Below are 1,117,262 nucleotides of genomic sequence, written 5' to 3' on the forward strand. Positions count from 1 at the left end.
CCTTACCATCATCAAACAAATGGCATGGTGGAGAAGTTTAATGGAACTTTGGGGGCCATGATACGTAAATTCGTAAATGAGCACTCCAATGATTGGGACCTAGTATTGCAGCAGTTGCTCTTTGCCTACAGAGCTGTACCACATCCCAGTTTAGGGTTTTCCCCATTTGAACTTGTATATGGCCGTGAGGTTAAGGGGCCATTGCAGTTGGTGAAGCAGCAATGGGAGGGATTTACACCTTCTCCAGGAACTAACATTCTGGACTTTGTAACCAACCTACAAAACACCCTCCGAACCTCTTTAGCCCTTGCTAGAGAAAACTTACAGGATGCTCAAAAAGAGCAAAAAGCCTGGTATGATAAACATGCCAGAGAGCGTTCCTTCAAAGTAGGAGACCAGGTCATGGTCTTAAAGGCGCTCCAGGCCCATAAAATGGAAGCATCGTGGGAAGGGCCATTCGTGGTCCAGGAGCGCCTGGGAGCTGTTAATTATCTCATAGCATTCCCCACCTCCAACCGAAAGCCTAAGGTGTATCATATTAATTCTCTAAAGCCCTTTTATTCCAGAGAATTAAAGGTTTGTCAGTTTACAGCCCAGGGAGGAGACGACGCTGAGTGGCCTGAAGGTGTCTACTACGAAGGGAAATGTGCTGGTGGTGTGGAAGAGGTGAACCTCTCCATGACCCTTGGGCGTATGCAGCGACAGCAGATCCAGGAGCTGTGCACTAGCTACGCGCCAACGTTCTCAGCCACCCCAGGACTGACTGAACGGGCATACCACTCCATTGACACAGGTAATGCTCACCCAATTAGGGTCCAACCTTACCGGGTGTCTCCTCAAGCTAAAACTGCTATAGAACGGGAGATCCAGGATATGTTACAGATGGGTGTAATCCGCCCCTCTGAAAGTGCATGGGCATCTCCAGTGGTTCTAGTTCCCAAACCAGATGGGGAAATACGTTTTTGCGTGGACTACCGTAAGCTAAATGCTGTAACTCGCCCAGACAACTATCCCATGCCACGCACAGATGAACTATTAGAGAAACTGGGAAGGGCCCAGTTCATCTCTACCTTGGACTTAACCAAGGGGTACTGGCAGGTACCGCTAGATGAATCTGCCAAGGAAAGGTCAGCCTTCATCACACATCTCGGGCTGTATGAATTTAATGTACTCCCTTTCGGGCTGCGAAATGCACCCGCCACTTTCCAAAGACTTGTAGATGGTCTCCTAGCGGGATTAGGAGAATATGCAGTCGCCTACCTTGACGATGTGGCCATATTTTCGGATTCCTGGGCAGACCACCTGGAACATCTACAAAAAGTCCTTGAGCGCATAAGGGAGGCAGGACTAACTGTTAAGGCTAAGAAGTGTCAAATAGGCCTAAACAGAGTGACTTACCTTGGACACCAGGTGGGTCAAGGAACTATCAGCCCCCTACAGGCCAAAGTGGATGCTATCCAAAAGTGGCCTGTCCCAAAGTCAAAGAAACAGGTTCAATCCTTCTTAGGCTGGCCGGTTATTACAGACGATTTGTACCGCACTACAGCCAAATCACTGCCCCACTGACAGACCTAACCAAAAAGAAACAGCCAAATGCTGTTCAGTGGACCGGAAAGTGTCAGAAGGCCTTTAACAAGCTTAAAGCGACACTCATGTCTGACCCTGTACTAAGGGCCCCAGACTTTGACAAACCGTTCCTAGTAACCACAGATGCATCCGAGCGTGGTGTGGGAGCAGTTTTAATGCAGAAAGGACCTGATCAAGAATTCCACCCTGTAGTGTTTCTCAGCAAAAAACTGTCTGAGAGGGAAAGCAACTGGTCAGTCACTGAAAAAGAATGTTATGCCATTGTCTACGCTCTGGAAAAGCTACGCCCATATGTTTGGGGACGGCGTTTCCACCTGCAAACCGACCATGCTGCACTAAAGTGGCTTCACACCGTCAAAGAAACTAACAAAAAACTTCTTCGGTGGAGTTTAGCTCTCCAAGATTTTGATTTCGACATCCAACACATCTCAGGAGCTTCTAACAAAGTGGCTGATGCACTCTCCCGTGAAAGTTTCCCAGAATCAACTGGTTAAAATCGTCCTTGAGATGTGGAAAATATTGTTAGTCTTTATGTACTTGGTAGTATATTTAGAGATGCATGTGTCTTATTAACTCTGTTTTCCTAGAGCTCCAGGAAGAAATCCCAGCCAGTGTTTCACCCTAGCTGAGATTTGGGGGGCGTGTCATAAATATAAAGGGAAGGGTAAACCCCTTTGAAATCCCTCCTGGCCAGGGGAAAGCTCCTCTCACCTGTAAAGGGTTAAGAAGCTAAAGGTAACCTCGCTGGCACCTGACCAAAATGACCAATGAGGAGACAAGATACTTTCAAAAGCTGGGAGGAGGGAGAGAAACAAAGGGTCTGTGTCTGTCTGTAGTCGTCTTGGCCGGGGACAGAACAGGAATGGAGTCTTAGAACTTTTAGTAAGTAATCTAGCTAGGTATGTGTTAGATTATGATTTCTTTAAATGGCTGAGAAAAGAATTGTGCTGAATAGAATAACTATTTCTGTCTGTGTATCTTTTTTGTAACTTAAGGTTTTGCCTAGAGGGGTTCTCTATGTTTTTGAATCTAATTACCCTGTAAGATATATACCATCCTGATTTTACAAGGGGGATTTCTTTATTTCTATTTACTTCTATGTTTTATTAAAAGTCTTCTTGTAAAACACTGAATGCTTTTTCATTGTTCTCAGATCCAAGGGTTTGGGTTTGTGGTCACCTATGCAAATTGGTGAGGCTTTTTATCCAACATTTCCCAGGAAAGGGGGGGTGCAAGTGTTGGGAGGATTGTTCATTGTTCTTAAGATCCAAGGGTCTGGGTCTGTAGTCACCTAGACAAATTGGTGAGGCTTTTTACCAAACCTTGTCCAGGAAGTGGGGTGCAAGGTTTTGGGAAGTATTTTGGGGGGAAGGACGCGTCCAAACAGCTCTTCCCCAGTAACCAGTATTAGTTTGGTGGTGGTAGCGGCCTGTCCAAGGTGTAATATTTTGTACCTTGGGGAAGTTTTGACCTAAGCTGGTAAAGATAAGCTTAGGAGGTTTTTCATGCAGGTCCCCACATCTGTACCCTAGAGTTCAGAGTGGGGGAGGAACCTTGACAACTTGTATAAAGTTTAATAAACTGTCAAAAGTTTAATGAATTCATATGAAAAATTTACATTAAAATACATTTGTTAATAGTTTTTAATCCCAATTTCTCCATTGTTTTTCTCTAGTTCTAAAAGTTTGGTTGTCCAATCAGGCAACAGAAAAAATATGGTCACACTGTTAAATGACCAATCACACCCCAGAAATGATGAATAATAGATATCAGTAGTTTGCCAACAGCAACCCATTGGGTGGAAATTGTTCACCCAAAGTATTCAGCAAAATTTGCAAACAAGTAGCAATCATGTTTGACTTTACATGTAGAAAACATGCACAGTGACTATTATTCCACTGAATCAACTAACCAGCTCTCTTCACCTTACTCACACCTCCTCCGTCTGGGCAACAGATCACATGAGAACGGTGTTTCTTGGCAGTATGTTTGTGATCAGGACAGAAGTATGGTAGCAGCCTGTAATTCAGCACTTCTGCTCCAAACTTTTAGTGGCTAGGTTTTCATGAGATTTTCTCTCTTGGACTTGACTTCTTGGGAGAAGTGTTCATCAATGGACTGTGTCACCACACAGCAATTCTTCCACAGTGGGGGTGGGGAAGTAATTGGCAAAGAGGAGTACGCTTGGTGCAGAAGCAATGTTATATTCATGGCTACTATGGCACAGGTCGGTGCCACCACTGACTGACAAATAAATTAGGACTCAGAGGCTTGGAGGTGAAATGCACTCTGAGTCACCAATGTGACTCTGACAGCAAGCTGACAGCAGTGAGGGAGCACTGAGCAGTGAGGAGACAGCTGCCTTGCTCCTACAGCAAGTTGACAGCAGTGAGTCACCCCTCATAACCTTTGACAAACCCAATGCTCCATGAGTGCTTCATACTGAAGAGCTGTCCCAGTCCGCCGGGATGGAATATTGATCTGTGTGCTGGGACTGACAGTCTCCTTCCTTGCCATTGTACACATGTCCGGGGTGGTGTGAACATATCCAACCACTTCTCTGTTTGCTTCTTTTGGATGAGAAGCAAAACTAATCTTCTGGCGCTGAGAGGCACTGACAATCTAATAAGAAAAGGAGTACTTGTGGCACCTGAGAGACTAACCAATTTATTTGAGCATAAGCTTAAGCTGTAGCTCACAAAAGCTTATGCTCAAATAAATTGGTTAGTCTCTCAGGTGCCACAAGTACTCCTTTTCTTTTTGCAAATACAGACTAACACGGCTGTTACTCTGAAACCTAACAATCTAATACTACTTTCACCTTATTAAAAGTAGGGAGTTAACCCTGTGTCCTGGTCAGAGTTAGACCTTGCTTATTACATTCTGCCTTTTTATTGTTTTATTGGGTATTTGGGGAAAATGGAGTTGTTAGAGGGTAGGGCGAGAGGTGGAAAATGGTATTGGTTAGCCACTGTGATTGGATTACAACTTGACTTTGTGGTTCTAAGGTTGTGTGTGATTGTTATGTAGGTATGTAATGGCAGGGCAATCTTTTGCATGGGCACCTTTTCATCATTTTATAGAGCCAAATAAAGAATTAAATTATCTCTGAGTCTTTCCCTCCTTTAAAAAGGAAATAAAATCAGATATATTTCCCTCCAGAGGTGGCTGTGTTTCAGTGGTGGGTAATTCTATGTAGAATTATTATTTTAGCATTCGCCATAACATTATAGCTCAGGCTGCAGGTATACATGTCCACATAGCATCAGGGATTTCAGAATATTATCTGAATATTTCTATACCTAATTGGCACTTGCAATTATATCATGTCCATTCATTTGCATATGCAATTACCATGACTGCGAAGGTAATAATGATGATTGTACTCACAAACTAATTGCACAAATGGTCATGCTGTTTTGCATGAGTATTTACACATTGAGGTCAGAAACATTTTCTCTTACTTCGGTCAGTAAAGTCACTTTACTTCAGGATTATATAAATCGGAGATCCTATTATTACAATCTTTGGTGCACAGCTTCAGTAAAACTGTGGAATTGTCTGTTTCAAAAATAACTTGTAGGAGGAACAAAGTAATTGAGGTCAGATGCAGCCAGATAGTTGATGAATCATATGCTAGGAACTGCATTAAATGGACAATATCCATCTGGAGATGAGTTTGCAATGTTTTTATCTCAAGCCTTTGTTGCTTGGTGGTTAACTGCACACACTATTTTGGGGAGTACCTCTTGCCTTCTGAGAAGATGCAAGCAATTTTCCTCCAAAAGGAAGATTCTGGTGAGGTTCTTTTATGTTTCATAAAGATATTTTTTCACTCTCTTAGGCTGCTAGTTAGGTAGGGAGAGGGCGGCATTTTGATAAAAACTCAGACAATGCATGTCTCAGTAGGGGTCCCAGATTCTCACTAGCCTATTGTCTCTAATCAACCAATTGGTGTGGCTAATTAAGAGGATACACTACATGATTTTTCATCAACTTCTATGGAGAAAACTGGTTTGTGAGCTAAGATTAATTCACTCTTTTGAGTGCAGGCAGAAAACATCGAAGACGTAAGACACTTGCTTGAATGTGTCTTTAGATGACCTGTCGTGTGTGTGTGTGTGTTTTCTTCTGAATGGCAGCCAATTAGAAGGCTTTTTGTAACCAAATCCCATATTGTGTAGTTTTTGTCTAACAGGTATGTTTATAATTTTCTAATTGGTCCCCAGCACCTCATGATCTCATTTTAAATACATCTACCCACAGTTGTCTTTCGTACAGTACTTGTTGGTGTCTCAAAGAAAAAGCCATCACTTTGCTCAATTCTCCTTTGGAAATGCTGGTTGTATTGCATATGTGCATAAGAAATGCCAGAAAAATGCTTGTCATCTTTGTTGATTTATCATCAGTGTGGGGGGACAGGAAGAAAAGAAATGGGTTTTACTCAAGAAGAATGGGATGTGATAGGCTTTCCCTTTGCTGATGGGTACCAAAGCGTATCCGGCCAACCTGGTACATTCATATAACTAAATTTTAAATCATTGGGTACAGTAATGGGACAGGACTCACCACTATGGTGCCTCCTGCTGACTGTCCTGGGAATTAGCTCTCATTTCACCAGAGTGCCCTCATCTCGTGGTGTCTCACCCGTTGACACTCTTGCTTCCTCCACTAGGACCCACGTTGCTCCCTGGACTGTGTCATCCTCTTCTGGACACAGCCCTATTGCTGTGCCCCACTCAGTTCTCTCCCCCCTTCCAGTAGACCCGGCAGTCCTCAGTCCAGCCACTTGCCTTGGTGGCAAACTGCAGTCTCTGGTCTAGCCACTCGCCTCAGTGGCAAACTGCAGTCCATGCATTGGCCACTCCCCTCAGTGGCAAGTGGGGGAAGCAAAAGGTGGGAGGACCCGGACTCACCTGCTACTCTGGATCCCAACACAGGGACCCTATAGCCGGCAGTCACATACTGCCTTCCTCTGCCATTTGTTCCCCTGGGCCACTTCCCCACAGCCCTAGCACCTTCTCTGCCCTTGTATCAGGGCCTCAGTCTGGCAGCCATCAGGCTGGAGCTCCTTCTTGCTCCCTGACCCTTCCCAGCACTGCTCTGTCCATGGTACTGTCTCGCTCAACCCACCTACAGGGCAGCCAGACCTCCTCTCTTGGCCTCCAGGGAGAGACTGCCTCTGTTCTGCTCAGCAGCCCTCTCAGCCTGGCCCTGATTGGCTGCTCCATTAAGCCTTCTCTCTATTGGCTGGCTCAATAAGCCCTTCTCTTCTAATTGGCTGGGTTCTGCACAGCCTCCCTAAGGCTGATTTAACTCTTTTGAAAAGTTTGAAAAGCAAATAGGCAAAGGCTATGGGTTTGATTTTTTTTTCACATCACAACTAAGTTGGGGTTTAGCCTTTATTCAGTATTAATGAATTTTCTTGATTTAAATAGACATTGTGACATTAATTTGTGGGCTTGTGTAGGCATTTAACCAAAATTTTTGTTTTCATTAATGTTTGTTCTTTTATTAAAAATTCAAGTTATATTTGGTTTGTTCCATCAATTCCCTTCTGAGGCAGGGTTAAATAACTACTTTTATTTGTGTGCAAAATGCTGGCAGATCAGAGAGAAAGCATATCTCAAGGTATCAACAGGAACTCCTAAAGCACCAACTCCTCCTATGGCTGCCATCATTCTAGAACAAGGAGTGGAACTGAGAAAGGAGCTCAGGCTTCAGGAGGGACCTAGATTTGTAAAGGCCCCAAAGGCTCAGGAATGCAAGGCTGGCAGTGGCTGATGGGAGACGCAGAGCAGAGTCTCAACAAGTAACACTGGCCTTTCCACATGTTTACTGAAACTCGGTTGCTTACAGCTGTGTCTTCATTTGCAGCATGAGGAGATGGTTCTGATTCTAATTCAGATCACTGGATCTGTTCTGTAGTGTAGCCAGGGTGTATACGTGAACCTTTCATGTGTTCCAGCTTACAGTAACATACGTTTTCCTTCCTATATGCAGTACGGATCCAGAATATTTAACATCTGGATTATACAGTGATACCATGAACGCTTCAAAAGCTGTTGATGTGATGAGTCCACAGAAGTGTGCCTGGAATGCTAGTTCTTTTAGTTGTCATCATTGTACACACCGAATCCGTATGCCTTAGCTAGTTTGAGATTGTGCAGAAGATGACAATCTGCCATCATGAATCTTTTAGAATCATTTGAAGCCAATGCATTTTTGTTATGGAAAGAACTGCATTCTGTCGCTTTGAGTTCCAAATGAAATCCCTGACATGGCTAAAAGGGGCACCTCAAAGTGACCGAGTCTTGTATGGTCAATGTAATCTTCACAACACTATAAAATATCTAATATATTTTTGAAAGGACTGACTCTCCAGGCCCAATTCTCCTCTGTTAGCCCAGGTTTCACACCAGTGTAACTCCACCGATGTCAGTGGGGTTATTCTCACTTCACAGCAGTTAAAATAGGGGATGTCAGACCTAGCGATGTTAAGGGGAAGAATCTAACCTGTGCACAGTGAATGGCAAACCCAGCTGCAACTGAGCTCACTTTGCAGCATCTGAGCTGACCCAGTCTCCTGCCTGCATGAGTTCTGCATAAGCCTTACTGGAGTTTTAGTGGACTCTTGCTCATGCTACTGTTCTTTGTCTTGAGCTGTTATATAACGCTGAACAAGACAGAGGTTCCTGTGGGCTTTAGATATTCTCTGAGATGAAAACAATTAAAGGCGTCCAGGCTGAATTCCAGGTGGCATACAAAATCAGAATCTGGCCTTTTAGACATTTCTCTTTACTCTTCTTACAGTTGTAAGACCTGCGGATGTTTTACTTTTCTTTTGTGATGGCAAACTAATTAACCAAATCAATAGTAACGATGCTTTGCTTTCCTGTCTTTTTGTATGGCAATAGCAGTCCACAGAATTATTTCTATACAACTGATTCTGCTTGTCTAGTGCTTGGTTGCAGTTCAAAGGCTGTACCCAGAACTCATTGACTGGTGGCTGGTTACACATGCAAGAACTTATACAAGCTTGTAATTTGAACCCAGATTTCTGATTGGCAGACATAACTCTCCACCACTTAGCTACTGTGGGCATGTCTACACTGCACTTAAAAGCCTGCAGCTGGCCCATGCCAGCTGACTCAGGCGCATGGGGCCGAGGCTAAGAGGCTGCTTAATTGTGGTTTAGACGTACAAGCTGGGCCTGGAGCCCGGGCCCTAAGGGAGGTGGGAGGGTCCCAGAGCTGGAGCCAAACCCTGAGCATCTACATTGCAATTAAACAGCCCCTTAGCCCAAACCCCATGAATCCGAGACAGCTGGCATGGGCCAGCTGCAGGCTTTTAATTGCAGTGTGGACATATGCTGTCTCTCTCAGAAATCTGTCAAATCCTAGATACTCAGCTATGCTGTGTATAAAACGGAGCTACTGAAACATATTGCACCCGCTGTGATCTACTCCTCCGAGTGGTTGGTCTGCAGAGGATAACAGCCCACTTCTCATGTAGTCAGTGTTTCAGCTCAAGTGGCATTGCAGTATGCGGCAGTGCTTAAGTTTTAGGATTGAAACCCGCATAATATTGCAGGGGTGAAGTGATTTTGTTGAACTTTTTTTACTTCTATAAAAAGACTTTAGGAAATTGCACACAATAAATTTATTCAAAGAATGTGATTGAGATTGCAAAGGAAAGCACTCAAAGGCCAGAATTAAGGATGTTTGTGCAACTTTAATTGTGTCCCCTTGTGCATATACATTATGATAGTCTCCAGTTACATGATTACACACTATTATTTTCCACAGGATGCTATTTAATGCACAGGGAATGAGGCAGCTGTTCAATATGTCTGTTTATCCTCTGTATATAATGTGTGGTCCCAACCTTATTTACTGCATGTGATCCAAACTGTGCATTGAATACAGAGTTATTAGTTTCCTCATGGGTTTTTCTATGGTGTTTTGTGTGGGCATATGGGGATACCTGGGCACATGCAGACTTTGTGTGTCAGGTTGTTAGAAGAAGTCAGGAAGAGAATACTAGAATGAGAGAGCCAGTGATTTTCTGCTATCTACTCAATAAAATCTGGTTTACATCTTTCTCTCTGTTCAGGCGATTTGCAAACAGACTAAAAGGGCTAAATCCAAGGAATGCATTGTTTGCAGTAGCTCAAGAGAACTCTGTTCACGGTCCTGATGTAAAATGCTTCATGTGTCTAGACAAAAGTTAAAATACCTATTAGATATAAAGGAATTGATTTGGAGCTTAGTGATCAGGAGTAGGTTCAGCAAAATATCTTAAAAAGCCTTTTTAAGGTCCTAATAACTAGTGGTGATCGGCTGAGTGCAAAAGGAAACCCTTTCTGTCCCCAATGTACTTGGCTCTCTGCCACTGGTCCTGTGTCGGGGCGGGGGCAGTCATTTCTGTGGCTTTCCTTGAGTAAAGGGGACATACCCCAGTCAGGAACATAGTCCGTGTTAGATCAGTTATGATTATGGTGGCCATTAGGATTTATGAAGTTCCAGCCAAGATTTCAGCTTGGGCAGTTAGTTATCTACACTCAGAGGCATGGGACATTAGCTAGAGAAGATAACACCTTGAGAGATTTTGATAGTGAGGGCGTAGGATCTAAAGTTTTTATTTTTGTATATTTAAGTGGAAAGACTGAAGGTTACTTATCTTTACTTGTAACCCCCATGCCAAAATGGGGGGCAGGGTGACTCTTCCAGTTCCTCTCTATTCCTTCTGCCCCAGCAGCGATGCCAACATTGATGCCCGATTCATTCTCTCTTTCCAGTGCAACTCCATGCCTTTCTCCATGCTACCCCCACACCTGGGATCCCATCTCCTTAGTTATCCAAGCTACCAATATCTCTGAATTCAAACTCTTCCTAAAGAATCCTTCTCTCTTCCAACCCCGAGTTAGCAAAAAAAATGTAACCGTTCCTCTTGGCTTCCCAGTATGTCCCATCTCCTTCTTGGGTTAGACTATACATTCTTTGGGTCACGGATTGTCTACGTTTGACAAATCATTAATAAAAAATACATGCTGGAGTTACATGCTGCTGAACCTGTAAGTTCTTCCCAGACTGTTTGGCTTAGTGTTTGACACCCCTAAAAGCACTCAGTCCCAGGCAGCTAATTGTCATGAAGGCTAACCCTGGTTTGATTATGTTTTAATTGCTAACCAAAGTGCAATGGCATGTCTCCACTTAGAAAGAAACTATAAATCAGCTTGGTGTGGGGAGGGTGGTGGTTGTTGGGTTTTTTATTTTGTTGTCTTGGCAAAGGGTTAACCAAGCAAATTGGCAAGGCGGGGAAGGCTGCAGAGTGGGGAGGTTAAGATCATTTGTACAGTCTGGATTTGCCAGGCTAATCGAAGGGAGATGCATGCTGGACGTAGCTGCATGAGTATGCACCTCTGCAAAAGTCAGCTGCTATTGCTGAGAACACTCTGCCTGCCAGCTCTGGCTTCTCAGATAGGTTGCTTTCAATGCAAGAATAAAAATTAAGACAAAATCCAATGAATCCTGCTACGTCTCATAGTTTTCTCTCTTTTCGAATTTGCTACACATTTAATTTTTCTTCTCAGGAAACGTCACAGAACTCGGATTACGTGTGGAAGTGAAAGCTTCTGCCACAGGACCTCTGGCCTTGAGGGGATCATATGTAGGGCTGAGAAAACAGTCTTGTCTATGCACACTCAGACGTGGGCTTCTCATGCTGCTTAAGAGACAGAATGCGGACAAGGGGCCAACAGAAACTGGAGAATAGCTGTGATGGTCACGGCATATACACAGAGAAAGTATGCTGGTCCCTTAATGGTTTGGAAGTTGTGCTACTGCCATCTCTGCAATCCCAGCCCTAATGCAGAGCTCTCAAATATACCAGATCATATGAGACATTCTGCAGGTCAGCTGGATAAGGTATCTTGTGGCTGCACAATCAGGCAAAGCAATCTTCCGTTGGTGAAGGGCGTGAGGTTCTCCCTCACAGAATACTCTGTAGGAAAGGGAAGAATGCATTCAGCTCTGCTGTGTATTGTTTACGTTTCTGTGCATGGCACAGCTTTTATTACTGAGTAAAGCTTCCCGTCCTGCTCTAGAGGACTGAGCACATAGTAATCCCCCATTTTACAAATCAGTTAACTACGAGGTTGCACAGTGCAACTTCTGGCAGAGCTGGGAACAGAAACCGGGTCTCTATGGATACAGCCCTAAGTCACATCTTGTGACTGCATAATATAGTTAAAGAAAAAAATGCTGCCTTGGGAGCCACTGTACAGGAAGTGAGTGCAACAGAGGCCGAGTCCTGGCTCCACCCTCCCACATGCTGGCCAGCAGAGCTTGCTGGCTATACTGGGGCGGGGGGCAGGGCGAGGTAAGGCCCTGAACCCATTAAAAGGGTAGTTCAAACCACTTCCTCTCTCCTCCAGTGCAGGAGGGATCTCTGGGGGTATTGCATCTCTCTGAGGATGTCCCATGGGCTGCAGCTGAGTGCTGATTAGGCCACAAGCAGCCCGCAGATTGAGAACCACAGGTTGTGGAGACTCTGTGCCCCTGGAGGCTCACCCTATAGGACCCTTAAGGTGGGATCTTTACCAGAGATACGGCCTCGCTGAAAGATAATGCTTTGTCCTGTGATCTTGGTACTGCTCGGACCATGATGTGCTTCTATCAGGCCTTTCCCACCCATCTCACTCCCCATCCCCTGCTTGGGTAAAGTTCCCCAGACCCATTCAGAGTCCTCTTCAAGATCAAAAGGAATCATAGAATCATAGAATCATAGAATATCAGGGTTGGAAGGGACCCCAGAAGGTCATCTAGTCCAACCCCCTGCTCAAAGCAGGACCAATTCCCAGTTAAATCATCCCAGCCAGGGCTTTGTCAAGCCTGACCTTAAAAACCTCTAAGGAAGGAGATTCTACCACCTCCCTAGGTAACGCATTCCAGTGTTTCACCACCCTCTTAGTGAAAAAGTTTTTCCTAATATCCAATCTAAACCTCCCCCACTGCAACTTGAGACCATTACTCCTCGTTCTGTCATCTGCTACCATTGAGAACAGTCTAGAGCCATCCTCTTTGGAACCCCCTTTCAGGTAGTTGAAAGCAGCTATCAAATCCCCCCTCATTCTTCTCTTCTTCAGGCTAAACAATCCCAGCTCCCTCAGCCTCTCCTCATAAGTCATGTGTTCTAGACCCCTAATCATTTTTGTTGCCCTTCGCTGGACTCTCTCCAATTTATCCACATCCTTCTTGAAGTGTGGGGCCCAAAACTGGACACAGTACTCCAGATGAGGCCTCACCAATGTCGAATAGAGGGGAACGATCACGTCCCTCGATCTGCTCGCTATGCCCCTACTTATACATCCCAAAATGCCATTGGCCTTCTTGGCAACAAGGGCACACTGCTGACTCATATCCAGCTTCTCGTCCACTGTCACCCCTAGGTCCTTTTCCGCAGAACTGCTGCCTAGCCATTCGGTCCCTAGTCTGTAGCTGTGCATTGGGTTCTTCCGTCCCAAGTGCAGGACCCTGCACTTATCCTTATTGAACCTCATCAGATTTCTTTTGGCCCAATCCTCCAATTTGTCTAGGTCTTTCTGTATCCTATCCCTCCCCTCCAGCGTATCTACCACTCCTCCCAGTTTAGTATCATCCGCAAATTTGCTGAGAGTGCAATCCACACCATCCTCCAGATCATTTATGAAGATATTGAACAAAACTGGCCCCAGGACCGACCCTTGGGGTACTCCACTTGATACTGGCTGCCAACTAGATATGGAGCCATTGAGAGAGATGAGAGAGATGAAGGGACACCCAAATCCCCACTCTGTATAGAAGGGGAAGGTTGCAGCCCATGGATCTTTGCACGGCTCAGGGTGCATAGCAGGTCCTATGAAACTACCGTACATCCTTACTATGGCTTATATTCTGTCCTGGGAACCACATGCTTTTCCCATTTTCTTTAGTGGGGGCCAAGTGTGTTTGCATTGGAGAGGCCTGGGTTTGAGAGGGACAATGTCTGCCCTCAGATGCAGAGTTTAGAGAAAAAAGCTCCAATTATGCAGGAAAATATTGCTAAAGGTGAATGTGTTTTCCAGCATCCAGAGATGCTTGGGATGACTCAGGCAGCAAGATGGCACAAAACTCGATAGGAAACTGACTGTCAATCCCTGAGTCTCAATTTCTTAAGGTCTCAAGAACAATCACACCTGTTCTTTCTCAAGTTCTCTTGTCTGAGTCACTGTTTCTGTATACCAGTGTAGGCATGGGTACTGCATAGTTTGATCAGCAAACTTCCGAACAGGAAAGGAGAAAACAAGCCTAGAGCATCGATTTATTTTCCTACCCCTCATGCATGTAACTTCCATTAGTGTGAGTGGCAGTAGCACATGAGTGGGGAGAGAATGGACCACTTTGTTGTTTTAGTCTCTGCAGGAACCTGAGTTTCCACAGTTTCCATAGTTTCACATGATTGGCCTAGTGTGCTTAGTGGAGGGCTCAAAGAAGAATTCAGAAGATGCCCACTGATTTCTTTGCTTTTTTTATTTTTTATTCTTTTTTAACCATGGTAATGCATTTCCTCTAGGGGAAAAAAAAGCACGCTTCATGAGCAAAAAGAGCTTTCGGAGCTTTTAGGTATAGTTTTGGTTTCGCGGTGGAATCTCTTTTCCACCCTGACACGTGTGAGGTGGTGGTTGTCCCCTTCTGGAATCCTAAGTCTGCATAGAACTTGTGTCCATGTCCCAAGACATCTTGCTGTTTCTCACCTGATGTCATCTATGTTGAAAGTGGCATGGTGCTGATCTGACTTACAAAATGCAAATTTGGCCCATGGTGCTCTCTACTGCCCCTTATAAAGGTTAAAATTATGTATTAATAGCACAATCCTAGCACTGTTAGAAAGATCGTCATCCCAGAAACATAGTAGGTTGCAATTCTACTCCATTGAACTCCTTTCTCAGTGTTAGAGCTGGTTAAATATACTGAGTTTGACTTTAGAACTGCATTTTGTTTGCATCTTAGATATCGTTTGACTTCAGAACTGCATTTTGTTTGCATCTTTGATCGTGTGGCCACCAATTCCGAGAGCCCTTCAGCTTGTGGACACGGTGTCTGAACTGAAAAAATCAATAATATAGTTTGTCTCAGGCATCTCAAAAGGAACACGTAGTTACGGTATTGAAGTCTGGCTGACCTTTGCCCCCAAATCATGAAACTCCAGCCTCACAAACTGTTGAAGAGTCCCCTTTGATGTTAGTGGACAGTTGCCTCACATGTTTAGTCTTGTTGTTGGGTTTTTCACGTCACAAATAGAGAATTGTGTTCACATTAGAAACATATTCAACAACCCAGAAGGAGAAAAGAATTAACTACAAGAATACATTTGCTAGGCCCATCCTGTTAATGGGAGTTTTGAGTCCAGCAGAAACATGAGGAGACATATTATTACTGGAAGCCAGGGGGTTGGGTGAGTCATAGAAAGGTTATTTTCCTATTTCTCTCCCTTGCCCCACTTCCAAATCCCCTCATTCTCCTCTCACTCACTTTAAAAAAGAACGAGATAAATTCATAGAGGATAGGTCCATCAATGGCTTTTAGCCAGGATGGGCAGGGATGGTGTCCCAAGCCTCTGTTTGCCAGAAGCTGGGAATGAGTGACAGGGGATGGATCACTTGATAATTACTGTTCATTCCCTCTGGGGCACCTGGCATTGGCCACTGTCAGAAGACAGGATACTAGGCTAGATAGACCTTTGGTCTGACCCAGTATGGTCGTTCTTATGTTCTCATTTCCCCTTGGTCTTTTCAGTACTTACTCAATACTAGCAATAATAATAACCAAGAATAAAGACTCTGTGATGGAATGCCGTGCTTATGTCCTTTATGGCGGGTTCTAACCAGTCATTTTGATGGTTGCAGTATGTGCAGATTGTTCATAGATGTGCCAAAAAAAAAAAAAAAAGGTATCTCACTTTCAAGCCATGTTCACAACCTAACATCATTTAAAATGAATTCTCCCAACTGTTATGTAAGATAGGTATAGTAAATGTAAGAACTGGTCAAAACAATCAAGTTTAGAAGTTTTTAATTGAAAATCAGATGAATTTTTTTGCCGAAAAAGAAAAGTTTCCATTTTTCAACTAGTTCTGGTAAGTACAGATTTTATAGCCTGTCAAACTACGAGCTAGCCAGATGAAGCAATTTATTCAAGCTCACAAAGAAACTCATTGACAGGAAAGAAGAGGACCTAACAGTCTTTAATTCTCAGGGTATAGTTCCAAGCACTGCACTGTGCTGGCGCTACACCATAAACATTTATTGTGATAAATCCAAGGAAATTCTCACTCCCTCGTGGTGGTGGTTTGTTGTGTTTCACAATATCCAAGGGAGCAGATGGCATGTCTACAGCCCCATCCTATTGCCATAGAAGTCAATGATAAAAATTCCCACTGATTCTATTGGGAACAGGATTGGAGCCTTACTATACATATTGTGACAAAGTTCCTCCTCTACCTTGGTGGGTCTTGCGCTTATTGGTAAATTTGCTTGCCTTGGAGCTTCATGGCAGCCTTTAGTTTGGCTGTTTTCGTGAACCCACAGTCCAGGTCAACTCCTCCTGTGTCTGACCAGAAGTTGGGAGGTTTGGGAGGAACCCGGGCCCACCCTCTAGTCTGGGTTCCAGCCCAGGGCCCTGTGGAATACAGCTGTCTAGAGTGCCTCCTGGAACAGCTGTGTGTGACAGCTACAACTCCCTGGGCTACTTCCCCATGGCCTCCTCCCAACACCTTCTTTATCCTCACCATAGGACCTTCCTCCTGGTGTCTGATAATGCTTGTGCACCTCAGTCCTCCAACAGTCCGCGTTCTCACTCTCAGCTCCTAGTGCCTCTTGCTCCCAGCTCCTCACATGCACACCACAAACTGAAGTGAGCTCCTCTTTAAAACCCAGGTGCCCTGATTAGCCTGCCTAAATTGATTCTAGCAGCTTCTTGATTGGCTGCAGGTGTTCTAATCAGCCTGTCTGTCTTAATTGTCTCCAGAAGGTTCCTGATTGTTCTAGAACCTTCCCTGTTAGCTTACCTAGGGAAAAGGGACCTACTTAGCCTGGGGCTAATATATCTGCCTTCTATTACTCTCCTGAAGCCATCTGGCCCGACCCTGCCTGTCACTATATATATATATAGCTACCAGTGAAGGCGAACAATGGATAATTGATGATTTCAAGGAGCAGGGTCTTTTTCCTTTTGTGATGGGAACTGATTTTTATCATCTTGGCACAGAATAGCCCAGAAGCTGCCCCATTTAGCTAGAGTGCACAAGGCAGCATACAGAGCATAACTATCACTAATTATTCGGTGTTGCATGAGGAAGCCAAACCAGTACAGTCTAATGAAGATGGAGGCAGCTTCTCTGTTGTAGTGTATGGAGAGATTATGACAGAGAATAGGATAATAAAAGCTTCAGCAAAGTAAATGCTTGAGGCATCAGTACATTTGGTGTGTGAAATCCTTTAGCAAGACTGGCTCAGAAAATCTAGGATTTAATGACACCGGAGGAAAATATTCCGTCTCTCCTTGTGAAATTCTTTCTTGTGAGATTTCCTGATTAAAAATATCACATCTTGAACAGAGGAGTTAATAGTCACTTTTCAAAATCCTTGCAGATAAGTGGTGTGAGCTTGAAACCTGCAGGGGAAGGGTTCTTTCAACCTGTGCTTTTTTGTTGATTGTTTAATCGGAAACTCTCTTCGGTCATTGGTTACTAATCACTTATCTCTTGGGCAAAACCTGCCACAACTTCCAGGGACAAAGAAGTCTACGGGGAAAAGAAAAAGCAAGTTTTCAGGACACTTGCAGTAGAGAGAAGCACATGTAAAAGCTGCTCTGAGGAGCCCAGTTAAACATCAACCTGGAACTGGGTTTAGGAGCTGGTCAAGAGATAGGCAAGTGTATTGAGAACTATGCAGATCCATCAGCCATTCCTCTCTGCGAGAAGGGACACAACATTCAGCTGCAATAGCAGAGCCTTCTAGACTAGGACCCTACTAAATTCATAGCCATGAGAAACACATCACAGACCACGAAATCTGATATTCCTGTGAAATCTGGTATCCCCCATGAAATCTGGCTAATGTATGGGTAGGGCCAGGGCTGCAGAGTCTTACTGTTTGCCAGGCTCCAGATGCTATTCCCGGCTGGACTGGGGAGGGGACAAGACTTCCTCTTTCCCTGCAGGCGCCGTACCTGGGGCTGGGTCAGACCCATCTTTGGGAGCCGCTCACAGCAGCAGGAAGCTTCGCAGCTGCTGACTGGGAGCCCACTCTGAAGGTAGCGCTGCCAGCAGCAGGCAGCTCAGAAGTAAGGGTGGCAATACTGCGACCCTGTACAATAGCCTTGCAATCCCCTCCCCACGGCCTCCTCTTGGGTCAGGACGCCCACTCTTACAACACCATGAAATGTCAGTTTTAAATATTTGGAACCGTGAAATTTATGATTTTTAAAATCCCATGACCATGAAATTGACCAGAATGGACCGTGAATTTGGTAGGGCCCTATTCATAACAGAGTGTTGAAAAATATCACTGCTCACTCCCAGCCCCAAATAGGAAATTCCGACTTTCTTGGCCAAAAATCAAAAACTGAAAGATCTGTCAAAAAATGAAAACTTTAATCTGAAAACTGAAAGCTTGTACTCAGAAATGCTGCTGTGATACCTGATGGGAGTTGCAGGTTGGGTGCTTCATGCCTCCATTCTCTTGTCTGGGCTTGGCTCTCAGTCCAGATGGCCCGTGAAGCACCAGAGTCTTCCCTCTGGTCAAGCTGCTGCCATGCATCATAGGAATCCTGTGGATGCCATGCATCATGGGACATGTAGTTTGGCCAAAGAGTCTGGCTTCAGTTTTTGAGTGTTCATTTTTTGGGCAAAAAGTCAACATTTTCAACCAGCTCTTCTCTCTGTGATCTGCAAAGGGAAAGTTCCTCTGCCCAACACAAGGAGCTCTCCTCTGCATCTAGCCCACAAACTGAAGTGTGGCCCAGGGAACAGGATTTTCCCCAGTTTTCAGATTCTGATTTTAAATGCTGTGGAGGTTGCTAAAAAGTGATGCCAGTAATTTCCCAAAGTCTCTTCCTCATAAGTATACCCCCAACAGCAATGTGTATGTTTTAAGGAAGGGAAAATGCCATCTACATTCTGTGCATTCCAACTTCCAAACACTACTCAAAGCATCTATGAGGCACGTTTGAAATGGCTGTTCAGAAACATGCAATATTTGATAACATTGTGTGTTATATTTGGATTCAGATGTGCTTTGGATTCCGTATCTTCATCCCTGGAGCTTTGTGAAGAGCAGGGGGATCTACAGACTATAGGCCTTGCTAGATCCGTAGGCATGGTTAAAAATATGTACTAGGGCTGCCAAGAAATTAAAAACATTAATTGTGATTAGTTGCACAATTAAAAAATTAATCACGATTAATTGCATGATTAGCTGCGCTGTTAAGCAATAATAGAATACCTTTCATTTAAATATTTTTGGACATTTTCTACATTTTCAAATATATAGATTTCAATTACGACACCGAATACAAAGTTTACAGTGCTTACTTTATATTTGCACTGTAAAAAGCAAGAGAAATAGTATTTTTTTTCAATTCACCTAACACAAGTACTGTAGTGCAATCTCTTTATCATGAAAGTTGAACATACAAATGTAGAATTATGAGAACAGGCGTTCACATGGCACTGTTGCAGCCAGCATCACAAGATATTTATGTGCCAGATGCACTAAAGATTCATATGTCCCTTCATGCTTCAACCACCATTCCAGAGGACATGTGTCCATCCTGATGACAGGTATGGCTCAATAACAATCCAAAGCAGTGCAGACCGATGCATGTTCATTTTCATCATCTGAGCCATCAGCAGAAGGTTCATTTTCTTTTTTGGTGGTTTGGGTTCTGTAGTTTCCGCATCAGAGTGTTGCTCTTTTAAGAATTCTGAAAGCATGCTCACACCTCGTCCCACTCAGATTGTGGAAGGCACTTCAGGTTCTTAAACCTTGGGTCAAGTGCTGTAGCTATCTTTAGAAATCTCACACTGGTACTTTGTGTTTTGTCAAATCTGCAGTGAAAGTGCAATAACTAAAAACTTACAGAATGTAATACGTAACTTGTTTGTATCAACGTATAAAAGGTGAAGTCATAGGAGGGGTATCTTTTTATCAGCCTTGGGGATAGCATCTCAGGGCACCAGAATGGGGGGCACTTTTTACCAGCCATAAGGGTGAGCAATGGGGTGGAGGGGGGCAGAGAAGAGCAAGCAGGGGGTGGGGTCTTGTGAAGAGGAGGCCATGTGGGAGCAGGGCTTGGGGGGAAGAGGCGGCATGGGGACAGGGCCTTGGGGAAGGGGCCCTGGTTCCGTGTGATGGGATGGTGCGGGGGCGGGGCCACAGTTCGGGCGCAGCTGGCCCTCCCACTTTTAGGGAGATTCTGCCGCTCCTGCAGCATCTTGGTACCATACGTTGGCTGAACTTTTACCTTGTCACGTGCATGCACGTGTTAGCGTCCCTGTGACCCGCTGCACAGGATGCTAGTACCCTGCTTTGCTGACAATAAACATGGCCTAGTGCCTTTGCTAGTGAATCAAGACTGTGGTCTGCTCAAGTCAGCAAGCTGCACGCTCTGCTGGGGCTGAGCAGGCAGGAGCGCCCAGATCCAGCAGCAATAGCAACACTCCGCAGCAGAATAGCTCAGCAATGCCTGCCTGCTTCGATTTTGTGTTTCAGCTCTATTTAAACAAACTGAAAACAACAGACAGGCACAGAGGGTATCCCAGGCTCTGAGGTTAAAAAGCAGAGTTCAAATGACACACTTAAAGTGAACATTTAGGAAGCTCATGATTAAAAGAGAAAAAGTGCTTTCCAGTTAACTAGCTCTTAATCGGTTTTAGAAATAGATCTTCAAGTTCAGTGACATTGTCCATCTCTCTCTGTAAGTTACAGATAGCTTGATGTTTTAAGGCACTTGAGTCTCCTTTGGTTACTCGGGGCTAAATTAGAAGTATAATTTTCTTACACATTATATAAGAGAAAACCACACATCACAGATGCAAGTCATGTCCCTTAATGCACAGTTGAAAAGCACTCACATAACAGGATGCTGAGCACTATATAAGAACCTGAATAAAACATTCAGTATGTAACCTTAATAATAATAATAATTAATAATATTTAATAATAAACAGTCCACTGTTAGGTTCCTAGATGGTGAGCTATTGAATTACAGGGGAAGTTAATCAGATGAAATGTTCATTAGGCAAGTAGAGAGGCCTGTAAGGGTTGCACTACAAAGACAGACATGGTAGAGTTAAATTATTTCCGTCTGTCTTTATTTTATTAGCCTACAGTATTCAGCAGAACACCACCAATAAGTGGATTAATGGGGAGGAGTTGGTGATGAGACTTCAAGGTTCACATCCGAAGGCTGTGAGTTTAAGCTAAAGAAGCTGGCACAGCAGTTAGACATAATTTTACCCATAATTATGTATATTATCAGTTTGATACCTAGACCAACATAAACATTTATATTCCTATCAGGTCCGTTATTTGCTGCTGATCTTTTTTTCAAGCTAATGTAAAAATGAGTAATTGTGGTTCTTTCTTAAAATCTCTAATTATCTCCATTAATGGCTGATTAATTTTATTTATAACATGTAATGTGAGTGTTGGAAAGAATAATTTTACTCATGGCTTTAGTTACCTGACTCAGTCTTATGAGAGAATCACCCGAGAGTATAACTGAGCATTTAATTAGCATAGTTTGCAGTGTGGTTCTGTGCTCAGCAGATGAGGATTAGGAACCAGTAGAATCCTGGATTCTGAGCCAAACATGGCACTTTGGGCCAAATTTTCAAAAATTGCCACCTTAGCTGCATCTCTGCTTTTTTGCATAACTCTGTGTTGCACCTGCAAAATATGCATTAATGTGGGGATAACCAAACAATGGTGCTTTTGTACGTGTGAGTTTGGGATTTGCTGGTGTAATTTGAGCCCTGCATTTCACTAGAAAGTGAATTTTGTGTTGGTTATGTGGGGAAGTGTTCGGTAAACCTAAAGCTATTTGTGAAACATGAGATCTTATGGCTGACCAACACAGGGGAAGGGGACAATATGGAGGAGGAAGAATTAGTGACTTGGGGGCACAAAAGGGGGAGTCATGGAGGGGCAGAAACGGTGAGACCCTTGGGGTGATAGGGGCAGCAATAGAGAGCTGGAAGAGATGACCTCTGAGTAAGTAACATTGCTTTGTGGGAAGAGAAGGTTAGAGGACCCAAGATGACAGGAACTGAGAGCCTGGATTGGGTAGGGCCAGAGTAGTCCATGCAGAAAGACATGTGAAGGAGATATGAAACCATAGAGAAGTTACTGGGAAAGCCAGGGGAGCAAAGAGGCACTATGAAGAAACTACAGACACGCCGAGGGGAGAGGGGGGACTTGGAAGAGCAATGGAGGGTCAAAGTCTGCAACATGCAGGGAGATAGAAAGAGAGAGCAGAGCTTGTCAGTTGGGGAGAGAGATTTGGACAGGTGGATAAAAAGAGAGAGCAGGAGATGCCAGCAAAACTTAGAGGAGAAAACTCTGGCGTTCCATGATGACAATAGCAATATAAATGCACATACAGAAGGTATGTGGGGATGGAAGACACCAGAGAAAGGAGGGGGTGAAAGTCTGCAGGTAAGGGAAGAACTTGGAGTGGGGAAGAAGAGGCTTGTGGAGGCAGAGAATGGGACAGAGCTGGGGCAATAGAGATAGAGAAGGGAAGGGGGAGAGGACTGGAAAGGAATGGCTAGGAGAAGAGATTTCAAAGAAGGAGGAGTAGAAAAAAGGCTATTTGGGGTAAACAAAAGGACAGAGTGGAAAATAGGCAGGCAGGGAGAGAAAGAAAGAAGAAATAGGGGGAAAAGAAAGAGAACAGAGCAAAAAGGGTGGGAGTCACAGTGAATAAGTTCTCCTTAGTGATTTTGCAGAGATGTGGGTGCCAAAGCACATGTTATAAATTAAACACCCTGTTTGATTTCATAGTTCAAGGGAAGAGGATTCTGCAGGGTGTGTAGGTTGATAGGGAGACATAGGACCTGCCACATATGGGGGAGGGCCAACACCACTTTGCTTCTGTGCATTCACACTATAGATGGTAATGTGTGCATTCACCCATGTGTACCCCACTCCCATTTCTACATGGCACTCTGGCCCCCTCTGTTGGTGACTGGGTCATCCAGAAATTGATGAGTCTGCTATTGCTCTAGCCAAAAGACCCAGGCCTGAATAAGTTACGGGGGGAGATCTGGGAAATAGGTATAAAGGGCTTGGGGGCCATTGTTGTTTGGATGTATGTTTATTGGTATGGTCAGAAAAACATAATCTGCCACACTGGGTAAAATGTACCCCACTGAAGAGGGACCTGTGCACCATTTCTGCCTGCATCATGGGTTTAAGTGGCACAAATGATTCAGTGCAGCCTCTCTGCACTAGGCATGATTTTCACACATACAGGGTTCCAGGGAAATACCAGGTAGCCAAATGAGCATTTTTCAAAGCTGATTTGAAATATGTTAAAATAATTTACAGTGTAGGAAATTGCACATGGTGTCTGAAATAATCCAAGGGGACCAATGGACATTTCCGTTTAACCTCTGCCTCTCCATAGTGCTTCACAGTCTCTGTGCTTTTGCCTGGCTGGCTCTGGGGCTGTGACTACTTAGGCCACACTGCCAAAGTTGAGACCAGCAGGGAACTGAGCTGGAGCCCCACTCATGAGAGAAGGAACAGCTGGCAGTGAGAGGAGTCCTCTGCCTTTGGAACTTGCTCTCTCCCCGGTCTTAGAGTCCTAGTTTATCAACCTGCAGGGTACACTTTGAAGCCCATTTGCTTTCCCAAATTGCATGTGATTGGGAGGGTTCCAGGAACAGATTGTAAAGACTGGTAAAGCTTGGTTCTGATGTGTTAATTATTGGGTATTGTAGGGCTTCTGGAATAGTCTATTTCTAAAACTGCAGTTTTAAAATGTGTCCGGAAGCACCTAGAGCCAAGGGAAGAGGGGTCTTTTTATAGAATGGGTATATCCTTACAAGGTAAGTTTGTAAAGTTAAAGCTTGGACTCTGTGTTTCATCAATGTCATTTATGCCCATGGTGATGTGAGGGGAAAACACACAGCTTTGCTTGCCTCATATAAAAACCCAGGGCCAAAGTTGTACAACTTATGTGGGAGGAAAAGGTGCCATTGCTAGCATGGCGATACAGTTGTGATGTGATCATTCTGCGGGCTCCTTGAACTCTCAGCATATTGCATAATAGGTGCTTGTGCTTTTAGTTTGCATCTGGTCAGCAGGACGTGTCTCTTGGCTAGCAGGAAGTACTGAAAAGCTCTCTGTACCAAAGCACCACACTTTAAACATAAGCCCTCTTTCACATACTCATTTCCAATACTCTTTTCAGCGTTGCAAGGCATGATGTGTCAAGAAATTTCATATTCTTAATCGAAATAGAATTCTTAATTATTAGGACAGCTAATCAAGTCAAAATAGATTGAATTGCCCATTTTTAACATTCCTGTTAGAGTCCTTATGAGGCAGGTGGAGCCATTCGGAAAGTGTAAAGTCAGCATATGTCAGCAGCCTGGGCTGCACCCAAACCAGGTCTTCTGCAAGTCTCCGCTAATGTACGATGTCCGTAAGATTCTTTACATAAATATGTATCCCACCAACCATAAATATCGATGCATTTGCAAAAAGCCAGGGCCAACACTGAGTTAACAGATGGCATGGGCAGTATTTCAATATTGTCAGACAAAACCACTAGTGGCACCCAGTTGGGAACTAACCTTGCTTTGGGATGTGTATTCTTTCATGTTTATACTGAAGGCTGATATTGCTTTCATACCCTGTGGGCTCTTGGGCGAGGACAGAGCTGGGTAGGCTGATGTGAGATTTACAAATTTTATAGAATAAGTGGTGAGGTGGCCCATAAGAATGTTTATTAAGCACCCACAGCATGATAGGTTTAGAACTGAGGGGGATTCAAGGTTCCTGCCCCAAGCAGAGGACAAACTGAACACCATAGGCATATTTTGCCCTCAGTAGTGTCTTCTGTCCATGCACTTTTCAAATAAGGATTAAGACCTGTGATAGATGATTCTACCAATGGGTAAACTGAAGCCTAAGGAGGTTAACTGAGGTTCCAAAGGTCAAACAGCATCCCTGCCAGACAGTGACAAATACAGAACTTGGGAATCTTGGCTCCCAGTTCCTTGCTGTAACCACTAGAGAGGAGAAGAACATTGGACCTGAATACCTGTTAGTCTGCTTGTTGGTGCTCCAGCATCAGCCATGCTGTGTCCCTGGATTTGCTGCTTTCCTCTAGCCCTCCATGCAGTGCTGACCATTGCTCTCAGTGGTAGGATGGCACCTCTGATCCCCTCCCTTTTCTTCTCACCATATCTTCTGTGTGGTGACAGTAGTGAGACATTCAGAAACTCCTTCCTTTGGGTGGTTTCTCTGTGGTTGCAAATGGGCCCTCACCCTGAGCTTTTGCCTTTTAGAACCTGATGCAGTTCAGGAGCTTTGAAGTCACCTTTGCTTTTCCCCCATTGCTGAGGCTGTCAGTCCAGTCCTTCTGTGTAATGCAGAGCAGCCCCAAGGGATTGTTACAGCAGCTTGATGAGGCTGGGGCTGGGAAATGACCCTGCTAAACACGTGCTTCCCAGTCACTCCCCTTTTACAGAGGGTTGGGAGATGAGTGATGGAAGATCTGCTACTTGAGTATTTTAGAACCAGATAAGACAATACACTGAAATAGATGGTAGAGAATGACCCTGTGTTATCAGGATGATAAGAAAGATTATTTCATAGGTGTTTTATATCTCTAACTACTATGACTAATAATTCCACCTGAAGATCTAAAATACCAATCAATTAACTTCATTTTCCCCACCTGTAAAATGGGGTTTATGATGCTCAGCTCAGTTTGAAGGGTGCTGTGTGAGGCTTAAATGATTTGCTCAAGACCACACAGTCTGCTGCAGAGCCAGGAATGATATCCAAATTTCCTCATTCTATCTGGTTTCTTGACCCCACCACAAGAATTGTTTGAATAGTTTATTGCAAAGAGCATTTGCAAATGTTGGCAATTTCTTCATTAGGAAATTAATTGTGATTAAATGTTTTCCTTTCTGCTAGCCATGCACAAATATGATCCTTCATCCCAAAGGGGAAAAGGAAAATTCAATTTAATTTGTGTTAAGATCTAAATATAAACACAATAAAAACTAGGAAATTCAGTTAAGGCTGCTAAATTGTAGCACATCAGCTTCTGTATCTGAGGTTTTTCATTTAGATAGCAACATATCTGATAATGCTTCTAGAAATAAGGTCTGTGCTCAGAATGGCCTTATTATGGGCATATAAACAACTCAAAGCTCTTGAGTGTAATTTCTATATTTCCTTTCCTTTTTTTCCCTAAATAGTGCCAACTTCCATTCCATTGAAAAGCATCATAATAAGTTTTAAGGCACAGGACCTGGGATCATTACACAGTAGCTAGGTTTACTAGGGCATTCATGCATTTTATTTAAATGACCAGCGGTACAATATTTCAGATAACTACATCCTGTGAGGTAGTGAGAACTCTTAACTGCAACTGATGTCAATCTGAATCCAAACCTAAATCTGATACTACTTTTCAATGATCAATTTTGGAACCATTCTCTAATATGTTTTCTAGTCAGCACAAGGACTTAGTTCACTTAAATGCCAGTAGGGGGCCAATAGACCCAATTCTGATGTCGCACACTCTATTGCAAATTGAGAGTTATTGATTAAGTTATGCTAGTGTGACATCACAGTCAGGCTACAGTGAAATATTTGTATTAAATAAACTTATTCTAGATTAGAACCCTCCAAAGCCCAACCTAATTAACCTTGATTTTTTTTTTCATATTGATAAATGGCAAGTTCTAAAGCGTGGTTGCACTTAAAATAAAACTGCCCAGCAATGAAACACACAAACACAAAACTTCCTATTCTCAGTCATAAAGAACTGACTCCGTTCCAAACTGTTATTTCTTTGTAGGTTTATTAAAAAGTTAACGATACAGATTAATGTAAAAAGCCAATGATTTAGCCTGAATGGCCTTCAGAGATTGCAGTGTTCACTCCCTTAAAGAGCTAACTAGATAAAAATCCTCTTTTTTAAAAAGTTGAAATGGTGGGAGTGTGGAACACTTCATCATAAAGTCTGAAAGAATTTTTATTTTTTTCCTGCCACTACTTATGCAATTTGTTATTTAGATATGTAAGAATACATCTGGTTTCAGCCCTTGACTAAGGTCATGTCTACACTATGGCTGCTTGCACTGCTGCCTAGTGCAGACACAGCATATATTGGCGGAATGAGTTGTTCTGTCAGCATAATAACACCATCTCCCCAAACTACATTAGCTATGCCGGCAGAAGCAGGGATGGAGGTTTTGTCTGCACAGCTACGTCAGGTAGGGGATGTGATTTATTTCACACTTGTAGCAGACATAGCTGTGCTGGTATAACTTTGTAGCATAGCCCAGGTCTGATTAGTGACTCTATGTGCAGCAAACTCCAAAGTCTCCCTTTTAGGGAAGGAACTTTCAAGTTCTTTGAACATGAATAGAGGTCCATGTAAAGAGCTCATGGAGGAAGCCATTTGCAGTTCACAACAAGAAGGGTTTTGGTCCTACAAAACCCAGGAACAATGCTGCATACTCTTGAGCACCATCCACTGCCACTTTATTAACTAACTACGTACAGAAACAAGTACCTTTATTTCAGTCTGGCTGCAAATTCAGTTATGGAATTATACAATTCACATGAAGTATGGTGTTGAAAACCAAAAAGTCTGGAAACTTCTCTGTTTAACCACAAAAGCTTAGACTATAGAGAATTTTGTAGAAATTATTAAGAAGGCTTTAGAAGTTAAGAATGCACTACCCCTATAGATTTATAGTGTCCAACATTGAACAGATGGTGTTGTCCCAGCACTGAAGGCACAAGGGAAAGTCTGAGGAACACAAACAAGATCAAAGCAATATGTGGTAGTACTTGCTAGGAGCTATTTTGTTGTTTTCCTGATGACCCCAGAGATGATATTTGTTGTTTTCTGCACAGACTGGGATTAAACTTTTAATCAACTAAACCATTCCTGGAAGATTTTAATTCAATGTGCTCTTTCTAGGCTATTTTGATATCAAGTGAACTTTTTAACAAGCAACAATTATCTACAGACCTGAACACGAATTGAAATTATGCCATGCAGTTTTGAGCTGACATTGTTATAATTACATACAAGAAGCTGCATGAAAATACTCTTCAAGCTGAGCCATGAAGCCCCCAGCTATGGAGATTCTCCCCCAGCTATGGAGCTCCAGTACGAAACTGTAGAAAAACCTGAGTGTCTCTGGATTAAGTTTAGAAGTGTGTGCAACAAGAGTGATGTAGTGGTAGGAGTCTGCTATAGACCACCGGACCAGGGGGATGAGGTAGATGAGGCTTTCTTCCGGCAGCTCACGGAAGCAACTAGATCGCATGCCCTGATTCTCATGGGTGACTTTAATTTTCCTGATATCTGCTGGGAGAGCAATACAGCGGTGCATAGACAATCCAGGAAGTTTTTGGAAAGCGTAGGGGACAATTTCCTGGCGCAAGTGCTAGAGGAGCCAACTAGGGGGGGCGCTTTTCTTGACCTGCTGCTCACAAACCAGGTAAAATTAGTGGGGGAAGCAAAAGTGGATGGGAATCTGGGAGGCAGTGACCATGAGTTGGTTGAGTTCAGGATCCTGACGCAGGGAAGAAAGGTAAGCAGCAGGATACGGACCCTGGACTTCAGGAAAGCAGACTTCGACTCCCTCAGGGAACGGATGGCCAGGATCCCCTGGCGGACTAACTTGAAGGGGAAAGGAGTCCAGGAGAGCTGGCTGTATTTCAAGGAATCCCTGTTGAGGTTACAGGGACAAACCATCCCGATGAGTCGAAAGAATAGTAAATATGGCAGGCGACCAGCTTGGCTTAATGGTGAAATCCTAGTGGATCTTAAACATAAAAAAGAAGCTTACAAGAAGTGGAAGGTTGGACATATGACCAGGGAAGAGTATAAAAATATTGCTCGGGCATGTAGGAATGATATCAGGAGGGCCAAATCGCACCTGGAGCTGCAGCTAGCAAGAGATGTCAAGAGTAACAAGAAGGGTTTCTTCAGGTATGTTGGCAACAAGAAGAAAGCCAAGGAAAGTGTGGGCCCCTTACTGAATGAGGGAGGCAACCTAGTGACAGAGGATGTGGAAAAAGCTAATGTACTCAATGCTTTTTTTGCCTCTGTCTTCACTAACAAGGTCAGCTCCCAGACTGCTGCGCTGGGCATCACAAAATGGGGAAGAGATGGCCAGCCCTCTGTGGAGATAGAGGTGGTTAGGGACTATTAAGAAAAGCTGGACGTGCACAAGTCCATGGGGCCGGACGAGTTGCATCCGAGAGTGCTGAAGGAATTGGCGGCTGTGATTGCAGAGCCATTGGCCATTATCTTTGAAAACTCGTGGCGAACGGGGGAAGTCCCGGATGACTGGAAAAAGGCTAATGTAGTGCCAATCTTTAAAAAAGGGAAGAAGGAGGATCCAGGGAACTACAGGCCAGTCAGCCTCACCTCAGTCCCTGGAAAAATCATGGAGCAGGTCCTCAAAGCATCAATCCTGATGCACTTGCATGAGAGGAAAGTGATCAGGAACAGCCAGCATGGATTCACCAAGGGAAGGTCATGCCTGACTAATCTAATCGCCTTTTATGATGGGATTACTGGTTCTGTGGATGAAGGGAAAGCAGTGGATGTATTGTTTCTTGACTTTAGCAAAGCTTTTGACACTGTCTCCCACAGTATTCTTGTTAGCAAGTTAAGGAAGTATGGGCTGGATGAATGCACTATAAGGTGGGTAGAAAGCTGGCTAGATTGTTGGGCTCAACGGGTAGTGACCAATGGCTCCATGTCTAGTTGGCAGCCGGTATCAAGTGGAGTGCCCCAAGGGTCGGTCCTGGGGCCGGTTTTGTTCAATATCTTCATAAATGATCTGGAGGATGGTGTGGATTGCACCCTCAGCAAATTTGCGGATGATACTAAACTGGGAGGAGTGGTAGATACGCTGGAGGGGAGGGATAGGATACAGAAGGACCTAGACAAATTGGAGGATTGGGCCAAAAGAAATCTGATGAGGTTCAATAAGGATAAGTGCAGGGTCCTGCACTTAGGATGGAAGAATCCAATGCACTGCTACAGACTAGGGACCGAATGGCTAGGCAGCAGTTCTGCGGAAAAGGACCTAGGGGTGACAGTGGACGAGAAGCTGGATATGAGTCAGCAGTGTGCCCTTGTTGCCAAGAAGGCCAATGGCATTTTGGGATGTATAAGTAGGGGCATAGCGAGCAGATCGAGGGACGTGATCGTTCCCCTCTATTCAACATTGGTGAGGCCTAATCTGGAGTACTGTGTCCAGTTTTGGGCCCCACACTACAAGAAGGATGTGGATAAATTGGAGAGAGTCCAGCGAAGGGCAACAAAAATGATTAGGGGTCTAGAACACATGACTTATGAGGAGAGGCTGAGGGAGCTGGGATTGTTTAGCCTGCAGAAGAGAAGAATGAGGGGGGATTTGATAGCTGCTTTCAACTACCTGAAAGGGGGTTCCAAAGAGGATGGCTCTAAACTGTTCTCAATGGTAGCGATGACAGAATGAGGAGTAATGGTCTCAAGTTGCAGTGGGGGAGGTTTAGATTGGATATTAGGAAAAACTTTTTCACTAAGAGAGTGGTGAAACACTGGAATGCGTTACCTAGGGAGGTGGTAGAATCTCCTTCCTTAGAGGTTTTTAAGGTCAGGCTTGACAAAGCCCTGGCTGGGATGATTTAACTGGGAATTGGTCCTGCTTCGAGCAGGGGGTTGGACTAGATGACCTTCAGGGGTCCCTTCCAACCCTGATATTCTATGATTCTATATTGGACCCTTTGCACTTGATATTGCTACAGAAGACCCCTGTGACAAGGCTGACCATGAGGAAGAAAAAGGGTGCTCTCCCTGTGTGGATGCCATAGTTATGGGTACCTCTGCAAATACTATCGCTGCTGTTTATTTTTGAGAACCCTAAGATGTGCTAGGCACCTGACAAAAAACAATTAAAGGCATGGTCACCTGCCTCAAAGAACTTCCAGTATCAGTTCAACATGACCCAGTAAGTGAGGATCACAAAGAGACTGAGAATGATTCTGCCGGGAGGGGACAACTTGACAACGCTATGATCATGTGGTTATTCAGTAAGGGAAGCACACATGTGGGTGGTTTTGTATTGCTTTCATCACCTCACATCGGTGATATGCACTACTGTATACACCATAAACATACTAGTGTTTGAGGGGCAAGTTTTGCTAATGGGCATCAGAACAATGGAAACTTGATCATTTGGCTTGTTCCTCTTCCATCAAAACCTACCTTATTTTTTGTTCATACCTTCTACTTCTCTGGTGATGTCCTCAGATCTCAAGTCGCCTGACCTTTGCCTTTGTCAGCAGTATTTGCAAGTACAGGAATTAACATAGATTTTTCTCACTGACCATCTCATTAGCCAAAATAATCCTACCAAATCACTGTGCATAATGCAACAGGGTCCCATAAGTTCTGTTCTAATTGCTATTTTTAGTATCAAAATAGCCTTCATTAGAAGAGCAGAACTTATGGACAGTACTTCCAATGAAGAGTGCAACAGGTATGTCTGCAATACACTGCATCTTTTGCACTCTCTCACCCCAGAATTTGAACACACAAAGTGGATAACTGTGCTAGCAAACCAGTAAGTGCCAAAAGTGGTATAGGAAAGTTACATTCACAGATGCCTGTCCGTGTTGACAACTGCAAATTTTCAAATTAAGGTACTACAGCCCCCTTTGAAAATTCAGTCCTTGAAATACAGATGTCCTCTTACAAGTGAGTATGCATAAGTTGGAACCCTTTTACTCAAAATCTCTACTTCTCAGAGCTGTTGACGTGAATGACAAAGATACAGTGCTTTTTACTCTTATTTGCTTTGCAAAGATATACCTAAGACCAGAGGTGCTGGCTTTCTAACTTCCCTTGGGGGGTGCTCAACCCCTGCTCCACCCCAGGCCTTGCCTCCACCCCTTCCCCCAGGGCCCCACCCCCGCCCTGCCGCTGCCCCCTCTCCCCAGTGCCTCTTGCATGCCACTGAACAGCTGATCTGCGGCAGACGGGAGGTGCTGGGATGGAGGGGGAGGAGTTGATCGGCGGGCAGCAGATGCTGGGGAGGGTGCCACGGAGTCTGCGCCTATGCCTAAGACCATAACAACTGGATTCTACTGCTGCTCATGCATCATCCACAGAATTGTTTACGGAGTTCCAGTCAGTTACACCAATACAAAACCACTGATCACAGTGGAGGTTGCATGGGTGTAACTTAGGGTAAAATTTGGGCTGCAGACACTTTATTGCTGTTGACTGGCTCTGAGAATGAATGAATCTTAGTGTTTCTGTGCTTGGGAAAACACCGCCTACCACCTGCCCTGACATTTCCACTTACCCTTGTTAGTCATCCTTGTTGATGCTGGGCAATTTGCTCCCAATTTTTCTTCAATGAGCCCTAAGCAACTGTCATTACCACTGCAGTAATCAAAGAGAAATGCTTTCCTGTAGGTCTGATTGTTTAATTAAAAGCTGACATTGACTCGGCATGGGCATATGTGCAGTAAAGTTGGGGTTTGAGGCTGTTAAAATGCCAAACTAATACTCCACCAGTGTTACCCTTGCTTAATTCTCATCCTCAGCAAAGTCAAAAATAAATATTTGTAAAAAGAATGTCACAGCTTCATATAAAAATGAAGGTTCCCAGATTTGCTGTTAAAAGAATTTCAAATAGATTTAAGGACTAGACCTCCAGCTGGTTAATGGCAGCATTATGATATGTTAATTCAAAAATGTGAGTCCAAGCTGCTATCTAATAAAGCATAATAAGATGTCACTGTGATCTAATAAAGCCCAGAGCAGCTGTGCAATGTGTTCTTAGAACATATTTGCATGCCAAATTTACATTAATAGCACAACATTTCTCTGTTTATTGCATGTATCAGCTTCCTGGGTTTTTTTTTCTTTTCTCCTTCTTTTTAGTTTCTTCCCCCTTCATATAGTTTAGTACTCATGGTATGTCCCTGAGTGACAGGTCCAGTGAGAGACATTTTTCCATTGTCCTCAGAAGAGATAGAACGTATGCCTGCTAAAGGTAGATTTCATTATACCCAAAGTTTCCTTATCATTATCCCACATTGGTAAGTAATTTCCAAAACTCATCTCTAAATAAAATTGGCTATGGATAGGGCCCTACCAAATTCAGGGTCCATTTTGGTCAATTTCACGGTCATAGAATTTTAAAAATACTAAATGTCATGATTTCAGATATTTAAATCTGAAATTTCACAGTGTTGTAACTGTGGGGGTCCTGTGTGACCCAAAACGGGGGTATGGAGGGGTGCAAAGTTATTGTAGGGAGGTCATGGTATTGCCACCTTTATTTCTGCACCGCTGCTGGCAGGACACTGCCTTCAGAGCTGGGCACCCGGCTAGCAGCCACCGCTCTTTAGCCATGCAGCTCTGAAGGCAGTGCAGAAGTAAGGGTAGCAATACTACAACCCCCCTACAATAACCTTGTGTCCCTCTGCAACTCTCTCTTGGGTTGGGATCCCCAGTTTGAGAAATGCTGGTCTCCCCTGTGAAATCTGTATAGTATAGGGTAAAAGTACACAAAAGACCAGATTTCATGGGGAAGACCAGATTTCACAGTCTGTGACGCATTTTTCTGTGAATTTGGTAGGGCAGTAGCTAAGGAGTAAATACAGCAGGGGTGGGGAATTTACGGCCCGTGGACTAGATCTGGCCCACTGCTTCATTTCATCGGGCCTGGGGCAAGTCTCCATACCGTGGGCTGGAAGCGCCGAGCCTTGGCACCACCCCCTGCTGAATCCGCGAGCGCTGGCTCACCCACTGTGTGGGGAAGCTAGGGTCAGCTCGAGTTCCCAGAAATGACTAATATGTCCCTGTGGCCCATAGGAGCAGGGCCAATCAGGGAAGCTCTGCGCGCTGCCCCAGCGATGGCTCTGCAGCTCCCATTGGCTCGGAACCACGGCCAATGGGTGCTGTGGGTGTGGTGCCAGCAGACACAGGCAACGTGCACTGCACAGAACCCCCTGCCTAGAGGCCGGACATGGGTGTCGCTTCTGGGAGCAACAAGGAGCCAGAGCAGGCAGGGAACCTGCCTTAGCCCTGCTGCGCTGCCAACCAGGAGCCTCCTGAGATAAGCACCGAGGTAAGGACCCCCACCGCACCCAAACTCCCTCCCAGATCCCACACCCCCACCTGCACCCCAACTCCCTGCCCGAGCCCTGAACTCCCTCCCACAACAAAACTCCCTAGCGGAACCCACGCCCCGAACTCCCTCCTGTACCCCAACCCCCTGTCCCAGCCCTGAGCCTGCTCTGTACTCCAAACCCCTTGGTCCCAGCCCAGAGCCTCTTCCTGCACCCCAAACCCCTCATCCCCAGCCCTACCCCAGAACCCACAATCCCAGCCAGAGCCCTCGCTCCCTCCCATACCTCAATCCCCTGCCTCATCCCGGAGCCCCCTCCCACACCTTGAATCCCTCATTTTTGGCCCCACCCTAGAGTCTAGGGGAAGCCCCAAGCCTCCACCCTCCCCCTCCCGCCTAAAGCAGGGTGATGTGTAGCCCACGACTGATTTTTTTCTGTGGGTCAATGGCCGCTGATAGAAAAAAGGTTCCCCACCTCTGAAGTACAGCGAGGTCCATGCACAGCAATTTCAGAGTTAGAGTAAACAAAGGGGCTTCAGGCCTTATTTCATAAGGGAAAAGCTGCTCATCATGTTATTTGTTAAATATTCTCATTTGTCCTTGCCCTGTCAGGAACCCTGCACCTCTGATAAAAATGTCTCAGAAGAAACTATATTGAACTATACAGATTTTTTTCTCTAATGTTGCTTGAATAAATAGGCCAGCAAGCAATGTCATCCGTTTAAAAGCTGATGTCATTAGTACAAGGGATCGGCTCACTCTGCCTTGGAAAGCCACCCTGTCTAAATTAGCAAAGCACTTTCTTATCCTCTTCAATCTCTCCTTCAAGCCTATTTTTGATGTGACACTGACAAATCACTCCTCTGGCATGGTTAGGTATTACCTTGTCCTTCCAATCCCCTGCCCCTTTTGTTTGTTTATTCACCTGTTGCATATTGGGACAATCCAAGTTTGTGAGCTCTCTGGGTCAGGGATTATCTATGTTACTTGTTTGTACAGTGGCTGGTACACTGAGACCCTGATCCCTGACTAGGATCCTCAGTTGTATTGCAAAAGTAATAATAGTATCTTGATTACATATTGAGGAAAATGAGATTAGACCCATCATCCTTCATTCCTACTTTCAACCTGGTGTGGTTAGATGACAAAGGAATTAATCTCCGCTGTGTATGTTACATTGAAATTCAAGAGGGATAGAGAAAGAATGGAATATTTATACTCTGGAAAGCAAATTAACAAAGAATGAGCCCTCTATTTTCATATAGTTGTAAGAGTTCCCCTTTCAAATGGTTCATTCCAAACATGTCTGGGCTCAGAGTTACCTGTAATAGCTCAGAATCAATATCACTGGAAATTTTGCAATGAAATCTGAAATTTTAAAAATATAGAACAGAAAATAATGTAGCTACATTTTGTGGGTTTGTTCTGGTAATGAAGTCATTATGCTATATGTAGGTAAAGTCTTACTGCCTCTCATGGGAAACAATTAGAATAATGTTGTAATGCAAATAACTTTTTAATCCTTTTGAGTAACCATCAGGAAATACATCATGATATTAAATAGTTGATGATATGAGCAATCAAATGGAAATAGGACTAGTCACAGCATTAATAATAGCAAAAACAATAAATTACTGAAAATAAAGTATCCAATAAGATGGGTTTCCTCCATTAGTGACCTGGAACCCTTCGAAGAGGGATCTCTCAAGTTAAATGACAGCATGGAAATGTTTGAAGTGTGCAGTCTCTTTTCCCTAATAGCCTGCTACTAGAAAGAGAGGGTGTCCAAAGAAGTGAGATGAATATAACTGCAAAGACAGGCACCCTCAAGAGTTCTCATTTGTATGTGCAACACAAGTACCCATTTGCATAGTGTTCATTTGCATATGCTGTAAGCAATTAAAGAATAGGCTCTGTGCAAGTGCACTGACTGGTTACGTGACCTCACAGTGAACTTGTTGGTGGGTCAACACAAGCAGGCCCCGTCCCAGGAGTTAAAACACAGGCATGAGTTCAGCATGTAGCTGCTTATTAGCAGAATGCTGCTCCCCACTTGCTACAACTGAATGTTCCCCTGTCTTCCACAAGGAAGAGCAAGATGCCTCCTTGAACTTCCACTCAGCATTACTACCAGGGCTAAGGGGTGCTTTCCCTATAAAAGAGCCACACCCTTTCAGGGCTACAGATGCATATGCCATGGAACACTCGCTTACCCAGAAGCACAGCTTTTGCACATTTCACTTCTGGAGGCACATTCATTACTCCCTCCGTTAGGCTATGTTTTTACTCCAGAGTTAGCTTGAGTTATCTACACTGAGGTTAAAGCCTCTCATGTTAGTCTAGTTGAGAAAAAGCAGCTACACTGAGAAGTTACACTCAAACTACAGAGTGAATGGATTAGCTGTACTGTGTATGTGTTAGCAGCTGACGAGTTGTGCTAACTTGATATGTACCCTGTCTCCCCGAATAGGCCAGCCAACGTAAGTTAAAAGTTCTGCCTCACTCTCACTTGCGTGTGAACATGACTCTAATTAGGAGCAGAGTATGAGTTATAACCAAAGTTAACTCTACAGTAGGGCTGGCAATTAATCACAGTTAACTCACGCGATTAACTAAAAAATATTAATTGCGATTAAAAAAATTAATCACAATTAATTGCACCTATAACAATAGAATACCAATTGAAATTTATTAAACACTTTTGATGTTTTTCTACACTTTCAATACTGATTTCAGTTACAACACAAAATACAAAGTGCACAGTGGTCACTTTATATTATTATTTTTATTACAAATATATGAACTGTAAAAATGATAAAAAATAGTATTTTTCAATTCACCTCCTACAAGTACTGAAGTGCAATCTATTTATCATGAAAGTGCAACTTACAAATGCATATTTTAGTTGGTTACATAACTGCACTCAAAAACAAAACAGTATAAAACTTTAGAGCCTACAAGTCCACGCAGTCCAACTTCTAATTCTGCCAATCGCTAAGACAAACAAGTTTCTTTACATTGATGGGAGATACTGTTGCCTACTTCTTATTTACAATGTCACCTGAAAGTGAGAACAGGCATTCGCATGGCACTTTTGCAGCCGGCGTTGCAAGATATTTACATGCCAGATATACTAAACATTCGTATGCCCTTTCCCTGCTTCGGCCAGCATTCCAGAGGACATGCTTACATGCTGATGATTCTCGTTAAAAATAATGTGTCAATTAAATTTGTGACTGTACTTCTTGGGGGGAGAATCATATGTCTCCTGCTCTGTTTTACCCGCATTCTCCATATATTTCATTTATTTTGCCATAAGCTTTTGTGGGCTAAAACCCACTTCATCAGATGCATGAAGTGGAAAATAGAGTAGGAAGATAGATAGATATAGATATACAGCGAACATGAAAAGATGAGGGTTGCCTTACCAACTCTAACGAGACAAATCAATTACAGTGGGCTATTATACAGCAGGAAGAAAAAAATCACTTAATCAGGATGGCCCATTTCAAACAGTTGACAAGAAGGTGTGAGTAACGGGGGGGGGGGGCAGGGGGGGGGAAATAGCATGGGGAAATAGTTTTTTGTTTATGTAATGACCCATCCACTCCCAGGCTTTATTCAGGCCTAATTTGATGGTGTCCAGTTTGCAAATTAATTCCAGTTCTGCAGTTTCTCATTGGAGTCTGTTTTTGAAGGTTTTTTGTTGAAGAATTCCCATTTTTAGGTCTGAAATTGGGTGTCCAGGGAGGCTGAAGTGTTCTCTGACTGATTTTTGAATGTTACAATTCTTGACGTCTGATTTGTTCTTTTGCGTAGAGACTGTCTGGTTTGGCCAATGTACATGGCAGAGGGACATTGCTGGCACATGATGACATATATCACATTGGTAGATGTGCAGGTGAACGAGCCCCTGATGGTGTGGCTGACCAAGAAATAGGACTGAATGGACTTATAGGCTCTGAAGTTTTACATTGTTTTATTTTTGTATGCAGCTTTTTTTTGTACATAATTCTAAATTTGTAAGTTCAACTTTCATGATAAAGAGATTGCACTACAATACTTGTGAGAGGTGAATTGAAAAATATGTTTTTTTTTCTTTTTACAGTGCAAATATTTGTAACCAAAAATAAATATAAAGTGAGCACAGTACACTTTGTATTCTGTGTTGTAACTGAAATTATTATATTTGAAAATGTAGTAAACATCCAAAAATATTTAAAATAAATGGCATTCTATTGCTGTTTAACAGCGCGATCAATCGCAGTTAATTTTTGTAATTGCTTGACAGCCCTACAGTGAAACCAAGCCCTGAGGCAGCTTAATCTTAAAGGTCAAAGGGACGGATTCCAAAAGCACATGTGCATTTTCATACATATCTGATACGCACGTGGATGCATTCAGATGCCCAGGAGGTATCTTAACACTGAGCAAAGCAAGCATACATTTTCCACTGTATACTGTCAAGCAGAGTTGTATTTAAAAAAAAAATCCTATATTACGAACAACCTAGATTGTTTACAAGGAATGTATTTTTAAAAAATCACATCCTTACCACCATTTATAGGGCTTGTTTATGTGTTTTGCACTTTGCTCAGCCTGGCCAAGCAGGTTAGTATCAATCACTGTTTAAAACATAGTGTTTGAAGGTTTGGTTCACATCAGTTTAACTCAAATTTCTAACAGACACTTAGGAGGTCTCTGTTAAAAATTCAGCACTCTTGCCCATCAATTGACCCCAGAAAAATCAGGGAAGCCCCAATTTGATATTTCCACAAATAAAATAGTAAAGTATTCTACAAAAAAAAAGTAAAAATAAATCAGAAAAATATCTTTGTGATGGGTGCAAGAGAGAGGATGGAAAATTTGCCCCTCCAAAACAAATCAGCAAAAAGGGCCACCAAATCCAAGTTTAAAAAAAAAATCCTTTCAGGTTACTTCTAGAGGCAGTCCTTTTGATCTTCACTGGAAGCTGCTGGCATACAAGGACCGAGTTTGCCCCTTAAACTCTCCATTTCATAGAATCATAGAAGATCAGGGTTGGAAGGGACCTCAGGAGGTCATCTAGTCCAACCCCCTGCTCAAAGCAGGACCAATCAAGGAAGGGAGGTCCTTCTCAAAGGACAATTGGCATTGACATTAGACCTTGTTTAACCTTAATAGGCCAGGCCAGCTCATTTGGGACACACATTGCAAATGTATCTGTGCAAAAAGCACCTGTTCTCACTTTGTGGCATATGCAACCAACGCTCATCAGGCTACAAAGCTGCTTTCATCTCCTCATGGGGCTGGGAGGAATTGTTAATACCTTCCCCTGGGAGGGAAGGATGCTTGCCAGATCCTGAAACTAGAGATGGTTTGACCCTTGCTCAAGACACCATCCTCAGAAGCGGAGGATCTTGTCATCCCTGTCTCTCAAACGGCTCCGTTTTCACACTCTATGGCCTGGCAGTCTTTGGCCTTTCTGCTGAGGTTGCCAGGAAGAAGGCCCATCACTTCCAACAGCAGTGGGGATACTTGTGCACTAGGAAGGGGACCAAGACCATCAACACATTTGCTATAGACAACCTAACATCTAACAATATTTGATCACTGTTATGTCTGAACCAGAAGTTTCTAACCATCACAGGGGTGAAGTTCTGGAACAACCTCTGAATAGGAATTGGGACTGGGGGGAGGAGGGGCAAACAATTTAATTAGTTTTAAGGGAGAGCAGGACAAATTTATGAGTGCAGTTGTGATGGTGAAGGGAAGGACTCAACAGTCCTGGGGCTCATTTCCCGTTTATGTGTTACATTCCTAAAGCTCATGCTTTCAGGGTTTAAGTCAACCACTGGCAGGGACAGGAAAGGATTTATCACTTATTTATTAATTTATCACCGGTTGTCACATGCTGGCATCCATTCCATTGCCTTCAAGGAACCTACTGTAATTTAAATATGAATCAGAATGGAAATGGAAGAAGTTCAATTCCCACTCCCATGGTTTAGTGTGAGCTATTAAGATTGTTGTGCCATTCCTCTCTCTTCAGCAAACTCTTTCAAACAATTCTTTACTCAAATCAACCCTGCATGCTCCATGTACCAAAGAATCTCATACATGTTAAACAGACTTAAGTGAAAGAGAACACCCTTCATTCCCTTAGTGAAAGTATCTTCTTGATATTCAACATGGATGAATAGGATCAGTGAAGTGATACTGTCAGATCATTCTCCTAAACATTCCATTATTGGCAATAAGTAGGGCTGGCCAGAAAACAAGAATTCCATTTCATGAAAAATCTCTCTTTCTCTCTCTTTTTCTCTTGTTTTGGCCAGAAATTCTACTTTGGACCTGAGAACGCTTCCTGATAAAAATTTAATCAAAACACTTCCACAAAAGCTTTTGATTTTGATAAATATGCATCTTCTGATGGAAAAAGTTTAGTTCAAAAGTTCCCAGCCAGCTCTGATAAGCAGATCTTTGAAGCCTAACATTAAATTCTTCCACCTTCTGTGTATATCTTGTCATTTGACAGATTCTGATTTTTCTTTTCTTCCTTGGTTTTCTAGTATGTACCCATGTTGGCTTGGCAGCACGGGGAAATGTTCATTGCTTCTGCCAATGTGTAGTGCCTATTCTGTGGGCTTCAGATTCTGGGCACTTTTTAAAAGCACTAGTTTTATGAAAATGTAATAAAGCATGAATAGTAAAAAGCAATTGGACACAGGAAATACTAAGTGTTAAATGAGAAACTTCTGTTTGCCCAAGAGTTAGATTGCAAAAAACACATTAAACTTTCTTAAAAGGTTGCTGAGAAATGTAAGAATGTAAAGGCAGGCTTACAGAGTGGAGGCATTAGATGTAATTATACAGGAAGGCTAGGAAGACTAAAGAATAACATTAAGCAGAGTAAAAGAAAAACTGTAAAGCAAAGATTGCACAAGAGGTTACAATAAATAAGTAGAAATTCTTTAAGTACAAAAGGAACTGGAGGTGAGGGAAGAATTTCAGCAGGGTTTCAGAACCAATTTATTGACAAAAGAAGCAGACAATCCTAAAAAGAATGGCTGCATTCTTAACTTCAGTGAACACCAGGGAAGGTGGAGGAGAGATGCCAGATACAGATAGAAATTTCCCATGAAGAGGAGAAGAAATGCTAAAGGAAATAAAATCACCCAGTGATAAAAGAAATGGGACTGTTTGAATCCTGGCAAAATTCTAGAAAGACCAGCTACTGTTTGGGCAGGTCAAAAGAGCCCAAAGATCAAATAATTTCAAAGAAGAAATTATTTATTATTAATCCTTTCTCCCCATGCTCTTCTTTCCCTTCCTCTCCTCCTCACACTTATTCAATCCAGTCTCCATTAATGTGTTTTCAGCATTTGGGACCATCTGCTTGTATCCTCTGATCAGATAGTTTGCACACCTGTTTCAATGGTGTACATGCACCATTTTTTCGGTGTGTACACTGAGGTGCCTACAAATGTTGTGGAAGACAGAACTAGAGGAAGTGTGACTGTAACAGATCTGTTGTGGTATCTTGTGCACCCAAATCCTCAACTCAGATGCCGCAACTCAGTCCTGTTCCCACCTCCCCCACCCCATCCATCCAGCTGCCCTTTGCTACTTCTTAGCTATTCCAGTCTATATCACTACATCTGTCCTGAGCATACAGTATGTTTGCAGCCCCATAGTAGGATAAGTACCAACTATGGGCTCAAGGCAACAGTAGACTGATCATTAACTGTCACTCTGAGTAGATGGGATTGGTCAAGAGGAAAGAATGAGAGTAGGTAGATTGATAGGATGCCAGTTAAGATAGGGGTAAGGGGTTCTAGACTGGTATGGGGAAAATCAGATGAGTCATTAATTTGGGAGCAGAATGTATCCAAGATCGTTTGCAATTGTCCACCAACTCTACTATCCTGCAAGAGTTTGTGTGCTGGAACTGATTCCATTCTTCCCCCAACCACTGTGCGGCTGCTCGGCATCTTGCAGTAATAGATAGTTAACTGTTCTCTCTGTGTCACAGCTTTTGAAGGCAGCATTCCTCAGCAATATACAGTAATCTCACCATCCATTTAAGATGCAGATTTCCTTTGTCAATGAATCTTCAGTAACCCAATGAAATGGAGAGGTGTCCACCCTCCCCCACACACCTCCAATCAATCTGTCCTTCCCTTCATTGACATTAATAGCATGGACTTCAGCACACTCTGCTTCTGAATCCCCTTTCTAAACAGTATTAATGTCAAACAGATTGTACCAAGGGGATCATTTCAGATGCATATACTGATCTGCTTTGCATCTTCTGTCTAGAGCAATTATTGTGCACATATGAATACTTATATAGTATGCAAATTCAAGCCTAGTTAATATTTTTGGAATGTCAATGAAAGTAAACAAGAATGTTGAATGCCAAAGCCTGGATCTTGAAATGTTTTGTGCCTGTCACAGGAAGGTACCAAAAATAGGGAAAATAATTTTGGCAATTAAGTGTTATCAAGGCACAACAGAGAAATTGCTTTTGAATGGCAACAGAACAAACAGAACACAAGACCTATGTTTCAGTCATGCAATATGTCTCTTCCCCAGACAGAGTGGATTTCCAGCAGAAAAGGTTTTCAGATTTACCAACATCAGAGGAAATAAATTTGTAGTGAAAGGTTTTCATTATGCTGTGGGGTTTTTCTGCCATAAGAATGTGTAATGGTTAGGTAGCATAATTTATCCTGTTTAGCTGACATACAACATAGAGTGGAAAGAATTTTTCATAATGAAATGCACCTGGGTTTGATTCTCATTTAAGATTGACAGCTTAAACAAAAAATCACATTCATCCCTAAGGTAATGGGTGGGTGCACTCGGTTTGAATTTGGTACCATATATCACTGAAGAGTCTCCAAAGGGTAGTAAGCTGTCCTGGCAACTCTAGACCCATTAATACTTTTAGCACCAAAATCATTTGGGGCTTGTGGTTTCCAGGAGACGTTTTTTTGTATTTTTTGAGATATAAGAGTCATTCAAACTTGAACTGCAAACTGAAACTTGGGTGTGTGAAATACACAAGGAGTGAAACCAACATAAATATTCATATGAATCCTTGCAAAAGAAAAAGCAAAATAAGACAGAGGAGCATCCTAAGATGGCATCCAACCAGAATAGTTGGTTTATATTCCACTGCAGTCCAGGAATAGGGCGTAAAGAGAGGGTGTATGGCCAGAATCTCCATGTGCTCAAGCAATCTTCAGCTGCCAGATGGTCCCTTAGGGGCTGTGACCAGCTGATAAAGTTTACAGTACCCCCAAGGCCACTCTATTCTTTGCTACATCTGGCACAGAACCAACTAGAGAATCCAGGTGCTGTAACTAAATCATTGGCAACTCCCCTGGCCCTATGATTCACTGAGTGGAAATTAGTGTGACCAGAAAAACTGCACCCAAGTTAGCACAGGTCTAATATATGCATAATCCAAGCATCATAGCAGATAATCGAAGGTATAGATAGTGCAATGATGAGATAGAAATTGTAGTTGGCATGTATGACACAGATTGCAATAAAATTCATATTTAGAAAGGTCAAAATGTCCATGATTTGGTACTATTGGTGAGCAGGTGGATGAATTTTGAGACTTTTAAGAGAACAGCCCATAGGACTGGATATTGTTAAAGAGCCAGGCTCTGAAGCATCACTGCAAGGACACACAGGGCAGACTGAGGGGAACTCAGGAAATGACCCTTGCAAGCATTAGATCACCAGCGCCATAAAGCAAAGCTGGGAAAGGGAAACAAAGACATGAAGGCACTTTAACATTTCACTACAATCTTTGTGAAAAAAATAGAAAACAGACTGTCTATGCAGAAACAACGGCTTTCTTGTGCAGACACAAGGGACTTGAGAAACCTATGTTCAGTTCCTGATTCTGCCACCAACTTCCTCAGGCAAGCCATTTTTTGCCTCTGTTTCCCATCTGTAAAATGAAGATAATACTTCCTATGCCACCCCCTGTCTATTGGTTCTGTTTAGGGCCAGTTTATGAACCCTGGCTATCCTGCCATGCAAGGGAGTAGGGGCGGCATAAGGAGTTGAGAGCAGCTTCTGCAGGGTCACTAATCCACTTTCTGTGCAAGGTGGGAGGACGGGGGTGATGGGAAGTAATCTGTACCTGGTGTATGGCTGACACAGAATACTTCCTCTGTCCTCCTTAGGATCAAGAGGGGAAACCATCCATCTCTTGGTCTGCTCCTGAGGTACTGAAGCTGCACTCTGCCCCTTACTCAGGGCTTGTGGCATGGCCACAACTGAGCCCTTAGATTGCAATCTGTCCAGGACAGGGACTGTCTAACTATGTACAGTGCCTTGCGCATGGGGATCCTGATCTCAGCTGGGGCCTCTAGCACTATTGTAATGCAAATAATTATGGGGAGGGAAGCAACTAAGAGGCCTATGAGTCATGTAGTACCCCTAAAATACATTAAAAATAAAAACTGAGGTTTGATTCTACTAAGCCACCATGGTTATTATAGAACTCATCTAACGTCTCCATAATTCTTGTCCTATGATCCATGTTTTGTGAAACTATCATGACTTTCCCCCAAATGTACTATGGCAGACTTACAGCCCTCATTCTAAGAGCTCAGTCCTGGGACTATATGCTTCTCTCTAGTCCATGAACCCTCTCTTTTCATGTCACTGGAAATGGCTCCTGTTTAGAACATGATGCTTCTCTGTTCACATTGTCAGCCATATCTTAGATGGATGGGAAAGATCAGTGCATCTTGCTATCTGTTTTATGGTAAGCAGTCAGGTGAGTCTCCAATTTATGTTCTATGTGTGCTGTGATACCCACAAGAGGGACAAAGAATGGCTTTCTTTAAATCTTTACTGCCATTGTAGCTTACAGCACCCATGGCAGGTGACAGTATCAAGATTTAAGGTCTGGAACACTGTATCCAGAGGCCCTAAAAGTTTACTTGATGTTCCAGTTTCTTTCTGGATGCTGTGAGGTGAATTTGAAAACCTGAGGCTTTCCAGCTGGGAGGACAGAAAATGTTAGGTTGCTGGAATTCTTTTAGCCAGACTCATCAGATAGATACGAAAGAATGTATTTTAAAATGTTTTGCTCTGAAAACTATGGGAGGGTGGTATCTTCACATGCAGCAACATTTCCCCCTGTGTTTATTCAATCAGATCTGCTTATTTCATAAAGGCCTGGTGCTGTCTCTGCCTCCCCTCCTGCCCCAGATTTAGTTACACTGTGGCATACCATACTGCATAAGCAGGCATATTCATTTCAATGGGATTACTTTGGGAGTAAGTTACTACTCTATGAGGAAGAATGGCAGAGTCTGGCAGTGCATTACTAGTGATGTTTATCCAATTATCAAGACAGAGCCAGCACAGCCAAGAAAGACAGAGTTTGATTCCACTCTGGCTGATACACCAGCAATAACATTACTAACAATCCATGAAATCAGCGGGGAGTTCTGATTTTTTTAAAAAATCAGTGCCATGATAGGGCCCTTTGTTCTAAACACAGATATGCCCTGTGCTGCCCTGAGTCACACCTGTGCAATCTCAGCTCGATTGGGTTGTAACTAAGAAGATGACATATATAAGAAAGCACCGCAAAAAAAGCAAGGAATTATCCTTGACTAACAATATCCTTCATATTTAACTGCTTGTGATAGTCACAGGGCTGCGAACATTTTTGTGAACAAATGGAGTCTTGAATTCAAAGGCTGCATTTATTGTATTCATTATGTCTATTTGATAGAACCCTTTTCTGCTGGGTTAATGAAATTCTCATGGCAATGTTCATAGCTTGAAAGGGACTATTGCAAAAGCCCTGCCTCCTGTGATTTTGATAGTCTGATTTTTTTATTTTCATTTCTTTAACAAGAATTAAATTTGAAATAAAAAATTACTCTTCTGCATAAGTCGTATTGAGGGAATCAGAAAGGAAAACAAAGAACAGTCTGGAGCTTTGTGATCTACATCTGCCAATGATTCACTTGTTCAGACAGAAAATTAGCAATGTCAAAGGAAGGACAAGTGTGGGTGTGGTCAGTCTTCCTAATGTGAACTTCAGATTATGACCAAAGCTTTGTCTTTCTTCCCTCCTTCTTTTCCCATAAAGACCCTACCAGATCAGTGGTGTTTAAATGTCCCTGCATTGCTGATGTATATGTTCTCCCCCTCTTCCCCCCCCCACCCCGTCCATTCCTTCCTTCCTTCTTGGTTTCACTTTTTCAATGTTGAACGTTCTGTTGTGAAGGGGACCTGTAAGAGGAGAAGGCAATCCTAAATCCACTGCCAAGTGCAGAATTAAAACATAGGCTCACACACCTGAATGCTGAGCTTCTAAGACTATGCACTGTCTCATATTTTTTTTTTTTTTTGCTAAGGTGGGCACCAAAATTACATCCACAACATTAGTGTATCATGGAACTGAAGTCGGAGGGCCCTTGCAAGGAACTGTGCATGTAGTTGCAATATCCAACTTGGATGTACTTCTCAGGCCTCTTCCGACATTTGGAAATGGCCTAGTACACACTGGACGTTGCTGGAAATAAAAATAAATAAGGACATTTCAATTTTGTGCACACCATTGCAAGAACTGCACCCCCAGCAGGACAGTGGGTATCTGTTTTAGGAATGTTAGTTTCTGAGCTAATCTCCTCACACAATTCTAGAGCAAATTAGACACTGCCTACTATAGACAAATTTCTTTACCTTTAGTGGAAAGCCTTTCTTTTCTCCATGTTTGTTTGCGTAGGGGGTTAGCATTAAGTTTGAAACATTCAGATCCAGATCCTCAGCAGCTGTACAATCAACATAGCTCTATGGACTACAATGGGACTACAAGCATGTACATCAGCAGAAGCTCTGGCCTGAGACAGCGGGATCAAATCTTGGCAAGGATGACTCTGTCCTTCTGCCTTCTAAGGCAGATAAACAATGTTGCATGCAGTGTGGGCCTCAGATTACACCTTATAAGTGAAACTGAGTCCCAACACAGCCAAACGGCAGAGATTCTTTGAATTTGTGCTCCCTCTCTCTTAATGACCAGACATAAACTCTAGTCTCAACATCCTTAAACTTTTTTTTTTCATTTGGGCCCATCTTTTTTTTAAAAGTCAAGATTCTGCTTCTTTTTAGGAATAGTAAAGACCTGCTGGCCTTGTTCATATAGGATGGTGTGATTTGCACAGACATCTTTGCAATGATAGCCTGACTTCTCCCCCCTTTTTGGCAATGTGCTGTTCCCCAGCTATATGCCTGCCTGTGCCTCCACCCTAGAGCTGGCTGCATTTTAAATTGTTCTTTGATTTGCTTATGAGCCCAGAGACAATCTTGATGACTACGTTTAACACAATTTGAAAATAACTGTCAGTGATGATGCACATACATGATTCATCAAGGAGTTCAGAGTCCTTCAGGATGAATTACTATACAATTGTAATAATAATTCAGTCCACCAGCCAGTGTTGTATTTACAGCATATGTCCCTTTTATTGGAGTCATTCTTCATCTTCTGTGGTCCTTAATGGAATTCTCTTTTATAAACTCTGCTAAAGTTGAGTGACAGTTGAGAGTGTATATTTTTGACTTAGAGTGAAACACATTACAGGTATCTTGTAATTATTCCAAAACCAAGTAAAACTAATCCAGGAAATTAACAACTCCCTATTTGTTAAGATTGTTTAGTGTCTCAATTGTGCATTTTCCATACATAAACTCCATCCCATGAGGTAAGCAGTCCCAATTTAGATTAAACTGATTTTTAAAGACATTGGATTTTTTTCATATTCTTTACTTTTTGATTTCTTCTTATTTTGGTTTATTTGTTCCTGTTATTTTCATAACTTGATAGTTAGCTGTCAGAAAAGTCTGGCAAGTAAAATCTCCTCCAGAGGCCGTCAGAAAAAAAAGCCCTCTTTCAAAGTGGCTGCCATCTACTTTTCTGAATAGAACTGAGCAGAGAGCCTGTTCCCAGTTACATGCTCTCTTTCAAAATGACAACTGTCTCCCTCTTGCTGTTATAAATGGGGCTGAAGCAATAAGAAGTCCTTTCAAAATGGACACCACCTCTAATTACTCCCAACGGGAGCAAAGCCAAGCTATTCTCAAGGAGGATGTCCTCCCACTGTGCTGTCAGAAGGTGGAGAGGAAAAAATGAAGAGTGGGTGGGCATCTTTGGTAAAATCTAGATCCGCTTTCAAATGGCCACCTAATTGAGGGTTGTCTGTGGCCTCAGTACCATTGAGAATAGGAGATGGCAGCCATTTTGCAAATGAATGGTTCTTCATGAAATTATCTGACTATTATTCTTCAGTTGCTGCTGAAGAAGCTTTCAGCTAAAAGGAACAAAGGCAAAAATGACCATTAATCTCTCGAACATTTCTTCAAATGTAGCCTATGCATACATTCTCAGTGAGTTTTAACTGTATGGGAAGAATGATAGGTCTGTGTTCTTCTATTACGATTGTTAGAGACAGATACACACATGGACAAAGGTCTGAGACAGGGTGCTAAATTTCTTAACTTGTGTGGTGGCAGGTATGGACCCCTCTGTAAGGAAATTCCAATTTAAGGATCATACGGTTCTGCCACCTTCTCAGGCCTCACTCTGAATCTCTGTTGCATTTGGAGATTTAAAATGGAATCTAGCTCATCTGATGTCCTTTACTTTCCATTCTTATTTGTTAGGTAGTTCAAGGGCATTAAGGCAGGAATACATGCCAGAAAGAGATCACTTGAAACTGTCCCCCTCCCTCTCTGCCTGTAACCCCACCCCGAACAAGCAAGCATAAAATAGTTACAGTATTCCCAGTTAGACAAGAAAGCAAACCATTGTCTTCTCCCTGCCCCCCCCCCCCCCCCCGTCCCCCTAGACTTCTTGGCCTTTAGCTTACAGTGTAGGCAAGACTGAGTTATTAACCCTGATCAACATTTAATGCTCATATTTCTTATGTAGTTTTGACATATCTTTAGAACTCCTCAGCTGCTTGTGTCTTTTGTTGGCGGCTGAACCCCCCCCCCCCCAAAACGTTGATTCTTGCCTGTCAGTCATGTGCACACTATGTGGAAGTTCAAATGGTGCAGAGATTCAAGTTATTCTCAGCGAGTGTGTGTTTGGATTTGTGCGTGCGCACACACATTTTCTCTCTCAATTCACATATGAGATGACTCAGGTGTTTGGTAATGTAATCTTGTAGCCAAAGTGCAGGACTGGGAATTGATTGATCAGAATTTTTCTGGCTTTGACATAAAAATCATGTCACTCTGGGCTATTCATTTTAATTCTCTGCCTTGGTTTCCCCAGCTGCAAAACAGCAGTATTTCTTCCCTACATTACAGCTGTGTTGTGAGGATAAATCCATAAAATACTTAGGGAAGACTCAGAGAATCAGTGAAGAGCAGCATAGAAATGCTTATAAATAAAAAAGTCACATAGTTTGTTGCGTCTGGTTTAGGGCTTTCCTGGCCAATCACTACTACTGTTTGATACCTGCTAGGTGATGTTTGGGCAGCTTCTAGCAGACAAGTGGCTACCTCACAGAAACTACCGTCACAGTTTGCAGTTTCAGCAGACACACCCAGGACTGAACAGGTAAACAGAGATGGAACTGCCATCTTTCCCATAGAGGTGGCCAGTCCTGAGGCACATTGTGTGTAGCACAGTTTACACTATTGCTGCCCCTGCTCTTTTCTTGGTAAATAAGGGTGTCATAAATATAAAGGGAAGAGTAACCACCTTTTTGTGTACAATGCTATAAAATCCTTTCACCTGTAAAGGGTTAAGAAGCTAAGGTAACCCCGCTGGCACCTGACCCAAAATGGCCAATGGGGGGGACAAGATTCTTTCAAATCTGGAGGGGGGGAACAAAGGGTTTGCTCTGTCTGTGTGATGCTTTTGCTGGGAACAGATCAGGAATGCAGCCTTACAACTCCTGTTAAGTTAGTAAGTAATCTAGCTAGAAATGCGTTACATTTCCTTTTGTTTAATGGCTGGTAAAATAAGCTGTGCTGGATGGAATGTATATTCCTGTTTTTGTGTCTTTTTGTAACTTAAGGTTTTGCCTAGAGGGATTCTCTCTGATTTGATTCTCTATGTTTTGATTATGTTTTGATGTTATGATAGGGATTCTCTATGTACCTTACGCTGTAAGGTATTTACCATCCTGATTTTATAGAGGTGATTCTTTTACCTTTTCTTTAAATAAAATTATTCTTTTAAGAACCTGTTTGATTTTTCATTATTCTTAAGATCCAAGGGTTTGGGTCTGTGTTTACCTGTATAAATTGGTGAGGATTCTTATCAAGCCTTCCCCAGGAAAGGGGGTGTAGGGCTTGGGGGGATATTTTGGGGGAAGATGTCTCCAAGGCTCTTTCCCTGTTCTTTGTTTAAAACGCTTGGTGGTGGCAGAATACTGTTCAAGGACAAGGCAAAGTTGGTACCTTGGTGAAGTTTTTAACCTAAGCTGGTAAGAATAAGCTTAGGGGGTCTTTCATGCAGGTCCCCACATCTGTACTCTAGAGTTCAGAGTGGGGAAGGAACCCTGACAAAGGGGTTTTAGGATCCACTGTTGTGCCTCATTCCCACAAATCCTCTTAAACATCTCTCTGCTACTCTCTTAGGAATGTGTATGAGTTCCCTATTGCCTATGAGTAGTATTACCTGGCAATAACTTCTTGGTGCTACTAGCACCTGAGGATGTGGTGGCAGTCACACTTCTCAAGCATCCTGTGCCTTATCCTGAGCAAAGCCATTATTTCAGATTGTTTCCTAGTTTAGAATCCAAAGTCTCTTAAAAAGTAAAGGAGGCAGAATTTGCGAAAAGGCTTTGTACAGTGCTCAGATAGATTTCAGGGGGTAACAGAAAAAGCAGATTTCCCTACTGAAATGTGAGCCCTTTCCTTCCGACGCATTGCTTTAATGGCACTCTGGGAACAGTGGTGTGATGAAAAGGTTGCAATTCTCACCTAAAACTGATCATCAGGACAGAACTCCCACTTTTTCCCCATCGCTGCCAGATGGTACCCTCTGCTCAGATACCCTGACCACAGCCCTGGTATCAGGATTGACTCCTCTCTCTTCTTTCCCTATCCATATCCACGCTCTCCTGAAACTGTGATGAGGGGGGTTCCCACAGTGGGGGATGAGGTCCCTGGATCCAGCCCTGTGTGTTTGCACGAACACCAACCATCCCTCCTAGAAAGTCAGAATCCACCCCTGGATCAAGCATCACGCTTAACAAGGGAATAACACTTTTACCTAACCCCAGCAAAGCCAGGAGTTCTGCTCCTTCCCTAACACGGAGTCAGATTCATGTGCCTCTTCCCTGGGTTCCCCAACCTCCTCACTAGGCATTTCCCCTGCCCCAGGGCCAGGACCAGGGTCAGGTGCTTCTGTTGGGGATCCCTCAATTGTGAACCACCCCACCCAAAGGAGCCCAGTGTCTCCTTCTGGCCCTGCCTCCTGGTGACTGGCCTAGGTGGAACTGAAAGGGGCAAGGCCTGAGCCTGTTTTGGTGGACTAAAGTCTCCGGCCTATCCACAGACTGTGCTCAGATCTTGTATACCCGCCATTTTCGGTACGGATCCCACAGACCATGTACGTTGTCAATTTTTCCTTTACCACGTCACTACAATCCATCCTTCACTTTCAGTTTCCACTGCAGAAGCCTTGTCTCAGTTGACTGCTACAGCCTGCCATCATCATCACCCTGACCCAGGGGCATCATCCTGGTGTCTCCCCCACCCAGGCATGCAGGTTGGGATACAGCTTTTATAGTGTGTTACTGTGACATTCACTGGAGTTCATATGTTTTTATGAAGGCGTTTAACCCTTCCTTATTTGAAATTCCACATCCCCACTACTTTTGGGGTGCCCCATTTTTCATAGGCTAACTCATTAGTTCCCCTTGTAGTCATTAACATTTATGACATCTTATCACCATAGTCACGGGCAGTTACCTTAAGAAAGTCTCTAACATTTCACCCTGACTATCAATGGTCATCTTGTGGTGTCTACTGACATAGATATTATTATCCAAATGCAGCAGTTATTTTTGAACCATCAGCATATCACAAACATAGACACAAACTCAGCAGATTTATTATTAACTTACTCATGCAAATTTATCTTTATAATATAGCTAACTTCTCCTAAGTCCAAAGGCCTAATTTGGCTCATCTAAATAGCCCTGAGATGTGTAGGCCCTGTGTTACAAAATTAATTAATCCTTATGTTTCACCTCTGCAGCCACTTGCTCTCTAGGTCTAGGTTCCTCGATTGCGTACAGCGGCAACACAGCACCGTTGCAGGTCAAGTCAACACATGAGGTTTGGACTTCAGGCTAGATTATGCCATTGATTTCTTATCTGCATTAAAGCAAGTAGTGAGTTCTGGTTCGATAGCAATGGAATCTACATGGTTCATAGTTCACAAGGCCTTCTGCTAGCCTCTTGGCACAGCCCTGGCTCAGATACATACATGGGGGAGGGGGAGGAACTAGCTCAGGGAGTTTAAGACAATAATCAGTTAAACACAACAAAAACTCTCATTTCCTGCTTTTAAAAAAATGCAGCAGGTTGTTTTCCTCGTTCTTGATTTTTAAAGGAAGTCAATTCTCTCTGTCTATGGACTATTTTAAAATCAAAGGGAAAGGAAGTGAGGGCAGGAGTGTAGGAGCAGTCATAGTGGCTCATGAGCAGCATCTGCATCTGTATGCCTGTCATCTCAGGCAGTGTGCGAGTAACTGTATCAGAGGATACAGAATTAATGTCTCCCCTCCCCCAAATATCTTTAGTGAAGGAAGTTGTGCCCGAATAAAACCAGAAGCAGCTACAGCCACAGCTATTCATAGCACAGTTCATACTTAGGGGCTCATGCCCCAGAACAGAGTCCTGTTTGCAAGCATCTGCCAAAGATGCAGTTCAGGGGGACACAACCAAAACCATGGCCACTGGCATCAAGATAGAAATGCCAATGGTGGCAGCTTTTGGAGCCTTTTGACAAAGCTCTGGAACACGTGAACCAATGGTAACAACCCCCAGCCAGCAAAAAGACTGCAAACCAGTTGCTAGAGCCATGACAACAAGGACCTGGTCTCTCACTCTTTGAAACCAATAGTAAAACACCAATTGTCTTCAATGGGAGCAGGATCTCATCCTCTGACAGGGAGTGGGCTGTAATGATCCCAATCACTCTGTTCGTGCAATTTCTGTGATGACTGAACTTTTCCCACAGTCGGAGGAGAGCATATTAACCCCATCAGTGTTCTCAGAGCAGATCAATATTAATTTAATTCTTCAACTGCTGCCACTATATTTACATGTTCTCAACAGTAATTAACTGCTGCACTGCGGCCAGACCTACTGGCTGTGTTCAATAAATGAGTATCTTCTCTGCTGTGAAATGTAGTTGCCTTGTGGTAGCACAGAAGTAGGCAGCCATGTTAAATGCAGCAAAGGGGTTAACACCATGAATACTGTTTCATAGTGTATAAGAATAATAATTTTGGTGCTATATTAGCTGATAGGATAGTGATGCAACAAGTCAGTACCAACCTCTGAAGAAACCAGCAATAGTTACTGAGGCCTGGAACAATGCTAGCCAATTAGACTGCAGTATGCAAATAAGAGTTCCCCCGTTGGCTGCAGCAAGGTTCAGCAAGGTATTTTTCTGAACCTTTCACTGCACCTGCCATGTAGGGCATTAACTAAAAAACCAGTACTGCTATGCTTCTCAAGTGCAGTGCCATGTCAGAGATTTTCACTTATCTTCGTTGGAGATGCTCTGAACGTATGCAACAATATATATGTAGACTGGCGAGGTGAACATCAGCATTTATCAAATCACAAGCAAATATTTATCTCTTGACTCTGTAAATCTCCAAACTCATCTTGGCAGAAATAAATGTTTGGCCTATTACGTCCATATGCCATACATAGAAATTCATTAGAGCTTGGCATGTCTTTGTACTTCGAGGTCTGCTTTTACGAGACTTATGCTGTGGGTTCATGTGTGTCAGAGGGTTCTTCTGCCTGCCACTCTTATACATTGCACATGACACAATCAAAGGCTGCAATTGTCACCTATGTACAGAACCTGGTTTCCCCAATTCTGTGGAATGGTTTTATTTCACAAAAAGCTGTCAGCGTCAATTTCTTAGCCAAGAGAAAAACCTTGTTCTCCTAGTCTCAAAGAATAATGAATATGGGTATTATAGGAAACACTGTCTCCCCCATTCTGCCTAGCACCCAATTACTATTTCCCACCAGTGTACAGCAACAGGAGCTGGTCTCCTATCACCCAACATCCCCTTCTCCCACACCTTTTCTCCATATGGACAGGCTGATCTGTTATGCTTTCCTCCTGGACAGGGTCCAATATGTGTCAGGAGGAATTCTGAAGTGAGTTAATTTCCATCTGACTTTCCTTGTGGCATTTCTTTATAATTAATTTAGCTCTTTGTGACGATTCACTTTAGAGCACTTACATTTCTAATGTTGTTTTTCATAACGGGTGACTCACTGTGTAGACTCGTGTGTGGTTTCATGTTTGAACGATGTGACAGGAGCAATTGCTCATTGATTTTTGGAAAGCAACAACTTTATTTACTTCAAGAATTCTCCTAGTTTTTTCACTGGGTTTTTCAAAGCACACCTTGAAGAGATTGTTTCCTCTTACCCCATCACAGAGCATCGCCGTGGAAACACCAGAAGCTGCTTTTGAGGGTAATTAACATTAGTAAATTATTGGTTTATTTGTAGCGGTCTTGAATGTTGTAGTTTCACCTCTCTGAAGAACGTGATCTCTTAATCTTTTAATCTCACTCATTTTGCTCTTCATTTCTTCTCCCACTCCAATCTGTTCACTTCCTCTCTCGTGCTGCCCATATTCCTCTGCTGCTTGGTCTCCTTCTTGTCTGAATCTGTTCCTCAGCCACCTAGTTGTCATCTCTCCCTATTCCTCTGAACACTCTGTGGTTTTATTTTGTGGTTTTTGGCTGGCAGCTCCAGTCCATGCTAACAGCTTTTGTTTCTTTCTCTGGTGTAGGATTAGCTCCCAGGAGCGGCAGCTAGTTTGGCTCCTCCTTGTTTCCATTGAAGAGCCTGGAAGCTTGTATAAGAAGCTGGAAATAAAGTGGAGACCCAGAACCACATGAGCAACTAGCTCTTCATAGGTACCAGCACCAGGTGCTTGGCACCAGTTACTCATGACTACAGTAATTGCCCTGTAATTATTGGTGTGCATGTTACTCCTGCCCTGGTGGATGTGGGAGCATGTTTCTGATCAGGGATGCCTGATGATGTTTGCATAGAGCAGTGCATCTCCAATGCAAGAAAAGTCAATGCAAAGACATCGACCTCCACCAGAATTAAAAATCCCGGTGTACGTAAAGCTCTGAATAGACTGAGATTTTGTTACCTCAGAGACACCTGTGTGAAGCAGCTGTTGTTCTGCAAGGAGATGGCTACAGAGACCTACCATCACCCTCCCTGCCCTGGAGTGCTGGGAGATGCAGTGAACACCAGGTTTTGTTTGTTGTTGTGTTAGAATTAGGTAATATTTAAATAAAAATGGTTTAAATGTTTAATACAAACTCTGTGTACCTTAAGGAGAACTGTATGGCCCCCATGCTTTCCCTGGTCCTCAGACAGGTATGCTCCTCCGGGCCAATGCAGCTTGGAGAAACCCAGAGTTAGACTATCAGCTGGTAGGATCTGTCAGTGCCAGGATCTCAACTATGGGACAACTTGCCAGAAGAGCTCAAGTGTGAATGACAATAGGTGCAAATAAAAAACACCTTTGTGAGCTCACAAATACACTACTATATATCCCAGCCACTTGACACACCCCTATGGAAGGGGAAACAGTGCAGTAACATGATTTCTGTTGTCAGTTCAGATGTGCCTTCAGTGAGGGTTGTGCTTAGATACCAAGATCCTATTTCTAAAAAAGATGCTCCACTAAAAAGCACAAGTGCTCCTATTTTAAGTTGTCAAACAAATAAAATTCTCCATTTTCCATGAATGGATTGTGATCAAGCACTAAATGAAAGCTGTCTACTGATGCACACAAGGGATGTAAATATATATATGCATTCAAGAAATGCAGGGTAGGAACCATTTGAATATTAACTCTCCAAATGCTTTATCCGCAGTAAAAATGGCTTTTTAGTACTTCTGATTTTCAGATGCATTGAGCTTTGAATTTGATGAAATCTTCATTCAGAAGTTACAGGAAAGCAAAGGAAACCTCTTGGGACAAAATACTTTAGTCTGCAATGTAAGAATGAATTTCTTCAAACAAATGCAATATTTGCACAGATGCTGCCTTACTCTAAGACACCATCTGTGAATACCAAATGAATTCTTCTTCTGACAGGTACCTGATAAGGCATTAACTCTTTCTCTACCTCCCCTTCCCCATGTTCAGTGCAAACCTAGCAATATATGTAATTTAATGTAGCGCAATATTATGTCCTGGATCAAATTTTTGGAAAAAAAATCTCACCAAGAAAAATCTGACACTCATAGGTGTTTGCTTCAATAATATGCTGTTTTTAATATCCTAAAAGTGTGGCGTCTCTCACACATGCACACTTTATGAGTTGCACAGAATTAGGTTATCAGCAACTGCATTTCCCATGCATCTGACATGTCAGAGTGTATGGAGAGTGGCCGTGTTGAAATTTACTATCTGCTTCCCCCTCCCCTGCCACCTCTCTCCTACCCCCCTTGCACACTTATTTCCTTTCCCTGGGTCCCGTGCATCAGAAGAGTTTAAGAGAATGTTATTTTCTACCTTTTTATAAGACAATATTAATCATCAGGAGAGTGCATTCCACACAGCTGCAACTTTGACAGCTAGTTCACTATCCATTTTCCACTGAGTAGATTTTCATTCATTGATGATTGGTACAGAGCCCAGATCCCTAGCATCCTCCCAAGACCCTTACTATGTCTACAGAACTGTAGTTTAGTATGCACTGGAAGAGATGCATTGATGCTTTCTCTGTAGACCTACAGGCTGCTGGTTGGAGCCATAAGGGAAAGAGAGGAAGAATTAGCCTGTGTGTTTATGTGGCTGTGCTCCAGTAAATATTTTGATGCATCTGCTGTCAGCTCTGGTCTGAGGGAATCTATCTAGCATTTAAATTTTGATGGGGAGCTGTTTTGAATAATAACAGTGCAGCCGGCTGTGAGTCAGTGCATGTGTGTTGACTGAAAAAAAAAAAACCCTCAGCTTTCAGCAAGCGTTAAGCTTTGAGCTGCAGTGCTTTGCTTTTACCCTCCTCCTTTCTTTTTTCTTTTTTCCCCAAATAGATTTTGGTTCATTGGGGGCTGGTGGGAGGAACAAAAAAAAAAAACCCCTCAAGTTGCTGTTGCAATGGGTGCAGTAATGGGTACATTCTCTTCTCTACAAACCAGACAAAGACGACCCTCAAAAGGTAAGGATTTCCTCTTTGCTTTTTCTGCCTCTTTTGTGTATTTACTAACATCGGGTTTGACAGCAGAGGGGGAAAATCATGAACATGTGCCACTTGAAACCAGCCCATCACTATTTATGTGAGGTCTAATTTACAGAGGAGGATGGGAGTGGGCTGTTAAGGGGCTTGGGGGGTTACATGGGCAAGATAGTATTTGCTCTAGGTATTTTGGGGGGGAAAGAGGGTGCCTGTTACACCTTCTGAAATAAGGCAATCCTTCACACAGATGTGTACGGAGTAGAACTCAGCCGTTTCACATGCAGAGCACTTGCAGAAGAGACCTGTTTTCTTCCCAATTCCATGCTTTGTAAATCTACTAGGCAGGGAATCAAATATATACATATGGCAAATTCTTCCAGCTGCCTTGTACTTTCAAAAAAAAGTTACCATCAGAGGGACTGTTGTATTTTTAATAATCCGACTATGAAACATTGCCACAGCATGTTTTATGTTAATTATCTGGAGGGAAAAGATAGAGGATTTCTTCACAAGAAGGGGAAGGAGAAGAGGCTCAGAGCAGAGAAGAAAGCAAGCAGCAATCCAGGGATTTTTAATCCTTAAATCCACATGTCCAGAATCTAAAATGCTGTTTTTTCAGGAACTCAGTAATGTTGAGAGGGTACTTATTTGCTCAGTCTGTGCTCCATTCCTTTCATGGAGTTATTTAAAAAATTCCAGGGTTCTGCTAAACAAAAAGTTGAAAGCACGGAAGGGGGCGGGACTGAAAAATATACAATGTGTATTGTAAAAAGCCTCAAACTTTAGGGAGTCTTTTTGCTATTGGAATATAGTTCAGAGCTGAAGCACTGCAATTAATAGTCCATCAGCATTTCTAGGGTAAATCTGAACTTCCACTGGATTTGTAGCTCAGCCCTGATGTATGCTTGGAGTGGAAGTTGACATACAATTTCCTAGCTTTGATCATGAGGCAAAATAAAAAAAATACTTAGAACAAATCAAATGGGTTTTATCAAGCTATCACTGTAAAGGGATATGGGGGTGAGGAGAGGTAGGGTGCAGAGGGTTTGGGAGTGGATTGGAGTGGGAGGTGATCATTTTAAGTTTGCAAACAAATGTAAAATTGTAGAACCGTTTCTTGTACAAGACAGCTAAATGGACTTTGGCGCTATTGACTAGACAGAGTCAATCATCACTTTTACTAAGCGCCTGTGGATGGATTGCATCTCCTTTGTCTTTGCTATTGATAATGAGGCCATAATTGTATAGCATCTAGATGTTGAGTCACACATCTAAACCTCTGGAGTCAATATGTGTTTAGGCACAGCAAGATACAGATGTACCGAACATGCTGTGTTGAGTATACCAACTTCTATGACAACATGGCCTTCTTAACCATTTTCCAGCTGCACCTATTTGCGTCTGAATCTGAATCTTCCGTGCAGTGTAAGATATCACTTAGGGCACAAACAAGGCTCCACCACCCCTGTGTTTCAGGCTGTTTGCCAGAATGGTTACCTTGTTGTGTTTCTATAACTTAAATTTATCCCAAGGAAAGGTGCTTGGTGTATCGCTCAACCCCCAACCAGTGGGCTGCTTTTCATTGGGTCCATGCCTTTTGACCTGTCCAGTTTGGGTAGCCCTACCAGGAGTTAAAACTCCTGCTTGCATAGCTCTCTGGTCACTAGGACACAAAAGACTTCCTGCCACATCAAGGTGCAGTCGCCAGGGAAGGAATTTGTATCTAAATATAGGTAATTTGTTGCTGAATCTATATGTTCCTTATGACAGCTTGTGGTTGGCTTTTCTCTAGTGGGTGGCTAGAAATTGCTTGTTGTTTGAATTCATCATCAGTAAAAATCCAGCATCTGGTCACATACAATAACATTTACAGTGGAACTCAGTCTTACTGATATCTGCTGGAAGTGATCCTTTAGCGATATGTACCAAAACCTGCTTTCATAGAGCCATTTCTGATTTGGTGCCAATGTGTTCTCCTCTTGCTTTCACTAGTAAGCGTGGCACCCAGTTGTAAAGAGCGGGTCAGAAGTAATTCCTTTTAATTTTCTTGACTATTTTCAAAGCCAGCATAGAATTTCACACCTTTAAGTTTCTGGGTACCACTCAGCTGCAGGTAGAGAACAATGCAGCCTGTGGGACTGCTAATTGCAGCTGATTATAATAACCTGATGGACAGAGCCAGTTCAGACAGTCCTGCCAAACTGGCAGCTGCAGGATCCCCCAGCTCATTGAGGACTACATTAGGGACAAGTAGAATGGACAGTGCGATGTTTGTAATTCCCAAATCTGTGCTAGATGGTGCTGTAGGCTGTCCCCACTAAGCGCATTAAGTTGTCGGAGTGTGTCGGAGCCTAGTACCGAGGCTAGCTTTGATTTTCGGAGTGTTGCACTGTGGGTAGCTATCCCACAGTTCCCGCAGTCTCTGCCGCCCATTGGAATTCTGGGCTGAGCTCCCAATGCCTGATGGGGTAAAAACATTGTCACGGGTGGTTTGGGGTACATGTCATCAGTCCCCCCCTCCCTCTGTGGAAGCAATGGCAGACAATAGTTTCATGTCTTTTTTTCTGTGCGGGCGCCATACTGCTTTCAGCAGACGGTGCAGTAGGTCTGCAAACCATCGTTGTCATCCATCGCTTCCGCTGGTGGACTCACAGGGCTGCTTCCGCTGAAACTCTGCTCAGCTGCTCTTGTCTTGCCATACCACAGCAAGTGTGCAGTCCGCTCAGCTGTTGTGTCCTGGCAGCAAAATTGGTCATCCAACCACAGCTTCCCCTGGAACTCTGCTCTCCTGCAGATGCCATATCATGACAAGCATGGAGCCAGCTAAGATCATGACTGCAGTTATGAGTATTGTAAACACCTCACGCATTATCAAGCAGTATATGCAGAACCAGAACCTGCAAAAGCAGGCAAGGAGGCGATGGCAGCACGGTGATGAGAGTGATGAGGACATGGACACAGACTTCTCTCAAAGTACGGGCCCCAGCAATTTGGCCATCCCGGTGGCAATGGGGCAGGTTCATGCCGTGGAACACTGATTCTGGGCCTGGGAAACAAGCACAGACTGGTGGGAAGGCATAGTGTTGCAGGTCTAGGATGATTCCCAGTGGCTGCAAAACTTTTGCATGCATAAGGGCACTTTCATGGAACTTTGACTTGCTTTCCCCTGCCCTGAAGCACAAGAATACCAAGATGAGAGCATCCCTCACAGTTCACAAGTGAGTGGCGTTAGCCCTCTGGAAGCTTGCAACGCCAGACAGCTACCAGTCCGTCGGGAATCAATTTGGAATGGGCAAATCTACTGTGGGGTCTGCTGTGATCCAAGTAGCCAATGCAATCACTGAACTGCTGCTATCAAGGGTAGTAACTCTGGGAAATGTACAGGTCATAGTGGATGGCTTTGCTGCAATGGGATTCCCTAACTGTGGTGGGGCCATAGACGGAATGCAGATCCATATCTTGGGACCAGATTACCAAGGCAGCCAGTACATAAACCGCAAGGGGTACTTTTCAGTGGTGCTGCAAGCATTGGTGGATCACAAGGGACGTTTCACCAACATCAACATGGGATGGCCAGGAAAGGTACATGACGCTCGCATCTTCAGGAACTCTAGTCTGTATGAACAGCTGCAGCAAGGAACTTACTTTCCAGACCAGAAAATAACCCTTGGGGATGTTAAATGCCTATAGTTATCCTTGGGGACCCAGCCTACCCCTTAATGCCATGGCTCATGAAGCCATACACAGGCATCTTGGACAGTAGTAAGGAGCAGTTCAACTATAGGCTGAGCAAGTGCAGAACGGTGGTAGAATGTGCATTTGGACGTTTAAAAGCACGCTGGCGCAGTTTACTGACTCAGCTAAACCAATATTCCCATTGTTATTACTGCTTGCTGTGTGCTCAACGATATCTGTGAGAGTAAGGGGGAGACGTTTATGGTGGGGTGGGAAGTTGAGGCAAATTGCCGGGCCGCTGATTACATGCAGCCAGACACCAGGGCGGTTAGAAGAGCACAGGAGGGCGTGCTGCGCATCAGAGAAGCTTTGAAAACCAGTTTCATGGCTGACCAGGCTACTGTGTGACAGTTCTGTTTTTCTCCTTGATGAAAACTCGCCCCCTTGGTTCACTCTACTTCCCTGTAAGCCAACCGCCCTCCCCTCCCCCCTTTGATCACCACTTGCAGAGGCAATAAAGTCATTGTTGTTTCAAAATCATGCATTCTTTATTAATTCATCACACAAATAGGGGGATAACTGCCTAGGTAGTCCGGAAGGGGTGGGGGGAGGAGTGAAGCACCAGGTGGGGTAGGGGAGGAGGGAAAGACAAGGCCACACTGCACTTCAAAACTTATTGAATGCCTGCCTTCTGTTGCTTGGACAGTCCTCTGGGGTGGAGCGGTTGGGTGCCCACAGCACCCACCCCCACCGCGTTCTTGGGCATCTGGGTGAGGAGGCTATGCAACTTAGGGACGAGGGTGGTTGGTTACATGGAGGCTGCAGTGGCGGTCTGTGCCTTTCCTGCACCTCAACCATATGCCAGAGCATATCAGTTTGATCCTCCAGTAGCCTCAGCATTGCATCCTGCCTCCTTTCATCACGCTGCTGCCACCTCTCCTGTTGTTCCAGCCATCTATCCTCTTGCGCGTCCCTCATGTCCTCATGTTCATTTTGTGCTTTCCTGGACTCTGCCATTGTCTGCCTCCAGGCATTCTGCTGGGCTCTTTCAGTTTGGGTGGACTGCATGAGCTCAGAGAACATTTCATCGCGAGTGCAGTTTTTTTTGCCTTCTTATCTGTGCTAGCCTCTGGGATGGAGATGCTAGTTGCAGCGTTGAAACATTTGCAGCTGCGGGAGGAAAAAAAGGGATTAAAATTGAAAAAGACACATTGGCCATTTAAAAGGAGGGGCTGATGTTTTTGGGTTAACGTGCAGCACAAACCCAACTTAACCCCCCCCACACACCCAATTCTCTGGGATGATCGCTTCACCCCTCCCCCCACTGCGTGGCTAACAGTGGGGATGATTTCTTTTCAGCCACAGGCAAACAGCCCAGCAGGAATGGCCGCCTCTGATGTCCCCTTAATAAAATTCCCCTATTTCATTCAGGTGACCATGAATGATATCACTCTCCTGAGGATAACACAGAGAGATAAAGAATGGATGTTGCTTAAATGCCAGCAAACACCGGGACCACACACTGCCATGTTTTCTTATGCAATGATTCCAGACTACGTGCTACTTGCCTGCCATGGTAAAGTGTCCTACCATGGAGGACGCAATAAGGCTGCCCTATCCAGAAACCTTTTGCAAAGGCTTTGGGAATACCTCCAGGACAGCTTCACTGAGATGTCCCTGGAGGATTTCTGCCCCATCCCCAGACACGTTAACAGACTTTTCCAGTAGCTGTACTGGCCACGAATGCATCCCAAGTCTTCAGGGCAAATTAATCATTAAACATGCTTGCTTTTAAACCATGTATAATATTTACAAAGGTACACCCACCAGAGGTCTTCTCCGCCTTAAAGGTCCGGGAGCCTGGGTTGGGAGGGTATTGGCTCCAGGGTGATAAACAGTTCCTGGCTGTCAGGGAGAATGGTTTCTCCGCTTGCCTGGTGTTATCTTCAACCTCCCCCTCCTCCTCATCTTCCTCATCCCTATTGTGTGAGACTCCCTTGCAGGAGTCCACGTACAGGTGTGGGGTAGTTGTAGTGGCACCCCCTACATGCAGCTCATTGCATAGAGCATGCAGCTCATCATAGAAGCGGCATGTCTGGGGCTCTGACCCCGAGCGAGCATTTGCCTCTTGGGTTTTTTGGTAGGCTTGCCTGAGCTCCTTAAGTTTCACTGCGGGTCCCTGTGATAGCCCCTGTCCTTCATGCCCTTGGAGATTTTTTTTCAAATATTTTGGCATTTCGTCCTTTGGAACGGAGTTCTGATAGCACGGATTTGTCTCCCCATACAGTGATCAGATCCAGTACCTCCCGTTCGGTCCATGCTGGAGTTCTTTTGCAATTTTTTTTTGGGCGGGGGACTCCATGGTCATCTCTGCTGATGAGCTCTGCATGGTCACACCACGGTGGCCAAATAGGAAATGAAATTCAAAAGTTTGCAGGGCTTTTCCTGTCTATCTGGCCAGTGCATCCGAGCTGAGAGTGCTGTCCAGAGCAGTCACAATGGAGCACTGTGGGATTGCTCCTGGAGGCCAATACCGTCAAATTACGTCCACACTAACCCAAATTCGATCCCGGCAATATCGCTTTCAGTGCTAATCCCCGCATTGTGGAGGAGTACAGAAATTGATTTTAAGAGCCCATTAAGTTGACAAAAATGGCTTCGTTGTGTGGTCAAATCGATCTAACACTGCTAAATTTGACCTAAACCCATAGTGTAGACCAGGGCTAAGAGGAAGGCATAATTCTTGTTACTTTCGTTCCCCTATCTCAAACACACATGCCCTTAATGCACCATCCTCAGATGTTTCTTCCTGACCCCAGCAGGTGATCGACCATTGCCCTGAAGCATAAGGATTGATAATTCTTAGGCATGGTCTACACTTAAAAGTTAAATCAACATAGCTACGGTGTGTGTGTGTGTGAGTGTGTGAGTGAGAGAGAGAGAGAGAGAGAAAACCACACCCCTGAGCACCTAACGGGGTTGACCTAATGCCCAGTGTACACTCAGCTATGTCAATGGAAGAATGCTTTGGTCAGCGTAGATACTGCTGCTTGGGGAGGTGGTGTTCCAACAGAAAACACTTCTATCAGTGTAGGTTGTGTTTATGCTATCTGCTTATGCTACAGAGAGAGAGAGAGCTGTGCTAGTAGAGACTCCATGGATCATACCCTTAGATTTCTGTCCATATTAGTATAGCGGCGGAAGTTTTTTCTGTTCACATAAGCAGTGAAACTTATGGCTATTGCCTCAATAACATCGTGTGGTACTGTGTTTGTACATTTCATTAGAAATTGTTTTCTTGGATCTCCTCAATTTGCTGCCTTTTAATGTATTGGCCTTTCAGGATTCTGCGTCATGAATGTATGCATGAAGCTTTGGAAACTGAAGTGATTTTTATGGGCCTTCCCATCACATTGCACAGGTTCTGTTGCATAGAAGCAAGCAGAAAATATTAGAGGGACAGTTTCAGATTGATTTTTGGTTATGTGATTTTTTTTTTAAATAATTCACTGATTTAAAAAATTGAGCAGATGACAACATAGTAAAAAAAAATTAAACACCCTAAAGATGAAAGGGTTTTTCTGCTGTGTGATACTTATGATCTTTTGGGGGTCTGCGAGCTGTATTACGCTTCTTCCTCCCTCATTCCTCACTTCTGTGCATCTGCCTGCTGCCTCTTTGGTTTCAGCTGAGATGCTGCTGCCATTACTGGCAAAATCTCCTGCAAAGCCCGAGGAAGTGTACAGGGGAGCTGCCCCCAAATTAGCAAGAGGATTTGGTAGTATGCTAGTGAATGAGACAGAAAGTGCAGCTGTTGACCAACTCATTATACACAAAAAGAAAAGGAGTACTTGTGGCACCTTAGAGACTAACAAATTTATTTGAGCATAAGCTTTCGTGAGCTACAGTTCACTTAATCGAATGCATTCAGTGAAGTGAGCTGTAGCTGTAGCTCACGAAAGCTTATGCTCAAATAAATTGGTTAGTCTCTAAGGTGCCACAAGTACTCCTTTTCTTTTTGCAAATACAGACTTACAGGGCTGCTACTCTGAAACCTGTCATTATACACAAAGGGGTTGAGTTTGCTGAGAGCTAGGCATGTTGCATGCTGTGCTCTTTTGAAATTCTTGCTTCAAGTGACATAGTGGGAGCTAGCATGGGAATTCTGAACCCTTCTGACACTAGAATGCCAAGAGTAAAGAATCTAAAAGAAGAGAGAAATATGTGTAATCTTCCAGTTAATTACCTGACGTGTTACTTGAAACAATAGTATCTACATTATGAGATGTACATGTGACTGTCAAATTGATGGTATGCCTTTATATCAATCCCTAAGCAAATATAAAAAAAATTGATAAGCCAGTTTAAAAAAAAAATAAGTTAAAGTACATAATACCCAACATGAATGTATTCCATGTAGAGATAGGGAGGGAATAGTTTTTTTCATCCCACAAAAATTTGAGATTTCAGAATTTTTCCTGTCCCAAATTAAGACACAAAGTCAAAATCTCAAACTTTTGCAAGTGGAAAATTAACAAAGAATAAGCTCAAGTCAATTGAAACATTTTATTTAGATATTTTTGAAGCGTTTCATTTTGATTTTGACCATTTTTATTCTAATTAGTTTCACATTTCTAAAGTAAGTTATTTCAAATCAGAAAAAAACAGATTGATTTTTCAGTTCAAAAATATCAGCCCAGGATGTTTTGACAATTTTTTGAAACCATTTTCAAGTCTAAAATTGACCTTTGCCTGCAAAAAGTTTTGGTTTTCACAAATCAACATTTTGACAAAAAAGTTTTGTCAAAAATTTTCCAACCACCTCTGTCTTCATGTGTTTTGAACAATCAGCGCGCACACAGCACACACGCATGCTAAGACTTTTCACGCTTTTGCCACATCTGGTAACGAGGGAATCAACCCTTTCATTCTTGACATGGTGCTAGTCAAACTAACAGATTGCTAAAATTTCATCTAGCATTGGGAGGGAAGGTAGTAAAATGAAAAGTTCATCCAAGTTTCACAATCAGTCATTGTGTAATGTGCAACAGAAGTGTTGACATTCCCATCTGTGGGTGAAGTCAGTTACATTATAACAGAAAGATGGGTGGAACGCTCTCAGCCTAACAATCCACTAAATTTCTCCCCCTGGGGTTTTCATACCAACACATGTGAAATGCAAATTCAAATATTCTCTGCAGCTTTCTTTTTCTCAGTCCTTGAATCTTCTCATTGGCTTTATCTGGAATTATAAGCCCTGGTTCTAATATCACTTAATGTTAGACTATGTAAAGTCACCAGGAGTTGAGAATCTGAAACCAGTGAATGGGAGTAACCCAGACTTTGTACCAAAGTCATGTATTTTTCTCCAACACAAAGGTTTTATTGGCATTATTTGGGATGCTTGTATTTCTGGGTATGTCTACATTGCCATCAAACAACAGATTATGAGCTAAACAATCAGTCAAGTTTTTTCCCCACTATAAGTAGGGCTGGTAGAAATATTGCCCCCCCCAAAAAAATATTTGATTTAGATATGTCACCATGGTGCTACATGGGAGCTGTAATTCAAGTGCCTTATGAACCCATTTTCCTCTATGAGCAGGGCTTCTCAACCAGACTACAGGTCCCCATATGCACTGAGGCCATGGGATCCCTGTGATGTGCTGCCTCCGTACCCTAAGAGACAAGTCCAGGGTCATTGTAGGAGAGGCAATCCAACCAGAGAGGCCAACACATAGAAGAGAATGAGAACATGAGGCTGTTGAACTACAGTTCTCATAAGGCACTTCAGTGACATTTCTGAACTGAAATCTTGTGGGTGTTTTACCAAATTATTTCAATACTTGAGTTTTTGGGCTGAGGAGTCAAACATTTTCCTGGAGGTGGGGTGGGTGGAACATTTTCCAACCAACTCTAATTATAAGCCTGATTTTAAAATAACTGCCCAACTGCTCCAAAACCTAAACTACGCCACTTTTTCAGAGTAGAGAGATGAGCCAAAAAATCTAGAGAGGTTGATCCAGGAATTCCAAATTTGTGGTGTTCTGTTGGCACTTATCAGAAGTTGTGTATTTGGGGTTGTGCTAACAGGTGTATTGAAAAGGTCACCATATATTTATATAAAATAAATAATTAATAATACAATAAATAAACTGTTACACAAGACGTGGTGGTATGATCATTCATAATATAAATGATCAGATTATGAGTGGCTATCAGAGCTGCTGTGAAAATTTAAATGAAAACAAAATTGACAAAAGTGAAAAATTTCAAAAAATGTTGCTTTCCTTCCTGCAATTTTCTGAGCAACTTGGGGCAGATAAAAAAGGGGCAGTGAATGGGGACAGGAGAATGAAGGCATGAAGGTTGGTGCAAGGATCTGGGGGAGGAATGAGGTTTTTTTGTGCCGATTAAATTGAGAGCTTCAGTTTGCTGGGTTGGCAATGAGTGAAGAAAGCTTATGTGAGAGTGGGTAAGTGTACTATTGTGTTAGTATTACAGGCTGGCAATGTTCTTCAGTGAATCAACCTGTGTAAGGAGTTGTTGAGTCTGCTGGAAAACCTTAACTGTCTTCTGCTGCCTCAGAGACAGGTAGCTCATTACAGATGTAAGTGAGGTGGGAGTGACTCTAAACAATGAGTAGATCTAGGGTGTGGGCTGAGCAGTCCTAAGGGAAGACCCCTAGGAGCAGTCAAGCCGAGGTAGTAGGTTTGAACTAAACTTTGTTAACAAAGACATTAACAAGATAATGAGGCCAAACCCCAGGTAGTGGAGTTGTAACCGACCGCTATTTTATCTACCAGGAGTAGATATCTATTAAGTTTAGCTCTTTAGGGCTATATGTAACAGTTGTAATTCTGCTAGTTTTCATACACTCACTTTCATCAGTACTTATTTTTGTCATTTTCAGATATGACTTGCTAAAGCTTCATATCCCAGTAACTAATTTGAAATTGCACTGAGTTTCTATAGATGGACACATGAACAGACTGTGCTCCATAAAGGTCAAAATATAGCCACAGGACATTTTATTTTATGGTTGAAACCAGCTAATGTAGGAGATGATTATAATGATACATTTTGTACTATTAAAGATAGGTTTCCAGGAAACCTGAAAGATGTCTGCGTAACACTACTGGAAGGTACTTAGTGGAAATAAAGATAAGGTCACCTTTCATAAGAGTAGAAAAAAACAGGGGGAAAAAAAAAAGATTGGTAGTGACAGTTAGTTGCTTTTAATGCTCTGATAGGCTGGAAAATGTATTCTATCAATTTTACGTGCACAAAAATATGGATGTGATAAACAGCATGCACAAAATTTGGGCATTTAGGGTTTGCATCTACAGTTTGAGAAGTCCTACACACTGGGGGTCACATTTTGCCTTCAATCCTGTACACCTGCAGCATCTATTTGTATCGGTTGGAATAGCACATTACCTACAACACGGCCACATTTGGACCTATATGTTCAAAAGCATTTTTTCTCTCATTCCAATGTACAGTGTATATCACTAAGCCCTTCAGTGCCCTGAGATTTTGATTATCACCCAGAACTCTAGACAAAACTCCTGACTTACATTATTCAGCCTGATATGCTGTAGTTAGTTCTCTTTATGATCTGCACAAAGTGCTCCTAGGGACGACAGCTGTTAACTGACTGAAAAATGTAGTGAACCAAAGTGGGAATGGAAGAGGATGGCAATTTTCCCATGGGGAATCTGACAGCCTCTTTCTTGCTGCGCAGGTGAGGGTCTTGGCCCAGTAGAGAGCACTGGCCTTTGTATGCATTCTTCACCTGTTCAGTTAAAAGGACTCATACATTATCATGGAACCAAGAAGCAGCACATGAAACAGAAAAATTAAGCAAGAACCTTCAGTATTAGGACAGAAAACAGTTGGTGTCTGCTAATCCTAAAGAATGGCTGGAACTGAATCTACACCTAATTTACATACTTCACCATTAGCTCTGACAAACCTGTGGGTACCAGAGCCCCTAGGATTTAGGGCTGTATATTTTGAGCTTAACTTTTTTAGCACTGGGTCCTTCTCTATGTAGTATTTCCACTAGTTTATTGACTTTATTTCCAGTGTTGTGCATGTGGAATAACCGTGACTGCTTGATGGTGAACTGGCTATTTGTGAGTGGGACTACCCAGTTTGCATGCACGATTGCACAAAATTGTACACATGCATTTCTGTAAAAGAAAATCAACCATCAAATGTTCAATTACTGTTTGCACTGCAAGCAATCTAACCTGTACTCACAGCAATTCCATTGCCTGGATGAGAAGCCAAGCAGAAACGAACCTTAGAGGGCTGTGCTTTTCATTTCCACAGCTTTGGGGCATTAAAGGGGCTATTTTCAGTAAGGGGTTAACCAATTTGGAGCCCTGTATTTGGAATGACTGAAGAAATTATAGCTGAACTGCTGTACTATCATTTCTAATAATTTCCACCACGGATCACTGCACTGCACATGGCTCACCACAGCCCTCCAAGAAAGGAAATTGGCAAAGAAACAGAATTTTTTCTGGTCAGGAGATCGCATCTGGGAGATGCCTTCAGCTATAACACTTAACACTACTTCATTTGCGTCTTTTTTTAACTGAGGCTGTCTCTCCACTCTCTCTCTCCTGACTATAGATATATTTAATATATCCGAAGTTCAAAAGTTCTTACCCTGTAGGAAATACTGTAGGCATAGAGTCGCTTTCCTTCCCAGGCTGTTTTTTTTTTTTAAAAATATTAATTTATTTATTTTATTTTATTCGGAGATGGGCAAAGGAAAAACCCTACAATGGTTTTAAATGTCATGCATGATTTAGTTCACATCGAGACTTTAAGTCAGCACTGCTGTAGTATCTCTTGGACTGCCTGAGTTCTACTGCTAATGTACTAGACTTTTGTAAAAATGTGGTCACTAAACCTAAAACCCACCCACAATTTGCCTGTTTTAAGTTTACTGCAAACTTGAAACTCCACCTCCACTTCAAAGTTCATCTCAGTTTAGTATATTTGGAACAAAGAAGGTGCCAGACAGACATGATGCCTTTGGCTCTTCAGAACTATGGGGAAGCACTTGAATATCTGACGTGATCCATGACTGGCTTCATTTAGAATTATGCTTGCAAACTAGTGGTGGTGAGGATTTTAATGTAAATCAAGGTCTCTCAAATAACCTCATGTTGATCAAAACTGAAGAAAAGGTTCCCAAAGCCATTGTGATTTAAAACTACCAAATTTAACACGGCTGTGAACACCAAACCCGATGCTTGTATCTAGTGGCCCTGATCCCTTGAAATGCTCACCAGAGCATATGATCAGCCCCCCTGTGTTCAGTTTATAAGCCTGAGTTATATGTAAAAATAGCCAAGCATGTATGCAAATTGGAGTGCAGGGGCCTTTGCATATCTGGTAATATTTCCTACAGGAGAACTGTACATTTCAAATCCTATTTAATTCCTATAGGAAAGAACAAAATAAACCAAGAGCAGACCTTTGATCATGTTCCTATATTTAAGTTCATCTGTACAAAAATGCAAAAAATTGAGCTCATTTATTTAATGGCTGCACTTCTACAGTATGATGTATGAATGCAAAGCAATCTGTTTTGAAGTCCTCAATTTTCCTCTGAATCAAACAAGAGAAGAAGGATGAGTTTACCATTAAGGCCCCGAATGGGACTGAAGAGAACTGGATTCATTGTGTGGCTCTGCCAAAGACTTCCCGTGAAAACTTGGGCAAGACACTAAATCTTTCTTTGCCTTAGTTCCCACTTGAAAAATATTTAGTTTCTTCCAGCCTTTTTCTTTTCCATTCAGATTGTAAGCTTTTCAGGGCAAAGTAGTCTTGCTATTGGTTTGTACAGCACCCAGCACAAAGTGTCTCTGATATTAACTGGGGCCTCCAGGTCCTACTTGATACCAAGCATCATGCATGTGAACTTTTGTTTGGGAAATGTCAATATTTTCTAAATGACCTTTTGGCCTAAAGTTTAACATGCTTCAAAGAGCCTACCACTAGCTGTGATGCAGAACCTGCAGTGATGCAAAGTGAGAATCAACTAACCACTGAAAAAACATAAGAACGGCCATACTGGGTCAGACCACAGGTCCATCTAGCCCCATATCCTGCCTTCCAGCAATGGCCAATGCCAAGTGCCCCAGAGGGAATGAACACAACAGGTAATCATCAAGTGATCCATTCATAAAGCAATTTAGCATAGTGTAAACTGCATCTAAAACCCAAAGTTAATAGAAAAATCTCTTTCCAGGTCTGCGAATTTCAGATTCTCTGCGAATAACACATTTGTTAACTGAATATATATGTCAGTGAGAGCGCCACACATTTGATTTGTATATCACGGTCCATGTAAATCTGGAAAGACTGTTAAATATGTCTCTCTCAATCCCATGATGCATGCTTTCATTCTAGACATTCCGGAAAATTGAGCAAAATGTTTTTACCTTCTGTTTTTATTTTCATGTAAATACATTTGTGTGGCACATACAGAGGGTGCCAGCATAAAGCTAGTGTTTGGATTCTTTGGCAGGATCAGGTAGTTTAAAAGGATGGGTCCTAAAAATTAATAAGGATCTATGAGGAATTAAAAGGAATTTAGAAGAACAATTACTCAGATTTTAAGTTGCTGGAAGTAAGTGTGGTCTCAGCATTATTTAAAGATAAAATTTCACCTGCTTCTTAATTACAAAGATATTTGTTGGACTAAAAGAGAAAATGGAGCTGTTTACAAAATGCAGATACAACTGAGGGTGTTTCATGTATTTCCATTAGATCATCTAGTCTCACCTCCTGTACTACATAGACCCTTAAATTTCACCCAGTTGCCCCTATGTTGAGCCCAGTAATGTGTGTTTGACTGAAGCATAACATCCAGAAAGACACCCAGTCTTGATCTGAAGACATGAATACATGGAGAATCCATGACTTCCCTTAGTAGTTTGTTCAAATGGTTAATTACCCTAACTGTTAAAAACATGTGCCTTATTTCCAGGTTGCATTTCTGTATGTTAATAAGTCTTAGCTATTGTTACCTATCAGCTCTGTGTTCTTGGGGAATCAGGGCACAGTATCCAGCCTGTCTGACTCATGAAAGACCTTCTCCACTCCACCCCCGCAGCCTCTGCTTGAACCAAAGCTGATCAGAAGAAAGACTTACAAAAAGCAATGAAAAGGCAGTGGAAGACATACTTAAACCCCTCAGGGCAAGGGTGACAGGATTAAGGAAACTTCCCTAGCCTCATTTGCATCAAAGATGGGACAGGAAGGCATCTCCATTAGCATACAGAATGGAGAACAGAGATTCCAAGGCAAGAACCACACTGAACTCTGGGATGAGAAAAGTAGGAAAGCACTGCATGATGGGGAATCTCTGCTCCAGATCTGAATGAACCCACACCTGCACACACCCATCTTAGTAGTTATCCGACCAATTCTAATAATAAATCCTTTATTGGTATCCAAAATAGTGAAGCTGCCTAATTGCATTGTGAGCTCCTTTGAAGGAACACTGCCTATAGCCAGGAATGATCAGTTTCTATTGTCTAACCTGAACAAAACAACTTTGATATAGTCCCTTGAGCCATCAGTTTACCCATAAACAAATTTAGTGTTCTCCCTTGAACAATTGTTTTTTTTTCCTACAAAAACCCCTACCCACGCTCAAATAAGTATTCTGATGCCTGGATCCAAATCTACATCAGTTCTATTGGGACTTCATCTTCTGTTGACTGATCATGCTAGGGGCTCTGCCTGTCTCCAGCACTCTGGACCATCAGCTACCACCACCACCTGGGAACGCTGATCGATTCAACATTCATGGAGTGGTGAGAGCCCAGCTCTCCCTCGGTATAGCCTTCTGATCCTGACTTGTGTGATTAGTTATAGTTTTCTAAACCTGACTTTTGTAATCAAATTTAAGTTAGATTTAATATTATAACAGTTTTGTTTGTTTGGCTGCTCTTGTACGGATATTACTTCGCAATAAATAACTTTCATAGTTAAGCTGGTTGCTTCTCTCTCTCTCTCTCTCTCTCTGCAGCAACACTCCTCGTACCTAAGCTAAAGATCCCAGCAGAACCCCAAAATCCCTTGGGGTTTGCTCATCAAGTGGGTTACTACCAGAACAATTGTAATGTGAAAGTGGGGATAGGGACAAGCTGAACCTGTGGCATAGGAGAGTGGCAGCTTGGAAATGCTGCTAGACCCAGCCAGCTGAGCCCAGGGGCATATAACGGTGACAGCTTGGAAGTGCTGATTAACTCGGTCCTCTCAGATGTGCTCTGTTAATGTGTGTGTGTGTTCGTTCATCTGATTCTGGGGCTGGAAGAACCCAGCCCTGGGGAACCTAGGTCCTGCAGAAAATTTTCATTGGAAGGGAACTTGCAGAAAGGAGAAGTAGAGCTCCATATGAGAACACAAGTGACACAAGCAGTACACTGATAGAATTACAGAACCCGCCCCCCCCAGAAGAGTAACCCTAATAAATAACCATACCCCCAAAGTAATGGGCAACTCTGGTAATACTATGTACCATATACTGGTGTGGGGATTATCACATTAGAAGTGGAGAGGTATCTGTACACAGTTTTGAGTGCACAACCGGCCAAGGTACTAAAGTGAGGAGACCTGTATAAATAAGCACTTAGATTGGTTGCATGTGGATATTGAAGACATATGTATTTATGAACAAACATGCAGATAAAGAAATTGAACTGCAGTATTTTCAGGGGCACTGGGTGCTTACGCTGGACGTCAACATGAATTGATTGCTTTGTTTTGCAATGCTCTAGTTTATTGTCCCTCACTCAACATGGACAAAAACGCAACATTTGACAATCCAGCCCAGAAAAATCTCCTTGCTTTGTAACTGAAGCACATGCAGTTTTGCCAGCTCGAGGTTCTCTCTCCAGTCGCACAAGATTTGATCTTTTCTTTAAGCCCCAGCTCCTGGAGTCATGCAAATACAGGAAAATCTGAGCTTTCATTTACATAATAATTAACTATCTAGCCTTTGTGTTTGTGGAGAAAATTTTCAAAACACAAACCGTAAAGACTCAAAACCTAATAGGAATAAGAACAGAAATAATAACAGGAACCCACATTTTAGTACAGTTTAAAGATCTCAGATTTCAGGAAGGCCCTACTCTCAATTTTTGAAGGCTAGAGGATAGCAGCACTGTCTATGCAGCTCTCTACCCTGATTGCCTTTCTGATAGTTCTATTTATTCTAATAATCTTACACTGCTATGTCCCAGTGAGAGAGAAAACAGATTAATTTACTAATTTAAGGCAATTTTCTCCCCTAGGTGGCAATAACCTACTTAGTTTCCACTCATCTAAGTGCGTTTGCACTCCTGCAGCTTCCTCCTCATCTTTCTGTTGGGGTGTGGAGAAGGTGTCATCTCCCCCTCCTCCTCCTTTCCTGCATGACAAGATGTTTATCCTCAATATCCTGCGGCTCCACCAGAGGGCAGGTGCTTCCACTTAGCAGTTACTTGCTTGGTCATTCACTTCCCTGAAGCTTTTGTCAGCATGCATCTGGATAGAGCTGCTCCACCAGACACTCTGTCCTAGAAATCCCCAAAAAGTGGATGGCTGTGTAAGACAGACTGGGAAAGCCGCATAAGTCGTAAACCTGGGCACAGGGGCATTTCTGGAGCAAAGCAGAATTGTCCCCCAGCAGTTTTGCATCGCTTCAATGGCTATGCAAGAGGATATGCATGTTAGAACAAGCCTCAGAGCTGTTTTAGCCTGCACTGGGGATCACAGCAGCCCCTGGAACCCCTGAAATGAGGAGTCAGAGGCTTCCTGCCTTGTAATTTGCAAAACTGTCTCCTACATTTCGTTAGAGAAGCCGGTGTAGCGTGGCCAGCTGCTTCCCCCACAATCCTTCCCCTTTACCCACCCTGGGATTGGGAAGTTTGAAGAGCGCCAAATAAGGGGGCTCAGGGGAAAAGGGAACATGCCATGGAGGCCATGTTCCATTTGTCATCTTGGATTCGCTAGTATAGACAGCGTTCTGCTTGCATTAGTGTAAGGAAACAGTGGAACCTGCAACGGTGGCACAATGACAATCAGTGGGACACAATAATACCAGGGTACAAAATATATAGGAATGACAGAGTGGGCTGTGCAGGTGTGAGTGTGTCACTATATGTGAAAGAAAGAGTCCAATATAGTAAAAATCTTAAATGACTCAAACTGTACCACAGAATCTCTATAGATAGAAATTCCATGCTTAAATAATAAGAGTATAGCAGTAGAAATATACCCCCGACCCTCTGGGTCTGGATGGTGGTGATGATGAAATGCTCAGGGAGATTACAGAGGCTATCAAAATAGAAAGCTCAGTAATAATGGAGGATTTCAGCTATCCCCATATTGACTGGGTACATGTCAGCTCAGGATGGGTTGCAGAGAGAAAATTTCTAGACACCATCAATGACTGCTTCATGGAGCAGCTAGTCTTGGAATCCGCAAAGGGAGGGGCATTTCTTGATTTTGTCCTAAGTGGCGCACAGGATCTGGTCCAAGAGACGATTATCGCTGAAATGCTCAGTAATAGTGACCATAACGTAATTAGATTTAATATCATTGGGGGTGGGGGAATAGCATTTAACTTCAAAATGGGGAACTACACAAAAATGAGGAAGCTAATTAAACAGAAATGAAAAGGAACTGTCACAAGAGTGAAATGCCGGCAATTTCCATAGAAACTTAACCCCCCCCCACCATAATAGATGCTAAAATTAAATATATAAACCAAATAAAAACAATATTAAGAGGACCAAAAATGTGTCACCAGAGCTAAACAACCTAAAAGAGTCAGTTAGAGGCAAAAAGGCATCCTTTAACAATTGGAAGTCAAATCCTACTGAGGATATAAGCATAAACTCTGGCAAGTCAAGTGTAAAAGTATAATTAGGCAGGCCAAAAAAGAATTTGAAGAGCAACTAGCAAAAGATACAAAACCTAATAGAAAAAAAAATAAGTACATCAGAACTAGGAAGCCTGCCAAACAATCAGTTGGGCCACTGGATGATAGAGGAGCTAAAGGAGCACTCAAGGAAGACAAGGCTGTTGTGGAGAAGGTAAATGAATTCCTGTGTCTGTCTTCACTGCAGAGGATATGAAGGAGATCCCCACACCTGAGTCATTCTTTTTAGGTGACAGATCTGAGGAGGTGTCCCAGATTGAGGTATCAGCAGAGGAATCTTTGGAGCAAATTGTTAAATTAAACAGTAATAATTCACCAGGGCCAAATGGTATTCTGAAGGAACTCCGCTATGAAATTGCAGAACTACTAACTGTGGTATGTAACCTATCACATAAATCAGCTTCTGTACCAAATGACTGGAGGATAGGTAATGTGATGCCAATTTTTAAAAAAGGCTCCAGAAGTGATCGTGGAAATTACAGTGTGATAAGCCTAACTTCAATACCAAGCAAATTGATTGAAACTATAGTAAAGAAAAGAATAATCAGGCACATAGAGGAACACAATGTTTTTGGGAAGAGTCAACATGGCTTTTGTAAAGGGAAATCATGCCTCACCAATCTATTAGAATCTTTTGATGGGTTCAACAAGAATGTGGACAAGGGAGATCCAGTGGATATAATGTACTTGGACTTTCAGGAAGTCTTTAACAAGGTCCCTCACCAAAGGTTTTTAAGCAAGTAAGCAGTCATGGGATAAGAGGGAAGGTTCTCCCAGGGATCAATAACTGGTTCAAAGAGGGGAGACAAAAGGTTGGAATAAGTGGTCAGTTTTCAGAATGGTGAGAGGTAAATAATAGGTTTCCCCAAGACTCTGTACTGGGACCGGTGCAGTTCAACATATTAATAAATAATCTGGAAAAATGGGAAACAGTGAGGTAGCAAAGTTTGCAGATGATAGAAAATTACTCCTAGGTAAGTCCCAGACAGCCTGTGAAGAGTTACAAAGGGATCTCACAAAACTGAGTGACGGGGCAACAAAATGATAGATGAAATTCTGGGCTGATAAACAAAAAGTAATGCACATTGAAAAACATAATCCCAACTATACATACAAAATGATGGGGTCTAAATTAGCTGTTACCACTCAAGAAAGATCTTGGAGTCATTGTAGATAGTTCTCTGAAAACATCCACTCAATGTGCAGCGGCAGTCAAAAAAGCTGACAGACTGTTAGGAACCATTAGGAAAGTGATAGATACTAAGACAGAAAATATCATAATGCCACTATATAAAGCCATGGTATGCCCACACCTTAAATATTGTGTGCAGTTCTGGTTGCCTCATCTCAAAAAAAGATACATTAGAATTGGAAAGGGTTCAGAGAAGGGCAACAAAAATAATTAGGGATATGGAACTGCTTCCATATCAGGAGACATTAAAAAGACTGGGATTATTCAGCTTGGAAAAGAGATAACAAAGGGAAGATATGACAGAGGTCTATACAGTCATGACTGGTGTGGAGAAAATGAATAGGGAAGTGTTATTTACCCTTCAGATAACACAAGAACCAGGGGTCACCCAATGAAATTAATAGACAGCAGGTTTAAAACAAACAAAAGGAAGTACTTCACACAATGCACAGTCAACCAGTGGAACTCACTGCTGGGCATGTTGTGACAGCCAAAAGTATAACTGGATTCAAAAAATAATTAGATAAGTTCATGGAAGATAGGTCCATCAATGGCTATTAGCCAGGATGGATCACTTGACAAATTGTCCTGTTCTGTTCATTGCCTTTGAAACATCTGGCACTGGCCTCTGTAGAGAGGCAGAATACTCAACTAGATGGACCATTGCTCTGACCCAGTATGGCTGTTCTTATGTTCTTAACCTTGTTTAGCAGAAAATTAGAATTAATATTGCACCTTGCTAGGAATTTTTCCATTGTCTTCTTCTTGAGTCACAGTAAGACTACCCAAGGAATGGTTGGCTGAGGGGATTGGAAGTGGGATATAAAGCAGCTCAGCCCAGGTAATTTGTTCCTTCAAGTATGTGGTTGAGCCATTGGCTGGACAGTGAGAGAGGAGCTTCTACGGCTCCTGAGAATGCTGTCCTAGTTCTATGGCTGGAACTGTAGATATCTGGTGCCAGGGCGGCCCATCTAAGAGCCTTCACAAGCATTATTGTGCAAGAATAGCAGTCACAATCAAACTCATGGATTTAGTATTTTTAACTATTAGGGCTGGTCAAAGAATAAGAATTTTCTGGAAAAAATGGGAAATTCTGAAAGTAAAAAAATCATGGAAATTGATTTTTCATTTAAAAACAAAAATATTTTCTGATTTTGTGTAAAATCAGAAAGTAGAGATTTGGTTTCTTTCCTCCATTCCTTTCCCATTTTTCTTCCCCTTGTGTGTTCCTTGGAAAAAAGAGAAATGAAAGGTAAGGAAAGACCAAGCAAAATGTCTCATTTCAAATAGAATCCAAATATCATGCTGATGAAAAATTGCAAACAATAGAAACCTTTTCCTCAAAAGTTCCAAAGTTGTTCAAAAAGACATTCTTCATCCACAAAGACTGACACAGAACTCTGACCAGCCCTACTGAACATACTTATATGGTAAATAACATTGTGTTCTGTAGGGTTATCAGCAAGCCTATTCGGTGATCCAAAATCCCATGAGACCTAAACACAGCTGGTTGGGAGATGAATACAGTTTCATCCTTAAATATAATTTTTCTACAGCTGCAGGCATAAATCAGATCCTCTGTTGTTTTAACAGAGTTTCTGAGTCTGCAATGTACTTGTGCTGTACAGAGTCATTTCAACAACTGTAGGGACCAGCTCTCAACAGAGTTCCATATCTGCTGTGACTCTCATTTTCAGTGGGAGGTTTATGGCTAACAGCGTCTTCTCTTCTGGAAAACAACCACAAAATGTAGTATTTTAATTTAATTACTGAATATATCATAGCAGCTCTGTTGTCAGATGCAGGGTTTGGGATCTTTGCTGCAGAGTACTGTGAGGGAGCCAACCTAGCAAATAATTAATATATAATTGAAAGCCAAGCACAGGATCAAAGCTATCAAATCAACTTGGAGTCCATATTTAGGACCAGGTTACCTGATGCAGGATTAATGGGTAAAAATTCTACCTCCTCTATGAAAGGGAATTGATGATTTGGGCGTTGCTTCTCCAGGAAGATCAGAGGACTTGGTCACCAAACCCTGCAAATCCACTGGGATCCATGTAGGTCTTGTGCTGAAGGCTCATTTCAGCAAAGCCTCTGGAGTCACACTTACTAGGGCTGCTTTTCCACTGACTCGCTGCAGAGCACTTTGAAGGCAGAAGTGTTCCACTGGGTAGGGTCACTCTTCACTTCTATGGAATACTGGGCATCCCCTCCTCAGGCTGACTCTCTCACACTCAGCTCCAGTGGTACTGTGCCTTCCCCCACTCCCCTACTCAATATGTGTCTCAGTTAGTGGGCTGATTGGCTCTCTGGCCCCCTCTGGGTCTATTCAGGTCTCAGGTCTCAAGCCATTGCTGCTTCCAGGATGGAATCATGTGATTCTCCCACTCACAGATTGTGCTGGGCTTCAGTTCCTGTGGGTCAACTTTCAGAGTAGCAGCCGTGTGGGTCAACTGCGAGTTACCCCAGCCTGATTTTTCTTCTGTGCCTGCCGGCTTGTCCCCTCCTGCAACAATGACAGTGGCAGCCACTTACCAGGCATCCGTCAAGACGCACACTATTATTCATTTAGCGCAACGGCATTTCAGAGAAAACAGATCTTAAAACAATCAGCAGCCTATAGGCATGTCTAGCTTATCCAGTGTCTAACCATCCACCTAGTCCATGGGGACCCTGTAGCTCTAAATTCCTATAGAATCCACATCAGAACCTTCCTGTGCCTCTTCGAGTTTGTCCCCTTAACTCACAGGCCATTCCCAGGAATCAGTCCCTTTTTAACTCTAACTCTTTGATCTGGTAACTCCCAGCTTCAGCAGCATGAAACTTGCAAATTGTTGGAGGCAGGGGGTAGGATCCTCAGAGCTAATAGTTTTCCCCCATTGTCTTTCAAGTATGCGGCAGGATATCCTTTCTCTAGCCATTGTGTTGCTTTCCTGAACATTCCACTAACCCCACCATACACTATATCATCTATCTCAATAACTAGTTTACAGTACTACATATCAGCAATCACAGATTGTTACGTAGCCGCTCCATGATCATCACAATAGAGAAGAAGACTTAAGGATGTATGGGCACAATGTCAAAGTGTAGTGGGGATGGGAGGGGAGCTTTGAAACTCATTCCTTTGCAGATCTGAGCTCCAGGTGAACAAACGTTCAGGATCAAACCATTTCACGCACTAGGGCCTCCATTCAGCAGAGCACTTGCTTTACATTAAGCATGTGCTCATGTGTTTCCATTGTACTCAAAGGGACTCTTTCCATCTGCTTCAGTGAGCTTTGGATTAAGCCCTAACAGTTCTTTTATAAAAGAATCACTCTAAAGTTATTAACTCAGTAGCAGTGGAAAGTGATCCCTGTATGGCAGTGGTTCTCAAAGCCGGTCTGCCGCTTGTTCAGGGAAAGCCCCTGGCGGTTCGCCGCTCCAGGCCAATGGGGGCTGCGGGAAGCAGCGTGGGCCAAGAGACGTGCTGGCCACCCTACCCGCAGCCCCCATTGGCCTGGAGCGGTGAACCGCGGCCAGTGGGAGCCGCGATTGGCCAAACCTGCGAACGCGGCAGGTAAACAAACCGGTCCGGCCCACCAGGGGCTTTCCCTGAACAAGCGGCGGACAGGCTTTGAGAACCACTGCTGTATGGTATATTTACTTGGACTTATCCTTACCATTCATATTTATTTCTACTTAGAAGATCCTCGTGTTATGTGTGAAGGAAAAAAATTCCATACTTTCTAAGGCTATGTCTACACTGCGCACCTGACAGGGACATAGCCGTGCCTGTACAGCTATACCATCGTAAAGTACACAGTGGAGAGAGCTCTCCCGCCAGCAAAAAATAAAACCACTCTCAACGAGGGGCGGTAGCTTTGTTGTAGGGAGAGCATCTCCTGCCGACGAAGCGCTGTCCACACCAGCACTTTTCATATGTAAAACTTTTGTCAGTCAGGGGTGTGTGTTTTTTACACCCCTCACTGACAAAAGTTTTCCAGACAAAAGTGCAGTGTAGACATAGCCTTAGTGAATGGAAAAGCAGCTACAGGTGTAGATTGAACTACTCTATCTGAGCTTCCTTATGCATCCTCATTAGAACCCCTTCCCATTAATTCTTTGCATCAGAGTAATCCCTAGGGGCCCCACTCAAGGATCAAGGCCCCATCATACTTTGCAAAGTTCACACATAATAGATAGTCTGTCCTGAAGACCTTCCAATCTGTTACATGATAAGAGCCAACAAATGGGGAAAACGAATGGTAGTAGGAAGCAGTGGGAAACTCTCAATAATGTAATAAGCAGTTGTCTTCTGCTGTAGCTTACTCCACTTTTCATGGCTTCATGATTAACTGCAGCAATTAGAGATGGAAAAGGGCCATTAAAAAAGCTCACCTAGTCAATCCCCAGCCCAGTGCTGCATTATTCCCTACAGCTTAAATGCATCAGTTATGGGTCATTGGTAGTCTGTGGAGCATGGGCTAGTCACATGGTGCTGTGCCACTTATTTTTATCAGTTACGTTGACTTAAAAGGCAGCTAAATAGATGTTAATTGCTGTTGTTGCTTCTGGGCTATTTGTTCACCAGGGGGAGAGGAGGTGGTCCTGGCAAGCAGCTGTAAGAGAAAAAAAAAATTCCATAGTATGAATCTCTGCCCTACCACATGAACATAACTATTTTATGCAGTCCCATTTGAAATTACTCAAGCAATAAAGGCTTCCCTTAGGAGTTAGTTCAGCTCTCTAGTCTCCCTCCCTTGATTGGAAATGGCTCCTGATAAAATATTCCCTTGCTTGGTTACCTAACCATATTTCTACAGTCTAGTTAAGAAACACTAAACCCTATGGGTTGTTTTTTTTTTCAGGCTATCTAAGGGACAGTCAGTGTCTTAGATACTGCCTGCCTGGACTGGCAACCCACATTAGTTTTTTTCCTAGGGTTTCCATGAATACACCTCTAGTCCTACAGCTCAGTTCCCTCTTCCCAAATAGCCACTCCCCTCCCCTAAAATCAGGGTGGAGTTAGGGAGCCACCCTTATGTTGTGCTTCCTAAGGCTGGGTCAGGCTGCTGAGAGGATCTCCCCTTCTGAGTGTGCTCCAGCCTCTGTACTTAGAATCATAGAATCATAGAATATCAGGGTTGGAAGGGACCTCAGGAGGTCATCTAATCCAACCCCCTGCTCAAAGCAGGACCAATCCCCAATTAAGGAATCCAGAGTGAGACCAGGGATACAAAGTTTAAACTACAACTCTCTTTATTAGTTAAATGACAGGATGGCTCCTGCAGACTCTTAAGCATGCAGACCCTGAGTGCCTGCATTAGGTGGGAGACCCCTCACTAGGCAGCCATTCATCTGGTTTTAAACTGGACACTTCTGCTTTTGTAATGTTTGTCCCCCATCCAGGACTGAGAGAAAACCGGACATGGTTTTGTCCAGTATCAGACAGGGGGATGTCATAATGGAGAGCTCACTGCTCCCCCCCACCAATGTGACCTCACACACACCGTGTATGCAAGCTCACACAGGCAGGGGCAGGGCAGCACTCTCTTCAAAATGGCTCCCCCCGTGCAGTATTACCTCACACCATGCTAGTGGGGGCGAGGTCACACCATTCTCGGAAGTATTGGCATGTCCGGTATTCTGGGAACATGCCAGTGGCCTCCCTAAGCCTCACTCTGTGACTCCCCATAAGGACGCCACATGACTTATTTTAAAGAATTTGTACCACAGTGTCCTGCACCTACCACAAGAAGGCAGTGAGAATCAGTTAGGGTCTCCCTGCAGGGTTCCAAAACCTGCTAACAGGGTGGAACAACACAAGAGTCCTGCCACCGCATGCCATTTCTGATTGGTTTGTTTAGTCTTTTTGCTGCATGAACGCCATTGCCCTTCTGTGCCCTGCACTCTCTGCATGGTGGTGAGTGTATTTAAACTATTCTGGTTCTCAGCTTTGTGCTCTGAAATGTTACTCACACAGCTGGACGTAAGAGCATCTGCAACTTCACTCCCTCCCCCTTGCCCCAAGCCCTGAGTGAATCAGAAACTAACACTTGTTGAGGGAGGGATGCTTCCCAACGGTTGGACCCTGGGATAATACTTGAGTCATTAACACCACATATTTCCCAATCTTGCTGCTATCTGAGGCAAAAAGAAGAGATGCACTCGGCAGGGGTCACTGACCGACAAAAGCAGCAGCCCAAGTAGTTTAATCCTGCCTCTGCTTTGGTGAACGCCCAGGGCCACATCTCACAAAAGCTAGGTTTTTACGCAGCAGAGAGTAGTCCAGGGCTAATAAATGTGTATCGGTTCAGGAAATTAATAAAATTCTCATAGACCAGCTCCAGAGCACCTATGCTTTGGCCAGGGCTGGGAGAGATGTTGGAACAGCGGTGACTCCTAATCCAGATTCCCCTATATGTCCATGTGCTGTCCTTCTGCCAAGCCTTGGGCAGGTATTTTGGCACCACTCCTTTTAATTGCCTTTTCATTTAACTTTCCCACCTTCCCACATCTTCATTTCTCTTGCTTTCCGCCTGTACGGTGTGTGTTTCCTCTCTGTCTCTGCCCTTATGCCTTGCTTTTCCCTTTTCTCTTTCCCCTTTCAGTCTCTTCACTCTTTGTGCAGTAGACTTTTTTGGCCTCTTCCAGCTTCTCAGTCTCCTTGGTGCCAATGGGAGGGTAGAGATTTTCCAGGAGGTATTTGGTTGAATTCTAGAAAGGTAACAGCAAACCTCAGAATCCCTCTTCTCAGCTCCTGTCATCCTCCTACCTGTGGCCTTCCTGCTTAACAACTCACAGCAGCCCATCCAAAGTGCTCCTGCAAAACTTCTCTTCCTAGCTGTGTTTTTCTCTGTGGAAGTTTCTTCGTGGGCTAATATTCATTAGCTTGTATTCATGATGCACTTGAACCTGGGAAGTGTTGTATAAAGGCCAAGTATTATACAGTTGCCTTCCATATCAAGTGCAGGCTTCTCATCCCCAAACTAGGTTCTGTACAGCTCTGCTCCTACCTTTGTCTCAGCCCTTGTTTCTTCCTCCTTCCCCTCCTCCCCATTTCCTATTCCCTGGGCTCTGCCCACTACTCACAGCTAAACCTCCCTGTTTTGTATCTTTCTCCTGTTCTAATTTTCATTCCACCTTCTGTGCTGCCTCTGATGCTTGGAACAGTCTCCCTTTTCTTGTGTGACAGGTACCCCCACTCCATTCAGATTTTCATTCTTCCACACAGTAGGAAGAATGCAATAAATGCATTAAATGCAATAAAGCTGGTAATAAATTCAAATCTCTCATGAAAACTAATTTCTTCCATAAAGCCTCCCTATGGCCACCATCCAAAGAAGAGGTTTGTACTTAAAATTAAAACACAAAAAACAAATCTGCACCATAGGAAGCGGTTTTATACAGTTGATTGTGTGTGTCCCCACTAAGCGCATTAAGTCGGCGGAGTGCGTCCACAGTACCGTGGCTAGCGTTGACTTTGGAGCGTTGCACTATGGGTACTATCCCACAGTTCCCGCAGTCTCTGCTGCCCATTGGAATTCTGGGTTAAGCTCCCAATGCCTGATGGCGCAAAAACATTGTCGCGGGTGGTTTTGGGTATATGTCGTCAGTCCCCCCCTCCCTCCGTGAAAGCAATGGCAGACAATCGTTTCGCACCATTTTTCCATGCGGCTCCCATACTGTTTTCAGCAGACGGTGCACTAGGACTGCTAACCATCGTCATCGTTGCTGTAACTCTGCTCTGCTGCTATTATCTCAATATCTCAATTTCTCCATGTTATCTGTCATGGTCTCCCGGATATGTGTGTTCTTCCTTGGGAAATGTGTGTGGTGCTTACCATCGTCATCCACCACTTCCGCTGCAACTCTGCTCTCCTGCAGATGCCATACCATGGCAAGCATGGAGCCCGCTCAGATCACTGCGGCAGTTATGAGCATTGTAAACACCTCATGCATTATCCTGCAGTATGTGCAGAACCAGAACCTGCAAAAGCAGGCGAGGAGGCGACGGCAGCGCAGTGACGAGAGTGATGACGACATGGACACAGACTTCTCTCAAAGTACGGGCCCCAGCAATTTGGCCATCCTGGTGGCAATGGGGCAGGCTCATGCTGTGGAACGCCGATTCTGGGCCCGGGAAACAAGCACAGACTGGTGGGACGGCATAGTGTTGCAGGTCTGGGACGATTCCTAGTGGCTGCAAAACTTTTGCATGCGTAAGGGCACTTCCATGGAACTTTGTGACTTGCTTTCCCCTGCCCTGAAGCACAAGAATACCAAGATGAGAGCAGCCCGCACAGTTCACGAGCGAGTGGCGATAGCCCTCTGGAAGCTCGCAACGCCAGACAGCTACCGCTCAGTCGGGAATCAATTTGGAGTGGGCAAATCTACTGTGGGGGCTGCTGTGATCCAAATAGCCAACGCAATCACTGAGCTGCTGCTATCAAGGGTAGTGACTCTGGGAAATGTGCAGGTCATAGGGCTCCTGGGGACTTAAGTGGTATATAAATATAAGCTTTGCTCTGTGACCCTCTGCTTAGGGTGAATTACACCTCCATTGTACTGTGTCTGAACTGTTTTGCCTTTTTAATTTTTTCTAAACATATCAGGGCAAGAACCACGTGTTCCTGTTTTGTACAGCACTAAAGTGTAAACACACTATCAGGTCACAATAAATACAATTTGATAACTTTGCTCCTTGATGCTTCCCATCCTGGTGGATTTCCCCTTAAATGTACAACTCTTTGATACCCAGTGGGGCATTCTGAACACTACATTAGGCTTTGGGTTTTTTTTTTATTAAATGGACTTGTGATGTTCAAAGATGAGGTTTAGATTAAGAATCATATGCTGCCTGTGTCCAATTCAAATGACATGCAGACACTGATGAGTGACAGCACACGAGAGCTTCAAGGACGCCTCAGTACACTGCACAACTTTCTGCTCTCACCCTGAAACACCAGCTGCTTCTTCAGGTGAAGATCTGCTATGAGAAAATGAAACTCCATGAACACTGCTATGTACAGGGATAGCTTTTCTGGAGAACTAGAGTTCCGTGTTTTCTATAAAAGCAGCCCTTTATGTTTGATTGTACTGGTGTGGCTTAAATATTAGTGAGGGGCAAACTTCAACCAGTTTTGGGAGCAGCTTTGGAGAAGCTCTATTGAGTTTGCAAAACTGGGCTGTATATCTTTTAAGAACAGCTAGGAATTCTGCATTTCTGGAACTATGACATGTAGAAGGGCTCTCATTTCTCCAGGGACACTTTACACTTGCTATGCAAGCCTCCTAACCCATCAAGTTGCAGTGGGGGAGGTTTAGATTGGATATTAGGAAAAACTTTTTCACTAAGAGGGTGGTGAAACACTGGAATGTGTTACCTAGGGAGGTGGTAGAATCTCCTTCCTTAGAGGTTTTTAAAGTCAGGCTTGACAAAGCCCTGGCTGGGATGATTTAACTGGGAATTGGTCCTGCTTTGAGCAGGGGGTTGGACTAGATGACCTTCTGGGGTCCCTTCCAACCCTGATATTCTATGATTCTATGATTCTATGATTGCTAGTAAATGGGCAATTGTTATTTGTATTGCAGTAGCACCTAGAATCTGCAGTCATGTCCCAGGATCCCATCATGCTAAGCATAGGTGATGTGTGTGTGGTGGGGAAGGGGGTACATGGGGTCATATATCCTGCCTGCCCAATTTCTGCCAGGGTTGGAGTTGTGCTGAGCACAGCTGAAGGGACATGCCTAGAAAAGGCACCAGCAGCGAGAGCTCCCGCTGAGCCCCACTAGGTGGTACCCAGAGCAGAGAAGCGAGACCAGCCTGGTGAGTCACAACCCTTCCTCACCGGCTGGCAGTTACCCAGAGCCTGGGTTTCTGATATGTACCGTATGTGTTGTGTGTTGTACCGTATGAGTATGTGTTGTGCCCCCCCGCACTATCAGCACCAGTTACCATGGCGCTAGGTGCAGTACAAACATTAAAATGATTGTCCCTGCCCCAAAGAGCTGGTAATCTACTTGATACTGGGCTTGGAGCAAAATACCCAGCTGACTCATCCAAAAGGGTCCAGAATGGATCAAATTCTGTACTTCAGAATTTGCTTCACATAAGTAACTACCAGTAAACTCATGCCCAGCAGGAAATCATGGGTAGAAGCTATGGAGAAGTTACTGCCTGGGTCATCTGCATTAGAAACCATTGAGTGATTCTGTCCAGGGCCTTGGGGTGAATGGGCTACATGTGTGGATACACATGTCAGTGTCACCTGTGTGCACAACCATATATGTATGCTTCTATGCAGAGGGGCTGCTGGGCTGTTAAAGCCATTGCAGAGGCACAGGCTCTCCACACAGTTACCTAGTGATCTACAGAAGGCTAAGGTTATCTATTAGATTTAGGGTTCAGCTCTACAGCCTTCTCCTTGGGGTGGCCAACCTGCCTCTCAAACTGACATTGTGGGCATTGCTCAGAACTGGCAATGGGTGTCAGATATTGCAGGGAATTTCTTCGTTCTGACCCCTGTTCTGTGGGTTGCACAGTTGGAGAATTGGCCTGGGGTGTAGAGAGCAGCCTTGCGATATATTTAATTCTTCTCTATGCCAAGAATTTAAATCAACTGGAAACTGGGACACTGATAAAGTTTAGAGCCATCGGAACCAAGAAGAGGGCCACAGCTGCATCCCTTTAGCTGCAGGGATTTTCAAAGGCCATTTTTTCTTAGTACTGTTCCGGTCATACGATGACACCAATATCTCCTACTGCCCATTTGAGGGCCCCCAGGAACAAAATAAGTGCGAATAGCATTTTTTTCAATGCTGCTTTCATAAAAGAATTGCAATTATTCTTTTTGCAAAAGAGTTAAAGGTTGGAACAAGTCCACACAACTTTAACTGCTGGGCACACAATGGAAAGTTACAATCATAATATAAATGGAAATTGGAATTTGTAGGTGGTATGGCTGAGAAAAAAATAAGCTACCTAAAATATTTTGAATATGTTCAGCAATCAGTCTATTGGCCGTGAATTCCCTTGCAATCATATTTTCAAGGCACTTTTTCAAAGTCAAAGCCTTTTGCCTTAGTAAATACGTGATCTGACATTTCTTTGGTGTAGCAACTTTGATGGCTCAAGCTTGTAGCATTTTCCCTTAAGTGAGTTTTTTCTGCAAGATTTTAGAATTCATGGGTTACAAAAGTAACAGACCCAAAATGGCTTTACATACCCAGGCAACAGAAAACCCTTAGCCTTGGTTACAACCCAGCCCTGTAACAACTGCTAGGCCTGAGCCAAACTCCATTGGAATGACTCTCCTTGATTTCTCTGGGCTTTGGAGCTAGCCCTGGGTGTGAAGTTCTTTCAGCTGAAAGCTTTTCCCCACTTCTGGCTACTAAGCAACTATCTACATAGGATTTTCTTTATTTCTTCGTGAGCCTGACTGGGCCACAAGTCCCCAGACCTGCCTCATTTCTCTGTCCTCTACACCTGCATGGGATTTAAGCATGGATTTAACAGTGTGCTTGCTGTAAAACCATCAGGGACTCACTATCCCATCACATGGACTTTTTGTCCCAGAGGACACTCAAAAGCGTGAGAACTGTGCACCAAAATTTCTACTTTTTATACTCTTCTCTTACCCAGTCTGCTGGATTTGGCCTTCCACAAACAAATTGCTTCATCCACTACTGAAGTACAGCCACCTTTGGAGGTGGAACATCACAGCTCTTCAGCCATATACTGTCAAAAGCTAGTATGTCAAGTTGAAATAGAGGAAATGTTGGTAGGAAGAATGTAGTTCTGCTTATTGGAGCCTGGCCACAACACTAGAATTAATCTCTCTAGTCTGTTAAGAATTGTCATGATGAAGGATTCTATGATAAAATGGCCAGTACTTCAGATTAATATAATCTCTCAAACACCACTATCCTTCCTAGCACTATGCTGGAGTATCAGCTGCGTACAAACTTCAGAGGATGATTAGCCAATGACAAATACTGCCCTGATTCAGATCTAATGGGCATGTGAAGAAGAGACTCAGGTAGGGCCAGGTTCTGTGGGATTCTCCCTACATCAGGGAATCTGTAGGTGCATAGAAGCTTAATCAACATTGATATAATAAAGAGAGACAAGGAAGGAAGAGCCCAGGGAGGAAGGATACTCAGAGATAAGAAAGAAAAGGAGTACTTGTGGCACCTTAGAGACTAACCAATTTATTTGAGCATAAGCTTTCGTGAGCTACAGCTCACTTCATCAGATGCAGAGATAAGAAAGTAGAGTCACAAACAGAGAGATGCTTTGCAACTCTTTTATATCAGATGACACAGGCACCTGTTGTGAAATGGATGCTTCAGCTAGTGAAAAGGATTCTGAAGTGTGAGTTGGAAAAAAATGGGGGAGAGGTGCCAAATGATTCTTCACTTATGGTACTGGTGGTCATTTGAGCTGGCCCTGTTTACTCTGCTGTGTGTTTCTAGCTCTGTGTTCGGATCTCGTGTCTTTTCATCCTTGTATTTGTGCCAGTGGCCAGAGATAGCCCAGAAACTATGAGACTGATGCTAACACACTGGCAGAAAAGGCAGGCTTAATGCACTCAGCCAACCTGCTGCACTGTCTCTTACTCAAATTTCCTAAGAAACGGATATGATAGATTAAAATGATTTTTTTGGCTTATTGCTGCATGCTTTTTAGCTAGTATCTGGGAAAGTGTGAAATCCTTTTTTTTAAAAAAATATAGTAAGTATACTGCACTTCTGCTATTTTGTAACAGCCTTTAATCGAGCTGACTGAAAGAGCCTGGGTTTCTGATATGTACCGTAGCCAAGAACTACTCAGTTAGGAAAAACAGAGGAGCCAGAATCCAATCAATAGCTCTTTGCTCATTGCTGGGCTCGTGGACATTGGATGGTGGAGAGAGCTGCACTAACTGTCTAGTGAGCTGTGCTCAAGAGGAATCCAGTTGTCACTTTCTTTTAGCTTCCCCCCCCCCACACCTTATACTAGCTCTGTAGTCTCTATTGTATGAAGTATTTAATTTCTACAGCATGTTAAGGTTGTTTCCAGACACTAATCAATTACATGCCAGTCCCAGTGTGTTGCTTCCACCTTAAGAGGGTGGCATAGAACAAGGGATTATTTCCATCTCTAAGATGTGAACTATACACATTTGTTTAACGCCAAATTGCTTTATGCCTTTATGACATGTTTAAACTATGAGTTGAGAATTTCTTTCAACATTTATGTTACAGAAGCCATTATAACATTAACATTCAAATTCCATTGAGAGGACATGACAGCTGTGCAGTCCTATGTGTCAATCGTGGGTTTGTTACATTAAATGGTTTAGTGTGGTTTTCTTTAAGTAAGAGCGGCACAGAGAAATTGAGAGAGACAGAGAATTTTAACCCTGTGTGAGAGGGGTAAAGACATTCTTTCCTTCAGAATCTGAAAGAAAAACAAAAACTCTACATCTACAATTGACTTCTGAAAAAACATTGCGGAGGTACTGATGTGTCATCTCAAAGCCTTCAGACACTGCAATATAAAAACCTAGATTTTTTCCCCCTATATATGCAAGTGGTTGAATATATGTAAAAGAAGGCCAAAGTTTTGCAATATTTAAAGAAAATGACTGCAAAATGTTGCAAGGACGCATTTACCACTTGGCAGAACAAAGCTTCATTGGCACAAAGTGTCTAACCTGCATTGTGTACCCTCATGTTGGTTCTCTCATCTGCTGATGATACCTTTCTTGGCTTTTATGAAGCATGGCAATCTTGCTCTCTGCAAATTCTTTCCACAGGAAGCTGTGGATGGGGGAGTATTCCCCCAAGAATGAGATGGTAGAGAGTGAATGATTGGTATGAATTTTAAGTGGATTCCCTGTGAAGGTTTGTTTTTAATCATTAACTCTTACTGTACAAGGATGGTTTTCCATACCTGGTGTAGTGCCAGATTTCAATCAGCCTATTTGTATCATAGAAATGTAGGACTGGAAGCGATCTTAATAGGTCACCTAGTCCAGTCCCGTGCATGGAGGCTGGACTAAGTATTATCTAAACCATCCCTGACAAGTGTTTCTCTAACCTCCTCTTAAAAACCTCCAATAACCGAGATTCTACAAACTCCCTAGGTAATTTGTTCCAGTGCTTAACTACCCTTACCGTTAGGCTCGACATTAGGAAAAAACTTCCTAAATCTCCCTTGTTGCAATTTAAGCCCATTATTTCTTGTCCTGTCCTCTGTGCTTAAGGAGAACAATTTATCACCCTCCTCTTTATAACAACCTATTATGTATTTGAAGATTGTATTCATGACCCCCCTCGCACCCAGTCTTCTCTTCTCCAAATTAAACAAACCCATTTTTTTCGGTCATTCCTCACAGGTGATGTTTTCCAGACCTTTAATCATTTTTGTTAATCTCCTCAGGACTTTCTCCAATTTGTCCAAATTTCCCAAAGTGTGCTGCCCAAAAGTAGACACAGTACTCCAGCTGAGGCCCTATCAGTGCTGCGTAGAGTGTCTTGCTTACAGCATTTCTCCTAATACATCCCAGAATTAAGTTTGCTTTTTTTCTTTTTTCTTTTTGCAACAGTATTACATTGTTGACTCATATTTAGTTTGTGATCCACTATAACCCTCAGATCCCTTTCTGCAGTACACCTTCTTTGGCAGTCATTTCCCATTTTGTATTCATTCAATTGATTATTCCTATTTGTATTTTGCATTTGCCCTTACTGACTTTCATTCTATTTATTTCAGACCATTTCTCCAGTTTATCAAGATCAGTTTGATTCTAATTCTGTTTTACAAAGCACTTGCTACCATAGGTGCAGGAACTATGGGTCTGGGGGTGCTGCAGGACCCCCGGGCTCCTGGCTGCCAGCCCTGTGCCCAGGGTCTCAGCTGCCAGCCCCACGCCCGGGTCCCAGCTGCCGGTCCAGCTCCTGGGGCTCTGCTCCTGGCCTCAACTTGAGGGTGGGGAGGAGGGGTGGACGGGGTAAGGTGGCTGGCTTTCAGCACCCCCACCATTAAAAATGTTCCAGTGGCACTGCTTGCTGCCCCTTCCAGCTTGGTATCATCCACAAACTTTATAAGTGTAGTCTCTCTATGCCATTATCCAATCATTTATGAGATATTGAATAGAATCAGACCTAGGACAGATCCCCTTGGGACTCCACTCTGTATACTCTTCCAATTTGATTGTGAACCATTGATAACTACTTTCTGAGTAGAGTTTTCCAACCATTTGTGCACCCACCATACAGTATGTTCATCTAGGCCATATTTCCCTAGTGTGTTTTTCAGAAGTTCCTGTGAGACAGTATCAAAAGCATTACTAAAGTCAAGATATATCCCATCTACTGCTTCTCCCCCACACACATCCACAAGGCTTGTTAGCCTGTCAAAGAAGGGTATTAGGTTGTTTTCACATGGTTTGCGCTTGACAAATCCATGTTGACTGTTACTTATCACCTTATTATATTCTCAGTGCTTACAAATTGATTGATTATTTGCTCCATTATCTTTTCAGGTACCAAAATTAAGCTGACTGGTCTATAATTCCCTGGGTTGCCCTTATTCCCCTTTTTGTAGATAGATACTATATTTTATAGATGGGTACTATATCATCTAAAATTATGTACTGTATTTTAAAACTTTGTCTAATATTATCAGTATTCCACATGCAGAGCACGGGGAGATTGGCATACTGTTCTGGTGCAATACTACAGTTCTGGATGTCATGAATGTACGTTATGCCCAGACCAGGGTTCTGTACTTAATCAGATATGCCTAAGCAACTCAGCTGTGTACTATTAGATGATGAGAATGGTACAGTATGCTTGGTGCTTTACAGACTTGCTGCTTGAGAGAGGGTCTCTCCCCTAAGGAGAGACTAATCCTGGAGTTGAGGGTGCTCAGCAGTTCAAAGCTAGACCTTAGGTTAGATAAATTTTGCAGTGAATATTCATAGACCATGTTTGCTGTTTAATTACTAGATCTAGTTAGAAAGAGAAAAACTAAAGTTTTTCAAATTCCTTGTTCCCCACCACCTTTATAAATTTGAAAAATTTCCACCAGCTCTCTAGAAGAAAACTGTAAATAGAGAAAATGTGAGAGTGACCCTTTCTTCTTTTTAATTTTCACATTTCATATTTTGAAATTTTTATTAATGTTTTTGAAAATTTGCAATCTGCTCCATTTCTGGTAGAGCCCACAATATTCTTGGTGACAATATGCAGACAGTAGCGGGAGGAGGAAAGACATACAATATGTGAGCAGACTGACAAAGTGATGGTTAGGTGTGTCTTGGTAATAAGGTGGAAGCACTTTTTCTTTCAGTTCTTATGGTCAGGCAGACTCCTGTGCCCATGCATAGCTACCTGACTAAATCATAGAATCTTAGAAGATTAGGGTTGGAAAAGACCCCAGAAGGTCATCTAGTCCAACCCCCGGCTCAAAGCGGGACCAATCCCCAACTAAATCATCCCAGCCAGGGCTTTGTCAAGCCGGGCCTTAAAAACCTCTAAGGATGGAGATTTCACTGCTTCCCTAGGTAACCTATTCCAGTGCTTCACCATCCCCTTAGTGAAATAGTTTTTTCCTGATATCCAACCAAGACGTCCACCAACAAGTGCAGCAGCTCATTCATATGTATGTAGTTGTGGGATCCTGAGTCTAAGTTAGTCCCCCCTCTCCCAAACTCTTTTCCATAGAGGATATATAAATGTATCCCCATCAGTGGCAGAACATGTCAGCTACTTAGTCCAGAGGTATCACCCAAGAAAGTGTAATAGACCAAGGTACAGGAATACTGATTTTGGGAAAAGGCTGAATTTTCAAGCAAATTAGAATAAATACATAGGGGCATTTTTATTTGTTTTGTTTACACTTGCAATATTTATTGTCACTTCTCTTTACTGTTTATGGACGAAACAGGGAGAAGATAGCTTTGGAGTAGAGATGGGTGGTTGGTGGCAAGGCCACTGAAGATGAACTTGAAGGGTCTTTTACTCTTAAATTCAGAGTTAAGATTTATTAAACATCTACGTTTATATTATTTTAGCAATTACGGGATCTGGAAATGCAGTAAATGAAGATTAGTGATTAATTTATGGGGCCACCTTTTCATAGAGAGTAACAACAATTGTATGTAAAGTAGGTGATTGTGAATGTTTCGGCATTTGCACCTGCGCACAGCAGAGCATTTTTTACATATTGTGCTTGCGTGTGCAGTTAGCCCATTTGTTTATATAATGCAGTTTGCTTTCCCACTCAGACCTCTCTGGTTCTATTTATTCCTTATACCAGATGGACAATGGGAGGTAAAACTTGCCCCTTCTCAGAGCTGAAGACTCTGCCTGCAGCAAAAGCTGGTACAGTGACCAGCAAACCTGGAGCCTGTTCAGGGGGTATTCTCACTGTGTGCCACGGTACACATTTCTGCAGAGGTGCATTGAGGAGACTGGGGAGATGGTGGCCATAGTCTCAGGGAGGAGTAGCATCACTCCCAGTGGATCCACAGAGTCCCAGCAGTCATTGCCTTGGAGGTGCAGATCTGCAGCAGCAGCTATGGAGTGGCTTTGCTGGTGTGAAAGGCAAGATAGATTGCCTATACTCTTCACATCCCCCCGCACCACCACCACCATACACACATACCCCTATGCATAGTCCAGTTAATCAGGTTGGACCCTGGAGACAGCACATGTCCCTGAGTGATCACCATGAGTCAGCAATCGCTTATGCACAGATGCTTGTCTTCTAAAGCATCTCTGATTCTAGCCAGTCTCTTCACAGGTTCTCAAATCCAGTAGTCCCTAATATCCCTCACAGAATGACATGATTCAAGAAAATATTATACAATCAGGAAAATAAACGAGAATGAGAATAATAAATAAATCATTTTGGAAACTCTGAAGCTAATTCTGGTGTATTTGTCCATGCTTAATATTTTACTGATTGTAGCAGTGTGTGCTTATTTTATGCAATAGAGTGAAAATTAGTCTTCATAAAACCAATTGTTATAGCAGTAAATGCAGTTATTTATTCTGAAAATCCTACCATGTCTAAACATTGTTTCCTGAGCATCATATTAACATATTAGTCAGTTAAATCAATAGAGCAAAAGCTTATTATATGTTAAAAATATGGGCAACCTGTTTGGTTCAGTTCCTGTGTCTCACAGTTTCCTCTGAATCTTTGATAATTACATCCAAGATTTAATCTCAGGCCAGTATTCATGAATTTCTTTGTCATATTGGGCTCACATTATAGTGCAGAAAAAGACAATGTTGACAATGAAATACACAAGAGTGCTTGCTATTTGAAAGCACAAAGTCTCTAGTCTCAATTTTTAACTGTGCATGAGTTGGGGTGGGGAAGGAAGGGTATTTAGTTGTATACTGTGTGTACAGAATTATAATCATTCTTCTTCCTATTTCAGTAATCTATAATGTTTTCTGCACATAAAGTCACAGGACTTGTCAAACAATCCATCTGTGGTCTCACCATTTTCCGTTAAATCAAAATGGTCCCATCCTTTGCAGTTAGTTGCAAGGCTATAGCGTCACATTGGTCAACTGAAGATTAAAACTTTGTTCTAGCAGTTGCATTCCAATTAGTCATTAAATAGTCACCATATTATTAACAGCAAACAGTGCAAGGATGTGTGTACAGTTTCTTTCCAGCTATAGGAGGAAGCCAAGCAGGAGTTAAACTGGAACATGTTCGAGACAGAAGCTCTTTAACACTGATTTATTTATTCCAGCAAAAATCATTGTAAATGGAGTAACATGATGGATTCTTCACCATTATCATTTGAAATATAGTTATGTAGGAATATGTTATTTGTAAGGTAAAAATCCAGGGCATATGTAATGTACATATTTACAGTCCAAGGATAGCATAACCATTACTGCAGATACATCTTGTCTGTACTAGGGCTCACAAATGCCATAGTAAAATATGTTAGACATAGAATCATAGAAATGTTGGGCTGGAAGAGACCTCCAAAGGTCATCGAGTCCAGCCTCATGAACTGAGGCAGGACCAAGTAAACCTAGACCAGCACTAACAGGTGTTTGTTTAACCTATTCTTTAAAGCGTCCAATGAGGGGGATTCCACAACCTCCCTTGGAAGCCTATTCCACTAGTTAACTATACTTAGTGTTAGAAAGTTTTTCCTAATAGCTAACCTAAATCTCCCTTGCTGCAGATTGAGCTGTTTACTTCTTGTCCTACTTTCAGTGGACATGGAGAATTGACCTCTTTATAACATCCCTTAACGTATTTGAAGACTGTTTTTGCTGTGTTGTTTTAGCCATGTTGGTCCAAGATCTGAGACAGACAAGGTAGGTGAGGAAATATATATTTATTGTACCAACTTTTGCTGGTGAAAAGTACAAGCTTTCAAGCTACACAGGACTCGTCTTCAGGTCTGGGGAAGGAAGCAGACTGTTTGAGCTAAATACAAGTTGGGACAGGTTGTTAAGCAGAAGGGATAAGGTATGTTGGAGGCAGTCACTTGAAATGAAGTGGGCAATTGGGCATTAGATTGTTATGTATCAAAGGTGCAAGGTGAGCAAGGGTAGCAGGTTGTGTGGTGTGTTACAAATTGTTGTAATGAGCCATAAAACCAGTGTCCCTGTTAAGTGCATATGTTTTGGTGTCTAGCAGAGTTAGGGATTTAAGTTCGCAGATTTGCCTTTTGAAGGTGTTTGTCTGGTTTCCCCCACATAGTTGTTATTGGGGCATTTGATGCAGTGGATGAGGTACATCACATGTTATAATAAGCATGTGTAGGACTCATGAATCTTGAAAGGTGCGTTGTAGGGGGTATATATCATCATAACAGTGGAAATATGTCTTCAGGTTTTGCATCTGTTATTCTGGTAGGGTCTGGTCCTCCTTTGAGTTGCTGTGTCCTAGTCTGTGGGGAACTTCTTCTGGTGATGAGCTTGGAGAGGTCTTGGGGTTGTTTCAGACCAGAACAGGGTCTCTAGGAAAGATTTGTTTCAGGATATGGTCACTATCAAATATGGGTTGTAATAATTTAATGGTACCCCATAGAGGTTCCAGTGTTAGGTGGTAGTTAACAATTAGTAATGTGCAGTCAGTGCCCCCCCCCCACGCTCCTATTAAAGCAGGTTCTGCTAGGGCATTTGGTTGGCCCTTTCCATGGTATGATCTACTTCTATGCTGGAGTGTCCTTGTTTAGTGAAGGCAGTTTAGGTGTGTTTAGTTGCATATCCTGGGCTTTCTCCCTCACCATGACAACATGCATTACATGCAGAGTGACACCCACAAATTCCTAGTCCCAGAAATATGCATCTTGTACTGCTCAGTTCTCTTCAGAATGGCTGCTTAAGCCGGTGATAACTCTTTAACACCTGGCTGGGGTACTTGTGTGTCTTTGTCTCTGAAAAATTGGTTTGGGCCTGGTTTTCTTAAACTTGAAGCATGTTACAGCAATGATATATAGTAGAATCTTATAACTTCACATACAACATTGATACACATATTTTACCAGGACAGTAATGTTCAGCAGATGATGCCATTTCAAATGATACCTCACCAAGTATACCTTGTACAAAATGTATCATAGTCTTGTAAAAGTGGTGACCATAGTAGTATAGACTGTGGTGGTAGAGTTTCTCTTGGAGTTGTTTGGGGTATCTTGTTGGATGGTATCTTTAAATTCCTGTATGAATTGTAGAGTGGGCTCATCTTTGAGCTCTGGATACTAGGTGGTGTTAGAGGGTTGTCTGTTGGCTTCATTGATATAGTCATCCAGAGTAAGGACTATGATAGCAGCCCCTTTCACTGCTGGTTTGATCATTATATGGTGATTGGATTTCCTGGACTGCAATTCCTATCTGTAATTTCCTCTTTGTGGTAGAGAGAGTGTGTTTGTTAAAGATTTCACAATATTTTTAAAAAGAAAAGGAGTACTTGTGGCACCTTAGAGACTAACCAATTTATTTGAGCATGAGCTTTCGTGAGCTACAGCTCACTTCATCCGAAGTGTAGCTGTAGCTTACGAAAGCTCATGCTCAGATAAATTGGTTAGTCTCTAAGGTGCCACAAGTACTCCTTTTCTTTTTGCGAATACAGACTAACAAGGCTGTTACTCTGAAACCTGTCACAATATTTTTGTTTTTCTGAAGCAATCAATATAATGACCCAGTGTGTGACTTCGTCCACTGTGGTGTGTCCAGTCAGTTGATTCTATTTTCTTATGACTATCAGTGGGGATGTGTTGGTTGTGAGTGGTATTGTCTTTGTTATGAAAAGATTCCTTGAGGTGGAGTCAGCGGAACAACTCTTCTAGTTCTCCATATGTTAATACAGTATCCGGTTCTGTGGTGGGGCAGACATTCAGTCCCTTGGAGAGTACGGATACTTCAGTTCTGGTTAGGAGTAGTCTTGACAGGTTGATGATGATGGGATGTTGTGTAGTGTCCATGTGCTGGGTCATGGTGTCTTGGTTTCTCCTAGAAACTGTTATCAGATGTAGCCACCTGGACCATTGGTAGTCTGGCTGTTACCTGGGGTTCTTTCAACCCAAAGCTCTTGGCAACTTTTACTCTGTGCAAGGTGGTGTCAGAAAATAAATCAGGGGAGACATGGCCTTCTGACCAATAGATGGCTGGCACAAACAGGACAACACAAGAGTGCTTTCACTTAAAGCTAAACTTTACTTAGTCTCAAGCACTTACACACGTCCTCAAAAGGTTAGTAAAACACCCCAACCCTTGATAATTACCAAAGCTGAGTGTGGCTCTCAAGTGACACAGCGGCAGGCTTCCAGTGGCCAAATCTTCCGTCTGCCGGTGGGGACTGCAAGATATATCCAGAGCAAGAGTCCAAAAAGACTCCAACTATCTCAAACTTTCCACCCTTATTTATATATTAGTAATAGAATGACATGTCCCTTAAAGAAAACTTGTTAAGTAAACTGTTTCAATAGTCAAGCAAGAGGTTCCTTCTGATTATCAATTAACCAGGTGTGGGTTTTTCCAGAGTTTGCAGCCTTGAGGCCCCAATAGACATACCTGGGGCACATCCTGCTCTTCTAAAACGCATGTATCAGCCACTTCAACACAATTCTTATCAGGAAGGATGCGGGGTCAAGTTGCCCTCACTGTGGCACCCAAAGACCCCCTTTCCCTCCTGCCTTGGTTAAACTTAGTCTGCTGACTTGGCCAATTTACAGCCTGCTGATTTGGCTGCTTTTAGCAATAAGCCATAGTGGTTTCAGGCACTTTACTGGTTTATCAAAGTCTCCCCATACATGACCTAGTAGTCAAAAAGAGACTTCAGCCTACCGATTAGAGCAGGGTCCACTGTGGACAGAGTCCAAGAATGAGCCCCGGCTCAGTACTGGAGGGACAGAAGCTGAATGCTAGAGCCAGAGGGTAAACCTAGTTGTAAGCCAGAGGCAGAGCCAGGTATCGAAGCTAGAAGTCGGAAGCTGTAGGGGAACAAGGACAGAAATAGGGCTGGGACAAGGGCAAGTGCAGCTTCCCACATGGTACATGCTGCTGATCTTCTGTGAAGGCCAGGCTTATAAGCAGGGTTGCTAAACCAGCAGCCAATCAGGGGTTGTGCCTACTCTGTCAATTCTAAGGCAGTGCAGCTAGGCTCATTGGTTGTTTTGCAGTATAGTTAATTATTGAAGAGGCCGGCAGCTGGTTCTAGCTGGTCTGGTTCCTGACATCAGGTTCCTCTTTGGTTGTCTTTTCTCAAGACTAAACATGCCTTTCTTTTTAACCTTTCCTCATAGGTCAGGTTTTCTAAAACTTTCCTTATTTCTGTTGCTCTCCTCTGGACTCTCTCCAATTTGTCCACATCTTTCATAAAGTGTGGCACCCAGAACTATACAGAGTACTCCAACTGTGGTCTGAGCCGTGCCAAGTAGAACAGGACAATTACCTCATGTGTCTTACATATAACATTCCTGTTATACACCACAGAATATTACCCCTTTTCTCAACTGCATCACATTGCAGACTCATATTCAATTTGTGATCCACTATTGCCCCTAGATCCTTTTCAGCAGTATTACCACCTAGCCAGTTATTCTCCATTTTGTAGTTGAACATTTGATTTATTTTTCCTTCCTAAGCAAAGTACTTTGCACTTGTCTATTGAATTTCATATTGTTGATTTCAGACCAATTCTCTAATTTGTCATGGTTGTTTTGAATTCTATTCTAGCCCTTCAAAGTGATTGCAACCCCTCCCTGGTTGGTGTCACCCACAAATTTTATAAGCGTGCCCTTCACTTCTGTTATCCAAATCATTAATGAAAATATTGAAGAGAACCAGACACAAGACAGAGCCCTGAGGGAACCCCACTAGATACAACCTCCCAGTTTGACAGCAAACCATTGATAACTACTTTTTGCATACTGACAGGTTTCAGAGTAGCAGCCGTGTTAGTCTGCTCTAGTCTCTAAGGTGCCACAAGTACTCCTTTTCTTTGAATACTGTCTTTCAACCACTTGGGTACCCACTTTCTAGTAATTTAGTACAGTAAACACATTTTCCTAGTTTGGTTATAAGAATATCAGGTGGGACTGTATCAAAGTCAAGATATATCATGTCTACTATCCACTAGGCCAGTACCCTCCCAAAAAACTACAAATAGGCTATTTATCAAACAGGCTTAAGAATCCTGGTAGGCTTTTCTATGGTGCTCATGACTGTAGCATCTTAGTGCTTCACAAACATTAATATGTTTCTTTTCACAACACCCTTGTGAGGAAAAGGAGTAATATTTTCTCATTGTTCAGATGGAGAACCGAGGAACAGAGAGGTTAGTGCCAAAAATATACAGTAGTTTTGGCTGCAGTTTTTTTAACATGGACAAAACAGCATATTCTTTCCCTGACCTCATTCTGAGATAGATCTGTACAGTTTTTGCGGATTTTAATTAGGAAAATGCCACCCCAAATGGTTGAAATTTGGCCAGATAACAGGTTATAAGCAACTGAGAACAGGGTCTTATAGTGGAAAATGACAGGCAACCTTAACTGTGGGCATGAGTACCAGAGCCACCAATAAAAGAGTGCTACCTACTGAATTATCTTGTCAGTAGTTCTTCCTGCAGCACATAAGTATTTGCTCACAAAGACCCAATGTGCTTAGGGACGTGAACAGTGGAAGGAGCACAAAATGCAGTGATATAGGTGTACTTTCTAAAGGGAAAACTATTGTATGGCTGATGCTTTTGTTAAACGCAGTCACATCACTACAGGAAATACAGTGACTCATCTGAAAGCTAAAGCCTAATTCAACTCTATGATTCTTTAATAATGAAATTCACAATCTTTAATAAAAAGTGCATTTGAGGTATTGCCTTTATAATTCTGTGGTGTGAACACACTGTCAGTGGCGTATGAGTTATTTTAAACAGTATGCTATTTTATATTAAAACATTAATACATTAACCCCTTCCAGGCCAGGTTCTGCCAGGGTGCTTTGCCTCCTCCATAAGTCATGGAGGACACCCTGTGAAGAGATTTATGGTCCGATCTGCCACATAAAATTGTCTGGTCGCATTTTTTGCTGTCAGTTGTTTGGGATTCTAACACACCTATGCTTTGCTTCAAGGGTGAAAATGTCTTAAAGTAAGCTTGATCATATGCTAAATCACAAACTGAAAGGTCAGAGTTTGCAAGGCAAGAATAAATCCTTAGTATAACGTGAGATGTGGCCTTCCACTCAAATAACCATTTCCTCTTTACGCATCATTTTTTTAAAAAAGGCTCCTACTCTTCCCCCCTGTTTGTAGGTCACCTCTCGTGTTACGAGTGAGAAAAGTGTACAATAATACTTAGCTGTGCAACCCTGGTTGACGTCTCTAAACAAAGTAATGTATTCGGTTTAATTCCATTAAAATCAGTGCAGTTGCTTCAGTTTCATACCGGTGTATCAGAGACAACAGTTTGCACCACTGTTTTGACTTGTACTCATGATGCTTCTGTGAATTTTCATCTGTCCACAAAGTTACCATTGTAACTGGACAAGTGTTTTGCTGTTATGAAGAGTTGCTGCTGCAACGTGATGCACATCAGATAGTGATTTGTACTGGAACTGCCGTAATCAGGCAACCATTTTAATTAATTCACAATGTCTAGGAAATTTCACCTATTTGAATAGAATGCATGCTACATCACTCGCAGATGCATAAATGAGCCTCTTAGTGACTTACTGTGAAGCAGACAAAATGGACTCTTCTGGGCAGAATAGAGGTTCTGATCTCTTAGTGGGATTTATAATGGTCTATCTTCATTCATTATTAAATTTGCTACATTATTAAGTGTTATGCATGCTACCTTAAAAGAACAGTATATAGGTTGCAAAGTCAAGCTTTCAAAAGCTAGAACAATGCAGAATTAAAGTGGACTGGGTAATATTAATTTGTCCCCCTTGTACACATGCATTATGAAAAAGTCTTTATTTACATTTTCATATATTAGTTTTCTTCTCATCAGATCTCTTCCCCTTTATCCCACACCCTCATGCTCCCACCCACTGGTTACTACTCCCAGTCTTCTTGTCCAGCAACACAGTTTCTCCCTCCCACTCCAATCCCAGTCTCACCAGACTCTTTCTTCCAATCTTCTCCTCCTTCCTTCTCTCCATGTTCCTTAAGGGTGCAGGGGAAGGGCCACTGAGAGCACAGGAGAGAGAGGCTTCCTGCTCTCAGTTCCATTGTCCAGCTCCAATTTAGCCTGGAGTATCTGGGAGTAGACATTGCAGGGAAAGTCCAGCTTTGCCCCTGTAGCCCTGGTGCATGTATAGTCCTGTCACACATAGAAGCTGTGAGGAAATGAAGCATGAAGAGTTGCTCTGTGGGGATGACACATGCACAGTCTGCTCAGCACTAAGAGTTGTGAGGTATGGAGCATGCTCAATAAAGATGGAATCTCCAGGGATTTTAGCTGCTAAAATCGAAGAAGTTTGAACATGTGCAAACTGTCATTTTTTCAAGGGTTTATAACTTGGCCAAAAGTGGGTGGATTTTCATGCGGCTAACACAAGGCACTTCCCTGCAACAAAGGCCAACCCCTGCCAAATTTTATATCCCTGCTCCAGAGTATGTGGGCACTAAAGCTTTCCAAAAAAGGTCATCAGAATTTTTAACAAAGGCAAAACAATATATTTTTCCCTAGTCTCATTTTTGGAAATGGCTGACATTTTCAGCCTGAGCCAGACACCAAGCATGACAAATCTGAGCGTGAACAGTTAAAGTTTGGCAAAGCTATAAGCAACTGAAAAGAGGGTCTTAAAATGGATAATGTCAGGTAACCTTAATAGGTTACCAGCCCTGCCTATATTACAGACAGAAGTTAAGAACGCCTACTTGAGACTATTAGCATCCTGCAAGATGTGTCTGTCATTCTGCCTGGAGTGGCTCATGGCTGTGAGTGCCTATTTCATGGCAGACTGTCAAAAACATGGCAGACACCGGAAACTGGTGGTAGGTTTTATAATTAGGTTTCACTAACCTTGTAACAAATGTGATCTCCTGGATCACTATAACAGTCTTGCCTTGGAGTCATAGACAGACCACTTTGGCTCTCTGGTTTATCTTGCCATCCAGGCAAGCTGGACTGTGTAATAAATAGTCACTTATACCAAAAAACCCACAAAATATTCAGGTTTCTCCCAGTCCCAAAAGACCAGTCTCCATTCACTTAAAAGACCAGTCACCAGTCCTGTAATGAACTTAGTAAAGGTTTATTTACTAGGAAATAGAAATGACAGAGTTGTTCACAGGTTAAAGCAAGCAAGCATATACACACAAATGAGTTTCCATCTGTGATTCCTAAATATGACAGAGATGTTGTAATCTGTCAATAAAATATCTGTCAGAGTGGACCCAGGGGTACGCCTGGGAATCTCTGCCTTAGTTTAGTGTCTATGGACCTGTGAGAGTTCAAACAGCAAGGAGATAAAAAATTTTCTTGTGACCCTGTTCTATCTTTTACATTTAGGGTTTGTCTACACTATCCAGCTTTTAGCGACACGGCTGTGTTGCTAAAAGTTGGGCAGTGTAAACGCTGTTTGTCTGCACTTTTGCCAACAAACACTTCCACCCTCTATAAGCGGGGTTCGCATTGTCTACAGGACAGCGCTCCTGCTGACAACGAGCCGTTTACACTGCCACTTGCTGTGGCAAAACTTTTGTCTTTCGGGAGAGGGTGGAGCTTTTTTAAGCACCTGTGAACGACACAGAATACAGATGTTACAAGTTAGAATAATGCATTCAACAACTTACAAGCATTTTATAGAGTCTAAACACTAAATACACTTTTATAAGACTAAAATCTCTTTTGAACAAAACTCACATAAGGTGAGCTGGATTGGTTTCCAGCTATGAATATGTCCATTCCTAGCTAACACCTGTAGCTTTGGCCAGAATTTGAACTTGGTTTACCAGTGTCAAAGTGTCTTTAACTTCTGCTGAGATCCGTGGGAGCTAAGGATCATCAGCAGTTGGCAGGTTTAGTAAGGGGAGGGGTAAGGGCCAGCTCTGTGCAAATGGGCAAGTTTCTAAGAAGGAGCTTTTCTGCCTGCCATCCATTGGGCCAGGTACAATCCTAGGGAAAATTCTGATTGAACACTCAAATTCTGTAGAACACTAATAGAACTGTAGAACACTAATAACACTGTGTAGAAATGGCTCCCATAACCTCTGAAACTGAACAGAGAATAAGATCTTTTCTACAGAAGCTATCAGGGAATTGGGTTGCAGCCAGTCAGTGTTCCAGCATAGCTAAGGGGGTAAATAGAAAGGGCTTTACACCACCTTTATGTTCCCACGACTCTGAGGTACTGGGCTGCCTCGGTGCAAATTAGAGCACCATAAAGACTATTGCAATTTATTTCAGGTATCAGTAGACGAAGAGTCTTTTCAGCATCTGACTATCACCAGGGCATAATGGAGAATCAGTCACACCCTCTTGTTGGGCTGCCAATAGAGGGTGGGACCTATGCCACATGAGGATCACAGCTGTAGAATAATCCTGGAGGCTGTTAGAATGTCTTTTATCATGTTGCTACTCTTATACCTCATAGGAATGTCCTTGAGAGCTCCAGAAATGCTCCCTACTGCAGCACGGGGTAGGACCCCCTTTGGGTAACCATTATTTGAACCAACAGGAGAGCAAAGCACATGCTGAAGCCCCTTAAGGTGTCCATGTACCCGTTGCACACTTTGTGGCATATGGGAGGTGTTGCCTCTCCAAACCAGTCCAATACAAGACTGGCTTAATGTCACAGTTCAGCTGTTAATACATGTATTTTACAAGTAAAGCTGTATATGAAGGTAATTACAAAACATTTCCAAGTTCAAGTTCATCCTTCTTAATTATCTTCACATATAGCCCTACCTGTCAGGATGCAGTGTGTCTATACTAGTTCAAGATTGATCTATTGATATTCAGGTCTGGTACAATAATTCAGATTCCCTTGAACTTTCTATAGACCAAAGAATATATGGAGACCCTTTTGAATTCTCTTTGTTCTATGAACCACAGTCTGGTTTGCCAGAACCGTAAGGAGTTAATACAGAAGCAATACAATGATTGCTATAATCATCCCTCTATCGCACTCTGGGGAAATTTTACAATCTCACTACAGCGCAGAAAACTTTCTAAATGAAGTAGACAGCCGTCATTAATAGGAAGTCAGCTCTAACAAGTAAAGTAATCCTCAAAATAATCAGAAATGAACTCAGTCCTCTCCAGTCTTACATAAAAGCCATTCTGATAGTCTTGTGTGCCAAATCACTGTTATATTCAAAACATCCTGTCTCGGACTCCTGCGTATTACTTTGGGTATTCTCAACTTCCACCACCAGTAAGCAGAGATGTTACATAAATGTACTAGGAGCTTGCTCCAAAGCCACTTTAAGTCAATGGGAGTATTTCCATCAACTTACACCCCCCACCCCTCCTAAGCAGTTCTGTTCCTCATTATTGTAGTTTCCAGAGTCTGAAGCATTTCACCTAGAGCTGTAACAGTTATAATGAGAACAGACCTAGGATCTTAATAATATAAATAAATAAAAATACAAATAAACACATTTTGATGTGACAATCCTGATCCTGTTTAATTCAAAGTCAATTTTTCATTGACTTGAATAGGAGCAGGATTGAACTTCTGTTTTATTAGGCTATAAAACAGTATGTAACAGGACCACCCATGTTTTCGCCTACTGCTGGTCTGTCATTAGTCCTGCTTCACTAAGCTTTGTGTTGCCTGGTAATTAAATGGGGTTATATAGAAACTTAATTTATTTAAATGTGTGCTCTTATTGCATTATTGCTTAGTTCTGTTTTTTTTCAGTGCCTTGGAAAATGGCCTGAGGTTTTGAGATGTGGTTTCTTACACATGGCCCATACCTTTTCCCTGTAATATTTTCGGTGTTGCAGTTCTCCTAAAACCAATGCCATGTTAGCATTCACATTTTTAAATTGCTGCACTTACAGGGCCATGTTCATGCCTAGTGCAAGTGCACTGAATTCACTAGAATTCCATTTGGGATTAATCTGGCCCATGGTGTCTAGAAACAGATGCAATAATCTCTGGTAGGTGCCTCTACTGGGTTATGAGATTTCATTCAGGGTTAAATTATGTGCATTTTGCTTTTTTCATTCTTAAATATTTAAATAGTCTTAAATATTTACAAAAGATTAAAAAAGGAAAACATCTGGCCTTGGCACATTTATATAACTGTAATAACATCTGTATGTACAGTATAAAACATCTCTCATGGTTATATATTATATACACACATGCCCCATTCTCTACTGCGTCCCATTCCTTGCACATGTAGGTGACAATGGTGGCCACAGGGAGCTGGCTGCAGCTCCCCAATTCCCTACTGCTTGGCTCTAATGGAAGCAGAGGAAGCAGGAAGCCCCTCAATTCTATTACTGGCATAAATGAGCTTATGTCAGCAGGGATCAGCTCAGTGAAGCGTTGTTCCAGCATGTTTCCTTCTCCCCTTGCTTTGGGGATGGAGGAGTGGCTGATATAGGAGGTGGCTACATCACTTCCTCCACCTTTATCCCTGTGGAGAATCTCCCTATTTGGAGAGAATTCTCCAGGGGAAATATCTATCCAGTTCAAGTTCCCACTTTTTACTGTGTATCCCGCCCACAGTGTTTTGTCAACATTTCACACTGGGTGTTGATACTTCATGGAGTTATTCCTAGATCTATCCCTGACTTGCTGTAGTATATTGTGCAGATCAGTCTCAGTTTACCCAGTTGTAAAGTGGGTATAATTCTTTTGTAATATCTTACTGAAATTAATAAAATGTGTTTAAACAAACTTGAGGTGTTTGGATAATAAACATAGCATGTGTTTTTGTTTTGTTTTTTAATATACAGAAATACTACACACACATACAAGCTCAGTGCTTTCATTAGAAAACAGCAGCCTCATGGTTTCCAAGAATTGGGGGGGGGGATCATGCCCTTCTATTTTTTAGTTCATATTTTTCATTGCATTCAATATTGCTCCTGTTTCATCTTAAAGAATATCAGTCTGATGTTGAAATGAGTTTTACACTGGCCATAGCTTTAGGAGTAATTATAATTACATTTGAATACCCAGGGCTACCAAATAACTTGATTAGCATGGACACTGCATGCTTCAAGTTGATAATTTCTTCATGGGGTTATAAATAGGCATGTGAGAGCTTGAGAAACATGCTCTGCAGACATGTGATCTTTAATTTGTTTGGATTTGTTTAATCTTGAACATTTGCCAAGCTTACAAACCTGGCAAAAGAGATTGATTAGTATCTACAAAGAATTCCAGAGTGAGGAATAAATAATTTGGCAGGATGCAATAATAGTCTTTAATAAATTAAATCAGTTAGACTGTCTTTCATGTCCTGATGGGCATTGTAACTGAAAGGGATGCAGGACAGCATGCCAAGGGTAAGGAAAATGTCACCTGGGAAATGCAGTGAGACAGCGTAGGGGCAGCAGGGGGCAGCTTGCTAACAGAGAAATAGGGGATTGTTTGTCATCTGCTGCTGCTTGATCTCACTGGTGGGAGTTGCTGAAGTGTTTCACCATCCCCACCCACCTCTGTGCTTAACTGACGCTGAACATCCCAGATGCACCCATTCTTCTGCTCAATGTTTCAATTACACTTTGGGAATATCCACCTGCTGAGTTTTAATATGCTCAGTATAAACAAGTAGGACACACCTGCTTTGCTGCTAACAGTCAAAGTACAGCCCCAGGAAAATATGCTGCTAAACTTCAGATACATCCACCTGGAATGCAATATCTGTGCTGCTGAGAGTACCAGATATGGTCAGATAGAATGCCTCCACTGCACTTCCTAACTCCTGGATACTCCTGGACACACTGAAAGTTTCTCCTTCCTGGTATCGTAAGGTAGAATGTTCACAAGTACAGCAGTACACCCTCATGGAATGCCGCTGCTTTTCAGTTTGAATTCTGGGTACCTCTGGTTGATGCATATGCTTTACTGCTAGATGTTCATAGTTATGGAAGATTATTGCATTGTACAGCTGCATTCTCTCAGCCTAGCATCACCTTTCCATTCTTTCATACGTTGTCAGATGCCTCTCTTTCTCCACAACCAGGGAAGAAGGGATTATGGCTTTGAGTTACATAGCCACTGCTGGCAATGTGCAAGGAAGCTGAGTGGTTTGACTTCTTTTGAGATCTTTGAGTTTTGGACAAAGGGAGAGAGGAGGCTTCTGCTAATGAATGCTTCTACATTATATGGTGCCTTTTCTACTAAGCCTGTGCAAAACACACTTGCAATTTCATTATAAGATGAGCAGAATTGTGGTCACCTTCCTTGTTCCATTCTTCTTGACTCTTAACTCTTGAATAGAAGACCTTTTACATCACCACAATCCTCTTCTCAGTAAAAACTAGCTGTAGTTCAATTTTACCCTTGGACATCTGACTATTTATGTTTACTTAAGATCATGACTGTCATTTTCTGTAGCATTTCCTGGAATGTACAAAACTCTTATTGCAATCAGAATGCTAGGTATGTACCACTCACTCCTAATAGAGGGAGCCTTAGCGCAGAGCAATAAACTAAATAAAAACTACTCTCCATGATTTCCATTGTCCTCCCTGTCCCCAAAGTGTATTTCCAGAAAATGGCTCAAGAAGAGAACAGGGCTAGGGTGTCTCAAAATAATCTTTTCCTGCTATGAAGCTCAGCTCTTTAATCATATGGAGCATGACTCACAGCTCTTGTCCATTCATTACTTGTCCTCCCCCTCTTTTAGTGTATTTCAGTTAAATATAGCTGAATGCGTCCGATATTCTGAAACTATCATATTAACAAGTAGACTTATGGGCATCCCTTCAATGTACTTAAGTTCATGACCAGTGTAACACAACGACCTGCCCCTTTAAGGTCTGCCAGCCCCATTCAGTTAGTCCTACTCCATTCTACCTGAATCGGGTGTGATATGCAAAAGGAGGACAGCCCACCAGTTGAGGGCTCCCTGAGTTGGGGGTATGGAGGGGACAGAGGAGATCCGCTCCAAACTTCTGACTCCAGGTGGGTGGCCCTAGGAGTTGCTGCTTGATAGAGAATAGAAAGCAGTTGCAGAGAGTTGCAGGCTGCAAGAGAGTGGCAGTGAATGTGGGGTTCATGCAGGAGATATCAAAGGAGGCAAAGACACTGGCAGGTGGGGCTGGGAAGGGCCTACCAATGCAGGGAAGACTCCAGGCAGGAAGGCCTGGGAGTGGGATGAAGAAGAGCCCAAGCAGGATGGAAGAACTTTTGTTTGTGTGGACGTTTGTTGAACTTTAGTTATTCCTGAAAGGGAACTGAACTCTGAGAATGACCCTGATATGATATAGCTTCCATTGTCATAATCTCAGAGTGCCTCACAATCTTTCATATATTTATCCTTACAACACCCCTGCGAGATAAGCAAGAACCATTATTCTCATTTTACAGACAGGGAAATGAGGCACAGAGGGACTGCAATCTTGTCTACACTGCAACACACTGGGGATTATGGAGGAGTGAATTGCAGACTGCACCAAAGCGTTGTGATGTAACTGCACCCATGTGGCTGCTGCTGACACAAACTAAAAGATACCTAGTTTACGTTAACGTAGTCCTGTTTGAAAGAGCACTATGTTACTCTGAACAAGACACCTTTTAGTACGCGCTAGCAGCATCTACCCAGGGCAGTTAAATCGCAACTCAACTCTGCAATTCAGTGCCCACAGTCTGTGCTGCAGCACAGTGTAGACATAGCCTTAATGACTGACCCAGTGTCACACAGTCTGTGTCACAGCAGGGAAGTGAGGAGGTCAGTTGGGGATAATGCAACAAAAGGGTGTGGAAATGTGCTAGGTCATGACCAGTGGATCCAAAACATCACAAGTCCACCAGTCAATCCTCTTCCCTCCCTGCCTGTCTCTCTTAGGATGGGATGCAGGAGCTGTGGAATCTCTACAGCGCCAGAAGATCACAGCTACAGAGCAATCTCATGTAAAGCCTGGTTATCACATAAGTGGAGGAGCTGGACCTTGGTGATACAGGCTGCTTAGATGCCTCCATGGTACTTTATTAAAAACAGCTATGCATGCAAGTCCATATGTTTCACTGTATTTATTATATAATGGCCCCAACCAAGATACATTCCCCATTGTACTAGGTACTGACCATACATAGAGCATAAGACTGGTAGAAGAGTTCATAATGAAAGTGTATGAGTCAGAGAAAGGAGGTATTGTCCAACTTTAAAGTTGGGAAACTAAGGCACAGAGATGGTGATTTACCTGAGATCACACAGGAAAGTCTGTGGCAGAGGATAGGTACTAAACTCAGATCTCCCAAGCGCTGTTGCCTCTCCCATAAAACCATCTTTTCTCTTATTCTGCAACCTGAAAAAAAATACACACTTCATCGACCTGAAAAAGAAAAAGAAAGGAAGACCAAGCAGTCCATTTTGAAAAAAAAAATGTTGGAATAATTCAGGATCTAGATTGTGTACTAAGAACGTACTTTGTTCCATGGCTACATTTAGGAACAAATAAGCACCCAAACGCTTACTCCCAGATGGAATATTACTCATGGAGTCATATTCTCCTTTGGGAGTGTTAAAGATCTTCTGTGACTGGCATTTCCGGGCTAATGCAGTATGATGACCTTACTCTGCTGCCAGTTTTACATTTACAATTTATTACTGGAGTACCTTGCTGCAACTACATTGAGATACTTCATAGGAAGAGTGTAACTCCACTTCCATACTAATTCCCACAGAAATTCCCACTATCTGTGGTCAGGCAAAGGTATCTCAAACAACTGGTTCACTTCCTGACACACACAACCGCCATGCTAATATCAGATGTTTGGATTTGCTTGTAACTCAGTAAATTTATCATAAGAAGGGTGAAATGTGGTAATACACGTGACAGCCTCCATCTGAGCCAACTCGCCAGGGGTTGGGGGGGCACTATAGGTGGCCAGGGCAGTTGTATCCGCTGGGTCAGGGTCAAAGGCAGGAGTCGGGTAGTTACAAAGCTGCATCAGGAAACAGGATTAAGCCACACCAAGGTTGAAGGCAGGAGTCTGGAGCAATACCGGACAAAAGATGGGGTCTATGGCAGTAGCAAGCCAAAGTCTGCATTGTTGCTCAGACAACTCTCTGGCATGACTTCCTGGTCTAAATAGTTGATGTAAACCAGCCAGGCAGCTTCAGGATTCTGCTGCTTTGTCGTCTTTGGGCAGTATTTCCTGTGGTGCCGAATGCTCTAGTCGTGTTGGGGGCAGCTCCAGTGGTGATATAGAGGTGTCAGTCACACAGGGCTCCACAACCCCAGGCTCTAAGTCTTATCTAGGTGGATCCTTATGGAGACTTTCTAGCTTAGAGCTGAGAGACCTAGATCCTTGGGATGTTACACCTGGATTTTGGAAAAGGACTTGCTATAATATGGCCTGCCAAATTGGAGACTATTGACTTCAGTGGCCTTCAGATTAGGCCTGAAGAGAGGACATTTTTTCTTTCAGCAGCCCTGCTGAATGTGGTGGGTTGTTTGGTTGGTTGTTTTGTTTTAAGAGGTAACAAATGGCTTACAGCCTCTCATTTTATACAAATTCAGGGGTGTTCTTCAGCAGAAATGGTTTTACTAGCCTGATATGTCGTAAGTCATTCTGCTTGTAGAAATCTTACTCTCTCTCTCGTGACTAGCCTTAAAATACAAGTGTGGTAGTCCATATTTTGGATTCTTATAAGAATTATCATTTTGTTCACTTGTATTGCGAACAACATCATTTTAAAAAAAAGATCTTTCACTGTCTCTTCAGCAGGTGCACATCTTGTTCATATAAATAAAGCTGTATCAAACCACTCCTTTTGTTTTTAATTAATAATAGTGCTGGTGACAAGTGACAGATTGACACTCAGGACATTCACATGCTCTGTAAATCCACTGAACATCATGCGTAGCAAGAATAAAAGTTTTTTCACACTGTCCCACTGCTATATTTGAGTTCTGACCTGGAGGAACACCTTCTTGTGGTTGAAGGGGGATCCATCTGCCTCTATTGAGATACTATGGATAGCAATTAAAACTTTCTGACTGTACCTGTTTGTAGCTGAAGGGCTTTAGTGTTGAGACTTGTGAATCTTACTTTTCAAAGTCATGTGAAAACATTAAAAATAAACAATGGAATGCTAAACAATTCCCAGGGGGTGGTGAATAATTCCCTCTTAGACATTTATGATCTTCGCCAAAGGAATGAGCAGATTTCTTAAGCCTCCTATATGTGCTCTTAAATTTTGGAGGAGTGATGATTTACAGTATTGAACATTATGGCACCAGTACCCAGAGATAGAAGTGACAGTTCAACTTCTTAAAATGTTATATAGAATTATTGGCTGTGTTAGAGGATTAGTCATCTAAATGATCAAGTTAAACCAGACACACATAGGCTAATTGGATACCCTCTCAGCAGTATGGTGTGCTCTGGTGTGGGTTTTTTGAACTGCAGGAAGGTTTAACCTTTACTGTATTTTGTTTAACTTAGCAATTTAAACAGCCATCCCTTTTCTAGTAGGGCTGTTTTTTCAACCTTCACTTTTTTGTGTGGCTCAAGTTTACTCTAGCTTATGAACTGTTTTTAATATGTAGTGAACTCCTACAGGAGTTAAGCCTCAACTTACACTGGGATAAGAAAAAATAAAACATAATGATTTGACAGTTGAACTAAAAGGGAGTAATAATTCTAAATAGTGCTATAATGCCCAGCATTTGAACTCAATATTTTTTGAACTACAAGGCAGAGCTTTTATCCATTCTTCTCCAAAGCTTTTGGCTAGCACTAAAGCATCTACCTACCTTTTCAAAGCTATTGAGTTCAAATCAACTTGGGGTTTGGATCCTTATTAACAAATCTTCAGCCTTTTCCTGTTAGTGTCAAATGAGTCACTACATTTCCCATGATTAATTATCTTTTTCCTTTATCTCCAACACCTTTGCAGTTAACTAACATTTATACAACTCACTTTGTGGCAAAATTTAGTATAGAACCTCATTCTTCTCTTGCTGGTTTTACCCCATTAACGTAAGTTGAGTTGCTTGAGTTGTCTTATTCTGCCTTAAACAAGATTGGAATTAGGGCTTCAGTTTGAAGTCTTTAGTAGATATGGATGTTAAAATCTGCATTGACATTTGGGCCAAGATGCAGGGTTGGGGCTGAAGGCGAAATCAGGACTAGAGTTTGGATCTAAAGGCAGTGAGAACACATGAGATTTCAGCCACATACAGCAGATATCTTACATATAGCAAATGAGCTTATCAAACTTAAGTCACTTAATGGTAGATATCTCCAAAGACCTTAATATAAATTAATATGCAGATGTTGGCATGATAAAAGAAGAGTTCAATTCATTGTGTAGTTTGTGACAAAAGTTTATAGAACAGACAGGTAAAATTTGTGGTTATGAAGCTCAACTTTCATTCACTTTGTTCTTTGATCCACAGTGGCCTTCCCCCTTTCCATTTCTGTTCACCTGCCACACAATCACCTAGTTAAGTTCCTTGGCTCCTGCAACAGCCAATTCTTCTGCTGTTGCTTTAATTCTTTACAACACACCATTACTCATAGCCTCTGCTCTTTTGGCCCATTCTAATTTTACCTTCTCCTGTAACCTGCATGTCTTCAACATTCTCTGCACTTTTAATTTTGGTTGAGATAGCATTTGGCTACAACCGATATGGTTTAAATAACTGATAGGAATGAATTTCCTGTATACTGTGGCAGACTATATTTTTTTATGGTGGGCAGAAGAATTGGAGGTGCTTTAGAGTATCAGATAAGGGTATCAGGTATGCTACACTTACAGGCAAGAAATTAGATGAGATGGGCAGATGATCTGATTTAATCTGGCAAATCGTCTGTTCTATTGAACTCTAGGATGCCTCACCTGGACTAAAGTAATGACTATATTTGGATCATCATTGGTTGAAAAATGCAGGACTTGTGTTTAGAATTCTCTTTCAAGACAGCATGCTCTCTCTTAAGAGACTATTAACACCTTCTAATAGCCTGAGCAGTTTATCATTATGCATTAGAAACTGTGCTCCAGTTTTTCTAATCTGGATACACCAAAAGGGCTACATTATCTCCCCCTTCCAGGATGCACTAGTCAAGGGGAAAAGATGAAAGCAAGTATTTCTTTCCACTAGGGTATCCACGGGAGAGGGATCTTACACTGGTAAGCAGTGTGTGTTCAGAAAGTGTGGCTCAGGCGGTGACCCTATACACAAGAATGCCTGCAAGAGGATGTGGGGGGAGACTACAGGTGTAGCAAGGCATATTTTTCAGCTTATTCCCACAACCAGCTAGGAGGCATTATGTTTTCCAGTAAACTCCAAACACCTGTGCTGAGGTGGTGTACGTCTTCTCACTCCCTGGTGTGGCTCAGCCTTGCAGGAGGTATAATTGGGTCCTGGTTCAAAGCCTTAGCAAGGGTAACATTATTAACTAGTGTCAGGGTTCCTTCCCCACTCTGAACTCTAGGGTACAGATGTGGGGACCTGCATGAAAGACCCCTAAGCTTATTCTTACCAGCTTAGGTTAAAAACTTCCCCAAGGTACAAACTTGGCCTTGAACAGTATGCTGCCACCACCAAGCGTTTTAAGCAAAGAGCAGGGAAAGAGACCACTTGGAGACACCTTTCCCCAAAATATCCCCTCAAGCCCTATACACCCCCTTTCCTGGGAAGGTTTGAGAATAATATCCTAACCAATTTGTTACAAAATCATCAAAAACCCAAACCCCTGGATCTTGGAACAATGGAAAAATCAGTCAGGTTCTTAAAAGAAGGATTTCGTTAAAAAAAAAAAAAGTAAAAATCATCTCTGTAAAATCAGGATGGAAAATACTTTACAGGGTATTCAGATTCAAAACACAGAGGATCCCCCTCTGGGCAAAACCTTAAAGTTACAGAAAACAGGAATAAACCTCCCTCTTAGCACAAGGAAAATTCACATAAAACAAAAGATAAACTAATCCGCCTTGCCTGGCTTACCTATACTGGTTGCAATATTGGAGACTTGGATTAGGATGGGTTGGAGAAGATGGATTTTTGTCTGGCCTCTCTCAGTCCCAAGAGAGAACAACCATGTAAACAAAGAGCACAAACAAAAGCTTCCCCCCTCCCCACCAAGATTTGAAAGAATCTTGTCCCCTTATTGGTCCTTTGGGTTAGGTGCCAGCCAGGTTAGCTGAGCTTCTTAACCCTTTACAGGTAACAGGATGTTGCCTCTGGCCAGGAGGGATTTTATAGCCCTGTATACAGAAAGGTGGTTACCCTTCCCTTTATATTTACGACAACTAGTTTTAGTACATGAGTAGTTTTGAGAACTAAAGTTTAAAAGCCATATTCTCAAAGAGAGGTGCCCAAGCTGTGCCTGTGAATCTGGAGTTTGTTCCAGCAGGGAGGCCATTTGATTTTCTACATATCATTGCTTTTCTGTGCGTGCAACACCTGTTTCCACATGCCTCAGCAGGATTTGACACAATACATACGTGCACATTTTGCAGACAAAATGTAGAGGCCCAGCTTTGAAAGAAAAGATGTCCCAAAGTAAATGCCAGCTTTCAAGAGAAATGAATGCATTTGGCCTAGTGTCTGCTGCTTGAGTTATAACACGCTAATCTGGATATGATAACTACGACTGATTATGATCCCAGCAGAATGCAATGGGATGTCACAAAGAGGGCAGATGTTGTTAGAATTTGCTGATGAAGGCTGCAGTGTGTCTTTTGGAGCTAGATATTGAAAGAAGCAGGTAAAAGCCCATGTCAGAGTTGACTGTCTAATCTCTCTGTCTACAAGTTCCCTCTGACTTTATGCCTAGGCTCTGGCTACATGCCTCATGTTTCTCATGGTAATTGCACAAGTAGTTTTACTTAGTTTAGTTATTCTTTCTTCTACATATTTACTGAGAAGACTAAACTATACTCTGGAGCATATCTGAAGTACTTTTTGGAGCCAGCCTGTGGTGTAGATCATGATTGTATCTTCAAGCTGCTCTGAGGAGTGGTACTTTTCTCTATGCTGGAGAGCTCAGCTGAGAGTTGTGAATCATCTACCAACAATTACAATGCACATATACTTTGTTGGGGCAGATGACTATCAAAGCATCCAAAAACATACAAAATCAGCTGCACCTGAAATTAATGGTATTCAACCAGGGTGAATATTTTTCATTTGGCCTTGATCTGAGATATTCAGAAACATTGATTTAAACTCTGCTCCTGCAGGTTAAGAAGTATGGTCTAGTGGATAGGATGGCTGGGTTCAATTCCATGCTCAGCCACAGAGGTTCTCTGTGACCTGGGGCAAATCACATAGGACCAGATTTACAAAGATATTTAGGCACCTAAAGAGGCAGATAGGTGGGGGGGGGTGTTCAAAAATATCTAAGCAGGTTAGGTGACTAACTGCCATTGGAACTAAGTGCCTAATCTCTTTAGAAGATGCATAAATTGCACTAGGCACACATTTTACTCTTCAGGTGCCTAAATTCCTTTGAAAATCTGGCTCTTACAGATCCCCATCTGTAAAGTAGAGATAGAACTACCTTCCAGGGGTGATCTGAGGATAAAATCTATTCAGAATTATGTGGCACTCATACCGTGCTATGATGACTAGGTAAAAAAAAAAAATCATCTATATGAAAACAGTCACATGTTCACTACATGGGTAAGAGTTGAGCAATCCCTGTTGAAATCAATGGATATTGGATCAGACCTCATGTAGCAATCAGTTGGCTCCAGTGCTATTGCTCGAAGTTACATGTTCTCAGATAAATATTATTCTTGGAGATAAAATAGAGACAGGCTGGGACTGGTGAATGTTGGGAGGACTGCGAAAAAGATTAACCTAATTCAGAGAATATCTACATGCCATTCTAGTCTAAAAGGAAGTAGAAGATGTTCACTGATTAGTAGGATGGGAAAGAAGTTGCTCCGCATGAGTAGCATTCAGTGATCCTCAGAATGAAACCATGGAGAACTGCTGTTCACTTTCCGATGGTGGCATTCAAAAGCAAGTCAACTCCATATCCCTTTGCAAAAATCTGCCTTTAGCATCTGGAAGCTATTCAGATACTCCATCACTCGTACCTTTTCAAGAGAATACATGAGTTCTGTCTTAGCTCAGCTTCACCTCTCACTCAATTTGCCAGACCTATTCATTTTGTAAAACACTCTCGGCATTAGCTTTATCTTAATGAAAAGGGAAAGGCACAGTAGAATTATTCAAATTCTGCTACCTACAATCCATATTAATAAATCTTTTGACTGCAAAAGCAATCTCCAGTCATTCAGGAATAGCCTGGAACCATTAAAAAGTGATGCATAGCCAAAGAAATAAGTCACATATATTTTAAAAGTACTTTAACCTGCAGTGCAGCAAAATAAAAAAGATGACCTTGGTGAACAACTTTATTTATTGTCTAGCAAAAAGGGAAGAAAGCCATCAAGGATGGAAACATGATCTGGAAGTTGATGCAGGTGGAAATAGAGGGTTTAAGAATGTACACTACTGATATATGTCATTGGGATATTGTCACAGGGTAACTCTGGTCCTTTCAGAGGGAGCTAGGGTGTTGTGACAAGGTAACTCTGGTCATTTAAGAAGGAGCTAGGCCAGTGCACCTATGACTTGTCACCTGACCCCAACTGGGCTTTTAGAGAGCAGCAGGGCCTGAGAGGAGGCAAAGAAACCAGGTGAGTCAGAGCTGCCCGGGTCAGACAGGAGAGGGGCATGTGAGAACTGACTCGGATCAGGATACTGAAGGAGGTTCCTGGAGGAAGCTGTAGCTGGGGGAAGGCTGAAGGCAGGGGAGCAACAATCGGAGTTTTTTGACTGTCCTCTCCAAGCCACAGAGCCAAAGCCGGAGTGGGCTGAAGGCCAGAGATCACCACAGGGAAGTGCCTGCTGACTGCTAAGCTAGAGAGCCAAAGCTGAGGCTGGAGAGGGCTAAAGGTAGGGGAGCAGTGGTTGGGCTACCTGCTGGTGTCTCTGTGCTGGCTTGCTGGACCAAGGGGAACAGTGAGAGGGCCAGGGGCAGTGACGGATGCTCCCTGGTAAGAATGATCTCCCAGCAGAGAGGCTGTGCGGGCTCCCGCTGGGAAGAGTAGGTTTTACTCCAGCTACTAGGGCTGGGGTGGTTATCCTGGTAGAAGGACAGGAAAGGACTGAAAAAGAGCCCAGGTATGGCAAAAGACACCAGAGTATGGTATGTGGAGCACTGAGGGACTAAGATGACCTGGCATATTAAGGACTATATGAACTAGGGGTGATAAATAGACTGTGTTGTGACTTATATTTGGGACATTTTGCACTGTCTTTATAATAAACAGGCACCAAGGAGGGATATTATTGAGGCAAGAAAGTCTAATGTGGAGTTACTGGGGACTCTGAAGGAGAGGTAGGCATACGTGATGGGCTGTGGCCTGATGCACGAGGATGCACCAGGAAGGGGCTGCCTTTTCCCTGGTGTCTCAATAGGATGTTGAGCATGGGTCTCAATGGTGCTGAGAGTTTGGGTACATAGCACCTTTTTGGAGTTGCTCAACATTTTATAGGCCCCATTTTTATGCATCATGAAAAGGTACTGTAGTTTCCTTTGGAAACCCATTGCAAATATGGTTATTCCCAAAAAAATGTGAATGAATTTAAGTGAGACATGGGATTCTTTGCCATATAACCTGTGACAAAGTTCCTACAGTCTGTGTTGTACCTTCATAGAGAGTGGAGATGGAAGGCTCCTATTTGGTCATCTAGCCCACTCCAAAGCCCACCAAAGTAGCACTGATACCTCCAATATATTTGTGAGTGCCTTCTCCAGTCTCATTTTCAATGATTCTTCTAATAGGGCATCCACTACTTCCCTTGGAGAAACTCCCGTAGGCTCATACACTTGTGATTAGAAAAGCCTCCTGATATTTCTGAGAAAATATGTATTCCTTGAAGACATTAAATACTGCTAGCTCGGTGGTCGGTGTGGAACAATCCGAGTCGAAAGCTGGTTGAGCCTCTTAATGAATTAATCTAACACTTTCCCTTTTACAAAGCCCTGAGTTCAGACCCTGTCATAGGTCAAAAGCGACCAGGATATCAGTCATTTCACTTTCCTTCCTCTCTGTATTGCTAGGATTATAGGTACTGTACCTAGCCACAGTATGCTGAGATAATTCAGTTTCCTTAATCACAGCCTTTGGTGGGCATTAAAATTCAACTGACCTTCAGACTTACTGCAGATATTTAGTGTTTGTTAGTTTTAGGTCCAAACTGCCCTGGTTTTTACCTGATGACTCATGAAGTCAGACGTACAGCATGGACTAATTCAGGGTAGAGTTTGCAATCTAATTTTTAAATAGTATCATGTCAACATTTCTTTTAATTGATTCCAAGGTCTTAGAAAGCCCTGACCTGTGCCTCTTCCCATGGCTATGTTACAATTTCAAGTATATTCTTCAGAACCTAACATTCTCTTTTGCTCTCATTAGAGCGTTTTTAAAGAATTCACATTTAAAAGACTAAAAATCATTAAACGGGGGCCCTCATGACTCTGATGGCTGGCACCATGTGTGTGAATATTAAACAGTGCTTTGTAGTAAGATTGAAATGATAATGAAAATGTAGGCCTCTAGGGTCAGGCATAGCTTGTAATGTATAAAATATTGGACCCAGATTCAGCAAAGCACTTAAGGATGGGCATAAGTGCATTTCTGAGTAAGAGCCCAAGTGAACACAGTCCATATCTTTGGGTCTGAATACTTTCACTCCAACCTGTTAATAGTCAGTAAACGGTCTTCATGTTTCTTTAATGACTATATTGTACTAACACTATTCTAGCCTCTTCTATCCAAGGATCTCAAAGCACTTCCAAGTATTTATGAGTTAAGATTCACAACATGTGGATTTTCATGATGCGGCAGTAAAGACACTCTAGCCTCTGTCCACAGCACCACTTACCCAGTTGTTCACACTTCCTGGAAAAGCAGACACAACATTTTCCATTTTTCGGTAAGCAAGTTTCAACAGGTTTGATCAAGTGTAAGCATCGTTGCAGCACTGGTGTAGAGATGGAAAACAAACTAGCAGAGGAGTCGGTTCTGGCTAAATTATGCTAGTTGTCTTTTATACATTAATTGTTGCCTTCTACTTCATCCCTGCTCTATAAGGCAAAGTTCCAAAAGATTTATGATCAGACACAATGGCATCTAAACAGATGGCCCACAAGAGACCCAGGCTATGAACTGAAGATTTGTGGCGTTTCCAAATGGCAAGCTGCCTGGGGTTTATGTACCTGTGTTTTAAGAAGTATGACCATGCTCGTAGCAGGTTTTCAAGACCTAGTTCAAGCCCTGAGCCATTTCTGACCTAAATGAAGCAGTACCATAGCTGTAGAATGGTTACAAAGATTTCTAATGTGGACAAGTCTAAAAAAGAAGAATCTTTGACCAGTGCGAAAAAGAATCAGTCATGCATGCTTGGGAAATACAGACTGTGAAGGGTATTAAATGTATACTCTGTGAATGCAATCTTATGAATGGTTTCAGAGTAACAGCCGTGTTAGTCTGTATTCGCAAAAAGAAAAGGAAGACTTGTGGCACCTTAGAGACTAACCAATTTATTTGAGCATAAGCTTTCGTGAGCTACAGCTCGAAGCTCACGAAAGCTCATGCTCAAATAAATTGGTTAGTCTCTAAGGTGCCACAAGTACTCCTTTTCTTTTTGCGAATCTTATGAATGGCACCATCAAGAGACACGAGTATGTTCCTCGAAGTCTGAGCAACTACTACATGCACTTTTAAGTTAAACATTTGAAAGCACAGTCACTGTTCACACCCCTTTTGTGCTTGCTTTCCCCAAATCCAGTGTAAGAGTTTCCCGGCAGAAATTTTAAATAAAACAAAAATTTAAACAAATATTTCAGAATATTCACGGGAGGAACATTGTAAATTCATAAATATAAGTATCCACACTTGAAATCTCATTCTAACAACTATGTCCAATCAATAAAGAAAAAAATGGTGCATCTGACCTGTTCCTCTACTCAAACAACTTGTATTTTTGATGTTGAATACTTTCACAAAGTGCTAAGGATCAAGAATCATTTAAAAACAAATGATTGTAAATTTCTCAATTCAAAAAAATCAGTGAATCGGTTTCTGCATAGTTTGTGAACAAACAACAAAAAAGCAAGCAAACCTGCCCACTCCCCACCCCCAAACTTCACTAAATAAATGTTTAATCTATTCACCCAGGTCCGTGTCAGATAAAGATTGATTTGTAAAGACAGCCTGCTCGAATAGCTTAACTCACACTATTGAGCAAGAACAGTGTGTGGGACTCTCAGGAGGTAAAAGCTAAATAAATACTGACTGTCTACAGGTTGTCCCTGGTGATTGGGTGCCTTATTTTTGAGATTCCAACCAATTTTGGTAGCTAAACACTGAGGCATCCAAAATTACGGGACACTTGGCAATGTTTTCCTTAACTTCTCTCAACCCTCTGTTATCCAGTATGTAAAATGGGCATATGCTATGGAGCATTTTGAGATCTGTACACCACATGTGAGTGCAAAGTGTTTATTGTTATTTATACATGAGGCAGATGTTTTGAAATCCCCTGCTTTTCATCTGCTTGCTTGTGGTAGATTGTGCCCTCCTTACTACTCAGAAATCAATTATGTTACTCATAGTTAAAGCTCGGTGATTTTTTTTTTTTGACAAATAGTTTATTTGATGGAAAATGCAGTTTCAGTCAACCCAAAACCATTTGTGAATTTGGACATTCACAAAATGGCCTGAAGCTGAGGTAGTGATGCTACTTTCCCCTCCTTGTAAAATTTAGCTCAGTCGTTAGGGTACTCATGTGGAAGGTGGGAGACCAAGTTTGAACCTCCACTCTAGAACAGACCCAAAATGGACTTTTCGATTCACCAAAAATTTGGGAAAATTTCAGTTTCAGTTTGACCCTAAGCCTTCCCCCCACCCCTAGTTTTTCAGACCTGCAACTGAACTGAAAAATCAGTTATTTGCCCATCTGTACTTACAATGGCTCTGCCTATAGACTGGGCTTTACTCAGTGCCAGTGAGAGAACCACAATTAGGCCCTTGGGTAGCTGGTAGGCTGCTTTCTTTAAATGACTATCTCTCATGTTTTGTCAGGGAGCTATAGGTAAACCCTGCCCTGCTTTGTCATCTTCTAATGCAGTATCCCACCCTTTTCTGATTCTGTTTTTCTCTCATTAGCATGTTGGGGTGAAAAGAAGGTCAGATAGTAATAAAGAACTAACTGCTTTGGAATTGCTATGTCAACAAGGAGGATGAGGTTAGTTCTGAGTGCCAGGTATTTTTATATGCTGTCAGTCAGTAAAGTACCTTGGGGATGATGGAGTGAGCTTTGCATGAGCACAGAGCAGGCATGTGAATCCTGTTTAATGCTATGTGACTTGTCATTTTAATGACGTAGGATTAGGGGTGATCAGCTGCATGAGAGTCCATAACACAGTGTTGTTTTTAAATACCCGTAGTTCCATTCTGCTGTGTAATTGCCAAACAAGGTATAGTCTGTAAAACTGACTCTGGCACTGACATGGGATAAATTCAATGTCTATTAATCAAATCCTAAATTCACATTCTTATCTGACTGAAAAAAATCTAATTAGGATTATTCAAATAACAAATTTGAATTTGCGTTCTTAACACCTTGTGCCAAAGCCCATCTGTCAAGGTTCCTCCCCCACTCTGAACTCTAGGGTACAGATGTGGGGACCTGCATGAAAAACCTCCTAAGCTTATCTTTACCAGCTTAGGTCAAAACTTCCCCAAGGTACAAAATATTACACCTTGGACAGGCCGCTACCACCACCAAACTAATACTGGTTACTGGGGAAGAGCTGTTTGGACGCGTCCTTCCCCCCAGAATACTTCCCAAAACCTTGCACCCCACTTCCTGGACAAGGTTTGGTAAAAAGCCTCACCAATTTGTCTAGGTGACTACAGACCCAGACCCTTGGATCTTAAGAACAATGAACAATCCTCCCAACACTTGCACCCCCCCTTTCCTGGGAAATGTTGGATAAAAAGCCTCACCAATTTGCATAGGTGACCACAAACCCAAACCCTTGGATCTGAGAACAATGAAAAAGCATTCAGTGTTTTACAAGAAGACTTTTAATAAAAAATAGAAGTAAATAGAAATAAAGAAATCCCCCCTGTAAAATCAGGATGGTATATATCTTACAGGGTAATTAGATTCAAAAACATAGAGAACCCCTCTAGGCAAAACCTTAAGTTACAAAAAAGATACACAGACAGAAATAGTTATTCTATTCAGCACAATTCTTTTCTCAGCCATTTAAAGAAATCATAATCTAACACATACCTAGCTAGATTACTTACTAAAAGTTCTAAGACTCCATTCCTGTTCTGTCCCCGGCCAAGACGACTACAGACAGAGACAGACCCTTTGTTTCTCTCCCTCCTCCCAGCTTTTGAAAGTATCTTGTCTCCTCATTGGTCATTTTGGTCAGGTGCCAGCGAGGTTACCTTTAGCTTCTTAACCCTTTACAGGTGAGAGGAGCTTTCCCCTGGCCAGGAGGGATTTCAAAGGGGTTTACCCTTCCCTTTATATTTATGACACCATCAGAATCGGGGGATAGATTCCCATGCACTTACATGGGCTTTGGATCAGGCTTTGAAAGTAATCATACAATTTAAGGGACAGATTGGTATTTCCTGCTGTAAAACCTACAGGAGGACACAGAAGTTCCCACCTGTTACAGGGAAAGGGTTGCCCTCTGCTGACTGAGCCTCAAGCTGTGGATCCTCTGGGATATGCAGGAGCCTTCTACATCATTATTTAGGGACCTAAATAAAAGTTACCTAATTTTCAGAGGTGCAGAGCAAATATCTGAGTTAATGGATATCAAAGTTAAAAAGCTTCTATATGGAATTATGATTTTAACTGTAGGCACCAAGGTTTGACAAATATTGGCTGCTATTAGAATAATGGAAACTATGTGCTTTGAGTTTTAAAACATACAGAGACAATTCTAACGCCATAGATCTGCTGTTAGCAGAGAAGGTGGTGTCTCTAGCCTCTGTTGCCAGAAGCTGGGAATGAGCGAAAGGGGATGGATCACTTGATGATACCTGTTCTGTTAATTCCCTCTGAAGCACCTGGCACTGGCCACTGTTGGAAGACAGAATACTGGGCTACATGGACCTTTGGTCTGATACAATATGGCCATTCTTATGTTCTTATGACAAATTCTTTGAGCCTATGATAACTCTGGAATGAGTAGAATATGAATTACTTGTTCAGTTGCTGACTGTGTTCTAATTCATTCTCTTAGATTCAGAGAATTTAAGGCTAGAAAGGATCATCATAATCATCTAGTCTGATCTCCTGCACAACTCAGACTACAGAACCTCACCCACACAGTCCTTCAATAGGCCACAACCTCTGGCCAAGTTACTTATACCTTCTAAATTTGGCAATACTTAATTGCATTATGTATTCAAAATTTAACTTGGGTACATGCAATTTATTTTCAAGGCAAATTGGTTTGTGTGCTAATGTGAAAATGCACACCAGAATTGAGATGTTTTCAAAAAGGATTTCAGCAAACCCTGTTGTAAGTGTCTTCTGAAGAGATTATCTAAATTGGTTGCTTAATTGAGATGACTTTTTAATGACTGCAGAGTAGAATTTTTCTCTGTACTCCTGAGAATTCTTTGGGGGGCATATTCTTAAGGGAAGACTTAGGCAGTTTTCACTCAGCATTATGTCTAGTTATATTGTTCTGCAACTGTTTATATATTGGGATTCTCATGCATGCGCTTGCTTTTCTTATTCACTCCACTGTTTTATCAGAGTGGAAACAAATGTTGAGGTACTATAATAGTCAATACAATGGTGCTAGCAGGAACACTCACTTCTAACAGCAGATGTTCTGGATGCCTGAAATGAGAGGGAGGAGGAATTAACTTCTCCTGGGGTTTAAGTGAATACTAATGTTTAGTAGAAGTGTTTTGAATTCTCAGAGCCTTCAAAAATTGAGATTTTCATATTTCATTTTCCAAAATGGTAGATTTTAGTTAAAGGATTTCAGAAATATTTAAGGGGAGTTTTACAAAGCATATCCTGCCTCAACACCAGCCTTATTTGCAGCAAGTTCATTATTTCAAGTTTGGGGGAGAGAGTAGGAAAGTTTGTACCAGTAATAAATACTCAAGACAGCTGAACAGCTAAGGAGGAATGTGCTAGTTACCTAAGGAGACCTGCCATAATCACAGTCCTTTGCATCCCTCAACTTGGCCTCAGTTTTGCTTCAGTCCTAAAAGAGAGGCATTCAAGAACTGGCATATATCACTGGAAGGTAGCCCCTCTTTTTTTAAAAAAAAAATCCCAAGCTCTACTCTAAATGAGTTATAAACAAGCTACCCCTGCCTTTTAGCCAATGCCTTATCAGAGAGCACCCCAGCATGATTTGAGTGTAACTGTAATCTGTGTAAGCCACTTAGAGACTGTGGCTTTCTCAGAGAATACCCATGCTGGTTATCTGTGCTCTGAAGTTAGTTTTATAAATTGTCACACAAGGAAAACAAAAACAAGCACTTCCATTGGACAGACAGTAACTCTGCAGCAAATCCTTATTCTTCCTGTTTTTGTCTTCTGTTCACACTTGTTTGTCTCCACCATCTATAACTTTGTTATCCTTGGTGCTGAATTCTTCATCCATGCCTTCATCTCCTATCACTGTGACACATCATCCTACCTGGCCTTTAAGTCCCAGATCCCCAGGTTTCAACATGGGCAGAATGCTGCCGCTCATCAATGATTTAATTGGGTATGGGTCCTGCTTTTGAGCAGGGGGTTGGACTAGATGACCTCCTGAGGTCCCTTCCAACCCTGATATTCTATGATTCTATGATCCATTCACATGTACAAAGATACAGTCATATATCCCTTATCCTCAAACACTTCTACTGGCAGCATATCTATTTCAGAATCCAGTCCAAAACTGACAGCCTTGTTTCTAAAATCCCCTCCGCCTTGCTCCAGGCTCTTTTGTCCTTGGCTCATCTATCCTTTCCTCAACTAGCACTGGCATCCTTCCTTTACCTTCTCACTATTATTGGCACTAAAGCAATCTCCTTTGCAATTCCTGCCATCTGGACAGCCAGTCTCCCTATGGCCTTCTGCCTCTCTTACTATCCATCTCATCTCATTACAAATCCTCTGGCTTACACCTCTGAATTTCTATCTCTGTTTGCTATTTATTCTTGATACTGGGTCTTTTAATTAAATCATTTGGGGATACAGGGATTTTGTTTTGTTTTCTTTTGTTGCATTGAGTTTAGTGAGAAAGCACACATCATGATCACAGACCGGTGACCAGTCAAATGCACGCACAAGTCATTGTCTGAAGTGTCTTCACATGCAATTTTTGACCAGCTTCAGGTAACAAACAAACAAACAAAAAGCATACCCACGTCTCTTTGTATATAGTTCTTTTTCTCTTGGTGAATTAATTTATCAGATCAATCAATAATTTTCCTTGCGGTAATAAACACTAAAGCAGTTCACAGGAATAGTTACAGGATACAGCCAGTATCAGTAACTCAGAGATGATTAATGATATACTAGTTCCCTTGTGGTAGTGCACACGACTACTCACACTAAGTCCGAGTAAGGGATAAACCATGTTTGAGAGGGTATTCTCACAAGGAAAAAGCCTGTCAATTACTTTTACTTATATCACATTGTTTCCTCTCCTCTTTACTTGGTGATTGGGGAAATTGGGGATTGGTCCTGCTTTGAGCAGGGGGTTGGACTAGATGACCTCCTGAGGTCCCTTCCAACCCTGATATTCTATGATTCTATGATTCTACTTTAGTGGCTTTAAAATTGTATGTAGGAAACTGATAGAAACTTACCAGTTGGAGGTAGTTAATCATCAAAAGGATGGTATGCCAGCTGATATCAGAAGGAGACATATTGAATATCACCTCAGGAACCAAGGGTAGAAAAATATTTTCAAATTAGATTTATTTAAAGAGTTGATTAAGAAGAAAGCTGAACACAAATCTTCATGATGACACAAGCGGGCAGCATGCAAAATCTTTGAGGCAAGTCTCCTTGGATCTCATAATGGAGGCAGATTTATTGGATCAAATCTGGAAGCACTGGTTTATTCATCCAAAAAAAAAAAATTGGCAAATTAGGACTCCTGAAAGTCAAAGTGATGGAGCCAGCAGTGTTCTGTTGTCCACCATCTGTTAACCAATCTCAGTATAAGCACTTGGTGAATCTTTAAAGTCAGTGACATAGAATAAGACTGTCTTGCAGTTATACCTTGGAGAAAAACTATCCATCACTCTTTAATGAAAGTGAGGACCCCTCACCTCAATCACAGTTCTCTGTGGAACAGTTTCATTACAGCGCAGGAGGAAGTCATCTTGCTGAAAAGCTATGAGAGCTCTTCAGAAGAAACTGCAACCATGTTCGATAATAGTTAATCATAAACATTCTAGAGCTTCAGAGAGAAGAGAGAGACTGCTATGCCACGCCTAGCCACAAGGAGGCATGTCAGCTGCTTGTCATTCCGTGACACCCCTAACTGGCTTTGAAAATATCAACTTAAATATTTTCCTCAGATTGTTAAACCAAAAATTGTATCAGGTAGAAAACTAGTTTACAGTTTCTTCTAGGTTATTTGAATGTTAGTCTGTGCACCAGCAAAAGCAATCCAACAAAGCAACCAATCCAACAAAGCAATGAAGCATGTGTCTAATTTTACGAATATGAGTAGTTCCATGGACAATAAGTGTGCTCTTAACTGCGCTCTATAGGATCAGGCCCTTAATCTCCAAGCTAAGGTCTCAGATGAGATTCACAGTAAGTGGTGAATAGGCCATCTTTTTTAGGCCTTCTCCCACTGGGTGAATTTCATCCCAAAGAGTATCTGCTTCCTGTCTCATTAAATCCTTCTTTTGGAATTAGGACTCCAGTTCGTAGCTTATTCCTGGTATCAAGTGCAGCTCCCCTTGATGGCTATTAGAGTTTAAAATTGATTGTGTTACTTATTATTAGTAAGCGAGGTCCTTATTTTGAAGAGATACAGCTCTGCACCCAAGGAAATTGCTAACAGCTGTACTTTTTTAGAACAGAAAATGCTCTTTTGTAACCATATCATTCATGAACAGTGAATCATCATGGATTTTCCATGAGCAGAATAATATTGAAATACAAAAACCACAGGAACCTGAACTGAGTGTTTAGATTGTCAGAGGTAGCAAGTTATTTTGTATTTGTCAAGTACAGAAGCATTAAACATTTCTGTTTAAATGATTTTTTTCTCTCGTTATTTAATTTTGTCACAAACTTAATGGACCACATTTATGCTTGGTGTAATTCTAGGGAAATTAATGAAGTTGCACTAGAGATTAATTTACCCTATGATTTTTGAACCTGTTTACAGTGAATACATGTTTGGTGTCAGAGTCTTTGCTGCATTCCTCTGGCACTAGAGGGATAAGGATATAGTTGAGAGAGAAATAAACATAGTACATTTATGCTTTCTTTTTAATTTTCACTGAAATTCATCAACAACTAAACTTTTTTTTTTAGCAATATCTTACATTATTCTCTTCTTGGTCAGTGGTTACATTAAGCTTTATAGTATCTGCAACAGCAGACCACGACAACATTTTGATTCCTTGAGGCAATGGATTGATTTTTTTTCTTTTTAAACCACAGCACAGTATAAGTTTATGAGAGGAGAAACCCTGAGAGGAGAAACCCTGAGACACTTTACCAAATGTCATCCTTTTCAGGGCCGTGTGGTTTCAATATTCATCTATTGAAGGGTAATTCACAAGCACAATGAAGAGAAGTGTGAGTGTAATACATATACCGGTGTATGTCTATGGAGAACTATTTGACTGGACACAGGACCTGAACCAAAGCCCTGGATCCAAGCACAGTCAGGCATGGGAGTGAGAAGATCCTTTCCAAATCTGAATACAACAAACTGGGAAGGTTGGGCCTTGTCACTTCAGTGGGACAAATCAAGACCCTGGATCTTAATGTCACTGAAATTTGGAGGTAGGCTGACTCTTGGGGTAGATTTTTTTCTAGTCCCATGTGGATGCACTAGGCATAATCTAGGCTCTTCTGCTCTTGGCATTCAAGAAGCAGTGGAGATTGTCGACCGCTGAATTATCCCCCCCAAAAGCATTGTGAAGGAGAAGGGTGCTGGCTCAGATTGCCCACCCTGGGCTGATTCAGGGAGGAGTGCACCTTGCAAAAGGGACTTTTCAGCTGGGCATACACCTGGTACTGTTGAGACACCAGACCTCCCTTAGAGTTTAATATGGTGTAAAACTAACCTGCCATACAGGGATGCTGCTCTCTACATATGTACCTGCAATGAGCGAATCTAGTACACTGCATCCGAGAGCTTCATGAATTTTTCAGCATTCTGGATTCACAAAGCATTTTCCTCTCAAATTCAAACTAACAAAAATCTGCTTTGAAGGGGAAACTTATGCATAGAATAAATACATTTATGAAAGGGGGCCTTCAATGTATGCCACCTGTTCTTCTCAATGAGAATATGACTAAGACCTGGCCAATGACTGGATGGGCCAGCTACCAGATCATTTCCAGATCATTTTTTAATATGTTGAATATTACCAGTCCCAGTACAGACCCCTGGGGGACACCTCTATTTACCTCTCTCCATTCTGAAAACTTACCATTTATTCCTACCCTTTGTTTTCTATCTTTTAACCAGTTACCAATCCATGAGTTCTTTACTATAGTTTCAACCAGTTTGCCCAATACTGAAGTCAGGCTTACTGGCCTGTAATTGCCAGGATCACCTCTGGAGCCCTTTTTAAAAATTGGATTTGCGTTAGATATCCTGCAGTCATTTGGTACTGAAGCTGATTTAAATGTTAGCAGTTAGTAGTTCTATAATTTCACATTTGAGTTCCTTCAGAACTCTTCTGTGAATACCATATGGTCCTGATGACTTATTACTGTTTAATTTTTCAATTTGTTCCAATACATCTTCTAATGACACCTCAGTCTGGGACAGTTCCTCACATCTGTCACCTAAAAAAATGGCTCAGGCCTCGGAATCTCCCTCACATCCTCAGCCATGAAGACCAATGCAAAGAATTCATTTAATTTCTCCGCAAAGGCCTTATTGTCCTTGCGTTCTCCTTTAACATCTTGATCGTCAGGTGGCCCCACTGGTTGTTTAGCAGGCTTCCTGCTTCTGATGTACTAAAAAAGAATATTTGCTATTACTTTTTGAATCTTTCACTACTTGTTCTTCAAATTCTTTTTAGGCCTTCCCAATTATATTATTATACTTAATTTGCCAGAGTTTATGCTCCTCTGTTTTCCTCACTAGGATTTAACTTCCACTTTTTAAAGGATGCCTTTTTGCCTCTCACTACTTCTTTTACTTTGTTGTTTAGCCACGGTGGCACTTTTTGGTTCTCTTACTATGTTTTTTTAATTTGGGGTATACATTTAAATTGAGCCTCTATTATGTGTCTTTAAAAAGTTTCCATGCAGCTTGCAGGGATTTCACTTTTGGTGCTGTACCTTTTATTTTGTTTAGCTAACTTCCTCATTTTTGTGTAGTCCCCCTTTCTGAAATTAAATGCTATAGTTAAATGCTGTGCTGTTTTCTCCACCACGGGGATGTTAAATTTAATTATAGTATGGTCACTATTGTCAAGCAGTGCAGCTATATTCACCTCTTGGACCAGATCCTGTACTCCACTTAGGACTAAATCAAGAATTGCCTCTCCTCTTGTGGGTTCTAGCTGCTCCAAGAAGCAGTCATCTAAGGTGTCAAGAAACTTTAACTCTGCATCCCGTCCTGAGGCAACATGTACGCAGTCACTATGGGGATAGTTGAAATCCCCCATTATTATTATTTAGTTTTTTATTTTTATAGCCTCTCTAATCTCCCTGAGCATTTCTCAGTCACTATCACCATCCTGATCAGGTGGTCAGTAATATATCCCTACTGCTATATTCTTATTATTCAAGCATGGAATTGCTATCCTTAGAGATTCTAGGGTAGATTGGTTCATTTAAGATTTTTACTTCATTTGATTCTACGCTTTCTTTCACATACAGTGCCACTCCCTCACCAGCATGCAGACAGATAGGATAACGCTGAGGGCTTGTCTTCACTATGGGGTAAATCGACCTAAGTTAAACTATTCCAGTTACATGCATAACGTAGCTGAAGTCGACATAGCTTAGGTCGACTTACCCCAATGTCTTCACTGTGCTGTGTCAACAGGAGACGCTCTCCGGTTGATTTGCCTTACTTTTCTTGTAGTGCCAGGGTCGACCAGAGAGCACTCTGCAATCAATTTAGCAGGTCTTCACTAGACCCGCTAAATCGATCCCTGCTGCTTCGATTGAAGCAGTGTCGATCTCCCCAGTAGTGGAGACCAGCCATCAGATTCATAGAAAATGTTTAGGCTCCAGAAAGAGGAAGAGGAGTTAGTGGTGACTTCCAAAAGACACATAGTCTAGCAGATTATGCACAAGAGCCAAGAAGTTCGATTCCCACTTTTGCCATTAATTGACCTTAAAACTTTGTGCGTATATGTCAACACCATTATCCTCATTTTTGCACACACTGAGACACAAAGGTGAAGTGGCATTAAATCATACAAGGAGTTCATGTTGTAATTAGGATTAGAAAGCCAGTTGCTCACTTTGTCGGAACAATCCTGGAGTGCATTTTATGGTGGTGTCTCTGAGGTAAGGGAGAAACATTTTGATCCACAAATGTTTGCGGGGGGAGGGAGGAGGGATGATAAAAAAAATAAAATAACTTTGTTTACAGGGTAATAGTTTTCTTCTGAGGTCCCAATTACACCAGATATTCTGTGGAGTTAATCACATTTGAGAAGAGCAACTAGGCACAAGTTGCTATTTCCTAACCTGTAATCAGCAAGCAAGAAATAATTATCATGTAAAAACAGCTTCATTATACAATGGGTCTGATTTAATGCTACTCGTTTTAAGTTTGACTTTAAATAACAAATAACAGGTTGTCAGCTGCAGAGTTCCACGGATTCTAGAGTTTGAAAGATTCAGAATGCACAGTAACAGTGTGTCACCGTACATGCTACATATATGAATCTACATCTACGCTGCATGTAGGAACGTCTACATTCCGCACTCCTTTTGGCAACATGTGGAATGCAGACACTACATGACTGTCTGACATGGGTATAAATAGGAAGTGTAGACGGTGAGGCACTGCTCAAGCAAGAAGAGTAAAAAGATGCCTGAACCCTGTGGATATGTTCCCTACATGGCTCTCTACAGGCTCAAGCAGTGCCTCCCCCATCTACACTACTATTTTCTGAGAGCACAGCACCATTTTGGAAAAGATATTTTGGAAAAAATTTAGGATGCAGAAAGAGGAAGAAGAGGTGGTGGTGAGCTCCAAAAGACAGGTACTCTAGTGGATTATGCACAAGAGCCAAGAAGTTTGGTTCCCACCTCTCTGACATCAGGAAAGCAGTGGGACACTACACTGCTTTTTTTAGCAGTATAGCGTTCCTCTGCTTTCCTGCTGGTGGAGCTTTTCCCCACTGCAGGGAAAGGCTCCAGCAGTGGGGAAAGGACTCTGGTAGGGAGGAAGCAGCAGAGAAAGGCTCTGAAGCTCTCCATTGCTGGAGCCTTTCCCCACTACAGTGAAAGACTGTGACAGAGGGGAAAGGCTCTGGCAAGGGGAGGTAGATTTACACAGATTTAAGGGCTAGGTTGTGCCACCTTTACTCACATCAAGAGGTATTTTACTCCGTTAATCCTTACTTCTATGACCTCTTCAGGGATTTGTATATTCCATCTTGCCTTCTCCTCCTCACAACATCCCCTTTCTTGTAATTATTAGGCTGTGTTGCTGGGGTCAATAAAAACCCAGTTTCTACTGATCAGAGAATCACTCTCACTTGTATTTTTGTGGTTTTTCTACTGAGCCCTTCCCAACACCCTTTTATGTTTTATTATGATTTCTTAGAGACAGAAACCTGTTTCAATCCTGCTTTGATATAAGATTTTTCTCCTTGCTTTACTGAAATATAGGCAAATATATCAAATAGTGTTACACTATGCCAACACATTTCATTCTGAGTTATAAAGGATTGCTTCATCAGCAGAGAATGTTAGAAATATTAATTGCTTTGTTCAGAATAATTTCAAAGTTAGTAAAACACAAACCATTGATCAATAAAGGTGAGAGAAGGCTTTGGGCCTGAAGGGAAGAAATAATACATTCATTACAGTGAACAAATTCAATACAGGGAATGAATCAATGTCATATCTTGGTGGGAAATGTATTACACGCTGTCCTAAATAATCTAGTGAAGGCCAGAATGGAATTTATTTTGTGTGGTATTTGAAAAATGACTTTACCACCAATGCACAGTTGTTTGATATTTTCCATAGAAGAAAACGTAAAATAACGCTATAGGAGCCAAATTCTACCCTTTGAGGTACACCGTAACACATGCTGAAGTCAATAGGCCATATCCTACTATCACCCTGTTTACACAACTCATATGCTTATAGAATTTAATAGAGAATTAGGGTTCAGGGTCACGAATCACAGCAGAAGTCAGGATGTGATACCCATCACAGAATGAGATAAAATAATAAAGCACTTCTTTAAAGAGAAAGGGGATATTTTTGCTCAATAAACAGTAGAATACACAAACCATGTCTCCTCCAAGACCACACAATGATATAATTTCTTAAATTCTTCTGCATGCAGTTAGTTTTTCAAGTATCTGGGTTAACTTCCTCCAATGTGTGTCTCCTAGAACAGTCTCTTCTCTTCAGCATCGATTTTCCCCGTATTCACAGAATGCCAGGTAAGGCAGCATTTTATAGGCCTTTTGGCTCCTGTCCTTCCCAGCATGCTTTGCTAAAAAGGACCTTGACAGGCAGGTTTTTTATCTTCTCTTTATCTTCAGCAGAAGTCTGCTGTAGATCAGAACTTTGAGTCTATTCTCTAGGTACAAACATTTCTTTCAGGGCCTCCTTTCAGGTCTATTTTCTTGAAAGAGACTGGCCTAGGTTAGTAACACTGTGGGGAAGTGGGAATCAAGGCAAACAAGGACAGCTTATTAAAAGGCAGCAAATGGTTCTTTCTTTCTGGAGGCTCTTCTTTAATCCCCGGAGGCTGCTTTTTCCATCATACTTTGCTTTAGACTTCTATATCCTTGAGAAAGGATTTCCTTTTCCACACCATTCTATACACTGTTTTAGTGTAATTTCTCCAGAACTCTTACATGTCTTAAAACAAGTTCATGGGCTTCCTCCATATTGTATGCTGTAAGACTATTGAATGCTGTATGGCAGGGAAGTCAATGAACGTTTGTTGCAGATCAGTATCCATGAGAGTTATTTGTATGCATTCTGGGGCAATATTTGACTGATAGAATACCCATGTCTTATACAGTGCTCTGCATCCATAGATCTCAAAGCACTTCACAATCTTTAGTGTCTTTATCCTACAGCACCTTCCCCTTGTGTGGAAGGGGAGTATTATTGTCCCCATTTCCCAGATTGGGAACTGAGGCACTAATAGTGTAAGGGCCTTGCTTGAGGTTGCATAGGAGAGATCTGTTGGAGAGCAAGGAACTAAATCCAGTCTCAGGCTAGTGCCCGGATCATTGGACCATCCGTGAATGCAAATTGGGCATGTGTAATATTAAATACAGTTGAGTAAAAAAAATCCCACAACTCAAAAATCAGAGAGAAATTATCTCTCTTCAGTATGATTTGAAACCCTGGCAGTGCAGAGAAGACAGAACTTCATATCACATCTACTATCGTTCTTGTCTGTTCTTTTTATTATTAGTAGTGTCTTGCGTGGTATTGTGTCTGCTCCCTGACTGAATTATTGAATCTTTGTACACCAGGGAATAACAAATAGCAGCAAAAAGTGAATCCTCTTGTTGCTGAAGAAGAACATCTGTTCCCTAAGCTTTTGTGCATACAAAAGAGACATGGACATGTTGCTGAAGTAAAATGTATCTTTGTGACCATACTTCTGGAGTATTCAAACTAGCTCTAAGAGAAATCCCCTTTGCAAAAGAATGAAGTGAGAAAATGATATATTGGCAGAATTACCACCCAGCTGATGATTGCATTATTGGGTGCTCACTCAGTCTTTACTCCCATTGATTTCAGTGGGTGTCTCCCTGACTTAAGGATTTAAGGACTGAACCTGAATTGAGGCTTATTTCCCAAGTGACATTCAGTGTGTATTGTTATAGCTGCTGGTTGTTCAGGTGTGGTGTAGTCTTGGTCTTTACTCGTCTTGGAGCTTCTGTTGGGACTCAGTGGGACCAATCCTGCAAGGCGCTGAGTGCTTCCTTAGAACCACTGAGCACCCTTAACACTCAGTTTTTTCAATGGGGGAGTTAAGAGAACCCAGCACTTCGACAAAACTACTCTGTATCTCCCCAAATTCAGTCCATTCTGACAAGTAGCTCCTATGATGTTACGTTAACAGCTGTAATTGGTGCATAGACAAATGTACATTTATTTTTTGCATTCTTTTGGGGTTGGGCTGTACCATCACTGATGCTAAACTGCATTTACTGCCTGGAACATTTGATGTGTGCAGGAGTGATGATGGTGGCCAATTAGAAAATCTCCAGACCTAATCAATAATAATAAATGAGAGATGTGGTTAAAATAATTTAGTAGGGGACAGTGGATGAAAATACTAAAAAAAAACCCCACCTAATTTGTTAACTGTAAACAGAGTAAGACACTCAGATTAGTAAATATATTATGCACATTTTATATTTTAACACTGATTTTTTCCATGGATTGGCTTTAGAACATAATACATGTGTTAAACTCCTTTGTCAGCTAACAAACTGAGTGTTTACTGTGTTGACTATTCATTATTATGACTGATTTATTAACGCTCTAACTGCAAATAAAAAGCTGAGCAAACATCAAAATATGAAAGTATAACATGGGACTTGTGATACATTTTACATGAATTGGCTGTCATTCATCCTCTGGAAAGTATATATTAGTTTGCTTTTTGCTGCACAACTTGGGATCTACAGAATTTTTTTTAGCAGTTTTGCTCTTCTGCCACCCATTTTACCAAAAAGCGGACACGGTTACAAGTCAGAACTTTTCCTTGTAGAAGTTAATTCATGAACTGGTTTGAAAGAGGAGCTTTGCCCTGTTTGGCACAGTGGAAGTTAGAAGCAGCACAGCTCCTGGATCCTATATGAGCTTGCAGGAGTTACCTGGTTGTTCTTTAAGCACAGATAAAGGGGGGCTGAAAAGAATAGTATATTTTGTATTGCTTTAGCGCCTACATGCCTCAGTCAAGTATGGGACCCCCATGGTGCTCGGTGCTCCTCAGGTGCACCAAAAAGATGACCCCTGCCCCAAGGAGATCACAGTCTACAACTGAGAGACAACAGGTTGATACAAAAAAAACAACATGGGGAGCACAAGGTAATAGTGAGTTACTTATGGTTGCAGTGGCAACAGCACACTAGCTGCCCAACCAGCATTAGGAGTTTTATAGATATCATGGCAAAGGTACCTTGCAGGAGCTTAACATGTAATGGCTTTGAATTTGTACAGGGAACTCCTGCCATTCCTGAGCGGTAGTATGAGAGGGCAGGTGTCTGTGGGAAAATCTGACTAGTGGACACTGAAAGCTGACTTTGGGTTGATGGCTCAGTGGAGTATAAGAAATTTGAGTTATCTGAGATTTGCCAATCTCTAAATCCGGCGGGTTGAAAATTGGGCCTGCAACCCCCAGCACTTCCACTCAGCTGTCTCAGCAGACCTAGGTACAATGGTTGCAGAGAAGAAAGGAAATTGGGGTTAAAATTTGCATAGTGAAATGTCTGTAGATAAAACTAGTTCCTAAGATCAGAGGTTCACAGGAGTTGAGCTGCAGCATTTGGGTGGCACTGTGTAATGAACACAGGGGCTTCAGCCAACAGATGCAACCATTCCATAAATCATACACAAACTGAGGAGCTGGCATTAGGACTCTGCTGCTTCAGCTGCCACTCAAAGCTACAAGAGACCTGCAAAAGGTCCATTATACTCTCTGTGGTCCAGTCACAAGGGAGCGATCTCTCTCTCTCATACACACAAAGTCAATATGTTACATACTCCTATTTAAATCAGTGTCTCATGAGCCTTCATTGAATTGAACAGGAGACAATTAACTCAATTAAATCAATGATAATTCTATTAGAAAAGAGAAGAGACAAGACCAAGAGAGGGTTTAATAATTAGCAAGTTGCTAATAGAAAGGTGATGTGCTCGGAGAAGCATTGCAGTGGCCAGACTGTGGATTTAGCCATCACTGCTGCGTTAGTGGGGAGTGAAGAGGGCCATGCCTGGGCAATAACTCCAGAGCTGCCCTTCCTGCAGAGAACACAGACAGCCACGGTGCTTCTAGGGACACGGGGAGAGCACGTACAGGAGCAACCATTGTTTTTCCCTTTTAGGGAGAGCATGTTTCTCACCCAGCACTGGCCATAGGCCAATGGAAGAGAGGTTAGAGCCAGGGGTTCAGCCTTGCTCTACCCTATTTCAGGTAATTGGCATCATTAGCCATTCTATGATTCCTTCCTTCTTTCTGCAGACATGCACAGTGAGTGGGGCTTCAGTGGCCAGATCTTAAAATCCTAATGTTGCAGGACTTTGACAAGAGTATGTGCATATGATTCCATCACTCACTTGATGTTACTCCCAAAAAATCCATACCTGGTACACATGTAGCTTTTCTCTACCCCATCCTTGTGAGTAGGACAGTGTTCCGGCAGTGGTTGGGAGTGTCCATTGGTGATGAGGATGTGGTATCCATTATAGCCATGTTCTCAATAGGAGCAGCACCTCTGAAAATTGGGACCTAAAAAATGGGCATAGTGAGACCAGAGAAGTGGGTTTGGGATATGTCCACAGGGGAACACCCCTACCATGAACATTAAAGCCAAGTTCTGCCTTCAGCTTAGACTTGCTGGTGTTTCTAGAGTTGGTTTTTATGGCAATAGAATCCCTTCAATCCCACTTGGGACCCAGGCAATGTCATGGTGTTGCATAGTGGTGATGACTGATGCTACATGATTACCCAGTCATCCTCATGATTTTGTAAGATATACATTTGTCCCATTAGATTTTAGCCCAAATTTAGCTGTGTGTATACATAACTCCCATTGACCTCAGGAAGTGATGAGGCTGCATATCTGGATCTCTGGAGCTAGTTCCCTCACTTGTGAGAAGTGTCACAATCTCAGTGGGTATAAACTCAGTAGAAAATTCTGATTTGCCTGCTCTATGCCCAACTCATGTTGGAAGCCCCCCGCATCACAACAGGGGACTTGTTGTTTTTCCCATTATCAGTTTAGCTGCAGTTAAGGCCTTCCTTGGCCACAAAGGGAGGGTAAGATTTGCTCATAGGAATTTGAGAATCTGGCTTTAAAGGTGCCTCCTACATTGATGATATTGATTTACACCAGTTCTCACAAAGTCCAAGATTCTAAAGAAAGGACAGAAACCATTTAAAAAACTTTCACACACTGCCTTCAATCACGCAAGCCTACAAAAGCCGCAAAGTATATCAAGGAAATGGGATTAAAAGGTTTTCAAAGAAATTGTTGGCAATTTGCAAAATTGTCCGTTCTACAATTTTAAGTTTCCTCTATGAAATGCTAAAGATCTTTTTGTTTCATTTCTTGGAGAGAAGGAGATATTCAGAATCAACCAGGTTATTAAGCCACAGTCTGGAAAACTCAGGGAATCTCACTTGGTTACTCACTTGGCCATATTGAGCAGTACCATCCTGAGCCAGCACTCCAATGGGAATGAATGGGACCTCCGGGTCAGTGTGTCTCGGGTGGACTCAGGTTTTGGTCCCGCATCCTGCGGTTGTGTAGGAATTTTTATTGTCAGAAGGGGGCAATGAAGTTTGAGAACTCCTGGCAACACAGCTTGGGCTTGCTGAAAGATTTTCTAAGGTTATCTTTCAACCTAACGTAAACCTCGTGGACTTGACCCAATTGATTTGTGGATTTCATGATAAAGACCACATACACTCATAGTTAAAAAATTATTGTTTTGAGCTAAAGCCAGCAGAAACTCAATAGTTTCAATAGAGCTTCCCTTTGCATTGCAGGGGTAACTTCTGCTACAGAGCAAGCTCCTGGAGGCATTATACCTGCTTCTGGCCTCCAGCTATCCCCAGTTCAACAGCACATTTCTTCCTCTCCCCAGAGAACAGCTCTGGCTTTTTAGAACCAAGCTTGGGTGGTTTCCAGCATTGGCCACAAAGATGGAATGCTTGGCTCTTGTGCTAGTTAAATAGTGCAGCACAGGCAGGCAACAAATCAGGGACCACGGCTAATAGCAGCAAAAAAGGATTAAATGAAAAATGAACCTCAGGTTCAATCTGTGGATGTCATTAGACACCGAGATGGCTATTAATTGTCACTTTTTATTTTTCCTAGCCTTATTTAGGCACATGCGGGAAAATATGCCTGATTTCATTAGGGTTCACAAACAGTGCTGTGGTCTCTTTATGAGAATAAGTGACAGGCTATTGTGTCTGGATTAGATCCAAGAATATCTGAATAACACCAGACTGGGTTTCCTGCCCTTTGCACTTAGATCTCTTGCTAGCAATGAATTCCATGTTAGTATCCCAGTTGTAAATATTGCATACCAATCACTCAAGTTGGCAGAAGATATTTCTGCTTGGCAAATGATCCAGAAACATTCCCCTACCCCCCCAGGTTTATTGGTCTCTAAGAAATGCATTTGTAAGATGTTCCAGCATTTCATTATGCATGCAGGCTCAGGAGACAGCTTTAAGCAAATGCTTCCTTTATTGTCAAAATCTTTTCCCCATACTTTACTCCTAATCAATACACTGTCTTATTAAATGCTTTAGTTTGGCATTTGCCACAGTGTGTTGTATCATGATCTAAAGGACCATAATCCAATTAAACCAGAGGACCATATTGTGGATGGATAGATTAGATTGGAGAGAGAAAAAGAGCTCACGATTGTATGAAAATGCAAAGCTCAACCAAGAATGAAATATGATGTTGCTCAAAAAGTACACAACTTCTTTCAGATCTAAGTCATTAGGCACATCCTCCTTAACTTTTAAATATTTGGCACAGAGAAATGGTTTAATAGTATAAGTATCATCTTTGAAATATGTTCATTCCCTGAAAACAAATGCTCACCCCCCAGCAGAGCTGATTCAGTCCTTCATCCTTTGGAAGTCACTAGTGAGGTTATTCTGGGCAGGGGAGAGGTGAATTAGACCTTATAAGTCAAGGTCATGCATGCCCTGTCTGGCTGTGCTTCCAGTAGGGTAGATCTACAGCTGCTTAAGTCCCAGGGTATGTGCTTTGATAACTCAGGGTAGTGACCTAAGCTTCTGTTCCCCAGCTCCCTCCTCAATCCTCAGTGATCTTTTAGCACTTCAGATGACCCAGTTTTACTGCTCTGTGACTTAAAGAGAACTGAGATTTTTCTAAAGATCTTTTTCTATCAGTTTCTCTCCTTTGGGCCTGTATTAAGAGCAACAATAAGAGAAATGGGAAAATAGGATGTGAAAAAATGCCCTCATTCTCTTCCAGTGTGCTATAATGTGATTGTGGGTCAGAGCAGCTCTATTTTCTACCCTAGATTTGTTTAACAGGTAATCCTCACTCAGAAGACTCTCCAATACCATGGATTCCTCAAGCTCCTCAGTTTTATTTACATCATCTATATCTGAAAACAAACACTGTACTCAACAGCATGTATTTAGAGTACTGGGTGCTATCTTTTGGGTGGTTGTTTTCATGCTGGTTGCTGCACTGCAGTTGCGGTTTCAGTATTCAGCACAGAAACAGAAAAGAGGTGAAAAGTCATAATTCCAGCCTGTGCGTGTTCTTTGACTGGCCAGTCTGATGTGATGAATTTAATCTTTTGACATGTTCTTCCCAATTATGTTAATAGCAGCGATTACTGCAGATGACAGCAAATTAGATAAGGCAGAATCCCCCAATGCTTACTGCCTGCCACTGAATTAGTTTTGGCTGTAACATTTCATTTGATTGAAGAGTGGTGCTTCAAATCCATATAGTACTCAATATTTTTAACCTTCTCTGGGAAGCAGAAACATTAGGCTTTTCAGCCCTGCAGTACTTGGGTTCTCAGGACTGTGCTGTGATGGCTTCAGGACGAATTGACAGATTTTGAACCATGTAGGGGAAAATGAGTTTTGCTTACCAGGACAAGAAAACCTTACGAGTGTTGGGATAAACAAACCTCTTGATTTACCTTGGGATTTACAATCCTAGGCCTGATCATGCCCTCTGTAATCATCTACTCCAATGGGACACTGCAGAGGGGCAGGGTCTGCTTAAACAGAACAGCTCAACTAAGGCCTACATTTGAATCTGCCAGGTCTTTTTTCACTCTAAAATGTAACCCCATATTCTGTCCCCTCCCCACACTTACACCCAGGTAGATTCAGATGAGGATTATTTCCCCTACCCCCACACTGTGAAGCCTGTGTTACAATAGAACTGCTCCCCTAAAATCTAGGCTGGTAAATAATCTGTAGACTGGTCAGTTTAAATTAGCATAATTGTTTCAGTTGTTAATCTATGAACAGATGTCTTTCTAAAAAATATGCTCTAGCTCAACCACAAGATATGGGCTTGATGCTAGGCAGTTAATGGTTGAAGTTCTTGGGCTATTCTATGCAGGGAGCCAGTGTAGATGATCACAATGCAAAAATAGGGTGTATGTATGTAGATATGCAGAGAACTTTTTTTTTCCATAAGATTTCTCTCTACTCCTCTCTTTACAGTCTTTGCTGAGTACATCACAAAGCTAATAACATTTAAATTTCAAATCAAACTTCCTAATTCACAATGATCCAAGTGGGTTCAAGTTTAGGCAAACTCTGTTAACTTTCCTTACCAACCCTTAGCTATTCATTATGCCTTGACAATGCCTCACTGGATGCCTGAGACTGGGGCAGTTATGCCCAGTGACTAGAGCAGGAGACAGATGCCAGAGCTGAGAGTCAGAGTAGAAGTCAAGAATCAGAGCTGAGGGTCAGAATTGCAGTCAGAGGTCAGGTGCTCGAGCCAAGCATCAGAGCAGAAGTCAGGCAGGACTGAGAACATGCAGACACAGGAGCTATCACAGCCATAGGCCAGTGCTTTGAGCAGCTGGCAAACTGCTGCTGCTGGGTTTAAGAGCAAGTCTGCTAGTTTCCTCAGCCAATCAGGTGGGGCGTTCCATCAAGCTGTCTGACTGGTGCAGCCCAGCTGTGCTCATTAAACTGGCAGGAGACTGGGCAGGTGGAGCTGCAAGGCCTTATTCCTGACACTCATAACCTTTACTCCTGCAGCTTGTGTTCCAAAGAAATAAAGAGAAACTGGATTAAAGGAGAATTGTCCATTTCTTCCCAAATATCCTCTCCCATTTGTTGCATTTACTGAAGATAGGGTGGGCTTCCGGAAGCTTTACACTAGGGCATCGCAGCTCAGCTAAAATAGTCTCACCCAGAGCCCAAAACAACCATGAATCGAACCTTGATCCCCAGCTCTAAAAGATCATTAGCCAAAGGGGATGAGCATAGACCCTGCTTCAGCAAAGCACATAGGCATATACTTGGGTTTTATTGAAGTCAGTGGGATTTGAGTATATGCCTAAAGGCTTTGCTGCATTGGGGTCATAATCTCTATACCAAAAATCTCTAATCTCTGCATTGGGGTCATAATCTCTATACCTGGCCTAAAGACAGGTTGAAATGGGAGAATTTTTGGGAGGACTCCAGGTGATACCCGACCTGCCTTGGTAAAAGCTTTGCAGTAACCTTCCCAGAAAGGGACTAATTGCACAGAAGCAGACATATCCTGCCTTCAGGTATAGAATCCCCCTTTGATTTAATGGAGATTTCATGGCCCCAAAACATGACCCAGAATATTTGATTTAAATGTGCATGTATATTAAGTAGCTTATTTAGCACTGGAGGAATCCTTGCAGCTCGTTGAAAGGAAAGAATGGACACAGGGGGCACAGGTAGTTCTGCAGGGGAGCTCAGCTATCACTGACTGAAGGCAGAAAAAAGTTGACAGTTGTTGTTAAGCGAACACTTTTTTGCTGAAGCTTTCAATGATGGATATAAATAATTGATCCCTGTGTATATGCACAGGAGTCCGTGCTATTTAGCTACAAACAAGAGAGACACGATGTTAGTCCAGAACAGAGAATTGTGTTTATGGTGCATTATTTATAACCATGCTGCCTACATGTCACTGACCCTATCATCACAGACACCCGCTTTCATTTTGCTTATCGTTCCTGGATAAAATGCAGAGAGATCCAGATAAAGGATGTACATTGCTTTTCTTCTAACTGGGATTTTAAAAATACCTTTACATTCAGTCAAACTGTAAAGCCCTAACAGTGTATGGATAAGGACACTAATACAAGAAAAAGTTCCTTTGATTTGTCTCACTGGTTTTATCTTCAACTTCACCAAATATCCGGTTGGTACAAATTGCTATGAATTCACAGTAACTCCTTATAAGTGTGGGGAAATTAACTGTTACTCTTCCACATCCCAGGACAGAAGCTCTGGTGTTATGACAAATGTGGAAATAGCATGATCTCTGTTGCTTTTTGCTAATCCTAACTGGACTGGTAGATAAAAGGCAGTAGTCACATTTAATAAGAATTGCTTGGTCAAAAATGATCTGTCCCTTCATTTCACGGCTTCTCAGAGCCATTTAAATAGCAATCAATATTGATAGAGCTGGTTAAATTACATCTGTGAGTAGTTTATTCTGAATCTTTTTTTTGTTAATTGTTGAATAATTTATTCACATGTGCACTTCCCCCATCCAATTAGCTCTATAGATATCAATTAGCTCTATAGATATCCACCACTAACACACCCAAAAAAGCACTCAGTGGAGCTCATCCCACCTTCAATGTTCCCTCTAATTTTTGACAGGCCATGTGCACAAAAAATTTCTTCTGTGCAAATGATTGTGCGTGCGGTGTTTCGCCGTGTGTGCGGGGTTTAGGATCTGTGTGCGCGTGCACAGCTTAGGGGGAACAGTGCCCAACATTCTTAAAGCATTTTGTAAAAGAAAACTCGTTTCTGAATTTGTTAATGACAGTTCATCTCTCAACGTACAGGATCTCATCCATCCACGCTAAGATCTTATCTTATTAAAGCATAGTTTTGGTACCAATTAAACTAAAAAGGTAGAAAAACTGTTTTGTTAAATCTGTGCTGTTTATTGAAACAAGCTATACCAATATAAACACCCCATAGACTAGTATAACTGCATCCACGCAATACTGATTTAACAGCCTCTGTTTTTCTACCAATTTAGTTAAATTGATGTATAAACTGTACATAGACAAGGCATAAAAGCTTTATTTTACCTACCCACCTCTGAACAATAAACATATAATTGAGTTCATTTCAATCAAATTGATTCCCCTTTAAGAAAGAAATCAAGAAAAAATGGTAAAAATATCAAGACATCTAACAAAGGGCCTCTGATTTAGGTAAACAATTTGGGCCCGTTTTATCCCTGCTGTAGATTCATGAGAGTCAGTAGTTACACAGGGAATTAATTTGGTAGACTGTTTTATGCCTTTCCTAGGATGATGAAGCATTGACCAGCTATGTCAGCCATAATAACAATTCATGACTCAAAAGAGCTATGATGCAGCCCATTAATGGCACATGTACCCAGGATTTTTTTTTTTTAAAAAAGGCTAGTTTACTAAAGCCTGCAAAACTGTTAGAATCAAGTATTAAGAAGGTGATGAAGAGCAAAGATATGCAAAAGCTGAAGGCAGCCCCTAAGACCAGTAGACAACTTCACACAATTTTCAATAGGTGCCACATGAAAGAGGACACCATTCTTAGGACATCTCTGTCTAAAGGTCAAAATTCAGAGATGTGGTTTGTCTGTGAATGGGCCAGTTTTCAAAGGAAGATGCAATATGTGCAGCAACAAAGGTGTATGTTCAGCCATAGCACGTGTACAACCAAGATAACTGCATGCACAGATGCCTGTTTTACTTGTGCAAATCCACTGGTGGGTACATCCATTGCTCCTTCTTTGAAAAAATGGTTCCAGAGAATCTAAATCCATCTACCACAGTGATAGGTGACCCACCTACCACATACAGTCTAGAAACTAACTGCATTCTTCTTTCCTTCTATGGATCAGGGACAACCACTCACATTTTACCCTTCCCATGCTCTCTTATCCGCTGTCATTATATGCTGGAGAGTCTAATTTACTTTTGTTCATCTTCATGGCATGGAGTGGAAACTCCAGTGTATGGATACCAGTCCCTTTCCCAAAAATATCAGAGACCCTGACTTCCAGAGACAGGTTAAAGAGCAATCCATAGCCTTCTGGAAAAGTCCTGTACAATTCATTAGAACATGATAACCTTTTCAGTCCTTTTAACTATCTTATGGCATTTAACAAAGAATCATGTCCCTGCTACAGGCATGTAACTTACTTTATATATTAAAATTTCAGGTCTGGAAGCATCTATGGAAAACTGGTAGGTTTAAGGCAACATGGATACCATGTTGTGAGAGGAAGGGAAGGGATTTTTTAAAACTCTCTTGTTTAGATCCTTTGTTGCAGCCATGGAATGCACAGGGCAAAGGTTGCAGCGACTGCTTGCAACTGCTTGCAACCCTAAATCGGAGCACTCCCGGTCCTGGCCCTGCTATCCACTTCACCAGTACCCCAGCATATGGTGGAGCAGACTTCTCTCACTTACCTCATCTGCCATTGCAGCAGCTGAGTATCATCAATGTGCAGGGAAGTCCAGCCATACCAGCCTCAGGAAAAGGGAAGGGAGAGGCTGGCATAAAATCATTAGGCTGGCTCTGCCTCTCTGGAGGATTTCCAGCTTCAGGGTTTGTGCTAGCTGTGAGAATGCAGGCCTCTGCTTTTTGTTAACTTATTTAACTACATCACTTAAATACCAAAGGAAAGGAAAGCTTCTTTATTAAAGATTCATCACCCAAACCCCTTCTAGTAAAGGCCAAGAAAGATTCTGGTAATAAGTACTGGGTCCTTTAAGAAACTTCTCCAGAAAAACGGGACTTGTTACTGCTGATGTTTCTTAAATATCAGGACTACTGTATCCATAATGAAGAAGCAAAGTGTGTATGGTGGAGGGGGCAGCACTGGCTCATAGTATCCCTCTTACAGTCACCTTTAATTTCTTTCATCTAATGGCACCTTTATATCTCCCTTCTTCCCACACCCTAACAAGTACAACATAATGTTACCTGTGACATGCTTCCCTATTTATCAAATGTCGTGTATGTTCACTAGTGCATTTCACTTATTGCAGTGATTGCTGCTACTCACCTAGAGTATTGCTGTCCTGAATGAGGACGTTGACTATGGTGGTGATGATTATATGTTCTGAACCAGATAATTTGAGTTGCTGAGTTTCACGTGGTGAAATGCAACCAACGTAAGTAGGTACCAAATAACCTTGGCAGCAGTGGGTTCTGCAGAGCTCCAAAGCCCATGGGAACTCTCTATACCCCTGCAAGAATGGCAGGGATGAGAGTCACACCCATGGCCACTGATTTTTTTATTTTTTTGCCTGAATGCTGCAATTTAAAATTATGAATCATTCATGAGGCACGGTCCCTCTCTGCAAGGCCTACTGACAATTAGCATCTGTGACATGGGCTCTGTCTGAGGAGATGAGATGTTCTTTACTGAATGCTGATAAATCAGACAATTACATCTCTTGTGATTGCAAGTCAGTTTGTCTCCCCTCACTTAAGGTAAGAGAAAATCAACATGAAGTGCAATTAATATTTTACCTTGAAGCTTTTTTTAGGGAGTGGTTTTACCTTGTGTCATCCACACTGGGCTGAGAAAATGCATGTTAGGTGAACGGGTTATTTTTGAAGACTATATACTGGTTACACAGGCTTGTCCTGCCTGGTGTGGCTAGGGCACGCATGATAAAACCATTTCAGAAACCTTTGGCCCCATCTTACCTGAACCCCTTTATAAAATTGTTTCAGCTAATGTTTCATTCCACACTGAGCTATACAAGCACAACTCCCATTGGCTTCAATGGCAACTGCATGGCTACATCTGAGAGTTGAATTGGACCCCATAGGCCTAACCTACGGACTGAGGGGAAACGTCTGAATTTCTTTGACAACTTTTATTTTTTTCTGCAACTTCTTCCTCTCACTGATGTTACACTAGCATATTGTACACTCCTATTAAACTTTCCACCCAGAATGGATCACCAAAGCCAAACCCCCAATCCTGTTAATCTATCTATGTAGGCAAATTCATGCGGTGTGGAGTCCCATTGTCTTCACAAACCTTTGCCCATGTAAGTTGTTTTGTAGGTTCAGGGCTGAAAGAGAGTCCCTCATCTTCATTTTTTTCACTTTTCACCACCTTTTCAGGTGCATGAGAATCTCAACTGCTTAAAGACCCGTAAAAGTGTAATGAAAACATGGCTCATATTCATGTAGAAGATATTTTATTGCCTCTTCCTGCCTGGGAGCCATGTTCTCCAATCATAGGACAAGTATTATTCTTGAATGACCTATCTCTGGGCCTTAGAGCTAACATGAATAAATTCACAGCAATGATTAGTGATTCTTTTCAAGAAATGCAGAATAGCACAACCAGACTATGCCTTCTCTTCATTCAAGAAAGGGGTTAAAATCTTTAGGAATGTCTCTTCTTCAAAACCCAGGGAATGTGTAGTAGGTTGTTGGTGTTGTTTTTTAATCCTTGTTTCAATAAATCATATCTGGTAGTAAACAGGCCAAGTGGTTCAGAAGAATACAGGATTTTAGGGTGGGGATTCTTCCAAAGCATCATTTAGGAACACTTTCTTCCCAAACAGGTAACTTTCAGTTGCACCATTTTTCAGGTACACTGAAGCATTAAAAAAAAAAATCTGTTGGTCTGTCCAAATATTAGTGGCCATTTTTCACCTGCTTCTAGAGTTCACAGAAATGTAAGGACAACGTTTTCCAAAAACCTCACTCATAAAATTCCTGCGGCATAAATATTTGCAAGTCTTTGGAGCAGTGCCTAGGTGTGAAAATACACAACTGAACCTTCAGTAGCAAGTGGTTTTAAGATGAATTAGGAGGTGGAGCCCAGTCCACAAAAAGGCAGTGATGGTGTCAAGGATTGGGTGGGATGTGGATGCTTCACAGATTCAGAGGTTCAATTATTAATCAGTTGTTTTATGCGAGTGTCTAAAGAACCCATCCAAGTCCATGCCCCTTTGTACTAGGTGCTATATATACACTATGGGCCCAGGTCATCAAAGGTGTTGGAAGTTAGGCACCTAAATACCTTTGAGAATCTGGGCCATAGTGAGTACTCAAGAGCTTATGCTTTAAAATAAACAGTACAGAGTGAGAGAAGAAACAAAGTCAAAAATGTGAAATGACATGCCTAAAATCACCCATCTGGTCAGTAGTAGAAGTGGGAACAGAACCCAGCTCCAACAGAGTTTGTGTAATCATCCAACCTCAAACTCGTGAGATTTGTCACTATTATATAATCCGCTGTACTCTGTCGTCCCCTAATAGAATAGTTCCAGCAACCCTGGCCTGAGATATCAAAACCTGGAAATTTGCTGCCACAGTAAATGTAACACTTGAATTGATTAGGGGCACTTCAGACATCAAGCTAATTTCTTAGTCCTGGAGCATTGCATATTTGCTATGTTTATCACACTGCATTAGGTGTTTAATGAAAAAGAAGTTCCCAAAGGATTACTCAGCTTCATGTTAACAGCAGAATCTGATTTGTAGCAGATTTTGTCAGGTAATTATAACATGGAGCTGAGGGGCTTGAATTGAATATCTCATGACAGCAACTTAACCAAAAAAATCACCCTTTTTGTTTGGAGAAAAAAATCAACTCACAAAAAAAAGTTTTCTTCTGGTTTTACTAGTTCAGTAAATTAGTCAGCAAATTAGTGTAGATATTATCCAGATTACTATAGATGTGCTTCTCAGCATGAAATATGTGAGCCAGATAATCAGTGTCACTCACCATTTGCAGCTATTTTGGAAACACCTGGTTCTCATATGCTTATTAGGAAACAGTGTGTGGGTTTTTAATTTGTATTGTCTCATGTTATGTTGCATTAAGCGGGATCAGCTGGAGACAGTGGAAACCTACATGCTGATGCTGCAAACAGAAGATAGCAAGAGCCTGGGTTGAACATGCCAAATGGCATTAGAATACCCAGTTGGTTACTGACCAGAAATGGCTCAAGAACTTTATTGAAATGAAAGGAGAGATTCATACAAGAGAGAGGGAGGGACTCAGCCCAGTACAGCCAAAAGTAGCCTCCATAAAGAGGACCCAGCTATATCCCCACCTGAAGCTGATCAGGGCAGTTGTCTGTACCTCTAAAGCAGGATTAAGATTTGTTGGCTTCGTAGCCTAGGATGATGGCAGCAGGTAGGATGGGGACAGAGAAGGGGAGAGACTGAGATTTAGATGAGAGCAGAGCTGGCATGGAACAGACTCATTTACATGAGTTTCTCCTACCGGACAGGTTTCAGAATAGCAGCTGTGTTAGTCTGTATTTGCAAAAAGAAAAGGAGTACTTGTGGCACCTTAGAGACCGTTTCACATCTTCTCACCACAAAGCTGTTTCTGGTTTGGGGGGTTCTGTAGTGGGCCAGTCAGACAGTTTGGCATCTTGCATATTCAGCATCCATTGCCTGTCATAGTTTGTGCTGCTCGGAAGACTGCAATTGCAAATGAATAGGAACAGAGAATTTGCCCTGCAGGATCAATCCTTTGGTTCTTTTAGACTGGCATCATTCCTCTGCTGATGCCCCATATCTGATGTTTCACAGGGAAACAAAAACCAGCCATTCCTAACACACCTTGCCAACTGTCCAGTGCTGTCAAGGGACTCATGGAGAATGCTTTATACATTCATTATATCAAATGACTTTCTCCCAGTACAATGTGGTCCTATAAGCCACTGATGATTCGGACACTTACTGAGTTCTGCTTATTCTAATCACTTGCTCTTCCCATTGAAATAGATAAGAATTCTAAAGAGCAAAGTGAACAGTAGTTTATGGCCCTTTACTGACATATTTTCATTGGCTCTAGGCTCTGTACTAATTTAGGTTCTTTCTTAATAATGATCATGGTGTTAAACAGGCATCTGTATTATTAGCACTCTGTGTGTGTTTTCTGAACACTCACAGTTGATTATCAGTAGTCGACACTAATTGATTCTGTCACTGACCCTGCACATGCAGCTATGGATTGAACGTGGACAGAGGGATTTAGAGAAACCTTGAAATATCAGTCTCAGCATTTTATGGCTATTAAACTGAAGGAGGTGATATAAGGGCAAGGAGAAAACAGACACTGGGGTGGAGCATTTACAAAGCAGATGCCTGTTAACCAACAATTCGGTACATTTCCTTCAGTTCTTTTTATTAAGCCACAATATGTGGATGTCTCATTCTATGTGAGATGCATGAGATGTTCAAAATGCTTAGCTATAATTATACAAATGCTGGAAGGGAAAGGCGTTCTCTATGGCAGAAATATTTCTCCATCCAGATTTTGGAGTGCAGCTTCCAGACTTGGGATTCAGTGGCTTTTTAAACCCATTTCTTATTTCTCAAACTCTTTAAACAGTTATCAGGGTCACAGGATGTAACTGATCATTTGCAATGGAAGTAGTTAAAAGTCAACCTTTGTCAATCCCAACCTTGTGTCTCTCAGCAACAGAAGTTGGTCTAATAAAAGACATTATGTCACCCACCTTGTTTCCCTTGTCAATCATAACTGAGAAAGTGCCAGATTCTGATCTGAGTTACACCAATGTAAATGCAGTAGAGCTACGCTGTATTTACACAGATTTGGCTCTCTTCTGTGCTAATATAGGAAAATCTGAGATACTGCACCATGGTAACAGCTAGAAATAATCAATTTTTAATAGCATGTATATAAACCCTATTAGTCCTAATTTCAAATTGAAGCTTAAACACTCCCAAATAGAAGATTTAATTTAAGAGAGTTTTTTTTTTCATCAGTTTGTTGTCTGCCCTCTTGTTTCAGCTGTTTGCTAGTCATGTTCTTACAGGCTCAGATGTTCACTGCTGGCTGCCAGCCTGTTTGCTAATGAATGGCCATCACTACAATAACTGCTCAAAAGTTCCATTCCCACACTAAGGGTATCCCAGAATGTTTACACATAGGGAACTTCCATAGGCTTAGAGGCAAGGAGAGGAATTCTGTGTAGTTGCCACTCTCTATTTCTTTGCATTCATCTTCCTGGTGTCGTATTTGTCTCCATACGACAAAGCAGAGGGGAGTTTCTGACCCAGCGTTTGCAGTTGGTATTCCCTGTTCCCTGAGCAAACTTCCTTACAGAGAAATCAGATGGTGTAGAATGCCAGTTACGTGGGAAGGAGAGAAATGTTTTGAATGCACTATTAAACTGACCTGAAATTACACTGGTTTTGAGTCAAAAAGTTGCCCTGTGCACCCAATAGCTGGCATATAGGTTTTCAATAACAAGGAGCTTAATAAACCATCTTTTAAGAATTGGCTGTGTCAACGAATCAGATCTTAATGCTAACATTTGCCTCAAAGCATTTATAAAATATATCCTATGTTCGTGGCCCTCAATGCAAAATCTGCAAACTGAAAACTCATCTATTTTAAAATTAAGGTTAAAATGAAACCAAAAGCTTTCTAATGTGTTTTTATCCTATGTAATGTAATGTAAACACCTCTGCTCTTAACTAAATTAGATGACTGGGATTTATATTTGTAATCTGTTTCCATTTGCTATTAAATATTCTTTCTAGTGAAGTTAAATACATTTCAGTTCCATTCAGTGGGTGTTTCATGGTTGTTATTGGATTAGGAGAGCAGGGAATAGATCCTTTGCTGGTGTCATTTGTCAGAGTTCTGATGGTATCACTGGACTCCAATGGAGCTATGACAATTTGCATCATTTGAGGATCTTTCCCTTAGGCTACTAGATTTCCTATGCTGAGGATATTTTTAAACTGTTGGCACTTAGACTTTAGGGGTTGTTTACTTTGTTTATTTCTGAATATTTGAAACTAAAGACATTACAATAATTTTATTACTAATGGTTACTGAAGTAGTGTGGGATGCAAGTGTGTAAAGGGATGCTGTGTAAATACAACATGGTCTGGTATGGTGGTAGTAGAGAATGGGGGAGTATGCTCTCATTTCATATGATCAAGAAGGGGAGTGAATTGAAGTGTTCATACTGCTGTATGGTTATTTTAGTTGTTGTTAGGCTTTGCAAGGTTGCTGCTGGTCTCCTATTATTAGCATACTTTGTCATGTACTAATTGTGACTTTGTTTTAATTGTTAGCAGCAACTAGTCTGGGGATTTCAATGGAATTTGAGCTCCCTATCTCATCAGGTGCATTTGATGCTGCTAGGCTTATAGCCTGGTATAGGCACCTCATATACACTAAAAGAAAGCAAAATAAATCAACATGATGAGAATATCTCTACCTTCCAATATTACTGTTAGATGGCTTTTAACATCCCCTGGTTGTGTTCACTCACAAATTGACTTCACTTGTTCAACCCCTGCATTGTTCTTATCAGTCCAAGTGTGTTATCTTCTGCATGAGGCATTTTCACATTAAACTCCCTGCCTGTAGAACTAGATTATTTTATCTATTCAGACCTGGATCCTGCCGTCTCTCTTCAGGCAAACTCCTGTAAAGTCAGTGACATGTTTGCCTCTGCAAGGGTTCCAGCTCCCATAGAACGTGGCAGTCGCTGATCAGGGTGAAATGTATAAACATATTTTAATTTAGCTTTACACCAGTGTATTATCTGGTGAATACATTAACTGTGCATTGCACTTTGGGGGGGCTTTACAAATGTGAATGGGATTGATTGAATACCAAAAACAAAGTACATATGCTTGTCACTTTCCTACTGTACTCTCCATAAGTCTCATCCTTCTGGAAATAATGGAGCAGCAGTACCCTTTTTTCCTGAACATCTTTTTTATTTTTCATCTCTTTTGGATAACTGTTCATCTCTTTTGGATAAAAGTTGTCTGTATTAAATCGTAGTTTACTTCTAGGGTCTACATTTAGATTCCAGAACTCCATACCGTACCTGAAGGGAGAACACTTAATTATCAATTACCACTCCATACAAAACACTAAATCTGGACTACAGATAAGGCATACAACACAATAAAAATAGCATTATCTGTTTATCCTATGTTTTAATAGGAGCTTGTTAAGCAACAATGGCAGGAGGTAGATGGGATTCTATCTCCTACAAGTTCTACCTAAGTAACATAAAACCAGTTTTCCTTTGCCCTGTGGCTTCTTCTGTAGCTTAAAGAGTTTAAAAATGGAGCACATCTCCCAACTGGTGAATATCATTAGCATAAGGGCTTCCCCAGCATAGCTAACTCTATGCTCCTTCCCTAACCCACTTCTGCTGCACACAGTACACATGACATGTTCAGGTAGATGGGCCATTGTTTGCTGGTTATTATTGGTTACCATATGTCCTGTAGCGGGCTGTTGCTGTTGAGCATAAGCTCTAATCTACACCACGGGCTGAAGAAGCCCAGAATATATGGCAGTGAAAGGGGATATAAAGCCATCTCTGTGGCCCCTTCCCCCCCGCCCTTGTGTCTAATGGAGCTCAGGTGGGATGGAAAACCAGGTCCAATGGCTACAGACTGACCTTTTTCAAAACACAAAGAGATCCATGTAGCTGAGCTGATTTCTCAGTTGGCCACTTGATGCCACCCCAGTACCAGGGTCCTCTGCATATATTTGCTTTTCTCATGTTGCTAGACAAAATACTGTGCAGAATCTGGAAACAATAAAACTTGATTAACTGCATGTAACATATGGTATAATCAATATTTATTTCTCCATCATAACTGACTGATTAAATTAAAATGCAAAAGGGACATGATGGCAGCAGCCAGCATTGCTGCTGTGATGCAAAAACTAGTGCTTTGACTTACCAAGAGGCATCTTCTGTTTTCAGCACTAAATGCAAGTATAATGTGGCTGCTTGTATGCTTGCCATATCTTATACCTATATCCAATCTCATTATGTCCATCATGGGGGAGATTTTTAAGTCACATTGGGTATTGAATTGTCCTTCTTGCCCTGGAGAATCTCCTTCCACTCCTTTTTTCCCTCCAGAGAAAAAAACTATGTGACTAACAGTAAGTGCCAACATTAGGTTAACCTTTTCTCATTGGCTCCCCAAATAACTATAACTTCTTTATCAAACACTTATAGCACTGGTCAAAAGCAAAAGTGTTGGAAAAAGTCAGCACCTCTTGGGTTCTTGGTATAGAGTATTAGAAAGTTTGGTCCTTGTGCACATTCAATGACAATCTAAGATGTTGCATATTTACGTCTGAGAGGAATGAAACAAGGTCAGGAGAGATGGTATAAGAAGCTGAAGAGAATAGAGCATATTAGTTTAAAAATAAATTGGAAGAAGAAAGTCAGCTAGAATTTGGTTTGGAGGAGTAATCACACCTTTCAAGGACTCAGACAGAAACATGAAAGAGAGGTGGGAAGAGGATATAATATCGTGAGCTATATATTGTCAGATTTTTCAAAACTACTGAGCATCGACTGCCATCATTGATTTCAATGGAAATTGAGTACTCGCTATCTAGGAAACTTTGTACTAAAAGTTTCCTTATGCTTTATAACCCAGGGTTTGTAATTGCACTGTAGTTACATTATAGTTTGTATAATTACATTTTGATTATGCTTTTTTATCTCTATTTATTATTCAATAACAACTGGAAGGCTAGCTACATGATAATAAAGTGATATCAATATCCACTTACTTCCATGCCACTACTTGTACTGTTACTACTAAAGTTATACTTTGATACATGTGGTTATTACAAACTCATGTTCTATCAACTTTCCCTAATGTCTGAAGTAGTTATGCTGACTTCTAGAGTTGAGCAAATCCCAGGTACATTTTACACAATCAATACTGTAATTACTTTGTAGCTTTATTTTCTGATATATGCTAACTTTCAAGTAAATACAATATAGTTAAAGTACCAGGATTCTAAAAATATAAAACTAAAGAGGCTAAGAGCTGTGCAACAAATATTCCAGTTAGTCGTGGAACAAAAATTTCCACTTTTTTTGCAAAGAAGGGAACGTCTTTCTTATTGACAAGAATTTAATGTTATTAAATGGAATTCACCCTGCAAGACATGAAAAGCTCTGATTAACTGTTGAGATTTCAAGTATATAACTGGTGTTACATATGTATAAACTAACACACAGTGTAATTTCACTCACTGTATGTAGTTTAACCATGTTGTCTCTATGTAAGGCATTAACATGGCCATGTCAGCTTTGGGAGCCATAGGTCTTCAAATTTCATTCCAGACCAAACCACAGCGTGTCAAAAGAAATAAGAAAGAGCATGAGCAGGGAGGTGAAGGAATGAATAATTGACATGCATGTCTTTGAGAGTTTTGCTGCTACTGACTCTAACTACAAAGTCAGGCAAATAAACATGTCCAATGCTGCCAAATGTGGAAGGTATTTGAACAACACAATTGAACATATAAACCTTTGCTCTCCAAGCATCCCCAAACACTGTGCAATAAATAGAATAATATGTAAGTTGAACACTTAAGGCAGCAGCAAACTTGTATCACTTTATTCTATTCTTTAAAACTGATACTGACAAGGATTTTACAGACAGAACCAGGAATTATTGCACAGACTATGGCCTGCTGTAATTGGAAAGAGCCTGAGATCCCATTCTGTCAGTGACACCTGGGACATACTAAACACTGATCTGGAAGGTAGAGCGTGTCTTGGTATTCTACTGATTGTAATGAAAAGCGAGTTAAAGCAGAATGGTCGGCCCAGCATCAAGGGGATTACACACTGTACTGGGCCAACACATATATCCACATAAAAGCAAATCAGCATGGATACTGGGATATCACTAAGGGCCTTAGGATTATGCTAGGATTATGGTATGACTCTGCATGAATGGAGATGACAGAATCTGGCCTTTAGGCTCAGCCCTGAATGGCAGGAGCAGTGTCAGTAGTCGCACCCAGGAGAAGCCTTGGTTTTCTCCCATGCTCCCCCCTTGGTCTGGTTTGGAAAAATAATTTGCTGCAGACCTTGAAGGGATTCCCTCCTCGCCTCTGGCCACGTACTCTAACCAGCTAGTAGGGGCCGAGCCGAGCCGAGCCAATGTTGCACATGCTCCCCATGACTCTCTGCTCCCACCTGATTGTTCAGAGCAGTATCCAGAGAGCAGGGGCTGCATTCTGCATTGGATCTGGACCCAAGATCCAGATAGACTGAGAAACGGGGAGGAGGAGGAGTTATTCCCCTATATCGTGTTCAATCAAGTAAGAAAAGGGCCCAATTTAGCCAATAGAAAGGCAAATCTCTGAAATACAGCTGTGTATAAATGGCACTTACAGGAATGACCTTGTGCATACGTCAGTCACTGGAGCTGAAATGACATTGCTCGAAGTGTTGACTTACCCTTATGATATTTTCAGAAGTCACATAACAAAGAAGGCCAGCAATGTAGGTACAGGGATTACCCAACTCTCCTCGCTATTCATATTCATTGCAGTAACTGTACATGCTAGGTGTAATTGCTGATAATTTTTACCCACATGGATGTTGATACCAGACACCAAACTTACCACCACATGTCTTAACTCAGATGGTGGCTGAAGGAGTTAGTATGAATTTCTACACCACTACCATGCATTTTATTAACCTTCCCAGTAAGTTGACAACATTTATCTAGAACCAACTGTCTTAAGATAGAAACTATACAGCAAATCTGCTCATTTCCCATACCTTGACTAAGAGTGGCAGGGCTAAGTGTGCTGATATGTAAGAACATGTTTCACAATCTATGTAGTGCAGATTCCCATTACCATGCTTCTTGTCAAACATTCTCCACCATGAAGGCAGCTTTATGATCCTATACCATGTAGTATACAAATAAGAGTCATTCAGTTGCTGAAATGAACATAAAATGTATTGAGTTTACATCACCAGTGATATATGGTTCAATGATGAGCATGATTTGATCATAAATCAATGACCATACTCTAGGCAAGTTCTAGATACAGAATCTCTGACATTTTTAAGACGATTACAGAGCACTAGAGAGAACTGTCAAGTACTCAGTACTAAGTCATTTTTTATTAACGTACAGTTATTTTACTGGGTTTTTATTGACATTATAAAGCTAGTTTAACACTCTCTGCAGTAAGGTTTCCTCTTGTTCTAATCACTGTGAAATTGCACATTGGCCCATTCACCCAATGATATATGCACAGAACTCCGATTAACTTGAGGGGAGTTACATTTGCATTGGGGAAGACTAGATCCCTCAATTGCATTTATATATTCTCATGATTATTTTTGTCTAAACTGAAGACCTTGCAGAAGAAGGTGATGGGTCCCCTCCCCCCATCATGTTCTCCATAGCCTGTTTTCATTTTTAAAGTGAGGTCATTCACCTCCTGGGTGCAAAGCAAGCTTGAAAATGTGAACCAAGCATAACCAATGAGGTGATTTCTGCCTCAGTCTGCAGACAGACTCCAGCAGTGGGAGGTACAGCAGTCACTAGGTGAAAGAAGCCACTTGGTCTTACACCCACTAACCAGATCAGGCCACAATGCCTAGGGAAGGCTGGTTGGGGAGTTGGTTTTGATGGCTTGCTGGGCTCAGTTCCTCCCCTCTGTCTTTTTGGCTTGACAGATCAAGCTGTGGGGGGATGGGGAACAAATGGTAGCATCTCCAAAGTGCCACCTATTGATGGTGCCAAAGTGAGATGTCAATTACATAAATCCATTTATTCATGTATGAATATTATAGAAGTGATCATAGAACCATAGGACTGGAAGGAACCTCAAGAGGTCATCTACCCCAGTCCCCTGTCTCATGGCAGAACTAAATATTATCCAGACCAGGGATTGGCAACCTTTGGCACGTGACCTGTCAAAGTAAGCCTCCTGGTGGGCTGGGCTGCTTTATTTATCTGCCACATCCGCAGGTTCGGCCGATCGCAGCTCCCACTGGCAGTGGTTCACTGCTCCAGGCCAATGGGACTACAGGAAGTGACGCGTGCCGAGGTATGTGCTGGCCGCTGCTTCCCACAGCCCCCATTGACCTGGATCGGTGAACCGTGGCCAGTGGGAGCTACGATGGGCTGAATCTGCAGACATGGCATGTAAATAAACAGGCCCAGCCCACCAAGGAGCTTACTGTGGCGGGCCGCGGGCCAGAGGTTGCCAATCCCTGGTCTAGACCATTCCTGACAGGTGTTGGTCTAACCCGCTCTTAAAAATCTCCAGTGATGGAGATTCCACAGCCTCCCTAGGAAATTTATTCCAGTGCTTAACCACCCTGACATTTAGCAAGTTTTTCCTAATGTCCAACCTAAACCTCCCTTGCTGCAGTTTAAGCCCATTGATTCTTATCCTATCCTCAGAGGTTAAGAAAATTTTTTCTCCCTTCTTGTAACAACTTTTTATGTACTTGAAAACTCTTATGTCCCTCCTCAGTCTTCTCTTTTTCAGACTAAACAAATCCAATATTTTCAATCTTCCCTCATAGATCATGTTTTCTAGACCTTTAATCATTTTTGTCGCTCTTCTCTGGACTCTCTCCAATTTGTCCACATCCTTTCTGAAATGTGACGCCCAGAACTGGACACAATACTCCAGCTGAGGCCTAATTAGCACAGAGTAGAGCAGAAGAGTTACTTCTCATGTCTTGCTTACAGCACTCCATGCTAATACATCCCAGAATGATGTTTGCTTTTTTTGCAACAGTGTTACACTGTTGACTCATATTTAGCTTGTGATCCAGTATGACCCCCAGATCCCTTTCCACCATACGCTTTCCTATTGGTGACATCATAGCAGAATTTTTGGAAGACTTCATGACCCAGCAGCTGACCTTCCAGTCATCTGTCATACACCATCCATCCATCTCTCCTCTAGCCATCCCCTACTACAATGATCTTCCACCATTCCTTCAATAATAAATTTCTCAAGGTTATTTCCATTTCTCTGCCTCATGTGACCACAGTACATATGTTTGTATCTGTTGATTTTGGACATCAGTGTCTGCTTCTCTCCATCAGTATTTCTAACACAGGCATTTATCTTTTTTTTCCCCTCCCATCCAGTAGATACACAAGAGTCTTCACCAGCCACACATTTCAAAAGCTTCAGTTTTCTTCTTGTCAGCAGCATTAACTTCCCATGATTCACATCCTTAAATTGTTGGGGGGGGGAAAAAAAGCTTTTCTCCAGTTGCACCTTTGTGCATTTTGAGATTCCAGGTTTTTCCAGACTTTCTTAAGGGAGACCATAGCTGAGTGAGCCATCCCTAGTCTTTTTCTGATTTGTTTGGAACAGCCTCCATGACTGAATATAGATGATCCCAGATAATCTACAACTTGTCCGTTAATCAGGATGTCTGCTTGAATCCTGTTTTTGTTAGTTGTATAAAACCTATGTACATGTAACTGATTTCTCAGTTACAATAACATAAATCTTCACAATATGATAGTCTCTCTCCTTTTTACATGTTGTGATCAGCTTTGATCATCTGTGAAATAATGAACCATACTGATGTTTAAATTGCTGTTCTTGGATAACTGAGTTAACGCTCCCCTCAAGATGAATGGAGAAATTTGCACCTCTCAGAGCTATTGTGTCAGGCTCCCTGAAGACTCACCGAATATGTTTGATTCACATTTTCAAGGTTTTTTTCGCAGCTGTAAAGGGGCAAAAAATATTTTTTTAAGTGAAGAACTAGGCAGCCAGTGTGGCCTAGTGGAGAGGGCACTGGATTAGGATTCAGGATCCTGAGTTTTATTGTTTCCTCTTCCACTGCTTTGATGGATGAACTTGAGCAAGTCACTTCCCCTTGCTGTGCCTCAGATTCCCCATCTTTTAAATGGGGGTAATTAGACTGAGCCTCCTTTGTACATTGCACTGAGATTTACTGATGAAAAGTTCTAGTGCCAGATGTTACAATATAATTTTCTGATGTCATCATGACCCTGGGATCCAAGGTGCTGTGCACATGCCTATGCCTTTATCCAACTCTGCTCAAGGATGTGCTCAAATTCCATTGAAGGGAAGCCCAGAGAACCCAGGTGATAACGCGTTGAACATCTGCATATTCTGCTGCAACTCGTGAGTCGGGGGCAGAGCTCGGATTCTGGGGAAGCCTGGGAGAGTACCAGGACTACTGCTTCAGTCTGAGGCCTGCCTTTTACAACTATGAAACCACTGAGAAGCGGAAATCAGCAGTTTGGCACAGCTCTGTTCACCATTTTTGACTACTTGATATGGATATTGTACAGTACTAAGTATTACTAGTGTGTGTGTGTTTGTGTGTGATTGTTACTGTGAGCCACCTACCCATTAGCTATCATATACTCTGTGGGGTGGATTTAGAAGTATTCGTCTTGCCAGTCAAACATTGATTAGAATCTTTGATTGGCAGCTTTGGCATATTTCCTATTTTATAATCCCTTAGCTTCATTAAACATGTTTTGGCAGCTTTGAAGGCTTCCCAATGTCTGGCTTGTTCTATTTAAATATTTGTCAGATCACAGTTAGTTAGTTTGGTTTAAAGTGGTGATTGCAAACACCTGCTCTGAATTAAACACACAGTGGGTAGTAATCATCCTAGTTAAATACAGGATATAAATAAGCTGGCAAAACATGTACCATTCTGGACATCCTCATATTTATTCAAATGTCTTCCACTGACTGCAGTGGTCAAGGTTGAGTTTTGTTTAAAATTCCACACACCTAAGATGTTCATCATTTATTACTACAACTTCCATATCTGGAATCAGCAAGATCAAGCCCTTTACAACTCATGTTTAATTAACAGTAACTGGACAAGGTGACTCTGAAGACCAAATCTAACTTAGATTCACTCATGTGAGTTCATACTGTCTTGGTGCAACTGAACAAAACGTAAAATAGGAAACACAAATTACTTGCTAGATGAAGATAACATACACCACCCTCCTTCATGAGAATACGTGGAGGTGATCACACCAAAACTCCAGAAGATTTAAACGTTCAGTTGGTTGACCACCTGGACTTCATTTGTACTGCAGGGCAAGTGGGGATAAATTACAGACAGATGGCTGGACTCGCATAAGAAGTGGAGGCCAACGATATATATATATATGGGAAACTCTAGCCACAATCCTATAGACTCCTGTTCAGTTGTGTAGATGTTAATTCCTCTGCACATCCCAATGAGATCCCCTCACCCTATCTGGAGCAGCACTGCCGGGGTGCCATTCTCCCACCAGCTTACTGCCCTGATTATACTCTCTGGGACCCTCTGACAGAAGGAAGGGAGTCAGACGGGCAAGTGAAATTAATGTGCCTCCAAGCTGTATTATGTTTGATGCAGAACTTGCCTTTTGTAGCAGGGGGCAAATGCAACTCACAGCAGTTCTTCTGCAGCTTCTCCCCTCTTCTTGAGCCATGAGAGTGGATGAGATGCAGAAGGCTTTGGGGCACTAAGAGAACATCCCAAACAGCCATTTTTCCTTTCACACAATCCTCTCCAGCCTTTTCTTGTGCTGTGGCAACTCCAGCAAGCCACATCAATGGGAGTCTTTCCATTGGCTTCAGTGAGCTTTGGATCAGGCACATGTGGGTGGGGAACAGAGGGTTTGTGTACACTGCACACTAAGCCCAGGTCTGGGGGACCCAGGCACGTGGCTTTAAGAATTTGCAAGCCCATCCTGAATGTCCACATTGCATTTTAACCCTGGGTCTACAATTGCTGGACCTGGGTCTCCCAGCAATACAAACAGTCCATACTGCACTACAAAGACCATCTGACTCAGGTCTGCCACTTGACATGCATCCACACTGCAGAATGACAGGGCCTGGTCCCAAGTAACAACTGGACTCAGGCTCTCACCCACCTCCCTAACAGGATCTTAGGTCCTGGGTCCTGAGTGCTTGCTGACCTGAATCAGACTGATTTGTGTGTAGATGGAAGGGAGGTTTGGCCTCAAACCTGAATCAGAGCCCGGGCTTAGTGTGCAGTGTAGACATACCCATGTGGTCCAAGATAACTTGGGGAATAGAAATCTTTTTCTTTTAATGCACAATTCTTTAGATTATTTCAGGAGATCAATAGGTGGCCATATTTGGGATAGGGGGTGAGTTTGCATCCCAGCCATTGTACTGGCCATGCATCAGACAGCCTTGTCAAAATGTTTCATCTGCAGTTGTTTTTCCAGATACCAAAGCCCATCAGTAATTAACATGGCCAGTTATTAAGGAGCTTGTGATCGTGTTTCTCCTGGGCTGAGCAATGAAGCGCCCATGACATTTAACATAGTAGTCTGACATTTAAATGTCAATTTAAAAGTGTTTGCTAGAGTTGGTAGAGATCTCCAGAGAGGCATGCCATTTTTTGCTGTCAGAATGGCTCCACAAATACTTAGATATTTCAACTGAAACGTCAGGTTTTTACCACAGTTCTGTTTCCACAAAGATTGAGTGCCCAGGGTCTACATGGCTTAGGGGGCTGGTAGTGGTATGTCGAGCACTTCATCTCCTGAGCATTGTTTCAGGGACAGAACGCTACCCTCTGCTATCTCTTTAGTGGCTTATAAAAAAAGGAGTCTGCTGGTTGCAATTCCTACTGCATAGCTATCCTCATCAGACACACCCTCATAGCTAGTGCTGCCTGGACCCTCATTGGCAATTTCAACAGAGAAGCTAAGGTTTGAATGGGCCATGGAGATAGACATTCTAGAGATTAGCCCTCCAAGGCAGGGCTGTGAAATGCAGGAGGGATAATATGGGGAAATGTGCTCTCGCAGGTGCTCTCAGCAGGGGAGATATTCACCTTCTTTTGGCCCCCCTGTGAATGGGTCAATTTTGCCCTCCATGAGTAAAGAGTTCTGTGTTCTTATGATCTATATCCAGCACTTTTTATGATCATGATACTAGTTTTAAAAATTGAGATTGCTATTGGAAGTCCAGAAAAAAACCTCCTTGGCATATCTTCCATGGCAAGAGTTATGGCTAGTAGCTTGTTGATGCTGCATGAAAGAAAGACTGATTGAAGATACTTGGATATCAAAGGAGCCCTGCATTAATGTTCTGATTTGTTCTTGTAAAACTGATCACAGGGGAAACACGGCTGGGCACTGGGGATATGCAAGGGAAAGAAAGTCTCTGCAAGCCACGGGGCAATGTGAGACTGCTACTGTAACCTTAAGGCTACAGACCCTATGACAGCCCTAACTCATGAGTCCAGGAGGACTGGCATAGCAACAGATCTTTCAGCATCTCCTAGCCCACCCATTTCCCCCACATATACAGCTGGGAACTACTTCAGAGCTATCCCCATCTATGCAGAGGTTGACACCCTTTGCCTAGCCCTCTAAAGTCTCTGCCTCTTTCCTGTGCAATGGAATAACAGCAGTTCCACTGCAAGGAGACACTGGGTAGCAATAGAGCCAAGGCTCAGATTTGCCCTTCTAGGCATACAACAGCTACAGCAGTTTTCTGTTTAATTTTTGCTGATTGCAAATCACCCTATTCATGAGACTACTGAATTATCTACATTGGGTGAAACCTTAGAGGGTCCAAGTAATGTCGTCTTTCCTGAACCCACCCCCGAATCAGTGGGGGGGGAGGGGAATTGAAGTCATCGCTGGCATTTCAGAAAGAGGCAGTTACAAGTGCTTTGAAATCCTACTTAATGAACAAATTGCTTTGTTACATCCCTAAAAATTCATGTGTGTCCTACCAGTGATTGTGCTTAGTTTAAAACAATTTAAAGGTTTACAGTCTAGTTTTCCCAGACTCTGAAATCACATTTAGGAAGGGGAAAAACCTGAATGTAACAATGAATTGCTACTAATGCCCTTGAAAACGGCTTTATTTCAAGGAGGCTTGGGTTCCCTTTCCTTAGAAGAACTGTTGTGTTTAACACTGAGCACAAACCTGATATGGTATCAAGTGCATAACTGGGAATCTCTTAAACATAAAGTCATCTCTTTAGCTAGAATTCAGGCTAAAGAGATCAAAACCAAGGAAACAAGTCCACCAGACTTCTTTAAAATCATACTGAAGTAATAATGAAAAATCTATCAGCATGTTCACTGTTATATTAACGCTTAGATTACCACAGTGTATATATTCCTTGTGTTCTTGTAGCCTGGCTGGCATATCATTTTAATTACACTTTGGTTTTATATTTTCAAGACCTGTCAGAGATTACAAAACAAATCAGTCGTACAACTAGAATAGAACCCATGAGTCCTCAATAGACCACTCAGCTACACAGTGCTCAATACAAGAGAACTCACATGTTAAAAACATGTTTCTAGTGTTTTTTCTTTGCTGACATTTATTTACTGAAAAGGTCACAAAGAACTGAGAGGTAATATGTTCACTTATGATTTAAATGAGTCTTTATGTAAGCGCAAATAGCATTACATTCTTCCGACTACAATTCAAAATCACGTTTCAAATGTTGTAAGATTTCTGTCTGTCTTACAGGGATTCCTGAACATGTTTGGACATGTCTTGTTTAAAGGAATCTGTGCCCAGACATATAATAACTACCAGCATATGATGGAAGAAATAAGGGAGTCAATATTTCAGCAACTTCTGGACAAAAGTCCTAAATGTCTGTTCATGTTAGTATGCAATTTTGCAGCTTTGTTGGTCCCAGAATATTGGAGAGACAAGGTGGGTGAGGTAATGTCTTTTATTGGACCAACTCCTGTTGTCAAGAGAGAGAAGCTTTCAAGATCACACAGACCTCTTCTCCATACTTCTCCTGAAGATGAGCTCTCAAAAACTTCTCTCTCTCACCAACAGAAGTTGGTCCAATAAAAGATATTACCTCACTTACCTTGTCTCTCTATTCTTGGTAGTAGCATAAATATATTAAGGATTTAAAAAAGTAATTCCAAATGTTCAGTGTCTCAGAGAAATTACAGCCAAAATCTGAAGAAAATGATGGGATTAGAGAATAAGGGCAGATTTTATGGTTGTTCACTTGCTATAAGTATATACGATTTCACTGTTGGAGACCCTCTGTCATAGTCAGGCTGAAAGATGTGTGTTGTGTTGTTACATTTGCTCCATTCCATAGCAGAGGTTGCTGCCTTTCTGTTGTTGGTAATCCCTGAATTCTCAATTAATAGGCCCAGATGTTCAAGTTTTTGGCATCCACAAGGGGACCAAATTCAGAAGAGTTTAGCTCCCATTTAGGCACCTAATTAAGGGCCTGATTTTGCCTGTGCAAATTTAATTTGGTCCCTTACATTTATAATGCAACTTTTAATTACGATTCCATACTATTTTTATTCCCACAGGCCCTGCCTCATTCAGTGCACATGATGGATGATGCCCACTTAATGAGCAGCTATTGAATATTTTATTTTTTTTCCTAATTGTTCAATGTGTGGCTCTAGGCTTTATTTATCACACACTATTGAAACGCTGCTCTGAAGACAGAATTATTAATTACCTTTCCGGGCTTTTCCACAACACTTGTAGTATCTGAGTGCTTCACAAACATGAATTAATTTATTTTCACAACATCCCTGTGAGATGAGGGAGTGGTATTATCCTCATTTTATGTATGGTGAACTGAGGCACAGGGAGATGAAGGTAAAAAGTATTCACTATTTTGAGTGGCCAACATGGTATCTCTAAGACCTGATTTTTTTCAGAATACTGGGCATTATAGAGCATTATAGAACACTATATATTCAAAATACAGCTCTCATTGACTTCAGGTGCAGCTGTGGGTACTTAGGACTTGTGCAAATCAGACCCAAGAGTCTCATATCAGGCAAAATGAGGAACATATCGCGACCACCTGTGAAAAGTTTGGTTTAAGTGACTTTCCCAGCAGCACAGATAGGCTCTTTGAGGCAGAGGCAGGGATAGAACCCACTTATCTGGGGCAGCATTCAACTGCTTTAATCATGAGCCCGTACTGTTTCTTCCTGCACTCCCCTGCGTCATTGACTACCCACCACTACATTGTAATGCATATTCGCAAGAAGGCTGAATTAAAGTTGCACAGGCCATCTTAATTCTGCCATTTCCTAACTTTGAGGGCTTGACTTTGCAACCTTCATAATGTTCTTTTAACACATTTTTTTGTGATTAATGTCAGTGTAGTTGGCAGGAGTGAGTATGTTTGTCTGGCCTTTTTGCCGAAGCACGATGGGTCTGATCCATAGTTTGCTATGGATGAGGGGCTAGACCTTTCATCTGAAAGGAAGTCCTTCATCTCAGCTGCTCATCAAAAAGAGTTTCATTGTGCCACAGCATTTTTGGCAACCCAAACATGCAGTCTGCCAGATGTTGATAAAATCAGGATGCTGGACTCTGGCACTGATCTCAACTGAGCTACCATTATAATCGGATGATAGAAAAATATGAAATAGTCAGTCTGATTCTTAGTCAGCCTATTCCACTTAGTGGCTTTTGTGCTATTATTCAAGCTTTATGCAATGTGAAGCTGTGAAAATGATTCCTCGTTGTATTTCACCTCATTCTTAAGGATGCAGAGCAAATATATTATGCGTATGTGTGCAGTATGCACACAGATTTCACAAACCCAGAGATTAATGTTCCTTTCTGTTTCTATTTAGTCTGTGCAAGTTTTCTACAGCATTTCACATTTCAAACGTATTTTATTTGAAAAAATTCATTAGTTTTTTCATCCCACTGTTACCATTGACTTGAAACTTATCTCAGCTATGTATCAAGTTTAGTGACATGTTTCCCACAGGAGAGCTGAAATTACAATAACCAGTTTCCCAGATTTCTTGCTTGATTTGTGTTGTACCATGAGAGATATAACAGCACTCCTACAACTCCCATTTTTTTCAGAGACAAATTGTTCTTTCCCACATATATAGTAGTGCCTCATTCTGTACAAAAAGCAATTAAACTACAGGCTTTGTTTTTTTGGCATAGTCTTACCGAAATGTAATGTATGTATATATTTCCTTTTGTGATGGGGTGTTCATTGCCCTGAAGGGGTTAATGTAGGCTAAGAAGGGGCCAAATAACCAGACAGGCCACAGCTGAGGGGAATCAGATAGTTTATGTAATCCCCTGTCTGAATAATGAGGGAGCCCAGCTGAGTGGGAACTAGCGGGGCTGGGTTTATAAAGACAGGAAGTTCCCAGCAGGGTGGAGGGGAAGCTGTAGGGAAGTAGTCTGAAATCACTCCCTGAGGGAAAGGATGTGTATTTGGAGCAGGGCCGAATTAACTCTCCTGTGGGACTGGGGCTATTTGATTTTGTGGAGCCCCTGTATACAAGTCTTTTTCCTAATTTAAAACAAAATGACCACAATTATGGCATTGAGGCTATTAATGCTATACTAAACTTGCCTTTTAATTAACATAAACCATTCTGTGGTTACATTTCAGTCTTAAAACATGTAAAATATAGTTAATTCAAAATAGCATACTTTTTACCTCAGAACAGCTGTTATATTAGTTTCTTTCTGGGAGGGAGTTTGGGTGCAGGAGGGGGCTCAAGGCTGGGGCAGAGTGTTTGGGGTACAGGAGAGGGTAAGGGGTACAGGCTCTGGGAGAGAGTTTGGTACAGGAGAGGATTCTGACCTGGGGTAGGGAGCCAGGGTGCAGGAGGGGGCATGGGGTCTGGGAGGGAGTTGGGGTGCAGGAGGGAATGCAAGGTGAAGGCTCCAGCCAGGAGACACTTACCACAGCGGGTTCCTGGCCGGCGGCATAGCAGGGCCCAGGAAGGCTGCCTGCCTGCCTGCATGGCATGGCCCCATGCCACTCCTGGGAAGCAGCTGGCTGCGGGCACATCTCTGCACACCCCTGGCGGGGAGAAGGGCGTCTCTCCATGTGCTGCCCACAAGTGCCACCCCTGTACCTCCCATTGGCCAGTTCCCGACCAATGGGAGCTGTGGGCAGGGACAGCACACGGAACCGCCTCCCACCCCTGCCAGGGACCCCAGAGATGTGCTAGCAGCCAGCCCCTTCCAGGAGCCGTGTGGGGCCACGCATGCAGGCAGGCAGCCTGCCTGAGCCCTGCTGCGCCGGGGCCCACCTTAGCCTGGGGCCCTGGGCTGCAGCCCCTAAAGCCCTTGCGTTAGTGCAGTCCTGATTTGGAGTAACAGAGCCAAAGTAGCCTACAGTTCCTCCCAAGGAGGAGGGAGTTTCAGGGCTGGCAAACCCAGAGAGAGGGGGCAGGGCATAAGGTTAGGAAAGGCTCAGGGACAAGGCAGTAAAGTCCAGAATGGAACAGACCTTAGCTGCTGATCCCTGACCTGAGAGGGCAGGCCCAGGTTCTCCTACCAGCCAGCTGGGCAGTGAATGGAAAGACTGGCTGAGTCTGTTTGTAAAGAAGAGCCTTTAATACCCAGGGAAGCTTAGAAGCTCATGGATCCAGTGTTGGGACCCACACTCAGCACCTGAGGCATGGCTGGGGGGGTTTCAACCAGGGCGGTGACATGGTCAAAAATATTAGTGATGGTGATATAGCTTTGTCATGGGGAACAAAGTTTGTTACTTGCACTGACATGCTGGGTAGCTGTCTGACCACCAGAACAGCCATAGCAGAGATAATCCTGATCCATGCACTCAAGAGAACTGTGGAAGTTTGGATACATACCCAGCATTTCCAGCTCTTCTCTCTCTCTTTCTCAAAACAAACAAATAAACCCCCAAAACTTTGTACTTAAATAGCATCTCTTCTCTGAGAATCAGAAACTCTTTAGAAATAGTGGGTCACCCAATACCTTCTGAAAAATAGGTGCGTATATTACATGAAATATTTATTGAGAAGTGAGCAGTGATGCAGAGAGGTTAAATGACTTAACTGAGTCAGTTATAGTGTTGAAGGGGGTACCCAACACTTCTTGTGCAGTACTCACTAGACCAAGTCTTGTGCAGTACTCACTAGACCAGTGGTTCTCAAAGCTGGTCTGCCGCTTGTTCAGGGAAAACCCCTGGCAGGCCGGGCCAGTTTGTTTACCTGCCACATCTGCAGGTTCAGCTGATCACAGCTTCCACTGGCCGTGGTTCACCGCTCCAGGCCAATGGGGCTGAGGGAAGTGGCGCAGGCCGAGGGATGTCCTGGCTGCCCTTCCCACAGCCCCCATTGGCCCGAAGCAGCGAACCATGGCCAGTAGGAGCCATGATCGGCCGAACCTGCAGATGCGGCAGGTAAACAAACTGGCCTGGCCCGCCAGGGGCTTTCCCTGAATAAGTGGCAGACCGGCTTTGAGAACTACTGCACTAGACCACATACCGTGGGACATGGCAGTGGTTAGAAGCTAGAGTGATTCATACTACAAAAAGCATTACATAGAAAGATCTCACAGTTCCTCTGAAAACTCCCAAGTGACTAAGGTTCTACAGAGGACCAATTACGCCCTCTGCAGTGACTATTCCTGCTTTGAGAGGGCCCCAGGGGAGCCATCCATTGACATCCTATCCAAGAGCAGCTCCTACAGAGGCATAGACTCTGTGAACGGAAGGACCGGCTCTGACTTCCTCCTTAATCTCTGGGATATGTGGAACTTGTTGCCTGTTGCAGTATGTGGGTGCGATTTTTTCCCCTTACTTAGCCTTCTTGCATGAGGCTTCCTTCCGGAGGGGGCAATCAGGTAGTGTATCATGTTCATTGTCCAATAGCTATCATTTTTAAAGGATGTTATAGATTGCAGTTATCACATGGTTACTGTAAATACAAGGACACTCCATAAACATCTTGTGTCAGCACTGTAATTTCTTCTAGCGAAGTGTTAAAGTTGCAGCAAAGCTAAGCAAACACAAGGTTCAAATGGGTGCTTTGTCTAATGGCCCAGAGAGCAAAATCCTATTAGCCAGCACCTATATCTAAATTGGTCAGTTGTTGGTATTTTCAATACTAGGGCTCGTGTGTCAACAGCAAACAGAGGCCCCATTCAGCAAACTCTCTTAAATCCTTCTAAATCACCCTCAAATCCTATTAAATCTTAAAGCACCCTCTTAAATCCTATTGCTGTTAATGGTATAGTAATTGTCTCATTGTTAGAACTTCCTGGACTGCCTCTCTGTTCACTGTTTGTGTCTGAAACCAGAAACATTAGGGATGGACAGAAGGTCCATGCTGAAGGGCTTCACTGGACCGGAGCCAGAATTATGTTTCTGCCGTGATCTTCGGCATTGAATTCTCAAACTTGCTAACATCAAAGACAATCAGACAGATAACATACCATTATTGCGTACTGTCATTTATGGTCCTGCCCAAACGTGTTCTCTATGGTACAGCTAAAACTGCCCTCATGGGCTAGTTCTACTACAGTGCTACTCACTCAATAAATTCTAATTACAGGTAAGATAATTGCCGCTCTTACACCCCGCCCACTTCTTAAAGTTCTAAAGAGTAGTAGTTAAGAGAGTTGATGGGCTAGTCCAGCCTTGAAAAAATGAGACGATTGTATTGTACTGCTGCTAATATAAATTTGTCAGCCCTCCTGGATAAGGATTTCTGGAAGAGATATTGTTTGCTAGTCAGCATAAACTGAGTGGCTATGATACATACCGATGAGTATCTCAACTTCTTTTTATACCTTACATGAAGGATCATTACCTAAAGATCACAAAGAGAAAGTACTATATTCACGAACAGCTTTGTAACTTGATCAGTAAGTTGGCATTTACAGTGGAATCTTGCACATTCTATGTTTGTCGCCTGTGCACACTCCATTCCTTTTTCTACGTTTATTTGTGTAGCAGTCATCATTGAGATTGACTGGCTATCAGTTGATTGAAAGAGCATCAAACAACTTCTAATCTGAACACAACAGACTAAGTCTGGAGGTGAGTTGGGAAAATAGAAAGCATAAGCGATTAATTCAAGCTTCATGGTCAAGTCTCCTCTAAGCTTTACAAAGAACTTCTTTAAGGGACTACTGAGCGATAACATATTCAGTAGAGCTGCTCGGGAACTTTCCATCTGAATGAATTGCTAATGGAAAATGCAGTTTCTGCAGAAAAATGTCAATTTTGCCAAAAAGTTTTGATTATTTTTTTCTTTTTTCCCCCATCAGGAAAATCTCGACAACATATTTTGTTTGGGGGTCAGTTCAACTCGAATCGGAATATTTTGTTTGTTGAACTGACTCTCAACATTTTGTTTCAGTTTGGCATTAGACTGTATTTCCTTATTAGGGCTCATTGCCTCAGGGGAGCTGTGATGTGGGACCCCATTATCTCTGATGGCCTGGGATCGCTGGAGGACTATGTTGCGTGGTGCAACACAGATACCCCTCTGACTTAGCTGTCTGGTGCATCATGGGAGTCACATAACTGACACAAGAGATGTCATCTGGCCAGGAGCCTGGACCATGGGGAGAATGGGGACCTCAGGTGCCCAAACTAGAACTCCCATGAGGCAAAGGGAAATAAAATGTATTGATGAATTGACTCAAACATTTTGAGTCAGTTCCACAAAACAAAATGAAACATTTTGATTTAGCTATGTCAACGTTTTGATTTAAAAATCTGGAAAGAAAACACTAAAACAATTCCATTAGAAATGTTTCAAAACATTTTGGTGTGCAAAATATTTTGATATTTCAACTTTTTGTCCTGATTTGGGACAAAACCCAATGTTGAAACAACAACATTTTCCTACAGGGCAGATGATCTGAATTTTGCTCAACTCTAATACTCAGCTAGTGAAACAGAAGGTATAAAGCCAAGTTCATTCGTTTCTCTAAGTCTAGACTGTGTGTTTGGCTGAGATCTTCTGGTGGTTTGGCTTGGGGAAATATCAGAAAGCTAATGTTTTCTCTAGCACAATACTGTTTCTGCTTTTATATGTAAAAACCCATGCTTGCGTATGTGCTTTTAATAGATCCCAGGAGATGTCAAAGACTGTAAGTCTAAAATGCAGTGTGGGATGCTCTCCCTTCCATCTTTACCATTGGTTAATTTAATCAGGTAATAAATACTATGAAATAGCCCTTTCCCCACAAAAAATCACTTTACTAAAATTTTCTTTAGCCTGTTCCTCAAAGTGATATGTTTGGACTCAGTAATTACTGCTGCAGCACTTGATTAGCACCAGATTATGGGTAGTATCATTTCAACAGACTGTAGCCTTGCAAGAGAAGTTATTTTACTGGCGGGGGAAGGAGGGAAGAAAGCTATCTATAATACCTTGGGAAAACAAACTAATTCATTTCAGCTTGTAAAAAAAATTGAATTCCAGTTCCTGAGGTGCTTTGCCTATTTTATCCTGGACTCCACTGAAGCAAGTTTGCCTGTTCATTGCAGTTTATGATTTGCTGTCTGTGATCTGTCAAACTGATTGCATCGATGTACATCAGTGCAGCTCAAGTCCAATTTATCTCCTCTGTGACCAAGGGGGCAGTTCTCTTTTGATGTTGAGAGTTTTTATGAGTAGTAGTGATCCAGGAAATGTAACTGCGGTACAGGATGTACTGTTCTCATCTCTCCAAAAAAGGAATCAGGCTACGTTTCTGGCTTCAAACTGCTCCTTAAACAACACTTTCAGATCTCTGCTCTCGGCATGTATGCAGCAAAGCTCCTGAAGCCGTGGTATTGTTGACTTCATTTCTGTCTTTGATATTCTGTTTTCCACCAAATGAATAGCTTTTGCAGAGGGAAAACATGAAGAAGAAAGCATCTTTTATATCATGATGGAACAATTCAGGACATTGCCGCCAGTGTTGTAATTTTGAGGAAGCCGTTTCTAATTAAGTAAACTTTTAAAATGTTTAATCTCAGTGGCATGTTAAACACACCTGATAAACTGCACTGTCTACAACTTGTGTAGATGAAATTATTCTGGTGTTATCATCAATAATTCTCTCTGTTTCCACTAAGAGCTGTTCAGCATTACTCACAGGGATTGAAAAATAGATCCAGAGGCTGCATAAACTACTATGAATGAAGACAGACATGACAAACGGAGACTATATCCCTTCATCACCCTAGGTATCCTGCCTTCTGACTTCCTAATGGGAAGACTTTGGGGATGCTGGCCCAGAGAAAGTTGGTTTTCTGGGCTATATTGATTCCAGAAAGGGATATGTGAGGCAGGGATAGGACAGGGGCTGTAGAATTCAGGAATGTGGACACGCATTTACATGAGTTATCTTCCTCCATTCCCAACTCAGTATAGCAGTTCAGCATCCTGGCATGACACTTTGCTTTCTTCTGAATAGGTCTGTCTGCTGCAAAGGCAGTATCATGGTCTTCCATAGCCTGCACAATGTGGAAAATCACAACTAAGTGATGAGGCATGAAAGGTAACATTTTCAAAAGGGCCCAAAGTCACTTAGACATTATGGACCAGATTGTAAAGGTATTTAGGCACCTAAAGATGCAGAGAGGTGCCTAGTGGGATTTGCAAAAGTGCCTAGGTGCTAACTCCCATTAAAACAGTGGGAGTTAGGGACTTAGGCACTTCTGCCCATCCTGTGAGGCACCTATCTGTACCTTTAGATGCCTAAATTCCTTTAAGAACCTGGCCCAAGTTCCATTTTGAAAAGGGAATTAGGCCCTTAGGAACCCAAATCCTCTTGATTTTCAATGAAAATAAGTCCCTTTTGAAACTGATTTAAGAAACTAAATCCCATTTAGCTACAGTAAAATTTTTAGAAGTATATGCCCCCAACTTTCTTCCAGGTGCTCTCTTGTTCCTGGGTGTAGTGCAATTTTTTCCTGCATGTGTATAGTGCTCAGAGACTGTAACAGGTGGCATAGCACTAGGCTCTGCAAACATTTGGGCATCCAGGTAGTTTTCAAGCACTCTGATACCATGGTGAATTAATACCATGGTATAAATACCTTGATAGGAAATAGCAAATCACACTGTATTCTCAAAAAGAAAAGGAGAACTTGTGGCACCTTAGAGACTAACCAATATATTTGAGCATAAGCTTTTGTGAGCTACAGCTCACTTCATCGGATGCATACTGTGGAAAGTATAGAAGATCTTTTTATACACACAAAGCATGAAAAAAATGAGTGTTTACCACTACACTGTATTCTGCGTCTCTCCTTCCAAAGGGTGCAATCTTGAACCAGACTGTGCAATAGGGGTATGGAGTAAAGGGTTGTAAGGAGCTCCCTTTCTCCCCTGTGTTGACTGCTTGCATTGCCAGACCTAGCACCAGCTTCCACTGAGCTGCAACTTCCCCTTCTGGATAGGTGGTCAGGGTTGAAGGCTTGGGTCAACACCCCATGGACTGGCTAACACAGTTAAGCCAGCATGAAGATGGTAGCAAACTGCACCAAAAGGTGTGGTGCAGCTGAATATCTGCTTGGAGCAAAGGGGAAGCTGGATGATTCTGTGTCAGTATCCAGTTCCTGTTCTGCTCCCAGGGCAGCACACTGCACCTTATTTGGACTGCATTGTGAAATGCCAGCCTAGCCCCGTGTATGTGCACAGAATATTATGGCCCTGCACACCTTCCACACAGGCAGAGCTCCAGTTGGTATTCGCGTCCCATGGATGCATTCCTAGATGTTTGGTTGCTATTTTACTTGCTTTTGCTATTTGAACTGCCTGTTTCATTTCCAAACAAACAGGCAGCACTTTCTCCTGGTTGGCAGTTTCTTGATCACAGTTAAAAGCAAAGAACTGCAGGCAGCTAGCTGGTGATAGCATATAGCCTTCTCACCCTTCCAGCGGTCTCAGTGCTCCACCCAGCGGTCTGTGGCTATTGTGAGTCTCCCTTGGGTAAGCTTGCTCATCCTGGGTGTGCGAAGATGGAGACACAGAGCAGCTTTTAGGAAGGCGCTAGTGAATAAATCATTATAAGTTACTGGGAGGAAGATATTGAAACCAATGTCTAATTTACAACCACTGGTGTAATTTATAGGCCAGAGCATGTTGAAAATAAATACATTTACTTATGTAGTGCCACACAATTGGCATGCACGACTCTGCAGACATTTAATTCTAAAAAAGAGGTAAAAGAAGATTCAGGTTGCAAACCAAAGTGTTAAAAACTTAAGATGTGCTAGAATTAAGGTGGTTCCCTCTGTGTGTAAATTTGATTCCATCTGTAATTATATGCTCCCATGCTATTTTTCCTGCCTCCACATACCACACATGGGTAAAGTCCGTTCCAAAATAGGTTTGGTTTGGATTGGTTGTAACCAATTTGCCTATTTTTAACTTACTTAAAATCTTTTTCTACATGCACACCCCATCTATGTGTGTACCTGAATACAGAGACCCTCAAGACCTATTATAAGGCCTGTTTAGTCAGCCATGACTTTAAATAGTGGCAGTTCACCAAAAGGCCCATTGAGGGCATCTTAAAGGAACCCCAACTCTTTTATCTGCAAGGCGGATCCTGGAGCTTGCACGATTAATGGGTTTACACACCGCTGGCTTTCTTCTGTCCAGGTGGCTGCTCCGCCCTGAGGCCTCACCCCCACTCTGCCCCTTCCTCCAAGGCTCACCCCACTCCACCTCTTCCCACCCCTGCTCTTCACCCTCCCCGCAGTGCCTCCCACCCACTGCCAAACAGCTGATCAGCAGGGCTACCAGCCTATCAGCTATTGGGCAGTGGGTGGGAGGTGCTGGGGAGAGGGGGCGGAAGGGGGCCTGCCAAGCAGCTGATCAGCAGTGGCTGGTGGGTGCTTAACATCCACTATTTTTTTCCCCCATGAGTGCTCCAGCCCCATAGCATGTATAGGGTCAGCACGTATGGGTTAAGGTCAATTTTGTAAGTCTCACTTTTATTTATTTTAATTATTGAGCAACATCCAGACCCTGTAAAAAATCATAATGGCTAAATGCCAAGATTCTGCTACCACTATAAAACTAAGGGTATGTCTGCACTACTCGCCGGATAGGCCGGCAGTGAACAATCCAGCGAGGGTCGATTTATTGTGTCTAGTCTAGACGCCATAAATTGACCCCCAAGCGCTCTCCTGTCGACTCCTGCACTTCTTCAGCGCCGCGGTGAGTAGGTCTAAGTACGTCGACTTCAGCTACGTTATTCACAAGGGCTAAGTAGTATCTTATTCAGCAAGTAGCATCCCAGAGGAAGGTATTATGTAACCCACACACCTCCTGGGTGTGGTGTTCCGTCCCCTTTAGTGGCACCGAGGCCACTTAGAGAGAGAGATTAATAAGTCTGCTCTACAGCCTTAGCTAAGAGCCATGTGGCTTTTAGATCATGCAGCAGAGGCTCATGCATTTAGGTCACAGGTTCAATCTCGCTCTCTGACAACCGGGGTCTGTCGGTGTTACAATTACTCAGTATGAGTAAGGATGACAGAATCTGGCCCCCAAAACATCACTTTTTAAAATCTTACCCTTTTTACTTCTGTAAATTTTTACCTAATTTTATTTGCTTTCAAAATATATTTATCAGTAGAATCAAGTGACATTCACTATAATTACTCAAACCATGAAAATGTTAGCAATTTTTTAACTTTCAGTTTTTAGTAATTTTTCATGCCTTTTCTTATTTTGCCACTGAAAAACAGATCAAAAGACCAAAGGAAGGAAAGCAAAATTTTAAAACTCACAAACAAAAATAACTTCTTTAGTATTTGGAAAAGTAGAAAATAGAGAAAAACAAATTATTGGGAAATTTAAAAAAAAAGCATTTTTTTCTGATCATTTTTTGTTTGAAATATTTTAATCTTCTCTAATTCCCTCCTGATGATAAACCTATATTAGTAGTACAGTGCTTCCTGTAACTTAGTTATTCCTTTCATTATCCAAATTTATTGTCAGACTGTATGATCATTCTAGATTAAGCCAGTTTAGTCTAAAAACTTCTATATTGCCTCATAACTATCTATTATTTTTGTACTACTAGAGCAAAGTACTCAGAGAGAGGCTCGAGAGCCAAGTGGCTCTTTAATGTATCTCCTTCAGCTCTTTGCATGATATTAAAACACTGTGTGATTTAATTATTAACCCATCTAAGTTATTAACCAATTAGGATGCGTTTACTATGTTAACCAATTGTACCTGATTATATATAGTGTGACAAAGTTTCTCCTCTGCCTTGGTGGGTCCTGTGCTTATGGCAGATTTGCTTGCCTCAGAGATTCATGGCAGCCCTCAGTTTGGCCACTTTTGCTAGTGGCTCAAACCTGCCATTTACTCAGCTAACCTCATCACTGGCCAGCATGGGGAAAGAGAGGAGAACAATCCACGCAGTCTCTGCTGCCCCACCTAGTGGGTCGGGGGATAAGCCAAGGACCTTCCCCTCTGGTGGGACTCACAGTCCAGGTCACCTCCTCTTGTCTCAAATAGGGAGTTGAGGGGGATGGGGGGGAACCCAGGGCCACCCTTTACTCTAGGTTCCAGCCCAGGGTCCTATGGATTGCAATTGTCTAAAGTGTCTCTTGTAACAGCTGCATGCCGGCTACAACTCCCTGGGCTACTTCCCCATGGCCTCCTCCAAACACCTTCTTTATTCTCACCACAGGACCTTCCTCCTGATGTCTGGTAAAGCTTGTACTTCTCAGTCCTCCAGAAGTATGCCTACTCACTCTCAGCTTCTTGCGCACCTCTTACTCCCAGCTCCTCACATGCACCTCACTAACTGAAGTGAGGTCCTTTTTAAAACCACATGCCCTGATTAGCCTGCCTGTCCTAATTGATTCTGGTAGCTTCTTAATTGGCTCCAGGTGTCCTAATTAGCCTGCCTTAATTGGTTCCATCAACTTCCTGATTGTTCTGGAACAGCCCATGATCTTACTCAGGGAAAAGGGACCTGCTTAATCTGCGGCTAATATATCTACCTTCTATCACTCTCCTGTAGCCATCTGGTCTGACCCTGTCACAATATATAAATTAAATACTTCCCCTGTCATACTGTTAAATAGGAATACATAGTTCTACAGTAAATGAAAGAATGAATTCACACTACTGTGCCTCTTTTGGGTAATGTTGATTGGAAATTTGGCTTCTGAACCACTGAGGTCTGAGTATTGCTGAGCATCTAGGGGCCCTAACCATTGATCAGAACCCCATTTTGCTAACTGCTGTATGAACAGCGCAAAAAGATGACAGTCCTTGCCCCAAGAGCTGACAATGTAAGTATCACATGAGATGACAGATGGATACAGACAAGACAGGAAAGTAAATAGAAACAATGAGACAATACCGGTCAGCATGAAAGGCAGTGATCTCAGTACACCAGTAGCTGAACTGTTGTCAAGCTTTTTGTAGGCATCATGGCAAAAGAGAGTTTTTTAGGAGGATATGAAGGTGGATAATGAGGTAGCTTTGCAGATGTTTGCAAGTAGCACCTTCCAAGCATGGTGGAAGCATGGAAGAAAGCATGAAGTTGTTTATGTGAAAATTCAAACATAGGCAGTGGAGGAAGACATCATGGGCCTCTCAGAAGTAAGTGTTGACAGCTCAACAGAGAATGTAAGAAGATAGTTAAGGTGGGTGTGCCATGGTTCCCAGGGTGCAACCTTTGACTGTGGAACCACGGAGCTCTCTGTCCCACCAACCTGGGGTGTCCCTCTCACACTGTGATGTCGTGTCAAGCCACAAACCTCTGGCAGGTACTGCATTTAAACAGACATCCACAAGCAGGGACCTACCCAACTGAGTTACAAGAATGATCTCCCAGACATTCATGAACCATCAATAGGGAGGCTCCAGACAACTCCCTCCCAGCTCCCCAGCCTTGCACCCCAGAACTATACTGTCTTGCACTGATCCGAAGCCTGGACACTGTAAATTCATTACCCAGTCCACCTGTCCCTCGATGTGGAGAGGAAACACACTAGCCTTTGTAAACTGAGCTGAGATTTCCCAAGCACTTCAACCAAAACACACTGTTCAGGTAAAATATAAAACAGATTTATTAATTACAGAAAGATTTGAAGTGATGAAAAGTAGCAAGCATAGAGATCAAAGTTAGTTATCTAAGAAATAAAAATAATTTTAGTCTAAATTCTATAAACTAAACAGGATTTGAATCAAGTAGTGTCTCACCCTGACAGATGCTACAAACAGGTTCAGATTCTCAATAAACAGTCTTGGGACTCTTTTCCAGCCTGGACCATCCTCCCCCAGTTCAAAGTCTTTGTCTTCCAAACGTTCCTCTTGGTGTTGAGTTGGGGGGGTGGGAGGGAAAGAGAGATCAAGTGATGATGTCACTTCCCCTCTTTTATAGTTTTTTCCAGCTTGCTGGAAAGATATTTTGCCATGACATGGAGATCAGGCAATCCCCATTTGGTCGAGTAGTCTCCATTGCATACGTGCTCTCTGTGAGAAGTCTCCATTGCATAGAGTCTTGGGGGTAATGGATTCTTTCCTTGATGGGTGTTGATGAGCTATTAACCTCTGTCTGGCTACTCCACTGTTGTACCTGAAAGACTGGTTGTGGGTGTTCCCAACCTCACATCATATTTCAATATCACACACATATAGCAAAACTTCATAACTTCACATACAATCATGGCCCATACAACATAACAGGATATTAATGTTCAACAGATTAAGACTTTTAAAATGATACCTCATACTTTGTACAAAACATATCATAATTATATGACAATGGTGAACATGGTGGTTCCTGGGTGCTACTCTGAGGAACAGAGTGTCACAGTGGGACAAGTTTCTAGGATGCCACCTTTGTCATTCCCCTTAATGTTTCTTCTTTCACAAGTGATATCTTCTTGGCTGCAGTTTCCACGATATGCATCTGATGAAGTGAGCTGTAGCTCACGAAAGCTTATGCTCTAATAAATTGGTTAGTCTCTAAGGTGCCACAAGTACTCCTTTTCTTCTTGGCAATGTTAGCTATGCCACTGATAGAGCTAGCACAATCCAAGCTGAACTTCTGGTTCTGAGGTTATCATTTAGACCTATTCACTAATTTAAAATAATGATAATTGCCCATACATATAGAAACTTTCTGTACATTCCATTTATTCTTGCTGATTGCTTTCTCTAGAAAACTGAGTGTTAGCATGGCCCATTTCTTTCCAATCAACCTGACTTATAACACAGGTGCTTCAGATGTCAGGTGCTTCATATATATGAATTATATATATTTTTTTAATGTGAAGGGAAGTGTGAGCATATGGAAGACAACCTCTTCAAAACTTCTAAAGCTGCTGTGCTTTTCCTGATTGCTGCTTGAACACACAAGCTGCAATATATTCTAATTAGATATAGGATGTCTAAATGTATTTAAATATGGAAGTGGTTCCATTGAGATGGTGTCTATATAATAACCAAACAAAACAATACTGTATCTAAAACAGTTTTTCACATACTAATGAATAGTTCATTCATCATAAATTTCTAGGCTCCTCTGCTATATTGGAGTCTACTTGCATAGACACCTGCATGGTTAAATTCACTGGGCCTTCACAGGTTCAGGCATCTGTGCTGGTAGACCTTGATGTCTTGGTAAGCTGGGTGACAGACTCAAAGAGCTCAATTTATTTGGCTTAACAAAGAGTAGGCAAAGGGTAACTTGAGTGCAGTCTAAAAGTATCTATGTGGGAACAAATGTTTAATAATGGCTCTTCAATCTAGCAGAGCAAGTCTAACAAGAGCAAGTGGCTGGAAGTTGAAGCTAGACAAATTCAGACTGGAAATAAGGTGTAAATTTTTAATGGTGAGTGTAATTAATCATTGGAGCAATTTATCAAGGATCATGATGGATTCTTGATCACTGACAAGTTTTAAATTGATTGGATGTTTTTCTAAGAGATCAGCTCGAGGAGGTATTTTGGAGAAGTTCTACCGTCTGTGTTATACAGGAGGTCAGACTAAATGATCACAATGGCCCCTTCTAACCTTGGAATCTAAGAAGCTATGTAAAACAAAAAGGGATTGATTATACATATGAAGTCCATGAGAGTTCTGCACATGGGGGCCAGGCTGGGCCGTGACTCCTCTTCCACAAGTGAGTTGAGGAAGAATCATCAAGCATCCCTGAAAGTTATTTTGAGAAATATGGCAGACTATTATCACACTATAAGATCATACGCTGTGCAGAAAGATGTAAACATGGAACAGATTTTTCATGATCAATGAACCTAAACAAACAAAGTTCAGCAGATTCCAAAGTGAATCAGTGTGTCTTTTGGTGAATGTACGAATGAACAGAAATGTAATCAAAAGTAAACAGTGTCTGTACTGGCTTATACAGTCTCTGTATGTTGTGTTATGCTGTGTTAGTCTCTTCGGATTTCCATAGGTATTGCTAAATTGTGGTCTGAACATCTGTTATTGAATTCAAAGAATTTGGTTGCCTAGATACATTCAGTCAAACCTTGGATCAGATGAGAGAAATCCTTTTATTTGTATGCTGATGGCGACTGTCAGAGCTCCTCTCATTTGTTTGTCTTCATTCTAACTTTGTCCTTCAGGGACCGTGTCTTGACTTTTAATCCTGATGCTCAAGATGACAGGCATTTACTGACATCTCATTTGGAGGGAACTGGCTAAAGCAAAGAAACCTTCTCTTATGAGGCCATTCAATTGAATGCTCAATAGATAGGATTCTCTGCTCTCTCACATTTTCTTTTAGAAGTCAAAACAGGGTAACCTCCCTTCTCCCCTCCTTTAAACTCTACAGAGTATTTTAAAATCAAAGTTTTTTTTTATTTAAATATCCCAGTCTCCTGCTTGAGGGTGCCGATGAGTATAGGTCATATATGATGCTACCTATAACTCAAATAACCATCTGAAGTCACTGGTTCCAATCCTCTCCTAATACTTGCCCAACAAATGGATAATTAAAAATATACAAAGTAATATTGAAACAAACATTTAATGTATTAAGTAACATATATTCCATATACCATGAACACTCCTTCAAAAACAGAAGGAGATAACAGGAAACAGTGATAAATGCTTTGTTCTTCTATATTTCATAATATGTTTTTAATATTTCCTCAAGGTAATTATGTTACTGTACTGAAACAGTGGATATTCCCCCACACACACCCCCTCCCAAAAGTTGCCAGGTATGAACCTAGCCCAGGAAATAGAGTATATTTCAATTCCTGAATAAGAACTGTAAAGTTTCCTAAAAACATTGGAACTTGGTTGTGGCTTTGCCAAAAGCCATAAGCAAGGAACAGTGTGAAGTTGCACTGTCCTCTGAGCAGACCAGGAACCAGATTACGAGTCTAATGATCTGATTCTTTGATCCCCTCACAAAGGGAGAAAAAACTACCAAGTTCCTGCCCGCTTTCCCCTTCCATGCTGCTACCCACAATAGCAAGTGCAGGAATGAATCCAGGATCATATTTTTACCCTTGTTTGGTTTGTGTTCCACTCATCCCTGGCTTTTCTACCTCTGTAATGCTGCATATTTTATACCAGATTAGATAGCTGGATGAATGTTAATTCATATTTTGCATTAGAAGGGCTGCTATTTACAGTACATAGTGTAAAGAGCTCTGATTATTATTATTATTTTTTTTGGAAGGAAAGATAAATCCTGAACTTAATAGACAAAACAGTAGTGGCATAAACGGGCACAAATCAGTGGACAACAGTGGACTTGTGCCCACTTTCCCCAGTGGTGATTCTGGTCTGATCTCTCTAAATATCGTTCCTATAGTTATTGCATTTAAAATGAACATAGACAATTGGACACTGCATCCTTTATTTAATGTGACTGGGCAAATTAATACAAAAGTAACAATCATGCCACAGTTCCTGCATGTTTTCAGAACCTTACCGTAAATATAGCAGATTGGAACCAATGGTCAATTAAATGTCTTTAAAATGTGGAATTACAAAACAATAAGCATGAGTCTCAGATTTTTAGGGTTAGTTGAATTATGTATTACAAATAAATGAACTGACAAGTTCAGCCTTTTTTCTTTTGCAAATGGTTCTTGGATAATCTCGGGGGATCAATCGTGCATGGTGCTAAGCTATCTGCAGGATTGGGGTTACTTTGTGCAAGATAGAGCCCTATGAACTGTATGAGACACCACAACAGTCATCTTCACTTATGGAAAAGACCTATTAATAATCTTTCTCTAGGTGTTTATATCCCAGAGGCTAAAATAGACGATGTCCCTAGTGTACAATTCTAAAGGGATGATTCAGAAACTCAAAGGACTGGAATTTATGGTCTGGCTCATCTCTATTTGGCACAAGAACGGAAAGGGTGAGGTTAGGGGTTATGGGCTGTCTTATACCGCTTTTATGTCCCCAATTCTAGCACCAGCTGGAAGCCAGTTTGGCCCCCAGTGCAAGTTACAGCAGCCTCAGGGTTCCTCTAACTTGGTTCAGCTGGTAACAGTCCCCAAGGGGTTATGACTGTGCAAGAGAGGGATCTCTGGAGTGCAGCAGTACTTTAACTGTGCTATGCATCCCTGACCACACCACTGATGCTCCCTACAGCAGGGTCTGCGAGAAGGGATGGCCTAGAAGTTGTTATGCCAGCTCTGTACACTGCGGGAATCCTGTGGTGCTCTCTGGTTAAGCCAGGTTTATGTCCCCTTTGTGCCAAAGATCTGGCCCATAGAAAAAATATATTTCTCTATTCAACTTGATAGGGTCTTAGAATAACGTCTATAGGACCCTATTGGTTACATTCATCTTAAATTCAATAGGGACATGTGACGGGGTTGGGACTCACCACCACGGTGCCTCCCCCTGGTGACTCCGGGAATTAGTTCAGTCCATGTGAAATGCCCTATGCATGCCATAGGTGCCCCGTCCGTCTCTTGCCCTCCGTTGGTGTCTGGACCCGCGTTGCTCCCTGCTGGGCAGCGTCCTCTTCAGGACACTGCCCTCCAGCAGTGCCCCTTAGTCCATGCTCAGATTGGCTATGTCTTGCCCAACCCTGATTGACTGCTGCTTTGCACAGCCTCTCTGTCCTGTCTTTGCCCACTGTCACAGGGGGGTGGAGCACTCGCCCCACCACAGGACACAACCCCAAGGATCCACCCCTCCGCGCAGCATACCGGGAAAAGGCGGACCCTGGAGGACCATCGAGCCCGGAGCGCTTTTGTTCGATCCCGCATCCGTCTCCTTCAGGAGATGGATCGCGGCTCCCGCTTCTTCTATGCCCTGGAGAAAAGGAGGGGAGGCAAAAAGCACATCACTTTCCTCCTGGCGGAGGACGGTACCCCCCTCACGGATCCAAAGGAGATGCGTGGAAGGGCCAGGGCCTTCTATGCTAGCCTTTTCTCCCCGGATCTGACTGACGCCGAAGACTGCAGGGTGCTCTGGACCAAACTCCCGATGGTCAGTGCGGGCGACCGAGACCAGCTGGAGCTGCCTCTCTCTCTGGCCAAGCTCTTGGAAGCCCTCCGCCGCATGCCCACCAATAAATCTCAGGGCATGGATGGGCTGACCGTGGAGTTCTACCGCGTGTTCTGGGACGTCCTTGGCTCAGACCTTGTCATCGTCTGGGCCGAGTCCTTGCAAAGCGGCGTCCTCCCTCTTTCATGCAGGCGAGCTGTGCTCACCTTATTGCTGAAGAAGGGGGACCTCTGTGTCCTACGGAATTGTTGTCCCATCTCGCTCCTCAGCACGGACTACAAAGTCATAGTGAAGGCCATCTCGCTGCGGCTGGGGTCCGTGCTGGTGGACGTGGTCCATCCCGACCAGACCTACACTGTCCCGGGCTGGACCATATTTGATAACTTGTATTTGGTCCGGGACCTCTTGGAGCTGGGGCATAGGGATGGTCTGTCGTTCACCCTCCTGTCCCTGGATCAGGAGAAGGCGTTCAGCAGGGTGGACCACGGGTATCTCCTGGGCACCCTGCGGGTGTTCAGCTTTGGGCTCCAGTTCGTGGGCTTTCTCCAGGTGCTGTACACTGACGCGGATTGTCTGGTCAGGTTCAACTGGACCCTGATCGAGCTGGTCAGCTTCGGGTGGGGAGTATAGCAGGGGTTCCCCCTCTCGGGCCAGCTGTACGCTCTGGCGATTGAGCCCTTCCTCTGTCTCCTCCACTGGAGGTTGACAGAGTTGGTGCTTCGGGAGCCAGAGCCGGAACTGTGGCTGGTCCTGTCAGCGTACACCGACGACGTGCTCCCTAACCACCTGGTGTGGGTGGAGACCTGCCAGGCCGTTTACTCGGCGGCCTCCTCCATCCGGGTCAACTGGGTCAAGAGCTCTGACCTGGTGGTCAGGGATGGGTGGCAGGGGAGCTCCCTCCCACCCGCGCTTGAAGCCATCTGGTGGAGTGTGGGTCCGCTGTTCTATCTTGGCGTTTATCTATCCGCCACACATCCTTCTCTGCCAGAGAACTGGCAGGATTTGGAGGCCAGGGTGGGTGAGCGGCTGCAGAGATGGACAGGACTGTTCCGGTGTCTCTCCCTGCGAGGGAGAGCGCTGGTGCTGAACCAGCTAGTCCTGTCCATGCTCTGGCACTGTCACAACACACTGAGCCTGGCCCCAAGGATTCTGGCCAGGCTCCAGAGGATGGCTGTGGAGTTCTTCTGGCCGGAGCTGCACTGGGTCTCTTCAGGGGTCCTGAGTCTTCCCCTGGAGGAGGGACGACAGGGCCTGGTTTGCTTGTGCAGCCAGGTCCATGTCTTCCGCCTCCAGGCCCTGCAGAGGCTCCTTTTTGGTGCAGGTAGTCCAGCGTGGAGCACGTTGGTGCATGCCTTCCTCCGCCGCCTCCAAGGGCTCCGATATGACCAGCAGCTCTTTTTTCTCCATCTGAGAGGTCTTCCACGAGACCTCTCCAAGCTGCTGGTCTTCTACCAGGACCTCCTCCAGACCTGGAAGCTTTTTTCAGCGACCAGGTCCTTTGTGGCCACCGAGGGGACAGACCTCCTCGCGGAGCCCCTGCTACACAATCTCGATCTACGTGTGCAGGTGGCGGAGTCTCCCTCGGTGTGTCAGAGGTTGGTCCTGGAGACCTCCTGGACTACGACAGGGGGGACTGGGTGGAGCCCCGCGCACTCGGACGATGCATGGGGTTTTCAACCCTTCCGACCCCTAAGCGCATACACCCGATTCTCTCGCTTTCCTACGGCTAGCCCTGCGAGAGGGTGTTCCCCGCCCACCCCTCATCCCTGGCCCTCTGGACATTTTTCTTGGGTCCCTGTTCAGCGAGCCCCGCAGGCCTCCCCGCTCCCACACTCCGAGCCAGCTGCATACCCTGCAGCTGGTCCAGTTTCGAACCGCGCCCAGAAACCATCTCTACACACTCGTTCTCCATACACTGCACTTCCTCACCCTCGTGTCCCGCCCCAACACTATATGGTGGGACTATCTTCCACCTAAAGAGCGTGAGGAGCCCCGGTGGGCCAGCCTTTATTCCACCTTGGTCCCATGGCCCGCCGGGGACATCAGTTGGCAGCTCCTTCATGGAGCTGTGAACACGGGCATGCACCTGGCACGGTTCACCCCTATACCCGAGGCCTGCCCCTTTTTGCAGCATGAGGGAGAACCTGACGCACGCCTATCTCGAACGCACCAAGTTGCAGCCCCTATTCTGGCTCCTCCAGAACCTCTTCTTGAGGTTCTGGCTACACTTCTTACCACACTTGTTCCTCTTTGCACACCCTATCCGTGGCCCCATGAAGTCGTGAGACCTCCTCGTGAAACCTCCTCGTGAAACCTCCTCCTGGCCATGGCCAAGGTTTCCATCTATAATACTGGGAGGAGGATGTTGGATGAGGGGGTTCTCTGTGACTGTGGGGCCTATTTCCATTCCTCCCTAGTTTCACGCATCCGGGCAGAGTTCCAATGGGCAGCATCCGCTGGCTTCCTTGACAGCTTTGAGGAGCAGTGGGCGCTGTCCGGAGTTCTCTGCTCGGTATCCATCCGGTATCCTTGTTTTGAACCTCTGACCTTCACTCTGACCCCTGTTTTTCATTAGTTGTCCCCCACATTTATTTGGTCCCTGGGTCCAGTAGTCCCTCCCGCTAGGCTGGGGGAGGGGCCTTTAGAAGTGTGTGGGCTTGCGCCCACCTACCTCCCGGGTTTCCAATAAGACCACAGGACACAATAAATAAACACACCAATAAGAAACGTAGCAAGTGTAAAGCCCAGACAGGAACTCTGTGGCATACAATGAAGAGTACAAAGAAGTAAAATCACTGTAGAGAAATGAAACTATGAGTCATAGATAGTAGAGACTGACAGTTATTATCACTCATAATGACATCTCCACAGCAGGTATGGACAAGTCCCAAAGGCAATTCATCAATGCTGCTCTCTCTTTCTTAATGATGCACTGGTACAAAGAAATGCTGCTATCTGAAAGTGATTGGCTTAGATACATCCATCCCTCAGGGGAAAAAATATAACCTATTAAGTGAAGGGCTTATCAGGATTTTGATAGTGTCTACGATTCATACCTTGATGAGGTAAGGTTGCATAACTAAGAGTGTGTATCTCTATCCAAAACAGCTGTGCTCAACTGAGCCAGTGGACCTGAGGGCAAATCTTTCAGGAGAAGGGGACAGAAAAATCACAGCTGATGGTCCATGACTATGGAATTTCCTACCAGTGGAGAACGTACTCAATGTACTCAACCTTAACCCTTTGCAGAACACAATGAAAGGCCTACTATAATGTTTTATGGTAGCATTCTCATACAACCCCTGAATGAAGAGGGCTGAAGAACTATGCATCTCTACTCATCTTAGAGACATACCAAGGGACAGTTGAACAGTAAGATGAGAAGGTTCTCTTGCAGATATTACTGCTTATTCATGATACCGTCTGTTAGATACCATGGCGATGGGAATAGATAATAGAAATTCCTCAACACAAACTCAGGGTATCCTTAGCCTAATTTCGTAAGTGTGACATTTAGGTAATCCTTTTGACCCCTCAATAATTAGCTTGCATTGTGGAATTAATCTGTACTCCCTAACTATGCCTAAATCTGAGTCCTGGTTTGTGTATAATCCACTGTTTCACATGTATTTTAAGGTCACAGAGAGTTGTTTTCATTTTTTAAAATGTTTTCTGTATTCATGAGTTCCCGTAAATTTGAGATTGAAGTTTAGATGAAAAGTATTTGGTTACTCTTTGTGTGGAAAGGGGAAAACCACTAAAAAGCAAAGCAATTAGGCATGTGCTTAACTTTTAATCCATCTCTATTCAGCAAAATGCAAATCCCAGGTACGTAAATGGGATTTAAGCACATACTTAAGGGAGAGACTTTCAATAAATGGGATCTGGGTGCCCAACTGCCTTTGGAAAATCTTCTCCTGTGTGATTTGCTAAACAGGGCTGGATTGAAGCATGCTGACTTGGGGTCCTAATCTTCTTGTTTATATATAAAATGCCTAGCAGATTTTGGGTTCTATATAAAAAATTAAACAACACTTACAATGACATTTGCAGCCATTACACCTGCAAACATAAAATATAAATCTGGCAAGCTCCTGCTCTTCATAATTTGTGTGTGTATGTGTTCTGGGGATGTTGATGGGGAGGCTACCTGAATTTGGTACTCACCTTATTTTATGATTATGAAAGATAGATACTGACAACGTATCTGGAGCAAAAGCTGCAAACATTTGAAATGAGATGCCTGTGTCATATCCTAGGGATGATAAGGCTAGAGAGCCTAAGAAATGACATCCACAGAAGACTGAAAGCACAGAGCATGACTATAATAATCAAAAGGCACCAACTATAATGGCTTGGCCCTGTTGCTACAATCATCCCATAACAATTGCCTAAAATCATTCCCTATGGAACAGTGCATGGAGCAAGTAGCCATGGACGTCCAAGGAGACAGTAGTATAACATGATATATAAAACCATCCAGGCAGTGCCCAGACAGGCTTAAGTGGCAGCTCAAAACAGACATGGATGGAATGTGCACATACTCTCCACTGTACCCAAGCTTGGCATTGGTGATGGTAGTGGAGATAGATAGCAAATTCAGATAACATCTGCTACCAAAATTCTTAAGCATTAAATTCAAGTCAAATATGTCTTTTTTGCTAACAGAAATGGAAATGCTGACAAAAAGTTCATCATTAATAAATGGACTTTGAAATTTCACTATAATGTCCACAGGACTTACGTTTTTCTCCTGTTGCACAATGAGCTGAGCACCTTCAAATGTATTTTCCTTTTTGACATCAGTCTTTTTTTCTTTCATTTTTCTTCCGACATTGATTTCTGTAGCAGTGCAAACATTCAGCTATAGTGCTTCTGAATGAGAAAAATTCTACCCCTGAACCGATAAAGCAAACCAGTCCTTCTCTCTAGCTCCCAATTGTCCTCAGAGATTTCTCAATGTAAAATTAATTTGAAAGGGCTTTTCTTCATGCTGGAATCTAACTGATCCCAAAGGGTTTGAAGTCATCCTAGGAAAGCTTCTAAGTTTTACCTGAATCTCCACATGGGTGAAGGTTTATCTTTCACTAATATTGCTATAGAATGTGTTTTACTGTTGGATAAATTGATTAAAGAATATCAATCAATAGCATTTTAATGCAAACTCCTAATACAATTAAAAATATTCTGCAGCTATGTCAGAACTCCATGAGTAGGAGGAAAATATGAGAAGAGCAATTGCTTATACATGTGTAGCAGTTATAGTGAATTGCTGAGCATTCTGTATTTTGCTGCTGTAACTCATTATTAGGCTAAGAGAAATGGGCTAAAGATAAAGAACGTATTATTGCCAGTGGAGAACTCCACATTTATAGCTACAAAATGGTTTTTATTCTAGCACCTTATTTTCACTTGTTTATAACTATTAAAAATGCTCTAGGGGTGCCAACCTCATTCTGGGGAGAGAGCTGAATTCCATATTTTAAATATGGTCTGAGGTCTGGGATATAAGTAGTACTCTTGACCATTACCCAAAGTCTTCCCCATCTGACTGCTTTCCGTGGCTTATCTATATAATAAGATTCCAGGAATGTCACCTTGTGTGTCACTCTGAAGGCTAAACTGTCTGAGTAAGTGTGAAGCAATGAAAGCACCTACAAGCAAAAGTGAGAGCTCTTTTTGTTCAGCATATCAGCACGTTGAATCATCACTGAGCTTAGCAGTTTGCGACAGACAATTCTTTAGTTCTCAGCCATTTTGACTTTACGAATTACACCTATCTGCCAGCACAGGCTTTCAGCCACAATAAGGCATGTATCTATACCAACCCAAGAATCCTAGACCACTGTGATATTAGAGGTAACTCAACCAATCACCATCCTGTCTCTGCAACTAATTTGCATGTGACAATTTCATTGGTTGTAGGAGGATGACTGCATAGATGGTGGATTAAATGGGCCAGCTGCCACACCCCTGTGACAGCATAAGCTTTAAGCTACTAGTTTGAAATTAATGGTTTCAGCTCTCTTTGTACTGAACAGGTGTCCAGTTACAAAATCCATCAGAATAATTGTGTCAGAGAAGCCAAGATGTGAAAGGGCTTAGAAACTGATCCTCCTTGTTAGGGGCACAGGTATATCAGTAGAGAATAGCGTAAGAGAAGCATTCATGGCTCTTTTCCAGTGTGATGGTGCTATGGATGAACAGTCAACAGGGCTGTTCAAACTATTAGAAATAAGAAAGAGATGTTACAAATGGGAAAAGATTTTAGCTAAAGCAGCTTAATCTGTGGTGTTCACTTTTTCTTTCCTTTATAAATCACTTTAAATTATGAATGGTATTTTAGTGATGAAAACTTATTGAAATATGAAATATTTCACTGAAATATAAAATCACTGTCACAACTGTAGCAATTTGGTTGGAAAATTTTACATATATGCTATATGTAACTGAAATATAATGAGAAAAATAAAATAGAAAAAAGGGGAAAAACCAATGGAATTATTGTGTCATATCTTGAAATATATAAACGACACTATTTAGACTGCTGGAAAGACTTCAGTTGGATTGTGATTGCTCAGCATCTCTGAAAATCAGGCCCAAGGTATCTTAAGTTGTCCACTCAACACAGAGGCTACTTGTGAAATAGTCCTGAACATTTCATTAACTAAAGTTTTTCATGTAATTAATTAAAATATTTGTCTAGTTTTTTTCATGTATTTAGATGTAGAAAGCCAGTTTCAGGCTCTAAGTTCTAGTGAAGTGTTAATGTATTTGCGGAAATACAACTGGGGGAAATTTTGGTAGTAATCTTTGGTTTAACAATTCAATAGCAATAAACAGTTTGAGATCTCGTGTGTAATACTTGCTCCTCTTCCCCCGCTGTTCCTGAAATTGGAAGTAATTTGGAATTGGTGAATTGGGTAATTCTTTAATACCATTTGACTAGTACTGGAAAGGAAAGCAGAGGAGTGAAACTGTCACTCCATTGCATTTTTACTTTTTGGGCAGAAAAGATTGTGCTTGATTCTCATGATAAAGAAATAGATAATGTGTCTCCAAGATGGGTGTGTATGGCATGAATGTCTACATTATTCATCATATCATCTCAGTTGGCTCAAAGTGCCAGAAAATTCACCTAGACCAAGATTCTTCTCAGTTCAGACAGCATCCGAGCAACTCATGGCTCTGATAAGGGGCCCCTCCTGGCCTGTATATGCAGTAGTGTTGATGAGCAAGGAATTATGCTAATTGGGAGGGATAACTCAGGGTTGTGAGTTCAATCCTTGAGGGGGCCATTTAGAGATCTGGGGTAAAAATTTGGGATTGGTCCTGCTTTGAGCAGGGGGTTGGACTAGATGACCTCCTGAGGTCCCTTCCAACCCTGATATTCTATGATTCTATGATTACCCTCTGAAAGGTGACTATGGGGAAGGGAAATAAAGGGAGATAGAAAAGGGAAACAAATCATATGTTGTCTGAAACTTACAAAAAGTCATTCAAAATAAATGTTGGGTCACTTATCTAGACTTTCTCCCTATTGTGTGTGTATTTAATTCTCCTACGGAAGGATCCATTTTATATTCTTTTATGCTGGCACTTTAGGATCATATGAAGTTTTGAAATGTTCAGCTACCTCTCTCAAAAGCGGCATGTTCCTTTTATAGCCCCTGGACAAACTGACAATACCTGGTAATATACTGAACAAATCTTAAGGTAAGTTTATTCAGTTAAGTTAAACCTTACTGAATGAGGGTTAATGCTTTTGGGATACATTGTGTTAAAAATACAATTGGGTATGTGTTATTGTGGCATTGTATGTACCTTCTCTAGCAGGGATAGGGATACTAATGAACTTTTTTAGTTATCAGCCTTTGAAACCCCCCTGAGGCAATATTATACATTTATTAATTCAAACAGGATTTTCCAGAGACCCACAGACAAAGAAAAAACTTCTGGATAAAAACCCTGAGTTTAGGCTGACCTAAGCCCTTTTCCCTGATCCAACAAATGAACAGGACTCCTGGTCCATGGAGGGCCACCATCCTTAGGGGAGGACTTGGCCTGCTGAGGCCTCATATGACTGTGTGCTTGCTCTGAGTTGAAGCTCTGATGAACTTGTAACCAGAAGGATGCCCCTAGGCATTAAAAGACTGCATCTGCCAGAGGCCATGTGAGAGTTGGGATGAACTCTGCTTAGCTTATTAGCATACGTACAGATTCTTTTAGTGGTTTCAATGTTTCTCTGTAATGTTTTTTACCTTAGAATGAAGTGGGCTTGCTTAGAAAAACAGTGTGGTAAAAGGTATATCTGTAGCAATTACACTGTTATCCACTTCTGAAGAGAAAGCCAACAGGTGGCCTAGGGCAACCTGCCTGTGCTGGGAATTACATAGTGAAGGCAATGGAACTGTCCAGCCTGGAAATACTCTGATTAGAAGGGAGAGAGACAAGTGTCTCCATCCAGGAGAGGAAACAGCTGGGGAGCAGAAAGGCAAGAGTGCGTGCCCTTGCTGAGAAGAAATACAGGTGCCATTGCTCTGAACTGTGACAGTCCCATCTATTGTATCTGGCATGTGTCAGTCACTCCTACCACAGCATACCTGGGCCAGTCAGACTGGAAAACTGGCATGTCTGAAGCCGTGATGGACTCAGCCATAGTTCTGATAAGCACATTTGGGGGGCCCATCCAAACTCTTTGAACCTCCTGGATCTCCTAAATTGAGCTGGGACACTTATGAGAATAGGCTTTCATGTAAGATGTCTGTTGTTTCCAATTTATCACAAGAACAGCTTCATTCATGACTGGCTGTCCTGCATGGGCATGTGTGACATTCCCCTGGTGTTATCTGGACTGGTGATCTGCTAGGTCATGCCAATCCTCAACTCCGGGAGCCAGCCTTACCCTGCTCTGCTGTGAGAACCCCCACTCCCGGGTTGTTCCTGCACAGCCTCTAGTATGTAAGCTGCTCCCAGCTACATGAGTGAGCACTTTTGGCCAGCCGCTACTTGGATTGTGCAACCGAATGACACTAGCCAATATCTCCAGTCCTAGACGCAACCCTAGGAACCTCCGTCTTGCAGTATCCAGTTATTTCCACTGGACACTGCAAGCTTATATGAGTTCATCAGTTTAACAAAGAAATTGATATGTACCAGGCTTTTTATCCCATGGGGAGTCTCTGACATGCTTCAAACCAAACACACTGCTTCAGGTAGAATAAACAAATGTATTAACTGCAAAAGATAGATTTTAAGTGACTATAAATCAAAGCACAAAGAGTCAGATTTGGTCAAATGAAATGCAAGTGAAACACATTCTAAGCTGATCTTAACATTTTCAGTGCCCTTACAAACTGAGATGCTTCTCACCACAGGCTGGCTGGCTGCCCTTCAGCCAGGCTCTCCCCTTTGATCAGCGGTTCAGTCACTTGGTGGTGGTATCTATAGATGAAGGTGGAGAAGACAGCCAGCATGGCAAACATCTCTATCTTTTATCATGTTCTTTCTTCCCTCTTGGCCTTTCCGCCCCCTTCAGGGTCAGGTGAGCATTACCTCATCGTATTCACAAACTGGCCAAGGGAAAGGGGGTGACTCACTCAAGAGTCTAACAGATCCTTTGTTGCTGTCTGGGCTAGAGTCCTTTGTTCCTGTGAGGCTGAGCTGGGTTTGTTCCATACATGCCCTGAAGAGGTGTAAACTGCCCCTCTATTTTTGGAGAGTTTTGCCTGGGCTTGTTTTAAGCTATGAGGACACATTTTCAGCCTCATAACTATATGCATGAAATTACAACCTATAACATTACCATAGCAACAATGCTCAGTGCATCATGAGCCTTCTGAAGCCACTCGACATGACAAACTTTGCATTGGATACCACACAATCATATTATAAGGATGAACATGGGGGTGAAGGGTGTTCCCCTGAGATACAGAGTGTCACATCTGCCCCCTTAGATTACTGCAAGAGGGTTAGTCACTGACTATCTCAAAGGCAGTTTGTGTTATAGTTCTTTTGGCATCCAACCATTAAGGCCATGAGGCAGCGTGCCTCAGTTTTCCCCTCACCCAGCAAACCACGTTTGTTGTGGTTTCTCTGCTGTGGTAAGCTTCAAGTGTGTTTACAGGTATTAATTGAAAAGTAGCATTATCATAAGGTTTAACATCCATGTCAAAATTCTTCTCCCCAAAACTTAACATTAATACCAAATTTTTTATCACAGATGTGTGTTTACAAGTATCTTTATGATACCACGCCCTCTGTTCAGATAGTGTAGTTTGCGGTTAATTTGTTCCTTACTCATGGTGTCCTTTGACTCTCTCCAATGTAATCAGTCACTGGCTTTTCTTTCTCTCCAGTGTTCCCATCTGTGTGGGCTCTTAATTTAATCATGTTTTGGGAATTTTGGTGCCTCAGGGTCTGGCAAGATAGGTGTTCAGGGGGATTCTGCACATTGGCTGGACCTTTTGAGGAGTGGTCTCCCAAATCCAGGACTGTACATATACAGAAAACCCAGCTCCCTTTTTGGGGTTACCTGGTGTTTTCCCCTCCCAGAACTGAGTCCTTCCCTGCTTCCAAGGGGGCTGTGATCTGTGCTCTCTGGGCTAGGTGTGTTTTACTCTTCGATCAGATTTACCTTTTCCCAGCAGCTCTCCCATAACTGCTCTCTGTATCTCACCAGCCTGGGGGAAAACACCCCCTTCTCTGTCAGTTGGGTCATTTGTATTCTGGCAGACTACCACCTGGCAATTTCCTGGTACCAATTCTTCTGTTATCACAGGCATTGTAGCTGCATCTTCATTTAAAGAGACACAGTTACTTTCCAAAAACTTATCAGAAATAGCACCCTGAAAAATTAGGAGTTGGATTGGGGTACTCTCTGCCACCGCTTTCTCTGTCGCTGAGAAGTCAGCTGTGTGACTGCTCCCCACCAGGAGGTCAGTTATACAGTTCCTTCTCAAAATCTGGGTCATGGATTGAGTGCCTGGGTGCACAGATGCTGACTCAGCCATTCTTTCCTGGGCATCCTCTCCCAAATGACCAGGGAGGAGACATTCCTGTACCCCCATAATTCCTTCCCCAGTTTCTTCCTCTGGGCCCCCTCCTAAAACACATTTCTCTGTGTTCCCTAGGAAGGGTTCTTTCCCTTGTTCAACTGCAAAACTCTGCCAGGTAACAACTGGGACAGTTTCCTTAATCACTGACAACACCTCTCCTGCCCCTGCTCCTGAGGGCACATTGCCTTCTGTTTGAAAGGAGCTAGTCTCAGCCCCTTCCATACTTGGAAACACACTACTTCCCTGTGTTTCAGACTCACAGGAATCCTCAGTGGTTTCTGAGATCCCCTGCCCCTTCTCTGGGCTGTCCTCTGGGACACATTTCTCTATGCTCCCTAGAGCGGGTTTGTCTCTGGTTCAGCTGCAACCTGCTGGCAGCTAACAACCTGGACAATTCTCTCCCTGGCAGACATTACACCCCCATCCCTTCCTGATGTGGTGTTGACTCCAGCTGCAGTGCAGGAGCTGGTCTCAACCACCCTCCCACATGGAAGCATGTGGATTTCCCCCTCCTGCAGAAGAATCAAGGAGACTCTCTCCCATTCTCTCAGCAGTTCCTGAGACCTTACCCTTTCCCTCGGGGGTCCCAGCATAAAACTCCCTCCTGCTGCAGGCAAATACTTTAATCTGAGCTACACAGAAAAAAAACATTACCAAGAAGCAGGTCAACTAAGAGGTGTTCCATTACTCCCACAGTCAAAACACTTTCTAAACCTTCCCAAACCACATGGATTTTAGCTAATGGTACGAGGAATCTGCTTTTGTCCACCTCCACAATCCTGCCATTTGGCCAGGTAACATGCTGGCCTTTGGGACCACATTCTGCTTAACCAGAGAGATCTGGGCCTCTGTATCCCTCTGCCCCAAGCATTCCCTGCCATTAATTTGGACAACCTTAACATGCTCCATATCGGGTTCTGCAGAGGCTAATCTCACAAAATCAATATGATAGGTTTCAATTGCTTGGGGGGTTTCTGTGTTGAGGACAGCAGAACTAACATGAGCCATTGGCTGCCTGCTTCCTTCTAGTACAGGGCATTTATTTCTCAGGCTGATCAGTGGAATTACCCTGATCGCACCTTTTGGTCTCTTCTGCTTTTACAGGAGATTTGGGACAGGAGTTACCAGTAGAAGGATGTTTTTGGGTAGAAGAATATTTAGGTTCCCAAACCCCTTCTCTCTTCCCAGGGGCAAAATGAGATCCTCCTTTCCCACCAGTTTTAAACCTCTCTTTCTGTGCCCTGCCCTCAATAGACGCCTGAGTCTGTTCAAAGGCATCAGCTAAAAAAGCCATCTCATCCACAGTCTTTACATCTTTATTCCATAGACACTCCTTTACATCAGCCTCACATATGCTTAGGAAATGCTCTTGAGCAACAAGATCAAGCATTCCTTCAAAACTTGCCACGTCTTTACCCCTCACCCATTTTCCCAACAAATCTTTCATTTTGTTTACATATTCCCCATTACTCATACCAATAAGTATGGGATTACTTACTTACCCTCTTAAGATTCCTAAATTTAACTCTATATGTTTCAGGGGTAATCTGAAAACTTTGCAAAACAGTATTTTGACATTTACAATAGTCTAAAGCATCTTCAAGAGGCATTCCATTGAATACATTTCAAGCTTTACCAGTTAATTTCACAATCAGGGTAGGAACTCTCTTAGCCTCAGGGATTTCATGTATTATACATAGCCTTTCAAAAGTAGTCAGATATTCAGCAATATCACCCTCCTCACTGTATGCAGGACATAAGTGTTCCCATTTGTGGATTTTTGGAGTGATGGGAGTTGTTGGGGTCGGGAGCCTCTGGTTCTGCTTCTCTAGCAGGTCCAGTTGGTGTTTTCTCTCTCTTTCCTTCTCCTTTATCTCCAGTTCTTTCGGTTGCAATAATCTCTGGTACTCCTTCTCCTTTTCTGGAACCTGCAGCCTAAAAAGCTCCAACTTTGCAATTGCTTCACTGCTTTCACTCATTTTCCTGTTTTTCTGTCCCTACTTCCCATTCCCGAAATAAGCAAACAGAAAATAACAAAACTGTGACCTACTCCTGATTGTTCTTAGACACTGCACTTAAGACTCACTTAAAATCACAAATATCAGTGCTTAAAGTGTGAACTCCACTTGGAGTAACAATCTGTACATAGACCCTGCCTACTGCCACATTCCCCTGGTGTTATCTGGACCGGTGATCTGCTAGGACACTCCAATCCTCAATTCTGGGAGTTAGCCTTACCCTGCTCTGCTGTGAGAACCCGCACTCTTGAGTTGTTCCCGCACAGCCTCTAGCATGTAAGCTGCTCCCAGCTATGTGAGTGAGCACTTTTGGCCAGCTGCTGCTTGGATTGTGCAACCGAATGACACTAGCCAATATCTCTGGTCCCAGATACAACCCTAGGAACCTCTGTCTTGCAGTGTCCAGTTATTCCCGCTGGACGCTGCAAATTTATAAACTTTTTATCAATAGTGGCTGATTGACTACATTAGAGAGCACTGCAACTCTGATGAAAAATTATCTGACACTTTAAATCTCCGTAAGTTTAATATAACAGGTAAAGAGTGCCTCAAGGCGGTGTTACATCTGTGGAATCTCAGTTTTATGAGGTGATTATAATGCAAGCAATTGACTGCCATGTGGAGTATGTGCTAAATGATATCTTGAATGATAATGATGGTTCATACTTGGCAGTCTGATAGTGCTGTGATCAATTTATAATTCCACAGAAACTGGAATGCATGAGTTACATCCAGATGGCACTGGCAATTCAATGTGGTGGAATGGCAGAGGTCAGCACTGCCTAGCAACTTACCAAGGACTTAGTAACAAAAGGGTTTAGCAGCGTTGTCATCAACATGGCCAGAAATCTTAATTCCTATTCCCAACTTCCCCATATGACCTAGCACGATTGTTGTATCACTAACAAAGCATTTAGACCAAGATTTTCAAAAGGGATGCGTGATTTTGGGTGCCCAACTTGACACATTGAAAGGGTCTAATGTCAGAGGATAGCTGCTTAATATTTTCTATTAATCAGGTACCCTTAAAGTGCCTTGAATTGGGTGACACTTAGAAATCTTGGCTTTCATTTTAAACAATATATAACTGATATGCCTTGGTCAACAAAGAAAGCCAGCATTTGCCAGCAGCCATGCTACAGCAATAGGAGGCAATAACCATGGCTTCTCTGTTACCACTATTAACAGTTGGTATATGCTGACTTTAATGGGGACCAATTCGCCATGGGTGCATGAGAGGGACCAGAGTTCTTGAAACAACTGAGTGTTGAGAGCTTGGCACCAAAATGACATACGAATCCCCTGCATATAATTATGAAGATTAAATTGGTGCCAAACACTCAGCTAACAGATTTGGATGTCCTAACTAAGCACTCACATTTGAAAACTGATCCTTGTAACCTCATTTATCCTAACTTGTACATTATTTTAATAGGTTTGTATATAACAGATTTGTTCTTGGAATATCTAAACTATTATTTTGTTTGTTTGTCCAGTGTAACACTTGGATGGGGGGAAATTCTGAATGCATTGCTCCTGTTTATGTGAATGGGGACCCTCTGAATACCTTAAAGGCTGAATCCTGACTTATAAGCAAGTCTCTTCTTAATGTTAGTGACCGGTCCATACAGTTAAACTAGTATCACATCACAGCACAGTTCACCTTATTTTTGGAAGTTCAGACTGGGAAAACAACATTTTGGTGAATTATTCTTTAGTATTTGAAATGCTGGTTGGTTAGTCCTGGGAGCTGATGTTATTTCTGAAGGTGCAATATGTCTGAGTGCTGTAACTTCATGCAACTGCTATCTACTATACAGAAACCACTTCATCCATGTAAGCTTCAGAGCTAGAAGGCTTAGAGGGAATGGAATTCTCTGCTTCCCCCCATTGGAGAAAAGGGAAACTCTAGCTTCTCAGGCTTCATTTAAATTAATTATAACTTGTTTACCCATAATTCTAGGCAGAGTGTGTGATGCATTATTTGAAGTTGATGTTCTGATTTTATGAATGACAGTAGCTTGTTAATGTGACTGTATTTTTGAAAGAGCATATCACTTATGAAAGATATACCCTGAAAAAAGTTGGTCACCCTGAGTTGACAGGGAGTGGACTCTGACTGATTTGGGAACCAAAATTCAGCTAAGGGACTTGAGTGATATTGTCCATGCATCCAGCTTTGCTCTGGGTTTATCAACCATAGATATGGAACACTGTGTAGAATGGGTGTTGCATGATGGGACTGCCCTGGTGGTACAGGACTGGATTGGTGTGACAAATTGGGGTGGGGATGCTCTTTGGCAATCACTAATACTGGATCCAAATCTGACACTAGTGTCCATACCACAAATACGGGTGGGCATTTCACCCTGGGAAAGAGGGAGAAAGCCCTTTCTAATATTCACCTAACTGCTTACTTCTAAGAATTGTTAAGATACCATGTAGAACTGAATTAGCCTTAATGGCTCTAACCCGCTCTGGTGGGGAGTTCCCCAACTAGTTTTGAACAAGAAGGAACCTGGCTGAGACCCACAAAAAAAGGAACATCTGAGCTGGCTAGGAGGATGTAAATGAATTCAGTTCTATTCTAGTGATTTACGAGGAAGAGCCTATCTAATTTAGCCTGTAGTCAAGCACAAGTTTAGAAGAGACTAAATATATGTGGTGTCTATTTTAATTTTTTTCTCTAATGCCTTATTCCAACTACTATTTTAAAATATTTGGTTGTAAGAAGGCTGTAGGTCAATCTCATCAGTCACAGATTTCCAAATGGAGGAAATGCAGGTGTCCAAAACCTAGCTGAACCTGAAGAGGGATTAGCAGTTGGTATACAAGGAACAGTGTATGAATGGGTCATGGGTGTAAGAATGGAAGAAATCTGAAAATCCATACTAAGACAGGTCAAGGCAAGAGGATGAACACCTGGGCTAGCATGCTCTCAGAGACCAGAAAGGGGGCACAGAACGCTAACGGTTGTAATTGTGACTGACTTATGGAACTAGGTAGCAGCAGATCAGAAGTGGACTTGGTGGTACTTCCTTCACTGGACTGAAACAGTCAGGCAGAAGAGAGTCACCCCTGGAAGTCCACTCAGCTACCACCGAGTCAGTCTGTATAAGGGTTAGCCATCTGTTTTTTATTTTAGAAAAGGTCCCCTAGACATATTATTGAACTCAGCCCTGGTTATGCCATTGATACCTGCAGAAGGATCATACCTAACTCATCCACCATTGAATTGTAGCCGGACTCCAATGTCTGATATTATACGTCAACACTACCCCATCACGTTGGGACATGAAGCGAAGAAGGCCACTATAACCAAGTGAAATTACAAGAAATAATTTAGGTAGCAAGAGTGCAACTAACCCCACAACAAATTAACGAGGACAGTGGTAGCAACAGCCTGTTTCATGTGAAAAGTGAGATGGGGTTGTTGATGAAGACAAGTGGCCAATAGGATGGCATGATATGAAGTCTCTTGCAAAAGATGGCACTCTCCTTTAAAAACATGGCAAGCCATTGTTTCAGTAATATGGGCAGAGAGTGTCCCAAGATAAAACACCAATTCCAATTCCTGAAGCAGCCTGCATTTCTTTTGAAGATCTGCTTTTTGAGTACTGACCCAGCCCCAAACCTATATAACTTACAGCATTGAACAATGCTCTAGCCAGAAAATATATCTGGAGGCACACAATAACAGTGACTAGCACGTTGTAAATATCTAATGGGAAAAAAATACCATAGTTGTCAAGATGCTCACTGTTTTAGAAAGTAGATCAGCTATTTAAATTGTAGTGTCTGCCTATTCCAGAGTATAAATATGTAAATTCTCCTTTAGTGTGTTAGGTAAAAGACATAGTTACAACAAAGAAACATTTCTTTAATAAACTCCTGGTAGAACTAAGCACATAGATCTGCTCTGGCCAGTGAATAAAGAGTCCCTGAAGATTTTTCAAGTCAACAGGAAGTTGTATTTCTGACTGCAGGTTAATTTAGGCAGTAAGTTCTTCAAAGTACAGTTTAGAGATAGTTTAATGGCCAATTAGAACACTATATATTATTCATTTCTAAAAAATACAGAAGCATTGTTTGTCTGTATGTTTACTATGGATGAACTTGAGCTGTAAAACTTAATTCTGGATCCAGGTTTCAAAAAGGACAGAGTTCAGAATGTTTGGATCCAGGATTTTTGTTCAGCCAATTCTATAGAGAAGGGATCATGTATGAAATTCAAATTTGGAACTGTGTTCAGATTTCTAACTGTGGGGATGTTCAGATAGATGGTTTTGGTTCTGATCAGTCTCTAATATTTACCCAGAAAGTATCTACGTCAATGAAGCTGTCCAGAATTTGGACAAGTACAAAAAGTAAGAAATATTCATCCTGTAATGTTATAATTTATTTAATTTTTCATAAGAAGTATAGCTGTATCAGTCTTGCTAATATAATGAATTCCACCAACCGGTTTGTTAAAACCAATAGCTTTGTGATAAGGCAGATGGGTTTTTTTAATCCTCTCCATCACAGAGTGTGGGTTTGGCCAACTCCTACAGTAAGTAGCATACATGTCAACTTTGTAACAACCTTGTCAGTGATGCAACACAAATAAGAAAACAAACTCCCTTGAATTACATGCATCTGAAGCAGCAGTGATTTTGATTGATTGTTTTTTGTTTGTTTGCAAAGCAGTTCTATTTGTGAGAGTGAAAAACATATGTCGCAACAACAATGCTACTTAATTTATTCAGGAGAGTGTTCAGCACATGCCTTTTTGGCATTGAGCTGTTTTATTAATTTTTTTTTAATATTCACAAAATGAGATGCCTCACCAGATTGGGCAACTAGACTACTCAGTTAGATTGTGAAAATTAAAGGGAAGGGAAAGTTTGGTGTATTGAATATAAGGTTTATTCATGAAAAGTTAGAGAAAATTGGGGGGAAAGTGGCTGTGCAAATGACTGCAGTTTGAGCTTCATGCATCTCTCTGGTTTGTTCCAGTAGCCCGTGAGATATATTGTCTGGAAGATACAGAGCCTCTTATTACATAAACACATGCATATGTCAGTACATCACAAGCATGCTTCTTATGCTCATAAAATAATGTTATGTGGTTGTATAAAACATGCACTGTTCCTTTCTATTAATGATCTTTAATATTCTGTTACCACCACTTTTATTTCCCCCTGTTATTCTGGCCGGTCATTAGGGATTAAAAGGTCTAAATCTTCCAATAATTTCACAACCATAGTGCGGCTATGTGCTACATGTTGTAATACTGCTTGCTGCCACTAGGGGATGGCTGCTGGGGCTGGAACTGCTCCAGCCCCTACAGGGTACCCCACTGTCAATGGAGGACTGTTGGCCCTGCCATCCATTCTCAGCTGCCTGCAGTCTGAGGCGGCCCAAAGTAGGAATACAGCATTTTGATGGGGCTAGCTTCACAGAAGCAGCGTACAGGGATGTCTGTGTCTGCTCTTGCTTTTCCAGAACAGCCGCAAGAATGGGCATGTTCTGAGCCTAGCAGTGTCTGTCATGTGCAAGGGGATGAGTTCAAGGACTTGCGTGGATGGGGAGAGAGTGTTCAGAAAAGAGAGCTGCTAAGGTTTCTCGATTTGGGGAGTAGGTGGGTGCTGGGGATCAGACAAGGTTCTGGCTGCAAAAAAGCTCTCAGTATAAATACCCTCATGACACTTAGGATTTTGTTCCCATCTACAGTCAAGAAAGGGAGATTCCTTCTTTAAAACTTGTGGCCAGCCACGATGTATTCCATGTGTCTGTGTCCTGGTTTGGACCATGTTGCATTTTTCCTAACAGTGTGGCACTCTGGTAGCAAACACACTTCTCTGTGCTGCCCAATTTAGCTGGTGCTGGCACATGACTATTGACATGGAGTCATACCATCTCAGTGCCTAAATGAATCCTGCTGCCATGTAGAATCCAAAGCCAGCATTCTGCAGTGAACAGGTTAATACTTCATTTTGGGCAGTAAATACCATATAGCCAGTACGCTCAGCTGTCTTCCTGGAGACTTTGCTAAAAACAATGTCCCAGCTCAAATCAAATCCTGATGAATTAGAGCCCTTGATGTCTGGAATGTTACTGGATTTCATGAGAAGAAAAAAAGGGCAAGATATTAGTTCGGAGCCTTTTATGGTGGTTCATCTGGGAAATTATCTGGGAGCAGATAATTTAATGCTAACACTCACTTTAACCAGCAGCAGCTGCAATATGACATGCCAACCTCTTTTTTCCCTTGAGAAATGGGTTCTACTTTTTTACTTGAAATTTATAAGTCTGGCTGCCAAAGAGACTTACAATTGCTAATGACAGAGGTCACCAACTTATTTCTTCGTGGTAAGGCATACCTGCAAAGTTTGAATTTTAGACAAAATCTGTTTAAGACACATGGGGTAAAATGTATATATAGTATGGTTTGATTGTCTATATCTCAGGGGGCAGGTCCTCAGCTGGGGTAAGTTGGAATAGCACCACAGACTTCAAGGACTAGAGCCAAACAATGATGACAGGTCCTGGTAACAATGTGACACTTATGGAAGAGCCATTCAGGAAAGGGTGCAGCAACAGGAGAGTGACAGAGTATGAATTTGCAGGTGTTGCAAGCAGGAGAGAAGAGAACAAAGTGAAACTAGGTCAGGAAATCTAAACAACAGAGTTCCCATGGACTTTAGGGATAGGAAGAGCGTGTCTTAAATCTGCAGTAAATGGGAATAACTCATGATTTTAGATATCTGGACCAACCCCTCAGCAGCTGTAAAGCAGAAAAGATCAATTGAAGTCAATGCTTATGCCTATTTGTCTTCTCTAATGTTAGGACCCATTTACTCTAACCACCTCTTCCATGTCCCATCTACCTTCCAGGGACCTGATCCTTCCATCAGTTGTACAAGAGCAACTCCCATTGACCTCAATATCTGGGAAGCTACACTATCTCTTTTCTTCTCGTCTGCAATACTTCTGTTCAAAGAGTATTCCATCATTCTCCAGCTTCACAAATTCTCTGCTTCTCAAGCTCTCATCACTGTCACTCAGCCATGCTATTCCCAACCCACACGAGCACTAAAGAGTCATGTTTTATGAAGTGCAAACTAACAAAAAGTGCATTTCAATGTGGAAATTGCAAACGGAACATGTTCCATTTCTATTACAAAATTCTCCAACACCTGTTTGCCCCATCAATTCTCCTTCAATTTATGATTGTTGTCGAGACCATAATTGAGCCCAATGGTATTCTAAGACGCAGCTAGTAACAGAAGACTGAATGGAGTGAATTAGAACTAAATACATTTTGCGATTAAAATTACCCCTAGGCTTAATGTGTACTATTTTCCTCATGTCTCATGACAAATAGTAGTGTGAAGTACATTGCCAGAGAAGTTTCAACCCTGAGCTAACTCCATTTTCTTCATGTCAGAAAGCAGTGCTAAATCATTGTCATTACCTTCATGCAGGCAGGCCCATGGTGTGGAAACTAGACCTATATTATTGAGAAATAATTGAAATTGTAAGGCTAACTGCAGATTCTACAGAGTCAAGCCTTCTAGCTGTAAGTGGGAGGTAAAGGAAATGAACAAGTCACTTTAATACACCTGCAGATCTTTTATTTCTGTCTAAAGCTTTCTTAGGCATTAAATAGTCCATAATAGAGAACATTTTAATTTACTGGCTTTATTCATGGTTTTGACATAATGTGCTGTGTTCTAAAAAAATCTTTGATATAAGTATTCTCTTCTCCGTCTTTAACATCCTGTGGCACAAAAGCGAAGTCAAGAAGATCATTTCATTGCAGAGAAGTAATTTAATTTTGACAATGAAATGCAGGAAAGCCTGTTTTGGCTTTCCGTGAATTTTATTGACAAGGTTTAAACATGAGCTAAGACAAGAGGGACGTAGGAAGGTACATGGGACATAGTGTTTAACCTATACCTCACTACATGACCTTTGTTCAAGACAGCATATGGAATCTGTTCCTCTGGAAAGCTTTTTTTATAATTCAGATAGTACTGAGTATAAATCAAATGCAATATACAGATGCAGGCATTTTGAAAAACTACTCTATCAGGGTAAAAGCTTGGCAAATGGATTTTTTGCCTGGATGGGTGCATTTTTAGTGCAATTTAACAAAATTGAAATAAACCCTGAAGATGTATTATATCCTGGTGTGGCTTGGTATTTGGCAAGGCTTCATGGCTATGGGTTGATCCTGTTGAATCATCATTGCTTGAGAGGAAAAGTATTTTCCCCCACCCACTCTTGCTCAAAATTATCCAGGGGCTTTAAAACCTATTTACGAGGATGGAATTCACCTGAGTGCAGAGGGTTTCTTTCTTTCTTTCTTTGCACAAACAATATGCTGACACTCTGCACAGGGTGAATTTCACCCTTGGGCATAAGCAGGTGGATACTTTTCTCCCACCTTCATTTTTTAAATCTTCCTGTGTCAATTTTGGTAGGTGAGAACAAAGAAACAACCTACTACTATGGAAAGCAGGAGAAAAGATTGCTAGGTTCTGATGTTGGCCATACCACTGCCTCATTGTGTGAGGTTTGACAAGCTCACTGTGCCTGTGTCTGCCCATGTGTATATTGGGGTTAATATGTACCTTACTCAGAGGAATGTCGTGAGGCTAATGATTGTTTGTAGACTCTCAGTTGAAAAGTGCTAGGTGAGTGAGAAATGCAATAAATCCCATACACACTTGTGTTCACTGACAGCTTAATGGACCACCCTTTCCAATTTTTCAAAGTTTAGTTACTTTAGTGTTTCCACTTTTAGATTTATATTGTAATACATTTCCTAAATTCTGCCACCCTCTAAAGCAGTGGTTCTTAACCTGGGGTGCACACACCCCCTGGGGTGTGAGATGCCCTTTTTGGGGGTGCGAGACATGGCAGATTTTTTGAGAAGGTAAATCATCAAAAACACAAATTAAGCACAGGTACGTAAGTACAACTACTTTGTTTCATCAAACCTATGTATTTATTAACATTATACATTTTTTAACGATTACTGTAATATACAAACAAAAAATATATCTAGGTTTAAAGAACTAACCTACTTCAATGATTTTTGATAAGTGGTATGAGAACATATTTTGCAAACCAAGGAGGTGCAGGCTGGAATAAAGGTTAAGAACCACTGTTCTAAAGCAATGAAGCTTGGTATCTGCGATGTCTGTAATAGGAGTAATGGAGACACAAATGTTCCACCAGTAGTGAGTGTTAAACAGAACAGTGCATTTGAAAGACACACAATATTCTTGGACAGACCAAAGGAAAAAAGGCAGGAAATGTAATTGATTCAGGTGGCCATCAAGTATTCCTGTGCTCATTTGCTTTTAATATAATCTAATTAGGATGCAGCTAAAGGCCATTCTCGATTTTAATTGCAATATAATTTGAGATACTCAGAAGTGGTTTGAGATGTTATATAAATGCAAATAATTATGCTCTGGTTCAACCACAAGTTGTTGGGCCCAGTAAAAGAGTTACTAGATAAATATGATTGCCTGTGTCATAACGAGGTCAAACTAAATGAGCATAATGGTTAAAATCAATAACCTTAGTGTTATAATATTTAATAGTGACGTAAAAGTCAGGATTTGGTGAGATTATAAATTTAAGGGCAGTAAATTTAGTCTTACTTTAGGCACAATTCCATGGCACTTGTCTTGACACGCTTCTTTGTGCAACATACAGCAGGACACCTGCTGTGTGGCTGGACGTAGACAAGAACTAGGTAAGTTTGACCGTAATACTGGAAGCTAAGTGAGTTGAGATAATGAGAGCACAAATCAAACCTTAAACTTCAGGAAGTCACCTGACACCTTCATAGGGGTTAGGCATGATTTTCCACCCATGTGAAGTATTGCACAGATGCATTATGATTTGAGTTTTTTTCCCTGTAGCATGAGGTATTGGCCAAAGCCAATGGTAGGATTCTACATGAGAGATGGAATAGTGATCTGGTCCACCAGGGCAAATTATACATTCCATTTCAACTTCATCTCTAATAACGGTATAGTATACAGGCATGCCATTCAGTAAATAAGCCAATGAAAATTTTCTTTTCTGATTGGACTAAAGTGCACTGCCTTCATCAGGTACACTGCCACGTTAATTCGGAGCAGCACTGACAACAGACAGACACAAAAGAAATCGGAGAGCTTCTTGGCAGGGGTTTGAAGGATCCGGGAGAATAATCTAATATGTCTGAAAGAGGAAACAGATAGAGCAATGTTGGCATGTCTTGCTCTTTCAATGGCAGGGCCTTTACAGGAATCAGTAGTCAGGTCATTCGCTGAACCTAACTGATCAAATGGAGCTGCTCACTGCTGACTTGCAGCTTGCAGGGAGACCATGTCTGTGGCTCACTTAGGCCTTGTCTACATTACATGGCTAAGTCGACCTAAGTTATGCAACTCCAGCTATGTGAATAATGTAGCTGGATTCAACGTAGCTTAGGTTGACTTATTGCGGTGTCTTACCTTACGCTTCTCATTCTGGTGGAGTACTGGAGTCGACAGCAGAATGATCTGCAGTCGATTTAGCGGGTCTTCACTAGACCCACTAAATCGACTCCCCCTGCATCAATCACAGCAGCATCAGGTAAGTGTAGACATGCCCTCAGACACTGGAGGTAGCATCCCAAGAGTTCTCATGGAAAAGAGCTGAGTGCAACTTCAGTGGTGAAACACTGAACCAACCAGCTGCCTTTTACATACTTTTAGGCATCACACCTAAAAATTAGGCCCTGAAGGGGAATAAAACTTCCTGGGGAACAAAACTTCCCAGTGAACGGAAGAACGGCTTAGACTTTCCTTGGCTTGGAATTAATGGCTTCTTCAAACTCTGTGATGGACAACTTTTCCCATGGTTTTGACCCTAACTTTATTTTTTATTTTGGGGGTTTCAAACTGGATACTCTACGAAATCAGGGGGTGTGAAATGAAAACTAAAATATGTTTAAATGGACTTGAACCCTCTTGCCTGAGTTACATACACACATAAGGAATTCCCTGTGTTTTAAGGAAGCAGAATGGTCCTACTGACTCCTCAGTGACTGTGGATGAAAACAAAACTGAGTCCTTCAAGCACCAGTGTTAGAGGTGTCTTGAGGAACAACTGAGTCAGTGACCCTCAGAAACACCTGGACTTGAGCTGTGGAAATTCTGCTGAGATCAGACAGTGGGGAAAATACTGAGGAGGTTTTTACAGCTGGCTCTCTTGCTGTATCAGCAAATTAGGCTTTGAAAGTAAACATTCAGCAGGAGAGCTCATCTAGAGCTATTCTGTGATGGTTTCAAAATCTGGAGAGAGATTGTTCTCTACCATGCATATACAAGGCTTCCTGGTCTGTAATAATCATCCAATTAAGTAGTGAACCCTTAAACTTTGTGGGTCTTTTTAGAAGCTTTAAACTACTTCCCTCCATTTGACAACAAATTCATTTTTCAGTATAATTGAAGTGTCATTTTGATAAATAATTCAATCAGCCTCCTCCCACCTATGAATAGTTTTCCCCTGTAATTGTTCTTATTCTGCTGAATTAAAACCATTCAAGAGAGAATAAGAGGTATTTAAGCAACAAAAATGAATAGGCCTTATTTACAATCCTCCTGCAGTCTATTAACGGAGACACCAGCGTAATACAAATTTCACTCCTCTTCTCTCAGTCCCTGTTTACTAACTAAATGCTTTGAGTCCATTACATGAGAAGATTTCTGTACATAAATGCTTAATCTGAATTCTACTTATAAAAGACAATTCAATGACATTTCTCCAAGTAGAAGAAAGGAAAATGCTCATGTCCTCCTCCCCATCATTACTTTTCTCATTCAAAAAAATTCTCGGGTGCAAAGCTTTGAGTTATTGCTGAATGGACTGTGAATCATGAGCAAAATCATTGAATTTTTATGTATTAATTTATTTATTTGTAACAGTGACCTGGGTAGAGTAGTATTTATGAAAATATGCCTCAGCTAGTTCATAAGAATGGCCATCTTGGGTCAGACCTTCTAGCCCAGTATCCTCTCTTCTGACAGCGGCCAGTGCCAGATGCTTCAGAGGTAATGAAGAGAATAGGGCCATTTTGAGTAATCTATCCCCTGTCATCTAGTCCCAGTTTCCACTTCCTACTCCTATTATAGGAGAGTAACTGTGGTATCTCAGAGCCATAGGGTGATGACTGCTGGTGAATATTGACCTTTTAAACGGCACTTTATATACAGTACTTCATTGCTTTTCAAAGCATGTTGGAATTCTTTGAGTTATACTAGTAATACTTAGCACAGTGTGTTATCCTAGTCTTAACCAACAATTATCTCAACATATCCCAATGAAGTAAGGAAGTAGCTGTAATATTCCCATTGTATAGACAATGAATTGGAGGCAGAGATGCTAAAAGCAGCAGCTAAAGTTTGTATAAAGTTTGGTGCCTGTGGAAGTGACCTGCTTTTTTCATAGGTGCCTAAAAGTTGTTTTGCTGGACAAATGTGACTCAAGTGACTTGATCAGGGCCACTGTGGAAGTTAGTGGCCAAGTCAGAACTAGAACTAGGAAGGATTTAGTACACTAGATCAATAGAACTACAGCTGTCAGTCAAGTTTTTGGCACAGCACCTCAACTGATTTCCTTTGGCTGTCAGTCATGCAACCATCTGCACCAATCCACACCTTGAGTTTGTATTGAAAACCTTTTCTCCTGTATCCTGCTTACTGGGCAAACATTTTGCCATAAGCTGAAATAGTGAAATTCCTCTGAAGAAATGCAGCAATGACATCCTTCAAAATAACTCATGAAAGAAAGGAGGAATGAACTCACCATCTTAGCTGCATTAAGCTGCTGTTACAAGCAAACCTTGATGGATGGACGTCAGACCTGCTTTCCTACAAAGAATGTTCTCAGAATTCAAATAACCCTGTGATAGAAATTGTTTTCACTGGCAAGTGTTGGTAGTTGGGCTTTAAAACACTATACAACTGAACATGATCACAGCAAAGTGAATATTTCATTATGAATGTTTTTCTAAAAAAATAGAGCACCTTTTTTAGTTTATAGAATATCTATGAGCAGACTGCAATTTCCACTAATGTACTCAGTATTCTCGGGTTTTGTTTTTTTCCATTTACTTTAACACTGAATTGGTCACAAGTAGCTCTGAGTTAGCTAATATTCAGTAGAGCCTGGACTGGCACCTTGCAATTCACAGAGGGAGCAGTGCATCTTTGCACTGCTATAGTAGCTAGGTAGGACCAAATTATGACTCAGCCACACTTTGGTCCCTGCTTCTACCTTGCTGTATGAGGGAAGTAAACTGTGTTTGCCCTTGTCCGGTGTGAACTCTGATTCGTCCAATAAAACATAAAGCATGATTTCTGTCCCCTCCCTGGATAAGCATGTGAACCTATCCAGCATGGATGCAACTGCAAAGCTAATCTTATATTATACACATATACACAAATATGCCTATGTTAAAGACCTTCATTAAGGTTGCACAGTCTGGCATTCAGAAGCTGGGAGAATTCAGAATGAAAGTTGCCTGTTCAACCTTAATTCAGCCACCTTGTGTGTATGCATTGTGATGCAGTCTTTAATTACATGATCACACACGATTATTTCCACAGGACCCCTGCCTCTCGCAATGCACAGGATGGATGATGCTCACTGAATGAGCAGCTCTTGAATATTGTGTTTCCTCTTCATCGTTCGGTGCGTGACTCCAGGCCTTATTACCTCAAACTATACAAACCCTATTCCGTGGAGGGAAGTGTTCATTTTCTCATAGGATTTTCTGTTTTGCTCATCACTACAGTATCTGAATGCTCCAAACATTAATGAATATATTTTCAGAATACCCATATATGAGGTAAGGGTATAATATAACTGTTTTACATATGGGGAAGTGAGGCATGGCGAGAGTAGAGTCAAAAGTATCCACTAATTTTGGATGACCAAATTGAGACACCTAGGACCTGATTTTTAAGACTATATAGCATGATATAGCACTTTATATGATCAAAGCACAGTTCCCATTGAGTTCATTTTCAGCAGCAAGTGCTCAACATTTCTGCGAATCAGACCCCAGGGCAGGGGTGAAAGTAATAATAAATTCTTACCGGTACAGGGGCCAGCTCTGGAAGGGGTGGGGCCTCAGGCAGAAGGGGCAGGGGTGAGGGGGTCAGCCTCCCCCAGCCAGCCCATATACACTCCCTGGCCCCTGCCACCCAGGGCTCCAGCAGTGATTTAAAACGGCCTGGAGCTCCGGACGCTGCCATGGTAGCGGCGGCCGGGAGCCCCAGGCCCTTTTAAATCACCAACCCTGGGGCAGCTACCCTTTTGCCTCCCCCGTCAGTGGCCCTGCCGGTAGGGTACCTTCCAGCAGGGCCACTGACCCGGGGGAGGGAGAGGAAGGAGCAGGGACATTAAAGCACTGCAGCTGTAGCGGTTCCGGCTTCTTACTAGTACACTGTACCGGCTCACTTTCACATTGCCCCAGGGTCAAGTCAGGCACCCAGAAAGTGAGGAACACACGAGTGACCATTTGTGAAAAGTTTGCTCTATGTGACTTGACTGGCTTCATACAGCAACTCTGAAGCAGAGGCAGGGATAGATCAAATTCCCCAGGGTAATATTCAACTGTCTTAACCACGAGTCCATCCTTTCTCTTCCTTCATCTCCCTGCATCATTCACTACACACCTCCCAACTTCTGCAACAAATGGGGCAGTGCTCCTACAGACAATACCCTCTGTCACTACACAACCCTGACTGATTCCCTTAGCATGAGCCACCATGTGCACTGAGTGAGGCAGGGGTCCTGGGGAAAAACTAATATGTGACAATATAATTAAAGACCTTATCATGCATACATACAAGGGGCACAGGAAACCTGAATTCTGTTTTTTCCTAACTTTTAAGTGCTTGCATTTGCAACCTTAATCGTGTTCTTTTACCATAGGTTTTTGTCTGTAATTTCCTGATTATTTTAAAATCAATATGAAAAAGAAAAACGAGAACTTTAAGCACAGGGCAACAGATTGACACCAACATGGTTCATCAGCAGGATTGGAACCTTTAGCTCCCCTGCCACTTGAGCTAATGGATTAACTGATGCAATAGTAGATTGCCATCCTCTATGTGGAGCAGGTTGGGATACTTTGCCAGGGAGTTTCACATGTATTTGCTGACAGAAGAGGAAGGGTGAGACTTGGGTATCTTGAATTCCACTGCAGGCTCTGAAGGATAGAGTTCTCTAATGAGCACAGACTCTTCCGCCTCATCCTCTCCAATCTTGCCCTCTCTTCCACACACCTGGCTTCTCATCCCACCCCATTGTCCTCATCTAGCCTTCCACACCTCAGGCTTCTCATTCCAGTTCCAGATTCCATGTCCAGGAGGTCCTAGTCTTACCACTCTGGACTCTCCTTCCCAGGCCCCGCAGTCCCATGTCAGCCTCTTTGCCCACTCATTCACAGCCCTATATCATCCCCTTGCTGCTTGCCCAGCCATTCTGTTTTCTCCCCACACCTCGACTCCTCACCACCTCTGTCTCCCCACCACCCGCTGGCTCCCCGTCCCCCACTCCCCATTTTTCTCTCCAATTTCCAGTCCCAGTCTTCTTCCCCAGCAAGTCCTAGTTTCCTCTTCTGCCTGCTTGCCAGCTTCCAGTCCCGTTTCCCCCACCCCAGGCTCCATGTTCAAATCTACTCCCCTGTCAGGTCCAGAACTCGTCTCCTCTGTTTCCTCCTCTGCACTCCCTGGGCCAGGAAGGAGAGACATTAAGAGCACAGGGGCTGCCCCCAGCCTCCACCAACCCAGAGCTGCAATTGCAGGGAAATTCCTGCTCAGCCCCGGGCTTGGAGCATGCCTAGCATGGACTGACTCTTTGGGGAATTTTGCTGCAAAGCTCCAGGAAGTCTCTAATGAGGATGTGCGAACTGCAGGGTTTTTTTCCCAAAGATTTATAACTTGACCAGATTTGGGTGGAGTTTCACAGGATGGCAAAAGGTGCATTCTTAACACAAAAGCCACCACCAAATTTCAAGACAGCATGGGGGCAGTAGAGCATCTCAAACAGCTTGTCCAAGTCTTTAAATATAGGGGAAATAACATATGTTTTCCTAACCCCATTCTTGGAAATAGATGAACCATTTTGGCTCAGATTTAAAACAAACACCCAAAAACAAAATCATCCTGAGCTAGACAGATAGCATGTAAAATTTTAGCCCAAACGGTTTAAGTCTGATGAAGTTATAAACAAGTGAAAAGAGGGTCTTATAATGGGAAGTATCAGGCACCCTTAATAAATGATGCTCCCAACCCACCTATAAGTTACACATGCATTTATCAACTGTACTTACAGTGGAGTAGGTATAGTTGAGTGTCTTGTCTGATGTAGTCCCATATTTATATATACATAGTATATATAATTCTGTAACTACTGTTTTCATTCTTACTGATTCTTATCTAGCTATTTTTTGGAAGTTATGCTGAAGACTGGTTGAAAAAATAAAGTAACTACAATCAGGTAGCTCTGATCAGAAAGACTTTTCAAAATTGCTCTTCTGGGGGGAAAACTTAAATAATAAAATGACAGTATACAATCCATTAAAAAAAAAAGCCATGCAGTTTCCTCCTGCCAACATCCTCAACTGAATTTGCAAAGCTGATCATATGTTTAAAGGATAGGATATCAATCTTGTACCTGTAACTGTCTCATAAACCGAGTATGGTTTTGACAATTTGAATTAATGCAGATGGATTGCAAAAACGTGCAGCCCCTGAACCTGGTGAGGCAAGAACTGAAGTGAAGAATATTCTTCACTACTTTCACTTGGATTGATTTCAGACTGCTCAAAGTGCATCTATTAGGTAAAAAAAAGGAACAGATAAATAAGTCAGTTAAAACCAGACTGAAACTATTTTCAGTGGTGCTGGAACAATTTGTACAGTGGGGGTGCTGAGAGCAATTGAACCAAACTGTAAACCCTGTCTGTGATGGAAACCACTTCAAGGCAGGGGTGTGCGGAAGCATCCCCAGCACCCCTAGTTCCAGCACCTATGTAATTAATTGATTTAAATAGCATTTGATTTGAACAAACAGACACTTAAGGCTCTATGTGCCCTGGCCAATATTTCAACAGTACACAAAAAGGCAATCCAGAGCAACCAGAGACCAGTCTTGACATGAGATCTGGTAGACATTTTTTGTTCAACATTGTTTTTATTAAATATTGCCTTTTCCAACACTCGAACTTCTGTGTATACCCTCCTTTTTTTCTTTTCTCTCTTTTAATTGAAACTAAATTTAGAAATTTTGAATTTTGGGATTTTCTCATTTCTCTCTGCTAGAATTAATGTCTGTTTTTCCCTTTTCTCCTCTTTTAAACCATTTTTGTTTTGTTAAGCTATACTTTTCCAAACTTCCTCCAACTTTCAAAAAGTTAATAGAAAAGGGAAAAGTGAAATGAACAAAAATAAAGATGTAAAGAAAACCATGGGTATTATTGATTTCACTCAGTGGCAAAAAGGAAAAGAAATTTCTATGCTTTTCTGAAAAAATATTTAATGAAAAACATACCAAATTTGTTCTGTTCAAGCCCTGAAAATAGAAACAACGCCAATATTTTGAATACGTTTATGAATTCTTTTCGTTTTTTGGCCACCTGTTCTTGGCACAAAAAATTTGCTAGTCAAGAAAAAATTAATATTCATCCTCAGTTCATATAAATGCCCTAAACAAATTTGTATTTCACTGCCTACATAGCTTTCCTCAAGTGTTGGGCTTGGTAGGAAATGGTTTTCCCATCCTACTAGAATTTTTGAGATTTCATTTTTTTTTCTCATCTTGCAATGAAAATTGCAACGAAAAGTAAAAATCTCAAAATATTTCATGAGCTGACAAACTGAAAAAAAATGTTGGTTTGGGTCAATCAGAGCATTTATTTCATTAATATTGAACCATTTCTTTCTTATTTCAACCTTTTTGTGTGTAAATCATTAGTTTTTGAAATGAAAGTTCATTTTGAAAAGAAAAACTTAAACTTTTCATTTCAAAAATGTCAAAATTGGACGTTCTGACCATTTCAAAACTTTTTTCAAGCTTTTTTTTGAGTTGGGAAGCTCATCAAAATGAAGCCATCCCTGCATACAGCTTCTGTTTTGACAAATCAGCATTTTTCAGAAAAAAAATAAAAAGGTTTGTTGAAAAGTTCTACTCAGGTGCCAGCTCAGCTAGATTCTAGAACACTAGTGCCATTCATGCAGCAAGATATGATGCATAATAAGTTGCAATAAGTTCTTGTTATAGTTGCTAAGTCGACTTGAAGCATAACCTAGTGCAGAGTACATTACAATAACCAAATCCTGAAATAAAACACCTGAGCAATGGTAGCAACATATTCTCCTAGGAAGAGAATACAGCCTCCTAACCAGCTGTACATGTCTGAAAAAAGCCATTCTGGGCACCACTGCTGTATGAGTGTTTAACACCTCTGAATCTAAAAGGATCTCTAAGTCATGACTCTGGTTGCTTCCCCCAACCTACCAATGTCACCTTTGTCTTCTCTGGCTTGAGCTTCAGCAGCCATGTGAGAGCAGCCTCCCCAGTCATTAACAGGCGCCGAGACACATCTAGCTGCACCCTCTGAGACTGAGCAAAAGGAACAGCAAAGCTTGGTGTCATCAGCACACAGAAAAACCTCCTCACTTCCTCTCCCAAAAGGCCTCTCTGTGCATTGAATAGGAGGGGCAACCTCCCTGAGGAAGCTCCCCCAAAATATTCTCCCTCCAAGAACAGAAATGATAAATCACGTATTATCCCCTTCATTTGTACGGTTCAAGTATATTTTGTGCAGGTATCTAGATCATCTGGCATATGGACCTTTCAACCATTATGATTAGATATATATTTCCTCTTTAGAAAAGAGTGCATGATGCTGGGTTGACAGCAGAGTCCCTTCTCTACAATGTAGGAATATCATTTGGCAATGAAGTCTTTCCCCAAAAGGATCCGCTGAGAAATTTTCATCTCTGATTTCATATCTGATTTCATCTCTATGTCTAGAGGTGAAACGTTACTTCGGTCTCCATGTCCTTTAATGTTTTGTTGTGTCTGCTGGGATGGCCTGTTGAGCTGAGGACCCCTAGGAATTGGACTGAAGATCACAATTTAATATAGCACATGGCTCAACTAATATGTAGTCCTGACTTTTAGACTCATTGACTTGGGCTGGTTTGAAACCAGTGATTCAGAAGTTAAGGGCACTAATCCCACTAAGACAATTCATCTTCCCTCCTTATATGTGCCTACACGTATTTTACTCTGTACAACAGGGGGCTGAGTTGAGCTAATTTGTTAGCATATTGTGTGTTACTAGTGTGCATTTTAGAGGTTTGCTAGTGGAATATACTTTCAAGAATTCTATTACAGCTATACTTGGCTTAAGTCTTCTCCTTTCTCCCCATGACAGCCCAAATACAGTCCGCCATTTAAACCAGGTGAATTTCATAAGAGGCCTGTACGGAAAGTTCATCTCAAAGCCTAATTCCTAATAGAATTATAAAAACCTATGAATAACAATGAGGGGATTGGAGAAGCTAAGCTGCTTGCTCAGAATGCGCATCCATTGTAACAGCAGGCATGCTTAATAGGGGTCAGCTAGCTGAAGGAGAGAGATGACAAATGGGAAAACATTTGTCGCTCAGTTCCATGGGAATTTGTGATAGGGCAGATTTTTCCATCTATTTTGCTAGATTTACTCAGTCATTTAGAAACCCACATAACTGGAAAATCACTTTTAGTGAGGCTTCCATTTGCTAACTGGAGAAAATGGAGAAAGTATTGGTAAATACATATTGATTATTACACAGTGTAATCGGGTGCCCACCCCATACTAGGCCTGGTGGGGTTAAAGGACTAGGCAAGCCAATTAACTGTCCAGCTGCACCTGAAGAATGAGACAGAGAGCAGGCAAGTAATTGGAAATGGGCTCAGCTGGGCAGGAATAGGAAGGGCCTGTATAACGCCCAGGAGCTGTGAGCAGCAAGGGGCTGGAAGGAAATAGTCTACAGTCACTCTCTGAGAGGAAGAAGCTTGGGCTGGGAGACCCAGAAAGAGGGCTAAGCTAGATAAGTAGGAAGAAGCCCAGGGAAACAGCAGCAAGGGGTAGGATGGTACAGACCTTAGATGCTTGTTATAGAGTTTCTGGGCTGGAACCCAGCGTAGAGGGCGGGCCTGGGTTTCCCTACCAGCCCTCTGTGGGAAGTGGCACAGGGTGTTGGAGATGCCAGCCAGCCACCTGGTCCAGAAGGGCTTTGACTTCCTCTCAAGGGGAGGACCTTAGTGACTGGCCAGAGGGCCAAGCCACAACTAGGAAGCTGCAGCTCCAGGAGTGAGAGGAGATGCAGGGTGAAAGAGACAATTGGCAGAGACACCCCCAGAGGAGGATGGTTCCTAGCAAGAGCTAATCCCCAGAGCTGTCTGGAGGAGGCCCTACCAGCGGTGAATGAATTCTGTGACACACAGTGTATTAGAAATGGATTTATTTTTTCTTCTGGAGTAATAGTTCCAGTTTAGCCATCAGGGAAGTGTCTGTAGATGGTGGAACTGAGTCTACCTTCATTTACCCTGGTGTAAATCAGGAGTCATTCCACTGAAGTCAGTGGAATTGTACCATTTACATCTGTGTAAGAGAAAGGAGAGTCAGACCTAATGTATCCCTGCGTGCATGAAAGATATAGCTAATCCATAACTACCTAAGGCATCATGCTTGTCATTACGCTACAGACCATGACTATTGTGAAATTCATGGAGATGAAACATTATATCCACCGTACATAGACTAAGCCTGTCTTCAAGCTTCTGAAGGTCACTGCGCTTCAACTCCTGTGTCTAATGTAATAAATCCCCTGCCAGCTGGAACTTCATGGTTGTCACTAGAGTTAGGCGGAGAAAGGTCATTCCTTTTGATAGGATTTTTCACAATATGATTTCATTCCAATTTGGAACAACTCCCCCAACATTTCAAAATTCTCCACAAAAGGGAACGGAGCCACAGCTCCAGAGCAGTGTCCACCTGGAAGCCTGGGCTGCTGAGGTCCTGGGATCGTGGGAACAGGGACTCCCAGGGCTTCCAGGCTTCTGGTCCCCCTCAGCCTACCAGGCAAGCTGGCAGGAACCAGGCTGGCAGGCAAGGTTCCATCAGAACTCCCTGAAAATGGATGAGCCTCCACAAAGTGTTTTGATTTTGGTGAATCAGCACATTCCAAAGCAAAAATGTGTCATTGGAATTTCTCTGATCATCTCTAGCTGCCTCAGAGTGTGCATTCTCAGAACTCCTCAGCTGCAGTGACAATAGGTGCCTGTGTTGGTGGAGTAGAAGGATTTCGGCCATAACACTTGAGCTGAAGGGGGAGGCTCTTCATTAGCTGTTTAAGAGTGTAGGATCTATGACAGTTGTATGTTCCCAAATCCATCCAGTAAAAGGGAGTGGTACAGATATGCACTTGCCTGCTCATTATGGTAATCGTGTAGTCTTTGTATGTGAGTCTATCTTCAACTACCATCTTCACAACATATATTATTCATAGAAGACTTTTCTGTTAAGTGCACAATGTGGGGACAATATTGGACATTATCTTATGTATACACAAACAGGACCATTCTCTGGACAATTTTACTTATTTTCTTGAAAAGCAAAGTTTTAATAGGGATCTGATTTCTCAGTCTAAAGAAAATAGGGGGAAACATTTAAAACAAAATAAATTAGATGCAGAATGAATTCACTAGGTTGTGTTTGCCAGAATTCATCGGTAGTCAAACTTCATTAATGTTACAGTCTCATTAGTTGGTTTACAAATGTAAGTGTTCTAACAACTCTCCAGTGACCTCAGGCAAAAGCCAAATACCAAGCAGTGCAGTCAACTTAGAATGAGAGAGTCGTTTCATACTGCAGAAGCAGAGAAGGTATTAAATTCTTTACCGGCTCAATGCACTTGCTGTTGATCAGTGATCGCCCCCAAGGCCTGATAGTCTTCTTACAATGATAGAATGAATCTGCTCATCTAGTTCTATTGCTGACTCTTTTTTGAAAGAGAAAAGATAAACCCAAATGCAACTCATAACATTCAAGCAGATAGTACAGCTGCTGTATCTCTTCTCTTGATTCCTGGTTCAATAGAGTGAAATCATATTTTTACAGCTTACATTTCAGCACATACATGCACAGTTCTGTGAATCTTCAATGGTAATCAAGCTGGAGTTGAGCCAAGACCTTTAAACAAAGGAGATGTCTAAGAGGCAGATGTTTAATGTGCCACTCACTATATGACCTCCTTCCCAATAATTGTGTGCCACAACCTAGAACAATGCCATTTTCAGACGTCTTATCCACTGGAAGGTAGGGTTGTACTGCATTTAAGATATCCAGTACTTGCCAATATTGATTAGCAAGTGCTAGTGTCCACAGATGCATTTGTAGTACAATAATCATACTTAGCACTTACATAACCTTCCTTACTTAGATCTCAGAGGTGGACTGTACTGGATTAAGGCCAACACTATGATGCCCCTCCCCCCCTTGGAGTGTCAATACCAGAGGGCTCTCTTCCATGGGACCCTATTCTCCACACCAGGAGTGGCAATTGTGTCACCCCCGCCCCGCAAGAGCAGCCTCTTCCCCCTCCCCCAATCCCAAAGGTGCAGGAATGGCAGTAGGGTCCCCCCAGTACTCACTCCAGCATCTGGTGAATAGTAGGTGAATAGTCTGGGAACTGTACTATTCTCCTCTAGCCACACACAGAGTTCTCTGCTGGGATGGTGTTAGCAGAGGTACCCAGAGCAATGGGTTCTTGGTGTTAACACCACGTTGTGATGCAAGGGGCAGTTCTCCTCTCTCAGAATTAGTGGTTCAGTTACCCGCTTGTCATTTTTTGAGCCTCTCTCTGCAACCATGAGGGTTAGAGACAAAATAATTATAATGATAAATTGAGATTCTGCTGTATTAACATGACGCAGGAGCTGGAGCCCTCGGCATGGGCCTAGAGTATCTTTACCTTAATCCAGCTCTGGTCAGTATGTTTTCTTAGCTTCATTTTACAGATAGATAAAGCAAAGCATAGAGGTTAAAAGGCTTGTTTGCTATCAGACAGCAAGTTGGCAACAAACCCAAAGGTTAAACTCAGGTCTCCTTACTCCTAGTCTTGAGTTCTCACCATTGGATCAGACTGCTTCTCAGGCTAAATGTGATCCAGATCAATTAAAAATATTGTCTCCTAAAACCCACTCAAATGTTTCTAAAACAAGGTGAAGTTACATATATTTGAGGACCTCTTGAGAGACTTTGAGGGCCACTTCAGAAGTGAGGGGCCTCAAATGGCTTCTGTTTCTTAAGGGGGAAATTTAAGGATCAAGGAGAGGACATCCTGTTCTCCTCCCCAACACTCTTGTCCTAGAACCCTTCTTAATATCCTAGATTCCATATCCTTTAAACTCTCTCATATTGACCACCTCTGCCCTTCCTGAGAGGAAGATCTGAAAAGCAAGGTCTATCACATGAACAATTACAATTCTTTCCCATGAAGAAAGGAGAGCAGGTTGAGTAGGAAGAGCATCCAAAACTTCCATCATCAAGGGGTTATTGAAGTTATACACATAGCAGTTTGTTTCAATATTGCTGTAATTTAAATATTAATGTTCCCTGGCATTAAGATATTACGCCAAGTGTGGAAAATAGCTGGGGATTTTAGGATACATCAAGAAGAATATGGCTCCATGAAAATAACATTTGGAGCTAATTACAGGACCAATGGATTAGAACAACAGGCAGCTGCCAACAGTCCCTAGATATTTACTTATTCATGGTGATTTGAAATCCAGTGATTGAGCAGGGAAATGTAACCATAATAGAAAACATGACCAGAATATTCACAGATAAGTGTATCTAGTGTTAGAGTCATGATGAAAAAAAGTACTACCATTAAAGGGAGTCAGATATGTCCTTTAGGACACTTTTCTCATTTTATTTTGAGCTACATGATCTTTGTGTAGCAATACGTTTTAATTCAGCACACCCTGCTTATTTTTTAAAAAAATATTTTTAAAAAAATGATTAAATCTAAGGCAAGACAAGGAAAGAAAGCCATATTAATATGAACTATGTGTACAGAGGTCTGAGAATATGCATTAGAATATGAATGGGTTCATTTTAATTTATATGCGTCTGGTATTTAATCATTACCCCTGTCATTGTCAGTAGACATTGTCAGTAGACATTGCACCATGAGAATTCTGTGCCTACCCAGAATCAAAGAGCAAATTTCCTCTTGTACAAAGGGTCAACACAAGGTCTAGGTCTAGACACTTCTTAAGTCCTCAAAATAGAACTTAAGTGGCACTAAGTGATGCATAACCCTTATATGGACTCTGCACAAGGGTGAACTTCACCTCTAGACTGTAATTGCGTTTTCTTCTCATTATGTTTCTGTGTGGTTTTCTTTTGTACGGAGTCGTTTGGGCTTGGGGGTCCCTTAAATATTGTTGGGAGCAAGGTAAGTCCCAAGTTTTCTAGACTAGGAGGTTAGATATGGTTGGCTTTCCTCATAGTATACACTTAGAACAAGAGATGGTCAGAAAATTGATTTTTTTTCCCCTACACAAAATTGCGGGTGTTGGTTGAGAAAAAAAGAATTGTCCTCTGAAAAAAAATTGACTTTAAAGTTTGAGGAGGTGGAGGGGTATGAAAAGCCAGAGATTTCCATGGAAAGCAGAGCCATTCCATGAACAGTCTCATTTAATCGAAAACCCAATTTCCTATCAGAACAGTTCTGACAGAAAATGTTCTGCCAGTTCTACTTTAATACATAATTTCAACGGATTATGGTCCCCTTTCGGGTAAATGGGTACAACTTCCAACCATATGTGCCAGGGCTCAATTTGGTAGTCTTTAGGTATATTGTCTTAACTTTTTATTTTATCTCTAATGTATTCCTCACCACTATTCACAGTAACAGCCAGTCCAGCCAGCAATTTCAAACCTGTCATTTGGAAATTAATAACTGATCCCTACTACAGACTTTTTTCCATGCTAAACTTTACATCTGAGCTCTAACTACACATATTAGTATCACACTGTTTTTATGCTAAGTGTCAGCAGAAACAGAGTAGATTCACTCTTTGCCTAATGTGGCTCCTCAAATCTCAGTTTCTATTAGAGCTAATTTTCCAGTGACTTCAGACTGGTTTTGGCCTCTGGGGAGGGCCTACCCATTATGGGAAAATTGATTTTTAACAGCTACTCTTCATGTTAGTTCTTGTTTCCATCAAGTGCCACTGAATCTCATTCTCCTTAATATACAGAATAATTGGGAAATGTTTTTCCTTTTGGCTGGATTTAAGTCAGAGTTTTAGAAGGGAGTCAGAGTTTTACAACTATCATCTCTATCAATAGCTGGCATGTTGTAACATGAAATGCCCACCATGAAGCTTCACATTAGTTATAACTCAGGTGAGGAGATAGCAAGTGTGAAAAGTTGGGACAGGGCTGCGGGTTAATAGGTTGCCTCTATAAGACAAAGCCCCTAATATCGAGATGGTCCCAATAATATCAGGACATCTGGTCACCCTTGTTATAACCCGCCTACATCTTGGATATGAATTTGCTCACAGAATTACCCCTCTGTGTCTCTTACCCCTTCCCTCTGTCTCCCCAGCTGTGTTCGATATCTCCAGCACTCTTCATAGATTTCATAGATATTTAGGTTAGAAGGGACCATTATGATCATCTAGTCTGACCTCCTGCACAACGCAGACCACAGAATTTCACCCACCACTCCTGCAAAAAACCTCACACCTATATCTGTGCTATTGAAGTCCTCAAATCGTAGTTTAAAGACTTCAAGGCGCAGAGAATCCTCCAGCAAGTGACCCCTGCCCCATGCTACAGAGGAAGGCGAAAAACCTCTAGGGCCTCTTCCAGTCTGCCCTGGAGGAAAATTCCTTCCCCACCCCAAATATGGCGATCAGCTAAACCCTAAGCATATGGGCAAGATTCATCAGGTAGATACTACAGAAAATTCTTTCCTGGGTAACTCGGATCCCACCCCATCTAATATCCCATCACAGGCCATTGGGCCTATTTACCATGAATATTTAATTCCCAAAACCATGTTATCCCATCATACCATCTCCTCCATAAACTTATCGAGTTTAATCTTAAAGCCAGATAGATCTTTTGCCCCCACTGCTTCCCTTGGAAGGCTATTCCAAAACTTCACTCCTCTGATGGTTAGAAACCTTCGTCTAATTTCTAGTCTAAATTTCCTGGTGGCCAGTTTATATCCATTTGTTCTTGTGTCTACACTGGTACTGAGCTTAAATAATTCCTCTCCCTCTCCGGTATTTATCCCTCTGATATATTTATAGAGAGCAATCATATCTCCCCTCAACCTTCTTTTAGTTAGGCTAAACAAGCCAAGCTCCTTGAGTCTCCTTTCAGAAGACAAGTTTTCCATTCCTCGGATCATCCTAGTAGCCCTTCTCTGTACCTGTTCCAGTTTGAATTCATCCTTCTTAAACATGGGAGACCAGAACTGCACACAGTATTCCAGGTAAGGTCTCACCAGTGCCTTGTATAACAGTACTAAAACCTCCTTATCTCTACTGGAAATACCTCTCCTGAAGCATCCCAAGACCGTATTAGCTTTTTTCATGGCCATATCACATTGGTGGCTCATAGTCATCCTATGATCAACCAATACTCCAAGGTCCTTCTCCTCCTCCGTTACTTCTAAGTGATGCGTCCCTAGCTTATAACTAAAATTCTTGTTACTAATCCCTAAATGCATGACCTTACACTTCTCACTATTAAATTTCATCCTATTACTATTACTCCAGTTTACAAGGTCATCCAGATCCTCCTGTAGGATATCCCTGTTCTTCTCTAAATTGGCAATACCTCCTAGATTTGTATCATCCGCAAACTTTATTAGCATATGTCATAAATATAAAGGGAAGGGTAAACCCCTTTGAAATCCCTCCTGGCCAGGGGAAAGCTCCTCTCACCTGTAAAGGGTTAAGAAGCTAAAGGTAACCTCGCTGGCACCTGACCAAAATGACCAATGAGGAGACAAGATACTTTCAAAAGCTGGGAGGAGGGAGAGAAACAAAGGGTCTGTGAGTCTGTATATTCTGTCTTGGCCGGGGATAGACCAGGAATGGAGTCTTAGAACTTTTAGTAAGTAATCTAGCTAGGTACGTGTTAGATTATGATTTCTTTAAATGGCAGAGAAAAGAACTGTGCTGAATAGAATAAATATTTCTGTCTGTGTATCTTTTTTGTAACTTAAGGTTTTGCCTAGAGGGGTTCTCTATGTTTTGAATCAGATTACCCTATAAGGTATTTACCATCCTGATTTTACAGGGGGGATTTCTTTATTTCTATTTACTTCTATTTTTATTAAAAGTCTTCTTGTAAGAAAACTGAATGCTTTTTCATTGTTCTCAGATCCAAGGGTTTGGGTCTGTGATCACCTATGCAAATTGGTGAGGCTTTTTATCCAACATTTCCCAGGAAAGGGGGGGTGCAAGTGTTGGGAGGATTGTTCATTGTTCTTAAGATCCAAGGGTCTGGGTCTGTAGTCACCTAGGCAAATTGGTGAGGCTTTTTACCAAACCTTGTCCAGGAAGTGGGGTGCAAGGTTTTGGGAAGTATTTTGGGGGGAAAGACGTGTCCAAACAGCTCTTCCCCAGTAACCTGTATTAGTTTGGTGGTGGTAGCAGCCAATCCAAGGACAAAGGGTGGAATATTTTGTACCTTGGGGAAGTTTTGACCTAAGCTGGTAAAGATAAGCTTAGGAGGTTTTTCATGCAGGTCCCCACATCCGTACCCTAGAGTTCAGAGTGGGAGAGGAACCTTGACAGCATACTCCCACTTTTTGTGCCAAGGTCAATAATAAAAAGATTAAATAAGATTGGTCCCAAAACCGATCCTTGAGGAACTCCACTGGTAACCTCCCTCCAGCCTGACAGTTCACCTTTCAGTAGGACCCAGTGTAGTCTCCCCTTTAACCAATTCCTTCTCCACCTTTCAATTTTTCTATTGATCCCCATCTTATCCAGTTTAACTAATAATTCCCCATGTGGCACGGTATCAAATGCCTTACTGAAATCTAGGTAAATTAGATCCACTGCGTTTCCTTTGTCTAAAAAATCTGTTACTTTCTCAAAGAAGGAGATGAGGTTGGTTTGGCACAATCTACCTTTTGTAAAACCATGTTGTATTTTGTCCCATTTACCATTGACTTCAATGTCCTTAACTACCTTCTCCTTCAAATTTTTTTCCAAGACCTTGCATACTACAGATGTCAAAGTAACAGGCCTATAATTACCCGGATCACTTTTTTTCCCTTTCTTAAAAATAGGAACTATGTTAGCAATTCTCCAATCATACGGTACAACCCCTGAGTTTACAGATTCATTAAAAATTCTTGCTAATGGGCTTGCAATTTCATGTGCCAATTCCTTTAATATTCTTGGATGAAGATTATCTGCCCCCCCCCCCCGATTTAGTCCCGTTAAGCTGTTTGAGTTTCGCTTCTACCTCAAATATGGTAATGTCTACCTCCATATCCTCATTCCCATTTGTCATGCTACCATTATCCCTAAGATCCTCTTCAGTCTTATTAACGACTGAGGCAAAGTATTTGTTTAGATATTGGGCCATGCCTAGATTATCCTTGACCTCCACTCCATCCTCAGTGTTTAGCGGTCCCACTTCTTCTTTCTTTGTTTTCTTCTTATTTATATGGCTATCGAACCTTTTACTATTGGTTTTAATTCCCTTTGCAAGGTCCAACTCTACTTGTCTTTTAGCTTGTCTCACTTTATCCCTACATGTTCTGACCTCAATAAGGTAGCTTTCCTTGCTGATCCCTCCCTTCTTCTACCACCTGTATGCTTTCTGCTTTTTCTTAATCACCTCATATGAAGAAAGCAATCACAGAAGGTATCAGTTTTCTCACTGTAACCTACATTTTTACAATGGAGTCTCTACTTTCTTAATTAATTAATTAGAAAGAAACCTTTTACCCATGGACACATCCAACGTAGAGAAAGCTAAACAAGCAATTCGATTAACTAACAGTCTAGATTTCAGTAATTCATGAGAATCAGCATTCAGTGTGGGGCCATACCACCTTGTGACACTTGGCAAAAGCAGTACAGGAATCCAAAAATACAGAAAAGCAGTACAGGAATCCATTCTTTTACTTCCTGATGATTGGCCAGATCATGGCCTCCCATAGAAAAACCCACAGTAGAGCTTAATGACAGGTTTCAGAGTAACACCCGTTTTAGTCTGTATTCGCAAAAAGAAAAGGAGTACTTGTGGCACCTTAGAGACTAACCAATTTATTTGAGCATAAGCTTTCGTGAGCTACAGCTCACTTCATCGGATGCATGTAGCTCACGAAAGCTTATGCTCAAATAAATTGGTTAGTCTCTAAGGTGCCACAAGTACTCCTTTTCTTTTTAGTAGAGCTTAAGGTGCTTGGGAGAACTTTCTAAATTTACATTAATTCTCTGTTTGTGGGTTTATGTGCTGAGAGAAGCAGGTTTACTCTCCATCCCTCCATGGAGTGCCCATATACGCAGCAATCTGGGAGATCTTTGGGGCTCAGGTGGAGTGTGTGGGGGGGAACAAAGGTCTCAAAATTTGGAATAGCTATAAAGAAATACTAAAGGGTTCCTAGTTTTATTGTTTTTTTTTTATCTCAGAGGGTGGGATTAGCATTGGGCAGGGGAGATAGAACAAAATATATTGAATTTACTGGTGCATATGCAGTTAGTTACTGTATGGACTGCATAACTGTGATCAGTAGTCCAGCTATCTTTCACAAACCCAGGTACTATTCTCCTAATCTGAAGTTATGGAGTTTCAGTCACAGCCTTGAATCTTGGGTGGGTTTTTATACCCAGGCAGAATGGACGTAAAGAGCTATCTTTCTTGACTGGTTGCATTGTATGTAGGTGAAAAGTGTGCAGGGAAATGGAGAATCAAGTCCACTCAGTTCACATATTCCCAGTGAAACTTAGTGAAACATGCTTTATTTTCCTATTCTGGACCAATAGTAATGTAGCAGAGAATCCCCTATTCACTGTAGTTTAAGGATAGTACTGTATTTAACATCTTGGAAGATTTTAACATTGGTGACACCTAGTAACATCTTACATTCAAGTTATTTCCATGTTCAGGAAAAGCCACTTAAAACATGCATTGCAAGTTTCTTCCTAGTAAATCAAGTCATTCAGATAAAACTATTAACTAACAGTCAAGATTAAAATCAAGTCATTCCTCTGACTGTTTTGCAATGAAAACTTTTACCTATTCTATCCATCTCTGTGTCTCTTTGTATAGTGACTGTCACTAGGGTGTCTAGAACCCATGGTATTATTTAATCTTCCATGTTCCATAGGGAAAGCTTCTCCTTTAATGGTATAGGAATAAAATGGGTAAATACTAGTGTTCCATTTAGATGCTTCTTGCTTTAGGAGAATGTTAATCTTCTGTTAACACAGATCAACCTCAATTTGTAGTTTCAAAGCATACAGTATTGCTGTTCATTATACCATACTAAGCGGAAATGCTTCAAAATCAGACCTGTAACCTATAGTACATCTCACATAGTATGTGATTGAACTAGGTTGTCTGTCTGATTTAGAGGCTAAGTCCTCAGAGGGGTTGAACAAATTGTTGCAAAATCAGTGGGCTCAGTCCTTCAAACTCTTGAATGCCCCCTGTATTCTTGTTATCTTTGCAAGTCCCAACCCCTATTGCTTACCATCTCTCTGGATTTAGTACATAGGGACTGATTTTGTAAATCTTAATGTGTAGGCAATGCTCAGTGAAGAATCTCATTGACTTCAGTCAGACTGTTTGCATGAATAAGCACAATGCTTGTGTAGGAGGGTTTGCAAAATTGGGTCCTGTATTTGCATGATGCTAACCTTTCTGATAGTGCCCAATTTAACTTTAAAATTAAACTATCTGGATAAAGCAACGTAACTTACAATAACTGCTTTCAAATCCAAAATATGCACAATTTCAAACTTAATGCCCCTAAAAATTAACTCCCCGAGCACTGAACTAAATTAACCTCTATCTGGTAGATGACAACTGTTGTTTGGTTCTCTTGGAGAGCAATTCCTCCGCACCTACCTCCTGCAAAACCTTGCTTTTTCAATTGCGCGATAGACATGAATTTTTTTTTTTTTTTTTTGCCAGCACTAGGCTGCAACAAGTGTAGCAGATTCATAGTCTTGTTCTACTAGCAAGTTAAGACTGTCTACATTCCAGGAAACCTCTCATGCTTTGACTACACAAACATCACAACCACTTATAGTGAATAAGTGGCTCTTTGTTCCTATTCCAAAGGAAACATAGACAGCCCCTCAGAGCAGCTCTTCTTTCTCTCCTTTGCACTTCTCTGAGGTACATTTCATTTAGTTTCAGTCCATTAAAAACCAAAATGCTTCTGTACTCCCACCCATGTTGAGAAAGTTAAAATGTTTGATTAGGAAACAAATGAGATGGCCAAGGATTTGCTGAAATACAAGAAAATACCACATTCCAAAAAAAAAGTGGGACAGATCAAAAGTGGAGCTGCTTCATTTATTCATTACCAATTTAGCCGATTTTTTTTAGTTCACAAGTTGGTCATGAACCAATCCCAGTTTCCACAAATGCATTTGTTACTCCTAAGTGTTCACAGAGTTGACATTCTCAGGCTATGGATGGTTCACCCTAAGTATTTGTTGTGTATGATTGATCAAAGATCAAAAGATAGGAAAGATAGGAAGTATGACAAGAGACCACCCTAGCTTAACCAGGAGATCTTCAATGATCTAAAATTCAAAAAAGAGTCCTACAAAATGTGGAAACTTTATAGAAAATAGAAAAGTATGAATATAAACAAATAACACAAGTATGTAGGAACAAAATTAGAACAGGCAAGCCACAAAATGAGATCAAATTAGCTAGCGACGTAAAAGGAAACAAGAAAACATTCTACGAATACATTAGAAGCAAGAGAAAGACAAAGGACAGAGTAGGTCCATTACTCAATTAGGGGGGAAAGACAATGACAGAAAATGTGGAAATGGCAGAGGTGCTTAATGACTTCTTTGTTTTGGTTTTCACCAAGAAGTTTGGTGGCCATTGGACGTCTAACACAGTGAATGCCAATGAAAATGAGGTAGTATCAGAGTCTAAAATAGGAAAAGAACAACTCAAAAATTACTTAGACAAGTTGGATGTGTTCAAATCACCAGGGTCTGATTAAATTCATCTTAGATATCTCCTCCATCAGTTCCTTGAGTATTCTGAGCCATTAGCGATTTATCTCTGAAAAACCATGGAAGATGGGAGACATTCCAGAAGACTGAAAAACGGCAAATATAGTGTCAATCTATAAAAAGGGAAATAAGGACAACCCGGGGAATTGCAGACCAGTCAGCTTAACTTCTGTACCTGGAAAGATAATGGAGCAAATAATTAAGCAATCAATTTGCAAACACCTAGAAGATGATAAGGTGATAAATAACAGTCAGCATGGAGTTGTCAAGCACAAATCATGTCAAACCAACCTGATAGCTTTCTGTGACAGGGTAACAAGTCTTGTGGATAGGGAGGAAGTCGTAGATATGGTATATCTTGACTTTAGTAAGGCTTTTGATACTGTCTCGCATGACTTTCTCATAAACAAACTAGGGAAATACAACCTAGATGGAGCTAGTACAAGGTGGGTGCATAACTGGTTGGAAAATCATTACCAAAGAGTAGTTATCAGTGGTTCATAGTCATGCTGGAAGGGCACAATGAGTGGGGTACCGCAGGGATTGGCTCTGGGTCTGGTTCTGTTCAATATCTTCATCAATGATTTAGATAATGGCATAAAGAGTACACTTATAAAGTTTGCGGACGATACCAACCTGGGAGGGGTTGCAAGTGCTTTGGAAGATAAGATTAAAATTCAAAATAATCTGGACAAACTGGAGAAATGGACTGAAGTAAATAGGATGAAATTCAATAAGGACAAATGCAAAGTACTCCACTTTGGAAGGAACAATCAGTTGCACACATACAAAATGGGAAATGACTGCCTAGGAAGGAGTCCCGTGGAAAGGGATCGGGGGGGTCATAGTGGACCACAAGCTAAATATGAGTCAACAGTGTTACACTGTTGCAAAAAAAGTGAACATTATTCTGGGATGTATCAGCAGGAGTGTTGTAAGCAAGACACGAGAAGTAATTCTTCCACTCTTCTTTGTGCTGATTAGGCCTCAACTGGAGTATTGTGTCCAGTTCTGGGTGCCACATTTCAGGAAGGCTGTGGACAAATTAGAGAAAGTCCAGAGAAGAGCAACAAAAGGTCTAGAAAACATGATCTATGAGGGAAGATTGAAAAAATTGGGTTTGTTTAGTCTGGAAAAGAGAAGACTGAGAGGGGATATGATAACAGTTTTCAAGTACATAAAAGGAGGAGTACATAAAAGTACAAGGAGGAGAGAGAAAAAATTGTTCTTCTTAACCTCTGAGGATAGGACAAGAAGCAATGGGTTTAAATTGCAGCAAGGGCAGTTTAGGTTGGACATTAGGAAAAAATTCCTAACTGTCAGAGTGGTTAAGCACTTGAATAAATTTCCTAGGGAGGTTGTGGAATCTTCATTGTTGAGGGTTGCCATAAATATAAAGGGAAGAGTAAACCCCTTTGAAATCCCTCCTGGCCAGGGGAAAGCTCCTCTCACCTGTAAAGGGTTAAGAAGCTAAAGGTAACCTCGCTGGCACCTGACCAAAATGACCAATGAGGAGACAAGATACTTTCAAAAGCTGGGAGGAGGGAGAGAGAAACAAAGGGTCTGTGTGTCTGTCTATATGCTGGTTTCTGCTGGGGATAGACCAGGAATGGAGTCTTAGAACTTTTAGTAAGTAATCTAGCTAGGTATGTGTTAGATTATGATTTCTTTAAATGGCTGAGAAAAGAATTGTGCTGAATAGAATAACTATTCTGTCTGTGTATCTTTTTTGTAACTTAAGGTTTTGCCTAGAGGGGTTCTCTATGTTTTTGAATCTAATTACCCTGTAAGATATCTACCATCCTGATTTTACAGGGGGGATTTCTTTATTTCTATTTACTTCTATTTTTATTAAAAGTCTTCTTGTAAGAAAACTGAATGCTTTTTCATTGTTCTCAGATCCAAGGGTTTGGGTCTGTGGTCACCTATGCAAATTGGTGAGGCTTTTTATCCAACATTTCCCAGGAAAGGGGGGGTGCAAGTGTTGGGAGGATTGTTCATTGTTCTTAAGATCCAAGGGTCTGGGTCTGTAGTCACCTAGGCAGATTGGTGAGGCTTTTTACCAAACCTTGTCCAGGAAGTGGGGTGCAAGGTTTTGGGAAGTATTTTGGGGGGAAAGACGCGTCCAAACAGCTCTTCCCCAGTAAACAGTATTAGTTTGGTGGTGGTAGCGGCCAATCCAAGGACAACGGGTGGAATATTTTGTACCTTAGGGAATTTTTGACCTAAGCTGGTAAAGATAAGCTTAGGAGGTTTTTCATGCAGGTCCCCACATCTGTACCCTAGAGTTCAGAGTGGGGGAGGAACCTTGACAGGGGTTTTTAAGAGAAGATTGGACAAACACTTGTCAGGGATGGTCTAGATAATATTTAGTCCTGCCTTGAGTGCTGTGGACTGGACTAGATGGCCTCTCGAGGTCCCTTCCAGTTATGTGATTCTATGATTCTATGAAATAATTATATTATATTGTTTCTGTTCAGTGACTGGATCACTGAAATTTTAAAGGTTTCAGAGTAGCAGCCGTGTTAGTCTGTATTCGCAAAAAGAAAAGGAGTACTTGTGGCACCTTAGAGACTAACAATTTTAAACTAGACCAATGAATAAGTAATGATAAAGCACATTTCAATATGACATTTGGGATGAGTATTCATTTGTACAAGACTGTGTGAAGCTTAGGAGTAATGAACATTCTCCCAATTGCTCATCAGAATACTCAAATAGTGAATAATATGAGCCTATATATAAAAACACTTCTATTTAATGTATTCGTGAACCACTTTCATTCCATTTGATCAGCTCTGTGGTAATTAAAATCCTGAACTGTTTAATTTAGAATCATAGAATTGCAGAAGTTAGTGATTATTTCAACCTCCCATCATCACAGCACTGTTTTCTACCATACACGGTTCAGCACCTTAGCTGATCTAGTTTTAAATGTATCAAGCAATGAGACTTCCACCAATTCCCGAGGGGAGACAACATATTCAGATTAAATGGTCCTCTTCGTAATTACATCTAATTAATTCTTAAATTGTTATTCTTAGTTATAACCTGCATAACCACCCTGAACAATTCTTCCCACTACTTGGTGTTCAAACCTTCAAAATCTGTACTTGAAGGCAGCTGTATGTCCTATACATAATGTTACATAGCTCTTATCTAATGCTTTTCATCAGTATAGATTGTATACGGTACAAAGGTATCATTAGCCCTATTTTACATATGGGGAAACTGAGGCACTGAGTGGTGTTGTGCCCAAGGACATACAGCAGATCAGTGGCAGGGCTGGAAATAGAACCCTGGTCTCCTGATTCCCAGACCAGTGCTCTATCCACTAGGCAAGACTGCCATCCTACATGCAATACTTAAGGCTTGAATTTTCAAAAGGGAATTAGATGCCCATATTCCATTGAAAGTAAATGAATTGAGGGTCTTAATTCTCCTAGCCAGCTATCCTTGACTACTTGGTGCTGCAGGGTAAGTGGCTGACTGCAACAGCAGCAATGTGGCAGGCAAGCCTAAGCTGTGTGGGGTGGAAATTCAGTAACAAGCCTCTGGTATTTTGGAGGCAGCAAGTCAAAGTTTCTTGGCTATGCTTCTTCCAGCTCTGACTGGGGTAAAATACGATCTCCAGGAATGTCTCCAAGAAGCTGGTCAGTCAGAGGAACAGGAAAATACGTGGTGCAGGTCCCTCCCTCCCCCCAAGTCGATCACCCCTTTCAGCCTACCACAGTAACCAGACATTTTGTCCCCGGTGTTCCAGGATGAGCCTTAGCCAGTCCTGGTTGTGGTAATTATGTTCAACCCATTGTTTCCTCAGTGGGTCAGACACACTGCCTTTCTCTGAGGGCAGCTCAGACTCTGAAAGCTCTGAAGCCAAACCAAAAAAACCCCAAACAAATCACACCAAGAAAACAAAACAGCCCTCTCAGAATCCCTGTGCTTCTTCCATCAGGTCAGCCTGAAGGTTGTAGGTACTGATCCTGTTCTCCTGGCAGCTCCCTCAGGTAGGTGGACTTCTGCAGTATGGCCTTGCTGGCCATTTTCCCCACTCCTTCCACTGTTTGTTTGTTTTTTTTTGTTTTAAACTCGGTGAGCCAGCAGAGCAGTGTGGCCCATAGCATCAGCCTAATGAGACCAGTTCATTCTCTGTTCGGCTGGAGGGACCAGGTTTCTCAGGTCCAGGATGGAATTATTTCTGATCAAAACCAGAGAAACACCACCTCCCAGAATAGTGAGTGGGGGAGGGAAAGAGAGAGTGTGTGCACAACACCCCATAATATCCAATAGCCCGTGGTCAAGGCAACAACCTAGGATGTGAGAGTTCTGGATTCCGGCCCTTTCTCTGAGGCAGTGACTTGAACCCAAGTATCCAACATCCCAGGTGAGTTGAGTACCCTAACTGCCGGGCTATTGGCTATTTTGTGGGGGCAGGGAGGTTCTCTCTCTTTTCACTGAAGATCTTTGAAAAGTCTCAGTTTCATCCTGAGGTGGAATAGGAAACATTTCTGAACACCCAAAAATATTTACAGGAAGGGAAAACCATTTACTGCCAAGCTCTACCTATGACTGCCACTGACTTCTGTGATCTGATTGTTTATAAAGGGAGCCATGTGAGTGGATCCCGGGGCAGAATTTGTCCCTTTCTCTGCATGCAATTATAAATGTGTTTAACAACTTTGCAGCTCTCAAAATTCCCAGTAAAGTTTAGCTGTGGGCTGACTGAGCTGAGGTTTCTTACAGCATTGCAGTGGAGCTGGGTACAAGACCTGTAGGCCTAGTGGTTGCTTTAGTTTTCCGAGTGAACTTTAATTCTTCCTTCCGCTCCATCACTTGCCCAGGGTAAAACATAACAGATCAGAGTCTCAGCAGGTGTGAACTGAAGAATCTCCATTGGGGTCAGAGCTCCACCTGGATACAATATTCTCACTCAGTCTGTTACATGAAAAATCAGCCAAGGACCTGAAAGAATACTGCATGAATGTCTAAGTTGAAATATTTGCAATGAACTATTCATGAAAGTTAATCAGACAACAATTTGTAAACAATCTAGTAAATAGTTTTGCATGCCTCTGACAATTTAGCTATCTGCTAGAAACTGTTTTATGAACAAAAGATGTGGCTAATACGTTATTTGTTGTGAATAATGCAGTCAGTTCTGTTTTCTAGTTTACAGTGTTAAGGAGAGGCAAAATTAATAAATAAAGTCAGTGCAACAGCTTTGCTGGTAAACCACCTGTAAGGTTGAGAGGCAGCATAGTTTAGTGGAGGGGGCACTGGGCTGTGAGTCAGATCTGGGTTCTATTCCCAACTCTGCCACTGATCTGCTGTGTGACCTGGGGCAAGTCACTTTATCTCTTTGTACTTTTGTTTCCCCTTCAACCCACCATCCATCTAGTCCGTTTAGATTGTGAGCTCTTTGGGGCGGGGGAGCATGATTGTCTCTTACTATGTATTTGTGCTGTGCCCAGCATAACAAGGTCCTGATTTGGTTGGGGCCTGTAGGTCCTGCCATAATTAATGTCAGCCTTAGAAAGGACACCAGAAATCAAGCGGGTTAAGTTGTTAATGGTGACTTGCTGGAATTGTGATGACATTAAACTCCATCTTATGTTCTTATGTCCATTGCTTTCTACCAAAATTAGTAAGTGGAATGCTGTAATCAGCAGATAAGTCCATGCATTATTAGTTGTATTTTTCCTTACACACTCAGCAATCATATACTTTCAGTCAGTATGTCCTTTAGTTAGCAGTGAGAACACTACAAGAGTAAGGTCTTAGAGCATGGTATTTTGGCTCCTCTCTGGAAGGCTGGTATTGAATACCTACAGGAAGCTGCCTCCATAGACTCAGTAGACTTCTCTCTTCTCACATTAAAGGTGCAGTGCATATAAATGTAAGATACTTATCATGTATCCCACACTATACATCACTTGATGGCGCCATGCACTATTTCTGAATTCTCCAAGGAAATGCCTCTGGGGCAAATTGGATAAAGTGAACAAACAACTTTCCCAATAACAAACCTGTATGACCTGTAAGTCATGGCAGTTGGTCACCAGCGGCCATATCAGAAAAATCAGAGCCGCCTTTGTCTTCTATGGATCATGAACATTTGCTTGGTGTGAGACACACCAATCAGCTAATCAAGAAAGAATGTGGGACAGCATGACATAGTTATGCCATGTGAACTGTGGGCCATACACTCAAATGCTGTAAAGGAGAAAGAGCCAGAAAGACTCAGGAGCATTAAAAACATACTTCTTGAATGTAAGGTCCCACAGAAAGTGACATGACTTCAGTTACAGAAATTCCTGTGGCATCTTCACAACATTTCAGCTCCCAGCTAAAGTAAAAAGTCCCAGACTTAGAACAGACCTTTCCAGTTGGGCAGATCTGAGCCTAGCATCAACGTGACAAACACTGCAGCGTCTTTCTGAAGCAGAGGAATTCCATCAGCAGCACTGTTTTCCTGAGGTAAAATTAGCTCACAGTAAGAGACTAACCAACCCTGCAGAGCACAATGGTGCAGCTGGTTCTACTTTTCTGTTTCTCTTGGAACTAAAAGGAAATTCATAATGTATAGACTTACACCAACCAACCCACTCACTCATTCCCTGGATTTCCTCACTCCTAAAGATGGACCACTTTGTCACAGAGAAATAACCTTGATGGTTGGATTCATTTCTTTAACATAACTGATTTTCTACCACTAAGCATGTCGGATGTTGACCCATGTTAAAGCACCCACTCTCTGGGTGTAAAATGTGGGAAAGCTGAGAGCTATGATTCAGTCCTTCAGGGAAAACCTTCCCTTCTGAACTTAAATTGATGCACTGTAGCTCAAATATGAAGATTCCCCAGAAGATACCTTGAAGGGAGATTCATCACTTCAAGGAAGTGTATTTTATTGCCAGCACAAATTACATAAGGGACTCATTTTGAAATTAGTACTTTCTCTTAAATTAAGTTGTTGCTCAGAAACTTCTGTCTGGCTAGAGGGGTTTTCTGTTTTATGAACACATCTGCTATGAACCACACTTCACCCTCCAGCTATACAGAATGATACTGATGATTAGAGGAACTCTCAAGCCCTTAATGATAAGAATTTTAATCTGGCGCCTCTAAGACATGCCATGAATAGAAATCAGATGGTTCTATTTCTTCAGCAGAAATATTAATTGTAAGTAACACTTCAGTAACTGATTCACAAAAGAATTTGTTTAGATATTCCAGATACAAAGTTATTAGTCAGAATATGTACAGATATCCAGCCATTTCCCTACTTGCCATATCCTGCTAGTTTCTTTTATGCTAAACAGTAACTGACTTCTTGAGAAGGCTCACTGGCAGGAAAATAGCAGAAGAGGACCTATTTTGGGAGGAAGCTGTGGAGAATGAGCCATTCTGCCCAAAGGCAGGAGTAATGTGCTTGTAATAGTGGCATAATGTAAGCAGCACGCAGAGAGCTGAAGTTGGATGTCAATATTAAAAATGCTCCTTTTGGGGGTCCCACCATCAGAAATGCAAGATTTCTGGAACTGGCCATATTTTAGAGCAGTGGTTCCCAAACTTATTCCACCGCTTGTGCAGGGAAAGCCCCTGGTGGGCTGGGCCGGTTTGTTTACCAGCCACATCCGCAGGTTCGGCCAATCATGGCTCCCAGTGGCCGCGGTTTGCTGCTCCAGGCCAATGGGGGCTGCAGGAAGTGGCACAGGCTGAGGGACGTACTGGCCGCCACTTCCCACAGCTCCCATTGGTCTGGAGCCGCGAACCGCAGCCACTGGGAGCCGCGAACCGCAGCCACTGGGAGCCGCGAACCGCAGCCACTGGGAGCCGCGAACCGCAGCCACTGGGAGCCGCGAACCGCAGCCACTGGGAGCCGCGAACCGCAGCCACTGGGAGCCGCGAACCGCAGCCACTGGGAGCCGCGAACCGCAGCCACTGGGAGCCGCGAACCGCAGCCACTGGGAGCCGCGATTGGCCGAACCTGCGGATGTGGCTGGTAAACAAACCTGCCTGGCCCACGGGGCTTTCCCTGCACAAGCAGCGGAACAAGTTTGGGAACCACTGCTTTAGAGTAATGCAGAAGCAGATATATCCTAACCTGAAAATTGTAGCTCACAGGAATTTATGCTTGCTGTAACTGAACTGCTTTGGGATTGGTAGAACTTTAAGTATGCAGAATAAGGTTTTCAGTAACCCCTCACTATATTAGGCTGTGTCTACACTGCCACTTTCAGCACTAAAACTTTAGTGGTTCAGGGGTGTGAAAAAACACCCCCCTGAGCAACAAAAATTTTACTGCTGAAAAGCGCCAGTATAGACAGCACTAAACAAAGCTACCACCCCTTGTTCAGGATTTTTTTTACTGCCAGGAGAGCTCTCCCCCAGCAGTAAAGCGTGTCTACACTGCCAACATCACAGCGTGGCCATGGCTGCACTGCTGCGGCCACGTTGTAATGTGGGCAGTGTAGACATACCCTTAGACTTGGTTGTTGAGATGGGAGCCAAGGATTGTAATGCCTAAAGGGGACTGTGTTTGGCTTCTGGTTAATGAGTGTGGTACAACAGAAGTTCTTTCGTTACTGGCTTGTTGAATCTAATTGTAGAACAAACCACCAGTTTGGGGGATTGTCTGCCCTATTTCTTGCAATCTGCCCTGAATATGGCCCATGCAGGCACCTGCACACAGTCCTTATTTTAGAACTTTATGATTCTTCATCCTAACTTGATTTAACTCTGCAGGCACATACTGAGAAATGTAGTGTCTTATAAGGACCACCATTTTTTTCGTTGTACACTTGGATAAAAAAAAAACACTTTGTTGCTAGGACTGCAAAGTATTCTATTTTAGTACACATAATAAATATTTTTAATATATGTCCAGCACTGACATCAACACTGATTTATTTAAGAGCCTCACGTGGATTTTCATATGTGCTATAAATTGGTGTTGACACCCCTTTCATTGTGAGATAGTTTTACTTACTTGGGGAAAAACAAATGACATTTGCTCTTTAAAAAGAAATTTGTTTTGAAATGATTTTGCAAGCTGCAACCTATTTCAAGAGATTTATTTGCTTTTGGCTGAAGGCTTTCCTGTTCTGTCAACAAACTTGATTCGGTGAACCAGCAGTGCCTTCTGCCCCCTCTGGCTATTACAGTTAATCTGGTGAGCATGCCGGCTTCCAATAATTATTGTGCATTGAATGTGAATTTCGAATGATCCTTTATTGTGGGTTGCACGTGCATCAGATACACACGAGGCTTGTTCTCAGAACTCTTTTTTCTTTAGTCCACTTGGTGTCCCAGTTAGCAAATCAGACACAGATTTGTGTAAATAATTCAGATGCTTTGGTTTTCATCTTTGGATTTTAACCCACTTTAGTGGCATAGGCCTAGATTCCCAAAGGTATTGAGGCACCTAACTGCCATTAATTTCAATGGGAGTTCGGCACCTAAATACCTTTGAAGATCTGGTGCACAGGTCCTACTGGCTACCATCATTCTTAAGTTATTACAGCTGCAAGGTGATTCAATTTGCTTTATCCTCTGTTGAGTTTCTCTTATCTAGAGAGGATGTTAGACTTCCATTCCAAAGGGCTAGAATTGAGATAGGGAGCCTTTAGTCTCTAAAGTACCTTGTATAATTGTGGTCCAGGCCTAAAGTCACTTCTGTCTATTGTCTGACTGACACTTGATTAAATTAGTTGGTTAAATCAGTCTTGTTTCAAGTGGGAAGAGGGTTTTCACACCACAACTGGCACCCTTGTTGTTAGGTTCAGTAGAGAAGCCAACAGTGGTAGAATGAATTGCACTCTGACCCTTTGTCTCAAGCGTGGGGTTCAGACATCTCGGTAGAATAACGTGCAGGAAACTGGCCAAGTTGCTTGCTGTACTTTAGCTCTGCAATGGATAACTGCAGGAGGACACCACCAGTCTCCAGAGCGCTCAAACCAGCAGCTTTCAGTTGTGTTAAACTGACTTTCCTTTTCAAATTCTTGTTTCAGATACACCTCACACATTCCAGATAGTTTTGGCACTCTTCTGCCAAAAAAGCCCTGTTCATAGAATCATAGAATCATAGAATATCAGGGTTGGAAGGGACCCCAGAAGGTCATCTAGTCCAACCCCCTGCTCGAGAGACTGTTAGAGAATAGTGTTTAAAAAAGCAGTTCACTATACAGTGGTATAAATGAAACCATCCTCTTGGAATCCTTTGTGTATTGGGCCAGGCTGGGAGTGATCCTGAGCAGGCATGCAAAAGAAAGGAAGAGGAGGAGGAAGATTTCTATCCCTTTACACCTTACACAGGTTCCAACACAATATGACTGGGGTGTGCAGTGCATGCTGGAACAGGCCGGGTGTGGTAGGAAGCATATGGATCACCTTCTCCAATGATGGCAAAGCGTGTTTGGGGGATTTAAGAATTTTGGCTGAGCCAATCTGAATTCTTCCTGAGAATTCCTGCTGCAGCATGGCCCTTCTCACAGCTGGAGCTGTGAACAGCATCTATCCGCTAAAGAGTTAAATGTGGAGATGGCTGTAATGCGATTTGTGATGTGTGAGACACTGTTTGGTCCTGTGTATAGAGACTAGGTCTCTGTTACCAGTCTTGGCACTAGCAAGCGATAATGCAATCTCTGAATACGGTCAGTCACTTTTGTAGATGGACCCTTAAAAATCGCTATTTGAAATTGTCTCTTGCACTGGGGAGTTAGCTGTTAATGCACTGTAGAACTCCTACATGACTAATTTCTTCAGCCATCCAAAATTTGTCTTTTGCTGCCACAAGCTACCTGTCTAGTTCCATCACACTGACTGATGATCCTTCCTCGGGTTGGGCCCTTTCTGCATAGAGAGCTTTCATCTTGGACTACTGGAAAGAGGAAAGGGAATATGCACTGTGGAGCAAGGAGTGTTCAGTTCTCAGACATCACAGCTCTGATTTCAGAGTTTGATCTGGCAGCTTAAGGATACTAGTTTTCCTGTCAGTTATACCTTTACTGCTTCACCCATCCTGAAAGATGGAGAAAACTGGCTCAAACTGCTATCTTTGCAGCAATTAACTTCCGTTGGGAGTTTCTCACCCAAGCTCACAGGAGGATTGATCCCATATCAGAACCTAATGGGAGAGAAACGCAACACGATGCAGAGCCAACCGCTGCTGTTAATTTCCATAACTAAAGCTATGCTTTAAATGGCTGTGTATTAAGTGAAATAGCAACTGCTATTAAAGATGCAGTCAGTGTTTTCCCTAGGAACTAAAATTAGGGGTGACGTTGAAATATTCGGGGGGTGGGGAAGGAGGTATGAGGGACAATGAAGGTTGAGACTGTGAGGGCAAAGGTGGGCTGTATGGCACCCTAGTAAAAACTGAAAAATGTTTCACAACCATTTTATTAGATTTAACTCATGTTTTAAAATCATCACAAAAATTAAAGTTGGCTACTCAAGCCTACTCTGAAGCACTACCTCTACATCCATCTTGGTTTCTTGTTATAATTTTGCACTCTTTGGTGTCTTCGTGTGTGTCTGTGACTTCCAGTCCTTCATGATATGCTCATGATCAGGCAGAAAGCGACTTCTTTCAGAACACAAAATTCTATTCAATGAGGAAAAAGAACTCTCAGCTGTAGCTGTTATGACTGGGAGTAGCAAGAGATGAATTCCTACTTCTTTCATCCCAGGAAACATAGCACAAAGATTGGGTCGAACCACTAGTGATGATAAAGAAGTTGAAGTTAAATCTTCATTCATTCATCGTATGATATTCCAGTCTGTGTTCAAAATTCTCTATTCTGTCCTGACCACATAGCAGTCCTGTTGCTGGTAGGCATCTGTAAAAGCTATGTGGAGGTAGAATCCAGAAATCACAATTGTAGATTTGTAAGAATCAAGTCTGTGTACTTTTTCAGCTGGCTTAACAAGCGCTTCATCCTGTTCACTTAAGGAGTCAATATAAGTACCTTCATTAGTCAACTTCTGGACTGAAGTCTTTGCTTCTTCCAGTACATTTTCAGTGGATATTCTCTGATCCAAGGGTAGCTTCTATTACTGGACAAAGATCTACTACTGTTGTAGCAGATGCCTGGATGACATTGTTTAATGACCCAAGTGGTTTCAACAGTAGACTTACAAGAAAGAGAATGGCAATAGTCTTCTCTGAACTTAGTGACAAAAGTAGTCCACCAGCCTCACTACTTAAATCTGTCCTATCTTGGCAGATACTTTCCAAAGCCAGTAATAATGGTTGCAGTAATTTTAAGACAGGGATCGGCAACCTTTAGCCCCCTGGTGGGCCAGGCCAGTTTGTTTACCTGAAGTGTCTGCAGGTTCGGCCGATTGCAGCTCCCGCTGGATGTGGTTTGCCGCTCCAGGCCAAAGGGGGATGTGGGAAACAGCGGCCAGCACATCCCTCGGCCTGCACCACTTCCCGCAGCCCCCACTGGCCTCAAGCGGCGAACCACAGCCAGTGGGAGCTGTGATCAGCCGAACCTGCGGACACGGCAGATAAACAAACCGGCCTAGCCCACCAGGGGACTTACCCTGGGGGGCTGCGTGCCAGAGGTTGCCAATCCCTGTTTTAAGACAACAGCCAAGAAAGCCAGCAGATTTTCCCAGGTTGGACTCATTTGAACTTCAGTCCCAGTGTATCTTCTATTTGTTTCCAAGATATTCAGTCCTTTTGGACTCTTCTGAAAAAAAAGAGTATAAAAAGCCATTAAATGTGTGGCTTTTTAATGGCTTTTGAAGATTCTACAGCTTTTACTAGCACTAGATGGCCTCTGCAGTGTGTATAGGAGAGATTAGGGTTATACTTTTCTCTGAGCAAAGCTTGTACTCCACTATGTCTTCCAGAGAAGTTCATAGCTTCATCAAATGCACAAGCAGCCATCTGTTTGGAGTTCAATTTACAAGCATTTAACTCTTCTAAAATGTCACAGATGCAGCTGATGTGTCTTCTATAACCTGAACATCTAGAATGCATCTACTCGCCTACCACAGACCTCAGGATAACATATACAGTGACTTAATACTTGATGCCTATTTGCATTGGTGTATTCATCAGCCATGTATGCACATATTTTGTATATGGTGAGAGAGTTCTTCACTTTTTCAACTGCTGAGTCTTTCACTGTTGCACTGCATGATTCTAGAGAATCAGCTTAGTCTTTTCAGAAATATAGTGAGCATTTGCCAGTATTGTTCGAAACCAGTGTCCAACTTCAGGATTAACAAGTGACAATGCACTCAACATTGGCCTCCAGATGTAGTGTGTGGTATCTCTTGCTTAAATAGAAAGTATGATGCAACAGCCACATTGGTTCACATAAACTGAGTTGTGTCTCCAGCATTCTTAACAGCCTCATTAAGTTCTTCTAAAATTGGCTTTGACGGTGACTGGCTTCTAAAGCTTTCTGCATGTTGATGCCGTCCAGAGGCATGGTATTTTGCAGCCTTTTCATATAGGTTGTCAGTATTGGTTTAGCCGATTAGTCTGGCAAACCAAGCTTCTCCACTTTTACTATATAAGTCCATGGTATGCTCACATCTTGAATACTGCATGCAGTTCTGGTCACCCCATCTCAAAAAAGATATAATAGAATTGGAAAAGGTATAGAGAAGGGCAACAAAAAAGATTAGGGGTATGGAACGGGTTCCATATGAGGAGAAATTAAAAAGACTGGGACTTTTCAGCTTGGAAAAGAGATGACTAAGAGGAGATATGATAGAGGCTTATAAAATCTTGACTGGTATAGAGAAAGTGAATGAGGAAGTGTTATTTACCCCTTCACTTAACACAAGAACCAGAAGTCAGCCAATGAAATTAATAGGCAGCAAGTTTAAAACAAACAAAAGGAAGAAACACACAATGCACAGTCACCTGTAAAACTTTTTGCCAGGGATGTTGTGAAGGCCAAAATTATAACAGGGTTCAAAAAAGAACTAGAGAAGTTCATGGACATTAGGTCCATGAATGGCTATTAGCAGGGCAGGGATGCAACACCATGCTCTGAGTGTCCCTAGTCTCTGTTCACCAGAAACTGGGAGTGGAAGGTCTCAGAAAAAATTTTGAAGGAGAAGATAATTAAGGACATTGAAGTCAATGGTAAATGGGACAAAATACAACATGGTTTTACAAAAGGTAGATCATGCCAAACCAATCTCATCTCCTTCTTTGAGAAAGTAACAGATTTTTTAGACAAAGGAAACACAGTGGATCTAATTTACCTAGATTTCAGTAAGGCATTTGAATACTGTGCCACATGGGAATTATTAGTTAAATTGGATAAGATGGGGATCAATATGAAAATTGAAAGGTGGAGAAGGAATTGGTTAAAGGGGAGACTACACCGGGTCCTACTGAAAGATGAACTGTGAGGCTGGAGGGAGGTTAACAGTGGAGTTCCTCAGGGATCGGTTTTGGGACCAATCTTATTTAATCTTTTTATTATTGACCTTGGCACAAAAAGTGGGAGTGTGCTAATAAAGTTTGCAGATGATACAAAGCTGGGAAGTACTGCCAATTTAGAGAAGGACAGGGATATCCTACAGTAGGATCTGGATGACCTTGTAAACTGGAGTAATAGTAATAGGATGAAATTTAATAGTGAGAAGTGTAAGGTCATGCATTTAGGGATTAATAACAAGAATTTTAGTTATAAGCTAGGGACGCATCAATTAGAAGTAACGGAGGAGGAGAAGGACCTTGGAGTATTGGTTGATCATAGGGTGACTATGAGCCGCCAATGTGATATGGCCGTGAAAAAAGCTATTGAGGTCTTGGGATGCTTCAGGAGAGGTATTTCCAGTAGGGATAAGGAGGTTTTAGTACTGTTATACAAGGCACTGGTGAGACCTCACCTGGAATACTGTGTGCAGTTCTGGTCTCCCATGTTTAAGAAGGATGAATTCAAACTGGAACAGGTACAGAGAAGGGCTACTAGGATGCTCCGAGGAATGGAAAACTTGTCTTCTGAAAGGAGACTCAAGGAGCTTGGCTTGTTTAGCCTAACTAAAAGAAGGTTGAGGGGAGATATGATTGCTCTCTATAAATATATCAAAGGGATAAATACCGGAGAGGGAGAGGAATTATTTAAGCTCAGTACCAATGTGGACAGAAGAACAAATGGATATAAACTGGCCACCAGGAAATTTAGACTAGAAATTAGATGAAGGTTTCTAACCATCAGAGGAGTGAAGTTTTGGAATAGCCTTCCAAGGGAAGCAGTGGGGGCAAAAGATCTATCTGGCTTTAAGATTAAACTCGATAAGTTTATGGAGGAGATGGTATGATGGGATAACATGGTTTTGGGAATTAAATATTCATGGTAAATAGGCCCAATGGCCTGTGATGGGATATTAGATGGGGTGGGATCCGAGTTACCCAGGAAAGAATTTTCTGTAGTATCTACCTGATGAATCTTGCCCATATGCTCAGGGTTTAGCTGATCGCCATATTTGGGGTCGGGAAGGAATTTTCCTCCAGGGCAGATTGGAAGAGGCCCTGGAGGTTTTTCGCCTTCCTCTGTAGCATGGGGCAGGGGTCACTTGCTGGAGGATTCTCTGCGCCTTGAAGTCTTTAAACTACGATTTGAGGACTTCAATAGCACAGATATAGGTGTGAGGTTTTTTGCAGGAGTGGTGGGTGAAATTCTGTGGCCTGCCTTGTGCAGAAGGTCAGACTAGATGATCCCTTCTGACCTAAATATCTATGAATCTATGGACGACAGGGGATAGATCACTCAATGATTCCCAGTTCTGTTCATTCCCTCTGAAGCACCTAGCATTGGCCACTGTTTGAACACAGGATAGTGGGATAGATGGAGCATTGATCTGACCCAATATGGCTGTTCTTACATAAAAAAATAATTATAATAATAAAAAACTTTAGTACAGAAACTCCCCAAGATAATGACTTCTTGAGATACTGATGATATGAGATAATGATGCATTTAAAAATAATGCATTTTAAAAATCTTGGCCTACTGGGAAACATATATTTATTTAAGTTTCCCAGTCATGAATCTAGCATTCTGAAGAAAAGTCACTAAAACACAGTCCAGTGCTCTGGCCACTGTTGTTTATTGTGTCACTGTTCACTCCACTGTTCTGTCCCTAATGGCCCTGCACCATCACTTTCTGCTGCCACCTGCCACTGTGACCTCTGCGAGTCTGTCTCTTAAGGTTCCACCCAGCACTCAGTGATTTCAGCTCTCAGTGGGGAACCTCGCTGCTTATTTAGGTGTGGTGTTTAGTTGCTGCTTGTAATTATTAGAACTGGGAGCACTGGCTGTAGGGAGTCTGAAAGGACAGGAAACAGGAAGGGGGTGGGGGGGAGTTGAGGAGGCAGAGTGAGAGCTACCGAGAGTGCAGCAGCAGCTTGGTAAAGAGGTTTCCACTTCAAAAATAAAGTCCTGTTGAAGTTTGTTAGTACCTTGCCTGATTGCTACAACATTTTGGCAACAAGGATGGATCTTCTGCCTCTGAACCCACCTGCACCCTTTCTGAAAAGCCCAGGTGAGCCTCCAGTTGCTTTTACTACCTGGATCCATATGTTTGAGACTTATCTGCTTGCAATCACTGCTACAGAGATTTCTGAAGTAAGACAGCGTGCTCTGCTAATCCACTGCCTTGGAGAAGAAGGGCAGCGTATATTTTACATTTTCCCCCTGGCAGATGATAAATATGAGACTGCACTCACTGCATTAAAGAACATTTTTGTGCCAAAAGTGAATGTAGTAGCTAATCGCTACAGATTTTGCCAGTGTGAGCAGAAAACAGCGGAGACTGTAATGCAGTATATTGCTTCCCTGAGGAGTCTGATTGTAACTTGTGTCTTTGGGAATATGGCAGATGAGATGATTAGAGACCAGCTCATTGAGAAAACAATTATGCTTCGTGTAAGAGAATACTTACTTCTAGAACCTTACACTAGAAAAAGCAATAACCATTGCTACTCAGATTGAGTCAGCTACGGCTGACGCCAAAATAATGAGCATGGATACAGGATGCACAGTCCAGGCTGTCACTCCTTTGCAGAAAAGTTCACTATCGCTGCAGACAAATAATTACAAGAGGAAAACTAATGGAAAGCCACCAAATCAGCAAATTCAAAATACAGTAAAAGCATGCTTTCGCTGTGGATCCCCACACCACCTTGCAAGCTACATAGGATGTCCAGGAAAAGTACCTCAGTGCAATCATTGCAAAAAGATTGGGCATTTTGCTAAGGTATGTCACAGCAGCCAGGTCAATCAACAGGTGCATGCAGTTACAATACCAGATGTTACTGTGCTGAGCGTGGACAAAATCACTACTGCACATATTCCAGAACAGATAAAGTACACTGTAAACGTTTCCACCATACTCTCAGGCAAATCACTCTCTATTCAGCTATGGTGGACACTGGCTCAGCAGTATCTATACTACCTGATTCCATCTGTTTGCATTACTTTAAAGATGTGCCTCTTACTGAACCCAAACATCACTTGGTGTGCTATTTGAAAAAACATTTTCCAGTACACGGCTGCCTGCCAGCAATAGTTAATTTTGGTGATTCCTGTGTAACTGCAGAGTTCTACATTGTCCACAAAGGCACTCCTATCCTTGGCAGAGTTTTATTGACTGCCTTATTTTAGAGTTTGGGATAAACTTTCTTTGCTTGATGGCTGTGTGCTATGAGGTATACACCGGTTCCTTGTGCCAGAAGAATTACAGTCAAAACTCATACACCTGGCACACAATACATATCATAGAATTGTCAGAACCAACAACGACTACGGGATCTGTATTGGTGGCCAGGGATAGGCCAGTACTTCTCAAACTGAAGTACTCATAAAATCCTGTGTCACTTGCCAAATGCATGATAAGACAGCAGTGACATGTACCCCTCCATTACAGCCTGTTCCTCTTCCTGAATCTTCATGGGAAAAAGTGGTGATTGACATTGTAGGACCCTTTGATACTGCACCAAGTGACTGCCATTATGCCATCACTTTAATAGACTATTTCAGTAAATGGCCGAGGTAGCGTTTACATCTCAAATCTCTTTTTAATTAATTAATTAAGTTCCTCTCTTCAGTTTTTAGCAGGGAAGGTAACCCAAAAGAGCTGGTTTCAGATAATAGTAGTTAATTTACTTCCCTGGAGTTTGAAACTTTTCTAGCACAGAGGAACATTTTACACAGAAGGTCATCCCTATATTACCCTCAAGCCAATGGGGAAATTGAACGGTTTAATAGAAGTTTGAAAGAGAGTTTCCAAATGGCTAAACTGGAAGGGCAATTGTGGGTAACCTTCACTACTGATTTCTTGCAAGAATACAGAGCTACATGACATGCCACAACGCAAAGATCACCTGCAGAGTTACTTCATGGGAAACAGATGAATACTAAACTGAACATTGCTGGATTGTTAAAGGCACAACCTGATGCCCCAACCAAGGATGATGTGAGAAAAACAGTTGAACAGAATGAAGCAAAGTCTAAGGCTTTCACAGACAAGCGGCAGGGTGCTAATGAAGCAAAGTTTGAGTGTGGTTCCTTCGTTAGAATACGAAAATCTGGAATTTTACGCAAAGGGGACCATAAATTCACAGCTCCTCTTAAAAATCATAGAGAAGAAGGGACCTTACACCTATCGACTTTCTGATGGGCGGGTATGGAATGCTTCTTATCTTGCACCCACCTATGCACCAAGAGGAGATTATGCCAACACCCAGTCTGCATTGGATGACTTCACCATAGTATCAACACAACAAGACATTGCACTGGAACCGGGGCTTGAGAGACGGCCTGTCAGACCCAGACGACCACCTGTCTGGACTAGAGACTATGTTATGTAGTATCTACAGTGTTTTCAGTGTAATATTTCTGCCAACAGCATAGTGTCTTGTTTCATATTTGTTCCTGTGGTTAGAACAACAATGTTTATTTTAATTGGAGAGTTTCTTAAGAGAGGCGGGAATGTGGTGTTTAGATGCTGCCTGTAATTATTAGAACTAGGAGCACTGGCTTTTGGGAGTCTGAAAGGACAGGAAACAGGAAGGAGGGGGGAGGAGTTGAGAGGCTGGGAGAAAGCTACAGAGGGTGTAGCAGCAGCTTGGTAAAGAGGTTTTGACTTTAAAAATAAAGTCCTGTTGACGTTTGTTAGTACCTTGCCTGGTTGCTACAGCAACTGACCTTTAGGAAGGAGAGGCTGTGCCTAGCTTGAGATGAGGGTGGAAAGGCTGGAAGGTTGGGGGATCCAACCTGAATGAGGGGATATTGAAACAATAGTTAACCTAAAGCTGGCACGCTATTTCCCACTCAATTTTCAATAATCTGTTCTACTTTGTGATTAATTCTCCATTTGATGTTTAGAGAGGGAAACAAAAATCTGTGCTTTCCAGTGGAAATAGCAACTTGACATGATGATTTTCCTTCAGGCACATATATGTTTATGTTCCCCATGTCATTTTGTATGAACAAATCTTCCCCAGCAGAAAAGTCTATCCTTCAAAAGCAGCTAGTTGTCTGAAACAAGGTTAAATATATTGCTTTGAGCAAAGTGTAAGGCCCAGCACATGTAGCTTTTATTGTTGGCATGAGCCACAAGTAGCAGTGAAGGCTCTGCCTGTTTGAAGAGCTTTGGTCTAATTACTAAAGCAATGAGTTTCTGAGCAATGCATCAGACAGGAGCAGCCAGTGGAGTGCGAAGTGAGACTCATCAAGAGATTAATGTGGAGAACTATCCGTATTAGTGAAGGGATTCTCCTTGTGAGTCCCATTTTTCCCTGGCATTGCTCCTTTAGAGCAACACTGTCAGCAAAACACTTCAGTGCATTGATAAGGCAGTAAAATATGGAAGCAAATAGCAGTGAAGTGCTAACAAAGGATTGTGTTTCTTCTGCTTTCTAAAATGTGCCATCTGGACTCTTGAGTTAATGCTTTACAGCTAAGATTCGAAGACTACAGGTAGCACTTTGAAAAGCATTTCAGAGCCCAAGTCCTCTTTTTAGAAATTGGGGGGAGGGGGCTCAGATCCTCAAAAGGGTATTTAGGCACCTAACTTCCATCAATTTCAGTGGCAGTTAATGTGGTGTATTGACAATTGTGTAAAAATTGTGATTATTACTTTAAAATCTCAATGGTTTATTGGTCCTGCTTGCAGGTAGGGTGCTCTCTAGGGAAGTGTGGGTCTGGACCTAGTGGCAGTCAGTCTGCAGACACTCAGCCTAGAGTAAGGTGGGTTGAATTGTGCCTCTCAGTTTTAGGGAGCAGCCTTCCAGCATTAAAGTATTTAACTTCTCTATGTGTATCCCATAGAACATAACAATTAGGAGCCTAAATACGTGTGAGAATCTGGGCTCCAACTCACTTAAATGCTTCTCAGAATTTTACCCTGGCCATCTAAATTGAGGCCTCTAAAATTGTATTGAAGCACCTTAATAAGTAACTTTTTTTTCCCCCAGAGGTGGCCAGCAGCTCCACTTGTAATCAACAGTAACTGCAGTGTACCTGGCACTTTTACTGCGTACCAGACAAGTTATTCAGGTGGCTAAATATGGATTTTGGAGTCCAAATTTAAGTACCCAATTTGGGAAGGCTTGGCTTACAAGTGGAAAATCAAATCTGCCTTTCAAGGAAGGAAGATAGCCGGACTCAGAAGACTGTATGTAGAGCTGAGTGGTTATTTTGCTGTGCCTAATGGATTAATTCTGCTCCTTCCATCAGTGGTTTGCACTTCATATATATACACCCATGAAAGAAAATGTCAGTTTCTTCAGTGAATAGATTAGGCTGCAGATTGCTCTTAATTGTGGGACACATTTTGCATCCACTTTTCAAAGAGTTAAGGCTGCATGAAAATTTTCATCTATTTAACAACTCAACATGTAATTCCTTCAGAGACTGTGCCCCCCTTGACTTCAACTTTAGCGGTAGCAGCAGCAAAGGGATGTTTAGCTTGCACTGCATGGAATATATTTTGTGTCCTTTAAAAAATTCAGGTATGCAGGGACAGATTCTCAGTGGTTTCCAGTGTCTGCCAAGAACAGTTGGGACGAGGGGTAATCTGCAGAAGAACCACTTGCTCCTTCCAGGTTCTTGAGCTAGTTCTATACTAGCTAGAGCCCCATTCAGAGCAACCTTGGGGCTGTGTTAAACTAGTCTTCCCCATGCATAGGGCTGAATGGGGTGATGTGGCAATTGGCTATCGCATCTCTTTGGCAAATGAGGAGATGCAGAAGCTTTGGTGCAGTGGGGCCTGAGCAAAGAGGAGAATGTGGCCCATATAGTAAATTAGTTCGCTTCTCCCTCTATGTTGTTCAGAGACATCAAGATGGTGGCTGAGCTATTAATGTAGGTGATTGCAGTGAGATTAAAGGTTCAGTTATGTTTGTGTCATAGACAGTACTCAAATGATAACCGTTATGGTAATAGTTTTGTAAATAAACTGTTGAGTGAGGGCTTTCCAAGTCAAGTGACAAAATGTAAATATCAAAAGACTGCTTAAAAGGGTAAACTATGGGTGGTAAATGGGAAGGCTTGTAAAACCATGCCTGATTGTTCTAAACTCTCAAATTCATGTTGGGAAAACTAAGAGTCTGACTCTGGTTCGACTACAGTGTGTGCATAGGGTATGCACAATAGGGCCCTGCATGAACTACACTTTAAAAGCATTAAATTTCTGAGATGCAAACACATATAGGGATAGCTATTACGTCAGCACTAAACTGCATTCTCCCTGACAGCCATGCAATTGCCATTAATGTTAATGAGAGAGTAGGGAAGGGAACATTGATGTATTGTGGGGAGGCTGAGACAGCAGAATGAATTTCATATGAGATTAACAGCAACACTTTTGAAATGGTCTTAAATGCTAGAGAATTATTACAGTCATGCATGATCCATCCCAGTGGGGAGTCTTGACCCGGCTAGTCTTTAATAATCCTTGAACACATTTTTGGGTGGGTGAGATTCTGTGGCCTGCGTTGTGCAGGAGGTCAGACTAGATGATCATAATGGTCCCTTCTGACCTTAGTATCTATGAATCTATGATGTTTTCTGAATGCATGGCATGATTTGATTTCTGAATGCATGGCATGTGGCAAGGCTAGGTACCTGACAATTGGCTAAAGGGTGTAAAGGTGTGCGAGAAGAGAAGTTCTGCATTTGGTTAGCTGTAACTGTGCTACTACATGCTCCTCTCCGTTCTAAACATCAAAAGGTTGATGGGGCATTATTGGCTCAGTGTGGCAAAGCACTGAGCAATTCCCTGCTCTGGCAAGTATCTTCCACCCACTGGCTTTAGTACAATAGCAGTGTCTCAGTGGTGAAAGTACCATCTCAGATTCGTCAGAACGGACATACTCGGTTAGACCAAAGGTCCATCTAGCCCAGTATCCTGTCTTCCGACAGTGGTCAGTGCCAGGTGCCCCAGAGGGAATGAACAGAACAGGCAATCATCAAGTGATCCATCCCGTCGCCCAGTCCAAGCTTCTGGCAAACAGAGGCTAGGGACACCATCCCTGGCTAATAGCCATTGATAGACCTATTCTCCATGAACTTATCTAGTTCTTTTTTTAACCCTGTTATAGTCTTGGCCTTCACAACATCTTCTGGCAAGGAGTTCCACAGACTGACTGTGCGTTGTGTGGAAAAAAATACTTCTTTTTGTTTGTTTTAAACCTGCTGCCTATTAATTTCTTTTGGTGATCCCTAATTCTTGTGTTATGAGAAGGAGTAAATAACACTTCCTTATTTACTCTCTCTACACCCATCATGATTTTATAGACCTCTATCATATCCCCCCTTAGTCGTCTCTTTTCCAAGCTGAAAAGTCCCAGTATTTTTAATCTCTCCTCATACGGAATCTGTTCCATACCCCTAATCATTTTTGTTGCCCTTTTCTGAACCTTTTCCAATTCCAATATATCTTTTTTGAGATGGGGCGACCACATCTGCATGCAATATTCAAGATGTGGGCATACCATGGATTTATATAGAGGCAACATGCTATTTTCTGTCTTGTTATCTATTCCTTTCTTAATGATTCCCAACATTCTGGTCACTTTTTTGACTGCTGCTGCACATTGAGTGGATGTTTTCAGAGAATTATCCACAATGACTCCAAGTTCTCTTTCTTGAATGGTAACAGCTAATTTAGACCCCCATCATTTTATATGTACATTTGGGATTATGTTTTCTAATGTGTATTACTTTGCATTTTATCAGCATTGACTTTCATCTGCCATTTTATTGCCTAGTCACCCAGTTTTGAGAGATCCTTTTGTAGCTCATTGCAGTATACTTGGGACTTAACTATCCTGAGTAGTTTTGTATCATCTGCAAATTTTGCCACCTCATTGTTTACCCCTTTTTCCAGATCATTCATGGTATGTTGAATAGGACTGGTCCCAGTACAGACCCCTGGGGGACACAACTATTTACCCCCTCCATTCTGAAAACAGACCATTTATTCCTTCACTTTTCCTATCTTTTAACCAGTTACCGATCCATGAGAGGACCTTCCCTCTTATCACATGACCACTTACTTTGCTTAAGAGCCTTTGATGAGGCACCTTGTCAAAGGCTTTCTGAAAATCTAAGTGTACTATATCCACTCGATTCCCCCTTGTCCACATGCTTGTTGACCCTCTCAAAGAATTCTAGTAGATTGGTGAGGCATGATTTCTCTTTACAAAAACCATGTTGACTTTCTCCCAACAAATTATGTTCATCTATATGTCAGACAATTTTGTTCTTTACTATAGTTTCAACCAGTTTGCCCAGTATTGAAATCAGGCTTACTGGCCAGCAATTGCTGGGATAACCTTTGGAACGCTTTTTAAAATTGACGTCACATTAGCTATCCTCCAGTCATTTGCTACAGAAGCTGATTTAAATGATAGGTTACAAACTACAGTTAGTAGTTCTGCAATTTCACATTTGAGTTCCTTCAGAACTCTTGGGTGAATTTCATCTGGTCCTGGTGACTTATTACTATTTAGTTTATCAATTTGTTGCAAAACCTCTTCTAATTACACCTCAATCTGGGACGGTTCTTCAGATTTTCCATTGGGACCTCATGTAATTAACATGTGCTTAAATTACTTATAGGTCTTTGTATAGCACAAAGATCACTTGCATATGCCAATCACAAGCTTGTCCTTTTTCATGAACACAATTTCAGACACAGTTAGGCACTTGCAAATTTTTATGCAATAGTTTTAACGTTGGGTGACTCCATTTTGCATACCCCAAATTTTCAGGAAGTAGTAATTTGACAAATAACAGTTGTCCCAGTTTAAGCGCAAAAGGGCTGGAAGGTAAACTTGTAATTGAATATGAAAGTGCTAAGACTGAGCATTTTATAGTCTCTGACCTTCTGCAAACCTCTAACATGCATACGTATGATTTTGTACACAAGAGTCTGAACATAAACTAAACATTGTGTTTTGAGAACTTAGTCCATTTATATCTTATGAATTTTGTTTATAAGTTTCTCATGCAAGTTATAGTAAAGAGGAGAAACTAAGGAACAAAGAAACATCCAATTCCCTTGGAAACTCAGTAGAAACTGGGAGCCTAATTCTCTTGTTGCTTGAGAAACTCCCAGCCTAAATGAAAAAGATAATAAAAACATGAAGCACACTTGTTACAAAACCTGTTGAATACTAGTTCTAGGGGCAACTTTGCTTCTGGAGTTTAGGCTAATAAGCAGTAGAGAAAAACTGAACTTCCAATAGTATAACTGAGGGAGTACAATTGTAATTAATTTCTGTTTGTAGCAAATAGTTTCATTGGAATTTCTATTTCTTTACCCAAGCATATAGTACTCCAACATCAGTAAATCTGTATTAACATTTGAATGGCTCAAATTCAATTCCTGGCTCCCTCCCCTTCATTGTTTTCCTCAGTAATGGAGTCCGTATCTTCATATTCAGAATGGATGACCTTCTATCTTACTGGTGATGATTCTAAAATAACACAAGTGCAACAATAGGGTCAGAAACAGTAAAATGCAAGAACCAGTGAAATCCCTGGTGTAAACCCAGACGTGTTTTCAACATCATGCCAACTAACTCTGTTAGAGGACACGATAAAAAGGCCTTCTCCAGAAGCTCCATACAAGCACTCTTCCTACCACAGATGGAACAGCACTGGGGCTAGTCCAAAGGTGAGATGTGCTAGTGTTGCCTGAGGCAGGCCTGAATGTGGAGTGGAAGGAGATGTATTGTCTGAATCATGGTATAAAGCCTTATGCTTCAGGAATACTGGGGACAGCCTGGTGCAACTCTGTAGGGGACACTGGGGCCGTGACCTTACCCTTCTCTGGGGCTATAGCACTGTGTTCTGAACTCCACCTTCCCGTTCTTCCCAGCAAACACTGACTTCTTCCTGGGCAGGGTGGCTGGCCCTCTAAGAAGAGCTGGGCCCAGTCCCACCTGTGAATGATCAGCTGCCTCCCACCCGGGGCCAAAGGTCACGTGAGAACTGTTGCTAGATTGGACTGTAAACTGAAGTCAGGGACAGACTTGTTTGTACAGCACCTAATATAGTCTAATCTGGCAAGAGCAGGGTTCCAAAGAGGATGGAGCTAGGGTGTTCTCAGTGGTGGCAGATGACAGAACAAGAAACAGTGGTCTCAAGTTGCAATGGGGGAGGTCTAGATTGGATATTGGGAAACACTGTTTCACTAGGAGGGTGGTGAAGCACTGGAATGGGTTACCTAGGGAGGTGGTAGATCTCTCTATGTACCTTTCATTCAAAGTAACACATGACCTAAGCTGGTTTATAGAAATAGTTGGAGGGAAAACTCCATTGAACAGAGTCATATGTATGTGAAATTTCTTCCCTTGTATTTAAAGTATGGCACTTGGAATCAGAGCATAGCTAGCCTTAGGAATGATGGAGAGTAAGGGTAACTATGAGTCCAGAAGGCAGAGTACGGGGGGGAGAGAGGGAGATCTGATAGCCACAATGGCCACTTTCTCAAGGGAAAAATCATTTTGGGCACCGGGGAAGCATGAGATTGATGCCAGTGAGCCAATATTTCTGTGGATTGTTGTATTTATTGTTTGTATTACACCATGGCCCCAGTATATGATCAGGCCATGAGTTAATGAAAAGCAGTAAATAGACCGAGAATAGATGTCACAACACAACAGTGTTCCTCTCCATTCCCTTGCCATTTACACCAGTGCAGAGTGGCTGTGAAGCACTAGCATTATAATGTAGTGTGTTTACATCTCCTCACACTACGTGAATGGCTACGCAAGGGGTAGATCCTGCATATGTAAGTGTAAGTATAACTCTGTTAAGCAACATTTAAGGTGTTGTCGTACAGTTCAAATGCTACAAGTGGCTTTTAGGTTAGTAGTGTTTAGTTCTCTCATCAAGATAATATTCCCAAAATTGACTCTTTTATATTTCAGTCTCAGTTACAGAAACACTCTTGCCAGGCAGCAGCAAACCAATTTGTCTCATTACAAACAATGCAAATGTCAGTCAGAATCACTAACACAGTGAAACAGTTTCCATGCCTTCCGCTTAAGAAATACTTGCCAATGATGTCTTCACTCAGTCTGAGCTATTTTCTAGATGTGTGATGCATTCTAAGTTGGTCCACTGGAAATTGGTGTGACAGTTTGCCAAGTTCTTTTGAAATTATGTGGTGGGAGGGTTAAATGGGTGTAAGTAAATGAAGTTGCATTTGGAATTAGGCAGACTCCACGTTGCCAACTTGGAAAGTCCTGAAGTCTGTTACCACACAGCAGAGGGGTGACACTTGTGTCAGAATGGACACTGAGTTTTGGAAGAACGGGCAGCAATAGAATAATTTAAGCTACCTTATATCTGAGATTGTCAACAACTAAATGCACCTAAACTTTAGCGCTCTCTAGCCAACAATTGGCTAGACTATTATAAAGTTCTAAGAGTATGAATTTAGAATGGGACACAGTCAGTTGACTGCATCTTCTACCTTTCTGATTGCAATATAGATTCCCTCGCACCCTCAGTAAATTAGCTTCCTACCCTCGGAGTAAGTGGTCTAGGTTTGTTGGTGTACTTTCATAGATGACAAATGGATTTAATTGTGGCTAAAACAGTGGCTCAATTTTGCATTGGCTATGGAGACACAGGCAGCATCACTATAATAGGTTAATGAAGAGAATACTCTGTTGGGTTGACACTTGTGGCTTAGAACAAATGTATTGATGGCTTCTGTGGCTTTTGTGAATGGAGTTGGAGGTCTAATTCTAATTCCTAGCAGACAAATATCCACATCATTCACCAGTTTAAGTTGTTACTACTTAGTGTCTTGCTGGCCATTGTAGTAGAAACCAGGGGTTCCATGATTATAAAGGCTATTCAGATAGTACCAATGGCATAGGCACAATTGTAGAAAATCAGTTACTACAGCTTGAATTTAGCAACTTAATATGCATTCCTATTCATATTCAGAGTTTGTCATTGAGAGTGCCCATTCTTAAAGCCAGTTATCAAAATCAGTTGAGTACACATAGTAAGATTTATCCATTGTTCCAGTAATTGTGGCAGTTCACTTGCTGAGTAGGGCACTTTGATCATTAACGAGGGAATAATGCCACACCACTTCTGTGACTAGATTATTAATCATTCTGCATTGAGAATTCACATCAGAAGAAAGATCTATCACCTGGAAAGAGGCCATTGTGCCAAAGGAATAGTAGTCTTCTCCTTTCATATGACTTGCCTCCCAACTACTAATTTGTGACATTGGAGAGTGTGCAGGTCAGTTGCATGGAGGGGCCCCTTCCCCTCTATAGGTGGCTTCTGTGGTGGCATACTCTGCCTGGCTTCATGCACTCCTCAATACACAAGCTGTTCCCCCAGGGCTGTCACCTTTGATCCAGTCAAGGAATGGTTTTGACCTGCACCTTCCTGAGGCATCCCCAGTAATCTCCCCTGATGCTGGATCATGCTGACAATTCTGCTGTACTGAAAGCTTCATCATCTGCCCCTTCCGGTCCCAGGAAGACTTTCTTGTGCAGATGTGAGGTCCCAAGATGGTAAATCACTCCCCCGAGAGATGTGAGCTCCCAAGGTCACTCAGGGTTGGCTCACTGAAGCTCAGTCAAAATAAGAGGTCTTGTAAATTACACATTACTCAGGGGTGCAACATTTGACAGGGAGAAGAGCAGACTTGTTGTGGAAAGGGAAATCTAGAGGAGGGTGTCAGATAAGTTGGCTGCCTGCTGTACTCTCCTGCTCAAGCCTGGTCATGCTACAAGGCCCCTTATCACAGGGTGGCTAGTCTTCTAAGGAAAGCTGTGAATGATCAGCTGCCTCCTAACTTTGCACTTTGAGCAGGTTAGAGCCCTATGAATGGGGAATTCCTAGCAGACCAGATCTCCATTAAAGAGGAGGAAAGGGACTCCTACTTTTTGGTGGGAGTGCCTCTGTGGTGTCAAGAACTCTGTTTGGGGTCCTAGGCCTCTGATTCCCTCCCACTCCCCCGAAGACTTTATGCAGAGGTGGCTTTTGCAAATAAGATGTTGGTTTGTGAATGGCAGCTTGGAATGGCAGCTCCAATGTGGTAGATGACCGAGGCGGCTGTGCTACCCGCGGTCGTGAATGGTGTGGAGGGGCAGTCAGGCAGCTTTGGCTGAAGCTGCCATGGGCAACAGCATAGCTGAAAAACTCCTACCCAGCAATCATAATGCTGGGATAAGTGGTAGACCCCCAGGAGCAGACTAGGCAGCAACCAATCGTTAGGTGTTGGAGATGCACCTGCCCAATCTCTGGACTCCTCCAACCCCGAACAAGAGTGAGTTGGGACGCAGCAAAGGAGGGAAGTGACTACTGTGGGGATACATTGCCTTATTGTGCACTTGCAATGGGAAGGTCTGAGCTGGACTATGGCCAAGACACCATGGGGAGGTGGAAGTCTTTGGGCTTGTTTACTCTTGGTTCAATTGCACCGCTGTACAGCTTCAGCATAGACACTTCCTACGCCAGTGGGAGGGGCTCTCCTGTCAGCGTAGGTAATCCACCTCCCCGGGATGCAATTCTTCCATTGACCTATCACTGTCTGCAGAGGGACTTACGTTGGCTTAACACTGCTGTTCGGAGGTGTAGATTTTTCACGCCCCTGACTAATGTAGTTAAACCAACCTAATTTTCTGGTATAGACCAGGCCTTAATATATATTTAATTAATGGCTTTCCCAAGTTTTGTGTCCCACTTCTCCAAAAATATGCTCTTTATTTCATATCATGGAGTGCTTGTGAGGGAAAGTAATTCCTGCCAAGGGCACCTGGGTCTTATGTTGTTTACCCAAGTTTTGGCGGAAGGGGGATACCTTGAGATGGCATTAAGTTTTCAGAAGGAACTCCTAACCATTTGAACCTGGTCCTTTTTTGCCACTGACAACACCTGGCAAAAGGGTTAAATTTTTCTGGCTGCTCCAGGACAAATTCATTGCTCTTCTTTAGTATTGAATGGTCTTCTTTGTCTGACCTTAATTGCGGTTAAAGCAATGATTCTTTTTTACTCACAGATTAAACTCCCGCCATTAAAATTTGTCAAACTCCTAACATTAAAATTTTAAATTATAATTAAAATGAAATAAAAAAATCACACACTGCCTCTAACAGCCTCATTATTCTAGTCTGATTGATTGTTGCGGCAAACTACTATGCAAAAATTGAAGCTGGTGAGTGAGAGCATCTGAGCTTAGGTATTAAAACCTTAACCTTTAAAAGCCCTATATAAAGGTTATTTCTCCTTATTACATTCTATGGGATTTTTATACTGATCTGTATTATTCCAGCAGCAGGATGTAATTCTCTATTTAATTACATAGGATGGTTTAAAGTGTATGCATAGAAGTGGCTTTCCATTAAACTCTGTAGGCTTGTAGTCATTTCTTTAAAATCCTATTTATATACAAGTTTATTGGTGTCATTCCTATTAGAATATAGATTAGTTTTCCATAAAGGCATGCCACCTATCCAGCACTAGAAATACAGGAACCAGTGGGCTCTGGATAAAGGTGAGAATTTTATCCAGTCATACATTTCATGTTCTTTATGACACTCAAATCACATAATATCATATGTGATGTTGCTGCCTGAGTCATCCATGTTATTACAAGTTTTAATAATGCAACTCCTTGGGTAACAAATGGGGAGGAAGATCACTCATGAAGAGATTAAGATATTTTTAGAGCAACAATCCTAGTAGCTGAACATTTTGAATATATTCATGCCTCTTCAGTTCAATTTCCACAAGGGTTCTACAGATAAGACTGCTGACACATTGTTTTAAAGGAATCATACAGAAAGTTGGAAGCCGGGCTTTAAGAATTATGCCCATAAGTGAGGGTACAGAACCAAACCCTGTGATCTAGTTATTCCATCCAATGAGGTCCAATTTTCACTTTCAGAAGCTTGCAATGAACTTCTCAAATAACTGAGGCCAAAAGAACTGTAGAAATTCAGCAAATAACTTTGAACATTTAAATGTGATTGTGATCCACTCTCAGAAGAGTTGTCAGAATCAATTGCATTATTTAATTATTCACCCACTTTCACTTACGAGAAGTAGCCTAGTGATGAGTGTCGGAGTCTGGGAATTAAGACTTGTTGGAGCTGTTCCTAATTCTGCTGTTGGCTCAGCTTGTGATGCTGGCATGTCTACATTAGAGCTCCTCTCATTGCTAACACCAGTGGATCTGACCCTGTCTTACTGATGGGAATTCTGTGAAATTTCCCTAATTTAGACAAGATCAAAGACTAGTTGAGCTCTTTACCCTAGTAATATGATCTTAGAAATTAATGTTTGACTTATTTGGATTTTCCAATAAAGGTTAGCAGTATCAAGTTATACCCTGTCTAAAGGCTGGTTAACAGCATCTCTGGGTAGCATGGAACCTGGCAGTAGAAGTTGAGTTATTCCTCAAAATCCCTTTTTCAGACAGTCTCTCATCACTGCAGCCTGAGACATAATCTCCTCTCAATAAAGCTCCTCAATTGTACTGTTGAGTCACTGATGTTTAAGCATAAGCATCCTGCATTAGTGTTTGTCATGAAGCAGCACATGTGCAGTGTTACCACAATGTCAGTACCCTCAAATACAACTTTGGAGTATACTCTGATTTTATTTATATGAAGCTTGTTTCTGTCACTGCTGTGCTTAAACTGGTGTAAATCAGAAGTAACTATTAAATTGATAGAATCAGGCCATTCATAATTGTAATGAAGTTATGGACACCCAAATCTGGACTCTGACACTTGGATCACACCACTGGCTAATTCCAAATATGCAAAAGTGAGTACACAAAATGCCCTTGGGTGCCAGCCAATTGATTGCCCCCTGCATGTACACATACTGGCTTCTCTAGTGAAGGGCTAACACTTGCATAGCTGTGTGTCTGATCACTGGTTTAATCAAATACCTTTGGCAGGACAGGAGGTTGGAAGCTTAGTTTGAAATAACTAATAGACAAACAAGGATGTGGCACAACCAGGCACTAGAAGAGCCCTTTATTTATATATGCATCAGATATGCCTGAAGTAATTCAGATAATATAGAAGGTGATTTCATCCATTTAATAAAAGCATAGAGTTTAAATATTTTAGAGGTTGGGAGACTATTGTTCAGTAATCAGCTTTCAAGATGGAGCTGTGAGAAAGGATGTCTGTGCAAGTTCAAAACCAGAGAAACACCTTTTTACCCCCTTAAAATTGCCTTTTCCCTGTAGCAAAACGCCTGAGTCTTCAGCAGACTTCAAAAAAGACTGCCAAACACCTTGGTATTTGTATTAGCATTACAGCACAAATGTCAACCAGCAAAAATTGCGACTTCCTATTCAGGAACTCTGTGGGAAAACAGGCAATTTTCCCTACCTGTTACACGTTAAAAAGGTAGTACAAACCTGACATAGATGGTTCTAGAATAGAACATTTTTATCTTCCAAAACTACTTTATATACAAAACTAGTGACTATTTTGTACTTCATTTAAGGAAGCATCTACACTGTCTGTTCCTTTACCTTGTGCATTGACTTTTTTCTGAGATTAAGGTAACGTAGTAGGTTGTAACTTCTAAAAGTTTCAGTGAAGTGTAGCCATTAAAGCCTTTACCCAACATGTTGCTTCTAATCAAATTTTGTAATAAGAAAGAATGAACTGTTGAGGGTGAACTGGTGTATATCACTAGAAGTGTGTTTTCAAAACTGAAAATATTCAGAGACCTGCTACCTGTTGGTCCACGTGGAAGGGCCATGGTCATGTAGGGTAGGTATATGACTTTCTTTGAAGCCCTATGAAGCACTAACAGAGATGGAGACATTCCAATTCATATGTCATATTGACTGGCAGACTTAAAGATAATATAATGCTCATGCCTACAGCTGCAGAATTAAGGCTGATTTTATGAATTTACCTTCCCCCCTTTCACCCCCCCTAATTTCAGTGCTTCATTTCTCCATCTGAATGCTAGCTGTTTGCATGGTATGTCAGTGGTTTAAGTAACTTTTACTCTATTTTTTGTTCAGAGTTGAAGTCTATTTGAGCTCTTTACAAGGCCTGTGGAACCTGAACCACTTTTCTGAAATGCATCTCCCACTCCCTTTTGGTACCAACTATCTCCAATTTTTCTTTGAGAATGTTAGTGATTGGTTGGGATTAGAGGTTTTTTAATGGGTTCTAATAGAAGAATGTGTCCTTCCCACATGGTCAGCTTGCATATTGTGACATATCCCCATCTGGCAGATTATTCACACTTACAGAGCAGTGAGTTAAGTATGCAAACTTTCGACAGGTAACAGTCTCCCAGTGGCTATTCCTGGGTCCCAGTTAAATGATCAATGCAGCAAAAAATAGGTTTCCCCATTTTCCTGGCCTAGTAGGAAGCAACATCTTTTAAACCATTTCCTTTTAAATTGTTTGCAAACATTGCAGTGCCTTCAGAGAAATGTGCACAGTTGAGACAGATACTATGATAAGAATTCTGCTTGTCTATGCAGCATCTACCTGCATTTCCTTTATCTTCTGTGTTGTACAAGTTTAAGAAACAACTTGTACAAGATGCTGCTTAAATGTAACCTTCATCTTTGGCAAGTCCAGATGACAACAGACTCTAATCTATACCAGTCAGGCAGGTGTTTCCTTTCAACTGTTGTGCAGAGGATAAACCCTTTTCATTTTGAGGTGTACCCTCTAACAGACAGAATTAATCTTTACCAAATGCTTGACATTCTTTTCAGAGCAATAGTGGCTTTAGGGGCAAAGTTGTGTTGTGCAACTTTAGAGCAAAGCTTCAGAGCTTGGTTTTGTTCCGATAAGTATATCCTACTTTTGGATGCTAACCTCTGTCTGCATTTGAATGGAGTCCGGTCCTAAGCCCTCCCCCCAACTATGCAACCCTCCCTCGCTCAGGCCAAAGAATTCCTTTCTCTCAACACAACAGGACATGTTCTTCCTATCTGAGCCACCTACTACTGTTCACCTAATGCTCCAGACTTCTATTTGGGCAGCCACCAGGTCTGCACACCAGTTTAGAACTCATTGAATAGTCATGACTTACCACTGGGCTTCTAAGACATTCCCTCTCATATCTAGACAGCTGTTTATAAACTCTTGGGCATAACATCAGTTACAGTGAGATTGGAGCTTAGGCCCCTTTGAAAATCCAAGACACCTCTTTTTTAAGAAAGATGCCTGTTACTCGAATTCAGGTATCTCTGTGCTCCTGTACTAGTTTATTTAGAGTTTAAAAACAATATTTTCTACAAAATTTAAAAAATAGTGGTGTGTGCTGATAAACGATACCTGTGATAATGGTAATACCCAGCACTGACCCCATCGGGTCTTTGTACAGTGAGCAGTACTACTTTTTGAAGTATCAGGCTTTATACAGCCATTGTGTGCTCTTGATTCATTTCATGTTTACTAGGTAGGTTGGGGGAACTTCAAAAAAGCTACTTTGTCACTATTAATAATGCCTTAGACATTTGAGACACTGTTTGGGGCTAGATCCACCAAGAGATTTAGGTACCTAACTGCCACTTTAGGCAACTAAATCTACAATTTGGATCCTTAAAACCCCCGCTCAGTTGCTGCCTAGCTCTGAAGTGCTTAACCTCACTAGGCACCTACAGTTCTGCTTGTAAAGTCTCCTAGGCCTCTAAAATTCTACCAGTGAGCATGTACACAGCTGCCTCAGTCTAGGTGCCCAGCTCACTCCTAAGTTCCAATGCAATCCTCAAACTAGGTGTTCCCCTGCCTATTTCACCTGCAGTACCTGATCTGGTAGCCATGCTCAGAAGCTGCCTACTGGGTCAGGCCCCGCACAAAACACAGCTGGTGGTGCTGCTACCAAGGAAAATTGATTTAAATTACCAGGTGATAATGTCTTCTCCCTTTTTACGTAACTCCCCATTCTATCCCCCTCCTCCTCCCTGCCTCTGGAAAACAAAAGAACTAACAACACTCCAAGACTTCTGCTCATATAACCTGCATGCCTTTTGCACTGCAGTATCTTATTTGTTTAGCAACAGAGGGGAGCCAGTTGAGAAACTAATGGATTTCTGTTGGTATCTCTATGTATCCATGTAAGGAGACAGAGCAAGGTCATTCATTTAAAGGGCCAGAAGCATCCAGAAGCAAGGGCTGGTAGTCAATGGTCAGATCAGTGTTTTATTCAATAAGCTGGAGAGTAAGTTTCCTTGGTGGGTAGAGTCTTTAAATATCGTAACTTGAGAACTGAGCCAACCAGTGCTCAGATAAGAAGAAGCTATAAAATAGAAGTATGAGACCACCCAGGTGAGCTCAGTGGATAATCATGATGAGATACATGATGGTGTCTCCTGTATTCAGAGGCCAAGTGATGACTTTGCCAGTCTGCCCCACCAGGATCAACCCCTTAATACACTACATGACCTATTGTGGCATATTTAAAAAGCTTGACTTCAATAGCTCAGACATAGGTGAGAGGTTTATTGCAGGAGTGGGTGGGTGAGATTCGGTGGTCTGCATTGTGCAGGAGATCAGACTAGATGATCATAATGGTCCCTTCTGACCTTAATATCTATGAGTCTGGGAGTCTATGAGTCACCTTGGACATCTAGGCTCTATCATCTACCCTGGCATGGCATCTCTCAACAGACAGCTGCTTTATACCACAGCACAAAAGCCACACAAGATTTTTAACATGCTCATGGTATGACTTCTTAAGCTAGTTTTGTTTTCTTCCCTTCACCCATTGATTAGTTATTGGCTAGGGTAGAGGTATATGATAGGACAGCCATTCATTTTAAATCGGCACTGATTTGCACTGGAACAGAATAGTCTTATAAAGATGCTAGAATGAGCTGAAGAGGCAGTAATAAGTGGGTAGTAGGATGGTGCCTGACCATCTTCACCATGTGATAACTGTTCAGTAACTCAGACCCTAAGGTTAAAAGGGACTGTCATGATCATCTAATCTGACATCTTGCCTGTTGTAGGCCACAGAACGTTACCCACTCCTGTAATAGACTTATAACCTCTGGCTAAGTTACTGAACTTCTCAAATCATGATTTTTAAAGAGTTCAAGTTACAGAGAATCCACCATTTATTCCAATTCAAACTACCAGTGCCTCAAGCTGTAGACAATATGGCTTTATGCATGTTCTCCTGTGTGTAAAGGAAAGTGGAAACCCCTAGGTCCTCTTCCAAATATGACCTGAGGGAAAAAATCCTTCCCAGTCCCAAATACATTTATCAGTTAGATGCTGAGCATGTAGACAGAGGCCTGGGAAAGAAAACTCTGTATGAACTCAGAGGCCTTCCCCTCTAGTGTCCCATCTCTGGCTGCTGGAGATATTTATTAATAGCAGGCACAGAGGAGCCACATACCACTGTAGGCAATCTCATTATACCATCCCCTCCATAAACTTCTCAAGCTCAGCCTTAAACAAGTTAGGTCTTTTTGTCCCCACCATGCCCCTTGGAAGGCTGTTCCAGAACTTCACTCCTAATTAATAGAAATCTTCCTCTAATTTCAAGCCTAAATATATCGATGGCCAGTTTTATATCCATTTGTTCTTGTGCCAGCACTGGCCCTTAACTTAAATAACTCCTCTTCCTCCCTGGTGTTTATCTCTCTGATGTGTTTATAGTGAGTAATCATATCTCCCCTCATCAGTGATTGGCTCGTTTCCTGGAAAGCAGTCCACATCCTAAGTCACCATCCCAACTGGCACTCTTGCAATAATGATGTGCCAGGTTAAAAGGAAAACAAGTGAAAATTAGTTTATGGGAGAACACACAGTAGTGAAGTAACTTAAAACATACAACTAGTATTTAAAAGTCCCATGGCATGACAAAATTAGCATCTGTCTGGATTTCCCTTTCCTTCCTTCATCTAAATTGATCGTATTTCCATCTGTCTTCCAGCCCCTCTGTTACCATTTTCCCCTTGTTATGGGCAAACCCTGAAGAAACACAGATGGGGCCTCTATAGTTACTTCTCTTGTCAGTCCCAGTGAAAAGGGTGGAGCAGGCAACCTTCCTAGTCTATAGAAGTTAGCCTAGCCCCTTTCTGTAGTGTTGCAACAGAGGCTTTGCAGTCCGCCTTCCATCTAGACCTAATTCATTTCCTAAGGGAAGCCAATTGCAGTGAGCATGGAGTAAAATAACTTTTCCAGGTGTATTTAAACATTTTAAAAGGCTGCCTGTCACTTCTGGGCAGCTATTATTGGCAATAAAGGGGGTTCGCTACAGCACAGTCTGAAATCCAGAGCTAGCAAGTGTCTCATTTTAGGCAACAACTCTGTCAATGTGTCATAGTCTCCCTTGTATCAACATCCTGGCAGAGGTTAAGGGTTGAATGACCATGAAAACTGAATTACTTCTATTCCTTGTGGAGGTCTCGCCAGTCATTAGTGGAGGCATAGGCTCAAAACTGTGCAAGGCTTGCACTGCTGCTGTCCAATGTACCAGCTCATAAGCAAAGGACTTTATTCTCCAATTCTGGTAAGCCAGAGCCTCCCACTCAAAATGAAATTTACCACTCAGCATAGTTCTTTGCTGTTATTGATTGATTGCATTTTTCAATATACTGGCAAATACTTAGCATTTGGAGCATTCAAAGCATATTCAGTTTGTAACAGCAGCAAGTTTCTCCAGGGATCCAATTTCACCCAACTTCTGCTCTGCAAGTAGGTATTGCTTTTTTAGAGATTGGAAAACCCCATCAAACTTGCTGATACAAAGACTTCAGTAAATTGCTAAATAACCTTGTCAGAGCAGGAAATTTTAAAATGAGAGCTATGCTGATCCCTGAGTCTTATTGTTTGACAAGCCAATACTAGTCACATCAATACTAAGAGAGGTGATATATTCAGAACCTGCATCGATCTGGAAGATGCTGAGCCCTTGTTAGAGCTCTGTATTGATGCAGCTGCTGCTCTGAAAGACAGTAATGTCCCAAAGGTCATGTTTTCTTAAATTGCTGTATAAATGTGAAATTAATACAAAGGTCACCAAGTTGATTGTGAAAAATAAGCCACTTACTATTCATGTCTTTCCCTAAATGAGCTTGTGACTCTAGAGATCACTCAACTAATGCCCTTGCTGCGCATTTGCCAGCTGGAAGGTGTTTTACATTGCGGTTGTGCTGGATCCTATGGGATAAGTTCTTGCTCCCAGTTGGAGCAGAACACTTTGTTAAGATCAGTGGGAACTGTACTTTCAGGCTCAGAAGAGGCTGTGTCTGAAAGCCCGCAACTTTCCAGATGTGGTAACTGTTTCCCTGACTTGTTGTTTCTATCCCAACAAGCTGGATTGTGGATGGGCTACTTCAAAGGCTGTGGGGCTACTTACAGTTCTGCAGTGACTATTATTTGCCTCTTCCTAGTTACCTCTTTCCTACAGAGCCCACACAACAAGCCACTACTACTAGCACTGGCAATTTAACTTTCCCAGTGCTATAAAGGCATTCTTGCCAGTCCCATAGAGGCAATGCATCCTCAAATGATGGGGGGAAATATATACACACACACACACACACACTCTGACACTCACAAGCCTGTCAGACTCCTCCCACCCATGAGTGGAGAATACTGCTGTCTTCTGCAGTAATAGACCTGTGCCGGTAACATGTTTCCAATAATAAAAGTCATTTTGTAAGGGTTTCATCTGATTAACTGTCTGAACATCTCTCAATGCAATTTTGATTGCAGGTGATAAAGGCAATTTGATTTTTTCCAATTTCCCTGGAAATTTCACTTTGTGACAAGTAATATCACGAGCTTCTTCAGATAGCAACACTAGGAGGACATGGTCTGACAACATTTCATAAAGGAGTGTTGAGAAGTATAATGTTATTTCCCACACAAAAGGCTTTTTTATAAAGCCAACACTGTGTGAGTGAAATGATCCTTGTTATTGCTTTCCTATTTAAGGCACAAACAAGTTAAGCACATACAATAAGACCTGAGTTAATACTACAAGATGGTATTCACAAACTTGTGTAAATCAACTCACTTTTGGTCTTTACCTGCTTTGTGTTCACTTTTTGCCAGTATTTTAGTAAAAGCAGGTCCTGGCAGCATAGTCTGAATAATGGTTGGGGTATTTGCTATTCATAATTTGAAAACAAATTCATGGAGCATAGATTTGGTAGCAACATAATTCATGTGTCCCTGTAACACACCAAATCTCCTCCTGTAGCAGGCTGACACACTAACTACTCCATAAGGATGCTGGGATTCTCTGCTAAGTCATCCTGACATCACCTGCTTTGACTATCCATAAGGCTTCAGAGTAGTGAATAGGGATTCAGTAGTAGGACCAACCAGGATATATAAATATAGAGCGTAGGGCAACAGGAATTATAATCTGGCATTGAGAGGTCCTGCTGGGAAACACTAGTAATAGCCACACATGGGGAGAAAGGTATAAGGTTGAAGTTTAAATTTGGTATTAGTTGCATCAATTACCAATTAAGCCAAAACCCAAGAAAAGGGGTCCTGGATTGCCTACAGTGTGTGTGTACACTGTACTTCATTTGGAGCTGGGTGGGAACTACATCTACTTGTAGGTTTTTTTGTCTGCATCAGCTTGCTGTGACTCAAGTCTCCAGAGGACATGTACGTAGAAACTCCATGATACAACTTCTAGTGTGGTCACATTACATTTTTATCGCTAATGTAGAAAATTTAAATTTTACACTGCAGTCTGTCTGAGATGCCACATCCTTGCCGTTAATAAAGATTGTGATAGAATTGCCTGCCAAGTCAAGTAGTACAGTAGGAGAACAGAGGTTAATCGGCAGTTGACAGCAGTCCAATCAGCTGTTCTCATCACCAGCATAATATGCAATGTTTTAAAAACTTCAGAGGATTGTGTTCCCAACTGTAACACATAAAACAACATGACATTAAGACACTGATATGACAGGTTCTTTGTAAAGCACTTTGAGATCTACTGATGAAAAGTTCTGTCTAAGAGTTCGGTATTATGACTGTGCCATTTTCAGGGATCAAACAGATTGCTAAGGGATTCTGTCGTTGCCTGCTCTGTAACCTGGAGCCTTCATGCTGTGCAGCTATGGCTCAGATCCCTGACACCAGCAACCAGCTCAGACGCATAAAGTCTCACCTGGGCTCTCACCAGCCTAGTTCCTCCTTTCAGGGGGACACCAACAGTTCTTGCAGTCCCAAATCTCCCAGAATTCATCTACACAAGTACTAGACACTGGAACCATTCCCCTCTGGTTTGTTACCCTCAAAGTGTGCAGCCAGCCCCCCCGATATCAGCTTGCTTTGGCTGGTGCACACACTCCGCACAGCTTGTACACCAGAGACCTGCTTGGGATGAAAATAACCAAAGTGTTTTGTTTTGTTTTTAAATAGAAAAGCCACAGGTTCAAAGATGGAATAGGAAGGAAGAGCAAACATATACAAGTTATATAGAAAATGAACAGATGCAAACTCAGGCTTTACACTTACATATTCAATAAAATCCCTTCTTCTAATGCAACTTACATGTTGCCTTTGAACAGTTTCATAGCATACCCCCTGTCCATAGGGGGGATCCGGCAGCAACTGGCAGCCTCCAACCTTGACATTGGCCCTCAGATTCTGGATGAAAAAACCTCAGCCCCAAGCCTGTTTTTTTTAAAAGGTTTTTTTGCTTTCTCACTCCTGGCATGGTGAATCATGGTTTGTCAGCGTGGGGAAATCACCTCTTGACTTGAGAGCTGGGATGTCTCCATGTCTTTCCATTCACTCTTCCTGGGCTGGACAATGAACATAAGAATGTCCATATTGGGTCAGACCAATGGTTCATCTGACCCAGTAGCCTGTTTCTGGCAGGGGCCAATGGCAGATGCTTTAGAGTGAGTGAATGAACAGAACAGGGCAAGTTCAGCTGATCCATCCCTGGTCATCTACTCCCAGCTTCTGCCAGTTGGAAGTTTAGGGACACTCAGAGCATGAGGTTTCATCCCTGACCATCCTGGCTAATAGCCATGGACTGGAACCAACCTCTATGAACTTATCTAATTCTTTTTTGAGCAAAGTTATACTTTTGATCTTTGCAACATCCCCTGGCAACAAAGTTCCACAGGTTGACTGTGTTGTGGGGAAAAAGTACTTCTGTTTGTTTTTAAATTTGCTTATTAATTTCACTGGGTTCTTGTGTTTATGTGAAGTGCTAACTGACACTTTTTCTCTCCACAACATTCATGATTTTATAGGCCTTTGTAGTACTGCCCTCCCCCCTAAGTCATCTTTTTCCAAAATGAACAGTCCTAGTCTTTTTAATCGTTCCTCATATGGAAGCTGTTCCATGCCCCGAATAATTTGTTGCCCTTCTCTGAACTTTTTCCAGTTCTAATGTATCTTTTAAATGAGGCTGCCAGAACTGGACACAAGATCCGAGGTGTGGGAGTATCATAGATTTATCAAGTGGCATTTCTGTTTTATCTATCCCTTTCCTAATGGTTCCTAACATTCTTGGCTAGCTTTTTACTGCTGCTGCACATTGAGTGGATGTTTTCAGAGAACTGTCCACAATAACTCCAAGATTTTTCTTAAGTGGTAACAGCTAAGTTAGACCCCATCATTTTGTTTGTATAGTTGGGATTATTTTTTCAATGTGCATTACTTTGCACATATCAACGTCAAATTTGTCTGCCATTTTGTCACCCAGTTTAGTGAGTAACTTTTCAGTCAGCTTTGGACTTAACTAGCTTGAGCTATTTACAATCATCTACAAATTTAGCCACCTTACTGTGTACCTCTTTTCTCCATAACATTTATGAATATGTTGAACAGCAATGGTCCCAGTACAGATCATTGGGGGTTTACTTTGGGGACCCTGTTGTTTACTTTTTTTCCATTGTGAAAACTAACCATTTATTCCAACCCTTTGTTTTCTGTCTTTTAACAATTTACTGATCCATGAGAGGGCCTTTCCTCTTATCCCATGACTGCTTACTTTGCTTAAGAGCCTTTGGTGAAGGACATTGTCAAAGGCTTTCTGGAAGACCAACTACCCTTTATCCATTGGATCACACTTGTCCACATGCTTGTTGACAACCTCAAAGGATTCTAATTGGTGAGGCATGATTTCCCTACACAAAGCCATGTTGACTTTTCCCCGACATGTTGTGTTCATTTATGTGTCTGATAATTTTGTTCTTTACTATAGTTTCAACCCATTTGCCTGGTACTGAGGTTAGACTTACCAGCCTGTAATTGCCAGGATCACCTCTGAAGTCTTTTTAGAAATAAGGCATTACATTAGCTACCCTCCAGTCATCTGATATGGAGTCTGATTTAAGTGATAAATTACATGCCACAGTTCTGCAATTTCATATTTGAGTTCCTTCAGAACTCTTGGGTTGGATGGTTACTTAGAACCAATTTTGTGTAAACACCTGGCTGGGAGTTGCCCATTCCTGCTGTAAGTTGTAGATGAAGTGGTGGTACAGTGAGCACAGTTTTCTATACACATAAATACATATCTTCATAACCCTAGTCTATATACATATCTCATAGTGATCATCAAATTCAGAACATTACAAGCTTTCATACTAGACCTTACTCATATGCTTTTATGGTACAATATACAGTGTGCAATCAGTTGGTTTAACTGCTCATTTTGAGGAGTTAAACTTTCCATTCTTCCCTTGGGTGTCCGGACCCTGATTGTCACAATGATCTTGAAAGGTAACATGCACTCAAACTTCCCTTCAGGGCAAACTTATCCTGAATGTATGTTGAGTTCATTCTGGCACTGTGTAACAAGGTTTTGACATCTTTCCTCCACAAAAAGTGAACGTCAATGATACATTAGAGAATAGCATCTAGAGACTGATGGCAACTTTGGTGGTGGTGGTTAATGCAGTGATGATGGTCTCCTGTCCATCGGCCAAAAAATAAGAAGAAAAATATCAGTAACTTCACTCAGAGGGAACCCAGTGGGGAAAGAATATGTGTGGTCTGAGTAGCTCATTAGTCTGTTTAATAAATAGATTACACTGTGGGTCCAACAAACAACTTTCAACCCAACAGGCTAACTTAATAAGCTTCAGTGGAGTTACACCAGGCCAAATCTGTCTCAATAGTTTGTGTATATATACACTACCTTATAGCCTATATCACTGTCAGCTCAGAGTCACTGAATTAATCTAGTTTCCCTTTGCGTCTGACACCCCAAGGCTGTAGTTCATGCGGGGTGGAAGAAGTTAATGGAGTTCTAGAACAGCACTGAGCAGAAGGTTCATGTCTAACCAGCCAAAGTGATCCCTTTCAAAAAGGTAACGTAGTGGGCAACAGACTATAGTGGGTGGAAGCAGTGCTCCAGTGCACCCTCTCAGATAGCAGGACTTTCTTAGCATCTCCCAGCCGAGTCAGCAACTGCTTGAGTCACTGCTGCAAGAGACTTCACTCCACCCTGAATATAAGGGAGATGAGAGAGATTTGGGGTTGAGCTATGCTAAGGAAGTTTCCCTAGACACAGGAACCTGGGGCATGTTTGCGGTATAGGCTGTGTATTTGATATTAACTTGTAAGTGGAGTCAGACCTAAGGAGGAGTGAGTTTCTACCTTGAACAGCCTATGCTGACCGATCTGACTGAGGAAACTGTGTGCTTGTAACTACATAGCAAGTCAAAATATTAATACTCAAAATATTGAAAGTTACTTTTACAGGAGGGGGAGGGGTTCAGAAAAACACCCTGATGGCTCAACTCTCTGCTTCCGTGAAGACAGTGGGAATTTACCACCAGCTGTAGAGGGAGTGGAGTTAAGCTGATTTTTCATCAGTAGTGCTGGATATACCAATCTTATCCCCAAGGAGAGCTGGTATTATAGGCTTAGGGATCTGGACACATTTATATTTAGCCCTGGTTGTTTCAGCTATATTTGACTTTCAAATTCCAACACCTTTATTTATATAAAAGCTATTTCAGATATTTTAGTGCTGTGTAAAATGTCTCATGTTTGGTCCTTCTAAAGCCTCTGCATGGTAGTTAAGGCAATCTAGCTTAACATACAGAGGGATATAAATGCATGCCAATAAAAGCCTATTCCTAGATATCCAACAGAAATTCTCTAAAGTATAATCTATGGCTATTCTACTTGTGAGTAATGCCACGATTCCAAACCCCAGCCAAGAAAACCTTTATGCCCCTACAATCCATTGTCCTTTCTCTCTCTCTGCATGTAAAGGTGTACATGCATACCAATGAATGCCTAGCAATATATGCACCAGTTTAGTAAATTAAGATTTATACAGCCTTACACACAGAGCAAAAGGTGCTTTCAGTCTCTTACTTTCCTTAACCTAAAAGGACAGGAAAGTCAGACCAGTGTTTCTCTCCTTTGCACATGCTGCAGCAATCTTGAGAACAAAGGCCCAGAATCACAAAGGCATTTAGGTGCCTAAATTCAGCATTCAGATGCTATCAGGATCCAGATAACCCCACTCAGCTGCTGCCTAACCCTATAGGCACCTAAACACACTCATGCCTAAACCTTTGCTGTATAAGTTTGATAGGTGCCTATGTTTCTGCCCCGAGAATGCACCCTGCTTCAGGCAGGTACATGGATATCTGTCTGATGCCTAAAATGCAACATGATTTCAAACCAGGGGAAGACAGGCATTGTCCCATCTCTCCTGCCTGTGGGGCCCGATGTGGCGGCTATACTCTCAGCCTACCTTGTAACTTTTAGCCCAGTGGTTAAGGAACTTGCCTGTATGAGGGAGACCTAGTTTCAGTTCATCCCTCTGCTTGATGAGGAGATGAGATTTGAACAGGGATGCCCTAACTGCTGGACTATGGATATTCTGATGTATGTGTGTGTGGGGGGGGAGTCTGTCTCTCTTTAAAGCCATTCCCCTTTGTATTAAATAATGTGCCAGAGAGAATGAGTGACTATAGCTCACGGGCTAGAGCATTCATCGGAGAGCTGGGAGACTCTTGTTCAAATCCCTTCTCATCAGACAGAGGGAGGAGTTGTACTGGGGTCTCCCACCTCCTGGAGGAGTGATCTAACATGATTGCATTTGTGAATGCACCATTCTCATGTGCCTGTCTCCCCTCCGTGAAATGCCTAGGGACCTTACCCAGAGTTTGTGTATTCCAGTGATCTTTTCCCCTCAACGTGTTTAAGTACCTTTGTAGATCTGGGCCAAAATGCCAGCATCTCTATACACAGGCAAAACTTACAGTTTAACTTCCAGGGCAAAGAAAAAAAGCCTACCATTTTTCCAGTTACTTGCATCACAAAGACCTTGCCTTTGCAGACTAGTACCTGCTGGCTCTCCCTTAATCGCATGCATTAACCCTTCTTGGCGTTTGGGCTGGTCTCATTCTGTACCCCAGCCCTATTGCTGGATGACCCCTCCCCCACCATGAGCATAGCAGAGGGTGGGAAGCAGAGGGGCATCTGGGTATTTCCTAAAGTTGTTGTTAAGACTCTGGGGAATCTAGAGGAACCATTCCAAAAGCAAAGCCACCACCACCACGAGGGGATGGGAGCTACTATTCTAAGTGTCAGTCAGGGGGCATACAACCCATGTGAAAGTAGAAACTAGATCAATTTGGAAGAGACATGAAGGTTCCAGCCTGAGCTACATTAGTCATAAGATTTATTGAGCTCATTACTATCCAATGCTTTTCTCTTTGCTTATAAACTGTGGTGTCAGTATTCTACTGGCCATAAAGTGTTTGTATTCGAGGAAATGACCCAGTGGACAGGCACTGAACTGGGAGTCAAGACATCTGGACTCTATTCCCAGCTCTGTTACAGGCATCCCATGTGATCTTGGACATGTAATCTTTGCGCCTCAATCATCCGTCTGTAATATGGTGAAGTTTCCCCACCTTGTAGGGGTACCATAAGGACAAACCCGTTGATGTTCATGGCGTACTCCAGTACTGGAGTGATGAGCCAGAGAATGAGATTCTGTGGGGAAGCAAAATCCTGAGGCAATGAAATGAGATAATGTCCCCCTAATTTGCCACTATTTATTTTCAAATTAGTGTGGAATCATCAGATTTTTAGAAAATGAATAGCTTGCATCCTGTGAATGCTTGAATTCTTCTAAATGCTTCAGCAAGCTGTACAGAGCAAAAAAAATGGAATCTAAATGAAAAGCATCAGTAATAGATGAAGTACCTGTGTAGGCAGCAATTATGCATCATTTTCTTTCACTCTGCACCAGCAGCAACACCTGCTCCTACAAAGGTTTTTGTAATGTTGTTTTGCACTATTTCACTTAACTAGCTTTGCATTTTCTATTAAGGGAATGCACCGTTTTAGGTTGTTTCCATTTACTGAGTAATGCTTACAAATCCAGCAATGCATAATTGAGAGATGGGGTCTCGCTTCTTAGTGTAGGTTTTCTCATAAATATTGCTGTTCAGATGCTTCCTGATGTATCAAACTTTTAAACTGAATTCTCTCTTACAGCAGGAGCCCTCAGGACCCCTCTGCCCACCCCATCACATAAACTTAATAATGAGTTTCAAATAGCAGGGTTCATGTGGTGTCCTTGATTCTAAAGCCTCTGGGAAATTGTGAATGGTCTCTCAACTCCACCCACTCCTCTCATCAGTGGAGCTGACTTGCTGAAGTAGTCCTTGATATTTACAGTTTAATTCTCCATGACATCATCCTTTTCTGGCAAGGTCATATTTAACTGCTACATTATAGTCTCTTTCCTTCCAAAGAATTATAAAATGCTTTTCAATCTATAGTATGTGTTCACCCACCACTGAGGTCCATCAGCCTCTGGCAGGAATGAATTATCTTAATTTCACAACAGCTTACAATGACAGGAGTCCTGGATCCAATTGCAATTGCAGAGGGAGCAAGTTAACTCTCATATGCTTGACAGCCAGGAGGTTCTCATTATCCCAATCACAAAGGGTCACTCTATTTTAAAACTTGCCCCAAAGAGGCCATTCCAACAAAATAGTACTGTTGAACGTGAAACTGGGATATCAGTGATGTACCGGAGGGAAGAGACTGCCACCTAGCACATCTACAGTGCTATTTCCTACGTCACTAGGTTCTAATTACTGACCCAGACTAACCTTCCTTAGAGATCAGATCATAATAAAAAGAGCTATAGCTGCAGGTACTAAGGTGTCACTAAGCTTTTAAAGAGAAGTATTGGAAATGGGACAGGTTCTTTTATTTTAACAATTCTCATAAGGTTACGGAGGGATAATTTTTCATGAACCCCTAAGCAGAACTTGTTCAGCACTGTACGGTGTGGAAAGCAGAGTTTCTGCAATTATACCTAGTCACACGAGACATGAATATATTCTACCAGAAACCTGATTTTGATGGACAGTTACCTAATTAGGGAAAACTGGGCACACACGTAATGTGGTGGTTATCACAACTAAGAGCTCACATTTAAATATTTCACAATGAAGTAACCACAGATCAATGAAATTGGGCAATAGTTTCTAGGCACTGATACATTCAAGGAAATCATAAGCCATGTTACCAAGCAATTCACCAATAGAAAAGGGGAGATATTTATTGAATAAATCTTTCACTATCAGTTACTCACTTAGAACTAGATGGATACCTTGTACAGGATATAATCTACTGCTGTATCTTAATATAAATAGTGAGCAATTGATAAAATGGAAATGAAATACCCTTGTTTCTGGGGCATCCTGTTCTCCAGAGCCTTTGACTCAAAATAAGACCATCTAAAAGCATGACATGTTACAACTCTGGTGCAGTAGCAGTGTCCCCAGCCTCTCTACCTTTGACAAAACACTGTTCCCAAACAAATAATATTAATACTGCAGAAGAAATAGGTATTGCTTTTTCATTAGTAGATCTCAAAGTGCTGCACTGTGTTAATGTCCCTTTCAGTATAAAACTACAGAGAAAGCTCAACACCTTGCCTTTTAGACGAATGTGTATTTAGACAAGTCTACAGTGGTTCTCAGACTTCATTGCACCATGACCCCCTTCTGACACCATAAATTACTACATGACCCCAGAAGGGGGACCTAAGCCTGAGCCTGGCTGAGCTCCACCTCCCTGGGTGGGTGGGGCAGGGAGAGAGTGAAGCCCAAGCCCCGGGCATTGGGGCTCGGGCATTGGCTTCAGCCCCAAGCCCCAGCAAGTTAATGCCAGCCCCCACTAAAACGGGGTTGTGACCCACTTTGGGGTCCTAATCCACAGTTTGAGAACTACTAGGCAAGGGCATTCTAGAATCACAGCCGGATACTGCAGAAGCCCTGCTTCCAGCCTTTACAAGGGGTCAGAGTCACTTGTGCTAACCTCTGCTGTTAAGGGTCTGCTAGGCTGCTCATCACTGTGGCATCGGCTCCCATTCAAGTGAATAAATGCCAGCAGACACAGGGCTTTAGGATGCAATCTCCTCAGAGCAGGGACTCCCTCTTAATCTTGTAAGGGTCTCCCATCAATTTGCCAAAGCCATCTCAAAATGCTATGTGTATAGTACCATCAATGTGCTTGGTCAAAACGTTTCTTGTAGTCTTTAATATTAAATACTGAAGCCAAATGAAATTAACTGAAATGTTGACATTGCCGAGACTCAAAATATCAGGCCCACCAACAGCAATTCCGGGCCCCAGGGCAGAACAGTCAATGGGCGCTCTTCCAGCATGGCCAATGGGCGCTCTTCCAGCTTCTTCCATATGCTCGCCTGGCTGCCTTCACTGCCGCCGGTACTACCCCAATGGCACCTAGGAGCCCTGCAGCCTGCCCAGCCATTTAAAAGGGCCAAGGCAACCGGGCCCCTGGGCAATTGCCCTCTTCCCTTAACACCCCCCCCCGCCCCCGGTCAGTGGGCCTGCAAAATGTTGTAACTTTTTCCCCACTCAAATCTATAGTTCCCACAAAATGTTTTGATGAAACTGTATTTTTGGACATAACTGTTCCATTTAACAAAAAATGATGAGCCCTGGTCAAAATGTTTGTCTGAGCTATCCAGGTCTCTAGGGACTGTCACACTGGATTGGAATCCTCACAGCTACTGGGTTTCTCTTTGAGGTTTCGGATAACGCACAGGAAGAGTTCAAAAGCAGTCTCAGTTATTATTTACAGGTTTCAGAGTAACAGCCGTATTAGTCTGTATTCGCAAAAAGAAAAGGAGTACTTGTGGCACCTTAGAGACTAACCAATTTATTTGAGCATAAGCATCCGATGAAGTGAGCTTTAGCTCATGAAAGCTTATGCTCAAATAAATTGGTTAGTCTCTAAGGTGCCACAAGTACTCCTTTTCTTTTTGAGTTATTATTTACTGCAATATAATTATATAAACTTTAGCACCCAGAGATCTCAGTCAGATCAAGCCTTGTCAGTAATTGCTGCTTGCTGTATCCTTTTCTCTTAGTTTGTAAATATTTTCAAATTCTAATATGTTTTTCTTTTTATTATTCTGCCAGAGGTAGCATGATCTCATAGTATTTTACTATTATTTTTGGAAGAAGAAGCAGTTACTTTAATTCTTGTGTTTTTCTTATAGAAGAACAAAAATTGTTAGTTTGATAGCCATAGAATGCTGCTTATCCTGGAGGGTTTTTCTTTAATTCAACTGAGTAATGTGTTGCCAACGTCTGCAATTTTATTGCAAGTTTTGTGATATTTGGTATCTTTCTTAAAGTCCTAACTTCTGGGATCAGGTGATTGTGGAAACCTTAGCTTTGGGTTTGGGGTTTTTGTTTTAAGTAAGTTTCTAGTCCTTGAGGCTGCAGAGCAAATCTTGGCAATCTGAACCAGAAGGCAAATGAAAATAGCAAATGTATTACTTTTTAAAATATTATGACTTTTAATCCAGTCTCATTACTTGTGGAGACTTTATTCCTAATTTTTAATATTTCCTTCCTTATAAGAGAGACAATAGCTTGGATATTACGGTTTTAGGTCAATGGGTGTTGTCACGTTGATGCAAACTTTCACTACAAGGACAGCTTTGTGTGTGTGTTGTAATGAGCTGGTAGGAAATATTTCATTACCTTTTTATTGTTGAACTACTTATCACTTTAATAATTTGACTTAAGTTTGGCATGAGCTAAAATTCCTAATATAAGGGAAAGAGTCATTTGGCTTCAAATTTGTAACAGAACTTAAGTGAAAGAGCTCCAGAACAGCTGTTGCAATAGTTCAGCTACTGGACAGCTTCTTTTCCATCAGCATTTGCCTTACACTTTGGCTTTGAGCTTTTTTTCTGCACCAATTCCTAGTGCTAGTCTGCTAGCCCCCTAGCACTAGTATCTCAGTTTGTGAAGCAGAGAATAGTTGTTTCATACTTCTCCATTTCCATTTATTTTGCTAATGGTATTCGGCTATCTGCAAAGCTGTGTGAACCACTTAAATCAAAAGGACAGTTCTATATTTCCACCTACTGGCATAGTGATACTGAGGCTATGTCTACACTACCGTGGTAAGTTAACCTAAGTTACACAACTCCAGCTATGTGAGTTACTCCAGTAGACCTCTGACAATTAAGCTGTGCAGTGGATCTAAACATTGTAGCCTTGCTTATGACCAGTATTAGTTTCAATATGATATCATGTGTTTGATTTTTTTTTTAGGTTGCTTTTTCAAAAACCTGAGAAATTACACAAAAAATGTTCTTTTAATGCATTTTCATGCATAGTATGGACCTGGAGTAAAATAGTATGGATCTAGGAATAGAGAGTTCTTTTAGAACATGTGACAGGCTTAATCTGGAAATGTGCCAGGCAAGAGTAGCATGCTAGAAAATGTAAAAAAATATACAGTAATATAAAATGTATGAAATACAAGTGATGATAGAATCATCTGTTCCCTAGCAATTGATAGCTTGTATGCTCCCAGGACCAATATTACATTGATTAAACAAACGTTTACTGAAGGCACATTTTATCATACAAAGCATGTATGGACTTGAGTACAAGTATTCTGTGGGCATAAGAAGAGAACTCTTTAGTTCCCACCTGTTCCGATGATCTATCACAGTGGGGGCTGGGAGAGGAGGCTGTGCCTTTGGGCAAGAGCCCCGCTGAGCCTCCAGCTACAAGCCGGACCTGCTGCTGGCCGCTTCCAAGGTGCAGCATGGTCTGCAGTGCCAGCACAGGCAGGAAGTCTGCCTTAGCACCCCCGCTGAGCCGCTGACCGGGAGCCACCCAAGGTGAGTGCGCACCCCAACCCCGTGCCCCAATCCCCTCCCCCAGCCCTGAGCCCATTCAAACACGGAGCCCTTTCCTGCACCCCAAATCCCTCATCCCCAGCCCCACCCCAGAGGCTGCACCCCCAACCCAGTGTCCTGACTCCCTTCCACACCCCAAACCCCCCATCCCCAGTTCCATTGGGTCATGGGCATCAACAATTTTCTTCAACTGGGTTCCCAGAAAAAAAGTTTGAAAACCACTAGGCAACACGAGGGGACGGGTGACCCTGGAGTCACATGCCCCCCCGCCCCCCGATTTGCTGTTTGGCTTGGATTGAGCATGCTCAGTAACACTGCTGAAGCCAGCTGCCCTCACTCTGCTTCCCCACTATTAACAGGCATGGGTCGTCTCTGCCACATTACTTCAGTATTAAGCTATACCCTGTACAGTGCCTAATTATTGCAATACAAATAGTAACAATTCATTGAACATGACACATCACAATTTAAATGCTTGCTTTCTCTCTCTATGGGGATAAGGTTGTCCCACCACACAGCTATACGTATAAGAGAAAGGAAATGCAAACAAACCTAATCTGGGACAAGAAAGAAACAGGTGCTGCTTTCCTTTGACCAGGGCTGGCTCCAGGCACCAGCATCCCAAGCAGGGGCTTGGGGCGGCACTGTGAAAGGGGCGGCAGTCCATGTGCCGTCAGGGCGGCGTCTCGTCTTTCCGTGGCAGTGGCAATTCGGCAGCAGCTTTACTCTGCATGCTGCGCCACGGCGACAAATCAGCAGCAGCTTCAGATGTCCTGCTTGGGGCAGCAAAAACGGTAGAGCCGGCCCTGCCTTTGACAGCTACATAACAAGGGTACATGCTGTAGTGTTTCGATGAACTAGAAAGAAGGACAGCAAAAACATTTCAATCACAGAATAAATTGTCCTATCCCTGATCTGATGACGTTCTAGAAACCAGTGCTACCACTGACTTCCTGGCCCGTAGAAATGTCATGGAATCATCTGGGTTGTGGAACATGTGCAGCTGTGCACTGCATTCGTCAGAGACCTACTGAGTTCAACATAGTTGCATGAAGACCTATGGTTTTCAACTCTATTTTTCCTGAAGCAAAACTTCCAGTCAGGGTCATGGTATAAAAAAGATGTTTTGTTGACGTGCAGAATTATATTCCATGGTAATATTTATATATATTCCAAATAAGAGCATGTAGTATTATATACACATGAATCAGCCCTCTCAAGACTTTGGTGAGATAGCTAAGTAGATATTGTCTTCATATTCAATTGTGGGGGACATACTGAGGCAGAAAGATGCAGCGATTTGCCAATGCCATGTAGTTAGAGGCAGAGCCAGGATTAAAAGTCAGGAAGCCCTGACTCCCAACCACATGCTTGTTCCTCTTAGACTTTTCCTACAATCTGTCCATGTTTTTTTTTTTTTTTTTTTAATGAATCATATCTCAAGTGTCAGCACATACAAACTGCATCTGGGTGAAATCAGAACAGAGAGTTTTCCAAGGAAGGTGCTTAAGCAAAAGAATCTGTTAGCTAAGAGCAAGTTCAGTCCTGGGGTAACTTATTTGAAGCTGCACCTGCTTAATTAAGAGCTTAACCTAGCCCTTTTTTTAAAAAAAATCCGTAGTCAGAGTTCTCAAGCATATACTTAGGATCCTCAAAATGGGCTTCATCTAACTATTTTTGGTCATATCTACTTTATGCTTGCTAACATCTGTACTATGATGGCTCAGTTTAGGGTGTTGTATAAGTCAAAATGTGGTGGTATTGATAAAATTGCATACCATGGGGCTGAAATCAACAAAATCAGTGTGGGCAACCTGTGGCCTGCGGGTCACACGTGGCCCATCAGAGTAATCCGCTGGCGGGCCGCCAGACTGTTTGTTTACATTTGCACAGCCCCCTGCAGCTCCCAGTGGCTGCGGTTCACTGTTCCCGGCCAATGGGACCTGCGGGAGGCAGCCAGGCCCGGGAACGGCGAACTGCGGCCACTGGGAGCTGCGGGCAGCCGTGCAAATATAAACAAATGGTCTGGCAGCCCGCCAGCGGATTACCCTGGTGGGCTTGTGCAGCCCATGGCCCGCAGGTTTCCCAACACTGAACCAAATGCAACTTGGAGTAAGCAGGGTCAATTTTCTTTGAGATCTCTGCCTCCATTGGCAGCGTGTGGTGGCAGATTACCATATGGGCCCATGCCCAGGGATCCTAGCCAATTTGGGGGCCTGGAAAAATCTCCCCCCACCATGGCCCTGGGGTTGGAGGAGCTCCCGAGGCCATGGCGGGGGCCCAGAGCTTTTCCAGTCTCGGGGCTGCAGTGCCGGGGGTGGGGAGAGGGAAAAGGGTCAGAAAGCAGTGAGTGGGGGCAAAATGTGGGGGAGCCACAGGTGGAAGGGGTGGAATGAGGGAGGGGCTCCGGGCTTAGCTCCAGCCAGGGCCAAGAGCTCTCAATGTCCCCTTCCCCCACCCTGGCTGGGGTGACGGGGGGGAGGGGCTGAGAGCAGTGAGCAAGAGTGGGACCTTGGCCAGAAGAAGCTTCACGTGCTGCTCATTTGTGTCATATTCACCAAAGATGCAAAAGGGCAGAAAAAGTTGCATATCAGGTAACAGTGACAAAACTCACATCAATCTGACAATTCCATGGGTGTGCAAAATGAGCGTGATGATGGGGATTGCAGTTAGGGGTGCAGCAAGCCAAGCGGCAAGACGATGTAAGACAATGCAGCGCATGCTACTGTCATTAGCATTGCTGGGGTCAAATCCGACACACACAGCACAACGCTTATTGATAAACTTAATCCAGGGCTGGATTCTGTCCACACAATACCACACAGGTATAAATTTGCTTGTTTTACAAACCAACTGAGCACCAGATAAATACAATTTCTGTTACTTTGTCAGTTAACAGTCTTTCAGATACCACTGAATTTAGCCCTAAATCTGCGTCACATCTCTGGCTTTGTGAAAAGAGTTTATCTAGTGAAAGTTCTGAGCTATAAGGTTCCCTCTGCTTCTGTGCACTGCAAGCTCCTGACTTCATACAAGAGGGGTATGTATGTGCAGCTCTGAGGGGAAAGATGGCTTCACAACATACTAACTCCCGCAGTGCTGCTTCCTTCCCCTCTGTGACTACTGTGGTGGAACTTGGCAGTTCTTAATTCTTTGACCACACTCCTGCCACAGCCTGGGTGGCCACGTAGCAGCATGCCCATGAATATAGCACCAGGTTCCCATGTACTCCCTGACCTGCTCATCACAATGTACCTTGTGCTTATAAGTTCAGTCCTCTATACAAGTGCCAGTGTGAAAAAGGGGTGAAAACCCCAAATACCAAAATGAAAAAAATTAAATAAAATGAAAATTGGGTGACAAGGCACTCCACCGAACTTTGTAATTCAGTCTCCCGTCACCTGGCCTGAAACAGACCACATCAGTTGACTTTCAGGCTCAGATGTTATTCAGATATTTAGAAGCACAAAAGAATCATAGAATCATAGAATATCAGGGTTGGAAGGCACCCCTGAAGGTCATCTAGTCCAACCCCCTGCTCGAAGCAGGACCAATTCCCAGTTAAATCATCCCAGCCAGGGCTTTGTCAAGCCTGACCTTAAAAACCTCTAAGGAAGGAGATTCTACCACCTCCCTAGGTAACGCATTCCAGTGTTTCACCACCCTCTTAGTGAAAAAGTTTTTCCTAATATCAAATCTAAACCTCCCCCACTGCAACTTGAGACCATTACTCCTCGTTCTGTCATCTGCTACCATTGAGAACAGTCTAGAGCCATCCTCTTTGGAACCCCCTTTCAGGTAGTTGAAAGCAGCTATCAAATCCCCCCTCATTCTTCTCTTCTGCAGGCTAAACAATCCCAGCTCCCTCAGCCTTTCCTCATAACTCATGTGTTCCAGTCCCCTAATCATTTTTGTTGCCCTTCGCTGGACTCTCTCCAATTTATCCACATCCTTCTTGAAGTGTGGGGCCCAAAACTGGACACAGTACTCCAGATGAGGCCTCACCAATATCGAATAGAGGGGAACGATCACGTCCCTCGATCTGCTCGCTATGCCCCTACTTATACATCCCAAAATGCCATTGGCCTTCTTGGCAACAAGGGCACACTGCAGACTCATATCCAGCTTCTCGTCCACTGTCACCCCTAGGTCCTTTTCCGCAGAACTGCTGCCTAGCCATTCGGTCCCTAGTCTGTAGCTGTGCATTGGGTTCTTCCGTCCTAAGTGCAGGACCCTGCACTTATCCTTATTGAACCTCATCAGATTTCTTTTGGCCCAATCCTCCAATTTGTCTAGGTCCTTCTGTATCCTATCCCTCCCCTCCAGCGTATCTACCACTCCTCCCAGTTTAGTATCATCCGCAAATTTGCTGAGAGTGCAATCCACACCATCCTCCAGATCATTTATGAAGATATTGAACAAAACCGGCCCCAGGACTGACCCTTGGGGCACTCCACTTGATACCGGCTGCCAACTAGACATGGAGCCATTGATCACTACCGGTTGAGCCTGACAATCTAGCTAGCTCTCTACCCACCTTATAGTGCATTCATCCAGCCCATACTTCCTTAACTTGCTGACAAGAATACTGTGGGAGACCGTGTCAAAAGCTTTGCTAAAGTCAAGAAACAATACATCCACTGCTTTCCCTTCATCCACAGAACCAGTAATCTCATCATAAAAGGCGATTAGATTAGTCAGGCATGACCTTCCCTTGGTGAATCCATGCTGGCTGTTCCTGATCACTTTCCTCTCATGCAAGTGCATCAGGATTGATTCTTTGAAGACCTGCTCCATGATTTTTCCAGGGACTGAGGTGAGGCTGACTGGCCTGTAGTTCCCAGGATCCTCCTTCTTCCCTTTTTTAAAGATTGGCACTACATTAGCCTTTTTCCAGTCATCCGGGACTTCCCCGGAAGAGTAGGTGATATGAAGGGAAATGGGTTTCCTATTTCAAGCTTGATTTTGTTGGGGGAGCGAGACTGACTAGGGTTTGTGTAATTTGTGCTTTTCAGTAACAGCAGGACACCCAGAGCATTTAGATGGCGCCTTTTTGTTATTTTACAAATCTAAATAAATAAATGCTCCCCATCCATATTTGTATAATTACGTGTTCAGCATAGGTAGGTACCAGACATTTACATACAGAACTACACTGTGCTCATGCATCGAGTTCACTGTTTCTGCACATTAGGCTAATGAAGAATGAGAACTAGCATAGTCTGACACTTACAGAATACTATAGAGGCTGCTTTGTTTGGTTTTAATTGCTCCTCTGCTGGAAGAGAATGGCTCACTCAGGTACACAGCTAGCTTCCCAAAAAATATAGGTTCAAATCTTGAGTGTGTCAACTCCACCTTTCAGCCTTCCAAGGCGGATGTTAAATACCATACAATTTACTGTAAGGGTGCTTTTTGGAGGCTATTCCAAAAATGAAGTCAATTTCCTATGGAGCCCACAGCAAGTTACGTAAGAGTAGGATTTTGCCAAAGTGTGCTTGGCCAAAATTTCTTTTTCCTACTGTTGTGTGGTGTGCTAATTGGCTGATGTGGTCCACCCCATCAGTGATTCCCTTTCACTGGTATCCTACAAAATATATTATTTACAATAAGTGCTTTCTGATCTTTTAGGCTGCATGATGCTACATAAATAAAAGTTATTCTCTCACAATTTCGCAGACAGTGCTTTGAAAACAACGCCACTTTCGTATTGAAAGACAAAATGGTTTTCAAGGTGTGTTATTGGGAATTTCCTCTATAGGAGCAATTATTTAAGATACAAACAGTGTATGGGACTGGATTAACAGCTATCTACAGGCACAGTAAATCTCATCAATACACTTGTGATTCCCATTAGTGCAGGGTTACAAACCATGATTGTGGCCGGATTTTGATAGATAGTTACCAAGATCTTGGCAACTCTGATGTCAGTTAGTCTGGCAGGCTCTGCTCCCTGCTTGGTTGTTTTGACTTCTTAAAAACATCTGTAACATCTGAGCACGTTGATCAGTAAGAACAGAATTCCAGGGTTATTGAAAAGAGCAGGCAATGGGAGAAGGGCATAAATCCTGGATGAATACAAGGAACTCTGCCTGTATCAGTCCAACAGTCTGGCCAGTCCCGCCAGCTGTAGCTTCTTATTCCTGAATTAAGGTGCCTCTGTTTTTCTGGGATGTGGCAGATCCTTATGTGGGTGCAAGCAGAGAGACTTTGTATCTAAAGGTAAACAGTTCTGTGTCTTATTATCTGAGCCACTCTGTTTGTTTTAAAACATCCTTTAAAATTAAGGTGAGAATGTTTTATCCACAACAAAATAAAAACGTCGGTTTTTGTTGCAGAACACTTGCTGTATCAGCCACGATCATATAGCTATTATAGTAGACATCAAGTACAATTGAATGCATAAAAGGTTCTGACTGTATTGCATGAATATTGAACAAAGGCTTTTTGTGCCTTTCTTTTTATCCTTCAGTGAATGCACCATTAAACAAAAGTGTGTTTTGGAAAGAAAACAGTTCTCTAAGCACCACTGTGATGATTCAGGAATCTATCTGTAATTCTGTGGGAGCTTATGAACTCTCTGTATGTATCTTTACCAACCCCCAAACTCCATTTTGAATTAGAGGTTTACTTGCTTTCTCTGTGGTCTCTTTACCTCCATATTGGACTGACATTCCAAGGGGGAGTGATACAGGACTGATAATAGACTATCATTAAATTGGTATGGTCTTCTATTCAAATCCATATATTCTGGAGAACAAGTTAGCTCTTACCCAGGAGAATTGGCTAGTCAGGGGAGAGGCCACCTGGCAACAGAGTCATATGGTAGAGGTCCCTGGTCATCTGAGGAGGTAGATCCAGGAGTTACCTGTCAAAGGGACTGGACAGCGATAAAGGTCAAGCGCTGGCCTGTTTGGGGCACCTCAACCACTTTCATCAGTGCAAATTGAAGGAGTTGGTTGTCATGGTATGCAGATCTTCTCTGTATTTATCCCGGACTTTCTCCTTGGAGCATATTCTGCAGTATCTGAATGCCTGGGCTGTAGATAGGGTGACCAGATAACAAGTGTGAAAAATCAGGACACTTTTTTTTAGCAGGGGGAGGAATAGCTGCAAAGTCCCTAATATTGGGATGGTCCCAATAATTTCAGGACTTTAGGTTTTACTCAAAGCAAACAGGAAAGTGAGATCCCAGAAGATGTGAGAGGGGCAAACATAGTACCTTCCTTTAAAAAGGGGACTAAATCAGACCTGGGGAATTATAGACTGGTTAGCCTAACATCAATAGCAGAAAAGATACTGGAACAAATTACTAAACAATCAATGTATACGCACCTAGACAATAATAAGGTTATAAATAATACCCAACATTGATTTGTCAAGAACAAATCATGCCAAACCAAACTAATTTCATTCTGTGACAGGGTTTTTGACTAGTGCCTAGAGGAAAGCAGTGGGCATGATATATCTGGACTTTAGTAAGGCTTTTGACACAGTCCCATATGACAGCCTCATAAGGAAATTAGGGAAGTATAGTCTAGATGAAATTACTGTAATCGTGCATACCTGATTGAAAAAATATACTCAAGGAGTAGTAATCAGTGGTTCACTGTCAAACTGGGAGGTGTATCTAATGGGGTCCAGCAGGGGTCTGTCCTGGGACCAGTAATATTTAATATTTTCATTAATGATTTATATAATGGAGTGGAGAGCATGCTTCTAAAATTTACAGAACATCAAGCAGGGAGGGTTGTAAACATTTGGGACAGGATTAGAATTCAAAACCATCTTAACCAGTTGGAGAATTTGTCTGATGTTAATAAGATGAAACTCAATGAAGACAAGTGCAAAATGCACAAACACAAAATGGAAAATAACTGGCAAGAGAGTAGTACTGCTGAAAAGGAAATGGTGGGTATAGAGGATCACAATTTGAATATGAGCCAACAATGTCGTCCAGCTGAGAACAAGGTCAATATCATTCTGGGGTGGTTTAACAGGAGTGTCATCTGTAAGGCATGGGAGGTAATTGTCCTGCTCTACTCTGCACTGGCAATGCCTCTGCTGGAGTATCATACTCAGTTTTGAGCACCATACTTTAAGAAAGGTGGGGACAAATTGGAGAGACTCCAGAGAGGAGCTACAAAATTGACAAAAGGTTTAGAAAACCTGACCTATGAGAAAATGTTAACTGTGAATGTTTTGTTTTGGGAAGAAAGGAAGACTGAGGAGGGAGCCTGATAAGTCCTCAAATATTCTAAGAGCGGCTATAAAGAGCATAGTGATCAGTTGTTCTCCATCTGGAAGCTGGATAGAAGCTGGATATGAGTCAGCAGTGTGCCCTTGTTGCCAAGAAGGCCAATGGCATTTTGGGATGTATAAGTAGGGGCATAGCGAGCAGATTGAGGGACGTGATCGTTCCCCTCTATTCGACATTGGTGAGGCCTCATCTGGAGTACTGTGTCCAGTTTTGGGCCCCACACTACAAGAAGGATGTGGATAAATTGGAGAGAGTCCAGCGAAGGGCAACAAAAATGATTAGGGGTCTGGAACACATGACTTATGAGGAGAGGCTGAGGGAACTGGGATTGTTTAGTCTGCAGAAGAGAAGAATGAGAGGGATTTGATAGCTGCTTTCAACTACCTGAGAGGTGGTTCCAGAGAGGATGGTTCTAGACTATTCTCAGTGGTAGAAGAGGACAGGACAAGGAGTAATGGTCTCAAGTTGCAGTGGGGGAGGTTTAGGTTGGATATTAGGAAAAACTTCTTCACTAGGAGGGTGGTGAAACACTGGAATGCATTACCTAGGGAGGTGGTAGAATCTCCTTCCTTAGAAGTTTTTAAGGTCAGGCTTGACAAAGCCCTGGCTGGGATGATTTAATTGGGGATTGGTCCTGCTTTGAGCAGGGGGTTGGACTAGTTGACCTCCTGAGGTCCCTTCCAACCCTGATATTCTATGATTCTATGATCTCCGCTGAAGGTGGGACAAGAACTAATGGGCTTAATCTGCAACAAGGGAGATTTAGGTTAGATGTTAGGAAAATCTTTCTAACTCTGAAGGCTAGTTAAGATCTGGAATAGGCTTCCAAGGGAGGTTGTGGAATCCCCATCAGTGGAGATTTTTATTAGATCAGTTTAAATACATGTCAGGGATGGGCTTAGTTTATCTGGTCCTGCCTCAGTGCAGGGGGCTGGACTAGATACCTCTTCAAGTCCTGTCCAGCCATATGTTTCTATGATTTAACAGTTCACTGGTACCAGACAAAAGCTTTTATAGCTTCTAGGATAAAGGACACAGATGAGCTGGAAGGAGACCAATAATAAGCAAGGACAAAAACAGGGACTATCCCTGAATGTGAACACAGGCACTCCTATTCCAACTGACATCACTGAATCCCACTGACCTCAGTGGGTGCAGGATCAATCCGTACATCTAGCTGTATGAGGAGTTTAGGGCTGCACTACTGAGCTGATGCAACCATTTTATTGTGGCCAGGAGAAAAGGGACACCAGAAATCCTTGGCTGCTGGAACAACCACTTCCAGCCATTGGCAAGCAGTACATTTTAGAGTAGATATCATTCTGCTTTGAGTTGTGCCTGGCAGATCCCAGGGCACATCTGCTTAGGATTGGAGGAATGCTAAGTGGCTTAAGGGCATCTCTTGCATACCACCCCCTCCGCTAATTCCCTTGGTGCCAAGGTAGTTATGTTGTCAAATAAATTGTAATATTCAACCTAATATGCATGAAAATGCATATTCAAATATACTTCAGTAGCTTTGCACCACCAAAAACCTGCTAAAGTCTCGCTGTGCTCCACAGCAGCCCTAACAGCTACACACACACACACATTGTTGGCATAATTATCTGAGAGTCTTTCAGAAGTTTCCAGCTCTAATGTTTTTACCCTCTCTGCAAGCAGCAAGAGCAGTGCAGGGGAAATTAGCATTTTACAGCTAGAGCCAACATTTCCATACATGTCACAAGAATGACGAGCGTGGCATAGAAGCATTTCCCCCCAGAAGTACAAAAGGTGTGAGAATAGCAGGGATGCACAGTTCCATTTCTCCTAAATGGCTTGTTACCCATCACCCTATAACTTACTGACACTGGGGAAATACTCATTTGCTTCACTTGTTTCCTCTGCAAAGTTCTGGGGAAAGTTCCGCAGGAAAGACACTTCTTTGTGATTTGTGACACCCACTCTGTCTCTGCCTCTTCTTGACAGCTCAGCTTTCCATGCAGCCCAAAAGATTATGAAGCCTCATCAGCTTTCTGTATGTCAGTTTTACAGATGGTGTCAGTAGGGTACCTACCCGGACTCTGATGTGTCAAGAGTTGGCTAAACAATAAATTCATATTTTGGAAGCACACATAAAACCTGATCCTGGGAAGCATGGATGAGCAACTCTGAGTGAAGTCCACAGCAGGTGCTCTGTACCTGTCTTGCAAGGCAGCGTAATTCATCTCCTTCCTTTTAAGGACTCTTTCCCATAATTAAACCAGAATCACTGAATACATTTTTTTGCTCTGAACCCATCCTTATAGCCCTACTTTTTCCACTGCAGAAAGTGAATGAATTGTCCAGTATCTCCATGCAGCTTTGCCCTGGGACTTGTCCTACCATCAGTTTAATGAGATATTTTTCCAGTTGGTACATCCTGCTTTGGACATCATCTGTTCATCCTTCAGTCTAAGCACCCCCCACCTTTTTATCTCTTGCTCAAGAAGCATGACCAGCCCATGCCACATTAGCTGCTTCAGTCTATGGTGTGTTCATCTTGGTTTGCCCTCTTCTTAATTTAGTTTTCCTTTTGTCTCCATGTAATATAAACTGTGCTCTGTTCTTGTAACCTTCTCCATCTTCTTACTAAGGGGCCAGATTTCTGCTCTGACTGAGCCTGGCACAACAGTGTCTTCCATAACGGGATGGATAGCTCTCCATTCTACCTTTTGAGTCTCTCAAATGTTCGTCATCTAGCCTTGAGTTCTCTCTCCACCTGATGTGTGATAGCGTGTCAGTCACCAGGCAGACATAACACTCCCTGTCTTCTAATTCATCCCTTTTCCCCCGAGTGCTTCAATCCAAACTGCCTCAAAGATCCAAGTGGCTTGTTTCAAGCTCTTTTCTACTTATCAACCACTTCAAGTCCTCTTAGCTCCTTCAAGTCCTTTCAGCTCGCCAGTCAAAATTTCTGAAATTCTGAGGTGCCCAGGTGTTCTGTGCTGTTGTGGGGGTGACCTTTTCCTCCTGAGTAGGTGTATTTGCCTGTAACATCAACCAAATAAATATTTCACCTCCCTAGATAGCTTGCAGACCACTTGCACAGAAGCAGTTCAACTGCAGTATTTTTGGAGTAACAGTGACGTGCCCCAGAACACACTCCTGTCCCTGCATTCCACAGTCACCCTGCCCTGCATGGCTCAGGGGCCCTTTGTTCAGCCCACAAACCCCCATTGCAAGACCAATGTGCTTTACCATGGCCTTGATTTAGTCTTTGTATACAATATTAACATGTAAAGAAACTCATAGGCTTGTGAATGAAAAACAGTCAGTACGAAAGTTTTTGGTTGCCATCTAGTGTTCAGACAGGATTTAAACCTGCCTCAGCAGAAGCTGTGGAAATATCACTGAACCAAGTCATGTTGATAGCTCAGTGTATGTATCTTTCCTTGGGGAGCAAGGTTCCCCCAGCCTCTCTCAAACACAAGCCTCTGCCTTAACAGCACTGTTTGACCTTCAATAATTAGCAGGGAGAAAAAAATTAAAACAGAGGAAAGAATGAAGCAGAGAGACAGGAGATAAGAATGATTTGGGAAATGAGCATAATAGGAGTACCTGCCAGGCTACACTTGTGGGTCAGGGGCATGGAGATAGGGGGAGGATATAGCAGTGTTCTGGAGGGTACATAAGATTATTCAGTAATATCGTAGAAGGTTCCATGAAGAACAGAGCTGGCTACTGTTTCGTCCCAGGGTTTTTTCTTGACTTCCTTGATTGGCTGGATGTGAGCCTGATTCTTCACTGCTGTGCCCGTTGTGTTGTTATGGATGCCTGAGCAAGGTGAGGGCAGGACTCTCTAATGAGCCTGAGTAAAGAATCCAGGTGGGTAGTGTTGCACCTAGTTCTCACACGGCTGCCCAAGCTTGTGCAGTTCTCAGTCAGGGCCCTGCATCAAGGGGACTCGGCAGAAGCTGTTTCTCTTTGGGAAAGAGGGAGGAGCTATCCTCGACTTGGGTGGGCCCTCCATCCAACATGGTTATCAAATGGTGATAGCACATCACTGGCAACTCCCATCCCACTCCAAGGAAGCAACACAGACAGAGAATGAGAGAGTAGATGTATGGACCTGCTGAAGGAGAGAGGAGTAGGTGGTGGGGGTGGAAAGAGGTCAAGTGGTTTCTAAGAGTTCTGATGTATTGGTTAAAGCAGCCATTCTTCTGTACTTTCCTTTGAACCTTTTGAAGTCCCTACCCATCTCTAGTATTCAAGGTATCTTTAAGATGACAATATGATTTTTATTCCTAGTATTGGGATAGGGAGCTCTTTTACAGAGTGCTTTTCATATGTACATGGAGGCTGGCTTAATAGATGCCATTTTCATAGGCAAATTGTCCAATGCTAACGTTGATGTAACATAGCCTTGTACTGCTGGCTTTGTTCATAACCAGGGCAAAAATATCTTAAAGGGACTAAGGGAGTTTTATTGCAATTTGGGTGACAAATTCATAGGAAAACATGGATAGCTGGAATCTCCTCTCCCTTCACTTGTAGCTACTATAGTCATATACTAATTCATGACAAACCACTGACTAAGCAGTGAATATTGTAGCTCTATACCTTGGGATATTTTAAAAACACGCTCCAGTCTCCTGCACTTTGAACTTCTTTGCGTTAAAGCGGAGGTTTAATACTTTTTTTCATTTCGATGCTCTTGCTACAGAACAATTTTCACATCCTCTGAGGTGCCCAGGAGTGTGGAATGAAGATGGGCTTTGAGACCACAGAAAACTGAAGTGTAAATGAATTCACTGGAGATAAGTTAGTTCCATGAGTCGCCTCAGAAGATCATTTGCATTGGTCTTTTAAGATTATCAGCTGCTATGCCAGCTGCCCCTGATAACACAGAAAACTGAAAAACCTTGCTAGGGAATCACTGGCTGTTTATAAGCCCTTTGTCAGAAATCAAAGGACCAACCTATACGCCCGGTAAGATAGCCTAATCTCTTAGAAGCACAAGCTTCTAGCTCCACTCTGCAGAACGTGTAGCCTTTTGTGTCACTCTGATTACAAGATGCACCTGGCAACTGAGTAATGAAAAATAGTTTTCAGGGTTCCTCTTTAAATAGATTTTTCAGAAGCCATGTGAGGAATGCTGTTTCTCATGACCTTTTTCCCTGACTGAAGCAGGTTTGTGCCATCTCATCTGAGCATGTCCAGACATACTCTCTGAGAATAATTAAGTGAAATGAACTTCTTTGCAAGTTACAGGAAGGGTTTGAAGATACCATGGAGGCAACACTCCTCCTTTCTTCAGTCTCCCAGCAGTTGCTTGTGTCCCTTGTGGCCATGAATAAATATACAGGTTAATAATGAAAATAATTAAATCCTGTGCTGGGTTAAAGCATAAAGAAAAACAAATGTTAAGGAGAATTTGTAATGCCATAAAACTGAGGGCAGTATCTCTTCATTCAACATGTGCTAATTTATGGGAAGAAGGTAGACACTGATATTTTTTGACCTTACCGGTTGCAGCAGGGTTAGCCGATTCAAGTTAGCAGCAGGCTTTTTTGAAGAATCAGGCTATCCCTTTGGTTTTGGTAGAGCATCCATCACTATGGTATTTATGACTCCATTTCAATAAAGCACTTAAGCACATGCTCAAGTGACTGTAACATGAAGCATGTTTGAACACTTTGCTGAACAGAGAAGGGATTGCTCACATGCTTAAGTGCTTTCGTGGGTTGGAGCCCTAAGTGCCGCTCACCACAGAATCTATGTCCAAAAGAAACTGTGTCTGAGGTGTGATGGTCTATACACAATGCTAATAAGAGTACTATGAGAATTTGCTTATCTGCATTATTTAAATCAGGCAGGATATGTGCTATAACATTGGGAGAAAAATCTCTTTTTCTCTGCACTGCAGGTGATTATATATTCTGCACTTCTGCTCCACATGGAATGCTCATTATAGTCAATGAAGTTCTGTGCATGGGATGCAGTTGAAGTCCACTGTAAAGGATACATTCTGCCATCAGATTTCCTTGGAGTTCTGTGTCATTCAGGTAGAGATGAAACTTTGGATGAAGGGGGAAAAGCTTCCTGTGAACAGCTGGGCTAAAGCTAGAAAGAACTGCATTTTGGAACAAGTTGCCAAAAATCTCCCCTCTCCGGCTCACAGTTTCATTTCCAAACTCACACTATCTCTACTGATCCAGCCACCCTTCCTGGAGGAAGAACATTGCAATGGAGCTTGGCAATGGAAGGGCCTTCCCCAAAAAGGGAAGCAAGGCCAGACACTACCATGTGTCACTTTCACTGCAGTTGCGTGGATGTAACAGAATAAAATAGGGCCCTGAATTTATCAGTAAGGGTAGTTAAGCACTGGAAAAAATTACCTAGGGAGGTTATGGAATCTACGCCTCTGGAGGTTTTTAAGAACAGTTTAGACAAACACCTGTCAGGGACGGTCTAGATAATACTTAGTCCTGCCTCAGTGCAGGAGACTGGACAAGATGACCAATTGAGGTCCCTTCCAGTCCTACATTTCTAGGAGTCTGTGATCAACTTGATCTTCTATGGTGTGCCAGCCACCATCATTTCCCATTTGTTCCCCTAAAGGAGCATTAGTGATCCTTAGGGCTATGCATCACTATCACAAGAGGTGCAGAGAACTGGGAAGAGGCAAGCTTGGCTAGAGGGATTCTCCCTGTGGAATCTGTTCCCTTTGGATAACAGTCCGATACACACCCATCACTGGATTCTTGGGGCAATGCAAGAGGGAAAGGTCAGACTTCAGTGGCTGAGTGAGATCCATACACATGTGTAACATCTGACCTATTATCTGTGCCTCATGGGTATCATTCAGTGATGAATGGGAGAAGAACTTGAACATGTATTAAGATGTGATCCTCATTATGAAAGCCTGAGAATTCTAGAACTATGTATGGCAAATGCACATCTCGAACTTCCATGTGGAAAGAGGCACTAACAGTCCATATAACAAGACACTTTGGAATAGGGCTTTTTTTGTCCTTTTTGTGATTTCATTGTTCAAGTAAACTGAAGACCAGAGTATGTATTCAAGTGCCAAATTGAAAACTTGAGCTAAGTAGGCTCTGTCTCCATTTACACCAGGTCTGAGCTGGTCCTCCATGTTCAGTGGGAGATGGAGGGATGGTAGCGAGCACTTGTTTGAGTTTCTTTTCTGAACATGGATACAAATACAAAGGGGAAAAAAGGCTTCAGCATTAAAGGTGTAATTTTTCAAAATGGTGGCATTAAGCCATGCATAGTCTATAATTTTTGGCAGTGATTAGAGAATGCCTGCTGACTGTAAGTATAGGCTTTGCACTTCCTTAAGAAGCCCAGATTAAGACATCTGCTGTTCTTGCTGATTTTAGCCAGCACACAATACAATACAATACCATCCATTAGCTTCAATTCAGGTTAAATGATCTATAGTTTCTCCAGCAATCAATCCCCAAGTAACTATTGTGGTTAAGGACCTTGTCTCACTCTGACCTCACATTATCTCTATCCCACAAGGAATAATAGTGCCCTGAGCTCTACTTAACACTGTTCTTAGGAAGGGACTAATGACTATTTTGAATATCCCTAGCTTGAATGTCATTCAAGTGACAGATCTCAAATATTACAGCAGGCAAGCAAATGTGGGGAATGGAATCTCTGAAGCACCTTTGTGATTAAGGACTATGGTGCTACTCTCATATGGGTCCTCTTACTTGGTGCATTTTTTTCCCTTTCAGTCTGGTTTTCTTATATTCCATCTAACTAAATATCTCCCTTCTCTGTTAAAGACCTTTCCTGCTCCTTTTCTTCACAGACCTGATCCTGTACTGGTTGATCCATCAATGGGAGAAGGATCAGAACCATAATCTCTTCCTGCAGGACTCCTCATCACACTCTTCCTCCATTACACACCCTTTCCCTCTCTCCCTGTAGCTTGTCTTCTTCCATTACCCCTCAATAACAGGCCTAAAGAGGAACTCCTCTGGCCATACTCTCCCTGTTACCACCAGGGCCAAACTTAGCCCCAAGAAAGATTTACTGTAGCTGTGACGTGCATAGGCCCTTTGAGATTCTTATTACTTCTCAGCCAATTGTTACTTGTTCTATACTTTTTAAAGCAGAAGGTCCAGTAAACCTGGAACCTTAATGCCCTCATTTGCCTAATTGATGAATATGCATTGCCATAAGCCTGCACCATGGAATAAGCTTTAGGAACAAACATGCTTCTTGCTGGCTCTGGCATCTCTGCTGCTGTTCCTTGAAGCTGTGCCCTGACTGCTCCTGGTTCTTCACTGGATGGATGGATGTGTTTGGGTTGTTAGCCCCTAATGCTGGCTAGTCCTGGGCTGAAAAGGGGATCTGGCTACTTCCTGCCATCAATGGGGGGATATTTGACTGGAATGCCGGCCCCTAGCTGGTTGTCGGGGGGTGGAGGGCAGGCTCTGGGTGCTCCTTCCCATTGCTTCTGGACTAGAAAACTCTGACTGCTGCTCTCTGGCTTTTGTTCCCAGGCCCCTAACTTTATCTGCTGCTCACCATACAGACCTCTGTTTCCTGCATCTGAGTATGGAACACTCAGCCCTCTCAGAATGGTATCATGCCATTGGTATGGGCTTTGCTGGATGACAACAGACAATATTGCCCCTGTGATTGACAACTTCCCCCCGAAGTATAATGACAGGTTTCAGAGTAACCGCCGTGTTAGTCTGTATTCGCAAAAAGAAAAGGAGTACTTGAGGCACCTTAGAGACTAACCAATTTATTTGAGCATAAGCTTTCGTGAGCTACAGCTCACTTCATCGGATGCATACTGTGGAAACTGCAGAAGACATTATATACACAGAGACCATGAAACAATACCTCCTCCCACCCCACTCTCCGGGTGAGAGGAGGTATTGTTTCATGGTCTCTGTGTATATAATGTCTTCTGCAGTTTCTACAGTATGCATCCGATGAAGTGAGCTGTAGCTCACGAAAGCTTATGCTCAAATAAATTGGTTAGTCTCTAAGGTGCCACAAGTACTCCTTTTCTTTTTCCCCCGAAGGTACACTGTCACCTAACCACTCGTGCATGTTTTTACACCCCATGATGAAACACGAAAAGCATTTTGTTTTATCTCACTCTGTGCCTGTTGCTGTGCACAGTGGTCTATTTTGCCATTGTGCACAATTTCTGAACCAATTCTTGTGTTGATGTTGGTGATAAATACAAATGACTGTAGGTAGGAAGGGTCACATTTTCAAAGGATTGCACATGGAGGCACTAAAGTGATGTGTGCTGATGCAAGGAGCCATTTCTCTCAGCAAATGTGGATTTTGGATGTACAAAGGAAGCAAAGTGCACATCTTGTGATCACACAAAATATAGTCCCTTTATAGTGCACATCAAGGCTTTGATTTTCAAAGGTGACGAATCAATGAAGTATGGAGAGATGAAGTGGAGCCACTTTTCTGAAGGAAAGTGGAAGGTTTTTTTTGGTGAATGAATCCAAATCTACATTATTGCCATTTTCTATGTCCTCTTGCAATAGCTATCATTTATATGCTTCTGGGGAAAAAAAGCTGCAAGGGGAAATGTGTGTTTAAATTGTTGGGTTTATGTTGATGTGCAATAGAGGCAGCAGAGGGCAGCAGTATACACAGTATCTCACACAGAGTTAAGTTGGTTCCACGAATACATTTGAATGAACCTGGTTAAAAGCTTCTTATAGGATGTGTGGATATTAGTTAAATATTGGTGGTGGTAACTAAGTTCTGCTGTTAAATATTGTAATGCTTCAGAAATCTTAATAGTTTGGCATGTGGCAGCTGTGTTCAGTATTTATCAAACTCTAATCAATTACATTAAGGTTTCAGTACAGTCTGGGATGTACAGTAATTAAAGGTTTAGAGTGACAATTGGACCTGATCTTTTGTTATGGAAAAAATATGCCAGCACTGTCAGTAAGTAACACATTTACCTTTGAGTGCTAACTTAGAATTGCTCTTCGGTTGCCGATTAGATTTGGGTTTCAGATTCCATGGCAGTGTTAAATACTTCTTGGAATTTGTTGTTTTTTATTTTGCTGTCCTCAAACTGAAATAGAATAGATAGATCATATATGCAGTGGTCTGATGGGCTTATTTAGAACTGCTGAGCTACTGACTCCTTCTTCTTCTGTCTACATATCATAGGTACTTACGTGGCCCCATCTCTGCAGTATCTGAGCACCTGCCAATCTTTCATGTACAGTATTTATCCTCACAGCTCCTCTGTGACATAATCTATTATCTCCTTTTCTCAGATGGGAAAAGTGAGGCCCCGGAGGACTTAGAGCTTGTCTATGTGGCAAGTTACTGCACAGCAAGCCAGGATATGAATCTACAGCACACCAGCTTGCTGCCCAGTCACATCCCATGTGGGCACTCCTACCGGGCACTGAAAGTTCCGAGTGCATACTACTACCTGTTGCATTCTGGGTCTTTAAGTGCACTGTAGCAGTGTCCCCACAGGATGTTACTGTGGCTTGCTGGTGTGCTATAGATTCTGGCTTGCCATGCAGTGTAGACAAGCCCAAAGCCCAGCATCACACAGGAAGCATGTGGTAGAGCAGAGAATTGAACAACGTCTTTGATGGCACAGGCTAGTGCCCTACCCCCTGGACCATTCTTCCTCTGACCTCAAAGAGCTGAGAGATACCTAGGAAGGCAGAGTTACCTGATTTCCCCTGCTGAACTGTTTCTATAGCACTGCACTTCCTGAGGTCTGAAGGGAAAGAATTGTTACTTCCTGAGACTTCCAAGAAAGTAACTTTTTGCTCTGTGGCCCAGAGGCGACATACCTTCCCTTTTGGCCTGAGGCTGACCAAGGATTTATCACCATTTGAAAGCAGACTTAAAATACTTTTTTTTTCAGAAGCTCTTGGGTGCAGCAAATGGATTTGATTTAGGGTAATGTGGTGTTTCATTGCTTTAATTTCTCATGTTCTGGAACAGCCTTCCAAGGGGAGCAGTGAAGGCAAAAAATCTAACTGGCTTCAAGACTGAGCTTGATACATTTATGGAGGGGATGTTATGATGAGATTGCCTACAATAGCAGGTAGCTCATCTGCGACTGCTCGCAGCAAATATCTCTAATGGTTGGAGATGGGACACTAGCTGGTGAAGGCTCTGAGTTACTACAGAGAAATCTTTTAATGGTGTCTGCCTGGTGAGTCTTGCCCAAATGCTCAGGGTCTAGCTGATCGTCATATTTCGGGCCAGGAGGGAATTTTATCTCAGATCAGATTGGCAGAGACCCTGGGTTTTTTGCCTTCCTTTGCAGCATGGGGTACAGGTCACTTGCAGGTTTAAACCCATGTAAATGGTGGATTCTCTGTAATTTGAAGTCTTCAAATCATGATTCGAGGACTTCAGTAACTCACCCAGAGGTTAGGGGTCTATTACAGGAGTGGGTGGGTGAGGTTCTGTGGCCTGCAATGTGCAGGACTAGATGATCATGGTGCTCCCCTCTTAAAGTCTATGATTGAAATGAGTAAGGTCATGAGGTGACAGGGTGCTATCAGCAGCACCCTGATCACTGACATTGCTGCAGGCCCAGCTGAGGGCAGTTATACACTTTCTGGTGGGGGATTGGGAGCACCTGGGTGACAATCACTGGGCTAACAAGGTAAGTGGGGGAGACTATAAGGGGAGGAAACAGAAAGCAAGAGGTAGCTCAGGAGGAGGCTCAGAGGGTGAGTCTGGGCTGGGGAGCGAAGGCTACAGGGAAGCCTGTCCTTGCTATAAACCTGTGTTGTATAGTATTACTGTATTATGTAAGAGGGGAAATAAATGCACACCTTGGAGAAAGATAAATGGCCTGGTGTGTATCTGTGACTGTGAAAGTCTCTGAATTGGCCAGGCAGCGAGGTTCACCAGGTAGTAATGGAGGTACCCTGTAGTACATGCTTGTCTCCTAGAGAAGCCATTGGCAAAACTCCATCTTATTAATAGGAGTAGGCTTTAAGGTCCAATCCTGCAGCCCTCAGACAACGGTGATGGGCGCAGTATTAATTCCTAAACAGACACTTGTATGCATAATCCCACTGGAGAGAAAGGACTATTCATATTAGCAAAGGATGCAGGAGTGGGATGATGGTCTTTCTTTTGCTGCGTAACCAGTATAAAAAAGGCATAATTTTTATTTAGGTATATGAGCATTTCTAGCACCCTTATCAGTCTGATATCTAGATGTCTTTTTATTTTTAATGTAAGCACCTCCAGCCCTTAACCATAAGATTGAGAATTTAGATTCTCACAACAGTTGGGACACGGAAGACCTCACTCTTTCTTACCTTAGGTTTACCAGTTGCCATTGTTGTTGCTCAATATTTATATTGTGTTTAAATTTTGCAGGCTAACAAGGTCAGAACCTCGTTATGAAGGGTGCTGTGCAAACATAGAGTAAATTGGTTGTCTTAAAAAAATCTTCTTTTCCCATCTTCATTATGTGGACATGTCAACCCTTATGTGAAAAGGCTTTTGGGGGAAAAGTAGATAATTGCAGTGTAGAGATCTCAGGCTGACTTCTGGCTTTCTGGAGAGCCTAGTAGAGGGCCCTCCAGTCAAATCTGCTCTGCTCTGCCCGAAAGTTTCACACTGGGTTCCATCAACTACAACACCCCCATTGAGCTTATCTGTCTCTGTGAATGGCTGCATGTCGTTATGCACCCTTGATCCAGGAATAGCCCCTCTGAATATGTCCCTGCACAGATTTTGCTTCTTATGTTAATATTCATGCAAATATGGTGGAATGGCAGAAGTGAGAACTGTGTGGTTGATGCCAGCCAGGATATGCCAAGCAGTGTTAATGTGCCAGTTTGCCCAGTTGTATTTCTAGGAGTTGGCCCATAGGTATGGAAGGAAGCTGGAAAGAAATAAGACACTAGGGTGCTAAATGCTTCTTGAAGGTATAATATTAACTCTCACTGTCAACTGGTAATGCAAAATTTGGAAGTGACAGAGAATTTCTTATTGTTCTTAGCCAGCAAGATACATTCTCTCCTCCGTATGCTGTATCTTATCAGTCTTGTGCAGTTCACCAAGGAAAACATAGCAACTTAAATGTATACCTGAGTAATGCAGCCCACTGGAATCAGTCTAAGCTGAGCAAACCAACACTGGAAATCAGGAGTTTGTACAGACTTATTAATAACTCTTTCAAACGGTACCAAGCTACCACCAAGACGATCAATCAAGAGGCCCGCATTATATGCCCTTGTTCGGTCTGTGCCAGCTGGCTTGGCCTTGTGGGGCTATTTCATTGCTGTGTAGACTCTGGACTTGGGCTGGAGCCCGAGGGTCCTAGAGCCCAGTCTCCAGTCCTAACCTGGAAATCTACACAGCAATGAAACAGCCTTGCAGTCCAAGTTTTGTGAGTCCGAGTTGGCTGGCACAGGCCAGCTATGGGGTTTTTTTTGCTGTGTAGACATACCCTCAAAGCCATTACAAGAGGAAGGAATTATGCAGAGTCTCGGACTGCTCTCTCCTTGCTCCTCTTTCCCATAGCTTCTTTCAGGCAGCCACCTCCTTCCTCTTTTCTGTTTTCTCTGCTTTCTCCTTGGGAGCAAGGAGAGTCTGTGCTTAAGGGTCCCAAACTCCTCTCCTTTCCTCAGCATGTTCAGTTAGTTATAAGGAGTGGTAGGCAGACCTTTCCTTTCCCTACTACTCCTGATACTTTGGTCTATCATAGGTACTTATAGTATCTGACCACCTCACAATCACCAATATATTTATCCTAACAACATTCCTATGAGATAAGGAAAGATCCCCTTTTACTGATGCACAGACAATGACTTGCCCAATGTCACACAGGAATTCTGGTACAGAGCAGGGAGCTGAGCCCAGGTTTCCAAGTCCCAGGCTACCACCCTAACCACTGGACCATCCTTCTTCTCTAGTAGTTTAGACAAGTCCTAAGTAGTTTAGACAAGTCTTTTTTCATCCACTATCCTGAAGAGCTTGTCTATCCAGTTCCATGATACCTAAGCGCTGTTATTAGATACATTCCAGAAGGTAAACTTACGTTGGGGCCTGCCTTTCTGGTCTCTCCTATAAATCTGGGACTGTTGAAGTCTCCTAATACTGGGATTACCTAATTTAGTATTCTGCTAATACTCTATGCCTGTCTTCTCTGAGCTCCCATCTTGGTGCCTAGAGGGTACATAATGGCAGAAATAAAACAGACCTGGTCTCCCATGGCAAAGGCCTCCCAAAAAGGGATGGAGACTGGAGATTCTGGAGGCATATTGAGCAGAGAGATACTGGGACATGGAAGCCTAGAGAAGGCAGCTTGTGAAAGTGGTAGATGAAGCATGGAAGTGAAGGAGTCCAAGAGATGGGCTGGGATGAAGACTAATTCTGCCATTGGGAATAGCAATTCTGCCATAGGAATTTGCCCTACTCAGGAAAAAGTAAAAAGCAAAATCAGTGTTTTAAAAATTGCTTTTTTAAAATTAATTCAGCTGTTAACAGACTTGGGCTTTCATTGTCTGGGTGGAAGACCCATGTGAGCAATTCCTTCAGTGCCCAGACCGCAGTGTGCATTCCATAATGGGGTGGACAACAGCAGCAGCATTTCATAGAGGGCGTCCTTAAACAACCTATCAGCTGCCTGTGGGCTGTTTTTCACTGTGAGCACATATGCGGCAAAGGGAGGGAAAAGCCACTGCCTCACCTAAAACTGTGACCTTGAGCTGCTGCTGGATGGGAAAAGAAATCTGGAGAAGAGATATGAACTCCTAGAAGTGAGAAGAGTAACAGGAGTCTGAAAGCAAACAGAAGAAAAGGCAGAGAGACGAGGCATTGGAGGGAAGTTGACGTAAATTTGATGAAGCCTTGAGAGGTGTAAATGAGTAGTCCTCAAAGCAGGGAAGATGACAGAGGAATATACAGAATGTGAAATATGGCAGGGGTGGGGGAGAGGCTAAGTTCTTTAATAGCAGAGCAATAGGTTGAGGCTTCCATGCAAAGACCCACCAAGCCAGGTATGAATCTGAGATTGTCTTATTTGGCTTTCTTCATGTGGAGAAAATTGGGGATGGAGGTGGGGAGGCAGTCATCCCTCCCAATGGCCCCTTGGCAACGGTCATGCTGGTGCAACGGGGCTATCAAGCCCTTCTTGAGGAATATCTTCCTCCTCCCCAGGCCAAGAGCACTCGCTGTCATGTAAAGTTTTGGCTGAAGTTTGTCTCCTAGGACTAGACATTCAAGTCAAGTAAAAATACCCTACCCATGGGTGTTGAGTCTTAATTAGCTGCTCTTTCTAAAGTGCTTCAAATATGTACCTCTCTATATAGATATAATGTTTTTTACTACTGTATGTGTAACATGTGCGCATAAGGACCCTCTAACACTAGAAACCAAACATTTAAGGCCAATAGCTGTGAACAGTCTAGGCATATGTAAAGTGTGAGTTTCAGCATGTTAGGGTTATAAATTATCCAAATGTCATTAGGGGGCTTTGCGTAAGATACTCAGCCCAATATCAGAAAGGGTGTATAGAGTGCATTTTGGAAATGACTGACTTCACCTCTTGGAGTAAGTGACTATTCAGAATGACACTTGCCAAGTAGACTAGACCCTATTCTCTTAGTATGAAACTCCACTTCAGGAAAAGATACCTTGAGCCTTATCCTGGTCCCTCTGAACTCAAGGGGGGTTTGCCATTGACTTCACTGGGAGCAGGACTAGGCAGTGTGATGGAAAATGCTTTGTAAGAGGTTTCCATGCACAAATGTAGGTACCAATCTGCGGTGAAAGATGTGCTCCTCTTCCACTGCCCTAGCTGTGGTGAATCTGTGATCTTGAGAGAAGGGGTTCTGGAAGGTCATATTTTCACTCCGAGTGGGGGATAGCTGTAGCAAAACCATGAATCAGGGCTTATTCCTTAGCAGCTTCTGATGGGCTGCTGTGACAATTTATTCTTTCCCCCCAGCTCATCTAAAGCAGATTAGTAGGAGGTGAAAATCACTTGGAATGCACGATTTAACACCTAGATGGTAGCCAATAATTAATTGCTGCTTTCCAAAGTGATTAAGTGTGTGCACGCTGTTTTCACCAGACTGGAACTTCATATGACAGCATAGCAAGTGCCAGGGTCCTGCGCAGAGCTATGCTGCTGTTTTACTCTGGCTGTAAGTGGAGTCTTTTTAGCTCCAGCTCTGTAGTATAAATGGCTTGAGTCCCTGGACTAAGTTATTTGCAGGCGTAATTCCATTCACGGTAGTAGAGCTGTGCAGAGTTACCAATACTTGAAATATTGTCATGAATTTGGACCAATTTTGGGAGCTCTTGAGATAAGATTAAGACTCTTTACCTCAAGTAGTAGCAGCTCTCCATGCAGTCAAGAGCAGCCATCACTTGTGCACTGTTAGGAACATGGTGGAAATAACTCCCTCTTTTGTTTTCAGGAAAAGCAGATTGAACCTTTGCTCCAAATGTGTCAAATTCCGTTGAAATCAGAGATGGGACAAGGAAGCCAGTTTGGGGGTTTACAAAAACCTCAGCAGTGAGCTTTTACTTTGCACATCCCAGATAGGTCTGGTTTGAATCTGGTTCAGTTAATCAACCTTACAAAGTTCTGGTTATCTGGATAAAAGGTTCAGATTTGGTTACTCTCTGATAGAAATTTAGTAAAACAATTTGGTATCTAAACTCCTATTGTTGTAAAATGGTCAAGGTAGGGTTAACTCCCCGGTTTAGTTAGTGGGAGTTCACCCCCCTCCATCGCACAGTCTATTATGATGCAGTTAAATAAAGCTGTAAATTCCCAGCCTGCAGTCTTGTGCGTAGATTTATGTTTGTTGCACTGAATGGTCTTTTTAATAAAACTTGTGTAACTGGAGAATCTTTATAAGCAGATTCCTGCACATGTGTGTTTATACAGTTATGGAGAAAAAGAGACAAAGGAGGAGAACGTATGAGGGTGAGTTCGAAAGTTTTGTCAGCATAAATTGGAATACAATCACTTAGAGATTATCGCCCTCTTAAAGTATGTAAATTCATACCCAGTGTTTTTTACATGCATTCTTCAAAGCACTTGGGGATATTTTAAAATGTCAGATACTATACAAACATATACTCAGGTTTTAGTTATTGCTACTCATAAATTGAATATATATAGTGAACTAAAAATAAACAGGCTTGGCCTTGATATCCATGCTGCTAGTAGTGGGCAGTGTGATGTTCCTTATTTCTCTAATGAATTTTTTTAAACTCTGCAAACAAACCACACATATAGACCAATATTTCAAATGTTTGGGCCTTCTGGACAGTGTTCCCTCTGATTTCTTCCACGCATGTGCGGAATGAATTTTGTTATGTGCACCAATATGGAGGTGATGTGTGACACTTCACCTCCATATTGGTGCACTCATGTGGCGGGGATGGGGCCGAAGGCTTCAGAGTGTGGGAGGGGGCACAGGGCTGGGGCAGAGGGTCGGGGTGTGGGTTCTGGCTGGGAGTGCAGGCTCTGCGGTGGGGCTGGGGATGAGGGGTTTGGGGTGCAGGCTGTCCTGAGGCTACAATGGGAAGAGAGGACTCCCCCTAGCTCTCTCTCCCAGCAGAAGCACCCGGGCTGCTGGGGGAGAGGCATTTCTCCCCTCCATGGCAGCTCTGGGGCTGGGGCCGCAGGATAGGTACCTCTTCCCGAGCTGTGGCAGGCCTGGTTCACACCCAGAGGAAGGTGCCTCTCCCCACAACATCAAGTCCAGGGCTGGGGGAGAGGCATCATTTCCCTGCCACAACCCTGAGTGCCTACGCAACATTTAACAGGCTGCTGCGTGGCCACACGGCTCAGAGGGAACTTAGCTTCTGGAGATTCCTGAATTGCCTACTAATGAGGTCCCAGCAAATTATTCTGATATCTTCTCTCTGATCTTAAGTTGGAGTTCTGTAACCTATTATGCTGTGGGATATTTAACTCCAAGTCATGCCACTGAAATCATTGGGACTATTTGAATAAGTTCTACTCAACATTTCAGTATTTCCAACCCTTAACATTCAAATATCAAGGGACTGTCTTAAAATCATATGATTTTAATGGGTTCTTTTTATTGGTCTTCTGGTTCAGAGCCTTTGGGGTTGAGTTTTCAAGCTTTTTTTCCCCTCTGCAACTGTCTTTCTCTGCAACTGCTTTTTAAAATGAAAGCTGAGATTCTCATGTGATTCCAGGAGGTGGGGCTTTCAGAACAGCAGCACATATTAAGAATCTCACCATAAAATTTTGAGAGTTGACTGGTCGGCCCCAATCCTGCAGACACTTAGGCTCATGTTTAAGCCTGGGAATTCAATAGTGCTATTGAATTCAGGGAAGTGACACCACTTTAAAATGGGTGCGGGTGGAGAATCAGGCCCTGCTTCCAGAGATTTTGCCTGAGTGATGTTGCCCTCTTGGCTGGTCCATAGATAAGAGAAGGGTCTGCTACAAGCAAAAGGGTTCTTGAGCCCTGGTTGTGTGCCCTGTGTTCTGGGAGCTGAAGAGTTGTTCCTGACGGGCTCAGGGTAAGTATGGCTGGGATTTCCAAGGGGTGTAAGGGGGTTTGATGCCCAATTCACATTGAAAATAAATGGGAGTTGAGCACATACCTCCATTAGACCCCCTGAAAACCACACCTGTGTCCTCTGTAGGCAGCAGCTTCAGATGTAAGTGGCAGCATGAAGGAGATCATGGAAGAAAGATACGGAAGTGTTGCTCAAATCCTAAATACAGTAATGTTAGTGCACTGCACTGTGCCTTGTGAACCACCATTAATATTCTGTGCTTTTGCAAAAGTAGAGCATGTCTGTCAATTTTTTTCTCCACTAGTCTCATTCTTTAATGTAAAGTACTGGAGGGTTGATATGGGAATGCTACTATTAAAGCCTTCCTTACTCCTTGTCAAGGTTCCTTCCCCACTCTGCACTCTAGGGTACAGATGTGGGGACCTGCATGAAAGACCCCGTAAGCTTATTCTTACCAGCTTAGGTTAAACGCTGCCACCACCAAAGTGTTACACAAAGAACAGGGGAAGTGCCCACTTGGAAACGTCTCCCCCCCCCAAATATCCCCCCAAGCCCTACACCCCATTTCCTGGGGAAGGCTTGATAAAAATCCTCACCAATTTGCATAGGTGAACACAGACCCAAACCCTTGGATCTTAAGAACAAGGAAAAAAACAATCAGGTTCTTAAAAGAAGAATTTTAATGAAAGAAAAAGTAAAAGAATCACCTCTGTGGTAAGGATGGTAAATACCTTACAGGGTAATCAGATTCAAAACATAGAGAATCCCTCTAGGCAAAACCTTAAGTTACAAAAAGACACAAAAACAGGAATATACATCTCATTCAGCACAACTTATTTTATCAGCCATTTAAAGAAATCATAATCTAGCGCATATCTAACTAGATTGCTTACTAACTCTTTACAGGAGTTCTGACCTGCATTCCTGCTCTGGTCCCAGCAAAAGCATCACACAGACAGAGAGAACCCTTTGTTTCCCGCCCCCCTCCAGCTTTGAAAGTATCTTGTCTCCTCATTGGTCATTTTGGTCAGGTGCCAGCGAGGTTATCTTAGCTTCTTAACCTTTTATAGGTGAAAGGGTTTTTCCTCTGGCCAGGAGGGATTTAAAGGTGTTTACCCTTCCCTTATATTTATGACACTCCTCCTGGTAAGTTAATCATGCATGATCAAAACATTTGTTTCCAGTTCGAGTTCACCAGGTGTCAGGTCGCTATCTTTCCTCCCTTAAAAAAATCAATGAAAAGTGAACAGAAAGGAGCCTTGCCCTCATGCCTGTATGTTCTTTGATATACTTGCCTGTGTGCTGTCACACTGACTGAAAAAAAAATGTTAAGCACACTGTATTGACTTAATAAAGAAGAAAAATCAAAGGCAAGACAGACTGGTATAAACAGAGTAGACTACACTTCAGAATAGGAGAAATCTGAAAATCAATAGGTATACATGTTTGGCCTTTGGCTATGCAACCTTTTATAATGAAATTGTCAGGATGAAAAGGCTATTTCAATTATTTAAGTCATGGGGAAAAACACAGTCAAATAATTTACTATACTACTGAAAGTTATTTGAGCTCCTACTACTGTGAAATTTCTTAAGGATGCATTATTTATTTTCAGTTCTCACTGATATGCTTATCTTAAGTTTGAGCTGTAATCCAATATTTGTATTCTCTTTTCTTGCAGGTAAGTCCGGATTGGGCTATTTGATGAAATTTGCGGTTTGGGGATGTAAGCAGACAAAGTAAGCTGTCTCAGCCTGTTAACAAGGTCAGATTGTTGTCTGAATGTTCAAACTACAGCATTCCAATTAAAAACGTAGTGATTGAAATAGACGGCGTAGTTTGCAAACTGGTGGTAACTGTCCAAACTCAGTGTTTTTTATCTGGTAGGTTAGAAATCTTTACCATCAGTAATTAGCATTTACAAATACTTCTTTTACACTTAAACTATTAAATCTGCAATAGCTGGAGATAATATGCAATTGTATATTGTTACATATATATATTAAAGGTGGTATAACTTTTTTACCACCATCTCTAAGATAATCACTTTATTGGATTCTCTAATTTTGGCTCTTTGCCATGTGGAGAGATTGAAACCTTTAGAATTTGAGCAACAGCCAGTTAACAGGTCATACACTGAAAAGTTTACTTTGTGGATCATTCGAAACTGATTACCTTTGAGTAATCATATGGCAAAAGGGCACTGCTATAAACCATTAAAATACCGCTACCAAACTGGCATGCTTTGCTTCCTACATGACCCTTGCTGCTCATAGTGACTCCTGATAATACCAAGGAAGTCCTCATGCTCTTTCAAGCTTTCTTGCATCAGATTCAGCCAGTTTGAATCATTGACATAAGTGTCATGTTTATTGCTTCAGTGATCTAACTTGATTCTGTTTCAGTGTTTTCTTTGGTTCTCCTCTACCCATCAACTCCAGGAACAGTTCACCTCTTGTTGAATCTTTTGTTTTTGTTTTGTTCTGCTTTTAACAATTATTGCAGATAATCAAATAGCAGCTTCTTGAGAAGTCAGCAGTAGTTGACTGGTGTCCATACTACAAGGAATCTTTCTGATGCCCTGAACTTTAATGCTGTCTTATCTCTCTACAGAAAATCTTTATACAATATTTACATACAGAAAAATTTTAATGCCTGATCAGATCAGTGATATTGTGATGCTAATAGCTGTCATAGACTATTGATATTCAATTTACAGAAAATGATATAAAAGATACCTTCCTGCAATCATCCATGGAGTTTAGATTTGGTGATTTTAAAAATGAAGAGCTTTATGCTTTGTCTGGCCAGTTGTAAAGACTGCTCATTGTGTTAATATTTGTGTGGTAGTTCCACCACACTTGAGATTTTATGTTGGAAGTAAACTTGTCACGAACACCATTCAGATCAGCCAGTAATATTTTATGCAAATACATGACTAAGCAAATACTTTTATTCTTGGTTCTTCTTTTACTTTACTTTCCTTTCTGCTTCTGTTATGGTAATTCACATCAACCAAGGGGCCATATGTTTGGCCATTATCTTTGAAAACTCATGGCGATCGGGGGATTGAAAAACGTCCAGCGGAAGGCAACAAAAATGATTAGGGGACTGGAACACATGACTGGAACACTGAAACACATGACTTATGAGGAGAAGCTGAGGGAACTGGGATTGTTTAGTCTGCGGAAGAGAAGAATGAGGGGGGATTTGATAGCTGCTTTCAAGTACCTGAAAGGATGTTCCAAAGAGGATGGATCTAGACTGTTCTCAGTGGTAGCAGATAACAGAACGAGGAGTAATGGTCTCAAGTTGCAGAGCGGGAGGTTTAGGTTGGATATTAGGAAAAGCTTTTTCACTTGGATGGTGGTGAAGCACTGGAATGCATTACCTAAGGAGGTCAAGTTGCAGTGGGGGAGGTTTAGGTTGGATATTAGGAAAAACTTTTTCACTTGGACAGTAGTGAAGCACTGGAATGCATTACCTAAGGAGGTGGTGGAATCTCCTTCCTTTGAAGTTTTTAAGGTCAGGCTTGACAAAGCCCTGGCTGGGATGATTTAGCTGGGGATTGGTCCTGCTTTGAGCAGGGGGTTGGACTAGATGACCTCCTGAGGTCCCTTCCAAACCTGATATTCTATGATTCTATGTTCCTATGTCAGTTTGAAAATGAGATAATGAGTGCCCTACAGTATGAATGATTGGGTCACTGCAAGAGCGAAGGCTGACTTTTGAGGTGGAGAGAAGCCTGGGGAAAGTGAGCTATATGGTACTGTACATACATGTATTACATCCACCATTTGGGATGATTCATGGATTTCAGTGGAAGGAAGATTAACATTCCAGGGAAATGCAAATTATGGTTTTCTGTGTCCTCTTATGAATTAGAAGTTATCTCCTCAATATGCACCATTATCCATTTCTGGAACGAGTAAGGGGAGATATGATTGAGGTCTATAAAAGCATGACTTGTGTGGAGAAAGTAAATAAGGAAGTGTTATTTACTCCTTCTCATAACACAAGAACCAGGCGTTACCAAATAAAATTAATAGTCAGCAAGTTCAAAACAAACAAAAGGAAGTATTTCTTCACACAATGTATAGTCAACCTATGGAACTCTTTGACAAAGGATGTTGTGAAGGCCAAGACTATATCAGTTTCAAAAAAGAACTAGATAAATTCATGTAGGATAGGTCCACCAATAGCTATTAGCCAACATGGGCAGGGATGGTGTCCCTAGCCTCTGTTTGCCAGAGGCTGGGAGTGGGCAGCAGGGGATGGATCACTTGATGATTACGTGTTCTGTTCCTTCCCTCTGGGGCACCTGGCATTGGCCACTGTTGGAAGACAGGATACTGGGCTAGATGGATCTTTGGTCTGACCCAGTATGGCCATTCTTATGTTCTTATATCCGTTCGACACATGCTTTAGCTTTTACTCTGCTCATGGAGGAAAATAAATGTTGTCCTCAGACAAGTTAAATATTAAATTCCCACTAGAAAAGTCACCAAGCTGACTTATTCTAGTTTTTTACAATTAAATTTATTTAGTTTATAAAATTCTAGTTCACACTCTCTTTCCCCCTTCCTACTAGTCATAAGTTTTCTTCCTCCACCATTACCCTCCAATGTATGTGCAATACCCCAGAGACTTCACACTAAAGGCAATGTTACAGTGAAGTATTTCCATGTGTTTAACATTTTCCAGGAATATATTAAATAAGTGACTTAATGTGTCTAGATGCACTACGAGAATCTGATTCTATATTCCTTATACACTAAAACTCCTACTAACATCAACAGAGGATTTTGGCATGAGGGTCAGACTCTGTTTCTAAACATTGATTCTAAACAATGATAGCCTTGTTGTGTTGATTTTGATGGAATAAATCGGCCCCAAGTGTCAAAGGTGAACACATCATTGTACAATACTAAATAGTTAAACCCGGTTTGGGGTTTCAAATACAGAGACTTCAACCTGCTTAGTTCCATGGCAAACCTACCATTAAAATGTGTATCTCCTTTTATTAAAGATACATAAAAAGAAAGAAGCATTTGAAATGTAAAGTATTGAGGGGCTTTTATTTTAACAATATCCCTTTCCCTATAGAGAGAACCTCCTGTCTGACAGTCTTTTAGATGGTAATAACTGTCCTTTTTGGTGAGGAAAAGAGAAATAATTAGTTGAGATGGGCTGTTGCTATTGAAGTCTGATCCTGCTTCTCTTAAGACAAAGCAAGACAAACACAAAAGGAGAGGGAGAATAAAAGCAAAGATAGCAAATGGACCATGCTGATTCTCTCAGCCTCACTGCTAGCGAAACATAGGCCTAACACATTCTTTTTTTTTATTAGCTATTCCGAGACCTGGCAAACTTGTACCAGCATCTGGCTCTTCAAGGCATTGTTTTTAATTGCCTCTCTGGTCACGGACTCACAGCAATGTTGCAAAAGGTTCAGTCTTGGACAGCTAATCCAGACTCTTTTTAAACAGAAAACAAAGAGAAAGGAGAGAGAAGAAATACAGTGTAGAAGGAAAAGGACACGCAAGTGAGGGAGGCAAAAGCAGGACCGCAAGGCTTGCATTCTGGGGGTGTTAATGACATTGGCTCTCTCTCTCTCTCTTTCTCTCTGGCCAGGTCAGGGCAACTTTCAGGATCAGGATGATGAAGGACTAGTGGTGTCATGGTGGATCCCGAATCAACAGCAGATGGTGGGGACATTAGCCATGATAGTAGAGCTTGCTCCTTCCAATCCATCTGGCCTCCAATCCTCATGATTCCCCTCCACAAAGTCTCTGTTTAAGGACACCAAAAAAGGATGATAGTGGAACAGACTATCCCCTCATTATTCGTTCACCAATTAGGCCTAATTTCTGACATACCAATTTTGGTCCATTAATTGCTGATTTCATTCTCCTTTATTTACCATTTACAGTCTTAACACAGCGCTTGAGTTGATTAATTCAGTCTCTGTCTTTTATCTTTTGCTGACTTGTGTAAGAGACTGAGTTGGACTTTTATTACCTTGCACAATTTAGAGTATAAGCATCTTCAAAACAACCCCTCAGGGGAATAAGTTAGGCTAGCATTGCCTTGAACAACCACATGAAACATCCATGGAAAAATATGTTGTAGCATAGCAGGGCTGTATACTATCTCTCATATTTTAATGAATGCGAATGCACAGCTTTTTGTTTTCATCACTGTGGAGCTATTAATAGCAGAGTCTGTCAGTGAAAGATTTTGAGCAGTAGTGATATTCCTCATTTCAAGCAGAAATAAAAGGCTTGTCCTTCAGCTTTTTTGTCTGGAATTTATAAATGCCTCTTTCAAGGCGCTCCAGACATGAGAAGATAAAAAGTGGTTAGACAAGAGTAAGAATAGTTACAAACCTAAAATAAAGCTTTAAAAAACGAAGCACTTCTGGCTGTAGTGTAGAGTTATAAATGACATCTTTGGGGAGAATCAAGACAGGGATTCAAGTTTAAACAAACATTGAATCATAAGACTGGAATGGACCTTGAGAGGTCATCTTGTCCAGTCCCCTGCACTCATGGCAGGACTAAGAATTATCTAGACATACCAAGCAACTGTGGAAATCCACTTAAATCAGAATTTATAGTAACATACATGGCAGGATTTTCAGAAGTACTCAGCAATGGGCTAATTCTACTTCCATTGAAGTCATCTGAAGCTTTACCACTGACTTTGGAGAGTGCAGATTTAGGCCAATGCTTAGAGCTTTTGAAAATTGTACGCAGATTTAGCCAATACTTGCTCTACTTTATCCTATAAGAAATCAAGGCTGAAGCAGGTTTTGCTCATACTTCAGAGAGATTATCATATGTTTGCTTTTTGTATATGTTAAAGCTGTACCTCTCAAATGACTCCCATTTTGAAGAACATCATTCCTCTGAGTCCCCAGGTTACCTCCATTTCACACACACACACTTGTTTCCTCCCTTTGATTGTGGAAACTTTATCTCAGAAATAGAATAATGGAATTGAGTTTGTGGAAAGTGTTTGAATCAACGGAGGGAATCTCAGAGCATTTAATGTTTCTTGTATGAATGACTTGTATGCCCCCTCATTTTGGCTCTCTCTCTCGCCAGCTGCATCCCAAGTTTTGAGCCTTGGCAGGTTGAGAGGAATAAATAAAACCCTGACTGAAGGGTGGAGTGAACTGTACCACATGCACAGCCCCTCCTGGAACTCACTGGTGCACCAAGCAATGGGTATGCAAAGAGCCATCACCACCTCCATTGCGTGGTTTGCAACACTGGGGCAGTAGCATATTGTAATGGCTATTTTGGGGTGTGGAGTTGTATATACATACCTTTAGATGGATGGCCAAATCTCCTTATTTACATCTGGCCTTCACCTGTGTTCTAGTAGAAAACAGGCAGTGAGTCATAACAATGAGGCTGTTCCCCATGGATGGAGTAGAGGGAGGATCCTGCCAATCATCCAGGATTATTTAGGATGTTGGAATGCCATGAGGGAATACAATGAGGGAATTTAAGGCTGAGGGAAATAATTAGAGATAGGTCCATCTTTTGTGATACCTGTCAGAGTATAATGTAACCCAAGTAAGGGTACAGCTTGTGTCTGAATATAAATCTAAATAAATATCTGCACAGTACAGGCCATATTTAATCATAAAGGGAATTGTCATTGACTGGGGAGCTGGGCAGTTTTGGAAGGGAAGTCCCACTATAAAATGCAAAGCTGTAATCGTTTTTTAAAAACACATTGGCTGATGGATTTTGTGGGTTGTTTTGAGGAGTGTGGCAGGGAGTGGGGGAGCAACTTGGATCTGGTATTGGATTTCAATCTCTCAGCATTTAATGCAGCAAACAACTGGTCTGCCTCCCAAGCCCAAGAAGGAGTCTGGTCAGTCCCTTTCTTCATGGCACCACCTATCCACAGCACTGACAAACTTTAGCAAACCCCAGAATGAGGGCTTCCCCGTGACAGAGGGCATTCCTTGAGGGAGCTCCCAGCTCCTGGCAGCTTTTCCCCAGTCCTTCTATAGGCTGTCTGCCTGGGGGGAGTCCTGCCACAAGAGCCAACCAGCTTCCTTTTACTCCCCTACCTGAGCTTTCAGCCTTTATGGGAATCACATGCTCATCAGGCAATCATCTGACCCCTTCCCAGCTGGTCTGATGAGCTTCTCTACCAGGCTTAAATGCCTGTTCCTCAGAACAGGACTGGCTGCAGGCCGTCAGGTCCTTAAAGGGGCAGCCCACCCTGTTACACATGTTTTAGATTTTGCATAACAAGGTGCATTAAGGTGTGACCTGGACTGGAAGGGCATTTTTAACATTGGGTAGTGCTGGTTGCATTTTCTAAAGTACTAAATGTTAAGAAAAATAACATTTTTTGATTAATTTTTTGCAACATTTTTCCATGGTTTTTATCTACTTTTGAGCTGGCTGACTTTTTTTTTTTTTAATTTCTGTTAATTTTTTTCAGTATTTCAAATTTTGAAGAAAAACTGACCATTGTTTTACCAGCTTTAGCACTGCAATGAAATTTTCCAATCCCCACCACTCTGCAGCTGAGTACATTAACTATATTTTATAACTATTTTATTATAATTATTATACTAATATGATTTTATATACACACTGTAAATCATTCCATCTTCTTTGGTGCTCAGTGGGATGAAATGTGACTTCTGCATTAAATTGTCCACACCTCTTGGTCTTCTGTAACCTAGGATTCTTTGGCTAAAATTTCTCATTCTTGGTACCACAGTTCAGCAATTCGGGGGGAACACTAATAGGAACACTACTGTAGATGGAGGGTGAGGTGCTTGAAGGTTTTAAAGAACCATCTCATTACAACCTGCTCTGAGTTTGGTTGGACATCATGATCATTAAAATGTAGTGACCTTCCTGAGGCCTGTCAACATGAGCAGTTACTTTGATGCTGCCACCAACATTGCTGCTCGAAGGGTAGTGCGACATTGGACAGATTTCACACACAATCTTTGTGTAGACACAGCCTCTCTTATAATACAAAGAAACCACCTGATGGAAACCGCTCCTGGACTTAAGAAAAAATCCCAGTAGAATCTTTCCATGGGCCTTATTTTCTACTGAAAGCCCTGTAGACCCAGCAGACAGTAGCCAAAAGGCTTGTTTCCTTTTCCAAAACCTAGTTGCTAGTTTGGAACCAACTGAAAATTTCCCCCTGGAATTTCCAGTAAAGATGTACGTTACTTTAAACATTGAACTGACATACATTTGCTGTTTAAGTATATGAACTTAGATAGAGCAACCATAAAGTGGGTGCATAACTGGTTGGAAAACCGTTCCCAGAGTAGTTATCAGTAGTTAACAGTCATGCTGGAAGAGCATTAACAAGTGGGGTCCCTCAGGGATCGGTTCTAGGTCCGGTTCTGTTCAATATCTTCATCAATGATTTAGATAATGGCATAGAGAGTACATTTATAAAGTTTGCGGACAATACCAAGCTGGGAGAGGTTGCAAGTGCTTTGGATGATAGGATTAACATTTAAAGTAATCTAGACAAACTGGAGAAATGGTCCGAAGTAAACAGGATAAAATTCAATAAGGACAAATGCAAAGTACTCCACTTTGGAAGGAACAATCAGTTGCACACATACAAAATGGGAAATGACTGCCTAGGAAGGAGTACTGCGGAAAGGGATCTGGGGGTCATAGTGGATCACAAGCTAAATATGAGTCAACAGTGTAACACTGTTGCAAAAAAAGCAAACATCATACTGGGATGTATTAGCAGGTGTGTTGTAAGCAAGACATGAGAAGTTATTCTTCTGCTCTACTCCATGCTGGTTAGGCCTCAACTGGAGTATTGAGTCCAGTTCTGGGCACCACATTTCAGGAAAGATGTGGACAAACTGGAGAAAGTCTAGAGAAGAGCAACACAAATTATTGAAGGACTAAAAAACATGACTTGTGAGGGAAGATTGAAAAAAATGGGTTTGTTTAGTCTGGAAAAGAGAAGACTGAGCGGGGACATAATAACAGTTTTCAGTTACATAAAAGGTTGTTACAAGGAGGAGGGAGAAGAATTGTTCTTCTTAACCTCTGAGGATATGACAAGAAGCAATGGGCTTAAATTGCAGCAAGGGAGGTTCAGTCTGGACATTAGGAAAAACTTCCTAACTGTCGGGGTGGTTAAACACTGGAATAAATTGCCTAGGAAGGTTGTGGAATCTACATCATTGGAGATTTTTAAGAGCAGTTTAGACAAACACCTGTCAGGGATGGTCTAGATAATACGTAGTCTTGCCATTACAAGGGACTGGACTAGATGACCTCTCAAGGTCCCTTCCACTCGTGTGAGTTTATGATTCTATGACTCTATATTTGTGAAGATGAGAAAAAAATTCTTTATCTTGCATTGTTTTGAATAATTTCTCAATGTTACTTTCCTCTCCACAATGCCTCCCTTGTGTCAGATGAAAAGCTTTATGAGAGAATTTTTCCTTCTGTGAATTCTTATTGGCAATAAAAAGTGACAAATACATCAGGATGTCTGCAAACAATTATTTTCCTCTGCTGCCATAATTTTAAGACTTAAATATCGGTTTATGAGTTCCACTAGGTATTTCTGGTCAAAGGACATGTTATTTGACAGAGATGAAACAGGTTGTATATTTCCTTGTGACTCCAGACTTCTAGGGAGCTGTGTAGGCAGAAACTGGGGATCTTAATCACTCTGTGCCACCACCAGAGTTTCATTTCAGGCATTTAATTCCCTAGGGAGTTCCCTATCTGAAGTGACTAACATCTGCAAAAGCTATTAAAGTGCAGCAAAAATGTGGGTTTTATTTGTATTTTTTTTCATCTTCCAGGCTAGAGCTTGCCAATAAATGACATTAAGGGACTGATCTAAATCCACTGAAGTCAATCCCTTGGAGGACATATAGCAGCAATGCTGGTGGTGAAGAGTTTTGTGTGTGTGTGCAGTACATGAAAGAAATTAGTGACAAATAACACAGATCACTAGAGTGACTATATTACAGTTCACAAGTGAAAACACACTAAACCTCTTATTCTGTTAGTTCTAAGTCAAAGCTAAACTGAAGGCTTCTGTAATTAATGAATTTGGCTCTGACGCTCCATTACTCCCCTTAGTGCTTGATTTATTGCTGAAAATTTGGAGTTAGCCAAGTGAAATATGTCAACATATTTACATTTAATCAATCTCCAATGTACTGGCCTGAATCTATATGGCACTCCATATTAAGGAGGATTGGGCCCATTAATAGACACTATTGTAAACCTCTGTGGCATTTGGGATTCCTTTTCTTTCATGATCATGAAAGGAAAAGAAGTTATGCTCAGAATCTGGGGCCTAATCCAAAGCCTGTTGAAGCGAATGGGTTGCGTCAGGCAAATTGTCATAAAGTAATCTATGGTATGCTGTAGATTTCCAAAGGAGGGCTAAAGACTGAAATAGGTGACTGATTTGTTCCTGATGGGTGCAACTTGAACATCCAGTAGTTTTGCTATCCACTTGAAAAAATATATATAATAAACCTCCTTAAAAAGTCTTTTGTTGATGCACAATTATATTAAAGCTGGTACACAGTGAGTACAGACTAAGGCTAGTCTTTTCCAAACAAAGAAGACCATGAGTCTGTTTTATCCTAAAGTATATTTGCTGATATTTGTTGCAATATAAATCTCAGATTCCTGAGTACGAATGCACCCAGAGAGGATTGCCAAGCTACAGATGACAGCCTGACATGCAGCAGTGTCAAAAATACTGAGAAAGGCAGCTGTGTATGCATATCTTCAAGCTAGTGCAGGGCCGTCCCATAGGGTGATTGCAGGGGCTGAGGAGAGAGACATAGGAGAGCATGAGAAGAAAGATTATGAAAGGCAATGACCTATGCACGAATTTCAGTTTTACTAGACTTGGTAAGAATAATAAAACTGCAATTAGCTGTGCAGGTAAAGCTGTGTACGTGAGCTAAGTCCTTTACCAACATATTTAAGATGTTGTATTCATAAATAGATGAGAAGGAGGGCTTGGTAGAGGCCAGCTCAGAGTGACTAAGATGGGGAGTTGGAAGCAAGAGATCAGAGCTAGAGGTGAACTCATGAGGCTCAGAGGACAGAAATTGGGATCACTCTGGTCATGAATATGGAAATGGCTGTTGTTTGGGATAAGGGATTTAAGAGACTTTCTCAGACTGACACTCAGAGTTCTGTGTGCGCAGCACATGCTTGAGCAAACAGGAATTGCATAAAAATGTAATGCTGAGGTAATTAGAATGGAATCACACAAATTATTTAATTTAAGGGAAACCACTGGATTAATACATTTATATGTGTTTGCGTTGTTTCCAACCAACTCTTATGTGTTCCTTTTTGAGTCCTGAATTTATACGCCATATAAAATACTACAGAGCAGTGGTGGGCAACCTGTGGCCCGTGGGCCACATGCAGCCTGTCAGGGCAAGCTGCTGGCGGGCCGCCTGACCATTTGTTTACATTTGCACGGTTGCCCACAGCTCCCAGTGTTCCCGGCCAATGGGAGCTGCAGAAAGCGGTGGCCAGGCCTGCCGTGCAAATGTAAACAAATGGTCTGGCGGCCTGCCAGCAGCTTGCCCTGGTGGGCTGCAGGTTGCCCACCATTACTATAGAGTATCTTGTGCTAAAGAGTCTCTGCTGCTGAATGTTCCAACAATTACAGATGGTTCCACCCCATAAAATCCAAATCCCAACCTTCCTCAGAAATTTAGGGGTGTTTGGATCTAAGGATTTGGTTTAGGCCAAAGGGAAATGTACAAGAAATAGCGATTATCCTGTGTGTATAAGACCAACAATAAATGCTCTATACATGGCAGCTTTTAAATGGAAGGCTTAAGGACTTAAAAATGAGCTATGGAGCATTTCACTTCCAAATTCCCATTGAGGTCAAATCAGCAGTAACAAATCACCAGCTGATGTCCATGGATTTTCAGAGAATGAATTGGTGATATTAACTCAGTACCCAGTGGTGCTGTTTTATATATAAAGAGCAACTTCCACCCTTCATTCTGATCAGTTTTGATCTCTGGATGGTATTGTGGCATATGCTCATTGGCTAGAGAAAACTGCCATTCTTCTTAGCAAGGAAGGATAGGATTTTAGGTAAGACAAGAAATAGGAGCACATGAGCCATGTGATAGCACTGTCTTAACTACAGCATTACTCAAATAGAATTATTGAAATTGTGTATCATTTCAATGTGCTACACAGTCTGTTATGTACAGGAGTGCTCATAGATAAGATCAGCCATGTATTTCATTGTAACTGATAGATATGGGCTGGACTGAAATAAGAAGGTACAGGTCTCAATCCTTTAGATTTTTTTTAAATCAGAGAGAGGGAATGGGGGAGGACAGATTTTCATCTGGTTTGAATCTGCTAAAGCCAAGGGTAGTCAATGGAGCTATACAGCACCTGGGAATCTGGTCCAATGTGTGCTATTAATTTGCTCTTATGGATTCAGACTATAAAAGAAGAACCAATGGTGTGCACCTGAGTTTGTCCACTGGCAGACAACACTACAATAAATAATAGTCTGCACCTTTCCAAGTAAGGATCTCAGTGTGTTCTAAATGAAAGGCTTTCTTAACATACCCCTGAACAACATCAAGCCTTACCATAATCTAGAGAGCATTGTTACTCGTAGAGATTTTGAAATGTACAAGTGGAATTAGGCTCCCAACTCCCATTAACTTTCAGTAGGAGTTGGGCAGTTGACTTCTCTGAAAATCCTAGTCAAATCCTGACTTTCTAAATAGTCTGCATTTTTATTTTAAAAAAACGCATATGTATACTGTGATACCTGGAGTAAATTTCTGTCCCAACATTTCAGGAATTCAGCACATCAGCCCCCTTCCTCCCCACTCCTTCCCCCCCTTAAAAAACCTCAAAACAAAACTAGCAACCACCACCACTGAGTTATACTCCAGGTTGGTCAAGGCTCTGGTTTATTTTCCAAATTGAGTCCTCAGGCAAGAAGAATAAATGTAATCCTGCCTCTCATCTCCCCTTTGAGATTTAAGGACAGGAATATTTTAACAGGAAGAAAGAGAAGGCTAAGGGGTCAGATACAGTACAGTTCCCTGGAGAAAGAAAATGAATTTCATACTTTTCTTCCTTTTTACCTCTACCTTGTGGTTCTATGAGCCAAGTATTCACATGTCAGATTAGGACTGGACAGCAACTAGAAAATGTAATGATTGCTTGTGAAAAGAGAATTAATTATTTCTGGAGTAGGCGAGAGAGAGAGATTTGCCACATATTAACAAACACAACCAATTTGTGTGTATCAGAGTACAGGTCCATACTTTTCATAGTATCATGCCTTACTTAGGAGATAAGCTGCTGCATGAGCCTGAGGTTTATTAATTTCCTTCGTGGTGAACACAAGTAGACCACTTTGCACTAATCTAGCCTGGAGATGACAAGACCTTACTAATAAGTTGTTCAAAAGCCTACTAAAATCTTCTACCACATCTTCTTTCATCTTAACTAATTCATGGTAGCTACTGATAATTTTTCTTTAATAATGGGGAATGATTAGAATCAAATTTTTAAAGTCTCCTTTAAAGTTTGAGCACAGTTATAAAAGTGACTATGTGAAACCAACACCTTCTCCCACCCCTTGTTTGTCATAGAGTATGTCTGCACTGCAAAAAATGACCTGCAGCAGCGAGTCTCAGAGCTTAGGTCAGCTGATTCAGGCTCAAACAATGGGGCTAAAAAGATCAGTGTAGACATTCAGGCCCAAACTGGAGCCTGGGTTCTGTGATCCACCTGCCTCATTGGGTTTCAGAGCTTGGGCTTCACCCAAGCAGGAATGTCTACGTTGCCATTCTTAGCCCTAAAGCACAAACCCGTGAATCTGAGTCAGTAGATCTGCTCTCTGAGACTCACTGCTGCGGGTCTCTCTTTGCAGTGCAACCATGCCCTTAGTCAGATCTACTTATTTGATTGCCAGACCCAGATTTTTACTTCTGTCCTTCAGGGTGATACAGCTATGGGACAGTGAGCTGGTATCTTGTCTACCTTGTTTATCAGTACAATTTGTCAGTTAAGTTTGAAGTCCCCAAAGCAGCAAAGCAGCAAAGTATGACCTTAAATTTAATCATGTGCTTAGATGTTTTGCTGGACAGGAATAAATTTAAATCACATGGTTAAGTACAGGGCTGAGTTCAGTTCCCCCCCAAGCTGATGGATACAGTAGGTGCAAAGAAAGCAACTTGATTCCATGTCCCAACATAAATTTATAGAACAGACAGAAAATTGTTAGCATCTTTTGTGTTCTCTAGCTGTTTGTGACCTTTGTTTTCTTGTCCCTGTTTATTAGTTATGCAATGCTAGTTAACTCAAAAACAAATAAACTGTTTAAATATGCAGTAAGGAAAAACATTATTTTTACTTGTAAGCTGAGCACACTTGATTGGGTGGAATGGAAAGAGAGCAATTACAGAGTCTTACAATATTGTTTTCCCAAAATCACTTTTCTGACTACAGCCTTGAACATGAGGATTTTGCTGATATCACTTTCTGAGTCAATAATTGGATTTCCATTCAAGTAAAACAAATTCAACACAACATGTGAATAAAGAGATAAGGATTATGACTATTCCTGATGTAAAGAAACCAACAAAATATCCTGCTATGCATGGTTAAATTAAAAATAAATAAATTTTTCATCCTAAAAACCACTCTCCAAATTATAACAATTTCAAATAGTTCTCTTAAAGAAACAAAGGCTAAGCATCAATATGGTTTTAGTCTCAACTGTCGTAGCCTCATAATGTGAAATTTGCAAAGAAAAATCCACACTAACTTTTGAGAGGACTATACGTATTTCACAGTCTTCAGTTCTTACACAAGCTTACAGTTTATTTCACATAAAGGGGACGCTACTCCTGCAAGTGTAATATCAAAGTCTGTGAAGACCAAAAGTCTTCACAAATTGCAAAAATATAATATGGTGTGCAGCATCTGAAATTACACTTCTAAACTTGTGAAGAGAATGAAACTGGCATATTGTGTTCCTGTTACTGTACAGTTACATGGTGACAGAGATAATGTAAGAATGCAAACATAGCCAGGCATCTTCAGATAATTCATTCCTTTGTGATGGAAAATATAATATTGGCCCTAAAAAGTCATTCTTGTGATAAGAATTATAATAATGGGTGATATTCACCCATAGTTAATCCAGTCCCAAGAAACCCTTTGGCCCCTTTTACACTTTCTAATGCTGCCAGCTCTGTTTATCTCACTGTAGGTTCCTGAATTTCTGACCTTTTTCAATGTGTCTCTCCCATTCATCTTTTGTGTTCTAAAAACAGCACTGTCAAAGGAGGAGGAGGGGGAGAATATGTACAAAAATGGCAGGGTTTTTTGTGCATATCTCCTGTGTGCTAACATAATGGCAACATCCTAAAAAACAGCAGATACGTATCAGCAGTGTTTGGAAACTGTCTGATATCTTCCATCTGCTTTACAGTTCAATCACAATGCTGTTTGCTATAAAATGGAAAACACTGAGAATAGAAGCACATTTACTCATGCCAATCAAGCTGTTCTGAGTGTCTGGCTTGCCAACAGATTGCTGATAATAGATGCAATGTTCTGCTGTTGAAAAAGTTTCGCCAATTTAGGAAGCAAGTGCCCTGCACAATTCCTGGGGCTAGAATGGACGGCCACAAGGCAAGTCCTGTGTAAAGCTTTTGGTAACAGGCTAATTCTCAAATTCAAGTTGGTCTCACGAATGTAAAATATCAGACAATTCCTCTTAGCAGCCCGATTGCACCCCTATGCTTTGTTTGATACAGCTTAAATTAGTTCCTTTTATTCAGATGATGGTGTCATGGGTCTTTTATTCCTTGAGGATCTAAGGCTGGATGCTACTATTCTGACAATTTGATCTTCTGTTGCAAACATCTAATTAGCAACTTATTTCCCCCCCTAACCATCTCCCTCTTGTGCTTTACTGTAACCCTTTTCATACTTTTGTCATCTCAGCTCTCACTAGAGGAGTGCACGATCATCCCCAGGCATTACAGCCACGCACTACTTTACGGGTGCATTCTGCTACCACCACAACAAAATGTGTTACTTCAATTCTTGTTTAGTTTTCTCTTTATAATGTACATCACAGTGAAGTCTCAAATCCCCATGCTCTCACTCCTGTAGGCTATTGCACAGGAACAAGTCTTAATCTAAAAAATAATAAAAAGAGCAACACCAAACTCATCTTTTTTGTTCCAACTTTGCAGGTCTTGAAGGTGACAGTAGTTCAAAAGCTTTGTAATGTCTGGAATGGAGATTTGTCATCCTTTTCATGCACTCCAGTACCAGGAAATACTGTTTGGTGATGGGCAAGCCCATGCAAGCTTCTGCCCCAATCTCCTCTATCTTGAATAAAGTTCATGTAAACTTAATTTGTTTTATTTTCATGTGTGTAAACCCTTGTAGCTTCTGGTGATAATGCAGAAAAGCCTTGAGTCAGAGGGTGTTCTTTATAGATTTCTGGTCTAAGATGGAAGTATCAAAAATGTTGGGAGAGACCTGTTTTTGTGAGCTGTTGAGTCCAGTTTTTGTAGATACAAAGAAGTGCAAACAGTGTGAATAAATGCATGCATTCTGTGATTCCCAAACCAAATGCATTAGTCTTTTGAAGCCTTCCCATCATTAGTTAACAGTGACTCATATTTTGTTAATATCCAAGACTAACCAAGTGAATAGGAATTAAGGTATGGACAATGTTTACATAGAAAGTACAGAAATATGACCTGGTATACAAAGTTGTTTGTAAGACTTAATATTATTCGGCCCACTGAGTAGTTAGCATTAAGCTTAATTTCTTCAGTCCTTGCACCCTGGGAACGTGAAGACATAAAACATTGAGGCATAGCAGCCGGAAAGTCAGCAGGTTAATATGAAGGGCTACTGTCAATGTATTCACTGTCTTCTTTGATCAAACTTGTGCTTCGTGCTGGTAGATAAATGGACACTAATATTCTAGTTCTCCATTATTACCCAGCGTACCCAAGTAGTCTTCATTAATAAGAACCAAAACATAACATCAGACTTCTTGAACATTACATAAATGGGATGTGTGTTTTCTTTGTGAATTTGTATATGTATCAGTATCTGTTGTAGGCAGGGGTACTACATGACAATTTTCTGTTCAGATTTCTGGCCAGGACACTAGAAAAATTGAAAGGTGATACCACACTGCACTTGGGACTCCATTTCAAATATCACAGTAAGTCCAGCACAAGCTTAGACAGTACTTCAGGAGTTGAGTCAATTCTTCACAAGTGTGCCTAGTTGACATGATCAATAAAACTCATCATTGATATATTTCACAAACGAGTGCCGAGCTTGGTGAATACTTCAAAAGAACTTCCATTCACTTAGCTAGGAGTAGATCAAAACGCACTGCAGCACATTTAAATGCACAGGAGCATGGTCTGCGTGGCCAGTTAGTGCACTTTATACCCCAGCTTACAGATAAAGAACTCCCTGTCAGTGGAATGCCACGGATTTTAATGGGAGTTTTGCCTGAGTAAGAAAACCAGGATCAGGCCCTGAATTTTCCTATGGATCAATTCCCTCTTATTATTTCTACTTACACTCTTTAAATCTTCCTAAACAATTCCCCTCCCTCCCTGATGTTTACGCCCTTCAGAGAGATATGTAGACAGTTATCACCTTCTCCTTAGCCAAGCTATAAATATTTATTTCCTTTCATCTCTCCCATAAGTCATTCCCTCCAGCCTCTCTGAATGTGATCTTGTTGTGACTGTTAATATACAGGATGAGCAGCTCAGCTTCCTTCTGTGCTTGGAGCAGTTTGAAACTGCCCTATATCATGGTGCTGCAAATATTGTGTAGATGGAGAGCCAATAGGTGACCATCCAAGACTTTGTGAGCTGGAGGGGGGCATGTTTGTTTGCCAGCATTGAATGTTTCTGCTGCACAGCTCAATTTTTGAAAGGGAGGGGCGGGGGACAAAATACACTACTTGGTAACCTTGAAAATGCTTTTCAGTGGTCAAGTCTAACAGAAAGCACTACAAGAAAAATGATCTTTTTGGCACAAAAGACAGGCTATTAACCTCCTGTCAAGTCTGGCTTGTCAGGCAGCCTGCTGAATCTTCATTTATTTGTACAATGCTGGATTTTTTTGAGCTATAAGAAAAGGAACATGTTTCCATGTATACCCTGGTAGATTTTAGTTGTGCGATGTGACTTTGCTTGGATTTCATTTTTAAGCAAAAGAGATCTGAGTTCTGTTTCCACCATTAACAGATGAGAACTGGAGTAACGGTAGTAAACTTCCATTAAGTCTGCTATTTCAGCGTGATGCTTAAGTTTGCTACTAGAGACTCCCCTTGATGAGTCTGTGATAAAATTAAACAGACAGGGATCTTTCGGCACTTCTGAATGTTCTGTATATTTCTTTTCTGAGTTAAAATTTAGTCCCTGTCTAGACTATTTGACGTAGGGATGTAAGCAATTGAAATAAACACATTTGTAATTCATGGATAAAGAACTATTTTCATTTTGGAACCTTTTCCCTTTGATCTGCTTCAGAGAGACAGCCCTATTGGAAATGGCGCTATTACATTTTTATAACTGTGAGGTTCTTTAGTTCCTGAGAGAGTCTTGTACTGTGAAATAAAGATTTAAATAAGTGGTTTTAAAATCTGAATATGCTGAATTATAGTTCCAATATGAGGTTAGAAGTTGATTGGGCAGCTGCAGAATGCTTTAAAGGATATCATTGGTTGTACCATATGGCACCAGCAATGTTGATAGGTATGTAGATTTGATTCCTTTGAAGGTGATGTGAAAAATTACAAAAACTAAGTGAAATTAATGATTTATCAGGCGATAGAAGATACTTTTAAATGCATCTCCCTGTCCAAAATGTTTTCAAAGTGATTCATGGGGATTTAGATATGACTCTTCATACAGTTAAGGAACTCCAGTGGCAACCAGGACAATGCATCAGTGTTCCCATGTCTTCCAAAATGCATATATCTATGCCAGAATGATAACATGACAGAATGAAAGCCCTTTTCTATAGGTAATAGCTGCATGTTCAGCACAAGACTTGTAGTAGGCTTATTGTTGGTAACAATGTAAACTTCCCCATCATGTGGAAATGTGGAGTTTTCAGATTCCATATACAGCACTTAGATCTCCCTTTTCGGTCGGAGCATGGTTTTCTTTTCTCTGCTTTAGTTAAGGTTCAGGAAGTGAAGACAACTGCTCTATTCATTCCAATCTCTTCTAGTATATTCTAGACTGTTGCAGTTTCTGATGTCTTTAGACTTTTAAAAGGGCATAAATCAGTCAACAGCTTCCACCTTGCTTTCCCAGTCAGGTTTGCTATTCTTGTACCAAATGAGCCGTTAGTTGCTTGCATCAGTGTTGCAGCCTTTATGTTACAGTTCAAAAAAAAAAATCTGGCCCATTTCTACAGGCAATCCAAGTGTAAAGATGCTTGTACATGTTGCTGGCAGCCAGCAGTCTCTCAGCTGAGGACATTGCATTGTATACTTAATCCCTTGATACTTCGTTTAGGAACTGCCTAACATGTTTTCTTCCATCTTCTTCAAATTTGCCAGGTACTCAGTATTTCTATTTCTAGCTCATTCCATCAGTGAGGCTCAATATATGGAATAAAATTTGTGCTGAGAAATAATATCCCCCTTAAGATTTCAATTAAGTCCTGAAAGCTGTTTGCTTTTTCAATTTCAATATACCATAGGTTATCTTCCTCATTATGGCTAAAATGTGCAGCCTTATGGCTTTTGTTAGCAGTAATTTAATCTACAAGGAAGTACTAATCAAGGTATTTAGCATGCTGTACATGTGGGGAAACTCTTCACTGTCACTACATTTAAACAGCCATCTTAATCTTGGGGATCCGCTCTGAGGTAATTGTTCAGGGGGCAAATAGGAATCTTTTAACCAGTGGTTTTCAGATTAGTTCATGTTGTTGGCCGCTAAGCATCCCCCGTGTGGTTACCTTCACTCCAAACCCCAACTCCAGACCTTCCCTGCAACAAATTAGAGCTCTGTTTCCTAAATAGGAGACAGGATAAAAATCTACTTGCTCTAATGTGATGGGTGCTGCTGCTTGCTTATCATCCTCCCCCATCTGTTTTGTATCCCTGTTGCTTGCCTCCCCTTGCAAGATGTAGGACTTCACATCATCTGTTAATACTGAATCCCTCTTCCCCAATTGCACTTTATATTGCCATCGTGTTTGTTTGCTTCTTTTCCAGTTGTCTGCAGTTGAAATTAACACCATCAAAACACTTGCTTAAAGCATTCAGCAGGAATGAACACGGCAGCTGCTGCTGCTTTTTTTCAGTTTTGTTTTTAACTAAGTTTTAACTAAGTTAAAAACAAAATTGCCTGAAAATCTTCTTTAAGAAACTGTAGTTGGTAGGGCTATAATTAAGCAGCATCACTGCTTGGATACTGCTAGCTACTGTTACCGCTGTTATCACAGAATTAACTCTAGGCCACATAAGTGCTCTGCAGGCCACCAGTGATCACTGGATCTCAACTGGAGAGTCACCGGCTTAACCTATCCAAACAGGATCCCTCTCTGATCATTCGCTGTTGTCTACTGAAGAAGCAAAACCTTCACTTGGGTTTTCTTAATTAACATTTAACTTTTATTTAAACAGAGAAAATCCCAAAGGGCTAGCAAAATCGAACAGCCCTTCTAATCAGTTTGTAAAAAAAAAACAAAAAAGTTCTCTTCTCAGATGCCTGAGCCTGCTTTGCAGAGCTAGAGAAGGTGCAACCTATGACATTAGCTGTAACAATATATCATATTATCCTGTTTACAGGCAGAAGTGGCAAATAGTAACCTATTTCAATATTTATGATTGACTGACTGTTCCTGGCTTAAAATATTGGGTAAAGCATACTTAATATTTAGGGGAAGTTTGTCAGTCCAGGCACAGACTAACCAAGAATTCCAAAATTACAAAACACATTTTATGTATTCTTTATTTAAATGATAAATACATACAGATTTAAGGATAAATTGTGGGGTTTTTTTCATTTAAATGTCACACCTGTCTCTCTTCAGTATCGAAACACAACAGCACAAAGTTGGCAGAATGTAGTGCTGCCTGAGGCTAAAATCTCAGTATAGCTAATAGCGCCTCAAGAAGCTGCCTTGACCATTGACCAATTGACCATGCCCAGGACTCACTTTATAAGAGCATTGCTGTGGTAACCACTGCTTGGTGAGGCCATGGCAGGATGGTAGCAGTTAAGCCCAGGCTTCAGGCGGTAGGGATGGGGTTGGCAGGCCCCATGTGTGTGCGTAAGGTGCTGCAGCCAAGCAAAGGGCCTGTCTCATGCACTGCAGGCCCAGGTAGCAGTGGTGGTGATGATGGCTTCCGCTTCTGGGTCCAGCTGCTGTTGCTTCACCTATAAAAAAAGGTGAACTTTTAATAGCTATGAAATTATACATTGAGAGGGGGTGGAAATAACTGTTTTGAGATTTGTTCCTTTCCCATTGGAAAAATCACAGGCCACTGGTGCTAATGTTCACAGAATCATAGAATATCAGGGTTGGAAGGGACCTCAGGAGGTCATCTAGTCCAACCCCCTGCTCGAAGCAGGACCAATTCCCAGTTAAATTATCCCAGCCAGGGCTTTGTCAAGCCTGACCTTAAAAACCTCTAAGGAAGGGGATTCTACCACCTCCCTAGGTAACGCATTCCAGTGTTTCACCACCCTCCTAGTGAAAAAGTTTTTCCTAATATCCAACCTAAACCTCCCCCACTGCAACTTGAGACTATTACTCCTTGTCCTGTCATCTTCTACCACGGAGGATAGTCTAGAACCATCCTCTTTGGATCTCCCTTTCAGGTAGTTGAAAGCAGCTATCAAATCCCCCTCATTCTTCTCTTCTGCAGACTAAACAATCCCAGTTCCCTCAGCCTCTCCTCATAAGTCATGTGTTCCAGACCCCTAATCATTTTTGTTGCCCTTCGCTGGACTCTCTCCAATTTATCCACATCCTTCTTGTAATGTGGGGCCCAAAACTGGACACAGTACTCCAGATGAGGCCTCACCAATGTCGAATAGAGGGGAACGATCACGTCCCTCGATCTGCTGGCAATGCCCCTACTTATACATCCCAAAATGCCATTGGCCTTCTTAGCAACAAGGGCACACTGTTGACTCATATCCAGCTTCTCGTCCACTGTCACCCCTAGGTCCTTTTCCGCAGAACTGCTGCCTAGCCATTCGGTCCCTAGTCTGTAGCGGTGCATTGGATTCTTCCGTCCTAAGTGCAGGACTCTGCACTTATCCTTGTTGAACCTTATCAGATTTCTTTTGGCCCAATCCTCCAATTTGTCTAGGTCCCTCTGTATCCTATCCCTACCTGCCACCGTATCTACCACTCCTCCTAGTTTAGTATCATCCGCAAATTTGCTGAGAGTGCAATCCACACCATCCTCCAGATCATTTATGAAGATATTGAACAAAACCGGCCCCAGAACCGACCCTTGGGGCACTCCACTTGATACCGGCTGCCAACTAGACATGGAGCCATTGATTACTACCCGCTGAACCCGACAATCTAGCCAACTTTTTACCTACCTTATAGTGCATTCATCCAGCCCATACTTCTTTAACTTGCTGACAAGAATACTGTTTGAGATCATGTCAAAAGCTTTGCTAAAGTCAAGAAACAATACATCCACTGCTTTCCCTTCATCTACAGAACCAGTAATCTCATCATAGAAGGCGATTAGATTAGTCAGGCATGACCTTCCCTTGGTGAATCCATGCTGACTGTTCCTGATCACTTTCCTCTCGTGTAAGTGCTTCAGGATAGATTCCTTGAGGACCTGCTCCATGATGTTTCCGGGGACTGAGGTGAGGCTGACTGGCCTGTAGTTCCCAGGATCCTCCTTCTTCCCTTTTTTAAAGATTGGCACTACATTAGCCTTTTTCCAGTCATCCGGGACTTCCTCCGTTCGCCACGAGTTTTCAATACTGATATTATTTATATCAAAGTATAGTCTTAAAGTAAAATGGGGTTAGGAGTCTGAAAAGGAAAAGGGCAGTAATCTTTGGTTATAAAATACTGAACAGCAATGATGCTGCCTTGGCCAGTTAACCATTTTCACTATGGCTTTTCATTATACACCATACAAAATATGAAAATGATAGCGGTTCTCTTCTGCCCAGGCTTAATTCACATTTGCATTAAATTCTCACTGCATCTTATTGTACCACTGTGATATAAAAGATATTGGTATTACTGGGTGTGGATTTTATTCACTGAATAAATTGTCCTTGAATTTAACACTTATTAGCATTTGAGAAAATACTGGAAGCATTTGAGGAAATGTTGAAAAAGCAGGAGCTGACATACTTGCCATGATAACTTTAACAAAGCTGTATTAAAAAAGATATACATGCAAAGATACAGTGGCATAATGAAGCCTCCCACACATATCACAGAATGAAATATTTATACTATAATCATACTATTAATAAAATGATGGATCAGCCAACTCCTACTGTAATAAGACTCGGCTGAAAGATTGGGTACTGCCTTGGGGAACTAAATTCACATCCAGACAACTGAGAACTGGAAATAGGCACTCTGGACTAGTTAGGGAATTCCTGCATCTGAATTTGTCACAAGGTTGTACAATACACGGGCTTTGTGAATACAACTGTTTCCCTCCAGTAGCTAGTCCCAGTGACCATAACAGCCTTATTTCACGAGAAGTAGAGGAAAGCCTGTGCTTCTAGTGCTGATGGTCCTCCTGGGTTCCATCTCTACTGAATGCTCAGGTCGTTCTGCCATGGACTGTCATGTTTGAACTATATGTCAAAGATTATTAAGGAAGGTTGGTCTAGTGGGTAAAGCACGGCACTGGACTCAGGAGGCTTGGGTTCAAGTTCTTATTTAATGCTCTGTTTAGACTTCTACTGTGACCTTAGGAAAGTTACTCATGCCCTTTGGACCTACCTTTGTTCTCCATTTGTAAAATGAGGTCATACCCCTTTTCTCTTATTTGTTGTCTATGTATTTGGATTGCAAACTCTTTTGGGCAGGGAATGTCTATCACAGTGTTTTGTGCAGCATCTAACACAGTTGGAACCTGGTTTCAGTTGGGGCCCGGAGGTGCTATTGTAATACAAAATATAAATAATAAAGTCAGCAGAGAGGCCAAGAATGGAATAGGGCCTAAATATGAACTATCGTCTCTTGCTCATCAAGGTTAGGCACATTGGCTTATGTTGCTGCACATGCTATACTTATTCTGTAAACGGAAGACTTCGGACTCCAGCACTGACTGTCTGGCCACCGTAGAGTCTTAAATGCATATTGAAATTTCCATCTACCAAAAAGGGTTTGTTTACACACAGCAATTGACTGGAATAGCAATTGTGGAATAAACTATTCTGGAATAGCTCCTCTGTGATAGCTTCTCATGTGGGCTTTACTCTAGAATAATTTAGTGCCCTTTGTGAGCTTTGTGGGAAAAGAACTGTCTTTGTTGTACAGTGGCTCACATGGTGGGGTCCCAGTCCCTGATGAAGTCCTTTAGGCACAGCAGCAATACAAATAATAAATGTTGTCCCTCTGCTGAGCTGCGGCAGATTTTTGGGGCCTCCCAGGTCAGTTTCCCTTGTGGAGCAGAAATGGATGGCTCAGGATATTTTCTTTGTGTAATTAGTTTATTGACAAAATGTACAGAAATCCTGAAGGACGGGTGGTAACAAATAGCACATAGGCAACCCCCTATGGCAGAATCCTCAGGCCCAGTACCTCTGCCTTGTCTCAAGAGGCAACTCTCTCCTTGGCCTCTCCCAGGTACTCACGCAGACTCACAAGCCAAAACTGTTTGCTGCTGCTTCTCTCCAGCTTCTGCTGACTCACTCCCACTGCTTAAACACATGGGGAAGCAGCCCCTCACCTCTCCTGTGGCCGCATGGGTTGGTCAGGTGAGCCTGGGCTGGGTCATTTAGTGTCACAATACCCCCTTTATAACCTTCTGGCTGGTTACATGCTTGTATCTACCTTTTCCAGTACAGAACATTGCTCTTACAGCAGTGACTCTTAATGGCAGCCCATTACAATAATATGTTGGTGTAAGTAACGTACCTGGCAAGGAGTAGGAGGGAGGGGTAAAATGGAAAAAAAATGAGGGCACATTGTTTTCTGGCTCTTCCGACTGTTCCAATTTAGACACCTTTCTACATTAGTACAGCATGTGCAAATAGTTCTCAGGGAGGCTGGCTGTAAGGGAGCTTTATGTGTCATCTGTGCCTATGGCCCAATGTCTGTATTCTCCCTATTCTAATTTTCTTTTTTGTTCTTGCATGTCCTCCTTTATGCCGTGAAAACAGTTTGCCAAGGTGTTAGCACTAGATGCTAATTAAGCCGCAATTGGGGTCTGATTTCTGTGCATATTGCATACCCAGGAATTTTGATTATGCATTAAACATAGAGGACTTGACTTCTCATTACCCTATGACTCTTTATGCTACTAGGCAGCCTAAAGGGGGTATAAAGCCAGATGATTTGCCCATGGGTGCAAACCTACTTTAGAGGACAGAAAAGCCCCAAAGATCCCCCAAATATGTGGAGGCATAAAGTCACTTGTATCCCCGCCCTTGTGTCTTGTACTGAACATAGCTAGGCCAGAATGGACAATCAGGCTGAGGAATCAGAGTACAATGGATATTTTGCCCCTAGAACACACTTCTATTTGCCTGGAATCTTTTTCCCTAGTATTAAATGGTTGACTCTCAAAGAGCAGCTGCAAATTAGATTAGGAGTTTGATACATATATTGCTGTAAGGAAACAGCTGGCATATAAATGCACAGACTACAGTCATAAAAACCTTGTTTTATCCGATTTTATAAGCTAAGCAGGATCAGATTGTGTCACTGATTGATCTCTAGGAAAACATAGTCATTGCTAGGAATGACATTGGGGCATCCCATTTCCCTCTGAGTCTGTAATGAACAAGTGCCCCAGCACAGGCAAAGTGTGCTGCTGGAAATGCCATCTTTCCAGTGAGAAATGAAATTGAGGTTCTGACCACTTGTGTTCATGAATGATCTAGCTGATCTTGCTTTTTGAAAGAAAAGAGGCTTTAATCTTATGATACTGGCCAAATGCTAACTTCGGCCATTTTATTCCAGCTGATTTCTGCCGTGAGTTTCCATCAAATATGGAATTCTTCTTTGCTTCTTGTCCTAAAGCATTGTAGAGTGTAGCAGTGCAGTTGTGACCAAATGTACCCCTCTATTCACACCCTACACAGTTGTAATAATCTTTGTGCAATTTATGCCTTGTAAGGTATCATTTGAAAACTCATAATTTGCTGATCAGAATCATCCTGACAAAACCTCTCTCTTTGTTAGTAAACTCATTATATTGTTTTATCTAATCCAATGTGTTTAAATTGAAGTGTCTGTGAAACTCCATTTGGGGTGGCAAGTTGTGTGCATATTATTTCTATTAAAGAAATAACAAACTTTATATAACTTGTGTTGTCCAGGAGAAGGCTGGGCAGTACAGGGCATACATCTCTGGGGAAAAATGCAAGACTGGGGGTATGTTGGGGGTCGCCCTGCAGTATAAGCAAGGCTGGTGAGAGCAGAGTGTAACCCAAGGGTGACTGGCAGTCTCGAGTTACACACAGACACCCGGCGTATGGTTTGCATTCTGGAAGGTTGTTTGTGAGCAGCTCAGATGGAAGCCACTTCAGCAAGGCATTGTAAGGCACCCAAGGTTGCAGGCAGGGGTGACACAGCTTCTCATCAGTCTGGATTGCACTCTGGTATCTCACAGCAATGTTAAACACCTGTGTCCTGCCCCAGAACTAGCGTCACTTCCATGGTAGGTAAAGTGAAACTTTGTGGGGGTTTACCTACCTTACAGGGATGTTGAGCTTCATGTGATGGATGTTGGTAAAGAGCTTTGATATCCTCAGAGTTTTATTTTGAAGTGAAAAGGGTTAGCATTAATATGGAAAGCTGATATATTGTTACAGAGATATGGAAGTTGTAGATACTTATGATATTTCCCATATTCATAGCAAAATAATGGCTCTGAAATATAACCGATTGCTCAATGTATCAGAGTAGCCATATGAGAAAGAGAACTTCATTCAAACTGATAACAAAAAGTGCCATACACCACCCTCCTCATCAGCCCAATACAAACACTATGAAAACGAAATAGGAAGAACAATCACCAGCTTTCTGAATGCCCCTTCAGTCTGCTTCTGTTCCCATCAGTCAGTGGCAAAAGTCTCAGTTAAGTGGTAACAGGATTGGTCCCCTTATATAGTCCTAGAAAGATGAAAGTTTTCCCTGTACAGAGAGCCTGCCCAAGACCCTACAACACCATTTAAATCCTTAACACAACTTTGTTGCAAGACTGTCTTGGGAGACATTAACATAAAATGTTGATAAGAAATAGCAGCACATGGATCGTTAGCATGCAGGTACAGCTTGATAATAATCAATCAGTCAGATGAATACAATACAATAATAATCTAAATATAAACTACAGCTTGTTTTTTTGTATAGCTCTTTCTTTTAGTGAAGTTATCCCAAAGCGAGTTAAAATAATGAGTTGGGAAGTGTCAGTGCAGTGAGTGACCTTGTCAATGTGGATCATATTTTCAAAGAGCTTTCGCATTTAGTCACAAAATAAGTGGCCAGATTTTCAAAAGCACTTTGCATGCGGAATGCACGGTGAGTGCTGCACATTCCTGAAAATCTGGCCATACATGCCTCCTGGGGTGATGCTGGAGAGTCTTTTGAAAAACTGGCCCCTATATAGGTGCCCAAATGGGAGCAGAGCTCTTATGAATGTCTGGTCTGAATGGTGGGTGCTGTGCACTTGAAAAGCCAGTCATGAGCACTTTTCATAAGTGCTTCCCTTGTGATGAACAATAGGTTGCACACAGCCTTGGCAATGAGGGTATGTTGTCCTTGACACCATTGTTTGCCCTTCCTCACTTGGAACCTGGCGTGTAATAGGAGCGGAGATAAACTAAGTCCAGTTACCCCCAACCATCTGCATATACAATATGCAGCAATATCCTATGCTATTTTGTTAGTTTATTAATCCTCAAACTTTAACACTATGCTTCATTTCTAAATCACTCAACACTGACTGTAATATTTGGTAAATTCATATATTCAACATAAAATATGCCTACACTGAGGAGGATAACTGGGTCAACATGTTGATAAACCCCTGTATTTAAATGCAGATGGGTTTCTGTCCATGTGGCAAAGCTGTGATAGCTTATGTTGTTTGCATGTTATTGCTTTGTGTTTCTTAAAGTTTCATTTTAGCATCAAACAAATCATGTTTGTTTTTTTACTAGGCACTACAGTGTGAGAGCAGTTTGTATCTGTAACTTTTTTTGGGGGGGGGGGAAGCATCAGATTTAGCCAGGTATCAAAAACGATTTGATGAATTTTGGCTTACACTGAGAGGAAATGCTAAACAAAGTGGCTACTGTATATTCTGTTGCCTTAGAGACTGAAACATCTGTATCCATGCAGGCAAGTGATGCAGACATTGTAAGATATGACTTCCTTGCATTCCTTGTGTTCATTTTGCTGTCAACAGAAATGTTTTATGGTGGCAATATGCTGAAGTTCTTTTGCACTGTATTTCTCTGGTTCTGTGGCATATCTTGGACTACAAGGGCTTTTTAATTAAAGTCTAACTCTCAAGTCAGGACGCTCCCTGAGAAAAGATGCTTTCATGTGAATAATTTTTCAAGATGAACTTGGAGGGACTTGAAATGATTGTGGTACTGGTGATAATTGTTGCATTTGTGAAAGCACTTGAGCATCTGGGTCTCCTAGAAGGCAGTTATGAAGGTAGGACATTAAGAAATAGAAAATATTTGGTTCAGAAAACCCTTTGCTGCAGAGCATTCTACTTTAAATCTGTGTGTATGCAGTGTTTGGGTAATAGATGAACTGAACAGAAGCTCAAATAACTTAAGATGCTTTCTTTAGATAAATGAAATATGTAAGGTGTTTTGTATATCTCCATACAGTAACGCAGCTCTGATTTTAAGGAGAGTTTGACACACAGGTAATCTTAGATAATTATCTACCTCTAATTAAGCTGGTTTCAAGAACTTCTGTACAGATCTGTATGGTTTAAGTAAACTATAAATTGTATACTGGAGCTCTGATTAAGATGAAGCTTTTCATGTTATTAAGTTTATTGTTATAACTTCCATTTATTCTAATTGTTTGAAGCATTATTTATTATTAGGTATCGTCTAAAGTTGCCGGTACAATAGAAAACACTAAGGTTATTTGGAAGCACTTTTCTATGATAAACAATTCCTTTGTCACATCTTTGCCCTTTTTTCAGAATGTTTATCATTAACATCTCTTCTTAGCTTTGATATCTAGCCTCATGAACGTTTCAGGAGAATACTGATTGCAATATAAATATCCTTTGTTGAAGACACTTGCAAAGGATTGACTGTGAAAGATGCTCTACTTCTAGTTTCTTCAGTCAGTTTTACAAACAATGTCATCCATGCAGAAACATGGAAACATTAAATAGATAAAGGCATGAAGCTGAATTTTGTACAATGATCTTTTAGATCAAAATATGGCTGTGGAGAATGCTTCATTGTTTAAAGCAAGGAGTAGATTTACAGTGAAGTCTAAGTGTTCTTGAATTTGGTATACCTTGGAACAGCTACTTTTTATGGGAACTTTCGGGCCATTTTTCATGGTGAGCTACATGTATGCAGGTATTTAAATAACCTTCAGCTAACCACTGATACTGAACAATTACTCTTTCCTGCTTCAGAGCTCATGACAATCTGCAAAAGATAAAGTTAGTAGCCCCATATAAACTAATTGACAAAGTTTAGTACAAGGTTTCCAGGAAACTAGCAGCAAGTACTTAATTGGGAGAACAGCTGTAAAACTTTGTCAGTGATTGTGTACTTTACTTACTAATTCTAGTATGCATACCTGGTTCTCATTCTTGCTGTCTTTTGAACATCTTTTCCGTAACCTCCTTGGTGCTTAGAAAAATGAGAGAGGTAAGTGAAGATAACATTTTCAAGCTATACCTATGTCCTTGAGCAACTGCTTTATTTATCAGCTTTAGCATTGCAACTTATGTTAAAATAAGATGCTGCAAATGAGACTCACTGCTTACAGAGAAACACAATTATTTTGGCTTTCATCAACCTTTAGAAGACTTTGCACTCTTTATCATAGGGTACAGTTATACATCTTCCCTGATATATGGTTAATACTGTCCAGCTTCAGCAAAATCCATTGTGAATTTTGTGTTTGAACACGTATTTTCTGAATTCCTTTGTTGTCTGAATAAATATAAAAAGGAAATGCTATTTTGCATCTTCGTAAGCAATGAGAATTGAAGGAAATTTAAGAAGAAAATGCTATTGATTTGTTGGCATTAGGTGGGCACATGTCTGACCACCTCAGATAGTTTCAAGGAATGCTGATATTATCAGCGGGGAATTGCACATTTGGTACCATTAACTTTTAAGGGGTGGTTGCTTTGCATATTTACATTTCTTACAGGAAAATATAGTTGGATGTGATTGTTTTCTGAAGCAGGTTAGTCAGTACGTCAGAGTTATTTTGTGTATTATGCTGAAAATAAATTTTGTTTGATACTATAACATCAAAGGACCTCCCAGAATAATAATTAGTTTGAATCAGGGTCCGTATTTATCTTAATTTCAGGAAATAAACAGTTATTTTTATGTACTTAAACAGATACTGTTTCTCCAGATGGGTGTAGAAGTACATAAACACTCCCTCCAACACACGCATATATGTGTACCCTATATTTCTGTGGTTTTAATACGCCTTTTAGCATTGTGGTATCTTAGAGATAACATGGAGAAACGCCAAGTCTACTTAAATGAGTTGTTGCACAGCAGAGGATATTGAAATCTCCATTACAGTGCATTGGCTCTCAAATCTTGTGTACTGTGTTAGTACAGAAAAGCATTGCATTTCATTCAGATTAAGTGATTGCTGTTCTATTGGACAAGATGCTGATACCTCTATTTCTGGTCCCATTCAAGTCAATGGGATTTCTGTAGAATAAACTGCTATTCACCATGTGTTATGATATAGTAATCTAGTTCCATATATTTAACTTTGAAGGCACAATGTATTAAATTGGGGAGGGATAGCTCAGTGGTTTGAGCATTGGCCTGCTAAACCTAGGGCTGTGAGTTCTATCCTTGAGGGGGCCATTTGGGGATCTGGGGCAAAAGTGGGGATTGGTCCTGCTGTAGGCAGGGGGTTGGACTAGATGATCTCTGAGGTCCCTTCCAACCTTGATATTCTATGATTAAAATTTATGAAGTGCTTGAAACCCAGGTATGCTGGAAGCACTTCATCAAGGGAAGAATAGAGAAAAACAAACGTAGGTGGATACCCTTAATTAGGCAAGAACAAAATGTATGTCTAATGCACCAGGCAGCAGAAATGTGTGCACTAAAACTCAAATATGTATGTGGTTTGCTTGTTAAATTAGATGCCTAACTAGCAAATAGACAAAAATGTAATTTGCACTGAAAACACGTATTAGACTATGTTGTACACAGACAAAGACTTTTTGTTAATATTTATTTCTTATTAGCACCGTACATTGAAGTGGGTAAGTATTATCCCCAATGTCTGTACATACCAGTACATTTGAGGCTGAGGCTCAGATCTGCCATTGGTATAAGCAGGTAGAGAGCTCTGTGGAACTCCCACTTTTGTAAGAAATGGTATTGCCTTTCAGAAATTAAGGTCAACTTTTCCAAAAGTGGCCACTGAATTTGTGTGCCTTTTTTGAGTTCTCAATTCCAGCAGCCCTTCCACATCTGGAGTTCAGAACAACTGGGTGTTCCCAACTGCAGCTGAAACCCAGGGTAGCTGTGGGTGCTCTGTGCTTTTATGAAATTGTGTCCTTAGTAGTGTTAAGTGGAGCTCCCAAAGTTAGAGGCAACTTCGGACATTTTAGTCTAAGCCATTTAGGCTATGTTTACATTGCAATTAAACATCCACTGTTGGGCCAGGTCAGCTGACTTGGGCTCAGGCTAAGGGGCTGTTTAACTGCAAAGTAGATGTTCAGGCTCAGGCTGGAGCCCTGTCTCTGGGACCCTCCCTGCTCAAGAGGTCCCAGAAACTGGGCTTCTGGCTGAGCCTGCATGTCTACACTGCAGTTAAACAGCTCTTCAGCCCAAGCTCCTTAAATCAGCTGACACAGGCCAGGTTTTTAATTGCAATATAAACATAAAGTTTCACTGGCAGAGCTGATAAGAATTTGAGAGTTCCTGGTTCCCAGTCCCATGTTAGTTCCGCTTTTCCATGCTGTCTCTGTGTATTCAAAGGGTGTGACTTTTGTTGAGAAAGAACCAGTAGCTGTAACTCACTTGACTTTCTGTGCTCCATCTTGAGGTCCTTACTCAGGGAAATTCCCCTTCAGTCAGGTTTGTTTTATTTGACTTAGACCAGAGAATAATGAGCATAGTGTAAAAAAAAATTTCCTTGAAGTTTTAAAACTTGTTCAGAAAACTCAGAAAACATTTATATCAAATAAAACCCTCAAAGCTCATCCCTGACTGCAAATGCGTATTAAAAAGTACTGGTGAAAGTTTATGCCACCAGTTTACTAAACAAATTGACATTCTAATCATAGAATTATAGAAGATTAGGGTTGGAAGAGACCTCAGGAGGTCATCTAATCCAAGCCCTTGCTCAAAGCAGGACCAACACCAACTAAATCATTCCAGCCAGGGTTTTGTCAAGACTGGCCCTAAAAGCCTCTAAGGATGGAGATTCCACCACCTTCCTAGGTAACCACTCCAGTGCTTCACCACCCTCCTAGTGAAATAGTTTTTCCTAATATCCAATCTAGACCTCCCCCACTGAAACTTGAGACCATTGCTCCTTGTTCTGTCATCTGCCACCATTGAGAACAGCCTAGCTCCATCCTCTTTGGAACCCCACCCCCCTTCAGGTGTTGCAGGCTGCTATCAAATCCCCCCCCCCTTGTCTTCTGCAGACTAAATAAGCCCAGTTCCATCAGCCTCTCCTCATAAATCATGTGCCTCAGCCCCCTAGTCATTTTCATTGCCCTCCGCTGGACTCTCTCCAATTTGTCCACATCCTTTCTGTAGTGGGGGACACAAAACTGGACGCAATACTCCAGATGTAGCCTCACCAGTGCTGAATAGAGGGGAATAATCACTTCTCTCGATCTGCTGGCAATGCTTCTACTGATGCAGCCCCATATGCTATTAGCCTTTTTGGTAACAAGGGCACACTGTTGACTCATATCCAGCTTCTCATCCACTGTAATCCCCAGGTCCTTTTCTGAAGAACAGCTGCTTTGCCAGTCAGTCCCCAGCCTGTAGCAGTGAATGGGATTCTTCTGTCCTAAGTACAGGACTCTGCACTTGTCCTTGTTGAACCTCATCAGATTTCTTGTAGCCCAATCCTCCAATTTATCTAGGTCACTCTGGACCCTGTCCCTACCCTCCAACATATCTACCTCTCCCTCCAGGTTAGTGTCATCTGCAAACTTGCTGAGGGTGCAATCCATCCCATCATCCAGATAATTAATGAAGATGTTGAACAAAACCGGCTCCAGGACTGACCCCTGGGGCACTCCTCTCTGGCTGCCAACTAGACATTGAGCCATTGATCACTACCCATTGAGCCCAACGATCTAGCCTGCTAATAGAGCTCAGCACTTTGAAAATTTCCCCTGGATGAAACTGCCTTCTCTAGCTTCAGTGAATGGGCTCTGTGTGGCAGAACTAGATGGGCATTGGAGGAATTGGAATCCCTCACATGCAGGCCCTGTGGCAGCCCCCCGGCTTCTCTGTGACTAGTATGGAAAAGGGGTAACTATCCCTGCACAAAGGATTATATGCATTGGATTTGCATTATTATGGATCCCCCACCAAACCCTAAACTTGCACTCTGTGCTGGCCTAGGCAGAGCTGGATCACACCTTGCTGCAAGCGGGAGCGGGGGGAAGTATTAACAACTCCAAGCACACTTTTTTGCAGCTGTCCATATCCTGTACAGTGGAACCACAATGGTTCCAGTCGGATGGGTGTTGAGTAGTGAACAAACTATTTAAAACAAAGTAAGATCAATCTGGTGCACTCTAAAATCTGGACTACTCGCTCAAAAAATCTGTGTGCACTGTTAAATGGCAGGTCTAAAATACCATGTCCTGCTCTTCTTTAACTTGCCGTCTGCCTCCTATCTTGAGATTACCACCCTAATCGCTATTTCTGTACCATTTTTCATAATTATTTCAAATATGGAATCTTAGCCACTTGTAGGATTTCTGCCTGGCTGGCAGCCATCCCGTCATGCTGATTTCAAGTAGCTGCTTCAGCACTGAGAGTGCTCATTGTTTTTGTTTTTTTAATTGTTTGTAATGTTTTATTGACAGTAAGTAACTGGAAAGCTGGAGAGTAAAAGGCATATGGGAAAGGAGATCCCCAGCTACTGAGAATAGTCTTCTTAATGGCACCACAGTAGCACAAACATGCAGGAACTAACAGAGGGAATTACTGCGTGACAGTCTCACTTTCAGGAACATTTCATAAATCTCTGTTGGTGAGCAGGAGCAGCTGCCACAGCCTCTCATTCAGACAGGAATCTAATGGGACAGCAGCAGTAACTCAATGAGCTTGGAAGAAATTTGTTGCTAGAGTCTAAATATCTTACAAACTGCTCCCTGCGGGTTGTAACATTATATCAAACATATATTTATACTGTATAATGAGTTGTCTGTAGCTAGTAGCTTCCCTGCATGATGCTAGATGGCTGCAAAGTGCATTTATGGTAGAGAAATAGACAGCACCCTAGCAAACTCCAAAAAAAGAGAGCTACTGTGCAGATTCTGCCATTCAGTCATAAGCACAAATACCTGCCATGTGTTGGGCAGAGGTACATCAGGTGAACAGACACAAAATTACATTATACATGGCCATACGCACACACTAGGTGACAATTAGAATTGGGTGATGATTTTGGGACAAATGGTTTATTTGCCAAAACCACGTGTCAATTTGACAGAAATTTGCCAAATACTTTTGTCCAAAACAATTCTGGAGGAGGACTCCCGGACCGTCTTTATTCCAGTGGTTAGTAAATTCCCCTGGACTGTGGAAGACCTGCCTTGAATTTCCCACTCTGCTTGAATTGGAGAAGGGCTTTGAACTTGGGCCCCCCACTGAGATATGGGGTCTTCTGTGGCAGGTCTCTCAATCTCTGCTGTTTGAAGCTGTTCCACTCTTTATAAATAATTAAATCATCATTGGTGTTGGGACTCAAATTTGAGTCCCCACCTCCTAGGTGAGTGCCCCAACCACCATGCTACAGAGACATTCTCATTCTTTGTCCCTGGCCCAATGACTCATCATTCTCATCACGAATGTCTGTGTATTGCCATTATGAAGAGTAATCTTTCATTTGACTCTGTCATAAACATACAGCTAAGGGTAGCAAGTAATAGCAAGGAAATGTGTTCAAGTATCTTCTCTTTTAGCTTGTGAATTTTCCCTGTGCTAAGAGAGAGGGTTTATCCCTGTTTTTTGTAACTTTAAAGTTTTGCCTAGAGGGGAATACTCTGTGTTTTGAATCTTATTGCCCTGTAAAATTACCTTCCATCCTGATTTTACAGAGGTGTTTCTTTTACTTTTTTTTCTCTTTATAATAAAGTTCTGTTTCTTAAGAATCTGATTGTTTTTTAGTGTCCTAGAAACCCAAGGGTCTGGTCTGTGCTCACCTGATTTACCTGTTTGGTTTGTAGATTATTCTCAAGCATCCCCAAGAAAGAGGGTGAAGGGGCTTGGGGGAGATATTTTAGGGAAACAGGAACTCAAAGTGGTCCTTTTCCTGAATCTTTGTCTAACTCACTTGGTGGTGGTAGCAGTACCCATCCAAGGACAAGGAAGGATTTGTACCTTGGGGAAGTTTTTAACCTAAGCTGGTAGAAATAAGCCTAGGGGGTCTTTCATGTGGGTCCCCACATCTGTACCCTAGAGTTCAGAGTGGGGAGGGAACCTTGACAGACCCAAAACAGATTTTTTTCAGTTCACCAATTTTTTTTTTTTTTTTTTTTGCTATTTTTGGATTTGATTCAACCTGAACAGATTTTTTTTTAATTTATTTAATTTTCAGAACTGCCAATTCTGGTGGCAATAGACTAAGGTTAGTACAGTGTAAATTTGCATATTTAAATAGCTCAGATTCTGCTTTGTTACATCAGTGTAAATGGAGAGTGATGCCACAGAGCCCAGAGCACTCACTGGCAATCTAATAGGAGAAGGGTTCCCATGACTACAAGAGGGGTGGTTCCCTTGGAATACCCAAGCACTTTGCAAGTAAATTCAGGGGAGGGGTTGTTGAGGGAACCTGTGGGGGGGTGGCCGGAGAGTTGTTCCTCTTGGCAGCTGGATTTCGTAGAATTCAAATCTCCATGGGAACACTCAGAGCCACTCCCCCTGTAGATTTGTCAGGGTACATACATTAATCAGGCTTCTATTTATTTTCTTTAGGAAGTGTGACTGGATGACTCCTCCCTTCACCTGTAATTTTAGGGCTCAATTCTGTCACCTTCATGTCTTTTGAGCAATCTTTTACTCATGAAGTAGCTCCACTGAAATCAATAGGACTAACCAGGTACTACTGAACATAAGAGAGGGTCACAGAATCTGGCCCTTTGTGGAAATGTTCACCCCAAGGTTGTAGTAGGGAAACTTGGAACCAGGATTTTATGAGATGAAACCATAGCTCTGAGCCTGCCCATATGTTGGGGAAGTTGAGATTCAGATGCAGATGCTGCAGCTCAGACCCATATGTTTGAGTGATAACTTTTTAAATTAATATGGTTGCAACGGGAATGCCAGTAGGCTCTTGATCCAGGGACACACATGACAGTACTGCTACATGCAGAGCAGAGAGTTTGGCTGACTGGCGTAATGAGGTCAATGTGAACAAGAGAACTCAGATTAGTACCAGTAGGGTTATCAGAAGTCAGAGATGTTGTGCATCCAAGGAAACATAATGTCAGTAGTGTTAGAAACTCGTGTTCACAAATAAATGGAAAGGCCTGATTTAGTACTGCCCAATGTCCCATGTTCTCTTAGTTGCTATCCATAACCATATGAAGGAAAATGATGGTCAGAGTCGTACTAGTTTCTTTATAATGTCCGTAGCATGACTATTTGCAGTCTGTTTTCTCTATATGTTAGAAGGTGGAAGATACACATTGTGTCTTTGCCTTCAATTTTTTGCTTACAGAAACTGCTCTAAAGAAAGGCCTCTGGCTGTTAGGTTTAGCCGCAGTTGTCTAAACAGAGTTGGTTGAACTATTCATCACAAACAATTTATTTGAATTGTTATTATTTTTTTCCTATTCATGAAACTGACCATGCAATGGCTGATGATTTTTAGGAATTTGTTCATTATCCCAAGTAGTTAAATGAATAGACTTTAAGAATATATATTTGAGCTTTGGATTCTACATGAACTGTTTGTAGCAAATGCTCCATCAATTTGCTGTTCAGGCTTTATGATTGGTCACTTACTTTGTTACGGGGAATTGTTTGTTTCCTGGTTGGCTGACCTAACCTTTAAACTACTTACACCCAAAAGAATCGAGTCATATCTGGAAATGCACTGCTTCTGAACATCCATAGAAATTAAACAGAAGTTGTACAAATGTTCATGAACAATGAATAATAAAAGGGTGTGAACATGCAGAATAGAAAGCAAGTTGCTAATTTGTTAAAGGATTTACTAAAAAAGGTTTTTTACCACTAATTGACATTTCTAGGTCCCTAAACCTGAGTGTCTTGTGAGATCTGGCTGTCAACACAAAGGACTTTGAACAAAGTTCTGGTCCCCCCACCCTGTGTCCCATGGCAAGCCTTTTAATCTCTATGCCCCAATTTATTCATGTGTAAAATGGGGATAAAAATTCTTACCCGACTCTCAGGCGCACTAGGAGGCTTAATTTTGTTCATAAAGCATTTTGAGATCCTTGAATGAAAGGAGCAAGATTATTAAATTCTAAAATTATAGAAGTTGGTAACACAGAGACTAAACATGTATAATATAAAGCTTTCCTGATTCTAGTGACAGAACATTTACATGATCAACTAATTATTTATACTGTAGTGACCAGGAAAGCAAGTGTCATGAGATTTCTGGTCACTGTATGTGAAACACAAGACTAGGGACATAAATTCCTTTCTACTCATCACAGAATTTGTATTAATTTTGGATTGGAATAGTTCACGATAGAGAATACCTTCTTGTTGATTGCATCTACCTGCAAGGGCACTTTTGACTCATCTAAGGCTATGTCTACACTACAAAATTAGGTTAAATTTATAGAAGTCGGTTTTGTAGAATGCGTTTTTATACAGTCGATTGTGTGTTTCCCCACACAAACCTCTAAGTGCATTTAGTCAGCATTTAGTCGGTGGAGTGTGTCCACAGTACCGAGGCAACTGTCGACTTCCGGAGTGTTGAACTGTGGGTAGCTATCCCACAGTTCCTGCAGTCTCTGCCACCCATTTGAATTCTGGGTAGAAATCCCAATGCCTGATGGGGCAAAAACATTGTCACGGGTACTTCTGGGTAGGGTACATATCGTCAGGCACACCCTTCCCTCCTTCCCTCTGTGAAAGCAACGGCAGACAATCGTTTAGGGCCTTTTTTCTTGGGTTACGCGAGCAGATGCCATACCATGGCAAGCATGGAGCCCACTCAGCTCACCATCACCGTATGTCTCCTGGGTGCTGGCAGACACGGTACTGCATTGCTACACAGCAGCAGCTCATTGCCTTTTGGCAGCAGACAGTGCAGTAGCCTGGTGATAGCCATCGTCGCCATACTCCAGGGTGCTCTTTTAGCTGACCTCGGTGAGGTCGGTCAGGGATGCCTGAGCAAAGATGGGAGTGACTCAGCCAGGTCATTTCCCTTTTAAGTTTTGTCTCATGGTGATTCAGTCCTGTTGGCAGCCCTACTGCACCGTCTTCTAATGAGCAGCCAGGAGACAACGATGACCAGCAGTCATACTGCACCGTCTTCTGCCGAGCACCCAGAAGATGACAATGGCTAGCAGTCATACTGCACTGTCTGCTGCCAGCAAGATGTATAAAGATAGATGAAGTGGATCAAAACAAGAAGTAGACCAGATTTGTTTTGTATTCATTTTCTCCTCCCTTCCTCCCTCCCTCCATGAAATCAATGGCCTACTAAACCCAGGGTTTTGAGTTCTATCCTTCAGGGGGCCATTCTGTTTCTCCTTGATGCAAAGCCACCCCCTTTGTTGATTTTAGTTCCCTGTAAGCCAACCCTGTAAGCCATGTTGTCAATCACCCCTCCCTCCATCAGAGCAACGGCAGACAATCATTTTGCCCCTTTTTTCAGCGCAGATGCCATAGCACTGGGAACATGGACCAGCCCAGATCACCATGGCAATTATGAGCACTATAAACACTGTGCGCATTATCCAATAGGATATGCAGAACCATAACCTGCAAGAAAAGCAAAACCAGGCGAGGAGGAGGTGACTGCAGCGCGGTGACGAGAGAGATGAGGACATGGACATTGACTTCTCACAAAGTACGGGCCCCTGCAATATGCACATCATGGTGTCAATTGGGTAGGTTCATGGCGTGGAACGCCGATTCTGGGCCCGGGAAACAAGCACAGAGTCGTGGGACCACATAGTGTTGCAGGTCTGGGACAATTCCCAGTGGCTGCAAAACTTTCACATGCGTAAGGGCACTTTCATGGAACTTTGTGACTTGCTTTCCCCTGCCCTGAAGCGCAAGAATATCAAGATGAGAGCAGCCCTCACAGTTCACAAGCGAGTGGCAATAGCCCTCTGGATGCTTGCAACACCAGACAGCTACCAGTCAGTCTGGAATCAATTTGGAGTGGGCAAATCTACTGTTGGGGCTGCTGTGATGCAAGTAGCCAGTGCTATCACTGAGCTGCTGCTATCAAGGGTAGTGACTCTGGGAAATGTGCAGGTCATAGTGGATGGTTTTGCTGCAATGGCATTCCCTAATTGTGGTGGGGCGGTAGATGGAACCCATATCCCTATTTTGGGACCAGAGCACCAAGGCAGCAAGTACCTAAACCGAAAGGGGTACTTTTCAATGGTGCTGTAAGCACTGGTGGATCACAAGGGACATTTCACCAACATCAACATGGGATGGCTGGGAAAGGTACATGGTGCTCGCATCTTCAGGAACTCTGGTCTGTTTCAACTGCTGCAGGAAGGGACTTACTTCCCAGACCAGAAAATAACCGTTAGGGATGTTGAAATGCCTATAGTTATCCTTGGGGACCCAGCCTACCCCTTAATGCCATGGCTCATGAAGCCATACACAGGCATCTTGGACAGTAGTCAGGACCTGTTCAACTATAGGCTGAGCAAGTGCAGAATGGTGGTAGAATGTGCATTTGGGCATATAAAAGCGCGCTGGAGCAGTTTACTGACTTGGTTAGACCTCAGCAAAACCAATATTCCCATTGTTATTACTTCTTGCTGTGCGCTCCACAATATCTGTGAGAGTAAGGGGGAGACGTTTATGGTGGGGTGGGAGGTTAAGGCAAATCGCCTGGCCGCTGATTACACGCAGCCAGACACCAGGACGGTTAGAAGAGTATAGGAGGGTGCGGTGCGCATCAGAGAAGCTTTGAGAACCAGTTTCAGGAATGGCCAGGCTATGGTGTGAAAGTTCTGTTTGTTTCACCTTGATGGAACCCCCCCTCCCCACCCCCCCCGGTTTCACTTTACTTTCCTGTAAGCTAAGCACCCTCCCCTCCCCACTGCGATCACTGCTTTCAGAGGCAATAAAGTCATTGTTGCTTCACATTCATGCATTGTTTATTTATTCATCACACAAATAGGGGGATAACTGCCAAGGTAGCCCGGGAGGGGTGGTGGAGGAGGGAAGCAAGTGGTGGGGTGGTGGAGGAGGGAAGGTGGGGTTGGGGGAGGGATAGCTCAGTGGTTTGAGCACTGGCCTGCTAAACCCAGGGTTGTGAGTTCAATCTTTGAGGGGGCCATTTAGGAATCTGGGGCAAAAATTGGGGATTGGTCCTGCTTTGAGCAGGGGGTTGGACTAGATGACCTCCTGAGGTCCCTTCCAACCCTGATATTCTATGAATCTATGACAAGGCCACACAGCACTTTAAAACTTTAAAACTTATTGAATGCCAGCCTTCTGTTGCTTGGGCAGTCCTCTGGGGTGGAGTGGCTGGGTGGCCAGAGGCCCCCTCACTGTGTTCTTGAGTGTCTGGGTGATGAGGCTAAGGAACTTGGGGAGGAGGGCAGATGGTTACACAGGGGCTGTAGTGGCGTTCTGTGCTCCTGCTGCCTTTCCTGCAGCTCAACCATACGCTGGAGCATATGAGTTTTATCCTCTGGCAGCCTGAGCATAACTCCTGCCTTCTTTCAGCAAACTGACACCACCTACCATCTTCAGCCCGCCACCTCTCCTTGCAGTCATATTGTGTTTTCCTGCACTCTGAGATTCTCTACCTCCATATTTTGCTGTGCTCTGTCAGTGTGGGAGTACAGCATGAAATACAGAGAGACAGGGCTAAATGCTCAGCTGGTGAAAACTGGTGTCACTCCTGAGGCACGGCCTCTGCCCTTCAGATGTTAAACTGATACTACTCAAATAAATAAAGGCTTTTACATATAGTTTTAGCTTCCCTGAGTGGATGGGAAGAAAAGAGGAAAAATGGTATGGAGAGAAAGAATATGCCCCTCTTTTGTTAGGCGCTCAGTTGAGGTTTGAGGAGAGGGCACTAAAAATATAACAGTACAAATAACAGGTTCTCTCTAGTCTGTAGTGCCTTCAACCCAAGCCATACAAGGCTTATCATTTCTCTTGCAATCCCCTCTAAAGATGTATCTTTTCTGGTCAGTCCCTGTCTTCTACTGTGACATAAATTGAGAGCACTTTAAAAAAAATGACTGAAATTCGGTGTTGTTTCTTTTAAAATGCATTTTCAGTATCTTCCCATTCCACATGGACTGAATGGAATTGATTTCACTCGCTGCCACTGTACTATCATCCCATTCTTCCTTCATATCAAGGAGAAAGTTAATTTTCACTCTGGCAGGCAGCCTATTAAATTGAAAAAGCAGCTGACATAAGGATAAACATCCTAAACCTGGGACATCAGCAAGGACAACAAGAAGGTCAGATAAGTTTGATAGGAATGTGATTGACTTCTTTACTCTTTTGATGAGAGAGAAGTTTCCTCCTTAAGCATAGTCTAGACACATACTTCACAATAGGTGACAGTTCCTAGTACATAAGGAGGAAAAATCTGAATGGGGTTAAACTGTTTCAAATATTACAGGGAAGATCTAGGGGGAAGTGCATTTAAATGGAAGACTAAATACAGTAGATGAGACAGAGTAATATAGACCCTTGGCAGTACAAAGGGATAAGTAGACATTTAAACAGGAAGCATAAATGCCCTGTTTTCAAAAGGGTAGCATGTGCAAACCTTTTGCACTTGAAAATTCATGTGCATTGTGGTTGGCATACCAAGGTCATGCTCAGTGCTAGCTCTGTCATGCAGACTTGTGTGTAAAATTAATTCTCCAATTGTGGATCTCCAGAGTGCTGACTTCCTAGAAAGATGATGTCATGTCAAAATATTGGCATTTTTCTTCCAACAGGTCGCTGATTATTATTTCTGATTCTGGCCCAAGCCAAGATCAGTGCTCCACTGTGCTAGGTGCTGCACATACACCTGGAGACAGTTCATGCCCCAAGAGATGACCATCGAAACAGACAAGACAAACAAATGCAAAAAAAGGAAGTAGTGTTATCCCCCTTTTAGAGAGGGGGAACAGAGGCATGGAAATTAAATAACTTACCCAGAGTCATGCGGAAAGGCTGTGGCAGAGTCAGAAATCAAACCCAGGTTTCTTTGAGTCTACGTCCAGTACCTTAATCACAATACCAAACTTAATTGCTTACATATAATTTTCCTAAGATTTCAGGTATGTGAACAGTAGTGGAATTCATTGTGCCTGGGTGTGAAGATATTTGCACATGCATCCCATAACCTGGGTTTTCCTCTGTGGTCTGTAGCTTAATTTCTCACTGTCAGCAAGAACATTTTATTATGGCCCTGCTTCACTGTAAATGTGCCCTTGATAAAGGTTCCAGAGATGGTGTGTGCCCAGGAGCTGCTTGTTTCCTCACTTTGATTCAACTGATCAGCCCTGGTATAAATGCAGTACTTGGAAGTCAGCTCGGCCCTTATGTATGAAGGCTATTTGTGTGGTTTCAGAAGTATAGCTCCATCCTCTTAAAGGACAAAGAAAGAAGCATGGAGGAGGGTTTATGGAGCAGTTTAATAAATATTTAACTCAGTGATGCATTATAAGTTTAGGAAAACTAATGTAAAGAATGTTGTGTGACAACAACCCCCTAGAAAATACTTTAGCTTACAAATTAAACCACTCCTTATCACCTTCCTCATAGGAAGATGAACCAACTTGAATTTTACTGTAGCATGGCTTCGTGTAGGCATACTTGTAGATGGACTGCAGAAGTGTTTGCTGAAATGCAAAGTGCCTGCTGTGCGTGTTTCTTATAGTGTGTCTAACTATCCCAGGTACCGTTTTATAGGAAGACATTTTAACAGTTCCTGTGCAAGTTCCAAAGGCTTGATTTTTAGCGTGGCTCTCCCACTGTCACTGGACGGTGCTGGGGGGCTTGTGAAAATGTACTGTTGTCATGGGTTAGTTATGTTTATGATCTAGGACTTCTATATGGCTATTACAGCTGGCCAATTATTTTCATTCAAACTTTGCAATGAAAAAAGGCTTTTGACTGAACCAAATTTTTGTGAGAATTTTTCATTTAAGTATACCATTGACTTTTTTTTTTTTAATTTTTGTTGTTAACTCAAATTTTAATTAACATGGAATTTTTTTTCTGTGGAAAATCCAATTTCAACCTGCTGTGATGGTAGTTAACTTTTAAAATTCTTTTTCTGTTTTAAAATGTTTACTTCAGCATTATTGAACTAGATCACTGTTCATGCAGTTTGAGGATGAGAGAAGCAATATAAATGGAGGAAGAGGATGGCAAAAACACTATTTGTGTTTCCGTACAGTTGTATATTGTTGTTTTTAGTCTTATAGCCGCTTTTGTGCCACTCTGGTGACATAACGAGGCCATAACGCCAGTGTTTGGAGATTCCCTGGGGGACACAGAGCCACTGTACTGGTGCTTAACTGTTCCTGAGTCGCTGGGGTAGATGGGAAGGAGGGGGCACGGTTGGAGTGTTGCTGTGTTCTATTCTTGGCTGCCACACTGGCCCGGGGGTGGGGGTAGTTGAAAACTGAGTGTAAGTTAAAGGAGCCCTACGACTATTTGAACTTACACTGGGTGCCTAGCGATCCTTTGTTCTGCACAGACTAGGGGAGGCATAAAGGTACCTGAAGCACCCATAAAACCTCAGTTTCTGCACTGAGTAGAGCTCTGGTAGAACTGAGCATTGGGCCAGAGAGCATTGGGGTTTGGCACTAAGGAGAGCTGCAGTAAGGAGTCAGACCCTGACCAATTCTTGCCCCAACATATTACAACTCAGAGGGGAAGTGAGGGAACTCTGGTGAAGCCCAGAAGTGGAACAGCCTGAGCTATGTTGTCCTGATTTGTCTTCAAATGTGGAACTCTTTGATTTGAACTGTTTATTGACATCCAAATCTTTTTCCAGCGATTACAATTCAAGTTTAAGGTGCATTGTTACTTGTGGACAGTTGATTTCGTGGATAAAATATACGTCTGCATTGTTGGAAAATTCTTGGCCTCAGACAATTCAGCTATACATTGGTGATGGTGAGGTCCAAAATGTGATGAGATGCTATATATGTCTATCACTTCTTCACAACTGACTGACTGTTGTCAGTCTGGAAGATATTTAAGAAAGGGTAGATTGACTTTCATGACTTTATTCTTCATCCTTCAAGCATGGGGCCAGACTCAACAGTCGTGCAATTTCATTGTCTTTAATGGCATTATACCAAGTATGAATCTGGCCCGCATGTGAAACGCATGTGATGAGAACAGTGGTTTTCAGTTTTTTTTCTGAACATCCTTCAGGCAGAGACCTCATAGGGACAGAGCTCACTAACTATTACTGACTTCATACTGACAGTATCTCAATTATTTTGATCTCCAGAAATCCCTGGCATTGGGCTTGTTACTTACCTGAGGTTTGCTGTTCCGCAAAGTGGAAAAAACTTTTTTTGCTTCACTGAGTGCTTTTCCATTAAACACCTGACCCACTTTTGTCCAAAGTTGATGCTGCTGTGCTTAAAATTGCTTCAAATTCAGTCCTCTGCATGCAAAGGATTTTACCAGTAGTCCAAATTGTCCCTTTTTTGCTTTTTGTCCTGTCCTTTGAATTGTTACTATTCTTGATTAATTTGAATTTCTTCTGCTGTATCATGTGGTGAGGTAGGAAAAAAATGAACTGAACATACATCTTGGCAAAAACAGACTGTTTTTTTGACCTAATTGTAAATATTTTCAAAAGCCCTCTCACCCCACACCTCCCACCCCCACCCAGTTCATGCTTCTGTTAGTTTTAAGTAGTGAAAACAGACAGAAATTATGCAACATACAAATCTAAAGAAAGAGGGAAGGGGAATAAATATTCCAAGAGTCTATGATGCATATTATTCTTCATTTGTTCTCATAGCTCACGGAAGTGATGCTTTACAGAATATACTTTCTAATGTAGTGAATCCTGCTCATTCGTAAGACTGTGTGAGCTCAACGGCGTGGAACCTGTCTAGACCAGAAAGGTAACTGTGACCATTAGTAATTAGTTGTGTTCTAATTTTGTTACTAGAAAATTTCAAGAACAATTTCCAATGAAAGTGTCATTAAAAATTCCATTGTTGAAATTGACAATATTTGCAAAAAAATTGTCCATTTTAGAATTTTTTCACCCAATTCTTCACTATCTTTCTAGTATTTCTTACCCTCTCCATCTTTTTTGCATGAAACAATCAAGTGTTAGATTCCCACGTGGCCAAATGTTCTTTGTTTTGACAGTGTGGTTGCTATTTTGGGGTTTCACAGTTTATGTGGGACCAGGAGCAGGCCTAAGAGAGCAGTCAACTGGTTTGACGCAATGTTACAAAAGTTTCCTAGGATAAAGGTGCAGATCCCAAAGTAGGGTGGTCTTGTCTCAGCCACAGGACTGGAACTCAGGAGACCTGGGTTCTGTTCCCAGTTCTGCTCCAGGCTTCCTCTCTGAGCTTGGGCAAGTCATTTAACTCTATGCATTAGTTCCCCCACCTTAAAGCAAGTGCAGCCCCTTACAGGGCTGTTGGGAAGTTACGCTAATTAAAAGTGATTTCAGATGGAAGATGCTGTACATTGCAATTTGAATATCATTATTTCCAAAATTAATTAGATCTGGGTTAGTTTACAAGTCTTTTGTGTGGGCATCTTGCTTTGTTTAACCATGTTGAATTGGTAGCCCCAGCATGTTCTCTCTCCCTGCCCCATCTTGAGATTTCTTACTAAATCCCAGCACCAGATGTCTACCTTCTTCTAGTTCCTCCCCTGATTCTCTCACACACACCCCATGCCCTCCCCAAGGGGAACTGACAATGCTTCCTAAGGGGTGGGAGGAAATATCCATGCACTCGGGAATGCTAGCTCAGGAGAGGGGAAGGTGAGAGCAATGGTGAATACAGGAAATAGCAGTCCCACTTGGCAACCTCTAGGGCTGAAGTGTGTCTTGAATCCATTTTCTTCTGTCCCATTTGCCCAGAACAGACTGACCTGTAATACAGTGCAGAAACCAATCACTGTTGGCAAGTATGCAGTCTTGTATGAATACATTTGGTGGGGAATCAGCTGTTTGTCCTTGAGAGCTGATACTTCTGCCCATCGTCCAACAGTTTCAGAAGCACTCCCTGTAGTTGTTTGCACTTTTGCTTTTTAATTTCAAAAGCTTCATTTTGGGCTCAGCTGTTTAAAACTCCCAACTGAGCTTTTTAAGTGCAGAATGAAAAGGTTGAAAGCTGCTGCCACTAGCGCTGAGCGCTGCCAGCAGCCCCAGAAATAATGTACTTATGGGAAAAAAAGAGAGGAAACAAATGAGAGAGGAGAGGAGTTCATAGCCAGTACTCGTTCAGTGTCAGACAACACAAGGTTTGCATGCAAAAATTTAAAAAGAACATGCTGTGGCTTTCTGCACTGAGCCACATACTTTAAACAATTAATACACTTTGTCCTCTTTGCTCTTTATCCCTCCGGGTCTGATTTTGCCAGTCATGTTGAGTAGGGATTGAGACTACTCATTGTTAGTAAGAGTGGCAGACTGTTTCTTCATTTAGTAACGTATTCACAATGTGCCTGATCCAAAGCCTACGAAAGCCAGAGAGACCCTTTCCAATGACTTCAGCAGGCTTGGTATCAGGTCCACTGTGCTAACAATACTGCCTTTTTCTCCCCCCATTCCCTCTTCACAGTTATCATACTTATTTTGCAAACTACAACTGAATCCTTACAAACGTGAGGAAGGATTGTCCTATAGTTAGGGCATCGGGTTGGAATTCAGAAACCCTGGGTCCAATTTGTTGCTCTGTCACTGACTTTCTGGGTGACCTTGGTCAAGTCACTTAGTCTCTCTGTACCTCAGTTCTCATCTGTAAAATGGTGACACTGCCGTTTCCCTGCCTAACAGGGGTGTTGGGAAGATAAATTCACTGAAGATTGTGAGGAATTCAGATGCGTTGGTGTTGGGGAGCCATTTAAGTACCTAGAAAGAACTTTGAAGTAGATGAGTATTCTTCCCATTTGGTGGTAGAATAAATTGAAGCAGAGATGAAAGACCAGTTCACTTCTACTGTTTTAGTGGGGATGATGTTTCACTCTTGGGAGCCATGTTGAGCCTTGTCATTTTAAGGTCTGCACATGCACTCTGTGATTTGAAAAATAAAACACAATTTTAATGTATTTATTTATTTCATTAAGAAAAAAAATCAAAATGTAATGGTAAAGAGAAAATGTGTTTTCTAGAATACGAACAGTGGTCACTCTTAAATTTTTCACCTAGATAATGGCATGTCAGTATTCCCTGAGCCATGTCTAAATGTAATGGAAAATCTTCAGTTTCACAGCTAACTTTAATTTGACTTTTTTGTTTGAATACGGACAGGATGTACATTTTTCAAAAGTTCTTAAGTGCCATTTTCCGAAGTGGCTTAAGCATTGAGCACTGAGCATATTTCTCATTGAAAGTCAATGGAACTTATGTGCCAAAATCATCTAGAGGCTTTTGGAAAAGTTATCCAGGGAAATATTGTTTCTGTGAAAATATCGTCCTGAATTCCTTGGGTGCCTGTCAGCATAAGGGCCAAATGCCTTGCTCACTATCTTGTTGTTGGTTAAGCAGCAGAGAGCTGATCCAAAGGGACTTCGCTCCTGCCTATGCTCTATGGAGGAAGGACTGGCATGTGGAAAGGAGGATGTTGAGGCTGATGCCACTGGATTTGCCTGCAGTGGGCCAAATCCCATTTTGAAGAGGAGCAGTGAACTATCTCAGCTGATCCTTCACATCACCTTCCATTGCCAGCCAGAGACCAGTTTCCTGGGTTTTATGTGCCTGCAGCATGGGTGCCATCACTGCAGGGAAGATTTGGGCATCTCCCTAACTCTGTACTCTCCAGTCATTGCCCCTCTGAATGAATTGCAGGTTTAACGCTTTCTCATTCCCTCTGCCTCCCATTTTGTTTTAATGGGTTGCACGTTCGCCATTGAAATAAACGTTAGTACTGAGGATTCCTTCCCTGAGCCCTGCTATGCTTCAGGCTATCTTCCTTCAAGGAAAGCCCTCTGATTTGTGCTTTTCTTGGATTCTCAGGGTTGGCCCATAGCTAAATCATAGTCCCTATAGTACCTCAATGGACTTAAATTGCATGCTCATGGCACCCTCTCTAACTTGGTTTCAGTACAGGTGGGGGTGCTTTTACCCAACACTGCATATAGGCTATATTAAGGTGTGTGTTGAAACCATACACAAAAGGACTTAGAGTTGCCTAAAAACTAACACAGTATTGTAGGTATCAGCAAATGCTTAACCAGCCCTCAGCTAGAAAATCATGGATTTACCACAGGTCATAGAAGGAAACACAAATGCAGCAAAAACCAATTACTGTGGAAAATCAAACATCCTAGTGAAAGATGAAGGAAGTCGTACATGAATGCCTGACAAGAAATCTATTGAACATATTAAATTATACACATCTCCCAGAATAGCTAGAGCTTTAAAAGAAACTCAGGGCAGCAGCGCTCAATCAAGAGCAAAACCATAATGCTGCTGCATATCAGACTTGGGACAACTTGCACACAAAGACTACTCTTTGAAAGCAAGAAAACATCTTTGAACCCTGCAGCGTGCCATTAGCCAGACACACACACACAGAAATTATAAAGGAATTGCAGAGTAAAGTGAACTATGACAAGAGACTCCCCTTGTAAAACAGGACACTGAATATGCAAGTGGAGTAAAATAAAACAGCCACTAATCAAAATCTATCCCCTACCTAAACTCCAAGAAGAGCCATTTGCTGTCCACAAAATAAATTAGTTTTGAATTGACGCATGAAAAAAATATTAGTAATTATCCAAGGAGCCAAGAAAATATGAACTTGAGTTTCTGCTCTCTGGTCTATTGAGAGAGGTTAATGAATATTGTACTACAATGTTCAAATACTTTTTGAGGGGGAGAGTAATCAAGAGGTTAGAGTAAGGGAATGGAGATCAAATGAAATGGATTACATTCTTTGCTCGGTCCCTAACCTGCTGTATGACCTGTGCTACATTTTTTCCAAACCATAAAATGAGTTAGATAATAATTAACCAGCTCACAGAGGTTGTGATATTTAAGGGTTTAAGTGCTTTGAGACTGTCATAAATATAAAGGGAAGGGTAAACCCCTTTGAAATCCCTCCTGGCCAGGGGAAAGCTCCTCTCACCTGTAAAGGGTTAAGAAGCTAAAGGTAACCTCGCTGGCACCTGACCAAAATGACCAATGAGGAGACAAGATACTTTCAAAAGCTGGGAGGAGGGAGAGAAACAAAGGGTCTGTGTCTGTCTGTAGTCGTCTTGGCCGGGGACAGAACAGGAATGGAGTCTTAGAACTTTTAGTAAGTAATCTAGCTAGGTATGTGTTAGATTATGATTTCTTTAAATGGCTGAGAAAAGAATTGTGCTGAATAGAATAACTATTTCTGTCTGTGTATCTTTTTTGTAACTTAAGGTTTTGCCTAGAGGGGTTCTCTATGTTTTTGAATCTAATTACCCTGTAAGATATCTACCATCCTGATTTTACAGGGGGGATTTCTTTATTTCTATTTACTTCTATTTTTTATTAAAAGTCTTCTTGTAAAACACTGAATGCTTTTTCATTGTTCTCAGATCCAAGGGTTTGGGTCTGTGGTCACCTATGCAAATTGGTGAGGCTTTTTACCAAACCTTGTCCAGGAAGTGGGGTGCAAGGTTTTGGGAAGTACTTTGGGGGGAAGGACGCGTCCAAACAGCTCTTCCCCAGTAACCAGTATTAGTTTGGTGGTGGTAGCGGCCAGTCCAAGGTGTAATATTTTGTACCTTGGGGAAGTTTTGACCTAAGCTGGTAAAGATAAGCTTAGGAGGTTTTTCATGCAGGTCCCCACATCTGTACCCTAGAGTTCAGAGTGGGGGAGGAACCGTGACATGGTGGCACAGTGGTGGGATTAACCTGAAATCATTTTGAGATCCAGTTGAGATTTTTTGAACTAGAAATACAGATTTTAAAAAGGAATTTTTAGGAAGCCCAGGAAGCAGCTTTGAAACTGAAAGCAGCTTGGTTTCTCTCTGCTTTGTGGCCAAGCAGAGACAAAAGGGGATTATCTTGTGAATTGCAGGTTTTCTTTGCCTGGAGGCAGGGTACTTAACTCCTGCAGGGAAATTCACAGTCTTCCAACCCAGAGGTTTTTTTTTTCTTTTCTTCCTAAAAGTAAATAGGGGGTGTGTGCTCTACCCATTTGCCTGGAGACAAAAGTGGCAGGGTTTTTTTTAGGATTTTGATTTTTTTTTTGTTTTACAAGGAGCACAGGTTTGAAAAGAAATTTTTTTTTCTTTGGGCTGGGTAAGCAGGTTCCCAAGTAGTTCGAGGTTTTTTGCTTTAATTTGGGCCCAGAGCAGAGACAAGGGAATTGTCTTTTTCTGTAGGCTGACAATCACTATCAGAGAATAGGTATTCGATTCCAGCACAGCAAACTTTTACAGCCAAGTTTTGTTTGTTTAGTTCTAAACCTCGGGTGTAAAGTTAGTTAAAAACAGAGAGGTTAGAATGGCCAAATCCTCGGCTCGACTACAGCTGGAATTAGCCAAATTTCAGGCTGAGGAAAAACAAAGGGAACATGAAAGACAGATAGAACTCATGCGGCTGGAGAAGGAGGTACAGGAGGCTGCCCACAAGAGGGAAATGGAGGCAAGGAAGCATGTGGAGGAGATGGAGAGGATAAAGACCCAGCAGAATATACCAACAAACCCTAGCAATCCTTCTCCAGGTACCACTTCCCAGCCCAGAAAGTTCCCCACCTACAAGGCAGGTGATGATACTGAGGCCTTCTTAGAAAACTTTGAAAGGGCCTGCCTTGGGTACAACATCTCTACTGACCAATACATGGTAGAGCTGAGGCCGCAGCTCAGTGGACCCTTAGCTGAGGTGGCAGCTGAAATGCCTAAAGAACATATGAACAAGTATGAACTGTTTAAATCCAAGGCGAGAGTCAGAATGGGGATAACACCCGAGCAGTCTCGTCGGAGGTTCCTAAGGTGGAAACCGAGCCCTAAGGTGGAAACCAGACATGTCATTTACCCGACATGCCTACCACATTGTGAAACATTGGGATGCCTGGATATCAGGAGCAAGTGTTGAATCTCCAGTAAATTTGCCCTTCCTAATGCAAATGGAACAATTCTTAGAGGGTGTTCCTGAGGAAATAGAAAGATACATCCTAGATGGGAAACCCAAAACTGTAATCGAGGCAGGAGAGATTGGAGCCAGATGGGTGGAGGTGGCAGAGAAGAAGAAAACTGGTCGCAGTTGGAGCGGAGACCAGAAGGGACCACCCCAGACCACACCCTATTACCGGGGGCCGCCCAAGGCCCCACCTACCTCCCAAAGAACCCTCCAGACCCCTTATCGTCCCACCACCCCGTTCTCCAGCAACCCACCTCGTCCCGGTGACCCGTCAGCTGGACGATGTTTTAAATGTAACGAGCTGGGGCATGTAAAGGCCAACTGCCCCAAGAACCCCAACAGATTACAGTTCATTGCACCGGAATCACACCAGAGGTCCACAGGCCCAGATACCTCCCAGATACCCTTGGAGCGGAGGGAAACTGTGAGTGTGGGCGGGAAGAAGGTCACTGCGTGGAGGGACACCGGAGCACAAGTGTCAGCTATCCATGCTTCCTTAGTGGACCCCAATTTAATCAACCCAGAGATCCAAGTGACGATTCAACCCTTCAAGTCCAACTCTTTCAAATTGCCTACAGCCAAGTTGCCTGTCCAGTACAAGGGCTGGTCAGAAATGTGGACTTTTGCCGTCTATGATGATTATCCCATCCCCATGCTGTTGGGGGAAGACTTGGCCAATCATGTGAAGCAGGCCAAGAGGGTGGGAACGGTCACCCGCAGCCAGGCTAAACAAGCCGTGAGGCCTAGCTCTGTTCCGGAAACTTCTATCAGGACCCAGTCAGAGGTGATGGACCCGGACCCCAGGCCAATGTCTGCAACAGCAGTAGTGGATCCAGTCCCAGAGACCCAGACGGAACCAGTCCCAGAACCGGAACCAGCCAAACAACCAACACCAGACCCCGTGCCAGCACTGAATCCAGTACTTGCAACCTCAACACCAGAGGGCCCCACCGAACCTGAACTGGCAGCAGCCGATAACCCTACACAAGAGGCTCAGCCGGAGCCTGAATCCCAACATAGTGCACCAGCGGAGAGCGGTTCACAGTCAACAGAAACAGCTCCATCCCCTATATCGCTTCCAGAGGGACCAAGCCTATGTCCCCAATCCAATGAGGAACTGATGTCTCCAGCATCAAGGGAACAGTTCCAGACCGAACAGGAAGCAGATGAAAGCCTCCAGAGAGCGTGGACGGCGGCACGGAGCAACCCACCGCCTCTCAGCTCTTCTAATCGATCCAGGTTTGTTGTAGAAAGAGGACTTTTATACAAGGAAACTCTTTCTGGGGGACACCAGGAAGACTGGCATCCTCAGAGACAGTTGGTAGTTCCAACTAAATACCGGGCCAAGCTCTTGAGCTTAGCCCATGATCACCCTAGTGGCCATGCTGGGGTGAACAGGACCAAAGACCGTTTGGGGGGATCATTCCACTGGGAGGGAATGGGCAAGGATGTTTCTACCTATGTCCAGTCTTGTGAGGTGTGCCAAAGAGTGGGAAAACCCCAAGACCAGGTCAAAGCCCCTCTCCAGCCACTCCCCATCATTGAAGTTCCATTTCAGCGAGTAGCTGTGGATATTCTGGGTCCTTTTCCGAAAAAGACACCCAGAGGAAAGCAGTACATACTGACTTTTATGGATTTTGCCACCCGATGGCCGGAAGCAGTAGCTCTAAGCAACACCAGGGCTAAAAGTGTGTGCCAGGCACTAGCAGACATTTTTGCCAGGGTAGGTTGGCCCTCCGACATCCTCACAGATGCAGGGACTAATTTCCTGGCAGGAACTATGAAAAAACTTTGGGAAGCTCATGGGGTAAATCACTTGGTTGCCACTCCTTACCATCATCAAACTAATGGCATGGTGGAGAAGTTTAATGGAACTTTGGGGGCCATGATACGTAAATTCGTAAATGAGCACTCCAATGATTGGGACCTAGTATTGCAGCAGTTGCTCTTTGCCTACAGAGCTGTACCACATCCCAGTTTAGGGTTTTCCCCATTTGAACTTGTATATGGCCGTGAGGTTAAGGGGCCATTGCAGTTGGTGAAGCAGCAATGAGATCGATTTTCACCTTCTCCAGGAACTAACATTCTGGACTTTGTAACCAACCTACAAAACACCCTCCGAACCTCTTTAGCCCTTGCTAGAGAAAACTTACAGGATGCTCAAAAAGAGCAAAAAGCCTGGTATGATAAACATGCCAGAGAGCGTTCCTTCAAAGTAGGAGACCAGGTCATGGTCTTAAAGGCGCTCCAGGCCCATAAAATGGAAGCATCGTGGGAAGGGCCATTCATGGTCCAGGAGCGCCTGGGAGCTGTTAATTATCTCATAGCATTCCCCACCTCCAACCGAAAGCCTAAGGTGTACCATATTAATTCTCTAAAGCCCTCTTATTCCAGAGAATTAAAGGTTTGTCAGTTTACAGCCCAGGGAGGAGACGACGCTGAGTGGCCTGAAGGTGTCTATTACGAAGGGAAATGTGCTGGTGGTGTGGAAGAGGTGAACCTCTCCATGACCCTTGGGCATATGCAGCGACAGCAGATCCAGGAGCTGTGCACTAGCTACGCGCCAACGTTCTCAGCCACCCCAGGACTGACTGAACGGGCATACCACTCCATTGACACAGGTAATGCTCACCCAATTAGGGTCCACCCTTACCGGGTGTCTCCTCAAGCTAAAACTGCTATAGAACGGGAGATCCAGGATATGTTACAGATGGGTGTAATCCGCCCCTCTGAAAGTGCATGGGCATCTCCAGTGGTTCTAGTTCCCAAACCAGATGGGGAAATACGTTTTTGCATGGACTACCGTAAGCTAAATGCTGTAAGTCGCCCAGACAACTATCCAATGCCACGCACTGATGAACTATTAGAGAAACTGGGACGGGCCCAGTTCATCTCTACCTTGGACTTAACCAAGGGGTACTGGCAGGTACCGCTAGATGAATCTGCCAAGGAAAGGTCAGCCTTCATCACACATCTCGGGCTGTATGAATTTAATGTACTCCCTTTCGGGCTGCGAAATGCACCCGCCACTTTCCAAAGACTTGTAGATGGTCTCCTAGCGGGATTAGGAGAATATGCAGTCGCCTACCTTGACGATGTGGCCATATTTTCGGATTCCTGGGCAGACCACCTGGAACATCTACACAAAGTCCTTGAGCGCATAAGGGAGGCAGGACTAACTGTTAAGGCTAAGAAGTGTCAAATAGGCCTAAACAGAGTGACTTACCTTGGACACCAGGTGGGTCAAGGAACTATCAGCCCCCTACAGGCCAAAGTGGATGCTATCCAAAAGTGGCCTGTCCCAAAGTCAAAGAAACAGGTTCAATCCTTCTTAGGCTTGGCCGGTTATTACAGACGATTTGTACCGCACTACAGCCAAATCGCTGCCCCACTGACAGACCTAACCAAAAAGAAACAGCCAAATGCTGTTCAGTGGACCGGAAAGTGTCAGAAGGCCTTTAACAAGCTTAAAGCGACACTCATGTCTGACCCTGTACTAAGGGCCCCAGACTTTGACAAACCGTTCCTAGTAACCACAGATGCATCCGAGCGTGGTGTGGGAGCAGTTTTAATGCAGAAAGGACCTGATCAAGAATTCCACCCTGTAGTGTTTCTCAGCAAAAAACTGTCTGAGAGGGAAAGCAACTGGTCAGTCACTGAAAAAGAATGTTATGCCATTGTCTACGCTCTGGAAAAGCTACGCCTATATGTTTGGGGACGGCGTTTCCACCTGCAAACCGACCATGCTGCACTAAAGTGGCTTCACACCGTCAAAGAAACTAACAAAAAACTTCTTCGGTGGAGTTTAGCTCTCCAAGATTTTGATTTCGACATACAACACATCTCAGGAGCTTCTAACAAAGTGGCTGATGCACTCTCCCATGAAAGTTTCCCAGAATCAACTGGTTAAAATCGTCCTTGAGATGTGGAAAATATTGTTAGTCTTTATGTACTTGGTAGTATATTTAGAGATGCATGTGTCTTATTAACTCTGTTTTCCTAGAGCTCCAGGAAGAAATCCCAGCCAGTGTTTCACCCTAGCTGAGATTTGGGGGGCGTGTCATAAATATAAAGGGAAGGGTAAACCCCTTTGAAATCCCTCCTGGCCAGGGGAAAGCTCCTCTCACCCGTAAAGGGTTAAGAAGCTAAAGGTAACCTCGCTGGCACCTGACCAAAATGACCAATGAGGAGACAAGATAGTTTCAAAAGCTGGGAGGAGGGAGAGAAACAAAGGGTCTGTGTCTGTCTGTAGTCGTCTTGGCCGGGGACAGAACAGGAATGGAGTCTTAGAACTTTTAGTAAGTAATCTAGCTAGGTATGTGTTAGATTATGATTTCTTTAAATGGCTGAGAAAAGAATTGTGCTGAATAGAATAACTATTTCTGTCTGTGTATCTTTTTTGTAACTTAAGGTTTTGCCTAGAGGGGTTCTCTATGTTTTTGAATCTAATTACCCTGTAAGATATCTACCATCCTGATTTTACAGGGGGGATTTCTTTATTTCTATTTACTTCTATTTTTTATTAAAAGTCTTCTTGTAAAACACTGAATGCTTTTTCATTGTTCTCAGATCCAAGGGTTTGGGTCTGTGGTCACCTATGCAAATTGGTGAGGCTTTTTACCAAACCTTGTCCAGGAAGTGGGGTGCAAGGTTTTGGGAAGTACTTTGGGGGGAAGGACGCGTCCAAACAGCTCTTCCCCAGTAACCAGTATTAGTTTGGTGGTGGTAGCGGCCAGTCCAAGGTGTAATATTTTGTACCTTGGGGAAGTTTTGACCTAAGCTGGTAAAGATAAGCTTAGGAGGGTTTTCATGCAGGTCCCCACATCTGTACCCTAGAGTTCAGAGTGGGGGAGGAACCGTGACAGAGACCATTAGAGGATACAGACTATAGAAGTACAAAGTATTATAACTTATAGCCATGTGTGTATAGCATCGCCCTTTGCATGGTGGAAATTCTTATCCCAAATCCAGAACAATTCTGCCCTATGTTACTAGGGTATTGATACCACTGAAGTCAGTAGAGCCCTGCAACCAAGGGCAGAATCATTCTGTAATGGCAGAAACCAGGAAAGTTTGAGGGCAGTTCTGTTCAGCATCTGGCCATTGTTTGCATTTTCTAAGATTTTCTTTTGTCTCCTGTCATCTAATCTTATTTTCCAAATTTCTTCTGCCCCTGCTCCAGATGCGTGGCTGGATTGTGGGCATCAGTCTACAGTCTTGTGACAGGGTAGCTATGGAGACACTCCACCACAATAGCAGCTCCAAGAGGCATTATGGCTGAGGTTCAGGATTATGGGAAGCATAGGCCAGAGCAGCTCCTGCAGCTCCCTTTGAACAGGTACAGCAAGCTCCATGCTGGCCTAGCTATAATAGAGCACTGCTCTTGGTATGAGTCTTAACAGGTGCTCAGTGACCCAGCAACTACTACTGTGACATGCCCCTGCAAAGAGATTGGGGGGAAAAGCTGCTTAATCCCTCTCACCCACCCATAAGGGGCTAGTCACAACTATGTTGCCCTTGGTTGGTGTATCTGTGGGGACTAAACGTGCAAACTCTGCATCTAAAAGCATGAGAGGCTGAACAGCTTGAACTAAGTGACCAGAGCTGTTAATGTGGAGAGAATAGCAGATTCTTAAACCTCTTAATCTTAAAACCTTAGTCCGGCCACTACATGGGGAGAAAACCACAGCGGTAGATCATATGTTACAATAGCATATATGTCGGGGTGGTCTGGTCCCAATACAATAATGGGATATAGGGCAGCCTGGGTGGTCCCTTATGTGCACTGACCCTGTGTTACTCATGGATGCAGATGCAAAAATTAAATTTGTGATGGCAGCCTCTGGAATGATTGTTTGTTTTTTTAAAAACCACTATCAATTGGAATGAGTAAAAGGGAAGGGGAAACCCACAGCTTTTTGAAGTGCCAGAATGGTCCACGAATTTTTCTTTAAAAGTTTCAGAAATCAGAATAAACATGATACTAAACACAGTCTCAGCTGCCATAATCCACTGTGCTACTGACACGAGGCAACAAAAATGGAGATAAACTAGACACTAGCCCTCCAGCAAGTCTCCCCCCCACCTCCTCCCCATACACACTATTAAAAGGATCTGGCCTGTTCTGTAGTGGGATTGTTCTTGTTATGCATAGATACAGCAACTGGATATTATATTTTATCTGTGGCTGACAGTGAGATTCTCAGATCCCTACTCAGCCTAAAAGCCTGTTTAACCTTTATTAAATATTATAATATTCCCATGAGGGAAGCACCTTCCTAACCCCATGCCCTTAGTTGTTGGCTTATGTCCTAAAGCAAAAGAGAGATGATGATCCTTTTATTTTAATCCTTTGTAGTGTACTTATGGATTTTTATATTACTCATCTCTCTCTTTTGAATCCTGCTAAACACTTGGCCCCCATGAGACCCTGTGGCAATGAGTTCCACAGGCTGGACACGCCTTGTGTAAAACTGTATCCGTTTTTCACGTTTAAAATTTCTCGCATTTTAATTTTAACAGATGCTCGCTTGTTTTATTATGATAAAGAGAAAATAGGCACTGGCAAGAGACTTCTATAACTGATCACCTATCATGTCTCTCATTCATGCCCTCTCTAATCTAAATAGCCCTATTGTTCAATCTCTCCATATATCATCTTTCCAGGCCTCTGATCATTTACACTGGCCTTGTTTGGACTTTTTCAATTTCCTTTGTGACCCTGGTAAAGTCAGTTAACCTCGTTGTGCATCATTTTATCCATCTGTAAAATGGGGGAGGATAATACATACCTCAAAGAAGTGTTTAGGGTTAATGAATTAATATTTGTAAATCACTTTTAATCATGTTTATTACAGTAGTGGCTAAGGGCCAGTCAAGAATGAGGCACCATGGTTCTAGGTGCTGTATGAACACAGGGTAGTTGATGTGCCCTACCCTGAAGAGCTTACAGTCTAAACATATTAGACAGACTTAGGATGCGGGAAGGGGTAGAACACACCAGCACTGTGACCAATTGGATGGCAGCAAACAAAGACTTTAAGGCCAGAAGAGACCACCATGATCATCTAGTCTCACCTCCTGCACACTACAGGGCACAGAACCTCACCCACCCACTCCTGTAATAGACCCCTAACCTCTGGCTGAGTTACTGAAGTCCTCAAACCATGATTTAAAAACTTCAAGTTACAGATAATCTACCATTTACATGGGTTTAAACCTGCAAGTGATTGGTGCCCCATGCTGCAGGGGAAGGAGAACCACCCCCCCTCCCTCCTCAGGGTCTCTGCCAATCTGACCCAAGGGAAAATTCCTTTCTGACCCAAAATAGAAGGATCAGTTAGACTCTGAGCATGTGGGCAAGACCCACCAGGCAGACACCTGGGAAAGAATTCTCCGTAGTAACTCAGAGCCTTCCCCATCTAGTGTCCCATCACCAGCCATTGGATATATTTGCTGCTAGCAATCGCAGATTGTCTACATGCCATCATAGGCAGTCTCATCATACCATCCCCTCCATAACCGTATCAAGCTCAGTCTTGAAGCCAGTTAGGTTTTTTTCATGTTAGTTCCACGATTCTTTTTGGGGTGGGTTACTTAGGAGGGGATCAGCTAAATGGAAAGAAAAGGGAGAGGAAAGTTGGTGGGGAGGGGGGGGGTAGGGCAGAAGAGAAAAGGAGGGGCAGGTGTGGAATGAAGCTGGAGGAAGAAGATGGTGGGTTAGGGTTGTCACAAAAAGCCAGTCAGCACAGGGCAGAGAAAGTCATGTCAAAACTATAGCAAGTTCTCTGCCTTTCCAGAGGTCCCTGCTCTGGCTGTCTCTATCCCTGCCAGCTGGACTCTCTGGCTGGCTCCTCTCTGCAGTTTTTCCCCAATGATAAATGGAGGGAGGGGAGGACCCCACCTGGGTCCTAGTGCCTCCATAAAATGTGTGCAAGGTCTCCCCTACACAGGAGGGTGCTGAGGGAAGGGGTGGTCCTGACTGGTCCCTGTTTTACTCCCTCCCCAGTGCAGCAGTCCCTGTTATGGCTGAAGCTGCTTCCACTGGATGGAGTCTTGAAAGCCTGTTACTGTATGGAAGGTTTTACAAATGTACAAATTATTTACTATTTTTTGAAGGTATAAATAACAAAGCCCAGTGATAGGAGAGTGAATGCTAATTGTGTATGCAGATAAAATAGATTACAGCACCAGCATCTAATGCTAGATCTGCACCACATCAGTTGTAACAACACACTCCTACTTAAAGTGAAAAGAAATATAAGTATCACAATTAAATTCCCATGATTTAATTGGCAGAGTTTCTTCTTTCATTTGTTTTGCAATAACATCCTATGAGCCACCACCATTCAAATCCTATATCTAGCAGCTTTGTTGCCCGGTACAAGAGTGCTTCTGATGAAACTTTCTGCTCTGAAATTTATATTGAACTTTGTGTGAAAGAATGCTCACCAGCTGATTTGTCTCATCATCTTCATTTCTCGGATCATTAATCCTAAAAATGGCTGACACTAATGTCTAATGCAAAGACTGAAGCGCTATCTTTCACTCAGATTCAGTGCAGTGTGTGTAACTTTGGAAACAGACAAATCTCTTGCCCGGGGGTTGAACAAAAAGTTTGGTGTTAAAAATCACATCTCCGTGGAAGAGAAATGTTGATAATGCAGGTTCCAGGTTTGTTTTTTTTATTTTTCCAGCTTGAAGATTGTCTCCTCCAGCAAATTGAAACATATAATGTTAACCCTTGCAGTGTTCACTTCACTTGCTCTGGGGCTATTTGACAGGCACAATAAGCAACAGCAAAGAATTCTGATCTTGGAGTATGATCAGTCTCCTCTTAGTTCCAGCCCAGCAGACCTCTTTACTACTTCAGGCATCAAAATGGGCCCTCCATCCCTGCAGGAGGTACTCAGAAGTGAGCCTTTGAATATTCCTCTTTACACACTGATGTCAGTGGTGGCCCCTTCGTATACAGAGGATGTAACATTACTTTGGCCTGGGATGCATGCACATCCCATTGTGCCCATTCCAAGACTGGCTGTATAAGGGAATTGTTTTCCAGGTGACAGAAACCAGGTGGCCAAGTAGCAGGATAAGGTACAAGGACAAACCAGTAGTTGAGTTAGGAAGGGACTCCGGAGAAGAGGCCAAGCTGTAGATTATTTGCCACAGTTCCTAGGCAGGAGTCTTAAGGAAAGAGTCCTAGTGCGAAGGGCCTTGGGGAAGCCTCAGCAGAGGCCTGTAGAGATGTGGGGGAGCGGCGTCAGAGAGGAAGACTGCTCAGCTGAGAGAGACTATATAGGATGGGGAAGCCCTGGAAGTAGGGGGAAGCTCTTGTAAGGACTGAGAGCACAGTGAAGTAGCGGTAAGGACTGAAAGGACTGTTGAGCCATGGGAAAGGCTTAAGGGATTAGTAAGCTTGGGGAAGAAGGCTGGGAGGTTTTGACTTGGGGTTACACTGTTCTTCTATCAAACAGAATCCCCAAGAGGTGGATCCACTGAAGTTAAGAGAACTTGAGGGCACTTTGCACCTTACAGAATTGGGCCCTAACAATTTGATCTTATCTTCTTATGGAAAGTTTTTTTAAAAAAAAAGTCTTCAATACCATTTGCAGCACACTGACTTAGTGCATGTCTCCTGACTTTGTGAGAGTGAGACTGCATCTGTTTGAGCTGAGAGGTATGTTTCCTCGCCATTTAGATCAAAGTACCTGTGTTAGCTCTGCTCAAACTAGTGCGCTAAGAATAGCAGTGTATCTGGGATAGCTCGGTGGTGACTCAGGCTAGCCTCCCAGCTATGTACCCAGGGGATCCGGCTAGTCCAGACGGATAGCCCAAGCTGCCACCTGTGCCACCCTGACCAGGCTGCTATTTTTTGGTGCTAGTTCAGGCAGCACTAGTGCAGGTACGTCTACATGAGCTGGGAATTCGACCTCCCAGCTCAAGTGTAGAGTTACCTAAGGGTACCTCTACACTGTGCAAAAGACCCATGACACGTCTGCAGCTGGTGTATGTCAGCTGACTCTGAGACCCTGTAAGGGGGTGGGGGGAAAGGTCTCGGAGCCTGGGCTCCAGTCCAAGCCCATATGTCTACATGGCAATTTTTAGCCCCACAGCTCAAGTCTCACAAGGTCGAATCAGCTGACCTGGGCTCAGAGACTTGGTGCCATGGTTTTTTATTGCAGTGTAGACATACTGTAAGAGTCTGCTGCTTACGGACAGCAGGGGAGGTTAATCTTTAGCTCAAGTAGTAGGGGCTTTTGGTGCTAAAGGTCACAGGTTTTATCCCTGTTTATTACAATGGAGTCATTTGGCCATGGGTTCATTACACATTGGGTTTAGAGAGCTGGTTTTTTGGCAACTAACTCTGTCATAGTGTGATGTTAACATCTGCTCATGCATTGGAAACAGCAAAACCTGACTTTCACAGAGGGAAGGGATTGTTGGCTAGTGGTTAGAGCACTGGGATGGGACTCAGTAGACTTAGCCGTGATAGCTGGTTCTGCCACTGGCCTGCTGGATGACCTTGGGCAAATCACTTCAGTACTCTGTGCCTCAGTTTCCCCACCTGTAAAATGGGGATAATGATACTGAACCCCCCCTCTTTGTAAAGCACTTTGAGATCTACTGATAAAACATCCTATGTAATAGCTATTTGTTGTTTGTTTTTCATTATTATTAGATAATGGTTACTTTCTTTTTTAATTGTTTCAGCAGCCTACAGTATTTAAGGCTTTTGCAGTCCTATTAACTTTGCAAGGAGGATGAGATGCAGGCTGTCTATCAATTTGTGACAGCACTTCATTTTTAATCTATTTCCTATTAGGCAACCGTGCAAAAATAAATATAAGCAGAAACAGCATCTTGAATTATTTCAATCCCCATGTTATTTCCATCATTCTTATGCGTTTTTTGTTGTTTGTTTGTTTGTTTACATTGCAAGCTGAAAATACGCTTTCTGCTTTGGGATCATTTGTTTTCTCAACTATATTAAAGTGTAATTACCTTGTTCTAACCATTGGAAAAAACAGTATTTCAGAACTAGAATTCTTTGTAAAACCAATCACTCACTTCATTCACTGAATAATGCGATGCCTTGGGATAGGAAATTAGAAATTAAGTGAGGTAGCAAGAAGGGGTTGAAATCCTTATGCTGCTTTCTTCTTTGTATGTTATCAGCCACATTTTCAGAAGTAGCCACTGACTTTGGATGCCTCACTTTTGGGGTACCCAACTTGAGACATTCGGGACTTGCTTTTTCGAGAGGCTGAGGACTCGTACAGTCCCTTTGGGAACCACAAAGCTGACCCACGTGGAAAATGTGGACAACTGTGAAAAGCTTTAGTCTGTATTCTTTTTTGTTACGCAGCAGGCTGTGGGAGGAAGGGAAACCTGGTGTGATGCAAAGAGGAAGAAGCATTTGCAAACTTGACTTGATGTATGTGTGTGGGAGGGGGGGTTGAGTGGGAAAAGATTACAAAGGCCTAGATAGTGTGGAAAAGAAAGAGTCACCTGAGGGAAGCAGAGGGAAAGGCAAACAAAAACCACTTAAGATCATGTGACACAAAATGTAGGTATACTCGCAAGAGGGCAGAGTTAAGCTTTCACAGGCCACCGTAATTCAGGCATTTTGTAACTTTTGAGTGTTTGACTGTGTAACCTTAATAATAATTTCTGTCTCTGTGTGAGTTATATCTGTATTATACACAATTTTTTTAACTTTAACCTTGCCCCCCTTGTGGATATGCATTACAATACAGGCTTTAATTACCTGATCAGGGCCCAGAGTAAACCGTGCTCACTCAATGAGCAGCAAAGTCAATATCTTGTTTTAGCCTCATTTAACAATGGGTGGCCCTAGGCCTTATTTACTGCCCACGATTCAAACCCTGCTCTGAAGACAGAATTATTAACTTACCTTATGGGCTTTTCCATGGCGCTCACTGCTATAGTATCTGACGGCTTCACAAACATTAATTGATTTATCTTCACAATGTTCACGTGAGACTTTCACAGGAACAACCAAACGCACATCTCTGATACAAAGGCCAGCCCCTGCCCAATATCAAGTCCCTCATTCAAAGAATGGGGGTCTCTAGAGCGTCTCAGAGAAAATGTCATTGGAATTTTTTAGCATGGCAGAAGCATTTCTCCTAACTTCATTCTCAGAAACAGCTGAACTGTTTCATTTGAAACTTTTTCCAAACAGAAATCAGTCAGAGGCAGGCATCCACCATGGAAACCTTCAGCCAGAACAGTTAAAGTTTGACAAAGTTATAAACCACTGAAAACAGATGTATCGGACAACTTTAACAGATGGTACTGCTAGCTCCATCTATAATATGTATATAGCAATGGCAATTTATCCTAAAAAATTAGCAGTTAGCACTTGTTAGGAGATTGGATGCCATAGACGGTTGCTAATGAACTTCAGTCTGTCACCTGTTTGAAACCAGCTCAGACCAGTAGAGATTAAAAACTATTCCATTTACTGGGTGTTTGGTGGTTGTGAGATGAGTTTGAGCTTTCATTCCCACTATCACATCACAAATTTTATACCTTTCATCAGTATTAAATCTACACATTTTTTGAAGGCAGGAATGTATGGTTATATGCAAATTATTTGCAAATATGCAAATTATCTCAAATTAATTGCCATTAAATGTCAGTCCTAGAACTGCACAAAACTTGGCAGATATGTCATGACACTTCCTTTTGTTCTCTAGTCTTTTTTCTTTAAATTAAATATCATTTAGAATAATTTTAGACTTGAAAGTATGACTTGCTCTTTGTGCATGAAAAAACAGCATTGAGCTTTGAGACCAAACATTTAAGATCATGCCAGTGATCTAACATGAAAGCAAGGGCGGATTCGGTATGGGGTACTGATCAAAACAAATAAAACAAAAATCAGCCTCACATAATACCCATAGACACTCAAGAGTTTCTCAAGTCACTAGCCTGACCTTGCAGTGCCAGGAAAATAGGAAATCAGGTATAGCAATAAGATAGAAGGAAGTGGGAGAGGTGAACCCAAAATCCTAAATCCCAGCATATGTTTAGCAGGTGAGAGCTCCTAAAAATTGAGTTGGCAACTTTTGAAATGAGATAATTAGGCCTGGTTACACATGATTTAAACTTGGGCAGGATACTAGTATTTCTACTGATGCTGTTGGATCTTTCAGATTATATCTCTTGGACAGCCATGCTTAAGGTGCTATTAAATGTAATGCTCTTTATCTAATTAATTACCTATGTAAGTCATTTGGCATTTAATTGTGAAGTGATGAAATGTCTAAGCCTCCATGAAATAAATATGTTGGGTATAATTTACTAGTGGATGTTTCATTATTCTAATCGGCCACAATTTTCCAGTGCTGGTAGCTATGCCTATAGTTCAAGTTGCCTGACACATATCATTATGAGACCATTTTCAGTTGCTTATAGTTTGGCAAACTTTTAAGCATATGGGCTGAAGTTTCCCATGGTCTATGCCTGCCTCAGTCTGAACACTTCCAGAAAATGTCAGCAATTCAGGACAGGGTAAGGATAAAATATGTTTTGCCCATGTTAAAAATTTCTTACAACCCACTTTGTTTAGAAGCTCTAGTGCCTCCATCCTATGGAACAGGGATTGAAATTTGGGCGGGCATTCACCCGGTGGCCTGAAATACAGAACACTGGATTGGGACTGGATTGGGTTCTATTCCCAGCTCTGCCGTTGGCCTGCTAAGCGACATTGGGCAAGTCACTTCAGTGCCTCAGTTTCCCCACCTGAAAAATGGGGATAATCATGCATCGCACTCTTAGGAAAGTACTTTCATACGTACTAACGAAGAGCACTAAGTAAGTGCTAGGTATTATTATGTTGACATCCTGAGAAAAAAAAATCCCCAAATTTGGCCAATTTATGAACCTCTGAATATCAGTTTGCACATGCTCAGTAGAGGTTGCTTAGAATGGGTTGCTAAACTTTCCCAAGATTCTGTCTGCCCTGAGTATGCTCCATCCCAGGGCTGCAAGTATTGAGCAGGACTTCCGTTGCAATTACTCCTGGCTGCTGTGGGCTGTTGTGATGCTAGGCAAAGGAACTGAAAACATGGAGACTGTCTCAGTTGCTTCTGCTGACGATGCCAGGCAGCAAGGAGATGGGAAGCTATCTGACTGGAAGGCAGAACAGTGAGGATCCAGGCCTGGAAAGGTAGCAAGGCAGGACACTGGGACAAGGAGGGGAGAAGTGAAATGAAGTGTTCAGGGGTGGCATTGGGACATGGAACAGTGGGAGGAAACGGGGAGTGTGATTAAACAGTCTGGTGGTGAGAAGGCGAGAAACTGGGAGAAGAGCAAGTTGGACACGTCAGGAGCAGAAGAGCTCAGGCTTGGGATATGGGGCAGAAGGGTTTGTTACCACCAGAGTGTACACCCATCTCAGAACACGGAATAGAATCCAGGAGGTCTGAGTCTTTGTATTCCTCTGCTGTCAGCATATAACTGAAATTCTGCTGGCTAAATGTGTGTCTCATCCCCTTCTATTAGCTGGCTCACATAGAGAATGACAACCTACTATTGCTTTCAGTTATTCCATTAGCTCAAGTGGCAGAGATTTGTGTAGTGGATCTAAAGGTTCCAACCCTGTTAATCAAATATGTGGGAATCAATAGGGGTCCACGTGATGGGATTTCTCGGGTGGGGGGTTCAGTTTGCTTTTTCAAAAACAAACTTTGGAAGTTATACACACAATATTTAAAAACATTTAAGTTGCAAAGTCAAGCAGTTGAAAATTAGGTTACAACCAATTTGCCTTGTACTGAAGTTAGGCTTACCAGCTTGTAATTGCTAGGATCACCTCTGGATCCTTTTTTTAAAAAAATCATGTCACATTAGCTATCCTCTAGTCATCTGGTACAGAAGCTGATTTAAGTGATAGGTTACGTAACAGCGTTAGTAGTTCTGCAATTTCATATTTGAGTTTTCAGAACTCTTGGATGAATACCATCCAATTCTGGTGACTCATTCCTGTTTTATTTATCAGTTTGTTCCAAAACTTCCTCTACTGACACATCAGTCTGGGACACTTCCTCATATCTGTCACCTAAAAAGAAAGGCTCAGGTGTGGGAACCTTCCTCACATCCTCTGAAGTGAATGCAAAAAATTCTTTTAGCTTTTCCTCAATGACCTTGTCTTCCTTGAGTGCTCCTTCAGCACCTTGATTGGCCCAACTGGTTGTTAATTTTTGCAGTTAGTTTGAGTCTTTGTCTAGTTGCTCTTCCAATTTTTTTTTGTTGGTCTGCCTAATTATACTTTGACTTGCCTGAGTTTATGCTCCTTTCTATTTTCCTTGGTAGGATTTGATTTCCAATTTTTATTGGTTGCCTTTTGGCTTCTAACCACTTTTTTTTACTTTGTTATTTAGCCATGATGGCACTTTTTTGGCCCTCTTACTATGTCTCTTTAAATTTAGGAGGTACATTGAATTAGAGCCTCTGTTATGGTGTTTTTAGGGTCTAGGTGCCCAGCACCACTCTCCGGGTTGCTGGAGTCCCTGGTCAGCTGACTCGACAAGCTACAGGAGTCAGGTAGCTCTGGGAGCCAGCTGGCCTGGGAGTTTGGAAGCACTAGGGTCCCTGGCCCTAGGGCAGTCCATGTGGAAATCTGAATTTCCGCCAGCTCCCAATCCTGATGTTTCTATTTTCCTTCGATGTGCTATGCATAGAATACCTTTGTCTGAAGGTCAACTAAGTGACTTCAAAATAGGAATGAAATGAATTAAGCTTTACAACACACTTGTAAAGCAGGCAAATGTAATGCCCATTTTTACCATTTCTGTCTGGGAAAGGAGACAGAAGTTCCATAGTTACCTTCACTGCACTTATAGATGGTTAGGGAGTAGAGCCGATAAAATAACCCAAATATGCACCGGAAAAATCCCCTTTTGAAATTTTCCAACAAAACTTCGTGTTTTCAGGAATTCTCATTTAGCTTTGTTTCGAAAGAACACTTCAAAATGAAGTTTTACTTGCTCTTGTTTCAAAATGTTAAAGCACAAATTTTGAAATGACTTCTCTTTAGCAATTTCTTTAATTTTATTTTTTTTAATTTAAAATGAAAACTTTTGGGCAACCATAAACTGTTTTTACCTTTCAGTTAACATTATCGAAAATGACATTCTCCTAACACAATTTTATTTCCATTTTTTACAATTGCCAGTGAACCAAAAAATGTGTTATTCGCCAAGCTCAGGCTGGGAGCTCTTTTCAACAAATTGGTCTACTTTAACTACATTGACCAAATTTGACTCTCAGATATGTTAACTTAAATTTATATGAAGCTGTATATGCATTTGTCAAGGTTCCTTCCCCACTCTGAATGCTAGGGTACAGATGTGGGGACCTGCGTGAAAAACCTCCTAAGCTTATCTTTACCAGCTTAGGTCAAAACTTCCCCAAGGTACAAAATATTCCACCCTTTGTCCTTGGATTGGCCGCTACCACCAAACAAATACTGGTTACTGGGGAAGAGCTGTTTGGAAACGTCTTTCCCCCCAAAATACTTCCCAAAACCTTGCACCCCACTTCCTGGACAAGGTTTGGTAAAAAGCCTCACCAATTTGCCTAGGTGACTACAGACCCAGACCCTTGGATCTTAAGAACAATCCTCCCAACATTTGCACCCCCCCTTTCCTGGGAAATGTTGGATAAAAAGTCACCAATTTGCATAGGTGACTACAGACCCAAACCCTTGGATCTGAGAACAATGAAAAAGCATTCAGTTTTCTTACAAGAAGACTTTTAATAGGAATAGAAGTATAGAAATCACCTCTGTAAAATCAGGATGGTAGATCCCTTACAGGGTAATTAATTCAAAACATAGAGAACCCCTCTAGGCAAAACCTTAAGTTACAAAAAAGATACAGACAGAAATAGTTATTCCATTCAGCACAATTCTTTTCTCAGCCATTTAAAGAAATCATAATCTAACACATTCTTAGCTAGATTACTTACTAAAAGTTCTAAGACTCCATTCCTGATCTATCCCCGGTAAAGACCAGCATATAGACAGACACAGACCCTTTGTTTCTCTCCCTCCTCCCAGCTTTTGAAAGTATCTTGTCTCCTCATTGGTCATTTTGGTCAGGTGCCAGCGAGGTTTCCTCTCACCTGTAAAGGGTTAAGAAGCTAAAGGTGTTTTCCCCTGGCCAGGAGGAATTTCAAAGGGGTTTACCCTTCCCTTTATATTTATGACACGCCCCCCAAACCTCAGGTAGGGTGAAGCACTGGCTGGGATTTCTTCCTGGAGCTCTAGGAAAAACAGAGTTAATAAGACACATGCATCTCTAAATATACTACCAAGTACATAAAGACTAACAATATTTTCCACATCTCAAGGACGATTTTAACCAGTTGATTCTGGGAAACTTTCACGGGAGAGTGCAGCAGCCACTTTGTTAGAAGCTCCTGAGATGTGTTGGATGTCGAAATCAAAATCTTGGAGAGCTAAACTCCACCGAAGAAGTTTTTTGTTAGTTTCCTTGATGGTGTGAAGCCACTTCAGTGCAGCATGGCCGGTTTGCAGGTGGAAACGCCGTCCCCAAACATATGGGCCTAGCTTTTCCAGAGCGTAGACAATGGTGTAACATTCTTTTTCAGTGACTGACCAGTTGCTTTCCCTCTCAGACAGTTTTTTGCTGAGAAACACTACAGGGTGGAATTCTTGATCAGGTCCTTTTTGCATTAAAACTGCTCCCACCCTACGCTCGGACGCATCTGTGGTTACTAGGAACGGTTTGTCAAAGTCTGGGGCCCTTAGTACAGGGTCAGACATGAGTGTCGCTTTAAGCTTGTTAAAGGCCTTCTGACACTTTTTGGTCCACTGAACAGCATTTGGCTGTTTCTTTTTGGTTAGGTCTGTCAGTGGGGTGGCGATTTGGCTGTATTGGGGTACAAATAGTCTGTAATAACCGGCCAAGCCTAAGAAGGATTGAACCTGTTTCTTTGACTTGGGACAGGCCACTTTTGGATAGCATCCACTTTGGCCTGTAGGGGGCTGATAGTTCCTTGACCCACCTGGTGTCCAAGGTAAGTCACTCCGTTTAGGCCTATTTGACACTTCTTAGCCTTAACAGTTAGTCCTGCCTCCCTTATGCGCTCAAGGACTTTGTGTAGATGTTCCAGGTGGTCTGCCCAGGAATCCGAAAATATGGCCACATCATCAAGGTAGGTGACTGCATATTCTCCTAATCCCGCTAGGAGACCATCTACAAGTCTTTGGAAGGTGGCGGGTGCATTTCGCAGCCCGAAAGGGAGTACATTAAATTCATACAGCCCGAGATGTGTGGTGAAGGCTGACCTTTCCTTGGCAGATTCATCTAGCAGTACCTGCCAGTACCCCTTGGTTAAGTCCAAGGTAGAGATGAACTGGGCCCGTCCCAGTTTCTCTAATAGTTCATCAGTGCGTGGCATTGGATAGTTGTCTGGGCGAGTTACAGCATTTAGCTTACGGTAGTCCACGCAAAAACGTATTTCCCCATCTGGTTTGGGAACTAGAATCATAGAATATCAGGGTTGGAAGGGACCCCAGAAGGTCATCTAGTCCAACCCCCTGCTCGAAGCAGGACCAATTCCCAGTTAAATCATCCCAGCCAGGGCTTTGTCAAGCCTGACCTTAAAAACCTCTAAGGAAGGAGATTCTACCACCTCCCTAGGTAATGCATTCCAGTGTTTCACCACCCTCCTAGTGAAAAAGTTTTTCCTAATATCCAAACTTGAGACCATTACTCCTTGTTCTGTCATCCGCTACCATTGAGAACAGTCTAGAGCCATCCTCTTTGGAACCCCCTTTCACGTAGTTGAAAGCAGCTATCAAATCCCCCCTCATTCTTCTCTTCTGCAGGCTAAACAATCCCAGCTCCCCCAGCCTCTCCTCATAAGTCATGTGTTCTAGACCCCTAATCATTTTTGTTGCCCTTCGCTGGACTCTCTCCAATTTATCCACATCCTTCTTGTAGTGTGGGGCCCAAAACTGGACACAGTACTCCAGATGAGGCCTCACCAATGTCAAATAGAGGGGAACGATCACGTCCCTCGATCTGCTCGCTATGCCCCTACTTATACATCCCAAAATGCCATTGGCCTTCTTGGCAACAGAATTCTATGATTCTATGCTGACTCATATCCAGCTTCTCGTCCACTGTCACCCCTAGGTCCTTTTCCGCAGAACTGTTGTCTAGCCATTCGGTCCCTAGTCTGTAGCGGTGCATTGGATTCTTCCATCCTAAGTGCAGGACCCTGCACTTATCCTTATTGAACCTCATCAGATTTCTTTTGGCCCAATCCTCCAATTTGTCTAGGTCCTTCTGTATCCTATCCCTCCCCTCCAGCATATCTACCACTCCTCCCAGTTTAGTATCATCTGGGAATTTGCAGAGAGTGCAATCCACACCATCCTCCAGATCATTTATGAAGATATTGAACAAAACTGGAACAAAACCGGCCCCAGGACCAACCCTTGGGGCACTCCACTTGATACTGGCTGCCAACTAGACATGGAGTCATTGATGACTACCCGTTGAGCCCGGAGATGCCCATGCACTTCCAGAGGGGCGGATTACACCCATCTGTAACATATCCTGGATCTCCCGTTCTATAGCAGTTTTAGCTTGAGGAGACACCCGGTAAGGTTGGGCTCTAATTGGGTGAGCATTACCTGTGTCAATGGAGTGGTATGCCCGTTCAGTCAGTCCTGGGGTGGCTGAGAACGTTGGCGCATACCTAGCGCACATCTCCTTGATCTGCTGTCGCTGCATACGCCCAAGGGTCATGGAGAGGTTCACCTCTTCCACACCACCAGCACATTTCCCTTTGTAGTAGACACCTTCAGGCCACTCAGTGTCGTCTCCTCCCTGGGCTGTAAACTGACAAACCTTTAATTCTCTGGGATAAAAGGGCTTTAGAGAATTAATATGGTACACCTTAGGCTTTTGGTTGGAGGTGGGGAATGCTATGAGATAATTAACAGCTCCCAGGTGCTCCTGGACCGTGAATGGCCCTTCCCACGATGCTTCCATTTTATGGGCCTGGAGCGCCTTTAAGACCATGACCTGGTCTCCTACTTTGAAGGAACGCTCTCTGGCATGTTTATCATACCAGGCTTTTTGCTCTTTTTGAGCATCCTGCAAGTTCTCTCTAGCAAGGGCTAAAGAGGTTCGGAGGGTGTTCTGTAGGTTGGTTACAAAGTCCAGAATGTTAGTCCCTGGAGAAGGTGTAAATCCCTCCCATTGCTGCTTCACCAACTGCAATGGCCCCTTAACCTCATGGCTATATACAAGTTCAAATGGGGAAAACCCTAAACTGGGGTGTGGTACAGCTCTGTAGGCAAAGAGCAACTGCTGCAACACTAGGTCCCAATCATTGGAGTGCTCATTTACAAATTTACTATCATGGTCCCCAAAGTCCCATTAAACTTCTTACCACCATCAAACAAATGGCATGGTGGAGGAGTGGCAACCAAGTGATTTACCCCATGAGCTTCCCAAAGGTTTTCCATAGTTCCTGCCAGGAAATTAGTCCCTGCATCTGTGAGGATGTCGGAGGGCCAACCTATCCTGGCAAAAATGTCTGCTAGTGACTGGCACACACTTTTAGCCCTGGTATCACTTAGAGCTACTGCTTCCGGCCATGGGGTGGCAAAATCCATGAAAGTCAGTATGTACTGCTTTCCTCTGGGTGTCTTTTTCGGAGAAAGGACCCAGAATATCCACAGCTACTTGCTGAAATGGAACTTCAATGATGGGGAGTGGCTGGAGAGGGGCTTTGACCTGGTCTTGGGGTTTTCCCACCTCTTTGGCACACCTCACAAGACTGGACATAGGTAGAAACATCCTTGCCCATTCCCTCCCAGTGGAATGACCCCCCCAAACGGTCTTTGGTCCTGTTCACCCCAGCATGGCCACTAGGGTGATCATGGGCTAAGCTCAAGAGCTTGGCCCGGTATTTAGTTGTAACTACCAACTGTCTGAGGATGCCAGTCTTCCTGGTGTCCACCAGAAGGAGTTTCCTTATATAAAAGTCCTCTTTCTACAACAAACCTGGATCGATTAGAAGAGCTGAGAGGCGGTAGGTTGCTCTGTGCTGCCGTCCAAGCTCTCTGGAGGCTTTCATCTGCTTCCTGTTTGGTCGGGAACTGTTCCCTTGATGTTGGAGACATCAGTTCCTCATGGGATTGTGGACCTAGGCTTGGTCCCTCTGGAAGCGATGTAGGGGATGGAGCTGTTTCTGTTGACTGTGAACCACTCTCCGCTGGTGCACTATGTTGGGATTCAGGCTCCGGCTGAGCCTCTTGTGTAGGGTTATCGGCTGCTGCCAGTTCAGGTTCGGTGGGGCCCTTTGTTGTTGAGGCTGCAAGTACTGGATTCAGTGCTGGCAATGGGTCTGGTGTTTGTTGTTTGGCTGGTTCCGGTTCTGGGACTGGTTCCGTCTGGGTCTCGGAGACTGGATCCACTACTGCTGTTGCGGACATTGGCCTGGGGTCCGGGTCCATCACCTCTGACTGGGTGCTGATAGAAGTTTCCAGAACAGAGCTAGGCCTCACAGCTTGTTTAGCCTGGCTGCGGGTGACCGTTCCCACCCTCTTGGCCTGCTTCACGTGATTGGCCAAGTCTTCCCCCAACAGCATGGGGATGGGATAATCATCAGACTGCAAAAGTCCACGTTCCTGACCAGCCCTTGTACTGGACAGGCAACTTGGCTGTAGGCAAATTGAAAGAGTTGGACTTGAAGGGTTGAATCGTCACTTGGATCTCTGGGTTGATTAAATTGGGGTCCACTAAGGAAGCATAGATAGCTGACACTTGTGCTCCGATGTCCCTCCACACAGTGACCTTCTTCCCGCCCACACTCAGTTTCCCTCTGCTCCAAGGGTATCTGGGAGGTATCTGGGCCTGTGGACCTCTGGTGTGATTCTGGTGCAATGAACTGTAATCTGTTGGGGTTCTTTGGGCAGTTGGCCTTTACATGCCCCAGCTCGTTACATTTAAAACATCGTCCAGCTGACAGGTCACTGGGGCGAGGAGGGTTGCTGGAGAATGGGGTGGTGGGACGATAAGGTGTCTGGAGGGTTCTTTGGGAGGTAGGTGGGGCCTTGGGCAGCACCCGGTAATAGGGTGTGGTCTGGGGTTATCCCTTCTGGTCTCCGCTCCAACTGCAACCAGTTTTCTTCTTCTCTGCCACCTCCACCCATCTGGCTCCAATCTCTCCTGCCTCGATTACAGTTTTGGGCTTCCCGTCTAGGATGTATCTTTCTATTTCCTCAGGAACACCCTCTAAGAATTGTTCCATTTGCATTAGGAAGGGCAAATTTACTGGAGATTCAACACTTGCTCCCGATATCCAGGCATCCCAATGTTTCACAATGTGGTAGGCATGTTGGGTAAATGACATGTCTGGTTTCCACCTTAGGGCTCGGAACCTCCGACGAGACTGCTCGGGTGTTATCCCCTTTCTGACTCTCGCCTTGGATTTAAACAGTTCATACTTGTTCATGTGTTCTTTAGGCATTTCAGGTGCCACCTCACCTAAGGGTCCACTGAGCTGCGGCCTCAGCTCTTCCATGTATTGGTCAATAGAGATGTTGTACCCAAGACAGGCCCTTTCAAAGTTTTCTAAGAAGGCCTCAGTATCATCATCTGCCTTGTAGGTGGGGAACTTTCTGGGATGGGAAGTGGTACTTGGAGAAGGATTGCTAGGGTTTGTTGGGATATTCTGCTGAGCCTTTATCTTCTCCATCTCCTCCACATACTTCCTCTCTTTTTCCTTCTCCTCCAGTTCTTTGTCCCTCGCTTCCATAGCTCTCCTGTGAGCAGCCGCTTGGTGTTGTTCTGCTTCTCTCGCTGCCTCCCTTTCTTGTTCCTTTTTCAGCCGCATGAGTTCTATCTGTCTTTCATGTTCCCTTCGTCTTTCCTCAGCCTGAAATTTGGCTAATTCGAGCTGTAGTCGAGCCGCGGATTTTGCCATTCTAACCTCTCTGTTTTTAACTAACTTTACACCCGAGGTTTAGAAATAAAACAACAAAACTTGGCTGTAAAATTTTGCTGTGCTGGAATAGAATACCTATTCTCTGATAGTGATTGTCAGCCTACAGAAAAAGACAATTCCTTTGTCTCTGCTCTGGGCCCAAATTAAAGCAAAAAACCTCCAACTACTTGGAAACCTGCTTACCCAGCCCAAAGAAAAAGCAAATGGGTAGAACACACACACCCTATTTACTTTTAGGAAGAAAAGAAAAAAAAAACTCTGGGTTGGAAGACTGTGAATTTCCCTGCAGGAGTTAAGTACCCTGCCTCCAGGCAAAGAAAACCTGCAATTCACAAAGATAATCCCCTTTTGTCTCTGCTTGGCCACAGTTTCAGCTTTCAGTTTCAGCTGCTTTCTGGACTTCCTTTCCAAAGGAAAAAAAAATTCTTTTAAAATCTGTATTTCTAGTTCAAAAAAATCTCAACTGGATCTCAGAATGATTTCAGGTTAATCCCACCACTGTGCCACCATGTCAAGGTTCCTCCCCCACTCTGAACTCTAGGGTACAGATGTGGGGACCTGCATGAAAAACCTCCTAAGCTTATCTTTACCAGCTTAGGTCAAAACTTCCCCAAGGTACAAAATATTCCACCCGTTGTCCTTGGACTGGCCGCTACCACCACTAAACTAATACTGGTTACTGGGGAAGAGCTCTTTGGACACATCCTTCCCCCCAAAATACTTCCCAAAACCTTGCACCCCACTTCCTGGACAAGGTTTGGTAAAAAGCCTCACCAATTTCCCTAGGTGACTACAGACCCAGACCCTTGGATCTTAAGAACAATGAACAATCCTCCCAACACTTGCACCCCCCCTTTCCTGGGAAATGTTGGATAAAAAGCTTCACCAATTTGCATAGGTGACCACAGACCCAAACCCTTGGATCTGAGAACAATGAAAAAGCATTCAGTGTTTTACAAGAAGACTTTTAATAAAAAATAGAAGTAAATAGAAATAAAGAAATCCCCCCTGTAAAATCAGGATGGTAGATATCTTACAGGGTAATTAGATTCAAAAACATAGAGAACCCCTCTAGGCAAAACCTTAAGTTACAAAAAAGATACACAGACAGAAATAGTTATTCTATTCAGCACAATTCTTTTCTCAGCCATTTAAAGAAATCATAATCTAACACATACCTAGCTAGATTACTTACTAAAAGTTCTAAGACTCCATTCCTGTTCTGTCCCTGGCAAGAGCAGCATACAGACAGACACAGACCCTTTGTTTCTCTCCCTCCTCCCAGCTTTTGAAAGTATCTTGTCTCCTCATTGGTCATTTTGGTCAGGTGCCAGCGAGGTTACCTTTAGCTTCTTAACCCTTTGCAGGTGAGAGGAGCTTTCCCCTGGCCAGGAGGGATTTCAAAGGGGTTTACCCTTCCCTTTATATTTATGACAACAGCATTTGAGTGTAATTTGGCCCCATGTCTGTCTGGTGCCTCCTTCACTTAAGCTGCAGCTTGTTTCCTCTGTGAACCAAGATGAAACTGATGACCAACATCTAATGTTGATTTGACAATGAACTCCAGATGGTAATGAGCTAAGAACTGAAACTACTGACCAAGTAGAAACTTTATCTCCTCCCTGCCAGCTGATTTGAAGTGGTGTAGGTGTGGAGAGATGTCTCAAGTGAAGACTTTAGTTTGTCTTTAGACAAAAACACGTTTATTTTTTGTAAAAAATTGTCACAAAAGTAGTTTGTGCCATTCTATGTTTTTGCTACAGGCTTTGTCTCAAAAATGTAGCTTTCAAATCCCACAAGTGGTCTAATTAAGGTAGCACTATGGACTACTTTGACCTTTTCAATGTTCTTTAATGTGCTTGGCTGGCATTTCCTGTTCTTTCTTTTTACACTCATTGCAAAGTGTGTGCAGGAGAGATGAGCCTGCTAATTAAAGGCAGAATATTTAAAAGGTTAAAGTAGGCTAGTAGGCACTTATGAATCATGGGCCACTATCCCTGGCTTAGGCAGTGCATTGGCAATCTCTCAGTTTCATGACAAAGACTTCAACAAGAACAGAAAGCATTGTCAGCATGGCAATGTTGTGCAAAACAGACAGGAAAAGTGGAAGCTTAACTCATTCTTGTCTGCACGGATTAAAAAAAAAAGGCACCAGAAACACAGCCACCACCTTGAAACGGGAGACTTAAGGCATGTCTACACTTCTCCACAGTTTGGACTGTCAGGATGTGAATAGCAGTTTGCACGAAAGGGCTGCATTGTAATTTCCCCATGTGGACACTGCAGGCAGGCACTAAAAGGCTCTTGCTTTTCATTAATGTAGTTCTGTTTGAAGTGGGAACCTTTTAGTTCATGCCTGCAGTGTTCACACAGGGGAGTTACCGCTCAACACTTTGGTGTGCACTGCTTTTCACATGCCTGTAGTCCAAACTGTGGAGCAGTGTAGTCAGCACTTGAGGGAACAGAAACAGCCTCGTGGGTGTCAAATGTAGGGTGACCAGATAGCAAGTGTGAAAAATTGGGATGGGCGTGGGGGGGTAATAGGCCTCTACATAAGAAACAGCCCCAAATATCGGGACTGTCCCTCTAAAATCGGGACATCTGGTCACCCTAGTCCAGAGCTGGCCCACAACCTTTTGGCATCTGAGGCGGGGAGCTCAAATGACGCCCCCGTACCCCCTCGCTTGGGCCAAAACTTTGAAAGGTCTCAATTCTGCCTTCTTCCTGTTCTACTCATGGTACTGCTCTGCTACCTACCCCAATAAAGGAGAACTAACAACTTAAAATGTTTTGTTCAAAAATTTTAACACTTAACTTTCAAACGCCTGAACAGCAAATGTAACTTTTCTTGTCTGCATAGTAAACACTGGCATTTTTATCTGTTCGAATAATCAAAGTGGTGCTTTCCGTGCCTTCTTGGTTGCAAAGGTTTGAACTGCTTCCTGAAGGTCCACAGTCTGGGCCAGCTCATACTCTATTGAGATGGTTGCAAGGCCGACCAGCCTCTCCTGTGTCATTGTGGAGCGTAGACGTGTTTTTATTAAATTCATCTTGGAGATGCTGTGTTCTCCACTAGCAACTGCTACAGAAAGTGTTAGAAGTATGCGCTGAGCAACAAAAGCATTTGGAAAGAGGGTGGTCATCTTATTTGTGCACATATATTCCAGAACAGCCTTTGGAGTTGATCCTGCTGAAATGTATCTTGAAAGGGCTTTCAGTTCATCCCCTAAATCACTCGCATCAATATTGTGCATGTCATCATGTGTCAACACACTCTCTAGTGCCCTGCGTTGCTGGTGTAGGTCTTCTTCAGGTACAGTGAGGAGTTCTGGAATATCATACAACATTCCAAATATACTGCTGTGTTCCTTGAGCTCCATGAAACATTCTTCAACTGACTGTATTGCACAATTTAGCACCTGGTTAAAGAATTCAACTTTGAATTGTTGTTTGGAGTCGCTCATGGGATTATCCCGTGTCTCGTAATCAAAATGTCTTCTTCTTCGATGACTCTTGTATTCTTGAATGGGTGGGAAAATAGCTTCAGTGTGAAGTTCCCCTGCCAACTTCTGTGCACTCTTCAGAATGTTTTGAAATCCCTCATCTGACCAGTAAAACTGTAGGTATGACTTTGCTTTGTCCAGTTGTTCCATTGCTCCAGATATATCAAGGTCAACACCTTGGAGTCTCTTGCTTACAACATTTATTTCAAACAGTATGTCATGCCACAACACTAAGCCACGCAGAAATTTGAAGTTATATATGTTTCTGGTGATTCCATTTCCCTCTGCCACTGCTCTCCCACGAACAGTTCTTGTCATAGCATTATCCTCCATAATGGCAACATCTATCTTCCCAATTTGGTGTTTGATAGGCTTTATCGTCTCCACTCGACTTTCCCATTGTGTGGCACTCAGTGGTTTCAGTGTCAGAGAGGATGTTCCCAGATGTTGCTTCAAAATTTGCCATTGATGAGTTGATGCAGAGAAAAATACATAGATGCTTTGAATTACATTAAAAAATTCAGTAGCCTCACTAGAAGCTGATGCTGCATCACTGACCACCAAGTTCAATGAATGAGAACTGCATGGGACAAAAAAACCTCGAGGGCTTAACTCTCGGATCCGTGTCTGCACTCCTCTGTTCTTTCCTCTCATGTTGGCACCATTATCGTAGCCCTGACCTCTCATGTCAGCTATCACAATTCCCATATCTTCCAGCTTTTTAAGAAGCACATTTGTCATACCAGCTCTTGTAGTATCGTCAATGTCAATAAATTCTAGAAAATGCTCTCTGACAGTCACCATTGCAGGGACATTTTCACTAGGTTCTGTTGTTGTTTCAAAATGCACCATTAAAATAATTTGTTCCATATAGCTGATGTCAGGTGTGCAGTCCAGAATAACAGAGTAATATCTTGCTGACTTCAGATCTTCCACAATCTCCTGTTTGACTTTTGTTGTCAGTAACTGTATGATCTCATTTTGAATTGTTTTTCCAATGTAGTGGTGTGTGTACATTTCTTGGGTGGTGACTCTTCTTAGATGCTCCTGGAGTACAGCACCAAACTCAGCCAGCAGCTCCACAAAATTTTAAGGAAGTTTCCATTGTTTGGCACATACAGCTGATCTGAAGTGCCACGCAGTGCTAGGGTTTGGGTAGCAAGCCTTCTCACAATGACAATGAGCCTTTTCAGAACTTTTTGCCAGTAAAGAGGCTCTGATGCACAGGGGCGGCAGGTTTGTTTAATTTTTGGTGGTGCCCAGAACAGGTCCAAGTCCTGCTCTCCCCCCGGCACCTGCCTTGTAAGCCAATATACAGTAACTCCTCACTTAAAGTTGTCCCGGTTAATGTTGTTTTGTTGTTATGTTGCTGATCAATTAGAGCAGTAGCTCTTAAACTTTTTTTTCCGCGGACCACTTGAAAATTGCTGAGGGTCTTGGCGGACCACTTAATGATCTTTTCAAATGTTGTTTGTACCGTTAGCTGACTATTGTAAAGCACTTTGGATAAAAGTGCTATATTAAAAAAAACCCTAAATAATAATTAACTTTTTTTGTTTTACACATAAAAGCACACAACTCATATTTTAATATCAGTAGTCTTAACCTTTCTAATGTGATGGATGTGCCCTCTCTCCCCCACTGCAGTAGCCCCCAAGCTGGGGCTGGGAAGGAGTGGGGGGGTCTCTCCCTCTCTCCCCTGCCGCAGCAGCCCCCAAGCTGGGACTGGGAAGAAGGGGGGTCTCTCCCTCTATCCCCCACTGCAGCAGCCCCTGAGCTGTGGCTGGAAAGGAGGGCGGGGAGTCTCTCCCCTGCCACAGCAGCCACAGAGCTGAAACTGGGAAGGAAGGGAGTCCTTTCAGCAGCCTCAGCCTCTTTCTCCGGCCACCATAGCCCTGCACATCCCAAATTCCCCCCATCCCCTCTTCTCACATCACTGCCACCTCCTACCTACCCTCTATTCCCCCCGAGCCCACCACCTCCCCTTACATGTGCATCTTGTCCAGGGTCCAGGCACCTAATTAGAGGAGCCACACCTGTGCAGCTTCACTATTTAGGTGGGTGGCCCTTCATTCTCTCATGTGCGGTCACCCAGGAGTGCACCTTAGAGGGAACTATCTGCGGACCACCTGAATGGAGCTCATGGACCACTGGTGGTCCGCAGACCACAGTTTGAGAACCTCTGAATTACAGAACATGCTTGTTTAAAGTTGCCCAATGCTCCCTTATAGTGTTGTTTGGCAGCCGCCTGCTTTGTCCACTGCTTGCAGAAAGAGCAGCCCGACGCCAGGGGAGAGACCTGGACCCGAACATTGGTGGAGCTGGCCCCCGAGGTCTGAATATTGCTGGAGCTTGGGCACCACGGGGTCATATAACTCGCCACCTATGCTGATGCAATCTTCTCTTGATGCTGATCATCTATGGTGGCCTTTAACCTTAGTCTCATCTCAAGCTCTTTCCACCTATGGAATGCTCTCTGGGGATTTGCTGCCTTCTCATGGCATGCCAGATTTCTAGCCACATTTTTCCAGTCCTTTGATCCTGTAGAACACAATGTGGCTGGAACATTAGACTGAAAGAGTTTGCAACAAAAACGGTATGCAGCATTCTGGGTTTCTGAGTACATAAGCTCTGGCCTCTCCACTTTGTCACCATTGGGGATTTCATGCTAGTAATGTGTTGGATGGAAACTTCTATTTAATTGTCTTTGGGGAACATGAAGTTTTTCACTTACTGTGGCCCATGCAGTACAAGGAAGTCCCTCAGGCTACTGCTCAAGTGGGTCCACAGTCCTGGATCATCTAGATTTAAGGAACTAAACTCAGCAGCAGCTGTTTCTTGCACCTCCACCACACTCTTCTCTGATCTACCCTTTTCTTCAGGAATGTGCATGGTTACATCCATTTGAGATGGAGATATGGATGCTGTAGTCGCTGCCTGGTCACCTGCACTCTGATTAACTGGAAGATCAGGCATCTCCTCACCACTCACATCCTCACTGGGGCCGGAAGGCTCACCATGAACATTTGTGTCTGTGTATCTCAGGAGAGCTCCGTCCCGCTTAGATAGAAAAGCTTCCTTTGCTTTCTTTTTTTTTTTTTCTGAATGCTGCCCCAGAGGGGCGTTTTCTTCTTTCACTCATGACTGCTGTTCTGTGCCAGCTATCGTGGCTCTCAACACTCAGTTGAAGGGAACAAATAAGCAGGCTGGTCGCAGGGTCTGAGTGAGGGAAGATATCAGCATCTCAAGGGCCTAACTGGCTGCTACTACTTCAATTGACTGCCTGTTCTCCTCAAGTGGGTTCAGGGAAGCAGCAGGAAACAGGAAGCTCCCTGAGAAGCTGTGTCAATCAGTGCAGGCTCCTGAGGGTGCTAGAGGGGTACATAAGAGGCTCCTCCTCCTCTCTCTCCCTGCAGCTCCTGCTGCTTTCTCTTATTCCCTCTCACCGTTTCTCCTGCCTGCCTGTTAGTCTCTTGTGCCCTCCTTCCTCTAGCACAGCACTCCACCGTCTCTGTGCATCTAGAGCAGAGAGAATACATATGCACCAGCAGCAGACACAATTTTCTACACTCTGGGTCCTAGTGGCAACCCCTCCCCACATTCTGGCACCTGAGGCAGCCGCCTCAGTTCGCCTCATGGTAAGGTCAGCCCTGCCCTAGTCAAATGTCAGGAAAGGACAGTCTTTAAGTGCATGTCCAAGTCTTTTTGTTCATTACCCAGGGGAAAATTTATCAGCCACATAAAAAATCTTTCTCTGATTTGAAACATCTTATTCCAATTATGTTCTCAAAGATTATTGTCCCTGCCGTTCACTCTGGTACCCCAACATATGCCAACATCTTTGGCCCTGTTAAAAGCTGAGAAAGATTAATAAAAATACAAGTCTCTCACCTACAAGATGCTCAAACAATTCTAGGCAGGAGTCTGGCAGACTTCTTGGATAATAATTAGTTGACTGATCTGTTTTTAGTGGAGTTTTGCTTGAGTAAGGACTGCAGGTTTTGGCTCCCAGGGGCAAATCCAGTTTCCTGGTGCACGGCTCAAGAATCTTAGGTGGTCCCTGGATCTGGAGAAGGGTGGGGATTAGGAATCCAAGCCAAGCCACTAAAGGAAGAGACACCACAACCCTAATACAAAATGTCCATGAGGAGGGAAGGACTGGTGGATCCATGCAGACCTCGATGCCCCAGCCCTGAATCAATTCAGATATTTCATTTAGCATTCCTGCAGTTAGGGTGCCTTTAAGTCCCATGGAGGTAAGGACTGGATTTGGTTCCTAGCACATGAAATCAATTGCCTTGTAGTTCTCTTCAAATTGGCAAATTATAGTTAATGGGCAAAGTATAGTGTAAGTAACTGTGTGTTCCTTTATTTTGATGGACAAGGTATCCTAACAATTTGGAACTGCTCAGATTATACCCAAGGGAGATGGGCCTAATTTGGAGGATAACTGCTAGAAATCTGTTTAAAAACAAAGAATGAATACTGAGGCCATTAGAAGATTAGTGCTTCAACAATCAGCTACCTGCCATTTTTCTCACTAATCAGCAATTTAAATGCAGTGTTCTGACCTTGTAACACAAGCCAGTGCTGTCCATTATTTTTCTTTTTCAGAATTTACATACAATATTGCCAATGCAGTTAGATATGGTAGTTCTGAATCTCTGCATATAGGCTCTGGTTCAGCAAGGTATTTAGTCATGTACCTAACTTTTAAGCAGGTGCATTGTCCCATAAAAGTCAATGGCACACCTCACATGCTGAAGTACCTTGCTGAACCAGAGCTTTAAAGAATGCACACTGGACTCAAATTGTCTTCCATTACTCAAGTAAAATACCTGTTGTCTTTAATAGATGTTTCATCTGAGCCAGTTCTGGAGGATCTTGCCCATATTATTGGTAACGCAATTATGTAAATTATTCATTACTCCAGAAATTAGTGCAAATGAGATTCCAAGTATGTACAATAAAATTGATTTCAATTATTCAATTTGTCAAAACATAAAATAAACATGGCATTGGCAACAAAATCTGATGTTCAGTGTTAAAAAATGTAAGAAAAAACGTTGGGGCTGCTGACTGCTTGTTGAGACATGAGGAACAATAGCTTAGTGTAAACACAGTGGTTGAGATTTCCAAAGCAGACAAAGATAATTGCCGTTAATTTTAATGAGATGTGAGGCTAAATCCTCTAGTTGGTTGAGATTTGCAAAGCCAATATTGGTACAACATTCAAAGCCCTGGATGAGTGCTTCCATAAATATAAGGATTGATGGTCTGTTCCTTATTTGGGTTTCCATAATTTCTTACAGTTAATGCATAGCATCCATCATTTTATTTTTAGTTTTTTAGGCTTCATTTTTTTTCTGTGCTGCAATATTAAGTATCTGAAAAGTGGCAGTACTGCTCACAGAGCAGTGGTGGCATATCTTGGATTGGGAAGGAGCCTGTATTTGAACATACATGTGTCTGTGTAGATTGTGAGGGGAGGGTCCTATTTGAGTTCAATGCAAAACTAATCAAGATTAGGCCATTCGTCGTCAATTCCGTACTATGTTTTGCTCTAGCTTTACTCACGAGGGAGTATACTGCCTGACAAAAAATGTGGCAAGGGCTTCAGTTTTAACCCAGTGATATTCACTGCACATTTCAGGAACAGAATAAGCCAGTACATCTAAATGGCTGGCCTTTTTTCTTTTTTAGTTAAAAGAAATTTAAAAAACTCATTATGTATTAATATCATCCCAGCATCCAAGGAGGAGAATAGTTTTAGGCTATACAACATGAGTATTTGTAATTGAGAGAACACAGATGCATCTCTTTGGGTCCAAGCAGCATAACAACCTAATTTGTAAATGAGATTTTTGTGTCTTCATAACACTCCCAGTAATTTGGATCAGAACACTTAGGGAAATGCACTCATCAAAATGTGAATTGCTTCTAATTCTTTCCTCCTTCATCTCCAGTGGGGAGAACATGTTTGACTTCCGGGGGGCGGGGGGGGGGTGTTGAGAGAGCTGGTGAGCAACATCAACTTCTCTAACAAACATTCGCAAAAAAGAAAAGGAGTACTTGTGGCACCTGAGAGACTAACCAATTTATTTGAGCATAAGCTTTCGTGAGCTACAGCTCACTTCATTGGATGAAATCTAACAAACATTGCTACTCAGAAAAGGGCCAGTTACTCAAGGAAATTCCGAAGTAAGCAGTGGGGTTTTGTCAAGAAAAAAACAATACAAATATGTCGGTCATACAAAGGTCCTTTTGTGGTGTGCAGCAAGGAGTACAAGGAGGGTTGCAACTGAAGGCTTCACATAGGCACAAATATGGTCAAGTAAGGTTACTTGTGCATCCAGTATTGGATCTGCTTACCATCTAATGTCTGCACTTGAAAATTGTGCTGTCTGAATCCAGCTGTGAGTTTTTCAGATTAGATATTTTGAGCCAGGTGTAACTAATCCTACCTTTTGCACAGGGATGCGGGCAGCCTGGTGTATCACTAGATGTCATAAATATAAAGGGAAGGGTAAACACCTTTAAATCCCTCCTGGCCAGAGGAAAAACCCTTTAACCTGTAAAGGGTTAAGAAGCTAAGACAACCTCGCTGGCACCTGACCAAAATGACCAATGAGGAGACAAGATACTTTCAAAGCTGGAGGTGGGGGAAACAAAGGGTTCTCTCTGTTTGTGTGTTGCTTTTGCCAGAACTAGAGCAGGAATGCAGGTCAGAACTCCTGTAAAAAGTCAGTAAGCTATCTAGTTAGATATGCGTTAGACTCTGTTTTGTTTAAGGTTTCAGAGTAACAGCCGTGTTAGTCTGTATTCGCAAAAAGAAAAGGAGGACTTGTGGCACCTTAGAGACTAACCAATTTATTTGAGCATAAGCTTTCGTGAGCTACAGCTCACTTCATCGGATGCATACTGCGGAAAGTGTAGAAGATCTTTTTATACACACAAAGCATGAAAAAATATCTCCCCCCACCCCACTCTCCTGCTGGTAATAACTTATCTGAAGTGATCACTCTCCTTACAATGTGTATGATAATCAAGTTGGGCCATTTCCAGCACAAATCGAGGTTTTCTCACCCTCCCCCCCCCACACACACACAAACCCACTCTCCTCCTGGTAATAGCTTATCTAAAGTGACCACTCTCCTTACAATGTGTATGATAATCAAGGTGGGCCATTTCCAGCACAAATCCAGGGTTTAACACGAACATCTGAGGGGGGGGTAGGAAACAACAAGGGGAAATTGTTTAAATGGCTGATAAAATACGTTGTGCTGAATGGAATGTATATTCCCATTTTTGTGTCTTTTTGTAACGTAAGCTTTAGCCTAGAGGGATTCTCTATGTTTTGAATCTGATTACCCTGTAAGGTATTTACCATCCTGATTTTACAGAGGTGATTCTTTTTCTTTTTCTTTTTCTTTCATTAAAATTCTTCTTTTAAGAACCTGGTTGCTTTTTCCTTGTTCTTAAGATCCAAGGGTTTGGGTCTGTGTTCACCTATGCAAATTGGTGACGATTTTCATCAAGCCTTCCCCAGGAAAGGGAGTGTAGGGCTTGGGGGGATTTTGGAGGGAAAGACGTTTCCAAGTGGGCTCTTTCCCTGTTATATTTGTTAGACGCTTGGTGATGCTGCAATAAAGTCCAGGGACAAAAGGTCAAATAGTTTGTACCTTGGGGAAGTTTTAACCTAAGCTGGTAAAAATAAGCTTAAGGGGTTTTTCATGCAGGTCCCCACATCTGTACCCTAGAGTTCAGAGTGGGGAAGGAACCTTGACGCTAGATATCTGCTGAACCATTAATGCTGTGGTGCATCGTCCCTTTGCATTCTCCATGCAGATCATTTCATTTCACAGATGACCTGTGTTGAAGGGAGCAGAGGTGAATTGTGCATCAGTAGTGGCAGTCTAGTGATGACTTGTGCCATAAGGAGTTTGTGGTCCTAGAGTATGGTGTACCTGTGTAGTGGAGATACAGGCTCCTTTAGCCCTACTACACTGCACCTGTGAAGTCCTATTCAGTTGAATTACTCTGGGTGGGATGGAATCATCTGTTTAATCCATGTTATCACCATCTGGTATGAGTCTACTCTTGCTGTGTGTGGAGTTTTCAAATTACATGGCAGAGAAGACCAGTTGGATATGGCTTTGTCTCCCTGAAACTTTTTGGTGCAATTATTCCTTCTTGCCTTTATACCGCTACATCTTCCCTGACCTGACTAGATTTCACTAATGGTTTCAACCAGAGGTCCTAAATGCACTGCAGAACTTCACTCAGCTGCATGCCAACTGGATCCGTGTCCTTTGTGGATGAGAACGGACGGTCTGGACCTATTATTGGCAGAGAGCGAGCAGTAAGGAACTGCCACTCTCTGTGATGATTTGGAATGCTTAAGAATAACCCCAAAGGTATGGCTTGAATGTGCAGGGCATTTTCAATAGCTGATGATCTTCTCTAGAATTGACTCCGAGAGAACATCTATGTTTGAGTGTGGTCACACTCAGAAAGCATTGCAGTATACCTCTTTGTGCAGATTTTGGTAACTGCCATCTCCCTTTCCTCTGTCACTTAATGTACTGCTGAGGTCCTCCTTGTCTCAGTCCTTTTACAAAGTCATTGTTCTGAGAAGGCTCTTGCAGTATTAGCTCCCTATACCTGGGAAGCATGCCTTAATCTAAGAAGTGTGCTTTATGCCTAGGTACTTTGGTTACCTATTTTAAGATTTTGTATGTGTTCCTATCACCATAACACCATGCCACTGCTTTTAATAGTCAACTGCTTGTGTATGCTTATCATCAAAACATTTCTTTATAAATCACACATGTTTTCCCATGTCCTCCTTCAAATAATCTTTTTCTCTGATAATTAGGACAGATTAATTCTCATTTTACATGACCATGTTCGAAGTTTTAAATTGTGATTAAAAAAATGCCAACAGGAAATAACTTTGTAAATCATACAAGCATTTAGGTATCAGAAAGCTATAAGACTTTTACATTGCACTTATATTGTCCAACATGTTATATGTCTAATAAATAATGATAGGCTGATATGTTAAAAATGTGTTTGAATTGAGTTTGTGCTGCCTTTTCAATTGCTCAATATGAAGGCTGTGATTACAGAACGTTAATGTTTTGATACACTGACAGAAGCCAGGCAATTCACCGTTAATGCTGGTATTCCTCTTTCACTTGCCTCTAATGTGTGACAGCTTAGTGTAGTCAGTAATTGACTAGAAATGGCAATAGCAATTATCATGTAACCTTCTGTTTTAGTACACTTTTTACTATTCATTATGAGAGCAAATATTTTTGTGTGTGTGCGTTTGTGTGTGTGTGACCTTGTGATTAAAAACTCACACTGTTCTGACGATCTGCTTTGAATATCAATGCTTATGTCTTAAATATAGTAGGATTTTTAATTTCTTTACTGTGAAAAATATTGTATCATGCATCCAGTCACTTTTTCCTGATCTAATTTTCTCCTCCCAGGTTGCTACAGTTGGTTATTTTTTTAAATGCCAATTTTCTAAAATGCCAATGATTTCATTACAACAAGACTTTGCCACCATTGATTTTAAGAATGCATTAAAAACTTGTGCCCTGGCTCATTGCTGTTTGTTGCTATTTAGGAGGCAGAATTGGGAAAATAAGAACTGGCTTGCATGTGCCTTTATGGGCTATCAAAGTAGACTGTGATTTATGTGGCCTGACTAACAGCTCCATACTTTTGCTTATTCTCCATCTGCACTACTTAGAGCCTTGCTTATAAATGAATAGGTAGGATTTCTGTGCCACTTCAAGGCTATTTATTAATCAATGATGTTGTTCTAGGACAGAATATTGAATATTTAAAAGTTTCCAGTTTACCTCCTCTACATGTGCTGTATCAGAAATCAGAGCAGTGATTTACAGTGATACAAACACACCATGATATAAACTTTACATCTTTTTTTTTCTTTTCAATTTTGGGTGAACTTTATGCTCATGAAAATGAGAAACTTAACATTGCTTTGAATCAGGCATAATGCAGAGATGCACCCTCCAGCTTTCCCCGAAATGTCTGCCAGAGCATCTCAGCCAATATTTTGTTTTAAAGTTGGTTCTTAAATCCATAGTTAGACCCCTAAATATAAGTGACCTGATTCTGAAAAGTGCTGAACTGCAGCACCCATTGATTTCACTGGGAAAACTGCATAATGTTCAAAACTTCTGAAAATCAGCTTCCTTAATTAAAAGCCTAATGTTAGTTTCTCCCACTTTTTTTTAATCTAGACCCTCAAGTCCAGCCGACACCTGTTAACTATCATGCAATTACATAATATTAACCCACTTTTGATGGGCAGAGGCTTCCACTAGTAAGTTAGCATTTTCCAACGGTTACCACATGGTGGTATCCGCAGCTGCATTATTTTTTCCTTAGTTTTAGAGTAAAAAAAATCTGTATAGCTGTGAGGTAACAGATGACCACTGTTAACTTTTTAATGCTTTTTATTGTATGTAACAGAAACTTTACAAGTGTAATCTAGGCAACCACCAAGCTTTCAACAGATTTTCCCTTCGATGAACTACTGCTAGTCCCACTGAAATGAAAGGGGGTTGTGTGTGCATCACATTTCCATTTTGGGAGAGAAATGAATGGTGAGAGAGTTAACAAATTATTCTACTTTGCTGCTCTTTACTACATGTACATATGTACAGAATATTGCTCTGCAGAATGAGGTGAAAGGTTTGAGTTTTATAAAAATGAAATTAATGGGCTTCACTTATTTTTGCTTCCCAGTTATTTATTTATTCATTCTTCATTAATTTACTGCATGTGTAAATTAGAGTTGTGTGTACACTACGGTATATAGTGTGGACAACATTCAGTCAATGAAGATATTATAGATTTATATTGGTGTAAATTAAAAAAAACTGCTCAAAGTGCAAGATCCCCAATTTTTATGTGCATTAAAATCACCAGGGAACCTCTGCTCTCTACAAAATAAGGCCCAAAATAGCACCATTTAGCCATATACACCTGCTAGGTCTTTGAAAAGCCAATCAGCCAATTACATATTTTAATTTAACAGCAGGAAACTTAATTGGATCAGAATACTGCACAAAGAAAAATAATAAAGCTAGAACAGTGAGAGGTCCCTTGTTTTCAAGTTATGCTCAGTTTCATTCCTAGACACAGTCTCCAGCCAGCTCCAGCCTAAAATGTTGCAGGTATTAAAGGTGCAGTAACTAGAGTCACCATAATTCACAAAATTCTAAACTCACAAACTGAAGCTAGCTGGCACACCTACAGAACTCCACCCATCACTCTCACACAGTTTATTTGTAGCTGCTCCTGCTCAAACGTATTTGAATAAACCCAGATTCATCACAACTCCCCTTTTAACGCACACCTGTGCCTCAAGTATGTCTCAATTTAGAATATTTTTGCAGGGTTGGAGTCATTTGTCTGCTAAATGAAAGGGGTACACTCAGTACAAATATTGTTGTTGTGGGTTTTGTATTATAACTTCTTTTTGAAACTTCTCCAGTTGGAGGATGCATGTTATTGTGCAAAAGGTGACACCTATAGGCCAAGTTCATACATAGTGAAAGCTAGTGCATCTGCCATGCAAGTGCCTGGGCCAAACTGAGCAATGACACAAATGACAAAGGAACTTTACCACCTAGCCACACTTTTTCTTGTTTAAGTAGTATAACTTCCATGGATTCTGATACTTTGGGGGGTGTGCAAAACTAGTTTCACTTAGAAGAGGAGGGGGCGGAAGGGGTAGGGATATTTCAGGAATACTTATTTTACCAGGGAAAATAGTGTATTTAGTATTCCATCTATTTCTCCAAACTCTAGCCTTTAAAAACAAAAGGAAACTGTGCACCTAAAACCTATAGACACTTTTGAAATCTCCTGTAGTACTGCAGATTCCAGAAGGGCCCACTGTGATTATCTAGTCCTCTTGCATTATCAATTAGTTTTGATCAGCCTTATTATTGGTTTTTTGTTTGATGCTTCTACTTTTTTCTGCTTGATTCTTAGTAGCCATATATGTGTGTGTATAGTATATAAATAGTCAGATTCACTACTAAATCAAAATTTGGCACCAAAATGTGCTACATTGCACTAGGTGAGGCATTAACTTGGAACAATGAGTAATGGCCTAAATCTGTGGAGCTGTGCAAAGGGTTTCAGCCTCATGTATATTGAAATACTGAGGCACAAATCCATGCCATTTAGTAACCAGGAGGGCTTGTGACAATTATTTTGCATACACATTGCAAATTTTGTTTGCGTGCTTTTGCCACAGTGGATTCAATTGCAGTATGCCAAAGGTGTAGATTGTGCTTTTGAGATGCTGACTTGCTGTGGAGTAGCACACTTTCAGGAAGCACAATCTGTTTTGGACTTGGACTTGCACCCTACTCTATCCCCCACAGCTCATGAGAATGGTACAAGCTCCTCCCCCAGCAAATCCAGCCAGTCCTAGTGATGTGCTGATATGGGGAGGTGGGCGTAGGGGAGGAAGGCATGGCCCCTAAGTATCACTTAGCAACTCCCATCCTTAGTCAGTTCCTCCGTTCCTTGCACTGGTCCTGAAGAGTCTAGTGCTCCTGGTGCTGGAGGTGAGAGATGGCTCCTGCTGATGTGAAGATGCCCCATAGGGGAAGGATTTCTAGTCCCAAAGCAAGTCTCCGTCTGTTTGGGCTTGGTGCAGGATTTGGCCATCAGTGCATGTCAAAACCAATGGAGAGAGATATAGTTCTTTGTCTTGTAAAGTGCCTCAGGTGTCCAAACTTGGCCCAAAGTTTTGAAATTGTTTTGATGGGAGTAGTTCATCATCCGTGTCTTATGTAGGTAACTACTAACTCAAAGCAGGATCACAGACTAGTAAGAGTAGGTTGTAGTGACAGTCTAGTAGGTCCTCAGGAGAGGACCTAGCTTCTATTAGTGATATGAAACATCAAGGGGAGAACTCACGCCTCCCTAAGGAAAACGAGGTAAACAGGGAGTCTTTTGCATTTGGTAGAAAACAAATGTTGCTCGAGCAAGGTTAGGTGAACTGATCATTCATTATCTTCTTTCAAAACACTGTATGAGAGGGATCCTGCTGTATTTTTTAAAAAATGTCCAGAATATCCTTTTACTCACTTTTAAGAAAATAACAATTCTGTTTAAATGCATTATGACGCTCTCCATAAACAGTCCCCTTCTGGCTGTAATATGCTTCATTGACAGCAATTAACAAAGGTCAGCAAGATAATTTACCACTGTTTAAATTACAGTGTGAAAACAAGACACTGAAGGGCATAGAAAATTGTGCAAGATTTAATGGGGACCTGGGAATTTGATCATTAAACACACAGGGGGTATATTCTATCCTCTCTGACTGCATTTCCCATTAACGCTAATAGTGTGTTGAGAAGCAAATATACTCAGAGTTTCATTACTCAGTTTATCTCTTCCACTTTGACAAATGAGGTGCTGGCTTGGACTCAGAGCTGGGTAATGCATCTACTTCACTCTTTGACAGTGTTGTTACAGAACTAGAAACTTTTATGAATGAACACATCCTTATACCTCTGACTAGTTTGTTTGTTAAACAAGTTTGGATCTGCTTGCTATTTGGATGGTAAACCTCCAAGGTAAAAGATGAAGTGGTGCTCTTCCTTCAAGCTGGTATTGCACCAGTTGGCCACAGTGCCGACTGGCTAAACGGCAGTTCTGCAGAAAAGGACCAGGGGATTACAGTGGACGAGAAGTTGGATATGAATCAGCAGTGTGCCTTTGTTGCCAAGAAGGCCAATGGCATATTGGGCTGTATTGGGCTGTAGGAGCATTGCCAGCAGATTGCGGGAAGTGATTATTCCCCTCTATTCAGTACTCGTGAGGTCACACCTGAATACTGCACCCAGTTTTGGGCCCCCCATTACAGAAGGGATCTGGACAAATTGGAGAGAGTCCAGCGGAGGGCAACAAAAATGATTAGGGGGCTGGGGCACATGACTTATGAGGAGAGGCTGAGGGAACTGGGCTTATTTAGTCTGCAGAAGACAAGAGTGGCGGTGGGGGGGATTTGATAGCAGCCTTCAACTACCTGAAGGGAGGTTCTAAAGAGGATGGAGCTAGACTGTTCTCAGTGGTGGCAGATGACAGAACAAGGAGCAGTGGTCTCAAGTTTCAGTGGGTGAGGTCTAGGTTGGATATTAGGAAAAACTATTTCACTAGGAGGGTGGTGAAGCACTGAAGTGGTTACCTAGGGAGGTGGTGGAATCTCCATCCTTAGAGGTTTTTAAAGCCCGGCTTGACAAAACCCTGGCTGGGATGATTTAGTTGGTGTTGGTCCTGCTTTGAGCAGGGGATTGGACTAGATGACCTCCTGAGGTCTCTTCCAACCCTAATATTCTATGATTCTATATTACTAGGGGGCACTGTGCTACTTGGAGTGCTGTGCATTGAAGGAGACATGAACTAGGGGACACCTGACCATTTCTGGTTATTAAAATTGCTATATTTTACAAGAGTGGTAGCACAGGAATCTTGGCCACATTCCAGTTCTGTAATTTCTTTCTCCCCAACTAATTTCCCCATGCATTTTTCAGATGGATTCAGCATTGTTCTTACTTTCTCGCTCTAAACTGGGGTATTGCATTGCTGTGCACGGTAAAACACCTTCCAAGTTTCCCCCTGTAGGTAGCTGCAAGCTACTGGTCAATAACGTTTGTAATGAGTTACTGGTATGGGATTCTTAGGAACGAAAGCTTCAGTACATTATGTACCTGTCAGGTATAATAACATGGCTTCTGCCGAGAGCAGTCCGAACCTTTTCACTCCATTTTGTATGGCTGTGCAATTTTTTTCTTTTGTTAATGAAATTATACCAACATTTTAACAAGGAATGCTCAAACTCTAGTGTAAAAAAGAAAGAACAGAGAGCTGGAGGATGGGTCCATGGTAGCACAGAATGTGTCATTCTGGAACTGAGGGGTTATACATTTACTTAAATTGCTGAACTTTTGATGTTGTGTCACAAATATTGCATGCCACTTCCAGCCCAGGATGTCTCTGCTCTTCCGGACTCCTCCTCCAGAGCACAAGGGGGAGTCTAGCTTTGACATTGCTGAACATTAGGGTCAGAATCAGAGGTGGTCCCAAAGTCACCAAAGTTAATGGATGTTTGGATTTCAGTCTTGGTTTGGCCTGTCATGGAAACACAGTTTGCACCCAAATCCAAAATCTCTGGAGGCTGTCTGTGTCCTGGGTTTTTACTTTGGTTCATGTTTAGGTTGAACCTGCACTTTTGTGGATTTGCTTATTCCTTGGAAAGAGAGATTCTTCTCATTGGCTGTTCTGTATTAAGGAAAGGGGAGGAAGGCCAGTGGTCAGTGTGTTAACCTCCCTAAAATCAGTCCTGGGGTCTGTGAATGGCCTACAGAGGGAGGATTCGTCCCCCTCCCACCCTCAGTGCAAGCCCCATTTATTCAGGCTTTGTTTAGGGGAGCAGGATTTGGCCCTCGGTAACTGTTGTAATTGAGAATTTGTGTAGCTCAGATAAGCATCTCACAATTCAAAGGAAAAGTGCGGGAGAGGGTCTTTAACTGTACTCTCCTGTAGAGAAAGATTCCAGTTCACTGACAGAGATGGGGGAAAAAGTCTTGGGTACAGAGACACTTAGTATTGCTATATCCATGTCAACAAGCATATTGTTGGGGTAGTATATACAGACTGGGATCCTTACAATCCAACTTAGCCTGTTCAGAGGATTTCTTGTACAGCTAGGCAAATTCTGCTGAATAACATTCAAGACAGCTAACCAAGCTATAGCAGGTAAGGATGGATTTGAAAGCTCAAGCACTTCATACGGGTCTTCGGGTCATTGTTGCCTATGGACTAGAAGCACAAGCAGATGTAGAAATTGTGTGTGTCATTGCATGCAGAACACTTCTGTCTTTAGCTATAAAGACGGAAAGCCAACTCGTTGTATTAGAGAAAGTGAAGCTTGACATTTTTGTGCTTCTCAGAGAATGTAAGCACTCCATGCCACATCTACTACCCTCATGAATACTGAATGGACTCATTATTACATTGCAGAGCATACTAAATGAATTAGTAATGATTAGAAATAAATGTTAAGATTGATGTAGTGGAGATTTATAAAAAAATATAATTTCCTTTCATACTTAAGTCAGCTGCAGCAATGCACAAGCTTCTTTTATCCCCATTGGGTAGAGAGAGATGGCTGCAATATTCAAATCCTCAGCAGGCCTGAATTGTCACAATAAAAATGGTATATTCCACAAGAGAACTGTCAGAGCACTGCAATTCCCATATTATAGGGGAAATGCAAGCAGATATATAAGGCTGGCTAGGCCAGATGGTACTGGGATAGAGGGCACAAGCTATAATAAAAATCTTGTATAATATACAATAGACTCCTCTCTACTGGAACACCCAGTGCATGTCCAACTGTCTTGATTGAGCAGCTGTCCTGTTTAAGGAGCGAATCTTGGCCACTACTTCCATCCGAGGAAGGATTTGGGAATCCTAAGTAAGGGTATATGTTACTCCTCAAACACTACAGAGCACAGATCCATGAATGGATAAAAAAAATTAGAGTGGATAGATTACCAGAGGTGGATTTAACACAAATTCTCAAACCACATTTGAGTCTTGAAACTGCACTGAAATTTCAAAATTTAGAAAATTAGACCAACTCTACTTTAAATGACATAATAAAATATTGTTATGAACGAAAACCTAAGAACCAGAGTTCATCCGTATGCCTTTATTTCTTCTACCTCTTGCCATCTTTGAACAATTTTTTACTAAAATAACTGAGCATGGAGATTCATACTTATTCAATCTACCCTTTGGTAAACATCACCTGCACACACATTAAATGGCTAATAGGTTTCAAAATGTAATTGTAAGCAGGGAATCACCTCTGAGCAAAAAGAAAAGGAGTACTTGTGGCACCTTAGAGACTAACCAATTTATTTGAGCATAAGCTTTTGTGAGCTACAGCTCACTTGTTTATAGGTGGCCCCTGCAGTTTTGGCCCTACACTATTTGATATTTTTATCAGTGACCTGGAAGAAAATGTAAAATCATCACTGATAAAGTTTGCAGATGACACAAAGATTGGAGAAGTGGTAAAGAATCAAGAGTAAAAAGTCACTGATAAGAGCAGTCTGGGTTGGGGTACTGGGTGCAAGCAAACAATATGTATTTGAATTTGGCTAGATATAAAGTTACACACCTAGGTACAAAGAATGACATGAGCTGCTCATGTGATGCTGTGGCCTAAGCTAACTGTTTTAATTGGTGGGGGTGGGGGTGGGGGTGGGGTGAAGGGCAAGGGGGCACCCAAACAATTCTGTGAATTGTACATGAATTTGACAAATGTTTCAGTCAACCCAAATCTGCTTTCTCTGGTGAAAAAAAAAGTTGTGTCTGGAAAATGTTGCCCAATTCTACTCTCCTTATCTATGGAGAACTAAACGGAGATGTTGGGGGTGCTAATTACCTGAACCAGGAAGAAGGGAAGGAACTGTCCTTCTGCTAAAAGCAGACTGAGGTCCATGCTCCCCTTCTACTACTGTCTTCTTTTACCCCTGGTATCAACTTGCTATCAGCTATAGCTGTATACAGAAGCTATCAGCACCACCACGGCTTCCTTCTGGTCACAGTAGAATGAAGGTCTCCCCAAGTTGCTATTGAGCATCCCTGTCATAGATCCGAAGGAACTACCAGAAAGGGTTGGGCAGATAACTGTAGAGATACCTGTCCTAGCTCCTAGAAAGGAAGATGCCTTGTTTAACTGACCCTTACCTTGGTCAAAACTAGGGGGTGAACCTGGACCTTCAGTTCCGAAATAGTGAACATATGCTGCCTGAACTAAAGGACTTAAAATTCTGATTCAGTCCTTGGGAGGCTTTCCATTAACTACAATAGACATTAGTTCAGGCCATATGTCTCCTACCTGGCAGCTGAAGCATCATCATAAATCTGTATATATGGACCAGCCCCAGAGTGTGTACACAGAGCATGAGATTACATTTGCAGTTGTTGTTATAGCAAATCAGATCCTAGGGTCTGAAGTCGGCCACTCAGAAAATGAAGAACACACAAATAGTGACCATCTGCAAATGCTTGGTTTAAATGATTTGATGAGCATCACATAGGAACTCTGTGGTAGAGGCAGGAATAGAATCCCGATCTCCAGGATGGCATTCAACTATCTTACCCAAGAGACTGTCCGTTCTCTTCCTGCAACCCCCCGCCTTATTCACTACACACCTTCCAGCTTCTGCAGGAAATGAAAGTTTCCACTATGCAACCCTGATTCATTCCCACAGCATAATCAATCGCATGCAGTGAATGAGGCAGGGATGCTGTGGGGGAAAATAGTATGTGGTCACTTCATTGACTTGGCAACCTTCTTTTAAGTTTGATTTTTGTGGGTAATTTTCTGTCTATCACACAGCTATACCATTGTGCATCCTATGCATAGTTTCATACTTGGACACTTTCCTGTGACGATAAATTGTTTATGCCGATAGATATCAACTCTAAGTGAGCTGATCAGGTACCCAACCTAGGGATCACTTTTGACACATAGCTGAAGCTGGAGACCCAGGTTTTAGTGATGATCAGGAGTGTCCTCTTTTTTTTTTTTTCAGTCTCTCAAACAGTCAGAAGTTACAGGTGTTCTTGCCTGTATAGGCCATAGGTTTATATCCTCGAGACTGCATCATTGTAATTAGTTCTATTTGAGGCTTTCCTTGAAAAAAAGATAGCAGATTGCAGCTATCCAGTGACATGGTGGTATGGCAGCTTAATTGCTTTCAAGCCCATGATTCAGCAGTGCACAATCTTCAGACCTGCACTGCTTCACTATCTTACCACTGGTATTTAATTCCTTACTATCAGTTTGGCTATTTGAGGGACTATCTTTCGCTATAGCAGCTAAGAATGGTGCAAGTGGAAATGCTGATTTTCCTGAGACACAATGTGGGATGATAGGAAGCAGTGCCTTTTCCATTGTGGGCCCATAAGTCTGCAATTGTTCTATCATTTTTGATGTATGAAAAAATATAAATATAGTGATAACTATTGCATCGAGGAAATAACAATAGTCATTGTAGAATACATTTTGCTTGTCTCAAAGTCTTGTACATTTCCTAAAATTTCATATATAAGCTACACAGTAAAATGTATCAATCCAGAATAATGTAGTACCAGTTACTATAATGTTGATATTCTTTATCTAATATCTAATTTATACTTCCTTATTTATTCAGGATTACTTGTAAGCAAATGTTCTACTTTGATTTTTAATACATTGAGGAAGGATCTTCATGCACATTCATAACTTTCTAAGCTATCCTGTGTTTTTATCAATTGATCTTTCTTATAGATTCTTATATTCCAAGGGCAGGAAAGGACCATTGTGACAATCTAGTCTGACCTTCTGTATAATGCAGGCCATAGAATTTCCCCAAAATAATTCTGAGAGCAGATCTATCAGGAAAACATCTAATCTTGATTTAAAACTGCCAGTGATGGAGAATCAATCCAACCCTTGGTAAATTTTTCCATGGTTAATTACTCTTACTGTTAAAAAATGTATGCCTTATTTCCAGACTGAATTTGTCTAGCTTTAATTTCCAGCCATTGGATCGTGTTACACCTTTTTCTGCTAGATTCAGGAACCCACTATTAAATATTTTCCCCCATGTAGGTACTTACAGACTGTAATCAAGTCACTCCTTAACCTTCTCTTTGTTAAGCTACATAGATTAAGGTTTCTGAATCTATCACTATAAGGCAGGTTTTCTTAGCCTTTAATCACTCTCATAGCTCTGCTCTGAACCCTCTTCAGTTTTTCAGTAAGGCAATATCTGCTATTGCCAGTCATTCATTTCCTCTTTGTCCTTCAACTATTATTTTTAACCTCTAGGAATGCTGACCTCACATACAATTTGTATGTTCAGACTTTTCAGTACTATGACATCATTGCAAGGCTCTGGTGCCACCATCTGTGGAGCTGGATGAAAATGTTCATATGAATAATTAATTGGCCGAAAAAAGCAGCTTTGGTCAACCTGAAACTAGTCACTTCTTTTGTCAAATTCACCCAGTAGTTTCAGCCATGTTTTTTCTGGATAGATTTGCAAGAGGACTTAGATGCTATTCACAAAACTGAGAAGGTGGAAGTGGTGGTGCTTCCCCTTTATGCCCAGTCGTCCAGTAGTGAAGGCACTCACCCGGGGTATGAGGGTCCAAGGTTCAGATCCCTGTGCCAGAGCACTTGAACTTGGGTCTCCTGCATGGCAAGTGAGTGACCTAACTTCAAGGTTACTGGGTATTCTGGGGTTGGGTTTTGGGCTGGTCTTGTGTTCTGGAACAAACAACATCCCAGAAGAAATCAGAGTCACATATTTGCCATCCCCTGGGCTTACTATAAGTCCCCCTTTTGTCATAGTTGTCTCCAAAGAATCTAAGAAAAAAACGATAGTAACAACCCTGGTTAGACTGGGAACCTGGTTTAAAAAAAAAAACATCCTCAGAAGCTTTTATAACCTTTGTTTGGATGCTTGAGAAATTCTGATGATCCTAATAGAAATAAAAACCAGGGTCCTTGGAACATTTGCCCACTGTAAGAACCAAATGTAAAACTATTAAGGGGGCTTTTTTGTTTGTTTTGTTCTTTTGTGTGCACATCTGCACCTGCAGAATTCCGAAGGGCAAAGTTCAAGACTGTGTTCCTTTTTAATTTTTGTGTATGTTTTCTTTACTGAAGGCTTGTTTGGTTTTGATCCTGATCTGGGATGTATGCCATTTATACCCATGTGTTTGTTTAATTGTTCAAATGAATATGTAAATAATTTGCTAACTTGCTACTTGGTGTTTTACAATAGACTGTTCAATATGATTTGGGGTCCAATCCTGCAAAGTACTAAGTATCCTTCATTTGCTTTATCAGCAAAACTGATAAAGAAACTTCATGTCACAAGGCCTAAGTGACCTAGATTTTCAAATGGGACTTAAGCACTTAGGGTATGTCTACACTGCAGCTGGAAGATGTGATTCCTAGTGTTGCAAGACAGATTAATGATAGCTTGGCTTGAGTCCTGATCTGGTTTAAATGAAACTTGAAGATAGGATTAGTTAGCACACTCCTCTTCTTCAAAGTGCTTTACAAACACTAACTATTATTCCTCCTATCATGTTTCTGAACTTCAGAAGGACCTCGCTAACTTGTCTAGATTACATTTCATCTGTCACCAAGTGCCAGGTGGTGCACATTGCAAGGAACTACTTAAATTACTCATGTGTTCATGATTTCTTAATTAACTGTAACCAAAAAACTAGGTGTCACTCTGGACATCTTAATAAAAAACCTCTGCTCAATGCAGTAGCATTAAAAGTTAAGCTACATCAGAGACTGAGAAAATGGTAGAAAATTCCATTATATAAATCAATAGTTCACCCTCACCTTGAATATTCTATTTTACTCCAGTCACCATCCAAAAAGGATTCAGAAGGGACCAGAGAAAGGCAATGAAAATTTAATGGCATGGAGAGACTTCTGTATGAAGAGTAAGTGAAAATGTGAGTGCTGCTTGATTTAGAAAAGAAATTAATTAAAAGGGAACGTGAGGGACATGTTAAAAATAACAAATGGTACAGAGAAAGTCAATCAGGCACACCTATTTGCCCTTTCCATTAATGCCAGAACAGGAGAATATCCAATTAAACTGAATATTCCAAATTTAAAACTGATAAAAGGATATATTTGACTTGTGGAACTTATTGTCCCAGTATATTATTGAGGAAAACAACTTTGCAGGTTTAAAAAAAAAAGAAAAACAGTGACATATAGTTATGATAAAAAAGTATAGGAGACATAAGCACTTAAGTATCAGGTCATAAGCCAACTGTCTAGGGTTAGCAGAAACCTTTTCCAATGGCCTGTCTATTGCCTAAGTATCCAATATGAGTATTTTACCCCTTCCTCTGAAGCAACTAGAACCATTGAGATTTGGGGGCAAGATACAGAACCACAAAGACCAATCTTTTAGCTTCATTTGATAAATAGCCCATCTTTGGAAATATGGATTTCTAGAAGCAATAAAGTCTATTAAAGCTGCTGTGTGAAGTGATATAAGCACCAGCTGATGTGACAGAGTACTAAGTACACACATTAGTAGGGCTACAGTTTCTATATCAATGCTTTGGCTGAAACTGAAGCACTCAGTTTTAGCCAATGTGGATGTGACCAAGAAATGCGAGATAAATCAGAAACTCCTGCATCTTACTCTTAAACTTTGAGTAACTTAAACTTAGAGTATTATAATATCAATTTATCAAAAAGCACCTGGAGGCTGTACTATAAAATCATGTACAAAATGAAAATTTGATCAGTAGTGACCAAAATAATTTCCTGGCGTACTTCCAACCCATTCAGACCAAAACCGATCCTTCTCCACCTTAGCCCTGGGATAAGAAGTCTTCCAGCGTAACTTGGAAATCAAGAAATCTGAACTGTTGGACTAAAAGGACTCAGATTCCTTACTTAGTGTGGCTTGGCCCCAGTCTTTTCCATTTAAATATGGAGCTGTTAGTTTGACAGTTTCAGGTGATCACAGTTGTTTCTGTACAGCACACAGGAAGTGAGATGGACTCTCTGGTAATTGTTATGTAGACAAATGTAAATCACAATAGGATGCTTTTCTCTAAGAAAGGACAAGAAATTTTATTAGAATAAGAAAAATCTCTAACACTACTTCCTCTCTGTTTCTCTATAGAGTTTTGCCTCACACCTACCCCAGCCCCTCCTTTCTCGCATATACCCAATTTAGTGTATCGTATATGGGATGAGGTGTACACCCTACATTGGCAGCAGAAAGGTTAACAGGAGCCTGAAGCTAGCCCACCTGGAAGGTGTGGACAACCAATTTGTTGTTAGACCCAGCTGCAGAGGAGTTGGAGGGAGGACAGGGAGAGGGAGGAGCTCAGAGCAGGATGGGAGAGCTGGAAGAAAGAAAGTCTGGGGAGAGAAGGCTTTGGGTTCCTATTCTGAGAAGGGAATTCTGGCAATGGGCTAGGAGAGATGCTAAGAGGCACAGGGTTGGAGTGAGTGTTGATGAAAGGACAGGAACCAGATCTCCTGTGGGGTGAGCCCTGAGAGGTATTGCTCACAGTCAGAGTTGGAAAGGACTCTGTGGAGCCTGGAGACAGTCTGAGGAAAAGCACCTTGAGGCAAGCTAAGGTAGGAAGACATCTAGGGAAGCAGCAAACGGGCTGAGGGAGCAGCCAAGAGCTTGACAGGAACCTAGGGGACAGTGTGGCCACCCATGGTGAAACCACCTGATACAAAGGGGTGAGGTCTATTGTAAGCCCTGAGGCAAGGGGTGTAAGGGCCACTGGACCTAGAGTCAGTGTCAAAGACCTGACACAAGGCCATTGGACTGGTGGGACTCTAACTCTGGAAGGAGGCAGGCAGCGGGGGGAGTATAAATGACCTGCCCAGAGGGCCAGGTCACGAGAAGAGGCAGAGCAATGGAGGGCTGGAATGGCTGTCAGCAGGGGGTGCCAGAGGAGGAGAGAATGCTATACTATGACTAGTATATTGGGACACACCAGGTGTGAGTTCATTCTTCGAGAATATACTGTTGCAGTTGGGGTTGGAGTATTTCCTAGCGTGAGGCCTGCCTTTCAGTGAAGTCATGCACATCCTCCTTGACTCTCTAAACCAAAGCTCAAGAGCCAGCCTGATATGTGGGTGGGGAGCAGTTTCCCACTCTGTTGCGTTCTCTTCTACATTCAGCGTTCTGAAACAGTTAACAGCAAACTGTACACATTTTTTTTCCCCAGTCGAACAGCATGGAGCTTCAAAAGATAGGCACTTCTCAGCATGAATCAACTGTGAAATGTATTTGAGAATGAAGCTTTTGATGACAATTTATATCAAAAAAACCAAACTTCCCTTTCAAATATCTCTGTTTATTCCTGCTACTTATCTCTTGAATTTTCAAACTACTGAACTGAAAAAAGTTTTTAAAGAAGTTTTTAACCAACAATTGGCACATAAAACAAAAGTTTATTCTTAGTTTTCACTGCTGCAAAGAATTCTCAATACCAATACCAATTCCCTGCTGGAGTTGCATCACCAGGGACTCTGGTCCCTGGACTCTTGGTCTGAGCAAAATGTGTGGAGTTGGCCTTTCTATGATATGTCAAACATTGGTGTGGAATTATCATTACATCTCCAAGTAAACTCCTTTCTTGACTGATGGATCTAAAATTCTTCCAGGGGTGCGACAAATCCCCATTATGATCTGGAAAGGTGAATTTTGCATTGGGATCACTCAACTGGCTGAGTTCCTGAAAGCTAGTTATTCCAGCAGGAATGTAGCATAAATTACAATACAACAAAGTGGGCCACTTTGATATTGGCAGAAGCAGATGCAACATAGAGTGCAATTGTCTTGATACACTTATTTACTGATCTATGATAGGAATTGTAGTGCTCAAAGGTCCAGATTCCAATTAGTACCACTCGTATAAATATGAAGCAACCGTATTGAAATCCAGGGTTGTCAGTCCAATGCCTTTCACAAGCAGTAACTTCACTCTAAATGAAAGGGAGAGAAATTATATAATAAACTCTTATTTACATTAAATAGTAAGTGATGTCAATCTAATGGAGTAAATGGCAAGAAATTATTGTAATTCCATGTTCATTTTCAGAACACAACTGTGTATTATGGATCAGACTCTCTCTTCATGAGAGGGGAGTATTCATGTGCTAGAGTATTCAGGGACCCTTCCTCACTACACTCTTTACTACAGCCCTGTGCATCCATATGCTGCTGCACGGAGAGGGTGGGTTTAGGGCAGGCCCCAGATCCACTCCTGCTCTGGACTAGCCAGAGGAGCTGAGCTGATATTAGGAAGGAGTGCATGCAGCAATCTGTAAATGGGTAGCAGCGCTCCCACTCCGACATGCTCCTCTGTAGTGCTCTCGAGAATTCTGTCTGAGACAAAATTCCTCTCGAGATGCCAAACTGCTGCTCAATAGCACCATCAAGCTTTCCCACTCTCTTCCCCTCCTGAGCCCTCTCAGCCTCCCAGTGCCATCAGGGGCTTAAAACCACAGGCCCACATGCTCTCCTGCTCAGATCCATGCTTGGCACAGGAGATGAAAGACACTTCCCTGATTCCCATGATGAATTTGTGCCAGCTCTGGCAACTGGCTTGACTTAGAGCAACGTTGGGCTGCTCTAACTTACACCACCTATTTATGGTCTCTGTGGGACTATCCTCCATTTGGCACAGTGAAAGTATGCCCCCATGATCAACATCCCCTCTGCTTCAAGCTGTGGGCAGACCATTAATGTAGGACCTGGCTATGCCACTTTATGCTTGCTGAGAGATGCTTTATACCAGGAGAATTCTCAGCCAGATTCTGCCACTTAGTGAAAAATTGCCAGAAAATAAGGTTAAAGGCTGGGCCTTGGTTAGGCCCTGTCTGAAAGCCCTCAGACATCCAAAATATCTGTTGAGCTAGGTTTAAAAGCACCATTATTCCCTAATGAAAGTGCATCCAAAATGACTGCCTAGCAGGGACCATTCATCTTGCTTATTCTGATTCATCTCTCAGCATCCTGGCATGTTCATTGCACACAGCACAGGGAAGTTCAGGCTAGAATGAGATGACTCATATAAAAAGACTGTTTATAAAATATACCCGTAAAATGAAGAACAAAAGAAATTAGTGATTTATCTAATGATTCAGAGAAAGTCTGAAAGAGTAATAAAGTCTATTAGTGGAGTGAGGTGTTGAGTTCCTCTTGAAGTTTCTCTAAGCAGAGCAATTTAATTGAATTTTATATATATAAATGTATATTATATATAATACATAATATACATATGTGCACACACACACACACACACACACACACACACACACACTTCACTGAATGACAAGATGATAGGAAGAGAAAGTGGGAGAGGATAAAAAGGCAGAGCAGTTCTGGGAGGGGGAAAGTGTCTAGAACAGGGGTTCTCAAACTTCATTGCACTGTGACCCCCTTCTGAGAACAAAAATTATTACATGACTCCAGGAGGGGGGCGGAAGCCTGAGACTGCCTGAGCTCCGCTGCCCCGGGTGGGGTGGTCAAAGATGAAGACCAAGGGCTTCATCCCCAGACAAGGGGCCTGTAACCTGAGCCCTGGCACCCAGGCTGAAGCTCTCAGGCATTGGCTTTGGCCCGAGCAGTGGGGTTTAGGCTTCGGTCCTGGGCTCCAGCAAGTCTAAGCCAGCCCTGGTGACCCCATTAAAACGGGATCGTGGCCCACAGTTTGAGAACCCCTGGTCTAGAAGGTTCCCAAAAACACTGAAGGAAACAAGCACATCAGTCAGTCAGTGCATGTGAAAGGAGAAGCTTTTCCCTTCTAGTACGTAACCATTTGAATGAGTCTCATTGAGGAGTCTCAGTACCTGGTAAGCAAAGCCAGTTTGGGGGGAAATTATTAGTAATATTGGGCAGGAGAAATTTGATCCAGTCAGATGAGCAACCAGGAGAAATAACTTCAAACAGATGGGAATGTGGGGGAGTGGTAGAGAAGACTGTATTTGTCACGATTCTCAACCTGATCCTTATTCATTCCAGCAACAAACCATCCCTCCCTCTCCCGCCACCCCCAGATTCGCCCTACATTACTATGATAGAATAGGAGGCATTTTGCACAATTAGGGGAGACCAGTGCCCCCACTGGGTTAACTTTGAGCACTCTAATAACTGTGACATAAAGAGGATTGATCACATGTCTCTCAATTCTTAGTATGTTGTACTCACTAGAGTCCCTATAAAAAGATGGGGAAGTAGAGAGCAGAAGCCAGCAAATGACAAGAAGAGGGGAACTTAAAGATACAATTTTAAAAGTAATGGAGCTAGAATAGATAGGTTTGATATGTCCATACTTTGACCCCATCCGTTTGGCCTTGATCTGGCAGTCAAATCTCTGCTGATGTCAGATAAGAGTTTTGTGTGTAGAGGAGGAACAGAAAACATGGCTATTCATGCTGAAATGTTGGCTTCAATACTGCTCTCTTTATGCCAGTAAAAATCCAGTTGACTTCAGTAGGAGTTTTATGGGGACTAAGGATTGCAGAGGATGATCCCCTTTTACTCAGCTGATGGAAATGTGTACTTTTTATTGCATGGTGGATCCTTCCTCATTCTGTCTCTCTCTCATCCTCGCTCCGTGCTCAGACTTCTTGTCTTGGACACCCAAGTCTTCATTTTATGGATAAGACAATGCAGTCATCTGATTCTCTTTATTTCAGTTATCAAAATAAGCAAAGTTAACTCTGTAGACAGTAGTCACTCTTCCTGGTGCACCAACAGAAAACAGTAACCACGACTATGCTATAGTTTTTGATTTAGTGCAATACAAACTAAAACCTATAGGAAGAAAATAAAGTAGAGATGTTACCACTCCTACTTAGTGAATACTGTTTACGCTCTGTGGAGGATATACATCATTTTTAAGAAGCAAGAAGGAAAGGTTGATAGCTGAGCAATAGTTAACTTATTGTGTACAGTAAAAACTGATTCTTACATAGCACTTTTCATCATATCACAAGATCCTTTATAAAGGAGTCAGTAGCATTGTCCCCATTTTACAGATGAGGAAACTGAGGTACACAGAGTAAACAGTAAATCTGATTTAATAATACTTAGCAGTGGATAAGACAGAGGTACAATATCCCGCAGTAGCTTCAGTAGGAAACAAGGTCTGGGTTATGGAAGAAGAAAAGCTTGCTTTAGTTGTTAAAATGTGATCATATACAACAGCGTGTTTACTATATTTTTTGAACTGCAAAGTAACCGCTGCTCAATAATATAACAGAGCTGGTGAGTGCGATCATTTATTCTTGTTTTCTAATTATTTATTTGGAACTGCTAAAGCTCTAAGTCTGGGAACAGAGTTGATATTGACATGTATATTTGTAGATATGTTTAGTAAATACTGTTTTTAAAATGGACTGTGACTGATAGGCAGTGATAAATTCTGATTCATAAGTTGCAAAGAACTATCCCATGGCTGTTTAGTAGTTTGTGTCAATTTATTGTGTCAGACTAGTTAATAGTCAAAAGACATCTGTGAATATAGTGGTGGGGGAAGAAGAGCACTCAGGGCTCATCACTAAGGCAATGACATGAAACAAACGGGGTTATAAAAGGAAGGAACCCAACTGCTGTAACCCATGGCTCCTCATGAAAAGAGACAGATTTCAGAGATCTGACTGAAGTTTTGAATACACTTTAATAAATTTATTCCATATGTCACTGTAATACTCCCACTTTTAATTTGTAAGTTCCGTTAATACATAAATAGTTAAAGCTTCTTCCCTCAGTCACATAATAATTTTCTGACAGTAGCATCAGGACTGAGGCATGTTGGTGCAGTGGAAGGAAGCCTGTTCTGCTGAAATTGGACAAATAGAAGCCATTCAGTCTCTAGGGATTTCAATCTGGTTCAGTTCATTTGCTTTCCCTGTCTCTTCAAAGGGTCGAAGTGACAGTTCCTTTGGTTCAGAAGGAGCATTTTATGAAAAAACTGAGTTTCCTAGGTTGGGATAAGTTTAGCCAGTGCTTGAGGGAAAGGATCTAAATCAAAAATTGCAATTTGTCTGTCACCAAAGTGTACAATAAAACCCAGAATATTATTAAACTGTCTAATTTTCAATGCTATCAGATAATATTGTATTCCTACTATTCATACTCCTCAGAGTAATCAATAATACAATTACGCATGAAATACAACTGACTTCAAACTGGAGTTGTAAGCATTTTTTTTTGAAGAGAAGGTCCTGTATCAACTCTTTAAAGTTGGTACCAAAAGAGGCACCGCCTCAATTTATCTGCCGTTAGATTTTTGTACTGACGCCCATCATTGTGGTGTTTGAGTAAACCGTTGGCTTAGATGTGCATATCATGGTGCCTAGTGAACATCATGGTGTCTTTTTCTTTCCTCTTTGGTAATGGGAGGCGCTGCTTGGACTAGAGTGAGTTTGGTTTTTGAATGGCCATGGACAGTTGTTGTATTTTAAAATATATTCTGATTATAGTGCAAATGCTTTGTTAAAGAGTAATGTATTGCAGTATGACCTAATAGTGATCAGAATCTAGATTTGTCTAATCACCTTTGGAAGTCAGAAGCAGCTCTTGGATATTTGGCTTAGGTAACTTGCCCAGTGTCACACATTAGATCATTGGCCAAACTGGGAATAGAACTCATGAAGCTTGAGTTCCTGCCTCCTATTCTAATTTCTAGACTGCACTGCCTTCCCTATATGTATCAATTCTGCTCCTCAGCCATCTTGTCCCCCTCTTCCCTGCCCCCTAGGCCTCAGCTAACCAGATCCACATTAGCCAACCATGATCAATCCAATTAAACAGTACAATGTGCAGGACACTGTTGTCATGTTGACTTTTAATTATGCGACTACCAGAATGTTTTCCTCAGAACCCTGACTGTTATGGAGTAATTAGGTGGAACATACTGGGATAGAACACTTTTTAGAGAAAGACTTAATATACTGAGTGTATTTATTAGAATTATTTACAAACCATTAGAAAGACAGCACAATGAAATAGTCATCTCCGCTGGAAAGACAAGTTTATTGTTGTCCTCTGTAATCTTCATAATCGCTGAGTGAACTAGTTTGCCTTGTTGAAGGATATAAATTGACAAACTGCAGTAATAAAATTTTGCTGAAAGACTCCAAGCGCAGGTGCCTTCCAGCCACATGGATATACCACTCTTTTCATCTTCCTTTTCCAGGGATCAGTGCAATCACATCATCTTTCAGTTGCGTCTTGGTTATGAAGTGCTTTACTTTAATTAAAAGTATCAGCACTCTATTAGAATCCGCTTTCATTTGGTCTGTAATTAAGAACAGAAATAATGTTACGAGCTGTTCGGCACATGCAGGAAGCAAAACAAATCAGAGAACTGTACAAATCGACTGTTGGAGCCTTGCTGGTTTTTTTTTTTTTTAACCTTTTTTTCTTCATTATTCCATAAAAGTTGCACATATGTGGTAGTTTTCTTGTTGATGAGGTATATTAATCATACTGTGATGGAAGAGATTTTTTTCATTCCCACGTCCCCTCTTTATTACCTCTTTTTATAGTAAGAGTTGGAATGAATATAGTGGGTTTGAAAAGATATATCTGGAGAACACCCTTTCTTTTTTCATGCACATACTTACTTGCCACACTGAACTGAGGCCATACAAGCAAGTAGAGCACAGAAAGCAGTAGTACACGTTTCCCCTGTAGCTGTGAATGCTGTCTTCCAGTGGTAATTGCTAAGGACAAAAGGGATCTCTGTTAGATCCTTGGTCATTTCATTGATGCTGCCAACAAGGGAGTTAAGTGCTGATTTTTCTGTAATAGCGAATAGTCAAAGAGTTACCAAATCATTTTATCTTTGGTAATATTATTTATTTTTCCCCCATTTTTTGAGAAATTACCGGTTATCCCCACTTTAAGTATAAGGAATATTCTTCAAACAATAGAATTTTTTTAAAATGCAAAACACTTCAAGTGTAACCACTGTAGATCACCAGCCATCAGCTAGAAATGATTATGAGCTGCTGTTGACCATGCTTAATTTGAATTCATCAGCATGGGTGAAAGGCTCTGAAAGCTGTTTCCATTCCACTTCCCCTCTATCTCTTCAAAACCTCATGGAATATAAATAACATTTTCAAACTTGAGTGCTAAACTTGACCAATGCATTGGTCAGTGGGAGCTGGGGCACTTCTGAAAGGTAGACCACACTTAATTAGGTCCCTAACTTTATGGATTTAATTAATGTTGGCCCTTGATTACTGGTTCTATGCCTTTCTTTTGTATCACCCCTTTCTATAAAATGGTGGCTTCCTGCTGTCAACATCCCTTTTAGGCTTCTATTTCAACTAATGAAAAATGTGCATCGGTTTTTAAAGAATTAGTTGTTCCAATTATCTGCTTACATGGGGAGGGGATATTATTTAATTATAGAGGTGGATCTTCTGCTAAGCCATTCTTTTCATCTAGCACAATTTGAGTCAGTCAGCTAATGTCCATAGTAAATGAAATCTCTTCATACTGTTGTTTCTTCAAAGAAGGAATATGTTAAGTGCAAGACATTTTTAATTGAAAGCATTGTGTCCTAAAAGCAAAGGCATCTAGACAAATTGTGAACCAAAGAAGGGAATGAGATCCTCATTCTTTAAACTGCAGATTAGTAGAGTATATTTGAGAGATTTACATTGCATTTTGATCTTCAAATGAAACACAAAGAATTAATAGATAAGCAGATTTTGTGCAGTAACTCAAGTATTTGAAGCCCCTTTGTGCTGAATGATTGATATACTGTGTATATACCACTGAGCAAAACTGGTTTGTAGAGAAATAGGTGAGTACCTCTGAAGCAAAGACCAAGATGAATTAACTACAGACAGACTCCAAGCTCTTTCTATAGTATCTGTGAGTGCAAGTATTGAATGATATACATGCCCAGACTCAACACTAATTTAAGTCAATGGATGAACTCCCCCTGACTTCAATGGGCCTTGGATCAGGGCCACAGACCATTGTCACCCAACCTTTGTCATACCCCTTTCTAACCTTCTCCTTTCACAGTGTGTTAAACAGGGATGCTGACTTGTGTAAATATTTTTAAAGATACATGAAAGCAGATAAAAACCTAGATATATAACAGATTGCAAAAAACACACCTCAGGGTAAATATATAATGGATTCAAAGCAACCTCCACAAGCATCTCAATTGTATTTCCACATGCCCAGGAGAGCTACACCTGTGCTTTGCTGGCAGAGCATTTTATTACAGTGTGGCATGCTCCCAAATTCAAAGCTAGCCCACGTTTTTATACCCCCATCGAAGTCTGGCTTAAAATCTTTACATGGCTTCTGTTGCCTCATAAAACATCCCAGAAATCCTTGTTTACCCTTGTCATGGAGTGTGGGGGAGTCAGGGCCCTGCGCCCCCTACTTCCTGCGATTCACCATGACTCTCAACCAGCCAGTAAAACAGAAGGTTTATTAGACAACAGGAACACAGGATGACAGGAACTTTCCAATGTGTAACCCTCTCTTTTTGCACAGGTTTACAACGTCCTTCTTAAGGAGATGGTGATAGGCCATCACTTTGCTATTCCCAAGTTGTTGTGGACTCACAGGCCTGTGTGCTCTCTGCTCCCCACAGTTTCCAGGAAGAACCCCTACTGTGCCAGCCCTTCTCCTGGTCACCACCTCTCTTCCAGAATGAAGCTGCAGACTCCTCCACCCCTGGGACCGCTCACTGCAGTCCCCAGGGGGACCCTGTTACTGCAACAATCCTTCTCGCTGGTCACACACTCCAAGGGGTTAAGCATAGCTCCTTCGCCTCCTGAAACTGCTCCTATCTGAGCCTTCAGCACGCCTGGTCATCGTTAATCCCCCTTCATTTTACTTCTCCCCAGTCACTCACTGCAGGAAGCGCCATCCACAGGGTGCAGTAGATCCCACTCTTCCCACCAGTTGTCATGGACTGTGCGGGAGTCAGGGCCCTGCACCTCCCACTTCCTATGATTCACCATGACTCTTAGCCAGCCAGTAAAACAGGTGGTTCATTAGACAACAGGAACACAGTCCAAAACAGAGCTTGTAGGTACAGAAAACAGGACCCCTCAGTCAGGTCCATCTTGGGCGGGGTAGGAAGCCCTGACCCTGGTACTGGGCCTCCCTCCGTTTCCCCAGCCAGCTCCAAATGGAAACTCCCTCCAGCCCCTCTTCTGTCATTTGTCTCTTTTCCAGGCAAGGAGGCCACCTGATCTCTTTGTTCTCCAACACCTTCAGTTGGCACCTTGCAGGGGAGGGGCCCAGGACATCAGTTGCCAGGAGACAGGGTGTCGGCCATTCTCTGTGCAGACAGCATCACACTGGCCCTCTAGGGCTCTGCAACAAGCACACACCCTTATCCCACCACCAGATACTTAAGAAATGCATAGGGGAAATTGAGGCACCCACACAGTATTCAGAGAAAACATTAAGAACATTCCCACTTCATCACAGCCCTCTTCTTCTTAATGTTCAGCAAAATAAAACTGCATTTAAACTCAGACATATACATTACAGACATAAAGGACTCTTTTCAATAAGTAACTTACAAATACTCAACTTCTGAAGGGTTTGTCCCAGTCTGGCTGCCTATTAAGGATATGCTATAGATGGGTATTTTAGGGTGCCAGAAAATATTTTCCTCATTGTCCAGTAAATAGGGCATGAAATGTCTGTCTTTGGTGTGTTATATCTAAGGCCCTTCATTTTCAGTTTTTACTGTTGTTTTTTTTACATATATATATATTCAGTTTTACAAAAGTTTTTTTTTTTAATTACTGATTTTCTTCTGAATTTTGGACCACTCAAGTATAAGAAATTACTGATTTTGTTAAGAAAATCAAATATGTTACATTAGGTAGACATGTTAATTATAAATTAGTCTGTCTTCCACTATATGGCCTTACTCTAACACACACATGTATGAGCATACATTTATGTACTGTTAAAATACAGTTAATGAAATAAACCACAGACTTAAGTTTTTACTTTCAATACTCTTACTTTTCTGTATTTGTTCTTTCGGTCCTCCTGTCTCCCAATATTAGCCCTGATATTTACCCCGAAAACTGAAGTTAATTTTTTGCACTGATTTTTAACCCATTTTTAAATTTTTGTAACAAACACAGATACATTCCTGGGACATTTTAAACAAAATAAAAACCGAAATATCACGCTATCCCACGTCCCGATCAGTCACCCAGGCCCCATCTGCTCAGGAGGAAATGGTGCTTGTTCTGATCAAGTTAGCTCAGTCTAAATGTTTTAAACTGTGTCTACATGGGTGTTTAAGGGTGTGGGGTGGACGTAGGGATGGGGGTTAAGCTAATTTGATTGAAAAAAGTAGGTGTTTCCCCTACAAACAGGACCATTGGTACATCTAAACTAGAGTTTGTGGTCCTCTTTTAACTTGAGTTAATGGATTGCCAATTAACCCAAGCAAATTGACATGAGTGTAAATGCTAATCTAGACACTCCATAAACATTTATTATCCATGCTGAGTTCTAGGATAAGTCACAAATGCTTGTGAGGTATCTAGACTGGCATTTACAATCATGTCAACTCAAATTAATTGACAAAGTACGTGAATTGTAACAGGTCTATACACTTATCTAGACAAATTTTACATACGTAATGTAACAGTGGCTATTTTCTGGTTGACTTACTTTGAGACAGGCTACAGATTTATACTCCTTTTTTGGGGCGGGGGAGAGAGAGAGAGAGAAGCATTTTCTTAAATGTTCAGTAAAATAACTTATTGAAAGATTTTTCATATTCAGCAGCTGACATTCAAGGCAATTTAACTGAATGCTAATGAACCCTTCCTCAAAGCTAGTATTCCCATTCTAGGTTGACATTTTTGACTCTTCTTATGAAGTCTCACATAATGCCAATTTAGTATTCTGAGGGGATGCTTCATTCTGAGAGTGTGCTTTCTGTAAGTGAAAAAAACAAGTGCTAGATAATGTACCGGGACCTCATGCTAGAAGAATGAGGAGATGAATCATTGCAAAATTTCCTTTTTAATAAAGGAAAGAAAAGAACTTGGAGCTTTTAAAGTGAATGCTATATTCACTAAGGAATGAATTAGTTCTGCTTGTTTGTCTTATTCCCATTAAATGAACATTACTGAAAAGTGTAAAGCTCATATAAGCATTCTTCCAATATTGGGGAGAGACAGTTTGCAAACTTCTGCACCATGTGATGCTACAGTTAATAAACAACATTCCTCCTCCCCCACATTATCTTGTAGCTGTTATTGTAAGTGCAGTACAGTTACACATCCAGATTTTGTTAACCAAGCATGTTATCATAGGTCACATACTGTAGTAGATGCTGGTCATTCATGAGTAACAGGCATTACCATCTATGACTGTTTAGTTTACTGGGTATGAATGTGACAGAGTGGCCCAATGCTTTGTGGGATTGTGTATGTAAAGGGAGGATTTTTTCCTCCTTTCTTTCAGAAGTTTCTGTAGTCTATAAAACCCTTACACTGAATGTGATATGAACGGAGTATGAAAGATCATCTTGTCTTGATTTGGGGGGAGGGATAGCTCAGTGGTTTGAGCATTGGCCTGCTAAACCCAGGGTTGTGAGTTCAATCCTTGAGGGGGCCATTTAGGGATCTGGGCCAAAAATTGGGGATTGGTCCTGCTTTGAGCAGGGGGTTGGACTAGATGACCTCCTGAGGTCCCTTCCAACCCTGATATTCTATGATTCTACTTTCCTCTCTGCTTTATGTCTATCTATGCTGCAGCACTTCTCTGTTCCAGTATCCTTTTCAATTTATTTTGGGAATCAAATGAGCACCAGACAGTGTGCTGACACATGGGAATCAGTTGGGTTGTTTTACTGACAACTAGCCAGAAAAAAACCCCAGAGGCTAATTGCCCTGATTCAGTCCTGAAAGGCCAGGTTAGGTTGTTGAAGAAACCAGTCTGGGGCCAATCAGGAGAGAAAAACAGTCATATAAAAACAGCTTTCTTGAGTTTTGAGGTGGCCAATTTAACACCTACAAGCATCCTGACCCTGAATGCTGGGCTAGTTCAGCGTCACGTGCTGGGGCTTCTATGCGTTGGGGACTGCAGGCCAGAAACCTGAATTCTGATGCTGGGTGTTAGCATTTGGGATGTGTTGTACATGTCCTTTCCCAGATTGAGAAAGGATGCATAAAACTTGAATTAAACTTGAGAGATGGAGGCAACTGTGACTTGCTTTTATTAAAGCAAGACCCACCACTTCAGACAGGGTCATAAGATGGTCTGACGCCAATTACCAATGAACACATGTACTCATCTTAGGGTGACCAGATAGCAAGTGTGAAAAATCAGTACTGGGTGGAGGGTAAAAGGCACCTACAAAAGACAAGCCCCAAATATCGGGACTGTCCCTGTAAAATCAGGACATCTGGTCACACTAACTCATCTCAGTCTGCTCCCATAGCTGGAGCTAATTCACATCACTGTTGAAAGTCTCAGCAAAGAGTCCAAGGACTGAAATAGCCATACACAGACTTTGCTAAACATTTAATCTAGGCTTTTTAAAAGCCTAACAGTGTAATGATAGGAAGTAAGAAAGACACCTCTTCACTGTTATGTGCCTAGTAAAATTTGAATTGAAGCTCAAGTATCGGTATGATTTATAGTCCCCTCAAGATCTCCTGGATGAGAAGTTTAAAGAAACACTGTTACTAAAAAAGGTGTGCCTCGTTCAAAGGCAGGGCCGGCTTTACAGTTTTTGCTGCCGCCAATTTGGCTGAACGGAGAAGCTCCCACTGAATTGCTGCGGCTGCGGAAACACTGCCGCCCCTTTCCCACTGCCGCCCCAAGCACCTGCTTGGAAGGCTGGTGCCTGAAGCCGGCCCTGTTCAAAGGCTAAATGGCCTCAGTCAACCGCTGTTTATAAGTAGACATGATGGCTTGTGGTTTTGATGCACAGGATGCAGAGGATGGTTTTGATGCAGAGGATGATCTCTGATGGGACAGGAAACAAGTCCTGTAAGAGTGAGTAGTCATAATTTGTCTGGGAAGGTGGAATCACTTGTGCGATGATCTGGAGAATCTATTTACAGTTTGTGAATTCTGTTTGATATTAGAGGCTCTTTAAGTGTGTTTTGTGCCAGGCTGCAAATTCCATATTGATTGTAGAGTTTGCAGGCTTTTCTGTTGTCCTTCCACCTCCCTTCTGTACTGAAATTCCAAAGGATGGTGGCAGAGGGAGAATAATGGAGGGTGGTTAAACCTTGATGGTTCTCTCTTCACATAGAAGCATGCTTGGACAAAGAATGACTGACACCCAGAGGAATCAGTCTGCCCAGGTGGGCTAATAACTAAACAATGGGTCACATGGTGAAGGGACTCTAATAACCTGATGAGACTGAACAGAAGGACATCTTACAAAGGGGCTGACGGTTATAAAAGAGAGGGTCCCTCAGCAGTTATTTGGAGGAGAGCAGAAGCAGAGAAACTTTGGGCAGGCAAGCAAAAGGGCACTAGTGCAGAGGTCTTAGAGAGAGACACCATGATTCTGAAGAGAAGCCATGTGCAAGAGGGGAACCAGAGTGGTGAGGAAACTGAGGATAGAAATGAATATAGGTATGTTTACTGTTTTGTCTAGATTTTTATCTTTCTTGTGCTAGCTAAGTTCAGTACTTGTGTTTAAAATTCTGTGCAAAGCCTGTATGTCTGTTTGCTTTCACTGTCATGTGTCCCTGAAGAGATAAACTGTAAACCCAGAGAACCCACAGTGTGGAATTCTAGGAAAGTTTGTGCTTAAGCTACAATGGAGTCTAGGGGTGGGTGAGCAGCACTGGTCCCAGGGATTAGGCAGTTGGACCACAGCTCTTAGGAGGGGCTTCTAGACACAGGATCTTCACCCAGAGAGCATCCCCTAGAGATCCAAAGCTGAGGCAAACCCTAGGCTCTGTTCATACTAAGGAGGCATAGAATACACAGGCCCAGCGAAGTGGGCCCCAAACACAACAGCCCGGTGAATGTTCAGCCAGGAGCAGCTCTGTGGGCAATGATGGGGAGAGAGAAACACAACTTCTTTCTCTAATTTCTGGAATTTTCAAATGTGTCCCTGTGAATTTGTCTGTCCACTCTACAATGTTCCTTTCTTGACCTTCTCGCTTTTATTTATACCCCTAACAATCTCCGAGAAACACTAGTGAGATTGTGGGGGAAGATAGCACTAAACTCTTCTAAAGAGGTCTGCTGAGGTTCAGAGAAGCGCTTCGGAGTTTTCTTCATCAAATAGAAGACCTCACCCACTAAACGAATTAAGAGCATGGTCTAATAAATGAGATTGTAGCACTCAAATTCAAGAGACCTGAGTTCTATTTTCTGGGTCTGCCGGTAAGAATTGATCAGCAACCATGGGCAAATAAGATAGGTCTCAAATTTTAAAAGTGTTCACTCACTACAGGTTCCTCAATTTTGGGGTGATCATCTTAAATTTATTCAGAAACAGCTGCTGGGTGCAGAATTTGGTGCCTTGCCTGCTAAACGGTGTAACAAATATGGCAACTGAATGCAGTATCTTTTGCGGAACATATTATATTAAGTCTATGCATCACTGTGGGCCAGGGATTGTATGCACCTCCCAGGAAGGTTACCACAGCCCCAGGAAATAGAAACGGGGAGGTGATTAAGGTGAATCACTCAGATAATAAACACTCCAGAGAGGTCTCAGTGTAAGGCAGTGAGCTGTGTAGCCTTAAACGAACCCTGTCAGAAAGGAGTGAAACAAGTGTAAGGGGACTGTTGCCCCCTTACTAACATTAAGTGGGGGTGTTTTAGTTGCTAGCTCCCAGTACTAAAAAGGGGGAAGGGTCGATGGGGAATCAGGATCCTGAGACTGACAGCCCCCAGGAACAATGGGGAGAGGCCAATGCTTCAGGTCAGCCTGAATGACAGGGCGGGCAGGTTAATCAGGGAGCCAGGAGGCCAGGCAGTCAGGTCCCGTCCTCCAATGTGAGCAGGATTTGCCAGGGTCAGACAGAGTGGGGCCGAACTAAGGCAAAAGCAGGGGCTCAAGCTGAGCTGGGGAGCAGAGCTGTGCCAGATCCAGAGGGACCAGAAAAGCAGCCCAGGAAGCAGGTCAGTGCTGGGAGCAGAGTCACAGAAGCAGCCTGCAGAGCAGACCTGTCCTGGGAGCAGATCTGCAGCAACCAGAGCCAGAGGAGCCAAAGAAGCAGACCAGGGAGCTGGAGGCAGAGCAGCAGTGCAGAGACAGAGTGGTGCAGCTGGGGCCGGAGCAGTCCGGAGCTGGGTGCGGTGAGCAGCTGTGGAGACCAAGGGGGAACCTGGGCAGCAGGCCCAGCACAGGGAGATGTCTCTGCCAAGAGGCTCTACAGGCGGCTTGGATCGTAACCCCGACAAGGTGGGGGCGACACTGAGAAGAAGCGTCCTACCACTTAGAGCCTGAGAGTGTGTGGCCACCACCAGAGCAAGTGTCCAACCCACAGCATCCCTGCAACAAAGCCAGGGCCTGAGAAGGAGGCCTGGGACTTACAAGGAACAGACTGTGAACTGCCCTGACGTTCCAGAGACACTGTTTGTGATGTTCCCTGCCACAGAGCGGGTTGATGTGTTTCCTTTAACCTTTCCCATTTTTCCTTATTCTTTTTAAAATTAATTGTTGATTAAATAACTTGCATTTGCTTTAACTTATATGTAATGGTCAGTGGGTCAGAGAAGAGCCCAGTGCAGGGAGAGAACCCCGGAGTGGAGACACCCTAGCCCCTGTCCTAGGTGACCACAGCAGGGTTGGGGATCGAGCCCCCAAGGAATCCTGGGCCCAGCCTTGTTGGGGTTACAAGGACTCTGCCAGACAGGAGAGTGGAAGGGGAGTCCTCAAGAGCAGGGAGGCCACTGGGTAAAGGAAGTGGGAGCGAGGACTCAGATCCTTTCGCTAGCCCACTTCACTGGGGTAGTGCAGAAGCCAGGAAAGTTCCCCACAATAGCGGGACTATTTCCCCACTTACACAAGGATCCCTGCCCAGATACAGGAGATTGGTGCACACCTGGGATCTGACTAGGAACTCCTGGAATGGACTGCAGAGGTGGGGGGAAAAGGTGCAATTACACTGAAACTGTGACGAGTGGGGTATTTTGTTTTTGTAAGCATATCATACCCATGCAGTATGATCCATACTGGCTGCCTGTTGGCTTCTGGATAGACTTTAAGATGTTGTCTTTGATCTATAAAGCCCTAAATGACCTCAGACCTTTCTCCCCATGATATACTGCTGTAACTGTGATCAGCAGAGACCCATGAGCAGAAGTTCTGTTGTTTGAGAGAAGGGGTAACTGGCAGAGCATGCTCTGTTAGGGCCCCAGACCTCTGGCACTCTCTTGCTCCTCAGGTTGTAACAGCCAGAGTCTGTCAGCAGTTATTATTAACATTATAAGATACTTCTTTTCCCCCTTCATCATGTGGAGTTGGGGTCTGAATAGAGCTAGGTAGTGGTGGTCAGAGAGGGGGCTGTGTGTGAAATTGATCAATTTCAGGTATATTTATGCTGTCACTGGGCTATTTGGTCTGTTTTGGGACAACTGATGGGTCTGTTTATTAGTGGGTGTTTAAAAGATGCCTAAAGGTGTCCAGAGCATGGCATGGGTGTTGTGGTTTGCAAGAATCCTGACAAATTAAATACATATGAAAACTCTGCCTAAATATAGATTAAGGTGCCTAACTTTAGACACCATAGTACTAAATTAAAAGTAATTGAGTTTAGACCAACACAGCCCCCTTCTAGAACTATCACTGACTGCGAAATATCTGAGATGATCCAGTATAGTACACCAAGCTGAGGCCCTGTCAAACCAATAACAAAAAAACAAAGGGGAAGTTAAGATACCAACACTCTATGGATATGAAATTATGAGGGCACTGATCTTCACTATTGTTATTCAGGCCTGGCCTATTGGAACTATTACCTTTTTTTTTTGGGTCAGGAGTAGAGAAGAAAGAAGTTTCAAGCCCAAAGTTTCACAAATACTTTATTTCTACAGAGCAAAACTGCAGAATTTCACCCTGCTATAGCACAAGTCTTTAGTCGAACAACTCACCTGAAGTTTGTGCCTGAGGTTGTCAACATTCCCTTGCATTGCAACATCAAGGCTGCATGTTAGTATTAATATAGGATTCAAACCCACCCAAAAGTATTATGTTATCGTAGTCCATGAGTTAATAAAAATTTGGCTCTGGTCAGTACTTGGATAGGAAATACCCGAGAGAAAAATGAATCTATGCAACACACATACACAGTTTTCTGACTCCCTGGCCAGACTGCTCTTAGCTGAGCCCTGTTAAAAGCATCACAAAGAGGGTATTTTTGAGGGCTTCTTGCCATTTATTGAGTGAATGTCTGCCGCTTATGTGTCAAAAGAAGTTAATACACTATAATTACCTTTTCCCACCTCCAGAGGGGTGTGAGTGTGTGTGTGTGTGTGTGTGTGTGTGTAAAGAATGCTAATTAGATATGTATGTTAAATCCAAAGTGAGGTTAAATCTAAAGTGGATATACAAGCTCTGTATTACCCTGACACTCGCTTCATTTCAGTCCCAGAAGAATATTAATTTACAGACGTCAAAATATTTTCATTAAGTGAGAAATTAAAATGTAGAGTTGATTTCACATGTACTTCTTTCAAGAAGCAAAGTGGTTCCCACCCCTTATTTTTTTTTTAGAAACCTGGGCCTCGTGTGCTATTCTCCCATCTGTCTCCATGCACCTTTTTCAGATTGCTTGATTGCTATATTATCTAATGACACACTTTCAGAACTGCGTTTTCATTTACTTTCACTATGCTTGAAAGCTTGTGTGCATAAGGTGACATGCAATTTACCAGAAGTGCATGGAGATAAGACTTGATTAAAAATTGGTCATGATAGATGCAACTGGATACAAAAGCACAGAATTTTTAAAAAGCTATGTTTTGATTAATAACTTTAATTTTAAATATTAAACTAAATTTAAAACTACATTTAATATTAAATAAAGTAAGCAAGGCACTATGCATGATCTGGCTTGAAATCTGCCTGTCTTGAAATCTGAACTGTGTGTGAACCACCCATTTGCTCAGTTTCTTTGTTTCTACCTACTATTCTCAGAAACTTTTTCAAACATTTTTACTTTGTCAAATCCCATGATCTCTCAGAGCACCATTCACTGTGAGCTCTGTTGCATCCATGGCAGTGTGTAGCTGCTGCAGACCTGGAAGCAGTGCAGAGCCTCTCCAACCTACCAGGTATGCATGGGGAGGCACAGCCATTGTTAGGCTTGTAAGGAATGCTGTACACTCTCCTTTGGGTGACCAGTCAGCTCTGCTAGCTGGTGTGGGTGGGGCTAGTCCATAGCCCCATCCCTCTTGGGGGAGCTTGTTTCATTGTCCTAAGCAGGGAGCAGTTCCTTTGTCAGTAGAGAGCATGCATTTTTATTGTGATGCAAGTTGCAGGGGACAGGAGGGCTCCTGTGCTTGCCCATCCCAGGAGGGGCTGGCAACAGTCCTGACCTTGGGAATCTAAAGTCTACACCCAGCTCCTTAGGCTAGGTCACATATTGGGAGTTACGTGGTTTTTCTCCTGTACTCCAGATGGACTGAACTGTCCCATAAGATTAAAAGCCCAACTCAGTAGGACTTCCCCTCCCTATACATGCCCTCAATTGTTTGTTTGTTTTAAAGTCAGGTTACTTTCCAATTGAACCCTGATCAAGATAGAAAAATACTCAAATCTTTCCTTCTGTCCTCTGTCAGGCAGTATTGTGGTGCTCTACGAGAATGGGATATAACACCATTATGCACATCAATAATACACACTCATATAGAATGCTGTTTAGTTGGGTTGGTCAATTTTCAGTCAAGTTTTTTTGATGGAAAATGGGTTTGCAATTTTTTTTTAAAGTGTCTGCGTTCCTCAAACTTCTAAATTGTTTGGAAAACTGAAAATCTTTCATCCACCTTTTTTGAAATAGAAAAGTTTTTGTACCTAAACTGAAAAGTCAAAATTGGTTTTGGTGAATTTTTTTGTGGGGAATAACAATGGGTTTTCCAGCTGCCTCTTGTGTGCGGGTTTTCATTTCAAACATAAAAATATAAAGTGCTCAGAGATGGGTGACCGGAATGATCAGAAGCATGGAAAGAGTTCCATTGAATAAGATTTTAAAAGATTGGGACTGTTTAGAGAAGGGAAATGTTAGGGGGTATACAAAATAATGAATGGTATTTAGAATGTAAATCAGGTGCTCCCAGTTATCCTCTCATAAAAGAACAATATTCTATTGGATGAAATTAAATTGTTGTGTTTAAAATTGACCAACCTGTGGAACTCATTGTCACAAGATATCGATGAGAGAGAGATTTTGGCAGCAATGAAAACTGATTACATGGATAATGTCCTTGTTCCAGGACATACTCCACTCACTGACTAATGGTTAAACTTTTGTCAAGACAATTATTCCATAATTGTGTGCTGTGGAATTTCTTGCACCTTCCTCAGAAACATCTGATGCCAACCGTTCTCAGAGAGAGAGGAAGGATACTGGAGTTGATGGACCACTATTTTCTCTGGTATGGAAATTCCTGTGTGCCAGTATATTTTATAATCTTCTGTAATTCCCCCATGGTTTCATTATCATTTTATAATTTGGCTCAAATGGTGATTATATCCCCATTACACATGGAGCAATTTAAGATCCAGGTATTTTGTCTTTGTGTCACACCTGAAGCCTGTGAGCCTCTTCAGGTTCTAGCAAATTGATGTGAATGGGCATGAACCTCTAGGGTCTGAACAGAAGATTAGGTTTGTAATAAGATTTCAACCAAGAGGAGATCAGGTTTCTTCAGTTTCAAATGTTTCTGAACGCCAGGTCTTTTGAGTTCAAACTTGGCACAAAAAATTGCCTGCCTTTTCCATACCAAACTTGGAAGACTTCATGGAGTTCAGAAAAATTAAAAGGTTAAAATCGCACTTAAATAACAGGTAGATAGTGTCCTGTTTGCAAAATTCAAATTCATATCCAAACTTCCTCTAAGAGTAAGAGTGGTCAGAATCAGTGTTTAGTTTCTGGCCTGGCTCTGAGAGAGAGAGAGAGAGAGAGAGTCACACTGCCCGCTCTCTCTTGTGTTTGAGCACTTGATTTAGATAATGATCCTGTAAAGACTTACACGTGTGCTTAACTCTATGCACTCTGAGTAGTCCTGTTGGTCAGTGGTACTGCTCGCAGTACCTGAAGGTAAGTACGTGCTTACGTGTCTGGGCATGAGCAGAGTGTTGCAAATTTTGGGCGGCAGAAGGCCTCTTATTAGATGTTTGTACAGCGTCAGGCCTTGTGGGGCACAGATCTTGACTGGGAACTCTAGCACCTCGAATACAGTAATACCTATTGTATAACAACTAACTCTGCACACTGTTCATTGGTGTCAATGAGGAAATTGGAGTGCAGGCTGAAGAACAGAATTTCACCCTGTGGTTGCTGCTTCCCCCCCCTCCAACCCCCCCCCCCCCCCCCGAGGTGATCTCTGGGCTCATATGAAAATAGCCAGCAGTGTAACCACCTCTCTGCCAAGAAGTACATTATCTCCATATTTGTGTATAGTTCCAGCTTATTCTACAAGCTCATTTACAGGTATAGCACTAATAATGTACAAATGACATTGTCTTACTGGCTTCTCAATTTTTTATTCATAAAAAGCAACTATTGTATTTCTCAGAACAAGCCTAGAATCACTCCCCATCTCTAAGAAAAATGGATATAAAAAGTAATATTCATCTTCCCGGGAGTTCACGCTGGCTTGTAGAGATTAGATAACGAATAGGAATTAAGTGGACAAGCAGCCTATTTAACACACAGTCCCAATTTATTTTTTCTTCCCTTATTTTTTTAAAGAGGGTTTTTTTTCCCCCGATCACACGGCACAGGCAAATTAGTTCTTCTGTGAATATTGCTGAAAAGGGAGCTAATATGTGACAGAAATGTACAATGTGAAATGTGCAACACTTCTGTTTTCTGTTAATTAGAAACTTAAGATGTCTCACTGCTAAGAGAGCTTCAGGTTTCTGTTCTCTGAAGCAGGCAATTTTCCAATCAGACATAATTACTTAGGAAAAGCTCTCTGGCTGGATCCATTAAGCTTCTCCCTTTTCCCCCCTCCCCAGTATCTTGGTCTGGGAGGCAGTAAAAGATATGGCAAAACTCCAATAATTACCTGAATGGAAGACATTTAATAGTTTTATAATGTGCCTTATTGAAAGTTATTAAATCTGCCATGCTGGGCTTTCAAATTTACAGCTTTTTCAAGCACAGGAGAACTTCAAAAATTCTCAGTACAGCAGGGACAGTGGTGCTTTCCAAATACATGTTAATTAATTATCCATTTATGTTGACATCAGACATTATTCATGAATCTTGCCTATAAAGCACTTGCCCTTGACTGGTATTTTGGAAAGACTGTTGAAAGTAGCTGCCCCCCCCCCTTCTTTTTTATAATACAGATTGCCTGGTTCAGTATCTGTTTTGTATCATCACTTCCCCTAGTCCTTTAACGATTTTAAACAACAAGTTTTCTGGCGGTTGATTACTTCCAATCCATTAGCCCTTTGTCTAATGGTGGTCTGCTCTGGTAATGCTCCTTCTGGTTATAACTCAATGGTCTGGAGTGGATTCTCAGCTCATGTCATCTGGTGTAGCTCCATTGAAGTCCATCATTGAGTTACACTGATTTACAGAAGCAGCTGAGAATCAGGTCCAGGGTGCTTTTAATTAAATAAGAGCTTTTGGGGGGGTAAGAGTGAATCTTTCCAGGCCAGGATCTGCACTCATTCATTTATGGATTCAGATGTATTTAAAATGAACCCATTCAAGTCATATGCAAGTTTTGTCACCCCAAAAGTGCAAAAATCATAGTCAGAATCCCCATCCCCTCCTGCCCAATCACATGATGATAAACCTCACTATTTTTAAGTCAAAGCAAAACCTATTGGGTTCTTTTTTATTTTTTTTCTGGTTTCTGAGCAGTTTGGTTTCCTGGGATTTTCAAACTTTTCTCTGCAGCCATGAGGGCTAGAAATGTAGATCTTTTTTCATTTTAAATGGAAGCTGAAATGCACATGCAATCCCTTGATTCCAGCAGCTGGGAGTTTACAAAGAGCACCACATATCCTGTGACTTGCAGAAAAATCACGAGTTGGCAGCGCTGAATGCACAACTCTCATTGCTTTCAAAGTCTACCATTCGCTGCTGTCCGGAGGACCAGCAAAAGACCTGTGAACATTTAAGACTTATTGTGAAGGTTTCACTGATTTGTGCTGATTCTCAGAATAAGTTCCGTTGGCCAAAATATCTAGGGTTCTATATGTATTGGCAATATCTGTTAATTATATCATGCACAACTTTTCCGGGCTTTGATTTGGAATAGTGCCTAAAAAATTTTCAACCACTGAGACATTAAAGGTTGATTCTTTTTGTCATAAGTGACACTTATTCTGTCTGGAATCAATTGCTGAACTCATTGGCATTGCAGAGGTATACTCAATCTGAGAGTGAAAATAGTGTTATGAGCAGGGTGAAACCTTGTTATGGGATTGAGACTGATAAGTCTGAACTGACCTTAGAGGTCACATAGGTGGCATTTATGCTTCCAGTTCAGACAAAAGGAATGTGTGAATCTACACAGCAGCTTTTGCTGAATATTGTTTTGGGGTGGGTATTTGGGGGAGGCAATGCACACAGAAACTGAGAACATACAAGAAAGACTGAAGAGAGAGTCAGCCACCAGCAGCAGCTGAAGGCACAGTGGCTGACCCTGGAAGAAAGCTGGGGAGGGTTTTTTGGGTTGGGGAATAGGCTGAAAGAAGGGTTTTTGGTGTAGTGAGCAAAAGAAGCTGTTCACTGTTACCTGGGTCCTTCTGTGTTCAGAGACACAGGACTTTGTACGTTTGTGTAAATAAAAAAACCTGCATCAAAGAAATCTGACTACCACCAATTTCTGCTCCCCCAGGAACACCCCCAGGGCACCAAACTTTGACTATCTGCAGGGTAACATCTGCGTTTGACATCAAATGGGGTAACAATAATTGTTGAATCCCAGGCTGTGTTGATAGGCTGGGAAGCAGGGCACTCTGAAGCAATGCAAATGAAATGAGCAACTTCTGATTGACAAATTATAGCAGAGCTGTGTGAACACCTAATTAGGTTGTTTTTATCTGTAAATTTAATATTAAGTTCTAACGGATCTCTCTAACACTAAAACCACTGATGGTATGCACAGGAGGCAGCCTTTTGCTGTTAGTCTTTGCACTGGCAGTACTCTAGCTGACTCTAATAGGTCTTCTCTGATCCCGTTAGGCCTCAACCCTACTGTTGGAAGCCCTATGGTAAGAATCACCTCAGAAGGGGTCCCGTCTGGTATACTGCGGTGAAAATGTACAAATTTGGAAACTGAAAGTTGGTCGAGGAAATTGGCCATGCTGATTGGGAGCTGCGTGCGGGGAGTACTCCAGGTCAAAGCTTTCAGAAATAAGAGCCTAAAACTAGGCTTCTAAGTCCTCACTGATGGGAAAGATAAGTCAGTGACAGGCTGTTGGCCTAGAGCAGGGCTTAAATTCAGCTGGCGCCATCCAGAGCAGAGCTCTGGTGAATACTTTCAAACCCACAAAAGCCCCGGCATGCATCCCCCGGGGCTGAAGCCTGGGGCTCTGGGAAATATTCTGTGAGAATTTAAGCCCTGGCCTAGAGTTTACCAGATTTGGGTTCAATTCCCTCATTTACCACAGACTTCCTGCATGACATTGGGCAGGTCACTCAGTCTCTCTGTGCCTCCATTCTGTGCCTCTCGCTAAACGGATGTATTTCCCTACCTCACAGGGGTTTTGTGAGGATAAATAATTTAACAGATTGTGAGGCACGAAACGATTGAGATGGTGTCTGAAGGACAGCTGAGTTTGTAAAATAAGCCACTTTCTTAAATAAGTGGCAGAAAGTGAAATTCAGACCACACTTTCCAGACAGGGATCTGGGGAGGTGCCATTTTGATGTTCCCAAAGGAAAATTTTCAACAAAATTGAATTTTTTCCTGTGAAATTTTGATTTTTGTGAAAAGGACACTTTCCATCAGGAAATCATTGTGATGGAAAATTCCCAACCACCTCAACTTGGCACCCAGTGTGACTCCTACCAAGCAGTCCTCAGTGGGAGGTGAAGGGGGTTTGACGCTTTTGAAAGTGAGCTTGCTTTTTTTGGTATCTAAACATGGATTGAGGTACCTAACTTTCAGTACCAAAGTCGTCAACATTGGCTTCTGAATAATATAGCTGTTAGAACTCCAGAAAACAGCTGTGTGCGCAGGTTCCTATTCAGGTCATTTCTCCCATACAACATCCAAGTTGCCCTTTATCTTTTAAAGACATTTTCAGACAAGTCTTTGGAGGGGGAAAATCATATTTTTTTTAATCAACTCTGGCTTTTGCTATGGTGACATCATCTCAGAGTGCTGTCTCTGCTAGGGAATTGTACATAAACAATCCCATTGGCGCCACTGTAGCTACAATTAATCTCACCACCTACCTTTCTTGTCAGTGAAAACTGCCCCTTCAGACTGGGGCTGAAAAGGCTGAGTTTGACACTGGGAGAGTGGGTCTTAATTGCTTGACATGCTAAAGGAAGCTTATTTGAATTGACCCTGTCTCATAAAAACAAGGGGACAACTCTTCCAAATGACTTAATGGAGTCATGCTGATTTATGCCAGCTGAGGGTGCTGGCCCACATGTTTAAATGACTGTGTTAACAGCCCATGAAGTTCACAGGCATTTCTTGATCTTCCTAACTAACCCAACTTGATACTAAGCTAGGTATATCTTCAGGGACTGACTATTAACCCCCTTCAGCATGTTCCCATCTCAGATATTTATTTCAGTATGGATATTGGTTCTGGATCATTACCATTTTCAGTACAGTGGTATACGAGAGAAAAGAAAACAAATAATATAGATTTAGTATGCCCGGAGAGTTCATACAAAGCCATGTCTCCTTCAGACAACCCCTCTTGCCTACTGAGTCCTAACTATCAAAGGATGGACTATTAGCTCTTCATCTTAGTGTGGCATAGAGTGAGATTTCTTCCCTCTCTCTGGATGGTATATGTTGGTAAAATCCTGTAATAGGAATACAGTATTTGTTTGTCCTTACAGCTAAATGCATCTTTTCTGTTAATCTAGTTATTTTGTGAGTTTTCTGTATTATGCCAGAGTTATCTCCAAAAGGGTCTTTAAAGGGATAGTAGAATTTGCAAATACAATTTAATTTTCCATTAAAACTAACTGCTTCCAAACACAGTTAAGCCCTTTTATTGTTGGGAAAGAAATGTGTGTATTTTGCATTAGCTTCTCAAACAAAACACTCAGCCCTGAGACACAAGTAATACCACTTGTCATAAATATAAAGGGAAGGGTAAACCCCTTTGAAATCCCTCCTGGCCAGGGGAAAGCTCCTCTCACCTGTAAAGGGTTAAGAAGCTAAAGGTAACCTCGCTGGCACCTGACCAAAATGACCAATGAGGAGACAAGATACTTTCAAAAGCTGGGAGGAGGGAGAGAAACAAAGGGTTTGGGTGTCTGTCTGTAGTCGTCTTGGCCGGGGACAGAACAGGAATGGAGTCTTAGAACTTTTAGTAAGTAATCTAGCTAGGTATGTGTTAGATTATGATTTCTTTAAATGGCTGAGAAAAGAATTGTGCTGAATAGAATAACTATTTCTGTCTGTGTATCTTTTTTGTAACTTAAGGTTTTGCCTAGAGGGGTTCTCTATGTTTTTGAATCTAATTACCCTGTAAGATATATACCATCCTGATTTTACAGGGGGGATTTCTTTATTTCTATTTACTTCTATTTCTTATTAAAAGTCTTCTTGTAAAACACTGAATGCTTTTTCATTGTTCTCAGATCCAAGGGTTTGGGTTTGTGGTCACCTATGCAAATTGGTGAGGCTTTTTATCCAACATTTCCCAGGAAAGGGGGGGTGCAAGTGTTGGGAGGATTGTTCATTGTTCTTAAGATCCAAGGGTCTGGGTCTGTAGTCACCTAGGCAAATTGGTGAGGCTTTTTACCAAACCTTGTCCAGGAAGTGGGGTGCAAGGTTTTGGGAAGTATTTTGGGGGGAAGGACGCGTCCAAACAGCTCTTCCCCAGTAACCAGTATTAGTTTGGTGGTGGTAGCGGCCTGTCCAAGGGGTAATATTTTGTACCTTGGGGAAGTTTTGACCTAAGCTGGTAAAGATAAGCTTAGGAGGTTTTTCATGCAGGTCCCCACATCTGTACCCTAGAGTTCAGAGTGGGGGAGGAACCTTGACATGGTGGCACAGTGGTGGGATTAACCTGAAATCATTTTGAGATCCAGTTGAGATTTTTTGAACTAGAAATACAGATTTTAAAAAGGAATTTTTAGGAAGTCCAGAAGGCAGCTTTGAAACTGAAAGCAGCTTGGTTTCTCTCTGCTTTGTGGCCAAGCAGAGACAAAAGGGGATTATCTTGTGAATTGCAGGTTTTCTTGCCTGGAGGCAGGGTACTTAACTCCTGCAGGGAAATTCACAGTCTTCCAACCCAGAGGTTTTTTTTTTTTCTTTTCTTCCTAAAAGTAAATAGGGGGTGTGTGCTCTACCCATTTGCCTGGAGACAAAAGTGGCAGGTTTTTTTTAGGATTTTGATTTTTTTTTTTTTGTTTTACAAGGAGCACAGGTTTGAAAAGAATTTTTTTTTCTTCTTTGGGCTGGGTAAGCAGGTTTCCAAGTAGTTGGAGGTTTTTTGCTTTAATTTGGGCCCAGAGCAGAGACAAGGGAATTGTCTTTCTCTGTAGGCTGACAATCACTATCAGAGAATAGGTATTCTATTCCAGCACAGCAAAATTTTACAGCCAAGTTTTGTTTGTTTATTTCTAAACCTCGGGTGTAAAGTTAGTTAAAAACAGAGAGGTTAGAATGGCCAAATCCTCAGCTCGACTACAGCTGGAATTAGCCAAATTTCAGGCTGAGGAAAAACAAAGGGAACATGAGAGACAGATAGAACTCATGCGGCTGAAGGAGGAGGAGAAGGAAAAAGAGAGGAAGCATGTGGAGGAGATGGAGAGGATAAAGGCCCAGCAGAATATACCAACAAACCCTAGCAATCCTTCTCCAGGTACCACTTCCCATCCCAGAAAGTTCCCCACCTACAAGGCAGGTGATGATACTGAGGCCTTCTTAGAAAACTTCGAAAGGGCCTGCCTTGGGTACAACATCTCTACTGACCAATACATGGTAGAGCTGAGGCCGCAGCTCAGTGGACCCTTAGCTGAGGTGGCAGCTGAAATGCCTAAAGAACACATGAACAAGTATGAACTGTTTAAATCCAAGGCGAGAGTCAGAATGGGGATAACACCCGAGCAGTCTCGTCGGAGGTTCAGAGCCCTAAGGTGGAAACCAGACATGTCATTTACCCGACATGCCTACCACATTGTAAAACATTGGGATGCCTGGATATCAGGAGCAAGTGTTGAATCTCCAGTAAATTTGCCCTTCCTAATGCAAATGGAACAATTCTTAGAGGGTGTTCCTGAGGAAATAGAAAGATACATCCTAGATGGGAAACCCAAAACTGTAATTGAGGCAGGAGAGATTGGAGCCAGATGGGTGGAGGTGGCAGAGAAGAAGAAAACTGGTCGCAGTTGGAGCGGAGACCAGAAGGGACCACCCCAGACCACACCCTATTACCGGGGGCCGCCCAAAGCCCCACCTACCTCCCAAAGAACCCTCCAGACCCCTTATCGTCCCACCACCCCGTTCTCCAGCAACCCTCCTCGCCCCAGTGACCCGTCAGCTGGACGATGTTTTAAGTGTAACGAGCTGGGGCATGTAAAGGCCAACTGCCCCAAGAACCCCAACAGATTACAGTTCATTGCACCGGAATCACACCAGAGGTCCACAGGCCCAGATACCTCCCAGATACCCTTGGAGCGGAGGGAAACTGTGAGTGTGGGCGGGAAGAAGGTCACCGCGTGGAGGGACACCGGAGCACAAGTGTCAGCTATCCATGCTTCCTTAGTGGACCCCAATTTAATCAACCCAGAGATCCAAGTGACGATTCAACCCTTCAAGTCCAACTCTTTCAATTTGCCTACAGCCAAGTTGCCTGTCCAGTACAAGGGCTGGTCAGGAATGTGGACTTTTGCAGTCTATGATGATTATCCCATCCCCATGCTGTTGGGGGAAGACTTGGCCAATCATGTGAAGCAGGCCAAGAGGGTGGGAATGGTCACCCGCAACCAGGCTAAACAAGCCGTGAGGCCTAGCTCTGTTCCGGAAACTTCTATCAGGACCCAGTCAGAGGTGATGGACCTGGACCCCAGGCCAATGTCTGCAACAGCAGTAGTGGATCCAGTCCGAGAGACCCAGACGGAACCAGTCCCAGAACCGGAACCAGCCGAACAACCAACACCAGACCCCGTGTCAGCACTGAATCCAGTACTTGCAACCTCAACACCAGAGGGCCCCACCGAACCTGAACTGGCAGCAGCCGATAACCCTACACAAGAGGCTCAGCCGGAGCCTGAATCCCAACATAGTACACCAGCGGAGAGCGGTTCACAGTCAACAGAAACAGCTCCATCCCCTATATCGCTTCCAGAGGGACCAAGCCTAGGTCCACAATCCCATGAGGAACTGATGTCTCCAGCATCAAGGGAACAGTTCCAGACCGAACAGGAAGCAGATGAAAGCCTCCAGAGAGCTTGGACGGCGGCACGGAGCAACCCACCGCCTCTCAGCTCTTCTAATCGATCCAGGTTTGTTGTAGAAAGAGGACTTTTATACAAGGAAACTCTTTCTGGGGGACACCAGGAAGACTGGCATCCTCAGAGACAGTTGGTAGTTCCAACTAAATACCGGGCCAAGCTCTTGAGCTTAGCCCATGATCACCCTAGTGGCCATGCTGGGGTGAACAGGACCAAAGACCGTTTGGGGGGGTCATTCCACTGGGAGGGAATGGGCAAGGATGTTTCTACCTATGTCCAGTCTTGTGAGGTGTGCCAAAGAGTGGGAAAACCCCAAGACCAGGTCAAAGCCCCTCTCCAGCCACTCCCCATCATTGAAGTTCCATTTCAGCGAGTAGCTGTGGATATTCTGGGTCCTTTTCCGAAAAAGACACCCAGAGGAAAGCAGTACATACTGACTTTCATGGATTTTGCCACCCGATGGCCGGAAGCAGTAGCTCTAAGCAACACCAGGGCTAAAAGTGTGTGCCAGGCACTAGCAGACATTTTTGCCAGGGTAGGTTGGCCCTCCGACATCCTCACAGATGCAGGGACTAATTTCCTGGCAGGAACTATGGAAAACCTTTGGGAAGCTCATGGGGTAAATCACTTGGTTGCCACTCCTTACCATCATCAAACAAATGGCATGGTGGAGAAGTTTAATGGAACTTTGGGGGCCATGATACGTAAATTCGTAAATGAGCACTCCAATGATTGGGACCTAGTATTGCAGCAGTTGCTCTTTGCCTACAGAGCTGTACCACATCCCAGTTTAGGGTTTTCCCCATTTGAACTTGTATATGGCCGTGAGGTTAAGGGGCCATTGCAGTTGGTGAAGCAGCAATGGGAGGGATTTACACCTTCTCCAGGAACTAACATTCTGGACTTTGTAACCAACCTACAAAACACCCTCCGAACCTCTTTAGCCCTTGCTAGAGAAAACTTACAGGATGCTCAAAAAGAGCAAAAAGCCTGGTATGATAAACATGCCAGAGAGCGTTCCTTCAAAGTAGGAGACCAGGTCATGGTCTTAAAGGCGCTCCAGGCCCATAAAATGGAAGCATCGTGGGAAGGGCCATTCGTGGTCCAGGAGCGCCTGGGAGCTGTTAATTATCTCATAGCATTCCCCACCTCCAACCGAAAGCCTAAGGTGTATCATATTAATTCTCTAAAGCCCTTTTATTCCAGAGAATTAAAGGTTTGTCAGTTTACAGCCCAGGGAGGAGACGATGCTGAGTGGCCTGAAGGTGTCTACTACGAAGGGAAATGTGCTGGTGGTGTGGAAGAGGTGAACCTCTCCATGACCCTTGGGCGTATGCAGCGACAGCAGATCCAGGAGCTGTGCACTAGCTACGCGCCAACGTTCTCAGCCACCCCAGGACTGACTGAACGGGCATACCACTCCATTGACACAGGTAATGCTCACCCAATTAGGGTCCAACCTTACCGGGTGTCTCCTCAAGCTAAAACTGCTATAGAACGGGAGATCCAGGATATGTTACAGATGGGGGTAATCCGCCCCTCTGAAAGTGCATGGGCATCTCCAGTGGTTCTAGTTCCCAAACCAGATGGGGAAATACGTTTTTGCGTGGACTACTGTAAGCTAAATGCTGTAACTCGCCCAGACAACTATCCCATGCCACGCACAGATGAACTATTAGAGAAACTGGGAAGGGCCCAGTTCATCTCTACCTTGGACTTAACCAAGGGGTACTGGCAGGTACCGCTAGATGGATCTGCCAAGGAAAGGTCAGCCTTCATCACACATCTCGGGCTGTATGAATTTAATGTACTCCCTTTCGGGCTGCGAAATGCACCCGCCACTTTCCAAAGACTTGTAGATGGTCTCCTAGCGGGATTAGGAGAATATGCAGTCGCCTACCTTGACGATGTGGCCATATTTTCGGATTCCTGGGCAGACCACCTGGAACATCTACAAAAAGTCCTTGAGCGCATAAGGGAGGCAGGACTAACTGTTAAGGCTAAGAAGTGTCAAATAGGCCTAAACAGAGTGACTTACCTTGGACACCAGGTGGGTCAAGGAACTATCAGCCCCCTACAGGCCAAAGTGGATGCTATCCAAAAGTGGCCTGTCCCAAAGTCAAAGAAACAGGTTCAATCCTTCTTAGGCTTGGCCGGTTATTACAGACGATTTGTACCGCACTACAGCCAAATCGCTGCCCCACTGACAGACCTAACCAAAAAGAAACAGCCAAATGCTGTTCAGTGGACCGGAAAGTGTCAGAAGGCCTTTAACAAGCTTAAAGCGACACTCATGTCTGACCCTGTACTAAGGGCCCCAGACTTTGACAAACCGTTCCTAGTAACCACAGATGCATCCGAGCGTGGTGTGGGAGCAGTTTTAATGCAGAAAGGACCTGATCAAGAATTCCACCCTGTAGTGTTTCTCAGCAAAAAACTGTCTGAGAGGGAAAGCAACTGGTCAGTCACTGAAAAAGAATGTTATGCCATTGTCTACGCTCTGGAAAAGCTACGCCCATATGTTTGGGGACGGCGTTTCCACCTGCAAACCGACCATGCTGCACTAAAGTGGCTTCACACCGTCAAAGAAACTAACAGAAAACTTCTTCGGTGGAGTTTAGCTCTCCAAGATTTTGATTTCGACATCCAACACATCTCAGGAGCTTCTAACAAAGTGGCTGATGCACTCTCCCGTGAAAGTTTCCCAGAATCAACTGGTTAAAATCGTCCTTGAGATGTGGAAAATATTGTTAGTCTTTATGTACTTGGTAGTATATTTAGAGATGCATGTGTCTTATTAACTCTGTTTTCCTAGAGCTCCAGGAAGAAATCCCAGCCAGTGTTTCACCCTAGCTGAGATTTGGGGGGCGTGTCATAAATATAAAGGGAAGGGTAAACCCCTTTGAAATCCCTCCTGGCCAGGGGAAAGCTCCTCTCACCTGTAAAGGGTTAAGAAGCTAAAGGTAACCTCGCTGGCACCTGACCAAAATGACCAATGAGGAGACAAGATACTTTCAAAAGCTGGGAGGAGGGAGAGAAACAAAGGGTTTGGGTGTCTGTCTGTAGTCGTCTTGGCCGGGGACAGAACAGGAATGGAGTCTTAGAACTTTTAGTAAGTAATCTAGCTAGGTATGTGTTAGATTATGATTTCTTTAAATGGCTGAGAAAAGAATTGTGCTGAATAGAATAACTATTTCTGTCTGTGTATCTTTTTTGTAACTTAAGGTTTTGCCTAGAGGGGTTCTCTATGTTTTTGAATCTAATTACCCTGTAAGATATATACCATCCTGATTTTACAGGGGGGATTTCTTTATTTCTATTTACTTCTATTTCTTATTAAAAGTCTTCTTGTAAAACACTGAATGCTTTTTCATTGTTCTCAGATCCAAGGGTTTGGGTTTGTGGTCACCTATGCAAATTGGTGAGGCTTTTTATCCAACATTTCCCAGGAAAGGGGGGGTGCAAGTGTTGGGAGGATTGTTCATTGTTCTTAAGATCCAAGGGTCTGGGTCTGTAGTCACCTAGGCAAATTGGTGAGGCTTTTTACCAAACCTTGTCCAGGAAGTGGGGTGCAAGGTTTTGGGAAGTATTTTGGGGGGAAGGACGCGTCCAAACAGCTCTTCCCCAGTAACCAGTATTAGTTTGGTGGTGGTAGCGGCCTGTCCAAGGGGTAATATTTTGTACCTTGGGGAAGTTTTGACCTAAGCTGGTAAAGATAAGCTTAGGAGGTTTTTCATGCAGGTCCCCACATCTGTACCCTAGAGTTCAGAGTGGGGGAGGAACCTTGACACCACTTTCTGCTCCATAGTCTTTATTTCACTGTCAGCACTCTTTAGCATCAGTGCCTCTACTTTTCTTCAAAATAGGCTTGTCTTGCTCTGCCTCAGGGGTTCTAATGGCTTCAGAGGGTGTTGTCCTGTCTATGAGCTCAGGGCCTCTGGAGTTGCCTTTAATGAGCTCCTGTGCTAGAAGCTCTGAGTCCAAAAGAAATCTCAGTTCAAAAGAATTTCAAACATGGTTATAAAACAGATGCAATTGTATGAATTCATTTCTTAATAGGAGTGCCAGATACTGGTTTAAGTTTGTAGCAGTGTGATGCCAGTGAACTAACAGACTTGATGTCAATGGATTTACTTTGGATTTTAAACCAGGGTAACTGAGATCAGAATCTGGCTCCCTAATCAAGAATGCACTTGTATGTGGATAGGTTCCGATAGGATAGATTGATTTTTGAGCTGCTCTTTGAAGCAGGGACAAACAATCACATTTTGTCTAACGTTGAACTTCTTCCTGTGTGATTTTTTTTCAAATGCATTGTTTCTCTAACTATAGAGAAATTTTATGCCATGGATTTAGTGTTAGAAGAATAATCAAAATAAGCAAGGGTAGCACTTTGGCACAAATTTGTCTTTCCTCAGATTTTTCTCTTTCTCTGTTGTTTGCTTCAGGCTTTGTTTATCTATTTTTCATGCTGGTTTCTTCTTTTTCTTTTTTCTTTCGAGTCTTTCCATAGGGGAAACCACATCCAACAGCATTCAAATTGTAGTAAAACTTGTAACTCCACAATTACAGAATACATTCAGAAACTAAGGGGAAACCTCCCCTAATGAACATAACCCATTCAGAACCTCCACAGTAGCATAAAAATAACATGTGGGGTTGAACCAAATGTATGACAGATCAGCCTCTAAATCAGCCCACTGACCTTTATTTAAAGTTTCAGAACTTCGGCACAATGGGTAAGATTCAGTCCTGTTTAGGGATCCAACAGAATGTACTTAAGGGCATAGAGAGGAGGCAGTGTTGTCTAGTAGACAGAGTACTGGACTGGGCCTCAGAAGACCTGAATTCTGTTCCTAGCTCTGCCACTAGTTTTCTGGGTGACCTTGGGCAAGTTATTTCACTCCCCCGTGCCTCAGTTTCCCCATCTGTAAAATGGGAATAATGATCCTTTACTCCTTTGTGAAGCAATTTGAGTTTTATAGAGGAAAATTACTATGCTATAATAATAATTAATAAACCTTATGTTAGACTTTTCAGCAGATGTGCATTTCACTCAGAGTTTGCCCATTTGCAGTATGAAATATACTAAAGCATCACCGGTGGCCTGCCAGGCATATAGGACAATTTTGTCTTGTTTCTTTACACCACAGTAAGTTTTAACACCACAAAGTCATTTATGCCATGTTTTCTATAAATCACATTAGATCTCAGGAAATCAAATCCATTGATTCACCACGAATGAGAGGAGTTCTCAGGACTCCTTTTTAATTCAGTATAGCTGTGGGGAAGTGGAGAGCTTTGTGTCAGTTTCATTTCTTGCAAAACAACCCTAAAACTGGGGAAAAAATCATAATTGTGGTGTCTGTTGGAATAAATCCATTCTGTGTTTTCCCTGGTTAAGAGGGCAATGGTCAGACAGATTTTGCTGGTACTGAGTTACAAGCAGACAGATAGACGCAGTAACAGCTAATGTATCTTTTGGGAGGGAAGGAGAAGGAGGCAGAGAGCTGCATTGATAACACAGAGTGAGCAGATATGAAAGAGAACTTGGTGCCTGCTTCCCATTGACTTTAAATGGAAGTCAGTCTAAATTAGACTGTAAGCCCTTTGGGGCAGAGACCGTCTTTTTGTTCTGTTTGTATAGCACCTAGCGCAGTGGGGTCCTGTTATGTGACTAGGGCTCCTAGGTGCTACTGGAATATGACTAACAACTCCCAGAAACCCCTGCAAAAAGCCCACCCTTTAATAGCTGGCTCCACCTTCAGTGAAGCTGGCACAGAAGAGTGTGAATCTCATACCTGAGCACCAGCCTAGTCACCAACCCCATCCCCCAGGGCAGTTAGCAAGAGGCAGGGCTGATAGTGGTGTTGACAGGGCTTTTTGCTGGGAGAGGTATAAGTTACACCTAGTGCTTCTTAAGAGCCCTTGCAATAGAGGCTGCTGTGGGAAAATGTGCTGAATTAGCACATCTCCTTGTTGTCTTGTGATCCTTGTGGCCCTAATAGTGCCACCCCACTGGAAGAGAGAGTGCTGTCAACCACCTCCTTCTGAGTGGACTCTCCTTTGCCAGAGGTCTTTGCCACCATGGGCTGGACCCACATTCATTAGTATTCTAAAGCATCTCTGTACTAACATCATGCACAGTCCTGGTGACAGCCATTTGGAGTATTTGATAGCCAACTAAAGATCTCTAAAATTCCACTGTCTTTAGCAGGGCAGGTTTTTCACTAGTAGAAGAAGGCTGGGCCCCAGGGGATTCACTTCTGCGTGTTTCAGCACAGAAGAACTACTTTAAGGTATAGCTGGCACTTCATAGCAGCCTCACATATGGAACTTGCTTAGAGGATTGTTTCAGGCCATTATCTGGATGCTCTGACCAGACCCCTTTCCCTCTCAGTTCCACCTATTTCCTGGCTTCTGCTAGTCTGTTCCCCGTATTGTGGATATCTGCTGTGAATCCCAGTCTGGGAAAATTTTATGCCCCGGAAGACCTGGATCCTTGGGTCAGGGTGGTGTAAGGTTGTTTTTAACTGGTACAGATACAGACTGATTTCTGTTGTGTGGAACCATATTCTGAAAGCCAGATTTCTTTGCCAATATGCATACTGAAAAAGAGGTTTCAGAGTAGCAGCCATGTTAGTCTGTATCCGCAAAAAGAACAGGATTACTTGTGACACCTTAGAGACTAACAAATTTATTAGAGAATAAGCTTTCGTGGCCTACAGCCCACTTCATCGGATGCATAGAATGGAACATATAGTAAGAAGATATATACATACAGAGAAGTTGGAAGTTTCCATACAAACGGTAAGAGGCTAATTAGTTAAGGTGAGCTATTATCAGCAGGGAAAAAAAACTTTTGTAGTGATAATCAAGATGGCCCATTTAGACAGTTGATAAGAAGGTGTGAGGATACTTAACTTAGGGAAATCGATTCAATATGTGTAATGACCCAGCCACTCCCAGTCTCTATTCAAACCCAAGTTAATGGTATCTAGTTTGCATATTAATTCAAGCTCAACAGTTTCTCCCTGGAGTCTGTTTTTGAAGCTTCTCTGTTGCAAAATTGCCACCCTTAAATCTTTCACTGAGTGGCCAGTTGAAAGTGAGGTTGAAGTGTTCTCCTACCGGTTTTTGAATGTTATGATTCCTGATGGCATGCGGAACCACCTGATCAACATCCTATACAGCAAACAGGGAAAGATTAAGAATGAGCTCTCAAAACTGGATACTCTCATAAAAAAACAACCTTCCACACAAACTTCCTCATGGATAGATTTTACAAAAACTAGATAAGCCATTTACAACACAAACTTTGCTTCTCTACAAAGGAAAAAGGACACTAAACTATCTAAACTGCTACATGCCACCAGAAGCCACAACAATAGTTCCCTTAACCCACCCAACAATATTGTTAATCTTTCCAGCTATACTCTTAGCCTGGCAGAAGAGTCTGTCCTATCTCGGGGCCTCTCCTTTTGTACCTCTAGGTCCATGAACATGATACAGTTCTGTGGTGACCTAGAATCCTACTTTCAATGTCTCCGACTCAAAGAATATTTTCAACACACCTCTGAACAACATACTAACCCACAGAATCCTTCCTACCAACACTACAAAAAGAAGGATTCTGCGTGGACTCCTCCTGAAGGTCGAAACAACAGACTGGACTTCTACATAGATTACTTCCGTCAACGTGCATCAGCTGAAATTGTGGAAAAGCAGCATCACTTGCCCCATAACCTCAGCCGTGCTGAACACAATGCCAGCAGCAGCCTCAAGAAAAACTCTGACATCATAGTCAAAAAGGCTGACAAAGGAGGTGCTTGTCATCATCATGAATAAGTTGGAATATGAACAAGAGGCTGCTAGGCAGCTCTCTAACTCCACATTCTACAGGCCATTTTCCTCTGATCCCACTGAGGATTACCAAAAGAAACTACACCATCTGCTCAAGAAACTCCCTGAAAAAGCACAGGAACACATGCCCGACCAGAGGTATTCTATTTGCTACCCAAGATCCATAAACCTGGAAATCCTAGATGCCCCATCATCTCAGGCATTGGCACCCTAACAGCAGGATTGTCTGGCTGTGTGGACTCTTTCCTCAGGCCCTATGCTATCAGCACTCCCAGCTATCGTTGAGACACCACTGACTTCCTGAGGAAACTACAATCCATTGGTGATCTTCCAGAAAACACCATCCTGGCCACTATGGATGTAGAAGCCCTCTACACCAACATTCCACAGAAAGATGGACTACAAGCTATCAGGAACAGTATCCTCGATAATGTCACGGCAAACCTGGTGGCTGAACTTTGTGACTTTGTCCTCACCCATAACTATTTCACATTTGGGGACAATGTATACCTTCAAACCAGCAGCAATGCTATGGGTACCCGCATGGCCCCACAGTATGCTAACATTTTTATGGCTGACTTAGAACAACGCTTCTTCAGCTCTCATCCCCTACTACTCTACTTGCACTACACTGATGACGTCTGCATCATCTGGACCCATGGAAAAGAAGTCCTTCAGGAATTCCACCATAATTTCAACAATTTCCATCCCAACATCAACCTCAGCCTGGACCAGTCCATACAAGTGGTCCATTTCCTGGACACTACTGTGCTAATAAGCAATGGTCACATAAACACCACCCTATACCGGAAACCTACTGACCGCTATTCCTACCTACATGCCTCCAGCTTCCATCCAGGACACACCACACAATCCATTGTCTACAGCCAAGCTCTGCGATACAACCGCATTTGCTCCAATCCCTCAGACAGAGACAAGCACCTACAAGATCTCTATCGAGCATTCTTAAAATGACAATACCCACCTGCTGAAGTGAAAAAACAGATTCACAGAGCCAGAAGAGTATCCAGAAGTCACCTACTACAGGACAGGCCCAACAAAGAAAATAACAGAACGCCACTAGCTGTCATCTTCCACCCCCAACTAAAACCTCTCCAGCGCATCATCAAAGATTTACAACATATCCTGAAAAATGATCCCTCTCTCTCACAGATCTTGGGAGACAGACCAGTCCTCACTTACAGAGAGCCCCCCAACCTGAAGCAAATACTCACCAGCAACCACACACCTCACAACAAAAACACTAACCCAGGAACCTATCCTTGCAACAAAGCCTAATGCCAACTCTGTCCACATATTTATTCAAGTGACACCATCATAGGACCTAATCACACTAGCCATGCCATCAGGGGCTCGTTCATCTGCACATCTACCAATGTGATATATGCCATCATGTGCCAACAATGGCCCTCTGCCATGTACAGTGGCCAAACCAGACAGTCTCTATTGCAAAAGAATAAATGGATACAAATCTGACATCAGGAATCATAACATTCAAAAACCTGTAAGAGAACACTTCAACCTCTCTGGCCACTCAGTAAAAGATTTAAGGGTGGCAATTTTGCAACAGAAAAGCGTCAAAATCAGACTCCAAGGAGAAACTGCTGAGCTTGAATTAATATGCCACCTAGATACCATTAACTTGGGTTTGAATAGAGACTGGGAGTGGCTGGGTCATTACACATATTGAATCAATTTCCCTAAGTTAAGTATCCTCACACCTTCTTATCAACTGTCTAAATGAGACATCTTGATTATCACTACAAAAGTTTTTTTTCTCCTGCTGATAATAGCTCCTCTTAACTAATTAGCCTCTCACAGTTTGTATGGCAACTTCTAACTTCTCTGTATGTATATATATATCTTCTTACTATATGTTCCATTCTATGCATCTGATGAAGTGGGCTGTAGGCCACGAAAGCTTATGCGCTAATAAATTTGTTAGTCTCTAAGGTGTCACAAGTACTCCTGTTCTTTTTACGGAAAAAGAGGAGTTTCAAAATTAGCATATTTCACATGCACTTAGCAATTTATATTGGGCTAAGATTTTGTTTGCAAATATACACAGAAATTGGCAAGGGTGCCAAATGAGTTATCAGATATTTACCAAATGTTGAAGGTGAGAACCAGTAATACACAGAGAATTAAATAATTATACCTAACATGCACAGATAGCTTAACTTTTAGAATGTTACTAGTCACATTGACTTCAGTGGGGCTACTAGCAGGCTTAAAGTTAAGAATATGCTTAAGTGTCTTGCTGGATCAGGATTGGAGTCCTCTTCACCTTAATAGGTCTGAGCTGTGGATGAAAAGCAGGTGACAACATTACAGTGTGGTCTGCAGATAGTGGTTTCAAATGTAGAGAACATTAGATGTGCAAAATATTCACACCATGCCACAAACCCTATCAAACTGGTCTGAAGGAATCTGTTCCTGTGAAACTAAGAAAGGATGATTGCACAGCAGGGAAAATGTGGCAATTGTGTTCAAAGTTCTTTAGCCATTCTCACCTAATATCCATCCTTTCTCTCTAAACAATCCCCATGACCCAACTCCTGACCTGACTTTGTATTTCTCAGTGAACCCGTTGCAGAGAAAAAAACATGGATATAGATCCAAATACTGAGGTCTCCAGGTTAATTTGCTGAATGCACAGCACAAATATCATATAATCAGCATTGGACGAAAGTTAATTAGAATTACACCTGTTTCAGCAGTGCTTACTTATCCAAGCATTGCCATATGTCACTGGACCTAATTATGGGAATAAGGACTGCTGGTGTGGGGTTAAGGTTGCAAGAATAGGCCCTTAATTTGAACTTTTTGCTTGTGAGTTGAAATTGGGGATGGCTGTTGATGTAGAATTCACACTGATTTTAAATTAAGGCTTTCTTCTGTATTGCAATTACTGAGAGCATCATGGTGGTTCTTTCAGTGGCTGTGTACTACACTACAGCTGGTTGGGAAATGTTTTTTCCCTCCATTTCAAATTTTGATGAAAATGAAGAATATGTTCATGTTTGTCAAAACTTTTCTTAATGATTGGGACCTTTTTCGTCACTGAAAACTGCAATATTTACATTTTGGTTTTCAATAATCTCCTCCCCCTCACCACCCAAAAAATCATGTCAGACACTTTTAGCAGAAATTTCCCTTTTGACAAAAAAAGCAATTTCCATAAAAAGTTTTCAGCAGAATTTTTGAGCAGCTCTACGCCATACCCAGTTGAGATGAAGACATACCCTTCTGTAATTGAAGCAGATGCTACTTTGCTACATATTCTTTATAGTATAAACTTAACAAAATGGGAAAATACCAAGGCTGTCAATCAGTTAACTCACGTGATTAAGTCAAAAAAATTAATCGCAATTCAAAAAATTAATCACAATTAATCGCACTGTTAAACAATAGATTACCAATTGAAATTTATTAAATATTTTTGGATGTTTTTCTACATTTTCAAATGTATTGATTTCAATTATAACACAGAATACAAAGTGTACAGTGCTCACTTTATATTATTTTTATTACAAATATTTGAACTGCAAAAATGATAACCAAAATAAATAGTATTTTTCAATTCACCTCATACTAGTGCTGTAGTGCAATCTCTTTATAGTGAAAGTGCAACTTACAAATGTAGATTTTTTTGGTTACATAACTGCACTCAAAAAAACAAAACAATGTAAAGCTTTAGAGCCTACAAGTCCACTCAGTCCTACTTCTTGTTCAGCCAATCGCTAAGACAAATAAGTTTGTTTACATTTACAGGACATAATGCTGCCGATTTCTTATTTACAATGTCACCTGAAAGTGAGAACAGGCATTTGCATAGCACTTCTGTAGCCGTCATTGCAAGGTATTTACGTGCCAGATATGATAAACATTTGTATGCCCCTTCCTGCTTCAGCCACCATTCCAGAGGACATGCTTCCATGCTGATGACACTGTTAAAAATAATGTGTTAATTAAATTTTTGACTGAACTCCTTGGGGGAGAATTATGTGTCTCCTGCTCTGTGTTTTACCCGTATTCTGCCATACATTTCATGTTATAGCTGCCCTCAGATGATGATCTAGTACATTATATTTGTTTGAAGAATACTTTCACTGCAGATCTGACAAAGCTGAAAGAAGGTACCAATATGAGATCTCTAAAAATAGCTACAGCACTTGACCGAAGGTTTAAGAATCTGAAGTGCCTTCCAAAATCTGAGAGGTGTGGCGCATGCTTTCAGAAGCCTTAAAAGAGCAACACTCTGATGTAGAAACTACAGAACCCAAACCACCAAAAACCAAAATGAACCTTCTGCTGTTGGCATCTGACTCAGATGATGAAAATGAACATGCGTCAGTCCACACTGCTTTGGATTGTTATCGAGCAGAACCCATCATCGGCATCGACGCATGTCCTCTGGAATGGTGGCTGAAGCATGAAGGAACATATGAATCTTTAGCGTATCTGGCACGTAAATATCACATAAATATCTGCTGTTCCCCCTCCCCCGCAGCCTCAGCACACTGCTCTGCTGGCACAATGCTCTGGGCAGCCAGGCTGCGCAGTCGCAGAGCCGCGGCCTGACCTGGTGCTTTGTAGCGCTGCCAGCCACCGGTGCTCCAGGCAGCGTGATAAGGGGGCCGGAGGGGTTGGATAGAGTGCAGGGGAGTTCAAGTCAAGTGTGGTCAGGTGTCAGGGGTGTGGATAGTGGTCAAGGCGGTCAGAGGGTGGGGAATGGGGGGGTTGGATGGGGCAGGGGTTCCGGGGGGGAGGTCAGGAATGTGGGGGGGGGTTGGATGGGGCAGCAGGGGCAGTCAGGGGTGGGGGGTCCGGGGGTGGACAGGGGGTTGTGGATGGGGTAGGAGTCCTGGGGGAGCCATCGGGGGGCAAGAAGCAGGGGGGTCGGATAGGAGGCGGGGGCTGGGCCACACCTGGCTATTTGTGTACATGTGTACATTGTAAGGAGAGTGATCACTTTAGATAAGCTATTACCATCAGGAGAGTGGGGTGGGGGGAGAGAAAACCTTTTGTAGTGGTAAACACCCATTTTTTCATGGTTTGTATGTATAAAAAGATCTTCTGTACTTTCCACAGTATGCATCCGATGAAGTGAGCTGTAGCTCACAAAAGCTTATGCTCAAATATATTGGTTAGTCTCTAAGGTGCCCCAAGTACTCCTTTTTTTTTTTGCGAATACAGACTAACATGGCTCTTACTCTGAAACCTGTCACCCAGCTCTAATATTAATTGAGAAGCTAAGGTAAGGCTTGCATGGCTAGTAACCATTCCACAGATAAAATAATAAACTTCAGTTTGCAGAGCCAGGTGCAAATCTAGCACCTATGACCAACATTAAATTGACTTGAAAAGTTATTTTTTCAGTAAATAAAACTAGGCAATTAGTTATGGGAGCTGGGAGAGCTGATTCCATCAACTTTCTTCTCTTTGGAAGCTGAGGAAAAGTGGTAAATAGTTGCTAGAATTCAGATGAACTTTTTGTGAAGATCTGACTAGGGGATAAATCTCATATCAAATGAGTTCACTGTAGCACATGTTTTATCAGTGATTTAACAAAGGAGCTAATCAAAATTAGCTCCCCATTATGAATGTAAAGTGGTTAAGGATCAAGAAAGTGCTAGCCAAGAACTTTACTATGTGTTTGCAGAGTGTTTTGAATTTTGATTAGCTAAATGATCATCTCCAGTACCTCCGGACATAATTTGGCACTGCCACTGTGGGTTTTTTTTTTCCTGTGCCTTCTAAAGCTCAGAACTGCATCAGTACTGCGAACTGAAACAGCCTTTCATTTCCTCAAAGCACATTCCCTGCAGGCCTGAGCTGTGATCCATTGGTACATAAGTAAAGCATACTCTGGCTTATCCAAACCAATATTTAGTTTAATAATGGAAATTAAGCAATGTTCTACTTTCACAAGAACACGTCTTTGCAATTAATAAGCTGCTGTTTTATCAAATAAGGAGAAAAAATTACTGTCCTTAAATGTAGGGTTTTCTTAATATAGTACATTTTTCTAGCACCAGATTTTCAGAACATTTTAAATGGATTCAGGGATAGTACTAAAATCAATGGCAGCTACATAAAATTAATTACTTCTAGTGACAGATATAGAAAACTTCTATATAGTAAATCATTCTTCTTACAGGAAAGGCATTGGACACAGTCAGAAATGGCCTTCTATGTATATAATTCTTTTCTAATATATCCATTTATAAAAGGTGTCAATTACATATGAACCTCAGAGCTAGAGGAAGCACCTTCAGAATAGGACATCAAGAGCTTTGGCAGGGCAGTCTGTGCTGCTGTTCCTTGTGCTGCTGCTCCTTACACTGCCCCTGCTCTGTGAGTAAATGAAGGGTTTCACACGATAGTCATAGAATCATAGAATATCAGGGTTGGAAGGGACCTCAGGAGGTCATCTAGTCCAACCCCCTGCTCAAAGCAGGACCAATCCCCAATTTTTGCCCCAGATCCCTAAATGGCCCCCTCAAGGATTGAACTCACAACCCTGGGTTTAGCAGGCCAATGCTCAAACCACTGAGCAGGATGCACTGCAGCAAAGATTATTCAGGCAGCTCTAAAGAGCACAGGCTTGTGGATACTACGCTCAGAGGAAGCATTCAAAATGGTAAGTGCTAAATACATCCTTTGAAAAAAAGCAGCTTGTGATTTTTTTTTTGGTCCATGGGTAAAAGCAGGACAAGTAGGGATGCAATATGTAGCCTACAGGTGGTCCTGTACATGCACAAACACAACTGCTTTATTATTATTATTTATTTATTATCTATATTCTGGAAGGGCCAAATATGATCAGTTCCACGTAGTGTTGGGGGGTGTTGAAACAGTCCCTGCCTCAAATAAGTATCCCACTTGTGTCTTGTCATAGAGTGTCAAAGAGTTGTACGGAACAGCGAAATGCAGATGAGTATGGGGAGTTGTAGGAAACGTGGTATGATAGATGAGCTGTGAGCACAGCACAAGATGGTTTAATCCATTTTATTTCTTTGACTGATTTTTTTGAACCTACAAGAGAGACAAGTGGCTAAACTATATAAATTCCTAGTGGTTATTTACTTAGGAGTTTTCAGTTAGAAACTATTAAGTGCATTTAGAAAGGTACTGTCACAGCAGTATCTGTAAATAACAAACTACTTCTGTATCCATATTTATCATATCCTAGAACTGATACAGAGAAAGCATTTTATGAACAACAATCTCGTGCCAGTCTTTACTTGGTAGAAAGAAAATCTCAGAACATCTTTCAAAGTGTGCTGCAAACTCCCCAAAAGCACCATGTTCATTATCACCCTCAAGCATCGAATTCAATGTGTCTTAAGGTTGTGAAAGCACGTCCTGTTAAAGAGATGTCTGGGAGTAGGGGGTTATGTGTTACTAATCACCACTTAGTAAAACCACAGATGGAAGAGGTGACATCACGGAGCAGCAACTCTATCCTCCTCTATCCTCTGGTGAGTTCCACTTTGTACCAGCTTCTTTTGGCTGCTGCTTACTGCATCCATCTGTACTTCTTTAAAAATCACAATCAAAGAATTTTTCTGATCTCAAGTGGAAGTTCTAATAGAAAATGTTTGTCTGGTTCCTGTTGACCTCTAAGGTTTGGAGCCAAAGAACAGGTCATCTAGATGGAATGTTGCAGTGGAATAATTTTTTTTAAGTTTTTTTTTTTTTGCGTGCGGAATGAATAACTACCTGAGCTGAAGTTTAAAAGCTATGAACACAGCCGCTCCAAACTCCCATTCTCTCTTTACACCTTATCCCCTCTCTCATTCAGTGTACTCCTCCCTCGATCCTTATTCATTCCTTTCCTCCCATTTCTTACTTTCTCTCCATCACACAATCTTCCCTTCACTTTCCAATCCCTCTCTTCCACTCTTCCTTTTCCCATCTCATCAAATGTCTGTGTGTGCACATGCTAGAGTGGAGGAAGAGAGGACAACAGAGTGTAGGAGGCCTTTTTCCCCCATTTCACTCTCCCTGACCAGTAGTGGGAATGACCCACCAAATGAAGAGTCCTGGAGTTCCTCCATCGCATACCAGCAGTGCTGGAAGTGGAGACTGGAACTCTGGATTGCTCCCCAAGATGGTATCTGAAAGCAGCTTCCCTGTACAGCAGGAATTCAGCTGCCAGGGGTGTGCCAGCAGGTTCATAGCCATGGTTTAGGGGAACTCTGGATTACTGGTTCTTGGGACAATACTGCTCTACCAGTAGAGGTCAGGAGTAACCAAAGAAAGCTTGTGTGCAGTAGACAGATTCTAATGGAATTTCCACTAAGGATACTTGATTATTGGCACAGAATCCAGGTTTTGCAATATACAAAGTTCATTGCTTTACATTTGAATTATATATCTCCTTTGATCCAGTTCCTAGCAGTTAGTTCACTACTTCATGCCCATGGAACACTCTCATGCTGTGCATCACAAGTGAGCAAGAGGAAGACCAAGGATAGGGTAGGCCTGTTACTCAATCGGGGGTCAGTGGGGGGAATAATACCAGAAAATGTAGAAATGGCAGAGGTGCTTAATGACTTCTTTGTTTTGGTTTTCACCAAGAAGGTTGGTGGTGATTGGATGTCTAACATACTGAATACCAGTGAAACTGAGGTAGGATCAGAAGAGGCTAAAATAGGGAAAGAACAAGTTAAAAATTGCTTTGACAAATTAGAGTCTTCAAGTCACCAGGCTCTGATTAAATGCATCCTAGAATACTCAAGGAGCTGACTGAGGAGATATCTGAGCCATTAGCGATTATCTTTGAAAAGTCATGGAAGATGGGAAAGATTCCAGAAGACTGGAAAAAGACAAATATTGTGCCCATCTATAAAAAGGGAAATAAGGACTACCCAGGGAATTACAGACCAGGAAGCTTAACTTCTGTACCCAGAAAGATAAAGGAGCAAATAATTAAGCAATCAATTTGCAAACATGAGAAGATAATAAGGTGATAGGTAACAGTCAGCTTGGATTTGTCAAAAACAAATTGTGTCAAACCAACCTGATAGCTTTCTTTGACAGGGTAACAAGCCTTGTGGATAGGGGGGAAGCAGTAGGCCTGGTATATCTTGACTTTACTAAAGCTTTTGATACTATCTTGCATGACCTTCTTCTCATAAACAAACTAGGGAAATGTAACCTAGATATAGCTACTACAAGGTGGGTGCAAAACTGGTTGGAAAACCATTATCAGAGTAGTTATCAGTGCTTCACAGTCATGCTGGAAGGACATAACAAGTGGGGTCCCAAAGGGATCAGTTCTGGGTCCGGTTCGGCTCAATATCTTCATCAATGATTTACACAATGGTATAGAGAGTATATTTATAAAGTTTGAGGACGATACCAAGCTGGGAGAGGTTGCAAGTGTTTTGGAGGATAGGATTAACCTTCAAAGTAATCTGGATAAACTAGAGAAATGGTCTGAAGTAAATAGGATAAAATGTGATAAGGACAAGTGCAAAGTACTCCATTTAGGAAGGAACAATCAGTCGCACACATATAAAATTGGAAATGACTGCCTTGGAAGGAGTACTGCAGACAGGGATCTGGGGGTCATAGCGGACCACAAGCTAAATATGAGTCAACAGTTTAATGCTGTTGCAAAAAAAACAAACATCATTCTGGGATTAGCAGGTGTATTGTAAGCAAGACACGAGAAGTAATTCTTCTGCTTTGCACCATGCTGATTAGGCCTCAACTGGAGTATTGTGTCCAGTTCTGGGTGCCACATTTCAGGAATGATGTGGACAAATTGGAGAGAGTCCAGAGAAGAGCGACAAAATTATTAAAAGTCTAGAAAACATGACCTATGAGGGAAGATTGGAAAAATTGGATTTGTTCAGTCTGGAAAAGAGAGGTCTGAGGGGGGACATAATAGTGTTCAAGTACATAAAAGGTTGTTACAAGGAGGAGGGAGAAAGATTGTTTTTCTTAACCTCTGAGGATTGGACAAGCAGCAATGGGATTAAATTGCAGCAAGGGAGGTTTAGGTTGGACATTAGGAAAAACTTCCTAACTGTCAGGGTGGTTAAGCCCTGGAATAAATTGCCTAGGAAGGTTGTGGAATCTCCATCATTGGAGATTTTTAAGAGCAGGTTAGACAAACACCTGTCAGGAATGGTCTAAATAATGCTTAGTCCTGCCATGAGGCAGGGGACTGGACTAGATGACCTCTCAAGGTTCCTTCCAGTGCTATGATTCTATGTCACATACTATGCTTTTACAATGCTGTCTTTGGTTAATTTTTGGATTTGCACCTTTTGTTTTGTGTGCACCCTAGTATGTGTGTATAATGAGGTGCTCTGTATTTAAGGCAAAGAGAAATTAGGGACCTCATAGGAATGAAGGCAAGACTCAAGATGAAATCTTACTGAATCTGAATTGTTGCAGGAAGACGACATGATGCAGAGAGTTTGGACAGAATTATAGCATAGGCTGTGGGTAAAATACTAAGAGATGGGGGGAAAAGATAATAGAGTATAGCTGAAGATGGAAGAAAGATAAAAGGAAAATAAACACTTTCAAACAGTATGGCAATTGTGCCGGAAGAGCTTGAGTAGTTTATTCTCAATGGTTTGTAATCAGAATTCTCCTCTTGGCCTCTGCTTCTTGCTGTGGTCTCTCCTTTTTAGAGGCAGAGTGTAGAATATGGAAGAAAAACGTTCACTATGGATCAGAGATAAGAAAGCCCCCTTAGAAAAAGGGTACTTTAATAAGCGATGTCTAATGGGTTGGCATTGAAACACCAATGTGTTATTCTAAACATATACCAAGACTTCATTTCAGCCTTGGGTAGTACATCTAATATTGCTCAAGGAGTTTTTTCTAGTGACTACAAGACAGGACTCCTTGGTTCTGTTCCTAGCTCAGGCTGACTAATTCTGGGGCCTGAAACAAGTCACTAATAGCTTGAATTTATAGCACCTTTCCTCCAAAGCTCTTCAAGCACTTTGTAAAGATGGAGAAGTATTAATAATCCCATTTTACAGATAAGGAGGCAAGCACAGAGATGCCTGATGGTGGCAAGCCCTGTGGCTAGCCTCTGCTTTAATGCAAGACCTGTCTACATCTTGCCTCAGCTATGTTGGTTGAGCAGGGACTCGATGGAAGCAAGTGAGTGGGGCGTGGACAGAGCCTTGACTGTCCTCTCCAGCTCTTGGACAAGGGAGTGCTATACTTGGCAAAGGGTTGTTGCAAGTTATTCCCCTGGCAGTAAGGGGGCAGCAGGGAAAGTAGTGACTAAGTCACAGGTTTTTATAGTTTCATAGATTCCAAAGCCAGAAGAGACCATTGTGACAATCTAGTCTGACCTCCTGTACAGCACTCGCCATAGAACTTCGCCAAAATAATTCCTAGAGCAGATCTTTTAGAAAAAACATTAATCTTGATTTAAAAATTGCCAGTGATGGAGAATCCACCATGAATCTTAATACATTTTTCCATGCTCATTGTTAAAAATGTACACCTTATTTCTAATCTGAACTTGTTTAGCTTCAACTTTCAGCCATTGGATCATGTTATACCTTTGTCTGCTCGACTGAAGAGACCATTATAAAGTTATTTTATCTGTGACTGCTGCTGAAATTCTCTATTAGGTTCTGCTGTCCACAATTCAAGGAGAACATAGATAAATTGGAGAGGGCTTAAAGAAGAGACACACAAATGATTAAAGCAAGGGTGGCCAACCTGAGCCTGAGAAGGAGCCAAAATTTATCAATGTACTTTGCCAAAAAGCCACAGTAATATGTCAGCAGCCCCTCAGCAGCTCCTCCCACCTGGTCCTAGCGTCTCCCACCCACCAGCAGCCCTGCCAGACAGCACCTTCCCCTCCCTCCCAGCACCTCCTGATCAGCTATTTCATGGAGTGCAGGAGGCTCTGGGGGGGAGGAGTGAGGATGCTGCAGGCTCAGGGGAGGGGACGGGAAGGGGTGGAGTGGGGGCAGGGCCTGTGGCAGAGCCAGGGGTTGAGCAGTGAGCACCCCCCCAACACACTGGAAAGTTGGCGCCTGTAGCTCCAGCCCCGGAGTCGGTGCCTAGACAAGGAGCCGCATATTAACTTCTGAAGAGCCGCATGTGGCTCAAGAGCCACAGGTTGGCCACCCCCGGATTAAAGGATTAGAAAACATGCCGTACAGTGATAGCTAAATAGATTGAGTTCCTGGAACCTAACAAAGAGAATGTTAAGGGGTGATTTGACGACAATCTATAAATAGCTACATGGGGAACAAATAGTTTTCTACTCCTACTTGAGATTTCTCTATGTATGTATACAAGGACTGCATTAGCCCTTTTGGCCATAGCCTTGCATTCAGAACTCACATTCTGGTCCCTTCTGACCTTAGTATCTATGAATCTTCCAGGTCATTGATAAAGTGTTAAATAGCATAAGTCCAAGAATCAAACCCTCTGGGACTCCACTAGAAATACATCTCCCCATTTACAGTTACATTTTGAGACCTGACAGCTAGCCAGTTTTTAATCCATTTAATGTATGCCATGTTCTTATTGTTGCCATGGTGCTCCCAGGATATTAGAGAGACAAGGTGGGTGAGGTAATATCTGTTTTTATTGGGCCATGTTATTTTTATATCATTCCAGTTTTTTTATCATTCCAGTTTTTTAATCAAAATGTGGTGCGGTACAAAGTCAAACACCATGCAGAAATCTAAGTATATTACATCAACAGTTTTACCTGTATCAACCAAATTTATAATCTCATCAAAAGAAGGTAGTTGGACAGGATCTATTTTCCATAAACCCGTTTTGATTTTCATTAACTATACTATCCTCCTTTAATTCTTTATTAATCAAGTCCCAGATCAACTGTTCCCTTATCGTGTCCAGGATTGATGTCAGACTGACAGGCCTATAATTACCCAGGTCATCGGGTTTACCTTTTTTAAATATTGGCACAGCATCTATTTCTTACAGTCTTCTGAAAATTCCCCAGTGTCCTAAGACTTATTGAAAATCAACATTAATGGTCCAGCAAGCTCCTCATATAGCTTTTTAAAAAACTCTTGAATACAAGGTATCCTGATCTGCTAATTTTAGTAATATCTAACTTCAGTAGCTGCTGTTTTACATCCTCCTGAGATACCAGTGGAATGGAAAGAGAGTTCTTATGTGATACAAGTACATAATTTCAGGTTTCAGAGTAGCAGCCATGTTAGTCTGTAGCCGCAAAAAGAAAAGGAGGACTTGTGGCACCTTAGAGACTAACAAATTTATTTGAGCATAAGCTTTCATGAGCTACAGCTCACTTCATCAGATGCATGCAGTAGAAAATACAGTAGGGGGATTTTATATACACAGAGAAAATGAAACAATGGGTGTTACCATACACACTGTAAGGAGAGTGATCAGGTAACGTGAGCTATTACCAGCAGGAGAGGAAAAAACCCAACCTTTTGTAGTGATAATCAAGGTGGGCTATTTCCAGCAGTTGACAAGAACGTGTGAGGAACAGTAGGGGGGAAAAATAAACATGGGGAAATAGTTTTATTTTGTGTAATGACACATCCACTCCCAGTCTTTATTCAAGCCTAATTTAATGGTGTCCAGTTTGCAAATTAGTTCCAATTCAGCAGTCTCTCGTTGGAGTCTGTTTTTGAAGTTTTTTTGTTGTAATATTGCGACTTTGAGCTCTGTAATTGAGTGACCAGAGAGATTGAAGTGTTCTCCGACTGACTTTTGAATGTTATAATTCTTGACATCTGATTTGTGTCCATTTATTCTTTTACGTAGAGACTGTCCGGTTTGGCCAATGTACATGACAGAGGGGCATTGCTGGCACATGATGGCATATATCACATTGGTAGATGTGCAGGTGAACGAGCCTCTGATAGTGTGGCTGATGTGCTTAGTCCCTATGATGGTGTCCCCTGAATAGATATGTGTACACAGTTGGCAATGGGCTTTGTTGCAAGAATAGGTTCCTGGGTTAGTGTTTTTGTTGTGTGCTATGTGGTTGCTGGTGAGTATTTGCTTCATGTTGGGGGTCTGTCTGTAAGCAAGGACTGGTCTGTCTCCCAAGATCTGTGAGAGTGATGCGTTGTCCTTCAGGATAGGTTGTAGGTCCTTGATGATGCGCTGGAGAGGTTTTAGTTGGGGGCTGAAGGTGACGGCTAGTGGCGTTCTGTTATATTCTTTTTTGGGCCTGTCCTGTAGTAGGTGACTTCTGGGTACTCTTCTGGCTCTGTCAATCTTTTTCTTCACTTCAGCAGGTGGGTATTGTAGTTGTAAGAATGCTTGATAGAGATCCTGTAGGTGTTTGTCTCTGTCTGAGGGGTTGGAGCAAATGTGGTTGTATCGTAGAGCTTGGCTGTAGACAATGGATCGTGTGGTATGGTCTGGATGAAAGGTAAGTATGGCGGTCAGTAGGTTTTGGTATAGGGTTGTGTTTATGTGACCATTGCTTATTAGCACAGTAGTGTCCAGGAAGTGGATCTCTTGTATGGACTGGTCCAAGTTGAGGTTGATGGTGGGATGGAAATTGTTGAAATCATGGTGGAATTCCTCTAGGGCTTCTTTTCCATGGGTCCAGATGATGAAGATGTCATCACTGTAGTGCAAGTAGAGTAGGGGCATTAGGGGACAAGAGCTGAAGAAGTGTTGTTCTAAGTCAGCCATAAAAATGTTGGCATACTGTGGGGCCATGAGGATACCCATAGCCTTGCTGCTGAATTGAAGGTATACATTGTCCCCAAAAGTGAAATAGTTATGGATGAGGACAAAGTCACAAAGTTCAGCCATCAGGTTTGCCGTGACATTATCAGGGATACTGTTCCTGATGGCTTGTAGTCCATCTTTGTGTGGAATGTTGGTATAGAGGGCTTCTTCATCTATAGTGGCTAGGATGGTGTTTTCAGGAAGATCACCAATAGATTGTAGTTTCCTCAGGAAGTCAGTGGTGTCTCGAAGATAGCTGGGAGTGCTGGTAGCGTAGGGCCTGAGGAGAGAGTCCACACAGCCAGACAATCCTGCTGTTAGGGTGCCAATGCCTGAGATGATGGGGTATCCAGGATTTCCAGGTTTATGGATCTTGAGTAGCAGATAGAATACCCCGGCTCGGAGTTCTAGGGGTGTGTCTGTGCGGATTTGCTCTTGTACTTTTTCAGGAAGTTTCTAGGAAATAATTTGTTTTCTCCCAAATACAAAACAGAAATATTTATTGCACGTCTTCCTTTTCTGTATTATTATTGGTAGTTCTACAATTTCCATCTAGGTAATGGACCAATACCGTTGGCAGCATTTTTTTGTTTTGTTCCTAATATATTTGAAAACTCCTTCTTACTCTTAACTCTGCTGACCATAGATCTCTCCTTATTTCCCTTTGCTTCCCTTATCTATTTAATACAACTCCTAGCTTCCTATTTTATATTCATCAACTTTCACTTTCTTCCATTTGTTATTTTTATTTTCTATAGCTACCTTCACTTCCCCTTTAAACCAGGTTTGTTTTTTTAATCAATACAGCCTTCTTCCTAGATTGTGACTTTTGGGGCTTTTAGTTAAGTGGTCTTAAACATTTGCCAATTATCATTTACATTTCTCTGATTAAATTCTTCCTTCCGGCTCAGTTGCCTTATAATTGTTTCCCAGGAGTTTTCCCTGGGGCAGGACAACTGTGTGGTTCAAGACACTGTCTAGCTGTTGGTGATTTGCCCGTGATCACACATGGTGGCAATGGTACAGTAAGGAGCATAAGAAAGAACTCCTGATTCCTAGCTCTCTGCACAGCACAGCCAGAGAAGTATCCAAACTTCTGTGTTTTATTTGACCCAAACCAATGAAACAATCGTGGTTCACTTATCACTATGCAGAATGGATCCTCAAGTGACGAGAATAACTAGTAATTAGGCATTACTTCCCAAAACACTCAGGACTGTGCTGGAAAACAAAAATGTGATAGTCCTGCCTAATTGGCTTGCAGCTTTCAAACCAAATTAATTTGTATCTGTGGAGTTGCTGTGGATTTGCACTGACACAAATGAGAATGAAATGTTGCCCATTGTCCCTAAATAGCTGGTGATTGCTAATACTTTAAACTAGTACCCTAAAACACCAGATCTGCTAAAATCCTTGTAATTTTGCAGCTGTCATCAGGTGTCAATTGATAGCTTTTTATCCTCAAACTTTGCAGATGGTGGCACAAAATTATTTAGAATAGTTGGAGCTAGCGAGAATTGAGAAACTCTAAAAGGACTTACCCAAGCTAGATGAATAGGTAGCATGATGACAAATGAAATTCATTGTTGAGAAATGCAGGGTGGTACATATTAAAAGGAAAAAAAAAACTATTGATACACACGCCTAGGTTCTAGATGGATTATAATCACTCATGCAAAAGAACTGGGCATCATTTTGGCCATGAAATCCTCTGTTTCATGCACACTGGCAGTAATAAAAGAAAACCAAACGTTAGGATGGATAAACTATGGAAAATAATATTGTTATTTTTTCAGTATTTTATATAATCTGATGTTATGTCCTCACCTGGAATACTGAAAATGATCTCATTACCCCATCTCAAAAAGTACAGCAGAAATAGGGTGTCAGGGAGTGGGGTGGGGGGTAGTTAATTAAAATCATTAGAGCTATAGAAATATTTTCATTTGAAGAAATGAAATGATTTGGACAGTGCAGTCGTATCAGCATACATGCAACGTGCCTCAGGTGGCATGTTACCAGAATTCATCACCGAATTTGGTCTGCTGGTTGGATCATCGGGAGCATTACATGAATGCTGATCCACGCCCCTGACTGTACAGTGTAGAAAGGAGACTAATGATAGGGGATGTGCTAGAGGTATATGAAATAATGAATCTTATAGAAAAAATCATTCAGATGATCCTTTTTGTCCGTTGTCATAATGCAATAACAGGGGAACATTTAATCAAACTTAAGGGTTGATTAAAAAAAAATACTTTTCTACACCACATGTAATTAGCCTGTGAAAATCATTGCCACAAGATACAGTGAAGTCTTTTAAATATATATGTGGATAATAAGAGCATCCACTGTTATCTTTGATACATTTAAAACAAAATAAGGAGTGTAAAACCCCAATTCTACAGAACATAAATCAATTACTAACTTCTTGGGCACAGAAACAAACTTCCTCTGTGGGAAGGTTGTTCTGCATTTGTCCATTGCAGGGGTTCCTGAATTTTATGATGCATTTTGACCTGGCTTATTTTAAGGACTAAATAGACTATTGGTCTGATCCACTATAGCAATTCCTTTTTTTCCTACAAATTCCTTTTCATAGTACATTATTTTGAATGATCTTTATGTAAAACCAACATATGTTTCCAGGAAGTACATGTTTCACACACACAGTGAAAACCTTTATTGCAATTAATTGCAAGATTCTAAATGTTTATTGCCTGCAGGAGCTATTGTATGCCAGGCACCAGCAAGTGTATCTATCATCAAGAGATCTATCATTTTGAATGTGTTCGTGATTTGTTTTTTACTCGCAGTGTCTTTTTGTTTTAATTTTCAGTTGCTGACAAACATACAGCTTTTTCTGTGGAGTCTTCAGAGAGTTTAACACTTTCATATGTAATTGAAAATATCTGTGTAGTTTTTGAATGCTGTTCTGCAGGAAGTGTGATGCTATGGGTAGAACATAGGACCAGTAATTGCTGCTCATAGGTTCTAATCCCTGCTCTTCTGATTATTTTATGTGTCAACTTGAATAAATTGCTTATTTGTTCTGTTCCTCAGTTTAACTGTCTGTAAAATGGGAATGTTAGTACATATCTTACAGGCATAGTTACTGAATATTTGAAAGCTGTTATAGAAGTTCAGAAAGTCTTATTGTTATAGAATGTAATTAATGCCAGAGAGCTCCATAAGTTTGGAATCCAAGTCAAGTTCGAGGCTCATTGAATGTTAGGTTTTACTTGAGGCCCCATGAGAAGCTCAGATAAAACATCTATGTGTAGATGAGCTATACATTCCTCACCTCTACAGCTGATCAATATTTTTTCATCTTCTGAAGAAGATCTGACAGTGTGCTTCTGTGCAAGGTCCTATAGGGAGCAAAGCTGAGCAGCACCTCTTCATCTTGTTTAAATCCCAGCACAAGTATATCTCAGTAAGAACACAGCCAACTTCCTGCTCAATTATTCCTGACCGTGTGAATGTTAAGTAGAAACAGAAAGCTCATCTTTTCAGTTAGTTACACCGGAGGGCCCGAGTACTGTGTGAGGAGCTGCATGCTGACAGCTGTCCGTGCAGAGTTGTTGTCGTGGGGGAAGCTGCTTCCCCATCCTTCTCTACCCCAGTAACCTCCAGTGGAAAGTTCAGTAGGGGTTGGATAGGACAGTTGCATGGTGCATATTTTCTCCCTTAGCAACCAGCAGGGAATTCAGCTTGAGGCTATACTGAATGGAATGGAGCACCTCAGAACTGTGAAACCCCCATTGTTGGGGCTAAGATGATGTGGTGAATGTGTGAATCTCAGGCAGGATGGCTGAAATTGGGCTGTGTTATCAGGGTAAGGAGCTTATGCAGTGTGAAGCCTCCACAGGCATGGTGTTGGCTTCAGGTAAGCTCCAAGATCCTTGGGTTGTGGGAGTTGTCTCCCTCCCACAATAGAACAATATAGAGGAAACTCTGATGGAACCCACTACTGATAACCCCAAATGTTGAAGAACCATGAGTAATGCCCCCCAAAATCACAAGACCAGTTTACAAATTATGAGAGTAAAAAAAATCATTTTTTTTTACTTTCTTTCTGGCTTTTAAACTCTTAGGATGCACAAGGGTCATAATTTCAAGTTTTCCTCTGCAACCATGAGGGCTGAAAACTTTTTAAAAAATGAAATCTGAGATTCTCTTGTCATCACACATCTTGTGGGAGTGGGGCTTTAAGAAATGCGTCAAATGTCATGAAATTCATGACAGAATTGTGGTAGATGGAAATTCTGGGAACCTCAGAGTTTCCCACTCCTTTCTCTAGTGATCTGTATCCCAGTTATCCATGTTCCAGATTGAGGTGTAGGTAAAGCTGGTTCAAATTGTGATCAGAAGCAATAAAGATACTGTCAAGGTTCCTTCTCCACTCTGAACTCTAGGGTACAGATGTGGGGACCTGCATGAAAGATCCCCTAAGCTTATTCTTACCAGCTTAGGTTAAACACTGCCACCACCAAAGTGTTACACAAAGAACAGGAGAAGTGCCCACTTTGAAACGTCTCCCCCCCAAAATATCCCCCCAAGCACTACACCCCCTTTCCTGGGGAAGGCTTGATAAAAATCCTCACCAATTTGCATAGGTGAACACAGACCCAAACGCTTGGATCTTAAGAACAACGAAAAGCAATCGGGTTCTTAAAAGAAGAATTTTAATGAAAGAAAAAGTAAAAGAATCACCTCTGTAAAATCAGGATGATAAATACCTTACAGGGTAATCATATTCAAAACATATTCAAAACATTCTAGGCTAAACCTTAAGTTACAAAAAGATACAAAACCAGGAATATACATTCCATTCAGCACAACTTATTTTATCAGCCATTTAAACAAAACAGAATCTAACGCATATCTAACTAGATTGGTTACTGACTTTTTACAAGAGTTCTGACCTGCATTCCTGCTCTGGTCCCGGCAAAAGCATCACACAGAGAGAACCTTTGTTTCTCTCTCCCCGCCCACCCCCACCCCAGCTTTGAAAGTATCTTGTCTCCTTATTGGTCATTTTGGTCAGGTGCCAGCAAGGTTATCTTAGCTTCTTAACCCTTTACAGGTGAAAGTGTTTTTTCCTCTGGCCAGGAGGGATTTAAAGGTGTTTTCCCTTCCCTTTATATTTATGACAGATACTGACTAGAAGAAAGAGAGAAAAAAAAGATTAAATAATGATCCCAGAGAACTGCAGGTGGACAGTGCATAATATTTAGAGAAAGGTGAATAAATTGTAAGGAGCAATTTATACAACAAATTTCACCTCTCTTTGCATGTTGTCTATAAAAAACATGGCAATTTTCTTGAATGTATTGTGCAGAATTACTCACCATGCCCTTTCTGTGAGTAATTCTTGGGTGGTAGCTCATTCATCATCGTTTTGTTGTGTGCATTTGATATTCAAAAGTGTAGTTGTTTTCACTGGATGTGTAGACCCCATGTTATGGTTTGGCTCCCCAAATGGATGTGCATAACTCTTAAAATTGGGTTTCTGCTGTACGTAAGTACTCATGGTTGCATTTAGTGAAAACTCTAATTTAGAGGTGAGTGGAAAACTGTTTTCCTGTTATCCAAAACTTTTTTAGATTTTGAAAACTTTCCTGCCCTGCCTGGAGTGGGGCAGGGGGAGAGACACATACACACACACAGCAACCCAGGGTAAGCTGATAGACTGGCGTTTAGGGCACTCACTGAGGATGAGAGAGACCTCGGTTTAAATCTCTGCTCCACATCAGGCAAGGACTTCAATCTGGGTTTCCCACCACATCCAAAGTGAGAGTGCCCTAACCACTAGATTATTCTGTGAATGTTAGTATGATTAGCTTTTGTTTGTATGATTGGGAAGAATCTTTTTTGTGCTAATATAGGTATTTCTTTGTGGATAAATGTATTAGTGGGCAAATTAGCATATCTGTTGTCAGTGAACACATTCATACCAGAAGTACTTTCTTGACTGCTGTGTACAGTGTACATTCAATTACTTGTAGGAAGTGACATGAGACAACTGAATGCAGTCTGCTAGACTGCCAATAAATCTGCCCTACATCTTTCTCCTTTCCTCTGGCAGAAAGGAACCCAGCTATTTTAAAATCTGTGGTTCACATTCATAATCAAATATAACAATATTTTTGTGCAAAACAGGACAGGATAAAATTTTAAATACACTAAGAATGTCTAGTCTTGTTTATTATGTATTTCTCCTGAGAGACTCAGTAGCTTATTGATTTCTCCAGGTGTTGCTCCTCTTTTAAAATTTTGGTCACACAATCAGGGAACAGAAACTATAGCATGTGACATAATGACCAGTCATTCAGACAGAATATTGAATATCTAATGGGGTGGATGCTACAAACAGTGCACAAAACCTCTTTAGAGTAACTACATTCTTAAATAGGAATGGCTTGTATACCACGCTGATGAGCACTGTGTAAGAACCTGGATAGATGAATACTATTGACTGAACACTTATGAATACTAATAAATTTTGCAAAATCCCAATCTATTCATGGGCCATCTGTGTATGGGAAAAGATAAATTGTTCACAACTAATAGCATGACCACCTCTAATATTTAATAATAATACTTTTAAGATGGCTTCTTTCGGAGGATCTCAAAGTTCTTTAAAGACCAACCCTCCCAACATCCCTGTGGGGTTCTGGTAGCACATATTTTTCCTGTCATATCAAAGGAAAACTGAGGTCCAGAGAGTTCATGTGAAGAAGAAGAAAGTCTTTAGCAGAGCTGTGAATAGACCCAGAACTCCCAAAACACAAGTCAGTGCTTTTGCCCCGCAGACCATTCTTCATGGAGAGAAAAAGCCACCCCTTTTCTCTTCTATAACATAGTTAGCATCAGAGGTCTCTTTTGTTCCAGAGGTAGTGTTTAAAGATGAAACCAGTTAATGGGTGTGTTTACCCTGCAGTTGGAGGTGTGACAACATCATATGTAGCCGTAGCAAAGCTAGTTAACGTAAGTACCAGTAGCAGTGAAGATGCACAAGCACTAGTTTAAGTATAGGTTGTATAATACTGACCAGGATCCTGGGTATTTGCTCAGGTGGCTAGTCTGCACAGAAGTCCATTCTGCCACATCTTCACTGATATTGGCACCTGAGCTAATTAAATTAAAGTCAGTTCAGGTATGATTCAGCAATCATACCTCTGGTTGCAGCACAGACTACCCTTTGTTCTGTTTCTGCTCAGGTGCTTTAATTAAAGACTCCTTTGGCCTTACTGAATATTCATTGTTCCAGACTATTACTTCTGGAGAAATACTGTCTTGCTCTGTTCTACATTTTTTCCAGTGTTATTAAGTACCTATACAAATATCATAAAGAAGGTAGAAGCCCTGCAGTCAAGCACCATAGTAACACTGTGAGGCTCTAATAGCTGGACATGAACATGCTGCTTTGGACCATTGACATGTCAGCTGCATCCCTAAAGTGTTGTTTTTAAACAGAGACAAGTCAATTTTTGGAGAAGCAATGAATGAGCAAAGGTAGCAGCGGTGAGGAATATGATTAGAGAGACGTATGAGGTAATTCCCTGAGCATAAATATGGGACCCAATGTTCTAATTCTGCTCCTGACTCATTCTTCGAGTCTCTACTCCTGTAATATGGGGATAATAAAATCTATCCGTAGATTTGTTATGAGACTCACTTGATGTTTATAAAGTGCTTTAAAGAAGAAAAGCACTCAGTGTTATTGGAGCCCTGCAATAATAGTCCTGAAAATTACCATCCCAGTCACAAAATTCTCCCGTGGTGGCGATGGAAAAAATATGTGACATCTCTACTCATTAGTGGGGGGCAATTTACCCGAAGTAGCCAGCCCAATAAAATTTTGGAAGAATAAGCTATAACAAACAGCAACATTATTAGTCTTGTTTGCCTGCCTGCAATTGGTGCCCATGTCAGGCCAGATTTTGGTCTATTGAGACTTCTGTGCATATGTTACAGAATGGCTAAGTTCACTGTGTTCCTCTCTAATAGATAATCCACAGAGTCTCAGAGCCTACTACAGCTATCAGCAAATGGTTCCTTTAGCTCAAGTGGTAGTGATGTTTTGAAGTCCTGGTTCCTATGCTGATTTATGAGTGGTGGTGGGGGGAGGGGGTCTCATTGAATATATCCTGACCTGTCACTGTGATACTTGGAATTTTTCCTGCTGAATGTCTTAAAAGCAGGATTCAGAAGGAAGGAAAGTAAGAGAGGAAGACAACCTTTTTCATGTTTTCCCCCAAGCTTTGCCTTTACTTTCCACGCAGTACAGCAGAAGCATTTTCAAAAAGCATTGGTTCATTCACCTGCACATCTACCAATGTGATATATGCCATTATGTGCCAGCAGTGCCCCTCTGCCATGTACATTGGCCAAACTGGACAATCTCTACATAAAAGAATAAATGGACACAAATCAGACGTCAAGAATTATAACATTCATAAACCAGTCGGAGAACACTTCAATCTCCCTGGTCACAGTCGGAATATTACAACAAAAAAAATTTCAAAAACAGACTCCAATGAGAGACTGCTGAATTGAAATTAATTTGCAAACTGGACACCATTAAATTGGGCTTGAATAAAGACTGGGAGTGGATGGGTCATTACACAAAGTAAAACTATTTCCCCGTGCTTATTTCCCCACACACACACACACACACTGTTCCTCACGTGTTCTTGTCAACTGCTGGAAATGGCCCACCTTGATTATCACTACAAAAGGTTCCTCCCCCTGCCCCCCCACCCCCACTCTCCTGCTGGTAATAGTTCACCTTACCTGATCACTCTCATTATAGTGTATATGTTAACACCCATTGTTTCATGTTCTCTGTGTATATAAATCTCCCCACTGTATTTTCCACTGCATGCATCCGATGAAGTGAGCTGTAGCTCATGAAAGCTTATGCTCAAATAAATTTGTTAGTCTCTAAGGTGCCACAAGTCCTCCTTTTCTTTTTGCGGATACAGACTAACACGGCTGCTACTCTGAAACCTGCATTGGTAGGGTTATAAAAAAGCCCAAAACAGAACAGAAAATAATTGTTTGCACAGATTTAAAAAAAATCACATGTAACGTTGCTGAGGTAGTCAATATAATGCTAAGTTGTTCAGGGGCAGAGAAAACTCATGGGAGAATTGCCTTGAGGTGGGAGAGAAAGTAAAACCATAGATTACTGTTAAATGCAGAAATTGCTTGCACGTGAGAGACAGAGAAGAAATGGAAATAGGGGGAGAGGATGAGAAACGCAAAGATAGAGACACACACACACACACACACACACACACACGAAGAGAGAAAATGAGCCAGATACTTACTGAGCAGCAGGAAGAAAAGCTTCAAACAGACGATTTCCCAGCATTAGATGTCTGCCAGTTGTTTGGCTAGCACACCAGTGGGTATCTGTGTGGTGCCTTAAAGGATGTGGAATAAAGGAGAGTCAGAGGGACTCCAGACTTTAGGGATTGTGGTGGTGGTGTGTTCTTCTCTGAAACTTTTGCACTACCTCGGGCTAATTGACTTGTCAGATGGTAAGAACCTCCAAGCTTTCCAGCTCCTATTTACCTTTATTTAAGTGTATTTCAACAAAATCACTGTGAGTAGCAGGTTAAGGGAAATAAAGCATCAGCTTTTCAGTGCACTTATTTTTCATCCTCATCTTCATGCCTTGTAAGTCATATGGTCTTTAGTGCTGGAATTAGGCTTTGTGCTTTATTTCAAGGGCTTGTGTTAGCTTTTGGAATGTTACCATAGCTGAGGGGAATTTTATGTTGTGATTTTTGCCACACACGCTACTTTTCTTTTATCTAAGTATTATTTTTGTTTCACCCTCTCCTTGGGAACGATAGTCTCTTTTTGGGTAGTGGAAGCACTACTAATAATTAATTCATTAGTTTGGTATGGTTTACTAGACACAGTACTCCTGTGACTCTTGTGACCCGAAGAAAATAAAAACCGGTTGAATGTATGTAGTACAAACGAAACTTTTTTTTGTGTGTGAGTATTTCTTATTCTAGATTCTTCAGAATAAGAGAAACCAGAGACAAAATAAATTAAGTAAAAAAATAATGTTTCTCATTTGAAGAACTATTTTGAGGGGATTGGTCTCTCTCTGTCAGATTTAGTAAAGCAATATTTTTTCTATGATATTTGATAGGAACAGGCAAAGCATATGTATTTGAATTATTTAAGTAAATTTAGGCAATAGCAGAGTGTTTTCTAACTACACAGTGACACTCACCCCAGCGGTGAATTTCCTGAAAAAACAACCATTGGTATGAAACAAATAAGAATTTAAAAAAAAAAAAAGAGGGAAGCCAGTAGTCCTTGGCAGATCTTTACGAGTTCACTCATGCATAGATGATTAACACTGCCAAGTTTTCCTAACAGAGGAGCAGAATGAGCTGAAATCATAACAAAGACAGCAGTTTCTTGACAGAGGTTTCCTTTGAAATATGGGTTATGTAAAACTGTCAGACTATTTAGTGAGAAATTAAAGAAAGAAATACATCAATTAGTATTTAGTATTCTCCTTAAGTACAAGTTTTATCATTTACTGAATGATGGTGGGAGGAAAGGCAGCATATTAATTTTAACTCAGTCATTGTAAAAATCACTGTGCTGTAAGATACCTGATGGGTAGATAGTGTTCATGGATGGTTAACAAAATACAAAAATAAATTGTGACCTATAGAAAAGATTTTTTTATTTAGAGTATTAGATTAGAAAATTTAAGTTACATGTATTGTCAATACATACATGTTTGGGTTTTCCCTATAACAGGAGTGAAACACAACAGCTTTAGTCTACCCGTACATGAATTGAACTCCAATAAGGTCTGTTCCCCTCCTCCCCCCAAAAAAGCACCTAACGGTAACTATCAATTTCAAAAGATACACTCACCTTCATAAAACGTGTTGGGAGGAAGTGTAAAATGAAATGCGGAGACAGTTGCACTGCTACCTGTTTAAGTGCAAGGACATTTCTATATATTCTTTCCAGAGCTACTGATGTTAAATCCACTTTTAAACTAGATTACTTACCCAGACCAGTCTCTGCAATGTTTCCCCAGGAAAATCAAATAAGGGACAGGTGAGAAAGATGTCAAGGGTAAAGGGAAGTAATAATTATTAAAAGTAGCCCTGTTGTAGAGCAGTGCCAGTCCTCTAGCTCAGCTGTATCCTACAGTATATTGGTATTTTAGTGAGAAATTAATCCTTAATGAATTGCTTTCACTAAACAGTCCTGGATGCAGATTTCTAACCAATGTGTAACAGCATCATTCAGCCCATTCAGGTGCAGAACATAGCATTGTTGTGCCTCATAAATCTTTCCAGTAAGCACACTAGTTAGAACATCTCAAGTACTAATGGACTATCTGACAAAGTATAGGTGCACCATAAAATAAACCCCTTTCTTCTCCAGCTTTGATTGTTGCTTTTTTTTTCCTTCCTGACTTTGGAATTGTCCACTTAGGATTCTGCAGGAGTCTGAGAAATGTATAGTTACTGTTCACAAGTTATAGGAGCTTTCCCTCCCTTTGGGGCCTGAATTCTTTGATCCCTTACTTATGCTGAGTAACACTTGCAGGTAGTTGTATAGATGTCACATGAGTAAATATTGCAAAGATCAGGCCCTTGGAAATCTTTAAGTTCAGCATGAAACTTTTTATTTGACCTGCTAGGTAACAGTGGGTAAGTGTGGAACATTATTATTATGATTTGTATTCCCATAGCATGTTGGGGCCCTGGTCATGGGGTTGCAGCGTAATTATTTCTAGCTTGTCTTTACATTCAGTGTAGATGATCACTGCTTTTGTTTATCTAGAAGCAAGTGATTCCATGTGCAGTTCCATCACTGTGTGTAATAGCCCTAAAATTAAACACTGCACTATTTAAGCAAACTGGCTCCCAATTGCCTGAAATTGGTCACGCTGTTATTTCCTTTTAGAATTTGTATTATGCCAACTCCTGCAGGTAAAACATTCTTATTTAGAAACTACTCATTTGTGTTGCTTTTTCACAAGAAGTGATTGGATACCAATTCTGCATTAGGGTAATATGAGAAGCTGGATTGATGGAGTAGTAACTGTGTGATTGGCAGTTCAATAAGTATAAAACACTTCTTAGAATTTCCTGCAGTTCAATATACATAATGCTCAGTATCTTGACTTTCAGCTTCTGTTTCCAAGTTATATTTCATAAGTAAGGTCTGGATCCTGCAATTAGTGTTGTGCAGGTGGGTCCAAGCTCCGATTCATTTCATCCAATGGCATTTGGTACAAGTGCAGAGGTCTACACACACTGAGCTTTGTTACGGGATTGCAGCGTAAGAATCCAATTGGAAATCTGAGCAAGACTTAGACCTGCATAAAACTCTCTAACGAAACCCTAAACCAGGGGGAAGGCAACAGTTTCGTCAGAGATTGGCTTTGGGGTTCTGCATTCCTTTCAGCCTGAAACTGAAGTGGTGTGATATCCACATAACTGGAACCCAATAAACTCCCCTGTAAAGAGGAACCCCTCGCTTGATCAGAGCTTGCCAAATGCATGATGTTCATTTCACAGCATTTCACGTTACAGGTTTCACTGTTTCCTGTTGTGCAGCCTCTCCTGTGCTTCCATCTCATTCATAATTTCATGTTGGTAATACCAGACTTGCTTGCAGGAGACAACCAAATTCAAAAAGAATGAGGCAAGAGTCAACGATTAGTTTCCTAGCAAGTGTGGGGATGCAGTCATCATTAATTATTCACATTAAATGGCATTCAAGAAAACATTTTGTGAATGTTATGGTAATACTTGGTTGTCAAAGGATCAAGAACTCTCCTCATAAGAGCAAATGTTGACTATTCTAGAACTGTTTTATGAGTTTGGCTCTAACTCTTCTTACTTTGTTCCATCCATCAATCATTTGGATATCCTTGTACTGCTGATAAATTTTATTTCTTCTGAATAGTGAGGGATCCAGATCAAATATGATGTGTGTTTTTTGGACAGCTATCAACATTGATTACATAATACCACCACCAGGGTTTAAAATTCTGAGAACTAAGTACTGTTTAAAGATACCACTTGAATATTGCAAATCAGAGATTTAACTTTTAATGCAGCAAAATTTGTTGTGAGCCCCACGATATGTGTGTTTCTGTCTGGTAGGGCTGTCTTCTTGGCTGTTTTCAGTTACTTCACAGGAGAAAACTATACTGGTGACAGATTTCTTCTCAGTTAAATGGGTTGTGGATTTTGCTCTCTAAAACTGTCTCAGTGTAAAAGGATAGCAGCTACTCTACCCTGGTGCATGATTCAGCAATCTGTAAATAATGTATAATCAACCGGTGGAACTCTATTGTTTCATGATGTTGTGGAGACAAATAGTTTAGTAAAACCCTGAAAAGAATTAGACACCTGAAGTATGTGACTAGGAATAGCATATCCTGTTACATTAGAATAGGGCAACAATATGACCATTCGCTAGGGCTGTCCAAAAGTTCATTTGGAAATGTGAAGTCACCATGTTTCAGGAGACATTTGGGTCTAGGCCTAGGTCTGTGAACTGTTGCAGACCAGTACTGTTTCAATTTGTACAGTCCTCATTCCCAGCCTTGGCCCCCCACTCAGTGACCTGCTCCACCAAACCTGGGACCCAACCGACCTTACCATTACTGTCCGTGGAGAGAATGACTAGATATTGGCCACCATTCCTGCCATCTCTGTTGGCCCTGGTACTAGATACTAAGAGTCTTCAGAGAGCACTAGAAAACTTTTCTACCACTTTATTTCATCAAGGGATTACCAAGCTCCTTGTCCACATCCGAGAGGCAGCAGAGGCAAGAGTTGGTAGGGTCCCAGTACCTGGATGAAAAGTGGGGTAGTAGAGGACAGTGCAAGGAACTCTGGGAGGTGAGGGGATGTGGGTGTACCCCTACAGATTTCAGTTCTGTATAACCTGAACCTCCAAGTGAAATCTGTGATGTTCTGTATCTCAGGGGAAACACCCTACACCCCCATGTTCATCCTTATAATATTATTGTGTGGTATCCAATGCAAAGTTTGTCATGTAGGGCAGTGGTTCTCAAAGTCGGTCCACCACTTGTTCAGGGAAAGCCCCAAGGGGGCCGGACCAATTTGTTTATCTGCCACATCTGCAGGTTCGGCTGATCATGGCTCCCACTGGCTGTGGTTCGCCGCTCCAGGACAATGGGGGCTGTGGGAAGGGTGGCCAGCATGTCCCTTGGCCCACTCCGCTTCCCGCAGCCCCCATTGGCCTGGAGCGGCACACTGCAGCCAGCGGGAGCCACGATCGGCTGAACCTGCAGACGCAGCAGGTAAACAAACCGGTCTGGTCCACCAGGGTCTTTCCCTGAACAAGCGGCGGACTGGCTTTGAGAACCACTGATGTAGGCTGTTTTTGGAAGGCTCATGATGCACTGAGCATTGTTGTTATAGTAATCATTGTTATAGTAATATTATAGTTATGTTATAGGTTGTAATTTCATGTATATAGTTATGAGGCTGAGAATGTGTCCTCATGGCTTAAAGCAAGCCCAGGCAAAAGCTCTCCAAGAGCAGAGGGGCAGTTCATACCTCATCAGGGCATGTATGGGACAAACCCAGCCCAGCCTCACAGGCACAAAGAACACTGGCCTAGGTAACAACAAAGGATCTGTTCAACTTTCGAGTGACTCACCCCCCTTCCCTTGGTCAGTTTGGGACTTCAATGAGGTAATGCTCACCTGACTCTAAAGGTAAGGGAGCAAAGCTAAGAAAGAACATGATAAAAGGGAGAGACGTTTGCCACGCTCTTCCTCTCTCTTCCACCTCCATCTACAGATATAACCATAAAGCGACTGAAGCTCTGATCAAAGGGGAGAGCCTGGCTGAAGGACAACTAGCCAGCCTGTGGTGAGAAGCAGCTAAGTTTCTAAGGGTACTGAAAGTGTTAAGATCAACTTAGAATGTGTTTTGCTTTTATTTCATCTGACCAAATCAGACTTATAATCACTTAAAATTTATCTTTGTAGTTAATAAATTTGTTTGTTTATTCTACCTGAAGCAGTGTGTTTGGTTTGAAGCATGTCAGAGTCTCCCCTTGGGATAACAAGCCTGGTACATATCCATTTCTTTGTTAAATTTATGAACTCATACAAGCTTGCAGCATCCACCAGGCATAACTGAACAGTGGAAGATGGATCACTAGGGTTGTATCTGGGACCAGAGATATTGGCTAGTGTCATTTGGTTGCACAATCCAAGGAGCAGCTTACATGCCAGAGGCTGTGTATGAACAGCCCAGGAGTGGGGGTTCTCACAGCAGAGCAGGGTAAGGCTGGCTCCCAGAGTTGAGGATTTCAGTGGCCTATCAGATCACCCGTCCAGGTAACACCAGAGGGGAACGTCACAATCTGGAGGATTTTGCTCATTGACCCCGTGGCATCTGGCTTGTGTGTGTCCCCAGTTAAGGAACCCTGCCAGACTTGCTGACCTCCATCATGAATTCTTAGATTTCAGGTTGCAAATCTTTAACCAGCTGTATTATTAGATATATTATAGGGGGCTTAATCCTTCCTTTGAAGCATCCAGCATTAGCCACTGGAGACAGAATGCTAGATTAGAGGGTCTGTTTGGGTATGACTGAATTCCTTTTTGCAACAACTGTAAAGTAATTTCCAAATAAGGCAGTAGGAATCGACAGTTACAGGCCTGGCTTGCTGTGTGGTGATGCACACCTCACTGTCTCCCCTATGGCGTATTGCAGTGTACTCTGCTCTAAGCCTACATTACGTGCAGAAATGCACAAATCTTTTTCATTCCTACTGCCAACTAGCAAATTCCCTCAGAGACTATGGTCCATGGACAAGGGCAACTTGCTCTTCAGGAAGCATATCGATGTGCCTTTTTTTGTGATGGAAAGAGTCTAAAACAAAAAACACAAGCAGGAATTATGCCATGGCCCTTCCTGCAAATTCAAACATCACCACAGTTGGGATCCAAAGGAACCATGGGTATGTCACAATTCAGAATCAGATTGTTGGCTCCTGAAGTCCTTTTGAACTCAAGTTATTTTCTCTGGGGTTGTTGGTTAGACACAAGCTCCAGGTGATTGTCAGAGAATGTCTATTCTTCACTGGATGTATAGGGAATTTTTATGCATGCAACACACAGTGCATAAAGATAAGAGCTACAAGAGAGGAAATGGGAGCCTAGACTGAACTCCAACCCCCACTTCTGCATGTGTTATTTCAAAGAGCTTTAGAGAGACCAAAGGGAAAAGAGTGAAAGAAAGGAAGTGTAATCCAGTGAACTGGAGCTTTGTGTTTCTGTGACTCCATTATTTCTCCTCCCCCGTGTGTTTTGGGTTTTTTTAAGTGAGACATGCGGGAACCCTTTGTAGCACACCTAACAGACTTTGAGCTAGTGCTGGTTTGTACAAACTTCACCATGGGAAACCCCTCCCTAGGGCTTTCTGCCCTGGATAGGGCAAGTGCAGTTTCTGTTGCTGCCCTCCTTCTGGGGATTCTGCCCAGGGACAGCAGTGTATGAGGCTGCACAGCGGCCTGCTGAAAAAGGCTATATCATAGATCAGTGGTGGGCAACCTGTGGCCCAAGGGCCGCACGTGGCCAGTTAGGGTAATCCACTGGCAGGCCGCCAGACAGTTTGTTTCCATTTGCACGGCTGTCCGCAGCTCCCAGTGACTGCAGTTCACCGTTCCCGGCCAATGGGAGCTGCAGGAAGCAGCAGCAGCAGCTCCAATTGGCTGGGAAAGGCAAACGGCGGCCATTGAGAGCTATGGGTGGCCATGCAAATATAAACAAACTCTCTGGCTATCCACTGGTGGATTACCCTGATGGGCCACAGGTTGCCCACCACTGTCATAGATGTACTGAATCAGTCCATCCCCCAACTACTCTGACCACGTGCCCTCCCCAGCAGCTCATTTTTTCATCTTTGTTGGCCTATTGTAAGCCCACCCCTCAATGTGAGAAAGGAACAGTGCCTCCACTTTGTGTTATCCTAGCATACTGAGAACCCAAGTGGGCCCTTGCAAGAAACTGGGGATGAACTTAGGTTCACCACATTCATACAAAGAAGGCTTTGTTAGATTCTTTCTAAGGTACCAATCACCATAATATTTAAGGACAATCAAGTGCTAGTAGTGGGCTGAGCAGCACATGGAGACAGGACTCTGGGTTTAGAGCTGCACAAAATTTTTGGAGGAATAGTAAATTTGCCAAAAACTGCAGTTTCAGAGTGACTGAAGCGATTTAAGAAATTCAGGTTGAATTCAGCGAATAGTTTTGACTGAATAAAAAAGAAAAAAAAAGAAAAAAAGTCCAAACCAGTTCATTTCAATGTTTTCTAAATGAACCATTTCAACTTCTTCTTGAGATATAACCATTTTCAAAAATGTCATCTCAAAGCAACATTTCCTTTAGAAAAAGTCATTCCAAACTGAACCAACAAAATTTTTCTGGTTTTTCATTTTGGTGAAACAAACTGAAAAAATTTAGTTAGAAACTAAGCGAATTATTCCATTCAGCCACCAACCAAAAAATCAGTTATTCACTTAGCTCTGCTCTGGTTCTGTGTCCCACTACGTTAGTTTCCCTGTCTGTTAAATCAGCACAATGCTGTTTACCTCAAATGGAAGTTAAGAAGCTTAATTTTAATTAATGTTCATAAAGCTCTTTGAGAGTCTGAAATGAAAGGTGCTGTAAAAGTGCAATGTATTATTACAACAAATCCTCTCTGAGGTTGAGGGTGGTGGTGATCAGGGGTAGCTGCTTAGATGACCTGGTGCAGTGTGTAATCTGGTTCTCAGTTGCTTTTACTACAGAATCATGTTTATGATGATCGCTTGCTATAGTCTCTCCCCCTGCCTCACCCCTATAGTTGTTTAGTTAGTAGGAGATAGAAATAAACTTTGATGTACCTGCTGACATTCTCTTGCTGGCTAATGCTTATTGCAACACTTTGGGTTTCCTGGGTACTTCTGCATCTTGTTTTTCTTGAACTTCATTTTTCTATCTGGACCTTCTTTTTTCTGAACCTGCTTCAACAGGTGAAAGGAAAACTACAATTCACAATACAAAAAAATCTCCTTCTGGTCTCTGTCTTTGAGAACAAAGGGGAGTAAATGAATAACAAGTTTTGGGTTTTTAAGTGAAAGATAGCGTTCATTCATGCAGGAACCTGCTATCATGGCAGTTTGACACACAGTAGTTTGAGGCACATGAAATGCAGCTCAGTATTTCACAATAGAAGACAGGCAGGAGACTAAAACTTTTTTAAGGTAAAAGTTTACTTATTTCTTGGGGTGAGGGGAGTTAATTGAAGTATAAACACTGTTAAACCACCCATTTGAGAACTTAACCAATGGTAAAATATGGAAACTTTATTGTTAAATACCTTTGAAATGAGAATTTTAAAAAACTGGTCTATTTAGCTAGGTAATTGTCCTACCTTTATTTTCTGTGTAATAAACCTCTATATTTTTAAGGACTCTGCTGTCTGCTGTGATGGGCAGCCATTTTTTATTCAGTGCAAAGTGTTGCAGAAGAGATGCAAACTGTGCTATCCGATGGAGATTTTATTTTTGTTGTTTTTCATTATTTTGCTCTACAGTGTATCATTCTTGGTGAATTGATATGGTTCTCTCCCTGCTTATAGGGGGGATACATCAATTCAGTCCATAAGGAACATAGTCTAAAACTCTTATTGTGACTATTACATCCCAGCAGCTTCTCTGGACCTCAACGTTTTTATGGAATGCCAGAGTGGGGTGAGGTAATCTAAGTTTTTTAAAGTTAAATTAGCCAGGAGGTTTTTCTAAAAAATAAAGCCACATACCTTACAACAGTTATGAAATTCTCCTTTCTCATGCATTCAAATCCTGTGCCTCTAGCTTCAGCAGCAGGCCGGACTTCCTTCAGGAAAGTATCAGTGAAATAGTGACTGTAATTGAGATGCACCAGTGACAAGTATCTTAGAAAATAATATTTGACAGTGCATCTAAGTGTGCAGGAAATGTCAGTGTAAGTGGTTCTCTGTGTGTGTGTGCGCACACATATGTATATACATAATAACTCAGTTCTAATGGAGGCTCCTTAACTGTCCAGAAAAAAAATATATTAAGATAAGTGAAGCACTCGTGTCAGGAAATGCCAGAATTAGGGTCGCCTGTACAATCTTAACTCTTTGTGCATGTTGTCCTCATTACGATATGGGTTTACTCATGATTAAAATACAATATTGTAAAGTATACAAATCAGGAAGAAGAGCTAAGGTTGTGCAGGCAACCTTAATTTTGGCATTTCCTAATCTTTGATTTCTCATATGTTCAACCTTGACATTCTTTCTACATAGATAGGTGTTCTGTATGAGTAGCTGGTGTGTGTATTGTGACAAAGCTCTGTCCTTGCCTCCGTGGGTCCCGCGTTTCCTGGCAGATTTCACTAGCCTCAGAGGCTCACCAAGACCCTGCACATAACCCTTCTCTTTCTAGAGACAAGGGTCACAGTCTACTGAGCCATTTTCATCATAAGCCAGTGAGGGAGGTGAGGAGAAGTTATCCTTATCTCTGTTGTCTCCCAGTCTCCGTGATTAATCAGGGGGCAAAGGTGGTGGGGGAGCCCAGGCCCACCCTCTACTCCGGGCTCCAGCCCAGGGACCCTAATAGTATCAGCTATGGTAGCTGACCTTTTAGAAACATGACATGTACAATTCTCTGGGTTACTTTCCCCACAGCAGCCCTCACTTCCTCAAGCTCCACTTCACCCTTACCTCAGGGCCTCCTTCCTTGTGCCTGATATGGTGTGTACTACTCAGCCTCTCCAACAGCACAACTTCCTCCCACAGCTCCTGACATGCACACCCACCTGACTAACTGGGAGGCTTTTAAGTAGTTTCAACCAGCCCTTGATTGGCTTCAGATGTCCCAATCAACCTAACCTTCTCCCTGCCTTCTGGAAAGTTCTTAATTGGCCCCAGGTGTCTTAATTGACCTGGAGCAGCTGCCATTTCACTTATTCTGGTACCAGGGATTTGTTTAGCCTGGAGCTAATATATCTATCTCCCACTACTTTTCTATAGCCATCTGGCCTTGCCCCAGCACAGTATATATGCACTTATGAATTATATTCTATTATTTAGCTGTTAGTTATTCTAGCTAATCACTGCTGGGTTCCTTTAATGAAATATCTGGATTTCTCTCAGTGTTCTCAACTTTCAATATTTTATCTCTCATATAATTCTCTGGCTGCTAGACTTCATTAGACAGTCTATTGCAGAAACTGCCAAGGATTGATTGGCTTATACCCAGCATTGCCTGTTGCCTGCTGATCAGTGAATGGAAGGGAATTCTATATGTTGCACATCATTTCCTGATTTCCCAGTCCTGGTGACATTTGTTAGCACTTGAGAAGTCTTTCCAGATTAGCTTTCGAAGGTCGCTTCTGGTGTTTAATGACTTTTCTCTCCGTTTCAGCTATGCCAAAGATATAGGGAGGGATCTGACTTTGTGGATTAACTGCAGAGTCACAGACCACATTTTGGGAACTTCATTTGAATTGTTCATACCATTTATTTTGTGTTTTGTTTAACCCTGAGGCATTTGGCATTCTTTCAGGGAAGGAAGTCCAGCTTTTTTACTCTTGAGTTTCTTAGACTGATCTGGTTCTGCTTCTATTGTAGGAATCTATACTAATTCAGTTAAGTGTAGCAGTAACTCATTAGTGCTTGCTTACAAAATGATTCATGTAGAGCTACAGTCATGATTATACTTCAATCTCTCATAATTGCACTGCTGTTAACCTTTCTATTAAAACAGTAATTTTCTGTTCATTTACAATGTTACTACCCCAAAACTGCCTTTTCAGCACCTTTATGTTCTCTCTGTGTGTGTACGTGTGTGTGCACACATCCTGTGGTTTCAAATCTGCTAGTCAGTGCAATCTTGCTGTTTTCCTTCGCATACAGCCAGTTGCTATTTTGCCTCCATTCTAGCTTGCAAATCACCTGCTACTGCTTTTTCCCACCATGTCCAATAAAATCAGGGTTCTATAGCTCTTTCACACCTGATGCCCAGATAACAAGGTATTATTTCCATCTGAGCTCATTGGCATGAGCTATATTGGTTTGCTCCATCTTCTAGAAATGTGACATTGCCTTACCACTTCTCATTCTGTGTGCCAATTCATAATTGTATGTCTCTTCTTTCTGTCAAACATATGGAAATCAGAGCTCTTAACTGCAGAGGTTTCAATGCTTTTGAAAATGTTACAGTCGGATTTCCAGTTTCTCTTCCTTGATTATTCTCTCTCCCCAAGCACAGCTTTGCCTTTCTCACTTCGTGTTTTGAATTCTTATTCTTAGGCAGCACTAATGCAAACTAAATAGACAAAACTGGTAATTTTTAAATTGCATCCATTTCAGTTACTTGGGACATATAGTGCATTGATCTTCCTGACCCATTTAAGGTCATACTTTTGTTCAATTTATCTTTATGGGATTAGTAGCTTCTGGTCTGAACACTCAAACTTAATAATTCTGATGACATGTGTTATTACTACAAGGTGTAACTACATCCCTTTCTGACTCCTATTTAACTTAAAATTTATTTGCTGTTTCTCTAGATGTAAATCCTGTTTTGTTGGCTTTGTGCCATGTTTTCCTCCCATGTTTTGGCTTTATCTTTGTTCCCTGGTTTTTGGTAAACCTATCTGTAGTGAATGATATTATGAAAGTGTATAACACACTTTTAACTGATATTATTCCCAGCACTGCAGCAACAATGCACTGTGGGCCATGTACCACCTTTGATTCATGTGTGTATCCCAATGATCTGGCAAAGGCAGTATGTAGCCCAGGATGTGCCACAGTCACATTGTTCTTTGATTCACTGACCAGCTCAGAGCCATCAGTTCATAGGCTCGAGTATCACCACAGGTTGAATGATCATCATACTGTCAAATGGGAAAATTCTAAAAGTCATTTTACTGCCTGTAAATAGTATCATACGTATAACACTAGAAACTGTATTCCTCTGTTTAACCCCAGGAAGGACAAATGTGTAAAGCATAAGCAATGACAGGGTAAACTTCCTTGACAACATTGTTTCATCTCTATCTTGAAGCGACCATCTCTAGAAACTCTCTTCTGTTGTGATGCCTGTAAAATACTCCACAGTGACTGGGGAGCTGGCCTACTGTGATTGCTGCTTTTTCATGCTTACAGCATTGACTCATTATTTCCTTATAATCCTCTCATCTGTCTGCATCCACCTGTTGTGTCTTGATTTATACTTAGTTTGTAAGCTCTTTTGAGCAGAGACCGTGTCTTTGTTATGTTTTGTACAGTGCCTAGCAAAATAGGGTCCCAAATGCTACAATAATGAAAATAGCTGTAGTGGCAATTAGTTAATAAATAGCTTGTATCTATAAGTCCTTGTTTTAAAAAGAGATTTGAAGGAAGACAATGAGATCGTCCGATCCTTTTACCTCTGTATGGAGCCAATGGATCTATGCTGATATTCCCTAGTTGAGGTTGTGGTCTTGAATCTTTTGCAACCATTCCTTGACCACCCGACTTGGGAGTCTATTCTGACTAATTGCACAAGCTTTTACTCTTAACTTTTTATTAATATCTATCCTAAGCTTTTTCCTTCTTTAGGTGCCCACTGTAGTACCTTGTTCTGCCATCGCTGAGACTGAGTAACTCTTTCTTCACTGATATTGTTAAATTAAAGATATTTATTGGCTGTGCATATGCAACCCCTGAATTCTTTTAAACTAAATAAGCCTGGCTTTTTCAATAACTCCCCATGTGTCTTAACTATCTTGTCTTCTATCACTTTCATTGTCCTCTAGATTTTCTATATCCTTTCTAAACTACAATATCCAGAATTGCACACTGTTTACCAAAGGTATGTTAAGTAGCACATTAACCTGTGATTCTCCTTTATGTGTATTCAAGAACAGCACTGGATTTCCTTCTTAACTGCATTGTCCTAGAAGCAAGTGGAGAGTTCACTCTCCATTCCCACTGAAACTTTGGCTTCTTTCTTGAACTGAGTAACTGCCCAGATAGCTGCACTGTATAATTTCTAGTTCTAGTCCATCAGATCTCAACCTGAGGGTTGCAATTGCTCAGCCCGTCCCATATTGCTAGGTGGGAGGGGAATCTTGAGATTGCCCTGTTGTGGAAAAGGTTGAGAACCACTGTTCTCATTTATTATGAGAAGAAAAAATATTCATTGTGTATTCTAAGATTCTTGTCTGAGAAACAAGCTATGCTTGTATGTGGTCCTGTAAGTCAGATTTTCGTGCAATTTAATAAGTACGGTAGAGGTACATGTCCATAACACATCCACTGAGGCAGCAGAATGTTTTCTCTCCATACAGAACTGGGATTCAGTAAATCTGGATTCTGTTCCCAACTGAACTTCACACTGACAGGGATCTTGGGGAAGTCACATGACCACCCTGTGCCTCAATTGCTCCATCTGTGAAAAGTAAAGTATCTTGAGACCTACACATTAAGAGACCACTGTTCATTTATGCTTATACCATTTAAATGAAAGCACTATAGGAACAAAATGGTAGTTATTTTAATATTTATATTGTGGTAGCACCTAGGGACCATATAATACTTTGATTTTTCATTGTATTCTGGTAGACAGAACTAATCACCAGTATGCAGTGGAGAAAGATGCGTAAGTCAAACAGAGCTACCTGGAAATTACAGATGAGGAAGAACTTGCTTTTGAAAGAGCAAATTACTCATTAACAAATGTAACATGGGCCATCAACATAAAGGTCGAGTACAACAGACTCAGCATAACATTTCAGAGGTGTTGCCATGCCCCAAAGTCTTTAAGGAACCTCCCTGGATCTTCTGAATGTTGACCAGAAAAATAAATGGACCTATTTCCAGAGTAACTAATAAAGTGCTAAAGAGGGAGATAAAAGACTAATTACTCTGTTAATTAGAAGTGCTTATTGTGCCATACACATGAGCTGTTTGAAAAATTTAAGTTTTGAGCTGACTCAGAAGTTTGTTAATGGTTAGAATAATGCAGTGGGTTACGTGTGAGATATTGATGCATCAGCTGACATAAGTGTCTTAGTTATTTCACTGAACATAGCTTGGAACAAGAAATTCCTGAGATGCTTGTTTTCAAATTATGTCCGCAAAGAACACATACTATTGTATGCAAGAAGTATTAAATATCTCACACAATTCCCAGATTTATATCCATAATTGTGGTAAATGCAAATTCAAATAAGGCCTGTAATTGCATATGGATTTTACCCATATCGTCATGTCTACATTTAAAACAGAAATCTGGCCCTCTGTTTCTGTTAGGTGGTAGGACTTGAAAAGAGATTTGTAACTTTCGTAAAGAAACTCTGTTCTGATTTAGTAGCATGTAGACCTGTGCAAAACTTGGCAGAATCAGTTTCTGTATAAATACAACCAGCAATCAGAAATAACTAATAAAGAAGGAAATTCACTAAATAAAAAATAAATATTGCCTGTCATTAATTCGAAACTAAAATGAGCACAAGCTTGCTGAAAAGTTATGTTCTTGTATTAAATTTAAAAATCCATATTTCAAAGCAAGGTTAATTTTTTTCTTAATGCCCTGTGATCACTGGGGGATTTATTTTCATCTGGTGATTTGCAAAAGATTATATGGTGTAACTCTCATAGTAAGAAGAATATTTAGGGATTTATTCTGACTTATTACAGACAGATGCTTTATGGAGGATGTGGGCAGTGGGTAGGGTCAAAATGTTTGATACAAAATATTTTTGTCAAATGAAGTGTCTTGTGAAAATTGTTCAAATTTTAATTGAAACAATGTTATTGACACTTTTCAATTACTGAATGCTAGGCTTTTGTTAAACAAAACATTGGTAATCTTTTTTTATATTCATAAGAGTTCAAAAAAATTGAAAGGCCAAAAAAGAGTCAGGTTTTTGAATCCTTCAAAATGAAAATGATGTTGGGGAAAAACGTAATTTAATGAGTTAGTTTGTTTTTCAGCCAGCGGTTAGCCAGAGTAAGAGCTGTGGCACCTTTTTATAGGGAGCTCTCACCTTGTCCTCATCCATTGGCTTGTGTGCTGTGTTCACTGCAGAATGTCTAGCACCAGTGTTAACACTCTAGATACTTCTAGTCCTTGCATATTGGAGAGTAAAGGGACTGAGTCTGTGGGCAACCTTTGCTCAAACACATGGGGGCAGAAGGCTTTGCAGGTACGTCTACACTACAAAAAATACGAAAACCATGTCAGCAAGTCTCAGAGCCCAGGTCCACTGACTCGGGCTGTCAGGGCTCATGCTATGGGGATAAAAATAGCAGCGTAAATGTTTTAAGCTCAGGCTGGAGTCTAGCCTAGACCCACCTCCCTCACTGGGTTTCAGGCCCAGGCTCCAGCCCAAGAGGGAACATCTACACTGCTATTTTTAGCCCCATACAGTTAGCCTCACAAGCCCACCTCACTTGACCCACGCTCTGAGACTCTCTGCAGTGTTTTTTTTTTCTCGGTGTAGATGTACCCTGAGCGTTCTCCTCACGTTCCCTCTACTTGCGCACCCATGCTGGGCTAGCCACAATCCATCCCTAATCTTTGTTGGGTTTTTCAGTGAAAGTTTCAACAGACACAGGTTGTCATAACTTGGTACAGATGAGAACCACTGTCAGCATATCAAAGCACCCAAATAAATTATTGGACCTAAGATGAGTATGTGCTGCTGCTTAATGTGGTAGTCACTTAAAAAGTGTTCTTTCTTGGAGCGTCACTGAAACAAAACACTGGAAAAAATTACTGTTTTGGTTCCAAATAAAGCATTTTGTTTTTCAGTTTGTTCACCAAACTGAAAAATCAATTATTCACTCAGTTCTTTGGGGGAATATCAAGAATATTGTTGAAGAAAAGTGCAAACCTATGCCTGAAAAGCTGCCAAAATTAGTCTGCGTATATCAGCTTTAGAAGAACTAGATGACTTAGTTAAACATTCCTTAATGCAACTGAAGTGGGGACTGGACTTTTTCATAGGATGTTCTAAATTTGTGCTGTGGTCAATCAACCTCGGTAAACTTCTTATTTATTGCTCAGCCTTCCCTCCCATGTCATTTACTGCCCCCCTTTGAGACTTTCATCCCAACATGTATTTTGGCCAACTGTCCTATTTCATGGTGAGTGAGTCATACTGTACAGTACATCAATTTCATGAGTTACATTTACTTCGAGTTTCAGTAGGAGTTGTTTCTGAACAACTTAACCAAAAAATTGCTCCCCTCAGTTAAAAGGGATTGTAAATATAACCGGAAGTGTTTCAAGAAATTTTATTATTTTTTCCAGGAAGTTTTTCTTTCAGATAGTTTGGAGAAGCACAATTGCATGGCATCAACATAGGTGAGAGATTGGACTTCACATTCTTGTTTTTATCTATTAATCCTCATGGGTTATGTACAATATTCTGTGTAACATACCTTCACCGACAAATTTAATCCTAATTAATTAGCAGGTGAGAAACACGAATTTTAAAAATTGCTAAACACAAACTAAGACTAATGGGATGTTCTCTGACTTCGTATCTGCTGGTGTTGCTGTTTGTTGTTTGTTTGTATTGTGGTAGCAGGATCTCATTTTTGAGGTCTGGAACAGTGGGGAAGTGAGAGCTATTATACCTGAGTGAGATTCGTGCCTCACTTGGCTGTTGACAGTCAGCAGGAAGGTTTGGGGGCCATTAGTGGAGTCAATTGTCCACGCCTATGGGGAGGGCAAGATGTCAGTGTTTTAAGGAAGTGATTGTTAGACCTTTGGCACTGAAAGTATTTCCAAACATCACCCTGCCGCTAACCCTTTTTTATGTGCAAAAGACTGGTGAGAAGTGCCTGGAACCATCAGATCTCTGATGCCCTGTCAGCTTGGTTTGAGGCCTAGTACAATATGGAGACTATATGGGGTGTAGGAGGGACATGGAATGTCCTTGCTGATTCTTTTAGCTCTGTCAACTACCTTGGATACCTTTTGACCATGTGATGTTGACATACATGTGTACATCCAAAGGAGTAGATAGAGCCAGCTTGAGTGGCTCCATTCCTTTTCCCTGCAGACTGACTGAAGGTACCACTATGATCATTTGGTCTGACCTTTTGCATAACACAGGCCGTAGAACTTCCCTGAAAGAAATCCGTGGCGGAGCTAGGTATAGAGTTCATATTTCCTGGCCCCTAGTCTTGTGTTTTAGCCACACAACAATCCCTCCTTCTGGAAGGTCAAGACTGCAAAGGGTAGAATGGTATCCTGAGGACTCTTGTTTGGGTTCCCTTACTTTTAACTACTCAACAAGATTATTCAGTGGGTTAGTGTGGAAATATAGGGTGTGGTGTTACAGTGTGCTGATGACATGACAACACTGAGCTTTGTGCTTTCATCTGTTCCAGTCCATCTGGAGCAGTGAAATAATTTACCCCATCCAAAGAAGACTGGGGTATGGATGAGAGCTCACTCAGCTGAGGGAATACTGAAGTAATGATGATCAAGGGAGCAGGCTGACAAAATATCAAATTATCTATGGACCCCTGATTTAGGGTGTTTGCCTACTTTGTTGCTCTGGTTTGAAACCTATGGCAGGTCTACACTACCACCTAAGTTGATCTAACTTATATCAATCAAGGTTGTGAAACAGACGCCCCCCTGAGCAATGCAAATTATAGTGACCTAAATGCTGTCTATACTGGGCTACTTCCTCCTTCCATGGAGATGGAATAATTAATGAATAATGGACTTTCTGGGTAGGCATAAATGATATGCAGATTAGGCACATAATACAACAGAGAACTAGAAATGTGTTTGTAGGTTAGTACACCCATAATAAAAAATCTAAGCATGACATCCTGTAGGAAATGTCAGACAGGCTATAATTTTAAGCTTAACATGTCCACAACTGCATTCTGTGTCTTCCCTTCTGAACCCACTCCGTTCTTTCTTTCTTTCTCCATCATGGTTGAAAACTCAGCCCTAATCCCATCACTCAGGCCTGAAACATGGTTATCCTCTTTGACTATGCCCTCTCTAGAACATCCAGGCCATGTCCAACTCTTGCCATTTCTTCATCCATAAGATTTCTATGATGGGCCTTTTCTCTCTGTCTGCACCCCTAGAATCCAAGCCCTCATCACTTCCTGCCTTGACTGCTCCAACCAATTTTTCCCTGACATTCTCCTCTCTTCCATCAGGTATGTCCCAAATACTGCTGCCAAGGTCATGTTTCTGAACCAGCATTCTTAGAGTTGCCTGGAAAAGCAGAATTCCATCTTGCAAAAAATTTTAAGGTTTCCAAATTTGTATTCCTTCCAATATGGAATGAAAACGAGACCTGAGATTTGTCATGCAAGGAAGAGGCAGAGAAACTGACCCTAGCTCCAGAATAGCTCAGTGGTTAGGCCATGCACCTGGTATTTGGGAAATGCAGGTTCAAGTCCCTGTTCTAAATCAGTCAGAGTGGGAACTTGAACCATCTCCCCATACTACAGATGAATAGATGCCCTAGCCACTGGGCTTTTAACTACTGTGCGGTGTCTCTCTCTTTTTCTTTCCTGATAAAGTTTGTCAAAAGGGATATGTTTCTGCCGAAAGTTTTGGTTTTGATGAATCAACATTTTCCAATGAAAAAACATTTTTAGTTAAAAATGTCTTGGCTAGCTCTAGTAATTCTAGCCATGTCACTCCATACATAGGCCCCTTGTCAAGGTTCCTTCCCCACTCTGAACTCTAGGGTACAGATGTGGGGACCTGCATGAAAGACCCCCTAAGCTTATTCTTACCAGCTTAGGTTAAAACTTCTCCAAGGCACAGATTTTTTTTCTTGCCTTTGGAACCAGCTTAGGTTAAAAAACTGATGCGCTGCCACCACCAAGCGATTTAAACAAAAAACAGGGAAAGAGACCACTTGGAGACATTTTCCCCCAAAATATCCACCCAAGCCCTACACCCCCTTTCCTGGGGAAGGCTTGATAATAATATCCTCACCAATTGGTACAGGTGAACACAGACCCAAACCCTTGGATCTTAAGAACGATGAAAAATCAATCAGGTTCTTAAAAGAAGAATTTTATTTAAAGAAAAGGTAAAAGAATCACCTCTGTAAAATCAGGATGGTAAATACTTTACAGGGTAATTAGATTCAAAACATAGAGAATCCCTCGAGGCAAAACCTTAAGTTACAAAAAGACACAAAAACAGGAATACACATTCCCTCCAGCACAGCGAATTTCACAAGCCAACAAGAAACCAAAAGAAAATCTAACACATTTTCTAGCTAGATTACTTACTAACTTTACAGGAGTTGGAAGGCTTGCATTCTTGATCTGTTTCTGGCAAAGGTATCACACAGACAGACCAAACCCTTTGTCCCCCCTCCAGATTTGAAAGTATCTTGTCCCCTTATTGGTCATTTTGGGTCAGGTGCCAGCGAGGTTACCTTAGCTTTTTAACTCTTTACAGGTGAAAGGATTTTGCCTCTGGCCAGGAGGGATTTTATAGCACTGTGTACAGAAAGGTGGTTACCCTTCCCTTTATATTTATGACACCCCTTTAAATCCCTCCACTGACTCTTCTCCACAATGCAACATGAGCTTCTTGTTCTTTCCTTTTGAGGCCCTTTATAGCTGAATCCCTCCCTACTAATCCATTCCTGCATTGCACCTCCATCCCCACAATGATGCCAGTCTCCATCGTCTGTTTTGCCATGGTTTCCGTGAACACTTTTGTCTTTACTTCAGTGTTGCCTCTTATATGTGGAACACTATTCTTGCACAATGCAGCAAAGCCTGACCTGCTTTAATCCCTCTCAAGAGCCATCAATACTGAGTTGCCTACAGGGAACTGCTAATAACAGCTAGGTAAATGCCCAGTAGGGAGTCCTGATATGTAACTTGTTGGGTCAGTGTGAACGTATTCTCAGCACAGTTTCTCATTCTTCCCCTCATTCCTTCAGTTTGTTTGTTACACATGTTTTAGGGTCTTGTCTTGACTTTATTCTGCAAGCTTTTGGAGCAGGGTCCTTCTTTTACTCCATTCAGTATCTAGAACACTTGGGACTTTGGACACTATCATGATGCAATTTTTTTTTAATATATTTATCTGCCTGAAAGATACCAAAGTATTTTGTAAGCGTCTCCACAGTTCACCTACCCCTAACATGTATCACCTCTGGATGAAGATCACAGCGCACAACAATAGGTTTATGGAAAAGTTCTATAGAATTCAATGAAAAAATCTATAGCTATAGAATTCTACAGGATGGCTTTAAAAACCTTAGGAGAGTTATCATTCTGTAAGTATGTGACCGAATGCACCCCTGTATTCACACCCTACACACTGGAAAGCGTCATTTGAAAATAAATAACTCACTGGTCCATAATATCATCGTGAAATTTATGTCGCCGTATTGTATGTAAAGTTATGAAATCCCACCCCTGCATATAATGTTAAAAGGACCTCTTCAAACTCACATAGCCCCAATTAGGCATACCTAATCAAGCAAGTCCTAAACAAAGGGATGTATGTTTACCTCAGTTTCCATGTAAGCTATAAAGAGTCCTCACACAGTGTGAGAGAAAAGAATGGAGACAAAGAAAATCTGCATCTCAGCACACACAGGTGAAAGAAAACAGCATGAAGCATCTTTCCTACTAGACACCAGGTCTTCTGCTCAGCTGGATAGAACTTTATAGTGGGGACTGAACTATAAAAGTGAGGGGCAAACACCCGAAGGGATCTCTCTCCCTGTCTATCCCCCTCGTTGCATCTAAGAAGACAAAAGAAACAACCATTGGATTTTGGATGAGGAGTCCTGACCTGAAAAGATTGGTCAGTAATGTTAGAAGGATGTCATAAGAACTTTGAATCAAGTATAGTTTAAGTTAGGCACTAGGAAGCATTTTATCTTTATTTTTCATATAGCCATTTCTGATACTTATGCCTCACTACTTGTACTCACCTAAAATCTATCTCTTTATAGTTCAACTTGTTTGATTCTTTAATTGAAATTAATCTGTGGATTGGTAAGTTAAATTGCCTGGGTAACTCCATTTAAGGTGGCAAGTTGTTGTGAATTGTTCCCTTTAAAGGAACAACAGGCTTAATGTTTCTGGACTGTTCAGGAAAGGGCTGGACAGTACAGAAAATATATTTTGGGGGGAAAACCCAGGACTGGGAGTGTGTTGAGGTTACCCTGCAGCAGTAATCGGGGCTGGTAAAAGCTGGAGTATGACCCACATGTGGCTGGCAGCCTGAAGTTATACACACTCACTCACTCACTGAGGATGTGGCTTGCATGCTGGAAGGCTGTTTGTGAGCAACCCAGATGGGAGCTACTGCAGCAAGGCATTGTAAGGCAACCAAGGTTGCAGGGATGACACAGCCTTCCACTCATCTGGAATCCATGGGAATGTCACAATGCAATATTGTATGTTTTAGAGTGCCTATGCTAGAATTTTTTCAAGTCTATAAACACTATGGAATTTAAGGTGCATAGATGTTTAGGGCAGAAAGTGAATAATACGTAGCCTTGAAAAAACAATGGAGTGAAATTACACTGGTGGATTACTAGCTTTTCATTTATGTGAACCCAGGATGTAATATGGTGAAGGGCTTAAATATATAAAAAATTGGCCTCATCTTAATCTTGATTCTCTTTTCATTTACACTGGTTTCCCACTTGTTTAACTCCACTGTCGTCAATGGAGTTATTCCTGATTTACACTAGTGTAACTAAGAGGAGAATCAGGCCTTCAGCGTCCATTTATCTGTTGCATAATTCCCATTTCCCATTTACATTTCATAATTCCCATTTCCTACCTGAATCATCTGGGCTTTTGCTGGTCAAGACTGAGGCCACATCTTTACAGTGATGTCACAGTGAGGAAAGATGGCATGGCTGCACAATGTCCCTGTTTGGAAAAATTCAGGCACCATTTATTTTTTATTATGTATTTATTATATATTTGTAACATCTATAATATCAGGCTCTTGGAGGAGAATTGCATGCTTGTTTGAGCCCATCATAACATTCCCATGCCTTTTGCCAAAGAAGAGCAGAGCTGAGGGGCTTAGTCTCCTCCTTGAAAGGAATGAAAACTTGATATATGAAACACGATATATAACAGCTAAGGCTTGATGGTGCCTCGGCATCCCTTCCCACGGCAGCCCATGGAAATGTTACCACGAAGAGGAAGTGTTGCATCTGAATGGTCATTACACAAAGTACAAGGTTACAGTGGAATCCCAGGGTTGTGTTCTTGCCAGCAGCTGCCCTGGAGGGAAGCAACAAGAACACTCAGGAATCTGCTAGGCCTGCCTTTGGCATCAAACATCTCAATTTAAATGCTTATTTAACTGGTGTTGGTTGAGTATGAAGTCTCTTCCTGCAGTAACTTGAGAGGCACACTGCAGATCTTTCCAGGTAGTCAGCCACCAGAATGATGCCATACTTGGCCACAAGAGAACTTTTAGCTGGCTCTTCTTGTGAGAGTTCTTTATATGTGAAAGATGTCTGTATATACATAGTTTAATAGGTAAGACGCCCATACTTGGTCCTGGGTAATATGCAGCACAGTTCCTGGGTTTTATAGACCCAACAATAGGGGTTGTTCACAGCAAATATCTTTTTGTGTGTAGCTCCTTATATGGAGCTCTTAACACCTCCAGCTGCAAAGAAGAGACTGAGGAAGCAATTTTGCAACACACTGCACGTGTCAAAGCAGTTGAAGCAAATCTGACCTTGGGCCGGCAAGGCTGTACTAAACCACCAAGGGATTTTGACCTAAGACCAGCAAAAGTGCCAGGATCATACCTGGATGGTACAAAGCATCTGAGAATCAATTTAATCAATTTAGATGTTGCAAAGAGAATGTTAAATTAAAACACACTCTCATGTATAGTAGGTGGTATTATTATTCATCTGGAGTAGCCTTAAGAACATAAGAACAGCCATACTGGGTCAGACCAAAGGTCCATCTAGCCCAGTATTCTGTCCTCCAACAGTGGCCAATGCCAGGTGCCGCAGAGGGAATGAACAGAACAGGTAATCATCAAGTGATCTATCCCCTGTTGCCCATTCCCAGCTTCTGGCAAAGTGCAAGATTACAGGCCCACATGTGGGAAAAAAATATCTATCCAAAACTTCCACACATGACTTCCCCTTAAATCTTAACTTGCATCTCTGTACTGGCAAAAGTGCAACAATCGTGCATGGTAACATACTACAATCTTGTGGTAGTTCTGGTCATTCCTCTGTGTCTCATATAAACATCTGAGCTGCATTCTGAAATAAAGTTGTCTAGTTAACAGTCATAAGAACAAGTCCAACTCAGCACCGAGCCCATTAGGACTCACACACTAACCACCATACTGTCTTTCATAATAAATGGATGACATTTGCAGCACTAATCTAAGCACAGTTTTTCAGATAATATACTGTATTGTATTGTAGGCTGGTATTGTTGTCACAAAGCGATGGTGCATCATCAAATGACTATTTTTCAAGCCCAGCAATCCATCACCAAGGTTGGTTTTATCACCTGTATGATATGAGCTTGCTGAGATGGATGTATAGGAGCCAAACCTGAGCTTTATTTTCAGTTTATTTGTCATAACCTGAGAAGCCTGAAGTTGGAGAGTAAAGGAGAAAGGCTGTTTTGGAAGTAAAATGTAAAAATAGAGATTCTTTTCCATGCCTCTTCATAGTAATTCATAACTCAGCTGCACAAATGTACTCAGGTCTGAAGTTTGGCAGTTTAGATTTCATTCTCAGAGGGCATATCTCTGATGAAAGTTTAATAAAGCAAACTCTGTTTAGCCAAACTGGAGTGGCCGAAGTAGAGATTAGCATTTTGCTTCATGATCACAATTGCATGATCACATTTAAATCTTTTGAAAGAGTACTTTGTGTTCAGTTACATTGGATCATTGTTTCTTGGTGTCATACAATTGTGTAACTTGGTTTTTGTACACTAAAATGGCTAAGGTAAAGATTGTGTTCTTTTTATGATTAATACATGTCTGATGAAGTTTCAGAAGTTATGAAAGGCTTCTCTTATACAACATAGGTACAAAGATTTTTTTCATATATTACATTTCTATGGATTTGAATTATATAATAGATCTTAATTCTTCCATTTAATCTAATTGCATGTCCATTAAAGAGGTGTTGAGTTCTATCCTATGTACTTAAAATGATTACAACAAAACATGACAATACACAGACCACTGAAAGTAGGCCAACAGGTAACTACAATGCATACAAAAATGGATTAAAGCATGAAAATTCAAAGTTAGAGGGACATGTGAAATATGCAAGTACAATGAAATGGCACATTAATGACTTCCATAATGAGCTGCATTATGCCAAAACAATGGGAGACATACAGTCACATATCTATCTTGGCGGTTGTGTGGTCAAATCACTGTGCCATCTGAGCACCATAGTATAGACTCTTGTTAACTGTGAATTCTTCGCTTTAATAGATTTAAAGATCTTAATCTGTTTAGCTTATCAAAACAAAAGATTGAGAGATGGCTTGATGGATACGTATAAGTACCTTCACAGGGAGAAAGTACTGAAGGGCTCTTTAGTCTAGGGGAGAAAGGAATAAAGGGCCAATAGCTGGAAGCTGGAGCCAGACAAATTCAAATCAGAAACTAAGCACAAATGTTTAACAGCAAGCGTGATTAACCATTGCAAAAAATTAGCAAGAGAAGTGATGGATTCTCTATCTCTTGATGTCTTTAGGTCAAGATCGTGTATCCTCCATGAAGATATGCTTTCGCCAAACAGAGTTACCCTTTAGTCAGACAAGTTATTGGGCTCAGTACAGGTAATCATTAGATCATCTAGCCTGACTTTTTATATCACAGGCCATTAGCTTTCACCCAGTCGGACTAGATGATCTAATGATCCATTCTGGCTTTAAATATTTACTGACTCATATAATTTGTTTCTCAGAGTCAGGGCCTGCATCCCCTCACACAATTCTTACTGAAAGCTATTGGACTTATTCTCATGAGTGAGATTTTGCAGGTTTAGATCTTCTGTTTTGGAAAGGAGTGGGACTTCGGGTTGCTCACACAACTAACTACTTCATATTATACCCAATGATTTTAGTTGATCATTTATTGTGTGATGTTATTATTAACTAGTATGTTACATCATATATAATCATTGTATGCTAAATAGAATTAAGTTGTAGGATTACAGAAGTATAAGATTGGTCAGTAGTTAGCAGGAGAAAATTGAGCTCCCTACAGGAAATGCCAGCAGGAACCATCCCTCTACTGATGATCAATCTATGAGAGACCCATCAGACACTAATACTGTTGTTAAGGATGCGAGTATAACTATATTTGAAACTTTGGGATCGCTCTTTATAGAATATATGCTTAGGTAATCATAATTTTAATTGCAACTTCAATAAAACTTGTGAAACAAACTAGACCTTGTATTTGTGAATGTATGTGTGGTCACTATCCTTGATCTGTATGTGTTCATAGAGACTTTAACTTAAAAGCAAGTAGCAGACATGACTTTCACTCTGGTAAGCTTGAAACTGTAGCCACTGTAGAGCAGAACTCGTGGTGGTGTAATACCACATTACTAAATTTGCTTTAAATAAAATAGGCTACAATGTATATTAATATTTTATGGGCCATCCCTGATCTAATTGCTATTAACAATATTAGGATCATTTGTAGTGCTGTTGTAGCCCTGTTGGTCCCAGGATATGAGCGAGACAAGGTAGGTGAAGTATTGTCTTACATTGGACCAACTTCTGTTGGTGAAAGAGACAAGCTTTGGAACTACACGGAGCTCTTCTTCAGGTCTGGAAAAAGCACTCAGTGTCACTGCTAAATACAGAGAGGAACAGATTGTTTAGCAGAAGGGGAAATACATGTTGCAAGAGACCATTTACTATGAAGGGAAATTAACACATCTGCAGTCTTAGGACAAGGGAGGGTTAGTGGGTTACAGAATGTTGTAAAACCAGTATCTCTGTTGAGTCAATGACTTTTAGAGTTAATAAGCAAAGTTATGAATTTAAGCTCCCAGGCTCATCTTTTGAAGGTGTAGTACAGGTTTCCTTTGAGGATGAGAGATCCCATATGGAGTGATTGCTTTGTGAAAAATGTTAACTCCCAGGTGATAGGGTGTCTTTGTCTTTTAGACATTTTCTGTGTGAGTTCATTTGAGAGCATGGTGCTTTGTCTGGTTTCACCCACTTAATGGTTGTGGGGCATTTGATGCACTGGGTGAAGTACACCACATGTTGAAATAGACATGTAGGACTCTGGGATCTTGAAACGTGTGTTGTGGGGGGTATTGATCATTTTACCAGTGGAGATATGTCTGCAGGTTTTGCAGTTGTCATCGTTATGGTGCTGTCTGGTCCTGAAGTATTAATTGCCCACTTCATCTTAAATGGTCTCTTGGGACATATTTCCCCCTTATGCTAAACAATCTGTCCCATTGGTTTGTATTTAGCTGTGACACTGAGTATCTTTTCCAGACCTGAAGAAGAGCTCTTTCTAGCTCCAAAGCTTGTCTCTTTCACAACCAGAATTTGGTCCAATAAAAGATATTACCTCACCCACCTTCTCTCTCTCAATATCGGGATTGGGTTGCTAAAGCCCCGAGCTCTGCCATCCTGTGGGGCAGAAGCCTTGAGCCTCCTGCCCCACCAGGCTAAAGCCCAGAGGCCCGAGCCCTGGCACTCAGCAGGGTAGAAGCCTGGACCCCCACACACACACTTGTGGGGCTAAAGCCCAGAGTCCTGGCACCCCGTAGGGCAGAAGTCCTGTGCCCTGCAGGGGAGAAGCCCAGAGCCATGAGTTCCAGCACCCAGCAGCTGGAGCCCCAGCACCCCACAGGGCTAAAGCCCTGAGTCCTGAGCCCTGCAGGGCTAAAGACGCAAGGCTCCAGCCCCGTCGCCTGTGGCTGAAGTCCTGAGCCTGCTCCCCGCCCCACTGGGCCCTGGAGTTTTTATAGCATGTTGGGTGAGCCTCAGAAAGAAAGAAAGAGAAGGTTGAGAACCCCTGAGTTGAACAGCACCTTGGCTGTGTGTGGGGATTTACAGACAAAAAAGACACAGTACCTGCCCTGAAGAGTTTATGATCTAAAGGCCTGATTCTGTGATTTAAGTGGTAGCAACTGAATGAGTAAGGGATGCAAAATCCAATCTTGAGCAACATGACATGAGTGAGTTTGAAAATCACAGTGGAAGCAGTAGACAAATAGAGAAGGGTTAATAAAGATCACATGGCTGAATGCACCTAAATTGGTTTGTTTTCCGCTTCCATTTAAAAAGAAAAGCATAGTCATTGTGTTATTTAAAATGGTTGGAATTAAAGACCATTATATATCTTTGCTATTAGTTCATCAGTTCTGTAGATCTATGAACCTGTTCATCTCTGCTTCACAGGTAGTCACCAATTTAGAATGGCAAAAATCTGTTCACTAGGAACAATAAAACTGCCAAGCTGAGAAAAACATCACTGCTTTCAAAGAAGGAAGAAAAGACAAAACATTTAGTGCTTGTTAAAGCTGCCAGATTAACATCCCTAGAGAATAAAGCCCTCTATCATAGGGCAGATACTGCACAAGCTTCCCAGCACCCATCAGTGAAGGGTGTTCTCTACAGACTGTAAATGTTAGAAAAAGAAAATCTGACTTTAGTTTTTCCACAGAAGTTGGAGTAAAGAAGAGAAATACTTTTCTGTGAATCCGACAAATTATCTGCCTCTGTCCTGTTCCCCTTGCCCCCTTCCTTCTGGTATTTTGAAGGTGCCTGTCATCATGGTATTCAAACACCAATTTCACTACCGCCAGGATTTTTTCCCCCTCCCCATATAGCTGGAGCTTCAGGTAGCAAATTCCGATTCCACCCAGAAGCTCTTTGTCTGCTTAATTTATGAAAGAAATATGTCCTGTCCTTGCAGCAGAGAGGAATATAATGCCGAATGTTTGGTTTGTTTTTTTAATGTCTCTGTATGACAGGACAGAAACTCTTACTTTAATATGGAGAAGTGTAGGTGAGTTTTAAAGGGATGCTGTCAGGTTAAAAACCATTGTTTAAAAAAATCTTGTGCCATCAGTAACACCTTAGATTATTACAGATGAAAGGATTTTTCAAAGATCTCATTTGCATTTCATCTGTTAGGCACTTTATTTTTTGTTCCAATATAGACCATAGAAATATAGATTCATTTATGTTTATAGTCACATTCTGACATTTGGCTCTCATGCACTAACCCTATGTTGCTGGAATGTTGAAATCTGCACTTTTTTTAACTGGCTTTTTGACATTTTGTTAGTGGGAAAATAGCAGTTGAAAGATGTGTGAGGCCCATCATGTGAGATGCCAGTTACCCTCAGCTTCCATTAATGGCAATGAGAATGCTCAAAACTTTGCAGAACCAGTTCTTCCCTCTATAAATAGTTTCTTCTAGGAGGAGGAAAATGTGGAGGGCTGCAGCTGTGGAAGGGCAGTGGAGATTTAAGAACATAAGAATGGCCATACTGGGTCAGACCGAAGGTCCATTTAGTCCAGTATCCTGTCTTCTGACAGTGGTCAGTGCCAGATGCCCCAGAGGGAATGAACAGAACAGGTATCATCAAGTGATCCATCCCCTGTCGCCCATTCCCAGCTTCTGGCAAACAGAGGCTAGGGACACCATCCCCGCCCATCCTGGCTAATAGCCATTGATGGACCTATCCTCCATGAATTTATCTAGTTCTTTTTTGAACCCTGTCATAGTTGTTGGCCTTCACAACATCCTCTGGCAAGGAGTTCTAAAGCTTGACTGTGCGTTGTGTGAAAAAATACTTCTTTTTGTTTGTTTTAAATCTGCCTATTAATTTCATGTGGTGACCCCTAGTTCTTGTGTTATGAGAAGGAGTAAATAACACTTCCTTATTTATTTCCTCCATACCAGTCATGATTTTGTAGACCTCTATCATATTCCCCCTTAGTCATCTTTTATTTCCAACCAGATAAGTCCCGGTCTTATTAATCTCTCCTCATATGGCAGCCATTCCATGCCCTTAATCTTTTTTTGTTGCCCTTTTCTGAACCTTTTCCAATTCTAATATATCTTTTTTGAAATGTGGCGACCACATCTTTGCAGCTTGTGGTATTTTTCTCTTAACTGGATAGCTTCAGATCTGCTTCAATTACAATTTAATCAGCCAAGATGAAAAAATGTGTTGGATAAGACCACTGTGCCCTCAGAGTGGTAACAAACCTCATTACTCATAAAGGATAGGAAAGGCAGAGTAGTATAGGCTGAGATCCTCCATTTAAGTTACAGTTAACGTAATTGGAACCATCCTCTGTAAGCTACACACTCTCTGTAAGAAATACCTTTATAGAAAATAAGTTTGTCCATTTCAGCTTCCGTTTTCAGTGTAACAACTAAGTGATCTTACAGGTAGGTATTCCCAGATAAAAGACTGTGGTGTGGGGAGGTGTTAGGCAAGGGAATGGGTATGAAGGGATTGTACCTGTTAAGACTAAGTGCATGATCTCTGGCACTGAAAGCGTTGCACCTGATGGGGAGCGGTGGGGTTGGTGCTCTACTCCAGCTCTGAAAGGGTAACACTTCCAGAAGAGTGAAAAGAGGAGGTGGTGAATTGATCTAGCACATGGCTTCTCGAGCTGGAGGTAGTGAACAGGTCCTCCAACAATCACCCTTCCTTCCTTCCTTTAGGTCTAAATGGGGGACGGAAAGGGCATGCAACCTTTTTCTCTTGTAACATGGGATTATGCTATGGAAAAAATTGAGAAACACAGCTCCAGAACAGAAAGGAGGATGCCTGCTGTGGAATGACTGGGAAGGAAGGGAGACAGCCAGAATCATGGCTGGCTGACAAAAGGCTGCTCTCCCTCATTTGGCCATTAACTGTCTCTTCCCACAATCCTCCTAGTGGTTCTGTCTCCTTATGCTCCATTTCACTTGGTCTCCTTTTTGCTCTTCCCCATTCACCTGCTGATTTCCAAGGCCTTCCCATGCCTTTGATTTCTCTCTTAATGGACACTGGGGCCCAGCTTCTTCTGCTAGGATCTAGTGAGGTCCTCAATCTCCTTTCAGTTGTACTATGGTGAGGCTTCAAAATCCTGACTCAACCTACCTGCACAGTCAGGAGAGTAAAAAGCGTATCCATTTTTTTCTAAACGTACTGGAGTCTCAAGGCCACAGGGCCAAAACTGTTCTAATATAACGTCACACGTTTTCAGGATCTGACATATCCAGTATGCGTAGTCCAAATGTCTTTAACCTGGGAGGGCAGGGAGTGCGATCGGAAGGGCTTTATAGCAAATGGAAACTTCAGCATAAAACAACTTTTATTGAGGAAATTGAGATAAGGAGGTTCAAAACTGGATCATTGACATTGTCTGTTTAAATTGGATTAAATTAGCACTAAATCCCCCTCCTATAGTTTTTAAACCCCCATATGGGAGCTCTGAACAGAGAAGGCAGATCCAAGTTTGTTTTATTTGGCTTTATTTATCTTGATCATTTTTACTGCAAATACCCTTTCTCCTTTTAATTGAACAGAAGAACAGTTTGCCCATTTTATACAGCAGTACGCGTTACCTAGGTACAACTGCACCAAGTGTCCGTGATCCCACTTTGCTAGATTATACAGCCAGTGGTCTTTTTTCACGTCTTCTAAGATTGAGAGGCTCAGCATGACTATTAGAAAGGAGAGAGAGAGAGAGAGAGAGAATGGAAAATACCAAGGGCCATGAGGCACTGTATGGCAAAACACATCTTGACTTTTAATATTTTGCGGGGGGATGAGAGAATTAAAAAAAGGAAAACTCTCATTTTGAGTGCTTCTGATTTCATCTTATGGATACTTTTAATCAGACTTCTCCAGATAAATATTAAATATCACCTTATCACCAGCACTATGAATTGTGGATCTGGGTTCTCTCCAATTTTAAATGTGATAATATGACAGATAGATGTCAGAGCTCAGTGTGAAATGAGAGACCACCAAAGGGCTCATGTACTCTAAGAGTTCAGTGTTTGAGGATGTCTCAGGGATAGCATGCTGAAGAGTTTGTCCTTAGCATGTCACCATGATCTCTTTCTTGTCCATCCACAACCCCTATTTCCTCAGTCCTTGATCTGTTACAGAGTTTTGCTGATGTGAATGACAAACTAGATGAGAACAGCCGGGTGTATAATACCATTGGCACATCAGACCCTGAGACAATATTTTAGTTTAAACATGCATGTTTTTTTCCTTTGCCTAATTTTTGTTATTGTTCTTTGCAATGATTACATTTTTATTCTCCCCTACCTCTTCACTTCTTTAACTGCTCACCTTTTTTTCGCTTTTTAAAAGGATATCCATCTTAGTTTGTGGCCTAATATGTAGTTTCTTTAAAATAAGGATTGAGGATGGGGAATACAAAACCTAACATGACAGAAATGTTCCCATGGCTCTTTACTTAAATAATTGACACCAGCTGTTCAAACATCTAAACAAGTTCCTGCACTGTTGTGAACTTAGAGAGCTGTAACAGCAACATTTATTGCTTTCCAAACTCATTCACGTTGTCAACCACTTCCTAAAATAGAAAGAACGAGGAGTATTTGTGGCACCTTAGAGACTAACAAATTTATTTGAGCATAAGCTTTCTTGGGCTAAAACCCACTTCACTGGATGCATGCAGTAGAAAATACAATAGGAAGATATATACATACACAGAGAACATGAAAACATGGGTGTTGCGATACACATTATAACGAGAGTGATCAACTAAGGTGAGCTATTATCAGCAGAGAAAAAGCCTTTTGTAGTGATAATCAGGATGGCCCATTTCCAACAGTTGACAAGAAGGTGAGAGTAACAGTGTGTGTGGGGGGGGGGAGGGAATAAGCATGGGGAAATAGTTTTACTTTGTGTAATGACCCATCTAGTAGCTAATCGCTGCAGATTTCACCAGTGTGAGCAGAAATCAGTATAATGCAGTATATTGCTTCCCTGTGGAGTCTGATTGTAATTTGTGACTTTGGGAATATGGCAGATGAGATGATTAGAGACCAGCTCATTGAGAAAACAACTATGCTTCGTGTAAGAGAACGCTTACTTCTAGAACCTTACACTAGAAAAAGCAATAACCATTGCTACTCAGATTGAGTCAGCTACAGCTGAAGCCAAAATAATGAGCATGGATACAGGAGGCACAGTCCAGGCTGTCACTCCTTTGCAGAAAAATTCACTACCACTGTAGACACACAATTGCAAGAGGAAAACTAATGAAAAACCACCAAATCAGCAAATTCAAAATACAGTAAAAGCATGCTTTTGCTGTGGATCCCCACAACGCCTTGCAAGCTACACAGGATGTGTGACAAAAGTAGCTTAGTGCAATCACTGCAAAAAGATTGAACATTTTCAATCTAAAGTATGTCGCAGTAGCCAGTTCAATCAACAGGTGCATGCTGTTACAATATCAGATGTTTCTGTACTAAGCATGGACGAAATCACTACTGCACGTGTTCCAGAACAGATAAAGTGCACTGTAAACGTTTCTGCCATACCCTCAGGCAAACCACAGTCTATTCAGTTAATGTTGGACATTGACTCAGCAGTATCTATACTACCTGATTCCATCTATCTGCATTACTTTAAAGATGTGCCTCTTACTGAACCCAAACTTGACTTGGTGTGCTATTTGAAAAAACATATTCCAGTACATGGCTGCCTGCCAGCAATAGTTACTTTTGGTGATTGCTGTGTTACTGCGCAGTTCTACATTGTCCACAAAGGCACTCCTTTCCTTTGCAGAGATTTATTGGTTGCTTTAAATCTCAGGGTAGTTAATGGACAAATTGATCTTCCTCAGGAAAGCACTCTTGTGGTACACACACCAGTTTCAGCTGGGACCCAATACCAGGTTGAGGAGAAACTCAGCTGTGCTTATGGGTTTCTGCATAAAGTTAAAATGCGGAATAATGTGATGCCTGTATGACAGAAGTTACGGCACTTACCATTTTCAGTCAGGGAAGCTGTTTCAGAGGAACTTAGAAAACTTCTTCAAAAGGACATTATTGAAGATATCGACTCCTCAGAATGGGTTTCACTTATAGTAGTGACACAGAAGTAGGGTGGAGGCATTTGTCTTTGTGATTGATAGCCATCCTCTTCCTCACAAAGAAAAAGTGTTTGCAGAACTCCATGGAGCAAAGATGTTTTCTAGTCTTGATTTGCAGAGTGCATACCATCAGGTTATGTTGCATGAAGATAGCAGAGACCTCACAGCATTTATTACACATGAGGGTCTATTTAATTTTAAACGTGTTGCATACAGTCTCGCATCTGCCCCAAGTGCCTTTCAAAAAATGATGTCATTGATTCTGAAGAATCAACGTGGAGTTCAGTGCTATCTGGATGATATTATCATGTTTGGAAATACTTCTGAGGAGCATGACAATAACCTGCAGTCTGTACTAAACTGCATCAGCACAGCAGGTCTCCAGCTCAATAGGTCCAAATGCAAATTTAGACAAACTGAACTCTCCTTTCTGGGGCATACAATTTCACAGGCTGGACTAAAACCTGATCCAGATCATATCCTGGCAATTTCAAATGCTCCTCCTCCAACAGATTTGCAAACCTTACGTTCCTTCTTGGGTCTTGCCTCCTGGTATGCAAAATTCATTCCCAATTATGCTTCTGTCATTGAACCATTACGGGACTTACTACAGAGAAGTTCAACCTTAGTGTGGACAACGGATGCACAAGCTAGTTTCAAAACAGTAAAAGACTTGATTGTACATGGTCCAGTACTTGCACTGTTCAGTCCTGGATTGCCCACAATTGTAACTACTGATGCTTCTGATTGTGGACTTGGGGCTGTTCTCACACAACTGCATGAGGACAGCACAGAGAGGACTGTTGCATTTGCTTCAAGGACACTAAGTAATGCTGAGAGAAAATATTCTACAGTCGAAAAAGAAGCACTTGCTTGTGTCTGGGCTACTGAAAAATGGAGAACTTACCTGTGGGGCCGCACATTCAAGTTGCGCACAGACCGCAGCCCTTTAACAACATTGGTCACCATGAAAGGACTGGGAAAAGCAGGATGGTCTGCAAGACTACTCTCTTTCAATTATGAACTGGAATATAAACCTGGAAACCAAAATGTGGTCGCTGATTGCCTTTCAATTATGAATTGGAATATAAACCTGGAAACCAAAATGTGGTCACTGATTGCCTTTTTCGCCTGCTTTGCCTTCACCAGATGGTCCACTGGAGGATGAGGATGTGGAGGTTGCACTTATTACAGGCACTCTCACTGCAGTTACAAGAGAATGATTTCAAGCTTCTTGTTCAGCATGTCCAATTCAACAAAAACTATGGGAATTTCTGACAAAGAGATGGCCCAGGCACCCTAAAAACCTTGACCCAGTTTTGCTGCCTTATTTTAGAGTTCAGGATGAACTTTCTTTGCTTGATGGCTGTGTGCTACGAGGTACACACTGGCTCCTTGTGCCAGAAGAAGTACAGTCAAAACTCATACACCTGGCACACGATACTCATCAAGGAATTGTCCAAACCAAACAACGACTATGGGATCTGTATTGGTGGCCAGGGATGGACTCTCAAGCATAAAATCCTGTGTCACTTGCCAAATGCATGATAAGACAGCAGTGACATGTACCCCTCCATTACAGCCTGTTCCTCTTCCTGAATCTTTATGGGAAAAAGTGGTGATTGACATTGTAGGATCCTTTGATACTGCTCCAAGTGACTGCCGTTATGCCATCACTTTAATAGACTATTTCAGTAAATGGCCTGAGGTAGCGTTTACATCACAAATCTCTTCTGCTATGGTAATTAAGTTCCTCTCTTCAGTTTTTAGCAGGGAAGGTAACCCCAAAGGACTGGTTTCAGATAATGGTAGTCAATTTACTTCCCTGGAGTTTGAAACTTTTCTAGCACAGAGGAACATTTTACACAGAAGGTCATCCCTATATTACCCTCAAGCCAATGGGGAAATCGAACGGTTTAACAGAAGTTTGAAAGAGAGTTTGCAAACGGCTAAACTGGAAGGGCGATTGTGGATACCCTTCACTACTGATTTCTTGCAAACATATCAAGCTACACAACATGCCACAACGCAAAGATCACCCGCAGAGTTATTGCATGGGAAACAAATGAATACTAAACTGAACATCGCTGGTTTGTTAAAGGCATGACCTGATGCCCCAGCCGAGGATGATGTGAGAAAAACAGTTGAACAGAACCAAGCTAAGACTAAGGCTTTCACAGACAAGCGACGGGGTGCTAAGGAACCAAAGTTTGAGTGTGGTTCCTTCGTTAGAATACAAAAACCTGGAATTTTACGCAAAGGGGACCATAAATTCACAGCTCCTCTTAAAATCATAGAGAAGAAGCCTATCGACTTTCTGATGGGTGGGTATGGAATGCTTCTTATCTTGCACCTGCCTATGCACCAAGAGGAGATTATGTCAACACCCAGTCTGCATTGGATGACTTCACCATAGTATCAACACAACAAGACATTGCACTGGAACCGGGGCTTGAGAGATGGCCTGTCAGACCCAGACGACCACCTGTCTGGACTAGAGACTATGTTATGTAGCATCTACAGCGTTTTCAGTGTAATATTTCTGCTAACAGTATAGTGTCTTGTTTCATATTTGTTCCTGTGGTTAAAACAATAATGTTTATCTTAATTGGGAGAGTTTCTTAAGAGAGGAGGGAATGTGGTGTTTAGATGTTGCTTGTAATTATTAGAATTGGGAGCACTGGCTGTTGGGAGTCTGAAAGGACAGGAAACAGGAAGGAGGGGGGAGGAGTTGAGAGGCTGTGAGAAAGCTACAGAGGGTGCAGCAGCAGCTTGGTAAAGAGATTTCCATTTTGAAAGTAAAGTCCTATTGAAGCTTGTTAGTACCTTGCCTGGTTGATACAACACGTTCCTGATTGAGCTATGGTTAAGAAGTGTCCTTGCTCAAAGACTGACAAGTGCTAACCATTATAACAGAAGTCTCTCTGTGGATGATCTGTCCATGGATCAAAGTTTGAGAACGCCTGTGCTTGTTCATGAGGTGCTAAATGTGAAACTGATTAGGACAAAAGTGAAACCAGCCTGTCTATATTCTTTGCCTGAGCTGTGATATTTAAAAGTAACAGCAAAAATGGCAATTTCAGTGTTTTTTTCAAAGCAGTGCAATATGAGCCTGAGTTTGCAGTTTGGATAATTTAAGATATTGTTTCCTGATTTCAACTAGGAATATATTTCTCCAAGAGTTTTATGCTGACAGTATTCCTTTAATACTGACCGGGAAAACCGAGAAGTCTGCTGCTTGCCAGGGGCTAAGATTCGTGATGTGACGGAGAGACTGCCGAGACTCATCAAGCCCTCGGATCGCTACCCCTTCCTGCTTCTCCACGTGGGCACCAATGATACTGCCAAGAATGACCTTGAGCGGATCACTGCGGACTATGTGGCTCTAGGAAGAAGAATAAAGGAGTTGGAGGCGCAAGTGGTGTTCTCGTCCATCCTCCCCGTGGAAGGAAAAGGCCTAGGTAGGGAGCGTCGAATCGTGGAAGTCAACGAATGGCTACACAGATGGTGTCGGAGAGAAGGCTTTGGTTTCTTTGACCATGGGATGGTGTTCCATGAAGGAGGAGTGCTGGGTAGAGACGGGCTCCATCTTACGAAGAGAGGGAAGAGCATCTTTGCCAGCAGGCTGGCTAACCTAGTGAGGAGGGCTTTAAACTAGGTTCACCGGGGGAAGGAGACCAAAGCCCTGAGGTAAGTGGGAAAGCGGGATACCGGGAGGAAGCACAGGCAGGAATGTCTGTGAGGGGAGGGCTCCTGCCTCATACTGGCAATGAGGGGCGATCAACAGGTTATCTCAAGTGCTTATATACAAATGCACAAAGCCTTGGAAACAAGCAGGGAGAACTGGAGGTCCTGGTGATGTCAAGGAACTATGACGTGATCGGAATAACAGAGACTTGGTGGGATAACTCATATGACTGGAGTACTGTCATGGATGGTTATAAACTGTTCAGGAAGGACAGGCAGGGCAGAAAAGGTGGGGGAGTAGCACTGTATGTAAGGGAGCAGTATGACTGCTCAGAGCTCCGGTACGAAACTGCAGAAAAACCTGAGTGTCTCTGGATTAAGTTTAGAAGTGTGTGCAACAAGAGTGATGTAGTGGTGGGAGTCTGCTATAGACCACCGGACCAGGGGGATGAGGTGGATGAGGCTTTCTTCCGGCAGCTCACGGAAGCTACTAGATCGCATGCCCTGATTCTCATGGGTGACTTTAATTTTCCTGATATCTGCTGGGAGAGCAATACAGCGGTGCATAGACAATCCAGGAAGTTTTTGGAAAGCGTAGGGGACAATTTCCTGGCGCAAGTGCTAGAGGAGCCAACTAGGGGGGGTGCTTTTCTTGACCTGCTGCTCACAAACCGGGTAGAATTAGTGGGGGAAGCAAAAGTGGATGGGAATCTGGGAGGCAGTGACCATGAGTTGGTTGAGTTCAGGATCCTGACGCAGGGAACAAAGGTAAGCAGCAGGATACGGACCCTGGACTTCAGGAAAGCAGACTTCGACTCCCTCAGGGAACGGATGGCCAGGATCCCCTGGGGGACTAACTTGAAGGGGAAAGGAGTCCAGGAGAGCTGGCTGTATTTCAAGGAATCCCTGTTGAGGTTACAGGGACAAACCATCCCGATGAGTCGAAAGAATAGTAAATATGGCAGGCGACCAACTTGGCTTAATGGTGAAATCCTAGCGGATCTTAAACATAAAAAAGAAGCTTACAAGAAGTGGAAGGTTGGACATATGACCAGGGAAGAGTATAAAAATATTGCTCGGGCATGTAGGAATGTTATCAGGAGGGCCAAATCGCACCTGGAGCTGCAGCTAGCCAGAGATGTCAAGAGTAACAAGAAGGGTTTCTTCAGGTATGTTGGCAACAAGAAGAAAGCCAAGGAATGTGTGGGCCCCTTACTGAATGAGGGAGGCAACCTAGTGACAGAGGATGTGGAAAAAGCTAATGTACTCAATGCTTTTTTTGCCTCTGTTTTCACTAACAAGGTCAGCTCCCAGACTGCTGCGCTGGGCATCACAAAATGCGGAAGAGATGGCCAGCCCTCTGTGGAGATAGAGGCGGTTAGGGACTATTTAGAAAAGCTGGACGTGCACAAGTCCATGGGGCCGGACGAGTTGCATCCGAGAGTGCTGAAGGAATTGGCGGCTGTGATTGCAGAGCCACTGGCCATTATCTTTGAAAACTCGTGGCGAACCGGGGAAGTCCCGGATGACTGGAAAAAGGCTAATGTAGTGCCAATCTTTAAAAAAGGGAAGAAGGAAGATCCTGGGAACTACAGGCCAGTCAGCCTCACCTCAGTCCCTGGAAAAATCATGGAGCAGGTCCTCAAAGAATCAATCCTGAAGCACTTGCATGAGAGGAAAGTGATCAGGAACAGCCAGCATGGATTCACCAAGGGAAGGTCATGCCTGACTAATCTAATCGCCTTTTATGATGAGATTACTGGTTCTGTGGATGAAGGGAAAGCAGTGGATGTATTGTTTCTTGACTTTAGCAAAGCTTTTGACACGGTCTCCCATAGTCTTCTTGTCAGCAAGTTAAGGAAGTATGGGCTGGATGAATGCACTATAAGGTGGGTAGAAAGCTGGCTAAATTGTCGGGCTCAACGGGTAGTGATCAATGGCTCCATGTCTAGTTGGCAGCCGGTATCAAGTGGAGTGCCCCAGGGGTCGGTCCTGGGGCCGGTTTTATTCAATATCTTCATAAATGATCTGGAGGATGGTGTGGATTGCACTCTCAGCAAATTTGCGGATGATACTAAACTGGGAGGAGTGGTAGATACGCTGGAGGGGAGGGATAGGATACAGAAGGACCTAGACAAATTGGAGGATTGGGCCAAAAGGAATCTGATGAGGTTCAATAAGGATAAGTGCAGGGTCCTGCACTTAGGACGGAAGAACCCAATGCACAGCTACAGACTAGGGACCGAATGGCTAGGCAGCAGTTCTGCAGAAAAGGACCTAGGGGTGACAGTGGACGAGAAGCTGGATATGAGTCTGCAGTGTGCCCTTGTTGCCAAGAAGGCCAATGGCATTTTGGGATGTATAAGTAGGGGCATAGCGAGCAGATCGAGGGACGTGATCGTTCCCCTCTATTCGACATTGGTGAGGCCTCATCTGGAGTACTGTGTCCAGTTTTGGGCCCCACACTTCAAGAAGGATGTGGATAAATTGGAGAGAGTCCAGCGAAGGGCAACAAAAATGATTAGGGGACTGGAACACATGAGTTATGAGGAGAGGCTGAGGGAGCTGGGATTGTTTAGCCTGCAGAAGAGAAGAATGAGGGGGGATTTGATAGCTGCTTTCAACTACCTGAAAGGGGGTTCCAAAGAGGATGGCTCTAGACTGTTCTCAATGGTAGCAGATGACAGAACGAGGAGTAATGGTCTCAAGTTGCAGTGGGGGAGGTTTAGATTGGATATTAGGAAAAACTTTTTCACTAAGAGGGTGGTGAAACACTGGAATGCGTTACCTAGGGAGGTGGTAGAATCTCCTTCCTTAGAGGTTTTTAAGGTCAGGCTTGACAAAGCCCTGGCTGGGATGATTTAACTGGGAATTGGTCCTGCTTTGAGCAGGGGGTTGGACTAGATGACCTTCTGGGGTCCCTTCCAACCCTGATATTCTATGATTCTATGATAATATTTCTGTACATTTTGCTCTTCCAAGTGTGTCCCACGTTTCCATCCCCACTGGTTACCTCCAAAGCTCTCTGAATGTTGCCCTCAGATGATTAGACAGGCCTCCTTTTTCTGTTGCAGAACAGCAGTGGAATCTTAAAGAACTGTAAGTCTGAGAGCTACAGCAAAGCCAGGATACACTAAGTACAAAGAAACCTACCTAAGTATATAACTGATACATAAAGGAAAGAATTAAGAGTAGCAGCAATGTTAGTCTGTATCCGCAAAAAGAAAAGGAGTACTTGTGGCACCTTAAGACTAACAAATTTATTTGAGCATAAGCTTTCGTGAACTACAGCTCACATCATCGGATGCATGCAGTTCACTTATTGTGCAGAGGGCTTCCTGTAAGCCATGGAGGGGTAGAAAGGGCCATGCAAGAGGTATGAATAGGCTATGCATAAGGGACTTGGGATCGGGGGGATTTGCTGGAGCCATGATTACACATATTCATTGGTGCAGACCCTTCCAGAGAGATTGCAAAGTATCGAGGCTGTTATTCCAGCTTCAGTGGGGCTGAACTGCAGATTCACAGCCTGCCTATGGTTCTCGAGAGGTAAATTTAGTCTTCCCACTTTAGCTCCATGGAAATCCCCACAGAAACACTGATAACTTACTTTGTGTGAATGACTGCAATGTTGTTTTCGCCTTGTTGGTCCCAGGGTATTAGAGAGAGATAGTGGTGAGGTAATATCTTTAATTGGACCAACTTCTGTTGGTGAGAGAGGGACAGCTTACACAGAGCTCTTCTTTGTGTGAATGGGGCATACCTGAAGTTTACTGAGGATATAATTAATTACTAGTACTGGTTGAAAATTGAAGAAAGTGTCATGACAATTTTTTTAAGTTGTCTATTTTGTAGGGTTTGAAACAGAACAATTTTTAATTTTGTGATTTGTTTTTCCATAAAATATTGGACTTTCAAAATTGCATGTATCTTCCCCTTTTTGCTACTGCATGTAATGAAATTAATGCCCTGGTTTTTCACTTTCAGTTCTAATTTTTCAAACTTCCTCAACTTTTGCAATAGTGTGGGGCAAAGTTACAAAGTTGCAATTTTCCTTTTCCACTGGGTAACTTTTCCAAAGTTAAGGGAGTTTTGAAGTTAGCTGACAAAGGAAAAATGAGAAAAAGTGTGGGGGAAAGGAGATACCCTTTCTATTTTAATTACATCTAATGGCAATTACGGAGAAGGAATGAGGGGAAACATCACAAATTTCATTTTTTGAAAACAAAAAAGATTTCAATTTCAAAACTAAAGAAAATTTTCCGTTTCATTTCATTTAGAAATCTCTTTTTCCCACAAAAAAGTCCTTTTTCAGAAAACTCCAGTTTTTTGGCAGGAATTTTTTTGAGTTGAAACATTTGATCGACTCTACTAATTAAAAAGCCATTTTCTTTAGCTACTTGTGAGCACTGTCACAAGTATAAATAAATTACTGCTAATTTAATAGAACCCACTCTCCAGAAAATTGTAATAAATCTTGATATTTCCTGTACATTTTGGAACCCATTTTTACAATTGGATTCATACAATCACACCTTTGCATCTAAATGGACTCCCATTCACTTGTACTGGGGTCATCTGACAGGATTGGGTGCTGAGCTGGATGCAAAATGTCATCAGTAGAAGCTAAATTAATTCAGAGACACCAAACATATGTGGTGTTTGCCTTCAGTGACCTCAGCCTCTCCATAAAGCATCTTAAACTGTCCAGACCTCAAATTACATTATTTCTGACAGGTTCTGATCATTAAGCTTTGACACCAGAGGCCAAGCTCCACACTGGGAAGTCACATCAGTGGTTTAGCGGCTCAGTAAACCCCACAAACACAATCCACCTCCTGCTCATCTCAAGATTAATAGGTTTCAGAGAGTCGAAGGCTCTCTAATGTGTTCCCCAACTATCTGGACTAATTAATTCTGGCCTCATTTAACCTAATAAATTTTTTTTAAATCATTCAGTTAGCCCCATTGTGGTTCATCAAGCCGAATGGTTAGTTATGTTCATATCTCAGCATGGCTTTTGCCATAAAGCACTCATCACTAAGCTGGAATCTTAGCTCTTACCCGTGTGATTCCCCCCAAGCAAAAGCCCAGCTGGGCAAATGGGATCAAATTCTGTGTTGACCCTGGACATCCTTTGCTGAAGGCATTAAAGCAGCATGTGGGACCAGGTTTCCAAGTGCTTACCACCCACCACTAGGCCAGGTTTTCAAGAGCTCTTCTCTCAGTGAGGCACCGACGTAGGACCAGATTTTCAAAAGTGTTCAGCACCCAGCAGATTCCATTGCAAAACCGTTGACCAAATTTTCATTCAAGCTCAGTGCGCAACCTGCTGGGCCTTTCTGGCAATCTGGCCATGGATTTTGGAGCCTAAATGGGAGCTGAGCAATTAGAAAAGCTGATGCCAACTGTGGGAAATAGGGCCTTCTGAACACTGTGGCCATGGTGTGAGTCAAGGCAGAATTTGGCTCGTGGTTTGCAAAGGTCTAGTGACACCGTAGGGAAATAAAAACACGTCAGGCCTGATTCTGATTATTGAAGTATATGGGAGTTTTGCCATTGACTTCAGTGAGCTCAGAATCAGACCCCTCATCCTGCTTCTTCCGTTACTATATCAGTGGATGATTTTTGTCACTTTTGTTTTAAACATTGTTTTTTTGTTCAGTAGAAATTAGTCTTGTCCAGCAAGAAGAAGTTAACCATTAGCAGTGCATTCAAACCAAAGTAATTCTTGCTTTCAAATCTTCTTAATATTTCCTAGATTTTGGGGGCAAACATCTCAGTGGGTTGTGAAAACGTGGCAAAAAGTTTCCATTCTTCTCAATAATGTAGCTTATTTTTTTGTTTAAGACCGAAGAAAGCTTTTGTTTTGGCCAAGGACACCTTCATAAATGCATAGTGTTTGCATTTGCCTTATGCTTTCCGCCATACAACACATCACTCCGGGATTCTGGCTGAACACTTGAGCTTTGCAAAACAAGCTATCCCAAGTGATGGAGATGTGAAATCTTCAATCTGTGAAGGAGAGCATAGCTACAAGCTGTTAGCTCCCTGGGTCCTTATTTGTACCGAATACTGTTTAGTAACGCTTAGTAAAAACCCACCTTAATTCTTAGGGGATCTGTCTCATCCTCTTTCAATCACTCTTCAGAACTCTTAGAACTAGATGGAAAAGCTCCCATGAGATTCATTCTTGCCTCCATATGAAATTTCAAAGATTCTTTGATACATTCAGCTGCTTATTGACTAGAACAACTTCTAGGCCCTTTGCAACACATTACATTATTTGTTGTTGAGCTTTAGAGGAACTTTTGTATTACATTTGTCTGAAAATTGTTGCTTTCTTTGTACAGAGGAGCATTAGGAAGCAGAATAGAGAGAGAGTAATCACATAAGCCAGGTATCCTTCACTGCCTGAGACTTGTCTCTTTTGTCACTGTTCATAGGTACAATCACTTTGGATAATAAGGGGACATGTTTCCCATAATATTCTTACAATCCTGTTTGTCCTCATCCATGTGAGTGGAGAAGCAAAGCATTCTGACCCACTATTGGTCTGTCCCACCCCAGATTTTTTGAAAATGTGATTGCTCTGCAGTTGTGTTCAGAGCAGGCTGCTGTTTTGCATGCTTGTGGCTAGATAAGGTAGGAAAGCCATTGTCAGTGGGCATATCTGAACTGTGAAATATTAAATATTAAACCAATAACTGCAACTGAAATGACTAACTCTAGGAATGTTACAATGGACAAAGTATGGACCTGGTGAAAGGATAAAAGTACTTCATTGTACAGTAAATAAAATTCCCCTCAAGTGAATTGCAATATGTTATTTCTTTCAAGCTGAAGCCATACCGATCAACAACGACTCTAGAATGATTTTTTGTAATTAATAATAGAAAATGACATTTATTTGGACTGAGAATTTCAAAGTTGGGTGAACTGCCCTTTAGATACCAAAATACAGATTTTGATGCCTAACTTTTTTGGAATTTTTTACCAAAACAGTTAAATGCTTGTCTAATGTCTCTTTATTTCATGTGAATATGCATGTGATAATACAAATCATTTGCTGAATTAATGCAGATTATGAAATACATGTTAAAAATCACAGTTGATATAAGACTGTGAATGAAACTGATTTGTTAATTTATGGGGGGACAAGCTTGGTGAGGAAATATCTTCTATTGGACCAACTTCTGTAGGCGAGAGAGACAAGGTTTCGAACCACAGAGCTCTTCTTCAGGTCTTGGTCCAATAAAAGATATTACTCACTCACCTTGTCTCTAATTGCGTTGAACCGACACAGCTCCAAATACGCTACATATGTTGATTTATGGGGTTGTTCTACAGGTTTTGCCATCAAACCTCCTTTGTGTTGATTTGCTTCTTGAGTCAAAGTAGGGCACTCCTATTTGGTACAAGCAAAAGCGTTTGGTACAAGCGTTCCTTACCTACTACTGACCAGTGTTTACCGCTGCCATCTGCTGGCTGGGATCTAACCGCTCTAATGCACATGGTACTGCCCTGGTTTACAGACAGTGCACCCCACTGCTGCTCCAGTTGGTGACAGTTCTTTTGTGCCAAGGGAAAGATCCTCAGCAGGTCTGAATTGTCACAGCTCCACTGACTTTAATGAAGTTGACATTACTGAAGTCAGTGGAGTTATGATGTTCTGTCCCTGAACCGATACAGTTCAGCCGGTGATTGTGTTGTCTGTATGTGTACAGCATATATATGTATTGTGTATGCATATATATCTTTGACAGAATTCTTCATGGCCCTTCAAAAGCTTCTGGCAGGATGGAAAATTAGGACAGTATTTTCCAAGCAGTTTCTCTGTGGGTGAACAGAGCTTAATTGGTACTTATGCTCCATTTAATTAGACTCCATGTTTTGGAACAGCTTTGGTACAATCTGCTTAACTTAAACACCAACTTTGCTGAATGGAAGGAAATAATCTTTTGGAGGATGTTGTCTCATTTTTATGTGACATATGCTGTATTATTTGATTTGCAGTATTTATCCTGTGCTCCCTCCACCCTCTCTCATGGATTGAGGCTGTCAGGGTACTCAAGGGGAGTGCCACCTCAGCAGTATGTTGCTCTCTTGTCCCTGGCTACACAGAAGCCCTTCCATGAGGTCTCAACATGAGGACCAAGCAGCAATGCAGAGGACCCTTACCCACAGAGTTTCCATGGAAATCTGAGTTTGGGGTGTGATATAGAGGGACAAGTGCAGATTTCACAGGACCTGCAAATTAAAACTTGTGTATTCCATTCTCCAATGCGGGTTATTTCCAGAGAGGGGAGAATGGTTCCCTCTTTTTTTTTTTTTTTTTTTTTTGGCTAGTAGATAATGGCTGAGGTTTTCAGAGCTATGTAAGCACAGTTAGCTGCACAGTTCCCATTGCAATTAATGAGAGTTGTTCATTTAAACACTCTAGGAACCTTTGAAATTCTCAGCCAACTAGGTTGTCTTCTGTGTTTTATTCAGCACTGTTAATACTCTAGGTGCTCAATAAATAACAAAACAGAGCCATGTTTTACCAGAATAATTTTCCTTTTCTACTTTTCTGTGGCTGATACTCACTGTTGTTATTCCAGTTAGTGTAAGCAGAGGGTAATCTATACCATCTCCTAACAGAGCAAGTGCATGGGTTTGGATCCAGACTTATCCCTTCTGGGGTTTTGCCTAAAGAAGCAACAAAACACCAACCTTTTTCTGGGGTTTGGCTGTCCATAAATTGACAACTATATCTCTTTCCTTAGTCCCCTCTGCCTCAGAAACATCTAAAAACACTTTAATGATTTTGGATTGGAGTTCACAGGACCCTCCCGCTCTGATTCCAGGGTGAGCCAGCAATTCTCTCTCTCTCTCTGTGCATGGTCCTAAAACCCGAATCCTGCTACAGTTATTTTGAAAATCACATGTTAAGCCCTTACTTTCATATGCTCAGGGCCTTCTAGGGGAAAAAATCCTTATTGGCTGAACTTTTTCATGCTAATCTTCAACCCAAAGATGATTTTGTAAATTTGAGCAGTCTAGTTTATGGGGTTGGGGAAAAAAATCTTGTTTCTGTTGTGAAGATTAAGGTATTTTTTCACCCACATTCAAAAAAAGATAAACTTTACAAGCTGAAAATTCCTCGATAGTGAGTAGTACAAGTGATGGCAAAAATAGTTTTCCACACATGAAGTATTAATCTCCACTAAGAGCAGTTATATTATTTTACATGACTGTGGGATAATGTAAATACATGATACTGCTGCTTAAAGTTGTGTATCACTTTTAATAAAAAGAGTCTCCCTGCCGATTTCACTGCTTACTTCCACAGTTTCAAAATCAAAAAATCATGCAACTGGAGAACTCCACAGTCTAATAGCAGCAGAGAACTGTTGCTGTATAAATAGTTCCCCATGGAATTTGTTCATTTACATGTGCAATTACTTACTTTGGATGCACAATTGCATATTTTGCATGCAGAGGTACCTGTTTTGTTTCAGTAGGTTGTTATCTTGCCAATACGCCAATAATTCAAAATTTAGTCCAAAAAATTCTTCTCTCACTTCTAGCCACTGGAGGCGGTGGGATCATGACCCCCATCTTTGATGCACCTTCCAAAAATACAGGTGACGATGAAGGCCCTCATGGGAGGGACTGGTCTTGTAATTGTCTGGCCCTGTCTTGGGGTCAAAGCACCTAACGGTACTTCTACCAGTCCTCTTTACACACACATTCAAAGACTAACTCTAAACTCCTCCTATGTTCCTACCTTGGTTTGGGAACTCCTGAACTATTCTATAGACACACGCTCCAGCAACTGAAGATTTTTCAGTAGAGATGGATCTGAGCTGCAAAGACTGGATCCAGATCAGACCCGGACTTCCCTACAGTTGACTGATGGTCAGATTCAGGGTGCCAGGCCTTTAAAGAGATGGACTCATCTAAACTTCACCGAAGTCCTGGTTGGGAAGGGCCACGTTCACCACTGTCCTCCACCTTGTGTCGTCACCTTATACAAGTGCAGGGTGTTACCATTCTGACTTGGCAGTGTTTTACACCCACTTGGCCCAGATGTAAAGCCATGCACATGACACAGGGCTATGGTGAATTGGACCTCAAGACTGAGATTTTCAAAGGGACCTAATAAATTAGATGTTCAGCAACCAGTGACTTTCCATTGCTGGCTCAGTCTCTAGCGCTCAAGCTCTGCTCTTCAGTTTTCCTTCGACCTCTGTTATAGTGCAATGAAATGTATGAAAGCTCCAAGGTCTGAGGTGAAGTGACTTATCTTTAAAACTCAAGTTAAAACCTCTCTGAGTGCATGTATCAATTTTTATATATTTTTTCTTCCATTCCAGGAGCACTGATAACCCAAGGGCTATGTGTCCTTGAATTAGGCAAGGCTTTAATTATTTCTTCTGATAGCTTGATTCATCCTACATGGTATTTACCATCCATTGATTGTTTCCTCCCCCTCCCCCAGTTCTCTGCCTGAAAGCTTAAAACATGCTGACATTTATAGAAATCAATGCATTAATAAATCAGGAAACTCAGAATGTCTGATTTGCTTTTCAGTGAAGTAGAACTATTATCGCTGCTGAAGTTTTGCAGAGAGAGAGAGAAAGTCCATTTGTAATAGATTGCCTAGGCTCATCATAGGTAGTTGATGAATAACCTTTCCAAGAGAGGGGAAAAAAAACAATTTAAAGTTGAATTATTTCATTTATAATTCAGAGTGCTTCTGCGAGGGTTTCATTTAATAAGTGCATTGTGGAGAGTTTCCCAGGCTTAGTTCTCAAAAGCGAGCAGTTTTGTAGCTTGACATATTCTTCCTTGCCTCACTTTTTGGTGCTGTTTTAAAATTGGAATTGCAGGAGGTGGTGGTTGTTTTATTTTACTCATGGTCTGAGCTTAACCCTGCATCAGTTACTTGAAAGCGCCTCTAGAAGAAGGTCCCTTCAAAGGCCAGCTGTTTATTCAGCAACAAGTGCAGGCTCAGTGGAGAAATTGGCCTCCTTATTTCATTTTTTATTTTTTTCTACATTAAGAAAGCGTCTTCCTCTAGTGAAGACCTGCTAAATAGAGGGCAGAGTACACTCCGGTTGACCCTGGGACTCTAGCTCTCCAAGGGGTTGTCTCCACTTACCTGGGGATCAACGTGTGGTGACAGATCCCTGGGGGGTCGATTTAGTGGGTCCAGTGAAGACCCTTTAAATCAACTGCCGATCACCCTCCCATAGACTCTGGTACTCCACCGGAACGAGAAGCATAAGGTAAGTCAATGAAAGAGTTTCTCCCTTTGACCCAGCCTGGTGAAGACGCAGCAATAAGTTGACCTAAAGGTATGTCGACTCCAGCTTCATTATTCACGTAGCTGGAGTTTCATAACTTAGGTTGACTTATCCCCATAGTGTGGACCTGCCCCAAGAAGAGTAAGGGAAGTTGACCAGAGAGCATCTCCCGTTGACTCAGTGCCATGAAGACATCGGGATAAGTTGACCTAAGCTACGTCTACTCCAGCTACTTTATTCACATAGCTGGAGTAGTGTAACTTAGATCAGCTTACCCCCATAGTGAAGACAAGCCCTTTAGAAACTGTTCTTTAAGGTAGTGAATCCCAGTCTAAGATTTATCCTAGCAGCAGGATGGTCATGTGCTTAAAGCTCTGGATCAGGATCCAGGACACCTGGATTCAGTTCCTAGCTCTGCTACAGGCTCCCTGAGTGTCCATGGGCATCTTGACACTGCAATAAAACCCGCAGCTGGCCCAGGTCAGTTGGCTCAGACTAACTATAAAACAGCAGTGTAGATGTTCAGGCTCAGGGTGGAGTCTGGGCACCAAGACCCCATGAGAGGGGAGAGTCTCAAAGTCCAGGCTCCAGCCTGAGCCCAAATGTCTACACTGCTAGTTTAGAGCCCTGCAGTCCAAGCCTGCAAGTCTCACTCATCTAACCAGGGCTCTGAGACTCGGTGCCATGGGTTATTCATTGCAGAGTAGACGTTGTAGACATTGTAGGATTGTCCCTTATTATGTATTTGTGTATTTTTACAGCATGCAGCACCGTTAGGCCCTGATCTCCATATAAGGGCCTGTAAGTACTACTGTAATATAAATGTAACACCCCTATCCACCCAGTTACCTCCTTTAATGCCAGTTTCCTTATGGGTTTGGATGGATGGGCCTGGGTTCATTGGGATTCCAGCACAGCAGGGTGTAACTTCCTTCTTCTCTTCCCAGATGTATTTACTTGGCAGTACCTCCACCCGCCTCTTACCTCTTCCTGGGAAGATCACCAGGGAAGCTTGGAAGGAAAATTCTAAGCACGGGGTGACCCTGAGTTTCTTGGCAGATAATTGAAGACTCCCAGGGCATAATGCAAATATACACAATATATTCACAAGAGTAATTGTATTAAAAAGGAAGTAAACGTAACATAATAGGGTAGAGTGTCACTGGTGTCCTCCCTGTTCTGATAATACCCATGAATTTCCTCACTCACGTGACCTGATATAACAAGACTAAAATTTAGTGTCCTGTTGTTACCAATACTTCATAGGTGCCCTTGATGACCTGTGATGACAATATCTTTTGTAGCAACAATAAGCAACTTGGCTGACTGGGTTCAGTGCAGCCCAAAGGACTCTCAGTGGGGCTAAGATGGGAAGTCACTCCATAAATTTAATAGACAGTAGACGATGAAATCCCCATGGCTTGAGGATACAATTCAGGGAGGAGGGGGTGTCCCAAACAATTTCCCTGACAGTCTATCTAAAAGATGGTGCGCTCACAACTCTGTGAATGATCCTCCAGTTCAGAGCTGAATCTTGAGTCCTCAGCTGTTGCAGAGGGGCTGACAGTCTCAGTTGGCAGGTGTCTTCTTCATACAGGAGTCAGGATGTTTCTGCTCCCGAGACAGCCCCTCCCCATAAAGGGATGCAGGGATTGGGTGCAGATTATAATAATGTATACTAAAAATCCTAACTCCTAATCTCCAGCCCTGGAGCTCTGATACAGTCACAGCAGGTGGGCAGCCCTGAACTAGCAGCCAGAGCAGTACTTGCCATGTGGTGACTAATTTACCTAGGGAGCTGAAGGACTAGCCTAGCCTGATGGGATGGGGAGTTTTCCCAACCCAATTGTACAAACTGGGAGTCAGCTTGAACAGGAAACAACCAAGTTTGGGGATATTGCTTCCAGGTGCCCAAAGGCCAGTTCTCCATTTTTCTCCTCTCACAGTACTCCTGGGCATGGGCATCTCACTGAGGACCTTCCTTATTGGTCAGGCTAGCTCTACGTTCCTGGGCTTTTTCTTGTCAATCATTTGAACTCTCCCCCTTCTCTCAGACACTGCTCCTCCTTTGAACAGATATGCTAGTGGTCATCCAGGAATGCCTCCTATCACTCCCCTGAGCTGCAGGAATGCCCATTCATAGAACCAGTGTCTCTCCTTTCTCCCTCTTGGTTTCCTAGCAGACTTTCCCTGCGTTACAAGCGCACACAAACCCAGGAACCCTGGTAAACTCAATGAGGATTACACAAATGATATCTATGCATCTCCCAAACTAGCCTCCTTATGAGAATCATGTCAAGTTTCAGATGTTAATTTCTTTCCAACCAGCACAAACCTTGTGTGTCCTCACTTTAGTGACTTACATTATTCCTATCACTTTATTTATAAAGCACGTAGGGATGCAACTTGCTTTATATGCAGGCCTCCACCCAAAGGAGCTTATGTTCATTATTACAGTGAATAGTGTATAGATGACTGTCCTGCCCAATCCTGCAGCCAGTCAGAATTTGGGTGGGGGGCACCGCCACTCCAGTGAGGTGCCAAGCACTTTGCAGGAGCAGATCCTGGTATGGTGCTGGTATATCAAACCCCATCCATCAGTCTAACTGTGTTCTACCATCTTCACTTTTACTCTCCTGTTTTTACTCCACAGGGAAAGATATTTATTAACACATTTATTGACTTATAAAGCCCAACTCCTGTAACTACACTGCATTGGCACTTGCATAGAAATACTGAAGTGGTTCCATGCACTCGCTTACCTTTTTCACCTTAAATCAAAATGTTAACAGAAGAACTTGTTCCTGAATCAATCTTCTGATGAGCAGAACAAACCCACATCAATAGTCTGGAACAAGGTCACTTTGGTGGCAATTGCTAGCAATGTGTGTTATGTTATTTCAGTTGGTAAGCTGTCCAGCTAAACAGTGATACAGGGTAAACAGAAGCTTTTTGATATGCATCAGGTAACTCATCGTACATGAGTGTGTACGCAACACCTGTTCCATTTTCAATTTGCATTGTGTAAACACGTGGCAGCTGTTTGTTGCAAACTGAATATATAGCATCCTGGGAGATGTCCCGTGGTCTTTTGCTTTAGCTACTGAGAAGCATGCATCCTGGGATTGTTTTCACTGTGAATTGTGGGAAGCCAAGCAGGTTCAGTTTTTTTAAAAATACGTTTCTACTGTCTCCACCCTATACTTCTTTTCTGTGCTGGCTCATACCATTCTCCAGGCCACTATGGTTACAAGAGAAATCATGCACAGGCTGCTTGGCCTATACTACAGCACTCAGACCTAGATAGACTCTGCAGTGGACCTTGCCCATCACACCACTGACAAGATGATGTGGGAACAGGAGATTATTCTATGGCAACAACAGGAGGATACTCTGCAGAGGTGATAGCAGGATGAGGCAGAAGAACAAGAGGACACTGATGTGTTGGAACAAGAGGACGAGTTCCTGGATTAGCTACAAAGCATTCACTGCCATTTCTACACCTGGGAAACCAGTATGAACTGTGGTGGGGCAGAGCTGGGATGACCAGCAGCATTCAGAGAACTTCAGGATAGGAAGGGCTACCTTTCTTGCGATGTATGCAGAACTGATGTAGCATTCTCTGGAGGTATCCCAGAGCTTGAGAAACAGCATACCAATTTGCAGTGCTCCATACTCATGGAGCAATGGGTCGTCATTGTCATCTGGAAGCTGGTCACCCCAGAATGTTACCAGTCTGCAGCCAAACAATTTGGCATGGGGTGATCAACTTCTTGGGGCCATTTTCATGCAGGCCTATCAGGGCATTGATAAGGTGCTATGTAACCAGACCGTGAAGCTGGGTAATGCTCAGAAGATTATTGATGGCTTTACATGCATGAGTTTCCCAGAATCTAATGGGGCAATTGATGGAACATGTGCCATCATTTTCACACACACACACCAACAGGGTGCAGAATGTATTTCTACATGGTGCTCCAAGGACTGGTGGACCAATGTGGCAGGTTTACAGACCTGAATCCAGGGTGGTCAGGAGAGTCCATGAGGCTAGGGACTTTCAGAATTTGGTAATATTTAAATTAATGGAGACAGGACTTTTTGCCCCCCGGAGAACGGTGGACATTAATAGTGTGGAGGTTGGTCCAGTTATTCTGGGGGACCTGGCTTATTCCCAATGCTGTAACTAATGAAACCATATACAGGCCACATGCACAGAAGGAACATTTTAACTGTTGCCTGAGTAGTTGCACAATAGTAGTCCAGTGTGCATTTGGCCATTTGAAAGGCAGGTGATACTGTTTATGGAATAGGTTTGAAGCAGCAGAAAGAGTTCCTAACCATTATAACTGCACGTTGTGTTTTGTGCTGTATTTGTGAGAGGAAGGGGGGAAAACATAACTGTGGTGCAGAGACTTGATCAGAGGTTCAAGCAGCTAGCAAGGCATCCTAGAGAGAACACAAACACCCTTGAGAATGTTGTCAAGGATGCCTGCTGTTTGTGTTTTGAGTCACATGCTTGAGCATGTTAGCCCATCAGGATGATGGGGGGCTGGGATGGAGATGTTGCCAGCACTGGGACATTGAGTGTGGGTGGCTGAAGTTTAACATTCCCTATGTGCTTTGGTAAACCCTATGAATTATTGTAGCTTTATTTAAAAGATTTTCTGTGTTTAATACAAAGATGACTCATAATGGATATATTGTAATGGCTTTGTTATTAAAGAAGAATACCTAATAACAGAGTTTAAATGAAACTAATAGAAAATAAATTCTATGTAATTGGAAATACATTTAACTAACCACTCTTCTTAAGTAATGAACTTTACACAAACCTTTAATTACGGCAACAGTGCAATCAAAACTCAAAGTGCAATGGTAAGAACATTTCAAATATAACAATTTGGAGAGCATGCATAAAGTTAAAGGCAAGTATACATCTTGGCTCCATCTCTTCTTGTCCACATAGGTTCTGGGGTTGAGTGCCTTGGTTCAAAATTCTTAGGGGCATTGCTGGGCTCCAAAGAGCTGACTCCCAAATGAAAGTGTCCAGAGGTTGGATCTGAGTGGTAAATGGGAGCTTCTGGGAGCAGTGCTGCTGGATGCGGAAGCTAGCGGTTCTTGCTGGTCCCATTAGGCAGCATTGTCCAAGGCTGTAGAACATGTCTGGGTCTCAAATTATGGGCCTGCAGGGACTGCTGGCCTCACAGGGGCATGTTTTGTGGGAGGACATTCTAGTTCAGGGTAGCATCCATGCATTGCCTCTGCATCTCTGTCTTTTTCCATGCTCTTCTTCACCATGATTGTGCTGTCCTTGGCCAAAGCCACGCTTTCCCTCGGTTCTGTCTCTGATCTACCAGGATCTCCTGGACAGCTCTATTTCTTTCTTCATCTGGATGCTCATGTATAGCCTCCACTTCTCAGCCAACTTGCTTTTCCTCTATTATCTGCCATGACTTCTGCAAACATCTTGTCCCGAGTCTTCCTTTTGCTCCTCCTCAGGATAGTGAGCTTGTCAGCAGTACACAGAAGCCCTGTCTTTGTTGGTCTAGCTATTGAAGGTGCTGTATCTGTGGGGGCAGAGGGGGGGAAAAACAGTGACTTATTGTTCATACTCCAGACAGGTCATAATAGCTTTCTTTAGTAGTATATGTGACCTTACCTCCCCGAAACTCATTCTCATTCTTGGGGGAACCTCAGAAATGTTAAGTGGTCTGCATGTGCAGAGCGTGCTTAGTGCATTTGCCTTTCAGTTTGCCGTAAATGCTTTTATGCTTCTGGAGGGAGGTGGAGTGGTTGGAGCTATGATCCAGGTTTGGTTCTGCAGTTTTGTTTGTGCCCTGGAGGTTCTATTGTGGTGTCAGAAGTGTAAAGGGGGGGATTATGGAGGGCAATCTGGATAGTAATCCCTTCTACATCCTCTTTAGACCATCGTCACTGTTGATGACAGTACACTGAGTTGGGTGAATAGGAGGTAGAGCAGCAGTTCTCAAACTGTGGGTCAGGACCCCAAAGTGGGACTTGCTGGGGCCCAGGGTTGAAGCCAAAGACTTAGCCGGGGTGGCAGGGCTCAGGTTACAGCCTCCTCTCCCCCAGAGCTGAAGCCCTTGGGGTTTGGCTTTGGTCCCCCAACCCAGGGCGGCAGGGATCAGGCTTCGGCTTTGGCCCACTGGCTCGGGGTGTCAGGGCTTGGGTGAGTTTAGGCTTCAGTCCCCTATCCTGGGGTCTTGTAGTAATTTTTATTGTCAGAAGGAGGTTGCAGCACAATGAAGTTTGAGAATCCCTGAGGTAGATAATGGTCATTCAAAAAGGCAATGGGCAGGCCATCGAGATGCACGCTGAATTTATTCACCAGAAGCATGGCAGGAGTGGAAGAGGCTTGCAAGCTATACTGGGGCCAGGAGTGTGCAGCTGTTAGCTATAATGCGTGAAACAGAATCGAGCTATTTCTCAGTATTACTTTTTGCTATATCTCCTGCCCAGACACTGAGAAGTGCAGAAAAAAATAGACTCCTATAGTAATTGTCAACTACAATGCATGTCGTAGGGCATTTGTACCTCCGCAGGGACCAGCATTGTTTCTGCCTTGACCAGGCATGCTGTGTGCAGTTAGACCTCATGTAAATGATGAAAACTAACCACATCCTGTAAGCACCATCTCAGTAAATGTTCAATGTTACATGTTTTCAGATGGGGGGGGACACAGGTCTGAACATCATTTGTCATATATGCCGAGGGGAATTCTGCATCAAAAAATTAAAATTCTGCACACAATATTTTAAAATTCTGCAAAATTCTGCAAATTTTGTCAAAATAACACTATAAAATCATGCCAGTTTCAAATATTTATTTTTTTTAATTCAGAATACCTGTCAGCCAGTATTTCTGTAACAATACAGGCACACACAAAAATTCCCTCAGGAGCAGAGAGTTAAAGAAAGCCCTAGGACAACCGAATTCCTGTTTCTGCCCTCACCCCCCTAAAGCCCAGCTGGGGGGGCAGACACACCCCCTCCTAACCCTAGAACCCAGCTGCGGACCCTCCTCTGTCTCCCACCCCCAGCCCAGACACTCACACTCCAACCCTCCTACAGTCCAGAGATCCAGAGGGAGAAACAACCTGATGCTGGATCCCGGGCTTGCATGGAGTTTCCTGGGCACCACCACCTCCTTCCCTCAGGGCGTACTGGGAACTGCAGCTTCTGGGAACCCTCCAGCTCCCTCAGCTTCCCGCCGCAGTGTCTTCTACTTGCGAGCTGGGATCTGTCGAGTCCAGCGGCCCTTAGTGGAGACCAACGTCTCTACAGCCCATTTCTGGGGGGGGAAGGAAATTCTGTGCATATAACATTAATTTCTGCAAAATTCTGAGTTGTGCAGTGGTGCAGAATTCCTCCAGGAGTCGATACCAGACTGCTGGGCACACTGGAAATGTCTAGATAAGTGAATGGATACATGTAAGTATTCCTACTACATTTATATGGAAATAGAGGGTGGTATATCTCCAAATAACCTAAGTAAGTCTGATCAAAAGTTTGTGTTATGCTAATATTAGATTCAAAAGAGATTTCTTTCAAAGAACAATCGCAGCCAGTGTACTATGACTCCTAAGCAATGGATTCTGAAATGTGAAAAAAGAATCTACTGCAGCTCTTCAAACTGGGTCACCATGGTTATTTTAGTTTAATCAAATCCATACTTGGCTTCAGCACTATTAATTAGTCATCTGATTCCCACCTCATTCATTAGTATTATTAGATCAATTCCTAAATGTACTGCAAACAGCAATCCAAGAGCTGATTAGGAGAAACTAGCATGTGTTTTAAGCACGGAATTGATTTCTACATTCCAATTTAGGTTTTGAAAAAATGCATATCACGGGAAGCCTTGCTGTAATGGATGGTGCTTTGTCCTACAAAGTGGTAACTAAGGTACAGAATTACCCATTTGGAATGAGGAAAGATTTATTTGCACTGGTTGTGTGAGTGCCAGCAAAGCTGTAGGGGATTTCTATGGGACAGCTCTGAATGTACGTATGAGGTCGGTTAAGGCTGGTGAAGCTCTGATGCATCTCAAAGTGTGTAAGCATTATTATTTTCATTAAACCAATGAAGATTTACAAAATGTCCTTTGATCAGTTCCTGATCTGTTGAAGTGCTGCGGAGATAGTTCATTCACAGCTGTGTTGAAAGGGACTCCACCAGACTTTGGATATCTTGAAATAGCTCTGTTTAGACTTAATGTTACTTTGAGAAATCAGTCAGGTCTGGTGTTATGTTTTTGGGGTGCAACCCAAACCAGTAAGAGGTAGTGTCATAGCTTGTCCTGTAACCCCGAGTGCCCTAAAATGCTCTTCTGCTGTAGTTGCCTGTCTGGATGCTCCCAGCCATCATACAATCATGCACTGAATGTCTGTGTATTAAGCAACTTCGGTTCAACAACTTTGACTCCAGTAGTCTGTTTGTTACAGGACAACCACATTCTGGTCTTCACCAGCCTTGGAGTTACTACTAGTCAAGTGACCCCAACACACAACCCAGGCCTGAATTTCCCCAAAACCATCTGCCCTGAAATGTGCAGCCATCTCCTGAAACATTTAGAGAAGTAATAAGGTCCATGGTTCCTTTCAAGAGACAAATACACAGCAGTTTGTTTCTTTAACTGGAGCAAGCACAGCACAAGTTGGTTTAGATTAAAAGAATAACAAGTTTATTAACAAGAGAGGGGTTTTAAGTGAGTTGAAGTATAAAGGATAAAGTCAGAAATGGTTACAAGCAAATAAAAGTGAAAAGGATTTCTAGAGACTGACTTAACAAAACTACAAAATGAAGGCCAGTTCTTTGTGGGGAGGGGTTACTTAAAAAGCAGCAGCTTTAGTTTGGAAAATAAACATCTGGAAATAAATGTTATATTCTTACCGACCTCCTTCCAGCTAGATGGCTGGTCCCACCCACCCTTGGTCAGGATCTCCCACAAAGTCCAAAGTGCTTGGTTTCTTTGTCTTCTTCGGTGAAAGATGATTTGGGTTTTTTGCCCCTCTCTTTTATAGTCCAGTGAACCTTTCAAATGGATTGTTCTGAAGGTTTCCCCCAGAGAAAGTTCGTTAGTTCATGCTGAGTTAAAGAGCCAGGAGGTCTGGAAGATAAGGCTCCCTACTGGTTCTTTACCCTCTAGTGGTTGTTACTATGCCAATTATCTCCGTCTGCTGCAATCTGTGATACAAATGAATAGCACATTGAATTTGGACACACCTGGTTTGAAGTGTCTGCCTCTTTCCTTTGTTTGGAGAAAACCTGTTTATCAACTCCCCTTGGCATGCCTGGCTTAAACATCTTTTAGTCACAGACTTTAAAGCATAATATTAGTGAGTATCCATAATTTCACTTGTAGCATTGTTATATATATTTTACAATGATATTATTGACTATTAGTTTTCAAATACGTCACAAGCCATATTTTGTACAAAGAAGTCATTGCAGTAGTGCATAAGGTGTGAATACAGGAATGCCTAGGGTCACACCTGATCTACACTTAAAAATTACATTATCCTAGCTATGTCACTCAAGGCTGTGAAAGATTTTTGCACTGATCACTGTAGTTAGATCAACCTAACATACAATGTTGACTTGGCTAAGTTGAGAGAATAACTCTTTTGTTGACCTGGAATCCGCCTCTCAGAGAGATGGATTAACTATATAAAACGAAAAACCCCTTCTGTCAATGTAGGACGCATCTACGCTACTGTGCCACAGCAGCACATCTGCGATGCCACGACTATGCCACGATAGCATAGACATGGCCCTAGGATAATATTGCTGTGGTGACTAGAGGCATGGAAGAAGCTATCAGTGCTATCAAACATGGCCCCTGCAGGGTATTCTGTTATTGTGCAAGGGGTAGCCTGCCTTTTTTTGGATTTCGAGATCTGTGGTTCATGTCCTGCTAGATGAATTCCCCTTTGTGTATTCCAGAGATGCTTTTTCACATCTAAAGAGCTGATTTACATAAAATATTTTGTGTTTCCTGTGAGGTTTTGCAAAACTCTTAGTGAAGGGCAGTATATTCTACAGGCAGTATAAAATGAAGACAGTTCTTTTTTTTTATTTTTTTTATTGGGGGGAGGCAGAGAGAATTACTTAAAAAAGAACCCGCTATAGTTTGAAAAATATATAGCAAATATTCATCATAGTACACACAGAACTCCTAAAATCAAGCTGTAAAACATTAACACCAGCAAACATGATTATAATTGCCAAATATCCATTGACTACCCAGAAAAAGACTTCAAGTCACATAAATAATTTCATTAGTTAAAACTGCACTTCAGATAAAATAACACAAGAGGTTTATTTAAAACTTAACACTGTTAATAAAAAGGCACACTGGTGCATAATATTTTAGGGGGAAACAATATAGCAATTGTACATTGATTTTACCAAGAAAGCTAATGTTAATAAAGATGAATGAATACATCAACGTTATTTTTGGGTTAATATTCATCTTCAGTTCAATTCTAATATACATTCCCAAGTATTGTATTTCAAAGATAAATAACATGCTGCAGAATTTTATTAGAGGTAGGTCAAAAGATCTAGAATTTCCTTTGTGAAAATGTCTCCCCATTCAAAAAAGAGACTATTTTTAATCCCACTTTGAAGCTGTATCAGTACCTAATCACAATGGCATACAGCCTGTACTGGGATAAAGATAATATAGGCATGCCCTACTGAGACTGGCTTGACAGAGACTATATGAAACCACTCCTTATCCCATCTCCTCCCTGTCATTCTCAGCAGTCTGTCTGGAACAAAAGGATTCTCAGCTCTATAAGTCATGTTCTGAACTTGGAGGATGTCACTGTTCAGGCTGGTGAACATCAGTATGATCTGGACAGAAATGTAGCCATTGGGAAGATAGCCACCTTCACAATAGTATAGAAAAAGTTGTTATGGCCTAGCTGGATTAATAAACTGAATACCCATCAGATACTGTAAAGTGGGCACCCCTGAATGGATGAAATGTATCTCTGTTTCTTCACCCACATCCTGGGACTGGGTACACCATCCCTCACACCAATCCTGTAGAAATTATCGAGCTTGAGAGCAAGATTTTCAAACTAATGAATTTGGGTGCCCAACTTGAGAAGACTTTAAAGGGCTTTGATTTTTAGAAATCACTGACCCACCTACCCTCTAAAGATCAGGCCCCCTTTAAGGTATTGCAAGTTTGGAGACCCAAAATCCCTAGTGGCTTTGGCAAATGTGCACCCAGGATCTGTATATTGCTTTTCCACAGAGCCACCTTTAAAAGGAAATTTAAGGCTGCTGAGGCTACTCTTCCAGGGAATGGGGCTCATGGAGTTGGTATGGAAGCACAAAACCTTTGATCAGATGCCCTTTGAATGATTTGAGGATGGGCAATAAGGGGCTGTGTGTGGTATTTACTCCATGATGGTTCTGTAAGGATGCTGCTCTTTCTCACATGTTAGAGGGTCCTGTAGCCTGTAGAAAGAACAACACTCATAAGGTCTGCAGCTGAGGCAAAAGTTGGAGAAACTAATGCTTATTATGGACCCACTCTCACATTGCTTACTGAAATGGAACACCTAATGAGCATCAGGTGTTGGATCTAGCCCAAAATGGAGTGTGTTCTTCAGAGTCCCATATGGACCTTTCTGTTGATCTCTGTAGAGCATCCAGCTTAGTGATTGATTAACATTTGGAGGAGAGACATAGGTTAGCCCATCAATATCTGAGAGAAGAGAGAACCATCTCAGAACATTAGTAAATCCACACAAGAATCCTCACCACAAATATTAGCCATCAGACAATTAATTTGAAGTCTTCCTAGGCTCTAGACAGTCTCTTCATTTTGAGACAGTTTGAAGCTCTCCATTTAACCCACTAGAATTCAGTGTCTTTATTTTATTCTCTTTCCCTTTCATGGTCTAAATTACGAAATTTTAGTAATCAAATATACTTTGTGCTTCAATATCTAAGAGCAGAGATTGACTGTCCTGCTGCGTACAAATGGGGATCAACAGCAGGATAATTTAACTGCCTTCTTTCTTATTGCTCTTTGATGTTCATTTAGTCTTTGCTTCATTTGCCTAATTGTCTTTCTAAACCATGGGGGATATTTCAAAAAGTAAACCATGGGTGGGTAGATGAACAAATAATCAAACCCTTTAGTTCAAAAGATGGCTTGCAATGATAAACAGATCCCCAGAGTCACTTGTTGGGGATAATTTTTACACCCCATTGCTGTAATCAAGAAAGGATCCAGACTACATATGCAGAAATTTTCCCACAATGGTCAGTTTTGCTGGGTTGCAATACATGAAGCGCCCAGGGATCAGAACTTCCCTTGAGTTTGTCTTAGCCAGGAAACCCACTGAAAGACACTGTATCTGCAAAACTATTAGTAATGTTTCTGAATGACAATGACAATTAAGTCCCATAAGATAAATATTAATAAGTATTTTCGTACATTTTTGGGTTTGTTACTCTATTACCTACCTTTTTGAAGGAGGTCTTACTACTCAGTCATACCAACAGTTATGCCCATGGTCATGGCAACTACTAGAATGAAGTTAGAGCAACTGCAGAGACTGCTGTAATTTACAGCAGTTTGGCATGGCCATCAACGGACTAATCCACAGCACAAAATAGTTGGAAGCATAAAGCACTTTGGCTGCTTCCCCCAACAGTACCTCCTCCTCCTTGACCACTTTCTCAGCATGTCCATAGACTTTGGGTTATGCAGGGCTGCCGTTACGCTGTTCTTGCACTGGGAGAGTTCCCAGTACCACGCTAGCTCTGTGGCCTCTTTTGGATGGCTGAGCCACTGTAAAGGGGCCAGTGATTCCAGAACCAGGCCCAGTAGGTTTGATTATGATATAAATCTACTGGAGTCACTGAGGCTACACCAATCTGAAACTGGTGGGAATGTTAAATCAGACCTAATGTTCTATTAACTTGTGGATACCATAACTCTCATAAAAAAAGAACTGTTAGATTCTCTTGTTTTTCACCCATTACTTCATCAGATCACTGAGACTTAGTGGTTTCTGTCAGGTAGAAATAACATGTGAAGTGGTGTTCTTGAAAGTCAGACCCCATTTCACATCACTCACTAATAGTTGGCTTACAGGAATTACCTAGCTGGGCTGGACTTGGTAAATTAGAGACAAATTGCAGCCTCCCAGAGCCAGCAAGTACCCCAGTTGTGAAAAGGTTTCTACTTACACCAATCTACATCCTAATAAGAACATTATCTTGGAGATGGCAGTGCTTAAGAGCTTTATATTATTACACAGATTTTTATTTTTGCTAGGGACTCCATATGGTGCCCTAAGGTATAAACTTGTACCATGCTAAAACAATATAAACTTGGGGAAATTATCCTTTAAGATCTAGGTAAAAAGCACAATGTTGAATTATTTTCTTAACGCTACCCTGTGTCAATCTGAGCTACCTTCGGTGCAGAGAGATGCATAAAATTGAATTGAAGATGTGATGCAGAACGTATTCAGCTTTTCACTTTAACAGACTGAAACTAAAGGTGCTGCTAGATTCTGTGGTCTGTGAAATACGGATATTGTAGGAAATACATTAGCTTAATAAACCATGCAAAAATTATTCAACTGTGTAGAGAGCTGCGATGTAAATGTTGTTCATTTTTATTTCATTTTTACTGAGACTGGTGTGGTGCCAAATGGCATTGCATCATTTTGTTTCAAAATACAAAGTGTGCTGTCCCTGTTTAAAAGACAGGGACACTGTCATAAATGTAACAGGAAGGGTAAACCCCTTTAAAATCCCTCCTGGCCAGAGGAAAAATCCTCTTACCTGTAAAGGGTTAAGAAGCTAAAGGTAACCTCGCTGGCACCTGACCAAAATGACCAATGAGGAGACAAGATACTTTCAAAAGCTGGGAGGAGGGAGAGAAACAAAGGGTCTGTGTGTCTGTTGGTATGTTGCTTTGCTGGAGATAGAACAGGAATGGAGTCTTAGAACTTTTAGTAAGTAATCTAGCTAGGTATGCATTAGATTATGATTTCTTTAAATGGCTGAGAAAAGAATTGTGCTGAATAGAATGACTGTTTCTGTCTGTATGTCTTTTTTGTAACTTAAGGTTTTGCCTAGAGGGATTCTCTATGTTTTGAATCTAATTACCCTGTAAGGTACCTACATCCTGATTTTACAGGGGTGATTCCTTTACTCCTATTTACTTCTATTTCTATTAAAAGTCTTCTTGTAAGAAAACTGAATGCTTTTTCATTGTTCTCAGATCCAAGGGTTTGGGTCTGTGGTCACCTATGCAAATTGGTGAGGATTTTTACCAAACCTTTCCCAGGAAGTGGGGTGCAAGGGTTGGGAGGATTTTGGGGGGAAAGACGTGTCCAAACTACGTTTCCCAGTAAACCCAGTTAGAGTTTGGTGGCAGCAGTGGTTATTCCAAGGACAAAGGATAAAATTAATTTGTACCTTGGGGAAGTTTTAACCTAACCTGGTAAAAGTAAGCTTAGGAGTTTTTCATGCAGGTCCCCACATCTGTACCCTAGAGTTCAGAGTGGGGGAGGAACCTTGACAGACACAATCAAAAGAGTTTAGGGCTTCTATTATCATTAATAGTGTAAACTGATATTGTTGTGACTCTGCAGGCAAAGTCAAACGTATTTAAATAATACAGGGAAACACTGAGAAATGGGACATTTTCATTCTACCCCATTCTCAAGATACTTCAAAACTAAATAGGACTGGAAAGGCGGGAGCACTTGTAAAGAATTGTTCACCCACAGATATGTTTCTAGTGCAGGATGGGATGGGGCAGTGGCTTAGAGATTGTAATTGCCAAAAGTAAGGTGAGACCCTCATATAATTGTATATCTCCAATCAGTTGTGTCCCCTCACTAGATGTAAATTAATCAAGTTAAAATCCTGCCTTATTTTGTTCAACAGAGTATGTAGGTTCCCTTTAATCACTTGTGCAAGCAACAGGGCATGAACTGTCCATAGCATATACGAAAGGTGGGTTGCTAACCGAGGGTTTGTCCAGTCCCCACTAAATCAGCTAGTGTGCATCCCCAGAAAATCAGCTAGAGATGGTAGGCAAATGGTGTATGTATGCATGTATTATTCCTGCTCAGAGAAGCAGCAAAATGCATCACATAGCATGGTTTCCAACTATCTTTGAAAGCTACTGTATCACAAGTAATGAAGTTATCTGATATTTTATGTTGTGCTGTAACTTCCACAGTACAGCTGTGCCCTGGAGGCTTTTGTATGGGGGTTCCATGTGTTTGGATCTCCAAAGTGCTGTTATACAAAATGAGCAAAGATAAATTGAAAATCTTTGCAGTTATTCAGGAGATGCATAGAGGCATCCTCCACAGGAGACGAAGTAAACACATGTATTAGCTAGTCTTTCAGTGGCACCTTGTTACTGTTAGGATGAACTGCTGTAGCTCACAGGTGGTGTTGCAGAATGGAAGTTCAGGATTGGGAATTCACAGCAAGGATCTTTCTAGTAAGCTGGAAGAAGGCATAAAAAGAGAGATAATGACATCATAACTTGGTCTCTCCCCCCTCCCCCCAACTCAAGACTGGGAACAACATCTGGAGGACAAAGACTTTGAACTGAGGAACTTTGGTCCCAGGCTGAAACGTAGTCCCAGCCTGTGTATTGAGGAACTGTAACCTACCTGCTTGTATCATCTGTCAGGGTGAGAAAAGCTGTTTGAGTCAACTCTTGCTTAGACTAAAAGTTTAGGTTTTAGAATGAATGTTTACTTTTTATTTTCTTAAGGTAACTATTCTGGCCTTTATGCCTATCACTTATAATCACTTAAAATTGATCTTTCTATAGTTAATAAACTTATTTTAATGTTTTATCCTTACCAGTGAGTTTGTCTAAAGTGCTTAGCAAATCTCAGTACAGGTTACAAATGCTTGTGCATGTCTACTTTCCTATGAAGAAGTGGTGAACTAGGTAATGAGCTTACACTGGCCAGGCCTCTAACCAGGGCAAGATGGTACAGTTCCGGTGTGCAAGACAGGGGAATTGAGGGAATTGGCTGGAGCCTCTCTATTGTGGGTTCATTCGTGGCTGGTAGAAGCATTCATGTAACTCAGTTGGGTGTGTCCCAAGGGATAAGAAATGGATTCTGATATTTCACATTCAGCTATTTGCATTTGGGTTTCTGAGGAACCTTCTCCTTGTTGGGTGATGTATTGTCTTTGTCTTTGGGTTTTAGGGTTGTTACTTTACACCACTGCTTTCTTTTCATGTTCTTATGAAAACTTTCATGGACATTGTCTGCTCCTCTGCTGTTTTTCTGAAGGTCCTTTTCAAAACTGTATGTGTTTTTACATCTATTCCCAGAACTTGATTCAGTGCCTGTGTATGCTACACAATGAAATATATATGGGGGGGGGGAGCATGTGACGTTACAGACTCAGTTAGCATCAGATTCATTTTTCATCTTGGTGTGTGGTTGGTTTGTTCATTAGCCCTCACTTTATTTCTTGAGGGGTACAGCACAGAGAATAATTGAGAATGAGCTGGACTTTGGCAGTTTTTTTCTGAAGAGAAAGCTATTATACAATTGCAGAAAAATATGTAAAAGTATTAAAAATAATAATTTGTGTTTAAATGAATCAATTAGGTCTAGGGCCAGATACTAAATTACTTCCATTCCTGCAAGCATTAAATATGCAATCACAACTATAATTCTAAAGGCTTTGTCATCTAATCATGTTGTCTGCACCCGAGTCTAAAATTAGCTGAAACCCCATCCATCAAGCTGGGCTCAGGGGAGAGTGAAATAGGAAAGCTTGTGATGATTGCCTAGCTCTCAGCCCCTTTCCTGTAACGGTTCAACAACTGAATAATATATTTGGGCAATATGAATAAAAATGTAAGCTCACCTTTGCCTTGTCGTGGGTCCTTATAATTCCATTTGCCCTTTTGTAAGGGAGGGGATGTCTGCTTGTGTTTTTTACAAGAATTCAATGTTATTCCATGAAATTCAGCGTGGCCTAAGGATTTTAGGGGGCAGATCTTCAGCTCGTGTAAGTTCATCAATGGAGCTATGAGAACAGTAAGGGCAGGCACAGATGTGCCGTAGCAGTACCGGCTTCCTTCACACACACTTCCTTGCCCATACAGCTTACCTGCAGGGCTGCTCCCATAGGGATGAGCTTGTGTGGTTTGGTGTCTATGGCCCATTTGATCTTTGGCCTCAAACTGGCAAGGGAATTCCTACCTAACTCAGATATAATTCAGATGGTGACACATTCATCTATCAGCAGCAGCTGAGCAAGTTGTGCTCGTTTGTGTGTTCTGTTAGTCCACCAGAGATCTTTCTGGTGGTGCACAGTGATTGGCCAGGAAGAGATCAGGTATTCGGAACTGGAGAATGTGATGAAGGGGAACATAGGAAAGCATTGCATACAATTTAGGTATTTTTGTGTGGCACTAACTAAATGGAAGCTAAGAAAACAAATGGAAGCTGAACTGACCCAGAGGTAGGAGCTTCACAGCATGGAATGAAGGCCGGGAAACTTGTGTACATTGATATACTGAGAAATGCTCTAAAGATCTACGTGACTCTTCATAAATGGTTGCAGACCAAATCTAAGGTAAAGAGAGTGAGACAAAGTGGAACTAAATACAGTTCTAAAACAAACAAAAAAGCCAACCTAACTCTTTTTGTTTAAACCTAATTTACTAATAACACTTCCTCCCAAGGTGCATGAGAATTGTATCAAATTACTGTGCTGCAAGTGTGGTGACTCTGAACAGGCCACCAGCCCCATGGACTTTGTTATTCCTCCACTAACCGATTTTCATTTCTACAGCCAAAGAAGTATTCTGACCAGGATGAGGAAGAAAAAGATGCAAGGCTCCCACCATTGGAAAAAGGGAGCCCTTCTGTCCAAACTTTTAAGATTGCATGAGGGAGAGGATTTGCTTTCAGAAGCGCTCAGTATCAGAACGTATTGCTCCTTCGGTGTCATGTTGCATCCCCACCTCATTGATCTCTGCCACTGATCGCATGGTTGCATGACCATTGCACATCTTCCTTCATGCAACTTCCTGTGTTTCATTGTCATACAGGGGAGAGGGAACCCTGACTTCCTTAACTGCCCTTCTGCATAAGAGAGAGAAGCAACGGACTGAGATATGGCACATCCAAATAGGAACCAGAAGATCCCGGATCTCTTTAAGGGCCCATCCAGCTTCACTTAAAAAAACAAAAACAAAAAACAAGACAATAGTGTATATGGTTTTAATTTTATTTTTGTTAAATTGTTTTCTTACTTTTTCCTAGACTTCGCCCGATGGTCTTACCTGTCTCAGAGAGGTAAAATTTAAACCAATTTGACTATCTTGGTCATTTAACTTTCAAAGGAAGCAGTTTCCTAAGCAAGAGCAAGGTACTACTTGATCAGCTCTGCTCCCCCTTCACATGTTTGTTAGCAAATGAAGTAAAGGTGATTGAAGATTACCTACCTCCCAGGGTATATTTTCAGGTTGCGCAATTCCCCGTACCTGGGTAAGAAGTGTCCTGTGTGTAGCCATAATCTGCAGTCATCCATTCTTCTTTCTGTTCCATGATTTATTCTTTGATGTGCTGTGCAGCGTTAGATGCAGCAGGTTAGCTCATTTATTTAGGGCTTCGTTTGGTACAAGTGGAAACCACCTACAAATGTGTAGACTAGTTCTTCTCCCTGCCCCCTTTCATTCAGACTTACTCTGACTTTCACTTATAATTCACCCTGTGGAAAAAAGCTGGGAATTTAGAAGAAAGGCAGAGAAGAACATAAGGTCTTGATCCAAAACCCACTGGAATCAATGGGAGGACACATAGTGATCTCGATGACCTTGGGAATGCATAGAGTGAATACGGAAAGTGTATAAAATAATTTCAGAGCACCTTCCACAGTTCAAAGTGTGGAGAGAACAAGTGTCTGAATCATTCCAGCTCTCCTGCATATAAAAGAATTAAATGTACCAAAAGGAAACAGAAGGCAAAGTGTTAGTGAATAAGATAAGTTTACATGAGTCATTGCAAGTATTAGCAAAAGGATTCCCAGACTGTATTTTCCTATGTTCTATGTCACATTTTAATACAACCTTTCTCCACAGTTGGTTTTCACCAAGACTCTTACAGGCATCATATGTTCATTAAGCTTAACTGTTTGTGTAATTAATTTCAGTGCTGTTGATTTAGTGAGGAAAATTAAGCTGAAATGATCTTTGATGTTTCCAAGAAACGGGGTGGATATTGAGAGGCCAATGTAGAAACAAAAAGGAATTAAAGTCTCTTTGGTATAGAAATTAATCTCTCCAACCAGGCAATAATAATGATTTATTAATAAATTATAGTTCAACTTTAATTAAATATGTTTCATATTAAATTTATATTTTAGTGGGTACTTGATGCAATTTTTTAATTAACATTTACCATAAGGAAATCCTACTTAACCCTTTCCAGGTTGTGTGATACATCAATATGACTTCCTAATCCATCACCTAAACTGGCAGTCTGGAAAACATCATAGTTTGTTGACTTCCATGGGAGTAGGATCGAGCCCATAGCTGACTCCCAATCTAGTTCTGCAAGCATACCCAATTTTACGTGTTTGCCGGATCAGGCCAAAAACTGAGGGTTGACCACACAACAAGTCAGTGTGCAGCAAGGAGGGTGGTGAAACACTGGAATGTGTTACCTAGGGAGGTGGTAGAATCTCCTTCCTTAGAAGTTTTTAAGGTCAGGCTTGACAAAGCCCTGGCTGGGATGATTTAATTGGGGATTGGTCCTGCTTTGAGCAGGGGGTTGCACTAGATGACCTCCTGAGGTCCCTTCCAACCCTGATATTCTATGATTCTATGATTCTATAAGCAAGGGTGTGAATCTACAGCATACTAGCTTGCCATGCAGTCCCTGCTACCACATACTGAAAGCTCTGTAGTGCACTTTGATGTACTGCTCTTTGAAATGGGAGTAACTCAAAGTGGACTACAGAACTGTTAGTGTGCCTGAAACAGGGTCCACAGAGTGAGTTTCTGTGAAGCAAGCTAATGTGCTGTAGACTATCACCCTTGCTTGCTACGACTAACTCGCCATGTAGACAAGCCCCAAGGCTCACTTCTTCTATTTATGCAAACACTTACTACTGGGTGTATAGCTTATTAATGTTGGAACCTCACTTAACTTCAGTGAGACCACTCATTGGGGTTCTGAAACCATACATTTCAAAGTTCTTGACAAAGGAACATATCATTATCACCATTTTTCTGATGGGGAAACTAAGGTGACATGTCTTGACATAGGTTATGTACCCAGATCAGCAGTAGTGCGGTGTTTGATGCTCAAGAGAGTACTGCTTCACAAGAGTTTACTGACTGTGGCATGGCTTGAAACATCTTTATTCAAGATTTTGCCCTATTAGGGACAACCACTCAGTCACTTATTTTGGTTGGTTACAGTGACCATGGCAGGGGGCTGTATATACAACCTGTTGTGACACTATATCTGAGTCTAACATCTGATACATGCCCAAGTGATGTTGTTGCTGATTTCATCTGAGGAGACTGATGGGTCTATTTATTTATTAAGTGTATCTTAACCCAGAACATTGATTAGGCATTCTTTCATAGTTTGTAAAATAAGTAAATAAATATACTTGAATATTTAATCCCAACAAAGTTTTTGAAAGCAGCGGTATCTTATTTTCAGACTGGTGGTATATTATCTGCCCTCTAGTGGTAGAAGTAGTGAATTAATGAATGTTTTTTCTATTTCATGGATACTGCCTGCCATGGTAACTGATTGTTCTGTTTGACCTGGAAATATGTAGGCAAATGTCTGATATGCATTACATTTTTTAGAAATTAAAATTAATTAACGAAGGAAATTCAATAAATGGCTTTTTGTCTAATATGACAGTTAAACATTTTTCTTTTCTTGAAGGACACGATATAGAAGCCTTAATTCTAGTGACACTGAAAGATTTGTGGGGAAAGATGAAATATTGGACCCACTCCTGCTCACTTGGAAATCAATGGAATTTTTTTCCTTTGGTGTCAGTGGGAGCAGGATTGTACCCTTCTGTCAGATCTTGTGTATAAATAGCGAGTTCCATTTGTGCTTGAAAAAATCTTTTTCCCTCATGATGAAATTATATATTTTGTCAGGATGTGTGTGGATGTGTACATAGGTTGACAATTTGATGTTATTTTGGCTCTTACAGAAAGAGGCTTAAATTATTCTCTTCTGATACTGGAGATTTACAAAAATGTAAATTCCATTCAGTGTCGTTTACAATGGTGAAATTCACTTTGAGAGACTCATTTTCAAGGGGATCTAGGTAAGGAAATGCTCAAATTTTAAAGGTAACAAAGGTATAATTAGAATAAATATAGGGGATTATAAATCAGATCTGAAAAACAAACCCTGTTAAATAATTTCCAAACTGTGTGTGTAGTTAAAATATCATGTTTGATCTATTTTAAGGAAAACTCCATCTCCATTCTCAAGCAAACAGCAAAAGCAATAGAATGCAATAATCTTCACCAGCAGCAATCCATAAAACATTCATGCTTATGTAACAGTGTCAGGGTTTTTATTCTTTAGAATATCCTTTATTCTTTATACTTTATTCTAAAGTAAAGACACTATTTATTCAGTTTGATTTATGAAAAAAATACATATACCAAAAATTACAGTCTTGACCAGTAAGAAAATCTCCTCTTACCCCATCCACCAGGCTAATAATGTCCTCTCCTGTCTCTTACAGGCAAAGGCCTGAAAAAGAAAGATAAGTTTTCCAATATGCCCTTAAGGTCAGTAGGCTCTGGCTCCTTTCCATTAAGAGGAAAGCAAATTCCAGAGTGGAAGGTACTGCTGCGAATCCCACCTGTTTAAACCAGTTTGATCGTAGCAAGTAACAATTAAGTTAAGGTGCTGAAGCTATGGCATGGCATGAGGATCTTGCAAGGTTACAGGACTCTGACCAATTTGATCTGTATTCATAAAAAACACTAACGAATTACATCCAGAAAAATAACAAAGAAAACATAACCTAGATAGAGCTACTATAATGCAGGTGCGTAACTGTTTGGAAAACTACTCCCAGAGAGTAGTTATCAGTGGTTCACAGTCAAGCTGGAAGGGCATAACAAAAGGGGTCCCACAGGGATCAGTTCTGGGTCCGGTTCTACTCAATATCTTCATCAATGATTTAGATAATAGCGTAGAGACTACACTTATAAAGTTTGCGGACGATACCAACCTGGAAGGGGTTGCAAGTGCTTTGGAGGATAATTCAAAATGATCTGGACAAACTGGAGAAATGTTCTGAAGTAAATAAGACAAAATTCAATAAGGATAAATGCAAAGTACTCTGTTTAGGAACAATCAGCCATACACATACAAAATGGGAAATGACTGCCTAGGAAGGAGTACTGCAGAAAGGGATCTGGGGGTCATAGTGGACCACAAGCTAAATATGAGTCAACAGTGTAACACAGTTGCAAGAAATGCAGACGTCATTCTGGGATATATTAACAGGAGTGTTGTAAGCAAGACATGAGAAGTAATTATTCTGCTCTACTCTGTGCTAACAAGGCCTCAGCTGGAGTATTGTGTCCACTTCTGGGTGCCACATTTCAGGAAAGATGTGGACAAATTGGAGAAAGTCCAGAGGAGAGCAACACAAATAATAAAAGATCTAGAAAACATGACCTATGAGGAAAGATGGACAAAATTGGGTTTGCTCAGTCTGGAGAAGAGAAGACAGGAGGGGGGGGACGACTGGAGGGGAAGAGAGATAAGTTTTCAAGTACATACAAGGTTGTTACAAGGAGAAGGGAGAAAATTGTTCTCTTTAATCTCTGAGGATAGGGCAAGAAGCAATGGGCTTAAATTGCAGCAGAGTTGGTTTAGGTTGGACAATAGGAAAAACCTCCTAACTGTAAGAGTGGTTAAGCATTAGAACAAATTGCCTAGGGAAGTTGTGGAATCTCCATCATTGGAGGTTTTTAAGAACAGGCTAGATAAACACCTGTCAGGAATAGTCTAGTTATTACTCCTGCCTTGAGTGCCAGGGACTTGACTAGATGACTCCCTCGAGGTCCCTTCCAGTCCTACACTTTTATGATTCGATAAAGGAATAAATGCTGATCAGAGAGAACAGTTGTAATGTCTATTCTCTGCAAGGACTGCTAAGCAAATGGATAATCACATTGTATACTTGGTGGAGTTTCCCGCTTGTCTTTAGAAATAGCTCCACATAGAGTCCACTGTAGAAGTGTCAAAGGCACAGATCACTGCTGCAAGATCTAGATCCAAAAGAAAAAGTTAGCAACATTAATCACTATGCACACATGGGGAAACATACTGCTTAGTTACTATGGTTGTCTGCATCTCCAGCAGCTGCTGAGGACCCCAACAAGAACTCCAGGTTGAGTAATTAAGTAAAACTGTCTGTTCAAGGACAACATCTCTATAATGATTCTTACTGGTGGAATGTTCATAATGGTGAGTGCAGTAAGTTTTCATGGGTGAAACATAAAAGGAAAGAGGTGATAACGAAAGCAGTAGGAAATAGTATCAATGGAAAACAAAGAAAAAGCGCCAGGTTTCAGTTTCAAATACTTTAGAGTGTCATGACCAACCATGACATTCAGAGTTATAGGGAACAGTAATTTGAGTATTCCTACTTGGGGTGACACATACAGCTAAATATGGATTCTCAAATAGATATGTCAGGAACAGGAAGTAGAGGAGAACTATGAGCCAGGAAATAGAAAATCCACCCAGAGGAGAACCCATCCAGGATATATTCTTACCCATAGAGAGGAACTGACTGAGAATTTGAGAGTACACAGTGACCACAAATTCCTGTCGACAAACAATATTAAGAAATGGATTCATTGGGCACTTCAAAGTGTAAGAATTCAGTTGACTATTCTAAGATATCAGAAACCTAGGTCCTCAACAAATACTTATATGTGTGTGTATCCCTGAAGCTAAGAACATGTGTAGGTACAAAAATGAAGCAGTAAGGTTCTATAAAAGGACATATTAAATTCCATGAGTGTGGTAGATGACTGGAGGATGTTCAAACAAACATGAGAATTAAATTGCAAGAAATTTTGTTACCACTGAAAAACAGGAAACCAAAACTGGCCAGTATGGCTTCATGAGCAATTTATTGAATGACCTGGAACTACAAAAAAAGCTGTACTAAAAAGGGACAAAGTTGGAAGGAACCAGACAAGGTTAGTTAGTTAATCAAGGCTTGTGTGGAAGACATAAGGACTAAAAAAGAAGCACATTTAGTCAATGCTAACCAAATGAAATAAGGAGAACAAGTAAGGCTTTTACAACTTCATTTGGAGGGAAAGTAGGCACAGTGAGGAGAGAGACCACACCAGTGACACGTCCAAAATGGATGAACTACCTGCTTGTTAAAAATCTTATTTTAACCAGAAAAAATAAAAAAGATGTATAGGAAATTAGGAAGAAAGGAAAACTTAGTCGATATAGCTACTGTTCTAAAAATAAGGTATGGGAATGAGTGGGAAAGATGAATAAATCATCAAGTCTGCATGATAGATATCTCTGGGCTAACAAAATAATTAGCTAATGACATTATTAAACCACTGGCAATTATTTATTTAAAAGTGCTGAAGAACCAATGATACACTCGAGGATTGGAAAAGAGCAACTGTGTTACTGAAATTTTTCTTTAAAAAAAATCACTCCTGGCATTTAGTCTCCAGTAACACGATGGAATAAATATTGAGAGAAAACCTTGTGAGACACTCTTATGTTCACACATCACTAAAAAGTGAGATTCAGTGTAGGAAAAATGCAGCTTTGTACCTCTGAGGGTCAAACACACCCAATTTCTATACACAGAGACGTACTTGAAAAGCTGAGAGTCTGGAAAAGACTGAGCTGATGTGTGATAGCGGATAGCAAATTGGAGGTGTACATTTAATAAAGACAATGTGATTTAATGCAATATATTTAATAAAGACAATATGATTTTTAGATGATATGCAGGAGCATTGTATCACAAATAAGAATATTGAGATTACCGTGATCAGATTCAGGAAAACGTTGATTAATCCAGAGAGAAATGAAGGAATAAAGGCCTGGAGAAACTGACCTAGAAATGAATGAAAAAAACTAAGCAATGACTAAAAAATGCTGTGAAAACACTGTAAGAATTTTGAAGAGTCTGAACAATGAAGGCCAAATTCTCTCCTTGAATACTCACGTGCAGCTTGTTAGGGCTCCGCTGCCCTCCCTGGGTTCTTGTCACCCAGACAGAAAGCAGAAGGCCAGAGTCCAAAGTGCAGGCAATGCAATGCCTGTTGGAGTTAACAAGGAAGCATAACCATAGCTCTGTACACCAGTAGAGCTTTTCCTTTTCCCCTCCTCCTCCTTAGCAGGCTTAATTATATTGGTAGTGCCCGTCCCTGGTCCCACCCCTTACAATTTATGGTCATGTTCCGTTTTGGAGGGTCTTGAGTCTGGAGGCTTCAGTACCAGAAGAGTGAGGTTGTGTCCTGGCCAAGGCTACTTTTTCTTTGGCTTTTTGTGTTTCTCATACCTTGCCCCTCCCAACTGGTTGCTTGACCTTGTCTTGGGAAAGGAGTCAAGGCAGTTGTATATTAATCTCCAACCATATCCAGCAACATTTTAGCTCTATTTCTTATCTTTTTTTATTATACTAAAAAAACCATCTTGTTGTAGGCAGAACCAACACACTTGTTTCTTCCTTGTTCACATATGTTGATAAGGACATAAGGCACAAACAAGTATATTTGAAAAACCTCAAAATTCTCTCTCTGGCAAATAAACAGGCCTAAATACTGTGACAGGGTCGGGCAGAATGACTATAGGAGAGTAACAGAAGGCAGATATACAAGCCCCAGGCTAAGTAGGTCCCTTTTCCCTGGGTAAGGTAACAGGGAAGGTTTTTTTTGTTTTTGTTTTTTTTTTAAATAGAAATAAAATTTATTGGTAACGCTTACAGAATTACCAAAGAAAACAAAACAACTATGCAACAAAACAACGCAATCAGAAGGTATAACACAGCAGCTTTCAGGAGGGAGAAGTGTTCAGGCTAGCCTGGGCCCAGAGCGGGGGGGCTTCCTCGACACTCGTGGTCTTCCACCCCCTTAAGTTACCTGGTGGCCTAGAGCGGGGGGGCTTCCTCGACACTCGTGGTCTTCCACCCCCTCGAGTTACCCAGTGCCGCGCCCAGTGTCACCGATCCTCCCTCTCCTGAGAGTGCCCGGTAAGATGGGCACGGCTGCGGGGTGGGCGGTTTAGGGAGGGGGGGTAGACACCCATGTATTATAGGACCCCTCCTAGATGACAGGAATGATGGTATCCACAGTGGCAACGGCTGGGGCTGGCGTCTCTCGCTCTTCCCCTCAATCAAAGGGTCAGACGGAGGGAACCGGACGGGGTCACCGAGCAGAGAACCCCAGACAGCGCCCACCGCTCCTCGAAGGCTTCAAGGGAGTTGGTGGACGCTGCCCAGAGGAACTCCGCCCGGATACATGAATGTACTGAGGATCGGAAAACGGCCCCACAATCGCAGGACGTTTCATGTGCCAACCTCCTCTCTCTGGTTTTATAAATGGCTGTTTTAGCCAAAGCTAGGAGGAGGTTGACCAGAAGATCCCGCGACTTTGTGGGGCCACGGATGGGAAGTGTATAGATAAAAAGGTGGGGGGAACAATGAAGCCAGAAGCGTAATAGAATATTTGTGAGGAGCCGGAAAAGGGGCTGCAATCTGGCACACTCTAAATACACGTGCGCCAGGGTTTCCCTCACATTACAGAAAGGACAAGTGTCCGGAATGGGGGTAAACCGTGTCAAAAACACGCCCGTGCTCACAGCTCCGTGAAGGAGCCGCCAACTGATGTCCCCGACGGGCCTTGGGACCAGGGTGGAATACAGGCTGGCCCACCGAGGTTGCTCACCCTCCAAAGGTGGCAGGAGATCCCGCCACTTTGTATCGGGGCAGGACACCAGGGTGTGGGCGTGAAGGGTGTGAAGCGTAAGTGTATATAAGTATTTCCGTGAAGCAATTTGAAAGCTAACCGGATGCAGTTCGTGCAGCCGGCTTGCAGTGAAAGGGTGAGGGGTTTGTTGGGATCTACGGGGTGGGGGCCCGATGGAAAGGTCCGGCGGGCCTGGGGTAAGGGATGGGCGGGGTGCGCCCTCGCACAAGGCTCGGCTAACATAAGCCCGAGCAGCGGGGGTCAAGGCGGCCTTTACCTCCTGAAGTACGCGCCGGGGGGTATGGAGGCTGGAGAGCCCCATGCGCCGAGCGAGCATCAGGGGATCCAGCCAGTCTCTCCGGTCGTAGTCCGGGAGGTCTCCGACCCTCGTAACTTCCGCCAGGACCAACCTCTGGCGCACCGAGTGGGACTCCGCCACCTGCACACGGAGCTGGGGGTTGTGTAGCAGGGGCTCCGTGAGGAGATCTGCCCCCACGGTGGCCGCCACGGACCTGGTTGTTAGAAACAATTTCCAGGTCCGGAGGAGGTCCTGGTAGAAGACCGGCAGCCCGGAGAGGTCTCGCGGAAAACCCCTCGGAGAAAGATAAAAGAGCTGCCGGTCATATCCAAGCCCTTGGAAACGGCGCAGGAAGGCGTGCGCCAGTATGCTCCATGCCGAACTACTTGCACTATAAAAGAGCCTCTGCAGGGCCTGGAGGCGGAAAACGCGGACACTTCAGGCCCTGCCCTCCTTCCTTCAGGGGTAGATGAAGAACTCCAACAGGGGCCCAGTGCATTCCTGACCAGAAGAACTCTAGAATCAATCTCCGGAGGTGGGTCAGGAAACCCGGGGCCGGGGCCAGGGTGTTGAGCCTGTACCAGAGCGTGGACAGGACTAGTTGGTTAAGCACCAGTGCTCTACCTCGGAGGGAGAGACATCGAAGAAGCCTCGTCCATCTCCGGATCCGCTCTATCACCCCGCCCTCTAAAAATTGCCAGTTCTCCGGCGGGGAAGGATGTGTGGCGGAAAGGTAAACGCCGAGATAGAGCAGTGGACCCGCACTCCACCGGATGGTCTGAAGTGCGGGTGGGAGGGAGCTCACCTGCCACCAGTCCCCCACCGCCAAGCCAGAGCTCTTGACCCAGTTGACTCGGGCGGAGGAGGCTGCCGAATAGATGGCTTGGCATGCCTCCACTCGCGCCAAGTCGCCCGGGTCCTGGACCACGAGGAGTACGTCATCGGCGTACGCCGACAGGACCAGCCGCAGCTCCGGCTCCCGCAGCACCAACCCTGTCATCCTCCTGCGGAGGAGACAGAGGAAAGGCTCGATCGCCAGAGCATACAACTGGCCCGAGAGGGGGCACCCTTGCCGCACTCCTCGCCCGAAGCTGACCGGTTCAGTCAGGGTCCAGTTGAGCCTAACCAAACACTCCGCGGAGGCATACAGCACCCGGAGAAAACTCACAAACTGAGGTCCAAATCCAAACGCCTGCAGAGTGCTCAGGAGGTACCCATGGTCTACTCTATCAAACGCCTTCTCCTGATCAAGAGACAGGAGGGCGAACGATAGACCATCTCTCCGCCCGAGTTCCAAAAGGTCTCGGACGAGAAAGAGGTTGTCGAAAATGCTGCGACCCGGGACAGTATAGGTCTGGTCTGGGTGGACCACGTCCGCCATCACGGACCCCAGCCGCAGCGAGATTGCTTTCGCTACGATTTTGTAATCCGTGCTAAGGAGTGAGACGGGACGCCAGTTTCGTAGATCGCGGAGGTCCCCCTTCTTCGGCAGCAAAGCGAGCACCGCTCGCCTGCATGACAGAGGGAGGACCCCGCTCTGCAAGGACTCAGCCCAGACGGTAACTAGGTCTGGGCCGAGAATGTCCCAGAACGCGCGGTAAAACTCCACGGTCAGCCCGTCCATGCCCGGAGATTTATTGGTGGGCATGCGACGGAGGGCTTCCGAGAACTCGGCCAGGGTGAGAGGCAGCTCTAGTCGGTCTCGGTCGCCCACGCTGACCGTGGGGAGTTCCTCCCAGAGCACCTCGCAAGCGTCAGGATCGGTCGGGTCCGGGGAGAAAAGGCTTGTGTAGAAGTCACGGGCCCTCCCACACATCTCCTCCGGACCCGTGAGGGGGGTGCCGTCTTCCGCAAGAAGGCAGGTGACGTGTTTCTTGGCCCCCCTCGTTTTCTCCAGGGCATAGAAGAAGCGGGAGCCGCGGTCCATCTCCCGAAGGAGGCGGATGCGGGATCGAACGAAGGCACCTCGGGCCCGGTGGTCCTCAAGGGCCCGGAGCTCCTCCCGCTTCTCCCGGCACGCTCCGCAGAGGGACGGGTCCTCGGGATCGGCGGCCAGGCGCCTCTCCATCTCTAAGACCTCCCGTTCCAGCTGCTCTATCGCCGCATTTCGCCGTCGGCTGGTGCCCCGAGTGTAGTCACGGCAGAAGAGCTTGGCGCGCACCTTCCCGAGATCCCACCATCGCCGCACCGAGGGAAAGGCACGCCACTGCTCTCGCCAGGCCAACCAAAACTCCCGGAAGGACATCACAAAGCTCTCGTCCTCCAACAGGCTGTTATTAAAGTGCCAATAGGCCGGCCCCGGTCTCTCTGCACGGAGGGAAACCGTTACAGCGACTAAATGATGATCGGAGAATGGGGCCGGCCGAATGGCGGAGGAGTGGGCCTGTGAAAGATGGAACCGGGATAAGTAAATACGGTCCAACCGAGAGTGGTGTGACCGATGGGCCTCCACCCGGACAAAGGTGAACGTGGAGGTGTCATCTGGGTGATGGTCGCGCCAGACGTCCACTAGGGAGTGATGGTCGACTATCCCTTGGAGAATATTCGCGGCGGCCGGACTCGGTTCGGCCCCTGAGTGGTCCCGTTCCTCGAGGGTGGTGTTAAAGTCTCCTCCCAGGACCAGGCACTCATGCGAATCCAGGGTGCCGAGAAAGTCGGACACCTGCTGATAAAATTGTGGCCGCCTGGAGCTCATTTGCGGGGCATAGATATTAACAAGATTAACCACGAGCCCCTCCATACGGACTCGAAGGTGCAGCACGTGGCCCGGCACGGCCTCATTGACCCCTAGCACCTCAGGCCGTAGGTTGGGGGAGAATAGGGTTGCCACTCCAGCCTGCCAGGTCGCAAAGTGGCTAAAGTATACCCCGTCTCCCCACTCCAGCCGCCACCTGTCCTCGGCGGCCGGGTCTGTATGGGTCTCCTGCAGGAAAACTACAGAGTACCTCCCCTCCCGAAGGTAAGAGAGCACCTGGGACCTGCGGAGAGCCATCCTACAGCCCCTGGTATTCAGGGTCGCAATAATAAGAGGTGTCATACGGAGGGCTGGGTGGGTGGGGGTCTCGTATTGGCGGGGGGGTTCAGGGCCCCCGGCGGGTTGCACAGCAACCCATGACCCATCCCGTGGGTGAGTAGATCGCTTCGGAAGCTGCGGGCTCGCTCGTAGGCCGCAGCACCGCGCTTTCCTTGCCCCCTGCCCTCCTTTATAAGGGCCTTTGTGGCCTGGAGGAGTTGATCAAAGTCCCCCCATAGCCGAAGAGCCAGCTGTGCCCTATCGCGGGCGCCACGGGAGTGCTCTAGGAACTTCCGTAGCGCATGCCGCAGCTCATGGGGGGGTGGGGTTACAATTCCCGAGGTATTCCCTGATGGGCCTCTTAATACAGCCTCGTGGTCCGCTAAGGCAGGTAGACAGGGTGCGGACCACCGACGGGGCGTCTGACAGGCTGGGGTTATTAAATTCATTTCACGCCTTGGGGTGGAGGGGGATGGCAGGGGAAAAATTGCCACTCCTAACGGGTCGCGACTAGAAAGTGCAAAGACTGCTCCCTGGGGGGAGTCTGCAAAAGGCGGAAAGGAAATAACCCCAGGGGCGGCATTAACATTGCAGGAGGAGGGACCTTGGGCAGGGGCAGGGGTAAGGCTCTGGGATGCAGGAGGCGAGCAACTAAGGGAAAGTGCCTCCTGAGCAGAGTCAAGGGTTAAGGGGGAAGGGGAGGGGCTCCCAATAATGCTAGGTGCTGGCTCCATGGTGGTTTTAGCGGTCACGGCATCAGGTGGTGGACCGCCTTCTGCAGGGTGCTCACCCGGGAAGGCAAAAAGGGGGAGGGAGCATGGGGAAAGGGAGGCTGGGGTAAGGCTGCCCAGCTCGAGGCCAGCCGGCAGCAAATCATCCCCTCCCTGGGTGACCGGGGTCAAATCTAGGGCCTCAATCTCCGCATACACGGAGGGGAGGCCAACTCCTGCCACCCCGGGGGCCTCTCCTCTAGGGCCAGCCTCAATGGCCGCCTCGGGGTCCGCGGGGGGTTTGGGTAGCGTCCAGGCAGAAGGGGTGTCCTCAGGAGTCTCGGAGGGGAGGGTTTCCCGTGGAGGGGGGATTCTGCCCTCCAATGCCAGTCCGTCTTCCCCTCCCGACACCGGCGGATGGATCTCGCTCGCGGCCGTGGCGGGAGGCTCGATAGCAGTGCCTCCTTTCCTGGTCTTCCGGGGGGCTTCCGCGTCGGGTGGATGCAGCGGAGCTCGAGCCTTCCGCTTGCCTCGCTTCCCCTGGACTAGGGTCCAGCCCTCCATAGCATCATCTGGGGGTTGGTTAGCAGGGGTCGTGTCGGGGGGCGGAGGCGATGGTTTAGGGGTTCGGGGAGGTAGCGGTGGGGCAACATGAGGGGCGGGGGCTTCTCCTTGGGGAGGGCCCTCTCTTATACCCGATAATATCCTTGCCACACCCTCCTCCATGGGCTCTATTGGGGTGGTACTAGCAAGGGTGGAAACCCCTTGCTCGCCCGGGCATTGTAGGGAAGGTATCTCTTGGGCCCGGACGGGAGCAGCGATGGGTCGAGTAGGAGGAGGGTTGGTTTCAGGTACTGGGCAGCCAGGGGCATCGGCAGCGACGGTGCCGATGTCCTGCCGGGTCTCGGGGGTTTCGGGTGCCCCTCCCCCCCGAGCCAAAGGGCAATCTCTGCGGATGTGCCCCGCTGAGCGGCAGAGGTAGCACCGGGCCTCTCCGGTAGAATAAAAGACCCGATAGCGGGCTCCCTCGTAGGGGACTAGGAAGGACCCCTCAAGCGCCTCTCCGTCACGCGCCCCTGCCGGTGGTAGAAGCTGCACTTGCCGGCGGAACGAAAAAATGTGACGGAGGGTGGGGTCCTTGCAGCCCAATGGGAGAGGGCTGATGACAGAAACAAGTTTCCCCAGGGTGGAAAGAGCGGGTAACAGGGCAGCATTGGGTAAGAAGGGAGGAACGGAGGTAAGGACGAGGCGAACGCCCAGGTCTTCCAACGGTTCTAGGGGGACAAACACCCCCCCTACCGTCAGGCCCCTCTCCACCGCCTCCTGGGCGGCATCCTCCGAGGCTAAGAAGAAAACGACCTTCCCATACATCTTGGAGGCCGCCACAATAGCCGTGGATCCTACCACCTTCGCCAACGCCTGCACGTATGTCTCCACGTGGGGCGAGGCGGGCACCAGGAGGCAACGGACGCCGTGCTTCCTGGTCAAGGCGGGGAAAGGGCCTCGGCCGCTGGTGATGGTGGCGGAGGCGGGGGGGGGCGAGATGACGAGGCGGCAGGCAGGGGGGAGCCCGCTGCCGCCCGGGCATACGTCCTGGGGGCCGGGGGAGGGACAATCGCAGAGCTGGTGGAGGGAAACGCTGGGAGGGGCGCCACGGTTGATGACGAGGCCGCAGCGGTGGGGGCAGCCCCTGCCATGGAGGGCTCAGTGGTTTTAGCGGGGCCCTTTCCTTTCCACCCGCCCTGGCCCTTCTGGCGAACCGGGGGGGGTTTCCTAGAATCTGGGGGTGGGGTGGGTGCAGCAGCAGCAGCAATCACCCTGGTGCCTCCTGCTACCGGTGCCCCAGCAGGGGGGGTGGTAAGTACCTTAACAATAGTAGTAGGGGGGGGACCTTGGGGGGTGGGCTGGGGTGGTGGTGGGGAAGGGACAACTAATTTTATTGAAGCAGTCTCGCCCCTCTCGTTCCCCGCCATTGTGAGCAGGGAGAGACAGGGAGACACCGGAAGGAGGACGGGGGAGGGGAGAGGGCAGAATAGCCCCTTCTTCCACTGGCTGCGGACGGGAAGGGAAAAAATGCCGAGGGAGGGGGGCTGGGAGGAGCGGGGGGAACAAAATCGGGGTCCAGTAAAAGGGGCAAATTGTGGGATAAGCAATCGGGGGGGGGGTGCAGACCCACACACGTTTGTCCAAGGAGTCTCGGTTGGTCGGTTGTTAGGTCCGGTCCGGAAGGCAAAGTTCAAAGCAAACAGCTGGATCCGAAGGGAGATGGCAGATTGCCAGCAAGGACAGACTGCGGGGGGGCCGTGACAGTTGTAATAACGATGGGGGGGTAGGGGCACCGATGGATCGGGGGTGGGGGTCTCCACGCCACACCCCCTGTGCCGCCACAAACGCAAGTAATCACAGTCAAACTCCCCCCCACGAGAGTATAATTCAGAAAGTTACTCAGTCTTACGGCCTCCATCACGATGATTTATATTATTTCTTCTGTCCGATGAAATCTCCGTCTCCGGCTGTTTTGGCTGTGTTCCAAGACCTCCGGTATGTTAAGAATGCTATAAGGTCCGAGCTGCTGGCGAAACGGCTGGGTCTGGGGGTTTCCACTCCCCCCCCCGGACAGCAAAATCGGCAATCTTCCCCCTCCTCCTCCGGGGGCTCAGCTGAGGCAAATAGCTGCGCCCGAAAGCAGGCGTGGGGGGGGATGGCCGGCGAAGGACGTAGACGAAAAAAAAACACAAAAAATGAAAAGAAAAAACAAAAAAGCGTCTGGCCCGGTCGGGGGGGGACTAAGGCAGGTGCAAAAAGTAAGAAAAATCCGGGCCACGGGGCTTTAGGAAAGAATAGAAAGCAGATAGCTGAGGAGCAAGCAAAAGACGTTCCGTTTCCAACAGGGAAGGTTCCAGAACAATCAGGAACCTTCTGGAGACTATTAAGACAGGCTGATTAGAACACCTGCAGCCAATCGAGAAGCTGCTAGAATCAATTAAGGCACGCTAATCAGGGCACCTGGGTTTTAAAAAGGAGCTCACTTCAGTTTGTGGCATGCATGTGAGGAGCTGGGAGCAAGAGGCACTAGGAGCTGAGAGTGAGAACATGGACTGTTGGAGGACTGAGGTGTACAAGCATTAACAGACACCAGGAGGAAGGTCCTATGGTGAGAAGAAGGTGTTGGGAGGAGGCCATAGGGAAATAGCCCAGGGAGTTGCAGCTGTTGCACAGCTGTTCCAGGAGGCACTCTAGACAGCTGCATTCCACAGGGCCCTGGGCTGGAACCCGGAGTAAAGGGCGGGTCCGGGTTCCCCCCAAATCCTCCCAACTCCTGGTCAGACACAGGAGGAGTCGACCTGGACTGTGGGTTCAGAAAAACGGCCAAGCTGAGGGCTGCCGTGAAGCTCCAAGGCGAGCAAATCCTCCAGTAAGCGCAAGACCCGCCAAGGTAGAGCAGGAACTTTGTCACAATGCATAAATAAATAAATATAAATATTACCATCACTAACACAGCTCTCATTGGCTGCCTGCATATAGGTGCACAACACCCTTACAGAGTTCATCTTTAAAAAGGGAGAGGAGGAGTTTATAAAGCCACCGGTGGAAATAACTATAAAAAATGGGATCCAACTGAGCAAAGTTCAAATGTAAATATCAGATGTATATAAAAAAAAAATACTAATTGTGAGATCCATTGGAATAGTGGGGAATAGTTACTCATACGGGGAGCATTTGGAGGCTATGTCATTTTGGTCCTTTAAAAACCAGACTGGACAAAGTGATCATGAAACAGCTTTGAAGTGACAAAGGGAAGACAAAATAACACAGTAGGCCTTTTCTGTCTCTGCTGTATACAGTGTGATTCTGTGAAATGATGCTTGTTGTCCTGTCAGAATGACATCTTGTTGGTGTGTAGTAGTAGGATGAGCCCAAATGTTCAAATCCTCACCAAAGGAGAAGTGGATTATTATTATTAGGATATACCACATACTCTGGATTGATTTTACTATGAGAATTACTGTCTGCCATTTTCAGAATGTATGGGTTTGAAAATAGTTGATTCTATTTCAGTATGGTCACGTTTGTTTTGGTAAAGTTTCTAAATGCCTCTTGAAGGAAAGGATCATGGAAATTATAGAAATAGAGGGCTGAAATGGATCTCAAGAGGTCATCTAGTGCAGGATGAGTAAGTAGAATGTGAAAGGGATAGCTCATACAGTCTTCATCATAGACTTGAGTGATAGATACTGATTCCTGAATGTAGAAAGGAATGTGTTTTTAAAAAGAATGGATTCTTATTTTCCCTAACCTTAGTCCTGGAATTTTTTAAAAAGAAAAAAGTTTAGAGAAGTTGAGCAACATAAGTGCAGGGGAATGGACTAGATGACCTCTCGAGGTCCCGTCCAGTTCTATGATTTCTTAGCATAGGGAGTGAAGAAAGTCGTTATATACAGCAAAAATCTGCCTGACTTTTAATAAGAAAATATCTGTCCTCTGGGACCAAAGGTTGTGAATTGGAAAGAATCTGTGCATTCAGGACAGGCTGAAATAGATGAACGACACTGATATTCCCATTGAATGAGGCTGGGATTTATCAAAATGTAGCATGTCACTACTGAAATATTGTGTTTACCAAGTATTCTTTGATATGGGAATATTTTTAATAGCTGGGATGCTGGTATTCATTCTTCAGTTCATGCAAAATATGGCTTCATAAGCAAAAGAAATAAGTTTTTTAATCCCCAGGCCTTTAGACCTTATTCATTTAAAACAAACATGGGGCTGCAAATGAAGTTTTGCATAGGTAAAGTCTCCCAGATCTTTCCCTTTAATTATTGTTTGTTTTCAGAATATGAATACCAAATACTAATTTAGGAAACTGATCGCCTAACAATGGAGAAACCAGTGATACTGTGAATTCATAATTTTATAAATGGTATCAGTCTTCCAAAAATAATGAATCAATCTGACAATTGCTTTCCAATGAGCCTGCCTTAAATCTTGCTGAAGTCACTTACAGCTGTGCCAAGGAGTTGTAAAAGGCTACCATCCTGACTTCATAGCATTTTTTAACTTCTTTTGCAAAGATGTAAATGACAACACAAGGTGTGAAACAGCAGGGAGTTGGATCCAGTGAGTCTAACTTCTGTTGCCAGAAAAGTTATCATTCCTCTGATTTCTAAACATTGTTGTAACTTTTCTCTTTCAGTATTTCTTTTATTATTTTATTGGGAATCAAAATGAAATTTGCAAATGATATTAAGTGTAGGATTTTTTAGTTTTATTTTTGAGGAAGATTGGCACTAGATTTAGTTTTTATAATTTTCTGGTACATTCCTAGGTCTCCATTAGTTTTGAAAAATAATTTAGGGTACAGTAATTTTATGTATACAGTTCTCTAATATGCTAGGATGCACAACAATTAATTTGTATATTTTCAAATAATGTTTAAAAGAGCACATACTGTTTATAGAGCTGTTCATCCTGTTACTTTATCTGATCTAGTGGTCTATAGCAATCCCTACTGGTACCCCATCTTGTGATTTATCAGTTAGTATTTTGATCCATAAGCATTCCAGCTTCTGTCCTTCTGAATTGTCAGTAACCTTAAAGCAGACTCTGGAGAACCAAGGTGGGACAAGCATATTCCACAAGTGAGAGCCCCCTGTGGAAAATACCTACAGCCTCTCATTTAAATCAAAGGGCCTGAGTTCAAATACCTCATTGGATTGCAGCACTGTCTGTCACCAAGTAAGATATGCAAGATCTGGGAGATGCAGGAAAAATTATTTTTTAAAAAGTCAAGTTTAAATAGCCAAATCCTTGTTGGGCAAAAGTCGAGTCAAATTAATTGTTTGTGCTTATATTCCACCTGCATTTTTCACCTAGCTTCCACAGTGATTGACACTCTATAAATACCTTAGATTAGATCAAACCAATAGGCAATACTACCAGAATATTGACCCATGAGAGGTCACAGAAAAGGGTGTGGAAGCTGAGCAGTACTAAAGGAGATAAGTTCAGAGAATGTGAACTCAGTAAGGGGGAGGGGGAGGGGGAGTGAGTAATGCTTAATCCTAAATATTGCCTTTGTGCTGCACAGTTTATTAAAACATGAGAAGGGAGTGGGATATACAACTGACTGTGACAGGTACAAACTGGCTGATTGTACATAGCAGAAGAGAACCCAGACATGTTTGGGCAGATTGAAAATGTAAAGTTTTTAATTAATTTATTTCAAGGCACTCATGAAAAATCATATTCAGACTAGAGGTGGGTCTCCCTAGGTTGGATCCATTGATGACTGATATTCTCTTTCTTTCTGTTTCCCATTTATTGTCTCCTTCCCACTTTAAGACCTTTTTCTCCACCGCACTCTTTTTTTCCCCTCCTTCCTCCCCCATATTCCACCCTTTCATCTTAAAAAGAAAAGGAGCTTTACATACATAGAGAACATGAAATAATGGGTAATCTCCCCACTGTATTTTCCACTGAATGCATCCGATGAAGTGAGCTGTAGCTCACGAAAGCTTATGCTCAAATAAATTTGTTAGTCTCTAAGGTGCCACAAGTCCTCCTTTTCTTTTTGCGGATACAGACTAACATGGCAGCTACTCTGAAACCTTTCATCTTAGGACATCTTCTTCCCCACCCATCCTTTTTTTCAATGACCTCTGTCTTTCTTCTCATCTCACAGCCCCTTCTTTTTTCCTTTCTTCTCCATCCCCCTACTCTTCCTTCTAACAGTATCTCTTCCAGACTCTCTCCTCTCCGTGGTCTTTAGTGGTGTCTGTTCGTTCTTCTCCTTTCCAGGACTCTGGCTCCCTCTGCTGATGGTCCCAACCCTTCTTTCCCCTTCACCGTTTCATCCACTTCTGCAGACCATTGCGCTCTGCTCACAGTTTCCTTTCTGCTACTGCCTCTCAGATATGCTCTTCTCGATCTAACTAACCTTATAAAAAATTCCCTATGCCTTTACTCCCTGTCAGTCTCTGAGGATCCCTTTGACAAGATGTCTCCCTCTGCTGTAGTGTTTCAATTAAAATTATCTGAAGCTGAGTGCTAAACATCCCCATTAGACAAATGTTGCAATTATGTGCAGTGGCATTCATCTTAATTAATCTACACAATCCCATAAAATGATTATCATATTTGGAAGCATACTGGTGACCAGCCTGAAATTTCTTCTGCTGAACACACATTGTGGGGGTGCTGTGGGAGGGAGGGGACGTATACGGCTATTGATTATACATATTTCGTAATGACACGGACTGGTAATGTGATTGTCAGTCTTCAAATTACTACTAGATCCATGCAGATTGAATACTGAGTTAGCTGTGATAAGGGGGAAAGAGGAAAACACAGCAGAGATATTCAAATTTCTCTTTTCCAGTCAGGAATAAGAATATTCTAGGTTGTGGCATCTAGTGTCCTGTAGAAATAATTAGTGAGAGGGAGAGTCTTGTAGTGCTTCCTATATCAAAATGCACAGTCTCTTTGACATGGCTTTTCAAAGTTCATTCAAGTCCATGCCCTGTCATCTTGGCAGGACTGATTTTACTATTGCTGATGAGTGGGTGAGTGTCAAGTCTGATAGCATTTAAAAACTCCCCACATCAGTTCATTCCACTACCGAGCTATTTGAAGAGTTATACATATACCAAAGTTTAGGCTAAATTTTCTTTTCTGTACCGTAAGCCTATTCCTTATTGCCCTGTTTTTATTGACTAGGAGTATGTGTATGTCTCTACTAGAATCACAGGGTGTGATTGCAGCTCAGGTAGACATACCAGAGCTAGCTTTAATCTTGCTGGTTGGGTCCCAGAGCAGTGAAGCTGTGGCAGCATGCGTTGAACCGGGGCTACACAAGCCTCTGCAGAAGCTTGGGTAATTACTCATGGGGCTAGCTGGCACTGAAGTGTGTGCCACTGCAGCTTCTCTATTCTATGACATGAGCTCACTAGATTAAAGCTAGCTTGGGTATGTCTATGCAAATTGCCATCACGCCCGATAATTCCAGTATAGATGTACCCTAAGACTCATGGTCCAAGAGGAAATTAGGTTAAAAACAAATAGTCAAAGCTTACTTGATCTTTTCCGTAGATGTCATTAACCCAGCCATTAAAACTATGTGTACATACTATTATAGTGGGAAAGCCATGAAAAGCGTAGTTAAAAGCATTGGATCACCCCTACTTTATATTTCCTGTAATGATCTGCTGTTGATAGCTTAGATTGGAGATGACAAAATTTGGACCTGGATTTGAATATTTTAAAATTCAGCACCCACAGATTCTGACTTCTGAAGAACACAGACATAGAGGATGGAAAGATTCCCCCCATGCTCTGAGGCCAGTTTAAATTCACAAGAAATCTAGCACATAGGATCAATGACCAGCAAGGTTTAAAGGGCTGATCTCTGCTCAAAGCTCCAATGTAGACCAGGAGAATTTTCCTTCTCAAACTTATATTGACAATTAGTTTATCATTTCTCTGTGCATTTGGGCAGGAATCAACCGTAATTCACCATAGGAACCCAAATGATTTTTACAGGATATGAACGGAGTAGTTTTGCCATAAGCGTGTACTACAGTCATTGAAGGTCTAGAAAAAATGAAATTTTTCTGAAGGTGAGTTCATCCTGGAAGTGCTCACTGACCTTTATACCATAGAGGTGGTGAGGGTTCATGGCTTAGGGAGGATTGGTGCTTTTGGGACAGCTGTGATGAATAGTCACATCTGGCTTCAGGAGTATTATTGATAATCTCAGACTGGCATACAGTAACCATCTGTTCAGATCTATGCTTTTTTGGGCACTGCTAGCTAAATGAGATTTCTATAACCTACAAGTCACATGGGAGGATTTGGGTGGAAGCATGTATGCATGTGTCCAAATCCATGTACTTTCATAAGAAAAAAACTTTTACACCAAATCCACATGGGCACTTCACGGCTTACCTATTTCACCCAAAAGGCCATGTAAGCAGAGGGCCAAATTCCTCCTGGATGCAACTCCATTGGACTTAACCTGAATTACACCTGGGATGAATGTGATCCATAATGTCCTTAACACTTCAAGCTCTTTTGATAATGTACAAAAGAGAGAGAGTTTCTTTCTGTTTCCACTCAGTGTAATGTCATGTCTTAGTATAATACGTTTAAGCATGTCTGCTCTGTCACTTACCACTGATGCTTGCATGCTCTTCTTTAAGACTGGTTTCAGAGTAACAGCCGTGTTAGTCTGTATTCGCAAAAAGAAAAGGAGTACTTGTGGCACCTTAGGGACTAACCAATTTATTTGAGCATAAGCTTTCGTGACTAGCACCCTAGGATTACTCCTTTGCACTGTGCAAGTATTTAAACAGGTAACTTCTACCATTTCTTTAGTGGAACTGTGATTAGCTACTTGTCCTCCTCTTCATGTCCTCAATTTCTGCCCTGGGAGCAGAATACTAAATATTTACCCCCTAATAAGGAATTTGGGGTATTTCTCTACTCTTTAGTTTTAATTTTGCTTTTAAAGGATTGAAACCAGTTGTATAGAGAAACTCCGTGTTAGCTTTTCTCTCTTCTTTTTGTTCTCGAGATACATCAATATTCCAGTTATTTGACCTGTCTGTCTCTTTAATATAGCAAAGGTAGCAATCAAAGTAAATATTTCCATGTCTTTTCTTTTAGATAAAATTGAAGATGAACTGGAAATGACCACGGTGTGCTATCGGCCGGAAGGACTGGAACAGCTTGAAACACAAACCAATTTCACAAAGAGGGAACTTCAAGTGCTTTACAGAGGATTTAAAAATGTAAGAACCAAAGCATTGCAATGAATTGGCTAATGTATATGTCATCACCATCCCTCTGCTGCATGGTATCCAAACTACTCACCTGTGTTCCATAGCTTTTATCCTGGTAACAATGACACAGAGATTTCATTTTGGAGGCCTGGGCTTTTTGAAGCAGAAGGATCTGAGTTCTAACCCTCCAACCACAGTGAAATATACATGAGAAAAGCCTTATAAATATTTTTTCTTGGCATCATGATCTGCTTAAAACTAGAACTGAATGAATATCTATCATGTGATTTACTCAGCAAATTTAGGTGGTTTGCCCTTATTCCCAAATATTTGCAATCACATAGCAATTTCCTCAAATGCATTTGTAGGTTGAAATTAACTCACAATATTATTTTCTGATTTTTTTTAACTCTTTGGATAGATCACAGAGTTTTCTGTGAGTAATTGGTTCTTGGTATTAAAAACTGAGCTCTCTTGGTTAGTTGCTAAATATGCTGGAATGCCATATATAGGACCCTACCAAATTCACGGTCCATTTGGTCAATTTCACGGTCATAGGTTTTTTTAATTGTAAATATCATGATTTCAGCTATTTAAATATGTAATTTCACAGTGTTGTGATTATAGGGATCCTGACACAAAAACGAGTTGTGGGGGGGAATCACAAGGTTATGAGGGGGAGGGGGGGAGTGTGGTACTGCTACCCTTACTTCTGCACTGCTGATGGTGGCGGCCCAGCCTTTCCTGTGCAACTGGAAAGTGGTGGATGCTGGCCAGGATCCCAGCTCCAAAGGCAGAGCCGCTGCCAGCAGCAGTAGTAGTAGAAGTAAGGATGGCATGGTATGGCATTGCCACCCTTACTTCTGTGCTGCTGCCTGCAGAGCTGGGCCCTCAGTCAGCAACCGCCAGTCTCCGGCCGCCCAGCTCTGAAGGCAGCGCAGAAGTAAGGGTGGCAGTACCATGAACCCCCTAAAATAACCTTGCAACCCCCCCGCAACTCCCTTTTGGGTCAGGACCCCCAATTTGAGAAATGCTGTTCTTCCCCGAGAAATCTGTATAGCATAGACCAGATTGCATGGAGGGAGACCAGATTTCACTGTCTGTGACGCATTTTTCATGGTCATGAATTTGGTACGCCCTACCCATATACTAACACATTATTAACTATTTGAATATATATCAACATTTCTCTTGGATAGGTCATAACTGTGACGGGCGGTGCCAGGCACCCCTCCCACCCTGTGCTGTGTCAAATACTGCCCTATCTCATTACAAATATCCTGTCCAGTGCTAGGAGATCACACATGCAAGCTTGATAATCCTTTTCCACAAGTATTCATTGGAGTAACACTTTGTTACCGGAGTACTCACAGACAGTAAAAACAAGATGTGCAGGCCTAGGAGAAAATGAATTTTTAAATTCAAATGAATACTCTGAGCTTTTTATGACATAATGCCACCACAGCTCTGTGAGAAAACTTTGTCTACACATAGATCTCCCCTGATTCCAGTCATCTGCGTATCTGCACTGGTATACCCCCTTCATGTGGCTTAGTGTTATTTGCACTGTCGATATTTACCCCAAATTGCAGCTTTAGCATGGTAAATCCATAGTGTTGATGGGTAAAGTTACATCAGTGGCTGGAACTGGATAGGGTGACCAGATGTCCCAATTTTATAGGGACAGTCCAGATTTTTGGGTCTTTTTTTTATATAGGCTGCTATTACCTCCCACCCTCATCCTGATTTTTCACACTTGCTGTCTGGTCACCCTAGAACTGGAGCAGATCCCCAGAACCCTTAAATACAGCAATCATACTTCACACTAAGATTCTACATATGCAAGGTTAATCAATGGTAGATGTGGTTAGCATGTTACATACATGACTAGGTTGTTTTATAGATTGTTATAAGCATATTAGTAGAAGGTATTGTAGATGGTTATAAGCCACGGCTGGTAAGCAAACTTTTGGACTCTCTAATAATTATTAATTTATGTATTAACACATCTATTATTCATTTATTAACTGTAAATGGGACCTTCACCTTAATATAAAAGATGATTGCTTTGTCTCTCTCTGTGCCCCATTCCTGTTGTCTCTGCTCTCCTCTACTCACATACATGCCCAAAAAATATCACACTTTCTCTGCTCAGTTGATTCAGGATGCAAGCAGATTCACTTATGATAAAGTACATCAAATATCTCTGCCAAACAGATATGTTCTTTATAATATAAATTAAATTTCACTCTGCACTGATCATATATTTTCATTAACATTTCTCCTTTCATAGAGTATTTTGCCATATATATGCTACAGGGAGTATATGTATTTTGCATGTGTATTTCCTGCTTATCTATCCATGCATTGGTACTTTTTTAAATACATAGAATACCTTCTTAATATGTTGATTTGCTGGGACAGATTTGGGCTGAATTATTAGTTCTTTCATTTAGTTGAGTTTTCAAAGAAAAAATTATAGCTCTTCATAAATTTTACATGCAGCATATACACAATGGGCCATATGCTATGGTAATTTACACTCTGCCCATTCTAATTGATTTAAGTGGCAAATCTGGCTCAGTGTCAGTAGTATCTCCTGACCTGCCTGTCCCATGGAAATTCCAGTTTGCAAGCCCTGGCTGCTGGCCCATGAAAGCTCTGTGGGACTCAGCCCGATCTCGTAGACCAGTGACACTCAGATTACAGTGGTTCAGGAGCCAAATTACTGATCAACATTACCCAAAAGAGGCACAGCAGTGTGAATTCATTGTTTCATTTACTGTAGTATTATATATTCATATTTAGACAGTATGACAGGAAATATTTAGTGTGTTTGTGTATGTGCATGTGGGTGTGTATATATATATATATATATTATTCTCACAGCAAAATGACTGACCAAGTATTATTTTGTGAGCTATAATTGGTTAATAACATAGTAAAAGCATCCTGATTGGTTAATAACTTAGGCTGGTTAATCATTTAAATCACACAGTATTTTAATATCATGTGTGGAAAAGAGCTGCAGGAAACACATTTAAGAGCCACTTGCACCTCACAAGCCTCAATCTGAGTACCACTGTGTTATATTCTTTTTACCAAAGGTAATCCCATAGAAGTCAAGCACTACTCCACTGCTAAGTATTACTCTCAGGAGCAAGGGTTTGTGGAATCAGTTTGCAGAGGCAGCCCCCATTTTGAGGAAGAACTTAACCACACCCTACAACTGCAGAATGCTGCTTGTGGGTGGAATCTGTCTGTCCATAGCACACTGGCTGCATTCTAACATGTGAATTCTGCTGAAATCAAACCAATTACCCTGGGCTAGATTGTGATCTGAGCACGGGGTCCTGTGAAAGCTGCCTCACCTCAGCACTTGCCCTAAGAGGCGCGTGTGCCTGACAAACCAGTCTGAGCCACAGTTGCTCCGTAGGGTGGGGAAGCAAGTTACTACACTGTTACTTGAAAGGATGCCATTCACATCTCCCAGCATGTGTAGGGTGGGTGTGGCCAAAACAACACCAGTTCCTGCCCATTTACTTCTAGGGAGAATATTAAAGATTGGGTGGACAGGTGTACTTTTCAACAGACCCAAGAGCTGAGTGATAAGGTGTAAGGTAAACCCATATTTCCTTGCTCAGCTGAGTAAGCCAAGGACAGAACCTAGCCTTCAATTTCTCTGTGTAATTTTTCCCCATTAAATGTTTGTTTTACTTTGTTCTAAGCACATTACAAAACACTTTTCCCCGTATTAGCCACAGGAGATCAGGAATTGTTGTATGTTTCTAAGGTCTCTGAAATACCTTGTTATATTGGTGGCGAAATCTGTGTGTGTTCAACTTTGCTGAATTTCATTGCTCATCAGTGTGAGTGATTCAGCCATGTGCACTGTAAAATGGACAGGTACTGCAAATTTCAGCATGGCAGCGCTCTCAATGCATCTGATTCTTGGCCCCTAACGCTTCTGTTCAGAGAGTAAATGTGCTATTGTTTTGCAATATGGAGAAATTACTATTCAGCAAGAATAATTATTAGCAAGTTCAGTTAGTCAGTGACTTTGCCCATTTTCTAAATTCGGCATCGTTGAAGGTATTGGTATTAATTCACATCGCCACCACAATCCTGTTTTGCTCCAGATTGTTAGGACAAAGCAATATTAATGCTATCCTTTCCTTCTGCTAAGCACTCAGTATGCTTAAAGTATTAATATGTTGTGTTTCAGACAAAACAAAAGGGCAGCTTTAGAGTTTTTCAATAAATCATTATTGAGATGGGATGAGTAATTATACATGGCGGCCGCACTGACTTAGCTGTTCCCCTATTTCCTATAGCTTTTAGCCGTCTGTTTTTTGTGATGGTGTTACAGTGCCATCTGGAGATTCAAATTCCCAGTGGATATATGGTCACTTTTCTATATCTTGCTTCTACTTATTTCCTTTCCTTGGATGATTGTGGTGGTCCTGCTTAATTTACATGATGGCACCTAGTTGTTACAACGATGGACACTTTACAAGTGCATATAATGGGCCAGATTGTCTGCTACATCCAATTTAAACTGGGTGAAGTAAATGGGAGTAAAGGTCTATCAAGGAGTGGCTCACTGACACTCTGCTTGGCCCTAAATCCAGATTAGAGCATCCTGGAGGCTGCTCTAACCTGAGCCAGTTTACTACCCCCAACCTTTCCAAGCTCATTATCAGAAGTAAAATCTCCACAGCCCAGGAGACACCAACTCAAAGCAACACCAGACACTGCCAGAACAACAGATACAAACCCTGCAGACATATCTCCACTCCTATGATATTCAGCACCCCCATAACACACCTTTCAAGAGCCAGGTGTCCTTTACATGCTATTACAACATGTAATGTACCTCATTCGGTGACTTAAATGCCCCCATAACAACTATGTGGGTGAAACATGACACTCCCTACGCTCCTGAATGAACTCACACAGAAGAATGATAAAAGCCAAAATGCCATATCACCTGTGGGTGAACACTTTTCACAAAACGATCACTCTATACCTGACCCTGGTCCTCATCCTGAAAGAAAACCTGCACAACACTGTCAAAACACAAATCTGGGCGCTTATATTCATAATTTGCAAGGTACTAAAAATCATGGACTGAATAGAGACACCAGATTTATGACAACAATCACTTACGCCTTTTTCTCTGCTTCCCCCTCCCCCCCCCCGCCCCTTATCCTTCCTGCGTCCCTACCCCCCCCCCCCCCGACTGGAGAACTTTTAACTTCATCTTCAATGGTCCCTTGAAATGTGTTCACTATTTATGCTGAACAACCTGTTCCACCTTTTATTTAGCTGTGACAGTCTGGATATGTCTACCCTGCAATTAGATGCCCAAGGCTGGCCTGTGCTGGCTGACTTGGGCTCACAGGGCATGGGTAAAGGGCTGTCTAATTGCAGTGTAGGCTTCCAGGCTTGGGCAGGAGCCTGGGCTCCAGGAACCTGCGAGGTGGGAGGGTTCCAGAGCTCAGGCTGCAGCCCAGCCCCGAAGTCTACAATGTACTGAAACAGCCTGGCAGCAATTAAACAGCCCTGCAGTCCCATCCCAAGTCAGCTGGCACAGGCCAGCCATGGGTTTTTAACTGCAGTGTGTACATACCCTCTGAGTACATTTCCCAGACTTGAAGAAGAGCTCTGTGTAGCTCGAAAGCTTGTCTCTTTCACCAACAGAAGTTGATCCAATAAAAGATATTACCTCACCCACCTTGTCTTTCTCATGTTCAGAGTAGTCTATTTACACCCCTAGAGTTAGCCAGCTTTCATAATGGGTATAAACAAGGGGCAAGATTAAACTGTACACAATTGGTCTGATTCCAGTTGTGTTGAATTTGCAGTCAGCAGCCTGCATAAAGAGAAAGGTAGGACCCAGGGTAGTGGACTGCTCCCCTAGGGGAAACAAGGCCCTTCAGAAACTCTTTTAAAGTCTTACTTCTTTGGGGATTGATTGTATGAATCTAAAATGGCTGGGCCTTTTATAGTTGATCTACTGATTTGTGAAGGGTTCTGGGTAGTTAAGGAAACCAGTTCTTGACTGCAAAAAGTATTTTCTTTAATGTTAAATAACCAAAAAACAAAACTACAGAACCATCAGCCCCTATTCCAAATGTTCTGGTCTTCCTTTCAGTGGGAATGTCAGTACAGTTGTAGTGGTGATGGCTAATAGATCTGGTATAAAGTCAAAGCAATGCTTTAGTGTCATCCGGAAAATCACATCTTTGAAGACTGAAATGAAGAGCCATATGAAAAGCTGGTGTTCCAATAGAATATAATCCCTACAATAAATTTTAGTCCCTGGAAACAAAAGCAAAGGTAGCAAAATCTGAGGGTTTACCAATTTTAACGTAAATTCCAAAGCTGTATTGAAAGAGACAAGACAATACAATCCAGAGCTGTTGTTACCCATTTTTAGATAACTGAGATGATAGCAATGAGTGTCTTCCATTTCAGTGGAGATAAGTGTTGACTTCTTAGTGCTCCTTGGTATGTACATAGTGCCGGTGTACACTTACTTTTGAACACTGCTAGGTGTTTTTTTTTTTCTTTTCATCCACTCTAAGCACTTGCTAGTCATCTTTTGACATCACTTGACTGTCCTTGAAAGTAATGGGTAATGTTGATTTCTTATTCAAACAGCAAAAAGAATTGCAACTGATTCTCTTTATGTGGACTCAGCTCTTTAGTTTAGCATTTCAAAATCAGTGCAAGATGCTGGATTTGCATACCTGCCCTGTGGTATTGTTTATGTTCAGTAGTTAGTGGGTTTCTGGAAAAAGTGCATTTGGTTTCAGCACCTTAAAAAGCAAAGCCGCTAGTGGTCACTTTTCTCATTCTTCTATGGATTTAGACACCTTGTTAGATATGTAAGAAGAGTGCAAATAAAAAAAGAAGCAACGTTCAGCTAAAAAAATAATCCATTGTCATTCAAGTCAAGGGTAATGTTCCCAATGTCTTAAATAGTGCAGCATTCAGCCCTGCAAATAGTATTGTAACTCCTTACTAGATGTGCATTAATACTGCCAAGAAACTATCCAAATGATCAACTCATTAAGGCTACAGTTTAGTCATGGTGGTCATGGCAGTCATGGATTCCGTGATTTTACCGGACCTCTGTGACATCTAGGGCCTCAGGAGGCGGAGGCGGGACTGTGTGTCCCTACTTTGCAACTGGGGCTGGCTTGAACCGTGCACCCCAGCCTCGTGGTGTCACAGGGTTGACAGGGGCTGCAGCTGGGGCCACGTGCCCTAGTCTTGTGGTGTCCTTGGGCTTGGCGGGGGTCTGCAGCTGGGGCCGGACACTTCAGCCCCGTGGTGTCCCAGGGTTGGCAGAGGCTGCAGCCAGGGCTGTGATCCCCAGCCCCTCAGCTTTCCACAGTGGCAGCACCAGGGGCTGTGTGCCCCCCTGCCCACGGCTTCCCAGGGCCATGCACCCCTTGGCCCGCCGGCTGTGCCAGGCTTGGCGGAGGCCGCAGCCAAAGCCACACACCCCTGTCCCACAGCTACGGCCAACTCTGGAGCAGGGACTGTGTGCCCCCTGTGGCTGCACCCCCCCCACTGCAGCTGCTGGCAGGGAGCTTGGCCTGTCAATCCCCCCCCCATGAGACTCCATTCCTCCACCCTGCCTAGCCCTGCCTCCAGGTTATTTTTAGTAAAGTCACAGACAGGTCACAGACAGGTCACAGGCTCCGTGAATTTTTGTTTATTGCCTGTTACCTGTCCATAACATTTTACTAAAAATAACTGTGATAAAATCTTAGCCTTGCAAACATCAAACACACACAATGTCCTGAGGACTATTGTACCAATAATAATGACCACTGTTGATGGCATCACACCAGGCATTGTGCAGTGAAGTTCCTAAATCTGGCTGAATCCTGTAAATCTGTGAATCTTTGGGGCCGCCATCTGGGTGGCGCCAGGAAGGGTCAAGGCATGCACTCCTTCGTGTGTCAATGGAGAGTTGAAGAGCACAGTGTTCTGGGATGTTTGTATCCATCCTGGAGATATGGCTGTAGAGCCTGCAATGCCACTTTTGAATATAATGAGTGACTGAAGGAAGGCCAGATCTCTGGGAGATTGTAACATTTCGTACAAAGTCAACCCACTTCATGCTAAGGATTTGGCACATGGGTGACCAGATGTCCCGATTTTACAGGGGCAGTCCTGATATTCGGAGCTTTTTCTTATATAGACGCCTATTACCCCCCAACACCCCATCTTGATTTTTCACACTTGCTTTCTGGTCTCCCCAGTTGGCACTGACAGCATATATGGAATGCCTCTATCCACCCCAACTCTGTGTGTAAGTGGGTCCAAGTTTCTGACCCATATAGCAATACATTGTGGTACACAGATCTGACCAATCCTGAACATTGTCTCATTGCAAAGATGTTTTTGTATCCATAAGTGAGACATGGACTTTGTGCAGGAGGTGTTGAGACCTATTCATCAAAGAAAGTCCAGTTTGCTGTGACCATTTGAACTATGCTTGTAGCCTAAGTAGATTAATTCATCAGTGCTCTCCACAGTACTCGACCCCACCTGCAGCAGGGCTTCTGGTGGCCCAGTTCCAAGGTTCTGGACCTTGGTCTACTGCCATGAGACATTCAACCCATAATGTAGGTGGTGTACTTCAGACCTTGGAGGATGGGGCTGAAATTATCTGACTTCTCCACAAGCAAAGCAGTGTCATTGGCATAGTCTTGGTCAGTGAATGCTTCTCGACCAATCTTGATTCCAATGTGTGGAGTGGCAAGTCCTAATATCCAGTTGATGGTTGACAGAATAGTGCTGGGGTGAGAATGTATCCTTGCTGCACACCACAGGTTGTGTAGAAATGTGGCAAAAGTCATGAACCCACATGTACTCTCGCACCAGTACCAGAGTAAATATCCTGCACCCGATATAGCAGAACATCTGGAACACCAATTCCTTTCAGTGTGAACCAAAGTGCTGAAACTATTCTTAAGTAGGTAAACGTTTTCTGCCTACCATGGAATTTCAACTGAGCATGGGGCATACCTGCTTTGTTTCACAAGAGCTACATCTTTTGAGTCAGCTTGATTATGTCATGTTGAAGCACTAATGAGGACTCTTGAGCATTATTTGGCTCTTATAAAACAAAATTGTGATCAACTAAGTGCAAATGAATTGGAACTAGCATACACATCGGAACACAATCCAGTTACAGAAAGCTGAAACAGGATGATCAATGGCAGCATTGCCTTTCTGAAGCATTCCTCAAGGTTTGATTCAAGGCCTCGCTCAGCTTCCAGATGGAGTGTCAGAAGCAAAAAATAATCATGTGGGAATTCAAGAAGTGTAATCATGCATGCAGGCCAGAACTGCTGTCACAACACGAGCCGCTTCTTATAGAAGCGTTGACATAGTAAGCACCCACAGCAGCAGTTTCTAGTCTTTTCAGGCTTTTACAGCAGCATGTCGATCACAAAGGGGGCTAGTGGCAGGATGGGGCTTTTATCAAGCCAGGATTGTTAATTTATCATGGAAAAGGAAGAGGTTAGAGGAGACTCTTCAGAGAAGCATTTACAATTATGAAAGGTAGAGTGACAACTGATCAGTTCCTACATTTTAACCTGTTTTAAAGTTATATTTGCTGGATGAAAATAATGGCAGGTACATTTTTGAACAAAAAAAAAAAAGAAAGAAATCTTCACATAATATCTCCAACCTGCAGAACTCAGTACTGTAGGAGGCATAGCCACATACTGTAAAGTGGTTGAAGTTGAGAAAGAATGGTTAATTTAATTATCAATATGTTTGAAGATATGTTTATTGCCGACAGTAAAGGCAATTAGCTTCTTCAAGGCATAAATTTATCGTTTTAGGGGTCAGGAAAGAATTTATTTCCCTGGAATAACTATTGGTGGAAACTAGATTTGACTGATCAGATCCTATGCCCCTATATTCCACTGCAAGCTACCATTAGAACTTTTGGGAAAATATTGTACACCTGTGTTAACCTATCCCTTCTACTAATTGCCATGTTATTCTACAGGAACAGTCCAAAATTATAATCGAATAATGCCCTGCAGACTTTTGGCTCTCTCTCTATAATAACGTAGCATTTTAGTAAGGAATGAACACATTATCATCAGTGCTTCTGTTATGTGTTTAAATCTACCACTAATGGACACTGCAATAGTTCATGTGGCACACAGCTAGAGGAAATCAAACTATAAACCTATCTGCAAGCATTACAGAAACATTTAAATCAGATCCACTTGCAGGTATCTGTCACCTGTTTGGGAAGTTCCAAACAAAAGGCAAAAGCCTATTTTAATAAGAATTAGAAAGAAAATGCTTGGGAAACTAAAAACCAAGTTATGCTTCTATCTTATGCTGTATCTGAACACAATTTATGTCATTGATGGTCTGGGCCACATGTTATTGTGAATAGATTCAGTAGCTCTGTGTATATAAAATTAGGATCTTACAGGGGAACAAAAAAGTAGATACATTCTACTGTGCAAATCAGTTAAAACTGTGCCAAGAAACAAATATTTCTCCATAGGCACAGAAACGATAAATGCGCAAGAGAGCCAGTACAAATCGGCCCCATAACACGAACAAGATAAAATGCAGAGCATAACAACACTGATCCTATACTTCTGCTTAAATGCTGCTGTTCAAACTGAGTCACAGACTGTTTTATCTGTCATCACAAAAGACACAGATAAGACAGTTACCTTTTTTTGTAACTGGTGCTCTTTGAGATGTGTTGCTAATGTCTATTCCATTGTGGGTGGGTGTGCTCGCCACATGCACCGGTGCCTTTCCCTCGGTGGTATCCGTGGGGGACTGGCTCTGGTGCCCTCTTGAGTGGCACGCGAATGCCGTAGTGTAGGGAGCATTGACGGTCCTCCCATCCTCAGTTCTTTCTTGCTGGAAACTCCGACAGTGGGGAAGGAGGGCGGGTCATGGAATGGACATGAGCAACACATATCGAAGAACACCAGTTACAAAAAAAAAAGTAATTGTCTTTTCTTCTTTGAGTGATTGCTCATGTCCATTCCATTGTAGGTGACTCCGAAGAAGTACCACTGGAGGCGGGTAGGAGTTCATGGATGTGTCAGTTGCAACACAGCTCTTCCTAAGCCAGTGTCATCTCTCGCTTGCTGGGTGATGGCATAATGGGTCATGAATGTGTGTATCAAAGACCATGTCGCGGCCCTGCAGATGTCCTGAATAGGGACATATGCAAATAAGGCCGCTGAGGATGCTTGAGCCCTGGTTGAGCGGGCCTTCACTATAGGCAGCAGCTCAGCCTGAGCCAGATCATAACAGATCTGAATGCAGGTGGTGATCCTCTGTCAGGACACCGGGAGGCCCTTCAACCTATTCACTGTCACAATAAAGAGCTGGGCCTTCAGAAAAGGGCAACAAAAATGATTAGGGACATGGAGTGTCTGCCATATGAGGAAAGATTAACAAGACTTGGAATAGCAGCTTGGAAAAAAGACAGCTAAGGGGGGATATGATAGAGGTCTATAAAATCATGACCGGTGTGGAGAAAGTAAATAAGGAAGTGTTATTTATTCCTTCTCATAACACAAGAACTAGGGGTCACCAAATGAAATTAATAGGCAGCAGGTTTAAAACAAACAAAAGGAAGTATTTTTTCATGCAACGCACGGTCAACCTGTGGAACTCCTTGTCAGAGGATGTTGTGAAGGCCAAGGGTACAAAAACAGATCTAGATCAATTCAGAGGATAGGTCTATCAATGGCTATTAGCCAGGATGGGCAGGGATGGTGTCCCTAGCCTCTGTTTGCCAGAAGCTGGAAATGAGCGATAGGAGATGGATCACTTGATGATTACCTGTTCTGTTCATTCCCTCTGGGGAAACTGGCATTGGCCACTGTTGGAAGACAGGATACTGGGCTAGATGAACCTTTGGTCTGACACAGCATAGCCGTTCTTATGTTCTTCTTATGTTCATAGTTGGAACCAAAGTCAAAATGACCTGAGTTTTCTGGATTAGCCTTTAAATACCAAAGTGCTAAATGCTTTTCAACCAGGCCATATGTGAGCAAGTGCTAGGTGTGTGTGCTGGGGTCGGGGAGAGAGTTGAGTGTGCCAGTGGATGTGTGTGTAAAATCAGGTGCAGGTTTAGAAGCCATGTTTTAAGACTTTTGCCTTCACTGTCATAAGGCACCCACTAGAAAATTTCTCTTTTGAATCATTGCTTTTCAATAGAGATGGGCTGGTTTTCAAATCTGGTTTTCAAATGTAGATGGGCTTATGGATTTGGGGCTTAGAATGACACCCCTCTTTCTTTGTTGCAGAGCAGGAAAATATGAGAGCGGTGAAGAATTGTTGCTGTAACCAAATATTTAGGTCACTTCAAGTGGCTTCTAGAGTTTTGAAAGACACAAAAATGGGAGAAAGAAACATACAATAGCCCACTTCAAAAGACATCATGAGTAGATGTTTTATTAGGAGCTTCTCACTTAGAAGATGGTGGTCTAACTTGGAAGTTTACCATACAGTTGCTGTATTTAGCAATCATCATTCAGCATTCAGTCTCGGCAAAAAGGAAAAAACAAGGCCGTGATCCTGCTGCCAAAATGAAGTGAGATACAAGATGGCTTTTTATTCTTTGCTGAAAGCCTAATTCTGTAAGGTGCTGAAGACTCCTGTTGGGGGCATTCAGCACGTGAAAGGATGAGATCTCATGCTGAGTTTGAGGGTTGATTTTTGTGGCACTTGAGCTAGAGTAAGGAGAGGACAAATGTCATGACATGCAGACACAATTAAATATGAATTCAGGGTCATTGAAAGGCTGGTTTCTTTTTATTTCATTGAAATCTGTCCTAAATTACTGACATCCAGATAGTAGGTGGACCAGTTTTAGATTTCTTTATGTACAGGAGGAAGATGGTCTAAGAGACTGGGATCTTCTTGCACTAGTTTCAGTTGACGAGGGATATGAACTTGTGTGTGAGTCGTATCTGTCCATTGGCAACATCCAATACAAATCTCCTCCTTTCTCCCCTTTGACATTATCTTCAGTGGTTTACACAGGCAAGGTAATTTGAGATGATTAATTCAGTCCACTTGTTCAGATGCCCTCTACTCTTTGGTTTATACATGCACATTGTCAGCATGTGGTGTCAGCAAATGAGAGCTTTTAAAATTCTCCCTTTCATGCATTTTCTTTCCTTCATATTCTGTGCTTTATGCAGGAATGTTATGTCAAAGAACTTTATGTTCTTTAAAGATAACTAAAGAACTCAAAGATAAGTAAATGACGGACCTGGCTATCCCACCCAGCTTTTTTTGTGGTTGCAATTAAAATGGATTTGATCCCAGATCTCTAAATATTATCCATCCCTAATTAGGCACTCTTATGCTGCTTGAGAATGCATCTGGCTGTCTTTGAGAATTAACCTTCTTGGATGTATTGGCATATAGGAATGCATTCATAAATAAATGTAGTTGGGGTTGGTCCTGCTTTGAACAGGCGATAGGACTAGATGACCTCCTGAGGTTTCTTCCAACCCTGATATTCTATGATTCTATGAATGTCTTTCCTTTTGGGTCAAAGACAAGTATAGGATGAAAACACAATGGATTTTTTTCCCATTGTGTGGAACCAGCCAAGCTTTGTCCATAGATGGGCTGGCCGAAACATTTTTGGGAGGGCCTGCAAAACAATTTTCATAACTCCAAACTTAACTGACTCTTTTAAGGTTGACTTGGCCGGATATGAAGTCCCTCACCAGCAGCCTAGAGTCCTCCTGCTGTTCCTTACAGTCTTGGTGACTGATTTTCCCGGGCTGTTGTCATGCAAAAAAGGGCTGGACATTTTTTTAAATTGAAAATTGAGGTGGCATTTCTAGATCCTGCAAATCAGAAGACTTGTGGCCTTGAGCTTTGCAGGGCCTGCCATCTGGCTTTCTGCAGAATCAAACTTTTCAATCAAAACCAGGCGTGATCCTTCACTGACTACAGTGGTGGGGTTGAGTATGCAAGGAATTCTAAAAAGGGCCCTTTGTTAGGACAGTACCCAGGTGGGATGTTGTCATCATAACCCTAGATCACCCACTCATCGCCACCTTCTGAACTGGTCTAGCTGTGCCTCAGTTTTCCATCTGTAAAATGGGGATTGGTATCTCTTTTCTCCCACCCTTTATATCGTCTATTTAGACTGACAATTCTTTCACTTTCTGACTATGTATTTATAGCACCTGCCTGATCTTGGTGGTTGTAGCCTCTAGGCACAACTGTAAAATAAAAATAAGCAGTGCTGTTTGGATGGGGAGGAGACTACCTATTCATCCAGGTGGAAAGATCTAGTATACCATTGTACCATAATCAAGGTGGAGAGCTTTGCTGTTGTTGAGTTGACAAATGTGCAATCAGGCCATAAATGGTTCACAACTTCATGATGGATATTGCTAACTTCATCATAGTAAGGCTATCTTATTTTATCTGTCAAAGGTACTTAATGCCATTGTATCTGAGGATGTCACAATCTGTATTGTATTTAGCCTCACTACACCCCTATGATGTAAGGAAATATTAAACCCATTGAACAGATGGGGAGCTGAAGCAAAGAGAGGTTGAATGGGCTTGCCCAAGGTACCCAGGATGCCTCTGGCAGAGCCTTGAACCCAGGTTGTTATAATATAAAATTATTGTTTCTACATGCTTTGAATTTGATAAACACTTGCCAATGGCAGCTTTTCTGTTACCTAGACATCTGTACAGTGTGTGGACATCAATATCTTATACATGATTTTAGTCAGTTCTCATCTTCAGATATATGTGAGGTGTTCATGGAAGTCAAGTTTTCTGCTGACTTCCATGGGATTGTATGTCACATATAGGTCAGCACAGAATTTGATCCTCTGAGATTTGTGTGTGCATATCCAAGGGTGGAACTGCACTGTTAATATGAGACATAAGCAATTGTTTACTTTGGCTTTTCCATATCTAAAATGTTACCCCCTGCCTCGTGAAAACAGGTTAATGCCACAGATAATTGCAATATTGATATCCAATATTTTCAGATGAACCATTTCAAAATTGGTTGAACTGCCAGAATTGTGGGAAGGAAAATGAATCAGGAAACATTTGAAATGTCTGGGAATGTTGGATTGCTAAATCATGGTTCAAAATGTTATTGAATCTCACTGAAGTACTTAGGCAGTAATTTAACTGGCTAAAAATGCAATACATTTCACTTCAAAATACAAAGAATTGCTAACTGTATTGTATGTTAACATAAAAAGCATTATAATTGAATTCCAGAACATTTTATTTCACCACAAGCTGGGTGACCTTTTTTAAACAAACTTCTTTAAAAGGGTTTGACTATAATGGCCGGAAGTAGGCTTTGAAGTTCACAATCCATTAAAATGAAAGGGCAAGATTTTTCTGTCTTTCTGCAGAGGAAGCATAATAGCAGTGCATTGACTTAAAGGAGACTGAAGTACGAGTGAAAGGTGCCTTCACAACCCAAAATACTAGAAACTTTCGTCTTATTTTCTACATTAGTTTTCTTTAACAGGGCACCCAAAAAATCCCTGCAGCCTATACATTATCTCAAAACTCAGTGCAGGTTTGCAAACCTATACCAAGTTTGAGTGTTCGTTCAATTCCTGAACTAAGAAAAACCTACATATTTTCAGGCTTCATTCTGAAAGTTTGCATTACCCAAATTCGAACCAGTGCTGTGATCCTGGAATGTAAACAAAATCTTACTAGGACATAGATCAGACAAGTGACTTGTATCTTTTTTGTTGATTTCATACAAATCTAACTGTGGTTTATTGGGTAGATAGGACAAATAATTCTGTCTACAATTCAGTTGTAAAACCTAGGAAATACCATCAATGTATAGTTTGTCAGAGCACTGGGACCCATATTAGAAAACAGCAGCTGTAACTGCAGAAGTTAGAGGGGCTGTAGGCTGAATACAGACCAGAAGTCAGAACCAGTTGTGTTTTCATCCTGGCTCTGGCAATATCTCTCTATGGGTGTGACCCAGTTCCCACAGAAGTCAACGGAAAGATTCTCAATGAAGTAGCCTTGGGTGAAAGTTACTTAACCTTTTTGGGTCTAATAGTGGTTACTATTTATCACCATCACTCCCAAAACCTCATTGGTCATTGGGAAACCATCACTGATGAGCAGTCAACCAATTGTCCCCCTAATGATTGTGAGTCAGTGCTTGAGTCTCCACGAAGTCCATTCCTATCTACTCTTTTATGTTGTCAATCCATCTCTTCTCCTGTCTACCTCTTCTTCTCTTCCCCTGTACTATCCCTTGGAGATGATCTTGGATAGGCCAGAGGATCTTGTTACATAGCTGAACCACTTCTGCTTGCGCTTCTTCACAGTTGTCAGAAGGTCTTCAAATGACCCAGCGCATTGGGTGTTGATGTTGCAGACCTCTTCATGAATGACATGGTCAAAGTAGGAGATGCCCAGGATTTTACAGAAGCATCTCATCTCTAGTACCTGCATTTTCCATTCAAGTTCTGCTGTAAGGGTCCATGTCTCGCACACGTACCGAAAAATGGAGATGACCAATGTGTGCAGCACTTTAAGTTTGGATTCCAGGGAGATGTTCTTATTCCTCCAAATTGGTTTTAGCATTGCCACTGCTGCTTCTGTTTGCACAGTTCTTGCCTGAATTTCTGCCTTGGATCCTTCATCAGTGATGATTGCCCCCAAATACTTGAACTGTTTCACTGTCTCCAGCAATTGTCCACTGACAGTGATACAGGGCCGGTTTTGTTCAATATCTTCATAAATGATCTGGAGGATGGTGTGGATTGCACTCTCAGCAAATTTGCGGATGATACTAAACTGGGAAGAGTGGTAGATACACTGGAGGGGAGGGATAGGATATAGAAGGACCTAGACAAATTGGAGGATTGGGCCAAAAGAAATCTGATGAGGTTCAATAAGGATAAGTGCAGGGTCCTGCACTTAGGATGGAAGAATCCAATGCACCGCTACAGACTAGGGACCGAATGGCTAGGCAGCAGTTCTGCGGAAAAGGACCTAGGGGTGACAGTGGAGGAGAAGCTGGATATGAGTCAGCAGTGTGCCCTTGTTGCCAAGAAGGCCAATGGCATTTTGGGATGTATAAGTAGGGGCATAGCGAGCAGATCGAGGGACGTGATCGTTCCCCTCTATTTGACATTGGTGAGGCCTCATCTGGAGTACTGTGTCCAGTTTTGGGCCCCACACTACAAGAAGGATGTGGATAAATTGGAGAGAGTCCAGCGAAGGGCAACAAAAATGATTAGGGGTCTAGAACACATGACTTATGAGGAGAGGCTGAGGGAGCTGGGATTGTTTAGCCTGCAGAAGAGAAGAATGAGTGGGGATTTGATAGCTGCTTTCAACTACCTGAAAGGGGGTTCCAAAGAGGATGGCTCTAGACTGTTCTCAATGGTAGCAGATGACAGAACGAGGAGTAATGGTCTCAAGTTGCAGTGGGGGAGGTTTAGATTGGATATTAGGAAAAACTTTTTCACTAAGAGGGTGGTGAAACACTGGAATGCGTTACCTAGGGAGGTGGTAGAATCTCCTTCCTTAGAGGTTTTTAAGGTCAGGCTTGACAAAGCCCTGGCTGGGATGATTTAACTGGGAATTGGTCCTGCTTCGAGCAGGGGGTTGGACTAGATGACCTTCAGGGGTCCCTTCCAACCCTGATATTCTATGATTCTATATCTGAGTTGGTCCCATCATGTTTGTTTGTCATCAGCTTGGTTTTCTCTGCACTGATTTCCATGCCATATTTTGCGGAGGTTACATCCAGTCATTTCACAAGGTTGGCAAGTTCATCTTCGCTGCCTGCCAGGCCATCAATGTCATCATCGAACTGAAGATTTGAGATTGTTTGCCCCCCAATGCTGACTCTACATATGTGATCTTCTAGGGCATCAGTCATTATGCGCTCCAGTAGATGTTGAACAGTGTGGGCGAAAGAAGGCACCTTGCCAGACTCCAACAGTGGTGCGAAACCACTCTCCTATTGTGCCATTGACAAGAACTGCATGGCTGGCCTTGGCATACAGTTGTTCAATGAAACATGCAGGAGGAGCAGTGGGGCTATTCTGTCCCCAGACCCACAGGGGCGTTATTATTTACAAGGACTTAATAATACTTACTATTAACGCCATACAAGGCTAACATCACTAACTTACCACCAGTGTTACTTTGAAGATTAGTGAGTTAATGTTTCTATAGGACATTGAAGATGAAATATTACTTGGTATTAATCTTGTTTATTATCATTCTATGAAGGCCTTACATGGCAAAAGACATGAGTCAACTTCCAAGGTTGTCCGACAAAATGGGGATTGAACTGTGCGGGGGGTTGTTGGTTTTCTTTTAAATTGTGAGCCAAGCTTATGGGAGCTAGAGAATTCTAGCCTTAAGTCTTTTAATTTCTTCAGCTGCACAAACCATGCATACAGTATGCTGCAGGAACAGGAATGTAATTGTGTAAATGCTCTCTTTGGGCATGTAGTTCTCTGCAAATGAATCTTGACAGGGTTTTTCTTGGTTTTCCAACAGGAATGTCCTAGTGGGGTTGTTAATGAAGAGACGTTCAAACAGATCTATGCACAGTTTTTTCCACATGGAGGTGAGTAAAGTGCTTTGTGACTGTCAGACTTATTGAAGCATGTCTTAAAATTCATGTCTGCCAGCTAGCAGCAAAACTATTTCAGCTAATGCATACTGTAACTTTGAATCAATTTTTTAAGTTTTACTGAGTTTTTTTTAAATATGAAAATACAAATGAATAAGAAAATAAATATAGACCCCCTAAAATACCTATTGCATGGAAATACAGGTAAGCCTGCACTAAAGATCATTACCATGGTCAACCTCCTTTTTTAAGATGAACACTGGTACAGTGGTTAGGGCATTTGACTGGGAGTTAGGAAACCTAGGTTTCATCCCTGCTCTGCCTCCCAGCTCCTGCATCACCTTGAAGAAGTCATTTCCCTTTTCTGTGCCTCTTTCCTGTACCACACACAATCTCTCCACTCTGTATAGAATATCAACCCTTTGGGGCACAGACTTCTCTTACAATTGTCTTTACAGCACCTAGTACAGTGGAGTCTCTGTGACGGGTTTGGTCACAGAGACCCCCTTGGGACAGTCACCTGACATGCTGAAACTACCTCTGAGCCCATTTTCTCTGTCAGCTTGGGAACCCTGTCTTGTTGAGCCAGACCTGCAAGCCTGCTGCAACACAGACCCAGGATCTGAACCATGTCCCCAAAGCTGCAGGCTTTAAGTGAAAACCACTCAGCAGGTACTCCTGTCTCCAGGACCCAGACACCCAGCTCCCAATGGGATCCAAACCCCAAATAAATTTGTTTTACTCTGTATAAAGCTTATATAGGGTAAACTCATAAATTATTCACCCTCTATAACACTGATAGAGAGATATGCACAGCTGTTTGCTCCCAGGTATTAATCACTTACTCTGGTTCAATAATAAACAAAAGTGGTTTTATTAAGAATAAAAAGTAGGATTTAAGTGATTCCAAGTAATAACAAAGTAAGTTACCAAGCAAAATAAAACAAAACATGCAATTCAAAGCCTAATACATTAAGAAACTGAATACAGGTAAATCTCACCCTCAGAAATGTTCCAATAAGCTTCTTTCACAGACTAGACTCCTTCTTAGTCTCGGTCCAATCCTTTCCCCGGTACAGTTCCTGTTAGTTCCAGCTCAGGTGGTAACTTGGGGATTTCTCATGACTGCTACCACCCTTGTTCTACTCCATCCCCTTTTATAGCAAGGCAGGCCTCCTTCTCTCTCTGGGTTCCCACCCTTCCTTCTAAATGGAAAAGTACCAGGTTTAAGATGGATTCCAGTATCAGGTGACATGGCCACATGTCACTGTAAGACCTCATTCTTCATCCACAGGCTGGCCCCGACGTCCACAAGAAGGCTTGCAGGTAAATAAACCATCTACAGTCAGTTGTCCTAGTCAATCGGAGCTATCAAGATTCTAAGCCACCATTAATGGCCCACACTTTGCATAATTACAATAGGACCTCAGAGTAATACTTTAAATTTCTAGTTTCAGATAGAACAGTGATACACGCATACAAATAGGATGAACACACTCAGTAGATTATAAGCTTTCTAATGATACCTTACAAGAGACCTTTTGCATAAAGCATATTCCAGTTACATTATATTCACACTCAAAAGCTTATTTCAATAAACATATGGAGTGCAACGTCACAGTCTCAATCTTGATTTGAGCCTAGGTGTTACTGTAATGAAAACCGTGATGGGGTATACAAACCCCATACTGTGACTGAACGGTGTAAAAGGCAATACTGGACCCAGGTAGCCCCACTCACCAGACCTGCCAAGCATGCACTGACTGGAGGAGCAGGTTAACAGGGACCTCAGAAGCCCAGGCAAAGGGTGTTGGACAGGCTACAGGAGAGAAGAATCCTTCTCCAGGAAGCCAGACAGAAGAATGAACCTGAGAGGGGACCACAAAGTGGGTAAGACCTTTGGGCAGAGCCTTCTCTACCCACCCACCCCTATGAGAACCTGTAGAGTGCTTCTCCTTTGGACTATTGTTCGGAGGGGATTGCCTGTTTGGACAACAGGGGCCAGGCCCCAAACTGAAGGGATCTATAAGTAGGAAGTAGCTCAGGGAAGCAACTTAGACTCACTGCAGGGAGGACCCTGCCAGTGTTGCATCCCACTATGCTATCCAGCTCTCCGAGCTCCCTATCACACAAATGATACCAGAGACAAGTTTAAAGCCCTCCCAACATTTCTAGTGCCGCACAGTTTGACATGGACAGATCAACCTAATTATATAATCAATTTTCACTAGTTCCTTGCGTCACCAAATATTTAAGATGGATTAGACTGAATATAATAGCATAATCCAGGAGTACATATTGCCTCTTAAACTCACAAATAGAATAAGGCTTCCATGGCCTTTTCAGCAATAACAGGAATCCAACCATTCTAACTCATAGGTTTTGATACAAGAATTATTTCATATTTGAAAATCAGATGTTATAACTCTAAATATTTTTAACAAGAGATGTCCATATGAGGAGAGATTAATAAAACTGGGACTTTTCAGCTTGGAAAAGAGACTAAGGGGGGATACAATAGAGGTCTATAAAATCATGACTCATGTGGAGAAAGTAAATAAGGAAGTGTTATTTACTTCTTCTCATAACACAAGAACTAGAGGTCACCAAATGAAATTAATAGGCAGCAGGTTTAAAACAAACAAAAGGAAGTATTTCTTCATGCAATGCACAGTCAACCTGTGGAACTTCTTGCCAGGGGATGTTGTGAAGGCCAAGAATATAACAGGGTACAAAAACAGAACTAGATAAATTTTTATGGAGGATAGGTCTATCAATGGCTATTAGCTAGGATGGGCAGGGATGGTGTCCCTAGTCTCTGTTTGCCAGAAGTTGGAATGGGCCACTTGATGATTACCTGTTCTGTTCATTCCCTCTGGGGCATGGCATTGGCCACTGTCAGAAGAAAGGATACTGGGCTAGATGGACCTTGGTCTGACCCAGTACACCTGTTCTTATGATGGCCATTTAAAATATTTTAAGCTACCTTCCCTTTAACTAAACACATGCTGCCCTGCATGGGTGCCACGTGGGGGAGGGGCAGAGGCCTCCCCCACCCCACTCCCCCAGCTGGTAGGGCTGCTGCACTTGCAGCCTGGGAGGCTGTGCAACATGGAGCCACAGATCCCTTCCCCCTAGAGAACAGCAGTGGCAGAGGAGCTCAGGTCACTACTGCTGCCAGCTGGTGGGAGCACAGGTGCCACTCTAGGGTCCCTGCATGCTGCCCAAGGGGGAGGGTGAATGCTGAGGACTTGGAACTGCTCCTGTGGGTGCTGTGTGGGAGAGAGGTTCTGAGGATCTGGCTTTGGGGATGCTGGTTCCAGGGAGGGGGATGGTGGCCCAGAGAATGGTGTTGCCACTGCCAGACTTTTTTCACTGCATGGGACCACCCAGGACCCCAACTCCATCACTTTCTTCTAGCAACGGTGCAGGATCAGGCTGGCTCAGTCCCAGGTGTCAGCCCAGAGCAAAGGTCCCAGCCTGGCCACCAGGGAGCCCTAGCACAGGGTTGGGGGATGGTGAAGAAAAGCACCAACCTAACCCAACAATTCAACTTCATGGCTAAGGATCAGATCTGGTAAGGTCTGTCCCCCACTCCTTTGACCCACCCAACTCCAGTCCCAAATCCTCACCCCCTCCCAACCAGGGAATCTACCCCAATCTCCCATCTCTGCCACTGACAGTGTTCGGGAGAATTTTCAGAAATGTTCAATAAATTTCTGATTTCACCTTCCCTTCTTGAGACCCCAACTGGTACCGCTGCTGTCCTCTAGTATTTGTCTGAAGCTCTTCATCAGGGAATGCTGTTAGAATGCTAGTAGAAGTAGATTTCCTTCTCCTAGTAGCATGTGTATGTTAGTGTGCATGTGTGTGTTTGTGAATATCAGTAACATAGCAGAAACAAATCTCACAACATTGTATATGTCTATATGTGGATTACGTATGCACCTGTGTTAATATATATGCATTAATGTCTATGTGTGTGTGTTTTTCAGGATTACAGAGTACTTGAGTTTAATAGATATATTTCAATGAGCTGTTCTAGTAGTTGAAAAGCTCATCTATGTGCCCAGCTCCTTTACAGACTTGCAGTATCAGTGTCTTGGAGAAGGCATATTGAAATCTATTCCATCACTTGCTCTTTCTATTGAGGTTGATGCAAGCTCTCTATTATGATTTTAATTGATGACCCATTCCCTGGATACATGGTTCTCTGCTAGAGTTAGGCCTGGGAAGACTCCTTTTACACGCATTAGTAACACAGCATTAGGGTTAAAAGTGTGTTTTGACATTGCCCATATTTTTTTCTCTCACAAGTTTTTTCAGAGTGTGTGTGTCATTTTACAATCCCATACAGTGTGATGTTTCAGATTTCTCTTATTTTTTACAACTCTTTACATATGAAATTGTACATCCTGGGTATAGTAAAACTTCTATGAATCACAAACATTTTGCATTTGTGTGATTTTATCATCACAGCCTATTCTCTCTGTTACTAAACACTAAAAGCTTCTGTTCTTCACAAGACTTCACGTATACGGTTTGCCATCTATCAAACAGTCCTAGTGGTCTAGTATTTTTCGATGTATGTTATATGCCATTGAAACAAAACCTTTTAGTTTAACATTGTGTAATAAGGTCTTTTCATAAGGGTGCATTACTGATAATTCTTTTATTCTTATGGAAGTATTTAATTATACAACTTTTAGCTTAAAGATGCAGCAGCCAGTTTTGTATTGCACTCTTACTTGTTTTACTATGTGAATGGTAGTAATTGAGTGTTGCTTTAGAAATTGTAACACCTTTTTCATTCCAAATGGTTCCACCTCCTAAAGGTGGCCTGTAGAAATTCTGGAAGGAAATATAAATCACCTCTCAAAGTAGAGCACAAGCAAATGAAGGTCATCATGTCGTACATGTTTCATTTTTCTTCATATTGTTGTGGTTTCTGCTATTAAAAGCTGCCCTTCATCTGGCCTTAGAATCTGTTCTTGCTTTAGATGTAAGGACTTCTAAAACCATCTTTAACAATGTTTAAGGTTCAGTGCAGGCTCTGTGGAAGTCCTCTGGAACTTCTCGAGGTCTCAATAAAATCTGTTCCGCTTTTCAGCCATTATCTTATTGCTTTAAATGAAACTAGAGTGACTGGTGTCAAAATACTCAGTAAACAGGACAAATCCAGAGTTCAGATGTCCCTAGTATTTTTCCTTTCTAGCCAACCACCTGTTCTGTTGTATGGCACAATGGGCCTCCATTAGAGATAGGATTTGCTGATTTAGTGAACAACTGGATTAGACAGTGAAAGGCTTTTAAAAAGTACCTGTGGGTCAGTTGGTTATATGGACTGCCCAGCAATCTGTGAGCTAGTGGAATATTCTTGTTTTCATAATTCCTTTCGAGTCACATCCCAGTGAAGGCTAGCACCAAAATTTGGTACCAGTATACAGCCTTTTAGAGTATTGCAACTCTAGAATACCTCCAGTGCATTTTATATATAGAAAAAGATGGATGTGAAGCCAACATATGGGCTGAATTCTTTGTTGCCATACTTGAATTGCCCCATGGGCTTAGGTTTCCTTTCCCTCCAGACAGTGATTCTTCTTTTCTTATTTTCCCAGCCTTCAAATCTTGATCATTGCCATGTTGATAAATTCTTGTTTATTTCAAGGGTCTTTTCCAAGTACTGTTAATGAGCCCTGAGTTGTAATTCTTCACTTCTTTATACCAGTTTACAGAAACAATTTCCAAAGAAACCACATTGGTTACTGGAGGAAAATGAGGCCATGCATGTTGCTATTGTCAATAGTGAAAGTGTGTGCATAATAAGTTTCAAGATAATCAATGTCTTTGTATTTTTCAGATGCTAGTATGTATGCCCATTATCTTTTCAATGCGTTTGACACTGCACAGACTGGATCAGTGAAGTTTGAGGTAACTAACTTACATCATATTTTGGTCATCTTTCTCAGACCATCTTCCACATCCTCTCTTCACTATGAACTATTAGTATTTTCTGGATAAATTGTTGGAATCTTTAGACAAAAATCAAGCAGATCTTTTCTGTAGGTGGCGTTGCGTTTTCTCTTTCTCATGTTTAATGTTATCAGCACCACAGGAAAAGTTAGTTGTCGAAGGTGGAGAAGAGAGAGCAGTAGAGAGATTTGACAGCAGAATCAGTGGGAGAGGGACAAGAGTGGGGGAGGAAGATGCAGAGTGGTAGATGTCAGTGACATGGATGGAACAGAAGGGCCTGTGATACTTATGACTTCAATAGTGGTTGAGGCTACTGCTGAACATGCAGATGTAGGTTAGAATTAGATTTATTGTCTTCTGGATTCCTTTTTTAAAAATAAGCTTATTTGTATAACTAACTAATTGAGCAGCCATCTTCAGGCCTTAAGCAAAAGTTGATTTGGTGCTCCAGCTACAAAATTCTATTATTAAAATTCACCCTTCTATGTATACAAGCATTTGTGGTACATGGGCATGAAGTGATAGATCTAAGCAGGAAGGACTTACGAGTTTGGAGCACGGTTCATTGTGTGTCCCAGCATAAAGCTGTACTCTTCTACCATATGACCAAGAATATTAGTATGTTCTAGAAGGGGCAGAAATATGTTGTTCCATTTATTATGTGTGTGGTGGAAAAGGTACCACATGAGTAGAGTGGTTCTCTGTGACAACACCTGTGTGGATGTGAGGTGGACTATATAACGTTAGCTATCAAGTTAATCATATGGCAAAAATTATACTAATATCTGAGTTATCCTCTGAGCATGTCCATTATGAATTAGATGTTTTTAGAAACCTAAATAAACTCAGACCAAACTAAATGCTTAGATAGTTAATGATACACCTTCTCTATCTTTAATGCTTATTAGTTTGTCCCCATTATTGAGCTTTTCCGAAAGCTCAGCAAATCCTAATTCCTCCCTGAGCCCAAGGAGTGAAGTTTCTTACGGACTGCTGCTGTAATGCCAAGCCCTTTGTGGGGTCGTGGCCAGTGGGCATTGAACCTGGGATCTCTAGAACTTAAAGCATAAGCCTGTGCTGCCTGAGCTAAAAAGAACTTTTTCTGTTAGTCAAGGCTGTAGCAATCTGATCAACCTCTTTATGTGGCCCAGCGGCTACTGGAGGGTGGGAGGGAGGGAGAAGAGAGCCCTTATACATTTAGCGGAAAGAGTTTTATGGTGACAATATTCTCCGAACAGGAAGTAAAGATGTTTTAAGAAGTTACTTTTTTTTTAAAGGCTTAAAATAAATTATTTCTTCTTCATTGAACCAGGGTTTTGTGATGGCACTATCAACTTTGTTGAGAGGAACAGTTCATGAAAAGCTAAGATGGACATTTAATCTTTATGACATAAATAAAGATGGATATATAAACAAGGAGGTAAGGCATTTTATGGCATTGACATCTGTTTAATTTCTAAAAGGACTGACTGGCTCATGTTGCACCACGTAATTCATGTTTCATGCAGCTAATTAAGTGCCAGTCAGCACTGGGTTTGAGCATTTCCTTTTATTAGTATTCAAGAAAAAGTGCATGGTTACTTTCTATTGCATAATTGTAGAGCCTATATTTTTTCTATGTTGTGATGTGTTTTAAAAAAAATTATTTAGCCAGGAGCATATTCTGCATTCATAAAGGTATCTATTGATTCACAAAGGTAAATCTTGGGATTGGTATCAAATTACTGGTATGAGAGTGACTATGAGCTGTAGCTCACGAAAGCTCATGCTCAAATAAATTGGTTAGTCTCTAAGGTGCCACAAGTACTCCTTTTCTTTATGCTAATGCCTGTACGTCCCTGAGCATGCCTAGTGTTAGCTAGAGATTTTCTGAAGCCTTGATATACTTAGAAAAAGCTGAGTGTTTGCCTGTTCTGTAAAAAGCACAGTGCCTTCTCTCCCCACAAGCTTGACCCCCGAATGATTTACTAGATCTACAACAAAATATTCTCTGGAGAATGTGCATTGAACAGTGCTGCTGAATTCTTCCACCTGATGCATGTACGCTGTTTATAATGGCAGTCATATACATGCAGAATTGAAGAAGGGTGGTTTAATGGCTAAAGCATACAAGTGGGAGTCAATAGACCTAGGTTTTATTATTGGCTCTGCTTCAAGCTTCCTGGATAACTTTAGGCAATTCAGGGTAGATAAGGGCCTTAATAGATTTTTTTACACCTAGAAAATATAGACAGAAATAATGTCACTTAGATATTTATTGATCTGAATGTGTGGGCACAATCAAATGATTAGTCATCCAGCTCACATTAATTTACACAACTACTTGCAGGTACAAAACCAGAGAGCAGGTTAGTAACATCTGTCTCTTAATTTTTCTCTTCTTCAATTTCCTTATTTGAATATTGAGGCTGATACTGTTGTGGCAGCTGCCACCAGATGGTGCTGTTACATGAAGTCTTTCACATTTTTCTTTGTGCAAGTAAGCTTTTAATCTTGGTCTTGAGGGTTCTTTCTCCTGGTAAGTATCTTTGGGGGAGCTGTGGGAAGCAGCAGGATGTTTTACTCTTGTCTTAATCTCCTTAACTAGTCAACTTCTGGAAATCAGGCATTTAGGTTTTGCTGATATCCCTGAAAGAGGTATTTGCCTACATGCTGTTTGTGAGCATACCTGTTCCAGGACTGGTGTCTATAGTGTATAAATAAAATAAAAATATATCCAGACTCCACGTTACTGATTCATCCTCCAATAGAAAGGTGATATACAGGGCCTTGACACCTGCTGTCACTCTCAGAGGGGTGACAATGTTTACTTCTCCAATGTTTGGTGGGGCTTAATCAAATCAACCAGATTATGCCACATTATTGCACCAAATTTATTTCAATAGGACAGCCCACAGAATATAGTACTACTTAATGTAAAGATGGCAAATTCTAGCTCTTAATATCTAACGAAAGACTTTGACATCCTTGGATTTCAAATATTTGGCACTAGGGAACTGCAAAGGGGAAAGACAGACTTGGCTTATAAACTGTATCAGAGGAAGGAGGTTAATGATGTCTATAGTGTATAAATAAAATAAGTTACACTAAAAATATACCCAGACTCCACGTTACTGATTCCTCCTCCAATAGAAAGGTGATATACAGGGCCTTGACATCTGCTGTCACTCTCAGCTAGAAACTGAACTAGTTATTTACATCTGTTCACACCAGAGTGAGGGCCCTTGTCAAATTATTCTTTGTTTTCCCTATCACCGAAAGAAGACAGTCTAAATTATTTTGAAGCATCTCTGTCGATGAAAGTTAAGCAAGCAAATAATGTAATGGCTTTACTGCAGCATGGTTGGATTTATAGATACGAAGACCAAAACAAATGGGATGGGATGCATCTGCACGCTGTTTGCACAATCTCATTTTCAGAGTAGGATGATCAAACACATGACGAGCCCAAAACTAGCTGGAAGTGGTTGCATCTACTTTGAAATAAAAGTCCTCCTTCCAGCCCTTTGCTTCTTTCTGCGTATTAGTTTGGTTTGGAAGTATTTGTAGTCAAGTAGCAACCCAACCCCTCCTCATTTTTTGATTATTTTTGCCTTTGCACATCCAGGTTATAGATAAAGAAGATTATCCCAAGCTTAATTTTGATCATTTTCTTCAAAGTAACCTGAACTTTCCCTTTAATCAAGTCTTTATTAGAGAAGATTTGTCACATTTGATAGTGGTTCAGCAACAAAGAAAAATCCTTTCCCCAGCTCAAAAGAGCTTCATCCAAATATTTTATTCTCAAACTTTGGGAATGTGGGTTGTAACAGAAAGATACAAGTATTCAAAGAGAAAAGAAAAAACAAGGGCCTAGCTCAGATTCCACCACTGGCCAGTTCTTCAGCTGCCAGTCGCAGCAAATTACCTCATCTAAAGCTGTCCCCTCTCTGACTGCCAAGGTGCTGTTTATGTAGAGTGCTCTGATCTACCTTCTGGTTGTGCCTTCAGCCACTTGGCCGCCTCATTAACCCCAGCTTCAACCTGCAGGACAGATGAGCAATTAGTTAACTGATTTGGTACCAGTCCTAAGATAAGGCCTGTGCACCTGCCTAATGTCCTCCTGATGGCATGTTAAACTTCCCTTCCTTATGCATGGCTCTGGCAGCTACATGCAAGTTAATGATCATGCAACTGAAAAACTGTGGTTTAACACAGGTATCCTGCCAAAATTGCCGCTCTCAGACACAGATCTGCTGTCCAAGAGTGTATAAGATTACTGAACGTGTATTCCCTGCTCCTTTTGCCTACTGGAAGCCCTACTTTGAAATATGTTCATCTTAATGTGTCCAAATGCTGTATAAAGGCATATATGCAAATAAGACCAAATCTCAGCATCCAAAAGATTTCAGGAAGGCCCATAGTCGACACTAGGTTCTGAAAGACTGCCAGTAGCTAATTTCCTACTCTTTGTAGTGTGCTCACTGACCGTCTCTGCCCACCCTCCTTTTAGTGTGCTGTTGTCCAGTGTTTTGGCTGGTCTGTGATCAGTTTTGAGCTCTTTCCAAGAGGAATTATGTCTTGATCTATATTATCTAAAGCACTGTGTTCATCTGTGGTGTTACAAAAATGCTTAGCAATAATAAGTGCATTGAGACAACTGAGAAAGGTGGAGTAAGATTGTAAGATGTTTGGGACAGGACTGACTGCTGCTTTGTGTCAGTACAGTTCCTAGCACAATGGAGCACCATTCTTGGTTGGTCCTTAGTCACCACCATAATAGACGTGGTCAAAAGACCACAAGGTCTATTGTGGGGCCAGTTCTGATCCGTCTCTGTGGATAGTGCTGGAGGTGATTCTTCCCAATCACTGGATGAAGATTCACTGCCTTTGGGGGACTGATTCGCCCAGGGAAGTTGTACAAAAATATCACTGTGTCATAGTAATTGGGCTGAGGACTGAGCACATTGTTTGAGACTAAACACTAGCTGTAACCGTTGCACTGAGTGAGGAGACTCACAAACTGAACAGTCAGCCTTCTTCATAGGCCTGAGATGGCATTTGCTGCAGTGCTCCCAAGCAAGATCTGAAGATGTGAAACTGGGGGAATTATAGTGGCCTCACAGGAGCCTTTGCAGACTGATTGACAAGTGATAGCAGAGCAAGAGAGATCCATTTGTAGACTAGCATATGTATGATGATGTCCATGTGTATACCAACAGAGGTTTGTGCTATCTGGAACTATAATAGAAATGCTAAGGGTAAGACCTAGGCCTAGGCCTTCCTTAATATTAGGAAGAGAGCAAAGAACTGGGCCTTATTCAGTAAAAGAAAATAATGTATGGCTTGTTTGTATTAATTTCCCTGTTGTATGTTTGCATGTCACTACTCCAGGAAATGATGGATATAGTAAAGGCAATTTATGATATGATGGGCAAGTACACGTATCCTGTTCTCAAGGAAGATGCTCCGAGACTGCATGTAGAAGTTTTCTTCCAGGTACTTAGTTGATTTCTAATGCGTTTCTCTTGCCACGTAGCTACCAGCAAAACCTGAGCAATGACACTCAATCATTCTGAATTTCAGTGGTAGCCTCTGTCTAAGTTTGGAAGGTACTGTAGTTTTATGCAAGTTATAAAATGACATGCTACATATGCAAAAATATATCCATGTTATGAGAACTAAAAATGTTTCTTTGTTTTGTTTTGCAGAAAATGGATAAAAACAAAGATGGTGTTGTAACTTTAGATGAGTTTATTGAATCATGTCAGGAGGTAAGGACAATCATATTGCTGCCATGAAAGCAGAGAAGATGGTCTCATGCCACAAAGTTCATATCTGTTCTGCATTTCAATCCACTCCAAGTGTCTGGGTGCTCAGGATCCCAGGTTTCATTCTATTAGATGTTCAAGCCAGCTGAAAAATTCCGCTCTGGGTTCTGATCTGTGAATCTTCCTGAAGATCAGAGTGCTTGGAACCTACATGGTTTTGGTGCAAACTGGTCACTGAATACAGTCTGTTCATTTCCAGTGCTGATGGCCAGTGCTTTTATTTTCCCATGTGAATTCCTGATTTCTTGTTACTGTACACAACTCTTTGGGAACCTCACATAGCCTTTAACTTATGTAGAGAGACATTTTCAGCCTCTCAAAAACAGAAAAATACACAAGTGTTTTTTTTTCTGGATAACATTAACAGGGACTACCACAATGTCTGTGCTGTCCAAAAGCATAAAATCTGCCTAGGAACCTTTCAGTTACAACACTGACTCAGAAAACTCATTGATGTTCAAGGTCAAATGTTAAAAACAAGTGCTGTAATCAAACTGATGATGTTTCCAAAATGAACATCTTTGGCAAATTCCATAAATTAAACTGGCTGTGGTAATTATTTACTGTTATTTTTAGTGCCTACACAAAGACCAGCATCTGCATTAACATGCAATTAGCCCAACATCTGTTTTCTTGGACTCCAGTTAACTGTGTGACTGTTTGGTCAGGGATGTTTCCAGTATTTAATCCGTGCAATAAAAGCCTGTGCCTTGTATAGAGTTTAAAACAGCACTAATTATCATTTACCAAGCATCAAGCTTTCCCTAGAAACTAATCCTTGTTCTCTCATCAAAACGTTTCAATTCTTCAGGTATTTTTTGTGGGGGCAGGGTAGAGAGGGAAGAGGGAGTTTTCAGCCAAAGCAATTGGTCAGATTCGCAGAATGTTTCGGTCACCCAAATCTGCATTTTTTTGGTGAAAAAAATTTTAGATGAAAAATTTCATCCAGCTCTACTCAGGAGTGTGCAACTCATCCCTAATTATTAGATGACTAATCCAATGTCTTTTCATTTTGGTTGCTTTATTTTTGATGTCTTCTGTTTCCTTGCTTGGGTTTTGGCCCCCTCCTTTATTTTTTTTTATCTGTTGGTTTAGTCCCCATTTTTGGTACCAGTGGAGTATTAATCTTTTTACTGGTGATTGACTTGTCTTATGGTTACTAGGTTTGCCTTGGGCTAGATGTGTATGATCATTGGTACGAGAAATTTAAGCTGCTTCACTTTCCTTTGAGATTTTTTTTAAATACTCTGCACTGTGGTTTCTGTTCAGTGCTTGAATACCTTGCTGTTGGAATGCATGTTGTAGATTGATACAATACAAGGATGGTTTCCTCTCAAATAGGAGACTCCAAAATTTAGATTTATCTTTTTTAATTTAAAAAATAACCCTGTAATGGGAACTGCAGATGCCAGGTGTCTTTGAGGATTTGCTTTGTCATCAGTTAAATCTGTAGTCATTAATCTTTTGTGGATATGGCGTCCCATGCCATGTACTGCACTTCACCACACCATCCCCTACTAAACTGAGTCACATCAGTAGCTGGAGTCTACTCCTATGCTCATTTGGGGCTGGTGCAGAGGTATGCTGCTCCTCCTATTAAAAGTGTGTGTGGTAGGGAGGGAGTGGGATTATGCTGGCCTCTAATCTGCTACCTGTGGAAGACTGATCTTGTGAGAGCTCTCTGTTTCATCGAGTCAGTGTTCGGGATTGTTGGAGGCCTCCACAGGACTGATCTGCTGCTGATGGGAAATGGATCCAGCAGAGAGAATCCTATTTCTTTGCAAAAATGGGGGTGAAGAAAAACTGGATTGTATTGGACCTCAAACAGTTCCTCTGGTGACTGTGGGGGGAAATCTAAATTATCCTATGAGTATGGGATGACAATAAGAGATTCTCTGAAGCAGGAAGTCTGTGGTAAAAATCAAAGGGTCCACTGGATTGTAAAGAGTTAAAGGGAGCAATTAGGGACATTGTGAGAAAAAACATTAGTGAGTGTCAAGGTTCCTCCCCCACTCTGAACTCTAGGGTACAGATGTGGGGACCTGCATGAAAAACCTCCTAAGCTTATCTTTACCAGCTTAGGTCAAAACTTCCCCAAGGTAACAAATATTACCCCCGTTATCCTTGGAATGGCCGCTACCACCACCAAACTGATACTGGTTACTGGGGAAGAGCTGTTTGGACGCGTCCTTCCCCCCAAAATACTTCCCAAAACCTTGCACCCCACTTCCTGGACAAGGTTTGGTAAAAAGCCTCACCAATTTGTCTAGGTGACTACAGACCCAGACCCTTGGATCTGAGAACAATGAAAAAGCATTCAGTGTTTTACAAGAAGACTTTTAATAAAAAAATAGAAGTAAATAGAAATAAAGAAATCCCCCCTGTAAAATCAGGATGGTATATATCTTACAGGGTAATTAGATTCAAAAACATAGAGAACCCCTCTAGGCAAAACCTTAAGTTACAAAAAAGATACACAGACAGAAATAGTTATTCTATTCAGCACAATTCTTTTCTCAGCCATTTAAAGAAATCATAATCTAACACATACCTAGCTAGATTACTTACTAAAAGTTCTAAGACTCCATTCCTGTTCTGTCCCCGGCCAAGACGACTACAGACAGACACACAAACCCTTTGTTTCTCTCCCTCCTCCCAGCTTTTGAAAGTATCTTGTCTCCTCATTGGTCATTTTGGTCAGGTGCCAGCGAGGTTACCTTTAGCTTCTTAACCCTTTACAGGTGAGAGGAGCTTTCCCCTGGCCAGGAGGGATTTCAAAGGGGTTTACCCTTCCCTTTATATTTATGACACGCCCCCCAAATCTCAGCTAGGGTGAAACACTGGCTGGGATTTCTTCCTGGAGCTCTAGGAAAACAGAGTTAATAAGACACATGCATCTCTAAATATACTACCAAGTACATAAAGATTAACAATATTTTCCACATCTCAAGGACGATTTTAACCAGTTGATTCTGGGAAACTTTCACGGGAGAGTGCATCAGCCACTTTGTTAGAAGCTCCTGAGATGTGTTGGATGTCAAAATCAAAATCTTGGAGAGCTAAACTCCACCGAAGAAGTTTTCTGTTAGTTTCTTTGACGGTGTGAAGCCACTTTAGTGCAGCATGGTCGGTTTGCAGGTGGAAACGCCGTCCCCAAACATATGGGCGTAGCTTTTCCAGAGCGTAGACAATGGCATAACCTTCTTTTTCAGTGACTGACCAGTTGCTTTCCCTCTCAGACAGTTTTTTGCTGAGACACACTACAGGGTGGAATTCTTGATCAGGTCCTTTCTGCATTAAAACTGCTCCCACACCACGCTCGGATGCATCTGTGGTTACTAGGAACGGTTTGTCAAAGTCGGGGGCCCTTAGTACAGGGTCAGACATGAGTGTCGCTTTAAGCTTGTTAAAGGCCTTCTGACACTTTCCGGTCCACTGAACAGCATTTGGCTGTTTCTTTTTGGTTAGGTCTGTCAGTGGGGCAGCGATTTGGCTGTAGTGCGGTACAAATCGTCTGTAATAACCGGCCAAGCCTAAGAAGGATTGAACCTGTTTCTTTGACTTTGGGACAGGCCACTTTTGGATAGCATCCACTTTGGCCTGTAGGGGGCTGATAGTTCCTTGACCCACCTGGTGTCCAAGGTAAGTCACTCTGTTTAGGCCTATTTGACACTTCTTAGCCTTAACAGTTAGTCCTGCCTCCCTTATGCGCTCAAGGACTTTTTGTAGATGTTCCAGGTGGTCTGCCCAGGAATCCGAAAATATGGCCACATCGTCAAGGTAGGCGACTGCATATTCTCCTAATCCCGCTAGGAGACCATCTACAAGTCTTTGGAAAGTGGCGGGTGCATTTCGCAGCCCGAAAGGGAGTACATTAAATTCATACAGCCCGAGATGTGTGATGAAGGCTGACCTTTCCTTGGCAGATTCATCTAGCGGTACCTGCCAGTACCCCTTGGTTAAGTCCAAGGTAGAGATGAACTGGGCCCTTCCCAGTTTCTCTAATAGTTCATCTGTGCGTGGCATGGGATAGTTGTCTGGGCGAGTTACAGCATTTAGCTTACGGTAGTCCACGCAAAAACGTATTTCCCCATCTGGTTTGGGAACTAGAACCACTGGAGATGCCCATGCACTTTCAGAGGGGCGGATTACACCCATCTGTAACATATCCTGGATCTCCCGTTCTATAGCAGTTTTAGCTTGAGGAGACACCCGGTAAGGTTGGACCCTAATTGGGTGAGCATTACCTGTGTCAATGGAGTGGTATGCCCGTTCAGTCAGTCCTGGGGTGGCTGAGAACGTTGGCGCGTAGCTAGTGCACAGCTCCTGGATCTGCTGTCGCTGCATACGCCCAAGGGTCATGGAGAGGTTCACCTCTTCCACACCACCAGCACATTTCCCTTCGTAGTAGACACCTTCAGGCCACTCAGCGTCGTCTCCTCCCTGGGCTGTAAACTGACAAACCTTTAATTCTCTGGAATAAAAGGGCTTTAGAGAATTAATATGATACACCTTAGGCTTTCGGTTGGAGGTGGGGAATGCTATGAGATAATTAACAGCTCCCAGGCGCTCCTGGACCACGAATGGCCCTTCCCACGATGCTTCCATTTTATGGGCCTGGAGCGCCTTTAAGACCATGACCTGGTCTCCTACTTTGAAGGAACGCTCTCTGGCATGTTTATCATACCAGGCTTTTTGCTCTTTTTGAGCATCCTGTAAGTTTTCTCTAGCAAGGGCTAAAGAGGTTCGGAGGGTGTTTTGTAGGTTGGTTACAAAGTCCAGAATGTTAGTTCCTGGAGAAGGTGTAAATCCCTCCCATTGCTGCTTCACCAACTGCAATGGCCCCTTAACCTCACGGCCATATACAAGTTCAAATGGGGAAAACCCTAAACTGGGATGTGGTACAGCTCTGTAGGCAAAGAGCAACTGCTGCAATACTAGGTCCCAATCATTGGAGTGCTCATTTACGAATTTACATATCATGGCCCCCAAAGTTCCATTAAACTTCTCCACCATGCCATTTGTTTGATGATGGTAAGGAGTGGCAACCAAGTGATTTACCCCATGAGCTTCCCAAAGGTTTTTCATAGTTCCTGCCAGGAAATTAGTCCCTGCATCTGTGAGGATGTCGGAGGGCCAACCTACCCTGGCAAAAATGTCTGCTAGTGCCTGGCACACACTTTTAGCCCTGGTGTTGCTTAGAGCTACTGCTTCCGGCCATCGGGTGGCAAAATCCATGAAAGTCAGTATGTACTGCTTTCCTCTGGGTGTCTTTTTCGGAAAAGGACCCAGAATATCCACAGCTACTCGCTGAAATGGAACTTCAATGATGGGGAGTGGCTGGAGAGGAGCTTTGACCTGGTCTTGGGGTTTTCCCACTCTTTGGCACACCTCACAAGACTGGACATAGGTAGAAACATCCTTGCCCATTCCCTCCCAGTGGAATGACCCCCCCAAACGGTCTTTGGTCCTGTTCACCCCAGCATGGCCACTAGGGTGATCATGGGCTAAGCTCAAGAGCTTGGCCCGGTATTTAGTTGGAACTACCAACTGTCTCTGAGGATGCCAGTCTTCCTGGTGTCCCCCAGAAAGAGTTTCCTTGTATAAAAGTCCTCTTTCTACAACAAACCTGGATCGATTAGAAGAGCTGAGAGGCGGTGGGTTGCTCCGTGCCGCCGTCCAAGCTCTCTGGAGGCTTTCATCTGCTTCTTGTTCGGTCTGGAACTGTTCCCTTGATGCTGGAGACATCAGTTCCTCATGGGATTGTGGACCTAGGCTTGGTCCCTCTGGAAGCGATATAGGGGATGGAGCTGTTTCTGTTGACTGTGAACCGCTCTCCGCTGGTGTACTATGTTGGGATTCAGGCTCCGGCTGAGCCTCTTGTGTAGGGTTATCGGCTGCTGCCAGTTCAGGTTCGGTGGGGCCCTCTGGTGTTGAGGTTGCAAGTACTGGATTCAGTGCTGACACGGGGTCTGGTGTTGGTTGTTCGGCTGGTTCCGGTTCTGGGACTGGTTCCGTCTGGGTCTCTGGGACTGGATCCACTACTGCTGTTGCAGACATTGGCCTGGGGTCCAGGTCCATCACCTCTGACTGGGTCCTGATAGAAGTTTCCGGAACAGAGCTAGGCCTCACGGCTTGTTTAGCCTGGTTGCGGGTGACCATTCCCCCCCTCTTGGCCTGCTTCACATGATTGGCCAAGTCTTCCCCCAACAGCATGGGGATGGGATAATCATCATAGACTGCAAAAGTCCACATTCCTGACCAGCCCTTGTACTGGACAGGCAACTTGGCTGTAGGCAAATTGAAAGAGTTGGACTTGAAGGGTTGAATCGTCACTTGGATCTCTGGGTTGATTAAATTGGGGTCCACTAAGGAAGCATGGATAGCTGACACTTGTGCTCCGGTGTCCCTCCACGCGGTGACCTTCTTCCCGCCCACACTCACAGTTTCCCTCCGCTCCAAGGGTATCTGGGAGGTATCTGGGCCTGTGGACCTCTGGTGTGATTCCGGTGCAATGAACTGTAACCTGTTGGGGTTCTTGGGGCAGTTGGCCTTTACATGCCCCAGCTCGTTACATTTAAAACATCGTCCAGCTGACGGGTCACCGGGGCGAGGTGGGTTGCTGGAGAACGGGGTGGTGGGACGATAAGGGGTCTGGAGGGTTCTTTGGGAGGTAGGTGGGGCTTTGGGCGGCCCCCGGTAATAGGGTGTGGTCTGGGGTGGTCCCTTCTGGTCTCCGCTCCAACTGCGACCAGTTTTCTTCTTCTCTGCCACCTCCACCCATCTGGCTCCAATCTCTCCTGCCTCAATTACAGTTTTGGGTTTCCCATCTAGGATGTATCTTTCTATTTCCTCAGGAACACCCTCTAAGAATTGTTCCATTTGCATTAGGAAGGGCAAATTTACTGGAGATTCAACACTTGCTCCTGATATCCAGGCATCCCAATGTTTTACAATGTGGTAGGCATGTCGGGTAAATGACATGTCTGGTTTCCACCTTAGGGCTCTGAACCTCCGACGAGACTGCTCGGGTGTTATCCCCATTCTGACTCTCGCCTTGGATTTAAACAGTTCATACTTGTTCATGTGTTCTTTAGGCATTTCAGCTGCCACCTCAGCTAAGGGTCCACTGAGCTGCGGCCTCAGCTCTACCATGTATTGGTCAGTAGAGATGTTGTACCCAAGGCAGGCCCTTTCGAAGTTTTCTAAGAAGGCCTCAGTATCATCACCTGCCTTGTAGGTGGGGAACTTTCTGGGATGGGAAGTGGTACCTGGAGAAGGATTGCTAGGGTTTGTTGGTATATTCTGCTGGGCCTTTATCCTCGCCATCTCCTCCACATGCTTCCTCTCTTTTTCCTTCTCCTCCTCCTTCAGCCGCATGAGTTCTATCTGTCTTTCATGTTCCCTTTGTTTTTCCTCAGCCTGAAATTTGGCTAATTCCAGCTGTAGTCGAGCTGAGGATTTGGCCATTCTAACCTCTCTGTTTTTAACTAACTTTACACCCGAGGTTTAGAAATAAACAAACAAAACTTGGCTGTAAAATTTTGCTGTGCTGGAATAGAATACCTATTCTCTGATAGTGATTGTCAGCCTACAGAAAAAGACAATTCCCTTGTCTCTGCTCTGGGCCCAAATTAAAGCAAAAAACCTCCAACTACTTGGAAAACTGCTTACCCAGCCCAAAGAAAAAAAAAATTCTTTTCAAACCTGTGCTCCTTGTAAAACAAAAAAAAAAAATCAAAATCCTAAAAAAAACCCCTGCCACTTTTGTCTCCAGGCAAATGGGTAGAGCACACACCCCCTATTTACTTTTAGGAAGAAAAGAAAAAAAAAAAACCTCTGGGTTGGAAGACTGTGAATTTCCCTGCAGGAGTTAAGTACCCTGCCTCCAGGCAAGAAAACCTGCAATTCACAAGATAATCCCCTTTTGTCTCTGCTTGGCCACAAAGCAGAGAGAAACCAAGCTGCTTTCAGTTTCAAAGCTGCCTTCTGGACTTCCTAAAAATTCCTTTTTAAAATCTGTATTTCTAGTTCAAAAAATCTCAACTGGGTCTCAAAATGATTTCAGGTTAATCCCACCACTGTGCCACCATGTCAAGGTTCCTCCCCCACTCTGAACTCTAGGGTACAGATGTGGGGACCTGCATGAAAAACCTCCTAAGCTTATCTTTACCAGCTTAGGTCAAAACTTCCCCAAGGTAACAAATATTACCCCCGTTATCCTTGGAATGGCCGCTACCACCACCAAACTGATACTGGTTACTGGGGAAGAGCTGTTTGGACGCGTCCTTCCCCCCAAAATACTTCCCAAAACCTTGCACCCCACTTCCTGGACAAGGTTTGGTAAAAAGCCTCACCAATTTGTCTAGGTGACTACAGACCCAGACCCTTGGATCTGAGAACAATGAAAAAGCATTCAGTGTTTTACAAGAAGACTTTTAATAAAAAAATAGAAGTAAATAGAAATAAAGAAATCCCCCCTGTAAAATCAGGATGGTATATATCTTACAGGGTAATTAGATTCAAAAACATAGAGAACCCCTCTAGGCAAAACCTTAAGTTACAAAAAAGATACACAGACAGAAATAGTTATTCTATTCAGCACAATTCTTTTCTCAGCCATTTAAAGAAATCATAATCTAACACATACCTAGCTAGATTACTTACTAAAAGTTCTAAGACTCCATTCCTGTTCTGTCCCCGGCCAAGACGACTACAGACAGACACACAAACCCTTTGTTTCTCTCCCTCCTCCCAGCTTTTGAAAGTATCTTGTCTCCTCATTGGTCATTTTGGTCAGGTGCCAGCGAGGTTACCTTTAGCTTCTTAACCCTTTACAGGTGAGAGGAGCTTTCCCCTGGCCAGGAGGGATTTCAAAGGGGTTTACCCTTCCCTTTATATTTATGACAGTGAGAAGCTAAATGATATCTCTGCATCAGTTTTCACCACCAGCACTGGATCGACCTGATCTTTCCTGGTAACAAAGATGAGGTACACTCAGAGATAGAGGTGACAGTTGAATTTGTGCTGGAGAAAATTATTAATTGATTTAAAATATAGTAAGCTGCCAGGCCCAGAAGGTATACACCAAGAGTTCTGAAGGAGTTGAAGTATGAAGCACCTGAGCTGCTAACAAAACCATATAACCACTCATTAATAATAAAAAGAAAAGCTTGTAGCGCCTTAGAGACTAACCAATTTATTTGAGCATAAGCTTTCATGAGCTACAGCTCACTTCATCGGATGCATCGGATGCTGTAGCTCATGAAAGCTTATGCTCAAATAAATTGGCTAGTCTCTAAGGTGCCACAAGTACTCCTTTTCTTTTTGCGTATACAGACTAACACGGCTGCTACTCTGAAACCTGTCATTAATAATAGCCACTTTTTCTGAGTATTTGAAGGTAGCAAATGTTTCTGCATATTTAAAAAAAGGTTCATGGGATGATCTGGGGAGTTATAGACTTGTAAATTTTACATCTGTACTGGGCATACTCGTTGAATCAAACATTAAAAATAGAGTAACAACACATTGGATACAGTCCAACCAGCGTGGATTCAGCACAGGAAAATCATGTTTCACTAATTTCTTAGAATTCTTTGACTATGTCAGTAACATGGGTGCAGAAAGGACAACCAGATAACATAATTTATTTAGACTTCCAAAAGCCTTTGAAAAGGTGTTAGAGGTGAAATATTTTCTTGGATTAAAAACTGGGTAGGAGTCAAAAAGCAAAGAGTAGGATTAAATGGTCAATTTTTATCATAACAAAATGGTTAACAGGTGGGTACCTTCAAGATTCGTACTAGGTCCCATGTAGCTGAGTACTGAGGTAGCAAAATTTGCAGATGATACAAATTTATTTGGGTTAATCAGGACCGGAGAAGACTCTGAAGAATTTTAGAGACCTAAACAGTCTAGATCAATAGACAGCATGATGGCGGATGAAATTTAATGCTGACAGATGCAAAATAAGGCACACTGGAGGGGGAAAAACTAAACTACTCTTGTAGTTAATTTAGATATCTATAAGGTGTAACAACTCAGGAAAGGAACCTGGGTGTCAGTGAAGAAAACTCAGTTAAATCCTGTGTTCAGTGTCAACTGTGGTCAAAATCCCTAAAATGATGTTAGGATGCATAAGGAATGGGATAGAGAATAATACCAAAACTGAAGCCTTTTATATAAATCAATGTGCAGCCTCCCCTGGAATCCTGTGCGCTGTATGGGTCACCTCATCTCAGAAAGGACATTTCAGCATTGCAGAAGGTTCAGAAAAGAGCAGCAAGAATGGTCATAAGACCTCTGCAAAAACTCTCCATGCAGAGAGATTGAAAGGATTGGGGTTGCTTACCTTAAAAAGGGGACAAATAAGAGAGGGCACAATAAAGGTGTATAAAATGAGTGGTCTAGAGAAGATAGGTTGGGAGCTTCTGTTGTCCCTGACTCATAAGACATGAGCAAGGGACATTAAAATAAATTAAAAGGTGGAAATTCAAAACCAATAAAAGGAAATGCATTTTCACACAACTTGTAATTAAATTGTGGAACTCAATGCCACAGGAAGTCATTGACACCAGGAATTTAATAAGATTCAAAAGGGGATTAGATATTTATATGGATATCAAGAATATTCAGAGTTGTTATAATCAGTGATAATAGAAATTTCGGCAGGGATATCAAGCTTTTTACTTCAAACTTTAAACCCATCTCTAACTATTAGAGGTCTGGATGAGACGTATGGGGTAGGGAGGGAGACAGGTTATCCCAGATTATATGCCTGTTTGTGGGGGTTCTTACACCTTCCTATGAATCATATGGTTCTATCCTCTGTTGGAGACTGGATGGACTAGATCCTGAACTAGGTGGACCTTAGGCCTGATCCAGTCTGGCAATGCGTATGTTCCTATCATAGGCTCTGTTTTTGGGAATTCGAGCAGTGGTTGCCCTAAAAACAGGGGCCCTGATTCTCCACTGAATTGTACCTGTGTAAACATTTATACCTGTGCAAAGTGAGGGCACATTGCTACCAGATCAGACTGCACAGGTGTAAATGATGGATAAAAATTGGAACAAAAATGTTTGGCATCTGCTGGACCTTTAGATGTTGGGTTTTGAAGACTGTCACCCCTTGCACACCTGATTTGGAAGTACTGTAAATGGAAAAGTGATAAGCTACCATCCTCTGGTTGGATGACACTGAATGACTGCTCTCTCCGGCTGTGCTTAGCCCAGTGAAGATGCATGCATGGATGTTTGCTGGTGAGAGATCAGATGTGGGAAACAAAGTTAGCATTTACATGGGACTAAAGGAACTGCTTGTTCTAGGCCAGATTCAAAAGCAATTCTTTTCTGCAGATGCAAAGGATTGTGCTGCAGAGACCATGTGGAATTTGTATTGAGTTTCTCCCATGTTCATTAACAGTGGGTGATTTCTCTAGGTTTTATATTGCAAAATCTGTATAGGCATGAATGATTCCATCGGTGTTTGTGACTGTGTCCATTGCAGCAATTGCCCAACCTCAGGTATCATATCATTCAAAGAAGAAAGATGATCTTGTGGGTAAATCACTGAACTGGGATTTGGGAGATCGGCACTGAATTCCCACCTCTGCCACAGATTCCCTGTGTGACTGTGAGCAAGTCATTTAATTGGAGTATGTCTGTTCCCCAGCTGTAAAATGAGGAAGATATTTCCTTCCAGCCACTCTGTGTGGGAGTTGCCTGTTCAGATTTTAGGCCCTCTGAGGCAGGGACTGTCTTCTACTTTGTGTCTCTACAGCACCTCTCACACTGAGACCCTGATCTTGGTGTGTCTAGGCGTTACACAGCTATAACATCAGTAATTCAACTTGCATAGTGTTATAACTGTTTTTAATTTAACAGCAAAATATTATTTTCTTTTTTCAAAATATACAGCCTCTATTTGTAAATCTGGCCTAATCTGAAAGAAGAACAAATTGAGATCATGCCTTCTAAAGGCAGAATAGAGAAAATTAGAGACCTCTGCTTTATCATGCAATTCAACTGAAGACTAAATATATGTCACATTACCATTGACTAGTAAAACCTGCTTCCCTTGTCTAAACATTGATAATATCTGATAGTATAATAGTATTTGACTTAACTGTGGTAGGATGCAGGGGCTCTTCCTTGGTCCATGGAGAACAAGGGACCAACCTCAGTTCAACTCCTGCCTCCTTCCCCTTGCCCAGGCATTCAAGGAAAGGACTTGGGGATGAGTTGGCAGAGAAAGGAGTGTGTTTGAGAAGCAAAAATTCCTCTGTTGCTGAAGAGGGGAAAGAGGGAAGGGGTTGAGTCTGCTCTGCTACCTCCTCACAGACCTTTCCCTGGGTCGTTGATAAATGGCTGCCAACCAAGGCTAAGATCACTGGTATCTTGCACTGCAGCTCAGCTAGTTCACAATGCATGGTAGATCAGACCAAAGTCACGGATTTAAAGAGACAGGTGGGCGGAAATATAAAGCTCTATCATTTGACTCAGCTTTGGGTATATCAAACATCAAGCTCTATAGTAAATTTCCCTCATGAGAAACTTTTTAAATCAGTTTTTCCCCAGGTATAACCCTAATTTTGTCATTTGGATTCAGGAGGTGGAAATCAAGGGCATTTGAGATTTCATGTATTTCAATCAGAAAGTAGCTGCACTTTAGTGGTGGATCAAGTAAACCCTGGGTACAGTTTGCACATCAGTTTAAGGCCTATGACTTCAATTGGACAGTTCAGGTGTGTAAAGTTAAGCACACATGTAAGTGTTCAAAGTCAATGGGGCTCCATGCAGGCTGCAAAGTCTGCCCACACGGAGCTAAGAACAGGCCCCACTTCAGTAAAGGACTGAAACATGTGCTTCAGTCTCTCGTTATTCAGCAAAGAATTTAAACCTGTGTTTAACTTCAAGCATATGCTAAGTCGTACAGAGACACACTGCATGCTGCCTAATGAGCCCAAGTGCTGTGCTGAATCCAGGTCTAAGCTTGTAAGCATTGAATCAGGCTCACCTAGGATGCTACAAAAATGTAGCCACCACATCCTGCAGCAATAAATATTTGGTACTGGCTGTGCTGCAAAGTGCCATAGAAAGCTTTAAGAACACAGCTTTTCAATACCACTCTTAAGTGTATGTTTTTCTCATTGCTTCCAGGATGACAATATTATGAGGTCCTTACAGCTCTTTGAGAATGTGATGTAACAGCATCTGGAATGCAGCATAGGAACCAGAGACTTTGTACGTAATGAATGCCTTCTTTCTGGATGAAGGCTTTTTACAACTCTGCTATGTTGCGTGAACAAGGATTGTGTAAGGCATCTCCAACCGAGCTTCGTTTCCGAATGCAACAAACTCCCATCTCTCCTCCCCAAGAGATACTGACTGGAAGTTATTTCATTTTGGAAGCATGCTAATATTTTAATAAAACCTGATGAGTGAGACCTGCTGCTTAAAGTTAATGAATAATATACAACCTTCTGTTTGCTAGTCACAAGTTCTGCTGCTTTTAATCTATCAAACTTGATTACATCTGGTAGCACCATATCAAGAGCTTGCTAAGCCATTTATTGTGAGTGGAAGCTCAGTCCATTCCAACATAGAACAACGTGTTTTATAAATGTCCTCTTTATTTTGCTTTGGCAGAAACCTAATCTACCAGGACATCTCTGTTTAGATTTTGAAAACTAACACCAGATTTATTTACTATATTAAATGGAGGGGGTCCAATTCATTTAAAAACCATATATCCCACTTTACTCAACATTCCTGATTTTTCTCTTACGTAAACTGGTGTTACTCCATTGAATTTCATGGAGTTGCTTCTAATATACACCAGCCAGAGGAGCATCAAGCCGATATACATTAGAGGAGAAGAATATACTTTTCCATATACAATTTCTACATTACAGAATGAATCCCATTGAGTAACATTGAGTTCCTGTGTGACAAGATGATTTTAACAGGCTGGAACTGTGCGGGGCATGCTTTTACCATTAAATGCCCACCAGTTTTCCCAGCCACAAAGTGGGCCTCTAGTATACAGTATGCATCTCCCACCTGAACAGCTACAATGGACCATGGTCCTTTCTGTATGGTTTGGAACACCCTTAATAAATATATCATTTGTAGTTTTACATTGTTTTAAAACAAGGTATTTCCCAATGTTTGGATTTATTTGAACTTTTAAATTTTTCTTCTGAGACCCCTCTTGGCTGCGAGAGTAAGGGAATATGTTTGGCCAAACGTAGCGAGGCAACTTAAATCTTAGTACTCAACAGTCCAGAATAAGGCCCTGATCAAGTAACTGTCTCCACACAGGTTCACAGAGGGCACTGGGAAGGCTGATTGCACTTGTACAGCAGCAAGCAGTTGTGACAGGCAGGCAGCTAAAGGCAGAGGAACCAAGAAGGAAAAAGAGAACAACCTAACATAGTCCAGGATTGCCATACGCCTACCATATAGGAAACACCTATATTTTTATTAGAGACTATATTACAAATATACCGTCAGCACTGAAATTATATTTTAAATATTAGGTAAGTGGAAACTTTCCCATATATTTTGCATATTATAAATCACTTGTTTCTATAGCCCTATATTTTATAAAACCTATTGATCCACAGACATATTGCTGATGTGGACATAGATCCGATTGATACCTGTGCAATGCTGTGTTTGCACCACCACTGAGGATGCTCCTGTAACACGTCCTGGCACAGGCTTACACAGGCGTTGGGCTTGACTCATGTGAGGAGCCCCACTGAAGTCAGCAGCTATTCAAGTGAGGAAAGTTTTAGTGCCGGCAGGACTGGAGTCTTACTCTGCTTTTCTGGCTACCTCACACCAAACACCAACAATGAGTTTGTTCCTTCAAAAGATGTAGGACATGGCAACTCCCACCAGTGTGCTGTGCCTTGCAAAGGGGTGAGATGCTGTGAGGGTAGCACAGTCCAGTTGTACTATGTCTCCTCCATCTAGCTATTATCTTGATGAATAAGTATGTAGTAAATCAAAGGTGGAATAAATCAGAAATTGTATCCTATTGCCTCTTCATTTTTCTTGCAATCCCACCTTAGGTACAGAAGCTTAAATTTAATACAGGCAGGGCCGGCCCACAACATTTTGGCACCTGAGGCAGAGAGCTCAAATGACACCCCCATACCCCCTTGCTTGGGCCAAAACTTTGAAACTCTGGGTCCTAGTGGCGCCCCCCCCACACACACACACACAGTCTGGCACCTGAGGCGGCCGCCTCAGTTCGCCTCATGGTAAGGCCAGCTCTGAATACAAGGCCAATTTATTTACACATAGTGCAACTACAAGTTTTCAAGCCGAATTATTAATTTCATTTTAAGAGAAAACAGCCAAATAAAAAAAGGAAAAAAGTGACTTAAAGTGACAGGCAGTGTGTATTTTCTGTAACATGCTGTATCAACTCTGCTCACAAAATGGCAGTTGCAGCCTGTGGACTCCTAGAAATGTAAAGGTGTAGTACGCAAAATAAGATTACTAGAGAGACGAGGTGGGTGAGGTAATATATTTTATTGTACCAACTTCTGTTGGTGAGAGAGACAAGCTTACACAGAGCTCTCCTTTATTTCAGCCTCACTCACCTTGTCTCTAATATTCTGGGACCAACGCAGCTACAACAAACTGCATACAAAAATAAGATTATTTATGAAAGTTGTCAGTTACATACACCCAAAGTGTTTGTGTTTGTGTGAGGAATGGGAGATGTCACAAGGGCCACAGACTGGGGAAAAAGTCTAAATCAAGCCAGCTCACAAAGAGGGGGTGCATTTTAGGCACTGTCTTATCATAATCTTAGACCAGTAGCTTTGATAACCACCCACTGTTTTCAGACCATTATAAGCACAGTACCTGAGGCCACACCCCAATACCTAAGGCCAAATTAATTTCTTGGGTAACACTATTGACTTCAGTAGAATTACATCAGTGATGAGTTCGGCCCCTGATGTTTTTCTTGGTATAAACTTTCAGAACTGCTGTATTGATAATGCAGGTTACCTTCTTGTTAGCTGGAGACAAAACTGTAGTGTGTTAGTTTGTTAATCCATGTACGAAGTCACTGCTGTACTAGGGTGCACTATTGTCCAGACTGTTCTAATGTTTTTAAGTACCTTCTGCTGAGTTTGGCCTCCATTCAGCAACACACACAACCTTAAGCACATGACAGGTCCCATTGGCTTCCACTGGGATCATTCATGATTGCATGTTGCTGAATTAGGGCCTGAGTTAGTGGCAATGCTGCTTTAGCTTCTCTTTTTGGGAGCCAAAGGCCCTGATTCTGTTACTGCCATTAACCATGGATTCTGTATGTGTAGGGTGGCCACAGAACATCATGGCCCTAATTGTGCTCCTGCTGAAGTCAATGGTAAAACTCACTTTGATTTTAGTGGTACAGGATTGGGCCCTATGACAGCATGATAATGTTTCCACCCTGGGTTAATACTTCAGTTCCAATTACTGTTACTGATACCTAAAATAGCAGGATTAGCACATCTGACAGCTGTATCTTCACGTATACTGTAGAAAGTATCAGAAGTCATTCCCCCTTACTGAACAGTTCTAGTTGTAAATTCAAATGGTGACAGAGTAACTTTCTTTAAGAACTCATGTATTGTCCATTGTATCTTGTATCTCATCCCACAATTTATCTGGCAATGTCTCATCCATAGGCTGGTATGCATCGATGCACAGTAAGCCTTCTCTTTATGAACTGTGTGCAAAGCACGCATGGATGAAAAAGAGCCAGTAACTGTGAGAGAATTTTATTCTGCTTAGAAATGTCTTTTGGTTTTAAATCCTCTATGAATGTTAGTTTGTAAACTTGCAAACCCTCCCATGATTCATAAATGGGGTCTGCAGTATTTATGGCAAATACTTACTACTACAGCTTATTAAATAAAACATACTGTGACAGTCTGATCTCATCCCATCATGAAACCTACTACCAGTATTTGGAAGGCAGTTATTGTGCTGGCTTCTCAGTTGCAGTTAGAATATCCATCAGTGCTATCAGCTGTACACGTTTTCTCAAAATTGTGAATGTTTAAATAATGGCCAGATGATTTGTCTGACTTAATTCATTAGTTAATCTACATAACCATGCCAGCAGTTTTAAAGCACATAACATGCATATTAGGCAACAAATCTATTGAAAATAAGAATGTCAGTAATGATGCAACAAATGTAATGTGTCTGCTACTTTTGATGTTAGTTTTCCTGTTACTTTGAAAGCATTGCAATGTTGTGAGTAATCATGAATAATGTGACCCATGATGATACTGATATCATATGAGAAATGGCAACGTTCAGATGCTCTAGGCAGAATATTGGCATCCCTGGATTGTGACACATGCTGAACGACAAACCACCATTGTGTCAGCCTAAGAACTCTGTCGATGTGCGTGCAGCAGTGTAACTTTTTTCTTCATCGTGGAAGGACCATGATGGACTTAAGGAAGTATGGGCAAATAATATAAATTGTGCTAACTGAAGCCATTTTACTGGAGCAGAAATGCATTGCTTCACAAATGCTATTATCCAATGGCAATTTGTATGATATTTTGTTGAACAGTTTTAAAGATTTTGAGTTTAATAATAAAAATAAAAGATGTACAGAAGGGAGTCTTTTTTGTAGCCTGCGGGTGCTCAGGTCTTGAAGGGACACTGTGGGGTTAAAAATCCTGGACCAGATTTTTTTTTAAAGACGGGCCCCTCTTCCAAACACACATACCTGTGTATGTGCCAAGTGGTATTGCTGAACCAGCACTGTGAGCATAACATTTACCTACACATGGGTTATGTGCATGTCTAACTTAGGGATGAATCAGTGTATGGGTGCAGGGGCATGCAGCTAACTTTGAAATTCTTCTCCCCAAATATAGATACTAATCAATGCCTTCACCTGTATCATTCGTAACACCTTGGGCTAGTGAAACTGTAAGGCTTATTTCTTGTGACTATTTTGGCTGTTTTCATTGAAATAATGTCAAGAAAATATCTAAACAATCTATTTCTTGGGCTAAAAAGAAGACCCATCCATGTCCCTTTAGCCACAGTCTAAATAGCTATTCTGACACTTAGATAAATGCAGACATTTTGCATTATACATATTTGCTAAGCTACATATTGTAGGGCCTGAAATATATACAGACATGCAAAGGAGAAAGGGTTCTCTTGCATACATGCAGAAGTTAGCTGTGTGAAATATGCTGTTGGTCTGATGCCACTTCCAAATGGACCGGTGGCTGCACTACCTTGATTGACACCCTCCTTTGGCCAATTCTCAGCAGACTAGGCAGGCACTGGGTGGACATGAAGAATGCAGTACTCTCTTGTCTGCAATAGACGGGGTGAGGTACGTTGGCCTGTCACTGTGGAGAAATTTGCACTTATGCTGCCTGCCTTCTACCCGTTCTTGGGTTTAAAAGGGTTTGGGGCTAATCCAGCACTTTTCATTAGCATTGAAGTAACTTTTACCAGGAGGCTGCCTGTAGGAATGACAAGGCACAGTGGAGTTTGCACATACAGCCACATGCCCATGCTGTCTTTCTCATTTTATTCCTCAGCCCCTCCCACTCAGACCAGAAGATCAGGCTCATTCTGCTGTTTAGCTGCCCCTCCCTGTAGCCAAACTAAAACCACATGTTTCCATATACCTCTGCAAACCATGTTCCCAAGACCTTCTGTATGAAATTGGTGCTGCTGCAAAAGGAGCAATAGCTAAAAGCTGAGGCAGATTTGGTCATGGTGGCAGATGTGAGCAGTTAGCCTTGGAATAAACAGTGGCTTTGCTTAAGTGAGAGACTGGCTTGGCAGTCCATTCTCATATAGTGCAGTCACACTGAAATCAAAGGGGAGGGGTTTGTATAACAGGAGCAGGCCCAGCCAGGATTTCTGTACACACAATTCCACTTCAAGAAGCAAACAAAAATCATCACCTGCCCTTGTCCTGATCTGTATGTGTAATTCGCAGAGTAGTCTACAATACATTCATCCCCAGACAGTGAGTCTGGCAAGGAAAGTGAGAATTAGGCACAGATAGCGAAAAAGAGCAATTGCATCTATATAGACAATCAAATCAAACGTGTTAGTCTGTCTTCAGTAGCTGCGGGAAAAGCATTGTGCAAGACCGTGAAGGAGCCAGGCAGTCCTTGCCAGATGGGTGCATCCTGGAAGTATGTGGCCTACTTCTTCTAACTGGCCACAACAGCAAAGGAGGAATTACCAAATCCCCACTTACAGTCATTAGCAGCAGAGCCAATCGCCCCAAATCAGCAGTAATTGAAACTTACCCAAAGGTGGCGGGAAGGCCAAAGCCAGGGGGCTGGATTGCTGGATGTGTCATGAGATAGGCCTGGGTGCTGTTGGAAGCTTGTTGACACCCACTACACCACCTGGAGGTGAGATTGAGGTTCTGCCTGGGAACTGTCCAAAGAGTGTACCTTCGCGCTAAGATGGTGGCTCTGTATGTAGATTAGGCACTACTAGAAGGGGGAACTTGAGCTGGGCTGTGAGCTAGTAGGTACAAACAGAGTCTGAGCCAATTCAGCTTCTACCATTGATGCGCTCTGGTAGAAATCCTTGGGCTACATCTGGCCAAAGATCAGACAACCCATGTGCAGGGCTATTTAATCATTGCGCTAAGGGTTTATATGGGGCATCAGTGGTGTGGTTTCACCCTCTGGTACGTGAGGCAATTTACTTTACCTTTCTGTACCTCCGATTGCTCTGCTGTGAAATGGGGAAGATAGTGGCAGACACACAGGGATGGGGGTGAGGGGCTGAGTTTCTTTACAAAGTGCAGATGTTACAAAGTGTTATACTAGTAATGATTACATGTGTTGTTGAGGCAAGCATAATAGCTGGAATCTCTACAAAAAATAGAGGATATGTTCTCCCTTTGCTCTCCATATTCAGCAACCAGACCAATCAGAGCCAGAGATAATTCCAGTCAGGAGCCATAGGCCCTAATTCTTCCCTGCATCAGCCGTAGGGCCAGTGCAGGCAGAGTAGGGAATTGACTTGCTGCCAGAGTGCTGGAACAATGTTTATAGTGGGGGTGCTGAGAGCCATTGAACCAAACTGTGAAGCCTGTCTATAATGGAAACCACTTGAAGCCAGGGGGTGAGGCAGCATCGTCTAGTTCCAGCACCTATGCTTGCAGCTGCCTGATTCTGGAGATGCTGAGGATCAATCCATCATGCAGCATATGTAAGGGCAGCCTGAAGTTGCACCCCAGCTGAAATAGCTGTAACTGGAGAAAAGAGTCCATGGAGCAACCAACATGGGTGCCTGAGTGCAACTGAGCACTCACAACCCCCATCAGCAAGGGTAACACTGTGATCTTGCTCTTTATGAAGATAACACTGTCCCCTGGAGACCACTGTTATCTTAAATTAACTTATTTCCTCAATTTTAGTCTTTTACCAGTTTCAGTCAGTATCTTATGAGCTTGGTTCTGCACCATTCAGCTTCTTTGCACCACTCTGATGTTGCAAAGCAAAACTAAACCCAACGGAGCCAGACACATCCTGCCTGGGACGATCCTTGTGTGCACATCATAGGGTTAACTTAGAGACACTAACTAGACTCCTAGGTGACTCAATTACTATGGACAAAGATTTTCAATGGTTCCAACCTGGATTGCTAGTGGAAAGAAAAATGACTCCTTGATATAAATGTTATTAAAAATAATATCAATAAATCCTATCCCTAAAACGAAAACCACTGTAAGCAGAGTCTGAATGAGCTCTCCCTTGACATCTAGTGGTCAGCTGTGGAAAAAGACTTCAGAAGCTAATTCCGGCTGCATGGACACACCCACCCTGCCTACATGCTCAGCATGATGGGATTGCTTGCCCAAATGATCACTTGTAACTGGTGTTGGATACTCAATCTCCTTGTTATTGGGGCAGAAGTATGTGACACTCTCTACCTCAGGGGAACACCCAGCGCTCCCATGTTCATCCTTGTAAAATGATTGTGTAGTATACAATACAAAATTTGTCATGTTGGGTGTCTTTGGAATGCTCATGATACACACATAACGTTGTTATAGTGACGTTATAGTAATTGTTACAGTAATGTTATAATTTCATGTATATAGTTATGAGGCCGAAAATGTGTCCTCATGGCTTAAAATAAGCCCAGACAAAAACTCTCCAAGAGCAGAGAGGCACTTCACACCTCATCAGGGCAGGTATGGGACAAACCCAGCCCAGCCTCACAGGAACAAAGAACGCTGGCCTAGACAGTAACAAAGGATTTCTTAGACTCTCAGTGAGTCACCCCCCACATTATTTGGTCAGTTTGGGACTGCGATGAGGTAATGCTCACCTGACTCTGAAGCAGGGTGGTGCAGGAGGACAAAGCCAAGAGGAAAGAAAGGGAGAGACATTTGCCATGCTCGTCCTCTCTCTTCCATGTACCTCTACAGACACTACACCAAGTGACTGAAGCTCTGATCAAAAGCGAGAGCCTGGCTGAAGAGCAACCAGACAGCCTGTGGTGAGAAGCATCTAAGTTTGAAAGGGCGTTGAAAGTGTTAAGATCAGCTCAGAATGCGTTTTGCTTTTATTTCATTTGACCAAATCTGGCTTGTTATGCTTTGACTTATAATCACTTAAAAATCTATCTTTATAGCTAATAAATCTGTTTGTTTATTCTACCTAAAGCAGTGTGTTTGGTTTGATGCGTGTCAGAAACTCCCCTTGGGAGAACAAGCTTTGTCAATTTAACAAAGTAATTGATATGTACTAACTCATATAAGCTTTCAGTGTCCAGCGGGCATTACTGGACACTGCAAGATGGAGTTTCCTAGAGTTGCATCTGGGACCGGAGATATTGCCTAGTGTCATTCGGTTACAAAAATCCAAGGAGCAGCTTATATGCCAGAGGCTGTGCGTGAACAGCTCAGGAGTGGGGGTTCTCACAGCAAAGCAGGGTAAGTCTGGCTCCCAGAGTCAAGGATTGGCGTGACCTAGCAGATCACCGGTCCAGATAACACCCAAGGGGAACGTCACAGAGAAATAAAGGGTTGTTATCCTTCTTGTGTGAACCATGGGCAGCAGAACTGTACCTAGGATATCCCAATGGAGGGACTCCCCCTTAACTGAATGGCACTCGCTAGGCAGGAGACATGGGTTCCAAAGCCCAATGAGTTGCGAGAGGGTGGGGATAGGGATCTGTACCTATCTGGGATAGGGTGGTGTGGGCCCTGTTTAAGGGTCCTAGGCACCATTTATAGATTCATTGATTCATAGATATTAAGGTCAGAAGGGACCATTATGATCATCTAGTCTGACCTCCTATGTGGCGGTTTAATACAAGACAGGACACGGCTTTAGGCAAGCAAGCAGGCTGGTTTGCTGACGGGATTGCTTTTGTTAGTTTATTTATTTATTTATTGTGCATTATATATTTTGATTGCAAAAGGCATTAACAAACTAAATAATATGATTTTGATTGATATTTTTATTTATTAGCCTTTATTTATTACAATTTTTGTTTTTAGGCTTTGAGCCTAGGCCAAGGAAGCTTTCCACAGTTGATGTCCTTATTTTGACTTTTTAATGGTCCATGTTCCCATGGTCCATGTCCTTGGACAGAGCAATGTGTGCATTGCTTTTACACAACAGTCAGGGTGTGCCCTGACTGTTTCCAGGTGCATGAACGCTACATGAACCCTTCACTCCTGCACAATGCAGGCCACCGAATCTCACCCACCTACTCCTGCAATAAACCTCTCACCTATGTCTGAGCTATTGAAGTCCTCAAATCATGGTTTAAAGACTTCAAGGTGCAGAGAATCCTCCAGCAAGTGACCCGTGCCCCATGCTGCAGAAGAAGGCAAAAAAACCCCAGGGCCTCTTCCAATCTGCACTGGAGGAAAATTCCTTCCCAACCCCAAATATGGTGATCAGCTGAACCTTGAGCATGTGGGCAAGATCCACCAACCAGATACCCTTCCTCTCTCCATGGTATAATAAAAGAGCTAATTTAGATTCAATTGAGAGTCTTGTTACATGCTGCAGAGCTGAAATCACTGATACCTAGGTCTAAGTATTAGACCTACTTTGGGACAGTGTCTCTAGTGCAAGAGACTTCCCAGTGTGCACCAGCAGTGAGGCTCCCCCATTAACAGCTGAAATCACTGCGAGCTGAAATCACAGAGAGTTGTGTTAAGTGGGGGTGGGGCTGAAGACATTTTGGTGTGTGGCCAGCCGGGCGGCTGGCAGAGAGGTGCGGCAAGCGTCCAGCAGGGCAGCTGGCAGAGAAGCGTGGCAAGCGGCCATCGGGGTGGCTGGTGGAGAAAGCCAGAGCAGAGCGCTGCAGAGCGGCGTGCCAATCAGCCATTGGGGCAAGGAGCGAGTGCCCGAGCAGCAGAGTGTGGAAGGTGCCTCCATCCCCACCCCCACACAGAGGATGGGAGGTGAACTCTGCAGAGCCTCTGAACTCTGGGGCTGCACTGGCCAAGGACAGCAACTGTGAGTGGGGTGCAGAGAAGGAATGGGCACGTTAAAGGGACTTTTGGGTTGCTGGAAAGGGGGACTTGGGGGTGGGTCTTTTGCTCATGGTTTGTTTTTATGAACCCTAGTTGCGGTGTTTTCCCAAATTAATGCTGAGCTATTTCCCTCCTTTTATTAAAAGGTTTTGCTACACTCAGACTCTATGCTTGCGAGAGAGGAAGTATTGCCTCTTCGAGGTGCCCAGGGGGTGCTGTATAATTGTCCCAGGTCACTGAGTGGGGGCTGCAGCCAGTTTTGTGTTGTATTGTTGAAAAGGAACCCCTAGATACTGAACCCCGCGCTTGTTGCTGCTGGTTCCACCTGGCAGAAGGGTTACACCACTTAAAACTCTTCTTTTATAGTTGATTAAACTATAATCAAATTGAGGTCAAAGTCATGTCAAATAAACAAATTAGCAGCAATACTGCAGTTAAGGGCTTGTTTACATGAGGGGTTAAACCAAATTAAGTCAAGTTAAATTGATTTGAAAACACTTGCATACACACAAGGCATTCATTATGGCACACAGACTCCATATTTATAGCAAACTCGGGAATCCTCTTTCCAGAAAGCCAGGATCTTCTCAGAATCCTGATGCTGGCCAGGTAGAAAGCAAGCTCAATTCCTGCTGTGCAGCAAATGAGCCCAATTCCCCGCAAGAAAACCAGGCTGGGATTGTAAAGGCAGATCCTCTCGAGAAACTCTCAGTAGGTAAGTCTGTCCTTACAATTTAAAGTCATCAATTCAGGCAAAGCATGAGATTAACAGAGAAAATCCTTATAAATCCTAAAACAGGAAGTTCAAGGATGTAGCTGCTTGTTTAGTTACAAACCACCAGTGGAGAATTTTTATCCATGGCAGTGACATCAACTCTTAGGTGGGTAAATATTGTAGGATTGATACCAAATTATTATTTATATCTAGATCACAGTCTCAAGGGCAATGGAGATTTCCTACTTACATTTCATTCAGTGGTGGCCAATCTGTTTCCTTCCCTTGTCACCTCCCACACAGATACAAATATAACTAAAAGAACGAGAAGTACCTATGGCAGCTTAGAGACTAACAAATTTATTTGAGCAAAAGCTTTCGTGGGCTAAAGCCCACTCATTCCATTTAAACCAGAAATAATTATAAGTTTATACCAAGGCACTCATATATGTTAATTCTCTCACACTTGGACAATGTGGCGCAAACATAATCTCTCCTACACCACCCTCTCCCATCTACCTGTCAGGGGGCATGGTTATGGGAGTCCCTGTCAGAATGGCCCCATGGGACTGTTGCTTTCTAATGTAAATTATACCAGTCTAGATACTACTCTAATTTATGCCCGTTGGACCAGCCTAGCTGCCAGGATGCTCCATGACCAGGATAAAGGTGTCCAAAAGCTTCCTTTACCTTCTACCCTCATAGCTGTGCTGACTACTCTTTGGCTGAAGCACTGAAGATCTGTCCCTGGATTACTGGATTCTGGTGAGTTTCTGAGATTTTTTTTTTTTTTTTTTTACCAGCACCAGCCTTTGGATAATTCTTCCAAGGAACAGGGAACTTGTTTGCAATAAATTCAGCCTTGCTTGACCATCATGAGTAAAATCATTTGACTCTGACTAAAACTTTATTGGCCGCACATTCTGCTTAGAAGCGTCAGTGAAAATGAGCTAGGATAACTAGATTCATAGGCTAGAAGAGACCACCATGATCATCTAGTCTGACCTTTTCCAAAACACAGTTCAAAGAACCTGTGACGAAGTGGGGGTTTTTCTTGATTTGTCTTTGTTTTTTCCAATGGTTTGCATGCAGAGGGGGTGGGACTCAGTTTCCCTGGGTGTTACTGGTTTAACGAGGTGATGGGAGAGGGAGTTTGTTGTTACAGAGGACAGGCAATGGAACGTGGGACCCCAGCCAATGGCCTGGAGAATGGATACCTCAGCAACTGGTGACCTGGTGACCGGGAGGCCCAGCTCAGGAGTCACAGACGGTTCTGGCCAGTGGGAGGACAATGGGCTGGGAAGAGAGGATCCTGGTGACCTGACCAGCCAGTTCCAGCCAGAGTGGGCCAGAGGATGGAAGAGAGGAGAAGAGGCCCAGGCAACCCTGTTTACCAGGGTAGAAAACAACGGACAGAGGCGAGACTTAGTGGAGGTGATATCAGATGCCCAGCTGGGAAGCAGTGGGGCTTGGGACTAGAGAGAGAAAGCAGGCAGAGCCCATCTGGATGCAGGGGAGACTTGGATGTGCTGTGCTGTGGGAGGCCAGGCCTGAGGTTCCTGAGAGTTTCCTATGCTGTGTTCAGACGCTCTATACTCCCTCCTGTTTTATGCTGGCTGAGAGTCACTCCGGTCAAGAGAACAGGGTTGCATTATTCCCTCTGGGATGGGAGGACCTGGGGGTCTGGAGCGAGTGGACTCCCTGAGGGGGCCCACGGTGAGAGATGGGCATGCTAAGGCTCAGAAAGGTGTGGTTCCAGGAGGCGGAGGGGCTTAACCCCCGAGAGAGAGTGGACCCCTGAGAAGGGCTGTCACACTGAAGGGGGTTCCCGCCAGGGACCGCACAGGGCCAACAGTGGGCATGACCTGGGAGTCCATGACAGAACCTCACCCAGTAATTTCTGCATCCAGCCCATAACTACAGCTATAGCATAGCATCTAGAAAGACATCCAGTCCTGATTCACAGACATCAAGTAATGGGTTTCAGAGTAACAGCCGTGTTAGTCTGTATTCGCAATAAGAAAAGGAGTACTTGTGGCACCTTAGAGACTAACCAATTTATTTGAGCATAAGCTTTCATGAGCTACAGCTCACTTCATCAGATGCATACTGTGGAAAATATGGAAGATGTTGTTATACACACAGACCCTGAAAAAATGGGTGTTTATCACTACAAAAGGTTTTCTCCCCCTCCTCCTCCCCACCTCCAAGTGATGGAGAATTCACGATGTCACCAGGTAAGTTGTTCCAATAGTTAATTACACTCACTGTTAAAAATGTGTAGCTTATTTCTCGTCTGAATTTATCTAGTTGCAGCTCTTAACTGTAGGTTTCAGAGTAGCAGCCGTGTTAGTCTGTATCCGCAAAAAGAACAGGAGTACTTGTGGCACCTTAGAGACTAATAAATTTAGTAGAGCATAAGCTTTTGTGGGCTATAGCTCACTTCATCAGATGCATAGAATGCACCATCTTGATTATCACTACAAAAGCTTTTTTCTCCTGCTGATAATAGCTCAACTTAACTAATTAGCCTCTCACAGTTTGTATGGCAACTTCCAACTTATCTGTATGTATATATATATCTTCTTACTATATGTTCCATTCTATGCATCCAATGAAGTGGGCTGTAGACCACGAAAGCTTATGTTCTAATAAATTTGTTAGTCTCTAAGGTGCAACAAGTACTCCTATACTCTTAACTATAAGCTCTCATTATGCCTCTTTGTGCTAGATTACTTATAGAATCATAGAATAACAGAGTTGGAAGGGACCTCAGTAGGTCATCTAGTCCAACCCCCTGCTCAAAGCAGGACCAACCCCAACTAAATCATCCCAGCCAGGGCTTTGTCAAGCCTGACCTTAAAAACCTCTAAGGAGGGAGATTCCACCACCTGCCTAGGTAACCCATTCCAGTGCTTCACCACCCTCCTCATGAAATAGTTTTTCCTAATATCCAACCTGAGCCTCCCCCACTGCAGCTTGAGACCATTACTCCTTGTTCTGTCATCTGCCACCACTGAGAATAGCCTAACTCCATCCTCTTTGGAACCCCCCTTCAGGTAGTTGAAGGCTGCTGTCAAATCCCCCCTCACTCTTCTTTTCTGCAGACTAAATAAGCCCAGTTCCCTCAGCCTCTCCTCGTAAGTCATGTGCCCCAGCCCCCTAATCATTTTTGTTGCCCTCAGCTGGACTCTCTCCAATTTGTCCACATCCTTTCTGTAGTGGGGGGACCAAAGCTGGGTGCAATTTTCCAGATGTGGCCTCACCAGTGCCGAATAGAGGGGACCCTGATCGAGTCATCTCTTTACTTGCTCTTGGATAAACTAAATAAATTGAGCTGCTTTAGTCTCTCACCATATTCCAATCCTCAAATCACTCTTGTACCTCTTTTCTGAACCCCCTTCTATTTTTCAATATCCTTTTTGAAATGTGGGCCCAGCACTGGACACAGTAATTCAGTAATGGTCTCACCAGTGTCCCATTCACCTTCCTATTTCTGCTTTATATTCCCATATTTATACCTCTGAGGACACATTCTCCTGCTTAGCTACAGCATTACACTGGGCGCTCATGTTCAATTGGCTATCTGCCAAGAATCCTAAGGTCTTTTCAGAGTCACTGCTTTCCAGGGTACAGTCTCCCCACAACCCCCAATCTTATAAGTGGGATCTACATTCTATATTCCTAGATGTATGACCCTGCATTTGGCTAGTTCAAATGCTTGTTGTTCAAATGAGCCCACCTTCCCAAGCAAACCAAGTCAGTCTGTATAACTGATTTGTCCCCATTATTTATTACTGCACTGATTTTTGTGTCATCAACAAATTTTACCAGCCAGGATTGTATATTTTCTTACAGAACATTGATAAAGTTATTGAATAGCATTGGACTAAAAACAGAGTCCTGTGGGAGCCCCCCAGAAACATGCCCATTCAATGTCAATTCCCCACTTACAATTACTTTTTGTGAGCTATCAGTTAACTAGGGTTCATCCATTTAATATTGGCTACATTGACTTTGTCTACTACTCATTTTTTAAAAGCAGAATGTCATACAGGGCTAATCAAATGCCTGGCAATACAATTGTTTTTACTAACCAGACTTTTCTTCCCATTTCAAAAAAAAAAAAATCATCGAGTTTGGTTGACAAGTCATATGTGCCTTAAAATCATGTTGCTTGGCATTAATCATTCTCCCATCTTTTAATCCTTTACTGATTTGTTCCCCATATCAACCTTTCCATGATTTTGCCCAGGACTGATCTCAGGCTAACCAACCCATAGTTTCCCAGGTCATCACGTTTATCCTACTGACACAATATTAATTACTACTGCTAAGAGTTTCTTGTATCCTTAGTACAAAGCTCAGGCTTCCCCATAGCATCAACTCCCCTTTAGTTAGACAAACGGGTTTGGTTTCTGTAAAATGAATTTCCTGTGGAGGGAGAAAAACATGGGAATACTAACTAATCTTGTGAACCCAGAGAACTCATATTTATATTGCTCATTCCATGTTTGTTCAAGCAGTGAATAATAGTATGAATATATACCGGGTTATACAATAGCACCAATATTTGCACTTTAAACTTGTATATACTACGATGTACACAGTTTTCATTTGTAACACTAGATGTCACTGGAGCCTCACTGAATAGCCAGCAAACAGATTGCATTGCTGAAGTTGATCTGATTACTTGAGGGATAGTGCCAAGTGTCATGTAGAGCTAAGTCAAATTGTGGCTAACCAATATATGTTTAAACAAATTTTGCATGTCCGGATTTGCGAAGTCATTTTTAAAAAATCATCACACCATATAATTTGTACTAGCATGTCCATTAAATAATTATTGAATGTGTCTAAAATTCAGATACCTGGAGCAGGTAAAATGTGAAGAACTGGGAAGCATTTTTTTTTATGTGCACAGATTTTAAGCTGAAGCAAAAATCTGCTCCCTTGTTCACCTCTAGTGCCTTGTGCAGGGCTAGCTGAACTCTGCAGCAGTCAGTGTATGGAAGCTGCACAAGTTGAATCTGGGCTGCCGGTTCTGGTGGCAAAATCTGGCAATGAATCAACTCCTACAGCTTTACTTGGGAGGTTCTTTACAAACACAAATCTCAGAAAACCCTCAAACTTCAAATCCAGCCACAATATCTGACTGCATGGCCAGCTTTAGATCTCAGTTTCACATGTGTAATTCCAGTAAATCCTCTGAAGTCAATGGAGTCAATCTGGATTTACACTGGTGTTGCTGAGTATCTGGCACCCTACATTCTGCAGCTAAAGTACTTTAGGTGGTGCATTGGTGGAGAGGGAAAGTCAGAGGCCTGTGAAATAACAGCAGCCTCCTGAATCTATCCAGCTACAGGAGATTATCTCTGTTTTGAGGGGTTTCCCCTTGGCTTCAGTTGCATCATGCTGACTAAGGGTATGTCTACACTACCAATTTAGACAGATTTTATTTAAGTTGACATTGAGCCTCCGATTTAAGCAAGTTGATTTTGCGTGTCGCCACTACGCTCATAGTGTCAGCGGAGTGCATCCTCACTGGCAGGACTTGGGTAGCTGCACTGTGGGTAGCTATCCCACAGAGCATGTAGCCGAGTAGAATTATGGGTTGGGCTTGCAATGCCTTATAGGACCAAAGCATTTGTGCGGGTGGTTATGGGAACATGGTGTTAGTGTCCCATGATGCATTTACCTCCCTCCCTCCCTCCTTCTCTCCCTGAAATCAATGGCAAAGAAACCAAGTCTTTTTCACACCTTTTTTTCCTAGGCCTGGGTTACACATGCAAATGCCATAGCACGGCAAGCATGGACTCCGCTCAGCTGTACCCTGTTGTTGTGAGCATTACAAACACCTCGTGCCTTATCCTGCAGCATTTGTGATGCCACACAAGCAGCCGTGCTGGAAGCCATGGAACAGAGCGATTTGCAGATGCTGGTGACAGTCATGCATCACCTTGACATGGTGGAGCATTGCTTCTGGGCCTGGGAAACAAGGACTGACTGGTGGGAATGCATAGTTATGCAGCTATGAGATGACGAGTAGTGGCTACAGAACTTTCGAATGCGTAAGGCCACTTTGGTGGAACTGTGTGAAGAGCTTTCCCCAGCCCTGAATCACAGCGATACTAAAGTAAGAGCTGATCTGACAGCGGAGAAGCGAGTGGTGATAGCTCTGTGGAAGCTTGCAATGCCAGTCTTCTACCGGTCAGTGGGGAATCATTTTGGAGTGGGTAAATCTACCGTGGGTTCTGTTGTGATCCAAGTTGCCAGGGCAATCAGATTTCTGCTGAGAAGTATAGTGACTCTGGGAAACGTGCAGGACATAGTGGATGGTTTACCCATGATGGGGTTCCCTAACTGCGGTGGGGCGATAGACGAAATGCATATCCCTATCTTGGCACCAGACCACCTTGCCAAAAAGTACATAAACCAAAAGGGGTACTTCTCAATGATGTTGCAAGTGCTCGTGGATCACAGGGGCCATTTCATTGACATCAAAGTGTGATGGTCAGGAAAAGTGCATGACGCTCACATCTTTAGGAACTCCAGTCTGGTCAGAAAGCTGCAAGCAGGAACTTTCTTTCCAGACTCCAAAATAACCACTGGTGATGTTGAAATGCCAATCATGATCCTGGGAGACCCAGCCTACCCCTTGCTCCCATGGCTCATGCATCCATACACAAGCAGCCTGGAGAGCAGCAAGGAGTGGTTCAACCATAGGCTGAGCAAGTGCAGAATGGTGGTGGAATGTGCCTTTGGACTTTTAAAAGCCTGCTGGCATAGTTTGCTTACTAGGTTAGACCTCAGTGAAAGCAATATCCCCATTGTTGTTGCTGTGTGCTCCATAATATCTGTGAAACAAAGGGAGAAAAACTTCCAGTGGGGTGGGGGATTGAGGCAGATCGCCGGGCAGCCAATTTTGAGCAGCGAGACACCAGGGCAATAAGAACAGCATATTGAGGGGCACTGTGTCTTTGTGAGGCTTTGAAAACTAGTTTCATCAGTGACCCTCAGTGATGTTACACTTATGTGTGTTGTTCCTTATCGAGCTGTCCCTTCATTGTAAGTACTACCCTGTAAACTACATCCTTGCTGACCACAGTGTGCTGAATGAATAAAGAACCTTTTCTCCTCAATCCTTTAAGTTTTATTATGCACACAAACAATGAGAGACAGCAAAGAAAAGTAAGATAACCTGGGGCAAAAGGGCTGATAACCCGGGGCGGCGGGGGGGAGAAGGACAGCTTGCTTACAATTACACCGCAATCACAGGTGTGGGAATGGGCGCCTTCTGGTCCTTGTACCCTCCCCTGGTGTTGAGTGCATCCTAGGACGTTTGCAGGAGGAGGATATGAAACTTGGCAATGATGGCTGCAGGTTCAGCATTGGCTGCAGCGGGACTCTAGCATCCAGTTGCCTTTCTTGAACCTCAACCAGACACCTCAGCATGTCTGTTTGCTCCCTCATAATCCGCACCATCTCATCCTGCGTGTCACGCTCGTGTTCCCTGCATGCACTCCTCTCCTCGCGCTCCTTGTACAGGCTGTCAGACAGTGCAATCCTCCATACTCTGAGCTCCATCTTGTCACTCTTGGAGGTGTGCATTAACTCATTGAACATGTCCTCCCAAGTCTTCTTTTTCCTTCTTCTAATCTGGGAAAGTCCCTGTCCCAGTGTGGAGGATGTACTGACGGACAAGGTTCCAGTTGCAAGGAACACAAAGCATAAGGGTAGCATTGACAGTGCATACATTGTTTCTGGTGCAAGGTTAAATCTTTTTATAAAAGAAACACCCCCTCAGTGCACTCCCCTGCAAGCCACACTATAAGCAGAACCGCTGGCTACTGCAAGAATTGGTTTACTGCTCCAGCCATGGTGAGTAAGGCCAGGAGGCATGGGAGAATGGTCTTGTGCTGTAGCTTTTGTTAAGACAACAGGGGTCAGTGGTTCCAACCTCAGAATAGCCCCCTTTCCCACACCAACCGTGATGGTGCTTGAGGACAGGCACCAGCGTAAAGCCCCACAAATAGTTTGATTCTTACAAAAGTGGCACTGGGTTGGGGTGGAAAGGAGACAAACAGGAAGCAAGCCCCACCCCCTTTTTTAAAATGCTGGATGCAATATGTGATGATCCCTTCCCAGCACAACCAGGGCATGCTCGGGAAAGTGTGGTTGTGTGACCCAGAATTCACTTGTCGAATTGCTTGTGGTTTAAGGGCTAGCATTTAAAACTTCCCCCATTTCCCCTAGGTGATCGTATGCAATATCACTCTCCTGAGGGTAACAGAGGCGGAAAGGGAGCAGATGCTGCAAGCGTCTGGGTACAGATCCAGTCCTTATGTTGCAATGTTGTGTGCCGCAATGATGCCAGAAGAGTTAATACTGTAGTGGCACAGAAAAGTGTCCTACCATGGTGGACAAAATAAGGCAGCCCTTCCCATAAACCTTCTGCAAAGGATTGCAGAGTACCTCCGTGAAAGCTTCCTAGGGATCTCCAGGGAGGATTCCAGGGCCACCCCATTGCCCATAAATAGTCTTTTTCAGGGAACATCTCTGTGTAGCTGGAGTTGCCAATGATAACCATTACCCCAATTTTTTGTATTCAGATTCAACATTAAAAATAAAAGCATGTAAACTCTACAGTTTGATTGAAAATGTGTACTCACCAGAGGTGCCTTCCCCGGCATCACATTCCGCCAGCAGTTGGTCCTGTGAGGGGATGGGCTCCAGAGTTAAAAACAGTTCTTGGCTGTGGGGGAGAATGGATCGTCCACTTGCCTGCCTCGCATTCTCTTCCTCCTCCTCCTCTTCCTTATCAACAATGTCCTCCTCGTTGTTGCCTAAGGTCACCCAGGGCTCCTGGGAGGTATCCACGGATCATTTTGGGGTAGTGGTGGGGTCACCACCAAGAATCACATGCAGCTCCCCATAGAAGCAGCACGCCCGTGGCTCAGAACCAGAGTGATTGTTTGCCTCCCTTCTCTTCTGCTATATTTGGCGAAGCTCCTTTATTTTCACGCGGCACTGCTGCCTGTCCCTGCTGTAGCCCTTCTCCTCCATGCCCTGCATGATTTCGGCATAGATGTTAGCATTTCTTCTGCTAGATCAGAGCTGTGCCTGAACAGACTCTTCTCCCCACACGGTAATCAGATCCATCACCTCCTGTGTGCTCCATGCTGGAGCACGTTTGCGGCCTTGTGCATCCATGGTCAGATGTGCTGATGAGCTCTCCACGCCAACAAAACAGGAAATGAAAATTCAAATGTTCCCAGGGCTTTAACTAGTTTCCTGTGTATCTGGCTGACGTGTAGTGGAGTTGAAAGTGCTCTCCAGAGTGGTCACAGCGGAGCACTGTGGGACACCTCCTGGAGCCAATTCATTAGAATTACACAATGCAGTGTCTACACTATCCCCATGTAGACATGTGGATGTCGACTCAAGCGCTACGCCTCTCATGGAGCTGGAGTACAGAAGTTGATTTTAGAAGCCCTTTAGGTTGGTGGAAGGGACTCGTAGTGTAGACACATACATTATTAACTTGACCTAACACGGCATATTTGGACTGAAAATCAACCACAATGAGACAGATATCATGACCTTTAATATTGCCTCACCATCACCAGTACAGATAAAGGATTATGTTCTCACTAATGTAGAAACATTCACATACTTGGGCAGAATCATCAGCCAGGATGGTGGAACAAGCCAGGACATACAGAACGAAATCAATAAAACCAGGAACACCTTCAGAAGCTTAAATACAGTCTGGAAATCATCAAAATACAATATCAAAACCAAACTCAAGCTTTATCAGAGCTGCGTACTTTCGACACTACTTTATAGTGCAGAATGCTGGGGAATGAGAAAATATGACATGTCCAAACTGTCTTCATTCCATACAACCTGCCTCAGAAAAATCCTCCTATCTTTTGGCCCAGAACAATCTCAAACCAAGGTCTATTGACACAGTGCAGCAAACAGGATCTGAGCACCATCATTGTCAGGAGGAGCAGGAAATGGATCGGTCATGTGCTTCGGATGGAAACTGATTCCATCACCAGAGTAGCAATAAGATGGACACCTGAAGGCAAGCGAAAATGAGGCCACTCGAAAACAACATGGCGAAGAGCTGTGGAAGCTGAGCTGAAAAACCTGGGGCACAGCTGGGGAACAATTGAAAGACTTGCCAGAAACAGACAGGAGTGGAGGAGTTTTGTGACTGCCCTAAACTCCAGAGGCATAATAGGAACATGATTATGACAATGAATGCGGCATATGTCGACCTAACTTTGTAGTGTAGACCAAGCCTAAGATATTATGGTCCATTAAACTTGCAGTTCAGATACTTCAACAGCCAATGTGAAATCCTGGCCCTTTTGAAGTCAGTGGCAAAATCTCCATGGACTTCAGTGGGTCCAGGAATTTACCCCTAAGTGGTGGAATTTGGACCCTCAACCAGGTGTGAGCACAAAACTGGGTTTGCAGTAGGGCCACCCTAAGAAACCAGCCCTGTTGTCAAGTTTTGTTGGGATAGCAAATCCATCCAGGTACTGACAAAACTTGCTCAGGGTCATGAACCCTGGTAGAAAGTTACTGTGGGAATGAGATCATTCTGGTCAGCCCAGATCCTCATTGCAAAATCCTTTGACGTCCCTTCTTCCCTCCAGACATTCTCTCCCCATGCAGAAGCTCCTTCCCCCAGCAGCTGCTTCCGGGCAAAGCCAGACCTTGGACTCCTCAGGCTTGGGGCAGGTGATCTAGAAAAGTAAAACTGAATCTCTGCTGCTCTGCTTTTTTTAAAGCATGTTTCTAGCCTTTTGCTTTGTGACAACAACCTTCAAATTGATATAAAGACCCCTCACTAGCCACGAAAGCAATAAGCAGTAGGGATGAGGAAAACCTAACAGTGCTATACACCCATTTTTAAATGTTCAATTGAGTCCATTTAAAGCAGAGCTTGTTGAAATGTTTAGAGCAAGGGCACAGTTTTCTGTCAGAAAAAGCTGATTTGGTTACACTGAAATGTTTTGTGGGAATATATCAATGTCATCAACATTTTTGATGGGAATTTGTTTATTTTGACTTATGATATAAAACAATGTAAAAATCAACATAGTTGGACTTTTGTTATATTATAAGCCATAATAGACTATAAAAGTAATAACAATGAAATAGTTCAAAATGTGTCATTTCACAAAAGATGTGCAGCTTTCCAGCCTGATTTGCGACAAAACCAAATTTTGAAATCTCGGAATTTCCCATTAGACAGAAATTCCATTTTCCAGCCAGCTCTACTGAAAAGAATTGTTTTGGTGACATGGCTGTAATGGATACTCATCCCTTCCATGCGGCAGAATGATTAATCTTTTGTATCCCTGACCCATGACAGGGGGCTGGCACAGGAAATCAAGTTCAGTGTCTTGGTGATACTCCTGTTTGTTGCACCTTTCTTATATGGCATCCGAAAAAAGCTGTCATCCAGAAAAAAAAGAGCAAATTCATCTACTCACCTGGAAATGAACATGGCTATGATCTCATGAAGGTGTTTGCAACACTTCCCATTTTCTCTGGAAGTAAGCAGTACTGAGGAGAAGTTGAAGTGTGTATGAAATCCTCCACAGCTGTACATGTGTCAGGACCAGAGGAGAGCTGGGTGAGTAGCAGGGTTTTATTGGTTTGCTGGCAATTCCAAATTCAGCTGTCTGGTGACATCCTGGATCATTATATTAAAGATTTAGGTAATAAAGCTAAGTCACATGGACTTGAATAGCTAAGAATTGCACTAATTAGAGAGCAAGTTAATGGATAACAAGGTGAAAACAAAGTTATGGATTTGACTTTGTAAAAATCAGGGGATAGATATAGTGCTAGTGGAAACTGTGCTTGCCCAATTAACAAGCGGTGAGAAATGAGGTAATGATCTACCAACGGTACTTATGTAGCCCCCATCACCACAGCACCTCACAGTCTTCAGTGTACATCCCTGTGAGGAAGGGCAGTGCTGTTGGCCCTATTTTACAGGTGGGAAACTGAGGCACAGAGTGGCTAAGTGACTTGCCCATGGTCACAGAAGTTCATAGACGAGGAGGCCTCTCCAATGTTCTAGGCTAGCCCCCTAACCGCTGAATCATCCTTCCTTTCAATGCCCACTTTACAGAGGTGCGGCAAGAGTTAATTGATTAATGCCTGGCAAGCGTTTTAAGATGCTCAATAAAAGTGAAATGTAGTTTGTCCAAGAGAAAGAGGAGGAAATCAAGAGTCAGAACCCCCTGCCCCCATACCTGGGCTCAGCCTCAGTGTTTACACAGACACACGAAGCAAACCCGCTCCCTGTGCCGCTGCTGGGACTTGTCTCCTTCGATTTTATTTAGCACTTAGGGGAGAAAAAAAATTATAAATGTTATCTGTCTTGTCCTTTTCTATGTTCCTCCTCTCTCGGTAGGTATTTATAATGCACCCATCGTGGTGGTATCTGGGCCCTAGGTACCCAGAGATTAGTAGAGGGTAATGCTGTGTCTATGCTATTGGTAACTGAGCTGGTGGGAATGCAGTGGAGTGAAACATATTAGTACAGGGTATCCACACAAAACACGCTCTTTCAAGTACAGTTCTACCCGGTGCCTACACATGGCAATCAAATCCATAGTAGTAGCTGCACTGCTTTCTGGGTATCGATCTTACATTCTTTGGCAGAACTTCTTGAAGCAATGGCTTAAGGGGCATCTTGTAACACTTTGTGGAGTCCAAGGGAATTATGGGAGAAGGGGTCAAAATCCCACAATTCCTTTGGAAACTCAGCCATTTCTGAGGCATATCCTCAAAATGGGGGTTAGGAAAGGATGGGGTTTGGTTAGAGAGAATTTTGTGTCGGAGCCTCTGTTGAGTTCTCATAAGCTGGGTGAGAGCCCTCCCGGGTTTGTCAACTCCCAAGTCACATGCCTGAGAGAACCCTGTTGCCTCCCATAAGGCCCAAACACCCTGCTTCCCTTCCACAGTCTTTGAGAAGGCAGGGATTAGCCCTGCACTCAGCTGTAAACCAGCACCTGTGTCTGGGTGGAGACAAACCCCCAGTTAGAATAAGGGACCACTGGGGGGTGCTATGGGTAGTCACACATATCTCCCCGCAGGAATAGTTCCTAGTGCCCAGCTAAGCAGAGGGATGCTCTGTGACCCAGTCCATGCAGCCCCCAGCCCCAGACTGTTAGTCCCAGCCAGGGGCCATCCCACCACTTGCTGGTCATGGGTGCTTGGGTGCAGGGTAGGCTCGAAGGGTGAATCCCCGTCTCTGTGGTGTCCATCACCGTTCTGGTCATGACTTCTGTTCTGAGTCTAGGCTGCTCCTGCAGCCTGGCTGTGTCCATGCCCCTTACCTGCTCCCTGGGCCAATCCCCTCACGCCAGGTTCCAGCTGTGTTTGGGCCTGCTCCCTCCAGCAGCTCCAGCCAACATGTGTGTCTCTCCATTACTGAAGTAGTGATGCACTGATAGTGAAATAGAGTATGTTGATAGATTCTTGACACAGAGGTAAGGTGTGCAAATCAGCTTTATCGAATGTACCAATGTGCAGGCTAGCTGTAACCTGTGCACTAGAAGAAAACTCAGCAGAAATATGACTTGCAGACTATATGGGCATGAAATGCATGACCTGGAGATCTCTGTTTTCAGTACCTGCTATCAGGTAGGGGTGGAGTTTCCTGAGAATGCACAGGAAGGAGCAGGTGAGGATGGGATAATATATCATAGGTTCTTTGCTGCCTGCTGAAATCTGTCATTCAGAAACCCTGAGTCCCTTTGTGTCCCTCTGCATTAGCAGGAACACAGCTCTTCTTCTTTTCCTCAGGATTGGTCACATGCTTGTCACCCAGACACCTGGCTCTGCTCCAGGTCTATGATATCCTTAGCTGCAAGGAGTCTCTCTTTTCCAGGACAGCTAGGCATTGACTGGGTAGATTATTTTTGGTGGCTGGTAGGGGAGGCTTGTATTTCAAGGCAGGTGTTTTTTGGAGCTCATTTTCCTTGCATGCTGACCCAGTGTGTATTCCATAGTGACTAGATTTTCAGACTAGTGCTTGACTGATGATAAGTGATTAATGGATTTTTTAGTTTGCTGGCAGTTCTGAAAAATTTAAAAAAAAAATTCATTTTGGATCAACCCTAAAATGAAATTTTTCAGAATGTTTGGCAAAATCAAAAGTCAAAAAAATCATTTTCAGCTGAACACATTAAAATGAAGCAATTTTGAGCTTTTTTCCTTTTATCAAAAAATAAAATTAAAAGTATTTTTGAAACAAAAAGGTGAAATGTTTCACTTTTAAAATGTTGAAACAAAACATTGACTTGTTTAGATTTTTTCCTCAACAGAAACAATTTTCTGAACTCTATAAAAATTTGCAAAATATTTATATCAAAACATTTCTGCAATCTGCAATTTTTGCCAAAAAAATGAGTCAAAAAATTTAACCCAGCTCTGTTTGTAATAAATAATGACAGCAATTGCTGGGTCTGTTAATTGACAGTGTGCTTTCTATGCTAAGAGATGTTGCAAAATCTTGGCCCCATCTAAATCCATGGGAGTTTTGCCATTTAATTCAACGAAGCCAGGTTTTCATCCAAGCTTTTCATTCCTTACACAGCAGTCTCCCCTCCCATTCCCCACTCCTCAGCATCAGCTCTACGTTTTTTTTTCCAGCTATGCCTCCAAAGTTCATTTATCTGTATGACAAGCAGCATCCACCCAAGGAAGTCATTCAGGTCATTTTCAGTAGGAAGTCCTGTTTGCAAAAAGGGTGACTCGTCATGGCTAGCCTCAGTGACTGAGTTGGCTGTTAGTGGATTCAGAGAGTGCCTAGTATTTGGTAGTAAGGTGAGTACCAGGGCAAAGCTAAAAGTGGAAGGGGAAAATATTTTGCTAGTGGCTGCACGATTGTGCTATAGTTCTGTAGAAGAATCCGCAGAATGAAATGCCGGGCAGCAGAGAGCGTAGTTCATGGCTGCATGCGGTTGCAAACTAGTTCAACACATTTCTTTTCAAGGATGGCTCTGTGGCCATGCTCCTCAGAACTCCCAGAGACAGTGAATCTTCTTCCTGTGCAATGCCTTCCTGAGCTACTGCTCGTGCAAGCATCTCTGCACCACTCCCAATGCCAGGCTCTCCCTCAGCAGTGCAATAGAGCCCTGAATTGGTTCATTTGGATTTTAGGTTTTGGTTGCTAGGGATGGAAAAGCACAGGTTCCTGAGACCTAAAAGAAAATGCAAATTATACATTGTAAAACCATGTCACTAATGTGTATCCTGGGCTTACAGACAGGCAGGGTGAATATTAAATAAGTCATTGAAGTACTTGACACTGCTGTCACCTGAATCCCATACTTAGTCCAGTAGATCAGTGGTTCTCAAACTTTTTTTTTTTTTGCGGACCACTTGAAAATTGCTGAGGGTATCGGCGGACCACTTAATGATCTTTTCCAAATGTCGTTTGTACCATTAACTAACTATTGTAAAGTGCTTTGGATAAAAGCGCTATCTTAAAAAAAATAATTAACTTTTTTTGTTCTACAAATAAAAGCATGCAACTCATATTTTAATATCAGTAGTCTTACCTTTCTAATGCGATGGATGTGCCCCCCCCACACACACACACACACACTGTGGCAGTCCCCGAGCTGGGTCTGGGAAGGAGGACCATCTCTCCCTCACAGGTGCAGCCCTGGAGCGGGGGAAAGTCACCTCTTTCTCTGGCCGCTGCAGCCCTGCACGTCCCAAATTCCCCCCACCTACTCTTCTTACCCCACTGCCCCTTCCCACCTACTATCTATTTCCTACAAGGCCACCACCTCACCTTACATGTGCATCCTGTCCAGGGTCCAGGCACCTAATTAGTGGAGCCACACCTGTGTGACTCCACTAATTAGGTGGGTGGCCCTTCATTCTCTCGTATTCAGCCGCCCAGGTGCGCACCTTAGAGGGAACTATCCACCTGAATGGAGCTCGCGGACCACTGGTGAGAACCTCTGCAGTAGATTATGCTCAGTTCAATAGCTGTCAAGCACTGTAAACCAGCACTGCTATCGGTAAGCAAGCAAGTTCTATTTGTCCATGTTTCAAGTGGCTTGATCAGAGGAATGGTCATAGGGATTTCCCATCACTGGCAATTTTTAAATAAAGTCTTGATGTTTCTTCTAAAAGATCTGCTCTAGGAATTATTTTGGGGAAGTTTTATGGCCTGTGTTATACAGGTGGTCAGACGAGAGGATCATAATGGTTCCTTCCGGCCTTGGAATCTATGAATCCATGAAAGGGCTACAATGGAACTGGCCATGGCTAACTGTTTATTCCAGACTGGCCCACCCAAGTGCACACTCAAGTGCTGGAAATGCCCTAATTTCAGAGTGTGTTTCTCTCTCTCTCTCTCTCTCTCTCTCTCTCACACACACACACACACACACACAATGTTGGTTTCTGAGCATCTGTGGGTGGAATCTGTGATGGCTTTAGTGGCTTGCTCTGTACACTGCTAAATGGTTGAGTTGATTTGGGTGATTGATGATGGGAACCCTACTGTCATGACCATATATCCAAACCATATGACATCTTAAATCACTTTACAGAATGAAATGAGTCTCATTTCCTCATGTGATTTATCACTTTGAGGCTGAGCCAGGTATCTACTTAGCATGAGCCAGCTGATCCACTATGTTCTCAGCCAGTATAGCCTCAGGAGCTGTGTGCACCTTGCTGGATTTATTATTATTGGCCAAGTGGGTAGAACTCTGGATTGGAAGTCAAAGGCCTTGGGTGCTCGTCCCAGTTTGGTCACTGACTTGCTGTGTAACCTTAGGCAAACGTCTGGTTCTTCTCCCACCTTTGTCTCTCATGTCTGTTTCAATTGTAAGTGCTTTGAGACATGCACTGTCTCTTAATATCTGCTTTAAAGTGTCTAGCCCAATGGGGCCATGATGTCAACTGGGGCCTGTAGGCAAAGAAACAATAAAGTGGTGTAATGGTAGGCCACATTGTGTGAGGCATGGTTCCCACACAAGACTTTAATCAAGTGAGCTCCGCAATTATTTATGTTCCATGTAGCCACTTTCAAATGACTGCTGTTTTGGGCATAGGCCTGTTGAAAAAAGGAACACAGCAAGAATTTGTCTAATGGGGGGGTGTATTTTTTTCTTTTTTGTTTTTTTTCCCCCACTCACAAACAGCTGAATAGTTTTTGCTCAAACTTTGCACAAAAAAACCTCACCTTGGGGCATAGGCTTAGCCGGGGTGGCCAACCCGAGCCTAAGAAGGAGCCAGAATTTATCAATGTACATTGCCAAAGAGCCACAGTAATGCGTCAGCAGCCCCCCAGCAGCTCCCCCACCCCTGTTCCCAGCACCTCCTGTTCAGCTGTTTTGTGGCGTGCAGGAGGCTCGGAGTGGGGGGGGGCATGGCAGGCTCAGGGGAGGAGGTGGGAAGGGATGGAGGGGGGGCAGGGCCTGTGACAGAGCCAGGGGTTGAGCAGTGGCACTCCCAGGCACATTGGAAAGTTGGCATCAGTAGCTCCAGCCCCAGAGTCGGTGCCTATAAAAGAAGCCGCATATTAACTTCTGAAGAGCTGCATGTGGCTCCGGAGCCACAGGTTGGCTACCCCTGGGCTAAGCATTGGAAATTTTAGACCCCCCACCCCAAGCAGAAGATACCTGAGTGCTAGGAGTACAATGGAATCTCAGTGTTTACGAACACAAATCTTACAAACAACCAGTTGTGCAAACTGTATTTCCTGATGAAAAAGAAAGAAACCACACAACCACATTGATGTTGATGAAGATCAAGTCCATGTCGCTTTACATTTTGATGCCATCAGTGTATTAAAATAGCTTTGCAGCAGTATGCCGGACAAGAAGAAAGTGATGCAGTGCATCATACTGCAACTTATGCACCTCACCTCCTGTAATTTTGAGATGTTCAATTTTATGAACATCTTGATTTTATGAACTCATCAATTCCCCCATTAGTTTGTAAAACAGGCATTCTGCTGTATTTGAAAACAGGGTTTTATAAGTGAAAATGTTTTGAAATCTCAGCGATAGCAAGCAGTAGCAACCACCTGCTATAATACCCATTTTGTAGTTCAGATATAGCGGTACAGGAAGGGTAAGTGAGAAGCCCATGGTTACAAAGAAAGACAGTGGCAAGGTCAGTAATATAACCCAGAAATCCTGATTGCCAGTCTACTGCATTGACAATTATGAGCATAAACTCTCATGCAACATATAACATGAAATAGTGAACAATATTCCCACAGCAGGTATCAGTTTGCCCCAAGGGACATTACTGCTTCAAACTTGCAATGATACACCTAACCCAAGCCCCTACAGCATCTCAGCAGCTAAAATGAGTGATCGGAGACTCTCACATTGTCAATGTGTTGTTCCCACACTTTAATGAAATCTAAGAGCTGTGTGTTAAGGCTTTCAGTCACCCAAAGGTGCCAAGCTGGAATAAAAGCTACAAAGCCATTTTTGTGATAGTGCTAATAAGTTACGTAGATCTGCATGTGCATATTTGTGGCTGTTGAACGTACCACAGTTAATGCCTATGATTTGCCAAGGTGTAGGGGATAGGCTGCCTCTGTGTTACTACACACTTTGGGGTTGAAGAGGGCTTGTCTGGCAGCAGCAGCTACATGATGGGGGCCAGATCCTCAGCTGGTCTCAATCGTCCTAGCACCATTGATTTCACTAGAGCTAGGCCTGAATCCTTATATGCAATTTCAATAGAGCTCTGACAATTGACACCAGCTGAGAGTCTGGCCACTGGTCACTGGCCTAGATGTCCTTGAGGTTAAGGGTGATGCACCGGTGTAGAATCTGAACTGGGCCTGGCATCTTAAGAAGCACTGAAGCGACTGTCATCATCAGCTTCTGCAAAGCCCTTTCACAAGGTGCAGCAACACTCCCCCTGCTGGCCCAGTGTGGAAGGGGGAGAACATGGCCTCACCCTGGTCCCTCTCCTCTCTGCACCCGATGGCATTTTTGCCACCAAAGACAGCACTGAAGTGCCCAGGTCTTTGCAAGCTGGGAGCATAAGAACCAAAATGCCCCTTGCACCTTGCTCAAGGGGAATGGGATGAGTCTCCCTGGGTCATCTCTCACCTCTTTGCACTCCCACACCAGAACAGACCCTTTCTGTTTTTATGTTTTAACACTAAGATCCTGAGCCTGCAAGTTGTTCCATGCAGGTGAATCGCTGATTGGCACAAGTTGCAGGATCAAGGCTGAAGTAACAGAAAAGGAAAAATAAAAGGAAGTCACAGATGTTGGCCCAATGACAAGAAATAAAGTGTGTGTATTATTATTTGTATTATAGTGGAGGTTAAAGGCCACATCTGAGATCCAGGTGCCATTGACTAGATTCCACTGTTCCTTTCACTTTCTTCTCAGCAGCACTGGACACACACAGTAAGGGGAAGCTGTTTTGAAACTTCTTGTTAAAATATTGCCAACACATCCTTGCTAAACTGTGGAGTGTTTTTTGTGACCTGGGAAAAAAACTGCACTGGTGCCTAGGATCCTGCTCCACCAAAGTCACTATTATTTGTGACTTAGGTCCATAGGTTAAACGCCGTGTCATCCAGAATGACTGGTCTCTGCTTGATGACATTTATTCATACTCGATTGGGAATGTTGTTCACTTAGAAAACATGACATTAGTGGTTGAAGCACACAGCTCAAAGTCAAGAAAGCTGGGTTCTATTTCCTCTGCCACTGCCCCCCTGACCTTGAGCAAATCATTTCACCTCTCTGAGCCTCTGTGTTCTGAGCTCTCAAATATGGGATTTTAATACCAACCTACATCACAGGGTTATTGTGAGGCTGACTTCATTAATTAGTGATAGGCTGAAGGTGATCTGGATGTCAACTGCCCTGAAGTTTGGTTCTGGGATTTCTATTTCACTCATGATTAGATAGAGGCCACACGGAAAATTCAGATCCAGGCCCCATTTTGGATTCACTTTCATAAGTGTTGGAATGTTTGTCTGTAGAGTGAAGGCTTGGGCATATTTCTATAAGTAGTGCTTAGTTAGTAGATATTAGTGATGCAATAGTAGTTATTAATAATGTCCTTTCATATACTCAGGTTATGTCTACACTGCAATTTGTAGGTGTGATTGCAGCATGTGTACACATACCTGAGCTGGCTGCAGTCTAACTATCAATGTTAGCTTGAGTAGCAATAGCAGTGAAGTTGTGACTGAACACAGCAGCACAGCCTGCCCCAACTCACCTGGGATGTTGGGTACCTTCCCCAGTTGCTACCATTGTGTCACTGCTATTGTTATTTGAGTTAACTTTAATCTATCTATAAATGATTGTAACATATGTAGAAATACCCAATCTAGCTAGATCAAATGGGTCATTTCTCCATGAGGTTTCTAGCCTGCCATCCATGCTCTACCAGCAAAGTGAACTCTTGAGTTCCAATCATGATTTGGAGATGTTGACTGCACTGTTATCAAATTGTCTTCAGGTTTTCCTGACCTATCTGTTTTTAAGCCCAACACCTGTTAGTATTTGCTCACTCTTAATTTTCCAGTTTACTTCCATGAATTCAAGAGTATTCCCTTTAATGAAAGATGGCACCCTATAAAATTTGTTTCACTTTTTCAAACTCAAATACCATGGCTGGACTTTTTTTAAAGGGGCTGGGTAGTTTTATGACAACTAATAATATTATAGCTCATAAACCTAAGATAATGATGGGGGGCAGTCAAATGTCATTTTGGGGCATAGCCTGCAGGAATTAGGAAGGATTTTTGCCCCTGTGTACAGCATTACATAGTTAATAGGCTAAATTATGATCTTTTGTCTTAGAGCTATCAGGTATCAACCATTACCAGATGGAGCAATAGCATGCTCTGGTCCTTCAAAACAGTCAAATATCAGTTACAGCCATCAGAAAGATTATTTCCTTCATATCAAGTTTTCCTTCCAGATACATATTTCATCACAGCCTTGTATAAATTTAGCATTTTGCCAAATTTGGCAAAGGGCTCAAAATCTACCTTTCAAGTACATGCTTAAGAACAAAACTTTGTGTTCATGAACATTGAAATGACAATTGTTCCGAATATAATAGAAATAAAATTCTATTAAGAAGGTGACTGAATACGGTTGCAAATAATTTTTCCCCCTTTTTACTCAATGCTGGTGTAACCTGCACACCTTCTGGATGTGGTGTTCTGTCCATCTAGTGGCACCGAGACCACTTAGAGAGAGAGATTAATGAATTTGTTCTACAGCCTTAGCTAACAGTTATATGGCTTTTATATATAAAAGTTATATAGCTCATGCAGTAGAGGCTCATGCACTAAGCGCCAGAGGCCCCAGATTCAATCCCACCCGCCAACGACCAGGGTTTGTCAGTTTTACACTAGGACAGTGCTATCCCTTCTGCCTTGGAACATGATGTTCAGCAACACAACATTAATCACCAATGTTTTCACAATGAAGTTCTTTTAGAACTTCCCTTTGCAAGGGTTCCGTTTGGTTGTTGATAGTTTCCATTGTACTGACTTTGTGGTATATTTTGAGACATCACACATAATTTCCCTCAGGATTTAGGTTCCTGTGTGGTGATCTGACCTGTCTCCAGGTTCAACAGTAAACAGGCCATAGTTCCTGTAAAAATACCAGACATTTTCTCTGACTGAATCAGATAGGTCTCAGGTGTGACGCAAATGCACATAATCTCCCTAGTTCCAAATTGTTCACACAACTGTTCACCACAAAACTTGAATCAATTTATTAAAAGCAGCTACAATTCTGAGACTAGAGCTGAATGAGGATCTTAGCAAAAGTAGCTAAGTCGGCTAACATTGTTAACCTGATTTTTTTTTTTGCAACTGTTCTTCGGTTATTTCCTACTCTTCTGTTTCCTGTGTAATTATTGTCGTGTACATGCTCACTAGCAGAACTGTACATGGAAACGGCAAATGTTAAAGGTTAGATTGTGCCTTTAGGCACAGCCCTGCGGAAGGCCTGGTGTGAAAGTAGCATTACCCCTAGAACATGGGAATTGCCAGATTGGATTAGACCTGTGGTCTATCAAGTCCAACTGGCAACACCAGATGCTTCAGAAGAAGGTGCCAGAAATCCTGCATGTGGCTGGCGTAGGATAATCTGCCCCCACGGAGGTCTCCTCTTGATCCCTAATAGCTAGAGATTGGCTTAAATCCTGAAAGAGGAGGTGTTATGTCCCTTCCACTATGTTTGTTAGGAGTAACCCCAAGAGACATTGTGCCTCAGAGAAACCCCATTCAATTAGAATTCCTCCCCTTCTGTCTCCTCCCACCCCTGGGGTGGGGATAATAAACCATCATGGTATTCAATTTTACCACAGTATTTCCTATTCTTATATTTAAGCTATACCATAACTACAGCAATAAAATCAAAAACCTTGGCATGATACATATTTAGTGACAATCTCAGTATCTGAATTTGACCTTCAAGCTCTTTGCAGTTCACCCATCCCTAAAACCCATTGTACATTTTAGCCAAACTATTTTACATCCTGTCGCCTTTCAAAATTAAGGTAATGTTTTACCTTGGAATGCAGTAAATTAGATACAGCAATACTTCCTCATTCATATTGTGACAATAGACTAGTCCTTTGCACATTATCCTTACCACTATGCTATGTTGATAAGGGCAAATGTATTGCTTAATGCCTCTTAACAGTTGGAACTATAGTTAAACACAAAGCATGTTTCTCTAGTGCACTGTCATACTAACAAGACATTTTTGAGATTATTAAACTTCACCTTTTCTAGTTAATAAGATAGTCTCCTTTTTTCATGCTGCATCTACTACAGCTACTTAATTTAATGCAAAAACAAACCTATGTGATCTCCTAGCACCAATTTTTCACCTACGTTTGTTTCTCTTGGAAATAAAAAAAAATTAGTTCATGGGAAAGACACATAATTCATCCCAGTAACTATTTAAAATACTCTACAATTAAAGTTTTGCAAGATCTGTAGTAAACCCTTTAACCTCCTCACACCCATCCCCTCAAGCTTTTTTAATTACTAGAGCCATGTACTTACTACAACTGCTAACCATAATACTATGCAAGGTCACAGAGCAATTCAGTGGCAGAGACAAGAGTAAAATCCAGGAATGCTTCTCTGACCAGTAGACAACACTTAAATAGAATTTATAACATACAAAGAGAACCTACCGCATATGGACAGATTCTCAGCTGAGGTAAATCAGTGTAGCTTCAGTTGAAGTCAACGGTACCACTCTGATTTACTTCAGCTGAGGGGATCTGGCCCTAAAGATCTGAACACAAAGAGCAAATTACTAGAGATGGCTTAAGATGATCGTTGGATTATAACTACATCCATAAAGGCTGCCTCTTGTGAAATATCCAGAACATCAATCGACTGTGGAGTATGGCCTACATTTTTAAAAGTGTATGCACAGAAGTGTGTGCATCCACTCTCCATATGCTTAAGTTGTGCATGAGCAGAAGAGCATGCCCAAGTCAAGGATTTTAGGCCAAAAATCACTATAGCAATTGCCTTATAGAATGGAAAAGATGTTTGGGCCAAGGACTGAATGGGAATGCTTTATGGATAACAAGCTGTCACAGCATAACTTTTGTGAGACAAGCTCATTCCTCAGGTGCTCATTGAGGCACAAGACGTAAACTCTACTGCCAATACCAGCCAAGAAGGGCAGCTACTTCCGTCTTCAGCTGAGCCTTTCCTCCAAAGAATATAAAACGCTTTATACAGGTAACAGATGTATGAACTTGCGCCTTGATCCTGCAAACATTATGCACATGAGTAACTTTAAACATGTAAGTAGTTTCATTAACTCCATCAGAACTATCTACATGCATAAATGTTTGCAGGACTCAGGCCTATATATGACCCACTGAGTAGCCTTCAGCAAGACATTGAACATCTCAGTGCCTTGCTTTGTAAATATGATATAATACTATTTTCATATTCCACATGGTGTTTTGAGATTCACGTTTATAATGCATTTTGAGCTCCTCAGCTAAAAGGTGCTACAGCTGTACAAAGTATTACAGTTTCATAGTTGCAGTAGGGATAACAAAAATATATACAGCTTTCAGAGTAGCAGCCGTGTTAGTCTGTATCCGCGAAAAGAAAAGGAGGACTTGTGGCACCTTAGAGACTAACCAATTTATTTGAGCGTAAGCTTTCATGAGCTACAGCTCACTTCATAGGATACATACAGGGAGCTTCTTACCCACCGCCAAAATGCAGCAGCCTCAGGAGCAAAACACTGCAGCTAGAGCACTGCAACTCCATACAAAAGTTCAAGGCAAGACATGAAATTTACCTTTTCAAGTTCAAATTAAGAACCTGTCATGTAGGTAGACTGTAGTTAATTACAGAAAATAGACTATGAACTAGACACCAACAAGCCTGCTCTTGCTAGAAGTGCTATGGGATTTTTAATGCATGCACAAGTCATCAGGACCTTAGGTTCATATTACCTCCAAAATATATTATCCATATGCAGTGAGAACATACATTTTCAGTCTAGATCACCTTTATTTAATCTTAACAAAAACTCTGCTCCTACCTCTCCATCTGAGAGAATGAGAGAGACCATGATTCATTCTGTAGCATTCTACACCAAACCAAGACACAAAATGGCAGCTGTCTATGCTGATTACAGATGGATTCTTATGTATTTAAAAGTGCAGTACACAGAAAACAAATAACAATGCCTTTTATTTATTACATAGTTACAGGTGAGTGAGGTGGCAACATTTACTGAGGACACAAAATGATTTAGATTAGTGTGTTAGGGAAGACTGTGTGACGCTCGAGAAAGATCTAACAAAACTAGGAACATGTGCACTGTGATGACAAAAGCAAATTAATCATAAACAAATGCAAAGCCGTGCACATAGGAAGGAGCAATTTAAACAGCTTGTAACATGGAGTGCTCTGAATTATCTATAATCACTCAGGGAAAAGTTATAGGCATCATCAGGCAGAGCTCAGTGAAGATATCTTCATGTGTAAAGTGGGTGTAGTACAGTAACACAAGCTATATCAGAAAGGCAATTGACGATAATACATGGCCAAGCCATGATCCCCCTAATAGGGCTGATTTTAAAAAAATCTAACTTGTTTTTTGGCAGAAAAATAGGTTTTTGACTACATGAAATTTTTCACAAAAAGTGTCTACTTTCCACAGAAAACTTGGATTTTTTTTTTTAAACTGAAAAGCCAAATGCTCCAAAACCATAACATTTTGATTTGCATATGCTGGCTCCAGTGCCTCCTGGGAGTTGTAGTTTGGTTGCCTTTCATCCTTAGTCTCCTCTCTGGGTCAGGCTTCCATCTGGACCACACCTCCCATGACACATGACAGCCAGGGATTCCTATGAAGCACTGCCTCCCAATGCTACCATCGTGCATCATGGGAGATGCTATCCAACCAGTGAGTGTGGATTATAAAGGACAGAGGGAACATGAGGCACACAAATGCCACTCCCATAAAGCAGATTGGCAACATTCTAAATTAATAATTTCAGGATTTGCATTTCTCCCCAAAAATCATAATTTTTCACAGGAAAAAAACAACATTTTCAAACTGGCTGTAGTCCCTACTTTAATTTTAAAAAAAGAGAGGGGGAAAGCATGAAGATTTGTTACAATTCATCTTCTCATGCTGGTCTTCAGGGTGGATCCTAAAAAAGTCCAATACCAATAGATTTTACCTCCCTCTCATTCCAGAGATTCATCCCAGTGAAGAGACAGCACAAAACAGATGCACAAAGTACATCCAACTTAACCCTGCAAACCAGTTTATGTGGTGTGTAGGCCTTGCTCTGGCCTTCTGCATGGAGTGAATTCTACCCTTTATTAATAAGGACATGTAAAGATTTCCAATGAATAATGGGGCACATCCTCATCTGGTGCAAGTCAGCATAGCTCCCTTGATTTCAATAACAATATGTAATATAATTTGAGAAACTCTAATGGAAATAGCTCATACCTTTCAAGATTTGGAGCTAAGATTAAGTAACTATTGTGTATTGATTTGAGATGGCAACAGAGTATTGTGCTCCTAATACTGATTAACCAATTCATTGTCTATGTGCTGTGCCTTATTCTAGCAACAGGTTGTACTGACCCATTGTTGTTTTAAAATGTGCTTTCTTTATTAACAAAAATTTAATTAGAAAATCCCATATGCATCTGGGCACGAACATTCAGTACCGATGTGCAGACAGATAAACTAATCCCTTCAGGTTGTAATTATTAAGGTCATCAGGGAAATAGTTAAATGACATTTCAAGTGCAGCAGTTAAACCATATCTGATATAAATCAAGCATTTTTGTTCCTATTTATGGTGTTTTTTGAACCTGTAGGAGTATAATCATGCAACAAAAATGTTAAAGCATGAGACAGTATAGGTCAACAGAATACCTGTGATGTGCGTTTCCCATTATTGTTATCACTGATTATTTATAGATCAGAATGTGCAATGTGTTTTACAGACACATAGAACACAGACATAGTCCATGTCCTAGATAATTTATTATTTAGGCTGGGATTTTCCAAAGTGCTCAGCAATGAGCTAAGTAGGCTTTCAGTGTATTCAATGGGAGAAGAGTTAGGCCAACCCTGAGTACCCCTGTTTTCTGTGCTCCATTTGTTTCACCAGTTCATAAAGTATCCGTGCATGTAATAGTTTTAACCAAATACAAGACAAACCATACAGGCTTCATATTGTGAATGGATCTCAGCTATCACTTTTGCAATGCGTCATTCAAACCTTCATGTAGTGTCCATAAATACTGCCTAACAGTAGTACATTTCATCTGTAGATCTTAATGCACTTTACAAAAGGTAGAGGAGATAGACTAAGCTCCCTATTGTTGGGTATCAGAGAAAGGCACAGCAAGATTCAATGGCTGGAAGTTGAAGTTAATTTTTTCTACATAAGACGTGACTTCTTGACAAGAATGGCAGTTACCAAGAGTGGTGCTAAATTTATCACCACTTCATCTCTAAAGATCATGGGGATGCAGAGGATAGTTATTTTGCCTGATGCCCAGAGAAATTAAGTAACTTTCTCAAAGTCACTCAGGGAGTCTAGCAGAATTGGCAACACGCAACAAACTAACATCTTAACCACAGGCCTACTGTTCCTCTGTGATACACCAGAACTTGAATACTCAGGAGATCTGAGTCTGATTCCATTTTTCCACAAATTCCCTGTGTGACCTTGAAATACATTTGAAGAGCTGCAAACATTTGGTAGCCATTTTTCACTTTTTTATTTCAAGCAGGGTTGGATGGTTGTGATTGATCACATGGTATTGGTTCTAGCTCCTTGATAAGCTGAGTCTACTGCGTATGGTCACTGTAACCAGGCACAGACTCACCAACAGCGCCTCCTGCTGGTTATCCTTGGGAATTAGCATTCCAGCCTCCAGAGCACCCTCTTCAGGCCGGTGTCTCACCTTCCTGCTGGCTCCCGTGTCCCTCCCAGGACCCCGGTGCCCCTTTCACTGGGTGCTGCCCCCGGCAGTACCCACAGTTCTGGGTCTCCCCCTCCCAGGGGAACCCCCCACCCACTATCCCTACCTTGCCTCAGTCGTAGGCTCCTGCCAGTCACCAGCTAGCCCCTGTGCCTTGGGGCAGACTGCAGTATGAGCTACTCATCACTGACAAGGTTGGTCTTGGACCTGCTGCCTCTGTCTACCTGTGGCTGCCCCTGCAACCCCGTACCTAATAGACCTTACCAGGTCCTAAGCCTGGGGCTTTCCTGGGCCTGGGCCTGGGCCTGGGCCTGGGCCTGGGCTCCCGCCCCCACCCCCGCCCCTCTCTCTAAGTAGAGAGAGACTCTCCCTGGGCTTCTGGTTCACAGCCTTTATAGAGCCAGCTGGGCCCTGATTGGGGCGTGGACCGCAGCTGAGGCTGCTTCCCCAATGAGCCCTACTGCCTTCCTTCTACAACAGCCCTCTCTCAGGGCTGTTCTAAACCCCTCTGGGCCCAAGTGGGTGTCCACCCCACTACAGTCATGAAGCACTAGTAGAAGCTATTTTGTCCTCTCATTTCCATAAAGACGGTGTCTGGGCTTTGTGAGCTTTCTCTGAACCAGCCATGAGCCACTCTGTGCTGCTTGCTCCTGCAGTATACAGAGCAGGGTTTCCACTTGCAGCCGTCACCCCTAGATGAGTATCCAGGATGTGAGGGAAGCAGTTGTACTATCTGACGGCTCCCTCTGATGAAACCATACAGAAGACTGGTTCATTTACCACAGACACTGGATGGGGATAAGGGTAGGAGATCATCGGCCTTCTAGACAAGAAAACAACAGAAGGGGGATTGTGTAGGCAAAGGGCTGTGTGGCCTAGTGGTGTTTGGGCAAAGAGGGGTTGTGTGGGGATAGAGGACTGTGTATCCTAATGCTGGGTCGGTGAATGGGGGCCTGAATGGAGATGGAGGGCTGTCTAGCCTAGTTGTGGTTGGGGGAAGGTGGGGTAGGGTGGATATGGAAGGCGTGTGGCCCAGTGGTGGTTGGGTGAACAGGGGTTGCATGGGGAAAAACCCAGAATTCAGATCATTTGAAGACAGGAACCAGACCATGTAAGAACCAGACCATGTCCAGAACTGTTGAGACCATATATTGGCTGCAGCAAAGGAAATTGTGGAGGAAGTGGCGCTCATTTGGGTTTATTCAAGCCTGAAAAAAGGTTTCAGATTGTGTATTTATTTATTCCTAGGAACTCCAAACATTGTTCTAGTTGCTGTACACACATAGAACAAAAAGACAGTCCTTGACCCAAACATTTTACAGCCTGGCTTGAGGGCTCTGGTCTGAGATTCAGATATGTTCTTATTTTATCAGTTTGCCCATTCCTACTATGAGCCCAGTTTACACAATGTAATGGTTATCTAATTCAATCCAATTCAATGGTTATTTTGGTTGCGGCTTTAGAGACATTTGCTTGGCTCTGGAGTTTGCCTTAGCTGGCCCTTACAGTAAAGAATGACTTTCCTTTCAACAAAATATAAAGAATTGGAGCCTACATTTTCAGTCTCTCAATGGAAAAACCTACTGTTGGTTATTTAACTATTTTCTAGAAAAACAACCTGGAAAGATAAATTATTCAGTGGGACTGGCTTGACAGTTGCCTTTGAAAATGCAAAAACTGGGCAGCAATATCTCGGGTTTGAAAGGAGCTCTGAAGGATTCAGAAATGCCCGTGTGCTTGTGTCGTTATCTGAGTCTCCCCTGTAGGTGTTGAGCTGTCTAGACTGAGATTTACATGTATATTCTCCCAGGCTGAACAAAAGAATCAGACAAGATTTCTGTAGGTGGATTTTGGCAATCGTCTGAGTTTTGCTGCTGTTCATGGCAAGAAAGAGTGGAAGTTGATGCCCTTGTGTAGTTGCTGGGAGCAGAGCGTTTGCCTGGCACAAAGTGTACTTACAAAAAATATATGCAGTAGAAGCCAACTGATTTTATCTGCACGGTCTGGCCTGGCAATTAATTCTCTTTTTGTGAGCCAGAGCTGAAACTGCAAAGATGCTGTAATGCTAGATCGGAACTGATAACACATGCCTCCATTTTTAAATCCTTTGCGAGCATAGAAATCCAAATCAGACTACTGTACATAGGCGATAATCTCCTAAACACATTTTTCAGAATACCTTTTTCCCATTATTCTTTATAATAACTATGTGTAAAGCCATCTCTTCAATTAATGGAGATCTTTTCTGACCCCAAATATAATTTAGTGCTTCCCCTTCTTACACACACACACCCCCAACAGTAGTACCCTAGAATAGCCTCAGAGGCTGTACTTCCACTGGCCATTCTGGGTCCCTGAGGAGCAGAAGCCTACCAGGGCAAGAACAGAACTGGCCCGAGGGAGCTGGTGGTAGGGTATGGACGGGGAGAAGAGAGGGAGCAGGCTGGGCAGCTACCATGGGGGGATGAGGGGAGAAAGTGAAGAGGGAGCCCAGCAGCTCTGCTCCCACCAGAGCCCACACTCCTCTTGTAAAAACGGTGTCATGCAAGCCTGCAGGCTTCCCGCTGCAGGTCTCCCCATCCAACATTTCCTACTGGCTCCTGGGCAGCTTTTTCTTCCCTCTCAGACCTCTCTGTTACTTGAAGGGATTAGGGGACCCAGAGCTGCCCAGGGAGTGTGCCACCTCCTTCCCTCACCCCTGCCAGCTGCTCCCCATCCCTGATTACCACCCAGTGGATTAGGATGGAAGTGAAACGATCTCCAGTGCCGGGTACAATAATATAGTGTGGGAGAGAGTGCTCTGTCTGCTACAGAGAGGATGGATGGCCTGGGAGTTATAGCACTGCACTAGGCCTTGAGAAGTCTGGCTTCATCTGCTGGCTCTGCTTCAGAGTGCCTGTGTGCCCTTGGGCAAGTCATTTCCCCTTTCCGTGCCTATGTTCCCACTCTGTAAAGGAGGATATCAATATGTCCCTGTCTCGCAAGGGTGCTGCAAAGGCACCCCCATTATTTCCGTGGGAGGTGCCCAGACACTATGCAGATGAGCATCATAGAGAAGCATACAAGGCAGCAGCACTCCTGTCAAGGCAGGAGCAGGTTCTCCTGATCATCACGTATTCCCACAGCACTCGGCACCCACACAGTGGATCAATGCCTGTTTTGCTATATGTGCCAAACAGCCCTAAGGAAGACTCCTTGCTCCTTCACTGTTTTCCTTTTGCGAGTCTGTCTTGGGGCCAGTCTTGAACGGAACTTCTTTCTGTCTGAGACAAAACAGTGAAAGTGATCCTTGGATGGACCTCCTTCGTAAACATTCCTGACACTATCAGACGGAATAAATGGGATGGTGTGATTATTTCTCTATCCTGAATTTTATCTTCGCAAGATAGCTTGCATTTTGGAAGTCAATATTTCAATACATAAAAAAAAAATTAGGAGTTGAAATGTGAAGACCCTTTTGAAAGACACTTTGTGATCTTGAACTCTAAAAGTGATCCTCATTTCACGCAGATTTCTCACAAATCTTTAATGGAGAAAACAACACAGCTTTGGTTGTCAAAAATCAAGATTTCATTCATTCATCATCTGGAGGAAGAGAGAGGCCAAAGACCTACATTTTTTTCCTGAGATTCCCAATTAGATCTTGTCTAAATACAAATTGCATTGATTTAACTAAAGGAGTTTAAAAACTGGTTTAAGACTGTCCACATAGGGAGTTGTATCAATTTAATGGAATCAGTTTCTAAACTTCTTTTGTTAAATCAGCACAACTTCTGTGCATAGACATGGTCTTACCCCAAAAATGTAATGGATAAACTAACTTCCCGACAAATTAGTAGCCAAAAACCCAAGTGATGGGAATTGGTCTCCTAAGCGAAAGCCCAAGTATTGACATACCGTTGTTCAATATTCATTTCTGCACCATGTTTAGCATTAGTAACCTGTAAAAGACAAACTCAGCGGCAAAATGCATATGAGATGACATCAGGGCTCCTTGGTGTGAAATACAGCTCTAATGGAAGGCGACAGCATCTGCTTTCACGTTGCTGAAGTCAATTCATCAATATCATGAGGGCAAATGTTTTGACAGGCAGCTTGAAATGATTAACGAGCAGGCACACATTTTATATGTAGTTAAAATTGCAAACACCTGCTAAGCCTGAAACTTTATTAAATGTAAAGGTTGAAGCAACCAGCACGTGGACTATGCTTTTTTTAAGGTGTAAATCTAGGCTGAGGCTTATGGGTCTGTTCCAACACAGAACTCCTAGTGACTTCAATAGATATTAGATCAAGCCCTCTATTATTTACATTCTGTGGTCTTCTTGGCCAAAGTTAGACAATGTGAGGTTGGGTTATTAAATAGTGTCACTAAAGGGTGAGATTGCAGACTACCACAAATGTTTCTGTTCCATGACATGCCTTTAATACTGAGAACAAACATGTTAAATGGTTGTCAGTAGAACTATCCAGTGCTGAACTAGTAATGGCCAACTAGATTAGTGCCCTTGAAACACACAGGCAGGATGGGGAAAAATGCCAATGCATGATGATGTTCCTCAGTGTACTGCTATGTAGGACAACTTCTTGGATGTCATTAAACGTGAACCTAACATAAGGTGAGGCAGCATAAGGGTGTGACTAGATTAGATGCCTAGATTCCAGTCTTCTGTCTATGTTTATTGTAGATCGATTTCTTTTTTCCTTTGTCTTAACATAGTAGTTTTTGGTATGTTTAGCCATAGCTGTGTCTGGTGTAATATCCACTTATAATTACATTTGTGCTGTAAGAATGTGGGGCTAAATTCATCACAGTTACATCAGCATCACAAGGACTGTCTTTCTGTTTGTGTAGGGTCTCACTGTTCTATATTTGAGGCTCCCAGGAGCTCCCACAATACTGATGGTAAATAATAATGATCATGCATCCCTTCTATGTGTAGTGGAATTGTGCTGGTCTAAGAGAGAGCAGGATTGTCCCCAGTTCCTTCACTTTTCCACAGAATCAATATGACAAGGGCAGAGGTAGTGCAAGCTTCCCCTGGACTGCAATTCAACTTGTCAATCAGAGCTAGGCTGAGACCACCTCTGAGCACTGCCAGGGAAATGACAGATACTCGAGCATGGAGACTGTGGATGCCTTCTGGAAGATATGTTTTAGCAAACACAAGTTACTGGACTCAGTTCCAGGATAAGTGGGTGAAATTCTGTGGCATGTAGTTTGCAAGAAGTCGGACTAGATGATCTAATTGTTCTTTCTAGCCTTAAAATTCATGAATGACCAATTCACAACACAGGGTGACTGGCCAGCCATCTGATTATAATGACTTAGGGTTTTTTGCTAGTTTTGAGATGGAGTTGAACCAGTGATTTTCTGACGAAAAGGTCTCTGTCTAGTTATTAGTTCCCTGAGCCATCTAGTCTCTCTAGCAGTTACTACTTACAGCACAGCACTTAAGAGCATGCTTGAGCCCTATTGACTTCTGTTAAAGCTAAGCACATGCTTAAATACTTTGCTGACCTGGGACCATACATACCACATGCTTTGAGAAAATGCAATCACTCTATTACTCCTTCCTAAGACTTTTTTTTAAAAAAAAGAATTCATTTATTAAACAATAAAGAAGTGCCTGCTTAAAACAAGAGGCCCATGAATATGGTAGACCTCCTTTTTTTTTTGCAAGTTGAAGCATCTCATCTTTCTTAGAGAACAGATATAAGTCACTTTGGTTGCAAGCCCTGAGCAGTAATTTGTATTCATGATAAGTCATTTATTGAGTTAATTTATTTAAGGCCAGGGCATAATTTCTAATAATGGAAGAGACTCTAGGCCCAATGAAATCTTCTCCCTGATAGGACATTAATATTTTAAGGGATTATAATACTCTGTCAATTGATCTATGTTTTTTAGGGGGTGAGTTAGAAGTTATTGATGATCAGTCTTATGAAAGATCACCTTCAATGTGACTAGTATTCTGCAGCCTGAAGTCTGCATCATGATCTTGAGTGATGGTAGGAAGGTATTTTACTGAGGGAATGGATGCAAGTGAAATGGGGAGGCTTTAATATGTTGCGAGTTTGCAAGGTAGCTGATTGTCTCAGATCTCTACACTTAGAGTGCAGTGAAGGGAGAATTTAATTCAGAAGAATTCACCAACTATCTTGAGGGTTTATTTGACAATCTTGTTGTTGATCTCAATTTCCAAAGACTTTAGACATGGCAAATGAGATAGTGATTTGGGCATGGAGATGTTGTCACATACCCTGAAGGAGGTTTCTTATTGTTAGGGGAGGTTTAGACCTTTATGCTGTATTAATTACATTTGGGAGGAAAATAATTTAATCTCTATGTGGCTGAATTTATCCCTCATCCAGGAATAATGTTTCCCCTCCTTCTAAGATGCTTTAAGATGCCTAAAAGAAAGAGAGTGTTCAAGTACAAAACATTACTGTTTATTTTATTTGTTCAGTAAATCAGCATGGTTGTGTCATTCAGTGGCATGGATGAAGATCACAAGTTACTCAGTGTGATAATAATGTGCCGTTTAGTATGGTAATATGAGTACTAAATATTATTATTATTTATTACATATATTCCCATAGCACCTAGGAGCCCTAGTCATGAACCAGCAGCCCTTTTTCCTAGGCACAGTGAAAACTCAGAACAGAAAAAATAGCCCCTGCTCCAAAGAGCTTATGATCAAAGTATAAGACAAGAAATGACAGCTATAAACAGATGGGAAAGAGTACAAGGAAACAGTGAGACAGTATTGGTCAGTGTGATAGGCAGTGATAGCAGTGCATCAACAGCTTAATTGTTGTCAAGCTTTTTGTAGGCATCACGGTAGAGGAGAGTTTTATTAAGGGGTTTGAAGGAGGTGAATGATCCGAGATAACTTTGCAGATGTTTATGGGGAGCGGCCCCCAAGTCTGAGGGACAGCCTGGGAGAAATGTACTTGTTTGAAAACGTAACAAGCAGGCAAGGGAGGCTGATGTCATTGGCTAATCAGAGATAGGCAGTATCTCAATAGTGAATGAGAAATTATAAGTAGGGTAGAGATGAAGAGCCTTCAAAGCGAAGACAAATAGCTTATGTTAGGCAACGAAGAAAGGAGAGCTGGTAGAGGGACACAAAGAGAGGGATAGCAGTCAAAGTGACTGGCCAGGAAAACGATCTTTGCAGGATCATTCTGAATGGCTATGAGCATGGCAAGGTGGAGTTTATCAAGGCCAGAAAGAAGGATGATGCAATAATCAAGGTGAAAGATGAGAGCCTGGACAAGAGTTCTGGCAGTGTGGGTAGACAGAAGGCCTGTATTGCAGAGGTGTTATGCAGAAAGAATTGGCAAGATTTACTCATAACCTGGGTGTGAGGACCTAGAAAGAGGTCTGAGATCTGGATGACCTCCAGCTTATGGGCCTGAGTGATGAGCAGGATCGTGGTGTTGTCCATGGGGACTGAGAAAGGAGGTAGGTGGGAGGACTTGGGGGAGAAGATCAAGAGCTAAGTTGAACTAGATATTCATGAGGAGGGATCTGCATGTCGGTAAGAAGCAGGAGCTGGAGGGAGCAAGATATGAAGATATTGTGGATGGCTGTGTTCATATTAGAGATGGAATGGGCATTCCAGAGACAGCAAGACAAGGGGAGGAAGGAGAGAAAATGAGGGAGGGAGGAAGGGGAAGGGTGTGATGTTAGGAATGGTGGCATGACAGTGCTGGAGATAGGTGCAGGGATGGGATTAGGAGGCAGAGAGGTTGGGATGAAGGGAGGTCCAGGGCAGGGACAAATGTTGCTAGAGGTGTAGTGGGATGTGGATGTGGGACCTAGGTTTGTTTTAGTGGGAGGATGGAGAAGATCAGGATGGAGCAGACAGGAAGAGGAGTAGGCAGAATTGGTAGGAACTTTAGAGTGATGAGGATAATCAGGAAGGGGAAATGAAGCTAGGCGGGGAAGGGAGGGGAAAGGAGGATGAGGATGGATACTATGACGCAGAAGAAGGGTGTGGTGAAAGTTATGGGGGAGTGGCAGACTACCAAGGTTACAAAAATAGAATATTTAGAGAATAAATTTGCTCTTTTCCATGCAGAAAACAAGAAATATCCTTCACCATCATTTCTAAGCGCAATGATAGTAATATGGGACTCATACTAATAGACAGGGGAAATCCCATGATAGTGACTTGTACTGCAAGATAATAGGGAGGTTATCTTAACATATGAAATGTCATGCACAGGCACCCTGCTAAAGTTACAAATGTTAAAGATCTTCAGCCAGGCTTGCTTTTGACTCTGCCTGTGATAGTTTTTGACACTCTGCAAAATTGCACAGGTTCGATAGATGGAAAGATGTAGTTCCCTTTAATTTAACTACTGCATACAATAGTGACATCACCTGGGAAACAGAAATCCCAATCCTTCCTTAGGGTCTGATGCTGTGAGCACTTGCTACTGGATGCAGTGTTTGCCATCACAAGTAGTCCCATTGGCTTCAAGTATATATAATTAGTTATGCCTCTTAATGCATTGTGTGTGTGTTAAAAAAAGGTATATTTACCAAGAGCTGAATTCTGCTCTTGGCAGATTCCAACTCCACCACTTTGCAATCAATATCCCTACATGTATGATATCTCACTAGCATTATCATGATTATTTCATCCTTATTGAGCAAAATGACCGTTGGCCTGGAAGGGCGTGCAGCCATAATGCACTGCATTTCCAACTATTGTTTTGATAAGATTGCATAAATAATGTTATTTATAAAGAGGAGCCCATGGAGGCTTTCAGGGCACTATGTAGTCATATAAAGGCCTACTTCTGCCAACACTTACTACCAGACGTGGTGATTTACTGGCATGCAGAAATTGAGTTTGCTGTCCAAATAGAATAAATGCTCGTGTCTGAACTATGCTCCTTGGGGCATCACCTGACTTTTCCTATGTTTGCACATTGCTGTGCACACTCTCAGTGCTGGAGACATCCCTTAACAATCTCATCTTTTCTGTGTTATTCTTTATCCCTGTCTTCAGAAAGACCAACCTCCAGTTCCTCTTTTCACCAGTGCTGCTGCCCTGCGCCAGGCAGGCACCTATTCAGTGATGGACAGGGCTCCTTAGCAGCAAAGGCAGAAAGAAGCCAATCAAACCCCTGCACCATCTCATTCCTTGTCCTAAACCCCAGGGAGCTCTTCCTGTGTCTGCTGCCAGCTAAGGGGCCTTTGCAGGGTCCCAGGGGATGGAGAAGGGCACCACAGCAGAAACAGACTGAATCGTGGCAGTGGCTTATGTGTTTGTGATGGGATGTCCACCCCACACAAGGGCTGAAGGGGTTAAAGTGGCTAGGTGGGCCAATTAACCACCTAGGCAGCACATAGAGAAGGAGCCAGGGAGCAAGGCCTAATTAGAGATGAAGCTCAGCTGGCCAGGAACAGGAGGGGCCTGTATGAAGCCCAGTAACTGACAGTAGAAAGGGGCTGCAGAGAGTGAGGCTGCAGTCACTCTCAGGGTGAGAGAAGGCAAAGTAGGAAGTAGCCCAGAGATACAGTAGTATGGTTCAGGACTGTGCAGCTCTCGACTGCTTGTTGTAGGGTCCCTGGGCTGGAATCTAGTATAGAGCGCAGGTCTGGGTTCCCCTACGAGCCACTGAGGAAGCAGCACCATTAGGGGCAGGGAATGAAAAGACTGCCTGGGACAATGGGTCCCGAGAGACTTTGAGAACACAACACACACACACACACACACATGCCCCACCCCAGAAGGGGAAAACTACAGTGACCTGGCCTGAAGAGGGAGCAACTGAGTCCTGAGAGGGAGTGAGGACCCGTAGGAAGGGGTGTCAGATTGGCAGAGCTAATCCCCAGACATGACTACGAGGAGGTGCTCCAGTGGTGAGCAGACCACCCCATGACAGGGCTCCAGTATTCTGCCTCTGAGAGTTGCCAGTAATGGATGCTTAAGGGGCAGGGACAAGAAAGCCTATAATGAGCAAGTCTGGAATAACCTGCCCATAAGGCAAGTTGTGCCCTTATCCCCTGTGAGGCAGAGGTTGGTTTATGCCCAGCAGCTGGTGGGCTTAAATTCCATCTTTCGAAAAATAATTCTATCTAATGTCACTTTGGGTGTTCTCATGATCCATATAAATCTCTCATGCTCTTTTGAATCCCGTTTAGCTCTTAGCGTCAATGATATATTCTGGCAGTGAGTTCCACAGGGTAATGGTGTTCTGTGTGGTTTTTTAAAAGCATCTCCTTCTATTTGCTTTGAAATGGCTGTCATTCAATTTCATAGATTGACCCTTTGTTCTTGTATCATGAGAAAAGAAACACAAGTGCCTGACTTACCTTCTCTATACCGTTCATTATTTTGTATGTATCATGCCCCTTTTATTATTCCTTTTTTTCCCTAAACTAAACAGTCCCAGTCTTCTCAACCTCTTCTTATATGGAAATCTTTCCCTGGTACTGATCAATTTTATCTTCCATTTCTGAACCCCCTCCTATGTCTGCTATGCTTATTCTAAGATGGCCAGAACTGAACAAAGTATTATAAGTAAGGCTGTAGTTTTGGTTACTTTTCCATTATAATTTCTATCCCAATCTTTATGGAGTATAGATTGGCATTGGAGTGGCCCCATTTCATGCCATGAGGGCAAGTTAAACTTGTATATGGTAAAGGAACCATTTGACTGATATGAGCAAAATAATATTGTCACACGCCTGTGCACAAACAATGGAGAGGAATCCGATGGGAGAACTGCTGAGGTGGGAAGTACCATGAGTATAAGGTTACAGGTAGAGGTCTGGGGAGGGAATACAAAGCTTTGCCTGCAATCTAAGTGCCTGCTAGGGGAGGGAAGGTGAGCTATCTGCACCTGCTGCTGCTGGATCCCTGCCTGTAGTGGATTGGTGAGGGGACAGGTTTAGTGAATGAATGAAATCTCTGTTCTGTAACAGTCACACAATATGACTGAGCTCAGACAGCAGTGAGCCGACTAGATCCCCTGTTGCAACAGATGACTCCACACAAGTTTATATTAGAAGTTGAGTTCAGAAATCTAGTATCTAGAGACAAATTGGAAAACAGTTGGTTGGAGTGATATATATTTTTATACACAACCTCATTTATATACATACACTCACATATTTTGCTCAAACAGCATAAATGAACTGCCTGACCAGGAGCAAAGCTTGGCATTTTGGAGGAAGAATTTATTGCATGTAAGTAAATCTTGGAAATCCTCATTTTATTATTTCTTTGTCTTGCTGCATGTATTTAAGCACTTGATCCTGTAAACTCCAGGCAGATCCATATGTCTTTTGAAGTCCCTTTTAACTTCAGTGGGCTCTGTGTAGGCTCACCTCCACCTCCACCAAGCAGTGTGAAGGATCAGGGCTTATGTCCTGGAATCTTACACTATTTGGGGCGGAAGGATTTCTTCTCTTCCCCAATTTCATTTGCACCGGTCTTAATCCAGTATAATATCATCAGACTTCTCTGGAGTCTTTCACTGGTGTAACTGATGGCAGAGTTCTATTGTATTGTATTCTATTGTACTGGCATGATTCTCCTCTTTCTTATGCTGTTGAAGTCAGTGATGTGTGTGTATCATTCACTACACTAGTGTAAATGAAATCAGAATTAGGCCCTATATTTTAAACTATTCACTGTGGATTTGGGGGGATAGTTAAAATTGGGTGATGGAGTGTGTGAATGCCTTAGATTGATTGGTCATATTTGTTTTAAGCATGAGATCCTTGCACTTCCTGTATTCCCACTGAGCTCAATGGGAGTTTGGGCTGTGCAAAGAATATAGGCTCAGGCCCCAAAGTTTAAGATATAGGTAGCCGTGGCTAGAGCTCAGTGTGGCTATGTGCTGTGAAACTTCCCCATGCAACTGCCACTGTTCCCCGCAAGGGTGCCAATTATTTCTGGAATTTAAAGGTCATTTTTCATATGATGTAATGACAGTTGCTTCAACCGAAACTGTCTATTTTGAGCAAGAACAAAGTTCACATGAGTTTGTATAGGACTCCTGAGAGTGCCAGGAAGTCACTCATTCGTTGTTCATGATTTCAGCAAACTTTTTTTAGCCTAGTGAAAACTAAATGCATAAGAAAAGGTCAGTGTCTAACATTGTGAAGATAGTTCTCACTGCTAGCATCGCAATCCTACCCCAGGCATGCATGCACCTTTGCTAGCAGAGTACTGGTGACAGTACTTCTTCTTCTGCTCATCCAGAGCAGTGTCAGTCCTGCCCTACCTGGCTGTCTTGGTGCAGAGGGGCACAGCTTCCAGCTCTCACAGCTCAGTACATGGATGAAGGGGACAGGCGGATACAGATGAAAACTCTTCAGAACGTTCAGATTATCTCCATACCACGTCAAGTGGGGAGCACAGAAAAGACATAATGGCAGGGGGGAACTGTTTGGTATTTTAATCCATCCCTCTGTTGGAGTAGGATTGTTGCTCAAAGAAAGGCGTCTATAGTAGGAGTTACCAAACTGTGATGAACAGAGCACCAGCTGCTGGTGTGCAGAAAGTTGGCTGGTCAGAGGGTGTTGGCTTCTCTTGTTTCCAGTTGTGAAATCACATTAAAAGAAGCTAAATATATACAAAAACTTTCCTAATGTCACTTTTCCATGTAATAATTGCAGTAGTTATAGGGATGCTGTGTGATCACTAGTGGGAGATGACAGGTTTCAGAGTAAAAGCCGTGTTAGTCTGTATTCGCAAAAAGAAAAGGAGTACTTGTGGCACCTTAGAGACTAACCAATTTATTTGAGCATGAGCTTTCGTGAGCTACAGCTCACTTCATCGGATGCATACCGTGAAAACTGCAGCAAACTTTATATACACACAGAGATCATGAAACAATACCTCTTCCCACCCCACTGTCCTGCTGGTAATAGCTTATCTAAAGTGATCATCAAGTTGGGCCATTTCCAGCACAAATCCAGGTTTTCTCACCCTCCACCCCCCCACACACAAACTCACTCTCCTGCTGGTGGGGTGGAGGGTGAGAAAACCTGGATTTGTGCTGGAAATGGCCCAACTTGATGATCACTTTAGATAAGCTATTACCAGCAGGACAGTGGGGTGGGAGGAGGTATTGTTTCATGATCTCTGTGTGTATATAATATCTGCTGCAGTTTCCACGGTATGCATCCGATGAAGTGAGCTGTAGCTCACGAAAGCTCATGCTCAAATAAATTGGTTAGTCTCTAAGGTGCCACAAGTACTCCTTTTCTTTTAGTGGGAGATGAGGAATCCATGGGACAATCTATTAATGCATAGTCCACACTATGTACAAGTTTGAAAACCTCTGACCTACAGACTATTTCTTTTTAACGTGATGTTTCCAGCAGTAGCGCCCGCCCCAACCCCACACAAAGTTTTGTCATTCATTCCAGTGTAGTGTTTACAATATATTTTTCATTGTCAAATTCACTCCTGTGCAGAGGCCCAGCAGAAGCTCTGTGCATCACTTCAGTCCCATTTAAATTGCTCACTAGATGGAGTTCCATCGTGGCAACATCTCTCTCATGTGTTGACAGGCTGGCAGAGTCCTTTTAACTCTTCAGGACCATAGCAACATGCCCATGTCCATTCTAAGTGATTGTAAAGTTAGTTGATGACTAGCTTGATGACTAGGAGGACTAGCATGAATATCATTCAGTTTTATACATAAACTAGGTGCCTAATTTTCCTCCCATGTAAGTAATAAACCAGTGTAATTCTATTGCGTTCAACAGAGTTGCTCCGACTTGACACTTGTGAAGAGAATCAGCCCATGGGTTTTTCAAGTCCACAACTACAAGAGGATGTGCCAAATTTATCCCAAAATTCAGAACTCCATTCCCGCAGGTTATAAACTTTGTTTTTTCCTTCCAATATATAAAAACTGCTTTAATAGTTATTTGGATTTTAAAATTGTAGCCTTGTACCTCAATAATAAGAAGAAAATGGGTCCTTTCCAGATATCTATCTTGCATAACATAACTTTTATATGACTGGCTCCTCTCCTGTCATCACAACAGGGCCTATGTGTCAAACTGGATTTGCATACTCTTGTATGGTAAGTATATCCTAATAACACCTGGTTCTTTCCCAACTGTCTGGCAGAGAAGCCGATGCATTCTAAGACTCCTTGCTAACAAAGTCCCCTGCCTACCCACATTCCAAAGCCGGTTTCTTTCAAGATCAGTTCAGAGATACCTACTTAAAATTCAGGCTTTGGGCAAAAAAGACAGACGATCTCAGGTTTGAATTTCTTCATTTTCTCTTCTAGATGGAAAACTACTGACACATACTTGATGTCTGGAATTCTCCAAAGCCAATTAAATCTTATCCCAGAGTGTTTGATGGCACAGAACGATTAGGAAAGCAAGCAGCAATCATTCTAGTCATACCAAGGACCATTGTCACAGGGTAGTGTGATTACATGGGAGGACAGAGGACATTCCCAGCAACAACATCTTTAGTGTTCTCTGTTGAAGGAGCAGTGCTAATAAATGGGGAGGCTCTAAATCTCTGGCTGTATGCCTTTCCCTGCCACTAGCACTCAATCTTGGGGGTTGCACTGACTCCCAGATAACCTCTAATGACACTGTACCGGCTCCACTTGAGGACTATGCTGTGCTGCGCAGAAGCTGACATGCACTCAAGGTGAACCCTAATTTCTTCACATTCAGGGTGGAAATATCACTGAGTTATCACTTTCTTGTAAGACTTCCAGCAATTCTAGTCATGGTCATGGAAGCATCCAGCAGAGGCAACATGGGAATGAAAAAGGCTGTCCTAACACTTCCGAAAAAAACCCTTTCGAATTTGGTTCTAAAAATGGCTGAAGGCTAAGGGGAGAGAGTGGTCTCATGAGCTGCTGAGCCTGCATGAGACACCCAGGACTCCAAATGGCCATTTGTTCCTAAGGCTTGATTTGAAAATTTTTACAAATTATAGTGGTAAACACTGATGCTAAAAAGCAACCTGATTGCAACAGTGCCTTGCCAAGCTTTCACGTGGGAAATAGGATGGATCAGGTTGTGCCTGAGTTGGTAATGAGACTCTTCATTATAGATGTGTAGAGGCTGCAGGATCAGGTCCTAGATTATGTCTTAAATTAAAACATTAGACTGGTATGTGTTGTTGCATGGTGGTGATATTCCCAGCATTCATGTGGCAGAGGCATTACTGAGAAGGTAGTGTTGTATAATTTTGCTGTACTCCTTGGGTAGTATTTGGATGGCCTCATCTACCCCTTTCCTTTAATCACAGAGAGAAAATAATCATTTACACTGAGACCTCTATGCACTGCTTTGGCAAAGAGGCCTGAAAGTGAGAGTCCTTTATATTTACTGTCATGTAAATGAGAAGCAGGCCCCAGAGACGTACAATATATACTTTTAGAGAGATGAGGCAGATGAGGTAATATCTTTTCTTGGACTAACTTCGACTGGTGGAAGGGTCCAGCTCTAGAGCTTCCAGGAGCTCTTTTTCAGCTCTGGGGAAGATACCTAGAGTGTTTGAGCTAAAAAGTTGGGACAGATTGTTAGGCATAAGGGGTTCACCCATGCTTTAGGAGACAACTTAAAATGAAGTGGGCAGGTAAGGCTTAGCAGACAGTCAGGGCTGGCGTTAGGGGGTGACAACCAGGCAATTGCCCAGGGCCCCATGTCACAGGCAGTTGCTCAGACTTCAGCTTTCGGCCCAGGCGGCGGGGCTTGGGCTTGGGCTTTCTGCCCTGGGCCTCAGCGAATCTAACGCTGGCCCTGCAGGCAGAGGGGGTGAGTTACAAATTGTTGCAATAAGCCAGTTGTAATAAAACCAGTGTCAGTTTAGTCCATGTTTTTAATAGCTAGCAGAGTTATGAATTATACCGCAAATAATGCTTATTTTTCTTACTAACACTTTATGTCAGGTAAACAAGATTGATGACACTACAGATTTATTTTCTGTGTGTGTGTGTGTGTGTCTTTATCATCCTCTTGAACTAATGTTCCTGTATTCCTTACCTATGGTGAGGCAGCATAGGCTGAGTTACAATAGAGATACATATTGGACCAGATCCTCAGCTGGTGTAAATAAGCATAATTTCATTAACTGCAGTGGAGCTACATGGATTTACACCACCTGGGATTCTGGCCCCAGGTGTTTTTTCACAACACTTGCAATTTGTATAACCTTAAAAATCCACAGGGAAAGTATTATTTTTAAACAAGTGCTTTATTAAATTCTCAGCATCTTCAATATAACTGTGAAAGACTAAGCAATATATAACTGTGCTGCATATCTTCTGGAGTTGGAAATAATTTCCCCGTCAGTGAATTTATGTACTAATCTTGCATTTGTTGTATTTTTACTGACAGTATAAGAAAAATCCAACTTAAACAGAGCCTAACATTGTTACTGCAATCAACTAAAATTCTTGACTAGTCAATTAGAAAAACAAAAATATATTGTACCAGATACAATCTTTTTCCAATCTACTTTACTGCAGTAATTTGTAATCTTTGATTTCAGCTCTTGGAATATACAAGTGGAAGAGTACGTGTATTTATTGGCCTGTTGGGATTCTTGTGCTGAAATAGTACCACAAAAAGCAATAGTTTTGGCACTCCCTTCTCCCTATATATTTGGGATCAAGAGTAAATCATAGATAAAGGGCATCATTCTCATTTTAATCAGGCTGGTGCAAATCAATAACTCCAGTGAAATCAGTGAAGTTATTCTGTAAAAATTCTTTGACATCAGAAGCAGGCGCATATTTAAGTGGAGTATAGAATGGTAATGCACTTGGTTTTGTGAGTTTATTCTCTTCCTTCATACACTTTCATCACAGACTTTGTGTCTAATTCCCTTAGTTTTTTATTCACGTCAAGGTAATTTAGGATTATGGCACTATTCAATCCTTTTTATGTCATGGGAGAGTTGCAATGAAATCATTTTGCCCTGGTAATTCTATAGTAATCAGTTATCTAGATGCTGCACTGACATTACATTGTTCTCTCTTTGTAAACTCAAATCACAACAGCATTTCAATGATAGATTTTGCTCTGCTGTAAACTGGTGCAACTTCATGGAATTCAGTTAGGCTCCCTTACACCGATATATTTTGGCCCAATGTCTTCAGGTCTCCACTGAAATCCATTTTGCCATTACAGCCTACACTCTAACCAATTTATAATGGCATCACATACGGAACTCAATAGACTTCCAGTGAAATTGTTTCTTTTTACTGTTTTAACCTTATTTGGAAACTCAGTCTCTGTAGTAGTACAATGGAACCATCTTGAGGATTTTGTGACACGAATGAACAGGGACTTAATGTCACTAAAAAAAGAAGCCTGTAAGAAAGAAATATTGTGTATGTTTTGTCATTTTTCAAACTTAAATACCTCATTTTTCTGAAAGAAGTTGAACTTGGGGAGAGAGGACGTTTACATTCTGGCTGTGTTTGGTTCTAGGAAGTGCTATCTTTCATACAAGTACAGTACTATCTAGCTATCTTCAGTAATTATTTAGTGCCCATTACCATTACACCTGAGTGTTTCACAATCTTTAATGTATTTCTCCTCACTACTGCCCTGTGAGGTAGGGAAATGCTATTAAACCCATTTTACAGATGGGGACAAAGCAACGGAAAGGCTGAGGCCCAGATCCTTAAGGCAATGTAGGCTTTTAACTGCCACTAAAGGTCATATCAACTTTCCAGCAAAAAACCTCTGAGTAATTTAACAAGACATCAAAATTCATGAAGCCACAGGAAGGAATAAATAACCCGTTCTTTTAAATCTACAATGTAACATATTCTCTTTTGGAAAATTATATTTTTGCCATTTTACAAAACGAAGTGAAACCATTTTAAGAATATGCATTGAGACAGACAGATAGGAATGGCCTGATTTTCCATAGCCCTGCACCTTATTTTGTTATTTCCACTGAACAGAGTGTAAAATGTTATCACATACAAATGTCCACTGGTGTAAATGATGACACAAGTGTAGGGCAATGGAGCGCAGATCTGGTGCCTTGACTCCCATCTTTTTTTATAGTAAGCTCTTCTAAGTTTGATGTTAGGAAAAGAATGTAAGGAACCCAGGATGATAAAATTCAGTGACCTCCCAATCATATGTGTAGAACAAAGGCTCTGTAACTTGGTGAACTTTCTAGCTTGTTTTTCACTTGTGGGAAAAAAAACAAAACAAGAGCTGGCTTATCCACATGGCAAAATGAATCAGGTACAACTTCATACTCACAATACTCTTTAGATTTTAATTAGGCTTCAAACTGCAACACTGTCCGCTTTTTGTCTGCTAAGCAGCGCTAGGGTGGGTCACAATCTGGATGGGAGACTACTAACGGGAATATGTGCATTGCATTGGTAATCCAGCAGGTGATGTGCCCATCATGGCATTTATGAGCACTGCTCTGCTGAAGAGGCCATCTTTCACAGGCCTCGATTACAGCACTTTATTCCATTTAACATCTCATGGCACTTTTCAGGAGAGGAGTTGTGTTAATCCTAGTGCTCTGGCCCAACGCCATTTTGAATAATTGAATTCTGCCTCCCTCAGAGCACCCCCTTCCAGTAATTTCAATTAGATACAATGTTCTCCACTTTCCATCCTAAACTGTTGTGTAGTGTTGCTGTGAGCTGCTAAAACAATTCCAGTTGTATTTCAGTGGTGGGCAGGTAGTAAAATCTGGAAATTACATGCATGCCAAATTGGATGAAACGTGGTAGAAATGCAAGAGCCTTATCAGAACGTCAGAATTTACACAGAGAACTGGCGATGTCAGAATATACTTCATTTTGGGAAACACTCCATTCATACCTTGGTTTTGCCCCCACTTGATTCTCCTTATATGATTCCTTTGGGTTCATTGTGGTGCCTAGCTGAAACTGCTTGCCATATTGCTTCATGAAGCTGCTGCCAGGAATGCCATGAGAAAAGCACAGCAAGCCTCTTCCCTCGGTTCCCATATGCTGATCCCATCCATTACGTACAGCAGGTAGGTTAGGACTAGAGAAATCAAGCTCAGATCTGCCCTTAAGAGCACCTGAAACAAACAGCGCAGTGGGGCACTAAGGCAATAGGTCACTGACCCTCAGGCTTGAGAACTCATTAAGCTCCCATGAAAACTTATTTCTCTCCTCTTACATTTAAAATCAGCCGCTGGCAGCACAGGCAACCAATGTTTTTGATTATGCTTTAATCTTGTTATTGCAAGGCTTAATGATGTGCACAATCACCTCTGCCTAGCAATAGGGTGGCAGGATGGCTGCTGCTGGCATCACTTCCTTAAAGAGAAATGGCATTCACTCCAGCATTGGGTGGTTTGCCATCCCTGCTGAAAACTTGCACAGCCCTAGCCCATCCAGGGCAAACTCTCAGCCTTGCCCAAGCTAATCCCAAGTCAGGACTTCTGGATCCTAACAGTGGGCTAGATTCTCCCTTGCAGCTCAACTCAGCGCAGGAGCAGGGAGGAGCCATCAGAGAGCTGGTCACAGCTTTCTGATTTTCACAGCCTGGGCTCAGCATGAGTTAGGCCACTGGAATATGGTCCCATAGAGAGACTACGCCAGTGAAACCTCCGCATATAAAACAGAACTTGATGATGCTTGCACTCTGCCCTGGGGTGTCTTTTCTCTCTCTGGGAATGCCTTTTATATGGTGGATTGAGCAGCTGGTACAGTAACAAAGCCATTTCTGCTGGCTTTGAATCATCATGGAATACCACTTTTCCCAGGGAGTTCTCCACTGGCAAGTTGCAGTCTGAATCCAGCTCCTTTGTGCCTCCTGAGCAGTGCAAATGGGCAGGATTATAATGCACATTTGGGCCACAGTGTGCTAACTGAGATGGATCTAACTGCAAAATAGGAAATGTTCAAAGTTTGGGGGTGTTTTAGTTTGGGGCATTACAGAATAAGGGCCAGCTCCAAAGTTTGAATGTAAATTTCAGGCCATAATGAGAAAACACACTGAGTTAAAATCTGTTCTCAGTTGCTTTCACTGGCCGAAGTCCAGAGTAACTCCACTGACTTGCATAGACTTATTCCAGACTTACATAAATGTAACTCAGTGCAGAGCATAGCTGGATATTTCCTTGCGAATATCTGCATGAAAGCACTCATATACTCAGACACATTTACATGCTCATTTGGAGTGGTTTAATGGGGTTCATGGTACAACATCATGCTCCTAACTTGAGTTCAGCATGACCAAGTAATGAGAATGTCTTAGCAACCACAGTTTGTGCAGATCAGCTAACTCCTAGTTTGTTCTTGTTAGGAAGTACATTTATTTGGGTGTGTGACACTCAGCCATCCATATGCTTTAGGGAAGCTTTTTTAACTGACCCACTCTTTTGTTCAGTGAATTTAATACTGGAGAGGGGCTGCAGGTACATTGTAGTCAGATGAAAGCTAGTCGATCATCATATTGTTCCTTTCAGAAAAGCACAGACCTGAGGAACTCTAAGGCTGAAAGCCAAGATTCAGTTCCACTCCCAGAAAAGTCAACAAAACTATTTTAAAATAGAATGATTTCATCCTGTAGTGAACCCTGAGTTACCTGCCAGTGGTACTATTAATAACCATAGGTTTATCGCAAGCATGACCTAATGGAGTACATAGACTACAACCTTTTAAAGCCCAGTTGTGTTAGAAGCTAAAACCCTGCTGTGAGGAAAGATTAGATGAATCCAGAATCGGATCACTGTTAGGAAATGCTGAAAAGCCTTCCTACTTAATAAAGCTTTTCCACCATAGCCAGAATGCCATTCACATCAATCCTTCTCTCTGCCCGTCTTAAACTAAAAACTCAACCCCAAGCAACAGTTCCTGTGGGAGAAATGGTATCAAATCCAGAGCCTCCATGAAGTCCACTGGGGACCTGAGCATTGCCAGTTTATTTTATGTGAAAGACATTGCTGAGAGACCATGATGATAGGCATCATTACAGAACCCCAAGAGAGACAGAGAGAATGGACTCTGGACTCCATGTGTGTTGAGAGTGCTGGATCAGGCCCTGATGTTCAGATTATAGAAGAAATGTTTAACTCTTGTCCCCCATCCACTCCTCCAGGATCATATCTCTATATGTACGCGTGCACATTTTCCTTAAACTGCTGTAAATTGCATGCCATTCCTTTCTGCTTCACAGATGATCAGTAGAAGTATCACAGCCAGCACTGAAACCAACTCCAGAAATGTACTGCAGATATTTTGTCCTCATCTGTGTGTGGCTATTTCTTCCAACTCAAAGGTAAGTTTTCTGACAAGGATACTAGCTTGGGTGTAGTTGATATAAATGCTGGGAGAAGAAGGAAAATAGCCATGGTCCAGACTCCAATCCTCCCATCCCTTCCGAAGAGGGCTGGATACATCAGGAGAGAGCTGATTATACCATCACAAAGGATAGTGTGATGGGCACAACTCCCTGAGGCACAATCCCTCACTAGTGAGGTGCTGCCCCCTTTCTACAGCTCAGTCCGGCCCTTGATAGATTGCAGCTTTGTATAACTTCCATTAGAGAATCTGGCACCACATGACCCTCCCCTAGTTTTGAGTTTAATTAAAGTGTAAAAGTCTGTGAACTTTTCAAGTGACCCTATGCCCAACTCCAAGGGAGACTGAAACCGTTCATGCCTCAGTCCTGAAACAACATGAAGCTGAGCAATTCTGATCTTTGCTTTGGGATTTGCGGGTTCTTTCAGATCCGAAACCTACAGTGAAATTCCAGGGCTATGAAACCTCCAGGACCCAACCTGCTGCATTTCACACTGCATAGCCTTCGCTGTCATTAGGTACTAGCAGTGGAATGATGATGCACTGCCTTGGGCCTTGTTTTGCCATTTCCACCAGAATAAACACCATCAGACCAGAATTATCCATTCATTTACACGGCTGGCAATATTTTTTTGCAGACACTTTATACAGGATGTAAATGAGCACACAGGGCCTTGTTCCACTGGGAAATTATACCATGTTAGAACACGACCCCTCTCTGTCATTTTAGCTATGTACGTTAGCTGGCCCTTGTCACCTCAATGTCTAAGTGCCTTCATACACATTAGTGATTTCTCTTCAAAACACCCCTGCGTCAGGTTTATGGTCTAACTATGGAATGCCAATTTTTACATAACTAGCAGAGATAGGTCTGAACGAAAACTCTGCATCTGATCACCCCTAGAGTGAGAGGAAAATTGACTTTGCATATTGGAGCTCAGACCCACTTCTGATCATCGGCCATGCAAGCACAGAGCCAAACACAACAACTTGCTTTTGCTTAGTTTGAAAAGTTTTGGCTCAGGCTGTGAATGTTTAATATTGGCTGCCACCTGCACCTCCCAACCCAATTCACCCAGAGGCTGAAGGTAGGAGTCCTCCCTCTCCTGATGGCATTAGCTGCGCAGGGACACTCTGACACTAGAGGATTGCCTGTAAACAATAACAAGCGAGGTGCAAAGCATTTCCTGGAGATCAGTGACCACCAAGGAGGAGCTGATGGCCTGAAGTACATCTTTTGGCTATCAAAAGGTGATGACTAGGGAGGGAGGAGGAATGGATGTATTCACATATGGGTTTTATAATGACAGAGTGCAGTTTTAGATCTTGTAACAAATCAGCTTTGTAATGAGGGATGCCATTTCATGTGTTCCATACTGGACAGTTTTAGAGACTTCTAAATCTCCTCCATTTCTAGGCTGTCGAACCCCGTGTTCCAAATGATCATGAAGGATATAACTTACACCCCATGCCCCACTATTATGCATAAGATGGGGGTAGTGGGGGCAGATCTGCAGGGGCAGTAGGGCTGCTGACAAAAATCTCAGCACCTAATTAACCCAGTCCTCATTGGGCTGCTAAAAGAGCTGTGGATGGCTCTGTCCTGTGATGGACAGACCTGTAGATGACACAGATAGATCTCTTGACTCTTCTTCAACATTGTCTTTTACCTATATAAGGCCTTTATACTCCCACCCACCCAGGTGGTATCTGAGCATCTTCTATGTAAAATCAATAGCAACAGAAAATCCCTAATGACTTCATGGAATGAGTCTCTGGTGCTTTTCTCTTCCTGGGGGCAAAACACTGCTTGTACCTGGGTGTTGTGCTATATTTTTAAAAGGCAGAAGGAGGAGTGATTGGGTGTATAAACCCGATTCTGTCACACCCACTAAGGGGTTAAGAGACAGAGTAGCTACCTCTCCAGCTGCAGCTGATTGGCAGATCACCAACACTTGGAATAAGAGGCTGTAGCGAGGTTGGGAGCTATCCTCCATCATCAGGAAACTGGGAAGAAGCCACCAAAGGAGCAGGACCAGGACGAGAAACACCCGAGGACTGGGGTGAGGTGACTAGGCGAAACCCACTAGACTAAGTGGGTATTCCTTCTCCTGCACTCCATGAGCTAGAAGAAGACTGGACTGGGTTGCTGCTTCTAGGCCCAGAAGAAAGACAACATAAGGATTTAAGGATTGTGGGAACTAAACTGAAAGTCTAGGAGAGCAAGGTCTGAAAGGGCCAGCATATATCTGACGAAGCTGCAGACAGGCTAGAGGGACTGAGTCCCTTCACAGGCCACGAGTTGGGTATGGATTGAGGTGTAGAAGGGGTGTGTCACTGCTATGAATGTCACTGTATGATGGAAAGGCTTTTCCCAGCAGTTTATCACAGAAATGAGAGACTGGCTCTTCTCCCTCCAACCAAATCCCTGGATCAAGATCTGGGTTTGGACAAAGGATTATAGCTTCCAACCAATTCACTTGGTAGGAGAATCTAAATCCAAATTTAGCCTGAACACTAGGGAGGCTGTGATCCAGAGATCCAAGCCAAGTTTGGATCCAGAGCCGGAGACCAGAGCCGTGATGTTGGTTCTGACCTGTCTTTACCTACTGCCGAAGATGGCCAGAGGCACTAAATATGAACCAAAACCCTCGGAAGCCTAGTGCTGCCCCTGCTTCTCTTCTGTTTAAGAAGCAATGGTGCCTCAACATCATTACCATGGTGCAGACACATGTAGCCAGAGACCATGGCTTTATCTGGCAAGGCTCATGCATTCAGCTACAGAATTTCACTGAGATCCTCCACTCTTCTCTGCAGCTGACAAGCCCAGGCTTAGCAGCACAAGTCACTGTGAAAATATTACTTCAATACTGCATACGCTGCACCGGTATCCCACTGAGTCCTATAGCATCCCCTACTGGAAAAGAGTGGCTCTGCAGCACCCTGCATCAGTTTTCTTTTATGTTTGGGGCCCCTAAAAGTCCACACAGTCCAGATATTTAAAACATTCCCCTTCACACTGTCTTTTTAATAGACCTCAAAACCTATAACCTTCACCCCAGTTTCAGCTGGGCTCATGCCCTCCTCCCTGAAGATCTATCCTATCTCTAAAGTTTACTTCTTTCACTGTAGTGCCAAGCTGGGCACATCCCCTCTGCCCTGGGCATCTGTCTTCCTGCTTTCCCACCACCTTTTGTCTGGGGCTTGGCCCTTCTCCACTGGCCTTCCGGACCTCTGCTCATTCAGGGCCCTCCAGGAACTTTGTCACTCTCTGCCAGCATCTCCCACCCACCTGCAACCATCTCCCCCTTTAAAAGGCACAGGTGCCTTCCCTTAAGTCCATCTGGGCAGCAGGTGCACTGGACCCCACTGCCTCTTAAAGGGGACAGTCCAGTTCAGGGTCTCTGACCTGGTTTTCAAAGTCTTGCATTGGATTAGTCCTGGCTACTGGAGGGATTGTCTCTTTCCATCCAACCATGGCCTACTTTGAAGGCCGTATTGCGCATGAAGGGGGAAACTGTCAGCCAGCACAGTGAGGCTGACACCTGGGGCTGGAAGATGCTTCCCAAGACCAAGACACTGAATCACCCTCTCAGATGAGAGAAGAACAGCCACTAACCTTGTTGCATTCAGAGTTAAGTGCAACCATTACTGAGAGTACTCTGCTCATGCTGACAGGGGCATTTTCATATTCAGAGTAAGAAAGGAGGAGACAGAAGCCTGTCTGTTTCTGAAAGGGGCTCATTACCATTATTTTTGTTACTTAGATTGTGAACTCTTTGGGTCAATGGTCATCGCTGTGTTCTGTGTACAACACCTAGTTGAATGGGGTCCTGGGCCATGGCTGGAGCTTCTAGTTAGTTAGTCTATCCTGGGCTTTGCCGCACATTGGGCTACCCACATTTGCCATCCTTGCCTGTCAACTGCCCTTCTCTCCACATCTTCCCATTTCATGTTGAGATGCTTGATGTCGTTCAGAACTGTTCATTTCCATGTTATTCGCGGTCTTCCTCTCTTTCTGGCTTCCATTCAAGAGCAGTATTTGGTAAGCGTTCTTTTTCCATTCTCAGCACATGTACCAACCACTGATGTCTTCTTTTGTATATTTTTTGTGAGAGGGTGCCTTGTCCAGTAATTTTTCTGACTTTTTCAATCATCTTCCTATCTCTATATGTTATTCACAATATTGTTCTCAGACATTTGTGATTAAATGCGTTCAGCTTTTGCACCTCTTTCTTGATAAGTTGCCACATCTCACTGCTATATATTGTGACGGTGAAAACAATTGCTTTGTACACATTCAGTTTTGTCTTGAGGGAGATGTTTTTGAGTCTTCCAAATGCAGCGTTTGCCTTCCTGATTCTTCTTATTATTTCCTCGGAACTAGTACCTGCTTGATGGTACTTCCAAGATATGTAAAATTGTTCACCTTTTCCAGTTTCTCTTCTTCAATTTCGATTTCTGTCCCTATAGTCCCCTTTAACATGACTTTACATTTCTTTGTATTGTATCTCAAACCTGTCTTCTCCCTTACTTCTTTTACTTGGTTTGTGAATTGGCATCTTCACTGATAAGAGCGATGTCATCAGCAAAGTCTAGATCAAATAGTCTTGAATTGTTCCATTTTAGGCCATATGTATCACTGTTGCATTGTTTTAATCCATAGTCGATTACTAGCATAAACAAAAAAGGAGACAGGATGCACCACTGCCTTACACCTGTCTTGATGCTGAATGGCTTAACTCAATCCATTTTCCATTTTAATGCAGCACTTTGAGTTGGCGTAGAATGCCTTCGTAATGTTAATTAATTTTGTTGGAATTCCATATTGTTCCACAATTTTCCACATGGTTTCTCTGTTTACACTATCGAATGCCTTTTAAAAGTCCACCAAATTAATGGCAAGACTGCCTTGGAATTCAATTGTGTTCTCAATAATCAGGGTGAAAATAGCATCGCTGCATGATCTCCCTTGTCTAAATCCAGGTTGTTGCTCAGTAGCTATTACCACAGTTCTATTAATAATTGTGGGAAGCATTCAGTTGCTATGGTGATAGGCACTAATACAAGAACCTGCATAAGTAAACATTAAGGAAGTCATAAGCAAATTCCAACTGTCACCATTCCAACTGTTTCTGGACATAAGCATCTTCCCCAGACAACCATATCCCTCCTACACTGCTGTAAAACACCCCAACCTTTGGATTGTCTGTTTAATGAAGTCACACGCTGATTGCCCACAGTCCCTGTCCCCCACACAATGGAATCAAGTGCTGATGGCTTTGATGAAGTGTTTTATGCAGTTTCTGTTGGACTGCTGTATACATGCAGGGAACGCAGCTGCAGCTGCACAACAGAGGCTCCCAGCATGCCCTGCCATGCCTAACAATATGTATTTGTATATTTTAGAAAGTGCACGCTGGGCCGTAAATTGGACACACACAGCAGTGACACGGTATCGCTCCCTGGATTTGAGAACCTCACAGAGGGCTACAACAAATATCTGAGACCATACTTCGGTGGTACGTCAACAGAACAGTTCAATGTCTGATAAAAGGATTATATAATCAGTAATGTTTGCATGGAGAGAATGACGTTTTATGGGTTTTCTTTAGTAAGCACTAGTTTATCTGTCCCTGTTAAATTAGCCAGTGTGCTCGGACTATGTGCCCAAAGTCCACCCTCACCTATCCCCTCCAATTCTGTTTGCTCAGTGGGACTGCATGTGTATGACTGAAGGCAGAATTTATTCCCTGGGAATATGTTTGTCGGTGGAATAAGGAACAGGAAGCTTAGAGAGTTTTGACACCTGTCTAATTAGATACCTTGGGCTAAATTTTGCTCTGTTACAACCATGCAGCCCCTTTGTTTCAGTTTGTCCCCTTGGTTTGGCTGTGTATTTGTTAATGGTCATCTGTTTTATGAGGCTCACTGTGGCTGCAAATGAATGAAGCCTGGCTCCTTGAACTGCAGCATTGCTCACTTATAACTTCCTTCCTGTTTAGTCCCAGTCTCTGGGGACTTGTTTCCACTGTGGAACCATGTACACTAAATTCTGAACAGCCTCTGCCCAGGCTTTGCCTTACATTTTGTGAAGAGATAGCCTTCTCAGTGCACAGAGCATGCCTGGGTGTTCTGTGAAGTGCAGATGACCAAGCCTCATGCAGTCTGATTATGATCCCTATACCATGTAATGTAGCTGGTGTACATTGGCTTTGTCTTACACTTTTTAGCTTCTCTCTCTTTAACTTCCTCCTGTGGTGATAAATCTCTACAACAGTGGAGTTACCTAGAGTAATGACCACTGCATCTGGTATTGTGGAATAATACCAGCTCTTCATGGAAATTTGTCCCATAGGAGAACAGATGGTTATAAAATACAAGAGAGAAGTTTAAATGCATGCAAGTCAATATCAGCACAAGTTTAATGTGTCCATAACACATTGGGTAAAAATTGTCAGGACTCTGGCTCCTAAATAACTATCACTTTTGAAAATGGGACCTAGCTCCTAAATCACTTTGGCCCTTTTGAAAATTGTCCTTTTTGCAACTTGAAATCTTATTAGGCAAATGAAAAATATGAATTCTAGATAAATTTACAATATCTTGTTAAACCTAACTGACTTTTAGAAAGTGGTTGGCTTCAATTCTAACTGGCAAGATATATAGGATTGAGCAAGTCATATAGGCGAAAAAAGTACACATATTGATTACATAGATATATATGGCCTGTTCCTGAAACGTGATAAGCACCTGCAAATCCTGTTGACTTCAGCGGAATTTGTGGGTGCTCAGCATCAATCAGGATCAGGTCCCTGTGGCCCTAGGACTTAATTCTGCCTTCCCTATGTACCTAAATCTCCCACTGAAACCAATGGGAATGGAGTATTGGGCTCAATGCATATGAATGTTTTTGATATGTGGGTTATGAAGAAAATGTTCTAATAGGTTACTGTGCCATATATTTGCTACTGTGCTGACAGGATTTGATCTTCCTCATGTTCACCCTTATTACAATAAAAAGAGGCAAAATATAAACTGACTTACAGTAATGTCTTCTGACATTTCCTAGGGTGGAGCTGCCCTCTTGTGGTGAATCCTTGCTTGAGTGCTAACAAAGAGGCAGCCACGATATGTGGTTCCTTCAATGTAAAATTGTGTGTGTATCGACCCAATGAAAAGGGATACTTTGCCTCCATTTTGTCATGTGTTTTATTCACTGACAAGCTACCTCCCCTCTAGCTAACTGCTGTTCTTTAAGGGTTTCAGTTTACGGGTGGCGGGGGAGAGGAATAGCTCAGTGGTTTGAGCATTGGCCTGCTAAACCCACGTTGTGTGTTCAATCCCTGAGGGGGCCATTTAGGGCAAAAATTGGGGATTGGTCCTGCTTTGAGCAGGGGGTTGGACTAGATGACCTCCTGAGGTCCCTTCCAATCCTGATATTCTATGATTCTAAGTGAACTTCACAAAGGGCTCACCCATGCCCATAAGCACCAATAAGGCCTGCTTTGTCACCTTGTGTGGGTCCTATGCACTGAGGACAATTTCACCCCATATGTACTGAAATCTGCTAACTAAATTTCCAGTAGGGCCCATTTCCTGACCTGGGAAACACCTGCTCAGGGGACAGGAAACCCCACAAGTTCTGATTTCATTGTTCTACTATGTGGACAGAGTTTTCTTCCACCTCTACAGAAATGGCAGGGGTTTGGCCTCCTAAGCCCACAAATCTTCCTGACCCCAATGCACCACAATGCATGTTCCCTAGAGAGCAGTGACGCCCACTGGCTTCTGCTGTCCCACCCAAGCCACCCCTTCGGGGGGGGGGGGAGGGGACAGGGTATTCACTGTGCACTACCTCTGAAGGGACAACACATGAAGATAACATTGTTGTTTTACACAGTGATTTCCTGTGGGTAAGGAAGCTGGGAGGCAGGGAAGACGGGTACGTAACAGTGGCACAGACAGAAGTAGTCTCTCTGGCCCTGCACCTGGCCCATACCCTCCTAAAGTACATCTACTGAGAGGCTTTTATGAGATCGGGCAAACAAGGGACAATGGAAGAGAGCTGGCAATTCCTCTTCCATCCTCTCCAGATAGGCTCTGGCCATCTGGGTTCTCTGTGCTCAGTGAAGCGAAAGAGACAAATGGGCCCTATCCCAGGAGACAGAGAGCAGATTTCCGAAGCTGGGTGTGCAAAGGAGAACATGTATATTTTCTCCATAAAGCAAATCTCTCTTCCCATATACTTCCAGTGCACATTACAGCCCTCTGTCCTGCGTTCAACTCCAATTACGAGGCAGGATGGAGGTAGCCACATTCAAACAAATCTAATACGCTGTCTGCTGCCAAACAATGGTTCACTGTGGCACAGCACTCACTCACTGTAAAAGATTTCCTTAGATCCCATTTGGCAGGTTCTTGGGGTGCCGGGCTCAGCGCTCTGGGATGGGGAGGTCAGACTCTCTGCACGGACAGTTGGGTGGGTCCCTAGATCAGGTCTCCACTATGAGCATGTGTCTGCACTGCACTCGGGAGGTAGCTTTCATTTGAGCCCAGTGGTCGCTTTCAGTGAGTGGTGCTGCTCACAGGAGAGGCTATGGCAGTTGATTAGACTCACAAAGGGTGACACCTGAATCACTTATAAATCCCTCAATAACCAGGATTGTAGGGAACAAAATCTCACCCTCCCAAGCTCAGGGACAGGCTGCAGGACTCCAGAGGGAGAGTGAGGCTGGGGACTCAGCCTTGCTTTGCATCAGGAAGAGGCTGTGTGGTTCAGTGGACACAACATGACTAGGAGTCGGGGGTCTCAGTTCTATTCCTGCTTCTGGTACCGACTCACTGGGCAAGTCACTTAATTGCTCCAGGACTCGGTTTTCTCCTCTGAGAAATGAAGAGAATAATTCTTACCCACCTCTCTAGAGCACTCCGAGATTGAGCCATTGAAAGTGTTATATAACAGCTTAAGATTATTATCAGTACATCTGCTGAACCATGTATGACTCTTGATTTCTGTGGCTGATTGCAAGAGAAATAGTGCCTTCCAACCCTGTTATTCTATGATTCTATGATTGCCTGGGTGTGTGGACACGAGTGCTGCATGGGATCATTTCTGTCTGCTGATGCCACCGAAGAGGATGGTTCTAGACTATTCTCAGTGGTAGAAGATGACAGGATAAAGAGTAATGGTCTCAAGTTGCAGTGGGGGAGGTTTAGGTTGGATATTAGGAAAATCTTTTTCACTAGGAGGGTGGTGAAACGTTACCTGGAATGCGTTACCTAGGGAGGTGGTAGAATCTCCTTCCTTAGAAGTTTTTAAGTTCAGGCTTGACAAAGCCCTGGCTGGCATGATTTAATTGGGGATTGGTCCTGCTTTGAGCAGGGGGTTGGACTAGATGACCTCCTGAGGTCCCTTCCAACCCTGATATTCTATGATTCTAGGATTCTGTGATTCTAAGTCAAAAGCTTTGGGGCATGAAATTTAGTCTAGTTCTTTGGTTGCTGGCAGCAATAGGGACACCCCTGTACATAGGCCTGGAAGGATTACACTTTTCTATGTAAATGTTGATTGCATCATACATGCTCAAACCGATGAAAAGGTATTTCCATCAGTAATAATCAGAATAGACAGGCAAAACAAGATAAATGCTCCTTGAGAACGTATTAGAGTTTGATTTTAAGGCTATTTACTTTGTATACTTTGACATGTAATATTAACAATTTGTGCTTTAATGGTTACAAAGCTTTAACTTTTTGAATCTGTGTCTACTGTAATTAAATAATTTTCTGACCTCCCTGTAGTTTCCCACAATGGTGAAAATTTAAATAGCTAGATAGAAATCTAAAAAAAGCTTTAAAATAAACATGGATAATATGCATCAAAATTATAAAAAAAAATCTAATTCTTGCAAGGCTACCTATGTGTGCTGCTCGATTGAGTGCAATGAACTGAATTCCATAGTGAATTCTAAGTGACTATTTCTTTTGTTTAGTACACAACAATATAGCATTACCTTCACCCTTTCTTCTCTCTAATCTAAGCCTCTCTATCCCACCCCAGGGAAACCTGTTCAAATAGCATTGAGCCTGGATGTTGCAAGTATTTCAAGTATATCGGAGAGTGATATGGTAAGTGACTCAGTCTCAATTACATACTGAAGAGAAAGGGGCCAGCTTGGCTCTGCTGCTCTGGAGGGGATCCAAGTGTGAAATACCAGAGTTGGAGACCATGGCCAGTGCATCCAAGAGTGACCGATGGTATTGGGTGCCTCTGTTCTTGGGAGCCCAGTGTGGCAATTCCCAGCTCAGCCACAGACATCCTGTGACCTTGGGATCAGATCATAGAATCATAGAATCATAGAATATCAGGGTTGGAAGGGACCCCAGAAGGTCATCTAGTCCAACCCCCTGCTCAAAGCAGGACCAATTCCCAGTTAAATCATCCCAGCCAGGGCTTTGTCAAGCCTGACCTTAAAAACCTCTAAGGAAGGAGATTCTACCACCTCCCTAGGTAACGCATTCCAGTGTTTCACCACCCTCTTAGTGAAAAAGTTTTTCCTAATATCCAATCTAAACCTCCCCCACTGCAACTTGAGACCATTACTCCTCGTTCTGTCATCTGCTACCATTGAGAACAGTCTAGAGCCATCCTCTTTGGAACCCCCTTTCAGGTAGTTGAAAGCAGCTATCAAATCCCCCCTCATTCTTCTCTTCTGCAGGCTAAACAATCCCAGCTCCCTCAGCCTCTCCTCATAACTCATGTGTTCCAGTCCCCTAATCATTTTTGTTGCCCTTCGCTGGACTCTCTCCAATTTATCCACATCCTTCTTTTAGTGTGGGGCCCAAAACTGGACACAGTACTCCAGATGAGGCCTCACCAATGTCGAATAGAGGGGAACGATCACGTCCCTCGATCTGCTCGCTATGCCCCTACTTATACATCCCAAAATGCCATTGGCCTTCTTGGCAACAAGGGCACACTGCAGACTCATATCCAGCTTCTCGTCCACTGTCACCCCTAGGTCCTTTTCCGCAGAACTGCTGCCTAGCCATTCGGTCCCTAGTCTGTAGCTGTGCATTGGGTTCTTCCGTCCTAAGTGCAGGACCCTGCACTTATCCTTATTGAACCTCATCAGATTTCTTTTGGCCCAATCCTCCAATTTGTCTAGGTCCTTCTGTATCCTATCCCTCCCCTCCAGCGTATCTACCATTCCTCCCAGTTTAGTATCATCCGCAAATTTGCTGAGAGTGCAATCCACACCATCCTCCAGATCATTTATGAAGATATTGAACAAAACTGGCCCCAGGACCGACCCTTGGGGTACTCCACTTGATACCGGCTGCCAACTAGATATGGATTGATTACTACCCGTTGAGCCCGACAATCTAGCCAGCTTTCTACCCACCTTGTAGTGCATTCATCCAGCCCATACTTCCTTAACTTGCTGACAAGAATACTGTGGGAGACCGTGTCAAAAGCTTTGCTAAAGTCAAGAAACAATACATCCACTGCTTTCCCTTCATCCACAGAACCAGTAATCTCATCATAAAAGGCGATTAGATTAGTCAGGCATGACCTTCCCTTGGTGAATCCATGCTGGCTGTTCCTGATCACTTTCCTCTCATGCAAGTGCTTCAGGATTGATTCTTTGAGGACCTGCTCCATGATTTTTCCAGGGACTGAAGTGAGGCTGACTGGCCTGTAGTTCTCAGGATCCTCCTTCTTCCCTTTTTTAAAGATTGGCACTACATTAGCCTTTTTCCAGTCATCCGGGACTTCCCCGGTTCGCCACGAGTTTTCAAAGATAATGGCCAATGGCTCTGCAATCACAGCCGCCAATTCCTTCAGCACTCTCGGATGCAACTCGTCCGGCCCCATGGACTTGTGCACGTCCAGCTTTTCTAAATAGTCCCTAACCACCTCTATCTCCACAGAGGGCTGGCCATCTCTTCCCCATTTTGTGATGCCCAGCGCAGCAGTCTGGGAGCTGACCTTGTTAGTGAAAACAGAGGCAAAAAAAGCATTGAGTACATTAGCTTTTTCCACATCCTCTGTCACTAGGTTGCCTCCCTCATTCAGTAAGGGGCCCACACATTCCTTGGCTTTCTTCTTGTTGCCAACATACCTGAAGAAACCCTTCTTGTTACTCTTGACATCTCTGGCTAGCTGCAGCTCCAGGTGCGATTTGGCCCTCCTGATATCATTCCTACATGCCCGAGCAATATTTTTATACTCTTCCCTGGTCATATGTCCAACCTTCCACTTCTTGTAAGCTTCTTTTTTATGTTTAAGATCCGCTAGGATTTCACCATTAAGCCAAGCTGGTCGCCTGCCATATTTACTATTCTTTCGACTCATCGGGATGGTTTGTCCCTGTAACCTCAACAGGGATTCCTTGAAATACAGCCAGCTCTCCTGGACTCCTTTCTCCTTCAAGTTAGTCCCCCAGGGGATCCTGGCCATCCGTTCCCTGAGGGAGTCGAAGTCTGCTTTCCTGAAGTCCAGGGTCCGTATCCTGCTGCTTACCTTTCTTCCCTGCGTCAGGATCCTGAACTCAACCAACTCATGGTCACTGCCTCCCAGATTCCCATCCACTTTTGCTTCCCCCACTAATTCTACCCGGTTTGTGAGCAGCAGGTCAAGAAAAGCGCCCCCCCTAGTTGGCTCCTCTAGCACTTGCGCCAGGAAATTGTCCCCTACGCTTTCCAAAAACTTCCTGGATTGTCTATGCACCGCTGTATTGCTCTCCCAGCAGATATCAGGAAAATTAAAGTCACCCATGAGAATCAGGGCATGCGATCTAGTAGCTTCTGTGAGCTGCCGGAAGAAAGCCTCATCTACCTCATCCCCCTGGTCTGGTGGTCTATAGCAGACTCCCACCACTACATCACTCTTGTTGCACACACTTCTAAACTTAATCCAGAGACACTCAGGTTTTTCTGCAGTTTCGTACCGGAGCTCTGAGCAGTCATACTGCTCCCTTACATACAGTGCTACTCCCCCACCTTTTCTGCCCTGCCTGTCCTTCCTGAACAGTTTATAACCATCCATAACAGTACTCCAGTCATGTGAGTTATCCCACCAAGTCTCTGTTATTCCGATCACGTCATAGTTCCTTGACATCACCAGAACCTCCAGTTCTCCCTGCTTGTTTCCAAGGCTTTGTGCATTTGTATATAAGCACTTGAGATAACCTGTTGATCGCCCCTCATTCCCAGTAGGAGGCAGGAGCCCTCCCCTCACAGACATTCCTGCCTGTGCTTCCTCCCGGTATCCCGCTTTCCCACTTACCTCAGGGCTTTGGTCTCCTTCCCCCGGTGAACCTAGTTTAAAGCCCTCCTCACTAGGTTAGCCAGCCTGCTGGCAAAGATGCTCTTCCCTCTCTTCGTAAGATGGAGCCCGTCTCTGCCCAGCACTCCTCCTTCATGGAACACCATCCCATGGTCAAAGAAACCAAAGCCTTCTCTCCAACACCACCTGCGTAGCCATTCGTTGACTTCCACGATTCGACGCTCCCTACCTAGGCCTTTTCCTTCCACGGGGAGGATGGACGAGAACACCACTTGCACCTCCAACTCCTTTATCCTTCTTCCTAGAGCCACATAGTCCGCAGTGATCCACTCAAGGTCATTCTTGGCAGTATCATTGGTGCCCACGTGAAGAAGCAGGAAGGGGTAGCGATCCGAGGGCTTGATGAGTCTCGGCAGTCTCTCCGTCACATCGCGAATCTTAGCCCCTGGCAAGCAGCAGACTTCTCGGTTTTCCCGGTCAGGGCGGCAGATAGATGACTCAGTCCCCTGGAGGAGAGAGTCCCCGACCACTTGGGACCAGGTCCTCAAAGGTATTTAGGTATCTAACTCCCTTTCAATGGGAATTGGGTGCCTAAAAACCTTTGACAATCTGGGCCATGGTCTCCCTGTGCCTCAGCTGCTCTTCTGCAAAATGGGGATAATAGCACTTTCCTCACTCACAGGGCTGCTATGAGGATCAAATCCACTCATAATTATGAAGCACTCCAGTGCTACAGCCAAGGGGCTATAAGGACTGAGTTAGAGACAGAGACAGGGGCTGACTGTCAAAAGGCAGGAGCTCAGCATGTCCTGAAAGTCTGTCCCTTTTGAGGGTTCTGAAGCTGGGCACCAAAAATGGTGGCACACAAAGTTATTATTCACAATGGAAGATCTTAGCCGTGGGCTGCAGCTGTTGTAGCATTTCATCCCCCCTTCTGTTTCCCTGCAGAGTACCCTCTTGCAGGCTTAGGCATGACACTGAGCGTTGCTCCAGAAGCCACCTCCAGTCCTCCTCTTTAGCCTTCAGATTGTGGAGGAGTAAAGCAGATTAAAGCTGAGGAGAAGTCCTAATGTTCAGAGGGCTTGAAGGGCCATCACCCCAAGGGGAAATATAAAGGGAAACCTTCACCAAATAGAGGGTATTTTCATGAGTCTTGTCTCCCACCCCTTGTAAAACTACCCCTTTCTACATGTATTTCCTCCCCATCCCACCTAAATTCCCCTTGTGTCAAGGAGAATATTATAGAGACATACTCTATGTCTACTCTATGCTAGATAAATAATTGAAATGACCCAGAGGTTTTCCCCTTCATCACCAATATTAATAATTCACTATATTGAAACTCTTAACAGTGCATCATTTCAATCACTTAAGTCATGGAGTAGAACTTACTCCCCCATGTCCCATCTCTCTCTCTCTCTCTCTCTCACACACACACATACACACACACACACACACACACCAGTCTGAGAATCCAATCTGAAGAGCAAGCATAACATAATTTATTTAGCACCTTTCATACTGAAGGATTTTACAAGCCATCCATTGAACACAAGGGAATCGATTCATCTGCCACTGAAATGCAGCCATGTCTGGGCAGGAGCATGGTAGCTTTATAACGGTGCACAGCAATACTACACAATTGTGAAAGCTGCATTTAATTCATCTGCAAATTAAAGAGCCAAGGACTGCCACAAGGTCCTGTTATGTACCCAGGAGGCTCAGTAAAGAACTCTCTTTGTATCCGTTACAACTGAGCCCTGTTTCTTCCTTTATCATGGGGGCACTATAAAAATACTTCAACCACTTGAAACTTCTGGGGGGATCTTAGTCAGGCTGGATATTGCAACCAAGTTGGAATCTGACCAGGACACTAACACTCTTACTCTTGCAAAACGTTCTGTGAGATCTTCAATGACAACAGTTGGTCAAGATCTTGGTTTTTAACTCTCCTACCTAAAATTTCAGTTGCATGGCATCCCCTAGTCCCAGGCTTGGGCTCAGTTTAGTACCGACCTGACAGAGAAGAGTAACACTACAAGCTTTGACCCCACTTCCTACTTTATTTGGCTTAACTAGCATGTTATTTTCTTACATTTCTTCAACATATCACCCTCAAAATGCCTCTCCTCTAAGCACCCACCCATCCCTCCTGAATGATCTGAATATTGCTCCCAATAGTGAATGAAGGGAACAAATATTGTACAGGACCACTGGAGTGACTCACTCGTGGTCCTGCTTATCTCCATTACTCTAAACTGTGTTATTCTTCTCATCATCACTGTGTTATTCTTCTCATCATCTACTATGCATAGTTTTTCCTTCCCTTACACAATCGCCTTCCCTGGCTTAAACAAACAAACTTTCAATAGGGTGAATAGGTTAAATGCAGGTGAGTCTTTGCTCTTGGACTTTTAGCTCTGGAGAAAGACCAATGCAGCTGTTTTTGCATACCTGCTCTCCCTCTATGGCTATTATATACATATATATATACTGCATTCGTGTGTAGGTTACTTATATATTTTTCCCATACTGGAAGCTATTTCATATGTAATTGATGTAGCAGCTTGAGTAAGTCAGTCAACCTCTCTGCTTCTCTGTTTTCTCAGATGGAGATTATGATCCTTATCCACCTTAATACATACTTACTTATGGAAAGGAATTTAAGGTTTAGGAGTGAAAAGCACAGTATAAGACTAAGTATTATGATTATGATTGTTTATTGGGAATGAATACATGAAAAACTTCAAGCAAACAGAGGAACTAAGTTTAGAATTCAAGTCTACCGGCTTTGTCCTGTGCATTTTAAGCTGAGTTTTCGTGTGTTATATGCCCTACATTTAATGCTATGGCTGTATCCTTTAGGAAAGACAGACAGTGGTCTGGATGTTGTAGCAAAGGAAGGTGAAACAAACACACACACAGTTTGTAAAGACTATGCCTCAGCCCCAATACGTTTTGGACATAAGCGGTGGACATCAACACCTAGTAAACATTCTTGCTGCGTGTCTTCTCACATCTGCCTTTCTCCTTCAGGACTACACTGCTACAATATACCTGCGGCAGCGCTGGACAGACCCCCGCCTGGTTTTTCATGGGAACAAGAGCTTCACTCTGGATGCTCGTTTAGTGGAATTGCTATGGGTGCCAGACACATATATCGTGGAATCTAAACGGTCTTTCCTGCATGACGTTACCGTGAGAAATCGTCTTATAAGATTATTCTCCAATGGCACTGTCTTGTATGCATTAAGGTAAGTCACATACTGGTGGTTGTGACAAAGTTCCTCCTCTGCCTTTGTGGGTCCTGTGCTTTCCGGCAGATTTGCTTGCCTCAGAGGTTCACAGCAGCCCTCAGTTTGGCCACTTTTGCCACTGGCTCAAACCTGCTGTTCACTCAGCTAACCTCATCACTGGCCAGCATGGGGGAAAGGGAGGAGAACAATCCCCGCAGTCTCTGTTGTCCCACTGAGTGGGTCGGGGACAGGCTAGAGACCTTCCCCCTCTGATATGACTCACAATCCTGGTCAACTCCTCTTCTGTCAGACAGGGAGTTGGAGGAATGGGGGGAACCCGGGCCCAACCTCTATTCCAGGTTTCAGCCCAGGGCCCTGTGGATCACAGCTGTCTACAATGTCTCCTGTAACAGCTGTGTGACAACTACAACTCCCTGGGCCACTTCCCCATGACCTCCCCACAGCACCTTCTTTGTCCTCATCGCAGAACCTTCTTCCTGATGCCTGACGGCATTTGTATTCCTCAGTCCTTCAGCAGCACGTCCTCTCACTCCCAGCTCCTTACATGCCTCTCCCTAACTGAAGGGAAGTCTTTCTTTTAACCAGGTGCCCTGATTAGCCTACTTGCCTTAACTGGTTCTAGTAGCTTCCTAATTGGCTCCAAGTGTCCTAATTAGCCTGCTTGCCTTAATTGGTTCTAGCAGGTTCCTGATTGTTCTGGAATAGTCCCTTTTATCTTACCCAGGGAAAAGGGACCTGCTTAATCTGGGGCTAATGTATCTACCTTCCACCACCATCCTGTAGCCATCTGGCCTGACCCTGTCATATGGTGAAGAGCAAATTATTAAAACCACACCGGATCAGAATGTATGTAGGCTGGTGTGGCCATCATGGTTAAGAAGAGCTTTGGAGTCAACAGGCCCCTAGTTTTGACACTATTTTCTGGATCTCAGTGTAATTTAATTGCTCCCTCACTGCAGTTGCACATTCCTCCCAGTCAGTACAGTTATTATCTTGTATTATTTCTGTTGCATTAGTCCCTAGGAACTCCAGTCAAGGATCACCCCCCGCCCCCTCCATCTTCCTTGTGGTAAGTGCTGTACAGAGCAGCAACACAGAAGACAGTCCCTGGCAAGGGAGCTTACAATTTAAGTAACAGATAAAAGATAGAAGGTGAATAAAACAGAATAGGCTGGAAGAATGTGGGGGCAGAGGTAACAAAATGAACAAAATTTAGCAGAAAACTGTAAGTCTTGGCTTGCTGCTTGCTTAACCAATACCAGTCAGTGGTGATCTGTAGGTATTACATGAATATTCAGTTAAAACCACTTATGTCATTTTCCTATTAATTTCCCATGCTCAAAGGACCAAACTGTGCTCTCTCTTACACCAGAGTAACAGCCAGAGTTTCAGAGTAACAGCCGTGTTAGTCTGTATTCGCAAAAAGAAAAGGAGTACTTGTGGCACCTTAGAGACTAACCAATTTATTTGAGCATAAGCTTTCGTGAGCTACAGCTCACTTCATTGGATGCATACTATGGAAAGTGTAGAAGATCTTTTTATACACACAAAACATGAAAAAATATGAAAAACTTTTTTCATGCTTTGTGTGTATAAAAAGATCTTCTACACTTTCCACAGTATGCATCTGATGAAGTGAGCTTTAGCTCACGAAAGCTTATGCTCAAATAAATTGGTTAGTCTCTAAGGTGCCACAAGTACTCCTTTTCTTCTTACACCAGGGTTAATCTTGAGTTACTCTATCTCTGCTGACTTAGACGAGACTGGCATAACTGAGCTCAGAATTTATACCTTAGGATGCAAATTCTCTGGCGTTATTAGTGCACTGATTTCAAAAGTCAGAACTATCCAAATACCTGATCAGGATCTTTGGGGTCAGTAGTTTGCTATGAAAACTAGAGACATCCTGCGGTATGTTTTTATTGCACAGCTTCTGAACTCTTTCTCCCCATGTAGAATCACTACTACTGTTGCATGTAACATGGACCTGTCAAAATACCCCATGGACACACAGATGTGTAAACTGCAGCTGGAAAGCTGTAAGTATCTTATTCTACAGATGCCTGAGAATATTTGCCTGGCCTATTTTGAATCTGTTTATTTGTATGTAGGTGTCCATTCAAATATTTGGTTTCAGCCAGAACAGCCTCTGAAAATGTGCCTTTATTTCTGCAAACACAGAAACTTTTCAAGAAGAAAACAGTTCACATTTAATTCTTCAAATATAAATTATTGTTATTCCAGGGTTTATAAGGTTCCTGTCCCCATGGTCCCCATGCACACTTTATAGAAGTTGGAACGGTAATAAACACCACCTTCCCCCAAACAGTCAACAGGTATTGCAGTCTTTCACATAGAAAGAAATTATACTGTCTTTCTCGAAAATCACCTCCTTTTGAGCACACTCGTTCATTAGGGCCAGTCTTTGGTACAATAGGTGGATAATAGGACCCAAATTTTCAAAAGAGTGCCCCTCAGCTATCATCCATACTGCACCCCATTCATACATGCAGTTCATGTTTGTGTATGCAGAAATCTCTGTCTTGAATACATGCCTTGGACAGTAAACTTGAATAAGTCAGACATGCCCACTCGTGAAACTTAGAGACTAAGTGGAATTGCCTGGACTGTGGCTAAGGCAGAATTTGGCTCTACAGGTTTCATTGCTAGGCTGATGGCATCCCCTCTGAATAGGTCTGTCAGTTATTGATGAAACAAGCAAATGCAATGAGTTGGTGATAATCTTACTCTGGGTGCTAATGGACACACGTCTACATTATACAAAAAAAAGTACCAAATCTGCAATTAACCAGCGCCTTTGATGGTATGGTTTGAACTGTTGCTTTCACTGCTTCCCTGGGAATGAACAGTGCATGTTAATCTCTAGGGTCCTTAGTCCAGCATCTTTCACCTGTGCTAAATCACTTAAGTTATTTTCAAAGCAGAGAGAGTTTTTTAACAGGGGGAAGAGCTGAATTCAGGAAATGTGTATTGCCTGTGAAATTGGTGAGCTGAAGCTTAGACCCGGTCCTAGCACAGAAAGGCACAATGAAAGCTTTCCCATCTGCGCCCTTTGTTACAGTAACATAAATGTTGGTGAGTATGGGAACCCGCTACTGCAAGCCCTCAGTGCACAGAACCCCACAGTGGCCCTCTCTGGGACTCCTGTCTGCAAGGCACTTGCAGGAGCAGTGATATTCAGTGAGCAAAATGCTCTGGGTTACTTAAACTCAAAGGCCTGGATATTGCAATGTTGGCCATTTATTGACAAAAGACAATGCATAGATAAGCCAACAGTAGTCGCTAAAGAGAGAGAACCATGGGGCTTACACCAATACACCGTAGCTTTCAGGAGAGGAGATCTCTGCTCCAGAGGCTGAGCAGGGGTCAGCTGATTCCCCCACCATTCCACATGTATTTTTTTTTGTTTTTTTTTTAAGTTGTGAAAAACTGATCTTTATTTTCCAGAAATATACAAACTTATTCTCTCATTTCTCCATCTTCTTCTTCTTCTACTACTCCTCTGATGTACAGGACATTGTTACATCTTATCAAAACTTCACCAAGGTGTCCTGACAATGCACCATCTAGGATAGCTTCTGTGTTTGCAAGCTGCATGTTCATGTAGCTGTCGACAGACACCAGGTAGCCCTTGTACTCCATCCCCCACTTCAGCTTCACCATCACCGGCTTCCCTGTCAGCCCGTTGGTAGGCAGGCAGGCTTCCTTCTCAGCAGTCTGAATGTCCACACACTGCTGCTCCCTGGGGGAAGAGTCTGCTCAGGTGCAGCACTCTCAAAATCTCAATGAAAAAGAGAGAAATTCTTCAGCTCCTGCTGGGACAAAAGGGAGGGGAGCTCCCACCTAGCCTCTAATGGAAGCTCTGTTTTCAGGCATTCTTAAGATGGGGCACCCACACAGGACTTCCAGCCCCTTGCCTCAAACTGAGCACCCTGAGAACTCATCTCCTCCTTCTTCCCTGCCTGTTTCTTAAATTCAGCTCTGCAGGAAGGTCTCTGACCAGTGCTCCTGGGGAAGAGAGGCACTCTCCCCGTCACAAAGAAGTTCATCAGTAATGACAGAGCTTTTCTTGGCTCCATCCTTGAGAATCCCCAGAGTAAAGCAGCGGCCAATCTCCCGTTTCAAGCCACAAAAAAGAAATGCCTGAAATCTCATTATTTAAAAAACAGGTTTGACTTGCCAGCTTCCAGAATGGAGCTCCTATGGAAGTGCATATTATTTTCACATTAAAATCCTATTAGTTCACCATGATTAACTTTATTACAAAGAATAGCACCTGAAATAATAATGATTGGCCTCTTCTTTTAAAGTGTAGCTGGCTTCAGACTTTTTTTAAAAAAGTAATTTGGATTTTACGTCATGTTCAGTTGCTGTCTAATTCCAGTGAAATTACATGCATATTGTCAGCTGGAGATTTCATTAGGATAAATGCCAGGAATTAATGCTATTTAAATATATGCTAGATGAATTAACAACCTCTCATTTATTATAAAGTTTCCCTATATAACCACAATTGCTATTATTACAAAACTGTCCAGAAACTTTGAAAAGTCACATGTTTAGGGTTTGCACACAGGAATTCATAACCTGTGCATATAATTTATGAGTACGTCAGATGCATGCTCCAGTAATTTGTGTCTAATAGAAAACACAATTAGATAAACAATTCAGTAGGACGTATTAGTGGTAGTTTTCCTACAAGGTTTGAACTGGTGACTATTGGCCTACCAGTGTCACTAGTCATTTTTCAGACAGACATTTAATTAAAAGACTCAAACTAATGAGATTAATGGGCTTATTCACTAAATTAATATGACTTTTTTGAGCTGGATGGCTATTCGGTGAGTGAGTAGGAATGTCAGGTTATCAAAAAGATCACTCGCTTTAATTTGGGGTCATGTTATGCTGTCACTTAAATTTCCAGAGCCAGATCCTCAGCTGGTGTAGGTTGGGATAGCTTTGCGGAAGCCAGTGGAACACAGCTGAAGATCCGGTATGGACCCATTGTTTTTAGTGGGGAATTCTATTTCAAAATTAACAGCGGCCCTGATAAATGAGCCTCACAGTATCTGACTCGTCCAGTTCAGGGTTGATAAGCTCCCAGATGTTTAGATGCTTGTCCAAAGCATCTTTGAAGTGTGCATAAATGGGTGGGCGGTTTGGTTAAGAAAGCCACACACACTCATAAGATTTCTGACTCTTCTGCTTCCAGTCACGAGAATTTGTAACCGTTTACAAACTTGATTTTAGTACGGGGCGAAGGGTTGGGGATGAGGATTGTACTTCTTTCATCATTTTCATCCCCAGTAAACCCATATGGCTGAAGTAATTATGCATGGGGATTGTTAATTTCAGTTACTGACAAAGATCACCACTTGCAATCAAATTAGACGTGAGAGGGATTTCCGCCTTTTAAAAAATGTTAGAATATTTTAAAAATAAAATAAAATGCTGTATGCAAATGATATGCCTTGCATGTTGTCATTTGCTGCTGAGCGATGTGGGTGCAAAATGCTACCAGATCAGAATTCGCCACTCATTTACAACACTGGCAGAGACTTACACCCACATGAGCAGGGGTAACTGACTGCACCAGGCACTGAAGAATAAAGCTCATATGGCCTAATTTAAATTTCAATTTGATCCATCAGAAATAAAAATATGGTTAATATAAGAACAACCACTTTCACCAACATTTTAAAGTAATTATACCTATAAAACAAAACCTGCAGCCACCTAATAATCTCGTTGCTTGTGGCTCCATAGCTGAGTATTTCTGATTCTATCCAGTAGAGGGCAGTATGCCACACATGGACTAGTTGGTTCATTACAGTAATGTGGCGTTTTATGTTCTCTGTAGGGGGATATGATGGAAACGACATAGTGTTCACTTGGTTTAGGGGAAACGATTCAGTTCGTGGCCTGGAAAAACTGCGTCTCTCTCAGTACACTGTGGAACGTTATTACACTCTGGTCACGAGATCCCAGCAGGAAACAGGTAAAGCAGGGAGGTGGGACTGGTGGAAGAGCATGTGTGTCTCACAAGCATATATAATTTTTCTTTCCATTCTATGCAGTGATGTCTTTCAAGCCAAGAGGACGTGAGTAGTGAAATCATTAGCCGTTCCTAGTCCCACTGGAAACGAGGCAGTAAAATGGCTTCTATAGGAATAGGTGATATGTTCCTTAGGTGTTAAATAATAATAATATTAATAATAATAATAATAATAATAATAATACCCCTAGCTCTTGTATTACGCTTATCAATGATAGATCTCAAGGTACTTTACAAAGGGAGGTAAATATCATTATTCCCATTCAAGTCATGGAAAATATGGATTTCACATGTACCTGAAATCCACTTGACAATTTTATTACATCAGAAAAACCTAGATTGTGCTTTGTGTGTCTGCAAACTATAAATACTGCATTAAGCATTCCAGGAAAGGCTTAAAGTAACTGGGATCAAAACTAACTTGTTGAATATTTATTTGTTTCCAAAGGTCACTTCTGTCTTGATGCAATGGGAATGTATTTCTCATTACCAGCTGGTTTAAACTTCCTTCCCTAGTGTCAGAGATAATATGACCTTTAAAATCCCTCCTGGCCAGAGGAAAAACCCTTTCACCTGTAAAGGGTTAAGAAGCTAGGATAACCTCGCTGGCACCTGACCAAAATGACCAATGAGGAGACAAGATACTTTCAAAAGCTGGAGGGAGGGAGAAACAAAGGGTCTGTCTGTGTGATGCTTTTGCCAGGGACAGAACAGGAATGGAGTCTTAGAACTTAGTAAGTAATCTAGCTAGATATGCGTTAGATTATGATTTCTTTAAATGGCTGAGAAAATAAACTGTCCTGAATAGAATGGATATTCCTGTCTTTGTGGCTTTTTGTAACTTAAGGTTTTGCCTAGAGGGATTCTCTATGTTTTGAATCTAATTACCCTGTAAGGTATTTACCATCCTGATTTTACAGAGGTGATTCTTTTTACTCTTTCTTCTATTAAAATTCTTCTTGTAAGAACCTGAATGCTTTTTTCATTATTCTTAAGATCTAAGGGTTTGGGTCTGTGGTCACCTATGCAAATTGGTGAGGATTTTTATCAAACCTTCCCCAGGAAGGGGGGTGCAAGGTTTTGGTGAGGATTTTGGGGGGAAAGACGTTTCCAAACAACGCTTTCTCAAAAATAAACCCGGTTAGACGTTTGGTGGTGGCAGTGGAAGTCCAAGGGCAAAAGATAAAACAGTTTGTACCTTGGGGAAGTTTTAACCTAAGCTGGTAAAAGTAAGCTTAGGAGGTTTTCATGCAGGTCCCCACATCTGTACCCTAGTGTTCAGAGTGGGGAAGGAACCTTGACAGAGCCATTTAGCATGCATTTGCCAACCCCCAGGTATATACTGTCAGTTTCTGAATTTACTGACAAAAACAGTTGTGCAGTACTATAATATTTACTCAGAACATGTTAGTCTACAGGACCTTCGTTTAAAATTTGCTTTAAAAATATTTCATTAGTGTGTTGCTGAAGATTATAAAATCATATCTCTAATAAATCCTTGCATATATTTTTATATGCACAATCTGAGTATTCATCTTTAGCCTTAAATGCTTAGATCTTCAGACATATAGTTTTTTAAATAAATCCTTCAAAAGACTACCCTTATCTAAAATACACATTTTAATTTTAATTACTATAATACAAAAAACTTGCTTCCAAAGTCTTCCTGTCCTTTCTGTCCATCCCTTTCTCCTTTCACCCACCCTGTTGAAGAGAGCCCTTAATTCAGGGGTGGCCAACCTGTGGCTCCGGAGCCACATGTGGCTCTTCAGAAGTGAATATGCGGCTCCTTGTCTAGGCACCAACTCCGAGGCTGAAGCTACAGGTGCCAACTTTCCAATGTGCCGGGGGGTGCTCACTGCTCAACCCCTGGCTCTGCCACAGGCCCTGCCCCCACTCCACCCCTTCCCACCCCCTCCCCTGAGCCTGCTATGCCCTCACTCCTCCTCCTCCCCCGCAGAGCCTCCTGCATGCCACAAAACAGCTGATCGGGAGAGAGAGGGGGGCGCTGATTGGCGGGGCTGCCAATGGGTGGGAGGTGCTAGGAGCAGGGTGGGGAGCTGATGTTGGGCTGCTGACATATTACTGTGGCTCTTTGGCAATGTACATTGATAAATTCTGGCTCCTTCTCAGGCTCAGGTTGGCCACCCTGCCTTAATGGGACAACACCCCTTCCTTACAGATAGCTGGACAAACAAGTTTCCTTTTCTTTACTTCTGACTATTTGATGAACTAGTTTTAAGAGAACACTCCAGCAAAATCAGTTGGTTAGTAACCTATAAAATCCTCTGTTATGCCTAAAATCTTTGGAAACTACAGTGAGGCGGGCCAGGTGGCTCGGTGTCCTTTGCTGCCTTGTCCATCTCCCGCCCCTGGGCTGTGAGCCCGGGCTGCTATCGGGCATGGGGCACCAGTTTAATAATAATCATGCGTAGAGCCCCATAAATTCTAAGGACGGTCCTGACAAGAGGTGTTTATTTAAGGAAACAGCTACAGGCAAACAGATGAGCTTCCACACAACTTCGTTCCAGTTTTGGTGTCCCTTGTTTACTAGAGATCACATCCTGTCTGGAACGCTATACAGCACACAAAGACTGTTAGTGGCTATATCATATATTGTATTTAACCAAATCATTACAGACATGCTACAGCAGTTCTATGGTACACAGCAGAGGACACAATATTGCATCCAGTTGTAATGGCACAAAGCATTCCCTCTTTCCCATTGGCCTTCCATGGTTGAGAACTTTAATTCTGTGGTGATATTCCCACTTCCTACCAGCCTACGAAGTAGAAACCTGTGTTCACATTTCAATGGGCTATTATTAAGCTACAAGGCCAACCAGCTACCACCCTTGCTGTTTGCTGTAGAAAATTTAGAGATGCACATTGATGTAGGAAGCATTGTAACAGGTTAACTGGCCTTAAAGACATTATGGGACAGATCCCGAGCTGATGTAAATCGGTGTCACTCCTTTGAAGTCGGTGTTGCTATATCAATTTACACTGGCAGGGAAGCTGGCCTATAGAGAGGAATAAAGCAAAGCTTATGTTCTGTTCTCCCTTGGAGACATTGTCTGGTCAGATTTGACCTAAAATACAGATTGTGTGAGAAAGAAGCTTTTACACAGCACAAGGTTAATAGAAATGTTTCCTTCCATTATGACAGGTTTCAGAGTAACAGCCATGTTAGTCTGTATTCGCAAAAAGAAAAGGAGTACTTGTGGCACCTTAGAGACTAACCAATTTATTTGAGCATAAGCTTTCGTGAGCTGAGCTGTAGCTCACGAAAGCTTATGCTCAAATAAATTGGTTAGTCTCTAAGGTGCCACAAGTACTCCTTTTCTTTTTCCTTCCATTGTGTTTTTTCCATGCCAGTGGCAAAGGTTCTAAAGCACCAAATAACCATCACAACACAGCGTTTGCAACTCAAGCACTACAGCCCTGCGCTAGCTTCATGACAGACTGATGGTGAAATTGACTTGAGGCTGAAGTGAAGTGCGTTAGTCTGATTTCCTTGCCTACGTGGAGAGAGATGCAAGCAGTCGCTAAGCAGCATGAATAGCAATAAATAAATTAGATTGTAAAATTCCTGTAATGTTAACAGAGTGGGGTGCTATTTCTGAGCCTGACCCAGAGCCCACTGGGTTCAATGGAAAGACTCCCATTTACTTCAGTGGGTATTGGATCAGAATTTTAACCTGTCAGAGTCCCTTTAAAATGCTTCCTTGGGAAAAATATTCTGTGCTGCTTGTTAGAGATGAAATGAAGGAACAACCTATCTCCAGGCTTTGTTAGGGTAATAGTGTGAAATATTCCCTGTAAATAATAAGTTGGGGAGTCCTTGGTGAGCTGCCTATTTGTTTTAAATATCTCTTGCTTACCATACATTGTTAATTAACTTACATTGTACATTGGTTTGTTTAGGAAATATGAAATGAATAAAAAGATAAGATGGGTCAGTCCCTCTACTGATGTAACTTGATGTCACTCCAATGACTTCAATGGAGCTGTGCTGGTTCACATCAGCTGAGGAGCTGGCCTATGATGTGCTTGAATCCTAATCAAACCCTCTCTGGAAACCTTGCTTTTGTGGCATGTGTCCTTGCTTTGCCTAACAGGCAACTACCCGAGACTGATACTGCACTTTGAGCTGCGAAGAAATATCCTGTACTTCATTTTGGAGACCTATGTTCCTTCCACGCTGCTCGTTGTCTTGTCCTGGGTTTCTTTTTGGATCACCCTGGATTCGGTTCCGGCAAGAACCTGCATTGGTGAGCTGCTGCCGGGGGAAAGGTACTTGAGGCATGTGCAAGTGAGAGGGCAGAGTGCAGTGTGCAGTACAGCCAAATGCCAGCTTTTCTCAGATGAGCATGGAAATGGAGAATGACAAATGCAAAGGGCCTGGTGGCACTTCAGCTTTGGCATGTGGAGAAGAGCCAGATTAGGAGCATGGAGGGTGGAGGAGTACATTCTAGTCGGAACTTTCCCCCCATCCCCACCAGAGCTCTGCATGGCCAGGGCTCCAATGCGATCCAGGACCTGAGGCACGCCTGCTGTCTATTTCAGGCTCCCCTCCATCTACCAGGGTATCTGCATCTGGGTTAATATTGCAGGAAGTGACATCACTTAGGTTCTGCACTTCCCCCGGAGAGGGACTTTTTGCACTAGCTGAGGGTAAGAAAAGAGCCCAGGGGAGGGAAGAAGAACAACACAGAGGGGCTGGCCTTTTACACTGGTGCGCTTCAGCAGCTGTGGGGCAGAAGCTTCTCTTCCCACTGGATTCCCTGGGTGGAGAAGTTGCATTTTCTGCTTCCCCCATCTGTACAAAGTGGTATGAAGTGCTTACCGTTCTAAGTCAATGGAGGATTTGGATTTGGTAGTGTTACATCCACTGGGCCTTGGTGTAAAGGACTATCCAATAGGTAAGAGAACCAGGCTTTTTGTTTCCTGAAGTTTGGGTGAAATGCTTTCCCGTTGGACCTGAAAAGATGTCCTTCTCTGCCTTACAGGAGTAACAACTGTGCTGTCGATGACAACTCTGATGATTGGCTCCCGGACCTCGCTATCTAAAACCAACTGCTTCATAAAGGCCATTGACGTTTACCTTGGCATCTGCTTCAGTTTCATTTTTGGTGCCCTGGTGGAATATGCAATTGCTCACTACAGCTCATCACAAAAACGTGCAGCTAAAGAGCCTCAAAAGGTACATACAGAGGTTCCTTAATGAGCAAGGTGATATTGAGTCAGCTGTAGTTGGTCCTTGTTAATGGCATATCCAGGGAAGAGTGAACTAGAGAAATAGTCTTCCTGTTGGGAGACGAATAAGAGGTACATGAGTGTCTCTCTCTTGTTCCTGTACCCATTAAGCAATGGTAAATACAACTCCCACAGTCTCACGCAACACTGGCCCATTCCCATGATGCTAGTGTCTGGAATCACTGAGTGCTACTAGTTCCAGAATCCTAACAAATCTGACAGTGTTCACTGATTGTCTAGATGCATGTTAATAGCCAGAAGAACCTTTCTTGCTGGCAAAATTTGGTGAGTAACTGTGCCAAGCCAAAGCATTACACCAGTGGGGAAGACCACTGTGACCATGGGGAGAACTGCATGTTGCAACATGAAGCCTGCAGGGATTTTTCTTTTCTATTGGCATGCAGCCTTATGCTGTGCACCCAGCCAATTTTATAAGCTAAGAGGATTGGGCTGCCTCAGTGCTTGGAATAGAGACCTCCAAGGAATACCTCCATCCTTCAGGAAATGCTGCTGTGATCCATAAGACGTGATCATTCCCCTCTATTCGACATTGGTGAGGCCTCATCTGGAGTACTGTGTCCAGTTTTGGGCCCCACACTTCAAGAAGGATGTGGATAAATTGGAGAGAGTCCAGCGAAGGGCAACAAAAATTATTAGGGGACTGGAACACATGAGTTATGAGGAGAGGCTGAGGGAGCTGGGATTGTTTAGCCTGCAGAAGAGAAGAATGAGGGGGGATTTGATAGCTGCTTTCAACTACCTGAAAGGGGGTTCCAAAGAGGATGGCTCTAGACTGTTCTCAATGGTAGCAGATGACAGAACGAGAAGTAATGGTCTCAAGTTGCAGTGGGGGAGGTTTAGATTGGATATTAGGAAAAACTTTTTCACTAAGAGGGTGGTGAAACACTGGAATGCGTTACCTAGGGAGGTGGTAGAATCTCCTTCCTTACAGGTTTTTAAGGTCAGGCTTGACAAAGCCCTGGCTGGGATGATTTAACTGGGAATTGGTCCTGCTTTGAGCAGGGGGTTGGACTAGATGACCTTCTGGGCTCCCTTCCAACCCTGATATTCTATGATTCTATGATTCTATGGCACTTTCTAAATGTTTAAGTTTTGCATGTAACAACCCTAGCATTATGGGTCATCAACAGTGATAGGCCCTTCAGGTCTAAAGCATAGGGCTCTACCACTTAAGCTAAAGGAGTAACTCCCTTAGTTGAGAGCTGTGTGTAGTCTCTTATCTTCTGTACAGAGCAGTCAATAAAGAAGGATATGACACACTTAGCCAGTGCAATACATGTGTATCCAAATCACATCACCTAACGTTAATTGTGCTCTATCATCTCCTAGGGGCCTACCAAAGAAACTGAAGAAGTCAACATCACAAACATCCTCAATAGCTCCATCACCAGTTATAAGCAGAAAATAAACTTAGCCAGCACTGAGATTTCCAGCGATAACGTCGACTATTGTAACCTGACCATGAAAACCCATGACAAAATTAGGTTTGTGCTGAGAAACAAAATGCACAGGATCATCAGCTATTTCACAATTCAGAATCCCAGCAATGTTGACCATTACTCAAAGTTACTTTTTCCTTTGTTTTTCATGCTGGTCAATGTATTTTACTGGGCTTACTATCTGTATTTTTAGAAAATGACACCTTCATTCTCACATTTCAGAGGAGCTTGAAACCAGGTGGGACCAACCCACCTTTATTCCTTGATACCCCTTACTGGACAGAAAACTCACTGAGCTAATCCTACCACATTACACTCATCCTGGAAAGAAAGGTACATCTTCCATAGCTCATAGAAGGAGCTGCAATTCTCAGAACATTGGGGACCAGAAATACAGCCAGTAAACCCTTATTATTGCTCTATAACCAACATTTTTATCCTGTTCCTTGTCTTGAGTTTCTTTTAATACATGTGGGCCAGAGTGTACTTGTGATTCAGCCACTTTTCTCTCCATAGAATGCTATTAATCTACGATGGCAACTGTGATGCTCTGAATCTCGGGGGAACACCCTTCACCCCCATGTTCATCCTTATAATATGATTGTGTGGTATCCAATGCAAAGTTTGTCACATCAGCTGTCTTCGGAAGGCTCATGATGCGCTGAGCATTGTTGTTATAGTAATGTTATAGGTTGTAATTCCATGTATATAGTTATGAGGCTGAAAATGTGTCCTTATGGCTTAAAACAAACCCAGGCAAAAACTCTCCAGGAGCAGAGGGGCAGTTCATACCTCATCAGAGCATGTATTGGACAAACCCAGCCCAGCCTCACAAGAACAAAGGACGCTGGCCTAGGCAGCAACAAAGGATTGGACTCTCAAGTGAGTCACCACCCCCCTTCCCTTGGTCAGTTTGGGACTACAATGAGGTAATGCTCACTTGACTCTGAAGCGGGGGGGAAGCCAAGGGGGAAGAAAGAACATGATAAAAGGGAGAGACATTTGCCATGCTCTTTCTCTTCCACCTCCATCTACAGACACCACAACCAAGCATCTGAAATGCCGGTCAAAGGGGAGAGCCTGGCTGAAGGTGAGAAGCCTGTGGTGAGAAGGTGCCAGCCTGTGGTGAAAAGCATATAAGTTTGTAAGGACACTGAAAGTGTTAAGATTAGCTTAGAATGCATTTTGCTTTTATTTCATTTCACCAAATCTGACTTCTTGTGCTGTGACTTATAATCACTTAAAATCTATCTTTTGTAGTTAATAAATGTATTTGTTTGTTCTACCTGAAGCAGTGTGTTTGTTATGAAGTGTGTCAGAGACTCCCCTTGGGATAACAAGCCTGGTACATATCAATTTCTTTGTTAAATTGACAAACTCATATAAGCTTGCAGTGTCCAGAGGGCATAACTGGACACTGCAAGACTGAGGTTCCTAGGGTTGTGTCTGGGACCGAAGATATTGGCTAGTGTCATTCGCTTGCACAATCCAAGCAGCAGCTGGCAAAAGTGCTCACTCACATAGCTGGGAGCAGCTTACATGCTAGAGACTGTGCAGGAAAAACCCAAGAGTGGGGGTTGTCACAGCAGAGCAGGGTATGGCTGGCTCCCAAAGTCGAGGATTGAAGTGATCTAGCAGATCACAGGTCCAGATAACACCAGGGGAAAATCACAGCAACCCTACTGCAACTTTTGTTACCTCTTGACAATTCTTGTTTCACAAATTGTACGGGAAGGCAAATAAAAAGCTGAGATTTTGCCTCTAACATTGCACTCCAAATATTGTTTGTGCTAGCTTGTGGGCAAGTGTTTTTCTGATGTCTGTTTTATCATATGGAAAAATGCAGAGTTGCATGGCGCACACACACGCACAGGATTTGCAGACGCAGGGAAGGTCATAGTGATGGAATTTGCAAATGCTGATCCCATTTGTGTGCCCAAAAATGGGTTCTTCATATAACAGCACGTCCATGTGAAAAATGGGTCAGTTAAAGGCCAGCTTCCATCCCCTTTGAAAACCATTTCTTATCTTTCGTTTTAAAAATTAGTCCATTTCTAGCCCTTGTAGTTGTAGAGAAAAGCTTGAAAACATGAAGCCTAAAGACTCCAAACCTACGAGGCTGATGAAAGGAATCCAAATGTAAAATCTCCTGATCTTTAAGCCAATCTCATGATTTTTGTTTGACCTGATTCATGATTTTGACCACTTGAGGTTGGCAATAGGGCACTTGTTTCTGTTCTTGAATAAAAGCCCAACAGCACAACCAGAACATCATGCAGGTGTTTAATCTCAGTACGATTTCTCTCTTCCTGCTTTTAAAAAAAAAAAAAAGTTCCCCTAACATTCTCTGTGCCTGGAGATTTATTGAGATCCCTCTTGAACTCCTACACTCTTGGATTTGAGTGCCTAAAAACTCATTATCTCCCTGTCTAATTCATTTGCTACAGTGTGACACATCACTGACTCTATAGATAATTTTTGTATGACTCTTTTAAAATTGTACCTAAGAGAAGTCCAGGCAGCTCCCATTGCTTCAAGATGATGGCACAAGCTGCCAGAACTGAAAGCCTTCTCGCCCAGTCCTCTTTACAGTTACAGCACAGATAACAGCAGCTGTGCAAGCTGCCCTGCCAAGGTGACTCGACTCCAACGCAATGAGAGAATGTCTACGTGGCATGGGACTAATACAGTCTCTGTAGTCCACACTGGCCTTGGCGCCTCTGCTCAGACACCAACAAGGGAGTAAAGTGAGGTGATGGGTTTTATAATGTAATCAGCTGCCTGCTAGGAACTGGATTGAGTTCACATTTCACGCAAACCACTGAACAGCCCTGACTGGATCTTTAATCAAACACAGATAGCTTAAAAACTGCATCATCTCTCAAGTTCCATGTTCTATTATTAAGCCCTTTGCCTCTTGCACCCTAGACTTACTGAGCAGGTGACATTGTGAGAGATGACATTTGTCAGGGCACTGGAAACCACAGAACTCCAGAAGCAACCTCCCAAGTTGCCAAAGCTGTGTGTAGCATATTCTGGCATGGGGAAGGAGTAGCACTCTGCAGGTCAATGGGTTGTTTAACAATGAAATGCCATCATTTACACCTCCTTCCTCAACAATAATATATTCTTGATGGTCTTTATCCATGCAGTCTCGGTAAGGGACAAAGCTGCCTTTGCAGATAGAGGTAGAGATGGAGTAATAGGTTGTTGTTTAAGTGTAGAACACTATTACACTTCTCCAGAAAGTCAAATTCAAAGCAGCGCTCGGGACCTAATTCTGTTTGTCGGCTCTATTTTGCTCACTCCAAAATCAGCATGACTGACCGCTTTGTTCTAGAAATGAGTTAAATGTGTGTGTCCCTCCACCCACACTTCAAAGTACTGAGCATTTGGGAACCAAATGCCATTTGGTATTGTGTATCTTTATGCTAGAGCGGATGGTTTAATTTCCTGATTTTAAAATAAGTCTCTTAAATAGATTGTATATGGCTGTTTTTTTTCCTTTTGATATATGCAACTTTCATTACATTACTAAAGGCATAATCTAGAAGTTCTTACTCAGGCAAAACTACTGTTGACTGCAGTGTGTGTCTTCAGGAGGAGTTTTGCCTGAGAAAGGACATATCTGCCTGCATATTTGTATTAGAAGTTGTGCAAGTATGAGTGTGTGCTGGGTATGTGACTGACTAAAGTGAGCTAAGTCTCTTACGAGGGTTTGTTATAGAAGGTGGGCAAAGCATATGAAACTTTATGGATTTCTTACTTTAATAACTTTTTATTGAACCATTTTGCTACAGTACATTGTGAAGGATCAAAACCACATATTCATAAATCATACCTTGTATTAAGTGCAGCACCAGAGAAAAAAATGGGAACCGAACAACAATGGCAAGTGAATAAACAAAATTCCAGTAATGAAATGTAGGCTTGTACATAGTGGCATTTAAACTCTATTCCATAAAATGTAATAAAGTGAATGTTTGAAATATAAAACCAAAGCCCTGGAGAGATCATCTGTTCTTTTAAAAATCACCACTTTCTTTTTGCGTCAATTTTTTCCTTTAATCCCAACTAAAATGCTGTTATCTGTTCTAAGCTGAGCTTCACACACAAGCACTTAACAAAGGGAACTTTCTCTATTATAGTGGAAGTGGTTAGCAGCTCCCAGGGTTGAGGCTGAGCACTCTATTTGACAACGCTACCTTTTTAAGAGGGGCTCATAACTTGTTCAAAGAAGTTCTCTGTGAGCTGAAATTCTTCTGCCCCTGCCCCAACTCAGAAAAAAAAACAACCAATATTTTTGAAAGTGTCAACACAATTCATTCTATGTGTTACTAGTTTGGGGTCTACGTTATATAGCATACACACTATATATATATAATAGTACCATACACACATATCCCACAAAGAAAAATCGTTACTTAAAAATTAGTTATGGGTGGTTCAGGGGAACATCCACCTACACAATCCTTTACAAGCAAGGAAATGCCCAAATGTGTTTGCATTCCCATTGAGCTGGCTTTCTGCAAACATTTGAGCAAAAGAGTTTACTGGCCAGATTATTCCTGGAGGTCCCGATTCAACAAAGCACTTAAGCACTTGCTTCACTTTAAGTGCAGGATCCTTCTTTAATGTCCTTTAACCTCCACAGTCACTTTCAGTGACAGACTCTAGCCCTTTATAAATAAGTTCCATACACCTCCAGCATGTACAATAACACAATGCACACACCCAACTCCTCACAAATACACTGCAACACAAAATCTTAAATCTGACCTCAGGTGGGTGCAACTGGAGTAGCCAGGAGGCTGTTCTGTTGGACTGAGCTCAAACCAGCCTCCAGCTAGGCCCAAGATTTCAGAGAAAGGGAGATAAAGGTGACATAAAGCCACCTCGGCCTCGTCCCACCACACCTGCACCAGAACAATGGAGGATTTGTCTCTGCTAGTGTAAATCAGTATAGCTCCATTGATTTCAATGGAGTTGCACCAGTTTACACCAGCTATGGATCTGGCCCCAAGAGTGCAGACTGATTCTTGTAGATCTATCACTTACCTTTGACACTAATGACCACAACGTGTTGTTCACAGTCACCATGAGGCATAGATAGAGTCACTCTTGAGATGCTCTCTTTTTTTTCTCTGAGGCCTCATCTACAGCTAAAACTTAGGTTGACCTAGCCACGTTACTCAGGGCTCTGAAAAAGCTCACACCCAGTGTGACACAGTTAGGTTGACCTAACCCAATAGTTCTCAACCTATTTATCATTGTGGGCCTCAGGTTGAGAACCACAGTGCCCCTGCAGTCCCTTATGCCCAGTGCCCCCCACACAGAGACCCCTCCACTGAATGGAACCATGAACGCAGCCTTGGGCGCGGGAGTGGGCAGCCGGCAGCCTGGACCCTGCTGAGTGGGGCCGGGCAACCGGGACCCAGCCCCTGCCGTGCCCCGCCAGGCGCGCAGGCTGGCAGCCAGGACCCAAGGCGTGGGCCAGGAACCTGGGGGTTCTGTAGCACCCCTGCAAACCGCTACTTCCCAGGGCCCCCCACCTCCTAAATGCTTTCCTGAATCAGGACTCCAATCAGGGAATAATACCAGCTGACTTAGATGACCAACCAACCACAGTGAAAATTTCAAATTTTGGCAGCCAACTATTCATGAATAATCGGAGGGATTAGTCACTGTAGAAATGTAGAAGTAATGTTCAATTTTTCCCTGGACACCTCATGTGATATTGCTTCTGGGCACTGCCACATTTCATGGGAAGCACTGAATGTGCACTTCCAGTGTAGCATGCTACTTAGCAACCTGGTCAAAGAAAACTGCATTCTTTGCTTCTGCTGTGCTAAGCACAACAGATGGAACCACCAAATCCAGCATGGGTTCTGTAAATATTTCTCTTACTGGGTTGTACCAAAGTCCTGCTCTTGGATTTTCTGTGGACAATTTTGTTTCATTTATTCTCATTGATTTTATAATTCTCATAATTTGTAAATGCTAGCACTGGGGCGGAGGACGGGGGAGGAATTTGCAACCAACAATTTAATTTGTGTTTCGCTTTGTGAACTGCCTGCAAGGGTGCAAGGGTGCAATTTTCTCTCACTTAGGCAGTATTCAATATTATTTGCTGAATAATATCTGTGAATAACTCTTGATCTATAGCTTGTTTGCAGGCACTTAATTATGAATACTTGATAGTCAAAATTTAATCTGCTTTGATTGGACACAGGTCCCACAGTGTGTTTCTTTTGCCTTAATTGGGACAAACACTAGCAGATAGAATCAGGTTTCCTCGTGCTTAGGAAACCTCGTGCTTAGGTTTCCTCGTGCTCAGGTTTCCTCAACTTAAATCAGGCAGTTTCAGACCCTGACTTAGAAAGCACCTAAGCACATGCCTAAGTGCTTTGCTGAATCGGGGTCTCCGTAAACATTATGGCCAGTAAACTCATTTGCGCGAATGTTTGTCTGCAGAAACAAGTCGAACACAAAGGAAATGCAAACACAATCAAAACTAAATTATGAAAACAAAATGTGAACTAATATTCACCAAAGCTTTGGGTAGTATGTTCCCCACTCTAGTAAACATACATATTTCTGAAAGCAAAGGCAGATTAGGGGAGTGGGAACACCTTAAAGTAAATTTAAGTATTCAAGCAAATCTACTAGCGGGGAGGGAGTAAGGAGTATAGTACAGGGATAGAAAGAATGAAAGGGACTTGAAAGTAACAAGTGTGAGAAGCAGCCAGGCTATTCTAACCGGCCTCGCTCACACATATGCACGTGTGCCCATACACATACATACATAGGAGGAACTTTCTTAATATTACTGACATCTCATCTGTGGTTATCCACTTTCATAGTAAGCCCCCGTATGATGACATGGGCCAACCCCGGGAGTTTCATTGCAGTGTCGGCTGAGCCTGAGGGTCAGAGTTAACTCAGATTACCCACATGTGAGTTACTCCTCTCAAGTTAGCCTAGGGTCAGTGAGAGCAGCCACGCTGTGAAATAGTCAAGTTAGGGTTTGGGGTTTTTGTTAACTTTCACATGGGTTTATTTCCCTAACCACTATCAGCTTCTGAGAGGTATGGCCCAGCTGGGGATTCCTCTTCCCTTCTTACTCAGAAATCTACAGGGCTACACATGGCAATAAGGAGACACCAACATTGCTTAGACACTCCATTCAACGCCTCACAACTCTGCCTAGCAAAGCAATGTTGCTACTGCCACCCTAGTACATGTTCTCACTGGGCTCCTTCAGGCGCCACATGGCAGCCATGTACTTGGGGATCTCGCTGTTCCGGCATGGGCAGTACAGTCTGTGGTCAGTGTAGTCCACACTAACTAAGGGTGTGGTGTTCCATCCAATTTCCTGGCTCTCTGTCCGTGGCTCTATGTATTTCTTGATTGGGTCCAGTGCAGCATGGTGAATAAGATTCAGAAACTTGGCGTCTTCTGTGTTACCGTGTTAAGACATTGGTTTCCTGGTGATCATGTGAACCCATCTGAGGGATTTGACTCTGTACTTCATGTGCAGTTTTTGGCACTGCAGCTCCTTCTGAATGGTCTCACAGAAAATCTGGTTCTGATGCATCAGGTCAGGCGACTCCTTCTTGTGGCCCCAAACAGCAGTGAAGTTGCTGCATTCACAATGGCACTGCACTCACTCATTTGTGGCCCTAGGAATTCTGGGAGCACATCCTGTGATTCTTAGCAGTAAGCTGCATTGCACTATGAATTCCCTCTGTGTATTGTGGGAGAGCTAGTCTGTCCTTTCCGGGCATATGGCAGGGAGAGGGGGGCGGAACTGTGGGAAGGCATTGGAGGACTAGCGACGCTTGAGTGGAGCCAGCCTGCATCCACACTGCAGAATGGTCATGCTAGCAGCTGACAAGTTGTGCTTGCTTATGTTTTAGCCCATAACACCCCGACGGGCTGGTCAAAGTGAGTTAAAAGCACCATTACATGCAGATAAAGGGGTTTTGTGTGTGGATGGGACTCAAGTTAGGGGCAACACTCTAGCTACAACTTGAGTTAACTTTGCAGGGAAGACAAGCCCTGATTGTATTAACAGGAGATAATTAAAACTGCCTCTTCCACAGAAGAATGACATGCTCCAAAGAAACTGTGAATGGGAGCTAAACAACGGCCACCAGCTGCTTAATGGGCAGGAAGCTTGATTGGCTCTGTAAGGTGCCTGCCAGCTTTAGAACAAAAGGGGGAAGTGTATGCACTGGCAAGCCCCTCCTCTCCCTAGGAGCTCCATTGGCCAGCCAGAGAGAGATGGAAGCTGATTGGCTCCTTGCTCCCCACAATCATTAATTTAAACCCATGCTGGGGGTTTCTTGAGAGTCTTACCCCTTTTAGGGGCCCCTCTGCTCCTCCCCCATAATTATATAATAAGAAACTATGGTTTTAGGTGCTATAGGTCTGACTGATCTCCTGGTTTAGCGGTCAGGAAGGAATTTTTCCCATCAGAGCCAAATTGTCTAAAGCTGGTAGGTTTTGTTTGTTTGTTTTTCTTCCTCCCTCATAGCATTACAGAGGTTAAATTGGAATAGGACTTAGAAATTTAGTATTAGGAATTGTATGAATGTCTAGTTCATAACAACATGTGGCCAGTGGGGATAAAAGACCAAGAAGGCCATTGCCCAGAAATAAGAGCGATGCAATCTCCCTGTGAACTGCAGGCCTAAGGGAAAAGGGAAGACCTGTAGTCTTCATGGAACTGGGTCCCTCTTTAATATCTTCTGTCCCCTTTGCAGGGGGGAGAGTGAGAGGATTCACCAGAAGAAAGTCAGCCCTCAGTTATGGATTTATGATAGGAGCCTTATGAATCCTGCACGGGACCCACTCTGATGCCTGGAATGGGGCGATGGGGTAGATAGCACCTCTCCCCAGTGTGAATTTAATAAAACTGCAGCCTGCCACTTAAATACACCCTTCTATCTGTCCTTGTTCACTTGCACGTCCTGATGAAAAACAAGCAATGTACACAAAGGAAACCGAACCATCGGTGCTTTAAAGGATCAGCTTTGACCTGGGTGGAGCAGGCAGGCCCGCCAACAGGAGGGCCAAAAGGGGCAATTGCCCAGGGGCCCAGGTGATTTAAAAGGGCCCAGGGGCCACCACTGCTGCCACAGTAGCGGCGGTGGTGGCCAGAAGCCCTGGGCCCTTTTAAACTGCCTGGGTGGGCCGCAGAGCTCCTAGGCATGTGCGGGGTGATACTAGCGGTGGCAAAGGCATGTTGAAGTCCTGGCCATGCTGGAAGAGCGCGCCCAGCAGTGCAGCCAGCAGCTCGCTGGGCACCAGCCAGCACAGGCACAGTGTAACCCAAACGTCAGGCAGACCTTTCTAGGGGGCCCGTTGACTGTTCTGCCCTGGCCACAGAGCCGTCCCCAGGGTACGGCGAATTGGGGTGACTGCTCCAGGCCCTGCGCTTTGGGGGGCCCCACAGGCCAGCATGATTGGCCAGCGCGGTTGGTCCCGGAAGTGATGGGTCGATCCCGGAAGTGACAGATTCATCTCTTCTGCCCAGGGCCCCACACCCCTCTAGGGACATGTGGCCCTGGGGCCTGGAATTGCTGTCGGCGGGCAGGGAAGCAGGAGAGAGTTTCTGAGTAATTAATCCTGGCTGGGAAAGGGCCAGCCTCTGTCCAGGTTATATTTGGGGTTGGTAACCAATCAAACCCCACTGATCTCTTCTGCCCAAAGAGGAGGGAGGGAATAAGTGACATCCTGTGTGGAATTTAGAGCTTTGAGGGACCACTACTAACCTACAAATCACATGAAACTCATGTACCTCCTATTGTTCTGAGTAGCCCCTAATGCTGTGCTTTACTGTTCCTTTATATTTTCAGATTGCATTGTACAATGCTGCAAGTATATAGGGGGAAAGAGTAACATTGACCATACACAGTTAGTTAGGATTTGTTTGTGAGAGTCTTTTCCACACAGCATCAGAGAGACAAAAGTGTATTAAATGTAGGAAAATGTGATGGTAAGCCATAAGAAGGGGAACTGAGGGACAAGGGTCAACCTGGTTAGATTTTTAAGTTAATGGCATCCATTGTACAAGTGTGTGGCATTATTGACATGAATTGTGACTGTATAGATTATTGTTGCAACCACTGTTATATATTTGCAGCAAAAATTGTACAAAGGTTGTCGAGTGAGGTGTCGATGAAAGGATCATGATCTGCTGGTTATGATTGTGCTATCTGAATGCATGTATCAATTTTGTAGTTGAAAATATGAATATTGGCTATGTACTTGTATATCAATGTGTTTGATTCTAAGTAGCATTAGTGAAGCATTTGGTCAGCTTCTTGAGAAAAGAATTTGCAGATTAAGTGCCCAATCAAGAAACACTTAACTAACAATGGACCTTGGGAGATTCCAATCCACAAGAGAAGTCTTCCTGGTAACATTTAAGGTAGCATGTGAGCAATGGCTGCTCTCCCTGTAAAGAACTGAGTCATGCATGGACATGTGACTTGCCCATGTGACTCCAAACTCCATCTTGCTGCTGTGATTTTCCACAGTAAGAACAAAGGGGTGTCCTTCCACATGGCAGAGGATATAAAAGACCTTGGAAACCCCTATATTTTGTCTTCAATCCTGCTTCTTACTTCTGGAGGAACCTTGTTACAAACTGAAGCTCTGAACAAAGGACTGAATGACCCATCCAAGCTGTGGATGTACTCCAGAGACTTGATTTGAACCTGCAGTTTATTCTGTCACTGCTACAAGCCTAAACCACTAACTGTGCCATGACTGTATGTAATTGATTCCATTTAACCAATTTTAGCTCTCATCTATATTTCTTTCTTTTTATGAATAAACCTTTAGATTTTAGATTCTAAAGGATTGGCAACAGCATGATTTGTGGGTGAGATCTGACCTGTATATTGACCTGGGTCTGGGACTTGGTCCTTTGGGATCGGGAAAACCTTTTTTCTTTTACTGGGGTATTGGTTTTCATAATCATTCATCCCCATAAGGAGCGGCCCTGGTGGTGATACTGAGAAACTGGAGTGTCTGAGGGAATTGCTTGTATGACTTCTGGTTAGCCAGTGGGGTAAAACCGAAGTCCTCTCTGTTTGGCTGGTTTGGCATGCCTTAATAGTAAAGGAACTCCAGCTTTGGCCTTTAACTGCCCTGCAATGTGCCCTAAATTGATACTCTCAGTAGTGTCCCACCAGAGGCATCTTCGTTACAAAGTGTAAACAATTGCACAAGGTGAAATACAGAGAAGAATCAAGCCATAGGTGCCCCTGGGAGTTTTCCTGGCACCCCTTTAGCCCATGGGCCATGCTTGATTTTTGGGTTCTTCTCATTTGTTCCGTTTCTTCTTAAAAATGTTTTCTGCCTGCCTCACCCCTGAACCAGCATAAGCAACTCTTCTCTGATGCAGTATCAAGCACTCCTGGTACAGCTTGAACTCTGCAGTTTGAAGTCAGAAGCAATTTTTTTACCAAGATGAAAGATCCCAGATGGTTAATCTTATTGCCATACATGTGGCTTACATTATTACCTCAAAAATAAATGTATATATGTAAACATTACCATCTGCAGCAAGGAATCTTGTGCATTTTTAAAAGGTGAACGACCTGCTCAGATATGCTCCTACTGAACTGTTAGCAAAAATCTCTTATTTGCTTACTGTATTAAACATGGCAGCATGTAGAATGCCATAAAGCCACATCAAGGAAATGGGCTTTGGGCAGCTCCCGATTATCGCAGTGCTGTTTGACTGGCCAAAGTTGTGGGGTTTGTTTTTTGTTTTGTTTTTCCTCCAAATCCTCACATGGAAATAACTTTTTTGTTTGGTGGTGGAAGTCAATAACAGTAACCCATTGTGGTGCATAGCCCATCGTGAAGCTGAGATTAGCCAATGGACATGTTAACTAGAGTTGGGTGCTCGGTTTTCTTGAATTATTTATTTGACAAATTTTGCTCTTTTTTTCCTCTTTGTAGCTGTATATTGGTTTTAAAAAAAATCACATCCCCCAACTGATGTAATTCTATTAGTACAAACTCTGTGTAGACCAGGCATTAGAGTAAGAGCTCATACATTTTTAGAAATATTAGCTTCAGTCGTCTTCTGTACTGCGTGCAGTCTGGTATCTTATGTAAAAGCCACATTGCTTTTCCTGCCTAGAAAATGATTGTGGTGCAGTATCTCTCTCTGCTCTTGCTGCAGATGGAACTGGTTGGAAGATTTTCATTTTAAAATGTTTTGTCAGCCTGGGCAAAAAAAAAAAAATCAATCTGAAGTACGCCCTGTTGGACCGAGACAAAGGCCATTTGTCCTGCCAACTTAAACAGGAAACTAGCTAAGCTAAAAGCACTGGGGGTGAAATCCTGGCCCCATTGATTTCAAGACAGCCAGGGTTTCACCCTGGGCAATTCACTCTCACACATTTTTTATTCATATTCACTTTATCTGAGGTTTGGACTCCAGCTTTTATTTCTTTTATCAATCTTTTTATTAGGTGCCCGTAGAACATACAGACCCAAGGAGAATGATAACAAAAACTACTTGCCACTCGCCAATCATAAGAAACTGGGCTATCCTAGTAAAGTGTATATAATAATGCAAATGAAATGGCTCTGGGTTTTTTGATAAATGAATACCTAAATAATGGTCAACAACTCAAAACCCGAGCCATATAGGAATTGTTACCCTGCAGGGAGCTGTATGTCTTGGTTTAAATTAAACTACATCTATTATAACTTAGTACCCATAAAGTCAACAATTGTGCAAAAAAGGCCTTTCTTATCTGATGTGCCTGTATATATTATCCATTCAGTTACATGAGCTCTTTGGTGCAAGGACTGTCATTTGCTAAATGCTTGTACAGTCCCTAGCACAGGGGGCACCTAACCTGGTCAACCTCTAAGTGCTGCCACAATGTAAATGTTAATAAAGTCCCCAGAGCAGTAGTAATGGGGTTGTCCCAGTAAAGCCAAGGCCCAACCCTCAATGTCAGGTCTGTGTGGTGTGGAAACAGACAAGGAGGGGTTAACTGGATGTGGAGCAGATACATCTGGGATTTATTAACCTACCAAGTCCTATTGCCAGGAAAAGGAGGAAGAAGTAAGGAGTGGCCAGTATGGGGGGGTGAGATCAAACTCCACCCAACTGGAGACTGCTTCCCTTCTTGGACCTAGGAGGAGAGGGTGGGACTGATGCTTGACTATGATTAGGCCCTGGAGAGAGAAGGCGTTTTGTTGAACTATTTACACCCTGAAAGCTAGTGGATTACTTTGTCTGTCTCTGCAACACTGGGATGTATGGCTCAGTTGTTCTTGGATTCTCATTAGCTCTCACTTTATAGGAATTGACTATATAAGGATTCATAATAGCAACAGGCTGAAAAATGATCTCTTACAGCCAGATTATGCCTGGTTCTTGGAGGTGTACTAGATGTGGAAGGAGAGACAGGTAAAGTGCTTGGACAGCCTCTTCATCCCCTGAAGCCCCTTATCTCTATTGCACCTTCATAGTAGGTGCCAGAATTTGGCTGCTGGTGTTAGGGAGTTGTCTGCTATTGCTACCTGCAATGCTAATAATGACCCCAACATGGCAGTACCTGGGTGGGCTCTATCCACCCCTCTTCCTAGCCCCCACTCTGTGCTGAACAGCAGCAAGTACTGGCAAGAGCACTGCCAGAACTTCTGATGGGTGCAGCAAGTCCTGCTGTTTATGGAGCTCTGGAGGCAGCATGCCTGGTGGGGTGGCCCCAGCATTACAGCTCTCCTAGCCCAGGACAGCTCTGCCTCACCAAGCCACCTTTGAGTTTTAATTTCACGCATTAAGATGAATGGACAACTCGTGGATTATCTTGTCTGGGCAGTGCTCAACACAGGCAAAATTCTGCACTCGTCTCTTCAGTGTACCGGGTGTGCACTCCAGTACCACCATGTCAATGTCTCATAAGAACGGCCACACTGGGTCAGACCAACGGTCCATCTAGCCCAGTATCCTGTCTTCTGACAGTGGCCAAGGCTTCAGAGGGAATGAACAGAACAGGCAATCATTGAGTGATCCATCCCCCGTCATCCACTTGCAGCTTCTGGCAAACAAGTGTTCCTCACAAGAATCCCACAAGATCTATAGTATGCATTCAAATGCCCTTGAAAACTGACTGCCTCAAACAATGACCGTACGTAGACTGTTCTCTCATTTGACTTCTGTAACTAGTGTACATGTTCCTAAAGAGTGAGTGCATGATAAGACAATATCACTGCCCAGAGCTAAATCACTGCACTGGATCCTACTAAGAAAGACATGTGGTGCTAAAACTTGGCACTGCCATAGCCCTCAGAACAGGGGTGGAAAAACTTTTTGGCCCAAGGGCCACATATGGGAATAGAAATTGTATGGTGGGCCATGAATGCGCTCAAAATTGAGGTTGAGGTGCAGGAGGGGGTGAGGGCTCTAGTTGGGGGTGCAAGCTCCTATGTGGGGCCAGAAATGAGGAGTTCAGGTTGTGGGAGGGGGTTCCAGGCTGGGTTGTGTGAGGGAGGGTGAGGGCTCTGGCTGGGGGTGCAGGCTCTGGGGTGGGGCTGGGTATGAGGGACCTAGACAAATTAGAGGATTGGACCAAAAGAAATCTGATGAGGTTCAACATGGACAAGTGCAGAGTCCTGCACTTAGGACGGAAGAATCCCATGCACCGCTACAGACTAGGGATCAAATGGCTAGGCAACAGTACTGCAGAAAAGGACCAAGGGGTTACAGTGGATGAGAAGCTGAATATGAGTCAACAGTGTGCCCTTGTTGCCAAGAAGGCCAATGGCATTTTGGGAGGTATTAGTAAGCACATTACCAGCAGATCGAGGTACGTGATCGTTCCCCTCTATTCCACATTGGTGAGGCCTCATCTGGAGTGCTGTGTCCAGTTTTGGGCCCCACACTACAAGAAAGATGTGGAAAAATTGGAAAGCATCCAGCGGAGGGCAACAAAAATGATTAGGGGACTGGAATACATGATTTATGAGGAGAGGCTGAGGGAACTGGGATTGTTTCTTCTGCAGAAGAGAAGAATGAGGGGGAATTTGATAGCTGCTTTCAACTACCTGAAAGGGGGTTCCAAAGACTGGATGGATCTAGACTGTTCTCAGTGGTAGCTGATGACAGATCAAGGAGTAATGGTCTCAAGTTGCAGTGGGGGAGGTTTAGGTTGGATATTAGGAAAAACTTTTTCACTAGGAGGGTGGTGAAGCATTGGAATATGTTACCTAGGCAGGTGGTGGAATCTCCTTCCTTTGAGGTTTTTAAGGTCAGGCTTGACAAAGCCCTGCTTGGGATGATTTAGTTGGGTATTGGTCCTCTTTGAGCAGGGGGTTGGACGAGATGATCTCCTGAGGTCCCTTCCAACCCTGATATTCTATGAGGAGTTTAGGGTGTAGGCGTGTGCTCTGGGCTGGGACCGGGGGTTCGGAGGGTGGGAGGGGGATCAGGACTGGGGCAGGGGGTTGGGGTGTGGAAAGGGTTGCAGCTCTGGCAGGGGATGTGGGCTGTGAGGTGGGGCTGGGGATGAGGGGTTTGGGATGCAGGAGGGTGCTCTGGGCTGGGTTGAGAGGTTTGGAGGGCAGGAGGGAGATTGAGGCAGGGGAGTGGGGTGTGGGGAGAGGCTCAGGGGTGCAGGCTCTGGGCAGTATTTACCTCAAGCAGCTCCCGGAAGCAGCGGCATGTCCCTTCTCTGGCTCCTAGACAGAGGCTCTGCTGCACCCTGCCCTGTCCGCAGGCACTGCCCCTGCAGCTCCCATTAGAGCGCCAGAGGGGGCCCTTTGAGCGGCCCCCAACCCTGCACCCCGGCTGGAGTGGTGGAGCAGGGCAAGCCCTGCTCCCCAGTGGGAGTTTGAGGGCTGGCTTAAAATGCCTGGCAGGCTGGATGCAGCCCGTGGGCCGTAGTTTGCCCACCCCATCTCAAAAGCATCAATGGCATCTATTAGTAAAGACTAATAAATAATACTTTTTTTCTTTAGATCTCAAAGCACTGCAGGACTGGATACAGGCTCTCCCGCACTGAGACAAATGGTAGTTCCACCCACAGAATGTGCACATTTAATGCAAGAGACATTGTACAGTGGGGATAAGCAGGGAAAGTTTTGCCTTAAACCAGTACTGGCTTCCAGTTGTTGCTTCAGTATGGCATCTCTGCAGCATCTTTTGTGCCCTCCCTGTAACAGAAAGTAGTGCTTACTTGAATTGCCTTGTGGGATAGCAGCTGAGGCGAAAGGAAAGTCCTCAAAGCTCTCCTTTTTATGCCTTGCCTGCTGATTACATGTTTTTAGGGACAGGTAGCTTTTGCTAATGAGACTTTTAATAATAAAGTTTTCATTGCTTTGGAAAATATTAACTTTGCTGGGTAGATCAAACAAGCCCTGCAGTTATAGTTACAATATCCTAAAGATTTAGCTTCCCAGTAATAATAGGTCTAAGCCTTCGCACTGCCAGAGGCTATAACTATTTTATTTGAAATGAAACCTCTCATAAATATCCAACTATGAAGTCACTTTATATCAGTTGCTGTTATATAAACTGGACAAGGCTAAATATCCCATCGGCCAATATCAGGGCTGCCAGAAAGAGAAGCTGTATGTACAATGCCTGCAAATTGACAGATCTCCTTCTCTTTATTAAGCCATCCTGGGAAGCATTTTGTTTTGCACATTATAGCAACTTCTGTGACGATTGCAGCCATGGGCCAGTGGTCATAGCAGAGTAATCTCTCTAAGCCTCAGAAGGTACGTCTACACTTCAAAAAAAAAAAAAAAAAAAAAGCCCTGTGGCAGTGAGTCGCGGAGCCTGAATCAGCTGATGGGGTTTGTGGAGCTTATGCTATGAGGCTAAAAATATAAGTGTAGACGTTGCTTCTCAGGCTGGAGCCCAGGCACTGACACCCCCCTCCCCACCCCTTTGCCAGGCTCCAGCTTGAGCAGGCATGTCTGCATTGCTATTTGTAGCCCCATAACACCAGCCTCAGTCAGTTGATCTGGGCTCTTAGACTTACTGCCATGGGAAGTGGGGAGGGTAAAGTTTCAGTGTAGATGTACCCAGAGATCTAATCTCCTCTTGATGTCTGTTCTATCAGCCCCACAATGGGCAGGGATACTAAAAGGAAGCTGGGCTTAAGTTTTAGGAATATGCACGCTCTATTCTGCTCTCTGTCAGCCCTGGTCTACACTAGGACTTTAGGTCGAATTTAGCAGTGTTAAATCGATGTAAACCTGCACCCATCCACACGATGAAGCCCTTCATTTCGACTTAAAGGGCTCTTAAAATCTATTTCCTTTCCACCCCTGACAAGTGGATTAGCGCTTAAATCGGCCTTGCTGGGTCGAATTTGGGGTACTGTGGACACAATTCGACGGTATTGGCCTCTGGGAGCTATCCCAGAGTGCTCCATTGTGATTGCTCTGGACACACTCTCAACTCAGATGCACTGGCCAGGTAGACAGGAAAAGAACTGCAAACTTTTGAATCTCATTTCCTGTTTGGCCAGCGAGGCAAGCTGCAGGTGACCATGCAGAGCTCATCAGCACAGGTGACCATGATGGAGTCCCAGAATCGCAAAAGAGCTCCAGCATGGACTGAACAGGAGGTACAGGATCTGATCGCTGTATGGGGAGAGGAATCAGTGCTATCAGAACTCCGTTCCAGTTTTCGAAATGCCAAAACCTTTGTCAAAATCTCCCAGGGCATGAAGGACAGAGGCCATAACAGGGACCCAAAGCAGTGCCGTGTGAAACTTAAGGAGCTGAGGCAAGCCTACCAGAAAACCAGAGAGGCAAACGGCCGTTCCGGGTCACAGCCCCAAACATGCCGCTTCTATGATGAGCTGCATGCCATTTTAGAGGGTTCAGCCACCACTACCCCAGCCGTGTTGTTTGACTCCTTCAATGGAGATGGAGGCAACACGGAAGCAGGTTTTGAGGACGAAGAAGAAGATAGCTCACAGCAAGCAAGCGGAGAAACCGGTTTTCCCGACAGCTAGGAACTGTTTCTCACCCTGGACCTGGAGCCAGTACCCCCTGAACCCACCCAAGGCTGCCTCCTGTACCCAGCAGGCGGCGAAGGGACGTCCGGTGAGTGTACCTTTTAAAATACTATACATGGTTTAAACGTAAGCATGTGAAAGGATTACTTTGCCCTGGCATTTGCGACTCTCCTGGATGTACTCCCAAAGCCTTTGCAAGAGGTTTCTGGGGAGGGCAGCCTTATTGCATCCTCCATGGTAGGACACTTTACCACTCTAGGCCAGTAATACGTACTCGGGAATCATTGTACAACAAAGCATTGCAGTGTATGTTTGCTGGCGTTCAAACAACATCCGTTCTTTATCACTCTGTGTTATCCTCGGGAGAGTGAGAGATCATTCATGGTCACCTGGTTGAAATAGGGTGCTTTTCTTCAGGGGACACTCAGAGGTGCCCGTTCCTGCTGGGCTGTTTGTCTGTGGCTGAACAGAAATGTTTCCCACTGTTAGCCACGAGGAGGGGGGAGGGTTGAGGGGGTAGCCACGCAGTGGGGGGAGGCAAAATGCGACCTTGTAACGAAAGCACATGTGCTATGTATGTAATGTTAACAGCAAGGTTTACCCTGAAAGAGTGTAGCCACTATTTTATAAAATGTGTCTTTTTAAATACCGCTGTCCCTTTTTTTTTTTTTCTCCACCAGCTGCATGTGTTTCAATGATCACAGATCTTCTCCTTCCCAGAGGCTAGTGAAGATTAGAAAGAAAAAAAACCGCACTTGTGATGAAATGTTCTCTGAGCTCATGCTGTCCTCCCACACTGACAGAGCACAGACAAATGAGTGGAGGCAAATAATGTCAGAGTGCAGGAAAGCACAAAATGACCGGGAGGAGTAAGTGGCGGGCTGAAGAGAGTAAGTGGTGGGCTGAAGACAGGGCTGAAGCTCAAATGTGGTGGCAACGTGATGAGGAGGCAGGATTCAATGCTGAGGCTGCTGGAGGATCAAACCAGTATGCTCCAGTGTATGGTTGAGCTGCAGCAAAGGCAGCTGGAGCACAGACTGCCACTACAGCCCCTGTGTAACCAACCGCCCTCCTCCCCAAGTTCCAGAGCCTCCACACCCAGACGCCCAAGAACGCGGTGGGGGGGCCTCCAGCCAACCAGCCACTCCACCACAGAGGATTGCCCAAAAAACAGAAGGCTGTCATTCAATAAATTTTAAAGTTGTAAACTTTTAAAGTGCTGTGTGGCATTTTCCTTCCCTCCTCCACCACCCCTCCTGGGCTACCTTGGTAGTCATCTCCCTATTTGTGTGATGAATGAATAACGAATGCATGACTGTGAAGCAGCAATGACTTTATTGCCTCTGCAAGCAATGATTAAAGGGAGGAGGGGAGGGTGGTTAGCTTACAGGGAAGTAGAGTGAACCAAGGGCCGGGGGGTTTCATCAAGGAGAAATAAACAGAACTTTCACACCGTAGCCTGGCCAGTCATGAAACTGGTTTTCAAAGCTTCTCTGATGCGTACCGCGCCCTCCTGTGCTCTTCTAACCGCCCTGGTGTCTGGCTGCGCGTAACCAGCAGCTAGGCGATTTGCCACAGCCTCCCACCCCGCCATAAACGTCTCCCCCTTACTCTCACAGATATTGTGGAGCCCACAGCAAGCAGTAATAACAGTGGGAATATTGGTTTCGCTGCGGTCTAAGCGAGTCAGTGAACTGCGCCAGCGCGCCTTTAAACATCCAAATGCACATTCTACCACCATTCTGCACTTGCTCAGCCTGTAGTTGCAGAGCTCCTGACTACTGTCCAAGCTGCCTGTGTACTGCTTCATGAGCCATAGCATTAAGGGGTAGGCTGGGTCCCCAAGGATAACTATAGGAATTTCAACATCCCCAACAGTTATTTTCTAGTCTGGGAATAAAGTCCCTTCCTGCAGCTTTTGAAACAGACCAGAGTTCCTGAAGATGCGAGCGTCATGTACCTTTCCCGGCCATCCTATGCTGATGTTGGTGAAACGTCCCTTGTGATCCACCAGAGCTTGCAGCACTATTGAAAAGTACCCCTTGCGGTTTATGTACTCGCCAGCTTGGTGCTCCAGTGCCAAGATAGGGATATGGGTTCCGTCTATGGCCCCACCACAGTTAGGGAATCCCATTGCAGCAAAGCCATCCACTATGACCTGCACATTTCCCAGGGTCACTACCCTTGATATCAGCAGATCTTTGGTTGTGAGGGCTACTTGCATCACAGCAGCCCCCACAGTAGATTTGCCCACTCCAAAATGATTCCCAACTGACCGGTAGCTGTCTGGCTTTGCCAGCTTCCACAGGGCTATCGCCACTCGCTTCTCAACTGTGAGGGCTGCTCTCATCTTGGTATTCATGCACTTCAGGGCAGGGGAAAGCAAGTCACAAAGTTCCATGAAAGTGCCCTTACGCATGTGAAAGTTTCGCAGCCACTGGGAATCGTCCCAGACCTGCAACACTATGCGGTCCCACCAGTCTGTGCTTGTTTCCCGAGCCCAGAATCGGTGTTCCACAGCATGAACCTGCCCCAGTAGCACCATGATGCATGCATTGGCAGGGCCCATGCTTTGAGAGAAATCTGTGTCCATGGTCTGATCACTCACGTGACCGTGCTGACATCGCCTCCTCGCCTGGTATCACTCTGCCAGGTTCTGGTGCTGCATATACTGCTGGGTAATGTGTGTGGTATTTAATATGCTCCTAATTGCCAAAGTGAGCTGAGCGGCCTCCATGCTTGCCTTGGTATGGCGTCCGCACAGAAAAAAGGCGTGGAACGATTGTCTGCCGTTGCTCTGACAGAGAGAGGGGCGACTGACGACATGTCTTACAGGGTTGGCTTACAGGGAATTAAAATCAACAAAGGGGGTAGCTTTACATCAATGAGTATTTCAGGCAGGACTTCACGGAGGGTTCCAATAAGAAATGGTGCACCTAAGTAATTGTTCTTATTGGAACAAGCAGGTTGGTCTGGCCTCTGATTGATATATGGCTAGATTTACCTCGCTGTACCTTCTCTGTGAGTGACTGCAGTGTGACCTAGAGGAATGAGTCCCCTAGATGGGGGTGGGGAGCAAATGAGTACAAAACAAATCTGGTCTATTTCTTGTTTTGATCCACTCCATCTATCTTTTACATCTTTGGCTGGCAGCAGACGGTGCAGAAGGACTGCAAGCCATCCACATCTCATGGCTGCTCGGCAGAAGATGGTACAATAGGACTGCTAGCCATCCTCATCTCTTGCCTGCCCAGCAGAAGATGGTACAATAGGACTGCTAGCAATCCGTATCGCCTGCCTGCTCACCATAAGATGGTTCAATAGGACTGACTGCAGGACTAAAGAGAATGACCTGGTCAAGTCACTTCTAATGTAGTCCCTGCACCCATGTCTGCCCAGGTCCACATCGGCCAGGAGCACCTCGGACATGACAATGACAGCTACCAGTCCTATCGTACCGTCTGCTGCCACAAGGCAATGGGTTGCTGCTGCTGTGTAGCAATGCAGTACCACGTCTGCCAGCACCCAGGAGACATACGGTGATGGTTACCTGAGCGGGCTCCATGCTTGCCGTGGTATGGTGTCTGCACAGGTAACTCAAGAAAAAAGGCGTGAAACGATTGTCTGCTGCTGCTTTCATGGAGGGAGGGAGGGAACGGGGGCCTGACGATATGTACCCAGAACCACCCACGACAATGTTTTAGCCCCATCAGGCATTGGGATCTCAACCCAGAATTCCAATGGGCAGCGGAGACTGCGGGAACTGTGGGATAGCTACCCACAGTGCAACACTCCGGAAGTCGACGCTTGCCTCGGTACTGTGGAAGCGCTCCGCCGAGTTAATGCACTTAATGCACTTAGAACATTTTCTGTGGGGACACACACACTTGAATATATAAAGCCGATTTCTAAAAAAAACACTTTTATAAATTCGACCTAATTTTGTAGTGTAGACATACCCTCAGACTACAGTTCCTTATAATACTGCCAAGAACCAGCACTCTATTCTTTGGTGCCCAGGGGCTGGAGTTAAATAATAAAATAATATATGTTCATTATCACTTTAATCTTAGTTTTGTACCATGCCTACGTTTGCCCATTTTTAATAGTGTGAGATAAACGTGTTTCTGTTCCAAGCTCCAGTATTTTCTTTCTTAATTAAATTGGTACATTTCAGGGTGGCTAAACTGCCCCCTCTCCCAGCCTCCCTGTTATCTTAGCCCACGTACATGAAGCTCTGAGAATAGGTACTGCACTCTTCATGACAAGTGAGCTGAAAGGACCATGGGCCAGATTTTAAAGGTGTTTAGGCAGATTTTTAAAGATATGGAAATAGTGGGTGTTAGATGCGTAGGCACCATTGAAAATCTGTCTAGGCACCGATCTGCATCTTTAGATGCCTACATAGCTTTAAAATCTGGCCCTATATGACAATAATAGTAATGCATTGCTTGATTAAGCATGTCCATGTTCCAAACATTTGCCTTCAATAACATTGGAATATTGAGAAGAGTAGGAGTAATAGCTAGAATGCAGCAGACTGATCTGGACACTGTCCGATCTGTTGCAAATTTCCTAATTCAAACCCCTTTTTAAAGGTTCAGCTCTGTTGCGCAAGAGTATGTCTACACTGCAGAGAAAAGCCCATGGCTGGCCCATGCCAGCCAACTAGGGCTTGTGGGGCTGTTTCATTGCAGTGTAGACCTCTGGGCTAGCGCTGGATCCTGGGCTCAAGGACCTTGAAAGGTGGAAGGGTCTGAGAGTTTGGGCTCCAGTCCCAGCCTGGAAGTCTACACTGCAATCAAACAGCCCCACAGCCCAAGCCCTGCAAGCCTGAGTTGCGGGTATCTAGTTGCTGTGTAGGCATACCCTTAAAGTCCTGCTCTACCCCCAACTTCCACCTTGCCATCATCCTGGCATTAGAATAGCTACCCGTCAGCCCATCTGTCTCCCCTCTTCCCCGCCCACCCACACACAACTTACCTCTTTCCTACTTTTCTTTCCAGGAGGGCAGCTTTGTTGGGGTCTGTGCTAGTCCCTGGGAGCTCCTTATCGAATCTTTGCAAGTACTGATGCATTCCAGAATCGCCTTTGCCCCAGATTTTAATACTAATATGCATTTATGTGGCAACTCTCATATAAAAAGACCTTTGAAAACTATTCATAAAGAATCATTTCTGCATCACTGCAGCCCTGCCTGGGGTGAAGCAAGGCAATTGTTCCACAGCCATGGTACGCAACAGTTGAAAACAAGAACTGACGATGACTATTATATCCACTGCAAATGCATAACTTAGCCTATGAACATTCAAAGCAGAGATGCTAGGGCCCATGTGGTACATCTACAATTTGGCTGTTATTCCTGCTCCCAAGAGAGGAGCAGAGAGATGAGAGAGAGCTCTCCTTTTTGCACAAATTAAGGAGCAACTGTACTTGATTGAAGTGAGCCTATGACTCTCAGAAGCCTTAAGGTTGTGAGTTCAAAATGAAGGGACTAAGGGGATTCTTTAAGGCTCCAGCAAGAATACAGAGGCTACCCAAAGGAATAATGCATGGCCTTTTCTTAGATGAGTGCATTTCAGCCAAGGCAGTTCAGTGGTGAGAGAGAGTATCCAAAGAAAAGACAGAGATAATGTGTCAAAGGATTTCCACCTCAATAGCTTGCTAGGCATTACTTGTAAACCATACTTCTAATAAATCTATTGAAAACATCGGAGCATCGTAGTGAAAATAATGGAAGTGACCTGCAGTAGGAAATCAAGAGAAGGGATTGTCCCTTACAGTCCTGGAGCATGAAAATTCCACCTACCCTGTCTTTTTTTTCTTTTCTTTTTCTTTTTTTTTTTTTGAGGAACCCAATGCTGTTCATTGGAATTCAGCCTGAACTGTAGCGAATTCCCTGCCAGACACATGGGATTGTAAAGTTCAAGGACTGCATACATGTCCTGTTTTGTGTTTTACACCACTAGTTAATGTTGAAAATACTCTTTCTACAGCAGTCTGAGACATGCAAGTCCTATGCTGGAGTATTACCAGGCAGTGGGGAAAGCACACAAAGTAGGTTGTGGGATATGGGGAATGCTGGAAATGTGGGGGTGGTATATGGGAAAACACTGCTGTGATTCTTTAGGTGGAAGTGCTACCACTTTCCCTTCCCTACCTCATCCCCACCACATCCCACACCCGTCCAAAGCCTAGCTTCAGATAAACATCTGAATATTTGGCACTGAGCTTCCAAATCTTTTAAGTACTAGCTACATTATGTGGCATGGGTCAGTGTATTACTGGAGGAACTTACGAAGCTTTTTGGATTCTAACGTTTATTATCTGCATCCATGGTATAGAAGAGAAGAAGCAAAGCAGCACTGAAAAGACCCCCTGCAACACTCAGACCTTGCAAGGAAAACTTTTTTTTTATGTAAGCAGATTTTGTTGTGCAAAATGGGATCCAAGAGCTTGCATAACTCAGATATCTGGCACTAGAATACTGTCGCCGGCTCTGGCTGTGCAGGGTAAAGATTTTGAATGCCTATAGTCATCAATAATGTAGCAGAAGTTGAAGCATGAAAAAGCAACAAATCCATGATGAGCACCAACAGTCAAAGACCAATCCAATTCCAGTGATCAAAAACCTAAGGGGAAAAGCCTGTCTAGGTGACGGACAACCATCATCCTCAGGAGATAGGCATTGATTGTTTCTAAGAATAGCATTACTGTGGGCTAGCTATCAGGCAAATGAGCAAATTGATGGCACCTCCTTTTAATTTTTCAGAGAAAACAATTAAAATATATAGGCTGTATTATTAAAATATGTAAAATTTATAATTTAATTATAAGATTAGAGCTTTATAGCCTGATGGCCCCACTGTATTTTGCATATTAGTGAACAATTGCTTCCTTAAAGCACGCAGTAGAATCATTTACTTGATACTGGAGAATAAGTTAATTATGGATCCCCTGCCTTTGACTAATGGATTTAATAATCACGTTACTGTAGAATTAACTTCTACTTCCCCGTGTTATAGCACTAATGAGGAGATTCATAAGTTAAGTTTCTTAAGAGTAAGATTGGCGTGTGTTCATGCGCACAAAGCTGCCTGTACAGTTCCGGCTTCCAGCCAGCAGTTCCTCCAAGAACATTTTCATGGTAGCCATCACTTTTGCCTCCATCTATCCTTAATCCCCACCAGCAGCTTGCCATCCCCGCAGCTGGCTTTGCCAGAAAGCTTAGTTTTCAGTGTGAAAGGATAATTTCCAATCTAAGGGCCAGGTTGTAAGAGAGGATGTGAGGAACCCTTCCCTCAACACATTTTTGCTCACTTATGCATGGGCCACCCAGAATCTGAGCCAAATTCTGCTCCCCATAACACCAGTGCAAATTCAGAGTAACTCCATAGGTCTCAATGGAGTTCTACTAATATAAAACTAGCAAAAGCTCAGATTCATTCCCTTACTGCTTAGCTCTTCAAGCAGACGGACCAACAGATGCCCACATGGAGGTACCAAACTGTGTTAGCAAAGAAATCTCTGTAAATTGCAAGGAATTTGATCAAAGAGAAGCCCTGGCACATTGGAAAGATTCGTACATAGCACAGTGAGAACATAACTGCACACCTCACAATGCTTGGTTAGCATCCCCAGCCTGGAGACTTGGTTAGGGTCCCCAGCCTGGAGACAGAAGGACAAAAATCTTAGTGCCAACAGCTAACAAGCTTTGGGTGCCAGAGACAATTAATGCTCCAGTCATTGCCAAAGAGCTATAAGGCAGGAAAGTGGAGAAGTAGTACAAAGACAAGAATGCCCAGCCATTACCACACTGCAAGTGGGAAATAACTACATTTCAAAGAGAACTTGCCTGGCAAGCGGTAATAGCTATTCCCTCTGGACCAAGGTCATATATCACTGCCACCCCCAAGAGTCGGACCTACAATAGGAACAGAAGGTCTCTAAACAAAATCAAGGAGTACACTAGCTCTCTTGAGGACATTCATAATGCTGCCAACAGAGGTAATACAAAGCCAGCCAGTCACTGACAATGAAAATCAGCAGGAGCAGCAAACACAAGTTCAAGGTGAAGATCCACCTCAGCTACCAAACAAGCTTCTACAGAAGAAACCGTTTTGACTTCAAGAGGAGTTTTCCTGAAGGAGGATTGAGGGTCTGGCTCACAAACCAGGTGGAGTACTACATTGTCTTGGGTATGGTCTCCTAAACTCAATTCCTCTTTCGCTCAAATAGCCTCTTACTTAAACCAAAATTAATCAGGACATGCAATGTTTACAGTGGATAGTCATATAGCCATGCATTTGTGTTGGGATACTAGGCCTGGCATCTTAAACGCACATAAATAACAGCCTCTGTACGGAGCCCTTTCGGTGATGATTACAGATCTGACAAGGAACTGGGATGCAGCAGGAGTACTGGGACTGTGTAGTGTACAAAGAGATGACAGCAAGGAACTAGGGTAAGGGGAGAAACTGAGATTGGATTAGAAGTCCAATAAGGGGCACTGGGACTGGAAGCCAGTGTGTGGGGGAGGGAGGAATAGATTTGAATTCTAGCCCTTCCTCTGCCACACAGTTCCTATGTGATGCTGGGCAAGTCACTTAAAGCAAACTTTTTACAAGGGGTCACTAATTGTGTTCCTCAATTTCTAGGTGCCTGACTTGAGACCCTGGCATCTGATTTGCAGAAGAACACAGCTACAACTGAAGTCTAAGACTTTGTCTACAGTAATGAAGTAAATAGATCTAAATTACGCTAGTTAAGTTAACTTAATTCGACGTAGCTAGATTGACTTAAAGCGCTGCCGACACTGTGCTGTGTCGATGGGAGAGCACCCTCCCACTGATTTATTGTGTTTTCACCAGACCCGCTAAATCAATGCCGCTGCATTGATTTAGCACTGTTGTGAAGACAATCCCTAAGGGAGGGATTTGAACATCAGATGCTAAGTACTCTGAAAAAGCTAGTACTGGGCATCTCAAATTGGGGAAACTTTTGACCTTAATCTCTGTGCCTCAATTCCCCATCTGTAAAATGGAGATAATAGCTTCTTACCTCCCAGGGGTGTTGTGAAAATAAATACGTAAATGTTTATGAAGCAATAGCTCCTTCAGCAACAAGTGCCATGGAAAAGCCTGTAAGGTGGTTAATAATTCTGTCTTCAGAACAGGGTTTGAACAGAGTGCAGTAAATAAGGCCTAAGGCCACACAGTGAACAATGAGGATACAACAGAATATTGAGTAGCTCAGTGAATGAGGCAAGGGACCTGTGGGGAAAAAAAACAGTGCGTGCTCATGTAAATAAAGACTGTATCAAAATCCATGCATTCAAGGGGGCTGAATTATAGCTTCATAAGCAACCTGGTTTCTGGCATTGCCTAATTTTTGAATCCTTGACTCTGCAACCTTAATATGCTTTTAACGTTGGGGAAAGGGGAAGAGGGTAGTGAATGCAATGTAAATATAGAATTAACATGAATATAAACTACAGCTTCCTAGCTATTCTTTCAGATTTCTTGCGAGACCACAAATGAAGATTTGTGCAGGGCTCTCAACTCTCCCTATAGGGTTCTGCAGGGGAAAACAACGGAGGGAGAGACCTGGTCAACGGTTACCTTTGGAACCCTAGTGTAGCCCCATTCAAGTCTAGGGGAGGTGTTGTACATTGGTCTTTGTTTTTTTTAGCAGAGATCTATCCACTGAGTGCTTACAGAGATAAGGGGCCAGGCTCTGAGGTCCGTACTCAAGCAAAATTGAGCAAATGTCTCCGGATCTGGCCCACAGACTAGAACACCTGACTCCAATGTTTTCTTCAAAAGAAATAATATGTTAGGGTTGTCAAGACCCAGTTTCAGGATGCTTCCACCATATACCATGTATTACCATGTAAAGCCAAGTAATGCAGTGAAATGCTGCAATTTAACATAATACTGCGACATGATGAGAAGCCAGGAAATGAATAAAAAAATTAATTTCCTAAACAATTCGCTTAAAGGAATCACTGTGCAGGGGAAATATGGTTTTGCCATTATCCTGCTGGAAGAAGCATTGCTACGACTGGTAGCAGGACATAATGTGTTCTATCAGAGGAGTTCAGGATTTTTGCTATTATCAATAAGTGCCTATTCCTTGGGGCTCCAGTTACCAGCCTTTCTGCAGAAACCTGACAGCATAATGCTCATTCTTGCCCTGTGCCAGTGAGACCAACTGGTTTGAAGTGAGCTGCATTAGTGGAACAGCTCCTCCCAGCGGGGTTAAGGAGCCAGTTTCTCAGCCCCACAGTGGTACATAGGGACCTTAAAGCCATAAAGGGAATGCTGAAAGTTGCAGTAGGATGTATTCAATGGGTGGCCCAAGCTTGTGAAATCTGCTCTTTCTGGAGCACATGCTACTCTGGAAGTTATTCTTTCAAGATAGCACATCCATCTGGAATCTGCTTCTTCCAGCACATGCCCAATTCTGGAACTTTCTCCCTCAGGTGGTTCTCCAGAGCTCAGGCTTGGTGAGCCTCAGGAAAAACCTACTTGTGAGGCTAGGATTTTGCTTGACTTTATGGCAGGAAATGATGGGGCTTTAACAGGCTAGGGGTTCTGCTATAGTCTGTTGATCTCTTATTAGTTTCACTGTGGTAGCATGTACAGGTACCTTGGCAGTGGGGGTGAGTACAAGTTTCTAAATAACTGCAAATAAGATACAAAAATAAATCAGAATGTGGTTTATTTATTCAGGGATCCCATTCCACCAACATCTCTCCAATCCCAAGCAATTTAAAATGGTTTTTGAAAATTGTCCTGAGAGGGTACCAGCCCGATGCATGGGATGAGGCTGTCTGCCATGAATCTGGGCAATAAGGAAACACTAATGATTTTTCACTTGCCCATAAAAAAAAATCACTCATTAGGGCAGTTTGATTCTGCAAACTGACTACACGAAAATTGCAACTTGCTCTTCAAATCCGCTCTCTGCATATTCATATTTCAGCGACACAAATATATCTCACTGCTTTCTCTCCTGTTAGCCCTAAAGAGCCAACTCAACTCAAAGACAGTAAGCTGGAGACTGTTCCTTCCTGCTTCTCATCAACATAATTGTCAGTTGCACATGGAAGGTGTTAGGGTTGTACAGGTGCCACTGAGGTAACCATCTGAGGACCGTGAGTTGCACAGGTTGGGCCTGCAGTCATGGTAGCAATCTGTGAAATGGACAGATCTTAGGCTTGACTTTCAGAACCCAGGCTGAGTTTGCAGGCCTAGGCAGTCAGACCTCTCTCTACATGTAAAATGAACACTTTTAATATAAATAATTGAGGCACAATAAATCAGGACCCATCAATACCATTTTTAGAGTTGCTTTTGCAGCACAGAATTGCACTTGAAAGAAATTAAGATGAGGATCTTGAGTATGCCAATGATATTGACTGTCATGGACCATGGACTCCTGACCAACTACAGATAATGCTGGAAGAGCTGCAAAAAACTGCAGAATCTGTGGGACTTAAGATCAGTGGTAAGAAAACCAAAGTTATGCAAGTTTCCTGTAAAATGGTAAGGAATGACCTGCTGATGCTGCATGTGGATGGCAATGACAGTGAATGGGTGAATCGCTTATCCGGGTAGTCAGTTGACAGCAGGAAGTTCTATAGCTGCAGAAGTCATATGTCGTATCAGTCTTGCATCTATGTAATTTCACCTTCTTCAAAGGTCTCTGTTTGGGCCATGGGATGTCTGTGTGACAACTAAGATAGGAGTGTTCAATGTGGTAGTGATGATGATTCTGTTACATGAAGCAGAAACATGGCCATTATAAACAGCTGAGGAGAAATGTTTTGTGTTTTATTTCCAGTGTCAAAAGTTATGGCGTGTTCCAGTGGCTTGATTTTTGTCACAAACAAGGAGCTAGTTACAAGGAGCTGCAGTCTTGCACCAGTTGACAACACGACAGCTGCAGTGGTGGCATCCTGTCTGATGTGCAGAAGATGGAATGCTTTTACAGATGTTTTATAGAGCTGAGGTCAAAGGATGGAGAGCAAGAGACTGACCACAAATGATGTTGGAAGATGCCATTTTGAGGGATTTAAGAAGCCTAAACCCTCCCAAACTGACTCTTGCTGAAGGAAGATTTGCAAAGGACTGTTCAAGATGGAAGGCCATTCTGTGCACCACCACATCTACATCACATCCATGTGAATCTGCTGCTGCTGGGTGAATATAGCATTTTAAAACCATTTAGAACTGTGTTAGAGAGCTGCTTTGGCATCCCAGTAGAGCAGTCTTTGAGGGACAGCTGAACACAGATCAGAGTTCATTGGTTTAGTCATAGAGTGGTTAGGATTTTATATGGCTTTCCACGGATACAGTTTTAGATAGTCTTCCAAGGCAATCCCACAATACACAAAACAAAGGCAACAAAGCAAATGCTTGGCAATTTCTTTCTTTCTTGGTTAGTACTTAGATTGTAAGCTGTTGGGGGTGGGAACTGTTTTTGTTCTATATTTGTACAGCACCTAGCACAATATGCTGTGACTGGGGTTCCTATGTGCTACTGCAATACAAATCATAATAACTGCTAATCTAGCAGGTCAATGTAAACTAGACTCACTGACTAGTGCTTTATCTTGTCTCGTGGGTCCATGAACTACCAGCACTTTAGAAATGGTTCCTTAAGCGTCATGGTAATGACCATTTAACAAAATACTGTTACACACTTTAAGCCACATTTCAATTTGTCATTTACCCCTTTTTGAAAATGGCATAATTGGATGTCTTGCTTGGGGTTGCTACCTGAATAGAGGATCAGAAGGGGACTGGTTAGTGAGGGGGAAAGGATGGGGTGTGGGCAGACAAGGAAGGGGTGTGGTTCAATGGTGAAGGAAAACTGTGGAAAGCAGGGTTGCAGAGTGGAGTCTTGGAGACTGAGGAACAAGGAGAGCTGGGTTGGGTAAGAAAGTACTTTGTCCTGGAAGGGTATTTCAGAGGGTTGGGCTTTTCAGTCTGAATGGGCAATACATATTGTAACAAGATGTATGCAGAACAACCAAGTCACAAATGTGACCCGATTTTTGTAAACCTCCTCCATTACCCTCTTCCCCATCCCCCCACTTCTTTAACCATGTTTACGGTTAGATAAGTTCTTTAGAGCAGGAAGTGTGTCTTCCTATAAGTTTGTGGCAACAATCATACTAATCTTACCGATAAGGACACAATCATTTCCTGTTACGTCTGTGTTGTTTTTTATTTTGTGGAGAGCAACAGAATGTTAATGAAAGGAAGATATTTAGACTATGAAGTTGTCTGGGCTTCTGCAAAAGACAATCACCAAGTTTGCCCCTCCCCCTGTCCCCCACACACATTGAAACAAGCTTCCAAGCTTATACACATATTGAGGTAATACTATTTGTATATTAAACCATATAGAAATGTCCCTTTAAATCCTGGGTGAAAGATCATATTTCCACTCTGTGATTCTTCTTTTCTTCTGTATTTATTTAACACAAACCTTGGTTACGAAAATGTGAGCAAATTTGTCTCACTAGAGTCATGATCATCATCATATTGACTTTAATGTAGCTGCTACTTGTGAAAATTACTTCTGGCAAAGCTATTGCTAATGAAAGATTGTAGATGGTTCATGGGGTATTAAACAGACACGAATATGGCCATCTGTTCATATTTCAGTCTTGATCACTTTTATATTAGAGTAAGAAATGAGGCTCAAATAAAGATTGGATCAGCCCCAGACCATGTTAATACTCATTGTGCTGGGCTGCAAAAAGCTATCCAAAATGACCCAAGAATTTCTCACCTGGGACCTTTTTCAATTTTATGAAGCAACAGCTTTTTAATAGCTTGCTGAATTTCCATTGTGCACACCACAGGTAGTGAGAAAAATCAGTGTTTTAAAAACTCATTTGACGTGGCTTTGAAGACAACCGATCTGATTTTCCTCTCACTTGCATTCATTTAATTCCATTGACTTCAGTAGAGTTAATCCTTAGTTACACCTGTTTAAGTGAGAGCAGAATCAGGCCTAATTCTTAATTACCTTATCTATAGTGTTAAATCTTCAAGATATATCTGAATTAAAGTGACATAGTGACTAACACTGGCTATTCAGTGAAAACCTCAGGCAACTGCCCGGCTATGTTAAGGAGTCCTTCCTACTTATTAACATCCTGAATGTCTGCACTGGGCTTTTCCCCAGTCTACCTTCTCTCTGCAAACATGGCTCCCTACAACAAGGAACATTCATTTTTCACTGCATATAAGCCTCTGAAAACTTCTGTGCTTTACTGTAGATTTTCATCCACTGCACTTCCAAGTAATGAAGTTGACATTGGCATTTAGAATCTGTAATGTGAAACAGTATATGTACAATTAGAATTTGATGTGGAAGTGTGAAATATAAAATATATGAAATGGATCAAGAAGGTGGGATAAGAATCTGTTTCCATTAAATTCACTAGTCACATATTTGCTGATTCTTAAAGTTCACAGCATCACTTACATACTTAATTTACTATTTTATAGTGTGACCCTACAGCCAGAGGCAGTGCACAGTACAGAATATGAATTAGCCCAGCCATGATGTAGACAATATGAAGTGTATCACAGGTCTCTTCCAGGCAGGCTTTAAATATGGGCCCTCAGAAGTTAAAAAATAAATGAACCATTTTAGCTGATATTCCCCCAAAAATTCATCTTCAGGCAAGCACGCAGCATGGAAAAGAAGTACAATTTACAGTGTTCCTTGTATCATTGGCCCTCTCCCCAGGGCCTGAGAGAAGATGAGGTCTCCCATCCTTGGGAGCGCTCTGAATCTGGGCTTAGCTAGCCCTGGTCCTCTCCCCTGGCACGTTCTTCCTGTGCCTTTTTATCAGTCCTCTGTTTATGACCTAATTAATCCTCTAGCACCACCCACCTGCCAGCCCGATTAGATAATTACATCCCAATCAGACCAGTCTGGGGGACCTAATTAGTGCTACAGTGATCAGAGTGCTGTCTGACCTGCTAGCTCCCAGCACTGTCACACCCCTATTACTATCATTTTCACAAGGCAGGGGGACAGAGCCAGAACAATGAATCCAGGGACCCACCGCCATGTTTGAAGTTCAGATCTGGTCCAAGTGTGATGGCTTGGGGCCATCTCTACAAAGGATCCATAATGAAATTATGAATCCAAACACACGCAGACTAGGGAGATATTTGGACCTAAATCTTGGTCCAAATGTCCTGGCTCTGGCTCAGATCTAGAGGTAATTCCCTAGTGTGCTGGGCATTGATTTCCACCCATGTGTAGTTCTTTGTGACTAACACTATTAAGGAAGTGAGAGAAAAGAGTGAAATAGAAGAAGGCATGTACTTCTCTGCTCTTTCATCAGTTCATTCTGTACCTCTTCCTACAGCGGCTACAATATAATGTTTTTCAATAGAGCAACTCTGCAAATTTGGCTCAAGGAGACCCTGAGCAAACAGCATTTCACGACCCTTCAACTCAGCTGTCAGAGGGAAGTGTGTTTCATATGTATGCTTTCCAAACTACATTAGAGAAAAGCTTCTAGGTTTGTATGCATTTTTATTTATCAGTTCCAGATCAGGAACCTGATGCTAATTTCTCTTTAAAGCCTCCGCAGTACATTTATATTCCAAAAACAAAAAAGGAGTGTGACGTTTTCTCTTTCTCACTCGCTCGCTCTTGCTGTGTGTGGGGGGTTCCTCCCACCCCTTGGCTTTACTCTAAAGACCTGTGAATTTCATTACAGTCTCAAGATGAAGGTTCTGGAGGTTATAGTAGTGCTGGTAGCCCTGGTACAAGTTTTTCAGAGTTTCCCCACATTGTACTACAGGAGCTGGATGAGATTGTTAAGGGAAGGAGATAGCTGTGGAAAATGCAATTTGGAACTTTGCTCCAAGCCTACACACTGTCCAGCCGGGACTGTATTAGATCACTGTGGCTGCTGTTCTGAATGTGGGAATGTGGAAGGGCAGATCTGTGACTTGGACAAGGTCAATCATTTCTACGGGCAGTGTGGGAAGAACTTGGAGTGCAGGCTGGATGCCGACGAACCCAAATTTGGGGAAATCCCTGAACCACAATGTGTCTGCAAATCCCAGGAAAGTGTCTGTGGACCTGAAGGCAAGACCTATGCGAACATCTGCCAATTCAGTGAGGCTTATTCTGAGAAGAGAAGAAATATCAACATGAAGCACAAAGGACCATGTGAATCAGGTAACATACATAGACATGTATACCAAGTAAACTGTTCTCTAAACCAGATATATAAAGGAGACAAAGATTTGATGTTAATTTCTAGAAATATCTTTTAATGTTTCAGTCTTCTTACAGCAAAATTATGCTTCAGCATCATTATAATTACAATAGTACTTCTTTGAGATTTAAACAAGTAATTCATCAGCTGGTGTTTAATCTTGTGTGTTGTAAGCTTGTTTATTACCATAGTGGATTTTATATCACATGGTCACTAATAAGCAACAAATCTACAGACTAGGTGATCTCCAAATATGTGGCGTGTGAACTTGTATATTACACAAGTTATATGTAAAGTTATATATGACCATAATGGAATTAATGTCACAAAGTCACTAATAAGTGAAAGATGTTCAGAGTAGCTGAACAGAAGTGAAATGTGGTGAGGGTCAACCACAGAGGTAAAAAATCTATAGAATTATTATTTAATGCCTGAATTGATATTGCAGTGGTGGGTAGCAAGGCATGTCTCAGTTAATATGGTGGTGAAACCGGAATGGAATGGAATAGAATAAGGTTTGGAAATCACTTTAATAAAATTCCACTCTTGGTATAAAGAGTTAAAAACAATGTAACAATGATTTTTAAAAGATCTAAAGACCCACTGATGATTACAAATCCACACATTAGAACAGAATCAAACTGGAATAATTTCCCTAAAGGCATTTGCATTCATGGCGATTATATAAAATTAAGAACCTCATTTCAGTTTGTTGAGGCTTTAAACTAAATACACCTTTGGCTATATTTTATTTGCATAGGTAAGAAACAAGCATTCAAATGCAGCTACCCCGCATAGCGGAGTGGTAGGAGAGAGAATGAAGTGATTAGGATAGTTACTTGAACACTGGCTGTTTTTACAGTCTGATTTTAATGTGATTCATCTTTCAGGAATTAGTATCACCATCTCACACAGCCGATTTCTGAGTGACCTAATGCACATTATGGAGAAAGGTCCAAATTACACACAGCGAGACACAAATAGGGACTCAGAATGCACATATAGAGGGACTCTCTATACAAGATCTCAAAGTGTATATATGTTTGCAGTTTATCTGAGATTATATGTAGAGTTCACACACAAATCTGTACACATGAATATTCCTGTTTAAAAATGTAATGATGCATCATCTCCTATCAATTGTTTTATATAGTATAAAATGTTGCTTGGAAGTAGCCTCATTTCTTTGCAGAGAATTTGAAGCTTCTTGTCTCTTCATGACTTTCTCCCCGAAAGTTTATTTAAATTGTTTGCTTGTTTTACTAAGCTGGACTAGTAAGCACTGAGTGCAAGCAGAACCAAATGTACAGGATCCTCAGGTTTGCACATCAGCAGAGATGCCAAAGAACATTCTCCAAATGCTTTAGCCCCACTGCCCCTTGGAACAGAAAGGATATTGCAGAAGACTAAAGTTGCACTGAAAAAATGTGCTTGAAACAGGAGATCCAGAATACCGAACTGTTCCACTGATAACCTCTTGTGGTTCAGAGGTGATAGAGGTGATAGCTTGTACGTTGGTTACTGGTACAGCATTTGGCACAACAGCCTATAGTCCTCGAGGTCCATGTCGTATTCCCGCTGGGCTCTTCCCATTCTTGGCTGTGAACAGACAACCCTGGGCCAAATTCAGAAGTGATATAAATGGTGGGTTTTGTTACACTCCGGTCCACATATATTTGCTCCCTGGACCCAGGGGGCAATTGCATGAGGGTGGAGGTTTACTGTCCGGGGAGAGAACAGAGCAATCCCCCTTTCCTGTAGGGGGTTTGCCAAGCATCTTTAATTTGTGGCCTTGGCTCCATAGGAGTGTTGCTGGCCAAGGAGCTCAGAATGTGCACATCCGTTGATTGTCCTGCTCCCACCCTCCCTCCAGCAATCTCAGTGCCAGGCAGTTCCAACCCCCCGACAGAATGGGGGTTGTTGTCTGCCAGCCCAGCACCCACTCCAGACTTTGTCATGAGGATCCTATATGCTGGCAGGAAGGAATCCAGCTACAGGGACTCCAGCTACATGAATTTGCATTCATGCTGGGATGGAGGAATTGTTGCAGGAAAAGCAACCAACTAGAGGATGCAAGATAAAGTAGCTCCCCCTGCCTCCATCTCACCTTGTCCTCTCCAACCCTACCAGAGTCCTTGCTGACTGAGGTTTGGTAGCACTGCTGTTCTAGTCCATCTGTTCATTCTCCTCTCCTGGCATGCCAGAGCTCCATGGGGAAAGGTTGATACTGACTCTCCTAAAATCCCTCTGCAACCACACCCACAGTGCTGCATACATAGAACTAGTCACTTTAAAGAGAACCTTGGTGGCTTTAGTTTATAGTCTCCTTGCAATTTATCAGTCATACATTGGAGTGGGGAGCAAGCGGTGCGTCCACCTCTGGTCACACCTTCTGTTCCTTAGCACTCCCATTTTCTGCTGCCTACACACTGGTGCGAACAAGGGCAGCATATCAGCACTCCAGTATATTTACAAGTGCTCTTGCAGGTGGCAGGCATTTCAAACACTGATTCTGATCCACTCTGTAATTGTGTAAATCAGTAACTCGTGGATCCTGGGAGTTAGACTACATGACCCTTGCTGTTCCTTCTAACCCTATGATTCTAATACTGATTCTGCCCCTGTCTGTCTCTCTGGCCTTGCACAAATTGTTTAGCCTCTGTGTGCCTCAGTTTCTCCAAGTGTAAAATGGGCATAATAGCTCTTTCCCACTTTTGTAAAGCACTTTGCAATCTAAGGATGAAAACTCTGTAGAAATTCACAGTATTGGTATAGCAGCAGAGCAGAATATACACCTTACTTTATATTTGTGCACTGTGTAATGCACAGGATAATGGGACTTTATAAGAACTTCAGCATGTTTTACTTCAGTGCAATAAAACTTTATGTGATCTTAGGGGAAAACATTAAGAAGTTATGAGAGGCTGCCATGCCAAGTTGTCATACAAAGCTCTTTGAATTGTCTTCCACCAAATGAAAGAATAGATAGGATTTCAAAGGGGAATATTTGCTTAAAAGCCAATTCCAAAGGGTATAAAAGGCATTTTAGCTCTAAAGTGGCAGAAAAAAAGTAAAAGATTAAAAGGTATTTTAAATCATATGTCACTAACACAAATGCCCAAGAATCTAGATGAGGATAGTACATTGAATGTGCTATTCACCACTGCTCTGTGCCTTGTGAGCTTGTTTACAGTGCTGCAAAGTGTGTGTAAAAGGCCACCATTAGGTTATGGCAGTGCTTTATACCAGTTTCACATAGCTACAAGTAACTCCAAAACGTGTAAGGCAGTGGGAAGTCTAGGCCCTGAGATTGGCAATTTGTCTGTGCCTAGGCATTCTGCTGGTTGTCCTTTGTATGAGAAACAGATGTTGAGCACGGATCGGTATCTTTTGGTAGCATTCTGTAAATATATACATCACTAATCTCAATGCATGTTGTTTTCATACTTTTCCTTCAAAGCATCTCCTGTCCCAGGGATGCCAAATAGATTAATTGTATACAGCAACTGATGAATAAACAAATAACAATAAACTCCTTTCATCACAAGAGCAGACTTTTATCTTCTGTCTGCCACAAAAACACACACACACACACAAAGGCAAAGTCACACACAAGAAAAGGCCCTTTTTCCTTCCCTGGAAGGTTGGTTTGATCAATTTCTATAATAGCTTACAAAAATTGTTAACTGTATAGATGACATGCAGATTCTCCACACTTAATACATCCTCTTTCAAACCTTTGCTGCTGTTGATTTCACGAAGCAATAGACCCAGCCCACAGCATTTCTCTTTACAGACAGTAGCACAAAATACCAGATTATTTTAATGGGAATTTTATACTAAAGGAGCAAAGGAATAGTTTACCACCTTGTGTGAATTGTGTTACAGATCAGACAAATAACAGTAAAGATAAATATCATATAGTTTGAGAAATATACCATTTTGTTGTTACCAGATCAACATTCTTTAGTTTGAGTTTGATGTTGGATTGAAAAAAATATAATAGCAATTAGAAAATGATTTCTGCACTTTTTTCAATAGTTTTGGGGCTTATGGCTATTTTTCTCATATCTGTGGCGGCAGCGATAGGTAGGGTAAAATTCATGGCCAAGATTTTCAAAAGCAGCTAGTGATTTTGAATATTCGCTCTCCCTCTAAATCCGTCCTCCTTAAAGCTTCCACAAATGGAGGCACCCCAAATCATTAGCCACTGTTGTAAATCCTGGATCATACCGCTGGCTCAGAGTGGTCCCTGGAGAACTTGGAGTCATCTATAGCTCATCTTCCCTGTCCCTTTGCACAGGTGCTCAGGAGAGAGGTTACAAGGGAAGCAGCTGTGGGGAAATGCTTTTTGGTAGATAATGCTCCAAAGCCAGAAGTCTGGGAGCTTTGCTGTTTAGTCTCTGATTGTGTTGAATGATTTCCCTGTCTTGTCATAAGCATTTACCTTTGCTGAAGGGTAACTGTGTCCTCTTCTGGTGAAGTAATTCTACAAGTAAATAGGCTTTCTGAGGTGAACTATGTGGGGATTTGAGGGGGAACATACTCCCCTGCAACCCAGACTGAGAGCCCTGATCACTAGTCTTTGGCTACTGCTCTAGCCCAAGCATGGTTTGAAGCAAGTGAATTCATCCACGTGGTAGACTCACTGGGTATGTCTATACTGCATTGTATACCCACGTCTGAGCATCCACACTGCATTGTAAACCTGAGTTAAAATTGCTGGGTTCGGGTCTCACAACCGTGCTGATGTGTTCAAACTGCACTGTGCAGACCTTCTGACTGGGGTCTGTGGCTTAAGCTGATTCCACACTCCAGAATGACAGAGCTTGGTTCTGAGTCTCAGTGAGACTCCAGTTCTTACTCAGCACTGCTAGCAGAGTCTGTGGGTCTGAGTCCAGAGGGGATCCAGGCCCCAATCAAACTGATTTCTGTTTGGCTGGAAGAGGGGCTTGGGCTCAAATTTCTGTCTGAACTTGGGTTGATAGTGCAGGATAGACATACCTACTGTGGGCGTTCCCCTGGCCTGCTCAAGAACTCCCCACATTTACTCCCACAGAACGCCACTCTGTGGCATGAAAGGGGTTGCAAACCCCAACCTCCCTACCCCTGTTGCCTCTTCAAAGCTCGTCCTCATTGATTCCCCTACTGAAGCACAACTGGGATGTTTCAGGCCTTATGCTGTTGGTGGAAGGGGAGGCTGGATTTCAGTCATAAAGACTGTGCCAACCTAGAATGAAGTGGAACAGATACACTGCATGTGAGATGCTCCCCTCAGGAAATGCTAGAGCAAGGTATGTGTATTAAGGGTAAAGGCACAGTTATGTGAACACAGACACACATGCAAGGCCAGAGTTGGAGGTATGCAAGATCAGAAACACATGCAAAAAGGAATTTAAAAATTTTAAAATCTGGCCTTCAGTACATATTGTTCTTAAAGTGCTGGATTACCTGAGTTCACTTTGCCCTTGCAACAGGCAGCGAGATGTTTTTGTGAGACCAGATTCTTAAATCATGCTGGGTTTTTTTTAATCTTTTAGCACCTCACTTTTGATTGGAATTGTTAAATACTGCAAATAATTTGTGAATATTCATTCAAATTCCAAGTGCCTGCTTGGTTTGATCAGTCTATATACCTTTTTATTTGCAATGGGTGTGTGAGCTTGCACTGTGCTGAGTGTTCTGGCCCTGATCCAGCAATGTTTTTAAGCACATGCTTCACATCAATCAATCAGATTGCCCATGTGCTTACAGTTAAGACTGTGTTTAAGTAGTAGATTGGAGCTAGAGTGCTCAACACCTTGCAGCACTGGGTCCTGTTTGCAAACAGCCACACAAGCAAGGTTCTGTTCACAGGAATATCTGTAAATTTGAGTTCTTTAGATGAATACTTGGATCAGCATCTGAGCACAGGTATCCAGAAGTAAGAAGGAATATTCACCTGTTTAAAAAGTTTCTCATCTAATCTGTGAGCAGAAATAACAATCTACGTAACGAATAGTAACAAGTCAAGTTAAACATTTTGGCTTCCTATGCTTATCTGTACTTCCATGGGGAGTCTCATTAAGATCAATAGAACGACCAGTAGTAAAGTTAAGCAAATGTGAAAATTTCTCATCCCAGCCATTCAATGTATCCTTATGAATTCCGAGTATATTAGGCAACTTTGAAAATCTCAGCCCTAAAGGATTTGAATGCCTAATTCTCATTAAAACTCATGTGAATTAGGTGTTCAAATACTGTAGTCAGCTTTGAAAATCTGAGTTTAGAAGAAAACCAGGATTGTTTAATGAGCAATATATAAATAGCAAATGAGATAAATTTGCTGGATACTTTATCTGAAATGCATAATTTGACCTGGTTTGTATTTGATGTTGTCAGCACCTAACTAGATCAATTCTATCTGACAGCATGTATTGAAGCTATTGTTTGGAAATCTGGAGCATTGCTTTGCTTTGACAATTTCAGCTGCTGAAACATTCATTCTGCAGAGACCTATTGACTCAAATTTCACAGGCAAAAATGTATTTATTATTTACCAAAGCTCCCATTGCCAAGCATCTGGGACAGGGGATGAACTATGTGGGGATTAAAATAAATAAAAAATAAAACAATTAAACCCAAACTGGACCTAGTGTCCCATAAAATACAGACAACTTTAAAGAAAGAAAAAAAGAGATAGGAAACATATGTTCAACTGAAAAATGTGTGTTAGTTGTGGACAAACATATTGGGGGAAAAATGCAACTAGATCACCAAAAACAAGGCTATAACAATGATCACGTTCGGTTTTTTCTCTGATTGTTGATGTAACAAATCATCTAGTACGTTCAATACAGGCATAGTACATGCTGCATATGTACATTCAGTAGATGCATTCATATAGTACATTCATCCTGACTCTTATCCTTGAACTGTTTATTTTCTTATTGTGTTCATAGCACTGGATGGGCTCCCTCTTGTGGTTAATGTAAACCTTTTCTTCTTTCAGCCGAACGTGTGAAAAGCTAGTGAATAAATAAGGTAGCTTTAAACTACAGTATAGCTGTTTATTTTTTATTGGGTAAAATGGTTCAGATAACTGGTCGTTCATAAGACTGAGATTCTACTGTATTAGTATTTTATGACCTCTATGTAACATGCAAAAATGCATTCTCTTTGCTTTTTCAAAACAAAGTACTGATATGTGCTCAAAAATATTAACAATTTTTAAACATATGTTATATTAAGCTGTGATCAAATTAGGCAAGATAGAAAAGGCTTATGCCAGGTATATTAAGCATTGTTTCACTCAACACTACAAGTCCTCATTCTGCATGTATTGATCTCATTTATAAGCTCTGTAGCCCGGTATAAGGTTATATTGCATGTTTGCATTGTAAACTTCTGTAACTGTGTAACTCACCAAACAGGAAAGAAGCATTAATAAGTGTAAATTGCCGGTCTTGTGGACAACAGGGCCTTTGGAACCAAATGAACCATTGTAATACCTCAAAAGGACAAATACTTTGATTACCTTCTCCACTGGCATGAAGAGGAGTCAACCACTGACACTTCTATCACAAGGATCGGCAACCTTTGGCACATGGCCCACCAGGGTAAGCCCCCGGCAGGCCAGGCTGGTTTGTTTACCTGCCACATCCGTAGGTTCGGCCGATCGCAGCTCCCACTGGCCGTGGTTTGCTGCTCCAGGCCAGTGGGGGCTGTGGGAACTGGCGGCCAGCACATCTCTCAGCCCACGCCGCTTCCCACAGCCCCCATTGGCCTGGAGCAGCGAACTGCGGCTAGTCGGAGCTGCAATCAGCTGAACCTGTGGACGCAGCAGATAAACAAACTGGCCCGGCCCGCCAGGAGGCTAACCCTGGCGGGCCACGTGCCAAAGGTTACCGATCCCTGTTCTATCAGTTTGGAGTCTGGGGAGAAGGGGATAAAAATCTCTGACAAGGAGAAACTTGGTTCTTTTTGCTGCTTGGACTCTAAAGGGGCAAGAATCGCTAAGCAAAAGCCACTCAGCTGTTTTGCCTGGGTTTGCCCCAAAGGACATACAAAGTCAGCTTATGACAGCAATTTCTATTATCTTTTGAAACTCAAGACTGATACTCCTTTGTTTGTGTATCTTACCTACTTTAACCTCATAAATAATTCCTTTTTTTCTTTTCTTATTTAATAAACGTGTAGTTAGCTTATTTCAGGATTTGCTATAGGCATCATCTTTGGGTTGAGATCTGAGTAAGTGACTGGCCCTATGGGACTGGAAGTAACCTGAATATTATTGTGATATTTGGTGTAAGTGACCATCTGTGATGCCTAGGTGGCAAGATAGACTGGAATGCCCAAGGGGACTGTCTGTGCCTCCATGGTAAGACTATTATAGTGCATTCAGAGTTCACACTTGTTACTGGGTGGATGAAACATAATTATAGAACATACCACCAGTTTGGGGTGTTTGCCAGCCTCAGAGCAGACTATCAAGAAGCAGGGCACTCACAGTTGTGAGCCGCTCCACATGGCACAACAATGTTGTGTGACTTTTTCTTACCGCGTACAGACAGTTGCATTTTACCATGTGCATCTATCAGGCTCTTTTCATATTGGTTCCTTGCAGCTCCTGTTATTTCTTTGCCACCTCAGGATGCTCAGAATTTCACAGGTAATGACGTCATCTTTGGTTGTGAAGTGTCTGCCTATCCTATGCCACACCTTGAGTGGAAGAAAAAAGGGAATAAAATGTTTCTGCCAGGAGATGATGCCCACATCTCAATCCAGGTAGATCATACTTATTCCATGTATCATGTTTTATACTATTGAATTGTGTGGAGGAGTTGGAGGGTTAAGGAGGCTATCTCATTTTTACTGACGTTCTCCTGTTGCAGAGACAAATTGGGTGAGGTAATACCTTTTATTGGACCAACTTCTGTTGGTGAGAGCAGGTTCAGGTCTCCTGTTGCTTCACTACATAGCCCAGTTTATCTACATATGATAAAAGGTTTAGAAAACCTGACCTATGAGGAAAGATTTAAAAAAACTGGGCATGTTGAGTCTTGAGAAAAGAAGACTGAGTGAGGACCTGATAAGTCTTCAAATATGTTAAGGGCTGTTCTAAAGAGGATGGTATCAATTGTTCTCCATGTCCACTGGTGGTAGAACAAGAAGTAATAGACTTAATCTGCAGCAAGGGAGATTTAGGTTAGATAGTAGGAAAAACTTTCTCATTACAAGGACAGTTAAACTCTGGAACACACTTCTATGGGAGGTTGTGGAATCTTCATTGCTGGAGGTTGTTAAGAACAAGTTGGATAAACACCTGTCACTGATGGTCTAGGTTTACTTGGTCCTGCCTCAGCGCAGGGGCATGGACTCAATGACTTCTCAAAGTCCCTTCCAGCTCCACATTTTTAGGATTCAATGAACGTCAATAACAGGATACAACACTATTACAAAGCCTATGTTATTATGATAAATAGCTTGCCAGCACGGGGTGCTACAGTATGATCCTGCCTGGGAATTAAGAGAATTCTGCTTTCAGAAGTGCTTGATGAGAGAGGACAGCATATGTAGAGGAAGAAGTAAACCCTGAATGTCGCACTGTCTTGGTTCTCTCTCTAATGGATCTGGTCATGATCCAGCAGTCCTTACGAGGCAAAACTCCCATTAACTTCACTGTGATTTTTGCCTGCATAAGGACAAAGGGGATCTGGGTCTCTGATCGTTAGCAGTTAAGTCGCTGCTGTCAAGATTAAAAGTGTATATTAAATCTAATCCAAGAAGGTATATACGAAGGTGGTGTACCCCATGCTGAGGAAGAAGTTCCTTCACCGACTTGTGTGGCAGGAAAAATAAGAGCTTTCTGGCCTAGAAGGTAAAGTGGCTGCAGGCCTTGGTAGGGACAACAGCCTTTAAAAGGAAGTGTTCGGGTTGTGGGAGGGGCCCTGGATTCCAGAGATGAAAAGTCCTGTGCCTGGACCTGGGTTGAGAAGCCCTTTGTCACCTTTTATGCTGTTCAGACCTGGGCACTGCAGGCAAAGTGAAACAAGTTTGCTTTTGAACTCCCAGCCATGTTTGGGATTCACCACCCTTCTGGAGCCAGAGCTTCCATAGACCCCTGCCTGGAAAACATGGAGCCTAGCACTCAGCCAGCTCAGTGCAGGAGCCAGCTGGTCCAGCCCAGCGGGAAGGGCTGAGTCTCCTCCCCTAAAGACTAAGACACCACCTGTGATTAGAGGGGAGCAGTACCCCCTGGAGAATGAAGGTGGGGCTGGGCCAGCTGGTCACACCAGAAGATAATAGAGGTACAGAGATCTAAAAGCCACCATTTCTACCCACCTGTACCCTCACCCCCAGAAAACTTTAAAGGATGAGAAGTAGGGTCTGGGAGGCATATGGAGAAGCTGGTGTATGGAGCAGAAGGTGGAGTCAGGTGTGGGGCTGGGGATGCAGAGTGGTGTGTGTGTGGGGGAGGTGTCAGGGCTGAGTGTTGAAGAAGTTTGGGGAAGTGGACAAGGGCAGCATGAGTTGAGGAGGCCAAGGGTAGCAAAGGGGAGGGGCACACAGGAGTAGTTACAGCTTGGAGGCCAAGGGGCAGTGGCAATGTACAGTAATTGAGAGCACAGTTTGGCCCCAAACATAATCCAGGTAATTACCCTTGTGAAAAGCATCCTCTTCTCTGGTGTCTGCTAAACCTTGACAGTGTGTTTGCCTTCTCTAAGGCAAGAGGTGGGCCTCAGAAGTATGGTGTGACAGGGTGGCTGCAAATTCAAGGCATCAAGAAATCAGACGAAGGCATCTACATCTGCCAAACAAAAAACAAGTATGGCACTGCGTATGCATCTGCAAGACTGAAAGTCATTGATGGTAAAGTGTTTTTCTTTTGAGTTGAAGAATTTTCAGCATTTGGTTTCAACACTTAGAGCCCGGGTTTCAAATGCATCTGCCTCACCTGGTAATGCAAATCCTCTGTGTTGGCACTTAAACTGATGCTCAGGTGCATAAAGCAGGCAATTGCCTCTCCTATGGTGTGGATCTGTCAGGGGCTGAGCACCCACAGTTCCTACAGACTTCACCTCACAGGGATTGGCCCTTATGTACTAAGGTGAGTGTCCAATTCTGAATGTCCTATTAAGAGGGCCACATTTGAAAACCATGTCCTGTCACTCTATCCTTATCCCTTATCTCTTATCAGCTCTAGGTATTTTTAGTCAAAAATGTGTATGAAGTGCAGTAAACAAAAATAGATAAACTGGTTAATATCATGGGGATTTGCTACAATTTTCACCTTTTTCCACCTGAAAGACACTGTGGATCACAACTGTAAAGTTCACAAGACACAAATTATTCTGCCATCCCTTTTTACACAACCTCCCCTTTGACTACAGGTAGAGTTTCATATCAGAACCATAGCTGCATGTGGCCCTGAGCAATTCTTAGAACTTCAACAATTCTGTTTAATCATTTATTTTTTGAAAAATTAGGAAGGAATTTGGAATTGCTTTTAATAAGGGTGCTTAGAGAAACACGTGAAATAACTTTTACTATTTATTTTTTATTGGGCCCAGTCCTGGAGGCGAAACTCCTTTTTACTTTAAAGAGAATTGTGCTTGCATTGCATGGGCAGAAGCAGGCTACATTGTTCATGTTTCCCTCTTGATATGGTCCTCCTTCTCTTTGCCAAACAATGGGATTAATTTTACAATGGTAATTTCATGTGCAGAGCACTTGCAGGATCAAATTCATGGCTTACTTGTGTTTGGAACAGAGTTAAAATAAGTGTGTTTTCAACACTTGAGTGTGAGCGAGAGCTAAATACTACAAAGCTTCCGTTGACTTCAATGATACAGAAACGAGTCATCAGATATTGCCTCTTTCTCTCCAAAAGAGAATTTACTAATCCATTAACAAGTATGTTTAGCTCACTGTAGAATTCTAAAGTCATGTTATCTTCCTCTTAGTTCTTGCTTTGTATATGTTCCTTTTAATGTGGAGACAATTTATGTCTTGCTGTGCAGGTTCATCCTCTACATTTCAGATTTCTGCTGGCAGCAGAACCACAAGCTACGCTACAGATTATGGAGACTATTATGACCATACTGAAGAGGAGGAAGAAGATGAATCTGGGGACTATGAAAATTGAAATAAGTTCCTGTGTTAGTCTAGACTTATTAAGGGTCCAATATCCTTCCCTTTCAGCTGTATTTACTAGTGTGATCTGTTCTGTAAAGAGTCGTTTCCTTCCCACAGTTTGTATATCATTCTTCTGGAATTTGCAAGTTGTGCTCAGTCATTTGGCCAAAGAGTACTGTACTACATATCAGTAATAATAATAATCAGATAGACCAGGGGATCTCAAACTGGGAATCATGACCTCTCGGGGGTTGCGAGGTTATTACGGGGGGGAGAGGGGGGCACGAGCTGTCAGCCTCCACCCCAAACTCCGCTTTGCCTCCAGCATTTATAATGGTCTTAAATATATAAAAAAGTGTTTTTAATTTATAAGGGGGTCACGCTCAGAGGCTTGCTATGTGAAAGGGGTCAACAGCACAAAAGTTTGAGAACCACTAAGATAGACCATAGGCTGGTATTGTCAGACTATTGAACACAACTGCTAAACATGGACCTGCCTATTAAGTATTCTGAAAAAGATAATCTTCTCCATTTTAATTTTTTAAAATGGTGAAGATTGGATTAACAAAATCAGTTCCGAAATTAACGGAATTCTTTACCTGACATCCATTATCTTCTTTCTGCATTGCCCATGTAGATATCAAGAGAGCATTCACAAACACAAGTAGTTACGATTGCAAAATAGCTTCAAATCTAACTCCTTTCATACTTTCAGGAAGATTTTCCTTTTCTGGTTTGATAGCTTCTAGGGTTAGTCTCAGCCCAAAGTGAATTGTCTTTTTTTTTTTTGAGCTGAGTGCATGAAACAATTACACCTTTCCCACTGTATAAATACAGCAGGTCTCCTAAGTCATCATCCTCGTCAGGGGCAGAAATTTACTATCTGACAGAAGGGATCTGGGACCCAAGGAGCAGTGAGGAAAATCCAGGGCTGCCTGTGCAACCAAACCGACAGACATACTGTATGGCTCCACCCAGAATTATTTATTTACCTCCTATTCTTTCCCTCCATCTTGGAGACCAATGTCCAAGGCATGGATCTTCACTTATGCTTTAAGCAGCATTGTGTAAGCTGGGGCTTTCTACAAATTAATGTGGAGTTAGCAGGAGTGGCTACTCCTGGTCTCTGTCCATACCCTTCAGACACATGGAACTCCAACTGCACAACGGTCACATAGACAAAATTTTGTGGGCTCCAATGCTCACTTTTTTTGTGATGCTTCCAACTAACAGTGCATTTTAGCTGCACACGCTTCTGATCCCTTGAGATATTGCATTCATGGAAATGCCAAAGCCATTTTTTAAAAGCAGAAAATTATTTCTTTTTTAAAACATTCTGGGAAAATTCACATACATTTTTCAAGCAATCTCAATGATTGACCAAATGGAACACAGCCAATCTAATGTACTCTAACGGCCTTCAGTCTTGTTTCTCCACACATTTAAAACTTTAACATTTGGAATATAAAATGATAGCCCTTAAAAATTTGCCTAGATTTAGATAACTAAAGAATTACCTGAGGCCAAGATATTCAATAATGGGTACCTGTAGTTCAACTCTTAAAGCCAAATTTTGGGCACTAAATAAGTGTCCTGGTTTTCAGACATGCTGAGCACACATTACATCCCATTGCACCCAGTGTTTAAAGTCTTGGCTTCAGTATTTTCAATCTTCCCTCCATATTTCCTATACTAAATACAGTGATGTATAAGAAATGCAGGAAATAATGTGGTAATATTCTCTATTTATCCAACTTAAAGTTAGGAAAGTTTTAAGTGAATCCACTGAAAATGGTGCATTGACTTTACATTAATTTAGTTTTTTTGCATTTAGCATATATATATATAATGTGGGTGTTCTAAATGTATGTATTGTGACATTTGAACATCTCCTTTATTCTTAGGATGTTGCTTTTTCTGCCATATGACATTGAAAATTTAAATTTTCTTTAGATTTGCAATAAAGTTGTAAGCTGGATATGAACCCTGTTTATAGGTGCTGAAACTAGCGGTGCAGGGGTGCTGCAACACCCCCTGACTTGAAGTGGTTTCCATTCTATACCGGGTTTACAGTTTGGTTAAATGGCTCTCAGCACCTCCACTATAAAAATTGTTCCAGCACCCCTGACTCTGTTTGCCATGAGGTATTAATGAACTTCATGGAGATAGCAAAGACATATTTGGAGGAATTGTTTTTTGTTGTTGTTTTTGTAGATTTCCTAGCATGATGTTAATTTAGGAATGAAGTTCATGCCATAAGGTCATTGACAAGATCATTTGACTTAGGTTTAAAAGATGGCTTTGGATTTAACCAGTCGCCTTATTGTTATAAGCTATTACCAATATCTCTACACCTAGGCCAAACAACTTACATTTTTGTATATTAGCTAAATGTTTATTAATTTAAAAAGAAACTTGATCAGTAGATTTTATTAATTTCTAAAATGTAATCTATTTCTATTGAAAATACCCAATCCACAGACATGGAGTTCCAGGGGACTTGTTTGTTTGTTTATTTGTTCATTACTACAAACAAGAGATTACCAAAGAAAATAATTTCATTGTGGTAAAGTACATATCAACACAGGGGACCAAAAGATATTATCTTCAAAACATTATGTGTGGAGACAAACTAGAATTCTTTATGGTCTCCTGCTGCTAATGCAAAATGAAAAACAAAGAGAATGACAGCTGGAGGAGAAAAACATATATCGTACTAGAGCTGTGTCAAAAACTATACAGTTGTATGCAAACTAGATAATTTGGCTGGATTCTTTGTGACCACCCTCAGAAAGCAAACATTTCCAAAGCATAGTTTTCACAATTAAATGTATTTTGTTTGCGGATGTGTGTATTTGGGGTAGTTTAACCACTTCATTGCTGTGTTATTTATTGCCATGAAATCCTTATTCCTTTCAGTGGAAATACTGTGCAACAAAAAATGTGAAGTCATTCAAGAAAGAGGGCATGCACCAAGCTGATCTTTTCTTGGCTGCTTTCTCTCTCTCTCTCTCTTTTTTTAAATCAGACCTTTCGAAATTAAATAAAAAGGATACAACAGATTCAGCCTTTTTCAGGTGGGATAACAATATGCATAAACACAAACAAATAGATCCAGTTTAGGGTTTCTCTGTAGCAAGAGAAATTGTTCTTTTTTAAGAAACCGAAAAAGGGTTTTATTCTTTATATTCAAAATTTTTGGTGGCAGAACCTCCACACACACACTCAAAAGAACCTGAGTCTTGGTTTACATTTGCCCTGCTACGCTCTATCTGGGTCTCTAATGGGGTTAGGAGGCAGTTTCACTGAGAGTTTAGAAACATGCACACACTTTCCCTCTGACTATGTTTGATTTTAAATCCCTGGAGTTTCCCACTTTTTCTGCCCATAAAAATGATTGTTCTTGCTCCCTATGAAGACTGGATCCTCAATGCAACTAAGACAAGCAGGGGGAGGGATAGCTCAGTGGTTTGAGCATTGGCCTGCTAAACCCAAGGTTGTGAGTTCACCCCCTGAGGGGGGCCACTTAGGAATTGGGGCAAAAATTGGGGCTTGGTCCTGCTTTGAGCAGGGGGTTGGACTAGATGACCTCCTGAAGATCTCTTCCAACCCAGATACTCTATGATTTTAGCTGATATAGCTACACACTAGACAAGAGTGCACAAAATTGGCATGAGCTCCACATTCCCACAGGTGAACAATGGTGTCACTCTCTAATACTCTCAATTCTGCCCAGCCCAAGAAACAAAAGCTTTAAGTTTGCTCCAGCATTGCATATTGACTGTCTTTTGAGCAAAACATTCACCCAGCAAAAGGTTGCTGTTGCTTATCTTAACACTATGCCTATGAATTTCAATGCATTTGTAGTTATTTTTTTAATCAGTTCCATTATCACAGTATTGCTGCCTCACTGTATGCAAATATCCTGACCTGCTAATATGAATGACGCAGTATTGTAATATACAAACAATTGTGTATAACACAAAGCTGAATAAAACCAAAGGCTTAATAATTTACTGTGAAAGATATAATACATTTAAATAATCCAACAGTAACACATTTGATTAGGAGGGACCCTTAATATTACAAATCTTAAAATGGTACAAGTATTTATAAGTTTTTGTGCAGTTAAATGTTACCTAGCCACTATAGTCCAGTGGATCGAGCTCAGAGTTGAAATACAGACACTTCTGAGCTCTAATCCTCTCTCGCTGTGTAGCCTTTTGGCAATTCACTTCATTTCTGTCTTATCTACAAAATGGGATGTTGTGAGGTTTAATTTGTTGCTATCTATACAGTGTATGTATACAGCACTGGACAGCAGCTAGTTCTGCTGGTTTCTGAGGTGACTTCCACATGGATTACCACATCATACAAGATCCCAGGAAGAGATGACACAACCTTTGGCCAACTCACAGCTTGATCAAAATGTTTTGCCACTACAGGTGTTACTACATGTAGGTGGTGGCAGGGAGCTAGAGTATTGTTCAGTTCTCAGAGGAGTGGATGCTGACAATGAGGTGTGTGTTCTAGTTACTTGCAGAAAATGCAAGGCATTATCCATTAGTACAATGGCCTCCTGCAATGTCTGGGGCAAGCGGTGGAGAGTGTCAAGAGACACTTGCCCAGAAAGCTTGCTGAAAGGTGAGGAACTGTATCATGGGATAGAGCTGGGACACCCCTCTGAACGGATGCAGTTACAACATGTGACCTCCTATCCACAGTGAGGAAAAAGCATCATACTCAGCATTTGTCCACCCAGACTGGAGCTAAAGACTTGCTCCTGAGTAGTGCAATCATCAATCAATGGGACCAATTCCTGTAAAGATCCTGGAGCTGCATTTGTATGTGGATGCAGGACATTTTACTGGTGTTGCAAGTTCTGAGTATTACACTTTGTTGTTTGCAATGCTATTCTGCCTAGGGTAAATAGGGTTTAAGAAACTGTATTTGGAACCCTGCATTGGCTCCTCATTCAGCTTCTTAAGTAAAATTCAAATAGAAAGGAGCTCATCCATCTCTCAGCTGCTACGAAGCATTGATGGACCAGAAGCTTCCTTTGGGAGGAAGGGGAGGACAGACAGAAGAAAGAGGAAAAGGAGAGGGTGTGACCATTGTTATTACAGTTACCCCATTAACATTTCCCCACTGGGCAAAGGGATATTTAATGATATTTTGGTGATAAGGTCCCAGCCATGAACCATTGGGCATTTGTACATGGCTGTGAAAACATCAGGAAGACCCAGCTATGAGCTGTATGGAATATGTGGAACATTTGGTGATATTATTGATACCAATAGTATAAAATTGCAAATAATCTGACCAGATATGCCCTGTAAGGTACCTTCAAAAATGTTATTTGCCAAGTATGATAATCTTGTTTATAGAAAAGGAGTACTTGTGGCACCTTAGAGACTAACAAATTTATTTGAGCATAAGCTTTTCTTTTTGCGAATACAGACTAACACGGCTGCTACTCTGAATCTTGTTTATATGTTTATCACCTTTGTATTGTGAGTTATAGATATGTATGGTATATCTGTATTTCCAAATTTGTGCTGTGTTTCTGTGACACACCCCCAGACAGGTTGGCATCAGTTGCTCTGCATCCTATGCCAGCTCCTCTCTGCCCTTGGCCTAGCCTATTTGATGGCGCATCAAGGGTCATGAGCTGTACAATGAACCCACTGAAAGGAGCCAGGGGATACACTTATGAGCCAGCACGGCGGTGGACAGCTTTTCCATGCCATGTCCTGTGAAGCTTGTTTTTGGGATACAGAAAGTACAAGCCGCATGCAAAGGGAATATAAAGGTCAGCAGCATCTTCTCTATTTTGTCTTCATTCCTGCTTCTTACCTCTGGAGTAACTTTTTTCTACAAACTGAAGCTCTGAACAAAGGACTGAATGACCCATATGGATGTGTTCCAGAGGGACTTTCAAGCCAGCAAACTTGCCAAGTGCTAAGAACATGATATATGGACTTTGAAGTCTTATGTATGTATCTGAGTGCTTTACCATTTAACAACTCTCTTCTTGTTCTTTCTTTCTTTTATAATAAACCTTTAGTTTTAGATGTTAAAGAATTGGCTGGCAGCATGGTATTTTGGGTAAGATCCAAACTAATATCGACCTGGTAATGTAGCTGGCCTTTTGGGGTCAGAAGAACATTTTTTGTAGTGAACAGAGTTTTTAAATAACTTCTTACTGTACTGGACCTATGTGCTGATTGGGAAACAGAGTGCTGGAATGCAAAAAAGAGGACTGTATGATTTCTTTTTTAGCTTCTTAATAACCAGTGTGGGGGATCAGGAGCACAGTTTGTGACTGGTTGGTGAGTCTCACTTCATTGTTAACCACCAGTTTTGGGAGTATTTGCTTTCCTTTTTGCAGTCTGCCCTGACCTTGGCATTTTCAGTGAGAGCTACCCGAGGCACCCCAGGTCACACCAAACAATCTGAATGTGGTTTTGGATAATCACAGCCCATACTTCTGCAATGGAATACTAGATTATCCAGTTAACATTCACCAGGCTTTATATTTATACAAACACCAACCAAAGGTGGACAATAGGCACCTACCCAGCATAATAGGTGTGTGCAGCTCAGAAAGGGTCTACACTGTCATGTTAACTGTGACCCAAGTGGATCCTTGCCTTACTATACACATTTGATGATGAGTGATGTCATGCATGACAGAGCCATTAAGAACCCTTCATAAATATATGTATCTATGGGCTGCTACATCTTCATCTGGGGATCCATGAACCCGCTAACCTGAGCTGCTGCCCTGCCCACAGTACTCAAGATACAGACCCCAGACTTCTGCATCAGAAAATCTGTTCCAAAGACAGAGTATCTTGGCCCTGTCGGGTAACTGAGGCTGGTAAGATGAGGAAATTGTTCAAGCAGGTATATAGCCCCAAACAGCAGATAATTGCACAATGTTCCCCGCCCACCTCCTACTGCCAAGCAACTCTGCCTAAAATTGCTCTGTATCCTGTGCCAGCTCCTCTCTGCCCTCCTAATGCACACTGCCTCTCTCCTTAGTGCTCAGTCTAAGGGACGAGGTGGGAATACACATGGGGGAAGACAGCTCAAAATGACAGAGCAAGGCAGGAAGTAGTAGGTGTTTTGGCAGAGTAGACATAGGGCCAGTTTAGATTTATTTTAGATGAGAGTCCTGACCTGGCCTTGTCTTCCTGAGGCTGCCAACCTGATCCTTTGCCAAATGCTTAGTTCTTAAATTGTTATAACTAATTGGCTTTGTTCTTTACAAAGCTTTGCACAGCAGGAAGTACGGTTTAGGTGCACAACATACAAGCCTGAGGAGAGCCTATGCATGGGGCACATGTGCTTAAGAACCAGCGAGCCAAAACCCCCTATGCATGTGGTTCCTAATCCACAAGTGCACAGTACAACAAAAGGGCAGGGCTTATGCAGAGAACGGATGTATCTAAGGAGGCATGGACTGACGTTTGCAGGTTATGGTGTATGAGTGCTCTTAGGCCTCACTCTTGATACTAGGCAGAAGTAACCTGTTTTCTGTACAGCAGTGCTCAATTAATGCACAGTCAGGATTCCCTGCATTTCCAGTCTTGTTCATTGCTTTTTAAGATTCTTATACATATCACACTTTACAGTTGTTCTGAGTAGGCCCAAGGCCTTTCCGTAAAATGTAGGAGTTTTTAATCTTATAGTTACCACTTGTACTAACAAGTTTCTTTTAGCAGTTAGTCCGATTCATTACTACACTGCATCAGATCCATAGCCAGAAGAAACGCACATACAACCTCCATGCTATAATTAAGCAATTGGCCATTATTTTTATTATCCCTGAGACTTTCTTTTCAGTTTCCATTCGTAGTAATTCTCTCTATTTTGGGGATATTTGTTGGGCTCCTGACCCATTTTCCCTTTAGTTTTTTTTTATTATTATTAATACTATGATTATTTTTATTACTTGTATTGCTGTAGCATCTAGGAGCTCTAGTAAAGGACCAGCACCCCCACTGTGCCAGGTGTTGTACAAAAAGAATAAAAAGACAGGCCCTCCCCGTCCCCCTTTCCTTGTGTGTATCTCTGTGCCATTTTGCATGTTTTGCGACTTTCTCTTTCCCGATTGCTTATGATCATCCAGGTACTACTGCTCTTCCATGCGATAAAGAAAGGGTGGCGATTTTGGTGAGGTACATGTCTGGGAGTCAGGGGATATGGGCTGAGGCCAAAAATTCTTAACGTGGTCTTTGATTTTTGAGGGCCAAATTTCAGCCTTCCCTATGCTTCTTCACCAATGGCAAAATAACTCGTGTGACATTCTCTTGGGGCTCCATGTAGCACCACGTAGGAAGTAAAGCAGATGCTTTTTTCTGATTACTATATTTGGATTTTGAACTAAAATGAGCCTTAAGGTAAACCCATTCCACATGGATTTAAGCAGAGGATCATTTTCCTACACCAAGCAGGGGATTTTGGAGTCATTGAGTCACTTGCTAGCAGTGATGTGTTCCTCTGCCTCTACCAGCCACCAAGACCACAGCAGCAAAAAGACTATTTATTGGATAAAGGTCCTGATCCACTTGATTCAATAGAGTCCCGGACATCTTGACTCACAGCAACGTCACCATTGATGGCAATGGTGGCACGTACAGGGCATTAGTCTTATGGCTTTTGTCCAATTACCACATCCCTCCAGCCTAGCATGCCGTCACCCTCAGCATCCCCTCCACTGTATGCAGCAAGAGAAATGGGACCATGCACCACACTGAACAGAGGAAATGAAGTAACAGTCCATCTCCACCAACCCTCTTGCCCCCATCTACTCTGGACTGGATTGTATGCTCCACCTTATTAGCGCTGGCTGCTCCGTGCCTCCCATCGCCCCCAGCACGCTCCACATTCCGCTCTCATGTCCCCCTGCTCTCAGCTGCCCTGCTCTGCACTGCCTCCCCCACTCCCTGCTGGCTTACACTGCATTATTCCCCCCCTCGCCCTGCGTAGCTGTACGGCGTGGCTCTCTCCGCTCTCTGCTGGCTGTGCGCTGCCTCCCCTCTGCCCATCTCATCACTGCATACACTCTGCGACACTTCCCCCCCCTCCCCAGTTTACCACTGCATTCCCCCACACTTCCTTTCTGCCCCCATTCTCCTTTCGCTCTTCTCCCCCTCCCCAACACTGCATCGCCCCCACCACCCCAGAAACACACTGCATCCCCTTTCACCCTGCCCCCCTCCCCCATGCACTGTATTGCTCCTCCCCCTTGCTGTCGCCCCGCCCCTTCACACTGCCCCCTTCGGCTCGCTTCCCTTCTCCCTCACTGTATCGCCCCGCCCCCCCGGCTCCACACACTGCATTCTCCCCCTCCCCGGCTGTACACGCTGCCCCCGCCCCGGCCCGCCCCGCGTTGCCCCCTGGCCCGGGCCGGGCACGGCCCCCACGCCCGGCTCCCGGTGCCGCTCGGGAAGATGGCGCGGCACGTCCAGGTCAGTGCACCGCGGGCCGGGGCGGGCCGGGCGGAGGAGCCGTTGGGAGCCGGCCTGGCGGTTGGAGCTGCTGTGGCGCGCTGGGTCGGCCACGGAAATGGCCCCGGGGGCAGCGAGCCAGGCAGGCCGGCTGGGGGTGTGCGCCGGGGAACCGGGCCATGGGGTGGGGCCAGGCTGGGGATGGGGTAAGGGGTGCGTGGGGGGGAGGGGAGGAGGTAGTACCAGAGTGCGTCGTGGGGTGTGCCAGGGTGGGGAGGGGGATGCTGGGGTGGGTCGTGGGGGGGTACCGAAAGGGGTGCCAGGATGGGTCGCGGAGAGGAACTAGGGGGGTGCTAAGGTGGGTCGGGGAGGGGTGTACCGAAGGGATTGCCAGGTGGGTTGTGGAGGAGTGTACCAAAAGGGGTGCCAGGTTGGGTCGGGAAGGGATGCAGGGGGGTGCCAGGGTGGGTCAGGGAGAGATACTGGGGGATGCCAGGTGGGTCGGGAGGGGTACCAAAGAGGTGGGTTGGTGGGCACTGGGGCGGGTTGCGGAAAAGACGGTGCCTGGAAGGTTGCAGAAAGCTGGAGGGATGGTGCCATACTCTACAGGGGGAATAATACTGGTACAGTGCTAGTGCCTCTGGGTGTGAAAGGGGGACCGATGTAGCAAGATAGCCAGTGCAAAGGTACTCCCAGGATGCAAATGATATAGGGAGCAGGAACAGAGCTGTGCAGGAAATGGAATTTCTCTTCTGCTGAAAATTTGACACGTCTGGGGGAAAAAATCAGAACAGAAGTTGGACATTAAAATTTCTGAGGGAGGGATATTTAATTTCCCACACATCTCTACTCCTGCTTCAGCTTCCTGGGTCATTTATAGACAGTTGGCACCTTTGCACCTGACTCCTTTGCATTGGCTGTCTTGCTGTGTTTTCCAAAGCATTGCTGCAGCTACTTCAAACCAGATTGGAGTGCATTTGGGAAATACAGGCATCAGTTGCATGTGACCACGTGGGTTGGTATCATATTAGGAGAGGGTTATGCCAATTCCATTTCTGCTTGGAGGGGCAGTGTATTTCCTATGTCTGCTCTCTGTAATCTGTCACTGGCTTTCCCCACAGTAATGGTGTTATTTTTTAAAATAGGCTAGTGGAAAATACCTATATTCAATCATCCACTTTAGTTTCTTGCAGCAGAGAATTGTGCCCTTCAGCATGTCCTATTTATTAATTCAGTGTGCTTTTTGAAACATCATGCAACAAACACAATACGTTGATTAAATAACAAGTTCCTGCATATTGACAGAATTCCAAGTAGAGGACACAAGTTAGTCCCTGCCTACCAGCGTGCATCTTTCCTACCGTTTGCCTCAAGCAAAAACCTGTCTAATAAGGTATGTCTGCATTTATGACGGTGTGTAAATTACAGGCACTACAGGAGCTTCTGGAGCCTTTCCCCTCTGGAGCCTTTCACTGTGGCCAGGAAAGGCTCTGGCAGGGGGAGGTAGTGGGACACTACGCTGCTAAAAAGAGCGGTATAGACATGGGAGGCACTGCGTGGCATGCAGTGAGCCTTGTATGGTATAAACCCTAGAGGTACTGGTGTGTAAAGCACTCTAAGCCATGTGTCACGATCTACACTGCTATTTATACCCATGCTAGCTGGAAGTGCAGTGTCTGAACTCTGCACACCGTCTTAAGTGTGGCTGTACCTATAGATGTGCCTTGCAGAGTGCGCTGAAGGGCGGCAGGCCCTGTCTCGGATAGACCAACTCATTTAGGGCTAGATTATTTTCCTGTTCTGACTATTGTCTAGTGTTTTGTCCAGTGTAGTTTTAAAAACCAGATATGATGTGCCTTCCCTCATTTCCTTTGGGCAGTTACTCCACAGCCTAATATGTGTCATTGGCATGAGGTTTACCCAGATATTCAGCCTAAATATTTTCTGACTTAATTTCAGCCTGTTATTCATAGTTGTACTCTGATATACTGTACCAGATAATTCATTTCCATCCTTTGTGCTCACATTCAGCTATTTGGAGTCTGTAAATCATCGCTTAGTCAAGCTATAAATATTTAGTTCTTTTAATCTGTGATCATAAATCATTTGTTTCAGGGACCTGATAACCTTTATTACTTTATTCTGGATTTTCTGAAATTTATCAGTACTTTATCTGGTATTTATCGAGGGCTGAATGCAGAATTCCAGATGTGATATAAAGATGGTCAATAATCTTGTCCATGACATGGTACCTCAGTAGATGCTGCCTAAAATTGTGTTGACCTTTTGGAGCACAACCATACTGCATAGCAGACTTATGTCTCTTTTCCCAGTCACTATTGCTTTCAGGTCTCTCTCATTACTTTTGCTTCCTTGTTTGTTCCTCTCCTTCTCAGTGTGTATTTTGGATTATTTACCCCCAGATGTATTTGCTTGCTTTTTTCCAAGTTTCATTTTCCTTTTAATCTGAATGGGAGTGGTTCACTCAGTTTTGCATCTGGGATTGTTACATGTTAGTTACTTTTTTTCCTATAAAATTCAGAGACTGATTTCTCTTTCAGCTTCAGCATCCCCTAGATGTACAAATTATCTGTAACCCCCCCTCCCCCAAGTGGCTATTTCCACAAGTTTTTAATGTGCAAACTGTATATGGCCATTTGAAGGTTGTATTATACAAATTCAGGGGCAGCCAATCAAATCCAGTGAAGGTTTCAATGGTTACCTTTAAAAAAAAAAAAAAAGTGATTCTTCATACTTCTCAGAAATGTATTCTCAGAGTTACTGTCTCCCTTTCCTTGACAGAATCGCTGGGAAACTACATACCATGGTTAATTAAACCAAATTTAATTAGACAGAGATTCTGTTAGCGGTTTGTCTTCAAAATTTTCTTGGACTGCCATTTAGCTGAGTTTTGATGGTTGTAAATTCAATCCTTTTATTTAAAATAAAAAACAAAGCTTTAAGCATTCATTTATAGGTGAAGGTGTGGACGAAGAGGAGCAAAGGCAGCTGGCTTCAGAGTATCCATTCTAAACAGGGCCTGTCACATATTAGATTAGGCCTATTAGGATTTCCCTGGCTGTTTCTTTCTAGGTTACACTCAGAGCTTGAAATATTTAGCAGATGCCTTCTAATAGAAGGACTAGGTCTACTAACTGGTAGCTGATGAGAAAGATGAGGGTGCCTACCAGTGAAATCATGTTAAAAAGTCCAGTTTCTGGGAAGTCAAAGGATGTTGGGATTTCTATTGGTATACTATCCCTGAACCTTGTTCAAGGGGCTTCATCTTTCATATCATTCTCTAGCTAGTTAGGTCTCTAATAAATCTCAATTCTCTGGCTGATGGACAGGAGAAAGGATCTTTTCTCTCTCTCCTCCCCACTCACCTGAAGACCTTCTTTGAGTGTTGTTAGGTGGATAGATATTTTTGCCGTTTTGCCTGTCCTCTAGCCTCTGAACTATGAGGGTCTCCTCCCTATGAGTAGCTGCATTGTCTGCCTCTGCTGATCCTAGTTTTTCCAAGCAGCAATACAGTGACAAGAATCATGTCAATTTCATTTTAATTTTTCCCCAAAGGTTGAATAACACCAGTGAAACTGAGTAGTCTTGTCAATTTCTCCTTGCTGCCATTTCGAAAGATATGAGCTATTGGTGTGTAGACTCAGGAAGACAGAACTGTGTTGCATGTATTCTGAAGGATATCTTTGCAACCAGAAATGAAAGCTTCTCTGTCAGAGAATCTAATGGCTTTTTGCCAGGGAAAACATCCCATTTTTTGTTCTCCTAATTCATTTCATTGTTCCCTCCCTCGTTTTGCTCCTTTGTTCTTCCTGTGTTTGTCTTGTTCCAATTAATCTCGGTACTAACCTTCTGGATAGTGAAGAGGCAGTAATGGTTTTTTTGGGACTAGCCATTAAAGGGTATTCTAGAAGGAGACACTCTATACCTAGAGATCAAGGTCCAGATTCTTAAAGGTATTTAGGTGCCTAACTCCCATTGAAATCAGTGGGAGTTAGGCACCTAAATGCCTTTGAGCATCTGAGCCCACAGGCCTCACCTTTGTAGTCCCTCTTAGTTGCTTTCTGGCCAAGATTTAACTTGAATTCTGGGCCTAAATTTTTGTAATCCCTGCCATTATTTATAGGTATTCTGAATAATATGATTTGATATTGTTGGAAATTCTGCCTTTGGAAAGTTGTACTTAGAGGAGGAAGTGGCAGTGGCCACTGGTTTACATTTTCAAATTCTGTGATGACTTTCTCTGAAGTCTCCTCTGCAGCCGCTTTTACTATTGGAGTAAAAAACCCCAAAAATGCTTGGTGGCATCCTCTGTATTTGGAAATGGTCATAAATAACAAGCACCTGCCTAGTCCTGGATTAAATACTCTGGTGTTGAGGAAACATGACGTTTGCCTCCTTTGTGCCAGCAGCTATATTAGTGGATGGGCTGGTATTTTTTCCCCCGAGGCTCTTTGAAGCAGCTAGAGTTGTACAATGATCTTCTTACAATTAATATTTCAAAAGTGAAACACAAACAGTAGCTTGGAGGGTGCATTTTTGCTTCATTTGAATTCTTTGCAAACAGATTACAGTAGTTTCTTCAGCGTTTGCTCTCAGGCTTCAGTGTGTCAAGAAAATTTTAAATGGTTGCTAGTCCTTTGAGGATACGACTTTCTTTTCTTCTGCTGAATGATCAGGATACGCATACTTAAAAAATCATTCTTGTTTTAGAGCTATTATCAGCACTAGTGAATTTCCTGTACTTAAAATGGGGAATGTCTCTAAAGCTGTTAATATTGTAACATGGAATATCATTTTACTCCTTGAACTTGTGATTTCAGTAGGTGTAGCTGAGGAGTAGGATATCTCAGTTTGAGTAAGGGCTGGTCTATGCTAGGATCTTATAATGATATAGCTACATCTCTCAGCGGTGTGAAAAATCCACGCTCCTGAGAGACCTAGCTATACTGACCTAACCCCGGGTGCAGACAGCACTAGATGGGTGGAAGAGAGAGCCCCTTGGGGAGGTGGATTACCTATGCTGACAGGAGAAGCTACACTAAAATGCTGTAGCTGCTCTCCTGTAGGGTTTTAAGTTAGACATACCCTAAGAGGGTAGTGTGGTCCTGTATTTACCCAGGCTAAACTTTATTAAAAGACAGCATTCTAGGAACGTAACTTTTCGCCTTGAACAACCTGAGTCTTTGTATCCTTCCTTAGATTTGCACACAGAGGGTCTCTGCTACACATGGATCTTGCCCCTCCCTACCTGAAAGCGGAGTTGGCCATCTCGGCAGCACTATCCCCCATCCCTTTTACGTATCCCACAGAGGGGTCTCACATGGTTAGGAGATGGAGGGTGGAGTGGCTGGACTGGAGCGGCCGTAGGCACACAATATTCCTCCTTCAGCCTTACACAGTTTAGTCAGGAAAGATAATGCAGACCCAGACAGTATTATCTTTTCCACGGAGTACCCATCCACTGGGATCCCACAACCAGTGTGTGTTCCCTGGTAGAATGGTTAAATGAAAGGCCTTGTTGTTTACCTCATGGGAAGGGCATGGAGGACAACAAACTCCACCTCTCTCAGGAATGTCCTCTCATGGGTTTGCCATCAGGGTTTGACCCAGGCCAACATTTGTAGAAATGTGAAGGTACACTTAGGAGAAAAATGCTAGCTAGATTTTTTTTGGTGCGGAGTCCTTGTTTAGCTGTGGATGCTTTTGTTTGGAAGCAGACTTAGTTGTCTGCATCTTGAATTGAGGGTTTATTTTTTTTAAGTGAGGAATCATGAGTGTTGTTTTGTGCAAGATCATGCTACTGGTTAGCAAAGGAATGTCTTTTGAAAGTGTGTGCTTTCCCAGGGAATAAAATCTCTTAACTGTCTCCTGTATCTGAAGCAGTGCCAATGGCCTATGCTGAAAGACAACTAGACTGAATTTTTCTCAGTACATCATTTGGACAGTTCATATGGTGAGAAGCACCACTGTTAACTGTAATGAAGTTAAAGGTTTTAGTAAAATTGCTAATTTTGGAGACACTTTGCAGAATAGTAATGTTATTGCTGGGAGATCAAAGTCAGGGAAAGTAAAGGTAAGATAGGAACTGTTCTAATCCTGATAGCATACGATCTATTTGAAACTGATGAGAAAAAGCTCCTCATCATCCAGAGTGAATAGCACTAAGGTAGCTAATATATGATTAGTTATTATGATTTGTTTGTTTTTTAATAATTACATTAAATGCAGATTGCGTGCATTGATTAAGAACATAAGAATGGCCATATTGGGTCAGACCAATTGTCCATCTAGCCCAATATCCTGTCTTATGACAGTGACTGATGCCAGCTGCTTCAGAAGGGAAGGAACAGAACAGAGTAGCTATTGAGTGATCCGTCCTCCTGTCATCCACTCCCAGCTTCTGGCTGTCAGAGGCTTAGGGACACCCAGAGCATGGGGTTGACTATCTTGGGTAATAGCTGTTGATGGACCTACCCTTCATGAACTTATCCAGTTCTTCTTTGAACTCAGTTATACTGTTGGCCTTCAACATCCCCTAACAATGGGTTGTACAGATTGACTGTGCGTTGTGTGAAAAAGTACTTCCTCATGTTAGTTTTAAACCTTGTGCTTGTTAATTTCGCTGGGAGATGCCTGGTTCTTGTGTTATATGAAGGGGTAAATAACACTTCCTTATTTGCTTTCTCCACACCATTAATGATTTTCTAGACCTCTGTCATAGCCCCCTTTAGTTGTCTCTCTTCTATGCTGAATAGTCCCAGTCTTTTTAATCTCTCCTTGTATGGAAGCCGTTTCATATCCCTGATTGTTTTTGTTGCCCTTCTCTGAACTTTTTCCAGTTCTAATATATCTTGTTTGAGATGGGGTGACCAGAACTGCGCGTAGTATTCAAGGTGTAGGTGTACCGTGGCTTTATATAGTGGCATTATATTTTTTGTCTTCCTATGGTTTCTTAATGGTTTCTTAACCTTTCCTAATGGTTCCTAACATTGTTAGCTTTTTTGACTGCTGCTGCACGTTGAATAGATGTTTTCAGAGAGCTATCCATGATGACTCCAAGATTTCTTTCTTGAGTAGTAACAGCTAATTTAGACCCATCATTTTGTATGTATAGTTCAGATTATTTTTTTTCTATGTGCATTACTTTGCATTTATCAACCCTGAATTTCATCTGCTCAGTCACGTGAGATTCTACTGTAACCTGTTCTCAGTCAGTTTTGGATTTAACTATCTTGAGTAATTTTGTATTGTCTGCAAATTTTTCATCTTACTGTGTACCCCTTTTTCCAGATCATTTATGAATATGTGGAACAGCACTGGTCCCAGTACAGATGCTTGAAGGACCCTGCTATTTTCCTCTCCCCACTGTGAAAACTGACCATTTGTTCGTACCCTTTGTTTCCTGTCTTTTAACCAGTTACTGGTCCATGAGAGGACCTTTCCTCTTAGCCCATGACTGCTTACTTTGTTTAAGAGCCATTGTTAAGGAATCTTGTTAAGGGCTTTCTGAAAGTCTAAGTACACTATATCCACTGGATCATCCTTGTTCACGTGTTTGTTGACAGTCTGAAAGAATTCTAATAGGTGTGATTTCCCTTTACCAAAGCTTGGTTGACTCTTCTCCAACATATTCTTTTCATCTTTATATTTAGTGCTACTGGGTGCATAAATTTTTCACAGGAAATCATAATTATGTTTAATCCCAATTCTTTTCATTAGTTTAGATGGGAAACTGCTCTACACACTACTGACCTGTGTATGCAGATTTATTCCCAAGAATGTTGCACGTGCATTGAGTTATATAACTACAGAAAGAAATCCTGGAGGAATCAGAGATGATCTATGGTTTATCTCCTGCTGTTCCCCAGAGTTGCATGGATGGAGGTTATAATTCAGAAATAATGTGGCAGAGGAGACTCAGTGGACTATGTAATTAACGTGTATTAAGTGTCCGAATGATGGTGGGTTAATGCCAATTTTTATTTGCCAGTGAAACTTTAACTCAACAAAAATGTTGACCTTGGTACCTGCTACCACTTCTTTTTTAAAGGATTGCAGATTTATCCTCATCCCAATTTTTTAGTGGCAGTGTAAGTTATCTATAATGGAGGTGCCTAAAGTGAAGTCTGAGTTTATTAGGGAAGATTTTTTTAGGCCAGTTTCTAGGAGAATGAAGATAGTAGCAGTAAAGTGGCTTCCACTTCCTCCAGTGGGATGGTACTGGGTTTGATACTTAGAGAGACAATATCAGAATATGTGGGGGAAAATGATTCGTTGTGCAGTTCCAGGTACATAGTTTAGAGGCTGCTAATATCAGGAAAATAATACTTGCTGATTAAAGGAGCTGCTTCAGCATGCAGAGATTAGTATGCAGGTCTTAATTGCAAGGTCATCTTCAGTGCTCTTGTACGTGCCTTTTATTTTTGTACTCCTCTCTAGTGGAGAAGGGACTTCTGTAAGGTCTCTTTTGCAATGTAAAGTGTAGGAGAGACTAAAATGACCTTTCTGTGAAAGAGGCGGACTCTGAAATGCTGAAACATTCCAGACATGACCTGAGGAGTTGCTATGGCCAGTCCCCAGGGTGCTATTTTGTTTGCTTTTGAGTTGAGATGTCCTGCAATGGGAGTTCAGTGAATGAAAGAAAAAACCTGCTAAAATAGAAGGGAGGGATTGGACTGAAGTTTGTAGCTCAGCATGAGCTCTAAGGAAGGAAATTGAAGAGAAGTGACCCAATATTCCATGGAGCATTTCAGGGGATGCAGATCCATAAGTATGGATCTTGTTTGAAGATCTATTGTGCCAATAACTGTCAGAGGGTAAAGTGAATATAAACAACTGTTGGTGAGTGAGTGTTGGGCAGAAGAGAGTTTAATTCCTTTGAGTTAGTGTCTTGTTTGGGCGTTAGTGTACATATGTTGTTTTTTCAGGGTCTTATTTTCATTCATTAGTTTATATTTATAGAGGAATAAATAAATCTTCCCTTTTTATGTGACCCAAGGAGTGAGTTGCTTGAAAGGGAAATGTTTTATCTTTAGGAGATGCAAACCTTTAAGAATCAGAGGGGTAGTCATGTTAGTCTGGATCTGTAAAAGCGGCAAAGAGTCCTGTGGCACCTTATAGACTAACAGATGTATTGGAGCATAAGCTTTCGTGGGTGAATACCCACTTTGTCAGATGCATGTAGTGGAAATTTGAAAGGGCTCTTTGCCCCTCTAACCTTTAAGGGAAGCGCTAGGGGGATATGAGATGTGTGTTGTCTTAATACTTCTGGGGGAATTCTCGCCACTACGCAATGCAGAATTTTGCAGATATTAACGTGTGTGCAGAATTTCCTTTCCCTCGCAGAAATGGGTTGTAGTGCTGCTGACCACCACTAAGAGCTGCTGGACCCTGCAGAGCCCAGCTCGCACATAAAAGACACTGCCGGAGGGAGGGAGAGGGTTCCTGGCAGCTACAGTTCCCAGCAGGTCCTGAGGGAAGGAAATGGCACATAGGAAATTCCCTGCAAGCCTGGGCTCAAGCATCAGGCTGTTTCTCCCTCTGGATCCCTGGCCTCTGAGGGGGAGGGGAGTGAGTGTCTGGGCCACAGCTGGGCTCTGCAGGGGAGAGGGTGCGGGTATCTGGGCAAGGAGGACCCTGTGGCTGGGCTTTTGGGGGGAGAGGGTGCAGGTATTTGGGCTGGGGGCAACACATTCAGTTTGCCCAGTGTGTGTGATAGTTTCAAAGCCACTTAGAGATCTGGATGCCCAGTTCCCATTGATGGGAGCTGGTAGTCCAAATCCCTTTTAGGGTAAATTTACCCAGAAAATGAAGGTGTGATTGTAGCATGGGTAAGCATACCCATGGGCCAACAACCCGAGTACATATCCAGGTACTCTGCAGCCTTGTACTGGGAGAGCCAGCCCACTTTGAATCCTGTGCTGCCACATCTTCACTACTATTGTTACCTGAGCTAGTAAGGTTAAAGGTAGGATGGATATGCTTACCTGTGCTGCGGTCACACCTTCATTTGCAGTGTAGATGTCTCCTTAGACAGCTCTTCAAATCTCAGCCTGAAAAATTTCTGTTTTAGTCACTAAAACCTACCAGTGGAAGAACGTGTTCACCCTTCTCATGATAATTGGGGGGTGAAGTGGGGGGACGGGAGGGAGGAAGGAAAGAGTATTGTAATTTCTTATTAGAATAGTGATTCAAAGTAATTGCTAACTGTACTGACCCTACGTTGTTCTAAAACAAGTGTTAAGTATGAAATGACAGCTGGACTTTTTGTAGACTTGGGCCTCAGTCTTGCAAAGAGTTAAGCCATGCTTAACATAAAGCATATGGATAGACTCAGTGACTTTCTGTTGGTCTTGCATAGATTTCTCTCTGGTCTTCAATCTTCATTTGGCTTCCTCTTAAACAGTATCTTGTTGATTCTTTCTCTTTTCCTCCTGTGTTGCATTATCTCTCTCTAAAATGTACCTCATGTTATAGCTGCTTTTTGCATTTAGTACTTTCTTCATTGTGCTTTCAAATATTGACTCTTCAGTCAATAGCTTACAACATTTTCATGCTATTATCAGATATGCTCAATAAGCCAAGTGTTGATTTAAAGCTTACCTTCGCTATCTTTGGAACTTACAGCTAATGTTAGAGAGCAAACTTTTTTTAAAAAATACATGTTAAATTTGGATTCTTTTTATTAACTTTACCAGACCTGTTGTTTCTGTTCTAAATTTCAAATTAGGAGTAGTCCATGGTAAAAGAATTGTGTTATGTCACTTAATTTTAATCACTGGTGTAATGTCTTCCATTTTAGTACTGAGGTATAAAATCTGTTTGTCTCTCTTGCACATAAATTTTACTGGAGTTCTGTGCCACTCTTATTGCAGTGGGAATTGGGAGGGAAAGAAGCTACTGGGGTTTGATTGCACTTTTCTGGAAAACTGAGCATAGGTAGCATTTTATGTTACTGTACTGGATATATGTCAGTGTTTGTAAATAGCCAGTACTATGAATCTTAAGTAAGGCTTCCACAGGTGAAAGGCGTATTTGGAGGTTTCAGTATTGTTCTTTCTTAACAGAGTTTGGCAGAGCTAGAAGTACTATGTAACCAGCTCTATGAGGGGACTGATCTAGCACAGCGGATACAAGCAGAGAAGGTGCTCTTGGAGCTTATTGACAGCCCTGAATGTCTCAGCCAGTGTCAACTTTTACTAGAACAAGGAACAGTAAGTACTTGGGAGAAGTGTAAAATCTGACAATGTAAACATGCATTTATCATGAAGCCCACATTGGAGGTCCAGGTAATGTCAGTGTAAACGCAGTACATGTGAGATGCTCATCTCTTATAACAAATTGAGTTTTTTCCTTCATAAATAAAATTCCAGCAATCTGTCTACACACACAAATTGGTATTAGAGGGTGGGCTTTGTGGGATTGACAGTACCTAGCATTAGAAAGCAGATGGCCAGAAACAGGGGGAAAACCTAACTATGGGGGAAAATAGATGTAAATGTTGGTCTAATACTTGCAAAAGGTAGGAACCTTTATGCCACCTATTGCTCAGTATTGCTCCTCAACATGATTTGCTCCAGCACTTTTACAGTTAAGTCCCCTATGCTCCTGCTCGTCCAAGTTAGAATGGGACAGGCTAAGAATGGTATGAAAAGCCTTAAACTATGTTTTCCTGTTGTCTTAGTTTAAACCAGTCTCTTAGCATTGTTTCAGTTTTCTTTTTAGAGTACGAGGAGTCCAGTGTCACCTTAAAGAAAAGACTAACATATTTATTTGGGCATAAGCTTTCGTGGGTAAAAACCCACTTCTTCAGATGCATGGAGAAGTGGGTTTTTTACCCCACGGAAGTTTATGCTCAAATAAATCTGATCGTCTTTAAGGTGCTACTGGACCCCTCGTTGTTTTTGTGGATACAGACTAACACAGCTACCCCTCTGATTTTTAGAGTATTATGTCTTTTTTTTGTACTGATATTTTACTTGCAGATATTTTGTCAGATTTAAAAGGTGGTGGGGGAACCAACCCTGAGTTAAACCTTCAGTCCTTCATAATTATTACTGTGTTTTGGAACATTATGATTTCAGATGACATGCCTAAGACATGTCCGTTATCTGGAAATCATTGACATAGTTGGTAATGCCTTGGAAGAACTTGACTCATCTATCATGTTAATGGATGCTTAAGGAGTTCTTAATTCTGTTTATCATTATGATACAGTTAGGTTATTGCAATAGATGTTGCAAAACGCATTCTCAGTGGGGGGAAAATGAAAATATTCAAAGTTAGTATAGCACATTGGCCTGATCCTGTAATCCATACTCTTGAGTAAGGATTACTTATGTGAGGATTCCCATTCATATGTGGTTGCAGCTGTGGTCTCTTCATTGAACAATGGTCTGGTGAATCGAGTGTTTTGGAGCCAGGACACCTACTACTTTCTATTTTCAGGTCTGCTACTGAATTTCTTTGACCTTTAGCAAGTCAGTTAACTTCTTTCTGCTTTAATTATCCTCTCTATAAATTGTTATTTGTTGACTCAGCTTTGTAAAGTGCTTTGAGATCTTTGGATAAAAGGTGCAAAATCTTATTTTTAGAAAGGACTCAATTATTCTGTGTCTTCAGTAAGACTTTTGTTCAGGATGTGAGAAATGCAAGCATAAATATTGTTCTCTTCAATTTTCGGTGCATAGTAATTGCATTACAATCATTCAAATTCCATAATAGTATCAAGTAAAACAAATATAGGTCCTGGTCATGCAAAGATTTACACACATACTTAATTGTAAGTGTGTGCATAAGTCTTTACAGGAGTGGGGCCATAATGTGAACAAATGTAACAATACAGTTGAGCTACAGAATTGTTGTAATTAAGATACAGAAAATTCAGAATTCTAGTAAATTTCCTTTTTCGGTGTATGTATGATTGTCTGAGATCATGTGTAAGACTGATTTAATATGTGGTACATTTTCTCATAGGGTGGGTGAATGGCTTCTATGATCTAATAAGTCTTTTCCATGTATAATAACTATCAACTGACATCAAAATGGTGCTCAACAGCTTTGTTGTTAAGGTGTCGTTTCCATTTCTGTTATTGTGGAGGCATGGTAGTGGCTCCATTGCTAAGATTATAGTTGTGCTGAAGCTTACACTTGAAGCAGGAATTAAACCTCTTGCATTTATGAAGAATATAATGTATCCAGCTACAGCACTTTTTCCTCAGTAATGAATTTTCAAGTAAATCTGTTAGTTACAATCATTTTAAAATGGCACATCTAACTTGCTTTTGAAAATTTATAGCAAGTAAATTCCTTAACTCGGATCTGTTTTATTTACATTATGTACAAATACATATAAAACAAGGTCTGTCTTTACTAAACCGTACATATTTTTCAGATGTAATGTGTATTGTTTAATTGATCTGAGATTATTAAAAATCATAGTGTATATCTATGTGTGTGGTGTAGCCCAGCCCATAGAGCTAGCTTTAGCATCAATTTTACTTAGCAGTAAGGCAAGGAAGCCTCCAGGCCTGTATCCTGTAAGACAGTGGCTGTCAACCTTTCCAGACTACTGTACCCCTTTCAAGAGTCTCATTTGTCTGACATACCCCAAGCATGGACAGTGGGTGCCATCGGCTGGGGGAGGATGTTCCTCCGCAAACAGCCAGGCATGGCCCCACCCATGCTCTGTCCCCAGGCCCCTTTCCCCTCCAGCTTTCGCTTGGCACGGCTGCTCCAATCTCCCTGTGGGATGGCCCCAGCTCCGGCCCTCCCCGTGCTCTGGGCCTGGGGAGGCTGAGGCCGCATTGTCTGCCCTCCTGCTGTTCTGAGGCTGGGGTGTGGGGCTCCCTCCCACTGCTCTGGGGTGGGGGTGCTGCAGCCACATTGCCCGCCCTCCTGCTGCTGCGCTGCTCGCTCCAGGGCTAGGGGGGTGAGGCTGGGGCACCAGCCTGGGGTCGGGGGGGGTCTGGGATGGAATGGGGGGCACAGAAGGGGTGGGGCCTTGAGCAGAAGGGGCAGGGCTTGGGGCGGTTTGCGTGCTGCTCATGACCAAGTTTCATCTCACTTAAAAACTACTTGCTTACAAAATCAGACATAAAAATACAAACTTGTCACAGCACACGATTACTGAAAAAATGCTTGCTTTCTCATTTTTACCATATAATTATAAAATTAATCAATTGTACTTATATTGTACAGTGTATAGTATACAGGGCAGCAAAAACAAGTCGTTGTCTGTCTGAAATTATAGTTTGTACGTACTTTGCTAGTGCTTTTCATATAGCCTCTTGTAAAACTAGGCAAGTATCTTGATGAGTTGTTGTACCACTTGGAAGACCTCAGCATACACGTACCCCTGGTTGAGAACTACTGCTGTAAGACAAAAAGAAAAGGAGTACTTGTGGCACCTTAGAGACTAACCAATTTATTTGAGCATAAGCTTTCGTGAGCTACAGCTCACTTCATTGGCTTAAGCAGTTAGCATAAGGTTTGAGGCCTATGAACTTTGGCACAAATAAGTGGCCCAATGGTAACACCTAAGTTTTGGGGAAATGGGAATAGAGTGTTTAAAAGGGAAGTTTGTACATAACATTTGGCAACTGCAGGAATATTAAACTGATACTAGGCTTGGATATTTTAGTATAGAATTATTGGCAAATACTTAACTATGAATTTGCCTTGACAACAAATTGGTGTATACGGTAATAAGTTGAAATCATTAATATACTAAACTCTAGGATAAGGGCACCCCAACATTAGTAGGTGTCAGGGTTCCCTTCCCACTCTGAATTCTAGGGTAAGACGTGGGGACCCGCATGAAAGACCCCCTAAGCTTATTTTTACCAGTTTAGGTTAAAAACTCCCCAAGGCACAAATTCTCCCTTGTACCTTGGATTAGGTAACGCTGCTACCACCAAGTGATTTAGACAAACTCAGGGAAAGGACCACTTGGAGTTCCTACTCCCCCCTAATAGCCTCACAAGCCACCACGCCCCCTTTCTTGGGGAGGCCTGAGAAAAAACAAGATGAGCACAGACCAACCTTGGGTTTTTTTAGGAGACTAAAGAAAAACCCCAGTCAGATTCAAAAAGAAACAGAACTTTATTGGAGAGAAAAAAGGTAAAAGAAGTACCTCTGTAAAATCAGAATTGAAGATAATCTTACAGGGCAATCAGATTCAAAAACACGGAGGATTTCCCTCTGGGCCAAACTTTAAAGTTACAAAAAGAAAACTAGGAATACACCTTCCTCTCAGCACAGAGAAAATCACAAGCCAAAACAAAAATAAGCTTATGCATTCCCTTGCTAGTACTTACTAATTCTAATGGAGTTGGATTGCTTGCTTCCTTGATCTGTGCTCAGCAAGCACACAGAACAGAAAGACCGAAACCTCCCCCTCCCCCCCCCCCCGCACCACTTTTGAAAGTATCTTGTCCCCTTATTGGTTCTTTTGGTCAGGTGCCAGCCAGGTTACCTGAGCTTCTTAACCCTTTACAGGTAAAAGGATTTCGTGCCTCTGGCCAGGAGGGATTTTATGGTACTGTATACAGGAAGGTTGTTACCCTTCCCTTTATATCTATGGCAGTGGGGTAAGGAAACACAAATAAGAAAAAGGGGAGAAACCCCTACTGAATATGTGTTAGGCACAGCGGCATCAGTGTAACATATTATAAACACCTATATGCTTGGGAAGAGAGAGATGTATGTTGCCCTTGAGAGGTGCCAGGATGATGGCCACTGGTGATAGTGATGAGGAAGATAATGGATAATATTTCAGGTTGTTCTGCAAGGGATGGTGTGAGTATATGGGTGTTCAAATGTACATTCTTTATTATTTCTGTCTACCTTGCTGGCTTAGAGTGTTGGTGACTTTGCTAACTGTATTATTAAACTATTACAAATACAGAAGTGTGAGTGTTGTAACCATACATATTGGGGTTCCCAACTGACCAGTAATTTTGATAAAACTGGGGTTGATCTTGAGACAAGAATCCGTCAAACCCTCGGAGTGTTAACTGGAAAATCCTAAGTAATCAATATAATTAATACACAATCCACAGATCAGGGAACAGTGGTTTGAAAGGGTAAGAAATTCAAGTACGTAATTAATTTTGTCGGCCAGATGCTGAACCCCAACTCAGCAGCACAAAGCAAGTGTAAAGCTACAGTGGAGGGACAGCTGGGGACTTTTCCAACAGAGGTAGTGCACAGCGGTGGGAGGGCTAGGAAGGAAGCATGCCAGAGGTGGAGGTAGGCAGGTGCAGATTGCTCTATCTGATCCTGGGTTGGTGCAGTGCTTCCTGTGAGGCCACTGAAACCTTAAAGTGGTCCTATGGCTGTTTTGGCTTCCAACAGGCCCAAGATCAAGGGAGTAAAAAGGTGGATTAAAGCTGTGCTTTTCCCCCAACACTTTTGTGTAAACAGCTGATAATCTGGCCCAGGGTTTTTTGACTACTGTATGGTATGGAAGTTCTAAGAATGCAGTTTTAAGATGTTTGTGATTAAACTATTAAGTAATATAGTGTTAGAAGGTTGATGTTAAAATTGTGCATTGTAGTGTGATCTTCAGGTCTTTCATGTGTGCATTTAGGGAGATAGTATTGTTGAATTGAAAGTGAGTCTGCTAGAGGGGAATTGGTATAATTGAGTGACATAATGGAAGTGGGCTAATACTTGAAGAACTAGCATTTTATTAGGTGTGAATGTTGCCTTTTTGTGTTTTATGCAGTTGTGAAGCAATACCCTTGAGAAAATGACAGAGTGTGAGTTGTAATAACAGTTTTGAATGTTGATTTTTGCCAGAGTCATCTTTGAAATCCCCAACTCAATTTGCTGAATTAAAGAATATCTTTAAGGAGTTTCATTCCAAGTGCAATTACAGTTTTCATAGAGAGATGTCTGGTCTGATCCATGGCATTGCCAGAGGTGTTGCGGATCACATCTCTTGTGGTCTCAGATGAAGAACTTAGTTTACTTTTCAGTCTTCAGGGCTGTAATGAAGCTTATTTTTACCATCATGCACAAAAAACTCAAATGCTAAAGTCATGAGTATTAAACAAACAAAGACTTCAGATGTTCGAATCCAGGATTCTTGTGACTAAATCTAGAGTGTGACAAATTCATCCCTTAGTTATAAAACATCAAATGATTTAAAACCAAATATTTGAAAACTCAGCCAGTGATAAGAATGGGAAAATGTTGTTAGAAAAGTAGTTCCAATCACAAGTCTACATTTTTTGAGGGTGCTGGACAAGGGGAATGGAAGGATCTTCTTATTTCCTATATCTTGGAAATTTTAGTGATTTTTAAAAGCAATTATGTTGTATTTATATTTAATTTTTTGTGTATCGAGTATATAGCCAAATCATTGTCTGACCAACTGTATTCCTACCTGTTCGTTCTGCTTTCTTTTTGCATAATCTTTTTTTTTTTTTTTTTTTAATAAAATGGTATGGTGTTTGTTTCTATAGACATCCTATGCTCAGCTTCTAGCAGCAACATGTCTTTCCAAACTTGTAAGCAGAACAACTCCTTTACCCATCGAACAAAGGATTGACATCAGTAAGTAACTTGTATTATTTCTATTAAAATTGTAGTTGTAGTCAGAGAATGACTCTAACCTGACACTGTCAGGTTCTGCTTTTATTCTCTTCTGTTAACTTCCAAATAAATTTTTTTCACTTTCAAAGCCAAAAATAGCTGGATTTTCCAGTTGCCAGAGCAGTAAACACCTGCTGGGACCTAGAAACTACGTTAGTCCTTTCTATGCTTTATTGGACAAAAGGGAGAGAACCTGACCACATGGGTGTAAAAGAGAGCACAGTGCCCTTTCCTGCTGTCACTTACTCTTGTAGAGGGGTCTGACATGATGGAACTCATGTCCTGCTCTTGCCAGCTCCTTATTTGACGAACTCACTGATTGTGGATGCAAATATACATTGCATCCATCAGGGGTGTAGCGGTGGCTGTGTTCCCCTGCATATAGGAGAATTTTAGGAGGAACCCAGTTTCCCATCTGTAAAATGAATATAATAGTTGTCATCCTTACCTACCTCACAAGGTGTAGTGAAGGTTAGTGAATGTTTAGAAACATGAAAATTCCTAGATATTAGTACACCTACTAATCTCTTATATTTACATGTTACTCCGTTTTTTCCCCTTCCGATTAGCTCTTGGAAGTTGTGATAAGCAAGTCAGGGCAGAGTTCACTTCCAGACTTAGGACCCTGCACAAACTTACACATGTGTTTGATTTTAAGGGTGTGATATTAACTTCATTGTGGCTACTCATGTTCTTAAAATTAAGCAAGTGTGTAAATCTTAGTAGGACTGATCTTTGAATAATTAATCATTTTGCATGAGAAACATCTGAAATAGATTAGAATTATCAGTACTGTCAAATGTTATTTAGACCAGGGATGAGGAGAACACAAACATTTTAGAATGTTTCAAACAAGTTTTAGGTATTTTGCAAGAGGTGTTAATCTTGTAGAAAAATGTCTGAGAGGCCTAGGATTGAATGTACACAGAGGAAAGCCTTTCAGATTAGTATTGAGGCTCCCTACTGAGGAAATATATAGAAGTGTGCACTACTTTGGCTAGTGCTGTACCTGTTCTGTGGAGAAAGGATTGAATCTACAGGGTTATGAATCCACCTTTCTTGATGACTAATTTCAGCCTACATGTTGTTTTTCTTTTGAAAATGAACTTTTGTACAGGTATATGATAAATCATCCTGCAAGTGTATAAAACAGAAATGACCTTCCCTTCCACTCCCCAGGAAACTGTTTTCTTATTTGAGGAAGGTGAAAAGTTAGGTGAAAAGTTTTCTGCCCTAGGAAATATGCCTCGACAGAACTGAAAGCAGCCTGTACATGCGCATGCCTGAGAACACTGTTGTTAGTTTCTTGTATTTCATAAATGAGGTATGAAGGCTGCTGTTGCATTTAAGGCAGAGTAATTGATGCCCAGTACGTGGGACAAAATGAATGATTAAATTGGTTAACTGGTCAGCATCCTTGGTATTCACAAACTATTGTCAAATGTATGTTAGAATAATAATTACATACATACTTTGGTGCAAATAGCTCCAATGTAGTTAATAGTTTCCATGACTTAATTTTTTTAAATTAGTGTCTTTTATACTAAGCATAAAAAAAATTACATCACATGACCTAGATTCCCACATTTGTTATTATGGCTCAAGTGTGTGTTTTTTAAAAGAATAGTGAGGTTGACTAAGCATGTGTCTTTACAGGGAATTACATTCTGAACTACATAGCCTCTCAACCCAAACTGGCTCCTTTTGTCATCCAGGCTCTTGTTCAGGTCATCGCTAAGATTACAAAATTAGGATGGTTTGAGGTTCAAAAAGATCAGCTCATCTTCAGAGACATTATTGCTGATGTAAAAAAATTTTTACAGGTAAGAAAAATTATCCAATCATGCTGCTACTTAAAATTACATAGTCTTGCATTAAATTTATCTCTCTTCTCACTTAATGAATAGCTTGCTGAGTAACCCAAAGGGTATTTATACACATAGATTAGAAAGGCAGGGACCAATGCCAAAAAAAATTGCTTAGGTCAAAGGACCAGAGCAGACCTGCCAGGTTTAAGGTTTAGTTTTTAGCAAACTGCCAGGGCATGGAATGCTTTATTCCATTCCCCATTTTTTTTCAAAGGTATAAAACACTTGTTTTTCACCTTGGCAGTTTGAGTTAGCAGACTTTAAAATCATGCCATTCTGGTTACCATCTTTATTTTTCCCCATTTGAATTCTAATAGAGTTTTAGCAGCTATTATCTCAAAAACATGAAGAAATGAGTACTATACCATCTGAAAGGTGGGAATCTCATCCTTCAAATGGAATAAAGCATTAACTCTGACTGTGGTGATTATTGCAATAATGGCTGCTACAATTGTGCAAACAGTGGTCAGTTGTAGGACCAGTACAAAAATTTTGCAGGACCAGTACACTTTTCTAAACACTGGTCCTTGATAATGGATCAAAAAGAAAAAAGTTTCTATATTTGATACAGTGGTTGCCATTAAAATCTTTACAGTGTTGCCTTTGTGATAACATGTCTGCCATACTCATGTAGCTTATTAACAGGAATATGGAGAGATACTGCCCTAACTGTAACTACTTGTAAAGGTATGTGTAAAGATTTTTACTGTACTGCAGAGATGATTTATAAAGTGGTTTTGATAATGACATGGTCAGCATTCCTCCTCTCTCATGGTCACATTAAAAATCTTTTCCTGCGTGACCCAAAAAAGCAGAGCTGATTGCTTTAAAAGAAAGAAAGAAAGAAAAAAGAAAAGAAAAGAGAGAGTTAGAATGTGTATTCTGTCTCAGTGGGGATGGAGTCACAATTTGTAAGGAGTCTGCCACTTAGGCAATGGAAGTGGGTAGGTGGTTCCCAGTGTGGGGTTGGCGTTGTGGGCTTTCCTTGTCTTATGACCTAGTGTGTTTAAACCCAAGTCACAATAATTGAGCTTTTAGTTAAAGGGATATGAGCGAATAAGGGAGGGTTACTCACCTTCCCCTCCAGCATTTGGGGCCATCTTGCTTCCCACCCAACCTTGGCTTCATCGATCCTGGCACAAGGAATCTGATTGGACCCAGTATGCCCTAGAGCAGTTAGGTTAGACAGGGCCAGGTGGCAGGGACCAGCATGAAAATCTGCCGGGTGAAACTAGCATGGTGGTCAGGGAAAGGTGAAACCTCCCACTCTGCTACATGAGCAAATTCTTTCTGACTCTGAAAAACAACGATCTGCAATGATCGGCTGGCAGACATTGCCAGAAGCAGTAGCAAACGATTCAGGGTGTGTGTGGGTTGTTGTGATGCCCTCAATGGGAGTCCTTATGAGCAGTCCAGAGGAACGTGCAGGAAGATTACAAATGTCATTGCCTCTTATCTCAGAGACATAGGTGGAGCTTTGAAAATAAGGAGACTAAAGACAGGTAATACTTTGTATTGGTCGGGTGGCATATTGGAGCATTGCACCCTCAGGGATGAGCTTGACTTTGTACATGGAAGGAAGGCTAGGCGGGGACTTTAGCTGCAAGGGATTGCAATGCACACATAGCTGAGTAAGGACCCAACTGTTTTGGTTAATTCCTTTTAAGGTTTGGAGTAAAACAGTTCAATAAGGTTCTGACCAGTGATCTTTAAATGAAAGTTGGTGTGGAGAGTTTTATTGGTGCTGCTTGGTGAGTGGCACAGATACATTCTTGTGTTTTTTTTCTACTAGTCTCTAAACACATCCATAATCCCTAGATTAGGAACAACATTAAAACTCAAGAATGTAAGGAAATTAGTATCAAAATGCATACATGGAATGGGGCGGAGGGGTTATTTTCTTTCCAGAACTAATTTCAGTGAAATATCTGTAGTGGATTTGTCCAGATATTTCTGCATTTATTTCTTTAAGGGATGGTATTATGTATTGTTGGTCCAGGACGCTGTCTGTGGTGGTGTTTCTGGCTACTCCACAAGGAATATAATGGGTGCAACAGTTTCAGTCGTGTTCTCTGCCATTGAATGTCAGATTTATGCTTCATTTGTTTCTCTTTTTCAAAATAATTTGATTATAATATGTAAATGGAATTTTTTGAGCTAAATTGGGAATGACAATAAAAGATGGGCTGTAATATTTATTAAAAACAAACTCTTGAGTAGTATATTGTAGCTTCTTTGCAGTTATTTTTTTAAGTGTAATTGGATTTTACATTTAATATTAATGATTGCAGTATGAATCTGCATTGGGTAGTTCACTAATAATGGAGGCTTAAATACAAAAAAAAGCTTTGCTACTTAAGAGATTTTTCATTAAATTAAAAATTCCTCTAGAGGAGAAAATGAAGCTATAAATTTACTAGTGAACTGAATTTACTATTGAAATTGAAAAAAAAAATCAAGCCATAATAGTATATGTTGATAATTAGTGAATAGCAGCCTTAGCTATGTCCATCTTAGTAATCATATGTGAATTTGATCCAGTTTGAATTAGAATGTAATTTACTGTGTAGAGAAGGTGTTTAGGAATCAGGACTCCTGTGTTCTATTCTCAGGTCTTCCACTAACTCTCTCTACCAACTTGGGCAAGTCTATACTTTAGTTCCCCCCTCCTCTCCCCCCATTTGTAAAATATGTTTAGTATTTTCTTATTACCCAGGGCGCTTGTGTGATGTAATGAATATATGCAACCTGCTTTGAGGTTCTGATATGAAAGACATTAAGGTGTTTAAGTTACTATTCAAGATCTATTTAAATAAGTTCCCATAGTTATCTGCTCTGTGATTGTGGAACACTTTTACTTTTTCTGTTTGTAGTACCCATTTTCTTAGTTTGAACAAAAAGCAAAACCAAACCTGTAGAGTGCCACTTGACCAATATCAAGAGTGCCACATGAGCAATGCACATTTAAACAGACAAAATAACAGTGACCCTGAAAAAAAACCTTGTTTCTGTGCACTTCCCGTACCCACTTTCCAAAAGAGGCCCTTCCTACTCTGGTCCCATCAGGAAAAGCCTGAACATATATGTGGGCCTTGAAGTGTGCTGAAAAGATTGACAAAACTGGCATCTGTCAGGCAAAAGGGAAGGAAATTAATTCCAGAGTCAAAGACCCTCTTCTGAGAAAACACTGTCACCATACCCTAGATGTATAAGTCTTGGGACTATCAGCTTGGGTAATCAAGTTGATCACAAGTGCCAGGTTAGAACACCGGTGTCAGAGGAGGGAGGACATAAACCATAAAGAGCTTTCAAATCAAAACCAGCGCTTTATCTTTTACCTAGAAGCAAACTGGAAACCAGGGCATTCTATGGAGCACAGCTGTAATGTATATTCCATGGTCCTGATTGTCCACTGCTCTGCACCTTGTATAGTGATTCACACCAGTGCAAAGCAGGTGTTTAAAAAAAACCTCTTACCCCATCATGCTGATTTGGTAGCCTTGTACACCTACTGTGCACAGGTATAAATGACTATACAAGGTGAAGGACAGTGGAGAATCAGACCCCATGTGTAAGCAATGAAAGTCTGCATTAGCTGAAGTTTGAGTGCTCTTCAAGGTTACTAGATTAATCCAGTCTGGAGGTGACAAAGGCAAGGAAAACTGAGGCAAGTTCCACATTTGAGAGAAAAGGTCTACACTACTATCTGGATGTTCCGAAACAGCTGAGCAACTGTTGATTGCAGACTTTGATTCAGAGGATTATGTCCACCTTCTGTAAGAAAAGGCAGTAGTCTGTAACACTAATTAGTTTACCCTTGATTTTAAATATTTTTTAAAAAGTGATTATCTTAATCACGTTTTAATATTCAGTGCTCTGTAATGCCCCAATGAGGGGAACTCTATTGTGTTCTTATTGAAGTTCAAAGTAATATTAAATCATTTCTATGAATAATATGCTAAAGAGTTGTTTATTAGTAGTAATTTCACACTTACACTTTTATAGAATGCCTTTCATCTCAAAGCATTCTAAAGAATTGTTCAGTTGTGGGTCATACCCTCTGATATGATCCTGTGTGGCTCCCATTGAACAACACTAAATATATAGAGGAATTACTTCACCGGTAAGATGCAGACACTTGCAGGATGGAGTATGTCAGTCAGGCCAAAACCAGCATTCTGCTTGCCAGCATAACGGGGAATGTTTGACCAGACCTCAGTGCAAGTCTGTACTCTTCTGAAAAGTACCATCTGATCTTTAATCCACCCAGGACGCTTTTTTTTAAACTCTCATCTAAACTATGTGGGACTCATTACAGCTACCTTGGAAGGATAAAGGATTGAATTAACTCTAGAGAAGTGTTTAATAGTTGAGTTCCTCTAATGTAGATATTCAGAATATATATTTCTAAACGGAAGATATATAATATCATCCTTAAGTTTTAATGTTTTATGGTGAGATTTTGAAAGCCGCTTTGGGGATTTGGACTTGCAATTCATACTAGTTTAATGAGAATTGGACATCTAAATCTTGTAGACAACTTTAAAAATCTCAGCCTAAAAATTTAGGTTCACCCAACCTGTTTCTGCTAATATTAGAAATGTCTAGTGTTACATTTTAGATGTATAGATTAAGGAATTTATCTGTTTTGTTCTGTAGGCAACTGTGGACCATTATATCATAGGAGTGATGATTCTTTCAGAACTGACTCAGGAAATGAACCTAGTAAGTATGTATAGTTTTTTTCCATTTGTACGAGATGAATGTAACTCTGCTAAAGCAGTGTGTCAGAGTCCCCCTGCACACTATAGAAGTGGTATTAAAAAACAGGACTTAGACTTGGAGGATTCTTTTGTTTTAAAACCCCAGGTGTTTAGAGGACCAAGACTTCTCAATGGGTGGGTGTGACCTAAAAGTAGGTTGCCCATCAGCTGCGGAGTGGGAAGGGGGAAAACATTGCCAAAAAATATATAGCAGCGAAGGCACGGTGAAATAGGCTTCAGCTGTACAAGCCCACTCAGAACACTGGGTACATATGTTGCTGGCCCATATCATACACACGACTATGTCTTGACTGTTTTTTAGCTGTGCAAACTAGATTAAAATTAGCATAGGTATGCCTACCTGAGCTGCAGTTACGCCTCCAAATGTGGTGTAGACATACAATCTCAGCAGCTGGCTCTTTGTGGTTTTGTACATAAAGTTCAAAGAAGAATTATCCTGGAGAGTGAATTTTGATTCTGGTGTTCATGGTTTGGGATGGAGGGTAGGGATCAAGCTAGAAATGGAGTGTATTGACCAGAGAGAAGGAAAAACACCAAAATTAAAGCAAAGGAAAAATGATTTGGTGACCTGACTTGGTACAACACTAAAACAGGAACAGTCAAAGTGCAGACCAGCTCTCCCTCTCTTACAGAACTCCACAGTGTCGGAGCAATTTCACATGAAATCCATAGGTGATGTTTTGCAGAACAGCTGCTGAATATCTCATCGCTTGCTTCTGCTTGTTCTTGGTGTTGCTGTAGACCTAGTAGGTCAGCATCATGAGTAGGGACTAGGATAAAACAGAAATAATAGGTAATATAGGAAAAAATAGAACAACAACGACGGATAGGAAAGCACAGAGTCAGTGGGTGTTGGTATTGGTAAGAGAAACCAGGAGGCCTGGACTTGGTACCAGACCATAGTCTTCATCTGTTGTGACTAATGCCTCAAGTGCCAGAAATGCCCTTTCACTAGTCTTAAGGACGAAAAGAGACTTCTTATTTTTGTGGCCTTATTTTTTTTTAGGTTGATTATTCAAGACCTTCAGCGAAACATCGTAAAATAGCTACCTCATTCCGTGATACGTCTTTAAAGGATATTTTGATGCTGGCATGCTCTCTTCTAAAGGAGGTAAGACTGTTTTATAACTGAAGCTAGTATTAAAATGCCTTAAAATGAGGCTTTTATGTTTTTACTGCTTTAAATTTATGCTAGGTATTACTCTGAGTGGACAAGGTCAGTCTGGACCTAGACTGGTGTTTGCTTACATCAAATTAGAACACACACGAGCAACCGATAAAATGGTTGAATTTTTGAGTGCCTGTCCAGTTTGTCTATTTGCTTCTTCAGTTACGTTCTACCTTCCACAGTAGGCAGCACGTATCCTGAGCTTTTCTTCTTGTTTCCTATGTTGTTTCCCTAGTTTAGTTTTATTTTAGCTTAGTTAGGCCTTCTACTTTAGTGTTATTAAAAAAGGATGATAAATCCTCTTTATGTGGCAGAGCAGCTTGGTCTGACCAGGGGTTTCTGCCTCTTTTGTTAGCCCTGTGAGCCTCTGTGTGGCACTCTGAGATAGTTCAGACAGTAGCATAGCTGGGGAGGAGCGGGGCAGCAGTCGCTCCCCCACTGAGCACAAGTGGCGCCTTGTCAATGTCTTGGCGCCTTTTCAATTTTCCCCTGTTGAGGGAACAGGGGGAGCGATCCAAAAAAAAAGGCACCACCCAATGTGGCACTTTTACTCACCCAGTGGCGCTCCGGGTCTTCGGCGGCACCACGGCGGCGGGACCTTCACTCGCTCTGGGTCTTCGGTGGCACCTTGGCGGCAGGACCTTCAGTGCTGCCGAAGACACCTGGAGCGAGTGAGGGCCTGCCGCTGGAGTGCCGCTGGGTGAGTAAAAGCGCCGCAACAGTTGGTGCCTTTTTTTTGGATTGCTTCCCCTGTTCCCTCCATCTGGCTACCTGGCTGAGTTCAGACCCCAGCCTCTCCACAGGCTTGACAGCAGGTACTGAGGAGCAGCCTTCAGAAGCCAAAGAGTCTCAGGCCCATGTAGGCTGAAAGGACTCCAAAACTGGGCCTTACTCTTTGCGTCTTGTCTTCCCTGCTGATCAAGGCTGTTGTTGTGCTTAGGAAGCTGCTGAGCTCTGCTTCTTTTAAGCCCAAGCAACTGCTTGCATTTGAGAGTAGTCTATTTTGAAAAACAACAATTGCTTCCCACTCCTTCAGTGCTTTCTTTGCTAGTTGTTCAACACTTGAGGAATATCAAATTATTTATTTAGGTGGGTAACGCATGTAGGCTCAAAACCACAGCGCCTCCTGCTGGTTGCTCTGGGAATTCGCTCTGTCCAGATTTGGAGCACCCTCTGCAGGTGGTGTCTCACCTGTTGCTCTGCAGTGTTGTCTGAGATCCTCGTTGCTCCCTAGCTTGCAGTATCCTCTTCTGGACACTGCCCTCCCGCAGTGCCCCCTACTCCATTCTCACCCCCTTCTCACACACATGCCACACCAAACATTCTACAGCCTAGTTGCCTTCAAGCTCAGCTGAACTAAAGTTAAATTGATACTCCCAAACACTGAAAAGTCTGCATGTGTTCAGCCCAGCCACCCTTCCAGGTAGTAGTTAATATGTAATAATTAAAACATCTGTATAATGCCAACTTCTCTTCAGGAAACTATAGTAATAAGTATAGCGTTTACTAACTTATTTAATTGTGCACTAAACTAACATTTATCAAATCACTGGTGTAACTTCTACCTATAAAATGTAAGCACTCACATAAAAGTTGTATAAAAGCTTAGCAGAGTAACAAGTGTAATTGGAAAATAAAAATAAAATAGAGCAAGCTCTTGGTTTCCAAGCTGGGTTCTTTATGTCTCGTGCATCCTCACCAGTGATGAAGATTCAACAATTACAACTCAGTTAACAATTCTGCTGATGGCTCAAATAGATTCCAGCTCCCTCTCTGAGTCAAAACTTTTGGTCACTAAATCAACAGATATGACTCTGAATATAAACAGGGAGCAGATTCACTGAGTAAGAAGGGGCTGCATTTTGATTGTTGTTTTGGCCAGAAAAGTAACTCTTTAAGGGAAAATTTCCCAACCCAAGAACAACTTTAGTGACTAATATGTTTGAAGCTCAAAACTCATTGCCTTTATACTATATGTTCATAGTGGTAGTCAGTTGTTTAATTTGTGGTTGTGATGGCTTTCTTTGTAATTCTGTAATTATGGTAATTGCTGTAGTTAGAGAAGGACCTGTGTAAAACTCATCTTACTCAGAATATATGCTCCTTGTAAGCCTCCGAATCCCATCAGTGAACTTCACTGACAAAAGTGTTTACCCTTGGCTCTGTAGGGCTAGCTGAGGGACAGTGAGTTGTATTGTATTCTGGTCTTGTATATCACCAAACTGTTAGCTAAATTCAGATTACAGGCTTTGTACTACTGATGATGTTGTAAAACAGGAAGAACCCATTCTGGTTCTCATACCCCAGAGGAGTTTCTGGAGCTTTTGAATTGTAAAGTGAAAACATGCTCTGGAGCAAATGAGGGAGAATGAGTATGGAATCCCAAATGTAAAATTTAGATACATTCTTCTAAGTTTTTAACCACACTTTAAAGATTAGGTCTGTATCTTGGAGATTCACAATTTATATACCAATACTATAGGAAAATGTATCACTTTACTTGCCTTTTTGAGAGAGAAGAGAACTGTCTCTTGTGGAATAAAATCGAATTTACTCTATCCTTTATGGGCAAAAAATCCTTAAAACTTAAAATTTATATTTAAAAAATTGAAATTTCTCTAACTATGTACTGACAATCTGTTGTAAAGATTTAGAACCAAATATTTTCTGTTTCAAAATTATATTCAATTTGTTGTATACAAACACCTTAATGAAATGTTTTAATTTTTTAACTATAGGTATTGGCAAAACCTTTAAACCTTCAGGATCAACAACAACAAAGTTTAGCAATGCATCTCTTGAAACTTGTCCTCAACTGTCTTAACTTTGACTTCATTGGCAATTCAGCAGATGAGTCCGCAGATGATCTATGCACTGTACAAATCCCAACAAACTGGAGAACAAGTAAGAAAAGATCATAACTGTTAACACTAAAGTACATTCTACATGAAAGGGAATATGTTATGTTTGTTTTGATACAGTACTTGTAATTATAAAGTTATCTAAGATCTTTTCCTGTAAGGTAGTCTTGTTTGCTGATATATTAAACGGGAAACCTCATGTGGCTATTCTATAATTTGTATCTATAACAGAAACAGTAAGAAAAGAGACAGTGTACTATGCCACACCACGGTGTGCAATTCAAACTGTTCTCTGCAGGTTCTTATACCATGCCCACACCAAAGTATCTTGAGTATCTTGAAGTGCTGCAGTAAGCTCTCTGTGTGTATAATACAGGTCGCTTATAGAATCACGTTCCTGGGTATCCATGTGTGACAGGGCAAGGTCCCACCCCTTCTTCTGCTCTGTCTATACAGACTATTTGGAGACGTTCAGTTGTTAAACACCACCATGTAGTTTATTTACATTTGATCTTAGTGGGCCATACATATATAGCTGCAGGTTCTGCTCAATCCTCTGCCAAGGAGGAGAGAGGGAAGAGGTGTCTCCACCCAGAGATCCTTCTTGGTTTTGCCTCTCCTAGCCTGTTTTTCCTTCTTGTGCCTTCATTTACCCTCTGCCTTAAAGGGCCAATTAGCTGGTTAGTCCAACCTCCAGCCCATTCTAATTCACTGATTAGGCACAGTCAGGTCCACTGCCTGGGTGTGTGAATTAACTGGTGTTTAAGTGATCAGACAGCTTACTCAGCTGTTGTTCCCAGCACTTTGTCACACGACTTGTTGTACAGATAAATTTTTTTCTTTTAATGTATAGAATAGATTAATTGTGCTAAAAGAGCATTACAAGGTCTTATAAACTATACATTGTTTGAGCTGAGCTATTTAGTACACTTATATTAATATTCTTTAATCAAATTGTACCTCACTCTTAGCTCTTTTATGAAAAATAAAAACAAATCTGGTGATAGATATTTAATTATTACTGATAAACAGTGATAAAAACATCTCTCTTTTTTTCCCCCCCCTCAGTCTTCTTAGAACCAGAGACCTTGGACCTGTTTTTTGATTTGTATCATTCCCTTCCACCAGTGCTGTCGCAGTTGGTAAGTAAAGCTTAGTGATTTACATTATAATAATTACTAAAAACCAGTTCTCTTTTGACTTTGTAAATTTATTAAACATACAGGCTAAATGTTTACTCCCTGTCCATCCCCAGTGACATCTTTGGTGCCACCTGCATATAATTTGGGCCATCCCTTGTAAATGGAGATGTAAATTTTTTTTGCATGTTTAATAACTTCTGTAACCTCATGGTCATGATTTGCCATTTGAAATATACAATAAATACACCAAATATGTTAAAAGAATATCATTAAGATTGCAAAGTCAAGCACTCAGAAGTTAGGACATGCCAGAATTAAGGTTGTCTGTGCACCCTTAATTTGACCCTTAATGTGTGTGCATTATGATACAGTCTTTAATTATGATTATACACTATTTTATCTCCAGGACTGCTGCCTCATTCAGGGCAACCAGTGCTTTGGGGAGGCTCACTACCATCAGCTCCCAGTCTTCTTGCCCAACCCAGTCAGAGCCTCACCACCACCAACTACCAGTCACAGTTTCTGTCCCTCCTCCATCCCCTCTTACAGTCCCAATCTCATCCGTCTCCTTTTATCTAGCCTATTTCTTGAACACAGCTGAATTCTTTTTGCTGACACTTGCCCAAAAAAAAAAAAAAAATTCCACCTGAGGCAGACAACCAGCATGGAAAATTTTAGCCAAACAGTTGTTCTTTAAGTAGTGCCCCTATAGGTACTCCACTGTAGGTTTGGCAGCTCCCTTTGCATCTTGGATCGGAGATCTTCTGTAGCAGTGCCTGTTGGGCCTCACATTCACTCCTCTCCATCTCGTGCCGGGGTCGGCATCTATATATAGCGTTGTGCGGTCCAGCTGCCCTCAGTTTCTTCTCAACCACCTTTGGTGTGAAACCGAATCCAGAGCAGAGCCCTTCTACCTTTAGAGATACTCTAATTAACTTACCTTACTTTAGTAGTGATTAGCCATTTTCATTAATTTTCTCCCCCTAAAAAGAAACCAAAACTTTGCTACTCTTCCCTCCCCGTTACCTTACGCTTACCTGTTTCCCGCCCACCCTGATTGGGAGTTCTCCCCCTTGGGACTATGCTGGGATCCCCCTGGTTCAAGAGGTATCTCTCTTCTTGGTAGGCCTTACCCATAAGCAACAGTCACTCACAGTGCATCCGCTGCCTTGGTGGGGGCCACATCACAAAGAAGTGCATCCACTGCATCAGCTCAACCACCCGGACCTGAAAGGACCATGAACTCAGACTGAAACTTCTCCTCATGGAGAGTTCTCTATGGCCAGCTTTGGACCCCAGCCCTGATACTTCTCAGGCATGACTCTCGCACTCGACTTGGTCATCAGCTGACCCCTGCTTGTTACGGCCATCCAAAAGGAAATCCTCTCTTTCCTGCTCAGATGGGAAGAAACTGGCCACTACATCGCTTTCAAAGGAACCACCTCAGAGAATGCCATCCCCTGGGAGGTCAGTAGCCTCACCATCATCAGGGGTCAGACTTAACTCCCATGACCGTCTGGATACCTCCAGTACTGGAGCTAAACAGAAGTCCAAGAATCATAGAATATCAGGGTTGGAAGGTACCTCAGGAGGTCATCTAGTCCAACCCCCTGCTCAAAGTAGGACCTATCCCCAATTTTTGCCCCAGATCCCTAAATGGCCCCCTCAAGGATTGAACTCACAACCATGGGTTTAGCAGGCCAATGCTCAAACCACTGAGCTATCGCGCCCCCCACCCCCAAGGACTCTAAATGGGCAGGGTCACAGGTGGACACGCTGTCTCTTGGGACTGAGACGCACAGTGAAAGAGCTTCCAAAACAATACCTCCAGCTGCTCAGCCACATGGCAGCAGCCACGTTCGTGGTAAAACATGCTGGGTTGCACATGCACTGTCTCCAGGTGTGGCTATGCACAGTACCTCCCAGACAGTCTTCACTAACTCCAGTCTATGCCTATCAAGATCAAGGATTCACTACATTGGTAGAAAAAACACCAAAACATCTGTATGTGGGTCTTTTTTTCTCCAACCAGCAATATCCCTGATTCTAACAACCGATGCCTCCCTAATCAGTTCAGGAGCACACCTTCAGAGCCACATGGAGCAGGGAAGGTGGGCCTCCACATCAACCTTATAGATCTAGATTCACAATGCACGCTGACATTTCCTACCACTGATCAGACACTGGACAGACAATATCGCCTGCATATTCTACATCAACAGACAAGGCGGAGTGAGGTCCTGCTCCCTATGCTTGGAAGTACTGAAATTGTGGAATTGGTGTATCCAACACAACATCAACATTTCAGCCACATACCTGCCTGGACACCAGAATACTACAGCACGCTCACTGAGCAGATGATTCTCACAAGACTGTGAGTGGGAACTAGAGACAAGAGTCCTTCAGTGCATATTCAGCCACTGGGGATTTCCCCGCATAGGTCTCTTTGCCACACCAGAGAACACCAAATGCCTTCAGTTCTGGTCATGGGAGGGTCTAGGCCATGGGTCTCTGGAAGATGCCTTCCTCATTACATGGGATACTCTAGGACTTTATGCCTTTCCACCTTTTCCCCTCTTGTTTAAGGTACTTCACAAAATACAGGTAGAACAAGCCCGAGTCATCTTCATAGCCCCAACATGACTACGACAAATGTGGTATTCTTACCTCTTACGCATGACGGTGTGTTCTCTGATCATCCTGCAATTGATTCCACACCTCCTCTCTCAGGATGCAGGCTGAATTCTCCATCCCAATCTAAGTCTTGTTCATCTGAAGGCATGTCTCTTTCATGGTTTAAGGATTCGGAGATGACCTGTTCAGAGGCAATAAAAGAGGTTCTCTTAAATAGCAGACATGACATGACTCACCGTACTTACCTCCAAAAATAGGAAAGATTCCAATCCCAGTACAAAGCCAATCATGTCTCAGTACAAATCCAAATTCCAATCCCAGTACAAATTCCAATCCCAGTACAAAGCCAATCATGAATGAACACCCTGTTAGCACTCATTCTGGATTATTTCTAGATCTTAAAAGATCAGGCCTATCTACAAGCTCCATTCGTATGCACTTGGACACCATCACAGCATTCCATCCCAAGATAGATGGCTATTCCATGTTCACCCACCTGCTCATGAAGAGATTCCTTCAAGGCCTTTTGAACCTTTACCCTCACATATGACATCCCACCCAACCCTGGGATCCCAACCTCATCTTGCACCCTCTCACCAATTCACTATTTGAGCCCATGGCAATATGCTCCTTCATTCATCTTTCCATTAAGACAGCGTTTCTTGTTGCCATCATGTTGGCCCGATGAATAGGACAAATAGGGGCTCTCATGGCATACCCCCCATACAACATTTTTCCTAAGGACAAGGTCATGTTACACACGCATTCAAAATTCCTACCCAAGGTACCATCCTCCTTCCATTTGAACCAACCTATCCACCTTCCCTTTTTCTTCCCGAAGCCATACACCGACTAACAAGAAGCAACTCTACTCACCCTGGACGTTAGGAGAGCTTTAGCCTTTTACCTTGCTAGAACTAAATCGTTTAGACAGTCGCCACATTTATTCCTCCCAACTGCCAAATGATTGAAGGGAGTGTCTGTATCCAAACGACATCTTTCCAAGTGGATCACACAGTGTATACACCTTTGTTATCAACTGCACAACCAGCTACCTCCACCTGGAAGTTGAGCACATTCCACTCGCTCTGTCTCCACCTCGATTGCCTTTCTCAACAATGTGCCGATCACTGACATTTGCAAAGCAGCCACCTGGGCATCTGCGGACACTTTTAGCCAACACTATGCAATTATCCATGACACAGCATCAGATACCTACTAGGATGCACTGCCTTCTCCTCCTTATTAGACGGCACTCCGTAGCCCCAGCTTTCCATCTAGGGGCACTGCTCTACAGTCACCTACAGTGGAGCACCCGGTTACTCACCCTGTGCAGTGGCTAGGTTTTCCGAGATGTGTGTTGTTATGAGTGCTCCACTACTTGCCCTTCTCCTCCTCTGCTTTGGAGCTCAAAGATAAGCTCTATGTTAGAGAAGGAACTGAGGGCGGTTGGATCTCACATTGCTCTATATAGATGCCACCCATGGCGCGAGACAGGGAAGAGCGTATGCAGCCCAATGGGCATTGCTATCAAAGATCTCTGATCCCAGGCGCAAGGGGTGCTGCAGCACCTACAGTGTATAAAGTGGAAAATACAGTGAGGATGTTTTTATACACGCATATAAAAACATCCTCACTGTATTTTCCACTTTATGCATCCGATGAAGTGAGCTGTAGCTCACGAAAGCTTATGCTCAAATAAATTGGTTAGTCTCTAAGGTGCCACAAGTACTCCTTTTCTTTTTGCGAATACAGACTAACACGGCTGTTACTCTGAAACCTGTCTTATAATGGGAGGTGTTGAGCAACCTGAATAATAAGTGGTGCAACAGTCCTGGGAAAAATCCTTCCAAGAGAGGGAAAGATGACTGGTCAGGCAGCAGAGATTTGCTTTTTTAATTTTACAATTATTTTCCTTTTTTTAGGCACTTTCCTGTTTGGTTCAGTTTGCTTCTACAAGAAGATCTTTATTTAGCAATCCAGAACGCGCCAAGTATCTTGGGAATCTAATCAAAGGAGTGAAAAGAATCCTTGAAAATCCTCAGGTATTTTTGTTTTTTAAATTCTTTGCAAATGTTAAAATTATTTGTGAATTTCTGTACCCTGTCACAACCCTGTTGCCTCTCTTTATCCCTCATGACCTTCTTCAAGAGGTCTTCCTTTAAACTTCCAATCTTCTCCTCCTTTCTTAACCAGAAATCATTTTGGGACACGGTTCATACAAAATAAGCTATGCACAACAAAGTTGTCATTTGTTAAATTAACAATGTTTGGAGAGATGTTATATGGCCTTGTCTCGGCCATGCAGGAATAAAGACAAGAGGCAATGGAGGTGGTTTAATTAGGCTGCACCTTTTGTTCACACAATGCATCTGGAAATATCTGGCAATAAATCTTACAGTGCTGGTCATCATTCTGTCCTTAATTGTTTTCACTTATTTGGGAGGGCTGCTGTCAGCCCTTCTTCCCAACCTGGTCCCAGCCAGCATGTTGCTGGGACCCCACTGCTTACCCCTAATGTGAAGGTTAAGGGGGACTGAAAAATGTGGGGGGAATTGTCTTCCTGCTATACCAGCCATTACAAGCACCAACCTCCCTTTCTCCAGCTTCCGTTAGAGGATGCCTCTCCCTAAATCCACTTACAACTCCTGTTTATCCCCTCTATAATGAGTACCTGTGCTGGGCAACGGCCACACTTGCTGCTTATTTAATTGTGACATCTTGGCCTAACCACCTTACCTATCTCATCAGCTAACTTGCTGTGGGGAAGGCTAAAACACTCCACTCTGCCCCAGCCAATCTGGCAGTGAAGAAAAAATTCCTTCCCAGCACCAAATAAAAAAGGGGCTAGCACAAGCCCACAACTGATCATAAAACCTGGTTCTGCTCTGATCCCGTGGTGGGAAGATGGGTGGTGCTGATCAGGGATTGAGAGAGAGCAAGAGAATTCTTTCTGGAATGCATGGGTATAAATACCTCTGCTCCTGCCCTGGTGCATATGGTGGGTGAGTCCCTGGTCCAGCAACTTCCTGTAGCCCCCTGGGCTCCACTGAGGGAAATCTGTCCCCCTCTTCAACCTTCTCTTCACCCAAATACAGTAGGGACCCTTAAAGGATCCTTGTCCTCTTTTCCCTACTGCCCAAAGAGTCACTGCATTCAGTTGCTGTGAGCATATTAGGTTAGTCTGGTGATTTTAAAAAAACTTTGTTTCTTCTGTAATTTTAGGGTTTATCTGATCCAGGTAATTACCATGAGTTCTGTCGTTTTTTGGCTCGACTAAAGACAAACTACCAGTTGGGAGAACTAGTAATGGTGAAGGATTACTCAGAGGTTATCAGATTGATAGCCAATTTCACTATTACTAGCTTACAGGTAAGGATATATACAGCCTTAAATCCTTAACGGATGTGGGATTTGGTTTGGGGGATTTTTTTGTTTTGTTTTTGGGGTTGGGTTTGTATTCAGTTGATGTTATTTTACTTGAAAATGTACTTTGTTCCAAGTTTGCCAGTAATGTAACTTTGTAAACTCTTCAGCCCTGGGCTCACGTCTTCCTATGTGTTTGTGCGAAAGTGTCTAGTACAGGGGTGGCCAAAATTACTGACTCTCTGAGCTGCATATGACAATCTTCAGATGTTTGAGAGCCCCCGGGAGGTGCCTGCTGGGGCTCGGGGCTTCAGTCATGTGGGGAGAGGTGTCTCAGGGCTTCAGCCTTGCTGCTGCTGAAGCCCTGAGCCCTGGCAGGTGCGCCCCCTGGGCCTGAAGCCCTGAGACCCGCTCCCCGCTAGACAGAAGTCAAAGGTGATGCATGGGAGGGAGCACAGGGGTCAGGTTCCCCCTCCCCCCTGCCAGATTTTTACCAGGGTTTGCTGGCTCCACTTGATCATGTGGTGCCACTGGGCCCTCTCCCTGTACTGCAGCTGCTAGAGCCAGCAAGCTGGGAGCTCCGGCCTTGGGGACAGGCAGAGGAGCTAAAGCAGTGGCCCCTCCCTGCAGCTCCCAGTTCTTTGCATCTGCCTCTTCACAAGGAGCTAACATCTGGGAGCTGCAGGGAGGGCCCTCTGAGGGTAAGAGAGGGGTGTGACTCCAGCTTTTGTAGGGGGAACCTTTAAATTGTACCCCCCACTCCCAGCAGGCACCAGTTGTCTCACACAGAAGCTCCTAGCTGCACCATCCGGCTGCTAGGCAGAAGCCCTCAGCCTCCCTCCACCCAGCCTGGTAGGCAGAGAATGCGGGGAGGGGTGTCCACAAGCCACACTTTAACTGTAAAAGAGCCAGATGTGGCTCGCGAGCTGCTGTTTGGCCACCTCTGGTCTAGTATAATTCAGTGGGGCCTTGATTCTGATTGGGATATTTGAGGACTTCCTCAACATAAATAATACTAGTAGGAAAGATAAGGTTTGAATGTTCATGAATTTTCACAGGATAAGATATGCTCTAATGAAAATTACATTTGTTTCTTTGTAGCACTGGGAGTTTGCTCCAAACAGTGTTCACTATCTGCTAACTCTGTGGCAGAGAATGGTAGCATCGGTACCTTTTGTGAAATCAACAGAACCACACCTTTTAGATACATATGCACCAGAAATTACAAAAGCATACATTACTTCTAGACTGGAATCTGTTCCTGTAGTTATAAGGTAAACCTTCTTCAGTATAAACAGAACTTTGCAGTTTTAGAGCACTGATTAGCTGGTACATTGTTCTTTCTGTTGTGCTTTTGTTTTAAAATCAATAAAACTTAATGGCCTTTTTCTCACGTCAGTTACATTAAATTATATTCATTGATTGTAGTCGTCACTCCTGTTTCTCACTGTTGTGAGATCAGAATTTGGCCCAGTGTCTTAAAAGCAAAATTAAAAATGAAACTTGAGTTCAATTTGTTTCTTTTCCAGAGCCCCCTTATTTTATAAAAAGATCTTTGCCCATTATAATCCAATATCTAAAATATTGTTGATGCTGAGCCTCTTCTGCCATTTATACCATTAGAGCAGGAGCTTCCGAGGGTCCCTCTCTACATGAGCAAAGGAAGGCAGCAAAAGCAATCCCACCTGTTAATGAAAGGGTGGGAGAGAGTAGCACAAGATGAGGTGGCAGAATTATTTTAAAGTGTGATTCTGCTCTGAAAAATGACTGTAAAGTGGTCCCTTTTTACTCAGCATATCTGCTCCCTGTTGTATTCGAAGTTATAGTTGCTTATTTTAGTAAAAAAAAAATAAGCTATGAGCTGTTTTTAAAAAATATATATTTATTCCTCTGTTCTCCACAGGGCCAATAAAGCTAGGAGAGAGTAAGTTGGATTCTATTCCAATTCATGTATCATCAACAAAATTGCTCACTAAGTTCCACTTGCAGAATCTCTTTTGTTGTCTATGTGTGAACTTTTTACTCGTAAACTGAGCATATTCTATCCATAACTAACTCTTGCATGCACACAAAAATGGAACACCAGTATACATTTTCTATAGTCGCTTTTCAGAGAATAACTTTTCAGAGAACCTTTAAAAAAATTGAATAAAAGGGTTGTTTAACAATTTCTGTACTAAATGCCATGACAGCTTGGTTAATGAGATACAAATCTGTGCTGATTCTGTATTATTTTTGCTTTGCAGTACACGTTTAAGTGAGTACTACCTTCATTTGCTATATAGATTTATACTTATTGTCCCAGCTAGTAATTCTTATTTATTGACTTGACATTTTATAGCCAAAATCCCTTTTATGTTTTAGACAAATTTACCATAGGATCACAGCAAATAAAGCAGCCAAAGAAAAAATGTGTTTTGAATGGCTAAAAATGTTTAATCCTTCTTCGGGGGGCCTCTGTGCATTCCCACTTGCAGGGTCTAGTTCCTGTAGTGTCAAGCTGTGAAACTGTATAACTAAGCTTTGTGTCCTGTGGGGTGCAGTAGTGCTCTCATGCTAGGATGCTGTCCTCATGTCAGTCTGTATGAGGAAGAGCACAACCACAGCCATCTCAGTTCGTTTGCAGCAAGACCGAAGTGGAACTACTTCTCAAGTCTGCAAGCGTGTTCGCCTATCCTTTTACAGTGAGTGAGTCAGTCATATTAAAATTAGAGCAGATGAGGTCACTTGCCTTGGATTATCCCCTAGGCTGTGTCTAGTCCTGAACTCTGTTTGGAGTTGAAAAGATGTGCCACCTGCTCAACCATCTTTCCAGAGACAGATGAACATGTTTGGTGCCTACAGTGCCTGGGACAGGCTCATAGTCTCCCAGGAGACCGCTTGCTGCACTGTCTCTTCTCAGGTTTCAGAGGAGCAGCCAGGTTAGTCTGTATTCGCAGAAAGAAAAGGAGGACTTGGGGCACCTTAGAGACGAACCGATTTATCTGAGCATAAGCTATCGTGAGCTACAGCTCACTTCATCGGATGAGAATTCATCTCTTCTCAGCTGAGGAGAACAGAAAGTTAATACTGCAGGTGCACTTGGCTTCCTTGGACTATCCTCACATTCTTTTGGGAGTGCTGAGGTCTTCTGTAAAAAGATTTGAGATGCATTTTGCTGCCCCAGCTTCATTGCTCCCCTTGTTGTCTGGCCTCAGATTGACCTTCCTGAAGCAAACGCTTACTTGGGCTGAGTCTCCTGGTTGGTACTGTCTAGTGCTGTATGCTTTATCCAAACAGGACTGCTCTAGCACTGCTGTCTTTGTTGGCATCAAAAATTTCCTTGGTTCGCTCCCAGTCAGCACTGGTCAACATCACTATTCAGAGTCGGGCTTCCAGATCTCCTCATGATCCTGTCCCAGGGAAGAGAAAAGAAAAGAGGAGGAAGCATTCTGATCTGTGAAAGGAGCCTAAGGAGAACAAGAACAGTGCCTCCTTTTCTTTGTCTCCTCCACTGATGCATGTCCTCTGTAGAGACTGCTTACCTGTTTTGACATTACTCTTGGCACACCCACTAGCTGTACATCTAACAGTGGGGAAGGAGAGCATACAGGCAGACATCCTCAGCAGGAAATCTTACAACCAACATCAGTGGTCCCTAAATGAGGTGGTATCCTCATTATTCTTCAGCTATGGTCAGCCACAAATTGACTGATTTGTGTCCATTCATAATGCCAGGTGTCATCTACTGCACCACTGGTCACAAAGATAAAAAATCTTCATCGGATGCATTGCTGCTCAATTGGAGCAGTCCTCTCCTAGCCTTCCTTCGATACCCAGAGTCGTAAGGAAAATCAGAGAGGACAGAGCCAACATCATACTGCTAACACAAATGTGGCTGTGGCAGCATTGGCACACTGTTCTGTCCAGAGAACTGTTGGTTCCGCTTCCGTTGTGCCCTGACCTCCTTTCTCAATGCCAACGGTGAATTTTTTTAGTTATGGCCTCTGAACTCATTATAGTGTTACATAAAGAAGTCATTTTGAGACCTCACCCCAGCTTTATATCTGTGGTGGTGTCAAATTTTCATCTGTCCCATTATATCTCCCTTCCTGTTTTGTTCCTCAGATCCCAGGCTACCCAGTGAGGTTCTGCTTCTACATCTTAGATGTTGAGCTTTGTTAATCCTTAGCCAAATAAACAGTATCTCTTGGCTTAAAGATGTATTCTGCTAGGGCCAGAGCTGCCTATGTAGCTGCCTGAGACTGCTATGGTAGAGACTTGCAAAGCAGCAACATGGAGTTGTGCTTATTCTGTCATTAACAATTATTCGTTGGACTTGGCATTGCGATCTAATGTTCAGTTTTGTAAGGCATTGTCATAGCCAATTTTTGCCTAAAATATCTTGTCCACCATCCTCTAATAGGAGCACTACTTACTACTTTCTCATAAGCGGAAATGCAATGAGGCCCTTGAAGAAGAAAGCGGAATTATTTACTAGTAACCATTTTTCTTCAAGAGTTATCTCTGTGCATTCACATTGCTCATCTGTCTTTCCCCTCTGCCTCTGAGTTCTTTGTATTTCAGGACTCTGTCGGCTCGGGAGAAGGATAGAGGTGGTTGGGGTGTGTATGGTCCTTTATATAGATTATATGGTTTAAGCCAATGATGACATTGCAGCATGAGAATGCTAATGGACTGCCCTGAGGACACAACTTTGTTATACAGTCCTGTAGCTTGATGCTGGAGATGCTAGTTATTACAGATGTGAATGCACAGAGGCAACTCTTTAAGAACAATAGTTTCTAGTAAGTAACCCCTATTTTATGTATATTGCAGAGATGGTTTGGAAGATCCTCTGGATGATACAGCTACTGTATTTCAGCAGCTGGAGCAACTCTGCACAGTCAGCAGGTGTGAATATGAAAAGACCTGTGCACTTCTTGTACAGTTGTTTGACCAAAACGCACAAAACTACCAAAAGCTATTGCATTCTTCTAGTAGGAATCCACTAGAAATCACAGTCCAAGAAGGTTAGTATTTATTTCATTTATGATTGAGACTGCATTGTTCTCTGTTATGTGGACTTGAAATGGTGCAAAATTATCCATCTGTGTATGAGAGGGAAGTGTGATCCGGTGGTCTGAGTACATGTCTGGAAAGTGGTAACTCTTGAGTTCTAACCCTGTTTTTACTTCACTTAAGTCAGTTTGGCTCACATTTTCAAAAGTTGCCTCCAGCATGGAGTGCCTCAGTTTTTGGGTTCCCAGTTTTAGAACCTAAAGTTCTGACTTTCAAAGATGATGAAAATCCACACTTCAATTAGAAGGCAGTGGGAGCTGTGAGAACTCATCACTTCTGAAAACCAGGCTGTACATTTCTCAGGTTGGATACCTGAAAACTGAGGGACCCAAACTTGACAGATACTTTTGAAAATGTAGGCCTTAACTTCTCTGATTTGACTGCCCCATCTGTAAAATAAATACACTAATTATCCTTACTTCCCTCTGAGTTTTGTGAGGATCAGTTAGTAGCATTGGAAAAGCAACTTAGTTATAAAGAGATAATGTATGTAAACTGTACAATATTATGGCCTATGTAATGTTATTACATAGATTAATTGTTCCTATCTGTGCCTTGTTTAACTTGACCATGTAAATGACTAACTCTTTCCTAGTGTAGCTGTTTTATAGTTATTGCATCTTTATATGACTGAATTGTGTTGTTCCCCCCAATACAGCTGTTCTTTTGTTGTCGATATTTTGGATCGGATATTGCCATTCATACTGCTGCTTTTTGTTGACATCTTGAAAATGCAGAGTTAAATGTGGGGAGCCATTTTATTCTAGCTTATGTAATGCACGTGGTCTGACTCTTTCTCTTACTTCCCTTCCCTGTATGCACCTGTCACTTCCCCTTTGTGGTCCATTAGCAAACTTGCATTGAAAGGCAGTTTTCTGTTCTCCAGCTGCAGTCTGTACTTCACTGCTGTTATTGGATTCTTCTACACATAGAGTCAAAGGGGAATGATCAGCTACAATAACGCAGGAATGTTCCATAGGCCAATACTTGGGCATAAGAGAAAGTTTGGTGCAGTTTAATTCTGTATTGCTCCTTGCAGAAGAATTCAGTTTCTTTTCTGCAAACTAAACACTTCTGTTCATGCTGAACAATAAATGTTACATCCCTTAGTTATACATACTTTAATTTAGATGTTTAATGGCTTTTAATGTTACAAAATAAGTTAATATTATATTAAGATCTCATTTTATTATATTGTCTTGCTCTCTGTATCGATGGTGATGCGGTCATGGTTTACTAAACAATAATCCCCAAGAAATGGGTCATTAACAGTAGTTAACGATTACTTGTGATCTATGGTAATGACTGATTTCTTTGGGATTATTGCTATTATAAACCATAATTACAGATTATTACAGCAATAATTATTTTGCCAAAGAAAAAATATGTAGTCTAGCTAAGCAGCTGCAAAAGCAAGTGCCCTGAACGCTTCATATAGTGGAAGTAGAGAAGAATAGGGAAAACTGTAATGGTAAACTGGTTTTGTGTTGAGTTGAGATTCTGCTTTCCACAAATGAGACTGGAGAGAGAGTCATCAGAAAAATAGCCTTTGTTTAAATCTGAGCTACTTCAATAAGTGTCAGAGTAACTAGTTTTATGTTTAAATACAAATTGTTGACAAGAGTGTGTGGTTCAAAATAGTGGCTCTGCTGTTTGAATCATACAGCTCTGAAAAGCAGCTGCTGTTTGCTGCTGTCTTTTGAAATAGCCACTCTTTACTGGGTGGCTTTAGCCTTTCAAGTCACTGGAGAGCCTGCTGTTGATTTGGTCATTTTAGTTATACAGTCCTCTGGTGCTGCTTTTTCTATACGTTGTGTAATTTGGCTTAAATTGGCTTCTGTACGTTGTGTAATTGTGGAATATTTTTGTGCATGGGTGGGTCTTTTTTTATTTGATGGTGGTGTCTGTGTGTGTTTGGAGAGGCCTCTTGAGAACCACGAATCTAGTAAGTTATTACAATGGTCTCAATACTCTCTGGAACCCTTCTTTAATAATAATTAATAATTTATAATAGAATATATATGGTCAAGTATAAACATTAGCTAATGAATTCTCATAACATTCCTCTGAAATAAGTAGGCATTCTCTCTTTTTTTTGAAAAACAGATGAGTAAATTGAGACAAAAATTAAGGCCAAATTTTCAAAAGCATTCAGTAATTATGGTTGCCTCCGTTGTTGCATGTGCAATTTGAGATGTGTGCAGCACATAAGAAAATTAGGCTGGAGGTGTATCAGGCATCCAAAATCAGTGTTCACTGCTGAAAACTTTGGCATAAGCTACTTGGTTAAAGTCTCACTTAGGGTATGTCTAGTTGCGATGTCGACACACCCAAAGAGTCCAAAAAGAGCCGAGTTTAGTTCTCAGGAGCTTCTTTTTCAAACAGCTGGTCTCATGTTCAAACAACTGGTCATGCTGCCTTCCTAGAGAGGGGCTCTTGTGCAGGGCGTATTTTACCTTCATAGTTCTTAGAAACTTGTAAATAAAATATTTTTATTGCAGTGTTTGGCCATTTGGCAAACATCTTATTTTTTGCTGCTCCTTTGAATTAGCTTGCTTTTGTAATCATCTTTCTCTGGCTGTGCATTAGCCCCATGTCATCAGTGATGAGTTCAGCAAGTATTTCACAGTCTTTGGAACACAGTTGTCCCCATAGGTGATTAATAGACACCTCCTTTGTTGATTCACTAATGTTCTATGTGATTACGTACAGTATGGTTGGTCAATGTATGATATCACATAGCTTTTTAAAAAACAGATTATCTAGAATCCAGGGGACGTTCTCTCGGATTATATATTTTTTGACATTGTCCAAGTGTAAGTGCCTTAACAGGTTGTTAATTCTCCTTTTTAACTTAAATTTTTCGACAGCCATCACAGCAAATCTCATAGATTTTAAGGCCAGAAGATACCATTATTCTGACCTCCTGTATGTCAGATTGTAGAATTTCACCCAGTACCTCCTGTATACTGCTCAATGAGTGCCAAATCAGCCTGTGACAGAATCACAAAAATAACACTTATTTAAAAACTACGTGTTTGACTTAGTGTGAGGAGTTAATTTTATAATTTATTGGAATAGAAAAAGTTACTAACATTTGGTACTGTTAGTCCAGATTGTTTAGACATACTGCAAAATCTTTGCAGAGAATCAGTCCCCCTGCGGTCTTCAGTCAGAGGTCCCCTCTGCCAGTGGGTCTGAAGTCATCTGAATCCATCACATCACACCTTTCCTCAAGTCCACAGAGGACATATTGGAAGGTCCAGGATAGGCACATGGGGGGGATGAGGGTTGGGGTACAGATAACGGGCCTCCAAGGGCAGCCACTATCTGGCTGCATTGCATGAAAGCATGTGTAAGGCTAGGGATTAAAGATAAGTGCAGAGAGACAGTGCCTCCATGCAGCTGGCTCTATCCTTCTGTAGGTTGTGGGGGGCTGACCTCCCTGCTTTCTTATCTTGGGTGTGGGAGGCAAACCACCATTTCCTTGACCAAAGAATTTTGAGAAAACTCTGTACTGGAGGGGCAGAAATGGGGGATTGCGAAGAAGTGATGGGCTGAGAAAATGGCCCAGTGAAGGTCTCAGATATCTAATGAATTTTAAAGTAAGTGTCATCAGTGTCTCTCCAAAACTGTAAAATAATTTATTAATGTTCCTTTGTGCCTTGGAAGTAAAAGTAAACATTAGCATATGTATCCCTAAGCTTTATCTGCTGGTGATTTTAAATTCTATTGCAAAAGTTTTTGCAAGATATTTAAAATATAGATCAGAATGCTCTGTTATAAATACTTGTATTGAAAATCATGTCCCCCTTATTTGCGTTCTGTGGTACATTTTAGTATCTATTTTATCATTGCTTATGTTCTTCCCATTAGATTACTATCACAGGGTTTAAATGTAGGGCCTGATTTTGTTGTTGTTTACATCAGAGTAACTCCATTAATGACATGGAGTCATCCCTGATTTACACCAATGTCAGAAATCTGGATCAGACCTTTAATGCATAGGTGTGTATCTCGGAAAGATTTACCTGAATGGGCCTGGGCAGCGAAAATTCATTGCCCTTCAGTTCTGTACTTTCAGAATGTGTCACTGTAAAACTTGGGGGAGATTAAATGAAGCTCAGTGGTATACAAATGAAGAATTCAGTAAAGAATGTGAAACAAACTTTAAACACTAACATATATGCAAATTGGAGCATACTATACATATATCAAAAACTCTATTATACACTACTTAGAATAATTTTTCTCTATACATGCATACTTTTGGGTAATGTGTTTTGTCATGAAGAGATTTAGGATCTTTCCAAAAAGACAGAACAAACAAATCTGAAAAGTCTGTCTGTCTGTCATACTTTCTTTCTCTCTCTCATTTTACCTATTCCTTTAAGATAAAATATAATATTTTGCCCTCATTCTCTGCAGAGAAATGCCATGAAGGACAGTATGTGGCCATTGGTATGTTGTTTAAAAGGAAAATATTGCAGTGTTCATGTGTCTAGGTTTTCCTTGGCATTCAATATTGAAACATGTTTTGGTCAAATCTCCAAGGCCTTGTCTTTACTAGGGAAAAAAGGTGTGTTCGTAAATCGAGGTTAAAATCCTAGGGAAGACCAGGCAGTTTCTGGCATAAGTTAGCTGGTGGAGTTAAGGAATATGCTCCACCATAGCCTTAACTCATGTGTAAACTACCTTATCTTCACTAGGATAGTACTTTGAGTTAGTTAACTTGAGTTAGCAGTACAACTTTTTTCCTGGTGAACATACTGGCCGGGAGTAGCATTGTAGTTGAGGGGACATGTTAATGTGCAACTGGAAGCTCTAACAATCTGATAAATCTCTTACAATTCATCTCTTAGATCAGGCACTGAAGTGACTCCACCTTATGGGAAAATACTATTTTAATACCACTATACCTTTTTTCCCAATTGAGGGTATTCCTGGTTACTAGGTCTCATGGTTAAACACAAATAATTTAGCTAGGGCTGCCATGGTCTAAATATTGAAGATCAGGGTCTTGTAATTAAACTACATGGGAGAAATTTAAACTGTCCTAATTTCTGCAACATGGCATTGGATTTCCTGAGTTTTTGGGATACACAGTTTACATGATCTGCAGGTATAAAAACTCTACAGGGATAGTACTGTAACAGTCCTGAAGATCCCATACTTATCAGGATGGAGCTTACAGTCTGCATGCTGTCTAAGCCCCATTGGCAATGTATACAGACCTTGTAAGCACAAGGGTGGTAGGTATGGATCTTGCAAAATTTACATATTGATCCTACAGATATTCTAATTGTTGGGCTGTACCTGCAGACCTTGTAACCTCTGAAGTGGCAATCACATGGCTTACAAGATTGGCAGAATGGGCCTGCAAAACTTTTAATGGATGAGATGCACCTTCAAAACTTTTCAGCTCTGATGGCAGTGCCCATAGACCTTGAAAACTACATGATGGAAAGCTACTAATTTTCTGGAATAGGAAATATTTAACTCTAAGAGCATACAGGCTTTGCCCTGTGTCTGCAAAACTTCTGATTTCATTGGCTCAGAACTAGAGCACTTATAAACTACCAAGAGAGACTCTGAAGTTTTTTAATTTCTTACTTGAATGCGAGGTAACAAACTACAAAGGCTGTGCCTGTGGAATTCATACATTTTGCCAGACCTGAAGAAGCTTATAAATCCTGTAGCAACCTCATAGAATCCCTAAAGTTAAAATAATTATTGAGAATAACTCCCAAATGAACTCCACAACCTTTAAAAACTTACATTAATAAAACAAATTTGACTTTCTAGACTAAGTGGTGTTTGAGGTGAAATGCTATGAAAAAATAGAAGTCTTGTCAAAAAACTCTTTCATTTTCCTAGCCCGAACTAACTTCCGTAAACTAAAAAAACAAAAACAACAACTCTTATGGTTAAAGACCAGATGTGAGAGCATTCATATAGAAGGGAGAGTTAAAACTGAGGTGTGTATAGCATCTCATCCTCTTAAAATGGAAAGTAAATTACAGCTTTAACTATGGAATTGCCACCACAGTTGATCTATCCTGTGGATAGGTTCTGCAGGCCGCTAATAAATTGGACATTCCTGAGTCATACTGATAGTCTGTATAGAGTTCCTTCTTCCTCTGAGCAATTGGTTCTGGGCTCTGTCAGAGAGAGGATACTGAACAATATGGAAGTCTGGTCTGCTCTAGTCTAATGCCTATGTTCATATTTATAGTTAAGGTTTTTTTTTTTAAAAAAAAGAAGAAACAACCCTCAAATCTGGCCTTTCCCTTTGTGAGCACTCGATTGTTCCTAAGTGTATAATTTTAATTGGTTTGTCCAGTCCACTTTAAAATGTCTTGAGGGATGACGCTTCCACCACTACTCTTGCAGACTCTTCCACAGTCGTATGTCTTACAGAACTATACTCTGCTAATGTAGTTGCTTATTAGTGGATTTTTCTTTCTTTTTAATGTTAGGACGTCTGGCGTGGCTGGTATATCTTGTTGGTACTGTTGTAGGAGGAAGATTAACTTATACCAGTACAGATGAACATGATGCCATGGATGGAGAATTATCCTGTCGGTAAGTGTATTTTTAAAACAAACCAAAACAGGGGTTGTGTTTTTTAACATGTATTGGTAAACGAGAGGTGCCCAAACTTTGCCCAGTTGTTGGATCCATTGGTATCTGCTACAAATTCAAGGGCTGTACTTAATTTGTGTAAATTTGAGCCAATTGCAACCGTGCTCCTTCATCTTTCAATATGATGGCATGGTTCTAGATCTCAGGATGTAGTGTTTTCATCCTGATCTGAGTGGCCAGGCAGTAAGTCACTTAGGGCTCGAATTTCAAAATTGACCTCTCATTTTCTGTGCCCCAGTTTTTAGTGTCCAACTTTGGATGATTGTGGCCTGAGCACCTGCAGCTACCATTTGTTATGTACATAGACTTAAAAAGGTAGTTATTATTTATTATGCACATGGACTTAAATGGTAGTTTTGCTAATTGTTAGTTTTATCGTTTGTCTATTTCCTGTATTGCTTCCTTCATTTTAATCACATGAGTTTGCAAATAGTGAATTCAGTGGCAACTGCAGGTGCTCAGCACCTTTGAAAATTAGGCAATAGGCATTTGAAGTCAAATACTCAAAATTTGAGGCCACTTTTAAAAATATGGGCCTTAACCTGTCTCTGGGTATAGAGTTTATTGAAGCACAGACTGAGTGAGAGGTTATTGTGGATGATACCACATTCTCTGTGATAAATAGGGAATTCCCACTTGCCCTGGCTCTATACCCAGCGCACTTGAAAAAGGGACTTACACACTAAGAATTGGCTAATGATGCCTCTATTTACATCCTCATTTCAGGCTTCACTAATTTGCCTTGGACTCTGCATCATTATTGATGTTCTACTATGTGTTATTAAATGTGAGAGGTATTTTAAAACAGACCTTGTGTATCTGGCTTCTAATCCAGATATTGCATATTTCAGAATTAGAAAAAAGTCATAGTAATTTTCAGAGCAACCGAATAAATTGTCTGACAATTATATAAATGCTGTACTAAGAAAAAGAGCATTTCGCAAGTTGACAGAAGTATAAAAATGTATTTCAAGGGACAGAGCATAGTTTAGCAAGAAGCATAGTGCTGATGTGCAGCTGTGTGTGGTAGTCATGTTAGTAGTTTATAAAAGAAGGAAATGCAAGGAAGAAAAGTAGCAAATACTAGCTTAGGCAAATAAATAATGGCTGATGGACCCATGAGAAATTAGCTGTCAGAATATCATTTGTGTCTTTGAAAATTCCTCCTGAGAATGTTTTCCCTTGGCATTAAGAGTTTTTCAGCTGATATCCTTGATGGATGCCCAGTTACCACGGTCTAGTAATGAAAAAGTAGAACTCGCGATTCTCTGGTTTTTGGATCAATTCCGTAAAACATATGTGGGGGACCAGCTGCAGCGAACCTCAAAGGTAAGTCTTTGCCGCAAACGAGATTTGTGTAATTAAAATGAAGAAATCTGTGTAGGAAATGGGTTACTAATATATCTTAAATGTATGTGTAAAAATATGTGCTGGAGTGAAAACTGAAGATATTATCTGATGGATATTAAGCTTATAGATATTTAATTTATTAATTTTTGATGGTTTGAGAGGATTTACCACCTTGTATATTTTAAGGTTTGGCATGCAGAGAGTTAATATTTTTAACAGTTGTATTCATTTTATAGTTTTAGGTTAGTTTGCATTTCAGTTTTTTATTTCAAACATTTAACTGGGTTCTGCTATATTGTGTTATATTTCACATCTGGGTACACAAGATTTATTCTTTTAATAGTTCTTTTCTTTTGACAGTTACTCATTTATGCAGTTTCCACTGTATTTCTCACATTATTTGGCTTTTCTGCATTTTAAATAGGGAAGGAATAGGGAAAAGTAAGATACATTCTTGGAAGAAGCAGCAGTTAATTCACCTTAACTGTAGGGGACAGTCATAATATAGATATTATAAAGAGAACATCAGTAAGACAGTATCAGTTGATCTTGAGAATGATTGAAGGAACATTGTTTGTTTGTGTTTGAGCCCCAAGCAAATCTTTAGGAAGACTTTTGACAATGACTAAGATTTTTTTTTTTTTTTATTTATTGTACCCATGCTTTCTGGTGAACAGTCCCAAACCAAAGGATTATTTTATCCCCCTTGGTTTGAATCATACTTTAGGGTTATTGAATGGCTCCTTACTTTGATATTAAAAATAAAGTTTTATATTATGCTGAATTACTTTTTCATGGAAACTTAAGTGTTGCTTTAATTGCCAAAGCTGATTTGTGTTTTTCAAATATGACAAATTGCTTTATAATATTACAATAACAGATTCTGCTCCCAGTCCTGCTCAGATCTGACAAAACTCCCATTGACTGAAATTCAGTGGAAGCAAGGTTGTCATAATCATTCTGATCAATAATATCTGATTTTTGTCAGGTGGTAAATAAATGTATTGATGTCCTAATTCTCCTTATTGTGTGTGGGCTCTTGCTGTCCGGGCTGGTGCTGGGTGGAAATGACCTGTTAATGCATGATGGAGTATAGTATGCTATACTAGACTGTCATGGTTTTTTTTAGCACCCTCTCCCAGCCAATCCAGCAGAAGCTGTGCCTTCCATTATCATTCTGGTGTAGGGATAGTACTGAGTACTACTGGGGGAAGAATTTGGGTCTGGGTGAAATGATGTCCTAAAAATGAAGCATTAACACTCAATTGCCTGGAGCTTCTCTGTCAAAAGAAGATGTAAAGTCTGAGTTCTTGCACACTAAATCATAACATGATGCACACAAAATGTATTACATTTACTGGCTGAGAAGTCTTAAGATTGCTGTCACAACTGCCATTCATATGAAAGCTGAAATAGTTCCAACTGTTGATTTAAAATGTTACTAAATATCAAAAATGTTTTTTAATTTGATGTATTGTCGATCCCTTATAAGAAAAAGAACACAACTAGTTTCATTTAAAGAAGATGGGGGAAATGATGTAAGAATGTCAGGATTTCTGTTTTCCCCAGATAGATGTGTATGGATTAAAGCAGTAGTCACCAATGTCTTATTTGTGACCAAACTGGTCAACTGTCATGATGGTTCAGGAAGGCTTTCTTACAGAACTACTACTAATGGTGAAAAAAATTTGAGGTCTTTTTTAAAAGTCTAGTTACCGTATTAGGAATAGAACAACCAATCTGATTGCAACTCGGTGTCCGTTATATGCCCATTTTTATGAGTTGACTATATCTTCTACCAGTATAATTTTAATTTATAGAGAAATTGTACTTCATATTTTTCCCCATTCAGGGTCGAATTCTACCACCATTCCTTGCATGGTCTTATTGGCCTCACCACTTTAATGTCTTGAGGCCTGTCACTCCACTCCTGCACTAACACCTGATAGAGAAAGAGCTTTGTCCCAGAATTTTCCATTATGAGGACTATACCCCAGTACACAAAGTCAGAGGAGACCTGTGCATGGTGGGTCTGGGGTGGGTGTGTGTATGTGTGTGTGTGTGAGTGAGTGTGAGACCCCTGATTTTTCTGTTATCAACAGAAGTTGCATGCCTGTTCTTGCAATTGGCTCCATATGTGTGGAATCCTGTGTGTCGAACCCCACTGAAGTTGGTGTATTTTTAAAAACTGATCCCAAACTATATTTATTTGATATTTTATGTGTATGAGAAAAATAGAAAACAGAACTTGTGCTATCTTTTTATTGTTTTTTCCTGCTGTAGCGGCATTTGTAGCAGCAGATGGCATTCTATCCTCGCAGTTGTAAATCCTCTGGTACTGCATATTGCTGGCAGGTAGCTACAAATATGCAATAAAAGGATTCAAGCTTGGAAGCAGAAAAACAGATATATATCAATTGGCTAAGTTAATATCCATTTATATAAATATTCACGATGATTCAGATTGTTGTACAAAGTTTTGTTTACAGAACAGATAATGGATATTCTGCATATTTCAGCCATATTGAGATAGTTTGAAATAGTTTTATGTGAACATTGTTAAAACATTTGATCTTATGTTCATATACTCAGAAAACTGAGTAATCTAACTTAATTACAAGACTTGTTCTACAGTTAGTGTAATGTAGCAAAGTTTCTTTTGGCTTGGTGTAAATTTGGAGCTACATTTTAAAACCTCCTATAACATCAAATATCAGATACATAGATTGTAGGAGAGACAATGAAAATAATTCAGCAAATTCATTGCCTATGGTCTGTTGTTCATTAAATGGTCCTCGAGGGTTTTCTTTCTAAGTAAACTGAAAAAGCCGCAAAGGCTGCTCCCATAGTGCCACTACATATTTGTGGTACCACTGAGCAGGTGCTACTGTATTGTCAATGAAAGAGTAATGCACTAGGATATAGTCTTTCCGAGTTGTACACATTAACACATGTAATATGTTTCTAAGTGCTATTGTGCCATATTCTCTGGTATGGTATAGTGTAGCACTACTGGTGTATTTTTGTCCTAAAGCTGATGTAACTGGCCCAACCAGACTAATCCCACTATAAAGCTAATCCTTTGGTGGCATATTGCTGACACAGGAGCCGTTAGTTTAGCAGGAAGGAGATGTATCTGGAACTGCCCTGGGCTGTGCTGATCTTGGGCTGTGTTTTCAACTCTTTGGACAACCGACAGCTGTTCTAACATGGTGCCTGGGGTCTGCCTCTGAGCAGAATATCATTTGGATCAAAGCAATGCAGAGATGAACTTTTTAAACCATGTTTGTGCCACCACCAACAGTCTGTTAGCAGATCAGTCTCACATGAGGATCTGGCCCATTACTTCAGTAACGAAAGTCTTATTTATTACAGAACACTTTGTGTTTCATTATTTGACTAATTTATTAAATGGGTTTTGTCGGTATTCTTAACTTGTGACTAATATGTACATTTATTTTTGTTTTATTATTATTAAAGGTGATTATTTCTTCCTGTTCAGAAAATGTAAGTGATAGGGGAAATGTCATGAATATTTGAGGGAAATAACATACACGCTCAAGAGGGAAATGACCCTTTCTCTTACATGTGTTGTATTGCTAAAGTATGGTTTTTGAGGATATTTAAGAGGATAGATTTTAGCCAGATACATGCCCCAAGTAGTGCTCTGGTATTTGTGAGGGGTGAGGATTGATATCCTAGTGAGATAGTGGGGTGTTTCCTTCCTCCTGACTGGCAGATTTGAAACTTCCTCAGTCACTTGATTTCCCTTTTGGGCTTGGAATAAATGACCAGGTCTTTGAATTGGGGGAAGGAGTGATGGGCAGGAGTGCTTTCTTGGTCCATTGTCAGTGGTTGGCAAACTTCCCCTCTACCTTTGAAATTTACTTTTATAGGGGCATTGTTGATATGCAGTCACAAGTATTGAGAGCCAACAGTAGATGTAGTGTTTCCCAGAATGCTTAGGTCTACAGGAAACCATCACTGTATTGTGTTTAGAAAGAAGTTTTACCTCTCCACAGATTGGTTTTGGGGTGGGTGGGTGGGTGGGGAGGGGTGTGTGTGTGTGCGTGTGCACATGTGAGTTGAGAGGGAGTTTAAACTTACTGTACAGCAGGCATTCTCAAACTATTTAATTATGTTTAATACAATATAATAGAGAGATTATCAGGTGATCTCTCCTGTCATCAGTATTCATATTACTTTCCCATAGCAAGTACAAAAAATGCTTAAATGGAAGAGTAACATTAGGAAAGTAAGGAGTGTATTTTCAGCTGTCTTTTTATACAGTTTAGTAGCAGGAAACAGGTCAGGACAAGATAATCTGTAAATGCTACATAGGCCACCAGCAAGTGCCCAGCATGTCGACAATGGTCCATGGACCATAGCTTGAGAACTTTTGCCCTGGGGAAGTGCTGCTTGTGATAGAGCTGCAATGCATGTTTAATTTAGTCACAGAAAGAGGGCTGGTTTGGATGATTATGGCTTGGGGAGACACACCTCACTGTATCTGGGCTCTTTGGTTCTCATCAGTTTGTGGCTTGATATTACCTTGGGTAAATCTGAATATAGCACATTGGAGAGGTTTTTTTTTTCTTTTCTGGATAATAAATAATGGGAGTACAACTCAGACGATAAAATGCATAAGCTTAATAGGGTTGATAAAAGTTATGGTGGTCACTTAAACCAAGTCAAGTTGGTGGTGTCTGCATATCCTGACCTCACAGTAATAGCAACTGTCATTACTACTAACAGTGTGCTGTTAAGTTTGTCATACATTTAAAGTTTATAGTAAAGGTATAAAAAGTTACTCTTGGCTTAAATTTCCTTTTCCTTTTATAGACTGAGTTGCTATGTTTCTAGGATGCGAAGTTAAAAACATACATATGCACATACACACTCAGATGCCCCACAACACTCTTGGACAAACTGTATTTTTAAAAACAAAAGACTCCTTCTAACTATCAGCTCCTTTTTAATTTCTGTGGTTTTGTTTTTTGAGTATGGTTGTAAGTATGTACTAGATTTGAAGGTGGTGATGGGATTTACTCACTAGATTGCTCTAGTGGTTTTACATACTTTATAACCTAAGATAATTTTTTTAAAGAAATTAAATTCAAAATGTTATGGTGCTGAATGAATTCAGAATCAGTGCTCTAATACTGTCCATCATTTTCATTGCTTTGTGGCCTCTATCTTTAGTCTTCCTCCCTCTTCCCATTTTCCTTTTTCTCCCCCATCACCATGGATTAAGGATTATGTCTACCTTAATTATGCACTTGCCATCTTTACTTTGTACAGCATGTGGTGCTATTTAATAGCTTTTAACCTTGGGTTATATTTTTAGGATTCGGTCATTCTACAGCAATTTCCAAAACACTTAGGGCCAGAATTGGGTCCTATTACACCTTTGGGCAAGGGCAGCCTTGTGAAAGTAGCATTAGTAAGAGCAAGTGCTTTGATTTGGCTGTGGCACTTAACAGAGCTCCATCACAGATTAGTCCTGTTAGGATCAGGAGTGGTCTTCCTGAGGACTTGTATGGTTAGGCAGGGGAGTACTCTGGTTAAAATGTACAGATAACTCCCACATCCTGGCCCAGAAACCTGTTCCATTAATCTGGCTGCAGGTGACCTGCAGGGTGTGAACTCCACAGATTTTGGGAGGAAACCAGAACTGGGTCAAGTAGCTCCAATGAGCTTGTCTACCTCTTTACCTGTTTGTTCATATGCTTGAGGAGGGTGAGTTTTAGCTCCTAATTCAGATAATCAGGTTTTGCAAGTATATATCTGACCGCTTCAAAAGTATTTGTAAAGCAAAACGTTTTCAGTTCCACATTCCAGTACGAACCATTTTAAAATAAGTTTCAAATTTGAAATCCAACTTGCCAGATTCTTGGTTTAGTCTGAGAATGTAACGGAGGCTGATTGTCTTCCCCTGGCTCTGTCCTAACCCCAGTGTAGGTTAGAGCAGTCTGGGGGCTGTTCTAATCTACACTAAATGGCAGTGGTTCCCAAGGGACCACTCATTAGTTTAGGAATACTGGGGGTCTAGTGTGTTCTGACCTGCCACGCTTCTTGCTGCCCCATGCATAAAAATGGAGGGATGCAATGGTAGAGTATTCTAGAGTAAGAGCAAGCTCCCATGCCCAGCTAGGGAGATACGGGCAGTTTTACTCCATTTGTGCCAGCTGAGCAGTCCAGGGAATCTGGTCCAGTATTCTCATTTGGGCGTAGAAGCTATGGAGAAGGGTAAATGGTAGAGATTATTGTATTTTAGTTATCCACAGTAAAAGTTATTCCTAAACTGGGGAATTATTGTGAAGTAGTTTAACTAATTATTGATTTTGGTGGGGGGGAAGATCTCTTGCTGTATATTATGTATAATACCATCACATTCCATCTACTTGTCTGTCTAATCAATATAAAGGTCAAGCTATTAAATAATATTTGGGACTACATTAATATTAAGATGCTTTTCCAATCTTTTAACTTGTAAATGTAAAATATGCGCTTTTGAGAAATAGAGCTGCATCATAATAAACAATAATTAGGAGAGTTAGAATTAGACAACAGTATATTGAGGGGGAAGAAAGGAACAAAATATGTTGATTTTAGGATAATTTTCAGCCTTGGTAAATTGTAATGTGCTATTGCTAAAAGTACAATCCAAGGGTATTCTGACATCATTTAAGCACTTTTTGAATTTAGGGCCACGTTTGTTCTCTGATGCAGAACGTCTGCTATATTGACTTACGTTGATATCTCTTCACTACGCTATCTCTTCATTCATTTATTTGATTGTCTTCTCTGTAGGCAGGATAACATTAGAGCTGATAGGAACAAGAAATACACGTACAGAATTTGGCTACTTTTGGCTCTGATCCTGTAAAGCATTACACATAGTAGGATCCTTGTGCCTATGCGGATCCGCATTGACTTAACTGGAGCTCTGTGTGTGTGCAGGCACTGGCCTGTGCAAGCTATGTAACAGGATCGGGGCCTTAGTGTCTTCGTGATTAATGATATCTTAACAGTTTTGAGTGATGACCCTTTTTCTGAGGTGTAAAATATATACATTGTTTTATTTCATTACAAGAAAGTAAAGGATTGCTGTGCTGACAGGTGGTAGAAATTAGCAGGCAGTTTTGAAATTGTGCTGTGCACTAGAAATTAGATCTCATTTTAATTCAGCTTTTCCCAACTAGTAAATGAGGTTAATGCCATACATATTCAGCTGATATGGATGAAGAAATTGATATAAAGTAGATCAACATAGCTACAGGGCTAGTTTAATTTATAGGTAAAGAGGCAGTGATAAATGGGAGTAATGTAGTAGTGGTCACTAAACTCCTCAGCCATCAGGGATTCAATAGTGTTAGTTGCTCATTAAAGATATTGTCGGGGTGCATCAAATAGAAATTTGAAAAGGAATAGCCAACTAACCCCTAATTATCAAAATATAGAAAATACTAATTATGCCTTAATTAGCTTTTCTTTTAATGTACTGAAATTGTTACTTTTTGTGTAGCACAAATGGATAGTTATAACAACAATAAATAGGTTGTTTTAATAACTTTCTTTTACCTCTGGGAAAACGGCACTCCAATTTTTAATATGCAATAATGCTTCTCTGTAGCCTGTAGGAGATGAAAATTATTAAGTAGCTTTATTTTTTGAAGATTTTACAGCAGCTTTGGGAAGAATTATTTCACCATGCATCAATTATTTTTAATTGAACTGAATATTTTTCAGATTGCATGAAATGCCTCTCACTTGAGTTTAACATGTAGAGTTTGTTAAGGAAGCATCATAATGAGAACTGGGTGCAACTTGCCTCCGTAATACATTCGAGTAGGGGTATGGAATGATTAAAGTTTCAAAAGATGGAAAGAGGAGGCAACAATTTATTTTTATGTAGATAAAACTGAGATAAGCCATGACTTCCTTGTCAAAAATATGCTATAGTTTACAAATACTCTGGTTATTAAAAAACTTGTATCCGAGAATAGGATATTGCCACACACACATTGTTAGTTAATGATCATGGGGAATGAAATTATGGATAAAATAGAAGGGTTCTGATGAAATATTTCCAATTTGGAGTAATGTTCAGTAATATGTGGAAGAACGTATATTAAAGACAGTAATCATTTACATCATAGGGACAGATCTTGGCTTTAGTATTTTCCACAGCATGGCTACCAGACTGTACTCCACAACGACAGAATGCTGTTCTTAAAGTGCTTGCTTCAAAGCTCATGAAGTCAATGGAGAGTCTCCCACCTAAGTGAGTAAGTCTGCCCACCTGGAAGACTTTTGTCAATTTCACTTGGGCAGAAAGTGAAATTGACAACAGCCTTCCAGCCTCTCTGGCAGCCACTCAAGAGGCAACTATCCGCCTCCCCCAGCTATGGGGCCAAAGAGGTAGAGAGCCTGGCCTCACAGCTTTCCTCCCAGACAAAAAGACAGAGAGCCTAGCTACTCAGCCTCCCCATCTCTCCACCAGCTCTGGGAGCCCAAAAGACAGAGAACCCAGACACACAGCCTCCCCCCAAGCTTCAAGGACAGAGAGGAAGAGAGTCAGAAAGCTCAGCCACTCCAGCCTCAGAGCTTGGAGGGGAGGGGAAGAACAGAGGCTGAGTGCCTGGGGTCTTTGCATTGCTGGCCCTAGCATGTGGAGTGGGGTGGGTGTGTGGGGAAGAGAAAGGGGAGAAGCACACAGTCTGTGCAGCCTGGCTTTCTGCATCTCCATGTTACAGAACTGGAGGGGGGGAGGAGAGAGGTTGAGCACCAGAGTCAGGCCTTGGCAGCCCTCCTGGAAAGCTCTTATCATCTGTGCTTTAAGAGCCTTCTGAGGCGGGGGTCATTTCAGTTTTCTCAATGGAAAAATCGAAATTTTTTTGGCAAAACTGAAATCTTCCTGTGGAACATTTTGGTTTTGCGAAAAAGCCTTTTTTTTTGCCAAAAAATCATTTAGATGAAAAATTTCCTACCAGCTCTATTAAATATGCTTTGTTTTAAAAATCCTAAAGGCATACAGAACAGCCTTGATCTAAGGCCAATATAGAATGCCAACAAACAAATATATTACAGGTTTCAGAGTAGCAGCCGTGTTAGTCTGTATTCGCAAAAAGAAAAGGAGGACTTGTGGCACCTTAGAGACTAACCAATTTATTAGAGCATAAGCTTTCGTGAGCTACAGCTCACTTCCTCAGATGCAGTTTCCACGATATGCATCTGAGGAAGTGAGCTGTAGCTCACGAAAGCTTATGCTCTAATAAATATATTACAGGAAGGCAAATATAGTCCAACATGAATAAGCTTTAAATAGTTAATAAGTTAGGGAAGGGAAGACTATTTGGCTATTAGGAGGATTTAGTAAGGAAGCTGCCCCTGGTTACTATAAGTATTTCCAGTATACCTGTATTCAAAATACAACAAAGAGCATTGCAAGGTGAAGCCGGGTACAACATGTAGCCCCTAACAGCTGCTTTGCTTGACATTTTCAATTCCTGAGATGAGTAGATGAATTAATGAATGGTATTCACTTGCTGGTGAAACAGAAAATATTAATTCATGCATTTTGTTTAATTCTCAAATTCTTAAAGTTAATTTGAATCTCTGCCATCCTGTTGCAATGCATTCAGGAGTTAAAGACTGCTCTAGATGTCTATTTTGTTTAAAAAGAACCCCACAAAACACGCAAGAAGCAGAGCAGAAGAGCACATTTTTCACTTTGTGGGTCCATCTGACACCATATATTCTGCACTACTTATTACCCATTTGACCTAGTTTAGAAGTTGTAATATCTGGATTTATGTAAGATGAGAGCAGGAAGAGAATCCTAAGATGTGAGAAATCTCCCCTTGATTATAGTAGGAGCAGAATATGGCCCAAGACAGTGACATGGTATAAGAACACACACTTAACTCCCACTTCAACCACACTCTTGGAATATGATTTGGGGAGACTCCTTTTTTTAAATTCCTTTCTGAATCTCTATACTAAATGCCCTGTAATACAACCCTCATTATAACAAAGCATGCTCATAGCTCTTTCTGACATACTGTGCCATTGATTTATCAGCACTTGGCTTTATATACAACAATACCTCCCCCTCACCCCACAAGATTAATTTGTTCTGGGCAATTGCTATTAAAAAATACTAATCTCTCTCAAATCACAAATTATAATCATATCCAAATAACCTGATAATATATTTGCCAAGCACTTAAGAAGTCAATCATTTGAATGGAAGCAGTATTACTTTTAAGGTCTGCAAGTGATGGTATCAATTCTGAATCGTTTAAATATTAGTTTACAAAATATTGCTTATAGCTTAATAGCATCATAGATGTAGCTTCACAAAGATATTGGCTCTAGACAGTAATTATATCCTCAGCCTAATGTTGTGGTTAATGGACATACACATTTCAGTGATAATTGCAATGCCTGAGCATGATAATGTGCCTTTATTAGCAGCTACAAAATAAAGCTGAGTTAGAGCCAGTTGCAGAACTGAACTATGATCATTATTTATTTTGAAGATTGCTTGATTTTTATTGGAAAAATATTCTCTCTAACAGCACAAAACTTTATAGAAACCAATGTTTTGATTATAAATATAGGATTAAATACAAATTATATAAATGTTCATACAGGTAGTGGCTGGTGTGAATAAATGGACTAACTTAATCACATTATAAAGTAGAGATAAATGAATGTCTAAAATATGCAAAAAAGCATATCTTAATATTGCAATGTCAAATATTCAAAAGTTAGAAAATACCACAATTAAGGTTGCCCATTCAGTCTTAATTTGACCCACCTGTATTCATGCATTTTGGTGTAGTCTTTAATTACATAATGTCATATTACCTTTTCTCCCCCCCAGAAGACCCTTGCCATCCCAGTACGCAGACTGGATGGAGCTGAGGGAATGAATCCTGTTTGTGTAGTGAATAAGGCTGTTTGTCTGTAAGATCCTTGCCTCATGTGCTGCAGAAGTTGGAAGATGTGTAGTAATGAGACAGAAAACTGTAGGAAGAAAAAGAATGTTCTTGTAGTTAAGGAAGCTGAATGCTATGCTGGAGAAGTGGATTTTATTCCTGCATCTGCCACCACAAACTTCCTATGTCCAATGACATAGAATTACTAATCCAATATTTGGTTAAGATCTGCATGGGAGTCACAGAGGAGGTACTGAGAGACCTTATCATGGGAGGTCACGGAAAATGTAACATTTTGCACAAAAGGTTCAATAAAATTTAGATGGTAAAAAATGGACACCCCAGCTATTGTTTCAGTGAAGAGTGCAGGATCCAAGTGTAAGTAGCAGGCTGCTAAAGCTTCTGCTAAACGAGTACTAACCCCCTTACAAAATATTATTTAATACATAAAGTGCAGACCATGACAAAACATGTCATGAAATCTCATTGTTGCATAAGGTGTTTAGTCCAAACCTTTGATTGTAGCTCAGAGAGGCATACCTGTGCTAGCTTTAATCTAGCTAGCGCCACTGAAAATAGTGGTGAAGACATGGTAGTGCCAACCACAGCTAAAGCTAGCATTCAAATATGTATTTAGGTTTCCAAGTGAGCTTGTACAACCCATGCCACCGTGTCTTCACTGCTATTTTTAACCAGCCTATCTAGATTTAAGCTAGCATGAGTGTTCCTACCTGAGCTGTAATCACACCTCTAATTAAAGATCCCTTCCATTTACTTTTAGCTGTGGTAAGGTGTAGAGGAAGACCTTTCCATCTCTATCTCCAAATGCTTTCATGAAGCATCACTTTTAAATGACCACAATAAGATCAGCAATGCTCTTGATTAATCTAGGGGATGTTTTAGTACTCCACCCATTATACTGGACACTTACTATGGAATCACATGCTGTCCTTTAGTTCTTCAACTATATCCCAAGACACTGAAAATTTTCATATTCGATGATTTAGCAACCAGTAGGTAAACGGACAGCCTTCTGCCTCCAATAATTCCTGTTTTTGTCACAAGTTAATAAAAGTGATTTAGAACACTGAAAAAATAATGGAATATTTGATTCCCCAGAGGTCTGAGAGCTGAGAAATGACAGAGTTTGGTAAACGAGTAGCCTGATGCAGCTCAGTATGTCGCCTAATGAGAGGAGGTGCCTTTGGATAACTGCAGCTCAAAGTGTCAGTCTATAACTATTGTGTAGCCCATGGCGTCAGAAAGGTTTACCTCTCCTTGTGGTCACTAAATATAATAAAAGTACGTGCAGAATTCTTTCTTCAGTACAGAATACTCTTCTTTTTATTCTATAGTCGCTTGTGTTTTGACCAGTATATGATGGAGATAGCGACCCATCTATGCTAGGATGAGCTCCCAGACTATCAGACTGGGCACTGGAATGCCACAGACATCTTGTCAGTAAGCTTGTTAGGCGGTTTCCAGACTCCTGCAATTATTACATTGGCTTATTACTGCACAGGTAGAGCACACCATCAGTCCATCACAAAGGCTACCCATTTGCGGTATTGGAATGATCAATTTGAGAGCATTAAGAAGTAATGAGCACCCCCCAGCTCACCAAGTCTATTCAGACTTTGACTAAGCAACTTCCTTCAAAGTACTAGTGGAATGTTTCTCTTAGGCCCAATGGTCTTATTGAACCAGAGATCAGCTTTCAGTGGCTACCAGTTAAAATTCTATTATCTGTACAGTGGTCCTAGTGAGTTCAGAACCTGAGTGAGTAATTCTTACTCCTGATATCATTTAAAGTTATTGCTGAAATGGTGTTTGAAGGAACACCAGAGATTGTTGTGGAAATATTTGTGTTCAAATTATTTCAGCAGACATACGATTTTAATCGAATATTCAAACTACTCAGATTTTTCATCCCCTATGTGAATTCTTGCTGCTGTATGACTGGAGTTATTTACTAGCATCCCACACCACAATGGTTCCCAAAAAGTGGGATAAGTATTTTAAGGATCTCTGCCATGGGAGAAAAAAAAGAAACACTTGAGGACATTGAGCCATATTTTTAGTTTAATATTATAAAGCAAAACTCCAAGAGGGTGGGTGGAGTATAGAAATAAAATATTTGTGGAATGATTGATTTATTAATATGGAACTCTAGTGTGATCTTTTGAAGGAACTTCAGTTGAGTACTCAAAGCCATCTTCTCCATCTGAAAACATGTTTCCTCACATTCAGAGACTTGAAAAGGAAGATCAACAATTTAGAGAAGACATATTCTCTAAACAGCACTCTATGGTACTAACTTGGACTTCTCAGTTTGGAGATTTTGTTAGGTGTGCATTATATACCTCTGGTAAATCTGAATGAAAGAGACCAACAGAAATTGCCATACCTTAAAGACTTGTGAAAAGTCCAAGGTGGTTAAGTCAAATGTGCATGAGATTTTTAAAGCTAGTTGGTACTAAAGCAGTATTTTGGCAGAGGTGTGTGAGGCTGGACAGGTGAGAGTTCTGATTGTTTCACCTTAAACCAAATATACGATCTCTTCCTTTTTGTATTTTTCAGCCTACTCCCTTGGTTGCCTTTGAGCAATTAGGAGAACTAATGATGCTTTCCAGATCAAGTTATGAGGAACCAAAACAAGTTAGAAAAAGATTTAAAGTTAGATTATCTAATTTTTAAATGCTCATATTTTCAAAAAGCCTTGTCAAATTTATCTTAATTTGTGTGTATGTCCATATGTATGTGTATGCATATATAAGTACATTTTATATTAATATTTGTTTTAGAGGAATACTTAGTTTTATCCTTAAAATTATAGTCAATAATTATCATTGAAAATCCACATATTATATTAACGGGCAGTGAAAGTCTAATTGTTTCTATGGATTTTGGCTCCCTTCATAGTGATACCTCACTCTGCTAAGAATACACCTTCAGTCCATTATATGTAAGATCAACGGTGCTAATCCATTTGGAATGAAGCATTTCATACCTGCTAGATAAGTGATAAATGCTGTTTTCCAAGAGGATTATTGCCTCCACATCCTCTACTGCTTAGAAGAGAAGTTGCCTATTTTCTGGTTGTTCCCCATTGGAAGTACAGATATAGGCCTCGTCTGCATGAGAAAATTGTTCTGATTTAACTACATTGCGTTAGAAACTGATTTAGTTAAATTGGTACATTCCCCTTGTGTGGACATGCTTTCAATCTGAGTGCCTTGTGTCAATTTAATTTAAGTCAGTATAGAGTGATGGCCACCCCTTCAAGCAGGCAGTGCTCTTTGCAACTACATGGGGAGAAGAGTTGCTATGCGAAAACTCCCGAAGTGAGAAGGAGACACACTTTTGCCAAGTAGACCTTAAAGAATTATAACAAAACTTCATTTGAGGTGAATTTTTATCTGAGATACAGGGTTTAAAAGAGAACTAGATAAATTCTTGGAGGTTAAATCCATTAATGGCTATTAGCCAGGATGGGTAAGGAATGGTGTCTCTAGCCTCTGTTTGTCAGAGGTGGAGATGGATGGCAGGAGAGAGATCACTTGATCATTATCTGTTAGGTTCACTCCCTCTGGGCACCTGGCATTGGCCACTGTCGGCAGACAGGATACTGGGCTGGATGACCTTTGGTCTGACCCGGTATGGCCATTCTTATGTTCTTATGTACAGCACAAACTCTCTTAAAACTAAGAATGTTCCACTGTATGGGTTTTAAAATCCCATTTTCATTGGCAGATTTAAAAAAATTATATCCTTTGTCTGATAGGACCTACAGACACTGTGTGCCAAAATGCTGGAGAGTCAGTAGAGAGAGTGCAAGTTAATGCCTACCTCTTCCTTGAGATAGGCTAGTGTCATTGATGGTTTTTTGTGACAAACAAAGTAAATAAGTAATACCACATTACTTTTCATGTTCCATTAGAAAGGTTCTTGACAGTGACTCTTTTATGCAGATATCCTTCAGCAAATGTTTACTCTTGAACTCCATTAGTTTTAAAACTATACAGCTATTTTAAAGAACTATGCCGCTTTCAATTAGAAATGAGCTCCAGTATCTAAGGAAGTTTCATTTCAACCAAAGGACTCAATCATGGTTCTTTCATGAGCCTCAGATAAGGGACAGGGCATAGTGGCATTGCCCTTGGAGCAGAGTGGAAGGTAAACTGTGCCTTCTGAGTTCTCCCTTGCTCCAAGGAGGAAGTACCTTGCACCAGGTCTATATTTCACCCACTTGTGAGGGAGGGGAAATGTGGCAGCCTTGTGAAGACTGCTCTCTTCCCCACAAAGGTACCCACAATCTGAAGATAAGGGGGGTCCATTAAACTTCCTTACAAACCAGCCCACTGTTTGGCCCAAAATGAGTGCAGAGCTCATGGAAAACACATTTCATTTTTAAGCATGTTTGCCTCTTAAGAGCCATGGCATATTTTAAGAGAGTTGTGTACCTGAAACCCTATAATTATTTGCATATGTTTAATAAAAACAACATACCTATCTGGCAACTACATTTTTATTTGGCTCACATCATCAAAATGCAGATGACCTAAAATGGTACATTGTTAGAATAGTAATATGCTGCTTGGAAAAAAATACCCTGTGATTTAGTTTTGATTCTGACAATACTCAAAAGGATTTGTTATGTCTTACAGACCTTTCTGCAAACTACTAATGGGATGAACACAATATATCACTTTTATAATAGTGAGCTATTAAAGGCAAACATAAAGCAGTCTGAAGCCCATAAGTGCTGCCAACAGCTCCTACTTTAATGAATTCCCTTTTAGATGTCCATTAAATGCTCATGGCAAATGTACTCATAATGGAAATGGCAAATCTAAATGGGTAGATATGAATAATCCATGGAGTTTAAATTCTGTTTATGATCATCTTCACATTTAGTTTTCAAGACAACGCAGTTTAGTTTTCATTACAGTTTGGAATAAAGAGGACAGGGAGTAATTGATTGCTTCAAGCAGATTAAAATCAATGGCTTTCTTTTCAAAGAACCAGTTCAATGCAGTAATTCCAGCTTTAAACATTGATTTAGGGAACTCAACACAAAATGTTTTGTGCTGTGTGAACTTTTATGTGGAAAGACATATTAATTTTATATCTGTATATGTATATAAAAATATATAGAGGCTGTTAGTGTGTGCGTGAGTTAATAATGATCTATATTAAGATATTTGGATATTATTGCAATCATATAATGAATCACTGAGATTCCCGTCGTCATTGTACTACTGTTTCTAACCCATTAGCATGGAGAAATTACAGCCCATCATACATCATTACTGTGATTGAGGCTTTATTACCATATTCTCAAATTGTTTCTTGACATAAACTAAGTAGACACCAGACAACTATAGGTAAACCATAGACTATGCATTATTGTGCTGGAAGTAATGAAGGATTATTGTAGCGTAATGTGGCAAAACTTATGAGGAAAATAAACTTGGCAGCAATAGCAAACCTGAGTCGTCATACACTTATTTGAAAGGTCAAATATATTTGTTATGATCAGGTTATTGTTTGCTTATTTCATGAATCATGCTCTTCATATTTCAAATAGACCTTATTTATTTTTAATTGCAACCTTTAAAGCCTATAGACTATACGCTGTAATGTTCAACTTCAGAAATTGATTGACAACTCACAGAGAATTGGGATGTTCATCTTCATTGTGGTTGTGGTGGTGGAGTGTACTAAGTACTAGAGTTACTGAAACTGTAATGGCAACTGTATTCCATTCTATTGGCAAGGGGGAAGTTAAGGAAAAAGGCTAAATCAGCCAATGCAATTGAGGTAAAAAGTGATGCAGTTGTTTACCAAGCAGACAGGCAGCATCAGCAGCAACAATTTGAGGTGGTGTATTAAAATATTTTGTTTTGGTGCTAACAGATGGATAAACAGATTGTATTGGGATCTTGGTGGCAGCTAAATCAGCTATCTTGGAGGGGATTAAAGGTCATGAATGCAAAGGAGGAGTGGGACTTTAAAAGTGTGGTCTAGATGTTACTTCCCCTGGGAAAAGAAAATCAAGCCTTCCTTTTTTTAAAAAAAAAAAATTGTCAGTGAATTTAGTGTTCATGAAAAGTAAGAAGGGAAGGGCTTAACCCATAGTTCTAATCCTGACATGTAATTGTCCCTCCCATTCCAGTTCCATGTCTGTCTTGAGCAGAGACTGCCATCTGTGCTGAAGTGTTTGGTGGAATTGGGATGTTGGCAAACGGGGGACTGGGATGAGAATGTTAAATTCTCTTTCACTTGCTAGCAAACAGAGTCAGGAATTGTATGCAGACCTGAAGAGAGAAAACAGTGGCACTATCCACTTATCTATACATACTGACCTTCCTACCTTGCAGCCCTCTCCTTGTAAGTGTTCCTTTTGTGTTGCATCTCTTTAAGGAATGTTGGGACCTCTCCAATGTCTGAGCAGAATCATTTAAAATAACATTATGGTTTTTAGTGTGCAGATTTTGAGATAGGACATAACTGGATTAACTTTGATTAGGCTAAGTAGGCATTATTTGGCTGAGAGGTAATGGAAATATTCAGGGCTTCTGAAATAGTTCCAGCTTATTACGATTATTATCAATTATGATTATGATTCAGTAGTGCCTAGAGGCCCAGGTTTGGATTGGGGCTCCACTGTGCTAGTAACTGTCCACATATATGAGCCACTATTCAGGAAAGTACTTAAGCACATGCTTAAAGTTAAACATGTGCTTAAATGCTTTTTCTGAAGAGGATTGTTTTCCTCAATCAGGGCCATAACAAAAATGTGATCCTTCCTCCAAAGAGTTTACAATCTCTATATATGATGAGAGAGAGATGGATACAGTAGATTTCACTTATTAGCAACCTCTTGGTTGCCAGCAAAAAGTTGCTCTTGTCTGGTAGTTGCTAATAAGCAGAAGGCAAGTTTGTGAGGCAGAAGCCAGGGAAGGAAGCATTGGGATGTGTCTTCCCTGGCTATAGCCCTGCAAACCTGCCTGTGGGCAGGGCAGCAGCGAGGAGGAGGGGCTACAGCCAGGATGCCAGAGTTTTCCATGGGGAGCAGGAGCGCTGGTGGGGCTCATGGAGCTGCATGAAACCTCTCCTTGCACTCTCCAGGGGTCAGGGCTCAATACATCCCAGGATTTCCTTCCCTATGTGCAGTCCCCGAGCCGAGCTCAGCCCAGAGAGCATGGGGATGGGGAGTACCAGGCAGCTCCAGCGTCCAGGCTGCCTGTCCACCCCAACTACTGTTCTGCCCACAGCCTCCCATCTCAGCCTGCAGCCCCTTATCCCCTGTGCACATCCTGTGTGCAGACAGGTTTGCCGGACTGCAGCCCTAAAAGAAATCACTGGGATAGACTGAGCACCAGACGCAGGCAGGTTTGCTTGGCTGAAGACCGGGAAGGCAGATCCCAATGCTTCTTTCCCTGGCTGCAGTCCCGCAAACCTGCCTGCAGGGGGTGGTTGGCCTGTCTCCGCACTTCCTCTTGGAGCTGCAGCCCTGCAAACCTGCCTGCAGGTGGAGCCTTTCTTCCAAAATATAAGGAGTACTTGTGGCACCTTAGAGACTAACAAATTTATTTGAGCATAAGCTTTCTTGGGCTAAAACCCACTTCACTGGATGCATGCAGTAGAAAATACAGTGAGGAGATTTATATACACAGAGAACATGAAACAATGGGTGTTATTATACACACTGTAAGGAGAGTGATCACTTAAGATGAGCTAATACCAGCAGGAGAGCCCGGAGGGGGGAGAGAAAACCTTTTGTAGTGATAATCAGGGTGGGCCATTTCTAGCAGTTGACAAGAGAGTCTGAGGAATGGGGGGGGGGGAATAAACATGGGGAAATAGTTTTACTTTGTGTCATGACCCATCCACTCCCAATCTCTATTCAAGCCTAAGTTAATTGTATCCAGTTTGCAAATTAATTCCAATTCAGCAGTCTCTCATTGGAGTCTGTTTTTGAAGTCTTTTTGTTGTAATATTGCGACTTCTTGGTCTATAATCGAGTGACCAGAGAGATTGAAGTGTTCTCCAACTGATTTATGAATGTTATAATTCTTGACATCTGATTTGTGTCCATTTATTCTTTTACGTAGAGACTGTCCAGTTTGACCAATGTACATGGCAGAGGGGCATTGCTGGCACATGATGGCATATATCACATTGGTAGATGTGCAGGTGAACGAGCTCTGATAGTGTGGCTGATGTGATTAGTCCCTATGATGGTGTCCCCTGAATAGATATGTGGACACAGTTGGCAACGGGCTTTGTTGCAAGGATAGTTTCTTTTAACAACAAAGCCCGTTGCCAACTGTGTCCACACTTCAATCTCTCTGGTTGTGAGCTCAGCCGGGATCTTGAAGAATTAGTTGTGGCTCTGTGATGCTGTTCCTCTTCTTAAAGGAAAATTCAAAGTAACAAGACCAGACTAAATAAGTGTGTTGACTGAGTGAGCAACTGTCCTAGGAACAAATAGATCTCTTAGAGCATCTCTTTGGGGGACTCCTCTCAAATATAAGAGTAAATCTTACTTCACTGACCAGTATTATTGCTGGCTATTCTCATGTGTAGGTCATCTTGTTTCCGAGGGGAATGTGGAACTGATCAAGTAAGAAAATAATACATAGATTAGGCGGAGCATATTTCTTTTTAAAATACACTCTGGTTAGCTATGATATAAATATACAGTATGTTTCTGTATGTGTGTAAGCTTATTTAATTTTCATGGGCTGTGTTTATAGATTTGAAGGCTATTCCCATTTTTTACCAAGAAAAAGATTTTCATAATGATAAATGATATCAGAATCTTCCTAAGTGTTTGATTTTCATATGGTTATCTTTCTAATTAAAAACACAGTAAATACAGGAGAAACACATATTAAATCATTTTAAGATTAATTTGATATTTTTATTTGGAGATTTAGGCTAACCTAAGTCTCCTATAATTGTTACCAGAAAGGCAAAGGGACATTCATTAAGTATATTGTGCCAGGGCCAAACTTTTTGCCTCCTTGCTCAGAACAGTCTTACACCATCACAGTTCTCAGGTGCGTTTTCTGTGACTAAACAGACCCTCTGCTTTCGGTGCTGTCAGTCCACAACTTTCATGAGCATCCAGTTTATATGGGCACATGTAATGTAATTTCCCACTTACGTTAAATTACAAGGGTATGTAATTAAGCTGTTTAACTCAAGTAAAAGTTAAAAGCAGACACTGAATTTGTCATAACTTCTGGCCAACCCCATTACAATAAAAATTAGAACTGGGGAATCTCCAGTGTGATATTTCAAATTGAACCTTCTTTTACTATTTGAAAAGTGTTTAAAAAAAATGCTACCCCATTAGAATATTGCTGGACCTTCCTCATGATTTTATTTTGTCTACAGTAATATAACAGTTAATACAGATTCCACTGCCAGACAACACATACATGTTTTATAACTATGATGTAATCAAAGGCCAATACATTTGAGCCATGATGCTGCAGGGGTGATTTTTTTAAGCGTTAAAAATTACACATATGCACGCACACACAACATAACTGTAAATATCTGAATGTATTCTTGTCCAGAGAAAATGAGCTAGGAAGCATTATTCTGGCAAGGAAGAGCATAAGAAGAATAGTAAGAAGCCAATATGGTTTCATCAGGAGCTCTTTAATGACCTGAAAATCAAAAAGGAATCCTACAAAAAGTGGAAATATGGATGAATTGCTCAGGAGGAGTACAAAAGAACAGTACAAGCATGTAGGTACAAAATCAGAAAGGCTAAGGCACAAAATTAGTTGTATCTATCATGGGACATAAAAGATGATAAAAAGAGGTTATTTAAATACACTAGGAGTAAGAGAAAGACAAAGGAAAGTGTCAGTCCTTTACTTATTGGGGACGGGTAACTGATAACTGATTACTTCAAGCAGGGTGAGGTGTTTAATGCCTGTTTTGCTACAGTTGTCACTAAAATATTAATTGTGTTGAGTATCTGGTTGTAAGAACAAGGGGGAAGGAATGCAAGGCAAAATAAAGAAAGAACAGGTTAAATATGTATACAAGTTAAATGTGTTCAAGGTGGCAGGGCCTGATGAAATTCATCCAAGGGTACTGTCAGGATTAAGGACCCACAGATACTCTGCTTTCCTGATAGTTTAACGTCCAGGCAGTATAACGGGTGCAGCTGGGCCTCAGCTGAGCCGCGTGGGTGGCCAAACTGACCCATGGGCTGAGGGAATCAACAGACCTGCTCTTAAGACAAGCAGCAGCAGGCACTAGCTGCTCAGAGCATTCACCCAAAGCTGCGTGTGCTTATATCTAGCCTTCTCCAGACTTGGTTCCAGCATTGCTCATGCCTTGCCTCACTACAGGTAACCTGGTTCTGACGCTCGGCTCCAATTCCTCACCTCAAACTTCAGCTCTGCCCTTGGCTCTGTCATTAGGCCACTGACTTTGGTTCTGAAGCCAGGCTCCAGTTCCTGGCGACCAACTCCTGCTCTCACCATTAGGCTTCACTCCTGCTCCAGCTACTAGGCATGACCTCCTACCTTCCAGTGGCTAGACAGGCACTTGAACTAGCTGAAGCAATCTCAGAGCAGTTAGTGATTACATCTGAAAACTCATTGAGGATGGGTGAGGTCCCTGGGCACTGGAGAAGGGCAAACATATCTTTAAAAAGGGGAACAAAGAGGACCCTGGAATTATAGACCAGTCAGCCTAACTCTGATACCTCAAAAGATACTGGAACAAATGATTAAACAATCAGTTTATAAGCATCTAGAGGATAATAGTGTTATAAAGAATAGCCAGCATGGATTTGTCTAGAACAAATCATGCCAAACCAATCTAATTTTTCTCTTTGATAGGGCTACTGTTGTATTGGACCGGGGAAAGCAGTAGACAAGATATATCTTGTTTTTAGTAAGGCTTTTGACACAATCCTACAATGACATTCACAAGCAAACTGTGAAATGTGGTCTAAGTGAAATTACTATAAGTGGGTGCAAAACTGATTGAAAGACCATACTCAAAGAGTAGTTATCAATGGTTTGCTGTCAGATTTGGAGGGCATTGTCAGAACCTCTGAGACCCCAGTATTCATCACTGTCATGTAATTAGGATATGTTTTGTACAAAGTATGTCTTGAGAGGTATCATTCTTAAAGTCTTGATCTGCCAGACATTAATATCTCGTTGGATTGTATGTGGTATCGATGTATGTGAAGTTATTAAATTTAGCTATGTATGTGTTACTGGAACATGTGAGGTTGAAAACACCTACAAGCAGCCTTTCAGGTACAACAGTAAAAAAGCCAAAGAATGTTAATGGCTTATTGAGGAAATGCACACAAGCACAAGGATTACCCCAGGAACTGTATACAATAGAAACCTCTCAAAGATAGCACTACACAATGAGAACTGTTTGACCCTGGTTACAGCAAAAGAGTTTTCCAGCAAGTGGGAAGAAGATATAAAAGAGGGACAATGACATCATGAGGATACCTCATTCTCCCTGGAACAACGCACCTAGAAACATCTGAGGGGCAAGGACTGTACTGTGAGAAGTGATGGTCCCAGGCTAGAAGGATCTTTAGTCTGTGTATGAAAACCTAAGAAAGCCAAGGCTACTTGTGCCTTAAGAGTCTTCCCGCTTGTTTATCACTCGGTGAGAATTTGCTAATTTATATCCTACCTATCTAGTGTATTAAACTCAGATTACGGTTTTATTTATTTACTAAGGTAATCTGCGTTGATCTGTTGGCTATCCCTTATAATCACTTAAAATCTACGTCTTGTACTTACTGAACTTGTTTTTGTTTTAAATAATTTGTGTAATTCATAATCAGGGGAGCAAGAAGCTGTGCATATCTCTCTCAACGTTGAGGGAGAGGGCAAATTTCAGTTAGCTTACGCTGTACAGTTCTCCGTACAGCACAAGACAATACAATTTTGGGTTTATTCTCTAGAGGGTGACTGCACTTGAGTGCAGGGCAAATCCATAGCTGAAAGCCTTCCCATGTAGTACTGATTTCAATGTCTCTGTCTTTCTGCAGCTGGTTGTGTCTCTACCTGTGTGTGTGCTAGAGGAGGTTTGAGGGCCTGGCTTAGCAGGACAGGGTGAGGAAGCCCAGGCTGGTGGAACAGGCGGGCTCAGTGGTACCCCAGAACTTCAGGTGGCACCCCGGAGTAGGGGGTAACCTGTCACAGGTATATATAGTGGGTCCCTGCAGGGATCAGTCCTGGATCTGGTACTACCTATATTCAATATTTTCACTGATGACTTGGATAATGGAGTGAAGAATGTGCTTATAAAATTTGCTAATGACACCAAGCTGGGAGAAGTTCCAAGCACTTTGGAGAATGGGATTAGAATTTTAAAAACGCCTTGATAAATTGGAGAATTGGTCTGAATTCAACAAGATGAAATTCAATAAAGACAAGTGCAAAGTACTTCACTTAGGAACGAAAAATCAAATGCACAACTACAAAATGGGGACTAACTGGCTAGGTGGTATTAGTGATGAAAAGAATTTGGGGTTATAGTGGATCACAAATTAAATGAGTCAACAATGTTATGCAGTTCAAAAAAGTCTGTTCTGGAGTATACTAACAGAAGAATCTGTCATATGTAAAATATGTGAGGTAATTGTTTGCTCTACCTGACACTGGTAAGGCCTCAGCTGGAGTACTGTCCAATTCTGGGCACCACAGTTCAGGAAACATGTGGCCAAACTGGAGAGTGTTCAGAAGAGGGCAACAAAAATGAAAAAAAGCTTTAGAAAAGCTGACCTATGAGGAAAGGAGCCTGACCTATGAGGTTGAAAAAATTGAGCATGTTAGTCTTTGGAAAAGAAGACTAACAGTCTTCAAATATGTTAAGGGCTGTTATAAAGAGGACTGTGAAGATAGAACAAGAAGTAATGGGCTTAATCTACAGCAAGGGAGATTTAGGTTAGTTTAGCTATTAGGAGAAGTTTCTATCTATAAGGGTGGTTAAGTTCTTCCAAGGCTTCCAGTGGAGGTTGTGGAATCCCCATCATTGTAGGTTTTTAAGAACAGGTTGGATAAACACCTGTCGGCGTGGTCTAGGTTTACTTTATCCTGCTTTAGCATGGACTTGACTTCCTGAGGTCCCTTCCAGCCCCACATTTCTATGGGTATGTCTACACATTAGGTTGATATTATAGAAGTCAATTTTCAGAAATTGATTTTATACAGTCGATTGTGTATGTTCACACTAAGCACATTAAGTCGGCGGAGTGCGTCCTCACTACCGTGGCTAGCATTGACTTATGGAGCGGTGCACTGTGGGTAGCTATCCCACAGTTCCCGCAGTCTCCGCAACCCATTGCAATTCGGTGTTAAGATCCCAATGCCTGATGGGGCAAAAACATTGTTGTGGGTGGTTTTGGGTACATATCATCAGTCGCCCCTCCCTCCGTGAAAGCAATGGCAGACAATCATTTCGCGCCTTTTTTCCATGCGGATGCCATACTGCTTTCAGCAGACGGTTCAGTAGGACTGCTAACCATCGTCATCCACCGCTTCCGCTGCAACTCTGCTCTCCTGCTCTCATGAATCCACCTCGCAGGTCCTCTCGTCATTCTCTATAAATATCTATTCTTGTGGCATCCATCGTCACCCACCGCTTCCACTGCAACTCTGCTCTCCTGCAGACGCCATACCATGGCAAGCATGGAGACCGCTCAGATCACCGTGGCAGTTATGAGCATTGTAAACACCTCGTGCGTTATCCTGCAGTATGTGCAGAACCAGAACCTGCAAAAGCAGGCGAGGAGGCGACGGCAGCGTGGTGACGAGAGTGATGAGGACGTGGATGCAGACGTCTCTCAAAGTACGGGCCCCAGCAATTTGGACATCCTGGTGGCAATGGGGCAGGCTCGTGCCGTAGCACACTGATTCTGGGTCCGCGAAACAAGCACAGACTAGTGGGACCGCATAGTGTTGCAGGTCTGGGATGATTCCCAGTGGCAGCAAAACTTTCACATACGTAAGGCCACTTTCATGGAATTTTGTGACTTGCTTTCCCCTGCCCTGAAGCGCAAGAATACCAAGATGAGAGCATCCCGCACAGTTCACAAGTGAGTGGCGATAGCCCTCTGGAAACTTGCAATGCCAGACAGCTACCGGTCAGCCGGGAATCAATTTGGAGTGGGCAAATCCACTGTGGGGGCTGCTGTGATCCAAGTAGCCAACGCAATCACTGAGCTGCTGCTATCAAGGATAGTGACTCTGGGAAATGTGCAGCTCATAGTGGATGGCTTTGCTGCAATGGGATTCACTAACTGTAGTGGGGTGATAGACGGAACCCATATCCCTATCTTGGGACCGGACCACCTTGGCAGCCAGTATGTAAACCGCGAGGAGTACTTTTTCAATGGTGCTGCAAGCACTGGTAGATCACAAGGGATGTTTCACCGACATCAGCGTGGGATGGCCAGGAAAGGTACATGACGCTTGCATCTCCAGGAACTCTGGTCTCTTTGAATAGCTGCTGGAAGGGACTTACTTCCCAGACCAGAAAATAACCGTTGGCGATGTTGAAATGCCTATATTTATCCTTAGGGACCCAGCCTACCCCTTAATGCCGTGGCTCATGAAGCCATACACAGGCAACCTGGACAGTAGTCAGGAGCTGTTCAACTATAGGTTGAGCAAGTGCAGAATGATAGAATGTGCATTTGGAATTTAAAAGCTGATTCGCGCAGCTTACTGACTCAGTTAGACCTCAGCAAAACCAGTATTCCCTTGTTATTGCTGCTTGCTGTGTGCTCCACAATATCTGTGAGAGTAAGGGGGAGACGTTTATGGCGGGGTGGGAGGTAGAGGCAAATCGCCTGGCCTCTGATTATGTGCAGCCAGACACCAGGGCGGTTAGAAGAGCACAGCAGGGCGCGCTGCGCATCAGAGAAGCTTTGAAAACCAGTTTCATGACTGACCAGGCTACCGTGTGAAAGTTTTGTTTTTCCTTGATGAAAACCCACCCCCTTGGTACACTGTACTTCCCTGTAAGCCAACGACCCTCCCCCCTTTGATCACTGCTTGCAGAGGCAATAAAGTCATTGTTTCAAAATCATGCATTCTTTATTAATTCATCACACAGATAGGGGGATAACTGCCATGGTAGCCCAGGGGGGTGCGGGAGGAGGGAAGCACCAGATGGGGTGGTGGAGGAGGGAAGGACAATGCCACACTGCTCTTCAAAACTTATTGACTGCCTGCCTTCTGTTGCTTGGGCAGTCCTCTGGGGTGGAGTGGTTGGGTGCTTGGGGCGCTCCCCCCCACCCACCCCCATGTGTTCTTGCGCGTCTGGGTGAGGAGGCTATGGAACTTGAGGAGGGCAGTTGGTTACACACGGGCTACAGCGGCGGTCTGTGCTCCTGCTGCCTTTCCTGCAGCTCCACCAGATGCTGGAGCATATCAGTTTGATCCCCCAGTAGCCTCAGCATTGTTTCCTGCCACCACTCCTCTTGCTCCTGCAACCTCTCATCTTGCTTGTCCCTCCTGTCCTCGCGTTCATTTTCTGCTTTCCTGGACTCTGCCATTGTTTGCCTCCACACATTCTGCTGAGCTCTTTCAGTGCATGAGCTCAGAGAACATTTCACCACAAGTGTGGTTTTTTTGCCTTAGCCTCTGGGACGGAGATGATAGGTGGACCTTTGAAACATTTGCAGCTGCCGGAAGAAAAAAAGGGAGAGTAGTATTTAAAATGATACATTTTAGAGAACAATGGGTAGACTCTTTCACGGTGAAGCAAGCTGTTAACATTACATAGCACATGTGCTTTTGGTACAAGGTCGCATTTTGCCTCTTTATATTGAGGGCCTGCCGGTTTGGTGTGAGAGATCACACACGCAGGGCCAGGCAACAGAATTCGGCTTGCAGGCAGCCATGGTAAGCCACAGTCTTTCAGCTTCTTCAACCTTCATAACATGTGGGAATGGTTTCAAACAGCAGCTCCCTCCTTTCCCGTACCAAGCACCTGTTGGGTTGGCCATTTAAAAGGAGGGGCTGCGGTTTTCAGGTTAACGTGCAGCACAAACCCAACTAACACCCCCCCCCCCCAATTCTCTGGGATGATCACTTCACCCCTCCTCCCACCGTGTGACTAGTATCAGGGAAGATCCCTGCCAGCCAAATGCGAACAGCTCAGCGTGAACGCCCCCACCGTGTGGCTAAAAGCAGGGATGATTTTTTTTCAGCCACAGGCAAACAGCCCAGCAGGAACGGCCACCTCTGAATGTCCCCTTAATAATATCCCTGGAGGATTTCCGCTCCATCCCCAGACACGTTAACAGACTTTTCTAGTAGATGTACTGGCCACGAATGCATCCAAAGTCTTCAGTGCAAATTAATCATTAAACACGCTTGCTTTTAAACCATGTATTTATATTTACAAAGGTACACTCACCAGAGGTGCCTTCTCCGGCTTCATGATCCGGGAGCCTGCCTTGGGAGGATTGGGAGGGCATTGGCTCCAGGGTGATAAACAGTTCCTGTCTGTTGGGGAGAATGGTTTCTCTGTTTGCCTGTTGTGCGCTGTCGTCCTCCTCTTCCTCGTCCCCAAAATCCTCATCCCTGTTGCAGGAGACTCACCCCTTGCAGGGGTCCACTGACAGGGGTGGGGTAGTGGTAGGGGCACCCCCTAGAATTGCATGCAGCTCATTATAGAAGTGGCACGTCTGGGGCTCTGACCTGTCGCGGCCGTTTGCCTCTTTGATTTTTTGGTAGGCTTGCCTGAGCTCCTTAATTTTCATGTGGCACTGCTGTGGGTCCCTGTTATAGCCTCTGTCCATCATGCCCTTGGAGATTTTCTTCAAATATTTTGGCATTTCATCTTTTGGAACGGAGTTCTGATAGCACAAATTCGTCTCCCCATACAGCGATCAGTTCCAGTACCTCCCGTTCGGTCCATACTGGAGCTCTTTTACGGTTCTGGGACTGCATGGTCACCTCTACTGATGAGCTCACCACGCTGGCCAAACAGGAAATGAAATTCAAAAGTTCCCGGTGCTTTTCCTGTGTACCTGGCTAGTGCATCTGCATCGAAAGTGCTGTCCAGAGCAGTCACAATGTAGCACTCTGGGATAGCTCCCGGAGGCCAATACTGTTGAATTGCATCCACACTACCCCAAATTCGACCCGGTGATGTCGATTTCAGCACTAATACCCTGGTTGGGGAGGAGTACAGAAATTGATTTTAAGAGCCCTTTAAGTCGACAAAAATGGCTTCGTCGTGTGGATGGATGCAGGGTTAAATCGATCTAACGCTGCTAAATTCGACCTAAATTCATAGCGTAGATCAGGGCTAAGATTTTGATTCCCCACTACAAAGGGTAAAAGACAATAGATACACAGGTAGAGTCCTATACTGCGGTAGGTGCTACAACTAGGAGCTGGTAATGAAATTGAAATGAGAAAATGAAAATGTTCACTATATAGGAGGAGAAGTACTTATAAAATCAAAAGGGGGGGAGCTTTTATCATAGATTGTTGCAGTGAAAAAACAGTACTATAAGTGATGTGGATAATCACCAAAAAAAAAAAAAAAAAAAAAAAAAAGGTGAAGTACTATGTCCAGTTACTTGTCAATTTACATGATTTGTGTTAATCTCAGGAAACTGAAGTGTAAAACACAGTGAACCAAATTCAACCCTGATGGGTTAATGGGAGTTGTGGCTTGCTTGATTCATTGCATTTTGCATGATGGCGCTTTGGAAAAATAAAAAATAATAATGATTCTGATTGTCCATATGGATTCCACTTCTAGTGCACATGTGCTCCACACACATAAGATTGAATTATTTTGGTCATTAGTGTCAGTTGTGGCTGTATCTGTACCCTTGATGGCCTCACACACTCCCATTTGAGGGCATACAGGATAGAGTGGGCCCAACAGTCCCTAATTTACCTGTTGTCACTGAGTGTGGGGGAGTCCAGGCCCTGTACCTCTCTTCCTGGGATTCACTGAGACTCTCAGCCAGCCAGTAAAACAGAAGGTTTATTGGACAACAGGAACACAACAGAGCTTGTGGGTACAACCAGGACCCCTCAGTCAAGTCCTTCTGGGGGAGCAGGGAGCTTAGACCCCAGCCCTGCGGTTCCCTGCATTCCTCCACTCAGCACCAAACTGAAACTAAACCCCCCCAGCAGGCTCCCTTCTGCAGTCTCTGTCCACATTCCTGGGCAGAGGTGTTACCTCCCTCTCCCCCTCCTGGCTCAGGTTACAGGCTCTCAGGTCTCCCATCCCCCGGGCACATTCCCAGGTCAACACTCCTCCCTCTCTGCTGCGTCAGGTCACATCGTCACACCTGTTACCACCTGAGGCAGTGTAGTGAGGCAGAGTGGCCTTCCACGGAGGGGGAGAAACCCCTCACTGAGCTCTGATGGGTGGAGCCAGGCCACGCTCACCCCTCCTTCCAGAAGTCAATGAGTGTGACGGGAAGTATAAAAGGCGGGTCTGAAAGCTCAGCTGGACAGCAGCTTCCGGAGGAGCCAGATGCCTCCTGCTTGTTCCAAAGCTGGAAGACTACTGCAGGCCCCTGGGGAGCTGAGGACTGGCCAGAGCTGCAGGAGCCATATGCTGATCCAAACATGGAGGAGCTACCAGCACTACCACAGGCCTTCTACCCAGACGATCTGGACAAACCTCTACCGGCCAAGGTACACGCCGAAGTGGAGTTAGGAAGTGGCCATGGAGCAGCCGACCCTAGTCTTGCTGCAGCACTGCCAGAGCATAGGTTAGCGTGTTGTGGTCAGGATTCCCACTGACCCAGTGGCAAATCCCGCTGCCACTGTTAGGGCCCTCGGCTGGGGCGCAGTGGACTGGGTGGTCTTCTGCCGACCCAACCCTGGGATGGCAGTCTCCCCCTCTCGAGGCCAAAAAGCCACCACTTGTTGGCCATCTGCCAGAGCCAGGATGCCCGAACCCCTTGCTGCTCAACCCTGAACACAGGCCCGAGCCATAGACCTTTGTTGCCCCACCCTGCCTTAGGGCTTGGGCTGTCTAACTGTGTTTGCTGTTCGGCCCTGAAGCAGGCCCGAGCTATAGACTCATTGCCCTGCCCTGCCTGAGAGCCTATCTATCTGCCACTGCTGCTCAGCCCTGAACACAGGCCCAAGCTATAGACTGTTGCCATGCCACTAATTCCCCATGACAGGGGACGCTTAGAGACGTCGTGAGGCGGACTGGCCTCCCATGGACCTGGAGGGGGAGGAAGCCCACTGCTGAACCAGGCAGCAAGACAGGACCCCTTCCTTATTTGTTTCTTTATGTACTCTGTGTGTGTTTGTGGCATAGTGAGTATTGATTTTTTTTCTTGTGCCCTTTAATAAAGTGGGTTTTATTTTGGTGGTGTTTTTATGGAGGAGGTGGTTTGTGTTAGGAACTTTCTTGGTACTGGGATTTTTCCACTATTGATGAAACAAAGCTGGGGTTCAGATCTTGCCCCTATGCAATTCTGCTCACTTTTTTGTCTTGGAGAGGCGCACATCACCAATAGATGATCAGTCTGTCACTCCTTTTCTAAGAGGACATGTGAGGCAAGAGAAGCCCATCTTAAGCTGTTTCCCTTGGAGCCCTCGATGAGGCCAGGAAAAAAGGGCATCCCAGGTCTGAATAGACCTCCTCAGCGAGGGCTTCTGTGAGCTTAACTCCAAGATCGTGGTCTCACTCTTAGAAGAGATCAAACCCCTCAACCACCGAGACCAGCTGGGCAGCTAAGTTCTCCTTCACCCAGTCATCAGACTGGGGTAGCAAGGAACATAATTTCCACTGTGAGTGTAAGCATAGGTCATGCTCAGGACCTAGTAAAATGAGGCAAAAATCTCCTTTGGCCACTGAGAAGAAAGGAGGTTTGTGGTCCCACTGATGCCTTGGCAAAATCTGGTCACCAAATAAACATGATACATTCTGAGACAGCAATCCACGCTTCACTCAATACTGACCATCTTAGCACTGAAATTGGCACACATGGTGCCGCTAATTCCAGTGCCAATCCCTGCAGTGAGGATGCTTCTGGCACCAAATTCGTTGGTGTTGAAGTTATTCTTGGTACTGAGTGATCTTGCAGTGATTGCGCGATCTGAATCATCATTGCTCTATTCAGCTCTTAGTGCACTCTTTACGTTGGTATTGATTACTGGTACTGCTACCATTCACCTTGTTCATATTCATGTGACCCCAGTAATATTATGGAATCCAAGGGTTGGACTATAAATATAAACCCATGAAATCTCGGGAACACTCACCTTGGTATCCTCCTTCACTGCCGCATGCGCCCTACTTTTTGTCCCTGTAAAGTGCAGTCTGCCCCCTAGTCAGGCTCTTTGAGTCATGCAACTGGCTATGAAGACTGGCTCTACTGCTTTCCCACCCCTCATCGAAACTTTGTAGGGCTGTCCGGGCAGCAGCAGGTGATAGTCTCACAGCCTGTGCCAGGACAAACATCTGCTGGAAATAGAGGAGTATTTGATTTCAACGGTAATATACTTTTCCTCACCAGATGAGGAACTAAGGCCCTTCACTCCTGGTCAGCTGGGTGACTTCAAAATATTTCAAGAACTTTACATTGTGTAGCACACATTTTAGTAACCTATATATGGAGAGTAATGCAAGAAAAATCCCACAAGTTACTGGACATTCTGCATTCCTCCATACCTGGAAGCCTTTTCATGCCCATCCAAGAAGAGCTATTGGAACCAGCAAAAGAAATTGTGGCAGAGCCTGGCATCCATAGCACCCACCTTTAAAAAGGTAGGTAGGCATTATCAAGTCCCCTCTACAGGGTTTGAATATTTTTACACACACCCAGTTCCTGGATCACTGGCAACGGTGACAATAACTGAAAGAACCAGTCAGCAGGGACATCCAAGAATGACACCAAGAGACAAAGACCCCCAAAAGCTAGACCCTTGTGGCAGAAAGATTTATTCATCACTAGGTCTACAGATGCATATCTTAAATTACCATGCATTTCTGCCAAAATATGATTACCTCAACTGAGTCAAAGTGCCACAATTCATAGAGAAGCTTCCTCAAGAACATAGGGAGGAAGCAAAGTCTATTGTGACTGAAGGACATTGGATAGATCAAACATTGCTACAGCTTATGTTAGATTCTCCGGATATGGCAGCATGTTCAGTGGCAACCTCACTACCATGCGCTCCAGCTTCAGGAATACTAAAGAAGATTAATTCAATGTGTGTACAGATGAAGCCCTGTATTCTCTAAAAGATGCTAGAGCCATGCTCCACTTGCTAGGAGTATATACCCAACCCCTAGGAGAAAGATGGCCAGGTCTGAAAGCTTCACAAGATAGAAGCCCTCCACTTACTCTTATAATGTGCAGATGTCTCAGAGCCACTGAGAAAGAAGCAGCAGTTCCAACAAAGGAGGTCCTCTGCCTTTTCCTCCTTTGCTATGCACCATGTCTGCCTCATGGCAGCAAGTTTGATACTTGTGTCAGGAGCCACTCAGAACTATTAGAAGATCTGTGGCCCTTTTCTTTCCCTTTTGGCAACTGCCTTTTTTACTTTCAAGAGGCCAGGAATCAAATTCTCAGATAGCTTGGTCTTAGAAACTATAAATATTCAATTTCAGTGACTTCTTATGCCTCACCCTCTTCCTGGTCCATCTTTTGGGACCTCTTTCATTAAATACTGTTACAAATAAAAGTGGATTCCCTTCTGACGCTCTGAGTAGTGGAAGAGGTGCCCCTGGAATTCAGAGGGAAGGGTTTTACTCACATTATTTTCTAATCTCAAAGAAGAAAGGGGGCTTGGTGTCCAGTACTAGGTCTGAGATGTCAACAAGTTCTTCTGCTGTTTCAATTTCAGGATGATAACTCTGGTGCCCATAATCCCACTGTTAGATCTGCAAGACTGGTTTGCAGCTCTCAACCTACAAGACACGTGCTTTTCCATATAGATTTATCATGTGCAAAGGGAGTACCCGCACTTGGAATCTGAGTTACTCCATTCTGACAATATGCAGCCACTGCCCTTTGGTCTTTCAGCAGCACCAATGGTATTTACCAAGGGGTTGGCAGTTGTGGTGTCTCGCTTAAGGAGACAAGGAATCCAGCTATACCTGTACCTCAATGGCTGGCACATATAAGGAAGTTCACTACAACAGAGTGAACAGTTTCATTCACCTAATTCTATATCTTTTCACCACACTGGGCCTCAGGATGAACAGAGGAAATTCTACACGATTGATTACCCAGAGAATAGAGTTCATAGGGGCTATATTAGATTTCACATCAGCAAGATATTAGCTACCACAGGAGGGATTCCAGACCATGGTAGACCTCATCAGCTATCTCAGGCTCATCCACAAATGCCTGTAAGTATATGCCTCATACTACTGGGTCATATGGTTGCCTGCCTTATGTCATACAGCATGCCAGACATCACCTGTGCTCCATGCAAGGGTAGTTAAAAAATGTGTATTTACCCAACAGACATCACAAGGACCTGAGATCCCCCTGAGAAGTCCTCTGATTGTTTAATTGATGGAATGCCCTCTCTATGTATGCAAAGGAGTAATATTTTTCCACCTCTACCACCAAGAGACTGATGACAGGTGCCTTTACGTTCAGATGGAAAGCTCTCCTAGATCACCTTCAGATCCAAGACCTCTGGACTCCCAAAGAGATGCATTTCCACATAAACATTCTGGAATTCAGAGCTGTTCTTTTAGTGTGCATGGTATTTCTTCTCATGCTGCTCAGACTAATGATCCAGATAATGATAGACAACACAACAACGCTTTATGTCAACAGATGTGGAGGAGCATGGTCATCCCCCTCTTAGCCAAGAAACTGTTCATCTCTGGAACTGTTGTATTAGTAACCAGATCACATCAGTGGCTCTCCATGTCCCAGGCTTACAGAACCTCAGAGCAGACCAATTCAGCAGGCAATTTTGAGATGACCACAAAGGACTCAGTCTTGCAATGCATCTTTTGCAAATAGGGATATCCAAGAATAGATCTGTTTGTTGTGGGTCTGAGCCCAGGTTCCCTGGTAGATGCTTTCCTCATTTCATGGAGTCTGGGGATAATGTTCTCTTATCCTACATGCCTGTTAATATCAAGGGTCCTGAGAAAAGAGCGGATTCAGCAACAATGATCAGACACTCTTGGTATTCGGACCTAACCAACATGTCAACTCCGGTCCTGATCACATCACCTGTCTTACCTGACATGATCTTTCAGACCAAAGGGTCATGTTTTGCACCTAGACCCAGTATCATTGCATGTGACAGAAACTTCCATCCAAAGAAACTGTTCAGGTGATCCAGAATATTTTGGTGCATAGCAGAAAAGACTCCACTAGTCTCAGCTATTCAGCTAAATGTATTTGGGAAGTACAGTGTAATTTTGTCCCCCCATTAAAAGCCCTAATCCCTGATTATCTAGACTGTTTGCTACCCATAAAACATTCAGGGCTATCGATCAGCTGCATATGGGTACATTTAGCAGCAATACCAGCACATCATCTGCTCATTCAGGGTCACACAATATTTTTCCTCCTCTATGGTTGCAAAATTTCGAGAGGGCCTCATTCATGTCTTTTCCCAAATTCAGGAGCCCCGTCCTTGGGATCTCAACATAGTCTTAGCTGGTTTAATGGAACCTCCCCTCTCCCTTTTGAGAACCTAGCAACTTGTTCTTTATACCTTCTCTTTCTGAAGACTGCCTTTTTAATTGTCTTTACATTAGCTTGAAGGGTAGGGGAAATTCAGGCCCCAGTAGCTGGCCCACTTTACACTGTGTTTTATGGGGATAAGGGAAAGCTTAGACCGCACCTTAAGCTTTTAACTAAGATTGTCACAGATTTCCATTTAAATTAGCTGATTCACCTGCTGGTTTTCTTCCCTAAACCCCACAGGGAAACCAAACTGCACACAATTGATATGGTTAGAGCTCTGTCATATTACCTTGACAGAATAAGACTCTTGAGGAGCTTTCCCAGGATATTCATTTGTAGACAGAGTGTTTTAATGGGTATCTAATTGTATTCAATCATGCTATAAAATAGCTAGATTAGCTTCACCCATGTAGGTTAGAGTCCATTCCAGTAGGGCTCAGGCAGTTTCTGTGTAAAATATCTCAGAAATGTGCAGAACAGTTGTGTATGGAAATCAGTCCACACTTTCACCCAGTTCTATCTCTTAGTCTTGAGGTCTCAAGATCTGATGCTCACTTTGGCAGAGCTGTCTTAAAATCATTATTTAAAGCAGATTCCTAGCACTTCTGATTTTGAAGTCACTGCTTACTAATCACTAGAAGTAGAATCCAAGTGACCAATCATTTGAGGAGGAAAGAAAGGTTACTTACCCTACAATAACTATGGTTCTTTGATTCTCCAGCTCCTCTTCCTCCTTCCCTCACTACTATGGAGCCCTGTGCCATATGGATTCTGTATGGGTGAAAGAACTGATGGTGGTTGGGCCTGCTCCATACTTTATGTTGTTGGGTGAGAGGGGCATGAGGACATCCAGGGTGTTTCAGTGGACACTGCAGGCTAAAAGAATCTTATCTTGTGTGCATGGGGTGCATGTTCACCAGAAGTAGAATCTGTGTGGACAACAGACCTCCAAGAACCACAGTCACTGTAGGCTAACTAATTGTTCTTTGTTGTTAGTTAATTGTATTGTATTAATGTCGAAAGGATATGATCAGGATCTGAACAAAGAGCTTGCCTTTTAAAGTATATTCACGCGTTTACCTTTGTATTTTCAATAAGTTTTTCAAGCAAAGATTTTCAAGTTGGACTGAAATGATTATTTTGAAAGATTACACAGTGCTTCCTCTTGAAAGGTCATCTTTTACAAGCAGTTACCACAAAATCATCCCTCAGATACCAGTTTTCCATACAGCATATTTAGGCCCTGCCAAGGCTCATGCTTACGTACCCTGCCAAGCTGGTACCTAGAACATAAAATAACGGTGGTATTTCACGTATCAGCGTATGGCAGCTGCTGGACTTATTCATGGCCATCGATGGAGCCTTGTGCTGCAATGTATACACCATTGTTGCTATACATTGATATGAAATCACTTTTAGCACAGTGCCTGGAAAAGAGCTTGCTTATTTTGCATTAAAAAAAATTAAGTACAACTGCGTGATCTTTCTTGGTGTAGGAAGTTCAGGATGTCCAATATCCTTTTCACATTGTAGTTCTTGATAACTAGACATAAAATGTATATTAAACTAAGAAACATTTATTCACTGTAATATCCCACTCTAGAGGGGACATGATCTTTCTTTTTGTAACCCTTCCTTAGATTTCTGTTTCTTAATGAGAATGAAGTATACACTTCTTGAGGGACTTCAGCTAAAGAGAATGGTTACAAACACTTCAGTAGTGCAGAATCTACAAACCAGAAATTTCATATTAATGATCATTGTGATACAGCCACATGTAAGAACTTTGTTGTGATGGTTAAAATATGATTCACCTAGAAAGACTTCAAAGAACAGCATATATCAGATGTTCAGCTGAAGGCTTCTTTTTGTATTTACTGTTAAGCAGTTTTTACTGTTCAGATGCTGTCATGCATTAAGTGTATACTTCATTCTCATGATATGGATGTTTGTTTAACTCTCCAGTATACAGCTGTAGTACTCTCTTCAGCGACTATAAACCCAGTTATAGCCTCCCCTCATTATAAAAACACCTTTTTTTCTCAGGCAAAATACTCTGAAGATAGTGATGTGCTATTGTATATGGTGTTATGTAATTCCATTACGTCTTTAATGGATGTTAGTTTAAAAGTAGCTTCCCCAGTGCCCTCTAGTCTTTGAGCCATGAATGCAACCATGGGGTTAGCTCAATTGTCAGTGAATCAGTATCATATTTTTTCAAGGAGAAACTTCTGTCAGTAGATTTGGAGTGTGCCATCTGGGAGCAAACTTGGTTAGGCAGCAATTTTTCTTGAATTGAAGACAGTTGCAATTATAAGCATTCCACAAAATTGTATTTTTTTAATTAGGCATGAGGCATAACAAGGAATAGCTTCACATTAAGTTTTGGGGAGCCAATAAACATTAAACAAGCCTTATTAGAATTTCACAGAGCTGTAGAAAGGTGTTGCAAGAATTCCTTTATCATATGGTTTTACCATTTTTTTTTGTATGGTATTGTACTACATAAACACTTCTATTTTTATATATGTTGAATCTCTTCATGTAAATAACACATTGTCCAGGGTTATTTTTTGACTAATGTATCAGTATATATGTATTCTCTATTTAGACATCTAGCCAAAAACAACTAATAATATTTTTGCCTTAAACTACTTCTTTTTTGTTTTGTTTTGTTTCTTTTGCTAAGTATTAATCTTGGGTATTGCTTGGATGTTTAGACTTACAACATGTTTACATCTGCTTTGCTCATGTAAGGTGGAGAAAATTCCATATTTACTCATAATAAAAGTATTAGAGAAACTGTCAATAAATTTTCTGTCATAATTGAATCATATGATATCTAAATTGTTGATAATGTGATCTGCTCGTTAAACAAAAGTGTCTGGAGAAAATGATGGATTAATTGACTGATGGCTAAGGTTTCTCTCAAATATAATGGTTTACCCAGTTTGATTTGATTTGTGTAAAATAACTTTCTCTAATAAACAATTTGCTCAGAGGCAATAGAAGAAATGAATGGTTATCAAACCAAACTTAATTAGTCTATCCTAGATTGATATTACTTAGGGAGTCTTCGTTTTAATTGTGGAGGGCTGGATACAAAGAGTTCGGTTCATTATATTTTTCCTTTATAAACACTATTGTGTAACTACCTATGGAATAATAACATGTGATTTCATTTTAATAAATGCTTGTAAAGTGAATTAGCTAATTATGCCAGGCTAAAAATGATTCCTTTAATTATTTTGGATATTTAACTGGTACTTCAGTTTTATTATTGTTAGTCTGTAAATGTGATTTGTATTAGCTCTGCCAAACTAATTATAATATATAACTTAAACAATTTGAACCGGTTTGTAATGCTTCTAATGGACCCTTCTGTGCTAAGTAAAACATTTCTATTACACAAACTATATATATGAAGAGGGAATTGTTATAATAAATTCACTGTAAGAAAGTGAAGACCAATAATAGCAATATTTTTTCTTTAAAAATATATTGTGATTAAACAGAAAATTTGAAACCGTTTAAAAGAACCCTTGCATAATCTTGTGCAAAAACTCAACTTATTTCCTTCAGGACCAGGTTGATAGGTAACATAACTCTTTAAGCCATACTGTCAAGTAGTTTAATTACAGCTAACTATTGGGCCTAAAGTAAGGTTTTTACAAAACATACTATTGATAGAACTGTTTTCAGAATAATTTATTGAGGTGCTGACTTAGCAGTCCATCCCTATTGAACAAAGCAGTTAATGGAATTTAAGTGCATCCTAGTCTTCAGAAGTTAAAGACATGCTTAATTGGTTTGCAGAATCATGGTCAGCATCATGCAGGATTGAGTTTTAAGACTGTCAGTTTAGGCTGAATATTTTGCTTTGGTTTAAAAAAAACCCACAAAATAGTATTGGTAGAAATGTTTTCTGAATTTTGTCTTTATACATGTCTATGGAAAAAACTGTTGTTTAGAAGTTAATTTAAAAGTAGAAAAATCACATGAAGGGTGAAGAGTAAATTAGGTGTTTATAGTTTTCTTTTTGAATAATCTAAGGTGTTAGCAGTACAAGTAAGCAAATTGTTTTTCTTAAATGTGATTTTTCCTCTTTTAGGTTACTTAAATTTACTGTAGGTAATTTAATTTTATAGAGACCTGAAAAATCTCTCAGTAGAAATCTCACAGTAGAAGGAATGGAGAGTTGTTTTTTGCTTGTTTGTTTCACCTGTATGTGTTCATTGACTGTGGGTTTACAGTCTCCCTTTGGAGCCTGAAAAGTTATGTACGTAAATTTCTGTGTATGGAGCTGACTGTACCTCTTAATCTGTTTGAGTGACAGAAAACTACTACAAAGTGGGGTGCTAAGTTTGGAGCAGAAATGAACACATACAAAGAATTCAAAATTAAAAATAAATACAGTAAGCCTTCATTAATGCTTTCTGATGTATGGCTACTTACATAGGGAATAGCCACATTGATTCCCAAGTTGTAGGTCTTTAAAAAAAATTACATATCTGCATCTTCACTGTGATTCAGCCTTGCTTTCCAAGAACAGCCTTTGTGAGAGGATATAGTAATCATTAAAGTAATAAAAAGTGCTCTCAGTTAGTTCGACAGATTACTCTTTAAGCATAGTTTTAAGAAAATAAAAAGAATCTAACAAGTCCTAGGACACTAATCAAACACCAAAGCCCAAGAGTGAAATCCTGGCCTCATTAAAGTCAAAGGCAGTTTTCCATTAACTTCAATGGGGCTGGGATTTCACCCCAAGTTTTCACTACCATTTCATGTGAAATGGTTTAATTATTATTTTAATAATAAAAAATACCATATACTGAGATGAAAATACATTGTTCTAACCTTATGCTTTTACCCCTTCAGATTCAAACATTGAGTGGTACCTTCTATCTTACCAGTCCCAGAAATATTTTCAATAATTTGAGAGAGGGGTGTCTGCATTGTCCTGCAGAGCCAAATGTTGCAGATAAGGTTTCACCCCTGCCTTCCGGGAACAGCAGCCCAGCACATTTTTATCATTTTAGGATGGTTTTTTGCAATGTAATACCTGTCATCTCAGCAGAACATTGAGAATGGTGGGTGAAGAGAAGGGCTCTGTCTTCAATGGGTGAGAACATCAACCCTGCTCCAATGCTGTTTAGCTAGGTAAAAAGGGCTGAAGCAGTGTAGAAGGGTCCTAAGAGCCATGTTTCTAGCTGAGGGAGAATTGCCTCAGCTCTGGAACTGCTGAGACAGACCTAAGGCTGGCTTCTGAGCACTCCCTCCCAATCCCTGGCATTCCAGGGATGACACTGGGGGCAGTAGCGATGTGTTGGGGTGGGATGTGAGCACACAATGCTTCAAGAGGTGCAGCACTCAATTACACCTAGTATATTTAAACACGCTCAAAGTTCATACAATCGCTGAATAGATGTACAAGTATAAAATATCACTTTATTGCCTGTTTAAAAACAAATACTCAGTTTTGCACCTGTGTTCTCATGCTGTTAATCCAACAAAAACACACTTATAACCAACACAACTTTAGACATTGTTGAAATCATTGATTACAAATGAAAATGTAATACCTTCTGTAGACATGCCGACTCCTTTCTCTGTGGTAAATAATTTATCTGCGAACTTTGTTTGATGAATGAGGCATTTCAAACGCTCTGGTTTATACTGAACGTATAGGGTGAACCGGGTGATGATGGGTGTGTGGTTTATATCTGTGAGATGAGGCATCTGATTTATTTCCGAGAGGGTGAATATGGAAGGTCTAATGAGGTTTCTGCTGTGCCGCTTCTCTGCTTGTTCATAACAAGTAGGTCAGTGCCCCTATCTGTGGAATTTGGAGGTGACCTAGTTTTGCTGGAATCTCCAGAACTAAGCACTGGCATTCAACTCAGGTCACCTGAAATTCAGCCTCTGGCCATGTGACAAGTTGGCTGTTCAGTTTCTCCTGACTACTTTTGTTTTATAATTTTTATTCATTTTTATGCAATAGCAGCTTCATTTCAACTCCTAGGTCTGCTCTCCCTCTCCTGAGCTGAGGAATCATGAGAGCTTCAAGTATCTACCTCTCTGGTTCCCCTAATAGCTAATGGGCTCCCTATGTGCCCCACCGCAGCAGCAAAGAAGCCCTGTAAGCATCAAACCAAGTCAAAGAGGCAGCTTTTCAGGAGCCTGAGTAAGAGCTATGCCCTGCTGCCAAAAGCCACCAACCCTCTCTCTGCTAGGGCATGGGTCAGATATACTTGCTGCCACAAACCACCAACTTTTGTTCTGCCAGGGAGTAGAGCTTTGAGTCGCACCAGCCTGCTAGATCTCTTCCCCACCAGAAGGTGTGACTCCATCTTGTTAAGGCTTGGCCAGTAGCGTGAGTGAGCATTTCTGAGGAGATGAGAACCCTTCACAGCCTGCTCAGGGGTAAGTCTTGCAAACTCCAGAGACTTGCAAAAAGAAAAGGAGTACTTGTGGCACCTTAGAGACTAACCAATTTATTTGAGCATGAGCTTTCGTGAGCTACAGCTCACTTCATCGGATGCATACCGTGGCAGTTTCCACGGTATGCATCCGATGAAGTGAGCTGTAGCTGACGAAAGCTCATGCTCAAATAAATTGGTTAGTCTCTAAGGTGCCACAAGTACTCCTTTTCTTTTTGCGAATACAGACTAACACGGCTGTTACTCTGAAACCTGTCCAGAGACTTGGGGTCTGAAAAAGACAAAAACAAATGTCCCCTTCATAAGGCAGCAATCTGTATTGTTAATGAGCAAGTGGTGTAAAATCAGTTTCCTCCTTTGTCTTCTTAGACTGAGGGAGTGTTTGCTGGGACTGTTGTCCATTACAGGGACGCTCTGTGATCTGCTCCTTCCTGTCCTGGCAGCACGTTCGAGCATGCAGAGAAGCTTTTACTTCTATGGAGCTCTGTCTCATGCACTCTTGTAATGAGAATAGTACCTGTCTGATTTTCAGCCCATGGACCTTGACTCCATCTGAAGGGCGGGAATGGGTATTACTCCATTACTTTCCCTTTCCATAGTCTGGCTCTTCATTATAGTATAAAGAGCACTTCAGGTAGTTTGGGCCCTGAAGAGAGCCAAATGAGAACTCCATTCCCCATGCAGCTGCACCATCATGGGATTAAAGAGGGAAAAGTGGGAAATCCCTTCCCATGTTCAGAATGCCTCCAGATTTACTGAGGGTTTATCCACAATACCACTTAAATTGATGTAAATTACATCGCTCAAGGGTGTGAAAAAGCCACCCCCATGACCAACATAAATTACATTGACCTAAAGTGGTGTCCACACCGCTTTCCTGTCGGCATAGCACATCTTCACCAGACACACTACAGCGGAATGCAGCTGCGCTGATGTAGTGCTGTAGTGTAAAGCCCTGAGAGGTATTAGTTGTCTCCTACAGTGCTTATATGGGTGGCAGCCATCTAGCACACTATTCCCATAATGAGGATACTTGTTCCAGTACAGCTCCTCAGTTGAGTGGTCCCCAGTCCACAATAGCATATAAATAACCAGGATAAATACCACACAAAATACACACATTAAATGCGTGACTTTCCCAGGACAGGAAATTAGTGATTTGCAAGGAAACTATTAATATTGAGAATAATAAAATATCATCTTCAAGCATTATTAGACACAAGCTTTCCCATACATGCTTCTTTGAGGACATCATAAGATCCAAATGGGGATTTTTATTTAAAAACAAACTTTAAACTAAAATATATGAAAACATCAAGAAATATCCTAAGTTTTGGGAACCTAAAATTGGTCCTGCAGTAGCTCCACCTGTGAAAGACATAGTTGCACCTTCAGAAAGGGAATGTACTTTCAGAAGATCCCATAGACCATAAGAGTGAGGACCCACTATAGTATTATTCAAATAGTATGGGGGACAGGGATTTTATTGGAATTATCAGAAGTTCTGATAACTGAGAGGGCAGAAGCCATTCAGCAGTAGGGTGGCCTCCTCTGTGGCTGGAGGCTGATCTGCCTCCTCACAGTCCTGGATGAAGTTGCGGGGGGGGGGGGGGGTGTTGTTTTGCCCTGTTCACCCATTCCTGTGATAACTGGGCTGCAGAGGGCTGTCTGTGCTGCTGCAGGGCCGGCAATACCCAGCCCCAGCAGGAGTAAGGTGTGGGGCAGAGCAAAGACCCCAGGCCTAATCTCTGCTCTATTGCGCCAGGACCACAGCCTTCCCTGCACCTGGTGCCTGCAGGGATCAGGTGTTGCTGGCCCTGCAATAGAGCAAGGAGCCCTCTGCAGTTCTGCTGTCACAGCCCCACTTACTCACTCCTGTGACAGAGGGGCCGCAGAGGGTCTCTATGCACTGCCGCAGGAGCCATTCAGTAGCAGGGTGGCCTCCACCGCAACCTCAGACTTGTCCTGCTCCTCCTTTTCGCAGTCCTGGCCAAGAGTCTCTGCTCTATTATCTGAATCCCTTCCTTGTCCCACAGCATGAGATATCCAAATCCCTTCCTTGCTCCCAGTATAACATGAAGGTTCAGATAATATGATTTTGGATGAATGGAAGTGTACTGTATATAGCAGTTTCCAAGTCTCAACTGTAGCCATTTCAGACCAAAAATACTTTCTGTACTTAGTAAGGAAGATCAGGCAAGGGAATGATCCTAGGTTTGAGTGTGAGATTATGCGTTTTGTAGAGTCATAGAAGATTAGGGTTGCCAACCCTCCCGCTTTTGCCAGGAGTCTCCTGAAATCACGGTCTATCTTTTGGACGGTACTTCAGCTAAACCGGGAGATACTGGGCACTAACAGACGGGTGCAGCTCCTTTACCTGCCTTGGCTCCATGTCGCTCCCAGAAGCAGCCAGCACCATCCCTGCAGCCCCTGCAAGAGTGGGGTCGGGGGGTCTCCCAGCGCTGCCCCCACCCTGAGCACCGACACCAAAGCTCCCATTGGCCGGGAACTGTGGCCAGTGGGAGCTGTGGGGGTGGTGCCTGTAGGCAGCGGTGCGCAGAGACTCCCTGGCTCCCCTGCCTAGGAGGCACTGCCAGAGGGATGTGCCAATCACTTTCGGGAGCTGCCCGAGGTAAGCACCAACCCCCCGATCCCCTCCCACACCCAAACTCCCTGCCCCAGGCCAGAGCTCGCAGCCTGCACTCGGTCCCAGAGCCTGCAGCCCGCACTCGCTCCTGCATCCAAACTCCCTCCCAGAGCCCACACCCCCCTCTGCACCCCAACCCCCTGTCCCAGCCCAGAGCCTGCACCCAAACTCCCTCCCAGAGCAGGACCCCACACCCCTTTCAAACCCAAACTCCCTCCCAGAGCCCATCCCAACCCCCTACCCCAGCCTGGTGAAAGTGAGTGAGCGTGGGAGAAAGGGAGCGACAGAGGGAGCGGGATCGAGTGAGTGAGGGTGGAGCCTTGGAAAAGGGGCAGAGCAGGGTGTGGGAGTTTGAGTTTGTGCAATTAGACAGTTAGCAACCCTATCAGGAGGTCATCTAGTCCAACCTTCTGCTCAAAGCATGACCAACTCCAACTAAGTCATCCCAGTCAGGGCTTTGTCAAGCCGGGCCTTAAAAACCTCTTAAGGATGGAGATTTCATCACCTCCCTTGGTAACCCATTCCAGTGCTTCACCACCTTTCTAGTGAAATAGTTTTTCCTAATATCCAACCTAGACCTCCCTGACTGCAAGTTGAGACCATTGCTTCTTGTTCTGTCATCTGCTACCACTGAGAACAGCTTTGCTCCATCGTCTTTGGAACCCCCTTTCAGGTAGTTGAAGGCTACTATCAAATCCCCCCTCATTCTTCTGCAGACTAAATAAACCCAGTTCCCTCAGCCTCTCCTCATAAGGCATGTGCCTCAGCCCCCTTATCTGTTTTGTTGCCCTCTGCTAGACTATCTCCAATTTGTCCACATCCTTTCTGTAGTGGGGGGCCCAAAACTTGACACAATACTTCAGATGAGGTCTCACCGGTGCTGAATAGAGGAGAATAATCACTTCCGTCGATCTGCTGGTAATGCTCCTACAAATGCAACCCAATATGCTGTTAGACTTCTTGGCAACAAGGGTACACTGTTGACTCATATCCAGCTTCTCATCCACTGTAATCCCCATGTCATTTTCTGCAGAACTGCTGCTTAGCCAGTCGGTCCCCAGCCTGTAGCAGTGCATGGGATTCTTCCGTCCCAAGTGCAGGACTCTGCACGTGTCCTTGTTGAACCTCCATCAGATTTCTTTTGGCCCAATCCTCCAATTTGTCTAGGTCATTCTGGACCCTATCCCTTTTGGCACCATTTGTGGCATGGTATTGCTTCTGGAGTGTATATAGAAAATAAGATATAATAGAAGAAATCTGGGCCTTATTGAAGTCTATCGGAGTTTTGGCACTAACTTCAATGGAGCCAGGATTTCAATCAAAATATTTTATTCTTGACCAGTGGGAATTTATGTAGGAAGATCTGAGTCACATATTTTTATGTGATGGACAAGAGACGAAAATAGTGGGATGTCTCCACCATAATGAATGGTGAACTAGATAATGCACAGTGGCAGGTTCTGTTATTGGTTTGTATTTGATGGTAGACCATATTGGAAATGTATAGTATGTAATATGGGTATTTGTAAAAGACTCACTAGTCCATAAGTTGTGGCTAGGTGCCACTTCAGGGACATAATTAAGGATTTTCTGTTGGTCTGTTTATTTTCCACATTCATATTTATTTAGCGATTGATAAATTCTGAAATATCTTTATAGTTCACACAGTCTTCCCTTCACTCACTAATCATTATATTAAATACTTCTTGTTAAACTGTAACTTTCCTTAGTATGACCATGTTTTAAATTTAAATACCATCTTTACCCATAGGTTAATCAAGTTCTTATTGGTTTTATGTATAGTATTCATAGCAAGATATACTGAACAGACTAAGCTTATATGTAAATAAGCGTTTTTTTAAGAACCATGCCTGTTTTGGGAATTTTTTCAATAGTATCTGTAATAACGTCTCTGGATTTGGTTGGTAAATTCTCTCACTTCTTTCTTCTCTTCCCTCTGCCTCTAAGCACAATATTGAAGTTGGTCCTGGAAAACAGAAATAAAGAACAGTAGGAAAACTCACATTAGTACTAGCTAATGTGTATATCTTTAAAAAAAAAATAGAAATTTGGTCTGTTTGCTTAAGTTAAGTCTGACAGTTTTCAAATATAGAACCTAATTTCATTAGGTAGTCTTTTTCATTCTATTAAAGAAAACATTTGTACACAAATTTATGTCCCACAGTCATGAAATTATTAAAGATTCTTTTGCTTTTTCAAGTGTGTTTTTATGGGTCAGTGAAAGATAGTAGTTTTATTTAATAGCAAATAAGTGCAAATCAGAAAGTGCTGCTAAAACTTTCAGTTGGATTAAAAATGCAAGTTTTTCCTGAAAGTATTAAAACTTTAGCATCAGGATTGAAAATCTGTCTTATATTTATTTAAAGAAATATTATAGGATTTACCTTACAAGACAGAAAGCAGTCTTGCAAAAGAACTGATGGTATCTATAAGATAAAATTGTTACAAGCATAATGAGCATAGTTAGGGAAAATACTACTTAAATATTTTAAGCTAATGTATATAGAATGTTTTTTTTAGCAGTTCAAGTCTTAAGTATATGATAAAGAGATATATTTGGTATCCTTTTACTGTGTGTGAACTCATTTAATTTCTGTTATTCAATATGCTGGGAAACTCCTATGTCAGCTGACTGGTATAAACTGATAAATATTTCATATACATTCATATTAAATTATCTCTCACTACATACCATAATTAACCTGTATTTATCAAATAACTGTACAATCAAATGCCACATCACATAGTGTTTTGTAATTAGTGTGTGTGCGCATGGAATTATGTGAATTTTTCAGATTATTTTAAGCACACAAAATCATGACTTGGTGGGGGTTGAGGGTAACTAGTATCTCTCATGATCAGGTCATAAAAGTGTACATAATTCCCTATTTAACTAATGGCTGATCAAGGACAACTCTTTAAAGTTGTCATAAATATAAAGGGAAGGGTAAACCCCTTTGAAATCCCTCCTGGCCAGGGGAAAGCTCCTCTCACCTGTAAAGGGTTAAGAAGCTAAAGGTAACCTCGCTGGCACCTGACCAAAATGACCAATGAGGAGACAAGATACTTTCAAAAGCTGGGAGGAGGGAGAGAAACAAAGGGTCTGTGTGTCTGTCTATATGCTGGTTTCTGCCTGGGATAGACCAGGAATGGAGTCTTAGAACTTTTAGTAAGTAATCTAGCCAGGTATGTGTTAGATTATGATTTCTTTAAATGGCTGAGAAAAGAATTGTGCTGAATAGAATAACTATTTCTGTCTGTGTATCTTTTTTGTAACTTAAGGTTTTGCCTAGAGGGGTTCTCTATGTTTTTGAATCTAATTACCCTGTAAGATATCTACCATCCTGATTTTACAGGGGGGATTTCTTCATTTCTATTTACTTCTATTTTTATTAAAAGTCTTCCTGTAAGAAACTGAATGCTTTTTCATTGTTCTCAGATCCAAGGGTTTGGGTCTGTGGTCACCTATGCAAATTGGTGAGACTTTTTATCCAACATTTCCCAGGAAAGGGGGGGGTGCAAGTGTTGGGAGGATTGTTCATTGTTCTTAAGATCCAAGGGTCTGGGTCTGTAGTCACCTCGGCAAATTGGTGAGGCTTTTTACCAAACCTTGTCCAGGAAGTGGGGTGCAAGGTTTTGGGAAGTATTTTGGGGGGAAGGACGCGTCCAAACAGCTCTTCCCCAGTAACCAGTATTAGTTTGGTGGTGGTAGCGGCCAGTCCAAGGACAACGGGTGGAATATTTTGTACCTTGGGGAAGTTTTGACCTAAGCTGGTAAAGATAAGCTTAGGAGGTTTTTCATGCAGGTCCCCACATCTGTACCCTAGAGTTCAGAGTGGGGGAGGAACCTTGACAAAAGTCAATCAAGATCTTTTGTATCACTATCAGAAGTTGAATCATAAGCATTCCTAATAGATTGGCTTCAGTCCTATTTGATTCCCAGTAGACAACTAGATTACATGTGGCTCTTGATGAATAACTTTCCTTACTTGTGTTTCACTCCCAGAGATTGACTCCTCCAGTTTCTCTATCAATGTGTCTTGAGGATGAGGATAGAATTAAAAAGCTAGGCACATTTCAAATCATAATTGTGGACATCGTTATTTTGAGTCAAAAGGATAACCAACTAGTAATTAATTAATTAGACAAGCACAGGAACTAGTAGGGTTTTACTGTGTCTGAAGATCTTTAATGGATGTACGCATGTATGGTGTCCTGAGTCTTTGCTTGTTTAGCTAGGATGCTATGGTATATCATCCAGACAGTAAACTCACCACACAAGTTACCTTTTGATTAACAGGTGGGGAATGAGATGTTCCTTTAACATAGTTAGCTGTTAAAATGTTTTCTTGGAAAATTCCTATCCTTCATTTATAAACATTTTTTTTTAAATTGCTTTATTGTATGAGAGCTGTGTGGACAGCCATTTTAAAATTTGTTTTCTTATTGCTAAATAGCAACAACAAAAGTAGATATTGTATGATAGTTTCTGTGTCTAAAAACTTCTACTGACAAACTATGTAGAATGAATATAGCAGGATTATTGAGGCATCTTTTGTATTTAATCCACACATGGATGCAAAAAAGATGCTGCCCATGTAGATTTATCCCTGAAGAACAAAGTTTTATCATCTCATTTAGTAGGCCACCACCAAAGAAGCAAGTCAGCAGATTGACAGAATCCACCTTGTAACCAAGAAGAATTATGTTTTAATCTGTTTCATTGTATCTGTAACATTCAAACTTTGACTTGGAAAGAAACAGCTAATAAACACATTTTGAAGCATTATTTGTGCTTAGTGAGCTTTGTATGAAAAAATGATGCCCTGTAGCACCCTTGAAACAACATTTTGTGGACAAATTTCAGAAGTACATCCATGAAATTTGTGAGCACAGAACTTTGGGAGCCTTTTCTGTTTTACTGTTCATCTCAGAAACAGAGTTTAAGCAACTTGTCCAAGGTCACCAAGGAATTTTATGGTGGAACCAGGAACAGAACCCAGATCACCTGACCTTTGTCTTTTGATTCGGTCTCAATACTTAATCAAATGTTGTGGTTGTTTGGCTGTGATATTTCTGTTGACATAGGCAATCTTTTTCTGATAAACTTACACCAACTAAAGTCTTTCAAAATATTTGAGATCCTCAGTAGGTGTTCTGTGAGTCCGAAGTGTTGTAGGTTCTTGTGATTACTATAAAACACAGTCCAAATGTGTACATGGGGAGGGATTTTTAAACAAAAGAGTTTGTTCATTGAAAAATGTCAGTTAATTGAAATGTATCAGAGTCAATTAGTGAGTGAGTGCCCTAACTGCTGAGCTATAGAGACCACTTTACATAAAGAATTGTAACATTCACTGTGCCAGAGAGAGGGAGAAACTGACTCTCTAGCTTGGTGGTGTGGGAGACTCAGGTTCAAGCCCCTGCTTTGAATCAACCTCCTATATCTCAGGTGAGTGCACTAACCCCAGACTATTGGCTATTCTGGGGGTGGGTCTCTCTCCCTTATGTATTTTAATGAAATTTTTTGAAAAGTCTCATTTTTGTTCCACGTTGAAATGAAAACAAAATGTAAATTTTTCGCAAAATGGAATTATTTTTCCAGCCAGCCCTATCCACAAAGAGCTTTTTCCAAACGATTTCTCTTTCCCAGCAGTTTACTACACATGCAAAGTTCTTCTCAGGGTATGTCTACACTACGAAATTAGGTTGAATTTATAGAAATCGGTTTTATATATTCGAGTGTGTGTGTCCCCACAGAAAATGCTCTAAGTGCATTAAGTGCATTAACTCGGCGGAGCGCTTCCACAGTACCGAGGCAAGCATCGACTTCCGGAGCGTTGCACTGTGGGTAGCTATCCCACAGTTCCTGCAGTCTCCGCTGCCCATTGGAATTCTGGGTTGAGATCCCAATGCCTGATGGGGCTAAAACATTGTCGCGGGTGGTTCTGGGTACATATCGTCAGGCCCCCGTTCCCTCCCTCCCCCCGTGAAAGCAAGGGCAGACAATCATTTCGCGCCTTTTTTCCTGAGTTACCTGTGCAGACGCCATACCACGGCAAGCATGGAGCCCGCTCAGGTAACCGTCACCCTATGTCTCCTGGGTGCTGGCAGACGCGGTACGGCATTGCTACACAGTAGCAGCAACCCCTTGCCTTGTGGCAGCAGACGGTACAGTAAGACTGGTAGCCGTCATTGTCATGTCTGAGGTGCTCCTGGTCGCCTCTGTGAGGTCGATCAGGAGCGTCTGGGCAGACATGGGCGCAGGGACTAAATTTGGAGTGACTTGAGCAGGTCATTCTCTTTAGTCCTGCAGTCAGTCCTATTGAACCCTCTTATGGTGAGCGGGCAGGCGATACGGACTGCTAGCAGTCGTACTGTACCATCTTCTGCCGAGCAGCCATGAGATGTGGATGGCATGCAGTCCTTCTGCACCGTCTGCTGCCAGCCAAAGATGTAAAAGATAGATGGAGTGGATCAAAACAAGAAATAGACCAGATTTGTTTTGTACTCATTTGCTTCCCCCCTCCCCTGTCTAGGGGACTCATTCTTCTAGATCACACTGCAGTCACTTACAGAGAAGGTGCAGCGAGGTAAATCTAGCCATGTATCAATCAGAGGCCAGGCTAACCTTCTTGTTCCAATAAGGACAATAACTTAGGTGCACCATTTCTTATTGGAACCCTCCGTGAAGTCCTGCCTGAAATACTCCTTGATGTAAAGCCACCCCCTTTGTTGATTTTAGCTCTCTGAAGCCAAGCCTGTAAGCGCCCCTCCCAGCGTCAGAGCAATGGCAAACAATCGGGCATCTGAGAGTGCTGTCCAGAGCACTCACAATGGAGCACTCTGATGGGGCTAAAACATTGTCGCGGGTGGTTCTGGGTACGTGTCGTCAGGCCCCCGTTCCCTCCCTCCCTCCGTGAAAGCAAGGGCAGACAATCATTTCGCGCCTTTTTTCATGAGTTACCTGTGCAGACGCCATACCACGGCAAGCATGGAGCCAGCTCAGGTAACCGTCACCCTATGTCTCCTGGGTGCTGGCAGACGCGGTACGGCTTTGCTGCACAGTAGCAGCAACCCATTGCCTTCTGGCAGCAGACGGTGCAATACGACTGGTAGTCATCCTCGTCGTGTCCGAGGTGCTCCTGGCCACGTCGGCTGGGAGCGCCTGGGCAGACATGGGCGCAGGGACTAAATTTGGAGTGACTTGACCAGGTCATTCTCTTTAGTCCTGCAGTCCTATTGAACCGTCTTATGGTGAGCGGGCAGGCGATATGGACTGCTAGCAGTCGTACTGTACCATCTTCTGCCAGGCAGGCAAGAGATGAGGATTGCTAGCAGTCGTATTGTACCATCTTATGCCAGGCAGGCAAGAGATGAAGATGGCTAGCAGTCGTACTGTACCATCTTCTGCCGAGCAGCCATGAGATGTGGATGGCATGCAGTCCTTCTGCACCGTCTGCTGCCAGCCAAAGATGTAAAAGATAGATGGAGTGGGTCAGAACAAGAAATAGACCAGATTTGTTTTGTACTCATTTGCCTCCTCCCCTGTCTAGATCACACTGCAGTCACTCACAGAGAAGGTGCAGCGAGGTAAATCTAGCCATGTATCAATCAGAGGCCAGGCTAACCTCCTTGTTCCAATAACAACGATAACTTAGGTGCACCATTTCTTATTGGAACCCTCCGTGCAGTCCTGCCTGAAATACTCCTTGATGTACAGGCACACCCTTTGTTGATTTTAGCTCCCTGAAGCCAACCCTGTAAGCCGTGTCGTCAGTCGCCCCTCCCTCTGTCAGAGCAACGGCAGACAATCGTTCCACGCCTTTTTTCTGTGTGGACGCCATACCAAGGCAAGCATGGAGGCCGCTGAGCTCATTTTGGCAATTAGGAGCACATTAACCACCACACGCATTATCCAGCAGTATATGCAGCACCAGAACATGGCAACGCGATACCGGGCGAGGAGGCGACGTCAGCGCGGTCCCGTGAGTGATCAGGACATGGACACAGATTTCTCTGAAAGCATGGGCCCTGACAATGCATGCATCATGGTGCTAATGGGGCAGGTTCATGCTGTGGAACGCCGATTCTGGGCTCGGGAAACAAGCACAGACTGGTGGGACCGCATAGTGTTGCAGGTCTGGGACGATTCCCAGTGGCTGCGAAACTTTCGCATGCGTAGGGGCACTTTCATGGAACTTTGTGACTTGCTTTCCCCTGCCCTGAAGCGCATGAATACCAAGATGAGAGCAGCCCTCACAGTTGAGAAGCAAGTGGCGATAGCCCTGTGGAAGCTTGCAATGCCAGACAGCTACCGGTCAGTTGGGAATCAATTTGGAGTGGGCAAATCTACTGTGGGGGCTGCTGTGATGGAAGTAGCTCACGCAATCAAAGATCTGCTGATATCAAGGGTAGTGACCCTGGGAAATGTGCAGGTCATAGTGGATGGCTTTGCTGCAATGGGATTCACTGTGGTGGGGCTATAGACGGAACCCATATCCCTATCTTGGCACCGGAGCACCAAGCTGGCGAGTACATAAACCGCAAGGGGTACTTTTCGATAGTGCTGCAAGCTCTGGTGGATCACAAGGGACGTTTCACCAACATCAACATGGGATGGCCGGGAAAGGTGCATGACGCTCGCATCTTCAGGAACTCTGGTCTGTTTCAAAAGCTGCAGGAAGGGACTTTATTCCCAGACCAGAAAATAACTGTTAGGGATGTTGAAATGCCTATATGTATCCTTGGGGACCCAGCCTACCCCTTAATGCCATGGCTCATGAAGCTGTACACAGGCAGCCTGGACAGTAGTCAGGAGCTGTTCAACTACAGCCTGAGCAAGTGCAGAATGGTGGTAGAATGTGCATTTGGACGTTTAAAGGCGCGCTGGCGCAGTTTACTGACTCGCTTAGACCTCAGCGAAACCAATATTCCCACTGTTATTACTGCTTGCTGTGTGCTCCACAATATCTGTGAGAGTAAGGGGGAGACGTTTATGGCGGGGTGGGAGGCTGTGGCAAATCGCCTAGCTGCTGGTTACGCGCAGCCAGACACCAGGGCGGTTAGAAGAGCACAGGAGGGCGCGGTACGCATCAGAGAAGCTTTGAAAACCAGTTTCATGACTGGCCAGGCTACGGTGTGAAAGTTCTGTTTATTTCTCCTTGATGAAATCCCCCGCCCCTTGGTTCACTCTACTTCCCTGTAAGCTAACCACCCTCCCCTCCTCCCTTTAATCATTGCTTGTAGAGGCAATAAAGTCATTGCTGCTTCACAGTCATGCATTCGTTATTCATTCATCACACAAATAGGGAGATGACTACCAAGGTAGCCCAGGAGGGGTGGTGGAGGAGGGAAGGAAAATGCCACACAGCACTTTAAGCACAGCACTTTAAAAGTTTACAACTTTAAAATTTATTGAATGACAGCCTTCTTTTTTTTGGGCAATCCTCTGTGGTGGAGTGGCTGGTTGGCCGGAGGCCCCCCCACCGTGTTCTTGGGCGTCTGGGTGTGGAGGCTATGGAACTTGGGGAGGAGGGCGGTTGGTTACAGAGGGGCAGCAGTGGCAGTCTGTGCTCCAGCTGCCTTTGCTGCAGCTCAACAATACACTGGAGCATACTGGTTTGGTCCTTCAGCAGCCTCAGCATTGAATCCTGCCTCCTCTCATCACGCTGCCGCCACATTTGAGCTTCAGCCCTGTCTTCAGCCTGCCACTTACTCTCTTCAGCCCGCCACTTACTCTCTTCAGCCCTCCACCTCTCCTCCCGGTCATTTTGTGCTTTCCTGCACTCTGACATTATTTGCCTCCACGCATTCGTCTGTGCTCTGTCAGTGTGGGAGGACAGCATGAGCTCGGAGAACATTTCATCGCGAGTGTGTTTTTTTTTCTTTCTAACTTTCACTAGCCTCTGGGAAGGAGAAGATCCTGTGATCATTGAAACACATGCAGCTGGTGGAGAAAAAAAAAGGGACAGCGGTATTTAAAAAGACACATTTTATAAAACAGTCGCTACACTCTTTCAGGGTAAACCTTGCTGTTAACATTACATACATAGCACATGTGCTTTCGTTACAAGGTCGCATTTTGCCTCCTCCCACCGCGTGACTACCCCCTCAACCTTCCCCCCTCCCTGTGGCTAACAGCGGGGACCATTTCTGTTTAGCCACAGGCAAACAGCCCAGCAGGAATGGACTCCTCTGAGTGTCCCCTGAAGAAAAGCACTCTATTTCAACCAGGTGACCATGAATTATATCTCACTCTCCTGAGGATAACAGAGAGATAAAGAACGGATTTTGGTTGAATGCCAGCAAACATACACTGCAATGCTTTGTTCTACAGTGATTCCCGAGTACGTGTTACTGGCCTGGAGTGGTAAAGTATCCTACCATGAAGGACGAAATAAGGCTGCCCTCCCCAGAAACCTTTTGCAAAGGCTTTAGGACTACATCTAGGAGAACCGCAAATGCCAGGACAAAGTAATCCTTTCACATGCTTGCTTTTAAACCATGTATAGCATTTTAAAAGGTACACTCACCAGAGGTCCTTTCTCCGCCTGCTGGGTCCAGGAGGCAGCCTTGGGTGGGTTCGGGGGGTACTGGCTCCAAGTCTAGGGTGAGAAACAGTTCCTGGCTGTCGGGAAAACCGGTTTCTCCGCTTGCTTGCTGTGAGCTATCTACAACCTCCTCCTCATCATCATCTTCTTCGTCCCCAAAACCTACTTCCGTATTGCCTCCATCTCCATTGAAGGAGTCAAACAACACGGCTGGGGTAGTGGTGGCTGAACCCCCTAAAATGGCATGCAGCTCATCATAGAAGCGGCATGTTTGGGGCTCTGACCCAGAGCGGCTGTTCGCCTCTCTGGTTTTCTGGTAGGCTTGCCTCAGCTCCTTCAGTTTCACGCGGCACTGCTTCGGGTCCCTGTTATGGCCTCTGTCCTTCATGCCCTGGGAGATTTTGACAAAGGTTTTGGCATTTCGAAAACTGGAACGGAGTTCTGATAGCACGGATTCCTCTCCCCAAACAGCGATCAGATCCCGTACCTCCCGTTTGGTCCATGCTGGAGCTCTTTTGCGATTCTGGAACTCCATCATGGTCACCTGTGCTGATGAGCTCTGCATGGTCACCTGCAGCTTGCCACGCTGGCCAAACAGGAAATGAGATTAAAAAGTTCGCGGTTCTTTTCCTGTCTACCTGGCCAGTGCATCTGAGTTGAGAGTGCTGTCCAGAGCGGTCAGAATGGAGCACTCTGGGATAGCTCCCGGAGGCCAATACCATCGAATTGTGTCCACAGTACCCCAAATTCGAGCCAGCAACGTCGATTTAAGCGCTAATCCACTTGTCAGGGGTGGAGTAAGGAAATCGATTTTAAGAGCCCTTTAAGTCGAAATAAAGGGCTTCATTGTGTGGACAGGTGCAGGTTTAAATCAATTTAACGCTGCTAAATTCGACCTAAAGTCCTAGTGTAGACCAGGGCTTAGTTTACTGTGCCTATTTTCATCTCTGTCTGGGCAGAAGATTACACTCCATCTTTATTGGACCCGTACCTGCCACTGTGATCCATAAGTTTGACCTCCACGCTTGATTATTGTGACACCTGTCTAGAAATGAAGCCACATGCTCTGAAATAGTTTTGATAGGTGCCTGCATTTTGTACCAATGTGCTTAACACCACAAGTCACTATGAACTCCTAACAACAGTATTCCACTCTGTAGTGGCTATACATTGAATACAGCATTGCGGTTCATTAGTCTCTCTCTCCTGATATTTAAAGCCTTCCATGAGGTTGGTCTCAACTTCTTGAGAAATGACCTCTCCCTCCACAGCTATGATCCACTGAAACAATAAAACTGTTAACTAGTGGGAGATTTGTGAATGCAGGAGACAGAGCTCTTTCAGGAACTGGTCCTGGGTTATGGTACTCACTCCTATTGTAGACATACATTGTTAACTCTGGGGTGCCCCTCTGTGCTCAGACATGGTGTTATAGGAGACTTTGCCTCCCAATCTCACACTGTTCATTACTTGCTCAGTCTCAAGAGTAAGTTCCAGATGGTCCTTTCTCTGGACTCCCTTCTTGGGTCACCTGTGGCTCAACCTTCCAGGGTGAACTAAAGGTCCAAGTCCAAACTACCATACAGATAGTCCTCCTGCACCTGCCACTGTTGGGCTTCACCAAAACCCTCTGTTGCTCCTCCATCAGGATTCCTCTACTGCCTCCCTTCTCTAAGGATCCTGACAGCTTTCCATAGGGATTCCCCTGCTGCAAAGCTTCTCCTAGCTACTATCTCTTCTGCCCATTCTGAGCTTCTCTTCTGTTATTTTAGGCCCTAGCTCAGGGCTCCCTGACAGGAGGCTATTCTGCTCCCTATGGGGGTCTCAGACAGTCTTCCTCAGGCTCTTCCCAGAAGGGAGCTCCCCCTTGTTCCTCTTTCCAGGGTGTCCTTCCCTTTACTAAGTTCTCAGCCCTATTTAAGGGCCTAGCTCCGCCTCTTCTGGCCAAAAGCCAATTAATCGTACCCTAGGTGTGAGCATGACTAATTGGGATCAGTTTCTAATTAAGCCCCATTGCACCCAACTGTGTCACTAATTAGCACTTAGGTTGCCAGCTCACAAGAGAGGCTGAGGGATAGTTGCTATCAGTCATGGGCAAAGCTGAGCCCAACTTACCTCAAAGCAAAGCTGAGCCCAACTTACCTCAAAGGGCCAGCTAGCCCATGCCACCCTACTAAAGGTGAGAATGAACACAAAAATAGCCATGTTCATAATTAAATGGAAAACTAATTTCTCTAAAATTGAGGAAAAGCTAAGTTTATGCATAGGCACACACAAATCTACACACACACACACACACACACACACACACACACAATACCTCCAAACTAATCAAGCTATTTTTTTTTCTGTAAGTTGGGAAACAAGGAAGGGAAAAAGACTGTTATGTCTATTTTTAAATACTTCATCAGTGCTCAGATACTACTGATTAGGCCATATAAGACAAGAATAGACACCTCCTTAGCCCTATGTCATTACAGCGGATTAGTGAAATGGAAGCTATTTTTCTATTTATTTCCTATGGAATGTGAATTTGTTCTCTCCTTCTCTCCCACCCCATAGTGAGTAGATCTATCATTTTTGTCTTATGTGTTACAGCAATCTGCTGTTAATTTACAAACTCTGGAGCAAGTTTTAAACTTTATCTGGCTAAATTATACTCAAGCTGGGCACTTAGATGTACAAAATTGGTATTTTCACAGTTAGCCATCTTTGTACAAGATTTGCTCGCACAGTTAGTTTATTCCACACTTACAAGATTCCAGTCACCATGGAAGTTTGGCTGAACAATGTACCTGCTTCAGGCTATTCCTCAAAGTACAACCAGCCTTTTAACACTGATAGTATGTACGTGCAGATGGCCGGGCATGTAATTTCTAGACATAAGTATTACGTAAACAGTGGGCTATTTCTTCGCTTTTTTTATGGAAAGTTTTTAGATTTCTTTTATATCTGTGCCTAATGCTGGTAGTTCCTTCATAGAACTAAAACATCTGCAGAAGTAATATTTGATTTCTAGATTATTTGATGTTTAGAGAATAAAAATAAAACTAGGCTTGGTAGAGTACGATTTTTTTAAAAATTTTGACAGATGATAATTTTTAAGCAGGTTTTTCTGTTTTTAACCATTTTAAATTTTCACTGTTGTGGAAAATTATTTTCACAGTTGGGAGCTCAGACAATAATTATTTAATGATAGTAGACATTGAGATTTAAAAAGTTAAGTCTTTAATACCATTGAAACACAAGTTGTCATTATCACATGTCGAAGTATACAAAGTAAATAGTCTTATCAAACTCTAGTAAGTTCTCAAGCAGTATTTTTTCTTACTTTGCCTACCTGTACATTTTGATGGAAATGTTTTTTCACCTATTTATGTGTACAGTGAAATTGACATTTACTGATAAAAATCTAAATCTTCCAAGCCTAAATAAAACCAACATTCCTTGTAATAGTTCAGTCAGCTAGTAAATGGCATTCAGGATTAGACAAGAGGTGACTTTAAGCTTTAATGGAAAAAGCATTTTTAAAAAGGATTGTGTCAAACATAGTACAATAACTCTAAAATGAGAAAGGGCTGGGAGAATGCAAGAGTGAAAGGATGTGCTCTTACCTGTTGCCAAATGTTTTTTCATGTATACATTATAGCTCTTTTTTGTAATGGTCAGTATTATCCTTATTGTGTACTGTTTACATGTCTGACTTCTTGTTTGGATTTTACTTGGTGATTTAGTATTAATTTTTAATGTGAAAGCACTTAGCATTAGGAGTTTGACATTTTGTCTGACCTTAATCACCAGGAGGATCATGAGAGGTTTATTCAGTGGGAAGAGAACTGTTACAGCTCTGACAGAAATGATGGGAAATAAGTAAACAGCCTTTTAAATCTTCACCAGAAATCAATAGGGTTTAAAGATGATGGACGTTGGTGTTTTTTGCTGCTTAAGGACTTCAACCTTTTACGGGAAAATATCTTCTCAAAGTGTCAGCATTTTTCCACCTTAGCACAATGAATCACCGCTGCAAATAGAACACTCTGCATAGAACACTCTTCATCATTATTATGATGATGATGTTGTATATGACTGTCTTCGATAATGCAAAAGATGTTTTGCACTTTTGTACATAGAGAGATGCGGCCATACTTCATAATGTTGCTAATTATTGTTCCGTACAGGCCAGCAAAATAACTTTATACTTGGTTCATGATGTTTAAACTGATAAATTTGTGCTGTTTGTTCTGTCATTGAAATGGTTGCTGTTTCTAATTTTTCCTGTTTGTTAGTCGTGTTTTCCTCACATCAGTCGAAATAGCTTTATTTACGTGACAGTTCTCAACTTCTTTTAGTAACCAAGGATAAAAGCCGCTCTAGAGTCATTGAATCAAAAAGTATTTTAGAAGTGATACAGGTTTTGAGCTGGTACACAACATATTGTACGGTTTTGCTTTTCGTGAATGATTTATTAGACACTAGGATGCTACAGTATTTAGTAATATATCCACAAACAGCTCTATTCAAATCCAAGTATTCATACATTTATGTCATCATCAATCATATGTTGTGCTATTTGTTTTATATTATACAATATTGGATTCCATTTTAAAATAGATAAGTATATAGTAAATTATTTTCAAATATAGTAAAGTTGCTGTTAAATAGTAATTGAGAACTTGACTTTCAAGCTTTCAGTTAATTTGTTTGCATCCTTATGCAGTCATTTACTCTGAATAAAGTGAACAGGATTTAATTTGTGATTTGTAGACAACCTTTTACATTAGAAATGATAACTGTAGCAACTATGGTTTTATGCTAATACCTAAGTGTGCCACATATACTTGTAGATAAAATTGTCCCTTAAGACCTCCTGATATAAAGTGATCTTTGATTTAAGGATGCAGTACTTTGGCTACATCTATGTTCAATGATTATTAAACTGGAGTTATTATATACAAGCTGATGGAATATTTTCAGTAGTTTATCTCAATTGATTAGCCATATCGAGTACAGGATGGTGAGAAACATTTGAAGCAATTCTTCCTTGTTTTTTGTAAAGCAGCCTGTCTTTCTCTGTTTTGCTTTTAGTTTTCCATTTCCCTTAATATTGCAAACCAACAGAACTATAACATAGCTGAATCAGATTAGGATATCAGTTTTGCAAGGTGCTGAGCACTTTCGCCCTGATGCAGCAATCACTTACGCATGTGCTTAATTTGAAGCACAGCATAGTCCTGTTGAAATCTGTGGGACTACACATGTACTTCAAGTTAGACACGTACTTAAGTGCTTTGCAGGGTTGGGGTCAGAATGCTCAGCACCTTGCAAGGATTTGCATCCTTTTGGACAGTATGTAGGAAAAGCTTCTTGTTGATGTGATGCTATCTGGATTTTGACAATGATAATAGTGTCTCACTTTTGTTCTGGCCATAAAACTAAACTCAACATTTTAAGAATTTGTTAAAGATTGGGATAGTATTGTTAGGCAGCTCTTACTCTTTTGAAAACTTATAATCGATACTTAACAAATAGGAGAGGAGTACTTGTGGCACCTTAGAGACTAACCAATTTATTTGAGCATAAGCTTTCGTGAGCTACAGCTCACTTCATGAAGTGATGAAGTGAGCTGTAGTTCACGAACGCTTATGCTCAGATAAATTGGTTAGTCTCTAAGGTGCCACAAGTACTCCTCTTCTTTTTGCGAATACAGACTAACACGGCTGTTACTCTGAAACCTGTTAATAACAAATAGTGCACTTAGCTGTACAAAAACAAAGCTAGTGTACATGTGGTGGGCCAGATCTTCAGCTAACATTAATCAGCGTAGCTGATTTGGTGTAAAATATGTAAGTAAATATAATGTTGCTTTCTTTGTACTGGACCTTTAAATGTCTAGGAGTTTGCTCCCTGCTGGGAGGAGCTGCCATTTTGCTTTCAGTTCATATTCAACCTGTTAACAGAGGAGATGCACACTGTGCTCTCATGGAGACCTTTCTGTTCTTGTTTCAGTATTTTCCCCTAATCGAAAATAAGTAATTTAGAATGAAAAAATATATTTGCTCTTTGTGTATGGAAAACATAACAATACAAGTAGATAATTACTTGTTGATAATAATTAGAAGGTATACGCATTTTGGAGGGGATAGCGGGTACAGACTTTAAGAAATACTGAACATTGGTCTAATTCGTCTCCCATTGAAGTCACTGGTAAAGCACCCATTGACTTCATAATAATACTGCCATCAGTGCAGCGGACTGCACTAGATGACTTCTCGAGGTCCCTTCCAGTCCTGTGATTCAGTGAGAGCAACATTAAGCCAACACTCAAGTGCTTTGGAAAAGAAGCCCTTCGTTTTAATGAACTTTACAAACATGAACTAATCCTCGTAACATCCCCATTAAAGAGGAAGTGTTATCCTTGTTACTTATGAGGAAACTCAAATAGAGCTTTCATGACTTGTATCAGGTGACAGAAGGACTGTATGTCAGAGCCAAGGTTAACTCCAACGAAAAAAAAGACTACAGCATTGCCTATAATGTTTGAAGAAATTTTCACCTGTCTCTGCTTTATGCAGAAACTTAGATGAACATCAAGGATCCAGATAAATAAATAACCCAAAACAACAGCAAGCCTCAGAGTAGCAGTGTCAACAAAAGAATATTATAAAAGGAGATGGCTTTTGACATGGTTTAGAACTATTTTACTGCCATGCCCTGAGTGGAGAGTCAGGAAAAAAATTGATTCTAAATTGTTTCAACATTATTCTGAATGACAGCTGTGAAGCTAAGATCTTCTCATAAATTCTTTTTTTTTAACCCCTCAGCATCTTCTACCTTTTTCTTTCAGTCTTGATTTACCCATAACTACGGGCACTAAATTAACATTGGAATCTGATTTTCTTTATTTTTCCAACAATAAACTGAAAATCTGCCAGTTTAGTAATTTTGTTTCCTCTTGTCTCCTTGTTGAAGCTTGCTGTGGTACCTTAAATAATTTTTGCCTTTGTTCACGGCAAAGCCCAGAATTCTGAAGATAGAAAGTAATTTTCTAAAGTCATTTATCTGGGTCATTTATGCATACCATCTCATGGAGATGAAGCATTGTGCCTGCTATTGTGATTTGCGTACACGAACTCTTTTCTAAATTATTAATGTGTTTTAAAAAAATCATTAGCTAAATTCTGGGCTCGTATTTTTGCCCTCAAGTTCTCCTTCAGATGCTGTTAGAAGTAAACAGGTTTTATGAATTCATTAAAAATTAAGAATTAAAAATAGGATGAAATCCTCATCCCACTGAAGTCCATTGCAACACTCCCACTAACATCAGTCAGGCCAGAATTTCACCCAAGATGCCTTCCCATTTCCATTTCTTTTACATATGTTTGACTTACCATCTTACTTATGTTTACCTTAGCCAACAGACTACGACATAATTGTTTTATAAGTTACATACAAGGAGTAACCTTTGGGTTTATTTGGTGGTCTTACCATGGCCTGTTGAAATAATTGTTCTGGTTTGGGAGTTACTGGTATCTCTTCTCTGCCCCTCTTTTTTTTAAAAAAAAAAAATCCTAAATCAATAAAAGAAACATAGAAGTGGAGTGCTGGAAAGGACCTTGAGAGATCATCTAGTGCCGTCCCCATTGCTGAGGCAGGACCAAGTATATCTAGACCATCCCTCACAGGTGTCTGTCCAACCTGATCTTAAAATCCTCCAGTGATGTGGATTCCACATCCTCCCTTGGAAGCGTATTCCAGGGCTTAATTACTCTTATAGTTAGAAAGCTTTCCATAATATCTAACTTAAATCTTCCTTGCTGCAGAGTAAGCCCATTACTTTTTATCCTACCTTCAGTGGATATGGAGAACAATTGATCATCCTCTTTATAGCAGCCCTTAATATGTCTGAAAACTGTTACCAGGTTTCCCCTCAGTCTTCTTTTCTCAAGACTAAACACTCCCAGTTTTTTTAACCTTTCCTCCTAGGTCTTGTTTTCTAAACCTGTTATAACTTTTATTGCTGTCCTCTGGACTCTCTCCAATTTGGCTACATCTTTCTAAAGTAGTGCCCAGACTTGGACACAGTAATCCACCTGAGGCCTCACCAGTGCTGAGTAGAGCAAACAGTTACTTCCCAGGGCTTACGTACAACACTTCTGTTAATACACCCCAGAATATTAGTCGTCTTCACAACTGAATCACATTGTTGGCTCGTAGTTGTGATGCACTATAACCCCCAGATCCTTTTCAGCGATACTACTGCCTAGCCAGTTATTCCCTATTTTGTAGTTGTGTATTTGATTTTTTCCTTCCTAAGTGCAATACTTTGCACTTGTCTTAATTTAATTTCATCTTTGTTGATTTTAGACCAGTTCTTCAATTGATCCAGGTAATTTTGAATGCCTAATCCTGTCTTCCAAAGTACTTGCAGCCCCTCCCAGCTTGCTGTCATCCACAGATTTTATAGGCATCCTTTCCACTACATTATCCAAGTCATTAATAGAAGTATGGAATAGTACTGGCCCCAGGAATCACCCCTGTGGGACTCCATTAGATACGCCCTTCAGATTTGACAGCAAATCATTGATAGCTACTCTTTGAGTATGGTCTTGCAACCAGTTTTGCACCCACATTATAATAATATTTATAATAATTGTTTCATGAGAACATAAGAATGGCCATACTGGGTCAGATCAATGGTCCATCTAGCCCAGTATCCTACCTTCCAAGAGTGGTCAGTGCCAGATGCTTCAGAGAGATTAACAGAACAGGGCAATTATCGAGTGATCCCTCCCCTGTCATCCAGTCCCAGCTTATGGCAATCAGAGGTTTGGGGTCACCCAGATCATGGGATTGTGTCCTTGACCCTCTTGGCAAATAGCCATTGATGGACCTATGCTCTGTGAACTTATCAAATTCTTTTTTTAACTCAGTTATACTTTTGACCTTCACAACATCCCTTGGCGATGGGTGACTGTCCATTGTATGAAGAAGTACTTCCTTGTGTTTGTTTTAAATCTGCCACCTATTAATTTCTTTGGGTGACCCCTGGTTCTTGTATTTATATAAAGGGGTAAATAATGCTTCCCTATTCACTTTCTCCACACCATGCATGATTTTCTAGACCTCTGTCGTAGCCCTCATTAGTCATCTCTTCTCTACACTTGAACATCCCCAGCCCGGGAAAGTCACGCTCTGGCTTTCTAGCCCTTAGGGGGCACACACCTTTTCCAAGAAGCCAGACATCAGCCCTGACCACTTAATGTGCAGTGAGGTAAATTCTTCCTATCTTGCATTTCCATTGGAATAGTTTGCTGTTATGCATTTAATATTGTCTCTTTGAGAAACTGCCAGTTCTCCTGAATGCTTTTTTCCCTTAGATTTTATTCCCATTGGATCTTACCTGCCAGTTCTCTGAGTTTGTTATAGTTGTAGGTAAATGTAGACATTTTTAGGCAAAATATATGAAGGTTTGTTCTTTTTTCCTTTGACTTCCAAACCTTTAGTTCAGGAATTTGTGATTTTGTGGCAACTGCAACTATTGATTTAAAAATATATTGCGACTGCAGCTCTCTGCTAATTTTAGGTGTATATTATTCTAGTGCAGGTGAAATAAAGATTTTGGAATCTTACATTTTATATTAGATATAATTTATATATTTATTAATACATGTGCGTGCACACACACACGTACATGCTTTCCTGTATGCCTTTAGGATTATAGTAAAGATCTATCTTAAAGCTGAGGAAATTCCTACTGCAGGATCATAAGATCATCTGAACTGGGTGGGTTTTAATTTTATCTTTAATTTACCCCATTGTGTCTCATGGAGACCATTCCATCCTTAACTGTGAGTTTCCTTGCTTTGTGTCTCTTACATGTATATGTCTGACATATTTCCACCTCTATTTAACATTTAATATTCCACCAGTTGAAGTTAACATTTTCCTTCAAGACTCTGTATTAGTGTCTTAAAAATTTCTGTCTATAATATAATTTACAGGATTTTCATGTTTATTGTCCACCTGAAAAGCTATTGAGTAAAGTTTATTTGTCAAGTATTAAGATTTTAAGCTTGGAGAAGGAGAGTTGGCAGTTTTTCTTTAAGTATTGTCCTTGATACCACCATGGAAGGCCTGGTTAAACACAATGCTTGGTTGCACTTTACATGCCCTAAGAAGTGCACCCATAAACTGAATTTCGGAAGGTTGGAGAGGAAGTACATAAAACATCAGGAAAAAGTTTAAGATGCCAGGACAAAGGCTAGCTGTGGGCAAGACTTGCCCTATACTAGGTTCCATGACATGCATTTCAAGAAGAATACCTGCTTCTTCTGTGGTAAGCTGCAAGCTTGAAGGCATTCATTAAGCACAGTTTCAACACATGAGACAGGTGAGAAACTGCATGAAGCAGTCACCCTTAGAACATTGCATAGAAAGTTAAGTGGGTACATTTACCCAAACAACACCCATGCATTTGACATGATTTGTATGAAGCTTTCAGAACCCAAAGAATTATCCCATGCTCCATCTCTCTATGGGCTCTAGTCAAGAACAGACTAAAGCTGTGTTCAAATGCAAATAAGAAAATCAGAGTGAAGATGTCAGGGACTATTAGAGCTAACCTTAGATAGGTCATTGTTTGCATGCCTCTTGGTAATGTCCAGATTTCAGCGTAACGTTGATCTACATGACACTTTGGGAAAATATGCGTTCTCCATGGTACCACAGTTGACGTTCGACTGTGCTGGAACAATGTATGTGTGTCAAGCGAAAAGCAAACTAATGCTCATCTTGCATGAGCTTCCTAAGCCATGATCTACTGACAGTGTGACTAGTTTCTTATGCCAGCCGTCGTACATGGTATGATAAACCAGAAACTGTTAACATCTACTGAAATTTGGCTGAATATTTCATTTGTGAGGCTACAGAGAAAATACTGGACCTATGAGGAAGTCCACCTCGTATTTGATATGTATGCAGAGGAATCAATTAAAAATATTACCAGAAAGAAGAGACTCTATGGTATCGCAATTGTCCATACAAAAGCATTGATTGCACAAACATCTCCAACTTTATAGTGAAGAAGCTACTCTCGCATTCTCATACAGAAAACACTCCAGCATGCAAATAATTGCTCAAAGAATTTCATCATTGCATAGTGTAATGAAGTTGATGCCTCACATTATTCAATGCAATTTCTTCGTGGTTCCCATGAGGAGGCTGATGCTGAAATTATCTGGCATGCCATATATGACACTAGTAGACAAGGTGCCAGTTTATGCCTCAGTCCCCATGTTTTGGTCTAACACTGACAAATACTGAGCTTGAATCAATGTGGCTCACCTGTATATTAGTATTGTTAAAATAGATATTAGAATTATAAGAATGTGTTTAGTGTTTAAACTTTGTGAAATGCTTGTGAGTTGCTGCATGCAGTAATCTCACTTATAACATCTGTGTCCCATATTGTAAGGTAATATTTGAGCAGTTGTATTGTGAGCCTCTGTGACTGTGTAAATCACCAGACAGGAGAGAGACATGAACTGGGGTGAAGTACTGCTTTCCAGCGGAAGGTGTTATGTCCTGCCTGACAGGAAAGGTCCATCAACACCAGATGGACTATTGTGGGATGAGAAAGAGGACAAAAGACATTTGTTGTTTTGCACCATTCACCCCCGGGTGAAGAGGAGTCATGCAAATGGGTTTCTTCTATCAGCTCAAGAGTCTGTATCTCTATGGTGCTTGAACTTTGGAGTGCCAGGTTTACTAGGCATAAGCAAGAGATCCCCAATGCCTAGCCTGGGTTAGCCCTAAATGTTGTATTGACCTTGTTTAGTATAGAAGCTTCTATTCTAAAAAAAATGTGTTGTTAATTTAAATGGCGGTGGTTATTTGTGAAAATACCATCTTTCTCACATCAGTCCTTCAGCTAATCAAATGCTTGTGTGCAAAGACCAGATGCTCACCATCCTGAAAATGTTTGTCCAGCAATCTGTCTTGTACAAAGAAGTGAAAGTGAAGTGTGGACGACTATCAGTGTGACAACATGTCCAGTGGCATCCTAGACGGAGATGACACTGATGATGACTTTGATGAATAAATGTTTTCAATCCTACATGTCAAGGCTAACTGTTTTAGGATTACTAATGATCAATGTCTTTTTGTATAAACAATGCACTCCTGTGTTAAAGTATAATTAAAAAATAATTTTAAATACATTTTCTCCATTACGTATTTACATAATTGTTCTAGGTTTGTCACATTTGGTACCATTGTGTTCATGGGAGAAATTGCTTTCGAATGATACCCAACTCTGCCCATTTCTGACAAGATTGTATTATCAAGATTTCCACCAACCAGAGGACCTGGAACAAGTCCCCCCCTTCCACGCTGCAGAGGGTGACACCATTAAAAATATGATTCTGTAAATTATTATGACTCAAATGACACCTCCCTTGCTTTTTTGTCACTACCTTGCTCCTGGAATGAGACTGTACTACATTACACTCCCAGAGTTAATTTAAGACAGTGCACCCTTATGCATAATGTTTGGAGTGAGGTTACTGTAGTCATTGCATGGAGATATTACTCTAGTCTTCTATTCAGGCTTGACTGTCAGTGGGAGGCAGGTATAGGGGCTGGAACAAGGGAGTTTGGGGGTGCTGCCGCAGCCCCTGGCTGAAGGTAGTAATGACAACCCGAATACATGGTTCTACCTTTAGCACCCCCACTATAAAAAATGTTCCAGCACCACTGGAAGCAGGTGGTGAAAAAGTACAGAAACTTTTGCCTTCCCTTATTTTGGCCTTACTGAATGTGTAATTGTTGTATGCTTGTGGTCATGAGGATGTGAGGTTGATACTGTTGTGCTATAGTTAGGTGCCATGCATGCTTCCATTTTCTTCTGCCATTTCATCATCAGCAATGTCTGTAATTCTAGGTCTAGTTCTTCTGCAGTAGAGGCTGCTAGTAGAGTATGTTCAAGGGCCATATTCAACTGGTTCCCTAGACTGAAATCACTGAAGTTTTCAATTGTGACTTAACTCCTTATGAGGCATACAATGACAGTTATTTTGATGAATGATGCAGTATGGGGGGCCGCATACGTAAGAACAGCCATGCAAACATACTGTGTTTGTATATATTTCTATACATGCACTGACCACTTCAATGCATGTTCAAATTCAGGATTACAGAGGGAAATGGCTGATGTAACCCATTATTGCATGTTGAGTACTAATAGATAACCTATTTTGGATTGACTTACTATTATTGATTCATGGATTTAATAGAAAAAACTGAATCATTGGCTATCTGAAAGGATTAACAGTGTTATATATTTTCTGAATTAAAGAGTGGCAGGAACGTAAACTGTGAAGCTGCCATTAAATTGACAGAGTGAATGTTAATGCTTGTTACATAGATGTTAGAGGTCCCAATCGTTTGTCAGTGTGCTCCTATAATACATGCAGTACATCTTCATTAGAGAGGCATATAGCAATCAGTTTCATGTTTCCGGATGAGCCTGTGGCCAGGCCATAATTAACCTTTTGAACCAGAATTTGTAACAGAATGTAAAATCAGCTTAGCTTATCAATTACACTCACACTCAATTGATAGTTTCCCAAAGTGGGTTTATGGTGGAAGGATGGAGGTAATAATTTACTCATCTTTTTAGAAAGTAACAAAAATATTCATAATTTCTCCAGTGATAAATTTAAGTAAAGCTGAATGCCCAACTCTCATATTTAACATCACTGTATTTCAGCACATTAAACACTGACAGTGACTGTGAATACTATACCTGCCATAAGTAAGATGCACAGAAGTTTTTGCTCTGAATAAACCTGAGTAAAGAATTATTGTTCTGTATAGAGAAATCTATCAAATTGCTAGGTGAGAATTTTTTAAAGGGAGAGATTTATTTGGAATACATTTGAGTTTTCAGATTTAATAGGAATCTTCTCATTGACATTGCAGAAGCATTTGATTGTTGAAAAATTGTCCATGTTACATCAGAGTTTGCATTAATTTCAATATTTGTCACATTTCAGAAACTTGAGCTTTAGTGTACTTGTGTTCTTAAAATAAATACTGAATTTAAAAAACAGTACTTTAATATGATGATTTCTAAAGGCATTATAAACTATATTTCTGTTTCTTTCTCCTGATGTATCCTGGACTTATATATTGAATTTCAGTTGTACTTGAAGGGAAAGCATTACAGTTACTTAATGATAGTATTCAAAGATAGCTAGCAAAAAGTTTAACATTTTTCTTAAGCAAATTATATATCTCTTTGATTTTATTTTTTAGGGTTGTCCAGTACTGTGTGTACATGCAGAGTGCATTGAAATCGACTTTTTACATTTTGTTTTCCTCATAATGTACTTTATTCAGCATAAAAATGAATAAGACTGTAAGTCAAGAACTGACTGCTTTTTGTTAGGTTTGTTTCTGCTGTTACTATTGTTATACAGATATAGAAGGATTTCCTTCTTAAAGAATATTTTATCATTATTATTCTATGAATCTAGACAGTAATTCCTCAGTCCACCCCTGTAATATCTTAAGATAGCGAAAAAAAATCCTATTGCATGTCCATAATATATAGAAGATTCTTAGCATGCACTCTAATAATTCTGACTGCCTCTTTTCTCTTTTTAGTTCTGAAAATTTGATTTTTAAAACCTATTTAAATAAACATAGAATTACCAGACTGTCTTCTGTGAAAAGCAATAAATGTTATATCATTGAGAAGACTTCTAACATGTTTTAGCTCTTTCATGTGTTATTTAGAAGCTAAACACAATAATATTCGTCTTCCAAAGATAAGCAAACTTTTTTAAGCTTATCTTATGCTATCCATTTTTTCCTACCCTAATTTCTAGTGATTACTGCTAACTCAACAGTGTCCACCAAAGACTGGTTACTCTTCTGCTAGACATAGCCTGTCCCTGGGGAACATATAGAACTGTTTTATAAAGTGGTGATCAAAGATGACCAAACAGAGCAAAATTTGAATCTCATCCCTCTTGGCGAGTGCTCTTCATTAGTACACTTACTAACCAAATTTCGCTTGGGCTGGAAAGTATGCCGCCTCTTCTATTCCCTTCCTTCACTTCTCTGTGGTAATTTAAAATGATTTGAGATGCTCATAATTCTCAAGCTTTTATTTAGTGGTTTTGTAGTTAAGGGCTCTGATGTTAGGATTGAACTCTAAAACTCTTGGTTTTGAAAAATGTCCTTTCTTTTTATTTGGATTCTGTTGTTTTAGGCAATGGAATTATAGACTAGTTGTAAAACAAGTGGCTTAGATTTTCAGTCGTGGCTGTCAGCCAGCTTGCAAATAAGAAGCCTTCAACAGTTTCATTTGGCTTCAACTGCCACCCCAACCAAAGTTCCCCATGAGCTCTTGCTGCCATCAGAAGACTCTCCCCATGTTGCATAACAATATATTCTTCTTAAAATGAGCATGACCCTGAATGACAGTAGACCTTGCATGGAACAATCAAAGTTGGAAATGGGCCAAAGTGTTTTAACCACTTGGAGAATTTGTCAATTTCTTCATAAAACCTGAAACCTGAAAAATGAAATTCAAAAAATATAAGAGGTTTCAACCTAAAAAGAAGAACCCTTAGCAGGAAGTGCAGAACAATCTATCTCAGCACCTTAGATCAGATAGAAGCAGTGACAGAGAGGGATGGAAGAAACTAGTTTCCACCCTGTGCACTAGCATTGGTGTGAAAAGATGTAAAAATAATCAACCTAAAAAGACCCAGAAGCTACCATTGTCAATTCATTTTTAAACCAGAATGTAATAAAATAAATATCCATAATCTGATGTCTGTTGTCTTTGCAAAAGTTCACTGCCCGTATAAAATGTTAGGTTGATGTTTCCAGCAGCTCCGGTTCCTTCCTCTCTGTCCTCTGTGGGAAGCATATTTCCACAGATAACACCATTGCAGTGTTTGTTTAACAAGCAAAGATTGTAGGGCTTTGTTCATTTTAAGTGTTCACTGCAGACCTGTGCTCTCAGTCGCGTGATTTAATATTTAGGGTTTTTTAAAATCTGTTAATGTGTGTATTTAGATTTTTAAGTCCCCCCTAGGAATACTGGGTGCTGTATACAAATATGTACAAAAAATTATCAGTGGCCCTAATCACAAAATGTCATCAAAATCCACTACTGGGTATGTATAAAAATCTCTTCCATTCTAGAAACCCTGATTCCCCATTGTATTCCCACCTTCCCTTTCTGAGGGGTAAGCCTGGGAGATTAGATGTGTTGTAGGTATACTGTAGCCTTTTGGGTTACTGAGAGCTTCTTGAATGAATGTTTTAAGATTCAGCTTTAAAGTAATTATCAATTCTATCAATCACATCCATACTTGGTGGAAGTCTACTTAGCACAAACTTAAGACTCCCCAAATCCTGTCTAGGACAAAACCTGGGATGGGCGGGTTTCTTTGGGGCAGTCTTACATTGTTCCATGTGTTAGTCAGGAAACTAGAAGGGTTTCCTCCAAGATATAAACCTGTAGACTTGGAAAATACTTATTAGGTCATCAGGTCCATCCCTCAATGCCTGACAGTGCATTTTCTCGTGCTGTGTCCAGTCTGCATGGATTTAAAAGTTGTATGGCCTGATTTCCAGATATGCTGAGCACCCACAACTCCATTGAAGTAAATTGGAACTCAATGCATCTGAAAATCAGGTCACCAAATACTAGGATCTTTACTCCTTCACTTGGGAGACAAAGTTTTGAGGTTTTTTTTAGATGATTTCATACTGTTAGGGCAGGGACTACACTATCTGGGAGTGAGCCTCCCAACTGGTTCCATGGACTCATGTTAATGAGACTTGCAGTAGTGCTCTAAAAATAGCAGTGTAGATGTTGCACCTGGGGTTGGAGCTTGGGCTCTGAAGCCTGGGGATGGGGCAGGCTTGAGAGCCTGAGCTCTGAGATGTATCTCAAAGCAACGTCTACATAGTGGTTTTTAGAGCACTTGCGCAAGCCCAGCTTCAACAGGACTGTGGACCCAGACTGGAAGTGTTGCTTGAGATACAGTGTAAATCCATTCTTAGGATCATTTCTTCCCTTATTTGGAGAATGATTTTTGGTTGCACTGTATAGACCAGACAGGTTTCTTTTTTCTTTCAAACCCGCTTTACCTGTTGGTAGCCCTGCTTGGGCATTGCTCAGTCACTCAGGACATTTAGTCCCAGAGCCCAGTTACAGTTAATGTTCCTCTACGTAAGAAATTTGAATTAAACCACGTACAGGTGTTTGGAACGTCAGTTTTGGGACTTTAATAAATGCTTATTTTGCTCACTGTAGCAAATGTGAAACATCACAAGGTGGAACGAAGCCCTGTTTGAGCACTTGTTTCTGTTTCACATTACTTCTCCACTGTACAATAGATGAAATCTTCGTGTCTGGAAGTTCTTGATAAATACGTTGCTTTGCTGTTCTGGGAACATCCTGAGGGGAGATTTTATTCTCAAAGGATTTGCACTGGACTTCTTTCCACAATACCATTGTCTGTATTTAAGAAGATTTGTAATACCGATTCAAGAAATAAGTTCCAACATTCCCAAAAAATTATCTTTTTTATTATTGATATTATTTTAAATAATAAAATATATTTGTGTTACTTTAATATTTATAAAGCAGTCGCTCTTTGGTGAGGGCCTTTTCTAGGGTGGGATGCTATTATGGTCGGTGCTGCATAAATACACAGTAAATGACAGTCCCTGACCCAAAGAGTTTACAATCTACAAGATGAGAGAGACTAATTTTCTGCACGTGTGCGTGTATTCTTTTTAGAAGTGTTCTGGAGTAATGTTTTATCATTCTTTTTTTCCCCTTCCCCTCTTCGTTCTTGCACTCCAGACACTTTTGAGTTTGTGGTCTGTGATCACTTACAAATATTGTATGGATTTAGCACTAAAATAATAAGTGCACCAGCAAAACCATTCTCATTTTAAAAAGAAATAAGATGTCATTCTTCATAATGAGGTTAAACTTAATTATGAAAAAATGCTTGTTGAGAAAAATAGCTAACTTGATGTTAACATATTTTAAAATCACTTATTTCTCTCAAAGGTTTGTTGTACAAAAATCAAGAGAAAGCTAGGGCTGTGTTTGTAAAATGTCTCTTGCCAAGTCTAGCTGATTATTTACAGTGTCATATTAAGTTCAGGAAACACCAACAAAACACAACGTACAGTTTCTTTAAAAGATGTTAGAGAAGAAATGAGGAAACTTTGGACATGGGAGTTAGTTCAAGAGGAGATTAAAAAAAAAACAAACAAACCTCCCATCAAGGAAATGATTTTAGCTGAATAGAAATGTTCCTTTATCTGAAGGGTTTGCTTTCTCATGGTTTTATATAGTATTGGGATAGTAGAGGAAGTTGAACACCAGGGCCCTAGGCTTCTCCCATTCTGCTCTTGCTGCTGCTGTCCAGGGACAGTTCTCTGCTTAGTTGTGGAATGTATGAGCAGAAGTTCCCTACTGCTACACACACACACACACACACACACACACACTTTTCTCACTTACTACATTAGTCTCATAACCAGACGACACAGCTCTAAGTATCTCAAACTGTTTACATAATTGAGGATCACAAGGCTCTGGATGTATTGAACCAGCCCTCCCCTCACCCAGTGCAGTTTTAAAGGAATGGGGGAGATACTGAAGTCATGTACCTCTACCCCCAAAGTTCTACTATTGGCTAATCCCCTCTCCTACCATAGGGTGCTGCGCAGTTTCTCCTTCCTGTTCAATGCTGGAGCAATTTTGAAGGGTCCCTCCCTCCCCCCCCGTGGAAATTCTGTTGACAGCTTCAGCCCACAAGACAACTTCAGTGGAACTTATACCGGTGCTGAAAGTTAGGCATGTGCTTGAAGTGCCCTGCTGAGTCAGGACCTTAGTTTCGACCTACTAACAAATGAAAGACATAAATAGGTGTATTTGGAATAGGCATAAACCTTTTAATTTCATTGAAATAATTGAACTCTCAGTAAAAAACATTTAAATATTTTTCTAGCAAAATATTTAATTCTTTTATAAATAGGGATAATTGGCAGGTATGTGCAGGAAATTCATGTATGTTTACTATAGACATAGCTTTTCTCCTAACATCTTGTGCACAAATCCCTTTTTCCAGTGGATGGCCTGTAATAGTGATATGACTTGCTGCTACTGTACTTACGTTACTATGGCTTTGCACCCATATAGCATTCTGGTATTGTTGGGTTATATGCTATGCTGCATATTGGTGTGATTTTGTTCCCTAATTTGTATGTGCTTTTACAGTTTCTAAAGACTTACGTACTTTCAAATAATGATATTCATTTAAAAGAGACAAGCTTAATATATGCCAGACGGTTGTGATTATATAAATGGGGAAAATCTGCTGTTTCTGCATTGTATTCTAATGGTTTTTATTTGTTGAAAGCAAAGAGACAGAACCTGTAGAAAGACATTTTAGCTCATTATTGTGAAATCAAGTTTCCATTTAAAGGCAAAGGTTGTATATAGATAATGTGTGCTAGAGTAAAGAGTCTCTCATATAAGAATGAGTGTCACTTTCATATCTGTACTGAAATATGCTGAAAAACATGTATGCGCTACAGTAAACAGTCTCATATAAGAATAAGTGTTCCTTTCTTATCCATACTGAAGTGTTCTGAAAAACGTGTATAAGAAAGCTGTGATAATGAGCAGTACAGTAGAGAGAGGTGATTTACGATACTGGTTTCTGACAGCTATAGTGCTGAGATTCCCAGGGTATCTGATCACTGCATTAGCATGCTGACAGCTCAGCATTTAGGACATTATGGTAATTTATCCTGCATATGCTGTCACCTGCACTGTCAGAGTTTCTTTTTAATGATGGTATAACTATTTTGTTTGTTTGTACTGCATTCTTTTCATTTGGCTAATGCCTTCTCATTAGATTGCACCTTGTAAATGAGAGTAATTAAGTGCTTCCTATAGCTCAGATGCAATGATTAAGTTGCCGGGCTGCTGCTGATTATGTTTTGTCATTTATCTCTATTAATCTGAGCATATTCCACATGATAAACACATGTAATTTTTTGCTTATGTTCAATAGGTGAAATTTATAGTTTCTCAGTGGAGGCCAAGCAGTAAGTGTATGTTTATATACCAATAGTAAGTTATTCTGCTCATGTTTGTGTGTTAAATAAACATACAATTATCTGTGCAACTAAGGCAAAACCGCATAACGTCTAGCGCTATGTAGAGGCTTCAGTTTTTTAAAGTGCATACTTCTTATTGGAAGTTACTATTGATAACTTCTAATTAAGTCTGTGTTTCTGTGTGGTTTGTTTTCTGGGATGTCTGCAAAGAGAGCTATGATTTGTAATTCTTTTTCATTTAGGATGCTGAAAATGCTTTCCATTTTCAACAATGGGTTGTTCTCATATCTTTATTACTATTTATTCTTATAATACAAAACCCCATCCCTAACAGGAAAACATAGTTTTGATGTTAATATTTCCACATTAAAGTACATCACGACTAAACAAACCACAACATAACAGGCAGGTGGCAAACTGAACTTCCCTTCTCAAATTTAGAAACCCTTACCTACGTAGAGCAGGAGCTTGAGGAAATAACTTTTGGTCCTATTCCTGCTTACAACACTGCAATAATAAAATATACACTGAATAATAGTCATAATTATACAGTACTTAGATTACCCAGGGTTGTGTATTTTAAGGACCTTAGTATACCCGTCTTCAAAAGATTGCTAGAAGATTAGTCTAATTTCCCTTTATAGTTTAAGATAGGTAATTAGATGACATGATCAGACAATTATCCAGTTACTATTACAGTACAATTATCAGTACTTTGGATTTTTTATATCAAGGTCTAATTGAAAAGTAGCCCAGACAGCCAATGAGTATTTCAAGTGAATAACTTATTTTGAAAAATGACTCTTTCAGAGGAACCATTTCAGAATGCTCCCTCTTTCAAATGTTGCCCAGAATTTGTAACGTTTCTTTGAGTTTCTCTTGCTAAACAAACACAGCCCCCAAACCTCTAAGCTGTACATTCATTCTCTGTCTTCTCTGTCACTTGCTATCGTGCACGCACGCGCCCATTTTGATAACATCACAGATACTAGGTCACTTTTGAAATTTTAAAATTAAACCCCAAAAGAGATTTCCCCTTATTCAGAATAATTTTCTGAACTCCCCGACGATTAGCCAGTAGAACTACTCAGATATGTCAGCTACTCCTGTGTTCCTGTTCTACCAGCCCGTCTCCCTCACTCACCATTTGAACGGGAGGCAGGGGCAGCTGTGGGAGCCATAGAGGGTGAGTGGGGATATGGGAGGGCAGGCAGAGTGAGCCTTTGGAGAAACGCAAGGGATTGAGCACGGCTTCGAAGATGAATGGGGATGTACGAGGAGAATACGAATGGAAAGGGCCTTGGGTGTGTTGCAACCTGGATAGGGGACTGCAATGCTAGGCAAAAGCTGTAATCAGGACTGGAACGTTTGCTTTTCTTTTAGGTTGTCAGTATTTGTCAGAAGCCTAATTGCCTACTTTGTATCCAAAGGGACCTTAACTTGGTGAAATGCACTTGATTTTTCAAACACATCCTTTTAAATCAATACATACCATTATTTAATGATACATTAATTTTAATTATTTTCTTGTACAAAAATATGGACTTTTTATAAACGGTAAATCAATTGGTAGCTTGAAATACATGTTAATCAAATAGAGCTGCTATCCATTAGTAACTTTTGTTTTCTTTTTAGAAATATAACTTTAAGTTCATCTACATTTTTAATGCAATAATATTAAGGACTAAATGCAGTTTGTGTGGGTCTTTTGGAGCAGTTGTTTAAAATCCCATGTACTGAATTCTGTTATCATTTCTCTTGGGTGGATCAGGAAAGCAGTTGAACCCACTATGATGGCTGCTGGGCTTTCATTTCTCTGTGACTGGTAAATGAAACACATGCAGCCTCACCAAACTACATGACTAATGACAACCTCCAGTGGGTCCTGCAATCAAAGATTAATTTGCTTTATCAAGTTTAAAGAATAGTAGGCGATAAATCATGTCAAAAAGAAATAATCAGTGGCAGGCTGATGTCCTTTTGTACAGTGGAGGACAGGTGCAATGGAAGATTCATCTGCCATAGACAGTTAATTTTGTTCTCACACTGTTATGTTAGTCTTAATTTTTACTTAGTTGATATTTCAGTCAGACAACATCCATTGTCAAGATCAACTAGTATTATTTTTTGTCTAAAATGTAGAAAATAGGTGGTTACGTTTTTCAAATTAAATACTTTTTGAGACCATGTCACTTGGCTACAAAATCAAATGCTTTCATCGCATTTTCTTTAATAATTGATGGACATATTTGTACACATTTCTTGTTTTTTTCCACAACCTCATATGGATGAGGATAAAATTAATTGTTATAGTTCTATACACAGTCGTAGTGTACTTTTACAATTTCCCCTTCTTCACATTTGTGGATTTTCTTACTCCATCGGTAGAGAAATATGTTAGTTATAAAACTAGTGGACAAGTGGAATAAGGGACTAATGCAGATTTTCTGTATTGTGTAGGATTTGGGTGATATTTCTTTAAACAGTTTGTGAGCCCTCTAGTGGTGCTTTCTGTGGTTTATATTTAAAAATCTGCCAGAGTGGCAGTGTTTTTATACGTAGCTAGTAGAACTGGCCAGAAAAGAGCATTTTCTTCTCAGGAAAGAGAACCGGGGAGCATGGGAGGACAATGGGCTGGCCAGACAGCCTGCCTTGCTTACATCAAAACTGTCATCAGAATAAATTAGGGCTGTCAATTAATCTCAGTTAACTCACGTGATTAACTCAAAATTAATCACGATTAAAACAATTAATTGCACTGTTAAACAATAGAATACCAATTGAAATTTATTACATATTTTGGATGTTTTCATTTTCAAATATATTGATTTCAATTACAACACAGAATACAAAGTGTACAGTGCTCACTTTATATTTATTTTTATAACAAATATTTGCACTGTAAAAAACAAAAGAAATAGTATTTTTCAGTTCATCTAATACAACTACTGTAGTGCAATCTCTTTATCATGAAAGTTGAACTTACAAATGTAGAATTATGTACAAAAAAAACCCTGCATTCAAAAATAATACAATGTAAAACTTTAGAGCCTGCAAGTCCACTCAGTCCTACTTCAGCCAATCGCTCAGAGAAACAAGTTTGGTTACAATTTGCAGGAGATGATGCTGCCCACTTCTTGTTTACAATGTCACCTGAAAGTGAGAACAGGCATTCACATGGCACTTTTGTAGCCAGCGTTGCAAGGTTTTTACGTGTCAGGTATGCTAAACCTTCATATGCCCCTGCATTCTTCGGCCACCATTCCAGAAGACATGCTTTCATATTGATGATGCTCGTTAAAAAAATGTGTTAATTACATTCGTGACTTAACTCTTTGGGAGAGAATTGTATGTCTCCTGTTCTGTTTTACCTCCATTCTGCCATATATTTCATGTTATTGCAGTCTCGGATGATGACCCAACACATGTTCATTTTAAGAACACTTTCACAACAGATTTGACAAAACGCAAAGAAGGTACCAATGTGAGATTTCTAAAAATAGCTACAGCACTCGACCCAAGGTTTAAGAATCTGAAATGCCATCCAAAATCTGAGAGGGATGAGGTGTGGAGCATGCTTTCAGAAGACTTAAAAGAGCAACACTCCGATATGGAAACTACAGAACCCGAACCACCAAAAAAGAAAATCAACCTTCTGCTGGTGGCATCTATCTCAAATGATGAAAATGAACATGCATCTGTCCACTCTGCTTTGAATCATTATCGAGCAGAACCCGTCATCAGCATGGACGTATGTCCTCTGGAATGGTCGCCGAAGAATGAAGGGGCATACGAATGTTTAGCATATACAGCATGTAAATATCTTGCGGCCCCGGCTACAACAGTGCCATGCAAATGCCTGTTCTCACTTTCAGGTGACATTGTAAACAAGAAGTGGGCAGCATTATCACCTGCAAATTGTAACCAAACTTGTTTCTCTGAGCGATTGGCTGAAGTAGGACTGGGTGGACTTACAGGTTCTAAAATTTTACATTGTTTTATTTTTGAACGCAGCCTTTTTTGTACATAATTCTACATTTGTAAGTTCAACTTTCATGATAAAGAGATTGCACTACAGTAGTTGTATTAGATGAATTGAAAAATACTATTTCTTTTGTTTTTTACAGTGCAAATATTTGTAATAAAAAATAAATACAATGTGAGCACTGTACACTTTGTATTCTGTGTTGTAACTGAAATCAATATATTTGAAAATGTAGAAAACATCCAAAATATTTAAATGGTATTCTGTTATTATTTAACAGTGCGATTAATCGTGCTATTAATCGCGATTAATTTTTTTAATTGCTAGACAGCTCTAGTAGCCAGGCCTTGTACGTTGTATACAGTTAATAAACACAATTACAAACTGCCAATGTGGTTATTTCCTATTTTCTTAGTTGTGTAAAGAACAAGTATCACAAGACTCTTCATGTAAGTAAAATCAATGTTAAATGTTGTGCACAGACTATATTTGAAGAAAGTAGATTATAATTTGGCTAAATTATTAGCAATTGTTGTTTGTAATTGCTATCATATAGGCTACGGACAGGCTCAGGTAACTCTCAGATAGGGCTGTTATGACATCAGAAGTAGTTCAACCAATCACTACCCTTCCTCAATAGCCAATTTGCAGGCAACAATTCTGTTGTTGTAGTACTGGTATGAGAGAGATTGAACATGCATCAAGAGTTTTCATTGGCAGATTAACTGGCCCACGTGGCACCGTTTCTAAAGATTCAGTGGCTGCTTACTAGCATGGACATCAGTGTTTGAAAGTCTCCCCATGCCACTCCTGTCTCAGCTACACTGCTCATTGAAGTAGCACTGTCAAGGGAGCTGAGGCCAGGAGCACATGGGGAGCCCATAAAGTACAGACAAGCTGAAACTCAGGGATTGGTCTCTCCCTGCCCTCCCTCCCCACAACACCAATAAATTGGTCGTAAATTAAGGGCCAGATTCACTAGTACACATCAACAGCTTTGTGCTGCTCTGGTGATTCAAAGCTGCTGTAACTCCATTTTACCTGTCTAGTGCATTCTGACTGCTATGGTGTGCTAGTGAATCTGCTCTTTAAAATAAAGTAAAAAAATCTCAAGGTTAATATTACTTATCCTCAAACCATTAGAAATACTGCATGTTCTCTGCCTCAGCTGAGTAAGCCCTTGGAGCTATGATCAGTGCTTTGCTGAAGTGTCAGTATAACCTTAACTGAGCATCCTGAGTTTATAATGCTTGGTTTAGCAATAATTTAAAACATCCCTGTGACATGTTTACCCATACGTTACTGAAATATTCACTTAGCCATAACTCTATTCTAACAATTGTTTGTCTGGAAATATATATATCATGGACCAGAATCTAATCTAATCAATGTGCTTATTTCCACAGAGCAAGAGATCTAAATTAATTTGGAACCAGGCATTCCATATTAGTTGGAGTTAAAAAATAAATAAATAAAAATCCCCAAACTAAAAATGTTTAGAGTCCAAACTGTCTTATCTCAAGCTTGGAAGAATCTTTGAAATGAAGCTATTTCCCATAATAGAAACTACTTTTTCCTGAGGAAAATCTTGTGTGACAGTCTTCAGTGCACTAGATGTCATGCCATTAGTTTGGGGACCGTCAGTGTGTCTACGCAATTTGCAATAAGCATTGAAAGTAGAGTTGGAAATAGAGAACCTTCTTGTGGAAATCAGTTAAATGTTCTGAGATAATTTAGATGAACCCCTCAGTGCCTACCTTTGATTCTTTTTCAGAACTGTTCTGAGGCTACTCCATTTCCTCAGTACCTCACAGGCCTGGTCTACACTGCGTGTGTGGGGGGGATTGATCTAAGATACGGAACTTCAGCTACGAGAATAGCATAGCTGAAGTCAACATACTTAGATCGACTTCCCTCAGCATCTTCACGGAGGTGAGTCAACTGCTGCCGCTCTCCTGTCGACTCCGCTTGTGCCTCTTGCAGAGGTGGAGTACAGGAGTCAACGGGAGAGCGGTCAGGGATTGATTTATCGCGTCTAGACTTCACGCTATAAATCGACCCTCGATAGATTGATCGGTACTCGCCGATGCAGCGGTTAGTGTAGACCTGGCCACAGAGTCAAGAACTAGAACAAATTTTGAGGTGAAGTAAGTTACCCCTAAGAACATCTTGAGTGTCTGCAGGAACCATCAGAGTTTATAACTCATTGTTTGGCAGTAATTATATTTTTGGTTTTGTTCCTGTTTTGCTTTGTTTTGTTTTGCACCAGTTGTGACAACCATACCATTGAAGTAGCTTGAATCAGTCTGCATGGATGCCCTTGGAGCATGCCGCAAGAGTAGCTTTTGTAAAAGGAGGGAATTGTTTGAACTGGAAGATAAGTGTTTTCTCTGATGAAAAACTCCTGTTCTGTTTTTCTAAAGTAAAAGGACAATCAAGTTCTTTTCTCCAGAATCTCTCAGTCTATCCCATTTATTTTGGAAATCTTAAGGGATATTAGTGCAAGTGTGATAATTTCTTTACATAAGTGGGTTAGAGGAGGGCAGAAGGCATATTCATCTGACCAGTGAGAAGCCAATAATTAGTTGACTATACAACTATCAGAGCAATGGCATGGTCAGTAGTGAACATTGCACAAGTTATCTTATACATAACCATTTTCCACAGCCTTGAAATAATGTTGCAGAATATACAAAGTTTGGATTATTCTCTGTGTTCATCAGCTCTTTGTAAACGTACTCAAATCCTCCCAAGGTTAGGTTATTTTTATTGAGCTACTCACAAACTTTTCCTGCATATTGTGGACTAGTATATGTATGGAATAAAATAGAATAGGCTTATAAGTTGTACTGGTATAACACTAAGGAAAGGAGTACTTGTGGCACCTTAAAGACTAACCAATTTATTTGAGCATGAGCTTTCGTGAGCTACAGCTCACTTCATCGGATGCATACCGTGGAAACTGCAGAAGACATTCTATACACAGAGACCATGAAACAATACCTCCTCCCACCCCACTCTTCTGCTGGTAATAGCTTATCTAAAGTGATCATCAAGTTGGGCCATTTCCAGCACAAATCCAGGTTTTCTCACCCTCCGTCCGCCCCCCCTCCACCCCCCACACACACAAACTCACTCTCCTGCTGGTAATAGCCTATCCAAAATGACCACTCTCTTTAAAATGAAAAGGAGTACTTGTGGCACCTTAGAGACTAACCAATTTATTAGAGCATAAGCTTTCGTGAGCTACAGCTCACTTCCTCAGATGCATATCGTGGAAACTGCAGCAGGCTTTATATATACACAGAGAATATGAAACAATACCTACTCCCACCCCACTGTCCTGCTGGTAATAGCTTATCTAAAGTGATCATCAGGTGGGCCATTTCCAGCACAAATCCAGGTTTTCTCACCCTCCACCCCCCCACACAAATTCACTCTCCTGCTGGTGATAGCCCATCCAAAGTGACAACTCTTTACACAATGTGCATGACAATCAAGTTGGGCTATTTCCTGCACAAATCCAGGTTTTCTCACATCCCCCCCACCCCCATACACACACAAACTCACTCTCCTGCTGGTAAAAGCTCATCCAAACTGACCACTCTTCAAGTTTAAATCCAAGTTAAACCAGAACATCTGGGGGGGGGGGGAGAGGAAAAAACAAGAGGAAACAGGCTACCTTGCATAATGACTTAGCCACTCCCAGTCTCTATTTAAGCCTAAATTAATAGTATCCAATTTGCAAATGAATTCCAATTCAGCAGTTTCTCGCTGGAGTCTGGATTTGAAGTTTTTTTGTTTTAAGATAGCGACCTTACGATAAGATCTTAAGATAGCTCTCCAACACGAGTTTCTACAAGCCATTACCCTCTGATCCCACTGAGAGTTACCAAAAGCAACTACAGCATTTGCTCAAGAAACTTCCTGAAAAAGCACAAGATCAAATCCGCACAGACACACCCCTGGAACCCCGACCTGGGATATTCTATCTACTACCCAAGATCCATAAACCTGGAAATCCTGGGCGCCCCATCATCTCAGGCATTGGCACCCTGACAGCAGGATTGTCTGGCTATGTAGACTCCCTCCTCAGGCCCTACGCTACCAGCACTCCCAGCTACCTTCGAGACACCACTGACTTCCTGAGGAAACTTCAATCCATCGGTGATCTTCCTGATAACACCATCCTGGCCACTATGGATGTAGAAGCCCTCTACACCAACATTCCACACAAAGATGGACTACAAGCCGTCAAGAACACTATCCCCGATACTGTCACGGCTAACCTGGTAGCTGAACTTTGTGACTTTGTCCTTACCCATAACTACTTCACATTTGGGGACAATGTATACCTTCAGATCAGCGGCACTGCTATGGGTACCCGCATGGCCCCACAGTATGCCAACATTTTTATGGCTGATTTAGAACAACGCTTCCTCAGCTCTCGTCCCCTAAAGCCCCTACTCTACTTGCACTATATTGATGACATCTTCATCATCTGGACCCATGGAAAAGAAGCCCTTGAGGAATTCCAAACAGTGAGTTTGTGTGTGTATGGGGGTGGAGGGGGTGAGAAAACCTGGATTTGTGCTGGAAATGGCCCACCTTGATTATCATACACATTTTAAAGAGAGTGGTCACTTTGGATGGGCTATTACCAGCAGGAGAGTGAGTTTGTGTGTGCGGGGAGGGGCGGAGGGTGAGAAAACCTGGATTTGTGCTGGAAATGGCCCAACTTGATGATCACTTTAGATAAGCTATTACCAGCAGGAGAGTGGGGTGGGAGGAGGTATTGTTTCATGGTCTCTGTGTATAGAATGTCTTCTGCAGTTTCCACAGTATGCATCCGATGAAGTGAGCTGTAGCTCACGAAAGCTCATGCTCAAATAAATTGGTTAGTCTCTAAGGTGCCACAAGTACTCCTTTTCTTTTTGCGAATACAGACTAACACGGCTGTTACTCTGAAACCTGGTATAACACTGTTATTACGTAATGATTATATAATATTTTAACATAGCTTTCTTCCTCTTGGAGTTTAGTCTGCATCTCTAAAATGTCATTTGAAGGATAGATAATTGTTTCATTCTTCTATCACTTGCCAGTGCTCCAGAGCATGGAGAAAAGCCATTTATTACAGCTATATGACAGGTGGCATCGATATCTTCTTCACTGAATACCATAGACTATGGAGTATTCCAAGTTGGTTCAAAAGAACTAAAATGGGAAGGCCATAAGCAGGGGTTTGTATTGTTATTTCTCCAGAGTATTCTCACTAGTGATGAGTTGTTACTCCAGGCATGTAGATCTATGGAGAAAGCAGCCTTTTGGGAACACAATTTGTATCTGAGCCATTTTTTATGTCTAAGTATTAAATGATTTGTGTGAATTTTACATGTTATTGAATGTAAAAGACTTGTTTATTAGAATGCATTTAGCAAATGTCACATAATACAATATTAAGCAAAATAATCTGTACTGGGAAAAAAGTTGGAATGAATATTTAATTTCTAGATCTATTTTAGATACCCTGAAGACAGGATACACAGAAAATGATATTTTAAGTAACTGAAATATTGTGGACCATCTTTGAGTGAGTTCTCAAAAGTAATGGCACACTGTTTTATTATCATTCACCTACATGATTCCATGCACTTTATTCAGGAAGAGATTCAACGCCGGTTTGCTGTATGTTTGCTAATTTTTAGAATATTATTAGTTCACTGCTAGCTATATAAACACCTAAATGTCTGTGCTAAGTCATAGCTGAATAATCCAAATTAATTTTTGAAATCTCTTTTTAAGATAAATTAAGTGTATAATAAATGTACAAGTCATCAGTACATACAGGACAAGTTAAGAGATTGTTTAGTCTTTCAGATTCTCTGACATACAGATTAGTCTCATATTTTACAGTATTCCATTATATATCCTATACACATAATCAAATCCAGCTTGTTGGTTTGAGAAGTCAGCAGAACATACTAAAAATATGCTCCATACATTATTAAAAGGCATTACTATCAATCATATTACAAACTGATTGCCTCATGTAGAAAAGGGCAATCAAAATGTAGATGTAGTGGCTGTACATCTACAGATTCAGGCACTTAGGAACATGCATATGTGGTATTTGACTTACCTCTGCATAGGAAATGACTTGATGCTACCTACTTGACTTATTTTGAGACACGAGCCGCTACATCCCTCGGTATGTTAAACTGTTCCTGAAAGTTCTGGATGGCTCATTTTCCTTAGATTGACTCCTAGTGCTAAATCATTTATTTCTAAAATGAGTCACTTTATGGGGCTTGTGATATACTGAATATCTGCACGCTTATGTACAAACACTTTCTCAATATATTTAGAAAATTAACGTTTAGCATTGTCACTGTAATGATTGTCTATAGCAGATTTTATTCTATAGCAGATTTTATTTATAAATGTCTGTTATGGTAAAGGAGTTTTCTATTCATTTAACATATAAAAAAATGTCAGTGCAAGTTGTGTCAATGAAGGTGTCTCTTTGTTTCCACATATCACACAAAGTATTCAGATGATACTGAGTCAGATGCCTGTCCTCCTTCCATTGAAGTTAAAAGGAGGAGCGCTTCTACTTACTTCAGTGGGAGACGGAGAAGTGTCCTAAATAGTCAAAGAGATAATCTGATGATTTAGCAGCTAGAATCTCAATATGTTGCTATACAGGAGAAATAATAATAAAGCTTTAAAGACCTGAGACAGATAAAAAAGGAAATTCTGAACCCAGCTATGTCAACTTTGTCTTTTGTGCTTAGACATCATAGCACATACTGATGATTTGTCTGCTGAGCCCTCAGAACTCTGAGAAATCAGACATACAGCACCAATTTCTTCTCTCAGTAACACCTGTATAAATCTCCATTTCAGTCAGTGGAGTTACTCCAGCTTTACGCTGATGTAAATGAGAGCAGAAATGAGCCACACCGTACTTGCTCCAGTGCATTGAAATAAATGTTTTAGATAGAGAACAAAGTGACAGTCTTACCTGGGAATTGGTTTGCTTATGTATTTTGTGTCAGAAATGCCTGGTAATCAAAATGTTTAAGAATGTAAAATAAAAACACTGAAGTGGAAGTTAGATTGGCTCCTGTCTGGGCAGGGAGTTAGGCAGGCATTATGAAGTAACTGCAAGAAAAGATTGAAAGAAGCAATTGTAACACAGCTGGACAACTCCTCCCTTATGAAAATAATGGGATAGAAAGAGAAAGTGTTGTGTCTCTTGTTTTCCCTATTTGCCAACTGTGTAGATGTATCTTTTCACTCCTATTCTTGGTTTATAAAAATCTCTCTAACAATTTGTGCTCCCCGCACATCAACCAGCTCATAACTGTGTTGAAACTTGTGTTGAAAAGATTTTTAAAATATTTTCCTTAAACAGGAGAAAACTAATGAAGATGGTACCTCCATGATCCTATTTCTGAATAGCCAGTCTGTAACTATTCACTTTATTGTGATTTGATCAAATGTCGGCCCTCTTCTATTAGCTGTGTAGTTTCCCTCGTTATCAACACTGGTGGTAGTCCACGCTTCTCTGAATGTAGGCAAGAGAATTTAGGGCATACTTCGCTCCACATACCATTTGCAGCTATTGCCACACATTTCAGAGAACCCTACAGTAGAGGCTAAAGTGGAAGACTTTCTATACATTACCCAAAATAATTATTTGTTGGGATTCCTGGGTTCCATTCACAATTCTGCTATTGGTCAGTTTTGTGATTATTATTACTTTTGTAACCTATTTAAATATTGATACATTTATATTCAGGATCCATGCTGATCCACTGGGATGGATTTTTTTGTATTTACCCATGCTATACTCACCTTAGGAGTTGCATACCCCGTAATACCTACAGATAGTGTCATATTTCAAGGCTAAAATGTCTAGGTTGGTCAATATCTGATTTTAATCAATGCTTGATATCCATATAATTCCCCTTCAACCCTTCCAAAATGCAGCTGTCAAGTATCTTATTCATCCATAGATCAGACCACATCACTCCTCTTGCCTAATCCCCCACTGGCTTCCTCAGTTTAAACTTTTTACATGAAATCCTCATTCCATTAAAGTCAATGGCAAAATTCCCATTGACTTCAACAGGGCCTGAATGTCATCCTTTATCTTTGCCTTCAAAGCCCTACATTATTCCATCCCAATTAGTGTAATTTTTAATGGTGTCTTTGTTCATTTCTCCAATTTCACCAACCTCAGTGCATCTGTGATTTCCTTTCTCTGTCTTTGTGCCTTCTTCCCGGCATCCTCCTTTGCATGGAACATCACCCTAGTCCAAATATGCCAGGCCCCCGCTCTCTCTTCATTTATATCCCTCGTTAATGTCACACCTATTTTGTGACCCTCCACAAATGTGTATGCTAAGTTATGTCAGACACCCCACATTTTTGCTTTGTTTAGTCCTTTCTCTGGGTTTCCTAATGGTTATGACTTATTTTTTTCTAATCCCTAAATTTTGAGCTCTTTTGGAGAATATTTTGCGTGTATATTGGTGTCTTGTAGAGTGCCGAGCACATATGCGACACACAAAAAGAAATAATACACACTACTCCAGGAAGCCATCAATTATTCCAGGGAGTGGTGGCCCCAGGTAAAGGGAGTGCAAAAGTGTCTTAAAGCCACATGCCCCACCCCATTTTCCACCAAGCACAGCGTAATCAGACTAAACAATCTGCCCCATAACATCTCCATTAAATACATTGATAGTGATGTTGGAAATAAATATGCTGTAGATAGTTGAAAAAAATTGAGCAGGAATACTGTAAGTATATATGTGGTTTTATTTTGGGGGGAGGATGGGTAATATTATTCTTTATACATAATTAAAAATGAATTGATATTTTAGAGGCATTATGTAGGAAGAAAGTTACATGGACAAAGCAATACCGAAGCCACTAATGTTATAAAAATAGCAGGAAATGGAGGAAATTAATAACATGGCAATACTTTGTAAATATGTTTTCGTCATCACGATAGACAATTTAAAAGAATGTATTGCTTAGCTTAATGATTTAGAAGACAATCAGATACTAAAGAACAAATGCATGAAAATAGCTGAGTACATTGACTAAAAAATAATATAGGACAAAAACAAAGGAAGGTAAAATGCACATCGGTTTGTACATAGTTTAGATGTTATTGCTTATACTAGTTGTAATAAGGCAGAACATTATTTGAGAGCAGCTTAATTAATTTAATCTATACATATGGAAGGTATACGGATAATGAAATAAGATTACATTTAATGTATTTCAAAATCTGTTTTTCACCGAAAAATGCTTACTTAGGGATCTATAAACATAATTAATTAAAAATAGGAATACTGGTTTTTTTTGGCTGCATGTGATATAAATACATGTTGTGATTTATTATTGAAAACCTACTGGGAATAGTAGTTTTAACAATAAATAACTGCTAGTTTTGAGGAATGTAATTGAAAAACCAATGTTCCAATTTTCATCAAGGTGATTTGAAGGACATCTTTAAAAATACATATTATTTAAACTATTTTTCACATAAATGATTTAACCAAACCATCTGCTAAATTTTATATTCAATTGTATACTTTTTAGGAAAAGCCTAAACAAGAAAGTTATTCTTTGTATGCTGTTTAATCTTATTCGTAACCCCTATTTTACCCTCAGCTGTTAGGTAAAGGGTCAGATTTTACTAACATGGCTAATAGGACATAAATACAGACATTTTCACATGGTGTACCATGTAAATGTAAACCTTTGTAGTTACAAGTTTTTGTAGCAGGAGAATTGTTTTAAAAGGCATGTAATTTATTAGCTATCAGTAGCTGCTTTATTGCCTTGCCGCGCTGCAGTAATAAATAAAAGAAAGTGAACTGATTTTACAAATGGCACACAAGGTGCACATTTTGTGAAAAAAGTCTTTTTTTAAAGAATTGGCATTAAATCCTTTTTTTGTGATGACAAAGAGTCTAAGAGTGCAAACTGTATTTTCTGTTTATCGAAAACAGTGTCTTTTTTTCTCGGGGGCATTTTTTCCTATGATCATCAAGGGATTTCAAAAGCAATAAAGTGTGGAATCATTGTTCGACTTGAACAGTATTAAAACTTAGGTTTTAATTTCAGTGAAGTAATAAGATTTGAACCTGTCTCACATTACAGCACTGTAAGGCATTTAGCAATTGTATTTTAAAGGGGGTTTTTAAAATGCAGCTCACTTGTAAGCTAACTGTCTGTCTAGTAATTAATAGTTTCTCTTCAGCACAGGCTGTTGTGATCTTACTAGGAAATCTCAGTTTTTGTTAATAACAAATTATGATAATTGTAAGGATGTTAATTCTTAATTAGTTTAAACCTTCAGTCATTTTTTGCTCTTTTCTGAGAATGATTTTAAAATGAAGACAAAGAAAAAAAAGTGAAGTTTAAGGAATTCAACATAATTTTCAGCTTCCATTTTTTTAAAAATGTGACATTACAGCTACCTGTAAATTTCAAGAAACTTTATTACCTAATTAAGAACCTACTTCAGCTTCCTGCCAAGAATGAATAAAGTATCTTATGCATACACACTGCTTATAAATCATGACTGTTAATTATTTTTACACAGACGTACATATAGGACAACGCTGCATAGAAAGCTAACTGTTCCCTGTACTCATGTGTTGAAGCCTAGAACGTTGAGACGTACCTGTACAGCTTAACAAAAGACATAAAGGTTTAAAATACAAATGTTTCTTCAGATCAGCTTGACAACATATTGGCTAATGAGACAGTATTTACCATTGTGAATAGCAGTTGAAAATAATTACATGCAGTTAAAAGAAAAAGTTTACACAAAGATGCATGTTCAAACGAGCCATCAATGTTTAACATTTGAGTAGTGAGCTATGACCTTTCATGATGATTTTGAACAGTAACTGCCTCCATTAGCCATAAGGTTTGTTTCTTTATTTTAGTAGATGGCCTAGATTGTAAATATTAGAGGATCTAAAATAAATCAACACATTATCCTAAGGATACAAAATGTAAGAGCTATTTGTGGTTGGAAACCTTTGACAGATAGTTTGGATGAAGCAGATGATTGCCCGCCTCTCGTATCTGGCCTCCATTGCTATGCCTGCAGGCAGTTTAGTGTTATAGTTGTATATTGATGTCAGGGTTACTACTGAGTGGCTAGCAATGACAGATGTCTATAATTACAGGCAATGCTTCCAGTATTTCAGAAGGGCCAGCCTATGTTGAACAATTATCTTATTTCTGGCTTGCCAAAGAGTGTTGTTCAAATTGCTAGTATTAGCTATGGGGACTGTAACACCTCTCCTAATGCCTTGGGATAAATGTGCAAAAGGCAGTCAGATATACAACTTAAATACAAAATCTTTTTAAAACAAGTAATACTGATAAGATTCAAATACTTAAGGCTTGATGCTGAAAGGTGCTCAGCACCTGCAGCTACTATTGAGGTCAATGGGAATTGCACATGTTGAACACTTCTTATAAATAGACCATTATCATTTAAATGATTAGTTTAGTTTATTATTTGCATGTATCTGACAAAATCTTAATGCATATCAGAGTTCTGAGTGTGCCATTGATCTAGATAAAGTTAAGCACTTACAGCAGAATTTAATTTACCATCTTTTTATAGCTATAACTGCAAGTAGGAATATTACCCCTTAAGATCACTAGTTTTGTCTAAATGTAGCTCTTTTCTTTTGCAGTTTTCTGACTGAAGTGAAATTTGCTCTCATGTCCATATAATATTGGTTAAACTCAATCATTAAAGGGTATCAACGCAGTATTTAGGTTTCCCATTAAATACATGACTGCATATGGAGCTTGAATCTCTGATATAATGCTGATCATCTCCTGGAAACTGCTGCCACAGAGTGGGACACTGAAAACCTACAAATTTAGGCAAGAAGGATAGAAGGGCATGGTTCTGAAATTAATAGAGCTTTTGATGAGAACCACTAGTATTTGATCAAATGTGCATCAAAATGCACATACTTAAACAGATGGAGGATGGAAGTCAGAGAGAATGAGAGAATGCAATTTAAAAAACCCCATCATGGATAGTGACTAAGTAAATATACAAAGTATTATTTACAATTTAAATATATTTAAGTGGTTTACTTAATAGGGATGGATTTTACCAGGTGCTTAGAGTTAAACATGTGCTAAAGTGCTAGGCTAAATGAAGGCCTAATAGATCAATTAAAATGTCTAGCAGAAAAAAAAGGGAACAAAAATTTAAATTATCTTCAATTACGTGAATGTTTGAAGGGCCATGGATACATCTTGTATATTGATCATCCAAAATACCTTTAAACTAGTGACTGCTGGTATCTTCAGTTAGATCAAGTGTAACCCTTTTAATGCTTAAGAATTCAATATTTTGCTTCTATATTGAACGTCCAACTTCTTTTTATGATTATTAATCCAATATAAAGACAGAATGGAATTTTCTTTGTAGGCTTTTTATACTGGCTTCTTACTCTGTACTGTCACAATACATCATAATTTTTTTAGAACCAAGTAGTAGATTTAGAAATGTCAATTTGCATAAATAAGCCTAATTTTCTGTTTCAGAGTGACCTCTTGCTCAGCTCTGCTTCTTACTTTTCAAGCTCTCAAACTGTGAGGGTGGCCAAATTGGATTTTTTTCCTCTCTATAATAAATAAAAATGAAAACTTTGTCCAAAGAATATTGTGCCTATATTTGGGCTTCACCCATAACCACAGGGCTGGACCAGCAACAGTCCCAATAGTTTTGTACTAAGAGCATCAGAAATGCAAATCACTCTCCAAAGAAACTCCTTATTCTCCTCAATGTGCCTTCAAGGTGGGCAGATACCTTCAAGATGGAAGGCAGGGGGGCAACAGAGATCTTGGGAAGAGATTGGAAATATCAAAGGCAGGATGAGGAAAATTAGTGGATTTCACTCCCCACTTCAGAGAAATTTGATTAAATAAAAAGCAATTTCCATTAAAACGATTCTCTCAAGTGGGAAGTGCAGAGATGGACTTCAGATGGACAGGTGGGGAATTTGCAATCCTGGCACCATAGTTTCCTGTGAATCCTGTTCCTCCAAGTAAGCTAATGGGAGTGGGACAAGAATAACCCATGATGGTAGCATTAAGTGCTGATATCATTAGAAGCTGTGCAGATGAGCACATCATTTATATGATGATAAAACATTCCCCCTGTGTTGTGGGGAGAGAGCACCCTTGATGCTGGCATTGAGTCAAAGGGATGTTCATACATATGTATAGTATGCTCATGCTTCTTCCTCTGGTGCTACAGCTGAGTTGCAATCACATTATTCTGATTATTATAGTCACTAACTACTATTTTAAAATGACATTTTATAGAATGCCTACGCCAAGCAAAGGATATTCCTCTACACTATTTTTATTAAACTTGATATACATCTCGTATATAAATGTATCATACTATTCATGTCATCGGTACCCTTCCTCCTCTGCTAGTTGCGGGGGCGGAGGCAGGTGGCAACAAATGGGAGAATGGTGTTTTGATGCCCACTAGAGGGTCAACTCGTCCCCGGTTCACATAGATTCTGGTTGAAAGTTCATAAATACCTATTTTACTTTCCGACCCTCCGACCCCCACAGTATCTGTATCGTACAGATGCTCCCCGGCTTACGCGAGTGTTCCGTTCTGGAACTCCGTGCGTAACTCAAATTTTGCATAAGTCGGAAATGTATCTCCAACCATTATGCAAAAAAAACAAAAACAAAAAACCCTCCTATTTCTATCTTACGGAACTTTTTTCATAAATGCGGATTTGCATAAAGCAGGTTTGCGTAATCCGGGGAGGATCTGTATTCCTAAAGTAGGGAGCTAAACATGCAGCTAAAGAGGAAATGGCTCACCTCGCTACTCAGCATATTCTGTTGGCCTGGTTCTGAGCTGGGGATCTTGAGATCTCACTTTTTAAGACAGGTCCCTGTCCATGTTGTAACTGTTCAGGAATACAGGCATTCTTGGTGGCATAGCTCAGGGCCTGCACAGTGTTCTCCTCTTTGTGCTCAGATACAGGTAAATGAGTTTGGAAAGCTTGAATTATTATCTCAGTCCTTTCTCCTTACTGTCCTGGATGACAGTTAGCCTGATAGTCAATTCCTTGACCTATTAAGTAGGGACGTTAGCAGCTGTGTGCTGTATGTTTGTCTTTATGTATTGGGTTCTTTTTCTCTTAGCTTTTTAGGCCAACTGTTTAAACCTGGAAGCTCATACTTTCAAAGTCATTGAGAGGGGATTTGGAAGTTCAGTTCCTGTTGATCTTACTGGGAATTGGGCATACAAATCCCTTAAGTAACTTTGGAAGTCTCATTCTGGGTGCCTAAACAAAGACACCAAAATCTATATTTAGGCACATGTATTTTTCAGATTTTTAGAAGCCTCTAAAGATCAAGCCATTTATTTAGGTGTCTAACTTAAGCACTCAGCTCCTGACCTGTGATACACTGGTAGGGTATGTAGGGACTGGGGCTGGCTCCACTAGCCCCTTCAGAATAAGTGCAAAATTCCAAACTAAGGGCTAGGTAGTGACCAGTATATGGCCCAGCATATGCACCAAACACCAAGGAAATGTAGTCAGTCCCTCTAGGCCCCCAAACAGATATACTGTTCTGTGCAGCATACACTTGAGGAAGGCTCATACTGCTCCTTTTTGGAAAAATAGTAAGGAGTGTTCCAGAGTAATTCCACACCCCACCCACCCACCTCTTCTGCATTAACATCATGGTTCAAGGCTCAGCCTGCAGCTGTTACCACTTGGCTCCAGCCCAGCTGGCTTAGAAGTAGTAAAGGCCTAGTTTTTCCCTCAGTATCTGATGACAAAATACTTTAATGTTGTGTTCTACATTAGTACTTGTTCTCTGTAGCAAGGCCTGGAGAGTATCAGGAAATTATAACATCTTAAGCATTTATTGTGTGCCTAAGGGTAATAACTTTACTGTAGTTTTCTGAAGATTAATTATCCAGAATCTTAATTCATTATAACATCTTTTATGAAACATATAGAATCAACATTTTCTTGTATTTTCTTATTTGCACAGTGTGTGAGATTCATTGCTCTGTTTTAATTTGTTTCATGTGGTGCATTTGAGTACATTCCATACAGTGCCGTTATTGAATTTCTGTGACTGTCATTATATAGCCATACAACCTTTAGGAACTCATATTCTGAGTTTCCCAGTTCTGTAATCTGTTTCACATTTAAGGATTGACATAATTAGCTTCTTCAGAGTTATAATGATAGTTCCAAAAAACAAAGCTAAACATATCTAGGGCCAAAAGATTACATGAGCATAGAGCAATAAAACTTTAATTTTTACAATGCTTGCTATATTATATCTCTATATTTTCTTAAACTATAATTAAGTTCAAGCAAGTTGCTTCATGAAATTTTGTCTCTGCCCATGTATTTATATATCTCTCCCTCTTTTTCTCCCTTCCTGTTTTGTAGTGTAGCAAATAAACTTCAAATTAGTTGTGAGGGAAAGAATAGCATTATGTTATTTGAGTAGCTGATGAATTAGATGAATTTTGGATCGCAGAATATGCCCTCACTTGTTCACAAGCTCAGCTATTGTCTACTGTAAACCTCTAAGTACTATTGAGTTAGTGTTAATGGTACAGATGAAGAAGGTATATGTTTTGACATTGGTTCACAACATCCTCATCCTATACATGCTCCTTTCCTTCTGACAATATTATTCATTTACTACCCAATTTACTGTGCTGGTCACATGCCTTCTTTTCACTATCATGCCAGTTTCTCTGTTGCTTGATTACTGTGTTATCCATCACATGTTTACTGTGTGAAATCATAGAAACAAAGATCCTAGCCAGTGCTTCCTTTATACAGTGTTCAGTATGCATGGCAATGAAGGAGTCTCTATCAGTGTAGGGTGAAGTTACCACCTGTCCATATTTTCATCCCATGAGCTCAGCTTGCAGAATGGTTAAGTCCAGAATTAAATTGGGAACCTCAAAATTTGGTGGTGTTTCATTTTCTTATTGTGAAGTTCAGTTGCATTGTGGAGATGTTACAACATGACCACACAGCTCTATAACCTGATGGTGGATCTGCATGTGAAGTTGCGATATTGGGGCCGGGCTGGGCTGAGAAAAGAGTATTGAAAATTCTAAAGATGGCAGAAAATTAATTATACCTTTGGCAGTTTCCTTCCAAATTATGCTTAATCCTTCCACTAATGTAAGGGTTATAAAAGGGCCGGAATGCACCAGTATTGGTGCGATATTGCTGCCTAGGGTAATTTAGGATGCAGGTATTTCATGAAAGTATGTCATCATGCAATTCTTCTGTGGCTCAACCCAACTGAGTACATATATGGCACCTGTATTTAACTCAATGAGAGGAAGCAAAAGAACCTGATTCAATTTTAAATTGGAAGTTTAAAATGAGGGCACTTCAGGAGGGACCATGCCACATCACCCTAAGGCCCAACTGGCAATATTACCCTCTGGACCTTAAATACATTCCATACTCTTCTGCTAAAATTTTGTAACTCATTTTATGTCCAAACATAACAACTGACTAATGACTACCTTCAGGAGTCCGAAAAAATGGTACTTACCAATGTTTGCATTCTGTTGCTATGGAGGCCAAAACTATCGAGTTGCTCAATGCAAAAGCATATTTCATTTTGGGTAACGATGTCACTATGTATGTTTAAAATTTTGTAGTTTCAGAACAAACCTTAAATCCAAGTAAGACTGTGTAGTTGACTAATGTCTCCTATACTGTATAAGGATATTGCCACTTGCCTCTGGAAATGGCAAATCTTAATATTTGGCTGAGAAGGAAAAGATTTCTGGGTTACAGAAGGAAAGCTAACCTAAAATGTAACGTTTCAGAGTAACAGCCCTGTTAGTCTGTATTCTCAAAAAGAAAAGGAGTACTTGTGGCACCTTAGAGACTAACCAACTTTCCACAGTATGCATCCGATGAAGTGAGCTGTAGCTCACAAAAGCTTATGCTCAAATAAATTGGTTAGTCTCTAAGGTGCCACAAGTACTCCTTTTCTTTTTGCTAAAATGTAACATAACTCCACTATTACGTTCTCCACATCATAGGTAGAGAAGGAATTGCATGAGTGTGAGAAATGTTGGAACACAAAACCAGCATGCAGTGTTGGAACCAGCAAACCGTGGTTTTGTTTAGATTTTCACGTGTGTGTGTGTGTGTGTGTGTGGGGAGAGAGAGAGTATGAAATAAATGGTACTGTCAGTGACACCTATGATTAAGGTTGTCTAACACTTTTTTATATCTGTATTACCTAGTGTTTATTGAAGATGGGTTTTAACCACTTGATTATCTACTTGCAAATTTGCTAAAGATTTATGTCATCTTACAAAATGTGTAGTAGTCTTTAAAACAAGCACTGTATTCATACACTGCCTTAAAATGACCCTGTCACATGTGAAAGCAAATCAGATTGTTGCTGTTAATGAGCTTTTCAATTTACTATTCAGTGGATCAGATAAGTAGATTTAAGAGGTAATGATCCTGTTTAGCACTCCAGCTTGGCTGTCAGATCCTAGTAGTTGAAGAAAATCCTCAGGGACAAAAGCGTTGACACAGTTCTTGATGGGATAATGGGAATCAAAGCTAATGGATGATAAAAGGAGTAGTAAGAGTTACAAGGATAATTGTGGATTAAAGCACTGCTCTTTGTCAACATTGACTGCTGTTCCAGTATTTTATTTGGTAAACTCTGATGTGGTGAGAGCCTCCTTTGACAACAGAACACAATGCTAATATAGCAGGTGAGCACTTGTGCTGGTATTTCCTATCACAAGAAGGAAAACATCTGAATATCAGTATATGTTAGTAAGGAATGCAAACCTTTCTGGTGAAAAGATTTGATGTGAAAAAAGTAGAAAACAAATACAGAGGTTAAACTTTTGCACACACAAAAATTGGATAGTATAACTTGTTTCAGTGGCATAGTATTTACAGTTCAAATACCAGACTCTGTGTTTTGAATATTAAATATGTATGTATTGTAAATGATAGTTCTTTAAATATTTAACAGTACTTTTTTCAAGGTATATGAAGGGATTGTACTGTCTATAATAAAGAATTTTAGTATTCCAATTGTCTAGTTCACCAAAGATTTTGTCACTATATGATAGTCCTATCAAAAGTTGACATTTTTACATATACTGGAAATAAATATATCCTTGCTGGTATCTCCAGTTATTGCACAAATTGTATTTTGTCACGACTTTATTGTATTCCAATTTGAAATATGTAGGATATGAAAACGTATCTACTTACTCCATCATAGAGTTAAATACTGGCATTTCCTAAGAGTGACTTAATGGGGTGGCATCACTAGCAGCGGTGGAAATGGGTATAAACAAGAATGATATCCTACCAGAAGTATTCAATATCTGTAATTCATTGCAATTTATAAGTGTGATAAGTAACGTTTCAGAATAAAATTGGCAGCTAGATGGCACCAGCCTTTCATGGTTGGGTGGCTTCAGTTACACGTGTTGTGACTTTGATGATCTAATCCTAGATCTTAATACATACTTGCCCTGAGCACATAATATGGCAGAATTACATACAGTTGGTACTCCTTTCTTTGGTGGGATTTAGGGTTAAAATAGGAATACTTAAGGACTGAACTAAAATGCACTAGGTGGTAGAGTTGTGTTTGACCCAGGTCTTTAATGAAAAGCAAGGGTGCTGTAGCTCAAAATGAGGTGCACAGGCAGAACAACATGAAGAATTTTGCCAAGTACCTGTTCCCTCTCTCTCAGATTCTAGTAGAGTTCCATTAAGTAATTACTTTCGTGGTCACTAAAAATGTCACCAAAGTTTGTAAAGAACTTGCAGTAATGCTAACTGTGAGACATAATGCTATTGTATCTGACTTGACCTGCTGATTGATAAGTCATCATAATAACAGATCCCTCTAAATGGCAGAATATAAGGAAAACTTGAGAGTTAATCAATGTCCTGGACCTGGAATGAAGGGTGATCGAAAATCACACAACTCAATGTCTTTACGTTACTTGTAAAAAGAAAAGGAGAACTTGTGGCACCTTAGAGACTAACCAATTTATTTGAGCATAAGCTTTCGTGAGCTACAGCTCACTTAAAGCTTATGCTCAAATAAATTGGTTAGTCTCTAAGGTGCCACAAGTTCTCCTTTTCTTTTTGCGAATACAGACTAACACTGGGGCAATCTGATCATAAAAAGAAATGTCACAGTGGTCTGGAGAAGACAGACAAGGAAGCCTAGTCTGCCTTCCATTTCTTGATAAAATGGCTGCCAAATTATCCCTTAGCAAACACAAGGGTATTTACAGCAAAAAGGACAATAATCTATAAGTGACACAAATAAACACAATACTTTGTATAAGTGCTCTGGCACTACGGTTGATGGGTACCACAGAATTATGTTAGAAAGATAATAATTATCAGGGTGTTTTTTTTCACATGGATTGTTTCTTGGCTCTATCCTATTTAACATTTTTATCAATGACCTGGAAGAAACCATATCATCACTGACAGAGTTTGCAGATGGAACAAAATTGGGGGAGTGGTAAATAATGATGAGGACAGGTCAGTGATTGAGAGCTATCTGGAATGCTTGGTAAGCATACAATACAAGCAAACAATATGCATTTTAATATGGCTAAATTAAATATATACATCTAGGAACAAAGAATCTAGGCCATACTTATAGTATGGGGGACTCTATCCTGGGAAGCAGTGACCCTGAAAAGGATTTGGGGGACATGGATAATCAGCTGAACATAAGCTCCCAATGTGATGCTGTGGCCAAAGGGCTCATGCGATCTTGGGATGTATAAACAGGGCAGTCTTGAGTAGGACTAGAGAGTTTATTTTACCTCTATATTTGGCACCGGTGTGACCACAGCTGGAATATTGTGACCAGCTCTGGTGCCCACAGCTCAGGAAGGATGATGATCAATTGGAGAGAGTTCAGAGAAGAGCCACAAGAATGATTAAAGAATTAGAAAACAGGATGCCTTATACTGAGAGACTCAAAGAGCTCAACCTATTTAGCTTAGTTGTGGTGGATTTGCCATCAGTGGCAATTTTAAAATCAAGATTGGATGTTTTTCTAAAAGATTTGCTCTAGGAATTATTTTGGGGAAGTTCTGTGACCTGTGTTACACGGGAGGTCAGACCAGATGATCTCAATGGTCCCTTCTGGCCTTGGAATCTATGAATCTATAACACGGCTGTTACTCTGAAACCTTTACGTTATTTGGAAGGAAAGGGAAAGCCCACAATTGGATACATGGGGAATGCCTAGTTCTACCTGATTACATCAGTGAAAATGCAACAACTTACCAAATGTAAGCTAAGGTGCAGGAGCAACATTTAAACCTATGCTGCTAAGGCTAGAGAGTGGTGGAAGGTATTGCTTTGCTTCACCCCATTGAGGCTGCTTATAAAGTGCCATTACCTCCAAGAGAGGAAGTGGTTTGCTCACTAAACCACAGAGTAAGTGCATGCTTATACTGAGTATTTACCATTTCTGTTTGGGAGGATATGGTTAAGCAGGGGTGAGTGAAAATCTGTGAGCCCCAAATTCCTGAATCATTGCCTTGGAGGATGAGAGTCCTCTATATATGTGATTTAGCCAGGGCCAGATGGATTGAGAGAATAACCCACATTCATGCTTGTACCCTTTAGCTGCATAAACAGAATGTGGAACGGTTAATATATTTTTGAAATAACAACATTTTTGATACTCGTAAATGTCTATAATGTGTTACTGTTGAAATGTTTATTTTCAGGTGTATGCCCGAATGTCTGAAGTCTTAGGAATAACAGATGACAACCATGTTCTAGAAACATTTATGGCAAAAATGTGAGTTTGTGCTTGAGTTCTATTCTATACATTCTTTTGTTTTGTCTTTAATGTTTATCCATAATCAAAGTTTAAATTGTAAATACCCAGTTGAATTTTAATGAGAATAATTCTAGGTGTTTTCATAAATAGTTTTAAAAATTGAGACATGGGGTAAAAGTTTCAAAAGAGCCTAGGTGCCATTTTGGGCTCCTAAATGCTGCCTGTCAACGGGACTTAAGCTCCTAGGTGCCTAAAATGCTTTTGAAAATGGGATTGAGGAGCCTTGACCACTGAGACTCTTTTGAAAATATTGCCATTGGTCATTATGATCTTCAGTGTGGGTGCGTACACATGCTCCACACACATATATCATTTTTCTCTGTGGCTTAGCCTGCTAGGCCACCGGGCTTTCCTCTCACTTGTATACGGGGCAGTCCTCTCACATGTACACTGGTAACAGCCAGGAAAGACAATCAGCCAAACTGAAGTAACTTCGCTCTCTTTGGTGGCATCTCATCCTTATCTCCCCAGTTTGATACTCACCACATTACAGTACAGATGCTGGGAAGTGAGTGCTATGTCTTGCTTATAGTCACACTCCAGAATTTTCAAAAGAAAAGAGTTGGAAGCTCACTGAATGGGGCAAAATCCCTCCCCTAAGAAAATATAGATTCAGACAGGGATGAGACCATGGAAGACCAAGGTTTGTGAAGCAGCTAGGGAAGATTATAATCACCAGCCCTCTCTCTTGTGATACTTCCTTAATAAATTAATTCTACCTGCTATCACAATGTTCAAATAGATGTTTTTATTCTCCCTCTAAGAATACCTCTAAAAAATTATCAGATATCTTCATGCCTGTTCTCAGGCACTCTCTGTGGTTTCCTGGGGGCATACTTTTCTTTTTCTCACATCCAGCAAGCCCCAGCTTTTGCAAGTTCTACCCTGTCTTTCTGCCTATATCAAGACTCGATGGATTCCCTTCTGAGGCAGACAGGGTTGCCTCTGAAACTGAGGTTTAACCCCTGAAGCAAGCCAAAAGAGTTTCTCAGGGAGGAGTAGGAACATCTGCTCCAAAATGTGAAGGCCGCCAGGAAAACACAGATTCTAAAGGTCTCCCTGTGTTCCTGGGAATGGAAAAGGAAGAGGGCACCTTTCCTTTCTATCCCTCCCCAATTGGCTTCCTCTAAATCTGGTCTATTTAGACTTACAAATAGTTTTCAATAGGGCATTGTCATTGCTAGGAAAACACCCTACTAGAACCATAAGATTAACTATAACCGGTTGATACAATACTAAATATAACAGTAATAAGTCAACAGGACCAGATGATATTCACCCAAGAGTTCTGTAGGAACTCAAATGTGAAATTGCAGAACTACTCACTGTAGTCTGTAACCTATCATTTAAATCAGCTTCTGTACCAAATGACTGGAGGATAGCTAATGTGACAACAATTTTTAAAAAGGGCTCCAGAGGTGATCCCGGCAATTAAAGGCCAGTAAACCTGACATCAGTACTGGGCAAATTGGCTGAAACTATAGTAAAGAACAAAATTGTCAAACACATAGATGAACATAATTTGTTGGGGAAGAGTCAAGATGTTTTTTGTAAAGGGAAATCGTTCTTCACCAATCTACTAGAATTCTTTGAAGGAGTCAACAAGCATGTGGACAAGGGGGATCCAGTGGATATAGTGTACTTAGATTTTCAAAAAGCCTTTGACAGGGTCCCTCAGCAAAGGCTCTTAAGCAAAGTAAGCTGTCATGGGATGAGAGGGAAGGTCCTCTCATGGATTGGTAACTGGTTAAAAGATAGGAAATGAAGGGTAGGAATAAATGGTCAGTTTTCAGAACGGAGAGAGGTAAATAGTGGTGTCCCCCAGGGGGCTGTACTGGGCCCAGTCCTATTCAATATATTCATAAATGATCTGGAAAATGGGATAAACAGTGAGGTGGCAAAATTTGCAGATGATACAAAATTGCTCAAAATAGTTAAGTCCCAGGCAGACTGCAAAGAACTACAAAAGGATCTCACAAAACTGGGTGACTGAGTAACAAAATGGCAGATGAAATTCAGTGTTGATAAATGCAAAGTAATGCATATTGGAAAACATAATCCCAACTATAAAATGATGGGGTCTAAATTGGCTGTTATCACTTAAGAAAGAGATCTTGGAGTCATTGTAGATAGTTCTCTGAACACATCCACTCAATGTGCAGTGGCAGTCAGAAAAGCGAACAGAATGTTGGGAATCATTAAGAAAGGGATAGATAATAAATCAGAAAATATCATATTGCCTCTATATAAATCCATGGTACACCCACATCTTGAATACTGTGTGCAGATGTGGTCACCCCATCTCAAAAAAGATATATTAGAATTGGAAAAGGTTCAGAAAAGGGCAACAAAAATGATTAGGGGTATGGAACGGCTGCCATTTAAGGAGAGATTAATAAGACTGGGACTTTTCAGCTTGGAAAAGAGACGACTAATGGGGGGATATGATAGAGGTCTATAAAATCATGACGGGTGTGGAGAAAGTAAATAAGGAAGTGTTGTTTACTCCTTCTCATAATGCAAGAGCTGGGGGGTCACCAAATGAAATTAATAGACATCTGATTAAAACAAACAAAAGGAAGTATTTTTTCACACAACGCACGGTCAACCAGTGGAACTCTTTGCTAGATGGACCTTTGGTCTGACCAGTATGGCCGTTCTTATGTTCTAACTTGTTCTTTTCTACAGTGACTACAAACGTGTTTAACATTCTGTAAGTTAACATGACTTCTCCAGGTCGTTTTCTATCGTGACCTAATTTCCTAGTGAAGACAAGACCTAAATGGCTTCCTTTCACCAAGATAAAGTCTGCTGTTTTAACTTGCTTTAAGAAAACTGTCCGACCCATCAAATCTAACGTTTCTCTAAAGAAACCCTATGAGCTAGGTCAATGGAATGGGAATGAACAGAAAAATACTTGTTCTGGGGCCTGCACAATTCTATACTACATATTATTTTTCTTGTGTGTCCAGATCAGCTATCAGTCAGCTGACCGAGGTCCAAAAATCTCAGGATTTTTGTGTTTTCCAAACCCACTCTCTGCCCACATGTGCAGGGAGCGGGAGAGTATCAAATCTGATGAGCCAGCAGAGAGGAGTGTTGTGGGAAGTAGGGCCTTTCATCTGCTAACTATCCTGTGTGTCTTGAGGACAAATCATAATAGTTCCCCTAATAAAAAAAACCCCAGAAACATGTCCATGTATTGTATCTTTTTCTCCTTTCCCCTTCTCTGTAAATAGGCTTGGCAGAATTCAGGGTGGTTTTTTAATCATTTTGATGGATAATATCGATGTTTGTTTAAGCATTTTTTAAAATGTTTGTTGATTTAAATTTTCACAATTGCATGAAATAATTTAAGCAGTAATTTTTTATTTTTATCAATTTAAATTTTCACAATTTGGGGAAATTTTGTGTAGGTCAGACAATGGTGGAGTCAAGACAATAATTATTTAATGACAGTAGATGTTGAGATTCAAAAAGTTAAAGCTTTATAACTGTTAACACAAATTGTCAACATCACATGTCAAAATATACAAAGTAAATATCCTTAAATCAAACTCTAATAAGTTCTCAAGCTGCATTTTTCTTACTTTGCCCATCTGTAAATTTCTATTATTTATGGAAATATTTTTGTCAGTTTGTGTTTATACAGTGAAAACTATGTTTATTGGTATTTATCAATAAAAATGTAATCCTTCCAACCCTATTTATAAACTGTTTCTACCTTGACTTGATTATTTGTAATGTGATTGGGGCAGGGATCATGTTGAGTTCACTTATCTATATAGCACCTAGCATTCTTATGCGGGATCCAAGAATAAATAATAATAAATAAATAAAAATTGTTTCCAGGAGGTGAACAGAGCTGAGGTTTTGTTCTGTCCTGCCATGGTAAAAATACATTCTACCTGCTAGTGTATATTCCTGGGCAAATTTCTGCACACCTTCTCTAAGTATTACAGGCATCAGCTAATGCAGCAGTGTTTGGCTGAAGTGTGCTTAGAATGGCCCTCCCCAGAGAAGACCTTTTCTTAGGAAAACAAGTGAAAGAGGTCACTATGGGTATTTCATCATTCATTCCCCTTCCTCTGCCGCATTGGAGCATCTTTTAGCTTCTGAATGCTGTATTCCTACCCACCTAGTGTATATTAGGATACTGTATTAAGAACTCTGATCTGTTTTGAACAGAACAAGCCACAGGAAACAAATTAGTTTTCCCCTTACCTGTGAACATGTTTCCTGTGACTTGGTCAATCAGCACAGATACTACCCTTAATGGACACTTGTCCTGCAATTTCTGGAAGAAGCACTGGCTAGGGAATTAGGCAGTCTAACCTTCATTCTTTGAGCTCAAAATGGAGTAAAACTAGGAATCAGAGGAGGGTCCATTGTATCAAGTATAGATGCTTCAGTATGATTGGCTGTCTTTCCTTCTGTTGCTACCAATGAGAGGAAAACTTTGTGTCTTGTGCCCTATGACCAAGTCACAGAAGATCAATTAACAGGTAAGAGGATAAGTTCTACATGCATTTAATTTTGTCATGTATGTCTTTGCATAACCAGTGTAAACTAAGCAGTAATGAAATCCTATGTATATGCTTAGCATTTTAATGCCATCTGGAACACTTCTGAAAAAGTTTAAAAAACAATCCTAGTTTTTGATTACATGTTCTGTATTTTTCTCATTTCTCCTCCTTCATGGTTTATTACATTTGTATGAAAATAGTATCTTTGTTTATGAATTTTTCATTGATTGCACTGGAGATAATTTTGGTATCACAAAAGGAGTATTTATTTCTTAATGTGGAGAATAAGCAGTAAATACTATTATCAAATGACAAATCTATTTTCTGTACACCTTTTTATGTCCCTAGCCATTAAAATAAACTGTCTACTTATCAACAATAGTGTGCTTAGTGTAAATCTGAACTAGAGTCCATAGTATACTGACACAGCAAATAAAACATTATGGGTCAGTCCTGACTGGCAATATTTCTGTTGCTTTATTCCTAGGCCTAATCTGAGCAGATTCTGACATCTGTGCCAGATAGTCTGCATGTTTTATACTATGGACACATGACTATGCTGAGATTACCAGTCACTTTCCCTTGTGAGCCAAGTCAATACCTTAACCCAGGGGTGGGGAACCTATGGCCCAGGGGCCTGATCTGGACCACATCTTTATTTCATCCAGCCTGTGGAAAGCCTCCACACCATGGGCTGGAAACCCTGAGCCTTGGTGCCCCTCCACGGGATTGGAGCCGTAAGCTCTGGCTCGCCCCACTGCTGGGGGAAGCTAGGGTTGCCAGGCTGTTAAATATCCAGTTAGCATGCAGCTCCTGTAGCCGACATGTCCCTGCAGCTTAGGTGCAGGGCCAGTCAGGGAAGCTCTGTGTGCTGCCCCAGCGCTGGCTCCCATTGGCCAGGAACCACAGCCAATGGGAACTGCAGTGGCGATGCCTGTGGGCGTGGGCAGCGTGCACTGCACAGAGCTGCCTGACCATCCCTGCTCCTAGGAGGCGAACATGTCAGCCACTTCTGGGAGTAGCATGGAGGCAGGGAGCCTGCCTTAGCCCAGCTGCACCGCCAACTGGGGGCCATCTGAAGTAAGCGCCACCCAGCCAGAGCCCGTACCCCGAACATTCGGAACCCCCTCCAGCACCCTATCTTCCTCCCACACCCTGCATCCCCACCTGCAACCCAAGCCCCAGCCCTGAGCCCCCTCCCGCACCCAAACTCCCTCCCGGAGCCCTCACCCCACCCCCCTTCCACAACCCTGAGCCCGTTCCTGCACTCCAAACCCCTTGGACCCAGCCCGGAACCCCGTCCTGTACACCATACCCCTCATCCCCAGCCTCACCCCAGAGCCCTCACCCCCTCCCGCACCCAAATCCCCTGCCCCAGCCCGGAGCTCCCTCCTGCACCCTTAACCCCTCATTTCTGGCTGCACCCCGGAGCCTGCCACCCCAGCTGGAGCCCTCACCCCCACTCGCACTCCAACCCCCTGCCCCAGCCCAGTGAAAGTGAGTGAGGGTGGGGGAGAGCAAGCGACTGAGGGAGGGGGGCTGGAATAAGTGGGGGGTGGGGCCTTGGAGAAGGGGTGTTCAGTTTTGTGCAATTAGAAAGTTGTTAATCTTAGAGGAAGCCCCGAGCCTCCACCCCAGCCCCATGGGGCTAGAACCGCGAGCGCCAGCTCTCCCTCCACCCCTCCCCACTCTACCCCCAGCAGTGCTGTGTGTGGCCCGGGGTTGATTTTTTCTGTCGGTCAATGGCCCCTGGTAGAAAAAAGGTTCCCCACCCCTGTCTTAACCCAAATCTGTAGATTAGAAAGCCATTAACTCTCTGCACAGGCTAGACCCATTGATCTCACCTTTTTTTCTATGTAAGGAAAATGTTAACACTCGTGATAACTATTTTTTTAGTACTGTGTTCTTCATAAATACCACTGTGATTGACTTTAAAATGCCAGTGTTTCTGTGCATTTGTATGGTGGTATGTAAGGCATGACAGTTGCTGTTTTGTTAATGCACTGTGTTATCTGACATAGCACCCTTATTTGCTATTCAGAGGGATAATGCTTCCTCTTTAATGGCAAACACTGTCTTTCATATCAGAAAGTGAGAGAAATTCATTTGTAATGTTGAAGTAATACTTCACCATTGCAATCTAACATTAGAACTATTGAATACCCTTGTGATCATGTTAACTACTTTTGCATCTAATCTATAGTACTAGAGTCTTGAAAGTTGTTGTCAAGGTACTTATAATGTGTGACAAAAATATTCTGTACTTAAATGCTGTGGGAGGAACATAGGGAACACGAATATAATGGTTTGATATGCAGTGGTCAAACAAGTGGTGATCCTTCATGACATTAATGAATTTTTGTATTCCACTAATTAGAGGACTTGTACCTCCTCTTGTAGTAGCTTGCTGGTTCTTATGACAAACTTAGTATCTGGTTGCCATGTGCAACATTCCTTCAAGTCTGATGTGACCTTAGTTGTGACTGAAGTGAACCACATTTCTCTTATCTTGGTTTTTAACACATATTCTACTAAACTATCTTAGCTGCATCTGCTCTTAATATCAGCATTGGGTCATCTTCATTCATATAGTCTTAAATGTCTCCTTTTGATTGCTGTAGCATGAACTTCATGATGCAGAATTGGTCAGCAATATCAATTGATGAATTCTTTAGTCACGTTTATGGTGAACAAGCTGTTTTACATGCATCTGATACCTGCCAGTAGCACTGGTGATATGAGCTAGCTATTGTTTGCCAAGTGATCTTAGCCATATTCAATTCATGTGTTAGAGGTTCTCTTGAGTAGCCATTCCTCAAAGAATTGAGTTATTTTCTGAGGTTGATCACCACAATGAGGTTGTCTAAATTCTGATCATCATTTCAGTTAATTCTGTCAATTCATATGGCCAAATGTAGATCTTCCATTATCCTTCCATTGGAAGTAATTACCAACCTTCTTTTGAACTTCTGGACATCACTTTCTAAGGGACAGGTTTTTATACACTCATATGGCCAATCATGCAGTGAAAGTATCTATTATCAGCCATAATTGTATAGGTGTCCCATCAAGAACCTTGGATTTCACAAGGAAGCCCTTTTCGTTTCCACTGTCCTTGCTTAGCTTCACCTAACTTTCTTAGTGCTCAAGAAAGTTGATCTTCATTTGAAAAACACTAAGACCCAGATTTTTAAATGTATTTCGGCAGTGCAGTGCTCAGCTTTGCATTGCCTAAGTCTCATTTTCAAGAGAGATTTAGACACTTAGGAGCCAAAATCCCAATGAGATTTAGGCTTGTAGAGACTTAGGCTCCTAAATCTATTAGTCATTGCACTGCTGAGTGCAGCAACACCTAATTAACTTTAAAAATCTGGGCCCTAGTCTCAAAATAAGTTCTTCCAGCTTTATGCATCTTACATCACAGCTAAACTCATAGATTTATGTACTCTTGTGACACAACTATGTAAACTCAACTACTCTCAGCTTTTATTTAGTCAGACTTGGGCATATTCAGTTGTGATTGGTAACTGGTTCATGAAAAAAGGATTAAAGTTTGTCAAATTCTTCATTTCAAACATTAATTTGTTTAGCATATTGTTTGTGAACCCATCCTGATCTCTGCAAATATTATGATGTTTAAACTTGTGACATAGTTGTGGTAATTAATTAGTAGTCTTTGGGTTCACAAAATGTTCGTTCATATTATCTGGTATTTGTTTTACATGATTGGTTACCAGAGTCGCATAGTATTGTTTCTGCTCCCTGGTAGGATAACTGAAATGAGATGAGTGAATAACTAATCACAAACATCTCCTGTGAATGTATGGATGAATCCAGTAATTATCTATCCAGGGTACATGTACACATATATATATTTTCCTAGGGTGCTTGTCTTCATACTATCTAAGCACCAAACATTCATGGAAAATTCAGGATTTGTGAACATGTTCCCAAATACCCAGCATTTTCCTGGATGCTTGTGAATAGCCAGTATGACCCCATGAACCGTAGCAAACTACAACTCAAAGATTTTATTTGTGAAGGTATTTTGTGATTTTTTAACTATTTGCATTTACCCAGCTCTAATGAAGAGTATATATTCACTCCTTGTCCATGTACCACAGGAAGTTCTGAACTGTAAAAGATGATAACCTGCAAGAAATAATTAAAACATGCGTATATAGAGCCCTGTTGCTAGCATATTGCCCATTTCCTCCTTGTTAACTGAAACACAAATAGCACACTATGGCTGAGATTTCCAAAGACTTTTAGGTGATTTGAATGGGAATTGGGCATCCAATATTTGAAATTTTCAGCCTAAAATATTAAATGGTGGTTTTGTCTCTTTGAATTTTAAAAATCATTTTGTGTAAAAGTGTCCAAAATAAACTTAGTTGGTCACTAAGAATATCCCTATACTATGTGACTTGAGTTGTTCAGCTATTTTGAAATTTGGCTCATGTCATCCATAGTTAACCTTCTTCAACGTTTTGAATGTTTGTTTATCATTCATATCCACATAAAAATAAATGTCACAACATGCATATATAGCCTTTCAAGATCATAATTTTATTTGCACATCATCTCCATTTTTGTAATACTTATACAGGTTTCCACCCTCCTCCTCTTCATTTAAGGTAGCAAACGATAATACAAGGCTTGTAGTTTTATAACAGGGATGCAAGCAATGATAACTTGAGGAGGCAAAAACCATCACCCTGTGACCCAAGTAGACTTGCAACTCTCTTCCTGCTCACACCTATGCCTCAGTTCTTCAGTCTCCCCTTTCCAACATTCACTGTACACTTTGGTTTTTCCCATCCTCATTCTTTTCCTGATTCTTCATAATTGTCCCATATGCTCCTTTCTCTAGAGTTCCCATCCCATTCCCAATGAAGTAGTAACCTCCAGAGGTATCTTATTCATTCCAATACTGCCACCAAGTTTACTACAGTTCTTTTTTCTGCAGTCATCATGCAGTCAGCACCATGGACAGCTCTAATAGCAGGGTGGGTTTAAAGTTCTGGGTTCACGTATTAAGACGACGTGGTGAGCATCATCAAGGGAAGGAAAGGCAGTAGAAAATTGTTGAATAGTTCAGAAAGGTTGAGTGGAAAGATACTTTTACAACCATCGTTACCCCTCTTCATTAATAGATACCCCTAATTATACAAACTTTGACAATAAGTGTTCACTTGTCAGAATAGTTTTAATTAAGATGTTTGTATGTTTACCTATGTTTATGAAATATATGGTAACTTATTTTTGCTTAGGATTCAAGGCAAGAGAAGGAGAAGGGGGGCGGCGATTATTCAAGTTTTTTTTAAATACGGAGCCTAAAAATAATAATAAGGCAAATAGTTTCAAAGGTACTACATTAAGAAAAGCATAATCTTTGATATGATCCAACCACAAAATGAAGCAGTTTTTACCTTAGACAAAATATCATTAAAGTAGGGCTCACGGGTAGTAGGGTTTACAGGCAGTCTCAAGATCCTCTTGTCTGGTACAAACTCAGAGGCCTGAGTTTGGTTATTCTGATCCCTTGGTACTGGATCTAATACTGGTACTAATAATAAATATGTCTGTATTTGCGTTACCAGAATAATGGTAAATCTTGCCATTTGGATGTTGTCTCTTTTCCAGTTTATAAACACTGGAACAATGTTAATGGCACTATTTCATTTTTTGAGAACATTTACAGCCCAGTATTTTGGTTTTGGTATGCCAAATATGGAAATATTATGTTATTTCTTTGTTGCCACTTCATGTATATTTGCTTTTAAAAATGTGATCTCTGTTAGTCTGTTATGTTAGTTTCTGTCGACTCTGATTGGCAATCCTGTTAAACGTAATTGTTTCCGTCATGCATTTGAAGTTTACTGCTCAGTTGCTTTAACGCTCTTTGACTTAGTATCTTTATCAGTTAGTCACTTAAGAGACAGAGAAAGGACACCAGCACTTGGACTCAAATGCTTGACTTCTTGAAGAGCTTGAATTTCTCTCCTATGTTGTTCCTTGGCTTCTCTCCCTCAAATATTGGAAAATCATAAAATTGGTTTGGTGTTCTGTACACTTAGTTATATTTCTGTTCAGATTTTACAGATTTTTCCTATGAGCTGTTATGGCATAAATGTAATTTGATATATTACATATTAATATTGTCCATCGTTCCTGTTGCGTGGTGTCGATAGACCAAAAACAGAAATGGAAATTGTCGGGACTATGCACTGACCAATATGTCGCCAACCTTTTACATGCATGATTCGTACTTTTCGTCATCCAAATGCAGCAGCATACTGAGCAAAAACAATAGGCCAAAGTGGGAAGAAACATAAGAAGAAAAGGAAAAGTCAAACACGAGTGGGACAGCTTTTTTTAAATGGTCTGTTTTGATTCTTCTCTCTTTAAACATTCAAGCTTTGGATGCTGAAGTTTAGAATAGATTTCTGCTTTTTTTTTTTTTTTTTTTTTTTTTGAGAATTGCCTTTTATGATTTTGGCTTTGATATCAGATATGGATAATCCAAATTGATTTTTATTGCTTTCTACAGTATATATCTGTTAGGGTTTAGTATAGCAGAAACATTTTGAGAACTCCCTACAATAGGGATAAACTGTAAATTATGGACTTGCTAGGACTTGCTAGAATGAGCTGTTTCTTTAAGGCAATATGAGCCATTGTTTTTGTTCATAGTGGTTTTTATTAAATGAGTTAATGCTTATTTTGTGCATTTAAGATGAGAAGCTTTGTTTTTTGCAGTGTCAGCAAATAATTATGGGCAAATAATTGTTTGGCGCTTGTCCAAAACTACATGCATGCACATAAAACCACACACACACACACACCCCTATGAGAAGATACTTCACTTTTATCCTGCATAGTTGTGTGTGTGTGTACACCCAAAAGATAAAGTGGAGCAAAACTATGCTGATTTAAGGCACTTAACTTCTCTACTTCAGGTTCCCCATCCCCAAAATTTAAGTAACACCACCTACTTATGCACCTTGCATTGCAAACAATAAGGGTATACAATGGGTACTGAGATGTCATTGAATTTGAAACATATATTTCAGAAGGGCTCTGATGTTTTCTTTTAATTTCTGTAAATGAATCCAGCATTAGAGTATCTGCTGTATATTTTCTTAGACAACACACTCTTTCTCAGCACTTTGTTCTTTCCAAGAGGTTTACAAATATTAAGAGGTAAATTTATGTTTCTTACAAGCCAGAACTGAGGAGCCATCTTAAGTGATAGCATCTGGAGGTACATGACCTGGTGTGCTGGGACAATGGGGAGTTAAGGGCTTTACGAAGTATCTCTACTAAGGGCATCCACCCAAGGACAGCCATAATTTGGCCTAAGAGGTATTGGTTAATACTTTGATATTAGGCTTGTTTTCAGGTACTGAAAGAGAAAATATAAACCCTTTTGTGTTGTATTGTTTTCAAATCCAATGTTTGATCTATACCAATATACACTCTCATTAGGGTGTTTTGGATTTTTTAACAATACTGCTTAGGAGAGATGGCTGGACCAAGTTTAAGGTGCTAGCTTTAGGATGCCCAGGTTCAATTCCCTTTTCCACTACAAATTTCCTTGTTGACCTTTGGCATGTTGCTTAGACTCTCTTTGCCTCAGTTCCCCATATGGAAAATGGGGATAATGGCATTTCCCTACCACAGCTATGAAGTGCTCAGATACTACATTATCGGGGGCCATATAAATATATAAGATGGATAAGGAGAAGGTTGTGTTTGGGATGGTATATTTTACCATGAAAAATGGTGGCAGAGCAACTGATAGGGAAGTGGTAAAAATAGGTTATTTAACGCTAAATTTGTTGTAGGGTTATAAAATGTTGAAATTACTGGTTCAAGAATAAAAAGTATTGAATTAACTTATTTTTTGTAATGTTTCCAATCTCGTGAACATAAAAAGAACAGTATCTACCAGAAGAATGTATTTGTACAATAGTACCCTTGCATTTTGTGTGTGTGTGTGTGTACTTACTCACTCCCTTCTCACAAAGAGGGAAACATTATTTATTATAAACTCTCTCTCCTTTTTTATTATTATTATTCTAGTGTTACAAACCTTAAATGCTGGGGAAGATGCGAGCCTGTGATTTCAAGAACTCTTCAGTTTCTAAATGATCTTTCTGTTGGATATCCTTTTTATTGTACATTGGGGGTTCTATACAATGAAAATAATTTAGTAAAAATTAATATTTTCAAGCCATTTTCCATTTTATAGGAAATTGTTTTAACACCAGTGAGAATATTAATATTAAAATATGAGTTTGGTTTGGCCTTTTTATATGCATAGCACATTTTAAGTTATTTTGTGTTTCCCTATTCTGATTGTCAACACAAGATTATCCATGTGACTAGTTCATTAACAACATAGTTTTATTCATGACATCCTCCAGAGGACAAGAATGTCATTGACTCTAAAAAAAGAGCAAGGCTGGACCCATTTTGGCTGTGATTCAACTAAGGTACTTAAACCCATGCCTGACTTTAAGTACGTGAGTAATCCCAATAGAATCCATATGACTACTTACATCCATAAAGTCAGGCATGGGCTTAAATACCTTGTAGAACCAGGGCCTTCATTGTTTGTATGTGCAACACCATGATCTTGAATTTTTGTTAACAGTTCAGCTGAGTCCCGGGTTAGATTTTGCTTTGACACAAACTTTTTGAGACTGCTACTTAAGTCATACATCATAAAAGAGGGTGTGATATGTTTACTTTTTGAAATTCTGACAAGTCAGACAAGAAGACCAATTTTCAAAGAAAATTAGCATGTAGTAATTTTTGACATATCAAGATGTTGAAGTGGATACAGGCAATACAAAACAAAAATGTTCAGAACTGATAGAAATGTTCAGTAAAGGAAGTCCTTCGATATTTTAAAAATAAAAACTGCTTTTCTTTCAGTTTCAGGTGAAGAGATTAATGTTATAGATAGTCAGAAAGGAAAGGAGGCTGGAAAGTGCAGCCTTGAATCATTTTATTTTCTCCTTAGAATTCTAGTCATCACAGCAGAATGTTAATATATTTCATTGTATTAAATGCTGCTTATTGTTTCGCAGATTGAATAAGTGCATTTCATTTAGCTAAAATTATGCAGTGTATGTTTTCTCACACTTACTACAAGTATCATTAATCAGCCAACATGGGAGATGTTAAATAAATGTATATCTACTGTTAACACCACCAGATATAATGGGGCACAGGTGAAATCTAAACATCACTAAGGTATTTAACAAAAACAAAAAGGGGATTGATTATTGCATTGCATGAATAAGAATGTACAAGAGTTAATGGGTTAGCTTTCCCACTACTGTGTCTGGTTGTATTCAATACAGTAAGTTAACCAAGAAGTTTAAAATATTGCACCTAATTCAAAATACGTATTTGGTTTGTTGCTCGTTTATGTATGTAAGCTGAAATAGTCACCATTATATTACTGTTAACAGCAATGAGACGGTTATATGTTTGTTATTACATGACTAAGAATTTAGAAGGCAGCTCTGCTTCCCCACCACCACCACCACCATAGGAATGGGGGTCAGGCACATAGCATTTGATGTGCAGGAATGTATTTGAGACCTCCCTCACCATCCCAGCCCTAAAAAATGGAGAACAATCTGCAATTACTAACACAATAAATGCTTGTTTTAAGGCTGCAAGGTGACCAAGGAATATGTTGATGGTTTAACAGTTTTCAGATAGTACTTTGAGTAAAGTAGATGAGTTTGCAGTATGTGATTTGGATACAATATTACAATGAGCTGGGAGCTTAAGCAGGGGTATATACTTAAGTGTCCTGAAGAGCAGATTTGTAAGGAGACAGTTTTCCTTGAGGTAATTTATTACATGTTGCTAAGATCCCTGATAAAAGCAGAGCTTTAAAGCTGTGTGATATGAAAGTATCCAGAAGTAGTGATACCTTTTCAAATATACTGCTATGTAAATGAGACTTCAAAATAAAACGCATTTTAAAATCAATAAGAAGAAAGATGAACTAAAGCCATAAACATCAAAATATATTTAAGCAAACATTCTAAGAACAGTAGCTTCTCTGGTTTAGATGGGTGGGGTAGGACAGATAGCTTTAATGCTGGTTCACTTCACTGTGATGTGTGTGTATTAGTTAAGTTTAGAATTGTGTTCCTTGGCAAACCATAAAAGATTTCAAAAGTATTAGACACCCACTTTTGTGCTGGAATTTAATATGCAACTTTTTATTGGAAAATAATCGTCCTTGTCTGGCAAAATCCACCATGCAATATTTCTGTTAGTAGGCATAATGCAATAAAGACAGGGAGGGCTATTTATCACTACAAATTTTGAGGATTTCAGGATTCTTTTTATTATTTTAATATATTTCTTTGGTATTAAATCAGAAAAATGATAAATTACACCTGTCGAGGCTGTTTTTCCTTTTTGCTGGAAAATGATGTACAACCCAATTTCACTGGTCATTTTGGCTTTTAAAGATATGTATTTTTTTCCTATAAAAAACTTCACCAATAGGTTTTTTTTAAATAATAATGCTGAAGTACTTTTTATTTCTAAATCTATGAAGTGGTTTATAAGTACTTCCTGGCATTGCAAACTTTGGCCTTTTCACACTTTTTTTTTGTTTGCTTGCTTGCTTGCTTGCTTTAAATAATGATTTTAAAGGACTTTGGAAGAAACATTATATTTTTAAGAGACCAGATCCAGTGGCTCCACTTTTCAGCATATGATATAGAGTACCTCTAGATTGGGTTGAAAGGTTAATAACACATAATTTCAGTTCTTGGCCAATATTTGTCATTCATGTGCATATAATTTTCTTATTAGAAAATTAATCTCTACATGTCCAGGCAGTCTCTAAATGTTCATAGAAATTTGGTACTTATCTTTTTATTATGCATAAAAGTCATTATTTCTAAAGATTCTCTTAGTTAAAAAGAAAAATCTTAATGCTAATAAGCACTCTACGTAACATAAAAAAGGAAAAAAACGACATTTTTCAAACAACAAAAGGCAACAATGATTTGTATTGGTGTCGTGTTTTACATTATTTTAACAATGATTCCAGGTTTGCATATTCAGAAATATATTAGCCCAATTTGATTTTAAAGCTCAGTTATTTGAATTATAAATCATTATGTCCCTTCTAGCTGATCATTCATGAAATATCTTTGAATTCATTTACATAATGGAATACATTAGTGGTTCCTTTATGTCAGTGCCGTCGTAGTGCTCCCTCATGCATGTTTAGTTCTTCCTAATAATTAACTTTATTATCATACATTTTCCATAACAAAATAATTATAATTGTGTTGTTATTTTGTAAAGCAACTGGCTGCAAAATACTTAGTTTGTCAAAAAGTCTGCTTTATCCACGTTTATTTTTAAAGATCTCTGTGATAAGCAGGAAAAATTTTATAGCTTTGCATTGTGAAAACAGATAACTCTTAACCAAGTACTGCAGGTTAACGAAAATAAATACACTAAATATTTCCTTAAAATCAGGTTAGCAGGTTTGCCAAAAGCAGCTATATTCCCCATCCACAGCCTTTTAAGGAATTGAATAATAACTTTAAAAAATAGTTTGATCAGTTTGAAGTTAAAATTAATCATTCCTACAAAAACCTTACATCATAAGAACATTGGTTTCAGAGTAGCAGCCGTGTTAGTCTGTATACGCAAAAAGAAAAGGAGTACTTGTGGCACCTTAGAGACTAACCAATCTATCTGAGCATAAGCTTTCGTGAGCTACAGCTCACTTCATCGGATGCATTCAGTGGAAACATCCGATGAAGTGAGCTGTAGCTCACGAAAGCTTATGCTCAGATAGATTGGTTAGTCTCTAAGGTGCCACAAGTACTCCTTTTCTTTTTGCATAAGAACATTAAGGTTGCAAATTGAAGCACTCAAGTCAGGAAATAACAATCTCAACTGCCCACTTGTGTGTATGTGTTACAACAGACTTGAAATATATTATCTCATGCTATTTTTGTCCACAGGGTCCCTACCTCATTCAGTGCAGGGGATGACCAGTGCTCAATTAATGAGACAGCTGTTCAGTATTTCTTTTTATCCTCAAGGTACAGTGTGTGGTCCCATATTTCATTGACTGCACACCATCCAAACGCCATATTACAGACACTCAGAGTCATTCAGAGTACACAGTACAACTGTAGGGAATGGAGAAATGTTCTGGAAAAAGATCCTGTGGGGGCAAAATTGCATGTGATCATGCAGCTGAAGACTGTATCATAATACACGTGCACTGAGGTGGGGAAAGGGTTAAAAGTTATGCAATCAACCTTCCTGACTTTTGAGTGCTTCTTTAATTTAGTTTTGCAACTTTAACTTTTGTTTAGTGTAGTTTTTAAAAGGGATTTCCTACATTTAAAAAAAAAATGAAGAAAAAGAAATCCCACTATGTGGGATAAACTTGGGGCCAGATTCTCAGCATCAAAGCAGGTGGAAGACTGCCCTAAATGGGCAGCAATGGATTCCCTTAATGGAGGAATCCTCAAGGGATTAGCACCAACACAGAGGATGTTTTTGAGGCAGAGTATATTTGCCAGGCCACAGCTCAACCCTTAGAGAGCCATCTGCTCCCCCCTGCTCTGATGTACACTGAGCATCTGGCCTCTTGTGTTTTATTAACATCCTTTAAATATTTTCTAAACATCATACTTTTAAAATGTCATACTTCTGACTTCGTGCTCAGCATTTAAACCTGTGTTTTGGTGCAAGAAAATAGAATACTGGGTAAAGGCCTGAGCAGTCTTAATATTAACTGTGGGTTTTAGTCATGGTTGGAAATTCAGGATGGAAAGAACACCCATAGTGTTAGGCAGTGTAAGTAATAGCACACTGTTGAGCATTGCTCAATATGACATAACTTCACAATATAGTTGTATGCTGTGGCACCAAGCTGAACACTTAAGATCCCATATGTTATGTACTTTCTATCAGGTTGGGATACCCAATGACAGACATGGCAGTTCAAACACAGTTTTGTCTTACATTGTAATGTGGACCAAACCGCCTCACTGAGCCAAGATACAGCTCTGAAGAAGTCAGAGGCTATAATATGATTCCTGAACCTTATTCAGAGCCATATGTATTGTAGGACAGACCATGTTTTAACTTTGAAGACTGAAATGTTACGGGTGAGTCCCTTGTTATGTTAGAAATTAGCATGGATCGGACCTAAGTTCCCAGAAAACTGAAAGTGCTGTTATTGCAAACAAACATGTTCCCTTGAGGGTGACATTGCACTTAGAAATTTGTAGAATTGACTTAAAGTGACCAAAAAAAGCACTACACGAAGCAATTCCGAGCTGTGAGGTTGTGGTCTTGTAAGTAAGATTCCTTCCTCAATCCTGCATGTTTTCTAAAAGTTTAAATAACTAGTAAAACATTGCAGGTATCTGTATCTCTTCATATAATGGGAGCTTCTGTTGGAAAAACATGGAAATATGTTTTTTCTTCGCAATTTTTAAAGGGCGAAACTGTTTTCTTGGATACACATTTTGAAACCACTTCTGTCAACCGTGTGACTTCAAGAGCCAATGGCAAACTGGATTTGCATTGTTTTGGGAAGATTTTGCATAAATGATTGTGGCTGGGATTTTTAGGCACCCAACTCCTTAGCCGCCTTTGAAATTCCCTGTGTATTCATATATATGCATAAAGATGCACAAGCAAATGTAGAGTTCTTTGTCAACATTTGGCCCTTTAGGTCAATGATATGAACGAAACTTTTCTTTTTTTAGTAGTTGATAACCTGCAGCAGGTTTCATTTTTTAATAATTATTGCTTTAGAGTGTAATTAAAGACAGCAAAGTTGGCATAGGTTATGATTTTTAAGTCTTTTTTTTTTCTTGGTTTGTAATAGAGTTCTGCATACACAGTTTTGCAGTAAATACATCTTAAATGTACTGGATTCATCCTGAGAATGATCCACTTTATTGCTCCCATAAATATTCCACTGGCAAAACATGACCTAGTGTTCATTAACAGCATGAATGGGAGAGATTCCTACTATTGGTAGAGTTGTGGGGGTTTTACCTTTTTTTTTTTTTTTTTTTTAAGATATTGTCAGTTTTCGCTTGTCTGTTTGCTGAAGAATCGGAACAGTATATAAGCCTAAGAGATGTCTTATTTGACTTACTGACTTTTCTGGCTAACCAAACCAAGGGCGGCTTGATTCTGCAGTGTGTTGAGACGCCCCCAAGTACCATTTATTTCAGCAGGGACTGAGATGCCTCAGCATCTCTAAGATCAGATTCTTAGCTTAGTTAGCATCATCTTTGGTGGTTGACAACTGATTTTAAGAAAACTAGCGAAATGTTGTAATTCCTCTTGTTTTTTTTAAATGTTGCATATAATTATGGGTTATTGTCTTGGGGGGGAGGGGAAATAAAAGTATTCAAAATCCAGAAGCACTGAAGGATAGTTCTATATCCTGTAACTTTCTCTTTCCGTCTGTGAACCAAATGCTTCTCTAAAGATGCCATCCTGCAGGAGTCTCACCTTTCAGAGTTCAGAGGTTACCTTTTTGTGTGTGACAAGTAGGAGTTCTCTTGCATCTTATTTTTTGTCTTTTTTTCCCCTAAGGCAAGATTATCTTAAATTGCACATCTTCCATACCCACATACCCCTGGGAACTTCATCTCCCATGCAATCAAAAGGAGAGTTCTTATACTCAGTAAGGCTGGCATTTAATGACCAGTAGTTGGCCTAACTGGCCCAGTACACTCCTTCCACTACCCTTAAAGGTAAAACAAGCAAACACAAAAAAACTCTGAAGAGCTAGGGAGTTACTTCAATGTCACATTTAGGAGTGAAGAAGAATTAGAAGTAAGAATTAAAGAAAGGAGAATTAAAAGTAAGGGAATTCCTTTCTGCCCAGTGTGGTCCAATTTAAGGCCCCCAGCTAGCCAATTTGATTGCCCATTGGCAACCTCTCTCAGTAAAGGCAAATCCTATTGACCGGCTGCCACTACAAAACAGCAGTATTTCCTCCACCATCCTAGCCATGTGATACTATCTGGAAAACCAGCACCATTTATTGTTGAAAACTTTTACTTTAATTCTAAATATCGTTTAATTTATTGGCTCTTTTGCGACTAAAATATGTGACATGAAAAGTAATTGCTTTGGTTAATAATAGATCATCATTTTTAATGTTCATATACTATTTCTGTGCTGTATATTTTTTCAGAAACACCATATTTTAAGAGGTGTATTTTAATACTTTGTTAGCAATTTGTATCATTCATAAAAATTATTATATAATTATGCAAGTTAAGTTTACAGCAATATTCACATCTCAGCATAATACTGTAAGGGAGACTTTCCTTAACATCTGCTACTTATATTCTCTTAAAAAAACTTGTGAAAATAGATGCTGTGAAGTTCATGCTTCAGAATCACACAGTAAGTTTTCTTATTATGTTCAAATATTTTAGACTCCTTCATAATTTTATACACCATTTTAACTTGTGATGCACTTATGTTTTGCCAGAGTAAACACTTTCCTTTTTTGGGGGTGAATGATAATTACAGTCTCAGTGACCTTAGATGCCGAACAACTTTCTACACTGCTCTCACTCGCCTCCTCATGGTAGATTTAGGTAAGGTGTTTCTCTTTGATATTTTTGTAATCTTATTAATTTTAGTAACAGAGCTTAAGTCTTCTTAGTGAGAGGTTACTGACACTATTAAAAATAGGTTATGAGTTCAGTACATCTGTTCTAGATGGTGTTTAAAATACTTCACAATAGCTTTTTAGGTTTGTGGCCATTGAAATACAATAGTCTTTTTTTTTTATTTGATAGATTTGATTATAGTAATATGAGTTCTGAAAGTGAGACCAGTAGTTTATTGCACTGAAGGCCTTTTGGATCCATTAGTGTAATTTAGCTACTTATAATGTAAAGGCCTGATCTTGTGACATTCTAAAAAGTTTCACCTTTGACTGACTTCAGTGACTACTCCAAAGACACTGGTTTCAATGTTTACTCTAGCAGATGGTGTACTACTTCATATAAATTCTCAGCCTGTGAGGAATCTCAGCTCTCAGAGTTTGAATCAGAGTATTGAGCAGACACTTAATGTATTTGCTTAATTTTACACACATGAGTAGTCCCGTTTGAAGTCAATAAGATTATTCATGTGCATAAATTTAAGCATGCACATTAAGTGTTTGTAGGATCGGGACGTTAGTGGTTAGCCTGGTTTGCACCAATATATTGCCAATAAACTGATTTTATCCCATCCCTTAAGTAACCAGGAAAAGAATCCTTAGCACCACATGATATTAATTTAGGACTCATCAAGCAGGTAAGACTCCTTTTCAATCTATTTGTGAGCACAGTTTTAGTCATTAGTTTAGTAACAATGATGGGTGGTTACATACTAGTACAGATAACAAATTTACTAAAAGAAGCATATGATTAGTTTGCAAGAAACATAAGTGATGAGCCAAATCTCCAACCAGTGTAAATTGACATGGGTTCCGTGAAGTCAATGGAGCTACACCAGTTTTCATCAGCTAGCCCATTAGATGCAATTATATGTATTATTATTTTTATATATATTATTATTCAAATTATAGTCCATAATAGTTCTTTCCCCTAAAGATTTCTGTGCAAAAATTACCATTTGTGAGAATGAGTGTTTGCTAAATTAAAATTAGAGATGGGCAGAAAAGGGAATGTCAGCCTTCTGAGAGAAAGTTGGATTAGAAATAGAGTAGGGTTTGAGGTCTAGGTTTATCTGATAGTGCCATCATTTCATATGAGCAATGCTGCAAGGTTTGAGCTGCAACTAGTAGAACTCTCATAGGTGTGCCAAGATTTCCTGTATCTTCAGTGGTAGAAATTGCTTGCAGTCAGCTGTTCTCACAAATTTGATGTCATTTTGGAATTTGATTAATTTAGTTAATTTTGGAATAGCAGTTTGGTTCATGATGCCATGTCAATTAGAGATATGAGTCTACATTCAGTCTGGCTATAGTTCAAGGACTCTCTTGAGCTAAGTCAAGTATTACCCTTTAGTTTTTCTAGATGCCCCTAACTTATTCCTGGCTTTTCTGTGGGTGGTGGTTACCCTATTTGTACCCTAAAAATAGTCTTTCCTTTCTGAGGACATTTGGGTCTGTCATTTATCCTCTTTTCTGCCATTTGTTGTTTTAATATTTGGATATGTTAAAAACAGGAATTAGGCAAGTAAATTGATTTTTCAGGCCCCCACAGAAAGATTTAGCCAGGCAACATATATGCAAAGGTGGCTTACCTCAAAAACTGTCTACACTTGCAATTCAACTGTTTTCAGGACCAGTTCAGCTGCATCCATTGCTGACACCTCTTGTAAGCAGGGGGTAAATTTCCTAGTGGAAACCATGCAGCTTTAGTGATTTTCCCTACAGGAAGAGCAGAGAGTGAGCAGAATCAACCCATCTAGGTGATAAAAGTCACATCTTCAAAGAGGTGTTGTGTGAGCAAGATGCCATTCCGGTTGATAACTCTAGGCAAGTGAAACACAAGAGAAATGTGATTGCTCAGAAATTAATGGTTCATTGAGATTGGCTTTATTCCTGTACGTTAGTGGCCAGAAAACCTGACAGGAATAGGGCTAGCTGGGGGAAGACCTAAACAAACTTATTGGACTAATATCCTATGGATTTCCATTTGGAGTATATTAGATTGTCTGTTTCTGACCTTTCAGAGAAACACATCTAGAGAAGTGTACAGGGAAAACTCTGCTTTACATTTGAGAATACAGATGTGAAACATCAAACACACATGAGCTATACTTTTCGTGTGCGTGTGTGTGTGTGTGAGACAAATACACGCTTTTTAAATGACATCATTCTTAACCTTATAGAGCTGTAAGCTTTATAAACAAACAGCAAGTCATCAGTTTTAGTCCAAAGAGAATTGGTCATCATACTAGTCATCCTTTTCAGGCTTTCTAAAATTAAAAGAAGAAAGGATTTGTTAAGGAAGTTTTTCATATTATTGACTTTTAAAAATAATTTACATGGAGATAGTATTAAGATGAAGTCTCATGATAAATTAGTGCTTTTTAAGAAATGGAATGTGCTTTTCTGGATTCAAGTATAAAATTCTTTGTAAATTAGCCTTTTATAGAAAGTGTAGAATTAGTTATATTTAAACCATTCCCTTTCGAGTGGTTAGAAAAACCAAATCAACCATGGGGGAGGGAGCAGTAATTAGCAGTACATTAATTGGCATTTACTTTAAAAGGCACTTGGTTTCTGTTCAGTAATTTGAACCTTGTTTGAATGTAATTACACTTTGAATGCTCTGTGTGCCCCAGGTTGTATCTCTAATGAAAATAGACTTTTTTGACATTTACAGTTGCACCATTTTGTCAAATGGTCCATGGCCCAAGATTTTTAAAGTAAACTAAATATTCACTTGTGTAAGCTATAGAGTAAAGAAAATAGTTACTGAAACTCCAACAAAGTGCTTTTTTAAGTAAAGGTTTCAGAAGATTTTAATCCAATTTTTCTTTCCATTCTGGATTATCAAAGGCTTTACACATAAATTATAAAAAGCTCCTTCTGGAGACATTGGGTCTGATTCTCCACTGCCTCTGTGTAGTTATTTACACCAGTGCAAAATGAGTCCCTGCTCAGTGGATATAAAACACTACCAAATAATGTAAACCACAGCCAGATCTACTCAGCGAGGTGCCTGCTTGTGAAATGCTGCAGTCTGCCCTTAAAGCATGAAAGATCCACCAAAATGTTCCACTGAAGGATCTTTTTTCTTTCAAAGGGCATAATGAGGCCGTAGCTGAGTCTAAGTGCATGCTAGTGTGGCTTGGATCATCGCAAAAGAGCAATTTACAGTAGTAATTTGTTCATGAAATGGTTTCTTTCTTTTCCAGTTTTTTAAAAAAGCATCATTATTTAACGCTCATATTTTATATTACATGAATGTGGATCATACAATAATCATACTGATAATAGTGAACGGGGACTTGCTTTTGTGGTTTGATTTTTTTTTTAACTGAAGTAAAATATTTGAGGAATTTAATGTTTTAGAGCTGATTATTTCTGGGCCGCCTAAAAGAGTCTTACTCCATTAAACTTATCTTGAAAACAAAAATAATGATAAAGGTACTTTTTCACTTGGAAGAACCAGTTAGGTTGCAATAAAAAATTACTTAGGTTCCAACCTGTCACACAATCATTGGACAATATGGCACATGTTATAGTCTCTTACCAAGGGTTTGGACAATAGCCCATTTCAGCTGATGGGTTTTCCATTGACTTTAAAGGGATTTGGATCAAGCCCCAAGAACAAAAAAAGGGCTATAATAATAGAGAGATATAGGATTACAGATGGCATACACAAACTAGCCAATCCTATGTATACACCAAATTCATCCACAAAATGTTGAAGGAAAAATAGGTAAAATGTCTCCGAAAGACATTTTGCAGAAGGATGTCATATTAATTCCTCCATTAATTTGTCAGTTTTTGCCATAACTATTTTCCTCTCTCATTTCTTTTTCCCAACATTTTACCTAACTATGGGCCAAATTCTATCCTCGGTTATGTGTTAATGGTTTCCATTTAATTTGGATGTGTGGGTATATCTGAGGGGAAAATGTCTTTAATGATACACATGAAAGGATCCAGTATCTAGTCAGGTTTTAGTGTCTTTCTTATAAGCTAAATTTAGGCCTTGATTCTGCAAAGACAAGCGCAGAGCAGACCCCTGTTGAATTCAGAGAGGCTCTACATATGTAGGGTTCCAGCCACACAAGTGTCTTTTCAGGATCTGAGCCTTAATTTGTTTGTTCTCCTCCCGTTCCCCCCAAATATGAAAATCTATCAGAAAAGTAAAAGTATCTGGGTGATGCATACAATATCTCTGGAAATAGGAAATAGCTTTCAATAACTATGAAACATTATGGAAGGTTATAGAAATTATTATAATTTGTATAACAATTAGTAGGTTATTATAATTTAGCAGAACGTATAATCATGGCAGAACTTTGACACATTTATATAACATTAGTGGGCAATAATTATACAAAAAAACCCGTTTTCATCCCTTTATAGCAAATTTCACTGTTTGAAACATGTCTAGTTAGAAGTGTTGTCTGAAGGCTCATGCATTTTTCCTGGTAAGTGTGCAATAATTGTACGCAGAGCGGATAGCACCACATATTATTAAGGTCTCTCAACAATTGGTATTATAAGTCCCTGTTTTCATTTGCTTGTTTGGGCTGAAATTTTCTATGCCAGATGTCTGCTTTAGGCTGAATTTTGGGGGGAATTGGGGGTTGATTTGGATTGGATTTTTTTAGAAAACTTCAGCTAAAGTGGTTCAGCTGTTTCCAAGACAAGTGCTAAGGAAGAATACATTGTTTTGCCCATGTTAAAAATTCTGGTGACATTTTATTTGAAAGGTTCTGCTGCTTCGGTGTTTTGGAGTAGAACTTGAAATTTAACATGCTGTGGCATTTTGCTGTCCCTGTGAAAATCCAGCTAAATATGACCTAATTATAAGTCTTTGAAAAATAACAGTTTACATGTGCTCAGTAAAGACTTTTTAGAAGCAAAAATCACGGAGCATTCCTTCCTCATTGAGCATGCTTCATTTCCCTCACAGCTCCTAAACATAACAGGACTGTGCACGTGCCATCACCACAGAGTGACTGAGCATGCACCAGCCCAGGGCTGCAGGGGTAAAGCCAGGCTTTCCCAGTAATAGCTACACCCAGCTTCTCCGAGCTGGGCAGCGGAACTCAGAGCAGGGATCCTCTCTCTTGTGCTCTCAGTGATACACACACACAGTCACCTAGGCAGCATGGAGGAAGAAGCCTTCTGATTCGAAAGCAGAGGGGAGAAAAGCCAGATTGGGGGGAATGAAACAGTAGATTGAGACAAGAATTCTGGTGAGACAGGGACTAGCTTTGGAGGAAGAGAAACTGTTACTGGGACCAGGAGCCAGTTGGTAGGGGGAATGTGAAACTTGGACTGGTTGACCGGAGAGGCTGGGACTTGGAACCAGGGAAAGGCAGGCTGGAACTGGGAGCTGGGATAGAGTGGGGTTGGGACTAGGAACCAGTTGCCTGGGGAAGGTGGAAACACTGGGATTGGTTGAGGAGCTAGGGAAAGGGGAGACTGGGACTGACTGGACAAGGAGATGAATTAGGAACTGGGGATGAAGAGCGGAGGGGAGAGGAGACAGAGCTGATGAGCTGGGTTACGGGGGGAGAACTGGGACTGGCTGGGCAAGAAAATTGGGATTGGGTGTGGGAAGGTGGAGGGACTGGGATTGGGGAGCAGAGGTCAGGGCTTGGACAGGTAGCTCAGAGGGGGACACTAGGACTGACATGGCAAGAAGACTGGGACTAGGTAGGCAAGAATGGAACTGGGTTAAGGGGCTAGATTCACAAGGGGGGCGTAATTGTTGCAATGCTGAGCGGTGCAGTGCCTGACTTTCAGGTGCCTTGCCACCTGCTGGAATTCACAATTCTGAGTTAGGTGCCCAGGAGGAGAGGATGGTGATTGCTGAATAACCGCATGGCTGTGGTGCTGGTGGTCCTCCTTATACCCAATAGCTCAGTAGTTAGAGCACTCTCACAGGATGTGGGAGATCCAGGTCCAATCCCCCCACTGCCTAGTGTGGAACAGTGACTTTAACCCAGATCTCTCACCTCCCAGGTGAGTGCCCTAACTCTTGGACTATAGGGCATTCTGAGGTGGGTGTCTCTCAATATTTCCCATGTAAACTGTTCCACTTGGTATAAATACTTGCATATCCCCTGGATCAGGGACTAGAACATGGGTCTCCCTGGTGAGTGCGCTAACAGCTGTGCTGTAGAATCATTTTCACTCTCTCATTGGTCAAATGAATATTTTAAGTATTTATAAGGGGGACCATCGCCACACCACCTGCTATGCCAGCTGTGTTTTGTTTGGGGCCTGATCTAGTAAGTTTGCTCTTAATCACCCACTGAGCATGCCTGCTGGATCAGGCCCCACAGGTGCAATAGGTAGGGAAATGCCTTGTTTGTGAATCCAACTGGGGCTTAGGCATTAGCTAGGTGCCAAGTTGCTAGGCTGTGTTGGGACTTAGATAGCTGTATGCATACCCAGAGACGAAAAATGAGGCACCTAGGGGACTTACCGGTGGAAATTTAGGCACCTAGGGACTTTAGGTGCCAGCAAGACACACACACACTTTGTTAAAAGAATATTATTAAGGTTGCAAAGTCAAGCACACTTTTCTGCCAGAATTTAGCTTGTCTGTGCAACTTTAATCCCCCCCTTCCCCTGTGTTATGATACAGTCTTTAATTCCATGATCACAAACTATTTTTATCTGCATGAGCCTTGCCTCATTCACTGCACAGCATGGACCTGTTCTGGGGATGAATCAGGGCTGAGTAGTAAAGGATGAGCCCTGCCTCATTTGTTGTAGAAGTTGGAAGGTATATAGTGAATGAGTCAGGGAATTGCAGGAAGTTAAAACATGGTTAATACAGTTGAATGCTGTCCTAGAAAACTGGATTTTATACCTACCTCTGCCTCAGAGTTCCTATGTAATAGTAGGCAAGTCACTTAATCCAGACTTCACAAGTGATCACTGATTGTGTATTTCTCATTTCTGGGTGCCCAACTTGAGGCCCTCGGGTCTGATTTGCATAAGAGCTGAGCACTCACAGCTGCAACTGAAGTCAGTGGCAGATAATTTTAATATATAAAGTGCTATAGTCCTAGGTTAACTTGAGCACCAAAATTGGTAGAAACACTTTTGACTGTAATCTTTGTGCCTCCCCTCTCACCTCTCAGGGGTATTTGTGAAGCTCTCAGATACTATAGTAAGGAGCAACAGAGAAAAGCCAACAAGGAAATTAACAATCCTATCTTCAGAGCAGGGTTTGAACCGTGCATTAAATAAGGCCTGAGGAATGAGGAGAAAACAAAATATTGAATATCTGTTCATTCAGTGAGCACTGTCCATTCTGTGCACTGAATGACACGGGGGTCCTGTGGAAAAAATAGTATGTGATCGCGTAATTAAAGATTGTATCATATTGCGTACCCACAAGAGGCCAAATTAAGATTGCACGAGCAACTTAATTCTGGCTTTTTCTGACTTTTGAGACCTGGACTTTGCAACCTCAGAGAGAATAGAAATATAAAAAGGAGAAAGAAACAGAACATGTAGAGAGACACTGGTCTCAGTTTTAAGTCATTTGTGACCTAAAGTTTCTGTCTGTATTTTATGTTCGTTCAATCTGTGTGCCTCAGTAAAAACATTTAAAAACTAAGGGTCCACTTATACTGTCCTGGCCCAAAACTCCCTTTGACATCAGTGGAGGTTTTACCTTCAAATGGACTATGGAATTGGACCCTGATGAATGTGCTGTGGTGCTCTCGTTTTTTTGGTTTTTTTTAATTTATTTTATTTTTCTGTAGGTGAAGATGAGGATGAGTTTGAGAATTTCATGCTACCCCTTACAGTTTCTTTTGAAACTGTAACTCAGATATTCAACAATAGTTTTAAACAAGAAGAGGCAAAGGTAGGTTTATTTCAGTAATAGGGAAAGAAATTATTTATCAGTAAAATAAGCTAATTGTGAAGTAAATGTTTCACATTTTTTTCATCTTTGCCATGTATATATGTCTATAATTTTCTATATAATGTTGAAATAAAATGGCTGTATATGACTTCCCACAAGTCAATCTCTTACACATACTTTTAGATTTTGGGAATGGTTTGACAATAAAGTGATCTCTTTTCAGCCATATTTATAATCAAAGAGACAGATTTTCCTCTTGTGGTATTTGACCTGGTTCTTGTGTAATACTCCCTCTTCCTGTGTATGTGTTTTTATTTTCTTCATATGTATTAACATATGTATTTGGGGAGATTTGGAAAGATGTAATACACTTGATAAAACACTGCATCTTTACAGTATTTTTTTTTCAAACAAGAATTTAATATATAAATCAAGACTTTATTAAATGGCTGGGCATATATGTATAAATAGGAACTGGTCTTGAAGTATTGCATCCTTAAACTGAACAAAGTGATTAGGATAACTGATAGCTAAATAAGGTTTTTATGTGCCTGTGGGAGCCATATTAGGATTGATTTGACAAGTCAGTTCAGCTGTGGCAACAGTCATAATATCTAACACAACATTATGTTTTATTAGTAAAATTCTTAAGTGTAGCAAGCTGTTTGTGTCAAAACAACAGTATATTTTAGGGGGGAAAGGACGTGCTAAATGGGAGTAGCAGCTTCAGGAATGACAATACATTAGAGTAGTGTTGTGCTAAATAGATTCCCCTCCCCATAATGAACAAACACTTAACAATGCACTCTAGAGTGCCCATTTCAGATACATTGCGTAATCTATGGGAAGCCCAAACAGATTTGCTATTTTCAAATATGATGGAAACCTTAACAGTGCATCACCATCTTTTCTTCTCGCCCTTTCCTGAAAATGTAAACTGTCATCAAACATGCTAGAAATGTTTGACAAATAATTTTTGTCCTCCTTAGTACACAACTCACATTTACAGAGCATGTATAGTTTATAACCACTTAGATTAAATTAACATCTTAGAAAATATGAATACTCAGCTCATTGCTTCAGTGGGTACTGTGAAAAAGACCACATACCCCAGATTCTGTTTTGGATGTTGCTTCTAGTATTTAATTTGTAAGCTGCTTTTCACATGTTAAATAGAGAGAGTCCAAAAGGGTTTGCCTTTTATTTTAAAAATTATTGATTTTAACCATTAATTTTAAGAGATCATTTTTAGAATTCCCTTCTTCATAAGAAATTGCATTTATCTCATTTGAGGATTCTATCGTATTTAAAACAATTTTGCTGCAGTCCTGTCTGGTTTGTGAGAAACTCTTTTACTGAAGAAATTTTAATGGAGTTCCAGTGATATATCCCTAAACTAGCAAGTTCTTAACGACCCTGGAAAGTGACTGCTTGATTACACTTTAACGGTATTTGCAAATAAAATCACAAGTAATTAAAGGGAAATCTCCAGGCTTTTGAGCAAGTTTGATGCATGATAACTGCCTGATTCAGCTTCATCTAGAGTAATGCTGTGTAGACGAGAGCTACTGAGATCAATAGCAACATAATGATAGTGGCAGAATTAAGTGAGTAACCTGAGAACTGTGTCTTCAGAATGCATGCAGCTGCCACAAGCCAGGGCCACACAGTGCACTCCGTTCTTCCATCCTAAATGTTCATCAAAAGACGCCCTGCAGGAAAATGGAGTTAGATGCTCTTTATTGCTGATCGTGTCTCTTGCCACATTTATCAGGGAAATTGGATTAGCAGTTGGCAGCTGCAGGTAGACAAGGTTCTGCAGTGATTAAATATGCAGCTTGGCTGCATTTGTTGTGACAGACCTTTAGTAAATTCTACTGTAAGCACCATCTGTCTAATTTGTATAAAGGAAACTTGGTGCTTTAAGCTACTGATAAAGAACTAAATCTGTTGCTCTATCATAAACAAAACTTTTGCTCTAAATTCTTTTAAATATAATTTATGTTACAGCTATTTTTCTATCATGATGAATAAATAATACATGCAAAGTGCTTTCAGGTACTTCATTGTGCAAGAACTGGAAACAAAAACAGTTCAGTTCTCTTCTTCAATAAAATGTTTAGTATTCCAATCCACAGGGAGGTGACACTGTTAAAATATCACCATGAAAATGGCCCAAGACTGCCAAATTCATTTAATTTGTGGCTTTTACTAGGATTTTCTAACTGGCTGGTTTTTTATATTTCTGAAGTATGCAGCTGAAAAATTATCACAACAAGGGAGCTCTTCCTCATTGAAATACATTTGTGGTTAACAAACCTGTGTATAAAACATACATTTAGGTTTGTTTTCCAGTGAAATCTAATATAATTGAAGAGGACTTCAATTATTTTCAATTATAAACTAGTATTTACCATGAGCTTTTTTCCATTTTTGAAATGAAGGGGGGTGGGGGGGGAACGATAGTATTAAAACTACTGTCGTTTTTTTCTCTCAAAAATATCTGGATTTGCCCTGACATTCCAGTTAAGTAATATATTGACTGGCTAGACTGAACCTCAGTGGTGCTTTTATGTGAGTTATGACATCCTCAGTTTTGATAGGAATGAATGAAAACTGTATCGGAGGAAGAAGGGCAGTTAAATAGCAACATGCTATCTTTAGCTGGTTCGTAAAAACTCCATACTGTTAAATTATTTAAAATCCTTGATTTTCAGCTAGCACACATTAAAAGTTTTCACACTAAGTGCCAAATGTTGCAAACAGCACTTTAACAGAATGATTTTGCTTTGATCCCTGTAGCAGTTCCTGAATAATTTATCACAGGTTATTGCCTTAATTCTGGAGAGGGATAGAGCAATAAAGGCAGATGAAAACACTCCAGTTGAAACACCTTGGGGCCTGCTCATTCCTCTGACACGGCTCTTTTGTTGGAACTATTTAGAGGTTATTAAGACGTGTCTCCAGAATTAAGAGTATGCTGTAAGGATGAAGACAGCCATCTTAATTCTAAAGACAAAGCACAATGACCCTTCACCTTTTTTTCTTCATTGTTATTATATAGTAGAATTATGAGGATAATATTATAGCTGCACCCAGTAGTGCCACTGTAGTTAAGGGTCTGTCAGACTTTCCATTACAAACCCCATTTTGGGGGTGGGTGGCGTGAGTGGTATCTCGTCTGTTTCAAAGTGCATTAGTCAGAAACTTGGCACCCGCTGTCAAGCCACAATTCCTGTTTGGGCTTTTTTCCCCTTACAAATATTTAAATGTTCCGTTCTTTTCCATTTAGAAATTCAGAAAATAATGTTTTTTAGGATTTTAAACCATAATGTCAGAATTTTAAAAAAAAAAAGGAGGGGGGGGGAGAGACCTTTAAATTACTCTAAAGTAGACCTACCATTTTTTGGTTTGTGGATGGAAGAATACTTTGAAGCAGGCTAGTTATTTCATTAGTATGAAAATCAGTTTATAAGCCAGCATTCTGACTACCTACCTTCCCCTGCCATTTCTCTCGGATACAGTATTCTTTGCTTCTGAGTCTAAGGTATTGTCTAGTGTTGCTGTGTGCTGCTAAACAGCTGTCACCTTGCACCCAGATATGACTGCATTTCAGCTGTGAATGAAGTGATCCCTTTATATGCTGCTTGTATTTTATTCTGTTACATTTACAAAGCATGTTAGGAACCCTCAGGATGAAGACCCACAAGGTGCTGTCTAAGTATATAGTGTTGTTTACTATTTTTCTTAACAATTTTTACACCCACTGTCATTTGAAAATTCGTAATGGGCTAATAAACCAGAATATATTGGGAGTTTAATCCGTGTTCTGCCACACCTGTGTAAAACTCAACTGCAGTGAGCACAAGATCTTAGGTGAAAGGGCCAGGATTTTACCTGGATACACTATGTGGTTGAGGTGTCATTGTATGAGCAGTTTTGGCGTCAGTGTACATATTCAGTATTACTACTATACAAAGTCTAGTTCCAGTGAATAATACTTCACCATTGAGTTTAGTGGGACTTTATATACTAAGAATGTGTAATATATTAAAGATGAGTAGTATATATTAAGAATAGTATAGATAACAGTGTATGGTGTTTATATAATGATAGTAGTAGAAAGTAAAGATTCTAAAACCAAAGAAATTCAGTGGCTTTTCTCAAATCACTCAGTTGTTCTTTAGTACTGAAGATCAGTGGCATGTGAAATGACCTGCAGTTTCAAGGCCCTCTGGTAGAAGGGTACTGTGTCATCGCTTTCTAAGTGTGACATGCCCCCATTTATCAGGTATCTGTATGTCTTGCTACCCAGACATTTCCTAAATATTTTACCAGAAAGAATGTTTTTCAAAGAACAGTTGCTTTTCTAAATCAATGAATATGTACTTCAGGGTTGGTTGACTGGTCAGTTGTGTGTGTATGTGTAGTCCCTGTCTCACAAGCATCTGACCATGGGCTCATTCCTATTTTTGCCTGACTTCAAACAAAGCCAAGTTCAAATGAGGTGCTGAATATCTTAGGAGTCTTTCTAGAGACCCCTACTTTTCCTTTGACCTTCATTCCTGATAGTCAGCCTTGCTTATGGACCTTTTCTTTCTGTGGCTACGGTGGGCAAAAGAGCCGAGATCACTCTCGAATCCTCCACCTTCACCCTGCATTGCTGGATGTGGATATATCCTTTTTTGATATTGCACCTTAGTATTGTTTAGTAGGAGAAGTGCAGTGTGGTTATGAAGTTTTTTTACATAGGCCACACATCTGCTAAACGCTTATTTTCCACATGGAAGAATAAAGATATTAAATGCCAAAATGTAGGTGAATGTCATGTTAATATTATAATTTTAGGTCCCAGTTCTGCATGATGCTGAGCATTTCTTGTGAGGTAACCTCAACTCAAGTTTATGAGAATTGAGGGCTCTGAGCATCTCGGATGTTCAGGTCATTTGCACACTCAAAAACCAGGAAATCCAAATGGTAAGGTTCTCATAGTAACCTTTATTTACCCATGTTTCACATAGGGCCCAATTTACCCTCAGAAAAACCTCTGCAACTCCCATTGAAGTCAATTGGACTAGTGCGTGCATATCTGAAAGTAGAATTCAGGCCTTGTGTAAAGTAACATTTAGTAGCATAACAAGTAATTTGCAGCACTCCATTCATTATGTGGGTAGGTTAAAGTTAGTATGAGATCCTTACCTTTTGCATATCTGGACTTACGAATATTTAACATTGTTGCCAAATACTATTTTATTGAAAGTTTTATATTTAGTTTCTCTTGATATTTTTACGAAAATGAAAAAAGATTTGCACGTTAATCCCCCCTACTGGTTTCTCTGTGTGCTTCCACAATTGTTTAGTGAAACCCTGCAGTTATATGGTACTTCATAATGGAGCAGAAATACAAACCACACCTACAACACCAAACTAACACTGATACTGCATGTTTCTGTTGCTCAGTATTCCACTAATCAGTATGGAATTTTAACTGGAGTGGAAATTTCATGTAGTGTATGTTTAAAATTATTTTTTCATTCACTTATAATTGTTAATTCTTAAAATTTACACTACTTACCTGAAAATCAGTCCTTTATGAGGATTACCACCTGGGAACTTGCAGCTGCTTTTCATTTATGTCTGTACCCCAAAAACAGTTTTAAAATATTTTTACGGGGTGGGGGAAGTATATTTTTTACTGTCACAGCATTTACTAAGAATGGGTGAATGGTTTTGCTCAAAATTTTTAAAAAAATTATTTTTTGACTGAGACCTAACTTGGAAAATGATATCAGAAAAGATTTTTTTCAGAAGGATATAAGTATATGAAAATAGAGTATAATAGAAGTCTCAATATAACCGTAACAGTAATTTTTTTGAGTATCAATTAGTCTTATACCTTACATAAAATAATGCCAGCTCAAGTTAACTTTTTATTATTAGTGTTGTTATTTTAATATAGTCATGCAAGAAGCACTTTTAAACTTTAATATGCAGCATTCGTATATTATGTTTTAGTTTGCCTTAGTCAAAGGTACAGTAAACTGAGTAACCTAAAATGTTCCCTAAGCATTTTATTAGCATTTACTACCATAAAACTTGGGCAGATTTTTTTTTTTTATAAAGAACCTATGGTTTTCTATAGAGAAGGATTTGAGCGAGACAGTTAAACTAATGAATCAAAATCAGATATATGGTCATTATTGGCTGATTATTACTCCATCTGCTCTGTGCTAACGTGAAAATCAATTACTCTGTCTCTTTCCCACTGACAGCGTATGTTGATCGGGCTGGCAAGAGATCTTCGAGGGATTGCCTTTGCGCTGAACACAAAGACCAGCTACACCATGCTGTTTGACTGGATGTATCCTTATTACACTATGACAATACCAGCTCTGTGCACAGAGGGATACCAGGCCCCTTGCATTAGTTTAATAGTGTGGCACAGTGGGGAAGAGGAAACAAAGCTAAATGAACTAATGTGTAATCAGCTAAAATTACAGCACAATGGCAACCATGCAGTTAACCGGGAGGGCAGCATTTGGAGAGAAACCACAGAGAGGTCACTTTTTCGTTGTATCACATTAATACCTCAGAAAATATATCTAAATGGTTCCCCTCCCCACCCCAAGCCTGTGATGTTTCCATAAACATACGTTGGCTCAAACTCAAAATATAATGTACCTACATTTGGTTAAAAATGACAGCAAAGATTACTAAAAAAAATGTTGCTTCCCAAGTGTTAATCCAGGGGGACCTCTGTATCTAGTATGATCTGGTCTTTCATTTAGCCAATAAGTATCCACTTACGTCAGTTTTATTAATATCATGACACACACACTTGTCTTGATGAGAAGACAACAGCTATATTGCAAAAATAAATGGTAATCTAGAGTTACAGTTTTTCTCAATATGCAAAGATCAGGACTACTGTGTTTGTTTTAATATACTGGTATACTTTTTTACTGCTGTGCTAAAGTATCTAATAATACACACTGGTATTTTGTTAATACAACAGGGAGGTCTTTGATGTTTTTTAATAAGTGTATCAGTCATAAATTTTGTCATTTCAGTCATAGAATCATATTAATCAACTCACTATCCCAATATATAGTGAGATGAGTATAACAGTTTGTATGATTTAGACCTACTATGCATGATTGCTGTAAATTTGTTTATTATACTGGTAAAATAACATACAAATACAATATTGTGCTTTATTAAAAACAGGGGGCTTTGAAATGGGATAATTTTAGACAAATGCTGAAAGTTTACTATACACTGATAATCTGTTTGGAGAACACATAACAGTATATCTTTCTAGAATTGTGACCAGGAATATAGTTGAATATGGGCGAAAAGGTAGAAAGGCTGAGCCTTTGTTAGGATCTGTCCAACTTCCATTGAAATCAATGGACAGACTCACATGGGAGTGGGATCAAGCCATTCTCAAGAACCTTGCTTCCTTTCAAGTGAGAGAGTTTGTGGAATCAAGGCCTGAGATAATAAGAGGCCTCATCCTAACTCTTTTTTAAATCAATGGAAAACTCCATTTAATTTCAATAGTAAAAGATGGAGCCACAAACTACTAAAATCAGGATGTAAGCATATAAATTTTATAACAGACACTGTCACACTTACATTATTAAACCTGAAAGAAATTTAAAATTCTAAAGTTTACTTTTTATATTTTGTTCAGCATGGGCAGGAAAGAGAGATCACCGGTACTATCAATTTAATTTTCAATAAGTTTCATTTTCTGTTTCCTCTGCATTAAGCCAATGTTTATAGATTCTAAGCCCAGAGGGGACCATTGTGATCATCTAGTCTGACCTCCTGTTTAACGTGGGCCTTAGAACTGTCCCAGAGTAATTCCTAGAGCAGATCTTTTTAGAAAGACAGCCAGTCTTGATTTTAAAAATTGTCTGTGATGGAGAATCCACCTCTCCCCTTGATAAATTTTTCCAGTGGTTAATTACACTCTCAAAAAATGTGTGCTTTATTTTCAGTCTGAATTTGTCTAGCTTTAACTTCCAGCCATTGGATCATGTTATACCTTTTTTTGCTAGATTGAAGAACCCATTATTAAATATTTGTTTCCAGTGTAAATACTTACAGACTGTAATCAAGACACCCTTTTACTGTCTCTTTGTAAAGCTAAATAGATTGAAGTTTTTGAATCTAACACTGTAAGACATGTTTTCTAATCCTTTAATCATTCTCGTGGCTCCTCTCTGAACTCTCTCCAATTTATCAATATCCTTCTCAAATAGTGGGGACCAGAACTGGACGAGGTATTCCAGCAGAGATCACATCAGTGTCAAAGAAAGAGGTAAAATAACCTACTGTAACTTCTCTACTCCTGTTCGAAGTGTGGCAATGTTTGCACTGCAAATAGTATAGGGAAATGTATAAATTCAGACAGAGCCAGATTGAGGTATCCTACAAGGAAACCTCTGGGGTTAGGAGAGGAATTCCAGCCAGAGTTTTCCTCAGGTCATTCTATTGGTGGTGATCACAAAGTTTTTACCCCTTTGCAGAATGACCAGGGTCATCCACTGCTCAGAAATCCACAGATCTCCTTGGTACCCTAATGAGCCCTACTCTCCTGTCTGGCTGCTCCTGTGGAACCATACTGCCGGGGGCTCTCCAGCCTGTGGCTATCCCAGGACCTAGCCTTTTTACGAAGGGCTGTGCAAGAAAGGAAACGGAGCCTTTGGTTGTATTATGCAGTTCTCATTTGTCAGTCCCATGTTCTCTCCCTGTGCAAAACTGCAAAGCTCCCTCTGTGGGACCAGGAATGGTGGAAGGGATTGCAGTATAGGGGTGGCTGATCTCCACTCTCTTTCCAAAAGATAGATCCATGCCTGGAGGGTCAACATATCATAGGAATCACCATGCTGAGTCAGAACAATGGTCCATCTAGCCCAGTATCCTGTCTTCCAAAAGGAACAAGGCAATAACATGGATGGACCTATCCTCCATTAACCTAATTCTTTTTTTGAACCGATTTGCTCCATTCCACACCTGAATCCAGGATTGTTTCCATTGTTTTTAATTTCCTGAACACCCATAGTTAATATTAAATTTCTTTTTTTAACTTTTTTTTAACAAACCCTGGATCTTTTTATTTGGACTGCCAGATAGCATTCCTTTAATTGACCTAAACAATAAAAAGATTAATATATACACAGTAAGAGGAATTAATTTGTCCAAGGCTTTTCTGAATCCCCTCGTTTTCTGTATTCAGTTGATTCTTTTTCCAAGCATATCTGTACACACGGACACAGAAAATATTCCCCTATCACCTTTGGCTGTAAACAAACAAACAAATTCATGCTTCTGTTCAGTGCATTTAGCTTCTGCTGGGGTCCAGCTCCATCCTCATATTGATCTCAGTATTATAGCAGAGTAAACTGCCATCATGTCAACTCGTATTTACTGGGTCTAAAGGGTGTAAGCTACAATGGTATGTGTTGGGGTGGGGGGTGAAAGAGTTTTCTTTTAATTTGGATAGGGATTTTTATACTTAATTAACATTGTAGTATATAAATTAATAACCTTTAAGTGCTGAATTGTATATGTGGACATGCTACAATTATAACTGCCCAAGTCTAATAGTAACAGTTGTTTTCAAACAAATATTCCCCTGGTTTGAAAACCTTGAAGTGAAACTAACTATAAACAAAAATTAAACTGACTTAGGTGATATTCATTACCTAAACTTAGAGAAATGCAGCAAATAAGCAGTATAAATAGACAAGAGAAAATTGTTAGTTTAGTAATATAAGATGTTATTAAGGTAAATAAAGGAGGTTGTTTGGAAGCGTTAATTTTAAATCAGTGGTATAAGAGTTCACTGGTTAATATAATACTTTATCTCAAGTGTGGCTGGAAATATTTTGATTCTAATCTCTTCCCATTTATTTCAAGAGAGTTACACATATAGTGAACTTTTGAGGATCAAACCTTTAATTTTTTAAGTTGTTCCAGTTTTAGGTCATAGTTTTCCTCTGTCTTGTTTCTGATTTTGAAGAAGTATGTGGAATTTTACTTTTGTCCAGTAGATGGCAGAAATGAGCAGAAATGAATTATTTTAAATCTTTTGGTTTTGTATTTGATCTGAAAACTGTTGTGTCCTATATTTTACCATAGATTATGATGATATTAGGGTCATGATTTGGAGGTGAATTGTCAGTATGCTGAAAGCTGTGTTAGATTGCCAAATAGGGTTGTTTTGTCGCAGGCTTGCTTATACTAATTGAGTTTCTGTAGCAAATCAGGCTCCTTGGAAAAAGGCCAAAGGCTTTTCATAATTGTATTGACAGGAAAATGAATATGATAAATGGTGTTCATTCAGTTGAGACAAGATTTATTGTTTTCCTCTGGGCAAGGGATGAAGAGCAAATATTTATAATAATAGCAAATTTTGTTTAAAAGTTGTATTATTCAATCTTTCAGAAGGCTTTATTAAAATATTTCCAAAGATTTTTAAGCAGTTTCCGATGGTTACGTTCAGGATCTTCCCAGAGAATTCCATTAATGAAAGATGAATAAGTAGATGATACAAAAATAAATAAATAAATAAATATCTTGGATATGAAAGTCATTTATTCTTCCTGAAATATTGATATGTCAAGTTGTCAATGATGATTCCAGTATTACAGCTTCTGAAAGTTTATATGCTTTTTATATTCAGAAATGTGGTTTGTATAATTTGTAGGGCAGGCCTGAACATGCAGGTGAAACCTTCTATAAAAGCATGTCCTGTTTAGAGTAAAATCAGAATCCATTTTCATTAATGGAGATTATCCCACTAATAAAATATTTTGTTTTGCTATTGACTTCAAGACGATGTTTGTAAAATGTGAGTGTATTACCTGTATTACTCCAAAGTGACAGCAAGCTGAAGTTTAAGTTCCCCGGTCTGTCTGTGGGGAGCTGGTGCAGGATCAGGGCTGTACCCAGCTATGTTGTTACTCTCGATCAGTGTTTCTTAAAACTAGTCGGGTACCCCCTTGGTAAATTTTTCAGCTGTTCCTTTCAGTTGACATCAATTATTTAATGAGCTTTAATTCCTGTGACATAAGCAAGTTTGTAGTAAGAAACTGTCTTGCCGGACTTAAATTACCTTATTAGGCTGACTCAGGGTTTTAGTCAGTAAAGCTAAAGTAGCATTAGTATATAAAAAAGATGGGGATCTGTGTTTGGAGTTTCCTCTCTACTAGTCATTCACACAATCCCCTTTCTTATGTTGATGTTTGTTTGAGAATGTGCCCCTTCTTTATGTGAACTTGGGGGAGGGATAGCTCAGTGGTTTGAGCATTGGCCTGCTAAACCCAGGGTTGTGAGTTCAATCCTTGAGGGGGCCATTTAGGGATCTGGGGCAAAAATTGGGGATTGGTCCTGCTTTGAGCAGGGGGTTGGACTAGATGACCTCCTGAGGTCCCTTCCAACCCTGATATTCTGTGATTCTGTGAACTTACAAGTAGGTTTGGAACATTTTGTTTTAAATAACCAATATGCTTCTGTTTTTAATCACTGTTCTAATAAATATCTAAAGATTCATCTCCTGTATCCTTAAAACAATAATTCCATATGCACGGGCAGAGACATTTTATAAGACTGTATGCAGAGGATTAGTCAAGAAAAATACTCACAATTTTACATAAGCAGTAGTGTTTCCCATTTAAAACCATTATAGTTTTTAAAGTATTAAATTTTCATATTTTTTTCCAATTAGTTTATAAGTGCTCATTTAGAAGAACTAAACAATCAGTTCTATATATTTCAGACCTGTATCCGCAGAGGCAGTATAAGGTTTTCCTTTAAGCAACCAGCCTTTCCTCTGCATCCAGTCTTTAGCCTGTCATAGGGAGCCCCTTAGTGCCCTTTGTGTTGATAGATTCTATGATGATGGTCACTTGTGTACATTAGCGTACTAAAGCTGATTTTATTTTATATTGCCCTCTTATTATTTATTTGTCTGACCGTAGCACTTATGAGATCTAGTCTTGGACCAAGATCCAATTGTGCTAGGTGCTATACAAACCCAGACCAAAAACATGGTCCCTGTCCCAAAGATCCTTTGCTGTTTGCATTTCACTCACCTTGGACAATGAAAATCAGTTTGTCAGTTTCACTTCGTGAATTAGCAGGATTCCACAATGTTTGAGAATATAAACACTGCAGATGGGTGTTTAAAAACAAGTCAAAACTGTTTTCACTGGAATTTTTAAAAATAATAAATCATGGAAATATTTTTGTTGACCCCAAGTTTTGTAAAACCTGGTTTCTGCCAATGGATGTAGATGTGACACTTGAACTTTTGAGTTGTGGCATCCCCGTTTATATAATGGGGTTGCCAGCTCAGAATGCCCAGTTGTCTATCTCCAGCATGCTGGCTGATACAGTTTTAGAAGAATTCAAAGATTTCACAAGTGCTCAGCTACAGCTTTGAATACACTAACAAAAGTGGCTTTTGTTCACAATGGGTTTCAGCAATAAGTGCAGTTGAAGTGGTGCTGAATATGGTTTAAATTCAAAAGCAAACTGTTCAGCAGCATTTCAGAAACTCTGGTGAAAAGCTGCTCCCCCCACTGGTGCTCCAAAAAGCCCCCAGAGACAGCTTGGGTACATAGCACTGTCTCACCACCCCATTTTCAGTTGCTAAATTATATTAAAAGACCAGTAGAAACACATTGAATATTTTCCTAATGTTACTTTTCCATGTAAACTCTTGTTGTAGTTTTCACAGGGCTGCAGTGTGAGCGTGAATGGTAGGGGTTGGCGTTCTGCATGCTCCGCTAAGCGTATGAGAACTCCTGTTCTAAGGCCTTGCCCTCTGACTTATTCTCAGTGGAAGAAGGGCTGGGTTGGTGTTGATAACGGGCTGTGGCTATGGTTCAGATTATATTGAAAAGTTTGTGCCAGGACAACTCTCACACTATCTAGAATCATGATCCTTTAAATATCTGTTAAACAGATAACATTCCAGTTAGACTGGGAGATGGTCTTCTCTGTGTGGTGGATGAAGATGAAGTGTCCATGCTGATAATAATGGGCCTGTCAGCAGCCGTTGATACAGTTGACTTGCTTATGCATTTCCAGGGGACTCTGTGGGGATGCTGTCAAGTGACATTGATCTTTTCTATTGGAGAGAGCCCAGCGAGTAGCTTTGAGCAATTACTTTTATCCAAGGGCACTCTCATATGGGGTTCTGCAGATTCCATCTTGGTCCTGTCTGCATATTTGAGGCCACTGGGAGTGGCAGTGAGGAAGTATGAATTAGGGTGCCTTCTGTATTCAGATACCACCCAACTTTATGTGCCTATCCCTCCCAATCATCATTTTGAACGTTTTAGCCAGTGTCTGGGTGAGAGTGGTCTGGTTGGGAAGTATTTCCAATAAAATGAAGGTGATGTTGACAGATTTATGAAAGTAGCCGAAGATATGGCAATGATGTGTATGCCCCAGAGGGTATTTGGCCATGTTATGTTACTTATGTACAGAAGGTGGCTGTCGGATTTGAATCCCAATTATTTTGTTACAGAAATCTTGATGGTGGATGCAACCATGCTAAGTCTGATAAAAAGAAAAGAACTCCTAGAATGGGACAGAGGTAACTCTTTAAAGAGTGTTTGAGATATCAGGCTCTTCTGCTATATACTGCTTATGCCTCCAGAGCCTCAGGCAGATGGCAGCAAAAACTCTCCAGAGTACTAGGACAAACAGACAGAATTAGCCAAAATGCTTTCCTTCTCAGAGACAGCAATATCATTCAGCAGCAGTGCCACGTATGATGACATTAGTCTCCACCAGAAGGGCACTATCGACTCAAGGCAGGGCACTCCAAGGCTTGATTAACTTTTCTCCCATTTAAAGTGAAATGTCTTTTTGGGTAAGTACTGTCATTTAAAAAACAAAACAAAACCCCTCCCCAAATCCCCAGCAGATAAAAGACCCCCCAGAGCAGCTCCAGAAAAGACAATAGGAAATCTTTCCCGCGCAAATATAACAGAAACTTTTACCGTCTTTCCTGATCCTACTGACCTGTGGTAAGTCTAACAGACATACTGGAAAGGTTGTTCCCTTCACCTCTGTGGCTGAGAAAATAGTTAAGACTCTGTGGCCTATTTGGTCCTTGGCTTCCTGTAGAGACTGCCAGCCAGGATGCCAGTTAATACCAGTTATGGTGGGTGCGGGGAGTGTATGAACACATTGTCTGCTGGGAATTGGAGAGAGCCCAGAAGTTAATTTTCTGTACACACACAAAACTCTTTCATTTGCCTGAAATTATGCCAGTTGTATATATTCCAAATATGATTTTTTCAATAACTGACCTATTTTGTACTTAATTTTTTGGATTTCCAAGGGATTTATTCTTCCAGGCACTGACAAACTTGGATGTATGGGTTCAGAGCCTCAGCTAGGGTAAACTGGTAAAATTATGTACCTGGCTCACCAACTTACCATAGTGAGGTTGAGGTAAAGTTAATCTGAGAAATATTAATTTTGGGTATTTGCATTCTTTAACCCATTTTATGAAAGATACACATCATACCTTCCCATTCTACAAAGAGCTATTGAGCTGTGGTATCGTGAAGCAGCATGTACAACTCCTATCTTGAAGCTTATGGCAGAGCTCCTGCAAAACAGGTAATGATCATGTGAGAGCTGGGTAAACAATAAGTGGCACTGTAGTTTGCAAGACTTCGTTCTGTCTACATTTTTATATCATGCCCATTATTGAGGTATCCTGACTTTCTTAACTTTCTCACTAATGTCTTTTCGGACTGTGCTATGGAACAAGAACTAGGGAGACCACAGCTCCACCAGTGTTCTTGTTTTGATTTGCTACTATGGTAGCCATTAAAAAGTCAACCCTTAAAGATGCAACACAGGATAATCTGTGATACTGCATTTATTTACTATTCAAAATAGACTGAAATAATTCAGATGCATCTCAGCTGCCATGATGTGGTAACCATAGTTAAACATTGACTTTTTAATGGAGATCACTGAAAATAGTACACTAATTTCTGTCTTGTGTTCCCTGCAATCTCTAAGTAACACTAAATGTGGCTTTACATATTTATAACTTACTTTTACAGTTCCCCTCCAAAGAAAAAACAATTTCCAGGTACATTTGTATCCTGAATGCTTCAGTTATTCAGACTGGAGAAGAAGGGTATCTCGGACAACAATATTTCTAACCAACTTTTATGTAATGTTTCCCTCTCCGTGAAATCCTCTTGGCACTTGCTGGCTCATGGAAGAGATCCCAGAATGATTTTCTGATCTGATGTAAATACCCTGGATTGCATGTGTTGCAGGGTATGTCTACACTGCAATTAAAAATCCGTGGCTGGCCCATGCCAGCGGACTAGGGCTCATGGGTCTCGGGCTGTTTAATTGCAGTGTAGACATGTCCTAGAGCCCAGGCTTCAGTTTGAGCCCGAATGTCTACACCACAATTAAACAGCCTCTTAGCCCAAGACAGCTGGCACGGGCCAGCTGCAGGTTTTTAATTGCAGTGTAGACATACCCTAGGTGAGTCTTGTTGTTTGGGATGCCACAGAACAAGAGCATTTTGTGATATCCTCATGGAATCTGCAGATGCTAAGAGGATTGCCCAAAGGGAGAAGAGACTTTGGAAGGGGAAAATGAAATGGAGCAGGGGGATTAGAATGATTCTCTGCTGGAGACCTCCATGACCTGTAAAGATGAGGCTTTCATCAGAGAAATCTGTGCTTTCCTCAGGTTCTATTTTTCCCTTGCAAGTTCATCTTTAAAAGCAAACAGATAAAAAACTGTTTAAAACAAAACAAAAAAAGCTTAACTGAATGATGGACCACTGGTTCTACAAAGTTCAACTCTACCCCCAGCAAAGTTAGTGAGTATCACTGGAGTTTAAGCCCTGAATGTCAATACAGAACTTCCAGGTCAGTTCTCAGTGTCTTTTGCATTTGTGGATTGGCTTGCTGTGACATTACCTATTGTTTGTGTAGGTTAATTTCCTCTTTTTATCATGGTAAGAGTGTGTCACGGTTCCTTCCCCACTCTGAATTCTAGGGTACAGATGTGGGGACCTGCATGAAAACCTCCTAAGCTTACTTTTACCAGCTTAGGTTAAAACTTCCCCAAGGTACAAACTATTTTACCCTTTGCCCTTGGACTTCCACTGCCACCACCAAACTTTATCTGGGTTCCTGAGAAAACGTAGTTTGGAAACGTCTGTGCCCCCAAAATCCTCCCAACCCTTGTACCCCACTTCCTGGGGAAGGTTTGGTAAAAATCCTCACCAATTTGCATAGGTGACCACAGACGCAAACCCTTGGATCTTAGAACAATGAAAAAGCATTGTTTCCTTACAAGAAGACTTTTAATAGAAGTAAAAAAGAATCACCTCTGTAAAATCAGGATGGTAAATACCTTACAGCGTAATTAGATTCAAAACATAGAGAATCCCTCTAGGCAAAACCTTAAGTTACAAAAGAGACACACAGACAGGAATAGTCATTCTATTCAGCACAGCTATTTTCTCAGCCATTTAAAGAAATCATAATCTAACGCATATCTAGCTAGATTACTTACTAAATTCTAAGACTCCATTCCTATTCTGTCCCCGGCCAAAGCATCAGACAGACACAGACCCTTTGTTTTTCTCCCTCCTCCCAGCTTTTGAAAGTATCTTGTCTCCTCATTGGTCATTTTGGTCAGGTGCCAGCGAGGTTACCTTTAGCTTCTTAACCCTTTACAGGTGAAAGGATTTTTCCTCTGGCCAGGAGGGATTTTAAAGGTGATTACCCTTCCCTTTATATTTATGACAGAGTGTAATAAAGTACTTTTAAAAAGTTTAATCTCTGATACCTGATACAGTGATACACCATATTCTGTAGACTATTTAACAGTGCTGCAGCTTATTTCAGAGATAAGGTAGTTAACAAAGAACCTATAAGAACACTAATAAGACTAAACAAAAGCTAAGTGATGCTAGAACAATAAATCTCATGCAAGGGACAGCTTTTCAAACTACTTTCCATATTCTCGCTATTCCTCCTTCTACTGGAATTCAGAAAATCTGCATTGTTTGCTTAAGAGGACATCATTTGGGGTGGATTTCTTCTTTGTGTGCTGCCTTAACCTTTACAGGTTAAAATGCATTAGACAATACATTATGACAGGGTTAAAATATGTTACAGAGTATCAGTGTGTGCATTATGCTGCTGTGATATTGAGATGTATTTGGTTTTGGTTTTTTGCCTCTGCCAGCCAGCCATCATTTTTGTGCTTGTAGAATACACATATGTTTTATTCAGTGTACAAATGTTTTCTTCTTGTAAATTAAGGTATCAGCAGCTAGATTTATCCCAAAATTTGCACCAGATGGACCCTGTAAATAGGGATCCTGGCAGAAAAAATATGGACTGCAGCAGAGCAACGTACCCACAACTTCCTTTGCACTAGGGTCCCGCAAGCACTCCGCAAAGGACCAAAAATAGGTGACACACAACTAGGACAGCCAAGAGATGCTCTGATTCAGTGCATTCAGTGGTAGGGCTCCTGTGCAGTTCCCAATAGAGACTAAGGGTAAAATTTGTATAAATGACTTAGGAGCCTAAGAGTTGTGTAGATGAACAGTTAGTGCACAGCAAACTGGGATGTAAATCTACAGCACAGTAGCCTGACATCCACTTGCTGTCCACGTGGACCCTGCTACCATGCACTGAAAGTTCCTTGTGCTCTTTGATCTACTCTCATTTCAAAGTGAAGTAGATCACAAGACCCTAGGCTCATTTTCAGAAGTGATTTATAGGCTCTTGTTGACTTACAGTTACACTTAGGAACCTAAGTGCTAAGTCACTTCTGAAAATAGGGCTTAGTCTTCAAAATCACTTAAGGGCTTTTGAAAATTTTACCGTAAAGCTACCTTTCTCCTTGGATTCTCCCAGGGGAGGGCATTGATGAAAACTTTGCTTGCTCTCCCAGTGTTCATATCCATATTGAGTACACAATAGCTATTTCTGACTTATGGAGATGGTGTAACAGCACAAGCAGAGGTGAGACTTGTCTATGGTGTGATCTCTTTCAGGTCTGAGTACATGCATAAGCATGTGTAGATGCTCGTTATGAACTGCGCTCTTGCATCTGGCTTACATTTGGGCTTCTCTACAAGATGGGGTAATGCCCACTTACAGGTGTGTGATTTCAACATGTTTAGCATTAATTGGCCCATGTAGACCCTGTTGGTGTGCACCAAAGGTTCCTTAGTGTGCTTTAACACTTTAGTGCACACTAACACGGTCTACATGGACTAATTAATGTGCAGCACATTTGTGCGCTTTAGAAATCACACCCCCATAAGTGCACATTACCCCACCATGTAGAGGATGCATTTATGTAATTGAATTCCTAGTGGGAATTAACTGATGAAATAAGCTATTGGGGTATAGTAGCTTAAGTAAGAGTATAAACTAATTGTTTGCATTAGGAAGAATTTGTAGCATTCCTCTGAACTGCAAATAAGCCAAAGGTGCTCACTAGGAATTTGAAAGCTTATTATTATTAGAATCATAGTAATGTAGGGCTGGTAGGGATCTTGAGAAGTCATCAAGTCCAGCCCTCTGTACTGAGGCAGGACCAAGTAAGCCTAGACCATCCTTGACAGGTGTTTGCCCAACCTGTTGGGGACTCCCCAACCTTGCTTAGAAGCCTGTTCCAGAGCTTAATTACCCTCAGAGTTAAAAAGTTTTTCCTAATATCGAACCTAAATCTCCCTTGCTGTGGATTAAGCCCATTACTTCATGTCCTACCTCCAGTGGACATGGAGAATAGATCCATCTCATCTTTAGAGCAGCCTTTAACATATTTGAAGACTGTTACCAGGTCTCCTCTTAAGCTTTCCTTTTCTCAAGATTAATCACACCCAGATTTTTTAACCTTTCGTCATAGGTCTGGTTTCCTAAACCTGTTGTCATTATTGTTGCTCTCCTTGGGACTCTCTACAATTTATCCACATCTTTCCTAAATTGTCATGCCCAGAGTTGGACACAGTACTCCAATTGAGGCCTCACCAGCACCAAGTAAAGCATTACCTCCCATGTCTTACATACAACATTCTTGTCAATACCACTAAGAATATTAGCCTTTTCCCAACTGCATCACATTCTTGACTCTTGTTCAATTTGTGATCCACTATAACCCCCAGATCCTTTTCAGCAGCATTACCACCAGTTTTTTGTTTGTTTTTAGGAATGAGCACATTGCTAATTTTTTCCCACTGTAATGATGTGAATATTTTTGCCGTTATTTTTTAGGTCACAGCGTTTAAATTTTGATGTATCGTCTCCTAATGGAATTCTTCTCTTCAGAGAAGCTAGTAAAATGATTTGCACTTACGGTAGGTATCTGTTTAATGTTTTCTTTGCAATATAAATTCTTTGACTGTTTTGTGCCCCATTACTTTCATTCCCTTGATCCTTGATGTATTTGTGAACAGTTAACAGGAGTATGAAGTGTTTTGGCCAATATCAGCACCTTATGCTATACTCCTTGTCTGATACATACCTTAGGAGCTCAGTATACCCATACACCATGGAGTGCACTACTTACGTCATTTGTTTCTTGCAGCCATGCATTCCACACACACGTGTGCACTCCCAGACCACCAAAGCCAGAGAAAAATGCTTAGCAGTACCAGTAGAGGCAGCACTTGTGCCCTTTACTTCATAATGCCTCCCCTGGCTATATAACAGTGTTGCTGCCCCAGCCCCTCTCAGTTCCTTTGCACTGCTCGCAGCTAGAGTTGGAGTGCTCTGGGTAGTGTTTCTTCACACTGCCCTTTGTTTCTCTCAATTATTGAAAACTTCTTCTAAAGGATTAGTTAGTGGTTTATTAGTAGTACCTTAGGTTAGTTAGTGAGGTTACTTAGCTGTTGTTTCCTGGTGGAATGCCTTCCCCAGGATTTGAACATTGCCCATCGTGGGCAGTGGGGTGAAGGGACTATTCCACATAATGATCCCCATATGCAGTGTTTGTTGTGCCTGAGAGAGAGGCACATTAAGGACAAGTGCTCTATCTGTAAGTCCTTCAAGAAAAGGACACAGGTAGCGAGGGATTTGAGACTCAAACAGCACCAGGGATGAGACCAGCCCCTCAGCCATCGTTGGAGCCTCAGAGTGCCAGTGTTCCTCAGCAGGACTCAGAGGCGGCCTTTTGATGTTGTCTCAATACCAAGGAATAGGTCAAAGGTCCAGCTCCCTCACGGGTGCTCGAGCAGCTATGGTACTAGTCAGCAGCCAGTGAGAAATCCTGTCAAGAGAAAGCAAATCCACTCCCAAAGACAAAGAGGCAAAGAAGTTGGATCTCATAGGCAGAAAAGTTTATTTGACCTTCTTACAAATGGAAATCACAAATCAACAGGCATTGTTCTCAAGATATAACTTTGTAAATTGGGACTTCGACAAAATTCATGGAGCGATTGCCCAATTCTTCTAGGGAGGACTTCAAGGCATTTGTAATGGAGGACAGTCTGGTGTCCAAGACATCACTGCAGTCAGCCCTAGACTTATTTGACACAGCCTCCAAAGTTGTGGCTACAGCAATCATGATGAGAAAAGCATTGTGGTTGCATAATTCATCATTGTCTCCAGATGTACAACAAAGTGTAAAGGACCTTGCGTTCGTTTTAAAGACTTGAGTGCAACAAATGTGCTCTTCGGAAATTTATGCCAAAGCCTCAAAAAGTTGCCAATTTACTGGGCAACAACAGCAGAAATACTGTTACCCAGCGATATTTTAGACAGACACCTTACCAACCAAGGCAAGCTGCCCCAGGAAAGGAATAGATCTCACAAGAGGCAGTCTTCAGGGTCTAGTTTTACTCAGCCACTCCATCCTCTTCCATCACTGAGCAGACAGCCTATTTGACTAGCATGTCAGGACCAGCAGACCAGTTGTAAACATCCTAATCACATCACCTCAGTTTGGGGACAGGCTGGCCCACTTCTACCGTGCCTGGGAAATAATAACATGGACAAATGGATCCAAGACACTACATTTGTGTTACACCATACAATTTATATCCATTCCCCATTCCAACCCTCCTATCTCATCCCTTTTCAAGGACCTTTCTCACAAGTAATTGCTTTTCAGCAAGTTCTCTGTGTGCCCTGGGAGCTATAGAGGAGGTCCCTAATCAGTGTGATGAATGAGGAGCCTATTCCCGATATTTCCTAATCTGCAAGTCCAAGGGAGGAGTGAGACCTATCCTCAGTCTCCGCAATCTCTACAGATAAGAACATAAGAACGGCCATACTGGGTCAGACCAAAGGTCCATCCAGCCTAGTATCCTGTCTACCGACAGTGGCCAATGCCAGGTGCCCCAGAGGGAGTGAACCTAACAGGTAATGATCAAGTGATCTCTCTCCTGCCATCCATCTCCACCCTCTGACAAACAGAGGCTAGGGACACCATTCCTTACCCATCCTGGCTAATAGCCATTAATAGACTTAACCTCCATGAATTTATCCAGTTCTCGTTTAAACCCTGTTATAGTCCTAGCCTTCACAACCTTCTCAGGCAAGGAGTTCCACAGGTTGACTGTGCGCTGGGTGAAGAAGAACTTCCTGTTATTTATTTTAAACCTGCTTCCCATTAATTTCATTTGGTGGCTTCTAGTTCTTAAATTATGGGAACAAGTAAATAACTTTTCCTTATTCACTTTCTCCACACCACTCATGATTTTATATACCTCTATCATATCCCCCTTAGTCTCCTCTTTTCCAAGCTGAAAAGTCCTAGCCTCTTTGATCTCCCCTCATATGGGACCCGTTCCAAACCCCTAATAATTTTAGTTGCCCTTTTCTGAACCTTTTCTAATGCCAGTATATCTTTTTTGAGATGAGGGCCCACATCTGTACGCAGTATTCAAGATATGTGCGTGCCATGGATTTATATAAGTGCAATAAGATATTCTCTGTCTTATTCTCTATCCCTTTTTTAATGATTCCTAACATCCTGTTTGCTTTTTTGACTGCCGCTGCACACTGCATGGACGTCTTCAGAGAACTATCCACGATGACTCCAAGATCTTTCTCTTGATTAGTTGTAGCTAAATTAGCCCCCATCATATTGTATGTATAGTTGGGGTTATTTTTTCCAATGTTCATTACTTTACATTTATCCACATTAAATTTAATTCCCAATGACTTAGTTTTGTGAGATCTTCTTGAAGTTCTTCACAGTCTGCTTTGGTCTTAACTATCTTGAGCAGTTTAGTGTCATCTGCAAACTTTGCCACCTCACTGTTTACCCCTTTCTCCAGATCATTTATGAGTAAGTTGAATAGGATTGGTCCTAGGACTGACCCTGAGGGAACACCACTAGTTACCCCTCTCCATTCTGAAAATTTACCATTTATTCCTACCATTTGTTCTCTGTCTTTTAACCAGTTCTCAATCCCTGAGAGGATCTTCCCTCTTATCCCAGGGCAACTTAATTTACGTAAGAGCCTTTGGTGAGGGACCTTGTCAAAGGCTTTCTGGAAATCTAAGTACACTATGTCCACTGGATCCCCCTTGTCCACATGTTTGTTGACCCCCTCAAAGAACTCTAATAGATTAGTAAGACATGATCTCCCTTTACAGAAACCATGTTGATTTTTGCGAAACAATTTATGTTCTTCTATATGTCTGACAATTCTTTACTATTGTTTCAACTAATTTGCCCGGTACTGACATTAGACTTACCGGTCTGTAATTGCCAGGATCACCTCTAGAGCCCTTCTTAAATATTGGTGTTACATTAGCTATCTTCCAGTCATTGGGTACAGTAGCTGATTTAAAGGACAGATTACAAACCATAGTTATTAGTTCCGCAGTTTCACATTTGAGTTCTTTCAGAACTCTTGGGTGAATGCCATCTGATCACGGTGACTAGTTACTGTTAAGTTTCTCAATTAATTCCAAAACCTCCTCTAGTGACACTTCAATCTGTGACAATTCCTCAGATTTGTCACCTACAAAAGATGGCCCAGGTTTGGAAATCTCCCTAACATTCTCAGCCGTGAAAACTGAAGCAAAGAATTCATTTAGTTTCTCTGCGATGACTTTATTGTCTTTAGGTGCTCCTTTTGTATCTTGATCGTCCAGGGGCCCCATTGGTTGTTTAGCAGGCTCCCTACTTTTGGTGTACTTAAAAAACATTTTATTACCTTTTGAGTTTTTGGCTAGCTGTTCTTCCAACTCCTTTTTGGCTTTTCTTATTACATTTTTACATTTAATGTGGCAGTGTTTATGCTCCCTTCTATTTGCCTCACTTGGATTTGACCTCCAATTTTTAAAAGATATCTTTTTATTTCTCACTGCTTCTTTTACGTGGTTGTTAAGCCACGGTGGCTCTTTTTTAGTTCTTTTACTGTGTTTTTTAATTTGGGGTATACATTTAAGTTGAGCCTCTATTATGATGTCTTTGAAAAGTGTCTGTGCAGCTTGCAGGATTTCATTCTAGTCACTGTACCTTTTAATTTCTGTTTAACTAACCTCCTCATTTTTGCATAGTTTCCCTATCTGAAATTAAATGCCACAGTGTTGGTCTGTTGAGGTGTTCTTCCCACCACAGGAATGTTAAATGTTATATTATGGTCACTATTTCCAAGCGGTCCTGTTATAGTTACCTCCTGGACCAGATCCTGCGCTCCACTCAGAACTAGATCAAGAGTTGCCTCTCCCCTTGTAGGTTCCTGTACCAGCTGCTCCAAGAAGCAGTTATTTAAAGTATCGAGAAATTTTGTCTCTGCATTTCTTCCTGAGGTGACATGTACCCAGTCAATATGGAGATAATTGATACATCAAACATATCAGGTTATGCATGGTTGCTCTGGCTACTATTCCTTCCGGTGTGGATTGTAGCAATTGGTTTGCTGCTCTTGATCTCCAAGACACTTATTTTCATATGTTGATCTTTCTGGGCCACAGGAAGTTCTTGAGATTTCTAGTTAGCAATCGTCATTGCCAATACACGGTTCTCCCCTTTGCCCTGTCATTGCCTCTGTGTGTTTTTACCAAATGCATGATGATGGTAGTTGCCCATCTCCGGAGGAATGGAATTCATGTCTTCCCATAGTTGGATGACTGGCTAGTAAGAGGAAAGTCTGAGAAGAAAGTCCTCAGTCACATTCCATTCATGCTGGATCTTTTCGATCTGCTGAGGCTGATCCTGAACAAAAAGAAATCAGCACTGAACCCTTCCAAAAAATCGAGTTAATTTGGGCCCTACCAGACTTTACAAATTTGAGAGCCTTTCTCCTGTGCAAATGATTCTGTAAAATTCAGCATCTGTGACTGGATCTCCAATTGCATCCTACACTCTCCAGCAATTGTTGAAGCTAGTCCAGCGTTCAAGTTACCACTCAATAGATGTTCTTGTGTGAGTACCTCAGGAAATACTAAACTCCCTGCAGTGAAGGACAATTCAGGACAATATGTGCCAGTGGATTCACTCTGTCTGACCTACACCTATAAGAATGTTGGTCACCAATGCCTTTTCCATAGGCTGGAGAGTGCATCTGGGATCGCTAACAATTCAGGGATTGTGACTGGAACAGGAAGCATCCTGTCATATCAGAGTACTGGAGCTTCAGGCAATATATAACATGTGCCAGTCCTTTCTGGATCACATCCAGGGAACAATGGTGCACATACTCATGAATAATACCATTGTGATATACAATGTCAACAAGCGTAAAGGAAAATATCATGCTGGTAGCAGCTCACCTACCAGGGTCTCAGAATCAGCTGGCTGATCACCTCAGCAGTACCTTCTCGGACAGTCCCGAGTGATCGCTAAAGAACAGTGTGCTCAGGGCCCTCTTTGAAGAATAGGTCCCTTTCATCAACCTGTTCATGACAAAGAACGTAAGGAAATGTCATCAGTTCAGTTCGAGAGCAGGGTTCAGTCTGAGATCCCTCACTGCATTTCATCTGAATTGGGGTCCAAGTCTGAAGTATGCTTTTTCTCCCTATCCCTCTAATCCCTCAGGTTATCCTCAAAATCAAATTGGACCATACCAAGCTGATCCTGATTGCCCCAGCCTGGCCAAAACAATGTTGATTCTCCAGCCGTGCACTGTAGGTTTGACCTCCCAAGTCTCTTCCTCTTCTCCATGTGTTGTTAACTCAGCATCATGGCCAGGTTGTTCATTCAGTGCTGGACAGTCTACACCTTTCCACAAGGATGTTGCATTGCTGGATAAGGAGAAAACTCTGTGCTCAGAAGCAGTTAAAGAAGTTCTGCTTATTAGTAGAAAATCATCTGCGAGTGCCACCTATTTGTCTTAGGTGGAAGAGGTTTTTGATTTGGGCTACCTCAAAGAGAATTCATCCTATGATAGTCTAAATTCAGAATTTCTGGACTACTGGCTGCATTTGAAGTCTTTGGGCCTGGCTCTTGGCTCCTTGAGAGTTCATTTGGCTGGGATTTCAGCTTTCCACCCTCTTATTCAGGGAAAGTTGGTCTGATACTGGCAAGCCACGTGCCGGCTCTTGCCAAGGTTTTAGGCCTCAGCCAAGCTCTGATAAATTCACTGCTGGAATCCAACCTTTCACCTGTGTGTTAGCATGGATAAGATTAGCATTTTATGTATACCAATGTGTTTAGTTTTCAGATTTTATGAAATGCTTGTAAGTTGCTGCATGCATTAATCTCACTTATGATATCTTAATTATATGCTATGAGGTAATATTTAAGTTTTTGCTTTATAACTGTGAAAAATGTTTGCTCTGAAACTGTGAACCTTTCAGGAGGAATCATCTCCTGCTCACCAAGAAGGCTATCAAAATTAAATGAGCTATTGTGAGACATCACAATACAAAGACTTTTGTTAATTGGCCCTTCAAACCATTAAGAGGCTAGTGCTGAAGGGCTTGTTCCATCAATTTGAATACTGGAAGAAAGAAAAAAATATCTGACAAGAAAATTTTTGATCTCTTTGCTGTTTGGACTCTCACATGGCCAGAGCTATGAAATGGAAGCAGAGATCCCTAAAAGACATTTATATCTGACAGATTACTACAACTGTGTCACCTTTTAAAACCACAGATTGTAAGTCATTTGTGTATATAAATTTGCTTGCTTTAACCTTTGTGACAAACTTCCTCCTCTACCTTGGTGGGTCTTACGCTTATTGGTGGATTTGCTCGCCTTGGAGCTTCACGGCAGCCCTCAGTTTGGCCATTTTTGTGAACCCACAGTCTAGGTCAACTCCTCCTGTGTCTGACCAGGAGTTGGGAGGTTTGGAGGGAACCAGGGCCCGCCCTCTACTCCGGGTTCCAGCCCAGGGCCCTGTGGAATGCAGCTATCTAGAATGCCTCCTGGAACAGCTGCGCGACAGCTACAACTCCCTGGGCTACTTCCCCATGGCCTCCTCCCAACACCTTCTTTATCCTCACCATCGGACCTTCCTCCTGGTGTCTGATAATGCTTGTACTCCTCAGTCCTCCAACAGTCCGCGTTCTCACTCTCAGCTCCTCACGCCTCTTGTTCCCAGCTCCTGCAAGTGCACCACAAACTGAAGTGAGCTCCTTTTTAAACCCAGGTGCCCTGATTAGCCTGCCTTAATTGATTCTAGCAGCTTCTTGATTGGCTGCAGGTGTTCTAATCAGCCTGTCTGTCTTAATTGTCTCCAGAAGGTTCCTGATTGTTCGGGAACCTTCCCTGTTGGGAAACGGAACGTCTTTTGCTTGCTCCTCAGCTATCTGCTTTCTATTCTTTCCTAAAGCCCCCTGGCCCGGATTTTTCTTTCTTTTTGCACCTGCCTTAGTGTGTGTGTGTCCCCCCCGCCCCCCCCCCCCCCCCGACTGGGCCAGATGCTTTTTTTGTTTTCTTTTCATCTTTTGTGGGTTTTTTCCCATCTACGTGTTTCGGCCCTTAGCTCGCCAGCACCCGCCCCCCCCACGCCTGCTTTCGGGCGCAGCTATTTGCCTCAGCTGAACCCCCCGGAGGAGCGGGGGGAAGATTGCCGATTTTGCTATCCGGAGGGGGGAGTGGAAACCCCCAGACCCAGCCGTTTTGCTGTCTGTTTGGAATTCCTTTCTTATCTCGGCCTGCTGGAAGCCTTGGTACACAGCCAACAAGCTGGAGAAGAAATCACCCAGGGAAACTACAAATCATCGTGAAGGGGACCGTAAGACTGAGTAGTTTTTTGAATTATACTCTTGTGGGGGGGAGTTTGACTGTGTTTTAATTGCGTATGTGGTGACACAGGGGGTGTGGCATGGAGCTGCCCCCCGATCCATCGGTGCCCCTAACCCCCCCACCATTACTACAACTGTCACGCCCCCCCCGCCGTCCGTCCCTGCTGGCAACCTGCCATCTGCCTTCGGATCCAGCTGTTTGCTTTGAACTTTGCCTTTCGGACCGGACATAACAGCCGACCAAACGAGACTCTTTGGACAAACATGCATGGGTCTACACACACCCCTCTCGGACTGCTTATCCCACAGCTTGCCCCTATCACCGGACCCCGATTTCTGTTATTCCCCCCCTCCCAGTCCAACCCATTTGGCATTTCCCCCCCACCCCACCTGCAGCCCAGCAGGAAGGAGCGGTTAATTTGCTTCCCCCTCCTCCTTCTGGTGTCTCCCCGTCTCTCCCTGCTCACAATGGCGGGGAATGAGAGGGGCGAGGCCCCTCTAACAATATCAGCTGTCCCTCCCACCCTGCCCGACACCCAAGGCCCCCCCCACCACTATTGTTAAAATACTTGCCACCCCCCCCCCGCTGGGGCACCGGCAGCAGGAGGCACCGGGGTGATTACTGCCGCTGCTGCACCCACCGCCCCCCCAGATTCTAGGAAACGCCCCCCCCCCAGCTGGCCGGAAAGGCCAGGGCGGGAAGAAAGGAAAGGGCCCCGCTAAAACCACTAGGCCTTCCATGGCAGGGGCTGCCCCCACAGCTGTGGCCTCGTCATCGACTGTGGTGCCCCTCCCTGCTTTTCCCTCCACCAGCTCTGCAAATGTCCCTCCTCTGGCCCCCAGGACGTATGCCCGGGCGGTGACGGGCTCCCCCCTGCCTGCCGCCTCGTCATCTCGCCCCCCCCCCCCGCCTCCACCACCATCACCAGCGGCCGGGGCCCTTTCCCCATCTTGACGAGGAGGCACTGGTGCCCACCCTCCGTCACGTCCTTTCGTTCCACCGGCAAGTGCAGCTTCTACCGCCGGCGGGGGCGCGTGACGGAGAGGCGCTCCAGGGGTCTTTCCTAGTCCTCTACCAGGGAGCCCGCTATCGGGTCTTTTACTCCACCGGAGAGGCCCGGTGCTACCTCTGCCGCTCAGCGGGGCATGTCCGCAGAGACTGCCCTTTGGTCCGGGGGGGAGGGGCACCCGAGACCCGGCAGGACATCGGCCCCGTCATTGCCGACGCCCCTGGCTGCCCAGCACCTGAAACCAACCCTCCTCCTACTCGACCCATCGCTGCTCCCGTCCGGGCCCAAGAGATACCTTCCCGACAACGCCCAGGCGAACAAGGGAGTTCCACCCTTGCTATTACCAATCCAGCAGAGCCTATGGAGGAGGGTGTGGCAAGGATATTACCGGGTACAGGAGAGGGCCCGCCCCAAGGAGAACCCCCCGCCCCTCATGCTGCCTCACCGCTACCCCTCCGAACTCCTGAACCATCGCCTCTGCCCCCCGACACGACCCCTGCTAACCAACCCCCAGGCGACACTATGGAGGGCTGGACCCTAGTCCAGGGGAAGCGAGGCAAGTGGAAGGCTCGAGCTCCGCTGCATCCATCCGAAGCGGAAGCCCCCCGGAAGACCAGGAAAGGAGGCACTGATATTGAGCCTCCCGCTACGGCCACGAGTGAGATCCATCCGCTGGTGTCAGGAGGGGAAGATGGACTGGCATTGGAGGGCAGAATCCCCCCTCCACGGGAGACCCTCCACTCCGAGACTCCTGAGGACGCCCCTTCTGCCCGGATACCACCCGAACCCCACGCGAACCCCGAGGCGACCGTTGAGGCGGGCCCTAGAGGAGAGGCCCGCGGGGTAGCAGGAGTTGGCCTCTCCCCCGTGTACGCGGAGATTGAGGCCCTAGATTTGACCCCGGTCACCCAGGGAGAGGATGATCTACTGCCGGCTGGCCTCGAGCTGGGCAACCTCACCCCAGCCCCCCTTTCCACATGCTCCCTCCCCCTAATTGCCTTCCCGGGCGAGCACCCTGCAGAAGGTGGTTCACCACCTGATGCCATGGCCGCCAAGACCACCACGGAGCCAGCGCCTAGCTGGGGAGTGGGGGGGACAGGGTATACTTTAGCCACTTCACGACTTGGCAAGCTGGAGTGGCGACCCTGTTCTCCCCCAACCTATGGCCCGAGGTGCTAGGGGTCACTGAGGCCGTGCCGGGCCACCTCCTGCACCTTCGAGTCCGTATGGAGGGGCTCGTGGTCAATCTTGTTAACATCTATGCCCCGCAAATGAGCCCAAAGCGGCCACAATTCTATCAGCGGGTGTCCGACTTTCTCGGCACCCTAGATTCGCACGAGTGCCTGGTCCTGGGAGGGGACTTTAACACCACCCTCGAGGAACAGGACCGCTCGGGGGCCGAGCCGAGCCCGGCCGCCGTGAACATTCTCCGGGGAATAGTTGAACATCACTCCCTAGTGGACGTCTGGCGTGACCATCACCCAGATGACACTTCCGTGTTCACTTTTGTCCGGGTGGAGGCCCCTCGATCACACCACTCTCGGTTGGACCGTATTTACTTATCCCATTTCCATCTTTCACAGGCCCACTCCTCCGCCATTCGGCTGGCCCCATTCTCCGACCATCATTTAGTCACCATAACGGTCTCCCTCCGTGCAGAGAGACTGGGGCCGGCCTATTGGCACTTTAACAACAGCTTGTTGGAGGACGAGAGCTTCGTGACGTCCTTCCGGGAGTTTTGGCTGGCCTGGCGAGAGCAGTGGCGTGCCTTTCCCTCGGTGCGGCGATGGTGGGATCTCGGGAAGGTGCGCGCCAAGCTCTTCTGCCATGACTACACTCAGGGCACCAGCCGACGGCGAAATGCGGCGATAGAGCAGTTGGAACGGGAGGTCTTAGAGATGGAGAGGCGCCTGGCTGCCAACCCCGAGGACCCGTCCCTCTGCGGAGCATGCCGGGAGAAGCGGGAGGAGCTCCGGGCCCTCGAGGACCACCGGGCCCGAGATGCCTTCGTTCGGTCCCGCATCCACCTCCTTCGGGAGATGGACCGCGGCTCCCGCTTCTTCTGTGCCCTGGAGAAAATGAGGGGGGCCAAGAAACACATCACCTGCCTTCTTGCGGAAGACGGCACCCCCCTCACGGATCCGGAGGAGATGTGTGGGAGGGCCCGTGACTTCTACACAAGTCTTTTCTCCCCGGATCCGACCGATCCTGGCGCTTGCGGGGTGCTCTGGGAGGAACTCCCCACGGTCAGCGTGGGCGACCGAGACCGACTAGAGCTGCCTCTCACCCTGGCCGAGTTCTCGGAAGCCCTCCGTTGCATGCCCACCAATAAATCTCCGGGCATGGACGGGCTGACCGTGGAGTTTTACCGCGCGTTCTGGGACATCCTCGGCCGAGACCTAGTCACTGTCTGGGCTGAGTCCTTGCAGAGCGGGGTCCTCCCTCTGTCGTGCAGACGAACAGTGCTCGCCTTGCTGCCGAAGAAGGGGGACCTCCACGATTTACGAAACTGGCGTCCCGTCTCACTCCTTAGCACGGATTACAAAATCGTAGCGAAAGCAATTTCCTTGCGGCTAGGGTCCGTGATGGCGGACGTGATCCACCCAGACCAGACCTATACTGTCCCAGGTCGCAGCATTTTTGACAACCACTTTCTAGTCCGAGACCTTTTGGAACTCGGGCGGAGAGATGGTCTGTCGTTCGCTCTCCTGTCTCTTGATCAGGAGAAGGCGTTCGATAGAGTAGACCATTGGTACCTCCTGAGCACTCTGCAGGCGTTTGGATTTGGACCTCAGTTTGTGAGTTTTCTCCGGGTGCTGTATGCCTCCGTGGAGTGTTTGGTTAGGCTCAACTGGACCCTGACTGAACCGGTCAGCTTCGGGCGACGAGTGCGGCAGGGGTGCCCCCTCTCGGGCCAGTTGTACGCTCTGGCGATCGAGCCTTTCCTCTGTCTCCTCCGCAGGAGGATGACGGGGTTGGTGCTGCGGGAGCCAGAGCTGCGGCTGGTCCTGTTGGCGTACGCCGATGACGTACTCCTCGTGGTCCAGGACCCGGGCGACTTGGCGCGAGTGGAGGCTTGCCAGGCCATCTACTCGGCAGCCTTCTCCGCCTGAATCAACTGGGTCAAGAGCTCTGGCTTGGCGGTGGGGGACTGGCGGCAGGTAAGCTCCCTCCCACCCGCACTTCAGACCATCCGGTGGAGTGCGGGTCCACTGCACTATCTCGGCGTTTACCTTTCCGCCACGCACCCTTCCTCGCCGGAGAACGGCAAAATTTAGAGGGCGGCGTGATTGAGCGGATCCGGAAATGGACGAGGCTACTCCGATGTCTCTCCCTCCGAGGGAGAGCACTGGTGCTTAATCAACTAGTCCTGTCCACGCTCTGGTACCGGCTCAACACCCGGTTTCCTGACCCACCTCCGGAGATTGATTCTAGAGTTCTTTTGGTCAGGAATGCACTGGGCCCCTGTTGGAGTTCTTCATTTACCCCTGAAGGAAGGAGGGCAGGGCCTGAAGTGTCTGTACACTCAGGTCCGCATTTTCCGCCTCCAGGCCCTGCAGAAGCTCTTTTATAGTGCAAGTAGTTTGGCGTGGAACAGACTGGCGCACACCTTCCTGCGCCCCTTCCAGGGGCTCCGATATGACCGGCAGCTCTTTTATCTTTCTCCGAGGGGTTTTCCGCGAGACCTCTCCGGGCTGCCGGTCTTCTACCAAGACCTCCTCCAGACCTGGAAACTGTTTCTAACGGCCAGGTCCGTGGCGGCCACCGTGGGAGCAGATCTCCTCACAGAGCCCCTGCTACACAACCCCCAGCTCTGTGTGCAGGTGACGGAGTCCCGCTCGGTGCGCCAGAGGTTGGTCCTGGCGGAAGTCACGAGGGTCGGAGACCTCTTGGACTACGACCGGAGAGACTGGCTGATCCCCTGACGCTCGCTCAGCGCATGGGGCTCTCCAGCCTCCATACCCCCCGGCGCGTGCTTCAGGAGGTGAAGGCCGCCTTGACCCCCGCTGCTCGAGCTTATGTCAACCGAGCCTTGCGCAAGGGCGCACCCCGCCCATCCTCTACCCCAGGCCTGCCAGACCTTTCCATTGCGCCCCTACCATGCCGATCCCAACAAACCCCTCACCCTTTCACTGCAAGCTGGCTGCATGAACTGCAGCCAGTCAGTTTTCAAATCGCACCACGGAATTATTTATACACACTCACGCTTCACACCCTTCACGCCCACACCCTGGTGTCCCGCCCCGATACAAAGTGGCGGGACCTCCTGCCACCCTTGGAGGGTGAGCAACCTCGGTGGGCCAGCCTGTATTCCACCTTGGTCCCGAGGCCCATCGGGGACATCAGTTGGCGGCTCCTTCACGGAGCTGTGAGCACGGGCGTGTTTCTGACACGGTTTACCCCCATCCCGGATACTTGCCCTTTTTGTAATGTGAGGGAAACCCTGGCGCACGTATATTTAGAGTGTGCCAGATTGCAGCCCCTTTTCCGGCTCCTCACAAATATTCTATTGCGCTTTTGGCTTCATTTCTCCCCTCACCTTTTTATCTATACACTCCCCATCCGTGGCCTTTGAGGAGCGGTGGGCGCTGTCCGGGGTTCTCTGCTCGGTGATCCCGTCCGGTTCCCTCCGTCTGACCCTTTAATTGAGGGGAAGAGCGAGAGACGCCAGCCCCAGCCGTTGCCGCTGTGGATACCATCATTATTGTTATCTAGGAGGGGTCCTATAATACATGGGTGTCTACCCCCCCACCCCTAAACCGCCCACCCCGCAGCCGTGCCCATCTTGCCGGGCACTCTCAGGAGAGGGATAATCGGTGACACTGGGCGCGGCACTAGGTAACTCGAGGGAGTGGAAGACCATGAGTGTCGAGGAAGCCCCCCCGCTCTGGACCCAGGCTAGCCTGAACACTTCTCCCTCCTGAAAGCTGCTGTGTTATACCTTCTGTTTGCATTGTTTCGTTGCATAGTTTGTTTTGTTTCCTTTGGTAATTCTTGTAAGTGTTACAAATAAACTTCTTTTTGTTTAAAAAAAAACCTTCCCTGTTCCGTTACCCAATGAAAAGGGATCTACTTAACCTGGGGCTAATATATTTGCCTTCTATTACTCTCCTGTAGCCACCCAGCCTGACCCTGTAACACCGTATAATAATCATCTCATTTCTTTTTTCCTAGTTAATAAATTCTTAGTTTACTATATATAATTGGCTTCAAGCATTGTCTTTCGTGTGAGCTCTAAGGTACAAATTGACTTGGGATAAGTGACTGGTCTCTTGGGACTGGGAGGAACTTGAATATTTTGTGATCTTTGGTGTATAGCATCCAACTATCACTAAGTTCAGCTTGCCTGGGTGGCAAGATAGACCAGAATACCCAAGGGGACCCCATCGTAAGACTCTTTTAGTGTCAGGAGTTCACATTTGTTAGTGAGTTGGTGAAATCTAATTATAGAACACACCCCAGTTTGGGGTCTCTGCCCTGCTTTTTGGCAGTCTGCTCTGAAGTTGGCGCTCACAGTTGTGAACCACTTCAGTCTGTGTGACAGTCAGTATTTTCAAATGCTATGGTAGGTAGCTTTCTGAAAGGCATTGTCCGTCTTTTTCCACCGTTGAAGAAAATGGTGTCATTGTGGGACTGTAATACGGTCCAGTAATATGGAACTGATGGGTCCACCGTTTGAGCTGATAGCAACATACTTGTTAGTTCTCCAGTCCCAGAAGACAGCCTTCTTGTTAGTTATAGCATGTGCTGACAAGTCAGTGAATTACAAGCCTTAATGGCAGATCCCACATACACCCAGTTCTTCAAAGACAAAGTAAATTTAACACCACATCCAAAATTTCTGTTAAAAGTGATATTTCAGTTTCACTTTAATCAGATTATTTACTTACCTGTATTTTTTCCCAAACCACACTTAGGTGCAAAAGAACAATGCCTTCGTGCTTGAGCTGTGAGAAGGTGTTTGGCATTTTAACCGGAAAGGACTAACCATTTTGTTCGTCACCTCAGCTCTTCGTATCTTATACTGAGCAAATGAAAGGACAATCAGTCTCAGCTCTGACCACTGCTAAGTGGATAATGATGAGTATTGCTATGGTTTATGGAACAGCTCAGACTGTGCCTCCAAAGTTATTACAGGCTCATTTGATGAGAGCTAAAGCAACATCACTAGCGTTTCTTAGAGATGTTTCTAAGGTAGATATCTGCAGAGCTGCAACATGATCCTAAGTAGAAACCTTTGCTAGACATTAGACTAAAATCACGGCCTCTGGGGTCAATGCAAACTTTGAGAAGACAGTGCTACGGTGTCTGAGTAAATAGGCTCTGAGCCCCATCTCCTCAGTGAATGGCCTGTGAGTCACCTGAGTGGAATACATGTCTGCAGCCACTCGTAGAAGAAAAGACAGCTACCTGTGTTGTAACTGCTATTCTTCGAGATGTGGACACAGATATGTATTCCATGATCTACACTCTGTCCCCTGTGCACCTGGGGTTTGGTGCAAAGGAACTGAGGGGTGCACCACCATTATATAGCCGGGGGAGGAGCTATGAGGCAAAGGACATGATCATCACCCATGGGGTACTGCTTGCTGAATTTCTCCAGCTTTGGTGCGCTGGGCACACTCACACCTGAGTGAAATACATGTCTGCATGCACACATCTCAAAGAACAAAAGTTACAACATGGGTAAATGACTATTTTTTACTTTGCAGTATGTGTCTTCTAGCAACTTTTTACGTATTCTTTTCAGAAATGCAAACACCCTTTGGATGTTTGATCCAAAGCTACAGGTTGATAGGTCTGGAGTGACTGCATGTATCCAGAATATATTCCAGCAGTTCCAAAACATAATGGGCCCATAACAACTTCACCCTTGAGCACTGTTTAAACATTTATAAGTTGCACCATCTTTCCAGCTCAAGACATGCACAGAATTGAAATAGGTCTCTGACATCAGCTATCTATATTGAGATTCAATGTATATTTTGAAAGAAATGTTACTAAGTTTTTGTAATGCCACTTTATTTTAAGGAAAGACCATAAAAATCCTTTTTTTTTTTTTTTAAGAAGCAAAACTGATGTTTTTAAATTTGTGTTTATTGCACTTACAGATACATTCTGGGGCTGGAATTGGTATGTGTTCCATGGCTTCTTGTTAAAAGATACTTAGATGCAATTACACATTTGATTTGTAGTGTATTGAAGCAGTCAGCATATGCAGACTGCAGAAAGCACTTATTTAGGGAAGGAAAAAATGATTCCAAGTAAATCTTATTTCTAATAAACTCATCTCCCCCATTTTATTTTCAACTACATCAGTTAGTGTGCTGCCACAGTTTTTTCAACCTGTTCTCCACTAAATTTATGTGAGTGATTAACCAAAATAAAAAACAATTCAGCTCAGGAAAAGATAAAAACTGGTAAACTTTTAAGCCTCCTAAATACTATTAGCTATGCATTTAATTTAGATTTAATTGCTATGTGCTTCCTCTTGATGATCAAAGAGATAGATAGTTATGTTGTTGCTTTAAGCCCAGTTGACTCATTCTCCTTAGATCCCCGTGCAGACCTGCTGTCCATTTTTCCCTGCCTCAATCGACTTTTACCATCCTTTTTTTCCTTTTTGAAAAATCACCTCATCATTGATCACTCATCAGTTGGCATATGCCTTGTAACCCTTTCCCTCACCATCTACTCCATCTTTACTGGATCTCACCCTGTTCCATTCATAACTGATGGTAACTTTTCTCCACATTCTGAAAAAAACTTCACTTGCTAACTGCTGTCCCAAACACCTTTTATGGGGCACCTGGGAAGCCCAGTAAATTCTCAGTCCCCCAAGAGATTGTCAGCCCTTGCCAGGAGGAATCCGACATCTTCTTGGTCTTGCTAGACATGAGCTGTGCTATTCAAAGGAAAGGCATAAAGCAGTACCAGATTTAAGATAAGTAGTAGAGTTGAAGAGATTACTAGAACCCCCATCAGAACAGATACCTCCCCCTATTCCTGAAGATGCTATGATGGAGGATGAGACAAAGCCTCAATGTTTCTAGTTCTGTGACTTGTGTTATACAGGAAGTCAGACTAGATGATCACAGTGTCCTTTCTGGCCTTGGAATCTATGAATCTGCCATAAATAATATATTTTAAAATAGATTTGATTATTTCAAATAATTATGACAAGATTTCCAAGTACCATAGTATTTATTTGTCAAGCTTTTCCTGCAGTGCTCAAGACCAACCTCAGGGCAGACTATTAAGAACGAAAGCACGAACCCCAAATTGGTTGTGAGTTCTGCACTTAGATTTTACCAACCAATTATCAAGTGTAAACTCCGCAGGCACTATAATGATCTTAACATGGAGTCACAGATGGTATCCTTGGGTACTCCAATCTCCTTACCCCAGGTCAGTTGCACTTTAGATCTAATACCAAAGACAACGCTTGTAGCCAATCATATAATAAACTATGTAAAGATTTATTAGCTAGGAAAAGGAAATAAGAAAGTTATTTGCAAGGTTAAAGTAGGTAAACATATCTACACATGAATGAGTTCCAATCGTAAGTTTCAAAAAGTAATAGAAGCTGGTTACAGATGTTATTAGGGAGATGGATGTACGCAGCAACTCACAAACATTCAATAAAGTCTACTCACTAAAACACATTCTTATGATTCTAATACCTAGTTTAACAATACTAACACACTGGTGAGCCAGACTGGTTCCAGCTATATATCTGTCTGTGTTCAGGGAACTTTGGCATGAGCAGGCACCTTCTCTGCCAGCATCACAGTGTCCACGTTGTTTTGTAGTTTTTAATAACTGTCCATATAGTCCTTAGCAGCGTTGAAAGGGCTCCGGAAGACAATAGTGATCTTTTCAAAGCCTGATTGTGACAGAATGGGAAATCATTAACTTTTCTTTTCTTGTTTGAGTGATTGGGGTAATCTATATGTACAACACATCTTGAAGAACCACAGTTACTGTAGGATAAGTAACCCTTCTTTCTTCATTTTCATTTTTTGTCTCCTTTTGAAAATGTTGATAAAGTAGATGTGTGTTCTACTATGCAAAGAGAGACTGACATGTTTATAGGCATGTTTAAAAGCAGCCAAGGTTTTCCCAACATGTTTGAAAATGTTTGAATCATTCTGCAGGACGAAAACATACAGGTGAAGGTCTCTGGGTTGCAGTGAACCTTGCCAACACAAATTGGTATTTCTCTGATTTAGTTTGTTATAACGAGCAGTAAAGCCATTTCAAGAGACTAAAATAAATTGGCTTACAATCATCACTATTAAAATGCCACTATTTGCCACCAATCACAACACAGTGTCTGACATTTTAAGTGTAGGGAAATGCTCTGGAATCTCATATGTTGGCCAGTACTGACTTTTTATGGCAACAAGACTATGTTAAGAGCACTTTTAATTTATCTTTAAAAATGCAATGGAGGCACTCTATCTTAGAGTAACTAAACTATAGTCCATGTGTTTTTTATCGCTCAGTTGACCTTTCTTTTACATTTAGGGGTACACTTTTGAGTCATTGGAAGGGAGCAAGTGGTGTTCTCTGGAGGAATGAGCAAAGGGTTAGGAATCCAGAGCTCCGGGATTCTTATCCTAGCTCTGGCAGTGACTCACCGCATGGTCTTGGCTACTTCAGATCACCCTTCTGTCAGTTTCCCAATCTTTAAAATAGGGATAATACTACTTCAGGAGAGGAGAGAATTAATTAGTTCATGTCTGTACAGTCATTTGGATGTATAAAGCACTATATAAATTATTATTCGAGGATCTCTGGCTAACTGGAGTATCTAAATCCCTGTGCTGTCCTTTGAAGGATTACCCCCCCTTGTTAACATGTTTTGGTTTTTTCTAAACAAAAGTTGAGCCTCATATAGCAACATGATTTTATGAAGTGGAGCTTTAAGAAAAACACCATACAACACAAGACTAATGATATAATTGCAAAAATTGGCAACACAGATGCATACTTTATATAAATGTAGAAATAAACTTAGTTATAGTGTGATTTACATCAGTAGGTGAAATGAGGGATTACGTTAATACAGACTTTTTCTCGATTCCTCTCAAATAATGATATCCTCACACACAGAGACATATCTATATCCAGTTGGTAAAAATTCTGCTTTTAGAATTCTGACTGGCACCAAACTAACGACAGGAAAACTCCAGATTATGGCTCAGTTACACTGAGGATCCTCTTGATCTATAAATCAATTCAAAACCTCGGTCCAAGCTGTCTCTCTGTCTGGTCAACCCTGCAATGCACAAGCAGCAGCTGAGGTCATCCAATGCCAGTCCACTTTTACCTAAACGTGCTGCACTGGTGATTATTGTTACAACTCTTTGGTTTCCTCAGTCTGGAACTCCCTGATCAGAGCTGTCTGGCATGTGATTCTTTCCTTTTTTTAAATGCAGACACTGCATGTCTAAGAAAATGTGACCTTCCTCAGGCAATGAAAAACTATTGCCTCAGGCCTTGTGTCTCCTACAGTACCGTTACGTCAAGCAGGCATTTGCTGTCTGCAAATGCACTTTCACTCTTGTCTTATTTCTTAAATATGAATGACTTTTCTGAACATTCATTTGGGAGGACTGTACGCTTCTTTCCACTCACAACTTGCGTTTTAGGTGGATTGGCATGTTTATGGACTGCTATATGTACACAAACACATGCTGCATTCTGTATTCAGTATTCTATAAGAATTATGTGTTCAAGTAAAAAAGGGAGTGTGTTTGCAGATTTATGTATCTCTTCTCTCCACTTCACTCTAAGTGGAACACTCTCTGTAGTGTCCTATGTAATGGCAGACTGGTATATAGGGATATCTTACATATTGCAATGAAGAGTATGGTATAAACGCCTAAGGGTCTCACTTCCAGAGGTGCTGAGTATCTTCAATCCCCATTGTCTTTAACTGCAATTTTGGGTGCACGGCACTTCTGAAAGTCAGAACCTAAATAAATGGATACCTACCTTTAAGTCTGTTTACCAATTGCTGTGCTGTGAATGCCATGGCACCAGCGACTAAAATCTCCATTATAATACCTTTTCACTGACATGGGTATTGTGGCAAAGGCAGTCTAGTTTAAGCAGGCTTTGTGACAGAATGCAGTCACTGAAGTGGTGTAAAAAAAAACAACCCTACATTCATTTGGACTTGGCTTAGGCTCCTGCTTGAGAGGTAAACTCTCATTGTAGCACTCCACAGTTAGTGTGGCAAAAGATACTGTGTTGTATCCCTTGCAGCCAGTATGACTGAATGATAAAAATCCTCAAGGATACAAATAATTTAAAAAATTACTGTCAGAGGGGAAAATTGACAGGATTTGTGGACAGCGGAGTCCACCGTTCTTAGCAATATACGGTCACTGAATTTCACTTTTAGTTCTGTATATACAAGTCTAGTTCTTAGAGCTTGTCTACATAGGGACATCCAGGAAAGTTAATCCAAATTAATTAAAGGTGTGAATTTGAACTACATTAGTTAAACTGCATTAAATCCCTGTGTGAATGCTATTACTCAGAATTGAAGTGGCCTTAATTCTCTTTAGCTTAATTCACTTTGGAATTCATTTTAACTATCCCCTTCAGAATCACACCTTTTGTTAATTCAGATTAACCTTCCTGGATGTCCCTGTGTAGATAAACCCTAAATCTCCTTGTTATATGTTCTTAGGTTCCCAGCTGAAGAAGAACTGTGTTCTAGTGCATTTGGGGAGCATCTGTTCCTTTGTTTTGTGGTTTCTTTACGTTTTTGTAACACCTTTACCTCTCTGTTATAGGAGACTGACATAAAAATAATACTTTCAATATGCCGTTTTTATTTATCTACATTCTGTCATGATATACTTTGATATAAGTTTTTAATTTTGCTTCAGCTTTCAGCTGTTCTAGCAGTTACTGCACAGGGTCAGCGTTGAGGTTAGCCACAGTAGCACAAAACAATTTCCTGTTTTCAGAGCCCAGGTAACATTTGGATGAGGATTAAATTTTACCACATTTTCTAGTAGCCAGAGACAATTATTTCTAATGAGCTTTAAATTGCTTCTAGAACATGTATTTCAAAACATAGTGTAGTAATCCATTCAGCCCTAGCAACTTAATAAAATAACATTTCTTTTTAAATTTTTGGTTAAATTGTTCCTTGCTGTATTAGTAGTATTAGATTTTCAATCTACTGCCCAATTTAAAAATTGATTGTTTTTTATGCTTGGGTACTATTTTTCTATTTCCTTCTTTTGTAGCTTAGTATTGGCATTTACAGCGACACCTGTTGGTGGAGGAGAATGCTAAAATATACTGTTATCCATTGTAGACTCTCACAAATGCCAACATCCAGTTTTGGTCTCTGAAAACTTTAGGTACCCAATTTTTGAACATCTTGGCCTTGAACATATTGGTTACAACGCTTGGAGAGTCTTTACTCACGTTTCCTTGCTGGTGCAACTTGTGGAATGTACCCTCCCCTTTCTCTTCTTTTCACTATAATAGTCCAATTTTACTTTACGTGGTGTTGTTGTAACCATGTGGGTCCCAGAATATTCGAGAAACAAGACCTGAAGAAGAGTTCTGGGAAATTTGAAAACTTGTCTCTCTCTCTCCAACAGAAGATGGTCCAATAAAAGATGTTATCTCACCCACCTTGTCTCTTCAGTTTTACTTAAGCATCCAGGAGACTTATTTGCCTCCTTTTCAGTTGAATAGAAAATGCCCAAGAATACTAGTATGAAATGATACCATGTCTGTGTCTGTCTGATATTTGCAATGTGCCAAACCACCAATGTGAAAGTTTGGGTTGTTTTGTTATCTGTTTTACCATTCCAATCCAGATTTTAAAACAACAGTTTATCTTTTGTGGGTTTAACGTATGCACATATATTTTCACACCACCAATAGATTTTAAGGGTTACATCCTACCACTTGTTTGGTTTAAGTACCCAACTGCAGATGCAGATCATGTGAAAGCCTCCTTAAAATCAGGCCTTGTTATGAATGAAATAACATTAAGTACTGTCCCTTGTATTGCTGGTTTATGTATTTATTTCTGAAGGATTACTTCAAGTGAGTGGAAGAACAGTAACAGAAAATCAGTACTAAGCTTACATCTCACTCTTTAGCAGCTACCCTGCTATGAGAAGAATATGGTCCAGTGAGGAGGGTGCTTAAAATAGAATAAGAGTGCTTTATTCCAAATTAACTTAATCCGTATGGACACTCTTATTCCAGAGTAAGAGCATTCACGCCTATTGGTAATCAGGATTAGCTATTTGGGAATAACTCCCAGTATAGATGTAATCCATGCCTGCTGGGTGTGGTGCTCTGTCCCCCTCTAGTGGCACCTAGATCACCTAGAGATTGATGAGTCTGCTATAGCCTTGGCTAAGAGCCATCTGGTTTTAGCTTATGCAGTAGAGGCTTACACATGTGATTTAGCTCCAGAGGTCCCAGGTTCGATTCTGCCTGCCAACACTGATGTTACATAGACAAGCCATAACAGTCACAGTGCTTCAATTAATAGGAATAATACCTCCCTTCTTACAGGGGCATTGTGAGGATCAACACAATAGTGACTGAGGTGCTCTGATACTATGAAAATGGAGGTCATATAGGTACCTGGATAGACAAATAGAGAGCATTAGAAGAGCTCTTCTGAGTTATTGCACAACAGAACCAAAAATCACTATTGCTTCATACTAGCAACACCAAATATTTACTGTTCTGTAATATTTTTACATTAGAAATACTGAGATTATCTGAGTGATTCACATCTGTGGACTGGTAAAATAGTTGGTTTTGTAATGGACATATCTGTGGTGTGAGTGGTATGTTTAATGTGCGTGTACATAAACAACCATCCCAAGAGGCCACCATGGTAATGGATCAAAACCAGGCTAAGTTACAGTATGGAAAACTATCAGTTAAGGCCCTGATTCTGCAGTCAGATCTACCATGTGGGAACCACCCTGAAGGCTCTGTGTCTGTGCCTTGGTTGAAAAGTCTGTGCTAATTGAGGATGTTGGCCTACGTCGGTAACTGAGAATCCATAGGTTATGTTTTTACTTCTTACACTCTTAATTACTCAGCAGCTTTTTAAATGTATACATGCTATGTATTTAAAACTTTGCAATTGTTTTTTTACTATAATTACAAAAGAAAGATCCTATCCAGGTAGGCAATAATAAAAATAAAGACAAAAAGTGATAAAAGAGTGAAATGAATGTTAAGTGACAGAGCTATCCAGATTTGCAACTGTTTATGTCAGTTTCTTTCTCTTCTTTTTTTTCTGAACAGGTAATCAGATCCTGTCTCTTGGGACTCTGTCAAAAGATCAGGTTTATCCACTGAAACTCAAGGGCATTTCCATCTGCTATTCTGCACTCAAATCTGCCTTATGTGGAAATTATGTCAGCTTTGGCGTCTTCAAGTTGTATGGGGACAACCACTTTGACAATGTACTCCAGGCCTTTGTCAAAATGCTGCTTTCAGTATCCCACAGTGACTTGCTTGTAAGCAATTATTCATCTTGGGAGTCTTTATGTGAATTATGAAATAATATCACCACAGGCTTCAAATTGTTATAATGAGACAGCAGGATCTAGAACAGCTCAAATGCAATTTATATTTTTAGTCCAGTTGCTTGAGTGTATTTATAGCCACATCTAGAATATTAGTATTTCCATGTATGATAGAATTGTCATAGCAGATTGTAACATTTCCAAAATATTCACAAAAACATGTCTGGGAAAGAGAGAAGCCAGTTTTGGCTTTTTATGTCCAGGAAAACCACATTGGGGTTCCCTGGATATAATTTAAAGCAGTATTTGGCCCTATATGATCTGTCAGCCTGGGATTAATCTGAATTTATATAACTCTTGTGGTGTGCTTTCTATAAAACAACATTAAAATATTAACCAAACTTTTTTTGAGATGGCTAGTCTCATACCAATGGAACTGTCACTTCTCAAAGACAACAAATCGAGTGCATGATCAGCTTTAGCTCGGATCATGGAACTTTCTTCAGAACATTTTCATTCGGAACTGCCATTTTCCACACTGAGGGATGAATCAGATAGTTAGAGGTGCTAAATACGCAGACTTTTGCCTTAGCCCTTTTGAAAAATTACCCCAGTCAAATACTGGTATATAGCTACATGATAGTGAGCCCATGCAGCCAAGTCTGACAGTCATGTCAGTAGTGAAGGTAATGCCCCTAATAACCCATTCTAAAGCCTTGATCCTGCAAATGGATCCAGACAGGCATATATTTATACCCACACAGAACCCAATTAAAGTCAGTGGGCACAAGGGTCCGTCTATGCGGGTCAAGTTGCAGAATCATTGCACAAAACTGTAATCTCTGTGGTGCATTCAGCCAACCTGGGTTTAGTCTCAAAAAGTCTTCTATGTAGCATGAGGAAGCACTAGCCACTGAACTGTCAAACTGTTCCCAGAACACTTGATCTGAATAATGTTTTATACCAATTTTACTGAGTTGCTAATGGGATGTAGCATAAAAAGGTTAATATGACTTCATTACCCAGGGATTTTTGTAAACTAAAACTGAGTTTATGTATTTGTATGGTAACCTACAATCAAAGATTTCCACCATAGACAGACTTTTTTGTAGAAAAAAGCTGTTAATTTAATAGATAATTGGGACTTATTACAGCATCATTCTGTGCATTTTTATAATCTTGTTAATATTTCAGCCAGCTTTGCATTTTTAATGCTATAATTTCTATTAGCCCATAGTATTTCTTACTTTCTATCAATGTTTTTTTTTCTTTTTCAGCAATATCGAAAACTAAGTCAGTCTTATTACCCACTCTTGGAATGTCTCACCCAGGATCATATGAGTTTCATTACCAGTTTAGAACCTCATGTGCTAATGTATATTCTTACCTCAATATCTGAAGGACTTACTGCACTAGGTAAGTGTTACTTATGATTTAGCTGAAATTGGAATGTGGGGAATATGTAGTCATTAGAGTGAGATTTAAAAAATGAACAACTCAGCACCCAACCACTCTCACTTAACCTTCTACAATAAGTGGCCCATTAGAACATTCATTTGCCGTGTAACAAATTATTGTCCAGAGACCATGGGAGACGGTGGGTGCTGAGCATTCTGATAATCTGATCACTTATTTTAGGTGTCTAAATGGGAGCTGAGCTCTTCTGAAAATCTGGCCAGTAGTGTATTGCATTAATATTTTAAAATGATCTTTCTACAAATTAGAAACTTTAAAAATAATAATGATGTGCTTCTAGTTGGGTTATCATTGAAGAAGTTTTACAGCAGTGAAATATAAAATGATATATTTGTCCCATAAGCCTCACAGTAGAGAATGTTAGTATATGACTCATTTTGCCTTTCAGAGATAAAATTTGTTAGCATATGGAATAGTAACCTCCGGCTGTTCACTTTTCATTTATCAGCATGACTGGTAGATGAGTAGAGATGGCTAAGCTAACCTTATCAATAAAAAAGAAAAATTAGGTTTTACATTATAAAGAATATTTATTGGCTGTACTTCACAGAGTAAACAAGCATCATATTTAGAATTATATTAAAAGTAGTCTGGTTGTAATTGATCTTCATTCATTAGCACTTTTTAACAGATTATTGTCCAGATGTTTGATTAAAACTGAAATTTGATTTCAATAGCTTAAATTCAGTCAAAATATGGGGGTAGAGTATAGAGCCTTAAAGAAAGATGTGTATGTTGCAGTTACATTTTCTAACTAGCCTAGAAAACAAGACCCTAAAATGATAGTCAGGAATGGCTCTCTTATTACTTTGTGGAAGGAGTTGTATTTAATGAATAGCCTGTAGGTATGATATTTGTTTATATAGACTTTCTAATAGCTAGAGTTGTTTACCTCTAAGGTCAGTCAAGCCCTGTAGTAATGAATGAGTACACTAGGCATCACAGAGCATTCCAGAACTTCACAAAACAGATTCCATGTTTCTCCTGTTAGAAAAAGCATGCTTAGTGGGGAAACGGACATTGAATAGATAAGCAACATTACTGAGGAGTCCTCAGATCATTTTATTATATACTACCAAAATGCCAAATAAACTATTTGTCCAAAAAATTTCACTCAGCTCTATTTAGTTTGACACCCACCCCACACCCAACTACTTTGACTGGGTCATATCCAAACCTTATTGTAACTTTGTGGTCCTGAAGCAATCTTTTCCACTAGTGTATTGACAATAATAGTTGCACAGATTCAATTTCTTGGCAGGTGAATTAATTTCTGTTCACTTTGAGTTGTATTGGACTCCTATCTACCATATTTAGTAAAATTCCAGTTATGTTTCCCATTTTTCTCTTGCATTCCCTAGCATTTCAAAAGAACATTTGACTCTACATAAATGTTAAGTAATGAGACATACCCTTTGATCTGAATGAACCTCACTTGCACATTAAAAGGAACTCACTTGTCTTTCCCTGAATTGTCAATCAGAAACAGAGCCTTTTTACAGTCCATGCCTGAGTGGTAAAGTGATTATTTAGCTATAATATCCTGTTTCTTAATAACATCAACATGTATCGAAAACTGATTTCTTGATGGAAGGTATCGATTCTGTCACATAAGCCATAAAATCAATTCATATATTCAGGTAGTTAACTTTACACAGTAAAATGAGTAATTTTCCTGTTCCTACAACGGGATGTCAACAAAAGCTGATCTTCCCTCAATAAGAGCAATTAGTGGCCATGATCCTAAGGGAGTTAAGTGCCCAAATCCCATTAAATTTCATTGGGATTTGGGTTCCTAACTCTCTTTGGCTTCTTTGAAAAATCCCAGCATATGGAGTAATACATGTTATTTGACAGTGAAGCAAACAATTATTTCATTTTTGTTCATGTTCCAACATAGCCTTCTGCCCTTTGAAAATGGACAATTTTGATATAAATTGGATCCCTCTCTTAGTGAAGCAAAGCATGCATGCTGCAAAAGCATCTTGAAGAATAGCAGTGTCAAGGCTGCAAGCAGTCTGATGGGGTAAAATGTATTGTAAACCATTAGAACGTATGAATCATCTTCAAAAATAATTACAAAAATGAAGTACCTCTTTTATTTAAAAAATTAAATCCCAGGAAATGACTTTTTCCCCCCTCCCTAGGAGAAATGTTTGTCTATATATTTTCATTTCTCTTAGTTCATGGAAGCTCAGCATTTGAGATTTGTACTGTAGCTCTAGCTGAAGAATAAAGAAGCCCCAAATCCTCATTTCTCAGCACTGTTCATTCTGTCCCTGAGTGGACACTCTGCATGCATCATGATTTCACACTTGATAATATACTGTGAAATTATATTTATTCCTTTGGAGGCCCCTGGCTGTAAATCAGCTGTAATGGAAGTCCTCATCTAGGCTTTTATTGCAAGGATAAACACTCCAACAGTTCTCTTCTAAAGTGTTTACCTGGCTTTTTCACAGCTGACTCAGTGGATTGGAACCTTTTAACGTAGCCTGCCTGGCATGTTGTCACTAATCTCTATGTGAAGCTTTTCTAATTCTCCTATGATTAATAGTGCAATTATGCCATTCTTTGAGAAAAAGAAAAATATAACATTTTCTATGCCTTGCTTTCTCATTTAGATGTTAAGTTGCTTAAATCTGTTTACTTTCCTAGTTTACCCACAAAGGTAGATAATGCTGGCATTGTAGTGTACGGAATTGATGGACAGAGAAATGCCACTTAACACAAGTCTGTCCCATTTACCTTTACCTTAGAAACAAAAAAATCTCTTAAATTATGACATGCTCAAGAATGTTAGCAAGCCATTTAAAAATAATGCTCTTTACATCTATTGGCACCATTCACTAAATGTTAATGATAAAGCCAAAAGGCCTCTTCAAGTTGTTTTTGCAATAATGTCAGCCACCTTAAGGCTGATATAAATATATAACTGGTTTGAGTGCTTGGGCGATCATCTTGGCTTTTCCTCTTTATCCAGGCCTGCCTCCCAGTTTTCCCACGTGATCCTTTCTCTCCCTATTCCATCTTTTCCTTCTACCTCCAGCCCAGAAATTGTAGCTTTTTCTTAAACTTATTTGCTCCAGATATATGATTATCTGTCTTGTGTGAGATTCAATAAGAACTTCAGCACAAGGCTCTGCACACCCAGAAAAATCAGTTTGGTGGGCTTGCGTGACCTTTATGTCTGTGATGCCCTTGCAATCAGAAGGAAAAATGAGCACTGAAAAGCATATTTGATATATCGTTATGGGACAATATAAGTAGCCCTTAACACTTGTATCAGATCCTTATGAGCTGGTGATAGGATAGACCTGTCCACTGTCCTTCTAAGATCACTTACTGTAGAATGTAAAATATCTACTTGCACAGTATCAACATGTTTAGAGCCACTGCGATTTTATAGATGGATGTTCATGATTTACTTTGTTGTATTCAATTTAAAACCAAATGGAGTTAAATCACTGGGGTAGAAGTACAACAAAGCCATCCGATGGAATTTGTATTTTTAAATACATTGCCGTTATTGATGTTGCTTCAGTTCAGCCATCAGTTGTATCTCTTGTTTATATGCAGGACTGTTTTTAGTAGAGAAAACAGTAAGGGCCTGTTCCTGCAGTCTTTACTCAGGCAGATCTTCCCAGCAGCCTGCACTAGTTGAGTTCAATGGCAAAACATCAACTGATTTTAGTGGAGTGGGCTCGCTTCTGCAAGATATGAAGCGCTCCCGTGAGGTGTTGGAACACCCACAGCTTCAGTGGAAACCATTGAAAACGAGGGAGCGCAGCACCTCTCAGGAGTGCTTAATACCTTTCAGGATCATGTCACAGGTTACGTCTACGCTACAAGCTAGGGTGTGATTTCCCGCTCAGCTGCACGTGCTCATGCTAGCTCGATGATGTAATTGCGGTAGCATGGGTCGTGGAAGTGGCAGCACAGACTAGCTGTGCTGAATACAAACTTGCATGAAATGGGTGGGTACATACCTGGGCTGCCACAGCTGTGCCGCTGCGGATACGTGCGCTAGCCCAATGAGAGGTAACGCAAGTATGAGTCCGCGAGCTGGGAATCACACCCCTAGCTCGGAGCGGAGACATAGCCTTGTGAGGTCAGTTGTGACTGTGTTGTCCATTAAATATTTCCAAAGACCTCAGAAGAATGTAACTTTGAAAACTATGTAATGCTGGTATTTAGATAAAGGAAAGTTAAAAACAACATGATACACAGAGTTTAAAGAGTTAAATTGACACAGATCAAAGTATTCCAGTGACAAGAAGGATATATTTAAATGAACACTGCAAGGTTGGCAAGCCTCCAAATTAGCATAGTTCAAAGAACTCAAGATACATTTAATTGGATCCTTCTAATCCCCTTCCCTTCCAAATGAACGTTTAACAGTTTAATTCCTTCTCCGGCTCCCACGCACCCCTACTCCGATAGCCCATCTAAGTAAGCACTATGAGCTGTAAGTGACCTAGTCTTGTTCCCACTCAAATCAGCAGGAGCAGGATGGAGCCCTAAATACTGGTGAGCTCGTTTGAACGTGATGTTTGCACCTGCAGAGAACATCAGTTGCGACTGAAACCTGCATCCAGCAAATGAGGAAGTTAAAAAATTCTGTGTGCACAGAGAACTTTGGTGCTAGGATCATGAGGAACCAACAGTTGGTTAAACTGGGACTCTAATTAGAACCCAGTATTAGAATTGGTAGGGAAACTACAGCTGAGACTAGCGATTGAGGGTTTAAACTGCAGCCAGTGTGCTTTGGGCCAGGAAAAATGTCAGCTGATAGACTAAGAAAAGATATGGGTGAGCGCTGCTATTTTGTACCAGTACAGCTAGAAGGAAGAAAAGGAGCCTGCACAGAGAAAAAAGGGCCAGCACGCTGTTCTTGCCACACTGATGCATGTAAACAAACAGAATCCACTTCCACAGCAGCAGCACAGCAGGCGACACCTAGCAGCAAAATAACTTACATAAATCAGACAGACATAGTTACTTTCAAATAGGTTTAAGCTTTTAATCTCTCAATGTGTTACCTTAGTTATAGATATAATCAGTAAAGATATGAGGTAGCTGTTGCTCCTGCTTCCAACATATCCTGCTTTGCTGTCATGCCTTTACAGTCCAGGAAAAACAATGGAACATTAGTCAGTAACCGTAATTTCTATGATGTTGTTATCTTCTTTACTTTTTTTAAAAATGGTAATTGAACCATCACACCTTAAAATAGGTAATCAATTGATACTTTACTGTAATACTTCTCCTTCCTTACCCCATTCCCCTCCCTGCTGTTTGTGATCCTCACTCATTGTTTGGCATCTAATGTGCAGGTTGTAAGCTCTGAGGGGCAGGGTAGCGCCACTTAGGTGTGTCCTGTAAAATATCTGGCACACGTTTGTATACTAGAAAATGATACATAATATTGGGGGGGAGGGATGCTACTAGTACATTTGTGAATACAAACCTTCATTTATACACTTCTGAGATGCTCAGCAACAGTCAAGAGGTTAAAAAAGTTACTTTAAATGTTCACGGTGTCTCTTTAAATTGAATTTTTAAACTCTGTAAAAAGGCTATAAACAAACAATCGTAGTTTCCAAAAATCTGAAATCTGCTGAATATATAATTTCATATAAGTAAAAGTAATGTCTTGATTCTGCAATTTACAATGTGCGGGTAAATCACGGCTCACACAGAACCACAATGAAGTTTGTAGGACGCTGCGTGGACCCAGCAGTCCACTGTCCATTGTGAATTGCAGGATTGGGGCCATAATCTGCTTAATACCAAGAAATTTTAAAAGGAAAAGAACAAGTAGTAAAATTAAGTATCATTTAACCTGATATCTAAAATAAGCTTCCAGGCTTACCTTGTGTGTATTATTTTCTTCACTCCTGCAAGTTATTCATAATAATTGTTTTGTTTTATTACAGAAGCGATTACAAAACTATTTCTTTCATTGCTTATGCAGATACAATTGTCTCCTCCAGCTGTTGTGCTAGTTTAGACTACGTTGTTACCTCCCTCTTCAAGCACATAGCAAAAGAAGGCAAGAAACCAGTAAGATGTAGAGAAATATCACAGGATGGACAAAGATTACTGCACTTCATGCAACAGAACCCTGAAGTCCTACAGCAGGTAAACTTAAGCTCTGCTCAACTTTCCTCTGAGATATTATTAAATTTGTGAACAAAGTTTATCCCTATTTATTTTCATCATTTTGAAGTAATTTAGATTATGATAACTCCAATTATTTACTAACAGGATTGGTCTCTTTAAATTGATATATATTTGCACCCCAATTAATTTCAGAGTTGTTTTCATGCTAGTATTCTTGAAGTATTGTGAAGATATTTTTTCTCACGCTGATGACATGGCTATTGTACTCACATTTTAGGATAACTTTTTACAAGGTTTCACTTTAGTTCATAGGCTGAGGAAATGCAATATTCATCATTATACTCATTTTATAAATTATCCCCCACAGTTACTTTTTTTTAAAAGGGAGGGGGGTATCTCTAAAATATTTGAGGTAGAGCAAGAACATTGTGGTATTTTAAATCAGCACATTTTTCTAGTTGGATGTGATTGCTATTGTGCTACAATATTTCATTTGTGCGGTAGGTGACATTTTATTTGGGGGGGTTTGTGTCAAAGGCAAATATAAGAGCAATCAAATATCACGCTTCAGGGAAGAAACTGACTACTGCAGTAGTCAGGAAGGACTTTTTCTCCCAGCAGTGTACATTATAATCCAGATACATTAAGGTTAGGTGGTGGTTAGACAGGTGCAGGGTATCGGACTAATTAGTTTATCTTAAAATTGCATATGGTTTTTTTTAGTACCTAGAACCAGTGGTGAGCTGGAGCCGGTTCGCACCAGTTCGCTAAAACCAGTTGTTAAATTTAGAAACCCTTTTAGAACCGGTTGTTCCGCGAGGGACAACTGGTTCTAAAAGGGCTTCTAAATTTAACCGGCCAAAAGTGGTGCCTTAGGTGCTGACTCCATGGGTGCTCCAGCCCTGGAGCACCCAAGGGGAAAATTTGGTGGGTGCAAAGCACCCACCAGCAGCTCCCCGCCTCACCCCCGGCCCCAGCTCACCTCCGTTCCACCTCCGCCTTCTCCCCTGAATGCGCCACCCTGCTCTGCTGCTCTGCCTCCCCAGGCTTCCCGCGAATCAGCTGTTCGCTCAGGAAGCCAGAGCGGGCTGAGAAGCAGGCAGCAGCTTCGCACTCAGGCCCAGGGAGGCGGAGGTGAGCTGGGGGGGAAAGGGGGGCGCGAGGAGGGCCGCCCGCGCCGTAGCAACTATCCTGGGGGCGGGGGGGCGGCGCGCAGGGGAACCGCTCCCCGCCCCAGCTCACCTCCGCCTCCCTTGGCCTGAGCGGGAAGCCGCCGCCTGCTTCTCAGCCCTCCCAGGCTTCCCACCGACCAGCTGATTCGCAGGAAGCCGGGGGAGGGGGCGGAGAAGCAGAGCGGGGCGGCGTATTCAGGGGAGGAAGAGGAGCAGAGGTGAGGTGAGCTGGGGCCGGGCACAGGGCGGGCAGCAAATTTTCCCTGTGGGTGCTCCAGCCCCGGAGCACCCAGGGAGTCGGCGCCTAAGGCGCCACTTTTGATGTGATCAGTGGGGGAGCGGCCGTTCCCCCTGTTACTCCCCTAGCTACGCTCCCCCGTCCCTAGGAGCCAGAGGGACCTGCCGGATGCTTCCTGGGAACTGCCCCGGGTAAACACCTCCAGGACTCCCCATCTCGCCCCCCCGGCAGATGCCTCTGGCTCTTAGGGGTGGCGTGGGCGCCCACTATGGTGGCCCACGAGACCCTCCTGCCTGGTTCAGAGGGCAGTCAGGGGACAGGGGAAGGGGGTGGATGGGGCAGGGGTCCTGGGGGGGGTGTCAAGGAATGCGGGGGGGTTGGATGGGGCAGGAGTCCCGGGGCGGCGGGGGTGGGCAACGTCCCCCTTGTGGGGTGAAGAGGGAACCCGTTGTTAAGATTTTGGCAGCTCATCACTGCCTAGAACTACTACACTGCAAGGATCCATGGGGTCCCAAAACACCCAATACAGTTTCACTGACAGTTTCACAAGAACAGAATTGTTGGGGCTTTTAAAGAAAACAAAGGATGTCCACAAAACACCATGTTGCAATGACCTTTGTGTTCATGCTTAGGTAGCAAATGTGTTGGTTGCCATTTAAAAAAAAAATCGGCATGTGATAACTGGGGTAACTGTGTGATAATTGTTATTTACTATTCTAATTTAGAGGATGAACATGGCAAATGCTGACTTTTTAAGCATGCCCACTATACCTGGCAAGTAGCATATTGAGAGTATATTTGAGACATTTATTACTGGCACTGTTGAGATATGACATGATGCCATTATCATGTCTCACAGTACCCTTACCCTGTGCAAGTTCTATGGAATCCAGCAATGGATTCCATATTTGCATATGTCAGAGTGGGCAGTACTGTAATATGAGCACAGTGATGGGAGTGTAAAGGACAGAACGGGCAGCCTTGACTCTGAATTTCCACACATTTGTTGCTTTTGTTACAACCTTAATGTAATATTTTGTGTGTTGTTAATAATACTCGGTAATCTTCAATTTATAGCATAAGACTAAGCAGTGATCAATCTTTATTAACTTCATAATCTGTGGAATACATTATATTTTATTTTGAATGCAGGCTTTCAGATACTCTTTTAAATATTAATGACTGGTCTCCAGTAGTCAGCATAAATATGATTTGCATTAGCACTAGTCATATCATATTGAGTGCCTCTGATGTCAACTGTTCAGTGTACTAATATCTGACATCATCTCCCGAGGTCACTGACAACTTTGACCTTTATTCTCATGCATGGTTTCTGTAGTCTCAGAAGCTCTTTTTGAATTGATTTGAAATTTTGACTCTTCCCTTTATGAGGCAGTAAAATTGATAATTATTCAGATGGGAACTGAGCACTGAGTGAAAAATCAATTCCACCCGCTCTCTGCAGCGTATAAAATTACTTCTGAGTCTGCTGGACTGAACGGATGGCCAAGGTAAAAGCAGCAGGCAGGAATAGTAGAGAGGATTAGCTGGCTGGAGCTAATAGCCTAAAGGGATGGCTTTTGAGATGAGGGAGTGGGCCGGTTGGGGGTTATTATTAGCAGTGATGGGACTCATTGATCATATGTTTACATCAGGTTTCCATTGGGTTATAAATCAGCCCTGAATAGAAACGGAACTCAAGGCTTTGCATCTTACCAGAGGGACAAGATATTAGATTATTCTCATTTTCACACTCAGATGAAAAGTGAGCCATTGATTATTCATCGGCTGGCCATTAAACACTGGTTTTATAGATGATTTGACTATCATGGAGGCTAATGAACAAGGTTGCTGCTTCATAACTAGAGGTCTCAGTTTTCAAGACATCTGTGTCGGTTAAGTAATGCATAACCCTATTAAAAGGAATGGGTTACAAATTGCTTAACAGTGCTGAAAAACTAGACCCTAATGACTAATTGTGCTTTGAGTTTAGAGAGGTTTGTCAGCTCTTTAAACTAAACTGATGCAATGATACTGTAATTATTTACTAGTTAGAACATTTTTTTCAGCTTAAATCTCTGGAATCATAATTAGACATTTAAAAGTTTCTAGTGGATCATGAAGAGTATCTTCTCTAAAGTTGTTTAACGAGCTATGAAACTAGAATATCTTGATCAAATGATTTTCTTTTTGTATCAGACAAATTGAAATTGAAATGTACCTCAGTTTTCTCATCCATAAAATGGGATTGATAATATTTCTCTACAAATCACTTTACGGTCCTCTGAGGAAAGATGCAATACAAGTTCAAAAGGTTATTATTGATGATGATATAACAGGCTTTATGATGAAAATAATAGAGGTGACATGGCAGTGAGGCACATAGTCATACTATCTCTATGCACATAAAACCTCTTATTTTGTGTCCTAATATTTTCCTCTAATTAATAAAGAGGAATATGAAAGCAAGATACAGCCTAATCTCATTTTATAAAAGTTAACTTCATCATTGTGTGACTTCTGTCATTGACAACCTATTAGAAGAGTTTGTGACAGGTGTTGTCAGTGACAGTACATACATTGCCTTGCACTTAGCATAGAACAGAAAATATGCCTCTGTTAAATAAAATTCCACAAGTGGCTTAGTCACAGTAAAAGCTTGAAAAAAGGAGTACATATGAGATTGAATGTTTAGTCAAGTATAGCAGTGGGCACCAATCTGCTGGAGCCTCAAGGGTAAAAAAAAATAAAATAAAAATTGTGCAGATTATTTAGGATTAACAGTCAGCAATATTAAAGTATTTCCATTAACTGCAATCTGTTGATGGGTATTCATTTAGTTATGCCTTAGAGTGGAAAATCCCCATGGGGTAGGCAGTTGAGTTAGTGTGCTTGGAGGGAGAGCAGTGGGATTTTAAGAGTTGTGTCTGTTTAGTGTGGCTGGTCCTGTCTGCTAGATTAATAGAATAAAATAAAATTGTGTAGAATGAACATCCTTATTGGAGTTGCCGGTAGCAGCATAATTGCAAGAGCTGCGGAAACAACACCTTCCACATACCCAGAATGAGCCCATTCTAAGAGGCAGTATTACTGATGTGATTTTAATTTTACATTCTTAGCTAATGTCACTCTAAAGAGTTCGTCTTATGTAATGTTAACACAGCGTCTTTGAAACAAATAGCTTCATGTTTTTATGTGCTGTGCAGCTCTTTGGTTCAAGCCAAGGCTAAAAAAGCCAACATGTCTTTCTATTTTTTTAAACCAATTGCATTTAACTGCAGATTTTGAATAGCTGACATGAGCTATAGGGATCATGCTTCAGCAGAGACATAAATGGAAACCACATTCATTCTTTTCTGCAGTCAGTCAGTCAATGAAAATTACTTTTCTATAGTGCTTTTCATGCCATGTATCCCAAAGTGAATTACAACAAAAAGGAAATCAGCTGCCTTTTTGTTGTTGTTTCTTGTGCTTAGATTGAAGTGGTATTGTTAAGCATTTTGACATACTGTATGGTACATTTTTCATACTTAAAATTCTGATTCCATTTCATTGTAGTAAGCAGCAGGAGAAGCAACAGCATACTTAATAGATGCTGTGAATTTACATGAGGATTTAAAGTAGATTTGTCTCACTTGGGAACACTCTAAAATATGTCATTAATAAAATGTGTTAATGTTTCTGTCTGACGTTTTTCATAATTAGCAAAAAAAAGACCACACATATTTGTGTTTAGGCAAACGGCATCTGTTTCGGATTCTTCTGTGCCTAGCTGTGCAGTCAGACTGCTGAAATTGTACCATCACAATCCAAAGTAATTTTTGGGGTAACGGAGTGATGTCATGAACCCAAGTTGACCACTTTACTACTGGTTCACTATAGAAGAGAAAGCTGGCCAGGAAAGGGAAAAACTTACTGAAAAGCGAGTGTGAAGAAATTGAAAAAGCCAGGGGAGTCACTGGCAAAGCAAATGACTGGTTGCTTGTGACAATTGCCTCTGTATGAAAGTCCCTGTGTAATGAACATCTTCCCATACTTAAAAAGAGAAAGATGTCTTTTATTTTATGGCTCCACCTTATTTTGTTGCATACAATTAGCCAGGACATTTTGTTGGGGAAGTCTCATTGTTCATGTATCCAGTTTAGAAGCACAGAAGGGATATCTTGAGTGTAGATTTCTGATTCCAAACTGGACATGAAATATTTCACAACAAATCTTCTCTTATAAAATTCTCAGTGAGTGGTTGTGTACCATGAACTGATGGGATTCAGTCATTGACTATAATTCACTAAATGTATGTGTTGCCATAATCACGGAGGCACCAATCCTTTTTCTTTAGCCTTTAGAGCGGTAGAAAAAAGTATGGCCTTGTGATTAAAGGGACACCGCTTCTCTTTCTGTTTGCTTTGTTCTGTCACATAGCAACATTATTTATAAATAAGTGGATGGGAGCCTAAAAGCACAAATATGAGATAGGGACTCAAGGACAGGTATAGTGCCAGAAACAACTACTTAACATTCATGTTTTAAGGTGTTGGTGTCTCTTGAAGGCATGGGAATGGGAAATAGCTCTGGGTTCTGCTCCCGGCTCTGCCACAGACTTCCTGTGAGTCCTCAGGCAACTTATTTTGCCATCTTCAAATAGAGTAATAGATCCTACCTCAAAAGGGTGTTGCAAGGCTGTATTAATTAAGGGTAATGAATGGGAGGTGCTATCAAAGTATTACTGTACTTATCACTTGAGCGGAAATGTTGCATAATAGAAAGGTCATTAAATAAATGGTCCAGTAAAGCTTCTAAATTCATGTGTGCTGTTAGTTCAGAATGACTTTTTCATGTACGATAAGCTAAATTAACCTAATATATTTGCTTAATGTCTTAGCTTATCAAAGAAAGAGCTGTTCTTTGGTTTTTAAACTAGAAATATTTGTATTTTAAATTATGCCCATTCTGTAAAATTGTTATGAAGGTAGCATGCTAGTCCCATCTGAAAATGTTCAGGCATCATCTGCATTTGACCTTGCAATTGTCTACTTTTATAGCCATTTTCCCCCAAGGGTCTTAAAGACATTTGCAAACACTAATGAATTAATTCTCACAACCCTGTAAGGTAAGTAAAGAATATATCAGAGTCACTTTCCCCACAGCAGAAGTATGACCATCTCTAAAGTAGGATGTGGTAATTGTTCAACAGAGCTGGATTTCAGGCACGTTTTAATGCTCATCTGTTTTCTTTGAAGGGTGCTTTGAGGTATTTGGGGCAGTTGATGGGGGAGGGCTAGTGTTGTATGATGAGTAGATTATGTGGGTCATGTTGTTTAATTTTATATGTTTTAATGTTGCACAGGTGCTCAGAGCTTTGATTAGGTAACAAAAAAAAATTAAATAACGTAAACAGTTCACAGCTACATGGAGCAACAGTTTAGGACAGGAAAGTAAAGAATGCAATATCCAGTTGTAACTAAAGGCAGATCTGGATATTATTAAAATAAAAAGTGCCTTCCAAATTGCCATTTTCCTTTTTTTAATACATTTAATTATGTGGTATATTTGTTTTTCCCATAGACTTCAATAAAATATATGGCCAGTGTGGAGCCGCTCACACTAAACAAAATAAAAACGTTGAGGAGATTTATAATACATACGCTTTGGACCATGCAGAAAAATTCATGGGGAAACTCCAGCGTATGCATATGTAATTAAAAGGAAATAGAATGATACTCAGAGGGTTCAGTTCTGAAAAGTGCTGAGCACTTTCACACCCTAATCCAGTAAAGTATTTAAGCACATGCTTAATTTTAAGTGCCTGAATAGTCCCATTGTAGTCAGTGAAACTGTTCCTGTGTTTAAAGTTACGCATATGCTTAAATGCTTTGCTGGAACAAGGCTGGCAGAATTGAGCCCTAAATGCCTTGATACAACAATAAGAGATTTTCACGAGGGCATCTGTTTTCAGCCTCTTAGCACAGTTTAAAACTGTGATCCAATAGTATCATAACTTGCTTTATTAATTGAAAGGGATGGAAATATACCAGATGTAGCCCAAGCCAGCAGAGACTTGGGTGGCTAAGCAACAGAAAAGACACCATATTGAGCGAGCCAAAATTCAGTCTCAAAGTCATTTATTTTAACCAGTGACAATACATTTAGACTCTAGTGTTTCAGCTTTGATTGATGGTTTAATATCATATATAATTTTTTTAATGAAGGGAAACCATTTAAATATGTTAACATGTACACTAGTAGTCTCCCATGTACATAACTGCATTTAATCATTACTCCAATTGTTTTTGTGCTTGTGTAATTTGTATCAGTAAGATAACTATGTCAGAGCCATCTCATCTTCATGAAAAATATGGTTTTGTTTGCTTTATACCTAGCTCTAACTGCGTATATGTAGATGCATCAGTAACTTCAATATAAAATATAATGCTAACCACCCAGTTATCACTACACTGGAGTGCTGTTAATTATGAAATTAGAAGAATACACAGGAGCCTAGTCCTCTTTCTGGTACTGTTTTGTTTAGTGCTATGCCTTGATTCAATATTAGATATGAATTAAAGCATTTGATTTTTAAGAATTTTAACACTAAACTACATAATTAAGTTTTATTATCTATGTACCCGAAGAATGCATGCTCTTATTAAAGGTGCTAAATCAAAACGAGAATCTCTTCCTAATCATTCAGACTGAGACAAAGTTAACACAGGCAGATCTTGGGGTGGATGGAAGTTTAGTTCCATGAAGTAACAAGTATTGTACAGAATGCATGTATGGAAACAAAAAGCCATAATTTGGCTTGCAGGATAAACTGCTAGAGGTGTCAGTGTAGGATGTGTACCCTAAGGCTAGGCAGCTGGTGTATGTATGCTTTTGTTTATCAGTTACTGGTTTATGTAGCCTTTAGGCCAGCACATGAGACAATCACTCCTGCAGGGTCAGCTGCTGGTCAGAAGCAAAGTAAGAAAAGACTTTGCCTTAAAACACGTCAGCCATAATTTTAGTGCAGCTGGCACCTGCTACTGGTGCACAGCAGGAGGGTTAAAGGTCAAAGAGGCAGTTGTTCTAAACTCAGTGATGGCTTAAAGGGACTTGTAGATTAATCTGCTTTATTAACTTCTGTATATTAGATAACTATTGCAATGAATGACAGTCCGTCTTTCTGAATAAGTCCCATCACCTCTTTCACTTGTAAATTGGCTTTTGAGTGGTGAATATTAAATACAATGCATTTCAGGGTAATTAAATGAAATCATTAGGATGATGTTTTACCATCATATCTATAAGTTTATTGTGTATTTATCATGTATTACTTACCATTCATTGCTTTTGGGTGGAAAAATAAGCCAACATTTTTCCATTACAGAATCAAAAAACTGGCTGTATTTCTCAATAAGCTTATCTTTGTATGCTATATAAATATTTTCAAAAATAGCAAATACATACACAGAAAAGTGTAACAAATATGTATTCTTTGTTTTTGCAATGCAGTGTAATACTTGAACACTTTAAAAATGTTTAACTTTTGCCATACTTCATTCATTTGTTACATAACGCAAAGACCTCAGAAAAGCATGTCAGTGCTAGTTTGAAAAAAAATTATCTTTGCCATTTAGCAGGTTTGAACCAATGTTGTGAATAGTGCCACCCATTTTGTCAGGGCACTGTGGTTTTCCAAAATCCAATTAGCAATGGTATTTGCTGTCTGGAAATAATACAGTATTGTACCAAAATGGATAAGGAATAGTGACTCTCCCTTTTGTGTTTTTTACCACTTAACTGATGATCTGCCACTGACAGATAATTTTGCCAAGGGAATGATGGTGTAGGTTGTCTATGAACAAAAATTAACTTACTCCAACAAATCAAGTTGAAATTTCTGGCTAAGCACTTGCATAGAAGGTTGCTTAGTTGCTATTGGACACCACTGGATTGTCCTGCCCAATGCAAGGTGCATAGTGAATAGGACTGGGCTCTTGTAGAGATGCTGTAGTCAATGCAGCAAGGACTGTTACAGAGCTACAATACCCACCTGCAGAAGTGAAGAAACAGATTGACAGAGCCAGAAGAGTTCCCAGAACTCACCTACTACAGGACAGGCCTAACAAAGAAAATAACAGAACGCCACTAGCCATCACCTTCAGCCCCCAACTAAAACCTCTCCAACACATTATTAAGGATCTACAACCTATCCCCCTGAAGGATGACCCAACACTCTCACAAATCTTGGGAGACAGGCCAGTCCTTGCCTACAGACAGCCCCCCAACCTGAAGTGAATACTCACTAGCAACCACATAACACACAACAGAACCACTAACCCAGGAACCTATCCTTGCAACAAAGCCCCTTGCCAACTGTGCCCACATATCTATTCAGGGGACACCATCACAGGGCCTAATAACATCAGCCACACTATCAGAGGTTCGTTCACCTGCACATATACCGATGTGATATATGCCATCATGTGCCAGCAATGCCCCTCTGCCATGTACATTGGTCAAACTGGACAGTCTCTACGTAAAAGAATAAATGGACACAAATCAGATGTCAAGAATTATAACATTCATAAACCAGTTGGAGAACGCTTCGATCTCTCTGGTCATGCAATTACAGACATGAAAGTTGTGATATTACAACAGAAAAACTTCAAAACCAGACTCCAGCGAGAGACTGTTGAATTGGAATTCATTTGCAAATTGGATATTCAATTAGGCTTGAATAGAGACTGGGAGTGGCTAAGTCATTATGCAAGGTAACCTATTTCCCCTTGTTTTTTCCTACCCCCCCATTCCTCAGACGTTCTTGTTAAACCCTGGATTTGTGCTGGAAATGGCCCACCTTGATTATCATACACATTGTAAGGAGAGTCATCACTTTAGATAAGCTATTACCAGCAGGAGAGTGGGGTGGGGGGAGAGAAAACCTTTTGTAGTGGTAAACACCCATTTTTTCATGGTTTGTATGTATAAGAACATCTTCTGTATTTTCCACAGTATGCATCTGATTAAGTGAGCTGTAGCTCACGAAAGCTTATGCTCAAATAAATTGGTTAGTCTCTAAGGTGCCACAAGTACTCCTTTTCTTTTTGCGAATACAGACTAACACGGCTGTTACTCTGAAACTTCTCTGTTCAGTACATAATCTGGACTATGGAAAAAATTTTGCACCCGGTAAAAAAAGGTTGTAGTGTAGTAGAAAACTTTCTGCACCAGGCACACAGTTTTCAAAAGTTCATGTAAACTGAATAAGTCCAGTATTGTGTGGAACCATGATCCATTCACTGCACAGTTCACTGCACTGAGAAAGAGACTTAAGGAGCTCTGCCTCCAAATCAAACCTTCACAACTGCATATTGGTTGAGGCCCCTCTCCTTCATATACAGGACACAGCTAAACAGGAGAAACACAGGTCTCCTGTGCAAGAAAACAAGTAAAAGGCACCTTGATATTGGATATCTTCTCCTTTCAAAGGGGAAAATAAGTCCATTATGTGAATATTAATACTTTTAGTGGCAAATAAGCACATAGGGGCTGCCATACTGGGTCAGACATGGGACTGTTCAGCTTGGAAAAGAGATGACCAAGCAGAGGAGTAAAGGAGGGTATATTAGAAGTCTATAAAATCATGACGTGTGGAGAAGGTGAATAAGGAAGTGTTATTTACCCCTTTGCATAACACAAGAACCAGGGGTCACCAAATGAAATTAATAGGCAGCAAGTTCAAAGCAAATGGAAGGAAGTGCTTCCATACCCTTGGACATCGTTGTTGCCCTTCTCAACTCTTGCAGTTCCACCCTGTGCTTTTTTGAGATAGGGCAATCAGAACTGGACACAGCATTCAAGGTGTGGATACTCTATGAATTTACGTAGTGTCATTATGATATTTTCTATCTTATTTTCTATCCCTTTCCTAATAGTTTCTTAACATACTATTACCCTTATTGTCTGCTGCTGTGCACTGAGTGGACGTTTTCAGAGAACTATCCACGGCGACTCCAAGTTCTCTTTCCTGAGTGGTAATAGCTAATTTAGAACCCATCATTATATATGGATAGTTGGTATTATTTTTTCCAGTGGACATTACTGTGTACTTATCAGTGTTGAATTTCATTTGCCATTTTGTTACCCTGTCACCCAGTTTTGTGAGATCCCTTTCACAAATGTCTTAGCCAAGCTTATAACAGACAAATATTAATATATTTAATATTATATAATATATATATAATATATTAATATATTTGGCCCGTAATGACCAAGGTAGATTTGGTTTCCAGTGACAAAAGACATGGACCCAGAGAATCCCACTAGGATTATAGTTTGGACATTGGCAATTTGGGTGACCATGATCATGAAATGACAGATTTCATTTATTCTAAGGAAAAGAAGGAATGAGAGGAGCAGAATAAGGATAATGGACTTCAAAAAAAGAAGACTTTAACGAGCTGAGAGAAGTGGTACATAAGGTCCCATGGGAAGAAAATCTAAGAGGAAAAGGAGTTCCGGAGAGCTGGCAGTTCCTCCGGGAGCCAATATTAAAGGCACAACTGCAAACTATTCCGATGCAATGGAAAGACAGGAAGAATAGTAAGAGGCCAATATGGCTCCATCAGGAGCTCTTTAATGACTTGCTGAAAAGAATCTGGGGGTTATAGTGGACCATAAACTGAATATGAGTCAGCAATATGATGCAGCTGCAAAAAGGCTACCATGATTATGGGATGTATTAACAGAAGTGTTGTATGTAAGACACAGGAGGTAATTGTCTCACTCTGCTGGGCATTGGTGAGGCCCCAGCTGGAGTACTATGTCCAGTTCTGGGAAAGATGTGGACAAATTGGAAAAAATCCAGAGGAGAACAACAAACATGATGAAAGGTTTAGACCTTTTAGACCTTAGACCTATGAGGAAAAGTTAAAAAAAACTAGACACGTTTTGTCTTGAGAAAAGAAGTCTGAGGCGGGGGGACCTGATAAGTTTTCCAATATGTTACAGCCTTTTATAAAGAGGAAGGTGATCAGTTGTTCTCCTTGTCCATTGAAGGTAGGACAAAAAGTAATGGGCTTAATCTGCAGCAAGGAAGATTTTGGTTAGACATTAGGAAAAACTTTCTAACTATAAGGGTGGTTAAGCTCTGGAACAGGCTTCAAAGGGAGGTCATGGAGTCCCCATCATTGGACACATTTAAAAACAAATTGGACAAACACCTGTCAGGGATGGCCTCAGTTTACTTGGTCCTGCCACAGCATGGGGGGCTGGACTTGATGACTTCTCAACGTCCCTTCCAGCCCTGCATTTCCATGACTCTATGAGCTGTGGTCCACTAAAACTAATGTATTTTTCTTTACCTAACCCCATCACCCCTCTCCTTCTTGCTGCATAGCTTCTAAGAGATTAGACTAAGTAAATACATTTAAATTAGATTAAATTTTCAATAGGGGGCTCTCAGGTCCTTCTAACAGCTCACGAAAAGCTCACTAGGAAAATGCATAATTTTGAAGGGAAGAAATGCCTACAGGCGAGACACACTGTAGTTCACTGGATAATTTCATAAGAGAGTATTTCCTATGAAGAAAGTCTAAATTTGGCTTGGATACACTACAGCTGAGTGGTTCAGCTCTTCCCCCCGCCACCTCCTTTTGGTTTGGTGATGCCTCGGTATCAATTTGTTAATAAATCATGTTACTTTCTTCTTTAGTACTTTTATTATGATCTCGTTTTAGAGAGATGTTTGATTGTGTTTCACTTTAACAAATACACTTTTTTAAAAAGTGACATGCTTAAACCATTAACTTTGGTTTTTATTAGATAGCTTCATTTAAGAAAAATCTCTCTTAAGGCCTGATATATTATTTTTCCATCAATTACTTCCTAGAAAAAAGGATTTTTAGATTCTGCCTTTAAAAATTAGGGGCTCAATTTTCCCTTGGGTCTGAACTCCTCAAGGTGCAGGCAGAGTCAGTTACAGCTCTCTGATTCTGCAGTGGCTTGGCCCTGTTGTGTGTTAAAGCAGCCTGAGAACTGCTCTAACTTACACCACTGGAATGTGATCTCTAGGGGATCTTTACTCCAGTGAAGTATTAGTCCAGCTTAGCACTCTTTCACCATGCTCCTCTCCTCCCTGACACAAATGCCCTGTGCTGGTAGGCAGCACATCCTGTACAGGAGTCAGCTCTGTCCTAAAGGGATTCTCTGCTGGTGAGTTACAAGCAGTATCCAGTCCTTTTGCATCGCCACCAAAGCAGTACAAACAGAGCCAGAGCCAAAACACAGAATCTGGTCCTTAAGTTAGCGTAGTTTACTGCTGAACTCCCACAAAGCTCCCCTTAAAATTAATCAGTTAATTAGAGTTAGTGTAGTTTCCCATCAAAATCTTTTAGCATGACAAGTAAAATAATCTTCCATAGACACTTAAAGGATTTAAGTCCATCAGAAAAAATTCATAAAGAAATTTGTGAGAGATGCTAGCTCTTGAAATGTTGAGTGTCAAACTGCAGGGGTAATGTGTTTAGGAGGAAATATAATATTCAGTTCACTTTGTTTTGATGACTGCATGAAATAGCCTTGTGCTATTATCCTTTGTTGTTGTTGTGAAAAGTGATATTCACTAAGAAATGTGGTGACTATAAAAGATAAAGAAGTAGCTTACTTATTACCATCTTTATCACCTATCTGTCTTCCATGTTTATTTAGAATAGCTTCTGTTACAGTACAGTTCATCACTGATTTACTTTACCAAACGTCGTCTTAATTATTTGTTAAAAATAGTTGCAAATGACAAATACGTTTTATAGAAATTAAGATCAATGTGTGAACAATTTGAAAATAGAAGAAGGGCTAAATGTATTGGATAATTTATTGGTGATTAATAATTTGATCAGCTTTCCCTAAATATGCTGTTACTCTACTCTGATGCAGTCAAGTAGGATTACCATAGTTTGCTTAGACCACTGTCTCTCATGCTGACCGATAATGTCTTATTGTTTCCTTATATTCCCTGTATCTGTAACCATCTGTTGTCTGTTCTCTTATCCTTAGATTGTAAGTTCTTTGAAGCAGGGACTGTCTTTTTGTTCTGTGTTTGTACAGTGCCTAACACATCGAGGACTTGATCCATGACTGGGACTTCTAGGTGCTATGATAATACAGATAATAAATAATAATAATTTTGGAAGAGAGTGTTGTTGAGCGGGAACTGGGAGTCAGGACTTGTGGGCTCTATATACTGCTTTGCCCCAAACTCACTGAGATACCTTGGACTAGTCATTTAGGGTATGTCTACATTGCTGCTGGGAGCATGCTTCCCAGCCCGGGTAGACAGATGCACTATCTCTGTTGGAGGTAGCATGCTGAAAAAAGCAGTGTGGATCTTGTGGCAGAGGCTAGCTGCCTGAGTAAAAGCCCACCTGAGCCTCTGGCTCCATACTCAGGTGGCTAGCCCCAGCTGCCCCCTGTGCAGCAACATCCACACTGCTGTTTTTAGTAGAACTAGTGCAGGTCGGTCTACCTGGGTGGGGAGGCACTGTCCAAGTTGTAGTGAGGACATACCCTTAGTGCTGCTTTCACCCCCTAGCCTCCCCTCCACATCTTGCTTTTCAACTCTTCTATAGATTAACCCAAAACTGTTTTTAAATTAATAGTTCCAGTTTATTTTCAATGATAATGTCCATAATAAACTTTGTCTAACCTCACCCTGTCTCCCTGCTTGAAAGCAGCTTTGGGAGGCTGTTCTGCAATCTTAGGGCAGAAGACCAGAGAACAGACCGTTCTGGGCAGAGATCCTGCCATAATGAGAAGGATTCTCCTACCTGCCTTCATGCTCCAAATCTCAAAAGCTTTTGGGCAGGGGGCAGCCAGCAACAGTCTTAGCAGTTTAGAGGAGGGGAGTAGCAGTTCCCAAAACATTGGACAGAGTCGGGAGACAGCTTATGTCTGAGCATCTTAAGGGAGGCGGACAGTGCAAGTCCCAGCAACAGTGGCAGGGTGGGAGGGAAGATGCTGACAAGTGATGAGCTTACTTACAGAGAAACAGACTCCTGCTGAGGGCATTGTCATAGGAAGTGTGTGAAACTACAGTCCTCTGCTACTAAGAGGATCAGATTGTCTATAACCTTTCATTTGTCCAGAGACTCTGGAACTTGAAACAGTTGTATTCCCGTCATCACTCAGATAAGAATGGTTATCCAGGAAGGGGAGGTGCTCCTGTCTACTGTTGCAAGGGGAGTGCAAAGAGTCACTCATATGAGACAGTAATAATAATTTTATTTTGGAAAGGCCAGGCTTTGCTGAAAGACAGAGAATGAGTTCTTCTTTAAGTGTTTGTTCATGTCGATTCCATTCTAGGTGTGTGCGTGCCCACGTGCACGGTCATCAGAGATTTTTGCCTTTGCGGTATCCATAGGGTCGGCTGTAGCACCCCTTTGAGTGCCGCACTCATGAGTTGCTATATTAGGCGCCGCCGACCCTACGCCCTCTCAGTTCTTTCTTACCACCCGTGACGGTTGGTCAGAGCACATTTTCTTGCATGGCAAGAGTGTTAGCGGTTCTTACAGTCCAACTTTCTGTCTCCTTTGTTTTTAGTTGATAGGTACTTAGACCATTAAGTTAAGTGTTAGACTAGTAGTTTAGGAGTTAGAGTCCCGGCTGGGACTTCGCCTCGGAGCAGGACATGTCCTGTTCCCTAGGCTTTAAGCGATGCTCATCATGCAGCCAGCTGATGCCCATTAGTGACCCCCGCAATAGCTGTTCAAAGTATTTGGGGGGGTCCCACAGAAAGGAGAAGAGCAGGATCTGCAAAAACTTCCACCATAGAACTCAAAAGGAGCAGGATATCCGATTGAGGGCCCTTTTCACGGAGGCTACGCTTCGTCCTACCTCAGAGCCCTTTCAGTCGGATTCCTCACCTGGCACTTCAGCATCAGTGTGCAGCACACCACCGGCACCTGAATCCACCAGGCACCATTCCCCCTCTCCAGTACCTAAAAAGTGGTCGAAGTTGACAAAGCCCGCCAGCACCACCGAGAAAGGGGCCAGGCCATGTGCCCGCTCCTGAGCAGCTCAGGGGTACCACTGCGGTCGGACCCCCAGCCAACCAGGGACCCACCTCCAACTCCTGGGAGTGGCGGGGGGTCCCAGCCCCTAGTAGGGTCATCTGTGCCCAAAGCAGACCCGGCAGCCAAAGAGCAAGTAGGCCAGCCGGCATCGCAGATGCCAAGCCAGGCAATCGACCCAGCTAAGGACCCAGCATCTACGGGCAAGCTGGTTATGGGACCACCCTCTAAAGCAGCGGAGCGTCCCAGGTCCCTGGACCACAGTGGTTGGTCCCCATCAAAGTGGCCCTGGACCCTAGCACCACAGTCTCTGTCCCCAGTTAGAAGACACAGGTCCCTGATACCAAGGTCTCCACCTACAAGGCACGGGACATCTGAGTCACGATGCCGATCCCCATACCCACGGTACCGTCGAGCCTCCCACCAGAGTTCATCACGGTACAGATCACCATCACTTGGGCAATCTCCTCGGCATCGATCCCCCCGGTGCAGGATTGTTCCCGGTCGCTGCACCAGTCTCCAGCTTCCCAGTACTGCTCTTCGGGCAGGCACCCTCCTTACCCTCTTTGCCCTCTCCTTACCGGTTGCCAACAAGGGTCAGTCAGCAGACTCAGGCATCTACAGCAGTGGCAGCATGGAGGCAGGGGCAGTGGCCCGCTCAGTGGTAGTACTGGAACCTGTGGGGTGTTCCTCCCAGACTGCATCAGACAAGCTGCCCCCAACACAGCCAGCACTGGAGTCGGAGCATGGTGCCGAATCTGACGTGGGGGGCAACACAGCAGGCCCCGACACCCAAGGAGCCATCTCTAGATGAGTATGGGGAAACCGCCCCTCCCCCTGCAGTGCAGTTGTCTTCGTCATCTCCGGACGAAGCAGTGGTGGGCCCCTCGCAAATGAGCAGCCCCCCAACGACTTCAAGGAGCACCAAGCCCTGCTTAAAAGGGTGGCTGCCAGGCTGAACTTGGAGGTCGAGGAGCTAGCGGAGGAGTCTGATGAGTCATGTTACACCCTCTTCCACCCCGACCTGGGTCACATTGCCTGTCCACCCAGGGTCCTTAAAATTGCCAAGTCTGTGTGGCAGACCCCCTCTTCCATTCCGCCTACCTCCAAGAAGGCAGAAAAAAAGTACTATGTCCCGGTAAAGGGATTTGATTACCTGTATGCCGACCCTCCAGCGGGGTCCCTGGTCACGTCTGCCATCAATTAAAGGAACAGGCGAGCGGCATACCGAAAAATGAAGATGCTAAGAGGCTGGACTTGTTTGGCAGGAAAATTTATTCGACAGCTAGCCTACAATTTTCGGGTGTCCAACTATCAGGCCCTACTAGGCCTTGTAGGACTCCGTCAGCAAGTTGAAGAAGGGCCTTCCACAGGACCGAGCCCAGGAGTCCCTCACATTGGTGGAAGAGGGCAAAAGCAGGGCGAGAGGCGCCCTCCAGATGGCATGAGATGGCACAGTCTCGGCGGCTAGGGTAGTTGCCTTTGTGGTGGTCATGAAGCACAGCTCCTGGTTGCAGTCCTCCAGGCTGTCCCAGGAGATCCAGACTACCTTTCAGGACCTCCGTTTGAGGAAGCAGGGCTGTTCTCAGAACTGACCGATGGATGACTCCATGGCCTTAAAGATTCCCGTGCCACACTCCGTTCCTTGGGCCTACACACTCCTCAGCAGGCTAGAAAGCCGTTCTGTCCCACGCCTCCTCTGCCCCCGTCAAGGTCCTGGGGTGTTCCCCAGTCCAGCTCCTACAGGAAGAAGAAAAGGAGTACTTGTGGCACCTTAGAGATGAACCAATTTATTTGAGCATAAGCTTTCGTGAGCTACAGCTCACTTCATCAGATGCATACTGTGGAAAGTGTAGAAGATCTTTTTATACACACAAAGCATGAAAAAATACCTCCCCCACCCCACTCTCCTGCTGGTAATAGATAAGTTATCCGATGAAGTGAGCTGTAGCTCACGAAAGCTTATGCTCAAATAAATTGGTTCGTCTCTAAGGTGCCACAAGTACTCTTTTTCTTTTTGCGAATACAGACTAACACGGCTGTTACTCTAAAACCTACAGGAAGAAGGACAGAGATAAAGGGTTTAAGCGGTGGCACCCTTTCTTCCCATTCCTCTGCCCAGCCTGGTTCTTCCAGAAGCCATGGAAGCCAGAAGCAGATGTTTTGGGGGTGCGCCTGAGGACGGTGCCCAAGTCACTTCTCAGGATCCACCCTCCTGCTCTTTCCTCAGCCGCCTGCGCTCCTTCCAGTCGGCCTGATCGTGGCTGACCTCAGACCATTGGGTGCTCGACATAATATCTTCAGGCTACACTCTGCGGTACATGACCGACCCTCCTTCCAACCCCTTTTCCCTGTCCCTCTTCAGGGACCCTTCTCATGAGCAGCTACTCATTCACAAGATCAAGAACCTCCTGCTCCTGGGGGCAGCGGAGGAGGTCCTTCCAGACATGAAAGGGAAAGGGCTCTACTCTCACTATTTCCTAATCCCAAAAGCAAAAAGGGACGTCAGACCCATTCTGGACCTGCGCCGCCTCAGCAAGTCTCTCAAGAAGTTAAAGTTTTGCATGGTCTCTCTGGCTTCTATTATTCCCTCCCTGGATCCGGGACACTGGTACGCCACCCTCGACCTGAAGGACACATATTTTCATTTTCCCAAGGCACAGGCATTTCCTCCGTTTTGTATTGGGCCACCACTATTTTCAATTAACAGTGCTGCCCTTAGGTCTCTCATCAGCTCCGAGAGTATTTACAAAGTGCATAGCGCCAGTGGCCACTTACCTGAGGTGCCGAGGGGTGCAAATTTATCCATACCTAGACAACTGGCTAATAAAGTGCTGGTCCCAGGATCAGGTGCAGCGGCATCTCGATCTGGTTTACTCCACCTTTCGCGACCTGGGGCTGTTAATAAACGAGACGAAATCTACCTTAATTCAGTGCAACACACAGAGTTCATTGGAGTGGTCCTCAACTCTACTCAGGCCAAAGCCTTCCTCCCCGAGGTTCGGTTCTAAGCCATGGCGGTCCTGATCTTGTGCATGCAAACCCTCCCTCTCACCACCGCTCACATGTGCCTTGTTGGGCCACATGGCAGCCTACACTTATGTGGTCCAGCACATGCAGCTCCACCTCAGTCCCCTTCAGATGTGGCTGGTGTCAGTCTATGTCCCCAGCAGACACAGCATGGACCATGTGAGAGTCAGGGTCCCAGACCACATACTATCATCACCCACATCGTGGTAGAATCCTGCATCGGTGTTGGAGGAGGTTCACTTCCCTCCGTCCCTGTCGGTGACCCTTGTCTCCAGTGCCTTGGACCCTGGGGTGGGGTGCCCACCTGGCCAATTTCAGCATGCAAGATCATTGGTCAAGTCATGATCACTCCCTACCCATCAACGTCAGGGAGCTCAGAGCACTTAACCTGGCCTGCCAAGCCTTCCTACCTCACATAAAAAAAACAGGGTGGTACAGGTCCTGACAGACAACACAGCACCTATGTGCTATATCAACAAGCAAGGCTGGGCCAGATCATCTGCCCTTTGCCAGGAAGCCCTCAGGCTATGGAACTTCTGTGTACAATGCGGCATCCATCTCATAGCTGCGCAACTCCCCATGGCCAGGAATGGTTTGGTAGACGGCCTCAGCAGGACATTCTTGTCTCTCCACAAGTGGTCCCTCCTTCCGGAAATGATCAGCTTAATCTTCCAGTGGTGGGGGATTCCCTGGGTGGACCTGTTCACAGCCAGGCAGAACAGGAAATACCACATTTTCTGCTTGATTCGGGGGATCAACAGAGGCTCCCTGTCAGACACTTTTATGCTCCCGTAGTCGGGGGCTCCATTGTATGCCTTCCCTCCAGTACCACTAATTCACAGAGTACTCATGAAAATCAAGCAGGACTGGGCAAATAGTGCCGACTTGGCTGCGCCATCACAGGTTTGGCACACTGCTGGACCTCTCGGTGGCTGCTCTGTTACAGCTGCCGTTCAGGCCCGACCTGCTCTCCTAAAACCACAGCAGTCTTCTGCATTCAAAGCTGGTGGACTGCACCTGGTGGCCAGGCTGCTGCATTGTTAAATGCGGAGAACATAAGAACATAAAAATGGCCCTACTGGGTCAGACCAAAGGTCCATCTAGCCCAGTATCCTGTCTTCTGACAGTGGCCAGTGCCAGGTGCCCCAGAGGGAATGAACAGAACAGGTAATCATCAAGTGATCCATCCCCTGTTGCTCATTCCCAGCTTCTGGCAAACAGAGGCAGCAGTGTTTGGCCACTGTCCAGCGGGTCCTGTTGGGCAGCAGAAAGCCCTCCACCAGAGCGACCTACCTGGCCGAATGGAAGCAGTTTGCTTGTTGGACCTCGGATAAATGCATTCAACCCAAGCAAGCCTTGCTGCAGTTAATCCTGGACTACCTGCTGCATCTCAAGATCCAAGGCCTCTTCCTTGGGTCCACTTGGCCGCTATTTCAGCCTTCCGTCCACCGCTCAAGGGTAGGTCAGTTTTCGCCCAGGACATGACTGCTAGGTTCCTCAAGGGCCTTGAGTACCTCTACCCATACGGCAGGAACCCTGTCCTGGCACATGGGACCCACACTTCTAGCCCCTGGCTTCCTGCTCTCTCCTTCTTCTTTCCTGGAAGTTCGTATTCCCAGTTGCAATAACTTTCCGCCGCCAGGTCTCTGAGATTAGGGTGCTTACATCGGAACCGCTCTATACGGTCTTTTACAAAGACAAAGTCCCACTGCAGCCACACCCAGCTTTCCTGCCCAAGGTGGTCTCGCAGTTTCATACGGGCCAGGACATTTACTTGCCTGTCTTTTTTCCAAAGCCGCATAAGGAGGAGGAGAAGGAACATAGATTGCATTCCCTAGATGTCAGGAGGGCACTAGCTTTGAAAGAACCAAGCCATTCCACAAGTAGACGCAATTGTTCATCGCAGTGGTCGACAGGATGAAAGGTCATCCAGTGTCCACTCAAAGAATTTCTTCTTGGATCACTGCATTCGCTGCTGTTAACGATCAGGCGAAGGTGCCCCCTCTGGTGATTGTAACTGCCTACTCAACCAGGGCGCAAGCCTCTTCAGTAGCTTTCCTAGTTCAGGTGCCTATCCAGAACGTCTGTAGGGCGGCCACCTGGTCATCCGTGCACACATTTACATCCTGTTACGCAATTACCCAGCAGACCTGGGATGATGCTGGCTTCAGTAGAGCAGTACTGCAAGCCACTAGACTGTGAACTCCGAGCCCACCTCCAAGGACACTGCTCGTGAGTCTCCATTACCAGCCCTCCTGCCCCTCTGTCGGAGATGCCGGCAAGAAGGAACTGAGAGGGCGTAGGGTTAGCAGTGCCTAATATACCAATGCATGAGCTCGGCACTCAAGGAGGCACGACAGCCGACCCTACAGATACCACTAAGGCAAAAATCTCCAACGACTGTGCACGTGGGCATGCACTCCCCTAGAACGGAATGGACTTGAGAAACACATCTTAAAGAACAACGGTTACGAAAAGATAGGTACTCATTTTTTTATTAATTTCTGGTAAAGATATCTAAAGACCTCAACGCTTGTCCCTGCTCCACACACACATGTCTGCAAAGTGTAAAAATTTGTGCAGTCAAGGGCTCAGTACTAAAAGCCTGTTCTGTCAGAACTCTGTCATCCCTTGATAATGCTATGGACCCTTTATATCCTCATGGCCACTGTACTGGAAATGGCATCTCAAATAGGGGCAGGAATTAATTTGAAGTGACCATCATAATGTCCGAGCTCAAGACTGCTGAATACCACCATCAGGAAAAGGCAGCTACTGAGTTCATTTTGCAAGTGTAAGTTATTCCAGCCCCAAGGTAGAATAATTTGCTGCACATATGGGTAGGCAAAAGGAAGCTGTGCAGATACATGGGTTTGTAAACATCTGTCAGCCACATCAGCTATCCAGATACAAAATCTAGCACTTCAGGCAGCATGTGAGTAAGTGACATTCAACAGAAGACTTACATGAAATTCAGTGTAGACAGAAGCAAGGCAATACATATTGGAAGTGAATAATTAAACTAATAAATCTTATTCCCCCTCCCATGCAGAAAGAGAAGTTACTTCACTCCTCAGCCTTCTTCCTATTGCCAAAGTTAAGATTGTCGCTCATTATACTTAACCCATGCCACCCCCACAGAAGCCAAAATTAGCCCATGCACTACCCACGAGACCTCTTCCCCTCGTACTAGATGATATGTCATTCATGAGACTGACCACCCATATGATAGGTGATGTACATCACCCATAAGCCTTACTCGTCCCCACATTCTGATAAGGTGCGGCTATGCCCTTTGTTACACCCCTTCAAATGAACAGTTCAGATGCAGGCAGTACTTAGATGGGATCTAGCACAAATACATATGTGCCACTATATTAAAACATCTACAGCAAATTACAAATGTTTAAATTTGGTGTTTGTGCCCCCCTAATTTGTGGGGACAGTGTTGAGTTCTGAATGGCACATTTGCAAGAATATAACAGCTTCCATTTTTCCCAGCTGTTGTATTTACTTTCTAATGCAGTGCAAACATCTGCTTTAAAAGCTTGTCAACCATTTGAAAGACAATTTACTACTAGCCAAAAGTTTCAAATACATAACGTGGAGATGAAAGTGAGCTTTTACCTTACATAGTCCATTTTATCCTGTTGATCTACATTTTGCTGCCATTGAAATAAATAATTTATTACAGTTTATTTCAACAGAGGAAAAGTAAAACTGTTTGCAGTGTGATGTGTGGGTAATATTAAGAATAGACACATTGCATACAGTTGTCATTAATTAACCTAGAGCTATCATTCTGAATGTATCTTCTCCCGAGTAAGTGGTGACATATGTACTGTAGATAATTCTTTCCCAGAGAAAGAGCCAGACTTTGATACTTGAGGTTAGTAGCTTCTCACTCTATGAGTAGTTCCATTAATTTCATTGGACCACTGGTGAAGTAAGATACTATTGCATGTCAGAGAGGCTTTCAGAATCAGGCCCAAACTGATTAAAAGATTGAATTTGGAGGGGATATTGAGTATCTGAAATAATGGAAAAATTAAAACAACGTCAGAACAACTGTGAAACTCCATTTTTCTGCTTGCCAATTTACAGTGAGGAAAATAGAGATTTTAAAACTACACTAGGTGGTTACAGTTTTGTAAATGGGAAGGGCTCATATCTTTCCCCTTATAAAGTCAGTGAATAAATGTAGTGTTCATGCTGGATTTGAGACCAGCTCATTCACTGCAGGCTCTGTGCAAACTTCCCCAGACAGTTCTGACATGATACTTGCACTCTGACCTGTGGTAACCCCCTGCCAGTCTAACCTTGGGTTCCTTTCAGAGGGAACTGCCAGTTCTGTGGTGATTTTATGATGTGCAGGTATGGTGAAACAATTAACTAATTTTCACTGTTAACTTATGCAAGGAAAGTGTGCACTGGGCAGCTAACAAACTTCTCAATAACCCTCCCTCTTGTCTTATATCGGGCTGGGACAAGTGATCATGGAAATTTTCTTTCTAAATACTTCATCCTTTGAATTTATAGTTCAGAAAGTGAACAGTGGACCAGCAGACAATGCTGCACTTAAGGATTTATTTACTCTATACGTTTGACAGCAGTAAGATAGGGTGGTTGTGTCACTCAGCCTGATTAGGCAGAATATAGCCAGGTTTGTACTGGTTCATTTAGCTCCAGCCATAACTGATATGTACTTCATCAGCAAAGAGCAATCAGTTAATTATGCTCAAGTGATAAGGTGTATTAAATTTGAATAGGATCATGTTTGTTTCTACTCAGAGTGTCGACTTGTGAGGAGATCATAGTGAAGGAAACAAATTGCCCTACTTACTAGAAAATGTAGCATTCAGAACTAATTTGTAAGTCATTTACCGTGTCAGAACTAATTTTCAAATATATTGGCATCAGATGTTCTTTTAATTAATTGTGGATGGAAGGTGGTTGTTCATTTGGGTCATGTTTTCAAAGGCATGTGTGTCAGGTGAACCATGCAAAATGCCACACCCCATGAATAAGTATTTGCCAGACTTTTTGTTAGTGTTCCGTATCTATATCCTGCTTGTGTGTGGGTGTAAGGGTGAGAAAATAGACCTATCTCTTAGCCAGTAATATGCAAACAATAGATATAACCTGTGACACAAGTAGATCGAGAGAGTTTATAGCAAATCGTGTTTCAGTCTGCTGAAACGGCTGCATGCATATTTCAATTCATATATATGTCCTGGGACTGGGACCCCAGGAGTGACTTCTCAATCATATATACCTTAATTTTCCCCCAAATGAAGCAAAAAAGCTAGACAACTCTGAGGACTGTACCCAGGCTAGACTCAGTGTTGGCAACTCTCACGATTTTATCACAAGTCTCATGATATTCTGGGATTTTTCTTAAGGCCCAAACTGCTGGAATCCAGATGTTGCATGGGAATCTCAGTTTAAACAACAACAAAAAAGTCTGAATGTAGCCCTCTTGGTTGCAAAGCAAAATGTGAAAATGTGACCTGACTGTACCCTCAAACCTGAGTAACCCAAAGGCAAATATAAAGAACTCTAAATTAATTATATTTTTAAAAACTATCATTATTTTTAAGCTAGTCCCATAATCTGTAGAGCGAGATAATGCGGACTGGTTCACAATTTTGGAGCAGTTAGTGCCCACTACAGTTTATTAGAAAATGATGCTCCATATACTTGCTGAAGAGGGAGCTGTTGGTGAAGGAAGGAGTGAAAGCTCCATTGCCGATGGAAATTCGTATTCATGGTTTCTAAATTAGGAGGTGGCTCTCTGGAGCCTGAGACACACAAACTCATCAAAAACTTTGTGTGCAGAACTACAAAAATCTGAATATTTGTAATATTTGAAATTTCCTTAACAGCCAAGTGTTTGATTAAAAGCTGTTTGCGCTTTTAAAAATGTACCAAATCCTTGGCAAAGTGTTGTTTTCTATCACATAATGCTGTCTCTGAGCTTACATAGTGTAGTTCTTAAGCATGTTAAAATGTGATTGGTTGCTATAGAATAAAATATTCATACCAACATAAGAGAGAGAGAAATGAGTTATAGGCTCTGCTGTGATGCAAGTTCTGTCCTACTGACAACATGAAGCAGCAAAAAAGGCTCTTCAATAGAAAGGCAGCTTATGCGTCCTTGGGAGTGAATTTTTATAGTGAGGGATGTCTTTGGGAGTTTTTCCTCTAGCACCCAAGAAAGAGACTCTGAAGCGCTAGCATTGCTGGAAAAATGCATCCCTACTCCCACAATTCCCATCACTGGATTTCGGGACCAAATAAAATGGTATCAATAGTTAGACCTGGGCTCTGTTCCTGGCTTTGTCACTGAACTGCTTTGTGACCTTATTGGTATGTCCACAGTGCAATCACAGGGTGTGATTGCCGCTCATATAGACATACCCTAGCTAGCTTCAGTCGAGCTAGCTCAGGTACCAGTAGCATTGAAGTTACAGCAGTACAGGCGTCAGCACAGGCTAGCCTCACCAGTATTTACCCAGAGTTGTGGGCGGGCATTTACAGCTTCACTGCTCTGGTACCCAAACTGGCTAGTTTAAAGCTAGCCCGGGTTTGTCTACATGAGCAGTAGTCACACCCTGAATCACATACCCTCTGTTCTTCAGTTAACCCGTCTGTGAAATGGGATAATGCTGGCCTCCCTCACAGGCCTGCGGGGAGGTAAATTGATATGTGGAAAGCACTTTACAAGTCTCAAATGAGCTGTGGTGTAGAAGCGCAGAGCTGCCTTGTTGTTGTGACACTTATTTATTCTCAATGGACTCCCCGGTATATCATTCTTCAATCAGTTAGCCCAGCTGAAAAATTTTATTATCTGCAGGTCAGTTCTGGAGTAGCAATTTTAGCTTGCTGTGTCAGTCCCCTTATTAGCGTACATGACTGGAAGGATGAGGGGGTTGGTTCTAGTTTAAGTGATAACTAGATTCCTCTTCCTTCAACAGTGTTTGGTTTTGTCACCCAGCTAATTCAAAAATACTAGTTATAGCTAATTTTATTTTAAGAAAATGGCTGATTCAGCCAGTTCCATACATACTGCTAACATAAATACTTGTATTCGGATAAATTACTCCATGGGAATAGAGGACATTACTCAATGCTTTCCTCAGACACTCCAGGAGTTGTTTCAGTTCCAGTGTGACTTGAACACCTGTACTATAAAATGTTCATACCAGATTCTGGCTCATGAAAGCCATAGTGTTTTAGAAGAAACCCTCCCAAATTAGCAATGTCTGAAAGGAAAAGCTGTAGTTTCCGTCTTACTAGTCAGTCCATGAAGAAGCTGTATATCTGTACTTCCTAACAGCATTGTATTAGCTGAGGCAGGTGTCGGTTAAACTGAACCCAAAACTGGCAGCTCTCCCCAAATGAAGGGATGCATGTAGCTTTTACCCAGGTAAGTAGGGACAGACCACCAACACACACCAGGTACTGAGGGCACAGCCTTCTTGTAGAGAAGGTTGAGTCTGTCCAGTAATGGCGCCATTTGGCTTTCACTGAGGAGAGTTGAGCTTCTTTGCTGATTATGGCCAGGAGCTTCACTAGGGTATGCATTTTGCCTTCCTGCTTTATTATTTTTGTACCAACATAGATTGGGACTTGAAATCTCAAAGAAATGCTCATGTGTTATATGATATGGTTTTGGAGATTTAGTAGATGGCACTCTTCCCTCTCAGTCAGTATTGAACGATTGCCCCAGGATTGGTAGTAGGGTAAATTCTGCTCAAGAAGGTTCCATCTTTCGAATTAGGCTTAATACTAAAAGCCTGGCTACTGTACTTGCAACCATTACATATCCAGTGGCCCCTTTTCCTAAAAAGTAGGGGTGTATCAATCTTGATATCCTGGCTGAATGCAAACTTGGGTGATTCCATTTTGCCTCCGAAAGATTTCCCTTGTATTTTCAAGTGCTTGCTTTAAGATCCCCTGATGAAAGATGCTATAGAGTTATGAGGAATTATTATTGCTGCTGTTCATGTTTCAGGATCAACGAAGTTCCTGTCATTACTTCCCCAGTGGTTTTTAGTGTTTGCATTAATTGAACTATTGTCTTTATCCTGGGTAATTGAAAAGTAGCTTGACATATGCATGTTATGGGAAAGCAAAGTGACGGATTAGCCTTTCCCACGCCGCACCGTGTGCTCCTAGCATCAAAATTTCAAATAATTTTTGGCTATCTACTTGTTCCAAGTGATTTGTAGTACTGGGATTCATCTTTTTTCATTTAATGAAACATGTTGTTTGACTTAGCCTTGGTCAGTTATTACAGGCTGGTTTGCAGTGTGGTAGTTCTCTGGGGACTCAGCTCATAGCTACTCATTGGCCTAGAAGAAATGATTTAATGATTTTCCACATTCTCTGTGTGTATTTGGTTTTAGGGCTAGTAGATATTTTACAAATGTGAGTCAAGTTCTTTGTTGGTGGCATTTTACGAATTTTCACTCTGTCTAATCCCAACCAGACACTTTTTAGATTCATGTGTGTTGTGCCCCTTAGCATTTTGGGCTCTAATGTGTTTCCAGAAGATCGTAGGGCATTTTATCATCAAATGGTTTCTTTGCTTATTTTATTCATTTTGTTTTATTAAACTCAGGCTCATCCAATGCACTGGGTGCACATACAATCTCTACAAAAGCTACAAATAACAATGATAACTCAATACCCAACAATAAGGCTTTCCCAGATACCTCCTCCCCTGAAACAGAACCCCATCCCTCCCAGCAAAAGCCTGGGAGTTGTAATAGGCTTTGCAGCCAAACTTGGAAAAAGCCTAGGAGAGCTAATAAGCCTTGCATTGTTACCTGAAGAGAAGCCACTTGTGGCTCCGGCAAACCAATGGGGACAATTAATTCCATAACTGAGACCCCCACATTGTGAATGCCCTGCCTCCAACCCTTCCTGGATTAATAGTAATAATACCTAGTGCTTTATATTCCTAGATGTCCAAGTGCTTTACAAAGGTGGGTAAATATCATTATCTCCTTTATACAGAAGGGGAAACTGAGGCAAAGGGGCGAAATGACTTGCTGAAGTTCACGTGCCAAATAAGTGGCAGAGTTGGGAACAGTACCTAAGTCTCTTGATTTAGGGCTTGTCTACATGAACATTTATTTCACGGCAAGCTGGGGTGTAAATCTACCCTTCAGTAACCTGCTGCACACTTAGAAGCTGTTTGAATCCTGCTGACACACTAAAAGTTTGAGTGCCCTTTGATCTCGCCCACTTTGAAATGGGACTAGATCAAAGCACACTAAAGAACTGTTAATGCATGTCAGCAGGATCCACATGGACAGTTAGTGTGCAGCAACCTAGTGGGGGAGAGATTTACACCCCAGCTGGCTGCAAACTAAATATTCCTGTAGACAAGCTCTCTGTCTTTGCTTTTGCCTTCACAAAAGTAGGGAGCTCTCAACTCAGGTGCCCCAGCTGATCACAAATACTGAAGTATCCCACAAGGAAAGGGGTGGTCTCTGAGGTAACAAGGACCCATCCAATTTAAGGTTAAAAGCAGCACTTTGAGTGGCATCTGAAAATGAATTTGGAACTAGTGCAGATTACTAAGCATAGATGTGACTTTTAGGTAGCCATTTTCTACATCATCTGAAGTGTATGAGAAGTGGTAAAGATCAGCACTAGACAGAACACACTGAAGTGATCCATCCTCAAGGGGGCAAAGGCACGGGTCACTGTAGTGAGGTCTGCATCTGATACAAATCATCCCAGCTGTCTGAACAGGGATAAATGTCAAGTCATGATGTAGTCCGTTTTCTGGTTAGTTTTTTCTTTAAACAAACCTTGGGTGCCATTTTTCTAGAACTTCCTACTGATAATGGCATCTGTTGGGTATGGGAATAATTATACAAGAGTGAGTTGTGTAGAAAAGGATATAACGTATTTGGGCACACACATGATGCCAAGGAGGAGTTCAACATTGTTTGAAAAGGGATCATTTATTTTTCTGGGCAGTCATTAATTAAAATCCTTGGGACCAAATCACACGTTATAGGACAAAATATACAAACTAATGCAAAATAAATGCATTTTCTTTCAGATGATGTCGATTCTGATGAACACCATCATTTTTGAGGATTGCAGAAACCAGTGGTCTGTGTCCAGACCACTGCTAGGGCTTATACTTCTCAATGAGAAGGTAAGTGTTGCAGAAATGCTACCAGATTCATTCTGCACATGCTCACTGTTGTGTCTGCCGAGATGGTTGAAATAAAATCCTCTGTTGGGAAGCTTAAGTTAAATATTATTAAATCTTATTTTTGGTGTTGAAACTGATTTTTTTAAATTTAATTAATTTTCACAATGTATGCTGTTTGTTTACTTTTTGCATTTCCCTCAGCTTGGGCAGCAAAGCTAGTCAATTTTTAATCAGTTGCTGCTTCTCATGCACTAGTCCAGTGCAGTAGCATTTGTGTTGTGAATGGTGCTGGAAATGTTTTGACTCCAGGCAAAAACAAAACTGAAAACCCTTCTTTTTGCTGATAATTTTAAACATCCTTGTTAATACTATGCATTGCCAAACCTGGTGGTGTTGATCAGTAACAAAACCTATATTTGGGTGACTAAACAAGCTGGCATTGTCCCTTTAAGCACAGTTTTAGGGGATACTAGCTATAAAACAGAAGAGTGTTCAGATTTTGTCATGTTTGCTCTTTGCATTCACTATATTTGCTCAGTAATTAACTTGTACCTTACTGAACATAAAGTTGCATTTGCTCATAGACTTACAAAGATTTCAAGACTTTAACAAACTAAAATGTTCTTTGCCATGTCTGACCCTTAATGCACACCACTTTTTAGATAATTGAAAACTAGAAGTCACTTACAAGACTGCCAATCCTTGCACTGGGCATTAGACTAGGATAAATATAAAGCCACGGTTTCTAGTCCTCACAATCTCATAGATTTCTGTGACCCCCTCCTGTAGGTTTTCCTAACCAGTGGAAACATTACTCAAAGTATCACCCAAGTTTCACTGGAGAGATTTGGAGCCATATTTTCTCCTTCATGCCCAGCCTACAAATACCACACATACCAGTTATCGAAAGGAAAGCAGAGAACAGCCCAACAGCAGAACCTTGGCCCTCATGATGCTCTCCAGCCACCCCATCCCTGACAGTAAGGCTCACTTTGGAGTGATGCTGCTATTGCCTATCAGCTTCACACACCTCCCCCGTAGCCTCTGGCAAGGAAGGGCAGGTGCTCTCCCGTTCTCACCCCCTCAGATCTTGCAGAGAGAGCCCATGCATTCAGGGATAGGGAACATGGCACAGAGCTATTGGCCACCCTTTCAAATTCCCCACCTCTTTTCCTTGCTGTCTTGCTCCCTTCTACCCATGTCAGGGGGTGGAGGAGAGTATCCAGCACAGATGCTTTATAAGTGCTGGAGAGCTGCTCTCAGTGGGGGTGAATGACCTAATTTATGTAATAGAAAAATCCAGCCACACCTTCACCCAACAACTCAAGCCCAACCTGCGGGTCACAAAAGTACAATTAACTTTTTTGTTAATTTCTGCAACTCTGATCTTCCAGGGTCCAGCCAGACGTAGAAACCCTGCAAACACAAGTACTCTTACGTACCAGGTTTCAGAGTAACAGCCGTGTTAGTCTGTATTCGCAAAAAGAAAAGGAGTACTTGTGGCACCTTAGAGACTATCCAATTTATTTGAGCATAAGCTTTTGTGAGCTACAGCTCACTTCATCGGATGCATACTGTGGAAAGTACAGAAGATCTTTTTATACACACAAACCATGAAAAAATGGGTGTTTATCATACACATTGTAAGGAGAGTCATCACTTTAGATAAGCTATTACCAGCAGGAGAGTGGGGTGGGGGGAGAGAAAACCTTTTGTAGTGGTAAACACCCATTTTTTCATGGTTTGTGTGTTTAAAAAGATCTTCTGTACTTTCCACGGTATGCATCCGATGAAGTGAGCTGTAGCTCACGAAAGCTTATGCTCAAATAAATTGGTTAGTCTCTAAGGTGCTACAAGTACTCCTTTTCTTCTTACGTACCACTTAGCCCAAACAAGGATGTAATGGAAATCTTGCAAGAATGACAAGAGTTCTAACCCAGTTTCTCTGCCAGAAAGGTTCAGAGAAGCAGCTGGTCTTTGAGGGATTTATCTGAACCTTGTGAGCTTTGCCCATATCTCATATTTACTGAAATCTTGAGTGTCTGCTTCCAAGGCAGATTATCTAACCAAGGGAACATTCTTCCGCCCATCCCGTCCGTAAGATCTCAAACTGTCTATATTAGGATACACTCAGCATGTCGCCTTAGTGCAATGGTGGGCAACCTGCAGGCTGCACACAGCCTGGCACAGTAATCCGCTGGCGGGCTGCCGACAGTCTGTTTACATTTGCATGGCTGCCCACAGCTCCCAGTGGCCAATGGGAGCTACGGGAGGCGGCATGGGCTGTAGGGATGTGCTGGTCGGTGCTTCCCGCAGCTCCCATTGGCCACAGGGATTGGCCACTGGGAGCTGCAGGCAGCCCTGCAAATGTAAACAAACTGCCTTGCGGCCTGCCAGTGGATTACCCTGACGTGCTGCAGGTTGCCCACCACTGCCTTAGTGGCTTAATATAATAGTCTGAAAAGGAAACAATTTCAGTAAATTAATGTGAGTTTGTCTAAACTTGTGCGATTTGCTGTGTATGGCAACACATTGTTTCAGAAGATATTGACCTATAGTATTCTCCATACTTCAGAGCAGGATCTTACTTTATTCAGAATTGCTTTATCTCTTGGGCAGTCACAAGTGTCAGTGTATTACTGCTTTGGAGAATGAATTGTCTATACAATAAGATAGTGCTGGGAAAAAATAAGACACTAAGATTAGCGGCAGCCGCATACATTAAAATTCAAACTGAAATCCCAACCATGGAGGGAAACTAATAGAAGAAGAAAATATATCAAAAAGAGAAGCGCTGTCTCATCATTCACCTGTGCTGAAGGATCCAATTTTAGCCATATCCAATAGCACTGTCATTCATCTTCTTGGTGTGTTATTGTGATTTAAATCCAAGCTCTATAAGAGAGAGCAGTTCTTTTAAAATGATTGAGAGGGAATAAGGGCAAATTCAGTGTTTAGAAAAAGTTTATGACATCACAATATTATACTTTACAGATGGAAGCAATATTTCCTACTTTGGGAGGAAAACTAATCATTTTCTATGTGCTCTGAGTCACTGCATCATTATAAAAGTGGGAAATAAGTAGTTTTGTGCATTCCCAATCTTGTTCAAGATGACACTTTTGTTTATATAATGCCTCTGATTTATAGCATTTAAATATTAGCTTGACTACATATTAATTATGTGCTTTTACTGTTAGCCACTTTAATGTAAGAAGAAATTAAATATTTCACTTGAAGATAAAACTGTGCAGTGGTGAACCCTAAGAAATAAATATGTGGCAGCAGAGTATTCTCTTTCTACTTAAATTAGACTAGTTCTAATGATCATGGGCTTTGTTTGTCAGAAATGTGTGTGTACATGCACCCTTACTTAGCACCAATTGAGCTCTGGCACAATCTCTTTTGTAAGGGTGGGGAAGGGGAATGTCACCTACCTGGGTCACTTCCCTGGAAGGCTTAGCTCTGAGAATAAATGAGGCGTGAAGGCCCCGTTGGATTGCCTCTTTCCACCCCATACACTTCAATGCCTTATTCTGCAGGGCCACAGGAAAGGTCTGAAACATGCTTGCATGACTGCAGAAGTGACTGTTTTTAATTCATTCCAGCCAACTGCTGGTAAATAGATTCCCTTAATTCAGGACATAATCTGTGTAGCTACATTTCCTGCCACCAGCAACCATAATGGTTACTCATACTGTACTTTTGCTGCTTGGTGGTCTCCTCACTTGTTTTAGTGGTATCTTGTCCATCCATAATTCAGCTCACATGTAAGAGGAAGATATGCCTCATGGGTGCAGATCAGTGCAATTTGCATGTGCCTGTGCCTGCAAGAATAGCTGTGCCCCAGCAGCAGTTGCACTTGGGGTTTCATAGACGCATCATCAGCAGATGCTACACTGGAAGGATGCTGAATCCGTTCTTGTCACCACCCCTCCTGAGTCACCCTACTCACAGTACGGGGGGGGTTGCAGGTGCTTCTGGCACTACTTCACCACTCCATTAACTGCCAGCAGGAGTACACAAGCTGGGTTACACCAGCAAAGGGAAACTGGCCCACAGTGGCAGGCAGAGCTGCAGGAAATCCCTTCTGTATTAGGACACTGAAGCAACTATTGCCCTCCAACCAAACTATTACCAGGTTAGTGGAGAAGAAGGCATGGGAATCCGGGCAAACGTGGCTGCTAGCAAAAGAGATGCCATTGCAGAAGGTGCTTAGAAACCCTTTCAGGACTACTTGGGATCTCGGATCAGCTCCTGGCAGGTAGCAGCCCATAGACAAACTTATCAGTGGAGGAAGTTTTGCAGTTAACTGTCAAACTATTGATGAAGGCAATTTTTATGAAAAAATGTATCCTTGTCCACATTTTGTTCACTTTGAGTGCCTTCCTTCATGGCAGCTCTCTCTAAGGAAGCTCTGGAGAAGCCACTGCTCAAGAAACCAACTCATGGACAATCTTGACTTTTCTTTGGGTTGTGGGCTGTGCTAGAATTATCCATCTCTCTGCCATCTTGGGGCTAGGCCATGTTCTTCATCATCTGCCCTGATTGCCTGTTGGCTTTAAACTATAAGGCCCTATACAGTTTGGGAGCTAGCTACCTGCCGAAGAGCTCCTCACCATGCATAAGACTGTTGCCATTGTGGTCAGTGGAGATGCTCAAGCTAACGTCTCTCTGGTTTTAAAGGGAGGGGGCTGATGTCAAGGCATTTCCTGACATGGCATTAAACAACATTGCCTTTTAAGATTCTTGCCCTTCCTATTCTCCCATTGGGCTGACAGAGCCCAGATCTGTAATATTAAGGCCTTGCTGCAAGGCTCTTCTGTTTTCTCGGCCTTTTGTTGGCAGGCAGGTTGAGGGAGGCTATAGGTTTGTTGGGCAATTCATATTTTTAATTTTGGGGGTTGACCAATGAGAAAGCCATTTCATTCTGGCTTTCTGCACGTTTTCAGTATCTGTATAAGCCCCTAGAGCTTGGGATAGATGCTTTTTAAAATTCACATTGGGGATTGCAAAGGCCTGATTTTCAGCCTAGCATTATCCAGGCCTCTCTTTATGCACCTTCAATTTTGGGGGTGCAGTCTAGATCTTGTGCATGATGCCTAAATGACCTAAATTTCATCAGCAGTTATTTGTGGCCAGGTTTTGAAAATTTGGCCCTAAAATCTTCCAGTGGCTTCTGCTGGGACACACCAATGGTACAGCTTGGACTGTGAAACCTATCTTCCAGCAGCGGTACCCTTTGAAGTGTTCTGACAACTACTACCTTTCCTGACTCTGAATGTTCAGAGGGTGCGACTATGGAAGAGTGGCAGGAAGCATCAATCACCCTGCTTCCTTTCAACCATGGGAGCAGATAGACCAGCAGCCTCAGTGGTCCTGGGACCCAGATTCATCAGAATGGATCATGGCCAGTGCAATCATCTTTTTGTTTAGCTAGGTTTTAGTTAGTTGGTGTTTTTTTTTATTTTTCTTCTTCTTTTCTTGTTTTGTTTTGTTTTGTACTAAGGATCTTACTGCTCTGGCACCAGTCTTTTGTTCCAATATTATGGAATTTGAAAACAAATCTGGGTTCAAAGGTGCGCTACTTGTCCTGCCATTTTTCCTGTTTTCAACATCCATGTGTGTTGTTTGGCCTGCTTGGGGAAGGTTATTTGCGTTCTTATTGCTCCATATGCAGCTTCTTCACTCCCAGGATCAGAAAGGTGCATCAGAATAGCCTCCAAGTTATGCTAGTGCTAGAAGTATTAGAGTTAAACCTTCCAGTTCTGAAGCACCAGGGATCCGTAAGTGCTGGGAATTCAGCCTCCGCTCCAGCCCCCAAGGGGGTTAAAAAGCCCAGCACAGTTGTTGGCCTCCTTAACTGGAGCCAAAATTGTACTTTACAGGTGGAAGCAATATTTCCTACTTTGGGGGACACACACTCTCCACTTGACAGCATGTGCCATAGGACTTTGACAGTTTTAGAACTTGGCCTTCAGTGTAGTACTTACTTAGCTCATGGCGTCTCTCTTCAAACGCATGGGAGACTGTTCCCCGTTTCATCTCTTGATTAAGATATCCTTTTCTAGCAGATGGAATAGCTACAGAAAAGTGAGTGAGCTGTAGGCTTTCATGGCGGACCCCCACTCTTACAATCCTTCACAAAGATAAAGTGATGGTAACAAAATTCCATCTTAACCAGTTCATAAACTTGCCAGTGTTTTTCCTTAGGCCTCACTCTTACTCAGGAGAAGCTAGGCTGCACACCTTGGATGGCTTCTATTTAAAGAGATATGCAGAAAATCATATAGACTGTTTATCTCTTATGGGGGGAAAGTACAGGTCAGGTAATGGCATCACATAACATTTTCAAGTGGGTTGGCCTCCGTATTGAAGAGTGTTATGAACACACTTCTGTTCCACTTCCAGAAAGGCTTAGAGCACCCTCGCCTAGAGTGAAGGCACTTCCGTGGCCTGTATTACACACATTCCCATATTAAAAACTTGTAGAGCTGCCACCTATCGCCCAATTCATACTTTCCACAAACCATTATTGCTTAGATTTAGCATCGAGGTCAGACGCCTGGTCCAGTAAAGAAGCATTACAGTCTATATGTCAGAGGCCGTCTCATCCCACTGTCCAGAGGGAGGAGTGCTTCTGGCCGGACTCCCAAGAGTGGGAATGGGTAGGAGCCATCTGACAAAGAAATAAAGGCTGTTCAGCTGTAACTGGAGTTCTTCAAGATGGACTCTACATATCCACACTCTCCACACACCGTCCCTCTTCCTGGGTGTCCTAATTTCAACTTAGGACCTAAGGAACCAGTCAAAAGAACTGAGGCAGCCAGTTCACCATGCTGGGGGGAGGGATAGCTAGTGGTTTGAGCATTGGCCTGCTAAACCCAGGGTTGTGAGTTCAGTCCTTGAGGGGGCCATTTAGGTATCTGGGGCAAAAATTGGGGATTGGTCTTGCTTTGAGCAGGGGGTTGGACTAGACAACCTCCTGAGGTCCCTTCCGACCCTGATACTCTATGATTCTATGAACCTCTTACTCCAAACATTGTGAGCTGCTTGGTGCTCAAGAGCACTCCAACAGGCACTGGTGTTAATACGTTCCAGCAATGCATGCTGCACCATCGGCGCATCTCAAGAGTACGAATGCACAGAGCTCATTTAGGGTTCTGATTACAGGTGAGCAACCTCTGCTTTTCACTTCCAAAGTTTGTTTCCTAAGTATTTTCTGCCTTTTGATCACAGTACTTCAGTGAATTAAGAGCAAGCTTGATAACCAGCCAGCCTGACAACAAACGAGAGGTCCTTGACCAGTGCTTTAGGAACCTAATGGAAGGAGTGGAACAAAACCTTTTGGTAAAGAACAGAGACAGGTAAGCTCACAACACCCAAAGTGTTCTCTACTGATTAAAGCCAAATAAAACACTCAACCGGAGAATAACATAACAGAGTATTCTGGGCTAACCTGCAACTACAGTGGAGTTTGTTAGCTTCCTTTAAAAGTAAGGTTATGTCCTACCCAATAATCCTCCCTTAGACTTACTAGTTGGAGCCAGAGCATTTGATAATTATCTATTTAGTTGCTTTTAAATATGTATTTATTTAGGATAGCCTCAAAGGCAGGGCCTGCCAGGAAATGAGTGCTCCTTTCTCTTTTTGGCCACCACCTCCCCACTGAAAAAAACTACCCCATTTTCTTGGGAGGAGCATAGGTCTCCCTTTCTCCAACATGGTCTCTCCAACAAAAACCGGTCTGATGCTCTTGGGTGCTGCAGAACTACGATGGCTTCTGCAGCGTCTGCTACTCTAAGTGCTGCTGCTTTGACTGACCCTAGCCCCTGCAGACGTAAGGATGTAACTACGAACTGTAAAAAGACAGAAATGGGAGAGGGTCAGTTGGGTCCTCATACCAGCTAACTGTAACACTACTGAGCTGTTTTTTGTTTGTTTGTTTTTTAGAAGACCAAGATTGGCAATTTACTCACTTTCACCCTTGCTGTAAAAAAATTGGGTTAGTTTAAAACAAGAGCAATAGAAGTTGACTGCATTTGAGGTTCACACTAGTTGTCTGTTACCAACTGTGTTTTCACCTCCCCTCACCTTTACTCCACCAAACCAAAATCTTAACGTGATTTATACCATGGTAGAATTTCCTGGAAAGCTTGAGACAAACTGGACAAGACATTTGGGAGTGGGGAAAGTTAAAACAATTAGATGATTCCATTTCTCCATTGTTTTCTGAGAAATGTTGACTTGTCAAAACTCCAAAACAGTTTGGTTTAGAACCCCCAGATGGGTTTTAATCTGTTGTTTTACTCTAGGACTGGTGCCTTGGGCTATTTTTAGGTGGAAGAGGGTTGCTTTTGAAATTATTTAGCTGTTAAAATACATTTTTGAACACATTATGGTCTCTGCAGAGATGATCATTTCCTTATATTCCTGATACTAAGTTTATAAACTCCACATGACCCCACTGTGGATAATGGCAATGGAGGGAACCAGTTGAGAGCGGGCAGTGTGGAGATGGAAGGGGTCCCACCTAGTAGTGTAGTGACCACACTTATTCCATGAAATAAGTCCACTTAACATGCCTCATATGCAGCTTTCTCCATGTAGTGGGGAGCCATGTGGGAACCAGAAAGGAGGAAACCATAAGAGGTAATGGTGGCAGACAGTCTGGGGAGGATAGAGATCCATCTCTGCACAGTTTGTAAGCTCCATGGGGATTTCTGTGACTGAACAATCCCACCAGTGTTTTTAACAACTAAAGAAATTCCCAGAGTATTTATTTATAGGTAGATAGTTCAAGCCTTAACTCCATATCTGTCAGTTACTTAAAGGGAAGAACCCTTGAGATAATATTTTCTAAGGAAATAAACAATGTTGGCCTGGAAATTTAAAATTAAAGTTATACTTGAAAGGTTTTAAAAGTACAGAAATACAGTTAAGGTCCCACAACCAACCTCAGCCATTAAACAGTAGAGTCACCCATCGAACAACCACAGACTAGGTGTCAATCTCATCAAATCATGTCCATGACTCAGGTGTGAAATGTTATGGGACTCCCATATTCTGGTGTACAGTTAGCACTGAGCTACTTTACTCATATAGATTCATAGATTTGTAAGGCCAGAAGAGGCCATTGGCTCGTTTAGTCTGACCTCCTGTATCTCGCAGGCTAGAGAATTTCACTCAATTACCCCTCCATTGAGCCCAGTAACTTGTGTTTGACTAAAGCATAACTTGCAGAAGGGCATCAAGTCTTGATCTGAAGACATCGAGAATCCACCACTTCCCTTAGTAGTGTGTTCCAATAGCTAATCCCCCATCACTGTTTAAAAAAGAAATGGTGCTTTATTTCTCATCTGAATTTGTCTAGTTTAATATCCAGCCATTGGACTTCTTATGGGCCACTGTAGCATTTAACCTGAACACTATCTGACTTTAAATTGATATAGCAAACGACTACCGTCTTTAAGAGTCCACATAGCTGCTTGGAAAAACAGATTAGCGTTCACATCTCATCACCAAAAATGCCCAAATTAAGGGCTATGTCCCCTGGAGTATTTAGAGTTTAAAAGGTATGTCATATACCATGATGTTTGCCATTGACATGTCATATGGACAAAGGGGCTGAACTCCCCTTTCACCTCCACGCTAACACTTAGGTGCATTGGCTGGGGTCAGTGGGAGAAGCTTGTGCTCCAGCTACCCATGCTGTCTCTGTTCTGTGGATGACCAAGACTTCAGTCTTGAGGGCTATCATCACCTAACTTGCATAAGCCCTAAGTTCAAACACACACAGCCTCCTAAAATAGAATTGCAACGTACGGTGTCTGTGGAGTATTCTAAACTCCAAAGGTTGGGTGGTCTTCTGGGAAGTCTTAGTAGCTGCAGCTAGAGATATGTAGACTGCTCACTTGGGGGTAATGTGAACAGGTATTATCTAGAATCGTTAAAGGAACGATACATCAAATGAGTGATCTTCTCTCCCAGCTTCCTGGGATGGCTTTCAGGCAGCCATAGTATGAACAAGCAACATGTCTTATACCCAGGCCAGGGGTGGCCAACCTGTGGCTCCGGAGCCACATCCAGCTCTTCAGAAGTTAATATGCGGCTTCTTTTATAGGCACCGACTCTAGGGCTGGAGCTACTGATGCCAACTTTCCAGTGTGCCTGGGGGTGCTCACTGCTCAACCCCTGGCTCTGCCACAGGCCCTGCCCCCACTCCACCCCTTCCCGTGCCCTCGCTCCTCCCTCACCCCCCTACCCCCCCGAGCCTCCTGCATGCCACGAAACAGCTGACTGAGAGGTGAGGGAGGGAGAGGGAGGCGCTGCCGGTGGGTAGGAGGCGCGGGGGGTGGGGGAACTGATGAGGGGCTGCTGACGTATTACTGTGGCTCTTTGGCAATGTACATTGTTAAATTCTGGCTCTTTCTCAGGCTCAGGTTGGCCACCCCTGACCTAGGCAGTCCTATTTTCAGAGGTTATTTTGGGCTCTTTTAAGTGTCTTGTAACTTCCTAGAAAAGTCTGTTTTACTTGTTTATTTTAATTTGGAATGTTCAAATGTGAGCAGAAATCAGTTTTCATTAGCAAAGAAACAAACACAAAAGTAAAGAAGTATGCACAGAAACATTCTGAAATGCATCCTCTGTAACCACACGCAGCAAGCCCTAACCTACCACCCTGCTGCTATCTGCAGTGAACTATGAAGAGCATGAATAGGAAGGGATATCAGCCCCAATCCTTTCTAGGGATCTTAGACCCACCTGGAATCCCATTGGCTTTGCAAACATCATCTACACAGAGCCCTTTGCAGGATCAGGGCCTTAAACTGTAATTCACAATTGGTGTTCCTTGGACATCTTCCTTAATCTGACCTTACTGAGCCTGTGAGATTTGACAGCCTCCAAGCAAAGAATGTTTCAGCTGCAATCAATGCAGCTGCAGCATTTAAAAAAGGAGGAAGGGTCCTATATTTGGGGGCACATCTAAGATCAGGATTGTGCCTAATATTTTAAATTAGAAACAAAACATTTAATTTCTGCTGCTGAAAATACGTATGTGAAATGTGATAAATGGCAATGCTACACTGTGTTTTAAATAAAGACAGACTGAGGAAGTGGATTTGATCTGGATCAGGTTTGTACTTGCTTTTAGGGCTGAATCAGGGCAAGGGTTCAGTTTCAGGTTGTGATAGTGCTGAAATTACATGTGCTGTCCTAGTGGGATTTGGGCCCCAAAAAAGCTGTACAGTATTCATTGAGTTTGCACCATCTGTTCTCATATGATTTTTGGACAAATCAGTACCAGAAAATAGGCCTTATAGTATATATATCATATGAAAAGTGGTTCAGATATGAGATTCCAATTCTGGCCCACCTCTGCCTTAAACTTGCCAGCAAATATGGTAAAAGAGACAGTTCCAACTACGTTGATAAACAAGCGAATTTGGTCTGCCTTACGTGTAACTGTGTCCTGTTCTGCTGAGACACAGGTTGTACTCTGCCTTCACTATCAAGAAAGGACACTAGGTCTGAAATAGTCTGAACTCAATGACTTTCGGAGCATGTTGGCACAAAGTCATTCATTTGTCAAGGTTTTGGGGGATGGTTGAGGGCATTTTTCCCATAAGCAGCATGGGATTCAAAGGAGCTTTCCTGTTTTGATTTCCTGGCTGGCTGAATTTACCATTCATAAATAGTTCATGCTCCTAATGGTCTGAGCTTACAGGCTGTCCACACATAATGTTTTTAATGCTGCTGGCTAGTTGTTATTATGTTGTAAGACTAATTATTAGGACACCTAGAGATTTTATCTGAGCATTTTTAATGTTTTTCCTATTGTTTAAATCTAAATAAATCCATAAATCAGAGGTCTGGTTTAACCAAAGATTTGGGGTTTTCTCGTGCCCAGATTCACCCAGAACATGTCGGTCTTTCGAAGAGACATGGCTGATGCCCTGCGCTGTGAAGGGGCTACGGAAGCAAGCAGTTTAGATATGATGAGTTGACGCTGACTTTGGAAACCAGAGCATTGACTAACAACATATAGACTTTGAAAGTTTTGGACCTCACCATATTGTTAGATAGGAGTTGAAAACTATTTTTTTAAATAACTTCTGCCTTTTTATATCTCTGGCCTAAACATAAGAATTTATAACAGTGAAAATGATGTAAAATCAGTCTTAGCTTAAAAAACATTTTCAAACTTTCTTATCAAAATTTATTATCCCTGTTCTTAGACATGTATGAAATGGTGTAGAAACAATACTTAACCAAAGAACAAAATAAACACGCATTGCTTCTAAATGTGTACTAGTTAATGATTCTTAGTTCCACCCATAGCAATAAATAATGTTTCTGACCGCTTTCACTGAGGTCACTTCTGATTGAAACTTTGAGACAAAGATTGGTATAAATTCTATATGAACTCTCTTGAATTAATAAAAATGATTATTTTTCTACAAAATGGTTGCATGTATATTTTAAACATGAGGTTTATGACTCTGCACACTGCAAAGAAGAACAAAGATTAGCAGAATGAAAAATGAGCTCTTTTGGACTAAGAATGTAATAGGAAAACCTAGAATATGGGATATTATAAAGCTTAGAGACAGTAATGCACTCTTTAATGAGATAAAGATAATGCTTTCATTACACAAACATACATTTCAAATGTCTTATTCCAGAAAAAAAAACACAAACAAAAATACAATTGTTGAGACACGTCTTTAAAAAGAATTAAATCTGTCACCCCTGGAAAAAAGAAAGCCGGTAGTAACAGACACTTATTTCCCATATTCAGAGTGGTAAATGGTATAATGAAAGGGTGCATTTAAAATAGAAAATTCAGCAGATTGCTCTTCAGAGATCATAAAAAGTTCAATATGTGCCAAAAAAAAATTCCTTTTATGCTAAGGCTCATGCATGCATTATCCGCTCTGATTTGGTATAGGACAATTAATTTCCATTTTGTGGTGGGTATCAATTATTGTGTGGATTGATGAAATACACCAATTAATTGGAGTGAAATTTACCAAAAATTGAACTATTTAAGCAATAAGTCAATTACATTTTTTAATGTACAAAAGCTATTACATGCAATTAGAAACTGCTGCTATCTCATTGTTTTCTTAACTAAGATGTAAATAATCTACTTCATATGTTTTTCATGCCATTTTATATTTGGGTAACTTGGTAATATTTTTAGCACTTTCTTGAAAAGAATATACGACTTTCAGTGCACCTAGAGTGGGGGAAGTTCAAATCAGTATTTCCTGTAGACATTTTCCTGTTTTTTCTGTGATTATCTTATATTCTTTCTCTACAAATTTTAAATAGTTACAGTAGGAACTATATAGGAGATGAAATCATTCAGTTGAGCAATTTTCTGTTTGCCTTACATTGAAGCATAGCTAAAGAAAATAGTGTAATCTACAGCCATAGGGCCTAATTTGCAGAATTACTGAGCACCAAAAAATCCACTTGAACCCCGACTGCCTGACATCTTTGAAAATCAGGCCACTTTTATTTAGGTGCTGTAACAAAGTTCCTCCTCTACCTTGGTGGGTCTTGCGCTTATTGGCGGATTTGCTCACCTTGGAGCTTCACGGCAGCCCTCAGTTTGGCCGTTTTTGTGAACCCACAGTCCAGGTCAGCTCCTCCTGTGTCTGACCAGGAGTTGGGAGGATTTGGGGGGAACCTGGGCCAGCCCTCTACTCCAGGTTCTAGCCCAGGGCCCTGTGGAATGCAGCTGTCTAGAGTGCCTCCTGGAACAGCTGTGCGACAGCTACAACTCCCTGGGCTACTTCCCCATGGCCTCCTCCCAACACCTTCTTTATCCTCACCATAGGACCTTCCTCCTGGTGTCTGATAATGCTTGTACACCTCAGTCCTCCAACAGTCTGCGTTCTCACTCCTAGTGCCTCTTGCTCCCAGCTCCTCACACGCACGCCACAAACTGAAGTGAGCTCCTTTTTAAACCCAGGTGCCCTGATTAGCCTGCCTTAATTGATTCTAGCAGCTTCTTGATTGGCTGCAGGTGTTCTAATCAGCCGGTCTGTCTTAATTGTCTCCAGAAGGTTCCTGATTGTTCGGGACCCTTCCCTGTTAAGGAGCCGGAATCGTTCTTCACTCGCTCCTGAGCTATTTGCTTTCCTTTCTTTCCTAAAGCCCCCCGGCCCGGATTTTTCACACTTTTCCTTTTGCTTAGTTTCCCCCCCCGCGTTTGGGCCGGACGCTTTGTTCTTTTGGTTTCGTTTTTTCCCGTTTTTTTGAGCTGCGTCAGTGTGCTGGCCGGTCGCCAGCACCCCCCCCCCCCCCCCGATGCCTGCTTTTGGACTTTGCTCCTTGCTTACTTGAAACCCCCGGAGGAGGGGGGGAGGACTGCCAACCTGCTGTCCGGAGAGGGGAGTGGACCCCCCCAGACCCAGCTGTTTTGTTTTTTGCCTGGACCTTTTCCGAGAGCCTTGGGACAGAGCCAACAGCTGTAGCAGACGCCAGAGGCCGGAGAACTCCCGGGCAGCTATGAATCATCGTGGAGAGAGGCCGTAAGACTGAGGGATTTCTTTTGAACTTCTACCCTCGGGGGGGGGAGTTGACTGCATTTCAGCTGCGCCTGCGGCGGCACAGGGGTGTAGCAGGGAGCTACCCCCAGATCCATCGGTGCCCCCAACCCCCCCCACCACTATTACAACTATCACGGCCCCCGCTGCTTCGTCCCTGCTGGCAATCTGCCATCTGCCTTCGGATCCAGCTGTTTGCTTTGGACTTTGCCTTTTGGCCCAGGCATAATAACCAACCAAGCGAGACTCTTTGGACACTTGTGGTGGGTTGTCCTCCCCCCACCCCCCCCCCGGATTGTTTACCCCATAGCCTACCCCTACTACCGGACCCCGATTTTTGCCCCCCCCCCTCCTAGTGTCTCCCTGTCTCTCCCTGCTCACAATGGCAGAGAAGGAGGGACGCAAGGCCCCTCCACCGAAATTGGTTGCCCCTTCCCCATCTACCCTCCTGCCCACCCCTCGAGATTTCCCCACCGCCTCCATTGTTAGAACCCCTGCCACCGCCCCCGCTGGGGCATCGGCAGTGGGAGGCACCGGGGCGATTACTACTGCTGCTCTGGTTCCTGCCCCACTAGATTCTAGGAACCCCCCCCCAGTTAGACGGAAAAATCGAAGCGGGCCAAAAGGGAAGGGCCCCGCTAATGCCGCGGGACCCTCCGTGGCAGAGGCCGCCCCCACCACAGTGGCCTCGTCATCGATCGCGGCACCCCTCCCGGCTGTTCCCTCCACCAGCTCTGCGACCATCCCTCCCCCGGCCCCCAGGACGTATGCCCGGGTGGCGACAGGCCCCCCCTCACCTGCCGCCTCCTCATCTCGCCCTCCCGCTGCCTCCGCTGCCATTACTAGTAGTCGGGGCCCTCTTCCCGCCCTGACCAGGAAGCACGGTGTCCGTTGCCTCCTAGTACCCGCCTCGCCCCACGTGGAGGCATACGTGCAGGCGTTGGCGAAAGTGGTAGGACCCATGGCCATTGTGGCGGCCTCCAAGATGTATGGGAAGGTCGTTCTTTTTCTGGCCTCGGAGACTGCCGCCCAGGAGGCGGTGGAGAAGGGCCTAGTGGTGGGGGGGGTGTTTCTCCCCCTAGAACCGCTAGAAGATCTGGGCGTTCGCTTCGTCCTCACCTCCGTTCCTCCCTTTTTACCTAATGTTGCCCTGTTACCTGCTCTTTCTGCCCTGGGGAAGCTTGTTTCTGTTATTAGCCCTCTCCCGTTAGGCTGCAAGGACCCCGCCCTCCGTCACGTCCTATCGTTCCGCCGGCAAGTGCAGATTTTACTGCCGGCGGGGGTGCGTGACGGAGAGGCGCTCGAGGGGTCCTTCCTAGTTCCCTACCAGGGAGCCCGCTATAGGGTCTTTTATTCCACCGGAGAGGCCCGGTGCTACCTCTGCCGCTCGGCAGGACATGTCCGCAGGGACTGCCCTTTGGCCCGGGGGAGAGGGGCACCTGAGACCCCCGAGACCCGGCGGGATATCGGCCCTGTTGTTGCCGACACCCCTGGCCACCCGGCACCCGACACCACCCCCCCTCCCACCCGATCCACCGCTGCCCCCGTCCGGGCCCGAGAGGCACCCCTCCAACAATGCCCGGGCGACCACGGGAGTCCCACTCTTGCCGTAACCACCTCGGCAGAGCCTATGGAGGGGGGTGTGGCAAAGCTTTTACCGGGTGCAGGAGAGGGCTCGCCCCAAGGAGAACCCCCCGCCCCTAATGCTGCCTTACCGCTACCCCCCCAAACCCCTGAACCTCTGCCTCCGCGCCCCGCTCCGTCCCCTGCTACTCAACCCCCGGACGACGCCATGGAGGGCTGGACTGTAGTCCAGGGGAAGCGAGGCAAGCGGAGGGCTCGAGCTCCGCTGCATTCATCTGACGCGGAAGCCCCCCGGAAGACCAGGAAGGGAGGTACCGACCCTGAGCCTCCCGTCTCGGCCACGAGTGAGATCCATTCGCTGGTGTCGGGAGGTGAAGATAGACCAGCATTGGAGGGTGGAATCCCCCCTCCGCGGGGGACCCTCCCCTCCGAAGCCCCGGGGGAAGCCCCTTCTAACCAGATACCACCTGAACTCCCAACGAACCCCGATGTGACCGCCGAGGCGGGCCCTAGCGGAGAGGCCCCTGGGGTGGTGGGAGTTGGCCTCTCCTCTGTGTACGCGGAGATTGAAGCCCTGGATTTGACCCCGGTCACCCAGGGAGGGGATGATTTACTGCCGGCCGGCCTCGATTTGGGCAATCTCACCCCAGGCCCCCTCTCCCCATGCCCTTTCCCCCTGACTGCCTTTCCGGGTGAGCACCCCACGGAAAGTGGTTTACCGCCTGGGGCCATGGCTGCCACGACCACCCCGGAGCCAGTACCTAGCATTCCTCGGAGCCCCCTCCCTTGCCCCTTCACCCCCGACCCTGCTCGGGAGGCACCTTCTTTTCGCTGTGCGCCTCCTGAAGCCCAGGGCCTTACCTCTGCCCCTGCCCCCACCCCTATTCCGGTTCAGTTTCCCTCCTCCTGCAAGGCTACCGCCGCCCCTGGGGTTATTTCTTTTCCGCCTTTTGCAGATTCCCCCCAGGGAGCAGTCTTTATGTTTTCTAGTTGCGACTCCCCAGGAGTTGCACCTTTCCCCCTGCCATCCCCGTCCGCCCCAAGGCACGAGATGGAGTTAATAACCCCAGCCTGTCAGACACCCCGTCGGCGGTCCGCACCCTGCCTACCCGCCTTAGCGGACCATGAAGCTGCATCAAAAGCCCCACCAGGGACTGCTCTGGGAGTTGTAACCCTACCCCCCCATGAGCTGCAGCATGCATTACGGGAGTTCTTGAAACAATGCCGTGGTGCCCGTGATAGGGCACAGCTGGCTCTCCAGCAATGGGGGGACTTTGATCGACTCCTTCGGGCCGCGAGAGCCCTTATGAGGGAGGGTAGAGGGCAAGGGAAGGGCGGTGCCGCGGCCTACGAGCGGGCCCGCAGCTTCCGGAAAGAGTTATTTACTCACGGGATGGGACACGGGTTGCTACGCGACCCGCCGGGGGCCATGAGTACCCCCACCCCTGAGAACTCCCCACCCCCCCAGCCCTCCGCATGACACCTCTCATCATTGTAACCCTGAACACCAGGGGCTGTAGGATGGCTCTCCGCAGGTCCCAGGTGCTCTCCTACCTTCGGGAGGGGAGGTACTCTGTGGTTTTCCTGCAGGAGACCCACACGGACCCAACCGCCGAGGATAGGTGGCGGCTGGAATGGGGGGACGGGGTATACTTTAGCCACTGCACGGCTTGGCAAGCTGGGGTGGCGACCCTGTTCTCCCCCACCCTGCGGCCCGAGGTGCTCGGAGTCACTGAGGCCGTGCCGGGCCACTTGTTGCACCTCCGAGTTCGTTTGGAGGGGCTCGTGGTCAATTTTGTTAATATCTATGCCCCGCAAGTGAGCTCACAGCGGCCGCAATTTTACCAGCAGGTGTCCGAATTTCTCGACACCCTGGATTCACACGAGTGCCTGATCCTGGGAGGGGACTTTAACACCACCCTCGAGGAACGGGACCGCTCGGGGGCCGAGCCGAGCCCGGCCGCCGCGACCATTCTTCGAGACATAGTCGACTATCACTCCCTAGTGGACGTCTGGCGTGACCATCACCCAGATGATATTTCCACGTTTACCTTCGTTCGGGTGGAGGCCCGTCGGTCGCACCGCTCTCGGTTAGACCGTATTTATCTATCCCGTCTCCATCTTTCACAGGCCCACTCCTCCACCATTCGGCCGGCCCCTTTTTCCGACCATCATTTGGTTGCCGTCACGGTCTCCCTCCGTGCAGAGGGACCGGGGCCGGCTTACTGGCACTTTAATAACAGCCTGTTGGAGGACGAGAGCTTTGTGATGTCCTTCCGGGAGTTTTGGCTGGCCTGGCGAGAGCAGTGGCGTGCCTTTCCCTCGGTGCGGCGATGGTGGGATTTAGGGAAGGTGCGCGCCAAGCTCTTCTGCCGCAACTACACTCGGGGCACCAGCCGACGGAGAAATGCGGCGATAGAGCAGTTGGAACGGGAGGTCTTAGAGCTGGAGAGGCGCCTGGCCGCCAGCCCCGGGGACCCGTCCCTCTGCGGAGCGTGCCGGGAGAAGCGGGAGGAACTTCGAGCCCTCGAGGACCACCGGGCCCGAGGTGCCTTTGTCCGGTCCCGCATCCGCCTCCTTCAGGAGATGGATCGCGGCTCCCGCTTCTTCTACGCCCTGGAGAAAACGAGGGGGGCCAAAAAACACGTCACCTGCCTTCTAGCGGAAGACGGCACCCCCCTCACGGATCCGGAGGAGATGTGTGGGAGGGCCCGTGACTTCTACGCAAACCTTTTCTCCCCGGATCCAACCGATCCTGGCGCTTGCGGGGTGCTCTGGGAGGAACTCCCCACGGTCAGCGTGGGCGACCGAGACCGGCTAGAGCTGCCTCTCACCCTGGCCGAGTTCTCGGAAGCCCTCCGTCGCATGCCCACCAATAAATCTCCGGGCATGGACGGGCTGACCGTGGAGTTTTACCGCGCGTTCTGGGACATCCTTGGCCCAGACCTAGTCACTGTCTGGGCTGAGTCCTTGCAGGGCGGGGTCCTCCCTCTCTCGTGCAGACGAGCGGTGCTCGCCTTGCTGCCGAAGAAGGGGGACCTCCGCGACTTACGAAACTGGCGTCCCCTCTCACTCCTTAGCACAGATTATAAAATCGTAGCGAAAGCAATCTCGCTGCGGCTAGGGTCCGTGATGGCGGACGTGATTCACCCAGACCAGACCTATACTGTCCCGGGTCGCAGCATTTTTGACAACCTCTTTTTAGTCCGAGACCTTTTGGAACTCGGGCGGAGAGACGGTCTGTCGTTCGCCCTCCTGTCTCTCGATCAAGAGAAGGCGTTCGATAGGGTAGATCATGGGTACCTCCTGAGCACCCTGCGAGCGTTTGGATTCGGACCTCAGTTTGTGAGTTTTCTCCGGGTGCTGTACGCCTCCGCAGAGTGTCTGGTTAGGCTCAACTGGACCCTGACCGAACCGGTCAGCTTCGGGCGAGGGGTGCGGCAGGGGTGTCCCCTCTCAGGCCAGCTGTACGCTCTGGCGATCGAGCCTTTCCTCTGTCTCCTCCGCAGGAGGTTGACGGGGTTGGTGCTGCGGGAGCCGGAACTGCGGCTGGTCCTGTCGGCGTACGCCGATGACGTCCTCCTCGTGGTCCAGGACCCGGGCGACTTGGCGCGAGTGGAGGCATGCCAAGCCATCTTTTCGGCAGCCTCCTCCGCCCGAGTCAACTGGGTCAAGAGCTCTGGCTTGGCGGTGGGGGGCTGGCGGCAGGTAAGCCCCCTCCCACCCGCGCTTCAGACCATCCGGTGGAGTGCCGGCCCTTTGCTCTATCTCGGCGTTTACCTTTCTGCCACGCACCCTTCTCCGCCGGAGAACTGGCAAAATTTGGAAGGCGGTGTGATTGAGCGGATCAGGAAATGGACGAGGCTACTCCGATGTCTCTCCCTTCGGGGGAGAGCACTGGTGCTTAACCAACTAGTCCTGTCCACGCTCTGGTACCGGCTCAACACCCTAGCCCCGGCCCCGGGTTTCCTGTCCCACCTCCGGAGATTGATTCTGGAGTTCTTTTGGTCAGGATTGCACTGGGCCCCTGTTGGAGTTCTCCACTTGCCCCTGAAGGAAGGAGGGCAGGGCCTGAAGTGTCTGTACACTCAGGTCCGCGTTTTCCGCCTCCAGGCCCTGCAGAGGCTCCTTTATAGTGTAGGTAGTTCGCCGTGGAGCATATTGGCGCATGCCTTTTTACGCCGCTTCCATGGGCTCCGCTATGACCGACAGCTCTTTTATCTTTGTCCGAGAGGTTTTCCGCGAGACCTCTCCGGGCTGCCGGATTTCTACCAGGACCTCCTCCGGGCCTGGAAACTGTTTTCAACGACCAGGTCCGTGGCGGCCATCGTGGGGGCAGATCTCCTCACGGAGCCCCTGCTACACAACCCCCAACTTTGTGTGCAGGCGGCGGAGTCCCGCACGGTGCGCCAGAGGTTGGTCCTGGCGGGAGTTACGAGGGTCGGGGACCTCCTGGACTACGACCGGGGGGACTGGCTGGATCCCCTGACGCTCGCTCGACGCATGGGGCTCTCCAGCCTTCGCACCCCCCGGCGCGTGCTTCAGGAGGTGGAGGCCGCTTTGACCCCCGCCGCTCGGGCTTATGTTAGCCGAGCCTTGTGCGAGGGCGCGCCCCGCCCATCCCTTACCCCAGGCCCGCCGGACCTTTCCATCGGGCCCCTACTCTGTCGATCCCAACACACCCCTCATCCTTTCACTGCGAGCCGGCTGCATGAACTGCAACCGGTCGGTTTTCAAGTTGCATCACGGAAATATCTATATACACTCACGCTCCATACCCTTCATGCCCGCACCCTGGTGTCCCGCCCCGATACAAAGTGGCGAGATCTCTTACCACCTTTGGAGGGTGAGCAACCTCGGTGGGCCAGCCTGTACTCCACCTTGGTCCCGAGGCCCGTCGGGGACATCAGTTGGCGGCTCCTTCACGGGGCTGTGAGCACGGGCGTGTTTTTGACACGTTTTACCTCCCTTCCGGAGACTTGCCCTTTTTGCAACGTGAGGGAAACCCTGGCGCACATCTATTTAGAGTGTGCCAGATTGCAGCCTCTTTTTCGGCTCCTCACAAATATTCTTTTGCGCTTTTGGCTTCATTTTTCTCCCCACCTCTTTATCTATACACTCCCCATCCGTGGCCCCACCAAGTCGCGGGATCTCCTGGTTAGCCTCCTCCTAGCCTTGGCTAAAACAGCCATTTATAAGACCAGAGAGCGGAGGTTGGCTCATGAGGCGTCCTGCGATTGTGAGGCCGTTTTCCGACTCTCAGTACATTCACGTATCCGGGCGGAGTTCCTCTGGGCAGCGTCCACCGACTCCCTTGACACCTTCGAGGAGCGGTGGGCGCTGTCCGGGGTTCTCTGCTCGGTGACCCCGTCCGGTTCCCTCCGTCTGACCCTCTGATTGAGGGAAAGAGCGAGAGCCGCCAGTCACAGCCGTTAGTTGCTGTGAATACCATCATTACTGTCTTCTAGGAGGGGTCCTATAATACATGGGTGTACCCCCCTCCCTCCCAACCACCCACCCCGCAGCCGTGCCCATCTTGTCGGGCACTCTCAGGAGAGGGAGGGTCGGTGACCCTGGGCGCGGCACTAGGTAACTCGAGAGGGTGGAAGACCACGAGTGTCGAGGAAGCCCCCCCGCTCTAGGCCACCAGGTAACTCAGGAGGGTGGAAGACCACGAGTGTCGAGGAAGCCCCCCCGCTCTGGGCCTGGGCTAACCTGAACACCTCTCCCTCCTGAAAGCTGTTGTGTTATACCTTTTGATTGCGTTGTTTTGTTGCTAAGTTTTTTTTTTATCCTTTTGTATTCTTTGTAACTGTTACAAATAAATTTCCTTTCTGTTTCAAAAAAAAAAAAAAAAAAAAAAAAAAAAAAAAAAACCTTCCCTGTTACCTTACCCACGGGAAAGGGATCTACTTAACCTGGGGCTAATATATCTGCCTTCTATTACTCTCCTGTAGTCATCTGGCCTGACCCTGTAACAAAGTATATAATAAATCATAATGGTATCATGTAAAAAACCTTCCCTGTTACCTTACCCACGGGAAAGGGATCTACTTAACCTGGGGCTAATATATCTGCCTTCTATTACTCTCCTGTAGTCATCTGGCCTGACCCTGTCACAGTGCCTAAATGTGGAGTAGGAACCCAGTTTTAGGTGCCCAAGTTAGATTAGTTCAAAGGCTTTATTGTTATTACTGATCAGATAAATAGCCTCTAGTACAATGAGTCACTTTCCCATTGAGAACTTAGACAAAATTAGAATCTTCTTTAAGTCAAATTCTGAAAGCAACAAAATCTAAACTACTTTAACGAATGTTTGGGAGTGGAGGGGTTGTTTGCTGGTTTTCATTCTACCCCTGAAAATGGCTCCAGGAGTCTATGTGCTAAATAGTCCCTCCTTTTTTGGCAAGTTTGCTGTAGAAACCACTTCAGTTATCTGTTTCAGAGTGGTAGCCATGTTAGTCTGTATCAGCAAAAAGAACGAGTACTCCTCGTTCTTTTTTCAGTTATCTGGAAACTCTATACATTTGCATTAAAAGGTTCAGATTAAAACTAATGTGTTCGTTGACTCTGCTTTTCTTTGTCGTACTGCAGAAATAAATAATAGTTACATGCAATCAGCTTGCACCCACAAATCAGTCAGTTTACTGGCTAAATTAGCCTGCTCTGCTGAAAGCTAAATTTGGGCATATTGAAAAGAAGCACCATGTGCCCTCATAACTCAGCACTCAGATTTTAGGGCTTCCTCTAATATAAGGCTATTGACTCCCTGGAGCATTGAAGTGCATTTTCAGAATTTCACTTCTAAAACATACCTTGTTACAAACAAACAAACAAGGTCCTAAACTGGGCAAACTTGATATGCATATTTGAACAGCATCTCAACCTCAGTTAACAATTGACAACTAGAACTTATGTAGAGTAGACAGTCGTATAAACATGCCTGCTTTTAGGTTTGAAAATAGATGGCATAGCAAATAAAGCCTATATATTATGGCTCCAGCTTCTTTCTTAAGAGTTTTAACTGTCAACTCTTCAAAGGGGCACTGTCAAAGTGAGTAGAGCCCAGAATTTAACCGACCTTTTCTTTCTCTTCACCTGTTTACAAAGTTCATGTAATTCTTTATATTCGTTTTCTCCACAAGTGCTTTAAAGCATCCCCCTTCTTTAAAATCAAAAGGTGTGGAAACAATGGAGGGATAATATTAGTGGGGAGATGAAGTGCAGACTCCCAAGGTGGCTGGGGAAATTACCACAGTGGTGTCCTCTCAAGAGATCACTGTGAGCTAGCCTGAGTGATTATTGTAAAGTGAACAAATCAGGACTTGGAAATCAATCTGATTTTCCCCCAAAGGTACTACGTATAACCATAGTGCAAAACCTAGTCATCTGAAGAAATCCCAGTTAGGTCTTCCTTCTATGAGGGGGAATGAACTACCCCCAAAAGGAACCTAGCACAGGTTGTATTTCATATGACTATGAAAGGCAGACCCAGCTGTCCAAGGAAAATACAAAGTTTTAATACTTTGCCCTGCTTGCATAAGAAGGCTTTGAAGAAACTCAGCCACTGGTGTATGCTTTATAAAATAATTCCTTAGACTTTTTAATGTTTTATTGTACTGCGAGTTTATGGTGACAGCAAACCTTTCAAACTATAGAGGGATAACACACTTCCTTGCCAGATTAAAAAATAATGTTAGTGAGGATTTTATGTACCTTAGTGTAGATTGCTGTTAAGAGTGCTTCTTTGAGAACATTCTCTTTGAGGTTTACAGAAAGCGTAATAAAATATGTAAGTTACATTTCTACAAACAAAAGCCATCATATAAGTTATTTATAAGTGTGAGATCGAAACAGTATCACGATAAATAAACCCTAATGGATACCTGCGGCATCCATCCTAACATAATTTGCCCAACAAAAGTGTTGAAACCAAGTCATATTTAGTAGAAAAATCTGGCAGGAACAGAGCATAGTTGTACAAAATAAGAAGAATAAAATGGAGCAGAGAGGCAAGCCATTTGTGGGGGCTGGCTGCTCCATCAGGTTTGCACAGTGATCGGTTTGCACAGTGATCTGTATGTAACTCTCTCAGCCTTCCCCTTCCAGAAGTAATAAGTTTGATGCCAGATGCACAAGGTGATCAGATGTGTGTGTTTTCCAAGGTCATCCCAAGTTAGCAGGACATTTCTAGTTAGTTTGAATGGAATCAGTGTTGTACCCTGATTTTACCAGAGATGGCAAAATAATGTCCAGTACCAACCGCTCACTTCCTCTGGCTCCTCCCCTTTAACTTTGGCTCCTCCTCTGGTACATCTTTTTCTCATCCCCACCTCCTAATTTACTTTCAGGTTTATGTGTACAAAGCAATTCCACAGCCAAATAAATGGATGGGTAATTTCATATTACTTTTACATTCCTGTGCAATCTTGCCCCAGAGTATCATAGAATCATAGAATATCAGGGTTGGAAGGGACCCCAGAAGGTCATCTAGTCCAACCCCCTGCTCAAAGCAGGACCAATTCCCAGTTAAATCATCCCAGCCAGGGCTTTGTCAAGCCTGACCTTAAAAACCTCTAAGGAAGGAGTATAAATTTAAATTTTCAAAAATCAAGTCACTAACCCTTATGGTTATGAAGATGAGCCTCAAAATATGAACTGAATGTAACTTTGTTTGCCTGAGTCTGCAGACAGCCTGAATCTAGCTGCTTTGAGTGTGAACTGCACCCATTCATCTCAAATAGTTGCCAAGGATGGCAATGTATATTTCAGTGTTGACTGTTTCACTGCTGATCATTTAGCTTGAACTAACCTCAGGCTAATATGCTTACTTCTTGAGGGAGGTAGTGGCAGATACTGGGGCAGGATACAATGGGGCATACAGGAGTTGAATAAGGGAAGAGGAAATGTAGAGGAAACTCTGACAAATTCCACTGACAGACCAACCTCCACCCACATGAGACACCAAAACAAGACTCCACTCTTAGTTGCACTTCATAGTAACAATCACTTCTCTCCTATCTTGATACTTTGATCATCAGTGAAAGAGTCAACGACATTGGACGATGACAAATCAAATGTCAACTTCAGAGTTAAAAACCCTTAAAAATGTGAAAAGCAGCCATTCACACCTCTCTCAAGGTCTATTGGTTTAGACTGCATGCAAACTCAGGCACATATCACTGCATCAGTTAGACTGGTTTCCCATGCGGAAGGTTTTCACAACCAAAAGGACTAGAGACGTAATTATAATTTTTAAGTAAAAGCTTGGAAGCTGGCGCTCAGCAGCCTTCAGAATAAAGTACCGGTGAGCTGGAGAGGCCCACTAGGCCCCCTGTGGCCAGGTAGTTAAGAAATGCTCGGGTGGGAATGAGAAATTCCCCACCCCAGAATGTAAAGTCGTCACTACCCGGCCCTTCCCCGGTGACCAAAAGCCTCAACTTCTGCTTAGCTACCAACCCCATTTCCCTCGTTTCCCCCTCCCCCGCACACAACTTCCATAATGCATTTCTGCCTTGTCAGTGTCACAATCTGGAGCTCCTCAGAACAGTTAAAATGCAGAGGCAGCATAAATACACTGACTCCTGCACTGACTGGACCCAAAGGAGGTGAAGGATCAGGAAAGCAATATGTATAATTATGGGGTCCCTGCCATGTAACTTTGTTCTAATGGGACAGAGAGGACACAGGGCCTCGTTTATTCAGAAAGTCAGGATCAAGTGCTATTTGTTTGCTGGGCCCGATACCCTACCCACCCACCATCCTGCCTGCCTCTCTATTGGCTGCTTTGCCCTATTCTTTGACTCTGCCTTGCTACCCTATAGATTGCACCTCAGATTTCCTCCCAACAGCCCAGCAGGATCAAAGTGGGAGAGATGGCCCTCAGGCAGCCTGGCGATGCACAGAGGCAGTTGCTGGGACTGACTAGCAGTAAGGTAAAGGCTGGCAGGGGAGAAGAAGCAGGGATCCAAGGAGGGGATAGTGATGTGCTTGCAGCCATTACATCCCTCTTCCCAAGCTGTCTCCCCTCCCCTCCTCAGTCCCCACCCAAACCTGCCTTTCTTGCCCACCCCCCAGTTGCAAGTCTTCTCTCAAACCTCCCCTCTCCTACCCAACCCCCAGTCACACCTGAACCCTAAAACTCTCCCATGTCCCCCTCCCACCAAGACGTATTTTCTAATCCCCAGTAGCCAAACCCCAGTATGTGCTTGCCCCCCAATACACACACAAATAAGCTGCTCCTTAATGACAGCCTGAGCGGTGGCCCACTGTGGGAGCTCTGAAATCTGCTCACCCGCCACATGCTGCTTGTTAACATACCCTCTGCCTGCCATATACAGGATGTGAAATGCTCCACCTTCCTCGCCAGGCTAAAGGCAAACACACACCCCTGAAACTGCTTTCCCAGTTACTAGTGCTGAACTAGTTAATGAAGTCCAACAGCCCTTAGTGTGGGTCAGTTACAATGGGAATTGATGGGTCATGGCTAGAAAATATTTGTGTTCAATGTTTACAAGTAACTGTGTTCAGCATTAAACCTCAACCACGTACACCTGTCCAGAGAAGTTCTAAGGATAACTATAATTACCTGGAAAAACAACAAGGAGACCTTGTGTCACCTTAAAGACGAACAAATTTATTTGGGCATAAGCTTTCATGGGCTAAAATCCATTTCATCAGATGCATGGAGCGGAAAATTCAGTAGAGAGGTATAAATACACAGCATATGAAAAGATGGGAGTTGCCTTACCAAGTGGGGAGGTCAGTGCTAACGAACCAATTCAATTAAGGTGGAAGTGGGCTAGTTTCAACAGTTGACAAGAAGAGAGAAAAAATTACTTTTGTAGTGCTAATGAGTTCAATGCAATCTAGGTGGCTCATTTCAAACAGTTGACAAGAAGGTGTGAGTAACAGCAGGGGGAAAAGTTAGTTTTAAGTAGTGACCCATCCACTCCCAGTCTTTATTCAGGCCTAATTTGATGGTGTCCAGCAAATTAATTCCAGTTCTGCAGTTTCTTGCTGGAGTCTATTTCTGAAGTTTTTTTGTTGAAGAATTGCCACTTCTAAGTCTGTTATTGAGTGTCCAGGGAGATTGAAGTGTTCTCCTACTGGTTTTTGAATGTTATAATTCTTGATGTCAGATTTGTGTCCATTTATTCTTTTGCCTAGAGACAGTCTGGTTTGCCCAATGTACATGGCAGAGGGGTGCCATGTACCTGATCAAAATACCTGATCAACATCCTATACAGCAAACAGGGGAAGAACAAGAATGAGCTTTCAAAACACATACACCAATGTGACATATGCCATCATGTATTTTGTTAAGTCTTTGGTCAATATTTAAGCAAAGTATTTTTCCAAATTTGTGGAGCAATGTTCTGCGGGTGGGATTTTCTAAACAACGCCCCACGCATAGAAAGTTCAGGTCCACAATGGATACAACCATCTAAATTTGCTGTTGGCCTGTGGGTTTTGACCTTTCTATTATTATTTTATTACTATATAGTGCCTGTGGGCCTAATTCTCATTTACACAAAAGCCCCTTTACACTGCTCTGGCAGAACAAAGGCGCCTTAGTGTAAATGAGCAACAAGACCACAATGTGCTTTCCCTTTGAAGAAGACACAGAAAGAAATGGTTCTGTCCTGGGGAACTTAGCAGCTAACTGTTACATGTGACACACCCAGATGGGGTGCCAATGCACTTGAGAGGAAGTGGAGTGATAAAGGACAAGGTTATAGCACTACAATCATGTGGTAACTCAGGCAAGTTGCAAAGGCTCTTTTTTATGGCTGTAATGATAAGGGAGATACTATCTGCTCATATTTGTCTCTGAATGATTCTGCCAACTATTGCCCCTGCAGTGTGCACCTCCCCATATCCATGAATTCTTTACAGCTGTGTGAAAGATTGTCTCTCAATGGAAAACCCATGGATCTTGGGCCATCAGTGATGACACCCCCCTCCCTCTCCATGCTTCCCACCCGGACCTTGAAGCACCGATAACCTGTCGTAATTCTACACAAAGGGGTTCAGGTGAGGAAAGCTTTCTGCCTGTGGGCATTAGACGCCAATTTCTAAGAATATTCATTGTGATCAATATCTGATAATTGCAGAAAACGTGAACAGAATGAGCGTATTTCCATGTAGCGTATTCAGAAGAACAGACCAGTCTATGCGTCTAGCTGGTTGTCTGATGACTGACCGTGGTGATACCACCTAGAGTTAAAACAAGTTGGTGTCCAGTCAGCATTTGGGTGTGAGACCACCAAGGGGCTGCAGAAAATACAGCACTGCTCTGAACTAATGGCCCAGCCTAGTGATAGGATGGGTTTGTGCTGCTGCAGTGTGATCCTAACCGCTTGTGGGCATTAAAGATGCCGTGCGTTTCATAAGAGTTGACTGAGTTACCCTAGGAATCCTGGCCAAATTCCCTCTTGGCGAACGCCATTCCAACTACTTAAATTCGCACAGGGTTACCATAGGACACAACATTCTTCCCTCACTCTTCTTCATTGTTGCCATGGGCTAGCTGCTACGATCCACCCTAAAGGTGGCTGCAGTTGAGCTGCTAGAGCTCACTAGGTGTCTATTAAGAAATGAGTATCTGGCACCACTTCATATAAGCTGGAAATCATTCTTCCTTCCTTTGGATTTCATTGTCACAACATCAGTGATTCATAGAATATCAGAGTTGGAAGGGATCTCAGGAGGTCATCTAGTCCAACCCCCTGCAGGGCCAAACCCCAATTTTTGCTCCAGATCCCTAAATGGCCCCCTTAAGGATTGAACTCACAACCCTGGGTTTAGCAGGCCAATGCTCAAACCACTGAGCTATCCCTCCCTCGCTGATGCTGAGTCCCTTTTGCATTCATACGGCTGTGTTATGCAGAGCCGTAGGAATTCCACAGCAATACAGCATCAAGGTTCCAGTCTTATGATCTGCTACCTCTCATTTTGAGAAGGCTTTCCGAGTCCCACAGGGATTTCCCTTGGTCTCGTTCCCAGCAGCCTGTCCCTCTCACCTCCCGAACAAAATGCTTCCTTTTAGAAATAATTAAGTAAGAATAGTAAAATCAAAACAAATGTAATGGATCGTTTGGCCCAAGCTGAAATTTTGTCATAAACGTTTTAACCGAGGCTACTTTACAGTCAGAGCCATAGAGCTTGCGGGACACATTGGACGCTGCTACAGCCCTGATGCCAGCAAGGACACAGAACGTCTTGGTTTGGATTGGAAATTGGCTTTCAGTTCAGATTTAAGGGCCAAAAGCAGCCCTTCTGTAGTGGTGTGAGAGAGTGTCTGACATAAGCTCCTAAGTGCTTCGCAGGTTTCTGGTGAGCTGTGCTCATATTTAAGTCCACGGGAGGTTTAGCTCTGGGTACATTTTGTTACAGATCCCAGATGTTTGCTGGAAAGTGGCAGGGAGAAAGCTCCTGTGTGGCTCAGGGGTTGGTGATGAGATGTAGGGCCTTTCTCCTCTTAGGCCCTGGTTCCTACTCATCTGAGGTGCTCGTGAAGGTATCTTAAGCTCTGCTCAGCAGTGACTAGAAAATGGTTCTCAGCTGGGGGCTGTTCAGTGCCCAGGTCCTAATGAGGAGAGCTCCCATCCCCATCCCAAAATCCACTATTGCTGCCAGAAGTAATTAACACTTTCCTCAACAATCTCTGCAGAGCAGTGAAGGAGCTAATGGTTGGCGACAGACCTCACCCCAAAGGGCTGTCTCTTGGGTTCAGCAGAAGCATGTTGGCAAGGCTGTGGGGTAAATTTGCCTGGCTTCTGCCCATGCTGTACCCACTGTCTGGACTCACAGAGGACTTCAGTCTCCAGGGCTGTCAGGCTGGCACCGTTCATGAGCACTAAACTCTGGCAATTCAGCCCCTGGTACCCAGGCTGCTACTTCTGTCTACAGAGCAGCATTCCCTGTTGCTTCTCCTCCTCTTGTCAATGGCTCCAACATTCAGGGTTGCTCCTGCAGTTTGCAAGGCCCCTTTGGAGGCAACGAGTTTAAGACCCACACACACACACACACACGAACTCCTATCACCCCATTGCACCAGGCAGACAGCTGGTGCGCCCCAGCAGTCTTGGAGAAGCACCTGCCAACTAGACCAGAACAGTGCCCACAGGGACCTGCCATTGCTGCCAGCATGACCTTGGTGGCCAGACAGGCTGGAGGAGAGCCCAGGGAGATGCTCAGTGCTCTGTCTACCTGTGCCAGGTCTGCATTTACACTCCAGAGGCTGTCATGTCCTCAGGCAGGTGCTGCCCGGGGCTCCATTCTCTACGGTACGTGCAGAGAGAAGCCCAAAAGCCTCTGAATTCTGGGGACGGTCGAAGCCAGGTCTGACCTCTGAAGCTGAAAGCTCAAATAACATTGAAGCTGTTGTTGGCTGTGAGCGCTGGGCGCCTGTGTGTGTGTCCCTGGCAGCCTGTGTGCCCTGCACCCTGGTGTCCTGGGACCCCATGCGCCAGGTGCTATGGTGCCAAACAGTGACCATATCAAACCTCCCTCACTGCCCCATCCTGGAGTGAGGGAGCTCCGCCAGTTAAGCTGCCCGCAGAGAGACACTGCAGTTGAAAGGACTCTGTCTCATTAGTTTATGTATAAATGAGCTTCCCAGAATGAGCAGGAGCCAGGGCAGCCATCAGCTGTGTGCCTTGGAGAGGTCAGTGCTGTCTCTCCCAGGGCTCTGCAGGGAGGGATGCTTCTAAGGACCGGGATATTCATATTGGCTGGGAGGGCAAATGCTCAGAGTGGGGAGAAGAGGAAGAGAGGGAAGCAGCTCTCCCCCTGTGCTGCCAGAGAATCAAGGGGGGAATCCACATCCCCACCCTCCATCCCTTGGGATGAGAGTCTATGTGCAGTGTGGAGGGGAATAGCCCCTAATCGGAGTTGTGGGATGTCAGGAAGGTCCAGATCCAGTTGTTCTGCACACCCAGGTTGCTCTGTGGTCCTTGCATCATGCAATGAGTGCCCTGAAGTGGGACATCTTGAACCTTCACTGCAGACTCACGGTTGAAGCTTGCATAGCTCTGCCAGACTCTTCCTGAGAAGAACCTGCTTCAGGGGTGATTGCTGGAGCCCCTAATCAGAGAGGTAGCAGCATAAAGGTGTGTAGGGACTGCCCTGGGGGTAGAGGATTGGGGGGGATGAAACACACACATTTTACACACATGCAGTGTGTCTGTCACACACCCACATGCAGACACACTGTCACATACAGTCTCTTCTCACATACAGTCTCTTTCTCACATACAGTCTCTCACTCTGAATTTCTCTCTCTCCCACTTCACACATACACAAAATCTCACACACACAAGAGTCTGTTTCTGGACACTATGGAAGTTTCTCAGGGCTTGTCTACATGGACACTTAATTCACGGCAAGCTGGGGTTTAAATTGGCACCACACTAGCCTGCCACACTCTTAAGTGTCCACATGGACCCTGCTGTTGAACACTAACAATGCCCTAGTGTGCTTTGATCTAGCCTGCTTTGACACAGGAGACAATCAAGGCACACTTGGCGCTAAGCGCACGCAGCAACAGCATCCAGATGGACACTTAGCGCGTGACAAGCTAGCGTGGCGTAGATTTACGCAGCTTGCTACAAACTAAGCATCCATGTAGCCAAGCCCTGAAAGTGAGGCTGTGTTTGGTATGTGCTGTACACAGGAGCGGTCTCTTTCTTTGTGTTTGTTTTGCATTGTAACTTTAGTTGCTTTGTTTTAGGGGTGGCGTTGTTTCTCTCCCCCCCTTTTCTTGGTGGGCAAGGGGGGTGCACCATGGGGTCCACTTCAGATGGGTTCACCACTTCCCTGCAGCCATGGGTTTCATTGCGTGCCTACTGTCTCCAGTTCTGCAAAGGCCGGGTTGCTGAGGGTAGATGGGCTAAAATAAAATCTCCTTCTCAAATGACGACACCTACAGTGATTTTCCTGGCCCATGAGCAGCTCGTAAATCGTTTGGTTCAGGAGGAGCTCTGGGCCTAGGAGTCCTGGCTGGCAGTTTCCCCCTTGTTTTCTCCTGCCACTAACGTAGTTTTTTTCCAATCTCCCCCCTTCCTTTGCAATGAGACCCTGGTCTCTGCAATGGGGAGGTGGTTGCTGCTGTTGGGATGACCCTGCTGGGCTGCAAGAGCGAGGATGTGACACCTGATTAATGTGTTTTTAAATAACCCCAAGCAGCCCTTGAGCCTGGTTCTGGAGCACTGTGCAGAGAGGATGGGTTATACAGTGTTTGTGCACCTGCGTTTCTGAAATGTTTCCTGTGTGGTGAGCCAGGCCACCTGCAGGAGTCTTGCCCCTGTGCTGCTGACTCCAGGGATATCAGTATGACTGGGGGGGCCCAGGATAGACGGGAGGAGGCTTGTGCCACTGGGACCAGCATTCCCCCTCACCCTAGATGGTCTGCTGCTGTTCAGGGGTCAGCCCAGCCAGGGGAGCACTCTGCTGTGACCCGGTCAAATGTGACTCTATGCTTGGCCAGAAGCCTCCGGGAGCCTGAGGAGCACCTCCTTGTGGAGAGAGCAGAGACATGCTGGAGAGGTGGGTGGCCCTGCCTTCCCCAGGTGTAGTGAGCCCACTGGCTTTGGATCCTACACGCTGCAGCAACAACACTGAGTCCCAGCCCCGTGGCTGCCTGGCTCCTGAGAGATCAGATGTGAGCGAAGTGCCAGCCACTCCTCCGGAGCCTGTCTCCCCATGAGGAGGTTGTTTTTGTGTTGTGAAGGCCAGTGTGAATATTTGTTCAGTTCTCTATGCCCCCCACTCACTTGTCTAGCCATCACTATATCTATGTCAGCACCTCCCTCTCCCTGCCTGGCTTCCACTGGTGCTGTGATGCCAAATTGTTGCAAGACCTGACTGTCACCCCTGTGTGTGCTGTGTTCTGGGAGCATTAGCAGCAGCAGGAGCCCTTGTTTGAGTCCCTGAGACAGCGGTGGGATGTCAGGAAGGTCCAGATCCAGTTGTTCTGCACACCCAGGTTGCTCTGTGGTCCTTGCATCATGCAATGAGTGCCCTGAAGTGGGACACCTTGAACCTTCACTGCAGACTCACGGTTGAAGCTTGCATAGCTCTGCCAGACTCTTCCTGAGAAGAACCTGCTTCAGGGGTGATTGCTGGAGGAAAAGGTGCTGGGAGCTCTGGTTCATGCCTGTTTCGCATAGCTGCAGGACACTGATGCTCCCACATTACAGGTCTTTGGTATGGAGAGGAAGACTGTGGACCATTGGCAGACTCCCTGTCTCATCTGCCAGCCGGCGTAGAGATCCTGAGAGCAGCTGTTTCCTTCTGCAGTGCTGGGCATTTGCCAGAGGTCTGCAGAGTTCTGGCACTGGAGGAGCTGCACCAGGGGTTGCCCTGTGCGATTAGCGAGGAGCCAGAGGTGAAAGTAGGCCGGCACAGCGTACCAGGAAGAAAGCGGCCGCCAGGATGGGCCGGTACACAACCGACGTTAAAGCGCTGCTGCGGCAGCACTTCCAGGACCGTACCGGCGGGGGCTGCCAATGGCGGGGGGGACGCAAAAGGGGCAGCTGCCCCGGGGCCCAGCGATTTAAAAGGGCGTGGGGCTCCCAGCTGCTGCCACCACTACCGCAGCAGCAGCTGGAGCCCCGGGCCCTTTAAATCGCTGCTGGAGCCCCGGGCGGCGCAGGCCAGGCAGTGCTGAAGGGCCTTCTGGGGGAGGCTGGTGTCCCGTTTGCCAGCCCCAGGTCCCAACTGCCAGTCCCTCTGCTGCTGCCTGGGGTGCTGGCCACCAGCCGTAGGGCTCCACTCCTGGACCCAGCCCAGGGCTCCGTAGCCACCCCAAGCTATGGTCCCAGCCTGGGGCGGTGAGGGGCGCAGACAGGGGCAAGGGGGGTTGCAGCTCAGCACTCCCACCCTAAAAATTGTACCAGCACCACTGGCCCCGCCCCTTCCAGGGGCCCAGAACCGACCCCTCTCCACCTTACCCAGGGGCCCAGCAGCCCTGCATACTGGTAAGAGATGTAAGTTACTTTCACCCCTGCAAGAAGCAGTGGCATCTGGAGGCACTTCCTTCCTTGCAGGAGCTCTCTGTCACAGTCCAGCAACTCCCTCCTCGGAAAGGTCCAGGGATTGATGGGCTGCCTTCTGAATATTATAAATATTGTTGGGCTCTCACTGGTCCTGACTTTTTCCTGGTGGTGCTAGAGCGTGTCCAGGGGAAAGAACTACTCCTCCACTGTAACCGGGGAGTACCTGCCTTGCTGACTGAGAAAGGAGCTCTGTATGCCTTGCAGAACTGGAGACCTGCTTCCCTCCATTCCGATCACAAGATCCTATCTGGGCCCTCAGCCAATCAGATACAGATCTATCTGGACTCTTTGGTACATTCTGATTAGACATATTTATCCCTGTCACTGCATTTGTGACAAGAACATAAGACCGGCCATACTGGGTCAGACCAAAGGTCCATCTAGCCCAGCATCCTGTCTTCCAACAGTGGTCAATGCCAGGTGCTTCAGAGGGAATGAACAGAACAGGTAATCATCAAGTGATCCATCCCGTCGCCCATTCCCAGCTTCTGGCAAACAGAGGCTAGGGATGACATCCTGGCTAATAGCCATTGATGGACCTATCCTCCATTAATTTATCTAGTTCTTTTTTGAACCCTGTTATAGTCTTGGCCTTCACAACATCTTCTGGCAAAGAGTTTCACAGGTTGACCGTGTGTTGTCTGAACAAAATACTTCCTTTTGTTCGTTTTAAACCTGCTGCCTATTAATTTCATTTGGTGACCTCCAGTTCTTGTGTTATGAGAAGGAGTAAATAACGCTTCCTTATTTACTTTCTCCACACCAGTCATGATTTTATGGATCTCTATCATATCCCCCCTTAGTCGTGTCTTTTCCAGGCTGAAAAGTCGCAGTCTTTGTAATCTCTTCTCATATGGAAGCTTGATTTTAATCCAGGATGTCTTTACTGCCAACAAACATTTCAGTCTGGATGTGGGGTTTCTTTCAGTGGACCAGGAGAAGCTATAGATAGGTTTGACCGTTTACCTCTATTAAAAGCATTTCAGATTGGGCCAGTGTTCCGTTCAAATGTTCATTGTTACCATAACATTTTCAGGGTTTTACAGATTAATGGGAGGTCTTAGCTTCTGCTTCCCAGTACACAGAGGCATCGGGGTGCTCACATCTGATATTATATGCTCTGAGACTGCCTCCTAATAAACTGGCTGACCAGGCTCTGCTTGCCAGGGTTGCCAGACGCTTTCCCTGTTTGTCAGCCAATGCGGAAGATGTCTCCGTTTTTATCACATCTGAGGTGATATGTGGGCACTTTGCACCTGTTTGCAAATATATAAATGCTCATGCTCTGCCAGAATCCTTTGGGCCCAAAGCCATGCCTTCCTTCTGGCCTCTTGGCAATGGGTGTTCTCCCTCTGCTGTCCCGACAGTGGCAGTGGGGCACCTCTGGGATTAAAGCGCTGTGGGGGGAGGGGGTGGATCTGAGTACGATGAAGGACTGGGAAAGGGCTGAGGAGGGGGTGCAGAGCTATCTACAGAAATGGTGCTGGTTCCTTCCTGGCTTTCTTTTCAGCTTCAGCAGCCAAAAACCTTGTGGCCTCAATGTTGTGGCACCAGCTGGTGTGTCTCGACCCTCCCCCTGGACTGGATTCAGAGGCACATCAACTGCTGGTTTTTTGCAGTGGTTCCCATTGGTTGTGCCCTGCCCTGCTATACTTGCCATTGCATGAGGCAGGCTAGGGGCTCGTGGACCTGCTCAGGAGAGTGGCGGTGTTTCATATCTGGTCTGTTCAGCAATTGCTGCATTCCAACTTCCCGCTGGTCTGGCGGTGCCTCCTTTTCTCTCTCCTCCCTTGTGCTGGGGGGAATAGGCTTTGACTCTCACTTGTTTCTACCGGTGCCAGAAGATGGGAGAGTCTGGATCTGCCTCTGTTTTACCATGGCCTTTTCAATGCCTGGTGACTCCTGCAATGTGCTTGGCCAGACCATTTTCCAGCCCATGGCTCTTGAAGGAGCCACGGGTTCTTTAACCAACTTTTTCCCACAGATGCTGTCCCTCTAGGAGCTTGTTTTCTGTTTTTCCCCCTACTGGGTTTGCCAGGCTGCTCCTGGTTGGTCAGGCTGGAAGCCTGTGGCGGTGCTGGCTGGTCAGACTGGGATCCGGTCTGTGCATTGTTTGGATAAGGTGTCTCTGATTTCCAGGCAGCGCTTCTTTCAGCGGGCCGATCAGTATCTGCAGAGGGTTTTTGCAGGGACGGTTCTTCCAGGAGGGTTTACTGGTTGTCTCCCCTTCGGTGGATGGGACTTGCATGCAGCCAGCCAGGTTGTTTCCCTGCTAGATGTTCTTCTTCTGGCAGTAAACAAGAAGCAGCTCTATAGCATCAAAGCGCAGCATTATTCCACCTTCTCTGATTTCCCTGACACCTCTAGGAGGGTGCATTTGTCTCTGGACGACCACGTGTTCCTGGCCTAGAGGAGGCTGTACAAGGTTCCTCTCCCAAAGCGCTCAGGGGACTTGCCGTGGTGGGTCTTGCAGAGCATTGAAGTGACTAATCCCATGAGCTGCATCTCCCCTGGTGGGTCTGCCCACTGCCCCTTCTGCTCAGCTTCAGGGTAGAGTGTTTCGTTTGATCCTTGACTACCCCATTTGATTCCTCTCTTTGATTCGTTGCAGCAGCTTTTCAGCAACTTAGGACTGGTTTTCGCCAGGCTCCTATATATTTTGGAGGTGAGAGAGAGCACCCACAAATGACCTGTGTGCTCCCTGGCCCATTTTTTACTGGGTCATGCCAAATCGTCCGTGTTGAAATCCCACAAGTACTGAGTAGCAGTGGTGGCAGGGTACGATGTGCTGAGGCAAAGCTCCACGAGCTGATTAAGGCCCAGCTGCAGGTTGACGCAGCTTTTCTCAGCTGGCTCATACCCTGGCTTCATTTCAGCTGACCTGGTGCATTAGCAATGTTTGGCTGAACTTGGTGATGGCAACGCTGTAGTATCTGTGGTTACCCCCATTGTGTGTGCGCATGCATGTAGGGTCAGGTATAATCGTTTACATTTTGATAACACTTTTTAATGTTGCATATGGTCAAGAAAGGTGTTCTTCGCCCCCCTCTCTGACCCAGTCTCTCTGTCTGTCTGAAGTCACTCACACAGACTGTCTCTTACAGTCTCTCTTGCACACACATGCAGAGTTTCCCTTTCTTTCACACACACTGACATTGCTGGTGGGGAGGGACATCAATCGTTGGGGGGGGGGAATAAATCTGTCTAAATATTAAAGTGCTCATGGATCAAAGCAGGCACCACCCAGCCTCCCAGCAGCTAAAAATAGCTGCACAACTGTGCTATTGTCTCAGTGCAGCTCAGGCTCCCTCAGTGGGCAGGGGCACTAATGACCAGAGGAAGGCGGGCACAGGAGAAGGGAAGCCCATCTTCACATGCTGCCTTACCTGAGCCCTGCTCCCACCTGCGGAAGGGCTCAGGCCCATCCTGGAACAGTGATACTAGGGCAACCCACCCCCAGCCTGGCTGTCCGACTCCTCCAGCACAGTTACAGCTAAGCCTCTGCTCTTATGGATCCTCCTATTGATTGAAAAAAAAACTGGGTTTGTTTAGTCTGGAGAAGAGAAGGCTGAGCGGGGACATAACAGTTTTCAAGTACGTAAAAGGTTACAAGGAGGAGGGAGAAAAATTGTTCTTAACCTCTGAGGGTCGGACAAGCAGCAATGGGCTTAAATTGCAGTAAGGGAGGTTTAGGTTGGACATTAGGAAAAACTTCCGAACGGTCAGGGTGGTTAAGCACTGGAATAAATTGCCTAGGGAGGTTGTGGAATCTCCATCATTGGAGATGTTTAAGAGCAGGTTAGACAAACACCTGTCAGGATGGTCTAGATAATACTTAGTCCTGCCTAGAGTGCAGGGGACTGGACTAAAAGACTTCTGGAGGAGGTCCCTTCCAGTCCTCTGATTCTATGATTCTGTGTTTCCTAGTGCTGATGTCCTGGCATTTTCCTTAAAGGCACCAAGTAGAGAGTTTTTAACATATGGCAGTTTACATAGACTTAGGGCCCACTAAAGAGACTGGGGGCATTGACTGGGGACAGGTGCCTGCCAGTCACTGCCTGGTCTATTTCTTCTACACTTTCACCACTGAATGCATCCGAAGAAGTGGGCTGTACCCCACGAAAGCTTATGCTCAAATAAATTTGTTAGTCTCTAAGGTGCCACAAGTCTCCTCTTCTTTTTACTTTCACCATTGCCATCCTTAGCTTGTGTGTGTGATTGAGGGGGGGGGGTGTTTGTTTTCTTTGTTCAAAGGGGGAAGCTGGCCAGGGTCTGGATGAAGCACAAGAGCTGTGTCATTCGGGTGACTTTGGCTGGCTGGATAATTTCTTTCCAAGCCTTTAGGAATCGGCGAGTTTTAAACTCCAGGCCACAAAGTGCTTCGGTGGGCCCTGTGTGTCGACGCAAGAGGCATTTCCAGCCCTAGGGTGTCAGCCTGGCTGCTGTTCGGGAGCTAGGAAAGAGGGATAATATATGCGTCTAATAGAAGTACAGAAATAAGCGAAATAACCCTAATGGGCTGCCTACCGGTTTCCTGGTTTATTGCATAGCTAAAAATAACTGTAGTCATAGTTTGAGTCAATACAATGCACGTCTGGCGGGTTCAGGACCTTCCAGGCGGAGCGGAGCGGAGCTCTATGTTGGTCAAAACGGGGCCGGCGAACAGGGAAACCTTGTTCTGTGTCGGGGGGAAGGGGGCTCGCGATTTTTTTTAAAAGGTGTCGCTTGTTGTTCGTTTGTAAGCGCCGCGCATTTGTACGAACCTGGGGCATTATCTGTTGTTCTCCCCAGCGGAAGCAAGCAATGTCTTCTAGCTTCTGTGTATTTTAGCCGTGGAAAAGTCTGTCTCGCTAATTAATTCCCCGAGAAAGGACGTCACGAAGGTTTATAATCCGAAGTACAAAACCAAAACCAGCTCCCCCGCCGCTCGAACACCTAATGGTCGGAAAGCAAAGAACAAACGATGCCGAAATAGCTGCGCGTGCGAATGGCCTTTCGATGTAAAGGTCTGCATGGGCGCATATAGTCCTCTTGGTTCGGGGACTACAAAACGGATCCGTTCCTTTTTACATTTCTCGAAAACAATTCGCAGCCGAAGAGGCAGGAAATGTTTGGTCCCAACGCAAGAACGGCTAGCTTCCAAGTGGATCGAACAGTTAGGACAATGCCTCAGGCTGGCTACAGGCCACTCTGGATTTTCAGGTCACCTGTGCGTGTTCCCTGCCCCTTGACTGTAGTTAAGGTCACCTGTTAACCCGCCCTTCCCTCCACAGCCCCGCTACTCCGCTGGTTAAAGACAGACACGCGCAGTGAGGCCGGTTGTTGCTTTCCAAAGGTGTTAGTCGAGCACGGAATCGGGTGGCCCGGGGCCGTGTCTTTTGGCACTTGAGTTACTCTGTGAAACGAGGAGCGTGAGGCGTTTGCTGAGATGAATTACCTGGAGCTGAAGGAATGAAAACCAAACACAGAGCAGTTGCAAGGGGAAGTGGGCGGGGGGGGGGGGGGCTGTACCCTGGCTAAACTCCCTGCGTTGCTGGCTAGCGGAGCGGGCTGCCCTGCCCACAGCCCAGAGCAGGGTTGGGGGGGCTCATGCCAACGCAAAGCGGGGGCGCAGGAAGGCTCGGGTCGGAGCGAGCAAAGGGGTAACATTCTCCCGTCGCCGGCCGACTTCTAGGGGCGATGGCTGTGGCAAGAGGGGGGCAGAGGCCGATGCGGACACGAGTGGGACCCGCGTTCCCGGGCACCAGCCGGAGAAACCCTTTTACAGCGGGGCGGGGCAAGAGAGAGAATTGCAAACTAGACCCAGCCAGAGGAGTCCGCCGAAAAACTCACTTCAGCTCAACTCAGCCGCCGGGACAGGGCCCGGGTCCCAGGGCATATGCTCGGTGCGCTCCCCAGGGCCGGGCTCCGACGCTGGGGTGAGCCAGCGCCCTGGGGCCACACCGCAGTCGGTTGGATGCATTTTTTTTTCTCGGAAATAATGGCTGGAAGTTGCTAAAACGATGGTGCGCCCCGGGCCTCTGGAGCTATTGTCCCCCCGCCGGCCAGCGGGCTCCCAGCCCCACTGCCTGCAAGAGGCACGTCTAACCCTGGGCCCCAACCCACTGCCCAGCCGCACTTTGGCCAAGGGCCATGCCAGACATTTGCCTGGCTCTCCTAGGCCAGCGGCAGCAGCGTGCCCAGCTTAGCACGGGGAACAGTGTCTGCCCCCCAAGGTATCGGCCTGACCCCAGACCCCCTGCGCTCAGTGCCAGGCTCCCCCGTTGGCTCCAGCTGTCTCTGTCCCTGAGTCGGGGGCACGTTTAAGATCCTTTTTTACGATCCGTGCATTTACTGGTGCAGTCTCTCCCCTCCCCCGCCGCTCGCAGGAGAGCGGCTCAGGCCCTGCCAGGCTCGGCGGCCTGCTCGGCGTTTCGCAGGTAGCCTCCAGCGAAAGGAAGCAGAAAGTTTCCCTTGCAGCGGCTTGCCAGTGGCAGGTGTAGCGGGGAAGCGCCCGCTGGGGAGACCCCGGGCGCTCTGGCTTCTTGCCTTCGACCCTTGAGCGCACCCCTGCAGCCTGCCCGGGGCTTGGCGCGGCACTGGGGGCAGTGGAGAACTGGGCCCGATCCCGCAATGGCAGTTGCAGTTCCGAGGAGTTTTGCCTGGGGGCAGGCTCGGGCCTTGCCCCGGCTGGGCTGCGTGAGCGGCCGGGGTAGCTGGCTCGGGCCCAGCAGCGGCCTGGCAAAGCAGGGCATCGGGTGTGCTGGGACCGCGCCCCTGGCCAGCGGCGGTGGGATCAGCCCCTGCGCCTGCCGGGCCCCTGCTCGGCCAGCCTAAAGCTCCCTCGCACCCACTGAGGGAGGCGGCCCTGGGGCGCCGGGACGGTCCCCACAGCTTTGTATTCACGGTGCCCGTAGCAGGGCCCGGGCAATGCTGCCTCCCCCAGCACTTGCAGCTTCCCAGCCCCAAACTTGGCCCCAACCCCTGGCAGAAGTGACCAGGCTGTGGGCTCCAGACAGCACTGGAGGGTGACAGCGCCCTGGGGGTGCAGCTCGGCTGGCTGGCTACAGTTGTCATCCCCTTACACCCCGCAGAGCTGAGGTGAATGGGCTTTTCCTCGCTAGCTTTATTCCCCCCCTCTCCTCTTACAGCCCTGAATTTGCTTCCCGAAGGGAGACATGAACTAGCCCCGCGGCAGCATAGAGCCCCAGGCCCGAAGGGGCCAGCGGACCAGCTCGCCTGAGCCGCGTGTCACAGGCCACCAAGCGCACCCAGCAGCGACTGCTCGGAGATGACCGTCTGGATTTCATAGGTGAGCTGGCCCTGGGTCCCTCACGTGTCTCCAAAGCATAGGCCGATGACTGACACACGCAAAGCCACGGGCAACTTTTGAGCTAGTCTAAAACTGGGGTTTGAAAACTTGGCGACAAAAAATAGTTAAAGAGCTGGTTTGGCTTTTGTAAATAAATAGGCCCACTTCGCTTTTTTATTTAAAAATTGATAGATGGGTTAGATCAGATTAGATCGATTACAGTAGACATTGACAAAGACAAAATATATAGTGGGTTTTTTAAAATATATAGGTGTGGGTGTATACACATTTTATATACACACACACACACATATATACACCACACACACTGAGGAATATTTTTAAATTAAAAAATCTAAGAGGATATATTTATTTACAAAATATTACCATCACACAATTTGATATGCATATCGTTTTGTAGGTATAATTTTGTTTGCACATAGACACACCTACAAAAAAGAAAAGCAGCAAATCGACTATGGGAGAGCAGCATTTAAGGAATCCATACGTCCAAGGTTATTAATTATAAAACATAATTAAAGTAAAAGTACAGAACGTCAACATATTAAATTTAAAAGCTAATATTAAAATAGAGTTAATATTTAATAAGGTAGCCACGCGTTACGAAGCTGTATGCTGATAGTGTATATTTAACTGTGTAAAACTAGGAGAGTTTTCCCAAAGAAAAATGTATTGTTTAGCTGATTATCAAAGACTCTGTGATAGATTATCCATTTCACAAAAATAATATAGATATCTTTTTAAATATAGTAATAAAAACATACTAGCGCCTTTTAAATACACTATTACTTACCAGCCCTTTTCATATTGTACTATCACAGACACTTTGGAATTGGTTTAAAAGCACATCATTCATTATTCAAAGCTCATCTTTGCATATTATTCCAGCTCAAGTCTGCCAGGCTCCCTGTGAAATCGTTCACAAAATTGATAACAGCAGACACACATGCAATAAAAAGATAGCCTTGGGCATCCAGAGCTCCCATTATGCAGATCAAGCCGCAATTTTCTCTAACAAAGCCTGCCCTGATTCAGGACTGGGTGTCATTTTATTTATTTAGCCCTCTTCTGTTTCGTGTGTGTGTGTGTTTAAATCCTCCCTTGCCATTCAAAGGCAGGCTGGGAGGGTTGGACTGAAAGCGGGGTTCAGAGAAGTGATGCCTGGGGCAAGGCTACTAGGGGTAAGTTTCCCTCCTCTGCCTCTTCCCGGCTGGGAGGCTCCTTCCTGAAAGCTGGCATCCCAGCTTGCTGGTAGCCTGCAAATCCAATTAGCTCCACTCTATAGAAACTCAAACTAATGATCAGTCAGCTTAGACACGCGAGAGCAAGTGGAAAAAAATCCAATTAGGCTCCTCTCCGCCTCCCAGAATTACCAGGCCGGCGCAGCTCGGGAGGCCGGAGTCAGCCCCGTTTGCCATGCGCCCCTCTTGCTCCCCATGGCTAAGTGCGGGGGCCCGGCTGCTCGCCTGCAGCCGCCGTCGCCCCTCTCGGTTTTATTTTTTAAACAAACTCTTCACTGTGGTGCCACTTTTCAACCGCGATTTCTGCTCTCGCCGCACGTGCTGCGAGGGCACCGCTCTCCCCTGCCCTCCCGTTTCAGCCCATGGCCGGGGCTGGTTAGGTTGGGGAAAAGAATATTTAATAGTCATATTTATGTCGTCGTAAAAGCCTCCAAGCAGCCAGGCTCCTGGGGAATGAGATGAATCCAAGACGGTGGGGCTATTTTCCCCTTAATCGGATTAGCAGTGAAAGAAATACCCTTCAGATGCCATCTCGGCTGCCTCTTAACGTGGCCAGCCAGAAAGATGCGTCTCCTTAATTGATAAGTCCTCTCAATGTCAAACAACTGCTTTGCTATCGGCTTGTGTCGGCTTCCATGATAAATCTCTACTTTATCTCCCCCTGCCCCGGATTTGAGCATTTTCGGAGTCAACGCTAATGGGCCATTAAAATATTCAATAGTTCAGTTCAAAAAAGTTCGTTCGGAAATCCAGCAAGCTGAGCCAAAGTGACGTGGGCTGGCAGCAGCGGGGACTGTTGTCCAGCGTGGAGATGATTTCGAAATTCATCTGGATCCGTGATTTTACCTGCACCTGGCGCCTATTTAAATCTGTCTGGATCTACTGTAGTGTAGCTAGCTCCAGAGGGGGGAAATATCCATGTCTGTGAGCTAAAATAATCCAATCTCAATTGCACCTCACATTATCAATTGCACCTCCATGTATCTGGAGGTTCCCACACACCCCATATTTTCCTGCTAACTGATCCTGAGCATCGATCATTCGAAGTTAGTTAATAGGGATCTGGTTCCTTGATTGATTTTGCCAGCGCCTTTAGAAGCAGGTAGTGATTTTGTACCCTGCCACCTCACCGGTGCACCTGGATATTTCTTAAAGGCGATACCAGTGAAAAGAGAGTTTATAATGGCTAGTCGCTCTTCTTTCCAACTCCTCCTGAGCTTCCCCTTTGATATTTATTTGGAGCTTACATCGACACGTAAATCCACCAGAAATTAACAAACTATCATATTATTAAGAGCTTCTGCTTTTAAAGTTCCCCATTCCTGGAAATTAACATCTGTTTGGTTGCGTGGGAGTCTCCTGGGCAGCCGCTTTATGATATTTTCGGTGCAATCAATGGACTGCCAGGAAGAAGAAGAAGAAGAAGAAAGAAAGAAAGCGTTATTTGTGTGTGTGTATTTCTCTCTGTATATGTCTCACTTTAGTCCAAACCTTCCACGGCAGTTGCTTACAAATGGTCTTGGAATTGAATTCTATCGGGATGGGGATCTTTGTATAGGGTGAGGGAAGAGAAACAGACACAGCTCACGGATAATTCCTGACAGCCACTAATACACCAAATAGCACTTTTTACTGTCCTGGATTTAGAAACAGCCGGTGAGATTTAACTGTCCATGTTAGCAATAAAACAGGCGTCCTCTAATTTTCTTTCAGGAAGACCCAATGGCATCACACTGTCCTCCGTGCTGTACATAAATCCATGCATTAAGATTCCCTTTGCTTCGATGCATTTCTTGAAGTTGGAAAGAGTCTTTAATAATCGTTTAAGTATCACTGTGAGGGAAAATGCATTGGGCTATTTTTCCCTATCCTTGAATAAATTGTGACTTCAAAACAGAAACAAACCAAAAAAAAAAAAAAAAAAACCAAACAAACCAACAAAAACCCCCCAGAGATTTGAAACGGAAAAAATTAATACAAAATACCCCTACAATAAAATAGGGAGTTTGGTTTGTTTTGTTTTTTAAGCTCTACGTATTAGGATCATGAGATGTGGGGAAATCCTCCAACCTTGTCACTGAGCAAAATTGATCAGTTGGGATATAGTTTAGGAAACAAATATTGGCGGAGGATTTTTGTGTGTCTTTGGTTGGTTACAGCCCTGCTTTTAATTTATTTTCCTTTCTTGCCCCCTTATTCTTCAGCGTTTCGGTGCAATAAGTCCGATAACTCCACAGGTCTGTTTGCATTTACTGCTGCCATTTAAATTATTCAGTGTGTTGCGGTAATTGAATCCTAAGCTTTAAAAACTAATAAACTCTCTCCTTGTCGCTGCTTTCTGAAATCACAACATCAGCCCTAACAGGTGCTGATCAAATACTATTACATTCTATTAAAAGGAAAATTCTATTCCCTGTTTTCATTTCCCTTTATAAAAGGGAAACTAAGTAAATGCATTTGAACGTTATTTAATTTTTAACGCCTTTAGTCCAATTTGGACGTTAGGGAGCGTCTACAAACTCACTTAACAGTCGTGTACGGCAATAAGTTTGTTGACGTAAATTAATCCAAAACGGAATCTGTGTATTTCTCATTGTTCCCCTCCCCCGCGTCTTTCATTTTATCTACAAGAGAGGCTGCCCCACGCAAATATTGGGCCGGCCGGTCAAACGGAGAGAGAAATAGGCTATTGAACTAAAATAAGTACGTTTGGAATTTGTAAAAACACAAACATTGCGGGAAAGCCGGAGGCCCTATAGTAATTAACTAGGCGCAGTGTAAACACACACAAAATACAGTTAATAAACAGGGAGAAATGTTTCCCATTTAATTCCTGAATTGGATTCCCCTCCCGTCCAGAGGTAAATTTAAACTAAATTCACAGTTTGCAAAAACCCCTTTCAAACCAAGATTCCTAGGGGGCTGTGTTTCTCCTCTGAGCCGCGCTCACCCGTGGGGTTTGCAATCTACACGAACTCAAGTCCAGGTCTGAGCCCTCTCTCGCTCTCTTTCCAACGGGTAAGCGTGGTTCCAAAAAGGCAGCGTTCTACGGGCATATGTTTAATGACCCCTTATAAGGAATCCGGGGGGGAAGGCGAGCATGTGCCTTTCCTTCAGCTAAATTGCAACGGGGTAAGATTTCAGGAGTGTCCCCTGAAGTGGTGCTTAATACACTGAGCATTAAAAAGCACCAAAGAGGAAAATGTGGGAGGAAAGGGGACCAAACTCTGGGCTTCAAACCCCAGGAGCCCATTATTTTCCCCCTTAGCCTTTTTTTTTTTTTAAATAGCTCATGTCCTACTAGCACCATAAGGAGAGCCGATGAGCAGGTAAACACCCAGCAAAACTCTTCTCTGCGCCTCAGTAAGGTGTTTACACACTGCATAATATTTATAAACAGAAACAATAGGAAAGAGTTGCATTACATTCTAAATTAATCCATCCAGGGGGAGAGGCAGTTTTGTCATTCGCATCCTGGAATTCTGTAGAACTAGCATGTTAGGTAATAAACAAGGGGAGAGGGGAATGCCTCGTAATTGCAAAGCTTTGTTAAATTTCAAATCGCTAATTTCTAAGGACAACAATCGCAGATGCTATTGTAATATCCGCCGCACATTATCTTAGCTAATAAATTTGACCTATTGTTCGTTTGTTAAAATGATGTCACCTTGGAACAGTCCCTAAGCTCCTATTTCAATGAATTAGGCCTTTATTGAAATTCGGGAGCCAATGGGAGGAGAGAGGCTTGTTTATTGCGTCCAATGGCAGCTGCAGGACAGAAATTAGAAGCAGAAACTCAAGGTTTGGTTCAAAAAAGATGACACAGAGCCTGTCGGGCTGGACCACTCTTGGCAAAGTTTCAGTCTGACATACACCAGGACCTACATGGATCTACTGTAAAGGAAAGCGAGCGTTTTATAGGGGAATTCATACAGTTTTGAGCCAATATTTCTATTCACCAAGGATGGATCAGCCAACGAACACACAGACCCAGCATCAACACGAACCCATCAGCTTTGGAATTGATCAGATTTTAAATAGTTCTGATCAGGAAAACTCTTCCCAGCCTGCCCCCCGAGGATCAGACAACACAAATTACCTGGGAAGCCCTGTGAGCAGAACAAGTGCCCCTTATCCTTCCCTTCCAGCTTCCTTCCCTGGCATCGGGGCGCCTTTTGAAGACTCTGGATCTTACAGTGTGAATCTGAGCTTGGCTCCAGCTGGAGTGATCAGGGTGCCAGCTCACAGACCCATCCCTGGGGCTGTGCCACCTCCAATTTCTAGTGCCATCCCAGCTATGCCAGCTGTACCCAGCCTTGGCAGTCTCAACTTCCCTTGGATGGAGAGCAGCAGGAGATTCGTAAAGGACAGATTCACAGGTAAGGGCTGATTTTTAACATGACCCTGAGAGTCCTGTTTTACCAAGAAGTTTTCTGCTACAGTCAAACTGCACTAAAACAGCATAAAAACGTGTCAGGGTTTTCCCTTTCCAGGCTTTTAGAGCCCCCACATCTGTTACTGCACCTGGCGCAGGACAGGAAAGCTTTTTTAAAATAGGGGGTTACTTCTTTCGGGCGAGGGGAGGAAGCATTACCTTGAACCGACTAATTAAGAGAAATACATTTTGGTTCCAGTTTTTGTGCCCACTGTAACGATTGCATTACCCCTGCACTAACTGACGAACAACCGTGTATGGATTGTGTGCCCAGCAGACGCAGTAAGGACAGACAAAACACACGGGAACTGTGCTTTAGTTATTCCCGTATCGCTGCTGGCAGAACAGAAATTGCAGCCGATTCTGGATCGCCCTGAAATTTCCATTCAGAAAATCCAATTGCCCAGATATCGTTTTTAATCACAATCAAAGAGGGGTGGAAATGGAGTGGAGGCACTCCAGTAATCCCCGTCCATAATCCGATTAGGGAGTGTGTCCTGAAGAATCTAAACCTTGAATGATAATAACGGCGATTAGCATTTAAACGGGTGTAAATAAAGAGGATTCGATTTTAAAGAGAGAGAGAAGTGGGGAAACTGAGCGCCAGATACAGAATATAATCTGCAGCAAGTGCTCTGAACATTGCGCATCTTCTTGCAGGTTTGGCAACTGTATCTGTGGAGGATGAAGTGATGGGGGGACGGACGGACGAGGGGAGAGAAATAAATAAAGTGTAGTACTTACAGCAGAGCATTGGCAAGGATGTCCCCTCCCCCCTGGAGAAATTCTGGTTTTGTTTTTGGGAAAGAGGAGAGAGAAAAGACTAAAACCCGACATTAAAATGAAGAGGGATGTGCTCCATACCCCTGGGGATGGGAAGCCCATGCAACCCCCCGCCCCCGTTTATACAATAAGAACCCAAATCCTGGTTCCTCCCGGGTCCTGGGAGCTCTGCTCTTCCTGCTCAGGGCCGTGCCCTGTGCGCTGCTCCTGGGCTGCCGATCCCAACCAGGCCCTGAAGCCTCAGCAGGACTCTCGCTCTATGGCGATTGCTGGGAGGGAGCCGCCGGCCCTGCGCCCAGGTGCTGCGCCAGCTGCAGGCCTGGCGCCAGAGGGCTGGACCGGCTGGGGGTGCTGGGCTCTCACCTGCGGTTCTGTTTGTCCCCCGGGCAGCGGCGGCCGCGCTCACCCCCTTCACCGTCACCCGGCGGATCGGGCACCCCTACCAGAACCGCACCCCGCCCAAGCGCAAGAAGCCGCGCACCTCCTTCTCCCGGGTGCAGATCTGCGAGCTGGAGAAGCGCTTCCACCGGCAGAAGTACCTGGCCTCGGCCGAGAGGGCGGCGCTCGCCAAGTCCCTCAAGATGACGGACGCGCAGGTCAAGACCTGGTTCCAGAACAGGCGGACCAAGTGGCGGTGAGTCCGGGCCTCGCTGGGCAGCTCCCTCCCGGGACCCCTGCCCTCCAGGGCCCCCTTCCTCTGGGCTTCTGTTCCTGGCTCCCCCCACGCAACTCCTGCGCCCTCTTCTTATTGCCCCTGACTTACCTTTCCTGCGGTCCCCTCCCGACCTGCCCGCTCCCAATTAACCCCTCTCCCTTCCCCACGTCCCCCCTCCGCCCGCTCCCATCTCCCCAGTCCCTGGCTGCCTCTTTCCCCCTCGGTCCCTTTCCTGCCCGCCTCATTTACATGGAGAGCAGCAGTGTTTCTATCTCCGACTCCTGGTCCCAGGCTCAGCTGCGGCCGCTCCCCACCGAGCCCCGGTTCTGCTCGGTGTAACTCTGTCCGTTTGCTCCTTGCAAAGCGAAAGCTCCACCTTTCCCGCAGTAGCTGCCAGGGTCCGGGCGGGCCTTCCTCCGGGGAATCGGGCAGATCCTTAACAGCTAACAGAGGGGTAGAAATGGACCCCCGGCGAGGTGTGTCTCCACTTTTGTGCCATGCCGCGTGGCAAAGGAAGACCTCAAAGTTGGTCGATCTGCAGGCAGGGAGGAGCGCTGTCACCACTACACCTGCTAAAAGGGCGAACCTTTAGTATTAGACGCAGGGAAAGGCATTGCATAAAGAAAGGATATTTTGCTCTTCAACTTCGCCCCAAAACGAGTTAATACCGAAGAAACCAGCTGTCTGGATTGTAGAAATTGCCGGGCCTCCCTGGCGCGGCGGATTTGGAGTCAGGCTGTTTTAAAATATGTGACATTTCACTAAACCAAAGCAGGGCATATTATTAGCCCGCCCCTAAACGAATTAAACAGCGTTGTTCTTCGTCCCGTTCTTAAGACTATATGAACGTAAACTTCTAGAAAGTGGCTCCATACCCTGATTTTCCGTTTCTTTATATTAAAAATTGACGAATGTAATTCGTAGCAGTAAAATTATCTGTAAAAATGTCACTTGCGTTGTCTTGATTACAGAAGGGCCAAGAAAAACGAGCTAAAATCTGTTTTGGTCCCCTTTTCCCCCTCTCTCCAGGATGAAATATAGGCGAACAACCCTTTTAATTGAGATTTTAAACCAGCAACATTTCACTGGAAATCTGCACGGCAGGAAAGTGGTTGTTTTAAATGATTTCCTCAGAAAACATTACTGCACCTTTTATCCATTCGCGGCTGGTCTGAAAAATAGAAAATAGAACATTCAAGGCGAGGGAGCATTGTGTATCCTATGTTTGCTAATTGGCTTGCCTCCTTTCTTTTCAACATGTAGAAAATATGGGATTTGGTGTGATTATCGGCCGTCTAAAATAACTTTCGGAAATACCCTGTGTCTGTAATTCGATTCCTCCGATAATCTTCCTCCAATAATCTTCGTGCGCAATTCTACTGAAATATTATTTCAAAGACTATGTGTTAGTTTTCTGGGGTAAAGGACGGGGCTGTGTTCGGGATATTTTTAGCTGTTTAAAATGGAAATAAATGCCCGAAGTACAGCCCTTTCTCTTGCATGTTAGTATGAAACATCCTGAATTAGAGCAATTGACTTTCACAGTACGATCACCGTTATTAGCAGCTAATAGTGTTAGCCACTGTATATAATATTGCTTACAAAATTATTGGTTTCTTATAACTGGATTTCCGGTATTTTTAAGGGATTGCGGTCGGATTTAAGGAAATTTCAAGCCTTGCAGCGATTATTGTAATTACCGAAGAGTATCGATAATAATGCCATAAACCCAGGAGACATTCAGACATATGTATTAGGGGCACGAAAAAGCCGTAATGAGCCAATTACCTTTGAAATGTCATCTCAACACTTTGCTCGCAAACCCAATAGACTGATAAGTACGCTGGGCAGGTACTGGGATGTCAGAATGGAGGGCACTCGTGCTATTTAGCAGTTGCGTTAACTGAGGGTTTTTCCCGGGCACAGAGGCTGCAGGGCCCTTTGTCATGTCTCTGGGAGCACAGACACAGCGCCGGTTCTTTTGTCCGGGCTAACGCCATGTAAATCGGAGGTTCCCCTTCTGCAGCTGCAGGGCAGATGTTAGAACAACTTGTTGGAGGCGCAGGCGTTAAGCAAGAAGAATACGTCTCTGTATCTACATATGGGGTGTGTGGGGGAGACCTGGTGTGTGTATAACCTGAACAGACACAGGTGTGCGGTCTCGTTACACACGCCTCCAAAGTGCGCGCAGCCGGCACGGAGCCGATTCCCGGGCAGGGTGCGGATTGCGCTGCAGTTGTGTTGGGGGCAGGATCGAGAGGGGCCTAGGCTGCTGGGGCCAGCGGTCGGTCCCATCCTGGGCAGGGCCCTGAGGCAGACGCTGCAGTGCGCCCCAAATATCTCGCCGCAGCACAAGGGAGCCCCCCCCCCCGTGGTTTGGGGCCGGCGGGTGCTGCAGGGCTGGCCTATGGGGGGAGTGGGGCTCAGCACCCCAGGCTGAGATGCCGGGGGGCGATCCGTCCAGGCCTGGGCGCTGTCAAGAACCGGGCACCCTGTTTGGGGCGCTGCGTAAATAACCGGCCCTGTGTTTGCACAATGCCGAGTGAGCGCGTTTTGGTTTGATCCTGGCCTGACTCTCAGAAACCCGCCTCCCAGCCCCAAGATCTGGGGAAAGGGGATCAGAAAAGGGGGGCGGCGGACAACAAACACCCTTCCCGGGAAAAGAAATATCCCCTCCCAGTCCCCAGTCATTCAGACAGGGCTCCCAGGCCAGGCCCCAGGCCTCCTGTCCCCGCGGTACCGGAGGCAGAGGAACAAAGACGCGTGCCAGCTGCGGGCTGCTGAACTGATCTGTGTTGTGTGTGTTTAGGAGACAGACCGCCGAGGAAAGGGAAGCGGAGCGGCAACAGGCGAGCAGGCTGATGCTCCAACTCCAGCACGACGCTTTCCAGAAATCCTTGAACGATTCAATCCAGCCCGACCCCCTCTGTCTACACAACTCCTCGCTCTTTGCGCTGCAGAACCTCCAACCCTGGGAAGAGGAGAACGCCAAGATCCCACCTGTTACCTCGCTCGTGTAAAGACTTGGGGTCGGGGCGGGTGGACAGACAGCGCCTCCCCCACCTCTCCCTGCATGACCTAAGCCGGGCACGAAGCAGAGTTTGGCAGACAGTTTGCTCCAGCGAAATGACTGGTCTCTACAAAGGGTGGGCCGAGGCCAGCTTCGGGCGGCAGGACCCCCAAACGGAACTGGTCCCCGTCCGCAGCCTCTCGCCTGCCGCAAGTGGTCTGCGAGATGGTGGCTTTCGAGCTAGATCGCTCTGCGGGATGTTTTTGTGAACGCGCTTCTCCTTTAAGACGGGGTCCTGGGCTTGTCAGACGGAAACTTGGACAAAGGGCTTCCGGAGAGATCGCTGGTGCCCCCAAAATCAGTGAACTTGCGGAAGGGATTGAACCTGAGTTTACAAACCCATGGAGAGTGTTTGCATCTGGAACGGGTGCATGAACTTTGCAAAGAGGGTTTGCTGGGTAGCCCTTGGAGGAAGACGGGATCTCATCTCTGATGGCCAGAGTGGGTGTCATTTCCCGGAAATGGGCTGGGGAAAATAATCTGGAAGCGAAAGCAACTGCCAGACCTATAACTAACCTCACTCCATTACTTCCCGGAGGGTGTGTAATGCTCGCAGGTTAGTCTATAGCCCAGGACAAAATAATCACCAGAGTATTATCATCCTGGAGAACTGGACACTTTATCAGCTCAACTTGTAAATTCATATCGCTATCCCGTTAGGAAAGGGAAATGTCACTTTTTTTCTTTGGTAAGAAGTGTTAAATAATTTAATTTATTTCTGCAGTGAGATTTTGGGCACTATTAATATGGATATATAATAACTGGATTATTTATTCCAAAATCGGAACATAAGTATTTATGTTGGCTCTGGAACAAAAGGCTATTTCCCCCCTATTTTTAGGAGATTCTAAAACTATATATCACTTTGCAGAGGGAACTAACTGGAACTTGTGCCTCGTTACCTTAGGAAACCCTATTAAACTGAAAAGCAGTAGCTTCCATCTGTCCCAGGTGGAGTCAATGTCACCTGTAATGTATTCACCCTAGTAATAAGGGCTCCTTGCCGGCAACGCACTCCTTCCTGTGTCCTCACCTCCTTCCAAGCTTAGCGCACAGAAAGCAGCATCTGCACCCGGCCTCCTTTGCCATCGACTCGAGAGAAAGCGCCTTATGTTTCATAACGAAGAAGATCTGGGGTTGACACCGACCGTGTCTAATACTTTGTACTTGCTGAGATCTGTAAATAAACGTTTTCTTTAAAAACGCCTCCCGTTGTGTGTGTGTGCTTCAAATTCCGGGTGGGAAGGGGAAGGCAGCCAGAGCCGAGGGTCTGCTCCGGGGGCGGAGAGAGGACTCGAAAACCACAGCGCCACGTTCCTACCTCGGGGAGGGCAGAAGGGTCAACTCGAGAAGGACCGCCTGAAACCAGCTGCTCCTACCTGGTGAGGAAGGGGAAACCCTGGGGGAGGTGGGCACGCACCGCAAGGGCTTGCGCTGGAGTTGATCTCTGGGCAGGATCTTTAGAGATCAAGCTGCTATCAATTATTTAAGTCAGTGGCCCTTGTAATAATAGACACTGCAGAGGGATGCTGCAAGAATGGCAGATAAGGAATTAATAATCAAATGATTGAAGTTCAACACAGAGAACGGGATTCGGTCCTGCTCTGAGAAAGCTCAGCTGCCAGTCTGAGTAGAAATGGGCCCAGGACAGACACATAATATTCACCAATTCGATTTATTCGGAGAATTAGTAAATAATTCTATTTAAATACTGGGCCTGTGAATGTCACTGGCCAGGCACTGTTCACACCTGGAAAAGAGATGAGGATTATATTTGTAGAAGTATTAGGAATTTAATGGTCAGTATTACTGAAGGATCTGGCACATAAGGTGTGAATTTTGCAAGCTGTATTTAGCAGGCATGAGTGACACCTGCACAGGTAGTTTTCTGAATTTGGTTTCCCCAAGGGATACATAGCAGGGCTTTAGGAATCCTGCAGATATTCCGGGGGGATAGAAGCACATTAGTGCAGACATATGGATCAGCTATTTAAAATAAAACACTCTTGTGTCTTTTTAGTGCTGAAGACATCATTTGAAATCTGCCTGCTTGCTATGCTGGGGTGTGATTCTGGGGCCTGCATTGTTTTTTAATACTGAAAAATTACCAATGAAAAGAAATATGTCTGCAAGTGGGAAGCAGCTTCCTGGCATGGAGAGGCGCTGGTGATATTACTCTCTATGTTACAGCATTTTGGGCCAGTGGGGCCCTCTGCAATGTCAATGGTAGTTTCTCATGCATGTTTGTATCGAGGTAGAGCTAGACTTTTTTAGGTTAAAAATGCATCTTTTATGCATAAGGATGTGCTAGGCTATTTCTTGCCTGTCCCGCTTCCTGGGAGCAAGAGGAGACCACCCCACATCTGCTATAGGCATGGGTGGCTTTGTTCAGCCCCAAGACATCCCTTACATGCCGCTGTTCGGTGTGCAGGGCCAGGGGGCATACTGGGAGTGGGGTGTGGCCTCCAAGGCAACTCATGGCTCATGCTGGAGATGCAGAGGACCTGCATCCATGCTCTTTGTAAAATAAACACTCATCAACTTGCACGGGAGTAAAGGCTGCAGGATCACGTCCTAAATGACTGTAGACTGTGGGTGTGATTTCATGGACTTCAGTGGGAGCAGAGTTAGGCTGAGCCTGAGTGCTTTTGAAAACCCCACCCACCGCCACCAAAGTGACATATGAAACCTGTCCCTGGAGCCCTAGGCAGATATCTCCCTCCAAAGTCCAAGCAGCTTCATTTCCTCTCTGACAGTTGGTGACCAGCCTTTACTAACTACTCAGAAAAAACCCATATTCCACAGCTGAAACAACCAACCAGCCGAGAACAAATGTAAACCACATTCCCGCATCCCTTAGTACCGGTGTCAGATCTGAGGCAGCTGACTGACCAAAACCGCACCTCATGCAGGAGCCATGGGCATATCCTCCTGCATGGGAAGTCCATCCACAACAGCCATGTAGGAAGGTGGGGCTTTTTCTACTTCTATACGTGCAGTGGAGTTAGTTTATTAGCATACACAGAGTTTTTCGTAGGCACAGTAGCAAGCCCTAAGGTTTCTGCGCACTGCAGGGTCAGATTCCTTCCTAGATTTAGTTCTAGGAGGTAATTGATCATTATTGTACACAGGGAGTGAATGTGCTAAGGTTTTCCGTAATATATAGTACGGATGAGCAACTAAAATGGGGCTGTGACTTCTGAGGCTTGCAAAGAAAGCTCTTAAAAGCAAGGCGTTCAGATCTCTGCAAAAACCTCAGAGGTAACAAAAATGATCTCAGTCAGGTAAACTAATGGGCACCATTTAAAAAAAAGTTAACATTTGCCACTCTACGATAATTGCAGCACCACATTATCTCCTGTTCTAAGTACCGGAAGCTATCATGGTTGCCACAGCAACCTGGGGCAATGAGTGCAGTTTTTTTAATGGCACACATTAGCTGGAATTTATATACATATTCCATGGGGGGAAAAAACCCCACACACATTAAAAGAACATTGTTAAGGTTGTAAAGTCAAGCACTTCACATGTGAAGGAATGCCATCATTAAAAGTTACCTCTACAACCTGCCAACAGGAGAAGGACACCTGTCCCAAGCAGCCCCTGGTGATAAACTGCATCTCCAATCACCTACATTCTGCCCTCTAACCTGTCTCAGGCAGGAGCACATCTAATATCTCAAGCCTCTGAGCCTCTTTCAAACCCCAATAAAACAAAATCAAACGGATCCTGCCATAATTATTTCCTTCTCCCCAAATCCTTCATGTATATCAGGTAAGAGCAAGGGTTGAAAATATCTAATGATCCAGTGGTAAAGGCAGGCAGCATTTAGTACTGGACCAGAGACAGTTTAGAGGTGGAATATCTTGAGAATGACCAGGGTGAGAAATGTCTATTGTAGCACACTGGAAAGCTGGGAATTCCATGGTCACCAGTGATGTGTACTGCTAGCCTCTAACCTGGGCTATCTGTGAGATACTAGGTTGTAATCACAACTATCAAGTCAAAGAAAAGTTGTCTTGGAGCTTTTTTAAAGGTGTAAAAAAGCTCAAATTTTTTGGCCTATACTCTGATGGTACCCCAAATCACTTGGCTTTACAGGCAATGGGCCTGGGATATAAGAAAACTAATCCACGTTTAAAACAAAAATGTTAAACTCGGACACATTTCTAAAATAAGTTTGCTCTGAAATATGGCATGAAGCAAAATACACAGTGGTGTGAGAGGTTATAGAGTTTACTGACATCTGTTTGAGATGAACTGCATAATCTACATATGACTAGGCCACACATGAGTAAGGTAGCTATCCCAAACTCCTGCCCAGGGAAATGTATTCTGCCAGACACCATAATATATTCACTTCCTCTGTATGTATCATTATGCATTTATACAAAGTCATATATAAAATGTGTGTGTGTGTTTAGACAAACAGATATCCAACAAGCACATGCATGGATGCGTTCACATGTTTGCACCTGCACAGGGTATGTGTCTAGGCGCATCTGCATCCTTTGCCTCACAGAACAGGTGTACAGGGCCTGAAGAAATTACTCCAGCTACTGGGCTGGAGCAAGTTCTGCCAAATGGTTCCGCAGTTGCTCCCCAGTCTAGGAAGGAGAATTGCTGCCCCAGCCCTCCATGTATTTGCCAAGAGCAAGCTTGGCTACTCAAACAGGGTGCTAGTCTCTAAAACCAGACTCCCTTTGTGCAGTGCATCCAACTGCTACTGCACAGGCCTCTGCAGGGGTGGAATGTTACAAAAACTGCATTTTAGAAACCTCTAATAAACCAAACAAGTTTCCCCAGACATAAACAGATCACAGATTTAAGGCTGAATATCTTGTGACTTACCATGGTTAGAAACAAATGCTTTAGTCTACGGTTAAGAGGGATTCCTGTTTTTTTAATGGTATAAGAGCTAATCTTTAGCCATTAAGGGTCTCAGGGTATTGGAGTTTAAACCTCTCAGTGGCCCAGGACTGAATATTGCCCATCCTGGACCTTGGTTCAGTATCACTTTGAGGGAAATTACACATTTATTGCAGGGGTGGGGGCGGGCTGGAGGGGAAAAAGAAAAAAGGAAATATTTATCTAGCATCTTTCTTTCTTTTTTTCTTTCTTTTTCTTCGACTTGTGGCTGTTTAAAGCTTCTCCAGGGTTATGTCTATTAGCAATAGTCCCAGGGTAGATGGCTGAGTAGGCAGAGTAAAGATAAGGTGGAGAGGCAGTCCAAGGTGCAATAAATGCAATTTAGCATATGATTCTGCAATATATCACATGGTTATCAGCACCATAAATGTAATCATAGAATATCAGGGTTGGAAGGGACCTCAGGAGGTCATCTAGTCCAACCCCCTGCTCAAAGCAGGACCAATCCCCAATTAAATCATGCCAGCCAGGGCTTTGTCAAGCCTGACCTTAAAAACTTCTAAGGAAGGAGATTCTACTACCTCCCTAGGTAATGCATTCCAGTGTTTCACCACCCTCCTAGTGAAGAATTTTTTCCTAATATCCAACCTAAACCTCCCCCACTGCAACTTGAGACCATTACTCCTTGTCCTGTCCTCTTCTACCACTGAGAATAGTCTAGAACCATCCTCTCTGGAACCACCTCTCAGGTAGTTGAAAGCAGCTATCAAATCTCCTCTCATTCTTCTTTTCTGCAGACTAAACAATCCCAGTTCCCTCAGCCTCTCCTCATAAGTCATGTGTTCCAGACCCCTAATCATTTTTGTTGCCCTTCGCTGGACTCTCTCCAATTTATCCACATCCTTCTTGTAGTACGGGGCCCAAAACTGGACACACTATTCCAGATGAGGCCTCACCAATGTCGAATAGAGGGGAACGATCACGTCCCTCGATCTGCTTGCTATGCTCCTACTTATACATCCCAAAATGCCATTGGCCTTCTTGGCAAGAAGGGCACACTGCTGACTCATATCCAGCTTCTCGTCCACTGTCACCCCTAGGTCCTTTTCCACAGAACGGCTGCCTAGCCATTCGGTCCCTAGTCTGTAGCTGTGCATTGGGTTCTTCCATCCTAAGTGCAGGACCCTGCACTTATCCTTATTGAACCTCATCAGATTTCTTTTGGCCCAATCCTCCAATTTGTCTAGGTCCCTCTGTATCCTATCCCTGCCCTCCAGCGTATCAACCACTCCTCCCAGTTTAGTATCATCCGCAAATTTGCTGAAAGTGCAATCCACACCATCCTCCAGATCATTTATGAAGATATTGAACAAAACCGGCCCCAGGACTGACCCCTGGGGCACTCCACTTGACACCGACTGCCAACTAGACATGGAGCCATTGATCACTACCCGTTGAGCCCGACAATCTAGCCAACTTTCTACCCACCTTATAGTGTATTCATCCAGCCCGTACTTCTTTAACTTGCTGACAAGAATACTGTGGGAGACCGTGTCAAAAGCTTTGCTAAAGTCAAGAAACAATACATCCACTGCTTTCCCTTCATCCACAGAACCAGTAATCTCATCATAGAAGGCGATTAGATTAGTCAGGCATGACCTTCCCTTGGTGAATCCATGCTGGCTGTTCCTGATCACTTTCCTCTCATGTAAGTGCTTCAGGATTGATTCCTTGAGGACCTGCTCCATGATTTTTCCAGGGACTGAGGTGAGGCTGACTGGCCTGTAGTTCCCAGGATCCTCCTTCTTCCCTTTTTTAAAGATTGGCACTACATTAGCCTTTTTCCAGTCATCTGGGACTTCCCCCGTTCGCCACGAGTTATCAAAGATAAATGGCCAATGGCTCTGCAATCACAGCCGCCAATTCCTTGAGCACTCTCAGATGCAACTCGTCCAGCCCCATGGATTTGTGCACGTCCAGCTTTTCTAAATAGTCCCTAACCACCTCTTTCTCCACAGAGGGCTGGCCATCTACTCCCCATGTTGTGATGCCCAGCGCAGTAGTCTGGGAACTGTCCTTGTTAGTGAAGACAGAGGCAAAAAAAGCATTGAGCAGATTAGCTTTTTCCACATCCTCTGTCACTAGGTTGCCTCCTTCATTCAGTAAGGGGCCCACACTTTCCTTGGCTTTCTTCTTGTTGCCAACATACCTGAAGAAACCCTTCTTGTTACGCTTGACATCTCTTGCTATGTATATAATACGTGTGTTTATATATAATATATGATTTAAATATACAAAAAGTCAGAAAATGAAAAGTTTAAGGTTCTTGGAGTAACAATTTTCCCACGTGCCACACCTTGTATCGTTGGTGTATATTTTAACCTTTAACAACATAAGTATTAATATATTAAGCTACAACATTCAAAAACAGCAATTACAACATATCTGCAATGTGACCAGATTAGCCTTATTCTTAAACTTCTAACTGTAAAGATACATTAACAGAGGTTCTATTTTAATTTCCCTGTTATTTTTTAAAAGCAGCCTTAAATCACCAACTGTCAACTAGCAGAGCTTCTGTAAAAATACTCAGATAACACACAGCAGGCTGAGTTATAATGCATAATAAATACCTTGCTCTTATGTAGAGCTTCTCATCAGATCTCGGAGCACTTTACAAAGGTTAGTATCATTACCTCCATTTGACAAATGCGGAAACTGAGGCACAGAGCGCTGCAGTCTGACTTGCCCAAGGTCATGCAGCAGCAGACCTGGGAATACAACCCCAGTTTCCTGACTTCAAGTTCAGTGCTCTATCCACTGGGCAACACTGCCTCTCTACGTACAGCACTTTTATTAAAAAACAATTCAATTAGACATGAATAACGGCTGCATGGAAATCAAGGCAAGTTGAGCACTCTCAACTCTACTGTAGTCAAAGGGAGGTTTGCCTGAGCAAAGACTGCAGGCTTGGGCCCTCACTGAGGGTTTGCTGGCCTAGCTTTTCAAAAGAGTTCAGTATCCAATAGCTCCCATTTAGGCACCTAAATAAGCAGCCAGATATTCAGAAGAGCTTAGCCCACTGGGAGCTTCTGGATGCTGGGCACCTTTGGAAATTGCTCCTGGTATGCATACCTATGGGACACGTTTGTGTCAGAGAAGGTTTTCTCTTGGTTCTTGGACAAATACATGCACTGCCTGAGACCCAACTTGGTGCTCTTTGTACAAGTCTCAGAAAAATAAACGTGGGGGTTGAAAACAGTTTTGTCCCCTCTGCGCTAACAATTATGCCCCCTTCAGCATGAAGGACCTAATCCCCAGCAATGCCGAGTGCTTGCATAAAGTGCTGAGCATGCTTAGCTACCACTGAAGTTAGTGGACTTGTTTTCACTGCAAAGTTAACTCGAGTTGTAACTCAAGTGTTAAGGTAAACTCTTAACTGGAGCGTGCTCTGCTAGTCACTCCAATTGGCTGCTCTATCCGGGAGTGCAGGCTACAGCTTCAGTGAGCACTGCTCATTAGTTCAGGGCTGGCTTTAGGGAGTGCGGGGCCCGATTGGAACACTCGCTTGTGCTCACCCAGTGGCGCTCCGGGTCTTCAGCAGCGGGTCCCGAAGATCCGGAGTGCTGCCGGGTGAGTAAAACTTAAAAAGGCGCCGGAGCGGGGCCCTCTTAGGTACCGGCATGGGGCCCTCTTAGGCGAGGGTCCCGATTCGGGGGAATCGGCCTAAAGCCGGCCCTGCATTAGTTGCTAGCTCAACCATACTGCAGTGTGGATGCAGGCTAGCTCCATTTAGTGCTGTCAGACCTCCAATACCTTCCCACAATTCCTCCTGTGTGCTCAGAAAGGACAGACAACTTCTCCCACTTTGGAAAAGAATTCATTGAGGGGCTCAACTTACAGCTTCACTAAGAACCCTGGGATGTGCCACCACCCGAAATTTGAGTGCCGCACTACGGTGCCAGTATGGACACAGCTGTTCAAGCATTTTAGTGGCCTCTCTCAATCAAGTGTGGCCTCTCTCAATCAAGCTAGAGTAACTCGAATGTAGGTAACTTGACTTGACTCTGCAGTGAATACAGATCCTGGGAGAGCTGATGGAGCTCCTCATAGGATTGGGTTTCAGTTAATTGATGTCTGTTGCTGACCGTTGTCAACAATTGCACAAATCCTAGTGTCTGCATACCTGAATCCATGTGTAACCCACTTGTATGCATTGCAGCAGTTACTGGTATAAATTTACTGGTATAAATAAATAAAAGGGCAGAAACAGTGGGGAGGGTTTTTGGTTTGGGTTCTGTGTCTGTAAACATGCCAGAACTAAGTTGGGTGACTCTGCTGGATGGACCAGAATCATCCTGAAATTGGGTCTGACAGGCACTAGGTGTGCTCATTAGCCATCTGAAGCTACTTGGGTGACTTCCATTGTGGGCAAGCAGCCAGAGACATTCTCTGAGAGTGGAACCAATAAGAACACCATGGGAAGGGGAGGAGTTTATAAACAGAGGAGTGGGAAGCAGCCTAAGGAACTCAGGGGTGGAGCAGCACAAGGACCAGAAGGACCTGCTGTGGGGATTGTGTTCCAGGGACTTTGTCAGTTTGTTGGATTTAGACTGCAGGTCACCGCACCCTGCTGGAGAAGAGGTCTAGGACTGGTGCAGGCTGGGCAGTGGCAGACTGACCTTCCAGAGACCCAAAGTGGGTTTGAAGGAGTCTGTGGGACTATCACTTGTCTCCCAGACTTTAAGGAGCTGGTGACCTTGCAGAGGGTTTGGACATCATTCCACAGAGATCAAGAAGGGTAGATCCTTCAAAGAAGAGCCCTAAGGGAGGGTAAGTCTGTGCATGCAGCTTGTGATAGTAACAAGCATTATATTTAGGGATAAGCCCCCAGAAAGTGTTGTCTTTAAAATAATTGTAATTGACGCTATCACAGTCGTTTCCAAGCTCACATGTAAAGTGTTGTGTTTATCTATGGCTATAGATTTAGTAAGAGATTTTAGGAGATTTTGTGTCACTCTCCTTCTGTCAGAGATTTAACTCTGTATAATAATCCATCGCTCTAGATAGGTATATAGACATAGCAAAGTCCGGAAAAGACTAAACTCTGGTCTATACCACTGCAGATAGAAAAGGTGAAATACAGGAAAGGGAAAGAACTACTATACTTGACATTAGCATATTGCCTTCCCCAGAGCCATTATACATGTATACTTGAATCCACACCAGGAATGTCTATAACTTCATCTAGTTGCAGAGATGCAAGTTACAACATATGCCTCAATTCAGGAAAGCATTTAAGTATGTGTTTAAGTCCTATTCAGTACTTAATCACACACTTAACTTTAAGCACATGATTAAAGTACGTGCTTTGCTGAAGAGGGATAGACCTAGGCAGTGTGGCAGTTAAGTGATATTTAAGTCAGTAGGACCTAAGCACCTAAAGTTAAGCGGTTCCCTGAATAGGGAATGGGCTGCTGAATCAGGGCCTATAGGAGGAATGCACATGGCAGAACTCAGAATAATTGGAGTTTGGGGTAATTATTTCCCTCTTAATGTCCCTCATGGTCTTTGCTCTTCAAACAAAAAACTGCACACATGTTGTTCTGAAAAGACCAAAACAAAACAATCCCAACAACAAATGCACATGCACACACACACCCCCTCCCCTGCCCCGTCCACCTCTGTATAAAAATTGCTGTATAATTTGGGTCTTCAGCACAATGTGTTCAGGCTATTAGCTACTACAAAGTAAAGTACAGTGATCAGAACTGTATCATCAGTTGTTTTCCTAAAATCAGTTGGTTATTAGCTCCTCTTCGCCACTCCATGATGAAAGAACAATCCCGTTAAACATGCAAACTGCACACTATTTCGAGGTCTTGATGTACAGAAGTCGTTTTCCTCAGAGATATAATAATTTAATTTATTTATAGCCAGCATAAATAATGCTGAGATTACACCTTGGATAGAAAAATACATGCTGCAAAGGAAATTCATTCCTTCACCCAATCTTCGTAATTGCTGACCAGTAATTATTGAAAAATAAACATGGGACCCGATTGTTGCTCATTGTGAGGTTCTGTAGGGAGAAGAGCCCAGGCCTGTAGGGTGGCTGATGCCTCCATGACTCTATCCAGCAGCCATGGTAGGCTGCATGCATAATATCACATAGGCCCCATGGAGATAAACACCATAGTAAGTACCATCTGAAGCCTGGATTGACGACTTCTTTTGTGGCCCCAATTGATCCACGAGTCCAAGAGAAGCACCAGGAAGTGTCTGTGAGACTAGGTGGACTCCCCAGCCGGCTATAGCAATGGGCCTACCTCTCTGCTCACTCCTGGACTTCGAGCTCCAGTTTTTGCCCTTGATCTCTGACTCCAGTCCCAACTCTTGGCTTTGGTACTTGGACTTTGACCCCTGACTTTGGTGTTTGAATGCAACCTAAGCTGTCAGACTCAGACACCAGCCTTGACCACTAGGTCTAACCACCCAAGCATTGATTGTGACATTCACCTTGGTAAGTGCTTACTCACACAAGTAGTCCTAATGTCCTCAGTTGAGTATACATCAATGTAAGGACTGTGCAGTGAGGCGCTAGATCATCCTTCCTATGGGTGATCTTATTACTAACAGTCTTTTTTAAAAGTATGGGTTGAAATTCACCCTTTGGCAGTAGGCCACACAGCAGTTGTCCCACTGGTGTCAATGGAAGGTGTGTACAAAGATAGAATATGGGTCTTTGTATCGTAACTAAACTTTCAGGCCCCAATCCTGTAAACACTTAGATATGTGAGTAACTTTATGCACTGGGTTGAATGGGACTGTTCACATGGGTATTGCTAAATATTCACATGCATCCAGGTTTGCAGGTTCAGGACCTTATCCTTCATTATCATTCATTGTTTGCTACGTGTCTTATTGCCAGGGCCGGCCCACAACATTTTGGCACGTGAGGCGGGGAGCCCAAATGATGCCCCCATGCCCCCTTGCTTGGGCCAAAACTTTGAAAGGTCTCATTTCTGCCTTCTTCCTGTTCTACTCCTCTCATGGTACTGCTCTGCTACCTATCCCAATAAAGGAGAACTAACAACTTAAAATGTCTTGTTCAAAAATTTTAAGTAACACTTAACTTTCAAACGCCTGAACACAAATGTAACTTTTCTTGTCTGCATAGTAAACACTGGCATTTTTATCTCTTTGAATAATCAAAGTGGTGCTTTCCATGCCTTCTTGGTTGCAAAGATTTGAACTGCTTCCTGAAGGTCCACAGTCTGGGCTAGCTCATGCTCTACTGAGGTGGTTGCAAGGCCGACCAGCCTCTCCTGTGTCATTGTGGAGCATAGATGTGTTTTTATTAACTTCAGCTTGGAGAAGCTGCGTTCTCCACTGGCAGCTGTTACAGGAAGTGTTAGAAGTATGCGCAGAGCAACAAAAGCATTTGGAAAGAGGGTGGTCATCTTATTTGTGCACATATATTCCAGAACAGCCTTTGGAGTTGATCCTGCTGAAATATATCTTGAAAGGGCTTTCAGTTCATCACCTAAATCACTTGCATCAATATCATGCATGTCATCTTTTGTCAACACTGTCTCTAGTGCCCTGCATTGCTGATATAGGTCTTCTTCAGGTATAGTGAGGAGTTCTGGAATATCATACAACATCCAAAATATACTGCTGTGTTCCTTGAGCTCCATGAAACGTTCTTCAACTGACTGTATTGCACAATCTAGTACCTGGTTAAAGAATTCAACTTTGAATTGTTGTTTGGGGTCTCTTACTAGATTATCCCGTGCCCCGTAATCAAAATGTCATCTTCTTCAGTGACTCTTGTATTCTTAAATGGGTGGGAAAATAGCTTCAGTGTGAAGTTCCTCTGCCAACTTCTGTGCACTCTTCAGAACATTTTGAAATCCCTCATCTGACCGGTAAGACTGTAGGCCTGATTTTGCTTTGCCCAGTTGTTCCATTGCTCCAGATATATCAAGGTCAACACCTTGGAGTCTCTTGCTTACAACATTTATTTCAAACAGTATGTCATGCCACAACACTAAGCCACACAGAAATTTGAAGTTATGTATGTTTCTGGTGATTCCATTTCCCTCTGCCACTGCTCTCCCATGAACAGTTCCTGTCATTGCATTTCAGAGTAACAGCCGTGTTAGTCTGTATTCGCAAAAAGAAAAGGAGGACTTGTGGCACCTTAGAGACTAACCAATTTATTAGAGCATAAGCTTTCGTGAGCTACAGCTCACTTCCTCAGATGCATATCGTGGAAACTGCAGCAGGCTTTATATATACACAGAGAATATGAAACAATACCTATTCCCACCCCACTGTCCTGCTGGTAATAGCTTATCTAAAGTGATTTCCAGCACAAATCCAGGTTTTCTCACCCTCCACCCCCCACACAAATTCACTCTCCTGCTGGTGATAGCCCATCCAAAGTGACAACTCTTTACACAATGTGCATGACAATCAAGCTGGGCTATTTCCTGCACAAATCCAGGTTCTCACATCCCCCCCACCCCCATACACACACAAACTCACTCTCCTGCTGGTAATAGCTCATCCAAACTGACCACTCTTCAAGTTAAAATCCAAGTTAAACCAGAACATCTGGGGGGGGGGTAGGAAAAAACAAGAGGAAACAGGCTACCTTGCATAATGACTTAGCCACTCCAAGTCTCTATTTAAGCCTAAATTAATAGTATCCAATTTGCAAATGAATTCCAATTCAGCAGTTTCTCGCTGGAGTCTGGATTTGAAGTTTTTTTGTTTTAAGATAGCGACCTTCATGTCTGTGATCGCGTGACCAGAGAGATTGAAGTGTTCTCCGACTGGTTTATGAATGTTATAATTCTTGACATCTGATTTGTGTCCATTTATTCTTTTACGTAGAGACTGTCCAGTTTGACCAATGTACATGGCAGAGGAGCATTGCTGGCACATGATGGCATATATCACATTGGTGGATGTGCAGGTGAACGAGCCTCTGATAGTGTGGCTGATGTTATTAGGCCCTGTGATGGTGTCCCCTGAATAGATATGTGGGCACAGTTGGCAACGGGCTTTGTTGCAAGGATAAGTTCCTGGGTTAGTGGTTCTGTTGTGTGGTATGTGGTTGTTGGTGAGTATTTGCTTCAGGTTGCGGGGCTGTCTGTAGGCAAGGACTGGCCTGTCTCCCAAGATTTGTGAGAGTGTTGGGTCATCCTTTAGGATAGGTTGTAGATCCTTAATAATGCGTTGGAGGGGTTTTAGTTGGGGGCTGAAGGTGACGGCTAGTGGCGTTCTGGACAGTCTCTACGTAAAAGAATAAATGGACACAAATCAGATGTCAAGAATTATAACATTCATAAACCAGTCGGAGAACACTTCAATCTCTCTGGTCACGCGATCACAGACATGAAGGTCGCTATCTTAAAACAAAAAAACTTCAAATCCAGACTCCAGCGAGAAACTGCTGAATTGGAATTCATTTGCAAATTGGATACTATTAATTTAGGCTTAAATAGAGACTTGGAGTGGCTAAGTCATTATGCAAGGTAGCCTGTTTCCTCTTGTTTTTTCCTACCCCCCCCCAGATGTTCTGGTTTAACTTGGATTTTAACTTGAAGAGTGGTCAGTTTGGATGAGCTATTACCAGCAGGAGAGTGAGTTTGTGTGTGTATGGGGGTGGGGGGATGTGAGAACCTGGATTTGTGCAGGAAATAGCCCAGCTTGATTGTCATGCACATTGTGTAAAGAGTTGTCACTTTGGATGGGCTATCACCAGCAGGAGAGTGAATTTGTGTGGGGGGGTGGAGGGTGAGAAAACCTAGATTTGTGCTGGAAATCACTTTAGATAAGCTATTACCAGCAGGACAGTGGGGTGGGAATAGGTATTGTTTCATATTCTCTGTGTATATATAAAGCCTGCTGCAGTTTCCACGATATGCATCTGAGGAAGTGAGCTGTAGCTCACGAAAGCTTATGCTCTAATAAATTGGTTAGTCTCTAAGGTGCCACAAGTCCTCCTTTTCTTTTTGTCATTGCATTATCCTCCTGTCATAAATATAAAGGGAAGGGTAAACCCCTTTAAAATCCCTCCTGGCCAGAGGAAAAATCCTCTCACCTGTAAAGGGTTAAGAAGCTAAAGGTAACCTCGCTGGCACCTGACCAAAATGACCAATGAGGAGACAAGATACTTTCAAAAGCTGGGAGGAGGGAGAGAAACAAAGGGTCTGTGTCTGTATGCTGCTTTTGCCAGGGATAGAACAGGAATGGAGTCTTAGAACTTTTAGTAAGTAATCTAGCTAGGTATGTGTTAGATTATGATTTCTTTAAATGGCTGAGAAAAGAACAGTGCTGAATAGAATGACTATTCCTGTCTGTGTCTTTTTTGTAACTTAAGGTTTTGCCTAGAGGGATTCTCTGTTTTGAATCTAGTTACCCTGTAAGGTATCTACCATCCTGATTTTACAGAGGTGATTCCTTTACTTCTATTAAAAGTCTTCTTGTAAGACAACTGAATGTTTTTTTCATTGTTCTCAGATCCAAGGGTTTGGGTCTGTGGTCACCTATGCAAATTGGTGAGGATTTTTATCAAACCTTCCCCAGGAAGTGGGGTGCAAGGGTTGGGAGGATTTTGGGGGGAAAGCGTGTCCAAACTACATTTCTCAGTAAACCCAGTTAGAGTTTGGTGGTGGCAGTGGAGATCCAGGGTCAAAGAATAAAATTAATTTGTACCTTGGGGAAGTTTTAATTTAAGCTGGTGAAAATAAGCTTAGGAGGTTTTCATGCAGGTCCCCACATCTATACCCTAGAGTTCAGAGTGGGGGAGGAACCTTGACACCTCCATAATGGCAACTATGGCATCATCTGTCTTCCCAATTTGGTGTTTGATAGGCTTTGTCGCCTCCAGTCGACTTTCCCATCATGTGGCACTCAGTGGTTTCAGGGTCAGAGAGGATGTTCCCAGATGTTGCTTCAAAATTTGCCATCGATGAGTTGATGCAGAGAAAAATACAAAGTTGCTTTGAACTACATTAAAAAATTCAGCAGCCTCACTAAAAGCTGATGCTGCATCACTGACCACCAAGTTCAATGAATGAGAACTGCATGGGAAAGCTTGAGGGTTTAACTCTCAGATCCGTGTCTGCACTCCTCTGTTCTTTCCTCTCATGTTGGCACCATTATCGTAGCCCTGACCTCTCATGTCAGCTATCACAATTCCCATATCTTCCAGCTTTTTAAGAAGCACATTTGTCATACCAGCTCCTGTAGTATCATCAATGTCAATAAATTCTAGAAAATGCTCTCTGACAGTCACCATTGCAGGGACATTTTCACTAGGTTCTGTTGTTGTTACAAAATGCACCATTAAAATCATTTGTTCCATATGGCTGATGTCAGGTGTGCAGTCCAGAATAACATCCGATGAAGTGAGCTGTAGCTCACGAAAGCTTATGCTCAAATAAATTGGTTAGTCTCTAAGGTGCCACAAGTGCTCCTTTTCTTTTTGAGAGTAATAGCTTGCTGACTTCAGATCTGCCACAATCTTCCGTTTGACTTTTGTTGCCAGTAACTGTATATCTCATTTTGATTTGTTTTTCCAAGGTAGTGGTTTGTGTACATTTCTTGGGTGGTGACTCTTCTTAGATGCTCCTAGAGCATCAAACTCAGCCATCAGGTCCACAATTTTAAGGAAGTTTCCATTGTTTGGCCCATACAGCTGATCTGAAGTGCCACACAGTGCTAGGTTTTGGGTAGCAAGCATTCTCACAATGGCAATGAGCCTTTTCAGAACATTTTGCCAGTAAAGAGACTCTGATGCAATTTTCTCCTGATGCTGATCATCTATGGTGGCCTTTAACCTTAGTCTCATCTCGAGCTCTTTCCACCTATGGAATGCTTTCTGGGGATTTGCTGCCTTCTCATGGCATGCCGGATTTCTAGCCACATTTTTCCTGTCCTTTGATCCTGTTGAACCCAATGTGGCTGGAACATTAGACTGGAAGAGTCTGCAACAAAAACAGTATGCAGCATTCTGGGCTTTTGAGTACATAAGCCATGGCCTCTCCACTTTGTCACAATTGGGAATTTCACGCCAGTAATGTATTGGATGGAAACTTCTATTTTCATTGTCTTTGAGGAACATGAAGTTTTTCACTTACTGTGGCCCATGCAGTACAAGGAAGTCCCTTAGGCTACTGCTCAAGTGGGTCCACAGTCCTGGATCATCTAGACTTAGGGAACTAAACTCAGCAGCAGCTGTTTCTTGCGCCTCCACTACGCTCTTCTCTGATCTACCCTTTTCTTCAGGAATGTGCCTGGTTACATCCATTTGAGACGGAGATATGGATGCTGCAGCAGCTGCCTGGTCACCTGCACTCTGACTAACTGGAAGATCAGGCATCTCCTCACCACTCACATCCTCACTGGGGCCGGAAGGCTCACTGTGAACGTTTGTGTCTGTGTATCTCAGGAGAGCTCCCTCCTGCTTAGATAGAAAAGCTTCCTTTGCTTCTTTTTTTTTTTTTTTTTTCTGAATGCTGCCCCAGAGGGGTGTTTTCTTTTTTCACTCATGACTGCTGTTCTGTTCCAGCTATCGTGGCTCTCAATACTCAGTTGAAGGGAACAAATAAGCAGGCTGGTCGCAGGGTCTGAGTGAGGGGAGATATCAGCCTCTTAAGGGCCTAACTGGCTGCTACTACTTCAGTTGACTGCCTGTTCTCCTCAAGTGGGTTCAGGGAAGCAGCAGGAAACAGGAAGCTGCCTGAGAAGCTGTGTCAATCAGTCCAGGCTCCTGGGGGTGCTAGAGAGGTACATAAGAGGCTGCTCCTCCTCACTCTCCCTGCAGCTCCTGCTGCTTTCTCTTATTGCCTCTCACCTTTTTCTCCTGCCTGCCTGTTACGTCTCTTGTGCCCTCCTTCCTCCAGCACCGCACTCCACCATCTCTGTGCATCTAGAGCAGAGAGAATTCAGATGCACCAGCAGCAGACACAATTTTCTACACTCTGGGTCCTAGTTGCACCCCCCGCCCCTCCGCACAGCCTGGCACATGAGGTGGCTGCCTCAGTTCGCCTCATGGTGAGGCCAGCCCTGCATATTGCCACATTCAGCCCAAGTCAGTGGGGAATTCCGGCGAAACTTTAGTTCCGCCATTATTTCTGTCCATTGTTTTATCTCCTTCCCTGTCTGCCTGCCTCCCTGTCTCTCATGTCCAGGGCCTTGCCTCCCCTGGGGATTTTAACAAGTGGTCTAGCACAGTGGCAGAGTTAATATAGACAGGACGTGGGCGTTGTTATCCTTGTTCTCTAGGCCTGCCTGGTTTGACCCCCTGCTGGTCAGAGGACCTGGGTCTGGTCTACGCTAGCACCATACCACTGGTATGACCAGCTGCGCTGCTGCTAGACCAACCGTTGGAGATTCTTGGTGCAGGCACGGTTTTTGGAGCCGCTGTGTCTTCTAGTGGCTAGAGAGGTGGACTGGGGCTTGGGAAAGCAGCGTTGTGGTCCTGGCACTGTCGCGGACCTGCTTCGCGACCTTGAGCGAGTCTCTTCACTTCTTTTTGGCTCTGTTTCCCCTCTCACCATTTGTGTGTCTTGTCCATTTAGGTTGCAAGCTTTTCAGGGCAGGGACTGTCTCTTATTATGTGTTTATACAGCTCTTTGCACAATGGGGCCTGATCTTGTTTAGAGCTTCTAGACACTGCTATAAAGACGGTACAGATTCTTCCCTTTGTTTCTTTCCTGCAGCAACTGTCAATCCCCCACTGTGGGCTTCATTCCCACTGCTAACATGATCAGCAATGACATTGTTAATGTTGACATTAAATGTGCATCATTAGTTTTCAGAGTTAACACTCAGATTAGCATGTTGGGGTGGAAGAGCTGACACCTTTTAGAGCCATTGTTGCCAAACTATCAGCAGATTCAGGAAGACAACGCTGCACTGGTTATGTTTGGTTCGTGTTTGGGAGGTTTTCTTCACCACCAGAAGAGCTACAGACATTTGCTTCCTTAAAATGAAGCTTAGGTTCTGCAGAAACTGAGTATGTCACCATAAACCACACAAATTCATTATTGAGCCAAATCCGGCCAATGGGCTGGGTATAAAGCTGTGTCCCCGCCTTCCTTTAAAAATAGTTTTTAGATAGAAAAAACAAATTGCAGGGGTCTGATTCAGAAGCGGTGAGTTATGTGTAAGTGCTGTGACTCTGGTGCGGTATGTTAGCAGGGGAACTCAGGTGAAATCCAACCCTACATCACAATGGATATGCTGTGGTAAAATGGCATGAAAGCAGGGGTCTGATTCACAATCTGCTGTTGAATGGCACATTAATTCTGAGGGACAAGGTAGGGGAGGCAATAGTTTTGACTGGACCAAGAGACAAGTTTTGTTGGTGCAAGAGACAAGTTTTCATGCTCTTCTTCAGGTCTGCGTCAGCTTCAAAGCTTCTCCCTCACCAACAGAAGGGCGTCCAATCAAAGATATTACCTCCCCCACCTTGTCTTTCTCATGTCCTGGGACCACCTGGGCTACAACAACCCTACAAACATTAATTCTGTATGCTCCAGTGATGAAGTGATGTGCTCCTGACAAGCCTAATATGGTGACTGCCTGTTAGACAGGGTGGAGTACCAGTATGCTCACACTGGATCAGGAAAGGGTTAATGATTTATCTTGGAGATGGACCCAGGCCAGCTCCGCCCTGCTTCTCCTGCCAACCTTGGACAGGGGGCCCTGCCGCTGGATAGAATAAAAAGGGAAGAAGGAAATTCTTGACTATCCTGACACCTCCTGGAGTGAGCTCAGAATAGGGAATCCTGTGAGCCTGCAGGTCAGAGGAAAAGGCTTGGGCCAGCTGTATTGTTCATTTGGGTGTTAATACCATGATGCGCTTGGGAGGAAGGGAGTTTTGACCTTACATTGGGTCTTAGAGCAGCGGACGAAGATGCCCATTCACGGGTCGCAAATGGCAACGTACTCTGCAAATGCGTTACATGGACCAGGCTCCTAGCACTAAAGGTTTCCACTGTACCTCTCACCTGTGATTTATGGCACGTCTGAGAGCATGTGGGTGAAGCACTTGCTACCCAACCCTTGCAGTCATTCTCTAACAAGGATTGGCCAGGATACCTAGAGCTGGGTTCAGCACCCCTTGCTCATGTGGCTTTGAAGAAGGCCTTAATGATTTTGTGACTGTGCAGAGGCTGTGATCAGCATCTGCTCCTTGCTGAGCTTTGGGTATGCACTAGGACACAAGTCACGCCAGCAACCTAGCTAGTTCCAAATAAAAATCTGCAAACCACATAGGAAAAGTCTACATGTCATATATTGATTACCAGGAGCCTTTCTGCACTATGCATTGACCTAAGCAGAGCTTGTCCCATGGGAGCTAATCTAAACTAAGCTAAGCTAAGATGGGGGTTGGACAGAATCTGGAAAATAAATGGGAGTTTCCATGGTTCAGTTTGGCTCTCCAGACCTCATGAAACAGGTGGATTGCTTGTGGAAAAAGGGAGGATTTATTATTGTGAAGTCTCCAGTCTAGCCTCTTTGGGTCTGATCCTGCAGCTGCCTCCTTGGCAAACTCCCACTGAAATCCATCATCGTTTTTTGCACAAGGAGACATGCCTTCCTTCGGCTTTGAGCTAGATAGTAGCAAAAAGTAACAAGGCTTCTGCTGGGGGGCTGGACTGGGCAACATTCACAGCAGTATTTTGTCTGTGATATCACTAAGCTGGTTCAGGCTTATGAAAATGGAAGGCCACCAATCTGTGCCAAGTGAGAGTCCTTAGATAACTTGAGCTAGATTCCACAATACCCACCTCCTTTCAAATGATCCCATTCATTTTGCGGCCAGTATATGTTGCATTATGTACGCTGACTTTCATTGGCACACACCACATCCAATCCATTAGTTCTGTGCATTTTGGATGCACTTAAATTTTTTATTGCTCCTAGTTTTGTGTCATCAGCAAAGAAAGGTAAAGTTGATCTTTAGCTAAATCGTTGCCATGGATTATTGCAATTGATTACAACACAGAAAGAGAGCTTTTCAAGTTTCAAAGTTACACTCTCTTTTATTTCCCCAAGTAGTAATCTGTACTGTTTAAGTTATTGCACAAGGACTATATCTGTACGAACTGTCTATATTGCATTTGTTCAAAACATTTGTATTAGTAGGGTTTTTTTTCCAATTCTGTACATCATGCTTCTTGTTTTCCTTTTTTGTTCTGACACTATACAGTAGAAACACAGTGAACGTTCCTTATTCAATCCAATTACAGAAGAAAGGAAAAGATAAATCAGATTAAATGCTGAAGAGGGGACAAACTAGTTCAGCAAAGTTGTCTAGTTCACAGTATGTGGTCACCCTTGGATTATAATAACATTATTATTAACTGGGCATGGCCTATAGAATGTTTCATCCTGAATGATCCCCAGGCACTTTACAAACGAAGGCTCTGATCCCACCAGTGCTTCCACACACATTTAACTTCACTGGAGTGAATAGCCTTGTGAAAGTCTATGGCCCAGATCCTCAAAAGTAGTTAGGCACCTAACACCCATTGATTGCAATGGGCGTTAGTCTCCTAAATATCTTTGAGGATCTGGACCTGTGAGACTAATCATGTAATTAAATTAAGCACGTGTGTTTGCAGTATAAGGGCCTATGCTCTGCACAATGTACTAAATTCTTCCCTCAGTTACAAATATACAATCCCACTGAAGTTAATGGGGTTTCAGAACTGAGCGCAGAATCTGGCCCAGCACGTACAACACGTATTTCACCCACCACAGAAATGACCCAGTTTCTGTGGTGGAAGGTGGTTAGCTGTAACACAGAGCACAGCAATGCTGCATGTGCAAAGATTACTGTGTCCCGTGGAAACTGGGGAGGGAATTTAAGTAGTGTACAACAATTTTCTTAACTGCACAGAACCTACTTGCCACTGGCAGACCAGGAAACTGAGACATCAGAATATCATTTCAACTAGCTGGAAGGATCAGGTTGCCTTTTTTTCTTTTTTTTTTTTTACAGGCTTGTTATATGGCAGCATTCATCTTCACTGTCCTCGTAAATAAACTATGGTAAAATAAGCACTTAGGCCTGGATGCACAAAAAGGAGTTAGGCACTGCAGTCTCTGTTTCAGACTCCACTGTGATGCACAAAATGCCCATTGAACCTAATCTCACTCAGCACCTAAAATTTTGCAGTAAAAGTTCCCTGGGTGCCTATGTTTCTGCCTCTGAGCATGCACACTGCTGCCTCCCTCTAGGTGCCGAAGCCCCAGAGCAGTTCACAACCCAGAAGAAGAAAGGCACTTGGCCACCTAAATTGTGTGAGGGGCCCAATCCAGTCAGTGTGCTCAGGGGTTGCCGACCCGATCAGGCCCTGTAGGGTGATTCACACAAAACAGCCAGAGGAGAACTTTCCCTCATAGCTCTCTCTGGCCCAAATGACTGAGAGAGAAAGCGAGTGAGTGAGCAAGAGAGACTCTCTAGCCTGGAGGTTAGAGCACTCACCAGGATGGGAGAACCAGGGTCCTGTCTCCTGCTCCAGTGAGTCATTCATTATTTATCCAAAGTACAACAGTTTCCAGAGGGGAGACTGAGGGACTCCCTGCATCAGAATATCCCACAGCCTACTGGTCAGGGCACTCACCTGATACGTGGCAGAGCCCTGGTCAACCCCTTTCTCCTCCTGAGGAGGAGTGGGGATGTGAACCAGGGGTCTCTTACACCCCAGACAAGTGCTGTAACCAGCGGTCTAAAACGTATGAGGGAAGTGGTCCCCCTCTTCCTTTCTGTGCACCCCGCCCCCAGCTTCTTGCAAAAATGATAGAGGCGCCTAACTCCAGAGAGAGGTTCCTGGCTGTGACTCACCAACAGAGCTAGGTGCCTCCCTGCAGCCTGGATTTAGGCACTTGCCTCTGTGAGAGGGGTGGGGCTTAGCATACCCCACTCTTGTTTGCATCTCCCATTGCCTAGCTTAGGTAGCTCCCTACCTAGCATGCTGGCTTTTGTAAATGGCAATCTAAGGTGCCTATTTTCCCCCAAGCATTGTATAGGAGCCTCGGCACCCAACTCAGGCTTTGTGTATCATAGGAATTTTCTAGGTGCCTAAAAGTTAGGTGCTGGGTTGCCCAGCGTCCCCACATCTAACTTCTTCCATGCATTCAGCCTTTACTGAAAGGGATCCCAGGGATGGCACATGAATGTCTACCATGCTACTAATGCTGAGCACTGATCTCATGCTCATTGGGTGATGCACCTCTGACCCCTGCCATGCCGGAGCTAGTGGTCTTCCTTCCCTTCCTTTTAGCTTTGCTGGAAAGGCAGGGGATCAGATCCACAAAGGTATTTAGCTGCCTAACTCCCATTGATTTCAGAGCTGGGGACCTAAATACCTTTGAGTATGTGGGCCTGGGTGATTAACTTCATGGTGATGCCAGGGATTAGGGAAATGCTTGTTGATAAAGAGAGAGGGATTTCAAATTTGGCTTGGGCCAAAACTAGGTTTCCATTTCGGATTTTGGCCTGGCTTAATTTTATGATTTTTTGTAAGTTTTTTTTTTTTTAAGGTTTCAGTTTTATTTCTCACTAAATTGAAGCCAATTTACCCCAAATCCCCCAAAACAGGTAACATAAAAGACTTGACAAGAAATATGAAGGGGGCGTCTAGCAGGCATTAATTTCTCTGCCTCTGGAGAATCCCTAATGCCCTGGCACTACTAGGAACCCTGCAGCCCCTGCACAGCTGAGTCTCACTTAGTGTGCTCCTCTACCTGATCTGTATTTGCAAACAGAAATACTACAGGTGCATTTTATTGAAAATGTGGCCCGACCTGTCTGCACATGCAGCTCGCCGTGAACATGTTACACAGTCAGAGACACTGGAACAGCTGACCGACATGGACTCTGCACCCGGAACAATTTAGTTCACTCAATTACCAGCTGAGAAGGGTGCACAGAAGGGAAGGTCCTTTTTTTGAATTTTTATTTTATTTTCTCATTCTCCCAGGTACCCCACAGGTCAGAGCCACTACTGAAAGGGATCAACAATTGAGTCATATTGGACTTACTGTATTTGCATTGTCATTATCTAGACATTGGGTTTGTTGCATGTAAAAGATGTACGATATCTTTGATTGAAAATCAACAGGGATTGGGCACTTAGAGTGGGATTTTCAAAAGTGCTTAAGCAGGCGAGGCACCTAACTCTTGATTTTAATGGGAGTCCCACTAGGTGCCAACCAGCATCTTTTGTAAATAGCTTCATAAATCTGGTCTGAGGGCCCTAATCTGCTTTGGTGCTTTTGAAAATCCCGCTATTAATTCCTTTAAATATCCCAACCAAAATTGGAAGGTGCAGTTAATTAAGCACCTCTATAACAGTGGCTTTGAAAACTAACTAAACAAACTTGTGACTAATTGGTGACCCCTGAGAATTTTATATATGACCTGGTTTGTGGTCTGAAGTGAGAGAGAAGTTTGGCTAGAGCAAGAGGCTATTAGACATGTAGACTGTTGATAAATGAATGGCTTGGGTATTTTAATAGGAGAGAGTAACAGAGGGCCAAATCTTTCCCTGGTGTAAATCAGCATAGGTCCACAGACTTCAGTGGATTTCCCCCCAGTTTACATCAGCTGAGGACTTGATACTGAGTACTGAACTGATAGAAAATACCCTAATGACTTTGTTATACTTTCTCTTTCATCCGCACATGGAATTCCCATTAATGCTAATGGTTGTGGCTTGTGCTTATTGCAAGGGAATATACCCTGGCACTGTGGGTATGACTGCACATTTTCATGGTCAATTCCATCAGGATTTGCTTGGAGGTGAAGGTTCTTTTCTGTCTCTAAAGAGCCAGTATTCTAAAGTGGAGAGGCAAAACAAAGCAATTTGTTAATAATTAAAGAGGCCTTCAAACCTTTTACTTGGATTGAGTAGGGTGGGGCTAAAAGGGAATATCTGTTTTATAACTTGGCATTTGAAGGAGGTTGGATTTATCTAGTTAGTTCTACCTATCTACCAAGCTGAGACAAACATCTGGAGAAGTCCTCTGCATTGTTTAGGCGCACTGCATGTAACTTCCATTTTCATTTCATTACAGCACCAAGGACCAAATTCATAACAACAAAACTATTACTGGGTTGCTCTTGGAATGTGGCAAACACTTAATTATGTTGCAACAAAGCCACACAACAGTGCCTCAAAGTCTAGGCAAAAGCTGCTGCAGCAGTAGCAAGATCTATCATTTTACGTTTCATTTAAGCCTTCTCTCCCAAGGAATAGGCTCTCTGCCTCACTTTTACACACACACAACCTCTGCAGCACTCACATCCACGGCCTTGTGCCACGCTTGTCCCTGGGCTTCTACTCCCCAGCAAGCCTCATGCCACTATGGTACGTGCACGAAGAGCCAGTGTCTGGTTCACTAGTTAGCTTAACAGGCTGTTACCACTTGGAATACTCCTGACTAGCTAGTAGGGATGGCTATTTAAAGTTCTCCCCTTGGCCTTTTCTGCTGGGATTTCTTCCAATGGTTTTTCTTTTTCCTTATGGAGTTTGCTGCTGTGAAGATGGCTGTTTACATGCTGCCTCCTGGCTTTTCTCCGTGGCACACACTGTTCTTTCTCTCCCTTCAGCCACAACTAGAATCCTCCTAGTCCTGCTTAGATGTTCAGCAGCTATTTTTCTCAGTTAATCCTTTGCCAGTTGCTTAGCACTCTCCCACAGGGTTTTCTTGCCAGCTAAGGTCTTCTACTACATGTATTGCCATAGTATCTGAGAGCCTTAGAGATGTGGTCAAGTTCACACATCTCCATCTCTCTCTCTCTCTCCCCCCACTTCCCTCTTGCAGTAAAGAGTTGGGTTTTTTATAGTTGCCGTGATTTTTGTGCGGTTATTGAGTGAAGTGGCTAGGGCATCTTTCTCTGAAGGTTAGCGGAGGCTTGTAAGACATTCTAATACCTTCTGAGAGCATGTTCCACAGTTGTGGGCCAGTTGCCTGTGCTCCTGAGTCCCAGTCTTGAAGTTCACAGTTCCATTTTTCCAGTGGAAGGTAGCTGTTGGGGGGAGGCCATGTTGCTGCAGGGTGAGGGGGGGCTCCTAGGAAACATAGGCCAGTCCTGGGGGAGGAGGGCTTTGAACTTGAATGTGCCACTGGTATTCAAGAGGAAGTCAGCGGTGAGACAGGAGCACTGGGATGACACAAAAGGTGACCTCTGTTGCTATGTAAATGGGCTGTCCCATTCTGTGGTAAATGAAACACTTTGGGGCAGGGGGTTTCATTCCCAGGCACAGCACATTAGAGTGATCAACCCTGGACGTCAAGAATGTGTGGCTCGCCTAGGCTAGGTGTAAGTCTAGCAGGAGGGAGCAGACTCTTCTTGCGAGTCAATGCAGATTTATTCAATGAGGCGGCAGGGGTGGGGGGATGAGGGGGTGATGTAATAGAAGAGATAGGTCTTAGAGTTTTCCTCTCCCCCATCATCTCAGTCTTACCTACATTCATCATTATTCTGCTGTTCTACATCCAGTTGCTGACCTTGGCCAAGTCTTTGGAAATGTGGGAGATGGTGCATTTTACATCTGGTGTGACGGTGGGTGATGTCTGTGTACTGAGGTCTCCCCTTGGGACTTTGTACAGACATGGAACAGGATAGGGAAGAGGATGGATCCTTGTGGGTTTCTACAGTCTCTGGAGGTTGTGGATCAAGGGTCCAGCTCAAGTCACTGGGTATGACCTGAGAGGAACAACTGAAGCCATCTCAGCACTACCTCTCTAAACTCCCTTCCAATGTCTTCAGCATTCCATAGACATCTGTAAATTTGACTTCCTCAAACACTATGAAATCCAGCGTGAATATGGATTGATGGCCCTTGACCAAGGCCAAGAGGAGATAATCCATCTATTTCAACCACATTGTCTCTCTCTCAGGTCCCCTCTTGAAGCCTGATTGGGAGGAGTCCAGGATATTGACAGTAGCTGGGTGGTGTTAGAAGGGAGCTATTCAATTAGCTCTCTAGGAATGAGAAGTTAAATAGCAGGTGGTAGCTGGCAAGGTCGGGTGCATCAACTGATGGTCTCTTAAGTATTGGTCAGACTCTGATGTGTATTAGGATGGGAGCTAGATTTCCTTCTTTAATGGTAGACTTGGAAGGATTAGATTTTTATCAGTGAATGTCCATAAACGTCAATTTCACTACACACACACACACACACACACACACACACACACACACACACACACACACACACACACACACACACACAGATGAAAAAAAGTATTTCCATCAATAATAAATTTATAGAGAGGCAAAGTAAGAAAAATGCTGCTTGAGAACACATTCGAGTTGGATTTAAGAATATTTACATTGTATATTTTGATGTGATCTTGATTTGTGGTTTAATAGTTACAAAGCTTTAACTTTTTAAATTTCAACATCTACTGTCATTAAATAATTGTTTGACCTCCTCCTTGTCTGACCCCTCCCATGTACAACTGTGAACATTTAAATAGGTTGAAAAAAGTGCTTAAAATAAACATTGATATTATCTGTCAAAATTATTTTTAAAACCTCAAAACTTCAAATTCTGCCAAGCCTACTTAAAGGAGAAGCTGATGATCTTAGTTAATGTTATGTTCACAGCACACACACACACACATGTTCAATAAAAACACAAATACTCCTGCGGGAAGGTTGCAATTTAACACTACTTTATTTCTTAGGATTCAGAACAATGTGATGGGAGATGAAATGTGGGTGGGTGCAGAACTGTGCAGGGCCTCTACTAGTGAGGATGAGCAGTCTGAACTTTATACAAGATCCAGTGTTGGGACTTGAGGGGCTGGGACATAACTGAAGCAGCAGGAAAGTAAGATGAGAAGAGCTACTGAACACTTACATTCCCACTGAAGTTTCAGTTGGGAAAAAGGGTCCTTCTCATCCTGTCCTAAAATGGTGTGTTGTATGTTGTTGAACAACTGTGTTTTGCCCCAGAGATAGCAGCATTTTAGTGGTGGGTGAAGTGACCTCTGTGTATTAGTTTGCTTTGTGATGCTGTTAGGATAAAAGTTGCCATGGCAATGTGAGGTTATTCCTGACGGAGTCAGACTAAAATACTGTCTGACTGAGAGATCGGTGTACCAATAAAGACACACAGTAAGGGCAATTAACCAGACCTGCTAAAGTGGAAGGGGAGTGGCAGACTCAGTAATGGAAGAAGGAAGATCACTGAAGGTAGCACCAATGCTGTAAGGCAGTGCTTCTCAAGCTATCTGATGTGGGGGACCAGCAATTTTTTTTCCCAATGTGCACGCAGACCGTGGACCACCACTTTGAGTAGCACTGCTGTAAGGGATGCATGTAAATATACACAGATCTGCCTCTTTGTGTCAGAGGATATTCCAGACCTAGAGAGCTCTGATGCTGCTGGTATGCTGTTGTAGGATCTAGTAGCAACTTCTAGGCAGGTCAAGGGAGTATATAGGGAGTGACGTGCTGGTGGAGGGCAGTTGCTGCCCAACTGACATCTGTGTTTGGTGACAATAGCACAGCCTGACAAGTTCAGTGTATGTATGGTGCTCGGCAGCAGGTGGAAAAGCTGTGTGAAGAACCACCTGCTCTCCAGCCTGTGTGCCTGTCTATCAGGGTCATGTCAGCAGCAGGGGATGCTCCTCTGCATACTGTCTTCAGAAGGAGAAATAACTGGAAATGTTGCTCCCAGATAGGGCTGAGAAGCTCCAGGGCTTGAATCTGGGGGCTTTATAATTGGCTTGAAAGGATAAGACTCTGATTTTATATGGATTTCAAAGGATAATATGGATTCTTTTTCCCATGATGACTAACAATTATATTATGGATATTATTTTTTTCTGCACTGGAAGGAAATTTTTAAAATTTAAAAAATGCTTCAATGCTTAATTATTATTTATTCAAGGCCTGCTGACCACAGAAACCAGCATTCCTAGATTTAAAAATAAACTCCTATGGCCAAATCCTGCACCTGTAACTCCACTTGCAAACCGTGGGCAGTGTGAGTGCTCAGCACTTCTTGGCTCAAAATGGTATGCGAGAAAGTAGGCACTAGCCTTTAGGACACAAGGTTTCTGCCTTGACCCAAAAAGCAAAGTTCGGAAAATAACCAAAGCTTCGGTTTCCTAATGTCAGTGTCTGGGCTGGGCAGCTCTTTGTGTGATCAAACTGGGCACTGCTGTGAGTTGGGTAAAATTAAGAGTCCAGTGCTGATGGCAAAGCTTTGTTGGTATTGGGCATGTGCCTCTGGAATTCACTCAGGTCCTTGTTCAAAGCCCTTTGAAGTCAGTGAAAAGGCTCCCATTGACTTCACTGGGCTTTGGCTCCAGCTGGCCTAGCAGAAATATAATTAAGCTTGAAGTTGGCGACTTTTAGCAGGAGCTGCAAGGCTCACCTCCTTGCCACACCTTCCTAACTCATTACAGCCTCACTGGTAAACTGCAATCTGCAGCATAGCACGGTGCATGGTCTCTTATAGCAAGACTCACTGTCTTAACTTAAGCCCAGATACAATGGTCATGGGAGTCAAATAAATGTTTGTTATAAAATAAATAATTAACATCAATGGACCCAAGGCATTTAGGGATTTTTTTCTTCATTTGAAAAATAATTGAACTGGGAAGAATTTGTCAAGGAACAACTACAATCACAGTAGTTAGCACTGCGGAGCACACACAAGTTCATGGTTCTGAGATGTGTATTTCTGGGCTAGACTGTTCTCTGGTCACAGAGGCAGGTGTAATGTTTCCAAAATGTTCTATATTATTGAAGAGCTGATTCAATAAGCAATGACAAGGTGAACATTGCCTCAGTTTGCCATAGAAAAATTTGAAGTGATCATGAAAAATTGAATTGTTGAACACCAAGATAAACATAATATAACACAACATGGCTTCTGGAATAACGGAAAACCATCCCTCTCTAATCTACTGCAATTCTGTGAGCACTTCAAAGAATGAGTGGATAAAGTGTAAGAACCTGTTGCTATCATTTGTTTAGACTTTCTGAAAATCTTTGACAAAATCCCTCACATGAGGGCATTAATAAAACTCAGTCATGGGGGCAGGCATAAGAATCATAATGCATTAGAAACTAGCTAGTAGTAGAAAGTAGAAAACAAAATAAATGGTCACTTTCCAATGTGGAAGCATTAACAGTGGGTGCTCCAAGGATTCATATTAGGACTGATGTTGTTTACCCTATTTATTTAAAGTGCTGAAAAGGGGGTGAACTCTGAGGCAGCAAACATTGCAAATGACAGGGAATGATTTTGATTAGTCACAACTAGAGAAGACTGTGTTTGGAACTGCATAGGGGCCTTGCAAAGCTAGGGGAGCAACACACCGGCAGATGAAATTCAAGTTGACTGATGCAAGGTGTTGCAAGTTGGATAGAATAATTTCAGCTACCCGTACACATTGCTGGATCAAGAACAGGGCCTGAGCATCATTGTGGAAAATGTAATGAAAACTAGGGCTCAGTACGTAGCAGTGGTCAAGAAAACAAACCAAATGTTAGGAGGTATAAAGAATGGGATAAAAATAATAGTGAAAATATTATAAATGCCATTATATATCAATGGTACACTCTCACATGGAATACTATATTTACTGCTGGCCACTCTGTCTCAGAAAAGATATAGCAGAAATAGAAGGCTTCCAGAAATATGTAATGAAAATGATTATATGTACAGAGAGACTTTCACAGGTAGAGAGATTGAAAAGAATGGGACAAATTAGTTTAGAAAGGCAGTGACTAAGAGGGGATGAGAGAGAAATACACACAATAATAAATGCAATGGAGAAGGTAAATTGGACTCTTGATCCCTTTGCATAATACAAGAATAAGGGGCCATTTAATTAAATTGAAAATTAACAAATTTTAAGTGGATACAAGAAGATATTTTGTACATAGTGCATAATTAACCAGTGGAACTCATTGCCACAGGATACCACTGAGACCAAGCGCTTAGTAGGATACAAAGGAGGTTTAGATGTTTATATGGATAAATGAGGACATTCACAATTTCACATTAAATTGGGTAAAGGATTTTTAATAAACGATGTAAACCATCATTCTTCAGAGCATGAGCCAGTGACTAACTGACATGGGTTGGAAAGACACTTCCTTTATGAGGAGGTTATTCATAGATTCTAAGGCCAGAAAGGAGCATTGTGATCCTGACTTCCTGTGGGACACAGGACTTCCCTGAGTTAATTTCTGTTGGAACTAGAGCAGTTCTTTTAGGAAAAACCTCCAATGTTGATTTAAAAATTGCCAGTTATGGGGAATCCACCAGAACCCTTAGTAAGGTGTTCCAATGATTAACTACCCTCACTTTTAAAAATTTGCACCTCATCCTCAAGTCTGCATTTGTCTAGCTTCAGCTTCCAGTCATTTGTCTGCTAGACTGAAGAGCCCTCTATTATCAAATTTCTCTTCCCCATGTAGGTACTTATAAACTGTGATCAAATCACCCCATAACCTTCTCTTTGTTAACCTAAACAGATTGAGTTCTTTGAGTCTTTCACAATAAGACACGCTTGCCATCCTTGTCCACTATGAGAGGCTTTTTTATCTTCTTCTGAAGTATCCAGTATTTAGCACGTGCTGAGCCAGAATACTGGACTAGATGGACCATTGCTCTGATCAAGTCAAATGATTCCTTTGTTCTTAGTTTTTGTTGCATTGCTTCAGTTTTCACATTCTGGGATCCAAAGTAAGTTTAAATGATGCTTATAATTCATGGGGTGGTTTTTTTGGAGTGGTTGAATATGTTTATCCAATGTTTACACTATATTAATTAACCCAATCATTACAGTATTCCTTATTATTCATTTTGATAAAAAATTCAGTTTATATTACTCTGCCTATACATTTTTAGTAGGCCACAGGTCTTTTTATGGACAATGCATCCCTATATTGTAGACATTGTCTGGGGAGAAGTTGAAGTGTTTGACAGCTGGGTAAGGGAGAGATGACGATCCTGACACAAACGAATGTGTGGGAGGCAGATTGAGACTCTAGGATAAAGACATTACCTGGATTTTTTTGCTAAAATTATCAGCAGTGAAACAGTTAACAACATATACATGTTATCAGTTGGTTTCAGAGTTAATGGCCCATTATGTTGAGTGGGGCCAGCTCACACCATTTAGATCCATTATATTTCAGGCTGTTTATAGACTCAGGAAGACAGTTGTGCTTCTAAAGTCTGGAAATAATTTTAAAAAATACAAATATTTGATTCTAGACTACAGCTCTGCCGCAAAGGGTGCAGTCTGTGGCAAGTTCCATTGGCATGAAATCATGCATATATGGTGCCCTTATGCCAAGTGTACTTTCAAGTTTGCCCTGTTCTCCTACAACATAAAAGCAGGTAAAGAGTTTGTCAAAAAATATACAAGTTATTAACCTCTGAAGATGAGATTTGAATGATAATGAAGGCAAAATGTTCCATACAGCAAAGCTAGTGGGTAGCTGCCACAGGAATAACACATATTTTACTGTCATTCATATAGGCCCTGATCCTGCACCACTGAAGTCCATAAGAGCTCTGCTATTGGCTTTAGTGGGTGTAAAAACAGGCCCATAATTCATAACTCCAAAAGTGTAGCATTGTAGGAAGTTCTGTAATTAGGAAAAAGGAAGGTTAATCTTGTATTCTATATACTACTATGAACTTAAAGTGGTTTGTCAGTGACGAAAAGTGGGGGAAAAAAACCCAAACCTTGTTGCTCCAATTCAGATTCTGTGGAATTTATTGCCTCCTCTCATTGGTTCAGAATGCTGAGACATTCCACAGCAAATAGGAAATGTATGAACAATTTGCTTCCCTCCCACCCCTCCTTCAACTTTTCCCAAATATGTAAACTCTGGGAAAAAAAGCTTCATTCTTTCTAAATGATCATTCAATTGCCTCCAGACTGTATCTTTTGGTGAATTTATTGCTTGCTATTTAGAAAAAACTGAAATGCATTTTGCATATTAACATGTAACTCTTGTTCCTGTCTGCTCAGTTTGGAAATGGTTGGATTGCTTTTATAAAGAAAAAAATGGCTAATAAAATTGGCCCCAGCACCATTGCTTTGCAATTCTTATGAACAGTAAAGTGCTACTTACAGTCATTGATGTTAAAAGCTATTTCTAAATTATGGTGCCATTTATTATCTCTAGTGTCCAAAGTAAGTTTAAATGATGCTTATAATTCATGTTTTACCAAATTTCCTTTCCCCCCCGAGGATACCTCTGATTAACTTATGCACATTTAAGCGCTTTTTAAATTCTTCTTTTATTGCCATTATGCTCTGAAAATCTCAGCGATTCTCAAAAATGGGTAATAAACTTGAGATAAAATGCTGCAGTTTTAGATCAATGCTGACATATCACTGTGGTGATTTCTTCAGAGCTAAAGTGATAATGCTTCATATTTACAGAATATATACTAGGTTATTGCTACAGTATTACCATTTTGTTCTAAGATGAAATGAGTAATTTACCAATTTATTAAACAGTTACATTTAAGTATTGCTTAGGACATTACCACACCAATCTGTTTACTTAGCTTGAAGAGTTACCATTAAGAAACCCTGTTTGTTTTGGTAAAATTTGTAATCATGGCCTCCATTAAGAAACTTATTTTTCTGCAAGCCTAATTGCTGGAAAATGAGTTTCTCCTTATTTACTGTGGTATATTCTGCTAAGACAGCTAAAAATGCCATCCTAGCAAGAAGTGCTGGAGAAATTAATAATACATACACAGAACAATTTTAATTAGTATAATATCAAGTGTTAATAGAAGATTTATAATACAGTTAAGAGTTCTAATGACCACAACAAAAAAAATGTGAAACATATGGAAACAGTCTGTTAACAAACAAATACCATCCAACCCCCCCACAATCCAGCATAAAAAAAACACCCAAAACAAAACAAAAAAACCCAGACCACCCTTACAAGCTAAACAAAATGCTTTTGTTAGCACTATGGGCCCAATTCCGGCCTTCCTTACATTAGAGCAACTCCTATTGAATCTACAGGGCTAAATTCAGATCTCATTTAAACCAGTGTAAATCCAGAATATCTCCACTGATGTCAAGAAAGCTACTCCGGAGTGGCTCCAGTATCTTTGAGATGAGACAGACAGATCCTGAGCTCTCAGTAAAGGTACTTTGCAAAATGCACATACTGTTTATAAACTCTATCACTATCAGTGTGCAAGCAAAGTGCTGGTGATTTGGGAACACAGACCAAACTTGAACCAATGCTGATCTATCAAACCCTTGTGCAATTCTAGGCAAACGCTCTGCCCAGCTCTAGGAAAAGATGCTCATTTGGATGGGTCAGGGATACAGAGGTTTTTACCAGTTCGTATCTGACCAAAAGGTTAATCACTTTGGACTAGAAATCTCAGTGCTGTGCAGTGGGTTAGTGCAACAACTTTTCATCTCTGGAGAGATGGCTTCCGATAGTGGCTCAGCAGTCACAGAGCTAAATTTGATCTCATCCCAATCCCCATAAGTACATGTTACAAACCCAAGCAATCTGGTCTAATTTAGTACAGGTGGCAGTCAGAAAGGGCCCGATTTGTAGCCAATGGGAGCTGAGGATGCTCAGCTCCTCCTAGGGTTGGGGCCCTAGTAGAGGGTGAGGTTGGAATGCTGTGGGGGGGCAGGTGGATGAGGCTAGAGAGGATAGTGGGGTGGCACATCAGGGATTTTAAAATACTCTCGCTCCTGCTTTTACACTTAATTGCTATAGTGTTTTTGGTTTTTAAAGGGACAGATCCTCAGCTGGAGCAAATTAGCGTAGCTTGAGACAAGACAAATGAGCTGATTATACCAGCTGAGGATCTCGCCCCAAAATGTTAAGACCTAGTCAGGTAGTGCATAGCCAGGTGAGGTAAATTAAGGCCCAGTGGGAGGTGGCTCTGGGGAAGGAACAGAATAAATACTTCAGGACTGAGCCCTTCATGTTTCAGAATAAAACTCATTTTTAAAAATATGGAGCCTGAACATTCGATTCCATTAACCAAACCGTTACTAAAAGGATGCCGGAGAGTTGTTTATTTTCTTTGGACAAATGCCTATTATGCCCCTATCCTCTTAGACCCAAGCAAAAATACACAACAAACAACAATCAGGATTAATCAATACAGCCTCCAGTCGAGAAGTGCTTCTAACCTCGTTCCTACCAATCCCTGCCAGGAACAAAAATATCCCCTTCCAAGTAAATATTTAAATAACTTGCATGGACTGCAAGCTCTTTGGGGAAGAGACTGTACCTGCCATGGGGATTTAGACAGATGGTTCCCACTGAAATTGATAGGAGAGACAATCGCAGCTCCTAGCACAATTTGGGTGCAAAGGAAATGGAAATAATAAGTAAGAAGCTGCTAGACTGAACAAATTGATCTTACTGAACATCTTGTTCAACATCCCCAGACTCGGGCTTTGGCAGACAGCAAGGCCTCCACTGCCTGCTGGCCAGTGTTTAAATTCAGGGACAGACAGTTAGCACGTTCCAGCTGATCACAACTGTCCCGAGGAGCTCAGAGATAGATGAGTTCCATAGAGAATATTATAAATAATCAATGCCCTGGATGGCACCCAGGAGCAAAAAGGAAGTTAGCTCAGAGCCTGGAAAACAGGCGTTGGGTGCACATCAGCTTTCCAAGCTCTACCAGCAGTATCTATCTGCACTAGCTGGAGCTTCTGAATGGTGCATGGAGTAGCCCCATATTGCAGTCATGATAGTGCAATCCTTCCTAGAGGGTGGTGATTTGGGAGTGTTCCTGAAATCACAGATGCAATGGCCAGGAGTCCCTTATCACGTCTGTGTTTGGCTAGGCATCTGCAGCCTTCTCTCTCAGATCCAGATCTTGCACAGTGGGGCATGTATTTGCGACTCCTAAATGGGATTATTGCAATGGATTATTCTCAGGGAGCTGCTATTCTGAATTCGTATTTGTCCTGTGGTTGCATCTAGATGCTCTGGCCTCTTTGTTCTAGGCACTGTCCAAACATATAACAAAGAACTGGTTCCTGCCCCAAAGCATTTACAATCTGTTACCCACTGATCTGCAATCTCTCAGACAGGTGGGCAGCCCCAAAGAGCTGGGATGAGCACGACATAAGGGTGAGATGGCTATGATCAGCAAACCAGTACGATATATCACACTGCCTCCCACCCCTGAGGACTGATCCGTAGCTATAGTTACAGCTCTGCAGGCAGTGAGTATGTCCACCCTGCAATTAAACACCTTCTGGCTGGCCTGTGTCAGCTGACTCAAGCTCACAGGTCTCAGGCTGTGGGGCTGTAAAGTTCCAACTGTGGCTGGAGCCTGGGCTCTGGGATCCTCCCCAACGTGGGGTCCTGGATCTCGGGCTCCAGCCCGAGCCCAGACATCTACACCACAGTTTTACAGCTCTGTTGCCAGAGCCCTGTGAGTCTGCGTCGGTTGCCACAGGCCAGCCACAGGTGTTTAATTGCAGTGTAGCCATACCCTGTGGGGCTCAGATAGGGGCTTGCTGACTGGAGGTGCAAGCCTGTATTTGTTATTTCACTGTATCCAAATAGGCCTATCTTAAGAATTCCTGTCCATTTGGAGTAAAGAATGAGCAACCATTAAATTGTACTTTGGCTGTTCTGGGCACTGGTTGATGGGGTGTCTGTAGTGCCGGTTTTGCCTTGGTGTCTGACCTCTGCAGTCTAACAAGATGAGAGTAAAATGCTTGTTTCCTTTGTCTCCGGTTTGATCCAGAGAGTTTGTTTTCTGTAAGTAATAAATAATTGATGGCAAAGCCTCTGTCCATAATTAAAATGGATGCCCCTGGCCTGCCACAAATGATAGCTTTTCCAGTAATGAACAGAGTTAGGCATATGTTAAGTCTAGGATACATTCTGTTTCTCTTTTGATGGGCAGCAGCACTGCGCAAACAGGGGGTGGAATATGCAATAGTCAGTGTTATAACGGTTAAGATGGCTCAGGCTGCGGATACCTCATGAGCTTCAATGGGAACATAATTGGACTCTATGGGTGGTGAACTCTTTCTCCGCTCTAGGCTTGAGGCTCAGTGCTTGGCTCTGGTTGAGGTCCACAGGACTGGAGGGAAGCAAAGTGGTGGCATGCCATCTTTCTGCCCCAACCTGGGGCCAGCTGGCCACTCTGGCCTGGCTTTTATTTAGGTGCCTATCTTTAGGCACTGTCCTGGGGCAAGTACACTGGTCACAGGCACCCATATTTGAAAATGTTGGCCATTGCCCATAAGCTCCAGATACTGGGGCAAATTGGTATCCAGCCTTCCCCAGGAGTGTCTCTCCTCTGCTCCAGGGAGCAGATGAATGTCAGGGAATGTTCAGATTATAGGTTAAGCACAAGGGGGTTTCATTCCAAAAATTCATATCTCTGACTTGACTTATTTGTCCTTTCTAGGGCCACAAAAAGATGTTCCCTACGAATGTAACAATATTGATTAAGTCATAAAGTATACATAATATAAATAATCTATATTGACTCTTTTTACATTAACTTATCTGTCTTTTACTTCTTCTTACTCCTCAATAATGCTACAATTATGTAAAGAAATACATTAAATACATCAACATTGTCCCAAAGGAAGCAGATCTGCCATTATTATTATTATTGGCCCTGTGCCTAGGTACAAGCTTTAGAAAACCAAGCAAAACGAGCTATTTATGTCAGCACTGGGCAGCTAAGCAAGTGCTCCAGGTGTTCTATCCCCAGCTTGATAGGACTGCATGGGTAGGCTTTGAGGAGGGCAGATGTCGATGAGGAGTGACTGGTACTTCCTGACACCTCAGTAGCGGCATGTCCCCTGTGGAACTTGAGTGGTTTGCTTGGATCACATCCAGTTGTGGAGGCATTCAGGGGACAGCGCTGTTGCCAGGGGAAATCAAAACTAGCCTGGCAGTTGCACAGGGTCAGCCACTAGCCTGTCGGTCCTGGCTGTAGTTGTGATTACAGCTCATTCTCTCCTACCAATGTCCTTCAATGGGACTGATGCTCTGTCTGTGGTGGCTGGAGAAGTGGTGATGTCCCGGAGGCCACACCGGGGATGGGAAGGGGTGCAGCTTGGAAGGGGAACCTCCCAACAGCTCATTGACAGCGTTAGCACGGGCCTTCACTTGGGAAGGGTTAGAATGGGAGGCAGTGGTCTCTGGGTGAAATTTCACTCCAGCGCCGAGAGAAAACATAGGGCCTATGCTCCACTCACAACCCACAAAAGCCCCCAAGATCGTGGTGCCTAAGCCTCATGCTGCCCCTCTGCATGGGAGGAAATTTCCTCCTGTATGAATGTATCACAGCCTGCTGGCTGGGGACTGTGTGAGTGGGCAATCTCAGACCATCCCTGGAAGCCGAAACCATTACACAGACAAAACACACTCAAGAGACTGGGGCTGGGAGCACAGCACAAACTTGGGGATCATCTCTGCTAGGGGGGAGGGATAGCTCAGTGGTTTGAGCATTAGCCTGCTAAACCCAGGGTTGTGAGTTCAATCCTTGAGGGGGCCATTTAGGGATCTGGGGCAAAAATTGGGGATTGCTCCTGCTTTGAGCAGGGGGTTAGACTAGACAACCTCCTAAGGTTCCTCCCACCCTGATATTCTATGGTCTCATCAGCACACCAAGAGGGATACCTGCATGGGATGGGCACCACCAGTAATGATTCTGATACCTCCTTTGTAAAGCGCTTTGAGATCTGCTGATAAAAAGTGCCATAGCAGAGCTGGCTACTGGTGCACAGCTCTACCTACTTTGCTAAACACAGAGGAAGAGGGGTTCCTCCTACTCCCTCTCCTGGGCTTAGGGGAGCTGAGCTCAAGAAGAAGCTTTTTATTCGTACATTGCTCTTTCACAGAGTCTAAGTTGTGTATACATTAAGTGTTTTTTAGTCTTTTCCATTGCAAAGGAAAAAGAATCCTGGAAAATCCTGTTCTCATGGCTGTTTTGTGTTTCTGCTCTTCTTTTTGTAATTAGTCTAATATACGATCTGCTCTCTGAACTTTTTAGTGTAATTCGGTACTGGAGTAGGACCAGACTGACACTGTGACTTGCCAGATAAACGAAGCGCTTCCTTTAATTACTTGGATGAGGTTGTGCTATATAAGGCTGTAGAGAGACCAACCCTTTCCTGTGCAGACATGTCTGCTGGGTTGCATTTTGTTAATAATGCTTAGCATTTATATAGGGCGTGTATGGGATACAGCTGTTACAGGAAGGTGTGAGCTATCATGTTTATCAAAGCAATATAAAAAGCCATGAGTAGGACAGGGAGCACAGGAGAACCAGATCATGTATTAATAGGAGTTCTGCAGTGAGGCCAACAGGTACTCTTGCCTAGTAGCAGGGACGGTGGCCCAAGGCTCTGATCCCGCAAATACTTATGCGTGTGCTTATTTTGAAGTCCCACTGACTACTCACATGGGTAAAGTGAAGCATGTGCAAACGTGTTTGCCTATGGGAAGAACGTGTAGCTAAACATCTTATTAGCACAAAGGGGATGGTGCATAAGACCATGCCTCTGCAGACATGCCCATTTTCCATCCATATCCTGCCCCCATTTCAGTCTGAGTGTAAGGGTATGTCTACATGACAATCAAACACCTGAGGCTGGCCCAGGTCAGCTGACTCTGGCTCACAGGGTGTCATAAATATAAAGGGAAGGGTAAACCCCTTTAAAATCCCTCCTGGCCAGAGGAAAAATCCTCTCACCTGTAAAGGGTTAAGAAGCTAAAGGTAACCTCGCTGGCACCTGACCAAAATGACCAATGAGGAGACAAGATACTTTCAAAAGCTGGGAGGAGGGAGAGAAACAAAGGGTCTGTGTCTGTCGGTATGCTGCTTTTGCCGGGGATAGAACAGGAATGGAGTCTTAGAACTTTTAGTAAGTAATCTAGCTAGGTACGTGTTAGATTATGATTTCTTTAAATGGCTGAGAAAAGAATTGTGCTGAATAGAATGACTATTTCTGTCTGTGTGTCTTTTTTGTAACTTAAGGTTTGCCTAGAGGGATTCTCTATGTTTTGAATCTAATTACCCTGTAAGGCATCTACCATCCTGATTTTACAGGGCTGATTCCTTTACCTCTATTTACTTCTATTTCTATTAAAAGTCTTCTTGTAAGAAAACTGAATGCTTTTTCATTGTTCTCAGATCCAAGGGTTTGGGTCTGTGGTCACCTGTGCAAATTGGTGAGGATTTTTACCAAACCTTTCCCAGGAAGTGGGGTGCAAGGGTTGGGAGGATTTTGGGGGGAAAGACGCGTCCAAACTACATTTCCCAGTAAACCCAGTTAGTTTGGTGGTGGCAGTGGTTATTCCAAGGACAAAGGATAAAATTAATTTGTACCTTGGGGAAGTTTTAACCTAAGCTGGTAAAAGTAAGCTTAGGAGGTTTTCATGCAGGTCCCCACATCTGTACCCTAGAGTTCAGAGTGGGGGAGGAACCTTGACACAGGGCTTGGGCTGCGGGGCTGTAATATTGAAGTGTCAGTGTTGAGTTCTGAGACCGTGCAAGGGGGGAGGGTCTCAGAGGCCAGACTCCAGCCCAAGCCCAAAGGTCTACAGAGCAATTTTATAGCCATGTGAGCCAGAGTCAGCTGACCTACACCAGCCGCAAATGTTTTATTGCCATGCAGACATACCCTAAGGTAGCAGGTGGTCAGGAAGCTTGAGGATTGCTGCTATTCAGTGCAGACGGCTACACATAGCACATAGCCTAACTTGTGCTCATGCACAATCTCTGCTCGCAGCTGCGCTGGCAAACACAGCCTTGCTGTGCACTGTGCAAGGACATCCAAGAAACTCAACATTCTTAATATACACTGGACCTGATCCTGCAAGGTGTAAATTAGTGAATTATCCTGCCCTCTGCACCAGTACAGCATGCCTATAGTAAGGGATTGACACAGGTGTTACTGGTGTAACCTGATGTCCCAGCTGGATTTGTTGGTAGCAAGGATTGAATCAATATGTCTGAATCTAAAAGCATGACCCACTGCTGCCTGAGCTGAAAGATCCATCCAGCTCTGCTAGTTCAAAGGCTGGACAGACTGAGAAACCTTTGTCATCCAGCCACTAGAGGGAGACAGAGCTACACTTGGTAACGGTGAGTTACAATGGTGCACATTTTCTTTATAGACAAGGCTAGGAAGGAGAATCAGGGCCAGTTAGGATAAATTACTTGCCAACGTCATGCATCGTGTCAAAGACAAAGCCAGGAATAAAAACATAACTTCAGTGCTCTAAGCGGTAGATGACACTCCCTGTTCTAAATTAATCTCAGTGAGCCAAACTCTGCTTGGGTTCACTGTAAATCTGGATTAATTCCATTTGACATCAATACAGTTGCTCTGGATTTGCCTCCGTGTAACTGAGAGCAGAATGTGACATGGTGCTTTTAAAATCTTTTAGCATTGAGGCAAATGATTTCTATAAGGCCAAAATGTAGCCCCGTATGTCTGTCAGCAATCATATGTAATTATGATTTTGGTATGGATCATATACAGCTAAAAGCTTGTATATTATATTGCTAAACCCTTGTTTTATTACCAGTTAGGCCAAGATTTTCAAAACCAACTAGTGATGTTGGGTGCCTTAATATGTAGGTCCTTGGTTGGTGACACCTTAGAGAGGCTTGATTTTCAGAAAGCAGCTGCTGAGCACTATCTAAAAACCAGGCCCCATTACAGCATCTCAAGTTGTACTCGCAAAAATACTGGTACCCCAAATCACTAACCAGATTCTGGCCCTTAATATTTATCAATAAACTTAAAAATGAAGCCCACTGTTATATGTTACCATCATTCTTTCTGACTGAATATAACAGAGGGGGCCGTTTTTTCTTGTTTTAATTTGATTAGATGATTCTGAGGTCTGTCTCATCAAGTGTATGTTTTCCTGGTTGTGTGTTCTAGGAAGACACTAAAGCACTATGACAATAAGCCTCTGAAATCTTTGTTTTCTTGCTTTCATCCCTCTTTATATGGCAAGTTTACAACAAAATGTTTAGTACTGAAACACCAGGCTGCTGTAATAAGGAGAAAGACTCCAGTGAGTCCCCTCCAAGACGACTTAAATCAACAACCCTGTTAACAGCCTCTAGTGCCCTCTGCTGTATTTCAGGAGGTACAAGCTCCTTAAGAGCATATCATTAATATTTTCAAAACAGAAGGAAAGCAGTGTCCCATAAAGGCAAACTTCTTAAAAAAAAAAAAATTGTGACTTACTAGGAGAAAATCTTGGTTTTGTATCTGATGCATCTGATTCAGTGGGTTATACCCCACAAAAACTTATGCCCAAATAAATTTGTTTGTCTCTAAGGTGCCACAAGGACTCCTCATTTTTGGTTTTGTAGTGGTCTAAAATCATAAATGTATTGTGCACCTCGATATGGAGTTTAAACTAGGGCTGTTGATTAATCGTAGTTAACTCATGCAATTAATGCAAAAAATTAATTGCAATAAAAAATTAATCACAGTTTTAATCGCACCGTTAAACAATAGAATACCAATTGAAATTTATTAAATATTTTGGATGTTTTTCTACATTTTCATATATGTTGTATTCTGTGTCATAATTGAAATCAGTGTATATTATTTTTATCATTTTAACAGTGCAAATATTTGTAATAAATAAAATAATAGTATTTTTTCAATTCACTTCATCCAAGTACTGTAGTGCAATCTCTTTGTTATGAAAGTGCAACTTACAAATGTAGATTTTTTTGTTACATAACTGCACTCAAAAACAAAACAATGTAAAAATTCAGAGCCTACAAGTCCACTCAGTCCTACTTCTTGTTCAGCCAATTGCTAAGACAAACAAGTTTGTTTACATTTACAGGAGATAATGCTGCCCTCTTTTTATTTACAATGTCATTAGAAAGTGAGAACAGGCATTTGCATGGCACTTTTGTAGCCAGCATTGCAAGGTATTTATGTGCCAGATATGCTAAACATTCCTATGCCCCTTCATGCTTCGGCCACCATTCCAGAGGACATGCTTACATGCTAATGACGCTTGTTTAAAAAATAAAATATAAAAAATAAAAAAATAATGCATTAATTAAATTTGTGACTGAACTCCTTGGGGGAGAATTGTATGTCCCCTGCTTTGTTTTACCCATATTTCACCATAAATTTCATGTTATAGCAGTCTCAGGTGATGACTTAGCACATGTTGTTCATTTTAAGAACACTTTCACTGCAGATTTCACAAAACGCAAAGAAGGTGAGATTTCTAAAGATAGCTACAGCGCTCAACCCAAGGTTTAAGAATCTGAAGTGCTTTCCACAATCTGAGAGGGACAAAGTGTGAAACATGCTTTCAGAAGTCTTAAAAGAGCAACACTCTGATGTGGAAACTACAGAACCTGAACCACCAAAAAAGAAAGTCAACCTTCTACTGATGGCATCTGACTCAAATAGTGAAAATGAACATGCATCAGTCCACACTGCTTTGGATTGTTATTGAGCAGAACCCGTCATCAGCATGGACTCATGTCCCCTGGAATGATGGTTGAAGCATGAAGGGACATATGAATCTTTAGCTCATCTTGCATATAAATATCTTGCGATGCTGGCTATAACAGTGCCACTTTCAGGTGACATTGTAAACAAGAAATGGGCAGCATTATCTCCTGTAAATGTAAACAAACTTGTTTGAGTGGTTGGCTGAATAAGAAGTAGGACTGAGTGGACTTGCAGGGTCTAAATTTTACATTGTTTTATTTTTTAATTCAGTTTTTTTACATAATTCTACATTTGTAAGTTCAGCTTTCATGACAAAGAGATTGCACTACAGTACTTGTATTAGGTAAATTGAAAGCCAGTATTTTTTTTTTTGGTTTTTTTTACAGTGCAAATACTTGTAATCAAAAATAAATATAAAGTGAGCACTGTTCACTTTGTGTTCTGTGTTGTAATTGAAATCAATATATTTGAAAATGTAGAAAACATCCAAATATATTTAAATAAATGTTATTCTATTATTGTTTAACAGTGTGATTAATCACGATTAATTTTTTAATCGCTTGACAGCCCTAGTTTTAACTAGTTTGGCACTTTACAATAACAAATTTTTGATTATTGATGGGCAAGCCTCCAAAGCATGTGATCTCATGAAATTTACAGCTGGATAGCTAGAACAAGCTCAGGATGTTCAGGCTGGAGTTGGGTCCCATCTTGTCCCCAGCAAAGACAGATATGCAACAGCTGGAAGAAAAAAAAAAAAAGTAAAGTTAACTGAACTTACTTAATAATTGTTTGGATCTTCAAAGAGCTCAGCAGCCATTAAAGTTAACAGAATCCTATGAGATAGGTAGGTAGAGGCTTGTCCACATTAGGGATTTTTGGCACCATTATAACTACATTGATGTAAACTCACCATATCGATGCCCTGTGAAACAGGGCATGCAAATCAGCATGAACCGAACCCGTGCAAGCCTGGCTTTACACCATGCTCTAAGTGTTAATGTTTTCTTTTACAGATGGAGAAGTAGAGCTAGAAAGAGATTAAGTGGCTTACAAAAGGCCGCCCACATCAGAGCTGAGCTCAGAACTCTGGAGCACCTGGTTCCCAGGCCTGTGTTCAAAGCACTTTGCCAGCTTCAGCAGGAGAGCCATGTGAATGCTAATTTGCTGTGATCTTGTACTTTAACTGCATGAGTTACCACAAGTTTATGACACTGAAATTAAACTATGCTGATAGGCCAGGAAGGTGGGTCATCATCCAGGTAGGGCAGCTTCAGCCTATGACGGACCCTTCCCAGTAGATCCCTAGCATGCATGGGATGTGAAGACCTCACCCTCTATCCATGGCTCACCCAACCGCACAGGAGATGGGATACATTTGAGCAAGGACAACAGACAATTCTGGCATCACCTTGTCAGGATCTGGTCTTGAACATAGGCCAACTGGGTTCTTGGGAAGTAGCCCTGACTGTCACACCACACCAACTCATCCAATTAGAAGGGAATTCACAGACTGGGGTGGGCCAGCTTCAAGGGTTCTGCGGCCTACTTACTGATTGGCCACATAATCTTGACCCTGATTGGTTGGTGACCATATATAAACTTTCTGCTTCCTTTCTGTCAGCAAATTCATGGATGACAGTAAGCTGCGGGGAGTGGTAGATATGCTGGAGGGAAGGGACAGGGTCCAGAGTGACCTAAACAAATTGGAGGATTGGGCCAAAAGAAATCTGAGGTTCAACCAGGACAAGTGCAGAGTCTTGCACTTAGGATGGAAGAATCCCATGCACTGCTACAGGCTGGGGGCCGACTGGCTACGCAGCAGTTCTGCAGAAAAGGATCTGGGGATTATAGTGGATGAGAAGGTGGATATGAGTCAACAGTATGCCCTTGTTGCCAAGAAGGCTAGCAGCATATTGGGCTGCATTAGTAGGAGCACTGCCAGCAGATCAAGGGAAGTGATTATTCCTCACTATTTGGCACTGGTGAGGCCACATCTGGAGTATTGCATCCAGTTTTGGGCCCCCCACTGCAGAAAGAATGTGGAGAAATTGGAGAGAGTCCAAGGGAAGGCAACAAAAATGATAAGGAGGATGGGGCACATGACTTAAGAGGAAAGGCTGAGGGAACTGGGCTTGTTTAGTCTGCAGAAGAGAAGAGTGAGGGGGGATTTGATAGCAGCCTTCAACTACCTGAAGGGGGGTTCCAAAGAGGATGGAGCTTGGCTGTTCTCAGTGGTGACAGATAACAGAACAAGGAGCAATGGTCTCAAGTCGCAGTGGGGGAGGTCTAGGTCGGATATTTGGAAACACTATTTCACCAGGAGGGTGGTGAAGCACTGGAATTGGTTACCTAAGGAGGTGGTGGAATCTCCATCCTTAGAGGTTTTTAAGGCCTGACTTGACAAAGCCCTGGCTGGGATGATTTAGTTGGTGTTGGTCCTGCTTTGATCAGGGGGTTGGACTAGATGACCTCCTGAGGTCTCTCCTACCTCTAACCTTCTATGAGTCTGTTCTTGTCTGAGCAACAAGCCATTGCCCACTAGTTGTCGCTCAGACCCCGCTTGATCCTGCCTTGCCTGACGCCACCAGCTACTTGGTTGTACATTCTCCTTGAATTGGATCTCCTGGCTATTGGACTGCTTGTGTGAACTCTCACCAGTAAGCTGGAGAGTCGTTTGACCTGCCTGACCCATGCGTGACCCACCTGCAATAATAAGAATTAGCATGCGCACAGTGTTTCACACCTCAGTACGTGATACAAACACTAATGAGGAGATTGCTTTATGTTTTCTATTAGTAGCTTGTCCCTACACTTGGGCTTTAATATCAGTTATTCTAGGGCAGTGGTTCTCAAACTTCATTGCACCATAAACCCTTCTGACAACAAAAATTACTAAATGACCCCAGGACAGGGGACCAAAGCCTGAGCCCACCCAAGTTCCACAGCCTCGGTATGAGGGGGGCCAAAGCCCAAGGGCTTCAGCCCTGGACGGGGTTTCTGTAACATGGGCCCTGCCACCCAGGGCTGCAGCCTGAGCCCTGATGCTCAGGGCTGAAACCTTTGGGCTTCAGCTTTGGCCCCGGGTGATGGGGCTCGGGCTTCAGCTTCATCCCTGGGCCCTAGCAAGTCTAATGCCAGCCATGGGGAGCCCATTGAAATGGGGTCACTGCCCACTTTGTGGTCCTGATCCAGTGTTTGAGAACCCCTGTTCTAGGGCAAGGTCAGCCATCCCAAATAATGCTTGGTTGTTAAAGTGATCTGCTGCTGCTCCAGCAATCCTGCAAAGAGGCTGGCGGAAGCCTCTCTGGATGACCGTTTTCTTAAGGCGTGCTTTGGTTTGGGGGGGCTGAGGGGGTGGAGCCAGTACTGCCCACCCCAAGAGCCCATACACAATCCCCAGAAACACACAAAACCAGACCCTAGGGGGAACCCACAGAAAGCCAGGCACACGCACACATGGAAAGAAAACTTGTTTTTTCTAGCATTGCTCCTGTTCGCCTTCTGGGCCATTTGGGGGGTGGGGGTGGGGGTGGGGAGGGAAGCTCCCTTGCCTCTCAGTAGTGAAGATAAAACCCTCTGCATTTCCATGCGCCCGTGCGCTGATGGGCGTTTCTGGTGGAATGTGCATTAAGGCCCAATTCAACGTTACTCTACAGTCCCTTTGTGCCAGGAACTACCCCCTGCCGCGGGGGAGCCGTGTGCTGCCCAGCTCTGGGCTGCCTCCAGGGTAGCCCCAGGCAAACAGGGCATTCCTGGGTGGGCCATGGATGGAGTGGAGGGTGGGCTGAAGGAGGCAGGTTACAAGGGGGCATTACCAGGGTGCACACATGCTTTTTTCAAAGCTCCATGGAGGCATTGAAGCTCTAATTCAGGGCTGTCCTCGCCTGTGCTGGGGGTTGCGTTGAGCCAGAGCCAGCATGGGGATGAATCTATCCCTCCAAATATACAAAGTGCAACTGGTGGGATGCTTCCCACTGGCTGCTGGCTCTGATCTCTGCCCGCTCCCTGGGGATGGGGAGGAGGAATGATGGAAGCATAAAGTTTTTTCTTTGCAATCAGAAAGGCTAGAGACTAACTTTTGAGATGACAGCTCTGGTTCTGGAGAAAGCCATAAAACCTACAGGCAGGCTCCCTGGGTTCCTATCCCGCCCTGCTCACAGACACCAGGGAGCAAATGTGCTTTTACCAAGTAGAAGAAATGCCGAGCTGAGCTTCGGCTTCTGCTGAATTAGTTCCTTCAATTCCCTAAGAAAGCAGTTACTACAATCTTACATCAGATCACACTCTGAGGAGCACAAAGCCAATTTGGGGGAACGCAAGCCAGCACACATTTAACTGGAATGCTAATATTTACTGTTTGTAGCAATCCAGGCCTAAGAAGTGGGTGAAGTCACTAGCTGGGGATTATAACTTCAATTAGGTAACGTTAATAGAGGAGGCAGCAATGCCTCATTGAGGGAGATTACTAAAATTGTACTTTAAGGACAGTCAATTATCTGCATTTTAACAAAACAACAAAAAGATGAAACAGAAGCCCTTGGAAAAAGAATTAGAGAATTAGAGGGAACATGTCTGTTTGGGGAATCCTAATATTTTGGTGGAAATCATTAAGTGAAATTAAATACTATTTTAAACCAAAGGGATAGAATATCTAATTAAGTTAGCAAAAAGGGTTGGGAAAGGGGTATTGTGGAGGGAATTAGAGAGATGGTTTATTAGCATATCGACGGAGGTGAGGCCCCTGGAAAAAATAGGTATATTAGAAATGGGGGATGGGAAAACTGATCGGAAGTTTAGGGAGGATTTCTTTAGGGTGACTCCAAGGTTTTTGGCCTTCGGAGCAAGGTCAAGGTCTATGTTCAGGAGAATGGTCCAGTAAGAAATGTGGGGATGGAGAACAGGTCAGTTTCTGAACATAAGATTCCAAGGGCCAAATGCTGTAACACATGTGGCAGTTTGGGCCCTCAGATGTGGAAGAGGGAAGAGAAGTCTATACTACATGCTTCCTCTGTTCCCAACCCTGAAGAAACCTCTCTTCATGACACAGCTTTCTTGGGGCTCCCTGCAATTTTGGGATGGAGGGATGGAGTGGGAGGAGCCAAAGATAAGCCACCCTGCATAGGAGATAATGTAGTCTAATGGACATGGCACTGAGCTGGCAACCAGGAGACCTAGACTTTTATACCTAGGTCTGTCCCTCATTTGCTGTGTGATCTAGGACAAGTTCCTTCACCTCTCTGGCCTCCAGTTTCCCTATCCATAAAATGGGGATGAAAATGCATGTACTATGCACTTTGATAAGTTACTATGAAATCTATCCATTAAAAGTGCTAGCTATTACTATTAACAAAATACCCAGGCTTGTTTATTGCCTTTATTTTGATTTTGTTAAGCCCCCCCATCCTAAGATCTGGGTGCTTGCTTCAGTCCTAGCTTATGGTGGCATTATTTAGATATATCTATTTTACTTAAATAATTTGACTGTGGCTCCAGTCATGGTCAACCCTATGTGTTGTGCACTGTACAGATGCAGAGGAAGACAGGGTCCCTGCCATGAAGAGCTAGCCAACCACACGTTTAAAAGGGGTTTTTACTCTGATTTTTCTCACGGTATAAAGAATTCCTTCATTACATGCATTTGCAGACGGGGTTCTACAAATTCCAACCATTTAACAAACTGTACCAGCAAAAGTCTTATGCCTAAAAGCCTTTCTTAAAAGAACTTACCAAGTATTTTGACCTACATCATCATCTTGTTAAATTCATCTGATGATATGAGACAGTTAGTATAATGTACTATGCATATTTCACTAAAGAGAACTGTACCCTTCAATTGGTATCTGATGTGCACTTTGCAATAACTGCTATTAGTTGTCTATAAAACTCCTAGACATGATTTGATTTTATTTTATTACCATTATATTATTTTACTTTGTAACATATAGGGGGTGGCGATTACAGGTCCTCAAGTGCTTACTGGGAAATATTTAACCCAGGATGTTTTATTTATTAGCATAAAGAGACACAATGGATTGTTGATGATTAAAGTGATGATACTGCTGCCATACTTGTCAAAAATATCGACCTAATTCAATAGAGAGGCGACAGTCAGTCTCCATGTTGATCTATGCTGAAGCAAACTGCCTCTGAAAGCCGTACAGTACAAAGCCTGAATTGGCCTCTTAATTTTATGCTCCAGGGCATAGTATAAAAAAAGGGAATTCTTTCTAAGTGCCTATAATTGCATGTTACCAGAACCCCAAATATAAGGCAAATTTTCAAAATTGTCAGTATTATGCTTTCCATTTCAATTCCTTCCCATCTCTAAAAAACCATCAGAACGAAAGGGAGCTTTAAAATGCATCACCATCCCACATCATTAATAAAATATACAATGTGCTTAGACTTCAGTTGCAAATGTACATTTCAAAACAAAATACTCTTAAAAAAAAAAAAAACAAATCCGTTCTTCCATTACTTAGCTGTCAAGTGCTGTGATCAGGGGTCTGCTTTGCCCATGTAACATCGCAACCGTCAATTTGAAAATATGTTTGAAATACCGAAAGCATTTCCATTTTCCGTCCACCCATGTAGGGTGGAATGTAGTTTGCCGTGCTCACACAGGCTGACTTAACTAGGAATCCTCAGTGAGTAAGGCTAATAGGTTTGGCCCCATTGGCCCAGCTGTCAGTGGGCTTTTTAAACTGCAGCCAAAGTATCTGCAGGTGCCTTTGTGCTTGTAAAATCCTGCATGTGTGTTATAATATACTACTTAACTTATACTGGATGCAGACTGTATCCTTGATGTGAGAGCTGCTTCAAACTTCTTTGCAACTGGATTGTCCCCTAGTGTCTGAATCAACAAGGATGTAGACTCCAGTATTGCCACAGCTAATGGAGAGTCTCTGTAATAAAAGTGTGGCAGGTAAGAGACTGGATTTTAATTTCTGGACCAGTCGCCTGGATGGTTCAGGGTTACCAAACGTCAATACCTGTGTCATATGACAGGGGTTAGAATCCACTGACTACCTTGACTTCTACGACATCTGCTGTAGACAAGCCTAATTCCTTCAGATGTCCTGAGAGTTCGTGGCTGCTGCTGTGTCGTCCTGGAAGAGGGTGCAGCATATGACTTGCTGGATCGTGTGGGGAGAAGTAGGGCCATGGCCCCATCCCTTGCCCCTTTGGAAAAAACTAGTACCACTATAAGTACTGGCCTCACGTAGCGTCTGATCCTTCTCAGTGAGGGAGTCGACACAGTCAGTGGGAGGCCTTCCATTGATTACAATGGGTGCTTTGTCAGGCCCATAATGCCCTGGATGATGCTCGTGCCCAATCCTTCCTACAAAGGCCAAGCCTTAAAGATTTAAACGCTGCTTTTAAAAAGGTGATTAGCTTTGCATGCCAGTATCCTAGCATCTGCCTTGATGGCAGGTCAAATATGCTCCCCCAGCTGCTCAGTTTGGATCGGGTTTTTCTACTTTACTCTTCTGAGAAGATAACAACAGAAATATAAGATTAACTATTTTGTACACTTGATGGCTTCATTGGACAGGCAATAAATCTATACAACTGAATTGGAGAAGATGCTGTTCAAATGCTATTATCTGTCTCTATTATTGAACTGGGATCATAGGACTGACTTAAAGAGATCCTTCAACCTCCAACACTCCCTCCCTGGGAGATGCACACTATTTGATCAGTTCCATGACTAAGTTCTGTGCTGTATCCAAAACTTTCATTTCCCGCCCCCCGCCCCACAAACACTTTGATTAGGTTCCTTCCTTCTTGTTTTCGTCTCATTGTTGCTTTTCTTTTTCAGTGCCACCTTACTGGATTTTACAGAGTGCAAATACAAGATCATTTAAAAGGTGAGTGTTACAAAAACAGCATTAGAAACCAAATGTGTCCATTGAACAAATAGTGGCAATGCAAGCAAGTGCTCCACCGACATTTCTTAAAGCTGGATGTAGCAGCTTTAAGACAGAGGCGATCACTCAGTCTCTGTACCCACACCCTCTTGCCTCTCAGTGTCTGGCCTGCCACTAAGGCTTCAGCTGTAACAATGGTTTCAGAGTAGCAGCCGTGTTAGTCTGTATTCGCAAAAAGAAAAGGAGGACTTGTGGCACCTTAGAGACTAACCAATTTATTTGAGCATAAGCTTTCGTGAGCTACAGCTCACTTCATCGGATGCATAAAAGTGGAAAATGCAGTGAGGATGTTTTTATACACACAGATCATGAAAAAATGGGTGTTTATCACTTCAAAAGGTTTTCTCTCCCCCCACCCCACTCTCCTGCTGGTAATAGCTTACCTAACTTATCAAGGATTATCATGCACATTGTAAGGAGAGTGATCACTTTAGATAAGCTATTACCAGCAGGAGAGTGGGGTGGGGGGAGAGAAAACCTTTTGAAGTGATAAACACCCATTTTTTCATGATCTGTGTGTATAAAAACATCCTCACTGCATTTTCCACTTTTATGCATCCGATGAAGTGAGCTGTAGCTCACGAAAGCTTATGCTCAAATAAATTGGTTAGTCTCTAGGGTGCCACAAGTCCTCCTTTTCTTTTAGCTGCAACAATGTTTTTTGCAATGGGGGCACTTCTCTATTAGGAACTGCTCCGAGATCACAACCTATTTCACCTGACAGTTTTTCCGCACTCCCTGTCTGATGTAGGTGTTAGTGTCATCATCAGCTTTTTCAGGTCTTGGCAGAAGAGCACATATACGTTTGGAAAATGTGAAGAGCCAGACTTCACACCGGTGTAACTGCGCTGACTTCAGTACAGTGACTCTGGATTTAGATGGGATTCAGCCAAAAGTATATACAAGATTTTAAACTACAAAAGGTGTTACTAATTTTCAGACTCAAAAAGATATAGTTAGTTATCAAAAGCTTGAGTTCCCCTGTAATATTATCTCCTATTTACAATCCTTAGTATATCAATGCTACTGTATATTATCTTTCCAGGTTAAAATCCTTTGTCAGCTACCCTGACATCTAGATTTTTCCTAGCCGCCATAATTTAATAAACATTCACTTTGACATGCGTAATTTCACAGTGCCCTCTGGTGTACATGTTCCTCTAATGCATGGTTTTGGCTTTCATGGTTTCTCTTTGGCTCTAACAAACATACCTCATTTTCACAGCTTACTTTTATCTCTGCTGATCAACATTTTCTGTTCTGAGGTATCAAACTTAAATGCAAGGCCCTGGTCCTGCAAACACTTTGAGTATTCCCGGACTATTCTCAGTAATAAAGTTAAGCACATGTCTAAGTGTTTGTGGGATCAGAGGCTAGAGCCTATCATTGTAATCTGAATTATCTGTCATGCTAATGGTTCTCAGAGCAATACTACAGCACAAATCATCACACAAACTTCCAGGTTAAGAGGTCTGGTCCAGCAGTTTGTATTCACAGGAGTAATCCTCACTCACATCAGTAGTCCCTTTTGAAGTCAATACAATTAACTGCTTGAGTAAGGTTACAGAATTGTTCCCTAATTTTCCAATACAGTAATATTTAGTTGAATATACTAACAAGAGATTAATGGGCCAAATTCATCCTTCGTGTAACTCTGTGGACTTATTGTAGGCAGAGGGTGGTTTTATCGCATTAGGACTAAACTATCCTAGAGTAGTGATGTTGCTGGAGCTGTGCCAATTTCCACCAGCTGAGAACCTGACCCACCCCTTTTCATTACATCAAATGGCACATATTTTGTAACTTTTCTCAGTTTTGACACCTGAGAAGCCGAACAGTTGCATGCACTGAGCACTGTAAAGCAGAAAACTCATCCACATAGAACTACAGAAGTTGCAATAATTCAAAACAATTAAGTAATTGGGCATGAAGGAGATAGTGACTGCACTGAGTGCTCACTGAAGCAGTTATAAGTGCATTGTGAGGCTGAGCTGGGAGGAGCAGCTGAAATGCCAATTGCTTTTTGCTCTAGGCTAGCCCTGCAATGGCACATAACGTCCTCATACAGGATACCACACTGGTGAGCCTTTCTCCGAGCACTTATAGTGGTGCTGGCAGCAGTTGTGCACCATTGCCTATGCCTGGGGCGTGTTGCAGCTGTGACAGGTGTTTGCAACACCTAGATTCTCTAATGTAGAAAAGGCCCATTCGTGTGCCTATAAGTCACTTCTACAGAAATTCCTGAAATGTAGACCTCAAAACAGAATGGCAAAAGTCTTTGAGAGAAATCTGATAAGGCTCTGGGATCTCGCTAGGACAACAAGGGTGGCAGGTGACAAGCTAAACTACGCCCCTAGAAGTGTAGCTTTGTAACTAAACATTAAGAAACTGCAAAAGAAAAAAAGGGGGGCAAATGAAATTGGTAGGACTGAGCTCTCAACAGAACTGGCAAATGCAAGAAGGCAGCTACATCAGATGCTTCCGGAACAGACAGAACATCCAATTAGATTGCCTCAGCTGCTGAGATCTCACTCTCTCTGCTTTGTTTCCCTGGTTTAAATTTTTACTTTGTAAGACAAAGAGCTCAGCATTGACTTATTAAGGATATTAAAAGAGAGAACAACAAACTGAAGTACAGGAACATATTAGAGCTTTCCTCTTGAGTTTGCTCTTAGTGTTTATGCTTCTGAATTTGAGGAAGAAATTGAAAAGCTTCCATCTGTGTGAGGAAGCTGGAAACCCCATTTACTATAAATGAAGTCGTAAACGAATTTAAGAACTAAAGTCCCATAAACCCCCAGGCGTTGCTGGACTTTCAATCTACTTTTAAAAGGCTTTATTGCAAGGAAGTGCACTGTTCCTGACCAGAATTTTCAGTTGGCATGTGAGATAATGTACCACATATAACAAGCCCTGTGGGAGAGGCATCACGCGCTAGTTGTTAGAGTAGTCCTAGCTCTGTCATTTACTTGTGGGATCTGTGCTATGCCCCAGCTTTTAAACAATCCCTTAAAGAAACCCCTTCAGTAGGGCAGATCTAGATGGGTCCCACCTTTCCTTAAGGATAGACTGTGCAGGCTCAGTGCCTCCGAGACTGAGCCGCTAGGCTCCACTAATCTTATTTCACACCATGAGCTTTGTCCAGCAAGTGCATCTGAGATTACTCTCTTCAAGGACCAATGCATCTCAGGAAGTATTTGCAGTGACACCAGGCAGCCTTTTCAAAAACAGAAGAGGGTGTATGTGTCACCTGGAACACAGCATGGAAAATCCTCAGATGGGCATAGTGAAGCACAAATTACGACATAGTCCATACTGGCCAAGCCAGTGCAACCAGCAAGCCAAACTGCCAGGGATGTCCATTTTCGGCTCTGTCTCTCTGTCAGTCCCATGTTAGAGCTCTGTGTCTCTCCAAAGGCCAGGTCTTACCCTCGCCTCCTGTCATCTCTTGGTTCATTTTCCTCCTCCTGCAGAGCCTAGTTGAGTTCACATGTTCTGCCTGCTAGAGTTTCCCATGGTTAGGTGTCAACTGTGCAGTCCTTGGGGCTCCAGTTGTCTCTGGGGATCCTCCACTGATCTGGGAGGGTTTCAGCCAGTCCTTTAATGACCCATCCGTACTACTCCAGGCAGTTACCTGACATCCCTCAGTCTCCAGCAGTGTCCCAAGAGCAGCTTTTTAACTCATTCATACCCACTGAGGAGCAATCCCTAGCCAAGTAAGTCACTATCATGCATATCTTTCATAAAAAGATTACAGAAAATTCCCACTTCATCAAACCATGGCAAAGGACCTAACCTTGCTGCCTTCTCTACACTGCTGGAGCAGACCACAATGGAGAATTAAGAGCACCAGCTTTGAATTCTGCTTCTTCCAAGTTAAAAGGGAAGCAGTACTGCCCATGCGTGTTAGACCCCAGTGACCATCAGAAAGTTTGCTTGTTTGTCTGTTTTATGAAAGCAGCTTTTGTTTTCTATAGCAGATGCAGGATGTTGGCACCCTTCAGTTATAGTTCAGTTGCCCATTTCCCTCCCAGGCTGTCCCATACCCTGCTCCCTTACAATTTCTCCCCATCCCCTTTTCACAGTTTTCTGGACTGATTGTCAGAGATGTTGAGCACCCACTGTGTCTGTTCCATTGCAGCCTCCTTCCTGAACTTGTCGAAGGCTGTGACATGACTAACCATATCAGAGGCAGACAGTTAAAGGTCCAGAGCTTAAATTGAGGGGTGAGGGAAGAGGCCAGATATTTTTCATTGATCTCATTTGAAAATGTAATATTATACATTTTATTTATGCATTATCCATGCCCTAAAGCCCCCGAGAGCCTGACAAAATCGAACAAAAATATGACTTAATAATAAAGGCAACATAAAGAAACTCAGTAAATTCTGCTAAGGAAATTGATTAGTTTGGATGGTTTTAAATGTCCATATTATTATCTTTTCATTACTTGTTTTCTAAATAGGTTATTTTTGATTCAGGCTTTGCAGATCACATTTAGGGAAGGGCTGTCAGTGTTGCCAACCCCACCTAATCAAAAATCATGAGGCTGGCGTTAAAAAAAAAAATCACACATTTTTAAATAATAAATTTTAGATTCTTTTTATTTGCCTTCAGGTTTGTGAGCCCTTAGATGGTCATGTTTCCAGGTTTTTCCTCTGCAATCACAAGAGCCAGAAATTTACTTAAAAAAAAAAATGGAAGCAGAGATTCTACTATAATCACATGATTCCAGGAGCTGGGCCTTTACAAAAAACACCAAATATCATGAGACTTGCGATAAGTCCACAAGAATTGGCAATACTGGGCCAACGTAAGCCAGTGAGTGTCTATGAAGAGACCTCTGGACACATTATTACCAAGTATAGTACTCTCTACCTTGCCATGAGCTAGATTGTATCCTCTAGAGCAGGGTATGCAGGGGATCTTCTGCACATGGATTTTCCTTGTTCTGCACAGAAAAACAGCTCAGCCATCTTCACACCAATCTCTCTCCCTTCCTGTGGAGGCCTCTCCATGCAAGAGGAAGTGGAGGAGGCTGGATGAGCTGGAATGGGACAGGGACAAGGCTGGAGGATACGCAGTGTTCCCCACTTTAGGCCCATAAAAATTAGGCAAAAAAGATAACACTGTCCAGGCTGTATCATTCTGTATCCCTGTTTCCTCAGAGCCTCCCCCAGTCCTGGAGGCCATTGGAAGTGCAGTTCTAATGGAGCCAGGCTACCAGAAGGCCAGGCATGGTGTGGAGACCCAGGGACTCCAGGTTCAGGGGTGATTCCTGCAGTTTTTTATGCGGGTGAGGGAGGGGCGTGTTCCATGCTGTAAATGTGCAGCTGCCTGTCCATGCGCTGCTCCTGCATGGTGTGCAAGGGCCCTAAGTGAGATGCTCCCAAGTCTCTAGGCCTGATTATCCAATGCCTGGCACCTTGTGCAGTCAGGCACATACCCCACTGCAGACCGGGGGTAAAGTATTACCATTCTGGTGGAGTAGCATTTTGTGCTCACCACATAGTGTAAACGACTGAACAAAGTCAAAGGCAATGGAGAATCAGACCCTCCTCACAGGGAAAAAAGCAAAGGAATTTTTTCCTAAACAGGATTGACTTTAAATGCGCTTACTGTGAAAAGAGCGCTTAGAACTCAGGCTGTGTCGACATCATGAGCGAGAGGTGTGATTCCCCTGCTTGTGTACACATACTCACGCTAGCTCAGATTGAGCTAGCCCAGGTATATATAGCAGTGTAGTCACAGTAGCATGGGTAGCGGCAGAGCATGTGAGACAAAGGCCGGGAGGTATTTAGGAAGCTGTTTTCAGGATTGTTAGATTTCAGGATTGTTCAGCTGCTGTTGAACTTCAAATCCTGCAAGGCAGCCCTCTGAACAAAAGAAATTGCTCCTGTTGCTCAATGCCCAGCAGGGGCTGACTGCCTAAACGTGTTGATGCAGAGCTAAGGTTGGCCGACAGTGCCTTGGACTCTTCCAGAACGTGAATCACCCTATCCTTATCTCTGTTTCCTGGGTTCCAGCGGTTTAAGGTAAAACACAGCTAGAGCTCTGAAAATTGGGAAATGCAGTATAAGGTACATACTAGCTGTGACGGGGCAAGGCCAGATGGCTATAGAAAAGTAGTGGGAGATAGATATATTAGCTCCAGGCTAAACAAATCCCTGGTACCAGGATAAGTGAAATGGCAGCTGCTCCAGGTCCCTTAAGACACCTGGGGCCAATTAAGAACTTTCCAGAAGGCAGGGAGAACACTAGGTTGATTGGGACACCTGAAGCCAATCAGGGACTGGCTGAAACTAGTTCAAAGCCTCCCAGTTAGTCAGGTGGGTGTGGATGTCAGGAGCTCTGGGAGGAAGTTGTGCTGTTGGAGAGACTGAGCAGTATACACCATATCAGGCACAAGGGGGGAATCCCTGAGGTAAGTGTGAAGTGGGGGCTGCTGTGGGGAAGTAGCCCAGGGAATTGTATGTGTCATGTTTCTAAAAGGTCAGCTACCATAGCTGATACTATTAGGGTCCCTGGGCCTGGAGTAGAGGGTGGGCCTGGGCTCCCCCCTTCTCCCTCTTCCCCCCCCCCCCCCCCCCGATTAATCACTGAGACTGGGAGACAACAGAGACTGTGCATGGGAGGATAGCTTCTCCTCACCTACCTCACTGTCTTATGATGAAAATGGCTCAGTAGACTGTGACCCTTGTCTCTAGGGAGAGAAGGGTTACATGGAGGGTTACATAAAGGGTCACAGTGAGCCTCTGAGGCTAGTGAAATCTGCCAGGAAGTGTGGGACCCACGGAGACAAGGACAGAGCTTTGTTACACAGCCTTGCCCTGCAACCTTACCTCTGACCCCAGGAGCTGGCCAGAGCCACTAGGGGTTATACTGCAAGTATGTTTCAGCTAGGACTACCCCATAATAAGCAGAGGGGAGGCATGACTAAACAACTATGGCATTTTGTGTGGTGTTGTTTCCCACAGAACTGTATTCTCTCACTCATTGATGTGTGCTCCCACTGCCCGGCATGGAGTTGGGAGCAGCTATATGGAAGGGCGCAGGGATTATCTGCAGCAGGTCACTGCAGCTCACAGACTGAAAGAAGGAGAGGGATGTCTGTGCCCAAAGGGATCACACCTCTTGGGCTCTGTTCTGAATTATGTGGGTAGTGCAAGCAGGGGAGCACAATGGCTTATTCTTGAGGTGGGGCCTGGTAGCATTACTCCTGGGGGAATTCTGCACCAAAAAGTATTCTGCGCACAATATTTTAAAATTCTTCAGATTTTATTTGTCAAAATAACACTACATAATCATGCCAGTTTCAATTATTTTGGTAATTT

The 1,117,262-nt window shown here is 42.6% G+C and overlaps 5 protein-coding genes and 1 long non-coding RNA gene across 13 annotated transcripts; 5 read left to right on the plus strand and 1 right to left on the minus strand.

Annotated features, from left to right (window-relative positions):
* Positions 1-57,370: 57,370 nt before the first annotated feature.
* On the plus strand, positions 57,371-610,098 carry KCNIP1 (potassium voltage-gated channel interacting protein 1). 6 transcript variants are annotated; one of them, XM_084636953.1, is made up of 9 exons: positions 57,371-57,473; positions 539,536-539,568; positions 561,928-562,052; positions 580,638-580,707; positions 586,574-586,644; positions 587,999-588,106; positions 592,060-592,164; positions 592,377-592,439; positions 605,658-610,098. In XM_084636953.1, the coding sequence occupies exons 1-9, from the start codon at positions 57,413-57,415 to the stop codon at positions 605,703-605,705; spliced, it is 684 nt and encodes a 227-aa protein (XP_084493079.1). In that variant the 5' UTR covers positions 57,371-57,412; the 3' UTR covers positions 605,706-610,098. The 6 variants fall into 6 exon arrangements, with proteins under 6 accessions (XP_084493079.1, XP_084493080.1, XP_084493078.1 ...); XM_084636952.1 differs by lacking the exons at positions 57,371-57,473; positions 539,536-539,568 and adding an exon at positions 338,124-338,227 and having other exon boundaries at positions 605,658-605,741; positions 606,822-610,098; XM_084636956.1 differs by lacking the exon at positions 57,371-57,473 and adding an exon at positions 472,372-472,572.
* On the minus strand, positions 104,041-111,261 carry LOC311525137. Its single transcript, XR_014712697.1, has 2 exons — positions 111,136-111,261; positions 104,041-104,539 (listed from the first exon to the last, which is right to left on the minus strand). It is a non-coding gene; the product is annotated as an uncharacterized lncRNA (long non-coding RNA).
* A 45,353-nt stretch (positions 610,099-655,451) lies between the features above and the next one.
* GABRP (gamma-aminobutyric acid type A receptor subunit pi) lies at positions 655,452-696,138 on the plus strand. Its single transcript, XM_084637928.1, has 10 exons — positions 655,452-655,503; positions 665,452-665,553; positions 670,986-671,098; positions 675,640-675,707; positions 681,907-682,124; positions 684,084-684,166; positions 688,009-688,146; positions 692,325-692,477; positions 693,216-693,409; positions 694,813-696,138. The coding sequence occupies exons 2-10, from the start codon at positions 665,498-665,500 to the stop codon at positions 695,113-695,115; spliced, it is 1,326 nt and encodes a 441-aa protein (XP_084494054.1). The 5' UTR covers positions 655,452-655,503; positions 665,452-665,497; the 3' UTR covers positions 695,116-696,138.
* Positions 696,139-728,709: 32,571 nt separating this feature from the next.
* LOC311524516 (kazal-type serine protease inhibitor domain-containing protein 1-like) lies at positions 728,710-741,336 on the plus strand (the record flags this gene model as incomplete). Its single annotated transcript, XM_084635676.1, has 4 exons — positions 728,710-729,169; positions 737,815-737,975; positions 739,916-740,060; positions 741,212-741,336. The coding sequence occupies 4 exons, from the start codon at positions 728,710-728,712 to the stop codon at positions 741,334-741,336; spliced, it is 891 nt and encodes a 296-aa protein (XP_084491802.1).
* A 9,335-nt stretch (positions 741,337-750,671) lies between these two features.
* On the plus strand, positions 750,672-1,019,310 carry RANBP17 (RAN binding protein 17). 3 transcript variants are annotated; one of them, XM_084636664.1, is made up of 28 exons: positions 750,672-750,805; positions 761,872-762,018; positions 768,277-768,367; positions 770,063-770,229; positions 774,934-774,999; positions 776,065-776,169; positions 778,965-779,130; positions 780,156-780,229; positions 784,789-784,908; positions 786,089-786,235; positions 787,331-787,503; positions 791,048-791,241; positions 797,770-797,875; positions 799,129-799,264; positions 898,614-898,687; positions 911,344-911,424; positions 918,657-918,720; positions 918,809-918,917; positions 926,758-926,861; positions 933,134-933,222; positions 941,409-941,516; positions 946,178-946,260; positions 969,385-969,599; positions 970,886-971,024; positions 977,062-977,228; positions 1,006,785-1,006,883; positions 1,014,123-1,014,250; positions 1,018,795-1,019,310. In XM_084636664.1, exons 1-28 carry the CDS (start codon positions 750,788-750,790, stop codon positions 1,018,889-1,018,891), a joined length of 3,267 nt encoding a protein of 1,088 aa, XP_084492790.1. In that variant the 5' UTR covers positions 750,672-750,787; the 3' UTR covers positions 1,018,892-1,019,310. The 3 variants fall into 3 exon arrangements, with proteins under 3 accessions (XP_084492790.1, XP_084492791.1, XP_084492792.1); XM_084636665.1 differs by lacking the exons at positions 768,277-768,367; positions 770,063-770,229; XM_084636666.1 differs by lacking the exons at positions 750,672-750,805; positions 761,872-762,018 and having other exon boundaries at positions 768,279-768,367; positions 770,122-770,229.
* A 34,162-nt stretch (positions 1,019,311-1,053,472) lies between these two features.
* Positions 1,053,473-1,059,770, plus strand: TLX3 (T cell leukemia homeobox 3). Its single transcript, XM_084637498.1, has 3 exons — positions 1,053,473-1,054,022; positions 1,055,252-1,055,495; positions 1,058,326-1,059,770. The coding sequence occupies exons 1-3, from the start codon at positions 1,053,608-1,053,610 to the stop codon at positions 1,058,534-1,058,536; spliced, it is 870 nt and encodes a 289-aa protein (XP_084493624.1). The 5' UTR covers positions 1,053,473-1,053,607; the 3' UTR covers positions 1,058,537-1,059,770.
* The last annotated feature ends 57,492 nt before the right edge of the window (positions 1,059,771-1,117,262 follow it).

This window comes from Lepidochelys olivacea (assembly GCF_965140295.1).
Source record: "Lepidochelys olivacea isolate rLepOli2 genome assembly, chromosome: 8".
Taxonomy (NCBI): Eukaryota; Metazoa; Chordata; order Testudines; family Cheloniidae; genus Lepidochelys; species Lepidochelys olivacea.

Bases quoted from the DNA above. Each gene is read 5' to 3' on its own strand.
- RANBP17 (XM_084636664.1), top strand. The intron at 770,230-774,933 runs GTAAGAAAAATT...TTTGTTCTGTAG, and splicing joins ATGTAAAAAAATTTTTACAG to GCAACTGTGGACCATTATAT. The intron at 799,265-898,613 runs GTAAGTCTTTGC...GTTTATTTTCAG, and splicing joins AGCTGCAGCGAACCTCAAAG to GTGTATGCCCGAATGTCTGA.
- TLX3 (XM_084637498.1), top strand. From the start codon at position 1,053,608: ATGGATCAGCCAACGAACACACAGACCCAGCATCAACACGAACCCATC. The intron at 1,054,023-1,055,251 runs GTAAGGGCTGAT...TCCCCCGGGCAG, and splicing joins CGTAAAGGACAGATTCACAG to CGGCGGCCGCGCTCACCCCC. The intron at 1,055,496-1,058,325 runs GTGAGTCCGGGC...GTGTGTGTTTAG, and splicing joins AACAGGCGGACCAAGTGGCG to GAGACAGACCGCCGAGGAAA.
- KCNIP1 (XM_084636956.1), top strand. From the start codon at position 472,464: ATGTGGAATAAAGGAGAGTCAGAGGGACTCCAGACTTTAGGGATTGTG. The intron at 472,573-539,535 runs GTAAGAACCTCC...ACTTTTTCCTAG, and splicing joins GCTAATTGACTTGTCAGATG to ACTTCGCCCGATGGTCTTAC. The intron at 586,645-587,998 runs GTAACTAACTTA...TCATTGAACCAG, and splicing joins CTGGATCAGTGAAGTTTGAG to GGTTTTGTGATGGCACTATC.
- GABRP (XM_084637928.1), top strand. From the start codon at position 665,498: ATGTACTGCAGATATTTTGTCCTCATCTGTGTGTGGCTATTTCTTCCA. The intron at 671,099-675,639 runs GTACGTCAACAG...ATCCCACCCCAG, and splicing joins TCTGAGACCATACTTCGGTG to GGAAACCTGTTCAAATAGCA. The intron at 692,478-693,215 runs GTGAGCTGCTGC...TCTGCCTTACAG, and splicing joins TCCGGCAAGAACCTGCATTG to GAGTAACAACTGTGCTGTCG.